Below are 1,153,433 nucleotides of genomic sequence, written 5' to 3' on the forward strand. Positions count from 1 at the left end.
GTAAGAGCATGCGGCAAACCTGTCTCACCCTCCCTTATCCTCAACAACTATCTGTCCCACCTGTGACAGGGACTGTGGCTCTCGTATTAGACTGTTCAGCCACCTAAGTACTCATTTTAAGAGTGGAAGCAAGCCTTCCTCGATTCGAAGGGACTGCCTATGATGATGATGACCCAATTTCAGCTGACTTTCATTCAGTGATAATCAGTCTGCTGTTCATTCCAGTTCTTAAAGGGGATGTCGTTTTAGGCAGCACCTGGTCATTTCTGGAATTGACTCATAGCTGCAAGGAAGCTGGGATGGTTGCTCCAAGACTTTCATGCAAGGACCACTCGGTTCGGTCATGTATTCAATTGTCATTGTAATCCATGTATAAACTGACCTAAGTTGTACACTGTGAGAACACTGACCACTTGAGTGGTGAACTTGTGGGAGACACTCCTAACCTGGACTTTCAGGTATAAAAGGGGAAGTTCCACCCACCTTCATCACTTCAGTGCTGGAATAAAGGTTACTGGTTACAGAGTGACCTTCTCTCTAGTATGGGAATCATGTGCATTTGTAATGTGTAGTAAGGACATATTATTGGCGACGAGAAACTGGGATTTAAACCACGTGAGCATGACCAATAGCAGCTCAGACGAGAGGTACTGTGTTGGTGATGATTGGGACGATTTTATTGAGAGACTACAGCAAAGTTTTGTCACTAAGGAATGGCTGGGACAGGATTCGGCTGACAAACGCAGGACTCATCTCCTGACGTTTTGTGGATCCAGGACGTACTCCCTGATGAAGGACCTTCTAGTGCCAGAGAAGCCGGCGGGCAAGACTTTTGAAGAGCTCAGTAAGTTGATCGGGGAACACTTTAATCCAGCGAGCAGCATGCACAAGGCGAGACACCGGTTATACACGCACCGGCGGCGAGAAGGGCAAAGCGTTCCAGACTTCATGGCAGACCTCCAGCGACTGGCGAGCCTATGTAAGTTCCCAGATGCATGCAGAGCAGAGACTTTTTTATTGAGGGCATCGGGCACGCTGGGGTTTTCAGGAAACTGATTGAGACCAAAGACTTGACCCTGGAAACGGTGGCTTTGATGGGCCAAACATTTATCTCAGGGGAGGAAGAGACCAGAATGATGTTTGACAAAAATCTTGGTTTAAATGCAGCAAATGGACAGGGGGTCAACATTGTCAACACGGTACACAGTTCTCCAGGCACACAGGGGCAATCGGACGTGCCTGAGTATGTAGTCGAACCCAAAGTGGGAATTCAACTGAGACAATGGCTAGCTGAACGGCGATTCATACCATCGCAAGGGACAATGCAGCCAGTAATGGGGCCATCAACACCTGTCAATGGTGCGTTTAAGGACAGTTACAGAGACAGAGACAGTCAGAGATTATCGACTGGTAATGGACCTTTTGTTTCCAACAACGGCTCATGTTGGAGGTGTGGAGGCAAATACCCAGCCAGAGCTTGCAGATATCAGCAATATACCTGCAGAAATTGCAACGTCAGCGGTCACTTGGCGCGTATGTGCAGGAAGCCTGTAGCCAGGTTGATGTACGAGGGGGACGGGCCCGATGTAAGCCCTACGAGGCCAAATGGACACTAGGGGAAATCGCTGGAAGCTGAAGTTCAGCGAGTTCATGTGGAGCACATATACACCAGGACGCCACCGATAATGATGAAAGTGCTCCTCAATGGCATCCCAGTATTAATGGAGCTAGACACGGGGCCCAGCCAGTCCCTGATGAGTATCAAACAGTTCGACAAGTTGTGGGCGTCCAAGGCCAGAAGGATAACATTATTGCCGACTGACGCACAGCTACGGACATATACAAAAGAGATCATTCCGGTGCTAGGCAGCGCCACGGTAGTCGTGACCCACAAAGATTCGGAGAACAGGTTGCCACTCTGGATTGTCCCGGGGGATGCTGGGGAGGAGTTGGCTTGCTGTCATGAACTGGAAATGGGGCGATGTCAATGCAATTTCTTCTGTGGAGCGAATATCATGCTCACAGGTCCTGGACAAATTTGACTCACTATTTCAACCCGGCATTGGCACGTTCATGGGGACCAAGATAGTGATTCACATAAACCCGGATGCCAGGCCAGTACACCACAAGGCCAGAGCTGTGCCGTACGTGATGCGGGAAAAGATAGAAGGCGAATTGGACCGCCTGCTGAGGGAAGGCATCATCTCGCCAGTCGAATTCAGTGACTGGGCGAGCCCAATTGTGCCGGTGCTCAAGGCGGATGGGTCGGTTAGGATATGTGGTGATTTCAAGGCCACCATCAATCGGGTGTCACTCCAAGACCAGTACCCGCTACCCGAGAGCAGAGGACCTCTTTGCGATGCTATCCGGTGGCAATCTTTTTTCAAAATTGGACCTGACCTCAGCTTACATGACCCAGGAGCTGGCGAGTGAGTCGAAGAAGCTGACCTCCATCACGACACACAAGGGGTTGTTTGAGTACAACAGATGTCCGTTCGGGATTTGCTCAGCCGCCGTGATCTTTCAACTAAATATGGAAAGCTTCCTCAATTCGATTCCAAGAACGGTGGTTTTTCAAGACAACATCCTCATCACGGGTTGCGATACTGAAGAACACCTCCAAAACCTGGAGGAGGTGCTACGCAAACTGAACCGGGTAGGTCTGCGACTGAAAAAGGAGAAGTGCGTCTTCCTAGCTCCAGAGGTAGAATTCCTGGGGTTGAGGGTAGCAGCAGACGGGATCAGACCTACTGCGTCCAAAACGGAAGCGATCCAGAGAGCACCCAGACCCCATAACACGACAGAGCTGCGTTCGTTCCTGGGGCTCCTGAACTATTTTGGTAACTTTCTTCTCAAATTGAGCACACTGTTAGAGCCGCTACATGTGCTCCTACGCAAAGGTTGTGAATGGGTCTAGGGGGACAGCCAAGAAAGTGCTTTGATAGAGCACGCAATTTGTTATGCTCCAACAATCTGTTAACGCTATATGACCCATGTAAGAAACTTGTTTTAACGTGCGATGCGTCGTCCTATGGGGCCGGGTGTGTGTTGCAGCATGTTAATGCCAAGGGTCAGTTACAGCCAATAGCTTATGCCCCCAGAAGTCTGTCCCAGGCAGAAAGGGGCTACGGGATGGTAGAAAAGGAAGCGCTTGCATGTGTATATGCAGTAAAAAAAAATGCACCAGTACCTGTTTGGCAGGAAATTTGAGCTGGAGACAGATCACAAACCCTTAACGCCCCTTTTGGCCGACAACAAGGCCATAAATGCAAATGTGACGGCCCGCATTCAGAGGTGTGCACTCACATTAGCCGCCTATGACTATACAATTCAACACAGACCGGGCACTGAAAACTGCGCCGATGCACTCAGCAGGCTCCCACTAGCCACCACCAAGGGAGCAACCGAGCATGCTGCTGAGATGGTCATGGCTGTTGAAGCTTTCGAAAGCGAAGGCTCACCCGTGACAGCCCGTCAGATCAAAGTCTGGACTAATAGAGACCCGCTACTGTCTTTAGTCAAGAAATGTGTCCTGAATGGGAACTGGGCAGCCACGTACGAGGCATGCCCTGAGGAATTTAAACCATTTCACAGGCGCAAGGATGAACTCTCGAATTAGGCCGATTGCCTACTATGGGGAAACGGAGTAGTCATGCCCTAGAGGGGCAGAGAGGCGTTCATCCGAGAACTCTACAATGAGCACCCGGGCATTGTCATGGTGAAGGCAATTGCCAGGTCACACGTTTAGTGGCCAGGGATAGATGCAGACCTGGAACTTTGTGTTCGCAGGTGCAACACATGTGCCCAGCTGGGCAATGCGCCCAGAGAAGCCCCCCTTAGCCCCTAGTCGTGGCCCGCCAAGCCATGGTCACGCATCCATGTGGACTACGCATGTGGATCGAGTGTGACATTCTCAATTCAAGCACATCCTCTGCCACGGTAGAAAGTCTACAGGCAATGTTCGCCGCCCATGGTCTACCGGACGTCTTGGTCAGCGACAATGGCCCGTGCTTTACAAGAATTGAGTTCCAGGACTTTATGACAGGAAATGGTATCAACCATGTCAGAACAGCACCGTTCAAGCCGGCCTCAAACGGCCAGGCGGAACGAGCAGTGCAGATAATCAAACAGGGGATGCTCAGAATCCAAGGGGGTTCCCTACAAAGCTGCTTATCACGCCTCCTATTGGCCAGTAGATCCCGACCACACTCGCTCACAGGGGTTCCACCCGCAGAGCTGCTAATGAAAAGGACGCTCAAAACCAGGTTATCCCTTATACACCCCATCATGAAAGAAATTGTTGAGAGCAGGCGCCGGTCACAATGTGACTACCATGACGGGAATGCGGGCGCGCGATGTATTGATGTCAATGACCCTGTCTTTGTCTTCAACTACGCTCAGGGCCCAAATGGCTCGCAGGCACTGTGATTGCCAAAGAGGGGAATAGGATTCTTGTAGTTAAACTTAACAATGGACAAACAAAAAGGAGGTTCAGAACCCCATAGAAGGAGCAGAAGAAGAACATGATGTAGAGTTCACTCCACCACAGGTGACTGAACACCGGAACCAAGTGGAGGAGAGCCCAGTCACTGTGGGCAGTCCGGACAGGTCCGAGGCACCGTAAACAGCAGACACTCAGGCCAGCGGCCAACAACCGGAGCCCCAACTTAGGTACTCAACAAGGGAGTGTAAACCACCAGAGAGTCTTAACCTGTGATCCCAATAAGACTTTGGGGGGGGGAGGTGATGTCATGTATTCAACTGTCATTGTAATCCATGTATGAACTGACCTAAGTTGTACACCGTGCAAACAATGACCACTAGGTGGTGAACTTGTGGGAGACACTCCTAACTTGGACTTTCAGGTATCAAAAGGGAAGCTCCACCCACCTTCATTACTTCAGTGCTGGAATAAAGGTTACTGGTCACAGAGTGACCTTCTCTCTAGTATGAGCCTCGTGTGCATTTGTACTGTGTAGTAAGGACATATTAGGTTCAATGACCTGGCATTGGAGACATTAGTCGGGGCAGTGGAGAGAAGGAGGAATGCACTGTTCCCTCCATCTGGGAGAAGGCCAGCTCCACAGGTTTTTAGGGCTATGTGGGCAGAGGTGGCTGGGGAGATGTTGGCCAGCACCATGGTCGATAGAACCCCTACACAGTGCCAGAAGAAATTCAATTACCTCAGTTGGGTGGCCAAGGTGAGTTCATGTTTACGCAACCCTTAAATACCAGCCTCTGAGCCTCTGTCTGTGCTCACTCTGCAAACCAGCATTTATCCCAGCAGGGAACCACCAACCACTTATGCCTACTCACAGTCACAGCCTCATTTCATGCTTTGCCTACATTCACAGTTATTTAACCATGGCAGGCATATATTTCACATACATAACTGGACTCTTACAGGTTCCTTTCTTTTTCAGGCCAAGATGGCACACAACTGGATGGAGCAGCAGTGGACTGGATGGGGGGAAGCTGAACTGCGCCAGTTTTATGATCTGAAGGAATGAGTGCTGCAACTCATTGGCCTGCAGGTGGTGGACCCCGTGGCCGCCGGAGACTTCAAGCCTGCTGGGAGCAACAATGGTATCTTTATCCCCTCTCAATTCCCCATTCAACCAGAAGGCCTTATCACTTTCCAGCTCCTCATTCTGTTTGCCTTCCTTGCTCCATTCCTACCCCTGCCCTCACCTTAGCGCAACTCTTGTGCCATTTATGCTTTCAGATAATCAGCCAGCAGATGAGCAGCTTGTGCCTGAGCCCCTCCAACCCAGTCATGAGGGAGACAGAGAGGGGGAGGAGGAGGAGGAGCCAAGCACTGCCTCACTGCTTCTCTCACCCGCAGGCACCAGCTCAGATACAGGCATTACGTGGTCCTTACAGGTTAGCTTCGGTCAGGGGTCTGCACTGGGTGATGCACCGGGGCTTAGCGGGCTGTAGCACAGTCAAGGGGAAAGGGAAGCTCGGGAATCATCTCTCCGGAGGGCGAGTTCACACGCAAGTTCTGCTGCACAGGACACAGATGAGGACCTCGATGAGGGCCACTGCCACTGGGTCCATCACAGTCCGGGGATCACATGGTGTCACAGCAGCCCAGCAATCTGCTCCAGCTGATTGGTGGGGATGCTGAGGTGCAGCCTCGGGGGAGTGGCACTGGGTCACTGAAGCAGGAACCCGTGATGAATAAATGCACAGTTATACATTTTATTGTTGTTTGATAAATGGTGATTGAAATGTTTAATATTTGCTGTTGTCCCTCATTTCAGTATTAGGTCTTTGGTATGGAAGGACAAATTGATGTGGTGATGGGGAAGGCCTCAGGAACTGGGAAGCAGGATGGAAATCAGTGGAAATGAGCTCTGATGAGACAGTCACGGACCTTCCTTGCAGGATCGCAATGGAGTTGCTGCCTCCTCCGTCACAGCTGTTGCTGCTCCTGCTCTTCCTCGATTCCTGCTGTTGCTCGTCCTGGTCCATCTCCTCCTCCTGAGGTGGTGTGGTTATGCCTGGTGGCAGTGGCTGAGCCCTCGTGATGGCCAAGTTGTGCAGCATGCAGCAGACAATGACGAATAGGGACACCAGCTTAGGCGAGTACTGTAGGACTCCTCCCGAGCGGTCAAGGCAGCACTCCGATGGTCTGCTCAGTACTGTTCTTGGTGGCGATATGGCTCTGCTTGTACGAGTGCTGGGCAGGAGTGGTAGGGTTGCGGAGGGGAGTCATGTTTCGGATAGCTTTTGTTTCCGAGCAGCCAGCCGTAAGATTCATTTGGTGTGGTGCAGGATGAAGGCATTGTAGCTGATGCCAGGATAGCGGGCATTGACGGTCATTATTCTGCATGTGTGGTCACACACCAACTGGACATTCAGTGAGTGGTAGCCTTTGTGCCATGATGCCCTCAAAGCGACGTGGGTGCAGTCAATGGCACCCTTCATCATGGGGAAGCCTGCTATCCTGGCAAAGCCACATGCACGCTCGTGCTGCTTCTCTCTGCTCATAGGGAAGGAGATGTAGTCCCTCCTTCTTCTGTACAGAGCATCTGTGACCTTGCAGATGGAGCAATGGACGGCAAACAGGGAGATGTTGGAGATGTCTCCTGTTGCTCCCTGGAAAGATCCATTGGTTTTGAAATTGAGAGCGATGGTGACCTTGACTGCCACTGAGGGAGCCGTCCTCTCAGGTCTGATGCTCGAGTTCTGGTTGCAGCAGATGGCAGAGCATTGTAACCACATCCTTGGTGAAAGGCAGTCTTCGCACACATTGCTCCTCAGTGAAATTGATGTAGGAGACTGCTGCTGGAATACCCTGGGAGAGTATAACCTCCTGTTGCCAGCACTGTGGCGCATTCTTCCTCTGGCAACATGTTGATGTGGTTGGCCCCGTGCTGCTGCCTGTGGCTGTCTGTGCCTGTCCCTTTGCCTTTCCCTCTCCGTGTGGCATGCTCCATGGATTTCTCCATGGGCCTCTCCATGGGCTTCTCCCTGTGGTGCTCCCTCTCTTTGTCTTAGCCTTTCTCGCTTCCTCTCTCAATGACTTTCATTCTGCAATTGGCGGCACCTTTGCCTTCGTCGAAGCATCCTCTGATGGTTGTGATATCTTCATAGAACACAGCACACACAGCTTCCTACATGGCAGGCAGCTCTCTCGGAAGCCTCCGGAAATCTGCCTGGTTCTGTTTAATGATTAACTCTGCAATTGCAGTACACAATGCATCCACCTACACAGTGTGAAGCTACAAACATTGCAAGCTTACAGACTTTACACTTCTCCCTCCTTAATATGGAAGCCATCATAAAAAACATCATACATAACTTTCATGTTTATACATAAGACAGGATATAAACTTATTTTTTTCCATATTTACAAATTTAAATTCACCACTTGTTTTGTGTTTTGAAGAGGATACCTTCGCTCTCGAACAGAACCTTCCAAACATGGTGTCGAATCTAAACTCATTCGAGGCTCATCCTGAGGAACATTTTCCTCCACGGAATTTCCTTGATTTTCATTTGAACTCACTCTAACTTCAGGCTCATTGTTTTCCTGACTCGGACTCAGACTTTCATTCTGATTCTCTCCTGGATTTGTTTCCAGTACATTGGATTTAGGATTTGCTACTGGTGTATCAAAACTATCTGATGAGTCAGAAATAATTGAATCATTCCCACCTTCAAACTCCTTCCATGTCTGTAGGTAAAATATAATCAAGATGAACAAACCTAACCTGTCCATTATCAAACACCTTTACCAAATATGTGCGAGGACCACATATCTTCACCACCTTTCCTGGTAACCACTTTACCCATTTATGGTGAGGGTTCTTCACTCTCACCTTCTGGTTTAATTTCACACATCTCTCTTTTACTCTACCTCTATCATGATTCTCTTTCTGTCTTAATTGTGTCTCTTCTACGGACTGTGCCAAATTTGGCTTTAACAACGAGAATCTGGTTTGTGGCTGTCGTTTGAGAAACAACTCTGCTGGTATTCTACCAGTAGTTGTATGAGGAGTATTTCGATATGTAATCAAAAAATTAGCCAATTTGTGATCTAATGACAACTGTCATTTCCTTGGATTTGGATCTAACATTTGTTTTATGAGGGCACGTTTTACAATTTGTACAGTGCGCTGTGTTGCACCATTCGAAGCAGGATGGTATGGTGGAACCTTGGTATGTTTCACATCATTTTTGCTCGTGAATTGTGCAAATTCTTCTGAACGAAATTGTGGTCCATTATCCAAAACAATCTCTTCAGGGAGGCCAAATGAAGAAAATAATTTTCGTAAAATGTCCAATGTTTTGCTTGTTGTTATTTTCCACATTGGAAACACCTCAACCCCACTTCGAATGGCTATCAATCACAATAAACAATTGTTGTCCTTCTAACTCAGCAAAATCAATATGTAGCCTTTGCCACACTCTGGGAGGCCATTTCCATGGCTGTAATGGTACTGGTGGTGGTTGCTTGCTTACCGATTGACATGTCGTACACTGACTCACGATGTACTCTATATCTTTATCAAGACATGGCCACCATAAATAATTGCGCAAAACTCTTGGTCAAACACATTCCCAGGTGCTGGTCATGGAGGTCTCCTAATAATTTGGACCTGAATTTATTTGGTATAACCACTCTTGCACCCCACATGATACAATCTTTATCGACTGATAAGTCATTCCTACGAATGAAGAATGGATGTGTATCTTTCTCTGTTACCTGGTTTGGCCATCCATTTGCAATATACTCATACACCTTTGACATTACTGGGTCACATTTGGTTGCTCTACCAATCTCTTCAGCTGTGACTGGCAGTTCATCAATGTATGAAAAATAAAATACTTCTTCCCTATCGGGTGTAACTTGTGATGGAGAAGGCAATCTAGACATTGCATCAGTATTACTGTGATCAGCTGATCGTCTGTATTCAATATCATATGTATATGCTGACAAAATCAAAGCCCATCTCTGCATTCGGCTGCAGCTAATGTTGGAACTGGGGACTTTGGATGGAGGATTGCTGTTAGGCACTTATGGTCAGTAACAATGGTAAACTTACGACCACACAAGTATTTGTGAAACTTCTTGACCCCAAAAATTAATGCCAAAGCTTCCCCTTCAATCTGCAGATAATCACTCTCACTGGCACTGAGAGTGCATGAAGCAAAAGCAATTGGTCTCTCCTCCCCACTACTTAATACATGAGAGATTACTGCCCCAACTCTATACGGAGAGGCATCACATGCTCGCTTAATCTCCATAGATATGTCATAGTGAACTAACATGGTGCTCTCTACCAATTTGCTTTTACACTCCTTGAATGCTGTATCGCATTCTTTTGACCACTTCCAATGGACCTGTTTTTTCAAAAGTTCATTCAGTGGATGTAATACTGTAGCCAAATTTGGTAGGAACTTCCCATAATAGTTCAAAAGACCCACGAATGAACAAAGTTCCGTGACATTCCTGGGAGTGCGCATTTCTAATTGCATCCAATTTTTCCATGGTTGGATGTAAACCATCTTTGTCTACTCTGTACCCTAAGTACTCCACTGAGTTTTTAAATAACTCACACTTATGAGCAGATACTCGTACTCTGTACTTCTCTAGCCGTTTGAGGACTTCATTCAATATGTTGTTATGAATTTGCCTATTTGGTGCTGAAATTAGTATGTCATCCAAATAACATACTACTCCTTCAATACCTTGCAAAATCTGGTTCATCACCCCTTGGAATATGGCAGGGGCGGAAGACACTCCAAACGGTAGCCTATTAAATTGATATAGGCCTAGCTGAGTAGTTATAGTCAAACATGACTTGGATTCCTCATCTAGTTCAAGCTATAAGTAGGCATTCGTAAGATCCAGTTTTGAGAAGATCTGACCACCTATCAGTGTTGTGAACAAATCTTCTATATTCGGCAATGTATTGGGGACATTACCCTCTAGAACCTGGTTTACGGTTACTTTATAATCACCACATAATCTTACCTTACCATCGGACTTAGGTACAACAACAATGGCTGTAGCCCAATTACATCGATCTATCTTACAAATAATGTTCTCAGTCGCTAGTCTTTTGAGTTCTTGCTCAACTTTCTCCTTGAGTGCATATGGTACAGAACGTGGCTTGTAGTAAACCGATCTAGCGTCCTTCTGTACCCTGACACTCACCTTGAAGCCTTGGATCGGACTGCCCATTTTGCAGAACACCTTCGGATACTTCTTGATAACTTTATCCGTTGATGAAAATCTTGCTTCCACACAGAAAATCTTACTCCACTCCAGCTTCAATGAGGTCCACCAAGAGTGTCGTATAATGCCGGATCTACCTCCGATAAGAAGATCGCTCTCTTACGTTCTAACACAACCCGGTTCTGGACTGCATTGTCTGGAACTTCGATTATGTTATTTGCAGTGAAATACATTTCCAGCCGATCTACATATACTTTAAAATGTTCCCGGTCGTGTCTATATTCCCGCAAATGTCCCAATACACCTGCCATTTTAATCTCTAGCTGTTCACGCCGTGTGCTGTATTTTACCTCGGATTTTTGTAGCTTTTTCCAAAGACAGAAACTTCCAAAGTCTCTCTCTGTCGGCTGGCTGAATCCTTCACCAATAAAATTTAAGCTTTAAATCATCTGAAAAATCCCATCTCGCCGCCAAAAGTGATATCTTCATAGAGAACAAGCACACACAGCTTCCTACATGGCAGGCAGCTCTCTCGGGAGCCTCCAGAAATCTGCCTGATTCTGTTTAATGACTAACTCTGCAATTGCAGTACACAATACGTCCACATCCACAGTGTGGAGCTACAAACATTACAAGCTTACAGACATTACCACTGTGACATCGAAGCAGGAGGTTGAGTGCCAGAACAGCCCCCATGAAGTGACAGAAATGTTGTAAGTTCAAATCTAGTTATACAGGGGAATAGTTAAGAGGCAGAAGACTCTTTGAGCTAAAAATCACTGCTATCGGTCTACCAACCACTCTGCCTAACTGTTGCAAAGCAGAAAAAAGTAATGGCCGACAGAAAATACTTTCCAAGATGGTGCCTATAAATAGTACTGACACATCCAGTTCCCGACTGCAACTCGAGAGCTCAAGCTGTCGTTGTCATCGCCAGGCGCTAAGTTAAGGCAATTTAACTTTTGGGGCGGTAAGGGGATGATGCCTGGACTTCATGGCTTGCATCCTAGGATCCTGACAGAAGTGGCTGCAGAGATAGTGGATGCATTGGTTGTAATCAACCAAAATTCCCTGCATTCTGGGGAGGTCCCTGCGGATTGGAAAACCGCAAATGTAACGCCCCTATTTAAAAAAGGAGGCAGACAGAAAGCAGGAAACTATAGACCAGTTAACCTAACATCTTTCATTGGGAAGATGCTGGAGTCCATTATTAAGGAAGCAGTAGCAGGACATTTGAAAAAGCATAATTCAATCAAGCAGAATCAGCATGATTTTATGAAGGGGAAATCGTGTTTACAAATTTGCTGGAGTTCTTTGAGGATGTAACGAGCAAGGTGGATAAGGGGGAACCAGTGGATGTGGTGTATTTGGATTTCCAGAAGGCATTCGATAAGGTGCCACATAAAAGGTTACTGCACAAGATAAAAGTTCACAGGGTTGGGGATAATATATTAGCATGGCTAGAGGATTGGCTAACTAATAGAAAACAGAGTGTCGGGATAAACGGGTCATATTCCGGTTGGCAAACAGTAACTAGTGGGGTGCCGCAAGGCATAGTGCTGGGTCCTCAACTATTTACAATCTATATTAATGACTTGGATGAAGGGACCGAGTGTAATGTAGCCAAGTTTGCTGATGATACAAAGATGGGTGGGAAAGCAAATTGTGAGGAGGACACAAAAAATCTACAAAGGGATATAGACAAGCTAAGTGAGTGGACAAAAATTTGGCAAATGGATTACAATGTGGGAAAATGTGAGGTTATCCACTCTGGCAGAAAAAAGAGAAAAGCAAATTACAATTTAAATGGATAAAAATTGCAAAGTGCTTCAGTACAGAGTGACCTGGGGGTCCTTGTACATGAAACACAAAAAGTTAGTGTGCAGGTACAGCAAGTAATCAGGAAGGCAAATAGAATGTTGGGCTTTATTGTAAGGGGGATAGAGTATAAAAGCAGAGAAGTCCTGCTACAACTGTACAGGATATTGGTGAGGCCACACCTGGAGTACTGCGTACAGTTTTAGTCTCCGTATTTAAGGAGGGATATACTTGCATTGGAGGCTGTTCAGAGAAGGTTCACTAGATTGATTCCGGAAATGAAGGGGTTGACTTACGAAGATCGGTTGAGTAGGTAGGGCCTATACACATTGAAGTTTAGAAGCATATAAAAAAATGAGGGGCCTCGGCAAGGGGGATGCTATGAGGATATCAAGGTGGATGCGGTGAGGATATTTTCCTGCTCCTATTTCTTATGTTCTTATGCGCACGGTGATGACATCATCATTGCCGCGTGCTGTCGGATGGGGCGCTCCCGGCAGGAGTGGGGCACAACCAAGTAGCGCCTCTGCAAAACCCCACCCAATTCTGCGGGGGGATGTTTTTCGTACCACACCAGGGCGAGATCTATTTTGCACCGTTAATGGCCGGTGATAGAAGGGGCAGTTTTGCCCCTACCATTTATCCATCTTGTCAACCAACATCATACGTTTCTTTCCCTTAACCCAACCGGTTGTTACTGAATTTCTTGGATATATATTTGGCACTCTTCCAGTTTTTTCTTGATTCATGAAATGTTTGACCTAATACAATATGAGTCCATTGAAGTATGCACATATATATGTTTGTGTGTGTGTTTGTGACTGTATTGGGTGAATCAGGTGTGATATTTAGTTACTCGACCGTGTGTTAGAATTACTGTCGGATGTTTATTTAATGGTCTCATGTATTCTATGTGTTGTGGAATGGGAAGATACATATTCTCCTCGTCATTTTTTACATAGTAATTACCTGATTTCAGCCAGCTCAGCTGAGGAGATGGTGCTGAGCGCAGGTAAGACGTTTCATCAGCAGAATGGAGGGAAAAGCTGAGGGTGAGTTAACTGGTGTTATTGACCACCCATTAGAGGCCTGTTTAAGATTATTGGTCAAGGCCTGGGACACTGGAAAATATAAATAGAATAATTTTTGTTTCAAGACTCCTGAAACTGAGGGTAAAATGTTCAAATGTTTATGTAATCAGAAGTAAACCAACATCCAGCACTCATCTGAGTTGAAGGCTGGACTGTAAAAACATGTTTGAGTATACAGATTTCTGATTCATATCTCACAATACCTCAGCTGTAAATAAAGAAAGCTGGCATCTGAAATATTAATGTTTTCCAATATGTAAATTGAAAGCTCTATCGTCTGAGCTGCATTGTCCTGGTAGTATCTCAGTTTGGATACAAGTGGTCTTCAGTAATCACCTTTGAAGAACTGTGGTGCTTCAGTGTCATGACCCCTCCCCACTGGCACTCCATCAGAATGCAGTCATGGTTCAACTTCATTTGCAAAAGTATACTTAACCCCAGAGGAATTAGATCATAAGGTGTAAATTACAGAAATCAATAGAGGCAGATTTTCATAAACATCAATTATTCCATGTTCATTGAAATAATACAGATCGCTCCACAAAACTGATTTATTACATGGGAAAAGTTCATGGTGTGATAGAAGCACCAATAGAAGGGGATTATTCATAATGCTTTTTTCCATAGATCTTATTTTTCTTTCCTTTGTGATTTATTTTTTTTACCAGACGGTGCACGCAATGATCGATTAATCGAGGTTGACACTTCAATACAGCAGTGAGGAGGGACTGCCCTTCAGATGAGATGTTAAAGTGAGAGCCCATCTCCCTGTCCCTGTGGGTCAGGTAACATGATAGCATCATCAGACGAAGAGCAGGGCGTTCTCCCAGTGTCCTGACCAATGTTACACCTGCCAAAGAACAGATCAACTGGTCTTTTAACTCATTGCTCTTATGCTGTGTTCCAAAAACTGATTATTGTATTCGCTTACATAACCACAGTCACTCCATTTCAAGAGTAATTCATTTTATGTGTAGTACTGTACTCTGAAACCTTTTTGAGAGACGTACACATACTGTTCAATTCTTTAAAGATTTTCTTTCATCTATTTTTATTCAATGAATGTAGAAATATTCTCAGACAGTGGTGTGAATTTAGTGCATTAAGCCTTTTATAATCACTCGGGAACATGGATGTATTCCATTTCACTGCATAGTCAGGGAAAATGGCCAAATCCTAGGCCACCAGAGATGATTGGTTTTTTTTTCTTTCTCTTTCGCTTTCTTTCTCTCTCTCTCTCTTTTCTTCTTCCTCCAACATTTCATATTGTCTGACATTATTTCATTTGAGATCTTGGTACAATAATTTATTATTAATAATTTTGCATTTTGTTTTGTAACACTTTGTGCAGTAGCGGAACATTTGAACAGAGCCTGCAGTATGCATGGTCATTGTATAAAGTAAAAAAAAAGCACATTTTTCCTGTCATTGCTGCTTTCTGTGTGATGCAGGATCTGATGTGTTTACAAAATTATTAATTTTGCTGATCACCTCAGCAATGTGACCTTTGAAGGTCAGTATGTTACTGACTAGATGCCTTGAGCATAGTATAAAACTAGTGCTCTCAAGGTTAATGTTATTTATATTGATGATTAAGAGGCCTTTGTCATGTATTCAACCATCATTGTAACCCATGTATAAGCTGACCTAAGTTGTACACCTTGAGAACATTGACCACAAGGGGGTGAACTTGTGGAAGACACTCCTAACCTGGACTTTCAGGTATAAAAGGGGAAGCTCTACCCATCTTCATCACTTGAGGTCTTGGTAATAAAGGTAACTGGTCACAGAGTGACCTTCTCTCAAGTATCGGCCTTGTGTGCATTTATACTGTATAGTAAGGACATATCATTGGCGATGAGAAACTGGGACTTAAACCACGCGAGCATGGCCACTAGCAGCACAGAAGAGAGGTACTTGTTGGTGATGATTGGGACGATTTTATTGAGAGACTACAGCAAAGTTTTGTCACCAAGGAATGGTTGGGACAGCATTCGGCCAACAAACGCAGGGCTCATCCCCTGACGGTTTGTGGATCCAGAACATATTCCCTGATGAAGGACCTTCTAGCACCAGAGAAGCCGGCGGACAAGACGTTCAAAGAGCTCAGTAAGTTGATCGGGGAATACCTTAAACCGGCGAGCAACATGCACATGGCGAGACACCGGTTTTACACGCACCGGCGGCGAGAAGGGCAAAGCGTTCCAGACTTCGTGGCAGACCTCCGGCGACTGGCGAGCCTATGTAAATTCCCAGATGCATGCAGAGCGGAGATGCTGTGAGACTTTTTTTACTGAGGGCATCGGGCACGCTGGGGTTTTCAGGAAACTGATTGAGATCAAAGACTTGACCTTGGAAGCGGCAGCTCTGATAGCCCAGACATTTATCTCAGGGAAGGAAGAGACCAGAATGATGTATGACAAAAATCTTGGCTCAGATGTGGCAAACGAGCAAGGAGTCAACATTGTTAATGCAGCACACAGTTCTCTAGGCAGACAAGGGCAATCGGACATGCCCCAGTATCTAGTCGAACCCAAAGGGGGAATTCAACAGAGACAATGGCTAGCTGAACGGCGATTCATGCCATCACAATGGACAATGTGGCCAGTAATGGGGCCATCAACATCTGTTAATGATGCATTTAAGGACAGTTACAGAGACAGTCAGAGACGATCAACTGGTAATGGACCTTTTGTTTCCAACAACGAGGCCTCCAGCTCATGTTGGAGGTGTGGAGACAAACACCCAGCCAGAGCTTGCAGCTATTAGCAATATACCTGCAGAAACTGCAACATCAGCGGTCACTTGGCATGTATGTGCAGGAAGCCTGCAGCCAGGTTGATGTATGAGGAGGACAGGCCCGATGTAAGCCCTACAAGGCCAAATGAATATTGGGGGAAATCGCTGGAAGCTGAAGTTCAGCGAGTTCATGTGGAGCACATATACAGTTCATATACCAGGACGCCACCGATGATGATGAAAGTGCTCCTCAATGGCATCCCAGTATTAATGGAGCTAGACACGGGGGCCAGCCAGTCCCTGATGAGTATCAAACAGTTCGAAAGGTTGTGGGTGTCCAAGACTAGGAGACCAAAATTATTGCCGATTGATGCACAGCTACGGACATATACAAAGGAGATCATTCCAGTGCTAGGCAGCGCCACGGTAGTCGTGACCCACAAAGATTCGGAGAACAGGTTGCCACTCTGGATTGTCCCGGGGGACAGTCCCACACTACTGGGGAGGAGTTGGCTTGCTGTCATGAACTGGAAATGGGGCAATATCAATGCAATTTCTTCTGTGGAGGGAGTATCATGCTCACAGGTCGTGGACAAATTTGACATTATTTCAACCCGGCATCGGCACTTTCATGGGGGCCAAGGTAGTGATTCACGTAAACCCGGACGCCAGGCCAGTACACCACAAGGCCAGAGCGGTGCCGTACGTGAAGCGGGAAAAGATAGAATGCGAATTGGACCGCCTGCTGAGGGAAGGCATCATCTCGCCAGTTGAAGTCAGTGACTGGACAAGCCCGATCGTGCCGGTGCTCAAGGCGGATGGGTCGGTCAGGATATGTGCCGATTACAAGGCCACCATCAATCGGGTGTCACTCCAAGACCAGTACCCGCTACCGAGAGCGGAGGACCTCTTTGCGACGCTATCCGGGGGCAAACCTTTTTCAAAATTGGACCTACCCTCAGCTTATATGACCCCGTACCACGAAGGAGCTGCATTCGCTCCTGGGGCTCCTGAACTATTTTGGTAACTTTCTTCCCAAATTGAGCACGCTGTTAGAGCCGCTACACGTGCTCCGACGCAAAGTTTGCAATTGGGTCTGGGGGGGACAGCCAGAAAAGGGCTTTTGATAGAGCACTCAACTTGTTATGCTCCAACAAACTGTTAACGTTATATGACCCGTGTAAGAAACTTGTTCTAACGTGCGATGCATCGTCCTATGGGGTCGGGTGTGTGTTGCATCATGTGAATGCCAGTGGTCAGTTACAGCCGGTAGCTTATGCCTCCAGAAGTCTGTCCCAGGCAGAAAGGGGCGATGGGATGGTAGAAAAGGAAGCGCTTGCATGTGTATATGCAGTAAAAAAAATGCACCAGTACCTGTTTGGCAGGAAATTTGAGCTGGAGACAGATCACAAACCTCTAACGTCCCTTTTGGCTGACAAGGCGGCCATAAATGCTACTGCATCAGCCCGCATACAGAAGTGGGCACTTATGTTAGCTGCCTATAACTACACAATTCGGCACAAACTGGGCACTGAAAACTGCGCCGATGCACTCAGCAGGCTCCCACTAGCCACCACTGAGGGGGCAACTGAGCATGATGCTGAGATGGTCATGGCTGTTGAAGCTTTCGAAAGCGATGGCTCACCTGTGACAGCCTGTCAGATTAAAGTCTGGACAAATAAAGACCCGCTACTGTCTTTAGTTAAGAAATGTGTCCTGAATGGGGACTGGGCAGCCACATACGGGGCATGCCCTGAGGAATTTAAACCGTTTCATAGGCGCAAGGATGAACTCTCGATTCAGGCCGATTGCCTGCTGTGAGGAAACCGAGTGGTCATGCCCCAGAGGGGCAGAGAGGTGTTTATCAGAGAACTTCACAATGAGCATCCAGGCATTGTCATGATGAAGGCCAGGTCACACGTTTGGTGGCCAGGGATAGATACAGACCTGGAACTTTGTGTTCACAGGTGCAACACGTGTGCTCAGCTGGGCAACGCACCCAGGGAAGCCCCCCTTAGCCCCTTTTCCTGGCCCGCCAAGCCATGGTCACGCATCCACATGGACTACGCAGGTCCTTTCATGGGAAAAATATTTTTGGTTGTAGTAGACACCTACTCAAAATGGATTGAGTGTGCTATTTTAAATTCAAGCACATTCTCTGCCACTGTAGAAATTCTACAGGCAATGTTCACCGCCCATGGTCTACCGGATGTCTTGGTCAGTGACAATGGCCCGTGCTTCACAAGCACTGAATTCCAGGACTTCATGGCAGGCAATGGAATCAACCATGTCAGAATGGCACCGTTTAAGCCGGCCTCAAACGGCCAGGCGGAACGAGCAGTGCAGATAATCAAACAGCGGATGCTCAGAATCCAAGGCGGTTCCTGACAAATCCGCTTATCACGCCTCTTGTTGGCCAATAGATCCCGACCACACTCGCTCACAGGGGTTCCACCCGCAGAGCTGCTAATGAAAAGGACGCTCAAAACCAGGTTATACACCCTGCTATGAAAGAAATTGTTGAGAGCAGGCGTCAGTCACAATGTGACTACCATGACAGGAATGCGAGGGCACGATATATTGATGTCAATGACCCTGTTTTTGTCCTTAATTACGCTGCAGGGCCCAAATGGCTTGCAGGCACTGTGATTGCCAAAGAGGGGAATAGGGTTTTGGTAGTGAAACTTACCAATGGACAAATCTGCCGCAAACACGTGGATCAAACTAAAAGGAGGTTCAGCAACCCCATAGAAGAAGCAGAGGAAGAATACGACGTAGAGTTTACTCCACCACGAACACTGGAACCAAGTGGAGGAGAACCCAGTCACTGTGGGCAGTCCGGACAGGCCTGAGGCACCGCAAACAGCAGACACTCATGCCAGCGCTGAGCAACCGGAGCCCCAACTCAGGCGCTCTACAAGAGAGCGTAAACCACCAGAGAGACTTAACCTGTGATCCCAATAAGACTTTGGGGGGGAGGTGATGTCATGTATTCAACTATCATTGTAACCCATGTATAAGCTGACCTAAGTTGTACATCTTGAGAACATTGACCACAAGGGCGTGAACTTGTGGGAGACACTCCTAACCTGGACTTTCAGATATAAAAAGGGGAAGCTTCACCCACCTTCATCACTTGAGGTCTTGGTAATAAAGGTAACTGGTCACAGAGTGACCTTCTCTCAAGTATGGGCCTCGTGTGCATTATACTATATAGTAAGGACATATCAGCCTTCTTTGAGAAGATGCTGAGATGAGAAAAATAAAAAAGATTTGGCTATAATTATATTTGTCGTAAGGTGGTTGTTATCTAACCCCCAAGAAACAATCATATATATTGTTTACACTTCAGCAGAGTTGTGAGGATACAGAAAGGTAATACATCAATGTGGTTGCTATTTCAAGGTCTAGCATTATCTCAACTGATATTTATGTGGCAACAAAATCACAATATAATGAAAAGGAAATGCTTGTTTTTATATTCATTTATATAGCATCCGTCTTTCGGATGAAATGTTAAACCGAAGCCCTGACTTCCCTTTCAGGTGAGCATAAAAGATCCCATGGCAATATTCAAAGAAGAGCAGGGGACTACTGCCCCATATCCTTGCCAATATTTATCCCTCAACCAACATCACTATAAATAAAACAGATTATCTGGTCATTGCTGTTTGTGGGAGCTTGCTGTGTGCAAATTGGTTGCCACGTTTACAACAGTGACTACACTTCAAAAGTACTTTATTGGCTGTAAAGCACCTTGGGCTGTCCTGAGGTTATGATAGGCGCTAAATAAATGCAAGTTCTTTCTTTCCTTTTCTTTAAAGCACCTTATCACATTGTTGAAAAGTCTCAAAGCCCTATACTAACGAATTGCTTTTGGAGCAATACAGTGAACTCTTAATGCAAAGTCATTAAATTCACATTATTCAATAATTCAATTTTTAATCACAAGATTCCCACTTGGCTGTGTTATTCCAGCTACTAAATTCCAATTAATGAAAATTCCATTTTTCTTAGTGCCAAAAAATTGCCTTTGAATTATCAGTATAGACTGTTTAAGCAATCATAGCAGACATTCTGTGCCAGTGACACATCGCAAACAGCAATGATACGGGAAGCTAATTTTCTGACGATATTGATTGAAGGAGAGATTTTGGCAAAGACACCAGCTCTTCAAGTAGTGCCACTGGACCCTTCACTCCATCGGAACAGGACATCGGTTTAACATCGCTTTGGAAAGATGACACCTCTAACAAAAGGACAGTCAGCCTAGTTTAGTCACAGGCTTGAACCCATGACATTCTAATCCAGAAGGCTACTAACTGAGCCAAACTAACCGTGAAAACACGGCATTAGAAACCTGTGCAGACTGAATTGATTAAAATCCGATATTCTGGCCAGATGTATGCTGCTTGCTCCTGTGATTCAGTGGACATAAGATATAGGGTTGGATTTTCGGCATTTGAGATTTTGGGACGGTAATGGTGTGGGGCAGTCTTGATACCGCCTGGAAAAAGTTTGCACCCTTGGCTGCGAAATTTGGCAAAAAATTAAGTTCCGTGATCGGAGGCGCTAAATCAGGTGTTACACAAGGATGTTTTTGCGCCCCAGCCAAAAATTGCGGCATTACATAAGTCAGAATAATGTCCAGGACAAGGTTGTGCAGATGCCCTGATTTTTGTGGATTGCGCTTGTAAATAGTTTCTTTGATTTAATGCACTTCATTGTTGTTCATTGCACTGCAACATAACATTGTCCTTTGGTGGGGGGAGTTTTTGTTACTTTGTTGCAGTAAAATGTCTGTTTGATCCTTTGCCATTAGTATCTTGTGTATGATTACAAAGTTCACCAGAGATGTGCCTTTATGGGGGTACATAGTGTGTCCAGTATTCGTTCCATCCTTCAGTTTCCTCCATCTAGGAGAACTGGTCCATTATGTGCTGGCGACGTGTGACTCTTGGTCCAGTAGCATCTCCATGCTGCCTCCCCCGTGGATGGTGTGGCTATCCAATAGGGGCCTCTTTGTCATCCTACTCCTCCTGAGGTTGGCCTACAATCCCCACTGGCAACGCCTGGCCCCTCATGCTGGCCAAGCTGTGCAATATGCAGCACACCACAATGAATTTGGAAACCTGTTGATGGGAGTGTTGAAGGCAGCCTACAGGCATCGGTCTGTCTGTCGGAGAAGGCATATCTCCATCAGCACTTCCTTTTGGAAGCGCAGCCTTCTCACACACTGCTCCTCAGAGAGCTTGAGGTATGAGCGCTTGCGCCTGTAAACCCGTGAGGGGTAAGCCCTCCTCCCCAGATGTCTGCGGCCTCTTCTCATCCATGGGCTGACATGGCCAAGAGCACTTCTTCTAGCTTGACGCTGCCTGGCAATAGCATGCAGCAAATTAGTAATGCCCCCATTAAATTCTCTCACTGACATTATAAGGACACTGTAATGGCAGATAAAACAGCCACTTTCAAGTCGGAGCATCATGTAGCGTGATGTGCACAACCGCTGCACCCTGGGAATACCAGGTTTTTCAGACGTTTCCTGGGGTGGCCGTTTAATGAGGCATTATGGCCTAATTTTGCATCTCGGATGCTAGCGGAGCATTGCATGACGATTGATGACATGATCTCAGTGAAACTAGAGGACGGGTCAGTAAGTTTTTGCGTTGCCACACACCATGAGCCGAATTTTCCGGCTGGGCGCTTAAAGCTGGACAGCCATTGCAACGCCTAGAAACACCCTTTACCGCCTCTCCGAGCCGCTATCAGAGGTGCAAGCGAGCTGCAAATCCAGCCGATAAGCTTTCAAACAGCGAAATTATTCATAACAGCCTCCCCACCCACACCGCCCTCCCCCCTCACCATCCGCTCCCCGTGACAGTTGAAACTAATCCAGGAGATCACTCTGTGGCCCTGATACTTCTATGCTGTACCTACCTTTTGTACAAATTGATCTCCAGCCCAGACAGAAACAGATCCAGCTCTCGCCTGCTTTGGTTGCTGCTATTGTGAATTGTTTGCGTCAATACTCTTGGTTGAAAGTGAAAACTGTGAATTTCATAAGGGATCATCAAACCTATTGCCCTTGATTGACAGGAACCAGAGCTGGTAAATCTCATGAGTAAACACTGTTCATAGTTCTCCAGATTTAATAACCACTATTTAGTAATTACTATTTCAAAAGCTCTCGCACAGTCGTCTTGCACTGAGCATGACCCCAATTGCTCCTCACCTGCCAGCAGCCCATTTACTCTCCTGGGACAGGCAAAAAAATATTTTTTTTAAACTCCAAGCTAATTCAGGGAAAAAGGAATTCTGGAAAATTCCTCTTTGACCCTCCTGAAGGGTGATCAAATGAGTGACGTTGTTAAATAGGCCAACTTTGTCCCTGCCTCAGCTCATCTGCTACTGCAACCCTCATCCATGCCTTTGTTAACTCCAGCCTTGACTATTCCAATGAACTCCTGTCAGGCCTCCTATTTTCTACCCGCTGTAAACTTGAAGTCATGCAAAACTCTGCTGCCCATATCCTAACTCGCACCAAATCCCATTCACCCATCGCCCGTGCTCGCTGACCTACATTAGCTCCAAGTTAAGCAATGCCTTGATAGTAAAATTCTCATCCATGCTGTCAAATACCCTCATGGCCTCATGTCTCCCTGTCTCTATAATCTCCTCCAGCCCTACGACACTCCGAGATATCTGCACTCCTCCAATTCTAGCCTATTGAGCATCACCGACTTTAATTGTTCCACCATTGGCAGCCGTGCCTTCAGCTGCCAAGGCACTAAGCTCTGGAATTCCCTCCCTAAATCTCTCCACCACTCTACCTCTCTTTCCTCCTAAAACCTACCTCTTTGACCAAGCTTTTGGTCATCTGCCCTAATATCTCCTTATCATCCTCCTGGACCTGTCTGCAGCCTTCGACACAGTTGACCACTCCATCTTCCTCCAACGCCTCTCCACCATCGTCCAGCTGGGTGGGACTGCACTCGCCTTGCTCCATTCTTATCTATCTAATCATAGCCAGAAAATCACCTGCAATGGCTTCTCTTCCCACTCTTGCATCGTTACCTCTGATGTCCCTATCTATCCTTGGCCCCCTCCTATTTCTCATTTTATGCTGCCCCTTGGCGATATCATCCGAAAACACATAGTCAGTTTCCACATGTACACTGACAACACCAGCTCTACCTCACTACCACTTCTCTCGACCCCTCCATGGTCTGTAAATTGTCAGACTGCGTATCCGAGATGAGCATAAATTTTCTCCAATTAAATATTGGGATGACCAAAGCCATTGTCGCCCTGCCTCAGCTCTTCTACTGCTGAAACGCTCATCCATGCCTTTGTCACCTCTAGACTTAACTACTCCAATGCAATCCTGGCTGGGCTCCCACATTCTACACTAAATAAACTTGAGGTCATCCAAAACTCGTGTCTTAACTTGCACCAAGTCATGATCATCCATCACCCCTGTGTTTGCTGACCTACATTGGCTCCCGGTTAAGCATCGCCTCGATTTAAAAATTCTCATCCTTGTTTACAAATCCCTCCATGGCCTCGCCCCTCCCTATCTCTGTAATCCCCTCCAGTCCCACAACCCCATGAGATATCTGCGCTCCTCACATTCTGCCCTCTTGAGTATCCCTGATTATAACTGCTCAACCATTGGTGGCCGTGCCTTCAGCTGCTTGGGCCTTAAGCTCTGGAACTCCCTCCCTAAATCTCTCTACCTCTATATCTCTCTTTCCTTCTTTAAGCCGCTCCTTCAAACTTACCTCATTAACCAAGCTTTTGGTCATCTGCTGTAATTTCTTCTTTTGTGGCTCAGTGTCAAATGTATCTGTTTTGTCTTATAACACTGCTGTGAAACGCCTTGGAACATTTTACTATGTTAAAGGTGTTATATAAATAAAAGTTGTTGTTGTTGTTATGTGGCTTGGTGTCAACTTTTGTTTGATAATGCTCCTGTGAAATACCTTAGGATGTTTTACTATGTTAAAGGCACTATATAATTACAAGTTGTTGTTGTGACCATGAGGCCCATCACCTACAAACGTCACTTAATGTGATCAATTGTTAACATAGGGATATAGATCAAAGGCTGGTATATGGGGTTGAGGTACAGATCAGCCATGATCTAATAGAATAGCGGAATAGGGTCGAGGGACTGAATGGCCTACTCCTGTTCTCATGTTCCTATTTGATAACAGAAATACGATAATGCTCATGATCCAACATTATTACATACTGCTTACAAAGCTATAGAATCTAGTGATACAGAAAATAATTCACTGAGTTATAGAATCTCCACATGCTAAGTTAGTTATTCTATTTATCTTACACACGTGTTTGATTCAGTAATAGGATACTTAACTACACATGTTGTGCACAATTAGTGACTGCTAGAAAACATTCCAGGTTAGTTGGCATTCTGTGCACATTGCACTTACAAATCCTGATGACAAACACAACACAAAGTCAGAGGACATCATTAACATTGCTTCCAGGTTAAAAATAACCAATGGAAAACAAGACAGTGCATTTCTTGCGGGGACTTAACTTCAAATAGCCAGCTTGATCCCAGACCACAGGTGTGATGTACAATTATGGACTGACCAGCTCTAATCCCGTGTAATGTACAATTATGGACTGACTAGCTCTAATCCTATGCTGGAGTCGACCAGAAGCTGTAGGAATCGTTCAATAACTGGTTAAAAAAAAAGTCAAGACACGTGTGTTAAATTGTATTGAGATGTAATGTGTGTTAAGTATAATTGAAGAGCAGTAATGAAGTGGGTGCGGGCTGCGGTGACGGGATGGATGATTGATGGGAGTCCCGTTTGCTTCTTGTCCACAGTTGCTAAACCTCCAGAGACTCGCACCGTCGTGCCATTTCACGTTGGCGCTATTTTCAACATAACTTGCGCCCGGCGCTGTTTAAATGTTACTTTGGCGTCTGGTTCCTGACTGAATTATAGCAGTGTTATTAAAATATAGCGAGGTACCAATACTGTACAATGCTCACCATTCTGCAATGCTTATCCCTGGATATACAAAGATGTTACAGTTGGAACACCTCTGTCTGGGATCCTTTCCAAGTTGATTTATCATCTATATTTCTACCAATTACTGCAAGCTGCTGTATTGAAATGTTGCAACGATCATATTTAATCTACAATTTGACTTGTTTAATTCTTGTCTATAGACCAAAAATAAAATATTAATCTAAATATAATTGCAATGAGCTGGAGAATTGGGGAAATATTGGAAAATAAAACTATATTTAAAAAAAATAAGACATCGACTTTTAAAGGAATTTTCTCTCTCTCCTGCAGTTTTCCTTTAAGAGAGTTTCCAGAAATAAACCTGCCTTGGCCCAAGCTCTGTCCTATTTGGTATGAGAGGGATGTGATGGTTTGGATCATGTACAATCTCCCTCCGCCATGCGGCAGAGTAGGAACAGTGAGAGCAGATCTCAGCTTTCGGTGAGCGAGCGAGGCAGCGGCTGCGAAGCGATGGGGCTGCAGACGGATTGAAGCGAGAACCATGGCATCGCCCGTGTTTACCTAGTGTTGTCACCGCTCTCCCACAACCAAAGGAAGGAAGGAAGCCGCGTTGTCCTTTTTTTGGGGGGTGGGTGGTTTGTCAAATAAGAGGCGAGGTGTTTGGTGCTATGTCATTGACCCAGCGTTAGCTCTCCTCCTCTCTGTCTCTGACTACATGCCCTGTGCGCTCGCACTGCCGAGCAGAATATTTCTCTCTGTCTCTCTTCACCTCCTCAAACGTAGGATGCATCGGATATAAAAACACACATATTCAAGCCATGGGGAAAGATCAGGAATTACTGCAAGCTGTCAAAAGCGAAGATGTACCTGCAGTGCAGAAGCTGTTGCAGAGGCCGAAGCAAGGCAAAACGAGTGAGTAGCATTTATATCGATCAGTTGATTAAAATAAATATATTTCAATGTCATGAGGGGAGGGGAGCGAGTTTTGTCTCTCGGTCAATGTGGTCTCCCCTGCCTACAGATGCTGTGCGCCGGCTCCTGACAGAGCAATCGGTGGTAATGTAGCATTAGCCTGGACAGTGCCTTCTCCCTCTCACCGCTTCTCCCAGGCTCTTGTGCACCACTCATCTTCACAATGCAATCCGATGCTTTCTAATATTCTCCCCACCCTCTTCCCCCTTAGCTCCAATAGTGCGTGTTGGACACTGCCAGTTGGTACTGGCCAACACCGAGATATGTGGCTCCCATCACCCGTTTGAATGTCTTACTATAAATTCTCAATGTGGCAAAGCGATTGCCGATGGATTGTGGCGACACCTCAGCTAAGATATATCGGTGAAAATCGAAACATTTAGAAAGGGGAGGGAGGGAACTGTGATATTCTGCTACAGTAATAATTGGTTGATGAGAGAATCAAGTCGGTGACTAAAATGTCTCTTATTCCAATCGAGGGGGAGAAATGTTCAGAGAGAAATAGATCACACCCTCACTCCCCAGCAGCCGCCTGTATAAACTGGAGATAACGGCTATTGACTTGGTTGTAAAGGTTGTGGCTGCTGTGTTGAAATGAGAGCCTGGAGACTTGGAGGAATCAAATGTGACAAGTGGAGTTACTCCACACCCGGGCAATGTGTTCGACAGTTGATTCAACCCCGTTAGCTTGCAGCCTCTGAGCCTGTTCACTCGCTGCCAGAGGTGCCGGATGTTCGCGAGTCTGTCCGCCCCAAATGGACGTGGTCATTACTATTTTAGATTTAACCCCTGATTGATCGCCTGACAAGTGCGCGTTGATTACAAAGCAATGGATGCTGCAGTTCTGTTAATTAAAAGGATTTTGCCGGGAGATACTTTAAATGATAGATTCAAATTCTAAATTTACCCAGGATTAAAAGGGGTAAAGCACACTATTATGTAGTAATAACAGGAATTTCAGAAGGGTTGTCTGGTATGAAGGAATTATGTCTCTCCCATTCTACCCTCGTTGCAGGTACTAATGGAAGTGCAGCCCCCTTTCAAATATTTCTATAGATAGCAGGAGTATAGGGATTATATATTTGCTTAACTGCTAACTTGAGAGGTATATGGTAATGTGGTGGTGGTGTGTGTGGGGTGGTTGGGGGGAGGGAATCTTGTGGGGTGGGGGGCATCTTGGGATGGGGGGTGGGCTTGTTCAGTTCTATATCCTCTGAAGCTTCAATTGATCTTTTTGACATATTGCACAGAATAGTAATTCGAAGATTACAGAAGATCGAGAGCATATCAAGAGAGTATGTAGGAGTATTTTGAAATAATTTAGTTTCATGTGAATAAAGTATGTTGGAATCAATTAAAAGCATTATTTGCCAGAATAAAATGCTATCAAAGTGTAGAGATGTGCCAGGAGCCTGCTCTGCTGCCATTTAGAAGGAGCTACTGCAATCATCTAGAAGAATCCAATTGTTGGATGTATGGGAAGCCTTTCAAGAGAGAACATCAAGTCCCTTTCATAAGGCCCTTTTTAAAAAAAAAAGTTTATCATTTTACAAAAAGTTTGCACACACTACTTTGATTTTTTAATTTCCACTGTATTCTCTGAATTCTTTTCGGTGTTCAGGGCCTGTGTGAGGTGACTCTCCCTCTGACCTCCGTGTGACCCCTGCAGGGCACAGGTTTTCAAGGTGGGGTCTGGGACCTAAGGGGATCCCAGTATTTCCCACAATTGTCAGATTTCTGTATTAGTTGATTTATTCTTTCCATTGCTGTATACTAATAATGATTTCTGCGATGATGGTACTGTTTTCCTTGAGGTAGCTGACAAAATTCTCCCAGATCTCTGCGCTCCACCAATTCTGATCTCTTGCATATCCCTGATTTTCATCGCTCCAGCTCTGGCGGCCATGCCTTCAGCTGCCCAGGCCCTAAGCTCTGGAATTCCTTCCCTAAACAGTTCTGCTTCTCTACCTCTCCCTCAATCCTTTTAAGACCCTTCTTAAAACCTACATCTTTGGTTACCTGTCCTAATGTGGCTTGCTGTCAAATTTTGTTTGATAAAGCTCCTGTGAAGCAACTTGGGACCTTTTGCTGTGTTAAAGGCATTATATAAATGCAGGTTCTTGTTGTTAGGATAATGGATTCCAGGAATCCATTAATATTTGCAGGGCAGCAATTGAATGGCACTGCTGCAGCCTGCATTTGTGCACTACTCTGTTGCTTGGTGCCTCCTAACAGTTACACAGATAAGGTAGTGTAGTGGTTCCGTTATTGGACTAGCAAACTAAAGAACATGAATTCAACTCCCATTATGGCAGATTTAGTATTCAGTTTATAAAAATGTTGAAATAAAAAGTTAGTATCAGTAAAATGACTCTGGAGCTGTTGGATTGATGTAAAAATCCAACCGGTTCACTTTTAAAGGAAGGAAACCTGCTGTCCATACCCAGATCGGGTATGTGGACTCCAATCCCACACCAATGTGGTTAACTCTTAATTTCCCTCTGAAGTGGTGTAGCAAGCAATTGCGTTGTATCAAAACCTTGGGGAAACTAATGCTGGGCAATAAAATGTCAGCCTAGCCAGCGACATTTGCATCCTGAGTCTGATTATTTTTAAATTGGGAGCTCTGTGTGATGCGTGCAGTACTATGGGTGCATAAACCCACATGCTACCAAACCATGTCATAGTATGATAGAGCACCAATGTGTTCTATTATCATCTTTAATTATTGCAATATTTTTGCAAGTTATGATGAAGTAAAATCACCTGCCATTTTATTTAAATCATAAAAGATGTGCCAAGAGCAGCCCCCCGCACTTTCTCCTGTGATGCGACATTTGCTTACAGATTAAAAGGCACAGTCTATTTCAATTGGAATAGTCTTTGTATTTCTGTCACATTTAATACTATGAAGATGCTGCGGCGATTCTATGCCTTTGCACCTTCAACACACTCCACAGTAGAATTTCATGGAAACAAGCCATTTGATCCCATTAATCCACTCCACAATTGGTGGCCATACCTTCAGCCGTCAAGCTTCAAGCTCTGGCATTCCCTCCCTGCCACGCCCTCCTCCTTTTAAGACACTCAGTAAAACCTACCTCTTTGACCAAGCTTTTAGTCATCTGTCCTAATATCTCCTTATGTGGCTCGGTGTCAAATTATATCTGACAACGCTCCTGCGACGTGCCTTTAGTATGTCAAAGGAGCTATTTAAATGCAAGTTGTTCTTGTTGTATGTGACAGCATGGATGTAAAGAGTGGACTGGCTTTGTAGAGGTGTTGGTCTCCCTTTCAAATATTAAGTAGAATGCACATGTAGAAAAACTCTTCCAGATGTTGGAATTGCTGCGTTAATTTCATGGAATATCAGTCTGATGAAATCCTACCTCTTTCCCCTCCTAATATCTACTTCTTTGGCTCAGTGTGAATTTGTGTCTCATTACACTCCTGTGAAGTGCCTTGGGACATTTTACTGCATTAAAGGCGCTATATAAATGCAAATTGTTGTTGTTCATCTCTTCCCTCTCCCACCCCACCACCCCCCACCCCTGGCCCGGTGTGCAACATCTTCCACAGTTACAGTGAAGCAGTCATAGTTTTTCTCCTCCACATGGACATGAGTCTTAATCCCATGTGCCCACCTTGTGTCTATAATCCCTTTATTCCCCCCTTTCTTTAACCACCTCCCTAACCTGCTCTTAAATGTTGATGTGCTCTCTTCTTCAATCATTAATTCTGGTTGTGCATTTCACAACCTTTTAACTCGGTATAAAAGGCTGCAGTCGGAAGCAAAGGCTTGTGTTGCCTCAGTTACACCATCGTAGGACTTGTTGAATAGGACAATAAAGAAAATAAATAAGTACTTGCATTTCCAGATTATCTGGTCATTAACATGTTGCTGCTTGTGGGACCTTGCTGTGCGCAAAGTGGCTGCCATGTCTCCCTACATTATAACAGTGACTACACTTCAAAAGTACTTAATTAACTGTAAACCTCTTTGCGAGGTCATGAAAGATGCTATAGAAATGCAAGTTTTTCTTTCTTTTTATATAGCACCTTTTATGACCTTAGGACATCCTAAAGTGCTTTACAGCCAATGAAGTATATTGAAGTGTAGTCACTGCTGTAATGTATGAAATGGGGCAGCCAATTTGTGCACAGCAAGGTCCCAGAAACAGCAGTGAAATAAATGATGAGATGATCTGTTTTAGATGTTGGTTGAGGGATAAATATTGGCCAAATCTCTAGGAGAACACCCTGCTCTTTTTGGCAATGGTGGCATTGGAGCTTTTACATCCACCTGCGAGGGCAGACAGGGTCTCAGTTTAACGTCCCATCTGAAAGACGGCACCTCCGACAGTGCAGCACACCCTCAGCACTGCAGTGTGAGTGTCAGCCTAGATTTTGTCGTCAAGTCTCTGGAGTCGGACTTGAACACACAACTTTCTGACGCAGCGGCGAAAGTGCTACCCACTGAGCCACGGCTGACACTCTATGCTCAGTCATAAGAGCATAAGAAATAGGAATAGGCTCTAAGGCCCCTCGCGCCTGCTCCACCATTCAGTAAGATCATGGCTGATCTGATCATGGACTCAGCTCCACTTCCCTGCCCGCTCCCGTAACCCCTTATAATTTAAGAAACTCTCTGTTACTGTCTTAAATTTATTTAATGTCCCAGCTTCCACAGCTCTCTGCGGCAGTGAATTCCACAGATTCACAACCCTCTGAGAGAAGAAATTTCTCCTCATCTCAATTCTAAATGGGCGGCCCCTTATCCTAAAATCATGCCCTCTAGTTCTAGTCTCTCCCACCAGTGGAAACATCCTCTCTGCATCTATCTTATCCAGCCCCCTCATAATCTTATTCGTTTCTATAAGATCACCTCTCATTCTTCTGAATTCCAATGAGTAGAGTCCTCATAAGTCAACCCACTCATCCCCGGGATCACCTAGTGAACCTTCTCTGAACTGCTTCCACAGCAAGTATATCCTTTCATAAATATGGAAACGAAAACTGCACACAGTATTCCAGGTGTGCCCTCACCAATACCCTCTCCAGCTGTAACAAGACTTCCCTGCTTTTATACTCCATCCCCTTTGCAATAAAGGACAAGATTCCATTGGCCTTCCTGATCACTTGCTGTTACCTGCATACTATCCTTTTGTGTTTCATGCACAAGTATCCCCAGATCCCATTGTACTGCAGCACTTTGCAATCTTTCTCTATTTAAATAATAACTTGCTCTTTGATTTTTTTCTGCCAAAGTGCATGACCTCACATTTTCCAATATTATACTCCATCTGCCAAATTCTTGCCCACTCACTTAGCCTGCCTATGTCCTTTTGCAGATTTTGTGTGTCCTCCTCACACATTACCCTCCCTCCCATCTTTGTATCGTCAGCAAACTTGCACACTCGTATTGTGGTCTGTTCCCATTCACCCACTGGTGCGCATTTTCAGAATGCTGTTGGCAGAAGCCTGCGGGTAGATTGTGAGTGCTCCTTCTTACCAACCTAGTGGAGGGGGGAGGGAAGGATGTGAAGTGCCTTTTATTTTTCCTCATTTTTAAATAAATAAATAATTTATAAAATTCCTGAGAACTGCAAGATAGACATCTGAATCAGAGAGGAAAAGATCACCTGCATTATTTAACATATATTTTTAATCGTTGTTCTGGAATTCTCTACTATGGTGAGGAAACAAGATGTATTCACATTGAAGAAACAAATGCTGGCCTGCAAAGAATTATCTGCTTTGTGCGTTGTCTTATTGATTTTCCTTACCTATAGTACATTGCTGCATTTGTCATAAAACTACTTATAACTTCAGGGAAGCAGAGTAGCAATTGCTATACATCTTGGGAAGGATATACAGATTTTTATTTAAAAATGGGCTATTAAACCAATTAAATGAAATATTATAACATTGTAGAATAAATTAGAAGGATAGGAGGCAACCTGGTTGCTTGTTGAGAGACATGTATAGATGATTTTGTTCCTTGGCACATACTTTCTCTTCAGGCTGGTTAAAATCATAGAATCTTACAGGAGAGAAGGAGGCCATTCAGCCCATCATGCCTGTGCTGGCTCATTGAAAGAGTTAACCAACCAGTATCACTCCCTGCCCCCTGCTCTTTCCCATAATCCCTGCAATGTTTTCCCATTTTAAGATACCTTTCTCCTCCCTGCACCAGAGCATCCTACCTCCACAGTGTTGCTGTAGAAATACTATTGAGAATGCGTGTGGCAGGGGGTTGACTCGTGCTGAATTTTATTTTTATTTATTTATTCACGGGATGTGGGCATTGTTGGCAAAGCCAGCATTTATTGCCTATTCCTAATTTCCCTTGAGAAGGTGATGGTGAGCCACCTCCTTAAACCGCTGCAGTCCATGTGGTGAAGGTACACCACTGCCCCCTCAGTCATCAAGATCCATGTCGAGGCCCTGGACAACGTGGACCACTTTCCATACCTTGGGAGCCTATTATCAGCAAGGGCAGACATTGACGAAGAGGTTCAACACTGCCTCCAGTGCACCAGCGCAGCCTTCGACCTCCTGAGGAGGAGAGTTTTCGAAGATCAGGCCCTCAAATCTGGCACCAAGCTTATGGTCTGCAGGGCTGTAGTGATACCCGTCCACCTATATGGCTCAGAGACATGGACCATATACAGTAGACACTTCAAATTGTTGGAGAAATACCACCAGCAATGCCTCCGCAAGATCCTGCAAATCCCCTAAGAGGATAGATGCACCAACGTCCGTGTTCTCGATCAGGCCAACATCCCCAGCATCGAAGCAGTGACCACAGTTGACTAGCTCCGTTGGACAGGGCCACATTGTTCGCATGCTTGACATGAGACTCCCAAAGCAAGCGCTCTACTCGGAACTCCTATATGGCAAGCAAGTCCCAGGTGGGCAGAGGAAACTTATCAAGGACACCCTCAAAGCCTCCTTGATAAAGTGCAATATCCCCACCGACACCTGGGAGTCCCTGGCCAAAGACTGTGTCCTAAGTGGAGGAAGAGCATTCGGGAGGGTGCTGAGCACCTTGAGTCTCGTCACCGAGAGCGTGGAGGAGCGTGCGGAAAACCAGACTCCCCACCCACCCTTTCCTCCAACGACTGTCTGTCCCACCTGTGACAGAAACTGTAATTCCTGTATTTGACTGTTCAGTCACCTGAGAACTCACTTTTGGAGTGGAAGCAAGTCTTCCTCGATTTTAAGGGACTGCCTATGATGATGACGGTACTCCCACAGAGCTGTTAGGTAGGGAATTCCAGGATTTTGACCCAGTGACGATGAAGGAATGGCGATATATTTCCAAGTCAGGATGGAGTGTGATTTGGTGAACTTGGAGGTGGTGGTGTTCCCATGCGCCTTCTGCCCTTGTCCTTCTAAGTGGTAGAGATTACAGGTTTGGGAGGCGCTGTCGAAGAGGCCTTGGTGAGATGCCACAGTGTATCTTGTAGATGGTGAGGGAAGTATCCATCTGCCACTTCCCTAAGATTCATTCCTCTGAATGTGGGGTACACCAATAATGGACCTACATGCTACTATCCAGTGGTGCAGACCGTTTGCACATACCAATCAATATAACCAGCTATGGAGAAAGAACTTGCATTTGCAACTCGTGATGTAAAGTTGCATGGCAGCTGCCATAGTTACTGTGTACAGTGTCAACCTTGGCTCAGTGGGTAGCACGCTCGCCTGAGTCAGAAGATTGTGGGCTCAAGTCCCACTGCAAAGACACGAGAACATAATCTAGGTTGACACTCCGGTGCAGTACTGAGGGAGTGCTGTACTGCCGTTTTTTGGATGAAACATTAAACCGAGGCCCTGCCTGGGCCATAAAAAAATACTTAATTGGCTGTAAAGTGCTTTGGGATGTTCTGAAGTTATGAAAGGCACTATATAAATGCAAGTTGTTTCTTGTTTTGTTTGAGAAAATAACGATTGTGCTTGTCTTTCTAAAAGAAAGAGCTCATTTTTGCCATGCCATTTGAGTAGAATATTCAGAGTTTCTAAATTTACATTCCATTACTGAAATACGTGGGGCAGCTATAGTATAGTGTATGTGTGGATAGCATGATCACTGATCACTTGATCATCTTTTATAAAACCGGTCAAGGCAAACTGCAGTGCCTTAGGACACTCCAGCGGCTTCTAGAATATTGAACATAGTATAATTTCCTTGAGAAAATCTGATCATATTTAATAACTAAGCACTTGGCTTCACCTCGTAAAGGATATGATAATATAAGCAACATACTTTCTTAATAATGTGGGGTATAAGAACATAATAGGAGCAGGAGTAGGCCATTTGGCCCCTGTGCCTGCTCTGCCATTTAATAAGAACATGGCTGATCTGATCTTGGGCTCAACTCCACTTCCCTGCCTGCTCCCCATAAGCCTTGACTCCCTTATCGTTCAAAAATCTGTCGATCTCCACCTTAAATATACTCAATGAACCAGCCTCAACAGCTCTCTGGGGCAGAGAATTCCACAAATTTACAAATATCTGAGAAAAGAAATTCTTCCTCATCTCAGTTCTAAATGAGCAACCCCTTATTAAACTATGCCCCCTATTTCTAGATTCCCCATGAGTGGAAACATCCTATCTGCATCTACCTTGTCAAGCCCCTTCAGTATCTTATATGTTTCAATAAGATCACCTTTCATTCTTCTAAATTCCAATGAGTATAGGCTCAACCTATCTTCATAAGTCAACCCCCTCATCTCTGGAATCAACCTAGTGAACCTTTTCTGAATTGCTTCCAATACAAGTATATCCCTCCTTAAATAAGGAGACTAAATGCATGACCTCATCTCTCATCTGGAAGGAGAAGAGCATGCCAGGAGATCTCAGAAATACCGTAATCGTGACCATCTTCAAAAAAAGGGGACAAATCCGACTGCAGTAACTACAGAGGAATCTCCCTGCGGTCGGCTACTGGGAAAGTCATTGCAAGAATCATCCTCAATCGTCTTCTCTCCATGGTTGAAGAGCTCCTCCCAGAGTCACAATGCGAATTCAGTCCACTAAGGGGTTTAACGGACATGATCTTCACCGCGTGACAACTACAAGAGAAATGCAAGGAACAGCATCAACCCTTGTACATGGCTTTCTTTGACTCCACAAAGGCCTTTGACCCTATCAACCGTGAGGGACTATGGAGTGTCCTCCTGCGTTTCGGCTGCCCACAAAAGCTTGTCACCTTCCTCCGCCTGCTCCACGATTACATGCAAAGGATCCACCACAGACCCAACCCAACGTGGACCATTTTCCATACCTCGGAAACCTACTATCAGCAAGGGCACACATCGTTGACTATGTCGAACACCACCTCCAGTGTGCCAGTGCAGCCTTCAGTTCCCTGCGGAAGAGTGTTTGAAGACCAGGACCTCAAATCTGACAGTTGTGGTACCGGCCCTCCTAAGTGGTTCAGAGACATGGACCATATACAGCAGACATCTCAAAGCGCAGGAGAAGTACCACAAATGCTGCCTCCACAAGATCCTGCAAATCCACCGGGAGGATAGACGCACCAATGTTAGTGTTCTCACTCAGGCCAGCATCGAGGCACTGACCACGCTCGACCAGCTCCGTTGGGCGGGCCACATTGAGACTCCCTAAGTAAGCGCTCCTACTCGAAACTCCTACACGGCAAGCCAGCCCCAGATGGGCAGAGGAAATGTTTCAACGGCACCCTCAAAGCCTCCTTAATAAAGTGCAACATCCCCACCGGCACCTGGGAATCCCTGGCCCACGACCACCCAAAATGGAGGAAGAGCATCTGGGAGGGTGCTGAGCACCTAGAGTCTCATTGCTGAGAGCATGCAGAAATCAAACGCAGGCGGCGGAAGGAGCGTGTGGCAAACCAGGCTCCCCACCCACCCTTTCCTTCAACCGCTGTCTGCCCCACCTGTGACAGAGACTGTAATTCCCTCATTGTATAGCCACCTGAAAACTCACTTTTAGAGTGGAAGCAAGTCTTCCTCGATTTCAAGGGACTTCCTATGATGATGATTATACTCCATCCCCCTTGCAATAAAGGGTAACATTCCATTTGCCTTCCTGATTACTTGCAGTGACCAGTGGGGTGCCGCAGGGTTCAGTGCTGGGACCCCAGCTATTTACAATATACATCAATGATTTAGATGAAGGAATTGAATGTAATATCTCCAAGTTTGCAGATGACACTAAGCTGGGTGGTGGTGTGAGCTGCGAGGAGGATGCCAAGAGGCTGCAAGGTGACTTGGACAGGTTAGGTGAGTGGGCAAATGCATAGCAGATGCAATATAATGTGGATAAATGTGAGGTTATCGACTTTGGTGGCAAAAACAGGAAGACAGAATATTATCTGAATGGTGACAGATTAGGAAAAAGGGAGGTGCAACGCGACCTGGGTGTCATGGTACATCAGTCATTGAAGTTTGGCATGCAGGTACAGCAGGCGGTGAAGGCGGCAAATGGCATGTTGGCCTTCATAGCTAGAGGATTTGAGTATAGGAGCAGGGAGGTCTTACTGCAGTTGTACAGAGCCTTGGTGAGGCCACATCTGGAATATTGGTCTCCTAATCTGAGGAAGGATGTTCTTGCTATTGAAGGAATATAGCGAAGGTTCACCAGATTGATTCCGTTATGGCTGACATATGAGGAGAGACTGGATCAACTGGGCTTGTATCCAGTGGAGTTTAGAAGAATGAGAGGCGCGCTTATAGAAACATATAAAATTCTGACGGGATTGGACAGGTTAGATGCAGGAAGAATGTTCCCGTTGCTGGGGAGTTCCAGAACCAGGGGTCATAGTCTAAGAATAAGAGGTAAGCCATTTAGGACCGAGATAAGAGAAACCTCTTCACTCGGAGTGGTCAACCTGTGGAATTCTCTGCCGCAGAAAGTTGTTGAGGCCAGTTCGTTAGATATATTCAAAAGAGAGTTAGATATGGCCCTTACGGCCAAAGGGATCAAGGGGTATGGAGAGAAAGCAGGAAAGGGGTACTGAGGTTGAATGATCAGCCATGATCTTATTGAATGGCGGTGCAGGCTTGAAGGGCTGAATGGCCTGCTCCTGCACCTAATTTCTATGGGCCCAAGTTTCCACATGATTCGTACCTGATTTTTAGGAGCAACTGGTGGAGAACGGACTATTTTAGAAATCGCAATTCTCCACTTTTTTTTTCTGCAGTTCTAGTCAGGTAGAACAGTTCTAGTTTAGAACAGAATTTTTTCTTCAAAAGGGGGCGTGTCCGGCCACTGACGCCTGATTTGAAAGTTTCCACAGTGAAAATGTACTCCAAACTAAAGTAGAATGGAGCCAGTGAAGATTTTTGTAGAACTGAAAAAACCTGTTCTACACATTAAAAAAATCAGGCGCAGGTTACAAATTAGGCGTCCAGAACGAGGTGGGGGGGAGGGGGGGGGGGAAGGGAACTCATTAAATTCGACAATAAATCCTTATTTATACTTCTACAAATATTATACAAATAAATCCAACCTGAATAAACATTTATAAACCAAGAAAAGATTAAATAAACCATCTTCCTACCTGTGTGAAAGTGCTTCAGCCAGGGAGAATTCTGCAGCCGTTCGTGCCGCTGAGCGGGAGGGGGAGAGAGAGAGAGAGAGAGAGAGGGGAGGGAGGGAGAGGGAGAGAGAGGGGGAGGGAGAGAGAGAGCGAGAGAGAGAGAGAGGGGAGAGAGGGGAGGGAGGGAGAGGGAGAGAGAGGGGGAGGGGGAGGGAGGGAGGGAGAGAGAGAGAGAGAGAGAGAGAGAAAGAGGGGAGGGGAGGGAGGGAGAGAGAGAGAGAGAGAGAAAGAGGGGAGGGAAGGAGAGAGAGAGAAAGAGGGGAGGGAAAGAGAGAGAGAGAGAGGGGGAGGGAGGGAGAGAGGGGGAGGGAGGGAGAGAGGGGGAGGGAGAGAGGGAGAGAGAGAGAGAGAGGGAGGGGGGAGAGAGAGAGAGAGAGAGAGAGAGAGAGGGAGAGAGAGAGAGCGGGGGGGGAGAGGGGAGAGAGAGCGGGGGGGGGAGAGGGGAGAGAGAGCCGGGGGGGAGAGGGGAGAGAGAGCGGGGGGGAGGTGGGGAAGGGAGCGGTCAGGTCGGATCGGATCCAGTCCGGGAGTCGGGTCCAGTGGGGGGGGGAGGGTCGGGGAACAGGAGCGCGGGTCGGGTTGGGTCAGTCGGGGGGGGGGGGAGCGGGTGTCGTGTCGGGTCGGGGTGGGGGGGGGGGGGAGCAGGTGTCTGGTCGGCGGGGGGGTGGGGGGGGGGAGCGGGTGTCGGGTCGGGTCTGGTTGGCGCGGAGGGGGGTAGGGAGAGAGCAGGTGTCGGGTCGGGTCTGGTCGGGGGAGGGGGGGTGCGGGTGTCGGGTCTTGTCGGCGGGGAGCAGGAGCTGGCCGTGGGAGGAGCCTTATCCACGCAGCCCCAGTGAGGCCATTCAGCCAGGGCTAGGGGCTGCGTGCTTCGGGCCCCTCCCACACAGTTCGGCGCCTGGAGCTACTGCACTTGCGTGCCGACTGTAGCGTGCATGTGCAGAGGTCCCGGCACTGTTTTCAGCGCCGGGACCTGGCTCCGCCCCCCCCCACAGCTCATGCTGGCTGCGCCGAGGGCCAGAGGACCTGTAAGTAGGTGGAGAATACCGAGGATTTTTTTAGGCGCCGTTTTAGGCGCGAAAAACAGGCGCCCAGCTCGGAGGGGCGCCCGTTTTTTTTCTTGTGGAAACTTGGGCCCATTGTTTCTAATTTGCTATACCTGCACACTAACCTTTTGTGTATCATACACAAGGACCCCAGGTCCCTCTATTCTGCAGCATTTTGTAATCTGTCTCCATTTAAATAATTTTCTATTTTTCCTGCCAAAGTAGATAACCCCACATGTTCCCACATTATACTCCATCTGCAAAATGTTTGCCTACTCACTTAGAAACTGCCAAGGGATATAGATAGGCTTTGTGTCCTCTGCACAATTTGCTTTCCCACCCATCTTTGTATCATCAGCAAACTTGGCTACAACACTTGGTCCCTTCATCCAAGTCATTAATATAAATTGTAAATAGTTGAGGCCCCAGCACTGATCCCTGTGGCACCCCATTAGTTACCATTTGCTAACCTGAAAATTACCCATTTATCCCGACTCTCTGTTTTCTGTTAGTTAGCCAATCCTCTATCCCCCAACCCTGTGAACTCTTGTCTTGTGCAGTAACCTTTTATATGGCACCTTATCGAGTGCCTTCTGGACATCCAAATACACCACATCCACTAGCTCCCTCTTATCCACCCTGCTCGTTACATCCTCAAAAGAACGGCAGCAAATTTGTCAAACATGATTTCCCTTTCATAAAACCATGCTGACTCTGCTTGACTGCATTGTGACTCCTTAGTTAGCCACAGATGGTACTCCCTTCTCCAAGTCTTTCCTTCTCACTGGAATATATTTTTGTTGAGAGTTATGAAATATCTCCAATGTCTGCCACTGCTCATCAACCATGTTACACTTTAATCTATTTTCCCAGTCCACTTTAGCCAACTCTGCCTTCATTCCTTTGTAATCACCTTTATTTAAGATCAGCACTCTGGTTTGAGACCCAACTTTCTCACCCTCCAACTGAATTTGAAATTCAACCATGCTATGATCACTCTTTCCTAGAGGATCCTTTACTATGAGATAATTGCTCGATAATAAATTAAGTGTAATTCAGATAAATGTATACAGTTTTGTACAGTCTGAACATTTTAACTTAAATACAAGTTTATTCATTGTGTTTGGAGCAATGATTATGGAGAGGAGAAAGCTGGGATTATTTTATCAGAGTTTCTTATTGTTTCCAGAGCACTGGAGTTTATCAAACCAGAGTATTGCTCGACATGTCAGATGCATTGATTTATTTGCCGCTGAAATAATATATGAAAGTGTACAGAATACTGTAATAAAATAAATGAACTACCGTTCAATTTCCCATCTGCTCTCTTCCCCTACCCCCACAACTCCTATTAGTTAATGTGGGCCACAGTTCAGTGAAGCTTTTTTTTAAAAAAAGTGCTATATTCCATTAAACCATCGGCCAAACATCATATCAGTTTGTGTCATCGAGTGACATGCTTTATTGCTGTTGTAAGAGTGAATGATCCTTACTGACAGAAACGAGAGGCTCCCGCCCACTGATACTCGAGCCAATTGCCTATGAGTAAATTTAAATAGCTGCCACTGTCAATAGCAGGGCTGCAGGATTTTTAATACAATAACTGTATCTAATAACCACATTGGGACATTTGTATTAAGGCACAAAACAATCTTCTTCTCCAACTTCTTTTCTGCTGAAGACACTGACATTTGCTGGGGGTATACTTCATTATAAAGCAATTACTATCAAATGACTGAGAACTAATAACATTTCAAAGCCAAGTTCACCCAACTTAGTGCTGCACTGAGAATTCTGTCTTGCATAATTTTTTTAAAAATATGATGGGAAACATTAAGTTGCTGAAACGTAGCCTTTGAAATTAACCTAGAGACGCCCTGAAATGCGGCATTACTCTGAGGCAATGTATGAATAATATATTTTCCAGGAGCAAAGCCGAGTCTGCACACTGAAATACTAATGTACACCATCGTATCATCTATTCATGTGAGCTGGTCAAGATAAAGGTTAAGAACCATAATATTTGAATGTAGTAGGGCACACACCCGACCAGCAAACAAAACAGGGCACACACATGGAGAAAAACAATTGACAGCTTTTGATTTTCCACCTGGGCACCCACTTTTCATTAGTGTGGCACTAGACCATGCGTTTTCATTGTCTATTTGACTGTGGGGGCATCACAGGGCAGTAAATACAGACCATATATGTGCCCTTCCCAAACGGATATCAATTAGGAGCAGGAGGTGGGGGAGACTTGTCCCATAACCCGGCATGCTGAGGTTAATAGTAATTTCTCGACCACCACTTAGATCTGTTAACTTGGTACAGGCCAAGATTTAAATGTGGTCCTTCCTGGTCTGTGTGACTCAGTTCCACACAGGACAGTTCTTATACTAACTGAGCCGCGGATGATATGAAACAAAGGATGGTATAAGGGAGCTGTTGTGATTTAAACAATTTTAAAAAAAAAGAGCTGCTCATAGACATGGCACTTCAGCATCTCAATTAACTTTAGATCTGCACAATCTCTTCAAAAGTTAGGAGGCACAGTAGGTTGTGTGGATGAGAGGAGGACATTACAAAAAGAGACAGAGACAGACTAAATAAATGGGCCAAACTATGGCAGATGCAGTTCAACGTGAAGAAATATGAGGTCAGCCACGTATCTTAAATGACGAGAGACTAAGAGCTGTGAAGGAGCAAAGGGTGTCCACGAGCAGAAATCACTATAATCTAGTGCACAGGCACAAAAAGTTAGTAAAAAGGCTAATAGAATGTTGGCTTTTATCTCACAGTGATTGGAATTCAAAAGTGAGGAGTTGTAAAGAACCTTGGTCAGACTGTATCTGGAGTGTTGCATTCAGTTTTGAGCACTGCACCTCAGGGGAAGATATATTGGTCTTGGGTACAGTGCCATTTCACCAGAATAACACCAGGGTTAAAGGATTAAATTATGAGGACAGTTTGCATAAACGTGGCTTGTATTCCCTTCCATTTGAAAAGTTGAGGGATGATCTAATCAAGGTACTTAAAATGTTTAATAGATTCAATAGGTTGATACAGAGAAACTATTTCCTCTGGTGGGGGAATCCAGAACAAAGGGGCAATCTTAAAATGAGAGCCATTTAGGAGTGCCATCAGGAAACACTTTTTTTTTTACACAAAGGGTAGTGGAAATCTAGAACTCTCTCCCAAGAACCTGTGGATGCTGGGTCAATTTAAATTTTCAAGACTGAAATAGATAGATTGTTGATGGGGAAGGATATCCAGTGATATGGTGCAAAGGCAGTTAAATTGAATTGAGCTATAGATCAGCCATGATCTAATTGAATGGCGGAGCAGTTTCGAGGGGCTGATTGGCCTACTCATGTTCCTATGTTTCTTTGAACATCATTTGTGAAGAGCTTTTATGGCGGGTTAACTTCATGTGGAAGCTTCTAGATGAAAACGACCTCTTCAAACTGAGAAAGGCAAAGAGATAAAATAAAAGAATATAAACAAATAATCCCTGTGTGTGCTTGGGCTCGGATACAATGGTAGCTTCAATCGGCAACATAAGAGTGGTATAAACCCCCAATAATTTCACTGTACTGGACAAAGGGTAATGGGAGATTTATTGACTACTCTGGCCCTTTGTAGCGTTGGTCAATAAAACTTGCGATCACCAGTCAATCAGCGATTTGCAATGATTCACGTTGCCAAGTGCTTTTGTTTCCAATTTATGATAAACCAAAGAACATCTGCAGCCATAAATATTCACAAATAATTCATGGTGTGGGGGTGTGAAGCTGACTCTATACGCAACTTACGAAATGCAAGGGATCCATTTATGCCTCAAATTACATGAAGATGAAAGAATCTGCTTTTTGCAAATGAAAGGATCATAAAGGATGTGTGTACGCTATGCTGTTTACTGGTCGGATGTGCGCGCCACTGCATTCGAATACCATAGATCTTAACCTTTTATCTTGACCATCTCCCATGAAGTGATAATGTGATGGCGTACATTAGTATTTCAGCATGCAGGCGCTTGTAAAAATATATTATTCATACATTGCTCAGAGTACAGGGTATTGCCGCATTTTTCCTATGTCTGTAGGTTAATTTCAAAGACCATGTTTTGATGACTTGATGTGATGTTTCCCATCATATTAACTTTTTGAAATTATGCAGGGCAGAATACTCAGAGCAGCACTAAATTGGGTAAACTTGGCGTTTAATGTTATTTGTTCTCTGTTTGAATGCTTCGTGATTTTGAAGAAGTTTCTCTGTGCACTATTTCTCTGTTTCAAATGCACTTCAGGCCCCAAATGCCTCAAGTATTATATTTTATTAATAGGAATAGTACAATCAGACAGTTGTTGAGGGTGAAATTTATTTGAATTGAAGGGATTACTCATGGATAATAAGTACTATTGATGGAATTTCCCTTTTTTATTTGTAATGTATGGTGGGATTCTATCTTTTTGTTGCTCTGCATTGACGTGTCGCTTTTAAATACCACATTATTTGATTGTTCTCTGCTCATTTAAATCCCATTGGATCATAAATCAGCCCTACCTGAGAAGTTAAGGTTGGGGAGGCAAACTGCTTACACATATGAGCAGGTGCTTCTGTATAATGGGAACAGGTGCAAGCCATTCAGCCCCTTGAGCCTGCTCCACCTTTCAATTCGATCATGGCTGATCTGTATCTTAACTCCATTTACCTGCCTTGGTTCTGTAACCCTTAATACCCTTGCCTAACAAAAACCTAGCAATTTTAGTTTTGACATTTTCAATTGATCCCCAGCCTCAACAGTTTTTTGGGAGAAGAGAGTTCCAGATTTCCACTATCCTTTGTGTGAAGAAAAGTGTTTCCTGACATCACCCCTGAAAGGCCAAACTCTAATTTTAAGGTTATTCCCCCTTGTTCCGGACTCCCCTACCAGAGGAAATTGTTTCTCTCTAATGACTCCTTTAATCATTTTGAACACGACGGAGCTATGGGAGATCCATTGACTCATTACATGGGGTCTGATTTTTTTTTTTCCCCCATCCCCCGGGAAAATATTTTGCCTCAACTTGCCGTCCTCCCTAATAGGGTGGCAAATATTAGAAACTTGCCAAGTAAAGAAGCCACAATGGGCTAGAAATTCGGTTCTCAGCGAAAATGGTATTTTTTCGCCAAAATTACCGTTATAGCTTCGCTATCAGGCCGTAAATTCAACCTTTAATTTGCGCAGCGGTAAAAATCGGCGTTGTACAAGGATTCGTGGCGCAAACCGTGACCCTTGCCAACTTTAGTCCGAGGCCGATACCGCTGCGAGTTGTCGGAAAAAGGCCAAAAACTAAATTGGAAAAAAAAATTTGCAAAACATTTATAAGACACTCATCTATCGAAATCGCTGAAAAAGAATTAAAAAAATAAAAACTTTAACTTGCCTTTTTGCAGGTCTTCATACTTACCACTGCTGGCAGGGCTACTACGACAGGTTTTCCCCTGTTGGTATTCTGTGCGGAGAGCGCCAAATTTTTGGCGCAAAGGTTATTTCGAGTTTCTCTGTGGCGCTCCTCTGCCCAATGGTACATAGAAAACACCACCGCAAAACCTCACCAAATTTCCCGCCAACCGGGTTTTCACCAAAAAGAGTGAAATAGCACCAAAATCCCGGTCACAAAATCGCCGAATTTCTAGCAATGTGTCCAGTACGTGATGCTGTCCATTGAAAAATGGTCCATGGGAATCACTTGCCACCTCACGGTGTTGAAATTAAGACTCAATGTGCAGCCTCCCACTCAAACTCATTCCTTCTTCAATATAGTGGAACTCTTCAGCTCTCTCAGTTTTCTCTTTCTTCCTACAGGGTTTGAAAGTCCAAGTTTGGTGTCAGCTAGCCACTGTTTAAGTTATCTTTTCTTCTCTTATCAATGTCGGCCACATCCTGCCTTTCCATTGGGTATCTTGATGAATATTCAGTGATTTGAGTTTTGTGGTGGGACCATGTGATTTCTGTCCTATCTTTATAACCACCTCCAGCCCTAAAACTCTCCTTTTCCCCATCCCTAATTACCTTTGTCATCGCCATTGGTGGCCGTGCTTTCAGTTGCCCTAGGTCCTAAGCACCGGAATTCCATCCCTAAACCTCTCCACCTCCTCGACCTCTCTCTATCCTTTATGGCACTCCTTAAAACATACCTCTTTGACCAAGCTTTTGGTCACCTGTCCCAATATCTTCTTATGCGGCTCAGTGTCAAATTTTGTCTGATAACGCTCCTGTGAAACGCCTTGGGACGTGTTAGTACGTTAAAGGCTCTAGATAAACTGCAATTGTATGTGACAGTATGGAAGTAATGAGTGGACTGACTTTATAGAGGTTTTGGTCTCTCTTTCAAATATTAAAATAGAATGCGCATGTAGAAAAACTCTTCCAGATGCTGGAAACAAGTGTTAATTACATGGAACATCAGTCTGAGAAGAAGTGACTGATTTTGATCAGGATAACATTGTAGTAACTGGAAAGCATGTGGCAAATGCACAGCAGTGTGTATGATCCCATAACCCTCTCACACATTCAACACAAATTCAGTTGGCTGTGCATTTTTTTGTGACTTCATTATTCATTTAATTAGTGCGTCAAGGTGCCTTCTGGTAGTCAGAACCTTTTATGTTTCAGCTAATTTGAAGCAGTCTCTTTTTCTCTCTCATTCTTTCTACTTTTTCTGGCTTTTTGCTTGCACAGTTGGAAAATCCAAAATATAGAATGGAAAAGGAAGAAAGAAATAACTTGTATTTATATAGCAACCTGTCACAACTTCAGGACATTCCAAAGTGCTTTACAGCTAATTAAGTATTTTGGAAGTGTAGTCACCCTTGCAATGTAGGAAATGTGGAGAACTCCTCTTCTCTTTGAAATAGTGCCATGGAATAATTTACGTCCACCTGACAGGGCAGGTGAGATCTCTGTTTAACGTCTCATTGGAAAGATGGCACTTCCGACGGAGCAGCACTCCCTCAGTGGCACTGGAGTATTGGCCTAGATTTTGTCTTCATATCTTCATGTCTCTGGAGATCGCGTATGTTCAAATGCTCAGGAGTTTATATAGCAGACGGATTGGTGTTAACACGATTTACCCGATGCGGCTGTATAAGTGGTGGGCATTAAATCGGGATCCATTAGCCACTGCACCATTGCAGCTGCAGTTTTGGATTTCTGCCACTAGATGTCCCCAGTGAGCAACATGGCCAAAGCCAATAGATACTAGAGTGGGTGGTAAAACTGCTGTACGATGTATATAACAAGTAAAGTCATGGATTGTCTCCGGGTCTCCGGGTCTCCGCCTCTGGATCATTGTGATTCTCCCTATTGCTCCGAAATCCTCAGTGGAACTCATTTTGCCCTTGCAACATGTCGATGTAATTCAATAAGGGTTGCGGGTCTTTGTTATAGAGCTAATGGCATTAAAAAAGGAGGGGTGGCAGCTTTTGAACATTAAGATGACAAAGCTTCTACCTCCCATACTGTCTGAAATAGCCAGCGCGCTTAACATGTTAGAAGCCGCACCTTTGTAATTGACTTCAGTGGTGATGGCCAACAGTTGGCATCATTTGCCCGATATGGGTGTCTGTATAAGCAGTGGGCACTAAATCGGGATCCATCAGCCACTGCACCATTACAGCTACAGTATTGGGTTTCTGCCACTAATGTCCTCAGTGAGCAACATGAACATAGCGCTCCTATGCAGAAGCCAATAGACATGTTTCAATATGCTCAACAGATCCCAAGGCCTTGGAGAAAGACTTACATATGTTTCAAAGCATTATATACAATGAATTATCTTACAATATAATGACTCCTGTGTAGGCAGAGATGGCACCCACCATTGCACAGCAAGATCCCACAAACATGCAAAGAGGAATGAGCAGTTGATGCTGGGTTTTTTTGGGGGGGAGGGGGGTTTAGGTGCAGGCTACGGGGTGTTGGTTGAAGGGGGACTGTGGTCCAGGACTTAAATAAATGGTAAAAAGTTACCGACAAACCTTTATAAGATAAAACATTATCCTTCGTGTTAAGCCTTGATTAAAATGGCAGGTGGATTCTGGTATCAAACTGTGAGATGATTTTTCTCATTTCCCTCTCGCCTCTTGAGACCTGAGTTAATCCAGTCCAGTCTGTTGGGGTAGATTGTTCTTTCGTTGATCGGCATAAAGTAGCTGAAATTAAATGAATTCAAGCATCGTGGGACAATTTTCTACGTGAAAGGCACTATATAAATTATTTGTTGTAGCAAGCAAGCAACCACAACCCAGTTCCTTGTGGGTGCTTGTTGCTCCATTAAGCTGCCATAATTTGGTATTAATTGGCACTAAATTGGCAGTCTTCGAGTCCCCAAAGCAATGGTTAATGTGATGTTTTACGGGATACATTTCAGTATGGGACCAATACGCTACAATAATCCATATTCTACCTGATCTGGGAGTACTTGATGCTGATACAAGATGCAAGAGGCTAGAAAATTTCTCCTTTCACAGCACAGACATCCCCCACCTTTCATGAATAAAAAGATGTAGTAATTTATGGGGAATTTTGAAAGGTGTACAGTCAGTTTGTATTTGCCCTCTTGAGGCCCACATTCTTGAATAATATTCATACAGAAATGTTAATTATTTTAACTATACTTTTTTTTCGAAATATCCTACTTCATGCATGCAGAAATAGTGGCTCAATTTAGAGGGGTATTTCTGCTGTAAACCTGTTACTTGGCAATAACATCATTGATGTCATCAGATCAGCCACTAACTTTTTTGTTAGAATTTCACTTTAAATAAAAACTGATTATATTTTTAAAGAAAATTGTTGCAAAGGTTTATGCTGCACCTTCTGCAGGGTTTTGAGTGATATTTTCAGGCAGAGCTATTCCAGGAACCGTAATTGCCTGAAAAAACTCCATATGCTCATACGGTGGCACTGCCCCTTTAAAAGATTATTCCACCCCACCCACCTGGTTGATTACTAGATCCCATTATTTTTTTTTTGTAATGTGTTTTAGCCCAACACTTGATGGGGAAAGCATTTTCTGCAGCTAATTGGCTTTTTAAGTTACGACCGAGAATGGACAGATCAGTGATTGGTGTCAGCAAATCCAATTACAGAATGAGGTTTTGCCTTTAATGAAAGATGAAGTGTGCAGCTCCCCCTGTTTATCCCCCTCCAAACCCTGTTCTGTTCTTTTGCATTTCACATGTCAAGAATAATTATAGTTTTGGGGATAGGGGAGGACAGGTTTGGAAGGAAATGCGGCATTAAGTATACCCTGATCTTGGAGCTTGATGCTTTGCATTTAGGCTTACTGATGACCTCAAACAGATGTACAAATGTATTCTGCTCTCCTACCACCTCGGTAATGCTTGTTAAGAGCGTTGCAGAATTGGTGTTTTGTAGTAATGGGGCTAATTTTAAGAGCCAGGTTTGACTGATAGTCTGCAAACAAATTCTTGCTCTTGAAAGGACATCATCTAATGGAAATTAAATGCTTTACAATGGTGCTTGTAAGCATAATAGCACATTAAAGACATTGTGGGGATACTGGAGTGCAACAATCCTTTAGAATAATGGCTAGCCCTTCACTACACTGCTGAATTCACAGCCACGAAACAACTTCATGAAATGGCCACCTATCTCTGGTTGGCTGCCTTCACCCCGTGTAGAATATGAATGAGAATAGGCCATTCAGCCCCTCAAGCCTGTTCTCTTATTCAATTAGATTATGGCTAATCTGTATCGTGACTCCATCTACCTGCCATGGTGCCGTAATTCTTAATGTTCTTGTCGAACAAAACTCTTATTAATCTCAGTTTAGAAATTTTCAATTGACCCTCTTCAACAGCTTTTTTGGGGGAAAGAATGCCAGATTTTCACTACCCTTTATATGAAGAAAAGCTTCCCGTCATCACCCCTCAATGGCCTAACTCTAATTTTAAGATTATGCCCACTTGATCTGGACTCTCCTATCAGAGGAAATAGTTTCTATCTCTCCTATCAAATTCTTTAATCAGCTTAAAACACCTCAATTAGTTCACCTCTTAATCTTCTATACTCAAGGGATTACAAGCCCAGTCTTTGCAACCTGGCCTCGTCACTTAACCCTTTTAGCCACAGTATCATTCTGTGGGCAGAAAGATTCCTGTTAATCATAAATAGCTGTGGACAATCCAGAAATTTTAACCAGCGCTAGGAAGCAAATGTTGACCTACATTTACATTTAAATTGGGCAGTGCCTACTGAATTTATAAAAATAAAACCATCAAATATTCAATCCACTATTGAGATGGAAATTGTATGCAGGTATTCAGATCCAGAAAAAGCATCATCATATGAGTAAATCTTGCATTCAGTAGAGTAAAATGGTAATGCCATACTGAGTGAACAACAGCTTGTCTTTTCCAGCTGAAGTACATTTTAAACTTCATACTTTAACAGCAATAGCACCTGTCTCACCTGGAGTGGAATCTGATTACATCCAATGTTGGGTGTCTTCCTGTACAATGTCTGTACTGGCTGGGTTAATGTTTGAAGTACAGGATACATAGTCTGACTCCTATGTAGAATTACATAAAATTTTAGAACACAGAAACCGTTACCTGAAATGTTACATCGTGCCTACAGCACAGAAACAGACCATTCGACCCGACTGCTCTATGTTTATGCTCCACATGAGACTCCTCCCACTTTACCTCATTCAACCCCTTCAACATTCCTTTCTCCCTCATGTCCTTATCTAGCATCCACCTTTAATGCATCTATGCTAGTTGCCTCAACTAGTCCCTGTGGTAGCGGATTCCACGTTCTAACCACTCTCTGGGTAAAGAAGTTTCTCCTGAATTTCCTACTGGATTTAGTAGTGACTATCTTATATTTACTGACTGCAAGTTTTTTTTTTCTGTAAAACAGTGTAGTCCAGAGCTCCAGTTGTTTTTTTATTCACTCTTGGAATGTAGCTCTGAAGAAATTCCTGGCCATTAGCTCTGTGGCATTTGTGCTCTTCTGTGACCAATGTAGTTTTGAGTAGCATTGCCAATCCTCCAGCATTGCCCTGAAGTCTCCAGGAATTGAAGATTAATTTCCAGGACACTGCTGCGAGCAACCCAGGAGAAAAATCAGCGGGACATTGAAAAAATTGTTTTTTCATTTTCTTTGAAAATTTTCATTTATTCATTATAGAAATACTGGAAATGGGGGAAAAAGGCTGTTTGATTATACAGGGCCGTTGGAGGTGGGGGGGACCTCTAGAAATAGGTCCAACCATAGTTGGCAACCCTAATTTTGAGTAATGTGATCATTTTGATGATTTTTTGTCATACATTATCAAGAGAAATTTCAATGTGCTGATAAGGTTTTTTTTTAAATAATTAGTGGGATAGCGCTGGAAAAGCCGGCATTTATCACCCATTTCTACTTGTCTTTGAGAGGCGATGGTGAGCCGCCACCTTGAACTGCTGCAGTCTGTGTGGCGAAGGTGCTCCCACAATGCTATTAGGTTGGGAGTTTGACCGACACCAAATGTGCAGTTATACTACAAGTAGAGGCTTGAGAAATGTGCAGTTATACTACAGGTAGAGGCTTGAAACGAGTGTATACTCACTGATGTGAGACCCAGCAAGCCCGAGTCACAGTGCTAGTTTCACCCTATTCCACAGCAAGGCAGCATAACCTTAAAATTAGAGCTTGGCTGTCCAGAGGTGATGTCAGGAAGCACTTCTTCGCACAAAGAGTAGTGGAAAATCTGGAACACTCCCAAAAAGCGTGTTGAGGCTGGAGGTTAATTGAAAGTTTCATACTGAGATTTTTGTTAGGCAAGGGTATTAAGGGTTACAGAACCAAAGTGGGAAGATGGAGTTAAGATACAGAACAGCTATGATCTAATTGAATGGTGGTTACGGGCTTGAGGGCCTACTCCTGTCCCTATGTCCCTATTATTTGGCCAGGTAAAACAGAGCATGTACACAATGCTCTGCCCACTTGTGCTCAAATGGCCTCCACTCTCATTTAAAAAGATGAAAACTGAAGCTGAAAAAAAGCGTTGTAATTCTCACAATACCAAAGCTATCAGATTGCGATATTAAATGCCAACCCTCCTTCCTTGTTTGGGTACAATTGTTGTTTCTCCTCATTGTTGAGCATCGTTTGCAGTTTTGTGTTTTTTTTAATGTATTGTATATCTCTTTTGTTCTTTAATTAAATGAAAATAGTCTCGCCCGGGTGAGGCATTAGATTTGCACCCAAGTTCTATAAAACAACATGCCCAGCTTCAGATGTGACCTATTTTTCAATCCGCTACTGTACTGAAGGGTTTCCTACTGTTCCAGTCTGTCAGAAGTCTAATGACTTTGATGTAGCATTTTATTTTAGGAAAGCTGCCATTGTTTCTAAGACACAAGGAGCCTAAAGGTTTACTGTGATTTAAATAGACCTGGCAACAGCAACACAGTAATGTAACATGCTGACTATCAGTTGCCACCCTCCTATTGACAATGCAAGTGTTTTTGTTTCACATTGTAATCAGTTCTATTGAATACGATGTGTTTTCCCAGCTGATTCAATGGGTAGGTGCATATCCCTGCCCTTGAAGTTCTGATGACTGTCAGACTGATGGGTATTCTGACCTCTTTTTGTTTGGGGGGGGGGGGGGCAGGCAAGCGAGGGGAGTATTTTTTTTTACTTTCTTAACCTTTTTCTATTTTGTTCAATCATCATCAAACTTCCTGCTGTAGCAGTCAGAGTCTTTGTTCTGAGTGTGACGATTATTGATAGAATTCATTAAAGCTTTGCAGAGCAGAAGATAATACAACAATGTGCCTGCCTGTACCTTCTCTCAGGGTCAATCTATAGCAGCCTATCTATAGCAACTGCTCACTAACACAAATAGAACTGGCAAGAACTAACAGATCCTGTTCAGACCATGTTCCCTACCATCATAAACAACAAAAAATTGCATTTATAAAGCGCCTTTAACGTAGTAGAACGTCCCAATGCACTTTACAGGAGCATAAAGAATGCCACCAAGCCAAAGAAGGAGACATTAGGACAGGGGAAAGAGGTAGATTTTAAGCAGCATTCTTAAAGGAGGATAGAGAGGTGGATGAATTGCAGAGCTTAGGACCTAGACGGCTGAAGGCATGGTCGCCAATGGGGCAAAGGAAGTGAGGGTTTCCAAGAAGCCAGTGTTGGGAGGAATGCAGAGCTTTCTTTCGGAGGGTTGTGGGCGGAGGAGATTACAGAGATAAGGGCGTCATCAAAAGACCAATTGCAACTTTGCTGAATATCATTCCCCTCTCAAGGAAAATACGGCTGATGTGCTTTTCCTACCTACCTAAAACCAACAATCAACGGTTACATTTTTTTTAACCTTAGCTGCTCTTAAGTATTGGCTGCTGATTTCTGATACATACTTACATATCACAGTGAGGCTAGATAACATTCTGTTCTATCTCAGGTAGTGTTTTAAGACTAAGAGCTAGAATTTCATCTACTCATTACCGGCACTCCGTAGCGTCATGAAATTGTGATAAAATGGCAGCCACTGCTCTTTCGCCAGATAGTAGCAGGTCCCGCAGCGGCCATTTTCCTCTCCCCCTTTCTGCTGCCAGTGCTGTTTGAGGTACTGTGAGCGTCTTGCACAGAAAGCTCTAACGCAAAGAACGGCACAGATCCAGAACCATTGTCTTAATTCAGCTTTCGTTGAATGAAGTTCAGAAAAGTATTTTAACTTCCTCTCATCTATTTTTATTACAATATGGTACAAGAGACTTGAGCACAGAAATCTAGGCTGACACTCCAGTGCAGTACTGAGAGAGGGCTGCACTGTCGGAGGTGCCGTCTTTCGGATGAGATATTAAACTAAGGCACCGTCTGCTCACTCAGGTGGACATAAAAGATCCCATGGCACTATTTTGAAGAAGAACAGGGGAGTTTTCCCGTTGTCCTGGCAAATTTTTATCCATCAATCAACATAACAAAAACAGGTTATCTGGTCATTATTGCATTGCTGTTTGTGGGAGTTTATTGTGTGCAAATTGGCTTCTGTATTTCTTATCATCATAGGCAGTCCCTCGGAATCGAGGAAGACTTGTTTCCACTCTTAAAATGAGTCCTTAGGTGGCTGAACAGTCCCTGTCACAGGTGGGACAGATGGTCGTTGAGGGGGAGGGTGGGTGGGCCAGGTTTGCCGCACGCTCTTTCCACTGCCTGCGCTTGATTTCTGCATGCTCTCGGCAACAAGACTCGGGATGCTCAGCGTCCACCCAGATGCACTTCCTCCACTTAAGGCGATCTTTGGCCAGGGACATCCAGGTGTCAGTAGGGATGTTGCACTTTTTCAGGAGGAGGCTTTGAAGGTGTCCCCGTAACGTTTCCTCTGCCCACCTTTGGCTCGTTTGCCATGAAGGAGCTCCGAGTAGAGCGCTTGCTTTGGGAGTCTCGTGTCTGGTATGGTTTCTCATACCTCGGGAGCCTCTTATTGACAAGAGCCGACATTGACGACGAGATTCAGCACCGCCTCCAGTGTGCCAGTGCAGCCTTCGGCCGCCTAAGGAAAAGAGTGTTTGAAGATCAGGCCCTCAAAACTGCCACCAAGCTCATGGTCTACAGGGCTGTAGTAATACCCGCCCTCCTGTATAGCTCAGAGACATGGACCATGTACAGTAGACACCTCAAGTCGCTGGAGAAATACCACCAATGATGTCTCCGCAAGATCCTACAAATCCCTGGGAAGACAGATGCACCAACATTAGAGTCCTCGACCAGGTCAACATCCCCAGCATTGAAGCACTGACCACACCTGATCAGCTACGCTGTGCAGGCCACATCGTTCGCTTGCCAGATACGAGACTCCCAAAGCATTTCCTATATTACAACAGTGACTACAATTCAAAAATAACTTAATTGGTTGTAAAGTGCTTTGGGACGTGAAAGGCGCTATTTAAATGCAAGTCTTTTTTTCATTTCTGGTATTTGTACTGTAAAATATATTTGATTTCATACTATAGCAGCACTTTGTTTTCTATTAATGAATGTACATAAAAGCTCCTGAAAGCTTGCAATTCCATTATTATAAGGAATCATATACTATGTTTGAATTCTTATCTCGCTTTTATTGTAAATCTGTTGAAACTAACTCATTCTGGCCCGAATATGGGGAATATTTATTTCACAAATCGATCCCCGTTTTCCCCCTTATGTGATATTTTAGTGAGGGCTGGATGACCGAAACTTTTATGGGCTCAATTTTCCCTAGTATTTGCTCTCTTTTTTTGGAGTAGACTGCTTTTTCTGGCCTAACTTTAAAAATCCCCAGTTTCCCCAATCAATTTGCACCAGCATAACTGACTTAGTTACGTTTTTTTAGGTAAGTTTATTTTTCTCAAAAGGGGGCGTTACCAGCCACCTACAGCAATCCTGGCCATTTAGGCAACTTTTGCCAGCTAATAGTTACTCCAGTTCTACTTAGGCCAGCGTATGTGGCCACTCAAGAAAACACTTGCAGACAGTTAAAGAAATCGGTGCAGGTAAGGAAATCGGTGCAGGTAAGTGAGAGGGGGAGAGAGAGGTGGGGGCGGTGGTGGGGGGGGAAGCCTTTGACCGGGAGGGAGGAGACCACTCGGACTGGGCTATGGGCGGGAGAACGCACCGGCAAGCCCTTCGGCCAGGGCTAGGGGCGGGGTCCTTTCGGCCCGGGAAGGCAGCGGCTTCAGTTTCCAGCCCAGCCCTTTTTCAGTTTCTAACCTCAGCCCTTCTGAGTGTCCCTCGTTACCCTAGCAACATCAGTTTTTGGCGCTCCACCCACAAAGTTTAAGGCCAATCTACACTGCTCCAAATTCAATGTTAATTCCAGCGAAACTTGGATTTTTTTTTGGAGGCGCATTTGGGCCACTAAAAAATCATTCGTATCTCTTCAACTGCACCAAAAATCACCCATGTGGAAAATGGAGCCCATAATGAGTATCTCATAATTGTGAAAAAGCTAAAATTACAGGGTCGTCTTCCACAGCAAGGAGGACATTTAAGGAGTCAGCATTTGAGGTGCTGGGGAGAAATGCACAAGATATCCCCTAAACAACTAGCCTTTATTTGCAGTTGAATTATAGAGTTGAGCACATAATCCAGGCTGGCTCCAGTGCCGGTACTAAAGGAGTGCTGTACTGTCAGAGATGCTGCTCTTTGGATGAGATGTCAAACCGATGCCTTGTATGTCCTCTCGGGTGGACAAAAAAATCCCATGGCACTATTTTTTAGAACAGCAGGGGAGCCCTCCTTGGTGGTCTGGCCAATATTTATCCCTCAATCAACATCATTAAAACAGATTATCTGGTCATCATCACATTGCTATTTGTGAAGCTTGCTGTGCGCAAATTGGCTGCTGCGTTTCCTACATTAGACTTCACTTCACAATTACTTCATTGGCTGTAAAGCGCTTTGGGATGTCCTGCGATCGCGAAAGGCGTTCTAGAAACGCTAGTCTTTTTTTACACCTTAAAATTACCTTTTTAATGCCGCCAGCTACATTTCCTTAAATGGTTCTGAATGCCATAGTTAAAAATATATTGCTACCTCATCTGTTTAATGCTCACAGTGGGGACCATGTTAAATGTCAGACTCTGTTCTGCAACTAAACTACAAGAACCGTCAGCTTGGGCTACCAAACACTTCCCACAAAGGTTTCATAAGTGCCGAAATAAAAATGGACGCACTCTATAATTCAACTGCAGACAAAAGCTAGTTGGTTAAGGGACATTCTGTGCAGTTCTCCCCAGCACCTCAAATGTTGACTCCTTAAACCTCTCCCTTGCAGCCTATCTAGCTGAACCCAGGGTGCGCAGACTTGGTGTTCTGCTTTGACCCTGAGCTGTGCTTATAGCCCCACAATTACTCCATTGCCCTGCCGCCAACTTTTACCTCCCTACCTACCTCACACTTTCTGGTGCTGAAACTCTCGTCTATGGCTTCATCACCTTTTATGATCGATTTCTTAAATACCCTCCTCACCAGCCTCCAATGATTCCAAGCTCGGTACAAAAGCTCTCACACTCTTCCTCTAATCCTTGCTCTCCACTTGCCCCCTGTCCTCCAGCAAATTGAACTCAGTCATCATTCCCATTGAGAATCCCTTTGAGGTCTTGCCTTCACCCTCCTTTACCGTGACTTTGGATTATAGCATGCTCCTTGCCCCATCAACTTCAATGTATGAAGCTAATTGTTCATTCACTATAGCCTGTCTTCTAGTTGTCTTGCTAACTCTCTCCATCCCTTCGAAAGTTTCCTAAAAACCTACTTCTTTCATACCTTTAGTCTCCCTGTAAATTCATTTACTTCCTCTACACTTTTCCCTTGTAAAGCTCTCTGAGGCATGTTACATAATTATTTGTTTTTTGTGCATGCCGTACCTTTCTGGCCAGACTTTTCTTGGTGTGTCTATCCTTGACAACTAGAATCTGCTCATGAATACATTTATGTGTTTAAAATCTCACCATTTCATGTAATGACTCTTGTGTAAACTCCAGTATCAAGTTCCCACAGTCACTGATTCACAAATAACACCCACTATTTAAGAACCCATGGTTTTACTCCATTCAGTCAAGTTGTATTAACACTGGTTGGGGGCGGGGATTCTGAAACGCATCTGAAATCAATTTCTCATAATAACACTTTCTTGTTAAGTTAATCACCATGTGTGCAGAAACCTCATTCAGAAAACGGTTATTGAATTCTTGGTTCTGCAGTGTGGCTTGATCACTGACAGTCGATAACGATCAGTGGCCAAAATACTCTGGCAGATTTTTTACTACAAATGTTTCACATTCTGGATATGACAATCTAAAAACAGCCCTATAAATGAAAGATCGTCATAATATTTGTGGGCACTTTGCACTCATGAATGTTTTTCACACAAAGGGTGGTAGAAATCTAGAACTCTTTCCCCCCCCCTCCCCCCCCCCCCCTCAAAGGCTGTGAATGTTTTGGGGACAATTGAGGCTTTCAAGACTGAGATCAATAGATTTCCATTTGGTGAGGGTATCAAGGAATATGGAGCAAAGGTGGGGAAAATGCAGTTGAGGTACAGAACAGCCATGATTTAATAGTATGCCAGTGCAGAGCCGAGGGGCTGAATGACCATCTCTTGTTCCTATGTTCACCGTTTCCTTTGTGACGCTGATGTTCAGTGTGGGCCACAAGAATCTATTTTAAGGTCCAAGTTCATTTAACGCAAATGTTTATTGTTAAATGTAAGTGTTTTCTGCAGGGTTGGGCAAGATTGGGTGCTTGGCATCATCAAAATTACCATTGGGTTTGCTATTCCTTCCTTTCCTCCTTAAAATTCACCTCGTTGACTAAGTTTGTAGTCACCCATCCTAATAACTTTCTTTAGTTTGGCTTCCATTTTTAAAATCTGATTACGCCTCTGTGAAGCACCATGGTTCATTCTGTACATTAAAGGCGCTACATAAATGCAAGTTGATGGTGTGGTTTTAGGTAATAGTAGGAAAACGGAGGGAGATGGAATTCTGCAGTTTGGAACTGCCTGAAAAGATTGAGATACAGTAGGAGACGATGCCATGGGTCTTGATATTTAATTAAATATACTTCTTTCCCATTATTACTATTGGAAGCGAAAACGTTTCTGCTAGTCTCTATGTAATAGGTTCCAGACATTTCTTAAATCGACAATGTTCAATCCTGAGGACGTGGAGTGAAAAGCTAAAAAGCAGAAAAGCCATTTGTATATAAAAGGTAATCAGGCTTCACTTCCGTTATTTCAGTTTGATTCAATCTGAACAGACTGTTGGTTGTAAAACTGAGAGCCAGAATTGAACTGCCAAAATTTGCAGTTTCCATGTAGAAGAGAATACAGATCCATGAAGTAGCAAATTTATAGAAGTATTTTATCTCAGTAAAGTACTACTTACTATTCAATGATACAGTATACACTAAGTATTTTATCTCCGTAAGGTGCTACTGACTGCTCCATGATGTGATGTACACTGGCAATTTTGCTACCTGTATAATCTTGCTTTCTCCCAATGCCTTCTCTGTTTATAGAGGAACAGTAGGAACAGGGGGAGGCCATCCAGTCCCTCAAGCCTACTCTGCCATTCAATTAAATCCTCACTGTTCTGTACCTCAGCTTCCTTTACCCACCTTTGCTCCATATTCCTTGATACCCTTGCCCAACAAAAATCATTGATCTCCATCTTGAAAGCTCTGATTGTCCCAGCATCCACAGGGTGTGGGAGTGGAAATTCCGGACTTCTACTATTCTTTGTGTGGAAAAAGTGATTCTTGATTTTGGTTTGGACTGGCCTGGTTCTGACTTTATGTTTGTGTCCCAGTTTTTCCCTATTTTCTATTCAGTCCTTTCATTTTCCATTGGAGGACAGAGAAGGAAGGATCCATTGGAAAAGATTGATCATGAGAAGTTAAAGCAAAACCCCTAATTGATCTATCTGATGGAATTACTGGGGCAGCATTATGCTATTGTAGGAAGATATTGGTGGTGATGCTTGCCTCCAGGTCTGACCTCCATGTCATGCATTGGAGAGCATAGCAATTGAGTCAGTCCAGTAACTCCAGATAGACCAGACTTTGAATCCTGCACTGGTAAACATATCCATTGGAGGAATGACTGCTAGATAGGAATAGTGCAATCAAGCAGACACAACATGGATTCATGAAAGGGAAATCATGTTTAACTAATTTACTGGAATTCTTTGAGGATATAACGAGCATGGTGGATAGAGGTGTACCGATGGATGTGGTGTATTTAGATTTCCAAAAGGCATTCGATAAGGTGCCATGCAAAAGGTTATTGCAGAAGATAAAGGTAAGCGGAGTCCGAGGGAATATATTAGCATGGATCGAGAATTGGCTGGCTAACAGAAAGCAGAGAGTCGGGATAAATGGGTCCTTTTCGGGTTGGAAATTGGTGGTTAGTGATATGCCACAGGGATCGGTGCTGGGACCACAACTGTTTACAATATACATAGATAACCTGGAAGAGGGGACAGAGTGTAGTATAACAAAATTTGCAGATGACACAAAGATTAGTGGGAAAGCGGGTTGTGTAGAGGACACAGAGAGGCTGCAAAGAGATTTAGATAGGTTAAGCGAATGGGCTAAGGTTTGGCAGATAGAATACAATGTCGGAAAATGTGAGGTCATCCACCTTGGAAAAAAAACAGTAAAAGGGAATATTATTTGAATGGGGAGAAATTACAACATGCTGCGGTGCAGAGGGACCTGGGGGTCCTTGTGCTCGAATCCCAAAAAGTTAGTTTGCAGGTGCAGCAGGTAATCAGGAAGGCAAATGGAATATTGGCCTTCATTGTGAGAGGGATGGAGTACAAAAGCAGGGAGGTCCTGCTGCAACTGTACAGGGTATTGGTGAGGCCGCACTTGGAGTACTGCGTGCAGTTTTGGTCACCTTACTTAAGGAAGGATATACTAGCCTTGGAGGGGGTACAGAGACGATTCACTAGGCTGATTCCGGAGGTGAGGGGGTTACCTTATGATGATAGATTGAGTAGACTGGGTCTTTACTCATTGGAGTTCAGAAGGATGAGGGGTGATCTTATAGAAACATTTAAAATAATGAAAGGGATAGACAAGATCGAGGCAGAGAGGTTGTTTCCACTGGTCGGGAGACTCGAACTAGGGGGCACAGCCTCAAAATACGGGGGAGCCAATTTAAAACCGAGTTGAGAAGGAATTTCTTCTCCCAGAGGGTTGTAAATCTGTGGAATTCTCTGCCCAAGGAAACAGTTGAGGCTAGCTCATTGAATGTATTCAAATCACAGATAGATAGATTTTTAACCAATAAGGGAATTAAGGGTTATGGGGAGCGGGCGGGTAAGTGGAGCTGAGTCCACGGCCAGATCAGCCATGAATCTTTTTGAATGCAGGCTCGAGGGGCTAGATGGCCTACTCCTGTTCCTAATTCTTATGTTCTTATGTTTCCAGTGACACATCACACAATTACTTGTTGTGATAACGGTTCTTCACTGTTACCTGAGTTAAGTGCTTTCCACACCTGAGCTAAGGTAAAAAATACAATCAGTTTTTTGCTGACTCTCTTCAGATGCCCTGAGTAAAAGATTACTATTTCTCAGCTACGATGGTTTCTGGATCCAGCCCGGTGTGACGGAACCAACCAAATTTAAATTAGCTTACAATTCTGGGGTTGTATTTGCCCTTAGTCAGCTGAAGCTTACTCTAATCAGTGTGCAGCAACTTCACCTGCCTTATCTTCTTCAGTGACACTTTCCAGCTTAAAGGGACAAATAAATCCTGACTCCAGTGGTAAATAAGAGTGCTTATGGTTTTCAGAGAAAAATGGATGAAAAAGTGGAATCCAACCCCCAAAACACCAGTAACAATCCCATGAATAAACCAGAATTTAATTTATTCTGTCATTGTTTTCTAATGACTGAAAATGATACTTTTTAATTAAATATGTCCATTATTGATATCAAGTTTTGATGTATTCAGTAACATAACAAACCGCATCATGATCCATTATTACTCTCTTTTTTTCCTCCCTAAAAGTAATTCCTTTACTGGCTTTCTCCTCTTCTCTCCCAAAAGTATCATCATAGGCAGTCCCTTGGAATCGAGGAAGACTTGCTTCCACTCTTAGAATGAGTCCTTAGGTAGCTGAACAGTCCAATATGAGAGTCACAGTCCCTGTCACAGGTGGGACAGACGGTCGTTGATGGTAAGGGAGGGTAGGATAGGTTTGCCGCACATTCTTTCCGCTGTCTGCGCTTGTTTTCTGCATGCCCTCGGCAATGAGACTCGAGGCGCTCAGCGCCCTCCCGAATGCACTCCCTCTACTTAGGGCGGTCTTTGGCCAGGGACTCCCAGGTGTCGGTGGGGATGTTGCACTTTATCAGGGAGGCTTTGAGGGTGTATAGGTTCACACTGAGGTACAGATTCACACTGGGGTACAGGTCTACAGATGCCAACAGCCTTTTACTACCTCACTCACAGAAGTCTGTCTTTGTGAGTGTCAACAGTTTATTCAAGCCTGAGGGGCATTACGATGGTGCACAATCCGACCCTCACCTAATGCCTGTACATGTGATCTGGATAAAGATCAGCAGCGGGAATCTTGATTGTTTTTCTCCTACATACAAATTCAGTGACACTGAAGCCAATTGTATAATTCTTACTGCTACTCTGATGCAGATCAGTTAAGGTGGCACATGATGGAGATCAAAACTTTCAACCTTCCTGATCGATAGGTCACAGGATCACACAAGGCAAGGCCTGATGGCAATTCTAAAAAAAAGCAATGGCCCCAAGTTTCCACATGATTTGCTCCTGATTTTTAGGAGCAACTGGTGTAGAACGGAGTATCTTAGAAATCGGAATTCTCGCTATTTAGTTTGCTCCAGTTCTAGTCAGTTAGAGCAGTTTCACTTTGGAACAGAATTTTTTTTTCAAAAGGGGGCGTGTCCGGCCACTTACACCTGTTTTCAAAGTTTTGTCAGTGAAAACTTACTCCAAACTAACTTAGAATGGAGTAAGTGAAGATTTTTGTACGCTCGAAAAAACCTTGTCTACACTTTAGAAAATCAGGCGTAGGTTACAAATCAGGCGTAGGGAATGGGGGGGGGGATTTACAAACATTAAAAACTTCAGTTTTACAAATAAAGAGCCATCATCAATAATAAATGATAAAAACATCAATAAATCAATCAAAAAAAATTAATAAGAAATAATTATTTTTAAAAAAAATCAATAAATAAAACATTTTCTACTAACTGACTGCAGTACCGGGAGCCCTCCAACAGCGTGCTGGGATGCCCCCCCCCCCCCCCACCCAGTGTGTCTCTGTCAGTGTCTCTATCTCTGTCAGTGTCTGTGTTTCTGACAGCGAGGGAAGGGGGGTTGAGGGGGGGAGCAGAGGGAGGGGTGGAGGAGGAGAAGGGGGAAGGGGGGGAGGAGGAAAAAGGGGGGGAAAGGAGATGAGGGGGAAAGGAGATGGGGGGGAAAGGAGATGGGGGGGGAAAGGAGATGGGGGGGAGGGGGGAAGGAGATGGTTGGGGGGGGGAAGGAGATGGTTGGGAGGGCGGAAGGAGATGGGGGTGGGGGGAAAGGAGAAGGGAGAGGGAGGCTGAACGGGCCAGGCCTGGCCGGGCCCGAGACTTCGGGCAGGGCCCGTCCCCAGCACCAGATTTACAGGTAGGTGGCGTTGGGTCGGGTCGGGGTCGGGGGGGGGGGGGGTGATGGGAGGGAGGTCGGTTCGGTTCGGGTCGGGGGGAGGGAGGGAGAGGGAGATCAGGTCGGGGAGAGGGAGATCAGGTCGGGGGGAGGGAGGTCAGGTCGGGTCCAGTCGGGGGGTGGGGGGAAGCGGGAGTCGGGTCGGGGTCGGGTCCGGTCCGGGGGCGCGGGTGTGGGGAGCGGGAGTCGGGTCGGGTCCAGTCCGGGGGGTCCGGTCCGGTCCAGGGGCGGGGGGGGGGCAGAAGCAGGAGTCGGGTCGGGGTCGGGGTTGGGTCCGGTCTGCGGGGGGTGGGGGGGGCGGGGGAAGCGGGAGTCGGGTCGGTGTCAGGTCCGGTCCGGGGGCGGGAAGCTGGAGTCGAGTTGAGTCGGGTCGGGAGGAAGCAGGAGCTGGCCGTGGGAGGAGCCTTATTCACACAGCCCCAGTGAGGCCATTGGGCCAGGGCTAGGGGCTGCGTGCTTCGGCCCCTCCCACACAGTTTTGGGCGCCTGGAGCTACTGCACATGCGTGCCCACTGTTTTCAGCGCAGGGACCTGGCTCCGCCCCCCACTGCTCGTGCTGCGCTGTGGCGAGCTGCAAACGGCCTGCAGGGAGCTGGAGAATCTGGAAGTTTTTTTTAGGCGCACTTTGTGGCGCGAAAAACGGGCGTCCAGGTCGGGACTGCGCCGTTCTAGGCTCGAAACTTGGGCCCAATAATTCTGTGTTGTTGCTTCACATTCATGACAGTTCTACTTTGAGAGAGATTAGGGTTTTCAAAATTAGTTCATTTTTACGATAGTCAGCATGTCCCCTTCCCCTCCCTGCTCATGAACCTTTTAGCTTTTCCTCCTGACATGTATTTTTCTGCTTAGCACGGTAATCATTGACCTCAGCACTGTTTCTGAGTTGTCTATTAGGAGTTGCAGTAAGACCTGGTGTGATTAACACTACCATTCTCCCTCTGGAAGACCCCTGACCTCTGCTTTATTTTGTCCCTCTGGCAGCAGATCTGAGATTGGGAGCTTGCCATGAAGGAATCACAGACACGAGCCTACGTCCTACTGCTTGGTGCTACACTGGAGCACTACTCTGTCATTCTTCCATCGGATAATCCTACTCTTTTAACCATGCCTCCTCCTCAGAAAAGATTGATTTCCAAAGGCACTCCATGCTTTAGTCGGCAGCTGTTGAGGTTTGCTACAGTTATATTTCTTCTTCGCCAGCACCACCACTGAGTTGATACGTTCCAGATGAAATTGAAGAATTTGGCAATGAGTTTCATGTTTCTTAATAATTTGAGCAAATGGATTTTTCACTTAACTTCAATAGCTCTGTTCATGCTTGTTCTCGATGAAGAACATCCGTCTTCTGTATCTCAACAGTCTAAGGACAATCCAAAATCGCCACCCCTTTATTGATAACATGGACCTTTGGACCAAACAGCTCTTTCTTCCAGGCAGACTTTGAAATGACTGCCCCCCGCCCCCCCCCAAAAAAAAACTGGTCTGCACTCATCACGAGATATTGCCTTTCCTTTATGCAGCTGTCTTAAGAGGCTCTATAACCTGGATGACATATTTCGTACTGTACCTCCTGAAAATGGAATTTCAAAAGTTCCAATTGAAATAATATCCAAGTCAGGCTGCTCCACTTAACGATGAGCTTTCTCTGTGCATAGATTTCACGGCATTCAATTTTCAGGTATCGAGCTCCTCTGATAGGGACAAGCTGTTTTGCAATGTGTGCTGTTCAGTACCTTGTACTCACTCTATCCAATCGCTCCAACCATACCCATATAATAGATGTATTCGAATGTGTTCATCGCCTATAGTGGAAATGACAGATAGTAAAAAGGGCCTCTAATTTTTTTCTGACCCAGGGAAATTTACATTGCTCTGTAACCAATGAGAGAAGAGTCTTAATTCCGATCATAAAATACAGAATTGCTTCTAATTCCTAACCCCCCCAGAGGAGTTTAATGCAGATGTATGATCTGCAATAAAAACTTTCTGTCACTAATGGCTGGGATTGCACTGTCTCCATTACTAAAACACAGCTGCACTGCGCTGGCTAAAGTGCTCAAATATTTGTCTGAACAACCTGTTCAATTCATTAAGGCTGAGAGGAAAGGAATGTTCCAACTAACCTCAATAGCATGCATGATTATTATTTCATAGCAAACCTAAACCCTACAAAATAATATTTGCTTTCACAAATCCAGTTTAAAACTTTGTAGGTATCTAATTTTGGGCTAAAATATTTAAAAACAAATGTATCTTTTTGTCAAATCAACACCATTTCAAGTTTAGTGTTGTTTCAGTAGCTTGTCTCTCTCAGTAACTACTACCAAGTGAAGGCCTCCCAGTACAATTTGTTTTTAGTTTTTGTTACCATTGCCCCACACTCTGGAATTTCTTCCTTTAAACCCTTCCAACTCCCTCTCTCCATTCTTAAGATCCGCCTTGAAACCTAGCTCATTGACCAAGCCCCTCCTAATGTCTCCACCTTTAACTTGATGTCCATCTTTGTCCATCTTTGTCTGATACATTGAAGGCACCATGTAATTGCAAGTTATTGTTGTCATGCCCTGTGTAAAGTATCCCATAGCATGCCTTCAGTTTGAAGACTTTATGGATAATTAGAATTAAAGAAAGAGGAAACAATGAGAAGAGAAAGAGGAGGCAGGAGGAGATGTAGAGCAGGAAGATGGGACAGAGCAAGATGAGGGAGTCAAAGAGCAGATAAATTAGTGTTGCAATGAGAGCCTTTGTCGAAAGTCAAATCTGTTGCTGTTTGAAGGTAGGGCTATAGCAACTTGAATACTTTATTTTGGCTGGAAAGTAGTGGGGTCATCTTGTACATGGATCACCCTTTACAGGCGAGTATATATGGTATGTCGAGGAGCATAGGCGAGAACTAATCTTGTTGTGAGACGGCGCAAATAGCAGGGATGACTGAAGATAGAATAGAGGAGATGGAAGATTAAAGTGTGAAATAAATTGACTGCCAGAAGAGATCATTTTCTCTCATTCATTTTTTTGTAAAAGAAAGCTAAAGTGACTAAAATTAGTACCACTTTACATAAGAAGTCTTCTGAAATTAAATGGGCCAGTCTGCCCAATGTCCACCTCTGTATGTATCTGCCTAGGTGATTCAATCATCCCGTCTCCTTCGGAGGGAGGTGTTAAGCATTTGTTGAGTTCTTGGTAGACAAATCTAGTGCACTGTGAATGGCTGACTTTATCGGGTTGTGGTTCTGAGAGTATGAGTGCACACTTTTCTCTCATTAAATCTGAGCACAAAATGTCATTTATTATTACATTCTGACCCATTAGTTTACACGACAATTGTTTTGGAAACTAGTCTGAAGCCAACATGGACATAAAGTTCCATTGCATAATTTCCTAGAGTAGACAGGAAGAGATTTAAGAACCATTTCATAGAATTAATGAAAGCATGGCACAGAAGAAGGCCATTTGGCCCATCGTGCCTGTGCTGGTGCTAGTTCTTCAGCTAGAGCTGTGCGATCTACTATTTTTTTGTGAAGAAACAAAAGGAAGATATAAAGGGACCAAGATGAATACTGCCGTTTGGTTTTGCAAATGTAATAAATGGAATGTGCAGAGTTGGAAAGCTCAATATTTAGGAATGTCTTAAACCGTTGTACTTTATGGAGAAACACATCATTCAACTGAAGCACTGCTCTTCAAGCAGCTCCCAGCCTTCCATTTTCTGAGATCTACTGAATTATACAAAGAGCAGTAACCATAAAAGCGAAGGATTTGGTTAGTGTGATTAAAGTAAATGTTTAATCCTGCTGGTCGTGTACCTATGTCTTTTAAAAATGGTGGTAACCCAGTTCTGAAATGGCTTCCAAACACTATATTGAAAACTGAAATGGCTTCTTGGAGAGGATTTGTCTGCATTATAGGCTCAGAATTTTTTGATCAAGAAATAGTCAAGTCACAGGCTATGTTTGAAGTGGAACTGCTATTTAAAACGCTAATTCAGTGGACAGTGCCCCATGTAGGAATGTTATTTCTAATTGGTGTCAGAAGGGTGTGTATTGTACTGTCTATGAATCAACAAGTGTAAACACACAGCCATTTGTTCTTGAGCTTCCGGAGGATACACAGCCATTATAAATTGCGATTTAGGAATATTGGTGATATTGCTGATTTGATGCTCGATATAATCAGGCTTCAAGGTTTAGTATCTTCAAAGAAGTTATTTGGATATCAATTGGTAAAATATACTTACATTTTACCCTGCGTAAACGAGAGGTAATCCAAAACTCGGCTGCCCATGTTCTAACTCGCACCAAGTCCCGCTTACCCATCACCCCTGTGCTCACTGACCTACATTGGCTTCCGGTTAAACAATGCCTCGATTTCAAAATTCTCATCCTTATTTTCAAATCGCTCCACAGCCTCACCCCTCCTTATCTCTGTAATCTCCTCCAGCCCCACAACCCCTCGATATGTCTGCGCTCCTCTAATTTTGCCCTCCTGAGCATCCCTGATTATAATCGCTCGACCATTGGTCGCCGTGCCTTCTGTTGTCTGGAACTCCCTGCCTTAAACCTCTCTGCCTCTCTAACTCTCTTTCCCCCTTCAAGACACTCCCTAAAACATAGCTCTTTGACCAAGCTTTTGATCACCTGCGCTAATTTCTACTTATGCGACTCTGTGTCAAATTTTTGTCGCATAATACTCCTGTGAAGCGCCTTGGGACGTTTCACTACATTAAAGGCGCTACATAAATACAAGTTGTTGTTCTAATGGAAAGATCTCCTAATGCTCTTCGGTTTCTATTCATTGTGACATTATGGACAGAGGTGGATGGAGCTCTGTTATAAATATGCCATCAGATACTGTATCCTTCCAAGAATTTGCCAGAAGGGTGTGTATGCAGTTGACATCTTTTGTCACCTTTGTATACAGTATATTACTGATTCTGCTGTATACTACTTGCCTAAACGTTTGCTTCTATTCATAAATAAATCTGGGTATGGGGTTTAACCTGTGCAAGGAAGTCGAACCGTGTGATATTTTCAGTCATCCTAATTGACAGAAGATATATTTGATATTTTCCATATTCTCCAGTAATCAGGGTTATTTGCTAAATGCTGGCTATGCTAGCTCAGTGCGCCTGAGAATGAAAGAAGCAGGTTTCAGGTCACAAGAGACATGTCAGATTACAGAATTGGTTGTTGAGCTGATCATTTGAGAAAAGGCATTGGAGAAGGCCCAAACCCGAACAGTCATTCCAAGCACAAATCTACAATATAGTTTGTTTCATAAGCAATTCCTGGACTACATTATGGAATTATTAGAATTGTTAATCCCTCCAAAATCTCCCAGCCATTGAAAACACTCCAGTGGAAATTTTTGAAATTCTTGGATATAGAAGGAGTAAATGAGAAGGGTGCATTAACATCTAATTTAGGAACAGTTTGACTGGCCAGCGAGGTAAACTTTGGATCATTTTGCTCAACCAAAGCTGTGAAACTGTGCTGTGCAATTTGGAGGCCTTGGCACCAGAATTTCTTGAAGTTTGAAGCAGAATCACAGAAGATTTTGGTCATGGGGACATATTTTCTCATTTCCTAAAACAGCAAGAATGGGAGACCAAGGAAAATGAGATGAAGAGCTCTTCTAGCAAGTCCACCTTTGGTGCTGAGTGCAGGGTGACTGACATGGAGATGCAACCAGCAGTGTAACTTGGGAGAGCTGGCTGTATATATCCACTGGTCTAGGACAGGTAATATAATGGCAGCCTTAAATACTTAATAGGTGAGCACAGTGTCTTTTTTTCCTTTACTTCTTGTGATTAGGCAATGATTGGGTGTAATTTGCAACGTCACCGCTTGGTTGGTGTTGTGTAGGCATGCCTGTTCACTGTGTGATGTCTGTAACACTGTCATACAACATTGAATGTACCCTTGTACTGTACACACCTTACCGGTACACTAGAGGTACTGTTGCTGGAGACCCAGGGGTTGCCTGCACACGGCAAGTAACCCAGTATAAAAAGGAACACACAGCTTCTTGTCATCACTCAGGAGCTGCAAATAAAGGACTGCAGGTCTGCACAGTTTAAGTATCATAACCTGCCTCGTGGAGTCATTACTAAAGGTGCCTACATGCACCACAACTGGCTACGGGATCACGAACTACACGCTCAACATGTCTAACCTCAGCAACTTTCAGCAATTTACGGAGGGGGAAGATTGGGATGCTTTTGTGGAAAGATTGGAACACTTCTTTATAGCCAACGACCTGGACGGGGACACACCGGCTACACCACCGAACAAACGCAGGGCCATCCTGCTCAGCAGTTGTGGGCCCACCATCTACGGTCTCGTCGGGGACTTACTAGTCCCGAAGAAGACAACCACCAAAAGCTATGAGGAACTTGTAACAATCATACAGGAACAACTAAAACCGAAAGAAAGCATCCTCACAGCCAGGCACACTTACCGGCGACCTGAGGGCCAAGAAATTGCCAAATATGCTGCACACTTAAGAAGACTAGCTGTACCGTGTGAGTTTGGCAATCACCTTAATGAAGCAGTAAGGGACATATTTGTCATTGGAATTGGCCACGAAGGCCTCCTACACAAATTGCTCTCGGCTGACATCACAGTCACCCTGCAGAAAGCAATTCAAGTGAGCCAGGCCTACATGGTTTTGGCCAGCGACTCCAGGCGAATACTGACCCAGGACTCTAAACCGGCGAGCGCAGTGCACCGCACGGACACTTCTAAAGGCAGAAATGCTGCCCCGAGTCCCGCAACCCTGAGTCCGTCACATGGGGCAAACCGGATGGCCCCGAGCTGGCGCTGTGGAGGAAACCACAGGGCCCACCAGTGCCGCTACAAAGACTGTGCATGCAAAGGCTGCAAAAAAAAAAAAGGGCACCTTCGGAGAATGTGCAGAAAAGGCTGTACTCACTGTGTCTCTGATGAGTTGGCTAATCACCGGGACTCCGACACAAATGAAGATGAAGCTGCTCTAACCCTGGGAGAAGAGTATGGAATCTTTATCTGCTCCACCGGAAGTTCTCCATGGATGATGGAAGTGGACATCGACGGGATCCCAGTCTCCATGGAGATCGACCCAGGGGCGAACCAGTCTGTGATGAGCCAAAAGACCTTTGAAATAATTTGGAGGAATCCTGCCACTCGACCAAAACTGTCTCCTGTCCAGGCAAAGCTGATCATCAAAGGTAAAATCCAAATCGTTCGCAGTGTAGACGTTCAGATCTCCCAGGGCAGCATGTTGCACAAACTCCCCCTGTGGATTGTAGCCGGCGACGGTCCCACGCTGCTGGGCAGGAATTGGATGAACCGGGTCCACATCAGGCAAAGTGGTGCTGTGGAAGAAAAAGCACCATAGCCTGCCTGCAACAAGACCACAAAATGGCTGCAGCACCACAAGCATGTGGAAGAAAAGAGCACCACAAAATGGCTGCAGCACTACAAGCAGCAGACCTGCATTCAAAATGGCCTCCTCCATGCCACGAGTCAACATGGAGGAGCATCATGTGACATCGAGTGGCCAATCGGATTTGAAGGCTCCCTTAAAGGAAACCGGTAACCAAAACATTTTAAAGGGGAAGTTCCAACTATTTGAGTACACGGACTTTAAAGCTAAAGATGCAATTAAAGGGTGCAAGTGTGAAAATGTATGCAATGTAACCATGAATTGTGACGCTGGTTTAACTAATGTGACTAATGAGATGAATGCAGGTGTCAGTAAGGTTAAGAACAAGTTTATTATGCTTAATAATGATAGAGATTGTGAAATGCCTAATGTAACCATGTCTGTTGAAACCAGGACACCCAAAATTGATGCAAGTGCTAGAATGTATAATGCAGGCTCGACTATGTGTGATCAGAGCCAAAGTGTCATGTATACCGGTAGGACACTGCCAAAGTACATTGGGTCCTACAGGGACCATGCTAATGCCAATGGAATCCCCCTGTGGGAGACTCCCAGGTCCAGCAGGCTATCTGACCATGTAGCCTGGACCTTTGGAACGAATGTGATGCCCCTTGCAGGACACACACACAGGCAGTGGGAGCAGACCCACTACAGGGACAGTGGCCAATGGGCAGCCCAGCCACCACCAATGGCAACCTGCACCAGACCAGCCCTACAGCCCCTGGCCACCAGGGCCAACACCAGAAGCATGAGGCCAATACCCGTCAGCTTCCCTGGCAAATCCTGGGATGACCTGACCCTCATCCCCATTGGTGGACAAGGAGCCCACCCAGTCTTGTGGCCCTGCCCACCACCCCACAACTACCCACATCACAGTGTATACACACCACCCACTGCTGCCGTGGTTAACTCCCCGAGGGATCCCACAACAGTGACACCCACTTGGTTTGTGTGTGAGGGAGGGGAAACGTACGAGGCCAGCCTCAAGCACAGGGGTCACACCTGGCAACCACACAACCCTCACCACAACCTCCCATAGCCCACCATTGATCACCTCCCCTGGTCATGACAACTAGGATATGAAAAATGCTCAGGGGGGAGTATTGTTGTGTAGGCATGCCTGTTCACTGTGTGATGTCTGTAACACTGTCATGCAACATTGAATGTACCCTTGTACTGTACACACCTTACCGGTACACTAGAGGGTGCTATTGCTGGAAACCCAGGGGTTGCCTGCACAGGAGCTGCTAATAAAGGACTATAGGTCTGCACAGTTTAAGTATCATTACCTGCCTCGTGGAGTCATTACTAAAGGTGCCTACATATACCACAGTTGGTAACCTGGTAGAGCGGATTGTCTACCCATATAGAATCTACCCAATTTTAATTTCCATTGATCTGCCCCATCCATTTATTCCCCCAACTGATGAAGGTCAAAATGACCTGCAATGTGTCTTCAGGGCCGAGACTTTTGTGAACAAAAGGATTCTATCCTAAACCCAAAACATTGTGGATGTTCAATGGATTGCCTGGGCACTTTATAGCAGACAGAAGTTATACTGCCCCCAGTGCAAAACTGAAGTGGGTTGAGTTATATTGCACCTGGTGCAAAGCCTAAGTAATGTGAGATGACATCTCTCTACTTCATGGTGCTCAGGAATCAGATCAGGACCCGGCTTTTGCCTGACGTTACCACTTTTTCATCAATCCAGATCCAACACAGCTTTAATAAGATACAAAGGTCAACTTGACAATTTTTATTTCCCATTTAAGGAAGCATCAGTGAAAATTACAAATAAAGTCACAAGCCTGAAACTATGTTGATTTTTGATAGATTGGTTGATCACCCTTGAAGTGAAATGAGCAAAAGATAGATGTTCAGACATCAGGGAGCCAGATGTTTGTTTGTTTGGTTGGTTTTAGATGAAAGAGGCTTAATTACTTGGAGTCAAGAGAATGGATGAATTACTGTTTGGAGAGGTATACTGGAGGCCATTAATTTGTGAGAAACTGCCCATTATTAGTATGAAATCTAAATATGTAGACATCAGTAAAACAGATATGATTAACAGGTTCCATTTTTTGATCCCGCTTTCTTCCCTTATCTTTGTTTTCCTGAAGCCAGTGACAGGCTGGATTACATTTGTACTGGATCCTTGGCCAAATTGTTAATTTGCGTGTAGTCTAAACAGTGAGTGTCGGCAGGCTGTTTGGTTGTGGCGTGCATTATCGCCATGCTCTGCCCTCATCTGATATCCACACTCTCTCATTTCCTGCAGTCGCCATGGATTGTGATCTGGAGTGGAATGCTCTACCATTTTTCCCCATTTTCACCTCTTTATATCAAAGATGCAAAGCCACGTGCCTCCCCATCTGACCTGGATGACATTAGCGAACTCTGCTCAAACTTGGACCTGGTGTTCGTGACTCAGCATCTCACCGCACAATGTATTTGCCCACTGAGGCATGAGGAGATCTTTGATTAGATCTCTAAAGATGTAAATGGGCAAATGTTGTTTTTGACTCACTTGAGTTATTCTTGCCCACTTCCCCACTTCCACCTTTGCTCCACTGATCATTTTTATATATCACAAGATGGATTCAGATGAGGAAGGCCGTTTGGCCCATCATTGTTGATCCATGCAGAAAAAAACATCTGCAGCCCCCTCATCCAATGGCCTTTCAATTGACTCCAAGAATTTTTGCCCCACAATGTTTCCTGAAAGCCTAATACATGTGTTGATTGCTGATTGTGTGAAGAAATTCTTCTTGACACCAGTTCTAAATTTTAAATCTAATCAAGGATCAGGGGAAATAAACTCCCATTTAGTACAGCAGCAGCAAGGAGGACCTGAAGATTTTTTTGTGTTAAGGGGTATTGGAATACAGAATGCAATGGTGTAAGTGGCTATTGAAGTCAATTCAATCATGACATTTGCGAGGGAATTAGATAACGATATTAAAAGAGTATAGGGAAAGGTCAGAGGAATGGGATTAAAGTAGATAGTTCCAGTGGTGAAGCTAGTATTGGCACAATGGGCCAAAAAGTGACCACCTATATTGAAATTTCTAAATGCAGTGACTGTTGTGTTGTAGGGCTATCATGTACTGAGAAGGCAGAAGCTGGATTTCTACATAGAAAGGAAGAAAGACTTGCATTTATATAGCGTCTTTCATGACCTCAAAGTGCTTTACAGCCAATGAATCACTGTTGTAATGTAGGAACGCGGCAGCCATATGCACACAACAAGCTCCCACAAACAGCAACGTGAGAATGATCAGAGAATCTTTTTTTTAAGGTGTTGGTTGAGGGATAAATATTGGCCAGGACACTGGGGAGAACTTCCCTGCTCTTCTTCGAAATAATGCTGTGGGATTTTTTACCTCCACCTGAGAGAGCAGACAGGGCCTTTGGTTTAACGTCTCATCCGAAGCAGCAAAGGAAATACTTCTAAGTACAAATTGCTCTTTATGTTGACCTTTAGCCCCGGTTAATTGAGTCATTGAAACTGAAAATGCCAATATATAATTTTCTGTATGCGATATATAGCATCACCTTAGTAGTATGTATTGCATACAAAAGGGCAGTTTTTCAAAGCCTGTTTGTGAATCTGTTCTTTAAAAAATAAATGAGTGCAGAGTAGCAGACCTGCAGGGAAATATTGGGGGCAATTTTAACCTAATCTGGCCATCGGCTAACTGACGTTGGTTGAAGTCAACAGAGAGTAATATTTGGTTGGGTGTAAAACTACCGTTCTACCCAATCCCGCTCATCGAGTTAGGTTAAAATGAAGCCCATTTTCTTGAAAGCTGGATGTCACAGGAGCATAGTTCGAAATCAGAGTTACAAGGGTGGGTGGGGTTGAACCGAGCAATCAGGTGGAATACAGGTGGAAATTAAACCAAATGTTAAGAAATTGCCTTGAACACACTGGACTGGCAACTGGACCTGACAGTAGCAGCAAACCCAAGGTAATTGATACCAACTTTCCCTCACTTCCTGATCTCTTTGCTCCTCCCCACCCAGCAGAGGGCTGAATGTTCTCCTGGCAGTCTTCTTCTCTAAGAATCACAAATTCTTTGAGGAATGGGCCTGGCCTTTGTTGTAGTATGCGTAGGGTCGCCAACTCTGGTTGGAAGTAGTCCTGGAGTTTTGTCACGTGACCTCCAGCCTCCAACCGCCCCATCCGGTCAAACAGCCTCCCCTACATCCGCATCCCCCCCCCCACCCCATGAAACAATATTTCTACAACTAATAAACAATAGTGTTCAAAGAAAATGAAAAAAATACTTTTTAATGACTTTCCCTATGATTTTTCTCCTGGGTTGTGTCGGGAAGATTAACCTTTTAATTCCTGGAGACTAGGACAATCCAGGAAGGTTTAGTAACCCTAAGTAGGGCTTCTTACCGATTCTGAAATAATTGTGCATCGTTCGCTTTGCCTGGAATCTACCTTGAGAAGTAATCGTCATAAAAATAACTTACTACTGATTTTTAACAGGGCAATTTCTTTCGAGCACCAGAGATGAAAGATTTATTGTAGGTAGTGAGCTTAAATCCACACGGGACTCCCTTGTTAGACACTGCAGCTGCTCACAGGACGACCTGACTCTGAGAGGCAGAAATAGAAATTGTTACAGTAATATACTTTTAATAAGTGATTGCATATCAGCTTACACAGAAGAGCAATCTTGCTGCCCATCAGTGATGGAGGCAGGGATGTTAACAGCATGTGTCCCAGATGATGTTTCAATTCTTTTCCTAAGTGTCACAGTGATCCACTTTTATATGAAGGTCTTGCATACAGGAAAGATCTTTGGCAGGTCAAGGTTAAAGCCTGTCTGGGTTAGTGAGAGCAAGAGACAGGATAGAGTAGACCGTCACTTAACTATTTGTTACATACCTGACTTGCAATTAGAACATTGTTACATACTTGCTTTACAATTAGAAGGTGCTTAATTAATTTCCACACATTCAAATGAGGAAAGTAAAAAGTGTGTCAGAAGATGAGACAGGACAATGTACAGCAGGAGTACTTCTTCAAATGAAAAGTAAGTGCAACTAAATATGCCTTTGATTTTTTTCTGTGGATTTGCTGACTAGAACATTGCTGAGATGGTTTCCATGGGAACTGCTGTGCAGTATATACAGTGCATTGAACACTCCCACCAATCATTTTTATTAAGAAGACTGCATTTATGTGGTGTTTCATCATGCCTCTCAAACTGCTTCACGTACAAGGATTGCTTTTAAAGCGCAGTGACTTGTGTATCAAAACATGGCAGGCATTTTAGACAGAGCAAGATCGCATGGATAACAGTAAGAGGAATGACCGGTTAATCAGTTGGCTGGAAATGCCAGGAGAACTCCCTTCTCTCTTTGGGCCTTGCCACAGGATCTTTCACAGGATCTTTAACTTTCACCTGAATGGGCAGATGGGCCTCGGTTTATCTTTCACTACAAAGGACAGCATCTCTGACAATGAAACACTCCCTTAGCACTGCACTGGATTATGAGCTAAAGTGGTTTGAACACACAACCTTCAGACTCTTTGGTGGAACAGGCTCGAGGGGCTGAATGGCCTACTTCTGTTCCTTTGTAGACTCCAAAGTGGGAGTGCTACCAAGTGAGCTAAGTTCACCTATTAGAAAAAAAACTTCCATCCTTCAAGCTGTGATGTCAACATAAATATGTAAATTATTAGTGTTAATTTGTATCCATTGTAAATTTAAAACCCGCCATTGTATCAAACCCTTTGCATATGTCCCTTGTTACTTCTTGAGTTGCTCTTTTTGGAGTGTGCTGGTTTTTGACAACACACTGATGGGTGGCCTGATTTCCATGTTAATTATAGAATAGTGATGGTTATTAGTGATAGATAATGACAGAAATGGTGCATGACGGTCTCATCCCTTCCCATGTGGTGAATTTTTGAAAGTTTGGTTTACATTCTATGTACCGCAACTGGCAACAGTTTAAAAATAAGGGAGACCCGAAGATTGTTCAACACACTGCAATAGTCATAATGACTCAAGGGACATGGTGCAGGGAAATGTAGTGAGAATGATTTGAGAAAATAGCTTCTGTCATCGTGTTCAATTTCCAACATGGCCTCATCCCTCCATATCTCCGTAACCTCTTCCAAACCTCAGGTTCCTGTGTTCCTCCAATTCTGGCCTCTTGCACGTCTGCCAATTCCTTCGCCCCACCATTGGCGGTGTGCCTTCAGCTGGCTAGGCTCTACGCTCTGGAATTTCCTCCCTAAACCACTCCATCTCTCCTTTTTAAGAGGCTCCTTAAAACCCAACTCTTTCACCAAGCATTTGGTCACCTGTCCTAATGTCTTCTTTGGCTTGGTGTCAAATTGATAATCGCTCCTGTGAAGCACCTTGGGACATTTATCTACTTTAAAGATGCTATAGAAATGCAAGTTGTTGCTAATACAGCTAAGCTTCTGCGAGATATGTAAACCAGTGGAACAAAGCTATGGAAAAGCACAGTGGGGAAAGATTTTTATATGGATCATTTTTCCTATTCCTCTTCTCCTGAAATATGCTTTCGCTCCTACACCAATTTTAGAAATTGGGAGGATGCATCAGGGTGGAAGATTTCTTCAGTTTAATGTCTGTAGTGAAATCATAAACCTGTTTGTTATGTTCTCATTGACGTTTCTGCTACAAAAGACAACCCAAGGAGATTTACCTCCTGTGACAAACCATAATATTATTTAGATGTGGCTTATGCTGCGGGTACCATTTGAGACTAGCAGTTGCTTAGGGTGCCACTTAGCTGGCTGACCAGAGTTAAATTGCCAGCCCTGCCAAGGGAAAAGCGGAGCTCTCCCTGTGTGCCTGTTGTCAAAAACAAAGATCTTACTACCACATTTGCCTCTTTGCTAACATTAAAATTAGTTTTTCAATTGCAGTTTTAAAAAGTTCTGAGGCAAGTCCACTGGACGACTTCTGGACTTCTTAAGACTTCCTTTTTGTGTAACTGCAATGCCAAGATGGCATGAGACTCCTCCTTTCAGTTGTTCTCCTCGCAGACTGGCCAGGTTTGATTCGGGGATGGTGGGGGTGGGTTGACACCACACAGATCTCATTGATGTGAAGCGGCAACTGCTTTCTATCAACACAAAAATGGTGCCGACTTATTAGAGTCCAGTCTGTTACATTAGTAACACAAGTTCAGTTAACCTTTGAAAACACACACACCATCCAACAAAAACAAAATTCAACATTTTTCTAAACTCTAAACCTTCTCTGATGTTCGCTGACTCTCTGGCCCAGGATAAACAGAACACCATCCTGTTTGCAAAGGCTCGTGCTAGTGCTTTGCTTTGACTTCTGCCCTGCAGTCGAGCGCTTTTCTGTACAGGAGGGTGGGCCCTCCTGAAAATATCAAAGTAAAACAGTGCTACATTGTGGAAAGTCCTTTTTATATTGCAATAGAAATAATGTGCTGGTAAATCAACCGATTTACAGATATTTCACCAGCTCCAAGCCCCCCCACCCCCCCGGACCCCCTCACATGTCTTCAGTTTAAAATTCTGTGCGATATAGTGTGACAGGAAATAGGATACTGTCTCTGCAGCAGATTCATAATTCTTTATGGCATAGGAGCTAACATCTACAATAAAAATCAATAACTTGACATTTACATGGTGCCTTGAACAAAGAAATAAAGCCCAAGATGCTTCACAGTAGTGTACAGCAGAACAAAACAGGAGATTTTGTTGAGTCAAATAAGGAGATATTAAGAGGGATGACCTAAAGCCCTAAAGCATAGTCAAAGAGGATGTGTTTTCAGGATCTTAAAGGGAGGTGGCAGGGTTTATGGGGGGAATCTCTAGGTGGCTTAAGGCATAACTGCTAATGGTGGGGCGAAGGGAAGAGGCTGGAGTTAAAGCCATGGAGAGTTCAGTGGGGGTAGTAATCATTGGAGAATGGGCGAAGACATGAAGCGATTTAAATACCAGGATGACCATTTTAAATGAGGTGTTGGGAGACAGAGAGCCAATGCGGGCCATTGTAGATAAGAATGATGGGTAAGTGGGACTTGGTGGTGGGTTACTCCTGGTAGGATCAATCTTTATTAACTACCAGTTGAGTTGGTGTAAATATTAATGTCAGCAGAAGTTTTGAGCCTTTGCCCAGCTTTTTTTAAAGCTGTGAATATTCTAAAGTGCTGTGTAAAATATTTATCCCAAGTTGTAAATAAACCAACCTACATTCTGTTTATGCTCCCTGAATTCTCAACATTTGTCAAACTGCCTCCTGTGGTAACTCATTATTTCCTGTGAACTGAAACTTGTAGGATTCCTTTACACTCGCTCAGCCTTTCCTTCCTCCTAACATCGACCAGACTTCAACATCCATGGTGGAACTACCTAAACACAGCTGCTTCTGCTGCAAGCTTCTCTCTCCTCCTTTTGAACCTTGCTGTTGTCTTGCAGGCCAAACCTTGGCCCTTTAGTAGGATTCCTCAGTGACTAACAAGTTGTATTGCACTCCTACTGATCCATTGGGGCAACAAGAAAATTCAACAGATGAAAGCACATTGGGTTGGGAAGAAAATTTCATTGTTCCTTTCGAACGTCTTGCTGATTGCTGCTGTGCCATTCTGACCTGTGACAGAGACTGTAATTCCCATATTGGACTGTTCAGTCACCTGAGAACTCATTTTTAGAGTGGAAGCAAGTGTTCCTCAATTTCGATAGAATGCCTATGATGATGATGATGATGATGATTCCGACATGTATACCAAAATGCATTCGGTTTATTTGTAACCAGTGCCATTATTTTTCATGAATATTATTTGAAGTACTGTCAGTATTTTCTGCTGTGATACATAAGAGAGAACAGGATAATTTACTGTGATTGTTTTTAAATTCAATTTGAGAGTCATTTTTAAATCAACAGCTGAACTCGTATCATTGTCATAAGTGTCAGCTGTAGTAGCACTCTTGAAAGTTGTTGGTTCAAGCCTCACGTCAGGGACTTGAGCATAAAATCTATGCCAACCCTCTAGTGCAGTACTGAGGGAAGTGCCGTCCCTCTAGTGCAATACTGAGGGAGGTGCCGTCTTTCAGATGAGACATTAAACTGAGGCTGCCCTCTCAGGTAGACGTAAAAGATTCCACTAGTTTGAAGAACAAGGTGGTACTCCCCCGTGTCCTGGTCAATATTTAATCCGCAGCCAACGTCACTAAAAAAAAACAAATTATCTGTCATTGTCTCATTGCTGTTTGTGGGACCTTGCTGTGCACAAATTGTCTGCCGCGTTTCTAACATTTCAATAGCAACTACACTTCCAAAATGGCTGTAAAGCGCTTTACGGTGTACTGATGTCATGAAAAGCGCTATATAAATGCAAATCTTTCTTTCTATTGACCAGAACTTGCCTCAATCTTCATCACTATAGGCACATTCTATCCTTCACTTTTGATAATCAGTCTCTTATATTAAACGCTGATAGTCATTGCTCCTTAAATAATGCCACTAACATGTATTAACCTCCTGCCTCATCCCTTGCTCCTCACCCTCCAACCTTCCCCCCCATTAAAGACCTATTTAGCTGGGTAATTCAATTGGCGTGATTGTGTTTCAATTATTGACTGCTTCATCAAGGAAATGTTTGAACACAAGGAGCATAATTAAGTTTTAACAACGCAACCTAGATATATTTTGATCATTTACAACTCTCGGACATTTATGGAGCTCATTATTTACCAAAACTAAGCATTTTTATTTCGTAGTTGGGTTACTCACCCCAAGAATTCCCTTCATAAAATAAATTGTGCCTTGGGTGACTGAGCAGTCTGGTTCAGTTGCAGGTAATTGCTTCCATCTGAAGGTGGCTGAAATGGTCCTTGGTCAATAATTTCTTCAGCTACTGTTTTCAGTAATGAGCTGCTAACATCAAAAGAATCAATTATGTTGCACCCCGTAGTCCATCAGCAGAGTCCGTAACCCCTTTAAGACCCCTGCTAATGTAACATCAAGTCAAATGCCAGACATCGAACCCATGGACCTACTCCAGTCACTCTCCCAATCTACTACTTTTTAAGAAGCTGAGGGAGAGCCACCCAAAGGTGTGGTTAATAAATCGCAGCTTTGGCATGTGGAAGTATTCAGAGTCTGAACTTTGATGTTTAATAGTCTGACTTTATTGATATCTTTGATGTTTAATAGAGAGATTTTGTTTTTGTAACTAACTATAAAACCTGATGTAGAAAAATTATTCCAGCCAAATCCAGGTGAGCACTTTCAGCGATTTACAGTGAATCCGTGACATAGAAATTGAACTTCCATGTTTCAACCTTTGTTGGTCATGATTGAGCACCTATAAAGTATGCCAAGACTCATGATACATATAAGAATACAAACCAACCAATAATGCCATCCTTTCTTATTGTACTATAATAAGCTGCTGGTCCAAAATTTAGAGAATTGACTGACCTGTGATAATGTGACGGTGTTTTGGTATTACTGTTAAAAGCAATTTGATATTCCAGCCTCATTTTATTGACTTAAAGCATGTTAAAGTACATCATAACCTCACATGAACCTGACAAAAAAATACTTGCTGGCAATCTGTCTCCCTGTTCAAACACTTATTTAAAAAAAAAAATTAAGATGGCGCTTCTTTAATATATGGCAAAATCCGGCAGAAACAAAATGAAGAACATCATAGATCTGCCTGCAGTGGATATGTTGTATTTGCATTAAAGTCACTGCCTAATAAAAGTTGTTGACCTGTAACTTGCGGTCACAAAAATCTAAAAATCTCTATGGTGTGAATTTCAGCTGTCCCAACCTTTGAATCTGGTGCAAATCAAATAAATCCTAAGCGTCCAGCAACAGTGATTTCACCAAGCTGGCTAAGTAGCCAATCACATTGAAGAATTCTCACAGACAGCAAACCAAGAAGTAAAATGCACAGATTCTAATATAAATGCTATAAATTTTACAGAGAATGAAATAAAGATTGGGACATACACATAGGATTAAGGTAAAAGCTGAAATATAAACAATCTTTCAAAAAAATTATTTAAAAACTTATAATTCTTAATCATATTAATGGATCCATTTGACATTTCACAAATATAAAATTAGTTTTTCAGGGCCAGAATGGTTGTTCAGCAGTCATACACCGTTTAAAAACCCAGTTATACCTCTTTCAACAAGGCTTAAAGTTTTAGGGTTTTTTTTTATCAGCGATATTACATCATAAAAGGGGAAGTTTTCGTCCTTGTATGTGATTTCAACTGATTGCCGGCTCTGGGAGTTTCACTGCGCAATCTGTGATGGAGCAGTGAATGACTGGCCGCAACTTCAGGATTTCCGCATATATCTCTGTATGCGCTAAATCCTGAAGTTGCTGTCCGTTTCAGAGGGGTAATGACGGCGAACGCAGACAGTTTCGCCGTCATTACCATTGCAAAATCCAGGCCGGTAATGTATCCCTGCTTTAGCTCACCGACAAAAGGGAGTCCTTGAGAGTAGTAACAGTCCACATGTGCTGCTGGCGATACATTGTAGTGATTAGGTGCATTACAGAAGTAGTAAAGCTGTTACTCCACTTTGACCAGACACATCCAAACCTTATCGGGCAATGTTACACGGAATAATTCCACAAATAATTATGTGGATTGTCCAATGAATGATTTACATGGATTGTTTACATGGTAAGATGAATAGTTTTATATTTTTTTTAAGGATATCTAATAGCCGTGGAGCAGTCGACTGCAAATTGTCTCTTGATTAGCTTACACTGATGAAATTGCAGTGCTGGCTCCTTCATTGCAAGCGAAGTGATTTATCTTCAACATTGTGGAAGGCACTGTCCGTTAGCCATCCCATAAAGTGAACACCATGGGCTGGATTTTGCTGGCAAAATAACGGAGTTTAATGGCACTCGCCATTATTAATGTGCAAATTGTCCAGCAATTTGTGGTGAGGAAACGATGCGCTATGAGTTGTGATTCATCACAAATTGCTGGACGATTTGCGCCACTCCTCCGTTAGTTTCACAAAAACAGCAGCTTGCTGTCAATCTCCTTGTGAGTTTCAAAAAATTGCAGCATTTGCGCAATAATTGCCAATTAAACTTGCTGCAGAAAGGTAGGGCTGGTATTTAACAACATTAACGGCTGGATTTTTGGTTCTGCTCATTTTGGGGCGCTAATGGCGGCGGGGCGGTAAAGTTTGCGCCCGGGCACAGTTTGCGCCTCAGTCAGCAAAATTCGGCAGCTGGGCCCTGAGTGTGAGGCGGAGCGCTAAGGGAAACGTTCAACACCTCGCTTGGAGCGCTAGGCTGGCTGAGCAAACGAAAATCCCGAGGTAAACAGCCTGCCTTGGAGCGCTCTAAGTGAGGCCTGGGGAGAAAAAAAAACTTGAAAAAAATCCCCAATAAATAACTCATGCCACCACAACATAAATCACAAAAAAAAATAAAAAACACTTACACTTACCTTTGGTCGACATTACTTGCCTTATTCCGACTGCTCCAGCTCGGACCGCCAGCTTTCACAGGTGGTCCCAGTACGCTCTCTACGGAGCGCTGTGGGTCGGGTAGCAGCCAAAAATCGAGCCAGTGTTGCAACCAGGGGCGTTGCACACTGGCTTGCCTTTTCTGGGTGGTAATGTTCTGCGCCCCGCCGAAACCAGCACCGAAAATCCCGATGGGACGCTGGAAGCTGGCCGCCCGCCTGGAAGAGCTTACCGCCACCATTGCCACCGCTCTGGGGTGAAAAACGAACCCATAAGCCGAACATCCAGCCCCTAGACCCTTTTAATGAGGAGATTTATGTTCCTGCAATGCTACCCAATCTCTCCGGCCCAGAAAGGGAACATTCTCATTCCTGCAGCTAGTAAATTGTTCTGAGATTTTTTTAATTCGTTTTTTTTTGTTACTTCTCCTTTCTAACACTTTTTTTTCTCTCTCTTAATCCAATCTTTCTTTCCCTCTCTTTATTTCTCTTTCCGTACCTGATTTGACTGTAGTTCAACTTACTTGCTTCTTCGTCGTTTCTGTTTCTTTCTCAATCCTTAAATCTCATTGGTTAAGAAAATAGACTGTTGGTCCCCATGGCTCACCAAGATCGTTCACCAGATGCTCTGTTATCAGCTCGTACTTCCAGCAATTTGCATTGCATCAATTTTTCGAGCTGAAAGGCGAGGAACAAAATCTATCTAAGATGGCATGCTGCAGGTGCCACGCTCCAGCAAAATCTGGACCATAATATATGTTACACCAAAAATCCTGCACTGATTCCAAGGCAATAATTCAATTTTTGAGATTCAGATGACAGCTCTAAATAGCTCAGGGTATCCTTCCATGGTATAAAACATGTTGAACCCAATGGTTGTGATGTGGTAAGTCTCTATATTATCCGCTGTATAATCCTCTCCTTTGCAATGGGCAGTAAGTTTATTGCTCATCTTAACAGATCAGTTTAACAGTTCTAGATTGCCCAGGATTCACATCTGTATTATTCTAAATGTGTGGCAAATTGTCCATAGGTTTGGGTACCCTTAAACAGGGAATTCACTTAGATGGAGTCCATGCAAATGTATAACGCACATACTTCTGGGGTGGGGGGTGAAAATTCTCTGTTAATGTCAGCTGTGGCTCAGTTGGTAGCAACCTCACCTCGAAGTCAGAAGGTTGTGGGTTCAAGTCCCACTCCAGAGACTTGAGCACAAAAATCCAGGCTGACACTCCAGTGCAGTACTAAGGGAGCACTGTCGGAGGTGCCATCTTTTGGATGAAACTGAGTCTCTGTCTTCCCCCTCAGGTGGACAGAAAAAGATATTTTGAAGAAGAGCAGGGGAGTTATTCCTGGTATCCAACCAATATTTATCCCTCAATCAACATCACTAAAACAGATTATCTGGTCATTATCACATTGTTATTTGTGGGAGCTTGCTTGTGTGCAAATTGGCTGCCGCATTTTCCATATTACAACAGTGACTACACTTCAAAAAGATCTTCATTGGCTGTAAAGCACTTTGGGATGTTCGGTGGTCGTGAAAGACGCAATATAAATGCAAGTCTCTTTTTAACATTTTTGTTGTATTTACAATGCTAGGGGAGTTTTGGAAAGCTCCGTATTATGACCTTCTATCAGCTAGATGGAGATAGTTAGTGACTAATGAGGTGTTAAGCTGATCTGTTGAGATGAACAATAAGCAGACTACCGATTGCGATGGGATATAATAATCAGCTCCTTACGCGTGTATTGTGTATAAGGAACAGCAAGCTGTAAGTTTAGATAACCCTGTATCAGTATGTTTACAAATAATGGATAGAGGAATTCTCTTAACATGGAGATTAATGGATCCCTGGGAGTGACCACATCACACCCATGGTGTTCAAACATTTTCTAAGTCATGGAGGTGAACCCTGAGCAGATTGGAATTGTCATCTAAATCTTTGATTAAATTACTCCGCGGAAATCACAGTTGGAGCTTAAGCTTCTTTTTCAGCCCTCCTTTTCCAACCAATTTTCTTCTCTCTTCCTGAAGGGGTTTCATAGAGTAAGTAGGGAGAAATTGTTTCCAGTGGTAGAAGGGTTGGTAACCAGGGGGCACAGATTTAAGGTGATTGGCAAAAGAACCAGAGTGGAGATGAGGAGAATGTTTTTTACTCAGCAAGTTGTTACGATCTGGAATGCACTGCCTGAAAAGATGGTTGTGGCAGATTCAATAACAATTTTCAAAAGGGATTTGGATAAATACTTGAAGTAGAAACATTTGCAGAGTTACGGGGAAAGGGCAGGGGAGTGGGACTAATTGGATAGCTGTTTCAAAGAGGTGCCACAGATACGATGTGCTGAATGGCAGCCTCCTGTGCTGTATCATTCTTTGATTCTTGTAAACACTCACCGGACCTCTCTTCCAAAGATGCGTGCAACAAGGCATCGCTTAGCATGCCCACAACACACAAAAAGGTCAATGCTTTGCTGGCAAAATAACATGTAGGACAATTTAAAATTACATCAGATCTTAAAGAAATGAAATAGAATTACTTTTACAGCTGAGAGAAGAATACCACTTGAACACCAATGATATTATGTAATCAGTCAACACCTCCCATAATTGATAGTTCATTCACGTTGCAGAGGTCACGTATAAAATAAAAGTGGCTACACTTCAAAAGCAATTCATTGACCATGAAGTACTTTGGGACCACCTCGGGCTTTAGAGGAGCGTTACAAATGCAAGTTTTTTCTTAATCAAGCCTTAAGTGGTTACCTCTCAGTGAAGCGGTATGTACACAACTACTTATGTACATATTGTAGTAATCTTGTACCTGGCTAGTATTCATATCTAGGATGAAGAGATGATGAACAACTTCAAGAAAAAGGCCAGGCCTGTAGTCACTAGAACAGAGAAGGTTCAGGGAAGTGTATTAGATGTGTTCAAAATCATGAAAGGCTTTAAGAAAGCAAATAATAAAAGATTCTGCTGAAAGGTCATTGACTTGAAATGTGAAATCTGTTTCTCTCTCCATAGATGCTGCCTGACTTGCGGTGTGCTTCCAGCATTTTCTGTTTTTTATATTCTATAAATAGTAAAATATGATGAGCTTAGATGATGAGTGTATGTGTACAAACACAAGATACAACAATCGACTTCACAAACAGAGTACCGGATGGGGATTGTGGGGTTCAGAAGCTGTTATAAGTCATAGAAGCGAATTAGTTACAACTTGGCCAAAATTTGTGATTAATACTGAAAATATAAAGTGAGGTTAAAAGGAACTTTTTCCACACTTAAGAGTTGTTAAGATATAGAATGGATTACAACAAGCGGCTAAATCAATTTGAGAGAGAATCGATGAATATTTGATGAAAGAAATATAAAAGGGGGAAAAGGCAGGAAAATTAGACCAGAGTAGAGACGTTAGTAGTGGTGCACTCAAGATGGGTATAATGATCTCCATCTATAATTCTATAGCACACACAATTGAAATGAACCTTGACACTATGAGCAGTACTACAGTACCTAAAGAAAAAAGGATTGCATTTATATAGCATCTCTCATGACCACCGGAGGTTTCAAAGCACTTTACAGCCAATGAAGTACTTTTGGAGTGTAGTCACTTGTAATGTGAGAAACGCGGCAACCAATTTGCGCACGGCAAGCTCCCACAAACAACAATGTGATAATGACCAGATAAAATCTGTTTTATTATGTTGATTGAGGGATAAATATTGGCCAGATACCGGGGATAATTCCCCTGCTCTTCGAAATAGTGCCGTGGAATCTTTTAGTCCACCTGAGAGCAAACGGGACCTCGGTTTAACGTCTCATCCGAAAGAAGAAGTGATTATGAATAAAGGAGTGGCTATGAATTACTTGTCTTTCCCTGTCAGCTGACCTCATTATAACGCTAGCTGAGTGTTAGTGTAAAACACATCACAACTTAGCAGTTGTAATGGTAACAGTTAGTGCTGGTAATGGAAGGTATTGGCTCCAATGAAATTCAATAGGAGAGCAGTGAAGGGCGAAACAAAGATAACTCTTTTCACTGCCTTAATGTAAACAATGCTTGCGACCGTGTGCTCATTGGAACAGGCTCTCTGTTTTGGTCGGTAGTGTAAACTCCTTGAGCCTCTTGCACTTTGGGTTGACAAAGCTCCAGGGTTGCCCTGGAGTCTCCAGGAATTAGTCTCTAGGACACTGCTGAGAGCAACCCGGGAGAAAAATCATAGGGGTATTAAAAAAAATGTTTGTTGTCTTCATTTTATTTTAAATACTTTCATCTCTTAGTTATAACCATGTTGGAGGTGGGAAAAGTGCTGCTTTACTGGGCGGAGCAGTTGGAGGCGGGAGGTCATGTGATGAAACCTCCAGGATACGTCCAACCAGAGTTGGCAACCTTAGCTTCTTCGTAGTCATGGTTTACCGACACCATCCAAACCCCGCAAGCCCATTAAACCTTACAATAGTTTTCGGGCAAAAGCAAAGTACTGTGGATGCTTGAGATCTGAAACAAAAACAGAAAATGCTGGAAACACTCCAGGTCAGGCAGCATCTGCGGAGAGAGAAGCAGAGTTAACATTTCAGGGCGAAAACCTTTCCTTGGACCCCTGCTACATGTAGTGAAATTAAACTATTGCTGTTCAAATCGCATGGTTTGATAGCACTTCAATTCAAAATATGTAAAATTGAATAAATTCACCTTTACAGAGTCCTAACATGGAACATAGACTGGAGTGTGTTTCAAGGATATAATAGATTTGAACCCCTCAATATATTTTTGCCTTGGTAAAATTCCTTGCCATCATCAAATCTCTCTGTAACTCACTCCTAGCCATCATTAGGTCTGTAACTCATTGCCAGCTATTGTCACATCTCTCTGTGAGGCACTTGCTCTGTGTAGCACTTGTCCTCTGTTAACACTCTTCCACTCAACTGATCCAATGCTCTCCTGGTTGGCCTCCCATCTTCCACTCACTGTAAACTTGAACTCATCGAAAACTCTGCTGCCTATATCCTAATTTGCAACAAGTCCCATTCACCCATTACCCTTGTGCTCCCGGTTCATCAATTCCTTGACTTAAAAATTCTCATCCTCATTTTCAAATCCCTCCATGGTCTTGCCCAACTGTATCTGTAACCTCCTCTAGCCCTACAATCCTAGGAAATCGTTGCTATCCTCCAATTCTCATTTCTTACACATCCACGATTTTCATCGCTGCACCATTGGCGGTCATGCCTTCTGCTGTCAGCCAAGCTCTGGGGATCCCATCCTAAACCTCTCCACCTCTCTACCTCCTTTAAGACACCCTTAAAACCTACCTCTTTGACCAAACTTTTGGTCACCTGTCCTAATGTCTTCTTATACGGCTTGGTATCAAATTTTGTTAATCGCTTTTGTGAAGCGCCTTGCGATGTTTTACTATGTTAAAGGCGCAATTCAAATGCACGTTGTTGTCATCAATTCTCTCTCGTACTCCGAGCCATGGTCAATGATTCTCTACATCTTCCTGTCCATGGTCAGTTGATCTCAATGAAGCATATTGTCCATTGTCTGTGTGACACAGGCCACAACCGATGTTGTCAATCCTCTGTGTAAATCACTCTTAGCCCTCATTGTTTCTCTGTGTAAACACATACCCAGCCATCATCATTAATTCTCTGAGTAAAGCTGCCGATTCTCTGTAGAATGAACTTCCAACCGGCCTTGTCAACTCTCCACGCTTGCATGAAGCCATCTGTTATACGAATTCTTGGAATTAATACTCAGCCTCTATTTTTGAAAAGGTAGTACGATAAATGTATTATATGGATATAAAAATGGATCAATAATGAATAGGGTATATAAGATTGAAACAACTTGTTCATTTATTAATCTTGTTTTTCATGTACCAGTACTGCTATGATCCTTTAGGTCCACCTTCCTCTCAGTACTTCCACAAAAGGCTCAATAGGCTAAATTCTGTAATTGGATTTTTTCAATCAACCATAAACATTCTTGGTATAATTTGACTTGATTTGCCAACAGAAATTGTAGAATAAATGAAGCAGTGCAATTTACTACAGTGAAGGGGAGGGAAACCTTTCAACGAGTTGTCTTTTTTGTGGCCTCTTTGTGGAATACGATTACTGATTCACCCTGGTTAATGTGGCACTCGCTATGGATGCAACGTGATTTTTTTTTTTCATTCTTGGGATGTGGGCATTGCTGGCAAGGCAGGCATTTATTGCCCATCCCCAGTTGCCCTGTGAAAGTGGTGGTGGGATGTTTTCTTTGGAACCATTGGTAGCGGTTTCATAGAACTGAGAGGCTTGCAAAGCCACTTCAAAGGGCAATTAATAGTCAATCATATTGGTGAGGGATTGGAGTCACAAATAGGCCAGGCCAGGTAAGGACGGCAGATTTCCTTCCTAAAGACAGTGGGTTTTTACGACAATCCAACAGCTTCATGGTCAGTGAAGGATAGCACAAGATATGTGTCGATCTTGTGGGGAGAGACAAGTCTGTAAAATTAAGCCCTGATAGGAGTATATTGTTGTGCAAGTCTGCCAGCTGAACCCTTTCAGTTCACAAATCCTGTGCTACAGTTTGAAAGGGAAGATTACTTCCTTCTATTACATTGATACTCTGAATACAGCCTGGGGGCCATTTGCAGCCTGTATCCCGCGGGATCACCTTTGGGTTGGACATATGGATGGAGGTTTCATCACACAATGTCTCTTGTTATGATCTGGAATACACTTCTTGAAAGTGTGTATTCCAGATCATACACACTCAAAAGGGAATTGGATATATTCTTGAAAAGGAAACATGGGCAGGAGTAGCAAGGATGTACACTTAGAGGGGAGTGTTAAAGCCGCTTCAAACAGCAGGTGATATGGAACCATTTAGTAGAAGTATTGGTCTTATAGTTCTTCTGTTTTCCAGGCCTCTTCCTGGCAACTGCCCTTCGTGCCATGCTTGAAATCAGGAGCTTTAATGAGCAATCAGAATGTAGACCCGTGTCACATCACGCCTTTTACAGTGTAGCATTACTGAGAGCAGCCCTCTAGCAGGAGGTGCATTGGGACTGTGTCACTCGCTTTGAAAACGTTAGCGAGTAACACTACTAGAATCACTGTGCTGTCAAATCTGCCCGTAGTATCACTAGACTGCAGTAATATTCTGAAATTTGTACGGTAGCTATTCACCAGCTCTTTAAGTTCCTCAGTCACAACTGGTTGTACCATAACCATTCAGGGAATTTGGTGAACCTTGTTGCTATTCATTATCCCTGATCAAAGCATCAGAATACAAAAGGGAATTGCTGTGTTAGGATTACAAAATGAGCAAACTGCTTCCAGATACAGTTGGAGTCCAAACTGACCCTTATTAATCACTGGAATGGGTAATGAATAATTATAAAGACAAAATAATTGCACATGCTTTACAGAATCTCATTGGAAGTTGCCCCCAAAATGCAGAAGTGGTTGGCTGTGTGCTGTTATTCTCCTGCTATTCACTGAGCAGTTAAGGCAGATTACCTGAAGGTGTTGGGATTATGGTTCGGAGTGGACAGGGCATGCGCCAAAAACTGGAAGGAATGTATCGCTAAAGCCAAACATAAACTGGGATGGTGGAAGCTGCGCTCCCTCTCCATTGCAGGAAAGAACCTGGTCATCAGGAGTGAGGTGCTCTCGGTGGTGTTGTACGTGGCGCAGGTCTGGCCCATACCCTGCTCCTGTGCCGTAGCAGTCACCCGAGCCGTCTTCCATTTCGTCTGGAGATCGAAAATGGACCGTGTCTGCAGAGACACGATGTACAAATCTCTGGACAAGGGAGGAAAGGACATTCCAAACTTGAGGGCCACTTTTGTGTGCAGCTGCAGCAAGCTGTGCATAGATCCTTCGTACACAAACGCCAAGTGTCAGTACGTGCTGAGATTCTATCTGTCCCCGGTGTTGCAAAGGATGGGTCGGGCCAGGCTGCCGCGGAACGCTCCAACCAGTTGGACCACCTGTCCTTCGTGGAAAAATGTTTCAAGAGAAACATCTTTGATCACAAGGCCATAAAGCAATGTGTCATGTATTCAACCAGCATTGTAACCCATGTATAATCTGACCTATGTTGTACACTGTGAGAACACTGACCACTAGGTGGTGAACTTGTGGGAGACACTCCTAACCTCGACCTTCAGATATAAAAGGGGAAGCTCCACCCACTTCCATCACTTGAGTGCTATGGAATAAAGGACAGGTCACAGACTGACCTCTCAAGCATGGGCCTCGTGTGCATTTATACTGTATAGTAAGGACGTATCACAATGGGATTGCCCCTTTGCAAGGCAGGTCTGGAAGGAGATGCAATGGTTGCTGTCGAGGTTCATCCCAAGCAGCTCTGTAACATAGGACTCTGCGCTCTGCGGACTGTTCCTAGGGACGCACACCGAGATAGACATCATCTGCTACTGGAGAGCCATCAACTCGGTGAAAGACGCACTTTGGGCTTCCAGAGCAAGGAGATGTCCACGGCCGAGTGTTGCAGACTGGCGCAATCCAAGGTCCAGGAGTACGTGCTGAGGGACGCACTAAAGATTGGTGCAGTCGCCGCAAAGGCACGGTGGGAAAGAGCCACAGTTTAAGGCCCTTCCGCCACGGTAAACCCAGGGGATGGAATCAGACCACCCTCGGGCTGTACTTGTTAATCTGCATCATGCACTGAAAAACACCTGTGTTGTGCCATGTATAATGAAAGTCTCTGCACTTTTTAGTAACTTGTAAAGAAATGTAAATGTATTCTCATCCGTTCCGTGAACTGCTTTCATCTGCATAGTGCTACATGTAATGTGATTCGTGATCGGTATTGAAATATATCTTGGAATGTAATGTAAACCTGTTCTTATCTGCTCCATATAATACCCCTTATTTGCACAGTACTACATGCAACATGATTTACGGATTGTACTAAACTGTACCTTGACATGAAATGCACGCTAGTGTTTGGAATGTATGGAATTGCTGACCGCAACGAAGTGAATTATTTTCCAATGTATTGTGAAAATTTTATATGAATAAAGTATATTTTTGGAAAAAAAACTGAGCAGTAGGCTCCTCAAGGCTGGGGTAATGAGCTCTGTCGGACATTGCTATCCTTTCTCTTTTATGGTGAGAGCAATGGTGCTTGTGTGACATTATTCTGTTCTCCATGGACTGAACAGTGGGCCCTCTGTAGCTGTAGTTTGCTGATCAAATGGCCATATGTTTCTCAGAGTAAAAGAGTGAATTGTGTGATTCCAACATCACAACAGATCATTCTGTTTTTAGTCGCAAAGAAAGGGGTATTTTAGTGACTGATAAAATTTGTATGTGCCTCAAACAACTCTTGGCAGCCATGTTACATACTGTTCAGTGAATAACTCCACAATCTACTGCTAAACAAAGCCTTATAATTAGCATCTATCAATGACCTAGTGCTATAGTGAGTCAAAAGATTGTGGGTTCAAGTCCCACTCCAGACACTTGAGCACAAAATCTAGGCTGACACTCTAGTGCAGTACTGCGGGAGCGCTGCACTGTCATAGGTGCCGTCTTTCTGTTAAGATGTTAAACCGAGGCTCCGTCTGCCCCCTCTGGTGGATGTAAAAAACTCCCAGGCACTATTTGAAGAAGAGCAGGGGAATATACTGGCAAAATTTATCCCTCAACCAACATCATTATCTGGTCGTTATCACATTGCTGTTTGTGGGACCTTGCTGTGCGCAAATCAGCTGCTGCATTTCCAACTTAACAACAGTGACTACACTTCAAAAGTACTTCATTTGCTGTAAAGCACTTTGGGACATCCTTAGGTCCTGAAAGGCACTATATAAATGCAAGTCTTTCTTTATAATTCTTCATTGATTAGATTGCTGGTTCTTATAATACACTGTTGCACCAATGGTGTCCTGCAACAACAACAATTTATATTTATATAGCGCCTTTAGCATGATGAAATGTTTCAAGATGCACCCACACACACATACACGTACACACACACACACACACACACACACATACACATACACATACACATACACATATACAGTACACTACACTACACACACCTAATGGTCCACTTCCAGTCATGGGTGTACAGTTTGAGGAAACTGTACAGCTATTCTAACAAGATCTTCCCCCTCCCAGCAAATCATCCGCCCTATATGGAGAACAGCCCTCTTCAATAACTTTACCATCATGTTTTTAGTGAAGGATAAAGATCACCACCTACATCACTTATAAGTGATGATCATCTGGGCATGCAATTAGCTACTTAAAATAAGAAACGGATATTGATAAGGTTCTTTGTAATGAAGCTGGATTTAAAAAAAACGAAAGTAGACGCACATTTATTGAACACTGTAGATTGCCACTTGATGCTGTGAATGCAGACTCTCTTGGAATTTTCAACAAGGGACCGGTTCCCAATTTGAGCAGAAAGGAAAGCGAGACTAGGTGGAGAGAGCTAAAGAACTTATTTCAATTCAGAGTCAGGCAAACTAACCTTCACTGAGTTTAATCCGTTTGTAGCAACTGTTGCAGGCGCTAAAGTACCGATGTAACTAGTTGCACTGCACTTTTTTTGACAGACCGGTGTCTGTCAAGCTCCGCACCCGCTCCCGATCCGAATCATTCCATGCACGTGGTGCCGAGAAGCAGGACCTGAGACTCCAACTCTCTCTCTCCTCTTTTCCCCCCCCTTCCGACTCGTCCCTTCCCAACCCCCCCCCCCCCACCCACCCACCCAGCCGGTGTGGGGCTGAAAGCAAGAGGCTGCGGGGAGAGTGAGAGACACAGATGGGAGGAAGACGGATCATGTTCTTCCAACCCCCTACAAGGGACATCATTGGAGTGGATGATATCTAGAAGTCATGACACTGTCACTATTCATTTCATACCCAATAAACCTGTTAACAATCCATACACCATGCCTGCCCCATCTATGGGGGGGGGGGGGGGGTAAGGCACTTTGGTTGGGGGAGGAATGCACTTGGACTGGGTTAAGACACTTTGGCTGGGGGAGGCATGCATTTAGACTGGGGTAAGGCACTTTGGCTGGCCCTTGCTGTCTTCTGGGGAGCTCTGTCCTCTGTCACTTCAGGGAGTCAAAGTGGATCGAGTTGCAATTTGCAAAGTCAATGAGACCTTGGAATGGGTGGTTCCAGTTACACATTCCAGTGAAACTTCAGGGTGTGGCTTATCTTCTAAGGGGACCAATCATAAACAAAGGGAGGAGCATGGTGGCCATTTTGGCAGTACAAGGAAGCACGTTCTTAAAGTAGAGTAATTTGGAGAGTTGGTGCTAATAATGGAGCAAAGTATATAGATTAAACAAGGCATCTTTCGTTGAACTCTGCAGCATAGCTGTAGCATCAAGTCCCAGAGTACTGCCTTTTTTTTGGGAGAAAGAAGAGTAGAAATAACAGGAGACCACAGCTGTCGAGGTTTGAGGCCATAGGAGTTTCAAAATTTGCCACTATCTGCTACAGACATTGCTTAACACCCAGTCAATGTTCACTATGATATCCAACTGTTGAAGGCGCGTCACAGAAGCGTTATTGGACAAAATTTGCCACTGAGCCACATAAGGAGATATTAGGACAAGTGACAAAATGCTTGGTCAATGAGGTCTCGTGTCTGACATGCGAACTATGTAGCCTGCCCAGCGGAGCTGATCAAGTGTGGTCAGTGCGTCAATGCTGGGGATATTGGTATTGTGTTCCTAACACAGATGAAACTGCATACAGGGAGGTTAAAGTAACAGTGACCTCAGTCTTTATTAAGACACTCCAGAGTGAAGAACAGGCCTTTGGGGCCGGCTTATATACAGTGCTCCAAAGGGATGCTGGGATCCCTTGGGACTTCAGGGGATGCGCTCCCTGGTGGCGGAAAATGGGAGTGCATGCTTTACAGATGCACAACATCACTCCCCCCGCCACAAATTCAAAGTGAAAACTATTTACAAGGTGAGGCGGTCGGGAGCCTTTCTTTCCCTGGTGGACCGCCTCGGTACAAATGTCTGTTCTGGTGTGTTGGCTGTGCCCTCGCTGGGATGGCGTGTTGTTGGCCCTGCAGGGCTGCTGGGTGAGCCTGGCCTTGCTGGGCTGTTGGGCTTGATGGGTTCAATTTCCTGGTCCGGGGTGGTGTCGTTGATCCTTTGAGTGTGTGTTGTGGGCTCGAAAAAGGTGGTGTCTGCTGTGGGTTGTTCAGGGCAGTCTGTGAACCGCAGCCTCGTTTGGTCCAGGTGCTTTCTGCAAATTTGTCCATTGTCTAGTTTGACTACAAACACCCTACTCCCTTCTTTAGCTATCACCGTGCCCGCGATCCACTTGGGACCATGTCCATAGTTTAGCACATACACAGGGTCATTCAGATCAATTTCCCGTGACACAGTGGCACGACCATCATTTACATTTTGTTGCTGCCGCCTGCTCTCTACCTGATCATGCAGGTTGGAGTGAACCAGCGAGAGTCTGGTTTTAAGTGTCCTTTTCATGAGTAGCTCAGTCGGGGGCACCTCTGTGAGCGAGTGGGGTCTCGTGCGGTAGCTGAGCAGTACTCGGGACAGGCGGGTTTGGAGTGAGCCTTCTGTGACTCATTTAAGGCTCTGTTTGATTGTACGGCCGCTCTGCCTGCCCATTGGAGGCTAGTTTAAACGGGACCGAGGTGACGAATTTGATCCCATTGCGGGTCATGAATTCTTTAAATTCGGCACTGGTGAAACATGGCCCATTGTCACTGATCAGTATGTCAGGCAGGCTGTGGGTGGCAAACATGGCCCTCAGGCTTTCAATGGTGGCGGTGGCGGTGCTTCCCGACATTATTTCACATTCAATCCATTTTGAAAAAGCATCCACCACCACCAGAAAAATTTTACCGAGAAACGGGCCCGCATAGTCGACATGGCTCCTCGACCATGGTTTGGAGGGCCAGGACCACAAAATTAGTGGTGCCTCTCTGGGTGCGTTGCTTAACTGAGCACACACGTTGCATTGCCGTACACAGGACTCGAAGTCAGAGTCGATACTGGGCCACCACACGCTTTCATCATTACTATACCCGGGTGTGTGCTGTGGAGATCCGAGATGAATGTCTCCCTGTCCTTTTTGGGTAGCACTACGCGGTTACTCCACAACAGGCAGCCTGCCTGAATGGACAGTTCAGCTTTTCGCCGCTAGAACGGCTTGATTAGCTCTTGCATTTCAACGGGGATGCTGGCCCAGCTCCCATGCAGTACACAGTTTTTTACTAGGGACAGCAGAGGATCTTGGCTGGTCCAAGTCCTAATCTGGCGGGCCGTGACAGGTGATTTATCATTTTCAAACGTTTCCATGACCATCAACAAGTCTGCGGGCTGCGCCACCATCAACAAGTTTGCAGGCTGCGCCATTTCCACCCCCGTGGTGGGCAATGGTAGCCGACTGAGAGCATCCGCACAGTTCTCGGTGCCTGGCCTGTGGCGGATGGTATAGTTATATGCTGATAGTGCAAGTGCCCACCTTTGTATGCGGGCCGAGGCATTAGTATTTATCCCCTTGTTTTCAGCAAACAGGGATATGAGGGGCTTGTGATCAGTTTCCAGCTCAAATTTTTGGCCAAACAGGTACTGATGCATTTTCTTGACCCCGAACACACACGCTAATGCCTCTTTCTCAATCATGCTGTAAGCCCTCTCGGACTTAGACAAGCTCCTGGAGGCATAGGCGACAGGTTGCAACTTCCCCGCAACGTTAACTTGTTGTAATACACACCCAACGCCGTACGATGACGCATCACATGCTAGCACAAGTCTTTTACACGGGTTATACAACACAAGCAGCTTGTTGGAGCATAAAATGTTTCTGGCTTTCTCAAAAGCAATTACTTGTTTTTTTTCCCCATACCCAGTTCTCACCTTTATGCAATAACACATGTAGGGGCTCTAAGAGGGTGCTTAACCCCGATAGGAAGTTACCAAAATAGTTGAGGAGTCCCAGGAACTACCGCAGCTCCGTGACGTTCTGTGGCCTGGGCGCGTTCCTGATAGCCTCTGTCTTGGCATCTGTGGGCCGAATGCCGTACGCCGCGATCTTTCTCCCCAAAAACTCCACTTCTGTTGCCATGACGCATTTCGACCTCTTCAGCCGCAGCCCTACGCGATCCAGTCGCTGGAGAACCTCCTCCAGGTTTTGTAGGTGCTCGGCGGTGTCCCGACCCATGACTAATATGTAGTTCTGAAAAACCACCGTGCATGGTACCGACTTGAGTAGGCTCTCCATGTTTCTCTGGAAGATCGCTGCAGCTGACCGAATTCCAAACGGGCATCTGTTGTAGATGAATAGTCCCTTGTGCGTGTTGATGCAGTTGAGGCCCTTTGAAGACTCCTCCAGCTCCTGCGTCATGTAGGCCGAAGTCAGGTCAAGCTTGGTGAATGTCTTGCCTCCTGCCAGCGTCGCAAATAGGTCGTCTGCCTTAGGTAGCGGATATTGGTCCTGTAGCGAGAAACGATTAACAGTTACTTTATAATCGCCGCTAATCCTGACCATGCCATCACCTTTGAGTACTGGAACGATTGGGCTGGCCCACTCGCTGAATTCCACTGGGGAGATGATGCCCTTGCGTTGCAGCCTGTCCAGCTCGATTTCCACTTTCTCCTTCATCGTGTGAGATACCGCTCGCGCCTTGTGGTGAATGGGTCGTGCCTCTGGGACCAAGTGGATCCGCACCTTCGCCCTGGAAAAGTTTCCAATGCCTGGCTCAAAAAGGGAAGGAAATTTGTTCAGAACCTGGGCACATGAGGCCTCATCGACATGTGATAGCGCTCGGATGTCATCCCAGTTTCAGCGGATTTTGCCCAACCAGCTCCTTCCAAGCAGTGTGGGGTCATTGCCTGGGACAATCCAGAGTGGCAGTTCATGCACCGTGCCCTCGTAGGTGACCTTGACCATGACGCTGCCCAGGACAGTGATAAGCTCTTTGGTGTATGTTCTCAGTTTTGTGTGGATGGGGCTCAGGGCGGGTCTGAGTTTCTTGTTGCACCACAGTCTCTCAAACTTCTTTTTACTCATGATGGATTGGCTAGCGCCAGTGTCCAGTTCCATGGCTATGGGTAAGCCATTCAATTTTACATTTAGCATTATAGGTGGACTTTTCGTCGAAAATGTGTGCACCCCATGTACTTCAGCATCTGCCTCCTCCCTCTGAGGCTCAAAATTGCTTTGATCCACAATGGACCAATCTTACTCTGCCACGTGGTGGTTAGCAGGTTTTGCAGAGCTTGCAGTTCGTCTGCAAGCTCGTTGGAGGTGCCTCATTGTTCCACAGCTCTTGCAAACATACCCTTTGAAGTGGCATGAATAGGCTGAATGGAAGCCTCCACAACGCCAACAAGCTGTGAATTGCCTTGCATTCATCCTTTGTTGCGGATTCTGAGTCATCTGTGTCACCTGAGGCCTGCTGGCAGTTGCAGACTCATGGTTTCTGCCTTGTACATTTCTGCTCGCAAACACAGTTCCAGTTAATTTATGAACATTGCTAGCACTTGTGTGCTGAGAGATTTCTTTGGTGTTATCACTGGTGGACATGAACGCCTGTGCTATCGCAATGGCCTTACTGAGGGTCGGTGTCTCTACAGTCAAAGGTTTTCGTAGGATGGTCTCGTGGCCAATGTCCAGTACAAAAAAGTCTTTGAGCAACTGCTCCAGGTAGCCATCAAACTCGCATTGTTCTGCAAGTCGCCTTAGCTCGGCGACATAGCTCGCCACTTCCTGACCTTCAGATCGCTGGCACGTGTAGAACCGATACATCGCCATCAGCACGCTCTTCCTCGGGTTAAGATGCTCCTGAACCAGTGTACACAGCTCCTCATATGACTTATTTGTGGTTTTCACTGGAGCCAGAAGATTCTTCATGAGGCTGTAGGTCGGTGCCCCGCAGACTGTGAGGAGGACCGCTCTCCTTTTTGCAGCGCTTCCTTCTCCGTCCAGCTCGTTGGCTACAAAGTACTGGTCTAGCCGTTTGACATAGGCTTCCCAGTCCTCACCCTCCGAGAACTTCTCCAGGATGCCCACAGTTTGCTGCATCTTTGCGTTGGATTCGTATACTCGTCGTCAGTTATTGTGTCCCTAACACAGATGAGACTGCACACAGGGAGGTTAAAGTAACTGTGACCTCAGTCTTTATTAATACACACCAGAGTGAGGAACAGGCCTTAGGGGCCGGCTTATATACAGTGCTCCCAAGGGATACTGGGATCCCTTGGGACTTCAGGGGATGCGCTCCCTGGTGGCGGAACATGGGAGTGCATGCTTTACAGATACTCAACAGTTGGTGTGGTCGAGGCCGCTAATGTTGGTGCGTCTGTCTTCCCAGGGCACTTGTAGGATCTTGCGGAGACATCATTGGTGGTATTTCTCCAGTGACTTGAGGTGTCTACCGTACATAGTCCATGTTTCTGAGCCATACAGGAGGGCGGGTATTACTACAGCCCTATAGACCATGAGCTTGGTGACAGTTTTGAGGGCCTGGTCTTCAAACACTCTTTTCCCCAAAGACTGGCGCACTGGAGGCGGTGTTGGATCTCGTCGTCAATGCCTGCTCTTATTGTAGGAGGCTCCCGAGATAAGGGACGTGGTCGACGTTGTCCAGGACCGCACCGTGGATTTTGATGACTGGGGGTCAGTGCTGTGTGGCGAGGACAGGCTGGTGGAGGACGTTTTGTCTTACTGATGTTTAGCGTAAGGCCCATGCTGTCGTACACCTCAGTAAATACGTCGACTATGTCCTGGTGTTCAGACTCTGTGTGTGCATCGACGCAGGCGTCGTCCGCGTACTGTAGCTCGACGACAGAGGTTGGGGTGGTCTTGGACCTGGCCTGGAGACGGCGAAGTTTGATCAGCTCCGCTGGGCAGGCCACATAGTTCGAATGCCAGACACGAGACTCCCAAAGCAAATGCTCTACTCAGAACTCCTTCACGGCAAATGAGCCAAAGGTGAGCAGTGGAAACGTTACAAGGACAGCCTCAAAGACTCCCTGATAAAGTGCAACATCCCCACTGACACCTGGGAGTCCCTGGCGAAAGACCGCCCTAAGTGGAGGGAGGGCACTGTGCTCCTCAAATCTCATCGCTGAGTTCATGCAGAAATCAAGCGCAGGCAGCGGAAAGAGTGTGCGGCAAACCAGTCCCACCCGCCCCTTCCTTCAATGACTATCTGTCCCACCTATGACAGAGACTGAGGTTCTCGTATTGGACTGCACAGCCACCGAAGAACTCCTGTTAAGAGTGGAAGCAAGTCTTCCTCGATTCCGAGGAACTGCCTATGATGATGATGGTCAATGAGGTAGGTTTTAAGGAACATCTTAAGGAGGAGGGAGAGTTGGAGAGGCAGAGAGGTTTAGGGAGGGAATTCCAGAGCTTGGGGCCTAGGCAGCTGAAGGCAGAGCCGTCAGTGGTGGAGCGATGAAAATCGGGGATATGCAAGAGATCTCGGACAGTTGGAGGAGGTTACAGAAACAGGGAAGGGCGAGGTCATAGAGGGATTTGAAAACAAGGATGAGAATTTAAAGTTAAGGCGTTGCTTGACCAGGATTCAATGTAGGTCAGTGAGCACAGGGGTGATGATGATGATGATGATGGATGGACCAGACGGTATGAGTTAGGGCACGGGCAGCCAAGTTTTGGATGACCTCAAGTTTACACACAGCGGTAGAGTTCTACAATAACTATTATAACCATCCAGTGAGATGCTCCTGAATATAACCGTGAAAAATTAGCTGCTTGTATTCGCAAGCTTTTCATCCAACAAGTTTGTGTCAAAAAAGCTATCATTCATCTTTGTTTCCGTACACCCCCCACTGTAAGCATCTTTCATATATTTTGGACATTTGTCATACAAGCAATTAGATTAGATTTTTTTTTAAAGGTTTTTTTATCAGTGACTTTAATAAAATAGATTTTTTTTTTGCCAAGACTTTTAGTTTATTTTACTGATCACATATTTTTATTTGTTTACACCCGTCAGCAGGTATTTCCTTTTGAAAATTCCCTCAAGGAGCCATCTCATTCTGCAAAGCCAATCTGTACCATTGTGCTGACATTTCTATAGAAATATATGAAAGTAGATTTTCCTCTGTGGAGAGCAAAAAGGTGGATATTTTCAGTAAGGTAATCGAGCCCTTGTGCTGCGTTACTGGCAGTAATTCAATCGGAGGCTCTTAATTGAGGCTCTTAATGACATCATGATGAACCGCAAGAGAAGAAACTCGAGGTTAGAAATGTCAGGAGAAGTCTGTGATTGAATTACTGCCTGTAGCTCATAGTCAGTTACTGGTTGTTCTTTGCATGCTATATTTACATAGAATTACATAGAATTTACAGCACAGAAACTGGCCTTCAGCTCAATAGAGCTATGCCTGTGTTTATGCTCCACACGAGCCTCCTTCCACTCTATTTACTTCAGCTCACCCTATCAATATATCATATATAAAGTATTATGTGGGTGGACACAAAACTTTATGAAGTATACAGAGCAGTATACATATTTGAATTTAGAATTCCTTTTGGAGGTTGTATAGTGTATTATGTAAATGTGCAACAAAAACTTGTATTTATATAGCACCTTTAACGTAGTAAAATGTCCCAAGGTGCTTCACAGGAGCATTATCCAACAAAATTTGACACCGAACCACATAAGGTGATATTAGGGTAGATGAACAAAAGCCAGTCAAGGAAGTAGATTTTTAGGGGTGTCTGAAAGGAGGAGAGGTAGCGAGGCGTTTAGGGAGGTTTAGGGAGGGAATTCCAAAGCTGAAGGCATGATCACCAATGGTGGAGCGATTAAAATCGGGGGTTGCTGATGACATCAGAATTGGAGGAGCGCAGATAGCTCGGAGGGTTATAGGGCTGGAGGAGGTTACAGAAATGAGGAGAGATATAATGCACACATTATATGGGGTAATAGCGGGCATTATGTGAGAAACACAAGCACTACAGGAAGAGCGTATAAAGTGCAAATATTGGTGGATTATGGAAAATAAAGATATTGAAACTGAGTGCATAACTGCGATGTGTATTTTAATATATTTAAAAAAAAAATTTATTCCCCTTTAGTATGAGAAGTGACGCAGCTCGGTGTGTTAGAGTTTGACTGGGGTCAAGGAACAATAAATGTGGCACTGACCTTGGATCAGAACATATATGACCATTAAATGAGTGAAACTGTGGGTCAGTCTGTCCCCAGCAACAACATGCCAGGAAATAAATTATACATTACAGTAATGCCCAGCTGTGAAACCCTCTTGCATGCAAGCCTTTGGATGGGTTAATCATACTACAATGTGAAACGTGTGGACAAGTAAAGCCATCTAACCATCGTTTGGGGGTGCGCTCGCTTGAGCAATTCGTCTGACAACCTTGACTGTTCACACTCACTGGCTGAGGTTAAACTTTGATTTTGAAGTTTAAATTCCAAAGTTATTAAAACAAAGTTCAAGGTCAGGGCATTAGTTTTAATGGTGATGAGCCAATTGTGCTGTCAACCTTTTAACACTAAAAATTCTCTCAGCATTCAGAAGCAGGTCAGTGTGGGATTGTGCACGTGCAGGGCTTTGCTTTCCATTCGATTCAAGAGCATTGCAGATTGATGGTATTGCTGTCCGTTCACAACAGTGCAAAGTATTCATGCCAGGTAAATGATGAATTCTGGAACTCTCTTCCCCCAAAAGATTGTTGAGGCTGGGGGGGGGTCAATTGAAAATTTAAAAACTGAGATTGATAGATTTTTGTTAGGCAAGTGCATTAAGCGTTATTGAAGCAAGGCGGATGGATGGAGTTAAGATAAAAGAAAGAAAAGAATAAAGAAAGTCTGGCATTTATATAGCGCCTTTCATGACCTCGTGTCGGCTCAAAGCATTTTTACTGTCGATGAAGTACTTTTTGAAGTGGTAGTCACTGTTATAATATAAGAAACATGGCAGCCAATTTGTGCACAGCAAGCTTCCACAACAGCAATGTGATAATGACCAGATAATCTGTTTATTTAGTGATGTTGATTGAGGGATAAATATTGGCTAGGACACCTGGGAGAACTCCCCTGCTCTTGTTTGAAATAGTGCCATGGGATCTTTTACATCCACCTGAGCGAGTTTAATGTATCAATCCAAAAAACAGCACCTCCAACAGTGCAGCACTCCCTCAGTACTGCAGTATAGTGGCAGCCTAGATTTTTTTTTGCGCTCAAGTCTCTGGAGTGGGACTTGAACCCTCAACCTTCTGAGAGGCGGGAGTGCTACCAACTGAGCCTGGGCGGACACTAATTGAATGGCGGAACAGGCTCAAGGGGCTGAATGGCCTTTATGTTCTTATGAAGCAGTGAGATCCCATTTAAAGATTATAACTTTTTTTTTAAGTAAAATGTTTTATTATATGTAGTTACAAGTAAAACAGTATTAAAGTCCTGTTTATAATGTGGCTTTGTTTTTATATATGCAGTGTTCAAAATCAAATTGGGGTTACATGTTAAACGTGCATAGAACCTTGGTTAGACCACACTTGGAGTACTGTGCCCAGTTCCGGTCTCCATATTATAAAAAGCATATAGAACCACTGGAGAAGAAGCACAAAAGATCTAACAGGATGATACCAGAACCGAGGGGTTATAGCTATCAGGAAAGACTGAACAGGGTGAGGCTCTTTCCTCTAGAACAGAGAAGGCTGAGAAATAACCTGATAGAGGCCATTAAAATGACGAAGGAGTTTGTTAGGGTAGACTTAGAGAAGATGTTTTCATTTGTAGTGGATTCATAAACTAGGAGCCATAAATATAAGATAGTCACTAATAAGGAATTCAGAAGAAACTTCTTTACCCAGAGAATGGTTAGAATGTGGAACACGCTACCACAAAGAGTAGTTGAGGCGAATAGAATAGGTGCATTTAAGGGGAAGCTAGATACACACATAAAGGAGAAAGGAATAGAAGGTTATGCTGATAACTTTAGATGAAGAGCGGAGGAGGCTTGTATGGAGCATAAATGCCAGCATAGACTAGTTGGGCTGAATGACCTGTATCTGTGCAATAGATTAAGAACATAAGAAATAGGAACATGAGTAGGCCATACAGCCCCTCGAGCCTGCTCCGCCATTCAATAAGATCATGGCTGATCTGATCATGGACTCAGTTCCACTTCCCTGCCCGCTCCCTATAACCCCTTATCCCCTTATCGTTTAAGAAACTGTCTATTTCTGTCTTAAATTTATTCAATGTCCCAGCTTCCACAGCTCTCTGAGGCAGTGAATTCCACAGATTTACAACCCTCAGAAAATAAATTTCTCCTCATCTCAATTTTAAATGGGCGGCCCCTTATTCTAAGATCATGCCCTCTAATTCTAGATTCCCCAATCAGTGGAAACATCTTCTCTGCATCCACCTTGTCAAGCCCCCTCATAATCTTATACGTTTCGATAAGATCACCTCTCATTCTTCTGAATTCCAATGAGTAGAGGTCCAACCTACTCAACCTTTTCTCATAAGTCAACCCTCTCATTCCTGGAATCAACTTAGTGAACCTTCTCTGAACTGCCTCCAAAGCAAGTATATCCTTTTGTAAATATGGAAATCAAAACTGCACGCAGTATTCCAGGTGTGGCCTCAGCAATACCCTGTATAGCTGTAGCAAAACTTCCCTGCTTTTATACTCCATCCCCTTTGCAATAAAGGCCAAGATTCCATTGGCCTTCTTAATCACTTGCTGTACCTGCATACTATCCTTTTATGTTTCATGCACAAGTAACCCCAGGTCCCGCTGTACTGCAGCACTTTGCAATCTTTCTCCATTTAAATAATAATTTGCTCTTTGATTTTTTTTCTGCCAAACTGCATGAACTTACACTTTCCAACATTATACTCCATCTGCAAAATTTTTGCCCACTCACTTAGCCTGTCTATGTCCTTTTGCAGATTTTTTGTATCCTCCTCACACATTGCTTTTCCTCCCATCTTTGTATCGTCAGCAAACTTGCTTATGTTACACTCAGGCCCTTCTTCCAAGTGGTTAATATAGATTGTAAATAGTTGGGGTCCCAGCACTGATCCCTGCGGCACCCCACAATTACTGGCTGCCAACCAGAGAATGAACCATTTATCCCGACTCACTGTTTTCTGTTAGTTAGCCAATCCTCTATCCATGCTAATATAGTACCCCCAACCCCGTGAACTTTTATCTTGTGCAGTAACCTTTTATGTGGCACCTTGTCAAATGCCTTCTGGAAGTCCAAATACACCACATCCACTGGTTCCCCTTTATCCACCCTGTTCTATGTAACTCGATCTTAATGATGCATTTCAAGCTGTATTATTAAAGTACTTAAGATGGATACTGTTTAGTGATCTCCGACTGTTTCTGCTGTTATTTATCCCTCGACCAACATCACTCAAACAGATTATCTGGTCAATATCACATTGCTGTTTGTGGGACCTTGCTATGCGCACATTGGCTGCCACGTTTCCTACATTACAATAGTGACTACACTTCAAAAGTTAATCATTGATTGTAACGCACTTTGGGACGTTGTGAGGGTCTGACAGGTGCTCTATAAATGCAAGTTCATTCTTTCCCATATAATGGAGTATTATTTAAAAAATCGCATGGGGTGATTACAGAGGCGGAGGGGATGGTTTCGGGATTAGCTTGTTGGGCCAAGAGGAAACACTCATGCTCCTCTTGGACCACAAGCAGTGCTGTAAAGGCATTTACCTGATGGATTCAGCCCTTCTCGCCTCCTTTACCGCCGGGTTTCCCGAGGCCAGGTAAACCTGGACGACAGCAGTTAAAAATAGAAGCTTTGTTAAAATGGAGGCACACAGCCTCCTTAAAAGGTTTACTGGCCACCCCGCCTCCTGAGAGTGGATTGATTGTCCAAATCTGTTGTTAAAACTGGAGGTGGGCAGGTTTGAGGCGTGTTGGAGTTGTGTTTGAAATTTTAAACATATTTATTTCCCACCCGACAAAAACCCACCCGTTCTTGGGGGTCAAAATTACTCTCTGGGCTACACTTTCCCCTTCATTTTTGGTGGTTTTCTCAGTGGTACAGCTCTTCTTCGGTGAAAAACCGCCCGGCGAAAGTTTCCTCTTTATTTTTTTTAAAGAGTTCCGCCACATTTTCAAAATATCGCTGGAGGGCAAACCGTCCACGTGCATCTGCGTGCACCACCGAGAAAACCGCCACGATCCAAGTTTTGCCTCAACGGGGACCCATACGCACCGCCGAGGAAACCGCCCGCAAAAAGGGCAGTAGGTGAGTACCCTGCAAAGAAAGGTAAGTTAAAGGTGTTTTATAATTATTTTTTAAATTCTATAATGACGATTACATTACAAAGGGTCTTCAGAATGTTTTCTAACTTTTTATTTTTTGTTTAATTGAAAAAATATTTTTTTGAGTTTTCCCCCTCCCTAGGCCCAACTGCAGCCACGGCCTAATTTTGAGTACTTACCGTCCATTGTGGTAAGGACCGCCCATTTTACCTAGTTTCGCGTTTAACCACCGAGAGTCTTTGTGTAAGATCCATTTTCTCGCCGGGCGGTATTTTTTCCCTTTTTTATGGAATTTTTTGCCAGCGTTATTTGAAAAATCTTAGCAGTCTTTCTGGTCGGCAATTGGGCAGTGGGGATTCTTTAGGAAAAGTCTAGCCCATCTATGTGTTTTTATCATTTATTTTGCACACATTTGCTGTTGTTAAATTGGGCTGGACAGTTGAAAGTGGGAGATCATCTCCAGAAATACGTCCAACCAGAGTCGGAATGAGGCAATTGGGAAAGTGGCCAAAATTTGCCCAGAATTTCTTGCCGCAGAAAATTGTGCAGAGATTTGTTTACATGTGAACAAAAGGTCTCTGAATATTATGCTTCAAAATTCTTCACGGGGGAATAATAGCTGCAGACGCCTATTGATGAGTAATATATTCCAAATGAAAGCTCAAAAGACATCACTCTGGAGTAAAAATCCCTGAGGGAGGAGGGAGGAAAATCTCTCTTCAGCTTCAAAGTTGATGTGTTGCTCCTTGACGATTGGAAGCATTTTAAATATGAGAGATTAGAAATGTGCAGACTGGTGGGTTTCTCAACCTGAAGATGCATAGAATTCAATCATATACAATAAAATATAAATATAAACTAAAAACAGTAATGCACTTTAGGTGCTTATCAAATTTAAGGAAGCCATTGTCAGCACCAAGTTCGCAGATTATGGATAGCAGGAGTTAAATACAAGGTAATGCAACTCTTGAACTGAGCCAAAGCCCAGCCTGAGAAGGAGGACACCATTGCGTCAGGGGTTTAACATTTCCGCTTCTCCATATTATCCATTATCCATATTTATCACACTTTTTGTCAGATTACTAGATTTCATGTTGTCTTTTAGACAGTTCTGTCTGGAAAGCTATTTCTAAATGCATTTCTTTTTAGATTCATAATGTTAGAAATTTAAGCTAAATTCGGAACCAGAAAAGGATATTAACTCTATAAAGCCTGTTTTCTCCACACACTCTGTACAATTTGCCCCATCATGTGTCTCCATTCACTTATTTTCATTGGATGTGGGCATCACCACATTTATTGCCGGTCCCGAATTGCCCACCAGAAGGTGGTGGCGAGCCACATTCTTGAATAAATGGCGTGCAAGGCCATTTCAGTGGGCAGGTAAGAATCAACCACGTTTCTGTGTGGTCAGACTGGGTAAGGACAACAGATTTTGTTCCCTGATGGACTTTAGTCAACCAGATAGGTTTTTACGACAATCCGGCAGGTCACCATTACTGATAGTTTTTAAAATTCCAGATTTATTTAATTAATTGAATTTTAATTCTCCATGTGTATCTCGTATCTGCTGATCATTAGTCCAGGTCTTTGGATTACTAGTTCAGTAACATAACTTCTATGCTACCTACCTCTGAGGGAGGTAACTAACCACATCCAGGATGATAAGACTGTGGGAGCTTTCTTCTAGATTCCACAAGATAGCCCAATATAACTCTGGGTTATCAATCTAAAGTTACAAAGTCCAGTATTCAAATCAGGCCAGTTGTCAACTTGAACCAGCATATTCTGTAGAATATTCAAGAACCTACATTTATATTCTACCCTTCAATCTTGTTCTTAAGGAGATATTTTTTAATTTAAAAAAAAATAATTAATTCAACATTGCAGAGCCCATTGGCTTATTACCAGAAATACAAGGACAATGTTGTTTGCTACTGTGGTAGCCAATTTTAATTTAAATTTTTTAAACTATAATAAGCATCACCAATTTGTAGAGCCAAGTTTTGATTTGACTTGGGTGTTAATGAAAAATCTCATGGTGAATAATTGAGAAATGAGGTGGCTGAGAGTTCTTGCTGGTCAACAGTTTTGTACGAGCTTGGTGTTATATATGTGGATTTGTATTTACTCTGTACAGCCATCAGAGGGCTCATTCCTGGAGTCTCAAGGGATCCCATAATCCCTTGGGAACACAGGTATTTAAGAAGGCTTCGCAGGTTGGAGAGGCACTCTGGAGACCTGCAATAAAAGACTACGGTCACACTTTACTTTGAGCTCACAGTGTTCAGTCTGACTCTTTCTCCGTGCACAACAACTGGCGACGAGATACAGATAGCAAACCCAAAGATGCAGAGAACAGTGGGCATCCTGGAGAAATTTTTGGAGGAACTCGACCAATACTTCGTGGCCAACAAGCTAGATGGGGAAGAGAGTGCTGACAAATGAAGGGCAATCTGTCTGCGGGGCACCAACGTATGGCCTCATGAAGAATCCGCTCACTCCAGCGAAACCCACGGAGAAATCGTACGACGATTTGTGCACACTGGTCCGAGAGCATTTGAACCCGAAGGAAAGCGTTCTGATAGCGAGGTACCGGTTCTACACCTACAAAAGGTCTGAAGGCCAGGAAGTGGCGAGTTATGTTGCCGAGCTAAGACGCCTTGCAGGACATTACGAATTTGAAGGACATTTGGAGCACATGCTCAAACTTTTTCGTACTTGGCATTGGCCACGAAACCATACTTCGCAAGCTTTTGACTGTAGAGACCCCAATCTTGAGTAAGGCCATAGTGATAACCCAGGCGTTCATTGCCATCAGTGACAATACTAAGCAAATCTCTCAGCACACAAGTGCTGCTATAAGTACTGTGAACAAAGTGATGTTGTTTTTGAATCGTAACGTACAGGGCAGATCACACATACCTGTAGCTACATGTCCGCAGATGTCTCAGAGTCCACCATCAAGGGTGATGCATGCAAGGCCATTAACACCTTGTTGGCGCTGCGGGGGTGATCATCGTTTCCATTCATGCTGATTCAAAGGATACGTTTGCAAGGGCTGTGGAACAATGGGACACCTTCAACAAGTGTGCAGGCGAGGTGCTAAGCCTGTTAATGCTGCAAACCACCACGTTGCAGAAGACAGATCCACGAAGGATCACTGAACCAGAGCCTCAGATAGAGGAGGCAGAGGTACATGGGGTGCACACATTCACCATGAATTGTCCCCCGATAATGCTGAATGTCGAACTAAATGGACTCCTGGTGTCAATGGAGCTGGACACAGGCATGAGCCAGTCCATCATGGGCAAAATGACTTTCGAAAGACTGTGGTGCAACAAGGCCTCAAGGCCAGTATTAACTCCAGTTCGCACGAGACTAAGAACTTACACTAAAGAACTGATTCCTGTAATCGGCAGTGCTACCGTAAAGGTCTCCTACAATGGAGCGGTGCACAAGCTACCACTCTGGATGGTACCGGGCAATGGTCCCACGCTGCTCAGCAGGAGCTGGCTGGGAAAGATATGCTGGAACTGGGACGACGTCCAAACGCTATTGCCTGCTGACGACACTTCATTGTGCCCAGGTATTAAACAAGTTTCCTTCGCTGTTTGAACCAGTCATCGGGAAATTCCAAGGAGCAAAAGTGCAGATCCACCTAATTCCGGGGGCGCGACCCATCCATCACAAGGCGAGAGCAGTACCGTACATGATGAGAGAAAGAGTAGAGATCAAGATAGACCGGCTACAATGAGAGGGCATCATTTCACCGATCGAGTTCAGCGAGTGTGCCAGTCTTATTGTCCCAGTCCTCAAGGGAGACGGCACCGTCAGAATCTGTAGTGATTACAAAGTAACTATCAATCGTTTCTCCCTGCAGACCAATACCCACTACCAAAAACCGATGACCTCTTTGCATCGCTGGCGGGAGGCAAGACGTTCACGAAGCTGGATCTGACTTCAGCCTACATGACGCAGGAACTGGAGGAATCATCGAAGGCCTCACTTGCATCAACACGCACAAAGAACTTTTTGTTTATAACAGATGCCCGTTTGGAATCCGATCAGCGGCGGCGATATTCCAGAGAAACATGGAAAGTTTACTGAAGTCAGTCCCGCATACCGTGGTCTTCCAGGACGACATCTTGGTCACAGGTCGGAACACAGTAGAGCACCTGCAGAACCTGGAGGAAGTTCTTAGCCGACTCAACCGTATGGGGCTCAGGTTAAAACACTCGAAGCGCTTTTTCCTGGCGCCTAAAGTGGAGTTCCTGGGAAGGAGGATTGCAGCGGACGGCATCAAGCCCACCGCGAAGACGGTGGCAATCGAGGCCAAAGAACGTGAAGGAGCTGTGGTCGTTTCTGGGACTCTTGAACTACTTTGGTAACTTCGTACCGGATCTCAGCACCCTGCTAGAACCACTACATGTCTTGCTACGAAAAGGGGGTGAATGGGTTTGGGGCAAAAGCCAAGAAAATGCCTTTGTAAAAGTGAGAAAATTGTTATGCTCAAACAAATTGCTTGTATTGTATGATCCATATAAACGTTTGGTATAAGCATGTGATGCGTCGTCATATGGCGTCGAGTGTGTATTGCAACAAGCTAATGATTTCAGGAAACTGCAACCTGTTGCTTATGCATCCAGGAGTATGTCTAAGGCCGAGAGCCTACAGCATGATTGAAAAAGAAGCGTTAGTGTGTGTCTATGGGGTAAAGAAAATGCATCAATACCTATTTGGGCTAAAATTCGAATTGGAAACTGACCATAAGCCACATATATCCCTGTTTTCCGAGAGTACGCATCGGCCCATATCCAGAGATGGGCACTCACGTTGTCGGCATACAACTATGCCATCCGCCACAGGCCAGGCACAGAAAACTGCGGCAATGCTCTGAGTAGGCTGCCATTGCCCACCACGGGCGTGGAAATGGCGCAACCGGCAGATCTAGCCATGGTTATGGAAGCATTTGAGAATGAGCAATCACCTGTCACTGCCCGGCAGATCAAAACATGGACAAGCCAGGGCCCCTTATTATCTCTAGTCAAAAGCTGTGTGCTTCACGAGAGCTGGTCCAGTGTCCCAGTGGAAATGCAGGAAGAGATAAAGCCGTTCCAGCGGCGCAAAGCTGAAATGTCTATCCAGGCAGACTGCCTTCTGTGGGGCAATCGAGTAGTGATCCCCAAGAAGGGCAGAGACACCTTCATCAATGACCTCCACAGTACCCACCCAGGCATCGTAATGACGAAAGCGATAGCCAGATCCCACGTGTGGTGGCCCGGTATCGATGCGGACTTAGAGTCCTGCGTTCACAGATGTAATACATGCTCGCAATTAAGCAATGTATCCAGGGAGGCACCGCTAAGTTTATGGTCTTTGTCATCCAAACCGTGGTCTTAGGGTACACGTCGACTATGCAGGCCCGTTCTTGGGTAAAATGTTCCTTGTGGTTGTAGACGCATATTCCAAGTGGATTGAATGTGAGAGAATGTCGGCTAGCATGTCCGCTGCCACCACTGAAAGCCTGCGGGCCATGTTTGCCACTCACGGCTTACCCAATGTCCTGGTGAGCGACAACGGGCCATGTTTTACCAATGCTGAGTTCAAAGACCTCATGACCCGCAATGGAATCAAACATGTCACATCTGTCCCGTTTAAACCAGCGTCCAATGGTCAGGCAGAGAGAGCAGTGCAAACAATCAAGCAAGGCTTGAAGAGGGTAACTGAAGGCTCACTGCAGACTTGCCTATCCCGAGTCCTGCTTACCTACTGCACGAGACCACACTCACTCACTGGGATCCCACCTGCTGAACTGCTCATGAAAAGAGCACTTAAGACAAGGCTCTCGTTAGTTCACCCTGATCTACATGAACAGAGAGAGCAGGCGGCTTCAACAAAGTGCATACCATGATAGCGCAAATGTGTGATGCGAGATTGGAGTCAATGATCCTGTATTTGTATTAAATTATGGACAAGGTCCCAAGTGGCTTCTCGGCACTGTCGTGGCCAAAGAGGAGAGCAGGGTGTTTCGGGTCAAACTTTCAAATGGACTCATCATTTGGACCAAATCAAACTCAGATTCACGGACTATCCTGAGCAACCCACCTTGGGACTCTGGGGAATGAGCCCTCTGGTGGCTGTACAGAGTAAGTACAAGTCCACATATATAACACTTGGTCTCCAGTCATCTTGGTTAACCCTTGCCACTGGATCAAGACCTAGCTCTGTCAAGCCCATGTGGTGGCTGGTGTGCAATGGCCACCCCACATTAAAAGAATCCACGCACAGGCACCTTCCACCCTTCAATCTGTAGTTCGGGACCGAGAATGTCAGGTCCCTCATTGAAACACCTGGGAACTCATCCCTTTTTGGTGTGGAAGCGGGTCATCCTCGATACGAGGGACTGCCTAATACTTGAGACTATGAACTTGAGAATGGATCTGGAATGCTGAGGTTAGAAGGTTGGAGGTGCTTGAATTGTTGTGCTATATAGGGACTGCACTGTAGCATCGAGGGCATGCTGCGCTATCTGAGGTGGCATCTTTTGGATGGGACATTAAACCGAGGCCTCCTCTGCCCTCTCAGGTGGAACTAAAAGATCCCATGGCATTATTTTGAAGTAGTGCAGAGGATCTCTACCCAGTGTCCTGGCCAATATTTATCCTCCAAACAACATTCACTTTAAAAAAAAAGGTTACCTGGTCATCAGCTGGTTAAAGAGGAAATCAATGCAATTGTAAGGAAGGACATTAGCCTGGATGATGTGGAATCGGTATGGGTGGAGCTGCGGAATTCCAAAGGGGAGAAAACGTGAGCGGGAGTTGTTTACAGACCACCAAATAGTAGTAGTGAGGTTGGGAACAGCATCAAACAAGAAATAAGGGATGTGTGCAATAAAGGTCCAGCAGTAATCTGGGCGACTTTAATCTACATATTGATTGGGCTAACCTAACTGGAAGCAATGTGGTGAAGGAGGATTTCCTGGAGTGTATTAGGGATGGTTTTCTAGACCAATATGTCGAGGAACCAACCAGGGAGCTGGCCATCCTAGACTGGGTGATGTGTAATGAGAAGGGACTGATTAGCAATCTTGTTGTGCGAGGCCCCTTCGGGAAGAGTGACCATAATATGTTGAATTCCTTATTAAGATGGAGAGTGACAAAGTTAATTCGGAAACTAGGGTCCTGAACTTAAGGAAAGGTAACTTCGACGGTATGAGGCGTGAATTGGCTAGAATAGACTGGCAAAAGATACTTAAAGGGTTGACGGTGGATAAGCAATGACAAACATTTAAAGATCACATGGATGAACTTCAGCAAATGTACATCCCTGTCTGGAGTAAAAATAAAACTGGGAAGGTGGCTCAACCATGGCTAACAAGGGAAATTAAGGATAGTGTTAAAGCCAAGGAAGAGGCATATAAATATAAAGAGGCTAGAAAAAGCAACAGACCTGAGGACTGGGAGAAATTTAGAATTCAACAGAGGAGGACTAAGGGTTTAATTAAGAGAGGGAAAATAGAGTACAAGAGGAAGCTTGCAGGGATCATAAAAACTGACTGCAAAAGCTTCTATAAGTATGTGAAAAGAAAAAGATTAGTAAAGACAAACATAGGTCCCTTGCAGTCGGATTCTGGTGAATTTATAATGGGGAACAAAGAAATGACAGACCAATTGAACCACTACTTCGGTTCTGTCTTCACGATGGAAGATACAAATAACCTTCCGAATGTACTAGGGGACAGTGGGTCTAGTGAGAAGGAGGAACTGAAGGATATCCTTATTAGGCAGGAAATTGTGTTAGGGAAATTGATGAGATTGAAGGCCGATAAATCCCCGGGGTCTGATGGTCTGCATCCCAGAGTACTTAAGGAAGTGGCCCTAGAAATAGTGGATGCATTGGTGATCATTTTCCAACAGTCTATCGACTCTGGATCAGTTCCTAAGGATTGGAGGGTAGCTAATGTAACGCCACTTTTTTAAAAAAGGAGGGAGAGAGAAAACGGGTAATTATAGACCGGTTAGCCTGACATCAGTAGTGGGGAAAATGTTGAAATCAATCATTAAGGATGAAATAGCAGCGCATTTGGAAAGCAGTGACAGGATCAGACCAAGTCAGCATGGATTTATGAAGGGGAAATCATGCTTGACGAATCTTCTGGAATTTTGTGAGGATGTAACTAGTAGAGTGGACAAGGGAGAACCAGTGGATGTGGTGTATTTGGACTTTCAAAAGGCTTTTGACAAGGTCACGCACAAGAGATTAGTGGGCAAAATCAAAGCGCATGGTATTGGGGGTAATGTGCTGGTGTGGATAGAGAACTGGTTGGCAGACAGGAAGCAGAGAGTTGAGATAAACGGGTCCTTTTCAGAATGGCAGGTAGTGACGAGTGGAGTGCCGCAGGGTTCAGTGCTGGGACCCCAGCTCTTTACAATTTACGGAGACGTGGCTCCAGGATGATCAGGGCTGGGAACTCAACATCCAGGGGTATTCAACATTCAGGAAGGATAGAATAAAAGGAAAAGGAGGTGGGGTAGCATTGCTGGTTAAGGAGGAGATTAAGGCAATAGTTAGGAAGGACATTAGCTTGGATGATGTGGAATCTATATGGGTAGAGCTGCAGAACACCAAAGGGCAAAAAACGTTAGTGGGAGTTGTGTACAGACCTCCAAACAGTAGTAGTGATGTTGGGGAGGGCATCAAACATGAAATTAGGGGTGCGTGCAATAAAGGTGCAGCAGTTATAATGGGTGACTTTAATATGCACATAGATTGGGCTAACCAAACTGGAAGCAATACGGTGGAGGAGGATTTCCTGGAGTGCATAAGGGATGGTTTTTTAGACCAATATGTCGAGGAACCAACTAGGGGGGAGGCCATCTTAGACTGGGTGTTATGTAATGAGAGAGGATTAATTAGCAATCTCATTGTGCGAGGCCCCTTGGGGAAGAGTGACCATAATATGGTGGAATTCTGCATTGGGATGGAGAATGAAACAGTTAATTCAGAGACCATGGTCCAGAACTTAAAGAAGGCTAACTTTGAAGGTATGAGGCGTGAATTGGCTGGGATGGATTGGCGAATGATACTTAAGGGGTTGACTGTGGATGGGCAATGGCAGACATTTAGAGACTGCATGGATGAACTACAACAATTGTACATTCCTGTCTGGCATAAAAATAAAAAAGGGAAGGTGGCTCAACCGTGGCTATCAAGGGAAATCAGGGATAGTATTAAAGCCAAGGAAGTGGCATACAAATTGGCCAGAAATAGCAGCGAACCTGGGGACTGGGAGAAATTTAGAACTCAGCAGAGGAGGACAAAGGGTTTGATATGGGCAGGGAAAATGGAGTATGAGAAGAAGCTTGCAGGGAACATTAAGACGGATTGCAAAAGTTTCTATAGATATGTAAAGAGAAAAAGGTTAGTAAAGACAAACGTAGGTCCCCTGCAGTCAGAATCAGGGGAAGTCATAACGGGGAACAAAGAAACGGCGGACCAATTGAACAAGTACTTTGGTTCGGTATTCACGAAGGAGGACACGAACAACCTTCCGGTTATAAAAGGGGTCGGGGGGTCTAGTAAGGAGGAGGAGCTGAGGGAAATCCTTATTAGCCGGGAAATTGTGTTGGGGAAATTGGTGGGATTGAAGGCCGATAAATCCCCAGGGCCTGATGGACTGCATCCCAGAGTACTTAAGGAGGTGGCCTTGGAAATAGTGGATGCATTGACAGTCATTTTCCAACATTCCATTGACTCTGGATCAGTTCCTATGGAGTGGAGTGGAGGGTAGCCAATGTAACCCCACTTTTTAAAAAAGGAGGGAGAGAGAAAACAGGGAATTATAGACCGGTCAGCCTGACATCGGTAGTGGATAAAATGATGGAATCAATTATTAAGGATGTCATAGCAGTGCATTTGGAAAGAGGTGACATGATAGGTCCAAGTCAGCATGGATTTGTGAAAGGGAAATCATGCTTGACAAATCTTCTGGAATTTTTTGAGGATGTTTCCAGTAGAGTGGATAAGGGAGAACCAGTTGATGTGGTATATTTGGACTTTCAGAAGGCATTCGACAAGGTCCCACACAAGAGATTGATGTGCAAAGTTAGAGCACATGGGATTGGGGGTAGTGTACTGACATGGATTGAGAACTGGTTGTCAGACAGGAAGCAAAGAGTAGGAGTAAATGGGTACTTTTCAGAATGGCAGGCAGTGACTAGTGGGGTACCGCAAGGTTCTGTGCTGGGGCCCCAGCTGTTTACACTGTACATTAATGATTTAGATGAGGGGATTAAATGTAGTATCTCCAAATTTGTGGATGACACTAAGTTGGGTGGCGGTGTGAGCTGTGAGGAGGACGCTAAGAGGCTGCAGGGTGACTTGGACAGGTTCGATGAGTGGGTAAATGCATGGCAAATGCAGTATAATGTAGATAAATGTGAGGTTATCCATTTTGGGGGCAAAAACACGAAGGCAGAATATTATCTGAATGGCGGCATATTAGGAAAAGGGGAAGTGCAACGAGACCTGGGTGTCATGGTTCATCAGCCACTGAAAGTGGGCACGCAGGTCCAGCAGGCGGTAAAGAAGGCAAATGGTATGTTGGCCTTCATAGCTAGGGGATTTGAGTATAGGAGCAGGGAGCTCTTAATGCAGTTGTACAAGGCCTTAGTGAGGCCTCACCTGTAATACTGTGTTCAATTTTGGTCTCCTAGTCTGAAGAAGGACATTCTTGCTATTGAGGGAGTGCAGCGAAAGTTCACCAGACTGATTCCAGGGATGGCTGGGCTGTCATATGAGGAGAGACTGGATCAACTGGGCCTTTATTCACTGGAGTTTAGAAGGATGAGAGGGGGATCTCATAGAAACATATAAGATTCTGACGGGACTGGACAAGTTAGATGCGGGAAGAATGTTCCTGATGTTAGGGAAATCCAGAACCAGGGGACATCGTCTTAGGATAAGTGGTAGGCCATTTAGGACTGAGATGAGGAGAAACTTCTTCACTCAGAGTTGTTAACCTATGGAATTCCCTACCGCAGAGAGTTGTGGATGCCAGTTCGTTGGATATATTCAAGAGGGAGTTAGATATGACCCTTGCGGTTAAGGGGTTCAAGGGGTATGGAGAGAAGGCGGGAAAGGGATACTGAAGGAATGATCAGCTATGATCTTATTGAATGGCGGTGCAGGCTTGAAGGGCCGAATGGCCTACTCCTGCACCTATTTTCTATGTTTCTATGTTTCTATCATCTCATTGCTGTTTGTAGAACTGTGCTGTGCACAAATTGCATGCCAATTTCACTGCAGTACAATCATGACTGCACTTCAAAAGTACTTTGGTTGTAAAGCACTTTCCTAACCTCATGAAAGGCTTTTAAACAAAATTTCTGAACACGGTCATTACAACAATACACTTGCATTTATATATCGCCTTTCACGACCTCAGGATGTTTCTAAGCGGTTTACATACTTTTGAAATGTAATCATTGTTGTAATGTCGTGAACACAAACAGCAAGCTCCCACAAAGAGCAAAAAGATAGTGACCAGATGATCTGATTTGGTGATGTTGATTGAGGGATAAATGTTGGCCAGGACTTTCTTTGAAAGAGTGGCCACGGGACCTTTTACGTCCAGCTTAGAAGGCAGATGGGGCCTCGGTTTAAAGTCTCATCCGAAAGACGGCACCTCCAACAGTGCAGCACTCCCTCATTACTGCATGGGATTATAGCTGTATCTCCCCTCTACAATTATTTTTTTCTAGTGATGGAGGTTTTTTTTGAAGATGTGTATTTATAATTGTAAATGCAGGTGGATCTATAGCTTTTTTTTTAGGCTTAGTGATTTGAACCTGCTGGATTACAACTCCAAAACCCTTTGTGTCTGGCTACCCTTTACCAACCTAATCTTCAGGCTTCATAATGTTAACTTTGTCAGCTCAGGACGGTAGTGAGGGCGCGTTGATAAAAGAAGTGACTGACTGCTGACTGGATATGTCAAGTTATTTCAATTAATTGTTTAAGTTCAAAGCTCTGGGGGTCGGGTCGGGTGCGTGCGAGGTAATCATAGAAACATAGGAACAGGAGTAGGCCATTCAGCCCTGTGAGCCTGTTCTTCCATTCAATCAGATCATGGCTGATCTGTATCTTAGCTCCATCTACCTGCCTTGGTTCTTGACCAAACAAAATCTATCAATCTCAGCTTTGAAATTTTCAATTGACCCCCAACCTCAACAGCTTTTTTGGGGAGAAAGTTCCAGATTTCCATTACCCTTTATGTGAAGAAATGCTTTTCCTTGACATCCGCGTTGTCTGCGCTCCTCTAATTCTGCCTTCCTGAGCATCCCTGATTATAATTGCTCAACCATTGGTGGCCATGACTTCTGTTGCCTAGGCCCCAAGCTCTGGAACTCCCTGCCTAAACATATCTGCCTCTCTACCTCTCTTTCTTCCTTCAAGACGCTCCATAAAACATACAGCTCGGTGTCAAATTTTTATCACATAAAACTCCTGTGAAGTGCCTTGTGATGTTTCACTATGTTAAAGGCGCTTTTCAAATACAAGTTGTTGTTGTTATCACCCTGAACGGCCTAGCTCTAATTTTATGGTTCGGCCCACTTACTCTGTATCCACCACCCCTCACCAGAGGAAATAGTTTCATTCTACCTACCCTAACAAATCCTTTAATAGGGGATTTAATAGGGGGGGAAACAAAATAGAATGTGGTATGCAGACTTGACATTTGCCATTTAACCCCCTTCCACTCGAGGAGCTATCTGACAGCACTTGTTTTGCCTAGTCAACTGACGTGGTTCCAGCTGCCGTGGATTTTGCGTTGCAAATAGCAGTCGAAACATTAGTGTGTGGGCCAGCTGAGGTAGATCTGCCCTGTGAGAATACCCGATCGCTCTGCTAGGGGCACTTGCGTCTCCACTTCAGTGCGTGGAGGCTACATCCTGGCTACATTTGGGGATGGAGGTGGGCGGGGCCTATCAAAACATACCCAACTGCTTTCGAACAAACAGCTTTTAATTTCTGCTGCGCCAACAATGGAAGTTTAACCTTCACAAGAAAAATATATTTTGGCACCACTTTGTGAAGTAAATGTTAATTAAAGTCAAACTCTTGGCATACGTTTGGAACCAAAGGCAAAAACTAGTCATATGGTGTTAATGTTTGTGCCCACTGCAGTCTCAGTTACTTGTCTGCAAATTCTTCGAAGCGGGTGGTTTGACAAGGGATTTGCAATGGACACAATTCAGACAGATTAGTTGAGGCCGTTGTCCTGTATGTGTGGTAACCTTATGGCCTTTTCAGCTTTTAATATCCACACATGGTCTCGATCACGTAACACCTTCAAGAATATGTTTCAACAACGGGAAAGCACAGATCACATCCTGATTGACAGAATCCTCTCGATCAATCATTGTCTTTGTTATTTATTTTAAAATGTATTGTTTAGTTATAATGACAGTGCTCAGAAGTTTTATTAGAAAGGTCATCATTTCTGCTCGTTATCTTGCGTTCCAATAGCCTCTTGTGTTGCTTTATTTCACATCTGACTGATACTCTTTTACAGCTTAAAAAAAAATCATTCCCTGGATGTGAGTGTCACTGGCAAGGCTAGCATTTATTGGCCATCCCTGGCGCCCTTGAGAGAGTGGAGGTGGTGATACATCTTCTTGAACCACTGCAGTCCGTGTAGGGAAGGTACTCCCACAGTGCTATTAGGACCACATGACATTCACCTTCATCTGCATTGCATTTTTATGGACTGTAACTATCAAACCGTAAAAAGGCATTTACTATCTGTCTGTGGAGAGAGGCCTGTATGCTCAATTATTCTAATGATATAAGGGGAAATAGATAGAAATTGAGGAATAGAGAAAACGCACATACATAAATGATACAATAAAGCAAATGAAAGACTTATTTTTATATAGCGTCTTTCACAATAAATTTACAGCCAATTAAGTGCTTTTTTGAAGTGTAGTCGCTGTTGTAATGTAGGAAACATGACAGCCAATGTGTGCACAGCAAGCTCTCACAGCAGCAATGAGATAATGACCAGATAATCTGGTTTTAGTCTTTGTTGGTTGAGGGAGAAATATTGACAAGGACACCAGGAAGAACGCCTCTGCTCTTGTTTGAAATAATGTCATGGGATCTTTTACGTCTACCGGAGAGAGCAGATGGGGCCTCGATTTAATGTCTTATCTGAAAGACGGCACCTCCGACAGTGCAGCACTCCCTCGGTATTGCTCTGGGGTGTCAGTCTAGATTTTGTGTTTATTAATTAGAAGCTCCCAGGTTGGACTCTGGGGCTGTGCTGAGTTAGCTGATCCCAACCAGTGCTGCAGTTGCAACCAGGCAGACCGGGGAGAAAGACCCATCTAGCAGGTCCCAGATTTTCTTTCCAATGTGTTCGGCTGAAAAATGCCCAAGCGTGGTTATCGATGCAGGCAGAGTCGGGCTTGGCTGTGATGTCTTCCAAGGCCAAATAAGCTACCTAGGTTCGTGGCTGAAGAATGATCACTTGAGCAGTCGTACAAGAACAACAACACCTTGCATTTATATAGCACCTTTAACATAGTAACACGTTCCAATGCGCTTCTCTGGAGCAAATATCAGACAAACTTTGATACTGAGCCAAATAAGGAGATATTAGAACAGGTGACCAAAAGCTTGGCCAAAGAGGTAGGCTTTAAGTAGTGTCTTAAAGGAGGAGAGAGAGGTAATGGGGCGGAGAGGTTGGGAAGGGAATTCTAGAGCTTAGAGCCTCGGCAGCTGAAGGTACGCCCGGCAATGGTGGAATGATGAAAATTAAGGATGCGTAGGAGGCCAAAAATGGAGAAGCGCAGAGATCTTGGAGGGTTGCAGTGATAGGGAGGATACCCCAGAGAACAGTCAGTGGCTTCAGCGGAGAAACTGAGGGTGAAATATTATTGCGATTGTGCATGATGATGTCATCACATATGCAGTGTTGTAATGGACCAATATTTTTCCCCTACAAGTCATTAAATTAACTGACATGATTATGAAAGCCAACTTCTTTTTAAAAACGTAAGTCAACATTTTATTCTCCTGACAGACTTCATATCCCAACTGGATTCTTTGGATATGGTGGAAAATCAGCTACTAACACACTTGGGACAAAAGCAGATTTGTTTCAGACTCCCTTACCCCCACCCATAACCCCCTCCATGGCGCAGCTGGTTAAGTGAGTAAAGGAGCTACACAGATCGGGAAGGTCCCAGGTTTGATTCCCACTGTGCTCAGTTAGCTGATATCAGCCCTCCTAAATATGCCAAGGGACAATCAACCAGAATTCCTCCTTTGATCACTATCCAGCAAGCCCAGTTGGTAGTGTGTGTGTGGACAGATTGTCAATGATAGCCAACAGCATTATGATGGAAGAAGCACTCCGATGAGAGGCGAAGAGAGAAGTTCTATTTCACAGCCTTAGGATGTCCCAAAGCTCTTTGCAGCCAACTTTTCAAACTATAATGCCTGTTGGTTTGAAGGCAAAAACAATAGCCAATGTACAAGATCTCACAAACAGTAAATGTGAGTTGAAATTGTTCCTCATTGAGTAATACCTTTGGATCTTTTATCTCCACTTGAATGGGCAGGTGGGGGACCTTGGATTGACGTCTTATCTGAAAGTCATCCCCTCCGACAGTGCCGCTCTCCCTCAATACTGCACTGAAATGTCAGCCTGGATTCTGTGCCCAAGTCCTGGAGTGGGACTGAACTGATGCAGATTTCCAGTAAAGCATTTTGCAAGAGAACTGCAACTCTCCAATTCTTGCTCTGATGCATGAACTTGGTACTCACACCCAAAAAGGTTAGACCTCATAAAAAACTAAGGGAAACTGGTGACATAATGATATTGAAAACAATAATTATAGAAACTGAAACAGAAAATGAGCATACAAGCATAGCAAAATGTTGGTCAGGAAAGGACCAATTGCCTTGGCTCAATGGGTACTACTCTTGCCTCTGAGTCAGAAAGTTATGGATTCAAGTCCCACTTCAATGGCTTGAGCACATAATCTAGGTTGATATTTCAGTGTCATACTGAGGGAGTGCTGCAATGTTGGAGGTGCTGTCTTTCGATTGAGACGTTACACCAAGGCCCCTCAGTGGAATTAAAAATGGCACTATTTTGAAGAAGAGCACGGGAGTTTTCGATGTCCTGGCTAATATTTACACTTCAAAAGTACTTCATTGAGACGTCCTGAGGTTATGAACGGTGCTATTCAGGAGATAAATCTTTAGTCAGAGCGTGGCGAGAATGTGTAACTTGCTCCTGCAAGGAGCAGTCAAGGCGAATAGCATAGATGTATTTAAGGGGAAACCAGATAAGCACAAGAGGGTGAAAGGCTATGTTGATGGGGTTAGACGAAGAGGGGTGGGAAGAGACTTGTGTTGAGCATAAACACTGGCATGTTTCTTTGCTGTACATACTTTGTAGGATCTATTCTATTCTATTTTAACTGGTCCATCTAGCTTATTGCATGGCAAGAGGATATTAAAAATAGATTCAAAATAGTGAGAATGAGACTGAGTGTAACCATAAAGAAAAATAACTGATTATCTTTCTAATGCTGAAACTTTGTGGTTTACAAGTAGATATAATACAAGTTTGTCTTTTCACACGCACACAGCACTTCACTGCCAGATCTCTTGTCCTGAATAAAATCAATGTGGCATGAAGGGTTTGCACGTATATGGGCCAAGAGATGCTAAGTCAGCAGCGGGTTGGTGCAGAGCTGTCAACACTGCAGATGGGCCCAAATTTGGCCAGGAGTTGCTCCGTGTTTTTTGGAGCAACTTGATTTTTCTGGAGTATCTTAAAAATCCTCATTTTGCACATTCAATTTGCGCCAGTGTAAGTGAGTTAGTTAGGATTTGTTTAGTTCAAAAGGGGATGTTACCAGCCACTTACGCCCGTTTTGGCCATTTAAACCACTTTGCACAGCTAATAGTTGCTCCAAACTAACTTAGGCCAGCGTATGTGGCCACTTGTGGCCGCACAGAAACCCTTGCGGAGAGTTAATGACTTGACTAAAAAATGTGAATAGGATCAAACAGCTATACAGGACATATAACAAACTTCGCAAAGTTAATTTACTTTCCAACAGAAGCATTCATGGAAGCTTAAACTACAAAAATAAAAGAAGTAAAGAGACAAAACATATTTACATAATTTTTTCAAAATATCCAAATAAAAAGTAGAAGTACCTCCTGCTCGTAATTCTTATGCAGAAAAGTATTTTCATCAACAGGGTTAAGGAAAGTCTTGAGTAAGCTCATTAAAATTAATGCTACAGTTATCACTCCCTTCCGGCCCCCCACCCCCCATCAAAACTCCTCCCCCATCCCCAATCAAAACTCTCTTCCCCCGCCACCCTCCCCATCAAAACTCTCCTCGCCGCCCCCTGCCACCGACCCCCCCCCCCCTCACTAAACAAAGCACAACCATCAATAATAAATAAAAAATAAAACTTAAGTCAGCCCGGGAAGTCAGCGGGCCGGCCGACTGGCCGGTGCGGGAAGCCACTCAGCCGGGGATAGGTACGGGATTCTCTCTATGATGTGCAGCAGCCCACCGCGTGTCGTGAGGCCACTCGGCCTGGGATAGGGGCAGGACATCGGGTCCAACGCTGCAGAGGAGCTACTGCACTTGTGCGAAACCTCCAGTGCACATGCGTTGAGCTGCCAGCACTCTTTTGAGCGCAGGGCCCTAGCTTTGCCCCCAATTGAATTGCCATGCCGCGCCAAGCCATGGGAGAGGCCACAGAGCAGCCAGAATCCGAGGACAACTTTTTGGCGCCGTTTTTATCCTAGGAAGTCGGCGCATCTCACATGAGTGCACCGAAAAAACAGGTGGGCCAAATTTGGGCCCATTAAGAGTGGTGTTTATGATCAGCAACAGTGGCACCCATTGCAAACCCCCTTGAACATATAGAGCCATGTTTATTTTTTTTCAGAGCATCGTAAATCCACAAGGGTCACGAATTTAAGGCAAAACAAATAAACTTCATTCTCAATTATTGACGTGTTGAATCGGTTGGCTATTTTAATCCTTGATATCTGTACCTGATAATTTTGAAGCAATGTCTGTTATGAGAGCAATTTAGTCAATTAAAGCTAACTTAATGCAAAACTGTTTATGCATTCTGAAATGATGTTTGAAATCATTAATGCATTAAAAAGGAACTGTATTCACCCGAGTGCTTTAAACTTCTTACAGTAAATGATACCAGTCATTGTGCATTGAAACATTCTGAATATGAATGGTAGGTAGAGTATATATTGAAAGCTTTAAGGATGAGGAGTATCCATTGCTTCACTTGCCAGTATATTTTGGACATGGCAGGCAGAACTTTCCAAGGTTTCACACCACTGGCATGGCCTTGAGCACAGCAAGTGGTTTATTGGAAACTCATGGGTTCATTGCCTGCAATTCTCCTCCATGGATGGAAAATCGTGAGCAAGAGGCCCATGATTTTCTAATGTGTTCTGGGAACTTTGTGAGTTGGCACCAAAAAATGACCATGAAAACTTTCAGATTGTAGCAAACACCCAATTGGCTCACTAACCTTCCATCCCCATCTAGTTTTGCCTACAGAATGAGAGGTGATCTTATCGAAACATGTAAGATACTGAAGGGGCTTGACAAGGTAGATGCAGCGAAGATGTTTCCCCTCCTAGAATCTAGAACTAGGGGGCATAGTTTCAGAATAAAGGGTCGCCCACTTAGAACTGAGATGAGGAGGAATTTCTTCTCTGAGGGTCATAAATCTGTGGAATTATCTGTCCCAGAGAACTGTGGAGGCTGGTTCATTGAATATATTTAAGGTGGAGATAGACAGATTTTTGAGCGATAAGGGGGTGAAGGGTTATGGGGAGCGGGTAGGGAAGTGGAGCTGAGCCCAAGATCAGATCAGCCATATTCTTATTGAATGGTGGAGCAGGCTCGAGGGGCCAAATGGCCTATTCCTGCTTCTATTTCTTATGCTCTTATAACTCCATTCTCACACAATATGGTTGACATAGGAACAGGAGTAGGCCATTCAGCCCCTCGAGCCTCTAACGCCGACTCTTATTGTGCTTGAAATGACTTAGCAAGCCACTCCACTAAGGATGGGCAATAAATATGAGCTTAACCATCATCTCCCAAATCTCACAAATAAATAACAAAAGGTAATTGAAAGGCCCTGTACAAATCTATCATACCTGGGCAGCAATGAAGTACAAGACACAGGTCTCTGATATCAATCCTTCCTCTTAATGTACATCACTTCCAGTAACTTCACCAACACAGATTGATACTGAAGCTGTGCCTCAGTATTCTAATTTAGTTCAGAAATTCTGTGCGTTTCTCATTGAACCATCTCCATTTAGCATGTTTCCAGCCTGTGGCACTTTCTCTCTGACGGGGTCCCAGCCACTGATGGTCCCTTGTCTGCAGAAGCTTGAATGCAGAGTCAACCATCTCTGGAAAAAACAGGATGGAAGTGTTCTATAAGCTATGGAGAAATCAGTTGATGCCTCAGGATAATTTCTCCAAGGTATCTTTGTGCCCCCATAAATCAAAAAGATCAAATTGATGACACATTTGACCTTGAAGGTCATGAGTTAAGGTCACCAGAGGCTGACTATTCAGTGCAGTACTGATGGAGCGCTGTGGTGCCGTCTTTCAACTGAGACGTTAAACCCCTTCAGGTGGACGTAAAAGATTCCACGGCCCTATTCGAAAAAGAGCAGTGGAGTTCTTCCCAGTCTTCTGACCAATATTTATCCCTCAACCAAAATCACAAAAAAAACAGATTATCTGGTCATTATCACATTGCTGTTTGCGGGACCTTGCTGTGCGCAAATTTGCTGCGAGTTTCCTACATTATAACAGTGACTACACTTCAAAATGTACTTCATTGGTTGTGAACCACTTTGGGATGTCCTGAGGTTGTGAAAGGCGCTATAGAAAGGCAAGTCTCTTTGTGTTACAGTTGCCTCAGCTGTGTCCTCATGTAATGTACAGAAATAGATGCAGTGGGTGTTAAGCAGGAGGATTTCTCTCCTGTGATTATCAAGTGTAAATTGTCTCTTACCACTTTCACTAATATTTTTACCCGTTGGACATTCAGTTTGAAGGATCATGTTGGAGAAGTCTCATCGGTTGAATATAAAAGCCACAGTAAAGCTAATTATTTCAGACTTCTAGCAGTTTTGGGTTTCCTTTCATCTGAAAAAGACTAAAATTCCCTTTTTGGTTTGGCTATATTCCAAAACTCTCTCAAATTTAATTTCCAATTCACTTCATCCAACTTGATGTTTTTCACACTACCTTGGTCGTGATGAAATCCCGCCACTCAATATATCAATATCTTGTAGGAGCCAGCAGGTAACTATCTCCAACATAATTTCCTTGGTAAACCATCTCTAGATCGCTGGAAACTTGCCTTCTGTCCTCTGCTAACTGCTGGATCGGGCTGAATAGATAAGTGTGCGGTCACTTTAAACGTCATCATCATAGGCAGTCCCTCAGAATCAAGGAAGACTTGCTTCCACTCTTAAAGTGAGTTCTTTGGTGGCTGAACAGTCCAATACGAGAGCCACAGACTTTGTCACAGGTGGGACAGATAGTCGTTGAGGGAAGGGGTGGGTGGGACTGGTTTGCCGCACGCTCTTTCTGCTGCTTGCACTTGATTTCTGCATGCTCTCGACACCGAGACTCGAGGAGCTCAGTGCCCTCCCGGATTCACTTCCTCCACTTAGGGCGGTCTTTGGCCAGGGACTCCGAGGTGTCAGGGGGGATGTCGCACTTTATCAGGGAGGCTTTGAGGGTGTCCTTGTAACGTTTCCACTACCCACCTTAGACCTTAGATCGCAGGAGTAAGATAATCTCCGGGAAATCAATACACACGGGTTTAAAGCCAACTGTGAATTCGCACTGCAGTGCATTATATTTTTTTGCTGCCGCACGGCTATGGAATTGTAAATTGGTTTCATGCAGCAGTGAATAGGCCGGCAGTCCAATTAGCCATGGTTCTGCCACTGGACTTGTGGGAGCTTGCTGTGCATAAATTGGCTGTGGCATTCCCAACATTACGACAATGACTGCACTTCATGAGTATTTATTTGGCTGTAACGTGCTTTGGGCATCCTGAGATTGTGAAAGGCGCTATATAACCACTTTTTTTTATTGCTGTACTCCATTGTTAAAATGAGAAAAGCATGCAATTGTTGACTAAACCTACACATGCAAAGCAACCATAATGTGACTGATGAGGTGTAATGGATCGAAAAAGCAATCGGGTTAACTTCGATTCAGCAAAGCTGCCGCCTTAATATGTCACAAACTAAGCAGATTTCAATTTTTTTTTTGCATGTGTTGTCAGTTTTGTTTTCTGGAAAGAACTGCTTGCGTTGAAAGCAGCGTTATTGATTTCAATAAAAAAAGTTGGATGAAATGCAACTTCAAACCGCTCGCTGACAGAACGGCTGAATGTCCCAACAGAGACATGCAGCTAAATGGGCAAACTGCAGGCTGGCTCTCAGGTAAACATCTGTCCTGAGAAAAGAAAGGAGGCTGCAAAATGGTATTGACAGACTTTATTCCAAACTACACACATAAAAGCAGCTGCCTCACAGAGTGAACTGCAAGGCCCAAATTTCCCCAACCCCTTTTTCCGGCGCACTCTCCCAAGATGCGCCGACTTTGTGCGCCCAAAACGGTGCCAAAAAACTTACTAACAATTCTGGCCACTCTGCTGTGTGTCCCGGGTCCTGGCGCGGCGTTTCTCGTGGAGTGGGGGGGGGGGGGGGGGGGCGGAACTACAGCCCTGCGCCGAAAACGGTGCCGGCAGCTATCCTCATGCGCAGTAGAGTGCACAAGCGCAGTAGCTCCTCCCATGACAGTGATGATGATGCCTGCAGCGTGGGACCCAACGCATCCCATCCCTACTCTGGGCCGAGTGGCCTGCCGCACAGGCTGGCTGATGTCTTTCCGTGCTGAGGGCTACAAGAAACAGGTTGGTGGGGGGAAGAGTTTTGATCGGGGGGAGGGGGAGGTTAAGAGTTTTGATGGGGGGAAGAGTTTTGATCTGCGGGGGGAGTGGGGGGGGGGGAGACTTTTGATTTGGGGGGGGAGAAGAGGTTCGATCGGGAGGCGGGGGGGGGGAGAGGGGGAGTGCGGGGGAGAAAGAATTTTCAAACATTTTCCAGTACTTTAATATCTAGTTATCTTTACTAAAAATTCCCTATCTGCAGTATCTTACAGCTCACCCACGACTGCATAGAATTCTAAAATATTACTAATTATCAGAGTCACACTACGCAATGCTGAACACCAAAATTTAAATTTACATTTTGACATGCTTTTTTTGTTAAGTCGAACATTTTAAATTTCTAAACCTAGTCAGAGCAATTCTTTGGTGCTGCAGAAGTCAAAATCCAATGTGGTGTGATGCCGCGCACGAATCCATTAAACGAGAGCGTTGGTGCTCTTGATCTATTATTTACAAAGAAAACCCTCCCTTTGCATAAGTGGCCCTATACTTCAGCCTTCATTACAAGATCATTTTTATTCTTCGATCATTTTTATCGTCACCGAGAGCACGCAGAAATCAAGCGCAGGCAGCGCAAGGAGCATGCGGCAAACCAGGCTCCCTGTCCACCCTTTCCCTCAACGACTATCTATCCCACCTATGACAGAAACTGTGGTTCTCTTATTGGACTGTACAGCTACCTAAGAACTCATGCTAAGAGTGGAAGCAAGTCTTCCTCGATTCCGAGGGACTGTCTATGATGATGATTTTTATTCTTGTAAAAACCCCATACTCAGTTTAATCAGGCTGATAGCACTTACTCGCTGCTTGGGATTTAAAAAAAAAACTAGCATTCCTATCATAACACTGTCAGTTGGAGGCTACCTGTGCTAATTTCTTAACTTTCCGCAAGGGTTTTCTGTGCGGGCCACAAATGGCCACATACGCTGGCCTAAGAACTGGCTTAAATGGCCAAAACAGGCGTAGGTGGCTGGTAACTCCTCCTTTTGGGGAAAAAAAAACAAAATTTTAAAAAATCCTAACTAACTCACTTACACTGGCACAAATTAAATGTGCAGAATGGGGATTTTTAAGATACTCCAGAAAAATCAAGTTGCTCCAAAAAAAACAGCAACTCCTGGCCAAATTTGGGCCCTAAGTCTCCGGCTCCTGCAACATCACCCAGGGCTCGTGTCTATAGACTAAGCATTATATTTGATATGTAACAGCCAATGCACAGTGTTATAGGGCCCAACTTTCCACATGATTCGCGCCTGATTTTTAGGAGCAACTGGTGGAGAACGGACTATTTTAGAAATCGCAATTCTTCACATTTTTTTTTCTGCAGTTCTAGTCAGGTAGAACAGTTCTAGTTTAGAACAGAATTTTTTCTTCAAAAGGGGGCGTGTCCGGCCACTGACGCCTGATTTGAAAGTTTCCAGTGAAAATGTACTCCAAACTAAAGTAGAATGGAGCCAGTGAAAAAACCTGTTCTACACATTAAAAAATCAGGCGCAGGTTACAAATTAGGCGTCCAGAACGAGGTGGGGGGAGGGGGGTGGGAAGGGAACTCATTAAATTCAACAATAAATCCTTATTTATACTTCTATAAATATTATACAAATAAATCCAACCTGAATAAACATTTATAAGCCAAGAAAAGATTAAATAAACCATCTTCCTACCTGTGTGAAAGTGCTTCAGCCAGGGAGAATTCTGCAGCCGTTCGTGTCGCTGAGCGGGAGGGGGAGAGAGAGAGAGGGAGAGGGGAGGGGAGAGAGAGAGGGGGGGGAAGAGAGAGGGGGGGGAGGGGGGGGGAGAGAGAGGGGGGGAGGGGGGGGGAAGAGAGAGGGGGGGGAGAGGGGGTGAGAGAGAGGGGGGGGTCGGCGAACAGGAGCGGGTGTCGGGTCGGGGCGGGGGGAGCGGGCCTCGGGTCGGGTCGGGGGGGGGGAGCGGGTCGGGGCGGGAGCGGGTCTCGGGTTGGGGCGGGGGGGGGGAACGGGTGTCGGGTCTCGGGTAGGGTCTCGGGTCGGGTCGGGGGGGGGGGGAGCGGGCTTCGGGTCGGGGCGGGGGGGGGGAGAGCGGGCCTCGGGGCGGGGGAGCGGGCCTCGGGTCAGGGCGGGGGGGGGGAGCGGGTGTCGGGTCTCGGGTCGGGGCGGGGGCGGGGAGCGGGTGTCGGGTCGGGTCTGGTCGGCGGGGCAGTGGGGGGGCGGAGCGAGTGTCGGGTCGGGTCTAGGGGGGGGGGGAGCGGGGGTCGGGTCGGGTCTGGTCGGCGGGGCGGGGGGGGGAAGCGAGTGTCGGGTTTGGTCGGGGGGGGGGGAGCAGGAGCTGGCCGTGGGAGGAGCCTCATTCACGCATCCCCAGCGAGGCCATTCAGCCAGGGCTAGGGGCTGCGTGCTTCGGGCCCCTCCCACACAGTTCGGAGCCTGGAGCTACTGCACTTGCGTGCCGACTGTAGCGCGCATGTGCAGAAGTCCCGGCACTGTTTTCAGCGCCAGGACCTGGCTCTGCCCCCCCCCCCACCACAGCTCGTGCTGGCTGCGCCGAGAGCCAGAGGACCTGTAAGTAGGTGGAGAATACCGAAGATTTTTTTAGGCGCCGTTTTAGGCGCGAGAAACGGGCGCCCAGCTCGGAGGGGCGCCCGTTTTTTTTCTTGTGGAAACTTGGGCCCAGAGCTGACATATTTCAGCCTATGCTTTGAAATGCATGGAAGTAAAATAGTCACTAATTTTGTAATTTTTTTTCAATGCCCCTATGCCCTTTTTTCATGCTCAGGATATGGGCAGCGCTGGTAATGCCTGCATTTATTGTCCATACTTGATTGCCCTGGAGAAGGGGGATGGTGCACTGTCTTCTTGAACCGCTGCAGTCCGTGTGGTGAAGGTACTCCCACAATGCTGTGAGGGAAGGAATTTCCAGATTTTGGCCCAGCGACGAAGGAACAGGCAATGTATCTCACAGTCGGAATGGTGTGTGTCTTGAAGGAGCTTTGCAATGATTTCTAAACAATGAATTAGGAACAACTCTTCCCTCTGGCACTCTACTGTCGGATGAGGGAAGTGATTTTAAAATTCTGACTAAGCTGATTGAAAAGTAAATCAGCAGGAAAAAAAACATCTTCACACCAATGTGTGAGGACAGGCAATGCACTGCCGAGAAGTGTGGGATCCTGTCCCACAGTCCAAATGAAGTATTTCCTTGAAGCATAAAACACTTGCCTACAGCAGGCAATCATAACCTTTTATTTTCTGCTGTTGTTAGACCAATATGAGGATTTAATTGTGAATGGCCTACTCCAGTTCTTATGATTCTGATTTCTGCGTTAAACTTGTTTTGCTCCAGAAGTATTAAAGCTGTAATGATACAAAGCCTCAAATTGATGTGTTGACCCTCCCACCCTATAATTATTTGGTTAAGTATGTGTGCACATGTTTTTGAATGCTACAAAGGAATGGCTTGAAATAGATCAGGAGTTTTCTTAATATAAACAAGGAAGTCGGTGGTGTGCCACATGTCTGCCAACTGTCCTCAGCAGATCCTCGAGCGTAGTGGATCGGTCTGTGCAGGCAATGATCATGAACCATGCACAATTCCGCTAAGGCAGGCGAGAAGCACTGACATTCTGATTTCTCCATGGGCTAGACAAGTCTTGTTGCTACAGTGCATCATCTCCTTGCAGCTATCCTTTGTGCATTTGTAGGGGTCATTTGTTTTCTGCCTTTGATGTCTCTGATAATAACTGCCCATGTTTCCTGCTTGTTTTTCTTTGCACTCTTTTTCTCTCTCTATCACACTCACACACACACTCGCTTCTCCCTCTCTCATTCCCTCCTCTCCCTCTCATTCCCCTCTCTCTCTGTTTCTTTCCCCATCTCTCTCCCTGCTCCCTTTTCCCCCTCATTAGTGAACTAGATGGGTTTTTACGACAATCCGGTAGTTTCATGGCTCAGCGCTGGGACCCCAGCTCTTTACAATATACATTAACGATTTAGACGAAGGAATTGAGTGTAATATCTCCAAGTTTGCAGATGACACTAAGCTGGGTGATGGTGTGAGCTGTGAGGAGGATGCTAAGAGGCTGCAGGGTGACTTGGACAAGTTAGGTGAGTGGGCAAACGCATGGCAGATGCAGTATAATGTGGATAAATGTGAAGTTATCCACTTTGGTGGCAAAAACACGAAGGCGGAATATTATCTGAATGGAGGCAGATTAGGAAAAGGATAGGTGCAACGAGACCTGGGTGTCATGGTACATCAGTTATTGAAAGTTGGCATGCAGGTACAGCAGGCAGTGAAGAAGGCGAATGCTGTGTTGGCCTTCATAGCTAGAGGATTTGAGTATAGGAGCAGGGAAGCCTTACTGCAGTTGTATAGGGCCTTAGTGAGGCCTCACCTGGAATATTGTGTTCAGTTTTGGTCTCCTAATCTGAGGAAGGACTTTCTTGCTATTGAGAGAGTGCAGCGACTGATTCCCTGGATGGCAGGAGAGACTGGATTGACTGGGCCTGTATTCACTGGAGTTTAGAAGGATGAGAGGGGATCTCATAGAAACATATAAAATTCTGACGGGACTGGACAGGTTAGATGCAGGAAGAATGTTCCCGATGTTTGGGAAGTCCAGAACCAGGGGACATAGTCTAAGGATAAAGGGTAAGCCATTTAGGACTGAGATGAGGAGATGAGAGAGTTGTTAACCTGTGGAATTCCCCACCGCAGAGAGTTGTTGATGCCAGTTCATTGGATATATTCGTTAGATATGGCCCTTACAGCTAAAGGGATCAAGGAGAGAAAGCAGGAAAGGGGTACCGAGGTGAATGATAAGCCATGATCTTATTGAATGGTGGTGCAGGCTCGAAGGGCCGAATGGCCTACTCCTGCACCTATTTTCTACGTTTCTACGTTTCTATGTTTCCCTCTTGCTCATTTTCCTCTCGCCCATTCCCCCTCTTTCTCGCTCCCTCTCCCTTTCCCCCTCTCTCCCCCTCTGTCCCCTTTCCCCCCATCTCTTCCACTTGCTACTTCCCCCTCCCTGTCTCTCTTTTTGTCCCCCTTTCTCTCCCATCTCTCCCTCTCTTTCCCCTCGCTCCCTTTTTTCCCCCTTGCTTATCTCCTTCTCTTTCCCCCTTGCTCTTTCCCTTCTTCCCCCTCACTCTTTAACCCTCACTCTCTCTCCTTTCCCCCTCACTCCTTCTCCTCTCTTTCCCCTTCCCGCTCCTCTCTTTCCCCCTCCCTCCCTCTCACTTTCCATCTTTATGGGTGTTTCTCTCTTTTCTTCCTTCTCTGTTCTGCTCTCATTTGTTCTTTTTTGTCTCCAGTTAATCTTTTGTTCTATCTTGGCTAACTCCACAGTAAGTTCCTGCGCACGACCTAAATTTGACACTTTTAAAAGAGCTTTGCCATGTGGTGTCCTGCCAGATGCGAGCTGGCAGAAATTATAAAATGAAATTACCAGGAAGAAAAGCAAAAGAAAACTGGGGGAAATTGTCAAGGGGTTATAGTTGGATGAATCTGAAAGTGGGGCCCCTTAAATAAAGACACGCATTTATATAAAGTCCTTCAGGACGTCCCAGAGTGCTTTACAGCCAATGAAGTACGGTTATTGTTGTAATGTAGGAAACGCGGCAGCCAATTTGTGCACGGCAAGGTCCCACAGATAATAACCAGGTAATAAGTTTTTATGAAGTTGGTTGAGGATAAATATTGGCCAGGACACTGAGGAGAACTCCTCTTCCTCGAAATAGTCCAAGAGAATGTTTTACATCCATCTGAAGGGTAGACAGGGCCTCAGTTTAACATCTCGTCCGAAAGACAGCATCTCCAACAGTGCTGCACTCCATCAGTATTGCACTGAAGCTTCAGCCAAGATTTTGTGTTCATGTCTGAGGAGGAGAAGCAAATTGGTAATAAAAAGAAAAGAATCCAGAGAAAATCAAGATTTCTTTTTATAATTATCTGAAAAATTGACTGGTATTCTTCAATGATGTACTCGAACCAGTAGGTGGGATTAATGTGGTAGATGTTGGCTCTTGATTTGCAGAAAATATTTGGTAAATTGCTTGTAAGGAGGCTTAATGACTGACATGATCCCACCACCAAACACATCTTCCCTTCCCCTCTCTGCCATTCACAGAGCCTGTTCCCTTTGTAGTTTCCTGGTTCACTAGCCCACCACACCTACTTTCAGCTGCTCTTCCTCCAGCACGTTCCTATGTAGATGCAAACACCTATCCATTCACCACCTTGTAAACCTGCTTAGGGCCCCAGACACACCACAGCAGTATGGGTACAGTGGTGTAGTGGTTATGTTACTGGACTAATAATCTAGAGGGATGGACTAATAATCCAGTAGAATGCAAATTCAAATCCCACCATGGCTGTTTGAGAATATAAAAGAAAAAGCCTATGTCAGTAAGAGTGACCATGAAACTATTACATTGTCAAAAAAGCCCACTGGTTGTCCTTGGAGAAGAAAACCTGCCGTCCTTAGCCAGTCTAGTCTAGATGTTTCTCCAGTCCCATACCAATGTGGTTGACTCTTGACTGTCCTTTGCAAGCCACACAGTTGGTCCACCACCATCTTCTCCATGATATCTGGACTCCAAGGGTTACATTATGAGGAGCAATTACACAAATGAGTGTTGTATTGCCTGGAATTTAGAAGATTAAGCAATATGGAGATAGGCCACAGATCAGCTAGAATCTCATTGAATGGCGGAACAGGTTCGAGGGGCTAAATGGCCTACTCCTATTCCTACGTTCTTGGGGCAACTAAGGATGGGCAATGAATGGCTACATCCTGGGAGGTCCGAGAGTCAGGAGGTCCAATAATTCAGGAGGCCCAGAGGTCTGAGAGTCAGAAGGTCCAAGAATTCAGGAGGCCCGGAGGTCTGAGAGTTAGGGAGGCGAAGAGTTCAAATCCTTCGTCTGGGTAGGTAAGTGATTGGCTGTTTGATTAGTAAGTAATCTCTCTTTCGCTCTTATAATTGGGTAAATCTAATTAGAGAGATGGCAGGGCAGCTCAGTCCTGTGGACTGCACATCATGTGGCATGGGGAAGCCCTGGACGCTTTGCGTGGCCTAGACAACCATGTGTGCAGGAGGTATCTCCACCTTCAACTACTCGAGCATCGCGTTTCGGAGCTTGAGCGGCGGCTGGAGTTAATATGGCGTATCCGCAAGACTGACAGCTACCTGGATAGCCTGTTTCAGGAGGTGGTCACCCCACAGCTTAAAAGTATGCAGGTAGAGGGGAAGTGGGTGAACACCAGACAGAGGAAGAACGCTAGGCAGGTCGTGCAGGAGTCCCCCCCGAGTCCATCTCACTTTCCAACCGCTTTCTCTTCTGAGCACCGGTGGAAGCAATGGTGCCTTTGGGGAGTGCAGCTAGAGCCAAGTCCAAGGCACCATGGGTGACTCAGCTGCACAAGGTGGAGGGATAAAGAATAAAAGAGCTGTAGTGGTAGAGGATTCAATAGTTAGGGGAATAGAGAGGTGTTTCTGCGGCCATAGACGTGACTCCAGGATGGTGTGGTGCCTCCCTGGTGCCAGGGTCAAGGATGTCACAGAGTGGATGCAGGGCATTCTGGGGGGGAGGGTAAATAGCTGGCCATTGTGGTCCATATCTGGACCAATGACATAGGTAGAAAGAGGGATGAGGTCCTGTAGGCAGAATTTAGGGAGCTAGGGGAAAAATTAAAGGGTAGGACCTCAAAGGTAGTAAGCTCCGGGTTACTACTGGTGCCACATGCTAATGAGTACAAGAATAGAAGGACAGAGAGGATGAACACGTGACTGGAGAGTTGGTGTAGAAGGGAGGGCTTTAAATTCCTGAGGCATTGGGACCGCTTCTGGGGGAGATGTGACCTGTACAAACTGGATGGGTTGCACCTCAACAGTGCTGGGACCAATATCCTCACGGGGAGTTTTGCTAGTGCTGTTGGAGAGAATTTCAACTAGTTTGGCAGGGGATGGGAACCGGAGAACAAATTCATTAGGTAAGGAAGTAAAGCTGAAATTTGAAAGCAAGAACGTAGAAAGTGAATCTGTAAGACAGAGGAAACAAGGGTTAGTAAGTAGTAATCAAGGAGGTCTTCCTGTGCTAATGGTATATACTTCAATGTAAGGAGTATAGCGAATAAGGCCGATGAGCAGAGAGCACAGGTAGACACTTGGGAGTATGACATTATAGTCATTACAGACATGACTGAAGGAGGGGCAGGTTTGGCAGCTCAATATTCCTGGTTACAGGATTTTTAGACAAGACGGGGGGGGGGGGGGTGGTAAAAAGGGGAGTGGTCGCAGTATTGATTAAAGAAAGTATTACAGCTATGAGGAGGGAATGATATGTTAGAGGGATCATCAAATGAGACCATATGGGTCGAACTGAAAAATAAAAAAGGGGTGACCACACTGTTGGGCATGTTTTATTGACCACCAAACAGTGGGAGGGAGATAGAAGAGCAAATATGTAGGCAAATTTCTGCGATGTTCAAAAACCATTGGACAGTAATAGTAGGGGATTTCAACTTTCCTAATATTGATTGGGACTAATATAGTGTGAAGGGTATAGAGGGTGCAAAATTCCTAAAATGCATTTGAGAACTTTTTTAGTCAGTTTGTAACAAGCCCAACATGGGAGGGGGCGGTTTTGGATTTAGTTTTGGGGAATGAAGCTGGGCAGGTGGAAGGGGTATCAGTGGGAGAGCACTTGGGTGCCAGTGACCATAATTCAGTCAGATTCAAGGTAATTATGGATAAGGACAGGGATAGACCAGGAATAAAAGTCCCAAATTGAGGAAAAGCTAAGTTGAGAAGTGATTAGGCCACAGTGGGCTAGAAACAGCTACTTGAAGGTAAATCAGTGTTGGAACAGTGGGAGGCATTTAAGGAGGAGATCCGGAGGGCTCAGGCCAAACATGTGCCTTTAAAGAAAAAGGGTGGGAATAACAATTCTAGAGCCCACTGGATGTCTAGGGACTTACAGGGGAGGATAAAGAAAGAAAAGGGAAGCTAATGTCGTATACCGATGGCTAAATACTGTAGAATCTCTGGAGGAATATAGAAAGTTCAGAGGTAAAATTAAAAAGGATATTAGGAATGCTAAGTGAGCCATGAAAAATTCTTGGCAAGTAAAATCAAGGAAAACCCAAAGATGTTCTATAAATATATTAAGAGCAAGAGGATAACTTAAAAAAAAGGGTAAAGCCTATTAGAGACCACGAGGGTAATTTGTGTGGAGGCGAACGATGTTGGTATAGTTCTTAATGAATAGTTTGCATCTGTTTTCACAAAGGAAAGGGGCAATGCAGATACTGATATCGAGGAGGAGTATGACATTCTGGATGAATTAAACATAATGGGAGCGGAGGTATTAAAGGGTTTAGCAGCTTTGAAAATGGATAAGTCCCCAGGCCCGGATGAAATATTTCCCAGGCTGTTGAGCGAAACAAAAGAGGAAATAGCAGAGCCCGTTGAACATCACTTTCCAGTCCTCTTTGGATTCGAGCATGGTGCCGGAGGACTGGAGGACTGCTAATTGTGGTATCCTTGTTTAAGAAGGGAGAAAGGGAAAGGCCGAGTAATTACAGGCCTGTCAGCCTTACCTCGGTGGTGGGAAAATTATTGGAAAAAATCCTGAAGGACAGGATGAATCTACATTTAGAAAGGCAAAGATTAATCAGGGACAGTCAGCATATATTTGTTATCACCATCATCATAGGCAGTCCCTCGGGATCAAGGAAGACTTGCTTCCACTCCTGAAATGAGTTCTTTGGTGGCTGAACAGTCCAATACGAGAGCCACAGACTCTGTCACAGGTGGGACAGATAGTTATAGAGGGGAGGGGTGGGTGGGACTGGTTTGCCACACGATCTTTCCGCTGCGCTTGATTTCTGCATGCTCTCGGCGTTGAGACTCGAGGTGCTCAGCGCCCTCTGGGATGCACTTCCTCCACTTAGGGCGATCTTTGGCCAGGGACTCCCAGGTGTCAGTGGGGATGTCGCACTTTATCAGGGAGGCTTTGCGAGTGTCCTTGTAGCGTTTCCACTGCCCACCTTTGGCTCATTTGCCATGAAGGAGCTCCGGGTGGAGCACTTGCTTTGGGAGTCTCGTGTCTGGCATGCGGACTATGTGACCTGCCCAACAGAGCTGATCGAGTGTGGTCAGTGCTTCAATGCTGGGGATGTTAGCCTGAATGAGGACGCTGATGTTGGTGCGCCTGTCCTCCCAGGGGATTTGTAGGATCTTGCGGAGACATTGTTGATGATATTTTTCCAGCAACTTGAGGTGTCTACTGTACATGGTCCATGGGAAGATCGTGTTTGACTAACCTAATTGAATTTTTCGAGGAAGTAACCAAGAGGGTCGATAAGGGTAGTGCATATGATGTAGTGTATATGGAATTTAGCAAAGCTTTTGATAAGGTCCCACGTGGCAGACTGGTCATGAAGGTTTTTGCCAGGGCAAAGTGGAAAGTTGGATTCAAAATTGGCTTACAAGTAGGAAGCAAAGGGTAATGGTTTTTGTGACTAGAAGGATGTTTCCAGTGAGGTTCGGCAGGGCTCAGTACCAGGTCCCTTGCTTTTTGTGGTGTACATCAATGATCTAGATTTGAACATAAGGGGTATGATTAAGAAGTTTACAAATGACATTAAAATTGGCTGTATGGTTGATACTGAAGAGGAAAGTCATGGACTGCAAGAGGATATCAATCTACTGGTCGGGTGGGCAGAACAGTGGCAAATGGAATTTAATTCGGAGAAGTGTGAGGTAATGCACTTGGGGAGAGCTAATAAGGAACGGGTAGACACATTAACCAGTAGACCACTTAATAATCCCTGAAAGTAGCAGGCTAGGTGGATAAGGTGGTTAAGATGGCATACGGAATGCTTGCCTTTATCGGCCGAGGCATAGAACACAAAAGCAGGGAGGTTATGCTTAAATTATATAATACACTGGTTAGGCCATGGCTGGAATACTGCATGCAGTTCTGGTCACCGTATTATAGGAAGGACATGATTGCACTGGAGAGGGTGCAGAGGAGATTTACGAGAATGCTGCCTGGAATGGAGAATCTTAGCTATTAAGACAGATTGGATAGGTTGGGTTTGTTCTCCTTGGAACAGAGGTGGCTGAGAGGAGATGTAATTGGGAGGCCTGGATATAGTGGAACGCAAAGGCCTAGTTCCCTTGGTGGAAGGATCAATTACGAGGGGACTTAGGTATAAGGTGGTTGGTGGAAGGTTTAGAGGGGATTTGAGGGGAAGCTTCTTCATGCAGAGGGTGTGGGGGTTTGGGACTCACTACCTGGAAAGGTGGTAGAGGCAGAAATCCTCATCACATTTAAAAGGTGCTTGGATGGGCAGGGTTACGGATCTCGAACTGGTAAGTGGGATTAGACTGGATAACCTCTTGTTGGCTGGCAGATACTTCAGGGTATCTAATACAGCCAGAGTGATCTCCTCGACTAGTTTCAATTGCCTGGATGGGTCGGAGAGGAATTATCCCACATTTCTTTTCACCAATTGGCCTGGATTTTTATTTTTTTTTGCCTCTCCCAGGAGATCGTATGGCTTCGGGTGGGGTAGAGTGTAAAATTTTGTGATATATGGAGTATCGCAGTTGTGGGGAGCGGACTGGTTGGGCCGGATGCCATTTCTCTGTCTGCCATTGTTCATAGAGTATAAAAGCAGAGAAGGCCTGCTGTACAGAGTATTGGTGAGGCCACACCTGGAGTACTGCATACAGTTTTTGTAAAGTCCTTACTCTACAGTATGAAACCACAGGAGGCACATTCTGGGGATAAGGTCACTCTGTGACCTGAACTCTTTATTCACAGGACTCCCAAGCGTGTGACCCTGCGTGGGACCTCCCTTTTTATACCTGAGTGATCAGGTAAGGAGTGTCTCCCACAGGTTCACCCCTTGTGGTCAAGGTGTGCATCTAGGTTGAGTTTATACAGTAATACAGTGGTGTTACATTGTGGTTACATACATGACAGTTTTGGTCTCTGTATTTAAGGAAGGATATACTTGCATTGTATGCTGTTCAAACAAGGTTCACTAGGTTGATTCCGGAGATCAGGGTGTTGACTTATGAGAATAGGTTGAGTAGGTTGGGCCTATACACATTGGAGTTCAGAAGAATGAGAGGTGATCTTATTGAAACATATAAGATAATGGGCCCAAATTTCTTCCGAGTTGCTCCGTTTTTTTGGAGTAAGTAACTTTTTTTGGAGTAACTTAAAAATCGCAAATTTCCCCATTTAACTTGCTCCAATGTAAGTCAGTCAGTTAGTCAGGTTTTTTCTAGTTTCATTGTTCTCTCCAAAAGGGGGCATGACAAGCCACTTACACCTCTTCTGGCCATAGAAGTAAATTTGGCCAGCTGAAAGTTACTCCAAACTAACTTAGGCCAGTGTATGTGGCCACTTTTGTAGGCACAGAAAAACCTTGCCTTCATTTAAGAAATCAGCGCAGGTAGCCAGAGATGGGGGGAGGGCAGGGGAAGGTGAGTTAGAGGATTCCAAAGCACTAAAGACCTTCCTGACATCCATTACCACATCTTCAGCACAACAGCTGCACAACATCATCACAAATAAATGAAAGATAAATCAGCTACTGAAAATAGAGCAGTCCTACCTTGCCGACTGCAGAATGCACCGGCTAGCCCTGCCGCCAGGACTAGGGGCGGCAAGCAAGCATGACTGTAGGGGTCAGGGATTTTTACATTTTACAGTTGACCCTAAATGTTGCGTGGTCCTAATGGAGGATGATTCAGTTTTGATGCAAAATATCTTTTATTGTAAATTTTACAGTGCACTTCAACAACACCAACAACAACAACAACAACAACAGGAAAGAAAGTTTGCAGCCATCCCTCACCCACATCTCGGGGAAAGTGCACTTCCTCATGATGGTGGTGGGGGCAGGGGTTGAGGGTCGGCTTGGATCTGAACGGTGACTGGTGCGTGGAGTGAAGTGGGAGTGACATTTGAGTCTCCAGCCTTTGTGCCCTTATTGCAGAAGCCAGCTCAGTCATGACATCTGCCATCATTTGCATACCCTCTGAAATGCCTGCCCTCACTTCCTGTCTTAGTGCAGAGATTTCACCCGACAGTTTCGCGATCTCATCATGCACCCCACTGACGGCCGCCACGAGTGATCTTGTGAGGGTATTTGTCTCCTCACCCAATGAAACAACCTGATTAACCTCTGCTGAGGACTGCCTCTCAGGAGAGACTGGTCAGCTTTTCCTTCCCCTCGTCGTGGGTCTGCCGAGTGGCATCCCTCCGGTGCGAGGTGCAGGCTGGGACGGTAGGGGACTGAGTGTCCCAAGATGCATTTCCCGACCGCCACTCGGACCCATGACCTCTGAAGGTGTGAACCCATGGAATGTTGCCGAGGAGCTCATGGAGGGTTCTGGCAGTGTGATGCCCTGTGCTATGTCCTGATCCATATTGCGGTCAGCAATCTCCTGAGCACACATTTCCATGGACCCCTCTTCCCCCCACCACCCTTGGTCTGGAGTGCACGCATCTGGATCCTCAGGATCTTGAGGAGTGTCATCTTCTTCTGCAAAAGACAATAGAACAGTCAAATGGTTAGCAGCACAGGAGGGGGCAGGATGGGGTGGTGTTATGTATGGAGAAAGAGTCAGACTGAACACTGTGAGCTCAAACTAAGTGTGTCCTTAGTCTTTTATTGCAGGTCTCCAGAGTGCCTCTCCAACCTGTGAGGCCTCCTAAAATACCTGTGCTCCCAAGGGATTATTGGGATCCCTTGGGACTCCAGGGGATGAGCCTTCTGGTGGCTGTACAGAGTAAATACAAGTTTACATATATAACAACACTCTCTCTCCCCCCCCAAAAGTCAATAGTGTAACTATTTACAATGTGAGTCGATCTGGGGCCCTTGCCCTAGTTAATCATCTCGGTGTGAAAGCTGATATTGTTGAATCATTTGTTGGGCCCTCGCTGGGCTGCTGTGCAGCTGGCCTTGCTGGGCTACCTGGTGTGTTGGGTCCTGCTGGGCTGCTGTGGATGATGGGTTCTGCTTCGTAGTCAGCCGTGGTGCCGGTTGCCACTTGTGTATGTTGGGGGATCAAAAAAGGTAGAGTCAAAGGTGGGTTGCTCAGGATAGTCTGTAAACTGAGTTTGGTTTGGTCCAAGTGTTTCCGGTGAATGAGTCCATTTGAAAGTTTTACCCGAAACACCGTGCTCCCCTCTTTGGCCTCGACCGTGCCGGGAAGCCACTTGGGACCTTGTCCATAATTCAATACAAATCCAAGATCGTTGATTTCAATCTCTCGTGACATATTTGCGCTATCATGGTATGCACTTTGTTGAAGCCGCCTGCTCTCTACCTGTTCATGAAGATCAGGGTGAACTAACGAGAGCCTTGTCTTAAGTGCTCTTTTCATGAGCAATTCAGCGGGTGGGATCCCAGTGACCTAGTGGGGTCTCGTGCGGGTCATGAATTCTTTGAACTCAGCACTGGTAAAACATGGCCTGTTGTCGCACACCAGGACATTGGGTAAGCCGTGAGTGGCAAATGTGGCCCGCAGGCTTTCAGTGGTGGCAGCGGATGTGCTAGCCGACATTATCTCACATTCAATCCACTTGGAATACGCGTCTACAACCACAAGGAACATTTTACCCAAGAACGGGCCTGCATATTCGACATGTAGCCTAGACCACGGTTTGGAGGGCCAAGACCATAAACTTAGTGGCGCCTCCCTGGGTACATTGCTTAACTGCGAGCATGTATTACATCCGTGAACACAGGACTCTATAAGTCCGCATTGATACCGGGCCACTACACGTGGGATCTGGCTATTGCTTTCATCATCACGATGCCTGGGTGGATACTGTGGAGGTCATTGGTGAAAGTGTCTCTGCCCTTGGAAATAGTGGATGCGTTGACAGTCATTTTCCAACATTCCATTGACTCTGGATCAGTTCCTATGGAGTGGAGGGTAGCCAATGTAACCCCACTTTTTAAAAAAGGAGGGAGAGAGAAAACAGGGAATTATAGACCGGTCAGCCTGACATCGGGTAGTGGGTAGTGGGTAAAATGATGGAATCAATTATTAAGGATGTCATAGCAGTGCATTTGGAAAGAGGTGACATGATAGGTCCAAGTCAGCATGGATTTGTGAAAGGGAAATCATGCTTGACAAATCTTCTGGAATTTTTTGAGGATGTTTCCAGTAGAGTGGATAAGGGAGAACCAGTTGATGTGGTATATTTGGACTTTCAGAAGGCGTTCGACAAGGTCCCACACAAGAGATTGATGTGCAAAGTTAGAGCACATGGGATTGGGGATAGTGTGCTGACATGGATTGAGAACTGGTTGTCAGACAGGAAGCAAAGAGTAGGAGTAAATGGGTACTTTTCAGAATGGCAGGCAGTGACTAGTGGGGTACCGCAAGGTTCTGTGCTGGGGCCCCAGCTGTTTACACTGTACATTAATGATTTAGATGAAGGGATTAAATGTAGTATCTCCAAATTTGCGGATGACACTAAGTTGGGTGGCAGTGTGAGCTGCGAGGAGGATGCTGTGAGGCTGCAGAGCGACTTGGATAGGTTAGGTGAGTGGGCAAATGCATGGCAGATGAAGTATAATGTGGATAAATGTGAGGTTATCCACTTTGGTGGTAAAAACAGAGAGACAGACTATTATCTGAATGGTGACAGATTAGGAAAAGGGGAGGTGCAAAGAGACCTGGGTGTCATGGTACATCAGTCATTGAAGGTTGGCATGCAGGTGCAGCAGGCGGTTAAGAAAGCAAATGGCATGTTGGCCTTCATAGCAAGGGGATTTGAGTACAGGGGCAGGGAGGTGTTGCTACAGTTGTACAGGGCATTGGTGAGGCCACACCTGGAGTATTGTGTACAGTTTTGGTCTCCTAACCTGAGGAAGGACATTCTTGCTATTGAGGGAGTGCAGCGAAGGTTCACCAGACTGATTCCCGGGATGGCGGGACTGACCTATCAAGAAAGACTGGATCAACTGGGCTTGTATTCACTAGAGTTCAGAAGAATGAGAGGGGACCTCACAGAAACATTTAAAATTCTGACGGGGTTAGACAGGTTAGATGCAGGAAGAATGTTCCCAATGTTGGGGAAGTCCAGAACCAGAGGTCACAGTCTAAGGATAAGGGGTAAGCCATTTAGGACCGAGATGCGGAGGAACTTCTTCACCCAGAGAGTGGTGAACCTGTGGAATTCTCTACCACAGAAAGTTGTTGAGGCCAATTCACTAAATATATTCAAAAAGGAGTTAGATGAGGCCCTTACTACTAGGGGGATCAAGGGGTATGGCGAGAAAGCAGGAATGGGGTACTGAAGTTGAATGTTCAGCCATGAACTCATTGAATGGCGGTGCAGGCTAGAAGGGCCGAATGGCCTACTCCTGCACCTATTTTCTATGTTTCTATGTTTCTTGGGGACCACTACTCGATTGCTCCACAGAAGGCAGTGTGCTTGTATAGACATTTCATCTTTGCACTATCTCTTCCTGCATTTCCACTGGGACACTGGACCAGCTCCCGTGAAGCACACAGCTTTTGACTAGAGATAATAAGGGGTCCTGGCTTGCCCATGTTTTGATCTGCCGGGCAGTGACTAGTGATTTCTCACTCTCAAATGCTTCCATAACCATGGCTAGATCTGCAGGCTGCGCCATTTCCACGCCCGTGGTGGGCAATGGCAGCCTACTGAGAGCATCGCTGCAGTTTTCTGTGCCTGGCCTGGGGCGGATGGCGTAATTGTATGCGGACAACGTGAGCGCCCATCTCTAGATACAGGCTGATGCGTTGGTATTTATCCCTTTACTCTCGAAAAACAGGGATATTATTGGCTTATGGTCGGTTTCCAAATCGAATTTTAGCCCAAACAGGTATTGATGCATTTTCTTTTCCCCATAGACACACACTAACGCTTCTTTCTCAATCATGCTGTAGGCTCTCTCAGCCTTAGCCAGACTCCTGGATGCATAAGCAACCGATTGCAGTTTCCCAAAATCATTCGCTTGTTGCAATACACACCCGACGCCATATGACGACGCATCTCATGCTAGTACCAAACGCTTACATGGATCATACAACACAAGCAATTTGTTTGAGCATAACAATTTTCTTGCTTTTACAAAGGCAATTTCTTGGCTTTTGCCCCAAACCCATTCGTCACCTTTCCGTAGTAAGACATGCAGTGGTTCTAACAGTGTGCTAAGGCCTGATAAGAAGTTACCAAAATAGTTCAGGAGTTCCAGAAACGACCGCAGCTCCATCACGTTCTGTGGCCTCGGTGCGTTCTCGATTGCCTCCGTCTTCACATTGGTGGGCCTGATGCCGTCCTCCGCAATCCTCCTTCCCAAGAACTCCACTTCAGGATGCCAGGAAAATGCACTGCGAGCGTTTTAACCTGAGCCCCACACGGTTGAGTCGACTAAGAACCTCCTCCAGGTGCTGCAGGTGCTCGACTGTGTTCCGACCTGTGACCAAGATGTTGTCCTGGAAGACCACGGTGTGCGGGACCGACTTCAGTAAGCTTTCCATGTTTCTCTGGAATATCGCCACCGCTGATCGGATTCCAAACGGGTATCTGTTATAAACAAAAAAACCTTTGTGCGTGTTGATGTAGTTGAGGACTTTCGATGATTCTGCGTCATGTAGGTTGAAGTCAGATCCAGCTTCGTGAATGTCTTTCCTCCCGCCAACGTTGCAAAGAGGTCGTCGGCCTTTGGTAGTTGGTATTGGTCCTGCAGGGAGAAACGATTGATAGTTACCTTGTAATCGCCACAGATTCTGATGGTGCCGTCTCCCTTGAGGACTGGGATGATAGGACTGGCCCACTCGTTGAACTCGATCGGTGAAATGATGCCCTCTCTTTGCAGCCGGTCTAGCTCGATCTCTACCCTTTCTCTCATCATGGACGGAACTGCTCTCGCCTTGTGATGGATGGGTCACGCCCCCGGAATTAGGTGGATCTGCACTTTTGCTCCTTGGAATTTCCTGATGCCTGGTTCGAACAGCGAATGAAATTTGTTTAAGACCTGGGCACACGATGTGTCGTCAGCGGGCGATAGTGCTCGGACATCGTTCCAGTTCCAGCGTATCTTTCCTAGCCAGCTCCTGCCGAGCAGTGTGGGACCATCACCTGGTACCACCCAGAGTGGTAGCTTGTGCACCGCTCCATCGTAGGATACCTTTACAGTAGCACTGCTGATTACAGGAATCAGTTCTTTTGTGTAAGTTATTAGTTTTGTGCGAACTGGAGTTAAGACTGGTCTTGCAGCCTTGTTGCACCACAGTCTTTCGAAAGTCTTTTTGCCTATGATGGACTGGCTCACGCCTGTGTCTAGCTCCATTGACACCGGGAGTCCATTTAGTTCAACATTCAGCATTATCGGGGGACAATTTGTGGTTCATGTGTGCACCCCATGTACCTCGGCATCCTCGGTCTGAGGCTCTGGTTTGTTGTGATCCTCCTTGCATCTGTCCTCCTCTGCAACATGGTGGTTTGCAAGTTTAACAGGATTTTCAGCTCGCCTGCACACTCGTTGGAGGTGTCCCGTTGTTCCATAGCCCTTGCCAATGTAACCTTTGAATCGGCATGAATGGAAACGATGATCACCCCGCAGCACCAACAAGGTCTTAATGGCCTTGCATTCATCTCCCTTGATGGTATTCATCTCCCTTGATGGTGGACTCTGAGACCTCTGCGGATGTGCAGCTGCAGGTATGTATAACCTGCTCTGTACATTACGATTCGAAAACAACATCACTTTGTTCACAGTACTTGTAACAGCACTTGTGTGCTGAGAGATTTGCTTCATATTGTCACTGGTGGCAATGAACGCCTGGGCTATCGCTATGGCCTTACTCAAGGTTGGGGTCTCTACAGTCAAAAGTTTGCGAAGTATGGTTTCATGGCCAATGCCAAGTATGAAAAAGTCTCTGAGCATGTGCTCCAAATGTCCTTCAAATTTGCAATGTCCTGCAAGGCATCTTAGTTCAGCGACATAACTCGCCACTTCCTGGTCTTCAGACATTTTTATAGGTGTAGAACCGGTACCTCGCCATCAGAACGCTTTCCTTCGGGTTCAAATGCTCTTGGACCAGTGTGCACAAATCATCGTATGATTTCTCCGTGGGTTTCGCTGGAGTGAGCAGATTCTTCATGAGGCCATACATTGGTGCCCCACAGACGGTGAGGAGGATCGCCCTTCGTTTGGCATCGTTCTCTTCCCCGTGTAACTCATTGGCTACGATGTATTGGTTGAGTCGCTCCACAAACGTTTCCCAATCATCTCCCTCCGAGAATTTCTCCAAGATGCCCACTGTTATCTTCATCTTTGGGTTCGCTATCTGTATCTCGTCGCCAGTTGTTATGTATGGAGAAAGAGTCAGACTGAACACTGTGAGCTCAAATAAAGTGTGGCCTTAGTCTTTTATTGCAGGTCTCCAGAGTGCCTCTCCAACCTGTGAGGCCTCCTTAAATATCTGAGCTCCCAAGGGATTATGGGATCCCTTGGGACTCCAGGGGATGAGCTCTCTGGTGGTTGTAAAAGAGTAAGTACAAATTTACATATATAACAGGTAGCATGATTAGTCTCACATGTAGCAGGCCAGTCAGCAGGTTGATTTGAAGGGTGACTATGCATTTTAATGACTCATCTTCACCCTCGCGTGTGGGTCCAGCTTGTGCAGAGCTGATTCTTTTTCTGTCGATGCGAGTCAGCAAGGCAGCAACCCTCTGTTCCACGCATGTCAGCTGGTGAAGATTTAGCGGACGTCCTCCTATTCTAGTTCTCCCTCTTGTGGGCCAATTTCTTCTGCAAAGATGAAAATATTAATTGTCAGACATGGTGCGCTTCTGATGGGTGGGACACATACAGATGCTCACATTTTCCACTGCAATTCAATTTAAAGATGAAGATATTACTTACACTCACTACTTGACCAATGTCTTGCCATTTTTTCTTGTACTGGCTTCCAGATCTTGCAGTGTTGACCCCAGCGGGGAATTCTTCTACAACGAGGTTCCATCTTTTTCTCATTTCCTTAGGTGAGACTTTTGATGGACCACTCTTGCTGATATCCAGCTCCAGCCATTTCTCATCAATTACAGTCACTAATTTCTCCATTTCCTCATAGAGGAAATTCTTGGTTCATCTTGCACGCTCTTGCGCCATTCGTCTGTTGGACTCAAACGCAGGTAATGTTCAAAGATCACACTTACGCCTCTCTTACACCTATCCAGCACTCCTTTCCATTCCCTCAGCCACACACAAATCAATATTCAGACGTCACCTTTATATATGCTTTATAACCAATGACTCTGAGGATGCTCTAACTTTAATTGGCCGATTGCCAAGCTTCCTGTTGCACTGCACATGCACGCAAACTGAACCGCCCATTGCGCATGCACGCATGCTCAAACCGTCATGTGTGCCCTTGCCGACACTACACAAAATGCTGGGCCCAAGCCCCGACCCTTGCCAAGCTTCCCCCGCCCCCTAAGCTCTGCAGCGCCACGTCGATGGATCTGGACGACGAGGGAACGGCCAAATTCAAAGGTAAATTTTTGGCGTTTTTTTCCCCCCAGGATGTTGGCGCACCACATCTAACTACGCCATTCTTAAGCGGCTGAGGAAATTTGGGGCCATCGACAAGGTGGATGCAGAGAGAATATTTCCACTCATAGGGGAAACTAAAACTAGGGGACATAGTCTTAGAATAAGGAGCCGCCCATTCAAAGCTGAGATGAGGAGTAATTTCTTTTCTCAGAAGATTGTAAATCTGTGGAATTCTCTGCCCCAGAGAGCTGTGGAGGCTGGGTCATTGAATATATTTAAGGTGGAAATAGACAGATTTTTGAGTGATAAGGGAGTAAAAGGTTATGGGGAGCGGGCAGGGAAGTGGAGTTGAGTCCATGATCGGATCAGCCATAATCTTATTGAATGGCGGAGCAGGCTTTAGAGGCCAAATGTCCTACTCCTGCTCCTATTTCTTATGTTCTTATTGTTCGTAGGTTTGTATGTCAGGGACCATGTGGCTCTTTGTCGGCCGGCACGGACACGATGGGCTGAAATGGCCTCCTTCTGCGCTGTAAATTTCTATGTTTCTATGAATGATTAAAAGAAAATGTTGTATAAAGGACAGTTAGTTCCCAGACTGCCAGGTGTCCTTAATTAACCGGAACAAAGAACAACTGAAAGAACATTCCCGATTGTAGGGCAATTTTGTTAGTAAAACCTGAACATATATATTTTAAATGGTCAACACTGGACTTTATGTTCGCACGGAAACCTATAAGGCTGTGGGCTACACCCAGAGGAACAGTGACCATCAGTTGGACAATTCACCGTATTGACTCTCAGAGCATGAAAATGGTTAACATTAGTTTTGGAACTCTTTGTGTCACTAATGCAGAAGAATTTTAACCTTGTATGAAGAGAGTGTTGAGTTACATGCTTGTCTGTCTAATGAATTACCAGCGTAGAATAATGCAATCCTTGTGTGTTCCTACGAACCACTCAGTTGTACTTTAATTCCAATTTACATGTCCTTCCATAAATGGTTTTAATTTTTAATTAATTATGGACTAGAAGTCTTGAATGTGGCAACATATTAAAAGTGTAATTAAAATTGATGAGCAGCTTTAACCCAGTTCTTTTCTGAGTGAATTATATCCCCCCCCACCCCCCCACCGCACCCCACCAAAGCTCAGAGACCTTTCATCACATGTTCAAATATTGCTTCAAGTCTGGTGCTACTGTGTCAGCTCAGTTTTTCTGTTATGTTTTTGAGAGCTGATGATTACACGTGACAGATCTGCAAGAGCTCCGTACACTTTCATCTGATGTTGCACAGGCCATATTTTGGAATGTTCCTACTGGAGCAAAGGATACTGTACACCCATCACCACCCCCTCCCCCCCACCTGCCCCCTCACCGTCCTCCCACCCCCACACCCCCATCAAGTACCTAGCGATTGTTAGCTTCCCACTGGGTGGCTAACGTGCCTGAATGACTGAATTTTCTTGTCATCAGATACTTAGCGAGTTTTGCTACCCTCTGGCTGACTGTTTTGACGGCTGGGATTGCTTCCTATGGGACTATGCCTTGAACTGATTAGTTTCAGTGCAAACAATTTTGGAGATGAATGTAAATTGTAATCTCTGGGACTTATAGGACTCATATTCTTCCATGCGAGATACCTTTTCCCCCAATTTTCTCTTTATTTCTCTCTCCTCTGGTACTGTCCCCCGCTCCCTCAAATCTGCCGTCATCACCCCTCAAAAAACCAACCCTCAACCCCTCTGTCGTTGCAAGCTGCCGCCCCATCTCCAACCTCCCTATTCTTTACAAAGTCCTTGAACATATCGCCTCCCAAATCCGTGCCCATTTTTTCCACAATTCCATGTTTGAATCCCTCCAATCTGGTTTCCGTGCCTGCCACAGTACCGAAACGGCTCTCATCAAAGTCACAAATGACATCCTTTGTGACTGTGACAAAGGCAAACTATCCCTCCTCATCCTTCTTGACTTGTCTGCAGCCTTCAACATGGTTGATCACTCTATCCTTCTCCAATGCCTCTCCACTATCAACCAGCTGGGTGGGATTGCACTCGCCTGCTTCCATTCTTACCTATCAAATCGTAGCCAGAAAATTACCTGCAATGCCTCCTCTTCCCACTCCCACATCATTACCTCTTGTGTCCCCCAAGGATCTATCCTTGGCTCCCTCTATTTCTCATCTACATGTTGCTCCTTGGTGACATCATCTGAAAATATAGTGTCAGTTTCCATATCTATACTGATGACACCCAGTTCTACCTCACTACCACTTCTCTCGACCCCTCCACGCTCTCTAAATTGTCAGACTGCTTGTCCGATATCCACTTTTGGATGAGCAGAAATTTTCTCCAATTGAATATTGGAAAGACCAAAGCCATTGTTTTTGGTCACTGCCACAAACTCCGTTCCCTAACCACTGACTCCATCCCGCTCCCCAACTTCTGTCTGAGACTGCATCACACAGTTCACGACCTATTTCACCCTGAAATGAGCTTTCGACCACATATCTGAGCATACACCTATTTCCACCTCCGTAACATCACCTGTCTCCACCCTTGCCTCAGCTCATCCGCTGCTGAAGCACTCATCTATGTCTTTGTTACTGTTATATATGTGGACCTGTATTTACTCTGTACAGCCACCAGAGGGCTCATCCCCTGAAGTCCCAAGGGATCCCATAATCCTTTGGGAGCACAGGTATTTAAGGAGGCTTCACAGGTTAGAGAGACACTCTGGAGACCTGCAATAAAAGACTAAGGTCACACTTTACTTTGAGCTCACAGTGTTCAGTCTGACTCTTTCGCCATACACAACAGTTACCTCTAGACTTGACTATTCCAACGTACTCCTGGCTGGCCTCCCACATTCTACCCTATGTAAACTTGAGATGATCCAAAACTCGACTGCCCGTGTCCTCACTTGTACCAAGTCTCGCTCACCCATCACTCCTGTGCTCGCTGAACTACATTGGCTCCTGGTTAAACAACGTCTCGATTTCAAAATTCTCTTCCTTATTTTCAAATCCCTCCATGGCCTCACCCCTACCTATCTCTGTAATCTCCTTTAGCCCCACAACGCCCCCCCCCCCCCCGAGATGTCTGTGCTCCTCTAATTCTGCCCTCTTGAGCATCATTGATTATAATCGCTCGACCATTGGTGACCGTGCCTTAGCTGCCTAGGCCCTAAGTTCTGGAATTCTCTGCCTAAACCGCTCCTCCTCTCTTTCCTCCTTCAAGATGCTCCTTAAAACCTACCTCTTTGACCAAGCTTTTGGTCACCTGCCCTAATTTCTCCTTATGCAGCTCGATGTCGAATGTTTTTAATCTCATGTGAAGTGCCTTGGGACTTTTCACTACGTTAAAGGCGCTTTTTAAATACAAGTTGTTTTTATTTATTTTTCCCTATTTTTCTGACTTACATTGGGGTGCAGTTGATGGCCTCCATCTCATTTGAGTGAGTGTTGGTACCCTATTCATCCAGCCACAAAGACCATCTGGAAGGCTCACTTGGTAACCCTCTTTCCTCTGAGTGAGAAGGTCATGGGCTCAAATCCCACTCCAGAGACATGGGCACAAAATCCAGGCTGGCAGTTCCAACGCAATACTGAGGGAGTGCTACTCTGTTGGAGGTACTGTTTTTTGGATGAGACGTTAAACCGAGACCCCATCTGCCCTCTAAAGTGGACATAAAAGATTCCACGGCACTATTTCAGAGAAGAACAAGCGAGTTCTACCAAATGAGTCCTGGTTTATCCCTCAACTAACATCACTAAAAAAAAAACAGATTATCTGGTCATTATCACCTTGCTGTTTGTAGGACCTTGCTGTGCACAAATTGAATGCAGTGTTCCTAAATTACAAAATTACTTCTTTGGCTGTAAAATACATTGAAAGTCCTGAGGCCATGAAAGGCGCTATATAAATGTGATTTATTTTTCTTTTTACCAGTAAATACAAAGTTATCTTACTTTGTAACCCTGAGGATAGATGATTAGTAAGTTGTTCACTGACCTTCAGGATAAACACAGCACTGAAAACATAAAGGACCGAAAGCAGCAATGACTCGAGGGACACATTTGAATGTCTTATTGGTGGAAATTGTCACCACATGAAGTAGTTGAGGCAAATCGCAAAGATGCATTTAAGGGGAAGCTAGATAAAGATACAAGGGAGAAAGGAAGAGAAGGTTGTGCTGATAGGGTTAGATGAAGTGTATTGGGAAGAGAGTCATATGGAGCATAAACACCAGCATAGACCAGTTGGGCCAAATGGCCTGTTTCTGTGCTGTACATTCTGTGTAATGTCCTCCACTTCATTTGAATATTGACAGGTGGTTGGTTGTTTGCTTGGTGACCTTCAATTTTGATTGGACAGCTGGACTGATTATGGTTACTAATGGGATTGTGATATGAAACTGGAGTTAACTACAAATAGAAAGGCGAGTGGTGGAGAGGAGGACGCGGTTTCTAAATAAATAGCACAATAAGTGTTCTCCTGACGGTTCAGTTTCTAAGTCCAATGTGCTGAGGAGACCATGAAGGGCCTGGTTTTAGCTTGGTTAGCATTAGAATTGAGCTCAGTGCCTCTGGTCTAGACAGGAAAAACTCTTGTGGTGTATCATGGCTGAGCTTAATCCTATTCTAACCTGACATCCAGACACTAGAAACAATGGTCCCAAGTTTCCACACGTGGCGAAAAAGGCGCCCCCTCAGAGCTGGGCGTCTGTTTTTCGCGCCGAAAATGGCGCCTGAAAAAAAACGCGGTATTCTCGAGTTCCTTGGAGCTCGATGTCTGCTTGGCGCGGCAGGGGGCGGAGCCTACCACTCGCGCCGATTTTGTAAGTAGGAAGGGGCGGGTACAATTTAAATGAGGCTTCTTGGTGCCGGCAACCCTGCATGTGCGCGTTGGAGCGTTCGCGCACGCGCAGTCTGAAGTAAACATTGGCACTCGGCCATTTTTAAAAGTGCTGCAGAAAAAGTGAAGATTTGTTTCTTGGACCCCTGCAAAGGCTTGTATTTTAATTTTCTTGATATTTCTGTGTGTGAGGGAGTGCTTTTAGCAGCACTGCTGAATAAATCACCTGCTGAAATCAGAGAGTTCAGCTTTTCACTGCTAAACTTGCAGAACCGGTGCCTGCAAATTAAGGACTGTGTGTTTGGAGAAATAAAAGTGACAATTCAAATTTGCAATGGATCAACTTCCACCAAGAACAAAGAATTTCTTGCATGAGGAAGCAAACCATTGCATAATATGTGGTGCACCCATTCTGCAAATTTAAATATAAAGATGTCGATGTGGCTGCCTCTCCCTGTCCAAATGGCCTCAGTCAGTCGCCCTCACAGCTCGAAGGCTGCTGCTGCTCCCGACCAGCCACTGACGCCGCTGCAATCCCATGGCCGAATGGCCTCAAGTCCGTCCGGGTGCTGCATCTTCGCGGGGAATGAAGGCCTGCCTCAAGCACCAAGGCTGCTTGCTGCCTGCCCCTGCCGTCGAGACCGACTCCACACCGCTGCCTCAAGCACTGAAGCTCAGCACCAAGGCTGCTTGCTGCCTGCCCCCGAGACCGACGCCACACCGCTGCCTGAAAGGCCTGCCTGAAGCACTTTCACACAGGTAGGAACATGGTTTATTTAATCTTTTCTTTGCTTATAAATTTTTATTCAGGTTGGATTTATTTGTATAATATTCGTATAAGTATAACTAAGGATTGATTGTAGAATTTAATGACTTCCCTTCCCCCCCTCCCCCACCCCCCACCTCGTTCCCGACGCCTAATTTGTAACCTGCGCCTGATTTTTTAAAGTGTAGACAAGGTTTTTTCAAGCGTACAAAAATCTTCACTTGCTCCATTCTAAGTTAGTTTGGAGTACGTTTTCACTGTGGAAACTTTCAAATCAGGTGTCAGTGCCGGACACGCCCCCTTTTGAAAAAAAAATTCAGTTCCAAAGTGAAACTGTTCTACCTGACTAGAACTGCAGAAAACTAAATGTGGAGAATTCCGATTTCTAAGATACTCCGTTCTACACCAGTTGCTCCTAAAAATCAGGAGCAAATCATGTGGAAACTTGGGGCCATTAAACTGGGACAATAGATAACAATGAGGAACATGAAGTCTCACTGATGTTTTTTTCCTCCACTTCCCCATGCATTTCCAACTCTGGACGTATTCCTGGAAGTTTAATACACGATCTCCTGCCTTCAAATGCCCCACCAAATCAAACAGACCTTATGCAGCTTCTCCAATATTTCTTCAACTAATAAACAAAGGCGTTCAAAGATAATGGGGAAAAAAATAGAATTTTGTTTAAAGCTCCTATGATTTTTCTCTCGGATTGCTTGCAGTGTTCAGGACATGCATCTTTAATTCCTGGAGACTCTAAAAACAATCCGGGAGGGTTGGCGACCCTACCCTCCCCCTTCACCCCTGCCCCTGCCCCCCCCCCCGTCTCTATCAAAGGGGCACTGAGGCCAATTGTAACACCCATAATGGAGCAAAGGAGCAGGAGGTGGCCATTCGGCCCCTTGAGCCTGTTCCACCATTCAGTGAGATCATGGCTGATCTGTACCTCAACTCCATTTACTCAGTCAGGGTAATGCCACCCTGACTGAGATCAGCTAATTTAACACAGACTGGGGGATCAAACTTGAGATGGTCCTGCACTGGATAAACTCACTTTGTTATCAGAGGAACTAGCCGTCAAAAATTCTAGTCGCTGTTTGCAATTACACCAACATATCCAAAAAGATTGATGCTGACCTCTAGCTTGCATTTCTACTCCCACAGGGAGATCAGGGCCCAGGTGACCTTGTATACGGTTTGTAATTGAAGAGGGAGAGATCAGCTTTCTCAACCCTGCAATTTAGGGCTTTCCTGCTGCTTTCCAAAGCCGGCCAAGTGCCAGTCATTCAGATCGACAAATATTCCTGTTTGGTTGAAAAACGTAGCCCTCTTCTCGTGTATGTCACTTAATTTAAATGCAGCTCATCATCGCTAAAAAGGATTTTTGCAATCTGTGTCATCCTTTGCAAATCATAAATGGCATCCTTAAAATATGGCAGTACTGATGACTATGTTATGGACCATTACACACTCTGGGGGTTTCCTGTATCAACCCCAGTAACAGTACCCTTCACGTTCGACCCCCAAAAATTGCACGCACACACGTACAACATTTCCTGTCTGTCCCTCAGTCTTTCTGACTCTATAACTATTGGGGGTCAGGGAGGAATTTTCCAGAGCTTTAGTTTCCCTGATTGGCCATGTGTTTTTTCCTGTTTATTTTGCGTCTCCGAGGAGATTACATAGCAATGAGGAGGTAAAAAGTGTCTAGTCATCATCTCCAGGTATCATGGGTGTAGGGCAGGCTTGATGGGCTAGTTGGTCTTTTCCTGCCCATCATTTGCGTAGATATACTTGTATCATAGATCTGTTTATTTTTAACGGGGGTTGGGAAGAGAGGAAAGAAGGTAGGTATAATTTTGTAGAGTTGATTAAAAATGGCAAATGAGCTGGTTGAATGGCACATAAGTTAGCAGACTGTCCTTAAATGTTTGGAACCTGGGTTCAAATCTATCCCAGATCAATGGGGCGGCACCTCTGTATGTGATATGTATGGTACTTGCATATTGTGAACTGAACACTAGATGGCCCCTTGATGGGAGTAAGCACATTGTAACTTTACACTTCTCTTGCATTACTTTGTTATTCAGTGACAGAATGTTCCAGAGGGCCTAGAAATAAAAGTAGTTCATTATTACCACATCAATTTGAGCGTTTGCTTGGACATAATAAGAACATAAGAAATAGGAACAGGAGTAGGCCACTTGGCCCCTCGAGCCTGCTCCGCCATTTAATAAGATCATAACTGACCTGATCATAGCTCCACTTCCCTGCCCACTCCCCATAACCCTTATCGCTCAAAAATCTGTCTATCTCTGCCTTAAATATATTCAATGACCCAGCCTCCATAGCTCTTTGGGGCAGAGAATTCCATAGATTTACAACCCTCAGAAGAAATTTCTCCTCATCTCAGTTTTAAATGGGTGGCCCCTTATTCTGAGACTGTCCCCTACTTTTAGTTTCCCCTGAGTGGAAATATCCTCTCTGCATCCACCTTGTGCCTGCTCATTATCTTATATGTTTTGATAAGATCACCTCTCATTCTTCTGAACTCCAATGTGTACAGGCCCAACCTACTCAACCTATCTTCATGTCAAATCCCTCATCTCCGGAATCAACCTAATGAATCTTCGCTGAACAGCCTCCAAAGCAAGTATATCCTTCCTTAAATACAGAGACCAAAACTGTATGCAGTACTCTAGGTGTGGCCTCACCAATACCCTGTACAGTTGTAGCAGGACTTCTCTCCTTTTATACTGCAATAAAGGTCAACATTCAATTTGCCTTCCGGATTACTTGCTGTACCTGCATACTAACTTTTTGTGTTTCATGTACAAGGACCCCCAGGTCCCTCTGTACTGCAGCACTTTGCAATTTTTCTCCATTTAAATTATAATTTGCTTTTCTATTTTTTCTGCCAAAGTGGATAACCTCACATTTTCCCACATTATACTCCATCTGCCAAATTTTGCCAACTCACTTAGCCTGTCTATATCCCTTTGCAGACCTTTTGTGTTGTCCTCACAATTTGCTTTCCGACCCAGCTTTGTATCATTAGCAAACTTGGCTACATTACACTCGGTCCCTTCATCCAAGTCATTAATATAGATTGTAAATAGTTGAGGACCCAGCACTAATCCCTGTGGCATTGTTTGCCAACCGGAAAATAACCTATTTATACCGACTCTCTGTTTACTATTAGTTAGCCAATCCTCTATCAATGCTAATATATTACCCCCAACCCCGTGAACTTTTATCTTGTGCAGTAACCTTTTATGTGGCACCTTATCGAATGCCTTCTGGAAATCCAAATACACCACATCCACTGGTTCCCCCTTATCCACCCTGCTCATTACATCCTCAAAGAACTCCAGCAAATTTGCCAAACATGATTTCCCTTTCATAAAACCATGCTGACTTTGGTTGATTGAATTATGCTTTTCCAAATGTCCCGCTACTGCTTCCTTAATAATGGACTCCAGCATTTTCCCAACAATAGATGTTAGGCTAACTGATAGTTTCCTGCATTTTGACTGCCTCCTTTTTTAAATAGTTAAGAACTCAGTTCTCATTGGACATGAGACCAATGGATGGAACTACCCAAATATCAACACTTGGCACTAAATCAGTAGTGTTCACAGAGATCCTGATCATGGTGCAGGAAACAGAATTGTCACAAGACGGCAATAGGGATGCTTTTAAGGTTCAGGTACAGGATAACAGTAACTGAAACTTTATTCTGAATCTGGTGTTCCTGATACTTAACCTGAAAGTGTTTTTTTTATGACCCGGCTGACAAAAATACAATGGTGTTCAAATCCCAGTATTGACACCTTGCAAACCAAATTTTCCAGGTATATGACATGCAAAAATTTACATCAACATGATCTCTCTTACAGAACGTAAAGCACACAGATAGGTTCAGGCTCGTTTTAATGACGTTTCTAGAGACAGTTTTAAACTGATGGGGGGATTGTCCGAAAGTATCTAAAATAGAAACTGAACGAAGAAAGTCTATTTAAAACAAAATCTGTTTTTCCACTTCTTTGCCTCGTGATGTGGAGACAGTACTTTGTAAACTGTACAGTAAATGAATTCTTTCAGCCCCAGAAAGAATTCTATTGATATTGGTAGAACACCCACTGCAACTCAAGCTTGCCAACTTGTGTCCTTCCACACGGTGTAGTTTATAGAGCAGGCCATTCAGAAACTGACCCTGTGGAAACGCTCCCTGATAGAGCCGCACTGTCCTTTTAAGCCCTTGAGAGTTTCATGTAGCTCCTTCTGTGCAGTATAAATGAACAACCCGAAATGTTTCTACAAATCTGCTGAAAGTTGATCAGTGCTTATGTAACTAAAACTTCATGCCTGCTGTCACAATAGTGGCAGCATGTGTTAGTGCACTGGTAGAGTAGTTGGGAATCTTGTGGCACTCTGCTTTAGAAGCCTGGATTGTGTGTGTGCGCGTGTGTGTGTATTTAATTCAGCAGTGAACAGCAAGTTCCTTCTTCGCTTGTCCAGCAGGTTTTGCAAATGTGGCACATTTTATCATTCATAAAACAGGAAGGCCTGTCTGTATCTGGGAGAGGCACATTCATATATCGAGCAAATCCTAGATGTGGGATTTTCATCCTGAGCTGTTTCTGTGTGACACCATCTCAGGCGGTGTTGCCACCGCTTTGGTCTGGTTTTGGTTTGGTTTGGTCTGCCGGACTTAGGGCGGATTGTCCGAAAACTTCTGAAATGTAAATTGGAGACCGAGCATCTGTTTTTAATACAGAAGGAGGGACATTTCTTTGTTCTTGCTGTTGTTGTGAAGTCTGGTCCATGGTACGGTGATTTTAAGTGGCTAGTTTCAGCAGAATGGTAAAGAAAAAAAGACTAGCATTTATACAAGGCCTTTCATGACCTTGGAATATCCCAAAGCACTTCACAGCCACTGAAGTACTTTTGAAGTGTAGTCACCATAGTAATGTAGGCACCATAGCACAACAAGCTCCCACAATGTGATAATGACCAGATAATCTATTTTTCGTAGTGTTGGGTGAGCAATAACTATTGGTCAGGACTCTGTGCTTTTCTTCAAGTAATTCCATGGAATATTTTACATCCACATCAGAAGGCAGTTGGGGCCTATCTGAAAGACGGCATCTCCGACAGTGTAGTGCCTCCTCAGTACTGCACAACAACAACTTGTATTTATATCAGGTTGAACCTCCCTTATCGGGAACCCTCTGGACCTGGCCTATACTGGATAACGGATTTTTCCGGACGAGGGGGTGATCACGTTAAATTGGATGGTACAGGTAAAGGGATATTGGGGCGGGCTGGAATTGCGGCAGAGAGATCATGTGGGGGCGGTGGATCCGCAGGGTCAGGCCAGCGAATGCGAGGAAGGACTTCAATTTGTTGATGATGGAGTTCTGTGCATGCGCCACTCGGTGGCTGGGAATGGTTCCGGACAAGGGATGGTTCCGGATAAGTAAGTTCTGTATAAGGGAGGTACTGCCTTTAATGTAGTAAAATTTCCCAATTCACAGGAGTATTCTAAGACAAAAAAATGTGAGGCCGAGCCACATAAGGTGATGAGGGCAGATCACCAAAAGCTTGGTCATAGAGGTAGGTTTTAAGGAGCGTCTTAAAGGCGGAAAGGGAAGTAGAGAGGTGGAGAGGTTTAGAGAGGGAATTCCAGAGCTAAGGGCCTTGGAAACAGAAGGCATGGCCACCAATGATTGCGTGATTATAATCAGGGATGCTCAAGAGGGTAGAATTAGAGGAACGCAGATATCTCGGTGGAGTTGTGGGGCTGGAGGAGATTACACAGATAGGGAGGGATGAGGCTATGGAGGGATTTGAAAATCAAGATGAGAATTTTGAAGTCGAGGTGTTACTTAATCGGGAGCCAATGTAAGTCAGTGAGCACAGGGGTGATGGGTGAACGAGACTTGGTGCGAGTTAGGACATGAGCAGCTGAGTTTTGGAGCATCTCAAGTTGACATTGGGTAGAACGTGGGAGGCCAGCCAGGAGTGCATTGGAATAATCAAGTCTAGAGGTAATAAAGGCATAGATAAGGGTTTCAGCAACGGATGAAGTGGAATCTGTATGGAGGGAGTTGCGGAATACCAAGGGGCAGAAAACGCTAGTGGGAGTTGTGTACCGACCACCAAACAGTAGTAGTGAGGCTGGGAACAGCATCAAACAAGAAATTAGGGAGGCGTGCAATAAAGGTTGTCATGGGCGACTTTAATCTACATATAGATTGGGCTAACCAAACTGGTAGCAATACGGTGGAGGAGGATTTCTTGGAGTGTATTAGGGATGGTTTTCTAGATCAATATGTCGAGGAACCAACTGGAGGCTGGCCATCCTAGACTGGGTGATGTGTAATGAGAAAGGACTAATTAGCAATCTTGTTGTGCGAGGCCTCTTGGGGAAGAGTGACCATAATGTGGTAGAATTCTTTATTAAGATGGAGAGTGACACAGTTAATTCAGAGATTAGGGTCCTGTACTTAAGGAAAGGTAATTTCGATGGTATGAGTCGTGAATTGGCTAGAATAGACTGGCAAATGATACTTAAAGGGTTGACGGTGGATAGGCAATGGCAAACATTTAAAGATCACAAGGATGAGCTTCAACAATTGTACATCCCTGTTTGGAGTAAAAATAAAACGGGTAAGGTGGCTCAACCGTGGCGAACAAGGGAAATTAAGGATAGTGTTAAATCCAAGGAAGAGGCATATAAATTGGCCAGAAAAAGCAGCAAATCTGAGGACTGGGAAAAATTTTGAAATCAGCAGTGGAGGACAAAGGGTTTAATTAGGAGGGGGAGCTTGCCGGCGACATAAAAACTGAATGCAAAAGCTTCTATAGATATGTGAAGAGAAAAAGATTAGTGAAGACAAACGTAGGTCTCTTGCAGTCAGATTCAGGTGAATTTATAATGGGGAACAAAGAAATGGCTGACCAGTTTAACAAATACTTTGGTTCTGTCTTCACGAAGGAAGACACAAATAGTCTTCCGAAAGTACTAGAGGGTCTAGTGAGAAGGAAGAACTGAAGAATATCCTTAGGCGGGAAATTGTGTTAGGGAAATTAATGAGATTGAAGGCTGATAAATCCCCGGGGCCTGATAGTCTGCATCCCAGAGTACTTAAGGAAGTGGCCCTAGAAATAGTGGATGCATTGGTGATCATTTTCCAACAGTCGATTGGCTCTGGATCAGTCCCTATGGACTGGAGGGTAGCTAATGTAACACCACTTTTTAAAAAAGGAGGGAGAGAGAAAACAGATAATTATAGACCGGTTAGCCTGACATCAGTAGCGGGGAAAATGTTGGAATCAATTATTAAAGATGAAATAGCAGCACATTTGGAAAGCAGTGACAGGATCCAAGTCAGCATGGATTTATGAAAGGGAAATCATGCTTGACAAATCTTCTGGAGTCTTTTGAGGATGTAACTAGTAGAGTGGACAAGGGAGAACTAGTGGATGTGGTGTATTTGGACTTTCAAAAGGCTTTTGACAAGGTCCCACACAAGAGATTGGTGTGCAAAATTAAAGCACATGGTATTGGGGGTAATGTACCGACGTGGATAAAGAACTGGTTGGCAGACAGGAAGCAGAGAGTTGAGATAAACGGGTTCTTTTCAGAATGGCAGGCAGTGACTAGTGAGGTGCCGCAGGGTTCAGCTCTTTACAATTTACATTAACGATTTAGATGAAGGAATTGAGTGTAATATCTCCAAGTTTGCAGATGACACGAAACTGGGTGGCGGTGTGAGCTGTGAGGAGGGATGCTAAGAGGCTGCAGGGTGACTTGGATAGGTTAGGTGAGTGGGCAAATGCATGGCAGATGCAGTATAATGTGGATAAATGTTAGGTTATCCACTTTGGGGCAAAAATACGAAGGCAGAATATTATCTGAATGGCAGCAGATTAGGAAAAGGGGAGGTGCAACGAGACCTGGGTGTCATGGTACATCAGTCATTGAAAGTTAGCATACAGGTACAGCAGGCGGTGAAAAAGGCAAATGGTATGTTGGCCTTCATAGCTCGGAGATTTGAGTATAGGAGTAGGGAGGTCGTACTGCAGTTGTACAGGGCCTTGGTGAGGCCTCACCTGGAATACTATATTCAGTTTTGGTCTCCTAATCTGAGGAAGGATGTTCTTGCTATTGAGGGAGTGCAGCGAAGGTTCACCAGACTGATTCCCGGGATGGCTGGACTGACATATGAGGAGAGACTTGATCAACTGGGCTTGTGTTCACTGGAGTTTAAAAGGATGAGAGGGGATCTCACAGAAACATATAAAATTCTGACGGGACTGGACAGGTTAGATGCAGAAAGAATGTTTCCGATGTTGGAGAAGTCCAGAATCAGGAGACACAGTCTAAGGATAAGGGGTAAGCCATTTAGGACTGAGATAAGGAGAAACTTCTTCACTCAGAGAGTTGTTAACCTGTGGAATTCCCTACCACAGAGAGTTGTTGATGCCAGTTCATTGGACATATTTAAAAGCGAGTTAGATATGGCCCTTACGGCTAAAGGGATCAAGGGATATGGAGAGAAAGCAGGAAAGAGGTACAGAGGTGAATGATCAGCCATGACCTTATTGAATGGTGGTGCAGGCTCGAAGGGCCGATTGGCCTACTCCTGCACCTATTTTCTATGTTTCTATGTTTCTATAAGCTAAGTATCAAATTAAATTAAACTAAAGTATCAAATTAAAAACCAATGCGTATCAGGTGGCCAAGGTTAGTGGGAAACTAGAAGATTGGGAAAATTTTAAACGACAGCAAAGAATGACTAAGAAAGCAATAAAGAAAGGAAAGATAGATTACGAAAGTAAACTTGCGCAAAACATAAAAACAGATAGTAAAAGCTTTTACCGATATATAAAACGGAAAAGATTGACTAAATTAGAAGATGAGAAGGGGGATTTAATAATGGGAAATGTGGAAATGGCTGAGACCTTAAACAATTATTTTGCTTCGGTCTTCACAGTAGAAGACACAAAAACCATGCCAAAAATTGCTGGTCACGAGAATGTGGGAAGGGAGGACCTTGAGATAATCACTATCACTAGGGGTGTAGTGCTGGACAGACTAATGGGACTCAAGGTAGACAAGTCCCCTGGTCCTGATGAAATGCATCCCAGGGTATTAAAAGAGATGGCGGAAGTTATAACAGATGCATTGGTTATAATCTACCAAAATTCTCTGGACTCTGGGGAGGTACCATCGGATTGGAAAGCAGCTAATGTAACGCCTCTGTTTAAAAAAGGGGCAGACCAAAGGCAGGTAACTATAGGCCGGTTAGTTTAACATCTGTAGTGGGGAAAATGCTTGAAGCTATCATTAAGGAAGAAATAGCGGGACATCTAGATAGAAATTGTGCAATCAAGCAGACGCAACATGGATTCATGAAGGGGAAATCATGTTTAACTAATTTACTGGAATTCTTTGAGGATATAACGAGCATGGTGGATAGAGGTGTACCGATGGATGTGGTGTATTTAGATTTCCAAAAGGCATTCGATAAGGTGCCACACAAACGGTTACTGCAGAAGATAAAGGTACATGGAGTCAGAGGAAATGTATTAGCATGGATCGAGAATTGGCTGGCTAACAGAAAGCAGAGAGTTGGGATAAATGGGTCCTTTTTGGGTTGGAAATCGGTGGTTAGTGGTGTGCCACAGGTATCGGTGCTGGGACCACAACTGTTTACAATATACATAGATGACCTGGAAGAGGGGACAGAGTGTAGTGTAACAAAATTTGCAGATGACACAAAGATTAGTGGGAAAGCGGATTGTGTAGAGGACACAGAGAGGCTGCAAAGAGATTTAGATAGGTAAAGTGAATGGGCTAAGGTTTGGCTGATGGAATACAATGTCGGAAAATGTGAGGTCATCCACCTTGGAAAAAAAAACAGTAAAAGGGAATATTATTTGAATGGGTAGAAATTACAACATGCTGCGGTGCAGAGGGACCTGGGGGTCCTTGTGCATGAATCCCAAAAAGTTAGTTTGCAGGTGCAGCAGGTAATCAGGAAGGCGAATGGAATGTTGGCCTTCATTGTGAGAGGGATGGAGTACAAAAGCAGGGAGGTCCTGCTGCAACTGTACAGGGTATTGGTGAGGCCACACCTGGAGTACTGCGTGCAGTTTTGGTCACCTTACTTAAGGAAGGATATACTAGCTTTGGAGTGGGTACAGAGACGATTCACGAGGCTGATTCCGGAGATGAGGGGGTTACCTTATGATGATAGATTGAGTAGACTGGGTCTTTTCTCGTTGGAGTTCAGAAGGATGAGGGGTGATCTTAAAGAAACATTTAAAATAATGAAAGGGATAGACAAGATAGAGGCAGAGAGGTTGTTTCCACTGGTCGGGGAGACTAGAACTAGGGGGCACAGCCTCAAAATACGGGGGAGCCAATTTAAAACCGAGTTGAGAAGGAATTTCTTCTCCCAGAGGATTGTGAATCTGTGGAATTCTCTGCCCAAGGAAACAGTTGAGGCTAGCTCATTGAATGTATTCAAATCACAAATAGATAGATTTTTAACCATTAAGGGTTACGGGGATAGGGCGGGTAAGTGGAGCTGAGTCCACGGCCAGATCAGCCATGATCTTTTTGAATGGCGGAGCAGGCTCGAGGGGCTAGATGGCCTACTCCTGTTCCTAATTCTTATGATCTTATGTTTTTATGTATGGCATGGATGGAGACCGGCGATGTTAAATGTATGGAAATAGGTGGTCTTAGTTGTGCCGCGGATATGTGGTTGGAAGCTCATTTCAAGTCAAATATGACACCAAGGTTGCGACTTTTTGAATATTAAGGGAATCAAAGGATCAGGGGATGGTGCAGGAAAGTGGAATTGATGTCGAAGATCAACCATGATCTTATTGAATGGTAGAGCAGGCTCGAGGGGACAAATGGCCTACTCTTGCTTCTAATTCTTATGTTCTTATGTAACAGTGTGGTTCAGCCTCAGACAGATGTGAGGGAGAGGGATGAAGTTGGTGGGTATGGAACGAAGTTTGTGGCAGGGAACAGAAACAATGGCTTCGGTCTTCCCAATATTTAATTGGAGAAAATTTCTGCTCATTCAGAACTGGATGTCGGACAAGCATTTTGGAGATTTTATAGACCGTGGAGGGATCGAGAGAAGTGATGGTGAGGTAGAGCTGGGTGCCGCCAGCATACATGTGGAAACAGATGATTTTGCCTCGATGCAGCATGTAGATGAGAAATAAGAGGAGGCCAAAGCTAGATTCTTGGGGGACAGCAGAGGTAACAATGCGGGAGTAGGAAGAAAAACCATTGCCAGTGATTCTCTGGATCAACTTAGAGAGATAAGAATGGAACCAGGTGAGTGCAGTCCCGCCCAGCTGGACAACGGTGGAGAGGCGTTGGAGGAGGATAGAGTGGTCAACCGTTTCAAAGGCTGCAGACCAGTCAAGAAGGACAAGGAGGGATAGTTTACCTTTGTCACAGTCAGAAAGGATGTTATTTGTGACTTTGATGAGAGCCGTTTTGGTACTGTGGCAGGGGCGGAAACCGGATTGGAGGGATTCAAACATGGAGTTCCGGGAAAGATGGGCATTGATTTGGGAGGTAACAACATGTTCAAGGGTTGCGGTATTGGTTTTTTGAGAGGGATGATGACAGCAGATTTGAGGAAGAGGGAGACAGTACCTGAGGAGAGGGAACTGTTAACAATGTCAGCTAACATGGGAGCCAGAAAAGGAAGTTGGGTGGTCAGTAGTTTGATGGGAATAGGGTCAAGGGAGCAGGAAGTGTGTCTCATGGACAAGATGAGCTCGGGGAGGTCATGAGGAGAGATCGGAGAGAATCTAGAGAAAGATGTGAGGTCAGAGCTAGGGCAGGGGGGATCCTTCGAGGAAGTTTGGCCCAGTGGGTTGGGGAAAGGAAGGGAGGTGGCAGAGGCAGCTGAATAGATGGTCTCAATCTTAGAGACAAAGTCCATGAGCTCCTCACATTTGTTGTCGGAATTGAGGGTGGAGGAGACCGGGGAAAGGGGTTTCAGAAGATAGTTAGCAATAGAGAATAGAAGCCGGAGTTTATCTTTGTATTCCAGAATGATTCTGGGATAGTGAACAGTTTTGGCAGATGAGAGCAGGACCTATTAATGCTTTATGTGGTCCAACCAGATCTGCCGGTGAATGGTTAAACCAGTTGTCTGCCATATCCGTTCAAGTCTGCGTCCCTTGGACGTATGGGAGTGAAGTTGGAATGGCCAAGGTGAGAAAGAGTAACTGTTTTACCAGGGGCTAGGGCATTAAAAGTGGTGGTGAGGCTGTGGTTGAGCCGATCAGTTGCTGTGGAATTATTGTGGTGAATGGAGGACCAAAGTTGGACAGTTGGGATTTCGTAAGTGCAGTTGTGGGAGAGTTGGGAGAGAGTTATTGCAGGAGTGGACACGGAAGGAAGTACGATTGGGGAGAAAGGGGTTGTGGATGGAGAGCGATATGAGGAACTGGTCAGAGATGGCTTTTTCCACAATTAATACGATAGGATTAGTGAGGCCATGAGAGGTGGCAAGGTCAAAGGGAGTGTCCTGGGAGTATCAGTCTTGATTATGTGCTCAAGTCTCTGGAGTGGGACTTGAACCCACGACCTTCTGACTCAGGCGAGAGTGCTACCAACTGAGCCACGGTTGATAGTGCAGCCTCCTGCTTTACTGCATTTTACATGCTCAGCCGCAATCATTCCCCATCAGACACCGAGGCAGGGGATGTTCAATCTTACGGTGGCTCACAAGGCACAAAAAGCACTTAGGTCTCCATTGTCGCCGGGACAGGCAAGTTAGGCAGTTTGTATCTCCAGCTGCGGCTGACAGCAAGAGAGTAATACGCTGCTAAACTCTGCTGCCCGTATCCTAACCCGCACCAAGTCCCGTTCACCCATCACCGATGTTCCTTTTAAGCTGTGTGGCCATGCAGCTCTCTGGACCTCCAGTGCAGTTGGCTCACCAATTTTTCAATGAGAAAAACCGCACATGCGCAGTATATTGATTGGGCCTCGCAACCCCTTAAAGGGGTCACACACCCAAAAAACAATTATTGGGAACATCGCCCATCACCCCAATGCTCGTTGACCTGCATTTGCTATTAATCTGCAATACCTCAATTTTCAAATTCTCATCCTTGTTTTCAAATCCCTTTATGGTCTCGCTCCTCCCTATCTCTGTAACCTCCTCTTGTCCTACCACCCTCTAAGATTTCTGTTCTCCTCCAATTCTGGCCTCTTGGGCATTCCCGATTTTTATCGCTCCTTCTTCGGTGACTGTGCCTTCAGCTGCCTAGGCCCCAAGTGCTGGAACTCCCATCCTACACCTCTCCACCCCGCTACCCCTCTCTCCTCGTTTATGGTTCTCCTTAAAACTTACCTCTTTGACCAATATCTCCTTATGTGGCTTGCTGTCAAATTTTGTCTGATTATGCTTCTGTGAAGCGAATACTATTTTAAAGGCATTTTTAAATGCATGCTTTTGTTGTTGCTGATGGCTGCAAGTGGTTGTAACGCACCAGAACCTTACAGCAACCACAGCAGATGCACAGTGTCTAAAACTGTATTGGAATCTAAAACAGCTAATCACTCATTACTGTTGCAACTTTGCAGCTGAAATGAACTGAAGTGCTAATCACTGTAAATATTGTGTAAACAAGACACATTCCACCTCAACTTCCTCCTTTCTTTTCTTTCCTATTTTCCTTCCTTCTTGCTTTCTTGCTGTTTGTACCTTGTGCAGTGTGGCACCATATCAATCTTCGAGGATGTAATGAACAGGGTGGATAAAGGGGAACCAGTGGATGTGGTGTATTTGGACTTCTAGAAGGCATTTGACAAGGTGCCACATAAAAGATTGCTGCACAAGATAAAAGTTCACAGGGTTGGGAGTAATATATTAGCATGGATAGAGGATTGGCTAACTAACAGAAAACAGTGAGTCGGGATAAATGGTTCATTCTCTGGTTGGCAACCAGTAATTGTGGGGTGCCACAGGGATCAGTGCTGGATCCCAACTATTTACAATCTATATTAACAACTTGGTAGAAGGGACTGAGTGTAACATAACCAAGTTTGCTGATGATACAAAGATGGGAGGAAAAGCAATGTGTGAGGCGGACACAAAAAATCTGCAAAAGGACATATACAGGCTAAGTGAGCGGACAAAGATTTGGCAGATGGAGTATAATTTTGGAAAGTGTGAGGTCATGCACTTTGGCAGAAAAAAATCAAAGAGCAAGTTATTATTTCAATGGAGAAAGATTGCAAACTGACGCAGTACAGCGGGACCTGGGGGGACTTGTGCATGAAACGCAAAATGATAGTATGCAGGTACAGCAAGTGATCAGGAAGGCCAATGGTATCTTGGCCTTTATTGCAAAGGGGATGGGGTATAAAAACAGGGAAGTCTTGCTACAGCTATATAAGGTATTGGTGAGGCCACACCTGGAATACTGCGTGCAGTTTTGGTTTCCATATTTACAAAAGGATATACTTGCTTTGGAGGTAGTTCAGAGAAGGTTCACTAGGTTGAATCCAGGGATGAGGGGGTTGACTTATGAGGAAAGGTTAAGTAGGTTGGGCCTCTACTCATTGGAATTCAGAAGAATGAGAGGTGATCTTATCGAAATGTATAAGATTATGAGGGGGCTTGACAAGGTGGATGCAGAGAGGATAGAAACATAGAAACATAGAAAATAGGTGCAGGAGTAGGCCATTCGGCCTTTTGAGCCTGCACCGCCATTCAATGAGTTCATGGCTGAACATGCAACTTCAGTACCCCATTCCTGCTTTCTCGCCATACTCCTTGATCCCCCTAGTAGTAAGGACTACATCTAACTCCTACTTGAATATATTTAGTGAATTGGCCTCAACAACTTCCTGTGGTAGAGAATTCCACAGGTTCCCCACTCTCTGGGTGAAGAAGTTTCTCCTCATCTCGGTCCTAAATGGCTTACCCCTTACCCTTAGACTGTGACCCCTGGTTCTGGACTTCCCCAACATTGGCAACGTTCTTCCTGCATCTACCCTGTCTAAACCCGTCAGAATTTTAAACGTTTCTATGAGATCCCCTCTCATTCGTCTGAACTCCAGTGAATACAAGCCCAGTTGATCCAGTCTTTCTTGATATGTCAGTCCCGCCATCCCGGGAAGCAGTCTGGTGAACCTTCGCTGCACTCCCTAATAGCAAGACTATCCTTCCTCAAGTTAGGAGATCAAAACTGTGCACAATACTCCAGGTGTGGCCTCACCAAGGCCCTGTACAACTGTAGTAATACCTCCCTGCCCCTGTACTCAAATCCCCTCGCTATTAAGGCCAACATGCAATTGCTTTCTTAATCGCCTGCTGTACCTGCATGCCAACCTACCCAGGTCTCGTTGCACCTCCCCTTTTCCTAATCTGTCACCATTCAGATAATAGTCTGTCTCTCTGTTTTTACCACCAAAGTGGATAACCTCACATTTATCCACATTATACTTCATCTGCCATGCATTTGCCCACTCACCTAACCTATCCAAGTCACTCTGCAGCCTTATAAGAACATAAGAACATAAGAATTAGGAACAGGAGTAGGCCATCTAGCCCCTCGAGCCTGCTCCGCCATTCAAAAAGATCATGGCTGATCTGGCCGTGGACTCAGCTCCACTTACCCGCCCGCTCCCCATAACCCTTAATTCGCTTATTGGTTAAAAATCTATCTATCTGTGATTTGAATACATTCAATGAGCTAGCCTCAACTGCTTCCTTGGGCAGAGAATTCCACAGATTCACAACCCTCTGGGAGAAGAAATTCCTTCTCAACTCGGTTTTAAATTGGCTCCCCCGTATTTTGAGGCTGTGCCCCCTAGTTCTAGTCTCCCCGACCAGTGGAAACAACCTCTCTGCCTCTATCTTGTCTATCCCTTTCATTATTTTAAATGTTTCTATAAGATCACCCCTCATCCTCCTGAACTCCAATGAGTAAAGACCCATCTACTCAATCTATCATCATAAGGTAACCTCATCTCCGGAATCAGCCTAGTGAATCGTCTCTGTACCCCCTCCAAAGCTAGTATATCCTTCCTTAAGTAAGGTGACCAAAACTGTACGCAGTACTCGAGGTGCGGTGTCACCAATACCCTATACAGTTGTAGCAGGACCTCCCTGCTTTTGTACTCCATCCGTCTCGCAATGAAGGCCAACATTTCATTTGCCTTCCTGATTATCTGCTGCACCTGCAAACTAACCTTTTGGGATTCATGCACAAGGACCCCCAGGTCCCTCTGCACTGCAGCATGTTGTAATTTCTCCCCATTCAAATAATATTCCCTTTTACTGTTTTTTTTCCCGAGGTGGATGACCTCACATTTTCCGACATTGTATTCCATCTGCCAAACCTTAGCCCATTCGCTTAACCTATCTAAATCTCTTTGCAGCCTCTCTGTGTCCTCTACACAACCCGCTTTCCCACTAATCTTTGTGTCATCTGCAAATTTTGTTACACTACACTCTGTCCCCTCTTCCAGGTCATCTATGTATATTGTAAACAGTTGTGGTCCCAGCACCGATCCCTGTGGCACACTGCTAACCACTGATTTCCAACCCAAAAAGGACCCATTTATCCCGACTCTCTGCTTTCTGTTAGCCAGCCAATTCTCGATCCATGCTAATACATTTCCTCTGACTCCGCGTACCTTTATCTTCTGCAGTAACCTTTTGTGTGGCACCTTATCGTATGCCTTTTGGAAATCTAAATACACCACATCCATCGGTACACCTCTATCCACCATGCTCATTATATCCTCAAAGAATTCCAGTAAATTAGTTGAACATGATTTTCCCTTCATGAATCCATGTTGCATCTGCTTGATTGCACTATTCCTATCTAGATGTCCCGCTATTTCTTCCTTAATGATAGCTTCAAGCATTTTCCCCACTACAGATGTTAAACTAACCGGCCTATAGTTACCTGGCTTTTGTCTGCCCCTTTTTTTAAACAGAGGCGTCACATTAGCTGCTTTCCAATCCGCTGGTACCTCCCCAGAGTCCAGAGAATTTTGGTAGTTTATAACGAATGCATCTGCTATAACTTCCGCCATCTCTTTTAATACCCTGGGATGCATTTCATCAGGACCAGGGGACTTGTCCACCTTGAGTCCCATTAGCCTGTCCAACACTACCCCCCTAGTGATAGTGATTGTCTCATAGTATCCTCCTCACAGCTCACACTGCCACCCAACTTAGTGTCATCTGCAAATTTGGAGATACGACATTTAATCCCTTCATCTAGATCATTAATGTACAATGTAAACAGCTGGGGCCCCAGCACAGAACCTTGCGGTACCCCACTAGTCACTCCCTGCCATTCTGAAAAGTACCCATTTAGTCCTACTCTTTGCTTCCTGTGTGCCAACCAGTTCTCCATCCACGTCAGCACACTACCCCCAATCCCATGTGCTTTAACTTTGCACGTTTCCACTGATGGGGGATACTAGAACTAGAGGGCATGATCTTAGAATAAGGGACCGCCCATTTAAGACAGAGATGAGGAGAAATTTCTTCTCTGAGGGTTGTAAATCTGTGGAATTCGCTGCCTCAGAGAGCTGTGGAAGCTGGGACATTGAATAAATTTAAGACAGAGTAAGGCAGTTTCTTAAACGATAAGGGGATAAGGGGTTATGGGGAGTGGGCGGGGAAGTGGAGCTGAGTCCATGATCAGATCAGCCATTCTTATTGAATGGCGGAGTAGGCTCGAGCAGCCGTTATGACCTACTCCTGTTCCTATTTCTTATGTTCTTATGTTCTTATGTTCTTAAACTTCTATTTAAATGATGTGTAGATTTTACATATCGGGATGTGTCATGGGGATGTGGGCGATGCTGGCAAGGCCAGCATTTATTGCCTATCCCCTCGATGCCCTCGAGAAGATGGTGGTGGACCACCTTCTTGAACCGCTGCAGTCGCATTTGGTGAAGGTACTCCTACAGTGCTGCTCAGGAGGGAGTTCCCAGGATTCTGAGCCAGCGACGTTGAAGGAACGGCTAAGTGTTGAAGGTCGCACAACACCCACCGATCTATACGGAAAGATAACAACACAAACCCTGTGCAAAAGCGGAGACTACTGGAAACCCTCAGTAGGTTGGTCAGCATCTGTGGAGAGAACTGGCCAAGTTAACACTTGAGGTATAGAACCTAACTTCAGTTGGCGAGAATGGCAAATAGATAGAAATGATTTCGTCAAGTCCCAGTATCCCGCAAACAGCAATGAAATAATGACCAGATAATCTGTTTGTTGACTGAGAGATAAGTATTGGCCAGGACACTGGGGAGTGCTACCCTGCTCTTCTTCAAAATCGTGCCATGGGATCTTTTACATCTACCTGAGAGGGCAGACAGTGCCTCGGTTTAACGTCTCATCTGAAAGATGGCACCTCCGTCAGTACTGGGAATGTTAGCCTAGATCATGGGCTCAATTCTCTGGAGTGGGGCTTGAACCCACGACCTTCTGACTTAGAGGCGAGCTTGCTCCCCGCCGAGGCACGGCCAACAAATCCAGTTGATCAGATTTTGTTGCTCCGCACACACTGTCGCAGTTGATCTGCTGTTTTATTTCACCGTGCAGACATCTGTCGTGCAGGCATCTGATCGGTGTGGTGTAATGTCTATCGATTTAATGTGTGTGTGGTCTTTGCTTCGGATTGCATTTCTGAACAAATACTGAGATGGACTGGAGTAATAAACATTTGCAAATTGGCAATTTTGCCTTGGACAGAATTTCTGATCCAACTTGAATTCCACTCCAAGCATGATCATCTTTGACAAACCAGTTATGAAATTTCTCAGGCTGCACAGTAATACAATTTCACCCACAGTAAGCAGGAGAGCACATCTTGCCCACATAGGAAGATGTTCTGTGAAATTTACGTCAATCAGAACTGGGCGCAATTGTAAACTTTGAAATGCACCGCTATAATTTGATTGTTATTGACACCTACTGGTGCAAGCCTCTTTAGTATTCATCTCCAAACATGCACTGATTTGTAACTAACAATCAGATAAACCAGGGTAGGGTGGGAGGTCTTCTTCACTTACTGTACCGGCCCATTCCGATCACACCATGGAAAAATGGACCTTATCTCCTGATTCCTGCCACAGGTACAGTCTGGATACAGGACTAGACCATCTCAGCTCACAGTATTAGATAATGATCACCTCCACTTAGATCCCACAAACAGCAATGTGTGTGATGTGTAATACTCTCCACTTGTCTGAATGATGCAGCTCCAACAACACTCAAGCAGCTTGACACCATCAAGAACAAAGCAGCCCGCTTGATTGGCACCCCATCCACCATCTTAAATATTCACTCCCTCCACCACTGGTGCACCATGGCTGCAGTGTGTACCATCTACAAATGCACTGCAGCAACTCGCCAAGGCTTCTTTGACAGTATCTCCTAAACACCGACCTCTACCACCTAGAAGGACAAAGGTAGCAGGCGCATGGGAACACCATCGCCTGCAAGTTCCCCTCCAAGCCACACACCATCTCGACTTGGAAATATATTGCTGTTCCTTCATCATCGCTGCATCAAAATGCTGGAACTCCCTCCCTAACAACACTGTGGGAGTATCTTCACTACACGGACTGCAATGGTTCAAGGAGAAAGACTACCACCCCCTGCTCAAGGGCAATTAGGGATGGGCAATAAATGCTGGCCTTGCCAGCGACGCCCACATTGCATGAATATTAAAAAAAATTCAAGAGTGTACCGAACTACAGCTAATAATGAGGAATTTTTGTTTTTGGAGAATTTAACTGGGAATTTCCTTTTTTTAGGAGAAGAATATTTTTATTACAACTTAACTGTTAAACCAATGCTTCTATTTTCAATGAGGAGTCAGCTCAAAACAATACCAGTTCAATTTTATTTTGAGTAAAATGGTGCAGGTTTAGCTTTTTTCAATCTCCAAGCCACTCTTTAAAAAAAAATCATGTATGGAGTAGTATCATCTTCACGATAGTTTAGCCATTCAACTTTGCCCTTAGGGTCCATACTCTCAAATGTGTGAGATTAATGGGTTAGAACTTTTTGTTCTTAATGGCTGTTAACATTCCCTGTTCCCTCCTCAGCTATGTCATACTTCCCACTCCCTAATCTGAAGGTAAGCAAGGTGACACACATTCCTCATCCCGCTCCCAGTGAGAGACCTATTAGTTTGAAGCCTCGAGTCTGCCTCCATGCCTCTTGTGATAAGGAGAGTGGGAGTGATTTTAAAATAAGAGAGAATGGCAAAATGAAAGGGAGAAAAAATATGAGAGGTATATAGAGTACTAGACATATTGGGCCCAAGTTTCGGGCCACACCTAGAACGGCGCAGCCCCGACCTGGACACCCGTTTTTCGCGCCACAAAGTGCGCCGAAAAAATACTTACCTATTCTCCGGCTCCCTGCAGGTCCTCTGGAGCTGGGCGCGGCGCAGCATGAACTGTGGGGGGGCAGAGCCAGGTCCCTGCGCTGAAAACAGTGCCGGGACCTCTGCACATGCGCGCTACAGTGGGCGCGCATGTGCAGTAGCTCCAGGTTCCCAAAACTGTGTGGGAGGGGCCCGAAGCACGTAGCCTCTAGCCCTGGCTGAATGGCCTCACTGGTTGCCTCCCACGCCCAGCTCCTGCTTCCTCCCGACCGGACCCGACCCGACTCGACTCCCGCTCCCTCCGTCCCCCCCCGGACCAGACCCGACTCCTGCTCCCCCTCCCCCCCCCCGCCCCCGCACCGGACGCAACCCCCGATCCCCCACACCGCACTGGACCCGACCCCCACTCTCCCCGCCCCCACCCCCCCCCCACCCCCCACCCCCCGGCCCCCAGACCGGACCCAACCCCGGACCCGACCTCATCCCCGGACCGGGCCTGACCACTTCCCCCCCCCACCCCCCGGACCAGACCCGACACCAACCCGACGCGACCCGCGCTCCCCCAACCCCCGGACCCTGGACACGACCCGACGCCACCTACCTGTAAATCCGGTGCCAGGGGCCGGGCCCGGCCCATTCAGTCTCCCTCTCCTTTCTCCCCTCTCTCCCTTCCTCCCTCCCTTCTCCCCTTCTCCCCTCCCCTCCCTTCTCTCCTCCCTGCCTTCTCTCCCCCCACTCCCTTCTCTTCCGCCCCTCCCTCCCTCCCTCCCTTCTCTTTCCTCCCTTCTCTCCCTCCCTCCCTTCTCTCCCGCCCTCCCTTTTCTCCCTTCTCTCCCTCCTTTCTCTCCCTCCCCTCCCTCCCTTCTCTCCCTCCCCTCCCTCCCTTCTCTCCCTCCCTTCTCTCCTTTCTCTCCCTTCTCTCCTTTCTCTCCCTCCCTCCCTTCTCTCCCTTCTCTCCCTCCCTCCCTCCCTTCTCTCCCTCCCTCCCTTCTCTCCCTTTCTCCCCTCTCCCCCTCCCCTCTCCCCTTCCCCTCAACCCCCCTCTCCCCCCTCTCCCTCCTCTCCTCCCCTCTCCCTCCCCTCCCTTCTCCCCCCCCCGCCCCCCCTCTACCCCCTCCCCCCCCTCCACCCCACTCCTCCCCCTCCCCTCGCTGTCAGAAACACAGACACTGACAGACAGAGAGTGAGAGACACACACACAGACAGACAGAGAGATAGAAACACTGACAGAAACACACTGGGGGGGCCGTCCCAGCATGCTGTTGGAGGGCTCCTGGTGCTGCAGTCGGTCAGTAGAAAATGTTTTGTTTTATTGATTTTTTATTTTTTTTTATTTTTTATTAATTTTTTTTGATTGATTTATTGGTTGATTTATTGATGTATTTATCATTTATTATTAATGGTGGCTCTTTATTTGTAAAACTGAAGGGTTTAATGTTTGTGTTTAATGTCCCTTAGAAGATGAGAAGGGGGATTTAATAATGGGAAATGTGGAAATGGCTGAGACCTTAAACAATTATTTTGCTTCGGTCTTCACAGTGGAAGACACAAAAACCATGCCAAAAATTGCTGGTCACGGGAATGTGGGAAGGGAGGATCTTGAGACAATCACTATCACTAGGGGGATAGTGCTGGACAGGCTAATGGGACTCAAGGTAGACAAGTCCCCTGGTCCTGATGAAATGCATCCCAGGATATTAAAAGAGATGGCGGAAGTTATAGCAGATGCATTCGTTATAATCTACCAAAATTCTCTGGACTCTGGGGAGGTACCAGCGGATTGGAAAGCAGCTAATGTAACGCCTCTGTTTAAAAATGAGGGCAGGCAAAAGGCAGGTAACTATAGGCCGGTTAGTTTAACATCTGTAGTGGGGAAAATGTTTGAAGCTATCATTAAGGAAGAAATAGCAGGACATCTAGATAGGAATAGTGCAATCAAGCAGACGCAACATGGATTCATGAAGGGGAAATCATGATTAACTAATTTACTGGAATTCTTTGAGGATATAACGAGCATGGTGGATAGATGGATGTGGTGTATTTAGATTTCCAAAAGGCATTCGATAAGGTGCCACACAAAAGGTTACTGCAGAAGATAAAGGTACGCGGAATCAGTGGAAATGTATTAGCATGGATCGAGTATTGGCTGGCTAACAAAAAGCAGAGAGTCGGGATAAATGGGTTCTTTTTGGGTTGGAAATTGGTGGGGTGTGCCACAGGGATCGGTGCTGGGAACACAACTGTTTACAATATACATAGATGAAGAGGGGACAGAGTGTAGTGTAACAAAATTTGCAGATGACACAAAGATTAGTGGGAAAGCGGGTTGTGTAGAGGACACAGAGAGGCTGCAAAGAGATTTAGATAGGTTAAGCGAATGGGCAAAGATTTGGCAGATGGAATACAATGTCGGAAAATGTGAGGTCATCCACCTTGGGGAAAAAAAACAGTAAAATGGAATATTATTTGAATGGAGAGAAATTACAACATGCTGCGGTGCAAAGGGACCTGGGGGTCCTTGTGCATGAATCCCAAAAAGTTAGTTTGCAGGTGCAGCAGGTAATCAGGAAGGTGAATGGAATGTTGGCCTTCATTGTGAGAGGGATGGAGTACAAAAGCAGGGAGGTCCTGCTGCAACTGTATAGGGTATTGGTGAGGCCGCACCTGGAGTACTGCGTGCAGTTTTGGTCACCTTACTTAAGGAAGGATATACTAGATTTGGAGGGGGTACAGAGACAATTCACTCGGCTGATTCCGGAGATGAGGGGGTTACCTTATGATGATAGATTGAGTAGACTGGGTCTTTACTCGTTGGAGTTCAGAAGGATGAGGGGTGATCTTATAGAAACATTTAAAATAATGAAAGGGATAGACAAGATAGAGGCAGAGAGGTTGTTTCCACTGGTCGGGGAGACTAGAACTAGGGGGCACAGCCTCAAAATACGGGGGAGCCAATTTAAAACCGAGTTGAGAAGGAATTTCTTCTCCCAGAGGGTTGTGAATCTGTGGAATTCTCTGCCCAAGGAAGCAGTTGAGGCTAGCTCATTGAATGTATTCAAATCACAGACTATAGATTTTTAACCAATAAGGGAATTAAGGGTTATGGGGAGCGGGCGGGTAAGTGGAGCTGAGTCCACGGCCAGATCAGCCATGATCTTTTTGAATGGCGGAGCAGGCTCGAGTGGCTAGATGACCTACTCCTGTTTCTAATTCTTATGTTCTTATGTTCCCTTTAAACCCCCCCCCCCCACCATTCCCTACGCCTGATTTGTAACCTACGCCTGATTTTCTAAGTGTATGCAAGGTTTTTCTGAGCGTACAAAAATCTATATTTACTCTATTCTATGATAGTTTGAGTATGTTTTCACTGCCTAAACTTTCAAAACGGGCGTAAGTGGCCGGACACGCCCCCTTTTGAAAAAAAAATCTGTTCCAAACTGAAACTGTTCTAACTGACTAGAACTGGAGCAAACTAAATGCCGAGAATTGCAATTTCTAAGATACTCCATTCTAAACCAGTTGCTCCAAAAAAGCAGGAGCAACTCAGGCCGAAACTTGGTCCCATCGAAAGACAGATAGATAGAGTCACATACAGAGAAAGATTTTGTGACAAAGACGCGTACAGAGAGATTATGAGACATACTGAATAAGACAATGAGATATTTATACAGAGAATTCGCAAGTGACAAATTCACAGCTTCAAAGATAGCAAGGGAAAGTGTGAGACCCTTTGAGAGAGAAAGATAAATGGAAATTACAGAATGAGAGACATTTATGCATAAAAGCAAAATACTGCAGATGCTGGAAATCTGAATTAAAAACAGAAAATGCTGGAAAAACTCAGCGGGTCAGGCAGTATCTGTGGAGAGAGAAGCACAGTTAACGTTTCAGGTCAATGACCTTTAGTCAGAGCTGGAAAAAGTTAAAGAAGTAACAGATTTTAAGCAGGTGCAGGGCCAGGGAAAGTGGGGAGCGGAGGAAAGAACAAAAGGGAAGGTCTGTGATAGGGTGGAAGGCAGGAGTGATTAAAAGACAAAAGGAGATGGTAATGGGACAAGTAAAGAAACAAAAGATGAGTCTAGAGGAGGTATAAATGGGAATGGCAGAATCATCAACAACTGCCATGTGAAAAAATAGGAGCAGAGTTTATGTTCTGAAATTGTTGACCTCGATGTTGAATCCAGAAGGCTATAAAGTGCTGAGTCGAAAGATGAGGTGCTGTTCCTTGAGCTTACGTTGAGTTTCGTTGGAATAGTGCAAGAAGCCGAGGAGAGAGTGGGAGAGGAGTAAAGAATTAAAGTGACAGGTGACCAGAAGCTCGAGGTCATGATTACGGACTGAACGGAGGTGTCCGCAAACCGGTCACCCAATCTGCATTTGGTCTCCCCAGTGTAGAGGAGACTGCATTGTGAGCAGTAAATAAAGTTTACTAAAATGCAAGAAGTACAAGTAAATCTCCGTTTCAGCTGGAAGGAATGTTTAGGGCCCTGGACAGTGGAAGGGAGGAGATAAAAGAGCAGGTGTTGTATCTACTGCACTTACACGGGAAGGTGCCGTGGGAAGGGGAGGGATGCTGAGGGTGATTGAGGAATGGACCAGGGTGTCACGGAGGGAGGATCCCTTCGGAATGCTGAAAGGGGAGGGAAGGGGAGGAGAAGATATGTTTTTTGGTGGGATCACGCTGGAGATGGCAGAAATGGCGGCAGATGATCCATTGAATGCGGAGGCTGATGGAGTGAAAGGTGAGGACAAAGAGAACCCTATTGTGGTTCTAGAAGGGAAATGAAGGGGTGAGAGCAGAAGTCCGGGAAATAGTATGGATACGGTCGAAAGACATGCCAACCACAGTATAGGAGAATCCTCGGTTGAGAAAAAAGGAAGCACTAGTATGAAAGGTGGCATCATCAGAGCAATTGAGATGGAGAAATTGGGAGAATGGAATAGATTCCTTACAGGAAGCAGGGTGGGAGGAAGAGTAGTCTAGATAGCTGTGAGAGTCAGTGGGCTTATAGTGGATGTTTGCCGATAGCCTATCCCCAGAAATGGAGACCGAGAAGTTGAGGAAAGGAAGGGAAGAGTCAGAGATGGACCATGTGAAGGTGAGGGAAGGCTGGAAATTGGAAGCAAAGTGAATGACATTTTCTAGTTCAGGGTGAGAGCAGGAAATGGCACTGATATAGTCATCATTGTACCGGAAAAAGAGATGAGGGAGGGGACATCAGTAGGACTGGAACAAAGAATGTTCCACATATCCCATGAAAAGGCAGGCAAAGTTAGGCCCCATGCGGATTCTCATAACAGCACCTTTACTTTGGAGGAAGTGAGTGCAGTCAAAGGAGAAATTGTTCAATGTGAAATCAAGTTCAGCCAAGCGGAAGAGGGTGGTAGTGGATGGGGACTGATTGGGCCTCTGTTTAAGGAAGAAGTGGAGCTCCCCCAGGCCATCCTGGTAGGGGATGAAGGTGTAGAGAGATTGGACGTCCATAGTGAAAAGATGTTTGGGGCCAGGAAACTAGAAACTGTTAAAGTCGGGGAGGGCGTCGGAAGAGTCACGGAAGTAGATGGGAAGAGACTGGACAAGGGGAGAAAAAATAGAATCGAGATAGGAAGAAATCAGTTCCGTAGGGCAAGAATAGGCTGAAACATTTATGTAATTGTTGTCCATGAGCAACAGTACAAGTGATCAGCTGGTAACCTTTATAATTAATATCCCCTCATCATAAAACACTGAGGTGGAAAATGCATCTCAGTGTTAAAATGAGATTTGTGGCATTGAGTTTATGTTTTATAAATTTCTGTATAGTACCTTATCTGTCCTCATTGTGTTTCAAACAATATTGTTTTGCTGGGAATTTTAATGTTCACAGAGAGAAACTGAAATTTGATGCAAGTGTTTTGACAAATGGATAACACCTAGTAGCAAACAAAAAGGGATTATCCAGTGTGTTGGATTCTAATTGTTACCACAGTGACAGCCTGACTACAAAGGCTTGTAAGAATGGGAAATGGAATGAAATACTGGTGCAGTAGGGCTGTTCTCCTCGTTAGGCCTGAGGCATGTTGCCAAGGTGACAGAGGGGGAGCCTGCACTGCATGAAGCAGCACGGTTTACTTCACAGTATTTCACACTGTCACTAATTGTGAAGCAGAGAAATACACTACTCCCTGAACACTGTCACCTGTTCTTCTGTCAGACTTACACAAAACAAAAACACACAAAATTTTCATCCTTATTTTCAAATCCCTTCATGTCTGCGCCCCTCTCTATCTCTAACCTCCTCCAGCCCTACAACCCTCCGAGATCTCTGCACTTCACCACTTCTGGCCTCTTGTGCATTCCCGATTTTCATCGCTCCACCATTAGCGGCCATGCCTTCAGCTGCCTAGGCCCTAGGCTCTAGAATTCCCTCCCTAAACCTTGCCACCTCTCTCGCCTCCTTTAAGTCACTCCTTAAAACTTACCTCTTTGACCAAGCATTTGGTCACCTGACCTACTATCTCCTTTGGCTTGGTGCCAATTTCTGGCTGCTTACACTCCTGTGAAGCACCTTGGGATGTTTTCCTACATTAAGACCCTATATAAATGCAAGTTGCTGTTGTTGGTGTATGTAAAAAAAAAAATTGTTCTCTGTATACATTTTGGTTTGACTGAAATGCAGTGACTTGCTCAATATTGTGGTGCTTTGAATGAAGAAAATCAAAAATCATAAGTGGAAACTTGCATGTGTGTTGCAGCAGATGTGAGAAAAATGGGCACAAAATGATCATTTATTCCAGATTCCAGTCCCAGGGACATTGCACATAACCTCTATCAAAGGCAACCCTTCCAGTTGTAACAATACGATGGGAATGTTCGAAAGGGTTGCCGCCATGTCTTTCTCTGTCGGTTTGCGTTTGCCCGGCACCTGATACTAAATCCATTGCCCTTGATCCACTGCATTGAATGAGTCTCCTGTCAGAATTTGTGGCCCCAGCTCAGAGCATTAGTGTATTTATACGTTTCTCCAACACAGTTGCTCTCTTCCTCGGTAATACATTGGACTTTGTTAAAAGTGGGGTATCGGAAGTTGGATTTTAATCATGAGGTTTCCAAGAGGACACATGCTTGGACAATTACCCCTGGGCATATGGTGGAATACACAGTGGATGACATTGGCTTGATGGATGAATGTGACCCTGAGTGAAATGCATGGGTCTTTGTTCTGCGCTGGCGGATTCTTGTCATTGGTTCTCTTTATTGAGCATTGGTTCATCATGGTCTCATCCTAAACTAGGCAAGATGGCAATTTTAATGGCAAATGTTTAGAAACCTGCCATTAATTATACATTAGGTCCTGAAACAGTGAACTAATATTGCGCACATATGAACAATGACGGACAGGAAAAGATGCTCTGGTCCATCCAGCCTGTCTCACAAAATTTGTGATGCCTTGTGTATTAACCATTTATGAATTTATGATTATTTTGTGAGGGAAGAAAGGAAAGATTCTTACCGCTAAACCTAAAGATAAAAGATTCATTGCTCCTTGTCCCTGCCCGATCTTGCAGTGTACGCTTATCACTGACCTTTCTCGCTGTTCATCGATTTTACCCGGCTCTTGTCTCTGCACCAAAGGATTTATTGATAGGTGTTTCTTTATCAGCTGCAAGAGATCTCTGCGGCACCACAGATCCCCCCAATCACGAGCTTCAATTAATCAACACTTTATGTAGATTTATTTTTGGTTCCACAAGGACACTAAGCTGAGGTATAAGATGGGACAGGAGTATCGCATTGAGACCATCATAAAGCATAAACCCATTGGATTCTTGAGACCTCATTATCAAGAAGGAAAGAATAGTGCCTTTCACCACCAACAGCGCCTTTCACATCTCAAAGCGTTTACAGCCAAAGATATATTTTTGAAGCGTGGTCACTGTTGTAATGTAGAAAATGCTGCGGTCAGGTATAGTGGATCATCTGACATCAAGAGACATTTTAGTCAGAATTAATACTCAGTTTTAGAGTGGTGGGGCACTACTGAACATGTTATGGTACTTCCATCCCCGTAACGTCACCTGCCTAAGCCCATCTGCCGCTGAAACCCTCATCCATGTCACCTACAGATTTGACTATTCCAATATTTTTTAAAAAGGAGGGAGAGAGAAAACAGGGAATTATAGACTGGTCAGCCTGACATATGGTAGTGGGCAAAATGATGGAATCAATTATTAAGGATGTCATAGCAGCACATTTGGAAAGAGGTGACATGATAGGTCCAAGTCAGCATGGATTTGTGAAAGGGAAATCATGCTTGACAAATCTTCTGGAATTTTTTGAGGATGTTTCCAGTAGAGTGGACAAGGGAGAACCAGTTGATGTGGTGTATTTGGACTTTCAGAAGGCTTTCGACAAGGTCCCACACAAGAGATTAATGTGCAAAGTTAAAGCACATGGGATTGAGGGTAGTGTGCTGACATGGATTGAGAACTGGTTGTCAGACAGGAAGCAAAGAGTAGGAGTAAATGGGGACTTTTCAGAATGGCAGGCAGTGACTAGTGGGGTACCGCAAGGTTCTGTGCTGGGGCCCCAGCTGTTTACATTGTACATTAATGATTTAGACGAGGGGATTAAACATAGTATCTCCAAATTTGCGAATGACACCAAGTTGGATGGCAGTGTGAGCTGCGAGGAGGATGCCTTCGATGGGGCTGCAGAGTGACTTGGATAGGTTAGGTGAGTGGGCAAATGCATGGCAGATGAAGTATAATGTGGATAAATGTGAGGTTATCCACTTTGGTGGTAAAAACAGAGAGACAGACTATTATCTGAATGGTGACAGATTAGGAAAAGGGGAGGTGCAACGAGACCTGGGTGTCATGGTACATCAGTCATTGAAGGTTGGCATGCAGATACAGCAGGCGGTTAAGAAAGCAAATGGCATGTTGGCCTTCATAGCGAGGGGATTTGAGTACAGGGGTAGGGAGGTGTTACTACAGTTGTACAGGGCCTTGGTGAGGCCACATCTGGAGTATTGTGTACAGTTTTGGTCTCCTAACTTGAGGAAGGACATTCTTGCTATTGAGGGAGTGCAGTGAAGGTTCACCAGACTGATTCCTGGGATGGCAGGACTGACATATCAAGAAAGACTGGATCAACTGGGCTTGTATTCACTGGAGTTCAGAAGAATGAGAGAGGATCTCATAGAAATGTTTAAAATTCTGACGGGTTTAGACAGGTTAGGTGCAGGAAGAATGTTCACAATGTTGGGGAAGTCCAGAACCAGGGGTCACAGTCTAAGAACAAGGGGTAAGCCATTTAGGACCGAGATGAGGAGAAACTTCTTCACCCAGAGAGTGGTGAACCTGTGGAATTCTCTACCACAGGAAGTTGTTGAGGCCAATTCACTAAATATATTCAAAAAGGAATTAGATGTAGTTCTTACTACTAGCGGGATCAAGGGATATGGCAAGAAAGCCCTTAGGGATGTACGTCAATTTATAACTACTTGTGCCTCCTAGCAGTTCTGAATGGTACTGAAGTTGCATGTTCAGCCATGAACTCATTGAATGGTGGTGCAGGCTCGAAGGGCCGAATGGCCTACTCCTGCACCTATTTTTTATGTTTCTATGTTTCTAATACTCTCATGGCTGGACTCCCATCCTCTGCAATCTTCAGCTCATCCAAAACTCTGCTGCCCTATCCTGCATCAGGTCCCTCTCCCCCAGCATCCTTGCTGACTTGCATTGGTTCCCAATCTCACAAATTTAAATTCTCATCCTTGTATTAAAATCATTTAATGGCCTTGTCCCTCTCTACTAGCTCTGACACAACTGACCAACACCTCCCCCCCCCCCCAACCCGGTGACTAAGGTCACACCTGACCCAGACCCGACCCCCTCAGTGACAGGTCAAACCTGTCCCCGACCCGATTTCCCTCAGTGACTAAGGTCACACCTGTCCTTGACACCCCCCCCCCCCCCGCGACTGAGGTCACACCTGTTTCCCCCCACCCCCGCGACTGAGGTCACACCTGTTTCCCCCACCCCCACACCCCCCCGCGACTGAGGTCACACCTGTTTCCCCCACCCCCCCCGCGACTGAGGTCACACCTGTTTCCCCCCCCGTGACTGAGGTCACACCTGTTTCTCCCCCCAGCCCCCCGCGACTGAGGTCACACCTGTCCCCCAACACCCCCACACACCTTGTCTAGGATTAATGTACTCACCAACCAGTTCTCCGACCATAAATATTACGCAGATGACCAAAGCTATCCACAGTCTCCTTTAGCTTGCTGTTGCTCTATTTGCTTCTGTCCGCGAGTCTTTTTATTGTAATGGCAATGGAAAACCCCACTAGATTCGCTAACCATCTTGGATGGAAGGTTTATCTCCAGTCCAGATTTGGTTGTTGAATAAATGAGCTGTGGTTGATATTGGATCAGGGCAGCTTATTTCTAGCACTCGAGCTCTGGGGGTCAACACAGGGATCGGAAACCAACTGCGCGAACTCGCTGGCTCTACTGGGGCCGATTGTGCATGCTGTGCTGATCGGATAGGCGGCGGACCCTCGGGATAGCGTGAGGCGAAAGCGGCCGAGTGTCCGATCCTGTGCTGTGGGAGATCAATGATTGGAGGGGAGAGCCTCGGAGCCGCAAATGGAAAGCTAGGCCAGATGGGGTACATTCGCTGCCCAAGGGTACACTGCTGGGGCAAGTCTTGTGAACCGGGGATTCTTCCAGGGACATTGCCTGCCTGGGGACGCAGTCCCGAATCCGGCGACTGTCCTCAGTAAACGGGGATATATGGTCAGCCTACTTTAGAGGCTTTGAAGCACTCCCAAATCATTTGTTTGTTATGATCCAATATCAGTTGATTATTGATGATGATGATTGAATGAGATGCTCTGAAATGCAGGCTGGGTTGTGGACTAAACGACTGCGTGCAACAAGGGCAATCTACTGTTTGCTCGAGGTCGCAAAAAATGACATCTCAATTAATCTTTTTCTTTGAATAGCATGTCTTATTTAACATTTAGACTGGCAGTATTTCTCATATATATATATAATGACCCTGTCGACTCGACCATTTTGATATGAAATCATAATTTTATTAAATTATGTGTAATTGAATGATCATTCATCATGTTGTAATAAATCAAACACACCATCAAAATGAAGGTCGTGAACTACACTTGATACACAAATAGACCAGAATACTCTCATCCTCAAGCTAAAAACAGAACTTCATTATGAGTTCAACTGCAGTGAAGGCATTTGTGTTTATTTCCATTTTAGAAAAGATCTTATTGCCATTTAAGAACATCTAGACTTGTCAGGGATGAGAAAGACCCTTACAGCCCCTTGAAGCTCATCCCTCTTGGACATGAACTGTTCAATCGGGAGATGTGATTGCATTTTGAATTATCTGCACTGTTTTTGCCTCTATTGCTTTCCTCGCTGGATGATTCCCAAACATCCTTTCGTAAAGAAGCTTTGTTTTTCTTGGTATCTGTTCTGAATGCAATTGCCACTGATTTTCCTTTGAGGCCTTTGATGTCAATTTTCTCCAGAAACAGATTGAAATATAGTTACAAACCTGCTGCTGATAGCTGGGGATGGGTAGAGAGAAGAGCGAAATACATTGTTTTCTGCAGACACACACAGTGTAGTGGAATTCTGGAACTCTCTCCCTAACAGGCTGAGTCAATTGAAATTTTCAAGACTGATATTGATATTTATTTGTTAGGTAAGGGTATTAAGAGATATGGCTAAAATTTCCTATGGCTTACCGCCCGGTTTCTGGGCAGTATTGGTCATTATGGGCGGTAATCAGGTGAGCGAAAATGTCCTTACCTGAGTTATGCCGGCGGTTTCAAGGTACCACTGGGGAGCGGACCGCCGGCCTGCACCGTCTTGCGATCGCCCTGGCGCGATATTTGGCTGAGCGGTGACCCGTAGGTACGTTTTTCTTTAAAAACGCCAACAAGGATCAGCGGAGCTGGGCAGTAGGTGAGTAGCTCTTCAAGAAAAAGGTTAGTAATTGTTTTTTTACTAATTATTTTAAAAATGTGTTGTGGTGATTTAGTTTTAAAGTGTCTTGGGAATGTTTTTTTGATTTTTTTTTTAGTTGATGTTTTAAAAAAAATTATTTTTATTGTTTTTCTGGTGTTAGGCCCAACCTGCAGCCTCGGGGTAAATTTTTGTTGATTTAAAAAACTTTTTCGTCCATTTTATTTACGAACCACCTGAATTGCACTTTTCTGTCCAGAATGGGGGTGCAAGGCCCATGTTTTTCGCTCGGCAGATTTTTTTATTTTTTGGGGGAGAAGTTTTCACCGGCGATAATTGTTCCAGTCTTAGCGATCTTTAGGGCAGCGATCGGGCGCTGGCGGGCTGATAGGAAACTCTAGCCCATGAAATAAAGGTGGCTAGCAAAAGATTTATCAATCTCCGATTTTAAATTATTATTTGAGGTAGAATCTCGTAAATCAGTTCTCTAGGTGTAATTATTTTATATTGGTTATTATGACTAAGGTGAGGAGGTAAGGCAAAAACATTTGTTGACCTCCGATGGTCTCATTTGCAGCCATGGCTCAGTGGGTAGCACTCACTGTCCTTTATGGGTTCAAGTCCCACTTTTGAGATTTGAGCACAGAAATCTAGGTTGACACTCCAGTGCAGTACTGAGGGAGCGCTGCACTGTCAGAGATGCCGTCTTTCGGCTGAGATGTTAAACCGAAGCCCCATCTGCCCTTTCAGGTGGATGTGAAAGAACTCATGGCACTTTTAGAAGAAGAGTTTCTCCCTGGTATCCTGGGTCAACATTTATTCCTCAGCCAACACCTACAACTGATGATCTAGTCATTTACTTCTTTGCTACCTGTGGGAGCTTGCTGGGTGCTAATTGGCTACCATGTTTCCTACGTTACGACAGTAACTACACTTCAAAAAATACTTAATTGGTTGTAAAACGCTTTGGGACATCCTGCGGTCATGAAAGGTGCAATATAAATGCGAGTCTTTATTTCAATAGGCTTGTTATTACCGACAGTGATGGAAGTATAGTGAAGTATTTTGACTTTAACTATGGGCCTGACACCATTGAAACATCCTCTGAACTTAGCTACAATGGAGTAATTGGACCTCGATGAAAATGGCCAGCCATTTGGCATTCGCTCAGCCCATATCCCTTGTGACATGAAGCAATGCATTGTGGAACTTTTCCTCAGCTGCCTTGTTCAAGCCGTGAGGGAATTTAACTTAATTGGACAATGTTGGACATGGTGAATCACCTGGAACAGGCTGAGGGGGAAAAACTGTAAACTTAGCAGATATTGTATGATCTGTGCCAAGGCCAAAGGAAAATTGGTAGGAAGGCACATACCTCAGTTGCTAAAGATATTATAGTAAATATTACATGTGGAGCGTTAGGCAGGTAATGGGAAAGGGAACTGCAGCTTGAATCACATAGTAAATTTTAAAAAAATATTTTGGGAATCTAAAGTGAAAGGCTACGGCCCATAGTGCAGGGCAGCATCAAGGTCGATATGAGTAAAAGAGATTAATTGGCTCTTGGATCAAAACAAATTAAGAAATGGGTACTGGAAACAGACTTAGTATACAATAGCATCATAGAATGATACAGATGACTACCATTCGGCCCATCGTGCCTGTGCTGGCTCTTTGAAAGAGGTATTCAATTAGTTCCATTCTCCTACCCTTTCTCTGTAGCCCTGCAAATGATCCCTTTCAAGTATTTATCCAATTTCCTCTTGAAAGCTATTGTTAAATCTGCTTCCTTCGCCTTTTAAGCAGTGCATTCCAGATCATAACAAATTGCTGTGTTAAAAAAAAATCTCCTCACCTCTCCTCTGGTTCTTTTGTCAATTAACTTAAATCTATGTCCTCTGCTATGGGTTTTCTGAAAAAAGAAATTTTAAATTGCAACTACATAGTGCCTTTGAAATTGACCACTGGACCTTGAGTACTTACCCTCCGCTACCAGACTGCTGAAACTGGGATGCACCTTGACAATGAGTGTGCCAATGATTAAAGAAGAAAGACTTGCATTTATATAGCACCTTTCACAATCTCAGAACAGCCAATGAAGTACTTTTGAAGTGGAGTCACTCATGTAATGTATGAATTGTGATAGCCAATTTGCACACAGCAAGGTCCCACAAACATCAATGTGATAATGACCAGATAGACAGTTTTAGTGATATTGATTGAAGGAAAAACATTGGCCAACACAACAGTGAGTATATTTCAAATTTACTTCATTCGCTGAAAAGCGCTTTGGGATGTCCTGAGGTCATGAAAGGCATTGTATAAGTGCAAAACTTTATTTTATTGCTTTATGTAAAATATAATTTCTATTCTTCAAAGGTGAATGGCTTGGGATGTTTTACTGCCTTAAAGACGCTATATAAATGCAAGTTGTTGTTAATCCACGGCCGTCAGGGTACTCAGTACAAAAAGGGCACCATCTTTTTGTCTTTTGTTTGGGTGGTATGTTGAGTGAACAAGGTAGTAGGAGAAGAAAATTGTAATTACTGGGAGATTGGTGTATTTGCATTAATCATTGTGACGGCGCGTCTTTGGCCTAGCATGTTTTGCAATGATAGCATTAGGTGCAACTCCTGGTTTATAAGCTCTGCTTTTACTTAACATCTCAAAGGAGAATTCATAGCATTGAGCAATTGAATATTTAAATTCATCTGTCAAATATTAGCAATTAGTCACAGTGATGTAACTGTTTTTAAAGCTCTCTCTGATTTTATTGTGGGTGATAATAACTCGAAGAGTATCCTGTTTATACTGTGTTGGGATTGTGCTTGGAACTGAGCCAGTGAATTACAGATGTTTGGTTTAATTGAATCACTGTTTGCACTGGATTATTGCTGGAGCGAATCCAGCTGCTTATTTCAATAATCTAATAGTCTGTGGTGGCCTTTCGGCTAGTGTGCCAATGCGTTGGTGGTAAATTAAATCATGCCCTCAGATCCTTGGTCAGGAACGCCCCAATCACAACCAAACCATAAAGAGGAAGCAGCGAGAAAAAGAGCAGCACTTTCACCTGAGACCAAGTTAATGTCGATTGTCCTTGCATACCTGCAAGCACCTGGTTACAATGGAACTTAAGTAGAAGTCTGGAAGCAATGTTACCCATCAATATTCTCAAGCACAAATTAGTTTATAACATGTGGATGGATCTTCAGAAGGAATAAATTATTTAAATTGAGTGGGTGAGTAAACAAATGGTTAATCATTGATTTATGATCTACAAATCTGTCAAATTGGAAAATTGTAGTTAAATTAATAAACCCAGCACAAACAGTGATTCAATTAAACCCTACATCTGTAATTCACTGGCCTAGTTTCAAGTACAGTTCCAACACAATATAAACAGGATACTGCTCAAGTTATTATCTTCCTTAATAAAGACATCCCAAAGTAATTTACAACCAGTGAAGTATTTTTGAAGTGTAGTCAGTGTTGTAATGTAGGAACAACAATGTTGTAGTGCACAGAAAGCTCCCACAATCAACAATGTGATAATGACCAGATATTCTATTTTAGTGATGTTAGATGATGGATAAATATTGACCAGGACACTGGGAGAACTCCCCTGCTCTTCTTCAGATAATGCTCTGGGATCTTTTACGTCCACCTGAGAGGGCAGACAGAGGTTTAACGGCTCATCCGAAAGATGGCACCCCCGACAATGCAGCACTCCCTCAGCACTGCACTGGAGTTGCAGCCCAGATTTTGTGCTCTAGTCTCTAGAGTGAGACTTGAACCCACAACCTTCTGATTCAGAGGCATGCCCTTATGGTGTTTCCTTAGACTTACTGTTGAAACCTCTCAATATTAAGTCATAGATATGGACATGGCCCAGGCTTAGCAAAAAAACTCTGAAGGTTTCCCACGGGCAGGAAAATAAAATGAAGGACTTTTCCCTCTAAAACTTTTGTGATCAGGCGCCAAAAAATCTTGCATAGATTCAGGAATGGGCTACAGACCCGAACATATGATCTCCAGTGCTGTCTGAAATGAATACAGTATTCATTGATCAATTCTGCAGGTTAGACATGGGGGGTCATGAAATATTTTTATGATCATGGCCTGTGCTCAACTGAATTACGAAATATTGAATTTTAATTTCTTTCCTTGTGCATTATTTTACTTTAATTGCAAAGTGAATTTGAGTCTCCCCATTCCCTGAGCGTTAAGTATGCAGTTCTGAAGAAGTTCAAGGAACTTATGCCATTCAAAAGTGCTCCCAATCAATATCTGTGAATGAAAATGGATTCTGAAGTGAAATCTCATTTCCTAGCAGAACACTGTTATATCCAAGTGCACAATTGATTGCTATTTGCAGAGTGTGACATTGGGCCTATAATGTTCTCGACAGAATTGTTGGTTGTTTTTTCACCGATGGATCTATCACAACTCTGAAAGCTCCTCCGTTAGTTCTTCTCTCCATTGCTCCTTCTGGAGAGTCTTCACCCCTCAGTCTGTTCTCAGAAAAATCTTCATTAACCTTCCCTTTGTTTTTTACTGGTTAGACTAGCTATAGAAAAGTGATCATAAGCCCCACCAATTAAAGATTTATTTCTATTGCACCCCTCCAATAATAATTCATTTATCTACTTTGTGTTAATATGTGCAGTCATAGCTACTTGAAGATCTTCAGCACAACTGGAAATGGCAGCATGCTTGTACCCCTTCAGACAACAACAACTGGCATTTATATAGCTCCTTTTAATATAGTCAAACATCCCAAGGTACTTCACGAGCGTTACCAAACAAAATTTGACACAGAGCTACATAAGGAACTATAAGGACAGGTGACCAAAAATGGTCCAAGAGGCAGGTTTTAAGGAGCATCTTAAAGGAGGAGAGAGAGGCGAAGAGTTTTAGGAAGGGAATTCCAAATCTAGGTAACTGAAGGCACAGCCGCCAATGGTGGAGCAATTAAAACCGGGGATGCTCAAGCCAGAATTGATGGAGCACAGCGATCTCGGAGGGTTGTAGGGCTGGAGGAGGTTACAGAGATGGGGAGGGGAAAGGATTAAATGATAAAGCGGATGATGGTGCAAGGCAAAAAAGGGTGGTAATGGGACAAGTACAGGAATAAAAGATGGGTCCAGGGGAGGTACAAATGATTACAGCAGAACCATTACCGGCACTTTTATAGTTTAGCCGAGAACAACCTGTTGTGTTTCCTGTGCAGAATCAGCCCCAGGAATAGTCTTAGACCACATTATTGGTCCAGTGGATCCGATTGTATCATCGACCAACTAACGTGGCCAAGAGTGCTTCTCATTGAACCCGGTGTGAGACTCTCACAGGAACACCACAATACGATTAGTGTTATTGCTGTATATTGCCTGCTGAATGTTTAATGGGTGTTTTAATCTATTGATCAATGGATGTATCATGGCTGCACTTGAACTCTCCTTGTTTACATGCTCTGTGGAAAAAGTGGGGGCAAGGACTCCAGTTTTGTACATTTGTGAATCCTTCGGCTTCATAATTTCATTGTTGGAGCTTCAGTCTTGATTCCAGAAAGAAGAATGTTTCATAACTATAAATGTAAGATAGTCATTAATAAATCCAACAGGGAATTCTGGAGAAACTTCTTTGCCCAGAGAATGGTTAGAATGTGGAACACACTACCACAAGGAGTAGTTGAGGCGAATAGCATAGATGCATTTAAGGGGAAGCTAGATAAGTACATGAGGGAGAAAAGAATAGAAGGTTATGCTGATTGGGTTAGATGAAGAGGGTTGGGGGAAGGCTCATGTGGAGCATAAACACCAGCATGGACCAGTTGGGCCAAATGGTCTGTTTCTGTGCTACACATTCTATGTAATAAATACTGACTTCAGAAGGTGATGGGTTATCACATATATTTATGGTGCTTTACTTCTTTTGTGACAAGTAACAATAGCTGAGCCAACTTAAACCTTCAAGGAGTGACATAGATAATGGTTTAGTCACATTGTATTGCTGGTCACCAGCCCTGGGCGCATCAGAGCTAAAACCCAGTGGGCAAGGCTGAGTAACAACAGCACATTTGAAGAGATCAAATTCCCCGTTCCTGTTCTACTGTCACACATTGGAGGCAAATCTGCTCGTTTTCCTGACTCTGGACTTGTCAGGAAGTTCAAAAGTGCCGTGATAGTATGAGATAAATAGACTGACCCTTATCTGGCAGAAATGAGGCCCAGTTTGTTTGGTGAGCATGTAAAATTGTTCATTTGCAGAGTGCAGTCACATGGTAAAGAAATTACATAGGTTGCTTTTAGAACATTTGAATATTTAATTGTATAGTGTTGCTTAACATCCTGAAGCATCCTGCTGACCATACTGTACATTGTATCGTCGCTGAGAGCATGCAGAAATCAAGCGCAGGCAGTGGAAGGAGCGCGCGGCAAAGCATGCTCCCCACCCACCCTTCCCCTCAACCATTGTCTGTCTCATCTGTGACAGAGACTGTGGCTCTCGTATTGGACTGTACAGCCACCTAAGAACTCATGCTAAGAGTGGAAGCAAGTCTTCCTCGATTCCGAGGGACTGCCTATGATGATGACATTGTGACTACTGTTCCACGTGTTTCTGTTAAAAGTGGTTGCAGTAATATATAACCAATGTTCTTTGACATTATTTATAAGGAATAGGCACTTTAAACTCCTTTTTAACATTATACATCATGCCCCCTCACATACCCAGTTTCGCCCTGTTGAATATGATCATTGTTTGCAAGGGGAAGCCCAGTGATAAATTGTATAGACTCATTTAGACGCTAAATTTAGCAAACATGTAAAATTGTGGGTGAAATTCCTCCTGTTGATAATTCTACTGAAAATGTAATTGTAAGGACAAACTGGATTTATTTTGTATCACATGACATTTTCACGAAAGTTATTGACATAGGGAATTCCCCTATGTTGGGATAGACAGGTACTGACCAAACCCCAATGGTTAATTATTTCACATTTCATTGTGTACAATGTGGAAAAAAAGGAGAGTTTCTTACCTGGAATACCTTCCATTGTGTGAGTGCAGCTTTATTCACCCCTACATTACAACAGTGACTACACTTTAAAAAATCCTTTATGGATGTAAAGCACTTTTGGACATCCTGAGGTCATGAAAGGCGATATATAAATGCATGTTCTTTTATTAATGGTCAAAATGGAGACCCGGTTGTTAACTGGATGTGTAAATGATAGTGTGAAAAATGTCGGTACTACTGCAATCCAAAGTTTCTGTAGCACGGTCCCAGATTGGGCCTACATAGATGCTTACACCCTGTCACAACAAGCTGTTTGTGCTGTGCTAATTATTCAGAAAAGAGCTAGATAAGAATCTGGTTGGAAATGGTTAATGACCAGTTCATACTATAAAACGGCAACTGATGGTTACATGGGGAAGTGTCGATCAGGGAACACAATGGTTCCCTGTGCACCTGGACGGGGGGAATGTTGCAGGTCAGATCGGCAGGAGGTGGATAGATGTTCTGGTGTTTTTTGCCAGATTACCTTTCAGGATCAGGGAAGCATTTATGCAGAATGTTGCACGAAAGATAGGGTAATTGTGTGTGGTAGGCTGATCACATGGCCCCGACAGAGCTATGTTGGGGGCACCACTCATCAGGGGCTGGCCTTGCATCATACTGTAAGGTTGGCTCATTTAACTATTGCTATTATATGACAATAACTTGCATTCATATATCACCTTTAACAAAGTAAAATGCTTCATTGGAGTGTTATCAAACAAAATTTGACACCGAACCACATTTGGACAGGTGACCTAAAGCTTGGTCAAAGAGGTAAGTCTTAAAGGAAGAGAGAGAGGTAGAGAGGTGGAATGGTTTAGGGAGGGAATTCCAGAGCTTAGGGCCTAGGCAGCTGAAGGAATTGCCGCCAATGGTGAGAGAAGGAAATTGGGGATGCTAAAGAGCTCAGAATTAGAGAAGTGCAGAGTTCTTGGAGGGTTGTAGGGCTGGAAGAGTTTATAGAGATAGGGAGGGGCGAGGCCATGAAGGGATTTGAAAACAAGGATGAGAATTTTAAATTCAAGACATTGTTGGACCAGGAGATAATGATGATCATGATGTATCAGTAGTTCCTGAAGCAGTTGGATAAATCCTATGGCATGAAGCCACCATGTCTTTCTAATGCAGATGAAGTGGCTTTAGAGTAACTGACTATACCTCTTTTAGTATCATTTAATTATGAATCAGCTATTTTAAAAATTATTTTCAGTTTATTATGTAATATTTATTTATCTTCCTCTTCCCCACCCCCATCCCCCAACAAAAAAGGCATTGACTTCCTTGTTGGAATACAGTCTATGGGCAATGGACACCCGCTGATATCTCACTACAATGATCATTATTTACATGTGAGCATTGCCGGTGAGCCTCAACAGACTATTCAACCAATGAGGACATCTGCATGTATACGCTTCCAGCAAGGTTTTCTGAACAATGACCAGGAGCGAGAACCCCTCCCTAGCCTAGCAGTGTTGAGGCCATTTGTAGATCCCTAGCTGAGATCAATCAACTCAGATGACCAAAAAAAATCAAACTAGTTTATGTCATCATGGGAAGAACTCTCCGAGCAATTGGGTGCAGTGAGCAAGTTTTGGTTGCCAAACTATTATGTTTAAAAACCATAGCCAGTCGACTGTAATTTGTTTCCCATTCATTGTTGGGGTATGGGCATCATTAGCAAGGCCGGCATTTATTGCCCATCCCTAGATGCCCCTGGAGAAGGTAGTGGTGAGCCGCCGCCTTGATCCACTGCAGTCTGTATGGTGCAGGTGCTTCCACAGTGCTGTTAAGTAGGGTGCTTCAGGATTTTGACCCAGCAACGATGAAGTAACGGCCGATATATGCCCAAATTAGGATAGTATGTGGCTTGTAGGGGAACTTGGGAGGTGATGGTGTTCCCATGTGCCTGTGGCCCTTTGTCTTTCTAGGTGGTGGAGGTCATAGGTTTGGGAGGTGTTGCCGAAGAAGGCTTGGCGAGTTGCTGCAGTACACACTGCAGCCACAGTGCGCCAGTGATAAGGGAATGGGCATTTAAGGTGGTGGATGGCCAAGATTAACTTCATGAACTGCTGAGCATATCATTGCATAAATCAGAGTAGTACACTTTGTCAGTTGTCTTGCGAGACTCGTTTACAACGACGGCAGTAGCCTAATAAAATACATTTTACTGCCACATGCTGCCCACTGTGTAATCAAATATTGTTCAGTTGTTGCACTTTCCCTTTGGTCTATGATTACTGAGATTGTAGTTCAGCTGCAATGATGTAGTATTTTGTACTCTGCTTAAGTCCAGTTTGTCACTGGTTGTCATTTTTTTTGCTTGCCTCAGGCATCATTAGCATATTGTTATCAAAAGCAAATTTAAGCAGACATCTTGACCTTGACTCCAGACATCAATTCATTGTGAAGTTTTATAGACCCAAAAGTTCAATTATTGACTGTATATCAAACAATCTGCATAATCTCTAGACATCAATCAATAGCTTGTGTCTATTATACGTACAATTGTTAGATTAGTTCCTATGGGCCCAAATTTGCCCAGGAGTTGCTCCGTTTTTCTTTGGAGCAACTTGATTTTTCTGGAGTATCTTAAAAATCCCCATTCTGCACATTTAATTTGTGCCAGTGTAAGTGAGTTAGTTAGGATTTTCTTTAGTTTTGTTTTTTTTTCAAAGGAGGGGGGGCGTTACCAGTCGTTTTGGCCATTTAAACCAGTTTGGACAGCTAATAGTTGCTCCAAACTAACTTAGGCCAGCGTATGTGGTCACTTGTGGCCGCACAGAAAACCCTTGCAGAGAGTTAAGAAATCAGCGCAGGTAGCCAGAGATGGTGGTGGGGAGTGGGGGGGGGGGGGGGGGCACAGAGGACCTTGAAAAGCACTAAACACTTTCACAACAACTAATACAGATCTTGTACTGTAACTTTTCGCAGGGCTATGAACGATGGGCACTTGTGCAACGTACCTGAGGGTGCCCATGCAGTTACTCCCCAATAAGGCACCCGTGGGTGCTGATGGAATGTTTCCAACAGGGTTTCTACGGGCATCCATGCAGTTGTTCACTAAGAATTGGTGGGATTTAAAAAAAATTGACCTAAGCCATGATTACTACCAAAACAAAAGCCATGACCAGATATTTTCTGGTACTGAGACCAAACCTAAGGAAAGTTTTCTCTGGTCATTCTCACCTCTTAACAGCCAGTTGCATTGTGCCATTGACAGAGACTTTTTCTAAATCATTTAAAGAAACTCTCCTCCTTCCCCCACTCCCCCGATCAAAACTCTTCTCCCCCTTCCCCCCTGATCAAAAGTCTCCCCGCACCAACCTGTTTCTTGTAGCCCTCAGCGCAGGAAGGTAGCGGCCGGCCTGAGTGGCAGGCCACTCGGCCAGGGATAGGGGCGGCGAACATCGGATCATCCCTTCGGCCAGGGACAGGGGCGGCAAGCATCAGGTCCCGCTCACAGCCTGCAGGACACGCTAGGAGGGCGAGGAGTTACTGGGCATGCGCGCAGACTCCACCAGGCATGCGGACAGCTGCCAGCACTGTTTTCAGCGCAGAGCTGTAGCTCCGCCCCCCCACTGCACTATATACGCTGCGCCAGGACCTGGGACACACAGCAGAGCGGCCAGAATCGTGAGTAAGATTTTTAGCACCATTTTGAGCGCACAAAGTCGGCGCATCTCGGGTTAGTGCGCCGGAAAAAGGGGTTGGGGAAATTTGGGCCCATTATTACAACAGTGACTGCACTTCAAAAAGTACTTCATTGGTTGTAAAGCGCTTTGAGAAGTCTGGTGGTCGTGAAAGGTGCTATATAAATGCAAGTCTCTTTTTTTTCTTTTATCTTCTGCTTATAAACAGAAGGAATTGACTAAATCCTCTGCACATAAATACATGGTTTTCCGATCTGTGATGTTCCATTACTATTTTTTAAAGACATTTTTCTGATTGTTTTATGGACTGTACATACAATTTATGAATCAGGCAACTCGTATGATGGATGCAAAAATCACAGCCTGGTCCTAAACTCCCCAAGTACATTGAGGTCACAGGGAGGTGTGCCAAAAGTAGGAGACAACTAGCAATTTCCTTTAATGATACAAGGTAATGGTATTAGCTACACAATGAACCTGGGTATCCGAGAATAAGGCCAGGTTGGGGGAAAATGTGTAATGGATTATTTTCCAAATGTTGGCTCGGATATTACATGAAAATTCATCACTCCTAACACAGCAATAAACAATAATGGTGGGAAAGAGTCAAAAGATGCTTGGAAAATGAATCAGAAGGATGAAGGCCATCATTCTAAATGCTGGAGCTACATGATGGACAGCGGATCTGAGACAAATCACTTGAGATGATAGCATGTCAGTGATGGAATTGCAGACAGGTCATGAGCAATTTAGCAGTGCAGGTTTCACTATGTCGCACTGTCATGACACTGTTTTGTCATTAAGAGAAGAAATTTCAAAGATTGAAGTTTGTAGTTCAAGAAATCTGCTCGAACTTGCTTGTAATCTTGTACAGTAAAAAATATCTGCTCTGTTATTTCTCTACACTAGCAGTAGATGACACAATTTTCTTGTACTCTGGTTTTGGACAAATTGCACCGTCAACATACGAATGCAGTTTTTCACAATGTTGAGTTCATCTGCTCACTTTGGCTTCACAGACTAAATTGTCATCTCCTCATAATGAACGTAGAAACAGCCAGGAAGCGTTTTCACTCCCAAGCAGTTAAATTAAAAATCGTCCAATTCGAGATCTCAAGCTGAGTCACCTAGCCCTATTGTCGGCTCACGCCCGAGGCTAGCTGCAGTTATCAGTAGCCTTTTTTTTTCAAATTTCTGTTTCTAGTTTTCTTTCCTTTATGTTTTCTTAATTCAGAACTACATGACTTATACCAACACACACAGAATTTTACAGCACAGATGTTTACACTCCATACGAGCCACCTTCCACCTTATTTCATCTAACCCTATCAGCATTTCTTTCTATTCCTTTCTCCCTCATGTGTTTATCTATATTCCCCTTAAATGCATCCATACTGTTCACCTCAACCACTTCATGTGATAGCGAGTTCCATTGTTTCACCACTCCGAGTAAAGAAGTTTCTCCCGAATTCCTTATACGATTTATTAGTGCCTATGTTATATTTATGGTCCCTAGTTTTGGACTCCCCCACAAGTGGAAATATCTTCTCTACATCTACCATATCAAACCTCTTCAGAATTTTAAAGACCATTATCAGGTCAGCCCTCCACCGTCTCTTTTTCTAGAAAGAAGAATCCCAGCCAGTTCAATCTTTCCTAATAGTTGTACTCTTTTAGTTCTGGTATCATTCTTGTAAATCTTTGTTGCACCTTCTCCAGTGCTTGTAAACGCCTTTTGTAATATGGAGACCAGAACTGCGCACAATACATGGCCTGGACTTTCCAGTGCCAGCTGCCTGTTGTAGCAAAAGTAGGTGGCCATTTGTGGAAAATGGGCAGGAGGTCTATCCTGGTGGAACTCCACCCATGTCACCCCCTAATATAGGGGGTGGGGTGAGGACCAGCAACAGTGGAAGTGCCCATTTCAAAAAGGTGGGTGTTGCATTTAAATATTAATTTGGGGCGAGTCAATCCTTGCAGGACTATAAGGAAAGAGCAGGTGAGTGTGACTAATTGGCTAGCTCTTTCAAAGAGCCAGCACAGGCACGATTAGCCCAGTGGCCTCTTTCTGTGCTCTAAGATTCTATGATGAATCTTGTCCATATAAAAGGGGTGCCCAGGGTTGTTAGGCAGTGGTAAATGTGCAGGAAGTCATGGAAAAAGTACAACAATGTTACGGTAAGAATATTTCAGCCAGTTTTTAATCATTTTCTTTTCATGTTTTTCCCTTGCTGGCACTTGGGTTCGCTTGAGCCTTTGTGCCACTTTTTATCCAAATGGAAATTTTCTCCTATCCAGGGTGTTTGGAAGGCGAGAAAGACCAACAAAGGGATGCCAAGCAGCTCGCAATGCTTGATGTAGTGCTCTGTGCCCATGTGTCAGTACCCGCACACCAATATGCGCAGTTCCGCGCAGTACCAACAAACAGAGAAAATTGTACCTTGCTTCGGCTGATCATCTATTGGTTTTGGAAGGTGGTGAAGCGCAGGTTCACCAGAATAATACCAGGGCTTAAAGGGTTAAATTATGACAACAGGCTGTATAGATTTGTTCTGCATTTAGAAGGATGAGGGGTGATCTTATCAAGCTGTTTAAAATGATTAAATGATTCGATAGGGTAAATAGAGGGACCCTATTTCCTCTGGTGGGGGAATCCAGACCAAAGAGTATAATCTTAAAATTAGAGTTCGGCCATTCAGGAATTAAATCAGGAAGTGCTTTTTCCCCACACAGAGGGTGATGGAAATCTGGAACTCACTTCTCAAAAAGGTTGTGGATGCGGAGTCAATATAATTTTTCAAGATTGAGACCAATAGATTTTTGTTGGCTAAGGGTATGAAGAGATATCGTGCTAAAGTGGGTAAATGGAGTTGAGATACAGTTCAGCCATGATCTAACTGAATGGTGGAACAAGCTCGAGGGGCTGAATGGCCTACTCCTGTTCATATGATTAGTGCATGTAAAGAATTCTTATTCCCAAAGAAAGCTATGACAGCTGATCCAATGGCACCATGAAGGTATGTCAGTGTCTGACTAACTAATTTTGGATGCTTCATCAGAATCATCCCAGTCACAGTATGTCACACTTTTAGCGGCACTGCATGTAGAATACTATGCCAGGGTACTCAGCCAGTGTGTCCCGACTGCCCTAACCTTCCCAAGATGCCACCAACCATATCTGCAGGCTCTGGCACATCTACTTGGCAATGACTGAAGAACTGTCTTTGTTGGGTCTGTTCAGCAGAGAGCGTGGCACAGAGCCATGCCACCTGTTGCAAGGGCACCTGTAGCTACCATGGAGCATAGAACTGGTACATCATGCAATAGTAGCAGTTAGCTGTTGTGTGAAACTTGGCTCCACCTCTTAACACAAATGTTGTGGTGCACAGAGCAAAGGAAAGAACATTTATATAGCGCCTTTCACGACCTCAGGACATCTCAAAGTGCTTTACAGTCAATAAATTACTTCTGAAGTGCAGTCACTGTTATAATGTAGGAAACGCAGCAGCCAATTTGCGCAGAGCAAGTTCCCACAAACAGCAAAATGATAATACGAACATACGAATAATGGTGGACAAGTAAAGACCATCTAGTCCATCGAGCCTGTCCCACACAATTGCGATACCTTGTGTATCACAACTTATACACTTCACCCCACCCAAAACCATGTGATCTCCTGGGCACCTGTTTTTAATGATGATGGTTGAGGGATAGATGTTGGCCAGGACACTGCGAGAACTCCCCTGCTCTTCTTTAAATAGTGCCATGGGCTCTTTTGTGTCCACCTGAGTGGGCAGACAGGACATCGGTTTAATGTCTCATCCGAAAGATGGCACCTCCAATAGTGCTGCACTGGGAGTATTAGCCTGTATTATGTGTTCAAGTCTCTGGAGTGAGACTTGAACCCACAACCTTCTGACTCAGGTAATGGTGAATTATGTTGCTCACCATTCAACTCATGTGGAACATCTGGTAGCTGCTGTCCACTCTGGGAGGGCTTAAAACCACACGTCATTTGTCTAATGACCAATAGGTGATTATTGTCTTGGCGGTTGGGGGGAGGAGGATAGCAGGAGAGGAAAGCAGGATGCTTGAGGAATTGAGGTGAAGCCAAGGTGGTATACCTAATGATGGAAGTTCAGAACCAAATCATCCATCTGTGGCAGATTCGGTAACTCAGCACCTGAACCAAGCTGGTTACAGTGCTCCAGGCTACCATTAATGATTGACCAGACATCTGGCTCACCAATCGAACCTGAGAAGGTAAATTTGTCACTAAGGACTAATTCTTCCCACTCAGCCCAGATAGCCTTGCAAGCCAATGCCCTGGGAGGTGTTCCTAGCTGGGCAAACAGCAGGGAACTCGGCAGCCCTCTCTGGTGGCAGCCCATGCCGTTTTAGCTGGCTCATGTCCAACAATACCCTTCCATGTGTAGATTTCTCAGTAGCTTGGTTCTGAGACTCTTAAACATGGTCATCATGAATTTCCCACATATAAAGATACACGGCTGAGTAAAAATCACCTGCATTGGACTTTATGAAAGAGATGAGTTTTTCCTATTAGTATGAGGCAAATTTAATTGGTCCTCTCCTTCAGCCACCTAGATCCCTTGTTTCATTGTCACTTAGCCCATATAACTAGGCAAAACATAGGATAGGTAATGAGATGGTGTGAACATACATTCAATACATTTGTCTTATTCTATTGATAGTTCAAATTGTAAGACCCACCTTTACAAGGATTAGAAGTTATAATTGTCCTGTTGTCAACGATGTAACACTTATTACCTAATGCAAATGAGGACAATTTACATAACTGGCTTTTGCAAGTAACTTATGAAACATAAATTCAACCTTTCGGAAACTTGGAGAGCATAACTGTTTTGGATAACATGTTGATAATATATTCTAATTAGAATAATTAAACAGTTGTAAATGATGTAAATACACTCTAACTCAAAATCAATTCCATCTCAAAAAAATGAATAGCGTAGGTAAGATTGCCACTGACTTAAATGAAGGAAATGCACTGTACTGCAATAAAACATGGTATTAACCCTGAATAAATTTTTCCTGATTAAATTACATGCAATTTACATTTCATGTTGCCAGCTAGGAGGAATCTTGTTTAAAGGGATTATACTGGAAGTGCCCTGTATGGCGAAAAAAAAACAGTACCCAGAGCTTATTGACCCTCATGGAGCCCAGTGTCTGTTTCATAACAATTTGAAAGTTCTGCTCAAAATTATAGCTTTGAAATGGTTCAAAAACATTCTCTGAAAATTACTAAGGGCCCTATGTTGGATCCAGCTGTGGAGATTTGGTTAAAGTGTCAGCTGTGTTGGTAGCACATTGGACTCTGAGTCAGAGGGTCGTAGGTTCAAGTCCCACTTCAGGGACCTGAGCACAAAATTGAGACCCCAGTGCAGTACTGAGGGCACTCTCTCAGAGGTGCCGTCTTTCACATGAGATAGTAAACCGAGGCTCCATCTGCCTTCAAAAGATCCCATGACTCTATTTGAAGAATATCAAGGGGTATTCTCCCTGGTGTGCTGGACAATATTTATCTCTAAAACAACACTTAAGAACAGATTATGTGGTCATGATTACATTGCTGTTTGTGAGACGTTTCTGTGCACAAACTGTCTGCCACCTTTCCCTAAATTACAACAGTGATTACACTTCAAAAGTACATCATTACTTTGAGACGTACTGAAATAAAGAAAGACTTGAACTTATCTAGCACCTTTCACGAATTCGGGACGTCCCAAAGCACTTTACAGCCAATTAAGTACTTTTGAAGTGTAGTCACTGTTGTAATGTAGGAAATGGAAAGTCCTAAGGTCATGAAAGGCGCTATATAAATGCAAGTCTTTCTTTAATACAGCTTAGATGCTGTGCAAGTGTACTTTTGTCTTTGATTGCATTGTGGTACAGTTTTATAAATTGTGAAAATGGCCTGGCTGTGTTTATTATTCTAAAATTAGATGATGTTGCCATGAACTGTACCCATGAATTTCCTGAGCATCAGGTCAGGGTCGAAGCAATTGCACATTGAGGTAACAATTACAGGAGCTATGAGCTATTGATTTGTCAGTATGAACCCATAATATGAACACGCAACAAGAGTAAGCCCCAGCTTGTGTCTATGATGGTTATTATGAATGTTGCAGCATTGCATTCATGTGGATTAATGGGATCTGAATCATTCATGAACCGATCCTTAATTAATATATCCTGTCAATGACAATGTTTACTTGCCCTCATTTGAACTGCAAAAGGGGCACTAATGGGGGTGCATGAAAGTTAGATCGAGGCAACTGGCCAGGAAAGCAATGGGTAAGTAAGGAACGGTGCTTAACTCGGTCAGTCGACTGTCAGCTAGCTTGACTGGATGGGGCCGAAATTGCCCCTTCCGATAAGGCCTCTGGCTGCTTGAAAGTGACAGCCACGGGGCAGCGTGGAATGGCCGCTGAGTTTCCACGGAAGAGCTGCCATTTTGGAAATTGCCTTTCCTCAATTTTGGAGCGGTGTCTGGGACCGCTCCGCCCGTTTTCCCGCCACGCATGCACGCGCCAATCCCTCACTGACAGGCGGGACCCCTTCGCAAAATTGCTCCTCAGGAAATGGCCCTTTCTAGGAATTGCCTTGCGGGAGTGGCTCCGTCGCCGATCGGTGCCCATGACAACTTTTGCTGTTGTTACACTCTCTGTGGCATGGCGGCTCGGCCGCCCTTGAAGGGGAAGGCGCACTGCTGTGGCCGCCATGTTATTTTTTTCGTCGGCCGACTGCTAGGCTGGGCCAACAATTATGGCCGCAGGTTTGGCCGGGCTGCCAATAGGCAGCCTGGCACCCCCTCATAGGTGCCAGGCTGCTGACCCACACGAAACCTTCCCTCGTGGCTCAGTGTTTGCCACTAAAGTGGCTGCAGAGTTCGCAGCAGTTCTTCCCTTTAACTGAAGGGGAGAGACATTGTGACGCGTCAGTGCGATGACGCCATCAGCAACGCTGATGATTGACAGCCTCGGCTACTCGCTCCGTCCCCACTTCCCCGCCATGGTGAGACCACTTCCACCCCGCTCCAAAACCACCACGAGGTGCTGAATTTTGACGGTTAGACCGCCCCATGCATTGGGGTGGTCAGAACATATTGAAACCAGTAGGTACGCTTCGTTTCGGGCGGTGAGCAGTTTCTGCCCCGATGTCTCCTGACGTGACTTTCTTCCTCTGTGCATCTACACTGCAGTGCAGTGTTTCCTATTCTAACTCATTATTTCCTACAAAACTTAGCTTCCTCAGTCTGCCCTCCCTCATATAATCTACTGGCTTTCAAAACTGAAGCTTAGTGTCAACTAATAACAATGGCCCTAAAATTCCAAGGTCCAGACAGGTTGAAAAGCCTGATGTCCACCTCAGGACTAACCTGGGCCCTTTAAATTCTGGTAAGAAGCCATGGGCTTTGATAATTAAAGGTCTGAGAGGAATAAGTCACAAGCACTGTAGTCATGATTCACAAGTACATTATTTTTTGCTGACATACCACTTATTCTAATCCAGTGACGTGTGGATGCGTGTTCACAAATGTAATATTCCTTTCATACAGGGTTTTTTTTTGCTCCATTGTACTGTTGTGGCATTCTGCAGTTCTCAGTAGGTTTCCGTTGAGTCTCTGTGCATAATGCTGCTTCTGTTGGTTTGTACCGATTTAAAAAGGAACAATGGAATTAAATCTGGGGAAAGATGTAAAACGGGCTGCCAACTTGCTATCACCGATTTTACACCATCGCACAAAGTCGAGCTGTCCCCGGACTGCTTGATTCAGCACAAGAGCATGTTAGATCGGTGCTGTGAGGGATGTGATAATTACCCGCAGGTAGATAGAGGGGACACTTGGTTCCATACCCGTTGGAGCCAATTGATGCCTGACCAAGTAGATGATCTAGTCATTCCATCATTATCATCATAGGCAGTCCCTTGAATCGAGGATGACTTGCTTCCACATCAAAAAGTTCACAGGTGTTTCAATGAAGGACCTAAAATTCCAGGTCCGAACTAAATACTGAAGGGTGGAAGATGCCTGTGCGCGGATTCTTTTAACATGTGGTGACCGTTGCACACCAGCCACCACACGAGCTAGGTCTTGGTCCAGAGGCAAGGATTAACCAAGATGACTGGAGACCAGCTCTGCTGCACAGACCTAGTGCGCTCACATATTGCAGTGTGGGCTGGCCCGTGCTGCCCCTGGGCCCTCGCCTCTTCTGGGCTCTGAACTCACGCCTCTCCTGGGTTCTGATCATGTCCCTCTATAATCTCTCGCCGCTCCTTCGCCTCGACCTCGCCGCTCCTTCGCCCCGACCTCGCCACTCCTGCTGTACCTGCCCACACTCCAGTCACCGACCTGGACCTTGATGACGTCACTCTTCACTGCCGTTGCTCTCCTGCTCCAGCACGTGCTGCTCCCTGGAGTGGTAGGTCTCCACGCTGCTCCATCCGTTCCCCGGCCTACTCCGATGGTGCATGCAGGCCGGGGGCCGCACAGACTGCTGGACTAGGCTGCCACGCTGCTCCATCCGTTCCCCGGCCTACTCTGATGGTGGTCGCAGGCCGGGGACCGCACAGACTGCTGGACTAGGCTGCCACGCTGCTCCATCCGTTCCCCGGCCTACTCCGATGGTGCACGCAGGCCGGGGACCGCACAGACTGCTGGACTAGGCTGCCACGCTGCTCCATCCGTTCCCCGGCCTGCTCCGATGGTGCACGCAGGCCGGGGACCGCACAGACTGCTGGACTAGGCTGCCACGCTGCTCCATCCGTTCCCCGGCCTGCTCTGATGGTGGTCGCAGGCCGGGGGCCGCACAGACTGCTGGACTAGGCTGCCACGCTGCTTCGTCCGCTCCCTGGCCTACTCCGATGGTGCACGCAGGCCGGGGGCCGCACAGACTGCTGGACTAGGCTGCCACGCTGCTCCATCCGTTCCCCGGCCTACTCCGATGGTGCACGCAGGCCGGGGACCGCACAGACTGCTGGACTAGGCTGCCACGCTGCTCCATCTGTTCCCCGGCCTGCTCTGATGGTGCACGCAGGCCAGGGGCCGCACAGACTGCTGGACTAGGCTGCCACGCTGCTTCTTCCGCTCCCTGGCCTACTCCGATGGTGCACGCAGGCCGGGGGCCGCACAGACTGCTGGACTAGGCTGCCACGCTGCTCCATCCGTTCCCCGGCCTACTCCGATGGTGCACGCAGGCCGGGGGCCGCACAGACTGCTGGACTAGGCTGCCACGCTGCTCCATCCGTTCCCCAGCCTGCTCTGATGGTGGTCGCAGGCCGGGGGCCGCTCAGTCATCTCATTGCTGTTTGTGCAACCTTGCTGTGTGGAAATTGGTTGCCGCATTTCCTACATTACAACAGTAACTACACTTCAAAAAGTACTTCATTAGCTGTAAAATGTATTGGGACATCCTGAGGCGCTTTATTAATGTAAATAAATATAAATACTAGCAAGAATGAGTTGTGCCAAATGACCTGTTTCTGTGCTGTTCATTCTATGCCAATGTATGTAAATATAAGTCTTTTTAAATTTATATTACTGATATTTGTAGTCATTAAATACCTTTGGATCTCTCACCTATGAACATCCTTTTACAAAGACTTGGCTATTTGAAGCTGATCATGTTTGACAATGTTAAACAATCTAATTTAATTTTCCAATTAAAAATTTTAATTGAACTCATCCCCAAAAATCCATCTTTGTTAAAAAGCCCTCGTGGCCAAATGTTGGATAAGTGCTCAAAACTTGATATCTAATTAAATGCGATATGCTGTAGCTTAAGATAATATGTGTACCAATTTTGTCATTACTGTTAGTTTGAGGATCTGCTACTCTCCTTGCATCATTTCTGATCTACTTTATATACAGGTCATTCCACTAACTAGAGTAGGCCAGGCAAAGATAGGCACGCTATTAATAACTTAAAGTCTGAAGCAAGGCATATGGAAACATCAGTGTTCAATACACTATGGCCCGATATAAAATGTGTGCTTGATAGTACAAAGAATTAGTATTTAATATCTTGTGGTGCTGAAGTTGAGGAATTATGCAAATTAGCTTCAAATGCATGTTTTTTTAACTGTAACAAACAGCCATTTTGTTAAGTGCAGGGCTAAAGATAGCCTAAGGGGACTTCACTGCTATTTAGTGACACTTGGGTCCAGCTTTTTGGATTGTAAACTGTCCATTTCTGGGCAATTTTGCAGTGTCTCATGAGAGAGAGTGACAGCTGTTACCACTTCTTGACACGTGACGCACTGGTACTTGAGCACAGGTTCGATGTGCTATTGGTCAGTGTGCAAAGAGACTCAGTAGCCCCAGTTAAGCGCAGTGTAATTGTTGTGTTATGCCTAACTCAGAGGCGACAGTGCTACTGACTGAGCCACGGCTGACATTTCTCTGAAGAGCTGAGTCAAAGCCTATTTAAAGGCTTTGAAATTCCACATAAAACTATATGCAACTGTGCCCACCCTTTCCCTGCCTTTACCAAGCCTCTTGGTAGCTTGTCTCTCCTTTCTCCATCTCCCACAGTCTTTTGTGTGTATCTTCCCATAACCTACAATGCTTCCCTCCTTGTGTGTCTTCACAATGTTTGAGATTGGTTAATCCCTCCTCCAGTTGCATCCATTTCAACAACAACAATATCTTGCATTTATATAGCGTCTTTCACATGGTAAAATGTCCCAAGCCGCTTTACAGGAGCATTATCAAATAGAATTTGACACTGAGCCACATAAGGAGATATTAGGTCAGGTGACCAAAAGCCATCAACTCCATCCTCTCCCTGGCTACTGTCTGAGACTGAACCAGATCGCTCGCAACCTTGGCGTCCTATTTGACCCTCAGCTGAGCTTTCGACCCCAAATCGTCTCCATCACAAAGACTGTCTACTTCCACCTCCGTAACATCACCTGTCTTCACTCTACCTCAGCTCTTCTGCTGCTGAATCCCTCATCCATGTATTTGTTACCTCTAAAATTGACTTTTCCAATGCTTCCCTGGCCGGCCTCCCACCTTTCACCCTACATAAACTTGAGCTCATCCAAAACTCTACTCCAAAATTCTTGCGTCAGGCAATGGGATTTTACCCAGTGGTACGGAGTTAAGAAGGTGCATAATTGTTTCCAGCGTTTTCTTGTGAATGGTGCAGTTTTCCTGTATCCAGCTAATGATACAGAAAAGTCAGGAGTTGTGAGGAGATGCGTCATGTCTCTATCATTCCTACAGGATGTGGAGGTGTCCTATCTTACCTGGGCTCCAAGGTGAGATAGCCAGTGTTTGGCAAGTGTGTGGGTTTGACACCGCTAACCTAGGGCAATTGCAGCCGTTGTTCCTGTGGATCATACGTGTCACTGTCAACTGCCACTTGGAGTTTACGTTTGTTTTCCTGTGCTGTGTTCCGCTCTTAAAAAAAACAATTTTTGAGCAGTGTAGTCTGTGTTTTGGACCAATATTAGCACAGCAATGCAGTTTCCTGAAATAGGCAATTTTTGACCAATACATTTTTCTGACTCCTAGGAAAAACAGCATTGAAAGCTATTTTCTGTTGAGTTGCTGATCTAGTTTGTATTCATCACACACAGCTAATATCATCCATTACATGCAATTAAAATGTATATTCTATGGCAAGACAAACAACTAAGACAATTGGAAATCACTAAACCATTTGCATAAAAATATATCATGTCCCTTGATTTAAAAAAAAGATTTCTTATGAGCATCACTTGAAAGGAGATGGATTGAAGATCTTATACTCATGATTCCAGAATGAAAAACTGTCCATATCGAACACTAAATTGGCAGTGCCATTCAGAGTGGGCACACAAAGGTGGTTGATGCTGCGATTGGCAACGTCACTGTTCGGCTACGAAGGATGGGATTAAGACAGATGGGGAGTGAAGTCCCTCTCTTTGCTAACCTGAGCAAAGAGCTAATCTGAGCAGTTCTGGGCACCACATCTTAGGAAGGATATATTGGCCTTGGAGGGAGTGCAGTGTAGGTTTATCAGAATGATACCTGAACTCCAAGGGTTAAATTACGAGGAGAGATGACACAAGCTAGGGTTGTATTCCCTGGAATTTAGAAGGATAAGGGGTGATCTGATCAAAGTTTTCAAGTTATTAAGGGGAGCTGTTTGGATCGATAGAGAGAAACTATTTCTGCTTGGACTAGGAGGCGTAGTCTAAATATTAGAGCCAGGTCTTTCAGGAGTGAAGTTAGGAAACACTTCTACACACAAAGAAGTTTGGAACTCTCTTCCGCAAACAGCAATTGTTCATTTTAAATCTGAGATTGATAAATTCTTGTTAACCAAAGGTATTAAGGGATATGGGGCAAGGGCGGAAATGTGGAGTTATGTCTCAGATCAGCCATGATCTCATTGAATGGCGGAATAGGCTTGCAGAGCTAAATGACCTCCTCCTGTTCCTATGTTCCTATAAAGCAGGAAAGACTACTTTTTATTCACACCAAATTTTGCACTAAAATTAGTGAAGACAGGAATCTTGTGACCCTTATTAAAATAGGGCAGAGAGCTTACTCTGTACTTATGCTACACCTGCCATTGATTTATTTTTGTTCAAAAAATGGTAAGATGTTCCATTCTCCAGCCTTGATCTTTATTACAAATATGAATTGACATTTGAAAAAAATGCAATTGGTGGAAAATATATAGTGAGTTTTTCAAATAATATGAATTTCTCTTTTCTCCTATATTTGGTGATTCATACTGGGGTACAGGTCCAATGGCACCATCCATCTTCAGATATTTTGCCCTTGTAGCCATTCATTTGCAAGACTAGATAGTGTTGCTGGGCCACTTGATGAAGAGGGCATCACACTGGAGCCTTGTGATATTCACACTCAACATTCACATACATGTACTTTCCAACAGGGCTCACTGGATAGTCACCAAGCAGATTTCCCCCAGCCGGTCTAGTGACTGTGATTAATCATCGCAGCCGACTGCTATCCAGCTGAGATCAGCTAACTCAGCGGAAACCAGGGATTGACCTGGGATCTTCCTGGTCTGTGTGGCTTAGTACCACGCTGAATCATACACTTGCCAGTGAGCCCAAAAACACTGTGCTGTGGAAAGGAAGGATACAGGCCCATGCCTGCAATTGCCTACTTGATGAGCTCTCAATCTTGCCTGTTGCACAGTGGGAAGTTACCAAGCGGGGACCAAATGCTTTCTCGCTGGGGCAGGGAGGGTAGGTGGATTATGCCGATCTCCAGGTAGAGTTAAATCAGCAGCAGAACCTCTCAGAGTCTCAGGGCCAATGTTAACGATGATTCTTCCACGCTTTAGCTAATCACTGCTGTTCCTGAAGCTGTGAAAAGTTTTACTTTGGGGTGTGAAGAGGCGGGGGTTTCAAGATTTCAGTTTTTACATAACCTAAGAAATAAGAGGAGTAGACCTTTTGGCCCCTCAAGACTGCTCTGCCATTCAATAGGAACATGGCTAATCTACTACCTCAACTCCACTTTCCAGCACTATCCCCATATCACTTGATGCCCTTAATATCCAAAAATCTATCGATCTCTGTCTTGAATATACTCAATGACTGAGCCTCCACAGCCCTCTGGGGTAGAGAATTCCAAAGATTCACCACCCTCTGAGTGAAGAAATTTCTCTTCGTCTCAGTCCTGAATGGCCGACCCCTTATTCTGAGACTGTGACCCCTGGTTCTAGACTCCCCAGCCAGGGGAAACATTCTCCCTGCATCTACCCTGTCAAGCCCTGTAAGAATTTTGTATGTTTCAATGAGATCACCTCTCATTCTTCTAAACTCTAGAGAATATAAGCTTAGTGTACTCAATCTCTCCTCATAGGACAATCCCCCCAGAGCGCAGGAATCAGTCTGGTAAATCTTTGTTGCACTCCCTCTATGGCAGGTAAATCCTTCCTTAGGTAAGGAGACCAAAGCTGTACACAATACTGCAGGTGTGGTCTCACCAGGGCCCTATATAATTGCAATAATACATCTTTACTCTTGTACTCAAATCCTCTTGTAATAAAGGCTAACATACCATTTGCTTTCCTAATTGCTTGCTGTACCTGCATGTTTTCAGTGATTCGTGTACAAGGACACCCAGGTCCTTCTGAACACCAATATTTCCCAAGCTCTCACTATTTTAAAAAAATACTCTGCTTTTCTATTTTTCATACCAAAGTGGATAACTTCACGTTTCTCCATATTATATTCCATTTGCCATGTTCTTGCCCATTCACTTAGCCTATCTATATCCCCTTGAAGTCTCTTTGCATCCTCCTCACAACTTACATTCCCACCTAGCTTTGTATCATCAACAAACTTTGATATATAACATTTGGTCACCTCATCCAAATCATTGATCTAGATTGTGAATAGCTGGGGCCCACTAGTTACAGTCTGTCAACCCGAAAATGACCCGTTTATTCTTACTCTCTGTTTTCTGTCGGTTAACCAATCCTCAATCCATGCTAATATATTACCCCCAATCCCATGAGCCCTAATTTTGTTTAATAACCTCTTGTGTGATAAAATTATCATCAGAATTATCACGGCAGTTGGAGGTGATGCATCAGCGGGAAGTCTAGATCATTCTTCACAAGGACAGAGTTATCCCGTTAGATAACAGCGGAGGGAGCAGAAACTAAGTCATCAACTAATCGCACAAGATCTCAGTTCAACTGTACCCTCTACTGCCAGAACCTCCGAACATGCTTCATAAATCACCCAGACAGTAGACAATAGTATTCATTAAATATGACATTCCCTACATGACCAGCGCTGCACAAAGCACAGTAAGTGAGAAATACTTTATTGTAGAGGACCCAGGTTTTCAAATCAATTTACAGCGCATTATGGTCAATGTGGTTTGAATCACAGAATTTCAGTTTCAAACTTCGCTCCCCTCACTTTTTTTAATCTCTGATGATAAACTCATCTGTATGTACTTGATCAGACTTTTTAAACTGTGGGGGCATCACAGTCTGGACCGACCCTGTTCTTCCCCATGTCTCTTCACCGACTCCCCCCACCCTGTTCTAGCCTAGGGATACTGAGAACCATTGTAAACACCGTTTTGCTGTCTTGGCTAGGACCAGCTAACTCAGACCTGGGTTCTTCCTGGGCTGTATGACACAAGTCCATACTCCATGGCGCACTTACCAATTGAACCATTGGAGGCAATCTAATGATATTCTGTTCCTGAACAAGTCGATTTTCATTCTCAAGATTTATGACATTACCTGAACCCCACAATGTAACGTAATGCCTACATATCGATTACCCTTAATGTGATCCATACACTAAAGTGGCAGTGTAATCACTTAATTGGGCTTGAAAGAGAGAAAGAGCAGTACAGTCGAGCAGCAAGGCGTGGAGTCTCGCAACAACCCAGCAATAAGTACTTAACTTGAGTAAATGCTGTTAAGGTGCATTGCAGAGCAGACGTTAAGTATTTTTCTTATTCATTCACAGGATGTGGGCATCGCTGGCAATGACAGCAATGATTGCCCATCCCTAACTGCCCTTTGATACAACTGAGTGGCTTGCTGGGCCATTCCAGATGGCTCAGAGCTGGCCTCGGCGGCAACCCCAGAGTGCTCTCAGCCGGCGGCCCAATCTGCGGAGGCGAAGTAGCACCTGTTGGCCGCGTGATGCCGGTAATGGCAGCGGCCACTCTGACTTCTCTCATGACCCTTCGAGAAGTTAAGGAAGATGGCGCCCGGGACAGCCACTCCCTCGGGAGCCCCGCTGAACCTCTTTACCCGTGGCCATCCAATGCTATCTTACACCTTCTCTTCCCCACCACTGTTTAAGTTTAACTCTAAGCTTAAGTTCCCCTCTGGTCCTAAACACGGGTGCATTTCCCACCCCCCAAAGCATAAACCCGTGCTGCAAGGATAATAACCTGGGCCCACCTATCTGACATCTCTGCAGCACCAAGAACCTCCTGGACCTCTCTACTGCACCTGAAACTCGCTGCCTCTCCAGATTCCGAGGATTTGGCCAGCTCGGAATAGGCCTCGGCGATGATGTTGTAGTCCTATTCCAGAGGGTAGTTAGGAGTCAAGCACAGTGCTGTGGGTCTGGAGTCACATGTAGGCCAGACCGGGTAAGGGCGGCAGATTTCCTTCCTTAAAGGACATTAGTGAACCCGGTGGATATTTATGACAATCCAGAGGAAGAGAGGGAAGGCCAGAGGGGAATGACCATGGACTATCCCACAACTCAATACAGCAAGTCCGAGAGTGGCACCATCACTCAATGAAAGAAAGTCACTTGTTTTTCTTCTTGGTCAAGGAATGACGCACGGTACAATCTAATGTATGGCCCACAGTGAGAGCTGGAGCATAAAACCCACGTGGAGAGCCCAGGGGCTCAGAGGGTGAGTGCACTGCCTAATACAGCACTGAGCCATCCAAAACAAAAAGGGTTTGTTACATTTTACGAAGTGAGTATTGAAACCATTGTGTTAGCCAATGAGTTGGTAGCAGTGCGGGACTTACGGCAATACTCACAGCAAAGAGTCTATTTAAACAAAGTCTTTACAAACCACAGTAACCAGAACTCATGACTGAAACTGCAGCAAATTCTCTCGGCAGGATTATTTCTCCAGCAAAATGCAGTGAGTGGAGGATAGATCCATAATACAAATTATGTTCATAAAATCAATCCCAGTCACTTACAGTCACATAAATATCGTGAGGCTTTCCCTGTACCAAATGGTAATCCATTCACGATTTCATGAGAAATACCAATACGGAGCAGATCTGCACGAACATTTTTACTATATTGCTGCAAAGTGCACCCAAAGCAATCCTTCCCCTTTGCCCCCAGGTGTCTATGCTCAGGTTGTCCCTGATCAGCACGTTCAAAGGGACTAGGACAGGACATGGAGATCACTGCAGTTAAGTTTTCAACCAAAGTAAGTAAACTCTGATAGAAAATGCATTTCAATTGTGACATAAATGAATAGTAAATGGTTTGGTATGTGGGAACAAGCTCACTATGATCTATATATGTGTGTAATATTGTTCAACAATAACAGATGCTTGACGGTATGTTCCAGTCTGTTCGAACACTTCCAGCATCTGTCACGTTATACAACAGAAACAAAAATTGCAATCATTACAGGAAAATTTTGAAAGTTAACAGAATTAAATAGAACTTACAGCACAGAAACAGGCCATTGGCCCAACAGGTTTATGCCGGTGTTTATGATCCACACCAGCCTCCTCCCACTCCTCTTTATCTCACCCTATCAGCATATCCTTCTATTCCTTTCTCCCTCATGTGCTTATCTAGCTTCCCCCTAAATGCATCTATGCTATAAGCCTCAACTTCTGCTCATGGTAGTGAGTTACACATTTTTACCACTCTCTGGGTAAATAAATTTCTCCTGCATTCTCTATTGCATTTATTGGTGACTATCTTATATTTATGGCTCCTAGTTTTGGTTTCCCCAATAAGTGGAAACATCTTCTCTATGTCTACCCTATCGAACTCCTTCCTAATTTTAAAGAACTCTAATGGATCAGCCCCTCAGCCACCTCTTTCCCAGGGAAAAGAACCCAACCTGTACAATCTTTTCTGATAAGTGTATCCTTTCATTTCTGGTATCATCCTTGTGAATCATTTTTGCACCTTCTCCAGTGCTTCTATATCTTTTCATATATTATGGAGACCAGAACTATGCACAGTACAAAGTTCATAAGAATCATAAGAAATAGCAGGAGTAGACCACCTGGCCCTCGAGCCATTTAATAAGATCATGGCTGATCTGATCATGGACTCAGCTCCGCTTCCCTGCACGCTCCCCATAACCCTTTATTCCCTTATCGCTCAAAAATGTACCTTAAATATATTCAATGACCGTACCTCCACAGCTCTCTGGGGTAGAGAATTCCATTGATTTACAACCCTCAGAAAGAAGAAATTGCTCCTCATCTCAGTTTTAAATGGGCGGCCCCTTATTCTGAAGCTATGTCCCCTAGTTTTAGTTTCCCCTATGAGTGGAAATATCCTCTCTGCACCCACCTGTTGAGCCCCCTCATTATCTTATATGTTTCAATAAGACCACCTCTCATTCTTAACTCCAATGTGTATAGGCCCAACCTACTCAACCTATCTTCATAAGTCAACCCCCTCATCTCCGGAATCAACCTTGTGAACCTTCTCTGAACAGCCTCCAATGCAAGTATATCCTTCCTTAAATACGGAGGCCAAAACTGTACGCAGTACTCCAGGTGTGGCCTCACCAATACCCTGTACAGTTGTAGCAGGACTTCTCTGCTTTTATACTCTATCCCTCTTGCAATAAAGGCCAACATTCCATTTGCCTTCCTGATTACTTGCTGTACCTGTATACTAACTTTCGTGCAAAAGGACCCCCAGGTCCCTCTGTACTGCAGCATTTTGCAATGTTTCTGCTGTGTTTTCATTTGCAGCATTGCTGTGTGCATTTGTTGTGTCTCATATTATTCTATCTGAATGAGAGAGGTGCTGAAGTAGGTACAGGTACCACATTGTGATGAAAGCAAACCAGGTGAAAGAAGATCATGTGACAAGTATTCAGATGTTACAGGTTGCTCACAGTAGAATACTGCGTGCTCAGTATTTGTACAGTTAGTAAACCCTCACTGTGTGACGTGTGGTATGTGTAGCGCATTTGGGAGGGAACAAGTGACTTGAACCTATGGTGCCCAAATCTCTCCTCCACTGGGGTTTGTCTCGCCTCATGTTTGGATCTGTTGTTGACTAATTGATAGAGACTGATTGCCTTAATTGGTCAACAACACAACATTTAGGCTGACACTCCTGTGCAGTATTGAGGGAGTCTTTATTATCGTTCAACCATTGGTGGCAGTGTCTTCTGTTGCCTAGGTCCAAAGCTCTGCAATTCCCTGCTTAAAACTCTCCACCTCGCCACTTCTCTTTCCTCCTTTAAGACGCTCCTTAAAACCTTCCTCTTTGACCAAGCGTTTGGTCATCTGTGCAGCCTGTTTCGGAGCTGTCATTGACAGACCGCAACTTCAGGATTAATGCATGCACCTGCGCATGCCCCAAATTCCAAAGTTGTGGTCAGTTTCAAAGGCTGGAATGACAGCGAATGCTGTCAGTTCACCATCATCCCGACCGCAAATTCCGGGCCACTATCTGGTCATTGTCACGTTGTTGTTTGTGGGACCTTGCTATCTGTAAATTGGCTGATGCATTTCCTACATTACAACAGTGACTGCACTTCAAACGTATTTAATTGGCTTTAAAGCGCATTGGGATATCCTGACATCATGAAAGGTATTATATAAATGCAAATTATAATTTTTTTTATTGTTGTATCGGGCAACTATCATTATAGACAGCGAACTAGATGGACCGTGGTCTTTTTTCATTTAGCAATTCCCATGTTCTGAGTGTGCCTTGCTCATACCAAATGCACTAATAAGCATGAGAATCAAAGTTATCTGATACACAAGATGAACATGGTATGGAGGAGCCCATTGGAAAAAAAATTGAGCTCATTATGCACCATCTTTACAACACAAATGACGTCTGAGTCCCACATAGTGAGGCTTTGCTTTATAGCAAAACATTGTTTTAAGCATTGTGGTGTTGAGAATAAATCCCTTTGTACAAACTACTCTTTACTCTTTAATCTATATTGCATAACAAAAACATATCTTCCCAGCTACACTCTTCATTCTTTTCGTAAGTAATTAACTCTGCAGCAAAATCTGCTTCACCCTCCAACCCCCGCCGCCCAACCCACCCGGGAGACCTTCAAACCAAGAGGCTCGGTAGTCGCTCCATTATAATCCACTTGACCCAGGAGTTTAGTACAGTGAAATCGGAGCACATTTTCACATGGAATGAATTCATAAGAACACTCTCTGTATTAACCTTGACGTCTGGCAAAACTGGGTGAGCAGGGTAAGTCCAAACGAAAAATGACGAGGCTTTTTGTTTTCTTTCTTCCCTTCTGTCGTTTGAACAATTGGATCTCAACAATGCCATTGATAGTGCTTTAGCCAGGAGGTTAAAGATCATTTGATTCTGTGTCCTTCACGACAGAGAACAGAAAGCTGCTCCTGCTGCTGATTCAAGGATGCCCTGCGTGGGTGTAGAAAAAGGGAAAGTAAATGGCAAATAATGGAGTCACTGCATGAAATGAGACTCTAGCAGATGAAACTATCACTTGTGAGCACAGTAGAATAGAATTTGGGAGGGCAGTCAATACTTCATGGCCTGTTCAGTGTGAGGTGAACTGGAGACTGACTGACAGAAATCTTGCGGGGTGAAGCATATTCTACGGGTATTGAACTTCGGAAATCATGAGAGACTCGGGCAGGGCATGCTCAAGTAGCACATCCTGAATTTCCAACCAGACAAAAGTCTTTATAGAGAATGGGGTAATTTTGACTTTGTGCAATAGCATAAAACAGGTGATAATGAGTCGGCAGTCCATTTTACATCTCCCCCCATCTTTATTTCCATTGGTTTCACTGTGTTCGAATTTGCAAATGGGCATAAATATCACCGAATGTAACTAAAGGCCAAGACTAGCAGTTCCTGACTAGAATTACCATCAAGAGGAATATTGGCACATTAAAGTGACAACAAAATCTTGCATTTATATAGTGCCTTTAACACAGTAAAATGTCCCAAAGCGCTTCACAGGAGAGTTATAAAACAAAATTTGACACCGAGCCACAAAAGGAGCTATTAAGGCAGATGACCAAAAGCTTCATCAAAGAGGTAGATTTTCTGGAGCTTCTTAAAGGAGGAGAGAGAGATAGAGAGGTGGAGAGGTTTAGGGAGAGAATTCCAGAGCTTAGGGCCTTGGCAACTGAAGACACAGCCACCAATGGTGGAGGGATTGAAGTCGGTGATATTAAAGTGTCCAGAATTAGAGGAGCGCAGATATCTTTGGGAGGAGTGGGGAGGGGATGTTGTGGGTTGTGGGACTGGAGGAGATTACAGAGAAAGGGAGGGGTGAGGCCATGGAGGGATTTTAAAACAAGGATGAGAATTTTTAAATCGAGGTGTTGCTTAAACGGGAGCCAATGTAAGTCAGCGAGCACAGGGGTGATGGGTGAGCGGGACTCGGTGCAAATTAGGACATGGGCAGCAAGGTTTTGGATGGCCTCAAGTTTACATAGGATATAACGTGGGAGGCCAGCCAGGAGTGCCTTGGAATAGTCAAGTCTAGAGGTAACAAAGGCATGGATGAGGGTTTCAGCAGCAGATGAGCTGAGGCAGGGGCGGAGACAGGTGATATTCCAGAAGTGAAAATAAGCAGTCTTAGTGAAGGCGCGGAAATGTGTTGGACGCTCATTTCAGGTCAAATATGACACCAAGGTTGTGAACAGTCTGGTTCAGCCTCCGACAGAAGTTGGGGAGAGCGATGAAATCGTTGGCTAGGGAACGGAGTTTGTGGCGGGGACTGAAGACAATGACTTCGGTCTTCCCAATATTTAGTTTGAGGAAATTTCTGCTCATCCAGAACTGGATGTCAGACAAGCAGTCTGACAATTTAAAGACCCTGGCGAGATAGAGAGAAGGTTGCAAGGTGACCAAGACTGGGAACTGAATATTCAGGGGTGTTTGACAATTCTAGGATAGACAGAAAGGAAAAGGAGGTGGGGTTGCTTTGTTAATAAAGAATGAGATCAGTACTGTAGTGAGGAATGATATTGGCTCAGAAGGTCAAGATGTAGAGTCAGTTTGGGTGGAGAGAAGAAATAAAAATGGGAAGAAGTCACTGGTGGGCATAGTCTATAGGCCCCCTAACAGTAGCTACACTGTATAAATAAAGAAATAATGGAGGCTTGTAAGAAAGGTAAAGCAATAATCATGGGCAATTTTAATCTTCATATTGATTGGACAAATCAAACTGGCCAAGGTAGCCTTGAGGAAGAGTTCACAGAGTGTATCTGACATGGTTTCCTTGAACAGTACGTTGTGGAACAAACCAGGGAGCAGGCTATCTTGGATCTGGTATTGTGTAATGAGACAGGATTAATAAATGATCTCTTAGGGCCTGAACTTGGTGGAGCTAAGTTCTGCCCAAGTGCTGCTCAAAGGACCGCTGAGATACCTGACGGTACTTTGGGCGGGAGTTTCGTAAAAAAAGTCCTTCAAAGACTGCCCGGCGGCAAAAAAGGGACTTATGCCGTGAATCTGGGCAGCAGTGGGCGAGAGCTCCCAATCTCGGCAGCAAATTCAATCCTCACCAAAGTGCCGCCGAGGATTGAGTCAAGCCCAGGAAGGGGGCAGCACATAAAAATAAACATTTACGCAAAAAACAAACCCACTGGAAGACCTTCAGGGGACCCCCCCATCCATATAAATCACTGAAAAAAAAAATAAAAGAAGTTCACTAGTCTTTTTTTGAAGGTCTTCGTACTTACCGTTGAAGTTAGACCTGCCTCCACGCAGCGGTCCATTCCCCTGCTGCCGCTCACTCCCGCCCGGAGGAATCTGCCAGCTTGGCACGTGGGAGGACACTTACGCGCCTTGTGCGCTAGCAGCCATCAGTGGGCGGTTCCCAGCGCCCCTTCCCTCCCGCCGGCAGGAGGCCTAGTGGAAACTGGCACCGAGAGGAGACCGCCCAAAAAACTCGCCAGCGGGCGGTAGAGCCACCAAGTTTGGGCCCATAGTAAAGGATCCTCGAGGAAAGAGTGACCATAGCATGATTGAATTTCAAATTCAGTTGGAGGGTGAGAAAGTTGGATCTCAAACCAGTGTCCTGATCTTAAATAAAGGCGATTACAAAGGTATGAAGACAGAGTTGGCTAAAGTGGCCGGCAAAAATAGATTAAAGTATAAGACGGTTGATAATCAGTGGCAGACATTTAAGGAGATATTTCAGAACTCTCAACAAAAATATATTCCCAAGAGGAGAAAAGACTTTAAGAGAAGGGAGAACCATCCATGGTTAACTAAGGAAGTAAAGGATGGTATAAATTGAAAAAAATGGCATATCAAGTTGCCAAGATTAGTGGGAGGCCAGAGGATTGGGAATTTTTTTTTAAAAATCAGCAAAGAACAACTGAAAAAAATTATAAAGAGAGGGAAGATAGAGTATGAGAGTAAACTAGCAAGAAATATAAAAACAGATAGTAAAAGCTTCTACAGGTATATAAAAAGGAAGAAAGTAGCTAAAGTAAATGTTGGTCCCTTAGGGGATGAGACTGGGGAATTAATAATCAACATCATCATAGGCAGTCCCTCGAAATCGAGGAATACTTGCTTCCACTAAAAGTGAGTTCTCAGGTGGCTGTACAGTCCAATACGAGAATTACAGTCTCTGTCACAGGTGGGGCTGACAGTGATTGAAGGAAAGGGTGGGTGGGAGTCTGGTTTGCCGCACACTCCTTCCGCTGTCTGCGCTTGATTTCTGCATTCTCTCAGTGTCGAGACTCGAGGTGCTCAGCGCCCTTCCAGATGCTCTTCCTCCATTTTGGGCGGTCTTGGGCTAGGGATTCCCAGGTGTCGGTGGTGATGTTGCACTTTATCAAGGAGGCTTTGAGGATGTCCTTTGAAACATTTCCTCTGTCCACCTGGGGATCGCTTGCCATGTAGGAGTTCCGAGTAGAGTGCTTGCTTAAGTAGTCTCGTGTCATGCATGCGGATGATGTGGCCCGCCCAACATAGCTGGTCGAGCGTGGTCAGTGCTTCGATGCTGGGGTGTTGCCCTGAGCGAGAACACTGATGTTGGTACATCTTTCCTCCCAGTGGATTTACAGAATCTTGCAGAGGCAGCGCTGGTGGTACTTCTCCAGCGCTTTGAGATGTCAGCTATATATGGTCCACGTCTCTGAGCCATATAGGAGGGCGGGTATCGCTACTGCCCTGTAGACCATAAGCTTGGTGCCAGATTTGTGGTCCTGGTCTTCAAACACTCTCTTCGTCAATTGACCGAAGACTGCACTGGCACACTGGAAGTCATCATCGATGTCTGCCTTTGCTGATTGTAGGCTCCCGGGGTATGGAATTTATTGACTGGGGGGCAGTGCTGTCTGGTGGGGTCAGGTTGGTGGAGGACCTTTGTCTTATGGATGTTTAGCGTAAGACCCATGCTTTTGTACACCTCAGTGAAGGTGTTGACAATGGCTTGGAGTTCGGCATCTGAGTGTGCGCAAACGTCGTCCTTGTACTATAGTTCGATGACAGAGGATGGGACAATCTTGGATCTAGCCTGGAGGAGGCGAAGGGTGAACAGGTTCCTATTGGTTCTGTAATTTAGTTCCACTCCAGCGGGGAGCTTGTTGAGAGTAAGATGGAGCATTGCAGCAAGGAAGGTCGAAAAAAGCTTTGGTGCAATGACGCAGCCCTGCTTGACCCCGGTCCGGACGTGAATTGGGTCTGTGGTGGATCCATTGGTCAGGATCAGGCTTGCATGTTGTCATGGAGCAGGTGGAGGATGGTGACAAACTTTTGGGGGCAGCCTTAATGTGCAAAGTTAAAGCACATGGGATTGGGGGTAGTGTGCTGACATGGATTGAGAACTGGTTGTCAGACAGGAAGCAAAGAGTAGGAGTAAATGGGGACTTTTCAGAATGGCAGGCAGAGCCTAGTGGGGTACCGCAAGGTTCTGTGCTGGGGCCCCAGCTGTTTACATTGTACATTAATGATTTAGACGAGGGGATTAAATGTAGTATCTCCAAATTTGCGGATGACACTAAGTTGGGTGGCAGTGTGAGCTGCAAGGAGGATTCTATGAGGCTGCAGAGCGACTTGGATAGGTTAGGTGAGTGGGCAAATGCATGGCAGATGAAGTATAATGTGGATAAATGTGAGGTTATCCACTTTGGTGGTAAAAACAGAGAGACAGACTATTATCTGAATGGTGACAGATTAGGAAAAGGGCAGGTGCAAAGAGACCTGGCTGTCATGGTACATCAGTCATTGAAGGTTGGCATGCAGGTACAGCAGGCGGTTAAGAAAGCAAATGGCATGTTGGCCTTCATAGCGAGGGGATTTGAGTACAGGGGCAGGGAGGTGTTGCTACAATTGTACAGGGCCTTGGTGAGGCCACACCTGGAGTATTGTGTACAGTTTTGGTCTCCTAACCTGAGGAAGGACATTCTTGCTATTGAGGGAGTGCAGCGAAGGTTCACCAGACTGATTCCCGGGATGGCGGGACTGACCTATCAAGAAAGACTGGATCAACTGGGCTTATATTCACTGGAGTTCAGAAGAATGAGAGGGGACCTCATAGAAATGTTTAAAATTCTGACGGGGTTAGACAGGTTAGATGCAGGAAGAATGTTCCCAATGTTGGGGAAGTCCAGAACCAGGGGACACAGTCTAAGGATAAGGGGGAAGCCATTTAGGACCGAGATGAGGAGGAATTTCTTCACCCAGAGAGTGGTGAACCTGTGGAATTCTCTACCACAGAAAGTTGTTGAGGCCAATTCACTAAATATATTCAAAAAGGAATTAGATGAAGTCCTTACTACTAGGGGAATCAAGGGGTATGGTGAGAAAGCAGGAATGGGGTACTGAAGTTGAATGTTCAGCCATGAACTCATTGAATGGCGGTGCAGGCTAGAAGGGCCGAATGGCCTACTCCTGCACCTATTTTCTATGTTTTTATGTTAACGGAGGATGACGCTCCATAGTCCCTCACGGTTGACAGTCAAAGGCCTTTGTGAAGTCAAAGAAGGCCATGTACAAGGGTTGATGCTGTTCCCTGCATTTCTCTTGTAGTTGTCGCACGGTGAAGATCATGTCCGTTGTGCCCCTTAGTGGACAGAATCCACATTGCGACTCTGGGAGGCGCTCTTTAGCCATGGAGAGAAGACGATTGAGGAGGATTCATGCAATGACTTTCCCAGTGGCCGACAGCAGGGAGATTCCTCTGTAGTTACTGCATTCGGACTTGTCCCCTTTTTTGAAGATGGTCACGATTATGGCATCTCTGAGATCTCCTGGCATGCTCGCCTCCTTCCAGATAAGAGAGATGAGGTCATGCATTCGTGCCAATAGTGCTTCTCCACCATACTTTAGTGCCTCTGTGGGGTTTCCATCTGCTCCTGATGCCTTGTTGTTCTTGAACTGATAGATGGTGTTTTCTACCTCATGCAGAGCTGGGGTTTTGCTGAGATGGTGGCGGGTAGCATGCTGCGGGATGGAGTCAAGGACACTCGAGTTGAAGGCAGAGTCTCGGTTAAGGAGATCTTCGAAGTGCTCCTTCCAGCGGGCCCTGACTGCCTCAGTGAGTGACTTTCCGTCCTTGGCCAGCAGTGGGGTGGGGCCTTGGGTGCTTGGGCCATAGATGGACTTGACTGTGCTGAAGAAACCTCACACGTCGTGGTTGTCGGCCAATTGCTGGATCTCCTCTGCTTTCTCCACCCACCAACTATTCTTTAGGTTGTGGGTTTTTTGTTGGACCTTGGCCTTCAGCCGCCTGTAGAGCTGCTTTGCTGCTCCTGAATTGGGTTGCTGCTTTAGGTTCAGAAATGTCTTGCGCTTGCGGCTTATTAGCTCCTGGATCTCCTGGTCGTTCTCCTCAAACCAGTCTTCATGTTTCCTGGTTGAGTGATCAAGTGTCTCTTCACAGGAGCTGGTTATGGAGGCCTTGAGGGCAGACCAAGCACTGTGGGCACTTTGCATCTTGGGGTCATCGAGGATCACCAGGTTGGCAGTGAGGTGTTGGCTGCATGACGCTTTTGTAACTGGGTCTTTGAGTGCCCCAGCATTGATTTTTCTACAGCATTGTTTCTGTTGCCATCGCTGTTTTGGGGCTATATTGATGTTAATGACGGAGTGGATTAGGCGGTGGTCCGTCCAGCAATCATCAGCTCATGTCATTTCGCGGGTGATGTGCACGTCCTTGCGGTCCCTCACACAAACGATGACGTAGTCGAGCAGATGCCAGTGCTTGGAGCGAGGGTGTTGCCATGATGCCGTGTACTTGTCCCTCTCATGGAACAAGGTGTTGGTGATAACAAGGTCATGTTCTAGGCATTTTGTCAGGTGCAGGGTACTGCTGGAGTTGGGTTTCCCTACCCCCTCTCTGCCGATCATGCCTCCCCAGAGGTCTGTATATTACAGACTCTGGCGTTAAAGTCGCCAAGGAGGATCAGTTTGTTGTCCGTAGGGACTCGGGACAGGGAATGTTCGATGCTGGAGTAGAATTCCTCTTTGGTCTCATCTATTGCATCGAGTGTTGAGTGCTGATGACTGTTGCGCACTGGTTCTGGACTAGGGTGAGTTGGGGAGTCATGATACATTTGCTTATCCCGCATGGGGAGCGTCGGAGACGGCCCATCAGCTCATTCTTGATGACGAAACCAACTCCATGAAGGCGGCGTTCTTCTGGTTTGCCTTTCCAGAAGAAGGTGTAACTACCACCTTGTTCTTTGAGCTGGCCTTCCTCTGCCCACCGGGTGTCTCTTAGGGTGGCAATGTCAACATCGAAGCGTCTGAGCTCCCGGACAATGAAAGCTGTGCAGCATTCCGGTCTATCGCTGTTGGGATTGTTCATGAGGGTTCTGTCGTTCCAGGTCCCGAACTTCATTTTGAAGGGTGGAAGATGCCTGTGTGTGAGTTCTTTTAACGTGGGGTGGCCGTTGCACACCGACTACCACACGGGCTTAGCAGCGCAAGGTCTTGGTCCAGTGGCAAGGGGGTCCAAGACGACTGGAGACCAGGCTCTACTGTATGGGCCTCGTTGCCTATGGTGGATGTGAACCGTAAGCTTGGCACTGGGCAGCACCTTCAGGAGTTTACCAAGATGGCGCCTGGGATGGCAGCTCCCTAGGGAATTCCGCTGTTCAATGCCGGCCCCGGAGTCCCTTCGGGCAGTTTCAGAGCTGGCCCTGGAGTCTCTTCGGCCGGCGACCCAATCTGCGGAGACGAACAGGGAAATGGCATAGACTTTGAACAAATATTTTTTATCGGTCTTCACGGTAGAAGACACTAAAAACAACCCAATCGTAGAAAATCAAAGGGCTATAGAGAGGGAGGAACTTAAAACAATCACTAACAATAAAGAAAAAGTAGCCGGTAAAATAATAGGACTAAAGATGGACAAGTCCCCTGGAACTGATTGCCTGCATCCTTGGTTCTTTAAAGAAGTGGCTACAGAAATAGTGGATGCCTTGGTTGTAATCTACCAAAATTCCCTGGATTCTGGAGAGGGTGCAGTGGATTGGAAAACCGCAAATGTAACAGCCCTATTTAATAAAGGAGGCAGACAGAAAGCAGGAATCTATAGACCAGTTAGCCTAACATCTGTCGTTGGTATAATGCTGGAATCCATTATTAAGGAAGCAGTAGCAGGACATTTGGAAAAGCATAATACAGTCAAGTAGAGTCAGCATGGTTTTATGAAAGGGAAATCATGTTTGACAAATCTGCTGGAATTCTTTGAGGATGTAAGAAGTGGTGTGGATAAGGGGGCACCAGTGGATGTGGTGTACTTGGATTTCCAGAAGGTATTCGATAAGGTGCCACATAAAAGGTTACTGCACAAGATAAGAGCTCACGGGTTTGGCTGGATAAAGGATTGGCTAACTAACAGAAATCAGAGTGGGGATAAATAATCATTTCTGATTGGCAAACGGTAACTAGTAGGGTGCCACAGGGATCAGTGCTGGGGCCTCAACTATTTACAATCTATATTAATGACTTGGATGATGGGATCGAATGTAAGGTAGCCTAATTTGCTTATGATCCAAAGATGGCTGCGAAAGCAAATTGTGAGGAGGACACAAAACATCTGCAAAGGGATATAGACAGGCTAAGTAAGTGGGCAAACATTTTGGCAGATGGAGTATAATGTGGGAAAGTGTAAGGTTATCCACAAGGCAGGAAAAATAAAAAAGCAAATTATAATTTAAATAGAGAGAAACTACAAAATGCTGCAGTACAGAGGGTCCTGGGGTTCCTTGTGCATGAAACACAAAAAGTTGCTATGCAGTTACAGCAAGTAATGAGGAAGGCAAATGGAATGTTGGCCTTTATTGCAAGGGGGATGGAGTATAAAAGCAGGGACGTCCTGCTAAAACTGTACAGTGTATTAGTGAGGCCACACCTAGAGTACTGCGTACAGTTTTGGCCTCCTTATTTAAGGAAGGATATATTTGCATCAGAGGCTGTTCAGATAAGGCTCACTAGGTTGATTTCAGAGATGAGGGGGTTGACTTATGAGGATGGGTTGAGTAGGTTGGGCCTATACTCATTGAAGTTCAGAAGAATGAGAGGTGATCTTATTGAAACATATAAGATACTGAGGGGGCTCGACAAGGTGGATGCAGAGAGGATATTTCCACTCATAGGGGATATCTCGAACTAGGGGACATAGTCTCAGAATAAGGGGTCGCCCATTTAAAATTGAGATGAGAAGGAATTTCTTCTCTGAGGGTTGTAAATCTGTGGTATTCTCTGCCCCAGAGAGCTGTGGAGGCTGGGTCAATGAACATATGTAAGGTGGAGATGGACAGATTTTTGAGCGATAAGGGAGTGAAGGGTTATGGGGAGCGGGCAGGGAACTGGAGCTGAGCCTAAGATCAGATCAGCCATGATCTTATTAAATGGCGGAGCAGGCTCGAGGGACCTAATCACTTACTCTTTCTCCAAATTCTTATGTTTTTATGTAAGTGATGATGAGGTAGAGCAGGGTATCGTCAGCATACATATGGAAACTGATCCTGTGTTTTCAGATGATGTTGCCGAGCGGCAGCATGTAGATGAGAAGTAGGAGGGGGCCAAGGATTGTTCCTGGGAGGACACCAGAGATAATGGTGTGGGAGCAGGAAGAGAAGCCATTGCAGGTAATTCTCTGGCTACGATTAGATAGAGAAGAATGGAACGAGGCGAGTGCAGTCCCACCCAGCTGGACGATGGTGGAGAGGTGTTGGAGGAGGATGAAGTGGCCAACCATGTCAAAGGCTGCAGACAGATCAGGAAGGTGGCTGGGAGATAGTTTACCTTTATCACAGTCATCTAAGATATAATTTGTGTTTTTATGAGCCAATTCGGTACTGTGGAAACAGCAGAAACCTGATTGGAGAGATTCAAAGATGGAGTCCTGGGAAAGATGAGCATGGATTTGGGAGGCAACAACACCTTCAAGGACTTTGCAGATGAGGTGGTAGTTTGCATGGATGGAGAGGGTGAAGGTTTGGATTTTTGAGGAGAGGGGTGATGATGGCATATTTGAAGGAGAGGAGGACAGTACCTGAGACGACAAATCCCTTAATAATATCAGCTAACATGGGAGCCAGGAAGGGAAGTTGGTTGGTCAGCAGTTTAGGGGAATAGGGTCAAGGGAACAGGACAAGATGAACTCAGAGAGGGCATGAGGGGCGATAGGAGAGAAACTGGAGGAAGTTGCGAGTTCAGGGCTAGGGCGGGGGAACCTTAGAGGAAGTTTAGCCCAGTGGGCTAGGGGAATGAAGGGAAGCGGCAGAGGCAAGCTGATTGGATAGTCTCAATCTTAGTGACAAGGAAGTCCATGAGCTCCTGACACTTGTTGTTGGAGGTGAGTGTGGTGGAGACAGTGGAGAGGGGTTTAAGAAGATGGTTTGTAGTTGAGAAAGGAAACCGGGGGGGCAATCTTCGTATTCTAAGAGATGATCCTGGAATAGTGTAATGTATGTTTGCCTGGGTTTACCTGCCACCAGGGGGAGCGACCGTCGGAGGTCATTGGGCCACAGTGACACACGTGCAGCCTTTGTATATAAAGAAAGCCTCCATGTTTAACCCTCACTTTGAGAGCTAATAAAGTAGAGTCAGGTCGCATCTAATTGAGTTCATGGTACTAAGCATATTGAGTTATTGCATACGCAACATTTGGTGACGAGGCACAATATGAACTTTCACACACAAAAAAAAATGAGCACCGTTGGAATCCTGGAGCAATTCATGGAGGGAGAAGATTGGGAGGATTTTACAGATCACTTCAACCAGTACTTCGTGGCCAACAAGTGGATGAAGACGCTGACGCAGTTAGGCGCAGGGTGGTTTTCCTCACGGTTTGTGGTCCAAAAATCTATGGTCTCATAAAGAATCTGCTCTCACCTGCACGTCCAATGGAAAAGACCTATGAGGAATTGCGTGCTCTGATTCGGGACCACCTCAAACGCAAAGAAGGCATAATTATCTTGAGATATCGCTTTTACAAGCATGTTCGTTCTGAGGGCCAGGACGTGGCAGAACTTGTTGCTGACCTGAGTCGTCTCGCTGGGCCGTGTAAGTTTGGAACCACGTTGAAAGACATGCTGCGCGACGTCTTTGTAATAGGCATAAACCACGAGGAGATCCTGCAGAAGCTGCCGGCTGTAGAGACGCTGGATCTGAGCAGGGCCATCACCATCGCCCAGGCTTGCCTGACCACGGTCGATAGTATAAAGCAGATATCCTTGCAGAGTCAGAACTCCACGGCAAGTACTGTGCCCAGATTTTGTCGTTGGTTGGCAGAGCTGCACCTGGCAGGGCGTACCCGACTGTGTTTGCAAAACCTGTAGCTACTCAAAGTCCGCCATTGGGCACGAATCTGATTTCACCCTGTTGGCGTAATGGAGGCAATCATCGGCCTCATCAGTGCCATTTCAGACAGTATATTTGTAGAGGCTGTGCGAAAATCGGGCACCTTCAGCGGATGTGTCCGCAGCTCAGCAAGCGTGCTGTGACACACCACGTGGATGATGATGACCGATCCGGAGCGGATCCGGCAATTCAACCTGAGATACCCGAGGAGAAAGTGTATAATGTACTTTCGTTCCTGACAAAGAGCCAACTGATAATGATTGAAGTAAAATTGAATGATGTGTCGGTATACATGGATTTAGACACGGATGCGAGTCAGTCAATTATGAGCCAGAGGATTTTCGAAAAGCTGTGGGACACCAAGGCCATGAAACCCAAGCTGAGTCCAGTAAATGCAAAATTGCGTACCTACACCAAAGAGCTCATACCAGTGATTGGCAGTGCAGCAGTCAAGGTGTCCTACGATGGGACGGTTCATGATCTATCGCTGTGGATCGGTCCAGGCAATGGTCCAACGCTGTTCGGCAGGAGTTGGCTGGAAAAAATTAAGTGGAACTGGAACGATATTAAAGCTTTGTCATCGGTGGATGACACTTCGTGTGCTCAAGTGCTGAGCAAATTTCCCTCGCTGTTTGAACCGGGCATCGGCAACTTCACGGGAGCCAAGGTGCAGATCCACCTGGACTCAGATACAAGACCCATCTGTCACAAAGCCCAGGCAGTCCCGTACATGATGAGGGAGAAGGTCGAAATCGAACTGGACAGACTCCAATGTGAAGGGGTCATTTCACCGGTCGAATTTAACGAATAGGCTAGTCCCATTGTTCCTGTGCTGAAGAGTGATGGCACTGTCAGGATTTGTGGAGACTACAAGGTTATGATCAACCAAGTTTTGAAACAGGATCAGTACCTGTTACCAAAGGCTGATGACCTGTTTGCAACACTAGCCGGGGGAAAGTCGTTCACCAAATTGGATCTGACATCAGCCTATATGACACAGGAGCTTGTCGAATCATCGAAGAAACTTGCGTGCACCAATACGCATAAAGGGCTGGTCATTTACAAGAGGTGTCCTTTCGGAATTCACTCGGCTGCAGCCATATTTCAGAGAAACATGGAAAGTTTACTGAAGTCCGTCCCTAGAACCATGGTGTTCCAAGACGACATTCTGATCACAGGTCGTGACACTGCCGAACACCTGCACAACCTGGAAGAGGTTCTATGTCGTCTGGACAAAGTGGGGCTCAGGCTGAAACGTTCAAAGTGCGTCTTTATGGCACTGGAAGTCTAATTCCTGGGCAGGAAAATTACTGCAGACGGCATTAGACCTATGGACTCAAACAGAGGCCATCAAAAATGCACCCAGACCCCAGAATGTGATGGAGCTGCGTTCGTTCCTTGGTCTTCTCAACTATTTCGGTAATTTCTTACCTAAATTGAGCACATTATTAGAGCCACTGCACATGCTGCTCAGAAAAGGCGACAACTGGGTTTGGGGTGTATCTCAAGACAGGGCCTTCGAGAAGGCTAGAAATCTGTTTTGGTCCAACAAATTGCTGGTACATTATAACCTGTGCAAGCGTTTAGTATTGGCCTGTAATGCTTCACCCATGGGGTTGGTTGTGTGCTCCAACAATCCAATGAGTCGGGCAAACTACAACCCATTGCATACGCGTCGAGAAGCATGCCTAAAGCGGAAAGAGCCTATGGCATGGTAGAGAAAGAAGCTTTAGTCTGCGTATATAGGGTTAAAAAGATAAGGTGCACCAGTATCTGTTTGGGCTTCATTTCGAGCTTAAAGCCGCTCATATCTTTGTTTTCAGAGCATAGAGGTGTCAATACCAACACGTCGTCTCGCATCCAGAGGTGGGCGCTGACATTATCTGCCCATGATTATGTAATTCGCCATCGACCTGGCACCGAGAATTGTGCCGATGCATTGAGCCGTTTACCGTTGCCCACGCCGGAGGTGGAAACGCCACAGCCCGCAGACCTACTGTTGGTCATGGATGTCTTTGAGAGTGAAGGGTCACCTGTCATTGTTCAACAAGTTAGGACCTGGACTAGCCAGGATCCGATCTTATCGGTTATAAAATGTTGTGTCCTTAGTGGTGATTGGTTGGCCATTCCCAGGGAAGTGTGTGATGAGACACTGTCAACCGTCCCAAAGACGAACTATCCATTCAATCTGATTGTTTGCTATGGGGTAATTGTGTTGTTATGTCCAAGAAAGGCAGGGAGAGATTTGTACGGGATTTACACAGTACCCATCCCGGTATGGTGATGATGAAGGCCATTGCCAGGTCTCACGTTTGGTGGGCTGGAATTGACTCTGATTTGGAGCCATGTGTGCATCAGTGCAACACTTGCATGCAGTTAAACAATGCACTAGTGGAATCTCCGCTAAGTCTGTGGTTGTGACCATCGAAACCATGGTCGAGGATCCACATCCACTATATGGGTCCTTTCCTGGGCAAAATGTTTTTGGTGGTGGTGGATGCATATTCCAAATGGATAGAATGTGTAATCATGTCATCCAGCATATCCACAGCCACCATTGAGAGCCTTCATGCCATGTTCGCCACTCATGGTCTGCCCGACATTGTTGTGAGCGATAACGGATCGTGCTTCACGAGTTTGGAGTTTCAAGAGTTTATGAGACTCAATGGTATCAAGCAGGTAAGGTCAGCACCATTCAAACCCATGTCCAATGGCCAAGTGGAGCGGGCCGTCCAAACCATCAAGCAGAGCCTGAAACTCGCAACTCATGGTTCTTTGCAAACTGCTTAGTTACAGAACGAGACCCCACACGCTTACCGGGGTCCCCCCTGCTGAACTGTTGATGAAGAGAGGTCTCAAGACCAGGCTCTCGCTTGTCCACCCTGATCTTAATGATCACGTCAAAAACAGACGTCAACATCAGCAGTGGTATCATGATCGTACTGCCGTGTCATTCGACATCTCTCGTAATGATCCTGTGTATGTGCTAAATTATGGTCAAGGCCCCAAGTGGGTCACTGGCACTGATACGGCCAAGAAGCGTAACAGGGTGCTTATTGTCAGGCTCACTAATGGGCAAACACACAGGAGGCACGTTGATCAGACGAAATTGCGGCACACAGACAAACCGGAACAGGTTGAAGAAGACACCATCAATGACTAACCGATTCATATTCAGCCATCAGAAGACACTGCTGTTGTCAATGAATCTGGACCTTCATTCCCCGACATGAACACTGCCACTCCCATTAGATCGGCTACCCAGCCTCAAGTCATGAATGACTCGGAGAGCTCACCCAGATCTGGAATTGAACTGAGACGATCAACTAGGGAACGGAAAGCCCTGGACCAACTCAATTTGTAAATAGGAGGCTTTCTTTACATACAAGGGCTGCAAGATCTTGGGGGGAGTGATGTAATGTATGTATGCCTGGGTTTACCTGCCACCAGGGGGAGCGACCGTCAGAGGTCATTGGGCCACAGTGACACATGTGCAGCCCTTGTATATAAAGAAAGCCTCCATGTTTAATCCTCACTTTGAGAGCTAATAAAGTAGAGTCAGGTCGCACCTGATTGAGATCACGGTACTAAGCTTATTGAGTTATTGCATACGCAACAAATAGTGAGCAGTTTTGGTATACGAGCCCAAGACCTGATAATGCTTTATATGGTCCAGCCACATCTGGCGGTGAATGGTTAAACCAGTTGTTCCCCATATCCGTTTAATCTGAATTCCTTGGACTTAAGGGAGCGGAGATGTGGGCAGTAACTGAGTGAGAGAAAGTAATGGTTTTAATGGGGTCTAGGGCATCAAAGGTGGAGGTGAGGGTGTAATTGAGAAGATCGGTAGCTGCAGAAATATTGTGGTGAATGGAGGGCCAAAGGCTGGACAGTTGGGATTTTGAAAGTGCAGTTGTAAGTGAGTTGGGAGAGAGTTTTTTCCAGGGGCGGACAATGAAGGAAGTAGGGTAGCGAGGGGGAAGAGGGATGTGTATGGAGAGCAATACAAGGAAATGATCAGAGATAGCCTTATCTGTGATTGACACAATGGGAGCAGTGAGGCCACTGAAAGGTCAAGGGGGTGGATGTGAATATGCGTTGGGGAGTTTAGATGGAAGGCGTAATTAAGGGAGGATAGGAGGACAGTGAACTCAGAGGAGAGAGAGTATGATGTATTGAGATGGAGATTGAAATCACTGATGATGAAAAGTTGCTTGGTGCAGAGACTGAGGGAGGAAAGCAGTGAAGATATCTCGGTGAGAACATTTTTATGCTCCTTGGATGGGCAGTCGAGAATGAGGATTTTAAATGAGATATGGGAAGGATGGAGTAAGGTGAGATGCTCAAATCAGGAGAAAGTGCCAGAGGGATAGAGGGTCAGACCATGGTGTGATATGGTGATAAGAGCCACACCGCCACTGTGACGGTTTGGGTGGGGCAAGTGGGGGAAAGTATAGCCAGGTGGGGTGGCTTCATTTAGGGGAAGGCGGCATCACCCCCCAGCCAAGTTTCCGTCAAGGCCATGACATCGATGCAATCATCCACGATAAGCTCATGGATGGCAAGCATCGAGTTCACAAGTGAAAGGACATTCTGTAGGGTGATGCAGAGAGGGACGGTGATAGCTAATCCACTGGCACGGTCCACAGGGTGAGCATTGGGAGAGGTGAGCTGGATAGGAAGGGGATGGGGGAGACTAGAACTAGCGGGCATGATCTTAAAATAAGAGGCCGCCTATTTAAAACTGAGGAGAAATTTCTTCTCTCAGAAGTTGTAAATCTGTGGAATTCGCTGCCTCAGAGAGCTGTGGAAGCTGGGACATTGAATAAATTTAAGACAGAAATAGACAGTTTCTTAAACGATAGGGGGATAAAGGGTTATGGGGAGTGGGCGGGGAAGTGGAGCTGAGTCCATGATCCTCAGCCATGATCTCATTGAGTGGCGGAGCAGGCACGAGGGGCCATATGACCTTCTCCTGTTCCTATTTCTTATTTTCTTACGTTTATGTTCGTATTAGCCCCTAACCGGCAAACCGGCAGGATGCTTGGCTAGCGAGTAGGATGCAGATGGAACTTTGGAGTGTATTTCAAAGGGATATGGAGCAAATATAGGCAAATGGAGTTGAGATACCAATCAGCCATGACCTAACTGAATGGCGGAACAGGCTCGAGGAGCTGAATGGCTAACTCCTGTTCCTATCTACCCTGTGCCATACTCGACCTGTGAATGCTTGGTTCTGACAGTTAATGCCGAGTGTAGAAAAGTCTTGCCTTTCTATTTTCCCTGGCAAGCATACATTTCATCCACAAACTGAAATAGCAGTGCTTGAACTAAACACTGCAAGCAGCTTACAAGCAGGTCAGAGGCTGGATATTATGCAGCGAGTGACTCACATCCTGACTCCCCAAAGCTTTTCCACCTACAAGATACAGGTTAGGAGTGTGATGGAATACTCTCCATTTGCCTGGATGAGTGGAGCTCCAATAACACTCAATAACACTCAAGAAGCTCAACACAATCCAGGACAAAGCATCCCACTTGATTAGCCCCCCCCCCCCCCCCCACTTCCACCACCTTAAACATTCACTCCCTCCACGACTGATGCAATGTGTACCATCTACAAGATGCACTGCAGCATCTCACCGAGGCTTCTTCGACAGCACCTCCCAAACCCGCGATCTCTACCACTCTCCAAGTCGCACACCATCCTGACTTGGAAATATATCGCCGTTCCTTCATTGTCGCTGGGTCAAAATCCTGGAACTCCCTACCTTAAAAGCACTGTGGGAGCACCTTCACCACACGGACTGCAGTGGTTTAAGAAGGCAGCTCACCACCACCTTCTCAAGGGCAATTAGGGATGGACAGTAAATGCTGGCTTTGCCAGCGACACCCACATTCCATGAATGAATTTAAAAAAACATTGTTTGATTCACATGCAGTTTTCACGGAACTCTTTGCAGAGTGGTTCAGCAGTAGAATGGCAAAAGGCCTCAGTTGAACCTGTTGTCTTTTAGGCTGAATTCTGCAATCGTAGGCCTAGATACCTATTTTATGCATGGAAAATACAGTGGAATCTTGTAACTGCAGAGCGTAATATTAATTTGACGTTATATTGTTTTAGTAAATTTTGTATCTGATTATAATGGAAGTTCCATTTATAAATGGTAGAAGTGCGTTTAAGCAACGAGTGTAAAATCAGGCCCACCTAACTCGATAGAAGACATTGCAACACCAAGGCTGGTCTCTCCTTTCATCACTGAGCACAAGGCCGAAATATAATGGCAGCTCATTCCTTCAAATCAATTATTACCACATCACAAAACACTACAGTGAAGTGACACTAACTAAAAGCAGAAAGTGCCATTTTCTGGGAGTGCCATTGTCTGAAGATCCCAGTATGGCGATTAATTCCTAAAGTTGGGACAGAAGTGTCACTTTTTTCCTCTTCAAACAGGAACCATTGTTTGTCTGACCATCTGTTCTTCTGCTCCAGATCTAAAAGAAGACATTTATTTTTGCACAATAGACAGTTGACCAAAGGTATAAATCTCAGCCCTTCAGGGTTAGAGATCTACGAATGAAGTACAGAAAAAGAAGATGGGACATTTTACGTTGATGTATAGAGGCACTGTCATTAGCTTGGTGAGTCATTGTTTATTGGAGTGGAATCTGGATCAGCCACAACAGGTTCTGCACCTGTTCAAACACTGAGCTGTTTAACTACATGGGAAAATGTGCATTGTAGGAAAATAAGAACAGGAGTGGGCCATTCAGCCCCTCGAGTATGTTCCGCCATTCAATTAGATCTGTATCTTAACTCCATCTACTTACTTTGGTTCCATAACCGTCACAAATCTATCAATCCCAGTTTTGATATTTTCAATTGCCCCCCGGCCTCAACAGCTTTTTGGGGGAAGTGAGTTACAGATTTCCGCCACCCTTTGTGTGAAGACGTGCTTCCTGGCATCAACCTTGATCTTTTTTCAACTCAAATTTTAAGGTTATGGCCCCTTGTTCTGGTCTCCCCTACCAGAGGAAATAGTTTATCTCCATCAATCCTTTAATCATTTTAAACACTACAATTAGATCATCCCTTTATCATCCATACTCGAGGGAATACAAGCCTAGTCTCTGCAACCTGTCCTCAGAATTTAACCCTTTTAGCCCCAGTATCAATCGTCTGACTGTGCTGCACACTCTCCAAGGCCAACATGTCCTTCCTGAGGTTTCTGGTGCCCAAGAACAGAATGCAATACTCCAGATGGGATCTAACCAGAGCTTTATATAACTAACCCATGATATAAATAATTCCAAAAAATAACAAAACGGCACCCACCCCAAAAGGATGTTGAATGTGTTATTTAATTCCGAAACAGAGTACTGGCAGGTGAGTTTTTCAAAAAACACACACTGAATCCCCAGCTCTTAGTTACTGCTCACATTGCACAATGGAGCTACTGAACTAAACGATCCTACATTGGCAGGGATCGGCAGAAATAAATACCTTGGCACCGTTTCCCAGCGGACATTAAAGCTGCATCCTGCCACGCTAAGAACAGATTGGCAAACTGCGTTCCTCAATTAGCCTTCTGTCTGGTCGGCCCACTCTCGATATCCCCGCCCCCCCTCACTGAAGGAATCAGGGGAATGATGCAGTTTGTCTCTCCATTAGAACAGTTGCTGTCAAGATTGGTTGAAGTATTGCTAACATTAATGATGGCAGCACTCATCTTTTCCACATCGAGTTACATTTTATTTGAAGTGAAATATTTCAATTTGTTGATTTCCCCCCCCCCCCCCCCCCTTCTTGGCATTGTGAGGAAATGAGGTTGCTGTGTTGGTCAGATAACAAGGGCCCTGCAATCAGTTGCTGTAACAGTTAAGCGGCCACTTCAAGACGGTAAATCAATGGCGTCATTAAGGAATGTTGGGAACCAAAAGGATGATCTAGGAAAAGGACCCTTAAGACTTGTATCATAATCAATATCATTTGCCAGCCCATTACTGACTTAAACACAGCTTTTAATGAGAAATCATTGATCACACAACTTTTCAGGAAGGGATTTGAGACAATTTGCAGACAGTTGCAAGCACTTTGTCACATACTAATGGCAAGCAGTTTCACACTCCTGTTAATTAGCATCAAGATATCAAGATCTTTGGCTGCAAGACACAATTGTTTATCGAGGCTGTTGTCCAGTTGAACAGGTTTTCACACTTGGTTTTATTTTTTTATTACATCTCTTGTCATGGCACACCCACCTAAGAGCCCTAATAACAGCCTCTTCTGGTGATAAAAACTGACGATCCTTGACTGCATCGATTGCCCTGTTCTGGAGCTTGTTCAATCATTTTGCTGCAGTAACGTCACTGCAGCAGTTTAGCAGAAGCAGTGTTATACATTTAGACTTTTTTAAAAAGCTCCCTGATAGCAGTGGGGAAAGTCAACCCAACTATAGAATGATGGACCGGGTGACACACGTACAAATCATCATTGATCACACTCACGACGTATTCGCCAGTGTGAAAGGAGCAGACGCGATGCTGTTATGTCTACAGTATTCATGAGCTATTACCCTTTTTTATGCTCATAAGATAAAGCTGAAAGGAAAGAGGTGGCTCAGTGGGTAGATACGCTCTCAGGTGTGATGCTGACCTGTGACAAGGTCACAGTTCAATTGCTGGTCAGAGAAAAAAGCAAAATACTACAGATGCTGGAAAACATTTTTTTTTTATTAATATAATTTCAAAATTCTCATCCTTGTTTTCAAATCCCTCCATGGCCTTGCCCCTCCCTATCTCTGTAATCTCCTCCAGCCCTACGACCCAGAAATTTAAACGGACCGCGCATTAAAAGAAACAGGCTGCGCAGAACAAAGCGCAGCTTACAGGGAACATTGGTGCTCACACTGCAGAGAGGCCGTTTCCCTGTTCCGTCTGTGGGATGGGATTCACTTGGTCCAATGACCTGCTGGCATACCAGCAAGATCACACTGGGGAGAGGCCGTTCACCTGCTCAGTGTGCGAGAAGAGATTCACCAATTCATCTGGTTTGGAAGTACGTGATCCACGTCTAACAGAGTGAGGAGAAAGTGATCTGTCTTACCATCTGGATCACGTTCTCGCTTTCATCTCTTCCCCCCCCATCCCCCAAGACTTGGATTACGAACTTACCCTATCCCCACTGTTCTCAGTGCTCTAACCACCCTGAGTTCCTGACCTTATCACTTCCCCCAGTTTCTGACCTTCTCCACCCCGCCGAAGTTCCTGACCTTACCCCCCCCCCATCCCCCACCAAGTTCCTGACCTCACTCCCTTGAATTCAAGACGCTCTCCCCGCCACCCCCACCAGTTCCTGACCTTCCCCCTTACCCCCAAGTTTCTGACTTTCCTCCCCGAGCGCCTGACCTTCTCTCCGTCCTCCGATCCCCTCTCCTCTCCTCCCTCCGCTCCCCTCTCCTCTCCTCTCTCCAAACCCCTCTCCTCTCCCTTCTCCAAGCTCCTCTCCTCTCAGCCCCTTTGATCCCCTCTCCTCTCCTCCCTCTGATCCTTCCTCTCACCCCCTGATTTGCCTTTGCCCCTCTCTGATTCCTTCTCCCCTCCTCTCCTCCCTCCAATCCCCTCTCCACACCCCCTGAGGTCTTCTCCTCTGCCCCTCTCCAATCCCCTCTCCTCTCCTCCCTCTGATCCCTAATCCTCACCTCCCTACGATCCCCTCCTCTCACCCCCGAACTCCTCTCCTGTGCCCCTCTCCGATCCCCTCTCCCCTCCTCTCCTCCCATTGATCCCTTCTCCTCTCCCCTCTCTGAGCTCCTCTCCTCCATTCTCCCCCCTCCCCCCAATCCCCTCTCCTCTCCTCCCCCATCCCCTCTCGCCCCCCCCCTCCCTCTGATCCCCTCGCCTCTCACCCCCTGAGCTCCTCTCCTCTATCCTCTCTGATCCCCTCTCGCCCCTCCAATCTCCTGACCTCCACAGGGAGGAAAGTGTGGTTGAGGCTGCAGGAGCAGCCCTGCGGCTAGGTATATGCGCGTTTGGAACCTTTGGTGTGCATGCACAGCCGCAATGTCGGGACGGTGTCTGCCCGTGGATCTTGCAAATAATCACTCGGGGATAAAGGATTCGGTTTGACTTTGCTGATATTCGTGATTGACTCGTCGTTGGCTCTATTACTCACTGCTCCACTGTGGGACTCAACCCTAAAATAAGCCACTGAATAGGGGGATATAAAATTGTAGAAGGAAAAAGAAAATAGCAGTTCAAAGCAATCTCTTTTTATTCGATAGTATCCTCAAAAGCCCCTCAATAATACCTCTGAATTATCATTAAAACCTTGATGCTCTAGATAACTCACTTTGGTTATTGCACTACTTGGCCAACATGGAACTGTGTACAGTTTTGGTCTCCTTACCTAAGGAAGGATATGCTTGCCTTTGAGGGGGTGCAATGAAAGTTCACTAGATTGATTCCTGGGATGAGGGGGTTCCCTATGAGGAGAGATTGAGTAGAATGGGCCTATACTCTCTGGAATTTAGAAGAATCAGAGGTGATCTCATTGAAACATATAAAATTCCTATTTAGAAAGCTTGACAAGGTAGATGCTGAGAGATTGTTTCCCCTAGCTGGAGAGTCTAGAACTAGGGGGCATAGTCTCAGGATAAGGGGTCGGCTATTTACATCTGAAATTAGGAGAAACCCTTCTCTGAGGGTTGTGAATCTATGGAATTCACTGCCACAGAGAGCTGTGGAAGCTGGGTCATTAAGAAACTGTCTATTTCTGTCTTAAATGTATTTAAACGATAAGGGGTTATGGGGAGTGGGCAGGGAAGTGGAGCTGAGTCCATGATCAGATCAGCCATGATCTTACGGAATGTCGGAGCAGGCTCGAGGGGCTGTATGGCCTACTCCTGTTCCTATTTCTTCTGTTCTTATGTCTTCACTCAGAGGGTAGTGAATCTTTGGAATTCTCTACCCCAGTGAGCTATGGATGCTCAGTCATTGAATATTTTCAAGAATGAGATCAATAGATTTTTGGGCATTAAGGGAATCAAGGGATATGTGGATAGTGCGGGAAAGTGGAGTTGAGATAGAAGATCAGCCATTATTGAATAGTGAAGCAGGCTCGTGGGGCCGTATAGCCTACTCCTGCTCATTTCTTATGTTCTTAGAATTGAGCTCCACAGATCAAGAAGACCTGTGCTGAATTAGCTAACCTCAGCAGGTACGGCAATAGAGGTTACAGTACTATGAGTGGCTACAGCGCCCCTGAGATAGTGAGCAGTGACCGCTGGTGAAAGGTGGACTGTGTAGGCATTAGGTGGGGGCTGATTGGGCTCATCTGTGAGGTTCCCCATGACTGAGCAGCCCGTCAAAACCCAGTGCTGAGACTCATCCATGAAGAATGACCAATTTAGCAGTCAACTCTCGTGAAGCCATAGCTGCGTATCTGTCAGTTCCTGCGCAAGTATGAGGAGAAAGCGTGGCCAAATAAACCTCCCCTGCTGACAGTAATTATTTCAGTACAATTTTTTTTCTCCCACAGCTCCAAGTAAAGTTAATAAGTGAAACTGCATCGACTAATCAATAGACCAAAAAGGTCATAAATTGAAAGAAGTGAAGTGTTATGATAAGGTGACTTTCGAACCCTTGTGGTGGAGCTGCTATTGTACGCCACAATGAAACACTTTTCACAGCTGGGTAAAAGCCCAGTGATTATTAATGCTGTACCGCTGCCGCTGCACTCAATTGATAGCATAACCAATTATATCAAAATCATACTTCCATAGCTTTCGTTAAGAATTTATCTGCGAATCGATCAGTTCCAAGCAAGTTCAGCAGAATTAATGTTTAACCAGAACCAGGCAATGGATTGCCAAGCAAAAGCCATTCAATTGACAGTGTATTTGTCAGTCTGAGGAAAGAGGTGCTGATTTGTATGTTGGCTTATACAGCTGTGCCTATATAATGCGTATACATAATCCATATGTATATTATACTTTACCGGCAGATGAGTACACAAGCATATAGAGAATATTAAAGTTTACTATCAGTACATAGAATACAGGAAAGGATTTCAAGGGGGTAAATCAGCAACATGTAATGATGATACTATAGCTTAATTAGGGAAGAATTGCCAGGGGTAGCCATCATGCAACCTCTGGATTAATCAATTTCTGAACAGAGATGTTGACACAAACAATAAACAGACATCTTCGATTGTGGTAGTCTGATTATGCATCCAATTATGTGCATTGGTCACCCTTTGCCAAAGAAACTATGGCCCGGATTTTGCATTGAGAATAATGGTGAGGCCATCAGTGTTCACCGTTATGGAGTAAATCGGACAGCAAGTTCCAGCGTCCGCACAGTTAAACGTGGAAATCAGGTAGTTGCTGTCCAGGTTGCCCGGCTACTCCAATAGCTTCGCCGAGAGGCTCGGCATTGATGTACACGAAGGGCGTGAAGTTGGGTTACTTACGTGATACATACTCATCAAACACGCCAGAAAAAATGTTAGGACTTGTCCATTCCGGTGTAAGTGAATTTTCATGGTGTGATAAGTCTTAATTACTTTCAAACAACCTCTCTGACCCATAAAATTTACTTTTAGAAGTGTGGAGTCTCATTCCTTCAAATTTTAATTATTGTTGGAGATTTTTTTTAAATTAAAATTAATTTTAATTGTGTGCACGGGTGGATGTAAAAGATTGCAGGTCACTATATGGCTGCCGAGTTTCCTACCTTATAATAGTGACTGCACTTCAAAAGCGATTTATTGACTGTAAAGCATTTTGCAACATCCTGAAGACGTAAAAGGTGCTATATAAGTGCTAGTTCTTTCTTTTCTTTACTTGCTATTTTGTGCATGTAGGAAAAATAATCTATTTCACATACCGCAGATAGCAAACTAATTTCCCTGGAGCTGCTAGATTTTAAACAAATCTAATCAAACAGTGGTTGTGCACTGTCATTAAGAGTAAGCACAGCTGTAAATGTAGCAATTCATATGGATTGACTGCAGCAGCATCCTGGGGAATCATTACTGTATACTACTAGGTTACCCCATCAAACTCCAGTCTTTTTATATAAGAATCTTTCAGATTTCTACGAATACATACAAATAAAAAAAAGTACACAAAGTTACAAAACCATTCAACAACTTGTTAAAGAGATTGGTGTGGGATTTCTCCTGATTTTCTTGCTCATGACTTCTATCCCATTCTAGCCTATTGTTCCTACATTACAACAGTGACTACCCTGGCTGTAAAGCACTTTGGGGTTGTGAAAGGCACTGTACAAATATGTATAAATCTATATCGTTTCTTTCTATTGTTGCAGAGCAGCTGCAGTGGGCTATATTTGAATTCCTCCTAGGAATGATTTGGAGACCTGTGTCAACAATGTCAGCCTGGCTCAGTCTGAAGGCCATGGGTTCAAGCCCCACTCCAGGGACTCGAGCACAAAAATCCAGGCTGACACTTCAGTGCAGTACCGAGGGAGAGCAACACTTGGAGGTGTCAACTTTCGGAAGAGTCGTTAAACTGAGGTTCCATCTGCCCTCTTGGGTGGACGTAAAAGATCCCATGGCACTGTTCGAAGAAGAGCAGAGGTGTTCTCCTGGATATCCTGGCCAATATTTATCCCTCAAGCAACATCAAAAACACACGGGACGCAGCTGCGGTTCAGGTCGACTCTTTAGCGAAATTGCGCGCTTTGTTTTTTTTTGTTTTGATCCAGAAATTGATCATAATGGGGGTGGTGACTACACCTGAGGGGCAAAAACGCGGTGGTGATAGCAACTGAGGGGCGGAGGTTGGGGGCGGTGCGTATTTATCGCTGCAGTGATGTTATCACGGCGCCGCGTCACCACGGCTTTTCCCTTCACTTAAAGGGCGGTGCGCACGGTGATGATGTGCGTAACACCTTGGCAGCAACGGAGCGGTAAGGGGGGGATTGGGGCACCGGCACCAAAAGTCAGCGGTCACTCCACTCCGCAGCGTGGCTGCCGGTTTGCAGTGGTAACGGGCCTTAAGGAGTGGGGCAATTTCAGCCCCTTCATCTCATTGCTATTTGTGGGACCTTGCTGTGTGCAAATTGGCTGCTAACATTATAAGATTAATTGACTACACCTCAAAAAGTACTTCATTGATTGTAAGGTGCTTTGGGACATCCTGAGGTCCTGAAAGGCACTATATAAGTGCAAGTTCTTTTTTTTGTAAAGCCATGACTTTCAGTCTGCCCACTGACTGCCCCTGATGTTGGAGGAAGGCCCATATAGGCCCATATAGGCCAGTGACGTGAAATCGCACTGCAGCTATTGTCATGTCTGCAGTCAGAACAAAATATTAGATGTAATAGCCAGCGGCAAAGGTAGTGAACTTTTGAATTTGCTGTGTTCAAGGTGGTGAGAAGGGACTGCCTCACAACACGATGGTGCCTGCCTCTGAAGATGTTTAACAGCACTGCATCTAAATGTAGCACAGCGCCTTATTCACAAATGGAATAAAACATCACGATCAGCAGCTTCATAAGCAGCCTGCTCTCCATACTAAAGGCATTTAATTAACACCATTTGAGAACAGGTCATTCTGCAGCAGATGGAGCAGCCATGCCACACAGGGAGATGCTGGCTCTGGGCTGCAGCCTCATAGCTGCTCCAAGAATGGAGGTTATGCATAAATCTCCCCAGTATGATAACTTAGTCCTTCTATAGGTATAATACGGTGACACAACTGGGCTGCAATCCAGCCTTCTCAAAATCAGATCACGTTTGGCACAATATTTCTTTGTTGTAACATTTTATCTGCAGCAAAAACATGAGATCTGATATTAAAAGGGATCAAGATGATTTCCCCAGCATCGTTGCAGCCTTATCTACTTCCAACAAAGTAATTCCAACAAAGTAATTTGGCATTAAGACACAGTCATCAAAACCTTAATTAATTCATACCAAAAGTGAAATATCTCGCACTTATCCGGACCCCTCGGGACCTGGCCTGTTCTGGATAAGGGATTTTTCCGGTCAAGGGGTGATCACATTAAATTGGATGGTACAGGTACTGAGCAAGGGGATATCGGGAATGGCTGGCTTGGGGCTGGGAGTGTGGCAGAGAGATTATGGGGGTCGGGGAGGGGGGGGGGGGGTGGGAGGCGATGGATCGTGGGTCAGGCCAATGATTGCAGGAGTCGGCAGCGAGGAAGGATTTCAATTTGTTCATGTCGGAGCGGCTGGGAATGGTTCTGGACGAGAGGTGGTTCTGGATAAGGGAGTCCTGGATAAGGGAGGTTCAACCTGTACCACGTACAATCAACAATATTTGCACAATTGTAGAATGGGAATTGAATTACTGCTTTTCCTAGCAGTGAGGGAGTGGTTACAGTATTGCTCAGCGCATCCCTCTAATAGCGATAAAGAGTTCACGTTTTGGGAAATCTCAGGAACAACCCAGCATTCTAACATATAAACAGAAAATGCTGGATATACTCAGCAGGTCAGGCAGCATCTGTGGAGCGAGAAACAGAGTTAACGTTTCAGGTCTTTGACTTTTCGTCAAAACTGGAAAATGTTAGAGATGTAACTGCAGTACAGGCCAGGGGGAGGGGTGGAAAGAACAAAAGGGAAAGTCTGTGATAGGGAGGAAGGCAGGAGTGATAAAATGACAAAAGGCAAAAAGGTATTGGGACATGTAAAGAAATAAAAGATAGGTCTAAAGGAGGTGTAAATGGTAGCAGCAGAATCATTATCAGTAGCTGCTGTCTGAAAAAATAATGGATGTCATTATTCTATATGGATTTGTCTTTGGGAATAAGCATATGGCAAATATCTTGGGGCCGAAATTTATAGCCCTGTTAGCGCCTGTGTGGTGCCGTACTGCTGGCCTGATCGATTGCCTCCATGGTGGCCCAGTGGCGGCTACCAAAGAGCCTGCAGAGTTCGCAGCAGCCTTCCACTTTAAATGAAGGAGAGGGACGTTGTAGTGCGTGAGCGCGATGCAGAGCATCCGCGTAGTGCTGGGCTCCTGAATGCGGCGCTGGGCTCCTGAGCCAGCGCCGGAGACAGCGCTCCACTTCCTTGGAGGGGCACATGTGCCCAATTCCGCGTCAGGTGCGGAACTTCCAGGCCGGGTGATAAAAGTCCCGGCTCCAAAGTTTACTGCCCCTGAATGGGGCGCGGGGCAATTTCTGCACCCTTGTGTTTGAGAAGATAACAGTGTCTGAGGGAACCACAGATTATTTGATCATGGCTACATCATGTACAATGATGGATTTAGACAGAGTTTCCACCATTGGTTTGTGAATTTGGCAACAGTTGAGCAAAAGGTTTGCCAAGCAGTTTATTTTTCATGGTGGTGGTGTCTTCTGAAGCTTGGTGTCAACCTTAGCTCAGTCAGTAGCCCGCTCGCCTCTGAGCCAGAAGGCTATGGGCTCAAGTCCCACTCCAGAGACCTGAGCACAAAATCTAGGCTAACTCGCCTACTGCACCACTGAGGGAGTGCTGCACTGCCAGAGATTCCATCTTTTTGATGAGATGTTAAACCGAGGCATATCTGCCATCTCAGATGGATGTAAAAGAACTCATGGCACTATTTTGATGAAGAGCAGGGGAGATTTCCCGAGTGCCCTGGCTAATATTTATTCTTCAACCAACATCGTTAAAAACTGGACATTATCACATTGTTATTTGTGGGGTCTTGCTGTATGCAAATTGGCTGCTGTATTTCCTACCTTACAACAGTGACTACACTTGCAAAGGCTCAACAACAATGACATTCCTGGGATGGCAAGACTGTCGTATGAGGAGAGATTGGGTCGACTAGGCCTGTATTCACTAGTTTATAAGAATGAGAGGGGATCTCATTGAAACGTATAAAATTCTGACTGGGTTGGATAAACTGGATGTGAGGTGGCTGTTTCCCCTGGCTGGGAAGTCTAGAACAAGGTGTCACAGTATCAGGATACGGGGTAGGAAATTTAGGACCAAGATGAGGAGACATTTTATCACTCAGAGGGTGGTGAACCTGTGGAATTCTCTACCACAGAAGGCTGTGGAGGCCAAGTCACTGAATATATTTAACATAGAAACATAGAAAATAGGTGCAGGAGCAGGCCATTCAGCCCTTCTAGCCTGCACCGCCATTCAATGAGTTCATGGCTGAACATGAAACTTCAGTACCCCCTTCCTGCTTTCTCGCCATAACCCTTGATCCCCCGAGTAGTAAGGACTTCATCTAACTCCCTTTTGAATATATTTAGTGAATTGGCCTCAACTACTTTCTTTGGTAGAGAATTCCACAGGTTCACCACTCTCTGGGTGAAGAAGTTTCTCCTCATCTCGGTCCTAAATGGCTTACCCCTTATCCTCAGACTGTGACCCCTGGTTCTGGACTTCCCCAACATTGGGAACATTCTTCCTGCATCTAACCTGTCTAAACCCGTCAGAATTTTAAACATTTCTATGAGGTCTCCTCTCATTCTTCTGAACTCCAGTGAATACAAGCCCAGTTGATCCAGTCTTTCTTGATAGGTCAGTCCCGCCATCCCGGGAATCAGTCTGGTGAATCTTCGCTGCACTCCCTCAATAGCAAGAATGTCCTTCCTCAAGTTAGGAGACCAAAACTGTACACAATACTCCAGGTGTGGCCTCACCAAGGCCCTGTACAACTGTAGCAACACCTCCCTGCCCCTGTATTCAAATCCCCTCGCTATGAAGGCCAACATGCCATTTGCTTTCTTAACCGCCTGCTGTACCTGCATGCTAACCTTCAATGACTGATGTACCATGACACCCAGGTCTCGTTGCACCTTCCCTTTTCCTAATCTGTCACCATTCAGATAATAGTCTGTCTCTCTGTTTTTACCACCAAAGTGGATAACCTCACATTTATCCACATTATACTTCATCTGCCATGCACTTGCCCACTCACCTAACCTATCCAAGTCACTCTGCAGCCTAATAGCATCCTCCTCGCAGCTCACACTGCCACCCAACTTAAGAGGGAGATAGTTAGATTTCTAGAAACAAAAGGCATCAAGGGCTATGGGGAAAAAGCGGAAATATGGTGTTGAGATAGAGGATTAGCCATGATCATATTGAATAGCGGTGCAGACATGAAGGGCCGAATGGCCTACTACTGCTCCTATTTTCTATGTTTCTATGACTATACTTAGCTGTAACGCGCTTTGGGACATCCTGAGATTGTGAAAGGTATTGTATAAATGTCAGTTCTTTCTTAATGCCCCTTGAATGAACAGCAGTGAGGTGTCAAAGAAAATAAAGACGTGAACCATTGATTTCCATCAATTACCATGTCTGTCTAAATCTTCAAGAGCTAAAGCCCTTGTGTGGTAATTGCTCCATCATCGGAATTATGTTCGAATCTTGAAAATACCAATTTGTACAATTCGCTTTCACACCATTCAGTAATTAAGACTTAGTCGTAGAAGAACTTTCTGTTCATCAAGTCGAAATCTGGAGGACCCTGCATGAAGTTGCAATTAATATAATCAACCCCTTTGAAGTGTTGAGTTTGCTTTGCAGGTTACACAATGTCGAGAGGTAAGCTTGCCTATTGCAGCTCTTCCCCAGTGCCACTGAGTGTAGTGGATTAGTTTATGAGATGGAGACGTTGCCTGAGCGTGAGACAAGTGCCTTAACAACAGATTTCACTTCCTTTAAAGGTCCAACTGCATCCAGAATTCTTGGCTTGCAAGGTAGAAATTCCTGTTACCGTAATATTTCATAAAAGATCAGTACACCTGGGTTGTTGCACTGAAGACATTTTTTGAAGGGAGAGGTGCACTGTTTGCTATGAGTGCGCTTCATAGAAAGCTTTTCTTGATATATTTCACCTTTGAAACAAGCTTAGCAGAAAAATTGTGGTGGATTTGCATAGCCCCTGCTTTGATTTGCTGAATTGACGTCTCTTTTTGACTCACAAACAGTAAATTCATACGTTTTGCCTCTTTTGTTCTCTTGCACCAATAGGAGCAATACCAAATGCATAAAAATAGACATTGAATGGCTTCTATCAGTGGTTATCTAATTTTGTTATAATACTAAAATTTTCTAATTTTATATTTACCCAGCAATAACATAATGTTGACTCTAAAATGTTGCTTTTGCTTTCCTTATATGGGCAGTTATATAAGCTGCAGTAAACTCGTATTGTATGCTCTGGAAACCGGAAAAGCACATTGAAAAATCAGTATATGGTAATTGTTTAAGCATTAGAATTTAGCACAGATCTTGTTGCATTGTCTTGAGTCTCATCCTTGATTTCAAATCCCTCCATGGTCTCGCCTCTCCCTATCTCTAACCTTCTCCAGCCCTACAACCCTCCGAGATCTCTGCACTCCTTCAATTCTGGCCTCTTGAGAATTCCTTATTTTCATTGCTCCACCATCGGTGGCCGTGCCATCAGCTGCCTAGGCCCTAAGCTCAGAAATTCTCTCCCTTAAGCTCTCTGACTCACTACCTCACGCTCCTTCTTTAAGACGCTCCTTCAAACCTACCTCTTTGACCAAGCTTTTGGTCACCCGTCCCAATATCTTCTTATGCGACTCGGTGTCAAATTTTGTTGGATAACACTCCTGTGAGGTGCCTTTGGACATTTTATTACTTTGAAGGTGCTATATAAATGCAAGTTGTTCTTGAAGAATATATTTGGGACCTCATGAAGTTAGGAATAAAACAAGTTTATTTTATGTTGAAATTAATATTCTTTTGAAGCAGTTACAGAACCTTTGAGAATGACAGTGGGGGGACAGAGAGATACAACTGAGCATGCAGAAAGTACAAAATAACACAGTGTGCTTGTCATAAATCTCGTAGACCAGATTGTATCTAGCCCCTAGGACTCTTACTAACCTTTAACCAAACTCGACTGTCATTGTATGCATAACCTTTTTATTATTCTTGTATCTTGCTCATAAATACTACTCCGGTGAACATTTTTACGACGGTACTTGCTAATTTGCATTGTAAGTGTTGGGCATTTTGGTTGTTAAAAGTTAGTCTAGTTTTGCAGTGCAAAATTTTTACTTTTATTTTTAAAAATAGCTTCGCAAAGGAGTTGCAAATCTTTGTGATAATGAAACACTTTGAAGTTTTGGATATCTAATCTAATCCACGGATAGGATTGTACTTTTGCTAAAGACCTATGATGCTTCACACTTTAATTATTTGAGTTTTATTGTGTAAGCATAACATAATCATTTAAATAATTTAATGCATATTTCAGGGTCTGTGAGATAACAGCCTTATCCCAAGCTCCCCAAGTTCATTATGCTATCATGTTAATGATACCTATTTTAATAATGATGGTAACGCATTCACTTTCAGCACCTCTGGGTTCCAGTGATGAGGGATAATTTGGGGTAAATTGGAACAAGATGATTTTCCCAGTTAAAGATCTCAGTAGGAAGATGTAATTTCCCTGTACGTGGTGTCCCATTACTTCTGACACAATGAGAACTAAAGATGGGAGAGAATCGCAGATGCAATGAAAATGGCTTGATTGAGACCATGTTTCAGAAGGTAGGTTGTGGGCAACAGTGTGATATAAAATAATCTCTGCAAGTGTTGATTTTTATACTTATCAATGCTAGAAATATCAGTACCGGGAAATGGAACATTTGTATTTCAGCTGTATACTTTCCCCCGGTTATGTATGGCTTGGATAGGTGCAGAGTAATGGTCCCTCAACTTTATCCCAATCCTAGAGCAACCTCTATGACATTTCTTTTAATTTACCACATCAGCCGTCCTATGGCATCTTTGAGATTGTCAGTTTTTGGCAATTTATTGGCAGTTTGGTGCTGTGGGCCCATGCCCACTGGGACCTGGATTGAGACTCACTTTAACTTAAGTCCCATATAGCAAGCGAACAGAAGAACATTTCATCCCATCAGTCTGATTTAGATTTCAATCCAGGTCCTGAAATTGAACGGCTAATGTCTAACTTACTGTGTCAGTGCTTTGAAGGACTCTATCTGTAGTCCATGCACGAATGCAGCAAGACCTGAATGACATTCAGGCTTGGGCTGATAAGTGGCAAATAACATTCACGCCACACAAGTGCCAGGCAAGGACTATCTCCAACAAGCGAGAGTCTAACCACCTCCCCATGACATTCAACGGTATTACCATCGCGGAATCCCCCACCATCAACATCCTGGGGGTCACCATTGACCAGAAATTTAACAGGACCAACCATATAAATACTGTGGCAACAAGAGCAGATCAGAGGCAGGGTATTCTGCGGCGCGTGTCTCAACTCCTGACTCCCCAAAGCCTTTTTACCATCTACAAGGCACTCATCAGGGGTGTGATGGAATACTCTCCACATGCCTCGATGAGTGCAGCTCCAACAACACTTAAGCAGCTCGACACCATCCAGAACAAAGCAGCCCACTTGATTGGCATCCCATCCACCACCTTAAGCATTCACTCCCTCCATTGGCACAGCATGGCTGCAGTGTGTACCATCTACAAGATGCACTGCAGCAATTTGCCAAGGCTTCTTCGGCAGCACCTCCCAAATCCGCGACCAAAAGGACAAGGACAGCAGGCGCATGGGAACACCATCACTTACAAGTTACCTTCCAAGTCACACACCATCCTCACTTGATAATATATTGCTGTTCCTTTATCGTTACTGGGTCAAAATCCTGGAACTCCCTCCCTCACCAGAATGACTGCAACGGTTCAAGAAGGAAGCTTATCACCACCTCAAGTGCAATTAGGGTGGGCAATAAATGCTGGCCTTGCCAGTAACACCCACATCCCAGGAACTAAGTGTAATATATAGGTAAAGGTTACAAAGGCAGATAGGGAATGGGTGACGATCAGGCAGAGCAGTAGTAGGAAGGTAGTGCAGGAGTCCCCTGCGGTCATCTCTCTCCAAAACAGATATACCACTTTGGATACTGTTGGGGGAGATGGCTCATCAGAGGAAGGCAGCAGCAGCCAAGCTCATGACACCTTGGGTGGCTCTGCTGCGCAGGAGGGCAGGAAAAAGAGTGGGAGGGCTATAGTGGTAGGAGACTCTATTGTAAGGGGACTAGATTGGCATTTCTGCTGCTGCAATCGAGACTCCAGGATGGTATGTTGCCTCCCTGGTGCAAGAATCAAGGATGTTTCGGAGCAGCTGCAAGGCATTCTGGAGGGGGAGGGTGAACAGCCAGTTGTCGTGGTGCATATAGGTACCAACGATAAAGGTAAAAAGCGGGATGAGGTCCTACAAGCTGAATTTAGGGAGCTAAGAGTCAAATTAAAAAGTAGGACCTCAAAGGTAGTAATCTCATGAGGAAGGGATTCAAATTCCTGGGATATTGGAATCGGTTCTGGGGGAGGTGGGACCAGTACAAATCGGATGGTCTGCACCTGGGCAGGACTGGAACCGATGTCCTAGGGGGGAGTGTTTGCTAGTGCTGTTGGGGAGGATTTAAACTAATAGGACAGGGGGATGGGAACCTATGCAGGGAGACAGAGGGAAGTAAAATGGGGGCAGAAGCAAAAGGTAGAAAGAAGAAAAGTAAAAGTGGAGGGCAGAAAAATCAAAGACTACGATCAAAAAGGGCCACATTACAGCAAAATTCTAAAAGGACAAAGAGTGTTAAAAAAACAAGCCTGAAGGCTCTGTGTCTCAATGCGAGGAGCATTCGTAATAAGGTGGATGAATTAACTGCGCAGATAGCGGTAAATGGATATGATGTAATTGGGATTACGGAGACATGGCTCGAGGGTGACCAAGGCTGGGAACTCAACATCCAAGAGTATTCAATATTCAGGAAAGATATACAGAAAGGAAAAGGAGGTGGGGTAGCGTTGCTGGTTAAAGAGGAGATTAACACAATATTAAGGAAGGACATTTGCGTGGATGATGTGGAATCTGTATGGGTAGAGCTGCGGAATACCAAAGGGCAGAAAATGCTAGTGGGAGTTGTGTACAGACCACCAAACAGTGGTAGTGAGGTTGGGGATGGCATCAAACAGGAAATTAGGGATGCGTGCAATAAAAGTACAGCAGTTATCATGGGTGACTTTAATCTACATATAAATTGGGCTAATCAAACTGGTAGCAATACAGTGGAGGAGGATTTCCTGGAGTATATTAGGGATGGTTTTCTAGACCAATATGTCGAGGAACCAACTAGAGAGCTGGCCATTCTAGACTGGGTGTTGTGTAATGAGAGAGGTTTAATTAGCAATCTTATTTTGCGAGGCCCCTTGGGGAAGAGTGACCATAATATGGTAGAATTCTTCACTAAGGTAGAGAGTGACAAAGTGAATACAGAGACGAGAGTCCTGAACTTAAAGAAAGGTAACTTTGATGGTATGAGACGTGAATTGGCTAGGATAGACTGGCGAATGATACTTAAAGGGTTGACGGTGGATAGGCAATGGCAGACATTTAAAGATCACATGGATGAATTTCAACAATTGTACATCCCTGTCTGGAGTAAAAATAAAACGGGGAAGGTGGCTCAACTGTGGCTTATAAGGGAAATTAGGGATAGTGTTAAATCCAAGGAAGAGGCATTATTAATTGGCCAAAAAACGCAGCAAATCTGAGGACTGGGAGAAATTTGGAATTCAGCAGAGGAGGACAAAGGGTTTAATTAGGAGGGGGAAAATAGAATATGAGAGTAAGCTTGAAGTGAACATAAAAATTGACTGCAAAAACTTCTACAGATATGTGAAGAGAAAAAGATTAGTGGTGAAGACAAATGTAGGTCCCTTTCAGTCAGAATCAGGTGAAGTGATAATGGGGATCAAAGAAATGGCAGACCAATTGAACAAATAGTTTGGTTCTGTCTTCACTTAGGAAGACACAAATAACCTTCCAGAAATACTAGGGGAATGAGGGTCTAGCGAGAAGGAGGAACTACAGGAAATCCTTATTAGTCAGCAAATTGTGTTAGGGAAATTGAATGGGATTGAAGGCCGATAAATCCGATAAAGGGCCTGATAGTCTGCATCCCAGAGTACTTAAGGAAGTGGCCCTAGAAATATTGGATGCATTGGTGGTCATTTTCCAATATTCTATAGACTCTAGATCAGTTCCTGTGGACTGGAGGGTAGCTAATATCACCACACTTTTTTAAAAAAGAGGGAGAGAGAAAACAGGGAATTATAGACCAGTCAGCCTGACATCGGTGGTGGGGAAAATGTTGGAATCAATTATTAAAGATGTAATAGCAGGGCATTTGGAAAGCAGTGACAGAATCGGTCCAAGTTAGCAGTGATTTATGAAAGGGAAATCGTGCTTGACAAATCTTGTAGAATTTTTTCAGGATGTAACTAGTAGAGTGGACAAAGGGGAGCCAGTGGATGTGGTATATTTAGACTTTCAAAAGGCTTTTGACAAGGTCCCACATAAGAGGTTAGTGTGCAAAATTAAAGCACATGGTATTGGGGGTAATGTACTGATGTGGATAGAGAACTGGTTGGCAGGCAGGAAGCAGAGAGTCGGAATAAACGGGTTCTTTTCAGAATGGCAGGCAGTGACTAGTGGGGTATCACAAGGTTCAGTGCTGGGACCCCAGCTATTTACAATATACATTCATGATGTAGACGAAGGAATTTAATGTAATATCTCTAAGTTTGCAGATTACACTAAGCTGGGAGGCAGTGTGAGCTGTGAGGAGAATGCTAAGAGGCTGCAGGGCGACTTGGACAGGTTAGGTGAGTAGGCAAATCCATGACAGATGAGGTATAATGTGGATAAATGTGAGGTTATCCACTTTGGTGGTAAAAACAGGAGGGCTGATTATTATCTGAATGGTGACAGACTGGTAAAGGGGGAGGCGCAATGAGACTTGGGTGTCATCAATCATTGAAGGTTGGCATACAGGAGCAGCAGGCGGTGAAGAAGGCAAATGGCATGTTGGCCTTCACAGTGACAGGATTCGAGTATAGGAGCAGGGAGGTCTTACTACAGTTGTACAAGGCCTTGGTAAGGCCACACCTTGAATATTGTGTACAATTTTGGTCTCCAAATCTGAGGAAGGACATTCTTGCTATTGAGGGAGTGCAGCGAAGGTTCACCAGACTGATTCCTGGGATGACAGGACTGACATATGAAGATAGACTGGATCGTCTAGGCTTGTATTCAATGGAATTTAGAAGAATGAGAGGGGATCTCATAGAAACATATAAAATTCTGACGGGATTGGACAGGTTAGATGCAGGAAGAATGTTCCTGATGTTGGGGAAGTCCAGAACCAGGGGTCACAGTCTAAGAATAAGGGTAAGCCATTTAGGACCAAGATGAGGAGAAACTTCTTCACTCAGAGAGTTGTGGGCATGTGGAATTCTCTACCACAGGAAATTGTTGATGCCAGTTCGGTAGATATATTCAAAAGGGAGTTAGATGTGGCCCTCACGGCTAAAGGGATCAAGGGGTATGGAGAGAAAGCAGGAATGGGGTAGTCAAATGCATGATCAGCCATGATCACATTGAATAGTGGTGCAGGCTCGAAGGGCCGAATGGCCTACTCCTGCACCTATTTTCCATGTTTCCATAGTTCCACCTAGTGGACTACTGCTCCACCTAGTGGGTTACTGTGGTAATGCAGCCATTACTGTCAATGCAATAAAGACATCAGGGGACAGGTCACCTGACAAGGTCCTGTGGTGAAGCCATCTTGTGACGTCTTGTATATTTGTGAGTTTGTAAAGAATATATCACATTGGCGATGAAGGATAGGAGTTCTGGATTCCCTAGCTGAAATTTTTGTTGGTGGATGATTCCAGCCAAACAACAGACTAGAGAGTTCCTTTGTGTTGTAGAACAGCTAAAAATCCAAGGTAAATTTCAAGCACACTTGGCTGAACTGTCAGAGTCCAGATGGCCATGCCTATGGGAATAATAGGGCGCTTGGATGATTTCCATCGTTACCGTGAGACTTTTGGAGCAAATGTGGAGCAGCTAGAAATGTTTTTCACTGCGAATAGTATCATCGAAGTCCCCGATATATAAAACCGTAACCGGGTGGTGTTGGAAAGAAAACGGGCTATTTTCCTGACTGAAGCAGGCCCCGTGTGTATGAAACCCTGAAAAATGTGCTTGTTCCTGTCAAACCATAGGATACATCACTTATGGAGATTCTAAGGAAGTTAGAACAGCACTACAGTCCTGAGCCCCTGGAAATTGCTGAAAGTTATCGTTTTGGAACGCGAGATCAGTTAGTTGACGAAAGTATCAGTGAGTACATTGTAGCATTAAAGAAGCTATCTATTCACTGTCATTTCAGAAACTTTCAGACTGAGCATTACGTGACAGCTTTATTTGTGGGATGAAAAATGAAGCGATCAGAAGAAAGTTGTTGACAACTCCTAATTTGATTTTTGATTTAGTGTGTCAGGCACCTATGTCGATGGACATGGCCGACTAATATTCCTGAGAATTTCATACCATTTCCAGTCGTCAGACAACCTAGATGAATCGCCTGTAAGTTAAAAGTAAAAGGCAGTTGGCCCCAAAGGCCTCAGCAACTGACCAAGGTAACAATACATTGAAATCATGCTATCGGTGTCTGGAACAACACATTACTCAAAGTTGTCCATATGTGAAGGCAGTGTTTCTTCTGCAGGAAAACTGGGTATTTTACGGAGGCATGCCGACTGAAGAGTAAACCAACTTTCAAGGCTATTTAGAAATCCCCAGAGACTACATAGCATGGAAGGAAAGCAATAGGATGAAGAGATTTACAACATCAGGAGCACAAAGGCATTTAACAGCGATACGAAAAGTATCATCATCCAAGTAAATGTTGCAGGAACCAGGATACTCATGGAAATCAACACTGGTGCATCCGTGAGCATAGTACCAGAATCACTATATCTCGACAAATTGCATGATTTCCCATTGGAGAAATCCCAGGCAGAGCTGCGAGGCTACTCAGGAAAGCAAATTCCTATGGTAGGTCATATCACTGTACCAGTGAAATACAAGGATCAATTTCAGAGCTTGCCTCTCTTGGTAGTGGCAGGAGACAAGTCTGCCTTACTAGGAAGAAATTGGTTGGGATCACTGAAGCTGGATTAGAATGAGATTTTTCATGTTGAAACGAGATTTGAGTCGAAGGATGATGTCATCAAGAAGTATCCGAAGGTGTAGTGCAAAACAAGCAGTCCGATCCAAGGCTTCAAGGCGAGTGTCAGGGTACAAAAGGATGCTAGACCAGTTTACTGCAAGTCACATCCCATACTATATGCACTCGAGGAGAAAGTTGAGAAAGAACTCAAAAGACTAGATACTGAGAACATTATCTCTAAGATAGATCTATGTGATTGGACTACACCCATTGTTGTTGTCCGATGGTAAGATAAGGTTGTGTGGTGATTATAAAGAAACCATAAACCAAGTTCTAGAGGTTAACCTCCCCAATACATTGCCAAATGTAGAAGATTTGTTCACAACGCTAACAGGTGGTCAGATCTTCTCAAAGTTAGATCTTACAAATGCCGGCTTACAACTTGAACTAGATGAGGAGTCCAAGTCATGCTTAATTATAAATACTCATCTAAGCCTATATCAATTTAATAGGCTACCATTTGAAGTGTCTTCCGCCCCCGCATATTTCAAGGGTTGATGAACGAGATTTTGCAAGGCATTGAAGGGGTAGTATGTTACTTAGATGACATACTAATTTCAGCACCAAACAGGCAAATCCATAACATATTGAATGAAGTTCTCAAACGGCTAGAGAAGCACAGAATATGAATGGTTGCATGCAACTGTGAGTTATTTCATAACTCAGTGGAATACTTAGGGCACAGAGTAGACAAAGATGGTTTACATCCAACCAAGGGAAAGTTGGATGCAATTAGAAATGCACCCACTCTCAAGAATGTTACTGAACTTCAATTATTTTTGGGTCTTTTGAACTATTATGGGAAATTCCTACCAAATTTGGCTACAATGTTACCATCCACTGAATGAACTATTGAAAAAACAGGTCCATTGGAAGTGGTCAAAAGAATGCGACGTAGCATTCAAGGAGTGTAAAAGCCAGTTGGTAGAGAGCACCATGTTAGTTCACTATGACCTATCTAAGGAGATCAAGCTAGCATGTGATGGCTCTCTGTATGGAGTTGGGGCAGTGATCGCTCATGTACTCCGTAGTGGGGAGGAGAGACCAATTGCTTTTGCTTCACGCACTCTCAGTGCCAGTAAACGTAATTATGCACAAATCCAAAGGGAAGCTTTGGCATTAATTTTTGGGTTTAAGAAGTTCCACAAATATTTGTATGGCCGTAAGTTTACCATCGTTACAGACCATAAGCCCCTGACAGCAATCCTCCATCCAAAATCCCTTGTTCCAACCTTAGCTGCAGCCCGAATGCAGAGATGGGCTTTGATTTTGTTAGCATATACGTATGACATTGAGTACAGATGATTAGTTGATTACAGTAATGCTGATGCTATGTCTAGATTGCCATTCCCATCACAAGTTACACCCAATAATGAAGAAGTGTTCTATTTTTCATATATTGATGAACTGCCAGTCACAACTGAAGAGATTGGTAGAGCACCCAAACGTGACCCAGTTATGTCAAAGGTGTATGATCACATCGCAAATGGCTGGCCAAACCAGATATTAGAGAAAGATATTCATCCATTATTCATTTGTAGGAATAAATTATCAGTGGACAAAGATTGTATCATGTGGGATGCAAGAGTGGTTATACCAAATAAATTCAGGTCCAAATTATTAGAAGATCTTCATGTTTAAGGGAATTAAACATACAGGGGTATCTGACAATTCAGGAAGATAGACAAGAAGGGAAAGGAGGTGGGGTAGCTCTGTTAATAAAAGATAAAATCAGGGCAGTTGTGAGAGACGATATTGGCTCTATTGAACAAAATGTTGAATCATTGTGGGTGCAGATTAGAGATAGTAAGGGGAAAAAGTCACAGGTGGGCGTAGTTTATAGGCCCCCAAATAATAACTTCACGGTGGGGCGGGCAATAATCAAGGGAATAATGGAGGCATGTGAAAAAGGAATGGCAGTAATCATGGGGGATTTTAACCTACATATCGATTGGTCAAATCAAATCGCACGGGGTAGCCTTGAGGAGGAATTCATAGAATGCATACGGGATTGTTTCTTAGAACATTATGTTACAGAACCTACAAGGGAACAAGCTACCTTAGATCTGGTCCTGTGTAATGAGACAGGAATAATAAATGATCTCCAAGAAAAAGATCCTCTCGGAATGAGTGATCACAGTATGGTTGAATTTGTAATACAGATTGAGGGTGAGGAAGTAGTGTCTCAAACGAGCGTACTATGCTTAAACAAAGGGGACTACAGTGGGATGAGGGCAGAGTTGACTAAAGTAGACTGGAAACACAGACTAAACGGTGGCACAATTGAGGAACAGTGGAGGACTTTTAAGGAGCTCTTTCATAGTGCTCAACAAAAATATATTCCAGTGAAAAAGAAGGGCGGTAAGAGAAGGGATAACCAGCCGTGGATAACCAAGGAAATAAAGGAGAGTATCAAATTAAAAAGCAATGCGTATAAGGTGGCCAAGGTTAGTGGGAAATTAGAAGATTGGGAAAATTTTAAACGACAGCAAAGAATGACTAAAAAAGCAGTAAAAAAAGGAAAGATAGATTACAAAAGTAAACTTGCGCAAAACATAAAAACAGATAGTAAAAGCTTTTACCGATATATAAAACGGAAAAGAGTGACTAAAGTAAATGTTGGTCCCTTAGAAGATGAGAAGGGGGATTTAATAATGGGAAATGTGGAAATGGCTGAGACCTTAAACAATTATTTTGCTTCGGTCTTCACAGTGGAAGACACAAAAACCATGCCAAAAATTGCTGGTCACGGGAATGTAGGAAGAGAGGACCTTGAGATAATCACTATCATTAGGGGGTTAGTGCTGGACAGGCTAATGGGACTCAAGGTAGACAAGTCCCCTGGTCCGGATGAAATGTATCCCAGGGTATTAAAAGAGATGGCGGAAGTTATAGCAGATGCATTCGTTATAATCTACCAAAATTCTCTGGACTCTGGGGAGGTACCAGCGGATTGGAAAGCAGCTAATGTAACGCCTCTGTTTAAAAAAGGGGGCAGACAAAAGGCAGGTAACTATAGGCCGGTTAGTTTAACATCTGTAGTGGGGAAAATGCTTGAAGCTATCATTAAGGAAGAAATAGCAGGACATCTAGATAGGAATAGTGCAATCAAGCAGACGCAACATGGATTCATGAAGGGGAAATCATGTTTAACTAATTTACTGGAATTCTTTGAGGATATAACGAGCATGGTGGATAGAGGTGTACCGATGGATGTGGTGTATTTAGATTTCCAAAAGGCATTCGATAAGGTGCCACACAAAAGGTTGCTGCAGAAGATAAAGGTACGCGGAATCAGAGGAAATGTATCAGCATGGATAGAGAATTGGCTGGCTAACAGAAATAAGAGAGTTGTGGTAAATGGGTCCTTTTTGGGTTGGAAATCGGTAGTTAGTGGTGTGCAATATACATAGATGACCTGGAAGAGGGGACAGAATGTCGTGCAACAAAATTTGCAGATGACACAAAGATTAGTGGGAAAGCGGGTTGTGTAGAGGCTGCAAAGAGATTTAGATAGATTAAGCGAATGGGCTAAGGTTTGGCAGATAGAATACAATGTCGGAAAATGTGAGGTCATCCACCGTGGAAAAAAAAACAGTAAAAGGGAATATTCTTTGAATGGAGAGAAATTACAACATGCTATGGTGCAGAGGGACCTGGGGGTCCTTGTGCATGAATCCCAAAAAGTTAGTTTGCAGGTGCAGCAGGTAATCAGGAAGGCGAATGGAATGTTGACCTTCATTGCGAGAGGGATGGAGTACAAAAGCAGGGAGGTCCTGCTGCAATTGTATAGGGTATTGGTGAGGCCGCACCTGGAGTACTGCGTGCAGTTTTGGTCACCTTACTTAGGGAAGGATATACTAGCTTTGGAGGGGGTACAGAGACGATTCACTAGGCTGATTCCGGAGATGAGAGAGTTACCTTATGATGATAGATTGAGTAGACTGGGTCTTTACTCATTGGAGTTCAGAAGGATGAGGAGTGATTTTATAGAAACATTTAAAATAATGAAAGGGATCGACAAGATAGAGGCAGAGAGGTTGTTTCCACTGGTTGGGGAGACTAGAACTAGGGGGCACAGCCTCAAAATACGGGGGAGCCAATTTAAAACCGAGTTGAGAAGTAATTTCTTCTCCCAGAGGGTTGTGAATCTGTGGAATTCTCTGCCCAAGGAAGCAGTTGAGGCTAGCTCATTGAATGTATTCAAATCACAGATAGATAGATTTTTAACCAATAAGGGAATTAAGGGTTACGGGGAGCGGGCGGGTAAGTGGAGCTGAGTCCACGGTCAGATCAGCCATGATCTTGTTGAATGGCGGAGCAGGCTTGAGGGGCTAGATGGCCTACTCCTGTTCCTAATTCTTATGTTCTTATGTTCTTATGTTCTTATGATAAGTACTTGGGAATGTGCTTGACCATGAGTTTTGCATACTGTTACTTATGGTGGCCAGGTCTAGATAAAGATATAGTGTACATCATTGGTCAGTGTACAACATGTCAATCGGTAAGCAAGAAACCACCATCAGTACCATTACAGCCATGGAAATGGTCTCCCAGGGTGTGGCAAAGGTTACATATCGATTTTACTGAGGTAGAAGGACAGCAATTGTTCATTGTGGCTGATAGCCATTCGAAGTGGGTAGAGGTGTCTCCAATACAGAAAATAGCAACAAGTAAAACACTAGACCACTTGTGAAGATTATTTTCTTCATTTGGCCTCCCAGAAAAAATTGTGTCTGGTAAATGGACCACAATTTTGTTCAGAAGAATTTGCACAGCTCACAAGCAAAAATGGTGTGAAACATATCAAGGTTCCACCATACCACCCTGCTTCAAATGGTGCAGCAGAGCACACAGTACAAATTGTAAAACGTGCCCTCATTAAACAAATGTTGGATCCAAATACAAAGAAACGACAGTTGTTGTTGGACCACAGATTGGTAAATTTTCTAATTAATTATCGTAATACTCCTCATACAACTACTGGTAGAATACCAGCACGGTTGTTTCTCAAATGACAGCCACGAACCAGGTTCTCGTTGTTAAAATCAAACTTGGTACAGTGAGTAGAAGCAAAACAATTAAGATAGAAAGAGAATCATGATAGGGGTAGAGTAAGAGAGAGAAGTGTGAAATTAAATCAGAAGATGAGAATGAAGAACCATCACCATAAATGGTTAAAGTGGTTACCAGGAAGAGTGGTAAAGATATGTGGTCCTCGCACATATTTGGTCAAGATGTTTGATCATGGACAGGTTAGGTTTCTTCACATTGATCATATTTTACCTACAGATGCAAAAGGAATTGAAAGTTGGACAGATTCGATTATTTCTGACTCATCGGATAGTCTTGTTACAAGTACAGTATCAGCATATCCTACATCAAATGTACTAGAAACAATACCAAGAGAAAGTCAGAATTCGAGTCCGAGTCAGGTGGACAAACAATCTGAAGTTGTAGAGAGTTCAAATGTAGATCAAGGGTATCCCTTGGAGGAAAACTCTCCTCAGGGTCAGCCTTGAATGAGTCTAAGTTCAACACCATGTTTGGAAAGTTCTGTTCGAGAGCGAAGATATCCTCTTTGAAACAGAAAACCAGTGGTTAAGTTTGATCTGTAAATATGGCAAAATAAGTCCATACCTTTTGTTATCTATAACCATACAAGTTATGTATGATGATCATTTATTATAATTACTTCTTCATTAAGGAGGGAGAAGTGTAATATATAATTCCACCTAGTGGACTATTGTCGTAATGCAGCCATTGCTGTAAATGCAATAAAGACATCAGGTGACGGGTCACCTGACAAGTTCCTATGTTGAAGCCATCTTATGAAGTCTTGTATGTTTGTGAGGTCATAAAGAATATATCACATGAATAAAAATAAATCTGTAGTTCACATCAAATATTCTCGTCTGAAAGATTGAAACTTAATAAATAATTTTGGAGTCCAGGAAGATCAATGAGGCTAAGGTCCAGACAATTACAAAGAAAGGTTTCCTGTTTGTTTTTATGATAAATGTTACCAATATTTACCTAGACATCAGGGCCAAGGAAGATACTCTATAGGCCATGAGGAGCTGGGAATTCACCTACATGAGCAATCTAAAATACTGTCGCCGGAGTACCTACGATAAAGAAGGGCAGAAATGGACCCAAAAATGAACAAAAATGGAGGCTTGGTTATGGGCAGCCCTGATATACATTTATATATATATATATATATATAAATCCACAAAGGAGAAAAGGATGAGTAAGTTCTACCTTTCTCACAAATGAAGATATTTATCATGCCAAGACTGGCCATGACACATCCTATTTGTAACACTCATATTTTCAGGTATCTAACCGAAAAGGAATCAATTGAAATAAGTGTTTATGTATCCAAGAAGATCAGCCATAGCTACTTTGTCATGTTACTGTATCATTAGATTGGACACAAATGTAAATAGGATTTTTCTTTTCATTGGCAGCTAGATAAAAATGCACACTAGTGTGGTGCAGTGAGTCCTGACTAGAATGAAGGGGTTTGAATATAAGTTTAGTCACTCGACCTTGGATTTCCAGTCCAAGCTATACAAAGTTGGAAGGTGCTGAGTGTAGGCTGCCGCATCCTCAATGTGTGTCAGCTGTGGCTCAGCGGGTAGCACACTCGCCTCTGAGTTCCACTCCAGGGACTTTAGCACATAAAATCTAGGCTGATACTCTAGTGCAGTGCTGAGGGAGTGCTGCACTGTTGGACGTGGCATCTTTCGGATGAGATGTTAAACCAAGGGCCCCGTCTGCTCTCTCAGGTGGACGTAAAATATCCCATGCCAATATTTCAAAGAAGAGCATGGGAGTTAACCCCTGTGTCCTGGCCAATGTTTATCCCTCAATCAACATAACAAAAACAGATTATCTGGTCTGCTGGGAGCTTGCTGTGCGCAAATTGGCTACGGCGTTTTCCACATTACAACAGTGACTACACTTCAAAAAGTACTTCATTGGCTGTAAAGTGCTTTGAGACATCTGGTGGTCATGAAAGTCACTATATAAATACAAGTCTTTCTTTCAATAGTGGGAGATGGGGTGAGAAAACCAGAGGAAGAATCAGACTGAGATGGTTGCCAGCACTTTTTGGCAGTTGACTATGGGCAGGGGAATATAGAACAGTATTTTGAGGCTCAGTCAGTTGCCTGTCCTTAACAAATAGCAGTGTGAAGGGCACACCAGCTGTTGCTGAGAGAAAGAAACACTTGCATTTCTATAGCGCCTTTCACAACCTCAATATATCCCAAAGTGCTTCACAGCCAATGACGTACTTTTTGAAGTGTGGTCACTGAGGTAATTTAGAAAACGTGGCCACCAATTTTCACACAACAAGGTCTCACAAATAGTAAAGCGATAACCTGTTTCTCTCTTTAAGTTGGTTGAGGAGTAAATATTCGTCAGGTCACCCATGTTCTTCTTCAAATAGTGCTGTGGGATCTTTTACATCCACCTGAGAGGGCAGATGGGGCCTTGGTTTAATGTCTCATCTGAAATACAGCACCTCCGACAGTGTAGTGCTCCCTCAATACGGCACTGGAGTGTCAGCCTGGATTGTGTCCAGGAGTGGGGTGGCACCCACAATCTTCTGACTCAGATGGCAAGAGGGCATAATAAATTGATCTAAAGCCAACTTCACAGAGACAGTCTATTAGTTTGTAATTAACATCTTAAAATAGCCTGAGTAACAGAGCGAGTAGCTAGATTGGAATCCAACTATAAAGATGTACCTACAGTTCGACTTAATTGTTGTAAAACTTGATTTTTCAATGTTAACAGCCATTTATAACATAGAAAGATGGAAAGAGTATTTTTAGGATGTCATCCACGCCCCAAAAATATATGGTTGAATTTATTGGTTGAAAGTGCATTCTATATATATATATTGTTGGTCAGAAATCATGGTTTTGCTTCCTGTGTTTGCAATAAATTCAAGGTTTATTCAATTCCATCTGGCTTCCGAATTGGGTTTCACCCTGTCTAAGGCATTTGAAAACAAACTGCAAATGTACCAGATTTTATTTTCATGATTTTTGTGGCAGAACATCTGTGATTTTTGTAAAACAAGAGTCTGTTTATTCGGTTTGAAGCAAACCATCTTATTCTCTGTTATTGCAGTAGTTTAATATCGCTGGTGGTTTTGTTCTGAATGCACTTGTGCCACTCTCAGAAATGAAAGATGAATTCTCACAGAGGCTGTTTTGCTGAAATTGTTCTGGGATTTAAGATGTAATGAACTAGTTGTGCTCTGTATCCAGAAATGTACTGCTAGCAAGGGTTCAACCAGAGATATGAGCTTAATACGTTTAACAGATCAGGTGTGTTTACATGCAGAAAGATCTATCAGAAAAGCCTCAAATCTGTTCCTTTTGAGAAAAAGTGCTGCACGCTTTCAAAGACAGTAACTGCTTGTGGGTTTTATGTATTTTGGTCCAAAGTATGCTTGGCGTTTTGAAGAACCCTTTTAAGAAAAGACCTATTGAAGGAACCTCCATTGCTGTTAGTCAGAATATATTTAAATAACTTTGGTTTAAAACACATACACACACACGTTATGCTGGAATGAATGAGCTAGTTGTTTTGATCGTGCAGAGCTGCCGTGTTTATATAGAGTTGCATAATCAGACTTGTACCCTCAAGCCCAGATTTCTCTCCTGCTAACACTGGAAGTTATTGGCAGATTTTGCACAGTTTGGACTTTTTTCTTTCATTTGCCCAGCGTTGGTGCGTGCGTACGCACATGGTGGATTCATAGCATGATTTACTCATAAGTGGTTGACCAAAATTGGATTGCAGTCAAACTCGGGTTGCCAACTCTGGCTAGACATATTCCTGAAGGTGTCATCACATGACCTTCTGTCTTCACGCTTCCGCCATTGGTCGCTCGTTACATCCATCCTCGCGGTGCCCTACATTCCCACGCCAATTGGAAAGCGAATAGACTCTTCATTACCTAATTGGATGATTCTTGACTGTCAGTCAAAGAGCCTTTTTTCCCCCAAGTCCAATATTTTTAAAACTAATAATCAAAGAAAATGTAAATAACTGCGCAATTTTTTAATGGGCCCAATTACTCACAGCAGTGTCCTGGACATTAGCCTTTAATTCCTGGAGACTCCAGGGCAATCCTAGGGGGTTGGCAACCCTAAGTTGAACACTAGATTGGTAAAGACATTGGGGGTGAAATTGATCCCGCACCCGGTTTGGGGCGCTTAATTCGAATTAAGTGATTTTTTTTGTTGCCTGGTGGTAGGCAGATTCAAGAGCCCCGGAATTGAACATTTCAACTTAAAAAAATCATTTGGGTGCGCTCGGGGCAGAAGGGAAGGGTAGCGCGCACTGTGAGTAATCCGGGAGAAAAATCGTCGGGCCATTAAAAAATTGCGTAGTTATTTACATTTTCTTTGATTATCAGTTTAAAAAATATTGGACTTGGGGGGGGAAAAAATGCTCTTTGACTGACAGTCAAGAATCATCCAATCGGGTAAGGGGAGGGATGCTGCGAACCATGGAGAGCTCCGTGGCATCCACCAGGCCACCAGGGAGTGTTTTGACCAGGCCAGTGGCCCGGCACCTACTGGGCCACCAGGGAGGGTGCCGGGCTGCCTGTTGGTGGCCTGGCCGAATCAGCGGCCGCCATTGTCGAGCCGTCTCCAAAGTTGGCCGACAATAAAGAAAATATGGCAGCCGCGGCTCAAGGCTCTTTCCTTTAGGGATGGACGGGGCACCCCAGCCACCATAGCTTTGCAACCCATAAAGCTGTGGTGGCATTGCCCCATGTCAATCTCGCGTCTCACGGGACAATTTCCCCCGCAGGGTGTAAAGGGGTCGCCACGCATAGCGATTATGTCATTGCTGTGTGCGGCGCCACCCGTAGCGGAAAGTAAGGGGTGCAGCGCAAACCCATTTTCACCGCCACCATCCCGAGGGCAATTCCAGGCAGGTCCCTTCTGCAGTCTGTCCCCGGACGAAAAGTCCTTCTCTCCCCTTAGCGCCTCCCGGAGGCGCTAATGGGCCTTTCAGAAAGGGGCAACTTTGGCCCCATTGAATCTATTCCAGCCACTGACCAGCAAGATGTGAAGATGCAGGGACCTAGTATATCCTCAGTGATACCACCTTGAGATGTGAAATCCATCAACACAAGCTATCTACCAATATAACCTATGTTACAGCACATGTTATGGAGTCCTGATCCAAAATGCCTTATAAAGCAACTTACTTTATCTCCACTTTGAAATGGTCAATCCTCTTCTCAGATCCTACAGAACAGAACAGGCAGTCATAGACAAAAGATGCTCAAGCACCTGGTCCTAGACCTCAACCAATGTTGATGTGTAATTGGACAAATTAAAACAGCTTGGAGTATCTGTTGATTTTTAGTCTTTCCCTTTAGGGAGCCGCCAAGCCATTGCTTCCCTCCGCCCACTCCCATAACTTGCCCGAGGTTGAAATATCACCGTGCGAAGAATTGCAAACATGAACCCACAATGCGAGAAATGTTTGGTATATAAATTAGTACATTGTGTCAACTCAGCTCAACATTGCTCTGATCCAGGCATGGAGATCCAGAGACCCAACCATGACTCATAGAAACATATAAAATTCTGACGGGGTTAGACAGGTTAGATGCAGGAAGAATGTTCCCAATGTTGGGGAAGTCCAGAACCAGGGGTCACAGTCTAAGGATAAGGGGTAAGCCATTTAGGACCGAGATGCGGAGGAACTTCTTCACCCAGAGAGTGGTGAACCTGTGGAATTCTCTACCACAGAAAGTTGTTGAGGCCAATTCACTAAATATATTCAAAAAGGAGTTAGATGAGGTCCTTACTGCTAGGGGGATCAAGGGGTATGGCGAGAAAGCAGGAATGGGGTACTGAAGTTGAATGTTCAGCCATGAACTCATTGAATGGCGGTGCAGGCTAGAAGGGCCGAATGGCCTACTCCTGCACCTATTTTCTATGTTTCTATGTTTCTATAATTCACTTGCACAGAATTCCTGATATTGCCGATGCAAGTATAATTTTTAAATAGAAAATCCTGATCCCATTATAACTGTGCCCCTGCCCTTCCCCGCCCCCATGTCTATTACTTGATTTTTAAATACTTCATTGGCTGTAAAACACTTTGGGAGGTCCTGAGGTCATGAAAGGCAAGTTCGTTCTTTCTTTCAAAATTCAGTGCATGAGATACTTTAAATCTTCTGCCAAATGAGATTGCATCACAAGCCTGATTACTGTGTGTAAATATTATTGTTAGGTGTTTTGTGTTATTAGATCGAGCTGATAAGTGAATTACAAATTATTTTGTCACCTCATTAGGTTGTTCTAGAAGTGGGTCAATTCCTGGGAGAATTGGGCACAACCTTCTCTGAAAAGTCTTCTACCTTTTATTTTGCTATGCTTGGCATGTGGACGTCACTAGCAAGGCTGGCATTTATTGCTCACACCTAGTTGTCCTTGAGTAGGTTTATTAAAAATGTATTCATTCACCGGATGTGGGCATCATTAGTAAGACTGGAATTTATTGCCCATCTCTAATTGCCCTTGAGAAGGTATTGGTGAGCCGCCCTCTTGAACCGCTACAGTCCTTGTAGTGAAGGTACTCCCACAGTGCTGTTTGGTAGGGAGTTCTAGGATTTTGACCCAGCCATAATGTAGGAACGGCTATATATTTCCAAGTCAGTGTGACTTGGAGGGGATCATGGAGATGGTGGTGAGCTGTCTTCTTGAACCGCAATACATGGCCACATTAGTTTTGGGAGCTATCTCCATAGTGACAGGCTCCATGTACTATGACACTAGGCTTGAACAATGTGATCTGTGTATTTGCACTGAGGTATAACGAAAATAATCATCACATGGAAAACAATCAGCCACACAACAATGTCATTGAATCATTTTCCCTGTTTTCCCACATAGTTGATGTCAAATCCAAATGGTTCAGTTATCTGCTTTGAATTCAATTTTCCTGCCAGATAAAGAGGCTTTGGACCTCGGAGATCAAACCATCTTTTATCCTTCAGCTGAAGTGTACTGTACAGAAGAAGGCCATTTGGCCCATCGTGTCTGTGCTGGAGCAATCTAAAACTATTCCCACTGTCTTGCTGTCTCTGTATATGCTTGTATGTTCCCCTGCGCAAGTGGTTATCGATTCTTTTCTTGAATGATGCAGTGGTCTCTGCCTCAGCTTCTCCCCTTTGGCAAAGCATTATGTGCTCCAATGACTGACTGCTTGAAGACATTTCTCTTGACATCTGTCTTAATGGAAGCTCTTTGCTCCAAGTGAGGTGATGTTTGAAGAAAGTGAGGTTGTATTCTGGAGTTTTCAGGCAGACTGTGCATTAAGGTTACCGTCTCTTGCAACATCGGAACTAGATAGGAGCAGGGCAGGAGGTGTGGCCATAGCTTGAGATCTGATGTTTGCTTAGGGGATATTGAAAATTACATAGAATAAACAGCACATTAACAGCACATGAACCTTCTCCCACTCTACTTCATCTAACTCTATCAGCATATCCTTCTATTCCTTTCTCACGTATGTACATATCTAGCTTCCCCTTTAATGCATCTATGCTGTTTGCCTCAACTATTCTATGTAGTAGCAAGTTCCATATTCTAACCACTCTCTGGGTAAGGAAATTTCTCCTGAATTCCCTATTGGATTTATTAGTGACTATCTTATTTTTATGACCTCTAGTTTTGGACTGCCCCACATGTGGAAACAGCTTCTCTACGTCTACCCTATTGAACATGTTCATAATTTTAAAGACCTCTATTAGGTCACCCCTAAAATAGTTAAGAACTATTGCCTCTGCATCATAACGGGGGTACGTGGGGAAAATGAATTTGGTTTACCAAGACACTTTGGGCTAGAAATTCGCCTCCTTTGCGCCTCCCATTAGCACCCTTGGGGGGCAATAGCAGGGGGCTACCGGCTTAGAGACCGAGCGCGGCGAGAGCGCCGATGCCCACGAAATTCCTGTTGAGGTTTGCGGTGGCGGTAACCCCGAGCGCCACGATCTCCTGCACCCGGAGATGATGACACCATCATGCTGCGCATTGCCCCGGTAGCGCCTCGGACCCGAAATTCGGTTCCGCTCCCTGGAGCATCGCTGTGCATCAACACCGCCAGCTGCACCAGGCAGTCTTAGGGAAGCCGGCCGCTTGGGGAGCGGGATTTAAAGGTAAGGCCGCTTCTGTCAGTGAGATTTTTTTTTACCCATTAGATTGAGTTTGCAACATCTTGATGTGCCACGATTGATCAGCCCTGCATTGTGTTAGGGTGCTTGGGGCTGATCGTCGTGGATGGTGGCTACCGTCAGCGACGAGGGACATCGACATCATGCAGATCCTCCGATGATGGCCCTTCCCTTTAAGGGAGGGAAGGAGCCTCCATTCCCGGCAGCGCTGCCTCGACATTGTGCAGCGCTGCACCGCTACCGCCCTTCTTGCCGGCTTTAACACTCCGAGGGAAGTGGTAGGGCTTGATTTAGCGTTCCGCTTCCTTCCTGGAGCACTAAACCAGAAGTTCACGTCGGAGTTCCTCGCTTAGCAATAGATACAGCAATATCGACCCAATTTAGTTTAGAAATTCCAGACATCTCACTAAAAATATTGGAGCATCCGTTTCCAGCTGGTCAGATGGTAACCCTGTATATGAGTTGCCAACACGATCAGGGATGGTGTGCTGCTCCGCCTGTTCCGCCCAGTGTCCGCCATCTTGGTTGCTGTGACGAATTCGCATGGGTGCGGGTATTCTATCGGCTGGACCGCCAGGCGTTTTTCTTTTTAATAAATTAGGGAAGGCAGATGTGGCTGACACAGCAGTGACACCATTCTCTGCTAGTCGTGTTACTAGGCGCGCCCCTATGCCCCACCAAACATCACCGATGAGCAGTGTTCTGCTGTTGTACACCATGCTGAGATTACAGTGAGTCTTTCTTGGATGAGAGTGAGAATAGGCCTGGGGCACTGTCGCTTGAATTTTATTGCTTTCCTCGAAATCTACAGGGGCAGAAATAATTTGGAAAAGCCGACAGGGACAGCTACAAGAGAGGCAGATGCTCTCAAGCGCACAGGTACATGGTTTGCGTTATTGCCCCCCCCCCCAAGTCACAGTCACTGTGCAGCCCACTTTTCTTTTGTAGTTGAAAATAAATTAGTGCCAGCAACTAAACCTTGGAGGGAAATGCTCTGGTGCCATCAGGAATTTATTAAAGCTACTTCTGCAGCGCATACCAGCAACGCGTCAAGCCCTTGCTACCCAGGAGAGAATGACAGACACAATATAGTACAGAAGACAAAATAGATACGACACAGGGAAACATAGAGTAGTATCTGACAGTTCACCCTCGTTAACCCAATGCTGCTGTCATCGTGTAATATTGGGTCATCTTTGTTTAAAATTTGTGAGACTGGGCCCGAGAGCATATCTACAAGGATTAGATTGTATCGTACTACATGAAGGAATGATTTGTTGTTCCTATAGAGACATACAGATTAATTCTAATGCTGTCTCTGGTGAGCCATTCATTTATTAGTTTTAGTAAACACTCCTGCCCCAGGTTCCAGTTTCATACTTGGCTAAATTACCTGCCATGTAAACAGCTTACAGTGGAGAAGATGGTAAGACTAGATTCTGGATAAGTGTAACAAATGATTGTAATGATCCTTCGCCGCATTAATAAAAATTGTTGTACGCGGTGGTCATTATCATTCTTAAAGCAGAAAATTAATCTGTCCTGAAAATGAAAGAATGCCTCCTCTCCAACCTGTAATGATACAGATCTAGAAGGTTCTGTTTCTAAGTCGGCCCCTGGCAACGGAGTGGAAGAACCCCTAATTGATTTGTTTTATTAACAGCCTGAAAACATAGTGGAGCCGAAATTGGTTGTCTGCCCATTTCTCGTCAGTATACCGGTGGTATGTCGTTTCATACTGCCGGGTACCGCTGGGACGGAGTGCTGGCAAAATTGGTCCAGGCTATCCAGAGCGGTGCATCAGCGGAGTGCGATGGGCGGTCTGCTCCGGTGGTGCAGGGTAAGTTTTCTGGGACTCGGGATCCCGAGTTCTGCGCTAGTGTGATCTTCCATCGAACTTTGTCCACCCACCCCCGCCGAGAAGAGCAGTCCGGAGGCCAGAGACTGCCGACATCAGGTCGCAGGTAAGTATCTCGAGGTACGTTTAGATTTTTAATTGTTTTGTACAGTGACTTTGATTTATTTATAATACTTATATTGTTATTTATTTATTTATTTTTGCATTTTTCTTGGGGGGGGGGAGAGAAATAGATCTCTGGGGGAATTAGATCTCTCAGGGGAGGAATAGATCGCTGGGGGGGGTGATTAGATCTCTGGGGGGGATTAGATCTCTGGGGGGGATTAGATCTCGGAGTGGATTAGATCTCTGGGGGGATTAGATCTCTGGGTGGATTAGATCTCTGGGGGGGTTAGATCTCGGAGTGGATTAGATCTCGGAGTGGATTAGATCTCTGGGGGGATTAGATCTCTGGGAGGATTAGATCTCTGGGGAGGGATTAGATCTCTAGGAGGGAATAGATCTCAGAGTGGATTAGATCTCTGGGGGGATTAGATCTCTGGGGGGGGGGGGTAGATCTCAGAGGGATTAGATCTCTGGGGGGATTAGATCTCTGGGGGGGATTAGATCTCTGGGGGGATTAGATCTCTGGGGGGGTTAGATCTCTGGGGAGGTTAGATCTCGGAGTGGATTAGATCTCAGAGTGAATTAGATCTCTGGGGGATTAGATGTCTGGGGGGATTAGATGTCTGGGGAGGGATTAGATCTCTAGGAGGGATTAGATCTCAGAGTGGATTAGATCTCTGGGTGATTAGATCTCTGGGGGGATTAGATCTCGGAGGGATTAGATCTCTGGGGAGGAATTAGATCTCTGGAGTGGATTAGATCTCTGGGGGGATTAGATCTCTGGGGGGTTAGATCTCTGGGGGGATTAGATCTCGGAGTGGATTAGATCTCTGGGGGGATTAGATGTTTGGGGGGATTAGATCTCTGGGGTAGATTAGATCTCTGGAGGGGATTAGATCTCTGGGGAGGGATTAGATCTCTGGGGAGGGGATTAAATCTATCTGGGGAGGGGATTAGATCTCGGGGGGGATTAGATCTCTAGGAGGGGGGATTAGATCTCTGGCGGGGATTAGATCTCCCTGGGGGGGATTAGATCTCTCTTGGGGGGATTAGACCTCTAGGGGGGATTAGCTCTCTCTTGGGGGGAGAAATAGATCGCTGTGGTGGGAGAAACATTGTAGTTCACATACCGCTGACATACCGTCGGCAGAAAACCATCTTTTTTCAGAGGGTGTGCAGCTCCAGTAGTATGTCGGCGATATGCTACCAACGTCGGACTTTTGGGCGGTCTGTAGGGTGCTCCGTGTGGGCAGACGATATGTATAGCGCCCAGCGGTATGTCGCTGATGAATTTCCCGCCGGGCGGTATGTTGATATTTTCTGATCAATTTCACGATTTTGGGCGTTATGTCGGCGGTCCACGGGCGGTGTGCTGCGGTATGTCCACCAATTACGTGCCCAAACCCTTTTTTTGTTGTGTTTTTAGCCCCCAAAATCTTCCAAGAGAAGCAGATTGCTGACGGAATTTTGTTGGTTCAAAGTAAAACTAAATGTTATTAAAGCAATGATGTGTTTAGTTATTGTTTCTAAAAGGCAAAGATCCCAGATTACTGAGTAATAAAGAAATAAATTCAGGAATTCAGTCACTGTAAATCAATGATTCTGATAATTCATTTAATGATATGGCATAACATCGCCATTTATATTTATACAGAATATATATATTCTAGAAAATTATACAATATGTTTTCTAGAATTAGAAAATCTGTTTCTAATTTTATCTATATATAGATACATTTTATTATATGGTATAACATTACCATTAGGAAGGTACCTACATGGGAACAGGTGTAGGCCATTCGGCCCCTTGAGCCTGTTCCGCCATTTAATTAGATCATGGCTGATCTCTATTGTAACTCCATCCACCCACTCTGATTCCATAACCTTTATTCTCGCCTAACAAAAATCTATCAATCTCAGTTTTGAAATTTTCAATTGACTAATTAATTTTTTTTATTTATTGTTTCCAATATTTATGTGTGTGTATATATGGAATATATATTCTAGAGCATTCTGTGTGTGTAGAATATATATATTCTAGATTAATTTAGAATATATTTTCGAGAATAAGAGAATCTGTCTCTAATTCTATCTAAATATGAATAAAGAAAAAAAGACTTGCATTTGATAAAGCGCCTTTCATGACCTCAGGACGTCCCAAAGCGTGTTACGGCCAATGAAGTACTTTTGAAGTATAGTCACCGTTGTAATGTAGGAAACATGGCAGCCAATTTGCACACAACAAGCTCCCACGTGATAATGACCAGATAATCTGTTTTTTTGTTATGTTGGTTGAGGGATAAATATTGGCCAGGACACCGGGGATAACTCTCCTGCTCTTCTTCAAAATAGTGCCATGGGATCTTTTACGTCCACCTGAGAGAATAGGCGAGGCCTCGATTTAATGTCTCATCCAAAAAATGGCACCTTCAACAGTGCAACATTCCCTCAGTACCACACTGGAGTTTCAGCCTAGAATTTTGTACTGAAGTCTCTGGAGTGGGTCTTGAACCCACAACCTTCTGACTCGGAGGTGAGAGTGCCACCAACTGGCTGGCATTAACTTATCTATATATATAGTACTGGTGCAGCATTGAAAATCCGGAATCCGTACTCCGGACCGATCAGTGGCAAGGTTGTCCGGAATCCCTAAAATGTTTCGGAATCCAGACCCACTGACCCTGCCAACCTCGGGGTCCCATCGCTGCCCGACCTTGGGCCTCGCCGCTGGCCCGCCCGAACACTTCCTCCGCGACGGGGCCGGCCAGTCCAGACAGCTCCTTCTCGGCGGGGCCCGCCGGCCCAAACAGCACCTCCTTGGAGAGGCTCGCCCGAACAACTCCTCCTCGGAGGGGCCCACCGGCCCGAACAGCTCCTCGGCGGGGACCCCCGCAAACCCCCCCCACCTTCGCCCTCCTGACGTTCCAAAATCCAGAAAAACCCGAACCTGGGCTCGGGTTTTTCCAGATTCGTGATGTCAGAAAGACGATCGAAAGTCCGGAAAAGCCCGGAATCTGGAACGGCCTTGGTCCCGAGGGTTCCGGATTCTCGATGCTGCACCTGTATATTTATTGGTATGGAATATTTAGCACACAGCACTAGAAGACACCCAGGTTAGTGATCGCTGTAAGCCAATCGATTTTCAAATATGCACAGTCACCAGTATTTCTATTAGAGCATGTGTACCTGACTGGGTGACATGGTCGCCAGTTTTCTAATTCATTGTGTTGAAAACTGAATGCATTGTGATGTTTTCATGAGCACTAATTGTGAAGAGTTAAGCACTGAAGGATTACACTCCGTAACTGATTTAAGGATTTAAACCAATGAAATGCTCACCAATGAAGCCCTTAGCCCACAAAGCTCATACAGGGCGAAGCTGGGCCTTGTTAAACAGACAGCTTTCCACTCTCCAATTGACTGTGCATCTTGCATTCAGATTTCTAGCAGGCTGTAGATTATGGGGCTCAACAAGCTATACACTACCACTTTAAGTCTGGAATCCGGGCTGGACAGAAGGGATCAAATGTCTCTTCTAAGTTTTAATGGACCTGAAATTAGGTTGGGCAATGTCAACCTACTTTCTAGTGGATGAAGATTCACAACACAAAACTGACCACAATTCAACACAAATTGATGCTAAATCCGCAGTCTCTGCTATGAGAATGGCTTGCGTATGAAGTGGGATAAATAACCCCGATACAATAGGGGTGCTGATAAAACTAAACTGGGACAAAAAATGACTTCCTTTGGTTGGTGAGTTGGTAACTAGATGGTATAGATTTAAGATCATTACAATGAAAGGAGTGGTTAGGCGAGTGTTGTTAGGACATGGGAGTGTCCCACTTGAACCAATAGTGGAAGTAGAATCCTTAATAGTGTTTAAAAAGGAAAGGGATATTTATAAAAGAAAAAAATTGAAAGGGATGGAAAATAGGACTCTATTTCAGAGAGCCAATATGTGTGTGTTGTAAAATGGTATGATTTTAGGGGAGTAATATACATTCCTATAGCACAGCAGAGGAAGATTTGCTTTACAATGGGCTATCCCATATCTGACCTGAGAAAAAGTGACCAAGAGTCCCATTCCCCAACATAGACATTTATCCTGCATCCTGATGAGTGCAAAGATATGTTATAACTATCAGGAAAGATTGAACAGGCTGGGGCTGTTTTCTTTAGAAAAGAGAAGGCCGAGAAGTAACCTAATAGAGGACTTGAGGAACATGCAAGGGTCTGATAGGGTAGATGTAAAGAAGATGTTTCTACTTATGGGGGAGACCAAAACTAGAGGCCATAAATATAAACTAGTCACGATAAATCCAATAGGTAATTCAGGTTCTTTAGGTCGAGTTGGCATAGTCTAAAGCTTGGAGCCAGGCCTTTCAGGAGTAAAGTTAGGAAACACTTCTATATGCAAAAGGTGGCAGAAGTTTAGAACTCTCTTCCGCAAATTATGCTAGGTCAATTGTTAATTTTAAATCTGAGATCGATAGATTCTTGTGAACCAAAGGTATTAAAGGATTTGGGCAAAGGCAGGTAGATGGAGTTAGGTCACAGATCAGCCATGATCTCGAATGGTAGAACAGGCTTGAGGGGCTAAATGGCCTACTCCTGTTCCTATGTTCCTACCCAGAGCGTGGTTAAAATGAAGAACTGGCTACCACAAGAAATAGTTGAGGCGAATAGCATCGATCCATTTAAGGGGAAGCTAGATAAACACACGAGGGCGAAAGGAATAGAAGGTTATGCTGATAGGGTTAGATGGAAAGGGATGGGAGGAAGCTCATATGGAGCATCAACATTGGCAAGGACCAGTTGGGCAGAATGGCCCGTTTTGGTGCCGAGGAGTCTATGCAGTTCTATATAAGATGCGGAGAAACTATTTTCCTCTGTTGGGTGGATCCAGAACAAGATGGTATAATCTTAAAATTAGAGCTAGGTCAATTGGGAGTGAAATTGGGAAGCACTTTTTCACACAAAGGATAATGGAAATCTGGAACTCGTTCCCCCAAAAGGCTGTGAATGTTAGGTCCATTGAAATTTTCAAGACTGAGGTTGATCGATTCTTTAGAGTAATTGGGATATGGAACAATGGAGTTGGAGTACAGATCAGCCATGATTTACTTGAATGGGGGATCAGACTCAAGGGCTGAATGGCCTACTCCTGTTACTATGTTCCTAAAATTCAATAAAGAGTGCAAAAATCCATCAGGTACTGGTAGTTTCACACAACCTTGCGTTAGATAAATGAGATAACATCGCTTTTTTGATATGTATTGTGTTTCTAGTGAAACAGTGAGACTGCTTTGAATAACAATGCGTCGAATAACCTTTTAATCATAATCTCATCACTTTTATTGAGGTAACCATGGCAACTGTCCAGGGTTGCATTTGGTCAACAGAAGTTGGAGAAGCCCGTTATTCCCTTATCCTCAGAGGTGAACATATTGCGGCAGCACAAACACAAGCTCCATTCAAAGCTGAGTTGTTCTAACTACATTAATGTTTGTCAGTCAGCCTCGCAAAATGAAGGTAATGAAAGCAGGCAATTCTGGGGAAGAAAGCCAACTGTTCTGGGCTTTACTCCTGTTCCAAATTTTGTCATTAGGAATACCATAACTTTTCTATATTGTTCCTGCTGGTTTGACTGGCAAGAAGTAACACGAGGTTTACAATGATGCTAAGAGTTTTTTTCCAATGACTATGAACATGTTAATAAGGCAAGAGCACTGACTACTACTACTTTCGTATGACAGGAAAAGTCTATAATGGAATGTCTAGTTTGGCTATCCATTCAACGGGCTCCTGGGATGCCGAGTTGAGAAATGAGGTGCCTCCCGCAACAGATCTCAGTGGGCAGGTTGATGTGACGTGTTCTGTGGTCTGATACTCATAGCCAGAGTCGCACTTCGGGTTGTCCCTCATCTTCCTACTTGTGGAGCAGGTGGTCGTATCGTCCACTGTGCAGATTGGGTTGAGCGCTGTCCACTGTCTTCGAGGGAGGTCGAGGCCAGCGAACTCTGCTATTGGATCAGTGATGAGGTTTATGGTGCACGTATCCCACGATTCTGTCCATCTGGATAGTGGGTCGATACCAGCTGCGTGAATATTGGCTGTTGTTTCCCAGAATGGCCAGCGCGATTTTAAGCGCTTTCATGGTGGGGTTTTCAAGTCTTTGTGAATGGGAAGGTCGATGTTCCTCATGATTTTTTCCATCTTACGGAGTTGCGGCGAATGGCAGGTGGGACAATGTAGGGCAGCGCCTGGAGCCACTCAGTTGGACTGGACGTGACCGTCCCTGACACCATTCTCACCACCGAGCAGTGACTGCCTATCTGAAACCAAATATATTTGAAAGGACTGGGTCGGCACCTATGTGGCTATTTCACTGTCTGCCGTATGCTGTAGCCAGATAACCTGGTATTGAGCTAGCTGGAAAGGTGCCAGACCCCTGAAGGATTCCACATCTTAATCCGAACAATCACTTACCTGCTATGGCACAGAAACAGCAGATTCAGGGATTCTTTTTGCGTAATGGGGGTGCTGCAATGAATGTGGTGCAGTTCCCTCATGGTAGGTGACTATGTTTGGCGATGGCACAGTGGAATGGATTTGGTGCTGGTGCTGCCAGATAGGGGTGGGACTAACAGGATGACTGGGGCGCTAATACCATCTGACAGATAATGTGATTATGTTTGGGTCATGGCCCTTTCTTTGTCAATGCCATTTTTCTTTTTCTACTTTAGTGGCGATGTTAGTTAGATCATCTGTACTCCACGGAGTGTTCACTGCAATGTGAGCACTTCACCAGTTGAGATTGGCAAGGATCGTTGACTCTGATTTTTTTCATGTTGATAGCCAATTCACTGTCATAAATAAAACCACAATGAGGAGGAGCAGGTCGGAAAGTCAAACCTGTATGGTATGGGAAACATGTCAGGTCACCTCACTCAGGAGACAGAGTGAGTTGGGTAGATGCCACAACATGGCAAGTTGGGATTCAATATGGCCAAGGACTTCGTGAACAGTTTATTTAAAGTTGGCCTCCTCTGTAAGTCCAGCTATAGAAGCCCAGTCTGCCCAGGCAAGCTGGTCGGTTCAGCCTGCCAACCAAGAGATGCCAACTAGAGCTCTCCTGGATGTCAACAGCCAGCTGGTCAGAATTCCTGACTCATTCATGGACAGATTATTCCTTTGTCAGTGTCTGTTTGGTTAATGGGTCAAGCGGTTTGAGCATTTGGCTCCAGGGAATCGTCAGCTTCAATAAATCACGGTAGTTGAGAATTGTGAAGTGCTAATGCACCGATAAACCTTACAGGGGCCTGTCTTACAGTCCATTCCTTGCAACTGCTTGCCTTGACAGTTAGATTTGGAGGTAGCCCCAGAGTATCTGGAGGATAGCAAAGATCCATTTAATGATCATTGTCAATCACAAGCGTGCACCTATTATAGGAATAAAGCCTCTCTTTTTTTTTATTTGTCTGCATTTTGATTTTAGGCCGTGGGCACTGCACACAAACAACTTACGTCGCTGTTTCCTGCTGTCAGTATTTAAAGCCGGACACCAGCAATCATAGGCAGAATGGAGGTGGGATGAATTTCTCAGTTGGGGCCAAAGGCATCATTGCCAAACTGGGTATAAAATATAAAGAGGGTTTGCTTTCTGCTCGATGTAAAGCGGGGCATTAAAAATAATTATACAAAGTCAATCAACTTGACCAATGCTCTTTGTGGGTATTAGCGAACTGTAGATTGTGGGGGAGTCCAAAACTAGGGTTGTAAGTGCCGTGTATGGAGAAAGAGTCAGACTGAACACTGTGAGCTCAAAGTAAAGTGTGACCGTAGTCTTTTATTGCAGGTCTCCAGAGTGCCTCTCCAACCTGTGAAGCCTTCTTAAATACCTGTGCTCCAAAGGGATTATGGATCCCTTGGGACTCCAGGGGATGAGCCCTCTGGTGGCTGTACAGAGTAAATACAAGTCCACGTATCTAACAATAAGAACATAAGAAATAGGAGCAGGCGTAGGACATTTGGCCTCTCAAGCCTGCTCCGCCCTTCAATAAGATCATGGCAGATCTGATCTTGGCCTCACCTGCACTTCCCTGCTTGCTCCCCATAACCCTTGACTGGATCCATAAATATAAGATAGTTATGAATAAATCCAAGAAAGAATTCAGAAGAAACTTCTTTACTCAGAGAGTGGTTAGAATGTGGAACTTGCTACCACAAGGAGTAATTGAGGCGAATAGTGTAGATGCATTTAAGGGGAAGCTAGATAAATACACGGGGGAGAAAGGAATAGAAGGTTATGTTGATAGGGTGAGATGAGTTGGGGTGATAGGAGGCTTGTGTGGAGCTTAAACACCGACATGGACCAGGTTGGGCCGAATGGTCTGTTTCTGTGCTGTAAATACTATGTAATACTATGTCATATAATGTATGGCATGGAAGATCCAACTGTCATGCCCTCCATGGTTAAGTAGACTGCCTGCACTTCACTCTGAATCATCAGTGAAGAGGTACCACAGGGTTAACCTCATCATACTCCAGTAAGAGTCAACACTTTCAGGAGAGGCGAGGGGTGGAAATAGAGGTCAAAAGCAAGCAATGGAACAGAAAGTTTCTTTCAAATCAAAGGGGAGATGAGGAGATTTTATTTTTTAATGCAGTGAGTTGTTAGGATCTGGAATGCACTGCCTGAAAGGATGGTGGAAGCAGATTCAATCGTAACTTTCAAAAGGAATTGGATAAATACTTGAAGGGGAGAACATTGCAGGGCTAGAGAGAAAGAGCAAGGGGTGAGTGAGACTGTATGGATAGCTCTTTCAAAGAGCCGGCATGGACACAATGGGCCAAATGGCCTCCTCTGTGCTGTAACCGTCTATGATTCTGTAAGAAGCAGCCCATAAAGAAACCATTTGTGATCAGTTATCAATTCTAGGATTATTTAATGGTGTTAGCAGATTTTTACAGGACACCTGCCCTCAAAAAGATCGGCACACTTTAAATAATTCATGACTACAGTTGAAAATAGTAATAGAACAAATTGAACACTAAACTGGCAACTAAGTTATTTTATTTTTTTAAATTTTCAATGTAGCACATAGATCAGAAAGTTTGGAGAGAAAGAAGGAACTGGTGTTTACAAATAACCTCATCAAAAGTGAGACATTTGGGATTCCTGATGCTCTGACTGAGATTCAAATAATCAGGAATCTGAACGCATTTTTCAATTTATTTATGTGGAGTTGTGTAGCGTACACAAAGCTTCCGCAGCAACATTGTTCCGCGTTGACTTTCAACAAAATCAATGAAGACTTTAAAGAGCAGCTTGTCTCACGAATCACTCTCCCTCCAGTCTGTCCCTTACTGAACACAACACAAAATCTGAAACAAAATGCTGCAAACACTCAGCAGGTCAGGTATCATCTGTGGAGGGAGGAAAAGAGTTGATCATTAAAATGGATACAGCAGTTTTGACTAAGGGTTGCCCAATCTGGTTGAATCTATTCCTGCAGGTTCCATGCCTTTGTTACATCTGGACTTGACTATTCCTACGCCCTCCGAGCCGGCCTCGCATCTTCCATCCTCCATAGACTTTGCTGCCCGTGTCCTAACTCGCACCAAATCCCGTTGACCCATCATCACTGTGGTCGCTAATCTACATTGGTTCCCGGTCCGGCAATGGCTTGATTTTAAAATTCTCATTCTTGTATTGAAATCCCTCCAGCGCCTCAACCCTTCCTACCTCTATAACTTCCTCCAGCATTAAAACCCTCCGCGATCTCTGCGCTTCATCAATTCTGGCCTCTTGCGCATTCCCCAATTTTAATTGCTCTACCAATGGTTGCCGTGCCTTCAGCTGCCTAGGCCCCAAGATCTGGAATTCCTTCCCTACACCTCTTGCCTCTCTACCAATGATCCCTTTTATTTTTTCTTAGGTGCGCAACCCCTTTAAGAGGCTGCACGGCCCATTAAAACTACTTCCCATGCGCGGTTTTTCACATTGAAAAGACAGTGAGCCGACTCGTGGGAAGTCCTGAGAGTTGCACGGCCATGTGGCCTCGCAGCTTAAAGGCAATATTGCTCTCTACTTCTCTCTCTCAAGATGCTCCTTAAAACCTGCATCTTTGACCAAGTCTTTGGTCTTCTGTCCTAATATCTCCTAATATGTCAGGGAGTAAGTCCTGGATCCACAAACCGTCAGGAGATGAACCCTGCGTTTGTCGGCCGAATCCTGTCCCAGCCATTCCTTAGTGACGAAACTTTGCTGTAGTCTCTCAATAAAGTCGTCCCAATCATCACCAACACAGTACCTCTTGTCTGTGTTGCTAGTTGCCATGCTCGTGTGGTTTAAATCCCAGTTTCTCGTCACCAATAATATGTCCTTACTCTACAGTATAAATGCACACGAGGCCCATACTTGAGAGAAGGTCACTCTGTGACCAGTAACGTTTATTAGCCAGCACTGAAGTGATGAAAGTGGGTGGAGCTTCCCCTTTTATACCTGAAAGTCCAGGTTAGGAGTGTCTCCCACAAGTTCACCACCTAGTGGTCAGTGTTCTCACGGTGTACAACTTAAGTCAGTTTCTCCATGGGTTACAATGACAGTTGATTATATGACATCTCCTTATGTGGCTCGGTGTCAAATTTTGTTGATAACGCTCCTGTGAAGCACCTTGGGATGTGTTAAAGGCGCTAGAAAATGCAAGTTGTTGTTGTTGTTGAGGTTTCATTACAAAATCCGCTCCCAACATTCCCGCCATTGGTTGCCCAACATGTCCAATCTCGCGTCGCAATGCCTTCCCACTGTGGTGAAAAGACTCATTGTTACCCAATTGGATGGTTCTTGACTGTCAGTCAAACAGCCATTTTACTCATCTCCAAACATTTTATAACTATTAAACAGAAAATGAAAAGAAACACACAATTGTTTTTAATGCCCCTATGATTTTTTTATCCATGTTTTCTCTCAGCAGTGTCCAGGAGATTAATCTTCAATTGCTGGAGACTTCAGACCAATATGTGATATTGACAATATCCAGATTATGAACAGGATTTGCAGTACTTTATATTTTTCTTCTGTATGTTATTCTGGACGTGTTTGTTAACTTACCTGTGCCTACCAGAAATGAAGACAGATCAAGACCAATGGGAACTGCACTGATATTCCCATAAATAGTCATTAGAAAAATTTTGGACCCAAGACAAACTAAGCAGGGTCACCAAATGCTGCGCTTTTTCCATTTTCCCAACTTGGAAAATGTTTTCCCTGTGGAGCACAGGAATCCCTGGAGACCGGGAAGCATTGAAGATATGCTGTATATTATTAGGAGTGCCAGCTGTGGCTCTCTGAGTCAGAAGGTTGTGGGTTCAAGTCCCACTCCAGAGACTGCAAGCATATAACCTGTAGTTTGATTAAAATAACTTTTAAAAATCAAAATAAAAGTTCCCTGTGTACAAATTGCACCACTGTATAAATCAGCGGTGCTTATAATACAGCCCGGGGGCCATTTGCAGGCCATCTCCACTGAGTGTCAGCTGAGCTTTCTGCTCTACGTGTTCCTGGACATCCATTCATGGTGTGTCTGGCTATGGATGTCGGAATCCACCATTTTCTTGTCTTCCAGCAAAAAAACACAAGGGAACACTATTTGGAAATAGGTTTGTCCTAGTTTCCATTCAGTAAGTGTCCAGGCCAACACTTGACAACTTCCCAAAGTGGGATGATTGAAATCAGGAGCTCACTGTGTAGGGAATCACAGGCCTACTTTTAACCATGACTCAGTGGTAGCACTTGTGTCAGAAGATGGTGGGTTCAGGTCCCACTCAACAGACTTGAGTACATGATCTAGATTGACACTCTCAGTGCAGGACTGAGGGAGAGCTACACTGTCGGAGATACCATCTTTCAGGTGAGATGTTAAATTGAGGTCCCATCTACCCTTTCGGGTGGACTTAAAAGATCCCATGGCACTATTTCGAAGAAGGGCAGAGGGGGTGTTCTCCCCGGTGTCCCGGCCGATATTAATCCCTCAACCAACATCATAAAAACAGATTATCTGATCATTATCATATTGCTGTTTGAACGAGCTTGCTGTGTACAAGTTGCCTGCTATGTTTTCCACATTACAACAGTGGCACCACTTTAAAAATTACTTCATTGGCCTTAAGGCCCTTTGAAATGTCGTGAGGTCATGATAGGCTATATAAATGCAAGTTCTTTCTTTCCGTTACCTTTGCTCTGGGTAGCTATTCCTGAATGTTCTCTGCCAATGTGGCAACTCGATTTGGAGATGGATACACGGTGAAGCATCTACCTTTTATGGTCCAGTAGAGCTACAGTTTTTAGATCCATTCTTCCATACAGCTCCCCTCCCACGTCTAACAATAACAGATAAACCTGACCGAGTTGGTCACGGGTCACGCTACATATCTGATTTGTGTGTAGCTCGCAAATGACAAGGTGCTGACAAAATACATTTAACGTTATAATAATAGCTGTCCGCCCACCTTCAGGCAAATCCATGCCAAAGAGACAAATACTCCAAACTCCAAACATCACAAGTGGAGTGACTCTTGACAGTTGCAGTCCTGAACCCAATGCAAATGGAAATGTCACTGAAAGATTAATAAATGGTTTTGTCGCAGGGTTGGATTTGAATGAGTGTGACCTGCAAAACCAACAATATGTCAACAACACAATGATTGGTATCCAAACAAGGTTTTCATTTGTCTGCACGAAGCAGGCCGACCTATTAAATGCCATGTTAATTAGTTGCCTTAGCATCCTGTTTTGTATATATTGTGTCTACAGATATATAGATATTCTGTGACATTCTCCAGATATCAAAAGAACATCCTCCCCACAAAAGCCTATTAAAGAGCTGCCCTTTCCACATTTCCTCGGCGGAGGAAGTACTTGAATCTTAAATGTCAGTAGTTCATGTTATCATTATGATTATGACTTATAATCTGTTTGTAGACAATTCTCCCCCAAAAATCTCCTCTATATGAATTCCCAGTTGCCCCAATATGTTGAGGCAAAAAGAAAATGCTCTGGTGCAAAGGCCTCATGACCAAGCAAACAATAATATCAATCCAGTTATTAATTGCTGTTATATTAATATACTCCTTTCACTTCACATTTAGTCTCAGTTGATGCCACATTTGTCCTATTTACAGGCATCAATGTTACTGAACTTGCTGATGAGAATAAGTCTAATTGGCTAATGTGAATTAGTCACTGGTCTGTCTTCTTTACATGCGTTACCAAACTTACTGACTCATTTTTAGTCATTATTTTTTTGTCTCAAATGGCAACTGTCTTGGAGCGTCACCTAGTTACATGACAGTTGGTACCTGACACAGACACGCTGCTGTCTTATTGGGGTTAAGTTTCGGGCCGCGCCTAGAACAGCGCAGCCACGACCTGGACGCCCATTTTTCACGCCTAAAAGTGCGACAGAAAAATACCTCTTAATTCTCTGGCTCCTTGCTCCCTGGGAGCTCGGCACGGCGCGCAGACAGCAGCGGGGGGCGGAGCCACAGAGTCGCGCCGATTCTGCAAGTGGAGGGGGGCGGGGCTAACGTAAATGAGGCAATGTCGTGCCGGCAGCACGCGCAGTAGCCCAGAAACATTGGCACTCGGCCTTTTAAAAGGGACTGAAAGAAAAGTGTTGATTTGTCTCGTGGACCCCTATCCCGTGGCCGAATGGCCTCAGCTTCCCTCGCAGCTCGAAGGCTTGCTTGCTGTTTCTTCGGCTGCCGTCGAGCCACTGACGCCACCCTTGTCTCCTACATGGAAGGAAGGCCTGCCTGAAGCACCGCAGCTCGAAGGCTGCTTGCTGCCGTTGTTGAGCTGCCGTCGAGTCACTGATGCCGCCCCTGTCTCCAACATGGAAGGCCTGCCTGAAGCACCGCAGCTCGAAGGCTGCTGCTGCTTCTCATAGGTAGGAATATTCAATATTTTGTCTTTGCTTTGTTTACAATTTTTTAGTCATGATGGCTCTTTATTTGTATAAGTAAGACTGTTGAATGCTTATAGAATTTAATTACTTCCCTTCGCCCCCCACCCTCGTTCCCTACGCCTGATTTGTAAAGTGTAGGCAAGGTTTTTCTGAGCGTACAAAAATCTACACTTACTCCATTCTAAGTTAGTTTGGAGTAAGTTTTCACTGCCTAAACTTTCAAAACAGGCGTAAGTGGCCGGACACACACCCTTTTGAAAAAAAAATCTGTTCCAAAATGAAACTGTTCTAACTGACTAGAACTGGAGCAAACTAAATGCCGAGAATTGCAATTTCTAAGATACTCCATTCTAAACCAGTTGCTCCAAAAAAATAGGAGCAACTTTCAGGCCGAAAATTGACCCCATTAATCCCACATCTCTCAGACTTCCTATACATCTTTTATAATGGCCTTTATTCTTCATGATATTCTGTAAAGTCCACAAGGAACAGATCCAGTGAGTATGTGAGCTATAACAAGGGGTAGATGAGGTTAGATGTGTGAATACTAATTACAATACTCTGGGCGATGTGTTCCCTCATTAAAAGAATCCAGCTAAGTAGGAATCTCTATTTTGTGGGAACTACATAGAAATGCATTAAATTTACAGCACAGAAACAGGCCATTTGGCCCAACTGGTCTATGCTCCACACAAGCCACCTTCCACTGCTCTTCATCCAACCCTATCAGCATATCTTTCTATTCCTTTCTACCTCAAGTACTTACCTATTCCCTTTAAATACATCTATGCTATTTGCCTCAAATACTCATTGTGGTAGCGAATTCCACATTCTCACCACTCTCTGGGAAAATAAGTTTCTCCTGAATTTCTTATTGGGTTTATTGGTTATTGATTTATTGATCATGTTCACTAGTTTGATGAGGTGTCACATTTGTTTTTAAATCAAGGAATAATTCTGCCTGTATTTCGCATTATAAGATTATAAGAAAAATGCGAATAGTACTGGGGAATTTATACTGAGAGTATAAATTTTGAGATAGTAATTTAGAAATTGTGATCTACGTGATAGTGCAAGAAATAAAATGATACACTTGTCACAAGAAGATTACTTGCTCTGTGATGTCTCAAAGTATTACAGTTCTGAGAGTTGGACTGTGCTTTACATCAATAATCGAATCATAAATTAAATCTGCTGCTATCCTAAGACTACTGGAGCAGAAGGCTTAAAACTAAATTAGCAACGTAGCATTTCTCATTGATTTTGCTGCTGAATCAGTCAAACATTAATGAACAATTGTAACTCCAGGGAGGCTATATTGACTGTTAGGCCCTAGGCAGTGTTGCCCCAAGATGTCATTCTTTGCAGTAGGTTCTCAATTTGATTGCAGCGCCCATATTATTTACAGAAAATGCTGGCAATACTCAGCAGGTCAGGCAGCATCTGTGGGGAGCGAAACAGAGTTAACGTTTCAGGTCGATGACCTGTTAATGCCCGTTTGCGGCGGCCGTTCCTAAAAATCGAATGGTCGCCGCTTTGGGGTCAACAGGCCGACCCGACCTAAATTCAGGTCGCGGATTTTTCGGCCTGGACCCCATTCCACCCAAGTAATTGCACCGCCCAATTTAAAGGAATAAAAAAATACTTACCAGTCATTTTCACCTGAATCCCTCGATCATGCGCCTCGCAGTGCCCCCCGTTAGGTTTTTCTGCCGGTGCACCATCTCCGCACTGAGTGCGGCCTGGCAGCCGACCTTAAAGGGAAGGGCCCACTGCTGTGGCCGCAATGCAGAAATTTTTGCCGACCGACTTGCCGATCGGCTGGCAAAATACTGCCTCTCGGTTTCGGCTGGGCCGCCAATGGGCAGCCTGGCAAACCCTCTTGCGTGCCAGGCCACTGGCCTGGCCAAAACCCTCCCTGGTGGCCCAGTGGCCAAAGTTTAAAAAATGATCAAATCTCTCCCCTTTAATGGAAGGGAGAGAGCGTGGTGACGCACATAGGCTGTGACATCACCACAACTCCACTGCTGATTGACAGCGGCGGAGGGCCCAACCGACCCATTTTCAGCCCAAAAAATTTCAAAGTCCTGAAAATGGATCTACTCACCGCACCAAGAGTTCCAGCAGTAAGTACCACTCCAAAACTTATCGATGGGCCAGCTTTCTGGTGCATCTGAATTTCAACCCTCTACACTCCTACCACCCTTTGTGTGTAGAAGTGTTTCCTAACTTCTCTCCTGAATGGGATGGTTCTGATTTTAAGGTATGTTCTGGGCTTATATGATCTCCTAGACTCCCACACCAGCGGTAAAAATTTATCTCAATCTACCCTATCAATTCCTTTCAAAATCCTAAAATCATCAAACAAATCACTCCATAACCTTCTATATTCCAGGGAATATAAGCCTAGTATGTAACCTCTCCTCATAATCTATGCCTTGGAGCCTTGGTAACATTCTGGTGAATCTGCGCTGCACTGCTTCCAAGGCCAGTGTATCCCTTCTGTGCTGGGGTGCTCAGAACTGTACACAGTACTCCAGGCGTGGTCTAATCAGAGCTTTAATTATACCGCAACAGCAGTCAGCACCTCCAGAAAATTGGGAGGGGTGGAAGGGAAGAGAGAAAAGGAAATATGGCTCATACCAGTTCACAGTTATGTTTATATACTGTACACGTCAATAGTAATGAGTACTTGCACAAAATACATTACACTTGTGATAATGATAGCACTGTACAGGTGACAAAATTAACCGTCAGTTTTTTGCGAGGTCCAAGTTTGTGAGAATGGTCTTGTGTCTCAAGTTATACTCCTGGAAAATGAGCAGCAGCCGTTACTTTCTCACTGAGCTGGACAAAACTCAAGGCTTTTCATTTCCAGATTAGATTTGGAGAGGCACTGAGCATGTTTCTGCTGCGCAATGAGATTTTCCTAGCTTTAATTGCCCCTTCAAATCGAAGGTTTGTGTAACTCTCTCGGCCCTCAGCACTGATATCAAAGTGTCAGGATTCACGCTCTGCAAACCCCCTGGAACAATTCAAAATGGCAATTATTACAATCTGTTATTATTGGTTGGCAAAATAAACTGCTTCAGGATCAGTACTCAACTTAATAAGGATTACTCTGTTCTGATACGTGAGGAACACTTTATAAATGAAAGTAGTTGGGCTAAAAATTTGGTTGCATAGCACCTGTTGTTTGGGCCCCAGGGGTGCCGAATTGGGTCCAAAATGGTGTCCGAGCATCGCCCACACGTCTGGTGCGAGTCGCGCCAGACACAATCCTGTTGAGGATGGTAGGGAAGCTGTTAGGAGCGCGCGTTAGATGTATGGTAAGTAGGCAGATTGTGATGTCAATCAGCATGCAATACCGATTTGACAGCAGAGCTGCCATTTTCAACCTCAGTGAGGAGATTAGTGCCCTGTGTTAACCTCGCACAGCTGAACATGCATTTAGCAGCAGGAAGGACTCCTCACCAGTACTATTTAAAGGGATTATCAACAACTATCAGGTAACTTGCTTTTTGATTTCTACCAGCTCTGCGTAAGTTTGTGGAAGTGTTTCTAGATTTCTAGAGTTGTTTAAAGTTGGTGGGGTGACGGGGTGTAGTGCTGCAAGTGACGAAGGCCTTGCTTCTGACTTCAAGGGTTCTGGTCAGACCACTTGTTCCCAGTCATAGGTGCTCTAATTGTCATCCCCTTTGGCCTGAAGCATGACAGGGAGATGGAGCAGAGGCAGCAAAGAAGAGAACAAGCTGCTCATAGAGGGAGGAGGAGGAGGAGGAGGGGGAGGAGGGCTCTCAGCAGGAGGCCTTACTCACCTAGGGTCTTCCTAGAGCAATTTTCTTACCTCAACCTGAGCCAGGAGCAGTGTCTGAGGCATCTGTGCTTTATGAAGGAGGTGCTCATAGAACGATGCCACCTCTTGGAACCAGACCTGCCGCCTCACTCCAGGGAAAGGACAGCACTGCCAGTGGCTTTGAAGGTGGCCCTGACTTTCTTCACGTCAGGATTCTTCCAGGCTGGAGCAGACAACATCTGTAATATCTTGCAGTTTGCCGTCCACTGTTGCATCAGAGAGGTGGCAGTAGCTCTTTATGCCAGGAGAAAGGACTTCATTGTCTTCTCTCCGTAGTGAAGCAGGTGGAGCGTACATGTGACTTTGCCAGGGTCGCAGACTTCCTCATGGTGCATGGCGCCATCGCCTGCATGCACGTGGCTTTACAGGCAACGTGTCCAAATTCTGAGATGTATCACAACCACAAAGTTTACCACTCGCTGAATGTGCAGTTGTTGTGCGACCACGCCCAGCATATCATGACAAATTCACAACATCCTGGCAGCAGTCATGATGCTTTTATTCTGCGCCAGCTTGCTGTTCCCCCAGTCTTTGAATCACCAAGGCAAACCAGAGGATGGCTACTGGGCAACAAGGGCTTTCCCTCGACCACCTGGCTCATGGCTCCACTCCGCACCCCAACCACATTTGGCCCGCATTCATACAACGAGAGCCATGCTGCCGCACAAAACATCATAGAGCAGACCATTGGAGTGTTGTAGCAACAGTTCCGCTGCCTGGGCTGCTCTGGAGGTGGCCCTACAGTACTCACAGGAGCATGCGTCCTGATTTATAGTGGTCAGCTGTATCCTCTGCAACCTGGCCATTATGAAGGCACAGCCCTTGCCACCAGGGATACAGTCACTGGGTGGGATATCCAGGATTGAATTATCTGCCTGCGGTACCAGTGAACGCAACCCCAATTCCCCATTCAACATTAGTCCCATACCTTACCTTCCCTCTGGTAATGACCATTACAGTGTTGTCTTGGCCACAATGCTGAAGTAAAAGCCACCACAAAGCAAACATTCCAACCCAACTTTAAACATCTATCCATCCAATATTAAATCAAAAAATTAACTAATCACCTTTGCCTATCCTAGTAATGTTCTGCAGTGCTACCAGTGGCTGCAGCATGGCTGGTAGAAGGCTGCTGACTTTCAGTGGGGGAGACTGCAGATGGCCTTGTAGGATGACCTCGAGGAGCTCTGGGCCTAGTAGGCACGGCTTTGGACTACACTATCTCAGCATGTGTGCAGCAATCTGGGCTGGCTGGCAAGGGCACTGGCGGAGTAGCAGTGGTGGGAGGACGAATGCTGTCATCCTGAGAGAGAACAGCAGGGACAATGTCCACGGAGCCATTGCTACTCCCCTAGGGCAGAGTCTCAGCAATCCTAGTAATCCGACGGAGTACAAACTGCTGTGACAGCCTGCTAGCCCCTTTCAATACTGGTACACCCACCCAGCTGAGCTTGCATGACTTCAGTCTGACCTTCCATTGCAGCATTCAGATGTTGGATGGCTTCTGCTTGTGCTGCAGTGAAAACTGAGACTTTGGCCATCAGATGTGGCACAAGTGCGTTAATGGATCTGCCCACCCCTTCCACACTGGAAAGGATGGGCTCCAAGCTCTGGCCAAAGCCCTGTGCAAGGTTGGAGCTGCACTTCTCCATGCTCCTTGACATTGCATTCAGGCTCTCTTGCAGGCCTGCCAATGCACCAAGCATTTCATTGTGGATACACATCAGCATTCTTCAGCAGGTCTCCTCATCGAAGTCTTCTTCTGAGTCCTGTGCAGCAGAATTCGTGTGTGGCCTCGCCCTCCAGGGTGCAGGCACCTGCACTACCATTTTCCTCTGTCCTGGCTGCAGACCACTCGTGTCCGGTGTCTCACCATGTGCAATTCCCCCGTCTAACCTATCCTTTAAACTATGCAGAGTGTCCGTATCTGAGAATGGTGGCTGGGAGTGTGAAAACGAGTGACGGTATTTCTTTTTTTTTTCTTCATTCACCTCTCCCTCTTGTTGGCCCACGGACTGGGCAGGTGGCAGTTCTTCTGTGTCTGAAATGGGAAAGGCACAAGTGTAGAGTTGTGGTGAGGGGAGGAGGGGGTAAAGCACGAGATGCATGCTTAAACCATGTGCAGGTTGTAAATCGAAAGAGATTGCGGGATGAGGGCAAGTGGGGATTTGAGAAGAAGGATAGCGTATGAGGATACCGGCATCTTGAATTCCTGTAGCCCAGCTGCTGACCAAGGGCTCAGTAATGCCCCTGCCAAGAACGGCCAGCACCGTCTCCTCCAAGAGGGTGAGGTGATGCTTGTCACCCGCCGGTTGTGGTCTGCTGGCGCCGGATATGCGCCACCTTTTCCTGCAAGAGAAAGGGAAGTGTGTCAGTGAGTGTGGTGTAATATATTTGGGTGATGTGACTGTTGTGGTTGAATAGACAGTGTGTTCAAGCTGTGAGATGTGGATGTGAGGTTTTCAGCAGTGTTAAGTGTGTAATGGTGAGATGAAGCTATGATGGTGAGGTAGGAGTCGTGTTTGGTAGAGATTGTTGGTAGGTGAGTGTGGTGCATTGAGCAGTGTGTGAGGCTTATGGTGCAGATGGTGGGATATGGCATTTGAAGATGAATTCAACGAACTTGGCCACTCGTGGGAGGTCATTAAACTTCTTGCACTGACTCCAGGTCCTCGGGGCCACACTGCTGGCAGTTACCACAGTAGCTATCTGCTCTCACTGCAGTCTGGTCTGTTGCCTGGAGGGCCTCCTGCCCCCCTGTGGAAAGAGGACCTCTCTCCTGGAGTTGATCTCCTGGACCAAGGCCTCCTGTGGTGTATCCAAGAGCCTAGCTGCTCGCTCTCTCCCCTGTTGTGCTGTCATTACAACTTTCATCTCCAATGTCCTCCCAGCCACTTCAATCATCTGTTGCAGGCAGAAGGCACCTCCCCTTGAAGAGGTGCAGACTGACTTTAGTGCAGGCTAGCTTTAATTGGTGCTTGCCTCGCATGAATTTGGGCCCCCTGCTGAATGTTCAGCCAATCAGCAGCGGGTTCAGCACTGGGCTGAACGCTATAATTATGTCAATTAGCAGGCAGCATGAAGTTTGCGGCTGCCTGCAGTCCTCCGAACAGCCACGGGTTGATCGTGCATCGCGATCCCCTTGCTGTTTTCGGGCCTTACCTAATCTCTAGGCTATTTTCTTTGATTAACACCAGATTTCAGATTCTGCATTTCTTAAAGCTTTAAAGAAAGCAAGAACTTGCATTTATATAGTACCTTTCACAACCTCAGGACATCCCAAAGTGCTTTACAGCCAATGAAGTACATTTGAAGTATAGTTACTGTGCAATGTAGGAAACACTCGCCCCTGAGGCAGAAAGTCCCACTCAAGACACTTGAGCACATAATCTAGGTTGACAGTCAGGGTGCTGCACTGTCAGAAGTGCCATCTTTCGGATGAGACGTTAAACCGATGACCCTGTTTAAAAGATCCCATGGCACGATTTTGAAGAAGAGCAGGGGGATTCTGCCTGGTATCCTATCCAATATTTATCCCTCAACCAGCATCACTGAAACAGATTAATTGGCCATATATCTCATTGCTGTTTATGGGACCTCGCTGTGCGCAAATTGGCTGCTGCATTTCCTACATTGCAACAGTGACTATACTTCAAAAGTACTTAATTAGCTGTAAAGTGCTTTGGAACATCCTGAGGTCATGAAAGGCGCTATATAAATACAAGTCTTTCTTTCTATAGCACGATTGTCGAACTTATTTTGTCAAATGACACACATTACAACAACAACGTGCGTTTAATATGACGCCTTTAACATGGTCCAGGTCACTTCACAGGGGTGTTATCAGACCAAAATTGCCACTGAGCAAAAGTAGGAGATATTAGGAGGGGTGACTAAAACCTTGGTTAAAGGAGGAGAGAGAGGTGAAGAGGTTTACAGCAGAAATTCCAGAACTTAGTGCCTGGACTGTTAAAGGCTCAGCCGTCAATGGTGGGGCGAAGGGAGAGGGGGGTGAGTAAGAGGCCGGAGATGGAGGAACGCAGAGTTCTTGCCAGTAATGTGAGAGAAACTTTCATTCCGTCACTGTGGGCTGAATTCCAATCCAGCTCCCAGAAGTGAAAGGAACAATATTGCAGTTGAGTGTGGCACCTGGTCCTTCAGTTAGTGCCTTTTTAAATCTGTTCCCATATATGGCAGTAATACCTAACGTGTAATGGAAGAATGTTTTTAAACTGCAGTAATGCAGCAGGAGCATTGTGACCAAGCCTGCCTAATAGATTTGTGGTTCGAGCTCAGGAACGTTGATAAGAAGTGTCAGGGGGCGTGCACACATTAAACATTAAAAATGCAGATGAGACTGTAGCAATGAAAAAGAAACACACTAGTTTTTTAATGCCCCTGTGAGATTTCTCCCGGGAGTTGGCCGTAGCAGTGACTGGGAGATTAACCGGTGGGGTGGGGTGTGTGCAATCATGGAGGGTTGGCAACTCTGCTCACTCACCGGAGGTTATGGGGCCCAGAGATTTGTAAACGTTAACATTTCAGTCCAGAGACTGAAAATCTTCGTATTAGCTCTGGGACCACGTAAATACTTGGACGGTAGAACTTTTCTAGTGGGGAACCGACTATATTGGTGAGATGTTTAACAGCTGCAGGATTGCACGTATGCTGTGCCAGATGTTACAGCGGTTGGGCTGATGTGTTATTGTACCCAATTGGCATTTCCTGCTCAATAGGCTCAACACTGTTATGTTCTTCATTTCCCTCTGGCTGGTACCCTCATGAATGGTTTTGATAGAGTAAGTAAGGAGAAACGGTTTTCAGTGGCAGGAGGGTCGGTAACCAGAGAGCTCAGATTTACGGTAATTAGTCAAAAGAACCAGAGGCACAAAAAAAATGACTATGCAGCGATTTGTTATGACCTGGAATGCACTGTTTGAAAGGATGGTGGAAGCAGATTCAATAGTAACTTTCAACAGGGAATTGGATAAATACTTGAAGGGGATAACTTTTTCAAGGCTATGGGGAAACAACAGGGGGAGTAGTACTAATTGGATTGCTCTTTTAAAGAGCCAGCACAGCCACGATGGGCCGAAAGGCCTCCCTCTGTGCTGTCTGTGTCTATGATCAGCCTTCCATGCTCAGCTCCCTTAACACTGTCACCTTCATTTTCTGTTGTGAGTGGCACTCTCATGTCGGTGATTAGTCTGCCACATGCACAATCCTGTGCCAATGTTGCCAGTGTGATTGGCACCCCTGTCCTATTCGTCATTGGCGGATGAAAGATGCCCTCGTTGCGCCCAGCTGCAGTCCACTGATGTGCCTGCGGTAGCTCCCCATTTAGTTTTAGCTTTTTGGAATGCACCCCAGCAGCCTAATTTGACAGTGTTCCTTAAATTCAGATCCCGACTGGCCCGATTACTTCCACTTGTTCGCTATGAAGTGTGCCTCGAGGAGGACCCCCTCCCCCAGTCGCTTACCCGCACACCATCGGAGGATCTTTTTGTGTTGAGTTATCCTGGAAGACAATTTAGAAGCTCACTGAATGAAGGAGATTGTAATGAAGCATTAACTTCATTGCATTACACACTGCATTTGCCTATTTTAACAGTAGGAAAACAGAAGTGTTATCAGACAAAATTTGACACTGAGTCATAGAAGAACATATTAGATCAGATAAATCAAAAGGTTACTCAAAGATATAAAAACTGAAAATGCTGGAAATCTTAGCAGGTCAGGCAGCATCTGTGGAGAGGAAGCAGAGTTAACGTTTTGGGTCGATGACCTTCGTCAGAACTGGAGAGTGTTCAGAAAGAACAGATTCTTAACCAGCACTAAAAGGGTGAGGGGAAGAAAGAACAAAAGGGAAGGCTGTGATAGGGTGGAAGACAGGAGAGACTGGAGAGGCAAAAGGGATGATGCCTTAAATTCAAATGGTAATGCCAGGGGTTAGAAAAACATGAGTCAGGGTAGGGTGTGAATAGTGGGATAATGACCAACTGCCATTAGAGACAAGGAGGAATAAAGGAAGAAAGTAACAGGCCCTGAAAGGGGCTGGGGGGAGGGGGGGGGGGGTGTGTGAAGGGAGCCAAAGATTGGCAACGGTTACGTTCTGAAATTTTTTAACTCGATGTTGAATCCAGAAGGCTGTAAAGTGCTCAAAGAGCTAGTTTTAAGGAATGTATTAATTCAGGAGAGAGAGAGAGAGGTGGAGAGGCGGAGAGGCCGAGGGAATTCTGGAGCTTAGGCCCTAGGCAGCTGAACGCACGGTTGCCAACGGTTGAGCGATGAAAATCAGCAATGTGTAAGAGGGCAGATTTGGAGGAGCGCAGAGATTTCATCGGACTGTAGGGCTGGAGCAGTTACAGAGAGGGGGAGGTGTGAGTCCATGGAGGGATTTGAACACATAGGATGAAAATTTTAAATTTGTAGTGTTGCTAGGCCGGTAGCCAATGCAAGCCAGCGAACACAGGGGCAATGGACACCTGGACTTGGTGCGAGTTAGGATATGGGCAGCAGAGATTTACAATCTGCTATTCCAATCTGTTGGAAGACAGATTGCTGGAGTGCTGTGACACCCTGCAAGCCCCTTTAAACACTGCAATCCAGAGCCAAGATGGCAGCAAGCTGATCTTGTATGACAGCAGTCTGATCTTTCACTGCAGCACTGAATGGCTGCTGCTTGTTCTGCAATGGAAGCTAAAACATCGGCCATCAGACGCTGTATCATGGTTCGATCCAGAAGTGCGAGAATAGAATTGGCTACCACTTCCATGCTGGAAAGGATGGATTCCATGATCTGCAAAAATCCCTGTGCCAAGTCATAAACATAAACATAAAAAAACATAAACATAGAAAATAGGTGCAGGAGTAGGCCATTCAGCCCTTCGAGCCTGCACCGCCATTCAATGAGTTCATGGCTGAACATGCAACTTCAGTACCCCATTCCTGCTTTCTCGCCATACCCCTTGATCCCCCTAGTGGTAAGGACTACATCTAACTCCTTTTTGAATATATTTAGTGAATTGGCCTCAACAACTTTCTGTGGTAGAGAATTCCACAGGTTCACCACTCTCTGGGTGAAGAAGTTTCTCCTCATCTCGGTCCTAAATGGCTTACCCCTTATCCTTAGACTGTGACCCCTGGTTCTGGACTTCCCCAACATTGGGAACATTCTTCCTGCATCTCACCTGTCTAAACCCGTCAGAATCTTAAACGTTTCGATGAGATCCTCTCTCATTCTTCTGAACTCCAGTGAATACAAGCCCAGTTGATCCAGTCTTTCTTGATAGGTCAGTCCCGCCATCCCGGGAATTAGTCTGGTGAACCTTCGCTGCACTCCCTCAAATAGCAAGAATGAACTTCCTCAAGTTAGGAGACCAAATCTGTACACAATACTCCAGGTGTGGCTTCACCAAGGCCCTGTACAACTGTAGTAACACCTCCCTGCCCCTGTACTCAAATCCCCTCGCTATGAAGGCCAACATGCCATTTGCTTTCTTAACCGCCTGCTGTACCTGCATGCCAACCTTCAATGACTGATGTACCATGACACCCAGGTCTCGTTGCACCTCCCCTTTTCCTAATCTGTCACCAGTGCCGGATTTCCCCATGCTCCTTGACATTGCAAGCAGGCTTTCTTACAAGCTTCTCAATACACCACGCATTTCATTGTGCTTGTCTGTAACTTGCCGCATCGAAGGCCTCATCGTAGTCCTCTGCAGTGGAACTTGTTTGATACCTCGCCCTCCGGTGAGCAGGTACTTGCACTCTCCTTGCCCCCTGCGCTGGCTGCAGGCCACTTGTGCCTGGTGTCTCACCACGTGCAGATCCCACCTCTATACTATCCTCTAAAATATGCGCAGTGTCAGTATCTAAGCTGGTGGCTGTGAAATCAAGAGACTGTGTGACTTCATCATCACTGTCTTATTGCTCTTCCACCACTGCTTGGCCAAGTTGCAGTTCTTGGGTATCAGAAAGGAGAAAGGCATAAAGGTAATATTGTGGTGGGGAGTGGGGGGTGGAATTTAGAGGTGCATGCTTACACCATTTGCAGCTTGTAAGTCAGAAGAGATTGTGGGATGAGGGGAAAGTGGAATGTGAGAAGGAAAGAAAGAAAGAAGGATTTGCATTTATATAGCTCCTTTCATGATGCCCCTCAGGATGCCCCAAAGCTCTTTACAGCCCATTCCAATAATGGCCAGCACTGTCTCCTCCATGGGGTTAGGACATTCAGGAGCACCTGTCCCCTGCCGGTTACATCCTGCTGCCCCTGGTTGTGCGCCACTTTGTCCTGCAAGAGAGAGGGAAGTGTGTCAGTGAGTGTCATGCAATCTGTTTGGGTGATGTGGCTAACATGGTTGAATAACCTGCAGTGTGTGCAAGCGGTGAGACTTGCAACAGTGCTAACTAAGTGTGTGAGGGTGAGGTGAAGCTACGAATGTTAGATAGGAGTCCAAATTGATCGAGATTGTTGATAGGTGACTGATCAGGATGTGGTGCATTGAGCAGTGTGTGACCTTGACCACTCGTGTGAGGTCATTGCACTTCTTGCAGCACTGGATCCAGGTCCTCGGGGCTTGACTCCTGGCATTGACCTTCATGACTATCTGCTCTCACTGCCTTCTAAGCGTGTGTCTGCAGGGCCTCCCGGCACCCTGCGGATACAGGACACCTCTCCTCCTTTCTATCTCCTCGTCCAAGGCCTCCAGTGCAGCGTCTGAAAACCTTGGAGCCCGCTCTCTCCCATGTTGTGCCATTCATCACTATTTCTCAGGTCAGATTCACTTCCGGCACAACTTCCAGCACATGCTCCAGCCACAACGCACTGCCCCTTTAAGAGGTGCAGGCCAGCTTTAATTGGGACTCCTGCTGATGCATGCAGCCAATCTAGAGCATGGTTAGCGCTGACTGCACGCTGGAATCATTGAAATGAGCAGGCAGCATAAAGTTGGCGCGCTACCTGCATTACATTGAACAGGCGAGGGTTAATTGCACATCGGGATGCCCGTGCCCTTTTTCGGGGGCTATCTAAATTAGCCCCTACTATTCCCTATGGTGCCTACTGGCCACAGAATGTCTTGAGTGTATCGGTGGACACTGCGTTCTCCCTCTCAACCTGGGCATGGACAAGACTGTGGAGAAGAGAGGCAGGTAGTTGGAATGACACTCCTGCTGGCAGCGCTCATCCTTGACCCCGTGGATACCCATTTTTGCCAGGCTCAGGTGCAGACATCTGCTGGCTTCCCAAAAAAAATGTAACTTAGAAAGATATTAATAGAAATAAAACAGTAATGTGAAGATTAGGCTGTGAATATCATTGCTGCTGCACATTTACCATCTGCTGCACTGCAATCTGTATGCTGCAGCCAGCATCATAGCCCAGTTTGAGGACATCATCAGGAAACAAAATCTTCCTCAACACTCCCCAGTGAGATGGGCCGACTTAACGCCAGGCAGCCCTGATCGTGTACTTACTGACTCCACCATTATTAGCTGGTGAAATAAGTTGGATTTAAAGGCATCATGCTTTTTGTACCTGCTGCTCACTCTCCCGACCTCCTAGGCTTTGTCCATAGGGATTGGACCGAGTCTCCATGAATGCTTTTAAGCTCTACTCACTCACACAGACATTCTGGATTTGGGTGTGTTAGCCGAGCAAAACATTCTCTGTCGCATTTGTTTCTTTTGAGTGGCACTCTCATGTCTGAGGTTAGTCTGCCACACACACAACCCTGTGTCAGCTGTGGCTCAGTGGGTAGCACTCTCGCCTCTGAGTCAGAAGGTCCTGTGCTCGAGCCCCACTTCAGAGACTTGAGCCCCATAATCCAGGCCGACACTCCTAGTGCAGTACTGAGGGAGCGCTGCACCATTGGAGGTGCTATCTTTCAGATGAGACATTAAGCCTCTTCTCGGCTATTTGTGGGACCTTGCTGTACGCAATTGGCTGAAATGATTCCCTACATTACAACAGTTGGTACAATTCAAAAAGTACTTGATTGGCTGTAAAGTGTTTTGAGACATCCTGATGTTGTGAAAGGCGCTATATAAATGCAAGTCTTTTCCTTTTCTTTGGAATGGTGTCCTTAGATCCCAGCATCTTACTTTGACGGTGTTCCTAAAATTCAGATTCTAGCTGGCAATCTCCCCAGTTAATTCCACTTCCCTGGTAAGAAGTGCCCCTGAGGAGGACCTCTCCCCCAAAATCACTTGTCCGCTCACAATCTGAGGTCCTCCCCTCACAAACCCTACCCACGGGGGTCCTGATTGCATGCTGATTGCCTGGTACTTGCCCACCCCAGAGTCGATATTACAGCACATTGTAGAATGTGGTGAGAATTCTTCACCGTCTACACTTGGTGGATGTCGCTGGTCACACTTGACCTCTAGGTGGCACTGTGATAGTAATAGTAAAAAGTGAACGGGTGCACTATTTTGGTGAGCAATGCTAAACCAATTTAACGACAGGAATGTGGCCTTTATCTGAAGTAAGTGCCGGGTCTAATCATCTCTGCCCTGTGGATCAGTGGAACATCCAGTGAATGCATGAAAAGTCCCACAACCCAGGGCATATTGTCCTAATATATGTTTCACTTAGTTCAATCTGCTATCACTGTTTTGCATCTCCAACAGTGAGTGTGCTGTGTTCAGGAGTATTTACCCGATGTACAGGTTCAGTTAGGGGCATTTATATTTTACTGGTCAATGATACTAGATACTACTGAGGTCGTGAAGAAGCGTGTTTGCAATCGGTAATGTAAAAATAGATAGATTTAATGCAAGAAATGAAAAATAGACTTGCATTTATATAACCATTTCACAAACTCAGGATGTCCCAAAGCACTTTACAGCCAATAAAGTACTTTTAAGTGAAGTCACTGTTGTAGGAAATGTGGCAGCCGATTTGCACACAGCAAGCTCTGACAAACAGCAATGTTTTAATAACCAGGTCATCTGTTTTAGTGATGTTGGTTAATGGATAAATATTCATCAGGACATCGGGGAGAACTCTCCTGCTTTCCTTCGAAATAATGCCATTTTGACATCCACCTCAAAGGGCAGATGAAGCATCGGTTTAACATCTCATCCAAAAGACAGCACCTCCAACAGTGCAGTTTTGCACTTGAAGTGTCAGGCCAGATTTTGTGCTTAAGTCTCTGGAATGGGATTGGAATCCACAACCTTATAAGTAAGAGGCGAATTGTGCTACCAACTGAGCCACAGCTGACACCTTACACTTATATTTTTTTATTTATTCGTTCATGGGATGTGGGCATCGTTAGCAAGGCCGGCATTTATTGCTCATCCCTAACTGCCCTTGAGAAGGTGGTGGTGAGCTGCCTTCTTGAACCGCTGCAGTCCATGTGGTGAAGGTACTCCCACAGTACCAACTTTGTCGTAGCAGTTTGGTACAACTGAGTGGCTTGCTAGGCCATTTCAGAGGATAGTTAAGAGTCAATCACATTGTTGCTGGTCTGGAGGCCAGGCAGACCAGATAAGGACAGCAGGCTTCCTTCCCTGAAGGGACATTAATGAACCAGATGGGTTTTTATGACAATCCAGTAGTTTCATGGTCACCATATTTCTGATACTAGCTTTTTAATTCCAGATTTAGTTAATTAACTGAAGTTAAATTCCCCTAGCTGCCGTGGTGGGATTTGAACTCACTTCTCAGGATTACTAGTCCATACCTCTGAATTACTAGTCCAGTAACATAACCACTATGCTACCATACCCTCAATCCACTCAAGACCCAGTGCATTTGCATGGGTTGCACATTCCTAATGCTACCCCCTGGCCGTGTTCAGCATCCTCTATCGAATATCTTGTCCTTCCGTTAAACTCTGTTTCGGATGTCAGAATAATTTCTGGGTTCGATTCTGGCTGCAAATGAGAATAGTTTTGGGGGGACGGACGAGGTAGCTGGAGTGCTGCAGACAGGATTAGCTAATATTGAGTTTGTGCCGTCAAGAAAAAAGTCCCTCCCTCTCCATTGTGGAAAAATAAATCGAATGCACCACGTAGCCTTGCAGCGACCGCCAATTATATTTGGACTCACTTCACAAATTCTGGTCCAGCTGTATCCTTGTTTTTATTTCCAAGGAATCTCTATGACGAACATGGGAGTTCAGTCGTACTACTAATCACAAGAAAATATCAGTACAAACTTACCTCTTTTTATTAGACAGTATCCTCAAACGCCCCTCAATAATACCTCTGAATTATCACTAAAACCTTGATGCTCCAGATAACTCACTTAGTTATTGCACTACTTCGCCAACATGGAACAGTGTACAGTTTTGGTCTCCTTACCTAAGAAAGGATATACTTGCCTTTGAAGGGCTGCAATGAAGGTTCACTAGATAGATTCCTGGGATGAGAGGGTTGTCCCATGAGGAGAGATTGAGTAGAATGGGCCAGAATGGAATCAGAGGTGATCTCATTGAAACGTATAAAATTTTTAGAGGGCTTGACAAGACTGTTTCCCCTGGCTGGAGAGTCGAGAACTAGAGGTCATAGTCTCAGGAGATAGGGTCGGCCATTTAGGACAGAGATGAGTAGGAATTTCTTCACTCAGAGGGTTGTGAATCTTTGGGACCGTCTACAATTTCAGGAAGAAGAATTCAGTATCATACGATCTTGTTTCTGTTAATCTGTGGATGCTCAGTCATTAAGTACATTCAGGACTGAGATTGATAGACTTTTGGGCACTAGGGAAATCAAGGGGATATGGAGATAGGATTGAGATAGAAGATCAGCCATGATCTTATTAAATGGCGGAGCAGGCTCAAAGGGCCATATGGCCTACTCCTGCTCCTATTTCTTATGTTCTAATCACTGCAGGGGCTGGGGAAGATCCATCTGCCATTGAAAACCTGCCATTGAAGGAGGAGGTTAGGGCTGGGCGGTGGGATGGTGTCACCTATCGGATTTCTCGCCTCCTCTGTCCCTAGTGAATTGGGTGACGGCAAGGTACTGACGTCCAGTCATTGATTGCAGCAGTGTAAATGAGGCCCACAGCTGTATTCCAGGTCAGTGTCATACCATTACCTGCCTTCCCCCCCACCCCACCCCTGCACCTCAGTCTATCTGGTGCTGAAACTCCCACCAATGCCATGTCACCTCCAGAATGGACAGCTCTAATGCTCTTCTGCTTGTCCTCCAATCCTTCATAAACTTCAGCTTATCCAAGACTCCGCTGCCCGTATCCATCACTCCTGAGTTCGCCGACCTCCATTGGTACCCAGCCTCAAATTCATCATTCTCATTCTTGTATTTAAATGCTGCCATGGCCTCGGCTCTCCCTATCTCTAATCTCCTCCAGCCCTACGACTCTCCAGAAACTCTCCGTTCCTCTGACTCCTCTTCCTTTGCCTCACTATTGACCATTCTGCTTTCCACCGCCTAGGTCCTACAATCTGGAATTCCCTCTTTAAAACCCTCCACTTCTCTCTTCCCTGTTAAGACCTTCCTTAACACCCACCCCTCTGACTAAACTTTTGATCACCCCTCCTAATCCTTCCTCCTTCAGCTCAGGGTCCATTTTTCTTTATGCCTCTGTGAAACATCTTGAGGCATTTAAAGGCGCTATACAAATGTAAGTGGTTGTTCTTGAAAGTTAACGGCCTTATGAATATATTGGAACTCCTGGTTTTATTCGGGATACTCGAGATATATTTAACTTGGCTCTCAGTGGCTGTTCTAACTTCCTGTTGTCAAACGAATGAATCATATTAGCAAGTAAGTTTTTCAGCTCAGCCACTATTGCTCTTTTTGATGTGTGCTGATTTATCTTTTAATGGAGAATTGGTGTCATGTTAATGTCTCTGTGCTTTTCAGCGTTCGTCAATACCTGCACAAGAACGGCTCAATGGCAACAGTGTAAAAGCTCCAATTTATAGGCCAAGCTCTTTTAAATGTCAGCCGTGGCGTGATGGGTAGCACTCTCTCCTCTGAGTCAGAAGGTTGTGGGTTCAAGTCTCATTCCAGGGACTTGAGCACATGATCCAGACTGACACTCCAGTGCAGTACCAGGAGAGTGCTGCAATATCTGAGGTGCCATCTTCCAGATGAGACGTTAAACCGTGGCCCCGCCTGTCCTCTCAGGTGGATGTAAAAGATCCCATGGCATTATTGGAAGAAGAACGGGGGCGTTCTCTCTGGTTGGTGTCCTCGCCAACCTTTGTTCCTCAAGAGTAGGAGAGTGGACAAGGTTAGCCAGGAGGTAGCGATTTAACCATCACCAAATTTGGGCTTCAAAAGTCTGATGTTGTCAGAGAGGGGGAAGAGTGAGAGTGTTAAGAGTTCCATAATTGTGCGTCCTGGAAAAGAATGAGCTTGTGTAAAAGGCAACGTTAAGAGTTTTGACTTCAACACTGTGAGGCTGTGGGAAGAGGAAGATCAGATAGGACAACGTATTAAGTCTGATTAAAATGGAGTTCCCAAGCTCAGTTGAAAGCAATAACATCCTGCAGCTCGGTAATATTACTTTGTATTTGAGTAAATTGGTTAAGTAAATGGAACTGCCAAGATTTAATAATATATCAAACTCTAGTCACTGCTATCAATCAAACTGAAAGTTCAATAGTGTTACAACATGTGATCCTAAATGAGCTGCCATTGCTTTGATAGAAACCATTCATTTGTGACTAAACCACGTTTCTGAATGAATGTCACCAGTGCAATATTTCAGAAAACTTTGTAAATCCTTAGGAATAAAATGCTGAAACAAATAAGAGTGCGGCATAAAGAATGAGGTTAGTCAGACGCTTGATCTCAGTTACATTGAAGCTGCTGCTGACAGCGTTGGGAACTCGGAAATTAATGGGCTGTTTTGAGTGGGAGAATCAGATGTATTTGTCCTTCTGTAGCCCTGCAGACATAACAAGACATAGTCCTTCTTGTAGGCCATGAGGCAACATTCAGAATGTGCCGAGCCTGTTCAATGTGCACATTTTGATTCACAAAGGCGCCCTGTAGCTTTAAATCTAAGTACTCTGTCCAAATGTTCCACAGTTGCTGCATACTTTGGGTATAAGCAGAGTTCAAATTTTGATTCATAAATTAAAGCCATGTTGCATCCATTTTCTGGAAATCCTTTAGTTTCAAGCTTTCAGGTTGTCAACACTTCGGCCTTAACATTGCTGTAACAGTAGCCTAAGTTATTAGCATCATCATCATCATCATAGGCAGTCCCTTGGAATCGAGGAAGACTTGCTTTCACTCTAAAAGTGAGTTCTCAGATGACTGAACAGTCCAGTATGGGAATTACAGTCTCTGTTACAGGTGGGATAGAAAGTGGTTGAAGGAAAGGGTGGGTGGGACGGGTTTGCCACACGCTCCTTCCGCTGTCTGCACTTGGTTTCTGCATGCTCGCAGCAACGAGACTCGAGGTGCTCAGCGCCCTCCCGGATGCTCTTCTTCCACTTAGGGTGGTCTTGGGCCAGGGATTACCAGGTGCCGGTGGGCATGTTGCACTTTATCAAGGAGGCTTTGAGGGTGTCCTTGAAACGTTTCCTCTGCCCACCTGGGGCTCGCTTGTCGTATAGAAGTTCCGAGTAGAGCGCTTGCTTTGGGAGTCTGGTGTCGGGCATGCGGACGATGTGGCCCGCCCAATGGAGCTGGTCGAGTGTGCTCAGTGCTTTGATGCTGGGGATGTAGGCCTGAGCGAGAACACTGATGTTAGTGCGCCTATCCTCCCAGTGAATTTGCAGGATCTTGTGGAGGCAACGCTGGTGGTATTTCTCCAGCACTTTGAGGTGTCTTCTGTATATAGTCCACATCTCTGAGCCATATAGGAGGGCGGGTATCACTAGACCATAAGCTTGGTGCCAGATTTGAGGTCCTGGTTTTCAAACACTCTCTTCCTCAGGCGACCGAAGGCTGCGCTGGCACACTGGAGATGGTGTTGGACCTCGTCATCGATGTCTGTCCTTGCTGATAGTAGGCTCCCGAGATAGCGCAAATGGTCCACGTTGTCCAAGGCCGCACCGTGGATTTTGTTGACCGGGGGGTAGTGCTACGTCGTGGCGTCAGGTTGATGGAGGACCTTTGTCTTATGGATGTTTAGTGTAAGATCCGTGCTTTCATACACCTCGGTGAAGATGTTGACGATGGCTTGGAGTTCGGCCTCTGAATGTGCGCAGACGCAAGCATCGTTCGTGTACTGTAGTTCGATGACAGAAGATGGGACGACCTTGGATCTAGCCTGGATGAAGGTTGAACAGGTTTCCATTGGTTCTATAGTTTCGTTCCACTTCAGCGGGGAGCTTGTTGAGAGTGAGATGGAGCATTGCAGCAAGAAAGATCAAGAAGTGGGTTGGTGCGATGACGCAGTCCTGCTTGACTCTGGTCCAGCTATGGATTGGGTCTGTGGTGGATCTGTTGGTCAGGATCACGGCTTGAATGTCGTCGTGGAGAAGGTGGAGGTGACAAACATTTGGGGGCAGCCGAAATGGAGGAGGACGCTCCATAGATCCTCACGATTGACAATGTCAAAGGCCTTTGTGAGGTCAAAGAAGGCCATGCACAAGGGTTGGTGCTGTTCCCTGCATTTCTTTTGTAGATGTCGCACGGTGAACATCATATCCGTTGTACCTCTTAGTGGACGGAATTAGCATTGCGACTCTGGGAGGAGCTCTTCAGCCATGGGGAGAAGACGGTTGAGGAGGATTCTTGCAATGACTTTCCCTGTGGCCGACAGCAGGGAGATTGCTCTGTAGTTGCCGCATTCGGACTTATCCCCTTTTTTGAAGGTGGTCACGATTACAGCATCTCTGAGATGTCCCCGCATGCTCTCCTCCTTCCAGATAAGAGAGATAAGGTCATGCATTCGTGCCAATAGTGCTTCTCCGCCATGCTTTTGTACCTCAGCGGGGGTTCCATCTACTCCTGATGTCTTGTTCTTGAGCTGACGGATGGCCTTTTCTACCTTGCGCAGGGCTGGGGTTAAGTTATTAGCCTGGAAGTTAAATTATTAGCATTGCGCATTTAACACACTTATACGACATTCCTTTGGTATTTTAACAGGTTGATGCCTCAGTTAAAATAGCGGAAAAAGAATGACCTATGAAGACGTGAAGCATTTGCATCATAGGTAGTCCTCGCCACGGTTATATTTCATAGAATTACATTGAATTATATAGAATCTACAGCGCAGAAACAGGCCATTCAGCCCAATTGGCCCATGCCAGGGTTTATGCCTCACATCAGCCTCCACCGACCTCTCATCATCTAACCCTACAAGCATATCTTTCTATTCCTTTCTCCCTGGTGTGTTTATCTAGATTCCGCGTAACTGCATTTATGCTATTCACCTGAATTACTCCTCGTGGTAGCAAGTTCTACATTCTAACCATTCTCTGGGTAAAGAAGCTTCTCCTGAATTCCCTATTGGATTTATTCGTGACTATCTTATATTTATGGCCCCTACAAATGGAAACATCTTCTCTACATCTACCTTATCAAACACTTTCATAATCTTAAAGAACCTCTATCAGGTCAGCCCTCAGTCTTCTCTTTTCTAGAGAAAAGAGCCCCAGCCTGTTAAATCTTTCCTGATAGGTATAACCACTTAGATATGGTATTATGATCCTAGGCCTTTAAAGGGGAGGGGATTGGGAAGATTGGGGTGTCAACATAGCAGGTTATTTTTGTGACTGAAAATCTAACGGCCACAACCAGCAGCAAGGAGTCAAACTTAAGAATGCCTTAACACACAAAACGTCCAAAGGAATCAGGAAAACATGAGTACTAGACCCGTTTGTAGCTTTCTCTTACTGCAGCTAATGATTCTTTTTAGCAGTGCTGGATAAGGCAACACCCCACACCCCACCCTATACACATGGGTTGAAGAAGTATTGGTGGAAATGCTGATTAAAATGAAGATCATGTTGGAGTCTCAAATGTATAATTTGATCCCTCGTTCAATATTTGCGTGTGCAGCCTCCACGCTCCTGAAAACACGGGAGTTAAAATGATGGGCAGCAGGAATGCTCCGGGAATACAGCGGCGTCTGCCCGATGACCATTTCACCCTCCTGCCCCCACATTGCTCCCGGGCTGGGTGGGCTGGGTTAAAATTGACACGATACAGTCTCTTATGAGATTAAACGAGGTAGATTTCAGATTCATCAACAATGTCTTTATCAATGATCACATCTCAGTCCATCTAAGGCTGGATTGACTAGTTATTTATCTCATTGGTGCTTTTGTGACCTTGTTTTGCACAAACTTGCTGCCATGGTTACCCGTGTAACAGCAATCACTGCATTCCAAAGTCATTCATTGTATGTGAAGCGCTTTAGGATGTTTCTAAGAGATGTGAATGCAGCACTATGAAAATACATTTATTTATATATTATATATATATATATATTTTGTTTTCTCACTATTGGGTCTAGTAACTCCGCCAACAAATATCCTCCATGGAATTCAGGTGCAGCCTAAACCTGTGTAAATGTGCTTCATTTTTGGAATAGTTATAAGCTTTTTTTTAAAAAAAGGAACACCATCTGGCTCTTTTTATACCCATGATATAAAAAAAAAACACATGCAGGTTTAGCCTCAATAGTTGGGTAGATGTTGTATTCGATGTTTCATTTAAAATGACAGTAGGTCTCAATCCTAATACGGTTGGTAGTGAGCAAGTGAAAAGGTTTGTCAAAAGTAGAAGCAGCTTCTGCCATCACACAAAGATCAGCATGGACCTCCTCTGGGCAAAGACTTTTCAAAATTCAACATCCGTTCATCTTGCACCTCACCACCTATTTTGGATTCACATCAATCAGGTGGAAGGTAAATAAACACATTTGGTGATGAAAAATTATTGTGCATGAAAGGTATTGCTCCATGATTTTTATTACAGTTATGGATTAGAGGCAGATCTCAAGGAATGACAGAACATTGGGGCTGAAGTCTTCCTGTGCAATATTAGTGAGAAGCTTTCGTAATATGTTGGTATGGAATTTCTCTGTCCGGTATTTTAACTCATTGAACGTTTGTCAAAATAAAGGATAAAGGAACTTTCTGTGAGCATGTGAAGGCATTTGATACAACTACAGCATGATTTCAAGACTGTACTTTCTATATGAAACATTGATTTTCGCAGTGTGAGGATCATTTAAGAATCACTGTTGCACAAAGGTCAAATTTACCCTATAAATTAGTGCAAATCTTTATAGTTTACCACTAAATTCTGCCAAGAACTCTGAACCCTGAGCTGCTCGTCCATGGAGGCAGCCTGGTCATGGGGAATTTCTTCCTTGCCACCAAGGGGGCACCACTGCTTCTTTCTTGTGCAGTGCTTTCTGGGAAGTGCGATCAGAGAGACCACGTTCTGTAACCGTGTTATCAAATATCCCCCAGAATTTCACTAAAATGGACAGCAGTGGACTGTCAGAAGGGCATCTTTTGATGAGACCTTAAACCAAGGCCCTGTTTGCCTACTCAAAAAAGATCCCATGACACAGTTTAAAGAAGAGCAAGCGATTTCCTCTGATATTTAGCCAACGTTTATCCCGTCAGCCAATACCGACAACAAAGTACTAACTGGATATTCATCTCATTGCTGTTGTGAGATTTTGCTGTGCACAAATTGGCTGCCATGTTGACCCACAAAAACTGTGGTGTTTACACTTCAAAAGGAACTCATTGGTTACAAAGCACTTTACAAAGTCCTGAGGCCATGAAAGGTGCTATATAAATGCAAGTTAATTCTTTCAATAAAGTGCGTCAGTTCTATTTGAGATGCTGTATATCATCATCATCATCATCATAGGCAGTCCCTTGGGATCGAGGAAGATTTGCTTCCACTCCTGAAGTGAGTTCTTTGGTGGCTGAACAGTCCAATACGAGAGCCACAGACTCTGTCACAGGTGAGACAGATAGTCGTTGAGGGGAGGGCTGGGTAGGACTGGTTTGCCGCATGCTCTTTCCACTGCCTGCGCTTGGTTTCTGCATGCTCTCGGCATTGAGACTCAAGGTGCTCAGCGCCCTCTCGGATGCGCTTCCTGCACTTAGGGCGGTCTTGGGCCAGAGACTCCCAGGTGTCAGTGGGGATGTTGCACTTTATCAGGGAGACTTTGAAGGTGTCCTTGTAGCATTTCCGCTGCCCACCTTTGGCTTGTTTGCCATGAAGGAGCTCCAAATAGAGCACTTGCTTTGGGAGTCTCGTGTCTGGCATGCTAACCATGTGGCCTGCTCAGCGGAGCTGATCGAGTGTGGTCAGTGCTTCAATGCTGGAGCTGTTAACCTGAATGAGGACGCTGATGTTGGTGCGCCTGTCCTCCCAGGGGATTTGTAGGATCTTGCGGAGACATCATTGGTGATATTTCTCCAGCAACTGGAGGTGTCTACTGTACATGGTCCATGTCTCTGAGCCCTACAGGAGGGCGGGTATTACTACAGCCCTTAGACCATGAGTTTGGTGGCAGTTTTGAGGGCCTGGTCTTCAAACGCTCTTTTCCTCAGGCGGTCGAAGGCTGCACTGGCGCACTGGAGGCTGTGTTGGATCTCGTCGTCGATGCCTGCTCTTGTTGATGGGAGGCTCCAGAGGTATGGGAAATGGTCCACGTTGTCCAGGGCTGCGCCGTGGATCTTGATGACTGGGGGGCAGTGCTGTGCGGTGAGGACAGGCTGGTGGAGGACCTTTGTCTTACGGATGTTTAGCGTAAGGCCCATGCTTTCGTACGCCTCAATAAATACGTCGACTAAGTCCTAGAGTTCAGCCTCTGTATGTGCGCAGACGCAGGCGTCATCCGTGTACTGTACCTCAACGACAGAGGTTGAGGTGGTCTTGGACCTGGCCTGGAGACGGCGCAGGTTGAACAGGTTCCCACTGGTTCTGTAGTTTAGTTCCACTCCAGCGGGGAACTTATTGACTGTGAGGTGGAGCATGGCGGCGAGAAAGATTGAGAAGAGGGTTGGGACGATGACGCAGCCCTGTTTGACCCCGGTCCGGACGTGGATTGGGTCTGTGGTGGATCAGTTGGTAAGGATCACGGCCTGCATGTTGTCCTGGAGCAGGCGGAGGATGGTGACGAACTTTTGAGGGCAGAAACAGAGGAGGACGCTCCATAGACCCTTGCGATTGACAGTGTCAAAAGCCTTTGTAAGGTCGAACCAGTGTTACCTTGCCACAATGAATTCACTCGTAATGATGGGCAGTTGCAAACTAATTTTTTTTACAATAGCAGGCGTGAAAATTTTGCATGAATGAATTTATTGTTTCTCTTACAAAAGCGTCCTGTTTAAATACATCGGGGGAGAAATTTGGTTGCACCTCCGTTGTGGCACTAATCCAGGCGGAGCGGTGCTTTTAGCGCCTTGAAAAAGTTTGTGCCTCCCGCCCAGAAATTCGTCAGAATCGGTTGAAGAGCTGACAGGGGCGCTAAATGAGCCATTGCACACCAGAGCTGGGCGGGGGGGGGGCAATAATGAAAATGCCAGCGCTAAATCTAACCGAGTCATTGCGCATGTGCTGAACTCCGATTCAGATCTCGGAAAAAGCCAAGCCTTAAAGGCGCGGCATAGTAATGCACCCATTAAACTTTTCAAGATCACTTTTTTTCAAGCTGACCCTTTATTTCCACTGCAAACTCGGAGGCTCACCACCGTGCACTGTGTAAACGTTGCACTGACTGTGACCTCCGAGGGAAGCGCTTCCTCATTCTTTTAAGTAGCCAACAATTAACGACTCTGCAAGCCTGTACCAACTGTTTTTCCAGATATTGTTCTTGGTGGCTGGAGACAGCTGCACCTAATCTTCTGACCGGGGCGCAATCGTGGGCGTTGCACCTTGAATATGTCATGATCGGAGTGATCGTCAGCAACTGGGCACTACTGGTTTGCGCCTCCTTTGAGCCTCAAATGAATTCTTGGTTGGGGCGCTAAACGCTGCGCTCCCGGTCAGTAACCTCTGACCCTCCCATTCACGCCCCCTCTGGCCGCTAACTGAGATGTTAGACAACCGAAAATCCAGCCCATTGTATTGCAATGGGAAGATTAAAAATCTAACAAGCACATCGAACCTTTGATATATAAATCCACAAAGTGACTAAAAATCTCTAATATAATGAGACATGGTGAGTCAATGATGAAATGTTACTAAGTGAATTATGCAAAAGAATCACTTATTCTGGTTAAATTAGGTATAATGAAATGCCCAAATGATCAATTACTAATCACATTTTCAAGCAGCTCGTCATCCAGCATTCATTTATGCAATATACCCACTCCAGGTTTGTTTGTATATTATAGAATTAGAAATTAATAAAAGTCTTTATAGAAGAGAACGATAAAGAACTTGTACTTACATAGCACCTTTCATAACCTCAGGTTGTTTTACAGACAATTAAGTACTTTTGAAGTGTAGTCACTGTTGTAATGTAGGAAATGCAGCAGCCACTTTGCGCACAGCAAGCTCCCACAAACAGGAATGTGATAATGACCAGATAATTGTTTTTTTTAGTGATGTTGTTGATGGATAAATATTGGCCAAGACACTGAGGAGATCTCTTTTACAATCTTTTACATCCACCTGCGAGGGCAGACGGGGATCTCAACCGAAAGTTCCGGCAATGCAGCACTCCCTCAGTACTGCACTGAAGTGTCAGCCTGGATTATGTGCTCTGGAGTGGGATTTAAACCCATGACCTTTTGACTCCCGAGCTGAGAACACTACCAACTGAGCCACGGCTGACAAATCCTAAGAAAACACTGCAGACATTTTCAACTAAACTGGTGAGCTTTTCCAAATTCCACTAACTACACTGATGCATTTAGATACAGATACATACATCATTTTTCTAAGCATGCCCAAGGGGCCTATTTGTTATCTCATTAATAGTAAACAGTGCACATTCCTTGCACATACTGGTCAATATATATGTGCAAAAAATCTAAAAGTGAAATAGGGTTTCTTCTGATCCCTTGACATGGATACCTACCTGTTTCAAGTATTCTACAATTGTACCAACTAGGCATAGTATAGGGATTTTCAAAGCCTTCCTAAATTAGGCATTGACTTCTCTCAAAGCATTCAACCATTGTGATTTTTCTTGAGTGCACGATATCAACTGCTTGTGCTTCTGCTAGCAACCAGATCCTGAGGGAGGTGCACAGATAGCTATTTATTTATAAACAACTCCCTGCTCTGTTTATGGGAGTGTGTCTGTTATCCTCATGGGTCTCACCTCGTCACCCGACTTATAATAAGTGTTATGTCCTCGCAGGATTTGCGTCGGTGCTTTGGAAAGCCCAATTGTTTTGAAAGCAGTGTTGTCTTTCCCTCATTTTGTGTTAACCCTAGAATTGAACCGTCTTTGAGCAGTGTCTCTTCTCTTCCTGATGGAAGCTAGTACTGCTTATTGCTCTAGAAGGTGAACTCCATTGTTCCCGGTTTGGCAATTGCATCTTATCATCGGATGCAGTTTTAGGAGTCAAAATACAATATAAAACACGACTTTCATTACCTCTTTTCATTTAACAAAACAAGATGGCTGCCAATGGATCTGTGGTACTCAACCACCCAAACAAGATGGGTTTCAGGTTGAATCCTCAGTCTGTGCTCACTTAATTGATCTTAGCCAGAGTGTCAGCATACAAAATAATGGGCCACATACCCCGGGCTAGGGAGGGAACAATCAACCAAACCACCATTTTTGACCCCTATCAACTGATCCCTATAATAGAGTTGCGGTACAGATCAGCCACGATCAAATTGGAAGGCGGAATAGGCTTGAGGGGTTGAACGTCCTATTCCTGTTCTTGTGTGTGTCAAAGTCAACAAGCTGACATCCAACAGTCTAGGCGACTGTATGAAGTAAAAAGAATGAAAGAAACTGCATTTATAGCACCTTCCACAACCTCAGGATGTCTCAAAGCAGCCAATGAAGTATTTTTGAAGTGTAGTCACTGTTGTAATGTCGGAAATGAAGCAGCCACTTTGCACACAGTTAGCTCCCACAAACAGCAATGTGATATTGACCAACTAATCTGTTTTTAATATCAACAGTTTTAGTGATGTTGACTGAGGGATAAATATTGGCCAGGACACCAGGGAGAACTCCCCTGCTCTTCTTCGAATAGTGGCCATAGGATCTTTTACATCCACCTTAGAGAGCTGACGGGACATCGGTTTAATGTCTCATCTGAAAGACAGCACCTCTGACATTGCAGCACTCGCTCAGTGCTGCACTGGGAATGTCAGCCTAGAATTTGTGCTCAAGTCTCTGGAGTGGAACTTGAACACACAATCTTCAGACTCAGAGGCAAGAGTTTTACCAACTGAGCCACAGGTGACACCTAAATGTGTAAGCCGCTTGCTGAGGTAACAAAGGGCCTGTGGAACTCTACACCAACAGTCCCTTAAGGAGAGAGGGGAGGAAAGTGGGAGAGAAAATAAATTGTCCCCTCCTTCATTACTTTAATTCACGTAAACATTTGAGAAATCATTTACATTTCTCCAATCTGGCTATCAGCCCCCTGTACAGAATAATTCTAACACATGGGCAGTTTGTAAAGAAGTTTTCTGATTGGGTTAGAGGGATCATGTGCATTTTCAATTATCATATTTCAATCCATTTAATCATTAACTCTGCAGCGACATATAAATAAAAAAAATGAAACATCATCGAGATAATGAGAAACTCTAGAAGTTCTCAGCGGCCAATGCATTTACTGTTAATGAAATGTGGCAACGGAGCGTTTGAGGAATGTGGATGCTAGTTCTGAATGTCGGACTTTATGCAGAGGATTAAATGAGAAGTGATGGGAATTCTGTGCTTGGCATGGATTTGCTTTTAGGATCAGGCGGATGTTGAACTGGAGTTAACAACATTGACAAAATAGCATTAGGAAGAGAAAAGATGAAGGGGAAAACAAAATAAATGTTAGTGGGAAGGCCTAGCCCCATCTGTTGGATTGGCTGTGGTCCAGCATACTGAATAAGTCAATGGTTGATTAAACTGTCACTCAGCTCTGGCCTATAACCTCTAGGTTTCCAATCTCCAGTATATGCCTGGTAATTTATTATTTTAATGCCTGGAAACTTCTTTAATAGCCTGTTATACATCAATTTATTCAGTATTAAAGGAATAAGACGGGTAAGAATCAATTATATTACCTTCGAAGCTGCATTTGTCCCTGCCCTTGGCCTTCCTCAGGCATTTACTACTTCGAGTTTGGGATTTGGATTTTGTCTTTTCCTGATCATTTCCCTTTTTATTGTCAACTGGATTTGACTGCAGCGCTCTAACAACCTGCACTCTTGTTTGTTGACCACTTCAAAGTAATGCTTTCCTGTGCATGTAATGTCAGTGTAATAGATTTGTATGTATCAAAGAAATGTACCATCTCATTTTTCCCCCCTCAATTTTCTTGCCGTCTCCTCTGAAGCCGCTGATGCTTGTTGGGTGAGGCGGGTAAAGGTGCCAATTGTGGTGCCCACAGTACCACCGGGAGTACAGTTGCCAACCCTCCAGGATTGCCCTGGAGTCTCCAGGAATTAAAGACTAATCTCCAGAATACTGCTGCCAGCAACCCAGGAGAAAAATCATAGGGGCATGAAAAATTGACTTTTTAATTAAAAAATTCTTTGCACACTTTTGTTCACTAGATATAAAAATTATTGGACATGGGAAAAGGGCTGTTTGACTGACAGTCCAGAATCATTCAATTGGGTAATGAAGAATCAATTGGCTTTCCGATTGGTGTGGTTGCCACAACGATGGACGTGTCGGGCGACCAATAGCGGGAGTGTGGGGGCAGGACGTTTGGAGGCCGGAGGTCATGTGACGACATCTCCAAAAAAATGTCCAACCAGAGTTGGCAACCCTAACCGGGAGTGCAAGTCAGGAGATTGTATATGTGCAACCATCAGTGGAGGCAACATGGTGGGCTGCGCGCACGTGATTTCCTGGCCTGCGCTCCAGGTGAGTGACACTCTATGCCGGGAGTGCACAACTGGGGAAATGTTTCCAGGAGCCCTTCGATACTTAACCAGTTGACCACACTTCGTGAGTCAACTTCGACGCTTTTGGGCTGCCCAACTGTAACCATTGTGGGGCCACATAATGCCGCAACATTCCGCTGAGGTGACAAGATAGGGAGGGTTATTCCAATTTCCATCCCAGAAGCACTGAGGTTAATTTTAGTGCCCCCTTAACATCCCCTGAACACCCCTTCCCCTGTCTCTTACTAAGATCAAGTAACTCAACAAAAAGCAAGAATCGAATCTGAGATCTCCTTGGCAAAGCACTTTTGAAAACATTTAATGAGATAAAATTACTGCCATTTAAATTAGAATTTGATAAAATAGTTCTGTCTGCCCTTTCAGATGGATGTATATGATCCCATGGCACTATTTGAGTTTGATGTCTTGTCTAATATTTATCCCTCAAACAACACCAGTGAAACAGATTATCTGGTCATTATCTCATTTCTGATTGTGGGAGCTTGCTGTTCACAAATTGCCTGCCGCATTTCCTTCCTCACAATAATAACTACACTTCAAAAATAATTCATTGGTTGTAAAGCACTTTGGGAGGTCTTGAGGTTGTGAAAGCAAGTCCTTTCCTTTTTTGTTTTTTTCTGTCTGTTTCTCTGTCTATTTTTCTTTCTTTCTGGAAAAATGACTAGAGATATCTAGATAGGGGTAGATAGGAAAGGAATATCCAGGTCATTGTGTGTGACACACAAAAGCAGTTTTGTAGAGATTGGCCCATGATTAAATGCAATATGGGTTTAAAATCATCACACGATTTTTTCTGAATAAATAAGTGAAACACATTTGTCTCCTAACCTCGGAGCAATTTCCAAGGCAGTGCTGAGATGGAGTGCAATGTGTGCAAAAGGCAATGATCCATTAGCGATTGTTTAGAATGCCTTTTCCTTTTCCAAATGAATTTTGAAATACATTCAGTTCACACACAATGCATTAACATATGATGTTTGTGTAATTAGGTGCCTGTAGTGAAAGCAAGCTTAAGCACATCACAATTCCTTTGATTTTTAAAATGGAGGCACTTGTAACATGCCACTCCCCTGAGATTAAGACGGTTTTACATCATAAATATCAGCTGATAATCCCCATAAGTTTATGGAAATTAAGTATTAATGCAGGCTATATCACAGGCAGAAATATGTGTTGTTCAAAATATCTCCACAAGTGAGGCTGACTGGATACTTCATCACAGAAGAAGGCATGAGTGGATAATGGTTGCTTTATGAATGGAGCGATATATCACCGATATATCAACCACACTATAATTTTATTCATCACCCCTTTATGTTCTGTTTAAAAATGTATTTTTGTATATATTTATTTGACCATAGCAAGTCAAACTAAATTGTACAGCACAGATTATAATGCATTGGCATTAGGTTACTAATGAAGGCAATTATCTATATCTGGCAGTGACATATCATGTGGATCCATCAATCTAAATTCCTTGTATCTGGATATGTGTGATATCTCAAATGTCAGTCAATGAGGTAGCAGAGACCCAATGGGAGTGATTGGCTGTCATTATCGTTTCCACTTCCTATGGCAAGAATCTACTAGTTGCTAATAGATGTCAGGCAGGCACTTGATAAGTTTGACCTTATACATTCAAATGCCACCTATTTTTGCTGGTGGGATTTTAAAATTAAATGTCTGTTGGAATGGGATTGACGAGCAGTCCAACCTACAGAGACCGGGGCCTGCAGAAGTTTGGGATTAGATTTATCAAAGTCAAGAGAGATAGGAATTGCTAGATGAAAGAAGACCAAAGTACATCGTTCGTCTTCTACCATCCTGGTAGTCAGATGGTACAACGATACTGTCATGTATGTACATGCTGTTTGTAGCCACCAGATGGTGTCATTGTTGGAGGCCACATGGTGCTTCTCTGGTATAAAAGGCCAGCCATTTTGTGAGTCAGGCACTTTGGGTCTAAATAAAGCAGAAGCAAGGTTGTACCTTGCTTAGTTAAACAGTACTCAGTTTGAACCTTTATTGCATGCATAACATTTGGCGACGAGGATACCTTTGTTTGCAAAATGAGCACGGTTGGATTTTTAGAGCGATTTGTGGAGGGAGAAGATTGGGCAGACTTTGTGAGCCATTTCAACCAATACTTCGTGGCCAACAAAATGAAGGGGGCCGACGATGCAGATCAGCGCCGGGCCGTGTTCCTCACTATGTTCGGTTCTAAGATCTATGGTCTGATAAAGAATCTATTCATGCCTAGTGATCCAACAGAGAAAACGTACAAAGAATTGTGTACATTGGTACGGGGGCACCTCAAGCCAGATGACGGCATCATCATCTCGAGATACAGGTTTTATACACACGTTCAATCGGAGGGCCAGAGCGCGGCAGAATTCGTTGCCGACCTGAGATGTCTAGAGGCTCCCGAGATATGGGAAATGGTCTACGTTGTCCAGAGCCACGCTGTGGATCTTGATGATTGGAGGGCAGTGCTGAGCGGCGGTGACAGGCGGTGACAAGGTGGAGGACCTTTGTCTTATGGATGTTAAGCGTAAGGCCCATGCTTTCATATGCCTCAGTGAATACATTGACTATATCCTGGAGTTCAGCCTCTGAATGTGCGCAGATGCAGGCGTCGTCCGCATACTGCAGCTCAACGACAGAGGTTGTGGTGATCTTGGAACTGGCCTGGAGGCGGCGTAGGTTAAACAGCTTCCCACTTGTTCTGTAGTTTAGTTCCACTCCAGCGGGGAGCTTGTTGATTGTGAGGTGGAGCATGGCGGCAAGGAAGATTGAGAAGAGGGTTGGAGCGATGATGCAGCCCTGTTTGACCCCGGTCTGGACGTGAATTGGGTCTGTAATGGATCCGTTGGTAAGGATCACAGCCTGCATGTCATTGTGAAGCAGGTGAAGGATATTGACAAACTTTTGGGGCCATCCGAAATGGTGGAGGATGCTCCAATGACCCTCACGGTTGACAGTGTCAAAGGCCTTTGAAAGATCGAAAAAGGCCATGTATAAGGGCTGGCGCTGCTGCCTGCATTTTTCCTGCAACTGTCGCGCTGCAAAGATTATGTCTGTTGTGCCTCGTAGGGGACAAAATCCGCATTGTGATTCCGGGAGGAGCTCCTCGGCCACAGGGAGAAGACGATTGAGGAGAACTCTAGCGACAACTTTCCCAGTGGCTGACAGCAGGGAGATTCCCCTGTAGTTGCCGCAGTCTATTGCGAAAAGGCAACAACTGGATGTGGGGCACATTGCAAAACAGAGCTTTCGAGAAAGCCACCAATCTGCTTTGCTCAAACAAGCTGCTGGTACATTATGACCCATGTAAACGTTTAGTTTTGGCCTGTGACGCTTTGTCATATGGAATTGGTTGTGTGTTACAACAAGCCAATGAGTCGGGGAAACTTCAAGCTGTCGCGTATGCATCCAAAAATTTGTCTAAAGCAGAAAGAGCCTACAGTATGGTAGAAAAAGAAGCTTTAGCGTGTGTGTACGGTGTTAAAAAGATGCATCAATACCTGTTCGGTCTGAGGTTTGAACTAGAAACTGATCATAAGCCGCTCATTTTGTTGTTTTCCGAGAGCAAAGGTATCAATACCAACGCTTCATCCCGCATCCAAAGGTGGGCGCTGACATTATCTGCCTATGATTATGTCATTCGCCACAGACCTGGCGCAGAGAATTGTGCCGATGTTTTGAGCCAGTTGCCGTTGCCCACATCAGAGGTAGAAACGCCACAACCAGCAGATTTAATGTTAATCCTGGATGCTTTTGAGAGTGAAGGTACCCCTGTCACGGCTCAACAAATTAAGACCTGGACCAGCCAGGACCCGATATTATCGGCGGTAAAGGGTTGCATCCTCAAAGGGAATTGGTCTGCCATACCTAATCAAATGTGCGAGGAGACCAAACGGTACATTCGTCGCAAGGACGAACTATCTATTCAAGCAGATTGCATATTGTGGGGCAATCAAGTTGTAATGCCTAAGAAAGGGAGAGAGAAGTTTGTGCGTGAGTTACACACCACACATCCTGGTATAGTGATGATGAAGGCCATCGGCAGGTTCCACATATGGTGGCCAGGAATTGATTCTGAGCTCGAAGCATGTGTGCATTAGTGCAACACGTGCATGCAGCTCAGCAAAGCACCAGCGGAATCGCCACTGAGTCTGTGGTCATGGCCATCCAAACCTTGGTTCAGGATCCATGTAGATTTTGCAGGTCCCTTCCTGGGCAAGATGTTTTTAGTGGTGGTGGATGTTTATTCGAAGTGGATAGAATGCATAATCATGTCATCCAGTACATCCACGGTAATCATAGAGAATCTCAATGTCATGTTCGCGACACATGGCCTGCCTGACATAGTGGTGAGCGACAATGGGTCATGCTTCACCAGTCAGGAATTTCAGGAGTTTGTAAAACTTAACGGTGTAAAACATATAAGGTCAGCACTGTTCAAGCCTGCGTCCAATGGGCAAGCAGAACGTGCAGTACAAATTATCAAGCAAAGCATGAGGAGAGTAACCCAAGGGTCACTGCAGACCTGCTTGTCTTGCATACTGCTGAGTTACAGGGCAAGACCCCACACACTCACAGGTGTCTCGCCTGCTGAACTCATGATGAAAAGAGATCTTACGACCAAGTTATCTCTTGTAAGCCCGTATTTAAGTAATCATGTTGAATACAGAAGACAGAGTCAACAAGGGTACCACGATCGCACAACTGTGTCACGCAAGATTTCTGTTAATGATCCTTTATATGTGTTCAATTATGGTCAGGATCCCAAATGGATCGCTGGTACGTTCATGGCCAAGGAGGGCAACAGAGTATTTGTTATTAAGCTCAAGAATGGGCAAACTTGCAGGAAACACATGGATCAAACAAAGCTGAGGAACACAGATGAGCCAGAGCAATCGGATGAAGAAACCGTCGACGACAAACCAACCTACCAGCAGCCTTCAGTGGACTCGAGGGTCATCCTTGAGTCCGGAATTTCCAACACGGACTTGTTCAATAAAAATGGACTTGCAATTCCTGACGTGGCCACTGCCACCCCCAACAAGTCAGCCATCCAGCCACCAGCCACAACAGACTCCGCACATTCACCCAAGGCCGGAATCGAACTGAGACGGTCAACCCGGGAGCGTAAAGCACCGGACCGTCTCAACCTGTGAAAGACTGTGATAAGATCTCAGAGGAGGATATTGTCATGTATGTACATGCTGTTTGTAGCCACCAGATGGTGTCATTGTTGGAGACCACTGAGCAGCATGCCCATGGTGCTGCTCTGGTTTAAAAGGCCAGCCATTTTGTGAGTCAGGCACTTTGGGCCTAAATAAAGCAGAAGCAAGGTTGTACCTTGCTTAGTTAAACTGTACTCAGTTTGAACCTTTATTGCATACATAACAGATACTGGAGTTGTTGACTAATCACAGCAATCAATCTCTATCAATTAGTTTACAACAGACCTAGACATGAGGTGAAGAAACCCCAGTGGTGGAGAGCTTTGGGAACCATAAGTCCAAAGTCACTTGTTCCTCCCAAGCACGCTACACTCACCACATGTCATGTCTCACATTACTCATATACTGTAACCCAAAATGTTATTTTCTGAAATGAATCTATCTAATTTTCATTTGACTGAATCAATTCTAACTGCTTCCACTATCTCGCTCGGGAGCCTGTTCCATAAAATGACCAGTCGCTCACTGAAATATTGTTTCCGTAGATTGGTTTTCAATTTAACCCCTTCAAGCGCAGGCCGTGTAACTGGAATAGCTTAGGGATCGAGACTTATATGGTTACTCAGATATATTTTTTAATCATGCCTTGCCCACATCCAACTGAACCATATACACACAGCCCAATCTCATCTTATACCCAGGGGCAATGCCAGGGAAGATGAACTAGCATTGCGTAAATACACAGTGCTAGAATACCTCAGTTGAAAGTCTGCCTCATACCTAAGCTTTAAAATTGTATTAAACAGTCACCACACCCTCTTGAACCCAGTAGGAAGGACAAGTTTGAATATACAATATAGCTAGGTGCCTCCACATGAGCTCCCAGACTGGTCTAGTGCACCAGCTCCACTTCAAACCAATAGAGTCACTTTGAGATGCACAGGGCTGCCCCATAAACCATAACACCAGGGCAGCTAAGGAGGGAGTTTCCATAAAGCTGAAAGTAGACGATTAAGATGAAAAAATGTCACGATTGACAGGAATTATCTTGGTAATTGTTTCTTTGGGAAGCACTTTCGCCTCTGAGTCAGAAGGTTGTGGGTTCAAGTCCCACTCCAGGGACTTGAGCGCAAACAAATCTAGGCTGACACTCCAGTGCAGTGCTGATGGAGTGCTGCACTATCAGAGGGTGCCATCTTTCGAATGAGACGTTAAACCGAGGTGCCATCTGCTCTCTCAAATGGATGTAAAAGATCCCATGGCACTATTTTGAAGAAGAGCAGGGGAGTTATCCCCAGTGTCCTGGCCAATATTTATCCCTCAACCAACATAACAAAAACAGATTATCTGGTCATTATCACATTACTGTTTGTGGGAGCTTGCTTGTACGCAAATTGACTGTCGCGTTTCCTACATTACAACAGTGACTACATTCCAAAAGTACTTCATTGGCTGTAAAGCACTTTGAGACGTCCGGTGATCATGAAAGGCTCTATATAAATCCAAGTCTTTTTCTTTCTTTCAAAAAGAAGATAAGGTAGTACAGAAAAGGTCTCTTTAATCTTCTCTTTGCCATAACTGGTATGATACTATTTTAATCAAATCCTATGGGGTGAAGTTCAGCAAATGACTGACCTGGAAAAGCCTTGAAAGCAATTTGTTTGTAATTGTGCTTTGGTCTCTGGGACTTTGGGCAGCTCTGTCAATGAGAATGTTTTATACCATTTTGTACTCAATGTCCATGTTTTTGAATCATAAAATGATACAGCACAGAAGGAGACCATTTGACCCATTGTGCCTGTGCCGGCTCTCTGAAAGAACTATACAATTAGTCTCACTCCCCTGCCCTTCTCCATAGTCCTGCAACATTTTCCTCTTCAAGTATTAATCCAATTCCCTTTTGAAAGTTATTATTGAATCTGCTTCCATCGTCCTTGCAGGCAGTCCATCCAGAACACAACAACACGGAAAATCACCATCTTTATACTACAGTATATCATAGATTGGGGATGGGTAGTTGTGTGACTGCTTCTGCCCTTAGGTAAATTGTACTCTCTACCCCATGCAAATGTGTTGGCTGCTGTATGGGCAAGTTCAAAAATCTAGCATTCAAAAGAAAAGGAGAAATACTGTGAGTCATTCATTCACGTGGACTCCAGTCTGATTTGGACGCGCTTCAAACCTGGATATCAACCAAGTGTGCAGCTGTGGCTCAGTTGGTAGTACTCTCACCTCTGAGATGAAAGGTTTTGGATTCAAGTCCCATTCCAGACTGGAGTGCAGCACTGAGGGAATGCTGCACTGTTGGAGGTACTATCTTTCAAAGGCCCCATGGCACTATTTGAAGACCAGGTGGCCTAGAAAATATTTATCCCTCAATGGACATCACTAACACAGATGATCTGGTCATTTATTTAATGGCTGTTTGTGGGACCTTGCTGTGCACAAATTGGCTGGCAAGTTTTCTACAATACAACAGTAATGACTCTTCAAAAACATTTCATTGACTGTAAAGTGCTTTTGAAGGTCCTGAGGTTGTGAAAGGCATTATATAAATCCAGGTTCTTTACCTGATGAAATGTATACCCCATTTGGAGTCCTGGTGAGCTTTGGAAGTTAGTATAACTTGGAAAAGCAAGTTGGATGATGGAATTGACAGATTTAGAATGGAAATCCAGAATCAGTTCACCACACTGAAAATGCGGGCAGAATGGCAGGGACCCAGCTAATGACTTCTGTTTTTAAATCATATTCAATACTGATTTAGATATGAGAGGTGGAGAAACTCTCACCTGATGGATGCCTTCCAGTGTCAGCAGAGAGCCGCCAAACCAAGCAAGGAACTAGTCATATGTTTGTGGAACTATTTCTTTTCGCATGCATCACACGGAAAGGAAAAGAAGTCATTTGACTCATGACAGATTCATATTTATGCCAAAAGTATGAAATATTTATGAGCAAATAATATAAAATGGTGTTAAACACAGATTAATCTCATTTAGTAAAGTCATTTTAGCACACAAAGAAAACCAAAAGAAAGAAAAAAAATGCATTTCTATAGCGCCTTTCATAACCTCAGGACATCCCAAATGCTATACAGCCAATGAAGTGCAATGTAGGAAACGCAGCAGCCTATTTGCGCACATCAAGGTCCCACAAACAGCAATGTGATAAACACAAAATAATCTGTTTAATATTTTTTTTATTCATTCACGGGATGTGGGTGTCACTGGCAAGGCCAGCATTTATTGCCCATCCCTAATTGCCATTGAGCTGCCTTCTTGAAGCGCTGCAGTCTGCATGGTGAAGGTACTCCCACAGTGCTGTTAGGGAGGGAGTTGCAAGATTTTGACCCAACGACGATGAAGGAATGGCGATATAGTTCCAAGTCAGGATGGTGTGTAACTTGGAGGGGAACTTGGAGGTGGTGGTGTTTCCATGCACCTGCTGCCCTTGTCCTTCGAGGTGGTAGAGTTTGCAGGGTTGGGAGGTGCTGTCGAAGAAACCGTGGCGAATTTCTGCAGTGCATCTTGTACATGGTACAAACTGTGCCGATGGTGGAGGGAGTGAATGTTTAAGGTGGTGGATGGGGTGCCAATAAAGTGGGCTGCGTTACAATCCTGGCTTGGGCCTTGAAGATGGTGGAAAGGCTTTGGGGATTCTGGGGGCGAGTCACTCCCTGCAGAATACCCAGCCTCTGACCTGCTCTTGTAGCCACAGTCTTTATGTGGCTGGTCCAGTTAAGTTTCTGGTCAATGGCAGCCCCCAGGATGTTGATGGTGGGAGAATTCGATGATGGTAATGCCATTGAATGTCATGGGGAGGTGGTTAGACTCTTGCTGGAGATGGTCATTGCTTGGCACTTGATCGGCGCGAATGTTACTTGTCACTTATCAGCCCAAGCCTGAATGTTTATAGTAATGTTAGATAAATATGGCCAGGACACCGGGAAGAACCCCCCTGCTCTTCTTCAAATAGTGCCATGTGATCTTTTACATCCATCTGATGGGGCAGACGGGCCTCGGTTTAATGTCTCATCCGAAAGACGGCACCTCAGACAGTGTGTAGCACTCCCTCAGTACTGCACAGCGAATGTTAGCCTAGATTTTGTGCTCAAGACTCTGGTGTAGGATTTGAATCCATGGCCTTCTGACTCCAGGTGCTACCCTCTAGGCTCTGGTTGACACTTACAATACCGATTATTATTCAATTCAGATCTACCTCACAAATTGATGCTTTTGTTAATGCATGAATGTCCAGTGGAGCAGTGCGCAATATTATATAGACATGTTGGGTAACGCACGCTGGATTAGGTGAAAAAAAAAACATAAACAGAAAGAATGGTAACCTGAAAAAAAAAATAGAGCAAATGAAAAGGCAAGAAATTAGGTATAGTGTAAAACTGGCCCTTGGAGCATTGTCGGGATTCTACATGACATACCTAAGTCAGCAATTATCATTTCAGAAATTCGTTATAATCAATTACTCTGACAGAGTCCTACTTTGCTAACAAACCGCTTTGAAGTATCAATTTATAAGTGATGAGCTGCAATATTAGATTGCAAAGTGTAGCCATTTGTAATTTGAGCTGTAGCCAAGTGGACGCTAAAACCGCTGGAATGATTTGAAGCAGAAATATATTTATAATACCACAAGATCTTCATAACCGAGATTCTGCGAGGTCTGAATGCTGAATATTATTAATTAGAACTGAGGAAACATACTGAACCAAAGGGAAACCCTCACAGTGCTAAGGTGAATAGAGATGAAAATAACATTGCAACTACTTCCCCTGCCTCAGCTTAAAATGATCTCCCCCATCTTTTCTGAAGGTACTGATCCTATCCCTTCTCTCCTGCGCGTAGCGGCACATAAGGCAACCCATCTCTCCCACTGCTTTATGTCCAGCAGATCGCACTCTGGCTTGTTTCCAGAATGAACATAGGAATTGCTGGATGAAAATAGACCAAGGTCCCTCTAGTTTGCCTTCTACTATCTTGATGACACAATGATAATGGAGTTGTTGATTAATCACAGCAATCAATATTCTGACGCAATGAAAACCACAGTGGTGGAGAGCTTTGGGGACCATGTGGGGAATTGGATGGGTGGAAAAGGGCGGGAGTGGAGCAGGGGGAGGTTAAATTCTTAAAAATGGGAAACCCAATCCCCACCCGCCGCAAACACGTCTACTTCCAGTTTAGCCGGGGCCATTTTAGGGTAGGATGAGTAACTTACTCTCGAGTGGCGGGTCGGTAATTATAATATTTGAATGAGGCTGTATGCCTCAGATTTTATCGTCAATTTAGATTTGCCGTTTCCCACGGCTCTGGAAACTCGGACAGCTAAAAGGGGGATAGGAGCAGACAGCTGCTGTAGGTAGGTGCTTCTCTAGCACTGCTTGTGGGCCAGGAGGAGCAGGAGTGCTTCTTACACCAGTCCCCCAAACTACACTGGCACGATTAGCTGAGCATCCCGCAATCGTCTAACCCTCCCCGGTGCTTTCTCCTTCCGCCGCAATCTCTTTCTCCCCTGTGATCTCTATTCCCCCGCAATCTCTCTTCTCTCCGCGATCTCTCTTCCCTCCCCACCCCCATGATCGCTCTATTCCCCAGGCTCTCTCTTCTCACGATCTCTTTCCCCCCTCTCCCACCCCACCCACCCCACCACGATCTGAGCCCACCCCGCACTGACCCCCCTCCCCCCCCCCACCACGATCTTCTCTATTGCCCAGGACTGTCCCCAGCAGTTCTTGACTTCTGCCTTGTACCTGGCCAGTTGTCGAGCGTTAGATTTGTCAGGACCTCCGTGTTTCCCGTATTTCCAGGTTTCTCGGCTGTTGATACTCAGCCCCGTTCCCTAACTGCCTCCTGATAAATAACGGGGCCTTAGGTCCAAAGTCACCCGTTCCTCACGAGAATGCTACATTAAACACACATCATGTCTCAAATTACTCATATACAGGATCCCCAAAAAGCCCCTTTTCACGTGAATAGGTTGTTGGGCCTGACTCCCAGCTCCCGACCAGGACTGGATACAGTGGGAGATCGGCACGCACTCCAAGGCAATCCAGTGTTCAAAGAAACCAAGAAAGACTTGTATTTATAAAACACCTTTCATGATCTCAGGATGTTAAAGCTCCTGCACTTTGCTCAGTATTTAATTAGTGAGTTCAGACAGATCAAACTTGTGACTTTCTAAATATCTTCCAGGGTAACTAGCAAGGGAAAATATCGACATAAAATTGCTTTATTTTAGTGAGATGGAGAAACTGAGACCTCTTTGCCAACCTTCCTGGGGCGCATTACAGCCAATGAAGTACTATTGAAGTGTAGGCACTGAACAGCAAGGTCTCACAAACAGCAACGTGATAATGACCAGATAATCTGTTTAGAGATGTTGGTTGGGGGATAATAGGCAGGACTTCCCTGCTCTTCTTCAGTCTTTTGCATCAAACTGAGAGGGAAGATGGAGCCTCAATCTATAGACGGCACTTCCGACAGCGCAACATTCTTCAGAGACCAGGGAGCCGAAATTGTCCCTTTCCTTAAAGCCTGTTAATACCAGAAATCGGTGGCCACATTGCCAAGTGCAATGGCCGCCGACTTTTCGTGTAATGGCTGCCATTATTAAAATTCTGCTCTTGCGGTATCTCGGTGGTAACCCGCTCCCCCCCCCCAACCCCGCCCCCGCCCCCCCCCCCCCACCGCTCCGCTGCTGCCTATCCATGCTAAGTGCATCATCACAGTGCACACCGCCGATGTTCCCCACCCCCCAGCCCCCGACGGCAAAATTCCGCTGAGAAAATCTTCCTCCTGCCGGGCGGTGCCAAAAGCTGCATTTCTCAGGCGTTGGTGCAGTGAGGCTGTGGCCTTCTGAAATAACGGCGCAGCTCCCATTAAAGGGGAGGACGCACTGCCGTTGCTGCCATGTTTTTTTTTGTCGGTCGATTGCCATGTCGGGCCGACAATTATACCCCCTCGGATTCGGCCAGGCTGCCTGGCACCCCTCTCTGGTGGCCCAGTGGGCCAAACTTTTAAAATCGTGCAGGCTCTCTCCCCTTTAAGTGAAGGGGAGAGCTGTGGTGATGCGCGCTGTGATGACTGACAGCGGCGGCCACTACCCCCGCCCCCCCCTAACTTCCGGCCTTCTAGTGTGCTCACCACCGCATATCCGCCCCCATTATGAGCGACTGCCAGTCCGCCGTGAAAAAATAAGCCAAAGAGCGGAATTTCGCTCAAGAGGCCACCTCAACCATCACGGTGGTAAAACATGAGAAACAGGATGCATGCGCCCCGTTTCCAGCGATGGACAATTCTGGCCCCCAGAACTCTTGTCTCTACTCTTTGAGATGTACTGTTTCTTATTGCAATACAATTCCACTGCCACTGTTAAAGCTCCTGCACTTTGCTCAGTATTTAATTAGTGAGTTCAGACAGATCAAACTTGTGACTTTCTAAATATTTTCCAGGGGAACTAGCAAAGGAAAATATCGACATAAAATTGCTTTATTTTAGTTAGATGGAGAAACTGAGACCTCTTTGCCAACCTCCCTGGGGCCCTGAAGCTTATGCATTTAAAACCTTTGTATTGGCTGCCATGCTAGAGCTTTGCCAGCCTGCACAGAATAAACTGACAGCAGTTTGATGCAAACAATGGAGAAGCCTGGAAGGAGCAACCGTGTACTTAAAAGGTTATAGCTATTAGTTAGCACAATGTTTTCTTACATAAAGACAAGTCTTTTCAAGTCTTATTTTTATTCATAAATTTGTAGGATATTTAAAAAATAAAATAATGCATTTTCCCTGTTACATAACCTTATACATAAATGACAATGAAACGTTTTGAAGAGCTTTCAGGTGTGTACCGTCTACAAGATGCACTGCAGCAACTTGCCAAAACATCCTCAACGGCATCTCCCAAACCCGCGACCCCTACCACCCAGAAGGACAAGGGCGGCAGGCGCATGGGAGCATCATTACATGCACATTCTCCTCCAAGTCACACACCATCCTGACTTCGAAAAATATTGCCGTTCCTGCATCGTCACTGGGTCAAAACCCTGGAACTCCCTCCCTAATAGCACTGTGGGAATACCTTCACCACATGCACTGCAGCGGTTCAAGAAGGTGGCTCACCACCATCTTCTCGAGGGCAACTAGGGATGGGCAATCCATGCTAGTCTTGCCAGCAACACCCACATCCTGTGAATGAATTTTTAAAAATGGATTCTGCTTGTTTTTGGGTAAGAGGTTTGCTTTCCATTGTTAGAAAGTTGGCTTTATTCTAATTTCTAATATCTGATTATTCGTTTATGGTACAGGCTGAGAGCAGGGGCAATTTGTGTGTTCTACTGGGTTAGTTACATTGGCAATTTACTGGAAGACCCAAGGATAATTTTCATCCCTCACACCTTAATGACAGGGAATAACAGGCTGGTGTTGTTGATGGTGTGTTGTGTGTGCTCTGGACAGTTCCAGCAGACTTCCTGTCTCCAGTTATGTGCCAGCTCTGTGTTTTTGTAGTGTAGTATTACAGACAGTGATAGCATCCCACAGAACAGAACCGTGCTCTTTCAGTTTGTGAATCCACTCCATTAGTGAGGCTCGAAGCCCATTGGCTTAGCTTGTGGAACTCACAGCAGCTCTGAGCAACACTATTTTTAACCAGAGTTTTATTAAATTTTCTCTTTAAAACATATTAATGAGAGAAGGAAGGAAAGGGCTAATAGACTGCTGTTTCCATTCTAAAAATATACTGATTACTAAAGTGGAAACTGGTAATGGCTTGTTGACTACAGTCACTAAATCAAAGAGCAGAGTGTCAGGAGTAGGGGTTGCCAACTCTCCAGGATTGCCCTGGAGTCTCCAGGAATTAAAGATTAATCTCCTGGACACAGCTAAGAGCAAATCCCGGGAGGAAAATCATCACGCATTAAAAAATTGTGTTTTAAACATTTTTTCTTTCAACACTTTCGCTTATTCATTAGAAAAATATCGGAGATGGGGAAAAAAGAATGTTTGACTGACAGTCAGATAATGAAGAATCTGTTCGCTTTCCAATTGGTGTGGGAAGGAGGTGCACCATGAGGATGGGCATGTTGGGCGACCAATGACGGGGGTGTGGGAGCAGGGCGATTGGAGGTGTGAGGTCATGTGATGATCCCTCCAGGAATATGTCCAGCCAGAGTTGGCAACCCTAGTCGGAAGGGACAAGTAGTGTAAAGGTTCCAGCATAGATATACAGGAAGGATGCAGTTTGTTGTCGAGGTGTTGGAGCTAGTGCTAGGTGGGCGGTGTATCTATATAGGGCAAAAAATAATAACAGGTATTTGTGGTTGAGTCATAGAGCATGGAGGCTGGAACAACTGCTTGCTGTGCACTAGGTGTGCAGAGGACAGTAATTAAGCCTTCACCTCTGCAGCGGTTAGAGGCTGTAATAACAGCAAAGAGAGACCAACTTGGGCTGTTACGAAGGACACTGTGGTACCTGGGAACAGCAGCTCAAAGTTAGATCTGGATAAAGACAGACAATTATCCATAAACAATACTGCTTTTAGAAATATGTCAAGTGAGATTGCTGGGGTTCTCAGTCCATCTATTGCCCAAAACTTTCAAAAAGGGAATTGAATATATACTTAAAAAGGAAACATTTGCAGGGCTATGGGGAAAGAGCAGGGGGGAGTTGGATTAATCAGATAGTTCATTCAAAGAGCCGGCACAGGCACAATGGGCCAAATGGCCTCCTTTTGTGCTGTAAGATTCTAAGATTCTATGAGTGAAGGGAGGCTTGTGTGGAATATAAACACTGGTATGGACCAGTTGGGCCAAATGGCCTCTCTCTGTGCTTGTATTGTTCTATGATTCGTCTCATCCCATGTATCATTCCAACCCCTCAGCAATCAATGTTCTTCTCTTCTCTCCTGAAGGCATTGACACCTTGCTGTAGTACTGTTCCAAGGAATTGGCCACCTTCACTACCATTATTCACGTGTGATCATTGACCGTGAGTGGAGACGAGGGGAATTATTTTTACGCAGCGAGTTGTTATAATCTGGAATGCGCTGCCTGAAAGGGCGGTGGAAGCAGATTCAATAGTAACTTTCTAAAACAAATTGGATATATACTTGAAAAGGAAACATTTGCAGGGCTACGGGGAAAGAGCGGGGAAGTTGGTCCAATTGGATAGCTTTTTCAAAGAGCTGACACAGGTACAATGGGCTTAATGGTCTCCCACTCTGCTATATGATTCTATTTGAACTTGTATTTAATGTCTTATTCGTTGATGCGTAGTATCTGCAGCGATATATCTGGCAGATTCACAGTGTGCTGCAGGACGGGTCAGACCCTGCACTACACAAGGTCATAATCAGCTCGTAATGATCATTGAAAGCGATACCCCTGTATTTAATTCAGTCCTGACCTTATTGGTAATTAGCACAGCATTAAAACCAATGCTTAATCCCCTTTTTTTTTTAAAGTGTTAAAAAGTGAACAAATATTTCATTCTGTGTCCGATGCCGATATTCTATCATCACACTGTCTCAGATTAATACCTCTGCCTGCAAAGTCATGGGCTAAGATATTAATCCTTTCGAGATCTGCAGTGAAACTAAACAAAATGAAGGCAATATACTGTATATATATATATATTTTAGTTTGTTATGAGAGTATTTTGGATGTTCCAGTTATCTCTGTTCTTTTCTGTCAAAAAGAGAAGGCTGAGGAGTGGTCTTCAAAATTATGAAGGGGTTCGATAGGGTAGACGTAGGGAAGATGTTGCCTCTTGTGGAGGAGACCAAAAGTAAGGGCCATAAATATAAAACAGTCACTAATAGATCCAATAGGAAATTCAGGAGAAACATCTTTACTCAGAGAGTGGTGAGAATGTAGAATTTGCTACCACATGGAGTAGCTGAGGCAAATAGCAGAGGCATTTAAGGGAAAGTTAGACAAGTACAGGAGATAGAAGGATATGTTGATCGGTGAGAGGAGGCTCGTGTAAAGCATGCTTGACAAATCTTCTGGAATTTTTTGAGGATGTTTCCAGTAGAGTGGATAAGGGAGAACCAGTTGATGTGGTATATTTGGACTTTCAGAAGGCGTTCGACAAGGTCCCACACAAGAGATTGATGTGCAAAGTTAGAGCACATGGGATTGGGGGTAGTGTACTGACGTGGATTGAGAACTGGTTGGCAGACAGGAAGCAAAGAGTAGGAGTAAATGGGTACTTTTCAGAATGGCAGGCAGTGACTAGTGGGGTACCGCAAGGTTCTGTGCTGGGGCCCCAGCTGTTTACACTGTACATTAATGATTTAGATGAGGGGATTAAATGTAGTATCTCCAAATTTGCGGATGACACTAAGTTGGGTGGCAGTGTGAGCTGCGAGGAGGATGCTGTGAGGCTGCAGAGCGACTTGGATAGGTTAGGTGAGTGGGCAAATGCATGGCAGATGAAGTATAATGTGGATAAATGTGAGGTTATCCACTTTGGTGGTAAAAACAGAGAGACAGACTATTATCTGAATGGTGACAGATTAGGAAAAGGGGAGGTGCAACGAGACCTGGGTGTCATGGTACATCAGTCATTGAAGGTTGGCATGCAGGTGCAGCAGGCGGTTAAGAAAGCAAATGGCATGTTGGCCTTCATAGCAAGGGGATTTGAGTACAGGGGCAGGGAGGTGTTGCTACAGTTGTACAGGGCATTGGTGAGGCCACACCTGGAGTATTGTGTACAGTTTTGGTCTCCTAACCTGAGGAAGGACATTCTTGCTATTGAGGGAGTGCAGCGAAGGTTCACCAGACTGATTCCCGGGATGGCGGGACTGACCTATCAAGAAAGACTGGATCAACTGGGCTTGTATTCACTGGAGTTCAGAAGAATGAGAGGGGACCTCATAGAAACATTTAAAATTCTGACGGGGTTAGACAGGTTAGATGCAGGAAGAATGTTCCCAATGTTGGGGAAGTCCAGAACCAGAGGTCACAGTCTAAGGATAAGGGGTAAGCCATTTAGGACCGAGATGCGGAGGAACTTCTTCACCCAGAGAGTGGTGAACCTGTGGAATTCTCTACCACAGAAAGTTGTTGAGGCCAATTCACTAAATATATTCAAAAAGGAGTTAGATGAGGTCCTTACTACTAGGGGGATCAAGGGGTATGGCGAGAAAGCAGGAATGGGGTACTGAAGTTGAATGTTCAGCCATGAACTCATTGAATGGCGGTGCAGGCTAGAAGGGCCGAATGGCCTACTCCTGCACCTATTTTCTATGTTTCTATGTTTCTATAAACACTAGCATAGACTAGTTGGGATGAATGGCCTGTTTCTGGGCTGTAAAATTCAATGTGATTCTATGTAATTCTTTTAATTGGACGACTTTATTGTAGACACTATATTGGAGAAGATTGCTGTGTATTTGGAAAGCTGGGAACTCATTCAATGCTCAGAGGGATGACCCTTAGCTACAAGGCAACCAAAACCACACAAGGGCCACTTGAGGGAGTATTATATAAGTACATAACTGCATTATTCACTAACTGCAGCAGTCAAATTAATCTTGCGATCTTGAAATTGTACTCCAAGTACAGATGGCAGAGAACAATTCAAATTGTGTGGAGTATGGAAAAGCTGAATAGCCATGACAACATGAAAGGGTCATTGTGGCATAATAATAAAATCACTTGCTCGCTTTATCCCTGCTGATTGAAGAATCAAGGAGTGTTTTACATACATAACACCTTAAGTGCGGGGCAGGATTGCACTGAAAGGAGATCAGCTAGTGAATGTAGGCGGAAGAAAATGGTAAGTTACTTTTTGATAAAACCTTTTTTAAAATCCAGTCAAATCCTGCAAGAGATTATTACCATATTTCCATGATCCTTGTTCTGAAATTGCTTCATGTCAGTTTCCATAGCATTGGAATTGACTAACCACGTCACGCGGTGAAATCACACGGGATGAGACACAATGATTTCTGGACATGGAACATAAATAAAACACTTTGTTAGAGAAATAAAAAAAAAATCAAAGGTTCAGTGTGTGTCAGCCAGCCAGCAAGGTGAATGATAATGGAAATTTGCTGAATTATTATGAAACATCTTATACAGCAGTATAAGCGCCTTGGGACGCTTTAACCATGTTAAAGGCGCTGCATAAATACAAGTTGTTTGGTGTTGTTGTATAACTTGTAGCAAATTGACCTGCCAACAAGTTTGTGAAAATCTGGTCAGGTGATTGGATATACATATCTAACCTATTCAATCAAGCAGCCAGAACATAGGGCCCAAGTTTCGGGCCGCGCCTAGAACAGCGCAGCCCCGACCTGGACGCCTGTTTTTCGCGCCACAAAGTGCGCCTAAAAAAAGCTTAACGATTCTCCGGCTCCCTGCAGATCCTCTGGAGCTGGGCGTGGCGCAGCACGAGCTGTGGGGGGCGGAGCTAGGTCCCTGCACTGAAAACAGTGCCTGGACCTCTGCACAGGCGCGCTACAGTTGGCACACATGTGCAGTAGCTCCAGGCGCCCAAAACTGTGTGGGAGGGGCCCGAAGCACGCAGCCCCTAGCCCTGGCCGAATGGCCTCACTGGGACTGCGTGGATAAGGCTCCTCCCATGGCCAGCTCCTGCTTCCTCCCAATCTGACCCGACCTCCCCCCCCCCCACTGACCTCCGCTCCCCCCCCCCGATCTCCACTCCGCTCCCCCCTCCCCAGACACCACTCCTGATCCCCCCTCCTCCCGACACCCCTCCCCTCCCCTCTTCCCTCCCCCCTCCCCCCTCCGACCTCCACCTCCCGACTACCCCCCCACCCCGACCTCCGCCTCCCCCCCCCAACCTCCGCTCCCAACCCGCGCTCCCGACCCCCCGGACCCCGGACCCGACGCCACCTACCTGTCAATCTAGTAAATCCAAGCCCGAAGTCTTGGGCCCGGCCGGGCCCGGCCCGTTCAGCCTCCCTCTCCTTTCTTTCTTTCTCTCTCCCTCTCCCTTCTCTCTCTCTCTCTCTCTCTCCCTTCTCTCTCTCTCTCTACCCCCCTCCCTTCTCTCCCCCCTCCCCTCTCTCCCTTCTCTCCCCCCCTCCCCTCTCTCCCTTCTCTCCCCCCCTCTCTCCCCTCGTCCCCTCTCTCCCCCCCTCTCTCCCCCCGTCCCCTCCCTCCCTTCTCTCCCCTGTCCCCTCCCTCCCTCCCTCCCTTCTCTCCCCCCCTCCCCTCCCTCCCTTCTCTCCCCCCCTCCCCTCCCTCCCTTCTCTCCCCCCTCCCCTCCCTCGCTTCTCTCTCCCCGTTCCCTCCCTCCCTTCTCTTCCCCCCTCCCCTCCCTCCCTTCTCTCCCCCCCTCCCCTCCCTCCCTTCTCTCCCCCCCTCCCCTCCCTTCTCTCCCCCTCTCCCCTCCCTTCTCCCTGCCCCCCTCTCCTCTCCTCCCTTCTCCCTCCCCTCCTCCTCCCCACCTCCCCTCCTTCTCCCCACCCCCCTCCTCCTCCCCCTCAACCCCTCCTCTCCACCCTCTCACCCCCCTCCTCTCCACCCCCTCACCCCCCCTCCTCTCCACCCCCCTCATCCCCTCCCCTCCTCTCCACCCCACTCCACCCCCTCCCCTCGCTGTCAGAAACACAGACACTGATAGACAGAGAGTGAGAGAGACACACGCAGACAGACAGAGAGATAGAGACACTGACAGAGACACACAGGGGTGGGCCGTCCCAGCACGCTGTTGGAGGACTCCCGGTGCTGCAGTCGGTAAGTAGAAAATGTTTTACTTATTGATTTTTTTTAAAATTATTTTTTATTAATTTTTTTGATTTATTGATGTATTAATCATTTATTATTGATGATGGCTCTTTATTTGTAAAACTGAAGTGTTTAATGTTTGTAAACTTCCCTTTAATCCCCCCCCCCCATTCCCTACGCCTGATTTGTAACCTATGCCTGATTTTCTAAGTGTAGACAAGGTTTTTCTGAGCGTACAAAAATCTACACTTACTCCATTCTAAGTTAGTTTGGAGTATGTTTTCACTGCCTAAACTTTCAAAACGGGCGTAAGTGGCCGGACATGTCCCCTTTTGAAAAAAAAAATCTGTTCCAAACTGAAACTGTTCTAACTGACTAGAACTGGAGCAAACTAAATGCCGAGAATTGCAATTTCTAAGATACTCCATTCTAAACCAGTTGCTCCAAAAAAACAGGAGCAACTCAGGCCGAAACTTGGCCCCATAGGATGTGCGATTCATGTTGTTATCATATTAACTAGAAGACAAGACAAGCTGGCTTGTATTCGTGCCTCCAAGGTATTTCTTAGGCAAAAAGACCAAGGTCCATCTAGTTTTCCTTTTACCATTCTGGTATTCTCATGATACAACGATAATTGAGCTGTTGACTAATCACAGCAATCAATCTTTATCGATTGATCTATGACAGACCCAGTTATGAGGCAAGGAAAACCCCAGTGGTGAAAAGCTTTGGGAACCATAGGTCCTACTCCTAAATCATCTGTTCCTCCCAAGCATGCTACACTCACCACACGTCATGTTTCAAATTACTCATATATAGGTAGAGCATCCGAAATCCGGAGTTCCGAAATCCGGACACCGTGCCGATCCGTGGAGGGGCCGTCCAGAATCCGGAAAATGTTCCGAAATCCAGACACCCTTCCAAACAGATTACCGCTGCGAGCCGGGCCCGGGGGGGGGGGGGGGGGAACACCCCCAAAAATCCAAAAAACAATCAACAAAAACTCACAAAACACTCACAAAACTCCCAACCACTAAATCACCAGGAAAAAAAAATCAAAAAACTCTTCTTACAGGTTTTCACAACCATAGGCACCGCTGGGGCAGCATCGCAGGTGTGTTCTTTCCCCCCCCCCCCCACCTCCCCCGCCCCGGCGTCTTCTCTCAGCCACAACACGGGCGCGCCAAAAGTCCAAAGCATGGCAACTGTGGCACCCCCAGCGGTCTAAAACCATTGGCGCAAGTCACTGGCGAAACTCCGCAAACCTGCTCGGCACGTCCCAAACGGCACAACACCTGCACAAAACAGCCATCCGAAAAGTGGACACGCACAGTGCAATCATCCAGAATCGGCTCCCCGAACTGGCCGGCCCCTGCCCCCAAATCAAACCACGCAAAAAGGGAGCTGCGATCGGCTTGCAACACCCTATGACCCCGAACCCGGCCTCATCCGAACCGTTTCCACATGCATGCTATTAATATCTGATATTAGGACAGATGACCAAAAGCTTGGTCAAAGAGGTAGGTTTTAAAAGCATCTTAAAAAAAGACTTGCACTTATACAGCGAATATTTGGTGCGGAGGTGCGACAGGAGATCGTGATGGAGGTGCAGCAAGTGTTTTGTGGCGGAGGAGCGCTGAGAGATCGTGGCAGAGGTGCAGCGAATGTTTGTGGCGGAGAAGCGGCGAGAGATCTAGGCGGAGGTGCAACAAATGAGGGTACAGGGCCAGGGGCAGCACGGGTCAGCCCACTCTGCGATATGTCTGCGCACTAGATCCATGCAGCAGAGCAGGTCTCCTGTCATCCTGGTTAACCCTTGCCACTGGATAAAGGCCTAGCTCTGTCAAGCCCGTGTGGTGGCTGATGTGCAACGGTCACCACACATTAAAACAATCCACGCACAGGCATCTTCCACCCCCTCAATTGGAGTTCAGGACTGGAACATCGGGTCCTTCATTGAAACATCTGTGAACTCATGTGGAAGCCAGTCATCCTCGTTCAAGGGATCGCTTATGATGATGATGATTAATATCTGATGAAAATATTTTAGTAGCTGTACCACAATTTTTCTGAACAAAAATAAATTAAACTGAATAAGATTACAATAGAGATCAGAATACAATACCTGTATACTGCTCTTTCACAGAAAAGTCTTCTCTCTTTCTCTCGCTTTTTCTCCCTCCCTCCCCAGGTTTTGCTGAAGGGTTGCAGATTCGGGATGTCGGAAAGACGTTCCGAAATCCAGAAATACCCGAACCTCGGTCCGGGCGTTTCCGGATTCCAGATGTTGGAAATCCAGAAATACCCGAAATCCGGAACAGCCTCAGTCCCGAGGTTTCTGGATTTCGGACGCTCTTCTTGTACTGCAAAATACAATGTCACGAGGCAGGTTTAAGAAGAGGTTACCAACTGTAGATTAAGGTGTTGCAGGATGTACTGTATATAACCTGCGAAATCTAAATTTTCAGGTTACTGTTTGGATCTTATTGCACTACCCTTGAGGTTGGTAACCTAATGAATCAATCAGGAGTAACGCTTTGCTAATTAATAACCGTAGAGGTAAAAGACTTGTTCCAGTTGCTTCCCAAGCAGACCAATGGGCTTAAAGATGTAAAAAGATAATTTAATTAAAGTGCAGATCAATTTAAATATGGACATGACTGTGCGATGGTTGACATTGAGATCCAAGTCTAAGAGGAAAGTGGCGGATGCCCGCACCATTGATTGAAGTTTGACGGATACTGAAATGCTCCTCTCTAATCGCAGAGTTTCACCAGTTCTAGGTTGCAGAGTTGACCCTATAGTGTTTAGTCCTATCTCTGACCTGTGCTCACACTTCGTAAAGCTCCATTGCTGGAAGTGGAGCTTGCAATATTGACCTCAGTAGACACCCCCACCCTCCCCCCCCCACCCCCACGCCCCAAAGATTTGGAAACAGTTCAAGAGAAGGTGAACAAAAAGGCTCCATGGTGTCTGAGAATAGACATGCAGGTGATTTCACTGGAGTGTTACAGTTCAAGCTCTCTACCAAATCTGTGCTATCCTTCACAGCAAATGGCAAGTTCCATTAGGAGGACCAACATCTCCTGTAATCTGCAGCTTCAGGTGTCACATACAGTGCATGAAGATGTCTTTTACTTGCAAGAGTACAAACACAAATTTGCACCAGGTTAATTACTTTTTTCTATATCTTTCCTTCATTTCTTTGATTAAAGCAGTAGATTTGTGATCTGAACGCTAGTTGTGTGTTCTTCTGAGTGTACATGTAAATAGTTATATCCAATTCCTGTCCATTTTTATGAAAGGTTAATATTAAGAGAGAAGAAACACAGGAAAAGGCCATTCAGCCCTTCGTCATTCTATTAGATTATGGCTCATCTGTACCTCAACTCAATTTACTCACCTTTAATCCATATCACTTGATACCGTTACAGAAATCTATCAATCTCACTCTTGAAAATATTTTTCCTGAGGTTTTGTACCCAAAACTGAGGGTAATACGGCAGATGGAGTCCTAACAAGGCTCTGTACAACTGAAGCATCATTTCCTCACTTTCGAATTCCGACCCCCCCTTGAGATAAAGGCCGACATTCCATTAGTCTTTTGGATTCCCATGGAAACATCGAAACATAGAAACATAGAAAATAGGTGCAGGAGTAGGCCATTTGGCCCTTCGAGCCTACGCCACCATTCAATAAGATCATGGCTGATCATTCCCTCAGTACCCCTTTCCTGCTTTCTCTCCATATCCCTTGATCCCTTTAGCCATAAGGGCCATATCTAACTCCCTCTTGAATATATCCAATGAACTGGCATCAACAACTCTCTGCGGCAGGGAATTCTACAGGTTAACAACTCTCTGAGTGAAGAAGTTTCTCCTCATCTTAGTCCTAAATGGCCTACCCCTTATCCTAAGACTATGTCCCCTGGTTATGGACTTCCCCATCATCAGGAACATTCATCCCGCATCTAACCTGTCCAGTCCCGTCAGAATCTTGTAAGTTTCTATGAGATCCCCTCTCATCCTTCTAAACTCCAGTGTATAAAGGCACAGTTGTTCCAGTCTCTCCTCATATGTCAGTCCCGCCATCCCGGGAATCAGTCTGGTGAACCTTCGCTGCACTCCCTCAATAGCAAGAACGTCCTTCCTCAGATTAGGAGACCAAAACTGAACACAATATTTCAGGTGAGGCCTCACCAAGGCCCTGTACAACTGCAGTAAGACCTCCCTGCTCCTATACTCAAATCCCCTAGCTATGAAGGCCAACATACCATTTGCCTTCTTCACCGCCTGCTGTACCTGCATGCCAACTTTCAATGACTGATGAAATAAGACCCCCAGGTCTCGTTGCACCTCCCCCTTTCATAATCTGCCACCATTCAGATAATCTGCCTTCATGTTTTTGCCCCCAAAGTGGACAACCTCACATTTATCCACATTATACTGCATCTGCCATGCATTTGCCCACTCACCTAACCTGCCCAAGGCACCCTGCAGCCTTTTAGCGTCCTCCTCACAGCTCACACCTCCACCCAGTTTAGTGTCATCTGCAAACTTGGAGATATTACACTCAATTCCTTCATCTAAATCGTTAATGTATATTGTAAAGAGCTGGGGTCCCAGCACTGAGCCCTGAGGCACCCCACTAGTCACTGCTTGCCATGCTGAAAAGGACTCGTTTATCCCAACTCTCTGCTTCCTGTCTGCCAACCAGATCTCTATCCACGTCAGTACACTACCCCCAATATCACGTGCTTTGATTTTGCACACCAATCTCTTGTGTGGGACCTTGTCAAAAGCCTTTTGAAAGTCCAAATACACTACATCCACTGGTTCTCCCTTTTCCACTCTACTAGTTACATCCTCAAAAAATTCCAAAAGATTTGTCAAGCATGATTTCCCTTTCATAAATCCATGCTGACTTAGACCGATCCTGTCGCTGTTTTCCAAATGCGTGCTATTTCATCTTTAATAATTGATTCCAACATTTCCCCCACTACTGATGTAAGTCTACCCAGTCTATAATTCCCCGTTTTCTCTCTCCCTCCTTTTTAAAAAAGTGGTGTTACATTAGCTACCCTCCAGTCCATAGGAACTGATCCAGAGTCGATAGACTGTTGGAAAATGATCATCAATGCATCCACTATTTCTATGGCCACTTCCTTAAGTACTCTGGGATGCAGACTATCAGGCCCTTTATCGGATTTATCGGCCTTCAATCCCATCAATTTCCCTTACACAATTTCCCGCTTTATAAGGATATCCTTCAGTTCCTCCTTCTCACTAGACCCTCGGTCCCCTAGTATTTACGGAAGGTTATTTGTGTCTTCCTTCGTGAAAACACAACCAAAGTATTTGTTTAACTGGTCCGCCATTTCTTTGTTCCCCATTATAAACTCACCTGAATCTGACTGCAAGGGACCTACGTTTGTTTTCACTAATCTTTTGCTCTTCACATATCTATAGAAGCTTTTGCAGTGAGTTTTTATGTTCCCAGCAAACTTCCTCTCATACTTTATTTTCCCCGTCTTAATTAAACCCTTTGTCCTCCTCTGCTGTATTACAAAATTCTCTCAGTCCTCAGGTTTGCTGCTTTTTCTGGAAAATTAGCACCAGGTAATTCCTATAGTAACAAAGAGGATCAATGACTTTCCTTCCCCACTTCCGAGTCAAATTACTGTTGGGAACTGAGTTTGGTGTCTGGATTCTTGAACAAAGGACCATTAATAGAAGATGGGATGGGGGACGGACTGGGATCTTGGGCAGGAAGTAAGAAGCATTGCGATATTCGTAAAGCAGAGGTTGAGGGTCCTACTAATACGGGTGATGGGAGCTGTTTCCTCTCAGCTAAGAGCAAATAGATCTTATGCTCCCCTTCATTTCATATCCTGAGTGTATCATGTGGAACACTAACAAATCAGTTTACAACACATAGTACACCACGCTACCGTGGTAATTGAATTTATTACAGGGAATCGAGTTGTATCGTAACTACAACAAGGTTAGTATTATATAGGCTTCTGTATCTAATTTACCATTATGAGGAGAGAAGAGGCTGTGTGTGTTCCAGTGCAGCTGTTTCAGTAACAGGTCAAAGAAAATGACTGCATACTCCATCCTTGCTCCATTATGAAACTACGTTCTAACACATTTTACATGACTATCCTCCACAACATCATCATAGGCAGTCCCTCGGAATCGAGGAAGACTTGCTTCCACTCCTAACATGAGTTCTTAGGTGGCTGTATAGTTCAATATGAGAACCACAGTCTCTGTCACAGGTGGGGTAGATAGTCGTTGAGGGAAAGGGTGGGTGGGACTGGTTTGCTGCAAGCTCTTTCCGCTGCCTGCGCTTGATTTCTGTATGCTCTCAGCGACGGGACTTGAGGTGCTCAGCGACCTCCCGGATGTGCTTCCTCCACTTAGGGCAGTCTTTGGCCCGGGTCTCCCAGGTGTCAGTGGGGATGTTGCACTTTATCAGGGAGGCTTTGAGGGTGTCCTTGTAACGTTTCCGCTGCCTACCTTTGGCTCGTTTGCCGTGAAGGAGTTCCGCGTACATTGCTTGCTTTGGGAGTCTCGTGTTTGGCCTGGCCAGCGGAGCTGATCAAGTGTGGTCAGTGCTTCGATGCTGGGGATGTTGGCCTGGTCGAGGACGCTAATGTTGGTGCGTCTTTTCTCCCAGGGGATTTGTAGGATCTTGCGGAGACATCGTTGGTGGTATGATCGTGACCATCTTTAAAAAAGGGGACAAGTCCAACTGCGGCAACTACAGAGTTGTCACTAGAGTCCTCCTCAACCGTCTTCTCCCTGTGGCCGAGGAGCTCCTCCCGGAGTCACAGTGTGGATTTCGTCCCCATCGGGGCACAACGGACATGATTTCTGCAGCACAACAGCTGCAGGAAAAATGCAGTGAAAGCACCAGCCCTTATACATGGCCTTCTTCGACCTTACAAAGGCCTTTGACATCGTCAACTGCGAGGGTCTATGGAGCGTCCTCCTCTGTTTCGAATGCTCCCAAAAGTTCGTCACCATCCTCCACAGGATATTAGCTGTATGGCTGCTTTTCCTAAGATACTCTTTGGGTACAACTTACTGCCCCATAATTATTTTTTCTGATTCAGATCAATTCCAGCACTCAAATAATTTCAATGGAGATGTTGTTAGATACAGTGAAGATTTCACGTAGGTTTGGTGTAAGGTAGGAAACACAGCTGCTAATTTGCGCACAGCAAGACCTCACAAACAGCAATGCAATAGTGGCCTGCTTTAGTGGTGTTGGTTGAGGAATTAATATTGGCCACGACACCAGGGAGAACTTTCCTGCCATGAGATCTTTTACGTCCACCTGAGAGGGAAAAACGGGACCTCAGTTTAACATCTGATCCAAATGACAGCACCTCCAACGGTGCAGCACTCCCTCAGTACTGCACTGGATTGTCAGCCTAGTTTTTGTGCTCAAGTCTCTGGAGTGGGGATTGAACCTGTAACTTTCTAACTCAGAGGTGAGAGTGCTACCAACTGAGCCACAGCTGTCACTTTGAGTGATAAATTGGAAATAGTGATTATTTACCTACTGTTAGCTGCTTGGCACTTACTCCCCCTGAACTGTCACAAAATTACCGCTCTGAGTCACATGGAGTGGGTTTACATGTTGGGGAATATTGAGCCTGCTGAAACAGTCTAATCTGTCTGATTGAATCATGACAAAATTGTCGGAATTTGGTTTCCCCTTCATTGAGTAGTGTCAAATACTAACCTGTAATTCGGCAAAAAAGGGCTTGGTCCCCAGACTACTTAAAATATAGCACAAACTATATTCATCCTCTTAGAAGTAACTATCAGTGCTACTTCACTGATTTGATAATATAGCTTAACATTCTGTTTGCAAATTTGTTGAATGCTGCGCTGCAGTGATGGGTAAGATTCAGAGTTGAGTCCACTACTTATCCCTGAACTCTTTCAGCCTTCCCCCATCTAGTTTGACACCATTCATTAATCAGGATATCCCCTGTTTTTTCCTCCAAGGTGCAAGACCTTGGATTGATCGGTATTGAATCTCTTCTGCTATATCTCTACCGACTCTCAAATATGGACTCGGTCCTCTGCAAATCCTTGGTTGCTTCATTAAACAAGGAATGCATGTTCAGGATGGGCATCACCATTATTGATAAACATTGTACCCTTTGGTGTCAAATGGCCATCACACAACAAAATATTATGACTCAGAATGATGCAGTTTGAGATTTAAACAAACAAACTGGTTGCAAGGGAACAAGCCCCCCATTTGCCTGGATGAGTGCAGCTCCAACAACGCTCAAGAAGCTTGACACCATTCAGGACAGAAGAACATAAGAACACAAGATATAGGAGCAAGAGTAGGCCATACGGCCCCTCGAACCTGCTCCGCCATTTAATACGATCATGGCTGATCCGATCATGGACTCAGGCCCACTTCCCTGCCTGCTCTCCATAACCCCTTATTCCCTTATCGGTTAAGAAACTGTCTATCTCTGTCTTAAATTTATTCAATGACCCAGCTTCCACAGCTCTCTGAGGCAGCGAATTCCACAGATTCACAATCCTCTGGGAGAAGAAATTCCTCCTCATCTCAGTTTTAAATGGGCGGCCCCTTATTCTAAGATTATGCCCCCTCGTTCTAGTCTCCCCCATCAGTGGAAACATCCTCTCTGCATCCACCTTGTCAAGCCCCCTCATAATGTTATACGTTTCGATAAGATCACCTCTCATTCTTCTGAATTCCATTGACTAGAGGCCCAACCTACTCAACCTTTCCTCATAAGTCAACCCCCTCATCTCCGGAATCAACCTAGTGAACCTTCTCTGAGCTGCCTCCAAAGCATATATCCTTTCTTAAGTATAGAAACCAAAACTGTACGCAGTATTCCAGATGTGGCCTCACCAATACCTTGTATAACTGTAGCAAGACTTCCCCGCTTTTATACTCCATCCCCTTTGCAATAAAGGTCAAGATTCCATTGGCCATCCTGATCACTTGCTGTACCTGCATACTATCCTTTTGTGTTTCATGCACCAGGACCTCCAGGTCCCGCTGTACTGCAGCACTTTGCAATCTTTCTCTATTTAACTAATAACTTACTCTTCGATTTTTTTTCAGCCAAAGTGCATAAACTCACACTTTCCAACATTATACTCCATCCGCCAAATTTTTGCCCACTTACTTAGTCTGTCTATGTCCTTTTGCAGATTTTTTGTGTCCTCCTCACACATTGCTTTTCCTTCCATCTTTGTATTGTCAGCAAACTTGGCTACGTTACACTCGGTCCCTTCATTCAAGTTGTTAATATATATTGCAAATAGTTGGGGTCCCAGCACTGATCCCTGCGGCACCCCACTAGTTACTGATTGCCAACCCGAGAATGAACCATTTATCCCGACTCTCTGTTTTCTGTTAGTTAGCCAATCCTCTATCCATACTAATATGTTATCCCCAACCCCGTGAACTTTTATCTTGTTGAGTAAACTTTTATGTGGCACCTTGTCAAATGCCTTCTGGAAGTCCAAATACACCCCATCCACTGGTTCCCCTTTATCCACCCTGTTTGTTACATCCTCAAAGAATTCCAGCAAATTTGTCAAACATGACTTCGCCTTCATAAATCCATGCTGACTCTGCCTGACTGAATTATGATTTTCCAAATGTCCTGCTACTACTTCTTTAATAATGGACTCCAACATTTTCCCAACCACAGATGTTAGGCTAACTGGTCTAGTTTCCTGCTTTTTGTCTGCCTCCTTTTTTAAATAGGGGCATTACATTTGCAGTTTTCCAATCTGCTGGGACCTCGCCAGAATCCAGGGAATTTTGGTAAATTAAAACCAATGCATCCACTATCCTTGCCACCACTTCTCTTAAGACCCTAGGATGCAAGCCATCAGAACAAAGCAGCCCGCTTGATTGGCACCCCATCCACCACTTTAAACATTCATTCCCTCCACCACCGGCACACCATGGCTGCAGTGTGTACCATCTACAAGATGCACTGCAATAACTCGCCACAGCTTCTTCAGCAGTACCTCCCAAACCCGCGACCACTACCACCTAGAAGGTCAAGAGCAGCAGGCGAATGGGAACAGCACCACCTCCAAGTTCCCCAACAAATCACACAACCCACCCTGACTTGGAAATATATCGCCCTGACTTGGAAATATATCGCCTTTCCTTCATTATCGCTGGGTCAAAATCCTGGAACTCCCTCCCTAACCGCACTGTGGGATTACCTTCACCACACGGACTGCAGCGGTTCAAGAAGACGGCTCACCACCACCTTCTCAAGGGCAACACGGGATGGGCACTAAATGCTGGCCTTGCCAGTGCCGCCTACATCCTGAGAATGAATTAAAAAAAAACAACCGCACATTCGCAGCTCAAGTGCAAATGTGTTCTCTGACATCTGTTTGCTTCCTAAAGCTGATTCTTGTAAAACAAAAGTGTCGAGGCCAATTAATCGTGGTGTAGTCAAACTTGTAACACTTGCGGGGAATGTGTGGGTTTGCTTTCAGAGCAGGAACTAATAGCTTGACTTGCAAATAGGATCTTACCCAAGAGCTTTATTAGGCAAGCAGCTACAGCTAACAAATTCATGGTGCATAATTTACATATTCCTAATCAGCTCTTTCCAGGAACATTCCTTATTACATAACAATAGTTTCTTTACTCAACTGTTGAATTGTATAATATATTGAGCTGTTTCTGCAATAACGCTGCTCATCTAATTGTAGCGCTGTCACGTGACCTGTTCCTGGAGAAACACTCCTGAGAAATTTCTCTGAACCTTCTGAAACATTCAGCTCTGGCTATCTCTCCAGTTAAGTAACTGCCTTGTCAGGTAAAAGTTCATAGTCAGTGATGGGCCTTGTCATCTGTTATATAAAGAAGTTTGTTTTTAGCCGCAGAATAAGATAGTTACTTCATATAGGTAGAGGACAATTGTTACAAGCACTTAAGAACCTCAATGAACTGAATATGTGCTGACCCCCTGCACCTCCAATTATTTTACTTAGCATGTCCTTATAGTATTGCTGCTTGGACAACGACCAATTCTTCCTTCGCCCCACCATTGGTGGCCGTGCCTTCAGCTGCCTGGGCCCTAAGCTCTGGATTTCCTTCCCAAATCTCTTCGCCGCGTCACCTCTCTCTCCTCCTTTAAGATGCTGCCTAAAACCTACCTCTTTGACCACCTGTACTAATGTCTCCTTCTTTGGCTCGGTGTTAAATTTTGTCTGATTACGCTCCTCGGAATTGCCTTGGAACGTTTTCTGACAAATAAATGCAAGTTGTTATTATTGTGTTCATAACACAGATGATTCTGCACACAGGGAGGTTAAAGTAACAGTGACCTCCGTCTTTATTAAGACACTCCAGAGTGAGGAACAGGCCTTAGGGGCCGGCTTATATACAGTGCTTCCAAGGGATGCTGGGATCACTTGGGAGTTCAAGGGGTGCACTTCCTGGTGGTGGAGCATGGGAGTGCATGCTTTACAGATACACAACATCACTCCCCCCCCCCAAAGTTAAAGTGAAAACTATTTACAAGGTGAGGCGCTCGGGAGCCTTTCTTTCCCTGGTGGACTGCCTCGGTACAAATGTCTGTTCTGGTGTGTTGGCTATGCCCTCGCTGGGCTGGCGTGTTGTTGGCCCTGCAGGGCTGCTGGGTGAGCCTGGCCTTGCTGGGCTGTTGGGTGTGATGGGTTAAATTTCCTGGTTTGGGATGGTGTCATTGATCCTTTGGGTGTGTGTTGTGGGCTCGAAAAAGGTGGTGTCTGCTGTGGGTTGTTCAGGGCAGTCTGTGAACCGCAGCCTTGTTTGGTCCAGGTGCTTTCTGCAAATTTGTCCATTATCTAGTTTGACTACAAACACCCTACTCCCTCCTTTAGCTATCACCGTGCCTGTGATCCACTTGGGACCATGTCCATAGTTTAGCACATACACAGGGTCATTCAGATCAATTTCCCATGACACAGTGGCGCGACCATTGTTTACATTTTATTGCTGCCGCTTGCTCTCTACCTGATCATGCAGGTTGGGGTGAACCAGCGAGAGTCTGGTTTTAAGCATCCTTTTCATGACTAACTCAGTCGGGGACACCCCTGTGAGCGAGTGGGGTCTCATGAGTAGTACTCGGGACATGTGGGTTTGGAGCGAGCCTTCTGTGACTCGTTTAAGGCTCTGTTTGATGGTTTGTACTGCCCACTCTGCCTGCCTATTGGAGGCTGGTTTAAACGGGGCCGAGGTGATATGTTTGATCCCATTGCGGGTCATGAGTTCTTTAAATTCGGCACTGGTGAAACATGGCCCGTTGTCACTGACCAATATGTCAGGCAGGCCGTGGGTGGCAAACATGGCCCTCAGGCTCTCAATGGTGGCAGTGGCAGTGCTTCCCGACATTATTTCACATTCAATCCATTTTGAAAAAGCATCCACCACCAGGAACACTTTACCGAGAAACGGGCCCACATAGTCGACATGGATCCTCGACCATGGTCTGGAGGGCCAGGACCACAAACTTAGTGGTGCCTCTCTGGGCGCGTTGCTCAACTGAGCACACACGCGGCATTGCCTTACACAGGACTCTAAGTCAGAGTCGATACCGGGCCACCACACGTGGGATTTGGCTATCGCTTTCATCATTACTATGCCTGGGTGTGTGCTGTGGCGATCCGAGATGAACGTCTCCCTGCCCTTTTTGGGTAGCACTACGCGGTTACCCCACAGCAGGCAGTCTGCCTGAATGAACAGCTCGTCCTTTCGCCGCTGGAATGGCTTGATTAGCTCTTGCATTTCAACGGGGATGCTGGCCCAGCTACCATGCAGTACACAGTTTTTTACTCGGGACAGCAGAGGATCTTGGCTGGTCCAAGTCCCAATCTGGCGGGTCGTGAAAGGTGATTTATCATTTTCAAACGCTTCCATGACCATCAACAAGTCTGCGGGCTGCGCCACCATCAACACGTTTGCAGGCTGCGCCATTTCCACCCCCGTGGTGGACAATGGTAGCCGACTGAGAGCATCCGCACAGTTCTCGGTGCCTGGCCTGTGGCAGATGATATAGTTATACGCTGATAGCGCGAGTGCCCACCTTTGTATGCAGGCTGAGGCATTAGTATTTATCCCCTTGTTTTCAGCGAACAGGGATATGAGGGGCTTGTGATTGGTTTCCAGCTCAAATTTGAGGCCAAACAGGTACTGATGCATTTTCTTTACCCCGAACACACACGCTAATGCCTCTTTCTCAATCATGCTGTCGGCCCTCACGGCCTTAGACAAGCTCCCGGAGGCATAGGCGACAGGTTGCAACTTCCCCGCAACGTTAGCTTGTTGTAATACACACCCGACTCCATACAATGATGCATCACATGCTAGCACAAGTCTTTTACACGTGTTATACAATACAAGCAACTTGTTGGAGCATAAAATGTTTCTGGCTTTCTCAAAAGCAATTACTTGTTTTTTTTCCCCATACCCAGTTCTCACCTTTACGCAATAACACATGTAGGGGCTCTAAGAGGGTGCTTAACCCCGGTAGGAAGTTACCAAAATAGTTGAGGAGTTCCAGGAACGACCGCAGCTCCATGACGTTCTGTGGCCTGGGCGCGTTCCTGATAGCCTCTGTCTTGGCGTCTGTGGGCCGAATGCCATCCACCGGGTTTTTTCTCCCCAAAAACTCCACTTCTGTTGCCATGAAGACGCATTTCGACCTCTCCAGCTGCAGCCCAACGTGATCCAGTCACTGGAGGACCTCCTCCAAGTTTTGTAGGTGTTCTACGGTGTCCCGACCCGTGACCAATATGTCGTCCTGAAAAACCACCATGCGTGGTACCGACTTGAGTAGGCTCTCCATGTTTCTCTGGAAGATCGCTACAGCCGACCGAATTCCAAACGGGCATCTGTTGTAGATGAACAGTCCCTTGTGCGTGTTGATGCAGGTGAGGCTCTTTGAAGACTCCTCCAGCTCCTGCATCATGTAGGCCGAAGTCAGGTCAAGCTTGGTGAACATCTTGCCTCCTGCCAGCGTCGCAAATAGGTCGTCTGCTTTAGGTAGTGGGTATTGGTCCTGTAGCGAGAAACGATTAATGGTTACTTTATAATCGCCACAAATCCTGACCGTGCCATCACTTTTGAGTACTGGAACAATCGGGCTGGCCCATTCGCTGAATTCCACTGGGGAGATGATGCCCTCGCATTGCAGCCTGTCCAGCTCGATTTCCACTCTCTCCCTCATCATGTGAGGTACCGCTCGCGCCTTGTGGTGAATGGGTCGTGCCTCTGGGACCAAGTGGAACCGCACCTTCGCCCTGGAAAAGTTTCCAATGCCTGGCTCAAAAAGGGAAGGACATTTTTTTCAGAACCTGGGTACATGAGGCCTCATCGACATGTGATAGCGCTCAGATGTCATCCCAGTTCCAGCGGATTTTGCCCAGCCAGCTCCTTCCAAGCAGTGTGGGGCCATCACCCTGGACAATCCAGAGTGGCAGTTCATGCACCATGCCCTCGTAGGTGACCTTGACCATGGCGCTGCCCAGGACAGTGATGAGCTCTTTGGTGTACGTTCTCAGTTTCGTGTGGATGGGGCTCAGGGCTGGTCTGAGTGCCTTGTTGCACCACAGTCTCTCAAACATCTTTTTTACTCACGATGGATTGGCTAGCGCCAGTGTCCAATTCCATGGCTACGGGTAAGCCATTCAATTTTACATTTAGCATTATAGGTGGACATTTCGTCAAAAATGTGTGCACCCCGTGTACTTTAGCATCTGCCTCCGCTCTCTGAGGCTCGAAATTGCTTTGATCCATCATGGACCGATCTTCCTCTGCCACGTGGTGGTTAACAGGTTTTGCAGAGCTTGCAGCTCGTCTGCAAGCTCGTTGGAGGTGCTCCATTGTTCCACAGCTCTTGCAAACATACCCTTTGAAGCGGCATGAATAGGCTGAATGGAAGCCTCCACCATGCCAACAAGGTGTGAATTGCCTTGCATTCATCCTTTGTTGCGGATTCTGAGTCATCTGGGTCACCTGAGGCCTGCTGGCAGTTGCAGACTCGTGGTTTTGCCCTGTACTTTTCTGCTCGCAAACACAGTTCCAGTTAATTTATGAACATTGCTAGCACTTGTGTGCTGAGAGATTTGTTTGGTGTTATCACTGGTGGACATAAACGCCTGTGCTATCGCAATGGCCTTACTGAGGGTCGGTGTCTCTACAGTCAAAAGTTTTCGTAGGATGGTCTCGTGGCCAATGCCCAGTACAAAAAGCTCTGAGCATCTGCTCCAGGTAGCCATCAAACTCACATTGTCCTGCAAGTTGCCTTAGCTCGGCGATGTAGCTCGCCACTTCCTGACCTTCAGATCGCTGGCACGTGTAGAACCGATCGATACCTCACCATCAGCACACTCTCCCTCGGGTTAAGATCCTCCCAAACCAGTGTACACAGCTCCTCATATGACTTATCTGTGGGTTTCACCAGAGCCAGAAGATTCTTCATGAGGCTGTAGGTCGGTGCCCCGCAGACCGTGAGGAGGACCGCTCTCCTTTTTGCGGCGCTTCCTTCTCCGTCCAGCTCGTTGGCTACAAAGTACTGGTCTAGCCATTCGACATAGGCTTCCCAGTCCTCACGCTCCGAGAACTTCTCCAGGATGCCCACAGTTTGCTCCATCTTTGCGTTGGATTTGTATACTCGTCGCCAGTTATTGTGTTCCTAACACTGATGAGACTGCACACAGGGAGGTTAAAGTAACAGTGACCTCAGTCTTCATTAAGACACTCCAGAATGAGGAGCAGGCCTTAAGGGCCGGCTTATATACAGTGCTTCCAAGGGATGCTGGGATCCCTTGGGACTTCAGGGGATGCACTCCCTGGTGGCGGAACATGGGAGTCCATGCTTTACAGATACACAACAGTTATTGTCGTTGCTAATGTCACCAAGAATGAGATCCAGTCCTCATTAATAACAGAAATCGCGGAGATGTCTGTGTGCTGTCAGCTCAATGATCACAGATACAACAAAGATACGTTTGAGGCAACTTTTTCTCTGCAGTTTCTCTGAGGACATATTTGTTATTCCAGCACAGGAATCTCTATCTGATGTCTAACAGTCATAAGCTTTCTGCCGGAGTGGAGTTGCTGTTAAAAATTACTTATGCTTCCCTTCAGCTCCTCGGTCCGTTGCCAGGAATATAATTAATCTTCAGGGGAGCTGGACATCCATCTCTGTCTCAGCATGGCATTTAGCATTATGACAGAATACTGACAATAGTGCCACTCTGGACCTTGCAAACGGTTACATGTGTCAAGACATTGTCACATACAGCAGACAAGCCTTGGAAATATTAATGAAGTTGCATTCATTTAAAATGCATCGTTTGCCTAATCAATCAGGAAAACCAGCCAGCAGAGAAGGAAAATCCCTCATCGCTCTCTCAGAATCAGCTGTTAAGGAGGACGTGTCATAAGGGACACAGCATTACATCATGCAAGAATTCTGCAATTTGCCGCGTCTTATTGCAGAACTAACTGCACCAAACTCTGATGCTTGTCTTGCAGTGGATGTGATCTAACATCTACATACAAGCTTTAGAAGGAATCCAGGCCTTGACTGTGGCCTATCTGCAGCAGTGCAAGCAGCTGGTTTCTTACCAGCTTGAACTAGAACTTTCTTGACAAGAAGAGGAGGGACAGTATTTAAAGGAACAATGCTTATGAATTCTTGTTGTATAACATTAAATAATGATATCTTAAAGGGTTATAAACCTGTTCGTATTATAATATAAATAAATATGTACATACTTATTTATGACTCTTCCTGCTAAAGAGCGTCATTACCATGCTCGATGAATGTTTAATTTTGAGTAACCCTGACAAACAGCCTATAAGAAAATTGCCACAGGGCGTATTTGCACCCTGGACCAGAAAAAAGAGCTGAGGGACCAATGTCCTATTACCCACTCACCTGAATCTACCTAGCCATACCTGTACACACAGGCCAAATAGTTCACCACAACAATTTAACCATTTGAAGACGCCCTTGCATGGAACCCAAAAGGAGTCAGTGCCTCTCAGCAAGATAACTCATCCCGAACCAGCACACTTTGAGCCAAGCTCAGGCGCTCCTGATCACAACTGGCAATACAGTCGAGGACCTGAAGACCCTGACATCAAGCAGTTGGCCCCTGGTGCTTAGAATCAGGAGCAATTCAGGTTTCAAGGGGGAAGTCATACTTTGGATCAGTTCTATTTGCCTCACTGAAATGTTTAAATTTTAAAGCGCATCAGTGATGCATCAGTCAATAATCAAAATCACATCAAATATGTGTGAAGCATGATCAGGTACACAATCTGGAATGTGTTCAGTCTTCACACTCCTGGTTCTGTTTGTTCTGGATGCCAAGTTCAGGAAGATTGGGGCATTTCTTGGCTGAACTTGGAGCAGGTCAACAATCCTAATGTACAATCAAAGTGCGATGTAAGGCGGTATGTCTTTATGGAGTTTTTAAACTGTGTTCTGAATAAATTACAGAGCAGGCATCTACAGACAGGAGGGACAATGTGGAAGGGAGTGCAGAAGTGAAAACCCATCGCTGGCTCCTGACATAAAGTTCAAGGGAAGTCAGCACAGTGAATCTATTTTAATCCCACCGCAATGCAGCGTCTCCGGCAACGTTAAAGGCTGGCCTGACTGGGTCACGTGTTCAGCCACCAGAGAGCCTGTGAGCAGCTCAGATACCAAGCTGTTTCATTTTATATCACTTCAAGCCATTTCTCTTTCATGTGGCAGGTTACTGCCTCGTTCAAACCTTGGGTCATCCCATGCCATGCGCCATTCTTCAAACAATAGGAACATAGTAACGTGAAGAGCATGAGTAGGCCATTCAGCCCCTCAAGCCTGGTCTGCCACTCAGGCAAGCAGCCTGCTCATGGTCCTGGCCCAACACCTTCCTGACACCAGCTACCCTGACACTGGTCTGGGTTAACTCGCCCCTCCACAGTTCTCTCTATCGGCAGTAAAGAAACACTTCCTCCTGAAAAAATGAGCTGTTACTGTGCAGTGATCTGTAGAAACAGAGCCTGTATTCTATCTCTCCATGTTAATATTACATTGGGGGCAACACTGCTGTTGACGTACAAGTCAGTCCATAGCTTTTTAAAAAAAAATTACTTTGTTAAGTGCTTGTTATTCATATTGTCTGCAGTGATGAGGAATGTCACAGATAGAAATTGATATGGATTGTACTTGCCTATTGGTATTTGAACACTAGAGGGCCCGCCTGATGGGGACAAGCAGCAATTACCCTCCATGGTCTCTATTACTGAAAGTTATATCCAGAGGGAATGGCCCCGATATATACGCGAAGGTGTGCGGTAGTGGGCGGGGAGGGAGGTGGAACCACAGAGATTCTGGGGACGTGGAGGCCCTGCCAAATTTAACGGCAGGACCGCTACCATTTTTTTTGATTCCGCTTCCTGCCCGACAGGCAGTTTAATGGGAGTTAGCTGTAAATGAAAGTGGGCAGCAGAATACTGCAGCCGGGAACTTTTCGGGACGGACCCTGCCAATCAGGAGGAAGGGAAAGATCAGGTTTGGAGCCGGGGGCTGGGGGGAGGTGGGGTGATCAGCAAATCGCGGGGGGAGTGGTCAGCAAATCGTGGGGGAGATGGTGCAAGATCAGGGCTGGGGTGTGGGGGGGGGGGGGGCGCGGTTGATGCGGTCAGAGCCTGGCAATAAGGAGGGAAATATTGGGATGGGGGAGTAGTTGGCCGATTGCAGTAGCGAGGAGAGGCCGCGATCGGTGGAAGGTTTGCCTGAGGGATCTGCGAGAGGAAAGCACTCCTGCTCCTCATGGCTCACAGGCTGTGCTCTACCAAGCACGTACCTTCTGCAGCTGACAGAACCCGCCTCCATTTTGCTGATGCGTTTCCCGAGCCCTGGGAAACCCGGCCGGCCAGCGTTAAATTTACATCAGACTCCCATATGCAATGTGGGAGCCCGATTTAAACATTAGAATGAAGCGTCCCACCGCGCCAAGACGGGACACGGGCCCGCCTTGCAACCTGCTACCGTAAAAATGGTGGCATATGCGGATGCAGCGGGTTGGGGTCACATTTCGTGATTTATAATTTATAACACTCTCCTGCCTATCGTGGGAGGATTAACATCACCCCAATGTTACACATAGTCTGAAATAAATGCAAACATCTCATTGCCGCACCAACTTGAGAAAGAAAACCATGCATTTATATAGTTCCTTTCTAGATCTCAGGATGTCTCAAAGCGCTTCACAGCCAATGGAGTGTATTCACTGTTGGAATGTAGGAAATGTGGCAGCCAATATTGCGCACAGCAAGGTTCCACAAACAGCAATGTGATAATGACCAGATAATCTGTTTATTAGTAATGTTAGTTGAGGGATAAATATTGGCCAGGGCAACTGGAGGAACTCCCCTGCGCTTCTTCAAAATATTGTCATGGGATCTTTTACGTTCACCTGAGAGGGCAGACGAGTCCTTGGCTTAACATCTCATCCAAAATTAAATGTTTATTGGACATGACAAAAATATCAGTGGAAAGCTAATCGGAGGTTAAAGAGGCCTTGAAGGCCTATCCCTAATTCCACATCAGATCATTCAGGATAAAGAGGTCAGTGCCTCATTATTACTTTCTCAGTCACGTTGATTGAATCTGTTGCAGGCTCTCTGATGCAGTGAAACTGATGAGGGTGTTATAGGAGAGCAAATATGAAAAGAAAGACTTGCATTTATCAAATTTCTCAAACCTGTCAAACCATTTAACCTGAAGCTGAATTACAGTCACTGTAGGTATCTAGGCAAACATGTCAACCATTTTGCATCCAGCAAAACCCCACAAACAGCAATGAAAATAATAGACTGTGTAACATCTATTTGGCACTTTTATCTATTTGGACTGTTGCTTTAATTTATACGATGTTACAGGTACAAGGTCAGATTAACATCCAGAGATACAGAAGATATCTATCATGCTGATTCGGATGATTAGAAAGCATCTATCTCTCTCTCTCCCTCCCCCTCTCCCTCATTTTTGTGCCTCTCTCTCCCTCCGTCTCCATCTCCCTCTCGCTCTCTCCCTCTCCCTCTCTCTACCTTTATTTCTCTCCCTTCTTTTCTGTGCCTATATCTCCCTCTCTCTCTCGCTTTCTCTCCCTCCCTTTCTCTCTCCCTAACTCCCTCTCTCTGTCCGTCTCCCTCTTCCTCGCTCGCTTTTTTCCCTTCTCTTTCTGTCTTTCTTTCCCTCTCTGTCTCCCTCCCTCACTCTTTCTCTCCCTCATCATTCAGTCATGCCAAGGCTATCACAAGTCACTTCACCATATGGTACCATCTCCAACTCGATGTTGCTAATGTCCTGTATATTTTAGAGCTGTTCATTGTTCCTGACAGTAGTGAATAAGCACGGGTACTGGCAGCTTGACAATATATCACTCAAGCGCTCACTCTTCATATAGTAAGAGTTATGCTTTTCCACTCTTGGGGGGGAAAAGTATATGTGGGCCTGATAATGGCCTCATTCAATATTCACCAACATTCTAACAGGAGTCACTGGCTATTGATCAGGAGTAGGAACCCTGGCTGATTGTCTCCCCTTCATAATACAGGAGTTAACCCAGTGAACAAGCCAACCGGGAGAATAATTAAAGAGGTATTAATAAAATATTGTGCGTTTTTTTCATTTTCTTTGAACACTTTAATATATTATAAATATTGGAGATGTGACAAAAAGGCTGTTTGACTGGGTGGGGCAGTTGGAGGCGGGAGGTCATGTGATGAGACCTCCAGGAACACGTCCAACCAGAGTTGACAGCCCTACCCAAGTGTGCTGTGGTCAATTGCCGTGCCCCTACACCCGCTCTGGCTGAGATCAGTTAACTCAGCAGAGATCAGGGATTGAACCTGGGATCTTCCTGCTCTGTGTGGCTCAGTACCACAGTACCATAGCTGGTGCGTCTGTTTACCCACCAAGACATTGGGAAGGCCACCATGAGCTTTATAGCGATAGGGTACAGGTTGATTGACAGGGGGCCGAAGGTTTGCCATTTTATAAATGTATATGGATTTATGTGTGGAAAATGTAACAACAGACAAACATGATGAAACCATCTGAGAGGCAGGAAGCTGGATCTTGAAAGTCCCCTTTGCGTCTGATTTGAGTCAGATTTTTTGCTGTCATTTTTTTTAAACTGCAGTCTCTGCCTCCACCAGTAGCATGCTGCTTCCTTTTGGATCTCAGTCTATTGATCACCAATGTAATTAGAAAAGAATTAATTATTCATCGGAAACAATGAGTAATTACTCAAGAATACTGCGGCTATAAAGCATAAAGGTCCTTGTTAAAGGACACAATACTTCTCTGGCAGTGTGTCTTCAGCCTGTTAATCTGCAGGAATCATAGAATCATAGAATGGTTACAGCACAGAAGGAGTGGCAGGGGGTGGGGGCATTTAAAGGGGCACTGCCTTCTTGGAAACTTGTTAGTTAAGTCATTTTTCATTACACTTCACATGACATAAGGCTCCTCATGTTTCGAGCTCCTCCACCCCAAAAGGAAGATGTGCAGATACATTTTTGATGAAGACACCTTCTCTTTAAGGATGAACTCCAGTACTGACCGTATTGTCATCAGCCAGAAGGAACTATGACAGCTCTTTGTAGGGATATTACTTTTTATTAGTTGTTGTAATGTGGTGATATCTGATATCACAATTGAGAACAGACAGCACTGCAAGCAAACAAAATTGAAGAAACAAGTGTGCGATCTTCACATCTATATAGTTCACATTTTAGATTAATATCTTCATCTAATTCTCATAGTTGTCATTGCTTCTCTAGTTTGTAGTGTCAGCAGAATATGTGATAAACCTGTGATGCATTAAACTCTCATTGTAGATTCAAACAATGACCATTTTTGGGTGTTTTTTCAGTCACCTCACTCCTGTCCTCTGGAATTCTCTCTTGAAATCACTTTACATTGCCGCCAGAAGCTTTAGAAAACCCCTTTCCTTTGTGCCTCAGGCCTTTCCCACAACTTACATAGAATTACATCGAATCTACAGCATAGGAACAGACCATTCGGCCCAACTGGTTTGTGTTGGTGTTTATGCTCCACACGAGCCTCCTCCCACCATACTTCATCTAACCCTATCTGCATAACCTTCTATTCTTTTCTCCCTCATGTACTCATTTAGCTTCCCCTTAAATGCATCTATGCTATTCGCCTCAAATATTCCTTGTGATAGTTCATTCTAATAATGAATTCGAACCACTCTCTCGATCAACTCTGAATTCTTTATTGGATTTATTAGTGACGATCGTATATTTGTGGGCCCTAGTTTTAAACTCCCCACAAGTGGAAATATCTTCTCTAAACCCATTCATAATATTAAAGACCTCCATTTTAATAAATCAAAAGAAATCACATATATAACACTATATTCAAAGTGACCAATAAGGTCTGAATTTTAGTTAATAAAGATTTGATGTAAAATCCTTTCATAAAGGCCGGGGAGCGGAAGGAACAGCATGGCGGGATACCACTCCAGGGAGCAGCACATGCTGGAGCAGGAGAGCAATGGCAGCGAAGAGGGCGACTGGATTGGACATCACCAAGATCCAAGTCGGTGATTGGAGCGCTGGCAGGTACAGCAGGAGCGGCGAGGTCGGGGCGAAGGAGTGGCGAGAGATTGTAGAGGGACGTGATTGGAGCCCAGGAGAGGCATGAGTTCGGGATCCAGAAGAGGCGAGGGCCCAGGGGCAGCACGGGCCAGCCCACACTGCGATATGTGTGCGCACTAGGTCCGTGCAGCAGAGCTGGTCTCCAGTCGTCTTGGTAAATCCTTGCCACTGGACCAAGACCGAGCTCTGTCAAGCCTGTGTGGTGGCTGGTGTGAAATTTTTAAAAATCCACGCACAGCCATCTTCCACCCATCAAGATTTAGTCTGGACCAGGAATATTAGGTCCTTCATTGAAACACCTGTGAACTTTTTGGCGTGGAAGCAAGTCATCCTCAATTCGAGGGACTGTCTATGATGATGATGATGATGATATTGTATATTAATGGCGTGGTATTTCAGCATCTCATGCAGCACAGTATTAGATAGTGTTGACGAGATCATACTGAGGACCAATTTAATATCCTCTGATGTGCCTCCTGTGCTGAGATTGTTCTTATAGTGGATAATGCTTCTTAATTTGTGTTTCCCTCACGGGACAAATGGTATCAGTGTGGCTACCAGAATAATGATTCTGCATCTCTCATCATGGGCAGATGCAGAAGATATCACTGCTGACAGGGCAGAGTGGCTGGGAACCTGGGGTCAGTAAATAAAAGGGGGCAGGGTTGCTGATGCCCCTGGAAAAAGAACCAGAGGTGGAGATGAGGAGAATTTGTTTCACGCAGCGAGTTGTTATGATCTGGAATGCACTGCCTGAAGGGCGGTGGAAGCAGATTCAATAGTAACTTTCAAAAGGGAATTGGATAAATACTTGGAAAGGAAAAATGTGCTGGGCTGTGGGGAAATTGCGGGGGAGCGGCTCAAATTTGATAGCTCTTTCGAAGAGTCGGCACAGGCACGATGAGCCGAATGGCTTGTTAATGTGTGTAGAACTGAGCCACAGAGACCAGGAAGGTTTGAAGTTGAATCCCCAATCATTGAGTTGGCTGATCTCACGGATGGGCACTACAAGTAATCTCCGTGCCTTTGAGGGGAAAAAGAAAACGACTTGCTCACCTTTGTCCTCCAATATTTACATCAAGCGTGATGCCTTCTTGTACAAATAGTCTGGTGGCATTCACTGCCTTGGCTCACAGATGTAACAAGACCATTTGGGTGATCTACTGCAGGGCAGAATTGCTGATGTCTAAGGAACACCAGCAACTGTCAGTCAGGAGAGGAAAGGAGAACATAGAAGGTAAAGCATAAATAAGGGGGTAATTTACCTTTTTGCAAATTGTGTACAAAAACCTTTTATTTCCCTATTCTCCTGCAGTATTGGAGAAGGAGGGCTCTTGGGTATTCCACCGCAGGAGTCAATTTGTGAATTTCTTTGTGTTGCCATAGCAACTGCTCGGAGTTTAATCATAAGAAATTCCCCAACATTGTGCGATGTTTTGCTGTCACGTTTTCGGGTCAGGAGGGAGTGAGATTCCTGCTCCCACGGAGGATTGCCAAATGAACAACCGGCTGACAGAATCGGCTCCTCAGCAATGACACATTTCAAAGCCGTACCGTCCTGTGATTTAATTCATCGGGAACCTCGGTCCAGAGAAAACAAGAGTCTTCACACTTTTCGTTAAAAGAGGAATTTCACTCTTAACCTAGACAGAAAATCAAAAGATATTCAATGCTGGGCTCTTAATTCTGTTTTAATTCTACTGCACAATTGCACAGTAATTCCAGTATATCCATCTGTGAATCATGTCACAAAATTAATCTGCAATAAGCACTCAAGGAAGATAATACAGTGACAAGATTCAGATGCTTCTGATCTTGTGACAAGTATGTCTATCCCATGATATGGAAATATTGAAAACCTCTGCCAGTGGAGAAAGAACATTGCATTTATATAGCTCCTTTCACGACCTCAGGCCGTCCCAAAGCACTTTACGGCCAATGAGGTACTTTTTCATGTGCAGTCGTCCTTGTACTGTAGGAAACGTGGCAGCCAATTTGCGCATAGCAAACTCCCACAACCAACAATGAGATGTTGATCAGATGATCTGTTTTAGTGATGCTGCTTGAGGGATAACCATCAGCCAGGACACTGGGGAAGTGAAGTTACTGTTGAGTTTGTCCACCAATTGGCGATGAGAAATTGGCCTTTGCCCAGATGTCAGGGCTGCTGGGTTTAATTTAAAGTGGAGCCTTTGGATTCACCAGAGCCATTAATTCACTGGCCATTGTTGTTAAGTCCTGTCCCTGCAGTACAGACTCACACGAGGTACATGTTGAAGTCAAGGTCACTCAGGACCTGTACCTTTATTACACAGCTCTCGAATGCCACATGTGCCTGAGACCTGTCCTTATATACCTGTCTGAGACAGGTATCCAGTGTCTCCTGCAAGTGCACCCCTGGTGGTAAGGTAAGCTTGTGGTTACAGGTCATCTCCAGTTACAGTCATGTCTCGCATGGTAAGATACTGTCATGTTAGACCTGTTGTTTTCTGGGCTACAAAATTGTGCGCCTGAGCCAACCTCACATTGAAAGCTCTTAATGCAAACACTGAAGAAATGTTAAACTCTAAAGAAATTTGTGAGCTTTGATTGCCCATGATTTAACTTATTCTCTCTCTTAGTTTTGATGCCCTTTAAAGTCGCAGACACTTTCTTATCCATTCCCCACCCCCCTCCCCAGTCTGACAAATGTAATTTCATGATGTGGTTTCAGGATAAGCCCAACATCTATCTGTGGGCTGTCTAAGCAGATTTTTGACACACAATAAATAAACACTCTGAGAGTGAAATTCCTCTGATGTGCGCCTCCCGTTAGCTCCTCCGGGGGCGCTAATGGGGCACAAACCTGTTTTCACCTGGGGTGGAGGGGGGTGGGGTGCACTATCGGCTACCGGGAAATTGCACAGGAGCTAACAGGTGCTAATGTGGTAATGCCGTGCCCCGCTAGATGCACTTTGGGCCACCGCACAACTGGCGATGATATCATCACCGAGCACAGGGACCCCTTAGCCCCTCGCGGCGACCACTTTCCGCCCCACGGCGGAGATTGGCCAATGCCCCGCGAGGCTGCCGCGAGCAGTGTCATTGCCAGCCAACCTCGCGGGTCGTGAACAGGGCCGACCTCCGCTCCCGGGGTGGAAGTTAAAGGGGAGGTGGGCGGCGCCGTATGCTGCCATTTTGTCATTTTGGCCGATTCACTGGTCAGCCCGTCTTGCTGCTCCATGGCATGATTTGGGCCACCATCGTGCAGCCCAGCGCTCCATTTGGGTGCCGGGCTGTGGCCATGGCACCACACCACCCTGATGGCCCAGTGGAGGCCATCAGAGGCCGTGCAGAGTGCGCAGCGGCCCTCCCCTTTAACAGAAGGGGAAGGGCATTGAAACGCATCACAGCGCTACACGGAGAAGATGCATAGTGCTGCCGATCCCACCCAAGTAGAGCCCCGGATGCTGCCCCAACAGGAAGTGGAGCACGCGACATTGCGTTCCTCTTCCTGTGAGGGGCGGTAACCCCAATTCCGCTTCCGGGGCGGAACTTCTGTGCCAGGCACAGTATGTCCGGCCCCGGAGAGGTTACTGACCCCAACCGGAATAGCCAATTTCAACCCGCTTATTTTTCATTTTAGCGATGGCCTGTAAGAAATATACAATGCAAGTAAAATCATATAAAGGGACATCAAGTTTATATATACTTTAAATGTTTAGGAACTCCTTCAGTTAGATGCAGGACAGCAATAGCAATAGTCACTTGTAGTTTTTGAGCAGGGGCATTTCCCCACCACTTTTTGCTTTCTTAGCATTTATTTTTGGGGATTACAATATGTGGTATAAAAATGATGGATAATAGAATATATCTTGCAATCTTCAAAGGTTCAAATGAAACCCTTAACTGGCTCACCATGTCCATGTGCTTTATGGTGTGGTGTGGAGTAACTGATAGCTTCATTACTCAGTCCTAGGCATCAATAATTACATGAAATAAAGAGTGGGGGATGAAATGATGCACAAATGCTGTTTATTTCACGGCAAGATAAACATTTGTTTGAGCTCTGTGCCTAGCTTCTCTGTTGTCTTCATCTTTCAAATGATCATTTGCGTTTCTATATTGGTGCACATGATTTCTTGCTGTTGTACATCTATTTAAGTCCATGTCGACTGAAAGATCTTGTCGGCACCAACAAAACATCTGTGAACCGAAGGCATTTCATGACCGCACACGGACTGTTGATCAATATGGACAGATTCCACGCAAGACATGTCCTTGACCTCAGCAACATGCAATGGCATTCATTGATTTGCATGGGGACCTCTGGGGATTGCTCTGAAATGGTCAGTAAAGCAATCAACAAGACTAAAGACATTGAAAAGCTTTCAAGGGAACATGTCCAACCTACGGCAAGCTGTGAGGAACTTGTATTTGCTGGAATGCCAGTCATTGTCCAATCTTTTTCAGATGCCATTTCAGTCAATATGTGTTTCGAAGGTGATACAATCACTGGCATAGTACAGTGCAGCAATGTTATGGGGCATTCACACATTAGCACTGGTGCAATGCAGTATCAGCTTCACACCGACACTAAACTTGCGCAGTGTAAATCAGGTGCAAAGGCCCAAACTGACTGCGAAATGAAACAGTGAGACTCCTCCATGGAGTCTCACTCCGCACTAAGCTGCAGTGTCAGTCGGGCCTTGATACCAGATTAGGCCTGTATTGACATCATGACTGCAGTATCACTATGAAGCACAAGTGCTTCACACTGACCCTACAATCATTGGGGAAGAGTTCTTTCGATCTGTCATCATAATTTCAGCAGAAGATGGGCGGAAACCCCAGAGAAACATTATTAATAGCCGTTAATTGCGTTCCTCCAATACTGACGTCTTGCGCATCCTCGATTTTCATCGCTGCCCAGGCTCTGGAATTCCTTCACTAAACCCCTCCACCTCTCTACCTCTCTCGCCTCCTTTCAGGTGTTGCCTGAAACCTACTGCTTTGACCAAACTTTTGGTCACCCGTCTCAATATCTCCTTATGTGATTCGGTGTCAACTTTTGTTTGATAATTGCTCCGGTGACTTGCCTTGTTTTACTGTATTAAAGGAAGTTACGGGAGGAGATCAGAGAATTTCCCTCTTGCAAGCCAAAAATTCCTGTACAAATGTAATTTTGCTCATTTTGCTTTTCACAATAAAGATATCTGGCAAAAGAACCAGAGAGGTGAGGAGTGATTCCTTTACACAGTGATTTGTTATGATCTTGATTTCACTGCCTGACTAGGCAGTGGAAGCAGATTCAATAGTGACTTTCAAATGGGAATTGGATATATACTTTAAAAGGAAAAATTTTCAGGGCTATGGGGGAAGAGCAGGAAGTGGGACTAATTGGCAAGCTCTTTCAAAGGGCCGGCACAGGTATGAGGGGCCAAAGGGCCTCCTTCAGCACTGTACGATTCTATTGATGCACAATTCTTTATTAAAGAGTTTGCCTTTGTTCTGAAATATCAGTCTTTGTCCTTCTGGCTAAATGTTCATAAGGATTCAGCTGTGGCTCAGTGGGTAGCACGCTCCCCTCTAAGTCAGAAATTTGTGGGTTCTAAGTTCCACCCAGAGACTTGAGCACAAAATTCAGGCTGAAGCAATTGCTTCTGAAAATCAAGCAGCATGTAAAACCAAGGAAGGACTGTGGTTGACTAAAAACAGGCATTGAATTCCAATTCAGCCTGCTTCTGAACCTCGCTCTGTTCTATACCAGGGCTTCTGCAATGAATGGAAACTGAGAGTCCTCAATGGTAAATGAAAATGCATTGAAAACTATAAACAGAAAAAACAAAGCTAGAAGAAAAAAATAATTTATAGTTCTATGACGCCTTTCATGACCTCAGGACATCCCAAATTACAGCCAATGAAGTACTTTTGAAGTGTAGTCATTGTTATAATGTCAGAAACGTGGTAGCCAAGTTCCCACAGACAACAATGTGATAATGACCAGATAATCTGTTTTTAGGTGTTGGTTGCGGGGTAAATATTGGCTAAGACGCCAGGGAGAACGCCATTGCTGTTCTACAAAATAATACCATGGGATTGTTTTCATCCACCCGAGAGGGCAGACAGGGCCTCAGTTTAACATCTCATTCAAAAGCATCTCCCACAGGACAGCACACCCTCAGTACTGCACAGAAGTGTCAGCCTGGATTTTGTGCTCAAGTCTCTAGAGTGGGATTTGAACCCACAACCTTCTGACTTAAGAGGCAAGCATGCTACCAACTGAGCCACTCCTGAAATCTTATGCATACTCTAATGGCTGTGCTTATTGTGGCTGTTAAGAGTCCTTGAGCAGCCAGGACCCAATGACAAAGCTATATCTTTGGGCTAATGATTATTTAATGAGTAAGTGGGTTTTCTTGATTGCCTGATTTTCATGAGCTGCAGTGGAGGGAGGGAGGGTGCGGGGGAGGAATCACATTACTGCAATCATATTATCTCTGCGCCAAGAAAGTAGAGATGTGTCAGCCTTTCAGAATCCGTTTGTGACATTTTCATTACCTATAAAGGAAGCGACGGAGACTGCAGCTGTCCACAGATAAGAGCAACAAGAAAAATAACTGCTCTGTGCAGAGAAGCCTTGAAATGTCGATGCAATACAGTAGTACATAAAGCTCGGGCAGCCCAGTGCCACCTTGTCGATTGTTGCTTGGGTCCGCACAGGGCTGGTGGCTCCGAGATGTCACGTCATGGAGTCACGTTTCTCTCTGCCCAGCCTCCAGCCTGCTGGTAATCTGATGAATGCACTGAAAGATTCAGTAGCCTTGTAGTCGGCTGGGTGACCCTGGGGTGGAAGTGCAATCTTATCAAAGTAAAGAGCAGCACGGAGTTAAGAGCTCCACTAATCTGCTCCGAGCTGATCCCAATTACTTTTTCTCAATAGGCTGGATGATCCTATCAGTGCATGTTGTGTGTGTGTGAGTGTGTTTTTTCTCTCTCCCCAGCAATAGACATGTTGAGGCCACCTCCATAATCTTGCTGATAGCTTCCCGGCGTGCTAGCTGATTCCTATACGATCACGTCACCTAGTTAAACGCACGGGGTTTGGCCGTGGCTCAGTGAGTAACACTTTCACATCTGGGTTCAGAAGGGCCGTGGGTTCAAGTCTCACTCCAGAGACTTGAACACATGATCTAGACTAACGTTTCCAGTGCAGTACTGAGGGAGTGCAGCATTGTCGGAGGTGCCCGTTAAACCGAGGCCCTGTTTGCCCTCTCAGGTGGGCATAAAAGATCCCACGGCACTATTCGAAAAAGAGCAGGAGAATTCTGCTGGTTCCCTTGTCATTATTTATCCCTCAACCAACATCACTAAAATCAAACCATATTGCTGTTTGTGGGAGCTTGCTGTGTGCAATTTGGCTGCCGTGTTTCCCTACATTACAACAGTGACTTCATTGGCCATGGAGGGATTTGGGGCATCCTGACATAATGAAACGTGCTATAGAAATGCAAATCTTTATTTTCTTATTTCTTGTTACTCTGTGGCAGCAGTTAATAATAGACTGGAAAGCCACTTTTCTGTGGGATTACTTTCTATCTCTGCCTCAGCCTGGAAGTGCCCACTGATCTAAGGCATCTGTTTATATTACATCTTACGTGGAACCCATTAATAATATTATATTTGAATAATGCTTATTCCCTCGTCTAATCTCAGCAATGCTATAAATATTTTATAAATAACCCATGTTGAATATAAATGCTTACACACAGTATATGCACACCATGCCGTGAACTTTCAAGATAAACAAATCAGTTCAGAACTGACACATTTCTTCATGGGAGAGCAGTGAGCCGTTAGATTTTTAATTTTTTTATTATTGCTTATTTTTCATAAAGAAATAAAAGAAAATGACTTGCATTTATATACCATCCTTCATGACCTTAGGATGTCCCAAAGCACTTTACAGCCAATGAAGTACTTTTCAAGTGTAGTTACTGTTGTAATGTAGGAAACACATCAGCCAATTTGCGCACAGCAAGCTCCCACAAATAGCAACAACAATGTGATATTAACCAGTGAATCTGTTTTTTTTTAGTAATGTTGGTTGAGGGATAAATATTGGCCAGGACACCAGGGAAGCTCCCCTGCTCTTCTTCGAAATAGTGCCATGGGATGTTTTACGTCCACCTGAGAGATAGATGGGCTTAATTTATCATCCGAAAGTTGGCACTCTGACAATGCAGCACTCCCTCAGTACTGCACTATTTTTTTATCTCAAAAAGTGGCACTGTGTTGGCACAAATAGAACAATAGCATGCTGATTTCTTAATATTTCTAGTTTCACTTCTATCCAAAAATTTCGCATAGCGTTATTTGTGCGTAGGTGTAATTCATTTAGTAACAGTAATTTTGAGCCAGTTTGATTCAGCTAATAACTTGTCTGGGTACATCTTCAGAAATACTGTTTAATTACATTACTTCTTCAATTTGTTTTTTTAGTTAGAACGTTTGATCTTTCCTTTGAGGCATTTTTTCTTAGTTAAATCTCATTTTCACCTCCATTTTACTTCATCTGCCAGGCCTGACACCTTGCGGCCATGAGAGTGTGCACACAGTCTGCTCCTAGTCCCCTGCCAATGCCCCCTGTAGCCAGCTGATAAAAGGCACCAGGTACCACCCGTGACCTCCCCACCTACTTTTCATCTACTCTATCCCTCCCATACATATTACATATTACATATAATACATAGTATCTACAGCATAGAACAGACCATTCGACCCAGCAGGTCTATGCCGGTGTTTATGCTCCACATATTGGACTCTTCTGTCACCTGAGAACTAATTTTTAGTGTGGAAGCAAGTCATCTTCGACTCCGAGGGACTGCCTATGATGATTATGCTCCACACAAGCCTCTTCCCACCATCTAACTCAATCAACATAACCTTCTATTCCTTTCTCCCTCATGTGTTTATCTAGCTTCTCCTTAACTGCATCTATGGTAGTCACCTTACCTACTCCATCTGGGAGGGAGATCCAACCAGCAGACATGCCAAATAGCAGCTTTTGAACTCATGTTTCAGCATGTTAGGGTTTCCAAGAAACCTCTGTTTTTATCAATGGGATTGGATGTTGTCAATATGAACGAATTAGGTCAGTTGGAAGGCACAGCTGGAGGCTATGAGAGCAGATCAATCAGTCAGATGGAGAATGAAAGGCTGATGGAACCACTTTTGCCTCCAACTGTTGGTTGGCCACGAATTTGAGGCAGAGAGGTTTTAAGATGAGCTGTTGGTCTCTGACAATGGGAGATTTTTAAAATTTGTTCATGAGATGTGGGCGTCACTGGCAACTCCAGCATTTATTGCCCGAAGTAATTATTTGCACGCCGTCTTTTGGCTCCCTCTGCGCATGTCCACCCAATCCGGTCACGCCTGCACAGTACAAAATACAAGGAAGCCAGAAGTGGGGCCAAATTACGTGTCCGAGCCTGGAGCTGTTGCCATTGCTGCTCGAGTCTGAGTCTGAGCCTGAGCTTGGGGCGTTTGGGTTATCTTTCGAAAATCAATGACTATACTAAAGGAGTCTCCAGGACTTACACCTAGAATATCATTGTTATTATCGACACAAGCATTTTTGAGAGGATCGTGGGAAAGGAGAAAGGACGGGGGGAAGGAGAAAGAATGGGAGGAGAGGGAGAGGATCAGAGGAGAGAATGAGAGAGGATCGGGGGGAGTGAGAGAGATAGGATCGGGGAAGAGAGAGAGAGGATCAGGGGCGAGGGGAGAGAGAGAAAGGGGTAGGAGAGAGAGAGAGAGGGGTTGAGGGGATAGAGAGGGGATCGGGGGAGAGAGTAGAGGATCGGGGGTGGGAGAGAAAGGGAAAGTGGGGGAGAGAGAGAGGATTGAGGGAGAGAGAGAGAGGATCAGAGGAGAGAATGAAAGTGGATCGGGAGGAGGGCGAGATGATGGGGGGGAGAGTGGGGGAGAGAAAGAGAGAGAGAGGATCGGGGGAGAGAGAGATGATCAGGAGGAGAGAGAAAGAGAAAGGATCGGGGGGAGAGAGAGAATCGGGGGGAGAGAGAGAGCAGATTGGGGGAGAGAGAGAGTGGATGGGGAGAGAGAGAGAGAGGAGATGGGGCGTGGAGAGAGAGAGAGGAGATGGGAGGGTGCAGAGAGAGAGGAGATGGGGGGTGGAGAGAGAGAGAGAGATTGAGGATCGAGGAGAGAGAGAGAGAGGATTGGGGCAGGGAGAAAGAGGATCGGGGAGAGAGAAAGTATTGGGGAGGGAATGAGAGAGAGCGTGGGGGGGGGGGGCGGGGGTGCGGGGAAGAGAGATAGAGAGAATTGGCGGGGGGAGAGTGGATTGGGCGAAAGAGAGGATTTGGCAGGGAGAGAGGGAGATCAAGAACTCGGAGAGAGAAAAAGGATTGGGGAGGTTGAGAGAGAGGATGTGGAGAGAGAGAGAGACATAGAGAGAATTGGGGGGGCGGGGGGAGAGAGAATTGGTGGGGGGGAGAGTGGATTGGGAGGGAGAGAGAAGATTGGGCGGGGTGAGAGAAAGACAAGAGGATCGGGGGGGAGAGAGGGAGGTCAGTAACTTGGGGAGAGAAGGTCAGGAACTCGGGGCTGCTATGTAAAGAGCATGAAGGGCACAGTGGGGATGGGGGAAAAACATGGTCGAGGTCTAAAGGGGGAGTGGAGGCTTGAGAGCGATAGCGTGATCTAGATGGCAAGACGGATCATGTTCTTCCAACCCCACCCCCTTTACACCCACACCATGTTCTCCCTCTCCTCCCCCTACATCCGATTGATTTCTCGGAATGCTTGGTGTGTGTGTGGCAAGTGGCATCATTGGACTGGATGAAATCCAAATGCCTCGACACTGTCACTATTCACTTCATACCCAATAAACCTGTTAACCACCTGTGACCCACACACAATGCCCCATCCAATTGTGAGGAAGTGGGGGGGGCGGGCGGGGGGTGAAAGTCAGGAACATGTTGGGCGTAGAAGGTCATGAATCTTTAGGGAAGGAACTTGGGCATGGGGAGCAGGTTAGGAGTCCGGGGTGGGAGGGAGAAGGACAGGCATTCACGTGGGGAGGAGAAGGTCAGAAACCTGGATGGGGAGGTCAGAAACTTGGGCCGGAGGGGGTGGTGGGGGGGGAAAGATCAGGCACTTGGGGACGGGGAGAATGTCAGAAACTGGGGTGGCGAAGGTCAGGAACTTGGGCGGGGAGGGGGTGGGTGTGAGTAGGTCAGCAATTTGGGTGGGGGTGTGGGGGTGTGTGAGTAGGTCAGGTACTTTGGTGGGGGGGAGGTCAGGGACTTGGGCGGGGAGGGAGTAGGCCGGGAACTAGGGCTGGGTGGGGGAGGAGGTCAAGAACTTGGGTTGTGGGGGGCGGGGGTGGTGATCAGGAACCTGGATGGGGGTATGAGGTCAAAATCTTGGGCTGGGGGGAGGAGGTCAGAAAGTTGAGATGGGGGAAGCTCAGGAACTTGGGCAGGAGGGGGTGGAGGCAAGAATCTGTTTGGAGGGTGGGAGAAGGTCTTAAGCCATGTGTGTTACAAGTGAGCTCTGTTCTGTCTGGAGTCGGCAATCAGAATGGCTCAAATTGCACTTTGAAAAGTCACTGATTACATAGGCAGGGAAAATCTAATTACACATTCCAGAGAAATTGCTGAGTGTGTCTTATCCTCCAAGTGGACCAGTCAACAATCAGGACTTGTCATCAAGGGAGACCTATCAGAGCTTTAGGTGTTGCAAATCCCTAATTGGCATTGAGAAGATGGTGGTGAACCGCCTTCTTGAACTGCTGCAGTCCATGTGGTGAAGGTACTCCCACAGTGCTGTTAGGGAGGGAGTTCCAGGATTTTGACCCAGTAAAGATGAAGGAACACCGATGTATTTCCAAGTCAGGATAGTGCGTAACTGAAGGGGAACTTGAAGGTGATGGTCTTCCCATGCGCCTGCTGCCCTTCTAGGAGATAGAGGTCATGGGTTTGGGAGCTGCTGTCGAAGAAGCCTTGGCGATTTGCTGCAGTCCATCGTGTAGATGGTACACACTGCAGCCACAGTACGTTTGTGGTGGACAGAGTGAATGTTTAAGGTGGTGGATGGGGTGCCAATCAAGTGGGCTGTTTTGTCCTGGATGGTGTCGAGCTTCTTGAGTGTTGTTGGAGCTGCACTCATCGAGGCAAGTGCAGAGTATTTCATCACACTCTTGACTTGCCTTTTAGATGGTGGAAAGGCTTTGGAGATTCTGGAAGTGAGAACTCGCCACAGAATACCCAGCTTCTGACCTGCTCTTGTTGACACAGTATTTATGTAGCTGGTCCAGTTAAGTTTCTGGTCAATGGTGACCCCCAGGATGTTGATGGTGGGGAATTCAGCGATGGTTATGCCGTTGAATGTCAAGGGGCAGGGCTTAGACACTCACTTGTTGGAGATAGTCATTGCCTGGCACTTGTGTGGCGTGAATGTTACTTGCCACTTGTCAGTAAAAGCCTGAATGTCGTCCAGATCTTGCTGCATGTGGGCATGGACTGCTTCATTATCTGAGGAGTTGCGAATGGCACTGAACACTGTGCTGTCATCAGCGAACATCCCCACTTCTGACCTTATGATGGAGGGAAGGTCATCAATGAAGCAGCTGAAGATGGTTGTGCCGAGGACACTGCCCTGTGGCAGTTAGGGACCATAAAAGGAATGGTGAGCAGCCTCGGGAGCAGCGTGGAGGCCCCGACCTGTGTGAGAACACCAGCGGCAGGTCGGGGCCATAAAAGGAACGGCGAGCTGCCTCGAAAGCAGCGTGGAGGCATACTACTCCAAAGAACAGCGCGAGCTGGTGCAGGAGGGCAACGGCAGCAAAGAGTCCAAGTCGGTGATTGGAGCGTGAGCAGATACAGCAGGAGCAGCGAGATTGGGGCGAAGGTGCGGCGAGAGACTGTAGAAGGACATGATCGGTGCCCAGGGGAGGCGTGAGTTCACGGCCAGGGGCCATGGGGCAGCACGGACCAGCCCACACTGCGATATGTCTGCGCACTAGGTCCGTGCAGCAGAGCTGGTCTCCAATCATCTTGGGTAATCCTTGCCACTGGACCAAGACCTAGCTCTGTCAAGCCCGTGTGGTGGCTGGTGTGCAACGGCCACCACACGTTAAAAAAGTCCACGCACAGGCATCTTCCACCCTTGAGGATGTAGTTTGGATCCTTCATTGAAACACCTGTGAACTCATCCTTTTTTGGCGTGGCAACAAGTCATCCTTGTTTCGAGGGACCGCCTATGATGATGATGATGCCCTGAGGAACTCCTGCAGCCATGTCCTGAGACGATTGATCCTCCAACAAACACAACCATCTTCCTGTGTGCTAGGTATGACTCCAGCCAGTGGAGAGATCCCCCCTGATTCCCATTGACAGTTTTACTAGGACTCCTTGATGCTACACTGGGTCAAATGCTGCCTTGATGTCAAGGCTTGTCACTCTCGCCTCACCTCTAGAATTCAGCTCTTTTGTCCATGTTTAGACCAATGCAGTAATGAGGTCTGGAGCCGAGTGGTCCTAGCAGAATCCAAACTGGGCATTGGTGAGCAGTTTATTGGTGAGTAAGTGCAGCTTGATAGCACTGTCGATGACACCTTCCATCACTTTGCTGATTATTGAGAGTAGACTGATAGGGCGGTAATTAGCTGGATTGGATTTGTCCTGCTTTTTGTGGACAGGACATACCTGGGCAGTTTTCCAGGATAGATGCTAGTGTTGTAGTTGTACTGGAACAGATTGGCTGGAGGCGTGGCTACTTCTGGAGCACAAATCTTCAGCACGACTGTCGGGATGTTGTCGGGGCTCATAGCCTTTGCTGTATCCAGTGTATTCAGCTATTTCTTGATGTCACATGGAGTGAATCATAGAAGCATAGAAACATAGAAAAATAGGTGCAGGAGTAGGCCATTCGGCCCTTCGAGCCTGCACCACCATTCAATAAGATCATGGCTGATCATTCCTTCAGAACGCCTTTCCTGCTTTCTCTCCATGCCCCTTGATCCCCTTAGCCGTAAGGACCATATCTAACTCCCTTTTGAATATATCCAGTGAACTGGCATCAATAACTCTCTGCGGCAGGGAATTCCACAGGTTAACAACTCTCTGAGTGAAGAAGTTTCTCCTCATCTCAGCCCTAAATGGCCTACCCCTTATCCTAAGACTATGTCCCCTGGTTATGGACTTCCCCAACATTGGGAACATTCTTCCCGCATCTAACCTGTCCAGTCCCGTCAGAATCTTATATATTTCTATGACATCCCCTCTCATCCTTCTAAACTCCAGTGTATAAAGGCCCAGTTGATCCAGTCACTCCTCATATGACAGTCCTGCCATCTCTGGAATCGGTCTGGTGAACCTTCGCTGCACTCCCTCAATAGCAAGAATGTCCTTCCTCAGACTAGGAGACCAAAACTGAACACAATATTCCAGGTGAGGCCTCACTAAGGCCCTGTACAACTGCAATAAGACCTCCCTGCTTCTATATTCAAATCCCCTAGCTATGAAGGCCAACATACCATTTGCCTTCTTTACCGCCTGCTGTACCTGCGTGCCCACTTTCAGTGACTGATGAACTATGACACCCAGGTCTCGTTGCACCTCCCCTTTTCCTAGTCTGCCGCCATTCAGATAATATTCTGCCTTCGTGTTATTGCCCCCAAAACCTCACATTTATCCACATTATACTGCATCTGCCATGCATTTGCCCACTCACCTAACCTGTCCAAGTCACCCTGTAGCCTCTTAGCGTCCTCCTCACAGCTCACACCGCCACCCAGTTTAGTGTCATCTGCAAACTTGGAGATATTACACTCTTATTCCTTCATCCAAATTGTTAATGTATATTGTAAAGAGCTGGGGTCCCAGCACTGAGCCCTGCGGCACTCCACTATTCACTGCCTGCCATTCTGAAAAGGACCCGTTTATCGCGACTCTCTGCTTCCTGTCTGCCAACCAGTTCCCTATCCACCTCAGTACATTACCCACAATACCATGTGCTTTGATTTTGCACAATAATCTCTTGTGCGGGCCCTTGTCAAAAGCCTTCTGAAAGTCCAACTACACCACATCCACTGGTTCTCCCTTGTCCACTCTGCTAGTTACATCCTCAAAAAATTCCAGAAGATTCGTCAAGCATGATTTCCCTTTCGTAAATCCATGCTGACTTGATCCGATCCTGTCACCACTTTCAAAATGCGCTGCTATTTCATCCTTCATGATCGATTCCAATATTTTCCCCACTACTGATGTCAAGCTAACCAGTCTATAATTACCCGTTTTCTCTCTCCCTCCTTTTTTAAAAAGTGGTGTTACATTAGCTGCCCTCCAGTCCATGGGAACTGATCCAGAGTCGATAGACTGTTGGAAAATGATCACCAATGCATCCACTATTTCTTGAGCACTCTGGGATGCAGACTATCAGGCCCCGGGGATTTATCGGCCTCCAATCCCATCAATTTCCCTAACACAATTTCCCGCCTAATAAGGATATCCTTCAGTTCCTCCTTCTAACAAGACCCACTGTCCCCTAGTACCTTCGGAAGGTTATTTGTATCTTTCTTTATGAAGACAGAACCGAAGGATTGGTTCAATTGGTCTGCCATTTCTTTGTTCCCCATTATAATTTCACCTGAATCCGACTGCAAGGGACCTACGTTTGTCTTTACTGTAAAGTCCTGTCCCTGCAGTACAGATTCACACGAGGCACATACTGAAATCAAGGTCACTCAGGACCTGCACCTTTATTACACAGCTCTCGAATGCCTCACTTGCCTGAGACCTGTCCTTATCTACTAACTGTCTGGGACAGGTATCCAGTGTCTCCTGCAAGTGCACCCCTGGTGGTAAGGTAAGCTTGTGGTTACAGGTCATCTCTAGTTATAGTCATGTATAGCATGGTAAGATACAGTTACGTACAGTAGTGTGAGATACATGACATCTACTAATCTTTTTCTCTTCACATATTTATAGAAGCTTTTGCAAGCTTCCCTGCAAGCTTCCTCTCGAACTCTATTTTCCCCATCTTAATTAAACCTTAGTACTCCTCTGTTGAAGTCTAAATTTCTCCCAGTGCTCAGGTTTGTTGCTTTTTCTAGCCAATTTATATGCCTCTTCCTTGGCTTTAACACTATCCTTAATTTTCTTTGTTAGCCATGGTTGAGCCACCTTCCTAGTTTTATTTTTACTGCAGACAGGGATGTACATTTGATGAAGTTCATCCATAGAAACATAGAAACATAGAAAATAGGTGCAGGAGTAGGCCATTCGGCCCTTCGAGCCTGCACCGCCATTCAATGAGTTCATGGCTGAATATGCAACTTCAGTACCCCATTCCTGCTTTCTCGCCATACCCCTTGATCCCCCTAGTAGTAAGGACTACATCTAATTCCTTTTTGAATATATTTAGTGAATTGATCTTTAAATGTTTGCCATTGCTTATCCACTGTCAACCCTTTTAGTATCATTTGCCAGTCTATTCTAGCCAATTCACGCCTCATAACGTCGAAGTTACCTTTCCTTAAGTTTAGGACCCTAGTTTTCGAATTAACTTTGTCACTCTCCATCATACTAAGGAATTCTACCATATTATGGTCACTTTTCCCCAAGGGGCCTCGCACAACAAGATTGCTAATTAGTCCCTTCTCATTACACAATACCCAGTCTAGGATGGCCAGCTCCCTGGTTGGTTTCTTGACATATTGGTCTAGAAAACCATCCCTAATACACTCCAGGAAATCCTCCTCCACCGCATTGCTACCAGTTAGGTAAGTCCAATCAAGGTGTAGATTAAAGTCGCCCATGATTACTGCTGTACCTTTATTGCACACATCCCTTATTTCTTGTTTGATGCTGTCCCCAACCTCACTGCTACTATTTGGTGGTCTATACACAACACCCACTAGCGCTTTCTGCCCTTTGGAATTCCGCAGCTCCACCCATACCGATTCCACATCATCCAGGCTAATGTCCTTCCTTACAATTGCATTGATTTCATCTTTAACCAGCAATGCCACCCTGCCCCCTTTTCCTTTCTGTCTATCCTTCCTAAATGCTGAATACCCTTGGATGTTGAGTTCCCAGCCTTGGTCCCCCTGGAGCCATGTCTCCGTGATGCCAATCATATCGTATCCGTTAACTGCTATCTGCGCAGTTAATTCATCCACCTTATTCCGAATACTCCTCGCATTGAGGCACAGAGCCTTCAAGCTTGTTTTTTTAACACACTTTGCCCCTTTAGAATTTTGCTGTAATGTGGCCTTTTTTGTTTTTTGCCTTGGGTTTCTCTGCCCTCCACTTTTACTCTTCTCCTTTCTATATTTTGCTTCTGCCTCCTTTTTATTTCCCTCTCTCCCCCTGCATAGTTTCCCATCCCCCTGCCATATTAGTTTAACTCCTCCCCAACAGCACTAGCAAACACTCCCCCTAGGATATTGGTTCCGGTCCTGCCCAGGTGCCAACCGTCCGGTTTGTACTGGTCCCACCTCCCCCAGAACCGGTTCCAATGTCCCAGGAATTTGAATCCCTCCCTTCTGCACCACTCCTCAAGCCACGTATTGGCTGAAGACTGCCTTTTATAATGGTGGAGACCTCCGGAGGAGGCCAATATGGATCATCTACATGGCACTTCTGGTTGAAGATGGTTGCAAACGCTTCACCCTTGTCTTTTGCACTCACGTGCGGAGCTCCGCCTTCATTGAGGATGGGGATATTCATGGAGCCTCTTTCACCCGTTAGTTGTTTAATGGCCCATCACCATTCACGACTGGATGTGGTAGGACTGCAGAGCTTTGATCTGATCCATTATTTGTGGGATTGCTTAGCCCTGTCTATAGCATACTGCTTCCACATTTTAGCATGCATGTTGTCCTGTGTTGTAGCTTCCAAAGGTTGGCACCTGATTTTTAGGTATGCCTGGTGCTGCTCCTGGCATGCTCTTCTGCACTCCTCATTGAACCAGGCTTGATGGCAATGGTAGAGTGAGGGATATGCCAGGCCATGAGGTTACAGATAGTGGTGGAATACAATTCTGCTGCTGCTGATGGCCCACAGCGCTTCATGGATGCACAGTTTTGAGCTGTAGATCGGTTCTGAATCAATTCCAGTTAGCACGTTGGTAGTGCCCCACAACACGATGGAGGGTGTCCTCAGTGTGAAGACTGTTTTAAGATGAGCTGTGGGTTTCTGACAGTTAGAGTTGCTGGTGTTTTTATTTAGTGTTGACCCCAAAGAAGATATATATAACAAATATATATAACAAATAAATTGCTAAGTTGCAGCTTTTAAAAACACTGCCCCTTTTTATAGCCCTGTGATAGAACCGGGCTGGACACCCTCGCGGGGTGAAAGTTAAAGGGGAGGTGCACTGCAATGCGCACCACCATTTTTTTTTTGCCCCTTACCATGCAGGCCGCTGCCCAATGTTGCCGCGGGATCCGGGCCGTGATTGTGCAGCCCGGCACTCCGTTTCAGTGCCAGGTTATGGCCACGGCACCCCTAAGCCCTGGTGGCCCAGTGGAGGCCGTCAAAGGGCTGCAGAGCTCGCAGCGTCCCTCGCCTTTAACGGAAGGGGAATGGCCAGGGTGAGAGAGATTAATGGTTTTAATGGGGACTAGGGCATCAAAGGTGCAGGAGAGGGTGTGGTTGAGCAGATTGGTAATTGCAGAAATGTTGTGGTGAATGGAGAGTCAAAGGCCGGACAGTTGGGATTTTGAAATGGCAGTTGTAAGTGAATTGGGAGAGAGTTTTTTTCCAGGGACAGACACAGAAGGAAGTAGGGTTGGGAGGGGGAAGGGGGATGTGGGTGGAGAGCGATACAAGGAAGTGATCAAAGATGGCCTTATCTGTGATTTACAGTAGTGATAAGTGTCAGCAGACTATTCAAATGTGGGGGACCTCAGTACTGAGCCTGATCCTGCCTTTGCTTAGCATCTCCATGCATACATTTTCCAGCAGGAATTACTGGGTGACAACCAGGAGTGGGAGCTCGCGCAGATATTTGTCCCTTCCAATCCCAGTGGCGCTGGCATTTTCTGCACTGAGGGTTCAGCTGTGGCTTAGGGGTAGCACTCTCGCCGTGGAGTCAGAAGGTTGTGGGTTCAAGTCCCACTGTGGAGTGTTGCAGCACAAAACCTAGACTGACATTCCAGTGCAGTGCTGAGAGAGTGCTGCACTGTCAGAATTGCAGTCTTTCGGATGAGAAATTAAACCGAGGCTCCATGTGTTCTCTCAGGTGGACAGAAAAGATCCTGTGGTGCTATTTCTCCCCGATGTCCTGGCCAATATTTATCCATCAATAAAACAGATGATTTGGTGATGATCACATTGCTGTTTGCGGGAGCTTGCTGTGTGCAGTTTGGCTACCGCATTTCCTACAATACAACAGTTCAAAAAGTACTCTTTTGGCTGCAAAGTGCTTTGGGACATCCCGAGGTTGTGAAAAGCGCTGTATGAATGCAAGTTCTTTCAGCCGATCTAGAATGTGAAGCCACCCAGCATATTATTGAAAGCAATCAGCTCTGATATATATACAGCTATATTCCCTGTGGTACCTGATCTCTCTTCCTGCTCCATCATTTCCATGACTGAATGGAAATATCAAATTTTAATGCTGGGATTGTGCAATGAGCAATTTCAGCAGCCCATCTAATTTGCATCCGAGACACAGGATTGGCTTGTCGCTGATCAACATGGGGGAAGGTGAAGTGCGCTGTCACTAATTACAGTAATAAGATTCAACTTGCTCGTACCTAAATGCTATCATTGCTCTGGCCATGTGCTGGTAATTAAACCCTCGGCTAATTGAGCCATCAGTTAAACCAAAACCAAATTATACATTTTAGGTAAATAAAGATGTAGCACATGAAGTCTCCTCTCTTTAGCGCCTTTTAAGGATCCCCATGGAGCGTGAGACTGCCATGCAAAATGGTGGCTGGAATTCTGCACTGAGTTTCAACTTGACAGTTTCACGCTGTGAGTTTATCAGGATAGCTCTTATGGCAAATGGAATTGTTACTGGGCTAGCAGAAGATATCAGTCGATAGTTTTTCTGGCTTTTTGTATAGGCTGGGTGACATGCAGTTGGTCAATATTCCAAGATTTGTTGACGTATGTCAACACATTTATAGACTGTACAAATCACCGGAATAATGATGTATTTTCTCCCTATTTGTCAAATATATTTAATAAGGAAACTAACATTATTGACCATGTAAACAGGATCATGAACAGGGCAATGCAAACAGGTCTTTGTGGTATATTTGACCTAGGTTGTACCTGAACCGGCACGTGTGACGTCATATATGGCTACAAAGACTGCCCTCTCCAGGTGGATGTAAAAGATGCCACAGCACTATTTGAAAGAAGCGCAGAGAAGTTCCCCCTGACCTGGCCAGCACTTATCCCTCAACTAACTCCCACTAAAACAGATTATCCAGTCATTATCACATTGCTGTCTGTGGGAACTTGCTGTGTGCAAATTGGCTGTCACATTTCCTACATTACAACAGTGGTATCATTTCTAAAGTACTTGTTTGTTAAGTGCTTTGGGACATCCTGAGGTTGTCACTGGAGTGTTAGCCTAGATTATCTAGATTGGCTTAAATGGAGGTTTATAAGGGAGCTTTGTAAGCAAATATTTCTCTGAACAAAAACATTTTTTCTTGACAGATGGGAGAACTCTTTGGATAAGTATTGGCTTGCAATAGTAGCTACCGGGTGAAGTTACTTTCTTCAACTTGCCATGCACAATAGGAAACCAAGCTCAAAGGTAGCTCAGGTTGGAGACTGTGCTGGGGTTGTAGCCCTATCTCTGACTGCACTGTTTTTGAGTGTGTATTATGTGTGCCGCAGGTCGGGCTATAAAAGAGCTGAAGCATCGGGCCCTGGAATATCGTGGCCCCCCCCCCCTCCCTCGACCTGTGAGAGAACAGCTCCGCAGGTCGGGCTATAAAAGAGCTGGAGCGGTGTACCACTTCAACCTCCACCGTGAGCTGCTCCAAGTGTGTAACGATTTTGAGAAGGGCGACTGGGTGAAGTCATCAAAACCCTGGAGCGTGGGCAGGAACAGAGGAGTGGGAAGGTCAGGGCGGATGAGCGGCGAGTGTTTGTGGTGAGATGCGGTGAATGTTTATGGCGGAGGAGCGGTGAGAGATCGTGGCGGAGGTGCGACAGATGAGGGTATGGGGCCCAGAAGAGCCGAGGGCCCAGGGGCCAGCCCACACTGCGATATGTGTGGGTGCTAGGTCCGTGCAGCAGAGCAGGTCTCCAGTCATCTTGGTTAATCCTTGTCACTGGACCAAGACCTAACTCTGTCAAGCCCGTGTGGTGGCTGGCGTGCAACGGTCACAACACGTTAAAAAAAATTCACACACAGACATCTTCCACCCCCTCAATTGGAGTTCAGGACTGGAACATCAGGTCCTTCATCGAAACATCTGTGAACTTGTGGAAGCATGTCATCCTCGTTCGAGGGACCACCTATGAGCCTAGATTATGTGTTCTAGTCTCAGGAGTGGGACTTGAACCCACAACCTTCTGATCAAGAGACAAGAGAGCTACCAACTGAGCCACGGCTGACACTGTGGAACAAGTTAGAACTTGGATTGATGAGTGCGCTAATATACATGAGTTATAAGGGATCCTTTCACAAGTCTGAGCCACTGGCGGTACCCTCGCCTGCTACCAGTGCCTAGTTGAAATCTTGGCCTGCACCAAATGGTTGGAAAATCAGGAGAAGTGGGCATGGGAATCACTGATATCCCCGACGGGCTGGTGGAGCTCTCCACCGACTGTGCAGACTTTCGCTGGATTCCAACAGACTGGTACTCTATATCCATAGGTCATCGAAGGGTGATTATTTCAATGTTTATAACCTATCGGAGACTTTGAGTACCACTGGCTTCAAGTGAAGTTGACATCATGCCATTTCCAGAGCAGTATCTTTAAAACCCAGAGAACACATGCCCCTAAAAGGACCTGAATCCACCATAACAAAACTGCTCTGTTTATCTGAAGATATTTCAAGAAACATGCTTGCTGTAATGCTTTGTCGATTTAAAGTTGCATTTTATATAAATTTAGCTCAAGTAAAATACACCAGTAAATCTGAGTGCAAGCAATAGACCGTGATGCAAGTCCTTGCAAATAGACAATAAGGAGAGAGAAAAGAAAGTTAAAATCTTTTCTGTATTGTGCCAATTATTGTTCAAACATCTTTAAGTGACAATTTATACTCCAAATTTTAAGCTGTTCTCGGTTCCCACTTCTCCTCGTAATACATCATGAGATCAGTATATTGCTCTTAGGAACTGTGGGTGAAACCCCAACAACTAGGGTTTTCAGACCATGTGAGCAAGTCCCTTTGTGCAGTAAAGTCCAGTCTCCCAGAACCTGGGCTTCAAAATGATAGACAGAGTAAAACCTTATCTCTCTGTACTCACATCAAACTTGCTCCAAAGCCAAGGCTGTGTTGCCATGGTTGAGAACAACCTGAACATAAACACTTCCAATAGCAAGTTTACAAAGGAGTCTCAAGAAAATTACTTTCCCAGTGGAGAACCTATGCACGAACCTAAACGACAGGTGGAAGGTTCTCGTGTACCCATATCAAATGGATGACAAGTGTGTTCACACTATTAATGTGGCGTCAGTGTGAACAGCTGAGGCTTTGCACTAGTACTAACATTTGTGGAGTATAACTAAGGTTGTCCATGGCCATCCTGAATCCAAAACAAAGTCATGGGATCTCACTCCTCTTCGTTCCGATGTGTGTCGAGGCCTGACTCTGAATTCAGGCTGCATTTGCACTGTAACCACCAGTCAATGCTGAGGGAAATCACGTTGCAGCAATACTATGCTTTGAGTGTGAATACACGCTTAGAAACCATAAACACAGAGATAAGACCATTTTTGAAATTTGCACAATTGTAAACTGAACCCGATGCTTCAGCAATCATAATGTTGTGGTATGCAAACTGGATGGGGAACAGATGGAAAATGATGCTTTGGATGGTGTCCAGGAGTAAGCAGTGAGATACTGCCTTGGCTTCACGTCTGAGAAAAAGTGCCTTTCAAAGGATTGCCAGACACATCTCGAAGAATCGTTCGTTGAAGATGAACACAACTGAAGCAATTTTGTGATGAAAGAGCAATTTGTACATCCAGCAAAGTAGTATTATGGGACATTAAAGTTCTTGTTGAAGATACTGTGACTGTACAGTAGTACGAGGTACAGAGCTGATTTAATTAGCTCCAGATCATCTGTCGCAGAGTTGAACACAATTATGTTTTTCAGCGAGGCCCTTAATAAATATATCTGTCCATGCTTCCTACAGCCCATGGTCATGTTGAGTTAGCTAATGTAACTTGAGGCCATTCTACAATTGGCCTAAGTGCCTTTGGGTGAAGGAGGGTTCTAATGTTTCACCAACCAGTTCTGCGCTGCTGTCCTGGAACTCCCTCCCTAAACCTTTCCGTCACTCTGCCTCACTCTCCTCCTCCCCTAAGGCGCTTCTTAAAACCTACCTCTTAGACCAAACTTTTGGTCACCTGTCCTAACGTCTCATTTAGTGGCTCAGTGTCAACTTTTGTCTGATAATCTCTGGTGTGGAGCGCTTTGGGCTGATTTTACTATGTTAGAGCTGCTGTATAAATGCAAGATGTTGTTGGATGTGACAGCATGTGGATATCTAGCAAGGGCAGAATTGGGCTTGACTGGGATGTCTCCATGGTCAAAAATGCTTTTGATAATCACTGTTTAGGCTCGCACAGCACAGCACTCCCCCCCGCAGTCATCAAGATCCACGGCGCAGCCCTGGACATCGTGAACCACTTCCCATATCTCGGGAGCCTCCTATCAACAAGAGCAGGCTTGGACGACGAGATCCAACACCGCCTCCAGTGCGCCAGTGCAGCCTTCAGCCACCTGAGGAAAACAATGTTTCAAACCAGGCTCTCAAAACTGCCACCATGGTCTACAGGGCTGTAGTAATACCTGCCCTCCTGTTTGGCTCAGAGACATGTACCATGTACAGCAGACACCTCAAGTTACTGGAGAAATATCTCCAACGATGTCTCCGCAAGATCCTACAAATCCCCTGGGAGGACAGGTGCACCAAATCAGCGTTCTCGTCCAGGCCAACATCCTCAGCACTGAAGCACTGACCACACGATCAGCTCTGTTGGGCAGGCCACATTGTCCGCATGTCAGACACGAGACTCCCAAAGCAAGTGCTCTACTTGGAGCTCCTTCACAGCAAACGAGCCAAAGGTGGGCAGAGGAAACATTACAAGGACACCCTCAAAGCCTTCCTGATAAAGTGCAACATCCCCACTGACACCTGGGAGTCCCTGGCCCAAGACCGCCCTAAGTGGAGGAAATGCATCCGAGAGTGTCATGTATTCAACCAGCATTGTAACCCATGTATAAACTGACCTAAGTTGTACACCATGAGAACACTGACCATTAGGTGGGAGACACTCCTAACCTGGACCTTCATCACTTGAGTGCTAAGGAATAAAGGACAGGTCACAGACTGACCTTCTCTCAAGCATCGGCCTCGTGTGCATTTATACTGTATAGTAAGGACGTATCAATGGCGACAAGAAACTGAGATTTAAATATGCGAGCATGGCCACTAGCAGAACAGACGAGAGGTACTGTGTTAAAGAATGGTTGGGACAGAGATTCAACATTGTTAAAGCAGCACACAGTTCTCCAGGCAGACAAGGGCAATCGGGCATGCCCCAACATGTAGTCGAACATGTTCAGCCATGAACTCATTGAATGGCGGTGCAGGCTAGAAGGGCCGAATGGCCTACTCCTGCACCTATTTTCTATGTTTCTATGTTTGAACCCAGAGGGGGAGTTCGACAGAGACAATGGCAAGCTGAACAGCAATTCACGCCATTGCAAGGGACAATGCGGCCAGTAATGGGGCCAACAACTCCTGTTAATGGTGCACTCAAGGACAATAACAGGGGCAGTCAGGGACGATCGACTGGCAAGGGACCTTTTGTTTCAAACCGCAACTCATGCTGGAGGCGTGGAGGCACACACTCAGCCGGAGTTTGCAGAGATGAGCAAAATACCTGCAGAAATTGCAGAAATGGACACTGGGGGAAATTGCTGGAAGCTGAAGTTCAGCGAGTTCATGTGGAGCACGTATACAGTTCATACACCAGGATGCCACCGATAATGATGAAAGTGCTCCTCAATGGCATCCCAGTATCAATGGAGTTAGACACGGGTGCCAGCCAGTCCCTGGTGGGTATCAAACAGTTCGAAAGGTTGTGGGCATCCAAGGCCAGGAGGCCAAAATTATCACCGATTGACGCACAGCTACGGACTTACACAAAGCAGATCATTCCGGTGCTAGGCAGCGCCACGGTAGTCGTGACCCACAAAGATTCGGAGAACAGACTGCCACTCTGGATTGTCCCAGGGGACGGTCCCGCACTACTGGGGAGGAGCTGGAAATGGAGCGATGTCAATGCAATTTCCTCTGTGGAGCGAGTATCATGCTCACAGATCCTGAACAAATTTGACTCATTATTTCAACCCGGCATTGGCACTTTCATGGGGGCCAAGGTAGTGATTCACATAAACCCGGACGCCAGACCAGTACACCACAAGGCCAGAGCTGTGCCGTACGTGATGCGGGTAAAGATAGAAGGCGAATTGGACCGCCTGCTGAGGGAAGGCATCATCTCGCCAGTCGAATTCAGTGACTGGGCGAGCCTGATTGTTCCGGTGCTCAAGGCGGATGGGTCGGTCAGGATATGTGGCGATTACAAGGCCACCATCAATCGGGTGTCACTCCAAGACCAGTACCCGCAATCGAGAGCGGAGGACCTCTTTGCGACGCTATCCGGTGGCAAACTTTTTTCAAAATTGGACCTGACCTCAGCTTACATGACCCAGGAGCTGGCGAGTGAGTTGAAGAAGCTGACCACCATCACGACACACAAGGGGTTGTTTGAGTACAACAGATGTCCGTTCGGGATTCGCTCGGCCGCCGCGATCTTCCAACGAAATATGGAAAGCCTCCTCAAGTCGATTCCAGGGACGGTGGTTTTTCAGGATGACATCCTCATTACGGGTTACGATACTGAAGAACACCTCCACAACCTGGAGGAGGTGCTACGCAGACTGGACCGGGTAGGTCTGCGACTGAAAAAGGCGAAGTGCGTCTTCCTAGCTCCAGAGGTAGAATTCCTGGGGATGAGGGTAGCAGCAGACGGGATCAGCCCTACTGCGTCCAAGACGGAAGTGATCCAGAGAGCACCCAGACCCCGTAACACGACGGAGCTGCGTTCGTTCCTGGGGCTCCTGAACTATTTTGGTAACTTTCTTCCCAAATTGAGCACGCTGCTAGAGCCGCTACACGTGCTCCTACGCAAAGGTCGTGAATGGGTCTGGGGGGACAGCCTGGAAAGAGCTTTTAATAGAGCACGCAATTTGTTATGTTCCAACAATCTGTTAATGCTATATGACCCATGTAAGAAACTTGTGTTAATGTGCGATGCGTCGTCCTATGGTGTCGGGTGTGTGTTGCAGCATGTCAATGCCAAGGGTCAGTTACAGCCGGTAGCTTATGCCTCCAGAAGTCTGTCCCAGGCAGAAAGGGGCTATGGGATGGTAGAAAAGGAAGCGCTCGCATGTGTATATGCGGTAAAGAAAATGCACCAGTATCTGTTTGGCAGGAAATTTGAGCTGGAGACAGATCACAAACCCCTAACGTCCCTTTTGGCCGACAACAAGGCCATAAATGCAAACGCATCGGCCCGCATACAGAGGTGGGCACTCACGTTAGCCGCCTATGACTACACAATTCGGCACAGACCGGGCACCGAAAACTGCGCCGATGCACTCAGCAGGCTCCCAGTAGCCACCACTGAGGGGGCTACCGAGCATGCTGCTGAGATGGTCATGGCTGTTGAAGCTTTCGGAAGCGAAAGCTCACCCGTGACAGCCCGTCAGATTAAAGTCTGGACAAATAGAGACCCGCTATTGTCTCTAGTCAAAAAATGTGTCCTGAATGGGGACTGGGCAGCCACGTAAAGGGCATGCCCTGAGAAATTTAAACCATTTCACAGGCGCAAGGATGAACTCTCGATTCAGGCCGATTGCCTACTGTGGGGAAACAGCGTAGTCATGCCCCAGATGGGCAGAGAGGTGTTCATCAGAGAACTCCACAATGAGCACCCGGGCATTGTCACGATGAAGGCAATTGCCAGGTCACACGTTTGGTGGCCAGGGATAGACGCAGGTCTGGAACTTTGTGTTCGCAGGTGCAACACGTGTGCCCAGCTGGGCAATGCGCCCAGGGAAGCCCCCCTTAGCCCCTGGCCATGGCCCGCCAAGCCTTGGTCATGCAGCCAAGTGGACTACGCAGGTCCTTTCATGGGGAAAATGTTTTTGGTTGTAGTAGACACCTACTCCAAATGGATCGAGTGTGACATTTTAAATTCAAGCACATCCTCTGCCACGGTAGAAAGTCTATGGGCAATGTTCGCCGCCCACAGTCTACCGGACATCTTGGTCAGCGACAATGGCCCGTGCTTCACAAGCACTGAATTCCAGGACTTCATGGCAGGCAATGGAATTAACCATGTTAGAACAGCACCGTTCAAGCCAGCCTCAAACGGCCAGGCAGAACGAGCAGTGCAGATAATCAAACAGGGGATGCTCAGAATCCAAGGGGTTTCCCTACAAACCCGCTTATCACGCCTCCTGTTGGCCTATAGATCCAGACCACACTCGCTCACAGGGGTTCCACCCGCAGAGCTACTAATGAAAAGGACGCTCAAAACCCGGTTATCCCTTATACACCCCACCATGAAAGAAATTGTCGAGAGCAGGCGCCAGTCACAATATGACTACCATGACAGGAATGCAAGGGCGCGATGTATTGATGTAAATGATCCTGTTTTTGTCCTCAACTATGCTGCAGGGCCCAAATGGCTCGCAGGCACTGTGGTTGCCAAAGAGGGAAATAGGGTTCTGGTAGTTAAACTTACCAATGGACAAATCTGCCGCAAACATGTGGATCAAACAAAAAGGAGGTTCAGCAACCCCATAGAAGAAGCAGAGGAAGAACACGATATAGAGTTCACTCCACCACAGGTGACCGAACACCGGAACCAAAGGGAGGAGAGCCCAGTCACTGTGGGCAGTCCAGACAGGCCTGAGGCACTGCAAACAGCAGACACTCAGGCCAGCGCCCAACAACCGGAGCCCCAACTCAGGCGCTCTACAAGGGAGCGTAAACCACCAGAGAGACTCAACCTGTGATCCCAATAAGACCTTGGGGGGGGGGGGGGGAGGGTGATGTCATGTATTCAACCAGCATTGTAACCCATGTATAAACTGAGCTAACTTGTACACCGTGAGAACACTGACCACTAGGTGGGAGACACTCCTAACCTGGACCTTCATAAAAGGGGAAGCTCCAACCACCTTCATCACTTGAGTGCTAAGAAATAAAGGACAGGTCACAGACTGACCTTCTCTCAAGCATGGGCCTCGTGTGCATTTATAATGTATAGTAAACAAATCCCCTGGGAGGACAGGCGAACCAAAATCAGCGATCTCGTCCAGGCCAAAATCCTCAGCACTGAAGCACTGACCACACTCGATCAGTTCTGTTGGGCAGGCCACATTGTCCGCATGCCAGACACGAGACTCCCAAAGCAAGTGCTCTACTCGGAGCACCTTCACAGCAAATGAGCCAAAGGTGGGCAGAGGAAACGTTACAAGGACACCCTTAAAGCCTTCCTGATAAAGTGCAACATCCCCACTGACATCTGGGAGTCCCTCGCCCAAGACCGCCCTAAGTGGAGGAAATGCATCCGAGAGGGCGCTGAGCACCTCGAGTGTCAACGCTGAAAGCATGCAGAAATCAAGCGTAGGCAGCGAAAAGAGCGTGCGATAAACCAGTCCCACCCACCCCTTCCCTCAACGACTATCTGTCCCACCTGTGACAGAGTCTGTGGCTCTCGTATTGGACTGTTCAGCCACCAAAGAACTCACTTCAGGAGTGGAAGCAAGTCTTCCTCGATTCCGAGGGACTGCCTATGATGGTATGATGATAATGATGTTTTGGCTCACAAATGAATAATTGTTCTTTGGTCCAAATGGCCCATGGAACCAAACCCATCAAGGATTTAACACCTGCAGGAGAGGAGATGGGGAGGGGAGAGACTTGGTGGAAAATGGAATTTAAAAGAAATGAGACACGAACAGAAATGTTTCTGAAGTTTCTTTTAGGCCATTAATCAATAAGGCCATGATTTGCTAACAGGTTAGCCCCATTATTTAAAATAAAGATTAATGCGGCAGACATGTTGGTTTGAATAGTTGAAAGAGGCGTGCAATCCAGGCTCCATTTTAGGTTGAGATAGGTTAATGCTAGGGTTGCCAGCTCCAGCTGGACATATTCCTGAGGGTGTCATGACATGACTTCCTACCTCCAACCGCCCCGCCCTCACAATCTTGCCATTGGTCATCTGGCACACCGATCCCCACGGCGCCCCACCTTCCCACGGATTCTTCATTACCTGATTGGATGATCCTTGATGGTCAGTCAAACAGCATTTCATTTCCAGGCTCCAAAGTTTTCATAACTAAGAGTATTCAAAGAAACTGGAAGAAAAAAAGCATTTTTTTTTTAATGCCCCTATGATTTTTCTCCTGGATTGCTTGCGATGGTGCCTTTGGGATTAATCTTTAATTCCTGGAGACTTCAGGACAATCCTGGAGGGTTGGCAACCCTACTCATGAGGGCCAACACGTAACTTGCCTTAAACAGAAAAAGAGGCTAAACATGAAATTTTGCTCGCCGCTAAAGGCAGTATCAGAAGAATTCAATTTTTGATATGCAGGAGCCGCCAGTTGTGTCGTGACTGTTCTAATCCAGTTGTACATAAGAACATAAGAACATAAGAATTAGGAACAGGAGTAGGCCATCTAGCCCCTCGAGCCTGCTCCGCCATTCAATAAGATAATGGCTGATCTGGCCGTGGACTCAGCTCCACTTACCCGCCCTCTCCCCGTAACCCTTAATTCCCTTATTGGTTAAAAACTTATCTATCTGTGACTTGAATACATTCAATGAGCTAGCCTCAACTGCTTCCTTGGGCAGAGAATTCCACAGATTCACAACCCTCTGGGAGAAGAAATTCCTTCTCAACTCGGTTTTAAATTGGCTCCCCCATATTTTGAGGCTGTGCCCCCTAGTTCTAGTCTCCCCTACCAGTGGAAACAACCTCTCTGCCTCTATCTTGTCTATCCCTTTCATTATTTGAAATGTTTCTATAAGATCACCCCTCATCCTTCTGAACTCCAACGAGTAAAGACCCAGTCTACTCAATCTATCATCATAAGGTAACCCCCTCATCTCCGGAATCAGCCTAGTGAATCGTCTCTGTACCCCCTCCAAAGCCAGTATATCCTTCCTTAAGTAAGGTGACCAAAACTGCACGCAGTACTCCAGGTGCGGCCTTACCAATACCCTTTACAGTTGCAGCAGGACCTCCCTGCTTTTGTACTCCATCCCTCTCGACATGAAGACCAACATTCCATTCGCCTTCCTGATTACCTGCTGCACCTGCAAACTAACTTTTTGGGATTCATGCACAAGGACCCCCAGGTCCCTCTGCACCTCAGCATGTTGTAATTTCTCTCCATTCAAATAATATTCCCTTTTACTGGTTTTTTTCCCAAGGTGGATGACCTCACACTTTCCGACATTGTATTCCATCTGCTAAACCTTAGCCCATTCGCTTAACCTATCCAAATCTCTTTGCAGCCTCTCTGTGTCCTCTACACAACCCGCTTTCCCACTAATCTTAGTGTCATCTGCAAATTTTGTTACACTACACTCTGTCCCCTCTTCCAGGTCATCTATGTATATTGTAAACAGTTGTGGTCCCAGCACCGATCCCTGTGGCACACCACTAACCACCGATTTCCAACCCGAAAAGGACCCATTTATCCCGACTCTCTGCTTTCTGTTCGCCAGCCAAAGCTGTGAAATGGTTGAAGACCGTTTCTGTCAGAGTACGCTTTGTGCGGGGCAGTCAGTGTAAATCTGAGGCAGAGCATTGGAAGGTTTAAAGCAGCATTTTCCCACTGGCTCTCTGAACAAATCCGTTAGTCCAGTGGTGCGTGCAGAGTACTCTAGAGGGCTATGTATGGACTGCGAGCTTCATTTGCAGTCAAACCTCTTCAACAGTGCTGTACTTTATATTGAAAGACATCCTTTTTTTGGGGGGAAATAGGAGTCATTTAAGATGAAGCAGAAAGGAACTGGCCACTTCTTGACTGAATCTCCCAGCGGACTATTCTCATTTATCTTCTGAGCCCTGTGTTGGTGTAGCGAGTTCTGAGTTGCATTAAGGAGTTGAAACTCGGGTCACGTAACATCAGTTTTACTTAAATGTCAAGAAAGTGCACTGAAACCTTTGTATTTACTTGACATTGGGAACCTGATGCTTGCAGCTTTAACATAAACTCCGAGAAGGTTTTAAATTCCCACGGCGACATCGGATGTGAAAGAGCTTGCGGCAGGTGGTCACATGGTTTATCGTAGCTTTACACCCAAGGTTTCACGCTCACATTTCCTACTTTTCTTTTTAAAACCATGGCAACGTGTCACTAAGGTTTTTCAGCAGGCTGGGCCTTAGTACAATTGATTGACTTTTGTCCCGAGTCCTTATTTTAATAAAGCCACATTGACAGGTGATATGTTTATAGTGTAACTGCAGTAGTTATACAGACTGGTCTCTATCTCTATAAATGGTATGCTTCTACCTCCTGTAACTACAGTGGTTGCAGGAGATACAAGTTGTGTCTATAGCCTAAACTATGTGGTCATTTTCCATAACATCTTACAGCGTTAATTCATGTACTGTAAATGGGTTTACGTCTCAGTTAAAATAGCAGCTTATGATATGAACGTGTTAAGTGTATCGTGTAGTGGATGATGCTGTGTATTTATTTCCTCTGACTGCAGTAATTACAATGACAGATGTCTAAGTGATGTGTATTTTTTACCCATTATAGTGATAGGGATCTCAATAAGCCGAGTGTGCTCTAACTCTCTCTCCTGTTTTCATTTCCTGCAACTGTAATGTTTTTACAGATAGATGTCTCTATAAGTGATATGTATATATATACATAATATATATATTTCCTGTAGCTGTAATAACTGTAATGATAATTATCTTCCAAATGTTGTGGGTATAACCCCTTTAAGAACATCATAACATAAGAAATAGGAGCAGGAGTAGGCCATTTGGCTATTTGAGCCTGCTCCGCCATTCAGTAAGATCATGGCTGATCTGATCTTGGCCTCAACGCCACTTTCCTGCCTGTTCTTCATAACCCTTGACTCTCCTGTAGTTCAAAAATCTGTCTATCTCCGCCTTGAATATATTCAAGTGCATCAATATAGTCATCATAGGCAGTCCCTCGGAGTCGCGGATGACTTGCTTCCACGCTAGAAATGAGTTCTCATGTGACTGAAGAGTCCAATGCGGGACCTATAGTCTCTGTCACAGGTGGGGCAAACAGTGGTTGAAGGAACAAGTTGGTGGGTGCCTGGGTTGTCAGCCACGTGATCCTTCCGCTGTTGATGCTTGGCTTCAGCTTGCTCTAGGCGAAGCGACTCGAGGTGTTCAGCTCCTTCCCAGATACTTTTCCTCCACTTTGGGCGGTCCCAGGTATCGCCGGCGATGTTACATTTTTTCAAGGAGGTTTTGAGGGTGTCCTTGAAGCATTTCCTCTGCCCACCTGAGGCTCGCTTCCTGTGTCGGAGCTCCGAGTAGAGCACTTGTTTTGGGAGTCTCGTGTCAGGCATGCTGGCACTGTGGCCCGCCCAGCAGAGCTGATCAAGCGTGGTCAGTGCTTCAATGCTGAGGATATTGGCCTGAGCGAGGACATTGACGTTGGTGCTGGAAGGAGGAGATCATGCCAGGAGATCTCAGAGATGCTGTAATCGTGACAATCTTCAAGAAAGGTGACAAGTCCGACTGCAGTAACTACAGAGGAATCTCCCTGCTGTCAACCACTGGGATCAATATAGTGACAGGTGTCTGTGTAACATGTATCTTCAAAAGCTACAGTTGTTAAAGTGACGACAGTCCCTGTAAGTGATGTGTGCCTCCTGTCACTAAAATGGTTGTACAAGCAACCTCCTTTTATGTGATGTGTTTATATGTCCTCTAACAACAGTAAGCTTACATTTGTAGACACTAGCACGCATTGCTAGCATAGTGTTGCAGCACTGAATCACATTATATTCCTTGAGCACAAATTGTCATTATATTGAACAGTAATGGGGTAATTTAATTGCATTTCTGTTGTTTGTTCACATTGGAACAGCAGAACTTCAACTTTTGCAGATTGATCAGTGACCTTTTGCTATTAGTGGAAGAAATGACTTTAAAATCATATTTTAGCAGGAAAGAAAGAACTTGCATTTATATAGTGCCTTTCACAACCTCGGGACGTCTCAAAGCACTTTACAGCCAATGAAGAACTTTTAGAAGTGTAGTCACTGTTGTATTGTAGGAATCACGGCAGCCAATTTGCGCACAGCAAGCTCCCACAAACAGCAGTAAGATAAATAACCAGATTATCTCTTTTTTTTAAAGTGTTGGTTAAGGGATAAATGTTGGTCAGGACACTGGGGGGGAGGGGAACTCCCCTGCTCTTCTGTGATTAGTACCATGGCATCTTTTACTTCCACCTGAGAGGGCAGATGGGGTTTTGGTTTAACATCTCATCTGAAAGGTGGCACCTCCAACAGTGCAGCATTCCCTCGGTACTGCACTGAAGAGCCAGCCTAGATTTTGTGGGACTATTACATAGCACTGTCTGACAGCCAATATTGATCCCCCCAAAACAAACTCATTCATTTCATTTCTTGTTTGTGGGACCTTGCTGTGTGCAGATTGGCTGTCGTGTTTCCCTATAAAATATCAGTGACTGCAATCCACAAGTAATTCATTAACTGTGAAGCGCTTTGGGACATCCTGAAGATGTGAAAAGTGATAAATAAATGGAAGTCTTTCTTCAGCTCTCACAATCTCCGTGTTCTCAGCAAACCATCCAATATATGTAGTAAACAATGAGGAGGATAGTATCAGACCTCAGGAGGACATAGACAGACTGGTAAAATGGGCAGACACGTGGTGGATGAAATGTAATGCAGAGAAGTGTGAAGTGATATATTATGGTGGGAGGAATGAGGAGAGGCAATATGAACTAAATGGTACAATTTGAAAGGGGTTCAGGAACAGAGAGACCTGTGGATGTATGTACACAAATCTTTGAAGATGGCAGGTCTAGTTGAAAAGACTGTAAAAAAGCACATGGGATCCTTGGCTTTATTAATAGAGGCATAGAATACAAAAGCAAGGAAGTTATGCTACTTTTTTGTGAAACACTGGTTAGACCTCAGCTGGATTTTATGTTCAATTCTTGGCATCACAATTTAGGAAGTGTTATGTATGTAAACATTGTAACTGTGTAAGACTTGCCACCAGAGGGTGCAACTGTTGGAGGCCCAAGGACCACCTGCACATCTCGTGCAACGGAGTATAAAAGGTTGTCTGCCATGCTGCTTAGGCACTCTGGAGCTGTATTAAAGAGACGAAGGTTACATCAGTTTTAGCTCACAATACTCAGTCTTGTGGAGTACTTCCATACTTAATAATTGACGACAAGGATGGGATCCGAACCCATGTGTGCAAAGCACAATGGATTAGCATTCACGCCCGATGGCGGACTCTGAGTCATCCTAGGTCTTGCAGCTACAGACGTGTCGGCCCTGCCATATGCAATTCTGCCTGCTAGCGATGTTATTTTATGTACTTAAGTCCCAGAGCACTTAAGGAAGTGGCACTAGAAATACTGGATGCATTGGTGATCATTTTCCAACAGTGTATCGACTCTGGATCAGTTCCTATGGACTGGAGGGTAGATAATGTAACACCACTTTTTAAAAAAGGAGGGAGAGAGAAAACAAGTAATTATAGACCAATTAACCTGACATCAGTAGTGGGGAAAATGTTGGAATCAATTATGAAAGATGAAATAGCAACACATTTGGAAAGCAGTGACAGGATTGGTCCAAGTCAGCATGGATTTATGAAAGGGAAATCATGCTCGACAAATCTTCTGGAATTTTTTGAGGGTGTAACTAGTAGAGTGGACAAGGGAGAATCAGTGGATGTGGTGTATTTGGACTTTCAAAAGGCTTTTGACAAGGTCCCATACAAGAGATTGGTGTGCAAAATCAAAGCACATGGTATTGGGAGTAATGTACTGACATGGATAGAGAACTGGTTGACAGACAGAAAGCAGAGAGTCGGGATAAATGGGTCCTTTTCAGAATGGCAGGCACTGACTAGTGGAGTGCCGCAGGGCTCAGTGCTGTGACCCCAGCTATTTACAATATACATCAATGATTTAGATGATGGAATTGAGTGTAATATCACCAAGTTTGCAGATGACACTAAACTGAGGAGGATGCTAAGAAGCTGCAGGGTGACTTGGACAGGTTAGGCAAGTGGGCAAATACATGGCAGATGCAGTATAATGTGGATAAATGTGAGGTTATCCACTTTGGGGGCAAAACCACGAAGGCAGAATATTATCTGAATGGCGGCAGAAAAGGGGAAGTTCAGCGAGACCTGGGTGTCATGGTTCATCAGTCATTGAAAGTTGGCATGCAGGTACAGCAGGCGGTGAAGAAGGCAAATGATATGTTAGCCTTCATAGCTAGGGAATTTGAGTATAGGAGCAAGGAAGTCTTACTGCAGTTGTACAGGGCCTTGGTGAGGCCTCACCTAGAATATTGTGTTCAGTTTTGGTCTCCTAATCTGAGGAAGGACGTTCTTGCTATTGAGGGAGTTCAGCAAAGGTTCACCAGACTGATTCCAGGGATGGCTGGGCTGACAAATGAGGAGAGACTGGATCAACTGGGCCTTTATACACTGGAGGTTAGAAGGATGAGAGGGGATCTCATAGAAACATATAAGATTCTGACGGGACTGGACAGGTTAGATGCGGGAAGAATGTTCTCGATGTTGGGGAAGTCCAGAACCAGGGAACACAGTCTTAGGATAAGGGGCAGGCCATTTAGGACTGAAATGAGGAGAAACTTCTTCACTCAGAGAGTTGTTAACCTGTGGAATTCCCTGCCGCAGAGAGTTGTTGATGCCAGTTCATTGGATATATTCAAGAGGGAGTTAGATATGGCCCTTACGGCTAAAGGGATCAAGGGGTATGGAGAGAAAGCAGGAAAGGGGTACTGAGGGAATGATCAACCATGATCTCATTGAATGGTGGTGCAGGCTCGAAGGGCTGAATGGCCTATTCCTGCACCTATTTTCTATGTTTCTATGTACAGTACTTGCCGGTGAGCTTCGATGCTGGGAAGATATTTGTCTGGTATTATCGCTCGTGGATATGAATGCCTGGGATATCGTGATGGCCTTGCTCAGGTCTAGGGATTCGGCGGACAGCAGCTTGTGAAGAATGACCTCGTCGCCGATGCCAAGCACAAAAAAGTCCCGCGGCATTTCCCCAAAAAATCCAGCAAATTCGCAAGTTCCCGCAAGGCGTCTCAGGTCAGCGACATAACTCGCCACATCCTGGCCCTCGGAGCGGTGGTGCGTGTAGAAGCGATACCTGGCCATTAAGACGCTCTTCTTCGGTTTGAGGTGGTTCCGAACCAGCATACACATCTCTGTATATATCTCTGCTGGTTTCTCTGGTGCTATCAGATTCTTGATGAGGCCATATATTGTGGACCCACACACGGTGAGGAGAATCGCCCTGCGCTTGATCATTTTATCAGTCCCATCCAACTCGTTGGCCATGAAGTACTGGTCGAGACGCTCAGCGAAGGCTTCCTAATTATCATCCTCTACAAATCTCTCTAAAATGCCAATGGTAGCCATGACTGCGTGAAAGTTCATAATCTGTTACTTGTCGCCAATTGTTAAGTATGGAAGAACTCCACAAGACTGAGTACTGTGAGCTAAAACTGATGTGACCTTAGTCTATTTAACACAACTCCAGAGTGCCTGAGCAGCATGCCAGACAACCTTTTATACTCCCTTGCACGAGGTGTGCAGGTGACCCTTGGGCCTCCAACAGTTGCGCCCTCTGGTGGCAAGTCTCACATAGTTGCAATGTTTACATACATAACAGAAATGATGTCAAGGCTTTGGAGAGGGTGCAGAGGAGATTTACTCGAATGGTACCAGGGTTGAGGGACTGCAATTTTGTGGAGAGACTGGAGAAGCTGGAGTTGTTTTTCTTAGAGCAGAGATGGTCAAGAGGAGATTTAATAGAGGTGTTCAAGATTATAAATGGTTTTGATGGAGTAACTAAGGAGAATCTGTTTCCATTTAGAAGAGTCGGTGACCAGAGGACACAGAATTAAGGTGATTCGCCAAAGAATCAGAGGTGACATGAGGAAACATGTTTTTACACAGCGCGTTATTGTGATCTGAATGCACTGCCTGAAAGGGTGGTGGAAGATTCAATACTAACATTCAAAAGGGAACTGGATAAATACTTGAAGGGAAAACATTTTCAAGGCTATGGGGAAAGAGCACGAGAGTGGGTTTAATTGGATCGCTCTACCAAAGAGCCGGCACAGGCATGATGGGCCAAATGGCCTCCTTCTGTGCTGTATCATTCTATAGAGCAGAAATCTTTAAAACTTCACTCCGATAATGGAAGTCAGTTGAAAAGACAGAAAGCAATCTGAGCTGATGGCAGTGAATTTCTGTAACACTTTGCAAGTAACTCCAGCATAAAGAATGTGTGCAATTTAAACCGAGCTGCGGCCCCCATTGGGAGCAGCACTCAGTTTACTCTGAAACCCGGAGAATCCATTGGGGAAGCTCCAAGTCTATTGTCTCTGCACAGAATGACTCAGCGCAGTCGCGCAGCAATTGTTTTTGAAATAAATCCTATTTATCCTACATATGATGCGTTAATTAAATTCTGGTATTGGTTTATTTAGTTAGCGCTGGTTTGGAATGAAACTGTGTTAATTGATTGTCTGACATCTGCTTCAAGCTGTAACCTCTTCCTATTTCAGAACGTATCTTTTTTACCACTCTGGGAGAATCTTCATTGATATTAAGAAATTAGATCAACTGCCTTGATGGCTCAGTGGGTAAATGTACCCTCATATAGTACTAAGGGCAACAATAGAGGCACAAGAATTAGTTTCTGCTCTCTCTCTCTCTCCGTATCTTCTCCACTATGGAGGCTGGTCTCCTCACAGGTGACCTGTATCATTCCAATCTATCCAATCACCTTGCAATGTTCTTCTCTGACTGACAGTCGATCTATCTCCGTCCGCTTTCCCAGACACTATCAGCCCCAGTCATTTTCCACGTGAGTCCTAAATGATGTATCTATAGAATGCTATCTTTCTCATCATCGGGTGTTTCATCTCATCTCTCTTGGAGACTAGGAAGAGAAATAAAAATCATCCAGCACTGCTGAATGCTGTTCACTGGCTTCCTGCTGGAGTGTGTGTGCGTGAGTGGCATTGGGTGACTCTTGGCCAGGATTTTCTGCTCCCCTTCGCACCAGTCCTTTGGTGGAAAAGGAGCAAAGTAGGGAAGTAGGAAATGAGGCTTACATAGAATTACAATGAAATTACAGAAATAGGCCTTTCGACCCAACTGGACTGTGCACCACACGAGCCTCCTCCCGCCCTACTTCACCTATCCCTATCCGCTTATCCTTCTATTCCTTTCTTCCTCTTGTGTTTATCTAGCTTCCCATCAAATTCTGGCCTCTACCGTATCCCTGATTTGAATTGCTCCATCATTGGAGGCCATGCCTTCAGCTGCTGAGGCCCTAAGCTCTGGAATTCCCTCCCTAAACATCTCTGCCTCTCTACCACACTCTGCTCCTTTAAACCTACCTCTCATCTGTCCTAATATCTCCTTATGTGGCTTAATGTCAAATTTTATTTGTTAACGCTCCTGTGAAGCGCCTTGGGATGTTTTACTACGTTAAAGGCGCTATATAAATGCAAGTTGTTGTTGCAAATGCATCTATTGCTTATTCGCCTAAACTACTCCATATGGTAGTAAGTTCCACATTCTAACCGCAGCGGGAAATGGGACCTATTTCCTGCTGGAAGTGGCGAATGACGGACTATATTGTGGATAAACACCAACATGGACTGGTTAGGTTGAACGGCCTATTTCTATGCTGTCATGTCTATGATACTGTTTTGACATTTTCAATTGACTCCCAGCCTCGGAGAGGTTTGGCGGAGAGAGTTCCAGATTTCCACCACCCTTTGTGTGAAGAAGTGCTTCCTGACATCATCCTTGAACTGCCTGGCTCTAATTTTAAGGTTATGCCCCCTTGTTCTGGGCTTCCCCACCAGAGGAAACAGTTTTTCTCTATCTACCCTATCAACTTCTTTGATCATCTTAATCGCCTCAATTAAATCACCCCTTAATCTTCTGTATTCAAGGGAATACAAGCCCTGTCGATACAACCTGTCCTCATAATTGAACCCTTTTAGCCCTGGTATCGTTCTGGTGAATCTGCACTGCTTTGTTTCACAATTAAATTGCCACATCTGGTATAAGACTCTAAATTATTTGCTTTGAAACTGTTCTGATGGGCCCTGTTCAATCTGTGTCATTGTGAACATTCACTAATACATTTAATCTTCAGAGGGAAGTGAATAATTACAGGTTTAACAAAAGAAAATCCAAGGAGAGAAAATCCTGTGACATCTACCCCAGAGGCAATCAACAGAAACCTCCAGGATATTAATCTTAACATTAGAATTCACATTATCAAACTCTCACAGGCAGCTTTCCACAGATGACATTCTAGAGATGAAGGTTAATTCTGTGGTGTGGTCCTTGCCAATTAATCGTGCCAGATCGGGAGAGTTGTCTGTGAATAGGTGGGTTACACGAGAACTAAATTTCCATTGAAAATGTATTAATATCACTAGTATTTTGGAGTATTTTTATTTCACTTCCACTTTATAAGGGGAACACCACACAGCATCGAGACAGAGGATATCTTTGCATATCATTTCCGTTTATTGCTCTATCTCCCTGCTGACTTTGTTTGCCATTGGTTTGATCGAAAGAGACTTTAAAATCTCAATTAGCACCATCATCAGTACTTGCAACAATCCCCATCTCACCCTGGCGGTACAAATAGTTTTAATTTCTTTCTTTGAATATTTCTTCAGCGTTATTGAGTTATAGAAGCTACAAGCTTCAATTACCTCGGTTTCCGACTTAAATTACGATGGATCTGAATCACCACTGGGGCAATTTCCATATTCGGGGCGGCAGTGCTGGTGGAGGTAAATCCAGTTGTTGGGTTGCCAACCCCCCAGGATTGCCCTGGAATCTCCTGGAAACATAGACTAATCTCCAGGACACTGCCATGAGAAAAAACCCAGGAGAGAAATCACAGGGGCATTAGAAAAATTGTGTTTTAAAAAAAAAAAAATCCTTTGAACACTTTTGATAATTGGTTGTAAGAATATCGGACATGGAAAAAAAGAATGTTTGACTTGAAATCATTTTCATCCCCCTGAGAGGGGGCCTCGGTTTACCGCCTCATCCAAAAGACGGCACCTCCGGCAGTGCAGCTCTCCCTCACTACTGCACTGGAGTGTCAGCCTAGAATATGTGCTGGAGTGGGACTTGAGCCCATAACCTTCAGATTCAGAGGCAAGAATGCTACCACTGAGCCATGGCTGACAGGATGCTGCCATTATAATTCCTGATCAGGCTCTGGAAAGTCGTGCGCGAGAAATCCAATGGGGCCCCACTATTTGATTTTGCTTCCCCTGCCCCACCACCCACCTGCAGGGACATCTGACATCTGCTCAGCACCTTCCCATTCAACACATCTGAAGTCAGGAACAATGAGAGGTAGCGGGGTGGGGGGGCGGGATGGTGGACAGGGAATTGAACAAGGTAATGACTTCCCATCCCCACCCTGTACTATGCTCCGTATTGATGTCCGCCTAGCGATTAACAGTAATTAAATGCCCGTGATAAGATGAAAGTAGCTCTCAGGCAAACAAAAGATGAGGTGCTGCACGGTTTTATGACTTTACTTGGCTAAAAGATCGCTGGAGGTTCCCAACACCACTGTGAACACTACAGACGAAGGCACCTGCAATTCTCTGTAAAGCAAGTACGGTGCGTGTCCTTCAGGAAACCCACATTTTTTTCATCCAAATAATCACCCCTCTTTCATCCATTGAAGAGCTTCAACAGCAAGGCTGCCCGTAACCTGTCGCAAACCGTTTCCATAAGGAGATCAATGGCCAGAACAAGGCCGCAGGGTGTACAGGGGATCCTGGGAAAATCCTGATGGGAAATTCTTCACAGAGGCAGAACACGGCTGTGGAAAAAAGTGACCTACTTGAACCCTATTAGCAGACACACCAGCTTCATATGCAATGTTGCTGTTGTGGGCTTTACACAGCGGAGATAATTGGCATACGCAAAGCAATGTCCCACGTTTATTTGCCAAGTTTTTTTTTTTAATTGGTCATTTCACTTTTTCCATGGTTCCTGTCAGGAGAACAAAAGGAATATTTGCCTCACGCTGAGGGAAAATTTAGATTTTTGTTTCCACGGTGACGGTTTGGTGACGATGTGATTTTTCTCTCGGCTTGTATTGGCTGCCTGTCGTTAATTACTGGAGTGCAATCAATTTTGGAACATAAACTGCACAGTGGCCCCTCAGATATCACGGGATATCCCATGCGTGCAGGAAAAAGCCCCTTAAAATTTGACCTTTGAACTTCACCCCACCACCTGCCTCCACTGCTCTGTGCAGGAGTGATGGACTGTACTATAGGGTTGCCAACCCTCCAGGGTTGACCAGGAGTTTCCAAGAATTAAAGAATAATTTCCAGGACACTGCTGCCAGCAACACCCAGGAGGAAAAATCATTGGGGCATTAAAAAAAAACTTGAATTTTATATTTAATTTTCTTTGAACACTTTTGTCACATAGCCCAAATGAACTGAGGTAATAACTGGCTGTGAAATGGAGACCAGATTTATTTGCTATTCGTAAAACAGCACTATGTCTGTACTGTTTCTGTATTTATTTTGGGTTGAGTTTCGTTTTTTGACAGTACATGGGAAATGCTAAAGGTGGATCAGTTGAACACAGCAGTTTGATGAAGGATTAATCAGGGCCCAAATCAGAGTTGCCAACTCTGGTTGGATGTATTCCTGGAGGTTTCACCGCATGACCGCTCACCTACAACCCACCCAACCCAGCCTCTTATCCCCATTTCCCATATTTTTAGAACTAAGAAGTGAAAGTGCTTAAAGAAAATGATGAAAACAAACTATTTCTTTTAAGGCCCCTATGATTATTTTCTCCCAGGTGTTGCTCGCAGCAGTGTCCAGGAGATTAATTGTTAATTGCTGGAGACTCCAGGGCAATTCTGGAGGATTGACAACCCTAACCGGGATAGAATCCCTGCCACAAAGAAAGATTAGTTGTCTCAAAATATCAAATTCCAGTTGCGTGTTATAACTCTGAATTAACAGATAATTTGCTTGATATTTTTGTAGTTTCATTGCCTTACTGCATGTATTGAGCGACGTTAGGTGACTTGTATTCCATGAGTTTGATAGTAATTTGTCAGTCAATAGTCTTAGTGTGGCTTCCCCTCAGGAGTACAGAAGATACAGGCCTGGTGACCATGTTCTTCTCACGGGCAAGTGGGTTCAAATTGGAAGCAGAGTGAAAAAATCCACCACAGCTTCAGCTGCTTTACTCCAATGGACCTGAAGTGCATCCACGATTTTAATTGTCCCTAAGCTCTGGAGCTCCCTCCCTAAACCGCTCCGCCTCTCTACCTCTTTTTCCTCCTTAAGACACTCCTTAAAACCTACCTCCTACCCTTATATCTCCTTACGTGGTTCGGTGTCAAATTTTGTTTGACTATGCTCCTGTGAAGGCCCTTGGGATGAATTACTGCGTTTAAGGTGCTATATAAATACAAGTTGTTGTTGTTGCAGGAGTATTTCAGCTACTTATCTTATAGAAACGGGAGTAGGCCATTCAGCCCCTCTAGCCTGTTCCGCCATTCAATTAGATCATGGCTGATCTGTATATTAACTCCATCTACCCACCTTTGTTCTACAACCCTTACTACCCTTGCCTAAGATCTATCAATCTCAGTTTTGAAATTTTCAATCGACCCCCAGCCTCAACAGCTTTTTGGGAAGAGAATTCCAGATTTCCACTAGTCTTTGTGTAAAGAAATGTTTCCTGATGTTTTCCTACTTTAAAGGTGCTATATAAATGCCAGTTGTCGGTGATGTTGTTGGCATCACCCCTGAATGACTTTGCTCTCATTTTAAGGTTATCCCCTACATTTGCAGTTTTATAAGTTCAGAGGCAGCATTTACATCAAATGCCACAATCCCAACCAATAGTCTTGCTTGAACACTACACTCAGGGAAGCTGCAATGCACTACACCATGGAATGATGGGCGGGAAAGAACAACAAAAAAAACTTGCATTTATATAGCGCCTTTCATGATCGCAGAACGTCCCAAAGTGCTTTACAGCCAATTAATTAATTCTGTAGTCATTGTTGTTTTGCAACCAATTTGTGCCACGTTAGGCCCTATAAACAGCAATGAGAAGAATGACCAGTAAATTGCTTTTGGTGGTGATGGCCGAGGGATGAGTGTTGGCCGAGGGATGAGTGTTGGCCAGAATATGGAACGCTCAGCTGCTCTTTTTCAAATAGTGCAATGGGATCTTTTACAACCATCTGAAAGGGCAGACAGGGCCTCGGTTTAATGTCTCACAGAAAGATGGCATCTCTGACAGTGCAGCACTCCCTCAATACTGCACTGGGAGTGTCAGCCTAGATCATGTACTCAAGTCTCTGGAGTGGGGCTTGAACCTACCACCTTCTGACACAAGTGCTACCACTGAGTCATGGTTAAAAGTGGGCCTGTGATTCCCTACACAGTGAGCTCCTGATTTCAATCATCCCATTTTGGGGAGTTGTCAAGTGTTGGCCTGAACACTTACTGAATGGAAACTATGATAAACCTGTTTCCAAATAGTGTTCCCTCGTGTCTTTTTGCTGGAAGGCTAGGAAAGAGTGGATTCTGACAGCCATAGCCAGACACACCATGAATGGATGTCCAGAAACACGTGGAACAGAAAGCTCAGCTGACACTCAAAGTGGAGATGGCCTGCAAATGGCCCCCGGGCTGTATTATAAGCACTGCTGATTTATACAGTGGTGCAATTTGTACACAGGGAACTTTTATTTAGACTAAAAAATATTTTAAACAATCTAGAACTAAATATTTTCACCTGTGTACTGATCATTTCTGGAGAGCAGCTGAATATAACATAATTAATGTACATAAAAGGCAAGTATACAATAAATAGAAGCACTGTTGAGGTATTTGGAATAAAACCACCGCCGGAAAGGTACGGCTGATTTATACATAGGTGCGACAGTGTTTTGAGTAAAGCAGTAACTTTGTAATCGTGTGTTTTCCCACAACGAACATTGTTTATACATCGGCCTAATGGGGCCTGAAGAGCGTCTGTGTCCCAGGATCACGGTCCATGTGGATACATGTAGCAGACATTGAAAGAAAGAAAGGTTTGCATTTATATAGCAACCTCAGGATGTCCCAAAGCACCTCACGGGCAATAGCGGGTTGTTGTTGAATCGCGCCGGTGCTCCAAAAGTCATCTCTCTTCTGGTCTGAGTGACCAAGTGCGAGATTAGAAAGTGTGTGTCAGCAGACTATTTTGATCGGGGGTGCATTACGTCAAGCCAAATCCTGCATGCACGTCGCAGCAGGAGTACTTTGTCCTATTGTACTTCCTTTAACATTCAACCTGGATACGATCATATAACTAGAACAATATGGCTTTGTTCCGTACTGGGCTGTGCTTTGATCAATTGAACCATCGGGGGAGCCAGACAGTGCCTGTTTAACAGCTTCCATTTTTCATGTTCTGGTGCAGACACGCTCACACAGTAACCCGGCGGAGAGAACCGGACGGTTAAAGAGCCACTTTATTAAAGCGACCCGTGCCAACATTTATTGAGGACAACAGGCCATGTGCCAGTTTGTGCTTCATTACGGTGTTGCCACATAGAATGGCTGAGCCTCTCGTCTCTCGTCTTCCTTCAGTACCTCGTGAAAGGATCGGCGGCAACTGGTGCCAAATTCATCAGGCTGGGATGGGACAGTTTACAGTGCAGCAGCTTGTCAGCAGAAGCACAGCAAATGTTTAATTTGTCGCTGGCCGGCGCAGAGCCTCTGAGGCCGTATAGCTCGGGAAGAAAGGAAAAGAAAACAACCGTGTTTTGAACAATAGGCTGAATTCCTGTGCTCGACAGGGATACCCTATCCCCCCCTCACAGTGATTCTTAGCCTCTGCTATCTCTGCACTTGCCCAGTCCATTCGGACTGCGCCTCGACTCTGACTCGTAACGTGTTCTCCTCCTTTGAAAAGGCCAGTGCAAATCACGCCTCCTCACCTCTGCCCCATGAGCTGGGGAACAATTAACAGCTTTTAACATCCCATGGAATTTTCAGTCCTGATACCTCAGTCCTTTCAGCCGAGTAACCAAAGAAAAAAAAAACTTGCCAGACTGAAGTGGATTATGAAAGAATTTAAGATGTTTTCAATCCGGGCTGTGGTTTGAAAGTCTGGAGGAAGGGCAGTGGTCTGTCAGGGATTCCTCGCTGAGACTCATCGCTTGGCTATGGGTAACACTGCTTCCTGTGGATCTGCAGGTTTGTGTCTTGTTACTTTTCCTCACACTGCTACGTGTGGGCTGCACACAGCATCCTCCTGTGCTGGTCACAGACATCCTGCTAAGAAGTAAATCGTTTTGGCACTGTGTGTACGCTCTCCCTAAACCTTTCCACCTCTCTACCTCTCTCTCTCCTCCTTTAAGATGCTCTTTAAAACCTACCTCGTTGACCAAGCTTTTGATCACCCGTCCTACTACATCCTCATGTGGCTTGGTGTCAAATTTTGTTTTATAATCGCTCCTGTGAAGCACCCTGGGACGTTTTACTATGTTAAAGGCATTATATAAATGCAAGTTTATACAAATGACAGATAAACAGATAGATTTTGAGTGCCAACAGATCTAGGGAGCAGACAGTTAGAGTTGAGGTTTGGGGTGCAGATAAATCTAGGAGTGAAGATAAACAGATTTGTTCAAAGACTGCAGCGGTTCAATTAAAGGCACACCACCATCTTCTTGAGGGAGACTAGCGATGAGCAATAAATGCTGCCCTTGCCGACAATGGCCAGCCCTCCCCCCGCCCCCAAGAATGTTTTTTTTAAAGGTACTGAAAATGGTGCAGTTTCATTGCATAACAAAATATGAAAGTTCCCATATTATTTCCAACTTATGCGACGCAATAAAGCATCAACCTGAAGCAATCGAAATATGCCTTGCATCTTCCTTCCATCCTGTGCCGACAATGTGATTCTGTCAGATTTCACCATGAAGCAGCTGATCATTTTTCTTAAAAGGGGCAGTACCCATTGAGAAACTTATTGCTGCTGATTTACAAAACACTATGCGACGAGGACAGAAACTGTGCTGAAATGCTTTCCTGCATTATTTGAACTCTGTTATTCCAATACAATGAGCGAAGACTCCACCTTTGCCTGAATCCAAATACATTTACTGGTTAAAAAATGGGGCCCTTTTAATAACTTTCTAATCTAGTTGCAATTTGAAAGAAAATGTGCTTGAGGACAATCTGACTATTGCACATATTGATCCAACACATTACATTCTAATCAGCTTCAGTGCTTATTGATCTCAAGATTTATAATTGTGCCTGACAGAAACGAGGTGCTTGAAAAAGCCAGCCAGACAGACTGGAAAGATTTACCAATGAACGAAGCTTGTATGGAGGCTCAAGATCATAATGAAGATACATTATTCAACTGTGGCTAAGAGGTGGGGGGAGCGGGGGGAGAATTGGGGATGCCATGGTTCGGAGTGACCATGCGTCACATGTAAGACCAGTATATGCACAGTGTAAAAAGGTAGTAAGCCCTTCTAGGCAGACAGTCCAGTGCAGTACTGAGGAGGTGCTGCACCTTCAGAGGTGCCATCTTCCGGATGAGATGTTTATCTGAGGCCCCATCTGCCCTCTTAGGTAGATGTGAAAAATCCATGGCACTATTTGAAAAAGAAGAAATTCTGGAGGAATTCTGGCCAATATTTATCCATCAACCAACATCTAAAACAGATTATCCGATCATTTATTTCATTGCTGTTTAGTGGGAGCTTGCTGTGCTCAAATTGGCTACCGTGTTTATGACGTTACAACAGCGACTACACTTCAAAAGTACTTCCTTGGTTGTAAAGCACTTTGGGGCATTCTGAGGTTGTGAAAGACGCTATATAAATGCAAGTCTTTTTTCGCATTGTAAAAAGTGCTAATTTTCTTTATTAAGTTCTCACATTACGATATTTAATTTGGACGTGTAAATTAACTCTTTGCTCAGATATTGTTGGAATTTTAATAACTATATAATTTCTTTATTTTGATGCGGGTGTTCCCATGAACTGGCCCCATTCTTTTTGTGTTCTTCCATCCCCTGTTCATTGTCTTTCTGCATCGACATCTGGAGCTATGAGAATCTAAAGCAATAATGAACTCAAAAGACCTATAAAGGGTGTCCTGATTTCCTTCTGCTGTGGATAAGCTGGATGCCCTTATTTTACTGGTGTATGGAGTCCTGAGCACGGTATTGTGAGAAAAACCCAGCTCGTGAAAACAAAGCCTGGCCCAGCAAACAAAAGACACAAAGGATGAAGCTTGTACAGCAAGGAGCAAGGCTCACTCTAATCATTGACTGCAGTCTACACCCTTCACATTACACGCACGCAAGTGGCACCGATATATCATCTGTAGCCCTGCAATATTCCACCTTGTGATCTGTTACCAACAATTCCATCTTATCTTCAGCTAGCACCTGTTCCGTGAGGAGATAGATATGGAGCGAGAGAAAAAGATGGAGATCGGGGAGGGGAAAGGCGAAAATAAAACTTGGGTTGCAACTCTGGCTATACCCAGTGGATTGTCAATCAGAATCCACCAGTGCCATAGATAGCATTTTTCCCAGACAGTTCTCCTCATTGTTTGCGAGAAAGCATTAATGCCGAAATAAATATTCTCTCCAATTAGCAGACCCTGTGAAGGCCTCTGACAGAACTTTTGAACCTGCATTATTTTTGTCAAAGAGGAAAAAGAATCGATTTAGTGCACACACTTGTGGGTGAGCCAGCGTGAGGCGGAGACTGGGGACAAGACCCTTTATCACCACGGTGTGAGCACCACTTCAGGTTGATGGCACTGTGCAAACTGCTGCCCCATCCTGCTGTCCTCACAAAAGCAAGGCGAGGAGCCCCACAATCTGTATCTACCTTCAGTCATAAAGGTTGCCACGGGAAGAGCAATGCTGCCATATTAGACCTTCTCTTAGAGAGAGAAAGAAAGTCTTGCATTAATACAGCACCTTTCGCAACCTCAGAATGTGCCAGAGCACTTTACAGACAATTAAATGTTTCTGAAGTGTGGTCACTGCAGTAATGTGGGAAACACAGCAGCCAATTTGCGCACAGCAAGATCCCACAAACAGCAATGGCGTGAATGACCAGATCATCTGGTTGAGGGACAACTATTGGCCAGGACACCAGAGAGAACTCCTGAGCTTTACTTTGAGTAGTGCCATGGGATCTGAGAGGCCAGATCCGACAGTGTAACACTCCCTCAGTACTGCACTGCAGCGCTGTCTGGATTATGCACTAAAGATATGGTGGTAAAGTGGAGGATCCTCCCAGGAGATTCCTGGCCCGTGTGTGTTTGCCTGCAGCTGATTCTACCTAATTTTTATTTGATCTAAGATTGAAAAAAAGAAAAATCAGAAGGTCTGTACCTTTAAATGCACCCATTGGTCATTGTCAATACATTTCCCATGATCCTGTTGCAGCTGCCAGCTTGATGATCACCCCTACAACAGTAAAGTATGGGGAGAGTTTTGATTTCCTCATACTTAATGAAATCAATGTCCCGTGTCGCAAGATTCCCCACGTAACTTCCACACGCAAGAGAAAAACCATGATGTTCCCCTGAGATCAGACACTGCAGTGGGAATGGCTACGGATGGCATGTTTAATGCAGGTATCTTTTTTATTCTTAATGGATCTACTTGTACTTGTCAGTTTTGGGCTATTTCATTCATTCAGACTCTTCTATCCTGTCAGCTCCTCTGACTATAACTGATTTGTGGTGGGGCATGCATTAAATAAATTGCAAGCAAAGCCAAACGAGTTGAGTTTCACGAGGCAAAGCTATTGTTATAATGGGCTTTTTAGCAAGACATTAAAACCCGTGATCGAGCCTACTCTTCATGCTACTTTACCTCAATTTGTAGCGTAGTTATGCGCTCAACATTGCGAGCTTTATGACAGTTTCCACTCCTCATTGATTATGGGGTGTCAAAATTAGAAAGCACATTCATCTTATTAACAGTGTCGGCTGCAGGATGCTATCTGCAGTGTATAAGAGAAAGAAAATCTTGCATTTATATAGCATCGTTCATGACCTCAGAACATTCCAAAGCGCTTTACAGGCTTTTAAGTACTTTTTGAAGTGTAGTCACTGTAATGTAGGAAATGCAGCAGTCAATTTGCACACAGCAAGCTCCCACAAACAACAGTGTGTTAATGACCAGATAATCTGTTTTATTGATGTTGGTTAAGATATAAATATTGGCCAGGACACTGGGGAGAACTCCCCTGCTGGTCTTCTAAATCATGCCATGGGTATATTTTAGGTCCACCTGAGAGGGCAGACTTGGTTTAGGACCTCATCTGGAAGACGGCACCTCCAACAGTGCAGCACTCCCTCGGTATTGCACTGGAGTGTTGACCTAGATTTTGTGCTCATGTCTCCTGGAGTGGGACTTCGAACCCACAACCTTCTGACTGAGAGGAGAGTACGCTACCCACTGAGCCACGACCTGACACAAACACGGGAAAGTCACTGATCTCTGTGCACAGAAGCCACGACACTGCTACAAGGGAGCGTTGAAATTCAGCATGGGCAAGGGCATAAAACGGGCGGTAGTGATTCGAACGTCCATTATACACTCTGCCCAAAAGGAAAATCGGGCGGAATGTGTAACAGGGCAACCGATTCACTACCGCCCATTTTTGTGCCCCCGCAGAAGTTGAAGGCCCCAAGGTCTTCCAATCCCAACCCAATGGGTGTCCCAAATTACCAGAGCACCAGCAAGCATGACAAAAGCAGCCTTTGGTATTGGACTGTGAGAGCCTTTCCAACCATTTTACTCCCTTCCATCAATACTCCAATCTGCAAACCTCACAGCTGGATTGAAACGCTGTGTTAGTTGTACCACTTACACGCCGATTAAAGTGGGTTAACGAGTGATTAAGCACCATTATTGGCGATTTGTTTTTCTGATTGGTTGCTCAGTTGTGCCTGGGTTGGTCCAAGAATGCGCAGTGACTGTGTGCCTGTGTGTGCACCAAGATAAAAGCGAAAAATGAACCCTCATTTATTACACAATCAAATTAAAAAGTCAGCTGTGGCTCAGTGGGTAACACACTCGCCTCTGCTTCAGCAGGTTGTGGGTTTAAGTCCCACTCCAGGGATTTCAGCACAAAATAAATCTAGGCTGACACTCCAGTGCAGTGCTGAGGGAGTGCTGCATTGTTGGAGGTGCCATCTTTCGGATGAGACGTTAAACCGAGGCCCTGTCTGCTCTCAAGTAGATGTAAAAGATCCCATGGCACTATTTCGAAGAAGAGCAGAGGAGTTATCCTGTGTCAATATTTGTCCCTCGATATAAGAAAAAAACAGATTATCTGGTCGTTATCACATTGCTGTTTGTGGGAGCTTGCTTGTGTGCAAATTGGCTGCCGCTTTTCCCACATTACAACAGTGACTACACTCCAAAAGTACTTCATTGACTGTAAAGCACTTTGAGACGTCCGGTGGTCATGAAAGGTGCAATATAATTCCAAGACTTTCGTTTTAAATCCCCTAGTGCCAAATTAGGGGCACTTTTATTCACTTAAATCATACCTACTTATGGTTGCCAATGCTCGAGAATTGTCCTGGTGTCTCCAGGAATTAAAGATTAATCTTTTGGACACTACTGCAAGCAACCAAGGATATAAAGGAAATCATAGGAGTGTTAATAAAAATGACGTATTGTTTTTCCTTTTCTTTGAACACTTTTGCTCATGAGTTGTAAAAATAGTGGAAACGGCTGTTTGACTGGGCGGTGAGTTGTGGGAGGTCATGTGACAAACCCTCCAGCAATATGTCCAACCAAAGTTGACGGTTGAGGTGGTATACACTCATTTCACAAAACAAACATTACAGATAGCACACAACGGAAGTTTTCATTCCGTTAATCTAGGCTGCTTTTGAACTCGGGTCCCAGAGGTACAAATCTAACTAACCATGCCAGTCAGTCTCCACCTCATTGCAAATGTGTTTCAAATATATTGAGTCTTCAATACTCTCAGCTTTACACTTAATCATCCAATCCAGGCAGTTCCACATTAGAAAACATGAGGTGAAAAGTTAATTTAAAGGCACTTCTGAAAGGCGATGTTTAGAAAAAAGTACTTACAAAATCTCAAACTGATGAGAAGGGAAATAAAAAAAGTGATGGAATGGTTCAGATTTGAGGGAAAGCAATATTTTTAAAATTAAAATCCTTGTCTGCTGTAGGAATTATTTATGACATTCACAACTCCCATGTTAAGTGTGAGAGTGGGGTTCATAGACCTGAATCCACCATAACAGAAAATGCACACAGATAAACTATCTCTCACAGGATCTTCTATTTAATCACTAACATACAGATTAAATAAGAACCCAACATAATCTATCCTGGAGTCAAACCTATGATCACTTGAGTCTGTTGAATCTTTAGAGATCTTCTTCCCATTAGACCAGAACACATTTGTCTCGGCCGACTGCAGTAAAAAAAGTAGGTATTGTGTTAGATCTTATATTCTTTCTGCAAGTTGGGGCTATAAGTAGAGCTGGAGCACTGGGCCATGGAACATTGTGGGCCGCCCTGACCTGTGTGAGAACACCACCGCAGGTCGGGGCCATAAATAGAGCTGGAGCACCGGGCCCTGGAACATCGTGGGCGGAGGAGCAGCGAATGAGGATACGGGGCCTAGAAGAGCCAAGGGCCCAGGGGCACCACGGGACAGCCCACACTGTGATATGTGTGCGCACTAAGTCCATGCAGCAGAGCAGGTCTCCAGTTGTCCTGGTTCAACCCTTGCCACTGGATAAAGGCCCAGCTCTGTCGAGCCCGTGTGGTGGCTGATGTGCAACGGTCATCACACGTTAAAAAAATCCACGCACAGGCATCTTCCACCCCCTCAATTGGAGTTCAGGACTGGAACATCGGGTCCTTCATTGAAACATCTGTGAACTCTTGTGGAAGCAAGTCATCCTCATTCGAGGGACTGCCTATGGTGATGATATTCTTTGTGTTCAGACTCCTCTTGTGGCTCTCATATGCACATCTCAGTGATTGGTTCCTTCAAGCATAGCTTTTCCCCTTGTGGTTCAAAGTTTAGTGGGGTTATGTCATCATGCATGTCACTTGTTGCATGAGGGTCTTATCTCAAGACAGTGCTGGTCAGTTCTTCTGGTCCCATTAGCAACCCCAGATTTGTCCTTGGTGACAAACTGTCTTTTGTCTGAATAATATCTGTTAAAAATGTTCCTCCATATTTCTGTTTCGTGCATTTTATTGTGGCTTAGCCTATTAGATGTGACTAGTGGGGTGCCGCAGGTCTCAGTGCTGGGACTTCAACTATTTACAATATACATTAATGATTTAGATGAAGGAATTGAGTGTAATATCTCCAAGTTTGCGGATGCAACTAAGCTGGGTGGCGGTGTGAGCTGTGAGGAGGACGCTAAGAGGCTGCAGGGTGACTTGGACAGGTTAGGTGAGTGGGGAAATGCATGGCAGATGCAGTATAATGTGGATAAATGTGAGGTTATCCACTTTGGTGGCAAAAACACGAAGGCAAAATATTATCTGAATTGCGACAGATTAGGAAAAGGGGAGGTGCAACGAGACCTGGATGTCATGGTACATCAGTCATTGAAAGTTGGCAGGCAGGTACAGCAGGCGGTGAAGAAGGCAAATGCTATGTTGGCCTTCATAGCTAGGGGATTTGAGTATAGGAGCAGGGAGGTCTTACTGCAGTTGTACAGGGCCTTAGTAAGGCCTCACCTGGAATATTGTGTTCAGTTTTGGTCTCCTAATCTGAGGAAGGATGTTCTTGCTATTGAGGGAGTACAGCGGAGGTTCACCAGACTGATTCCTGGGATGGCAGGACTGATATATGAGGAGAGACTGGATCGACTGCGCCTGTATTCATTGGAGTTTAGAAGGATGAGAGGGGATCTCATAGAAACATGCAAGATTCTGACGGGATGGGACAGATTAGATGCAGGTAGAATGTTCACGATGTTGGGGAAGTCCAGAACCAGGGGACACAGTCTTAGGATAAGGGGTAGGCCATTTAGGACTGAGATGAGGAGAAACTTAACTCAGAGAGTTGTTAACCTGTGGAATTCCCTGCTGCAGAGAGTTGTTGATGCCAGTTCAGTGGATATATTCAAAAGGGAGTTAGATATGGTCCTTACGGCTAAGGGGATCAAGGGGTTTGGAGAGAAAGCAGGAAAGGGGTACTGAGGTGAATGATCAGCCATGATCTTATTGAATGGTGGTGCAGGCTCGAAGGGCCAAATGGCCTACTCCTGCACCTATTTTCTATGTTTCTATGTTTCTATGAAACGTATAAGATTATGAGGGGGCTTGAAAAGGTGGATGCAGAGAGGATGTTTCCACTGATGGGGGAGACTAGAACTAGAGGGCACGATCTTAAAATAAGGGGCCGCCTATTTAAAACAGAAATGAGGAGAAATTTCTTCTCTCAGAGGGTTGTAAATCTGTGGAATTCGCTGCCTCAAAGAGCTGTGGAAGCTGGGACATTGAATAAATTTAAGACAGAAATAGACAGTTTCTTAAATGATAAGGGGTTATGGGGAGTGGGCAGGGAAGTGGAGCTGAGTCCATGATCAGATCAGCCATAATCTTATTGAATGGCGGAGCAGGCTCGAGGGGCCGTATAGCCTACTCTTGTTCCTATTTCTTATGTTCTTATGTGGCTCAGTGTCAAATTTTACACAGTATTACAAAGTATTTACAGCACAGAAACAGAACACTCAGCCCAACAGGTCCATGTTTATGCTCCACATGAGCCTCCTTCTTCATCTAAACCCATCACCATATCCTTCTATTCCTTGCTCCCTCATGTGTTTATCTAGCTTCCTCTTAAATGCATCTATGCTATTCACCTCAATCACTCAATGTGGTAGTGAGTTCCACATTCTCATCACTCGCTGGTGAAGATGTTGCTTCTGAATTCCCTGTTAGATTTATTAGTGACTCTCTTATATTGATGGCTCCTAGTTCTGGCCTAATCAATTTTGTTTGATAATGCTCCTGTGAAGTGCCTTGGGATGTTTTACTATGTTAAAGGTGCTATATAAATGCAAGTTGTTTTTTTGTTGCTACAGAACTGGTAGACTGACACAAAAGGAAGCCATATTTAATGCAAGGTAGGAAGCAAGGACGTGACCCCTAGTTTGAACTCATTGAATAACAAATAACCAGAGGGGCTGCAGTTGTTAACGGCTCGCAGAGAAAATGATTGAAGTTCCCTCAATTCTCTTGACATCACTGGGAGCAAGTATGGAAATGACAGGAACTTGCCACCTTTTTAATCACTTTCCCAGCAAGGCAAATGAATTATTGCCTTACAGTTCCTTGTGGAGCTAATAAATTGTGGAAAAATCAGCAGTGCAGGTTAATGGCGGCTGCTCTCTGCAGACTGAACATAAGAACATAAGAAATAGGAGCAGGAGTACGCCATATGGTCCCTCGAGCCTGCTCCGCCATTCAATAAGATCATGGCTGAACTGATCTTGGCCTCAACTCCACTTTCCTTGCCTGTTCCCCATAACCCTTGACTCCCTTGACACTATTGAAACTTGTCCCTCAGGACTTATTCCCCCCGCCCTCTCCAACCCTCTGTATGCATGCTTTGGCGTTCCAGTAACTACAGGGCCAGCTGACCAATGAATAATGGGCAGAACAAGCTCTGTGTGCACTGTGATGACGGGCACTGCAGGAACACTTTGTTCTAATCTCTTGCCATGTCAGCTCCAATATGGTTGGGCGCAGTATCCTCTAACCCTGGCTGCTGCAGATTTACATCTGGCCAGATGTAGGTCATTGGGAACATCTACAGAGCTTGCTAACCTCTCCACCTCTCTCTACCTCGCTCACCTCCTTTAAGATGCTCCTTAAAACCTACGTCTTGGACCAAACTTTTGGCCACCTGTCATATTATCTCTTTATGTGGCTCAGTGTCAAATGTTGTCTGATAATGTTCCTGTGAAGCACCTTGGGACGTTTTACTTGTTGAATTGCAGTCACTTCACTACGTTCTTGCCGCTCCTTTCCTATCGGTGTTAGTGTCCCACTGTTCATTTGTCTTTCCCTTGCTCAGTTCATTTCTCCTCCTTCCTGTTCCTCACAAAGGCAGCGATCAGTACAGGGATACAATTCTATAGGCACCAGCCCAAGAGGCCATTGTTCATAAGTGAGCTTAGCCGGCAAACTATTCTTCCGTGGGGACCGTCACAGCTGACCCCACCACCCATCCTATCGTCACCAATGAACTGCTAGAAGATGGTGATTAGGAGCAAGGAATCCTGGCTGATTTCCCTTCCATAGCCTGGATTTGCTGAGCCTAATTGTAACACCCTTCCCCCTTTTGCCTTCACTCACTGTTGTAGCCCCACTTTACCTTGCACAGACCAGCTGCTGAATCGAGAATCTTGTTTGTCTTGAGGTGAATGGAGCATTTGCTCACAATTTTTATCAAATATTTAGCTTACCTCATTTTCCCTGTGACCCATTCCTTGAGTGAGAGGAAATGTTCGGAAGCCTGTAATTATGCCTCTGTCATTACCATTCTTAACACAGTCATTAACATAATTAGCCATAGTACTGAGGGAGTGCTGCACTGTCAGAGGTGCCGTCTTTTGGATGAGATGTTAAACCAAAACCCCATAGCCCTCTCACATGGATGTAAATGATCCCATGGCCCTATTCTAAGAAATGCAGGAGTGTACTTCCGGTGTCCTGGCCAATATTTATCCCTCAACCAACATCACTAATATCTGGTCATTATCTCAGTGCCAATTGTGGGAGCTTGCTGTGCACAAATTGGCAGCCACATTTCCTGCAATACAATCGTGACAACACTTCAAAAAGTACTTAATTGGCTGTAAAACACTTTGGGACGTAAAGAGCTTGTGAAAGGCGCTATATAAATGCAAGTCTTTCTTTCATTTAATATCCTTGATTGATTTTCTCCCTTATTTTCCCTCTCTTCCTGCGAAGAAGTGCTTTTCTCTTACTCAACACACCTCTTGACAAATTGGCTGAGATTTGAAACCTGCTGTTTGAGGAGTGATGTGCATTAGTCAGAACCCAAGTGATCCATAGTATAACTCACAGAGACATGGTCCTGTGTAATGAGACAGGATTAATAAACAATCTCCTAGTAAAAGATCCCTCCGGAATGAGTGATCATAGCATGTTTGAATTGCAAATTCAGATGGAGGGTGAGAAAGTTGGATCTCTAACCAGCATACTAAACTTAAATAAAGGAGACTATGAAGGAGATTGGTGCAAGGGTCAAGGGTGTCTCGGAGCGGCTGCAGGGCATTCTGGAGGGGGAGGGTGAACAGCCAGTTGTCATGATGCATATTGGTACCAACGATATACATTAAAAAATGGGATGAGGTCCTACAGGCTGAATTTAGCGAGCTAGGAGTTAAATTAAAAAGTAGGACCTCAAAGGTAGTAATCTCAGGATTGCTACCAGTGTTACGTGCTAGTCAGAGTAGAAATAGCAGGATAGTTAAGATGAATACGTGGCTTGAGGACTGGTGCAAGAGGGAGGGATTCAAATTCCTGGGACATTGGAACCGGTTCTGGGGGAGGTGGGACCAGTACAAACCGAACAGTCTGCACCTGGGCAGGACCAGAACCGATGTCCTAGGGGGAGTGTTTGCAAATGCTGTTGGGGAGGGTTTAAACTAATATGGCAGGGGGATGGGAATCTATGCAGGAAGACAGAGGGAAGTAAAATGGGGGCAGAAGCAAAAGGTATAAAGGAGAAAAGTAAAATTGGAGGGCAGAGAAATCAAAGGCAAAAATCAAAAAGGGCCACATTACAACATCATTCTAAAAGGACAAGGAGTGTTAAAAAAACAAACCTGAAGACTCTGTGCTCAATGCGAGGAGCATTCGTAATAAGGTGGATGAATTAACTGTGCATACAGCTGTTAATGGATATGATGTAATTGGAATTAATGAGACATGGCTCTAGGGTGACCAAGGCTGGGAACTCAACATCCAAGGTTATTCAATATTCAGGAAGGATAGACAGAAAGGAAAAGAAGGTGGGGCAGCATTGCTGGTTAAAGAGGAGATTAACGTAATAGTAAGGAAGGACATTAGCTTGGATGATGTGGAATCTGTATGGGTAGAGCTGCGGAACACCAAAGGGCAGAAAATGCTAGTGGGAGTTGTGTACAGACTACCAAACAGTGGTAGTGAGGTTGGGGATGGCATCAAACAGGAAATTAGGGATACGTGCAATAAAGGTACAGCAGTTATCATGGGTGACTTTAATCTTTATATAGATTAGGCTAACCAAACAGCTAGCAATACGGTGGAGGAGGATTTCCTGGAGTGTATAAGGGATGGTTTTCTAGACCAATATGTCGAGGAACCAACTAGAGAGCTGTCCATCCTGGACTGGGTATCGTGTAATGAGAGAGGATTAATAGCAATCTTGTTGTGCGAGGTCCCTTGGGACCATAATATGGTACAATTCATCATTAAGATGGAGAGTGACACAGTTAATTCAGAGACTAAGGTCCTGAACTTAAAGAAAGGTAACTTCGATGATATGAGACATGAATTGGCTAGGATAGACTGGCGAATGATACTTAAAGGGTGGACGGTGTATAGGCAATGATAGACATTTAAAGCTAACATGGATGAACTTCAACAATTGTACATCCCTGTCTGGCGTAATAATAAAACGGGGAAGGTGGCTCCACCATGGCGAACAAGGGAAATTAGGGATAGTGTTAAATCCAAGGAAGAGGCATATAAATTGGCCAGAAAAAGCAGCAAACCTGAGGACTGGGAGAAATTTAGAATTCAGCAGAGGAGGACAAAGGGTTTATTAGGAGGGGGAAAATAGAGTATGAGAGTAGATTTGCAGGGAACATGAAAACTGACTGCAAAAGCTTCTATAGATATGTGAAGAGAAAAAGATTAGTGAAGACAAATTGCAGTCAGAATCAGGTGAATTTATAATGGGGAACAAAGAAATGGCAGACCAATTAAACAAATACTTTGGTTCTATCTTCACTAAGGAAGACACAAATAACCTTCCGGAAATATTAGGGGACTGAGGGTCTAGCGAGAAGGAGGAACTGAAGGAAATCCTTATTAGTCAGGAAATTGTGTTAGGGAAATTGATGGGATTGAAGGCTGATAAATCCCCAGGGCCTGATAGTCTGCATCCCAGAGTACTTAAGGAAATGGCCCTAGAAATAGTAGATGCCATTGGTGATCATTTTCCAACATTCTATTGACTCTGGATCAGTTTCTATGGATTGGAGGGTAGCTAATGTAACACCACTTTTAAAAAAAGGAGGGAGAGAGAAAACAGGGAATTATCGACCGGTTAGCCTGACATCGGTAGTGGGGAAAATGTTGGAATCAATTATTAAAGATGTAATAGCAGTGCATTTGGAAAGCAGTGACAGGATCAGTCCAAGTCAGCATGGGTTTGTGAAAGGGAAATCATGCTTGACAAATCTTCTAAAATTTTTTGAGGATGTAACTAATAGAGTGGACAAGGGAGAACCAGTGGATGTAGTGTATTTTGAATTTCAAAAGGCTTTTGACAAGGCCCCACACAAGAGATTAGTGTGCAAAATTAAAGCACATGGTATTGTGGGTAATGTATTGACGTGGATAGAGAACTGGTTGGCAGGCAGGAAGCAAAGAGTAGGAATAAACGGGTCCTTTTCAGAATGGCAGGCAGTGACTAGTGGGTTACCACAAGGTTCAGTGCTGGAACCCCAGCTATTTACAATATACATTAATGATTTAAACGAAGGAATTGAATGTAATACCTCCGAGTTTTCAGATGACACTAAGCTGGGTGGCAGTGTGAGCTGTGAGGAGGATGCTCAGAGGCTGCAGGGTGACTTGGACAGGTTAAGTGGTTGGACAAATGCATGGCAGATGCAGTATAATGTAGATACATGTGAGGTTATCCATTTTGATGGCAAAAAACAGGAAGGCAGAATATTATCTGAATGGTGACAGATTAGGAAAAGGGAAGGTGCAACGAGACCTGGGTGTCATGGTACATCAGTCATTGAAGGTTGGCATGCAGGTACAGCAGGCGGTGAAGAAGGCAAATGATATGTTGGCCTTCACAGCGAGGGGATTTGAGTATAGGAGCAGGGAGGTCTTACTGCAGTTGTACAGGGTCTTGGTGAGGCCACAGCTTGAATATTGTGTACAGTTTTGGTCTCCTAATCTGAGGAAGGACATTCTTGCTATCGAGGGAGTGCAGCGAAGGTTCGGTAGACTGATTCCCGGGATGGCAGGACTGACCTATGAAGAAAGCCTGGGTCGACTAGGCTTATATTCACTGGAATTTAGAAGAATGATGGGTGATCTCATAGAAACATATAAAATTCTGACAGGATTGGACAGGTTAGATGCAGGAAGAATATGCACGATGTTGGGGAAGTCCAGAACCAGGGGTCACAATCTAAGGATAAGGGGTAAGCCATTTAGGACCGAGATGAGGAGAAACTTCTTCACTCAGAGAATTGTGAATCTGTGGAATTCTCTACCACAGAAAGTTATTGAGGCCATTTCGTTAGATATATTCAAAAGGGAGTAAGATGTGGTCCTTACAGCTAGAGGGATCAAGGGGTATGGAGAGAAAGCAGGAATGGAGTACTGAAGTTGCATGATCAGCCATGATCATATTGAATGGTGGTGCAGGCTCGAAGAACCGAATAGCCTACTCCTGCACCTATTTTCTATGTTTCTATGTATGAGGGTAGAGTTAGGTAAAGTGGACTGGGAAAATAGATTAAAGTGTAGGACGGTTGATGATGAGTGGTGTACATTTAAGGAGATAGTTCACAACTCTCAAGAAAAATATATTCCAGTGAGGAGGAAAGGGTGTAAGAGAAAAGATAACCATCCGTGGCTAACTAAAGAAATAAAGGATGGTATCCAATTAAAAATAAGGGCATACAAAGTGGCCAAAACTAGTGGGAGGACAGAAGATTGGGAAGCTTTTAAAAGCCAGCAAAGAACGACTAAAAAAATGATTAAGAAAGAAAAGACAGACTATGAAAGTAAACTAGCGCAAAATATAAAAACAGATAGCAAGAGTTTCTATAGGTATATGAAAAGGAAAAGGGTGGCTAAAGTAAATGTTGGTCCCTTAGAGGACGAGACCGGGGAATTAGTAATGGGGAACATGGAGATGGCAGAAACTCTGAACAAATATTTTGTATCCGTCTTTACAGTAGAGGACACTAACAATATTCCGACAGTGGATAGTCTAGGGGCTATAACGGATCGGGGGAGGAACTTAACACAATCACAATCACTAAGGAGGTGGTATTGCGTAAGATAAAGGGACTAAAGGCAGATAATTGCCCTGGACCTGATGGCTTGCATCCTCGGGTCTTGAGAAATAGCAGCAGGGATTGTGGATGCATTGGTTGTAATTTACCAAAATTCCCTGGATTCTGGAGAGGTCCCAGCAGATTGGAAAACTGCAAATATAACGCCCCTATTTAAAAAAGGCGGCAGACAAAAAGCAGGAAACTATAGACCAATTAGCTTAACATCTGTGGTTGGGAAAATGTTGGAGTCCATTATTAAAGAAGCAGTAGTAGGACATTTTGGAAAAGCAAAATTCGGTCAGGCAGAGTCAGCATGGATTTATGAAGGGGAAGTCACGTTTGACAAATTTGCTGGAGTTCTTTGAGGATGTAATGAACAGGGTGGATAAAGGGGAACCAGTGGGTGTGGTGTATTTGGACTTCCAGAAGGCATTTGACAAGGTGCCACATAAAAGGTTACTGCACAAGATAAAAGTTCACGGGGTTGGGGGTAATATATTAGCATGGATAGAGGATTGGCTAACTAACAGAAAACAGAGTGTCGGGATAAATGATTCATTCTCTCGTTGGCAACCAGTAATTAGTGGGGTGCCGCAGGAATCGGTGTTGGGACCCCAACTATTTACAATCTATATTAACGACTTGGAAGAAGGGATTGAGTGTAATGTAGCCAAGTTTACTGATGATACAAAGATGGAAGCAAAAGCAATGTGTGAGGAGGACACAAAAAATCTTCAAAAGGCCATAGACAGGCTAAGTGAGTGGGCAAAAATTTGGCACATGGAGCATAATGTTGGAAAGTGTGAGGTCATGCACTTTGGCAGATAAAATCGAAGAGCAAGTTATTATTTAAATGGAGAAAGATTGCAAAGTGCCGCAGTACAGCGAGACCTCGAGGTCATTGTGCATGAAACACAAAAGTATAGTATGCAGTACAGCAAGTGATCAGGAAGGCCAATGGAATCTTGGCCTTTATTACAAAGGGGATGGAGTATAAAAGCAGGGAAGTCTTACTACAACCATATGCTATTGGTGAAGCCACACCTGAAATACTGCTTGCAGGTTTGGTTTCCATATTTACGAAAGGATATACTTGCTTTGGAGGCAGTTCAGAGAAGGTTCACTAGGTTGATTCCAGGGATGAGGGGGTTGACCTTTGAGGAAAGGTTGAGCAAGTTGGTCATTTACTCATTGGAATTCAGAAGAATGAGAGGTGATCTTATCGAAACGTATAAGATTATGAGGGGGCTGGACAAGGTGGATGCTGTCATGTATCTCACACTACTGTACACAACTGTATCTTACCATGCTATACATGACTGTAACTAGAGATGACCTGTAACCACTAGCTTACCTTACTAGCCAGGGGCGAACTTGCAGGAGACACTGGATACCTGTCCCAGACAGGTATATAAGGACGGCTCTCAGGCAAGTGTGGCATTTAAGAGCTGTGTGATAAAGGTGCAGGTCCTGAGTGACCTTGACTTCAGCATGTGCCTCGTGTGAGTCTGCACTGCAGGGACAGGACTTTACAGTGGCGACGAGTTACGGGATTACAGAATCCACAGAATGGCGACCAACGGCTCAGATGAAAAATACAATGCTGGAGATAATTGGGAGGACTTTATAGAAAGGCTCCAGCAAAGCTTCGTAACCAAAGACTGGTTAGGCGATGATAAGACAGACAAGAGAAGAGCCCATCTCTCGACCAGCTGTGGCTCGAAAACATACGCCTTAATGAAGGACCTGCTGGCACCCGAGAAACCAGCAAGCAAGTCGTTTGAAGAGTTGAGCACACTGGTAAGAGACCACCTGAAGCCAGCGAGCAGCCTACACATGGCCAGACACAGGTTCTACAACTACAGACGCTGTGTGGGCCAGAGCATACCCGACTTCGTGGCGGAACTTCGGAAGTTGGCTAGCTTATGTGAGTTCTCCGATGAACTAAGGAGAGAAGTACTGAGAGACTTTTTTATTGAAGGAATATGCCACGCAGGCATATTCCGAAAGCTCGTAGAGACCAAGAACTTGACCCTAGAGGTAGCAGCACTGGTTGCACAGACATTCTTGGCAGGAGAAGAAGAAACGAGGTTGATCTACACTGCGGGTACGACAACGAACGAAACATCGGAACAAGGGGTTCACAGCGTGAAACAAGCCGCTACCCCCCACACACAGACAAAGGCAGGAGAGCAGGCCCTCAACAGCAGGCAGTGGCGCCAGAAGCCTTCAAGGGCCACATGAACGGCCGTTCACATCTCATCAACCCACAATGCAAGCAATCAACTACAAACTGAGAGAAGCTCAAGCGAGATCAGCCAGACGCAGCTCATCCTTTGGAAACAATGGAAGCAGTCTGTGCTGGAGATGTGGGGGAAGGCACTCAGCAAGGGGGTGTCGATTTCAGCATGCTGTTTGCAGAAACTGCGACTATACAGGGCATCAGGCCTGCATGGGCAGAAAAACGGCAGCTCAGCTAGTATACAAATTGATAGGGTCGGAAAGCGGACCAGAAGACGGTGGGGACAGTACCCGGGACAGCGAGGTACAGCGGGTCAACACAATCAATGGCCACTGCTCCTACAACAAGACGCCTCCAATAATGATGAGGGTCCTACTCAACGGGATACCCGTCAACATGGAACTGGATACGGGAGCGAGTCAATCTCTCATGAGCGCTCAACAATTTGAACAGCACAAAAGAGACAGACCAAAACTCACAAGGGTCGACACCAAACTAAGGACCTATACCAAAGAAATCGTCCCAGTCCTTGGCAGTGCCATGCTCTCAGTCACACACAAAGGGACAGTGAATCGACTTCCCCTGTGGATTGTCCCCGGAGACCTCCCAGCACTGCTGGGGAGAAGCTGGCTGGCAAAACTAAACTGGAAATGGGATGATGTTCACGCCATGTCGTCAGAGGAACGGACCTCCTGCTCAACAGTTCTAAGTCGATTTGAACATCTCTTTCAGCCAGATGTGGGCACCTTCAAAGGGGCTAAAGTCAAAATCTACATCACACAGGATGCTAGACCGGTCCATCACAAGGCTAGAGCTGTGCCCTATGTGATGAGAGAAAAGATTAAACATGAACTGGACAGGCTTCTGCGGGAAGGCATTATCTCACCCGTGGAATTTAGTGACTGGGCAAGTCCCATTGTCCCAGTCATGAAGCCTGATGGATCCATACGAATCTGTGGGGACTACAAGTCTATCATAAACAGAGTCTCCCTACAGGACCAATACCCACTGCCCAGATCAGAGGACTTATTTGTCACACTGGCTGGAGGAAAACTTTTCTCAAAACTAGATCTCACATCTGCGTATATGACACAAGAACTGACCGACGAGTCTAAGCTACTCACCACCATCAACACACATCGAGGCCTTTTTATGTACAATCAATGCCCATTCGGCATCAGGTTGGCAGCTGCCATATTCCAGCGCAACATGGAGAGTCTGCTCAAGTCCACCCCGGGGACGGTTGTATTTCAAGACGACATACTTAACACGGGCAGGGACACCGACTCCCATCTCCGCAATTTGGAGGAAGTACTAAAGCGGTTGGATCGGGTAGGCCTAAGAGTTAAAAAATCCAAGTGCCTGTTTCTCGCGCCCGAGGTTGAATTTTTGGGCAGAAGGATTGCTGCTGATGGATCCACCCAACAGAGTCCAAAACAGAAGCAATTCGCCTGGCACCCAGGCCCCGGAATGTCTCAGAACTGCGCGCCTTTCTCGGGCTACTCAATTACTTTGGGAACTTTATGCAGAACTTAAGCACGCTGCTGGAGCCTCTCCATGTGCTACTCAGAAAGGAGTGCGATTGGTTTTGGGGGGATGCCCAGGAACGCGCCTTCAATAAGGCACGCAACCTTCTGTGTTCCAACAGTGTTTTGGCTTTCTTTGATCCAGGTAAAAAGCTAGTTCTTACATGTGATGCATCAGCGTACGGGATCGGGTGCGTTTTACAACATGTCAATAGTGCGGGTAAATTACCACCCATAGCTTATGCCTCCAGGCCACTTTCGCGGGCGGAGCGCGGGTACGGAATGGTGTCAAAAAGATGAACCAATACCTTTTCGGGGCCAAGTTCGCATTAGAAACCGACCACAAGCCCCTCACGTCCCTACTATCTGAGAGCAAGGCAATAAACGCCAACGCCTCGGCACGCATTCAACGGTGGGCACTCATGCTGGCATCTTACGATTACACCATAAGGCACAGACCAGGCACAGACAACTGTGCTGACGTACTTAACAGGCTACCCCTGGTGACCATGGAAGGGTCTGACGAACAGGACTGTGAGATAGTCATGGCATTCAATGCCTTTGAGTCCACAGGTTCGCCATGACGGCTCGCCAAATCAGAGCCTGGACGACCAGCAACCCCACGTTATCCCTAGTAAAAAGATGTGTCTTAACTGGCGACTGGGCAGAGGCTCGTGATGCCTACCCCGAGGAGATCAAACCTTTCCTTAGGCGCATGCATGAGGTGTCACTACAAGCAGACTGCCTTATGTGGGGCAGCCGAGTAGTTATGCCTCTGCGAGACAGAGAGGAATTTGTCCGGGAGCTCCACCGCGAGCACCTGGGGATCGTTCTCATGAAGGCCATAGCCAGATCCCACATCTGGTGGCCTGGCATTGACGCAGACTTGGAGCTCTGCTTCCGACGGTGCACCATTTGTGCCCAACTCAATAATGCCCCCAGGGAGGCCCCCCTGAGCCCCTGGCCCTGGCCCACCAAACTGTGGTCGCGGGTGCACGTAGAATATGCGGGCCCATTCATGGGCAAAATGTTTCTCGTAGTTGTAGATGCATTTTCAAAGTGGATCGAATGCACCATTTTAAACTTGAGCACCACCTCCACCACTGTGGAGAGCCTTGGAACCATGTTCGCAACGCACTGACATATTGGTCAGTGATAATGGTCCGTGCTTCACCAGCGCAGAATTCCAAGACTTTATAATTGACCACGGCATAAATCACGTTAAGACGGCACCGTTCAAACCGGCCTCCAACGGCCAGGTGGAGCGAGCAATGCAGATTATTAAACAAGGCATGCTCAAAATCCAAGGTCCCACGCTGCAGGGCCACCTGTCGCGACTGCTGCTGGCATACAGATCTCGTCCGCATTCATTGACTGGAGTTCCCCCCGCACAACTATTGTTGAAACGGATCTTAAAGACAAGGCTCTCATTAATCCTCCCAGACATGCATGAAATCGTTGAGGCAAAGCGCCGTAAGCTAACTGAGTACCATGACCAAAATTTGAGGGGGAGGTGGAATGAGATAGGGGACAAAGTGTTTGTGCTAAACTATGGCAGGGGTCCCAAATGGCTTGCAGGGACCATAACAGGCAAGGAAGGAAACAGGCTACTGGTGGTACAAATGGATAATGGCCAAACCTGCCGGAGTCATGCAGACCAAGTCAAAAGTAGATTTACCAACAACACTGCTGAACCAGAGGCAGACTACAATGTGGAACTCACACCACACCTGGTGGACAGACAGAGGGAACAACCTGAGGAAAGGGCAATCCCAACAGACAGCCCAGGCGAGACACCAACAATCATACTGAATGAAACAGACAGCCCAGGCGAGATACCAGCGATCACACCGAGAGAAAAACAGGCACTAACGCAACAACTGAACCACAACTAAGACACTCCATGCGAGAGCATAGACCACCTGAGAGACTGAACCTATAAAGACAATAAGACCTTGGGAGAGGGTGATATCATGTATCTCACACTACTGTACACTACTGTATCTTACCATGCTATACATGACTGTAACTATAGATGACCTTTAACCACAAGCTTAACTTACCCCCAGGGGTGCACTTGCAGGAGACACTGGATACCTGTCCCAGACAGGTATATAAGGACAGGTCTCAGGCAAGTGTGGCATTCGAGAGCTGTGTAATAAAGGTGCAGGTCCTGAGTGACCTTGACGTCAGTATGTGCCTCGTGTGAGTCTGTACTGCAGGGACAGGACTTTACAGATGCAGGATGCAGAGAGGATGTTTCCACTGATGGGGGAGACTAGAACTGGAGGGCATGATCTTAGGATAGGGACCGCCCATTTAAAACACAGATGAGGAGAAATTTCTTCTCTCAGAGGGTTGTAAATCTGTGGAATTCGCTGCCTCAGAGAGCCATGGAAGTTGGGACATTGAATGAATTTAAGACAGAAATAGACAGTATCTTAAACGATAAGGGGATAAGGGGTTCTGGGGAGCGGGTGGGGGAGTGGAGCTGAGTCCATGATCAGATCAGCCATGATCTTATTGAATGGCGGAGCAGGCTCGAGGGGCCATATGGCCTACTCCTGTTCCTATTTCTGATGTTCTTATGTTCTTGCGCACATTACTCCATTGCGACATTTCATTTCACACTCAAATTAAGCAAACCTTAAAAATATCGTTGAAAGAAAATATCGTTTTAATAATCTACTTACAAAAAGAAATATCTTTTGCCGAATGTACCCTTGTGTTCTGAAGGATTCCACTATATATTGTATCATCCTCCAGGGAGCTAATGGTTTCTCCATCATGCAAAGCATTCTGGGAACGATGACTAATTATTGCCAGCCTACACTGCGTGAACTCTCCGCAGGTTTGCAGCTTGTGAAAAAAAAAATTCCGCCATTCGCCCCCCTTCCCCATTAGCTAAAATTCTCTGAAAATTTACAACCCAATGATAAAATGCAAACCAGTGATATTGCTGTAATACTCTCAGAAAAGCATTGCTTGAGGGAGACAGAATGGTGTTCCCCAGGAAAGCTGCTCCCTTAATCTTACAGAAAGAACATTTCACTGTTGCACATCCCATTTAATGCTCAGCAGGTTGGTATTCACAGCACTTGGTTGATGATTTGAATGGGGAATAAATTATTTGGATCTTTTAGCCTGAAAAGCAGATGTCTGTGAGGTGCTCTTCTCGAGATGTACAAGACAGTTGGTTGAATGGAAAAGGTACATGTGCAATAATTTACATTACATGGAATTGCAACACAGAACCAGGCCATTCAGCCAACGATTATGCTCCACATGAATTTCCTCCCACCCCTCATCACCTCACCCTCTCAGCATACCCTGCTATTCCTTTGTCCCTCATATGCTTATTTTGCTTCCCCTTAAATGCATCTTTTGGTGACTGTCTTATATTTATGGTCTCTAGTTTTGCTTTCCCCACAATTGAAAAATCTTCTCTCTGTCTACTCTATCAGACCCCCTTCATAATTTTAAGGACCTCTATCAGGTCACCCCTCAGCCTTCTCTTTTCTGGAGCAAAGAACTCCAGCCTGTACACCCTTTCCGAATAAGTATAACTTCTCAGTTCTGGTATAAATCTTTTTTGCACCTTTTCCAATGCCTCTATATCCTTTTTTAAATTATGGAGACCAGAACTATGCAGAATACTCCAAGTGTAGTCATACTTAAATAATACTTCAAATTAAATATGAGAAGAGGATATGGGGACTCCGGTTCAGGCTAGTAGAAGGCAAGTTTAGGACTCATGTTAGGAAATTCTTCTTCGCACAAAGAGTAGTCAATGAGTGGAATGGACTACTCTGAAGAGTATGTGAGGTGACAACCCTGAATTAGTCTCAGAAACAGTTGGATGCCGAAATGGTGGGACTTTAAGATCTCTCTGGATGGATGAATTAAGATAGGCTGAATGGCCTTCCACATCCGTAATTATCTTGCGATATTGTAAAAGATCAAGAGTTCAAAATTAATGGTGTAGCTTTACAATAAAACCGATGCAAATCTGCTATAACAGATCAAAGGTCCACTCACATCAGAGACTGATGTAAGTACATGGATTGTAGGTCTGCATGTATCTGCTTAGGATGAGACAATTATGTTTAATTGATCAATAAATGGATCAGTTTATGGCTAGTGATTGTATTATTTAAGTACAATTATCTGTACTTGCAATAATTGAACGAGTTATTTTAACATGGTCGCACTGTTAAACACTGTTATGTATACAGAATACAGTGTAAGCAAATCAAATGTAAGCAAATGTCTGGGGGCTGCTAATTCTACCTTCCTGTCATGTGGTCCGACACATCCCTAAAGTCCATTTTGTATCAGAGAAGGCATCATGCCTGCTTGCTGTTTTCATCTGCCTTGGGGTTTCAGTGAGCCTGGTTACAATCAACTCTGATAACATCCAAAGTTTATCAAGCACACAACTATGATAAAGTGTGAAATTCTGCTTACACCAACCATTTTTGATTATATACATTTTTGGTCCACAGCTGTTGAAAATAAAAAAGCCCAGTTTTACCTTGGTGAAACTTTGAAGAACATAGGAAGAATTGAAATGAGACAAGATTATTGGACTCATTGGGCCTGCATTCATGTACAATCTATCCATGTGATTTACTGGTCCCCTCATCTCCACCACTCAGTAGTGGCTTGTTGCTGTCCACCATCAGTAACAACAACCTGCATTTATATAGCGACAGCCAAAATGCGCACGCAGATAGACACAGGCGAAAAAACTATAAAAAGAAATTCAAATTACATTCTAAATAATACAATAAGGAGTATACAATAATAAAATCAGTATAATAAAGATTTATTATAATTAAACAAAATTAAATAATATATACCATAATTATAACTTAAGTTCAAATTAGAAAATCAGCAATTGAATCAAATTAAAACAGTTATTAGAAACATAGAAACATAGAAAATAGGTGCAGGAGTAGGCCATTCGGCCCTTCTAGCCTGCACCGCCATTCAATGAGTTCATGGCTGAACATGCAACTTCAGTACCCCATTCCTGCTTTCTCACCATACCTCTTGATCCCCCTAGTAGTAAGGACTTCATCTAACTCCTTTTTGAATATATTTAGTAAATTGGCCTCAACAACTTTCTGTGGTAGAGAATTCCACAGGTTCACCACTCTCTGGGTGAAGAAATTCCTCCTCATCTCGGTCCTAAATGGCTTACCCCTTATCCTTAGACTGTGAACTTCTGGACTTCCCCAACATTGGGAACATTCTTCTTGCATCTAACCTGTCTAACCCCGTCAGAATTTTAAACGTTTCTACGAGGTCCCCTCTCATTCTTCTGAACTCCAGTGAATACAAGCCCAGTTGATCTAGTCTTTCTTGATAGGTCAGTCCCGCTGATCCAGTCTTTCTTGATAGGTCAGTCCCGCTTGTCTTTAAGATTCATTCCCTTTGGCCCTCTTGTAACAATGACATTTCTTCAACCATCAATCTGCTCAGTCACACCCTCACTACCACCTTTGATGTCCTAGTCCCTATTAAAATGATTACTTTCTCCCGCCCTTACCGTTCCCCCTGGTACAGCCCTTATCTTCGCTCCCTCAAGTCTAAAGGGCGTAGACTTGAACGGATGTGGCGGACAACTGGTTTAATCATTCACCGCCAGATCTGGCTCGAACACATAAAACACTATCAGTTCTTACGCTTGTCTACGAAAGCTGCTCATTATTCCAGGATAATTCTGGATTGCAAAAATAACCCCAGGCTACTATTCTCAACTGCTAACCATCTCATTAAACCCTTCTCCCCTGTCTCCACCACACTCACCTCCAACAACAAGTGTGAGGAGCTCATGGACTTCTTTGTATCAAAGATTGAGACGATCCAATCAGCTGCCTCTGCGAGTTCCCTAACTTCACCTAGCCCACAGGACCAAACTTCATCTGATGCTCCCACCTGCCCTAGCCCTAAACTCATATCTTTTTCTAGTTTCTCTTTGATCTCCCCTCTTAATCTCTCCAAACTCACCTTATCTATGAGACCCACTGCCTGCTCTCTTGACCCTATTCCCATTAAACTGCTGACCACTCAACTTCCTTTTCTGGCTCCCATGTTAGCCGACACTGTTAACGGTTCTCTGTCCTCGGGTACTGTTCCCCTCTCCTTCAAATCTGCTGTCATCACCCTCTCCTCAAAAAACCAACCCTTGACCCCACTGTGCATGCTAGCTATCGCCCCATCTCCAACCTCCCTTTCCTGTCCAAAGTACTTGAACGTGTTGTTACCTCCCAAATCCGTGACCATCTTTACATGAATTCAATGTTTGAATCCCTTCAATCTGGCTTTCGCCCCTGCCACAGTACCAAAACTGCTCATCAAAGTCACAAATGACATCCTTTGTTAAGATTGGATAATTACGTTCAGAAGAAAATATTAAGAAATGTCTCTCACAAGTGCTGACTGAGTAAATGTGAATGGAAAACATTCTTCTGTCGTGATAATATACAGTCTTAAATCTGACTCCCCAATGGCTGAGTAGATGCCTGCATGCCCAGTGTAGACCTCCTGTTTGCTCTCTATTATATTAGCTGATTTCAGTCAGGGCAAAGGTTTTCTTTTCCATTTGATTTCAATGCTCTGAGTGAAGAGTCACATGGAGACCAGAACAGGTAGAGACAACAGCTACCCTTTGCTCCCTTGAAGCACCTTAATGAACCTGTTGAGTTTTTATGACAATTGAGCATGCTTATTTTTTTTTTTGGTGCAATTTGCCAGATTTATTGGAAGTTCATTTCTTAACTTGCCATGGTGATATTTGTCCTCATGACCTCTGGGTTGCTAGTCCAGACCACAACCACTAGATTTAATGTTGAAATGATACCATGCATCTCCAACCCTTCATTATCCCATGTGGAGTCTGCAGTATTAGATGTTCCCATGTCAAACTCTACACGGGATAGTGGATAGTTGGAGATGAATTGTATCATTCCGAGATGGGCTTTGGCCATATACTCCTTGAAAATTCATCCTCTGACCATTCTTTGCTTTTTCCTTTGCTTTTTGGTGCATTTTTGTGACTGTCCAAGTGGGAGCTGTAAATACTGGGCACTGGAACACCTCTGTATTTGTTCCATCGAGTGTCAGTTTCCTCTACACTTTTACAATAATGCAACTTAGCACCACCCCCCCTCCCCCCCCCCCGCAACATCAACCTCAGCAGAGCAGTCCTGTTGCATGTGTGTGCCTTGTCCCAATCCATTCTTGTTAACTGAAGTTAAATGAAGATTCCAAATTATGAGCCATTTTGTATTATGCATTCATACTCACTAGAAGCAATTAGGGTATCCAAATTTGACTTGAGAAAGAAAGAATTTGCATTAATATAGTGCCTCTCATAACCTCAGGGTGTCCCAAAGTACTTAACAGCCAATTAAATACTTTTGAAGCATAGTCACTGTTGTAATGTAGGAAACACGGCAGCTAATTTGCACACAGCAAGCTCCCACAAACAGCAGTGTGATAATGACCAGATAATCTGTTTTAGTGATGTTGATTGAGGGATAAATGGTGGCCAGAACACCAGGGAGAACTCTCCTGCTCATACCAAAGAAGCAGGATTTTAATGCCGAGTCTGGTCTGAATTTGATGCTCGCGCCTCAGAGCTGAAAGGACACAGTGCTTGTTTTTTATTTTAAGATTTGTACTTTGAGACATGGCAGGGTTAGGGTTGCCAACTTCGATTGGGTATATTCCTGAAGATTTCATTACATGACCTCCCGCCTCAAATGCCCCACCCCCACTCTCCCACCATTGGTCCATCTTCCAGGCTTCCCAGGGCCAATTGGAAAGTGTACAGCCCTTTGTTACCCAATTGGGTTAACCTTGACTGTGAGTGAAACAGCCTTTTTTGCCCAACTCCTATATTTTTATTACTAATAAAAGAAAGAGTCAAAGAAAATGAAAAGAACACAATTTATTTTATTGTTCCTCTGCTATTTCTCCTGGGTTGCTGGCAGCAGTGCCCTGGAGATTAGAGTTCAATTCCTGGAGACTCCAGTCCAATCCTGGAAGATTGGCAACCTGAGGTGGGGCTGGGGATTATAAATACTGTATACCTTTTAGCGGTTAAATATAGCAGATGGTCACTAGCACAAATGCATCTACCATTTTACAGTATCAAGGTGTACAGTGTCATACTAAGATTCAAGATTACATGGAAACGCTAATATGCAAGGTCTGATGTTAAATGCAAATCTATCGATTATTGTTTCAGAATGCAGAGGGATTCAGCATTCTCTCATGTCTCTCGGGTATTTCCAATCGTTTTAGATACTGTAATCCTTGGATGTTAGGTTCAATGGACTTTATTTTAGTGATGTCAGGGACTGCAGAAAATGCCAGTCTAAAAGCAGTGCAGCCTGTGGAACGATTTGAGATGCTGCATTTGCTATTTTCTGTCAATAGAGGGCGTTTCAGTAGCTCACGACTGGCCTCTAGTGGCAGGAATTAGTGTTGTACCATTATAGCACAAAATGGACAACACCTGAGAACCTGAACTCTCAAACAATGTGCTCTCCATCCTCCATCATCAAAACGAATTTTAAACAAATGGAAACAAGTCCTGCCTTTGCAGGCCTACAGTTTGTCCCATGGCAACAGAGATGTTCAATTAAGTTCTAAAGATGAATGCGTACTAACTCGATTGTCACCACACTTACCAATTAACCAAACCAACATGCGGTGTATGCTCAGCAACTGTATTTAATCAAGCTTTGTGTCTGTGTGAATGCAATTTAAGGTATGTGCAGACCATGTAATGCCTCCAGGTTAGGCACACAGGGCCAACAACTATCTCTTCCATGTCACCCTGTTTTTGACGAGATCCTGCGCTTCTTCTAGTAGTTCCTTCTCTATGGTACTCTGTGGGGTTATTCTTGCACTTCCACATTTCCCTTCTCCACTGAGTTACTATTTTGGTGCTTGCTTTGATTTTTTATTGATTCATTCACAGGATGTGGGTGCCGTTGACAAGGGCGGCATTCATTGTCCATCCCTAGTTGCTCTTTGGAAGGTAGTGGTGTGCCTTCTTCTTGAACCGCTGCAGTTCATGTGGTGAAGGTATTCCCACAGTGCTGTCAGGGAGGGAGTTCCAGAATTTTGACCCAGCGACGATGAAGGAACAGGCGATATATGTCCAAGTCGGGATGGTGTGTGATTTGGTTGGGCACTTTAGAGGTGGTGGTGTTCGCATGCACCTGCTCCCCTTATCCTTCTAGGCTGTAATACCCACCCTCCTGTATGGCTCAGAGACATGGACCTTGTAGAGTAGACACCTCAAGGCGCTGGAGAAATACCAGCAATGATGCCGCCGCAAGATCCTACAAATCCCCTGGGAGGACAGATGCACCAACATTAGCGTCCTCGACCAGGCCAACATCCTCAGCATTGAAGCACTGACCACACTCGATCAACTCCGCTGGGCAGGCCACATTGTTCGCATGCCAGACACGAGACTCCCAAAGCAAGCGCTCTACTCGGAACTCCCTCACGGCAAACGAGCCAAAGGTGGGCAGAGGAAACGCTACAAGGACACCCTCAAATCCTGAAAAGTACAACATCCCCACTGACATCTGGGAGTCCCTGGCCAAAGACCGCCCTAAGTGGAGAAAGTGCATCCGGGAGGGCGCTGAGTTCCTCGAGTCTCATCGCCGAGAGCATGCAGAAATCAAGCGCAGGCAGCGGAAAGAGCGTGCGGCAAACCAGTTCCACCCACCATTTCCCTCAACGACTATCTGTCCCACCTGTGACAGGGACTGTGGCTCTCATATTGGACTGTACAGCCACCTAAGGACTCATTTTAAAAGTGGAAGCAAGTCTTCCTCGATTCCGAGAGACTGGCTATGATGATGATGATGTCCTTCTAGGTGGTGGAGGTCACGGGTTTGGGAGGTGCTGCCGATGAGAAAGGTATGCTGGAGTCTTCCATTCTGAAGTCAACTGAAAAACCTTCATACATGTCATCCTACCAAACTGACAAAAACTGACTAACAGCTTCAAATAAAAAGCTGATAGCATCTTAAAAAAGCTGTTAGCTCATAAAATGGCTCTGAATTCACACAAAAGCAAGTAATTATATAGAAAGTGGAGTGACTTGTAACTTGAGCTGTACATATATCTAATATTCCCTCAGTTTAAGCACATGATAGCCTGAAAGGAGACTCAAGCGTTGAAAGCACCAGATTTATTTTAATGGGGATCTGGGAGCACATCCCTCTGATATTTAGATGTTGGACTTTCCAGTGTTTTGGAATCCTCAGTGAAAAGGAGAATTTTTTTTGCTGAATATTTTGAAAACGTCTCTCCATTTGCCATTTTTGGGAATGACTTACTTGTCTTTATATTTTGAAACTTTTTTCTCCGAGTAGCAGCAGATAATCTGTAACAAGGAGATTAGAAAATGAACCAGAATTTGCAGTCGGTATGATGGCGTGCTCTGAGATACGCCATTATACGGTCTTTGAAATGGACCACAAATGCACCCACTAAACCCCGACCTTGACAGATGAGCTGCACAGACGGGGAAATCCTCATTGCTGTCGCAGAGTCGGGCTAATTACCCACCAACTGCCCAGCAATTACGTCCGACAATTTTACGGCTGGTGCAAACAGGTGCAGGGCCTGGGGGGATGCTCCCTTGAAAGTTCTAATTTTTACTTTATAAGTGATGCATTCAGCTTCATTTTAACACTTTCACAAATTACAATTGATTTTTAATCTAAGAAAAGGAAAAGTAATAAGAACATAAGAAAGAGGTGTCGACCATAAGGGCCCTCGAGCCTGCTCTGCTTTTCAATAAGGTCATGGCCGATCATCGATTACAACTCCACTTTCCCGCCCAATCCCCATATCCCTTGATTCCCTTAGAGTCCAAAATCTGTTGATCTCAGTAATAGAAAGAACTTTGTCACTTCAGGACATCTCAAAGCACTTTACAGGCAATGAAGCACTTTTTGAAGTGTAGTCACTGTTGTATCTGGTTTCCACACCTGCCACAGTACCGAAACAGCTCTCATCAACTGACATCCTTTGTGACAAAGGCAAACTATCCCTCCTCGTCCTTCTTGACTTGTCTGCAGCCTTTGACACGGTTGACCACTCTATCTTTCTCCAATGCCTCTCCACCGTGTTCCAGCTGGGTGGAACTGCACTCTCCTGGTTCCATTCTTATCTATCTAACCATAGCCAGAGAATCACCTGCAATGGCTTTTGTTTCTGCCCCCGCATCTTTACCTTTGGTGTCCCCAAGGATCTATCTTTGGCCCCCTCTTATTTCTTATCTACATGTTGCCCCTTGGTGACATCATCCAAAAATACAGCATCTGTTGCCACATGTACACTGTTGACACCCAGCTCTACCTCACTACCACTTCTCTCGACCCCTCCACGGTCTCTAAGGTGGCAGACAGCTTGTCCGACAGCCAGTTCTGGATGAGCAGAAATGTTCTCCTGTTGAATATTGGGAAGACCGAAGCCAAAGTTTTCAGTCCCCACCACAAACTCTGTTCCCTACCCACTGACTCTATCCCTCTCCCCAACTTCTGTCTGAGGCTGAACCACACTGTTCGCAACCTTGGTGTCATATTTGACCCTGAAATGAGCTTTCGATCACATATCCGCAACATAACTAAGACCGCCTATTTCTATCTCTGTAACATCGCCCGTCTCTGTCCTTGCCTCACTCAGTTCATCCGCTGCTGAAGCCCTCATCCATAACTTTGTTACTTCTAGACTTGATTATTCTAATGCACTCCTGACTGACCTCCCACATTCTACCCTACATAAACTAGAGGTGATCCAAAAGTCAGCTGCCCGTGTCCTAAATTGCATCAAGTCTCGATCATCCATCACCCCTGTGTTCGCTGACTTACATTGGCTCCCAGTTAAGCAACGGCTCAATTTCAAAATTCTCATCCTTATTTTCAAATCCTTCATGGCCCGCCCCTCCCTATCTCTGTATTCCTTGTGCATGAATCCCAAAAGGTTAGTTTGCAGGTGCAGCAGGTAATCAGGAAGGCGAATGGAATGTTGGCCTTCATTGCGAGAGGGATGGAGTACAAAAGCAGGGAGGTCCTGCTGCAACTGTATAGGGTATTGGTAAGGCCGCACCTGGAGTACTGCGTGCAGTTTTGGTCACCTTACCTAAGGAAGGATATACTGGCTTTGGAGGTGGTACAGAGATGATTCACTAGGCTGATTCCGGAGATGAGGGGGTTACCTTATGATGATAGATTGAGTAGACTGGGTCTTTACTCGTTGGAGTTCAGAAGGATGACGAGTGATCTTATAGAAACATTTAAAATCATGAAAGGGATAGACAAGATAGAGGCAGAGAGGTTGTTTCCACTGGTAGGGGAGACTAGAACTAGGGGGCACAGCCTCAAAATACGGGGGAGCCAATTTAAAACCGAGTTGAGAAGGAATTTCTTCTCCCAGAGGGTTGTGAATCTGTGGAATTCTCTGCCCAAGGAAGCAGTTGAGGCTAGCTCATTGAATGTATTCAAGTCACAGATAGATAGATTTTTAACCAATAAGGGAATTAAGGGTTACGGGGAGAGGGCGGGTAAGTGGAGCTGAGTCCACGGCCAGATCAGCCATGATCTTATTGAATGGCGGAGCAGGCTCGAGGGGCTAGATGGCCTACTCCTGTTCCTAATTCTTATGTTCTTATATTCTTATGTTCTCCTTCAGCCTACAACCACTGAGATGCCTGCACTCCTCAAATTCTGCCCTCTTGAGCATCCCTGATTATAATTGCTCAACCATTGGTGGCTATGCCTTCTGCTGCCTCGGCCCTAAGCCAATTCCCTGCCTAAACCTCTCCGCCTCTCTATCTCTCTGTCCTCCTTCAAGACGCTCCTTAAAACCTACCTCTTTAACCAAGCTTTTGGCCACCTGCCCTAATTTCTCCTTATGTGGCTCGGTGTCAATTTTTTTGTCTCATAATACTCCAAGCGCCTTGGGACGTTTCACTACGTTAAAGGCGCTCGATAAATACAAGTTGTGGTTATTGTAATGTAGGAAACGCACCAACCAATTTGTGTACAGCAAACTCCCACAAAGAGCAATCCAATAAATGACCAGATAATCTGTTTAGTGATATTAATTGAGGAATAAATATTGGCCAGGACACCGGGGAGAACCTCCCGGCCCTTCTGCAAATAGTGTCATCAGACCATTTACATCCACCTGAGAGGTCAGACGGGGCCTCGGTTTAACGTCACATCTGAAAGTCGGCTCCTCCGACAGTGCAGCACTCCCTCAGTACTGCACTGGGAGTGTCAGCCTAGGTTTTGTGCTCAAGACTCTGGAATGAAGTTGTAGCGGACTGGTAGTAATAAATATAATAGCTGATAGATGATTTACAGTTTAAGGGTACACAGCAACAAAACATTTTTTTCATTATTTCTTTTTAATACTCAGTTTGGTTTGCACGAGTGCAATAGAATTCTCTTTCATGCAGATGTATTGTCATTGTTGAATTTGCCATTAAGTAGGGTCCTTTTTGGACAATGGATCAACAGTTCGCAATAATTCTTCTTAAATTGTCCCCTTTCTGGTTCAGCCTCGTGCTCTTGTGAACAACAGCAGCTCCTCCATTCTGAGCTGTGCTCTCCCCAGCTCTTTGTGAGCTGCAGTTCCAATTTACATTTTTATTGATAACCCATTTAGTTTTACTGACAGTAGATAAATATAAGGGCCGCAATAAAAGCAACGCACGGCAGTTTTAAATGAAAAGCTAGCTGTTTGTTTGGTGCCTGCCCTTGGTCAGAAAGATTTATTTAGGTACTTCCTCATCTTTTTTTAAGTCCCAGCCTTGACCCATGTGACCAACTGCCAGGTGTCTACCAATGCCACTTGTAAGTGTTTGAGGATTGGGAGTATTTTAGAATTCAGCAAAGGAGGACCAAGAAATTGATAAAGAAAGGGAAAATAGAATATGAGAGTAAACTAGCAAGAAACATAAAAACAGACTGTAAAAGCTTCTATAGGTATGTAAAAAGGAAAAGATAAGCAAAAGTAAATGTGGGTCCCTTACAGGCTGAGACAGGAGAAATTATAATGGAGAATAAGGAAATGGCAGAGAAATTAAGCAAATACTTTGTGTCTGTCTTCATGGAAGAAGACGCAAAAAAACCTCCAGGAAATAGTGGAGAACCAATGGTCTAGTGAGAATGAGGAACTGAAAGAATTTAGTATTAGTAAAAAAATAGTACTGGAGACATTAATGGGACTGAAAACCGATAAATCCCCTGGACCTGATGGCCTACATTGAAAGAGGTGGCTATAGAGATTGTTGACTGCGTTGGTTGTCATCTTCTAAAATTCCATAGATTCTGGCACAATTCCCGTGTATTGGAAGGTAGCAAATGTAAGCCCACTATTTAAGCAAGGAGGGAGAGAGAAAATGGAGAACAACAGACCAGTTAGCCTTACATCAGTAGTAGGGAAAAGGCTAGAAACTATTATTAAGGACATGGTAACAGGGCACTTAGAAAATAATAATAGGATTGGGCAAAGTCAACATGGATTTATGATAGGGAAATCATGTTTGATGAATTTGTTAGAGTTTTTGAGGTTGTAACTAGCAGAATAGATAAGGGGGAACCAGTGGATGTGGTACATTTGGATTTTCAGAAGGCATTCGATAAGGTGCCACACAAAAGGTTATTGAACAAAATGAATATGGATAATTAACATAGGATTGTGGGTAATATACTAGCATGGATTGAGGATTGCTTAACAGACAGAAACAGAAAGTAGGAATAAACGGGTCATTTTCGGGTTGGCAGACTGTAACTAGTGGGGTACCACAAGGATCAGTGCTTGGGCCCCAGCTATTCACAATCTATATCAATGATTTGGATGAGGGGACCAAATATAATATATCCAAATTTGATGATGATGCAAAGCTAGGTGGGAATGTAAGTTGTGAGGAGGATGCAAAGAGGCTTCGAGGAGATATAGACAGGCTAAGTGAGTGGGCAAATGGAATATAATGTGGAGAAATGTGAAGTTACCCACTTTGGTCGGAAAAATGGAAAAACAGTCTATTTTTTAAATGGTGAGAGATTGGGAAATGTTGGTGTTCAGAGGGACCTGGGTGTCCTTGTACACGAATCACTGAAAGTTAACATGCAGACACGGCAAGCAATTAAGAAAGCAAATGTTGGCCTTTATTCCAAGAGGATTTGAGTATAAGAGTAAAGATGTCTTACTGCAATTATATAGGGCCCTGGTGAGACCACACCTGGAGTATTGTGTACAGTTTTGGTCTCCTAACCTAAGAAAGGGTATACTTGCCATAGAGGGAATGCAACAAAGGTTCACCAGACTGATTCCTGGGATGGAGGGATTGTCCTATGAGGAGAGATTGAGTAGAGACTAAGCTTATTTTCTCTAGAGTTTAGAAGAATGAGAGGGATCTCATTGAAACATACAAAATTCTTACGGGGCTTGACAGGGTAGATGCAGGGAAGATGTTTCCTCTGGCGGGGGAGTCTACAACCAGGGGTCACAGTCTCAGAATAAGGGTTCGGTCATTTAGGACTGAGATGAGAAGAAATTTCTTCATTCAGAGGGTGGTGAATCTTTGAAATTCTCGATACCAGAGGGCTGTGGATGATCAATTGTTGAGTATATTCGAGACAGAGATCGATAAACTTTTGGATATTAAGGAACTCAAGGGATATGGGGATAGTGCAGGAGTTGATGTAGAAGATCAGCCATGATCTTATTGAATGGCAGAGCAGACTCGAGGGGCCTAATGGCCTACTCCTGCTCCTATTTCTTATTCACCAGCAACACTCTTTCTCAACTTCAACTCTCAACCGAGCAACATCTGACACACCGCATGGTTGGTGGGGCGGGGTGGGGGTGGGGGAGTGATTGGTCTACTGAGATGTCACTCATCAAGGAGTCCTAATTGGACACTGCCATTGACAACTGTTGGGGAACCACATATCCTTCATTGTCCAATCGTGCCACAATAGCTAAGTACCAGACACAATGGCATAATCTCTTTGAATGTAATTTGCAGTTTTTATATTCCAAATATGCCCCTCCCCCAAACCCAAAATGCCAAGTCATAGATCTAAGTGATTATTACTCTTGATGTAAATGAGGAATAAATTTGCCCAAAATGTCTTAATGGAATAAGTGATGAAGCACTCAGCTTGCATCTTCAATCCGATCAGTTATAAATTATTGGAGAAGACTCCATTCGTCTGCCCTTGTGAATTGTGCTGAATCAATCTAGGTTCTCCAGCTAACTGCCTGCTGATGGCTCCTTCCATATTTCTCGAAGGATCTTATGTAAGAAGTTCATGACACTTGCTATTAGTGGAGGGAAGGGAGGTGAACTCTCTCAATTCAGTATGGAATCGGTCGCTTAAAACTATCCAAGGGTGCTAAATGCAACAAACAAATCACAAAAATAGCTGCAGTGCCTCAGCAATCTTGATTGTAAGATTAAGAGCTGGGTAGGGAAAAAAATTAGGCCTTTGCTAAGTTTTCTCAGGAAGGCCCGAAGGCTGATATCTGAAAAATGACCAGCAGCTTTTAGCATCGTTCTTCATCCTCGGCTATCTATTGTTTACTGTAGTTTGTTTTTATTCTGAGATCTGAGAAGCAAAGATATGAATCATTGTGTGACGTTAAGTGTTGAGGAACCGTCAACAGTTTGGCAGCAGAACAAGAGAGCAACATTCATATCATGGTTGTCGATTTATGTGCTGGCACGATACCATTTTCTGTACCACTGACTGGGACAGTAGTCTTCTTTGGGGCAAAGTATAAAAGAAGAAGAGGTCATGAGTATTTTTAGCATCAGTAGAAGGAGCTTATACATAAGCTATTGAGGGTGGGTGAGTCGCTTTAATACAATCATTTTGGAGATAGCATTTATTTTTGTGTGTGCTGAAACACTATTCCTTATGTAGAGGTAAGTGGGTGCCTGCTACCAATTCTATAAAGGGGAAAATAATTATTCTTGGTCAAACACGATGATGGACGGGAAATTTCCAAGGCCTGGAGGAGCCGGTTGGAACTATGCAAATTAACCGAAAAATGGCACGCGCTTTCCCTCGACATTAATTGCCTCTGACGTCGACGCAGAAATAAATCAGAGGCAGTACATCCCTGATTGTCCAACATGACGGCCACTACCCAAGTTCCTGTTGGTAACTAAGGGACCTCGGAAAGTTACGCCCAAAGTGCCAGTGCTCCATTTATCTGCGTACCTGATTACTTGCCCAGAGGTTTTGTTGGATCAAGATGTTTCCTCATCGCCCAAAGCCGCACCTATTTCTTTATGTTGTTTGCATTTCGTCTGTTTTTGTCCGATGAGTAAAGCTGCACGGCATTGCTTGTTGTACTACACTTGTGTTCATTCACCTCCCCTTTACCACAAGACCAACATTTGGGGGTCTTGTACAGCTTATTTCCGGGTGATCAACCAGGTGACCCTGCCCATTATCGTAGATAATGGGGGTTCCACACTGTAATTTCACAGTGTGGAGATTCTGATTTTGGTGCGGACAACAACAACTCACATTTATATAGTGCTTTTATCCTATGGTGCTTCGCAGAAGCGTTATCAGACAGAAATTTGACACCAAGCCAAAGAAAGAGATATTAGGACAGATGACCAAAGATTTGGTCAAAGAACTAGATTTTAAGGAGTGCCTTGAAGGAGGAGAGAAAGGCAGAGAGATTCACAAAGGTAATTCCAGAGCTTAGGGACAGACAGCTGAAGGCATGGCCGCTTTGGAGGAACGCAGAGTTGTATGGCTGAATAGGGGTCGCAGAGAAAAGAAGAGCGGCAGAAAAAATGACAAATTTATATAGCGCTTTTCATGATCTCAGGACACCCCAAAGCATTTTACAATGAATGAAGCACTTTTGAAGTATTGTCACTGTTGTAATGTAGGAAACGTGGCAGCCAATTTGCATACAGCAAGGTCCCACAAACAGCAATGTGATGTTTTTAAGTGGATATTATAAAACAGAAACAGGCTATTGAGCCCAAACCAGTCTGTGCTGTCACTTACCTTCATACGAGCAAATAGTTTTAATCATATTTACCCACCCTGTCACCATAAACCTTCAACCCCCTTCTTCCTTCATCCACCTATCCAATCTAATCTTAAATGTTGGCATAGTTTCTACCTCAACCATTAACCCTGGAAGCAAATCCCACATCCTCACAACTCCCTGTCTGAAGAAGCATCTCTTGCCCTCCATTCTAATTATCATACATTTCATCTTGTATCTATGCCACCCTCGTCCTAGACTCCTGATAAACAGTTTGCTTCAGTCTACTTCAGAAAAGCTTATTCACTTTACTGGTTGAAAAAGATGGGGGGGGGGTGGGGGGGAAGGGGGAGGGGGCGGGGGGGGGGGGGAAGGGAACATGCAGACATTATTCAGATTACAGCTGTAGTGTCATCCCCTGTCCTTTTGTGTTAAATTCAATAACACTCGAAGAGTCTGTGCCTGTGGCCAGAACCTTGAAATAGCTAAAATAAGCAGCTGTGTTAGCAATAAATGTTCACTCTGCAGGTCTCCTGGCGAGTTGTTTATTCAGTCATTGTGATGAAGTGACCAATGATAAGGGATATATAATAACATATTTGTCCACAGGTGCAACTGCTCATCATGTGAAAGATACTGTAGTGGTATCACATTATTACAGAAAATAAATTGCTCGCTACAATAAATTAATTCACACAATTAGAAGTCGGGGGACTGCACATTATTGACTATCAATTTGACGAACAAAAGCAGCTCAAAGATCACAGAATGCTGGGAGCACTCAACAGGTCAGGCAGCATCTGTGAAGAGGGGAAGTTAGGGCTAAAGTTTCAGGCAACGGACCTTTCGGCAGAACCCTTGATTAACCTGAAACGTTAACCCTACCTTCCACTCTCCACAGCGGCTGCCTGATCTGCTGTGTTTTCACGGTTTTTTACATTTTTGCAGAAGAACATAAGAAATAGGAGCAGGAGTAGGCCATTTGGCCTCTTGAGCCTGCTCCGCTGTTCAATAAGATCATGGCTGATCTGATCTTGGCCTCAACTCCACTTCCCTGCCCGCTCCCCATAACTTTTGACTCCCTTATCAGTCAAAAACCTGTCTATCTCCATCTTAGATACATTCAGTGTCCCAGCCTCCACAGCTCTCTGTGGTAGAGAATTCCAAAGATTCACGATCCTCTGAGAGAAGAAATTCCTCCTCATTTCCATTTTAAATGAGCGACCCCTTATTCTGAAAATATACCCGCTAGTTATAGATTCCCCCACAAGTGAAACATCCTCTGCATCTACCCTGTCGAGACCCCTCAGAATCTTATACGTTTCAATAAGATCACCTCTCATTCTTCTAAACTCCAAGGAGTATAGGCCCAATCTCAACCATTCTTCATAAGACAACCCCTTCATCTCAGGAATCAACCTCATGAACCTTCTCTGAACTGCCTCCAATGCAAGTACATCCCTCCTTAAATAAGGAGACCAAAACTATAGGCAGTACTCCAGGTGTGGTGTCACCAACTGTACAGTTGGAGCAGGACCTCCCTAATTTTATACTCCATCTCCCTTGCAATAAAGGCCTTTTATTTCAGATTTCCAGTTCTCACAGTCCACTGTCTGAGACTGAACCAGAATCATTCGCAACCCATATGAACCTGAGCAGAGCTTCCGAAGACCATAATCGGGAAAGAGTGAAGAGGACTGGGACTAATTGGATAGCTCTTTCAAAGAGCCAGCACAGGCATGGTGGCCAAATGGCCTCATTCTGTGCTGTAAGACGCTATGAAAGCATAGGATTTGGTTCCTCACTCTCACTTCCCTACACAATGAATTCCCAACTTCTTCCGGACCATCAAGGGTAGCAGCCTTGATGTGAGGGCTGGCTGATTCCCACAGGGAATGATCTCAGCTCCGAGCAACCAGTTCGCAACAATGCAGGAGCTCGCACTTTGCACTACCAGGCCAGAGGAATAATGCGGGCGAGGGGACGTGAAAGAGGTGAGAAAATAAAATATTAGAATCATAGAATCCTACAGCACAGCAGCGGGCTATTCGGCCCATCGTGCCTGTGGTGTCTTTTTGAAAGAGCAATTGTGCCTAGACCCACAACTCCCGCCCCCCCTCCCCAGCAATTTTTGTCCATAACCCTTTACATTCCTCATCCTCACATACCTGTCCAACTCGCTTTAAAATTATTTCTGGAATTAGCTTTTCAGGTAGAGCATTTCGCATCCTAACAATTCTCTGAATGACAACAATTTCTCCTCATCTCCTCTCTAGATCTTTTGCCAATGATTTTAAATCTATGACCTCGGATTCATGAAGGGGAAATCATGTTTAACTAACTTACTGGAATTCTTTGAGGATATAACGAGCATGGTGGATAGAGGTGTACCGATGGATGTGGAGTATTTAGATTTTCAAAAGGCATTCAACAAGGTGCCACACAAAAGGTTACTGCAGAAGATAAAGGTACGCGGAGTCAGAAGAAATGTATTAGTATGGATCGAGAATTGGCTGGCTAACAGAAAGCAGAGAGTCGGGATAAATGGGTCCTTTTCGGGTTGGAAATCAGTGGTTAGTGGTGTGCCACAGGGATCGGTGCTGGGACCACAACTATTTACAATATACATAGATGACCTGGAAGAGGGGACAGAGTGTAGTGTAACAAAATTTGCAGATGACACAAAGATTAGTGGGAAAGCGGGTTGTGTAGAGGACACAGAGAGGCTGCAAGGAGATTTGGATAGGTTAAGCGAATGAGCTAAGGTTTGGCAGATGGAATACAATGTCGGAAAGTGTGAGGTCATCCACCTTGGGAAAAAAAACAGTAAAAGGGAATATTATTTGAATGGGGAGAAATTACAACATGCTGCGGTGCAGAGGGACCTGGGGGTCTATTGTGCATGAATCCCAAAAAGTTAGTTTGCAGGTGCAGCAGGTAATCAGGAAGGCGAATGGAATGTTGGCCTTCATTGCGAAAAGGATGGAGTACAAAAGCAGGGAGGTCCTTCTGCAACTGTATAGGGTATTGGTGAGGCTGCACCTGGAGTACTGCGTGTAGTTTTGGTCACCTTACTTAAGGAAGGATATACTGGCTTTGGAGGGGGTACAGAGACGATTCACGAGGCTGATTCCGGAGATGAGGGGTTACCTTATGATGATAGATTGAGTAGACTGGGTCTTTACTCATTGGAGTTCAGAAAGATGAGGGGTGATCTTATAGAAACATTTAAAATAATGAAAGGGATAGACAAGATAGAGGCAGAGAGGTTGTTTCCACTGGTCGGGGAGACTAGAACTAGGGGGCACAGCCTCAAAATATGGGGGAGCCTATTTAAAACCGAGTTTAGAAGGAATTTCTTCTCCCAGAGGGTTGTGAATCTGTGGAATTCTCTGCCCAAGGAAGCAGTTGAGGCTAGCTCATTGAATGTATTCAAGTCACAGATAGATAGATTTTTAACCAATAGGAGAATTAAGGGTTACGTGGAGCGGGCGGGTAAGTGGAGCTGAGTCCACGGCCAGATCAGCCATGATCTTATTGAATGGCGGAGCAGGCTCGAGGGGCTAGATGGCCTACTCCTGTTCCTAATTCTTATGTTCTTATGTTCTTATTGGCCCACTGGCCAGAGGGAAATATTGAGAATGTACCAATGAAGAGAAACACAGTGCACTGCTGCCTTCATAGAATTCCCTGAAAGAATGTACACTCCCAGCTCTCTCTTGACTTGGATGCTGACATGTTCTGAAGGATAAAATCATTTTGAACGGTCCTTTCTTCATGAGGGCAGACAGCTGTCTCCACTGCCAGAATTCCAGGCTCCACTTCAGGTTCTTTCAGCGTGAGGACAACTGTGTGCGCAAATTAATCTTTTTTGTGTTTCCGGCCGGTGGTTACCGATTTTGTGGGTGGGTACGGGATGGGATGCCCGCAGAGCTAAACGAGAAGCTGGAAAAGCTTGACCAGGATGAGGCAGATTTCATCGGAAAATCAGGGAATGCTGGAGACCTGCAGCAGCTTAGTCGGCATCGGATAGAGGAAAGGCAGCTTAACATTTTGTATCCATTGTATATTCTCGGTTTTGTTATGTATGCATGTTAAAGTTGTACTGTAACACTAGACCTGAATGTACCTTCACCCTGTATATGCCATACCTGTACACCAGAGGGTGCTGTTGCTGGAGACCTAAGGGTCACCTGTACACTGCAGGTAACCAAGAATAAAAGGGAAATCACCTCTTGATGTCCTCACTCGAGGACCTGCAATAAAAGACGACCATCTATACAGTTCAAGTACCATACCCCTGCTTCGTGGAGTCATTAAGAGGGTGCTTGCATACACAATAACTGGCGACGAGGTTATGAATTTCCACGCACAATATGTCTAATCTAAGCAACTTCCAACAATTCACTGATGGGGAAGATTGGGATGCCTTTGTAGAAAGGCTAGTACACTTTTTCATTGCAAACGGCCTGGCTGGGGACTCACCGATCTCACTGGCGAACAAGCGCAGAGCCACCCTGCTCAGCAGTTGTGGGCCCACTATCCATGGCCTCATCAGGGACCTGCTAGCCCCAGCGAAGACGACAACCAAGACCTATGCAGAGCCCGTAACTTTAATACAAGAACAACTTGAACCCAAAGAGAACATCCTCACAGCCAGGCACCGGTTTTACACTCACTGGCGGCCCGAAGGCCAAGAAATTGCTAAATATGCTGCAGATCTAAGAAGGTTGGCTGCACCGTGTGATTTTGTCGAACACCTCACCGAAGCACTAAGGGACATTTTTGTTATTGGAATCAACCACGAGGACCTCCTCCATAAACTGCTCTCTGTGAACTCTATGGTCACCCTCCAAAAGGCAATCAAAGTGAGCCAGGCCTTCATGATTTCGGTCTGCGACTCCAAACGGATGATGACCTGCACCCAGGACTCTAACCCGACAAGCACCATGCTGGCGCTGTGGAGGAAACCACAGGGCCCACCAATGCCGATACAAAGACTATACCTGCAAAGGCTGCAACAATAAAGGTCACCTTCAGCGAATGTGTAGAAAAAGTTTTACTCACCGAGTCGCTGAAGAGTTGGCCGATCACCTGGGCTCCGACACTGATGAAGATGAAGCTGCTCAGCCCCAGGAAGAAGAGTACGGAATATATACCTGCTGCACCGAGAGTTCCCCGTGGAAAATGGAAGTGGAAATCAACAGGATTTCAGTCTCGATGGAGATCGACACAGGGGCGAGCCAGTCGTTGATGAATCAGACGGCCTTTCAGAAACTCTGAGACAATCCCGCCGAACGACCAAAAATGTCCCCAATCCAGGCAAAGCTGCTCACCTACACAAAAGGCACCATCCCAGTCGTTGGCAGCGTGGACATCCAGGTGTCCCATGGTGGCGCGATGCACAAGCTTCCCCTGTGGATCGTTGCCGGTGATGGTCCAACGCTGCTGGGCAGAAGATGGATGAAGCAGCCCAAATCGGTCGGAGCGATGAAGGCCTCCGGGCCCCAGTGATTGACACCCTACGTGGATCCATCGCAGCACCTGGAAATCCCACCGTCCAGCTCGACTGCGTGGCAATGACACAGACTGCACAACTCTGCGGCGAGATGATCCTACCTGAATGACCGGACCTCACCTACCGGGCCATGGCAGGATTCCGAGGGATGAAGATCGGCGCAGAAGGTAGATTCCCAGCTTCCGTGGCAGAACCTGGGAGAAAAGGATCACCGCAGCCTACCTCGCGGAGAGAGAGAAGATGGCGCCCGCACCATGAGGCGAAGCACCTGGAATCAAGATGGCCGCGACAAGACCACGAGGGGCAGCGTTGATGGAGCAACACGTCTTACCGAGTGGCGAACCGGATAGGGTAAAGATTGCAAGGCCCTCTTAAAGGGGATCGGCAACCCAAAACAATTAAAGGGGCAGTTCCACTCTCGGCACAACAATGCCAGTGATATTAAAGATGAAAGTGCAGTAAATGAATGCAGGTATACAAATGTAATGTTAAATGTTGATGCCAGCATGGCTAATGGGAGAAATGTAACGAATGCTTCAAAATGTAAATAACAAGTTTGTACCATTGAACAAGGATTACAGGAATGTTAATGTGATAAATGTGACCCTGTACAGAGATACCGATACACAAGAAAACATTGTAAGTGCAAAATATGAAGTGCAAAGAGAGATAACAATGTCGAGTCAACTAGTTGCGATCGGAGCCAATGTGTCATGTATGCTAAAGGGAGAATGATAAATTATATCAGGTTCTACAGGTATAATGTCAATGCCAGAGGAAACCCCCCGTGGGAGACACCCAGGTCCAGCGGGCTACCTGACCATGTAGCCTGTGCTTTCGGGACCAATGTAATGCCCCAGGAAGGGCTCACACACACCCAGTGAGAGCAGACCCACTGCAGGGACAACAGTCAATGGGCAGCACAGCCACCACCACTGGCAACCTGCCCCAGATCAGCCTTACCCCCTCCCCGGCCACCAGGATCAGCACCGGGAGCAAGAGGCCAGTACCCTCCAGCTTTCCCGGCAGAACCTGGAATGACCAGACTTCCACCACCAGTGGAGGACAATGAGCCCACACCGCCCTGTGGTCCTGCCCACCACCAAACGCCACCACCTACCCATTCTACAATGTATGCACCTTCCCCATAGCACTGGCTCCACCACTGCAGAATCCTCCAACAGTGAAACCCACATGGTCTTTGTATGAGTGCGGGGGGGGGGGGGAATGGATGAGTGCAGCCACGAGCACAGGGATCACACCTGGCACCCACACAACCCTTACCACAACCTCACATAGCCCACTACTGATCCCCTCCCATATCATGGCAATAAGAACTTGGAAAAGGCATAGGGGTGGGTGTTGTTATGTATAATGGAATTCAGTCGGAGAAGTGTGAGGTAATGCATTTGGGGAGGGCTAACAGGTCAAAGGAATACACAAAAAATGATAGGTTACTGAGAAATGTAGAAGAACAGAGGGACCTAATGTTTGACAAATTTGCTGGAATTCTTCAAGGATGTAACGAACAGGGTGTATAAAGGGGAACCAGTGGATGTGGTGTATTTGGACTTCCAGAAGGCACTTGACAAGGTGCCACATAAAAGGTTACTGCACAAGATAAAAGTTCACGGGGTTGGGGGTAATTTATTAACATGGATAGAGGATTGGCTAACTAACAGAAAACAGAGAGTCGGGATAAATGGTTCATTCTCTGGTTGGCAACCAGTAACTAGTGGGTTGCCACAGGGATCAGTGCTGGGACCCCAACCATTTACAATCTATATTAATGACTTGGAAGAAGGGACTGAGTGTAATGTAGCCAAGTTTGCTGATGATACAAAGATGGGAGGAAAAGCAATGTGTGAGGAGGACACAAAAAATCTGCAAATGGACATAGACAAGCTAAGTGAGTGGGCAAAAATCTGGCAGATGGAGTATAATGTTGGAAAGTGCGAGGTCATGCACTTTGGCAGAAAAAATCAAACAGCAAGTTATTATTTAAAGGGAGAAAGATTGCAAAGTGCTGCAGTACAGCGGGACCTGGGGGTACTTGTGCATGAAACACAAAAGGATAGTATGCAGGTACAGCAAGTGATCAGGAAGGCCAATGGAATCTTGGTCTTTATTGCAAAGAGGATGAAGTATAAAAGCAGGAAAGTCTTGCTACAGCTATACAGGCTATTGGTGAGGCCACACATGGAATACTGTGTGCAGTTTTGGTTTCCATATTTATGAAAGGATATACTTGCTTTGGAGGCAGTTCAAAGAAGGTTCACAAGGTTGACTTCAGAGATGAGAGTGTTGACATGAGGAAAGTTGAGTAGGTTGGGCCTCTACTCATTGGAATTCAGAAGAATGAGAGATGATCTTATCGAAACGTATAAGATTATGAGGAGGCTTGACAAGGTGGATGCAGAGAGGATTTTCCATTGATGGGGGAGACTAGAACTAGAGGGCAAGATCTTAGAATAAGGGGCCGCCCATTTAAAACTGAGATGAGAAATGTCTTCTCTCAGAGGGTTGTAAATCTGTGGAATTCGCTGCCTCAGAGAGCTGAGGAAGCTGGGACATTAAATAAATTTAAGGCAGAAATAGTTTCTTAAACTATAAAGGGATAAGTGGTTATGGGGAGCGGGCAGGGAGGTGGAGCTGAGTCCATGATCAGATCAGCCATGATCTTATTGAATGGCGGAACAGGCTCGAGGGGCCGTATGGCCTACTCCTGTTCCTATTTCTTATGTTCTTATGTTCTTATGACCTTGGAGTGCATATCCACAGATCCCTGAAGGTAGCAGGGCAGGTAGATAAGGTGGTTAAGAATGCATACGGAATACTTTCCTTTATTAGCCGATGCATAGAATATAAGAACAAGGAGGTTATGCTGGAACTATAGAAAACACTGGTTAGGCCACAGCTAGAGTACTGTGTACTGTTCTGGTCACCACATTACAGGAAAGATGTGATTGCACTAGAGAGGGTTCAGAGGAGATTTACGAGGATGTTATCAAGACTGGAGAATTTTAGCCATGAGGAAAGATTGGATAGGCTGGTGTTGTTTTCTTTCGAACAGAGGAGGCTGAGGGGAGACTTGATTGAGGTGTGTAAAATTATGAGGGGCCTAGATAGAGTGGATAGGAAGGACTTGTTTCCCTTTGCAGAGAGGTCAATAACCAAGGGGCATAGATTTAAGGTAAGTGGTAGGAGTATTAGAGGGGAGTTGAGGAGAAATGTTTTCACCCAGAGGGTGATGGGGGTCTGGAACTCACTGCCTGAAAAGGTGGAAGAGGCAGAAGCGCTGAAAGCATTTAAAAAGTAATTGGATATGCACTTGAAGTGCATGAACCAAGAGCTGGAGAATGGGATTAGGCTGGATAGCTTTTTTTCGACCGACACGGTGGGACGAAAGGCCTCCTTCTGTGCCATAAATTTCTGTGATTCTATTGTCTAGAAATTTGTCTCCTTCTTGCCTTCCGTTATCGCCCCCGGGGGCGCTAAGCAACTACCGACCAGGCGCGGCGAGAGTCCCGCTAAATTCGACAGGAGGTTTGTGGCAAGGGTGTGGCATTGCGCCCCGATCTCCTTCACCCGGAGATCGTGACATCATCACTGTGCGAATCGCCATGGGAGTGCCCCAGACCTGAGCTTCAGTTCCGCCCCCTGCAGCATCGTCGGGCAAAAACGCCAGCAGCTGCAGGAGGCGTTCATCGGTAAGCTGGGCGCTGCGGGGAGGGCGATGCTTAAAGGTGAGGTGGTCAAGGTGAGTAAAAGAATTTGTGCAATGTTGTAACTCCATTTCTTTCAAGCCTCTTGCGTCCCGATCGATCATCCCGGCACTCTGCTGCAGTGCATCGGGCTGATCGGGCTGATCGGGCTGCTGTCGAGGACCAGGTAAGTTTTTCCCTTGCAGAGCCTGCAGCGATGGCCCTTCCATTTAAGGGAGGGAAGGAGCCTTTCAATGCAGCAGCGCTGCACGGCCCAGTGTGCAGTGCAGCTCACCCACCGCCCTGCTGCTGCCTGTCGCGCTCCAGGAAGGAAGTGGAGCACCTGATTTTGTGCTTCACTGCCTTCCTGGAGCGCGAGTCCCAATTTTGTTAAAGGTTGAAAAACATTTGTACCTGGTGTGAATTTTTTCAACTTTTAAATGTTAACGCCCCAAATGGGGCGCTCCCGAATTTTTCCCCCTTCTGATTCTATGATTTAACATTTGATTTTAAGGAATTGAAAGCTATGTTGAAGAGTTAGATGTAGTCGGGTGGGAGGAGGCTCATGGAGAGCATAAACACCAGCATGAACCAGTTAGCATGAAGAAAGTGAGTCCATTGCCTCACAGCTCCCTATCTCTGTAACCTCTTCCAGATCTCTGCGCTCCTCCAATTCTGCCGTTTTGCGCACAACCGATTTCCTTCGTCCCACCATTGGTGGCCTTCAGCTGCCTCGGCCCTGAGCTCTGATATTTCCTGCCTAAACTTCTCCGCCTCTCTACCTCTATTTCCTTTAAGATACTCCTTAAAACCTTCTTCTTTGACCAACCTGTCATATTATCTCTTTATGTCATTATTTTTGTCTGTTAACGGTCCTGTGAAGTGCCTTTCGTCGTTTTACTACATTAAAGGTGTTATTTAAATGCAAGTTGTTGCTGAGGAAGCTCGTGTGGAGCAGAAACATTGGCGAAATGCCATGTTTCAGTGCTGTGAATTGTATGTAATGTAAAGAAAGAAATTGCATTTATATTTGCAATTGATATGAATAGCTACATTTACTCATGACAGGAAAATGTCATTAAAATGGAATTTACAGCAAAATGGTACAAGAAGTAAGTGTTAATTGGCAGGAAGTGCATAGATACACAAGACTTTACATTTAAATCATCCCTTCGGGGCGCTCACAATGAAAGGACAGGAACATTATTCTTTGTAAAATAGAATGTAGGTATTGTCCCTTTAAAGGTAGACGGTGCAGCTATAATGGTTTCTTGAAATGATAGTGGGGTCAGTTACAGGTCAGGCTGCAGTTCAGAACCTTGGCTTTGTGTGATTGACAGGTCAATTAAGATGTTGGGAGATGTTGTGGAACTGGTATCTTCCTGGGGAGGGGGACCTGAAGTAGGGGGCTTTTTAAGATAAGAAAAGGGTCAAGTGGAAGAGGTAGTAAGTGCCTAATTGAAAGAATTGTTTGAAAATTTTAAACATTTACACCTAGATAGTGCCACATGATGTTGCACAGTGGTTAACAGAAGCATAAGACTATAGTATTCCTGTCCTGATAAAACACCACATCGTTTGTATTACCGTAAGAGATTACCGTAAGAGATTTGGTTTAACATATTGAAAGTTCTACATATATATTAAATATATATAATATATTAAAAGCTATTCTCTTACATCACTGCCTATGGTGGTCTTTTATAAGGACAGCAATACTAAACCCTGTAAAGCACTATGCATTATTCTTCTGTTAAGGTGTAGTTGTCTTTAAAGCTATGAAAGCTGTTAAGTAAACACTGGGTGAGTTCATATGGAAGTCAGTTAAGAAGCTGCAGATATTCTGGCCCCAGCAGTATTTTATGTTCCTGGCGAGATCCTTTGTTTCTTCATACTTTTTTATTTTAAGCATGAGACAGAAATTTGAGTGTGACACTTGAAGTTTGATGGACTGGCAATGTGAGCTAGATGTGCATTTTTAAAATAATATCAATGGATATATGTATATAGAATATCTATTCAGAGGAACCAACATTCCCTTTAATTGCATTATATACAAATATGAACTCATCTGTGTGTGTGGCACTGATAACATTGTTCTGGCCCTGTTTGACACACTAGCTGCACCCCTTAATGTCTGAGCACTGCCGGAGCATTCAAATCTAAGGGCGTCTGGTGCTTTATGCCATGATCTTGCACTAGTCCAAACATTGCGAGCAACGAGCCCCAGGAGTAGAAAGAACGTCCAGCAGCCACTTTCTGATGAATGAGGGAGGTTAGAATTACAGTGAGCCTATAGAGAGGAATGGAAGAATAGATAGCTTTCTGTCAGAAAATAACATCTGGGGATATTTGGGTCCAAATTTGGACCTCCAGTTTTTTGGCTCACCTCCAAGCCCCCCGCCGACATTTTACCTCAGAAACAGCGGCAAAAAAAATCCTTGCGATCATGGCCGGTTCTCGGGCCGTCTGTGGCGCTGGTGTGTCGCAGAAGAAAGATAGGGGAGGCGGAGCTAGGTCCCGGCGCTGAAAACAGTGCCGGGACCTCTGCACACGCGCGCTAGAGTCTGCGCGCATGTGCAGTAGCTCCTGGCAGGCTGTTTCGGCAAACGCGTGCTGCAGGCCGTGTGGGAGGGACCAAAGCACGCCGTCCCTATCCCGGGCCGAGTGGCCTGCTGCACACTCTGATCTTGAAGGATCGCAAACCGGTCCGAACATTGACTTGGTGCAGAGCCAGGATGGCAAGGAGAATTCACAGGACACCGAAGAGGAGAGCATTGACAGCCAAAAATGCCCAGTGTGCGAGGTCGTTTTCCTGCTCAACCTGGAGGACTTCGATTTCGAGCAGCACGTTGTGAAGCACTTTGTTTACGAGTGTCCAGTGTACCAAAGGACCTTTCCAGAGAACAGACAAGCTGCCTTTGAAGACCATATGCAGTTCCGTTTTATGGAGGCCAACTGAGAGGCAAACAACAAACCAGTTTGAGTTCTACTTTATAAAGATGCCGCCAAGCCCAGCCTTTCCTCTCCCTTCCCCCCTCCCAACCCGTTTCATCTTTTCCTGCATCTGTGTGTACTTTTAGTTCCATTGCCATCAATACCTTTCTCCACACCTTTATTACTCCTAGACTTAATTTCTCTATTGCATTCCTTGCTGTCCTTTCAACTTATGATATGCCTAAACTCCAAATTGTCCCAAACACCAAATCGTCCCAAACTCTACTGCACATATCTTGACTTGCGCTAAGTCCCATTTGCCGCTCGCCTCTGTCCTGGTTAGCCTGCACTGGTTCTCTGTCTCCAAACTCATTGAATTTTAATTCCTTCATCCTCATCTATAAATCGATTCATAACTCATCCTTGTACCACCTCCACAATTTTCTCCAGCCTCGCTTCCACTGCCTTGTCTCTAGCATTCTGTGCATCTTCCAGTACTCTGGCATTCTGTGCATCCCCCATCCAACTTCAGCTGCCTTAGCCCATCAAGTCTGGGAGGTCACTACCTATACAATCAGGACTGATTTGACATATCTGGTGCCTATTTCAAGGATGATTTAGGCAGTGCAGTAGCTCCTGGCAGGCCGTTTCGGCAAACGCGTGCTGCAGGCTGTGTGGGAGGGGTCGTCCCTAGCCCTGGCCGAATGGGCTCCCTCATCGGCAGCCCACTGTGTTCCCTAAGGTAGGAGTTCTATTTTTTATTTGTTATTTACTGATTGATTTTAGTGCTTTAAGTGCAGGGTTCCTTCTATTTTTTTATTTGTTATTTATTGATTGCTTATTACTTTGGTCTTGGTGCCTTAGGTGCAGGGTTCCTTCTGTTTTACTTGTTAATTAATTGCTTATTACTTTTTGTGCTTTGTTTGGTGCTTGGTGGTGCTTTAAATCTGGTTACTTGCACTGATTCCTTAACTGTAAGTAAGATCTTTCTGTGCGGACAAAAGTGGACACATACGCTGGTCTAAGTTAGTTTAGTACAACTTTTTTCTGGCCAAATTAGCATAAATGATGTAAGTGGCTGGGAACGCCCCCTTTTGAAAAAAAAACTGACCTAACAAAAAACCTAACTAACTCACTTACACTGGCGCAAATTCAATGGCCATACTTGCAACTAAAAAGATAGACCAGAAAAATCAAGTTACACCAAAAAAAACGGTGCAACTCATGGCAAAATTTGAGCCCATAGTATATGAGTCATTTAAGATGTAGGATGTGGTAAGTGTAGCGCGCTTAGGAGGAACAAGTGACTGAACCTATGGTTCCCAAAGCCCTCCACCACTGGGGTTTCCTCATGTCATGTCTGGCTCTGTTGTAAACTATTGATAGAGATTGGTTCGTCAACAACTCCATTATCATTGTGTCATAAGAACATAAGAACATAAGAAATAGGAGCAGGAGTAGGCCATAAGGCCCCTCGAGCCTGCTCCGCCATTTAATAAAATCATGGCTGATCTGATCATGGACTCAGCTCCACTTCCCTGCTCACTCCCCATAACCCCTTATCCCCTTATCGTTTAAGAAACTGTCTATTTCTGTCTAAAATTTATTCAGTGTCCCAGCTTCCACAGCTCTCTGGGGCAGCGAATTCTACAGATTCACAACCCTCTGAGAGAAGAAATTTCTCCTCATCTCAGTTCTAAATGGGCGGCCCTTATCCTAAGATCATGCCCTCTAGTTCTAGTCTCCCCACCAGTGGAAACATCCTCTCTGCATCCACCTTGTCAAGCTCCCTCATAATCTTATATGTTTCTATAAGATCACCTCTTATTCTTCTGAATTCCAATGAGTAGAGGCCCAACCTACTCAACCTTTCCTCATAAGTCAACCCACTCATCCCCGGGATCAACCCAGTGAACCTTCTCTGAACTGCCTCCACAGCAAGTATATCCTTTCGTAAATATGGAAACCAAAACTGCTGCAGTATTCCAGTGTGTCATGCGACTACCAGGATGGTAGAAGGTGAACTAGAGGGACCTTCGTCTTTTTTCGTCTAGCAAAACCAATGTTCCTATCTTTTCAGTCACCTGTGCAGGTGTTGGAAGGGGCTGGTGAAGGGCTTGAGTATCCTGAGAGAGCCACATGATGCTTGTCCATTCCTGCCATCCCATTAGCATATGCGCACTCTCCCAACATGGCCACTCATCTATGGCAAAGCAGACCAAATGGTACCAATCAAATCAGTATAGACCTGTGAGACACTTTGCTGCAATTCAGTCTCAGTTGTTTGGAAGCTTGAAATACCTTGCTGGCACGAGCACAAGCCACTTTGTCTTGGCTTCTGCTTGATATGATGATAACATGAATCGCACAGTTTGGGAGCAGAAATTGAGCCCAGCATGAGCTACTAGCTTCTGTGCTGCCTGAACAGTAGTCCCTGTGGTGCAGGGATTCCGCTGTGTGTTGGTACTCTGAAAGGGCCATGTAGCCTGTTTGATTCTGGAATTTCACGTTATCCATTCGGTGCTGGCATCTCATCTTTCTTATCCCCCAGGCAAAGCCAAGGAGAATCCGTTCTTCTGCCAGTGGAGGTTGTAAATAAGGAAAACGCCTGGAGAGGATTCAGCATGGTGCAGAGTAAACCTGCAGCAGATTAACTGTGATTACAAATCAACTGCTTGTTGCACAGCACGTCTCATTGACACTTGCAGAATGGAGCCATTAAATTGTGGCCTTCCGATCAAGGGCCTTGCGAGCCTGTTATTCGCTGGAGTCAAATCATTAAAAAAATTAATCCTTTTTCTACACTGAAGGTCAGAGTGAAACATACCACTTAAAGACTTGTTCAACAGGAGTGGTGCAGATTAGAAATGTGGTTGAGGCTAAGTTCATACTTGAGTTCCTAAATCTGGGCCTTCGCCCAGAAGATTGTGGGTTCAAGTCCCACTCCAGAGACTTGAGCATGTAATCTAGGTTGGCACTCCAGTGTCAGTACTGAGGGAGTGCTGGACCATTGGGAGTTGTCTTCTTTCAGATGGGACCTTAAACTGTCTGCCCTTTCAAGTGGACCTAAAAGATCCCACGGCACTATTCAAAGAGAAGTTCAACCTGGCTAACATTTATCCCTCAATCAACACTGAAAACAGATTATCCAGTCATTATCACATTTTATGGGACCTTGCTGTGTGCCAATTGGCTGCCGCACTTCCTACCTTACAACAGTGACTACACTTCAAAAGTACTTTGGTTGTAATGCTCGTTGGGATGTCCTGAGGCCGTGGAAGTTGCTATATCAATGCAAGTTCAATCTTTCGTTCAGTACCACAGCAAGCCATAGCCCAGAACCCAGAACCTTACTGGCCAGGTTACCGGGAAGAACTCCTCTGCTCTTCTTTGAAAAGTGCCATGGGATCTTTTACATTCACTTGAGAGAGCAGACAGGGCGTCGGGTTTAACATTTCATCCGAAAGATGACACCTCTGACAGTGCAGCACTCCCTCATACTGGGACTGGGGGTCAGCCTAGTTTATAGAAACATGGAAACATAGAAAATAGGTGCAGGAGTAGGCCATTCGGCCCTTCGAGCCTACACCACCATTCAATATGATCATGGCTGATCATGCACTTCAGTACCCCATTCCTGCTTTCTCTCCATACCCCTTGATCCCTTTAGCCGTAAGGGCCTACTCCTGCACCTATTTTCTATGTTTCTATAGCTAGGCTGACCCCCAGTCTCAGTACTGAGGGAGTGTTGCACTGTCAGAGGTGTCGTCTTTCAAATGAAATGTTAAACCCGACATCCTGTCTGCTCTCTCAAGTGAATGTGCTCAAGTCTCTGAGAATGGAACTTGGAATCTATGAGCTCCTGACTCAGAGGCGAGAGTGCTACCCGCTGGGCCACGGCTGACACAACTGTTGGAATGCGGAGTGTTGCTGGAGCTGACGGCCAGCTGCATTGTACATCCTTCATGCTCTATTTAATTTGTATTGAAATAGTTTCCCAATGTGCTGGAATATTCCCCTCCCGTTATGCAATAACAAATCAACATTAACACCAGCAGGGCCACGTGATGGTGGGGCTACAGAGGTGATCACGACCAGTGTAGTGTTTTAAAAGGTATCTGTGTCTTGGCTAAACCCATAATAATAATAAACTGTAAAAGGAAGCATGGATGGTCTCTGATGGTTGGAACAGCAACATTGATATCAAGCCGCTCGCGGGGTCGGAAAGTGTTTGCTCAACTCCTTTTCCTTTGAACACGTCAGCAGAGTGGCCGTTTGGAGCCACTCTGATTTTCTGTTCCATAAATAGAATGGTTTTGTATTCTCCGGCCTAGTTAATCAGACCACATTTTCCTGGCCGAGTATCGCTGACAGATACAGCCTTTGGGATTGTCGCCCAGTGCTAAGTACTGTGCCAGAGAAAGAAAGAACTTGCATTTCTACAGCACCTTTCATCATCTCAGGACGTCCTAAAGCGCTTTGCAGCCAATGAAGTACTTTTGGACTGTAGTCACTGTTGTAATGTAGGAAACACAGCAGCAAATTTGCGCACAGCAAGCTCCCACTAACAGCAATATGATAAATGACCAGGTAATCTGTTTTAGTGATGACGGTTAAGGGATAAATATTGGCCAGGACACCGGGGAGAACCCCTCTGCTCTCCTCCGAAATAATGAATTGGGATCTTTTATGTCCAACTGACAGGGCAGACAGGGCCTCTGGTTTAACATCACGTCCAAAAGACAGTACCCCTTGCGAGACACAGGCAGCTGATAGTTGAAACTCTCCCCCCAAATCACTCTGTTCCCCTGGTGCTGATTAAAGTCTGAGGGGTCAGGACAGTCGCAAGCTAAAATTGGAGAGGGGACTAGGCAAAACGAGAAAATCACCTTGGGTTCTGTATAATATTAGCAACTTTCTGGCTTTGATTACCCTTATTAAACAGTAAAGGTCTTGCCATTCCAGACCAGCCTCCCTTTCCCCCTCCTATCCAGTGTCCATTGTAGTGTCATAGTTACTCCTTTCAAAATTGCAGACACTTAAGTTTATACTGTATGCTAATGAGGACAGTATGATTGAAGACCAAGGGGTATTATTGCACACTGGAGGCCTGACTTACAACGCCAAAGTAAATATTTAACAATATTGCCAGAAAATTGCGATCTGTACATCTTGTGCCTTTCTTCATTGCTGCAAATGTGTACATCCACACTGCTCCCGTCATCCGTCCAAGGCCCCTGGAGGATGCAGCCTCATAAGGTAGTTTTACTTCATTATCCCCTGATGTCATCCATTGTTGCTCTTCTGCAATGATTTAGCAGCCAAGGCTGAATGTTTAACAATAATTGAAACAAATATCCAATGTTGGATAGGAAAACAATTAGGAAAATGACTGGTTTCATTGTCTCCTTTTTGCCCCTTCTCTTTCCTCCAGTTTTCATCCCTCGCTGCCCCCACCCCCCCCCCCCCGCCCTGATACACCCCTCCTGTTCTCTGAAGAAAGAAAAAAGAAAAGAAAGACTTGCATTTCTATAGCGCTGTTCACAACCTCAAGACATCCCAAAGCACTTTACAGCCAATGAACTTTTTTTTGAAGTGCGGTCACTGTTGTAATGTAAGAGGGGCGGCAGTCAATTTGACCACAACAAGTCCCCACCAACAGTAATTTGATGATAACCAGGTAATCTGTTTTTTCAGCGATGTTGGTTGTAGGGATAAATATTGACCAGGACGCCAGGGAGAACTCTCCCTGCTCTCTTCAAAGTATTGCCAAAGTAATGGCTCCATCCAGTGCCTCCCCACAACCAGCACTGTTGAGATCATAGCTCAGCATCAGTGGAGGTTTATCAAAACTGTGCCCCAGTAGCCCCTGGCACAACATGTTGATGCCGTCATGCATTGCACCACCAAGTTACCCGTCACGGATTAATCAAGGACAGTCAGCATGGATTTGTTAAGGAAAGGTCATGTCTGACTAACTTGGTTCAAGTTTTTGAGGAGGTAACAAGGAGGGCCAATAAGGGTAGCCAGTTTGATGTAGTCTACATGGATTTTAGCAAGGCTTTTGAACAAGGTCCCACATGGCAGACTGGTCAGAAATGTAAAAGCCCATGGGATCCAAGGGAAAGTGGAAAGTTGGAACCAAAATTGGCTCAGTGGCAGGAAGCAAAGGGTAATGGTCGACGGGTGTTTTTGTGACTGGAAGGCTGTTTTCAGTGGGGTTCTGCAGGGCCCTCTGTACAAGGTTCCTTGCTTTTTGTGGTGTTTATCAATGATTTAGACTTCAATTTAGGGGGAATGATTAAGGAGTTTGCAGATAATACAAAAATTAGCCATGAGGTTGATAGTGAGGAAGAAAGCGTAGATTGCAGGAAGATATCGATGGACTGGTCAGGTCGGCAGAAAAGTGGCAAATGGAATTCAATCCGGAGATGTGTGAGGTAATGCAATTGGGGAGGGCTAACAAGGCAAGGGAATACACAATAAATGGTAGGATACCGAGAAGTGTAGAGGAACAGAGGGACCTTGGAGTGCATGTCCACAGATATCGAAAGGAAGCAGGACAGGTAGATAAGGTCATTAAGAAAGCATACGGGATACTAGCCTTTATTAGTCGACGCATAGAATATAAGGGCCCATGACCTGGACGCCCATTTTTCACGCCACAAAGTGCACCTAAAAAAAACTTACAGATTCTCCGCCCCCTGCTGGTCCTCTGGAGCCGGGGGCAGCGCAGCACGAGCTGTAGGGGGCGGAGCTAGGTCCTTGCGCCGAAAACAGTGCCGGGACCTCTGCACAGGCGCGCTACAGTGGGCGCGCATGTGCAGTAGCTCCAGGCACCCAAAACTGTGTGGGAGGGGCCCGAAGCATGCAGCCCCTAGCCATGGCCGAATGGCCTCACTGGGGCTGCGTGCATAAGGCTCCTCCCACGCCCAGCTCCTGCTTCCTCCCGACCCGACTCGACTCCCGCTTCCCCCCCCCGCCCCCCCGGACCGGACCCGACCCAACCTGACCCGACTCACGCTTTCCGCCCCCCCCCCCCCCACGCCCCCGGACCGGACCGGACCCAACCCCCCGGACTGGACCCGACCCGCGCACCTCTCCCCACCCAACCTGACCTCCCTCCCCCCCCCCCCGACCCGAACCGAACCGACCTCCCTCCCACCACCCCCCCGACCCGACCCGTGCTCCCCCCCTACCATCCGACCTGACCTCCCTCTCCCTCCCTCCCTCCCGCCCCCCCCCCGACCCGAACCTCCCTCCCTCCCTCCCACCACCCCCCCGACCCGACCCGCGCTCCCGACCGCCCCCCCCCCACCCCCCTGGACCGGACCCGACCCCGACCCCGACCCGCGCTCCCCCCGACTCGACCCGACCTGCGCTCCCGACCCCGGATCCGACCCGACCCAACGCCACCTACCTGTAAATCTGGCGCTGGGGACGGGCCCTGCCCGAAGTCTTGGGCCCGGCCGAGCCCGGCCCGTTCGGCCTCCCTCCCCCTTCTCCTTCCCCCTCACTTCTCCTTCCTCCCCTTCTCCTTCCCCCTCCCCCCCTTCTCCTTCCCCCCTTCTCCTTTCCCCCTTCTTCTTCCCCCCTTCTCCTTTCCCCCCTTCTCCTTTCCGCCCTTCTCCTTTCCCCCCTTTCTCCTTTCCCCCTTCTCCTTTCCCCCCCTTCTCCTTCCCCTTCCCCCCCTTCTCTTTTCCCTTCTCCTCCCCCCCTTCCCCTCCTCCTCCTCCCCTTCCCCTTCTCCTCCCCCCCTCCCTTTCTCCTCCTCCCCCCTTCCCCTTCTCCTCCTCCCCCCTTCCCCTTCTCCTCCTCCCCCCTTCCCCTTCTTCTCCCCCCTTCCCTTTCTCCTCCCCCCCTTCTCTCCCCCTCCCCCTTCTCCCCCTTCCCTCCCTCCTCCTCTGCCTCCCTCCCTCCCCTCCCTCTACCTCCCTTCTCCCCCTCCCCTCGCTGTCAGAAACACAGACACTGACAGACAGAGAGTGAGAGACACACACACACAGACAGACAGAAAGATAGAGACACACTGGGGGGGGGGGGGGGGGGGGGGGGTGGCATCCCCGGTGCTGCAGTCGGTAAATAGAAAATGTTTTATTTATTGATTTAAAAAAAAAATTATTTCTTATTAATTTTTTTTGATTGATTTATTGGTTGATTTATTGATGTTTTTATCATTCATTGTTGATGATGGCTCTTTATTTGTAAAACTGAAGTGTTTAATGTTTGTAAACTTCCTTTTAAAACCCCCCCCCCCCCATTCCCTACTCCTGATTTGTAACCTACGCCTGATTTTCTAAAGTGTAGACAAGGTTTTTACAAGCGTACAAAAATCTTCACTTACTCCATTCTAAGTTAGTTTGGAGTAAGTTTTCACTGCCAAAACTTTGAAAACAGGCGTAAGTGGCTGGACACGCCCCCTTTTGAAAAAAAAATTCTGTTCCAAAGTGAAACTGTTCTAACTGACTAGAACTGGAGCAAACTAAATGCCGAGAATTTGAATTTCTAAGATACTCCGTTCTACACCAGTTGCTCCAAAAAATCAGGAGCAACTGAGGCCGAAACTTGGGCCCTAAGAGCTGGGAGGTTTTGCTTAAACTGTATAAAACACTAGTTAAGCCACAGCTAGAGTACTGCTTACAGTTCTGGTCACCACATTACAGGAAATATTTGATTGCACTAGAAAGGGTGCAGAGGAGGTTTATGAAGAAGTTGCTAGAGCTGTAGAATTTTAGCTATGAGGAAAGATTTCATAGGCTGGGGTTGTTTTCTCTGGAACAGAGGATGCTGAGGGGAGACCTAATTGAGATGTATAAAATTATGAGGGGCCTGGATAGAGTGGATAAGAAGGACCTAGTTCCCTTTGCAGAGAGGTCAATAACCAGGGGGCATAGATTTAAAGTCATTGGTATAAGGATTAGAGGGGAGTTGAGGAGAACGTTTTTCACCCAGAAGGTAGTGGGGGTCTGGAATTCACTGCCTGAAAGGGTTGTAGAGACAGAAACTCTCATTACATTTGAAAAGTATTTGGATCTGCAGTTGAAGTGCAATAACCTACTGGAAAGTGGGATTAGGCTGGATAGCTCTTTTTCGACCGACACAGACATGATGGGTCGACTGGTCTCCTTCTGTGCTGTAAATATCTGTGATTCTATGATTTTTCTCCCTGGTAATGCTCACATCATGTCCTGGAGATTAATCTGAAATTCCTGCGCTGAGAACATAAGAACATAAAAAATAGGAGAAGGACTTGGCCATACGGCTCCTCGAGCCTGCTCCGCCATTCAGTAAGATCATGGCTGATCTGATCTTGGCCTCAACTCCACTTTCCTGCCTGTTCCCCATAAGCCTCAACTCCTCTATAGTTCAAGAATCTGTCTATCTCAGCCTTGAATATATTCAATGACCCAGCCTCCACAGCTCTCTGGGGTAGAGAATTCCAAAGGTTCACGACCCTCTGAGAGAAGAAATTCCTCCTCATCTCCGTCTTATATGGGCGACCCCTTATTCTGAAACTATGACCCAATGGGCTGGATTTTCCGGTCCTGCCTGTCTCTGTTTTCGCCCCAGAGGAGCGGCAATGGCGGCGGTGAGCTCTTCTGGGTGGGCGGCCAGCTTCCTGCGCCCAGCTGGTGTTTTCGGGGCCGGTCTCGGCAGGGAGCGGAACATTACCGTCCGGAAGAGCCAAGCCGGTGTGCAACGACCCTGGTAGCGACACCGGCTTGATTTTTGAGGCCCGTCCGACCTGTATCGCCCTGTAGCACTCCCTGCCAGGACTGCCTGTGAAAACGGGCAGTCTGAACTATACCGGCTGCAGTGAGGTGAGTAATGTCCACCTCAGGTAAGTGTGATTGTTTTTTCTTTCCTTTTGCGATTTATGTTGTGGTAGCATGGGCTATGTATTGGGAATGTTTTTTGATAGTTTTTTTTCACGGCCTTCCTTCGCGCTTCACCCCACACTCAGGGCCCAGCTGCCCAATTTTGCTGACTGTGGCGCAAACTATTCCTGGGCGCAAACTTTACCGCCCCAGAAATGAGCAAAGCTGAAAATCCAGCCACTCGTTCTAGATTCCCCCACGAGGGGAAGCATGAGGTGAGTCTCTGCCCAGAATGACGAGGGTACCATTGCAGGTGGCTTCTGGTGCACAATGCCAGGTACAGGTAGACGGAGTTCCAGCTGGTGCTAGGAGCAGTGATTAAGGTTCAGACCCTTTCTTTCTAGGACACACACAAGCCACCAAGAAAACAAACAGATTTGCCATGCTTGTTGCAGTTTCAGTGTTTTATTTTATCTTTCAACCTCCCTATTTATACTCTGTCATGAGCCAAATTAGAAGTCTCCCCTACTAACAGGTTAAAAAATAACTTATTCTTGTGAATAGAACAGAGCAGCTTCCTTTTAAGATGAGATTTTAAGATCACCCCACCATGCTCGTCAACATAAGTTGCCTCCCGGGACCAAAAACCAACAACAACAAAACTTACATTTATATAGCGCATTTAACATAGCACACATCCCAAGGTGCTTAATAAGAACATGCTAAGAGTGGAAGCAAGTCTTCCTTGATTCCAAGGGACTGCCTATGATGATGATGATGATGATGATGATGATGAATAAGAACGATATCAATGAAAAATACTTTTGACTCCAAGCCACAGAAGGAGATATCAGGACAGATGACCAAAAGCTTGGTCAAAGAGGTAGGTTTTAAGGAACATCTTAAAGGAGGAGAAAGAGGTGGAGAGGTTGAGGGAGGGAATTCCAGAGCTTAGAGCCAAGACAGCTGAAAGCACAATCTCCAATAGTGGAGCGATTAAAATCGGGGATGCGCAAGAGGCCAAAGTTGGAAGAGCGCCGAGATCTCGAGGGCTTGTAGGGGCGGATGAGTTTACAAAGATAGAGAGTGGCAAAGCCAGGGAGGATTTGAACACTGTACCAGGATGAGAATTTTAAAACTGAAGCGTTGTCGGAACAAGAGCCTGTGAAGGTCAGCAAGCATAGGGTGATGGGTGAACGAGACTTGGAGTGAGTTAAGATATGGGCAGCAGAGTTTTGAATGAGCACAAGTTTATCATGGAATCATAGAAATGTATGGCCATTTGACCCATCATGACTGTGCCAGAAGGGTGGAAGGTGGGAGGCTGCCAAGGGAGCATTGGAATAAGGTAACAAAGGCAAGGATGAGGGTTTTAGCAGCAGATGAACTGAGGCAGGGTCAGAGCCAGGTGATGTTACGGAGGTTGAAGTAGGCAGTCTTGATGATTGAGCAGATATGTGGTTGGAAGCTCATCTCAGAGTCAAACACCAAGGTTGTGAACGGTCTGGCTCAGTTTCAGACAGTTGCCAGTGATGGAAGCAGTGATTAGGGAATGGAGTTTGTGGGGGGGACCAAAAACAATGGTTTCAGTCTTCCCAATATTTAGTTGGCGGAAATTTCTGTTCATCCAAAATTGGATGTCAGACAAGCAGTGTGTCAAATCAGAGACAGTGGAGGAATCCAGTGGTGATCTCGAGCTGATTGTCGTCAGCATACATATGGAATTTGATGTTGTATTTTTGGATGATATCACCGAGGAGTAGCATGTAGATGAAAAATAGAAGGGGAGGGCTCCTGAGGTAACGGTGCGGGAGTGGGAAGAGAAGCCATTGCAGGTGATTCTCTGGTTATGATTTTAAAGATAAGAATGGAACCAAGGAAGGGCTATTCCATCCAGCTGGCCGACGAAAGAAAGGCGTTGGAGGAGGATACTGTGGCCAACTGTGTTGAAGGCTGCAGATAGGTCGAGAAGGATGAGGAGAGATAGTTTATCATGATCGCAGTCACAAAGAATATCATTAAGGATTGTTTCAGTACTTGGCTGCAGTAAAATCCAGTACAAGTTGGTGCTAAATTGATCTTCTCACTCAGAATGGACCTGTTAAGCAGCTAGCATCTGAAGTGGAAATGGAAATCCATGACTGATACATTTGGAGTACTCATCTGAAAGAGAAACTGCTCGCTGCCTCTTTTTTCCTATGATAATTGGTACAACAAATGGACAAGTGCCCCATTTCCCAGCGGTGCTTTCTCTCACCTTCATGAGCACATAACCTCCTGAAAAATACAATTCAAAAAATTAGAAACAATTGCATGTTTATTATGCGTTGAAGATAATTATTCTGTTTAAGCAGCAATGGATGACACTAGACATGGCTGGAATCATTACTCATAGAAGGAATGTTCAAAGTAATTGCATTTGATACTGAGTAGATGTTCTTTGGCAAATGATCATCTCAGATAAGATTTAGTAAAAGATTTCTATCACGAGGTGGCCAAGTGACACAAGCTACTGACAGGAAAAAATTGCCCTTTTAAACAGAGTGTGATTAGGGCTGGCTATCACTTAGAGCCCCTATCCTCAGGTCTAAGCCCAGCAATTAGATGGAGATGCATTGCAAAGCAAACTTCTCTACCTCAAGGGAGGAAAAGGGATTTTGTTTCATCTTCCCTGGTATGTGTTCCACACAAGCCTAACATAAGGCAGCATTGAAATTCATTGTGGATTACGTCAAAACGTAGTACCGATACGAATACATGAAGGTTTTTTGCATCATCTGACAGGAGCTTGCGCATTACCAACTTAGGTGGGGCTTACAGATGGTGTATTGGGGCTCCAACATGGTTGCCATGGTGCAGTAGGATATGGCTTGACCCCGTGAGTCCCCGACATAGTGAGCTGCTAATTTCAGCCAACCACTGGGAGAAGCACCGAGCCTGGTCCAAACAGGAAGGGAGGACATGGGCCACTCATGCGCACCTCCTAGCAGCTTAAGCAGGGGCCTGAAGAAAGCCATTTGCTGACTTGTCAGTGGGGCAATGATATGTAGCACTCAGGAAACCTACAACTGCAAAGAGAAAGTCATTTTAAAACAGGGATGAAAGAACAAACGAAAATGGAACCTGATAGGATCCCTGATCTTAGGAACATAGGAACAGGAGTAGGCCATTGAGCCCCTTGAGCCTGTTCTGCCATTCAATGGCTAATCTGTGACCTAACTGCATATATCTGCCTTTGGCCCATATTCTTTAATACCTTTGGTTAGCAAAAATCTATCAATCTTGATTATCATTTGGATAATACCAACAAGCATAAAGGACATCCAAGTGCTTGAACTTGCATCTTCATATATAATTTAAATAATTCTTATTCCGCATCTAATTGGCTGTTAAGTGTTTCTATAAATTCATTCTGATTGCAGTGTTAATAAATTAGAACAGAAGATGCTGATAATTAAATTGCACTTAATCACTTCGTGGCCTCCTCTGCTATTTTAGTCATGGTCTCCATATGTTGCATTTTCTTAAATTTCCTCTAGCTCTCCAAAAAAAAGAGCCTTTCTGGTACTAAAGGTTAGCGATTTAATTATTTTAATGTCAAATACAACCAATGACACTTCAAAGTCTGACACTTCTACCAGTGATAGAGTTGAGCAAGACTTTGTGACAGTTGCTTAAAGCATCTCACAACTTATTGCTTCTCTAAAAGAATTGACCCATACCGTGGCAATCATTTACAGAAACATTATGTATGCTGCCTCGAGCAGTCACCTTTCCCCTTCTGCCAAGAATCAGAAACGATGAGGGACTTCAGTTATGCGGCGAGATTGGAGAAGCTGGGGTTGTTCTCCTTGGAGTAGAGAAGGATAAAAGGAGATTTGATAGAGGTGTTCAAAATTCTGAGGGGTTTTGATAGATGGGGAGAAACTGTTTCCAATGACAGAAGGACCAGAGGATGCAGATTTAAGGTGATTGGCAAAAGAACCAGAGGCAACATAAGGAAACATTTTTTTTAACACAGCGAGTTATGATGATCTGGATTGCACTGCCTGAAAGGGTGGTGGAAGCAGATTCAATAGTAACACTTAAAAGAGAATTGGATAAATACTTGAAGGGAGAAAAGTTACAGGCCCATGGGGAAGGAGCAGGTGAGTGGGATTAATTGGATAGCTCTTTCAAAGAGCCGGCACAGGCACAGTGGTCCGAATGGCCTCCTTCCCGGGATGGTGGGACTGACCTATCAAGAAAGACTGGATCAACTGGGCTTGTATTCACTGGAGTTCAGAAGAATGAGAGGGGACCTCATAGAAATGTTTAAAATTCTGACGGGTTTAGACAGGTTAGATGCAGGAAGAATGTTCCCAATGTTGGGGAAGTCCAGAACCAGGGGTCACAGTCTAAGGATAAGGGGTAAGCCATTTAGGACCGAGATGAGGAGAAACTTCTTCACCCAGAGAGTGGTGAACCTGTGGAATTCTCTACCACAGAAAGTATTTGAGGCCAATTCACTAAATATATTCAAAAGGGAGTTAGATGAAGTCCTTACTACTCGGGGGATCAAGGGGTATGGCGAGAAAGCAGGAAGGGAGTACTGAAGTTTCATGTTCAGCCATGAACTCATTGAATGGCAGTGCAGGCTAGAAGGGCTGAATGGCCTACTCCTGCACCTATTTTCTATGTTTCTATGTTTCTGTGTTTCTGTGTTTCTGTGCTGTATCATTCTATTATTCTAATTTAATTTTTACTCTCAACACATTAGTTGTGCTTTTCTCTAAACCCACTAACAGGCACACCTGGATTTTCGCAGAGTGCTCTCTTGGAGTTTGGACAAGGTTTAACTAATCCGCAATTGAGTAGCATAAAATGGAGTTTATGTCGAGATTAAGGTTGAGGGAGTTCAGAAAATACTGAAACAAAGGACAGGAAAAGACCAGCTGGTCCATCTGGCCTGTCCCATACGATCACGTATGCACACTGTGTTCCCATCCACCACCCCACCCCACAATCTCGCATGAGAGACAAGAACAAAAGAAGAGAAACAAGTTGGTTTTTAGGCTTAAAAAACCTCTGGAAAATTCCTATCCGCCCCCCAAAACTGATCAAAAGGGTAATATTGGCCATGAGTAAACAAGGAAGTGAGATTGCTGATATTGTACTGTCTTAGCAGATTTGCAATTGTGGTACCCTATTTTATCAATCTTTCATTTTGAAGTACACTTTTACACCAAAGTGCATTTACATGTTTAGCAATAGCTATTTGACTGTGACTTGAACTATTAGGGCTGACCGCTCTCTAATGATTTCTCTTGTATCGTTGCAACGGGCATGATTTTCTGGTCCAGAAAGCTGAATATATTGAAGTAGAACTGCGGAAATGTAAGGAACCCAGAAACAAGCAAACTGATGAATTGTCTTTGCTTCAGGTGCACACACTTAACAGTCAAGTCCAATTAACTCACTAGTCTAGCCTTGCATTTATAAAGCCATAACCTCAGGAAGTTGCAAAACACCTCACACCCTTTTGACGTGTCACCCACCGATTTTTGTGTAAACAAACATGGCAGTTGGTTTCTGCAGTGCAGGATCGCACACAGCAAATGAGGTAAATGCACCATTTAGTCTGTTTTGACAATGTTGTTTGAGGAATAAATGTTGAACAAGAAAATTGGATATATATCCTTAAAAGGGAAAATAATGCAGGGCTATGGGGAAAGGGAGAGAGGAGTGGGACTAGTTGGGTAGCTCTTTCAGAGAGCCGGCACGGGCATGATGGGCCGAATGGCCTCCTACTGTGCTGTATGCTATGAAGACACTGAGAATACTCCCTTGCCCATCTTTCAATAGATCATTTATGTCCCTCTGAATGGTTTGAACTTAATTCCTGAATTAAGGTTACCGTTAAAACAGTAAATATTTACCCGAGCAGAAATGTCTCCCAGTGTATCCCCTTTTTTAATGCTCAGCAAACTCAGTACAGTCAATCCAGTCGCATATTTTTCCTGGAGACAGTGATTTGACTCTAATTGCTTTGCTGTTTAAAAAAATGTCTTTATGAAATGTTTCCTGTTGGTTTTCTTCAGATTGAATTGCTGAGTGAACAATGAAACGGGTTGTGGCAATAATGATTTGTAAGTTGGTTATCTGCAGCAAAGTTGCCAAGACTGAAGTTTGTACAAATCCTCATCCAAACATGATTCCGATTAGAGCATGGCGTTTCCTGTCAGATCTGCTTATCAAAATTTAGCCATGTGCAGATACTTTTCATATGGACCTGAATAAAAATTGCACCTTTTGGAACCCATTTCTCATTCAGCGAAGGTAGTCACTTTATTTACATTTTTGTCCCTTTCTTATTTTTATTTTGTGCTCTCTCTCAATCATGTTTAGTTTTTTAATTTAATATGTGTGTTCCACATTATGAGGGGTTTTGATCGAGTAGATGAGAAGAATCTGTTTCCATTGGCAGGAGGGTTGGTAACCAAAGTCACAGATTTAAGCTAATTGGCAAAAGACCCAGGAGGGAGATGAGGAGAATTTTGTTTTCAATGCAGCGAGTTGTTATGATCTGGAATGTGCTACCTAAAAGGGTGGTGGAAACAGATTTAATAGTACTTTCAAAAGGAAATTGGATACATATTTGAAAAGTAAAAAATTACAGGGCCATGGGGAAAGAGCGGAGGAGTGGGACTAATGGATAGCTCTTTCAAACAGCCAGCACAGGCTCCTGCTGTGCTGTATAATTCTCTGATATGTTGTTTATTATTCCATGGACGAGTAGTTGGGCAGTCTACTTTCTCACAGGTCTCTGCCATTGTTGCCCTCAATTTCCCAACTCCACATTCTCTCTCCCATCTTGAACCCAGAAGGTTGTGAGTTCCACCCCACACCAGATAATTCAATGCAGTGCAGGGGAAGTGCTGGATTGTTGGAGGTACCGTTCTTTGGATGAGACATTAAACTGAGGTCTTGGCTGACTGTTCCTGTGTTCAGGTAGACATTAAAGATCCCATGGTGCTATTCGTAGAAAAGCAGGGAGTAGGAAAGAAAGTTTGTAGTGCAGAGGAAGAGGATCATATAGCAAACATCTGACTGCCTTAATTGTATCAACAAATCTACTTTGCAGCACTTTCTTTGGGATGAGATGTTAAACCAAGGCCCTGTCTACCTTCTCAAATCGGCATAAAATATCCCACGGCACTATTTCTAAAGAGCAGGGGAGTTCTCCCCAATGTCCTGGCCAATATTTATCCCTTAACCAACTCCCAAAACAGATGATCTGGTCATTATCACATGACTGTCGCGTTTCCTACGTTACAACACTTCAGAAAAGTACTTCATTGGCTGTAAAGTGCTTTGAGACGACCTGAGGTCAGAAAAGGCGCTATATAAATGCGAGTCTTTCTTTTCACTTATGTTATCCAGCTGACATGGAAGGTGTCTAGCCTCACCCTTCCCCTTCTGTCAGATCTGACAGGACTACGTCGTTCAATTGAGCCTGTTTTTCTCCTGCCTCTCGTACAAAAACAAAATGCCACCTATCGCACCTGGTGTTCTGATCACGCTGAAGCATCCTGAGGCAACTTTATCTCAGCTTGCAACTCATAAAAAAATTCCACTATTAGAGGTACTAACTGCAGCTTTATTAAATAGAAACGGCACATGCCATCTTCCAGCCCTTCCAACAGCTGCTGTTTTTGGCCTTTTGCCAAAGCTGTCTCTCATAACTTCATTGAGTTTTCCCTTCCATCTCTTCTCTATACCAATCGGAGAGTTGCCAGCTCCCCAGGGGAGGTCGGGAATATCGTTCAGCATATTAAGTGTATATTAAATGAGAATAAATATTAGTCCCCTTTTTCTTTTACTTCACTGTAGGTTGGCTTAAATTTGCTCAGTGTGGTTTCTGTGAGATCAAATGTTATTCTTAGTCGTGCCCAAATTAGGAGTAAATTATAAAGAAAGAACTTGAATTGATGTAACACCTTTTATGATGTCCCAGGTGCTTCACAACCAATGAAATACTTTTTTTTGGAAGTGTAGTCACTGTTGTAATGTAAGAAATGCAACAGCCAATTGTGCTCAGCAAGCTCCCACAAACAACAACGTGAACGTTTTTGTAATGCAGCCGAAATTCCAAGAGCACTTTATAAACTTGGTAGCAATGTTATTAGAAAGTGATGCGACTGCCCGCTCACTTGTAACATGAAGGAAATAGTCATCCATGAAGCAGAGCTCTGCTCATACTTGTAAGGATAGATCAACAGAACTTACTCTTGGTAGCAGAATGCAATTTGCAGCCCCTGGCCATTCACAAAATGGTAGCACACTATAACTACAGTCTGACTATACGAGAGGCCTCAGGATCACAAATTGAATAGGGCTGCATTCAGTTTTTACATGCCAACGGTTGAAACCTAAAACTACAGATTTGGAACCTTGTTATACCAGGGATTTATTAAAGTCAGTGCAATCAATAGAGTGAGTGATGCAGAAGAAATTGTTCTGGACTTAAGTTCAAATGGTTTCTGACATGTTTTTTAAAAATTATTCATTCTTGAGCTATGGACGGTGCTAGCAAGGCCCCCAATTATTACCCTTGAGAAGGGGGAGGTGGGCCGTCTTCTTCAACCGCTGGTAGCGGTTTTGATACAACTGTGTGTCTTGCTAGCCCGCTTCAGAAGGCAGCTACATTGATGTTGGACTGGAATCACATGTAGGCCAGACTGGGTAAGGACAGCAGGTTTCATTTCTTAAAGCACATTTGTGAACCTGTTTGATTGTTACAGCAGTCCCACAGCTTCATGGTCACTACTGATACTAGCTTTTTATTTCCAGATTTTAAAAAAACTGAATTCATATTCTCAGACTGCTACAGTGCTATTTGAACATACGTTCCCTGAATTATTAGTACAGAACTTTAAAATGGTTGACTAATTTTCTGTTGTGTTTGATATATGCCAGGTAGTTAATTTAAAAAGAACAATGTTCTCATTGTTCTTACTGTGAGAGGTGCACTGAGGCATCAGTCATGCTAATGTGTGCAAACAGCGCAATAGCACGTTACAAACTATTCCACCGCTCTCTTGGCTGGCCTCCCAGCCTCCATAAACCTGAGCTCATCCAAAACTCTGCTGCCCATATTTTAACTTGCACCAAATCCCATTCGTCCATCATCCCTGTGTTCGGTGACCTACATTGGCTCCCGGTCCGGCAACATCTCAGTTTTTAAATTCTCATCCTTGTTTTCAAATCCCTTCATGGTCTTGCTGCTCCCGATCTCTAGAACCTCCTCCAGCCCTACAACTCTCTGAGATCTCTGTACTTCTCCAATTCTGGCCTCTTGCACATCCCCAATTTTCTTTGCTATAACATTGGCGGCTGTGCCTTCCGCCGTCTAGGCCCTAAACTCCGGAATTCCTCCCTTAACCTCTATGCCTCTCCACCTAACTCTCCTCCTATAAGACACCCCTTAAAACTTTCCTCTTTGGAGGTAGGTATACAGTGGTTTCCCCAGAGGTCGGCACTAGGACCACTGCTTTTCTTCATATATATTAATGACTTAAACTTGGGTGCACAATTTCAAAATTTGGAAGTATAGTGAACAATGAGGAGGATAGTGATAGACTTCAAGAAGACGTAGACAGGTGGAATGGGCAGACACGTGACAGACGAAATTTAACGCAGAAAAGTGCAAAGTGATACATTTTGGTAGAAAGAACGTGGAGAAGCAATATAAACGATAGGGTACAATTCTAAAGGCGGTGCATGAACAGAGAGGCCGGGTGTATATGTGCACAAATCATTGAAGGTGGCAGGGCAGATTGAGAAAGTGGTTAAAAAAGCATATGGGATCCTGGGCTTCATAAATAGAGGCATAGTCTACAAAAGCAAGGAAGTTGTGATGAACCTTTATAAAACACTAGTTCGGCCTCAACTGAAGTATTGTGTCCAATTCTGGCACCGCATTATACGAAGGATGTGAAGGCCTTCGAGAGGGTGTAGAAAAGATTTACAAGAATGGTTCCAGGGTTCAGGGACTTCAGTTACATGGATAGACTGGAGAAACTGGGGTTGTCCTCCTTAGAGTAGAGAAATCATGAGAGGTCTAGACAGAGTAGATAGGGAGAAACTGTTCCCATTGGCAGAAGGATTGAGAACCAGAGGACACAGATTTAAGGTGATTGGCAGAAGAACCAAAGGTAACAGGAGGAAAAACTTTCTTATGCAGCGAGTGGTTAGGATCTGGAATTCACTGCCTGAAAGGGTGGTGGAGGCAGACTCAATTGTGGCTTTCAAAAGGGAATTGGATAAGTACCTGAATGAAAAAAATTTGTAGAGCTCTGGGGAAAGGGTGGGGGAGTGGGACTAGCTGAAGTGCTCTTGCAGGGATGCCGGCACAGGCTCAACGGGCTGAATGGCCTCCTTCTATGCTGTAACCATTTTATGATTTCTATGATCTACCTCTTTGATCCAGCTTTTGATTGCAGGTGTCCCTTATCTCCATATGTGGCTCTGTGTCAAATTTTGTTTGATAATCGCATCTGTGATACGTTTTACTACATTAAAGGGGCTATATAAATGCAAGTTATTGTTGTTGAATGATGCTTTTGCATTGCTTGTTGATCAGCAGAGGCCAAATAGATTTCCTGATAACATACATGTGTTATAAAATGGCAAAAACATGCATCTCTCTTTATTCGGGTCATATATCTTGTGATAGATTTAATAGAGGCTTAGACCAACACCTGTATAATGTGATTGACTTGAGCCCCTCTGTTCCTGTTCAATGCTCCATGTGCTTTGAAGTTTAAGATTGATCCTGGTCTTTGAATTTCCACTGTCAAACTTGTTAACCACTATTCCCTCATGCTCACCAGTTCCTGGAGAAAAATGTCCTCAGTCGTCTTGCTGACTAAAGGGAACCATCCCTTCTAACTCACTGCGGTCTATAGGAACTGCATCCTGCAAGTTTTGCTGCAGCAGAATAGCATCTGATCATATATAAGAATATGTATTGGCCCCTCCAGCCTGCTTCGCCATTCACTAAGATCATGGCTGATTTTCCACCTCAACTCCATTTTCCTGCACTATCCCCATATTCCTTGATTCCCTTAATGTCCAAAAATCTATTAATCGCTGTCTTGAATATACTAAACGACTGAGCCTCTACAGCCCTCTGAGGTACAGAATTCCACCACCCTCTGAGTGAAGGAATTTCTCCTCATCTCAGTCCTAAATGGCCGACCCCTTATTCTGAGACTGTGACCTCTGGTTCTAGACTCCCCAGCCAGAGGAAATATCCTTCCTGCATCTACCCTGTCAAGCCCCTGTAAGAATCAGCAGCATCAGAACTGCACCAGTATTTTTTGGCTATCAACTGCAGCAAATGTATGTGACAGACCTGCTAACACACCCACATTTACACACTCACTATCACATACCCTGTATCACCAAATCCACTCCCAGTGCAGTACTGAGGGAGGGCCACACTGTCAGAGGGGCTGTCTTTTGGATGAGACGTTAAACTGAGGTCCCCATCTGCCCTCTCAGGTGGACATAAAAGTTCCCGCAGCCACTATTTTGAAGAAAAGCAGCAAGAGTTCTTCCCGGTGTCCATGCCAGCATTAATCCCTCAATGAGCATCAACAAAAACAGACTATATGGTCATTAATCTCATTAATGTTTGCACTAATGAAGTACTTTTGAAGTTTAGTCACTGTTGTAATTCACTTGCAAAGTTTAAAATTTTATGAAAGTTTTTTTTAAACAAGAAAATGCTTATGGAAAGGAAATGTACAGATTAATTATGGAGCAGCGTATACCAGCTGGGTTTACTAAATTTCTTTGAAAAAGGGAAGCTTGGGAATTGTACACTGCAGCCCTTGAAATCGCTGCAGCAGCACTATAAAATAACTGGTTAGTGTGCACGATCTCCTGCATGCTCGCCCTGACTAGAATTCTTAAGTTCCAAATTTGTTTCAGAATGGCTGTGTACTTAAAGTCACATCTGAGGTTTCTGCACGAGACTTGTATTCTGAGAAGTCAAAATATTGAGAACTTGTTTCCACTCCCGGTCAGTAACCAGAGGACACCAAATAATTAGCAGAAGATCCAGGGGGGAGTTGAAGAGAATCTTATTTATGGAGCGAGTTGTTATGATCTGGAATACACTGCCTGAAAGGTGGTGGAAGCAAATTCAATAATAACTTTCAAAAGGGAACTTTCAAGAAGGCCCTGTCTGCCCTCTCAAGTAGACTTAAAAGATCCCATGACATTATTTTGAAGAACAGAATGGGAGTTATCCCTGGTGTCCTGGCCAATATTTATCCCTCAATCAACATCACTAAAAAACAGATAATCTGGTCATTATCACATTGCTGTTTGTTTGAGCTTGCTGTGCGCATATTGGCTGCCATGATTCCGACATTACAACAGTGATTACACTTCAAAAATACTTCATTGGCACTAAAGCACTTTGAGACGTCCTGAGGGCATGAAAGGTGCTTTATAAATGTAAGTCTTTTTAAAAATGTTGGTACATACTTCAAGAGGGAAAGAAATGCAGTGCTGTGGGGAAAGAGCAGTGAACTGGGACTCTGGATAGCTCTTTCAAAGAGCCGGCACAAGCAGGATGGGTTGAATGGCCTCCTTCTGCGCTGCATGGTTCTTATGAAATACGATTTTTTGTGTTTACTCACTTCCATTTCTTTGTTGTCTTTTTTTTTCAGAGCTTTTAGGATCTGCCAAGAGAGTGAATGTGAACTTTCAAGACCTGGATGGGTAAGTGGATCTATTAGAAAGCGTGAATATGCACTTCAATAACGGGGTATTGCATGAATAAAATTCTGCTCTGTAGCTCGGTCCAGAACTAATCGCAGAACAGTCTAAAGACAGAGGAATTAGAGTTAATATGTTGTTTTAAAATGTAACTGTCATATTTAATTGGAAATTCAGCATTTTCAATACATCACTGCAGAAACAATGTCATGTCCGGAAATTGTTTCCCATTGCATGGGCATGTTAACATCTGTGCATTATTCTGAATGCAGATTACCAGAAGATATGCCACAGTGATGCATCAGCTTTCCCTTTATACTGAATAAATAGAGCAATATTGTGTAGTTTAAGGAGCACTGCATGTACTTGGTCATGTGAAATAATATTACAGAACTCTACATTTAGTGCTTTGTAACCTTTGGCCTAGAAATTAGCCTTGCTAGCACCACCTGTTATCGCCTCCGGGGGCGATAACAGGGCACTAACCGGGTTATGACTGGGCACGGCGATAACATTGCCATATTCGGTGGGAATTTTGCAGTGACGGTACAGCGTCGCACCCTGATATCGCTCCGGACTCAAATTTGCATTCTGCCCTCTGCAGCATTGCCAGGTGGAAACACTGGCAGCTGCAGGAGGCTGGGCACTTTGGGGGCGAAAGCTAAAGGCGAGGTGGCCAAGGTAAGTAAGAATAAAAATTACGTTCTCTCTTGCAGGTTTTTACGTGGGTTCCTGCCCGCGATTGATCAGCCCAGCACTCTGTCTGAGTGCCGGGCTGATCGGGTGGGATCGTGGCTGCCGTCGTGGAGTAGGTAAGTTTTTAAAAATTCCTTTGCAGAGCCTGCGGCGATGGCCCTTCCCTTTAAGGGAGGGAAGGAGCATTTCAAGGCGGCAGTGCTACACGGCCCAGTGTGCAGCGCTGCTCCACTCACCACCCCACCTGCTGCCTGATTTAGCACTCCATTTCCTTCCTGGAGCGCAACCGCCGAATTCTTTAAAAGTTTGAAATCCTCAGCGCCTGGCGAATTTCTCCTCCTTTATCTATCTTTCATATATTGAATTCTGTTTTTGTAAGGGACATTGTAGAACAAGGTACAGCCAGAGATAAATGTAACGAGGACCGATTACACACAAATATGTGTGGCCCATTTTTAGGCGTCCTGGGCGGCTGCCTGAAACAGGTGTTAAGCCCCTTGCATATGTTAATTTAAGGCCTCATTCCTGTTGAAGCAGCCTATTGGTAACATTGGTTACCTACCTGCCCCACTCAGGATTCTTCAACGGCCCAAGTGGCCCCCAGCTGCAGGTTAGGTGGAGTGCCTCTCACCCCCGACTCTATAGGAGTCACGCTTGCCACCCAACCCCCCTCCCCATTGACCGCTCCAACAACCCCCCTCTCCCCTTCCTGGACTGACCTGAGGGTTATTGCCAGTGAGGCCTGAAATTATATTTTCTCTTGAGGTGAGCTGCCCATAGAGAAACGACTGGTTTTGTGAGCTCGGCCCAAATGTGCAGATGAAGCCTGAGGACCAAATTCTGGTGGCCCTCGGGCCTCTAGCTTCCGGGCCCCCAATGAAAATCTAGCCCTTGGTGACATGAACTCTACAGTCTTGATATCCGTATACAGGTGAAATTGGGATTATGGGACATCTGAGACTAGCAGGGTAAGATATTGATTAATGTGGCTTTCTTGATTTATTGACCTGAAATAGAGTGTTGTCTCTTTGACCTTCCTTTCAATGGTTTAATAGAAAGGGAGGTCAATGACTTAATTGAGATTGTGTTTCATGAAAGAGAGGGCAATCGACTTCATATCTCATTCGCAAAAGGGCAATTGAGACTACTTCCTATGAAAAACAGGGCAAAGGAGGTCGCCTCTGACAGAGGGCAATGAAGGTCATATTGCATCACAAAAAGTGCCATGGAAATTCTAGCTCATGATAGAGGCCAATGGAGATCCAATCTGATGAAACGGAAGGCTTACTGTACGAAGATGAGGAAATGGATGTAAGCTCTAGTGGCCTGAGTGTGTACTAAGGCAAGATACCTGTTCAAGGTCCACAGGTAAGGAAACTGTGCAGCATTTATGAATATATTGCAATCGTACCTCATTAATGCAAACTCGCATTGGGGGCATTTTTAACTCTACCCGGCCTGAGTCATTAAAGTGCGAAGATCCCGCTGCCTTCCCACATTAACCTTTCCTGAGTGGGTGAGAGGGACAGCTGCCTTCTTTAAATATGCAGATTGGATTCTGCTGATGTCATCAAGGCCATTTACAGTGGCTAAGCATCAGCTAATTCATTTTGGGAGGAAATAGAAGCAAGGACTGGGAGTACACATTCAATGGAAAGATGCTGAAGGTATGTGGATGAGCGGAGATATTTGGTGGTTAAAACGTACGACTCCCGAAAGTGGACCTGCAGGAAGAAAAATTGGATTAAAAGAATGAAGATTACCAGGCATCTGGTGAGGACAAATATATACCCATCGCCGCCAACCCATCAATTAAACCAGCTATCGATCATGCTAGTTAAATAGCTGTTTCTCGTGGAAGTCCGGTTTGGCAAATCCACATTTCTTCAGCTGTTGTCGAACATTACAAAATGGCAGTGATGAATGGATTTACAGCCAGGCTTCATACCAGCTGTAATGTTTAGCAAATGTTCTTCGTGTGCGAGAGAAATGCAATACCCGCTGACACAGAAGGGAAATTGAACCTCTCTGAATCAAAATAGCATCCAACACCGTTCATTTCAAATGAGTTATGTACTTGGTGTTTCATGCTATTGGTTTGTTAATATGCTGCTAGCCAATGCCATCATTTAGGAAGTATGAATATTTTAATCGTATTGGAATGATTCTGTTACATTTGTTTCAATGACCAGGTAAACTTCAATATTTTAGCCTGTTCCTTTGAATGCTTTGGCCTTAAATAAGTATTACCAGGCAACAGCCACAGGGCTATTGCTTGTGTCTCCATGGAAACACCAGTCACTGCATGCTAGTATTATCTCAATGAAATTGCACCATTATTTCTCACAAAAAGTCCTGTGCAGTTATAAAGAAAAGACATTGGCCGGAATTTTCTGTACCTGGGCGGGTCGGCTGCGGGTGGTCGCTGTGGCAGGTCACGACCCCGTTCCTCATTCCAGCCCGGTCCTGAGATCAACTTTCTGTTAATGGCGCCTATTCAGGCAGCCCTGCGCGTTACACTGCCTTATTAAATGGTGCGGGTCAGATGGCATCATCAATTACACATATTTAAAGAAGCCATGGCCACATTGCATTTGAAGTTATTCATCTAGGAGTGTGCAGGCACTGCACTGCACCATTGAAGTGTTGCAAAGAGTGCTAAACATGGCCGCACAGAGACAGAGGGCTGCACCCAGGTTCTCAGATGACTCCCTCCATATTGTGGAGGGAGTGAGGTCTCACAGGGAGGTCCTCTTTATTATGTTTGTACTGTACCTATGAATGACTCCACGAGGCAATGTGTTGTACTCAAATTGTAGTGACCTTGGTCCTTTATTCCTAACTCCAGAGTGAGGCAGCCGCATGGTGCCTCCCCTTTTATACAGCCCCTGCCGCCAGGGCCGGACAGGAAACCCCGGTCTCCACCAGTTGCACCCTCTAGTGGTGCCAGCATGTATATACACAGTGTAAACCTTATTGATAGTACATCAGGTAAACAAGTCTCCATCTTATGCAACTATACAGTGACTATACAGAGAATATATCTATAGTCTGTATATATAACACTTTTCCCTGCCGATGGGCAGAAGAGATGTCCCCAACAGACCAAAGGAGCCTAGCTCCAAATAGCAGAGGAGGTCAACAGAAGGGATATAGTCAGGAGCCCTGGGTGCAGCGTCACCAAACATAAGCATACCTAGCACCAGCACAGAGATGCACACCTCGGTGGGTCCCACGTGAGATAGAGTAGTGTTTTCACTTGATGTCTCACAACTCACAAATGAGCATGAGCAGCTGGTGGAGTCAGGGACAGCAGTGGAGATACCTTTCTGGAGAGCACAGGACGATCCCAGCTCTGCCCAGCTGGATGCAGATGCTGAGCCTGGAGTGGGGGGGCGGGCATCCAGAAAGAGGGCTTTTCTGGAGATGCAGCAGGAAGTACAGGAGGCTTTGACAGGTTTTGTGATTGCAATGTCTGCAAATGTGCAGAGAATAGAGGAGTCCATCTCCAACATTAGCCATAAACGTTTCAATGATCTCAATAGATCAGGAAAGGTGAGTGCAAAGCCACACTCAACTTCATCCTGCTGTGCCTCTCATCACATCCCCATCACTCTGCCTTCCCAACCCTACTCCTGCACATCCTTACTCACACCAACATACCTTGCATGTCCACCCATCCCTCTCTGTCTATCTGCATTATCACATCCCCATCAGACTAACCACCCTTCACACTTGCCCTAATCCTAATGCAATCATACCAACTAACAACACACAAGGAGGCCACTTGGCATTGCCCTCCCACTCCATCATAGTCACCCTCTAAAGATATAAACCATCCATTCCTTACACTCATTCCATCACTCTCATTCAACCTTCTCTTATTACCATCCTTTCCAGGAAAATAGACCCCACAATAAGAGGGAGAGAACCTGAGCTGGCCCTCTATCATTGGCCACCCTAACAGCAGCAGAGGAGGTTGCCTTGGAAGTGTCAGGTTCATCAAGAGCCCCCTACCCCGTCCAGGACGAAGACAAATCCTCAGAGGAACCTCCAGCCTCTGAGGGTGCACTATCACCAGACATAAGCACACCCAGCACCAGCACAGAGATGCACACCTCGGTGGGTCCCACGCGAGATAGAGTAGTGGTTTCACTTGATGTCTCACAACTCACAAATGAGCATGAGCAGATGGTGGAGACAGGGACAGCAGTGGAGATACCTTTCTGGAGAGCACAGAATGCTCCCAGCTCTGCCCAGCTGGATGCAGACGCTGAGCCTGGTGGGGGAGGGGGGAGGCATCCAGAAAGAGGGTGTTTCTGGAGGTGCAGCAAGAAGTACAGGAGGCTTTGACAGGTTTTGTGATTGCAATGTCTGCAAATGTACAGAGAATAGAGGAGTCCATCTGCAACATTAGCACCATCGTGTTGCAGATGATGGCAACTGACGGCTCTTCCATGGATAGGAAGGTCACCTACATAGATGGCTATCTATGGAGAATAGATGGCAGACACTCTCGAAGAGGGATGGCAACGTAGACGTGGGTTCCCATGGCCCCATTTATGTGCAGGAAGGTGCTCTGCAGCTCCTTGCTTGCAGGGAAGTGCAGATGGCCCATGAGAGGGATGATGGTGAGAGGGGACATGGAAGTGTGGGCTCCTCTCAAAGCGCTCATACCTCTCCTCTGTTGCCTCCCCCAGTCAGAGCCCCAGATGGCTCCACGGATCGCGATGGCCAAGGCTGCCCCTGCACAGTCGCAGGAGGAGCAGATTTTGGTGGAACCATCACAGGCTCCAAATCCCAGAGAACATCTGCCAAAAGTGTCTAAGCAATCGCAGCAGGGAAGTGAGCAGGCTGCTTCTACCTCTGCTGAAACCATAGGGATAGCACCTTGTAGAAGCACACGTAAGAGAAAGGTGAAGCACAAGTAGATGCCCGTTCAGTGATACTGGCTTCATCAGTGGCAAAGTTGATATAATTGGCTGACTTATCAAAGAGGGCAATGGTGGCCTGTTTGATGCAGCTGTGGGCAGCTGACTGCAAGATGCCACAAATGTCTGCTGCAATCCCTGGAAGGAGCCTGAGACGAATAAGTTGAGGGCACTATTGACTTTGACAGCCACTGATAAGGCATGGCCACCCATTCCTCTGGGCTGCAGGTCTTGCTTCAGCAAGCTGCAAATGTTGAGGAAGCTCATCCTCTACCTGTACACCCTGTATTGGGGGTATCGCCTCTGGCGCAGTGCAGCCCTGCACCAATGCCCTCTGTCCTGTGCAGCATCAGGTTATTGAGGAGAAGGCTGTTGGTGCTGCTGGTGTGCCTGGTGTTGCTGGTGTTGGGGCTCATTGTGGTCCTATTCTGAGGACTAAAGTGAGACAGTATAAACGGCACCCATGCTGATGTAATAGATGGCAGGTCAAGTAAAGATGACAGAAGCAATCTGTTAATGGTGAGATAGGTTTTACCAATGAGATAGCAGTGGATCCTGACTTTGCTAGAAACACTGGCAACCTCTGGAAAGCTAAATCTGTGCTGCCAATGCACTCAGCAACAGCATCTGCCTTCGAAAAGTGACCAGATATCAGGTGGGAGTATTTATTGTACTTTTAATGCTGTGCACTAATGAGGTGGAGCAATGGCCACTCAACTCCCACCTCAGGTTGATAGATGTGGTTCACAAGCTGCGTGATTCCCGTGGTCATCCAGGGAAATTTTAACGGTAGGGTTAACAAGACACTTAAGGGACTGACAAGTACATCATAATGATCCCGAGGGAAAGGTGTGTGGGGACGGGATGACGGTGGGTTCCTGACCCGCTCCAAGATTTTTCAAATTTCCCTCCCGATCCACTTCAATCACACCCGCACAGACACCAGAAAACTCTGGCCATTATATTTTTAGTTGGATCCATAAAAATGTTTCTGGTTATATATTTACATTTAAAGTTTCTATTTACCTCAGAGTGTGCTACCGCTCGCCTTCTTACAAATTTACAATTTTAACAGGTGTGTTAATTAGAATAGATGAATGCCCCGCAGTGAGATACTCTCGCAGTCAGTAATGACTCCAGTGCCTGAAGAAAGTAATGTCAGTGTTGTTTTCACTGATGTTGGCTTCAGCAGTTTCATTATCATGCTTGCATTGTAGAGGAAGAATAAACTTGTATTTATATAGCAACTTTCATGACCTCAGGACATCCCAAAGAGCTTCACAGCCAATTAAGTACTTTTGAAGTGTAGTCATTGTTGTAATGTAGAGAAATGCTGCAACCACATAAAAGTCCCACAAACAGCAATGACATTGGTTTTCTTTGAATAGTGCCGTGGAATCTTTTATGCCCACCCAAGAAGGCAGACAGGGCCTCAGTTTAACATCTCATTCAAAAGATAGCATCTCCAACATTGCATCACTGCCTCAGTACTGGCATTGGAGTGTCGACAACAGCAATATTCATTTAGCGCCTCTAACTTGGAACAAATGTCCCAAGGTGCCTCCTCAGACAAAAATGGATGCCGAGCCAAAAAAGTAGGGATGGCCAAAAGCTTGGTTAAAGATGCGTCAGTCTAGATTATATGCTCAAGTCTCTGGAGTGGTGCTTGAGTTCACAACCTTCTGACTCAGAGGTGAGAGTGCTACCACTGAGGCTAGGCTGACATGGTTGGGTTGTTTGATAGTGTAATTTCTGAAGAAGTTGGTCTCACTATAAAATATTGTGGTTGTGGGCCTCAAGACTGCATGGGCTGAGGTTTGGGTTTCTGATAGGCTGCTAATGTCCCTGATGGGCTGCTGAGGTCTCTGATGGTCACCTATCCTAATATCTCTTTATGTGGCTCAGTGTCGAATTTTGTTTGATATTGCTGCTGAGAAGTGCCTTGGACGTTTTACTACGTTAAAGGTGCTATATAAATGCAAGTTGTTGTCTTGTTACCGGGCTCGACAGGGTTCCTTGCTACCTGCACGTGCTCAGAAAATTACCCTTTTTATATGCTTACAAACTTTCCCCAGTTGACTTATTTCATATTTATCCATTACATAGAATTTACAGGACAAAAACGGGCCATTCGGTCCAACTAGTCCATGCCAGTATTTATGCTCCACACAAGCCTCCTCCCACGCTACTTCAACTAACCTGAACCAATCCAACTTCCTTTTAAAGGATTTCTACTTTAGAATGTAATCTGCTTCAAGCACCTACCACTCTATGTGGATGAATGCTCATTCCTCTGAAGCCTACACTTGCTGTAAGCAGTTTTTTAATTTTCTACCCGAGTCCTGACTTGACTCCACAAATTAGGAGTTTAAAATTCTGGAATATCCCTTGTTCTTCTCTGAACACTTTATCTTTGTGAAGAAAAAGGCTCCAAGCCCCATGCAATATAATTAATGTGGATTTACCCATGAATTATACAGGGTTAAAATCGTTGTTTTGATGTAGCTGGAGTCTCTGGGGATATCATTATTGAGTCGTGCTAATTTGCAGGAACCCACTGCAAATTAAACTCCTGCTATTTTACAACTTTAATCCTCCAGTGATGATGTTGGCATAAAAATTAATCCAAATTACTATAGATACCGGCTCCAATATTGGCAGGGTCGCGTTTTATGAGTGGGGAGGTGGTGATGGGAGGAGGGGAGGGGGGCGGTGAAGGGGGTCGGTGGAAGAGTTTCGGTCACATGTTATGGAGTGCATCTCTTTTTTGACTAAATCCCCGCCCAGAAGTCAGCTTGATTGACAGGCATGGCTTCCAGTTGGGTGGGCAGACTCCGGAGCAGACTGCAGCCAGAAGTAGGGAGCCTGCAGCTGCTACCAGGAGCGTGAAGTGCGGATGATGGGAGTGCTAGTCCAATTTCCAACCCTGGGGGACTTTGGATGAAGGAAGGGTCTGATGGCAGGTGTGATATCTTTAAGACACCAGTTAAAAGCACACAAGATGGCTCCTTCGCAAGGACTGTCACATGACCTTGCCACATGACCTTTTATTGTTATTACATCAGTAGTCTACTCGGTAGAGCTCTATTACACTTCTCCCTCCTTATTGAATATTAACCATATCAAAATAATCATCATACATAACTTGCATTGTATACACAACAAAATATATGAACTTAGTATTCTATATTTACAAATCAAACTTAGCCATTATTTTTCTGTTTCGAAGAGGATACCTTCGTTCTATAACGGAACCTTCCGATCTTGTTGGAGAACTTAGACTCGTTCTAGGCTGAGTCTGAGGAGAGATTTTCTCTAAGGGCTGACCTTGATCTACTTTTGGACTATCTATAACTTCAGACTGTTTGTCTGCCTGACTCGGACTCAGACATAAATTCTGACAATCTATTACGTAAGAACATAAGAAGATAAGAAATAGGAGCAGGAGAAGGCCATATGGTCCCTCGAGCCTGCTCCGCCATTTAATACGATCATGGCTGATCCAATCATGGACTCGGGTCCATTTCCCTGCCTGCTCTCCATAACCCCTTATTCCCTTATTGTTTAAGAAACTGTCTATCTCTGTCTTAAATTTATTTAATGTCCCAGCTTCCACAGCTCTCTGAGGCAGCGAATTCCACAGATCCACAACCCTCTCAGAGAAGAAATTTCTCCTCATCTCAGTTTTAAATGGGCTAAGATTATGCTCTCTAGTTCTAGTCTCCCCTATCAGTGGAAACATCCTCTTTGCATTCACTTTGTCAAGCCCCCTCATAATCTTATACATTTTGATAAGATCACCTCTCATTCTTCTGAATTCCAATGAGTAGAGGCCCATCCTACTCAACCTTTCCTCATAAGTCAATCCCCTCATCTCTGGAATTAACCTAGTGAACCTTCTCTGAACTGCCTCCAAAGCAAGTATATCCTTTCGTAAATATGGAAACCAAAACTGCACGCAGTATTCCAGGTGTGGCCTCACCAATACCTTGTATAGCTGTAGCAAGACTTCCCTGCTTTTATACTCCATCCCCTTTGCAATAAAGGCCAAGATTCCATTGGCCTTCCTGATCACTTGCTTTTGTATTTCATGCACCAGGACCCCCAGGTCCCGCTGTACTGCAGCACTTTGAAATCTTTCGCCATTTAAATAATAATTTGCTCTTTGATTTTTTTGCTGCCAAAGAGCAAAGACCTTACACCTTCCAACATTATAGTCCATCTGCAAAATTTTTGCCCACTCACTTAGCCTGTCTGTGTCCTTTTGCAGATTTTGTGTGTCGTCCTCACACATGGCTTTTCCTCCCATCTTTGTATCGTCGGCAAACTTCTCTTGGACTTGTTTCTAGTACAGGTTGAACCTCCCTTATCCGGCACCCTCGGGACTGGCCTGTGCCGAATAAGGGATTTTGCCGGATGAGGGGAGGTCAGCGGCCTGAGGTCGGGGAGGGTGGGGGGGAGGAGGTCGGTGCCCCGGGCAGGCCCGAAGTGTCGGCAGGCCCTCGGTGGGCCGAATGTCAGTGCGGCCCCAACGGGTGTCGGCACAGCCCCAGTGGGCCGAGTCTCGGCGCAGATCCAGCGAACCAAGTGTCGGCGGGCCCCCAGCGGGCCGAGTGTCAGTGCGGCCCCAAAGTGAGGGTGGAGGGCTGCGTTCTGCGCATACGCCCCCAGCCGCTGGAATCATGCCGGACGAGGGGTGGTGCCGGATAAGGGAGTCCCAGATAAGGAAGGTCCAACCTGATGACGATCCAAATAGATGTTTCAGGATCTAGGATACCCATGGAAATCGACACTAGTGCATCCGTGGGTGTAATACCGGAATCGCTATATCTCGACAAGTTGCGTGATTTTCGACTGGAGAAATTGAAGATAGAGCTGCGAGGCTACTCAAGAGAGCAAATCCCTGTTGTCGGAATTATCAACATACCGGTGAAATACAAGGATCAGTTTCAGAGCTTGGCTCTCTTAGTAGTGCAGGAAACAAGCCTGCCTTGGTAGGTAGAAAATGGTTGAGATCACTGAAGCTGGATTGGAATTAGATTTTTCATGTGGAAAGAAATTTGCATCAAAAGATGGCGTCATCAAGCAGTATTCGAAGGTATTCCGTGAAATCGCTGTTAGATACCCTCATGCTCTTGATGACGTGTGTCTCCAGAACCTCCTCATCCTGTTGCTTCTCTTCAATGCTATGCAGTGTCTGGCAATTTCTGTTTTTCGACATTGAAAGTTAGTTTACTCTTCAGTTGGCACACCTTCACAAGATGCCCAGTTTTCTTGCAGCAGAAACACCTGCCTTCATATTTGGACAGCTTTGAGCAATGTATTGTCCCAGGCACCGATAGCACGACGTCAATGCGCTGTTACTGAGGCCTTGGGGCTCAACTGCCTTTTACTTTTAGCCTGCAGCCGATTCAACTCGGTTGTCTGATGACTGGAAATTGCACAAAATTCTCTGGAGTTTTGGTCGGCCATAGCCATCGACATAACTGTCTGACAAGCTAAAATCAATAGTCAAGTTAGGGGTTGTCAACAATTTCCTTCTGATTTCTTCATTTTTCAACCCACAAGCAAAGCGGTCACGCAATGGTAGGTCCTGAAAGTTTCCGAAATGAAAATGAATGGTTAGCTTTTATAATGCTACAATGTACTCACTGATACCTTTATCAATTAATTGATTTTTGTGTTCCAAAACGCTAACTTTCAGCAATTTCCAGGGGCTCAGGACTGTAGTGCTGTTCTCACCGTCAGTGGTGTGTACTTTGGATTGATGGGAATAGGCACATTTTTCAGGGTTTCATACACATTGGAGCCTGCTTCAGTCAAGTAAATAGCCTGTTTCCTTTCTGATATAACCCGGTTACAGTTTACATCATCGGGGACTTCGACGATACTGTTCGCGGTGAAAAACATTTCTAGCCACTCCACATACACTACGAAAGTCTCTCGGTTACAATGGAACTCACCCAAGCACCCTATTATTCCCATAGGCGCGGTCATCTGGACTCTGGCAACCTCGACAGTTCAGCCAAATGTGCTTGAAATTTAACTTGGATTTTTAGCTGTTCTGCAAAACAACAAACCTCTCAAAGTCTCTCGTTGGTTGGCAGGATTATTCACCAACAAAAATATCAGCTCGGAAATCCAAAAATCCTATCCTCATCCATCAATTTGTGATATCTTTAAGACACCACTTACAAGCACACACACAAGATGGCTCCTTCACAACTATTGTGTCACACGACCTTGCCACATGACCTTTTATTGTTATCACATCAGTAGTCTATTAGGTGGAGCTCTAAAGCAGGTAGCTTGGGGAACTGGGGGGAAGCATTCTTGCTCCTCCTGACCCATAAGCTGTGCTGTAAGGGCACTTACCCTCTCCCCGAAGCTGGCCTCGCCTCACTTGAGCTGCCGGATTTCCCGGGGCCTGGGAAACCCGACCGTCCAGGGTTAAACCTGTAGTACAGGTTAAATGTGAGACTCCCAGCCTCATTATAATATTTAAACGGTTAACCCGCCTTCTGGGACTGGTTGGTTGGCTGCCTGCCCCCTGTACCACCTCCATTAGACCCAGAAATAGGCTGGCTGGTGTCGGGTTTGAGATTTAAAAATGTTTTACATCTTACCCGATCACCGCCCACACATTTTTGGGGGTTAAAATTACTCCTCCCATATTAGATATCCATACTAAAATGTGCAATTGGAATTAGCTTCTATCAGGGCTCAGATGCAATAAATAAGATGTTTATTTATCGTATGTTATTACTCACCGAACCTTTCTTTGTATAATTTTCAGAAAGCGGATGAGGTCTGATGCATTGCCTTTCTTAGCCCTATGTTACTGCTTAGCCTATGCACCCTGACTTACAGACAATGTTAATTGCTAAGACAGCTCCTCCTGTTGTTGAGTAGTGATTAGTCACGAACAAATCCAATCAGGAATTCAGGAGAAACCTCTTTAACCAGAGAGTGGATAGAATGTGGAACTGGCTACTGCATGGAGTCGTTGAGGTGACTAGCATAGATGCATTTAAGGGAAAGCTAGAAAAACACATGAGGGAGAAAGGAATACAAGGATATGTTAGAACATAAGAACATAAGAATTAGGAACAGGAGTAGGCCATCTAGCCCCTCGAGTCTGCTCTGCCACTCAACAAGATCATGGTTGATCTGGCCGTGGACTCAGCTCCACTTACCCGCCTGCTCCCCATAACCCTTAATTCCCTTATTGGTTAAAAATCTATCTATCTGTGATTTGAATACATTCAATGAGCTAGCCTCAACTGCTTCCCTGGCTAGAGAATTTCACAGATTCACAAACCTTTGGGAGAAGAAATTCCTTCTCAACTCGGTTTTAAATTGGCTGGCCTGTATTTTGAGGCTGTGCCCCCTAGTTCTAGTCTCCCCAACCAGTGGAAACAACCTCTCTGCCTCTATCTTGTCTATCCCTTTCATTATTTTAAATGTTTCTATAAGATCACCCCTCATCCTTCTGAACTCCAACGACTAAAGACCCAGTCTACTCAATCTATCATCATAAGGTAACCCCCTCATCTCCGGAATCAGCCTAGTGAATTGTCTCTGTACCCCCTCCAAAGCTAGTATATCCTTCCTTAAGTAAGGTGACCAAAACTGCACGCAGTACTCCAGGTGCAGCCTTACCAATACCCTGTACAGTTGCAGCAGGACCTCCCTGCTTTTGTACTCCATCCCTCTCGCAATGAAGGCCAACATTCCATTCGCCTTCCTGATTATCTGCTGCACCTGCAAACTAACTTTTTGGGATTCATGCACAAGGACCCCCAGGTCCCTCTGCACCGCAGCATGTTGTAATTTCTCCCCATTCAAATAATATTCCCTTTTACTGTTTTTTTTTCCAAGGTGGATGACCTCACATTTTCCGACATTGTATTCCATCAGCCAAACCTTAGCCCATTTGCTTAACCTATCTAAATCTCTTTGCAGCCTCTATGTGTCCTCTACAAAACCCACTTTCCCACTAATCTTTGTGTCATCTGCAAATTTTGTTACACTACACTCTGTCCCCTCTTCCAGGTCATCTATGTATATTGTAAACAGTTGTGGTCCCAGCACCGATCCCTGTGGCACACCACTAACCACCGATTTCCAAGCCTAAAAGGACCCATTTATCCTGACTCTCTGCTTTCTGTTAGCCAGCCAATTCTCGATCCATGCTAATACATTTCCTCTGACTCCGCGTACCTTTCTCTTCTGCAGTAACCTTTTGTGTGGCACCTTATTGAATGCCTTTTGGAAATCTAAATACACCACATCCATCGGTACACCTCTATCCACCATGCTCGTTATATCCTCAAAGAATTCCAGTAAATTCGTTAAATATGATTTCCCCTTCATGAATCCATGTTGCGTCTGCTTGATTGCACTATTCCTATCTAGATGTCCCGCTATTTCTTCCTTAATGATAGCTTCAAGCATGTTCCCCACTACAGATGTTAAATTAACTGGCCTATAGTTACCTGCCTTTTGTCTGCCCCCTTTTTTAAACAGAGGCATTACATTAGCTGCTTTCCAATCCGATGGTACCTCCCCAGAGTCCAGAGAATTTTGGTAGATTATAACGAATGCATCTGCAATAACTTCCGCCATCTCTTTTAATACCCTGGGATGCATTTCATCAGAACCAGGGGACTTGTCTACCTTGAGATCCATTAGCCTACCCAGTGATAGTGATTGTCTCAAGGTCCTCCCTTCCCACATTCCCGTGACCAGCAATTTTTGGCATGGTTTTTGTGTCATTCCACTGTGAAGACTGAAGCAAAATAATTGTTTAAGGTCTCAGCCATTTCCACATTTCCCATTATTAAATCCCCCTTCTCATCTTCTAAGGGACCAACATTTACTTTAGTCACTCTTTTCCATTTTATATATAGGGTTAGATGAAGAATGGTGGGAGGAGGCTCGTGTGAAGCATAAACACCTGCATGGACCTGTTGAGCTGTATGTCCTGTTTCTGTGCTGTAAATACTATGTAAGGATCACAGTGGGTTAAGCTCCTGTGCCACAGGCTTCTCCCAAACCAACACAGGGGGCATCTGCCAGTTAAACTGGTCTGTAGTTCATTCCAGGATTGAGCAAATAATTGAGGCCATGTTTGCCAGGGGAAGCGGCTTTATCTCTTGCCCAGGGGAAAGGAGACATCAATTGAAGATTGCAAAGAACTTTGATCAGAGTCCATGGTATTCCCAAGAGTCAGTGTTTTTTATGATCATCTCAAAGACTATTTGATCAGGAAGAGTTTTGAAGAAATTTTGCAAGCACAGGAGAGTTATCTGTGTAACTTCCTTGCTTTACGATGCTATAACTGTATTAGTATTGTAAATGTTTGGAATGATCCCACAGTCTAATGCTCCTAACAAGGAGTGATGTTCCTCGCAGGGAGCACTGTTACATTTTTGGGTCTTTTCTCCCCTTATTTTGCCTATCATATCTTAGATTACTCTCATGGGTGAGGGTTTTTTAATTCATTTATGGTATTCGCTGGCAAGTCCAGTATTTATTGCCCATCCCTCATTGCCCTTGAGAAGGTGGGCCGCCTTCTTGAACCACGGCAGTCTTTGTAATAAGAACTTAAAAACTTAAGACATGGGATCAAGAGTAGGCCATTCAGCTCCTCGAACCTGCTGCACCATTCAATAAGATCATGCCTGATCTTCTACATCAATCCACTTTCCTGCAGTATCTCCATATCCCTTGATTCCCTTAATATCCAGAAATCTATCAATCTCTGCTTGAATATACTCAACGACCGAGCCTCCACAGCCCTCTGGGATAGAGAATTCAAACGATTCACCACATTCTAAGTAAAGACATTTCTCCTCATCTTAGTCCTAAATGGCCGACCCTTTATTCTGAGACTGTGCCCCCTGGTTCTAGACTCCCCAGCCAGGGGAAACATCCTCCCTGCATCTACCCTGTCAAGCTCTGTAAGAATTTTGTATGTTTCAATGAGATCACCTCTCATTCTTCTAAATCTAGAGAATATAGGCCCAGTCTACTCAATCTCTCCTCATAGGACAATCCCCCCATCCCAGGAATCAGTCTGGTGAACTTTTGTTGCACTCCCTCTTTAGGTAAGGATATCAAAACTCTACACAATACTCCAGGAATGGTCTCACCAGAGCCCTATATAATTGCAGTAAGATATCTTTACTCTTATACTCAAATCCTCTTGTAATAAAGGTGTGGTGAAGTTACTCTAACAGTGCTGTTAGGGAGGGAGTTCCAAGATTTTGACTCAGCGGCGATGAAGGAACGGCTGATACATTTCCAAGTCAGGATGGTGTGTGTGACTTGGATGGGAACTTGGAAGTGGTGCTGTTCCCATGCGTCTGCTGCCCTTGTTCTTCTGGGTGGTGGAGGTTGCGGGTTTGGGAGGTGCTGCCAAAGAAGCTCTCCCTCCATACATTTGCGAGTGTTTATCTTGGTCTTGAGGTATTGGTAGGCTTTCAGTGATAGGCCCCAAGTAATAAACGGCAAACCTGAAATTGGGACTGGATTTTTGGCTTTGGTGTTTTTGGGGCGGTAATGGCGGCGGGGCGGTAAAGTTTGTGTCCGGGAATAGTTTGCGTCTCAGTAAATAACATTGAGCAGCTGGGCCCCGAGTCTGGGGCACAGCGCTAAGGGAGGCGTTGTACACCAATCTTGGGTGCTAGCATGGGAAACACTCGAGCTAAAGAGCCGGACTGGGGGTGCTCCATGAGATGCCTGAGGGGGGGGGGGGCGGGGGACTTAAAAATAATCAACAAAGCATTCCCAAAACATTGCCCACGCCACCACAACATAAATCGCAAAAATAATTAAAAGAAAAAACAATCACACTTACCTTAGGAGGTCCATTACTTACCTCTCCGCTGTCGGTATCGTTGGACCACCTGATTTCCCAGGCGGTCACTGCGGGGCGTGCTGCAGGGCTTATGGGTCAGGCAAGAGTCAAAACATGCGCCGGTGTTGCAACCAGGGGCGTTGTACACCGGCACAATTCTTTTCGGGCGGTGCTGCTCCATGCCGCTGCAAAACCAGACCCCGGGATTGGCGGGGTGCTGGAGGCTGACCGCCTGGCCAGAACCTGACCACCGCCATTGGCGCCGCTCCGGGGCAAAAAATGGAGCGGAGAGGAGCCGAAAATCTGCCCGCCGGTGTCTATCCTGTGCGCCCCTCTCTCCAATCACAGTAGCATTAGAGCATCATCTCAGAACCCATTTTAAATTGGATCAAGGAAATGTGTTAAACCAGGGACAAGCAAGCAGTGACATTATACAACATAGGGGGTGAAAATTCGGTCGCGCCTCTGTTGCAGCGGGAATCCTGGCGGAGCGGTAAATTTTGCGCCAGGAAATGGTTTGTGTCTCCAGCTGCAAAATTCACCAACTGGACCCTGAGTGTGGAGCGGAGCGCTAAGGGAGGTGCTCTTTTAGGGCACTAGGTCGGCTGAGCAGCTGAAAATACCAAGCTAAACAGCCGGCCTCAGAGCGCCCTAAGAGAGGTTTCCGTGGAAAAACTAAATCTGAAAAAAAAACACATAACTGACCACATAATTAACGTATCGAATTCAGCTGGGGCACGGGGTTATTTATTTTGACTGCAGCTGGCCTTAAACTCCTTATATTTCAGCCATGGCTCAGTGTGTAGTTCCCTCGCCTCTGAGTCAAATAGTTGTGGGTTCAAATCCCACTCCAGAGACTTGAGCACAAAATCCAGGCTGACACTCCCAGCGCAGTACTGAGGGTCAAAGTTCCCTCTTATTTTTTTGAGGGGTGCGCGGCTCTTGAAGGGGCTGCGTGGCCTATTCAGAAAATCACGCATGAGAGGTTTACGCATTGAATAGCCAGCAAGCGACTGCGCGGGAGGTCCAGAGAGCCTTGCTGAGGGCGTACTCATCGGAGGAGCCACCTTTCGGATGAGACTATGGGCCCAAGTTTCGGCCTCAGTTGCTCCTGATTTTTTGGAGCAACTGGTGTAGAACGGAGTATCTTCGAAATTGGAATTCTCGGCATTTAGTTTGCTCCAGTTCTAGTCAGTTAGAACAGTTTCACTTTGGAACAGAATTTTTTTTTCAAAAGGGGGCGTGTCCGGCCATTTACGCCTGTTTTCAAAGTTTCGTCAGTGAAAACTTACTCCAAACTAACTTAGAATGGAGTAAGTGAAGATTTTTGTACGCTCGAAAAAACCTTGTCTACACTTTAGAAAATCAGGTGTAGGTTACAAATCAGGCGTAGGGAATGGGGGGGGGGGTGTTTAAAGGGAAGTTTACAAACATTAAACACTTCAGTTTTACAAATAAAGAGCCATCATCAATAATAAATGATAAAAACATCAATAAATCAATCAGAAAAAAATTAATAAGAAATAATTTTTTTTTTAAATCAATAAATAAAACATTTTCTACTTACCGACTGCAGCACCGGGAGCCCTCCAACAGCGTGCTGGGATGCCCCCCCCACAGTGTGTCTCTATCTTTCTGTCTGTCTGTGTGTGTCTCTCACTCGCTGCCTGTCAGTGTCTGTGTTTCTGACAGCGAGGGGGGGGGGGCGGAGGGAGGGGGCAGGGGGAGGGAGGCAGAGGGAGAGGGAGGGAGGGATGGGGAGAAGGGGGAGGGATGGGGAGAAGGGGGAGAGAAGAAGGGGAAGGGAGTGGAGAAGGGGAAAGGGGGGGAGAGGAGAAGGGAAAAGAGGAGGGGAGGGGTAGGGGGAGGAGGGGTAGGGGGAGAAGGGGAAGGGGGGAAAGGAGAAGGCGGGGGGGAGAAGGGGAAGGGGGGAAAGGAGAAGGCGGGGGGAAAGGAGAAGGAGGGGAGAGAAAGGATGAGAAAAGGAGAAGGAGGGGAAAGGAGAGGGGGGGAAAGGAGAGGGGGGAAAGGAGAAAGGGGGGAGGGAAGGAAAAGGGGGAGGGAGGCTGAACGGGCCGGGCCCGGCCTGGCCAGGCCAGGCCCAAGACTTCAGGCAGGGCCCGTCCCCAACACCAGATTTACAAATAGGTAGCGTTGGGTCAAGTCGGGTCCGGGGTCCGGAATCGGGAGCTCGGGTCGGGGTCGGGAGGTCGGGTCGGGGGGGCGGAGGGAGGTCGGGTCGGGCCGGTCCGGGGGGGGTTGGGAGGTGGGTGGGCGGTCGGGAGCACGGGTCGGTGGGGGGAGGAGGGAGGTCGAGTTGATTCAGGTAGGGGGGGGGGGAGGGAGGTCAGTTTGGGTCGGGTCTGGTCCGGGTGGTGGTGGTGGGGAGGGGGTGTCGGGAGCGCGGGTCGGGTCGGGGGGGTGGTGGGAGGGAGTTCGGTTTGGGTCGGGAGGGACGGGAGAGGGAGGTCAGGTCGGGTGGGGGGGGTGGGGGGAGTGCGGGTCGGGTCCTGTCCAGGAGTGAGTGGGTGGGGGGGAAGCGGGAGTCGGGTCGGGGTCGGGTCCGGTCTGGAAGCGGGGGACTAAGGTGGGGGGGGGGGGCGAAGCGGGAGTCGAGTCGGGTCGGGAGGAAGCAGGAGATGGGCATGGGAGGCAGCCTTATTCACGCAGCCCCAGTGAGGTCATTCATCCAGGGCTAGGGGCTGCGTGCTTCGTGGCCCGAAGAACGGCCGTCCAGGTCGGGCGCGGCCCGAAACTTGGGCCCATTATACCGAGGCCAGGTGGACACAAAAGCTCCCATGGCACTATTTTGAAGAAGAGCAGGGAGTTCTGCCCTGTGTCTTGACCAATATTTATCCCTTAACCAACATCACTAAAACAGATGATCTGGTCATTACCTCTATTTGTGGGACCTTGCTGTGCGAAAATTGACGTCCACGTTTCCTACATTATGACAGTGACTGCACTTCAAAAGTTTTTAATTTGCTGTCAAGTGCTTTGAGATGTCCTGAGGTTGTGAAAGGCGCTATATAAATGCAAGTCTTTCTTTTGGTGGCTGAATTTAAAGGAACAGCCACAAAGCTAACTCTAGATAAACAAGAGTACTCGGGTCAACATTGTTTGGCCCTTCTGGCACACTTTTGCTGCAACTGCGATAGGAGGGCAGCGAAAGGGCCTAGAAACATTGGAATTTCCCGGCGAACCTTGTAAGGGGCAAAATCTCCCTTACCCCCAGCTGTCACAGCAGGGTGACTGAGAGTAAAGTTGACAGTCAAAGGGAGACGGAGAGTTGGGACATAAACGTTTTCATGATGATCACCTATTTTTTAACAGATCTCAATGGAAAAGAAAATTGGGCGGGGTATAAAATGGGCTGCCAATTCGCTATGGTCCTTTATGCACCACAGCCCATGGCCAATTCCATCTCCCCCAGATCTGTACTTTAGTCCTTTCCTGCAAGTTTCCAATATGTATTTAAATGAACATTCAGATTTTCAAGAGTAATTAAGAGGGGAGACCTCAAGAAACAGCAGGGTTTAATGAATTGTACATAAATTAAGCCCGTATAACTTCCAGATCTTTTCAAATAGCCCCAGGAAACGATAACCTGTGTGAAGAGCAGTAAGGCACGATTCATCAGTAAGCTGAGATCATTAAATGTACCCAGGCACGGGGCCATATGGTAGGAAATGACCGTGGAAATTGCTGAAACTCTGGTTAGCATTTTCAAGAGCCCGTGTTAGTATAAGAGCTGCCTGAGGACTGGCAATAGCGAACTTAATTCTAATATTTTAAAATGAAGTGGGACCTGGAATAGTGAATTATAAACAGCACCAAAAGGAAAGAAAATCATCTGGACCATTTTATGGGATGCTATGAATTGTCATCTAAAAACTACTGAGGTTTGATTTGGTTTTAGCACCAATAATCTATGCCTCACCAATCTATTGGGACTACTTATAGAATCAGACAGCAGAGAAGGAGGCCATTCAGGACATCATGCCTGTGCCGGCTCTTTGAAAGACCTATCCAATTAGTCCCATTCCACTGTACTTTCCCCATAGCCCTGCAGATTTTTCCATTTTATGGTCTTGATCTCTGGAATTCAAATACTTTGGGGAACAAAGGGGTTCTGTTCACTTGTGATCCCGTTGGTTGGGGTGAATATCCTTGCCTATGGTTGTATTTCTGTGTTGGCCTGCTGTCTCTCCTGGGAGATAACCAAATTAGTGGTTAGAATAACCAAATACGGCTGGCCGGTGCATATCATTTACTTGGCTTTTCAGAAGGCATCAGATACAGTTGTCTATCATCTTTGCCCATCACTTAGAAAGTTCCGAGCTAATCCACGATTTCTTGAATGGTTTTAGGAGTGGCTATTCCACTGATGTATTTCCCTAAAACTCTGCTCTTGAACACTTTGGTGAATAATTTCTGATTGCCTTGGACATCTCCTGAGCCTCATAGAGGGTCCAGCATTATTCACTTTTAAGCAACTCATTATCATGTAGTCACTTGCTAAAACAACATAGCTATCTAGTTTCTTTTCAAATCATGGCTGTTCATCTCCCTCAGCATAATAGGCATGTCGCAGAATCCATGAAAATTAATGTGTTGGAAGTATTGGGCACAGTGAGCTAATCACTGGGATACAGTGGATCTAATCCCCGGGATATAGTGCTATGGGATCTTTTGCGGAGTCTCGGTATAACGCCATATCCAAAAGACGGCTCCTCCGATAGTTCAGTGCGCCTTCAGCAATATTCCCTTTAAACTGCACAGCTCTCAGGAACAGTGGAGATAGTCACTGGGGTACAGTGGAGATAATCCCAGCACAAAACCATCCATAGTTCGGTTCATATCTGAACGTCTCATTTTGAGTTACCACAATGGGGGAACTTGAAACATCAAAGTGGTACATGGTAGGCAGCTTAACTACGTCTAGCCCAGGGCATGTTTACCTTTTGGAGTGTATCCAAGAATGCTTTTCAAAGAGCTGGCACAGACACATTGGGCAGAATGGCATCCATCTGTGCTGTATCATTCTATGGGAGCGAAATTGCCCCTTTGTGCAATGCCCGTTAGCGCCTCCGGGGTGTAAAACACTTTGCCAGGGGTGTGGGGGTGAGCGGAGCATAAGTTAAAGGGGAGGTTGCCAGCGCCCCACGCCGCCATCTTTAAAGTTGTGCCAGCTCTCTGGTCAGCTCCCAGAATGGCTCCATAGCATTGTCTGTTGTCTGAGCCATCTTTGTGCAACCCGGCACTCCATTTTGGGTGCAGGGCTGCAGTGCTGGTACAAAGCTGTCCTGGTGGTCCACTGGAGGCCATCAGAGGCCGGGCAGAGTGCGCAGCAGCCCTCCCTTTTAAAAGAAAGGGAGGGGCGTTGAAGAGCATCAGCACTACGCGGAGCATCTGCATAACGCTCCCGATCGTGCCCCTTTAGCTCCGCTGGTCCCGCTCCATCAGGAAGTGGAGCGCGCAAGATTGCGCTCCACTTCCTTTGAGGGTGGTAAGTCCAATTCAGCGGCCAGGGCGGGACCTCCGTGGCAGGCGCAGGAAGTCCCGCCCCGAGCAGGTTACTGCCCCCAATCGGGGCACAAGGAAATTTCACCCCCAATAATTCTATGAAAGGAGCTGAAGACCTAGAATAGTAAATACATAATTTGTTGAAAGTGCTTTGCAGGTAGATAAAGCCATACAAAACCCAACAGTATTTTGGGTTTTATAATAGGGATACAGAGTACAAGATTAGATATGTGGAAAAGTGGTTAATTCCTAACACTAAAATCCTTCAGCTTACGAATCAAAAAAAAATCTGTTCAATTTCTTTCCTTTGGCACACATTGATCATCACATTGAACGAGATATCATTCAGCTACGGCACAGCAAGGGTTAATCCCCCGAGTTTCCTGATAACATGCGTTTCACTGACATTTACATATGTTACAGATTCCCAATCTGGAATTTGTCCGTGTCTTCATTTGCGGAACATGGCACTTACTCAAAGTTCCTTAAATAAATCTAACTCATTTAACATGCTTTTCCATGTTAGTCCTGTTGAGATAAGTATTTTAATAAACTAAAGTAAATACAATTACAATGGACACTGTAACAAATATCTGAAGTGCGAGGTTCTTCAATTAGACTTTAATTACATTTAACATGAGAGGTACAATGCAAACAGAGTAATTGCAAATAATAGGGGAATAATCGAGTGTTGATTTATGACATTTATGACCTAATTTTTTTGCGTGCCAAAGGAATTAGCTAGAAGATTAGTTCACCTGAATACTAGATCTATCAACCTTTGCTGGCAGTGGCTCAGTTTATTTTACTGATTAGGAGAATCAATACAAATGTGTTAAGAAAAAAGCTCGAACATTTGGTAAATGCCGCAGTATTGTAAGAAGGGCTGTAGAAAAGAACACGGGAGCCCGTGTCATTGACAGAGAGACCTCTTGCTGCATAATGGCATTGATCTGAAATGCGTGCCATTGCACAGAATCTCCTTCCCATTTGGCAGAATGGGATCAGCTGCCTTACTGTAATCTGAAAGAGTGAGGAGGAGCTAAGTGCTTGCTGATGGTGAAGCCAGTGACAGCAATAACCAACTGGAAACCTCCTTCACATTGGGCAGTATTTTACAGTACGGTGCTGATTAAAATCAGGCTGCTCTCTGACTGACTTCCCCCCCTCTGTAAATCTCTCCTTCATTCTATATGCCCTCTTAGAATCATAGCACAGAAGGAGGCCATTTGGCCTATCGTGTCTGTGCCGGCTCTCTGAAAGTGCTGTCCAATTAGTCACTCTCCCCGCCCACCTCCCTCTTTCCCAATAGCCCTGCAAATTCTTCCTTTTCAACTATTTCTCCAACTCCCTTTTGAAAGTCATTATTGAATCTGCTTCCACCACCGTTTCAGGTAGTGCGTTCCAGATCATAACTCGCTGCGTTTAAAAAAAAAAACAAAGGGGGTGGAATTCATTATCGCCCTGTTTCTGGAAGGCGCGAAACTTAGCGCCAGGCACGGAGGTCCCGCCCCTCTCGAGAAATTCTGGTTGCCTCCCCCGGAAGGAAGTGGAGCGCTAAATCAAGCGCTCCACTTCCTTCCTGGGGTACTAACTGGGCGGACGCCTCAGCAGCGCATCAAAGGGGTTATTCCCTCACTTAAAGGGAAGGGTCCACGCTGCATACTCTTCAAGGAGAAAAGGCACTTACCTGGACCACCCGGACAATCAGCCCAGTACTCCAGCAGAAGAAAACGGAGCAGCAGCGGGAAACACAAGGTAAGTTTCTTTTACCCCCCCCCCACCCGGCCACCTCACCTTTCATTTTCACCCCGGTAGTGGATAAATGGGTCCTTTTCGGGTTGGAAATCGGTGGTTAGTGGTGTGCCACAGGATCGGTGCTGGGACCACAACTGTTTACAATATACATAGATGATCTGGAAGAGGGGACAGAGTATAGTGTAACAAAATTTGCAGATGACACTAAGGTTAGTGGGAAAGCGGGTTGTGTAGAGGACACAGAGAGGCTGCAAAGAGATTTGGATAGGTTAAGCGAATGGGCGAAGGTTTGGCAGATGGAATACAATGTCGGAAAGTGTGAGGTCATCCACCTTGGGGAAAAAAAACAGTAAAAGGGAATATTATTTGAATGGGGAGAAATTACAACATGCTGAGGTGCAGAGGGACCTGGGGGTCCTTGTGCATGAAACTCTTTTAGGAGTCTACCTGCAAAACATAAACAACATTAAACTGTGCCACCCGACCTGGGTGACACAGCAGACATTTTCAAGCCCCTTTTTTTTTTTTGGTTTTTGGTTTTTTTTTTTTTTTTGGGGCGCTAAAATCAAATTTTTCCAGTGCCCCCTATAAAAGGAGAGGGGGACACTAAAAACACCGGCAATTAAAACAAATTAAACTTTAAAACGTAAAATCAAATTAAAATTTGGTTGCCGGGCGTGATGATGCACTCCAGTCCCTCCGGTGCCCACCTCTCGCGGAAGGCCGCGAGCGTACCGGTGGACACCGCGTGCTCCATCTCCAAGGACACCCTGGATCGGATGTAAGAGCGGAAGAGAGGCAGGCAGTCAGGTTGAACGACCCCCTCGACCGCCCGCTGCCTGGACCGGCTGATGGCACCCTTGGCCGTGCCCAGGAGCAGTCCTACGAGGAGGCCCTCGGACCTACCCGCTCCCCTCCGCACAGGGTGCCCAAAGATCAGGAGAGTGGGACTGAAGTGCAGCCAGAATTTCAGGAGCAGCCCCTTCAAATAGTGGAACAGGGGCTGCAACCTTGTGCATTCCATAAAAACATGGAACACGGACTCCTCCAGACCGCAGAAATTGCAGGCGGCCTGGGAGTCCGTGAACCGGCTTAAAAATTTGTTGCACGGCACTGCTCCGTGCACCACCCTCCAGGCCAAGTCCCCGATGAATAGTGGGAGGACCCCTGCGTAGAGTGCCCTCCATCGGGGACCCCCGCCTCCTCCGGACGGCAAGATGGTACGCCATGGCGTGTCCGGACGGCCGGCGAGGATGGCAAAGTTGAGGGTGTGCAGGAGCAGCCCGTACAGGAAACCCCTCCGCGCGGAACTGAAAGGCACGGAGGGGATTTCCCCGAGGCGGCTCAAGTTGTGAGGCGCCGGTCCCCGAGGGAGGTTCCGGGGTTTGGCGCCGATGAGGAATTCCGTCCGGACGGGGGTCAGTTCGGACGGGATCTCCCCACGTGCTTGAGCCTCCTCGATACACCTAACGGAGTCAGGGCCCAGAGCTGTTTTTAGCGACTCGATGGCATCGGCCGCGCGGCGGACGTTGGCAGAATTTAGGCGCCGCGCCAGCGTGACTGGCGCCATCCAGCCCGCTCCTCCGCCATCGAGCAGGTCCCTGACCCTGGTCACCTCACCAGCCACAGCCCTCTCTTCCGACCGCCACATGAAGCCTCGGCCGTGGAGGTACGGATTCCCGAGCAGCGGTTCCTGCAGGACGGCCGCCACTCCAGCCGGCGGAGAGCTGCGCTTGGTGGAGACTTTGTTCCAGACCCTGATGAGTTCCCTGTAAAAGACAGGCAGCTCCCGGAGGGCGGTCCTGGCACCCCCCAAGTTCACAAACAGGAGCTGCGTGTCATAATTGAGGTCGAGCTGCTGGCGGAAGAAATACCTCGCCAGAGCACACCACCTAGGAGGGGGCTCGACGTAAAGGTATCTCTGCAGGGTCTGAAGACGGAAAGTCGCGAGCTGGGCGCTGACGCACACCAACGACTGACCGCCCTCCTCAAGCGGGAGACTCAAGACCGCGACAGAGACCCAGTGCTTCCTGTTGTTCCAGAAGAAGTCCACCAGCTTCTTCTGTATCTTGGCGACAAACGCAGGGGGAGGGGTCAAAGTGACCAGCCGGTACCACAGCATTGCGGCCACCAGCTGGTTTATGACTAGCGCTCGACCCCTGTAGGACAGCACTCGGAGCAGTCCTGTCCAGCGCCCTAGGCGAGCGGCGACCTTGGCCTCCAGCTCCTGCCAGTTCGCCGGCCAGGCTTCCTCGTCGGGGCTAAGGTAGACTCCCAGATAGAGGAGATGGGTCGTGCTCCAGGCAAAAGGCCTGAGCTCCTCCGGCAGGGAGTCCACCCGCCACTGACCCACCAGGAGTCCGGAACATTTCTCCCAGTTGATCCTGGCGGAGGACGCGGCCGAGTAAATCTCCTGGCACTCACGCATCCTCCGCAGGTCAGCGGGATCCTCTACCGCGAGGAGCACGTCATCGGCGTAAGCCGAGAGGACGACCTCCACGCCCGGCCCTTGCAGAGCCAGTCCCGTCAACCTCGTCCGCAAGAGGCGCAGGAAAGGCTCCACGCAAACGGCGTATAACTGGCCGGACATGGGGCATCCCTGGCGCACCCCTCTCCTAAAGCGAAGGGGCGCCGTCAAGGACCCGTTAACCTTAATCAGACACTCCGCGGCGGCGTACAAAAGTCGGATCCGGGCGACGAAATGCGTCCCGAACCCGAAAGCGCGCAGAGTTCCGAGCATCCTTGTGCATGAATCCCAAAAAGTTAGTTTGCAGGTGCAGCAGGTAATCAGGAAGGCGAATGGAATGTTAGCCTTCATTCCGAGAGGGATGGAGTACAAAAGCAGGGAGGTCCTGCTGCAACTGTATAGGATATTGGTAAGGCCGCACCTGGAGTACTGCGTGTAGTTTTGGTCACCTTACTTAAGGAAGGATATACTTGCTTTGGAGGGGGTACAGAGACAATTCACGAGGCTGATTCTGGAGATGTTACCTTATGATGATAGATTGAGTAGACTGGGTCTTTACTCGTTGGAGTTCAGAAGGATGAGGGGTGATCTTATAGAAACATTTAAAATCATGAAAGGGATAGACAAGATCGAGGCAGAGAGGTTGTTTCCACTGGTAGGGGAGACTAGAACTAGGGGGCACAGCCTCAAAATATGGGGGAGCCAATTTAAAACTGAGTAGAGAAGGAATTTCTTCTCCCAGAGGGTTGTGAATCTGTGGAATTCTCTGCCCAAGGAAGCAGTTGAGGCTAGCTCATTGAATGTATTCAAGTCACAGATAGATAGATTTTTAACCAATAAGGGAATTAAGGGTTACAGGGAGCGGGCGGGTAAGTGGAGCTGAGTCCACGGCCAGATCAGCCATGATCTTATTGAAGCAGGCTCGAGGAGCTAGATGGCCTACTCCTGTTCCTAATTCTTATGTTAGTGGCTGGCCGCCCGATCCGCAAACTTTGCAGGGGTCGGTGCTTTTGCCCTCGCTGCTGCAGGGGGCGAAAGTGAATTTCGGGGCTGGTGCACCAACAGGGTGATGCGTGCGGCGATGACGTCACGATCTCCAGGCGCAGGAGATTGGGGTGCACTGCCATAGCGCCACTGCTAGGGAGTCATTGCCAGCCTCACGTCCGGGCGGTAAGGAATTTACGCCGGGGGTTGCTAATGGGAGGCGCAAATGCACTGAATTTCTAGCCCAAATTCTCCTTGTCTCCCTTTAATCTTAAATTTGTGTCTTCTGGTGACCGACCCTCCACCCAGTGAAAAAAGTTTCTTCGTCTTTACTCTATCAAAACCCTTCCTAATTTTGAACACCTCATATAAATCATAAAGGCTGATTTTAACTTTCGGCGATGTCATTAAACTGAAGGTAGCGTATCGGCCGTCCATTAAACATCCCGCCTGACTTTCTTTTCCATTGCAGGTATTTAACAATCCGGTGGTAGACACAGTTCAACCAGCTAAGTATAAGGGATTACAGTAGCGAATTTGCTTCAAATGTGCCATACCTGCTCAGGTAACGGCAGAATAATGCAGTGTCCTGACCATCTGCTGCAATGATTAGAGCTCAGGTGATTGTTAATGTTTGGAGACACTCGTTTCTCATTTACCTCTTTCTTTGGCGGAATCTTTAGCCATGTCAGCACTGCTGCTGGGAACACGAACCTTCTGCATACCAAACAATAACTATCTACATCTTGACCCCATAAACCAGTGCTGCACAGTCCTCAGTGATCCCTGGGGGCTCTCCCTGTAGTTGGCAAGCAAGGAAAAAGATTATTATGGATTGTTTCATTCTGACCTTGAGCATGAAACCTTTCTCGTTGATAGCTGTTAGTAATCAGCAAGTGACGGGACAGGCCTACGCATCACTAAAGTACAGGCCAGGTAAAGTAGTTGCACATTTTGGCTGCCCTACAAAAATAAAAAGGAAAGAACCTTAGAACGTCCCAAAGCCCTTTACAGCCAATTAAATACTTTTTAAGTGGCGTCACTGTTGTAATATAGGAAACACAGCGGCCAATTTTGCACACAGCAAGATCCCACAAACAAAAATGAGATAAATGAGCAGTTAATCCCTTGATCGGTTAATCAATTCATTAATTGGATTGGTTGAGGGATTAATGTTGATCAGGATATTCGGAAGAACTCCCCTACTATTATTCAAATAGTACCATTTTACATCCACCTGAAAGTGCAGATGGGATCTCAGTTTAATGTCTCATTCGAAAAATGGCACCTCCTCAGGACGAAACTGGAGTCTCAGTCTAGGTTTTGTGCTCAAGTCTCTGTGGGACTTGAACCCGTAGCCATCTGATGCAAATATTGGGAAATGAATCAAAAAAGCGTCAACTGATCTCCATGGCTACCCTAGAAGTAAATCTCATGGCTTGCGTGTTGAGAACATGCTCCTGCCAGCCATGCAACAGATCAAAAAAGGAGGTATTGGGTGGCACAATGGGTTACAATGCTGTCCTTCCATCTCTATGACCCGGTCTTGATCCAAGCAAATGGGTGTTAGGAGTTCTATTTGGAGTGAGTGGTGTCCATATGATCTCAGTATCTAGTCCCTCGGCAATACTTGCACAAGTTCATTAAGGGGGCACAATTCTTAATTAATGGCCAGTTAAAAAAAATCAAGTTCTGGGGACTTGCTCATTTCAAAGCTCGATGTCTCTGCAATGTCACAGGCAGATCATTAACGAGAGAGAGAGAGAGAGAGAGAGGGAGAGAGAATCAGGCCTTCTCTTATTTATTAAAAGAAGAATCATGGACCCAACTCATGAATCATTGCTTGTGAAAATACTTCTGAAGTGTTTCAAAGTTAATTGATGTACAGTTCAGCTTTATGATATTTCTGGAACTGCCCATCTCGTATCTGTTTGAGAACCCAAACAGGCCCTTGGAGAGGCACAGAAGATTAAGTGTAGATTTTATTTTATAGCCAGCCAAAGTGCATAAATAAGTGAGACAGGGAGTGAAAGAGCTTCTTATCAAGCACTTACCTAGTAATTATAACATTTATACATACTGATAAATGGACACTAATGGAAGAACCACCCAAGTAAATGAGCTGGTATCTGAAACAGAAGTATACACTGTATATACTATCAAGTCTTGAGTACCAGCCATTAGAGCTTAAGATTAACAGATGTTCCATTTATCTCTTACACTCATCATGGTATGTTGTGAATTTATTTAGTGAGCAAGACTTGAAACTATGGCCTAAAGTGACATAAGTAAAAACAGATAATGCTAGAAAAGCTGAGCAACAACTTGCGTCCTTGTGTCCTTAATGCCGTAACAAGTTCCAAAGAGCTTTACACAAGCAAATGGTATGTTGGCCTTCATTGCAAGAGAATTTGAGTACAGGAGCAAGGATGTCTTACTACAGTTATACAGGGCCTTGGTGAGACCGGACCTGGAGTATTGTGCGCAGTTTTGGTCTTCTTACCTAAGAAAAGATATAATTGCCATAGAGGGAGTGCAGTGAAGATTCACCAGACTGATTCCTGGGATAGTAGGATTGTCGTATGAGGAGAGATTGGGTTGACTAGGCCTGTATTCACTAGAGTTTAGAAGAATGAGAGGGCATCTCATTGAAATGTATAAAACTCTGACTGGGTTGGATAAACTGGATGCAGGGGGGATGTTTCCCCTGGCTGGGAAGTCTAGAACAAGGGGTCACAGTCTCAGGATATGGGGTAGGAAATTTAGGACGGAGATGAGGAGAAATTTTTTCACTCAGAGGGTGGTGAACCTGTGGAATTCTCTACCACAGAAGGCTGTGGAGGCCAAGTCACTGAATATATTTAAGAGGGAGATAGATAGATTTCGAGACACAAAAGACATCAAGGGGTATGGGGGAAAAGCGGGAATATGGTGCTGAGATAGAGGATCAGCCATGATCGTATTGAATGGTGGTGCAGACTTGAAGGGCCGAATGGCCTACTACTGCTCCTATTTTCTATGTTTCTAGAACTGGAAATGACAGAAGTCAGGTGAGGGGGCCAAAGTTGGTCAAAAAGGTAGATATTGAGGAAGCTTTTCAAAGAGGGGAGGGAGGTACCAATGTAGGAAGGATAAGGAATGCAGAAAGTATCCCAATTTTGAACATTGCTTTTATGATGTTGAAGTTTGATTCAGAATCCACTGCCCACACCAGACTTTGCAGCCTGACCCCATTAACAGTACTTGTCCTATATACGCAGTGAAGCATGCTGATCGTGAGATCATTAGTAGTGTAAAGTCCATATATCATTTTCTGGTGTTAATGTCATTGTTGAGGAATACAAATCTTATTTCAACATGAAAAATCTTGTTCCAATCTAGCTTCAGTGATCCTAACTAATTTCTACCTATCAAGGCAGGCTTGTCTCCTGACACTACTCAGAGATGCAAGCTCTGAAACTGATCCTTGTATTTCACTGGTACGGTGATACATCCTACCACAGGGATTTGCTCTCCAGAATAGCCTCACAGTTCTACCTTTGATTTCTCCATTGGAAAATCACACAACTTGTCGAGATACAGCAATTCCGGTACTACGCTCACGAATGCACCACTGTCAATTTCCATGGGTATCCTGGTTCCTGCAATGTCGACGTGGATGACGATACTTCGCAAAACGCTGTGAGATACCTTTGTGCTCCTGATGATGTGTATCTCCAAAACCTCCTCATCCTGTTGCTTCTCTTCAATGCTATGTAGTTTTTGGTGATTTCTACTTATAGCCTTTAAAGTCGGATTACTCTTCAGTTGGCATGCCTTTGCAAGATGCCCAGTTTTTTTGCAGAAGAAACATTCTGCCTTCACATATGGACGGCTTTGAGCAATGTGTTGTCCCAGGCACCGATAGCACGACTTCAGTGCGCTGTTATCTTGGCCTTGGGGTCCAACTGCCTTTTACTTTTAACCTGCAGGCGATTCACCTCGGTTGTCTGATGACTTGAAATTATGTGAAATTCTCAGAAATATTGGTCGGCCATATCCATTGACATAGCAGTCTGACGAGCTAAATCAAAAGTCAAGTTAGGAGTTGTCAACAACTTTCTTCAACTTTCATCCCAGAAACAAAGTGGTCACGCAATGCTTGGTCCTGACAGTTTCTGAAATGACAATGAATGGATAGCTTTTTAAAAAAATATTATTATTATTAGAAATTATTCAAGTTTTGAACATTGCTTTCATGATACTGAAATTTGATTCAGAATCTACTGCCCACACCAAACTTTGCAGCCTGACCCCATTAACAGTTCCTGTCCTATATACACAGTGAAGCAGTGCTGATCATGAGATCATTAGTAGTGTAATGTGCATATATCATTTTCTGGTGTTAATGTCATTATTGAGGAGTACATTCAGTTTGAATTACCTGAAAAAGTATTCTTTGAAATTGGACTTTCAGATCTGTTTCCTCTGTGCCTGTGTTTAAATGGGTAAATGAGTCTAGACCTGAGGGCAAATGCACTTTTAACTTTTATTACTGTTGCCAAGCCTTAATCTATTAAAACTGGACTCCTGCTGAATAAGGCATCTGTTGTGTAATGAACAGTTAATAACAACAACCAAGAAAGCTGGCTGTAATTAGGAATGTTTATATCTGGAAAAGGATAATTGTTTCATTTGACTTCAATTTGAAACAGTCGTTTCCCTTTATTTTGCATCAACAAATAAAAGATACTTGTGTTGGGTGCTGGATAGAAAGCACATTTACAATCTGCTGCTCATACTCCATGATAATCAGGGGTGAGTAATAGAACCATTTACTCCTGTGACACCATTACCAGCCATCCCATAAAATTGACTCACTGAATTGACATAGGCAAGAACACAGCCAAATCTGCAATGTCGCAGTTGTCACAATTTAAAGCAGTTGGGTTTTTATGACAATCAGATAACTTCAGGGTCACTTTTAACTGATACCAGCATTTTATTTCCAAATTTAAAAAACTGAATTCAAATTCTCAAACTGCCAAGATGTGATTTGAACCCATGAACTCTGTTATTCTTATTCCAGCCATTTTTAAAATGGCTGCTGTGATGAGTGGAACTTTCACAGTGTGCTGAGGTTGGAGGATGTAAAATGATTCCCACAGTCTCTGTGTGGCACTTGCTATTTGAATTGATACTTCAGACTAATCTCTCATTTCCATTCACCCCAAGCCATGGTGTTTGTGTCTTGCTCCATTATCTTGTGCCTTAGTGTAAGAGTGAAGTTAAAGCAGATTCATGTCCCCAATTGTAACCTTTAGTGACCTTATCAACAACAACAGCTTGGATTTACATAATGCCTTTAACATAGTAAAACCAATGATATTCAAGGGGTATCACAGAAGTGTTATCAAACAAAATTTAACACTGAGCCACATAAGGAGATACAAGGACAGGTGACCAAAAGCTTGGTCAAAGAGGTAGGTTTTAAGGAGAAGCAAGGTGGAGAAGTGGAGAAGTTTAGGGAGGGAATTAAAGAGCTTAGGGCCTGTGCAGCTGAAGGCCACCAATGGTGGAGCGATGAAAATCAGGAAAGCACAAGAGGTCAGAATTGGAGGAGTCTTAGTTCAATCGATTAAATCAACTGGATTTAGTTTTTCGTCAGATTTCTATTATTACCAGCAGCCATGATCTAATTGAATGGCAGAACAGGTTCGAGGGGCTGAATGGCCTACTCTTGTTCCTATTTTCCTGTTGCTAGATGTCACATTGCTCACATTGTTGCAAGGAGGAAGTTTACTGGGATGGAATAATCTAGTAGGCTGGTGCATCTCCAGTTAAAGAATTTAAAAGACGTTTGTAAACGAAGGGTTTTTGATTGGTAACCAGAAAATAAATAGATTACATTTTCCTTACACCACTGGAAGGTAGGTATCACAGCTGGATAAGTAAGTCTGTTTATATCAACAATTAATTTTTTCAAATTTTCAGCACTGAAAAAGGCAGATGCTGTAACCATTTATTCTGGGATTTTTTTTTTATTCGTTCTGGGATGTGTGGACGTCGCTAGCAAGGCCAGCATTTATTGCCAATCCCTAATTGCCCTTGAGAAGGTGGTGGTGAGCTGCTTTCTTGAACCACTGCAGTCCTTGTGGTGAAGGTACTCCCATAGTGCTATTAGGGAGGGAGTTCCAGGATTTTGACCCAGCGACGATGAAGGAACGGCAATATATTTCCAAGTCAGGATGGTGTTCCCATGTGCCTGCTGCCCTTGTCCTTCTAGGTGGTAGAGGGCGCAGATTTGGGAGGTGCTGCCGAAGAAGCCTTGGCCGAGTTGCTATAGTGCATCTTGTAGATGGTACACACTGCAACCACGGTGCGCCGGTGGTACAGGGAGTGAATGTTGAAGGTGGTGGATGGGATGACGATCAAGCAGGCTGCTTTGTCCTGGATGGTGTCGAGCTTCTTGAGTGTTTCTGGAGCTGCACTCATCCAGGCAAGTGGAGAGTATTCCATCACACTCCAGACTTGTGCCTTGTAGATGGTGGAAAGGCTTTGGGGAGTCAGGTTGATCCAGGTAAAAATATCTATACTGGGATAGGGACTGGTACATTATTCCATCTAATGTCAGGATCTAGCACTTCCTGTTCAGTTACTGCATGCGCAGAGGCAGAGTAAATCATCCTCTACTTGGGTTTAAAGAAATGGTGTCCATCTTAGGGAAGGTAGTCCATTTTAGGGGAATCTTGGTGTCATATTTGACCCTGAAATGAGCTTCCGACTACATATCCGTGCCATAACATAGACCGCCTATTTCTCTGTAACATCACTCGTCTCCGCCCCATCTCAGCTCATCTGCTACTGAAACCCTCATCCATGCCTTTGTTACCTCTAGCCTTGACTATTTCAGTGCTTTTCTGGCTGGCCTCCAATATTCCACCTTATTAAAACTTGAGGTCATCCAAAACTCAGCTGCCTGTGTCCTAACTCGCACCAAGTCCCGTTCACCCATCACCCCTGTGCTTGCTGCCCTATATTGGCTCCCGGTTAAGCACTGCCTGATTTAAAAATTCTCATCCTTGTTTTTAAATCCCTCCGTGCTTCACCCATTCCCTTCTATCTTCACAATCCCGCTCCCCCCACACCGAGATATTTGCGCTCCTCTAATTCTGCCCTCTTTAGCATCCCTGATTTTAATCACTCAACTATTGATGGCCATGCTTTCAGCTGCCCAGGCCCTAAGCTCTGGAATTCCCTCCTTAAACCTCTCCGCTGCGCCAAATCTCTACCTCTCTTTCTTCCTTTAAGACTCTCCTTAAAACCTACTTATATGACCAAGCTATTGGTCACCTGTCTCTAATGTCTCTTTATATGGCTCAGTGTCAATTTCTTTTGTTTTACCACACTCCTGTGAAGTACCTTGGGACGGTTTACTACGTTAAAGAAACTATATAAATATATGTTGTTGTTGTAGTCCATCTTGGGAAAGGCAGTGCATCTTTGGGAAGGAACAAGCTTGAGTGGTCACATGGCCTCTTTATGGCCCCAAGTTTCCACACGCGGCGAAAAAGGCGCCCCTCAGAGCTGGGCGCTTGTTTTTCGCGCCAAAAACGCCGCCTGAATAAAAACGCGGTATTCTCGAGCTCCTTGCAGCTCGATGTCTGCTTGGCGCGGCGCACAGGGGGCGGAGCCTACCACTCGCGCCAATTTTGTAAGTAGGAGGGGGCGGGTACAATTTAAATGAGTTTTTTTTGGTGCCGGCAACCCTGCGCATGCGCGTTGGAGCGTTCGCACACGTGCAGTCTGAAGTAAACATTGGCACTCGGCCATTTTTAAAAGTGCTGCAGTAAAAGTGAAAATTTGTTTATTGAACCCTTGCAAAGGCTTGCATTTTAATTTTCTTGATATTTCTGTGTGTGAGGGAGTGCTTTTAGCAGTCAGTCCCCCTCACAGCTAGAAGGCTGCTGCTGCTCCCGACCAGCCACTGACGCAGCTGCAATCCCATGGCCGAATGGCCTCAAGTCCGTCCGGGTGCTGCATCTTCGCGGGGAATGAAGGCCTGCCTCAAGCACCAAGGCTGCTTGCTGCCTGCCCCTGCCCCGAGACCGACACCACACCTCTGCCTGAAGCGCTGCTTGCTGCCTGCCCCTGCCCCCGAGACCAATGCCACACCGCTGCCTGAAGCGCTGCTTGCTGCCTGGCCCCTAGACCGACACCACACCGCTGCCTGAAAGGCCTGCCTCAAGCACTGCAGCTCAGCTCGAAGCTTGCTGCCGCTGTCGTCGAGACACTGACGCCACACCGCTGCCTGTCTCCAACATGAAAGGCCTGCCTGAAGCACTTCCACACAGGTAGGAACATGGTTTATTTAATCTTTTCTTTGCTTATAAATTTTTATTCAGGTTGGATTTATTTGTATAATATTTGTATAAGTATAACTAAGGATTGATTGTAGAATTTAATGACTTCCCTTCCCCCACCCCCCACCTCGTTCCCGACGCCTAATTTGTAACCTGCGCCTGATTTTTTAAAGTGTAGACAAGGTTTTTTCAAGCGTACAAAAATCTTCACTTGCTCCATTCTAAGTTAGTTTGGAGTACGTTTTCAGTGTGGAAACTTTCAAATCAGGTGTCAGTGCCGGACACGCCCCCTTTTGAGAAAAAAAATTCAGTTCCAAAGTGAAACTGTTCTACCTGACTAGAACTGCAGAAAACTAAATGTGGAGAATTCCGATTTCTAAGATACTCAGTTCTACACCAGTTGCTCCTAAAAAATCAGGAGCAAATCATGTGGAAACTTGGGGCCTATATTCCATGCTTTAAAAAAAAATCTTACTCTGACCATGCATTCCAACCTCAAAAGAGATTCTGCCAACTGCACCAGCAGTCGATGTGGCCTCTGAGTAAGATGATGAATCACCAAAGAAGAACATGCTTACTTCATACTGGTGTATAAGTTTCACCCACAAATCTTATGCTGGCTCATGCTGCATAAATTATCCCCACCATCACAGCTTTGTAAGTCATGAAAATGTAACTAAAACACCAGTCTGTAAGCTATTGCAGATTTGTGGACAGTTTTACTGAAGGGGTCTCATACTTATTAGGAGTTGGCTTATGATTAGCCAAAGAGTTCTGAGTGCTGCGAATGGGAGAAGAAATGTTATCCCATTGGTCTAGACTTTATACAAGCCCAGCTCCTCCATGTAAGGGGCTGTGATACCCCACAATCCTATTTGCATTATTAATGCACAATGTGCCACATATAATTCATCGACTGCTATATTTCACTCAAATGCACCAGTACCTTGGAAAATCTAATCACTTTTTTTTTATAAGATTCATGTTTGTGATTGTAGAATTAAAGTTCGGTGTGGCATGAAACCTTTAGGTTGATTATTTTTAATCTGGAGATCCTTATCCAGGCTTAATATTTCTCAGCTGGCTGGTTATGTGTTTCTCAGGATTCAGCAGTATCTGGATTGCATTTACAGTATATGGATCCGGCTGGATTCCTTCCCAGTTTTTTTTTTCCAGTGATTTACAGGGGTGCTCCAGGACTTGAAGATTAATCTGCAGGACACTGCTGTGAGCAAACCCAGGAAACAAATCATAGGGGCAATTAAATGGTTTATTTTCCATATTCTTTGAATAATTTTGTTTATTAGTTATGGAAATATTGGAAATGGGCAAAAAGACTGCTTGACACAGTGGGGTGGTTGGAGGCGAGAAGTCATGTGATGAAACCACCAGGAATACATCCTATCAGAGTTGGCAACCCTAGCACTTGATGACCTGATTCTGATTTTATCACGTGTCCATCCACAATCGACAAGCTGCTCACTGCACAAGGAAGGTTAATGATATGTTTCAAACAAAATGAATTATTTAGCAGCTTTTGATGAAAATCTGTAGAAATGGAACATTGCAGCTGTAGCCACCGATAGACTGGCCAGATTTGTTAACGGCTCCTCATAAAAGGCTAAATGGATATGAGAATAAAAACAAATTTAAGAAAGAGTTAGTCAATGTGAATGAGCATTCTAACGATCACAGAGGTGGAATTAGCTGGTGAGGGAGTAGATAAGCTACGGTTTGATTGCAGGAAGGAGTTACATGTGATCTGATTGTTCTCCTCATTTGAGTCCTAATGCTGATTGATTGAATTATGAATGTGTGATCATCTACACATAGACAGCATATTCTGCAACATCAACACAAGTTTAACAGAATTATCTGCTCTATATGTATGAGAGAGAGAGAGCGAGAGAGAGAGAGAGAGAGACAGAATAATAGAATCATGCAATGGTTACAGTACAGAAGAAGGCCATTCAGCCCTCCAAGCCCATGTCAGCTCTTTGCAAGAGCACTTCATCCACGCAGCGTTTCCCTCAGCACCACAGTAGCGCTCCGGGACCCGCCCCTATGAGGGCAGTAAGGGCAATTCTGCGTTGGGGTCGGGTCCTCCGTGCCGGGCGCTATAATCCTGGCCCCGGAAGGATACCGCCCCCAATCGGTGCATGGGGCAATTTCACCCCCTATATTTGCTCCTCTATCTTCTTCTCACTAGTTGGTGGCCTATATTACACCTAGTAGTGTAATGGCACCTCTATTGTTTCTTAACTCTAACCAATGATTCTGTCCTTGACCCCTCCAGGACATTGTCTCTCTTCAGCACTGTATTATTCTCCTTAATCAATACTGCCACCCCACCTCCTTTCTTTCCTTCCCTATCTTTCCTGAATACCTTATATCCAAGAATAGTTAGTACACAATCCTGCTTTTTTTTGAGCCGGGTCGCTGTTATCGCCACAATCATATTCCCAAGTGCCTATTTGCGCCTGCGGCTCACCAACCTTATTTACCGTTCTTCGTGCATTTGCTCACACACACTGTAAACCTATCTTAGAACTTTTTGTATTCTCTTAGTCTGTCCCCACCTAATACCATTTTATTTTTTATTCTAGCGCTATCTGTCTTTCCCAATCCTTTATGGACCTTGTTTCTCCTTTCTATTGCTACAGCCCATCACCCTACCAAATTAGTTTAAAACCTCCCCAGCAGCACTAGCAACCCCTCCCCACCCCCCACCCGCCCCGCCCCCGCGAGGATATTGGTCCCAGCTCTGTTGAGGTGCAACCTGTCCGGCCTGTACAGGTCCCACCTCTCCCAGAACCGGTCCCAATGTCCCAGAAATCCAAAGTCCTCCCTCCTCCACCATCTCTCCAGCTACACATTCATCTGCTCTATGCTTCTATTTCTATACTCAGTAGCTCATGGCACCAGGAGCAATCTGGAGATGACTACCTTGGAAGTCCTCCTTATTAATCCTTTTCCTAGCACCCTAAAATCTTCTTGTAAGACCTCATCACTCTTTCTACCCATATCAATGATACCAACATGGACCATGACATCTGGCTGTTCACCCTGTCCCCAACCCCCCGCCCCCAGAATGTCCTGCTAGCGCTCAGTGATATCCTTGACCCTGGCACCAGGGAGGCAACATACCATCCTGGAATCACATCTGCAGCCTCAGAAACGCCTATCTGTTCCCTTAACTATTACACCCCTATCATTATTGCTTTTCCGCTCTTCCTTCTCCCCCCCCTGTACAGCTGAGCCCCGCCTATGGTGCCATGAACTTGGCTCTGGCTGTACTCTCCAGAGGAACCAACACGCTCACCAGTATTTAGAGAGTGAGATGCACTCAGGAGACTCCTGTACTACCTGCATGGTCCTCGTCTGTCTGGCAGTCACCCATTCCGTCTCTGCCTGCATGCTCTTAAGCTACAGGTTGACCACCTCCTGAAATGTGATATAGTCACATGCTCTTAGCCTCACGGATGCACCGCAGTGTTTCCTGCTGCTGCTCGGCTCCAAAACACGGAGCTCGCGCTCCTCCAGCTGACGACACTTCCTGCACATGTGGTTATCCAGGACATAGGAAGCATCCTGGAGTTCCCACATTGCACAAGATATGCATTCCATGAGTCTGAGGTGTCCTGCCTTGCCTCTATTTAATAGACTATTAACTAATTTAACAGAAATAAACTCAAGATTTAAAAAAAATCAGCAGGTACTCAACAATCAGCTCCTTCCCTGGTGCTGACATCACTTAGCATTGTTATACAAGCTACATGCTTGTGTGCTCTCTCCGGGCTCTGGGCTCTTGAGCCTCCCTTTATCTCCAACCATCCTCTTGCTGTATCACAGGTCCCCTCCCGGGCCAATTAACTTAGAGTCCTTGGGTTCTGTGGCTCCACTCCTCCTTTTCAGTTAGATGTCTCAATCTCCTTCCTCCTCATCACCGATTCCTGCTACAACCAAATTCTTGGCATGTATGTAACCTTCATGTAACAACACTGCAATACTGTATATACTTGAGAAATGCACACATTGACCACAGGGGGTGAACTTGTGGGAGACACTCCTCACCTGGTCATCCAGGTATATAAAGGGAGGTCCCACGCAGGGTCATCACTTCTTGGTCCTATGAATAAAGGTGCAGGTCACAGAGTGACCTTGTCCATAAAATGTGCCTCATGTGGATTTGTGGTATTGCGTAAGGACTTTACATTGGCGACGAGAAACGGGAATCAATGATCCACGAGAATGGCCACTGGTAGCACAGAGGAATGGTACGGTGTTGGTGAGGACTGGGACGATTTCATTGAGAGGCTTCAGCAGAGCTTTGTCACGAAGGACTGGCTGGGAGATGCAGCGGCCAACAAGCGAAGGGCTCATCTACTTACCAGCTGTGGATCTAAGACTTACGCGCTCATGAAAGACCTGCTAGCACCCGAGAAGCCAGCGGACAAAACCTTTGAAGAGCTCAGCAAGCTAATCAGTGTGCACCTCAAACCAGCAAGCGGCATACACATGGCCCGACACAGATTTTATACCCACCGACATCGGGAAGGACAGAGCATACCGGACTTCGTTGCGGACCTCCGGGGCTTGGCCAGCCTCTAAGTTCACAGACGCCTGCAGGGGTGAGATGCTAAGGGATTTCTTTATTGAGGGCATCGGTCATGCCGGGATTTTCAGAAAGTTAATCGAGACCAAGGACTTGACCTTGGACGCGGCGGCGTTGCTGGCTCAGACTTTTATGGTGGGGGAGGAAGAAACCATGATAATATATGACAACTCTGACTCCAACGTGGCGATGGATCAGGGGGTCAATATCATAAACACGACTCAGGACCCAGCAGGCAGGCAAGGGCAGTTCGACACACCCCAGGCAGCAATAGACCCCAGAACAGGTTTTCAACATAGACAATGGCAGGCTGAACGGACATTTACACCATCCCAGTGGACAATGCATTCTGGGATGGGGCCATTGACACCCACGAACAGGGTGCTCAAGAGCAGTCAAAGGGACAATCAGCGAGGAATGCCTGGTAACAGCTCTTTTGTTCACAACAATGGGAATTTCAGTTCATGCTGGAGGTGTGGGGGCAGACATACTGCTAGGACTTGCAAGTTTCAACAGTTTGCCTGCAGAAATTGTAACCTCACTGGCCATTTAGCTATAATGTGCAGGAAGCCTGCGACCAGGCTAATTTACGAGGCGGATGGACCAGAAGAGGGGTCTGCGAAGCAGGATGACACGTGGGGCAAATCAATGGACGCTGAAGTTCAGCGGGTCCATGCAGCAAACATTCACAGCTCTTATACTAAAACGCCACCTATGATGATGAAGGTTCTATTAAACGGCATCCCGGTATGCATAGAGCTGGACACGGGGGCCAGCCACTCACTCATGAGCATTCAACAATTCAAAGCTATGGCCACTCAAAGCCAGCAGAACCAAACTAGCATTGAGACTCAATTACGGATGTACACCAAAGAAATCATTCCAGTGCTAGGTAGTGCAATGTTAGCTGTCACACAAAATGGATCAGTGAACCGGCTACCGCTCTGGATTGTCCCGGTCAATGGTCCCCCACTGTCGGGGAGGAGCTGGTTAGCTGAGATGAACTGGAAATGGGGGGATGTGCACGCAGTGTCATCTGTGGAGCGAAGTTCATGCTCACAGGTCCTACAGCAATTTGAGTCGCGATTCCAACCTGGTGTTGGGACTTTCAAAGGCACTAAAGTAGTGATACACATCACCCTGGACGCCAGACCAGTGCAGCACAAAGCCAGAGCTGTGCCGTATGTGATGCGGGAGAAAATTGAAAGCGAATTGGACCGTTTGCTGAGAGAGGGCATCATCTCGCCCGTTGAATTCAGCAACTGGGCGAGCCCCATTATTCCCATCCTAAAAGCGGATGGCTCGGTCAGGATCTGTGGCAACTACAAGGCCACTATCAACCGGATGTCCCTACAAGACCAATACCCACTTCCGAGAGCGGAGGATCTTTTTGCCACGTTGGCAGGCGGCAAGCTGTTCACCAAGTTGGACCTCACTTCAGCCTACATGACCCAAGAACTGGCCGACAAATCCAAACTACTGACCACAATCACCACGCACAAGGAACTGTTTGTTTACCACAAGTGCCCGTTTGGCATTTGAAACATGGAAAGCCTGCTCAAATCCATTCCTGGAACGATCGTATTCCAGGACGATATCCTCATCACGGGTCGGGACACCGAGGAAGACCTCCACAACCTGGAAGAGGTGCTACGCTGACTGGACCGGATAGGCCTGCGACTCAAGAAGCCTAAGTGTGTGTTTTTGGCTCCCGAAGTCGAGTTTCTGGGCAGGAGGGTTGCTGCAGATGGGATTCGGCCTACCGAATCCAAAACAGAGGCGATTCGACGAGCGCCCAGGCTCTGCAACACTTCGGAGTTACGTTCATTTCTGGGACTCTTGAACTATTTCGGGAACTTTCTGCCGAACTTAAGCACATTGTTGGAGCCGCTACATGTGCTCCTGCGTAAGGGTTGCGATTGGTTTTGGGGGGACTGTCAAGAACGGGCTTTCAATCGGGCGAGTAACCTATTCTGTTCAAATAAGCTGTTGACCCTGTACAACCCCTGTAAGAAATTGTTTCTGACATGTGATGCATCGTCCTATGGGATTGGGTGCGTGTTGCAGCAGTGCAATGCTGAGGGCCAACGCCAACCTGTGGCTTATGCCTCCAGGTCGCGCTCTCAAGCAGAACGTGGATATGGGATGATTGAAAAGGAAGCACTCGCATGTTTCTATGGGGTGAAAAAGATGCACCAGTAACCTTTTGGCAGGAGGTTCGAATTAGAAATGGACCACAAGCCGTTAACATCCCTGTTGTCAGACAGCAAGGCTGTCAATGCCAATGCGTCAGCTCGCATACAGCGATGGGCTCTCACGCTGGCTGCGTATGACTACACCATCCGGCACCGGCCTGGCACTGAAAATTGCGCTGACGCGCTCAGCAGGCTTCCACTGGCCACCACTGAGGGGGCAGCGGAGCAAAGCGCTGAGCTGGTCATGGCCGTTGATGCCTTTGACAGCGCAGACTCTCCCATGACAGCCCGCCAGATCAAAATCTGGACCAACAGAGATCCGCTCCTATCTCTCATTAAGAAATGTATCCTGACTGGGGATTGGGCGCCCGCACACGGAGCATGCCCTGAGGAGGTCAGACCGTTTCACAGGCGGATGGATGAGCTCTCCATCCAAGTCGACTGCCTATTATGGGCAGCCGGGTAGTCATGCTCCAGAGGGGCAGGGAAGCATTCATCAGGGAACTCCACAGCGAGCACCCAGGCATCATGCTGATGAAGGCCATTGTCCGGTCACACATTTGGTGGCCGGGAATTGATTCAGGCCTGGAACACTCTGTTCACAGGTGCACGACGTGTGCTCAGCTGGGAAATGCCCCCAGGGAGGCCCCGCTCAGCCCGTGGCCCTGGCCCACCAGGCCATGGTCACGCATTCACGTAGACTACGCGGGCCCGTTCATGGGGAAAATATTTCTCATCGTGGTTGATGCGTACTCAAAATGGATCAAGTGCATCATTTTGAATTCGTGCATGACATCCACCACTTTGCGACCCACGGTTTGCCAGACATCCTTGTTAGCGATAATGGCCCATTTTGCACTAGCTACGAAGTCCGGGAGTTCATGTCGGGTAATGGCATCAACCATGTCAGGACAGCACCGTTCAAGCCAGCCTCCAATGGCCAGGCAGAACGTGCACCCCAAATCATAAAACAAGGCATGCTCAGGATTCAAGGTCCTTCCCTTCAATGCCGTCTATCGCGCCTCCTGCTGGCCTGTAGGTCCCGACCGCACTCGCTCAGGGGGTCTCGCCCGTGGAGCTCCTTATGAAACTTACACTCAAAACTCGGCTGTCCCTCATTCATCCTGTCTTGTCCGACATTGTTGAAGGCCAGCGCCAGTCCCAAAATGAGTACCATGAACATAATTCAAGGGGGAGATGTATAGAAATTGGTGACCCCGTATTTGTTCTCAATCACGCTTTGGGGCCCAAATGGCTTGAAGGTACTATAATACACAAAGAGGGGAATAGGGTCATCGTGGTTAAACTTAACAATGGGCAGATATGCCGCAAGCATCTGGACCAAGTAAAAAAAAGGTTCAGCATGGACTCTGAGGAACCGGAAGAAGATCGTGAGGTGATATTCACACCACCGCCAGTGAACAAGCAACAAGAACATTCAGCAGCATGCACAGTCCCTGTGGTCAGCCCGGACAGGCCGGAATCACCACAGGGGACAACACGCAGGCCAAGGCTCAACAGCCAGAGCCCCAACTGCGGCGCTCCACGAGGGAGCGCAGACCACCCGAAAGACTTAACCTGTGATCCCAATAAGACGTTGGGGGGAGGTGATGTCATGTATGTAACCTTCATGTAACAACACTGCAATACTGTATATACTTGAGAAATGCACACATTGACCACAGGGGGTGAACCTGTGGGAGACACTCCTCACCTGGTCATCCAGGTATATAAAGGGAGATCCCACGCAGGGTCATCACTTCTTGGTCCTGTGAATAAGGGTGCAGGTCACAGAGTGACCTTGTCCATAGAATGTGCCTCATGTGGATTTGTGGTATTGTGTAAGGACTTTACACTTCCACTCTGCTTGTGATCCACTCTGATTGCAATATTACCCAGCTCTGTCTCCAAGCTAAGTGCATTTGCAAACTAGAGCCTGATATATACCTTTTGAGAATCAAACAAGTTACAACTGCTTAATCAGCTTCTAACTCACAGCTTTTACCACCTAATCAAGCAGCCATTTATAGCTGATAGCTGCTAACTGCTAACTGCCACTGACCTTGCAGTTTCTTTTATGTTACAAGTCAAAGCTAAATTCCACTCTGATGATTACTTACCTAACTTACCTGATACCTACCAATGATTTCCTCCTCTCCCCCAATTCCTGCTCCCACCAAATTCTTCCACTCCACCTGCGATCCACTCCAATCAATTGCGATATTATCCAGCTCTGTCTCCAAGCTCCGTGCTCAAGAGAATATAGAGAATCGAAAGGGTAAAGATAGAGGGAATACAGAGGGGTGAGTGGACAGAAGGAGAGAAGACAGGGGAGGCACAAGAGGGAGAGAGAACATAAGAACATAAGAACTAGGAGCAGGAGTAGGCTACGGCCCCTCGAGCCTGCTCCGCCATTCAATAAGATCATGGCTGATCTGATCATGGACTCTGGTCCACTTCCCTGCCCGCTCCCCATAACCTCTTATCCCCTTATTGTTTAAGAAACTGCCTATTTCTGACTTAAATTTATTCAATGTCCCGGCTTCCACAATTCCACAGATTTACAACCCTCAGAGAAGAAATTTCTCCTCATCTCTGTTTTAAATGGGCGGCCCCTTATTCTAAGATCATGCCCTCTAGTTCTAGTCTCCCCCATCAGTGGAAACATCTTCTCTGCATCCACCTTGTCAAGCCCCATCATAATCTTATAGAGAGAGAAGATAGGAGAGTGAGAGAGAAAGAAGAGAGAAAAGTAAGGAAAGACTTGCATTCATATAACAACAACAACTTGTATTTATAGTGCTTTTTGTTATGTATTTCACCATCTTGCAATGACTATAAGTATGTAACTGTAACTCATGCATACTGTACCTGTACCCTTGTAATGCACACCCTGACCACAGGGAGTGAGCTCCTCACCTGGGCTTCCAGGTATAAAAGGGGAGGTCCCACCCAGGATGAGCACTCTTGAGTCCTGGAAATAAAGTGAAGGTCACAGAATGACCGTATCTGATATGTACATGCCTCGTGTGAGTTTGTAACAAGGTGCAGAGACACAACATCGAGCGACGAGAAACGGGAATCACCGAACCACGAGGATGGCTATCGGCAGCACAGAGGAATGCTACTGTGTGAATGAGGACTGGGACGACTTTGTGGAAAGACTCCAGCAGAGCTTTGTCACAAAGGACTGGCTGGAAGAGGCAGTGGCTGACAAGCGGAGGGCGCATCTACTGACCAGCTGTGGTCCACAGATGTATGCGCTAATGAAAGACCTGCTCGCATCCCAAAAGCCAGTGGACAAGTCCTTCGAAGAGCTCAGCCAGCTGATCAATGAGCATCTCAAGCCGGCAAGTAGCGTACACATGGCCCGGCACCGGTTCTACTCTCTCCGACGTCGGGAGGGTCAAAACATCTCAGACTTCATGGCGGAACTGCAACGTTTGGCCAGTCTCTAAGTTCTCCGATGCTTGCAGGGGGGAGATGTTAAGGAACTTTTTCATTGAGGGCATTAATCATGCCAGCATTTTCAGGAAGCTCATAAAGACTAAGGATTTGACTTTGGAAGGGGCGGCGTTGATAGCTCAGATCATTATGGAAGGGAAAGAGGAGACCAAGCTAATCTACGCACATAGCCCTGGTTTTAAAGTTGCATTGAACCAGGGAATCAATGTTATAAAAATGACACAGAACCCCACAGGCAGGCAAGGGCAATTCGACACCATCCAGGCAGGCAGGCAAGGGCAATTCGACACCACCCAGGTAGCAACAAGCTCCTGGCAATAGGGACAATGGAAAGGGGATCGACTGCTGGCAGGAGGATCACAGTATTAGTGACTCTACTGTGATCAAATGCTGCCTACACCATTCTGCTCCTTTCACCACTAAAACAAAGTGTTAGAAATAATAAAATCTGGAACAAAGTATACAAATGATCGTGTTCCAAGACGACATCCTTATAACGGGTCGAGACACTGAGGAACACCTCTGCAATCTGGAGGAGGTGCTATGCCGATTGGAACGGGTAGGCCTGTGGCTGAAAAAGGCCAAGTGCGTGTTTTTGGCCCCAGAGGTCGAGTTCCTGGGCAGGAGGTTGCCGCAGACGGGATCCGGCCCACTGAATCAAAAACTGAGGCGATTCGCCGGGCGCCCAGGCCCGGCAACACGTCGGAGTTGCGATCATTCCTGGGACTCTTTAACTATTTTGGGAACTTCCTGCTGAACTTAAGCACATTGTTGGAGCTGTTACACATGCTCCTCTGTAAAGGTTGTGAATGGTCTTGGGGAGGATTGTCAAAAACAGGCTTTCAATAAGGCGAGGAACCTGCTGTGTTCCAACAAACTGTTGACTTTGTATTACCCTTATAAAAAACTGGTTTTAACATGGGATGCATCATCCTACGGGGTTGGGTGTGTATTGCAGCAGGGTAACGATGACGGCCGACTCCAACCGGTGGCTTACGCCTCCAGGTCGCTCTCCCAGGCAGAGCATGGATACGGCATGGTCAAGAAGGAGGCACTCGCGTGTGTGTACGGTGTGAAAAAGATGCACCATTACCTTTTCGGTAGACGGTTCGAGCTAGAGACGGACTACAAGCCGTTAACATCACTGTTGTCCAACAGCAAGGCTGTCAACGCTAATGCGTCAGCTCGCATACAGCGATGGGCCCTCACGCTGGCTGTGTATGACTACACCATACGGCACCGGCCAGGCACCGAAAATTGCGCTGACCCGCTCAGCAGGCTCCCACTGGCCACCACCGAAGGGGCGTCGGAGCAGAGCACCGAGATGATCATGGCCATCACAGCCCACCAAATCAAACTCTGGACCAACAGGGACCCCCTCCTATCCATGATAAAGAAATGTGTCCTGACTGGGAATTGGGCGCTCGCACACAGGGCGTGCCCAGAGGAAGTCAGGCCACTTCAGAGACGGATGGATGAACTCTCCATCCAAGCCAACTGCCTGTTATGTGGCAGCCGGGTAGTCATGCCCCAGAAAGGAAGGGAAGCGTTCATCAGGGAACTCCACAGCGAGTACCCTGGCATCGTATTAATGAAGGCCATTGCCCGGTCACATGTATGGTGGCCGGGGATTGACTCAGACCTGGAACACTGGGTTCGCAGGTGCACAACGTGTGCCCAGCTGGGCAATGCCCCCAGGGAGGCCCCACTCAGCCCGTGGCCCTGGCCCACCAGGCCATGGTCACGTATTCACGTGGACTATGCGGGCCCATTCATGGGAAAAATGTTCCTGATCGTTGTCGATGCAGACTCGAAGTGGATCGAATACATCATATTGAACTCGTGTATGACATCCATCACTGTGGAGAGTTTGCCTACGGTTTTAACGACCCACAGTTGCCGGACATCCTGGTCAGCGATAATGGCCCGTGTTTTACCAGCCATGAATTCCAGGAGTTTATGTCGGACAATGGGATCAAGCACGTCCGGACAGCGCCGTTCAAGTCGGCCTCCAATGGCCAGGTGGAACGGGCGGTCCAAGTCATAAAGCAGGGCATGCTACGCATCCAAGGACCCTCCCTTCAGTACCGTCTATCGTGCCTCCTGCTGGCCTAGAGGTCCCAGCCGCACTCGCTTACGGGAGTCCCGCCAGCGGAACTCCTCATGAAACGCACGCTCAAGACGCAGCTGTCCCTTATTCACCCAGACCTGGCAGACATTGTTGAGGGCAAGCACCAGTCCCAAACCGAGCTCCATGATTGAGGCTCAAGGGGGAGGTCTATAGAAATAGATGACCCGGTATTTGTTCTTAATCATGCTTTGGGACCCAAATGGCTTGAGGGCACCGTAATTGGCAAAGAAGGAAACAGGATCATGGTGGTCAGACTAAACAATGGGCAGATATGCCGCAAACACTTGGACCAAGTAAAGACAAGGTTCAGTGTAGAGACGGAGGAACCGGAAGAAGAGCATAATGAGATAGCACCCACACCACTGCCAGCACACGAGCAACAAAGACAGCCCTCAGCATGCACCGTCCCTGCAGCCAGCCCGGACAGGCCGGAATCACCTCAAGTGACAGAGACGCGTGCTGAGGCTCAGCCACCAGAGAGCGCCGACCACCCGATAGACTTAACCTCTGAAACTAAAAGACCTAAAGGGGGAGGTGATGTCACGTATTTCACCATCTTGCAATGACTATGTATGTAACTGTAACTCATGCATACTGTACCTGTACCCTTGTAATGCACACCCTGACCACAGGGAGTGAGCTCCTCACCTGGGCTTCCAGGTATAAAAGGGGAGGTCCCACCCAGGATGAGCATTCTTGAGTCCTGGGAATAAAGTGAAGGTCACAGAGTGACCATGTCTGATATATCCATGCCTCATGTGAGTTTGTAACAAGGTGCAGAGACACAACACTTTTAACGTAGTGAAATGTCCCACGGTGCTTCACACGAGTATTATGAAATTTTAAAAATTGATACAGAGCCGCATAAGTAGAAATTAGCGTAGGTGACCATAAGCTTGGTCAAAGAGGTAGGTTTTAAGAAGCGTCTTGAAGGAGAAAAGAGAGGTAGAGAGGTAGAGAGGTAGAGAGGCGGAGAGGTTTAGGCAGGGAGTTCCAGAGCTTGGGGCCTAGGTAACAGGAAGCATGGCCACCAATGGTTAAGCAATTACAATCAGGGATGCCCAAGAGGGCAGAATTAAAGGAGGCAGACATCTTGGGGGGGATGTAGGGCTGGAGGAGAGTACAGAGATAGGGAGGGGTGAGGCCATGGAGGGATATGAGAATTTTGAAATTAAGGCATTAACCGGAAGCCAATGTAGGTCAGCAAGTGGTGACAGCTGAGTGGGACTGGGTGCGTGTTAGGACACAGACAGCTGAGTTTTGGATCACCTCCAATTTACGTAGGGTAGAATGTGGAAGGCCAGTTAGGAGTGCTTTGGAATAGTCAAGTCTAGAGGTAACAAAGGCATGGATGAGTGCTTTAGCAGCAGATGAGCTGAGGCAAGGATGGAGACAGGTGATGTTATGGAGGTGGAAATACGCGGTCTTAGTTATGCTGGAGATATATGGTCGAAAGCTCATTTCAGTGTCAAATATGACACCCAGGTTGCGAACAGTGTGGTTCAGCCTCAGACAGAAGTTGGAGAGAGGGATGGAGTCAGTGGCAAAGGAACGGAGTTTGTGGCAGGAACCAAAAACAATGGCTTCGGTCTTCTCAAATTCAATTGGAGAAAATTTCTGCTCATCCAGAACTGAATGTCCCTGACAAGCATTCAGACAATTAAACAATTTAGAGATCGTGGAGGAGTCGAGAGAAGTGGTAGTGAGGTCGAGTTGGGTGTCATCATACAGTGCCTTTCACAACCACTGGTCGTCTTAAAGTGCTTTACAGCCAATGAAGTACTTTTGAAGTGTAGTCGCTGTTGTAATGTAGGAAACGTGGCAGCAATTTGCACACAGCAAGCTCCCACAAACAGCAATGTGAAAATGACCAGGTAATCTGTTTTTTGGTGATGTTGATTGAGGGATAAATATTGGCCAGGACACTGGGGATAACTGACCTGCTCTTATTCAAAATGGTGCCATGGAATCGTCTACGTCCACCTGAGAGAACAGATGGGGCCTCAGTTTAACGTCTTATCCGAAAGGCGGCACCTCCCACAGTGCAGCACTCCCTCAGCACTGCACTGGAGTGTCAGCCTAGATTTATGTGCTCATGAGGAGCGAGAGAAGAGAAAGAGAAGCCAGAGGGAGGCAGAAGAAAGAAAGAGAGAGAGAAGACAGAAAAAAAGAGAGAGAAATAAAAGGCTTTTCTATTTCCACACAGAGCTGGAGGAAGGGAGGGGAGTGAGTGTGACATTAATCGCCAAGGACTGTCAGATATGAGGAAAGTTGACAAATGCTCAACTGTTTTTCTCCAGATTTATCTCCTAGAATTCAATCACCAAGTGACATATCTAATTAAAAAAACGGTCTGAATTTGTTTATTTCCTCTGATAGAGGTAGCTGGCGGGACCGTATCCTTTAGGATTACATTGCGTATCAGTCCACAGCCAAGGAATTGATCCACCTGTCCTGCCTTGGCTGGAACATCAGGCACCAGTCTTCCTAGAGCTAGTCAGTTGTGTATTGCCATGGGACTGAGGGCAAATGCATTCATTTTTGCTCATCGACCTAGAAGCTGATGTTAGGAGCTGTTACAGCTGAAACAATCTCAAAATACCGTCAATCTGAGCACCTCATAATTCTCTGGCCAGCTTCTCTAATTTGATTTGTCTTGCAGTGTTGTTAATTTCACTGTGCTTTTACTGAACTACATCATTCGATCAGGCGGCTCATTGAAAGCACACAATAGCTGTGGTTTTATGCTTCTGATGCTGAAAATTGCTTTGTATTGCATGCTTCAATCACAGTCACGTCAGTCAGTGAGGATGCACATTGGGTAGCTCATTGTAGTTTAAGATGTAGATGTAAGTTTTTGCAGCCTGAAAAATACCACTCTTAAGAATCTTTACTCATTGCACGGGCTGTAGACCTTAGCAGGAGGAAATGGATGTCGTGGAAACATCACACCTATAAGCTCATTTACATTTAACTGTCAAATACATAAGTAAGTGGGCGAAGTATAAGGATATGACCTAAAGGTGACAGTGACAGAATGGAAATGAGCCAAGCTAAAAAAAGGCAGTAAGGAATAGACCTCAGAATCTTGAGAGCAAAGTCAAATCTGTGGAGTATTTTATTAGTCAGGGTATCCATCATGTCACAGGTGTCATGGCAACCTGGCCAAAAACTGATTGGGGGAGGGGGTAATGTATAGGAATCAGACTTGCTCTGCATAGACAGGAAGGATAAAATAGGAGGGTGGGGGGACGGGCACTTTTTGTGAAGGAGGACATGATAACTGAGATAGGTGCGGATTAACTGGAAGAACTGTGACTGACACATGTTTCTGGCTATGATACTGGATTATTACATTTAAGAATACTGCACACAAAAAAATGTGATTTGATTCTCTGCAATAGCCATGCAATAACTATAGTCAGAAGACACCTCAGAACAGAATGGTTGAGGTTAAAGTCACATTTACAATAGCGTAGAGGAAGAAAGAAACAAAGAACTTGCATTTCTTTAGCACCTTTCATGACCTCAGGATGTCCCAAGGCTCTTGACGGCCAATTAAATACTTTTGAATTGCACTCACTGTTGTAATGCAGGCAACACAGCAGCCAATTTGCGTACAGCAATGACCCAGATAATCTGTTTCTTTAGTGATGTTGTTTGGGGGATAAGTATTGTCCATGGTACCATTTGGGGGATAAGTATTGTCCATGGTACCAATACAACAGAGGCCCTCAACTGTAAGAAAGCGGACTTTAAGGGGGTGAGGAGGGACTGTAAAGAATGGGCTGCAGTGCATTGTTAGAAGGGAGGAATATGATGGAAACATGGAATACTTGAAGGATGGCATTTTGCAGAATAACAAAATAACTAATTATTAAATAAATGCAGCAGAGGAACAAAGAAATCAATGGGGCAACCAGGCATGTAATGAATCATAGAATCATAGAATGGTTACAGCACAGAAGGAGGCCATTTGGCCCATCGAGCCTCTCTGCAAGAGCACTTCAGCTACGCAGCAGGAGCAAAGGGGAGAAAATACTTTCTGAGTCCTAGGGCTGGATTTTTGGCTCGTTACTGCCTCTGTTTACACCCCAGAGGGGTGGTAATGGTGGCGGAAAGCATTTCCGGCCAGCTTCCAGGGTTGGTGCTGGGTTTGCGAGAGCACGGAACAGTACCCCGCAGGAGAGGCAAGCCAGTGTGCAATGTCCCTGGTTGCGACACCGGCTCGATATTTGCTTCGTGCCTGATCCATGGCATACCCACAACGTGCCCTAGTGGGATCGTCTGGGAAAGCTGGTGGTCCGAGCTGTACCGGCCGCTATGAGTGATGTCGACCTGTGGTAAGTGTGATTGTTTTTTATGTTTTTGTTTTTGCGATTTATGTTGATGTGGCGTCAGTAAGGGATTGGGAATGTTTTTGGTGGGTTTTTTTCAGATTTTTTTTTCCACGGAAGCCTCCCTTAGGGCGCTCCGAGGCCGGCTGTTTAGCTCGGAATTTTCAGTTGCTCAGCCGGCCGAGCGCCCTAAAAGAGCTGTGCAACACTTCCCTTAGCGCTCTGCTCCACACTCACGGCCCAGCTGGTGAATTTTGTGGCTGGAGACGCAAACCATTTCCTGGCCTAAAATTTACTGCCATTAACTGGATTAATGCCGCAACAGAGACGCGATCGAACTTGCACCCCCAAATCTATCAATAGAACTGAGGACAGTTAAGAAGATATTAATTAATGTAAAGAAGGTTAAGAAAGTAGGTAAAACAGGAAACAAGCTTAAGATTTTAGAAGTTTATTCAAACCAACTTGTCAGTTATGGAAACAGTAAAAGTCCAGAGAGATTGAGTTCAATGGACATGGAGAGAGATGTATAACGGGAGGCTGAATCGATACCGTCTGTTTTAGTCTCTTGCCCAAAGTCTAAATTACCCCCAGAGAGTTGTGAGCATTTGAAATTAATTTCCAGGTTCAAGGATTGAGGCAGAAACGATGTCAAAACTCAAGGTTAGACTGGATAAGTGGGTGAAAGAAAAGGGGTGAAGGGATTTGGGGACCGGTGGGGGGGGATAAATATGATCAGAACCATTTGTTGGTATGGAGCGTAAATGCAGGCATGGACTGGGTGGGCTGAATGGCCTGTTTCTGTGCTATAATTTCTATGTATTACTATGTAGCTTATACAAAAGCATTGGTTCAGCCGCAGCTGTTATACTGAGTACCACAGTACAGTGGGGTAACATTCTGGCATCGAGGAGAGTGACGAGCAGATACATTGATACTTTGAATTAGGCATCTGAACTATGAGGAGAGGCTATAGAAACAATGAATATATTCACTGATTGGTGATCTTATTGAAATATCCAGCAGTATAGATAAATTGAATCATAGCAAAATGATTGAGATAATCGCAAACTCTACTCTAAGGAGGTATAGACTGAACCTCAGAAAAGCGAAAGTGAACAGATCATTTTGATTTAATTATTGTACCCAGAGGGTGGTAAATATATGGAACTGCTTTGGAAATAAATGGAAGACTGATAACGTTTGCTAATTCAAGGGGGAGCTGGAGAAATATCACTGGGCTGTAATCAAAGGAACTTTACAGTTTTTCAGGCCTATGCTACATCTAATCCAAGAGTGTTTGATGGTGATACAAGATTCTCAAAGTGGTAACAAGCTCTGAAATGTGCAATAAAAACATTCAATACAATTCTCATTGTTTTTTTCCAACCACAAGTTTGATTGATACATGAACAGGACACAAGTCAGTGATACAGTTCTCAAAGCAGTCTCAGCCCCTTAACTATTCAAGCCTATGTGCTGAGAGGTGCTGTGACCGATCAGATTCTATGGGCTGAGAGGTATGGGTGTGAGAGATGTATTTCCCATTCAAATTAAAATGAAAATAACCTTAAAATTAGAGCTAGGCCGTTCAGGGATGATGTTAGGAAGCACTACTACACACAAAAGGTCGTGGAAATCTGGAACTCTCTTCCCCAAAATGTTGGGGCTGGAGATCAATTCAAAATGTCAAAACTGAGGTTAATAGATTTTTGTTAGGCAAGGGTATTAAGGATATGAAATCAAGGCAGCTAGATAGAGTTACGGTACAGATCAGCCATGATCTAATTGAATAGAAGAACAGGCTCGAGGGGCCTGCTCCTGATCCCATGTTCCTATAAATACTATGGTCTGAGAGGTGCTCTTTCCCATTAAATTCAATGGGCCAGGAGGTGCGGGTGGAGGTGTGTTAGATCCCGTTAAACACTATGGGCTGAGCAGCACCCTGTCCCATTAAATCCAACAAGAATGGAAGTGCTGGCAATCACTATGTTCTATGGGCAATGTGGCTGGGGAAGTGCTGTGTGCCATTGAAGCGAGCAGTGGTCTCTTCCATTATGTTCTCTGGAGCAGAGAGATGCCCTCTGTGTTGGCATGCTGTCCCCTGGTGATTTTTTTTAAAAACGGCTCTCTCTTCAGTTGTGCAGACGACGGTAATTTAAAGTCAGCTGTGTGGTTTCTGTAGACTTCTTCCACCTGCACCATATAAATTCTCAACACCAGACTCCCTTTGAACAGCACAGGCCAATGCAAACAACCCAGTACGATCTCAGACAGACAGTTGCAAATGTGAGAATGTTCTAGAATGTTCTTCCCTCATTTCCAGGTGCCCAGAGTCCCTGCGAGCGAGACTCAGGTTGCGCTTACACTGCTGCTGTAGAGTCAGAGCACCGATACTACAAGTCGGGTTGCCATCTCTGGTTGGACGTATTCTTGGAAGTTTCATCACATGATCTCTCGCCTCCAACTACCCCGCCCAGTCAAACAGCCTTTTCCCACTACCTCCAATATTTTTTATAACTAATAAATGAAAGTGTTTCAAGAAAATAAATTAAAACATTTCATTTTTTTTCACGCCTCTGTGATTTTTCCTCTACGTTGCTCAAGGGAGTGTCCAGGAGATTAATCTTCAAATGCTGGAGACTCCAGGGCAATCCTGGAGGGTTGGCAACCCTAACTACAAAGTTTCCATATAAATCTGGAGTGAATTTTGAGAATTATGAGGTAAAAACAGAACCTGTTAGAAACGCTCAGCAGGTCAAGCAGCATCTGTGGAGAGAGAAACCAAGTTAACTAGAGACCATAAATATAAGATAGTCACTAATAAATCCAGTAGGGAATTCAGGAAAAAAGTATTTTCCCAGAGAATGGTAAGGATATTGGACGCACTATCATAGGGAGTAGTTGAGGTGAAATAGCACAGATGCATTTAAGGAAAGCTTGAGGGAGAAAGGAATAGAAGGCAATACTGATAGAGTTTGAGGAAGAGGGGTGGGAGGAGTCTCGTGTGGAAGATAAATGCTGGCATAGACATGTTGGGCCTAGTGGCCTGTTTCTGTGCTGTAGACTTGATGTACCATTTCAGATCGATGACCTTTCATCAAAAGAGTGTTGAGGCCCACAGAGTTATGTAACCTTTCCATCCCATTCATTGTAATAGGCTCCTGACACCGAGGAACGGTGCACTGGGAGCTGTGCCTAGCAGTCAGCAATACTCTAGGAAAGGTTGTTAAAGAAGCTAAAGGACGATGCAAACATTAACAGCCTCCGCATCAAGATTACCTGCTGAGGGGAGTAAAATACAATTAAATATACCTCCTTGCGCCAAAATAAACACAGAATTGAAACTAAATTGAAGAATCCAATTGCAGCAGACCGAACCACTGGCTCACTGACTTGCCTGTGGGGGGGGGGGGTGTCAAGGGGGCGGAGCTAATCCAGACAACATGAATTTTAGCATCGAACCTCATTAACATACCTCCTCCTTCACAAAGAAGCTGACATCACAGGGCACTACTTCACTCTCTGTGGCAGTTTCTTTTTCCAATCATTCTCGGATGTGGCCGTCACTGGCAAGGCCAGCATTTATTGCTCATCCCTAGTTGCTCTGGATACGACAGAACGTCTCACTAGAGCGCTTCAGATGGTAGTCACGAGTCAACCACTTTGGTGTGGGACTGGAGTCACATATAGGCCCAGACCAGATTAGGACAGGAGGTTTTCTTCTCTAAAGGAGGGCAAATGATAGGCAGTTTGACCAAATGTATTACCAACCGTCACTCTAATGTATTGACTCACTGATCTCCATCACCTGATTGACAAATGTGCAGATATTTAAGACACCGAGACATTGATGAATTCCCTGCTATTTCTCAAGATGTTTATCTTCAGGCTATTTGCATAGCTTGAAAACACTTTTATCAATCAGTGAATATAACATAAAAAAACAGTGCAAGAGTAAAGCAGCTATGTTGCAACTCTGTCTAAATTGACTTTTTGCTTGATCAATACTGCAATGTTTTATTAATCGTGTTATCCCCTTTCCTCTAGTGATTCTCCTGCTACAGACAAACATTTAATTTTAAAATGTCAGCTTCAAATATTCATCAAATAATCTGCAAATACGCTCCTTGAAGTACAAAACTCTTCGTAGAATAATTAGTTTGACAGCTTCAAGAACGGAGAGATCTTTCTGAATATGCAAGCAAACAAAATCACATTGTAATATTTTTAGCTTTATGCACCAGAGTGATGTAGGTTGTTGATTCAAAAGCAAGATACTGCGGATGCTAGAAATCTGAAATAAAAACAGCAAATGCTGCAAGTGTTCAGCAGGTGAGGCAGCGTCTGTGGAGAGAGAAACAGAGTTAACGCTTCAGGTCGATGGAATGGTCATCGATTCATTTTATTCAGGTTGTACGTGGCTGGTGCCAGAAAGCATTTCTTCACACAAAGGGCAGTGGAAATCTGGAACTCTCTTCCCCCAAAAAAACTTTTGAGGCCGGGGCCGGAATTTTGCCAGCACCCAGCAGACGGGATGGGTGGCGGGTCAGCTGTTAAATTTAAAATGATTGACTGCAGGTCGGGAACCCACTGTCAAAACGTGCACACTGGACTTTCCCGATGTCTGGTCTACCAGCACTGACCGACCCGATAGGCAGTGGCAGAGGGGGCAATTCAAATCATTAATGGATTGTTTACAGCTACTTAACCATGTTTTCTCCCTAACTTTTTGGATTTGGCAGGTCGCCCACTGGTTTCCAGCTGTGCCTAGACCTCGTCTGTGAAGCTGAGGCGGGAGGTCAGTGGCCATTGAATCAGTTGTTGAGTTGACAGCATCAAATGTAAAGTAAAAGCTCCCACCTTACAGAGATATCTTCCCTCAGCCACAAATTCTTCCTTACTGCATTTCCACAACAGATTCACCATACTGCAAGTCTTTACACATGTCTCCATCCAGTATGATTTCATTACCTCTCTCACCGTTGACAGATTGCTTCTGTCATCTCTACTTTACCTGCCATCTATCCCATCAGCATGGGTGCTCTTTATAACTCTCTCACCTTGGTCCTCAGAATCGCACTACAATCAGCCCCAACAGCAGCAGCTTCAGCCACACCAGCAGCACCAGGCACACCAGCAGCACCAACAACAACACCAACCTTCTCTCCAATCAACTGATGCTACACAGGACACAGGGCATCAGCACTCGACCACATTGCTGCCTGGGAGGATGACCTCATCATTGCCAGATTTACTTCACTTGGCACTGTACACCCTGGCTGCCATATGATGTACCAGATTGGCACCAACCCACACCAACACCATAATGCATCCCTACAATGTCCAAGCCATTCCTTTCACACTAATCACCATTGCGGGGGCTAATGTTACGTCTCACCATTCAGTGCAACTCACTAAGCCACTTCCAAAAGTGCACACAAATCTGTCCAAGAACAGAAAGTGTTGAAAATAAAGGTTTCAATGCTTGACACCACATTAACAGAAACTTTATATGAACATTCCATTAAACACCCAAATGCCTACCCTTGTGTGTTGTTAGTTGGTATGATTGCACTAAGATGAGGGTGAGTGTGAGGGGTGGCTAATGAGATGGGGAAGTGATAATGTAGATAGAGAGAGAGATGGGTGGAGGTGCAAAAGTAAGTTGGTGTGAGTAAGAATGTGCAGGAGTAGGGTAGGGAAGGCAGAGTGATGGGGATGTGATGAGAGGCACAGCAGGATGAGGTTGAGTGTGTCTTTGCTGTAATGTTTTGTAATCTACTGAGATCGTTGAAATGTTTGAGGCACTGCACCCAGGTCCTCCTGACCACATCCCTGCTTGTGCCCGCCTGTGCAATGTGCAACCAGGCTGTGTTGGTGTTCTGGGGAGGTCTCTTCCGCACATGGGAAGGGAAGAGGACCTTGTGTGCTGTGACTCCCTCCATAAGCCCAATCGAGAGAAATTCATTTCAGAGGCCCGGATGGAGCCAGCAGCGGGGTCCGAACCTGCCACCGACGTCGCCCGCCACGGACCTGCTGAGGTTCGTAAGATCGCGGCATGGGAGTCAATTCAACATTTCAAAACAGAAATTGATAGATTTTTATTAGGGTTACGGAACCAAGGCAGCTCGATGGAGTTAAGATACAGATCAGCCATAATCTAATTGAATGGCTGAACAGGCTCGAGGGGCCTGAATGGCCTACTCCTGTTCCTATGTTCCTATTGGTTTAAACCTCACATGTCCTGAGTATCTGTGGCTTTTAAATGGTTTCAGAGTAAGACTAGATAAACTCAGCAGATTTGAATAATTTCTTATTGGTTGCGCCATGTCTGCCTTGAGGGGTAGAAATGTTTCTGCACGCGACTTTAGGTGCTGAAGCGGTCACAGTGGACAAGAAAAACCGATTTGTGAAGTAATATAGGCCTTCTCAGCCTTTTCCTTGGCACAGATTAAACATACTTCTCCAATAAAATAATAAGAACAGCAATTAATTATTTGATCGCCTATGTATTTTTTTAAAATATAGTTATATAAAGTGTTTTCAATCAGTTTTTTTTAGAATGTCAAATTAAATAATACCCATCCTCATTATGAAGATTATTTGCGAGTCCAGTGTTTTGTATTCATAATTAGATGTCTGCTGTACTGAAAGTTGCCATAATATGATACTGATTGCAACATAGAAAAGCCTTATAACTAGGGTTGCTAACAGTGGTTGGGTGTATTCCTGAAGTTTTCATCACATGACCTCCCGCCTCAAACCGCACTCCAGCCATTGGTCCATCCTCCAGGCACACTGCCTTCCCACTGCCAATTGGAAAGTGAACAGACTCTTTGTTACTCAGGATTAATCTTGACTGTTGGTGAAAAAGCCTCCCCTACTACCCCTCCCCCCATCTCTAATGTCATTAGAACTAATAAATGAAAGTGTTCAAAGAAAATGAAAAAAACACAATTTTGTTTAATGTCCCTCTGATTTCTCTCCTGGGTTGCTCGTGGCAGTGTCCTGGAGATTCATCTTCAATTCCTGGAGACTCCAGGATCATTCTGGAGAGTTGGCAACCCTAATTATACCAGAGATGCTCCATAAAACATACCTCTTTGACCAAGCTTTTGGACACCTAATTTCTACTTAAGTGGCTCGATATCAATTTTTAAAATCTCATAATACTCCTGTGAAGTGCCTTGGAACATTTCACTACGTTAAAGATGCTATATAAATGCAAGTTGTTGTTGTTGTTGAGACAGCAAACCAAAGAAGGACTGAAAAGTTAAGTGGAAGAATTTTGAATGAGTCTTCAAACTGTATCTTCAGGCCTAGGGCCTTATGGTTGCTGAGGTCTCTCAGGACTGTACCTGTGCTCCAATTTCCTCCCCAATTTTCTGACACTAGGCCCTGCTGGAATATAGGCCTGTGCTGGGCGGAGGGGAGGTAGGGAGTGCTGAGGTCTGGGACAGGAAATGCAAGCAAGCCTGGGTCTGGGCAGGTGCTGTGCACTTTGGATGTGCTGTTACTGTCCCATACCGGGGTGGGAGAGGAGAATCCAGGAATCTCAGGCCCTCAAAATCTAACATCTGGTTGTTGAGATTTGTCTAAGTTTTAAGTCTGCTGTCGCAGAGCTCCCTCCTGGCAAAGGAAATGCTATTTGCGGTTCACGGTATAACACGGATATTCCTCCTCCTCTGTAGCAGCCAACCCAAGACCTGTAGCCCAGTAAGTGCCGTATAAAACAGAAATACCATCTGAAATACCATCTAATAATGCAAATTATCTGCACTCTTGAAAGTTGCAGTGTGTGTTATTACGGTCTAAGGTAACAGTTAATACAGTAAACTGTTAATACAGTATGTAACATCACTTTCAGTAATCAGATAGTTGCAGCCAGTTTGCATTAGCAGCTACATTAGACAAGAGGGAATTGGCCAATAATAGAGATCCATTCCAGGCTGGCCTTATGGGTGGGCGATGTGGGTGACCCTCGTGATAAGGGCGCCGTGGTCAGGGGGCGCCATTATCACGAGGGTCTGACATTAACGGCATCGACCTCTGCAAAGAACTTGGCTGTCTCCAAAGTCTGTTTCCAACAGACTGTAGTGCTCCTCAAGAAGAGCAGACTTCAAGTTTCAAGACCGTGTTCCTGAACACATGGATAGCACTCAGGGCTCAGTTAACCATGTCCATATTGGTGGCGATGGCTAACACTCAGGACCCGGTTAACCATGCTCATATCCATGGTGATGGATAGCACGGAGGACCCGGTTAACCATGCTCTTATCAGTGGTGAACACAGAACAAAGCTTCTCGAAGTTGAAGCTCCCAAAAACATATTTGCGATCGACCACGGGAGACGACAGATGATCTTCGCCGGCCATCCTGTCTATCGAGAATGATGTGGCTCAACATATCTTTTTCTTTTAATTTGTTATTGTTGTTTATTAGGTTAGTTGTTTAGTTTATTTGGGTTTTTTTATGATTTACATAATTTCTTATTTAAATTCTAAAAAAACTTTTGAGAGTATTGCTTTATTTCTGAAACTTTTGTTAATAATACAACATACTTAAACTCATACAAGTTCGCTCAGGAGGCCATTTTCCCTGAGGCCGGCCCTGCATCCATTCCTGGGTTTATGACAGATTCTAGTTGATCTGAAGCACGCAGAAATGATCCCAAAACTGTGCCCGTACGGAGGAATGGAATTGTAATATCTGGTAACCAGGGTTCCTCACTTGACCCGTGAACAGTTCTGCAATCAACAATTTACTGCTGGGATAGCTGGATTTAATTGGTGCCGAGCCAAAAACCACTAAAGCTTTCAGTTTCTGTCGTGCAGTTCACCTTTGGACAACACGGGAGGCAAAGAGATGGGAAGCATGGCATTTGCAAAAAGCAAAGCCTCAAGTCGATGAAAAGAGCATTCGATGATTTTATTGTGTTAATAATCAGCCGTGTACTTCGAATGAAGTTCGATTTTCTGTGGAGTTCATGAGGATGTATCAGCCCTGACTGCGTCAGCCTCGACCTGTGTTTCCTGATTGTTACAGCGTGTGCTGACCGCAATCCCTTGACCTTGAAGCGAACATGACTGAAATTCAGCAATACAGTCTGTGTTGTCGCACAGAGTGTAATCCGGTATTTGGTAAGAAATCCAACTGAAGGCAATCAATGTCTGGCTGCCGGCCGGCTCATCTGAACCTGCCAACTTAACCAAGGCTCGGTATTTTGGACTGGTATCCCCCCCCTCGCCCTGATAAACCTTGCCAGTCAACATAAACAACTTAGAAATTCAAATGCAATTTCTTCAGTCGAATGATTCAAATTCTAATTAACAAGTAGAAGATGTCGCCACTGCGAACAGGGAATGAAATATTCATCCCTTGAGAAAAAACAAATCGGGTATTGATCATGTTCTTAACCTGTGCAGGAGCCAGTCAGTTTGTTCACATATTTTATTCATGTTTTAACCCGCCTTTTTAAGTGAAATCCATATATATGTAAATCTGATCTAGAAAATTTTGAGTATGCCGGTATGGCAGTTTCCATTTTATTATATGCAAAGGTGGTAGAAATGGAACTTTTGTCATGTCTCTACTCACTGGGAAGAACATAAGAACATAAGAATTAGGAACAGGAATAGGCCATCTAGCCCTTCGAGCCTGCTCCGTCATTCAAAAAGATCATGGCTGATCTGGCCGTGGACTCAGCTCCACTTACCCACCCGTTCCCCATAACCCTTAATTCCCTTATTGGTTAAAAATCTATCTATCTGTGATTTGAATACATTCAATGAGCTAGCCTCAACTGCTTCCTTGGGCAGAGAATTCCACAGATTCACAACCCTCTGGGAGAAGAAATTCCTTCTCAACTCGGTTTTAAATTGGCTCCCCCATATTTTGAGGCCGTGCCCCCTAGTTTTAGTCTCCCCGACCAGTGGAAACAACTTCTCTGCCTCTATCTTGTCTATCCCTTTCATTATTTTAAATGTTTCTATAAGATCACCCCTCATCCTTCTGAACTCCAACGAGTAAAGACCCAGTCTACTCAATCTATCATCATAAGGTAACCCCCTCCTCTCCGGAATCAGCCAAGTGAATCGTCTCTGTACCCTCTCCAAAGCTAGTATATCCTTCCTTAAGTGAGGTGACCAAAACTGCACACAGTACTCCAGGTGTGGCCTCAACAATACCTTGTACAGTTGCAGCAGGACCTCCCTGCTTTTGTACTCCATCCCTCTCGCAATGAAGGCCAACATTCCATTCGCCTTCCTGATTACCTACTGCACCTGCAAACTAACTTTTTGGGATTGATGCAGAAGGACCCCCAGGTCCCTCTGCACCGCAGCATGTTGTAATTTCTCCCCATTCAAATAATATTCCCTTTTACTGTTTTTTTTTCCCAAGTTGGATGACCTCACATTTTCCGACAAGAGGTTGGGCTTCAGGCTGTGATTTACACTGTTATGTATGAAGAAAGAGTCAGACTGAACACTGTGAGCTCAAAGTAAAGTGTGACCTTAGTCTTTATTTGCAGGTCTCCAGAGTGCCTCTCCAACCTGTGAGGCCTCCTTAAATACCTGTGCTCCCAAGGGATTATGGGATCCCTTGGGACTCCAGTGGATGAGCCCTCTGGTGGCTATACAGAGTATATACGTTTACATATATAACAACACTCTCCCCTAAATTCAACAGTATAACTATTTACAAGGTGAGTCGATCTGGGGCCCTTCTTGCCCTGGTTGATCGTCTCGGGGCAAATACTGGTATTGGTGAATCGTTTTTTGGGCCCTCGCTGGGCTGCTGTGCAGCTGGCCTTGCTGGGCTGACTGGTGTGGTGAGTCCTGCTGGGCTGCTGTGAATGATGGGTTCTGCTTTGTGGTCAACCGCTAGTCCGAGAATCTGAGTTTGATTTGATCCAAGTATTTCCGGTGAATGAGTCCATTTGAAAGTTTGACCCGAAACACCCTGCTCCCCTCTTTGGCCACAACAGTGCCAGGAAGCCACTTGGGACCTTGTCCATAATTCAATACAAATACAAGATCATTGATTTCAACCTCGCGTGACACATTTGCGCTATCATGGTATATACTTTGTTGAAGCAGCCTGCTCTCTACCTGTTCATGTAGATCAGGCTGAACTAATGAGAGCCTTGTCTTAAGTGCCCTTTTCATGAGCAGTTCAGCAGGTCGGATCCCAGTGAGCAAGTGGGGTCTCGTGCGGTAGCTAAGCAGGACTTGGGATAGGCGAGTCTGCAGTGAGCCTTCCGTTACCCTCTTCAAGCCCTGCTTAATGGTTTGCCTGCTCTCTCTGCCTGACCATTGGATTCTGGTTTAAACGGGGCAGATGTGACATGTTTGATCCCGTTGCGGGTCATGAATTCTTTGAGCTCTGCACTGGTAAAACATGACGCATTATCGCTCACCAGGACATCGGGTAGCCCGTGCGTGGCAAACATGGCCCGCAGGCTTTCAGTGGTGGCAGCGGACGTGCTTGGCGACATTATCTCACATTCAATCCATTTGGAGTACGCATCTACAACCACAAGGAACATTTTACCCAAAAACGGGCCTGCATAGTCAACATGGACCATAGACCACGGTTTGGAGGGCCAAGACCATAAACTTAGTGGCACCTCCCTGTGTGCATTACTTAACTGCGAGCATGTGTTACATCTGTGCACGCAGGACTCGAAGTCCGCATCGATACCGGGCCACTACACGTGGGATCTGGCTATCATTTTCATCATTGCGATGCCTGGGTGTGTGCTGTGGAGGTCACTGATGAAGGTGTCTCTGCCCTTCTTGGGGACCACTACCTGATTTCCCCACAGAAGGCAGTCGGTCTGTATAGACATTTCATCTTTGCGCCGCTGGAACGGCTTTATCTCTTCCTGCATTTCCACTGGGACACTGAACAAGCTCCCGTGAAGTACACAGTTTTTGACTAGGGACAGTAAGGGGTCCTGGCTCGTCCAGGTTCTAATCTGTCAGGCTGTGACGGGTGATTGCTCACTCTCAAATGCTTCCATAATCATGACTAAATTGGCGGGCTGCGCCATTTCCATCTCCGTGGTGGGCAATGGCAGCCTGCTGAGAGCATCGACACAGTTTTCTGTGCCTGGCCTGTGGCGGATGGCATAGCTGTATGCAGACAATGTGAGCGACCATCTCTGGATGCGGGCCGATGCATTAGTATTTATCTCCTTACTCTCGGAAAACATGGATATCAGTGGCTTATGGTCAGTTTCCAATTCAAATTTTAGCCCAAACAGATATTGGTGCATTTTCTTTACCCCATAGACACACGCTAACGCTTCTTTTTCAATCATGCTGCAGGATCTCTCAGCCTTAGACCGACTCCTGGATGCATAAGCAACCAGTTGCAATTTCCCAAAATCATTTGCTTGTTGCAATACACATCCAACGCCATATGACGACATATCATATGCTAGTACCAAATGCTTACATGGATCGTACAACATAAGCAATTTGTTTGAGCATAACAATTTTCTCGCTTTTACAAAGGCATTTTCTTTGCTTTTGTCCCAAACTCATTTGTCCCCTTTACGTAATAAGGCATATAGTGGTTCTAACAGTGTGCTGAGACCCGGTAAGAAGTTACCAAAGTAGTTCAGCAGTCCTAGAAACGACCGCAGCTCCGTTCAATGCATTCTCGATTGCCTCAGTCTTTGAATCGGTGGGCCTGATGCCGTCCACCACGATCCTCCTCTCCAGCATTCCACTTCAGGCACCAGAAAAATGCACTTCGAGCATTTTAACCTGAGCCCCACGCGGTTGAGTCGACTAAGAACCTCCTCCAAGTTCTGCAGATGCTTGACTGTGTCCCGACCTGTAACCAAGATGTCGTCCTGGAAGACCATGGCCCGCGGAACCGACTTCAGTAAGCTTTCCATGTTTCTCTGAAATATCGCCGCCGCTGATGGAATTCCAAATGGGCATCTGTTATAAATGAAGAGACCTTTGTGCATGTGGATGCAGGTGAGGCCCTTCAATGAGTCCTCCAGCTCTGTGTCATGTAGGCTGAAGTCAAATCCAGCTTCGTGAATGTCTTTCCTCCTGCCAGCATTGCAAAGAGGTCATCGGCCTTTGGTAGTGGGTATTGGTCCTGCAGGGAGAAACGATTGATAGTTACTTTGTAATCGCCACAGATTCTGATGGTACCGTCCCCCTTGAGGACTGGAACAATTGGACTGGCCCACTTGTTGAATTCGATTGGGGAAATGATGCCCTCTCTTTGCTGCCGGTCTAGCTCGATCTCTACCCTTTTTCTCATCATGTACGGTACTGCTCTCGCCTTGTGATGAATGGGTCGCGCCCTCGGAATTAGGTGAATCTGCACTTTTGCTCCTTGGAATTTCCCGATGCCTGGTTCAAACTGCAAAGGGAACTTGTTTAAGATCTGGGCACACCAAGTGTCGTAAGCGGGTGATAGCGCTCAGACGTCGTCCCAGTTCCAGCGTAGTTTTCCCAGCCAGCTCCTGCCGAGCAGCGTGGGACCATCGCCTGGTACCACCCAGAGTGGTAACTTGTGCATCGCTCCATCGTAGGAGACCTTTACGGTAGCACTGCCAATTACGGGAATCAGTTCCTTTGTGTAAGTTCTTAGTTTCGTGCGAATTGGAGTTAAGACTAGCCTTGAGGCCTTGTTGCACCACAGTTTTTCGAAAGTCTTTTTGCTCATGATGGACTGGCTTGTGCCCGTGTCCAGCTCCATTGACACCATGAGTCCATTGAGTTCAACATTCAGCATTATCGGGGGACACTTTGTGGTAAATGTGTGCACCCCATTTACCTCTGCCTCCTCGGTCTGAGGCTCTGGTTTGTCGTGATCCGCCGTGGATCTATCCTCCTCTGCAACATGGTGGTTTGCAGGATTAACAGGATTTGCAGCTCGCCTGCACATACGTTGGAGGTGCCCCATTGTTTCACAGCACTTGCAAACGTACCCTTTGAAGCGGCATGAATGGAAACAATGATCACCCCCGCAGCGCCAACAAAGTGTTAATGGCCTTGCATTCATTACCCTTGATGGTGGACTCTGAGACATCTGCAGCTGCAGGCATGTGTGATCCGCCCTGTACATTGCAATTTGAAAACAACATCACTTTGTTCACAGTACTTGTAGCAGCACTTGTGTTCTGAGAGATTTGCTTACTATTGTCACTGGTGGCAATGAACGCCTGGACTATCGCTACGGCCTTACTCAAGGTTGGGGTCTCTACAGTCAAAAGTTTGCGAAGTATGGTTTCGTGGCCAATGCCAAGTACGAAAAAGTCTCTGAGCATGTGCTCCAAATGCCCTTCGTATTCACAATGTCCTGCAAGGTGTCTTAGCTCGGCGACATAACTCGCCACTTCCCGGCCTTCAGATCTTTTGTAGGTGTAGAACCGGTACCTCGCCATCAGAACGCTTTCCTTCGGGTTCAAATGCTCCCGGACCAGACTGCACAAATCATCATACGATTTCTCCGTGGGTTTCGCTGGAGTAAGCAGATTTTTCATGAGGCCATATGTTGGTGCCCTGCAGATGGTGAGGAGAATCGTCCTTCATTTGGCAGCGTTCTCTTCTCCATCCAGCTCATTGGCTACGAAGAATTGGTCGAGTCGCTCCACAAAGGTTTCCCAATCATCTCCCTCCGAGAATTTTTCCACGATACCCACCATTCGCTGCATCTTTGGGTTCGCTATCTGTATTTCATCGCCAGTTGTTATGTTTGAAGAAAGAGTCAGATTGAACACTGTGAGCTCAAAGTAAAGTGCGACCTTAGTCTTTATTTGCAGGTCTCCAGAGTGCCTCTCCAACCTGTGAGGCCTCTTTAAATACCTGTGCTTCCAAGGGATTATGGGATCCCTTGTGACTCCAGTGGAGGAGCCCTCTGGTGGCTGTACAGAGTATGTACAAGTTTACATATATAACATGCACCACCTGAAATCTGGATGATTTGAATCTGCAGTCTGACAACAAAACGTCTGCCGGTGAAAATAGGGAGATGGTCCTTAGACCATCACGAATTTGCTGGATTGACCATATGTGCTCCCTCCCACTTATACAAGCTAAACAACAGGGAAACACAAACAAAAGAAAACTTGCATTTATATAGCACCTTTCACGACCTCAGGACATTCCAAAGTGTTTTACAGCCAATGAAGTACATTTTGAAGTGTAGTCACTGTTGTAATGTAGGACACACGGCAGACACAGACAGATTCCCTATCCAAACTAAGGCAGAAAATGTCTTCATTAAGTTACGTGTCAACATTTTAAGTGACCTACCTTGTGGGGCTATTAATGTCTTTTGGGCATTTAGCTGTTCCTCATCAGAAAACCAGTGCCACAATCTCCAAAATGCTGGTAACCAGTGCATTGTCTCTCTGCTCATGCAGCATATTTTCTTAAAGGAACAAGCCATTCCTAATCTGAATTAAGTTAAAGTTTTGATCTCTCTAAATGCCAGTTTTGGTCTGATTCAAGCTGATGTGGAATTTGTGTTTGGGGTTCTACGTTGTTCTCCAAGTCCATTCCACTGTAGATTGAAACATAATTCAAACCTTGACAAAAGTTGCCATTGTATTTAATTCAGTACTGTTGTGCATTGGTATACTTACAGCCATAGTGTATTTAACCACATTAGTAGTTAAAGGTAACGAAGCAATGAAAAGTATCAAGCTCACACCATGGGGTAAATCTTGACTTTGTGCAATAGTGTAAAGCAGGTGACGGCGAATCGCTATCGAATAAAGTCAATGGAAATAAAAATTGGGAAGGATGTAAACCAGACTGTCAACTCGCTATCACCCATTTTAAACTTTCGCATAGTCAAGATTTATCCCAAACTGTGCAGCACTGATTTTTACCTGTGCTCCAAACACTCAAAGAACCGTCAGACTGACAGCACAAAAATCAACAGGCTAGTTTTTTGCAGTTTGTTCTTTATTGAAAGAACTAGGTGAAGGGCTGAGGTGTACACGACACCAACAAGGTTGAAAAGAGTAGGAAAGTAGACTAGGCAAATGAAGAAGGATTGGTGAGGTCATACAGAGCTTGAGTGTCGAACCTTGTCGGCTGTAGGAGAAAAGGAAAGCCCGACGAAGACTATGCGTTGGACCATTTTGACGTCCTAATAATGGAGATAGAGGAGAAGGTGGTGCACCGGAGGGCCCGACTGTCAGAGTCCTAATGGTCACTGGCAGGCATGTGCAAGCTGGGTATATAATGTTGGCAGCCATGTTGAATCCTCACTTTGAGAATAAATAAACTGGAGTAAGGTCATGCCTGAACTAGCTCACCGTGCTTAGCCTCGTGGAATTATTCGATACTTAACAATTGGCGATGAGTTAAAAATATGAACTTTCACGCAACCATGTCTGTTGGAATTTTGGAGAGATTCGTGGAAGGGGAAGACTGGGAGGATTTCACTGATCACCTCGACCAGTACTTCATAGCCAACGGAGTGGAAGGAACCGATAACGCAATTAAGCACAGAGCGGTTCTCCTCGCCGTTTGTGGGTCAAACATTTATGGCCTTATCAAGAATCTACTCACACCGACTCGACCAACAGATAAGACTGACGATGAATTGTGTACGCTGGTTCAGAACCACTTTAAACCGAAGGAAAGCATCATCATGGTGAGGTATCGTTTCTATACGCACAATCGCTCCGAGGGCCAGAACGTGGCAGAATTTGTCGCTGACCTGAGACGTCTCGCGAGGCAGTGCAACTTCGAAGCTGCATTGGAGGAAATGCTGCGGGACTTTTTCATGCTTGGCATTGGCCACAAGGTCATCCTTCGAAAGCTGCTGGCTGCTGAATCTCTAGACCTGAGCAGGGCCATCACAATCTCCCAGGCATGCATGTCCACAGACGAAAACTCGAAACGGATATCTTCCCAGCATCAAAACTTACCAGCAAGTACTGTGCATAAAATAATATCGGCAGGCAGAGCTGCACATGGCAGAGCCTACTCATCCGCGATCATAGACCTGTCCGCCATCGGGGGTGAATCAAATCTTGCCTTGTTGGCATTGCGGAGGCTATCATCAGGCCCATCAATGCCATTTCAGGCAATATGTGTGCAAAGGCTGTGCAACAATGGGACACCTTCAGCGATGTGTCTGCAACCGAGCAAGCGTGCTACCACACACCACGTGGCAGAGGATGATCGATCCAGGGTGGATCAAGCGGCACAGGCAACTCAACCGAAAGTACAGGACAAAGAAGTGTATGGGGTACAGTCTTTTAGCAAAAGTCCTCTGATAATGCTGGAAGTTAATTTAAATGCCGTTCCAGTATCCATGGAATTGGACACGGGTGCAAGTCAGTCAATAATGAGCCAGGGGGTTTTGAAAAGCTGTGGGACACTAAGGCAAAAAGACCCAAACTAAGCCCAATCAATGCAAAGCTGCGTACCTACACCAAAAAGCTCATACCAGTCTTGGCAGCGTGGCAGTAAAGGTATCGTACGATGGAGCGGTGCATGATTTATCGTTGTGGATCATTCCAGGCAATAGCCCAACACTGTTCGGCAGGAGTTGGCTTGAGAAAATTAAATGGAACTGGAACAATATTAAAGCCTTATCATCAGTGGATGACACTTCGTGTGCTCAAGTGCTGAGCAAGTTTCCCTTGTTGTTCGAACCATTGGCAACTTCACAGGAGCCAAGGTGCAGATCCACCGAGGCCCGGATGCAAGACACGTCCATCACAAGGCTCGGGCGGTTCCGTACATGAGTGAGAAGGTCGAGATCAAACTGGACAGACTTCAACGGAAAACATAGAAACATAGAAAATAGGTGCAAGAGTAGGCCATTCGGCCCTTTGAGCCTGCACCACCATTCAGTGTGATCATGGCTGATCATTTTTGCAACTTCAGTACCCCATTCCTGCTTTCTCTCCATACCCCTTGATCCCTTTAGCCGTAAGGGCCACATCTAACTCCCTTTTGAATATATCTAACGAACTGGCCTCAACAACTTTCTGTGGTAGAGAAATCCACAGGTTCACAATTCTCTGAGTGAAGAAGGTTCTCCTCATCTCGGTCCTAAATGGCTTACCCCTTACCCTTAGACTGTGACCCCCGGTTCTGGACTTCCCCGACATCGGGAACATTCTTCCTGCATCTAACCTGTCCAATCCCATCAGATTTTTATATGATTTCGATGAAATCCCCTCTCATTCTTCTAAATTCCAGTGAATATAAGCCTAGTCAATCCAGTCTTTCTTCATATGTCAGTCCTTCCATCCCGAGAATCAGTATGGTGAACCTTCGCTGCACTCCCTCAATAGCAAGAATATCCTTCCTTAGATTAGGAGACACTGTAAAGTCCTTACTCTACAGTATGAAACCACACGAGGCACATTCTGAGGACAAGGTCACTTTGTGACCTTAACTCTTTATTCACAGGACTCCAAAGACGATGACCCTGCGTGGGACCTCCCTTTTTATACCTGTGTGATCAGATAAGGAGTGTCTCCCACAAGTTCACCTCTTGTGGTCAAGGTGTGCATCTAGGTTGAGTGTATACAGTAATACAGTGGTGTTACATTGTGGTTACATACATGACATCACCTCCCCTCCCAAAGTCTTATTGGGATCATAGGTTTAGTCTTTCAGGTGGTCTACGCTCCCTCGTGGAGCGCCGCAGTTGGGGCTCTGGTTGTTGGTCACTGACGTGAGTGTCTGTCACCTGTGGTGATTCCGGCCTGTCCGGGCTGACCGCAGGGACTGTGCATTCTTCTGATTGCTCTTGTTGCTCGTTCACTGGCGGTGTTGTGAGCTCCATCTCATGGTCTTCTTCAGGTTCCTCCGTGTCGATGCTGAACCTTTTTTTTACTTGGTCCAGATGCTTACGGCATATTTGACCATTGTTGAGTTTTACCACGATTGACCCTATTCCCCTCTTTGTCAATTACAGTGTCCTCAAGCCATTTGGGCGCCATGGCGTGATTGAGGATGAATACAGGATCATTTATTTCTATACATCGCCCCCTCGAATTACGGTCATGGTACTCGTTTTGTGACTTGCACTTGCCCTCAACTATGTTGGTCAGGACTGGGTGAATGAGGGACAACCGAGTTTTGAGTGTCCGTTTCATGAGTAGCTCTCCGGGTGGGACCCCTGTGAGAGAGTGCGGTCGGGATCTATAGGTCAGCAGGAGACGCGATTGGCGGCATTATAGGGAGGGTCCTTGAATCCTGAGCATACCTTGCTTAATGATTTGGACTGCACATTCCGCCTGGCCATTAGAGGGCGGCTTGAACGGCGCAGTCCTGACGTGTTTGATGCCATTGCCCGACATAAACTCTCGGAATTTGTAGCTGTGAAACATGGGCCATTATCACTAACCAGGGTGTCCGGCAAGCCATGGGTTGTAAAGATCGCACGTAGGCTTTCCATGGTGGTGGATGACGTGCATGAATTCAGAATGATGCACTCGATCCATTTCGAGTACTCATCTACCACAATAAGGAACAACTTACCCATGAACTGGCCCGCGTAGTCAACATGAATGCGTGACCATGGCCTGGTGGGCCAGGGCCACAGGCTGAGCGGGGCCTCCCTGGGGGCATTACCCAGCTGGGCACACATCATGCACCTGCGAACACAGTGTTCCAGGTCTGAATCAATTCCAGGCCACCAAACGTGTGACTGGGCAATGGCCTTCATCAGCACAATGCCTGGGTGCTCGCTGTGGAGTTCCCTGATGAATGCCTCCCTGCCCCTCTGGGGCATAACTACCTGGCTGCCCCATAGTAGGCAGTCGGCTTGGATGGAGAGCTCATCCATCCATCTGTGAAACGGTCTGACCTCCTCAGGGCATGCTCCGTGTACGGGCGCCCAATCCCCAGTCAGGACACATTTCTTAATCAGGGATAGGAGGGGATCTCTGTTTGTCCAGATTTTGATCTGGCGGGCTGTGATGGGGGAGCCTGCGCTGTCAAAGGTATCGACAGCCATGACCATCTCGGCGCTTTGCTCCGCTGCCCCCTCAGTGGTGGCCAGTGGAAGCCTGCTAAGCACATCAGCGCAATTTTCAGTGCCGGGCTGGTGCCGGATGGAGTAGTCATAAGCAGCCAGCGTGAGAGCCCAACGCTGTATGCAAGCTGATACATTGGCATTGATAGCCTTGCTGTCTGACAACAGGGATGTTAACGGCTTGTGGTCCGTCTCTAATTCAAACTTCCTATCAAAGAGGTACTGATGCATTTTTTTTACACCATAGGCACATACAAGCGCTTCCTTCTCAACCATCCCATATCCCCATTCTGCTGGAGAGAGCGACCTGGAGGCATAAGCCACAGGTTGTAGTTGACCCTCAGCATTGCTCTGCTGCAACATGCACCCAACCCCATAGGACGATGCATCACATGTCAGAACCAATTTTTTACAGGGGTCGTACAGAGTCAACAACTTGTTTGAACAAAGTAGGTTTCGCGCCCGATCAAAAGCCCGTTCCTGACAGTCCCCCCAAAACCAATCGCAACCCTTACGCAGGAGCACGTGTAGCGGCTCCAACAACGTGCTCAAGTTCGGCATAAAGTTCCCGAAATAGTTCAACAGTCCCAGGAATGAACGCAACTCCGATGTGTTGCAGGGCCTGGGTGCTCGTTGAATCGCCTCTGTTTTGGATTCGGTGGGCCGAATCCCATCTGCAGCAACCCTCTTGCCCAGAAACTCAACCTCAGGAGCTAAGAACACACATTTAGACTTCTTGAGTCGCAGGCCTACCCGGTCCTGTCGGCGTAGCACCTCCTCCAGGTTGTGGAGGTGTTCCTCGGTGTCTCGACCCGTGATGAGGATGTCGTCCTGGAATACGATCATTCCAGGAATGGATTTAAGCAGGCTTTCCATGTTTCGTTGAAAAATCGCGGCCGCTGATCGAATGCCAAATGGACACCTGTTATAAACGAACAATCCCTTGTGCGTGGTAATGGTGGTCAGTAGTTTAGATTCGTTGGCCAGTTCCTGGGTCATATAGGCTGAAGTGAGGTCCAACTTGGTGAACAGCTTGCCGCCTGCCAACGTGGTGAAGAGGTCCTTCACTCTCGGGAGCAGGTATTGATCTTGTAGGGACACCCGATTGATGGTGGCCTTGTAGTCGCCACAGATCCTGACAGAGCCATCCGCTTTTTGGACGGGAATGATGGGGCTCGTCCAGTCGCTGAATTCAACAGGCGAGATGATGCCCTCTCTCAACAGCCGATCCAATTCGCTCTCGATCTTTTCCCGCATCACATACGGCACCGCTCTGGCTTTGTGGTGCACTGGCCTGGCATCCAGGGTGATGTTTATCACTACTTTAGTGCCTTTGAAAGTCCCAACGCCAGGTTGGAATAGTGAATCGAATTGTTGTAGCACTTATGAGCACGTACTTCGCTCCACAGATCACATTGCGTGAACATCCCCCACCATTTCCAGTTCTTCTCGGCTAACCAGCTCTTCCCCAACAGTGCGGAACCATTGCACGGGACAATCCAGAGCGGCAATCCATTGTGTGTGACAGTCAACATTGCACTGCCTAGCACCGGAATGATTTATTTTATGTAAGTCCGTAATTGTGTCTCAATACGTGCTAATTTGGGTCTACGGGCTTTAAGTGGCCATAGCTTCTCAAATTGCTGAACACACATGAGTGACTGGCTGGTCCCAGTGTCCAGCTCCATGCATACAGGGATACTGTTTAATAAAACCCTCATCATCATTGGTGGCGTTTTGGTGTATGAACTGTGAATATTCGCCACATGGACCCGCTGAACCTCGGCGTCCATCGATTTGCCCCAAAAGTCATCCTGCCTCAAAGAACCCTCTTCTGGTCCATCTGCCTCATATATTAGTCTGGTTGCAGACTTCCTGCACATTCGAGCTAAGTGGCCACTGAGATTGCAGTTCCTGCAGACAAACTGTTGAAATCTGCAAGATCTAGCTGAGTGTTTTCCCCCACACCTCCAGCATGAGTTAAAGTTTCCATTATTGGGAACAAAAGGATTATGGCCAGGCATTCTGCGCTGACTGTCCCTTTGACTGCTCTTAAGTACCCTATTAGTGGGTGTCAATGGCCCCATCCCGGGCCGCATTGTCCACTGTGATGGAGTGAATGTCCGTTCAGCCTGCCATTGTCTCTGTTGAAGTCCTACTCTGGGGTCTATTGCTGCCTGGGGAGTGTCGGACTGCCCCTGCCTGCCTGCGGGGCTCATTGATGATTGTCACATTGATGATGTTGACTCCCTGATCCATCAGCGCGTTAGAGGCAGAATTGCGCGCATATATTATCTTCGTCTCTTCCTCCCCCGCCATGAAAGTTTGAGCTAACAACGCTGCCGCTTCCAAGGTCAAATCCTTGGTCTCAATTAATTTGCGGAAAATTCCCGCCTGACCGATGCCCTCGATAAAGAAGTCCCTTAACATCTCCCCCCTGCAGGCATCTGTGAACTTACAGAGGCTGGCCAAACGCCGGAGGTCCGCTACGAAGTCCGGTATGCTCTGTCCTTCACGACGTCGGTGGGTGTAGAATCTGTGTCGGGCCATATGTATGCTACTCGCCGGTTTGAGGTGCTCCCCGATCAATTTGCTAAGTTCTTCAAAGGTTTTGTCCGCCGGCTTTTCGGGTGCTAGTAAGTCCTTCATGAGCACGTAAGTCTTTGGTCCGCAGCTGGTCAAAAGATGAGCCCTTCGCTTGTCAGCCGCTGCATCCCCCAGTCATTCTTTCGTAACAAAGCTTTGCTGAAGCCTCTCGACAAAATCGTCCCAGTCTTCCCCAACACAGTACCGTTCCTCTGTGCTACCAGTGGCCATTCTCGTGGGTCGTGAATTCCCGTTTCTCGTCGCCAATGTAAAGTCCTTACTCTACAGTATGAAACCACACGCGGCACATTCTGGGGACAATGTCACTCTGTGACCTTAACTCTTTATTCACAGGACTCCAAAGATGATGACCCTGTGTGGGACCTCCCTTTTTGTACCTGTGTGATCAGGTAAGGAGTGTCTCCCACAAGTTCACCCCTTGTGGTCAAGGTGTGCATCTAGGTTGAGTGTATACAGTAATACAGTGATGTTACATTGTAGTTATATACATGACATACACAATATTCAAGGTGTGGCCTCACCATGGCCCTGTACAACTGCAGTAAGACCTCCCTGCTCTTATACTCAAATCATCTCGCTATGAAGGCCAACATGCCATTTGCCTTCTTTACCGGCTGCTGTACCTTCGTGCCAACTTTCAATGACTGATGTACCATGACACCCAGGTCTCGTTACACCTCTCCTTTTCCTAATCTGTCACCATTCAGATAATATTCTGCCTTCCTGTTTTTGCCACCAAAGTGGATAACCTCACATTTATCTACATTATACTGCATCTGCCATGCATTTGCCCACTCACCTAACTTGACCAAGTCACCCTGCAGCCTCTTAGCATCCTCCTCACAGCTCACACTGCCACCCGGCTTAGTGTCATCTGCAAACTTGGAGATATTACATTCAATTCCTTCGTCTAAACCATTAATGTATATTGTAAATAGCTGGGGTTCCAGCACTGAACCTTGCGGTACCCCACTAGTTACTGCCTGCCATTCTGAAAAGGACCCGTTTATTCCTACTCTTTGCTTCCTGTCTGCCAACCAGTTCTATATCCACATCAATACATTACCCCCAATAGCACGTGCTTTAATTTTGCGCATTAATCTCTTATGTGGGACATTGTCAAAAGCCCTTTGAAAGTCTAAATACACCACATCCACTGGTTCTCCCTTGTCCACTCTACTAGTTACATCCTCAAAAAATTCTTGAAGATTTGTCAAGCATGATTTCCCTTTGATAAATCCATGCTGACTTGAACCGATCCTGTCACTGCTTTCCAAATGCGCTGCTTTTACATCTTTAATAATTGATTCCAACATTTTCCCCACTACCGATGTCAGGCTAACCGGTGTCTTCTACTGTAGAAAGTGAAGTAAATGAAAGTAAAAATTTTCAATCCATTTAACGTCGCAGACACACAGGTTCACACACACACACACACACACCATCATCATTATAGGCGGTCCCTCGAAACGAGGATGACTTGCTGCCACGCCAAAAAGAGGATGAGTTCACAGATGTTTCAATGAAGTACCCAAACTACATCCTGAAGGGTGGAAGATGCTTGTGCGAGAAATTTTTTAATGCGGTGTGCCCGTTGCACACCAGCCACCACACGGGCTTGACAGAGCTAAGTCTTGGTCCAGTGGTAAGGATTACCCAAGACGACTGGAGACCTGCTCTGCTGCACGGACCTAGTGCGCACACATATCGCAGTGTGGGCTGGCCCGTGCTGCCCCTAGGCCCCTGGCCCCGAACTTGCGCCTCTCCTGGGCCCCGATCACGTCCCTCTACAGTCTCTCGCCGCTCCTTCGCCCCGACTTCGCCGCTCACACACACATTAAAAACTGCGTTGATCCTCTTGTCATTGCCTGAAAGCACAAATACATCGCCGTAACCTTAAGATAAATAACATCATCCGTGTGACATTGAACCTACATTTACATGGTACATGGCACATAGCGGGTGCATAAATAAAATCATTACTTACTCTTGCGACCCTCACCAGGTCATTCCGCCTCTTACGGCACCTTTCCCCGGTGTGTACCATGGTACTTGTGGAGGACACAGCCTCCCTGATTTTATCCCATACTCTGTTGTACTCCTTTGTGGGTGGCTTTCCACGAACACCTTTCGTTAGGTCGGGGTACCTCTCCGTAATAATCTCGAAGGGCAGGTAACTCCGTCTCGTCGAAGGCCAGCGCCCTCAACCTCCCGTCCTTCTCGATGTTCCTGCGTTTTGACTTTTTTTTGAGCATTTCCATTAAATTTATATTGTTATGATTTTTGATTTGTAAAATATATCTTATTATTGGTGATACTGTATAATTACTATTTGTTATGAATATTTTTTTAACTCTGCAATCTGTTATTAAACCAACTGACCTTTGACTGGCTTTCTGCTCCTTCTCACTCTCTCTCCCTCGACTTCAATTCACTGCGCATGCATGGGTGACCCCTGACCACCAAAACCGCGGGGTAAAAAGCTTCTCTGAAAAAAATGAGGAAAAAAAATCGCGCCTGCGCAGTTCAATGCCACACCGTCCATCGACAAGAAAGTCGATCTGGATCGACTACAATGCTACCTACCGCTCACATACTGCCGGCATACCGCCAAACCAAAATTGTGCTCTTCAGTCTCAGTGGTATGCCGGCGGTTTGAAACGATGCACCGCCAGCATACCGCCGAGAAATAGGCGGATCTTATGTAATGACCAATTTTGGGCTCTATGCAATTCACACGTACTGTCCCTCTCCATAGCACCTGCATGATTTTAGAGAAATAGAAGAGAGCACAAGATCTCATTATGGGTGTTAAATTGGGCTTTGAAATTTCCATTAAAGAAAACATGCAAGTGCTGATTTAAGAAATGCTGCTTAACAAATTATCCATGATTTGGCAATGTCAGTGGGCATATTCAACCCATTGGTTCCAATACATAATAGGAAAAAAATCGTTCTTAAAAGCCAGTACACTTTATCATGCGTCAGTATGCTTCTTGTGCAGTGTGCTTAATTCATCACCTTGCATTGCTTTTCCAATTACTTTCCCTTAGTGTTTCGTAGATCAAATATAGGCATTCAAAATGAAGAGAGGTTTTGATGAAATGAACTGGAAAATCTATTTCTCTCATCAGTGAGTCAGTAACTGGAGGGCATAAATTTCAGATTGTTGCCAAAAGAACAAAGGCAGAGGTTAGGAGATTTTTCTTACACACAAGGTTCATAGAATCATAGAATCAGACGGTACAGAAGGAGGCCATTCGGCCCATTGTGCTCTTTTAAAGATCTAACCAATTAGCCCCACTCCCTTGCTTTTTCTCCATTTTCTCCATTTGTCTCCTTTTCAAATGCATCTCCAATTCCTTTTTGAAAGTTACAATTGAATCACCTTCTATCCCAGGGCCTGATAGTCTGCATCCCAGAGTACTTAAGGAAGTGGCCCTAGAAATAGTGGATGCATTGAGGTCATTTTCCAACGATTGGAGGGTAGCTAATGTAACCCCACTTTTTAAAAAAGGAGTGAGAGAGAAAACAGGGAATTATAGACCAGTTAGCCTGACAGTGGTAGTGGGGAAAATGTTGGAATTAATTCTTAAAGATATTAAAGCAGCGCATTTGGAAAGCAGTGACAGGATTGGTCCAAGTCAGCATGGATTTATGAAAGGGAAATCATGCTTGACAAATCTTCTAGAATTTTTTGAGAATGTAACTAGTAGAGTGGACAAGGGAGAACCAGTGGATGTGGTGTATTTGGACTTTCAAAAGGCTTTTAACAAGATCCCACACAAGAGATTAATGTGCAAAATTAAAGCATGTGGTATTGGGGGTAATGTATTGATGGGGATTGAGAACTGGTTGGCAGACAGGAAGCAAAGAGTAGGAATAAACGGGTCCTTTTCAGAATGGCAGGCAGTGACTAGTTGGGTACCGCAAAGTTCAGTGCTGGGACATCAGCTATTTACAATATACATTAATGATTTAGACGAAGGAATTGAATGTAATATCTCCGAGTTTGCAGATGACACTAAGCTGGGTGGCAGTGTGAGCTGTGAGGGGGATACTAAGAGACTGCAGGGTGATTTGGACAGGTTAGGTGAGTGGGCAAATGCATGGCAGATGCAGTATAATGTAGATAAATGTGAGGTTATCCACTTTGGTGGCAAAAACAGGAAGGCAGAATATTATCTGAATGTTGACAGATTAGGAAAAGGGGAGGTGCAATGAGACCTGGGTGTAATGGTACATCAGTCATTGAAAGTTGGCATGCAGGTACAGCAGGTGGTAAAGAAGGCAAATAGCATGTTGGCCTTCATACCAAGAGGATTTGAGTATAGAGCAGGGAGGTCTTACTGCAGTTGTACAGGGCCTTGGTGAGGTCACACCTTGAATATTGTGTACAGTTGTGGTCTCCTAATCTGAGGAAGGATATTCTTGCTATTGAGGGAGTGCAGTGAAGGTTCACCAGACTGATTCCCGGGATGGCAGGACTGACATATGAAGAAAGACTGGATCGACTAGGCTTATATTCACTGGAATTTAGAAGAATGAGAGGGGATCTCATAGAAACATATAAAATTCTGACGGGATTGGACAGGTTAGATGCAGGAAGAACGTTCTCAATGTTGGGAAAGTCCAGAACCAGGGGTCACACTCTCAGGATAAGGGGTAAGCCATTTAGGACCGAGATGAGGAGAAACTTCTTCACTCAGAGAATTGTGAACCTGTGGAATTCTCTACCACGGAAAGTTGTTGAAGCCAGTTCGTTAGATATATTCAAAAGAGCGTTAGGTGTGGCCCTTATGGCTAAAGTGATCAAGGGGTATGGAGAGAAAGCAGGAATGGGGTACTAAAGTTGCATGATCAGCCATGATCATATTGAATGGTGGTGCAGGCTCGAAGGGCCAAATGGCCTACTCCTGCACCTATTTTCTATGTTTCTATGCTTGCCACCTTTTCAGGGAACACTTTCCAGATCCTAACAACTTGCTGTATAAATACATTTTCTCATTTCCCCCCTGGATTTTGTGCCAATTATCTTACATCTGTTTCCTCTGGTTAGAGACACTCCTGTTAATGGAACCGTTTCTCCCCATCTATCAAAACCCCTCATGTTGTTCGGACATGGGAATCTCCAAGCAGAAACAATGGTGGAAGCATTATCCATAAAACCTTGAAATGCATAAATATTGGAAAATGTATTGTTTTGATGGTTTGAGGAATGGGGATAAGTGGCTCATTCTTTCAAAGAGCTGGAACAGGCAGGATGGGCTGAATATTCATGCCACACAAGTGCCAGGCAATGACTATCTCCAGTAAGAGAGAGAGAGTATAACCACCAGCCCATGACATTCTGTGCAAAATAATTCTATGATTCTGTGACGTACTCTCTCCAGGCACAACCCAAGTTTGAAAGGAGAAAATCTGTAATCCAATTGTGTTGCTTGGTGTTTTCACCAGTTAAAATGAACATCTATCCGTCTATCTCCATAATACATTGAAAATATTCTGTCTCTTTGTGCTTCCATTATAAACTCCTATGTGTCCATTTATGATGGAATGTGCATATGTAATTTTGTCATGCTGTAATTACCTCCTCCCACTTGGGCTAGCACCATAGCCAATCATCTTTTGTTTCTCTCAAATTCTCAACCTGTATTTCAGGGAAACTCCTGTGCTCCAAACAATCTCTACGTTTTAAAATTAGTTCATGGGATGTGAGCATTGCTGGCAAGGCCAGCATTTATTGCCCATCCCTAATTGCTCTTGAGAAGGTGGTGGTGAGCTGCCTTCTTGAACTGCTGCAGTCCATGTGACAAAGGTACTCCCACAGTACTGTTCAGGAGGGAGTTCGATGATTTTGACCCAGTGATCATGAAGGATCGACAATATATTTTTAAGTCAGGATAGTGTATGACTTGGAGGGGAACTTGCAGGTGATGGTGTTCCCATACGCCTGCTGCTCTTGTCCTTCTAGGTGGTAGAAGTCGCGGGTATGGGAGGTGCTGTCGAAGAAGCCTTGCCGAGATGCTGCAATGCATCTTGTAGATGGTACACACTGCAGCCACGGTGCGCTGGTGGTGGAGGGAGTGAATGTTTAGGGTGGTGGATGAGGTGCCAATCAAGCAAGTTGCTTTATCCTGGATCATGTTAAACTTCTTGAGTGCTGTTGGAGCCGCACTCATCCAGGCAAGTGGAGAGTATTCCATTATACTCCTGACTTGTGCCTTATAGATGGTGGAAAGGCTTTGGGGAGTCAGAAGGTAAGTCTCTCACCGCAGAATACCCAGTCTCTGACCCGCTCTTGCTGCCACAGTATTTATGTGGCTGGTCCAGTTAAGTTTCTGGTCAATGGTGACCCCCAGGATTTGGATGGTGGGGGATTCAGTGATGGTAATGCCATTGAATGTCATGGGCTGGTGGTTATACTCTCTCTCTCTCTTACTGTAGATAGTCATTGCCTGGCACTTGTGTGGCATGAATGTTCTATGCCATTTATTAGCCCAAGCCTGAATGTCGTCCAGGTCTTGCTGCATGCGGGCAAGGACTGCTTCATTATCTGAGGAGTTGTGAATGGAACAGAACACTATGCAGTCATCAGCGAACATCCCCACTTCTGACTTTTTGATAGAGAGGTCATTGATGAAGTAGCTGAAGATGGTTGGGCTGAGGATACTGCCCTGAGGAATTCCTGCAGCAATGTCCTGGGGCTGAGATGATTGGCCTCCAACAACCACAACAGTCTTCCTTTGTACTACGTATGACTCTGGACAGTGGAGAGTTTTCCCCCTGATTCCCTTTGACTTCAGTTTCACTAGGACTCCTTGATGCCACACTTGGTCAAATGCCTTGATGTCAAAGGCAGTCACTCTCATCTCACCTCTGGAAGTCAACACTTTTGTCCATGTTTGGACCAAAGCTGTAATGAGGTCTGGAGCCGAGTGGTCCTGGCATAACCCAAACAGAGCATCGGTGAGAAGGTTGTTGGTGAATAAATGCCACTTGATTGTACTGTCGATGACACCTTGCATCACTTTGATGATGATTCAGAGTAGACTGATGGGGCGATAATTGGCCGGATTGGATTTGTTATTTTTTTGTGGATAGGACATAGCTGTGCAGTTTTCCACACTGTCGGGTAGATGCCAGTGTTGTAGCTGTACTGGAACAGCTTGGCTAGAGGCGCGCCTAGTTCTGGAGCACAAGCCTTCGAGACCCGTAGCCTTTGCTGTATCTGGTGTGCTCAGCCATTTCTTGATATCATGTGGCGTATTTCTCAAATTGCTCTTAGTTTTGCTATTGAACTGTATATAATAAAATACATTTCCATATTAAATTCAGGACAGAGCGTATGATATTAAAATGAGGATTGAATTACACATGCTTCACCTGAAGACCACACTTGGTCTTACTCCATAGAAGTATTGCCATAGGATCTCTGATTTAAGAGTGTGGTGGTGGACAGCACTGGTAGTGAATCACCTTTATCCTGATAGCTTCTTACTGCCGGTGTCTGAGGCAATTAAATCTACCTCAGGGACAGTTGCCATTGATATTTTTTTTTTAAATACATTCAAAAATCTGGCTTTCAATTCACTTCAAAGAAAGAAATCTGAGCGAATATTTCCTGGACTACCCACAAGTCCTACACTTCAAACCTGAAACAATGGCTTCTTTTCAAACGAGGTCATTTTAAAACAATATTCCAGATTAGGCCAAAACACCATTTAATAGTGTTGGTTAACAGTAGGGCATGGGTGGGGTGGGGGTTCTAGGTTTTTTGCGCTACTCTTGAAACTATTGATGAACATTATTATTGAACATGATCCTAGCCAAATCAACCACCTGCCAATAATCAATTCATTTCTCTCAGACAGAATCTGTTTCCATGGGAGAACAGACAAAGTTATAGTAATGCAAAAGAGTACAGATGATGCCTAGTGTGAATGAGAGGAGAGAATATACAGCACTTCTTAATAATCTGATCCTTTCTTAATGACGTGAAAGTGCAGCCCAAACACAATCTTTCATTTCCCAATCAAAACAGAATACCCGCTGATGAAGGGTTGCTGCCTGAAATATAAACCTATTTTCCTCTTTCAGATGCTGCAGTTGGTACATGTACTGTTTCCATTTCTCAATCCCAGCTTCTCTTAGTTTACATGAGTTCCATGACAAGGTGCCAGCTCCCGCTCTCTGGTACAGATGTGCAATGCCTCATAGTTCTATGCAGCTGTGCTTGGAAAAAAAAAAGAACCAAATGGCTGTTGAACAAGAAAATGGTTAGATTAGCTCCCTTTGATCCTAACGCCTCCTTCATGCCCAGTCTCTAATCGTGCATCACGACAAACACTTTTCTATCAAAGAATCTATTTCATAAACTCAGATTTATATTGTGCTGTTAACATCCAACAGCATGCCATGTCGAACAATTTCTAAGCTTTGATCTTGTGCGTCTCCTCAGGGGAGGAAGGAGAGTAAAGAAGAGCTGAAGTAGCTTACACAATTCATATGCATGCAACACAGCTGTCTTTCCCTAAGTCTTCCCTTCTTTCCCCCTGAGGGAATGTACAAAGCTTGGCAAGTGCTCTGCTGTACTTTCCTTCAATGCGGTTCATATGCATCTTTATTGGAAAGAGTTTGGCCTTCCAATTAAAGGCATTCTCAGTGATCCACTTGCAGTTTTCCAAATGTCGCGCATTTTATAAGAGTGCAGTGAGCTGCGACATTTAACGAAAGTGTTCTCTTTCCTTGTTTGGCCGTTTTCTGCAAGCAACACCCTGCGCGTGCATGAGCGCCCCTCAATGACTGGGTCTCAGCCTTCTGCAAAGGCTAGCACATGCAGAGCTCCGTTTAGCAGGCTGGTCACATTCTCCATCTTCCCATTCCAACAACAGACTAGGGCACAAAGTCAGAGGAAAAAGGCAATATTTATAACTTTAAAGCAGTGTTTATCTCGACTGCGCAGTTTCAGCTGAGAAGTGACGCTGAAGGCTGTGGTGTATCTCGCTGCAAATGTGTTCTGGCAGGAAAAGAGTTTTGCTTACCTCAGCGAAATGATGGTTCGTCTTGACAACCAGATGACTTCAAATGTCCCTGTGTCAGTAATGTTTATTAACATGTTGAGCATGCAGAAAGTAATTTGAAAATGAAACAACTCGGTTCCAAAATTGCAATTAAAGTTAGATGAAGAGATTATTTTGGACAATATTTACCCTTTCAGTTCCTGCCTGTTTTTTCCTTCCTGTATTCCTGAACGACAAAATAATTGCAGAAGATGGTTGGATCTTCTCACAGGCCTTCTGAATAATTTTTCTTCCCTTTCTTTCCTCCCCTCCCCTGTAGGTAGTGACTTCAACTGAGGTATGATTCCTCCCACATTCAGCCATTTTTCAGGACCTTAGTGAAATTCCTCTGTGGTTAACATGCTTGTTCCTCGGTTACTATTTTAACAAAGTTAAGAGTTGAATATGGCAGTGCAGTGGGTATGTTAATGGACTAGTAATCTAGAAACCTGGATTAATAATCCAGAGAATGCAAGTTCAAATCCTACCATGGCAGTTTGAGAATTTGAATTCAATTAAAAAATCTGGAAATAAAAAACTATTAATAAAAGCTGTCGGATCTTTGGCAAAACCCAACTGGTTGATTAATGTCCGTTAGGGAAGGAAACTTGGCGACCTTATCCGGTCTGGCCTCTATGTGATGCTAGTCCCATCTGTGGGATCGCAGATCAGCTGGGATTTCATTGAATAATGGAACAGGCTCGAGGAGCTGAATGGCCTACTCCTGTTCCTATCTTCATATGGTTGACTCTTAACTGTCCCCTGAAGTAACCAAGCAAGCTACTCAGTTACCATCACCTTCTCAGGACAACTAGAGATGGGCAAAAAATGGCAGCTTTACCAACGACACCCACATCCCAAGAATGAGTTTTTAAAAATGTCATTAATTTATCTTCTTTGTGAACGTTACAGATAATTCAGGGTAGCGGATTAAATTTCCTCTGAGGTTATGCCGATCTGGCAAATTCTAAATATGGGCTCATAATTAGATGCAATGAGAGGAACATGTCTTATGATGGATTTCTCATCATGTGTATCTTAGGAACATGGGGCTCAATTTTCCCCAGTATTTGCGCCGTTGATTTTGGAGTAAGCTGCTTTTTCTGGCCTAAGTTTAAAAAGCCCCAGTTTCCGCAATCAGTTTGCACCAGCGTAACTCAGTTCATTATGATTTTTTTAGGTAAGTTTTTTTTTCCTCAAAGGGGGCCGTTCCCAGCCACCTGCGCCAATTCTGGCCATTTAGGCAACTTTGGCCAGCTAATAGTTACTCCATTTCTACTTAGGCCAGCGTATGTGGCCTCTCGAGAAAACCCTTGCGGAGAGTTAAAGAAATGGCGCAGGTAAGTACATCAGAGGCCATTCAGCCTAGGCTAGGGGCAGGAAGCAGAGCGGCCCTGGACCAGCACGAAATCGGGGGCCACAGAGCAGCGGGAGGGCACAGGAGAGGCTCAATGGGGGAGGGTACTCATCGCAGTGGACCAGGAAGACACCTCACACGGAGCACCACTGCACATGCGCGGCCATTTCAGCGACGTCAAGAACGTCAGTTTTTTCTGCCCGCTCCTTTTTCCAGCGCAGGCCGCAGGCTCCACCCCCTGAGGCAACTGGCCACGCTGCATGGCTGCAGATTAGAGGCCAAACATCGGGGAAACTTCGGAGATTTTTTTCTGGAGCATCTATTTACCTAATTAAGCGCCACAACTCAGGCAATATGCCAGGAAATGGCTTGGGGAAAATTGAGCCCATAGGAACAAGCAATAGGCCATTCAGCCCCTCAAGCCTGTGTTGCCATTCAGTGAGATTGTTTCCCTATCCCTTAATACCCTATCAAAAATCTATTGGTGGGTGATAGGAGTGTCAATGTGTTCTTGGTGTCCAGCATTCTAATAGCCCATAGGGAGAAGTTTTATTTTCTCCCAGTGAAATAAATGGTGGAACAATTGATTGCACTAGGCAATGTTGGAATTTTGAAATTTGAATAATATTTTTGAGATTCTTCAGCTGGCACTGTAGAATTCCCTGTGGTGCCATTTACTTGGACTTTTCGAAGGCTTTTTGTAAGGTTCCACAAGAAGCACTTCTTTAAAATGAAAGCCAAAAGCAATGGGAATCTTGGTAGAGCAAAGGGTGTCCAAGTTATGGCTCATGAGTCAGATGTGGCTCCCAAGCCTTGGCATTCTGGTCCTCAGAGCCCAGACATCTCAGTCTTATATGCATTTATATTCCTTATTTACTAGTGTTTGGTATTCTACACGTTTTCAATATCATTAAGCACATCTGTAAGTGAACTTCATTCCCCCTACGATCTGGAGCGTGCCTTTGCTTGCTGAGTATCTAAGTAAATTCTAATGAGACTCGGTTTGAAACAGTGAAGACTTCCCACTGTACTCCAGCTTATTGGAATGCATCACATGGCACCGTGTCCTCAATGGCACATTGAATAAGCACTGTTTCAGAAAGAGTTTCAGGCTATACTACAAACAGGTAAGTTATTTCACATAGAAAAGAAAATGAAAAATGTTTATTACTAATACAGTTATTTACAAACTTTGTCTTCCTCCATGCTATGCATAGCAAAACACAGGGGGTTTGTGAAAATAGGTATACAAATGGATTATAAATGTTACTACTGGCAATAGAACCAATGCATTTCCCAGAATCAGTGATGTCATTGCTTCTAATGTGAATTTGCATGCATAATTTTCTGCAATTCTGACAAAATAATCAAAAGCTCTTTATAAAAACAGAGGCCTCAACTTTCGAGGAACATAGGGACAGGGGTAGGCTATTCAGCCCTTTGAGCCTGTTCCGTCATTCAATGAGATCATAGCTGATCTGCGATCTATCACCATATACCCGCCTTTGGTCCATATCCCTTAATAACTTTGGTTAACAAAAAGCTATCAATCTCAGATTTAAAATTAACAATTGATCTAGCATCAATTTCCATTTGCAGAAGAGAGTTCCAAACTTCTACTACACTTTGTATGTGGAAATGTTTCCTAATTTCACTCCTGAAAGGGCTGGCTGTAATTTTTAAACTATGCCCCCTAGACCTAGACTCCCCAATCAGCAGAAATAGTTTGTCTGTATCTACCCTATCTGTTTCCTTTACTATCTTGAAAACTTTGAACAGATTACCCCATAACCTTCTAAATTCTAGAGAATACAGCGCTAGTTTGTGTAATCTCTCCTGAAAATCCGTGTAAGTTCTGTTATCTTGTAGTTAAAGCTGTCATAGAGCTACGATGCGAGGAGCTGGACTGCATGTGGTGCCCATGAAACTGTGCTCCAGCGAAGAGTCATTGGCTCGGAATTTAGAAGGATGAGAGGGGATCTCATAGAAACATATAAGATCCTGACGGGACTGGGCAAGTTAGATGCGGGAAGAATGTTCCCGATGTTGGGGAAGTCCAGAACCAGGGTACACAGTCTTAGGATAAGGGGTAGGTCATTTAGGACTGAGATGAGGAGAAACTTCTTGTTAACCTGTGGAATTCCCTGCCGCACAGAGTTGTTGATGCAAGTTCATTGGATGTATTCAAGAGTGAGTTAGATATGGCCCTTACGGCTAAGGGGATCAAAGGGTATGGACAGAAAGCAGGAAAGGGGTACTGAGGGAATAATCAGCCATGATCTTATTGAATGGCGGTGCAGGCTTGAAGGGCCGAACGGCCTACTCCTGCACCTATTTTCTATGTTCTATTTTCTATATTCTATGTTCTAATGACGGCAAAATTATCAGCATTCGCCGTCATTACAACTATGACAACAACTTTTGAGTATGCACATGCGCAGTTAAACGCAAAAATCCAGAAATTGCTGTCAGCCATTCCCGGCTCCTACACAGGATGTGCTGTTGAAATCCCCACAGCCGGCAATCAATTGAAATCAATGAACTGATAAGAACTTAAGCTTCTATGCTGGAATATCGCTCTTAAAAACCATTGAAAAAGTTAAGCCTTATTGAATGAGATGGAACTATTTTTAATGTTGTACGAGGTCATAATTACTGCAGAACAACCATTCTGGCTACAAAAAAATAATTTTATATTTGTGGAGTGTCAAATTTTTCCATTATGCTGAAAATTTTATTGATTTATTTTTATTTTAAAGTTTGTTTATAATATTTCAGCTTCTACCACATTCCCATCTTTATTTTGCTCTCTGTAAAATGATTAAAAAGTGAAGGATAAAACCTGCTTTTTACTTCCTGGTTTGTTGTACGTGGGAATTCGTAACTGTGGTTGGCTGCTTAACCAGTTTGATGACATCACTGTTGCTGGACACTGGCAATCCCCTAGACTTGGTATCAGATTCAAATTAACGTTGGGAGAGGTGAAATCGACACCACAGAGATCTCTGTCGGCAACTTTCTTTGAGTGGGTTGAGTGCCACTACTTCACGGCTGACTGCAAAATCCAGGCTAATGTCTTCAGGAGGGAGGAGAAAAAAATAGTTGAATATTTGACTACTAATTTGCATTTTGTGAATGTTTCATTATAGAAGTTCAGCAAAATGATATGAAACTTGTTATATCTATCGAGCGATATCTATAATATCTTAAAATTCTTACAAAGCATAGAATCATACAGCAGAGATGGAGGCCATTCAGCCTATCGTGCCTGTGCTAGTGCTTTGAAATTAGTCCCACTCCCCTGATCTTTCCCCATAGCTCTGCAAATATTTCCTTTTCAAGCATATATCCAATTCCCTTTTGAAAGTTACTATTGAATCTGCTTCCATCACCCTTTCAGACAGTCCATTCCAGATCATAACAACTCACTGCATTTCCTCTGCATTATTAACCTTACTTCCAGTATCATAACGTTCAAGCCAGACTTTATATGCCAATATTTATATAGTATCAACATTTGTGTCAATGTTATTCTATATGTCTGACTGTTCGAAGGCTTTCAAGTCTTTCTTTATGTCAACATTTGTGACACGAGGCCCAATACGGGCACGGCGAAGTCCAATACAGCAGCGCTGAATCTCATTGAGAAGTGCATAAGTGCTTCAACATGGAGCTGTAAGATCTCTAAATCTCTGGCATTTAAGTTCGAAAGTGAAACAATTCTTTCTAAACAAGTGGAACAGTTTATTAAAAAAACACACACTCATGCACAGCCACCTTAGTTACAACAGATACAATGAGGTTATAATGAAGAGCGATATACGTTATTAAAAGAGATGGCGGATGTTATAGCAGATGCATTCGCTTTAATCTACCAAAATTCTTTGGACTCTGGGGAGGTACCATCGGATTGGAAAGCAGCTAATGTAACGCCTCTGTTTAAAAAAGGGGGCAGACAAAAGGCACGTAACTATAGACCGGTTACTTTAACATCTGTAGTGGGGAAAATGCTTGAAGCTATCATTAAGGAAGAAATAGCGGGACATCTAGATAGGAATAGTGCAATCAAGCAGACGCAACATGGATTCATGAAGGGGAAATCATGTTTAACTAATTTACTGGAATTCTTTGAGGATATAATGAGCATGGTGGATAGAGGTGTACCGATGGATGTGGTGTATTTAGATTTCCAAAAGGCATTCGATAAGGTGCCACACAAAAGGTTACTGCAGAAGAGAAAGGAACGCGGAGTCAGAGGAAATGTATTAGCATCGATCGAGAATTGGCTGGCGAACAGAAAGCAGAGAGTCGGGATAAATGGGTCCTTTTCGGGTTGGAAATCAGTGGTTAGTGGTGTGCCACAGGGATCGGTGCTGGGACCACAACTGCTTACAATATACATAGATGACCTGGAAGAGGGGACAGAGTGTAGTGTAACAAAATTTGCAGATGACACAAAGATTAGTGGGAAAGCGGGTTGTGTAGAGGACACAGAGCGGCTGCAAAGAGATTTAGATAGGTTAAGCGAATGGGCTAAGGTTTGACAGATGGAATACAATGTCGGTAAATGTGAGGTCATCCACCGTGGGAAAAAAAAACAGTAAAAGGGAATATTATTTGAATGGGGAGAAAGTACAACATGCTGCAATGCAAAGGGACCTGGGGGTCCTTGTGCATGAAACTCTTTTAGAGTCTACCTGCAAAACATAAACATTAAACCGTGCCACCCGACCTGGGTGACACACCAGACATTTACAAGGCCCTTTTGTTCCTTTTTTTTTTTTTTTTCTTTTTTTTTTTTTTTTTTGGGCACTAAAATCACAATTTTTCCCCAGTGCCCCCTATAAAAGGGAAGGGGACACTAAAAGCACCGGCAATTAAAACAAATTAAACTTTAAAACGTAAAATCAAATTAAAATTTGGTCCCCAAAAAGATAGTTTGCAGGTGCAGCAGGTAATCAGGAAGGCGAATGGAATGTTGGTCTTCATTGCGAGAGGGATGGAGTGCAAAAGCAGGGAGGTCCTACTGCAACTGTACAGGGTATTGGTGAGGCCGCACCTGGAGTACTGCGTGCAGTTTTGGTCACCTTACATAAGGAAGGATATACTAGCTTTGGAGACGGTACAGAGATGATTCACTAGGCTGATTCCGGAGATGAGGGGGTTACCTTATGATGATAGATTGAGTAGATTGGGTCTTTACTCGTTGGAGTTCAGAAAGATGAGGGGTGATCTTATAGAAACATTTAAAATAATGAAAGGGATAGACAAGATAGAGACAGAGAGGTTGTTTCCACTGGTCGGGGAGACTAGAACTAGGGGGCACAGCCTCAAAATACGGGGGAGCCAATTTAAAACCGAGTTGAGAAGGAATTTCTTCTCCCAGAGGGTTGTGAATCTGTGGAATTCTCTGCCCAGGGAAGCAGTTGAGGCTAGCTCATTGAATGTATTCAAGTCACAGATAGATAGATTTTTAACCAATAAGGGAATTAAGGGTTATGGGGAGCGGGCGGGTAAGTGGAGTTGAGTCCACGGCCAGATCAGCCATGATCTTGTTGAGTGGCAGAGCAGGCTCGAGGGGCTAGATGGCCTACTCCTGTTCCTAATTCTTATGTTCTTATGTTACTTCCCTTTGGCTGGCTGTTTCAGGAGAGTGAGAAAAGTCTTTGACTGAGTCCATTTAAACCTCTCAAAGCCATTGTCCCTCCGAAAGCCTCATGATTGGACCCTGGTTTCAGGGTAGTTCCTTATTGGCTCTCCTCACACATGTGGCTGTCTGGCCTGGCTCAGCCTCTTGATTAGATTAAATGCCTTTCCAATACCCATGCAGCAACCTGTGGGGGCTTTCATTTTGTTTCTTTTTTTTTCAAAACACAACTCATGCTGGCAACCTGTGGGCATTTAATTTTGTTTCAACACAAACAGGCCTTTCCGTATAATCTACACTTTTAACATTTATACATGCACAGAATCAATTTTAATCATTAATAATCACTTTTATTCTTACAATAGTCACTGACCACTGCCATCTGTTGCTGTGAGAATTGGAGCCCATCTCCAGGTCATGCACTGCACTGCCTGTGGCACTGAAGGCTACCGTCACTCTTAAAACTTTATGTTTCTGGCTCCTTCCAAACTGTTTTTGGCAACATCAGCACCATCAATCTGTTTACTGTGTGCACGGTGACCCAGCAGGTCACTGGTGCACTGTTTCCAAGGTGTTAACGGTTCATCACCTTCCCCATGGAGGCTGGAAAACAGGAAAAAAGAGTGCTGGCATTTGCTCACATTGCTGGATTGCTGCAGGTGCAAGGCACCACAAGCTGCACATACATAGACCTGTGTGCTCCCCATCAGGGATCAGCTCTGTTTCTCAACAAAAAACGCTTCCATACACTCGACGTTCAACTTGTTTGTGATCACATGCAGTGATTGGCACAGGTCCGTGCCTGGGCTCCTGACAGTAATCATGAGGCTTTCCTACTGCGCCAGTCCTCAATACAACACCCGCCCCCGCCCCCGCCCCCCCCCCCTCCATTCCATCCTTCTGGAGCCAAAATAGGAAAACGGAACAAGAGTCAACATTTAGTGGCATAGGCAGAAACAAATTGGCTTCTGAAAGCAACAGTAATTTGCCATGAGAAGGGAAGGTTTAAAGACCTGTAGGACCTCCTCCAGTTTCGCAGATGGCCTGCTCCTGATCTGCCCCCTGCTCAGGCTGCCCATCACCCGCTCTACAAAGCAGGGCACAGCAGGTGGATGAATCGTGGCCCTACTCCAGTGGCAGCCATTTTCCTCCTGCCTCCGAGAAGGTCTCCTCGACAGGGGCAGGGAACCCTTTGGGGTGAGGGGGTTGGGATTTGTTAACAATTAGCCTGACTCTCGGAAATTGGCCAGGGTCAGGAGTGCAGCACTGGGGCATATCTACCAGGATTCCAACAGAGTAGGAAGTCCTGGTCAACATTTTGATGCTTTGATGGAAAACATGTCAGTATTTACTAAAACGAGAACGATATTTTATTCATGCGATACGTGTGAAACAAATAATGAATAAATGATTCAGCAGTGCATGTTTAATTTTGCATTACATACACATGTCAGTGTTGTTATTGAGTGGGCTGGATATCAAAGGCAAAGTTCCCAAATTCTCTGCTCCTGGCACGGCAATACAAAAGAAAAAGAGAAAGAACTTGCATGTGGTCAATGCCTTTCACAACTTCAGGATGTCCCAAAGCACTTCACAGCCAAGGAAACAGTTGAAGTGTGGCTACTGTTGTAATGTAGGAAACAGCTTAAATTTTGGTTTTCAAGATGCGTTTCCTCAATTCAAATAAACACAGAAAATGATGGAAATGAGCAGCAGGTTGATCATCGTTTAAAAAAAGATAAATGAACGTTTCGGGAGTGATCCTTCACCAGATCCCAAGATATGAATATCCCTTTATCTATATTTATTGACCATTTGTATCTTTTTCTTTTTATCTCCCAGCGCAAAGTGTCGCCAAAACAGAGTCATTCTCACTTTGGCTGATGTCACACATTACCCCACATCAGAAATTTGGGAAGTCCCATTTTGGAAGAGGAATGGAAGTCACCATGTATTGTTTTGGAACATAGGATCAGAATGAGGCCATTCAGCCCCTCGAGCCTATTCTGCCATTCAATTAGGTCATGGCTGATCTGTATCTTAGCTCAATTTCGTAACCCTTAATACTCTTGCCTAATAGAACTCAATCAATCTCAGTTATGACATTTCCAATTGACCTCCAGCCTCAACTGCTTTTTGGGGGACTGAGTTCCAGATTTCCACTCCACTTTATGTGAAGAAGTGCTTCCTGATATTACCCCCTGAAAGGCCTAGCCCTAATTTTAAGGTCATGCCCCCTTCTTCTGGGCTCCCTCATCAGAAGACATTGTTTCCCTCTATCTACGCTGTCAAATCCTTTAATGGTCTTAAACGCCTCAATTAGATCACCCCTTAATCGGCTATACTCATGGGAATACAAGCTGTGTCTGATTGTAAAATGCTTTAGCTGGGACAGGGTGAAATGCTATGGTTTGCTCTGGAATTAAAATGTGTGTCTTCACCTTATGGTTAAAATAGCACAGCCTTCGCTGCTGACTCTCCAGCATGTAAACATTAGCATTTTGAAGACCTGCCAAGCACAGTGAGTTGTTGCAGCTGTGTCTATGATGGAACAGCATCAGTCCAGCAGTCCATCAAGTGCTGCACATAGCTGCCTGTCCATAATGTGTCTGTCAAGCCTGCTCATAGGTAGCACTTGAGTAGGGCCAGTCTCTGAAACAATGCTTGTTCAGATGCAAGGGCTTGTTGTACAAGGCAATGTATTGGAGATTTAAAAAAAGGAACATTAGTATAGTGTATGGGTAAGTACCCACTTGTGAAAAAAATCCTATTGTTCAATGGCTTTATAGCAATGGGTTTCAAAATCAGACCTACCATTTAATATGTATCCCATCTTCAAAGACTCCTGTTGCCCGACCTCTTATCCCAGCATTTTCAATCTGGACATGCTCCAATCATTTAGAGATTAGGAATCCTCATGGAGCCTATCTGTTAGCCAGAATAGAATAGAATTTTATTGCAGTCGGATTTATTCGGGATCTTTAGTTGGTCCCTGCTGAAATTCGCTGTAAACCTAAAAGTGTTCGGTTAAGTGTGAGATTCCCGGGTTCTGTATCAGAGTCTTTCATTACTAGCCGTGCCTAAAGTAGAAAGTCTAATTGTGAAACCTATCATCATGAGACACCTGCAGGTTTTCACATTTCAGTAAGTGCCCTTTCACAAATACTCCCCTTTAATCTGTGCATATGCCCAACTGTGCCAAATTGCTGGTGTCGGAAACTAAAAGTAGCTCACTTGGGTTTCCAAAGAGCTGAATGGGAGATGCTGTTGATGATAATGATGCAGTTGATTGTTTCAGTTCCTCTCTCCCATAGTTAGCATAGCGAGAACTATTATTTCACTGATAAGGATACCCAGTGTTTGCTGCTGTCATGAAATGCTTGTCAAAAATTGCCTAAAGCCTTCCAAGGGAAGATAGCCAAGACGGGAAATTTAATGCTCATTATGGGCTGATGGCCTATAGAGCAGATTACTCAGAAGCCTAAATGTTGTAGGTTTTCACCCTTCCTCTCCAAAAGATGCTGATTTGTGCTGGGGTATGATTCCACAGGCACCAATCACACTCTGCTACCTTGTCCAAGTGCACATTCTTCATGAATGACCGAAGACAGTACATATTGACAGACTATTCTACTGTGGTGGGTGTTATGTAATGATGTGTGTATCGTCCCAGTACCTTAAATGTAATGTAAGTACTATGCCACACCACAGAGGGCGCTGCGGTGGGAAACCCTGGTAGCACCTGTAACAAGGACTATATAAGGCTGACCACCACACCTGAGAGGCACTCTGGAGCTGAACAATAAAGGACGAAGGTCACAGCAGTTAGATTAACACCAGACCGTGTGGAGTCAGTGATTTGTGTGCTACATACACCACATTGGCGACAAGGAAGCGGACGAACTCCACGCGACCATGGCTACTCTGGGCTCGCTAAAGGATTTTACCGTGGGCAATGATTGGGAGGCCTTTACGGAAAGGCTCGAGTACTACTTCACAGCAAACGACCTGACGGAGGACACATACGCAATGAGAGATAAGCGTAAGGCGATATTGCGGTCCAGTTGTGGAGATGAGGTTTACTGTCTCGTCAGGGATTTGCTGGCACCTGGGAGCGCCAGGGACAAGTCATACGAGGAGCTGACTGAACTCATTCGTGACCAGTTGAAACCGAAGGAGAGCATCCTCACGGCCAGATACAAATTTTACCATCACTGCAGACCCGAGGGCCAGGATATCACCAAATATGCTGCGGACCTCAGGAGACTCGCGGCGCCGTGTGATTTTGGCGCACACCTTGACGAGGCTTTGCGGGACGTTTTTGTTATGGGGATTGGCCACGAGGGCCTCCTTCACAAGCTGCTGGCCACGGAACCCACAGTCACTCTGACAAAGGCCATCGCCATCAGCCGGGCACATATGACCTCGACTTGCAGCACCAAGCAAATAAGCCACACAGTCTCGAACCCGGCAGGCACTGTCCACAGGATAGCGCCCACCACGGACAAAACTGCAGAACGTGGCTCTGCCCGGGGCAGAGAGCACGGACCTCTGGATCCTGGAGCTCAGAGTCCGCTGAGGGGGGCCAATCAAGCAGCACCATGCTGGCGTTGTGGAGGAAGCCATGGGGCTCACCGGTGCAGGTTTGCGGAGTACACGTGCAATACCTGCCACGTTAAAGGCCACCTTCAGCGTATGTGTAAAAGAAATCAGACTCACCATGTGGCTGAGGAGATGGGGAATGATCTACTGTTCAGTGAGGAGCAGGTAGAAGAAGATGAGGTGCTTGGACTGTATACGTGCACCGACGATTCGCCCCCAGTGATAAGGGAAGTAAAAATCAACGGAGTCTCTGTGAGTATGGAAGTGGACACGGGCTCGGGTCCGTCGTTGATGAGTCGGAGAACTTTTGATAAACTGTGGATTAACCCAGCTGCACGACCAAAGCTGGTCCCGGTCACGGTGAAGCTGTGTACCTACACCAGGGAACTGATACCTGTTCTTGGCAGAGTGATGGTGCAGGTATCCCACGAGGACGAGACGCATGCTTTACCTTTGTGGGACGTTGCAGGCGATGGGCCGACGCTCCTCGGCCGGAGGTGGATGGGGACGGTCCGTGGGAGCTGGGAAGACTTCATTCCTCCACAGGCTGCTGCTCCCCGGGGTGCTGCTGTGCCCCGGGTCCCCAGAGAGCAGCACCGACCGAGCTGGAGCTGCAGCCTCAATCCACCCACAGGCAAGTCCCAGGCCCGGACCTCACACAGAGACCCTGCAGCCTCAATCCCCACAGGCAAGTCCCAGGCCCGGACCTCACACAGAGACCCTGCAGCCTCAATCCCCACAGGCAAGTCCCAGGCCCGGACCTCACACAGAGACCCTGCAGCCTCAATCCCCACAGGCAAGTCCCAGGCCCGGATCTCACACCGAGACCCTGCAGCCTCAGCCCCCACAGGCAAGCAGCCCTGCACAGAGGGGCCTAGTGGGGGGGGTGAGCCGGCGGGGCGTTGCGGGCGGGGTGCTGAGGGATCCAGGGGCCGGCGGTTCGGAAGAGCCCCGCAGAGGAAGAGGGCTGGTAGCGTCGGGCGGCCATGGCAGCCGCGGGGGAGGCGGCAAGTGCGGCCGCTGGAGAGGCCACGACGGCCGCAGGAGAGGCGGCAAGTCAGGTGGCAGCGGAGGGGAGCGGAGGCTGCGACGGCGGAGGGCATTCGGAGCGGCGCAGAAGAAGATGGCGGGGGCCTCGTGTCGGAGCTGCAGAGCATCAAAGATGGCGGCGCCCAAGGAGAAGCCTCGTGGAATCCTCCTGCATCAAAGATGGTGCCTTAAAGAGGAAATGCACCTGGGAGTCTTAAAAGGGCCTTACAAAGAGGTGGTCCCCACAAAGAACTTCTGTTTGGCAGAGCGAGTCTAAAATGAGCTATGTTAATGTGAGATAGCGAATTTATAATAAGAATTACCTTTTTTTATGCTGAATGGCCACTGTATTTGTGTAAAATAATGGATGAAGTACAATTAATGATAACGGCTAACAAGGAAATCAAGGTTCCACTACCAGTCAATAACCAGTTAATGTACAAATAATATGTACCATACTAATGCACTGTCTATGCCCACCTGCCTTCCGTTGGACAAGTGTGATGTTATGTAATGATGTGTGTATCGTTGTCCTGCGTCCAGGTTGGGGGGGGGGGGGGGAAGGTGATGTTATGTAATGATGTGTGTATTGTCCCAGTACCTTAAATGTAATGTAAGTACTATGCCACACCACAGAGGACGCTGTGGTGGGAAACCCTAGTAGCACCTGTAACAAGGACTATATAAGGCTGACCACCACACCTGGGAGGCACTCTGAAGCTGAACAATAAAGGATGAAGGTCACAAAGGAGTCAGTGATTTGTGTGCTACATACACCACAGTGGGCATTACAATTGAAACCCTGCCTGCACCGGAAAACTACACAGGTGCTTTCACCAGCATGGTGTCAGGAATCCTGTCTGGTGTTCTTGTCTTCTAGCCCACAACTCTCACCCCAACTAAGAGGGCTAGTTAACTCACGACAGGTTGGGGGGTGGGAATACAACCCGAAGTCTTTCGGTCCGCGTGACTCAGTTACTTGCTTTCTAAACCAACTGAGGCACCAGGAGAGCCAACAAATGTTAAATGCTACCATGTTTTATGAAAAGTGTTACTGCAATTAGCTTCCAGTGCACTAGTAACTTTAACCTCTTTGTGGGGCTAATGTATTTCTTGTTCTTTGCTTCTGCAGATTTTCCGCCCTGCACCATGCTGCCCTCAATGGCAATACCGAGCTCATCTCTCTGTTGGTTGAAGGCCAGGCCACAGTGGATATTAAGGACAACAAAGGTGATGCGTAAAACTTCAATTCTATGGCTTCGACCTTCTCCCTCAGCAGACTCCAATCCAGTTCCAGTAATTTAATGAGGTTTTCTCTCACTATTGCGTTTTTTATTTTTACAGTTTTCAAAATGCATTCTTCTGCAAACATTTTTGTTAGTCAGGCTGAAATTGGTGACAAATTATGACTGTTAATTTGGTTAGAGCAGATTTGCCTATTGAGCGGTTTAAACTCCATCTTATCGACTAGCCTTTGAATGCTAGGTGGCATGATGTTGGTGTTAATTACAGTTCTTTAAGTCTAGACCCAGGTTTGAATGTTGACCTAGGAAGGAAGATAAAGGTGTTCCATAGGGATTGAGGGAGCTCACATCTGACCTAATGCAAACTGATGCTAAATGTGGTTTGGACACTTACCAGAGCCACTAAGCCAGTATCAGGGATGTATGTCAGGCCAGATGATATTCAAACCAAACTGTGCCTCATAATCTGTGGTACAGGTACTTATGAGAACAGCTTAGGAGTAATTATGGCTTTGGACACTAGTGTAAAATGGGCAATATCAGATCATGTGACATGATCAGTACTGCTTCTGGGTCTCAAAGTCTGACTGAACATGCCCAATTGCTCTGGAATACAGATGGGACAACAGTCAATCAGTGATGCAACTGTTAAAAGTTAAAGTGGGACAGTGTTACCAAAGTAAGGTATTTTACCACAGACAAGGATGTGATGACAGAGTCAGTAATGTGATACTGCCATTAATCTGCCCAACAAGGGTATTAATTTTATCTTCTCTCTAATGAAACTAAGATTTTTTTTAAAACATGAAAATTACATTGAAAAGTTCACGTTGTACCTGCTGCAGCATTGAAATCGCTGTTCTATCAAACATAAGGAGCTCCTTGCAAAGTATTGGAGCAGGCTGTAGTAACTCTGCTAATCTGATGCTCCATTATAAACTACTTTTCTTCAATGAAGTAACAGGGTTGTGCAGTGTTATATACACCATACACTACACACAAAAAAACAACGAGTAACAGTCTCACAAGAAAGACTTGCATTTATATAGTGCATTTCATGTCCTCAGGATGTCCTAAAGTGTTTTAGTGCCAATTAAGTACTTTTTGAAGTACAGTCACTGTTGTAATGTAGGAAACATGGCAGCCACTTTGCACACAGCAACTCCCACACACAGCAATGTGATAAACGACCAGATGATCTGTTTTAGATGTTGGTTGAGGGATAAATATTGGCCGGGACACCATGGAGAACTCAACTGTTATTCTTTGAATGGGATCTTTCACATCCACCTGAGAGAACAGACGAGGCTTGGGTGTAACCCCTCACCTGAAAGATGGCACCTCCGACAGTGCAGCACTCCCTCAGCACTGCACTGGAGTGTCAGTCGAGATTTATGTGCTCAAGTCTCTGGAGTGGGACTTGAACCCACGACCTTCTGACTCTGAGACGAGAGTACTGCCCACTGAGCCACGGCTAACTCCTAACAAAAGTTCAGTTGTCATGGAAGTGAAAAATTAGTTTGAATAACTTACTCAAAGTATTATTTGAATGGAGTCACGCACAGTTTTGCAATGCTGGAGAATTATAATGTACGTAACCTCCACCTGGCAATAAATGTGTCACCCGCTACACATAAATCTTCATCTAATTTGCATTTTTCCATGAAGTTGTGAGGAGATACTGCAAGGTTCATTGAATATTCAGAGGGGGAAATTAATCACTGGTTTAAAATGACTATGAATTTATAATTTCTCTGCACAGAAATGCTGAGGCATAACAGCAATTTTTAAAACTCTGAACTTAGATTTGATTATTTGTAATTTTGAATTCCACTCTGTTCATCTTTCAGAATTTTATTTCAATTCTACATCTCCTGTCCCAAGAACGATAAGCATTGCACGCCGTAGCATAACTAAATTAATATGTTTTATAATAATCCAAGGACAGGAAAGTGTCAGTGTGTTTCACCCAGGGGATTACTTGCTGTTGGGAGAACATGAAGAGCATCATTTGGGCGCAGTGCAGATTTAACCAAACTAGACTTTATGGTATTTAACCATAACGATTGAGGTGCAACAAGGGATAGGATTTATCATTCATGGTCCAATTCTCTCAGGACTTTTTGGCAGCTACGATGTATGAAAAATGATTAACTTCTGCAGGGCTGAAAAGAAATAACTAACATGTCCCTTAAGATGAATTGTCAGTTTTAATCCTATTTTTTTTTTCTCCTCTTCCCCCCCAATCGGTTGCAGCAATGAGACCGTTACACTATGCAGCATGGCAGGGGAAGGCTGAGCCAATGAAAATGCTCCTGAAGGCGGGATCGAGTGTCAACTCCCAATCAGATGAAGGTCAGATCCCGCTGCACCTTGCTGCACAGCATGGACATTATGAAGTGGTGAGGACAGAATTTTACCATCTTAACGTCTTTTTCTTTGTTCCTCTCTAGATTAAGATGGAAAAAGGGATGATTGAATTATACTTGTACTAAACTGATTTCATGGGCAATACTTCTTCCTCCTAGAGAAGGGACAAGCCACAGGCATAACCATAATCAGTTTGTGTACACCTGTATCTTCTAATGTTTACAACTACAATCTGCAATCAATTTTCATGTCATCAATTTGTTCTAAATGTAGAAACGGAAGTAAAATGGTAAATTATCCCCTGTTTCCCCAGAATGAAAGCTATTTAGATAAAGAACCAGAGGGGAGATTTTTTTTTAAATGCAGGAGTTGTTATGATTTGCCTGAAAGGCTGGGGTGGGGGAAGCAGATTCAATAGTAACTTTCGAAAGGGAATTGGATTCATACATGAAAAGGAAAACATTGCAGGGCTATGGGAGACCGGAGCTAATTGGATCGCTCTTTCGAAGGGCCGGCACAGGCATATTGGGCCGAATGGCCTCCTTCTGAGCTGTATGATTCTATAATACCCTGTTGCCTGCAGCCATTAACTTCACACAGTGGGCACTCAGGAAAGACATGGATCTCAACTGTGTCCACCAGAAAAGAGACATTTAAGAGACAAATAGATTGTTCTAATTGTTAAGATAAGACCCTATGCATGGCTCCAAATGAAGATAGATCTATTTTGATTTGAAAACATTTGCAAGCAGTAAATTGTAGAAGGATCTGATCTATTATACAACCTTCATTATGTCCATACACTGCCACCAAACCGTGCCCAGAATTATTAAAGGAATGTGCCAAATTAAATCACTCCAATAACTTATCCTTGTGTGGTCGTAAGTAAAATTAGTTATCAATCAATTGTCATGTACTGACTTCCATTACTTTCTCTGTGTTTCAAAGACTAGATATATATGAGCCTCGAAATTCGATGTCGCCCATTTTCGGGCACTAAACAGGCATCTAAGCCCCCAATATGCCAGGCACGAAGTGCGCCCTCATTACAAACAGTCTGCCATATTGACATAGGCAAAAAAAAGGCGTCTAGGTCCTGCTCCTGAAACAGACGTTAGACCCATGGCATATGCAAATAAGGGGCCTAACGCCTGATTGAGGCCCCCTGTGCAAAATTGGGTTGCAAGGTCTAAAGCGGCCTAACCGGTGATCCAAAATCAGGTTGCCTCAGGCCTACCCATTCAGCTGCAGGGATCGTTCTTGGAATTCCTAAACCAAGATGTTTCATTCCGAAGCTGTGGCTCCCAGTCCCCTTTTGCACCACTGCTCCTTTCACTATTGCATCTCAACCGTGTTAGTGATCATGGAATGAAGGTCTGTTCATTGGGCTTTGATTGCCACAATGGTGACACACAGCCCTGAAGACTTATGGCCTGCTTTACATTTGGAGTTGTTCTTCAGAATAATAAAATGTTTAGGACATGCCCTGCCAAAATCAATGCCGTAGATTCGCAGCCATTTTATCATTGAACAGTCTCGTGAATAGTCTATCAGTGTACAGGAAGTGGTATTCTGTGCATCTCGACCATAGCTACAGGAAGTATCCTTTCAACAATGACCCCCCCAAAAAAGGAAAACCTTTCATAGAATCATAGAATCACAGTACGGAAGGAGGCCATTTTGGCCCATCGTGTCCATGCTGGTCAACAAGAGGCTATCTAGCCTAATCCCACTTTCCAGCTCTAGGTCCGTAAACCTGCAGGTTACGGCACTTCAGGTGCACATCCAAGTACTTTTAATATGTGGTGAGGGTTTCTGCCTTCCTTTCAGGCAGTGAGTTCCAGACCCTCACAACCCTGTGCATGAAGAAATTTCCCCTTAAATCCCCTCTAAACCTGCCAATTACTTTAAATTTATGCCCCCTGGTTGTTGACCCATCTGCTAAAGGAAATAGGCCTTTCTATCCACTATATCTAGGCCCTTCATAATTTTATACACCTCAATGAGGTCTCCCCTCAGCCTCCTCTGTTCCAATGAAAACAAATCCAGCCTATCCAATCTGTCCTCATAGCTTAGATTCACCACTCACAGCAACATCCTTGTAAATCTCCTCAGTACCCTCTCTAGTGCAATCACATCCTTCCTGTAATGCGGTGACCAGAACTGCATGCAGTACTCCAGCTGTGGCCTAACCAATGTTTTATACAGTTCAAGCATAACCCCCTCTGCTCTTATATTCTATGCCTCGGCTAATAAAGGCAAGCATTTCGTATGCCTTCTTAACCACCTTATCTACTTGGCCTGCTACTTTCAGGGATCTGTGGACATGCACTCCCAAGGTCCCTTTGTTCCTCTATGCTTCTCAGTATCCTACCATTTAATGTGTATTCGCTTTCCTTGTTAGCCCTCCCCAAATGCATTACCTTACACTTCTCTGGATTAAATTCCATTTGCCACTGTTCTGCCCACCTGACCAGTTGATTGATATTTTCCTGCAGTCTGCAGCTTTCTTCTTCATTATCAACCACACAGCCGATTTTAGCATCATCTGCAAACTTCTTAATCATACCCCCTATATTCAAGTCTAGATCATTTATGAAAATCACAAAAAGCAAGGGACCCAGTACTGAGCCCTGCGGAACCCCACTGGAAACATCCTTCCAGTCGCAAAAACACCCATCAACCATTACGCTTTGCTTCCTGCCTCTGAGCCAATGTTGGATACAACTTGCCATTTTGCCCTTTGTTACTAAATGGGGACTGATCTATCCTTTTAGAATCTCAATGTGTCCTACTTGGTCTCATTTGCCATGAGTTATTGCTTTACCAAGAGACTGAAGTACAGAGTGGAGACGGTAATCTCCATTACAAAAGTTCTGTCCAACAGGAAGGAAATGCCAGGCTAGGTCAAACAGAAAGCTAAATGAAGAGCTTTTGCTTCCAGTTCAATGTTTTTTTCAAAATATCAAAATGTCAATGATTTAGCTGTGGATGCTCGTGAAGTGGTGCCAGGTCACATGATGTGGTTCACCCAAGGTACATACATCTGAACCATTGTGACAGTCAAAGCCCAATGAACAAGCAGTGACCTTCATCCCATGATCACTTCTTTTTTTCTTTGCCCTCAGACATTTCTGACTCTGCGCAATGGACAATATTTATTTATTTATGCAGATTCTATAGGAACTAAGGAACTGCTGAAGTGATGCATGTATATAGCACTTTCATAGGTGAAGTCACTTTTGACCACCTTGGAACAAAAATGTTCAGAGTTTAGTTTTATCTGGACCAGCTTATCTCGTCTTACTGGTTCACTATGCAGGTACGGATACAAAAGGCAGTCTGGCACTCTTGGCAAACCGGAAGCCTTTATAGTTGACCTTACAGTCTGTTTAAATGGGCTGAATGTCATATAATGCGGCTGTAACTTAGCAGGCACGGAACTTGCTGGCTGAGTACAAGCCTTTGACGTGACGTTTCATTTCTGGGAATAGTAGCTTCACGATCTCGGGCACTTCCGGACCTTGCAGTGAGTTCTGAGCACAGCTACCACATGACATCAAGGAATTCTGGGCAAAGATGCGACGATCCCAACAGGAAAAATTCTGTTGTTGCTTTGCCGAGTTCTGTGCCGATTGTGAAGGATTTGTTTGTCTGTTCAGCATGGATGTGTGTAATGGCCCCTGGGACATCCAGGTGGATCGGATTGAATTGCAAGAGCAGAGGCTGGAGGAGCTGTCATTCATCCTGTTTGTCCAGAGCTCCAATCCTGTGTTGCTGCATTTCTGTCCTCGTTTGACTTAACCTACTTTTGTGAAGGTTTGTTATCTTTGTGAAAGTGAACGCTATAGAAGCATTGGAGAAAGTGAAAAGAAGATTTACAAGGATGATGTCAGAATTGAGAGGGCACAACGATCAGGAATGAACAGGCTGAGGCTTTTTTCTCCAGAAAAGAGAAAATTGAAAGATGACTTGATAGAGGTCTTTCAAATTATAAAGAGTTTCAATAGGGTAAACATAGAGATGTCTCCACTTATGGGGGATTCCAAAACTAAGGGCCATAAATATAAGATGACCACTAATACTACCAATAAGGAATTCAGGAGAAACTTGTTTACCCAGACAGTGGTTACATTGTGGAACTCGCTACCACAAGGAGCAGTTGAGGCGAATAGCATAGATGCCTTTAAAGGGAAGCTAGATAAACACATGAGGGAGAAAGGAATAGAAGGATATGTTGATGGGCTGGGATGAAGCAAATAGAAAGGGAAGAGGTTTTGTGGAGCATAAACACCGTCATAGACCAGTTGGGCCAAATAGCCTGTTTCTGTGCTGTAAATTCTACATAATGATCCCATTGTGCCTGACTGACTGTCATCTCAAGTCCGGCCCTAGAATTGCTGGTTGATATTAATTCATTGGTATTCGCAAATGGAATTTCAAATGTATGTTTCTGCTCAAAAATATATCTATGAAATATTAAAGCAAGAGCTCTACTCTCTGTCGTTGGGCAGTACACTGAGTTTCATTTATATTTTCTCGTCTGTTCATTTGGATCCTATCTGTTGGGTGTTCTGACCTAGTCAATGTCAACTCTCTACCCAAACTACATTTCGCATCCTTAGTCCTACTGCAGTGCCAGACACTTTCTGTATGTGCTAACAATCTAATGTACTTGGCTGCCACTTAAATACGTTGCTATTCATTGTATTTCTGAAATTCTATGGTCAGAAATAACATCCCAAGGTGTTAAGAGAGAACCAGTTTTCTAGCATCCAACTTCTTTCCTGTATTCCCCTCTTCCCTTGCGAAGTGTTGACCCATTACATTTATATAGCACCTTTCACGAACACCAGACATCTCAAAGCGCATTACAGACAATGAAGTACTTTTGGAGTGTAGTCACTGTTGTAATGTGGGATGAAGTCCTCCAGTACTTCACACAAGTGGTATTCTTAATACGTGAACCTCGGTAGTGAGTGTTGGCAGAACTGTTGTCTGTAGGGACATCACAGCTGTATCCGTCCATGCCCTGGGCCAATCTCTACACTTGTACACACATGCATTCCAGCAGGGGTCAGTAGATAACAGGCAGAAAACCAGACCAAATTTTAACTCCATAGCTCAGATGCCAGCATCAATTAGAACACTCCTACCACTGTCCAGATGAGGTCAGCTAACGTAGCATAGGCCGGGGATTGAATATAGACGTTTCCTCCATTCTACAGCTGAATACTACCAGGCAACAACAACCTGCATTTATATAGCGACTTCAATGTAATAAAACATCCCAAGGGGCTTCACAGCAGCGTAATCAGAAAAATATTGACAGAGTCAAAAAATAACACATTTGGACAGGTGGCCAAATAGTTGGTCGGAGAAGTAGGTTTTAAGAGTGTCTCAAAGGAGGAGAGAGGTTGAGAGGCTTGGGGAGAGAATTCTAGAGTTTAGAGCCTAGAGGGCTGAAGGCACCACCACCAATGGTGCAGCAAAGAAAATGGAGGATGCACAAGAAGCCAGAGTTGGAGGAACACAGAGTTGAAGGAGGGCTGTCAGGCTGGAAGAGGTTACAGAGCTAGGGAGTACATTTACCCGTTAAGCCAAGCACATAACTTTTCGGCTCTTTCATTTATTTTTCCTTACCGCAACTATACAATACTTAACATAAACCCAGACAATTGGTTAACAGTATATTTTATAAAGACGATAAACTGGCTACAGGTACAAGGAAGTAATAGACTCTATACAGTCTGCCGATGTTTTGCAAGAGGAGTTTGCTGCATCATTGAGAGCACTTGGTCAGTTATGAGCTCACATCTTGGGGTGAATTTCCACTGGGATTCTTGGTCAGAACTTTGAGGAAGAGCCACGGAAGCAGACACCGCATACGGCATCTTTCCGGAGTTGCTGCTGGCGTTACGGTGGAAGAGCTGGAGAACTCTGGTGACAATTCCTACACGCCATTCTCAGTCCCTTATTATCCTGGCTTTGTTAACTCTGAACCTTGCGGCTTTAACACTGTGGACACAATGTGGGTAATTTTAACTTTGGACGATAGTGTAAAATGGATGATATCGATTCAGCTGCCCCATTGATATACACCACTCCCCATTTTCATTTCCGTTCACTAAATCTGGAGAGCTGTATACCGGGTGACAATCGATTTTGCCCGTTTTGCACCATCGGCAAAATTCAATATTATCCCCAATTACTTCTGTTCTTCACAGTGATTTACCCTGATGGAATTTTTTAATGGAATAGACTTAAGTAGCCTCCCTCCAATCCAGGTGCATTCTGAATAAACTGTAATGTTCTGAGTTCTTTGTGCTTTGGTCCTGGAACTTTATTTCAGCCCCTGAAGGATTAGTGGAATGTAGGTTTCAAGTAAATTCTCTTCGCTGTACGGTTGAGCCCACAGAGCTCCTTGCGGCACTGATCTGCTAGCATGATGTTACTTCAGAAATCTCTGCACCGTATAAACCTCTTTGCAGCAGATGGTGTTCACGAGCAGCTGAATAATTATTATGGGGATTGCTCTGATTTAATAGATATAAGAAGGTAGGAACAGGAGTAAGCCATTCAGCCCCTCGAGCCTGTTCCACCTTTCAACTGGATCATGGCTGATCTGTAACTTAACTCCATTTACCCACCTTGGTTCCATATCCCTCAATACTGTTAGACTAAAAAAAACCTATCAATCTCAGTTTTTAAAGTTTCAGTTGAAACCCAGCTGCAATAGCTTTTTAAGGGAGAAAGTTTCAGATTTTCACTACCTTTTGTGTGAGTGCTTCCTGATATTAGGTTATGACCTCTTGTTCTGGACTCCCCCACCTGGGAAATAGTTCGTCACTATCTACCCTGTCAATTCCTTTAATCATCTTAAACACCTCAATTAAACCACCTCATAATCTTCCACACTCAAGTGAATACAAGCCAAGTCTATGCAATCTGTCCTCATAATTTAGTCCCGGAACCATGTATTATGTACCGTAAGAACATAAGAAGTACCTGTAAGTGCACCATCTGCAGTGTGTTATGAGGCAGCAATGCATAACGGAGTTAAGAATGTCTGGATCTGAGAAACAAATTTGGACACAATGAGAGAATGCGGGGAAATCATAGTGGTGGTGGGTGGGTGGGGAGAGGGGGAGGGGTGAGAGAGGGTGTGGGTTGGGAGTGGTGGTAGGGTTGGGAGAGGGGGTGGGGAGAGTGGGAGGGATGGGTGGATGGGGAGAGGGGGTGGGGTGGGAGAGGGTGTGGGTTAGGAGTGGTGGTAGGGTGGGGAGAGTGGGAGGGGTGGGGAGAGGGGGTGGGTGGGTGGTGGATGGGGAGAGGGTGTGGGGTGGGAGAGGGTGTGGGTTAGGAGTGGTGGTAGGGTGGGGAGAGTAGGAGGGGTGGGGAGAGTGGGAGGGGCAGGTGGATGGGGAGAGGGGGTGGGGTGGGAGGGGTGGTTGGGGAGAAGGGAGGGGGTGCGGAGAGGGGATGGAGTGGGAGGGGTGGGGAGAGGAGGTGGGGTTGGTGGGTGGGGAGAGGGGGTGGGGTGGGAGAGGTGGTAGGGTTGGGAGAGTGGGACGGGTGGGTGGGGGGTGAGGGGGTTGGTGGGGGTGCGGTCTCTGATCGCAGGAGGTGGATATGGTCGGGCCCCTGGATCCAGGAGGTAGGTATAAAGCCATTTACCTCCTGGATCCAGCAGCTCCTGTCATGGTTTAATTGCCAAGTTTCACAACTTGGGTGAAATCCATCCCCAGGCATTTAAATTTAAAATGGAGGGGGAAATAGAGGCTTCCAGCCTCATTACAATATTTAAATTGAGGTAACGCCCTTTGGGAATGGGTTGGCTACCCGCCCGCTGGGAAAACTGGAAGTGAGTGGGTTGAAGGCAGGATCAGGTCAGGAACCCCATTTTTAACAATTTAATTGCCCCATGCTCCAAACCCACACATTTTATCCGGGGGAAAGTACGGCCTATGTCCCTGTAGCCAACATATTCGTGAAGTTGGAAGATATTTTTCTTGTCTAGGTCAGATTTGTCCCCCCCCACACTTTTTTTAAACACCAATATTAGCGTGAATCTACCACCGAAACCGTAATGTGCAAAACAGTAGACATCACAAAATCACAAAGTGATATTAGAAGAGAAAGACCATTCTGTCCATTTTGGTTCATTCATCCAGAAGCACTCCACAGTTCCCTCATTGCAGTGTCTAATGATTCTTAAAGGATGCCAGGGTTTTTGCCTGCTTTATCTGCAAGTCCATTCCATGTCCAGATCACTTTCTTTGTGAAGAAAAACTTTCTGATATCAGTGCCAAATTTATCTTTTACTAGTTTGAACCTATGTCCCCTTGTCGTACACCCACAATTTAATGTAAAGTAATATTCTGGATTTGCCTTTTCCATACCATTTACGATCTTGTACACATCTCTAAGATTACCTCTCAAATGCCTACTTTCCAGGGTGAATGTAAGATAAATGACTTTTTCTAGTTGACCATTTCCCCATCAGGTCCTATCTGCTTACAGAAGTTACAGTATCCTTGGCCTCTTGACATACTAGTTGAGCACCACGCAGGCTTTTGTTCAGGAACAAGCCAAGCTTGCGGCTACTTGAACCAGACACTTGCAGAAAACAGATTGGGAGCAACAGGCCAGAGTGTATATGACTAGACCTCGGCACTCCTCAAAGCCTTTCCACACAAGTCAGGAGTGTGATGGAATACTCTCCACTTGTCTGGATGAGTGCAGCTCGAACAACAGTCAAGAAGATCGACACCATCCAGGACAAAGCAGCCCACTTGATTTGCACCCCATCAACCACCTTAAACATTCACTCCCTCCACCATTGGTACTACCATTTCCAAGATGCACTGCAGCAACTCGCCAATTCAACAGCACCTCTCAAACCTATGACCTCTACTACCTCGAAGGACAAGGGCAGCAGGCGCATGAGAACACCACCACCTCCACATTCTCCTTCAAGTCACGCACCATTCTGACTTGGAAATATATCACCATTCCTTCATTGTCACTGGGTCAAAATCCTGGAACTCCCTAAGTAGCAACACTGTGGGAGAACCTTCACTATATGGGCTGCAATGGTTCAAGAAGGCAGCTCACCGTCACCTTCTCAAGGGCAACTAGGGATGGGCAATAAATGCTGGCCTTACCAGTGGTGCCCACATCCCATGAATGAATAAAGAAAAGAAAAAGAACATGCACATCACACATACTTTGTGCTACTCAGAAAGCCTTGTTTGTTCATTCTCTGTTATAAACAATATCCTCTCTGGGGAGCCCCTGTTAATTACCAGGATTATCTAAACTTCAAGTAATGCTTAACTAGAACTTTATTTAACTGAAGGATAATTTTAAAAAACTAATTCTATCAGCACAGCTATTAGTAAACCAAATCCCATCTTATGTAAGAAAGAAATTTCAGCAGAATAGCAAGTACTTATCGCTTGACCTTTTTAACCTTTTTAACGTTATCTACAGTTAAATCGTATAATACAGTAGTCGTGAGTATTAAACACACTGTGTATGCTTTATGAATAGCTTGGACTATTGTAAATATGCGTGAGCTGTACTAGAACAGATAAAACAGCTGTAATATGTTTTTGTGACTGTAGATGTGCTGTCTGGTTCATTGTATCTCTCTCGAATTTTAAATTCATTCATCTCAGTTGCATGGTACAAATGATATGTACATCATAAGTTACTCATCAAAGCTCAGTACTCAAAGTCAACATAAATTGTATTTATTTTTCTGTATTACTTTTCTTTTTTCTGACTCACTTTCTCCCTTTCTCGTGTGAAGGTATCAATCTCTTGTTCGTCTATGTTGCACAGGCACCCTCCAGTATTACACCCAATTATGGTCATTATTTGTGAATTTTAACATTGAGTGCCCTCAGCCTATTTAACTATTGAGGCTCTTGCGGCTGAGGTCATTCCTGTCCTCAATGACACCCACGAGCATGTTGCCCAATCTGCATCCTGGCTCAGCTAACTCGGCACATACTGAGGGTTATATCTGGTCTATATGCCTCACCTAATAGGGGAGAAATTTGGTTGTTTAGCGCCACCATTAGCGCCAGAGAAGAGCGCTAAGGGACCACTAAACACCTACCGCCCGAGCGGCATGCTATGACAGCCTGCCGCGAACTTCACTGGTGGTTTAGCGGCCGCGCTGTCATTTAGCGCCGCGCACTCTAGCGCCGCCCACTTGGTGACGTGAAAAGTGTGCAACGCCTCCTTTGCGTTTCTGAAATTGACTGCTTTCACCTGCCGTAGTGCCTGGCGCTACTCCCAACCAGGGGTAGCAGACTGTGTTCAAAGGATCCCGGTCAATATCGCAGGGAATGAAGGGGCAAGTGTTGAGAGTCAAATTTTTAACAATTACATACCTCTCTTACCTGTGGAAGGCTGTTGGTCGCCTCCCTTCCATTTTTATACAGGTTTCACATGGTCAACCTCACCTCCTCTTTAGGCACTAGGATACCGATATCCCAGCGCCTCAAGTTGAGAAGCACTCCCGTGCTACTGCCCGTGATGGGCCGTTAGCACCTGAAGAGGATTGTGCAACACTTCCCTTAGCGCTCCACTCTCCTCTTGGGGCGATACAACTGAATATCCCATTTTGAGGCGGTAGACATTGCTTGGCGCTAAAAGTCACGCCTAGATGGCGTCACCGCCTCAAAGTGGGCGATACCGAATTTCTAGCCCAATCACTGGACAAAGTCACTATCCTATCAGTAGAACCTATTGTATTGCCAATTGGCATTCTAATGACTATATCAAGGATTGATCTGGATCTCACTGTGATCTAATATCTGGCCTGTCTGGGACTGAATGCTCCAAAGATCTACTGCTATTGTGGCCACTTCTGTTTCTTCACCGAAGAGTGATTTCATAAACTGTTCACATTTGAAGAGATTGAGGATGAGTTTCTTCGAGCCTTCTCCTTTTCCATCACCGGAACTTCGACACAAGTCCTGCTGAAACCCTATTTACATGGGTAAACGGGGTTTTTGCCAAAGTTACAGCAGCGGAGCAGGAGAAAGCCCGAGGAAATTCCCCGTGATAGTGTGCAATGACAAAGTACCAGACTAAATCGCATGTCTTTTCTTTTCTTAGTCCGAGATGCTTTTGCAACATCAGTCAAACCCGTGTATAGTGGATATCGCTGGAAAGACGCCCTTGGACCTGGCCTGTGAATTTGGCAGAGTTGGGGTAAGTTGAGAACACTAAGTTGGCAATTATTGTTTTGAAGGTATATTATTTCTAGTTGGAATTTACTATTGCAGTCTAGTGTTAGCCACAGTGTTAAGGGTTTTGGTTTTGTCTAAGTTTGTGTATGTGAGGCAGTCACCTGTTTTAAGATCTGCTCTGCCTTCCTCTAAGAAATTGGTCTTATGCTGTTCTGGTGGATAGGGGGGAGGTGGAAAGGGAGCAGGAGGGAGAGGAGTTCACTCTTATCTAATGTTCTCTTCCAAATTCCTCAGAATTGTTTTCAGTTTGATGATGTAGAATTCTCACATGTTCTATTCCGGTCCTGTTCACAAAGCCTTCTGAAAAACCATACCTACGAAAATCCACAATTTTGTCCAATCACTGTAAGAAATGCAACAACATTTCAGAATATGTCCACTTTTTATACAACGCAAACCCATCCTTTTTGTGATTCGAATCAGATTTCAGATGTTTGTGTTGATACATTTGCATTGCTTCAGTGGCATGTCACACCTGTGACTATCCTGTCTCTGAGTTATGTAAGCTGTCAGCCTACCAACAGGCTCTGCACTAGGTTACAAAAGGTGATGATACCAGCGATATGCTCAGAAGCCATGCCATCATGTTCCAGACCAGCCAGCAATTCACTGCCTTCCCGCAGGAAATCCATACTAGTGTCTAGAGACCAGAGATTCTTAGCCCTATTGATAAGCTCATTTAATAATGCAGTAATGTAAGAGATATGCAAGAGCTCCATCTGCACAGTGAGCCTTGTTACCATGACAATTGCAAAAGAGCATTCCTGGTTTACAATCCATTACACATGTTGAAATGCTAGGAGACCAGCCCCAAGGGTGAACCTTACCTTACCCAATTCTCATATTCTCATTCCCCGGTTTTAATCACTCCACCATTGGCGACCATGCCTTCAGCTGCCTTGGCCCCAAGCCCTGCATTACCCTCCTTAAACCTCTTCACCTCTCTACCTCGCTCTCCTCCTTTGGAATTCTCTATCCCAGAGGGCTATGGAGGCTCAGTCATTGAGTATATTCAAGACAGAGATCGATAGATTTTTTGATATTAAGGGATATGGCGTTAGTCCAGGCAAGTGGAGTTGAGGTAGAAGATTAGCCATGTTTTTAATTGAATGGTGGAGCAGGCTCGAGGGGCCAAATGGACCAGTCCTGCTCCTATTTCTTATGTTCTTTTAAGAAGCTCTTTAAGACCTGCCTCTTTGACCAAGCTTTTAGTCGCCTATCTTAATAGCTCCTTATGTGGCCCGGTGTCACATTTTGTTTGATTACACTCACGTGAAGCGCTTTGGGACATTTTACTATGTTAAAGGCGCTATATAAATGCAAGTTGTTGTTTTTGCTCTTGTTCGATCTGTTGCCTCTTTCAATGTCAGCGCTAACTGAATCCCTTGGGTATTCATTTAGGTGGTGCAGTTACTCCTAAGCAGTAACATGTGTGCGGCCCTGCTTGAAGCAAAGCCTGGGGACATCACTGATCCCAATGGTACTAGCCCCCTACACCTGGCTGCCAAGAATGGACATATCGACATTATAAGGTTAGCTTCTTAAATCTCGTTTCCTATTTTGATTTTCTAAAAAATTCTTTGAATTGACTTCAAAAATCAATCACTGCTGCCTGTTTGTTTACTGTAATTGTTGTGGCAAGTAAATTGTCTCTGGCAAACTGGATGCCCCAAATCAAAACTAAAGATGATTGGAAGAGTAATCATTAATGCTAAGGCGATGCACTCAAGAGCCTTTTGTTACATTATCCAAATAGCTTGTTATTTTGTGCTGTGGCTCTCTTGTATTTCACTCCGACTTTACTTGTTACTTAGGATCTCTGTGCATCTGCTGTAGCAGAAGGTGATGAAGCTCTATTTCTTGATCCGTAACCAGTAGAGGTGTGCAAGGAATTGTTTTCTTGTCCCTTGCTCTTTGCACTTTCAAAAGCAAAATAGAGGAGGCTACTTCTAGCAGTTGCATCAAACTTGCTGAAGACACCAACCATTGTGGTCAGCTGGTCAGTACAGATGATAGTAGAAGGATTCAAGTGGATCTGAACAATTTGCTTCAAAGGTCCCGTTCACCCATCACGCTTGCAGTCACTGACCTGCATTGGCTCCTGGTCCAGCAACGGCTCAATTTTAACATTTTCATCCTTGTTTTCAAATCCCTCCATGGTCTCCTTTCTCCCTATCTCTGTAACCTCCTCCAGCGCTATAACACTAAGCTCTGGAATTCCCTCCCTAAACCTCTCCCCCCCTCTCTACCTCTCTCTCCTCCTTAAGATGCTCCTTAAAGCCTACCTCTTTGACCAAGTTTTTAGTCATCTGTCCTGATATCTGTTTCTGTGGCTCGGTGTCAAATTTTGTTTGATAACGCTTCTGTGAAGCGCCTTGCGATATTTCACTACGTTAAATGCATGTTATTGTTTTTGATAATTTGTGCATTGAGCAAAAGCTCGTAGACACAAATGGAGTTTTCTGCTGATTAGATCATGGGAATCTGGTTGAGCCTCACTTGGAAATGCATATCTGTACTAATTGTTGATTGTGGTATTGGTTTGGAAACCTGCCTACAAAATAATTCAGTGCTTATAAGCATTAGACTGCTGACTTTGCTTTTTTAGCAGACATAAAGCTGGCTTTTAATAACCTGTTACAATTTACTTCACTTCAATATAAAAAGTGGTATGAGGGAATAAAATTATTGAATTTGCTTTGCCAATAATCAGGATTTTGTTTTCCAAAACCTAAAAGACTATTTTATTGCTTCTGAATTGATACTTAGGATGGATAATTAATTCATTATGGGTTTCTCATTGTATTTATTTAATATTGTACTCTGTATTTTACGAAATGATTTGTGTTTCATATCTCTATTTAAATAAATACATCAGCGGCTGTATGTGTGCTCAGTATGTAGGCCCCTCCGAGCTGGGCGCCCGTTTTTCGCGCCGAAAACGGCACCTGAAAAAAAACGCGCTATTCTCGAGCGCTTTGCAGCTCGATGTCAGCTTGGCGCGGCGCCCAGGGGGCGGAGCCTACCACTCGCGCCGATTTTGTAAGTAGGAGGGGGCGGGTACCATTTAAATTAGTTTTTTCGTGCCGGCAACCCTGCGCGTGCGCGTTGGAGCGTTCGCGCACGCGCAGTGTGAAGGAAACATTGGCACTCGGCCATTTTTGTAGTTCTTTGTAGCTGTTCAATTTTTAACATTTTTTAATAAAACCACATTGCCCTTCCATGATCAGCACTGAGGCTTCTTGCAGCAGTGAGAAGGCTGCAGGAAGCCTCAGAAGTTGAGGCAGCCATTTCCCGATGGGCCCGACCAACGGCAGGGGGCCCGCCCCCCTCCTGCCGTCGGGAACGGCTGCCTCAACTTCTGAGGCTTCCTGCAGCCTTCTCATTGCCTCCCCCCCCCCCCCCCGCCGTCGGGAACGGCTGCCTCCTCACTGCCTCCCCCCCGCTGCCGTCGGTCGGGCCCTCACTGCCTCCTCCCCACCCCTGCCGTCGGGAATGGCTGCCTCAACTTGTGAGGCTTCCTGCAACCTTCTCCCTGCCTGAAGCACTTTCACACAGGTAGGAAGATGGTTTATTTAATCTTTTCTTTGCTTATAAATTTTTATTCAGGTTGGATTTATTTGTATAATATTTGTATAAGTATAACTAAGGATTTATTGTAGAATGTAATGACTTCCCTTCCCCCCCCCCCCCCCCACCTCGTTCCCGACGCCTAATTTGTAACCTGCGCCTGATTTTTTAATGTGTAGACAAGGTTTTTTCAGGCCTACAAAAATCTTCACTTGCTCCATTCTAAGTTAGTTTGGAGTACGTTTTCACTGTGGAAACTTTCAAATCAGGCGTCAGTGGCTGGACAAGCCCCCTTTTGAAAAAAAAATTCTGTTCCAAAGTTCTACATGACTAGAACTACAGAAAACTTAAATGTGGAGAATTGCGATTTCTAAGATACTCCGTTCTCCACCAGTTGCTCCTAAAAATCAGGAGCAAATCATGTGGAAACTTGGGGCCATAGTATCTCCATTTCAGATGGTTATGATAGTGTAGCATTAGACCAACAACAACAACAACGTATTTATATAGCACCTTTAACGTAGTGAAACGTGCCAAGGCGCTTTACAGGAGTATTATGAGATAAAAAATTTGACACTGAGCTGCATAAGGAGAAATTAGGGCAGGTGACCAAAAGCTTGGCCAAAGAGGAAGGTTTTAAGGAGTGTCTTGAAGGAGGAAAGAGAGGCAGAGCAGTTTAGGCAGGGAATTCCAGAGCTTAGGGTCTAGGCAACAGAAGGCACGGCCACCAATGGTTGAGTAACTATAATCAGGTATGCTCAAGAGGGCAGAATTAGAGGAGTGCAGACACCTCGGGGGTTGTGGAGCTGAAGGAGTTCACAGAGATAGGGAGGGATGAGACCATGGAGGGATTTTGAAAACAAGGATGAGAATTTTGAAATCGAGGCGTTGCTTAACCGGGAGCCAATGTAGTTCAGCGAGTACAGGGGTGATTGGTGAACGGGACTTGGTGCGAGTTAGGATACGAGTTAGGACCACATTTAATGCAGCAAGCATATTGCTGCAATTAGGGGTGATTGTTAATCCTTTGGATTATGCATCTCTGCAAGTGCAGATTGTAGACCAAAATCACCAAGGAGCGAGGATTGGATAGTCAGGGCTATAGCAATATCGATCTTTCTCCGACCACTGCTTCTGTCTTGTGAAGTCCCACAGTAGATGTACAGGTTCACTGAATCTGTCCTTCTATAAAAAGTATCGCTTCTGGCAATTGGGGGGAGGGCTGGGTAAGTCTGCTTCGAGATTTTTACGAAACAAAACAGTTCTATTAAAAACCCAAAATTGGAACAGCATTAAATGCTAGAAATAAACACGAAGTTCAGCAACACATTTGATCTGAAGAGAAACTGGCTCTGGTCTATCTCTATCTAGGAGTGATAGGTCTGATTTAGGTCCTTGAAAGCACCGGTACCAAGTCTGTGGACATTGTTGAGTGTCAGCATTCAATCAGTGATAGCGCTCTCACAAGGTTGGAGTCAGAAGGTTGGGGATTCAAGGCCCACTCCAGAGATTTGAGCACATAATCAAGGTTGGCGCTTTGGTACGTTATTGAGGGAGTTCTGCCCTTTTGGAGGTATCATCTTTTAGATGAGAATTCAAACCGAGGCTTTATCTGCCCTCTCAGGTGGGCATGAAAGATCCCATCGCACTATTCCAGAGCTTAAGGCCTGGACGGCTGAAGATGCGGCCATCAATGGTGGGGTGAAGGAAGTGAGGGATGGGCAAAAGGCCAGAGTTGAAGGAACACAGTTGTCTTCCCTAGCTCCATTTCTAATAGCCACAGGCAAAGAAAGTTGCTTCTTGGAAATTTGCCAAATTAAACGGGATGCGCAATATACATGCTTCCCTCCTTAAATCTCTCCGCCCCCTCTCTTCCCCCTTTAAGACACTCTTTAAAACCTACCTCTTTGACCAAGCTTTTAGTCACCCGTCCCAATATCTCCTTTGGCTCGGTGTCAATTTTTGTCTGATTAAGCTGCTGCGAAGCACCTTGGGATGTTTTACTATGTTAAAAGCAGTACATGAATGCAAGTCATCCTTATTATTGTTGTCATATGGGTTTTGAGAGAGTTTCAAATTGATATCAATTGCTGATATGGAGTGAGATGCGAGTTGGCACTGAGCCAATTTATAATATTCTTCAACTGGATGAAGAACTGAGCCAGGACTTGGTATGGTAGACTTAGCAGAGTAAATATTGAATAATACCAATACAAAATACCTAAACTGTTCACTGATCCCAGCAAAAAACAGCCGTAAATCTTTGAAAAATCCTTACATGCACAAACGTACAAAACTTTACAATTTACCCAGTATAAGAAAAGAAGGAACTTGCACTTATATAGCACCTTTCACAACCTCAAGACGTCCCAAAGCACTTTACAGACAATTAAATACTTTTTTTGAAGCACTGTTGGAATGTAGGAAACACAGCAGTCAATTTACATTCAGCAAGGTTCCAGATATGAGATATAGACCAGACAATTTGTTGGTTGAGAGATAAATATTGCTCAGGACACCGGGGAGAACTCCCATACTATTATTCAAAATAGTGCCATGGTATTTTTTACGTCCACCTGAGTTGGCAGTCGGGGCCTCGGTTTACTGTCTCATCTGAAAGGTGGCACCTCTGACAGTGCTGCACTCCCTCAGTACTGCACTGAGTCAGCCTAGATTCTGTGCTCAAGTCTCTAGAGAGGGACTTGAACCACCTTCTGACTCGGAAGCGAGAGTGCTACCCCCTGAGCTGCGGCTGACAGTAGCGTGTGGAGCTACTGATGCTGTTATTTGTATTGCAGTCAGTTCTGACCGACTGACATGTAACCTCTGCAAACTCTGAGAAGCAACAGCTGTTGCAAGCCTTCCTTTTCATTGCTCCCTCAATGGGATTACTGTTAGGTTTTTCTGCCATTTACTATCCAGATGTTGTCAATCTGTCTCTAATCACTAAACCCATTGCTGTTTCCTTTTCTCCTCGGGTCGTAAGGAAATTACTTTTTAATGAAGGACGTCACATTCGTACAGCTGAATGGTGTACGAGTGTTGGTTCAGTCAATTGAGTGTGTCAGGCTGATGACACTGTCATACAGTTCCATCCATGACCTGCTTCAGTATTGACAGGGCAATTGAACTCTGTGTGATCTATGACTGAGGTACTATTAACCATCCTTCCCATCAATCGCATAACTATATGACTGAATTCTTGCATGGACTTTGCCTTAAGATGTTACAATTTGCTGCCATAAATGTTTTTTAAAGATTCCTTTAACTGCAAGTCTGCCTCCTGATTCAGCATAACAAAATACTTGGATCTGGCACAGTTTGGAGTAAGGGGGACGGTAGAGGTGGCTGGAAAATAAATCCCCATGAAAAAAAAATGAGCTCATTTACTTTCTAGACTTCAGTGATAATTAAATGGGGACAATTAAGAGACTGTGGAGCCTAGAGGTGAAACTATCAGCAAACTGTATCAGGAACTCATCATCATAGGCAGTCCCTCGAAATGAGGATGACTTACTTCCACGCCAAAAAGGATGAATTCACAGGTGTTTCAATGAAGGACCTAATATTCCAGATCCCGAACTACATCCTGAAGGGTGGAAGATGCCTGTGTGTGGATTTTTGTAACGTGTGGTGGCCGTTGCACACCAGCCACCACATGGGCTTGACAGAGCTAGGTCTTGGTCCAGTGGCAAGGGTTATCCAAGACGACTGGAGACCTGCTCTGCTGCACTAGGAAAGCACTAGAAAATGATTGGGCTGAATGACGCTTTGCAGATTACACGCAGCAAAAGACCAGAACTTCAGTCGGTCTCTTGGAAATGCCAGTGAACATGGCTATGGATTCCCCCCGATTCTAACCTCCTCAATGCACAAGTCTGACCTGCTCTGACACAGTCCAGCACATCAATCTAACACTCAGCTGAAAGTTATGTATTTAGATTTCAGAACTAAAGTAACATAAAAGAAAAGAAAGACTTGCATTTATATAGCACCTTTCATGGCCTCAGGACATCCCAAAGTGCTTTACAACCAATGAAGTACTTTTGAAGTGTAGCCATTGTTGTAATGTAGGAAATGTGGCAGCCAATTTGTGCACAGCAAGCTCTCACAAACAGTAATGAGATAATCTGTTTTAGTGATGATGGTTGAGGGATAAACATTGGGCAGGACACTGGGGATCACGCCTCTGCTCTTCCTCTAAATAGTACCATGGGATCTGTTGTGTATCTGTAAAGCATGCACTCCCATGTTCCGCCTCTGCTCTTCCTCTAAATAGTACCATGGGATCTGTTGTGTATCTGTAAAGCATGCACTCCCATGTTCCGCCACCAGGGAGCTGATCCCCTGAAGTCCCAAGGGATCCCAGCATCCCTTGGGAGTACTGTATATAAGCCGGCTCCTAAGGCCTGTTCTTCACTCTGGAGTGTCTTATTAAAGACTGAGGTCACTGTTACTTTAACCTCCCTGTGTACAGCCTCATCTGTGTTAGGAACACAGTAACTGGCGACAAGAATACAAATCCAGCGCAAAGATGCAACAAACTGTGGACATCCTGGACAAGTTCTTGGTGGGTGAGGACTGGAAAGCCTATGTCGAACGGCTATACCAGTACTTTGTAGCCAATGAGCTGGACGGAGAAGTAAGCGCTGCAAAAAGGAGAGCGGTCCACCTCACAGTCTGCGGGGCACCGACCTACAGCCTCATGAAGAATCTTCTGGCTCTGGTGAAACCCACAGATAAGTCGTATGAGGAGCTGTGTACACTGGTTCGGGAGCATCTCAACCCGAGGGAGAGCGTGCTGATGGCGAGATATCGGTTCTACACGTGCCAGCGATCTGAAGGTCAGGAAGTGGCGAACTACATCGCCGAGCTAAGGCGACTTGCAGGACAATGTGAGTTTGATGGCTACCTGGAGCAAATGCTCAGAGACTTTTTTGTACTGGGCATTGGCCACGAGACCATCCTACGAAAACTTTTGACTGTAGAGACACCGACCCTCATTGCGATAGCACAGGCGTTTATTTCCACCAGTGATAACACCAAACAAATCGCTCAGCATACAAGTGCTAGCAATGTTCATAAATTAACTGGAACTGTGTTTGCAAGCAGAAATGTACAGGGCAGAACCCACGAGTCTGCAACTGCCAGCAGGCCTCAGGTGACCCAGATAACTCGGGGTCCTCAACAAAGGATGAATGCAAGGCAATTCACACTTTGTTGGCGTTGTGGAGGCTTCCATTCAGCCTATTCATACCGCTTCAAAGGGTATGTTTGCAAGAGCTGTGGAACAATGGGGCACCTCCAATGAGCTTGCAAACGAGCTGCAAGCTTTGCAAAACGTGCTAACCACGACATGGCAGAGGAAGATCGGTCCATGGTGGATCAAAGCAATTTCGAGCCTCAGAGAGAAGAGACAGATGCTGAAGTACACGGGGTGCACACATTTTCGACGAAATGTCCATCTATAATGCTAACCGTAAAATTAAATGGCTTACCCGTAGCCATGGAACTGGACACTGGCGCTAGCCAATCCATCATGAGTAAAAAGATGTTTGAGAGACTGTGGTGCAACAAGGCATTCAGACCAGCCCTGAGCCCCACGCAAGAAACTGAGAACGTACACCAAAGAGCTTATCACTGTCCTGGGCAGCGCCATGATCAAGGTCACCTACGAGGGCACGGTGCACGAACTACCACTCTGGATTGTCCTGGGCGATGGCCCCACACTGCTTGGAAGGAGCTGGCTGGGCAAAATCTGCTGGAACTGGGATGACATCCGAGCGCTATCACATATCGATGAGGCCTCATGTACCCAGGTTCTTAACAAATTTCCTTCCCTTTTTGAGCCAGGCATTGGAAACTTTTCCGGGGCGAAGGTGCGGATCCACTTGGTACCAGAGGCATGACCCATTCACCACAAGGCGCGAGTGGTGCCTCACATGATGAGGGAGAGCATGGAAATCGAGCTGGACAGGCTGCAACGTGAGGGCATCATCTCCCCAGTGGAATTCAGCAAGTGGCCCAGCCCGATTGTTCCAGTACTCAAAAGTGATGGCACGGTCAGGATTTGCGGCGATTATAAAGTAACTATTAATCATTTCTCACGACAGGACCAATACCCGCTACCTGAGGCAGACGACCTATTTGTGATGCTGGCAGGAGGCAAGACGTTCACCAAACTCGACCTGACTTCGGCCTATATGACGCAGGAGCTGGAGGAGTCTTCGAAGGGCCTCACCTGCATCAACACGCACAAGGGACTGTTCATCTACAACAGATGCCCGTTTGGAATTCGGTCGGCTGCAGGATCTTCCAGAGAAACATGGAGAGCCTACTCAAGTCGGTACTGCGCACAGTGGTTTTCCTGGACGACATATTGGTCGCGGGTCGAGACACCGCCGAGCATCGACAAAACCTGGAGGAGGTCCTCCAGTGACTGGATCGCGTAGGGCTGCAGCTGAAGAGGTCAAAATGCGTCGTCATGGCAACAGAAGTGGAGTTTTTGGGGAGAAAGATCGCGGTGGAAGGCATTCGGCCCACAGACGCCAAGACAGAGGCTATCAGGAACGCGCCCAGGCCACAGAACGTCACGGTGCTGCGGTCGTTCCTGGGACTCCTCAACTATTTTGGTAACTTCCTACCGGGGTTAAGCACCCTCTTAGAGCCCCTACATGTGTTATTGCGCAAAGGTGAGAACTGGGTATGGAGAAAAAACCAAGTAATTGCTTCTGAGAAAGCCAGAAACATTTTATGCTCCAACAAGTTGCTTGTATTGTATAACCAGTGTAAAAGACTTGTGCTAGCATGTGATGCGTCGTCGTACGGAGTTGGGTGTGTATTACAACAAGCTAACGTTGCTGGGATGTTGCAACCTGTCGCCTATGCTTCCAGGAGCTTGTCTAAGGCCGAGAGAGCCTACAGCATGATTGAGAAAGAGGCATTAGCGTGTGTGTTCGGGGTAAAAAAAATGCATCAGTACCTGTTTGGCCTCAAATTTGAGCTGGAAACCGATCACAAGCTCCTCATATCCCTGTTCGCTGAAAACAAGGGGATAAATACTAATGCCTCAGCCCGCATACAAAGGTGGGCACTCGCGCTATCAGCGTATAACTATACTATCCGCCACAGGCCAGGCACCGAGAACTGTGCGGATGCTCTCAGTCGGCTACCATTGCCCACCACGGGGGTGGAAATAGCGCAGCCTGCAAACTTGTTGATGGTGGCGCAGCCCGCAGACTTGTTGATGGTCATGGAAGCGTTTGAAAATGATAAATCACCTGTCATGGCCCGCAAGATTGGGACTTGGGCCAGCCAAGATCCTCTGCTGTCCCTAGTAAAAAAACTAATCAAGCCGTTCCAGCGGCGAAAGGACGAGCTGTCCATTCAGGCAGACTGCCTGTTGTGGGGTAACCGCGTAGTGCTACCAAAAAAGGGCAGGGAGACGTTCATCTCGGATCTTCACAGCACACACCCGGGTACAGTAATGATGAAAGCGATAGCCAGATCCCACGTGTGATGGCCCGGTATCGACTCTGACTTAGAGTCCTGTGTACGGCAATGCAGCGTACGTTCTCAGTTGAGCAACGCGCCCAGATAGGCACCACTAAGTTAGTGGTCCTGGCCCTCCAGACCATGGTCGAGGATACATGTCGACTATGCGGGCCCGTTTCTTGGTAAAATGTTCCTGGTGGTGGTGCATGCTTTTTCAAAATAGATTGAATGTGAAATAATGTCGGGAAGCACTGCCACCGCCACCATTGAAAGCCTGAGGGCCATTTTGCTACCCACGGCCTGCCTGACATACTGGTCAGTGACAACAGGCCATGTTTCACCAGTGCCGAATTTAAAGAATTCATGACCCGCAATGGGATCAAACATGTCACCTCGGCCCCGTTTAAACCAGCCTCCAATGGGCAGGCAGAGCGGGCAGTACAAACCATCAAACAGAGCCTTAAACGAGTCACAGAAGGCTCACTCCAAACCTGCCTGTCCCGAATACTGCTCAGCTACCGCACGAGACCCCCTCGCTCACAGTGGTGCCCCTGGCTGAGCTACTCATGAAAAGGACACTTAAAACCAGACTCTCGCTAGTTCACCCCAACCTGCATGATCAGGTAGAGAGCAGGCGGCAGCAACAAAATGTAAACGATGGTCGCGCCACTGTGTCACGAGAAATTGATCTGAATGACTCTGTGTATGTGCTAAACTATGGACATGGTCCCAAGTGGATGGCGGGCACGGTGATAGTTAAAGAAGGGACTAGGGTGTTTGTAGTCAAACTAGACAATGGACAAATTTGCAGAAAGCACTTGGACCAAACGAGATTGCGGTTCACAGACTGCCCTGAACAACCCACAGCAGGCACCACCTTTTTCGAGCCCACAACACACACCCAAAAGATCAACGGCACCACACCAGACCAGGAAATCGAACCCATCACGCCCAACAGCCCAGCACGGCCAGGCTCACCCAGCAGCCCTGCAGGGCCAACAACACGCCAGCCCAGCGAGGGCACAGCCAACACACCAGAACAGACATTTGTATCGAGGCGGTCCACCAGGGAAAGAAAGGCTCCCAACCGCCTCACCTTGTAAATAGTTTTCACTTCGACTTTGGCGGGGGGAGTGAAATTGTGTATCTGTAAACATGCACTCCCATGTTCCGCCACCAGGGAGTTCATCCCCTGAAGTCCCAAGGGATCCCAGCATCCCTTGGGAGCACTCTATATAAGTCGGCCCCTAAGGCCTGTTTCTCACTCTGGAGTGTCTTATTAAAGACTGAGGTCACTGTTACTTTAACCACCCTGTGTGCAGTCTCATCTGTGTTAGGAACACAATAGGATCTTTTGCATCTATCTGAGAGGGCAGATGGGTCTTTCTGTATGACATCTCACATAAATGTTCTGTTTGCTAGATGGCTGTTGTATAATATTGGGCCCAAGATGACTTATTCTGAACAGCTTGTGGGCCTAACTGTTTCTTTTAGCCTGATGTTGAGTTTTGCCATGGATCATGGTCATTATTGCAGAGTGAAAGCTACTTTAGTTCCAAAATAACATTCGCTCAGTGGGTAGCACACTTGCCTCTGAGTCAGAAGGTTGTGGGTTCAAGTCCCACTCCAGGGACTTCAGCACATAAATCTAGGCTGACACTCTAGTGCAGTACTGAGGGAGTACTGCACTGTTGGAGGTGCTGTCTTTCAGATGAGATGTTAAACCGAGGCCCTATCTGCTCTCTCAGGTGGACGTAAAAGATCCCATGACACTATTTCAAAGAAGAGCAGGGGAGTTATCCCTGGTGTCCTGGCCAATATTTATCCCTTTATCAACAGAACAAAAACAGATTATCTGGTCATTATCACATTGCTGTTTGTGGGAGCTTGCTGTATGCAAATTGACTGCCATGTTTCCCACATTACAACAGTGACTACACTGCAGAAATACTTCATTGGCTGTAAAGTGCTTTGAGACATCTGGTGGTCATGAAAGGTGTTATATACATGTAAGTCTCCCTTCCTCCCTTCACTCACTCACTCAGTAACATCATTAGAATTTTACATAGGATATATGGCACAGAAACAGGCCATTTGGTCCAACCAGTCCATGCCACCGTTTATGCTCCCATCGAACCTCCTCCCATCTTTCCTCATCTAAATCTATCAGCGTTACCCTCTGTTCACTTCTCCCTCATATGCTTGTCTAGTCTCTCCTTAAATGCATCTATACTATTCACTTCAACCATTCCCTGTGGTAGCGAGTTCCACATTCTCACCACTCTTTCTTCTGAATTCCCTGGATTTCTTGGTGACTATTAGGATCCCTGCTCTTCCCAGGACAAGTGTGGAGATAAATGCAGTGGCGAGTCTGTTATGTTTGCTCCTGTGCATATATTGCTGTGGAAACCAAGGTTAAATGATAGGGGATAGGAGGAGGATGTGGAGCCATAGCTCCAAGTGCTGGATAAGATCCAAGCTGACAATTACATAGTGTAGGAAAGTACGAGTCATTCCTTGTTTTAATGAGTATTTTAAAAATAAATGTATAATATTGTATCTAGTTTCCCATTGTTGCTGCTCAATTGGCCATTTTCAGTGAGAAGGATCATTCTTTTCATTAAACATCCCTTAGAGGTCCCTTTAATTATGCATGTGGCTAAATATTCATTTATTATTTTTGTTAATATCTTTCAGCAGATTGAATGCAGAGACTAGATTTTAAATTGGCTCTTTATTCTTTGCTAAGTTTTAATTACCTCACTTCATCACATTTATAAAATTCTACTTCCCATGCAGAACGGCAGACAGTCTGTACCTGGGTCATAGGCATTCCACCTGGTTTAAACCTATATATTATGTTCACAATCTTGCATATGGCATGCTCTTCCTGGATACATTAACCTGCCTTCCTGTGTTATGGGAGTTCCATTATAAAAGTGTGTGTCAACATGTCACAATGGAATAGGCCCATACTTCAACTTTTCATAATGGGAAAACAGTGGGGTAATTTTCACTTTCAACGCTTGGGTTGTAATCTCTCGCTTGTTATCGAAATTGGCCAATTTTCATTTCCATTAAAATTTTACATGATTATCACTTGTGTTTTGTTGATGGTTAGACAATGTAAGGATCATAAGATATGTCCCCCAGTTCCACCAAAGCCTAGAACCATCCCAATTGCTATTAAAAGGTAGAACTACTTCTCGTGCATCGTAACCTTGTTCCCCAGTCCGACATTACTCCACACTTCCAACTGGTACATCTTGCATACCATCTTTCAGTGTATTCTCAGACCTGCAAACAATAAATACATGGGTGAAGAAATAAGGCCTTCACTTACACTTTTCACAGAGTCATGGAAAGAGTTCCGGAATTCAATCACCAAAGCACCAGCAAAAGTCCCAGAATTCCATTTAATAAAAAAGGATATCTGACTTATTTAGTCACTCTAAATCAGAAACTGTCTGCTAACCCCTACAAGTCCCTGTTATAAAATAACATATCCTCTGACTCACTCTGAGCATTGCTCATCCATGGCTACAAAATGGCTGCCAGGAATGGCTGGCAGCAGAGTTGGCCATTTATGTCTGTTGCTACTGGCGTTGTGCCTCCATCATCACCCAGGAAAATCACCTGCCAGGAGATATTAGGACAAGTGACCAAAAGCATGGTCAAAGAGGTAGGTTTTAATGAGTGTCTTAAAGGAGGAGAGAGAGGCAGAGAGGTTTAGGGAGGGGTTCCAGAGTTTATGGCCTCGGCAGCTGAAGGCATGGCCAGCAATGGTGGGGCGAAGAAAATATGGGATGCACAAGAGGTCAGAATTAGAGGAGCGCAGAGATCTCGGAGGGTTGTAGGGCTGGAGGAGAGTACAGAGATAGGGAGGGGCGAGAAGGAGGTCATCATCTGCAGACATTGGGTCAGCTTCCCAGCGCCACCTCTCTATCCCCTCTCTTGAACTCTCCATTGTCTCTGTAGCTTACATCTAGTCATGGATGAGCCACAATTTCTTTGAATTTAACATTGGGAGGACCAAAACTACAAACTCCCTACCCTCACCACCGACTCCACCTGCCCCCCACCCCCTTCCCTGGCCACTGTCTCCAGCTAAACTGGACTGTTCACAACCTCGGCCTTCCATGCACTCCCACGCTGAACTTCCGATCCCGTATCCTCTCCATCACCAAGACCACCTTCCAGCCCTCACTTTGAAGAGCTCAAACAGAAATAAAGGTTTCAGTCTTCACAGCTCATGTGTCGGAACAAAGTAAATCATTTCCAAGGACATATCTTGGATGACAGAAATTTGTTATCTCAATAGAGCCGCAGATACTTTAATCCAAATATAAGAAAATAGTCATGTCTTTGTTATCTAGAATGTACTGTAGATGCTCCTTTGTCTTTTAAACGATGACCTTGAATTGAATAATGGAGGTCTTTGTTCATAATGTGGCCGGCAGAATAGCGAATAACATGCAACTATCAGCCTGCAAAAATGTCTCCATTCGGAATTCATGCCTATCCAGTGCCCCGAGAGCATGGGAACTGTTGACACACTGCTCAACTAAAGTGGCTACTGTCAGAATTCTTCACCTTCTCCTGCACAATGGAAGAATTATCCCACTGTATAGATTTAGTCTACAAACAGAGAAACATATTGTACCTTCATTAAACACATGCTTGAATACAATTAATGCTACAGCAGAATATAAGGAGATGTTTCCACAGCAACCAGCTTTAGTATTCTTGGTAATGTCCAATTAAAATGATTCTATTTTTAGGACCAGGAAAAATTCCAATTAAAATTTGACCATTATCTTTTACTTTTTGCAAAATTCTATTCATTGACTTCCCCAAAAACAAACTGCTAATGGTAAGTGCATGCTACACGTAGAAAGAACTTGCATTTATATAGCAATCTTCACATCCTCAGTACGGCCCAAAGCGCTTTAGAGGTGTTGTCATTGTTGTAATGTAGGGAAACGCAACAGCCAATTTGCCCAAAGCAAGGTTGCACAAACCCGCAATGAGATAAATGACCAGATAATGATGTTGGCTGAGGAACAAAAATTGGCCAGGACATCTCCCTTTCTTCGAATATTGCCAAGAAATCTTTTACATCTGTCTGAGGGGGCAGACAGGGCCTCGGGTTTAACATCCCATCCGATAGACGGCACCTCCCTCAGTACTGCACTGGGAGTGTCAGCCGAAATTATTTCCTCAAATCTCTGGATTGGAAGTTGTGCCTTTGACCTTCTGACTCAGAGGTGTGAGTACCATCACTGAGCTAAGGTTAGGCTGACTCAAGGTGAGCATGTGATTTGGCACCGTACACCGATCGCATACTTAACCAGACTTGCCTGGATATGCCGGATTTTCACACTTGACACATGTCATAAGAGTACCACAGATGTTCAAAACAAGTCCCAGACATCGTGAAAATGCCAGGCTCTGAGTGGATCTGAGTATTAACAAGTCATTTGCAGTAATAAATCATTTGCCATAGCTATACATGTGTCATTACTACATGATTTTACATGGTGTGTGTGGAATTAATGTATCTGTGGGAGGATACAGTGAAAATCAGGTTTCTGCAAAAATATTGAGTTTGTATCTCCCCCTAGAGACTACAGTTAGAAACTGTGACAATGAACTAATAGACACAGCTCTGTTGTAGTGTAAAATAATCCAGTCTGATGGAATAGCAAAAAACATAATGTGGAAAATGGAATATGTCATTTATGTGGAAAATACAACAACAAAATGCATTTACATAGCAACTTTAATGTAATAAAACATCCCAAGGCACCTCACAGCAACATAATCAGATAAAATTTGACACCGAGCTAAAGACTGCTGACCAAAGGCTTGGTCTAAGTGGTGGATTTTAAGCAACGTCTTAAAAGAGGAGCGAGAGGTGCAGAGGTTTAGGGAGGGAATTCTGGGGCTTACGGCCTAGACGGTTGATGGCACAGCTGGCAATAGTGTGATGAAAGAAGTAGGGGATGCACAAGAGGCCAGAGTTGAAGGTATGCAGAGACCTCGGGGGGGGGGGGGTTGTAGGGCTGGAAAAGGTTACAGTGATAGGGAAGGCCAAGGCCATGGATGAATTTCAACACTGGGATAAGAATACAAGCTTTAACTCAACAACTGTAGCTGCCTGTAGCTGGAAACATCTTCACTCCCTGTCCACCTCTCCCATACACTATTCTAATTAAAGCACAGACTTTCAAATTGGGGTCTTTGACTAAGAGAGTCCCCAGGAGGGTGTCAATAATTACAGGGGCCCTTGGAGTCACTCAGTATTTGGCAGAGGTCCCAAGAATGTGTTAAAATTTACCAGGGGACCTTGGGAGTTTGTGAATAGTTGTCAGGGGTCATCAGGAGTCTGTCAATACGTTCCTGGAGTTCCCAGGAGTCTGCCAGTATTTCCCAGGAGTCTCCAAGAATCTGCCACACAGGTCACATCACAGATATACTTCATATCCACCTTGCACACCTCACACAAGGGTTACACCACACATGTGGGCTGGATTTTGCCGGGTCTCAGAGGGTTCGGAGGCGGGTCCACTGTCAAAATGTAAAAGATTTGACACCAGAGCACTATCCTGCTCTGAACCCACCTCCATGTAAGTTTCCCAAGTGGCGGGTCTGCCTGCACTTTACAGACCTGGTACTATGTGGTGGGTGAGCCAATTGAAATAGTTAAGAGGTAGTTGAACAGCATTTTATCAGCTAATAACCACTTTTCCAACTTTTTCACGAGGTTCCCATCACTCGAGGATCATGTCAGGTTTTCAACAACTCTGCATTGCTTTGAATAGGTGACAGCTGCAAAAGTTGTATAAAAGCTACCATTTGACAGCTGTTCACTTTCCGCTGTTAGAAGCTGGAGCCTTCAGGAATACACTTTTCAGCTTTAGGAAGGTTTCAAGTGTTTGGAGAAAACGCGCTATCCAGTGTCACCTCATTGGAACAACCTCTCTCCATTGAAAGATCACTTCTGTCATCTCAAGTTCACCTGCCATCTATTACATCAGCATCAGTGCCCTTGAAACTTTCTCACCTTGGTCCTCAGAATCCAACCGTGATCAACCCCAACACCTCACCAGGCACACCAGCATCACCAACAACAATGCCAACCTGCTCTGCAACCACCTGATGCTACACAGGACACAGGGCATCAGCACATGGACACATTGCTGCCCGGGAGACCAAGGATGGCCTCATCATGGTCAGATTTACTTCACTGATGCTGTACACCCTGGCTGCCACATGATGCGCCAGGTTGGTATCACCCCACACCAGCACCATAAAGCATCCCTACAATGCCCAAGCCTTTCCTTTCACATTCATCACCATTGCAGCGGGGGGGTTACCATTATGTCTGACCATTCACTACAACTCACTTAGCCACTTCCAAAGGAGCACACAAATCTGTCCAAGAAGGCAAAGTGTTGAAAATTAAGATTTCAATGATTGACAACACATTACCAAAAACTTTACATGAACATTGGATAGAAGACCCAAGTGCCTACTCTTATGTGTTGTTAGTTGGTATGATTGGACAAGGATGAGGGTGAGCATGAGGAGTGGCTAGTGAGATGGGGAAGTGATAATGTAGTTATAGAGAGAGGGATGGGTGGAGGTGCATGGTAAGTTGGTGTGAGTAAGGATGTGCAGCGATAGTGAGGGAAGGCAGAGTTATGGGGATGTGATGAGTGGCACAGCAGGATGATGTTGAGTGTGGTCTTGCTGTAACGTTTCGTGATCTACTGAGATCATTGCAAGGTTTGTGGCGCTGCAGCCAGCTCCACCTGACGACATCCCTGCTTGTGCCCTTCTGTGCAATGTGCAACCAGGCTGTGTTGGTGTCCTGGGGAAGTCTCTTCCACCCATTGGAAGGAAAGCGAACCTCCCTGCGTTCTGTGAGTCCCTCCATAAGCATATGGAGGGTGTTATGAGAGAACCTGGGTGGAGCCATGCACATTTGTGCAGTGCTTGTCAGTGTTTGCAGCTCAATGCTGCAGAATACTGTCAGCACAACTGCCAAAATGAATGTGGACATGGCCCCTTTAAGGAAACCGGCTGATGATGCATCATCAAATGATGTCATGAGACGTGCTTCCTTTTAATTGTTCGGGAGCCTCGCAGAGTGGGCTTAACAAGCCCAATCAGGGGAATGTTGTGGGGGAAGCTGATATGGAGCCAGGGTTCAAATCTCCCCTGATGTTGTCCACCTCTCTCCCGCCTCAGTAAGCTTCACACCACTCATAGGCTCCGAACATGGTGCATTCACTGCCCACTGCCACCGAGTTTTTTGGGTGGTCTCACCTTGGTGCCAGTTTCCCCTAGGCCTTCCACCAACGAGTGGAGAGTGGGGGGGGGGAAGAGGACTTCTGGGGACCGCCCACAAGCATGCAAGACATGTAAGTGTCCTCCCGCCTGCCGAGCTGCCAGTTTGCTCCGGGCGGGGGTCAGCGGCAGCAGGGGGAAGGACCGATGCATGGAGGCAGGTCTAACCCAGACGGTAAGTATGAAGACCTGCAAAAAAAAGGTTAGTGAACTTCCTTTATTTTTTTTTCAGTGATTTTATGGATGGGGTCCCTTGAAGGTTTTCCAGTGGGGTTTTTTTGTGTAAATTATTATTTTTATGTGTTTCCCCCTCCCTGGGCCTGACTCAATCCCCGGCGGCACTTTAGCGAGGATTGCGTTTGCTGCCGAGATTGGGAGCTCCCGCCTGCTGCTGCCTACATTTTGCCGCCGGGCGGTCTTTGCAGATCTTTTTGAGGAATCTCCCGGCCAAAGTACCGCCAGGTTTATGCCGGTTTTTTGGGCGGCACTTGGATGGGCCTTAGCTTTGACCAAGTTCAGGCCCATAGACTTCACACACACAACTCACACCATACATAGACTCCACACACACACCTTCACACACACCTAGCTCACACCAGACACACACACTTCACACTCATTTCATACACCCAACTCACACCACACACACACACACACTTCACATTACACACACACTTCACACACCTCTCACACACACCCACCTCACTCACTCACACCTCACACCACAGACACTGAGATTAACAGATTGTGTCCTGACTGGTCGATCTGAGATTGGGCCAAGGCTCTAAAAGTGCTTTCGAAAACAAGTTTTAAACAGCAAATCCTCTTTTTTGAATACAAATTTGTCAATCCAAAGTACTCTAATTAATCAAATACACTAGTGACATATTGTGGGATGTTTCCAAGCTTAAGAATTAAAAACAAGTTCAATTAATCTATTCAAAACAAATGTAAACTTTAATCTCTCCTGATCCAGCAGAAGAAAGGTAATATATTGTGTTAAATAAATTAGAGTTGGGAGATTACAAATTCGAAATGGACCACCAATCAGATGGCACTTTCACTTTAAAAATCACAGCTGAACTTAATACTCTTGATATAAAACTGAAACAGCTCTACCTTTAAGTGAAGTGTGCTCAGAGTGGAAGAAATATTGACTGAGTAATTGAAAAATGATTGTTTCCATGTCTGACTCTGATTCCAGCAGCGCTACCTGCTTAATATCTCCTCTTGGTAACATGCCAATGTTTCTGTTTTCTGCTCTGTAGTGCTATTGGGAATGGAAGATAAGAATTGTATTAAGCTGATGAAAGTGTAATATTGATTGGAGCACTATACATACTAAATATACTATAGCACTTCCTTCTTGGAGTGCAAACAGCGAATCTTTTTAAAGATTGAAATCGTTAGCGCCGCAAACGGGGCGATAGTAAATTCCTCCCCCCTTGTGTACCCATAGTTGTTCTCGGTGTTGCTATTGCAGCTTTAAGTTTCCAACCAAGGTCCAATATAGGATTGTAAATGGAGCACAGAGCAATCATGGTTTTAATAGAAGGAAAAAAGAAGTGCTTCTTTCACTGGTGAAATATTGCTGCTTTTTACATTTCATACAACTGAAGCTCAACACCAACATCAGAACCAGACCCTGAAGCCACGATTCTGTAAGACTTCAGCACAGATTTGCTTCAATTGATGTCCAATAAACATCTTGCATTGTGAACATAAGTTGATAGGACGTCAAATGCTTATCACCACAGACAGGACCAGGTACATGAGCTGGCTCGTGGAGCTCAGCCTCTCCTGTGGTCACATTAACTCTTGTGATGGTATTGTTTCTGGGTCTGGGTGCTTGCGCATAGCTGATATGCTGGTTGTAGCTATTTCGCTCACCATAAGGTGGCAGCAGGACGTGTTTTGAGGTGAATCTGGGTGTTTTTTGGAATCTACTGGAACAGAAAGAAATACCTGCATTTATATAGTGCCTTTCACTTCCACCAGACGTCTCAAAGCGCTTTACAGCCAATGAAATACTTTTTGAAGTGTAGTCATTGTTGCAATGTGGGAAACAGCACTTTTATAGATTTAATTTTCAAATACTGATCGAACAGCAACAATAGCCTCTCACAGGCAATTCCAAAAGCTTTCAATACTCTGAATATTTGAGTACTTAGGAGCTCTTCACCAATTGAGGCATTGTGAAAGGAATTTAATAAACTTGCATCGGAAGGTCAAAGTTCATTTTGGTTCTGCATTGTAGTTTGCTATTTATTGCAAGTTTTCAATCCCACCTTTGATTTTGTAAATATTCAGCTGTTAGAATATTGCATGGTCACCCCGTTATAAGAGGCATATTAAAGTCATGCGGGGTAGATCTCGTCTTTGAAGTCAAGGTGAATAAAAGTCAGGGAGAGATGTAAAACGAGCTGCCGACTCGCTATCACCCATTTTACACTATCGCACAAAGTGTCAAGATGTACCCCAGGGATTGGATAAAGTAAGGATTTAATAGAATGAGACCAGGGATTAGAGAGTATAGCTATGAAGATTTGGGGTTTTTTTTCTACTGGTTAAAGGGGGGGCGGAATCTAATAAAGGTTTTCAAGATTATGGAGGCTTATAGAAGGGTAAATAATGGTTTCCTCTGGTTAGTAAATCAGTAACAAAGGGGAAATTTGAAGAACTTTTTTCACAAAATGATTTACTACAAATGGTTTCTGAGGATGAGACCATAACATGTAAAAGTAATTAGATCAGTATTTGAAAATTAAATCTATAAAAGTGTTTAGTAAAACTACTGTTATTCGACAAAGGGTTGTTAGGATCCAATAGGCACTACCTGAAAGGTGATGGAATCAAATTCCGTAGGAACTTTTGAAAGGCAATTGGACATGTATTTGAAGAGGACTAATTTACAGGGTTATTGGGGGAAAAAGCTAGGGTGTGAGAATAAATTGGGCAGTTCTTTCAAAAGCCGGCACAGGCCTGACGGGCCGAGTGGCCTCCTTCTGTGCTGTAAGATTCTAGGGCTAGAAATTGATCAGCCTCCCGCCGCGTTTCTCGGCGGTCTTTCCTTGCTTTGGGCGGTCTTTCATTCGTTGGGAGTTTCATCAGGGCCTTACGCCAGCGGTTTCCAAATACCGCTGGGGAGCGGACCACCAGCATGCAATGCTGGGAAAACCGCTCCCGCCTGAGTTTGGTGGGAGTGGTGATCCGTACTTCTGCAAGAAAAAAAACGCCCAGTCAGAGCAGCCTTTCGATGGACGGTAGGTATGAAACCCTGCAAAAAAAAGGTAAGTGAATGTTTTTTTTATTAGTTCTTTTGCAGCGATTCAGTTAAAAAGGCTCTTTTTTGAATGTTTTGCGATTGTTTTTATTTTTTGTAAAAAAAAAACTGTTCTTGTGTTTTCCCCCCTTCCGAGGCCGACTCTCGCCTCAGACTTAATTTGACCGAGAATCCACGTGCAATGCCCACTTTTCCCGCCGGGCGTTTTTTTTCCCTATTTTTTGATCAATTTTCTGCCAGTGTTAGTTGCAGAATCTTAGCGGTATTTTGGGCAGTAAACGGGAGGTGGCGGCCTTTGATCAATTTCCAGCCCAAGATTCTAATCTTTACACACAGACCGAGGGAGAGCGCGGGCCCCTTTCATCAGCTTAATACAATTCTCTGCAGGCTGCACATGAAGCTGAAGGTCTGTGTTCACAAGGCAGTCACGTCAGGTTGCGCATGTCTAATCTTCACTGGAGAGCTCAGACTGTGCAGCAACGTTGCAGATGCTCATGTTGTACAGCTCACAACACAGACACGGTGAATTCCCCAAAGGTTGCTTTGTGCTGCTAAAAAGCCGGATTCCAGGCTGGCTGAATTGGAGCATGAGACATGCTTCGATGGGCTGAATTTTTTTTTCCTCATCCTAGACCCAAGTACAGAAGTTCAAACAAAAGGCCAGAATACATGTAAATATTATCAGCCATAAAAGCCTTCGCTGTGCACCCCTAGCCTTTATCTTTCTTACATAGAATGTACAGCATGGAAACAGGCCATTCGACCCAACTCCGCATGAACTTCCTCACCTCAGCTACTCCTTGTGGTAATGGGTTCCACATTCTAAACAAGCTCTGGGTAAAGAAGTTTCTCCAGAATTCCCTATTGGATTTATTCGTGACTATCATATTTATGGTCTCTAGTTTTGGATTCCCTCACAAGTGGAAACATCTGGTCTACATCTAGCCTATCCGAACCCCTTCATTATCTTAAAGACTTTATAATCTTAAAGACCGTGGCCCAATGAAATAAATATTTTTGCCCGCTCCCATGTCACATACCAGAAGCAGAGTAATGTCGAAATTCAGATCTCTATCAGTACCATTCTATCACCAAGCACTGAGGGGAGGGTGAGAGAAGTGAGTGGGTTCGCTGACCTCTGACCTTCTCTGTGTGTTGACGTCTGCATTCACTCGCCAATTCCCCTGTCGGGGACGCCTTGAGATTGAGAGATTGTTGCTTGGGGAGCTACAGAGCTTGTGAGCCGACAGTCCAGAATGTGGCCTGCTTTAGCATTGCCATTTCTCACCAAATCCGAGACCTAATCAGAGAATGAGAAAGACCAAGGCTCCGCTTAAGGATAAGAGCTTTTTAAAAACTTCATTAAGGCCAGTTTTCCGGGTGGGGGGTGGCTGGGGGGGGGGGGGGGGGGGAAGTTCAGCACTTCCCGCCAACGTAAACTGGGGAGAGAGGGGGGGAGGCAGTTATAGAGGATACGGTCGATTATCCACTTCCAGGGGTTTTAACACCACTGTTTCTGGTGGAGGATGAGGCTTCTGCCTAATTCCCGCTGATGTGCACTGTGCCAGTATTGTTTTGGGCAGGATGGGAGGTCATGACTCACTGGTGCCCCAAAGGTTTAGACCACTAACCCTGAGAATGGGATTTTGTCCCATCGACTATCAATAGCAAGAGGGATGATTCCACACTCTGAGGTTTTTTAAAATGTCATTCTTCAATTTATTGCCCATCTGTGGTTGCACTTGAAAAGGTGGCGGTGGGCTGCCTTCTTCAACCGTTGCTGTCCGTGTGGTGAGTGCTCCCTCCCACATTGCTGTTCAGTTGCTCCCCATTTTATGTATCTGTTGAACCCCATCACAGTCTCATAGCTCTCCCGTAGCAACCTGTTATCCAGTACATCCGTCTACAAGATGCACTGCAGCAACTCGCCAAGGCTTCTTCGACAGCACCTCCCAAACCTGCGATCTCTACCACCTAGAAGGACAAGGGCAGCAGGCGCATGGGAACACCACCACCTCCAAGTTCCCCTACAAGTTACACATCATCCTGACTTGGAGGTATATCGCCGTTCCTTCATTGTCGCTGGGTCAAAATCCTGGAAATCCCTCCCTACCAGCACTGTGGAAGTACCTTCACCGTGCGGACTGCAGCGGTTCAAGAAGGTGGTTCACCACCACCTTCGACACTCACATCCCATGAACGAATATTTTTTTAAAACATTCTACCTGAATCATAGAAGGCGGCCATCAGGCCCATCGAGTCTGTGCCGGCTCTTTCGAAGAGCAATCCAGTTAGCCCCACTTTCCGACTCTTTCCCTATATCCCTGCAATTTTTTCTCCTTCAAATATTTATCCAATTTCCTTTTGAAGGCTACTATTGAATCTTTATCCACACCCTATCAGGCAGTGCATTCCAAATCCTAACCACTTGTTGCGTAAATAGATTTTTTCCTCATGTCACCTCTGGTTCTGGCACTACACGGGCGATTTTGTTTATAACATACCTCTGTCAGGATACGGCAGATAGACCCAGCAGGATGTAGCAACTATACAAAGGGGTTAAGTGATTTGCGAGGTTGCAACGCAGGAGCCGGAAGCCTGAGTGATGTAGGCAACCAATTTCAGCGGGAGACCACAGCACAAAATGATCACCGAGCCGCAGATATTAATTTCCTCACGTGGAGCGAATGTACTGGGGGGTGGGGAGAGTGACCGGACACGGCTGAGCAAAGCTGGACAGCCACTCCCACAAGAAGCATCTGAAATGAGAAAACAATTACCCAATAAGGTAATGTTTTAAAATTGCCCCTTTCCTCGATGTCTGGTCACATTATGACGGGCATTTAAAATCTTTTCGTTCGTAGCCACTGCTTAATATTCTAGGCAACGGATAAATAAATAATGAGCTACTACAGGACTTTACCGGGTATTGTTCCAGCTTAATAACTGAATTAATTGGGACCCATCAATCTGAGTGTTAAATAATCAGGTGTATAACAGTGGGCAATGTTGAGTAAAAAGGTGTGTGGTAATCCTAGGTCGGAGCGCAAGAGGGAATGTTGCTTAAGCCCTACAGGCCTTTGAATGAATTGTTGCCAAGATTGCGGTGTGTGCGTTACTTTTCAATGCATTTATTTTCATTCACTCTCCAAAAAATCTTCTAACTTCCCTCCAACAGCAACACTGACACGTGGAAGAGTGAACAACTGGAGAGGAAGCTTTACTCGGCACCTAGTCCATGCTGTACCTGACTCAGGAGTTGTAGATGCATTTGAGGGGAATCTACATAAGTACATGAGGGAGAGAGGAATAGAAGGACCTGCTGATAGGGTTAGATGAAGAGATTGGGAGGAGGCTCATGTGGAGCATAAACACTGGCATAGACAAGTTGAGACAAATGGCCTGTTTCTGTGCTGTAAATTCTGCATAATTCTACATTTGAAAAAAATGAGATTATTCCCTTTTGATTAAATTGTGGTCATTATGTATGATTTCTAAACTGTACAACTGGCATGGTGGCAATCTCTTTGTTAATGATCTCACTTATAAATCAGCCAGAGTACGGAAGGTTGATTGTGAATGTGTGTAATCAGCCTGAATTGATAGATTTGTGTAAAAGTGCTTCACAAGCTCGGCCACATTTAAGAGTCTGAAGTCACATGCAGACCAGACCAGGTAAGGACGGCAGGTTTAGGGAAGGAATGAACCAGTTGTGTTTTTACAGTGGCTTTATGGTCACTTTTTACTGATACTAGCTTTTTATTTCCAGATATTTAAAACTGAATTAAAATCACAGTGGGATTGGAACTCAGATTGTCTGGATTACTAGGTTAGGCCTCTGGATTAGTAATCCAGTAATATAACCACTATGTACCTATGGGATGTGAAGATGGGGGAATAGGCTACAGTTTTGCTCGGTTACCTTTTGGAATCAAGAGAATTTTAAAAACCGAACCTTCCTTCCGGGGATCAAGTGGGTTACGTTGAGACTTCTGATCGACAGTTTGTGGAAAGAACAGGCTAGATGGGCTAAGTAGCCTTTGCCTTGTTCCACACTTTAATATATTAAGTACACTGTCAGCTGATGTCAATCATCCCTTCCCCCCTCCCCCTCCCCCCCCAGCTGTTAACAGTTTGGCTTCAACATGTTTTAGTGATTCAATTTACTCTCAAATCATTTCTAAGGGAGGCATTGCCAGCAAAATACTTACTCTACGTGAAGTGAGAGTGGAAATGATTTCCTCTCAGATTGATACATTAATGATAATCTCCTCTTTCCCTTGAAGTCATAGAGACAATCTTTGCACCCATCAACTCTAATGCACTTTTCTTTTTAAAATGCTCTACAAAGTTTTTTTTGTTATGTATAGCGGAAACTGAAATTTAAGTGCATGTTTGCTCTGAAACTTTTCCTGCTCTGAACTAATCGCTTTCTCTTTATTCTTTACATGTATATATTTTTGCAAATTGCGCCGCAGACTTCTGCTACAGGCCGGAATAGATATCAACCGCCAGACAAAGGCTGGAACAGCTCTGCATGAAGCTGCACTGTGTGGGAAGACCGAAGTGGTCCGTTTGCTACTGGAAGTAAGGGTGCTTGTGAGAGAAACACTTTGGGCCCAGATTTTGCTGGAATGGGGCATCTCACAGCAAGTCGCGTTAGTTAGACTTGTTCGCACACGTGTAGCATTTACCATTTTATTTTGCCCACAAAGTTACTACAGAGTGCAAGCTGATCATGGCACGGTGAGGGTAATGGGGCATCTGGGACCTTGGTGAAGCACAGGTCAAACAGTCTATCTCTTTCACCAATTGAGAGTTAACGATTGAGAAATAAACAAAGGAAGGACTGAGAAGGAGGGTGAATTAGAGTTTGTGAATTCAATGTCAACTCTGTTACAGAAAGAGTAATAAAGAGGGAGGAAAATTGGATTAAGAGAGAAAAGGAGGCAGAAAGGAAGAGTAAGAAAAAATAAGTCAAATGTAAATTCTGGATATTAAAAAAAAATCTCCAACAACAATTCACAACCTGAGGGAATGAGACACCATACTTCACAGATGCTGGCGGAGCTGCTGTGTATTTTACATTGTAAAACCATTACTGACTGTTCAATTATACTATTTAAACAGCACATCAGTACAGTACTCCAGTGAAATGTGGACACTTTCTAGATGTGGGGTAAATAGCACCAACATTGCAAGTCACTCGGTATTTTGGCAAGAATATGTTTATTTTTACAGTATATTTATTCACGAGCAGTTCAGTAGTATTGTCAAACTATGGAGTTTAGATGACGATCTTAGCAAAATATGGGCAAGAATTTCCCTGTTGGGAGAGTGGGGTAGGGTTGCCCATAGCTGGCCTCCACATTCTTGAGCTGGGCAGGGGGAATCCAAGAGGGATCCTGCTCTTGAGTGACCTCTGCTGGATTGAGCTCAACTGTGATGCCTCTATAGTTATATAGCCCAACAACATGTCTTGTTTAAAGATTTGAATTCGCACAAATTCACTCACAGTGGGCGAAATGTTGCATTCAAATTCTTTCACAGACTGACCCTTTAACTTGTTTTGAAAGTGCTTACACGAGAGAAAAAGGGGGTTTTATTTCTCAGTTACATTTTAAAAAGGTGAATTGGCATTGTGTGATATTAATAACCAACAAACTAACTTACCTGTGTAAAATTCCTATCCTTGCTATTCAACATAGGTGTTAACCCACTTATGTTAACCAGGCTAATCCCTTCATTAAAAAGCAGACCGAGGACCTTTGTACAAGTACGCTGCAAATAATGCATAGCATGATTCAAACCCATAAGTAGGAGTAGATCCTGACTTTTTGCGATAATGTAAAATGGGTGATAGCGAGTTGGCAGCCCATTTTACACCCCTCCCCATTTTTATTTTGACTTCACTGGCAATAAAAATGGGGGGAGATATAAAACAGGTTGCAGGCTCGCCAGTACCTGTTTTACACAATCGCACAATGTCAAGATCAACACCAATAATTTTACAACCATAGTGAGTTGAAGGCAAAATGGGACTGCCTCCTAGATATCTTTTTTCTCTTTCAAACATAGCCTCTAGTCAATACTTATCAATGAAAATCGAGACATGATCCCAATTTCAAACTTAAATGAATCTAAGAAATCCCTGTAGTTTTTAATCACTTGACTCACTCGACCTCTTGATTCAATGGGAAACTTGAGCATTGTCATTTGTACACGGACGGGCTTTAACAATAATTATACTTTTACACGCTTAAAGTTGCTCGATTTTAATTGTGTTTCAGAGCGGAATTAATGCACATATCAAGAACACTTACAATCAGACTGCCCTGGACATTGTTCATCAATTCACAGCAACGCAGGCAAGCAAAGAAATCAAGCAGATGCTCAGAGGTAAGGCCAAAAACAAAAAGATGTTTCAGACTGTCCTTGCGGTGTCTATGTAGCCTAAAATAAAGAAAGAACATGCATTTATATAGTGCCTTTCACGTCCCCAGGACACAAAGCACTTCACAGCCAATAAAGTACCTTTGATGTGTAGTCACTGTTGCAATGTAGGAAACACGACAGCCAATTTGCGCACAGCAAGCTCCAAAAAACAGCAATGAGATAATGACCAGATAATCTGTTTTTGTGGCGTTGGTTGAGGAATAAATATTGGCCAGGACACCGGGGAGAACTCTCCTGCTTTTCTTAGAAATACCGCAGTGGGATCTTTTACATCCACCTGAGAGGGCAGACAGGGCGTCGGTTTAACATCTCATCCAAAAGACGGCACCACCGACAGTGCAGCACTCACTCAGCCTAGATTATGTGCTCAAGCCCAACCGCCCCAACCTCACACTCCTGCCATCGGATGCTTGACACGTCAATCACGCGGCACCCCGCCTTCCCGCACCAATGGAAAGTGAACAGACTCTTCATTATCCGATTAGATGATTCTTGACTGTCAGTCAAACACCCGTTTTTCCCATGACCAATATTTTTATGACTAATAAACAAAAGCTTCAAAGAAAATGAAAAAAAACCAGGCAATTTGTTTAATGCCCTTAATGATTTCCCTCCCGGGTGTGCTCGCAACATTGGCCTGGAGATTAATCTTTAGTTACTGGAGACTCCAGAGCAATCCTGGAGGGTTGGCAACCCTAATCGCACAGGACGTATAATGGGCGGCAGGGGCAATGGCGCTTGTTTTGTGTCCCACACCCAAGTCATATTTCATCCCCACATTGCTTTAGGGGATGTGTTATGCCTAAGAGAGGTAGAGGAGGAGGTGGGGGGAAGGTATAGGGAGAGGATGTCCTTTCCTGCTGCACTCCAGCACGTCACCTGACAGCCCAGTGCAGCATCTTCACCAGTCCCCAGACGCCATCTCCACAGATCATGGTTCCTCTTTTTGTCTTTTCAGACGCCTCAGCTGCCCTGCAGGTCAGGGCTGTGAAGGACTACTGTAACAATTATGACCTGACCAGCCTTAATGTGAAAGCAGGAGACGTTATTACAGTAAGTGTGATATTTTAATAAACTTCCATATCCTATGATTTTGATTGGACTCAATATTTCTGATTAATACATTTGAATTTGTATGTCAGATTGACCCAATGAAATAGGTAATGCATTAAGAGTCTTCAAATAAATTTTGGATCAGTATAGCTATTCAATAAACAATATTGATTATCGTGATATTGTGGAATGCGACACTTTCTTCAACGGTTTTTTATGTTGATCAAATAAAGAGGGGCCGAAATTGCCCCCAGCGGAAAATTGGGGAGGACACTTTGAATTACCCTGAAATTTACCGCCCAGCAGGAGTCAGAGGTAAGAATCGGCCAACAATTAAAACCAAATGGCGGCTGTGGCAGTGCGCACTCCACTTTCAGGACGGCCGCACTGCCCAGAAAATTGGACTCTTTAACTCTGACACCGCCTCCCAGCGCTTTGGAGCACTGTTTGAGGCGGTAAAGGGGCGGGTTAGCGAGGGAGCGGGGCGGTGACCATGTCAGTGTAGCGGTGATGATGTCAGCATCCCTCCCCTTCACTTAAAGGGGAGGGACGCTGCAAGACCGACGAGGGCCACGAGGGAGGGGTTCGGCTGGGCCAGCGGGGGTGCTAGGCTGCCTGATGGCGGCCCAGTCGAACCAGCAGCCGTCATTGTCGGGCCGATTCAAGAATCGGCCAACAATTAAAACCAAATGGCGGCTGCGGCAGTGCGCACTCCACTTTCAGGACGGCCGCACTGCCCAGCCACTTGCAGCTTCCCGCCTTGCGAAGCTGTCGGGGGCACCGACCACTGGTGGCCGTGCTCCTGTGGGGCAATTTCCCCCATGGGGCGGTAAGGGGGTTGCCTCTAGGCGGTAAGGGATTGGCGGCCTGGCGGGGCGGAAACACTGGGTGCAGCAGAAGCCCATTCCCACCACCCCCGGCTCGGAATGAATTACAGATGGGTCAGCCCTGCCCCCTGCCCCCTGCGGAAAGGCCTTACCGCCCCATTAGAGGTGGTAATGGGCCTTAAAGAAGGGGGCAATTTTCCCCCAGAGACTTTTGTGCATTTGCTGGTTGTCTTTTGAAGAGGATGATGATCACCTTCTTTTACACTGGTGTGGTTGTGCTTATTGCAACATTCCATTACTTCAGCCTATAAAAGTACGTGGAAAGCCTTTTGGTGCTCTGGGCTACTGGTGTTAGCAAATTCCCCTGTCCAGGATAACTAGTCCCTCTTTTGCCCTTAGCCTACCACCTCTCTCCTTCTCCCAACCTTTCTTGCCTCTTCCTATTTTACTGATACTCTAGACACACTCATTCTGATTCAGCCCCAAACACACTGTCCTACACACTCTTTCCCCTTTCCGACATCTCCAAGGTGTTGAAATCGAAGCTCATCACACAAACATCATTCTTTCTCAGGACCGCCAAACCATTGGCACCCCTCAGCTCCCTCATTCCTTCCTCCCTTCTAGCATTACTAAAGAACGACTTCCTGATTGACATGAACTCTTTTATTCTTTTCAACCTTGCAGTGCCCCTCACTATGGCCCTTTACCCTTCACTTCGGTTTCCGAGTAAACCGACTGACCAGGCCATAAAATGGCTCGAGCAGAACAATGGACCTCAATGGCAGGTTTATATTATGGAACCATTTCCTCCCACCACCTGGCCCCCTGCCACCAAACTTCTGGTCAAGACCTTGCCTGATGTCAGAAAAGAGCCCATGCAATGTGAAAGGCCTCATCCCTGGCTTGTACAGGCGGGCTGACGCTAGGTTTCCTCCAGTGACCCCAGCCTGTTTTCAGTGAGTTTGACATGGTCTAGCAGCATCTTAGAGCCCCATACAAACATACAAAATTGGCAGGCAGGAAAAGACCAGCTGGTCCATCAAGCCTGCCCCATACCTCATGATGGCTGGAGCATCGTGACCAGATACTTTCTTACCTCCTCCTTCTCCACAGCCATGGCACACACTCCCGGCAAAAAAAAACCCAGAGCAAAAAGTACTCTGGAAAATTCCTCTCCGACCCCCTCAGGTGATCACAACCAGGCCAGGAGATCACATGAACCAAGTGTTTTCCATGAAGACACTTGCCGTCTATATAATGCAATCTGTGTCTGAGCCAAGAACCGGTCCAGCTCCTTCTAGGAGACAATGCAGAGAGTCAGCTCCCACCGCAGCAGCCAGCATTGTATTCCAGAGGCGGATCAAGCATGGTTCAGTGGGTTGATTTTTTTTTTTTTTTTTTAATTCGTAGCCAATCGTTCCAATTCTTTGTCAAATCACAAACGCCAGAGGTCACCTTGCACACGCCAAGGATCACTCTGCGCCAATGCTCTTAGCCAAAAGGCCTAGAGCCACTGCACCGTTCCTGGAAGTACTGCAATACCAGGTTCGTGCCATGGAGGTGGATGGGTCAGGTCCCCCACACACCTCCGTGGAGGTGGATGGGTCAAGCCACCCCACCCACCTCCTGTTCAGTGGGTTGATGTTTGAGTGGCAACCAGGTACTTCCTGATAGGAATGAAGGGAAACTCTGTAGTCTAATCCTCCCTTTCTCCCCCCAACCCCTCACCCCCCAAATGGCCAGTGATAGAACACTGGTAAGGACTTGGAAACAGGTGTGGAGATAGTGAGTGGCACAAGGCAATTGAAGGGAGAGTGAATACAGTAAATTAGTGTATTAATCAATGTAACTCATAACAGGACAGTTTGTTATTTAGAAACTTTGATGGGGGTCAAGTCCTGATTTGCAAATAAGCTAATGTTTGTTTACCAATGACGACCGAATTAAAATGAGGCCCTTTTTGTCGGTCCCCAGCAATACCCCAGGAATGCAGCAGGTGGTGCTGCACACACAGCCATTACCATTAACAATATTCTCGAGGTATTAACCAGTTCCCAATCCATAGGCCTCAATAGACATCAAGTAGAAGAGAAAAGCCCTTCATGAGGATTATCAGAAACGGGTTTCGTAACGATTGTTGCAGTTACCATTGCAAATTCACTAAGACACTGATAAATTAATTAGAATGCCCAATTTTAGCTCTGCAGCCTGGCAGAAACTGGGTGGGGCAGTTAAAATAAGGTGAATCACTTACCCCCTTTCTTTTCCCGCTTTACACTGCTCTTTCTAACTCAATATTTTTAGATTCACCTCGCCTTTTTCTCTTCTTCCATTTTCTCACGTCCGTCGTTTTGTCTTGGTTTTCGCATAATCTGTGTTTATCATTTTCAACTCTTTCCAAAATCTAATCATGTGAAGAGCGGGACAGCATGGGGAACAGATGTTGCTGCAGGACAAAGTGACACATTCATTAGAGAGGGCAGCACAATTTCAGACAGTAAGAGTAAGCCTGTAGCTTTACTTATCTTATTGGTTCCTATGGGCCTCTCAGATTTACAGGCTACATGTCCTGAACTGAGAGAAGACCTCAGGCCCATTATTTATTTAACGCACTGATTATGCCATCAAACACAGCCCGTTGGCATTCACTGTATAGGACAAAAGTCATCAAAGTTTCTTCCGAAGATGTTTAAATTTGTATTTTCTTTGATTTCCCTCAATCAGGTTCTAGAGCAGCATCCTGATGGGAGGTGGAAAGGCTGTATCCATGACAACAGAACGGGCAATGACAGAGTGGGCTACTTCCCATCATCTATTGCAGAAGTGATTAACAAGCGATCAGGTAAAATGCAGTTATGCCTCTTCATCTTTGTCATAGAAAGCTTGATTAAAAGTGCTTCAAGAAGCCAAACAAAAATATAACAAGACATCGAGTCTTTTTTTTTTAATGAAATGTTTTTTAATATTGATCGCTATTAAAGATTGCAGGAAACTGATGCATATTCATTATTTGATCATATCCAAAATGAGGAATTAAGCAGCAAATAACACTTCCAAATGTATAATTTGGTAACTTTTCATTTTATAAAATTGAAAATAATTTTTTCTTACTAATTTTTTATTTTTATATGAAACCCAATTTTATATTTGCCAGGTTAATTAAATCACGTTTTTTTAATAAATATGTAACTACGCAGTTGGTTCATAAAGTACATTGGTTTGAAAATGCAATTTCATATCACAGGAAATATCTGTTGGAAGTTCAGCAAGTACCTTTTATTTATCTTTAAAAGTCTGGAGTTTGCAGTGTCTGTGCAAGTAGTGATTAAGGTTGGGGTGTGTGTGTAAATGGTGTTTGAGATTGGAGCGTGTGTGTAAATAGTGATTGAGGTTGGAGTGTATGTAAATGGTCTGAGCAGTGAGATTAGAGTGACAGTTGGGTTTCTTTAATTTTCTCCTCTGCAGTGACTGATTCTGAGTTTAGTGAAATGCGTAATTTAATTGTGAAAGTTAGGTCTGCGTCTGCCATTGTAAATACTAAATAATTCTAGCTTTAAGAACCACCGATAAAAAATTAGAAGTAACCGCCTTGTGTATATCACATGACCATTGAAATATGCCCATTGCAACAAGATAATGTGTGTGAAATGCCAACTGTATCCCTCTAGTACAGTCAGTGAGCCAAGCTGGATGATTAGGCCTCAGCAGTTGCCCTGCAGTGCTGCAGACCTGCTTGGTTCAGGTATTGATTACTAGATAAGATTACACAAGTGAGACAGGAATAGATGGTTATGTTGATAGGGTGATATGAAGAGGGCTAGGAGAAAGCCTGTGTGGAGCATAAACGGCAACATGGACCAGTTGGGCTGAATGGCTTGTTTCTGTGCTGTACTTTCATAAAAACATGGGGCCCAAGTTTCCACATGATTTGCGCCTGATTTTTAGGAGCAACTGGTGGAGAACGGACTATCTTAGAAATCGCAATTCTCCACATTTTTTTTTCTGCAGTTCTAGTCAGGTAGAACAGTTTCACTTTGGAACAGAATTTTTTTCTTCAAAAGGGGGCGTGTCCGGCCACTGACACCTGATTTGAAAGTTTCCACAGTGAAAACGTACTCCAAACTAACTTAGAATGGAGCAAGTGAAGATTTTTGTAGAACTGAAAAAACCTTGTCTACACATTAAAAAATCAGGCGCAGGTTACAAGTTAGGCGTCCAGAACGAGGTGGGGGGTGGGTAGGGAAGTCATTAAATTCTATAATAAATCCTTATTTATACTTATACAAATATTATACAAATAAATCCAACCTGAATAAAAATTTATAAGCAAAAAGGAGTTAGATGAGGCCCTTACTACTAGGGGGATCAAGGGGTATGGCGAGAAAGCAGGAATGGGGTACTGAAGTTGAATGTTCAGCCATGAACTCATTGAATGGCGGTGCAGGCTAGAAGGGCCGAATGGCCTACTCCTGCACCTATTGTCTATGTTTCTATGTTTCTAAGAAAAGATTAAATAAACCATCTTCCTACCTGTGTGAAAGTGCTTCAACCAGGGAGAATGCTGCAGGAAGCCTCACAAGTTGAGGCAGCCGTTTGTTCCCGCGGGGGGGGGGAAGCCATTCGTTCCCGCAGGGGGGGTGGGAAGCCTTTCGTTCACGCGGCGGGGGGGGGAGGGGAGGAGGAGGAGGAGGAGGAGGCAGCCGTTCGTTCCCGCGGAGGGGTGGAAGGAGGTAGCCGTTCGTTCCCGCGGGGGGGGGGAGGAGGGAAACGGCTGCCTCAACTTTCTGAGGCTTCCTGCAGCCTTCTCACTGCTGCAAGAAGCCTCAGTGCTGATGGCAATGTGCTTTTATTAAAAAATGTTCTAAAATTAAACGGCTACAAAGAACTACAAAAATGGCCGAGTGCCAATGTTTCCTTCACACTGCGCGTGCACGAACGCTCCAATGCGCACGCGCAGGGTTGCCGGCAGGAAAAAAACTAATTTAAATGGTACCTGCCCCCTCCCACTTACAAAATCGGCGTGAGTGGTAGGCTCCGCCCCCCTGGGCGCCGTGCCAAGCAGACATGGAGCTCCAGAATCGCGCGTTTTTTTTCCAGCGCCGTTTTCGGCGCGAAAAACTGGCGCCCAGCTCGGAGGGGCACCCGTTTTTTATCATGTGGAAACTTGGGCCCATAGAAACATAGAAAATAGCTGCATGAAAATGACTGATCATGCCGTTTCAGTACCCTATTCCTGCTTTCTCTCCATACCCCTTGATCCCTTTAGCTGTAAGGGCCACATCTAACTCCCTTTTGAATATATGTAATGAACTGGCCTCAACAACTTTCTGTGGTAGAGAATTCTACAGGATCAGAATTCTCTGAGTGAAGAAGTTTCTCCTCATCTCGGTCCTAAATGGCTTACCCCTTATCCTTAGACTGTGACCCCTGGTTCTGGACTTCCCCAACATCGAGAACATTCTTCCTGCTTCTAACCTGTCCAGTCCCATCAGAATTGTATATGTTTCTATGAGATCCCTTCTCATTCTTCTAAATTCCAGTGAATATAAACCTAGTCAATCCAGTCTTTCTTCATATGTCAGCCCTGCCATCCCGAGAATCAGTCTGGTGAACCTTCACTGCACTCCCTCAATAGGAAGAATGTCCTTCCTCAGATTAGAAGACCAAAACTGTATACAATATTCAAGGTGTGGCCTTACCAAGGCCCTGTACAACTGCAGTAAGACCTCCCTGCTCCTATACACAAATGGCTATGAAGGCCAACATGCTATGTTTCTATGTTTCTATGTACTTTCGATGTAAGGGGAAATTTCTTATTAGATCATCTTTACCAAGAATATTAGCAGGGATTGACTCCGTTCTAGTCACCCATCGCCAGGCAACTCTTGATAGTAAATCAGCGGGTATTAGAAACGTCCTGCCAAGTGGCTGCAGAACACCTCCGAGGTTCGTATTAAAGATAGCACTGGGGGTTGACATTCCTCATTGTGTTGTGTGCCTATCAGTGAACTTGTAGTGGGTATCTCAGCGAACATCAACAAGAGAGAGGCAGTATCAACATTAATAAAGGGAGCATAGTGAGGAGAAGTTCCACAGTGCCTGAAACAGTAACTGTGTTTGTAAGGAATAGGTTTACAGTTTCGATGCAATGAGATCATCTTTGGACAATGTATCAAGAGATGAAATCAGGGACGTGCTGCAGCTTATGAGATCCTAATATTCAAGGTATTGGGAAAGATAAAGACCCAAGGGCTGGATTTTCGGCTTTGCTGATTTCAGGGCGGTAAAATTTGCACCCGGGAACAGTTTGCGCCTCAGTCATCAAAATTGGGCAGCTGGGCCCTGAATGTGGGGTGGATTGCTAGAGGTGTTGTATACAAACCTTTAGGGTTCTAGGCCGGCTAAGCATAGGAAAATCCCGAGCTAAAGAGCCTGCCCGGGTGCGCTCGAAGAGAGGCCTGGGGAGAAAAGAAAACTTGAAAAAAAAAACACCAAAAAGATTCCCAGTCCATAGCCCACACCACCACAACATAAATCGCAAAAACAAATAAAAGAAAAATCACTTACCTGAGATGGACATTACTTACCTTACTGCAGCTGGTATAGGTTGGACCGCCCGTTTTTTCAGACGGTCCCAGCAAGGCGCGTTGCAGGTCGGGTGGAAGTCCAAAAGCGAGCCGACGTTGCACACCAGCACAACTCTTCCGGGCGGTACGGCTCTGCGCCCCCGCAAAATCGACCCCGAAAACCCCCGCGGGGCACTGGAAGCTAACCGCCTGCCCAGAAGCACTCAGCGCTGCTATTGCCGCCCCTCCCGGGTGAAATCCGAGGCTGGCAGCACTGGAAAATCCAGCCCAATGCCTTAGAACAGAAGCTGGGGTTGAGAAGTCGAGACCATGAGGGAAGACCGGTGTAGTCTGAGACCTCACGGTATCAAGCGACCAGAAGCAAACCAACTGGTTTTATATTAAATATCCGGGAACGGGAGAGTGCTTGTGAAATAGAGACTGATGATCTCCCTGCACCATTCCTCCCATTTCTCCTTCTTGGTGGCGCCGCTCCTGAATAAAAGCGAGTCATTAATATGCAGACAGAGTCTGACGGCAACACACAGGATTGACACTAATGTGGCTTTCTGATCCCGTTGAATCTCTGGAAGTGATCAGTGTGATGGTGGGAGAAGGGTGTGTCTGCCATGAACAAAGTTATATCACATACAAGAGCCTCCATGACCCACCATCACAAACCCCTCACCCCATTCCACAACCACTCAGACCACTAAAAGCAGCAGAGAGTGTAAGCACCCCACTTGCTGGAGATGAGTACCTATCCTCCCTTGAGCTGACTACCAGGTATATAACATTTTAAACATTATCTTAAACTTTAATTAAAAAGCCACCCACCTATTAGAGTGACACATCTCCACTCGCAGATGCCATGATAAAGGAGACTCCTGTATTGGGATGCGGAATTACACGGGGGCGAGGACACTTAGCGCCTCATGCGCACACGTCAATATTTTCTTTTTCTACTCAGGCAGAAACCTTCGGTTGGTTTGAAAAGGTATTTGCGACTAAACCCATACTGATTTGGTCGGGATAATTCAGGGTTCTTATACGGCTCGCTGTACATCCCTAAATGGGGCTATAATTTCAGGGCTGTTTCTGTCTGAACTCTGACCTATTGCTCCGAGTACCGAGCCAGGGCTTGCTCGTTAGATATAAGCTAATCAAAGAGCTCAGTCAGGTGCCAATAGGGGCGTGAAGTTCAGTAAAGCTACCAGCCTTTCAGCATGAAGTAAGCTTCACATTCCCACTGACACACACTGCTCAGAATTAATTAACAGCTTTATGCCACCAAATTATTTGGTATAAAGTGGTCATTCAATAAACTTAATGTGGTTTATGGTTTTATTGTGAAATATCCTATTTTAAATTCCTTTTTGGGATGTGGCACTGGCAAGGCCGGCATTTATTGCCCATCTCCTAGTTGTCCGACTGAATGAATGGTTTGCTAGGCCACTTCAGAGAGCAGTTAAGAGCCGTTGAGGGACTGGTGTCTCATATAGCGCAGACCGGGTAATGATGGCATGTTTCCTTCCCTAAAGAACATTAGTGAACCAGTTGGGCTTTTAGAACAATTTGACAGCTTCATGGCCATTTTTACTGATGACAGCTTTTTAATTCCAGATTTTTTTTGAACTGAATTCCAATTCTCAAACTGCCCTGGTGGGATTTGAACTCATTTTCATCTGAATTATTAGTCCAGGCCTCTCAATTACTAATCCAGTAACATTAACTACTACACTTCATAACTGTAATATCCATGTTTAAATATCTGTGAATTAACACGGTAAGGGCGGTGACATTTGTAATCATTTATACTATTCTAGACCTAGTTCTACACAGCTTCCCCGGTGGGTTAATTGGTAAAGGCAGCATGAAACATCTACCCGCGCTATATAAACCAGAAGGTACCAGGTTTGATCCTTCGCCTGTGCTGAGTTACTGATCTCAAGCAACATGGCAGTATGGGTATTATAGCCAAGGTGCTCTCGATCAGAAAGGGGAGAAATTAGCCAGTGACTCTGCTGAAAGTGTGTGCGTGGGGAGACACATGCTGAGGACAAGATCGGGCTTGACTGTGATGCCCCTCACTGTCAAATAGCTTGCCTGCGCTCTCCGTTGAAGCTCACAGGTGAAGAATGGTCTTTGGACTGAGGTACCAGGGTGTGGTTTGTTCCCATAGTTGGTACATTCAGGAGAGAAGGGTATTTAACAAATTACTTCCTCCAGGGATTCAGAAGGAATTGTGAACAACATACCCTCCCAAAGTAGAATTAATGACTGATATAAATGAAGTGGAAGCCTCATTCAGACTAATAGAACTCAGAACAAATAAATCTCCACATAAATGGATTGCATTATGGAAGTGAGCCAGTGTTGCCTTTATGTCACTACCTTAGAGCAGTTTACACAGTAGTCAGTAATGCTATAGATGTGTTTATAGATCTACTTGCCAGATGCATTCAATTGTTCATTCACTTAACCAAGTTCCAGGTAATCAGAAATAAAAGCAGAAAATACTGGAAATACTCAGCAGGTCGGGCAGCATCTGTGGAGAGAGGCACAGAGCTAACGTTTCAAGTTGATGATCTTTCATCAGAACTGGAAAAAGTTAAAGATGTACAGGTTTACGCAAGAGAAAGGGGAGGAAAGAACAAACTGGAAAATCTGTGATAGGGTGGAAGGCAGGGGTGATTAAATAACAAAAGGGATGATAGTGCAAGGCAAAAGGGATGGTAATGGGGCAAGGAGAGAAACAAAAGATGGGTCTAGAGGAGCTGTAAATGGCAACAGCAGAATCATTCCCAACAGCTGCTGTCTAGAAAAATGGGAGCAGTGGCTATGATCTGAAATTGTTGAACTCAGTAACAGGACTGGGTATTAAATATTCCTGGTTATAAGGTGTTCAGGAAAGATGGGGAAGGAAAGATAGGAGGTGATGTGAAAGTATTGGTTAAGGAGAATGATACAGTGCTGGAGAGGGAGGATGTTCTGGAGGGGTCATGGACAGAATCTATATGGCTAGAGTTAAGAAATAATAGAGGTGTCATTACATTACTAGGTGTATTCTATAGACCACCAAATAGTGGGAAAAATATAGAGGAGCAAATTTGCAGAGAAATTACAGAGAGGTGCAAGAACTATAGAGTAGTAATAATGGGGGACTTCAATTATCCTAATATAGAATGGGATAGTAATAGTGTAAAGAGCAGAGAAGGGGAAGAATTTCTGAAGTGTATTCAGGAGAACTTTCTTGGTCAGTATGTTTCCGGCCCGACAAGGGAGGAGGCATTGCTGGATCTGGTTCTGGGGAATGAGGTGGGTCAGGTGGAGCAAGTGTCAGTAGGGGAACATATAGGGAACAGTAATCATAGTATCATAGGTTTAGATTAGCTATGGAAAAAGACAGGGAGCAATCTAGAGTAAAAATGTTTAACTGGGGGAAGGCTAATTTCAGTGGGATGCGAACGGATCTGGCCCGGGGAAACTGGAATCGAAGATTGGCAGGCAAAACTGTTGTGGATCAATGGGCTGCCTTTAAAGAGGAAATAGTTCAGGTACAGTTGAGGTACATGCCATCTGGGGGGAAAGGCAGGCAACTAAAGTCAGGGCTTCCTGGATGCCGAAACAGATAAACAACATGATGAAGCAGAAAAAGATTGCGTATGACAGATGTCAGGTTGCAAATACATCTGAGAATCAGGCTATACATATAGAAAGGTCAAAGGAGAAGTGAAAAAAAAATAAGAAGAGCAAAGAGAGGGTATGAGAATAGAATGGCAGCCAAAGTTATCTATAGGCACATAAATAGTAAACGGGTAATTAATAAGAGGAGGGATGGGGCCGATTTTGGGACCAAAAAGGAGACCTATGCATGGGAGGCAGAGGGTGTACTAAACGAGTACTTTGCATCTGTCTTCATCAAGGAAGAGGATGCTGCCATAGATATAGTGAAGCAGGAGGCAGTGGAGATACTTGATAGGAAAAAAATTGATAAAGTGGAGGCATTTGAAAGGCTGGCTGTACTTAAAATAGATAAATCGCTGGGAGTGGATGGAATGCATACTAGGATGCTATGGGAATTGAGGGAGGAAATCGCGGAGGTACTGGCTATAATCTTCCAATCCTCCTTAGATATGAGGGTGGTGCCAGAGGACTGGAAAATTGCAAATGTTACACCAATGTTCAAAAAAGGGTGTAAGGTTAAACCCAGCAACTACAGGCCAGTCAGTTTAACCTCGGTAGCGGGGAAACTTTTAGAAACAGTAATCAGGGACAAAATTAACATTGGATAGGTGTGGATTAATTAAGGAAAGCCAGCGAGGATTTGTTAAAGGCAAATCATGTTTAACCAACTTGAGAGTTTTTTGATGAGGTAACAGATAGGGTTGATGAGGGTAATGCATGGATTTTCAAAAGGCGTTCGACAAAGTGTCACATAATTGGCTTGCCAGCAAAGTTGTAGCCCATGGAATAAAAGGGATAGTGGCAGCATGGATACAGAATTGGCTAAGTGATAGGAAACAGAGAGTTGTGGTGAACAGTTGTTTTTCGGACTGGAGGAAGCTATACAGTGGTTCCCCAGGGGTCAGTTCCAGGACCACTGCTTTTCTTGATATATGTTAATGACTTGAATGTTTTGATAGAGGTGTTCAAAATCATTAGGAGTCTGGACAGAGTAGATAGAGAGAAACTGTTCCCATTGGCGGAAGGGGCGAGAACCAGAGGACATAGATTTAAGGTGATTGGCAAAAGAACCAAAGGCGACATACGGAAAAACTTTTTTTACGTAGTGAGTGGTTAAGATCTGGAATGCATTGCCTGAATGGGTGGTCGAGACAGACAATCTTATCTTTCGAAGGGGAATTGGATAAGTATCTAAAAGAAAAACATTTGCAGGGCCACAGGGATAGGGCGGGGGAGTGGGTCTATCTGAGAGCCGGCATAGGCTCGATGGGCCGAATGGCCTTCTGTGCTGTAATCATTCTATGATTCTATAATTCTATGATTCTGAGAGTCTGGAAGACTGTAAAGTGCCGACTCAAAAGATGAGGTGCTGTTCCTTGAGCTTCCATTGAGCTTCACTGGAACAGTGACAGAGAGGCCAAGGGCAGAGAGGTCAGAGTGGAGTGGGGCAGTGAATTAAAAATGTCAAGCGACTGGAAGCTCAGGGTCACGCTAGCAGACTGAACGGAGGTGTTTCAGGTGATCGGTATGAGACTTCATCTCTCAAGGATTTTAAACCTGGCACTGGCAGTGTTACCTAAAAGAGGCACCGTTTTCAGGCAATTTTCTGCACAAACTAGAAACATAGAAAATAGTTGCAGGAGTAGGTCATTCGGCCCTTCGAGCCTGCACCACCATTCAATAAGATCATGGCTGATCATTCACCTCAGTACCCCTTCCCTGCTTTCTCTCCATACCCCTTGATCCCTTTAGCCGTAAGGGCCATATCTAACTCCCTCTTGAATATATCCAATGAACTGGCATCAACAACTCTCTGAGGTTGGGAATTCCACAGGTTAACAATTCTGAATGAAGAAGTTTCTCCTCATCTCAGTCCTAAATGGCCTACCCCTTGTCTTTGGACTGTGTCCCCTGGTTCTGGACTTCCCCAACATTGGGAACATTCTTCCAGCATCTAACCTGTCCAGTCCCGTCAGAATTTTATATGTTTCTATGAGATCCCCCCCTCATCCTTCTAAACTCCAGTGAATATAGGCCCAGTCATAGAAACATAGAAACATAGAAAATAGGTGCAAGAGTAGGCCATTCGGCCCTTCGAGCCTGCACCAACATTCAATAAGATCATGGCTGATCATTCACCCCAGTACCCCTTTCCTGCTTTCTCTCCATACCCCTTGATCCCTTTAGCCGTAAGGGCCATATCTAACTCCCTCTTGAATATATCCAATGAACTGGCATCAACAACTCTCTGCGGCAGGGAATTCCACAGATTAACAACACTCTGAGTGAAGAAGTTTCTCCTCATCTCAGTCCCAAATGTCTTACACCTTATCCAAAGACTGTGTCCCCTGGTTCTAGACTTCCCAAACATTGGGAACATTCTTCCCCCATCTAACCTGTCCAGTCCCGTCAGTATCTTATACATTTCTATGAGATCCCCTCTCATCCTTCAAAACTCCAGTGTATAAAGGCCCAGTTGCTCCAGTCTCTCTTCATATGTCAGTCCAGCCATCCCTGGAATCAGTCTGGTGAATCTTCGCTGCACTCCCTCAATAGCAAGAAAGTCCTTCCTCAGATTAGGAGACCAAAACTGAACACAATATTCTAGGTGAGGCCTCACCAAGGCCCTGTACAATTGCAGTAAGACCTCCCTGCTCCTATACTCTCATCCCCTAGCTATGAAGGCCAACATGCCATTTGCCTTCTTCACTGCCTGCTGTACCTGCATGCCAACTTTCAATGACTGATGAACCATGACACCCAGGTCTCATTGCACCTTCCATTTTCCTAATCTGCCGCCATTCAGATAATATTCTGCCTTTGTGTTTTGCCACCAAAGTGAATAACCTCACATTTATCCACATTACACTGCATCTGCCATGCATTTGTCCACTCACCTAACCTGTCCAAATCACCCTGCAGCCTCTTGGCATCCTCCTCACAGCTCACACCGCCACCCAGTCTAGTGTCATCTGAAAACTTGGAGATATTACACTCAATTCCTTCATCCATATCATTAATGTATATTGTAAAGAGCTGGGGTCCCAGCACTGAGTCCTGTGGCACTCCACTAGTCACTGCCTCCCATTCCAAAAAAGATCTGCTTATCCCGACTCTCTGCTTCCTGTCTGCCAACTAATTCTCTATCCACGCCAGTACATTACCCCCAGTACACCATATGTGGGACCTTGTCAAAGGTCTTTTGAAAGTCCAAATACACCACATCCACTGGTTCTCCCTTGTCCACTATACTAGTTACATCCTCAAAAAATTCCAGAAGATTTGTCAAGCATGATTTCCCTTTCATAAATCCATGCTGACTTGGACCGATTAGGTCACTGCTTTCCAATTGCGCTGCTATTTCATCCTTAATAATTGATTCCAACATTTTCCCCACTACTGATGTCAGGTTAACCAGTCTATAATTCCCATTTTCTCTCTCCCTCCTTTTTTAAAAAGTGGTGTTACATTAGCTACCCTCCAGTCCATAGGAACTGATCCAGAGTCGATAGACTGTTGGAAAATGATCACCAATGCATTCACTATTTCTAGGGCCACTTCCTTAAGTACTCTGGGATGCAGACTATCAGGCCCTGGGGATTTATTGGCCTTCAAGCCCATCAATTTCCCTAACACAATTTTCCGCCTAATAAGGATTTCCTTCAGTTCCTCCTTCTCACGAGACCCTCGGTCCCCTAGTATTTCCAGAAGGTTATTTGTGTCTTCCTTCGTGAAGACAGAACCGAAGTATTTGTTCAACTGGTCTGCCATTTCTTTGTTCCCCATTATAAATTCACCTGAATCTGACTGCAAGGGACCTACATTTGTCTTCACTAATCTTTTTCTCTTCGCATGTCTATAGAAGCTTTTGCAGTCAGTTTTTATGTTCCCTGCAAGCTTCCTCTCATATTCTATTTTCCCCCTCCTAATTAAACCCTTTGTCCTCCTCTGCTGAATTATAAAATTCTCCCAGGCCTCAGATTTGCTGCTTTTTCTGGCCAGTTTATATGCCTCTTCCTTGGATTTAACACTTTCCTTAATTTCCCACGGTTGAGCCACCTTTCCTGTTCTATTTTTACTCCAGACAGGGATGTACAATTGTTGAAGTTCATCTGTGTGATCTTTAAATGTTTGCCATTGCCTATCCACCGTCAACTGTTTAAATATTATTCGCCAGTCTATTCTAGCCAATTCATGTCTCATAGCATCGAAGTTACCTTTCCTTAAGTTCAGGACCCTACTCTCTGAATTAACTGCGTCACTCTCCATCTTAATAAAGAATTCTACCATATTATGGTCACTCTTCCCCAAGGGGCCTTGCACAACAAGATTGCTAATAATAAACTATATTTATTAGAGGACGTGAAGGGCATTGGTTTGTTACAAATTTTCGAGTAGGCAATTTATAAACTGTTTGATACTGTGGATAATGTGGAATTATTTCAGAATCTCGATGTGGGCCTCTGTTTAATAACTGGAGGAATAGCCACGAAATGACAGATTTGGGGAACGGAATGCATTAATTATTCGAACCACTTATCTCCGTGTCTGATTAGCTTTTCCATTAAAATCAAAGATAACAAAATTGGGCGCGGTGGAAACGGGCTGCCGGTTCGCTATGAGCCCATCGCACACTACTCCATGAAGACCAATTTCATCCCCCCCACCACCCAATATCTTAGCTTTTTCTATCTTACCTGATAGATTTGCTGGAGTGACGCCAGGGATGTGGGGCTTTGGTTGCCTGGAGAGGCTGGGGTTGTTCTCCTCGAAGCGAAGAAGATTAAAGGGAGATTTGATAATGGTGTTCAAAATCATGAAGGATTTTGATAGAATGAATAGGGAGAAACAGTTTCCAGTGGTGGGGGTGTTGATGACCAGAGTTAAGGTAATTGGTAAAAGAACCAGAGGCGAGATGAGAATTTTTGTGACGCAGCGAGTTGTTATGGACTGGAATGTGCTGCCTGAAAGGGCGGTGGAAGCAGATTCATTAATAACTTTCAAAAGGAAATTGGATAAATACTTGGGAGGGAGGGATTTGCGGGGCTATGGGGAGGGGGCAGGTGAGTGGGTCTAATCGGATAGCTCTTTCAAAGAGCCGGCACATGCACGATGGGTCGAATGGCCTCCTTCTGTGCTGTATCTAACATTTCATCACCCTTTGAGTAAAGAATGTTTTTCTAAAATATCGATTTCAAATTTACTGTTCACTCATTCACTGAGGATGTACCTCAGAAAGGAAGCTTAGCAATATCTTACTGTTACTTAAAACCCAAAACACTTTGAAGTAAAGCAGCCGTTGATCTTACTGTAGAAACCTGGAAATTGGAATACAAGAGAAGGCGGCCCATTTCACCGACGTCAGCAGTAAAGATAATGATAGGGTAGATAGAGAGAAACAATTGCCTCTGGTGGGGGAGTCTAGAACAAAGGGGGCATAACCTTCATATTAGAGCTAGGCCCTTCAGGGGTGATGTTAAGAAGCATTTCTTCACACAAACATTAGTGGAAATCTGGAACTCTCTCCACCGCAAAGCTGTTGAGAATTGGGGTTAATTGAAAATCTCAAAACTGTGATTGATAGATTTTTGATAGTTGAGGGTATTAAGGGTTACGGAACCAAAGCGGGTCAATAGAGTTAAGATATAGATGAGCCGCAATCTAATTGAATGGCAGAATAGGCTCGCGGGGCTGAATGGTCCACTCCTATTCCTATGTTCCCATGTAATGTAAGTAAGAAGGTTGGGGTTATAAATGGCACAGTGATCTTTATCTGTGATAACCACTCCAGGTATTATGTAGGTTCAAGGACAAATAATAATTTATTAAAAAGCTCAGATACTTACTGTATACCGATGCCTGCCTAAAAAAAACAAGGCATGAAGACAAGAATGTACAAAATGATGCAGCTTTTGAGTATATCATTATGTGCTGATCAGCACTTTCGTTGCACCAACACAGTATGATGTTCCGGGACAAGGTAACGGTTAAAAGGCTTTACTATTATTTGCTTACAACATTTAAGTTTGGGTTTTTTTTCTTGTTATTTTTCTACATTTTGCTTTTCTTTTTCTTTTCTTTGTTTCAACATTTTAGGTACTTGGGACGCAGTTATTTATGCTCACAGTTCTCAGCAATATCACAAGATACAGCTCACGGCCTATGGCACTGCAATTGTCAATGGTGACTCCTCTCATCACTTTAGTACCCTGCCGCCACCCCCTCCACCTCCACCTTTCCACCATCAGCCACTTTTCAGTTCCTTTGGTTATCACAGAGCCAATAGCAATATAGAAGAATTACCCCATGGACAAGGTAGTCTATCAAACGCTTCTTTCCTTTATTTTTGCCCAGGGTTTTCCAAAAGGTGATCTCAATAAGGTGCCTCCCAGTTTTGTTTGGGAACCAATCAATCTCCAACCCGCTAAATACTAAAGCAAGAAATGTGTCGATTTCCGCGCCCTCCCGCTCCCCTCCAACTTTATTGGTTACTTCTGGGAAACCCTGTGTCATTGTATGCGAAATAAATGTGCATTTCATGTGTTTAATTTTTAAGTTCCTTTGTTCTGTTGAAGGACGGCTCATGTTTAAAATAACTGACAGGGTCACATCATAAAATAATAATACTTGTATTTAGATAGCATCTTATCATACCAATTGGCAAAAGAACCAGTGGCAAGATGAGGAGACTTTTTATAATCAGTGAATTGTTTTGATCTGGAAAGCACTGCCTAGAAACAGATACAATAGTAACTTTCAAAGGGAATTGGATAAATACTTGGAAGGAGAAAAATTGAAGGGTTATGGGGAAAGGGTAGGGGAATGGAACTAATTGGATAGCTCTTTCAAAGAGCTGGCACAGGGACGATGGGCCAAATGGCCGCCTTCTGTGCTGTATGATTCTATGCAAACGTGTCAAAGCACTTCACACAGTGTGTGGTAATGTAAAATGGGTGATAGTGAATCTGCAGCCCGTTTTACATCTCTCGTGCTTTTTAACTTCCATTAAAGTTAACAGAATAAGATCGGGAGAGATGTAAAACGGGCTGCCAATTTGCTATCGTCCATTTCACACCATCGCACAGACTCAAAATCGACCTCAATGAGTTACTTTTTGAAGTAAAGTCATGTAGCAAACATGTCTGGTAGCTGGGAGGTCCAATGAGTTCCAATATTGTCACTTGATAATTTTTGTCTGTAACATTCACTGCCCCTTTGGACAAGCTCTTCTTATGATCGGGGATCTATGACAGTCCCTGTGAAACAAATAAATTAGTGTACAAAGCTCACACATTACACCATTGAAGAGGACATGATCCAGGGTTTAAAAAATTATAATGAAAGATGAAACGAGTTAAGGCAAATGGATATGGAGAAGTTCTTTATGCAGAAGTTTTAGAAGAAAATGATGGGATGTGAATGAAAGCTAATGAAGTGCAGTAGGAGTTAAATACAGCTAATAATGTAACTATTTTAAACCTAATAGTTGCTAACTTATGGGATAGACTGCCTTCTAAAGTGAATGTGGACTCAGTACAAATATCTTAAATGGGCATATTTTTCAGAAATAAATTAATTCATCACCAAGCACAAAGGAGGAAAGGACACTTGTCTTGACTGGCAGTGTAGTGTGGTCGCTCTGCACATGTTCAGACAACAAAATAGATGCCTGCTCCAATTGCACATACTATCCTGCTGAATGAGGTGGGAATGTAATCTGTTGAAGTCATGCAATAATGGAACATGGCCTCTTGGCTGTTAAATCCAGCACTTTGATTTGCCTCCTAGTGGCCAACTACGGAGTGGATTCAATAAAGAGAGTAGATTACCTGATTACCTTCTCTTGGAATGGCTTGTGGAACCAGCAAACTTGTGAATGGGGAAGGGGAGAAAGCATGTTGAGAAGAATGTCCTTCCTTTGATGGCTTGATGAACAGCTGACTAATCTGACCTGGTTAGGTTGGTTAGCAGTAGGAAAGTGGCTGCAAATTGCCTCAACACCACTGGGAAAGGAAAGGGAAAATCAGCCATGGTTCTTGCTTTTGATCACTAGTATATGGACACCAGACAAGGGCAGAAATGGGCTTCTTGAGTGATGCCCGCGCGCAGTTCAATACCGCCTTATTGGCAAGGCTCATATATAAATAATGGCCACTTGAGCAAGGTTCTAAAAAGCAACCAAAAGCCCATGGAAACTGTAACCCAGCAAGGAGTCAACATCTTCAGGAGAGGTGGAGGGGAGAAAAATTGGCCAAAAAAAAGGAGGAATGTAATGCTCAACAAGGAAGGTATGTATAAATCTACTTTACTCATTTACGTATTATATTTATACACAATAGAAAATATCCCTGAGATCAGCTGCATATTTCATATGTAGGTTTTTCAGCTGTTATGACTAGGCAACCAACAGCAAGGTGTTGCTTGAGATTTTGTCAACTTAGTTTAGAACTGGACCATTTAGGAGTGAAAGCACTTTTTTACACAAAGGTTAGGAAATCTGTAACTCTCTCCCTCCAAAAGATTTTGGATGCTGGGGAGTCAATTGCAATTTACGAGACTGAGATCGCTGGATCTTTGTTGGGTAAGGGTGAGATGGAGCAAAGGTGGACAGATGAAATTGAGATACAGATCAGCCATAACCTGATTGAATGGCTGAACAGACTCGAGGGGCTGAATGGCCTATGTCTGCTCCTATGATCCTAAAGCTACGTGCACTGCTATCTTGAGCACCTTTAGAAATCAGTCAATCACTGCCTCCAAAGACAGGAAGATGCCTGATCCCACAATTTCTATTATTGAAATCAATGGTTCAGTGCAATCCTTTTGTAATGAAACCTTGTTTGCCAAAATAGAATGTCACTATCAAGAGAGGTGTGTGAAGTATGAGACGGACAGTAATTTAGTGGGAGACAGACAAAACGGACTTAAATCAATATTTCTGGAGCACGGGCAACCTGTTAATCAGCTGGAGAAGAATGGGAAATCAGAGGGTGAGGTGGGTAATTGAAGGCTGCCGTTTATATTGTCACTTTTATCTCTGCGGACAGTGTTTTTCACTGCACATCGATGAATATGTTTTAACATAACAATGGAGTCAGGCCCCAACTTAACTACAAAACACAGTGGTATGTGACCCGCTGCCCCTCCCCGCCAATGTACCTGCTCATTTTTTTGTGGGGGTGCGGTCCCTTTAACTGCATGGCCCATTCAAAATTTCATGCATGTGCGAAATCCCCCATTCAAAAGCTGGTTAGTGGCCTGCATGGGACCTTCAGAAAGCTGCGCGGTTGTACAGCTTAGTGGGAATGTTGCTTCACCATCCCCCACTAATGTGCGCAGTCTCGCATCACTTGGGTTTGACACAATATGGACTATAACTCCAGCCAATGCATGATCAGACTTAAAAATTGTTCTTAGAGTAGCTCACGGTCACTTTTATAAACTTAATAATGAAGCTTGTTTTAATACTTTGGAAAAATGGGCACTCCTGTCATGCTTTAAGCTTGATTGTCTGGGATGGAACTCTGTACGCATGCATAGAGTTGTCTTCTGGGCATCAACAGGGTGATTGGGTGCCCAGCAATATAATATATGCAAAATACACCTCCTGCTCTACAGCCTAAGACCAGTACAGGTAACAGTACCTGAGTTCTATCAAATTCCTTCCTGTCTGACCATCTTCCCCATGCTCGTATTCATCGGAATCATATAATATATCCAACAACATAAACCATTCAAGAAGCAGATGAATCTGAAAGTGCTATGGTACACCACAAATACTTCTTTTATAAGCTACATGCGAGAACACCTTCCCATTGTCTTCAGTAAACCGTAGAATCATTACAACATAGAAGGAGACCATTTGGCCCACTGTGCCTGTGCCGGCTCTTTGAACGAACTATCCAATTAATCCTACTCCCTGCTCTTTCCCCGTAGCCCTGCAAATTTTTTCCCCTTCAAGTATTTATCCTTTTCCCCTTTGGAAAGTTACTATTGAATCTGCTTCCACCGCCCTTTCAGGCAGCGCATTCCAGATCATCACAACTCGCTGCGTAATTATTTCTTTCCTCATGTCGCCTCGGGTTCTTTTGACAATCATCTTAAATCTGTGTCCTCTGGTTACCAACCCTCCTGCCAGTGGAAATACTTTCTCCACATATACTCGATCAAAACCCTTCATAATTTTGAACATCTCTACCAAATCTCGCTTTAACCCTCTCTGCTCTAAGAAAAACAATCCCAGCTTATCTAGTCTCTTCACCCTATTAATCCAATAAAAACGCCATTGCATTTTTCGCTGTTGCCATGACAATATTTAGCAGCAGCTCTCAACGCCAAGAGCCTGCAGAAATCAAGCACAGGCAGCGGAAAGCGTGTGCAGCAAACTTGTCCCACCCATCCCTTCCCTCAACGACTATCTGTCCCACCTGTGACAGAGTCTATGGCTATTGGACTATTCAGCCACCAAAGAACTCACTTCAGGAGTGGAGGCAGGCCTATGATGATGATGTTGATGATTTAGCAAACGAGAATGAATCAGAGAAAGGCAGCTTTTCCATTCAGAGTAATTGACAAAAGCGATTACTTGCTTCATCACGCCTCGGCAAATATTACACGGTGTAATTAGCTATCTGCAAGGCTCCCAGCTATAAAATGTGGAGTCCCCCTTATAGCTGATCTATAGCAGAAAGCAATGCATACAGCATTTCAATTAGATGTAAAATCGACTCCCTGATGAATGAACTTGAAGTGAATAAACTATGCTTTAATGATCCTCTCGGTTACTGGGTTTTGTTAACAGATGTTAAATTATAGTCAAGCTGACCAGATGCGCAACCCCACTTCAAAGACTGATATTCTTAAAATTTTTAATTTTCAATATTTCCTTCAAAATCTGACATTGTAAATACTAAATGTAGTATCATGTATTTTTCTAAAATACAGGTCGGCACGTTTAAAATTAACACCTCTTTGCCTTTAGCTGACTGCTTCTATTGGCTTATTATGTACATCTTTGGTTTAACATTGGCTGTTGGACTTCCCTGGTGGCTCAAATGGTACATGCACTTTTATGCTGCACTATTGAGCCGTGCCTCCCAGGATAGATTACAACAGTCACCTGAAATTTAACCTCTGCAGCAGTGTAGATTATGTGACTTCTTCCTCCCCAAATTATCACTGGCATGCGTAAACCACCTCAGGCGTAGGTTTATACAAGGACCAATTCAGAGGCAGGGCAGTGTACCTTCACAATGTGCTTGCTGGTAAAATGAGCCCTCCCAAGTCAGCATGCATCTTGTATCAACAGATGCAATTTTTTGTTGTGAGTCTATATGTAGAACTGTAGTTTACACAAGCAAAGTGTCTCTCCGTTCAGTGAAGAGGGTAGACAGAACAGTGGAAAGACAACTGAAGTTTCTCTGTCCTATTAATTCCTCAGTCTTCAGGTTTAACGTGAACATTATTCCTCGGTATTTTTCAAGTTGCGTTCAATGACCCCTGAAGTTCAAGGTTTCACACGAGAAAGCGTCAGGCGTGGCTTAGTCAGAAGAAAGCACAAAATCTAGTCTGACACTCCAGTGTCAGTACTGAGGTAATGCTACAATGTCGGAGATGCCGTATTTCAGATGACATGTTAAACTGAGACCCCATCTGCCTTCTCAGGTGGATGTAAAGGATCCCATGGCACTATTTTGAAGAAGAGCAGGGGAATTCTGCTCTGAATCCTGGCCAATGTTTATCCCTCCACCAACACCTAAAAAAAAATTATCTGTTCATTATCATATTACTGTCTGTGGGAGCTTGCTCTGCATAAATTGGCTGCCGCGATTCCTACATTACAACAGTGACTTCACTTCAGAAGTACTTCATTGGCTGTAAAGTGCTCTGGGACGTCCTGAGATCATGAAAGGAGCGATATAAATGCAAGTCTTTGCTTTCTTTAATTTATTAGATAATTAATGTCATACGGGCATATGAAATGTAGTTATTCCCTCCAGCTTTGGGACAGTTACTTGGATGGCATTATAACAATTTTCATGCAATGCTCCTTGATCCAGTTTCAGTAGGATGCTTATTTGAATAAGGTAAGGATTTTGAAAGACACATAATGGTTCATATGACATAAGACTATAGGGCTAGAAATTCGTCTCAGGCGGTGACACAAAATGGGCTCGTTATACTCTGCGCCTGATGTTCAGTCTATTGCAGTCAAAGCGGTGGTATCGTCGGTCCAATATTGCCCAATTTGCGCCATCGTTCGAGATAAATTTCTAGCCCTTTGTCTATCTATAGCTGACATTATTGTGGGTGGAGATTAATGAACTAATCCAGTGCAGACATAGTTGGAACTAGTCATTGGATTCCATGTGCTATATGAAACTTGAGTTGGTAAGCAATGATACATTCATGACTTTCTTCTAAAACTGTCAGAAATGAACCCTTTAAAGTGTTGCAGTAATGTTAATTTCAATAAAATAAAAATAATTTGAATTCAGAAAATACAATTATAAATGTTCTATAATTCCCTTTTCTTAAGCTGTCCTTCAGAGAATATCAGAGTCCTTAAAAAGTCAACTATGTGCCCATTTCCCGAGATGATCGAGCAGCTTTTTATCCATTTCCCTAGGTGATCCAATGACTATGTACACATATTCTGAGGAGATCTAGTAGCTGTCAACACATTGTCTATGATGTCCTATTGGCTTTGTGCCCATTCCCCAGATGACCCAGTGCCTGTGTGTTCATTCCTCCTGGTGATCCAGTAGCTGTGTACCTATTTTCTCCGGAGATCTTGATCCAGTGACCCTTTATCATTTTCCCCAGTAATCTAGTACCATGTGCCCGTTTGCCAGGTATTCTTTTGGCTTTATACAAATAATACAAGAATCAAAGTGAAGGGGAATCGAGTTGTATAGAAATATTGTGCACAGTGGCTGATTAACTTTCAATGATGCTTGTATTTCTGTGTGAAGTATTTCTCCTCATCACCTGTAATTTGTCTGCTCTATGTGTCTCCATGTGTTTTGAAGGATGTTTCTGCTTTTCTAGCTTGAAGCACGTCTGCTTTCTAGGACTCTGGTAGCCTACAGCACTGGCCCAGTCCTGTTCCAATTCAGTCACTCAATCAGATAGGTTAGAGTCCCATGACTGCTTATGACTCCAGCGTGCCTTCAGTGCAGAGAGGGAGAATGTCCCATTGTTAGGCTAGGCCACAAGTGGAAGTATCTCACTGTGGTAGGATGTGCCATCTCCAGGGGAAGTGAAATAGAGGGGAGAGGATAGAGTCGGTCCGTCAGCATCAAAATAGGTCACATCTTTAAACCAAAAGTTCCTAAAGAATGTGGCTTGAAGAGCATGAAGAAAGGACAGAAATAAAGTGGTGGAAATAATCATTCACTGGGCCTTGCTTATAACTTCTCACCTCTGGTGTGGGGAAATGGCATTGGCCATTAATAAAGCTTATAGGAAGTTCTAAACTGCTGAATTAGTTTTCTTTGCTGATTTCTTTTTGCTGAACTTTGCAACACAAAATTAGGCCCGGTGAACTGCTGGGTTTCACATCAAATCAATCCCTTCTACTCTGTGCCACAATAGAGAATTAAAAGGAAAATGCTAGAGCCTGTCTTGTTGCTGTGAAAACAACAAAGTTTGATCTGGAATGTAAAAAGGGAGGGGGGAAAACAAAAAGGACATTCAAAATTTGACTGACCTTCCTGCAGGTTCCCGAGGTTCTGAATCAAGCCCTTCCCATCTGTCTCCAGTGCAACCAACCACGACCACCCCTGAGGAGATCTGGGTGCTACGGAAACCATTTGCAGGTAGATTCAGTGAAAATGTCTCCAACCGCATTTCATTTCAGCATCAGCAATGAATTCTGACAGCCTCCTTTTGGGCGCGAGCCCAAGGCATAACATTGTTGTCCCCGGGAGTTATCCCTGGTGTCCTAGCCAATATTTATCCCTCAATCAACACCTAAAAAAACAGATTATCTGGTCATTATCACATTGCGCAAATTGGCTGCCATTACATTACAATAGTGACTACACTACAAAAAAAGTACTGCATCAGCTGTAAAGCGCTTTGGGACATCTTGAGGTTGTGAAAGGCGCTACATAAATGCAAGTTTTTTTTTATTGGTTTGGCACCAATTGGCCATTTTCCTGGTGGTCAGCTAATTCTCTGGTAACTAAGTATAGCCTCGTTTTTCTAATTCCAGCATCCAGTTTGCAAAAATCTTCTCGGAGAATAGCACAGGTTGCATTATTGCCCTGTTATGTCCCGGGACATTTTAGCCTGTCAGCAGGAAACTCGCAACCATGCCACACTGTCCTACAAGGGTCAGATGAAGTCCAAATCCTGGCCTCGAATCTGCAACTGGAGCTGGCATATACTGGTTCAATTCAATTTGGTACCAAATTAGTTAACAAGTGACTTACCAGTCAAATCAACCCAATCAACTAGGCCACACATGAATAACTCCTTGAACGAAACACCCAAAGCTCATTGTGTTCTCTGGCAGATATGCCTAGGAACCAAAGTCAATCTACAGTTTGCCTTATTGTGTTGATGTCAACATTAAACCTTGCATGCATCATGATGTCAAATGTAATGTACCTTACTGTTGTAGAATCAGTGCACACCTCATGGGAATTTTAGAACTCACAGCAAAAGCCCTTCAGGATTTTGGATTCCACCCAAGGGAGTGGGACTAACTGGGTAGCTCTTTCAAAGAGCACAGGCATGATGGGCCAAATGGCCTCCTTCTGTGCTGTATAATTGTATGAAGTTGGATTTTATTTTGAAATATTCGTCACATTTTCACAAAACTGTTGCCAAGTCAGGTTGCTGCAAGGTCTGGGTGTGAAATACAGAAACATTTTCAACATGAATTGAACTTAATTAAGACATAGAACCAGACACTAGTGAACTGTATAATTTTACTTAAAACAGGTTAACAACTCCATTAAAATACCGGAGAGAAAGATTACGTTAAACAATTGTACAAAAACGCAATCGCAATAATTTCTCCTCTCATGTCTATGGGCTTCATGACTTTTGCAATATGTAGCTTTGTCTCCTGTTTATGTTACTTATCATATGTCCTCGTCACCTATGTAAGGACCAAATCAGCCAGCAAAATCTGTGGATTCATGTATTCTCCCAATTTCAAAGTTAAACTATAGTTTAATGAAGTTAAGTGAGCTCAGTTTCGACAAACGAAGTGATTCATTTAACAGGCGCATTTATGGGTTAACAGGGCTGAACAAAATTATTTCAAAATGAGAAGGACATTTTTCGTTGCTCCACTGAGTGAGGAATGCAGTGGCAGTGCCATGAAAATAGCGACACTGCACTTACTGTCCATTTCTGCTGACATCTGCGTCTCCGCCATTTTGGTAGGCGCCTTGATATGAGTAGCTAAGAAAGCACTGAAAACCTGGGCAATCTCTACATTGGTGCAATCTAAAGCAGGGTCCTCTGACGTCAATGGGATCCTGATGCAATTTTGAGGTTCAATGGGCAGTGCGTGCACGGCGCACATTCCACTCCTTGACGCTTGGAGTTGAGCAGCTTGTCCATTGGTCCTTCAAGGGACCCCTCCCCCCCACAGGCCACTCTTTCATTTAAAAACCTTTTATTTTTAATCAACCACCCTGATGCCCAACCCTCTGTGCCTTCCCCCGGTATCGCCCCCTTCACTTGACCCCCGCCCCCCACAAACACGGCTGCATTCCACAGTTGCGGACAGAATGCTAATAAAGCCAGACCATGAAAAGGGAAGAACGAGTTTTTCTTTCGACCTGTGGCCTGGCCTGAAAATACTGAAAATAACCGATTGGAAGCAATGCTAATCATGGATTAAACACATGTACAAAAGAAGAACACAACGGGGGCTGTGGGATTTTAGTTACGATGTGTTTACAGATCAATATGAATTCCTGTTGTTCTCTGATCATAGATATTACCCCACTTGTCTTCAACTTTTCTTAACTGCGATTTCAAACCAAACAGAATCACGTAGGTCCGAATAATGACTTTCATCTAGACCTCATAAATCAGTCTGTGCCTCAACCCCTGGTGTGTGAGAGAAATAAAATGTTTGGAAATGCACTGCAAAGGCCGTTAATCAAGTAAGACTTACCCCAATATTTTCCTCCGTGCATTTGTTTTAACAAATCTGTTAACATTTACAAACAATGCATTTACGGATTCATCAAAACGAAACTGCAGAGCAAAATATGAGAGATAGAGTGGATTGAGACTTGCATTAGGTTTAAATTTAATGTATGACAAAAGCTCACACAGGACTGTTACTTTTTATAATTGTCCCAGATATCTTGAATTTACTTGTATATTTATTTGAATCAAGGGGGTTAAAGCCAGGAGTGGGTCAGTACAACTATGATACTGTTTAAAATATTCCAGTCTTCCAAAAAAGATCTGGTCTGTTCAAGCATGCACACATGTAAAATGATTAGCTCAACTGTATTGAGGCAAGTTGCTAAGCGCGATTCACTAAATGTACACAAAATATACTGAATAGATTTTAATTTTTACATCACGCTAGCACTCAAAGGCTTTGCAACTGGGAGCCTATTACTTAAATTCAAAAAACCTGTGAAATCCATCTGATGAAAGGGGATGTATGTGTGAAATGTATTGAATTGGTTCAGCATCTTAATTGTACTGACAAGGTGTGAATGTAACAATTCCAGTCCGAGCGTGTTTTCACTGCTTATTAATTTTTCCCAGAAAGCCATCCCATTTTAACTGTTAAGGTGGTGTCTGACAAGATAGAAGATTTTGGTTTCATTATGTGGAGCCAATTTCACACTATAGCAGATGTGCCAGACCCTATACAGCTGTTGTGCTTCAAAGCGTAAACAGGCCCAGGCTCCAGGAATAGGGAACACTGCAGACCCACTGTGTGTGCCTTCAGGTCAAGGAAGCCGCTTTCAGTTGTATAAATGCGATGAGCTGATTCTCTACATAAGCTCTCTGCGGGTCGCCATTAGGGTTGCTAACTCTGGTTGGACGTATTCCTGGAGGTTTCATCATGTGACCCTCCCAGCTGCAGCCATCCTGCCCCACCCTCCTGCCATTGGTCGCCCGACAGATCCATCCGTGCGTCACTCCGCCTCGTCTTCCCACATTAATTGGAACGTGATCAGACCCTCATTACCCAATTGGATGATTATTGACTGTCAGTCAACTGCCTTTTTTCCCCCATGTCCAATATTTTTTATAACTGATAAACAAAAGTGTCCAAGGAAAATGGAAAAAAATCACTTTTCTTAAATGCATCTATCATTTTTCTCCTGGGTTGCTGGCAGTAGTGTTCTGGAGATTAATCTGTCATTAATTGGCAACCCTAGTCTCCATATGGAAGCAGAGCTCAGTACAGCCTCTGAGACTGGCTGGCTCTCCATCCTGAATCTAAAAGCACTAAAGTTGCACACAGGAGTCACTCTCAAAACAAGATTCAGGGGGGTGAAATTGCCCCTTTTATCGACGGCAGTTAGCACCTCCGGGAGGCGCTAATGAGGCGCAAAATGGTTTTTGCCCGGGCGTGGCGCAAAAGTCGTCCCACGCGGATTTGGGTGGGGTTTTGCCGAAGCGATAGCAACCCGCTCCTACCGTGATGACGTCATCGTCGCGCTTACCGCCCCGGAAGATAAATAGCCCCGCGCAACCTACCTTCGCGCCTGCTGATGACAGCGACATCTTCAGCTGTCGAGTTGCAGTCGGGAACCGGATGGAGCGGCGCTATTTAAAGGCGCCATCTTGGAAACTATTTTCTATCAGAGAATCTCAGAAATTTACAGTGCAGAAGGAGACCATTTCCAACAGATAGGCAGAGTGACTGTTGGACTGATAGCAGTGATTTTTACCTCAAAGCATCTTCTGCCTCCTAACCTTTCCCCTGTATAACTCACGACAGTTTTGAAGTAAAATTATTTCTGTCGCTTCAAGGGGGCTGTGCTGGCAGTCGATCCTGCTCTGGCATTACCATCAGAGGATGCTTAGGAGAAGACAAAGGTGACGGCAATTACTGAGAAAGACACACAGAGAGGGAGAGAGAAAGGCAAAGACAAAGAGAGGGAGCACGACAGGGGGAGGTCCAAGGAGAGGCCCGGGGAGAGGCCCAGGGAGAGGTACAGGCAAAGACAGTCAGCATGACATGGAGAACCAGAGGCAGCAACACATGGTGGTCCACTAGGCTTCTCTGGATGTCTGCACACCGGCAATGATGGGCTCCATGGTGTGCACAGAGCTGCGTACAATGCAGAAGGCAGACTCCGCCAAGTTCCTTACCACTTCCGACAGGCTCTCGGGCACCCTTGACATTGTACCTATCAAGTCCAAGTGCATGGCCAGCACCCTTTGTGTGAACGCCACTCCGTTGAGGTCCTCATCCGAGTCCTGTGCAGCACAACTCACTTGCAACTCGCCCTCCGGGGAGATGGCTCCCGAAGTTCCCTTTCCCCTTGACCGTGCTGCAGCCCGCAAGGTCCTGGTGCATCACCCAGTGCAGACCCCTATGCTAATCCCTATCTAAGGATCGCATAGTGCCAGTCTCTGAGCTGGTGCCTGTGGGTGAAAGAAGCAGTAACGCAGTGCTTGGCTCCCCCTCTTCTTCTCCCTCATGACTGTGTTGGGGGGCTCAGACACAGGCTGCTCATCTGCTGCATGGTTATCTGAAAGCATAAGTGCCACAAGAGTCATGTTAAGGTGAGGGTTGGGGGGCAGGAATGGAGCAAGAAAGGCAGACAGTATGAGGAGCTAGAAAGTGATATGGCCTTCTAGTTTAACGGGAAAGTGGGATGGGAAGAGGAGATAAAGATACCATTGTTGCCCCCAGCGGCCTCGAGGTTTCTGCCAGCCACGGCACCCACCACCTGTGGGCCAATGAGCCGCAGCACTCACTCCTCCAAATCGGTCAGCTGGTGCAGTTCAGCTTCCCCCACTCCCCCTCCAGTCCGCTGCTGCTCCCTTCTGTTGTGTGCCATCTTGGCCTGCAAAAGAAAGGAACATGTGTGAGTAAGAGTCCAGTTATGTATGTGGAAGATATGGCTGCCATGGTTAAATAGCTGTGAATGTAGGAAAGGCATGAAATGAGGATGTGACTGTGAGTAGGCACAGATGGTTGGTGGTTGCTTGCTGGGTTAAGTGCTGGTTTGCAGAGTGAGCACAGACAGAGGCTCAGGGGCTGGTTATGTAAGATTTGTGGAAACAGGTACTCACCGCGACCACCCGACTGAGGTAGTTGAATTTCTTCCGGCAATGTGTTGGGCACCTGTCGACCACGGTGCTGGCCGACACCTCCGCGGCCACCTCTGCCCACATGGCCCTAAAAACCTGCAGCGCTGACCTTCCCCAGATGGAGAAACATAGAAAATAGGAACAGTAGTAGGCCATTCGGCCCTTTGAGCCTGCACCGCCATTCAATATGATCATGGCTGATCATCTTAACACCACATTTCCGCCTTCTCCTCATACTCCCTGATGGAGGGAACAGTGCATCCCTCCTTCTCTCCACTGGCCCCACCAATCTCTCCGATGCCAGATCATTGAACCAAGTGGTCCTTCCAGCTCATAGTCATCTCCAACAATGATGAAAATGACCAGATGCTGCCAGGTGACCAGAAAATGACATCCCCTTTAAGAACTGGAATGAGCAGGAGGCTGATTATCGCTGAATGAAAGTCAGCTGAAATTGGGTGCAGCCCTGGTAATAGCACCCCTGCAGTACCCCACTGAGGCCATTAGTGCCTCAGCTACCACCTCCCTCCATTACTAAGGTGAAAGTGCCCAATTTCGCTGGGCGCTAAATGTTCAAACAGATAAAACTTACTGCCCCAAATGTGGCACTACCGAATTTCGACCCTCGGTGTCAAGCGCTGGTATAAAAACATTATACGATTTTTAAAAATGCATTCTAGGCATGTGGGCATCGCTGGCAGGGCCAACGTTTATTGCTCATCCCTAGTTGTGCTGAACTGAGTGACTTGCTACCTCTTCAGAGGGCAATTAGGAGTCAACTATGTTAGCATGGGACTGGAGCCAGGTTTCCTTCCCTAAAGGACATTGGTGATCCAGTTGGGATTTTACAACAATCCAACAGCTTCATGGTCACTTTTACTGGTACCAGCTTTCTATTTCCAGATTTCTTTTTAAAAACTGAATTCAGATTTTCAAACTGCCAGGGTGTGATTTGCACTCATGTTCTACTGTATTATTAGTCCAGGCCTCTGATTACAATCCAGTAACATAAAAACATAAGAACATAAAAAATAGGAGCAGGAGTAGGCCATTCGGCCCCTTGAGCCTGCTCTGCCATTCAATAAGATTATGGCTGATCTTCTACCTCAACTGCACTTTCCTGCACTGTCCCCATCTCCCTTGATTCCCTTAATATCCAAAAATCTATTGATCTCTGTCTTAAATATAATCAAAGACTAAGCCTCCACAGCCCTCTGGGATAGAGATTTACAAAGATTCACCACCTTCTGAGTGAAGAAATTTCTCCTCATCTCAGTCTTAAATGGCCAACCATTTTTCTGAGACTGTGACCCCTGGTTCTAGACGCCCCAGCCAGGGGAAACATCCTCCCTGCATCTACCCTGTCAAGCCCCTGTAAGAATTTTGTATGTTTCAATGAGATCACCTCTCATTCTTGACGTGGCCGAAATTACCCACTGCCCGAAAAGGGGCGCACCTACCGATTCCGATGTGCTCCGGCCATCCCAATGCATGGGGCGGCCAAACCAGAGAAATTCAGCACTTGGTGCTTTTTTTTTGAAGCAGGGCGGAAGTGGCCTCATCATAGGGATGGGGTGGAGTGGCTGTCACTACTGGTGCGGAATTGGGGGCGGGGTGGAGTGTCCAACGCTGCAAGGTATCTGCGCCGTGCTGATGACATCATCGCGCTGGCGCATCAGGACATCCCTCCCCATCAGTTAAAGGGGAGGGCCGCTGCGAACTCTGCAGTCACTTTAGTGGCAAACACTGGGCCACCAGGGAGCGTTTGGCTGGGCCAGCGACCTGCCACCCAAGACGGGGTACCAGACTGCCTGTTGGCGGACCGGCCAAACCCGCGGCCATAATTGTTGGCCCGACCTGGTAGTCGGCAGACAAAAAACAAATAACATGGCGTCACTGGCAGCAACACCTCCCCTTTAAGAGCGGCTGTGCCGCCAAGCCACAGAGAGTGTACCAGCAGCAAAAGCTGTCAGTGGCACTGACCTGCAGTAGCGCTGCTCCCGAGGCAATTCCGGGAAAGGAGCAGTTTCCCGAGGGGCAATTTCGGGAAGAGGTCGACCCCGGTCCGTAAGGTCAGCGTGTGCATGCTGTGGCGGGAAAACGGATGGAGCTCCAAACCTGAGGAAGGGCAATTTTTAAAATGGCAGCCCCTCCACGGAAATTCGGCAGCCATTCCACACCGACCCGTGGCCTCTGCTTTCAGGCGGCCACAGGCCTTATAAAAAGGGGTCATTTCAACCCCATAAACTCTAGAGAATATAGGCTTAGTCTACCCAATCTCTCTTCTTGGACAAGCCCCCCATCCCAGGAATCAGTCTGGTGAACCTTCGTTGCTCTCTCTATATGGCAAGTATATCCTTCTTTAGATAAGGAGACCAAAACTGTACACAATAGTCCAGGTGTGGTCTCACCAGGGCCCTATATAATTGCTGTAATGTCCTTACACACTACTATAAATTCACACGAGGCACATTCTGCAGACAAGGTCACTCCGTAACCTGACTCTTTATTCACAGGCCAAGAAGTGATGACCCTGCGTGGGACCTCCCTTTATATACCTGGATGACCAGGTGAGGAGTGTCTCCCACAAGTTCATCCCCTGTGGTCAAGGTGTGCATTTCTTAGGTGTATACAGTATGCAGTGTTGTTACATGAAGGTTGCAGTTACATGAAGGTTACATACATGACATCATCTCCCCCCCCCCCCCCCAATGTCTTATGGGGTCAAAGATTAAGTCTTTCAGGCGGTTGACGCTTTCTCATGGAGCGCCACAGTTGGGGCTCTGGTTGTTGAGCCTTGGCATGCATCTCTGTCACCTGTCCGGGCTGGCCACAGGGACTGTGCATGCTGTTGAATGTTCTTGTTGCTCGTTCACTGGCGGAGGTGTGGGCAACATCTCATGATCTTCCTCAGGTTCCTCAGTGTCGATGCTGAACCTTTTCTTTACTTGGTCCAGATGCTTGCGGCATATCTGCCCATTGTTGAGTCTGACCACTACGACCCTATTCCCCTCTTTGCCAATTACAGTACCCTCAAGCCACTTGGGCCCCAAAGCGTGATTTAGAACAAATATAGGGTCATCGATTTCTCTTCATCTCCCCTTTGAGTTACAGTCATGGCACTCATTTTGGGACTGGCGCTTGCCCTCAACAATGTCTGACAGGACTGGATGAATGAGGGACAGCAGAGTTTTAAGTGTACGTTTCATGAGTAGTTCCGCGGGCGGGACTCCCGTGAGCGAATGCGGTCGGGATCTATAGGCGGCATTAAAGGGAGGGTCCTTGAATCCGGAGCATGCCCTGTTTTACAATTTGGACTGCACGTTCCGCCTGGCCATTGGTAGCCGGCTTGAACGGTGCAGTCCTGACATGTTTGATGCCATTACCCGACATGAACTCCCGGAATTCATAGCTAGTGAAACACGGGCCGTTGTCGCTAACCAGCAAGCCGTGGATCGCAAAGACCGCACGCAGACTCTCCACAGTGGTGGATGTCGTGCACAAATTCAATATGATGCACTCGATCCATTTCGAGCATGCATCAACAACAATGAGGAACATTTTTCCCATGAATGGTCCCGCGTAGTCTACGTGAATGCGTGACCATGGCCTGGTGGGCCAGGGCCACGGGCTGAGTGGGGCCTCCCTGGGGGCATTGCTCAGCTGGGCACACGTCGTGCATCTGCGAACACAGTGTTCCAGGTCTGAGTCAATTCCCGCCCACCATACATGTGACCGGGCAATTGCCTTCATTAGCACGATGCCTGGGTGCTCGCTGTGGAGTTCCCTGATGAATGCTTCCCTGCCCCTCTGGGGCATGACTACCTGGCTGCCCCATAGTAGGCAGTCGGCTTGGATGGAGAGCTCATCCATCCGTCTGTGGAACGGTCTGACCTCCTCGGGGCATGCTCCGTGTGCGGGCGCCCAATCCCCAGTCAGGACACATTTCTTAATCTAGGTTAGGAGGGGATCTCTGTTGGTCCAGATTTTGATCTGGCAGGTTGTGATGGGGGAGCTTGCGCTGTCAAAGGCATCAACGGCCATGACCATCTCAGCGCTTTGCTCCGCTGCCCCCTCAGTGGTGGCCAGTGGAAGCCTGCTGAGCGCGTCAGCGCAATTTTCGGTGCCTGGCCGGTGCCGTATGGTGTAGTCATACACAGCCAGCATGAGAGCCCATCGCTGTATGCGAGCTGATGCATTGGCATTGACAACTTTGCTGTCTGACAACAGGGATGTTAACGGCTTGTGGTCCATTTCTAACTTGAACCTTCTGCCAAAAAGGTACTGGTGCATCTTTTTCACCCCATAGACACATGCGAGTGCTTCCTTTTCAACCATCCCATATCCCCGTTCTGCTTGGGAGAACGACCTGGAGGCATAAGCCACAGGTTGGAGTTGGCCCTCATCATTACTCTGCTGCAACACGCACCCAACCCCATAGGATGATGCATCACATGTCAAAACCAATTTCTTACAGGGGCTGCACAGAGTCAACAACTTATTAGAACAAAGCAGGTTTCGCACCCGATTGAAAGCCCGTTCCTGACAGTCCCCCAAAACCAATCGCAACCCTTACGCAGGAGCACGTGTAGCGGCTCCAACAATGTGCTTAAGTTCGGCAGAAAGTTCCCGAAATAGTTCAAGAGTCCCAGAAATGAACGCAACTCCGATGTGTTGCCGGGCCTGGGCGCACGACGAATCGCCTCCGTTTTGGATTCAGTAGGCCGGATCCCGTCTGCGGCAACCCTCCTGCCCAAAAACTCGACCTCTGGGGCCAAAAGCACACACTTGGACTTCTTTAGTCGCAGGCCTACCCGGTCCAGTCGGCGTAGCATCTTCTCCAGGTTGTGGAGGCGTTCCTCGGTGTCTCGACCCGTGATAAGGATGCCATCCTGAAATACGATTGTTCCGGGGATGGATTTGAGCAGGCTTTCCATGTTCCTTTGAAAGATAGCGACCGCTGATCGAATGCCAAACGGACACCTGTTGTCGATAAACAGCCCCTTGTGCGTGCTGATGGTGGTCAGTAGCTTGGATTCTTCGGCCAGTTCCTGGATCATGTAGGCCGAAGTGAGGTCCAACTTGGTGAACAGCTTGCCGCCTGCCAGCGTGGCAAAAAGATCCTCCGCTCTCGGAAGTGGGTATTGGTCTTGTAGTGATTCTCGGTTGATAGTGGCCTTGTAGTCGCCACAGATCCTGACCGAGCCATCCGTTTTTAGGACAGGGACGATGGGGCTTGCCCAGTCACTGAATTCAACGGGCGAAATTATGCCCTCTCTAGCAGCCTGTCCAACTCACTCTCAATTTTCTCACGCATTACATAGGGCACAGCTCTGGCTTTGCGGTGCATTGGTCTGGCGTCCGGGGTGATGCATATCACTACTTTGGTACCCTTGAAAAACCCGACACCAAGTTGAAATAGTGACTCAAATTTCTGTAGGACCTGTGAGCATGAACTTCGCTCCACAGATGAAATGGCGTGCACATCCCCCCATTTCCAGTTCATCTCGGCTAGCCAGCTCCTCCCCAAAAGCATGAGATCATTTCCCGGGACAATCCAGAGTGGCAGCCGGTTCTCTGATCCTTTATGTGTGACCACCAACATTGCACTGTCTAGCACTGGAATGATCTCTTTGGTGTACGTTCGTAATTGCGTGTCAATGCGTTCTAGTTTGGGTCTGCTAGCTCTGAGTGCCCATAGCTTCTTGAATTGTTAGACACTCATGAGTGACTGGCTGGCCCCTGTGTCCAGCTCCATGCATACTGGGATGCCATTTAATCGGACTTTCATCATCATAGGTGGCTTTTTGGTATATGAGCTGTGGATGTTTGCCACATGAACCCGCTGAACTTCAGCGTCCATTGCTTTGTCCCAAGCATCAACCTGCCTTGCAGACCCCTCTTCTGGTTCATCTGCCTCATAAATTAGCCTCGCTGTGAGCTTCCTGCACATTCTGGCTAAATGTCCATTGGAGTTACAATTTCTACAGATAAACTGTTGAAACTTACAGGTTTTTGCAGCATATCTGCCCCCGCACCTCCAGCATGAGCTGAGATTATTGTGAACAAAAGGGCTGTTACCAGGCATTCCTCTCTGATTGTCTTTTTGATTACTCTTGAACACTCTGTTAGTGGGTGTCAATGGCCCCATCCCCAGGATGCATTGTACACCGTGATGGCGTAAATGTCCGTTCAATCTGCCATTGTCTCTGTTGAGGACCCACTCTAGAGTTTGTTGCTGCCTGGGTGGTGTCGAATTGCCCTTGCCTGCCTGTGGGGTTCTGAGTCACATTTACAATGTTAACTCCCTGATCCATCGCCACGTTGGAAGCAGAGTTGCGCGTGTATATTGTCTTGGTTTCCTCCTCCCCCGCCATGAAGGTCTGAGCCATCAACGCCGCCGCTTCCAAGGTTAAGTCCTTGGTCTCAATTAGCTTTCTGAAAATCCTGGCATGACCAATGCCCTCAATAAAGAAGTCCCTTAACATCTCCCCCCTGCAGGCGTCTGTGAACTTACAGAGGCTGGCCAAGCGCCGAAGGTCCGCAACGAAGTCCGGTATGCTCTGTCCTTCCCGACCTCGGTGTGTATAGAATCGGTGTCGGGCCACGTGTATACTGCTCGCCGATGTGTTCACCGATCAGTTTGCTGAGCTCTTCAACGGTTTTGTTCGCTGGCTTCTCGGGTGCAAGCAGGTCTTTCATCAGCGCGTACATCTTGGGTCCACAGCTGGTCAGTAGATGCACCCTTCGCTTGTCAGGCACTGCCGCTCCCAACCAGTCCTAAATGACAAAGTTCTGCTGGAGCGTCTCAACAAAATTGTCCCAGTCCTCACCAATACAGTACCATTCCTCTGTGCTACCGGTGGCCATTCTCGTGAGTTGTTGATTCCCGTTTCTCGTCGCCAAATGTAATGTCCTTACACACTATTATAAATTCACACGAGGCACATTCTGCAGACAAGGTCACTTCGTGACCTGACTCTTTATTCACAGGACCAAAAAGCGATGACCCTGTGTGGGACCTCCCTTTATATACCTGGATGACCAGGTGAGGAGTGTCTCCCACAAGTTCACCCCCTGTGGTCAAGGTGTGCATTTCTTAGGTGTCTACAGTATGCAGTGTTGTTACATGAAGGTTGCAGTTAAATGAAGGTTACATACATGACAATTGCAATAAGGCCTCTTGGGGCCGAAATTGCTCCTTCCCTTAAGGCCTTTAACCGCCAGAAATCGGCGGCCACACAACGGAGTGGAATGGCCGCGGTTTTTCGGGGAATGGCCGCCATTTTGAAAATTGCCCTCCTGTGGTATCCCGGCGGTGACCCGCTCCCCCACTACTGCTCCGCTGCAGCCGATCCATCCTAAGTGCATCATCAGAATGTGCACCGCCGATGTGGCCTCCGAACACGAAATTCTGCGCTGTAAATCTTGCTCCCATCGCTCGGTGTGACCGACAGCTTTTTCTGTCGGTTCACTGTGCTTGCAGTGCTTGTAAAATGGCGGTGTGGCTGCCATTAAAGGGTAGGACCTACTATTGCGGCCGCCATCTTTTTTTTTTTGTCAGCCGACTGCCAGGTCAGGCCGACAATTACATCCCTGGGTTCGGCCGGGCTGCCAGCAGGCAGCCTAGCACCCCCTCTTGGGTGCCAGGCCACTGGCCCGGCCAAAACCCTCCCTGCTGGCCCATTGGACCTAACTTAAAGAATCGCAGAGCTCACAGCGGCTCTCCCCTTTAAGTGAAGGGGAGAGACGTGACATGCCAGTGCGATGATGTCATCAGCGCTACGCTGATGAGTGACGGCAGCGGACACTCCACCCATCTCTCACTTCCGCCGCTCTACTCACCGAACTTCCGCTCACCGCCACACTTCCACCCCCATTATGACTGACTTCTAGGCCGTTCAAAAAAAAATGCCGAAGAGCAGAATTTCGCGCAAGAGGTCACCACATCCATGGTGAAAACAGTCGAAACACGTTAGGTGCGCCGCATTTTCAGCGGGGGGGCAATTTCAGCCCCCTTTACTCTTATGCTCAAAACCTCTTGTAACAAAGGCTAACCTACCATTTGCTTTCTTAATTGCTTGCTGCACCTGCATGTTAACTTTCAGTGATTTGTGTACAAGGACACCCAGGTCCCTCTGAACACCAACATTTACCAACCTCTCACCATTTAAAAAATACTCTGCTTTTCTATTTTTCCTACCAAGAAGGATAACTTCACATTTCTCCACATTATATTCCGTTTGCCCACTCACTTAGCCTGTCTATATCCCCTTTGAATCCTCCTCACAATTTACATTCGCACCTAGCTTTGTATCATCAGCAAACTTGGATATATTACATTTGGTGCCCTCATCCAAATCATTGATATAGATTGTGAATAGCTGAGGCCCAAGCACTGATCCTTGTGGTACCCCACTAGTTACAGTCTGCCAACCCGAAAATGACCCGTTTATTCCTACTCTCTGTTTTCTGTCCATTAACCAATCCTCAATCCATGCTAGTATATTGCCCCAATCCCATAAGCCCTAATTTTGTTTAGTAACCTTTTGTGTGGCATCTTATCGAATGCCTTCTGAAAATCCAAATACACCACATCCAATGGTTCCCCCTTATCTATTCTGCTAGTTACAATCTCAAAAAACAGATTTGTCAAACATGATTTCCCTTTCATAAATCTGTGTTGACTCTGCCCAATCCTATTATTATTTTCTAAGTGCCCTGTTACTACGTTCTTAATAATAGATCCTAGCATTTTCCCTACTGCTGATGTCAGGCTAACTGGTCTGTAGTTCCCAGTTTTCTCTCTCCCTCCTTTCTTAAAGAGTGGGGTTACATTTGCCACCTTCCAATCCATGGGAACCATTCTAGAGTCTGTGGAATTTTGGAAGATGACAACCAATGCATCCACTATCTATACCCTAGGATGTAGGTCATCAGGTCCACGGGTTTTATTGGTTTTCAGTCCCATTAATTTCTCCAGTACTATTTTTTTTTTTTTACCAACACCCATTTCTTTCAGTTCCTCATTCTCACTAGATCCTTGGTTCTCTACTATTTCTGGGAGGTTTTTTGCGTGAAGACAGACACAAAGTGGTAGAAATTGCCCCCTACCCGAAAAGGGGCGCTCCCACCCCGCTTCGATGGTTTTTCCCACAGCTGCAGATCAGGTCAACTCTTGCGCGACATTTGGCTCTTTGTTGTTTTTTTTTTCATGCATCCGGAACGCCAGCGGAAGTTCGGTGAGTATAGGGGCAGAAGTGAGGGGCGGGCGGAGTGTCCGCTGCTGTCACTCATCAGTGTAGCTCTGATGACATCATCACACTGGCAGCACGTCACGTCTCTCCCCTTCACTTAAAGGGGAGAGCCGCTGTGAGCTCTACGATTCTTTAAGTTAGGTCCAATGGGCCAGCAGGGAGGGTTTCGGCCGGGCCAGTGGCCTGGCACCCAAGAGTGGGTAGATCGGCCGTGCACACGGTGATGACGCACTTAAGACCGATCAACAGTCTCGGAGTGGTCGGGGCGGGGAGATCGGGGCACCGCCGGGAAAACTCGGGAGGGCAATTGGGCTAGCAGCGGCCATTCCACGAAAACTCCACAGCGTGGCTATCGATTTGCAGTGGTAACAGGCCTTAAGGAAAGGGGCAATTTCGGCCCCAAAGTATTTGTCTAATTTCTCTACCATTTCCTTGTTCCCCATTATAATTTCTCCTGCCTCAGCCTGTTTCGCTAATCTTCTCTCCTTTTTACATGCCTATAGAACATAACCATCTACACTACCGTACCTTTAAGGTTCAATCCCCTGATCCTCTCTCTCCCATATCACAACAAAGTCAATCAAATATCGTCTTATGGGTGTAAATCAAAACCGGTAACACTTTGAATTAGTCCACATTGATGGGGGAAGTAAGTACTGCCTGTTGATCTATGGATGTGCAAGTTACTGAAAGTGTTGGCTTCCAACATCCAACCATCAACACTCACTCACACAATGATTTCATTCCAACAAAGTGACAACATTTTTATCACCGATCCTCTTTGTTAATATTAAAAACTGCAGTTTTTTTACTATATAATATTGATCTGCAAAACTGCAACTGTGTGATTATTGGGAAAAAAACAGGTGCTCTGTGCTCTGCCTGCAGTGTGTTATACACCACGGTTGAACACCTCCAGATAAGTTCTCAGGCCAGTCAGAAGTTTCAACATTCCTTAAAGTGAAAGGAGTCACTTGGGGATGCAGGCAGCTTCTCGTTGTCGGTCACATCAGTCTGGGGAGAGGAACACTAGAAATCGCAGCTCTCTGCTGAAGTCAAACGTTGACTTTAAACGGTCCGGAAATGTTTTGACTTTTTTTAATACACTTTTGTTCTTTGCCAACTTTTCTGCTTCTATGAAATGCTAACTGAATTAAAATACATCTCAGAAAGCTGTGAACTGACTGGCTCTCTGGGACTTTGATTACGTGAAGAGTCTAGAGATGCTGGGATCATTCCCATAAGAGCAGAGAAGGTTAAAGGGAAATGTAATAGTGGTGTTCAAAATGATGAGGGGTTTTGATAGGAGTAAATACGAAGAAACTGTTTCCACTGGCCGGAGGGTAAGTAATCACGGGACTGAAATTTAAAATAATCGCCAAAAGAACCAGAGGGAAGATGAGAATTTTTTTTACGCAAGGAGTTGTTATGATCTGGAATGCACTGCCTAAAAGGGTGATGGAAGCAGATTCAATAGTAACTTTCAAAAGGGAATTGGATAAATACTTGAAGAGGAAAAGTTGCAGGTCTATGGGGAAAGGGCAGGGGAGTGGGATTCACTGGATAGCTCTTTCAAAGAGCCGGCACAGGCACAATGGGCCGAATGGCCTCCTGCCATGCTATATTATTCTATCTCCCAGTGAGATACAGGATGATACTGAACATGGGAAATCCTGCATATCAATACACGACTGAAGCATTTGGAAACTAACCAAAGAACTAGACTATGTATTCCTGGAGCAATTGTTTTGTTTCAGTAACAAGATCTCAGGAGACCCAATAGTGCTGAAATAATGTCAGGATTATTAACTAGGCATGAAAAGCCTCACCTAGAAATGTCTATTTGTGTTTCCAGAAGTAAATCTGAAGCGACAATAACTGATGCTGTCTTTGATTTTAATCGCTCCCACCGTTGCCGGCCGAGCCTTCAGCTATCTCGGCTCTAAGCTCTGGAAATCCCCCCTCTCCACCTCTCCACCAATGTTCCCCCTAATTTTAGATTTGGGTGCGCGGTCCCTTTAATGGGCTGCACGGCCCATTCAAAGTTTCGCGCATGAAAGCCGGTCCCAGGCTGCGCAGGACTGGCAGACAGCTGCACAGCTTAGAGGCAACATTGCTCCCTATCTCTCTCTCCTCCTTTAAGATGCTCCTTAAAACCTACCACTTTGGCCAAGCTTTTGGTCACCTGTCCTAATATCTCCTTATGTGGCTCGGTATCAAATTTTGTTTGATAACGCTCCTGTGAAGCGCCTTGGGATGTTTTACTACGTTAAAGGCACTATATAAATGCCAGTTGTTATTGTTCAGCCTCTGTGTGCAGCTGGCCTTTGGGGTGTGTAGAGGGAGTGTTGTATTAAACTGCATCTTACAGAACCGATGTTCCCTCCATGTTGTTTTCATATTAAAGATCCGTTTGCAGTGGTTGTGGTGTCACAATTAAGTTGGCTCCCATTGTCACCAGTTGCACTGTTTAGACTGCAAAGTATGTGCAGCAACAGTGCGAGAACAGTCCATGAGCAAAGTCGCCATTCATCACTTCTGAATGGCAACACGTATTACCGCGTACTGACAGCTGAGGGGCCAGCCTGCTCATGACGACAGATGCTAGGCAAGTGGTGGTGAGCAGACACATTTCGCCACTCCTTCCAACAGCACCGACCCCAGTCGTTCAACCTGCAGGTGTGCCTGTGGTTAACAGAGTCATTTAACCTGCAGGTTTGCCTCCAGTTAACGGAAAATTTGTCTAGCTTCCAATCATTCCCTTGCACACTGCATCTGTTCACCGGTGCATTCCATGGGACAGTGCCCCAGTACAATGACGACACCACAACTTGGCTTCGTCCCACCCTTTCATGTAATTTCTACTATCCGTGCATGCTCCTGTTCCCAGGACAGTTCCACAAATTGGGTTCCAAAGAGATTACTGACAGGTTGGAGACTGGTGATCGCTGGTCTGAGGGATGGAGGTGGGGAGGGGGGTGGGGGGGAACGACGGAGAGGGAACATTCACAACATCATTAAAGCACCAAATGTTTTCTTCCAGTAATAAACTTGTATGTTTCTGTCAGTCAACGCCTTGATACCTGCTCTGCTCATGTCTGTAGGTGGCGACCGCAGCAGCACAGGAAGTGTGGCCAGCGCTCGGAGTTCGGGGAGTGGTCAGAGTGCAGGGAGCACGGCTGCAGCCTCGGGTCCCGATGGGAGTAAGGTACTGCACACATCGCATTGATACTCTTGCTTTGTAAACTGCCTGCTGCACCACGGAGGATCAGAGGCCCTGAGACTATGCAGAGCGATAGTTAAAAGTCGTGGAGCGAAGGCTTTCACGCGAATGTGTTAGGCATTTCTACGCTGCAATGGAGCGTCATTTCAGAGCCTGCGTTAATTCCTTACAATGTTTCTCAATTGCTGAGTGCCATTGAGAGAGTCTGTGCCATTGGACCACTCGGTGTGAGGAAATCATCCCCTTGGTCCCTAACATTTCATGAGCTTCAATTAATTCACCAGAACTATGATTCGCAAAAGCACTGTGGATGACAAAGGCACTGCCCGAATACAGACCAGTGAAGTCCCCTGCTTTGTGCTGAGTTAGCCCCTCTGACCAGGGTGGCAATATGGTTCCTACAACTGATCTCAAATTCCCTCTGCTGGAGAGGGGAGCAGAATTCAGCAAGGGCACCTGTATGACGTCTGTATGTGCGTGCATGTGTGTATTGCACCAAGAGAGGGCAGCATTGAGCTCAGCTGTGATGGCCTTCACGGTAAAATAGCCTGCCACTTAGGTGATGCACCAGATGGCCACTGGGACCTGTGGAATGATATTCCAGTGCCTGCAAGGTTGAGGAAGACAGAAAACCCTCTAAATAATATGCATATGAAGGTAAACTCTCTCCTTTCTCTCTCTCTTTTTTGATCTCACCTTGTCCCCATCCTGTCCCGTCACCTGCTGGTGATATTCTTGAGGGGCAGCCATCTCCAGGTTCCACTAACGCCAGCCTGAACTGACTACTTCCTGTGAGCAGTCGTGGGTGGGACACCCAGTGTTACTCGGTACCTCTCTATAAGCAGCGAGACCGAGATAAAGAACTCGGTAGCACGGGAGAATGGGAGTTCAAGAGCATAGGAGTCGGATACAAAGTAACAGGGGAGTTGGGGACTCAGCAACATAGGGATGGAAACAAATCAAGAGAACAATAACCCCATTCCCTCAAAGCACGATTTATTATAATTTGATGGATAATTGTCCTTTGATAAACAAGTTGATGTGTTGTCATCCGTACAGGATTTCTTAATAGTCTGAAGCTTCGAGCCATTAATTACAGTCTCATTATCCAATAGGTGGGGAGTCTATGCTTACCACAAGCAACCAACAGAAACTTTCAGTTGATGACGCATTAGCATCATGCCTGCAGTACACATTAAGAATATGTCATGATTTGAAACTGATCTCATTTCATATGTTAGTAAATGTTTAAAATTTGCAAATTTTTAAAATGCACTCACCCGAGAAAAGCAGTATCTTTAATTTTTACATGTGAAACGCCCAGGCAGTAACGGGGCACTAAGGGGTTAGCAACCAGGTGCGGCGGATTCACCGACCGCCATGAACTACCCTGCCACTTTTGCGCTGGCGCTAACACTTACTGCCTCGCTATCTTGCGTCCCGTAGATCGAGATGTCATCCGGTGCGCAGCGCCCCGTTACCGCCCCTGATGTGATATTCGCTCCCGCCCCCGCTGCATCGCCAGGCTTCAACAACGGCCGCAACAGGAGATGTTGTCGCCTTGGCTGGCCGCTTGGGAGTGATATTTAAAGGCAGTTGTGGTCCAGTAGGGCAAACTTTATTCTTTACACCAGTCTGGTGTCTGCGGAATGTTTTTCACGGCTGATTGCTGCGCGATTCCTCAGTCCTCCACTCTCTGAGAGTGCTTGGGGCTGTAATAGAAGTCATGCACGTCATGTGGCCCCACAGAAATAAGAGGAAGAATCTTGCAACGCATCATGGGCCCTTCCCTTTAAGTGAGGGAAGGGAACCTCTGATGCCGACAGCACTGCACTGAACATTCTTCAGCGATCTGCCACTATGGCTCCTCTCTCATACTTTAGCGCTCTAAGAGAAGTTGTAGCACTTGATTTAGCACTCCACCTCCCCCTTGGAGCGCTAAAGCTGAAATTCCCGGGACGAAAAAAGGATTATCGCCTGCCGATACTTTACTCAGTTTTCAAAAGTATTCGCCCCAAATGGGACAAAACAGAATTTCTAGCCCATAGTATCATCAGATTATATGCATCATCACAGTCAATTATTGACATGTGTTTCTATCTAAAATATACAGATCCCTCAGCAAGTTGCATCTTTTATAGCCCCTTTAATTGAATAAAAACCCTCAAAATGCTTGATGATTAATGAAAATAAGCACTATTCACCAGTTTTTAGTAATGTTTTAATCGCCACCTGCAAATAAAATAATTGGACTGTGAATAATGACAGGACTTTACAGAAAAATCCCATATGTAAAGAAATCAAAGGCTTAAAATAAGCAGATCCCTTATAAAAGCAGCATCTCTGCTTCAGTCCCCCAACATGTAGCAGTCTTAAAATAGCTTCCCTTGTCAAAGTACTGATGCAGAATGTTCAGTTAGAGAGCAGCATCCACACACACTGTCTCAACAATATCAGCCAGATCTCGTGTGTCACCTCACAATTGCTGAGGCGCAGTTAATACTCCAAATACATGAAGATGTGGTCTGGAGTACATTCGTGTAATGGTTATGTTACTGGATCAGTAATCCAGAGAATGCAAATTCCACTTGCGTGATGGCAGGTAGAGAATTTTGAAATCACTTTACAAAATCGGAAAATAAAAAGCTGGTATCGGTAAAAGTGACCATGAAGCTGTTGGATTCTCGTAAAAACCTAACCGGTTCACAAATGCGCTTTAGGGAAGGAAACCTTCTGTCCTTACCAGGTCTGGCCAATATGTGATTCATAGAAACATAAAAACATAGAAAATAGGTGCAGGAATAGGCCATTTGGCCCTTCGAGCCTGCACCACCATTCAATAAGATCATGGCTGATCGTTCACCTCAGTACCCCTTTCCTGCTTTCTCTCCATACCTCTTGATCCCTTCAGCCATAAGGGCCATATCTAACTCTCTCTTGAATATATCCAATGAACTGACATCAACAACTCTCTGCGGTAAGGAATTCCGCAGGTTAACAACTCTCTGAGTGAAGAAGTTTCTCCTCATCTCAGTCCTAAATGACTTTCCCCTTATCCTTAGACTATGTCCCCTGGTTCTGGACTTCCCCAACATCGGGAACGTTCTTCCTGCATCTAACCTGTCCAGTCCCGTCAGAATTTTATATGTTTCTATGAGGTCCCCTCTCATCCTTCTAAACTCCAGTGAATAAAGGCCCAGTCGATCCAGTCGATCCACATATGTCAGTCCTGCCATCCCGGGAATCATTCTGGTAAACATTCGCTGCAGTCCCTCAAATAGCAAGAACGTCCTTCCTCAGATTAGGAGACCAAAACTGAACACAATATTCCAGGTGAGGTCTCACCAAAGCCCTGTACAACTGCAGTAAGACCTTCCTGTTCCTATACTCAAATCCTTAGTTATGAAGGCCAACATACCATTTGCCGCCTTCACCGCCTGCTGTACCTGCATGCCAATTTTCAATGACTGATATACCATGACACCCACGTCTTGTTGCACCTCCCCTTTTCCTAATCTGCCGCCATTCAGATAATATTCTGCCTTCATGTTTTTGCCACCAAAATAGATAACCTCACATTTATCCACATAATACTGCATCTGCCATGCATTTACTCACTCACCTAACCTGTCCAAGTCACCCTGCAGCCTCTTAGCATCCTCCTCACACCTCACAGCTTAGTGTCATCTGCAAACTTTGAGATATTACACTCTATTCCCAGCACTGAGCCCTGCAGCACCCCACTAGTCACTGCCTACCATTCTTAAAAGGACCGTTTATCCCGATTCTCTGCTTCCTGTCTGCCAACCAGTTCTCTATCTATGTCAATACATTAACCTCAATACCATGTGCTTTAATTTTGCACACCAATCTCTTGTCTGGGGCCTTGTCAAAAGCCTTTTGAAAGTCCAAATACACCTCATCCACTGGTTCTCCCTTGTCCATTCTATTAGTCACAGTCTCAAAAAATTCTAGAAGATTTGTCAAGCATGATTTCCCTTTCATAAATCCATGCTGACTTGGACCGATCCGGTCACTGCTTTTCAAATGCGCTGCTATTTCATCTTTAATAATTGATTCCAACATTTTCCCCACTACTGTTGTCAAACTAACCAGTCTATAATTACCCATTTTCTCTCTCGCTCCTTTTTTTAAAAGTGGTTTACATTAGCTACCCTCCAGTCCATAGGAACTGATCTAGAGTCGATAAGCTGTTGGAAAATGATCACCAATGCATCCACTATTTCTAGGGCCACTTCCTTAAGTACTCTGGGATACAGATTATCAGGCCCCAGGGATTTATCGGCCTTCAATCCCATCAATTTCCCGAACACAATTTCCCGCCTAATAAGGATATCCTTCAGTTCTCCCTTCTCACTAGACCCTCGGTCCCCTAGTACGTCCGGAACGTTATTTGTGTCTTCGTTCATGAAGACAGAACCAAAATATTTGTTCAACTGGTCTGCCATTTCTTTGTTCCCCATTATAAATTCACCTGAATCTGACTGCAAGGGACCTACATTTGTCTTCACTAATCTTTTTCTCTTCACATACCGATGGAAGCTTTTGCAGTCAGTTTTTATGTTCCCGGCAAGCTTCCTCTCATACTCTATTTTCTCCCTCCTAATTAAACCCTTTCTCCTCCTCTGCTGAATTCCAAATTTCTCCCAGTCCTCAGGTTTGCTGCTTTTTCTGGCCAAATTATATGCCTCTTCCTTGGATTTAACACTTTCCTTAATTTCCCTTGTTAGCCACGGTTGAGCCACCATCCCCGTTTTATTTTTACTCCAGACTGGGATGTACAATTGTTGAAGTTCATCCATGTGATCTTTAAATGTTTGCCATTGCCTATCCACCGTCAACCCTTTAAGTGTCATTTGCCAGTCTATTCTAGCCAATTCACATCTCATACCAGTCCTACACCAGCATAGCTGACTTTTAAGTGCCCTCTGAAGTAGCCTAACAAATTGTTTCAAAGTGGTTCAAGAACAACCACTTTCTCAGGGCAACTAGAGATGGGCAATAAATACTAGTCTTGTCAGCGAACCCCGCATCGCGGGAATACAATTTTAAAAAAGGAAGTTGGAAATGGAAAAGAGGTAACAGCAGCGTAAAACAGGCTTTGTTAAACAATGAACACAGGAATTTCATGTGAACACATTTACTTTTGGGATGTGGGCAAAACTGGTATGGTAGCATTTATTACCCAACCCAGATAGTATTTATTACCCATCGTAGGTAGAGTTTATTACCCAGCCATGGTAGTATTTCTACCCCATCCAAGGTAGCATTTATGACCCATCCCAGATAGTATTTATTACCCATCCCTGGTAATATTTATTACACAACAACAACAACAACGTATTTATATAGCGCCTTTAACGTCATGAAATGTTCCAAGGTGCTTCACAGGAGTATTATGAGACAAAAAAATTTGACACCGAGCCGCATAAGAGGAATTAGAGCACGTGACCAAAAGCTTGGTCAAAGAGGTAGGTTTTAAGGAGCATCGTGAAAGAGGGTAGAGAGGCAGGGAGATTTAGGCAGGCATTAGGGCCTAGGCAACAGAAGGCACGGCCACCAATGGCTGAACGATTATAATCAGGGATGCTCAAGAGGACAGAATTAGAGGAGCGCAGATATCTTGGGGGGGTTATGGGACTGAAGGAGATTACAGAGATAGGGAGGGGCGAGGCCATGGAGGGATTTGAAAACAAGAATGCGAAATTTGAAATTAAGGCATTGCTTAACCGGGAGCCTATGTAGGTCAGTGAGCACAGGCATAACACAGAAACATAGGTGCAGGAGTAGGCCATTTGGCCCTTCGAGCCTGCACCACCATTCAATAAGATCATGGCTGATCATTCCCTCAGTAACCCTTTCCTGCTTTCTCTCCATACCCCTTAATCTCTTTAACCGTAAGGGCCATATCTAACTCCCTCTTGATGCCAGTTCATTGGATATATTCAACAACTCTCTGCGGTAGAGAATTCCACAGGTTAACAACTCTCAAAGTGAAGAAGTTTCTCCTCACCTCGGTCCTAAATGGCATACCCCTTATCCTTAGACTGTGTCCCCTGGTTCTGGACTTCCCCAATATCGGGAACATTCTTCCTGCATCTAACCTGTCCAGTCCCGTCAGAATTTTATATGTTTCTATGAGATCCCCTCTCATCCTTCAAAACTCCAGTGAATACAGGCCCAGTCGATCCAGTCTCTCCTCATATGTCAGTCTTGCCATCCCGGGAATCAGTCTGGTGAATCTTCGCTGCACTCCCTCAATAGCAAGAACGTCCGTCCTCAGATTAGGAGACCAAAACTGAACACAATATTCCAGATGAGGCCTCACTAAGGCCCTTTACAACTACAGTAAGACCTCCCTGCTCCTATACGCAAATCCCCTAGCTATGAAGGCCAACATACCATTTGCCTTCTTCGCCGCCTGCTGTACCTGCATGCCAACTTTCAATGACTGATGTACCATGACACCCAGGTCTCGTTGCACCTCCCCTTTTCCTAATTTGCCGCCATTCAGATAATATCCAAAGTGGATAACCTCACATTTATCCACATTATACTGCATCTGCCATGCATTTGCCCACTCACCTAACCTGTCCAAGTCACCATGCAGCCTCTTAGCATCCTCCTCACAGCTCACACCGCCACCTAGCTTAGTGTCATCTGCACACTTGGTGATATTACACTCAATTCCTTCATCTAAATCATTGATGTATATTGTAAATAGCTGGGGTCCCAGCGCTGAGCCCTGCGGCACCCCACTAGTCACAGCCTGCCATTCTGAAAAGGACCCATTTATCACAACTCTCTGCTTTCTGTCTGCCAACCAGTTCTCTATCCATGTCAATACATTACCCCCAATATCATGTGCTTTAATTTTGCACACCAATCTCTTGTGTGGGACCTTGTCAACACAAGTCAAAATACACCACATCCACTGGTTCTCCCTTGTCCACTCTACTAGTTACATCCTCAAAAAATTCTAGAAGATTTGTCAAGCATGATTTCCCTTTCATAAATCCATGCTGACTTGGACCGATCCTGTCACTGCTTTCCAAATGCACTGCTATTTCATCCTTAATGATTGATTCCAACATTTTCCCCACTACTGATGTCAGGCTAACCAGTCTATAATTACCCATTTTCTCTCTCCCTCCTTTCTTAAAAAGTGGTGTTACATTAGCTACCCTCCAGTCCATAGAAACTGATCCAGAGCAGGAAAATGATCACCAATGCATCCACTACTTCTAGGGCCACTTCCTTAAGTACTCTGGATGCAGACTATCAGGCCCTGGGGATTTATCGGCCTTCAGTCCCATCAATTTCCCTAACACAATTTCCTGACTAATAAGGATTTCCTTCAGTTCCTCCTTCTCGCTAGATCCTCGGTCTCCTAGTATTTCCGGAAGGTTATTTGTGTCTTCCTTCGTGAAGACAGAACCAAAGTATTTGTTCAATTGGTCTGCCATTTCTTTGTTCCCCATTATAAATTCACCTGATTCTGATGGCAAGGGACCTACGTTTGTTTTCACTAATCTTTTTCTCTTCATATATCTATAGAAGCTTTAGCAGTCAGTTTTTATGTTCCCAGCAAGCTTCCTCTCATACTCTATTTTCCCCCTCCTAATTAAACTCTTTATCCTCCTCTGCTGAATTCTAAATTTCTCCCAGTCCTCAGGTTTGCTGTTTTTTCTGACCAATTTATATGCCTCTTCCTTGGATTTAATATTATCCTTAATTTCCCTTGTTAGCCACGGTTGAGCCACCTTCCCCGTTTTATTTTTACTCCAGACCATGATGGGTGAACGGAACTTGGTGCAAGTTAGGACACGGGCAGCTGAGTTTTGGAACTCTAATTTATGTGGGATAAAATGTAGGAGGCTAGCCAGGAGTGCATTGGATAGTCAAATCCAGAGGTAACAAAGGCATGTATGAGAGCTTCAGCAGCGGATAAACTGACGCAAGGACGGACACGGACGATGTTACGGAGGTGGAAATAAGCGGTCTTAATTATGCTGCAGAAATATAGTCGAAAGCTCATTTCAGTGTCAAATATGACACCAAGGTTGTGAACAATGTGGTTCTGCCTCAGGCAGAAGTTGGGGAGAGGGATGGAGTCAGTGGCTAGAGTTTGTGGCAGGGACCTAAAACAATAGCTTCGGTCTTCCCAATATTCAATTGGAAAAAATTCCTGCTCAACCAGAACTGGATGTCAGACATGCAGTCAGACAATTTAGAGATCGTGGAGGAGTCGAGAGAAGTGGTAGTGAGGTAGAGCTGGGTGTCATTAGCGTACATGTGGAAGCTGACGCTGTGTTTTCAGATGATGTCGCCAAGGGGCAACATGTAGATGACAAATAGGAGGGAGCCAAGGATAGATTCTTGGGGGACACCAGAAGTAACGAAGTGGGGGCAGGAAGAGAAGCTGTTGCAGGTGATTCTCTGGCTATGATTAGATAGATAAGAATTGAACCAGGCGAGTGCAGTCAGACCCAACTGGACGACGGTGCAGAGGCGTTGGCGAGGTTTAGAGTGGTCAACCATGTTAAAAGCTGCAGACAAATCAAGAAGGACGAGGAAGGATAGTTTGCCTTTGTCACAGTCACAAAGGATGTCATTTGTGACTTTGTTGAGAGCCATTTCGATACTGTGGCAGGCGTGGAAGCCAGATTGGAGGGAATCATACATGGAGTTGCAGGAAAGATGGGCACGGTTTGGGAAGTGATAACATGTTCAAGGACGTTGGAGATGGTGCGGTAGTACTATCCAGGTAGTGTTTCTTACCCATCCCAGATTTGTATTTATTATCCACCTCAGGTAGCATTTATTACCCATACCAGGTAGTATTTATTTTCCAGTCCAGATAGCATTTATTACCCATCCCAGGTCGTATTTATTACGCAGTTCAGGTAGTAAATTGTTATGCATCCCAGGTTTGTATTTATTTTCCAGTCCAGGTAGAATTTATTACCCATCCCAGATAGTATTTATTACCCAGTCCAGGTAGCATTTATCACCCATCCCAGATAGTATTTATTACCAATCAGACATAGTATTTAATCCCCATCCCAGGTAATATTTATTACGCAGTTCAGGTAGTATTTATTACCAATCACAGGTAGCAATTATTATCCATCTCAGCTTGTTATTATTATACATCCCAGAAAGTATTTATTATCCATCCAATTAAGAAAAAAAGAAAGACTTGCATTTATATAGCGCTTTTCATGAATGCCGGATGTCTCAAAGCACTTTATAGCCAATGAATGTAGTCACTGTTGTCATGTGGGAAACACAGCAGTCAATTTGCACACAGCAAGCTCTCACAAACAGAAATGTGATAATGAGCAGGTAATCTGTTTTTGTTACGTTGATTGAGGGATAAATATTGGCCAGGACACCTGGGATAACTCCCCTGCCCTTCTTCAAAATAGTGCCATGGGATCTTTTGCATGCACCTGAGAGAGCAGATGGGGCCTCGGTTTAATGTCTCATCTGAAAGACGGCACTTCTGACAGTGCAGCACTCCATTAAGAGTGTCAGCACAGAATGTTTGTACTCAAGTTCCTAGGGCCCAAGTTTTGAGCCGCGCCTAGAACGGCGCAGACCCGACCTGGACGCCCGTTTTTCGTGCCACAAAGTGCGCCTAAAAAAAATCTCCAGATTCTCCACCTTCCTGCAGATCCTCTGGCCCTCGGCGCAGCGCAGCAGGAGCTGTAGGAGGCGGAGCCAGGTCCCTGCGTTGAAAACAGTGCCGGGACCTCTGCACATGCGTGCTACAGTGGGCGTGCAAGTGCAGAAGCTCCAGGCGTCCGAAACTGTGTGGGAGGGGCCCGAAGCACGCAGCCCCTAGCCCTGGCCCAATGGCCTCACTGGGTCTGCGTGAATAAGGCTCCTCCCACGGCCAGCTCCTGCTTCCTCCCGACCCGACTCGACTCCCGCTTCCCCCCCCGGACCCGACCCGATTCCCGCTTCCCCCCGCCCCCGGAACGGACCCAACCCGACTCCCGCTTTCCCCCCCCCGGACTGGATCCGACCCGACTCCCACTCCCCCCCCTCCCCGGACTGGATCCGACCTGACCTCCCTCCCCCCGACCTGACCTCCCTTTCCCTCCCTCTCCCTCTCCCCGACCCGAACCGAACCAACCTCCCTCCCACCAACCCCCGACCCGACCCAACACCACCTATCTGTAAATCTGGTGCTGGGGACGGGCCCTGCCCGAAGTCTCGGGCCCGGCCCGTTCATCCTCCCTCCCCCTTTTCCTTTCTCCCCAACCCCCTTCTCCTTTCACCCCCCTCCTTCTCCTTTCACCCCCCTCCTTCTCCTTTCAACCCCCTCCTTCTCCTTTCTCCCCCCTCCTTCTCCTTTCTCCCCCCTCCTTCTCCTTTCTCCCCCCTCCTTCTCCTTTCTCCCCCCTCCTTCTCCTTTCTCCCCCCTCCTTCTCCTTACTCCCCCCCTTCTCCTCCCCCCTTCTCCTTCCCCCCCTTCTTCCCCCCCTTCTCCTTCCCCCCCCCATCTCCTTCCCCCCATCTCCTTACCCCCCATCTCCTTCCCCCCTTCTCCCCTTTATCCCCTTCTCCCCCCTCCCCTTCTCCCCTACTCCCCCCCTCCCCCTTCGCCCCCATCCCTCCCCTTTCCCTTCCTCTGCTCCCCCCCTCTCTCCCTCTACCCCCCTCCTCCCCCTCCCCTCGCTGTCAGAAACACAGACACTGACAGACAGAGAATGAGAGACACTCACAGACAGAGAGATAGAGACACTGACAGAGACACACTGGGGGGGGGTATCCCAGCACGCTGTTGGAGGGCTCCCGGTGCTGCAGTCGGTAAGTAGAAAATGTTTTATTTATTGATTTTTTTAAAAAATTATTTCTTATTAATTTTTTTTGATTAATTTATTGGTTGATTTATTGATGTATTTATCATTTATTATTGATGATGGCTCTTTATTTGTAAACTGAAGTGTTTAATGTTTGTAAACTTCTCTTTAAACCCCCCCCTCCCCCATTCCTTACACCTGATTTGTAACCTTCGCCTGATTTTCTAAAGTATAGACAAGGTTTTTTCGAGCATACAAAAATCTTCACTTACTCCATTCTAAGTTAGTTTGGAGCAAGTTTTCACTGACGAAACTTTGAAAACAGGCGTAAGTGGCCGGACACGCCCCCTTTTGAAAAAAAAATTCTGTTCCAAAGTGAAACTGTTCTAACTGACTAGAACTGGAGCAAACTAAATGACGAGAATTCCGATTTCTAAGATACTCCGTTCTACACCAGTTGCTCCTAAAAAATCAGGAGCAAATCATGTGGAAACTTGGGGCCCTAGAGTGGGTCATGAACCATAACCTTCTGACTCAGGTGAATGTGCTACCCACTGAGCTACAGTTGACAAATTAAGATTTATTACCCATCCCAGGTAGTATTTTTTACCCATCCCAGGTAGTATTTTTTACCCATTCCAGGTAATATTTATTACCCATTCCAGGTAATATTTATTACCCTTCTCAGGTAATATTTATTACCCAGTCCAGGTAGTATTTATTAACCATCCCAAGTAGTATTTATTACCCAGTCCAGGTTACCCCTCTCAGGTAGTATTTATTACCCAGTCCAGGTTACCCCTCTCAGGTAGTATTTATTACCCATCCCGGGTAGTATTTATTACCCAGTCCAGGTAGTATTTATTATCCAGTCACGGTAGTATTTATTACCCAGTCCAGGTAGTATTTATTACCTATCGCAAGTAGTATTTATTACTCCTCCCAGATAGTATTTATTACCCATCCCAGATAGTATTTAATACTCATCCCAAGTAATATTTATTACTCATCCTAGGTAGTATTTATTATCCAATCCAGGTAGTATTTATTACCCCTTCCATGAAGTATTTATTAACTATCTCCAATAGTATTTATTACTCATCGCAGGTAGTATTTATTACCCATCCCAGGTAGTATTTATTACCCATCCCAGGTAATATTTATTATCCAGTTCAGGTAGTATTTATTACCCCTCCCAGATAGTAATTATTATCCATCCTGGGTAGTATTTATTACCCAGTTCAGTTGGTATTTATTCCCCATTCCATGAAGTGTTTATTAACCATTCCCAATAGTATTTATTACCCATCGCAGGAAGTATTTTTACCCATCGCAGGTAGAATTTATTACTCAGCCCAGGTAAGTATTTATTACCCATTCCATGATGTATTTATTACCCATCCCAGGTAGTATTTATTATCTACTCCAGGTAGTATTTATATACCCATTCGATGAAGTATTTATTAACTATCCCCAATAGTATTTATTATCCGTCGCTGGAAGTAGTTTTACCCATCGCAGGTAGAATTTATTACCCATCCCCAATAGTATTTATTACCCATTGTAGGAAGTACTTTTTTACCCATCCCATAAAGTATTTATTACCCCTCCCAAGTAGTATTTATTACTCAGTCCAGCTAGTATTTATTACTCCAGGTAGTATTTATTACCCAGTCATGGTAGTATTTATTACCCATCCCAGGTAGTATTTATTACCCATTGAGGTAGTATTTATTACCCAGTCCAGGTAGCATTTATTACTCATCCCATGAAATATTTGTTACCCATTTTAAGTAGTATTATTTGCCCAACCCAGGTACTATTTATTTCCCATCCAAGGTAGTATTTATTACCCATGCAATGAACTATTTATTACCCATCCCAGGGACAATTTATTACCTATCCCAGGTAGTATGTATTACTCAGTGCAGGTAGTATTTATTACCCATCGCAGGTAGTATTTATTACCCAGTCCAGGTAGTATTTATTATCCATTCAAGTAGTATTCATTACTCTGTCCAGGTAGTATTTATTACCCATTCCAGGTAGTATTTATTATAAGAACATTAAAACATAAGAAATAGGAACAGGAGTAGGCCATATGGCCCCTCGAGACTGCTCCGCCATTCAATAAGATCATGGCTGATCTGATCATGGACTCAGCTTCAGTTCCCCACCTGTTCCCATAACCCCTTATCCCCTTATCATTTAAGAAACTGTCTATTTCTCTCTTAAATTTATTCACTGTCCCAGCTTCCACAGCTCTCTGAGGCAGGCAACAGATTTACAACCCTTTGAGAGAAGAAATTTCTCCTCATCTCTGTTTTAAATGGACGGCCCCTTATTCTAAGGTTATGCCCTCTAGTTCTAGTCTCCCCCATCAGTGGAAACATCCTCTCTACATCCACCTTGTCAAGCCCCCTCATAATCTTAGACGTTTCGATAAGATCACCTCTCATTCTTCTAAATTCCAATGAGTAGAGGACCAACCTACTCAACCTTTCCTCATAAGTCAACCCCCTCATCCCCGGAATCAACCTAGTGAACCTTCTCTGAACTGCCTCCAAAGCAAGTATATCCTCTCATAAATATGGAAACCAAAACTGCACGCAGTATTCCAGGTGTGGCCTCACCAATGTTATTGTGTCTGTAAGCACTCTAGTAATTACTCCATGAGGCGAGGTATTGTACTTGAACTGTGGTGACCTTAGCCCATTTATTACAGCTCCTGAGTGGGGGTACAGCATGGTGAGCTCCCTTTTATACCTGGTTACCTGTCGTGTACACGTGACCCCCTAGGTCTCCACCAGTTGCACCCTCTGGTGGTACAAGCATAGCGTATACAGTTTGAAGATACATTCAGTAATCTTATGTAACTGTACTTTGAGTGTACAGGGAGTATATTTATATTATACATATACAACAAATACCTTGTATAGCTGTAGCAAGACTTCCCTGCTTTTATACTCCATCCCCTTTGCAATAAAGGCCAAGATACCATTGGCCTTCCTGATCACTTGCTGTACCTGCATACTATCCTTTTGTGTTTCATGCACAAGTACCCCCAGGTCCCGCTGTACTGCGGCACTTTGCAATGTTTCTCCATTTAAATAATAACTTGCTCTTGGATTTTTTTTCTGCCAAAGTGCATGACCTCACACATAAATACTGGGTAATAAATACTGCCGGCAATGAGTAATAAATATTTCCTGCAATGGGTAATAAATACTACCTGGACTGGATAATAACTACTACTTATGATGGGTAATAAATACTACCTGAACTGGTGACGAAGACACCGATTTAAGGTAAGACTCTTAATACAAGCAGACCGTCAGATTGTTAGTTTATTTTTACTTGTATACAAGGGGAGAGTGCCCTAGTCAAAGGCTTAGGGTACCAACTCCTCAATTCAAAGAAATTGGAACTTATTTATACACCCAAGTAAACAAGTCCCATAGAATTACGTATAATGGTTCCTCTTTTTTGTACTAGTGCAGAGTCTGCAAGATTCAACTGTCTCTCTACAGCAGTGTAATTAATTACCTCATCAGTGTTGTCTTAGCTATCCTTTCCTTATTTGGGCTAATCTTTTCCTTGCCCCCTGTACACTCCAGTGTCTGGTTTTTGGTTATCACATCCTCATTGTGGTTATAATTAAACAGAAAAGACAGATGACCTCAGTTGCTGCAAGGTAATGCAACCCGTGGTTTCAACTGCTGACAGCTTGTTTGGTATAGTTGCTGAAGTAAGCTCTAATTCTTAGGTTGACCAAATATAATGTCCCAGCAAGCCTTGCAATCTATGGTTGCTCTTTTTCTATCTTTCCACACTGGGTAATAAATACTACCTGCGATGAATAATAAATACTACCTGGACTGGGTAATAGATACTACTTATGATGGGTACTAAATACTACATAATTTTATCCATCCCAGGAAGTATTTATTACCCCGTCCAGATAGCATTTATTACCCAATGGGCTTTAAGAGTAGACTTCATAGCATGGAACTGGAGTTACATGGAGGCCAGACCGGGTTAGGACAGTAGATTCCCATCCCTGAAGGACACCATTGAACCAGTTGGATTTTAAAAACAATCCAACAGCATTATCATAGTAGGGCACTAGCCTACAAATGCTTGAATATCACAGCTTGCCACGGTGTGATTTGAACGCCCAATCTCTGGATAGCCAGTCCAGTACCATAACCATCGGGTTAACATACCAACATGTTGCAAATGTCATGCTGTGGAACGTCACGTTGATTAATGTTTTCAATGCCCCGGTCTAACATAAATAAATAATCCAGAGAGTGTTTACATTTTTGTAAGCATTTTCCCCCATTTTCCTGTGTATGCTTACCAATGAGATGATTAAACACGTCATCACCTGAGAGAATGTCAGTACCTGTGGCTTTAAAGAAAAAGGATTCAGAGACAGATCAGCACAAATCAGTAGCGAGGAGCCATTTGTATCGAGTCTCTGTTTTCTGTCTGTGCCGTGAAACCTGGAGCTATCCCTTAAATAGTATCCAATCTACTGAAGAAAAGCTGTTGTAGCGCAAATTGTGACAGAACAGGAGCACGCACTAGTGCCCTGAGCTGTGATAACCGCAGCTGTTTCTAAAGAGAAACTGCTCTCCCTTCTCCGTCTATTCACTGTGCCTCTTTAACCTGTAAAGGTTTTTTGTTAAGATGTCAACTTTTATTTTTGATACAGTCAGAGGCTCTCCCAAAACAAGCGCTTGCTTTGCTGTAACCATTCTCCCCTTATTTTATGCTACAGTTACTGCAAGCAGTGCTAACCCAGAAGGGAGCTGTTCCAGAGACAGCAGGAGGTGAAGGAGTTGCCAAATCAGACCAGCCTGCAGGTAGGCCTCGATTGTCGAGCTTGGGCCTTTTCATTAAAGCACAAAAGGAACTGCCAGCTGGTCACTTAAAAGTGTCTTTAGCAAAGACACAAAGGGGAAATGAATGGAAGACTTCAATTTGTGTAGAATTTTCTGGATCCTCCGTTCTCCTTGTTGAAGGAGGCTGATACAATGGTGAGTGCACACTGCAGGGCTAGGGTAAGAGGTAGATTCAAGGACAAATGTAAGTCCGTCAGTATTTGCAAACGCTGGTGCTATAATGCAATATTATTGAGTGTTTGCTCATAATGAGATATTGTATTGACGAGCTTTGTTATGTATTACAGGGTGACGTAATTTGCAGCAAATATAATTTATTTTAATCATTTTTAAAATTAAATATCTTTAATTCATGCTGGGATAAAGTCCACGAGTGTCGATCATTTTTTTGGTACTGAGTGGCCATTCTTTCTGTGTGCAAGTTAACCTGCTCTGAGAATCATACAGCACAGAAGGAAGCCATTCAGCCCATCGTGCTTGTGCCAGCTCTTTGAAAGAGCTATCCAATTAGTCCCACTCCCCTTTGCCCTTTCCCCATAGCCCTGTAAATGTTTTCCTTTCCAAGTATTGTGTGGAGCATAAACACCAGTATGGACCAGTTGGGTAGAACGGCCTGTTTCTGTGCGGTAAATTGTATGTAATTCTAGTTCCAGTTTGTTGCGTGCACGAGACTAAAGCGCTAATAAAGCCCTTTTGATGTTGTCTTTGGGTTCTGCTTTGTCACAGGAGCTGCCCGTCCCCAGAGCGCGTCCGGCTGCCCGTTGGCGGAACAACCGTATGGCGACCAGCAGCTGAAGAAGGCCGAGGCACAGTCGGAAGCGAAGGTAAGTCAGTCTGGGATCACCAGGGCCCTCGTGATAAACACTCGCTAGGTGAAGCCGCGAGGTTTCAAATCTGTCAGGTTTTTCTTTACCCGCCTCCCACAGCCACACTCCCCCACCACCCCTCCCAACTCTCTCTATCTCTCTTTCTGCACAGTTAAGTCTCTAGGTAGGAGCAGAGCTGGAAGGCGGTAAGTAATATTTTATTCTTGTAACAGATTTGGATCTTTTGAAATTCTGTTCGGCAAGCTGACAGGCGTGACCAATCCAATTTGCATTGCATTTCACTTCATTGTGAGACTGATGTATAGGTTTTTAAGCTAGTAACTGTCGCCTTTGAGAATGTGCTTTTAACCCTTCCCTTATCAAATTTTTTCCACTGTACCTTGAATAAGAATGTGTCCAGTCTCCTGCAGTGTCGACAATTGAATGGAATCGTACATCACAGAAGGAGGCCATGTGGCCCATCGTGCCTTTGCTGGCTCTTTGAAAGAACTATCCGGCTGTAATGTAAAGGGGAGCTAATAAACCGACCAAAGTTGCTTCTCAGTCCCTCTGCTGACCCATTCTGGGTTGTGACATTCCTCTCTTTCTCTGCCAGTGGCTTATATTCCTGCCACACAGAGAGGCCACAGAGTGGCAGATTGCCTTAGTAATGATGCCCAAATGCCTGCCAAGGGAAAACAACAGTTTATATGCTGCTCAGGGGCTTTATTATATAACTACTGATACTTGCTGCTAACAGGTTCGCTCTGAAGGCTGAAAGATTTTCTCGGCTTTTGAAGCCCACACTTGTTTTCCTGTAATCGAAACAGGCTTTCAGCCTCCTTCCTGGGATTTTATTTCATAATGTGATTATTTATATTGTCCAAGCCTGGCTGATAGATTGGTTTTACAAAACATGAACAGGCTCAACTCAAACAGTCTCAAAATGATTGATGCCAGTTTCTTCTGTGTTCCTGTGGCTATTTGGCTCTACTGGAAGGTTCGGCTGCAGCTGCTGCCTCTATTCCCTTTATATATAGGTGTGTTAGCCTAATGGATATGGTATTTGACCCACAGTCCAGCGGTCGTGAGTTCAAATCCCACCAGGGCAAGTTGTGAAATTGCTCAAATCTGGCACTAGAAAATGACTGTGGAATCAGCCAGAATTTTTGTAAACACCCAACTGGTTTGTTAATGTCCTTGAGGGAAGGGAATCTGTCAACTCCTTACCCGATCTGGTCCCCACCCCACTTGACTCCACCGGAGCCTCAGGATGTTTTCTCCTGAGGATGTTCAGAGTCAGTGGTGCTGCTGGCAGTGAGTGTAAATGAATGGCAGAGCTCAACATTCCTTCAACACTAGAGGAACGGCAACGACTTGGGGCGAAAACGGAAAAGGCTGGAAACGCTCAGCGGGTCAGTCAGCATCTGTAGAGAAAAGGGACAGGTGAACCTCTCAGGAGTGGACCCTTTGTCAGAACCAGGAGAAAGTACAAGTGAACAGCAATTACAAAGGAATGGAAGAACGAGAATTGGGAAGGGAACAAGCACACGCACCCACATGCACACACGTGCGTGCACACACGCATCAATAAAGGAGACAATCGGAGCCAGGGAGAGATTAACACCAATGGTCATTTTGACCGGTGTGGTGTGATGTAAAGTTTGGGTGATTGCATTAATGCAACATCCACCTTCTTATTCCACAATGGTTCCATATTAGCTGCATATTAAGCCCTTGACATCTGCAGATAAATAAAGTTGATGAATAATCCCTACATTACCATCAATTGTTGTAAATATATCCAGAGTATGATATTTATAAAGCCATTAGACATATACAATAGCAGAACATGATGCTTGATTATTGCTCAGTCTGTAATCGTATTAAAATTGATATCATGCGTGATGTTTTGACAGTGGATTACAAAATCACCCCGTCGCTGTGTGACACTATCACCATCCTGTGTCACACACTGGCCTTTTCTTCTATCTTACTTGGGATTTGTTTCAAAATGAATTCTGAAATCCAAAAGCAGCCATTTGTGGATACATGTGCTGCTATGGCAACTACTAGAATATTGCATTCCCATCATTGCTTCTATCCTTGTCCTCTGTAGCTGCTCATAGCCACATTGCTGCTTTTAGAAAATTAATTTATTTTATGATTTCTTCTGTAAACAAGCTTGGGTTAACGTGTGTTGCAAATAACGGTGCAAAGGGTGAGAGTGAAATTTCAATTTATATCGATCTGAGCAGAATTTTGTAGAAAATTCTCATGTGAGTTAAAAGTAACATGGATACCAATTAATGGGATTACAGGCAGTAATCTAACAATGGGTTAATTAAAGATTAAGTATATCTGGGAGTGAGTTAGGGCAGTAATCAATCAATTAGTTAATTTGTCAATAACGGATATATGGAAGTGAGTGACAGATAGTAGTCAATCGCTGGATCAATTGGACGTTCACGGATAATTGAGAGTGAGTTACTGTAATTAAGTACTGTAGTTACTGGAAGTGGCCCTAGAAATAGTAGATGCATTGGTGGTCATTTTCCAACATTCCATGGACTCTGGATCAGTTCCTATGGATTGGAGGGTAGATAATGTAACCCCACTTTTTTTTTTAAAAAAGGAGGGAGCGAGAAAACAGGGAATTATAGACCGGTTAGCCTGACATCGGTAGTGGGGAAAATGCTGGAATCAGTTATTAAAGATGTAATAGTAGCGCATATGGAAAGCAGTGAAAAGTCAGCATGGATTTATGAAAGTGAAATCATGCTTGACAAATCTTCTAGAATTTTTTGAGGATGGAACTAGTAGAGTGGATAAGGGAGACCAGTGGATGTGGTGTATTTGGACTTTCAAAAGACTTTTGACAAGGTCCCACACAAGAGATTAGTGTGCAAAATTAAGGCACATGTATTGGGGGTAATGTATTGACGTGGATAGAGAACTGGTTGGCAGACAGGAAGCAAAGAGTGGGAATAAACGGGTCCTTTTCAGAATGGCAGGCGATGACTAGTGGGGTACCGCAAGGTTCAGTACTGGGACCCCAGCTATTTACAATATGTATTAATGATTTAGACAAAGGAATTGAAGGTAATATCTCCAAGTTTGCAGATGACATTAAGCTGGGTGGCAGTGTGAGCTGTGAGGAGGATGCTAAGACGCTGCAGGATGACTTGGACAGGTTGGGTGAGTGTGCAAATGAATGGCAGATGCAGTATAATGGGGATAAGTGTGAGGTTATCCACTTTGGTGGCAAAAACAGAAAGGCAGATTATTATCTGAATGGCGACAGATTAGTAAAAGGGGAGGTGCAACGAGACCTGGGTGTCATGGTACATCAGTCATTGAAAGTAGGCATGCAGGTACAGCAGGCAATTAAGAAAGCAAATGGCATGTTGGCCTTCATAACGAGAGGATTTTAGTATAGGAGCAGGGAGGTCTTGCTGCAGTTGTACAGGGCCTTGGTGAGACCACACCTTGAGTATTGTGTACAGTTTTGGTCTCCTAATCTGAGGAAGGACATTCTTGCTATTGAGGGAGTGCAGTGAAGATTCACCAGACTGATTCTCGGATGGCAGGACTGACATATGAAGAAAGACTGGATCGACTAGGCTTATAGTCACTGGAATTTAGAAGAATGAAACGGGATCTCAAAGAAGCATATAAAATTCTGACGGGATTGGACTGGTTAGATGCAAGAAGAATGTTCCTGATGTTGTGGAAGTCCAGAACCAGGGGTCACAGTCTAAGGATAAGGGATAAGCCATATAAGACCGAGATGAGGAGACATTTTTTCATCCAGAGAATTGTGAACCTATGGAATTCTCTACCACAAAAAGTTGTTGAGTCCAGTTCATTGGATATATTCAAAAGGGAGTTAGATGTGGCCCTTACGGCTAAAGGGATCAAGGGGTATAGAGAGAAGGCAGGAATGGAGTACTGAAATTGCATGATCAGCCATGATCATATTGAATGGTGGTGCAGGCTCGAAGGGTTGAATGGCCTGCTCCTGCACCTCTTTTCTATGTTTCTATGGTTTCTATGTTAAGCAATGGGTTAATTAGTGATTCACCGATATCTGGGAGTGAGAGACAGACAGTAATCCATCGATGGGTTAATTGAAGATCAACAGATATGTGGGACTGAGTGACAAGTGATACCCAATCAGTGGATTAATTAATGATTAGATATCATATAGCAAGTAACAGGCAGTAATCCATCGGTGGATTAATTAGAAAGAAAGAACTTGCATTTGTATAGCACCTTTCAAAACCTCAGGACATCACAAAGTGTTTTCCAAACAATTTGAGTTCTTTTGAAGTGTAGCCACTTTTGTGATGTAGGAAACGCCGCAGCTCATTTATGCACAGCAAGATCCCACAAACACTGCATGAAATAGATGATCAGACAGTCTGTTTTTATTGGTGGTGTTTGTATTATTAAATGAAATGGAGTGATTGTTATGTATAACAATTTTCAAAAAAGCAGTTGAGAAGCTGCCACATGAGAGGCCTGTTGATAAAATGAAGACAGTGAGAGTTAAAGAGAATGGCAGCATGGACAGGAAGTTGATTGGAGAACCGAATACTGAGAGTGGCTAATGGACGTTCTTTTGGACTGAAGGGTCATGGACAGTGGTATTTTCCAGCGTGGTAGGGTGGGGGCAGAGAAGGTAAATCGGTGCCTTTTCATTAAATGATAATGCTTTTCCATTATAAATGTGGACACAGGGATTTATTGCTGTCATAGCTGACGTTTACTAACTCAGAACAGAGAGGAGCCTTCCTGGTCTGTGTGACTCAGTTCCAATTGCCAGTCTTTTTGTTTGCTAAACCACGAGAGAGCTCATAGTGCTGATATTACTGCTATCGCAACTCAAAGTCCATACATGCACACTAAAGATTTGCTGGAAAGCAGATGTCGAAGCCTTTTGTAGCACCCCTACTAGCTTCCCAGTTGAGATCAGCTCAACCCAGACGAGACCAGGGATTGAACGTGGGACTTTCCTGATCTTTATGATTAGCCGCATTGATAGTGGCTTTACCAAATGAACCATCAGAGAAGCTCTTATTTCAACCATTTGAATTGTGATGAGTATGAATCTCAACTATGAACCTATCTACCTAGAAATTACACCACCATTTCCCAAACCGCTCTCCCCTACACATCGCCCTCACCTCTAACAACAAGTGTGAGGAGCTTATAGATTGCTTCGCCACCAATGTGGAGACCATTATTCATTAATTGTCTCTATTGCTTTCACTACCCCCTATGCCAAATCTACCTACCAGTCTCCAACCCACTGTAGTCCTGAACACCAGGCTCCCTTTTATTTTGCTCCGATCTCCTTGTCTTCTCCAAGTTCCTCATGTCCATGAGACCCAAGGCCTTGCTCCTCAACCCCATTTCCACTAACCTCCTTCCTGTATAACTACTGCAGTTTCGTAAAATATCTGAGCGATGTCATTATTTTCATGCCTCATTTTCACTTTAGATGGCAAAATGCAGGTGACATACATTAAAGATTCAGTAGCCTATGAGAATGGTCCAATCATGTTCTGAGAACGTAGGAATCTTATTAATTTCTCATTTTGCTTTGCGGCGGGGAAGGGAGGAAAAAAACTAACAAGTTCACTGAATTTCCAATCGCTCTAGTTCGTGAGTCATAGTTACCAGCTCTAAACCTGTACAATAACACCAGCTTTATTTTGTTGCCATGAGAACTCAGTTATTTTTGGTCCCAAAGCATTAACAGTCACACTCCCTTCAGACTACTGCACTCAAACAATGCAGCCTTGTGTTGCCTTAGCAATTGGAGTTAGTCAAAGAAGACTTAAAGGATTTGTGTCACCTTGCAGAAAAAACTCTTCCTTGACAAAAACTCCAAGGGTTTGAGTCAAGGGACCACCAAGAGGGAATGGAATCCTTACTAATTGTTGTAATTATGTCTTGAGCAGTTTCAAAGATGTAATGGATGGTCACGATTGTAAAGTATGGCTGCCATCATGTCAAACCATCCCTCCATCCAGTTGGCCTGCAGAGTTTTGCGTCTTACAGTTTCTTTCTGCAATATGACATGGTCCCTTTAAAATAATTCAGCATTATTGTAATGGGCTTAACTACCTCCAGTGTAAACAGATTTCTGGAGGAAGTGACGACTTGAGGTTAGATTTTTACCATTAAATTCTAACCTGCTTTTCACGTTCCATTTTTTTTGTCATCCTTTATCCAGAGCCCAGAGACAGTTTTTAACTGGCTCAGTGAATTCCAACTCCAGCAGTATGCTGCTAACTTTATCAATGCTGGCTATGACATTCCAACCATCAGCCGCATGACCCCTGAGGTAAGTCTACAAACGGCAGGAGGAAATAGCGGTAAAGGAGACACTGGAGCGAAGTCCCTCTGTGCGATATTGGCCTCCGAATGCATCATGTGTTTGAACAAAATTCTTTTGTCTGCTAACTTTGCAATGGTAAATTGGTTAAAATGACAGACAAACCAATTTCATACAAACTCATTAACGGTTCGTATGCTAATACCTCATGGCAGGATTTGTGCATTAGACCCTAATGGAAAAGCAATACCAGGCTTTGCATTCAATTCCATTGCACATCATTTGAATACTGAAACTGCATGAGTTGAAAGCTGTTCTCGACTATTCACTCAGAACGGTTTTAAGGGAAACTGCAGGCTCCTTACAGTGTCTATTGAATATGCTAAAAACAATAGCTGGCTCCCAGCATTAATTTGTTTATATAATTTCATTTACAGGTTTCAAACTGAATGCTTTCCTCTTATTGCAGACTGGCATTGGTTGTTACAAAGACTGTTAGCAGGTTTTTGTCATGAAGTCTGAATCATTACTCTGCTGTATAATCCTCCAGTTTACCTCCAATTGTCTCCCCTTAAGCTACCTTTCCTGACACAGTGACTCATGCTGACAGACTGCCAGCTGTCGCTCTCTGCCACTCTTCCAAGTAGCAATGCTCTTCATGTGAATCTCGGTGTCACGAATGTTGAATTCTTTCAATTCCTTTTTGTTTTAAATCAAAGAAACAAATCCATGTCTGCTGTTCCCACAAATCAGAAATTAAACATAAATAGACTTCGATGTCCCTTTTATAAAAATTATGCATTTTGTCCGTTTTAAAATTCTCATCACTTTTAGGTAAATATTTATACATTTAAGCATAGATAGAAACAAAATGTCGAAGGATAAAAGCAGGTCACTGAAAAAGTCCTTGAGCTTTTGAAAGCTGGTGCTCAGCTGGAGAACGTCTATTGACAGAAAGTGTGAAGGAGAATGTTGTTGAAGCACCTTATTAAGAACTCTAGCTTTCTTAAACTAGACCATGACTGATCTGTACCTCAGTTCCATTTATCTGCCTTTTCTCCATTTTCCTTACCTACGAAAAATCTAACTATCTCAGTCTTGAAAGCTCCAATTGTCCCAACATCCACAACCTTTTGGCGGAGATAGCTCCAGATTTCTGCTCCCCTTTGTGTGGAAAAAGTGCTTCCTGATTTCACTCCTGACTGGCCTAGCTCTACTTTTAAGATTCTCCCACCAGATGAAATAGTTTCTCTAGATCTACCAATAAGAGTGGTATTATAGCACCAGATTATGATGAGTTCAGTAAACAGATCACTGTAAACAAATCCTTTCGTCCAGGCAAACTCTACAAGGACAGATTTCTGGAAAGGTGCAAATTTCAGGAACGGACGTTGAATCCATCATCAGAGTAAACCGTTGTATAGAACGGCAAGAAACTGCATCGCCTAGCAACGGTTGTTTGCCGGCGATGCGAGATTGAGGACCAACACAACTGAGCGTGATCCTATACTGGCCTGCTGCCCACATGCAGGGACTACCCAATAACAATAAGGAGCAGATATCCTGACTGATGTCCTTTCCTAGGATGCAGGCTCTGTGACTTATTGTGATGCCTGCATCCTATGCTGGCTGAAATCAGTTAACCAAACACCAAAAGGAATCTAATTTGTGACCTTCCTGGTCTATGTGCCAACGGAGTTAGGCATATATGTTTTAATTTTCCGCTTTTTTCTCGAAATAGAGTACAGGGTGGCCACTAACACAAAGAAAATGAGCAATCATTCATTAAAACTTATTCTTCCAATCTGCTAATTGGAAAAAAAAGCTTTCTTGTATCAGCATCAATAGTCTCCCTATGTATTCTGACCAGCAGCAGGTAGCAGCATGATATAATCTGGCAATGCCATCTGCTATCAGAAAATAACCGCTCTGCATAGGCCGAAAGCCTTCACAGTTCTTGTGCCGATAAAATGTTAAAATGAATTAGTGTTGGAAATTACGCAGTGTATTGAGTGGAAGGTGTCTGAAGCCTAGAGTTTCCCTGAAAGGACATGGTAATAGCTTCATAATGATGTCATACGGAATGAACCACAGCAGTGCAGGGGAGTCTCAGGACGTCTGGTTGAAGAAGAAGCCAAACACAAAGATAAATTGAATATAGGGAAATTAAATTGGAAAGTCATTAAAAGCTGTGAGTGGACTTTGTGTGTACGGTTGCACGAAATTGAGGCTAGCCCAGAAGATTGACCGATTTGGCCTAAGGTGCCATCCATTCAGTCCTCTAGACTAACCTTGTTTTGGCAATGAGCCAACACACAACTGTTTGGTCTTACTTCCTTCCTTCACATTTTACCCCTGATCTTTCCCCATTTTTCCCTCTCAAAGGCTCCCGTCTCCATTCAGCCTCCTTCAGCTAAGAGGGGGGGTGAGTGCCGAGCAAGCGATGGACGTCGCCACAACTTTGGCACCAGCTCAGTCGACAGGAGGCGTGCTGTCTTAGGGGCAAGATATACTAAACCAGATTTACCTCCCCCGAAGGTGAGACATTCTAACAATGTGAGGCATTCAGTTTAACCAACTAGCCACAAACTGACACAACTCACTCAAAGACCAACCCAAGACTCCAAACTAAAGAACGGAGAATTAGGTAGTCCTGAATCTCTGCTCCATGGAATTATCACACAAAACTAAGACACCCCTCCGCCCCCCCCCCCCCCCCATCCCATCATCCCAGCCCCAAAGCACAAATTTGAGTCTTATACAGCCCTGAAGCCACAGATTCAAGTGTTAGATAGCTCTGAGCTATCCAATCTACTGAATTAAGATTATGGGGAAATTTGAACATAACTCACCCATCGGGAAACTGACGGGATCGGCTGCTACGCGGTTACACCCCGCGATTCTCCACTGAAGTCAGCGGAGAGCACTATTGGGCGGGGTGCAAAACCAGCGTTCCACCCGATCCTGTGGGGTTCCCGCCCAGCACATTAGGTTAAAATGACCTCCCATGACACTATGTCCTTGTATTGGTCATCTTAATTACTGCAATCCAGCACCTGGCTTCATGGATTCAAAAACGCCCGAATGAATCTAGACATAACCTGGTGACTCCAGTGTCATTTCATGATCTTTAGATATGAGTCTGAATAGCAGATGCTAAGACGCTCTTTGACAGTAGGGGCAAAGCATGGCTGAGCCCAATACTAACCTCTTCCAGCACCCGCACACACAGTCACTTCTAGGGGAGATTATGGGATAGCGATTAGAAATTGGGAATTTGAGGTGATTTTTTTTCTCCCATTCCCTAGCCCAAGGATGATGTGGGCAGCAGCATTGACACCACTGGTTGGCAAACTCAACGCAGTCCAGAGATTAAACCAGAGAGCCTGTATGATTCTAACACCACAAGGGACATTCATCCACTCAGCCATTCTGAGGGCAATTTTAACCTAACCCACTCGTTGGGAAACTGAGGTCAACCGAGTGTTATGTTGGGTAGGGTGTAAAACCGGTGTTCCACCTGATCCCATGGGTTTCCCTCTCGCTAAGTTAGGTTAAAATGACCCCCTGTCATTGAACGGAACATATCCGACATTTTATAAAGTACTATGAACAATTTAACTTTTCTAGTTGCAGACGAGTTGATCTAAGACTCATTGACAGCCTCACCCCGAGGTGGTAGGCTATACTTTTAATACACGTTAATTATATTAACTCATTTTTGACAGGACTGCTCTGTTGTTGCATTGTTGTGTTAATGTGCAACCTGATTGATTAGCAAGTCACCATTGGCACTGGAAGGGTGTCGTTTCTGGCCAGCTTTTGGAGACCCACCTGAAGTCAACTTAGTAATTGTAAACTACGGCCTAGCACCGCTTCCATTGTGAATTTCACGTTCACCAGTGGCATCTTCAATTGTAACAAACTCTGTGTTCTAGGATCTAACAGCAATTGGAGTAACAAAACCTGGACATAGGAAAAAGATTGCCATTGAAATAAATCGGCTGAATATCTCAGAGTGGTTGCCCGACTACCAACCAGTAAGTCTTATCACATGCTTTAGTCTCAAAAGGCTTTTCATTGACAATCAGTGGACTGAACGTCCTTGCCGCTTCCTCCCACCCCCCTCCAGTATACATCCATGTCCTAAATCCCAATCCTAACTCAAATCAAAATCATTTTTCACATCTCAGCCACCATCCCATCCATTCAAAAATGTTTGACGCTAAGTTGCATTGTACATCTCTGGCAAAAGGGATTGATTGCTGAACCCAAGTATGTCGTGGGTAATAAGCAAAGGTTAAAAACAGGAAATCCACAACAGATGAGTCTGAATATGAAAGAGGCAGGTCGGTTAACAATTCAACAGTGAGTTTTCATCCGACTGCTGTGATGGAATGAACAGCCCAACCATTCATACAACAGCTAACAATCCAGTGACATTCAATACAGATCCAAAAAACACTTTGATCAGAATATTAAAATAGAGGAAAAGTAGAAAAAAAAAACTGTCATTGACTTCAGTGGAAATGAAAATCAGGAGAAATGTATAACGAGTGTCTGAATCAATATCGCTCATTTAACACATAGGAATTACGAGGCAAAAAAAGTCCATCTAGTTCACCTCCCATCCTGGTAGTCTCATGATACAACGATAATGGAGTTGTTGACTCAGCATAGCAATGAATCCCCATCAATTACAATAGACCCAGACCCGAGGCGAGGAAAATCCCAGTGGTGGAGAGCTTTGGGAACCATAGGTCCAAAGTCACCTGTTGCTTCCAAGCATGCAACACTCACCACATGTCATGACTTAAATTACTCATGTACTGTATCTCACAATGTTATGTTCTGAAATAAATCTATCTAATTTTCATTTGAATTCATCAATACTAACTGCTTCCATCTTCTCCCTAGGGAGCCTGTTCCATAGATTGACCATTCACTCACTGAAGCTCAAAGTCAAAATTACCCCCTGATAGTAGTAACAAAGGTGTCAATGCATGTGTATGAAATTTCTTGCCTTATTGTTTTAACAGAGATGTTAATCCATTTAGTTTAAAATAGCAGACAGATTGATTCCAACTCTGAATTCATTAATGCACTTGTTACAAGTATTGCGCAGCGCAATTTGAATAAGGTCACTTGTTTTCAATTTCAAATAATTGTATATTTTCTTTCAAACAATGTTGGAAAATATAACTTTCTTAGAAAATAATTTTATGAAGAAGGATTAGGAAAAAAAGCCTTTTTGATTTTATTAGTTTTGAAAAAAGGAGTTTGAAAATTATTGTTTTGGTTATTTTGTACCACAAGCTCTGATAAATCTGCTCAGTACGGTAACAGGAATATGTGAAGTTAAGTCACATATCAGTCATGATATCATTGAATGACAGAACAGGCTCAAGGGGCTAAATGGCCTACTCCTGTTCCTATGTTCCTATAACTGGGAAAGGTTGAGCTGAAATTTACTGCAATAAATCTTCAAGGGTTAACTGCATCGAGTCTTCCATTGGAATAATTCAGTACCAAACCATCTTTATCCATTTATATATTTTACATCAAATTCTGCACTGACAAACAACTTTTTCCAGCCAATCACATTGTTTGAATTTTTCTTTGCCATTTTTAACGTAAATGTTTTGTGAAGGTGTTGCGCATCTGGCTGGGTGATATGGATCCACTTACTGCACAAAAAGTCAGCATCAAGATCAGAGGTGTCATGGGCTAAAGGAACCCAAAATGAGAGACCTAGGGTTCAAGGAGTACTGTAGATACAGAAGAAATCTTTGTCTACAATGCAAAAGAGCTGCACCAGTTTGGATCATTTGCGTTATTCCCAAGTTGTGACTAACTGTGGGCAGTTGCGACTGCCTCAACTCATTTCACTTGGGCTCCGTGAAAGGATATTTCACTTTGGTAGGCAGAATAGTAAAACAGAATGGGGATGAAATTCAATGCATTTGCGCCTCCCGTTAGCGTCCCCGGGGAACTAACGGGACGCAAATGCATTACTGACCGGGCGCGGCGCTGACGACGACTCCTGCCATATTGGCCGAGATTTAGCGACGGCGCTACAGCGTTGCGCCCCATCTCCTGTGCCTGGAGATCATGATGTCATTGCCGCGTGCATCGCCCCGTTAGCACCCAGCCCCTGAAATTCTCTTTTGCTCCCTGCAGTAGCGCTGGTCGAAAACACCGGCAGCTGCAGGAAGCATCGATCAGACAGACGACCGCTACCGGGGCTATAATTAAAGGCGAGGTGGCTGAGATAAGTAAAAAAAAAAGTACCTTGCTTTTTGCGGTGCTGCTCCGTTCTCTTCACGGGGTCCTAGCCACGACTGCTCAGCTCAACACTCTGCTTCAGTGCTGGCACCTCCGCCCCCTAGGTGGTCCAGCTAGGTCCTTTTTCATTGCAGAGTCTGCAGCGTGGGCCCTTCCCTTTAAGGGAAGGAAGGGCCCTTTGGACGCGGCAGCTCTGAAATTTAGCGATCCCCTTCCTTCCGGGAGCGGTAAACCGAATTGTTTGTGAGGGGGGAAACGTTAGCGCCTGCTGCTAAGTTTCTCGCCTCTCAATTGTTACCGTCCCCAAACAGGGCGCTAATGAATTTTTCCCCCAAAATTTTAAACTGGTGTTCAGTGGGATTTGGATGTCCTTCTACACAAAACACAGAAAGTTAACATGCAGGTACAGCAAGCAATTAGGAAGGCAAATTGTATGTTGGCCTTTATTGCAAGGGGTTTGGAGTGCAAGATGAAGGAAGTCTTGCTGCAATTGTTCAGGGCTTTGGTGAGACCACACCTGGAGTACTGTGTACAGTTTTGGTCTCCTTACCTAAGGAAGGATATACTTTTCTTAGAGGGGGTTACAACAAAGGTTCACTAGATTGATTCCTGGGATGCGAGGGTTGTCCAATGAGGAGAGATTGAGTAGATTGGGCCAATGCTCTGGAGTAATCTCATTGACACATATAAGATTCTGCGAGGGCGTGACAGAGTAGATGCTAAAACGCTGTTTCCCCTGGCTGGAGAGTCTCGAATTAGGGGGCATAGCCTTAGGATAAGGGGTGGGCCATTTAGGACTGAGATCAGGAGAAATTTCTTCGCTCAGTGGGTTGTGAATCTTTGGAATTCTCTAGCCCAGAGGGTTGTGGATGCTCAGTCGTTGAGTATATTCAAGACTGAGATCATTAGATTTTTGGGCTCTAAGGGAATCAAGGGATATGGGGACCAGGGGGGAAAGTGGAGTTGAGGTCGAAGATCAGCCATGATCTTACTGAATGGCAAAGTAGGCTCAAGGTGCTGTATGGCCTACTCCTGCTCCTATTTCTTATGTTGTAATCTAATACCCACTTCCCTCTGATGCCAATTGCTGTACTTTTTACTCTTAAATACTATTTTTCTTTGTCGGCATTCCCATAACGAAGTTTGAAAGAAGATAGCAATATGAGTTCTGAGGAGAGAAAATATTCTATATTTCACACCTTAAGCTGCCAACAGATCCAAGGAGGTTCCTGTCCCCTTTAGGCCAGCTAGTTTTGTTAGTTTCCAGGTCACGCATGGTGATGCTGTGAATACAACAACAACTTGGATTTGTAAAGCTCATCGAATGTAGAAAACCATTCCACAGCACTTCAATAAAAATAGATGCCGAGCAAAGAAGGAGCTATTGGGAAGGTCTTGATTAAAAGCTTGATTAAAGAGATGGATTTTACGGGGAGTTTTAAAGGAAGAGAGAGAAATGGAGAGGCGGGAAGGTTTCGGGAGGGAATTCCAGAGCTTGGGACCTTGTCGGCTGATGGCGCATAAATATCACAAACATCGGGAGTAACTCTGACTGTAGTATATATTATAAGCTAAATGATATGCTTAAAGCACAAGTTTCAAATCTTTCCTTTACTTGATTTCCTCTCAGCACTGTCCCACTGTTCCTTTTGGAGATGGGATCAAGTTCTGGAAAACTTTATTTTCACCAGCTAGAAACCAGCTTTAAAGACCATTTCTCCCCGCCACCCCCCCCCCCCCCCACCTCACCATAATCAGCATAGGACCACGATTTGCATATTTAAACAGCCTGTCGTCTGTTTTGGGCTGTAGTGCCCGGGTTTCATGTCCATTTTAGAGACATGCTTGAAAATTGAATCTGGCGGGGCTTAGGTTATCTAAGGGTTAGCCAAGCTGCGAGCCCGATTCTCCTTATATTCTAGGCTTATATTCACTGGAATTTAAAGAATGAGAGGGGATCTCATAGAAACACACAAAATTCTGATGGGGTTGGACAGGTTAAATGTAGGAAGAATGTTCCCAATGTTGGGGAAGTCCAGAACCAGGGGTCACAGTCTAAGGGGTAAGCCATTTAGGACCGAGATGAGGAGAAACTTCTTCATTGTGAACCTGTAGAATTCTCTACCACAGAAAGTTGTTGAGGCCAGTTCGTTAGATATATTCAAACGGTTAAAGGGATCAAGGGATATGGAAAGTAAGCAGGAATGGGGTACTGAAGTTGCATGATCAGCTATGGTCATATTGAATGGTGGTCCAGGCTCGAAGGGCCGAATGGCCTACTCCTGCACCTATTTTCTATGTTTCTTTGTTTCTATGTTTCCTCTGCCAGTCGACTGTTTCTTTCAGGTGATAAAGGGGTGGCTGGCAGTTGAAACGTGCCCTCCTATCTGTGCAGCATCATAAGTATTACTGTGATTCAGACCGACTCTGAGGCTAATGCGCGCATGGATTTTGCACAGCTTCTACTGATGTGTTCTCCCTGTTTAAAAACAAAATTCCCGTATAACTGCAAAATAAAGTTGAACATGCAAAGAGAAGTAGCTGTCCCAAATATGAACTCCTGCAAGAGAGTTAGCCAGCTAATTGTATAAAGAGCCAGGTGCAATGAATTCAGATGGGCTACAATGAACTCTTTCCATTTATTTTAAATACTGTACCTGTACTATATTTGCATGCAGGAAAGGTTACCGCTAGTCAGCCTATAGATGTGTGTTTCCTCATTGCTTCACCAGAGGTCACGTGCTTTGTGTTTCAACGATGAAAGTCACTGACAGTAAACCTGCTGAGTTATGAGTTATCTGACTTCAGATAGAATACCAACACTTGCTCAATCTGAGGTGAAGAAGGATGTTATTTAACCTTTTTAATAACGATTGCTTCATGAAATCCAAGATGCACTGTGTGCACCTGTGATTTGCATAGCGGAGTGCTGGGTAAATTCACTTAGTACACCATGAACTTTGAATTGAAATGATTGCCAATTCTCAATATAACGTATAATAAACAGGAGAACACTGAGCCACATGAGGAGATAGTCAGACCTGTGATCAAAAAGCTGCTGAGTATTTCCAGCATTTTCTGTTTTTACTTTTGATCAAAAAAACTTAGTCAAAGAGGTAGGTTTTTAATGAGCGTCTTAAAGGAGGGGAGGGAGGCAGAGAGGTTTAGGGAGGGAATTCAGAGCTTAGAGCCTAGGCATCTGAAGACACACTGTAATGGAACAAAAATCGGGTGGGTTCTACAATGAGCGGGCGATTCACTCCGCCAATTTACTGCCCGGTCAGCAAAGTTGAAAATTGCTCACATCGTCTTCACTAGAATAACTGAGCAGAATCTCAGATAAGCCCGTTGAGCATAAATGTGAAAGAACATCACAGTTCAAGATCCTTGTAATGTACTTCTATAATGCGATATCGAGTTACTCACTATGTTCTACTATAATGTATGAAACAATAGGACTGATTCCCCAATCAGGTGCCCCCAGCAAGGAACATGACTTTCAGATCGGGTTGCCAACCTTCGAGGATTTCCTTGCTGACTCCGGGAATTGAAGATGAATCTCCAGGATTCTATGAGCAACCCTGGAGAAGAATCATAAGAACATAAGAAGTAGGAGCAGGAGTAGGTCATATGGTCCGTCAAGCCTGCTCCGCCATTCAATAAGATCATGGCTGATCATCGACCTCAACTCCACTTTCCAACCCAATCTCCATATCCCTTGATTTCCCCTAGTCCAAAAATCTCAGCCTTGAATATACACCAAGACTATACATCCATAGCCCTCTGGGGCAGAGAATTCCAAAGATTCATAACCCTCTGAGTGAAGAAATTCCTCCTCATCTCGGTCTTAAATAGCCTACCGTTATCCTGAGACTGTGCCCCCAAGTTCTAGACACTTCGGCCGGGGAAAGCAACCTCTCAGCATCTACCCTGTCAACCCCCTTCAGAATCTTGTATTCTTCAATGAGATCACCTCTCATTCTTCTAAACTCCAGAAAGAATAGGCCAATTCTACATAATTTCTCATCATTGGACAGCCCTTTCATCCCAGGAATTAATCTAGTGAACCTTTGTTGTAACGCCTCCAGAGCAAGTATATCCTTCCTTAGATAAGGAGACCAAAACTGTACACAATATTCAAGGTGTGGGCCCACCAAGGCCCTGTACAATTGTAGCAAGACTTCCTTGCTCTTGTACTCCAATCCCCTTGCAATAAAGGCCAACATGCCATTTGCCTTCCTTATTGCTTGCTGTACCTGCATGCCAGTTTTCTGTGTTTCTTGCACGAGGACACACAAATCTCTTTGAACATCAACATTTAAAAGTTTCTCACCATTTAAAAAATACTCTCTTTTTCTATTCTTCCTACCAAAGTGAAAAAACTCACATCTCCCTACATTATACTCCGTCTGTCACCTTACTGCCCATTCGCTTATATCCCTATCTATATCCCTTTGCAGACTATTTCTATTCTCCTCACAGCTTACTGTCCCACCTAGCTTTGTATCATCAGCAAACTTGGATACATTACACTCGATCCCTTCATCTAGGTTATTGGTATAGATTATAAATAGCTGAGGCCCCAGCACTGATCCTTGCAACACCCCACCAATTACAGCCTGCCAACCTGAAAAAGACCCATTTATCCCTACTCTGTTTTCTGTCCGTTATCTAATTCCCTATGCATGCAAATATATTACCCCCAACTCCATGAGCCTTTATCTTGTATAATAACCTTTTATGTGGGACCTTATCGAATAACTTTTTGGAAATCTAAATATACTACATCCACTGGTTCCCTTTTATTTACCCTGCTAGTTACATCCTCAAAAAACTCTAATAAATTTGTCAAACACAATTTTCCTTTAATAAAACCATGTTGACTCTGCCTAAACATATTATGATTTTCTAAGTACCCTGATACCACTTCCTGAAAAATGGATTCCAGCATTTTCCTGACAACTCATGTCAGGCTAACTGGCCTATAAGTTCCCTGTTTTCTCTCTCCCTCCTTTCTTGAATAGCGGTGTTACATTTGCTACCTTCCAATCCGCTGGGACTGTTCTAGAATCTAGGGAATTTTGGAAGATCAAAACCAATGCATCCATTAACTCTGTAGCCACCTATTTTAGAACCCTAGGATAGGGTTCAGGTTCAGGGGATTTGTTGGCTTTTAATCCCATTGGTTTCTCTAGTACTTTTTCTCTACTTATATTAATAACGTTAAGTTCCTCACTCTCATTAAACCCTCGGTTCCAAACCAATTTTGGTATGCTTTTTGTGTCTTCCACTGTGAAGGCAGATACAAAATATTTGGTTAACGTCTGCCATTTCCTTATTCCCCATAATAATTTCTCCTGTCTCAACCTCTAAGGAACCAATATTTACTTTTGCTACATTCTTTCTGTTTACATATTTATACATACTTTTTTCATAGAGGCATTAAAAAAAAGTGTTTTTTTTCTTTTTTTTGACCACTTTCATTTATTAATTATAAAAATATTGGAGATGGGGAAAAAAGACTGTTTCATTAACAGTCAAGATTAATCCAATTGTTTAACAAAGAGTCTGTCCTCATTCCAATTGGCTGTGGGATGGCAATGCATCCGGAGGATGGACTAATGGTGGGAATGTGGGGGTGGATCGGTTCAAGGTGGGAGGTCATGTGATGAAGCCTCCAGGAATACACCCAACCACAGTTAGCAATGCTACTTTCAGGGTTCAGACCCCTGATATCTGTCTATTTACGTGAACGGATGGAACACCAGCAACGACGGGAAACAACTCCCCAACCTGCACCCGCTGTGAATATTGTTCCTCACCGGGGTTGGCCAATCTCAGACTCGGTTACTAATATTTCACAAATACTTTCTGAATGGCAAGAGGCTATTGATTATCCTGGATTGTTGGTGTCCAAAGATAAAATCTGAAGTACATTGTCCATAAAGGTAAGCTAAGCCAAGGGGTGGACCTAGATATATGGTGTACTCAAGGAAGCTCTTCAATTTTTATTTCAACAGATAGTAAGCAATTCTCTCCATAAGTTCTGTTATAAACCTTGATGTGGCACAACATCACTGATCAATGTGTAGAGGTGATACTCCAGTGTGTTCCCTTTTACAACCATATAGCTAAGTCTGTACCTCTCGTAGAAGTCTATATACTTGTTTGTTTTTGCAGCCTTTGCTCGAGTTTTATTCGTTCCTCATATCTCAACAAGTGATGAATCTATAAATGTAAAAAAAATCATTGGATTAAACAAAGGTCATTCATCCCATCAATCCTCCATTTCAACAGACCATGCAGAATCTGCTTTCTCATGAACTCTTTCCCTCCCACCCATTGAATCACCTGCAGAAGGGTTCTTCAAAGTCTCCCCAACCTGGAATGTAAATCAAGTGAATCCTCAGAATGCCTACCTTATCCTTGCACCTCTGGTTGCCTTCGCTGATAATAGAAATAAGTTCTTGAGGATAAGAATTCAAAGATAGACTTGCTAAGAATTATTCACGGCAGTCCTCATGTCATTACAGCACTTTAAGGACTTGTAAAACAACAATTATCAGCTAGGATTTAATTCTTTTACATTTAAAAATATTTTAGTCATATTTGTATGTGGGAATCGATAGTTGAAATTCAACAAGTGTTAAAGATCAAGTACTATATAAAATACAAATGGGTCAGTCTTGGAGATTAGAAATTGTAAAAACAGACCAAATTCAGACACTGCATTATACTAGTCGATCAGACTCCGACACTATGGCCCAGAATTTGCTGGACCAGGGCAAACCACAGCATGCTCTGTTAGTTCGATATGTTCCTGCACCCTTCGACTCAAAATATTTGCCCACAAATTTGCTGGAAGTGCGAGCTGATAATGGCACGGCGAGGGCAACAGGGCATCTGGGACCTGAGTGAACGATGGGACCAACAGTCTATCTCCTTAACCAATGAGATTTAAGGATTGAGAAATAAATGGAGGAAGGACTGAGAAGGAGGATGAACGACAGTGGGTGAATTCAATGTCAAATCAGGTACAGAAAGAGAAAGAAAGATTGGGTTAAGAGAGAGCGAAAAAGACTGAAAGGAAAAGAAAAAAAAAATTAAAATTTGACATTGACCTGAGGGAATGAGACTTCACAATTTTAATTGTTCACTTTCTGGGTAGGAGGGGCTGATTGGCTGTCATTAACAATTATCACGTTGGTAAAAGGATACTTATACTATTAACTACTAGCCTTAACTTTCCGTGGCAAGTTTAACGGGTAATTAATGCACAAATGCAGCAATTTCATGAAACTCACAGGGAGGTTAAGGGTGAGATGTCGTTTTAGCAAAGCTAATGGCGGAATGGCATAGATTGTCCAGCAACTTGTGGCGATTCACGATTTACAGGGTATCTCTTCCTTGCTACAAGTTGCTGTCTGATTTGCACATTAATATCAGCATGCTTTGTTCACATGCTGTTATTTTTTCATTAAATTGTGAGCCGATACACTGTACAAGTAGGTCAGATTCAGACACTGCATTGTACAAGTAGGTCAGACATAGATACTGTGCAATATACAATAGGGTACAACTAGATTAAAATGAAAATAAAATTATACAAAAGCTGCAGTGCCAGATTCATATTAGAAATGAAGGAAGCAACACTGAAGATTTCTCAGTCAGGTTTTAATTTTGTTTAAATAGTAGAATGTACACTTTGTTGCTGGAACATCACTTTACTCACTGAACGAGTTTGCACACCAATGCTCAATCCACTCTTATGGGGCTCCAGTGTCAGCTTGAGATACACATAACTCCATGTGATTTAACACATTTTAGCATTTGGAGTTCGTGGTGAGACCATCACTCGATCCCCAATTTTGCAATTGCTGCCTAGTCTCCTAGTAGTACAATATTCTCCCCGTTTTTAGCCCCAGTTTCACTCTATCTCCTCTTTCTCATCCTCTTCTAGCCCAAGTGGCACCCCTCTGGAGGAGAGGACAGAGGACAACACAACTGATCTTCCAACAATCCTTCAAGTCTATGCCAAATTTTCTTCTAGTCATTCTGTTGCTGCCAAGATTACCCAGTTAGAGAGGCGACAGGGTTCCAGAGGCTGATTAATTAGTTGTACCCAAATGTGCACGTTCTACTTTTTACCTTTGGTTACTCTAAGTATGGTAGTATCTCACGATAACAGTCTTTAATACAGCATGGCCTCTGATATAAATGGCATTGTTTATCAACCCTTCGTTAATAGAAAATGCCTCTAAGATGTATCTATTTATAACACACTGTACATTTTTTTTGTGTGGCTCTGAAAGGTGACATAATGGAGAAAGCTTACCGTACCTATAAATTTGTAAAAAGTAAAGCACTTTACTGAATAAAAATTGCTCTGAGCCACTGGTATTTGGACTAAGTCTGTCCAATTGTGTTCTACCTCACCTTCCAGCACGTGTCCTCTGGAAGTTTTGGGGAACAGCACTGCTCAATGTTGGTCATTCAGAGGGTGCCAGTTTTCTTTTCCTTTCAAACTTTGGTTGGATGAATTGATCATCCCAAAAATAAGTTGATTGTCTGAATGACCAACACCCACAATTATGCTAAGAAACCTACGGTGGTCATGATCTTACGTAGTGTATCTAAATTTCATGTTGCACGTTGACTGTGAAGATGAATAATCAGTGGCCTAAATCATCATCTTTGACAACACAAACTATAGCTGAAAATAACAAAAAGGGTCAAAAGACCATCTGATGCTGCATGTTAGAACTAGGCTAGGTGGACCTCCGACATTTCCTGATAGAGTACCTTATTGAGCAGAAAGTGAGGACATGAATTTCAAGGCAAAGGATAAAAGATCACATTTCCAATGGGTCAACATTATTTTGTCATCTGGGTCATGGGTGTGACTTAATGGACTCGGGCCATTTGTTTTACACATTACAGCCAAACCAAAAGTCAATTTATTCATTCCCAAAGTGGCTTCTGCCCAAAGGTTATGGCAGGTGGTATGATCTAGAGTTTAAGGCTGCAGTGCACCTTTGCTGAAGATCTGTTAGGAAGTTTTAGATCAGTTCCATATATTAATCACCCAATGAATGGGGGAAGAGAGAGGAGTGATCATACATTGCACAATAGCAATAAAAAAATATATATATAAATGATTGGGTGTTCAAGTAATCACACTTTAAGTAAGGATAGTGGGCTTCAATTGTCCCCAACTTTCCAGAAAAAAGGGAGCTAAAGTTTGTAATGCAATCTGAAAAAAATTAAACCAAATCACTGAAATATTCCTGCATGTGACTGAGACATATTTGCATACTGTGGCGTGTGTGTTTAATGTGCTTTCTTTGTATTTGTGAAGATTGTAAATCGTGTTTCTTTTGCATAGCATGAAAAGCAATAATATATCATCTCAAGGAAATAAAAATGTATAAATAAATATTTTTGTGTAACGTGCACTACAGTATTTTGCATACATCACCAGACCTGGACTTTTTATTTGAAAGTTTAATGATTAACACATTTGTAGCACTGATAGAGGAAGGAAACTACATTATTACACCATGTATAATGTAAATGATAATGTAAGATTGCTAACTAATTATTAATATAAAGGCTACTTTCTATACACTTAACCTGGAGTAGTTTTGCAAAGATTTGATTGTCTGACTGGAACTTTCGATCCAGTATTATCTCTGATGCTGGGTTACTTTTTCGATGGGTACATGGTGTCTGTTGTATATTAGACAGCATTTTCACACAGATGTTATTTTAAAGTCCCGTATTCCCAGCACCTGCAAAACCTTTGACACTATTACTATAAATAAATCGCAAACATGTGGAAAGGAGTGTTAATGTTTGCAATGCATGTTTCTGTGCCATGTTTGCTGTCAGTGCAGTTTCTGTTCTTAATTCTGTGATTAGTTGGCTTGCAAACACAAAATAAACCTAAAGGCATTTTTTTTGTTTGTTTTAAAGCTGCATGACTCCACAATTGTGTTCACTATGTTCTGAAAGTACAGTAATTTGAATTCCTGAGATGTAACCATTTTACGTTAGATGTGTGTGTTTGCCATTGAAGCAATCAGCAATAACTTGCATTTATATAGCATCTTTAATGTAGTAAAATGTCCCAAGGTGCTTCACAGAAGCGTTATCAAACAAAATTTGACACTGGACCACATAAGGAGATATTAGAACTGGTGACCAAAAGCTTGGTCAAAGAGGTAGGTTTTAAGGAGTGCCTTAAAGGAGGAGAAAGGGGTAGAGAAGTTAAGGAGGGAATTTCAGAGCTTAGGGCCTTGGCAACTAAAGGCACAGCTGCCAATGGTGGAGCAATTAAAATCGGGGATGGTCAAGAGGCCAGAATTGGGGGAGCGCAGAGATCTCGGACGTTAGTAGGGCTGGAGGAGGTTACCAAGATAGGGATAGGCAAAGCCATGAAGGGATTTGAAAATATGGATGAGAATTTCAAATTTAAGGTTGTTGCCGGACCGGGAGCCAATGTAGGTCAGCGAGCACAGGGGTGATGGGTGAACGGAACTTGATGTGAGTTAGGACATGGGCAGAAGAGTATTGGATGAGTTCAACCATAGCATGAACTCAAATTATTTAAAGTGACTGTTTCAATATGAATTACTCCTTATGTAAAGTTTGTAAAGAGATAATTAAAATTAAACGTTGTTCCTTTTCTCTTATACAAAAGGAGTAATCTCACATTTTCTGCAGTAGCCAGAGAGACCTGCTTTGTTAGGTGTCAAGGTCAGAAGAGAAACGTTTTGTTAATCAAAAAGAAAAACTTGCATTTATATAGCGCCTTTCACAACCTCAGGACTTCCCAAAGCTAACAAAGTACTTTTAAGTGTAGTCAGTGTTGTAATGTAGGAAAAACAGCAGCCAGTTTAGGCACAGCAAGCTCCCACAAACAGCAATGTGATAATGACCAGATAATGTTTTTTAATGATATTAGTTGAGGGCTAACCATTGGTCAGCAGAACTCCCCAGTTCTTCTCCGAAATAGTGCCATGGGATCCTTTAGGTTCACCTGAGGTCTCGGTTTAACATCCCATCCAAAAGACGCTTCCGACAGTACGGCACTGGGAGTGTTAGCATAGACTTTGTGCTCAAATCCCTGGAATGAGACTTGAATCTACGACTTTCTGACTCAAAGGCATGAGTGCTGCCAACTGAGCCATGGGTGAACAGAACTTGATGTGAGTTAGGACATGGGCAAAAGAGTATTGGATGAGCTCAACCATAGCATGAACTCAAATTATTTAAATTGACTGTTACTTTGGAGGCCCATGGGTTGCATGGTGTAATGGTGAGCACTCTGGACTCTGAATCCAGTGATCCGAGTTCAAATCTTGGTAGAAGCTGAATTCTTCTTGTCCCAGCTGCTGAAAATTTGGGACAACCACATGAAAGACAATGTTTCTATCGAGAAAACAGGAATGGGGTACTGAAGTTGCATGTTCAGCCATGAACTCATTGAATGGTGGTGCAGGCTCGAAGGGCCGAATGGCCTACTCCTGCACCTATTTTCTATGTTTCTGTGACACCACCTGTTCTGTTGACTCATGCAGCAGGTAGCAGCATTACTGAATTTGGGTTTTCGATTTATTATCCATCACTGGCATTCCAGGCCACCATGTACAAGGACCACTCACTGATAGACATACAAGATGTATCAGAGACTGTGAGACTTCACATGGTTGGGCTATCGCAGGCTCTTCCAGTGGCTTAAGGGTGAATGTTCACTTTCCTCTCACAGGTAGGAAAGTGAAGGGATTTATAAACAACATAAAGAGCAGGAACACTTTACTTTGAAGGCAAGCAATTTTACTCTGTGACTGGCCACACTGAGAGACACATAAGCAAGGCAGAGTGTCCCAGCCTCTGTTACTCCCTCTGTTCCTGTGGAAACAGGCCCGATTCCAGGCTTGAATTGGTATTCAGATTTATCTGGCCGTGCTTATACACCTCCAACTTGTTGTGACACATGACTACTGCCTTAGTCTCAAACCATTTAAGGTACAGTCCACAATTGTTCTACGAAAGCAAAGGTATGTGATGGGCGAAATAAAAATGTACCTCAGTGAATAAAGAAATTCTAGATTTGTGAAAACTGCTGAGAAAATGGGGATGTGAGAACTGGTTCCTATTTCTCTCAAAGCACATTCAATGCTGTAGATTTTGACATGAATGCCTGTCAAAATTACACAACGTTTTGGGAATGAGAATCAATTGATCCTTTGTCACAATTTCCTCACCGCTTTTCTGGCCAAAATAGGAGGGCAGAAAGGCTCTTCTGTTATCTTGCCTCACTTACTCTCTGTACGCCTTTTGATTTTTCACTTTGATCTCTAATGACTGAAAGATGATTTCTAAAGAACAGATCCACCCCACCCTCCCTTTTATGCAGTTCTGTGGTTAATGTACTTCTTTGAAAGAGAAAGACATGGCTCTGAGCTCCAGCAGAATTACTATTTGCAGTAGTCCTGAAAAAGCTCCAGTACACCATGGAGCTATGAAAGGAGCGTCTGAAATCTGTCAACTCCGACTTCCAGAAACACGCTTTGCATTCAATCCCAACGTTCCCCCGCCGTCCATTCTCCAGATACCCTGACGATGGTTTTGCTAACGACATCGAGTTCTAAAATGGTAAACTTTGGCAGTGTTTTATGGAGGTATCATGCAGTTCCATGGTGAGTGATTAAAAGATATGGGGGCGGGTGCCCGTATTTGTGTTGGAAATTGGTGCTTGTCTCTCTCTCTTTCTGGCTTGGGTCTACAGCCTCATTTGTGCTGAACCAACCTTGCATGCAGTGCAAACCACAATTTGCCAGGCACTCGTCAGAATGGCAGGAGCAGATATAAATTACGCTGCAATTCAAAAGTTAATTTATTGAGAAGCAACCTTTGACGCATTGACAATTGTGAAGCGGTTTGACTGCTGAAACTCAGTTCAAACGCGGTTGTTAGAAACTGTGGCACTTTATTTCAACAAACAATGCACAGTTACATTGTTGAGATTTTAACTCTTTCCCCCGTTTTGGTGGTTGTAACAAGAGATAATTTGCTGCAAAGTTTATAGCCAGGAGAGATTGCGTGGTTCATGGAAGATTGTATCATTTTTGATTATGCTGATGAATTTTAGTGGAAACTTAAACTCTAACATAACCAACGCAATTTCAGCCGTATTTTGGGCACAATTTCCCGATTGTTCCCAAAGCGGAAACTCTACCCCCATCATATTTCAGGGTGAATTCAAATAAGAATGACGCGTCTGAAGTGGTCACATTACCTAGAAGGTCCATCAAAAGTGAGATGCAAATCCTCTCTCTAAATTTTTGAAAAGACTGGTTACAATTATATTTTTACCATAAAGTCTATCCTATCAATTGGACCCTTGGACCATGAGAAGAATTGGTTTGTATTTTAAAGTCTTATTTTAATGTAAGGACACCCTCAACACCTTTCTCTTTTCTTTTTCAAGAATGATCTGATGGAATGGCTCTCAATCATTGGCCTTGCTCAGTATTACAAGACGCTTGTGGAGAATGGTTACGAAAACATTGAGTTCATCACCGACATCACCTGGGAAGACCTACAGGAAATCGGCATCACAAAGTTAGGTAAAGTGGTGCCATTCTTTCCTTGCCAGTCCTTTTTGAGTTGTTTGAGGCACTGGATGCTTCTGGCCCATATGTGGGCAGGAAGGGGTGTATAGAATTATAGGGGCCGGAATTCACCGGCCCCAAAGGAACAGCTACCGCGGAGTTTGGGTGGTCGATCGAAAAAATCAATCGGCCGCTGTGGTCGGCTATTTTTCCCTCGCCGAGCCATATTTAGCTCGGGGGGGGTTTGAGTGGTGCTCACTTCCGCAGTAAACAGTGCAGTGAAGCTGCTATAAAGGTAACTTTCCAGCGGTGAGCTCTGCAGCGGCACAGTGCCACTGAAAAGTGGCAAGGAGAGGGATTTTCAGCTGCAAAACGGTAAGCCTTTTCCCAGCAGTGCCCCGGCGAGGTATTCGATGCAGTGCTCGAACGGGACACTGCTGGAGTGTTGCCGCGATCGCGGCCCTTTGGTAGGGAAATAGTTTCATTAATTTTAGTGTTTTTATTTCAGATCCCAGCATCCACCGTATTTATCTTTTCATAGTTTTATTAATTATTAATGTTTTTATTTCAGATTATATCATCCACTGTAATTATCTTTTCATATAGTTTTATTAATTGTTTTGGCTCCATTCGACCTGCTGAGTGCTGCTCAGAGGTTTGCACATTCTTTTGTACAACCTTCAGGTCTGACTCTTTAGTGGAGGTCTGTGGGCTGTAGAAACCTGCTTGGCAGGGTTCACCCTGAGGATGGGAGGAGTGTTGGGAGGGCGACACCTGGTACACCTGGTCAGAAGCAGGGCGGCACGCAGGAGAAGGCGTTACCATCAGCACCGTGCAGACAGGCAGCGGGCAAGGGAGGCAGCAGCCATGAGTCATTCATTCGAGCAGTGCATAGGCATCCTTAAGCAGAGGTTCTGGTGCCTGGACCGCTCTGGTGGCACCTTGCAGTACTCTCCTCAGAGTCTCCACCTTCGTCGTGATCTGCTGCATGCTGCACAACCTGGCCATCATGAGGGGATAGCCTCTGGAGGTCAAGCCAGCAGTACCACCTGAGGAGGAGGAGGAGGAGGATCCCGTCACCCCAGAGCTAGGAGACATAAACCCATCGCCACCCTGGAAGGGCCGAGTGCAGACTGCTCAGCACACTCCTGGGGGGATGCGGCCTCACATATATGGAGACGCCTGACACCTCCCCTGCAATCTCCCTCCATGCATTATATACTGGTGGTCTGCCAGGTCTCCCCACGTCAGGAAACAGTGTTCTTCTTCTGTCCTCCACACCGTCCATCAGTGTCTCCAGCTCCATATCAGTGAACGTGTTGGCTCTCCTTGCACCTCGTACACCAGCTATCCTTCCAAACTCCTTCCCCCACCCCCCCGCTTAGGGCCTTGCTGCAAACCCTGGCCTTTAGCAGCTGGCTCATTAGAAATCCTTACCTGCATGCTGAATTTCTCACTGGTGGTAACGCTCAAATTAAGACAGCCATACCGCTGAAAAATCCACTTTGGAAGGGTTCATTAGAGCTGGAACCCATTTGTTCACTTTTGGAACTGAAGATGGGGAGGCCCAGCCACGAAAGAATTTCGGCACTAATGGCCACAAAATGGTGGGGGAAGCACCAGCTTTCCAGTGGTACTGAATTTCGGGCCCATAGAATCTTACAGTACAAAAGGAGGCCATTTGGCCCATTGTGCTTGTGCCAACTCTTTGAAAGAGCTATCCAATAAGTCCCACTCCTGCGCTCTTGCCCCATAGCCCTGCAAATTTTTCCTTTTCAAGTCTATATTCGATTCCCTTTTGAAAGTTACTTATTGAATCTGCTTTCACCACCCTTTCTGGCAGTGCATTCCAGATCTCAGGAATGAATTTAAAAAAAATACCTCATCCAGTGTTATCACTCCAAAAATGTTCCAAACAATGGAATTTGAAAGACCAAAATTGATGATCTGATGGTGCTGTTCGCGGTTTCTCACACACCAATCACCACGATTTACTGAAAACCCAGCAACAACATCATAAAAATAAAAATTAGCTTCGCATAAATTGTGACCTATTGTTTTCTGTGTGGTATGGCTGTCATACATTGCGGGGCTGATTTTCAGGCCTTCATTGGATGGGAACGGGGTGGTAGCAATTATCGCCCCACTCCTTTTTAAAAATGTATTCATTCACTGGATGTGGGCGTCACTGACAATGCCATCATTTATTGGCCATCCCTAAGGTGGTGGTGAGTCGCCATCTTGAACCGCTACAGTCTGTGTAGTGAACGTACTCCCATAGTGCTATTTGTGAAGGAGTTCCTGGGTTTTGACCCAGCTACAAAGAAGAAACGGCGATATATTTCCAAGTCGAGATGTTGTGTGACTTGGAGGAGAACTTAGAGGTGATGGTGTTGCCATGTGCCTGCTGCCCTTGTCCTTCTAGGTGGTAGAGGTTGCAGGTTGGGAATGTGCTGTCGAAGAAGCCTTGGCGAGTTGCTGCTCCTGCTACAGCTGCCGGCATTTCGAACCCATCAGGAACATGAGATAGGCGTGCCTGCCTGTTTCAGGCAGGAGGCTACTTTAAATATGCCAATCAGGGTCCGATGCTGTTTGTAGGACCCCAACGTTTGAAGGTCAAAAATGATGTTGCATACAAATGTGTATGACTGTACCAGTGACATTATTTCATATTTAGAAAAAAAAAAGACTTGCATTTATATATCGCCTTTCGCAACCTCAGGACATCCCAAAGCGCTTTACAGCCAATGAAGTACATTTGAAATGTAGTCACTGTTGTCATGTTCGAAACACGGCAGACAATTTGTGCACAGCAAGATGCCATAAACAGCAATGAGATATAAGGCCAGATAATCTGTTTTACTGATGTTGATTGAGGGATAAATATTGACCAGGATACCATGGAGAACTCCCCTGCTCTTCTTCGAAATACAGTAATACCACGGGATCTTTCCCGTCCACCTGAGAGAGCACATGGGGGTCTCGGTTTAATGTCTCATCTGGAAGGCGTGACCTCTAGCAGTGCAGCACCCTCTGGGTGTGCCAGCCTAGATTTCTGTGCTCAAGTCTCTGGAATGGGACTTGAACCCTTCACCTTCTGACTCAGAGCTACCCACTATACAATTAACGTTGCACTGGCGAGACAAAAATAGGGGGCTGCATTTTAACACTGAGGAGCCTGAAGCCCAAACATTGATAACTGTGAATGGAAATGCTTCATTTGTTAGTGGGTATGCCTTGGCATGTGTTATCTGAATAGCCATGATGGAGCAGCTTTTGATTTTGAAGGTCAATGTATTATTGGCACTGGATGTACGATTAATCACAAAGAAATAAAAGGAGCTTCTTATTTTAAAAGCAAGGGAATGTGTGGCGTGCTGCACTGTTCTTTATTAATTAGCACTACTAAAGTTCTTTCAGATATTTTTCCCAGAATATTTTTGTTCTGCTCTGCATAGCTCATAGACTCTTAAGAAATCACAGCACAGAAGGCAGCCTTTCATTGCGCTTTGGCCAGGGTGAGCTCGTCAACCTGAGCTGTGGGGTGAACGACCTTGCATTTAATTAAAAACAGAAAATGCTGGAAATACTCAGCAGGTCAGGCAGCATCTATGGAGAAAGAAACGTATCAGGTCGATGACCCTTCGTCAGAACTGGACAAAGTTAGAGATGTAACAGATTTGTAAGCAAGTGCAGAGGCAGGGACAGGGGGGAGGGGAGGAAAGAGCAAAAGGGAAGATCTGCAACAGGGTGGAAGGCAGAAGAGATTAAGAGACAAAGGGGATGTTGGTGCACAGCAAAAGGAGATGGTAATGGGACAAGTTAAGAAACATAAGATGAATCTAGATAGGGTGTAAATGGAAATGGGAGAATCATCAATAGCTGCAGTGGGAAAGAGAGAAAAAAACAAAAAAAATGGCAGCTGTTGATGACTATTTCAGATTTCCAGCATCCACGGTATTTTGTATTTGCATTTAATTAACACCTTTCACATTCTCAGTACATCCCAAAACACTTCACACAACCAATGAATTACGTTTAAAGTGCATTCGCCATTGTTTTAAAGGCAAATGTGCCAGCCAGTTTGTCCCTTAAACAGCGATGAGACTATTTGATCTGTTTTTGCTGGTGTTGGTTGAGGGCTAAATAAAAAAGAAAGAAAGAACTTGCATTTATATCAGCCCTTTCACAACAGCTTTACAGATGCTTTTGAAGTGTTGTCGCTGTTGAAATGTAGGATACTGTAAATAATGGCCAGAACATCAGTGAGGGGAGGGTTAATTTTATTTTGTGTGACAGTGTAACATGGGTCATAGCGAATCGAGCAGCACGTTTTATATCTATCACTATTTTGATTTCCACTGAAGTTAAATGGCTGCTGACTCGTTTTACCTGTTTTACACAAAGTCATAATTACCCCCACTATGTCAGCATTTTTCTGATTCATTATCAGACCTGCATCTGCAGGCTTTCAATGTATTTTGTTTATATCCCCAAAGCTCGTGCCTTTTTTCTTAGGTCGCCCTCTCATTATCTTAGTTATTGGCACCTTTTGCTTTCAGTTGCTCAATGCTTCTCTCTATTGCCTGACTGAGATGATCGATTGTATCATCCAACAATCTCCTGCATTTCTTTTAAACAGATTGTAGATCATTCACACTCTTCCCTTCCACACTGGTTTCTGTTCCCTTTTTTATTCATTCTATTAGAATGCTTAAATATGTTTCTATAATGTATTTGCTTCATGGGTTCTTTGCTTAAGAATCACACTACACATTACCAGTTCATCCACCAGGCTCACATCTGCATACCTCATCGTGGATAACCTAGACCCAACTGATTGGGGTTTAATTAAGTCTTGTGAACATCATAGAAACATAGAAACATAGAAGATAGGTGCAGGAGCAGGCCATTCAGCCCTTCTAGCCTGCACCGCCATTCAATGAGTTCATGGCTGAACATGAAACTTCAGTACCCACTTCCTGCTTTCACGCCATACCCCTTGATCCCCCGAGTAGTAAGGACTTCATCTAACTCCCTTTTGAATATATTTAGTGAATTGGCCTCAACTACTTTCTGTGGTAGAGGATTCCACAGGTTCACCACTCTCTGGGTGAAGAAGTTTCTCCTTATCTCGGTCCTAAATGGCTTACCCCTTATCCTTAGACTGTGACCCCTGGTTCTGGACTTCCCCAACATTGGGAACATTCTTCCTGCATCCAACCTGTCCAAACCCGTCAGAATTTTAAACGTTTCTATGAGGTCCCCTCTCACTCTTCTGAACTCCAGTGAATACAAGCCCAGTTGATCCAGTCTTTCTTGATATGTCAGTCCCGCCATCCCGGGAATCAGTCTGGTGAACCTTCGCTGCACTCCCTCAATAGCAAGAATGTCCTTCCTCAAGTTAGGAGACCAAAACTGTACACAATACTCCAGGTGTGGCCTCACCAAGGCCCTGTACAACTGTAGCAACACCTCCCTCCCCCTGTACTCAAATCCCCTCGCTATGAAGGCCAACATGCCATTTGCTTTCTTAACCGCCTGCTGTACCTGCATGCCAACCTTCAATGACTGATGTACCATGACACCCAGGTCTCGTTGCACCTTCCCTTTTCCTAATCTGTCACCATTCAGATAATAGTCTGTCTCTCTGTTTTTACCACCAAAGTGGATAACCTCACATTTATCCACATTATACTTCATCTGCCACGCATTTGCCCACTCACCTAACCTATCCAAGTCACTCTGTAGCCTCATAGCATCCTCCTCGCAGCTCACACTGCCACCCAACTTAGTGTCATCCGCAAATTTGGAGATACTACATTTAATCCCCTCGTCTAAATCATTAATGTACAATGTAAACAGCTGGGGCCCCAGCACAGAACCCTGCGGTACCCCACTAGTCACTGCCTGCCATTCCGAAAAGTACCCATTTACTCCTACTCTTTGCTTCCTGTCTGACAACCAGTTCTCAATCCACGTCAGCACACTACCCCCAATCCCATGTGCTTTAATTTTGCACATTAATCTCCTGTGTGGGACCTTGTCGAAAGCCTTCTGAAAGTCCAAATATACCACATGACTGGCTAAGCCACTCACAATGCAATAGCTCTACAAACTTGCGAATGTTCTCATAGGTGCCGACATTACAGTTTCAGATTTCAGTTCGGAAGCAGAGCCCCACTGTAACTGCACCCTGTCTGTAACTGCAACCTCCGCGTAGAGAAGGACCTGAGCTGCTGTGTATTTCCAACATTTTATATTTCCTTGTCACTCAGCTTTCACTGCCACTGGCTCAATCCAAGCAGCGTGTCACATTTAGGAAAATATTTATAATAAATGTTGGGTTGGTTCTCGCTGGAGCCAGACACCTCGCAGCATGCCCCATCAGTTAGACTTTCTTCTGCACCCTTCAATTCAGAGTTTTTTTGCACTGTAATTTGCTAGAAGTGCGAACTGGTAACAGCACAGCGAGGGCAACACGGCTTCTGGGACCGCACTGAACGGTGAGATCAACACTCTATCTCCTTAACCAGTGAGAATTTAGAATTGAGAAAGAAGCAGAGGAATGACTTAGAAGGAAGGTGAATTAGAGTCATTTATTACAGCACAATGACTACATAGAATCATAGAGATTTACAGCACGGAAGGAGGCCATTTCGGCGCACCGTGTCCGTGCTGGCCAACAAAGAGCTATCCAGCCTAATCCCACTTTCCAGCTCTTGGTCCATAGCCCTCTAGGTTAAGGCACTTCAAGTGCACATCCAAGTACTTTTTAAATGTGGTGAGGGTGTGATATATGTAGCACTCAAATCACTGACTCCACACAGTCTGGTGTTATAGTAACTGCTGTGACCTTGGTCCTTTATTGTGTAACTCCAGAGTGCCCTTCAGGTATGGTGGACAGCCTTTTATACTCTGTCTCCCACCACAGTGCCCCTTGTGGCGCACCATTGTAACTATACATTTAATGTACATGGACAATAGATAATACCTCACTCCCCCCCCCAGTTCCAAAAGCAAATTGCCGGTAACCTCGGCCTGGTTCGTCCTGGTTGATTTGTGACTGTGAGTCCACGACCATCCACTTCCCTCTTCCCCCCCCCCCCCCCCCATGTAGAGATTATGCTTGCGATCCGGCGCAAGTATGTGGTATTTGCAGTCCTTACATGGGTGAAACAAGTACACAAACATAATCTCCAGTAGAAAGCAGGTACACATGGACAGTACATTTGTATGCGTTGAAGAGTTATATCAAAAGGTTGCAGGTACACTGAACAGTTATTAAATCCCAGCTCCACTGGGTGAGGTGTGTTGGCGGAATACTGCCCCTTTTTGCCCGAGGTAATGGGCTGTGCTGAGACAGGGTATGGCAACTAGTGCGTTGCCTCTGTTCTCAGAAAATAGTTGCCTTTTGCAGCTTGTCTGCAGCCGCTGAACAATTGCATAAATCACATAAAATCAGAAATCGCATTAATCCATTAGTCATGTTAGTCACAGATCCATTAGCCCTTTTAAATGTGCATTCTGATATTAACTCTTTTTATCAATTATATCAATCATTTTAATCATAGTAATCATTTTAGCACCAAATATTAACTCCTGTCATAAATCACGTCATCATACAAATCACAGTAATCATTTTGACTCACTCTTGCCCTCTTTGTGGGGATCGCCAATGGTGTAAGGCTCCTTTAAGACTCCTGGGTGCATTTCCCTTTTAAGACGCCATTTTGATTTTTCCACGAGGTTTCTACTGGGCGCCGCCATTTTAGGTGCTCGGCTGGTGCCTGCCTGCCTCTCTCTGCAGAACTTTGCTGCCACGAGGCTCGCCTCCATCTTGAACTCGCTGTGCTGCTGCCTGCTCTCTCCCTCTCTCTCTCCGCAAACAGCTGCCGACCAAAGCGGCCCGGGAGAGCGCTCCGGCCACGGGCGGAGTGAAGAAGCCTCATCGCTACAGACCCGGCACCGTGGCTCTGAGGGAGATCCGCCACTACCAGAAATCCACCGAGCTGCTGCCTGCTCTCCCTCTCTCTTCTCCAGCTCGGTCGGTGCTGCTGCTGGTTCCAGCGCCTCTTTCTCACTCTCAGACTTTACAGGGGAGAGTCGATGGCCACCGCTGCCTTTGCTGCCATCCAATCCGAAGGTGGAGGCCTGCTCTGCCTGTGAACCCGGGGGACAGCAGTCTGTGGAGGAATGAAGTCTTCCCAGCTCCCACGGACCTTCCCCATCCATCTCCTGCTGAGTAGCGTCGGCCCTTCGCCTGCAATGATCCACAAAGGTAAACCGTGCGCCTCGCCACCGTGAGATACCTGCACATCCGCTCTGCCAAGACCAGGTATCAGTTCCTTGGTGTAGGTACGCAGCTTCACCGTGACCGGGACCAGCTTGGGTCGTGCAGCTGGGTTGATCCACAGTTTATCAAAAGTTTCCTGACTCATCAGCGACTGACCCGACCCCGTGTCCACTTCCATACTCACTGGGACTCCGTTAATCTTGACTTCCATAATCACTGGGACCGAATCATCGGTACACGTATACAGTCCAAACGCATCATCTTCTTCTACCTGGGGCTGGGATGCCCGTCGAGCCAAACCGCAATGCTCCTCGCTGGACAGCAGATCATCCCCCATCTCCTCAGCCACACGGTGAGTCGTGTTTCTTTTGCACATACGCTGAAGGTGGCCTTTCGTGGGGCAGGTATTGCACGTATACTCCGCAAACCCGCAGCGCCAGCATGGTGCTACTCGATTAGCCCCCCTCGGCGGACTCTGAGTTCCAGGACCCTGAGGTCTGTGCTCTCTGCCCTGGGCAGAGCCACGTTCTGCAGTTTTGTCCGTGACGGGTGCTATCCTGTGAATAGTACCTGCCAGGTTCGAGACCGTGTGGATCATCTGCTTGGTGCTGCAAGTCGAGGTCATAAATGCCCGGCTGATGTTGATGGCTTGTTGCAGGCTGACTGTAGGTTCAGTAGATAGCAGCTTGTGAAGGAGGCCCTCATGGCCAATCCCCATAACAAAGACGTCTCGCAACGCCTCGTTAAGATGTGTGCCAAAATCGCACGGCGCCGCAAGTCTCCTGATGTCCGCAGCATATTTTGTGAACAGCCTGGCCCTCAGGTCTGCAGTGGTGGTAGAATTTGTGCCTGGTTGATGCTCTCCTTCGGTTTCAGTTGGTTACGAATGAGTTCAATCAGCTCCTCATATGACTTGTCCTTGGCGCTCGCAGGTGCCAGAAAATCCCTGACGAGACGGTAAACCTCCTCGCCACAGCTGGACAGCAATATCGCCTTACGCTTCTCTATCAGTGCGTTCGTGTTCCCTGTCAGGTCGTTTGCTATAAGATAGTACTCGAGCCTTTCCGTAAAGGTATCCCAGTCATTACCCTCTCTGAAATCCTTTAGCGTGCCCAAAGTAGCCATGGTTGCATGAAGAGCTCGTCCGTGTCCTTGTCGCCAATTTGTGATGTATGTAGCACTCAAATCACTGACTCCACACAGTCTGGTGTTGTAGTAACTGCTGTGACCTTGGTCCTTTATTGTGTAACTCCAGAGTGCCCCTCAGGTGTGGTGGTCAGCCTTTTGTACTCTGTCTCGCAGGTACTTTCGGGTCTCCCACCACAGTGCCCCTTGTGGCGCACCATTGTAATTATACATTTAATGTACATGGACAATACATAACAGAGGGTTTCTGCCTCTACCACCCTTTCAGGCAGCAAGTTCCAACCCCCACCACCCTCTGGGTGACAACATTTCCCCTCAAATCCCCTCTAAACCTTCTACCAATTGCCTTAAATCTGTGCCCCCCAGTTTGTTGACACCTCTGCTAAGGGAAATCGATCCACCCTATCCACTATATCTAGGCCCTTCATAATTTTATACACCTCAATAAGGTCTCCCCTCAGCCTCCACTGTTCCAAAGAAAACAGCCTATCCAATCTTTCCTCATCGCTAAAATTCTCCAGTCTAAGCAACATCCTCTCTGTACCTTCTCTAGTGCAATCACATCTTTCCTGTAATGTGGTGACCAGAACTGCACGCAGTACCCTAACTGTGGCCTAACTAGTGTTTTATACAGTTCAAGCATAACCTCTCTTTAACATCCCCGACTTCTAAAAGCTCTACCTAAAACATGCTGCACACAAGAGAGTACCAGTACTAATACTGTGAGATGTTGCGAACAACTGATAGCATGTGTGAAACTCCATGAAGAGGAATCAGCTGACCATCTGAAAATAGGTTCAAGGCACCTTGGATCACATTGTTCTATTTAATCCAGGACTGGGTCACAGTCGGCTTGAAATCAGGCCCTCTGAGAATTAGCGTTCAAACAAAGTGTTGTGTGGCATTCCTTTGTCTGCTCTTTTAACAAAGCGCTAACCCATTTATGTTCAACCGGATCGATCCTCTGTTCAAACAAGTTTCATGCCATATTCAAAGAGCCTTATTTCAAAGCAGGAGACACATAATGAGCAAAGTGTAATCAATAGACTCAAATTGCATAATACCTCAAATTTGAAACAATATAGAAAACTAAAAATTTTTGGCTAGCCTAATATATTTGAGGCTAGAAATTCGCCAAGTAGCGTCCGATTTTGCGGCGCTACACGTGCTGTTTTGTATCAAAAATGGCATCCGCACCACATGTGTGCACTTCTGGTGCGGGTTACGCCAGACGTCATTTTGGTGAGGGTGGGAGTTAGGAGCATACACCGGCACTATGTAGAATAGACGGATTGTGACGTCGATCAGCTTACAACGCTGATTTGACGGCGGCACTGCCATTTTCGTTCTCAAATGTTGGAGCCAACATCTTACCTCGTAAAGCTGATCATGCATTCAGCGGCAGTAAGGACCCGCCCCCCAGCGATATTTAAAGGGATCAGCAACCCGCTCTCTGGTTAGTTGGTGATTAATTTCTACTGGCTCTATGTAAGTCTGTAGAAGTGTTCAGTGCTTTCCAGAGTTAATTAAAGTTGGTGAGATGACAGGGAACGGTGCTGCAAGTGGAGAAGGCCTTGATTCTGACGTCAAGGGTTCTGGTCAGACCACTTGCTCCCTGTCATGGGTGCTCTAGTTGCCATCCCCCTTGGACTGCAGCATGACGGGGAGATGGAGCAGAGGCAGCAAAGAAGAGAACAATCTGCTTGCAGAGGGAGGAGGAGGAGGAAGAGGTGGAGCAAGAGAAAGGGAGGACGAAACTGTTATATATGTAAACTTGTATTTACTCTGTACAGCCACCAGAGGGCTCATCCCCTGGAGTCCCAAGGGATCCCATAATCCCTTGGGAGCACAGGTATTTAAGGGGGCTTCACAGGTTAGAGAGACACTCTGGAGACCTGCAATAAAAGACTACGGTCACACTTTACTTTGAGCTCACAGTGTTCAGTCTGACTCTTTCCCCATACAAACAACTGGCGACGAGATACAGATAGCAAACCCAAAGATGCAGAGAACAGTGGGCATCCTGGAGAAATTCTCGGAGGGAGATGATTAGGAATCTTTTGTGGGGTGACTCGACCAAAACTTCGTGGCCAACAAGCTGGATGGGGAAGAGAGCGCTGCCAAACAAAGGGCGGTCCTCCTCACCGTCTGTGGGGCACCAACGTATGGCCTCATGAAGGATCTGCTCACTCCAGCGAAACCCACGGAGAAATCATACGGCGATTTGTGCACACTGGTCCGAGAGCATTTGAACCCAAAGGAAAGCGTTCTGATGGCGAGGCACCAGTTCTACACCTACAAAAGGTCTGAAGGCCAGGAAGTGGTGAGTTATGTTGCCGAGCTAAGACGCCTTGCAGGACATTGCGAATTTGAAGGATATTTAGAGCACATGCTCAGAGACTTTTTCATACTTGGCATTGGCCATGAAACTATACTTCGCAAACTTTTGACTGCAGAGATCCCAACCTTGAGTAAGTCCATAGCGATAGCCCAGGCATTCATTGCCACCAGTGACAATACGAAGCAAATCTCTCAGCACACAAGTGCTGCTACAAGTACTGTGAACAAAGTGATATTGTTTTCAAATCGTAACATACAGGGCAGGTCACACATACCTGCAGCTACACGTCCGCAGATGTCTGAGTCCACCATCAAGGGTGATGAATGCAAGGCCATTCACACCTTGTTGGCGCTGCGGGGGGGAACATCGTTTCCATTCATGCTGATTCAAAGAGTACGTTTGCAAGGGCTGTGGAACAATGGGACACCTCCAATGAGTGTGCAGACGAGCTGCAAAGCCTGTTACACCTGCAAACCACCATGTTGCAGAGGAGGACAGATCCATGGAGGATCACAACGAACTAGAGCCTCAGACCGAGGAGGCAGAGGTACAGGGGGTGCACACATGCACCACAAATTGTCCCCCGATAATGCAGAATGTTGAACTAAATGGACTCCCAGTGTCAATGGAACTGGACACAGGCGCGAGCCAGTCCATCATGGGTAAAAAGACTTTCGAAAGGTTGTGGTGCAACAAGGCCTCAAGGCCAGTCTTAACTCCAGTTCACACGAAACTAAGAACTTACACGAAAGAACTGATTCTTGTAATCGGCAGTGCTACTGTAAAGGTCTCCTACGATGGAGTGGTGCACAAGCTAACACTCTGGGTGGTACCGGGTGATGGTCCCACACTGCTCGGCAGGAGCTGGCTGGGAAAGATACGCTGGAACTGGGACGGCGTCCAAGTGCTATCGCCTGCTGACGACACTTCGTGTGCCCAGGTCTTAAACAAATTTCCTTCGTTGTTTGAACCAGGCATCGGGAAATTCCTAGGAGCAAAAGTGCAGATCCAGCTAATTCCGGGGGCGCGACCCATCCATCACAAGGCGAGAGCAGTACTGTGCATGATGAGAGAAAGGGGAGAGATCGAGCTAGACCGGTTGCAAAGAGAGGGCATCATTTCCCCGATCGAGTTCAATGAATGGGCAAGTCCTATTGTCTCAGTCCTCAAGGGAGACGGCACCGTCAGAATCTGTGGCGATTACAAAGTAACTATAAACCGTTTCTCCCTGCAGAACCAATACCCACTACCAAAGGCCGACGACCTCTTTGCAACGCTGGTGGGAGGCAAGACATTCACGAAGCTGGATCTGACTTCAGCCTACATGATGCAGGAACTGGAGGAATCATCGAAGTCCCTCACCTGCATCAACACGTACAAAGGTCTTTTTGTTTATAACAGATGCCCGTTTGGAATCTAATCGGCGGCGGCGATATTCCAGAGAAACATAAAAAGCTTACTAAAGTCGGTCCCACACACTGTGGTCTTCCAGGACGACATCTTGGTCACAGGTCAGAACACAGTCGAGCATCTGCAGAACCTGGAGGAGGTTCTTCGTCGACTCAACTGCGTAGGGCTCAGGTTAAAATGCTCGAAGTGCGTTTTACTGGCGCCTGAAATGGAGTTCCTGAGAAGGAGGATTGGGGCGGATGGCATCAGACCCACCAACGCGAAGACGGAGGCAATCGAGAACACACCGAGGCCACAGAACGTGACGGAGCTGCGGTCGTTTCTGGGACTCTTGAACTACTTTGGTAACTTCTTACCGGGTCTCAGCACACTGTTAGAACCTCTGCATGTCTTATTACGAAAAGGGGACAAATGGGTTTGGGGCAAAAGCCAAGAAAATGCCTTTGTAAAAGCGAGAAAATTGTTATGCTAAAACAAATTGCTTGTGTTGTATGATCCATGTAAGCGTTTGGTACTAGCATGTGATGCGTCGTCATATGGCGTCGGGTGTGTATTGCAACAAGCTAATGATTTCGGGAAACTGCAACCGGTTGCTCATGCATTCAGGACTAAAATTCGAATTGGAAACTGATCATAAGCCACTTATATCCCTGTTCTCCGAGAGTAAAGGGATAAATACCAACGCATCCAGGGATGGGCGCTCACGTTGTCCGCATACAACTACGCCATCCGCCACAGGCCAGGCACAGAAAGCTGCGCCAATGCTCTCAGTAGGCTGCCATTGCCCACCACGGGAGTGGAAATGGTGCAGCCCGCAGATCTAGCCATGGTTATGGAAGCATTTGAGGGTGAGCAATCACCCATCGCTGCCTGGCAGATCAAAACCTGGACAAGCCAGGACCGCTTATTATCTCTAGTCAAAAGCTGTGTGCTTCACTGGAGCTGGTCCAGTGTCCCAGTGGAAATGCAGGAAGAGATAAAGCCGTTCCAGCGGCGCAAAGATGAAATGTCTATACAGGCAGACTGCCTTCTGTGGGGCAATTGAGTAGTGGTCCCTAAGAAAGGCAGGGACACCTTCATCAATGACCTCCACAGTACCCGCCAGGCATCGTAATGATGAAAGCGATAGCCAGATCCCACGTGTGGTGGCCCGGTATCGATGCGGACTTCGAGTCCTGCGTTCACAGATGTAATACATGCTCGCAGTTAAGCAATGTACCAAAGGAGGCGCCGCTATTTTATGATCTTGGCCCTCCAAACCGTGGTCTAGGGTACACGTCGACTATGCAGGCCCGTTTTTGGGTAAAATGTTCCTTGTGGTTGTAGACGCGAACTCCAAGTGGATTGAATGTGAGATAATGTCGGCTAGCACGTCCGCTGCCACTACTGAAAGCCTGCGGGCCATGTTTGCCACACATGGCCTACCTGATGTCCTGGTGCAACAACAGGCCATGTTTTACCAGTGCTGAGTTCAAAGAATTCATGACCTGTAACGGGATCAAACATGTCACATCTGCCCCGTTTAAACCAGCATCCAATGGTCAGGCAGAGAGAGCAGTGCAAACCATCACGCAAGGTTTGAAGAGGGTAACTGAATGCTCACTGCAGACTCGCCTATCCCGGGTCCCGCTTAGCTACCGCACAAGACCCCACTCACTCACTGGGATCCCATCTGCTGAACTGCTCATGAAAAGAGCACTTAAGATGAGGCTCTCGTTAGTTCACCCTGATCTACATGAACAGGTAGAGAGCAGGCAGCTTCAACAAAGTGCATACCTTGATAGCGCAAATGTGTCATGTGAGATTGAAATCAATGATCCTGTATTTGTATTAGATTATGGACAGGGTCCCAAGTGGCTTCCCGGCACTGTTGTGGCCAAAGAGGGGAGCAGGGTGTTTCGGGTCAAACTTTCAAATGGACTCATTCACTTGGACCAAATCAAACTCAGATTCATTGACTATCCTGAGCAGCCCACCTTGGACCCTACCTTTTTTGATCCCCCAACACACACACCAGTGGCAACCGGCACCACGGTTGACCACGAAACAGAACCCATCATCCACAGCAGCCCAGCAGGACCCAACACACCAGGCAGCCCAGCAAGGCCAGCTGCACAGCAGCCCAGCGAGGGCCCAACAACTGATTTAACAACACCAGCTTTCACACCGAAACGATCAACCAGGGCAAGAAGGGCCCCAGATCGACTCGCAGTGTAAATAGTTACACTATTAACTTTGGGGGGGGGAATTATTGTTCTATATGTAAACTTGTATTTACTCTGTACAGCCACCAGAGGGCTCATCCCCTGGAGTCCCAAGGGATCCCATAATCCCTTGGGAGCACAGGTATTTAAGGAGGCATCACAGGTTGGAGAGGCACTCTGGAGACCTGCTATAAAAGACTAAGGTCATACTTTACTTTGAGCTCACAGTGTTCAGTCTGACTCTTTCCCCATACACAACAGAAACCAGTGCATCCCATCTCAGGCCGGGCTGTCATGCTCGTCTCATCCGATTACGGTTCCACTGAACACAACCCCAATTCCCATTCAACAATAGTCACACAACCTTTCCTCCCTCTGTTCTGGACCGTCATAGTGTCCTCTTGGCCACAATGCCACCACCACCAAACCAACTTTATATATCAATCCATCCAATATTACATTACAAAGTCAATTAATTACCCCTTTGCATTCCCTTAGTGCTATTGCCTGTGCTAGTGTTCCTACAAAGTTCTACCCCAGTGGCTGCAGCATGGCTGGTGGAGAGCTGCTGAGTTTCAGTGGAGGAGACTGCGGATGGCCTTAGAGGATGACCTCGAGCATCTCTGGACCTAGAAGGTCCAGCTTTAGACTGCACTGCATCGGCATGGGCGGCAACAGTCTGGGTTGGCTGGCTGATAGGCAACAGCAAGGGCACTGGCGGAGTGGGCAATGGTGGGAGGACGAATGCTGTCATACTGAGAGAGGACAGCAGGTTCATGCTCCACGGAGCCATTGCCACTTCCCCGGAGCAGCGCCTCTCCAATCCTAGTAATCTGTTAGAGGACAGATTGCTGGAATGCTGTGACACCCTGCAAGCCTCTTTCCACACTGGTAAACCCAGTCACAATGGCAGCAGCCTGAGCCTGCATGGCAGCAAGCTGAGCTTCTGCTGCAGCACTCAGATGTTGGGCAGCTTCTGCTTGTGCTGCAGTGGAAGCTGATCCATCACCCGTCAGACGCTGTATGATGGTTGGGTCCACAAGTGCACTATTGCAGTTACCCACCACTTCCATGCTGGAAATCATCGGCTCCAAGCTCTGTGCAAAGCCCTGTGCAAGGTTGGCGCCGGACTCCTCCGTGCTCCCTGACATTGCATTCAGACTTTCCGGCAGGCCTGCCAATGCACCAATCATTTCATTGTGGATACCCATCAGCCTTCTTCTGCAGGCTGCCCCATTGACGTCCTCATCTAAGTCCTCTGCAGCAGAACTCATGTGCGACCTCACCCTCCGGGGAGCTGGCACCTGAGATACCCTTTCCCCCTGCCCTGGTTGCAGGTCACTCATTCCCGGTGACTCACCACGTGCAGATCCCGCCTCTAACCTATCCTCTAAAGTACACGGGGTGTCAGTATCTGAGTCGGTGCCTGCGAGTGTGAAATCGAGTGACGCTGCTGTGTCTTCATCATCAGTGCCTTGGTGCTCTTCAATTTCCTGCTCCTCCACCACTGCCTGACCAGGTATCGGTTCTTAGCTACCTAAAAGGAGAAAGGCACAAGGGTAAGGTTGTGGAGAGGGGAGGCTGGAAAGCAAGAGCTGCACGCTTACACCATGTGCAGCTTGTAACTCAGAAGAGATTGTGGGATGAGGGGGAAGTGGGATGTGAGAAGGAGGATTATATAAGAGGATACCATTATCTTGTATTGTTTCAGCATTGCCGCTGGCAACAGGCTCAGTGATGGCCCTTGCAGTAATGGCCAGCACCGACTCCTACATCGGGGTAAGATAATGCAGGCGCGCCACACTGATTAGGTCCTGCTGCCTCCGTATATGAACCACCTTGCCCTGCAATAGAAAGGGAAGTGTATCAGTGAGTGTGATGCAATGTGTTTGGGTGATATTCCCGTCATGGTTGAATAGCTGGCAGTGTGTGCAAGCTGTTAGATGTGGATGTGAGCCTTTCAGCAGTGGTAAGTATGCGAGGGTGAGATGGAGCATGTGAATGTGTGATATGAGTCGTGATTGTTAGAGATTGTTGCTAAATGAGTGTTGGGGGTGTGGTGTATTGAACAGTGTGTGAGGCTAATGGTGCCAATGGTTGGATATGGCAGCTAAAGATGACCACTCATGTGAGCTCATTGAACTTCTTCCTACACTGCCTCCAGGCTCTTGGGACTGCACTGTTGGCATTGGCATCCCTAGCATTGAAGCACTGACCACACGTGATCAGCTCCGCTGGGCAGGCCACATTGTCCACATACCAGACATGAGACTCCCAAAGCAAGCACTCCACTCTGAACTCCTTCATGGCAAACGAGCCAAGGATGGACAGAGGAAACGTTACAAGGACACCCTCAAAGCCTCCCCGATAAAGTGCGGCATCCCCACCGACATCTGGGCGTCTCTGGCCAAAGACCACCCTGAGTAGAGGAAGTGCATCCAGGAGAGCGCTGAGCACCTCAAGTCTCATTGCCGAGTGCATGCAGAAAACAAGCGCAGGCAGCGGAAGGAACGCGCGGCAAACCTGCCCCACCCACCCTTACCCTCAACGACTGCCTGTCCCACCTGTGGCAGGGACTGTGGCTCTCGTATTGGACTGTTCAGCCACCAAAGAACTCACTTCAGGAGTGGAAGCAAGTCTTTCTCGATTCCGAGGGACTGCCTATGATGATATCTGCTCCAATTGCCTTTTCTGAATTTGCCTGGAGATCCTCCTGGCCCCTGTGGAAACAGGATCGGTTTCCTCCTGTTCACCACCTGCACCAAGGCCTCCAGTGCTGTGTCGGAGAACCTTGGAGCACGCTTTCTCCCCTGTTGTGACATTAGTAGTGTTTTGTCCCAGCCAGTTGAATCACATGCTGGAGGAAGAATGCATCTCTCCTTTAAGAGGTGCAGACTGCATTTAAGAAGTGCAGGCTAGCTTTAATTGGAGCTTGCCTCGTACAAACTTGGACTCCCTGTTGAGTGTGCAGCCACTCAGCAATGCGTTCAGCACTGGCCTGCACAACACAATTATGTTAATCAACAGGCAGCACAAAGTTAGCGTGCTGCCTGAATTACTTTGAACAGGCGCTAGTTGATCCTGCGTCGCGATACCTGTGCCTGATTTCGGGTGCAAACTAATTTACATAAGAACATAAGAAATAGGAGCAGGAGTAGGCCATTTGGCCCCTCGAGCCTGCTCCGCCATTCAGTAAGATCATGGCTGATCTGATCCTGGCCTCAACTCCACTTCCCTGCCCACTCCCCATAACCCTCGACTCCCTTATCATTCAAAAATCTGTCTATCTCCACCTTAAATATATTCAATGACCCAGCCTCCATAGCTCTCTGTGGTAGAGAATTCCAAAGATCCATGACCCTCTGAGAGAAGAAATTCCTCCTCATTTTTGTTTTAAATGGGTGACCCCTTATTCTGAAACTATGCCTCCGAGTTCTAGATTCCCCCATGAGGGGAAACATCCTCTCTGCATCTATCCTGTCAAGCCCCCTCATAATCTTATACGTTTCAATAAGATCACCTCACATGAGTAGGCCCAACCTGCTCAGCCATTTTTCTAGCCGACAAATCTTTAGAACTAACATCGAAATCAAAGCCTAACCTGTATTTTAGTGGCAGTTTTGTGAAATGAGCAATTTCTAAAAAGATGCTTCACTCCAGAGTATAGCCTGCAAACATCTTCATTGGAAAATGTTGCGACAAGAATAGAGAGGGAAGCACTTCAAAACTTTTTACATTGGCATCCAGAAATCATTCTACCTTTCGATCCCTGCACTGGGCTGAGTTAGTTTTTGAGATTTGGGTTTTGTTTTTTTGTTGAAGCATCTGGAAGGTAATTGTTTTTCATTTTTCGTCTTTTTGCTCTGTTAGGTCATCAAAAGAAATTTATGCTCGCTGTGAAGAAGCTGGCTGAAATCCAGCGAGCTGCCAGGTATGACTCTGGCACTCTGAAGAAGAAAGCTCCGCAGTCGTTGGAGATTGTCGCTATTGAGTCTCCTCAAGGTGAAAATGCCGAATGCCAGTCTCCCAAAATGTCCACTTTCCAAGACAGCGAGCTGAGCAACGAGCTGCAAGCCGCCATGACCAGCGCCGGTGATGCGAAGGACGGCCTTGAACAAAGGCAAGCCAACCATGTCGTGCCTGCTCCAGAAGGCACCGCGTACCAACCGCAAGGGGGAATTCAGGAAAGTGACAACGGCAGCGGCAAAGTAAAGCCAAACGGCACCGCTCAAGAAATATTGGGAGTAGGGAACCACCTGCAAAGAGCAGCTCTATCAAAAAGCCAGGAAAACCTTGAAGGCCCTAGCCACCGTTCAATCGTCACGGAGCAAGTCGGCCCCACGAGGCGGGGTCACCGACAAGGGGTTCAAAGGGCCAGTGTGCCTCCAGCACCTGGGAAGCCAAGAGGCTCCTTCTCTCATGCTCATCAAACGATGGTCTCAATGTCAACATTTACTCCACCACAGACGCCAACAAAGCCCCGACCTTCCTCTCCGCAGACCCTGAACGTTCCTCAAGCGACGGCCAAAGTGAAGCCCATCCCGCAGCTTTTGCAGACAGACCGGCCGATGTCCCCGAGGTCACTCCCGCAGTCTCCTACGCACCGAGGCTTTGCCTATGTGATCCCGCAGCCTGTGGAAGGTGAAGGGATTTTGGGGCCTGGCCATACGTCGAGTCCGCTCGCCCAGGCCGTCCCTGTTTTGCCCGTCTCCGTTCCGGTGCTCTGCCTTCCTCCGCATGGAGATGATTCCGACGAAGACCCGTCGAGGCCAAAGAAGCGCGCGCACAGCTTAAGCCGCTATGCCATGTCCGACAGCGAGCAGGACAAGGATGAGCTCGCGGTCCCCGACGTTGGTCCGTACGCTTTGATCCAGAGGCGCGTGGGAAGGAGTCACTCGGTGAGAGGCCAGTCGTCAGCCGACAAAAACGTGAACCGCAGTCAATCGTTTGCCCTCAGACCAAAGAAGAAAGGACCGCCGCCACCGCCTCCGAAGCGGTCAAGCTCGGCGATATCTAGCACCAATCTCACCGATGACTTTTCAAAAGAAAAGGAAATGGGGACCATCAAGGATTTTGATGGCAAAGGAAGGTTTAAGGAACAGAGACGAGCCAGCGACTTTGGGGGAACGGTGGAGACGGGAAGCGTGGGAAGTGTGAAGAGCATCGCTGCCATGCTGGAGATGTCGTCCATCGGTGGCGGTGCCCGGGCTCTGACTTTGCATCGATCGTTTAAGGCAGAAAGGGGTCTCGGAGGGTATTATGGTCAAATGATACAACCAGCCAACTTGGACCATTCCAGAGTGGCCACGGTGCTGGCCACAGTAAAGCGTGGGCCTCTCGACAGGTCTCGGGATGCAATCGGATTAGACGGGGAAATCATTAACAGAAGGCGGACAATTAGTGGTCCTGTCACTGACCTGATCGCGGCTGCAAGAAGGGAGAGGCCTGAAAGTGTCAAACCAATGGCAGAAACTGAGGTGGCCCTGGATAGACTTCAAGTAGATCAGACCGGATCATCCAGGAACAGCTCCGCTGAGAACTTACCGTTTGCCGAAGACGGTAATCTAACAATTAAGCAACGTCCTCGGCAGTCCAGCTCTCTGAAACCTGATAGCGTGGAATATTTACCCCATCTTCAGGGTAACTCCGAGGTCATGAGGCAGCAGTATTCTGGCTTCACAGCATTTGAACTCACTAGCACGCTGAAAAGAAGAGGGAAGCCAAGACCAACCCAGCAGCAGGAGGTCGTCGCGTTTCATTTAACGGAATCAAACACCGTGAAGCGTCGGCCAAAAGTCAGGGAGAGGGAACAGTTGGAATCTCCTCAAGAGGCCCAGCATCTTTCAGTGCTTCAGAATGGCACAGGAACCATTAAAAGAAGACCCATGTCAGACATGACTGGTGGTGAGACGTACCCAAGCTTCTTGACTGTAGGAGATATCCCCAGAAGAAACAGTGGAGAACATACCTCACATCTTTCTGATGGGGAGACAAAAAGACCCATTAAACCCCCAGTCTCCCCCAAACCTTCGCTTACACAGCCAACCGGCATAAAAAGACATGGACCGCCATCAGCCAGTGCCAAGAAGTCTCCATTGCCTGGACCTGGGAGTCCAGGTACGTTTTTCAATTTTTAAAAATTTATTTTGGCTAACCATCACTGCCCAATTTGTCTCCTACATTCCATGATCACTCCTGCAGTCTAGACGTGGAATGGAAGGCATTACATTCATCTGGGCACCATTTATAACATAAAGGGACACCTACTGTGAGGCAGGATTGAAGAAGTCGGATTATCTGATTCCTGTATGCACCCCCACCTCCAGTAGTTACCCCCTCCCCCACGATGAGTTGTATCATCTCCAAGCGGCACCTCATCGTGATTGGACTAAAAAGTGATGAAGCAGTAAGTGGTTGGCAGGTCTTTCTATCAGCCAACATTCTTGCATTGTGACGTGCAACTGAATGGATCTATATTTCTGCATCAAATTACAACACTTCCAGGTTTTTAGAGATGAGAAAATAAATGTCCTCTTTTATTTGCTGTTTTTTAATTATTTCATGGGATGTGGGCGAATCAGGCAAGGCCAGCATTTATTGCCCATCCCTAATTACACTTGCGAAGGTGCTGTTGAGTCGCCTTCTTGAACTGCTGCAGTCCGTGTGGTGAAGGTACTCCCACAGTGCTGATCCAAGATTTGGACCCAGCGATAATGAAGGAACGGCAATATATTTTCAAGTCAAGATGGGTGTGTGACTTGAAGGGGAACTTGGAGGTGGAGGTGCTGCCCTTGCCCTTCTAGGTGGTAGAGGTTGGGGGTTTGGGAGGCGAAGAAGCCTTGGCCAGTTGTTACAGAGCATCTTGTAGATGGCACACACTGCAGCCACGGTGCGCCAGTGGTGGAGGGAGTGGATGCTCGGTCCCTCGCGTCTGCTCCACCATTCAATTAGATCATGGCTGATCTGTATCTTAAGTCCCCTTATCCACCTTAGCTCCATAATCCCTTGATAACCTTACCCAATAAAAATCTATCCGTCTCAGTCATGAAAGCTCCAGTTGTCCCCAAGCATCCAAAGCCTTTTGGGGAGCGAGTTCCGGATTTCTTCTACCCTTTGTGTGAAGAAGTGCTTCCTGATTTCCCTCCTGAATGGACTAGCTCTAATTTTAAGATTCTGTCCCCTCGTTCTTGATTCTGCCACCAGTGGAAATAGTTTCTGTTAGTTATAGTTATTGTGTGTATTTTAAGACATCAGTAAGCTGATCTCACTTCTATTTTATCCCCCCATAATTATAATTATAAAGTGATCCATTGTTCTTAGTGAAAATGTTCATAACTGGACTGATGCCTTGTCTATCTTTCTCCTAGTAACACTATTGATGGGTGTTAGCATGGAGATTGTTATGCATGAAGAAAGAGTCTGACTGGATTCTGTGAGCTCAAAGTAAAGTGTGACCTTAGCCTTTTATTGCAGGTCTCCAGAGTGCCTCTCCTACCCGTGAGGCCTCCTTAAATACCTGTGCTCCCAAGGGATTATGGGACCTCTTGGGACTCCAGGGGATGAGGCCTCTGGTGGCTGTACAGGGTATATACAAGTTTACATATATAACAGAGAGGTAATATTTTAAATATTCCTGTGAAATGATATTCTCCTTCATCTGATTGAGTCAGTTTTCATTCACACATCAGAACGGCTGAATCGATACAATTCTCCAAAATGATCATCAACACCTATTAATGTCACATCATTGTTTTTATCTCCCATTCATCAATTATAAATTTTCATTTATAAATCACAAGTTTGTTAATGAGTAAAAATCGATATTTTGTTGAGTTTTTTTGGCATGCACTTAGAAAAATAGAAACATAGAAATCTATAGTGCAGAAGGAGGCTATCTCGGCCCATCATGTCCGCGCCGGCCAACAAAGAGCCACACAGCCCTCGGTCAGCAGCCCTGAAGGTTACATATAAACCTATGAACAATAAACAATGGCGGAAAGGTAAGGAGCACCCAACCCAATCCGCCGCGCTACACAACTGCGACACCCCTTACACCGCAACATTCTACACTCCACCCCAACCGGAGTCATGTGATCTCCTGGGAGAGGCAAAAACCAGATAAAAACCCAGGCCAATTAGGGAAAAAATGTCTGGGAAAATTCCTTTCTGACCCATCCAAGTGATCGAAACTAGTTCAGGAGATCATCCTGCCCGTATTCGATTCCCTGCAGTATTTAACATCGGATCTGCACCAGCCAACAAGTGATTATCCAGTCTAATCCCACTTACTAGCTCTAGATCCGTAACCCTGCAGGTTACGGCACTTTAATTGCCCAGCCAAGCACCTTTTAAATGTGGTGATGGTTTCTGAATCCACTATCCTTCCAGGCAATGAGTTCCAGACCCCCACAACTCTCTGCATGAAGAAGCCTCTCCTCAAATCCCTTCTGAACCTTCCACCAACCACTTTAAAACTATGCCTCCTCGTAATTGACCCCTCCACCAAGAGAAACAGTCCCTTGCTATTCACTATATCCAGGCCCCTCAAAATTTTGTACACCTCAATGAGGTCTCATCTCAGCCTCCTCTGTTCCAATGAGAACAAACCCAGTCTATCCAATCTGTCCTCATAGCTAAGATTCTCCATTCCAGGCAGCATCCTAGTAAATCTCCTCTGCACCCTCTCTAATGCACTTCAGCTAGAAGAACCATGTTAAGAAATGCTCACTGCTTGGATACCCAGAAGATTAGCACTAAGGTGCCATGGTTGTCCATTGACCTGTTTCAAATGGTAGAAGGGGTGGGGTTTACCCCCCTGTATTACTCTTCAACCACAACAACTTGCCTTTAAATAGTGCCTTTAATGAAATAAAACATTCCAAGGTGCTTCACAGAAGCGTTATCAACAAAATTTGACACCAATCCTTATAAAGAGATATTAGGACAGGTGACCAAAAGCTTGGTCAAAGAGATAAGTTTTAAGGAGCGTCTTAAACCATGAGAGAGGCAACTTTCTTCTACAGCACCTCCCAAAGCAGTGACTTCTACCACCTATAAGGACAAGGACAGCAGGTGCATGGGAACACCACCACCTCTAAGTTCCCCTCCAAGTCACACGCCATCCTGACTTGGAAATATATTGCCGTTCCTTCAATATCACTGGGTTAAAATCGTGGAACTCGCTCCCGAACAGCACTATGGGAGTACCTTCACTTCACAGACTGCAGCGGTTCAAGAAGGCGGCTCACCACCACCTTCTCAAGAACAATTAGGGACGGGCAATAAATGCTGACCTTGCCAATGACGCCCACATCCCAGGAATAAATAAAAAAAACTCTATTGATGACTGTTAGTGTTTCAACCCATAAGGGTAAAAATTCCAAATGGCAAAATTCACAGACAAATGCTTCACACACTCATCCTAAGTTCTTGTGTGGGTTGTTTTGAACATGTTAACTGTTCATATGTAAAACTCACCAATTACTATTTCTACTTTAGAGTTAACAGCATTGAATTTATTTAGCAATCTACAGACACCATAGCATTAACCAATTCATTTTCACAGGTTAACTCGAACAATATGCAATATTTTGGTTGTGAGATAGATTTTGTTTTTCTTCTCGTGTAATAATTACTGTCTCATCTCCAGTTTTTTGGTTGCTTTTTTCGGTTCTAAATATCCATGGCAGCATTCAAGAGACATGCAGTAATTATACGAGATTTCCCCTGTATGTCTGCAATGTGGTTCTGAGAAGTAACATTCTTCTAAAACAAATCAAAACGACTGTAATTTTAAACGGGCTAGTTCCCAGTTGTGTAGAATGTGTAATTTTAGTGCTGATTGTGTCACTGCTATACAGGAGTGCTGTAGTGTAGTGGTTATGTTACAAGACTAGTAATCTAGAGGCCTGGAACGTGAGTTCCAATCCCACCAGTTTGAGAATTTGAATTCAGTTTAAAAATCTGGAAATAAAAAGCTGCTATCAGCAAACATGACCACGAAGCTGTTGGATTATTGTAAAACCCCCAACTGGTTCACGAATGCCCTTTAGGGAAGGAAACCTGCTGTCCTTACCCAGTGGTCTGTGGCCCGTGACTCCAGTCCCACAACAAAGTGGTTGACTTTTAACTGCCCTCTGAAGTGGCCGAGCAAACAATTCAGTTCCTTCAAACTGCTACTGGTTCAAAACGATTCCCCACTACCTTCTGAGAGCAACTAGGGGCTAGGCAATAAATAACAACCTTGCTGAGACTTGAATTTTAAAAAGAGGTAGATTTTTCTGCTTGAGGATGTGTGCTTTGCCTCTTGCACATTCTGCTGCCTCGATGCATTTCACATATACAACAAATGTGGTCTCGTGGAGATTAGATCCTATAGGAAGTAGCTTGTGTGACATCTAATTTACTCTGTAAATTTAAAAGGAGAGCGCAGTTATGTTAATCTTATGCTAACATAGCTAGGGTGTAAAAGGCAGTTTGATACTTTTATGTGTGTAGGGCACTCACAAATTAATCTCAAATAATAAACAGTATATTTGCTCATTTTAGGTGATTTTTTTTTTTGTTGGAGCTTACATATGGCCACTAGGGCTTTTATAGTTAGGATCTTATGTACTGTGAGACACAATTATGAGCCTCTTGTCAAGGAAATGGGGTCAAGCTGTGAAGACAGAACAAACAGCTCCTGACAGTCTTTGTGCAGAAACAGAAATAAAAACTTGCATTGATATAGAGCCTTCCACCCTGTCAAGATATCCCAAAGCACTTTACAGCCAATGAAGTACTTTTGAAGTGTAGTCACTGTTGTAATGTAGGTAACGCAGCAGCCAATTTGCACACAGCAAGGTCCCACAATCAGCAATGATATAAGGACCAGATAATCTGTTTTAGTGCTGTTCATTGAGGGATAAATATTGGCCCGGACAACAGGAAGAATTCCCCTGCTTGTTTTCAAAATAGTGCCTTGGGATCTTTTACGTCTACCTGAGAGGGCAGACAGGGCCTCAGTTTAACATCCCATCTGAAACGTGGCAGCTCTAGACAGTGCAGCACTCCAGCGTCGGCCTAGATTTTGTGCTCAAGTCTCTGGAGTAGAACTTGAACCCACAACCTTCTGACTCAGAGACGAGAGCACTAGCCACTGAGCCAAGCCTGGCTCCTTCAGTGTTTTTTTTTAAAGAACCAGAGTGAAGGTGTGATTTTATACATTGCTAACTATTACATCACTGAAGCTCATCGGGGTAGCTTCTTCACAGCTAAATTTTATATCAATCCATCTGCATATATGTAACACAACATGTTGTGTTTTGGACCAATGACATGCCTATGCTTGAATACGGTCTGCATTCTCCAGCTTTTTATTAACATATTTCTATCCATCTTTATTTCAGAAGTAAAACGTGCCCCACCCCCTGTGTCCCCTAAACCAATCCTACCTCCCCCCCTGACTCCACCCAAACCCATCAAACCCCACATCATTCTTCAGTCTCTGAGTGCAGGTCCATCTCCTGTCCCTTCTCCCGCCAAGCAACCAACTATCAAGGCAGCAAGCACACCAGCATCCCTGTGTTCGAGCCCAGCTAAACCGATTGCCAGTGGCCAACCACAACAGGTACCGGTCAAGCCGCCGAGGTCCTCAATAGCCGGGACTTCCACAGAGATGGCCACGACTGAAGTAGCACAACTGAAGCTCGAGGAAACCAGCGCATCGCTGGCAGCAGCTTTACAGGCCGTGGAGGAGAAGATTAAACAGGATGAGGGGCACGAAGCAGAGTAAGTTCGTTGGTTTAGTACCGTCATGTGTTTGAGTGATGCACTGAGGTCGATAGGGTTTGAATCCAACCGATGGGTGAGGCAGACGTATCCTTGCTCTGCCTTTATAAGGGGCCTATGTGGAAGCCCTTTGGGCAGGATCAATAAAGATTTTAGCAGTTACAGCACTACACGGCATATTATTTAGTAAAAATTGGAACGGAACCAGCACTCTCACTTGGTGAGGCAAGTAAGGGAGGTTGGTGTAAAGGGAGAGGAGCAATGGCAGTTGCACTTTTGCAGCCTTCTGAGATTGGGGTTAGGGCACATTACATAAGAACATGAGAAATAGGAGCAGGAGTAGGCCATTTGGCCCCTTGAACCTGCTCCGCCATTCAATAAGATCATGGCTGATCTGATCTTGGCCTCAACTCCACTTCCCCGCCCGCTCCACATAACCCTTGACGCCCTGTTGTTGAAGAAGATTTACTTGGCATCCTGCTTTTGCCATGCATGATCTGCAAGTGTTTGGTGTGGACATTGGGTTCAAAAGGTGGAAAAGTGTTCCCTCCCAAACAACTGATAATTGAATCATAGAATTGGTGCGGATTTCTGGACCAGAAATTCGAGATGCTGTACTTAGTTTTAAGATATTCTTTGTGTAAAGTCCTTACTCTACAGTATGAAACCACACGAGGCACATTCTGGGAACAAGGTCACTCTCTGACCTTAACACTTTATTCACAGGACTCCAAGTGATGACCCTGCATGGGACCTCCCTTTTTATACATGTGTGATCAGGTAAGGAGTGTCTCCCACAAGTTCACACCTTGTGGTCAAGGTGTGCATCTAGGTTGAGTGTATACAGTAATACAGTGGTGTTACATTGAGGTTACATACATGACATCACCTTCCCCCCTAAAGTCTTATTGGGATCATAGGTTTAGTCTTTCAGGTGGTCTACGCTCCCTCGTGGAGCGCCGCAGTTGGGGCTCTGGTTGTTGGACACTGACGTGAGTGTCTGTCACCTGTGCTGATTCTGGCCTGTCCGGGCTGACCGCAAGGACTGTGCATTCTTCTGAATGCTCTTGTTGCTCATTCACTGGCGGTGTTGTGAGCTCCATCTCATGGTCTTCTTCAGGTTCCTCCGTGTCGATGCTGAACCTTTTTTTTACTTGGTCCAGATGCTTACGGCATATCTGACCATTGTTAAGTTTTACCACGATGACCCTATTCCCCTCTGTCAATTACAGTGCCCTCAAGCCATTTGGGCCCCATGGCGTGATTGAGGACAAATACAGGATCATTTATTTCTATACATCTCCCCCTCGAATTACGGTCATGGTACTCGTTTTGTGACTTGCGCTTACCCGCAACTATGTCGGTCAGGACTGGGTGAATGAGGGACAACCGAGTTTTGAGTGTCCGTTTCATTAGTAGCTCTGCGGGCAGGACCCTCGTGAGCGAGTACGGGCGGGATCTATAGGCCAGCAGGAGACGCGATAGGCGGCATTGTAGGGAGGGTCCTTGAATCCTGAGCATACCTTGATTAATGATTTGGACTGCCCGTTCCACCTGGCCATTGGAGGCCGGCTTGAACGGCACAGTCCTGACATGGTTGATGCCATTGCCCGACATAAACTCTCAGAATTCGTAGCTTGTGAAACATGGGCCCTTGTCACTAACCAGGATGTCCGGCAAGCCATGGGTTGCAAAGATCGCATGTAGGCTTTCCACGGTGGTGGATGATGTGCATGAATTCAGAATGATGCACTCGATCCATTTCGAGTATGCATCTACCACAATAAGGAACATATTACCCATGAATGGGCCCGTGTAGTCAACATGAATGCATGACCATGGCCTGGTGGGCCAGGGCCAAGGGCTGAGCAGGGCCTCCCTGGGGGCATTACTCAGCTGGGCACACGTCGTGCATCTGCGAACACAGTGTTCCAGGTCTGAATCAATTCCCGGCCACCAAACGTGTGACCGGGCAATGGCCTTCATCATCACAATGCCTGGGTGCTCGCTGTGGAGTTCCCAGATGAATGCCTCCCTGCCCTTCTGGGGCATAACTACCCGGCTGCCCCATAGTAGGCAGTTGGCTTGGACGGAGAGCTCATCCATCCGTATGTGAAATGGTCTGACCTCTTCAGGGCATGCTCCGTGTGCGGGCGTCCAATCCCCAGTCAGGACACATTTCTTAATCACGGATAGGAGGGGATCTTTTTTTGTCCAGATTTTGATCTGGCGGGCTGTGATAGGGGAGCCTGCGCTGTCAAAGGCATCGACAGCCATGACAATCTCGATGCTTTGCTCCGCTGCCCCCTCAGTGGTGGCCAGTGGAAGCCTGCTGAGCGCGTCAGCACAATTTTCAGTGCCGGGCCGGTGCCAGATGGAGTAGTTATAAGCAGCCAGCGTGAGAGCCCATCGCTGTATGCGAGCTGATACATTGGCATTGATAGCCTTGCTGTCAGATAACAGGGATGTGAGTGGCTTGTGGTCCGTCTCTAACTCAAACTTCCTACCAAAAAGGTACTGATGCATTTTTTTTTATGCCATAGACCCATGCAAGCACTTCCTTCTCGACCATGCTATATCCCCGTTCTGCTTGAGAGAGCGACCTGGAGGCATAAGCCACAGGTTGTAGTTGACCCTCAGCATTGCCCTGCTGCAACATGCACCCAACCCCATAGGACGATGCATCACATGTCAGAACCAATTTTTTACAGGGGTCGTACAGGGTCAACAACTTCTTTGAACAAAGTAGGTTTCGCACCCGATCAAAAGCCCGTTCTTGACAGTCCCCGCAAAAACAATCGCAACCCTTATGCAGGAGTATGTGTAGCGGCTCCAACAACGTGCTCACGTTTGGCAGAAAGTTCCCGAAATAGTTCAGCAGTCCCAGGAATGAACGCAACTCCAATGTGTTGCAGGACCTGGGTGCCCGTCGAGTCGCCTCTGTTTTGGATTCGGTGGACCGAATCACATCTGCAGCAACCCTCCTGCCCAGAAACTCAACCTCAGGGGCTAAAAACACACATTTAGACTTCTTGAGTCGCAGGCCTACCCGGTCCAGTCGACGTAGCACCTCCTCCAGGTTGTGGAGATGTTCCTCGGTGTCTCGACCTATGATGAGGATGTCGTCCTGGAATACGATCGTTCCAGGAATGGATTTAAGCAGGCTTTCCATGTTTCATTGAAAAATCGCGGCCGCTGATCGAATGCCAAATGGGCACGTGTTATAAACGAACAGTCCCTTGTGCGTGGTGATGGTGGTCAGTAGTTTAGATTCGTCGGCCAGTTCCTGGGTCATATAGACTGAAGTGAGGTCCAACTTGGTGAACAGCTTGCCGCCTGCCAGCATGGCGAAAAGGTCCTCCACTCTCAGAAGCGGGTATTGGTCTTGTAGGGACACCCGATTGATGGTGGCCTTGTAGTCGCCACAGAATCCTGACCAAGCCATTCGCTTTTAGGACGGGAACGATGGGGCTCGCCCAGTCGCTGAATTCAACAGGCGAGATGATGCCCTCTCTCAACAGCCGGTCCAATTCGTTCTTGATCTTTTCCCGCATTACATACGGCGCCGCTCTAGCTTTGTGGTGCACTGGCCTGGCGGCCGGGGTGATGTTTATCACTACTTTAGTGCCTTTGAAAGTCCCGACGCCAGGTTGGAATAGTGAGTCGAATTGATGCGGAACTTGTGAGCACAAACTTCGCTCCACAGATGATATTGCGTGAACATCCCCCCATTTCCAGTTCATCTCGGCTAACCAGCTCCTCCCCAAAAGTGCGAGACCATTGCCCGGGACAATCCAGAGCGCCAGCCGATTCACTAACCCATTGTGTGTGACAGCCAACATTGCACTGCCTAGCACCGGAATGATTTCTTTAGTGTAAGTCCGTAATAAAGTCTCAACACGTGCTAATTTTGGTCTACTGGCTTTAAATGGCCATAGCTTCTCAAATTGCTGAATGCCCATGAGTGACTGGCTGACCCTGGTGTCCAGCTCCATGCGTTAACGGATACCATTTAACAAAACCTTCTTTATCATGGGTGGCGTTTTGGTGTATGAACTGTGAATATTCACCACATGGACCTCAGCATCCATCAATTCGCCCCAAAAGTCATCCTGCCTCAGAGGACCCTCTTCTGGTCCATCCGCCTCATATATTAGTCTGGTTGCAGGCTTCCTGCACATTCGAGCTAAATGGCCACTGAGATTGCAGTTCCTGCAGACAAACTGTTGAAATCTGCAAGATCTGACTGGGTGTTTTCCCCACACCTCCAGCATGAGTTAAAGTTTCCATTGTTGGGAACAAAGGGACTATGGCCAGGCATTCCACGCTGACTGTCCCTTGGACTGCTCTTAAGTACCCTATTAGTGGGTGTCAATGGCCCCATCCGGGCCGCATTGTCCGCTGTGATGGCGTGAATGTCCGTTCAGCCTGCAATTGTCTCTGTTGAAGTCTTACTCTGGGGTCTGTTGCTGCCTGGGGGGTGTCGAACTGCCCCTGCCTGCCTGCGGGGCTCTGAGCCGCATTGATGATGACTCCCTGATCCCTCGCCATGTTAGGGGCAGAATTGCGCGTGTGTATTATTTTCGTCTCTTCCTCCCTCGCCATGAAAGTTTGAGCTAGCAACATCGCCGCTTCCAAAGTCAAATCCTTGGTCTCAATTAACTTATGGAAAATCCCCACATGACCGATGCCCTCGATAAAGAAGTCCCTTAGCAACTCCCCCCTGCAAGCGTCTGTGAACTTACAGAGACTGGCCAAACACCGGAGGTCCGCTACGAAGTATGCTCTGTCCTTCCTGACGTCGGTGGGTGTAGAATCTGTGTCGGGCCATATGTATGCTACTCACCAGTTTGAGGTGCTCCCCGATCAATTTGCTAAGTTCTTCAAAGGTTTTGTCCGGCGGCTTTTCGGGTGCTAGTAAGTTCTTCATGAGCGCGTAAGTCTTTGGTCCACAGCTGGTCAAAAGGTGAGCCCTTCGCTTGTCGGCCGCTGCATCCCCCAGTCATTCTTTCGTAACGAAGCTTTGCTGAAGCCTCTCGACAAAATCATCCCAATCTTCCCCAACACAGTCCCGTTCCTCTGTGCTACCGGTGGTCATTCTCATGGGTCGTGAATTGCCATTTATCGTCGCCAATGTAAAGTCCTTACTCTACAGCATGAAACCACACGCGACACCTTCTGGGGACAAGGTCACTCTCTGACCTTAACACTTTATTCACAGGACTCCAAGTGATGACCCTGCATGGAACCTCCCTTTTTATACCCATGTGATCAGGTAAGGAGTGTCTCCCACAAGTTTACCCCTTGTGGTCAAGATGTGCATCTAGGTTGAGTGTATACAGTAATACAGTGGTGTTACATTGAGGTTACATACATGACACTTTGCACTTTTTAAATTTGCACTATGGGTAGGTAGAGGTTATTAATCACCACTGTCACTGATGATATGTTTCCAAAGTTCCCAAAGAGAATATTAAAAAGGAAGGGTGGGGAAAATGAGTTACCTCACCATCCTCACCGCCCTATCAGTACTGTTGGATTTTTAGTGGTACCCAAAGGGAAAACAATTCTATTAATAATGAAATGGAAACCAATATTAAATTATAAAAAATACAAGCACAACGCAGAAGGAGGCCATTTGGCCCATCAAGTGTCTACCGGCTCTCTTCCTCACAAAATGTCTCTGCTTTTACACAATGTGTATATTTATTGGCAGTATTGAAGTAGACGGAAGGAACAACTGCAATACAAAAACTAGTTCATTTGGAGAGATGTTGTTTTTGTATCTGCAAGAACTGAGGGCAGATCTCCCTCAGATAGACTGCTGGAAAACTGGCGGAGCGAGATACAAGGAAAATGGGAGGCGGGGGGTGGCATTATTCCACCAAATCCTTGCCCCAGATAACTGATTCAACAATTTTTCTACACCCCGAATGGGGACCCACTGTAAATATACAGTGAAGGTGCACTAGGAAAATTGGACTGGTTCTCGATAGTACAGCATCAGCAGCTGGAAGAGAAGTTCTGGAGCTTCCGATGGAAAATCTAGCCCGGAGTGGTTTAGGACTATGTGTAGGGATCAGACTAACACTGGCTAGGCTCTAGTACAACAACAACTTGCATTCGTATAGCACCTTCAATGTAATGAAACGTTTCATGATGCTACATGGGAGCATTATAAAACAAAATTTGACACCAAGCCTCATAAGGAAATATGAAGACAGGGAACCAAAAGCTTGGTCAAAGAGGTAAGTTTTAAGTTGTGTCTTAAAGGAGGCAGAGAGGGAATTCCAGAGCTTAGGGCATGGCCGCCAATGGTGGGGCAATGAAAATTGAGGATACACAAAAAGTCAGAATTCGATTGCAATAGAGGGAGATTTGTGGTTCAACAAGCTATCTAATGGACAGCAAAGTAACATAGACCAGTAATGGCTCAGGTTCGATGCCCAGTTCTTTATTGAGTTAGCTGATCTTAGCTATGGTGGTGGTATGGCCTCTATAATTGGCCTCAGCACTAATGGGTTGGGCAGCGGGTGTAATCAGAGTTCACACTCCCATCCAGTGATGTGTTTGGATGTCGGGTCAAGGACTGGAATGACCTCAGCTGTAGTGGCCCCCACAGTTGAATAGCATGGTGTCAAGGCTTAGACATGAATGAGCAAGCTTTTGGACGGCAGTCAGTGCCGTGGAGCTATGCTCCACCATCATCATCATCATAGGCAGTCACTCGAAGCAAGAATGACTTGCTTCCACGCCAAAAAGGAATGAGTTCACAGGTGTTTCAATGAAAGACCTAATATTCCAGATCCCGAACTACATCTTGGAGGGTGGAAGATGCCTGTGCGTGGATTTTTTTAACGTGTGGTGGCCGTTGCACACCAGCCACCACACGGGCTTGACAGAGCTAGGTCTTGGTCCAGTGGCAAGGATTTCCCAAGACGACTGGAGACCAGCTCTGCTGCACGGACAGAGCGCGTACACATATAGCAGTGTGGGCTGGCCCGTGCTGCCCCTGAGCCCTCACCTCTCCTGGGCCCTGGTCACTTTCTTCTACAAACTCTTGCTCCTTCGCCCCTCCTGCTGTGCCTTCCTGCACTGCAATCAGCGACCGGACTTCGCAGCCGTCGCCCTCCTGCAGTGGTATGTCGCCGCACGCTGCTCCCTCTGATGGCCCCGGCCTGCAGATGGTCCTGCAGGCCGGGACCATGCCGATTTCCGGGCCAGGCCACCGCACGCTGCTCCCTCTAATTCGACCTTTCAATCACATGCTCCACCACGGAATTAGGAGATGGGGGCGATTGAGGAAAGAAAAGCCTACTCCTAAAATTGATGATGAAAGTATTTTTTTTAAAAGAGTAAGGTTTACAGCATTATGTCTCAATGGTCGACTACGACAGAAATAGGCCCGAGTAAAGCTTGTTGGCTTTTCGAAAGACTTTAAAGATTTAAGTGGAGTAAATTTATAAATATTGAATACATAAGTGCAGCAGAGCATATCTCCAGGATTCTGCTGTCTAGATAAATAGGCTTTCCATTTTTCAATTACTCACACAATTGAAATGTAATACCTTTCTTTTCACAGGGCTGCTTCTGAAGTGAAGAGCACCGGCAGCATTCTGGACGACATTGGCAGTATGTTTGACGACTTGGCTGATCAGCTGGATGCCATGTTGGAATGAAGGAGAGGGAGTAAACGGCAAGAAAACCTCAGGACTCAATGTGGGCACAATGATCTTTAAAATCCTATCCAGACCAGTCTCGGACACAACTTCCCTCCATCATCTCATCTGTTTTTTTGGTTTGCACAATTCACGGAAAAACAAAAATAAAACCCCAATTCGATTACCTCAGAATCTTGTTGCGCGAAGATCTGCCGGATTGAATTTACCGGCGTCATATTTCAACGAAAACAAAAAAAACAGTCTAAAGATTTGGATTTGAAGCAGATGGAGATGCGAAATTGAATTGTTTTAATATAGATCCGAGATCTTGCAAACGTGAGGATGTTTAAACTCTTAGAATTTTTTTAAAAAGGTGTTAATGTGAGATGTAGTATATGTACACTGTAAGCATGAGAAGTAAGATAGGTTTGTAAACATTCATCACAGATGATGGAGATTGTACACAAGTGCACAAGGACATGGTTGAATTGTGACACTAAATTTCAAGTTGTTTTTTTCCCCTCAGTTGCAATGTCAGTGACAGAGGCAAATGGGATTTAGGCTAGGCTGCTTTTATTACTTTCTATTTAATAGTATTGGTAGTTTTGTCAGTCAGCTGATACAGAGATAAAAACAGAAACGTGCTGGAAACACTCAGCAGGTCAGGCAGCACCTGTGGGGAGAGAAACCGAGTTAACGTTTCAGGTCGATGACCTTTCGTCAGAACTGACACAGGTGATACAGAGATACTGCAGTGGTTAGAGGAGGAACGATGCTTATATAAAGACACTCCATTGGTTAAAAGGAACAAGGGCATTTTGCAAACACTCAATTGGTTAAGGAGGAATAAGGGTATTTTGCAAGCACTCAGTTGGTTAAGGAGGAATGAGCAGCAGACAGTTTAACAGAGGAAGTGAGCGCCCCTGAATGATTTAGTGGATAACTGCTATGTCCAGCTCAATGCCAGATTTGACATCTGTTGCTGAGCTAGCCAGCTTGATTCAGCTGGCTCAGGAGTCCAGGCAGAGCAGTGGCTTCACTGCCTCTGGGGAAGGGGACTATTCCATCAGCTATCCTGCTCCTGATCACTATCTGGTGACTCCTGTTGGAAAGTGACTACGCTGCGCCTTTGAGGGCACAATTATGATTAATCGTCGAAAAACCTACCGCCATTCACCGTCCAGGTTCACAATTGGAGAATGGCTGGTTGGATGACATTTGAACAGTGGCCAGCGAGTCAGCGCCTTTGGGAAGGAAGAAAATCATAATAAAAACACAAAGGAAGATGCAACAATATAAAACCACGGCATTCAAATGAGTAATAATTTACTGCCTGTCTCGAGTGTTATATAATTGGAACATCATTTTTTGTTGGGGAGGGGGAGAGGATAAACCAAATTAAAATGTCTGAATATCAGATATAATATTTTGAAATCAGTTCATTGCAATTGAAAAATGAATTTGTTTTAAGATATGCTTGAAAAAGAAATGGAAGACATTGAGAACTAATTTTCAATGGCAAAGAGCAAGGTTTGACAAAATGTCAAGTCAAACTTTGTTCTGTCGACTTGTCAAAGGAGGAATGAGGTGCAAGTGGGACTGAATGAAGCCAACAGCTGTCAATGTACTTTGAATGAAGTCTTTCAGAGTCAGTTAAAAGGCTTGGCCCACCTAAATGCTGCTGAGCTTCAGTCAGTCAAAATCTGCTCGTTTCCATTCACACTGATAATTAGTGAAATCCCATTGTGCCCATCAGCTTTTTGCACATGATTTTGCTGTTTTTTGAGTTTAAAAATGAATAATCCTGAATTTCTTTACAATATTTTGTAATACTCCTGAAATAGTCTTGTAAATATTATAAAGGTTCAGGTTAAAGGGTGTAGTTTTAATTCCAAACTATTTTATTGCTGTGCATTTTGTTACATGCTCAGTAAGTAGCAAAACGTTAAGAAAGAGCTTGCATTTATATAGCGCCGTTAACGACCTTGGGGCATCCCAAAGCGCTTTACAGCCAATATTTGAAATGTAGTCACTGGTGTAATGTGGGAAACGCAGCAAGCAATTTGCGCACAGTGAGGTCTCACAAACAGCAATGAGATAAATGACCAGATTGTCTGTTTTTTAGGTGTGGGTTGAGGGATAATTATTGGCCAGAACACCAGGGAGAACTCTGCTCTTCAAAATAGTGCCATGGGATCTTTTACATCCACCTGAGAGGGCAGACAGCGCCTCAGTTTAACATCTGATCCGAAAGGCAGCACCTCAGACAGTGCAGCACTCCTTCAGTATTGCACTGAAGTGTCAGCATAGAATGTGTACTCAAGCCTCTAGAGTGGGACCTGTGCCCACAACTTTCTGACACCGAGGCGAGAGTGCCACCAGTGAGCCAAGGATGATGCATTGAGATAAATGACCAGTTAATCTATTTTAGTAGTGTTGGTTGAGAGATAAATAGCGGCCAGAACATTGGGAGAACTCCCCTGCACTTTGAAATAACACCATGGGATCTTTGGTGTCCACCTGAGAGTTTTAACGTCTCATCTAAAAGGCGGCACCTCCGACAGTGCAGCAACCCCCTCACTACTGCACTGGAGTGTCAGCCTAGAGTGCTCCCGATGAGTTAAGTTCTGCACCAGCATTGGGAAAACATACTTTTAAAAAAAGAGAGAGATGGCTTGCATTGGCCACGCCCTAAATCGTGCAAACCAGTTTGTTCAACACTCTTGCTAATGGCCTCAAATGTTGCTGCCTCCTTTAAAACTGATTGAGGTTCATGGAGCTCATCTCCTTGTAAAGCTGATCATCCTTAAATGGTGTTAACGGGGAGAGGTTTGCAAGCTCTATCACTGCCAGAGAAGCTGAATTGCCAAAGTTCCATGACTCCAGTTTGCCAAGGTGGAAAGTCAGAGGTCACACATCTTCCCTCACCAGAGTAGAAAGCAGTATATAAAAATTTTTTTTTAATTGTTCGGTTGTTTTTGGTGAATTCAAATCCTGTACTTGATGTGGGTTTATGATTTTGAAGCTGTTATTTAATACATCTGGTGAATCGAACATCTTCAGGTCATCTCAACATGTTGACATACAACTGATCCATCTATGAAAGGTGCTTTTGTTATTTTGTAGTCCATTTTAACCGAGCCCCTTATTTGCACAAATTCAAACATTTGAAGATTTGAACGAGCTGGAGAGCATCGTGTATTTGATATACTGGCCTAATGTTCTGCCGCCTGCAGTCAGGCTGACAATGTATATCCTGTAGGCTTTTCTAATCATACATCTTTAGTAGGAATCGTTTGTCTGCAAAACCGTAGGAACAAAGAAATACTGTCTAGCAAGAAACTAAAATGAAACCTAAAACTGATGGCCTATCTGTCTCCATTTTCCCTCTTGTTCTGATTTCACTCCCGTGTATACTGGAGTCTGCTCAGTTATCCTCTCCTTCAAAGTTAAAAATGGAGACACATAAGGCTTGTTGTATAGTGACCCTTTTCTACTGCTTTCAACATATTGAGGGATACGCTGTTGCAACTCGACGTACCCTTAGATTTAAATCACTCTCCTTCATCTAACTAGTTCAGGTGGTCAAGTTATTACTAGATATTTGCCATATGTCCACAACACTGAATTGTCCTAAATGTGCTGCCTGGTCTGTTTTCACACTGAGAGGTCAGGGTTCAGACTATGAACGATGCAAACAGCATGGCAAGAGCAAGATGTTCTCCGTTATTGTCATTTTCCACCTTGAAGGGTTAAAAAGAAACAGCACATTTTAAACACACATGCACACTTAAATTCCCAGGTTTGGTTGTAGGCTCACGGATCCCAAAGGGCTTTTGCACACATTCTAATTACACCAGCCTTACTTATTAGGGTATCTCGGAAGCTTAAAGAAGATGAGCCAGATAAGCAATTCTAGGTGCGCATCTTCTGCCTTCCTGTGGCAGGTTTCAGTCATAGAAATCCATAACCATGAAAACAAGCAAATAAAAGCATACATGATGGTAGCTATGAAGCAAAATGTTGGAATTTCCTTAAAATGGGATGCAAATCCACATCACTTTCCTTTTAAAAATAAGCAGAAAATGCTTAAAATATTTGTGAATGATCCTGTTCACAGATGAGAGATTTTACTGTCCCGAAAATCTATATTAAATTATATATTAAAATAATTTACTCTAGCACAAGCTGAAAACTCCTGTAAAATTCTACTTTATTTTGAAGCCATTTTTAAATAAAATATATATAAATGATGTTTTTAGATTGTCATTTTAATTTTGTTGATTTTTTTTCCTTTGGTATTTTCAATGTTGAATCAAAAACATTGTGTGCATTTTTTTAAATGAACAATGACGTGCCTTGTTTAAGTTGAAGATTTATTTTGTTGATTGCTTTACGACATTGAGTTCTGTTTTGAATTTCAGTTGTATGTGTGTTCGGGAGGAACACGCCTGTTGTAATAACAAATGTACAAACCGTGTATAAAGTCTGGTTTAATGCCTGAATTACAATGAATGCATCTGCCTGTGGTTTGAAAAAAGTGTCAATTGTAATTCTCGGATTTGAGCTATTAATTGTCTTATATCGTGTCCAATGACCCAGTGTGTTTGTCACAGTTTTGAAATTTCTTCAAAGCCTGAAAAATAGCCGATGTAAATTGTAAAAAACAAAACAAAAAAAATTTAGAAAGCCCATAAAAAATTGTATGACTGTTATATTTTTATTAAGTTATGAAACTGTATCGTATTTCCATTATGTAAAGCTATGCATCTTGACGCTTCATGCTATTCCGTGCTCTAATGAAAGTGATTAATGTTGTTAGGTGTGTTGTGGTGTTCGAAGAGGATTCCATTTCTTGTCAGTTTTACCTACAAGAAGCAACTTCGATCTTAGAGAGTTAGAAGGAGAGAAAATTGTCCACTTAATGTATTCTGGGAAGCCGGTTTATTTTTATCTTTAAAAAAAAAAGGGACTATGTTTTCAATGGAATTCCTCAAGCGTCAGGCTGCAAAATGTGTGCGTCCTGTTGAACCCTGCCAATGACTGTATCATAACCAACATGACAGCATGTGGCAGTGTTGTGCTTGACTGATTGCATTTACTGCCATTGGCTCTAAATAAATGTTAAAACGGTTATTTTGTCTAATTTTCCTTTTTTATATATAACTTTAAGAACTTATAAACAATAAGAAGAAACTGCTTTGGCGGGAAAGTTGGCAACCAGAGGACACAGATTTAAGGCCATTGGCAAACGGGCCAGAAGTGAGATGAGGAGAATTTCTGTCACGCAAAGAGTTTTTATGATCTGGAATGTGCTGCCTGAAAGGATGGTAGAAGAAAATTCAATAGTAACTTTCAAAAAGGAACTGGATAAATACTTGAAGGGGAAATCATTGCAGGGCAATGGGGGAAGAGCAGGGGAGTGGGACTAATTGGATAGCTTTCAAAGAGCTGGCACAGGCTCGATGGGCTGAATCGCCTCCATCTATGTTGTATGATTCTATGATAACTGGAATGAACACAGTGTAATGCCATGCATTGCACTCAAAATACAGCCACAATACAAACCAACAAGGAGCAAATTTAAGGATTATCTGTACAGCAGTAACCTAGTCAACAGCAGTCAGCTTGGCTTCAGTAGGAGAAGATCCTGCCTGGGCCATCCTGCTTGACTTCTTTAGAGGAAGTTACACCACAAACGGACTCTGGGAAGGCCTGTGGCGTGACGTGCCATATCTTCCAAAAAGCATTTGACAAAAGTTCAACAGCAACAACAACTTATATTTATCTAGCACCTTTAACGTAGTAAAGCATCTCAAGGCATTTCACAAGAGCGTTATCAAACAAAATTTGACACCGAGCCACATAAGGAGATATTGGGACAGGCTTGGTCAAAGAGGGAGGTTTTAAGGAGCGTCTTAAAGGAGTAAAGAGTGGCAGAGAGGTTTACGAAAGGAATTCCGCTCATATCTGGAGAAGATTCAGTGTCAATCTTGGGAATGGATAAACAACTTGCTGAAGGGCAGAAAACAATGGGTGTTTGTTGGAGGTGTATTGAGCTGGATGCTCCAGGCTGGACTGTTTCTAATTTAACCTGATTCAGAAACTCAATGCAAATTGCAGATGGTATCAAAGACAGCTCAGAAATTGCCGAATGAGCTTGACAACAGATGTATATATGCAGAACAACGGCTTCTCTACCCACTCCCGCATCAATACCTTTGGTGTCCCCCAAGGATCGATCCTTGGCCCCCTCCAATTTCTCATCTATATGCTGCCCCTTGACGACATCATCTGAAAACACGGCGTCAGTTTCCACATGTATGCCAGCGACACCCAGCTCTACCTCACCACCACTTCTCTCAACCCTCCATGGTCTCTAAATTGTCAGTCTGGCTTGTCCGACATCCAGTACTGAATGAGCAGAAATTTTCTCCAATTAAATATTGGGAAGACCGAAGCCATTATCTTTGGTCTCTGCCACAAACTGCGATCCCTAGCCACTGACTCCATTGCTTGCCCTAGCATCTGTCTGAGGCTGAACCAGATCGTTCGCAACCAAGGTGACATATTTAACCTTGAATTGAGCTTTCCACCTCCGTAACTGTTGTGTATGGAGAAAGAGTCAGACTGAACACTGTGAGCTCAAAGTAAAGTGTGACCTTTGTCTTTTATTGCAGGTCTCCAGAGTGCCTCTCCAACCTGTGATGCCTCCTTAAATACCTGTGCTCCCAAGGGATTAGGTGATCCCTTGGGACTCCAGGGGATGAGCCCTCTGGAAGTCCACATATATAACAACACTCCCCACCCCCCAAAGTCAATAGTGTAACTATTTACAATGTGAGTCGATCTGGGGTGCTTCTTGCCTTGGTTGATTGTTTCGGTGTGAAAGCTGGTGTTGTTGAATCATTTGTTGGGCCCTTGCTGGGCTGCTGTGCAGCTGGCCTTGCTGGACTGCCTGGTGCGTTGGGCCCTGCAGGGCTGCTGTGGATGATGGGTTCTGCTTCGTGGTCAACCGTGGTGCCAGTTGCTGCTGGAGTGTATGTTGGGGGATCAAAAAAGGTAGGGTCCAAGGTGGGTTGCTCAGGATACTCCGTGAATCTAAGTTTGATTTGGTACAAGTGTTTCCGGTGAATGAGTCCATTTGAAAGTTTGACCCGAAACACCCTGCTCCCCTCTTTGGCCACGATAGTGCCGGGAAGCCACTTGGGACCTTGTCCATAATTTAATACAAATACAGGATCATTGATTTCAATCTCGGGTGACACATTTGCGCTATCATGGTATGCACTTTGTTGAAGCCACCTGTTCATGTAGATCTAACGAGAGCATTGTCTTAAGTGCTCTTTTCATGAGCAGTTCAGCAGGTGGGATCCCAGTGCGTGAGTGGGGTCTCATGCGGTAGCTAAGCAGGACTCAGGATAGGCGAGTATGCAGTGAGCCTTCAGTTACCCTCTTCAAGCCTTGCTTGATGGTTTGCACTGCTCTCTCTGCCTGACCATTGGATTTTGGTTTAAACGGGGCAGATGTGACATGTTTGATCCCGTTATGGGTCATGAATTCTTTGAACTGAGCACTGGTAAAACATGGCCCGTTGTCGGGTAAGCCGTAAGTGGCAAACATGGCTTTCAGTAGTGGCAGCGGACGTGCTAGCCGACATTATCTCACGTTCAATCCACTTGTAGTACACGTCCACAACCACAAGGAACATTTTACCCAAGAATGGGCCTGCATAATCGACGTGTACCCGAGACCACGGTTTGGCGGGCCAAGACCATAAACTTAGCGGCACCTCCCTGGGTGTATTGCTTAACCACCAGCGCGTATTATATCTGTGAACGCAGGACTTTAATTCCGCATCGATACCAGGCCACCATATGTGGGATCTGGCTATCGCTTTCATCATTACGATGCCTGGGTGGGTACTGTGGAGGTCATTGATGAAGGTGTCTCTGTCCTTCTTGGGGACCATTATTCGATTGCCCCACAGAAGGCAGTCTGCCTGTATAGACATTTGATCTTTGCGCTGCTGGATTGGCTTTATCTCTTCCTGAATTTCCACTGGGACACTGGACCAGCTCCCGTGAAGCAAACAGCTTTTGACTAGAGATTATCAGGGGTCCTGGCTTGTCCAGGTTTTGATCTGCCGGGCAGGGACAGGTGATTGCTCACTCTCAAATGCTTCCATAACCATGGCTAAATCTGCGGGCTGCACCATTTCCAACCCCGTGGTGGGCAATGGCAGCCTACTGAGAGCATCGGCGCAGTTTTCTGTGCCTGGCCTGTGGCGGATGGCGTAGTTGTATGCGGACAACGTGAGCACCCAGCTCGGGATGCAGGCCGATGTGTTGGTATTTATCCATTTATTCTCGGAAAACAGGGATATAAGTGGTTTATGGTCAGTTTCCAATTCGAATTTTAGCCCAAACAGGTATTGATTCATTTTCTTTACCCCAAAGATACACGCTAACGCTTCTTTTTCAATCATGCTGTAGGCTCTCTCAGCCTTAGACAAACTCCTGGATACATAAGCAACCAGTTGCAGTTTCCCAAAATCATTAGCTTGTTGCAGTACACACCCGACGCCATATGACGACGCATCACATGTAGTACCAAACGCTTACATGGATCATACAACACAAGCAATTTGTTTTGAGCATAACAATTTTCTCGCTTTTACAAAGGCATTTTCTTAGCTTTTGCCCCAAACCCATTCGCCCCCTTTTCGTAGTAAGACATGTAGTGGTTCTAGCAGAGTGCTGAGACCCGGTAAGAAGTTACCAAAGTAGTTCAAGAGTCCCAGAAACGACCGCAGTTCCGTCACGTTCTGTGGGTTCGGTGCATTCTCGATTACCTCTGTCTTTGCGTTAGTGGGCCTGATGCCATCCGCCACAATCCTCCTTCCCAAGAACTCCACTTCAGGCTGCAGGAAAACACACTTCGAGCGTTTTAACCTGAGCCCCACGCGGTTGAATCGACTAAGAACCTCCTCCAGGTTCTGTAGGTGCTTGACTGTGTTCCGACCTGTGACCAAGATGTCGTCCTGGAAGACCACGGTGTGCGGGACTGACTTCAGTAAACTTTCCATGTTTCTCTGAAATATCGCCGCCGCTGATCGGATTCCAAACGGGCATCTGTTATAAACAAAAAGACCTTTGTGCGTGTTGATGCAAGTGAGGGACTTCGAAGATTCCTCCAGCTCTTGTATCATGTAGGCTGAAGTCAGATCCAGCTTTGTGAACGTCTTTCCTCCCGCCAGCATTGCAAAGAGGTCGTCGGCCTTTGGTAGTGGGTATTGATCCTGCAGGGAGAAATGATTGATACTTACTTTTAATTGCCACAGATTCTGACGGTGCCGTCTCCCTTGAGGACTCGGACAATAGTACTGGCCCACTCACTAAACTCGGTCGGGGAAATGATACCCTCTCTTTGCAGCTGGTCTAGCTCAATCTCTACCCTTAGAAACATAGAAACATAGAAACATAGAAAATAGATGCAGGAGTAGGCCATTCGGCCCTTCAAGCCTGCACCGTCATTCAATGAGTTCATGGCTGAACATGCAACTTCAGTACTCCATTCCTGCTTTCTTGCCATACCCCTTGATCCCCCTAGTAGTAAGGACTACATCTAACTCCTTTTTGAATATATTTAGTGAATTGGCCTCAACAACTTTCTGTGGTAGAGAATTCCACAGGTTCACCACTCTCTGGGTGAAGAAGGTTCTCCTCATCTCGGTCCTAAATGGCTTACCCCTTATCCTTCGACTGTGACCCCTGGTTCTGGACTTCCTCAACATTGGGAACATTCTTCCTGCATCTAACCTGTCTAAACCTGTCATAATTTTGAACGTTTCTATGAGATCCCCTCTCATTCTTCTGAACTCCAGTGAATACAAGCCCAGTTGATCCAATCTTTCTTGATATGTCAATCCCGCCATCCCGGGAATCAGCCTGGTGAACCTTCGCTGTACTCCCTCAATAGCAAGAATGTCCTTCCTCAAGTTAGGAGACCAAAACTGTACACAATACTCCAGATGTGGCCTCACCAAGGCCCTGTACAACTGTAGTAACGCCTCCCTGCCCCTGTACTCAAATCCCCTCGCTATGAAGGCCAACATGCCATTTGCTTTCTTAACCGCCTGCTGTACCTGCATGCCAACATTCAATGACTGATGTACCATGACACCCAGGTCTCGTTGCACCTCCCCTTTTCCTAATCTGTCACCATTCAGATAATAGTCTGTCTCTCTGTTTTACAACCAAAGTGGATAACCTCACATTTATCCACATTATACTTCATCTGCATTTGCCCACTCACCTAACCTATCCAAGTCACTCTGCAGCCTCATAGCATCCTCCTCGCAGCTCACACTGCCACCCAACTTAGTGTCATCCGCAAATTTGGAGACACTACATTTAATCCCCTCGTCTAAATCATTAATGTACAATGTAAACAGCTGGGGCCCCAGCACAGGACCTTGCGGTACCCCACTCACTGCCTGCCATTCTGAAAAGTACCCATTTACTCCTACTCTTTGCTTCCTGTCTGCCAACCAGTTCTCAATCCACGTCAGCACACTACCCCCAATACCATGTGCTTTAACTTTGCACATTAATCTCTTGTGTGGGAACTTGTCGAAAGCCTTCTGAAAGTCCAAATACACCACATCAACTGGTTCTCCCTTGTCCACTCTACTGGAAACATCCTCAAAAAATTCCAGAAGAATTGTCAAGCATGATTTCCCTTTCACAAATCCATGCTGACTTGGACCTATCATGTCACCTCTTTCCAAATGCGCTGCTATGACATCCTTAATAATTGATTCCATCATTTTACCCACTACCGATGTCAGGCTGACCCTGTTTTCTCTCTCCCTCCTTTTTTAAAAAGTGGGGTTACATTGGCTACCCTCCACTCCATAGGAACTGATCCAGAATCTATGGAATGTTGGAAAATGACTGTCAATGCATCCGCTATTTCCAAGGCCACCTCCTTAAGTACTCTGGGATGCAGACCATCAAGCCCTGGGGATTTATCGGCCTTCACTCCCATCAATTTCCCCAACACAATTTCCCGACTAATAAGGATTTCCCTGAGTTCCTCCTTCTTACTAGACCCTGTGACCCCTTTTATATCCGGAAGGTTGTTTGTGTCCTCCTTAGTGAATACCGAACCAAAGTACTTGTTCAATTGGTCTGCCATTTCTTTGTTCCCAGTTATGACTTCTCCTGATTCTGACCTACGTTTGTCTTTACTAACCTTTTTCTCTTTACATATCTATAGAAGCTTTTTCAGTCCATTTTAATGTTCCTTGCAAGCTTCCTCTCGTACTCTATTTTTCCTGCTCTAATCAAAACCTTTGTCCTCCTCTGCTGACTTCTAAATTTCTCCCAGTCCCCGGGTTCGCTGCTATTTCTGGCCAATTTGTATGCCACTTCCTTGGCTTTAATACTATCCCTGATTTCCCTTGATAGCCACGGTTGAGCCACCTTCCCTTTTTTATTTTTACGCTAGACAGGGATGTACAATTGTTGTAGTTCATCCATGCGGTTTCTAAATGTCTGCCATTGCCCATCCAATGTCAACCCCTTAAGTATTATTCACCAATCTATCCTAGCCAATTCATGCCTCATACCTTCAAAGTTACCCTTCTTTAATTTCTGGACCATGGTCTCTGAATTAATTGTTTCATTCTCCATCCTAATGTAGAATTCCACCATATTATGGTCACTCTTCCCCAAGGGGCCTCGCACAACAAGATTGCTAATTAACCCTCTCTCATTACACAACACCCTGTCTAAGATGCCTCCCCCCTAGTTGGTTTCTCGACATATTGGTCTAGAAAACCATCCCTTATGCACTCCAGGAAATCCTCCTCCACCGCTTTGCTTCCAGTTTGGTTAGCCCAATCTATGTGCATATTAAAGTCACCCATGATAACTGCTGCACCTTTATTGCATGCACCCCTAATTTCCTGTTTGATGCCCTCCCCAACATCACTACTACTGTTTGGAGGTCTGTACCCAACTCCCACTAACGTTTTCGGCCCTTTGGTATTCCGTAGTTCCACCCATGCCAATTCCACATCATCCAAGCTAATGTCTTTCCTTACAATTGCATTTTCTCTCATCATGTATGGTACTGCTCTCGCCTTGTGGTGGATGGGTCGTACCCTCGGAATTAGGTGGATCTGCACTTTTGCTCCTTGGAATTTCCCGATGCCTGGTTCGAACAGTGAAGGAAATTTTTTAAGACCTGGGCACACGAAGTGTCATCAGCGGGCGAGAGCGCTCGGACGTCGTCCCAGTTCCAGCGTATCTTTCCCAGGCAGCTCCTGCCAAGCAGTGTGGGACCATCGCCCGGTACCACCCAGAATGGTAGCTTCTGCACCGCTCCATCGTAGGAGACCTTTATGGTAGCACTGCCAATTACAGGAATCAATTCTTTAGTGTAAGATCTTCGTTTCGTGCAAACTGGAGTTAAGACTGGCCTTGAGGTCTTGCTGCACCACAACCTTTCAAAAGTCTTTTTGCCCATGATGGACTGGCTCGCGCCCGTGTCCAGCTCCATTGACACCAGGAGTCCATTTAGTTCAACATTCAGCATTATCGGGGGACAATTCGTGGTAAATGTGTGCACCTCATGTACCTCTGCCTCCTCTATCTGAGGCTCCGATTCATCCTGATCCTCCATGGATCTATCCTCCTCTGCAACATGGTGGTTTGCAGGTTTAACAGTCTTTGCAGCCCGCCTGCACACTCATTGGAGGTGTCCCATTGTTCCACAGCCCTTGCAAACGTACTCTTTGAATCAGTATGAATGGAAACGATGTGATCACCCCCGCAGCACCAACAAGGTATTAATGGCCTCGCATTCATCACCCTTGATGGTGGACTCAGTCATCTGCGGACGTGTAGCTGCAGGTATGTGTGACCTGCCCTGTACGTTACGATTCAAAAGCAACATCATTTTGTTCACAGTACTTGTAGCAGCACTTGTGTGCTGAGAGATTTGCTTCATATTGTCACTGGTAGCAATGAATGCCTGGGCTATCGCTATGGCCTTACTCAAGGTTGGGGTCTCTACAGTCAAAAGTTTGCAAAGTATGGTTTCATGGCCAATGCCTAGTATGAAAAAGTCTCCGAGCATGTGCTCCAAATTTGCAATGTCCTGCAAGTCGTCTTAGCTCGGCGACATAACTTGCCACTTCCTGACCTTCAGACCTTTTGTAGGTGTAGAACTGGTACCTCGCCCTCAGACCGCTTTCCTTTGGGTTCAAATGCTCTAGGACCAGTGTGCACAAATCATCGTACGATTTCTCAGTGAGTTTCGCTGGAGTGAGCAGATTCTTCATGAGGCCATACGTTGGTGCCCCACAGACGGTGAGGAGGATCGCCCTTCGTTTGGTGGCGCTCTCTTCCCCATCTAGCTTGTTGGCCACGAAGTATTGGTTGAGTCGCTCCACCAAAGTTTCCCAATCATCTCCCTCCGAGAATTTGTCCAGGATGCCCACTGTTCTCTGCATCTTTGGGTTCGCTATCTGTATCTCGTTGCTCGTTGTTGTGTATGGAGAAAGAGTCAGACTGAACACTGTGAGCTGAAAGTAAAGTGTGACCTTAGTCTTTTATTGCAGATCTCCAGAGTGCCTCTCCAACCTGTGAAGCACTCTTAGATACTTGTGATCCCTTGGGACTCTAGGGAATGAGCCCTCTGGTGGCTGTACAGAGTAAATACAAGTCCACATATATAACAGTAACATTGCATGTCTCCGTCCCGCCTCAGCTCCTCTGCTGCTGAAAGCCTCATCCACGCCTTTGTTACCTCTAGACTTGACCACTCCAAAGCATTCCTGGCTGACCTACGTAAACTTGAGGCAATCCAAAACTCGGTTGCCCGTGTCCTAACTCGCACCAAGTCCCGCTCATCCATCACCACTGTACTCGCTGACCTACATTGGCTCCCAGTTAAGCAACGCCTTGATTTCAAAATTCTCATCCTAGTTTACAAATGCCTCCATGGCCTCGGCCCTCCCTATCTCTAATCTCCTTCCGCCTCACAATCCGCCTCCCTCCAAGATATCTGCGCTCCTCAAATTCTTCCCTCTTGTGCATCCCTGATTATAACTGCTCAACCATTGGAGGCTGTGTCTTCAGCTGCCTGGGCCCTAAGCTCTGGAACTCCCTCTCTAAACCTCTCCACCTCTCTATCTCCCTTTCCTCCTTTACGACACTTCTTAAAACCTACCTCGTTGACCAACCATTTGGTCATCTGGCTCAATGTCAAAAAACATTTTTGTCTTATAACACTCCTGTGAAGCGCCTTGGGACGTTTTACTGTGTTAAAAGGTGCTATATAAATACAAGCTGTCCGGACCGGGGTCAAGCAGGGCTGCGTCATCGCCCCAACCCTCTTCTTAATCTGCTTCTCTGCCATGCTCCACCTCACAGTTGATAAGATCCCCGCTGGAGTGGAGCTAAACTACAGAACCAGTGGGAAGCTGTTCAACCTTCGCCGTCTCCAGGCCAGGTCCAAGACCACTCCAACCTCTGTCATTGAGCTACAGTACGGGGACGACACCTGCGTCTGGGCACACACACAGGCTGAACTCCAGGACATAGTTGACGTATTTACCGAGGCGTATGAAAGCATGGGCCTTGCGCTAAACATTAGTAAGACAAAGGTCCTCCACCAGCCTGTCCTCGCTGCACAGCACTGCGCCCCAAACATCAAGATCCACGGCGTGGCCCTGGACAACGTGGACCACTTCCCCTATCTCGGGAGCCTCCTATCAACAAGAGCAGGCATTGATGATGAGATCCAACACTGCCTCCAGTGCGCCAGTGCAGCCTTCGGCCACCTGAGGAAAAGAGTGTTTGAAGACCAGGCCTTCAAAACTGTCACCAAGCTCATGGTCTACAAGGCCATAGTAATACCCGCCCTCCTGTATGGCTCAGAGACGTGAACCATGTACAGTAGACACCTCAAGTCGCTGGAGAAATACCACCAGCGATGTCTCCGCAAGATCCTGAAAATCCCCTGGGAGGACAGAAGCACAAACATTAGCGTCCTCGTCCAGGCCAACAACCCCAGCATTGAAGCACTGACCACACTTGATCAGCTCCACTGGGCAGGCCACATAGTCCGCATGCCAGACACGAGACTCCCAAAGCAAATGCTCTACTCGGAACTCGTCCACGGCAAATGAGCCAAAGGCGGGCAGAGAAAACGTTACAAGGACACCCTCAAAGTCTCCCTGATAAAGTGCGACATCACCACTGACACCTGGGAGTCCTTGGCCATAGACCACCCCAAGTGGAGGAAGTGCTTTCGGGAGGACGCTGAGCTCCTCGACATCGTCGCCGAGAGCATGCAGAAATCAAGCGCAGGCAGCGGAAGGAGCGTGCGGCAAACCAGGCTCCCTGCCCACCCTTTCCCTCAACGACTATCTGTCCGACCTGTGACAGAGACTGTGGTTTTTGTATTGGACTGTACAGCCACCTAAGAACTCATGCTAAGAGTGGAAGCAAGTCTTCCTCAATTCCGAGGGATTGCCTATGATGATGATGATGTTGTTATTGTTGATGAAGTCTAATACATACAAATGGAAAATGGAGGGAAAACAGGTGACACACACACATACTCCATAAATGATATCGAAACAATTAAGGATGACGTTGGAAATCGTAGTAGATTTGACACTCAAAATGTCCACTAAATGCAGAGCAGCAATCAACAAAGCCAACCGAAAGTTGAATTACACGAGCCAAAACATTAGAATACAATTCAGAGGAAGTTGGGATCGAACTGTAGAGAGCTCTGGTCAGATTACGCCTTCAGTACGGTGCCCATTCTAGTTGCCAAGAAACTAGGAAGATGTTCAAGCGCTCGAGGCAGCGCAGAGAAGAGTCAAGAGGCTAATCCCGAGCATCAAGAGTCAAGCGTTATGAGGAAACTCCTTTTCGCCGAGAAAGGAGTCGTCCTGAGAGGTGATCATATAGAAGCATGAAAGATTGTTAAAGACATGGAAAAGGTAAATCCGGGATATTACTTTTAATTAATTCTGGAAATCAGGCAGGGAGACAAAGATTCAGAGTAGTAAAAGGTAAAATTAGAACAGATATCGACAACAACCACTTGCATTTATATAGCGCCTTTAACATAGTAAAACATCCCAAGGCGTTTCATAGGAACGTTATCAAACAAAATTGGACACCAAGCCACATAAGGAGATATTTGGACAGATGACCAAAGCTAGGTTTTAAGGAGTGTCTCAAAGGAGGAGAGAAAGGTAGAGAAGTAGAAAGGTTTAGGGAGGGAATTTCAGAGCTTGGGGCATGGGCAGCTGAAAGTACGGCCACCAATGGTGGAGCGATAAACATAAGAACATAAGAAATAGGAGCAGGAGTAGGCCATTTGGCCCCTCGAGCCTGCTCCGCCATTCAATAAGATCATGGCTGATCTGATGTTAGGCTCAGCTCCACTTCCCTGCCTGCTCCCCATAACCCTTTACTTCCTTATCGCTCAGAAATCTCTCTATCTCCGCCTTCAATGACCCAGCCTCCACAGCTCTGTTTGTGTTGGCGCTTCCAAGTTCCACCGGGGAGAGGTGCGCCGACGTGCAACAACTCGGATTGCGTTTGTGATCGAGTTTCGGCGCTCTCCTGACCCGTTGCCGCGCCCAGAACAGCGACAGGTCAAACCTGTCGGTGCAGCCCTGCCAGCAGCGCCAAGTATGAAAACCTGCAAAAAAGGGAAAGTTAAAGTTTTTCATTTTTAATTTTTATGCAGCGATTACTTAGTTAAGGGTCTTATAAATGTTTTTGGAATTTTTTTCACGTCCCCTCCCAAGGCCTCTCTCGCAGCGCAAGCGACCCCGCACTAAAGTTGCTGAAACTCGCGTTTTGCGCTGTGAATGCTTGTACAACACCTCCCTTACCCCCCTGGCGCATACTTAAAGGCCGAAAGTTTGGCCTAAAAATGGTAGCGCAGCGAAAACGGTAATTTTCATGTATCGCTGTTTTTGCCGAAAAACCCCAAAAGCCAAAAATCCGGCCCCATGAGTCAGTATCTGTACCACAGTGGATATACAATGACCTTAACTCAGCTGTTCATTCAACCTGGAGTTGTAGCAGAAGGAAGCATGTTATGAACTATAAATAAGGACTTGGGATGAAACAAGAGCAAAGCCTTGCAGCTCTCAGTCCAAGCCTGCAGTTATTATCTACGTTATGTGCAACTTGTTTTCCATATGAAAACTGAAATTGAGACTTACTATGAATACACCAGGGCTCATCCAGTACATTATAACCCAGAATACAAGAGCCAGCCAAAAAGAGTGTTGTGATGAGATTGCATATTATAATCAATGTCCCTTGACAGCCGTGAAACCTCAATCTTTGTTGCTATAGCAGAGATGGAAACACAGATGTTGAAAAGAAGCAGACTTGGCTGGGAAGAGTGTACAAGAGAACAAAACACAGAGGAGAATGAACAGTACCAGGGTAACAAAAGTAGACCGGGGGGGTGGGGGAGGGAAGAAAAACTAGACACAAAGGAGATGCACACATGAAATAACATGGAGACTGTAGGAGTGGGAAAACCTGAGACTTCCTCTAAGGAGAGGTGGAGGGCACAACTGGAGGTGGGGGAAAATATAATAGGGAGACTGCTTTTGATCTGATCTTGGAAGCTAATGAAAAAAAACAAATCTTGCGGAGTTGTGACGAAAGTACAGTTTGGGTAGTCTCATTTTAGTGATTACTTTTCATTGACCTCTGTGTTTCATTAAGTATCAAGTTCGCTTTGAAAGACAGACTTGCATTTATACGTCTTTCACAACCTCAGCTCGTCCCAAAGCACTTTGTAGCCAATGAACCAGTTTTGAAGTGTAGTCAACTGTTGCAATGTAGAAAACGCGGCAGCCAATTTGCACACACCAAGGCTCCACAAACAGCAATGGGATAATAACCAGATAGTCTGTTTTAGTGATGTTGGGATAAATATTGGCTTTCTGTATGTTCCAGCTGGGTCAGTATGTTCTCAATGTTTGTTTTTCATATTGCTCCTGCCTCTGTTACACAGCAACAAAATTCTTACTTACACACTAGGTCCAAATTTGGGACTCCATTTCGGCATCTTACCCATTCTTTTCAAATGAGACGTTAAACTGAGGCCCCATCTGCCCTCTCAGATGGACATAAAAGATCCCATTGCACTATTCCATGAAAAGCAGGGGAGTTCTCCCCGTGCCTTGGTTAATTTTTATCCCTCAACCCAACATCACAGATATCTGACCATTTATCTCATTGCTGTTTGTAAGACCCTACTGTGCTCATATTATCGCAGGATTGACTGCATAGTGATCAGGAGCGGGACCGTTTTCCCTCTCCTCAGCACAGGAGCAGAGGCCAATCATAATGCCCTCTACTGCTATCCCAGCTCAAATCAGTTAACCAAGGAATCAAGTCTGGGAATTTCTTTATACATTTAAGAAAGCAGTGTGAATGCTTCATTTCAAGTTCAGTTTAATCCAGGGTTAGGGGTATCAGACAACGCAAAACTGATAGTGGGTGGACCTCTTAGATGGACTATAAGAATAATGGGTACATTAGATGGCCTTTCTCATTTTGTATCTTCTATGCTCTAGAAACTGACCACGTAGCCATTTAAGGGGTTAGTGCGTAAAAAATTAATTAATTCAGTACTAAAATGGTCATCTAAAAAATTCAGAAATCCCCCCCAGTCCCCACCCACCACTTTTGATAGCTTTCAAGGAACTACTATATAGAGCAATCCAAATACAATCTATTATGAGTAAGACTTTGAATTAAACACAAACAAAAAGTAGGGAGGATGATTTTATTGTTGTAAATCTTTTAACAAAATTATAAAAATCTACAGTCACGTGATACATCAGTTCCATTAGTGGAGTTTCATAATCTTTTCAATACAATGCAGGTGCAAAATAACTGAAGGGAGCTTTGGTTACTTCTTTAGGTTAGTGGGTACCAGACAATGCTTAAAGCAGCAGCTAAATGGATGAAAATACGCTTACCCAATTGCAGTGGTTGACAGTAGCTATATGCTTCATAGTTACAATGGCTGACTTGGGCCTTGTTTTTTTATGAATTATAATGGAATCTTGATAAATGCATTACTGTTCAGCCACATTGTGTTCTGCTTAGACCTGGATTCTGCTATGGTAAGGATGCCTATATAAATGAGAGTGAATTGGGGTGGCAAGTTGAAATCCATATCTCGATCAGGTGTGCACTTGGCAAAACTGTAGCAAGTTATTGTAACTACCTATCGTATCCCTCAATAATATCGCAAACCAATAGATTAAACTGCTTTTCTAACAGATGATGGTCTGTCTTTCAATTACTGAACTCCTGAAACAAAAAACAAGTAAGGCATTTCTGGACAGTTCTTCTACAAAACACAAGACAACACAAGGCATGCAAATTGTAGTATCTTCTGCTTCTCTTTTGTTGTTTTATTTCCAACTGCTCATTCTTCAAAACATTTAAGATTTAAAAATTAGGCATTTAAAACAGACATTCTCTATTTTAATACAAAATACATCCATGCTAAGCCCGTGTGTATGTATGCATGCAATGCAGATTTTCCCATTGATAAGTCACATCAAATCAGCCCTTTTTCCTCAACAGAAAGGACATCAGGTAAGTTGCTATAGCCTAGGTGAACAGGCATATGGCCCTATGACCATGAGTTATATGGTTGTGGCTGTTAGTTACCTTGTGCTTTCAACACCGAAAGCCGGAGACTATTTTTTTCCTCCCACCTAGGACTCATTTCTGAAATGTGTCAACACATTAACCCTTTAGCCTGTTGAATGAACAGGTAGACTATAATCAGCACAACCAATGCTGTGACTGGTGTTTTCAGGGTTAGATGCAGGTACAGCTGGGCTCTAAAAATTAGGCACTTATTACATTAGTAAAAACAAATTTTTTAAAACAGGCTAATTTTCAACCAAATATTCTCACTGAAGATACTATCCTTCACTGTGTTGAAATATATACTTGTAAACTACAAATGTATACCTGTAATTCTCATATACACAGTTTACACACATTAACATTCAGAGCCATACATGTGTCGTTATTGAATATTGATTTTCATTCACAATCTCAAAGCACATGATATCTATATACTTTTATAACCGATTCTTATTGAAATGTTTGATATATTCAAATATAAACTACTTTCTTAGCTGATGGATCTTTACTTGGGCAAATCTATATACATCAACCTTATTCTAATTGAAGCCTAGCTTGCCAGAGGCCAACAGACTAGACTTGTACTATACTATAGAGCAGCTAAACAAGTAGAATTGTTTAATGAATTCCAGGACCGGTTCGGATTTATAGTTTAAAAAAAAAAATCGCTAGCCACATAATTGATACCACTTATGAAAGATGAAGATTTATATGGACGCTGCTTTGTTGCATTAGAAAATGCATTGGATCCGTATGGTTTTATTATATAGTTATTAACTGTGCATTCACGTGCACTCAAATGGGAAAACGCAGAGTTCTCTTGTGTCGGAAAACTGGCAAAGCTTGTACACAAATACATAATTCACTTTGAGCGTCCTTTCCGGAGCTCTTGCTAGTGGAAGGAAGCTGCTACCTTATGGACATTGCATAATATATCCTCAAACGATCTTGCTATTATCTGTAGTATGTGTCCATGGGGAAAAATGGTATTCCCCTTCCACAATTTACTCTCCTCCTTATCCTTCTCGCAAGTTGGTGACTTAGATCAGAGCACAGCCCAAGTACCAGAGTGCCTTGCCCCAAGTGACTAACCTTCATGTGCGAGTCGCGACAGCTGGCTATTTGACCCGAAATCCATAGAATGCACACTTCCAACAAAGATCATTGGATGACAATCAGAAGTGGGAATGCTGGATGATTTCCACCTCTCCTAGCTGAGGGATGCAGAGGCTAAGTGTAGCACCGACTGTTACCCTGGTTGATCATAGCAGGGATTGAACCAGAGACCTTCCCGGAAAATGCAGTTCAATACCACACCATGCTGTACATTTACTCAATGAGTCTTCGGGGAAGCCCTGGGGGGGGGAGGGGGTGAGGAGTTGAAAACAACACAATGGGAGCATCATTTTCTTCCGAAGATCCCGTACTCCTATTCACATATCTATTTAAATCATCCTATTAAAATTCATATACTGTGTGTCAAAGATCAATAATTCTACAACACTGATTGCTCGAGAACAAGCTTACTGCAGTCAGCTGGACTTTAAAGCCTTGTTAATTTCATTATTATTACAGCTATTATGCAATGATGCTTTATAAACCGCTATAAAATAGAAATGAAAATGTAGCAGCAGTAGATATTACTTTCAATGTGAAATTGTTGTTACGCCTCAGCCACTAATTCATTGGCAAAAGAACAACTTTGGAATACAGGATTTGCCAAGTGAGGAAGTAATGATGGAGAAATCGTACCTCATTACAGCTGTTTCATTACAATTCATTTATGAAGGCATTCAGAAGGTGAAAGAATCACAGCTTCAATAATCTGCCTGCCTTGCAATATTACAGACTTTTTTTGTAAAAGTAAACTTAGATCAAATTAAGGTTAGCTAATACATGGGTTGAATAGTTTACTTGCTTGTGGCCAGGTAGAGGCTCTTTTGTGGGGGTGTGCCTAAATAAGCATACAATAACATGTAGAGACTGTCAGACTAATGGAAGATACAGTCGCCTACAATGTCGCAGTGTACAATTTCTATCACTGAAGACTCTCAGTGAACTACAGAACATTTTCCAGCAATTTTCGCTTGCAACAGTATTGAACAGTCCTGCACTTTTTGTCTGAATATGTTGACATTACTGTTGCATCCACACACACACACACACACAAAACTCAACCCCGTAATGCTTTTCAAAGCCATTCCACAGTGCACGAATCTCAGTCAGTCTTGTGCTCTTCTAAGCCATCTTCAATCAATTCCTTCAGAACATTGTTAATTCTACTGTGCTGACAATGCCGGAGTGTCATTTCCCCATCATAAATCTAGAGCTGCAGCTTCCGCCGCTGTACGAAGCACATCATGCTGGTCAGACTCAAAGTTCGACAGCAATCTTAGAACAGATTGCACTGTGGCAGCCACGTTGCAGCGCCATCACTTCTATTCCAAAACAAAATCCACAAGATACAAAGCCAAGCCACATAGAATGTTCCAGTCACTTTATAAAATCTCGTGTCTTAACAGGTCCAGACCTGGAAGGAGGAAAACAATGAATGCGTTAGTGGATCTCTGGGTTTGTTTTAAAATGTCCAAACGTTCAACAAAACAAGCAACACGCTCTAGACAGTATTTACATTTTTAATCATCAATTGATCAAACTTTATGCAACGAGACTGGTTACATTAGACTTTGTTTACCCGCAGCTACAACAACAACTTTTATTTATATAGTGCCTTTAATGTAGCAAAGCATCCCAGGGCAGTGTTATAAGACTAAACAAATAAATGTGACACCGAGCCACATAAGACGACATTAAGGCAGATAACCAAAAGCTTGGTCAAAGAAGAAGATTTTAAGGAGCATCTTAAAGGAGGAAAGAGAGGTAGAGAGGTGGAGAGGTTTAAGAGGGAGCTCCAGAGCTTGGGGCCTAGGCCGCTGAAGGCGCGGCCATCAATGGTTGAGCGATTATAATCAGGGATGCTCAAGAGGGCAGAATTTGAGGAGTGCAGACATCTCGTGGGGTTGAGAGGCTGAAAAAGATTAGGGATAGGGAGGGGCGAGGCCATGGAGTGATTTGTAAACAAGAATGAGAATGTTGAAATTGAGGCGTTGCTTAACCAGCAGCCAATGTACGTCAGTGAGCACAGGGGTGATGGGTGATCAGGACTTGGTGCGAGTTAGGACACGGGCTGCCGAGTTTTTGATGACCTCAAGTTTATGTAGGGTAGAATGTGGGAGGCCAGCCAGGAGTGCGTTAGGAGTAGTCATGTTTAGAGGCAACAAAGGCATGGACGAGGGTTTCAACAGCAGATGGGCTGAGGCAGGGGCAAAGGCGGGCAATATTACGCAGGTGGAAATAAGCTGTTTTAGTTATGCTGTGGATATGTGGCCGGAAGCTCATTTCAAGGTCAAATATAACGCTTAGGTTGCGAACTGTCTGGTTTAGCCTCAGATAGATGCTAGGGAGAGGGATGGAGTCGGTGGCTAGGGAACGCAGTTTAAGGCAGGGACCAAAGACAATGGTTTCGATCTTCCCAGTATTTAATTGGAGAAAATTTCTGCTCATCTAGTACTGGATGTTGGACAAGCAGTCTGACAATTTAGATACCCTGAAGGAGTCTAGAGAAGTGGTGGAGAGGTAGAGCTGGGTGTCGTCAGCATACATGTGGAAACTGACTCCATGTTTTCAGATGATATCGCCTAGGAGCAGCATATAGATGAGAAACAAGAGGGGGCCAAGGATAGATCCTTGGGAGACACCAGAGATAACGATGTGGGAGTGGGAAGAGAAGCCATTGCAGGAGATTTTTTGGCTACAATTAGATAGATAAGAATGGAACCAGGCGATTGCAGTCCCATACATCATCATCATATTAATAGTAATAAAGCAAAAACATCAGATGATGCTTATGGGTATAACGCTCAGCTATTTCACTCTCAGGTATTTCTCAGCTGGACAATGGTGGAGAGGCGTTGGAGGAGGATAGAGTGGTCAACTGTGTGAAAGGCTGCAGACAGGTCGAGGACGAAGAGGAGGGATAGTTTACCTTTGTCACAGTCACAAAAGATGTCATTTGTGACTTTGATGAGAGCTGTTTCGGTACAATGGCAGGGGCGGAAACCAGATTGAAAGGATTCAAACATGGAGTTCCATGAAAGATGGGCACAGATTTGAGATGTGACAACATGCTTAAGGACTTTGGAGAGGAAAGGGAGGTTGGAGATGGGGCGGTAAGTTGGCAAGCGCAGTGGGGTCAAGGGTTGTTTTTTTTGAGGAGAGGGGTGATGATCGCAGATTTGAAGGAGAGGGAGACAGTACCTGAGGAGAGAGAACCGTTAACAACGTCGGCTAACATGGGAGCCAGGAAAGGAAGTTGGGTGGTCAGCAGTTTAATGGAATAGGGTCAAGGAAGCAGGAAGTGGGTCTCATGGACAAGGTGAGCATGGAGGTGTCAAAAGGAGAGATCAGAGAGAAACTAGAGAAAGATGCGAGTTTAGGGCTAGAACAGGGGGGAACCTCAGAGGAAGTTTGGCCCAGTAGGCTAGGGGAAGGAAGAGAATTGGCAGAGGCAGTTGATCAGATGGTCTCAATCTTTTGAGACAAAGAAGTCCATGAGCTACAGTGCAATGGGCCAGCATGTGGTCAGGAGGAAGTTTTCAACCTGCAGGGATCAGTGCTGGGACCCCAACTATTTACAATCTATTAACGACTTGGAAGAAGTGACCTAGTGTAACATAGCCAAGTTTGCTGATGATACAAAGTTGGGAGGAAAAGCAATGCGTGAGGAGGACACACAAAATATGCAAAAGGACATAGATGGGCTAAGTGAGTGGGCAAAAATTTGGCAGATGGCATGTAATGTTGGAAAGTGTGAGATCATGCACTTTGGCAGAAAAAAAATCAAAGAGCAAGTTATTATTTAAATAGCGAAAGATTGCAAAGTGCTACAGTACAGCGGGACCTGGGGATACTTGTGCATGAAACACAAAAGGTTACTATGCAGGTACAGCAAGTGATCAGGAAGGCCAATGGAATCTCGACCGTTATTGCAAAGGGGATGGAGTATAAAAGCTGGGAAGTCTTGCTACAGTTATACAGGGTATTGGTAAGGCCACACCTGGAATACTGCGTGCAGTTTTGGTTTCCATATATACGAAAGGATATACTTGCTTTGGAGGCAGTTCAGAGAAGGTTCACTAGGTTGATTCCGGAGATGAGGGGGTTGACTTATGAGGAAAGGCTGAGTAGGTTAGGCCTCTACTCATTGGAATTTAGAAGATTGAGAGGTGATCTTATCGAAACATATAAGATTATGAGGGGGTTTGACAAGATGGATGCGGAGAGAATGCTGGGAGACTAGAACTAGGGGGCATAATCTTAGAATAAGGGGCCGTCCATTTAAAATGGAGATGAGGAGAAATTTCTTTTCTCAGAGGGTTGTGGATCTGTGGAATTCGCTGCCTCAGAGAGCTGTGGAAGCTGGGACATTGAATAAATTTAAAACAAAGATAGACAGTTTGTTAACCAATAAGGGAATAAGGGGTTATGGGGAGCGGGCAGGAAAGTGGACCTGGGTCCATGATGGATCAGCTAAGACCGTATTAAATGGCAGAGCAGGCTCGAGAGGCCATATGGCCTATTCCTGCTCCTATTTCTTAAATTCTTATGTTGAGTCCCTAACCTCAGCCATGACTTTGTGGAGAGGAGCTTCTCTCCACAGGAGTGAGCTAGGCAGCAGTGGCAGAGGCTTGGCATTTTCTGTTTTTTTATTTCATATTTCCAGCATTTGCAGTTTGCCATCTTATTTTGTAAAATAAAATGGAGTTGCTTACTTTAACTGTACTATCCACTGCACCCGAGAAGAGTCGTCCTCTGGAGACAGCAAGGGCAGTAACACTGCCTTGGTGACGGAGCAATGTCTGTGTACAGATCATGTTATCCATACTCCAAACCTAGACAAAAATTATAATCATGGATATGAGGACTGGAAACAATGTTACATTTTAAAGAACCTAGAACATTATACACACACCGATATATATAAAAAATAAAATGGTGGCACTTTGAACATATAGTAAGTAACGAGTGAAAAAGACAAAGTGTTCTATTTCTAGAATATCAAATAATACCGTGCTTAGATCTTAAATTTAGTAACAGAATTATTGACATATCAAAGACTGTTTTCTACTGAGTCAGTACTTTCACAGAAGATCAGATTTTATTAAAACGTGTCAATTAATTTAAAGAATTTCTTGTGCAAGAAATCTTTATCCGAGAAATGGCAGGATTCTATTGTACAATGTTGCAAGACCATTCTTCTCCACCTACCAATGATAGAGCAACTACACAAACCTCGTCAAAAGATAATATACTGATTACCTTAATCAACTTTTTCTTTATCAAGTTATGAAGACTTACTATTGATTTAGCGCAGTTGAATTTAGAATTATTACAATAGAGAAGAGAAAGCAAATGCATTTGAACCCTTACTACAGCCCTCAAATATCTGTGGAACCATGTGAAGGACTTCTTCAGTCGGCATCTGACTAAATCTCTCATTAAATAAAGCCCTGATTAGTACTTGCTTTTGTGAGACTGTAAGCCTAAACCACAGCTGGAAGGGCATCAGGAGGTTGTTGTATAATTGAAGATTTTAGGGGCTATCAAACCTCAAAAGAAATGCATCAGAGCCTAGAAGTTCTGTGGACTTGGGGTCTCAGAACGTAGGTGCTACCCAAGCCAGACACTTGGCACTGAAGGAATATAACATGGGGGATTCTATAGAGCCTGTCACAGGGAAATAAGTCCTGCTACATATTGCGCCAGGAAAGCAGGATTACAAACATACTCTCTCACATCAATATGCAGCCACTCTGATAGTGTTATTTTCTATACGCTTTGATTGCTGTAAGTGGTGTAATTGCTACCTGCAAGTACATTGTTCAACTATATGACGGTACTAGTTGGCAGAACATTGGCAGTGAGGTCTCAGGAAATGTATCACCTTGTCCACATTGTTTACCGTTCCATACGTTGCAATGGCACCACAACTTACCCGAAGTGATCGATCATAAGATGCACTGAAGACTTTAGTCTGATCTGGCGTTGAAATCACAGCCAGTGCATATACTGTGCCTACGTGGCCAGTCAGTGTTCGAACCTGTTCTTTAGATTCTATATCCCATACCTTTGAAAAGAGTAATTGTAACATTCCGTCAGCTGCAGCTTCTGGAATACTCTGTAATAAAGTTACTCTTTATGGAAGAGAAATACTTACATGGATGAGATTTTCATAGGTTCCACACACAATGTGGTGATTAGTAACTGCGATGGAATACACACTACCACCAGAGGTCTGCAGTACATGCACACACTCTAGACTTCTTATGTCCCAGATCTGCAAATGAAATCCACCAAATGTCCATTATAGTTAAGAGTGAAAAGTAGCCGATGATATTTACAAAAAAACAAACCTTCAAGCAAAGTTTATTTGGGACATACATTTAGAAATTAGATTTCCTTGTGGTCTTGAGTAAATGATTTATCATCCACAGAGGAAAATGCTAATTATTTCAGAAAAAAAACAAGGAACCTACAGGATTCATTTCAGCAACTGGTTAAATCCTTGCAGTACTAACTAATAACATATTGTGCTCTTCAAAAGAATGAAATAACTAGTCTGCTTTGACCATTACTTAATATGTTTGACAATACAATGCATACTAAGCATTCATCCAGTCTGCAAGCAAGCATGGAATTCAACTCTTCACATTATAATTCCAAACTGCTCAAAGATGAAAAATGCTGTTGAACATATCCCACTTAGGGCTAACCCTTTGAACACTAGGTGGCCTTTTGAGTGTATCAAATAGCTCCTTTTTGGTATCATCTGCGAGTAAAGGAATTTCTGTAATACAATTATAAAAAGAGACACAACAAAAAAATTTCAATAAAGTAAAAATTATAAAGATGTTATTTATGTTACAGATGGAGCTTAAGTTTTAAGGTCTTGTATCTAATTTTGATTAGCACAAGGCTTTTTAAATATTAATTTCCATTAAGTTCTTCGCCCTCCCACTCCCCCCCAACCCCATCATCACAAATCATACTAGTGGAAAAATTGAACAGTGTTGCAGCTGTTAAGAGTTACACAATGGTTACCATAGATACAGGGGCAGTATTTGGGCTTGTTAGTATGACGTACATACCGCACTGGCAATCAGCAAAGACTGCTGCTAAAGGGGAACTTGGAACAGGATTGCATGTGCAGATAATTCCCGAAGTAATTTATAAATTTAATATCTGTATGGTCTTACAGAAAGGTTATAACTGCAGGTTATACATTTCACATTTAATACGCTTGTAGGAAACTATGTTCATTTCTGACCTAAAAAGGTTAAATGTAAAAATTGTAACAAAGCCCATAGACAATGCACAATTCTCACTTTTTCTGGTTATAAATTCCCAAGAACAAAAATCCAAGCTCTTTGGTTTTGATACAACGATTGAAATATACTAAATAATCATACATCGGATTCTCTCTAAAACAAAAATTGGACCATCTACCACTATGAGACTTTGAGGCTCTCCTTGTAATACTATAAAGGAGAATATTAATATGTTCCACTAATCAGGCCCTGTACAGATTAGGTTAATTAACAAAAGAGATTTCAAGGAATTTAAATGCCTATTATCTAGTCAAAGCACCAGTGCGGAATAAAAGCTACATATCAGATCAGCAGCTGCCATACTATGAAGCTTACTCATTATTCAAAAAGCATTATTGATACTTCTATTTACACAACTTGCACAGAGCAGCAGTTACATATCTACTGGTGCATTTCTAATTGGCTTCTTTTAGAAACTATCAGAATGCACTTTACAAACAGAGAATACAAAAATGTGAAAAATGCACTATGTGCAAAAATGAAGGGACTAGAAAGCCAACCTTGATTGTCTGGTAGGATCCACTATAAAGGTGGTTTTGTGAGGCCACCAATGCACGCACCCAGTGATTCAAACCGGTGAGCTCTTTCTTCAGATTTAGATCTGTACCCACAATGTCCCAAACCTTAGGAATGAATCACATTAAAACAATGACAAAAATGGAGAACCGCCAAGATAATTGACATAATATGCTATTGTAGTGTTCATTAAAGTATTGGCATGGATCATTTATAGGAAACCATCTCGACTTTCATAAAAAAACAAGATTCAAACAAAATATCAAAGGTAACTGGTTATGATGTATAAAAGCAAATGAAACTGACAAATACACTCTCTGAGTAACATATAAGAGTTGAGGTCACTACTTGCAACCTTTCATTAGTTAGTACCTTAATAGCTTTGAGTGAGCCACTGAAGAGCATGTTGTGCGACGATACCAAAGTGCAAACTGGATTGTCATGTGCTCTAATAGTATTGACTTTTTGCAATGCTGGAATATCCCAAACCTGAAGAAGAAACAATTTGAAAGAACACAGTATTAGTACAGAACTAATCATGGGGAGAGAGGCAGATGGAGTACAGGAATAAGACATATGCACACAAACAAACCTGCAGTGTCTTTCTAAAATGCCTATTTTGCAAAGCAATATAGTTGTATTTATATTTAAAGCTTTTTACAAATTCAGGCAATGCAAAATATTTTAGATTTGTTTGCAGTAGTTTTGAGACAGCCATTACTATACTTACAATTATTGTGCAATCTGCAGAGCCACTGTACAACTTGTTCCTGTAAATAAAAATTAAAAAGAAACTTGAGCGTACATTTTAATTAAGTTTTATTTAAAGAGTCACATTCACTAGAAAACTAAGTACAGCAACAATAACTTGCATATATAGCGCCTTTAAAATAGTAAAATGTTAGAGGAGTGTTATCAAACAAAATTTGACACCGAGCCAATATAGGTCAGCAAGCACAGGTGATTAGTGAACAGAACTTGGCGTGAGTTAGGATACAGGCAGCAGACTTTTGGATGAACTGAAGTTTACAGAGGGTGCAAGATGGGAGGCCGATCAGGAAAGCATTGGAATAGTCGAGTCTAGAGGTAACAAAGGCCTGGCTGAAGGCTTCAGCAGTAGACAAGCTGAGGCAGAGGGTTAGACAGCTTCAGTCTTCTCAATATTTAATGGGAGGAAATTTATGCTCATCAAATACTGGATGTCAGACAAGCAGCATGACAAATCAGAGGTAGTGTGGAACCCGACACTACGCTTTCGGATGATGTCACCAAGGGGCAGCATGTAGATGAGAAGTAGGAGGAGGCCAAGGAGAGATACTTGAAGGAAGTCCAACTCTAGAGGCAATGGTGTGGGAGCGGGAAGAGAAGGCATTGCAGGCGATTCTCTGGCTACGACTGGATAGATAGAAATAAAAATATAGAAAATAGGTGCAGGAGGAGGCCATTCGGCCCTTCGAGCCTGCACCGCCATTCAATATGATCATGGCTGATCATTTTTGCAACTTTAGTACCCCATTCCTGCTTTCTCTCCCTACCCCTTGATCCCTTTAGCCATAAGGGCCACATCTAACTCCCTTTTGAATATATCTAACGAACTGGCCTTAACAACTTTCTGTGGTTGAGAATTCCACAGGTTCACAATTCTGTGAGTGAAGAAGTTTCTCCTCATTTCGGTCCTAAATGGCTTACCCCCTACCCTTAGACTGTGACCCCTGGTGCTAGACTTCCCCAACATCGGGACCATTCTTCCTGCATCTAACCTGTCCAATCCAGTCAGAATTTTATATGCTTCTTTGAGATCCCCTCTCATTCTTCTAAATTCCAGTGAATATAAGCTTAGTCGATCCAGTCTTTCTTAATATATGTCAGTCCTGCCATCCCGGCAATCAGTCTGGTGAAATTTGCTGCACTCCCTCAATAGCAAGAACATCCTTCCGCAGATTAGGAGAACAAAACTGTACACAATATTCAAGATTGGCCTCACCAAGGCCCTGTACAACTGCAGTAAGACCTCCCTGCTCCTATACTCAAATCCTCTCGCTATCAAGGCCAACATGCCATTTGCCTTCTCTTCACCGCCTGCTGTACCTGCATGCCAACTTTTAATAACCGATGTACCATGACACCCAGGTCTCGTTGCACCTCCCCTTTTCCTAATCTGTCACCATTCAGATAATATTCTGCCTTCCTGTTTATCACATTTATCTACATTATACTGCATCTGCCATGCCTTTGCCCACTCACCTAACCTGTCCAAGTCACTCTGCAGCCTCTTAGCATCCTCCTCACAGCTCGCACTGCCACCCATCTTGGTATTATCTGCAAACTTGGAGATATTACATTCAATTCCTTCGTCTAAATCATTAATGTATATTGTAAATAGCTGGGGTCCCACTAGTCACTGTCTGCCATTCTGAAAAGGACCCGTTTATTCCTACTCTTTGCTTCCTGTCTGCCAACCAGTTCTCTATCCACATCAATACATTACCCCCAATACCATGTGCTTTAATTTTGCACACTAATCTCTTGTATGGGACTGTGTCAAAAGCCTTTTGAAAGTCCAAATACACCACATCCACTGGTTCTCCCTTGTCCGCTCTACTAGAATTTTTTGAGGATGTAACTAGAAGATTTGTCAAGCATGATTTCCCTTTCATAAATCCATGCTGACTTGAATAGAACCAGGGTGAGGGCAGCTTTATTCTTTAAACTGATGTGAAAACTTTGTTACACAATTACATACCCTTGAATACACAGAGCCAAGACTATACCATCATGTCCTTCCAGAGTCTTCTGACACTTGTATGTAGTACAGGTATCCCATACCTAAAAAGGTGTCGAAGATTAGCTCTTAGCTGTTAAAATAAAGTCTACTTATAAGTATTATCAATATAAATTACAGATTTATCCTTGCAACTCAACAACAGCTCTCCACTCAACATCTGGGATGAAAGTGTGTTTTGCAGTATTAACATATGAATGCTTAACATGCTCATATGAATTTTTGTGTGTTATTTTAATGAAACTGCTAACCTGTTTACTTTAAACACATTAATGTAAATTAAAATAGTTGAGAAAGCAATTTCATAAATGCATATCTCAGCATAATTTTACCTCATCATTGAATAATAATTTAATGCATAGTCTCTGGTTAAGCAAGATTTGATATATGAAAATTAGTATTTTATCTAATTACAAATTTAGCGCACTTATTCAGTTTGATATTAGGAAGTATATTAGAAGATAGGCTTCAAGGAAACCTTAGTTACAGAAATTACAATTTACTGTGTAGCCTGGAGCCCTCACAGAGCTACACACTAAAAAGGAACCCAATGATTCACATGTGACAATTTAATGACCAGTTTTAAATTTACCAAGTTGACAGATGACAACTTGCATTGATACAGTGCCTTTAATGTAGAAAATGCCCCAAGTTGCTTCACAGAGGAGAAAGGATGTTGAGCAATAACTGAAATGACCAAAAGCGTGGTTGAAAAGAAAGATTTTGAGGAGGCTTTTAAATTGAGCAGCAGGACCGTGAGGTTTAGGGGAAGAGATCCAAAAAGAATATGGCTGAGGCTGCTAAAGATACCAGAATAGGATACACACAGAGTTCTTCAAAAAACAGTTATCCAAAAAGTGCCCAGAGTTTGAGGACAAGATATACATCTGAAGTGTGAAAAATTAGATAACACTTTATTTTGCTGAGGTGCTCTGAGGAGAGACAACACGGTTTAAAATTTCCAGCTTCTAACGGAGATTCAAAAACACACCTTGATAGTTTTATCTGAAGAGCCGCTGAAGAGCAGGTCACCTGTAGAGTGGACACATAAACACCAAACGGGACCCTGGTGGCCCACAAAGGTACCCTTGCACTTAAATATCTGCTGAGGATCATATGCTGAAAACATAATTTTTTTAAAAAGTGTATCAGTACCTGGGCTACAAGAGTAAAAAGGAGCTGCATTATTTATTAAAAATAACTATTGCAATACTTGTACAAAAATAACATTGCATTAGGAAATTACTGGACTTCCTCTGTATATCTGCTGTACATTACTCAGCATTCACCAAGTGCACAGAAATTACTTTCGCAACTCTCTACATTTTGAAGGATGGCAACGGTTGAATTTTTTTATTTAAAAAAATACTTACAGCCCAGGATTCCCATGTTTAACCTGGCATTGATGTGCGAAAGTTCATCCTACAATAAAATGAAGTTTACATTGCTACCAAGATACACAATAACATTCTGACACAAAGAGTGGTTTGAACATATTTTAAAAATTCTTTTACATGGATCAATAGAACTTTAGTTCATATTTTTGTATGTCTTGTAACTATACTGAAGTTCACTCTACCACTTTAAATCTTTTTTTTTTAAAAAAGGTGGAGTCAGAGTGTCTGTAAAATACCTTCAAGATTTTGAGTTTTTCTTTCTGATTATAATCAATTATCAAAGCGCTGGTCAGAGATCAAAACAAAAACACATTGTGATAAGGGTACATTATAACCAAGGCTTATTGCCCATCATTAGTATTTACAACATCTGCATTCTGCTTTGAAATACAAATGCTGGAATCGAATCAATGTCAAAATGTATAACGGTGCTTTCAAAGACAAATCAAATGATTCTATTTTATTACATTGTATGGCAGCATTCACAAATATAGATGTAGCAAATCTGCAGTGATTTCCACACTGAATTTACATTGCAGTGGTTCTAAGCATTCTTCTAATCAGCAAAATGCAGATCGTGTAGCTTTCTGCATTTATAGAGCCCTTATTGAAGAAGCCAGATTAAAATTGTGTTGTGGGAGTGTGCGACAGACTGGCATTACCAACCAACAGCACTGATGAGGTCTACCTTGATAATCTACCTATTAGTTATTATTGAAAATCCCAATTGCTTCAATTTTATATTACAGAATTTGTATATGAAACATAGCCCGTTCTTAGTTAAAGCACTGCAAACTAGCTGTCTTCAAGGAGGCGATTGTTCAACTACAATAATTTTCTCAAATGTTGTCCTTGTATAACATTTTAGTTATAGAAGTACCTTACAGTAACTCCCATTATAAACTGAACGGTAAATATAATAATGGGGCAGAAGAAGCCTACAGGGTTTTAAAGGGAAGTCCTCTACACAGCCAGTCAATGAAAATCCAGGGCAATAGATTTAGTTCAGGGAAAGTAATGAAATTGCATTTAATTGCTGTGCCCAAAATATAGAAAACGGTCAAATACATTAATTCACAAAATGGTTAATTCTCAAGAACAAACTTGTATGGCCTCAGCTTTGCGTAAGGTATAGATTGACTGTTAAGACAATTTGAGGAAATAGGAACTGAATGCGTTCTGTACTGTTTTATATCTTTCCATGTTTTGTAAGGATACTCTAAATATATGTTTTTGAACTCCATTGCTGTGTACTACTGCCAGCAAACTCAAGACTATCAGGATGTGCCATCTGTACTATGTGCAGAAAACAAACATCCTTGTTTCCCAGAAGTATGAATTGTCTGACAAAGACAAATAAACTCAAGAGCTGCAGCCACATTAAAGAGAACCAGCATTTTCAGTCCAGATTGTAAAGTATTATTTGGAACCCCAGTTACAGCTGGACAGAAGAAACAAACTTCGCAGATCTTACACTTAGCATTGAGGCATCTCTGCGGAACTCCATTAGGTCTTCACTGAGTTTACTTTGGTTCTCATCCAGAACATCTGAAACAATAGAATACCACCAGTTTCAATTCCCAGTCTACAATAATTTGCATTCAACAGTCCATTATAAACAGTTACTAACCTCATGTAGCCACCTCACTGCAAAAGCTTTAATCTGAGAAAACTGTTAACCCTTGCAGTACTGAATGTGCCTTGTAACTTTCAAACTACATTCCTATTTTCAACAGGTGACTTCTCGCAAGTTACTGAGACGATAAATATGATTGAATATGACTGAATGGGCTTAATGACAAATCAAACTCGGGTAGCTTTTTAAAAAAATCAAGTACAGAATACCAACAACTTTGTAAAGATCCTGTTCTGAGTAAGAGACTACTTGATAGTTACTATGTGAAAATCATTGGATGTAGTTTGAAACTCTTATAGTGGGGATTTGCCCCCATATTAGTCAATTTTTGGTCATGCACCTCTGGTAGCCAAGAAGTAGCTTGCTCTCAGACCATCCAGTGCAAGCAATAGCCATGTATCTCCCCACAACAGTGTGACTAATACACATAAAAAAGCACCTCAAGCTAGTGATAAGAACAGAAGAACATAAGAAATAGGAGTAGTAGGCCATATGGCCCCTCGAGCCTGCTCCGCCATTTAAGACGATCATGGCCACTTCTCTGCCTGCTCCCCATAACCCTTATTCCCTTATCATTTAAGAAACTGTCTATTTCTGTCTTAAATGTATTCAATGTCCCAGCTTCCACAGCTCTGAGGCAGCAAATTCCATAGATTCACAACCCCGAGAAAATAAATTTCTCATCTCAGTTTTAAATGGGCGGCTCTTTATTCCAAGACCATGCCCTCTAGTTCTAGTCTCCCCAATCAGTGGAAACATCCTCTCTGCATCCACCTTGTCAAGCCTCCTCATAATCTTATACATTTTGATAAGATCACCACTCATTCTTCTGAATTCCAGTGAGTAGAGGCCCAACCTACTCAATCTTTCCTCATAAGTCAACCCCCACATCTCTGGAATCAACCTAGTGAATCTTTTCTGAACTGCCTCCAAAGCAAGTATATCCTTTTGTAAATATGGATCTAACACCCTGTGCCATCCCAAAGATCAATTTTCGATATTTTAGTTAACTTTTTCCTTTCTTCGTCCTTACTGACAGTTAAGACTTTTGAGTTGGCTTTCAGACTATTCTCACTTGCCTTTTTCCCCCCTGTTGAAAGACAGGACAATATCACTTATTTTGTTCTCTTCTTCTACATTGCCTGAACAATTGCAAATCTGTTCTGAAATGCAAGTGTCTATCAGGAACTAGGAGTATCTGTCCAATCAATCAAAATTCGACTTGATACATTGATTAATGCTGGCAATTACAAAATACAACTAGAATTATTGAATATTTGTAACATTCTTTGGATCAACAATGATGCATTATTTTGGTACTGAAACACTACTGCATGTCAAATGGTTAAAGATCCAGGCTGATGGTCAGAATCTTTATGAATTATAACTTTATGGTTATTGTCTGAAAACTGAGATAGATGCAAAGAGTTTTCTATGTTTTGCTAAATTAAAAGCTCCTGGTAATTTTACATACCAAATTTTAGCTCCAGAGACTTCTCCAGCTGGTCAAGTTTCTCAGAGAGTTTCCCAAGCATTGACCTAAGAAAGGCAATCTCCTGGTCTTTTTGAGCCAGACCTACTTGCATCTCATGAAAGCGATCATCAGTCTGCTGCAGGAACTCCTTCAGACCCTCAAACTTGCACACCTCCAGGTGGGCTTCATAGGTGTCCTGATTCCCAACAAATGTACATCTGATTCAGGAGGGGGAGGAGAGGGGACAAAATGACAGACAAACCAGTTATAAATCAGTATTTTGTTAGCTTCTATCTAATGCGTTTACAGAAAATGAAGCATCTATTTTTATTAGTATTTTTTTCCATTAAGAAAATGTGTTGTGGTTGCATAAAGGAAGAAAATGTTCCTGCGAATGTTACAAATTAATATTAATAAACTATATTGTGATTCATACTGCTTTTATGTAATGTTCATCTCCTGAATGGCTCAAATAAAAACTTGCAGAATGATGAGACTTGGATTGAAAGCTCAGTTACATGTATGGCAGTTATTTGCTGATATGAATGATATAATTTACATTTGATGAAATAATTAATGTTTAAGAAACAGAACTATGGCAGGACTGAAATGAAAATAGCCAACAATGGATATTCTGTTCCTCTGTTTTTTCTATAATTGTACTTTGCAATATTCTATGAAAGAGCCAGAACGAGAAAGTGTAAGTGAGAGAAAGGAGGAAAAAACCGACAGACAGCAAGAGAAAAATGTTGCAATTATAAGGTACCTTGGTACTGAGGTTACATGTTCAGCCATGAACTCATTGAATGGCGGTGCAGGCTCGAAGGGCCGAATGGCCTAGTTCTGCACCTATTTTCTATGTTTCTATGGGCCCAAGTTTTGAGCCGCGCAGTCCCGACCTGGACGCCCGTTTTTCGCGCCACAAAGTGCGCCTAAAAAAACCCTCCGTATTCTCCACCTCCCTGCAGGTCCTCTGGCCCTCGGCGCAGCGCAGCAGGAGCTGTAGGGGGCGGAGCCAGGTCCCTGCGCTGAAATCAGTGCCGGGACCTCTGCACATGCGCGCTACAGTGGGCGCGCAAGTGCAGTAGCTCCAGGCGCCCAAAACTGTGTGGGAGGGGCCCGAAGCACGCAGCCCCTAGCCATGGCTGAATGGCCTCACTGGGGGTTGCGTGGATAAGGCTCCTCCCACGGCCAGCTCCTGCTTCCTTCCGACCCGACTCAACTCCCGCTTCCTCCCGACCCGACTCAACTCCCGCTTCCCGCCCCCGGACCGACTCCCGCTCCCCCCCACCGGACTGGATCCGACCCGACCTCCCTCTCCCCAACCTGACCTCCCTCTCCCCGACCCGAACTGAACCGACCTCCCTCCCACCACCCCCCCGACCTGATCCAACGCCACCTACCTGTAAATCTGGTGCTGGGGACGGGCCCTGCCCGAAGTCTCTGGCCCGGCCCGTTCAGCCTCCCTCCCCCTTCTCCTTCCCCCCCCCCCCCAAAATCTCCTTCCCCCCATCCCTCCCATATCTCCTTCCCCCCAATCTCCTTTCCCCCCCATCTCCCCTTTATCCCCTTCTCCCCCATCCTTTCCCCTTCCCTCCCTCTGCTCCCCCCCCTCTCTCCCTCTACCCCCCTCCCCTCGCTGTCAGAAATACAGACACTGACAGACAGAGAATGAGAGACACACACAGACAGACAGAGATAGAGACACTGACAGAGACACACTGGGGGGGGAGGGCATCCTAGCACGTTTTTGGAGGGCTCCCGGTGCTGCAGTCGGTAAGTAGAAAATGTTTTATTTATTGATTTAAAAAAAATGATTTCTTATTAATTTTTTTTGATTGATTTATTGGTTGATTTATTGATGTATTTATCATTTATTATTGATGATGGCTCTTTATTTGTAAAACTGAAGTGTTTAATATTTGTAAACTTCCCTTTAAACCCCCCCTACCATTCCCTACGCCTGATTTTCTAAAGTGTAGACAAGGTTTTTTCGAGCGTACAAAAATCTTCACTTACTCCATTCTAAGTTAGTTTGAAGTAAGTTTTCACTGACGAAACTTTGAAAACAGGCGTAAGTGGCTGGACACGCCCCCTTTTGAAAAAAAAATTCTGTTCCAAAGTGAAACTGTTCTAACTGACTAGAACTGGAGCAAACTAAATGACGAGAATTCCGATTTCTAAGATACTCCATTCTACACCAGTTGCTCCTAAAAATCAGGAGCAAATCATGTGGAAACTTGGGGCCTATGTTTCTTTGTTACCACATCTCTCAAATATCATAAAGCAATGAATTATTTTGAAGTCTAGTTACAGTTGTTATATAGGTGAAAGCCTTTGCATATACCAAGTACCCACAAACAGCAATGAGACGAAGGACTAATTCATCTGTTTTTGGAAGTGCTAGTTAAGGGAACAATGCTGACAAAAACACTAGGAAAACTCCCCTTTCTTCCTTGCATAGTGCCACGGGATTGCTAATGTCCCTGGAACATTGATTGGGTAGAGTATTGGTTGTGCTACATCTGACACGGGGGTTCTCAATTCTGACGTTGGCTGACAAAAGTGGTAAAATAAAATATATTTCTCACCATTGTTATTGCTTACCTCCGATATGTGTAATAATTAATAACTGCTCATAAAAAAAAATCAGACTCTTTGTTTACAAATGGAAATTCCTAAACAGGGTAGAGTTATAAAATCATTTCATAATGAGAAATAAATGATAGTGGCCAACCCCATTAGAACTAGAGGTTTATAGCATAGGAGGCCATTCAGACCATCATGTCTGTCACTCATTACTAGCACAATCCAAAACTAATCTTACTGCATTGCAGTTTTTTGCTATTTGTTGAGTTTTTGATCCATTTCATTTCCCAGAACTAGATCAAACAATGCTTCTTCCTTTGTTGGACTAGAAACATAAACATCTGGAAAGCAGTACTGGGTGCATCCTAGTGACTTGCTCCTCACTTTGACCACATGCATTACATTTACTGCAGGGATACTTAAAATCACCCAGTATTATTGCCGTTATTCTTGCATATCTTGGAACTATTTGCAGATCTTCCCTTCTACTTCATCCTCACTTTAAAAACAAGCTCCAGTTCACAGAACAAGTGACAGTTTGGTAGTTGGTTGGAGGTGGGGGGAGGGAGGTCGGGGTAGTATGGAGGAAAGTTCACATACAATTCACTTGAAACTTTTATTTTATTCAAACGATGACATCCAGAAATAAAAATGGCTTTGTATATTGCATGCACATCTGTATATTACTAATTAAATTATATTTCATGTAATTAACTTTACAACCTAGTTCTTGTGCTAGTTAGTGGAATAAAATACTGAACAAGTTTCAGATAATGAGTCTTCATATTTGTTGGTTAAAAAAAGAGCAAGGGAAGAGATGATTTTTGCAAAACCATTAATACTGTACTCACCCATACTTGGAGTGGGGACATTTGATGTGTTCACATTCTTTAAGATGGGCATCAAGATTCATTTTTAACAGTGGTGGACAGTTTGGGTTGTTCGGACAACGAACTGGCCTGTAATCACAACTGCCCTCATGGTCTCTGCAGAAAGACAACTCATTCTGATAAGATTATTTCATTCATACAGTTAGTCTTTAGGGGAACTGCTTCCTTTGTTATTTGTAGCAAAATTTCAAACTCATTCCATATCAGTCAGTTTAAGATGTTGCTACAAATATCTTACTGAGGAAATGTTCACCCATTTTTGTATCAGTACAGAGCAATATGATCTGGATTCTAATTTAAATGTAATCTCATCACTCAGAAACCAATTCAGTACACTTTACCCACATAAGGTCTGCAGTTGTAAAATTTTACGAAGTAGTATTTCATGCACTCCACTTAAAGCCATTTACAAAAAAATAAGAATGTTTACATGATCAAATAAAAGAAGTAGGGCAAAAGAATTAGGTACTAAAATTGAAAAACAGTAGAAATCTGATGAAATCAGAATATAAAAATCCTCTTGCTATCTCTCCTTATACACACACTTTGCAGAGTGTCAAATAGGTCATTAAAAGCACATGGTACTAGTTGTTGAAATTAGTTTGAGGTGTCCCATCTAAGATTATTAGATTAAATATGATTTAAGTAACCTCTCTAATACACAAGAGTGATTAACAACGATCAGCTATCTGCACTGTGCTGGGAATAATTTGGCTATAATTTAAACCACAACCTTGTTTTTTCTGGGGGGGGGGGGGGTTTCCTCCAAAAATCACTGACTATATTCAAACAGTCGTGAAGAATTGTGATTTAATGGAGAGAAAAATAAAGGAAGGAAGGGAGAAAATTTTAAAAAACTTGCATTTATATAGTGTCTTTCACATCTTCAAGACCTCCCAAAACACTTCACAGGGAAATTAGATTTGAAGCACAGTCACTGTTGTTACACACAAACACAGCAGCCATTTTGCACAAAGTATGACCAGTCCATTTGTTTTAGTGGGAGCACTCTTCTTTGAAGATGTACTTAAATGGGATTATTTACATTCACCGATATGGGCAGACAGAGCCTTAGGTTTCATTCAAAGGACAGCATCTTCGACAATGCAGCATGGGCTCAGTATGGCACTGAAGTGTTAGCCTAGATTGTGTGTTGAAGTTCAGCAGTAGGGCTTGAATCCACAACCTTCTGAGGCATGAGGCGAGACTGAGCCAAGCAGATATTGGAGAGCATGACTGACACCCTGTCACATTAGATCACCTTGGGAGGATTTCTCAATCAAGTTTAATAAAACCTGCATTTTTAGAAATCAAAAGCAGTACTGTGCAAGTTTATTCTAAGAATGGATTTTAGATCAATAAAGTTCTATTTACACCTGCAATAAATGTACTAACAGGTTTGACAGGAATCAAGGACCTTGAACTAACTTAAGTCTTCACACTCTGATTCCTAGTCTCTACTGTTAAGTACAAAACACACAGGAACATTGATTACAGTCATAGCTAGAAAAGAATTACTGTTATCTTTGCACAGTTGAGTCCTTAGTCCCAAAAAACACGAACTACCATTTTAAAGTTTAATCAACTTTGAAATTATTTTTTAATGTGGATTAATGCCCACTGAGCAACCAATTGATGCACATAATTACTTTGTCTACTAATCATCTTAATCTTAGTCAGTCCCTCGGAGTCGAGGATGACTTGCTTCCACACCAACATGATTTCTCAGGTGACTGATGAGACCAATGCGGGACCTACAGTCTCTGTCACAAGTGAGGCAGATGGTGATTAAAGGGAACGGTGGGTGGGGTGCTTGAGTTGTCGTGCGCTCCTTCCACGTCCTCCCGGCGAAGAGACTCGAGGTGTTTGGCGCCTTTTCGGATGCTTCTCCTCCATTTTGAGCGGTCTTGGGCCAGGGATTCCCAGGTGTCAGTGGGATGTTGCACTTTTTCAAGGAGGCTTTGAGGGTATTCTTGAAGTGTTTCTCCTCTGCCCACCTGGGACTTGCTTGCCGTGTCAGAGTCCTGAGTATAGTGCTTGTTTTGGAAGTCTAGTATCAGGCAAGTGGACGATGTGGTCCGTCCATCGGAGCTGATCGAGCGCGGTCAATGCTTCGATGCTGGCCTGAGCGAGAACACGGACAGTGATGCGCCTACCCTACCAATGGATTGTCAGGATCTTGCAGCGGCAGCATTGGTGGTACTTCTCCAGTGCTTTGAGGTGCCTGTTGTACATAGTCCATGTCTCTGAAGCATAATGGAGGGTGGGTGTCACTACTGCTTTGTAGACCATGAGCTTGGTGCCGGGTTTGAGATCCTGGTCTTCAAATACTCTCTTCCTCAGGTGACCGAAGGCTGTGCTGGCACACTGAAGGCGCTGTTGGATGTAGTCATCGACGTCTGCCCTTGTTGACAGTAGGCTCCCGAGGTATGGAAAATGGTCCACGTTGTCCAAGGCCTCGTTATGGATCTTGATAACCGGGGGGCGGGGGGGGTGGGGGGCAGCACTGTGTGGCAAGGGCAGGTTGGTAGAAAACCTTTGTCTTATGGATGTTTAATGTAAGGCCCATACTCTCGTACTCTTAGGTGAAGGTGTTGACGATGGTTTGGAGTTCGACCTCAGAGTGCACAAACGCAAGCGTCGTCTGCACACTGCAATTCAAGAGGATGGGACGACCTTGGAACTGGACTTCGCGCTCTGATTCTATTTACACCTTCAGCAAATGTTCTAACAGGTTTGGCAGGAATCAAGGACCTTGAACTAATTTAAGTCTTCACATTCTGATTCCTAGTCTCTACTGATAAGTACAAAACACACAAGAACATTGATTATAGTCGTAGCTAGAAAAGAATTACTGTTATCTTTGCACAGTTGAGTTCTTAGTCTCAAAAAACATGTGCTACCATTTTAAAGTTTAATCAACTTTGAGGTTTTTTTTTTAAAATGTGGATTAATGTCCACTGAGCAGCCAATTGATGCACATAATTACTTTCTGTCTACTAATACCCAATATCTATTAACAGACTGATCCTTTATGCTAGCTCTTATGGGTGGCTTTTGGATTAAATAATGTTCAACATGTGCCAGAGTCAGCTTATCTAAAGAACCAGATAGAGGCCTACAAGAGATGTGAACAGTACCCAGGGACAGTGACAGCAAGACATGAAGCTGGTGAATAGCAAGCTTTTCAACTATGGTATGAGATTGCACACAGTTCAAAGAGATGTTGCCTCCCGGGCAGGATGATTTCTAGCATTCGAAAACATTTTCTTGTAAATTGTTAGGATAAGTATAAACAGTGTCTGTTCCTGATCAAGTATTGCGATGCTGGAGGAGAATTTGCTCAATTAAAAAAAAAATCTGCGATCACATTAGTCAGCTGCAAATTGTAGAACCTCACTTAAAAGCAGTGTGTTTAATCAGTTGAGTCAATGGACGCATCCGTTTAAGATGCTGAAGTACAACTTACTTTCTACCACTCAATTTAACAGTGAATGGACATCCTCGTGGGTCAACCTCGGAGGCCCCTGGTTTTCCATTTGAAGCTGGCCGGCAACCATATTTACAGTGGACAAACAACTCTCCAATCTGCTCAGCTACAGCTATGTTATTAACTACAACTGTCAGCTTTGCATTATCAACAGGGCACTTTTCTGGGAACACAAAAACATTTAATTAAAACCTGGCAGCAATATTCAGGACAGGGCTGCATTGCAGTATTTTCATTTATGCTCTGTATAACAAATATTTTAATTTGCGGCTTCGAAACAATAAATTGCAGTGACATTTGTTAATATTTGTGCTTGTTTTGAAGTGGTTTATACATGTCTAAGATTTGGAACAATTTTTATTATATATCTTCATTGAACTGTTTTGTGAGGAGTACATAATGTTGCATTGATCGCAGAACAATCCCTGCAAAAGGTGCATGATTACATTGTCAAAAATGAGGTACAGTACTTAGGTACGCAAAAATGGGACTTACCAGATGTTAAGGCGCACCTTCTACAAAACGTGTGCTATTTAAAACAAAGAACACTGATGTTACCAATTGCCATTTTAATCACTGCAAGAAAGATACACACGAATTGGAAGGTGTGGATTAAACTGGTTTAGACCAGCAGCATGTTTCATGTACTAAAGTTGATATACTGCAAGGGTTTCCTTCCTGTCCTAATCAAAAAAAAACACTAACTGCCAACTCTGTGTAGACAGGGTAACCTCCCAAGACCAAACAATCATGATTCACCCCTATTACAGTAAAAACAAAGAACAATTCTCAAAGTACACAAAATGTGGGATTTGGTTCCCCAGCACTGGCCACTGGCATGGTAACTGCAAGCTTCATTTTTATGACAGCATGTAATCATCTCCCCTTCCTAACTCACACAGCTGCACAGTGCACTGTAAACATTCAACAATCTTGGACATCAATTCCAGCATGCCTACTTCCTGTTGAAGGGATTTTCCATGCTAACAAGCAAAATTCACAGCTTCCTGAGTGAGAGCTTTAACATCGCGCAGCAAACAGGAGACCATTTTGCAAATGCTACTTCAAGATAAACTGGAGGACTGGCAATAAACCGGTATTGTGTTCAGAAATTTAACTGAAATATTTAATAATTGCTAAATTAATTACATTATATACTTGAAACATAATGTTTATTACTTTGCTCAGAATTATATTTTGCCATGAAGGAAGTTTATAAAATTTAAGTTTGTGGATACAAGCAAAAACCGAACGCTGAATCCCTTCCTCCAATCCACCCCACACGAAAAGTTTAAAAAAAATTGGGTTCTATTGAGCAGTGATTTGAAGCAATACAATTTAGTACCTGTATATGCCAAGAACAAAATGGAGATCACACCATTAATGTTCCCTCTAATTTTTTGGGGGTGCCGCACGGCCCATTCAAAATTCCGTGCACGAGTCGATTTTCCATTTAAAAGTTGGTGAGCCAGCTGTGCGGGACCTCCAGAGCGCTGTGCGGCCTCGCAGGTTAAAGGAAATATTGCACACCATATATATTGATAGAAAGGAAAAAAGCAAAAATAAAAGTGCACTATTGACCCACTGGGGTCATTTTTTGATTTCATGCTCTCAGTGAGGAACCTACCCTGCAAAAAACACATATCAGAAGTTCTGACATTCATTTTATATGAACTCTCACTTATCGAGTGTTAAGTCGGAAAGTTATTCCTGATGTGCTGCCCCTTTCCCAGTATTGACATTAGGGGGGCGAAATACAGATACCTGTGAAGAAGGATCGCTGCTGTGTGGGGGCGGAACAGATGGAACGGATCGCTGTTGGGGGGGAGGGAGCTGGGGATCATTGTGGGGGGGGCACGGCAGGGGGGGGGAAGTGACTGGAGGGTGGGAGAGACGGGGGGGTGGGGGGGTGAGAGATAAATTATGGGTAAAGATGCATACCGTCAGTTGCAGATCGACTTAAAATCACCTTTTCCGGGGCGGTCTGCAGGATCGGCAGTATGTCGGTGGTAAGTGATCAATTTGGCAATTTTGGCCGGTATGTCGGCGGTGTGCATGGGCGGACAGTATGCATTGCACCCGGCAGTATGTCGCTGATGAATTTTCCACTGGGCGGTATGTGGGCACTATGCAGGTATTTTTCGATCAATTTGGCGATTTGGGGGCGGTATGTCGACGGTCCACGGGCGGTATATCCACCAATTTCGGGTTCTAGGAGTGCATCTCAAAATATGGTCATTTAAAATACTGTAATGCTTCTATTAGACTACAACAGCTGTGGACTTTTTTTGGTGACATAATATTTTCAAGAATTTCTTCACTTGCAATTTGAAAAACTCACTGCCTTGCTATTTTACTGCAAAAGTGTTGCCATTTTACTTGGGATTATTAATGGGGAGTGAATCCAAATGGTAAGGGTGTCTACCACATGAACAAGTCATTAATGAGTTCCAAAACTTTAAAAGAACTATGTAAGAAAATTCAGAACTGCAATGCTTACTCCACATGTTGTGATGACAGGATCCTTGAACACACTGCAACAAAGTTGGCAACATAATTTCACTGAAGGCTGTTCAGCAAAAACCAAAGGTTCCTAGAATAAACAGAGCAGATATTAAAACACTGCAGATCACCATACTGGTTCCAAATATCAAACCGGAGTAAGATGCTGACAACTTATTAACTATGGTTTGCTTCATAGGAGTTGCAAATTAGCTTAACTTTAGGTTTCTGTCCATTTTCAGTCAATTCCCAGTCAATTAATTTCTATTGATTCTGTTATCTTCTTTAAATGGACAATACATTTCTAAATAAAATCTTACAAATAAATACATAAGGTAAATAACCTTAAGAGAGGTTTTGGGGAGATCAGAAAAGGACACCTGTTAATCATTTTAATGATTGTCAGTCGAGCACCAGAGTAATGCCGCTCGTTAGGCTTCTAGATCCAGGCAAAAACCTGCAGTATTTTTATTGCAACTTAATTTTTGCATCTCTGCACTGGCTTTTATCAGTTAATTTTACTTTGTTCATCAAGCACAATAACAAGAGTGTGTGAAAGAACTTGCTCTACATATTTAGGCTCATGCCCGTAGCCATTTTATGCCGAACTAGCTTTCATTTTATCTTCTCCCCCTCGGCAATTCCCAAGACTGACAATGTGCACACCTGCTCATCTTCCTCTTCATGTAGAGAAAATGTTGATCGCAGAGACATGCTTGATTCCGAATGCAGAGACCGTACAGATATTGCTGAGTCTGACCGACGTGGAGTACTGATTGGAGGCTGCAAAAAGACATCCTTATCATTTGCAATTCTCATACACAAAGGGATTTAATTTCCACCAGTGTAACACTGATCATGAGCACGCACACCATTTTAACACAGTTGTTTATTTCCAGTACAAGTTCAAGAGAGAAATGGACAACATTAAACTGCACATTTTCTTTACAATTGACTAATGTCCAATTTAATGATGCCGTTTATATTAAAGTACATATTGAACTATTCTAATGAACCCAGTCTAAAGTTTTATTTCCACTTTCATGTAAAGGCTGAAACATTCAGTGAATAACAGAATACAACACTTCACAGTTCCAAAGAGGGTGAAAACTTCAAACGATTTCACTGTTCCACATATATAACCATTAAAAAAATTCAGCCATACAAATGAATATCACAAGGACTCATGCTGGGGAAAGTACATCAAAGCCCAGTTTTCTTGAATGCAGTCAGTCCGGAATGACAACTCACAAGTGCATCAAAAGAAAATCCAGTGCCTTATATTTTTTACTAGAAATCACAGAAACAATTTACCTTGTGACTTTAGTTAAATTTGTCGTGTCTCCGCATTCTTAAAAGTTAGCAACGGTATTTGCTGGACTAACAACGACGACATAAGCATTGTGCAGCAGCACTTGTCCTAATCACTGCAACCCTTTTGCCAAGTTTTCTATTCCACCAAATCTGGTGATTTCCTGCTATTCAATTAACATGAGTCGCACTTTGCTGTTTCCTGTACTGGGGGCCTAACCAAGGGCAATAAAATATGCCATCAACAGACGTTACACAGTAAAGTTAAAGATTGCGTTTTGCTTTGTTTTCAGAAACAGTTAAATGGATAGGATGGTACTTAAAACAAGTGAGACAAGTCCCAGAAAAACAAGTAACAACTTATTAACACTCAACTTCAAAACTTACTCATTCTACAACTCTCACATCAATCTGATCCAAGATTGAGTGTGGAACTGCAGGTGGAGAGAAACATACAGTAAGTCCTTTATTTGAAAAAAAAAGTGAGCCAAAAGGTCCGTTCTAATGCACACATAATGCTCTTACTACAGGACTATTATACTGGCAAGGTCAGAATAACTTTTTTTGGTGATAGAAAGATGGCACCTTAAAACATCATATAGGGTTCCTAGATAGACTGTGCCATTCAACGCAAAGAAAGTGGAGTCTTATTTAAAGAATTTGTCAAAATGGAAATTCGTCGTCACTCTACTCTTTATTTGTAAATTTTAAAATGGCATATCACAAGTAAAGTCTATTTATGTACCTTATGCTCTGTTACACCCCATATAACTTCTTTGGATCCCAAGACCATAAATGCACAATAAATGTGCTCATTGTCAGTATAAAGATGGAGAAATGAGTATTTGTCCTAGTGGATGGCAGACTGCAAGAGTAGCACTAAATCAAGGCAAACAACTGCTTGAGGTGAGAGAATCCATTCTAAAAACACTGTGAAGGGGGCATCCCAACAAGAGCATAGTATACCATTAGAGGCCCGGGTAAATAACCCCAACAACAGCATTGCAAGGCAATTACTCAATACCGTACAAATTTTCTCTATTTCACTGAAAATATTTAGATATGGAGCAACCATTTCCCAAGGTGAAAAAGTGGAAATTTGCCAAAATTCTCTGTCCCACTGAACACTTCTTTTAGCAGTATCCTCCTGAGCCTCAGAGCAACTGCTCTACTTCACTTACAAAGGACAAGCAGTCAAGCCGTATTCTGTAAATCTGCAACACAGTTTACAAGTCAAAGCCAAATCCGATATTATCCCAATGGATTAGTAAACAGCAAATGTAACCCTTTAAAAAAATAAAGGAGATAAACCTTCAAAGTGGAAACTTATGAACCTTCCCTTGATTGTGGGGAAAGTGTTTGAGGACTCAGAGGAGAGATTAAGGGATCATGTGGATCACATGGTTTGATTAGAGCCGGCTTGGGTTCAGAAAGGGGCAGGTTATTGCAGACTAATTTTGGATATCTTGGAGGTTGTTACAGATCTGGTAAATAAGGGTGATGCAGTGGATATTATCTACTTGCATTTGAGGAAGGTATTTGATACGATCCCACAAAACAGTCTGACCCACAAGATGCACACCCCTGGGACAGACAAGTATTAAACTGGTCTGATCCGCAGCTAAATATTAGACAGCAAAGTGAGGTGCTTGGGGAGGGGGAGCAAGAAGTCAGAGTGGAAATTGGTTACCAGTAGAGTCCTACAGGATTGGCACTGGGGCTGTCGCTGTTTAAAATGTTTATAAATTATTTAGAAAATGGAATATTGTCCACGGTGTCAAAGTTTGAATTTGTTACCAAACTGGATGTGGTGGAAGCTGATCCAAACGAATATGAGATAACCAAAAGGCATGCGCAGTCAATGGGCAGAGGTGTGGCAGATGGAGTTCATCGTGGATAAGTGTAAAGTCACGAGATTAAGTTGAAGTGAGAAACTGGATTACATATTAAATGCAAATGTGCCTGAGGAAACAGTAGGAAATACATCCGGGGGAGATTTTGGTGGATAGGTCATTAAAACTGTCAGTTCAGTGTATGCAGTGGTGAAGAAAGTGAATAAAAAAGCTAAGAGTGTGACTTTGAAGTCTATGGTAGAGATGCTGAAGTTTTATCAGGTCCTGATGAAGATGAGGATGGGGTGGGTGGGTAGATAGCGATAGAAGTCTGAAATAGTTTACCATTGGGGGTGATGGAAGAGAAAATTATGGCAGATTTTTTAATAAAGAAGCTGTAAAATATGTACCATTGCATCGTCCTCATCCCTTGGTGAATAGGTCAGTGTGCTGGAGGAAGATGGAGTCCTCCGATGCTGCTTGAAGGTATTTGTCCCATCAGCTGTGTACCAACAGAACAAAATCAGCACTCTTTCATTTTAAAATCGTCTAAAGCCGGCACTTCAACATTCTACACAAATCAAATACCATTGCTTTTTCTCATAGAAGAAAGCTTGTTAAATGGTGCAAGACTATTAATCATTTAAATGAATCAATTTGTTATTACACATGTTTGGATAAGCCATTGGTGCGTTATTTAGAGGGTATAAATCAACCAATTAGCCAGCCAGAGAGAAATCTAGCATTTCAATTGCTGGTAGCTGAATAGTGATTAATATTTACCAGGTACAGCAAGCGTAATCACGTCCCAGGACAGTTGAGACAGTCCTGATCAAAACTCACCACAAGCCAACTTGTCAATATTTCTTTCAGTTGCCCACCTCCTGGCCCCTTTCAAAGCCCCACTCCTAGGTTCAGAGACCTGTTCAAGCCCCTTATCTTTATGCTACAATCCACACTATCAATATGGCAGTTCGAATACAGTAAGAAGTAGAGGAAAGTAAAACTGTTATAGCAGCAAAAATGGAGCATGAAGGAAGAAAGGGATGGAAGCGAAGGACTAAAGAAGATGAGGACAGAGAAATGTAAGAGATATGAGAAACAGAAATGGAGTAAGGGTGAGAGAGAAAACATACACAAGCGGGGGGGAGGCAGCTATAGGAGTGGAGGAGTGAAAGCAAGGTGGATAGAATTGTGGAAGGAGAGAGCAAGAAAAGGAAAAAGGAAAAGAAAATGATGGAGAAACAAAAGTGGAAGCGTGAGAAAAGCAAATAGAAGTGGAGGGGGAGAGCGACCATTTTATACACTTCACACTACCATTTGCCTTAGCTAAAGGAGTGTGAAGTCAACAGACATATATTTTGGTCTCTCTCTCTCTTTCACAGCCCAGAAAAGTTTGAGAATCATGAAATCAGATAGCTTTGTTCAAAACTAGGAGATCTCCAGTGTACCTACTGATATTTTGTTGTTGGTTGTGTCTATGACTATAGTATAAATGCAACACATTTCATATTATGGACTGAAGACACTTTAAATATAATGGGTCAATCACAGCAACATTTCTATCTCTCTCCCTCCCAATTTGTGTGGTGCAGTTGGCTAGGAATTCCTCAAATTGGCTGGCTAACAGAAAGCAGAGAGTCGGGATAAATAGGTCCTTTTCGGGTTGGAAATCGGTGGTTAGTGGTGTGCCACAGGGATCGGTGCTGGGACCACAACTGTTTACAATATACATAGATGACCTGGAAGAGGGGACAGAGTGTAGTGTAACAAAATTTGCAGATGACACAAAGATTAGTGGGAAAGCGGGTTGTGTAGAGGACACAGAGAGGCTGCAAAGAGATTTAGATATGTTAAGCCAATGGGCTAAGGTTTGGCAGATGGAATACAATGTTGGAAAATATGAGGTCATCCATCTTGGAAAAAAAAAACAGTAAAAGGGAATATTATTTGAATGGGGAGAAATTACAACATGCTGCAGTGCAGAGGGACCTGGGGGTCCTTGTGCATGAATCCCAAAAAGTTAGTTTGCAAGTGCAGCAGGTAATCAGGAAGGCGAATGGAATGTTGGCCTTCATTGTGAGAGGGATGGAGTACAAAAGCAGGGAGGTCCTGCTGCAACTGTACAGGGTATTGGTGAGGCCGCATCTGGAGTACTGCGTGCAGTTTTGGTCACCTTACTTAAGGAAGGATATACTAGCCTTGGAGGGGGTACAGAGACGATTCACTAGGCTGGTTCCGGAGATGAGGGGGCTACCTTATGATGATAGATTGAATAGACTTGGTCTTTACTCGTTGGAGTTCAGAAGGATGAGGGGTGATCTTATAGAAACATTTAAAATCATGAAAGGGATAGACAAGATGGAGGCAGAGGTGTTGTTTCCACTGGTCGGGGAGACTAGAACTAGGGGGAACAGCCTCAAAATACAGGGGAGTCAATTTAAAACCGAGTTGAGAAGGAATTTCTTCTCCCAGAGGGTTGTGAATCCGTGGAATTCTCTGCCCAAGGAAGCAGTTGAGGCTAGCTCATTGAATGTATTCAAATCACAGATAGATAGATTTTTAACTAAGAAGGGAATATGGGGAGTGGGCGGGTAAGTGGAGCTGAGTCCACGGCCAGATCAGCCATGATCTTGTTGAATGGCGGAGCAGACTCGAGGGGCTAGATGGCCTACTCCTGTTCCGAATTCTTATGTTCTTATGTTTTCCCTCAAAAATATGACTGGGGGACACTGCCATGATGATAAAATCACTTACTTTCAGTACTTCACCAAACCAGCTCTACACCAATCAACATTGTGTGTCACTGATTGCATGATGTACACACACACCACCCATAAAACCAGATAAATGTCTCATTATTTTTACCAAATGATATATGCCCATCAGCAAATCACGCTACTGAAGAGTAAACTAGAGGTGGCCTACTTTGGTACCAAGACTAACTTTGGGTTTTAGTATGGCTATACAGTGCAATCATGTCATTATAGGCTGGAATCAGGAACACTGAATAAATCAGAAGCTGGCAGCTGAATATTTAGACCAGTTATAGTGCACATTGGTCCAGTTTGCATCACTACAATTGAATGTGCACCATAACATTTAGCATCAGTAGTGAGTGCACCTGAAAAAGTGATATGGAGTTATATAGTTAATTTTTTAAAGCTATAAGTATTATAAAAATCTGGTAACAGTAGAGGTGACTAACTCGGGTCAAGAGCCCAATTCAACAAAGAACCAGGTCCTTCGTAGATACTTTGAATGCACGCTCTACATTTTTGATATTTAGTGTTCTATTATATATGACTCTAGCAGGAAGTGGTGGGTCCTCTTAAACTAATCAGATAGCTAAATTTTCACAACACACACACACACACACACACACACACACACACACACTTGTTCGATATTCGATAACCGTGATGCTTACCTTTAGTGATGGTAGTGACAGTGGAATACGCTGGACCAAAAGTGGTTTCCATTCTTGTCTGTTTTTGAAGGGAAAAAATAAAGCTCAAGTTTCTGGGGTCTGAGGAAGAAGATGCAGCGGCCATGCAATCAGGGTGGGTAGGCCAGAATTTCATATTGACTTGTTTTTTGTTTCATTATACAGATAATTTCCATCAGAATTGAGGGCAAGCCTCTTCTCACCCATGTAGACATCACCAGAAGAGACAAGACTGGCAGGATGATGTTATCCATTAGACATCAGAGTTCTCCCACCCGCCCCCTGCCCCCAACAGCAAGTAAGCCTGTATGATGCAGACAAACTTCTGTGCACCTGGACCAGACCAGATCCTAGTGAAAGCAATGGCAATTGATTGGCTAGCATATTTATAATTTAAAAAAAGCTTCAGGCACCCTTAATATTGCTGCCCTGAAATTTCTGCCTACCGCTGGGGCACACAGCCAGTAATGCCACAAATGGCACAGGCACCTAATCTCTTTCTCCTCCCCCCACAACCACCATCCAATAATGAAGGACCCTGTGCTGGTATTTAAGAATGGGATCAGAGCTATGGCAGACTGGCAGGCAGAAATCTTTCCCCACAGTACTTCCAACAGCAGAGTGGAGTCCCAGAAAATTGAGGCCCATTGGCTCTTGTAAAGTGGCACAATTTAATACAGCTAATTTAACAACTGTTACTGACTAGTTAGTGATCTCTTCTCTCTCTCCCCTGATGAACAAAACACATAATAAACCAAAAAATAAGTGCTGTATAGAAAACATGTTTCTGAACTGCAACTTTTGCATCTAGTAAATCTTCAATACATTGTTGCAGGAATGGAGGTTTTCTGTTTTAAAGTCAACATACTGCTTTTTCTGGCAATATTTTTCACCTTCCTGCTCCAGACGAGATTAATTTTCTATTGGGGCGAGTCTCCATGTATGAATCACTACTGTACCCATATGCATGTCTTGACAGTGAGTGTCAGCAAGCTATTCTACTATTTGGGGGAGGGAGAAGACATTTGCTGTCAATATTGATCTCGATCTTATCCATCAATGCACTTTCAGCAGGAACGAGAATCCGAGCTGATTTTCTTCCCCAAGCCGGAACTGCCGATGGCAGCTGCAGCAGCCTTCCCCGGCTGAGGATTAACTGACTCAGCCGAAACTGGGATCAACCCTGGAACATTCTGGTCTGTTATGGGTCAGCTAAACTCATTGGGTCACAGAGTCTTCACAGGCCCCCGTCCCAGTTATATTTCTCCCATTTTCCCATTGGGTTTCACTCTCCCACACAATATCTCCAAGAAAGACTTGCCCTGTTCCCATTTCAATTGCAATGCCACACCAAAGAAGGGCATGGCAGAACCCAAAAGAGGTCCCACCTTCTAATTCTCTATTCTTCCTGCATAGCATCTGGTCTCCATGTGGCATCCCCGCCTTCCCCCCCCCCCCGTGACATGGCTGAAATTAGAAATTTATCAGCATTAAGGGAATGAAGGCTTAAAGCCATGTCCTAGCATATTGTGGCGCATTCACTCCACATTACTTTTAGTGCGCATGTTGTATTATTCAATGTGCTCTGCTTTCAAACAAATAAAAAAAAAAATTTTTTAATCCAATTTCGTTCCAGATCAACTCTAACGCCAAAGATCACTTTGCGCCAATGTGTTTGATCTTAGGCCAAAAGGCCGAGAGGCGAAGTTGCACCGTTCCTGGAAATATTGCAATACCAGGTCAGTGCATGGAGTGGACGGGGCATGCCCCTGATCCAGCTCCCTGTCCAAAAATCAATTCAATATCATGTCCCCATAGGGGATATTAAACTGATAAGAACAGATACTACACTTGATCTTAGCCAAAAGGCCGAGAAGCGATAAAGCTCTGCTTTCAAACAATTTCAGAAAACATTAAAAGGTGTGGCTTCAGAACAGTAATGCAGAGAGTTCTAAATTATTGGTTTTTACCACCCAACCATGATACTTACAATACTTGTATTGTCTACAGTGGGTATGTTTGTTGCACCTCCAGAGAAACGGTTGTATCGATTGCTCTTGGTTGAGGTCATAATCTAGAACAACAGCCGGTCTTCTAATTTAAGTCCATTCCCTATTGTTGGAAAAAAGAAATTGATGAACACTAGTGTCGATATTACATATCTGAACAACGATAAATTTTTTCAAGACATAAAGTAGCGACTTGACAGTTTCAGTTGGAGTAGAATGCTCAGGAAACAAAAACGTGAACCAGAAATCAATGTAGGGACATCAATCATATACAAATATAAAAGTTATGGAAAATTACTCTGTAGAACAACTTACCGTTTTAAATTATTCTGCACAATGATGTAATTTATTTGCTATGTGCCAAATTATAATGGACTGAAAATGGATAGTGAAATCAGAAGAATTCTGAACAGCAGTCTTCCACATCGTAGCGTGGCCCTCCACATTACATCAAATCTTAAAATGTTTATAGTTCCCACAACACTGAAACCATATATAGTACCCAATCAATTACCTCAACAAATTATTTCATTATAGTTTTGTGACACTTCGTGTCTAATCCAATGCTCTCCAAATGTCATTTGTCATATTTTATTCTATTGCTTTCTATGGCAGCCTAGCAACTGAGAGGTTGAGAATTAAAATCCTACAATAAAAAAAAAATCGAGAAATTGAATTAAATCTGGTCAGTTGTGGGCTAGCACTAGAAAATGGTCTTAAATGCTTCCAGATTATCATCAAATCCCACTTGATTCATTAATGTCCTTCAGAGATGGAAGGGAATGTGCTAAATGTGACATTATGTGGTTGACTTTAATGCCCACAGGCCAACTAAGGATGGGCAATAAATATCGGCATGCCAGTGTTGCCCACATCCAAAGAACAAATGGAGATGATGATTTAACTTCTGGATTTGGGGTGGGAAGGGCAATCAAAGGATTAGCTAGTTTGTGCATGCACGTGAGTGAGAACACGAATAGTACTGTGAAACACAATAAACATGGGAATTAAGTGTACATAAGAACATAAGAATTAGGAGCAGGAGTAGGCCCTTAGAGCCTGCTCTGCCATTCAATATTATGGCTGATCTTTGACCTCAACTTCACTTTCCCACCCGTTCTCCATATCCCTTGATTCCCCTCGAGTCCAAAAATCCATCTCAGCCTTGAATATACTCAATGACTCAGCGTCCCCAGCCCTTTAGAGTAGAGAATTCCAACGATTCACAACCCTTTGAGTGAAGATGTTCCTCCTCATCTCAGTCTTAAATGACCGACCCCTTATCTTGGGACTATGCCCCCTAGTTCTAGACTCTTAAGCCTGGGTAAACAACCTTTTAGCACCTACCCTCTGAATCCCCTTCAGAATCTTATATATGTTTAAATGAGATCACCTCTCATTCTAATATTGTATCAGCAAAATTTTAAGTACTCACCCAAACTATCTCTTTTTAAAAAATAATTTGTATCGTTTGTGCTTCAATACATTGAATCATTTACCTGCTAAATCTTTTTGATATTGTCACTCTATATTTACTAAGCTTGTCAACTTATATTCATTAAGAAGATTTAAATGCCAGAATTGTCTACTTGAAACTTAAATGCCCTAATTTGCAGATTAAGGTACACTTGTAGTATATGAATCTATATTTGTTATTCCTAAAAGATTTGCAGATACAGGTAATAGTTTTAGGTCATTATTTAACATGCCACCGTTTCAAAACTCCCCCCTGGTGTTTGGATTAGTTCAATTCCATTAAGGTGGGCTGGGCTGGCTGCAATTGATACTTCAAGTAATTTATCGTACCCAGTTATGAAGTTTAGACCGCAGTCAGTTATCATTTAAAATTAAAACTATACTGTTGCAAAAAGATCAAAAGCAGGGAATCAATTCAGGATTAGTGTGAGGCAAACACACTACAGCCTCCTGGACTATAAAGTTAGACTAAACCTAGGAATATGCTCATTAAGTTGATTGTCAAGTTAAGTTAACCTGTCTACTTTGCATCATGATGTGGTGTCAGCTCCACAGAGTTTGTGGCCCTTGACCTTAAGGAAATGTACTGAGGAAACAGCAGGAATGGGAGACCGTGAGCGAATTGGTGAGGACATAGGCTGCAGGCTACATGTGGCAGAGCTGTTGTGATGGGTGGAGGGCTGAAGGAAAAAAATTAAATATATGGGAAGCCAGCAGGAAATTGGAAAAAACATCAGCGTAAGCTAGACAGGCCCAGTGCCCAGTTTCTGTGTTGTAATATTTTGTGATGCAAGTAAAAGATTGAAACTTCTTGAATTTTTTTTTTGATTTACTAATGAATACAAGAAATAAACTCAGTACAAATTACTTTCGACAAAACTATCTGTAACCCGCAGGGCATGGCTTGCTCCAAAGTACGGAATGCTTTAAGTAGCTTTTCTAAAGATACATCATGCACAATGACTTCCAACTTGGTGTCTTTATTATAATGAAAAATAATTAAAATGATGACTATACACAGCATCCAGTACATTCAATGCGGACGCATCTCATCTAGCTCAGCATTCTTCATTTGTGAGCCTAGGCAGTGAGGCTCAGCTGGTTATATAGTCAGGGTGTCCAAGGCTAGGCTTCACAGCTGTACCTACATCCACACACGTACACGTTCCAGTGGGAGTCACTAGATGGCAATCAGGTTATCCGAAGGATCACTATTATTTAACTAAAACCCAACTCATCAGATTTACTGTTAGGTTATAGAAAACATGCAGGTCTCCTTTGAGAATTGGGAATCATTTTGTGCCAGCAAGTCTTCTAGTCTATTTATATTGCTAGCGTGCCAAAGATAGCTCAGCTAAAAATCAGCACCTTGTGGTTTTATTGGGAGTTGCAGATAGCAAACACCACTAAAGCTGGTGGCTGTCAGCTATGCCTCAAACAACAGCACCACCACTACCTGCAGTATAAACCCATGCAGTCCTAACAACCAAGGCAAAGAGATCAAATAAACATAGTTGCTGCAAGACAGAAGAAATTTAACTACTACTATACCTCCCCACGACTGGCGACATTACTGGAGCAAAAGAAGATGCTGGCTTTGAAAAGGTTTTAAAAACTGTGACTGGCAAACTATTGCTGCTTACATATTTGCAATTGGTTCTAGAAAACTATTTTGCATTTCAGCAACAATATATTTGTTTTATTTGTTCATGAGATGTAAGCATCGCTGGCAAGTCCGACATTTATTGCCCATCCCTAATTGCCCTTGAGAAGGTGGTGGTGAGCCGCTTTATACAACTGATTGGCTTACTTGGCCATTTCAGAGGATAGTTAAGAATCAATCACATTGCTGTGGGTTTGGAGTCACATATAGGCCAGAACGGGTAAGGGCGGCAGATTTCCTCCCCTAAAGGACATTAGTGAACAAGATAGGTTTTTACGACAATCCGGTAGCTTTATGGTCATAAATGGACTGACAGCAAAAGTGAAGCCTGGATGCCAGGGTTCTGCAGCAGCAGACTCCACAGTATAAATGAGCTATTAGTCACATTCTGGAGATTACACAATACAGTGTAGATCATGTGTCAGTGTGAGGATGCCAGTAAATTGAAACACATTTCAATGCACAAAGGCTGTAATGCAATCAAACGTTATAACATTATCTGGTGGTAAACTGTTTAAATCATATATATTAACTAAGTATGCTTTAAACGTCATCCTGATTTTTGTGGCAAACAAGAGTTTGATTTCTTTGGCTTGGGGGTGGGGGGGAAAGAGGGGCACCATGGAACAGTGACAGAAACAGCTGTGATGTTCTTCTGAAATTTACATTTGAGCCCAGAGAGACCACTGAACAAGGTAGCTATCTGAATAAAGAGAAAGAAACTGGGGGCAGATGTGTTCTTACACTTGCACGGTATAAATTGGAGTTCAGATCGAGAGAGATATGTTTCAGCCCACCAACTGTAGCCTGGCCTGATAAGTACTGCAATTCAGTACTAAAATCAAGCTGACCTGCATTTGCACTAAGGATGGCAAGTCTGATTGCCCTTGACTAATCATGTGATTATTTACAGTTCTTCCTAGATGCTTTTGACCTACAATGAACACAAGTTAACTCTGCAGTGATGGGAGTTGGCATCTTGTGCCAAGATAAAAGGAATAAAATTAAAAATTATTAACCAAAGAATTTTCTTTCATTCATGATTCTAATGAGATCAGCTTAGTTAGCAAATTTAATCATCCATATAATTTAAAGATTTGCATCTCGTGTGCAACCATTGTGTGATACATTTAAGGCATCACACACATCAAAACTGTCACACTTCAGGGTGTCACATCTGTAAGCCAAACAAATTTCAGATTGGTAATTTAACAAAGTGCTAATTTCAGCCAAATATCAGTTGACTAAATGTGAACAAAACAATTTGATTCAATTGGTAACTGTAAAGGAAGAATGAGTAGGCAGGAGAAAAGTGAGCAAACAAATTGCTCAAGTAATTTCCTCAGTCAGTTTTCTCTGCCATTTTCTTCACTCAACTGAGAGTATTCGGCTACAAATAACATAACAAATAAAAAGTTAAACAGGGCAGAAAAAAACGTTAGCTATAAAACTAGTTAATTAATGCTAGAAACGCCCCCAGGAAGTTAGCCATCCCGATAAGTCTACCCCCTTCTGTCTGGAGCTCAAGTTGAAAATTTCACCTGAGCCTGGATGCTGGAATTCCCAACTGCTGACGATAGAAGAATGCGAAAGCTGTACCATGCGAGTTTCTGTGTTCATAGAAACATAGAAAATAGGTGCAGGAGTAGGCCATTCGGTCCTTCGAGTCTGCACCACCATTCAATAAGATCATGGCTGATCATTCCCTCAGTACCCCTTTCCTGCTTTCTCTCCAAACCCCTTGATCCCTTTAGCCGTAAGGGCCACAGCTAACTCCCTCTTGAATATATCCAACAAACTGGCATCAACAACTCTCTGCAGCAGGGAATTCCACAGGTTAACAACTCTCTGAGTGAAGAAGTTTCTCCTCATCTCAGTCCTAAATGGCCTACTCCTTATCCTAAGATCCTCCTGTATCCCCTGGTTCTGGACTTCCCCAACATCGGGAACATTCTACCCGCATCTAACCTGTCCCGTCCCGTCAGAATCTTATATGTTTCTATGAGATCCCCTCATCCTTCTAAACTCCAATGTATAAAGACCCAGTTGATCCAGTCACTCCTCATATGTCAGTCCAGCCATCCCGGGAATCAGTCTGGTGAACCTTCGCTGCACTCCGTCAATAGCAAGAACGTCCTTCCTCAGATTAGGGGACCAAAACTGAACACAATATTCCAGGTGAGGCCTCACCAAGGCCCTGTACAACTGCAGTAAGACCTCCCTGCTCCTATACTCAAATCCCCTAGCTATGAAGGCCAACATACCATTTGCCTTCTTCACCGCCTGCTGTACCTGTATGCCAACTTTCAATGACTGATGAATCATGACACCCAGGTCTCGTTGCACCTCCCCTTTTCCTAATCTGCCGCCATTCAGATAATATTCTGTCTTCGCGTTTTTGCCCCCAAAGTGGATAACTTCACATTTAGCCACATTATACTGTATCTGCCATGCATTTTCCCCACTCACCTAACCTGTCTAAGTCACCCTGCAGCCTCTTAGCGTCCCTCTCAGCGTCCCTCTCACAGCTCACATCGCCACCCAGCTTAGTGTCATCTGCAAACTTGGAGATATTACACTCAATTCCTTCAGCTAAATCATTGATATATTGTAAAGAGCAGGGGTCCCAGCACTGAGCCCTGCGGCACTCCACTAGTCACTGCCTGCCATTCTGAAAAGGATCCGTTTACCCCGACTCTCTGCTTCCTGTTTGTCAACCAGTTCTCTATCCACGTCAGTATATTACCCCAATACCATGTGCTTTGATTTTGCACATCAATCTCTTGTGTGAGACCTTGTCACTTCCTGTGTAACTACAATACCCGCAGTGCACCAAGACAACCCATGTCTCATGACTACCAGGTAGAGAAGACTGAGGAGTTCTAATTCAGGGCAGTTTATTTTTCTTCAAATAACTAGCTTGGTGAGTGTTCACTTTGGATTGTTCAGCTTTTTTTCATACAGAAGTGAAATATTGGAGCAATCGAGAAAAAAGTGGCAAAACATCTGTAAAAGCAACAAGTAAAGAATAAATAGCACACAACACAGCAAAAACTGGTTTTAAAAAGTTCAAATTGCTGCAACACTATAGTCCTTTGCAGAGCATCAACTTCAAAGAAATACCAAATACTTATTAAATATATAGAAATTATACCACATGCTTAAAGTCATTAATAAGGTCCTGAGAGGAAACAATTTTGTTCAAAGCCACAAGCTGCTTATGACAGTAAAAATTAAGACATGTTAAGACAACATAATGCAAAAAATGATCCCTCATCAGAGACACTTCAATATACAAATATATCTGATGTAGAGTCTGCCTTTAGCACGGCTCCCTATTCATGGACGACTTGGATAAAATCAGTAACTCGTCCTGCGAAGATCATTTTATCACTCAATGGTACAACATGCCAGGGCTGAATACTTGGACCATCCTAGCTGCCCATTGTCAGATGCTTTTTAACCACATTGAATTTTCAGATCACATCCCTTTATTATCCTAAGCGAGAGACGAACTTAATACATTTTTTAAATAAAACTTTGTAAAAGGTTATCCTGAAAGACCTTCCCTTAACTTCTGACTGAGATCAGAAATACATCGTGACACAAAATCACAGTATACCAACTTGCTGTGCTACTCCTAATTCTCTAGCCTAAAGTTTATGTACTTTTCCTTCACTCCTTTAGTTTGAGAGCTCTTCACACTTTTCACCATTTCACAAATAAGAGATCAGGAAACCAAAGAGTAAGTGCTTCTCAGGTACATCTTCTGCCCTGTAAAATAAGTTTCCAACCCTTTGTCCGTACTGCTGTGTAACAGTGAAATATTGTATATTTTTACATAATAAAGTAACTAACTAGTAAGAAAGTAACATCTATTCAAAAAAAAAATTCTACTTGCAATGCCATAACATTATTGGCCCCATTCCTCCTCCAACTTCAAAATTATTGGTCTGAATTTTGCAGCCAGTGGCAAAGGGACGGTGCTTGCCGTTCATTACAGCTGACTTTTTGCAGGTTATCGAGCAGCAACTTGCTGTCATCGGGCATCTGATCCAGCCTGGTGCCCTCTACAGGGGATCTGGAACCTGTGTGAGCAGCACAAGCAACAACATGGCTCTTCAACCAATCAGATTGAAGAATTTATACAGACACGCAGATTCTAAACCAGGATGTATAAGTTAGAATATTTAATTCAATGTAAAATCATGTACAGAAAGCAATAAAGAGAGGGGAAGAAAGGTGGGATTAGGAAGATGATTTGGATTTATACAGCATCTTTCATGACCACCGGATGTCTCAAAGCGCTTTACAGCCAATGAAGTGTAGTCACTGTTGTAATGTAGGAAACGTGGCAGCCAATTTGAGCAGAAGCAAGCTTCCACAAACAGCAATGTGATAATGGCCAGATAATCTGTTTTTTTGATATATTGATGGAGGGATAAATATTGGCCAGGACACCGGGGATAACTCCCGTGGTCTTCTTTGAAATAGTGCCGTGGGATCTTTCATGTCCACCTGAGAGAGCAAACAGGGCCTCGGTTTAACATCTCATCTGAAAGACGGCATCTCCAGCAGTGCAGTGCTCCCTCAGTACTGCACTGAAGTGTCAGCCTAGATTTTTTGTGCTCAAGTCCTTGGAGTGGGACTTGAACCCCCAACCTTCTGACTCAGAGGCGAGAGTGCTACTCACTGAGCCACAGCTGACAGCGTACAAACCAGTGATAACATCATATCATTTAGCTGCATATAACCACTACACTTCCCAAATTAAACCCTCAGAGGTAGATTTAACCCCAAATTTCTGAGAGAGACACACACAAAAGACAGAAAGAAAAAGTAAAAAAATATATATTTTTATAAAATCTCCAACAATAATTAAATTCTGAAGGAATGAGACTTCACACTTGTAAAATTAAATTTTCAGTGCCAGAGATATTGCTGGTCAGTAATTATGACATATCACGTTGCTAAAAATTCACTTACACTTGAATGCACTACCCCATACTACTTAGGCTGTGTTTAGTGGGTAACTGCAGCAACTTCATGCCCGTACATCGATTTCAATGCTGAGTCTCTCGACGAGGTACCGGTGTAGCGCAGTTTGTGGAGGAGCAGGGCAAAGTGGATAGCAACTTCCTGATTGCCACGTTTAACTGCGTATGTGCAGACTCCGAAAGTTAGTCCAATTTACTCCACAACTGGGAACGCTGACAGCCTCACTGTTATTATTACCAATTACCGCACAATCCGGGCCAGTGTAGTTTTACAAAGTAGATTGATGCAGGTTACAGTATGCAACTTCTGTGGCAGTATGATATAAAATCAAATATTGTGGACCAATGTTCCCTCTGATATTCTTTGGGGATGCATGGTCTATTGAAATTTTCACACATGCATGGTTTCTCCCCTTTAAAAGCTGGTAAGCGGCTTGCGCGGGAACTCCAGAACACTGCACGGCTGCGCAGCTTAACGGGAACGTTGGTGTGAACTTGCTTAAAGGCCAAGAAAGACATTGGATCGCTGGCATGATTAAAGAACCAATTTTAAAAACATCTCAGTGAGATGAAACGTTCAAATGTCAAGAACGATACAAAAAAATTCTAAACATGGTTCTATGGCCATCAGTTTGAGTATTGGCAATATACAATTTTGTCCACTTGTTTTCCAACTTATTTTGCTGTCTAGTTGTTAGATTAAACTTGTTGTTCGTCCCTTGGACAGCTGGTTCCCATCTCTCCCCACCGCATGTGTAATCTGAATTAATTTCACACGCATGGTTAGTCACGTACACACTTTATATGAGTAATTAACTTTTAAAGAAAATCCTTAGTCTGATCTTAGCTTACTCTTGTTGCTACACTTGTTAATCAAATAAGACCCATCAAAATGCAGAACCTAGGATTTGGTTCAAACTTAAGTTCCTGTTATACAAAAAAAAAGAGGAATTAAACTAGATAGTTCAAAATCCAAGTACGTATTCTACCCTTTAAGTGGCAGTGTGCACCATTTTGAGTAATGGGTAAAATGGATCAATTATAGCTACACTACTCAATGCTCTAAAATGGCACAGTCTGAAAAGTCAAATACTTGGATACAAAACAGGTGATGTAATGCAATACAAGCAAATTGTCAGCTGACAGTATCATTCTTTATAAAAACATCTTCTTGGGCCTTTGCAAGCAAAAAAGTGCCACTTCCTGATCTGACATCACATTCTGGCTATTCATTGGATCAGGTTGGAAAGTGGATAAAGCTGGATGGAGGCAGAATTCACCTCCACTTCCTGGTTTTGTAAACATTGAGAGCTAAAGTATCTTTACATAACTTTTATTTTTGCTTTTTTTTGGCAGGAAGTTGAAAACACAAGTAACTGAAAGATGGAAAAGGAATAAAGTTTTTTTCTATTTCCCATTTCAGGCAATCTTGTGGCCCGATTGAAGAAGCCAATTATCAGCAGTTTCTTATATGGATTCCAGCCTATTGTAGACTAAGAGTGCGGCAAACTCATTTCACTAAAGACCCTAACAGCTGGCTAAGAGATTCTTTCATCCCTTCAATCTTGACTGAATTCAAACCAAAGTCCCAGAGGTGAATGACTTATAAACTATTGCACCACCCAGTAAGATAAATTAAATATTTTCAAACCAACAAAAGCAAGTTAGCACAAGTAAGGAGAAACAATTGCATGTCGCAATCTACAGCACACAATTTTGAGACTGCTCCCTCTGCATTAAGGGCACTTATTTAATTCTGATTACTGGAGAGTAGCCATTCTGTGCCAGTTCCCCGAGTTTATATTGCTAAATTCACCTCATTTATCCTGGTGGCAGAAATGTAGACCCACATATTTAGAGGGTCCGTAACTCAGTGCCAGGATAAGGGAGACAGATACAGAAAGGTAAATAAGGAGAGTAGACATATTGTTGCATTCTCCCGCAATCTGAATGTAACAAGCGCTAATGTAAAAGCGCCTTATTTGAACTTGCAGATCCACAGTAACATTTAATCCAGTAGATCATACATTATATATCACATATACACATAAATATGTATATTAAAAAATGCAAACATATGCATTATATACATACACACAAAAAAAGGAACAGCAGAATTGCAGTATTAAAAACATTAAAACTACTCTTGGTCATTTTCTACAGGCACCGGGCAATGATGGTTTATTATAAAATGCATCACTTTCCTTTCAAGTGATAGAGAACACTATTCACCTCGTACTGTCAAAATAATAAATTTTGTTTAGAAAATAAAATAATTGAACGATGAGGGTGAAAAATTTGAACTTTTAGTCTTCTCTTTCCACAGACAGAGTAAAATCTGCCCATCACTAATTACATAGGATATCGGCACAGAAGCAGGCCATTCAGCCCAACCAGTCCATGCCGGCGTTTATGTTCCACTCGAGCCTCCTCCTGTATTTCCTCATCTAAATCGATCAGCATAACCCTCTATTCCCTTCTCCCTCATTTGCTTGTCTAGCCTCCCCTTAAATGCATCTATACTATTCGCTTCAACCATTCTCTGTGGTAGCGAGTTACATTTTCACCACTGTTTGGATAAAGATGTTTCTTCTGAATACCCTATTGGATTTTTTGGTGACTATCCTATATTGATGACCTCTAGTTATGCTCTTCCCCACAAATGGAAACATTCTCTCTGTATCCACTCTATCAAAACATTTCGTAATTTTAATGACCTCTATTAGGTTGCCCCTCAGTCTTCTTTTTTCAAGAGAAAAGAGACCCAACCTATTCATCCTTTCCTGATATGTATACCCTCACATTTCTGGTAATATCCTTGTAAATCTTATCTGTTCCCTCTCCTGTGCCTCGATATCTTTTTTATAATATGATAATATGGCAACCAGAATTGTACGCAATACTCTTAAGTGCGGATTAACCAAGGTTCGATACAGGTTTAGCATCCAGCTTTTGCAATTGTTCAATCACAGGGAAAGCACTGAAAAGTTTCTCCCTTGCTCCCAAAGTTCAGCTTTTTAAACTTTTGTGTGTGGAGGACGGGCTGCAAGCACCGACACCTTCCCAGGGGCCCTGTGTCCTAACTTGTGAAATACGCTGGCAGTAACCCAAAGGAAAGTGTTATCACTACAAACTTTTTCGTTAATACAATATAGCAAAAGAAGTAATGCGCTAATAAGTTGACAGATACAGAGAAACCGATACCTGAGGCTTCATCGATACTGTAGCTCAGACTCACCGATCTACAATTGTTACCCAAATATCCACTCTCTCAGCACTGCAACCATTTTTTTGGGCTTACTATATAAGTTTTCTACTCTAACCCTCACTTCCTTAGTCAGAATTCCCAAATTCTGGTTAAAATTTGTTTAAATGGGCAAAATTAACAAAAAAAGTAGCAAATTAAATGGATCGAATTTTTTAAAAATGGGCTAAACAACAAAAAAAGTAGCAAATTAAATGATCGAGTCTGCCCCAAAATAATACAGAACTGAGTTAAACTATATGATGGGATACAATCAATTCTCAAATCTATAGTGTGGGAAAATGACCTCAGTCCTTAACCAATTGTTCAGAATGAATAGCAAGCATAAGGATCATGTTGATGGGGGTCAAAGTATACCAGATTTAGAAACATTTGAAATAAATGGCCCACATTTCAGATCCTATACAAGTCCAACAATAACATTCAATTTTATCCTTAATTATAATACCCGATTTTTGAAGAACGTAAAACCAGAAAACCTCAAGCATGTTGTTGGGCTAATCAGACTCGATTTGAAAAATAAACAGCTAAGAAGCTTGTCAGGCTATTTCCCTTTGGGTACTGCACACTTTTGCAACATTGGAAAAAAAGACACCGTAGACTAAGCTGTAAAACAAGTTAACTCGCTGGAGAACATAGTAGCATAACCAACTGATTACAAATTAAATACTTTTTCAAACACGGATATATATTTTTAAAGATGCAGAATTGGATGTTTCGGATCAGATTTCACTGAACAAAAGCCTGTCTTAGTTCCTAAATCAATATTCAAATTCTCTGTCTCGCTCTTTTGCAACACAAGCCAGCACATGAACAAAAGTACATTACCTGCAGCACAGAAAACCAGACTACCACATGATGTATGTAATAAACAATACAACAATGTAATTTTAAGCAAATGGAGAAAAAAAGAAACACAAAGTTTTAACTGCAAAGTAATGTCTTCTTCCAGTCTTCAGCTGCTTCCGCAAGCAGTCAACTCACCAATGATGTAAACAGAAAGGCATGCTGATGGAATGATATGCAAATAAAGCTGGAAAAACCCAGACCTGAGCCAATCGAGTTGTTTGGCAGACATAAAAGGTTACACCACTTGTTGGCTTGACGTCACAGGATCACAGAAATCTGAACGTACAGTGCAAATGATTAACAGAAGGTGGCCAAACCTACATAAAAACTGTTGTCAAGGACAATAACAAAAGTTGTCTGCAGGGGCAAATAAATTCAAGTCAGGTAATTCAATACTAATACATCGACCCCCGGCGACTCACATGCATAGTATACAATATACTTTGACAATATAACACCAAAAGCTCAACCATCCCTAGTACAGTAACACAAAGAATGTGAAGCAAAGCTGCAGAACTAATTTCTAAAGATGATAAATTACTCATTAGCATGTAATAAACAGAGTAGCATACTGAGGCAGGATAAGAATGGGAAATGGTTTCCCTAGGGTACTGATCCCCTGTGCAGTGGGTAATCCTTATTATGCAAATAATAAAATAGTTAAAGTAATTCCCCTCCCCCTCATTCTTCCTGGTACCAAACCTTCAAATTACCACCAGTTTGTTACACCCAGATCAATATATTTAGCAATGGATTAGAAAACTTAGAAAAGGTCTTGAGAGTGTAACCGCACTGCCCCCACACCATTAATCTGACTGTTTGAGCTTCAGATAAACCATCTACAAGAATCAGCTCTTTTGTTTAAAGACCAATGTCAACAGACCAATGTTTTTTTGAATACCACAGATGATGCAATTCTGACCAGCAATTAAACTTGATGTCCATTTGTTCTATTTGAAAACTCCAGGACAGCTAAAACAACAATTTTATTCTCTCATTCTGGGCTTCAAATGCAGACAAAAGTCTACTCTCTGAACAGTTCTTAAGTGACGAAAATTTGGATAGTTTCAACCCAGCATTGCATCCACAAGACAAAACCGTAACCTAGCACTAACTTGATGGCAACCTCTCAAGAGAAATCACAAGGATACTATGGGAAATGAAGACATTCTCACTTAGCAGTAGGTGGTGTTTTTCTGGGTTCAGCTTAAGGTATATTGTTAGGCAAAATAAAAGAAAATTTGAGGCATTTTTCTATTTCTAGTTACGAGAGCAGATCTGAAATGGACGCCGAACTTAAATCAGCATGCCACCAGCGATTTTGTTTCTTGTTGGAAGATCTATGCATTTAAAGACTCGCATTTATATAGTGCCTTCCACAGCCTCAGGATGTCCAAAGCACTTTACTGTCAATGAAGTACTTTTGCAGTGTAGTCACTAATGTAGGAAACGCGGCAGCCAATTTGTGCACAGCAAGCCCCCACAAACAGCAATGAGATAATGACCAGATAATCTGTTTTAGTGATGTTGATTGAGGGATAAGTATTGTTTACAATCTATATTAATGACTTGGAAAAAAGGACTGAGTGTAACGTAGCCAAGTTTGCTGACGATACAAAGATGGGAGGAAAACTAATGTGTGAGGAGGACATAAAAAAATCTGCAAGGACATCAACAGGCTAAGTGACTGGGCAAAAACTTGGCAGATGGAGTATAATGTTGGAAAGTGTGATGTCATGCACTTTGGCAGAAATAAATCAGAGAGCAAGTTATTATTTAAATGGAGAAAGATTGCAAAGTGTCGCAGTACAGTGGGACCTGGGGGTACTTGTGCATGAAACACAAAAAGGTTAGTATGCAGGTACAGCAAGTGATCAGGAAAGCCAATGGAATCTTGGCCTTTATTGCAAAGGGGATGGAGTATCTTGGGGGAAGTCTTGCTACAGCTATACAGGGTATTGGTGAGGCCACACCTGGAATACTGCGTGTAGTTTTGGTTTCCATATTTACGAAAGGATATACTTGCTTTGGAGGCAGTTCAGAGAAGGTTCACTAGGTTGATTCTGGAGATGAGGGGGTTGACTTACGAGGAAAGGTTGAGTAGGTTGGGCTTCTACTCATTGGAATTCAGAAGAATGAGAGGTGATCTTATCGAAACGTATAAGATTATGAGGGAGCTTAACAAGGTGGATGCAGAGAGGATGCTTCCACTGATGGGGGAGACTAGAACTAGAGGGCATGATAGCATAAGGGGCCACCCATTTAAAACTGAGAGGAGGAGAAATTTCTTCTCCAAGGGTTGTAAATCTGTGGAATTCGCTGCCTCAGGGAGCTGTGGAAGCTGGGACATTGAATAAATTTAAGACAGAAATAGACAGTTTCTTAAACGATAAGGGGATAAGGGGCTATGGGGAGCGGGCAGGGAAGTCCATGATAAGATCAGCCATTATTGAATAGCGGAGCAGGCTCGAGGGGCCGCATGGCCTATTCCTGTTCCTATTTCTTATGTTCTTATGTACTGGCCAGGTCACTAAGGAGAACTCCTTGCTCTTTTACGTCCACCTGAGACGGGGCCTCGGTTTAACGTCTCATCTGAAAGACTGCAGCTCAGACAGTGCAGTGATCCCTCAGTGCTGCACTGAAATGTCAGAATAGATTTTTGTGCTCAAGTCTCTGGAGTGGGTCTAAAACCCACTACCTTCTGACTCAGAGATGAGCGTACTATCCACTGAGCCACGGCTGACACCTATGATGGCTATGGGAGAAAGATACTTTTCTAAGCCACTCACCTACATTCTCAGGACCCATAAAAGTTGTCTTTCTGCCGCTGTCAAGATGCAAAGTTTACTTTCTTTGTATTATAGTATACCATCAACAGTAGTAGTACTGTACCACATTCCTGCTGCCCTATGCAATATCAATGTATGGCACCCTTACTTTGTGCCATGCAGTGCTGTATCTTGATACTAACTCTGGATAACAACCCAGAAAAATTAAAATAGTTTTCTACCACACACATATTAAATAAATATATAATATGCAATTACACCAAGCTACCAGTACTGACTCTGCAGTGCACCTTCTTGGAGAGGAGGTGTAACTACAGTCTGACAAGTTTTTAAAGGCAGCTTCCACTATAATTGGGCAGGTAGGAATATATACTGGTAAAAGATGACAGAAAGTGCACACAGATGCAAGACTTTAATGTATTATTATGGAGAATTATAGATTTTGATTTATATTACTAGTTAATCGCAACATCGCCTGTCTCCACCCTTGCCTCAGCTCATCCGCTGCTGAAGCCTTCATCCATGCCTTTGTTACCACTAGACTTGACTATTCCAATGCACTCCTGGCTGACCTCCCACATTCTACTCTACATAAACTAGAGGTGATCCAACACTCGGCTGCCCGTGTCTTAACTCGCACCAAGTCCCACTCATGTATCACCCTTCTTCTCGCTGACCTACATTGGCTTCCGGTTAAGCAACGCCTCGATTTCAAAATTCTCATCCTTATTTTCAAATCCGTCATGGCCTCACCCCTCCCTATCTCTCTAATCTCCTCCAGCCCCACAACCCCCCACCCCCTCCCGAGGTGTCCCCCCTCTTCAGCATCCCTGATTATTATCACGCAACCATTGGTGTCCATGCCTTCTATTACCTAGGCCCCAAGCTTTGGGCCTCTCTGCCTCTCTGCCTCTCTGCCTCTCTGCCTCTCTGCCTCTCTGCCTCTCTGCCTCTCTGCCTCTCTGCCTCTCTGCCTCTCTGCCTCTCTGCCTCTCTTTCCTCCTTCATGATGCTCCTTAAACACTCTTTGACCAAGCTTTTGATCACCTGCCTTAATTTCTACTTATGCGGCTCGGTGTCAATTTTTTATCTCATAGTACTCATGTGAAGCGTCTTCGGACATTTCACTACGTTAAAGGCACTATATAAATACAAGTTGTTGTTGTTAATCTTCTATGACATTACACATGGGGGAGTCAAAACTAAGTGCAGTCATAAAGTTAGAGGTTGGGCAAATAATTGCACAAAAGTGAGATGGGAGAGGGCATAAAGGAGGCAGATAAAATGTGAGAGGAAGGGGAAAATGGGGAGCAGAGTGTTGGGGTGAGGTGCTACTTTCAAAATAACTCCAGCATCTGAACAAAAATGTGACAGATATAGCAGGTTTTTTTTAAAAAAAGGATTATTATTCAAATGTTTTACTTTACAAAGTAAACCTGAATGTTGCTAATCGGTGACATTTATACAATTAGAATGCTTTTAAGGTTCCGTGATTCAGAAAACAGCTTATGCTGTGAAATACTACTTCCTGGTCAAGGGACTTTCCCTTAGGAGCCTTGCATATTCTGCACAGGTGTGCTACTTTACTTTTTCCAAGAACATTGCTACTGGATCAAGAAATGTTTTTTTCCAAGTTATCAGCAACTGTTCCCTCTTTATCTCTTCCCTGTAGCTTCTCTCAGAGTAGTCATTTCAAAGTTGCTTTTACAAAAGTGTAAAAACAAGTTTGGGCTGAGTTCGTTAACTCAGACCATGACCTAGACTAAATTCCAATGCTTACTGCTACTCCTGTTCTCCAGCCTGCCATTATGCATACATTTTAGCTTATTCAAATTTCTGCTACCCATATTCAATCCCGCACAATGAACTCAGTTATCAACCCGTGGTCCCCCAAGGCAATAAATTTAAAATTATCTTTGTTTAAATCCCTTCAAAGTTTTGCCCTTCCTTATCTCTGCAACCTCCTCTAGCCCTATAGCCTCCCACCTCTCCGTTCCTCTGACTGACCTCTTGTGGCCCCCCTCCCTTCGCCCCATTATTGGCAACTATGTCTTCAGCTGCCTAGCCTCCCCTCTCCCTCCCCCATTGGAATTTCCTCCCTAAACCTCTCCACCTCAGTCTCCCTAAAACCTACCTCTGACCAAGCTATTGATCACCCTTCCCAATATCCCCTTCTTTGGCTCGGCTTTTTGATTACGCCTCTACAAATCGTTTTGGGAGGTTTTTCTATGCTAAAGGTGCTGGTGTTTGTAAGGCCAACTGCACACAGTACATTTGAATTAATCAGTTACATTAATGAAAACTCCTCCCTGCCCCAGTACATACGTTGCAGTCACTGGAAAAATTGGGCAACAGTTGAAAGTCAAAAGTTCTTATGAAATATAGGGTTATGTAGCACGGAACTGTAGCATTCTTTGTAAATCTAAAATGGGCCAATTTGTCGAGCATAATTTTGCTACATTTGAGATTTTGAGAACACAGAGATTGATACTCAAAGTAAGGAGAAAAACAATGGTATATTTCAGCTTGAGTAACTTGACTACAGCACAACATGGAATAGAAAATCTATTTTTTTAATAAATCTCCATCTTTTACTTCCTGTAGGATAAGAAATACTTAGTTTTATGGGATTCCAATCTTGTGACTGCAATATTTAATTTTCATTATTTTTGTGTGAAAAATGACATCATATAAATGATGTATTCTTTTCAATTTCACTAATTCGTTATAATCCACAAAGTTTGCTAAATTAAGTTTAAAATCTTCATGAAATAATGTCTTTAGTAAGTAAAATCAACTTTAAAAAATCATATCATGGACTAATCAAAGTTTACATCAAAATAAAGAATGGAACCACGGCTCTTTGCAGACATTCCCACAGAGTCTATATGGTCATGATCAAGTGCAGTTCTAAGACACTGGGTTTGAAAGAATACAATCATTACATTCCATTTAATTAAAATCAAAATATAGAAAAACGCGTTCAAATTTAGAGCACTCAAAAGCAGTTATAATTCACAATACGCAAAGATGGAGGTGAACAAGGGCAATCTTCACCATCTCCTTTTTCCTTTTATCTGGGTAAAATCTGAATATCATTTTGTGGCAAAAGCCGACTTTTTGGCCCCAAGTTTCCACATGATTTGCTCCTGATTTTTAGGAGCAACTGGTATAGAACGGAGTATCTTAGAAATCGGAATTCTCCACATTTAGTTTGCTCCAGTTCTAGTCAGGTAGAACAGTTTCACTTTGGAACAGAATTTTTTTTTCAAAAGGGGGCTTGTCCGGCCACTTACGCCTGATTTCAAAGTTTCGTGAATGAAAACTTACTCCAAACTAACTTAGAATGGAGTGAGTGAAGATTTTTGTACGCTTGAAAAAACCTTGTCTACACTTTAGAAAATCAGGCGTAGGTTACAAATTAGGCGTAGGGAACGAGGTGGGGGGGGAGGGGGGGGGGGAAGGGAAGTCATTAAATTCTACAATCAATCCTTAGTTATGCTTATACAAATATTATACAAATAAATCCTACCTGTGTGAAAGTGCTTCAGGCAGGCCTTTCATGTTGGAGACAGGCAGCGGTGTGGGGTCAGTGTCTCGACGGCAGCGGCAGCAAGCTTCGAGCTGAGCTGCAGTGCTTGAGGCAGGCCTTCATTCTCTTCGTGGCTGGCCGCGAAGAAGCGCACCGGACGGAGCCGAGGCCATTCAGCCATGAGATATCAGCGGCGTCAGTGGCTGGCCGGCAGCCGAAGAATCAGCGGACCGATGTGAGGCCATTTGGCCATGAGATAGCAGCGCCGTCAGTGGCTGGCCGGCAGCCGAAGAATCAACGCAGGACACACGCAGCTCATTAAGGTTCTTGAGGCTATTCGGCCACGCTTTAGGGGCGGCGTCAGTGGCTGGCCGGCAGCCAAAGAATCAGCAGCGGACGGACGCGAGGCCATTCGGCCATAGGATATCAGCGGTGTCAGTGGCTGGCCGGCAGCCGAAGATACAGCAGCAGCCTTCGAGCTGTGAGGGGGACTGAGGCCATTTGGACAGGGAGAGGCAACCACATCGACAGTTTTATATTTAAATTTGCAGAATGGGTGCTGCATTGTCAACACCACGTATTATTGCAAAGTTGAATTGGCACTCTTATTTCTCCAAACACACAGTCCTTACTTTGCATGCACCAATGCAGCACCAGTTCTGCAAGTTTAGCAGTGAGAAGCTGAACTCACTGATTTCAGCAGGTGATTTATTCAGCAGTGCTGCTAAAAGCACTCCCTCACACACAGAAATATCAAAAAAAATTAAATTACAAGCCTTTACAGGGGTCCAAGAAACAAATCTTCACTTTTTCTGCAGTATTTTAAAAAATGGCCGAGTGCCAATGTTTGTGTGAGACTGCGCGTGCGCGCACGCTCCAACGCGCACGCGCAGGGTTGCCGGCACCACGAAGGCTAATTTAAATTGTACCCGCCCCCTGCTACTTAGAAAATTGGCGCGTGTGTTAGGCGCCGCCCCCTGCTGCGATGAGCACGCCGCGCCAAGCAGACATCGAGCTTTTTTTTAGGCGCAGTTTTCGGCACGAAAAACAGGCGCCCAGCTCGGAGGTGCGCCGTTTTCGCCGCGGCACAAAACTTGGGGCCTTTATGTTTGTTAGTAAAATATTGCATCCGTGGGAATTTATACCAAGTAATGAGTTTTGTTGTCATGATATAAACCTGAATGTACATTATTGTAAGGAGCTCCTCTGCAACCCAGCAGATATAATTTTCTGTCATTCTGTATTTTGTAGCATGACCCCATATATTTAGCAGCACTCTCTAGGTATTACTAAGAACATAACATAAGAAATGGGAGCAGGAGTAGCCCATACAGCTCCTCAAGCCTGCTCCGCCATTCAATAACATCGTGGCGGAACTTTTGCATCAACTCCACTTTCCACAATAATGAGATAATGTATAGCGCCCTCTAGCTAGGAGGTATGGATATAATGTATATAGGACAGATGCACCAACGTTAGCGTCCTCAATCAGGCCAACATCCCCAGCATCGAAGCACTGACCACACTCGACCAGCTCCGTTGGGCGGGCCACATTTGTGTCAGGCATGCGAACAGTCTCCCAAAGCAAGCGCTCTACTCGGAACTCCTACATGGCAAGCGAGCCCAAGGTGGGCAGAGGAAACGTTTCAAGGATACCCTCAAAGCGTTCTTGATAAAATGCAACATCCCCACTGACACCTGGGAGTGGGAGTCTCTGGCCAAAGACTGCCCTAAATGGAGGAAGTGCATCTGAGAGGGCGCTGAGCACCTCGAGTCTCGTCACCGAGAGCATGCAGAAAACAAGCACAGGCAGCGGAAGGAGCATACGGCAACCAGTCCCACCCACCCTTTCTTTCAGCCACTGTCTGTCCCACCTGTGACAGAGACTATAATTCCCCGTATTGGACTGTTCAGTCACCTAAGAACTCACTTTTAGAGTGGAAGCAAGTCTTCCTCGATTTCGAGGGACTACCTATGATGAAAGCGCCCTCTAGCTAGGAGAAATAGGGAACTGTATTGAGAGAGGGGATCTGTGAAGGAACACCATTTTAAAGCTCCACATGGCTGAAATCTCCCAAATAAATAGAGTTAAGTTGAACTAAGAGTGTTCAAGAGACTATAAAATAATGGTGTCAGAAGCGGAGAGTTCCGATCTTTTGTCGAACGCATCTACGACCAAAATATTGGAACCAAGACTTTTTCGAGCCGATCGAAATCGACATTAAGCAGTGCAGAGCGTGCTTCCTACACATCGCGCGTGGATACGTGAAGGACGATAAATAGTCATAAGCTTGTAAAATAATCTAGAGGCATTAGTAAAGTAAACTTAAAGTGGCATAAGTTATTGTAGAGCCTTGATTGAAAAAGTATTTCTACAAATACATGGCCACGATATTTTACTATTAGACTTGTTCTAGTCCTCTGGGTATTTGAATTGTATACATGTATATGACAAACTCAAAGTCCTAAACTGTAGCGAGCTATCACGACCACCACGGTGCCAACTCCCGCGCACATTCCTCTCCCACCTCCATTGCAGGTGACTATCGATTTGAAAGCCAACTGGAAAAAATTCAAACAGCTGTGGGACAGCTATGAAATTATCACGAATATTGTGGAAAAACCAGATAGAATTAGGATTGTAATGTTTATCACTAACATTGGCAGCGATGCCCTAGATATCCACAATAATCTTCACTACAAATCAGAGAAAGATAAGCAGGAAATTCAGATTATTTTGAAGCTCTGGGAAGAGCACTGTAAAGGTAAAACCAATGGTACCAGTTTAACAACTGTGTACAAGGGGCCGAGCAGTTTGGCAGCTATCTCATGAAAGTGAGAGAGCCAGCATCGTCATGTGATTTCTGCAATTTGAGGGATGATTTCATCAGAGACCGTATCGTCTGTGGAATATCTGGTAACACTCTGCGTGAGAGGCTGTTGCAAGAATCACGGCCAACACTCGATAAATGTGTGATGCTCTGTAAAGCTACAGAGGCCACAGTTGCGCAAATGAAATCCATGAAGCTCACTAAAACAGACTCTGAAGATGTCAAAGCTGTCAGACAGAAACCCCAATCCACAAAGAAAGAATTCACAGACTATACAAATAATTCAATTGCAGATATTGTGACAAAAGACATGAGCTGTCAAAAAGTAAATGCCCAGCATATGGGAAGACCTAATCACTTTTCTCATAAGTGTAGGCAGAATGGATCGAGACAGAAGTTTATACATAGCCCTAAATATAAGAACAAGCCAAAAGTTCATGCACTATATGAAGAGAGTTATGATTCTGATCATGACTGTAAAGACGCTTGGTAAAGTTGATCACACAATCAAGGACAAAGCTGACAAAAAGTATCCTAACAAGATGATGACTACCTTCTCCATTAAAGGTCAAATGGTAAAAATGCAAATAGATTGTGCTACCTCTTAGATACTTACCAAAAGGCTTGAAGATAAAAGAATCTAAGACAATACTGTCACTATGACAATCATGCAACCATTCCAGTGGTAGGGACTTGTAAGGTGCCACTGGAAAATACAAAGAACAAGCAACTGAGGGCCAAAGTGCAGCACTGATTGGCTCACACAGTGCTCAACAGCTGCAACTGATAAAAGTGTATCAGAATATGGCGCTGGTAAATGAACCACGTGAATCGCAAACTACAAACAAGGCAAACATCTCGCTAGCGTCAAAAACTGATGTCAACAATGCGTATCCAGATGTGTTTAAGGGACTTGGACACATACCAGGGACAGTTCACCTTGAACTTAATGAATCAGTGACACCAGCTGTAATGCCACCCAGACAGGTGCCAATAGCGATCAAACAAACGCTAAAAAAAGAACTCGATTGTTTGGAAAATCGATAAATCATCATGAAAGTTGTTGAACCGACGGACTGGGTGTCCAGTCTAGTGATTGTACAAAAACCAAATGGAAAGATACGAGTATGTATCGACCCTCAACATCTGAACAATGCCCTGAAATGTGGACATCATCCACTTCCTGTGATCGATGATATATTGCCACAGATGTCACATGTAAAGGTCTTCACTAAAGCAGACTGAAAGGATGGTATCTTGCAATGTGAACTAGACACAGAGTCCTCCTACCTAAGACCTTCCAGACTCCATGTGGTCAATATTGATATAATAGAATGCTATCTGGCATCAGTCCTGCCCTGGAAATCTTCCAGCAGAAGCTAGACCAGAACCTCGAGGGTCTAGATTGCAGATGATATCTTGATCACTGGATGTGGTGAGACACTTAAAGAGGCCAATCACTTAAAGACGCAAACTTACGCAAATTCATGCAGAGTTGCAAAGAGCGAAACATCAAAATTAACTTCGATAGGTTCGAATACAAGAGCTCCCAAGTGAAATACATGGGACACATACTGTCTAGTGATAGACTCAAAGCCGACCCAAGCAAAGTGGTCGCAATCAACGAAATGCAGAAACCGCAGGATATCACAGGTGTACAACAATTTGTCGGCATGACAAAGTACCTCGCAAAATTCTTGCCAGATTTTTCAGACCTCAGTGAGCCTCTGCGACGGCTTACTCAAAGACATGGTCTGGAAATGGACTGAAAAAAAAACAAACGTTTGAAGTTATCAAACAACACGTGACAGATTCTCCGGTGCTCAGGTAGTTTGACCAAAGTTGCAACCAAAGGTCAAGGAGATGCTTCGAGCAAGGGTCTTGAGTTCGTCCATCTGTAACACGGAAAACCAATTGCATACGCGAGCCGATCGCTCACTCCAGAAATGCGACACTCTCAAGTATTCGGAATGGAACGAAACCATAAATATGTATATGGTCGCAAGATCATGATATGGACAGACCAAAAGCCTTTGGTTGCTATACGATGCAAGCCGTTACCTGCAGCACCCAAACAACTACGTCTGCTCATTCAGCTCAACCTATATGATGTCGAAAGAAATGTAACTAGCAGACACCTTCTCGCGCACATACCTTGAAAAAGTAGAGAGATCACTGACTGAAACTGCAGTGGAATGCATCCACATGGTGGACTTCCTCCCACTCTCCAAACAGGGACTGACTACCATACAATGCGCAATTGCAAGCGACTCCACACTATAACTGGTCATACAACAAATCGCAACGGGATGGCCAGAAACGACACATGAATGCCCTACTGAAACGCATACTTCAAAGTTCATGACGAACTCACAACACAGGATGGCATAGTCTTCAAAGGCTATCGCTGTATCATACCAAAATCCCTGAGATCCGACATTCGGCAGCGACTTCATGCTGCTCACACTTGCATCGAGAGCACTCTTCGACGTGCCAGAGAATCCGTTTACTGGCCAGGACTGAACAGTGATATATAAGACTATTTTTCAAAGTGTGAAACATGCAACAATTGGATAAAGAATCAATAAGACAAAGTTTTGTTGTTGTTTGTTAAACTTGTAGTTGTTTAATACATATATTCATAAGAAGTTAACTACCCATTTATATTGAAGCAAACTTTAATTCATTTTTGTTTCTTATGAAAGGAAAGGTGTAATGAGATAATGTAGAGCGCCCTCTAGCTAGGAGGTATAGGGAGCTGTATTGAGAGAGGTGTCTGTGAAGGAACGCCATTTTAAAACACCACATGGCTGTCTGAGATCTCCCAAATTAATAGTTAAGTTGAACTAAAAGTGTTCAAGAGACTATAAAATACACACACTATCCCCATATCCCTTGATTCCCTTAGTGCCCAAAAATCTATCAATCTCAGTCTTAAATATACTCAACAACTGAGCATCAACAGCCCTCTGGGGTAGAGAATTCCAAAGATTCACAACCCTTTAAGTGAAGAAATTTCCCCTCATCTCAGTTCTAAATGGCTGGCCCCTTATCCTGAGACTATGACCCTTAGTTCTAGCCTCTCCAACCAGGGTAAACAGCCTCTCAGCATCTACCAATGGTTGGAAAGAGCTTTCAAAGAATAACTCAGAGAATGAACACGAAGGAGAGCGGGCATTTTCACAACTGAACCATTCACAGGCCTCAATATTGTTGCCATGACGATCATGGAAAGTTTAACATTAGACATTAGCAAATCATTAGTGGCAAGATTGTAAAGTGTTGTGTAAAATGATATGATAGGAAACTTCATAAATTCCAGTATAGATATGTCACAATAAAGGGCCATATTAAATTGCATTTTGCAATAGCTTAATATTGCAGACAATGTGTAGACACTCTGGCCTAGAAATTCGGCCATTAGGCCCTTTAGATATACAGATGAGGGGCACACCATCCGACTGAGGCCCCCACTAAAAGATTGGTTTGCCGAAAGGCTGCACTCAGGAAAACCAGGCCTACATGCAGCCAAGCAGGAAATCCTTAAAGGGACAGCCTGTTAGGTCTCAAACCAACAAGGTAAGGTTTTAAGAACAGGCCCTCGAGTCTGCTCCATCATTCAATAAGATCATGGCTGAACTTTTACATCAACTCCACTTTCCCAAACGATCCCCATATCCAAAAATCTATCTGTCTCAGTGTTAAATATATTCATCATCTGAGCCCTCTGGGGGAGAGAATTCCAAAGATTCACAACCCTCTGAGTGAAGAAATTTCTCCTCGTCTCAGACCTAAATGGCCAACCCCTTATCCTGAGACTGTGACCCCTAGTTACAGACTCTCCAGGCAGGTAAAACAGCTTGTCAGCATGTCAAGCCCTCTAAGAATTTTATAGGTTTCAATCAGATCACCTCTCTATTCTTCTAAACTCCAGAGAATATAGGCCCATGCTACTCAATCTCTCCTTATAGGGCAGCCCTCTCATCCTAGGAATCAATCTAGTGAACCTTTTTTGAACCCCCTCCAAGGCAAGCATATCCTTTCTTAGGGAAGGAGACCAAAACTGTACACAGTACTCCAGGTGTGGTCTCACAAAAACCCTATATAATTTCAGCAAGACTTCCTTACTCTATACTGCAACCCCCTTGAAATAAAGACTGTCATACTATTTGCTTTCCTAATTGCTTGCTGTACCTGCTGTGATTCATGTACATGGACACCCAAATCCTTTTGAATTCCAACATTTACTAGTCTCTCATCTTTTTTTAAAAATTCTGCTTTTCCATTATTTCCAAAGTGGATAATTTCATACTTCCCCTCATTATACTCCATCTGCCACCTTCTTGCCCAATCACTTGATCTATAAGTTACAATGCCGATGATCTTTAGATCTGATCATAAGCTAAGGGCACACGGAAGTAACAATAAAATTAGGTCTTTTATTACGAGAAAAACTGAAAAGGATTAAATTATAACAGACCATTTTCAAAGATAAATTGGAAGAGATAAATTACATATGTCTATATCTTCAAGAAGTTGTTAGAACAGGAAATACATTAACCATATTTTTTCCAGCTTCTTTCTTGTATTCATGGAACTTCTACCCCCCCACCCCCTACAAAAAAAGTCAAGAAAGGACCATTTGTACTGATTCAAGAGCTGCTCCTGATTTTTAGTTCAAACCAGCACAAACTCATTTTTTTTTAAACTAGTGACCAATTCAAATCAGGAATCGCACAGTGGAGAAACCAAGAACCACAATATACTGCATCAACAAATTACTAAGATTGTCGTAGTGACCAATATAACACTTTGGTATAGTATCATTCAATGGCAGGAATCTGATATGACACCAATGGAATGGCAGTTACTGGACAAGCTTCAAAAGGACTTTTCTGTTGAATCAAAGTAATATAATGTATAAAAACAAGAGAACTTTAAACAGTGTGAACAAAGTGAAAATCAAAGTTACAGAAAGAAAGTGAAGTCTAAACATATTAAACAAGAATTAATTCGTCAATAATTCAATTGTCAAGGAGACTAAGGGGCCGAAATTGGTCGTCCGCCCATTTCTTGGCGGTCTGCCGGTGGTATGTCATTTCATACCGCCGGGGCGGAGCGTGCACGATTTTCATCAGCTTTTTCTCGGCGGTATACTGAGCAGAGTGCAGGCGCCATTGTACAAGCGGCGAGGCGAGTCCTTTTCACTCGGGAATCTTCAGGTCCCGAGTTCTGCACATGCGCATGCAGCTGCGAAGTTCCGCCACAGCCGCACGCGCCCCCCCTGCCGCCCCGAGACACAGACCAAAATCGACAGAGCCTGCCAGCCTGAGAGCGATGTGCAGGTATGTGTGGGCGTGGGGGGGGGGGGGGGGGGGGGGAAAGAGATTGCTTCTTTTGGGGGGGCGTGGGGGGGGTGGGAGGAGAATCACTTCTTTGGGGGGGGGGGGGGGAGGGTTTTCTTCTTGGGTGCGGCAGGGGGAGCGGGAGGGAGATTGCTTCTTGGGGGAGGAAGTGGGAAGAGATTGCTTCTTGGGGGGGGGGGGGGGAGGAGGAGGAAGAGATTTCTTCTTGGGGTGGGGGAAACAGATCACTGGTTGGGAGGGGGGGGGGGGAAAAGAGACTTGGGAGTGGGAGAGACGGGGGGGGGAGGGGGATGACAAATTAAAAAAATTCACAGGTGAAGATGCATACCGCCGACTGAAGATGAACTTAAAACCACCTTTTCCAGGCTGTCTGCAGGGTCATGATAAGTCATCAATTTGGCAGGTAGGTTGATGGTGTGCAGGGATGGACGGTATGTTGCTGATGAATTTTTCGCCAGGCGTTATGTTGGTATTTTTTGATCGATTTTGCAATTTTGGGCGGTATGTCCAACAATTTCGGGCCCTTAGGCTTTACAGCATCTGAATTTGGGATCAAAGTGACAGTATGATGTTGCAGCAAAAGCCTAGAATGGATCTTAATAATCTCATTGATAGTTACAATGGGCCCAAGTTTCCACATGATTTGCGCCTGATTTTTAGGAGCAACTGGTGGAGAACGGACTATCTTAGAAATCGCAATTCTCCACATTTTTTTTTTTCTGCAGTTCTAGTGAGGTAGAACAGTTCTACTTTGGAACAGAATTTTTTCTTCAAAAGGGGGCGTGTCCGGCCACTGACGCCTGATTTCAAAGTTTCCACAGTGAAAACGTACTCCAAACTAAAGTAGAATGGAGCAAGTGAAGATTTTTGTAGAACTGAAAAAACCTGTTCTACACATTAAAAAAATCAGGCGCAGGTTACAAATTAGGCGTCCAGAACGAGGTGGGGAGGGAGGGGGGGGGGGGGGGGGGGGAAGGGAAGTCATTAAATTCTACAATCAATCCTTATTTATACTTCTACAAATATTATACAAATAAATCCAACCTGAATAAACATTTATAAGCAAAGAAAAGATTAAATAAACCATCTTCCTACCTGTGTGAAAGTGCTTCAGCCATCGTTCGTTGCCGCGGGGGGTGGGGAAGGAAACCGCTATTTGCCGCTGCGGAGGGGAGGGAGAGGAAGGAGACAGCGGATTGTTGCCGCGGAGGGGAGGGAGGGGAAGGAGACAGCGGTTTGTTGCCGCGGAGGGGAGGGAGGGGAAGGAGACAGCGGTTTGTTGCCGCGGAGGGGAGGGAGGGGAAAGAGACAGCGGTTTGTTGCCGCGGAGGGGAGAGAGGGGAAGGAGACAGCGGTTTGTTGCCGCGGAGGGGAGGGAGGGGGAGGAAACCGCCGTTTGTTGCCGTGGAGGGTGGGGAGGGGAAGGAGACAGTGAGAAGGCTGCAAGAAGCCTCAGTGCTGATGGCAATGTGCTTTTATTAAAAAATTTTCAAAAATTGAACAGCTACAAAGAACTTCAAAAATGGCCGAGTGCCAATGTTTTTTTCACACTGAGCATGCGCAAACGCTCCAACGCGCAGCGTTGCCGGCAGGAAAAAAAAACTAATTTAAATAGTACCCGCCCCCTCCCACTTACAAGATTGGTGCGAGTGTAGGCTCCGCCCCCCCTGGGCGCCGCGCCAAACAGACAAGGAGCTGCAAAGCGCTCGAGAATAGCGTGTTTTTTTTCTGGTGCCGTTTTAGGCGCGAAAAACAGGCGCCCAGCTCGGAGGGGCGCCCGTTTTTTATCCTGTGGAAACTTGGGCCCAATGTGTCATTGTCATGATAGCACAAACCTATATACAAACTGGTCAAGAATAATAGGAAGATATTAATAATCCTAGAAATTGAAAGTGTGTTTTCAAGAAGTCATCAACATTTATGCATGCTATAAGTATTTTTGGTAACTTTTAAACTTTAAAATATTTGTCAGAAAATACTTAAAATAAAATTGTAGTTTTGGAACAGGCGGACAATTTAGTGAGCAAGATGCAGAAAATCTACTGACTTTAATAAACCATTAGCACAACTGATAAAGCATCAGGCTACAGTAAAATGCCTCACATAATAAAAAAGATGAAAAGGGCCCTCTGATGGGAATCTGAATCTCATGTAATGCTTTGGAAATCAGATTAACTTGGAAACAGCAAAGATAAAAGATTCTTCTAGCCTACAAGCAGGAATAAAAGTCATAGCGTTGGGAGGGTCAATAAAGGATAAAATTAAAAATATATATAACAAAAGAAGATAAGGACAGATAATTTATCAACAAAGTAATTTTTTTAATGCAAATGTAACTTTAAAAAACAATTTATTACATTGGCAAACCAAGAAAAAATATTTTTTTAAATTTAAAAACCTAATAACTTGCCCATGGTTTTTAATATGGTGCCCTCTTCCCAAGACACAACCTGTTGCAAACAATGCTTAGCATTAAATGGTGGGTTACTTTCCTCATCCACAAATTAGAACTAGCAAGAGCAATTTCTTGTCAGGCCTTCTACCTATTGCAGGCCTTCAGTTTTGAAAATTACAGTTTAAAGCCCAGACGAGCAGCAAAGAGTTGAAATAACTTTAAAATAAAATTCTTCAGATTCCAATGCACTCCAGAACAAGTTCTACAACCAACTAAATCAGCACAGCACCTAAAATAACAATCTAATGGTGCAATTGAAAGCAGATGGAACAGTGGATTGTGGCTAAATTTGATGGTAGCTGTTCTCCTGTTAAGCTGTAAAGTTTGATCTGGAAAGAGTGACAGCAGAACGTGGTTTGCAAAAGGTAATTTATTACCTGACTGCTCATCTGGATTTTTAAAACAGTAAATTATAATTTGAGGGGTACTGGAGCTAGCAGAATGCTTGTGGATCTGAACTGGTAGCCACTGGATATCACTTGAACAATTAAACTTAAATTATTGGTGCTGATCAAATTCATTTAAAATTTTTGAAGCCATAGCAGAATTTGGATGAAAGGAATATAGTGCAAATGACAGATTTAGGGCTAGAAATTCAGCGATTTTGCGACCGGGTTTTTGGTGCTATTTCACCTTTTTCGGCGAAAACCCAGGTGGTGGAAAATTCGGAGGCGTTTTGCGTCAGCGGTTTTCAAATACTGCTGGAGAGAGGAGCGCCGCCGTGCAAGACTCGAAATATTGTTTGCACCAAAAATTTGGCTCACAGCGCACCCGTGTTTCGGACGGGAAAAAACGCCAGGAAAAAAGCTGCGTTGCAGCCCTTGGAGCAGTGGTAAGGTAAGTACAGGTATGAAGACCTGCAAAAAAGTAAGTTAAAGCTTTTATTTTTTAAATTCTTTTGCAGTGATTCATTAGATGAGTGTCTTGTAAATGTTTTGTGAATTTTTTTCATTTTTTCCAACATATTTTTTTTTTTTAGGTGTTTTCCCGTCCTCCCTTGGCCCAACGGTATTAGCCTCGGACTTGAGCCGCGAGTCCTTATGCAACGCCGATTTTTACCGCTGCGCAAATTAAACCTTGAATTTACGGCCTCATAGCAATAGCGTCGTGATAACGATAATTTGGGCAAAAAAATACAGTTATCGCCGAGAACCGAATTTCTAGCCCTAGAATTTTGGACATTTTTTGACCAAGAAATTACAAAGGAATTAGTGAAGTTACAGATTAAAGAATAAAAGGATAAGCTGTTAAATGGATAAAGACATGGTGGCTTTGAATGGTAATGACTAAAGCTGGCTATTGTAATTCCATAGTTATGAGGTCCGTCTTGTTCGCATAATTTATCAACATGCTTGACAGGGAGATAGTAAAGAATGATGTCTATGTTTGAGAACAACTCAATTACGTAGAAAGGCTAAACATACTGGGGTAGTATAACATTCAAGTGGATGAACACCCAAGTTACTGATCAGATGAATGCTAAATAGCATTTAATAGATTGCAGATAAATGGTACAATACAAATAGGTCCTAAAGACAATCATTGTCATTCCACAATGAGGATTATAACATTGTAGAATAGAGGGTAGGAGAAACCCCTGGCTGCAATAGATGAGCAGTCACTGAAAAGATTTCTATTATGCGACACCACAATTGCTCAAGGTGAACACAATGTCAGTGTGTTTAACCAGAAGCACAGAATTTAAAAGTATCTACAGACAAATTATTCCCGATCGAGACAGCACGTACAATTTTGTGTCTTGCACTAGTCATTCTCTTCTTCTTGGACAGTCCCTCAGAGTCGAGGATGACTTGCTTTCACGCTAACATGATTTCTCAGGTGACTGATGAGTCCAATGTGGGACCTACAGTCTCTGTCACAGGTGGGGCAGACGGTGGTTGAAGGGATGGGTGGGTTGTCGTGCGCTTCTTCCGCTGTTTGTGCTTGGCTTCCGGCGAAGAGACTCGAGATGTTCGGCGCCTTCCGGGATGCTTCTCCTCTACTTTAAGCAGTCATGGCTAGGGATTCCCAGGTGTCTGTGAGGATGCTGCACCTTTTCAAGGAGGCTTTGAGGGTGTCCTTGAAGCATTTCCTCTGCCCACCTGGGGCTCGCTAGCCGTTTCGGAGCTCCGAGTAGAGCGCTTGTTTTGGGAGTCTCGTATCGGGCATGCGGACGATGTGGCTTGTCCATCGGAGCTGATCGAGCGTGGTCAGTGTTTCGATGCTGGCCTGAGCGAGAACACTAACGTTGGTGCACCTATCCTGCCAAAAGATTTGCAGGATTTTGTGGAGGCAGCGTTGGTGGTACTTCGCCAATGCATTCTACTCTCAAAAGAACTGCAGCATTGAAAACGAGACAAGGCTGATTTCAGACTTAAACATTTGTTCGGATAAAGTCAAAACTCAATACTTTTACTGAAAGTTTTGGGGAAATAAATATGAGCCTTAGTGAAAAAACTTGCCCCATAGAATCAATTCCAACAATTCAAGATTAAACTAGATGAGGTTCTGATCAAAAAAAGTGTAAAAGGGGTACAAAATTTGCAGGATTTGAATCAGTGGAAAAATGGCAATCGAAATGACTGCAACAATCAAAAGGGCCAGGTAGCTCAACTTGCTTTTTCCTAAGTCCTCATGGAAATTTAGCAGCAACAAGGGGAAAAAAAACATACTGCTTATTCCCGGTCAACACTAGAAAGGGGTTTCTTCCATTCCAATCTGGAGGTCTTAACATAGAATCATAGGCCCAATTGCCGCCCAAAAGACCGCTAAGGTTCCCAAGATTATCACCGGCAAAAACTTCCCCCCAAAATGGGCGTTGCACCCCGATTCTCGACGAAAAAGTGGAATTTAGGGTCGATTGGACAGTTCTTAAAGAATATGGGCAATAATTTTTTTAAATTTATTAAAAATTTACCCTGAGACTGTGGGTTGGGCCTAGGAGGAGAAAAACACAAATATTTTTTCAAAAAACATTAAAACATTATAAAAACATTCTCAGGCCTCTTTTAACTTAAAGCACCATAACAGAATTTTGAAATATTGAGTTAAAACCCAATTACAAACCTTTTTCTTGCAGAGCTACTCACCTACTGCCCAGCTCCGCTGATTCTCTTGAGCGTTTAAAAACAAATACTTATCTACAAGTGAACAGTGAGCCAAATAGCACGCCATGATGATCTGAGGACGGTGCACGCCAGCGGTCCGCTCCCCAACGGTACCTCGAAACTGCTGGTGTAACTCAGCTGGGCAATTTCTCACTGGCCTGGTTATCGTCCAAAACGGCAAATACTGCCGAGAAACTGGGCGGTGAGCCACTGCAATTTCTAGCCCATAGACTCTTGTAGCACAGAAGGTGGCCATTGGGCCTGTGCCAGCTCTGTGAAGAGCTATCCAATTTAGTCCCACACCCCAGCTTTCTCCCAATATCCCTGAAAATGGTTCTCTTCAAATATATGTTCAATTGTTTTTTTGAAAGTTCCTGTGGATTCTGATTCCACCACCCTTTCAGGTAGTGCATTCCAGATCATAACAACCCTGTGTGAAATAATTTCACCTCTAGTTCTTTTGCCAATTATTTTAAATCTATGACCTCTGGTTATCTTGCAGAGGAAACAGTTTCTCCCTACTTGCTATATCAAAACCCCTTATAATTTTGAATACTTTTGGTCTCCTCTTAACCATCTCTGCTCTAAGGAGAACAATCCCAGCTTCTGCAATCACACCACATAACTGAAGTCCCTCATCCCTGATATCATCCTGATAATCCTCCTCTCTACCCTCTCCAAGGCCTTGACATCCTTCATGAAGTATGTTGCCCAGCTTTGTACACAACTACCCCAGCTGAGGCCTAACCAATGATTAGTAAAGGGTTAAAGCATGACATGCGCTTTCTTAACTGCCTTATCAACTTGCCTTTCTACCTTCAAGGATTATATGTATATATGTTGTCCTTTAATAATTAATTACACTGACATTTGGCAACCATTGTTTTTCACAACCCCTCTGCTTCCCTCCCAGATTAATAGCCAACAGTCTCAATCCCTTCTGAAAATTTATGGTAATGCAGATTCTCAATCAGATTGTGCTGAGTTTGAATAGGCACAACAGTTAAAGGATTTAATTGTCGGTCCACAACTACCTGTATTATACTTTACATCATCATGTTTTAAGCAAATCAGTCTGGCTCAGTTGATAACCTCTGCGTCACAAGGTTGTGGATTCAAGTCCAAATCTACTCTCGGATTTGCACATATGATCTAAAATGACACGTCAGTACAGTACTGAGGGGGTGCTCCATTGTCATCCTGTGGATGAGACCTTAATCTAAGGCCATCTCTGCCTGTTCTTAGTTGGATGTTAAAAATCCTATGGCACAATTTGAAGAGAAGCAGGGATTTCATCAGTTGCCCTCAACAACATTCCCGCTTTAACCAACACCACCAAAAACATAGTGATGATTCATTTCGCTGCTGTTTGTTGGCCTTTGATTTACACAAAATGATCTCCATGTTTACCCACATAACACTAGTAACTGTACTATAATTTGTTCTATGTGAGATATGATAAGGTACTATATAGATTCAAGTTCTTTCTTTCAATTCCATAAGAATATACAATTCAGGTCAATTGTAGAAATATTTTGTTTTTGGGGGTTTCCCAATGGCTCAGCAAGTTAATGAACCACACAGACCAGGAATGTCCCAAGTTTCATTCACGCTCTGTACAAAGTTAACTGATCTCAGCCAGGGTGTTGGTAGAGGAATTTTAGAACATAAGAAATAGGAGCAGGAGTAGGCCATTCAGCCTCTCGAGCCTGCTCCGCCATTCAATAAGATCATGGCTGAACTCCACTTTCCTGCTCTATCCCCATATCCCTTGATTCCCTTAGTGTCCAAGAACCTAGTGCTCTCTGTCTTGAATATACTAATTGACTGAGAAGCCAAAACCCTCTGGGGTAGAGAATTCCAAAGATAATTCCAAAAAATCTTGAGGCTCTTCGGTTAGGGATGGAAAAAATAAGCATGGTTCACACTCCTAACATCTTTCCAATGATCCATGATTGAAGTGCACATATGTGGACAGAATAGTGCTGACTCTGATGATTCCTGGGTCAAACAGCCTGCTGAGACCCACTGTCAAGGCTAATACATGAACAACAGCGACTTGGGCAAGGTACTAAAGGGACTCAGCAAGGAGTCAATGCCTACAGGAAAAGAATCGATAGGGAAGAGAAGATTGGCAAGATTTAAAAAAAATGTTGGAACTATTAATGGCATTTCCTGATACTTGAAGCTATGTAAATAGAATATATAAAACAAAGATTAATCAAGGGTTTACATTCACCAGATCCTATTGAAACATTTCAAGAGCTAGGCTGGTTGGTGTCTGTTTGCAAACTAAGTATCATCACTACCAATATAATAGCTTACTATTACACACAATTTAACACAAAGACAGTATGCTAATTAGGGCAGATAATTTTTGAAAATTACAGCTAACATGCATTAATTACTGAAAGCCTGGATAGAAATGGCTCTGGTCATTTGCACTGGTCTGTGATATAATAGTCCTATTTAACGGATTGCCTGAGGAGTTTTAAACCTGCCCAATACATTTTCAAATACCAATCAACTGCTTATGCACATTAGATTGTACCCTTCCAGACTAATTAGGACTTACTACACTGCCATTCCAGTATTCTATAATAAAACAAACCTTTAGCAATTTATCATGTTATCAAAGTCAGAAATACTATCGCACTATAGCTAACTTTGCTTTTTACTGTTTCAGCAAATCAATCAGTGTGAAAAGATGGAGGAAATCCTACCCAGCAGCTATTTTATAAAGCCGACCTATTTTAGAGTATATTTCTCCCTATGGATTTATGTGCAGTACTTGCAGCTTCAGTTAGCTTTCAATTGATAGGGTCATTGTATTATAAATGAATAGGAGAATGTTCTGAGATTATACTATGTGTCTGTATGTAGTCATTTTAAAGAAAGATTTACTGTCCAAGTACCAACTTGTCTCAGCATTTTTCCTACTGTATTCGGTTTACAAAGGAAGGAGATTGCAAATTATCTAGTGTCAGACAGGCTTTGTCCTTGGGATCTGTTAGTATTTGTTGCGGCAATTGACAATACAGCTCTCAAGATATATATATATAAAAAATCATGCTTCACTTGCAGATTACACATATTAATAGGTTTCCTTTTATGTTCCTGCAAATAAAGTTATCACTCTATTTAACGCACACATTGGATTCTACTTCCTGAACACGCATTACACCTTGCATAAAAATATACATAAGCAAAATACTGCGGATGCTGGAAATCTGAAAAAAATAAACAGAAAATGCTGGAACACTCAGATCAAGCAGCATCTGTGGAGAGAAACAGAGTTAACATTTCAGGTCCATGACAGGTTAATGAAACGTTAACTCTGTTTTCTCTCCCCACAGATGCTATCTGACCTGCTGAGTATTTCCAGCATTCTCGGTTTTTAGTATAAAAATCATACATATTTGCTGCATTTATATAGCACCTTTAATGTAATAAAACATCCCAAGGTGCTCCACTCGCCCCATAAGAAGATATTAGAGCAGATGACCAAAAACTTGGTCAAAGGGGGAGGTTTTAAGGAGCGTCTTAAAGGAGGAGAGAAAGGTAGAGGGGGAAATTCCAGAGCTCAAATTACGATTTGAAAATGTAAATCTATTACAAAGACTCCCTACAGAGAGGGGAGAAGAGAAAAAGAACTGCATTTGAATTATTGCAATTGCCAGAATAGCAAGATCCAGCCAGGACCACGCTGTGGGGTTTGTCAGACCATTTATTTGAACGCAAGTGGAAGACAGGTTTGTGTCTCGCACGGCAGGCTGGCGCGGTGCCAGTACCTGGTCGGTCGCGCTGCTGTGAGACAAAGATCGGATTGTGGAAGACGGCGACAGCGCGAATGACGGGAGAGGGGGGGGAAAGAGATCGGGGTAACGGCCGGGATTTTGTCCCTTATAGAGAGTGGGGGGAAAGATGGGGGTAACGGACAGGATTTTGTCCCTTCTGGGGGGCAAGGGGGAAGGGTCGGCAGCTATCATGACCGGCCTGTCAGGCCTCCTGAAAGCCCGGACTGAATTGTCAGAATTTCTTGGCTGGTTCGGTAACTGAAGGGCACTTCTTGGACGAATTGTTTTAACAGATTAGCCTCCAAGTCTGGGTTCATTTTCCAGACATGTAAACCTGCCTCCAGTCACTGCATTTAACTCAATAGTGTGGAAAGTACTCCGACCGCATAGGCGCACACGCAAAAAAAGAGATAACTCCTTTTATTGCAGAGTTCTTACCCGCAAACCATTACGTTTGACATTTTCAAAGCTCGCCGTCCACGAACTGCCTGAAATTTGAAGGAACTAGCTAACGACCCATGGCCTCTTTGCCCTGCGCATGCGCGGACGCCGCTGTGCAACTAGGGAGTTGTAGTTTCCCTCCGCTGTTCCAAACAGCCGCTTGCGGCTCGCGAGGACTACATTGCCCAGAAGGCAGCTTGCTGGCAAGAGCCTCTCAACAGTAGTAGCTGAGCGCCGCCCCTCGCAGGCGACGATTGGACAAAGTCGAGTCGGACTATTTCGGAAGTACGAATATTATTGGTCGATTGGGACGTCAGTTATAGATTCGTCCAATAGAGACGCAGGCTGTCCTAGGATTGACTGGCTGGTGTAGTATAATTGTCGAACAAGCGAGGACGCTGGTTCTTTTGGTGAGAGAGTCTGAGATGGGAGGTATGTTAATGGTAGCTATCGTGTTAGTGCAGTGTGTGTAAAAAAAAGGGAACGTTTTATTGAGGAGGAAAAGCAATCGGGATCTGTTTATAAATCGAATAGGTGTGTAAATAGTCCGGATGCGGATCATAACGGCTTTTTAGCTGATTTGAAACGGGCCGCGTGCGCCGCCCGCGCAATCTCGGCCCCTGGCCGGCTAATCCTGACTTCAGTTCCGTTTTGGTTATGTTAAACGTACCTTCGCTCTTTGAAGGTGCGGCCCGCTGTGTATTTACATATTTATTATTTAACATCGCCGGTATTTCGGGATTAAAAAAAAAAACATTTTGGGACCGACTCCCAGGGATGGCGCGCACTCGGGAGCCGCTAACCCGGCCGGACCAGATTCCGTGTGTGTTGATTGGCGCGAGCTGTTGCAATGGAAAACTTCTGAGTCCCCATCATTTTTTTTCTGCAAGCCCTAATCTCATGTAATTATAAATTCCTATTTGCCCACGGATGGGATGCCTTCCAGTGCGAGGGATCGTTGCAAGTCTGGGCCGAATGGGTGTTTGTGCGACTAGCAGGATGTTTCCCGTGGGGTTCTGCAGGGCCCAGTACTGGGTCCCTTGCATTTTGTGGTATACATAGAAACATAGACAATAGGTGCAGGAGTAGGCCATTCGGCCCTTCTAGCCTGCACCGCCATTCAATGAGTTCATGGCTGAACATTCAACTTCAGTACCCCATTCCTGCTTTCTCGCCATATCCCTTGATCCCCCTAGTAGTAAGGACCTCATCTAACTAACTTTTGAATATATTTAGTGAATTGGCCTCAACTACTTTCTGTGGTAGATCTAGACTTGAAATATCGGGGTTACGATTAAGAAGTTTGCAGATGAAGCAAAAATAGGCTGTGTGGTTGATAAGGAAGAAGTTGTTGTGGACTGCAGGAAGATATCAAATCAGGTGGTCAGAACAGTGGCAAAGAGAAGTGTGAGGTAATGCATTTGGGGAGGGCTAACGAGGAAAGGGAATACACATTAAATGGTAGGACATTGTGAAGTGTTGAGGAACAAAGGGACCTGGGAGTGCATACCCACAGATTCCTGAAGGTAGCAGGACAGGTGGTTAAGAAGGCTTTGTTAGCCAAGGCATAGAATACAAGGGGGGGTGGGAGTTACGCTTGAACTGTGAGAATGAGGACAGATTGGATAGGCTGGGTTTGTTTTCCTTGGAACAGAGGAGGCTGAGGGAGTCCTCATTGAGGTGTATAATATGATGAGGGGCCTAGATATAGTGGACAGAAAAGACATTCCCTTGTCAGAGGGTTCAACAACTAGGCGGTATAAATTTATGGTAATTGGTAGAAGGTTTTGAGGGGAAATTTCTTCATGCAGAGGGTTGTGGGGGTCTGGAACTCACTGCCTGAAAGGGTGGTAGAGGCAAAAACCCTCACCGCATTTAAAAAGTAATTGGATGTGCACTTGAAGTGCTGTAACCTGCAGGGTTACAGACCGAGCTGGAAAGTGGGATTCGGCTGGATAGCCTCTTAGCTGGTGTGGACACGATGGGCCGAAATGGCCTCCTGTGCTGTAAACTTCTATGATTCTAAATTGCAGAAAGATTGACGGATGGGGACGGTTGAAGTTCGCAGCACTGAGTCTCCAAGCTAGAGTGATTGGGAGCAGACCACTGCCCTGTGCTTTCCCAATTGTGTGGAAGCAGATAGCACAACATGAGTTGCTAGCGCTTTGGTGCAGTGTTCTTGCAACAACAAAAACAATGCACCCACTTATTTGAAGTGTCCGTGACCAAGAAGATGCGGGGTCATGGGGATGCTGCATTTTTCAGTCGGCCGTATGGAGTCGGCAGCGAGGAAGGACTTCAATTTGTTCATGTCGGAGTAATGCGCATGCGCCACCCGGTGGCGGGGAATGGTGCCGGACGAGGCTTGGTGCCTACTGGTAGCTGTACAAATCTTGTGCATGTTAACTTTTTTCCATTATTGCTCCTCAATCAGATCTACACTTTTGTACAATGTTTGTAATTTGGATATGGGGATAGTGCGGGGGAAGGTGTAATTTAGCTAGATCAGCCACGATCTTGGTGAAAGGCGGAGCATGTTGGAAGGGCTGAGTGACCTTATTTCTTGTGTTATAATCACACACTTCCAAATAGAGGAAATGAACTGGCCCGAGAACAATTACAGCAAAAATTTTCATGAGCAGTGTCCATTATAAGTGCGGACATAGTAATTTATACTCGAGCTATATAAATGGATAAGCAGTTGTATCCGTGCATTAAATCAATTGTTCTGGTCCTTTAGCTCCACTTGAAGATTGGCTAGTAAAAAAAATTTTGCTGTTAATTCAGTGACTTTCTATAAATGAATTAGGACTGTTTTGCAGCCTAGAAGAAATCCCCATTTTCTAATGTGTAATGGAAGGTGAAACATTGCCCTGTGTGATTAGTGGGTATCATTTAGTCACTGGAAGAGCTCTTGCAATTTCTACATCTGGTAAAAGATTTCTTTGGCGAGTATTTAGACCCAGATTCATTGGTAACTATAAATCGTCTTTCACAACCTCGGGCCATCCCAAAGCATTTTGCAATAAATGAAATACTTCTGGAAGTATAATCACTGTTTCAATGTAACAGATAATATAGCACCAGTATGGTGTCTTTTTCTGTTTTAATAACTTGGATATTGTATTGTGCCCACCATATAAAAAAACATTTTTCAGATTGTTTTTAAAACTATTAGTTGTGACAAGTGATGCTGGAGATCAACTAGTACCTGGTAGAAATTGTCTTTTAGTTGATTTAAGAAATGTCACAGTTGTGCAGTGATTAATTTATGATTCATTAATGTATTGACGTATTGCTTATGATATTTTGCGGTTTTCGTGTCAAGTATTGTATCGTGTAGGCTTGGTCAATACTGGAAATTACTGAACTGCTTTCCCAATCGGTGGTAATGACTGTTTACCGGATGGTGATTAATTTGTGCAGGATATGATTTAAAATTATACAGTAACTGATTTTCATGACTAGCAATGCATTGTGTAGTTCAGGAAGTCTAATGTGGTCTAAGTACTGAATATCATGCGAGTGCAGGGGGCTAACTTTGAGAAGGAATATAAGCATTAGAAGGAGACATTGTACAAATATAGTTTATACATTTGGGAATTTAACCTTCTGAAACTCACTATCACAGGGAGTAGTTGAGGTGAATATCATAGATGCCTTTAAGGGAAAGCTAGATAAGTACATGAGGGACAGGAATAGGAGGATATGCAGATCGGGTGGGAGGAGGCTTGTGTGGAGCATAAACACTGCATAGTGTCTATTATAGAATTTACCGTTGACCATTTGAGTTGAATGGCCTGTTACTGAGCTGTAAATTCTATAATGCAATTCTGAGCTCCCTCTGCCAATATTATAGGGGAGTAAAAAATTCATTCAAGGAACTTCTGTAAGTGCCTGTGGTGTTTGTACTTAATTTAGTGTTGATGAGTCATTTATCTTGACTGGTATTGTGCTGTTGGAGTGCTAAAATAACATACTATGTAAAACTGCTGAGAACATTTGTTTACATCGTGACAAGCACAATGGCCTAGATGCAGAAGATTGTGCATTAAGTGTATGGTGCAGGATGGAGGGGCATGAAATGCATACCATATGTTTGCTTTATTATCTATCCCAGTAGAACAAAGGAACAGCTGGGTTGATGAATCTTTGCCGAATTGTTTATTGCAATTAACCTGATCAGACTTATTTCATAAGCTATTTTCTCTTTCCAGGTGTCCTTGGAAAACTGATGGCAGAACTGTTAATTCTAGAACTCCTGGGGATGTACTGGAAGAAGTGCATTATATGCCTGAAAATTGGTACAAATACTGTAAGTTGGTCTGATGAGGATACCTAAAAACCGATTCATACTTCCAGATGTTTCCCCAATATGCGATGTCCTTCAACAGTCAAAGGAACCCAGTGATTCCAATGTTTTCAGCCAAGATGTTAATTTAATCTGTTTTATATTTGACTACACCAGTTGTGGGAACTGTCTCTGAATTAGTCAAAATACTTGCCAGAATTACATTTAGTCTGTAGTTATTTAAGTATTGATTGCTGAGCCTATGATGAGCCTTTCTTTATTTCTGACATCTCCAATGAAAGTGTTGCATTAAGCAGTACTTGATTACATTTTTATGGCTGAGGCTTAATTTTAACAGCAGTGTAAATGGATGATTATTGAATGATTTCTCACATATTGCATGTAATTTCAGGCTAGAAGTGGTACCTGCTGATAAAACACTGGCTGCAGCATTATGGGTGAAATGGCAACAGTTTGTGCTGACTGTGAAAACTGGTAAGTGTTAACAACTTGAAGTAGGGCGATCTCTGAATCCGGTTATAGTTATTTAATGCTGCCAATACACTGAATGCTGATAGCCTTGCTGTCAGATACATTTTATTAGAAATAAAGAACTTTGCAAGTGCTGAGCCTATGATGAGCCTTTCTTTTTTTCTGACATCTCCCATGAAAGTGTTGCATTAAGCAGTACTTGATTACATTTTTGTGGCTGAGGCTTAATTTTAAAGGCACTGCAAATGAATGATTGTTGATCTGCTTCTGATCACATTGTATTGCATGTCATTTCAGGCTAGGAATGATAACTGCTGATGAAACACTGGCAATAACATCTCGGATGATGTTTTCAACAGTTGCAGTCTGCTGGCAGTTAATGGTGAAAACTGGTAAGTGTCTTCTTGAATGAGGAGGGTTATGGTTGCAGCTGATAATGCATTGCTGGGTGACCTTGATGCCCGAAGTGCCATCTTGTACGTTACATATGCAGTTTAAATCACAAAAGTTCATGCTATCAGTGATTTTTATTTTTGATGAGCAGAAGTAAAATGTGAATGGACAGGATTCTGCAGAGGAGCTAACTAATGTAGAACAGCATTGTTCACCCATATAAGTATGATCAATAAATAAGATTGAACTAGTTTTTCTTGACAGTGGGTAAATATTTTGCATTGTGCTTTGATGTAATTGTACGTGACGGGGAGTTTGAGATGTTGGGCTGGCTGTACCTGATGTAGGTACTATGCTCTTTGTAGACAATGGACCCCCAACCTATTGAAACTGCTGATGAAATTGTGAGGCTCTTTCTGACATCTAATGAGTGTGTTGTCAATGCTTAATTTAAATTTTTGTGGTTTGAGGTTTAATTAGCATAACCTTTAGAATGTTGGTAATGGCTATTACTATCACTAGAAGTACACTGCTTATAGTGTGACTGCTTTTGTTACTAGATTTGAAATAATGGCTCCGGGCACCAACTCCTGAAGAATCCATCTGCTGACACTGAAGAGAGGAAGCTATGATATGTGAGTCGCTTATAGTTGCATTGTGGCTTGCTTATATCAAAACTTTGTATCTTGACATTCATCCCCCACTTCTGGGAGAGAGTGCTCAACTGGAAATTGCATTAGTTCAAGGAATTACTAATAACATTTGAAGTTGCTATTTTATTGCACACTGGTGAACTGGCCCATATATAGCGGTAAGTACCATGGGCTGGCATTTTGTCAAATACTGCAACCCAGTGGTAATTGCAGGTCACATTTTTTTAACTGTTGGAATGCTAAGAACAAAGATCGCTAGTTTGGTCAAAAGTTGACCAGTGGTATATGTCCGGCGGTGATGGTATTCATGGTCGTGGAAGACCTTTTTTTGGAAGTGGGAAAAACGGGCCTTCTGCGCATGCTCGGTTTTTTTCCCCCCACAATTCTGGGTCGGGTTGCCCGTGCGTGCACAAAAGGTCTGTTTTGCTCAGCAAGAGTGGGAGAAGAGAATAGTCGAGAGAGAAGAGTATAATAGAAAACAAGGGATTAGAGAAAGAATACTGCACATTATTGAGAGAGAGAGAGAGAGAGAGAGACACATAAAACTGCCTATTGTTTTGAATCTCTGATTTTATTTATATAAAAAAAAATGCAGGAAGGAGAGCAAGAACGAGAGATTTGGTGGGTGGGTGGGGGGGAGGAGGAGGGCCGGAAGATTTACTCTGGGTGCCCAAGAGGCACTAGTTGTGAGGTGGAGGCCAGATGGGGTCAATTGACCAGGGGTGGGCGTGGGGAACCACCCTGGCTGTGTACCAGAGAATCTGGCATGAAATTTTGGAGGCGGTGTCCTCAGTGGCTCAAGCACATCAGGGGACCAACCAGTGGCAGAAGAGATGGAATGGCCTCGTTTTAGCTGCGAGAGTAAGTAATATTTTTAATCATGCGCTCCCTCATTATTTAAAATGTAAATCTGACACATGTTGATGTAGGTAGGCTTAGACATCTTACTTGCAATGAATGATCTTATTACGATGGCTTTCTGAAATCTTTAAAACGCACTTGGTGTGTTCCTCATGAACCACGTGCAGCTTAATGGGACATTGAACAAAGGACTATCAAATGCACACAATATGTTAATGCTTAGATGGCTGTGTGTCACAAGAGCAGATGGGCAATTCAGTTAAACATTGCTATTGTCATTTTTGAAGAAAATTTCCAGCGGGGGGGGGGGTCTGTGACCTTGTGGCTGAGACTTAAAACTGGTCAGAGACAGTGCTCTCATGCAAGATGTAAGCATCATGGATGCTCCATGGAAAATAGCATTTACTGCCATGATGCGCTGCGTATGGTCGCATACGAGCTGCATGTTCAGTGAGTGGAATCTCTTGCGATTTTGGTATACCTCTGCCTCCTGTAAAGGTGCTTGCAGGACAATGTGCGTACAGTCAATGGCATCCTGAACCTTGAAGTCAGCAATTCGTGCAAAAACCCAAAGCCCTCACTGCCTCCCTGGTCATTGGGAAGTTTATAAAGTCCATCCTGTGTGTGTAGTGCCTCAGTTACCTGACTGATGCAGCTTATGCCTGAAAGGAGCTGGATGCATAGAAGGCAAGTGCTGCAGTCACCTTCACCTCAACACTCCTGTTGGTGGTGCTGATAGGTGGCAGGTCTTCCTTTTTATGAGCTGGTATATCTCATTGATCACTTCTCTTCAGAAGTGCAGTCTTCTAATGCACTATCAGACAGGTGCAGATATGAGCGCTTCTCTGAAAATTTGTTGGGGATAAGGCCTCCTCAAGTTTGCAACCTCTTTGATTAGGCTCACAATGCTCTTCAATAAACCTTTTTCCAGCTCTCTTTTGCATCATATAAGTAGTCAGCAATATTGGCAGACATTATAGGCCCCATTCCTTTCACTTCAAGTATCCTCAAATAACCATATGTCCTTTTTTAAAATTTACTCCAATGTGCTCAAATACACTCATGGCTTCAAATACCCTTTGAATCCTGCTCTCAACTAACTGTAGAGCTCTCACTAACCTCAATCAGCCTTCTTTCAAGATCCTCCAGGTAAGACTTGAGTTTTCTGGGTGGTAAAACTGGTGGATTTGATGAATTTACTGCCAGTGGTATATTGGTGTTGCTCACTGAATGACGTCAAAATAACACAAAAAATGGACAAGCAGTGTTTTTATTGCCGGAGATAAAATGAATGATGACTTTACTGCTGGCAACATATGGACGGTAATTTCTAGTTTGGTCATCATTTCAGTGCTAAACTGTTTTGGCAGTAAATGGGTGGAAAGCTGATGAATTTCCAGCCCATAAGTTTAAAGGAATGCATTTTAGAAAGAAATTGGCTGTTTTGGACCTTTACGAATGTTGAGCCTATGATGAGCCTTTCTTTATTTCTGACATCTCCAATGAAAGTGTTGCATTAAGTAATACTTGATTACATTTTTATGGCTGAGGCTTAATTTTAACAGCAGTGTAAATGAATGATTATTGAATGACTTCTCACATATTGTGTGTAATTTCAGGTTGGGAGGGTACCTGCTGATAAAACACTGGCCACAGCATTGCGGGTGAAATGGCAACAGTTTGTGTATTCGCAGTGAAAACTGGTAAGTGTTAACCGCTTGAAAAGGGGTGATTTCTGAATTTGTTTAGTTATTTAATGCTGGTAATTCACTGATCGCTTGATAGCCTTGTCAGATGTGACTTATGCATTTTATTAGAAATAAAGAACTTTGCAAATGCTGAGCCTATGATGAGCCTTTCTTTATTTCTGACATCTCCAATGAAAGTGTTGCATTAAGCAATACTTGATTACATTTTGGTGGCTGAGACTCACTTGCATGTCCATGTGTGCCATAGAAATGGAAGCACTTGATATTACTGACCTAATGCTTTTATTGTTACAGGTTGTGGATTTGACTTGGTGACATCTGAAACCCATGATTAACATAGCAAATTACAGTTGTGTTGCAATACCAGTCTAACAACTATTGTGAACGTGTTCATCAAGAGGCACCGTTTCACTTTGTACTTTGATTTTAATAAATAATTTGCTGTCAAACAGAGTTTGTTTTCTTTTCATGCCTGCCTTAACTTCCACTCAATTGGTACCGCTGGCAATATTAACGCTTGGATCTCTCAACTTGGAGACAGCTGAAGAGGTGTTTTTGTTAAATTGCTGGACTGAGTTTAGTTGCTCACTGCATGATTGATTCAACTCTAAATTATATGTCCATCCATTTTTGGCTGTATTATGCCCGACATTGCTTCTGATGAAAAATGTCTGAAAGGATAAGTAGGCATCCAGTCAGCATGGATTTATGAAGGGGAAATCCTGCTTGACAAATCTTCTAGAATTTTTTGAGGATGTAACTGGTAGAATGGACAAGGGAGAATCAGTGGATGTGCTGTATTTTGACTTTCAAAAGACTTTTGACAAGGTCCCACACAAGCGATTAGTATGCAAAATTAAAGCACATGGTATTGGGGGTAATGTACTGATGTGGATAGAGAACTGGTTGGCAGACAGGCAGCAGAGAGTCGGGATAAACTGGTCCTTTCAGAATGGCAGGCAGTGACTAGTGGGGTACTGCAGGGCTCAGTACTAGGACCCCAGCTATTTACAACATACACTCAATTCCTTCATCTAAATGAATGTAATATCTCCAAGTTTGTAGATGACACTAAGCTGGGTGGCAGTGTGAGCTGTGAGGAGGATGCTAAGAGGCTGCGGGGTTACTTGGACAAGTTAAGTGAGTGGGCAAACGCATTGCAGATGCAGTATAATGTGGTTAAAGGTGAGGTTATCCACTTTGGTGGCAAAAACACAAAGGCAGAATATTATCTGAATGGTGGCAGATTAGGAAAAGGGGAGGTGCACCGAGACCTGCGTGTCATGGTACATCAGTCATTGAAAGTTGGCATGCAGATACAGCAGGTGGTGAAGGCAACTGGTAAGTTGGCCTTCATAGCTAGAGGATTTGAGTATAGGAGTAGGGAGGTCTTACTGCAGTTGTACAGGGCCTTTAGTGAGGCCTTGCTATTGAGGGAGTGCAGTGAAGGTTCAGCAGACTGATTCCTGGGATGGCAGAACTGATGAGTGACTGGGCCTGTATTCACTGGAGTTTAGAAGGATGAGGGGATCTCATAGAAACATAAAATTCTGATGGGACTGCACAGGTTAGATGCAGGAAGAATGTTCCTGATGTTGGGGAAGTCCAGAACCAGGGGACATAGTCTAAGGATAAGGGGTAAGCCATTTAGGACTGATGAGGAGAAATTTCTTCACTTAGTTGTTAACCTGTGGAATTCCCTACCGCAGAGTTGTTGATGCCAGTTTATTGACTATATTGAAGAGGCAGTTAACGCGCCCTTATGGCTAAAGGGATCAAGTGTTATGGAGAGAAATCAGGAAAGGGGTACTGAGGTGAATGATCAGCCATGATATTGAATGGTGGTGCAGGCTCGAATGGCCTACTCCTGCACCTATTTTCTATGTTTCTAGTACACCAGAGCCACTATGCCAGGTTACGCTACTTCGACTAGGTTGATGGTCATAATGAATCCTCGTAGCTAGCTTTGTCCGATTCCTTAAAAAAAACGGGTAGCAAATGTGTAAAGCATCCTGTGCCAATAAAAGTTTGGAGATAGACAAACAGATAATCTGTTCGTGGATAAAGGACAGTGGGAGAACTGCTCGTTAAATTGGGCCATGGAATCTTTTGTGCCCGTTTGAATCTTTTGTGGCCACTCTTAAATCACAATCAGCGTTCCTGCTTGGCTGCAAATCTGGATGACTGGAGTTGACAATTCTGCTTCCTGTAACTGAGCCAACTGGTTCTGTGGTCCTGGCTGGGTACATCATCGTCATAGGCAGTCCCTCGGAATTGAGGAAGACTTGCTTCCACTCTTAAAATGAGTCCTTAGGTAGCTGAACAGTCCCAGTCACAGGTGGGACAGAGTCGTTGAGGGTAAAACAAAGGTCCTACACCAGTCTGCTCAGCACTCCCACCGCCCCCACCAATCGAGATCTATGCCGTGGCCCTGGACAACGCAGACTATTTCCCATACCTCTGGAACCTCTTGCCAACAAAAGCAGACATCGATGACGATTCAACACTGCCTCCAGTGCTGCCTGAGGAAAAAGAGTTCGAAGACCAGGTCCTCAAATCTGCCACCGAGCTCATGGTCTACAGGGCTGTAGTAATACCCGCCCTCCTGTATGGCTCAGAGACATGGACCATGTACAGTAGACACCTCAAGTCGTTGGAGAAATACCACCAATGATGTCTCCGCAAAATCCTACAAATCCCTTGGGCGGACAGACGCACCAGAATTCGCGTCCTCGACCAGGCCAACATCCCCAGCATTGAAGCACTGACCACACTTGGATTAGCTCTGCTGGGCAGGCCACATTGTCCACATGCCAGACATGAGACTCCCAAAGCTGGGTACAATATTTCATCTGGTTGCGTTCTGAGGATCCCTAAGCTTTGACTCTTGAAGACCTATGCTTACGTTCTCTGAACTTGGGTGTGGGTATATCTCAATGGGGACAGGCTTTACTCCAAATGAGAAGCACTGAACTCAGGGTATTGTGATCAATATTATTTTTTAAAATTACATGCACGGCCCATTAAATTTTTCGTGCGCGCAGTTATTTCTATTGTAAAGCAGGTCTGCGGCCTGGGTGGAGCCTTCAAACCGCCGCGCAGCTTAGCAGGGACGTTGATTGTGATGGGTTTTCACATGTTAAGACATCTGCCTGACAAATAGACCCACACCATCTCGTTCCAAAGTTAATTGATCTTAACATTTAAAAATTAACCGAATTAAAATAGAATGCAGCAGGCCACAGTTGAATAGGTAAAATATTTAACTAAAATCTGGTTTGCTGGGTGGGTACTGAAGTCCATGTGTACTAGTTTTAAAATAGGAAATAAAAGATGATTGAGGGATAAATATTGGCCAGGACACCAGGGATAACTTTTCTGCTCTTCAAAATAGCGTTGTGTCCTATTCCTGCGTCAGCAGCAAATTTGGAGAGTTTGTTCACTATGCCCAAAGCTAAATCATCTATATATAAACTGAGAAAAGAGGACCTAGCACTTCTGACGGTGCAGCACTCCTCAGTACTGCACTGAAGTCAGTCTATATTTTTGTGCTCAAGTCTCTGGAGTGGGACTTGAACCCACAACCTGCTGACTCAGGCGAGAGTGCTATCCACTGAGCCATGGCTGGCAATGTCGCAGTGTGGATAGAAAGCTAGTTAATAGGAAATAAAGTTAAGGTAAATAGGTATTGCTCAATTGATGAAAGATTGGGTATTTTAGAGATTCGTATATACAATTTGTAGTCATTGACCAAACAAATCTTACCCATGATTCTCTGTGGGCATAGGAATGTTAAAGAGGCTGCTCAAATGTACGCAAAGGCTGTCAAAAATAACAAGCAGCCACAGGTGGTCAAATTATTATAATAACAAAGTAGAAATTGGAGTTTGTCTAAACAAAACTAACAGTTGGGATAAAAGAGCATAAATAAGGCAGATTCCAAGGAGATGAAGGAAATTGTAAACAACATAACGGACAAAGTAGGGTTGATAGAAAATTACTGGAGGTAGGAGTGGCCAAGATACTACCTCTGGTTTGAGTGACAATGTTATTTTGACCATTAGAACAACTAAGGTGATTTTGTGAAAGACTGTATGTGGACACTGGCCAAACGATCCTTTGGTTAAAACATCGATGCTCAAAAGAATACCATCACACAAACTGCTGGGAGAGCAACAAACAGATTGAAGATGACATCAGCTGTGTCCAAAAGATTCCAGAGACCAAGGGCTGCGAGCTTTCGTTCAGTTATCGCCTTTTGTTAAGTATACTACTGCTGTAAGCTTAATAAATCTTGATCTATTGCTCAAACATACTGACTGCTGCCTATTGGTGTCTTGTCCAAGAACCTTTAAAAAGTTCTAGTTAGAAGTGGTGTACCCAAGAACTATTGCATGGTTCTCTTTTCTTAGTTTATATATCGATAACTTGGCCTTGTGTATCGGGAACAATCTCTCCAAATTTGCTGGTGCTGCAGGAATAGGATATGAAGTCAGACAGATTGGCAGAATCAGCAAACAAGTGGTAAATGCAGTTTAATGTTGATAAATGTGAGGCTACTTTTTGGGAGGAAAAACAAGGAATTGGGCTATATACCCAATGGACAGATACTGAAAAATGTGAATGAGCAGGCACATAATTCCCTGAAAGTCTTGTACAGGTAAATTAAGTCATAAAAGGATTTTGAGATTTTATAAATGGCATAGTACAACAGTAAAATATAAAAGTTGTAAAAGTATTGATTTGAGACGCTATTATGTACAACTGAGTGCTATATTTTAGCAAGAACAGTGTAGATTCATCATTCCAGTGTTGGAAAACTGACTTTCAGTGAGGTTACATTAGTATCAGGCAGGAACCCCAGCTGTTGGTGTCCATGTCTTGAAACATAGCCAGTTTGCTACATTGTTCTATGCTAGCAAGGAGAGGACTTATAGAAGAATTGGGATGGGGGGAGATGTGTATACAGCGGTCATTTTGTTTGTTAACCTCATTTAAGACGCGTGAAGCTACCTATACATTGCCTACATGCTCTCTTTTCATGAAAGTGAGAAGACCATACAGCTCGCAATTGCTAAGTTTGACTGAATCTCAGACAAATGGGTCCCTTCAAGCCTACCCTGACCAGCATGACGGGCAGAGAAGGGGCAGCAAGAGGTGATCCCAGAAGGTGTGTGAGGAGGAAAATTAAAAGATCAGGGTGTTAAGGCAGCAGTAGGCCTCACCACCCAATTGTGCTTCTCCACTATCCTCCCCTGCCCCACACGCACAATTTCAAGAAGGATTGTGGAGTAGTATCCTGCCTATATTCTCTGACTAAAAAGAACTGAAAATCATTCGAATGTGAAACTTGCTACCACATGGTAGTTGAGGCGAATAGCATAGATGCATTTAAGGGGTATAGTACCATAGTGGTTATGTTACTGGATTAGTAATCCAGTAACATAAGCCTGGACTAATGATCTGCAGATTGAGGTCAAATTTGTCAGTAATGGTGACGATGAAACTGCTGGATTGTTGTTAAAAACCCATCTGGTTCACTAATGTTCCTTTAGCGAAAGAAATCTGCCGTCTTTACCTAATAAGAACATAAGAAATAGGAATAGACCATACGGCCCCTCGAACCTGCTCCGTCATTCAATAAGATTATGGCTGATCTGATCATGGACTCAGCTCCACTTCCCTGCCCGCTCCCCATAACCCCTTATCCCCTTATCGTTTAAGAAACTGCCTATTTCTGTCTTAAATTTATTCAATGTCCCAACTTTCACAGCTCTCTGAGGCAGCGAATTCCACAGATTTACAATCCTCTGAGAGAAGAAATTTCTACTCATCTCAGTTTTAAATGGGCGACCCCTTATTCTAAAATCATGCCCTCTAGTTCTCATCTCCCCCATCAGTGGAAACATACTCTCTGCATCTATCTTGTCAAGCCCCCTTATCATCTTACACATTTCGATAAGATCACCTCGCATTCTTCTGAATTCCAATGAGTAGAGGCCCAACCTACTCATAAGTCAAACACCTCATCCCCGGAATCAACCTAGTGAAACTTCGCTAAACAGCCTCCAAAGCAAGTATATCCTTTTGTAAATATGGAAACCAAAACTGCACGCAGTATTCCAGATGTGGCCTCACCAATACCCTGTATAGCTGTAGCAAGACTTCCCTGCTTTTATACTCCATCCCCTTTGCAATAAAGGCCAAGATTCCATTGGCTTCCCTGATCACTTGCTGTACCTTTTGTGTTTCCTGCACAAGTACCCCCTGGTCCCGCTGTACTGCAGCACTTTGCAATCTTTCTCCATTTAAATAATAACTTGTTTTTTGATTTTTTTTCTGCCAAAGTGCATGACCTCACACTTTCCAACAGTATACTCCATCTGCCAAATTTTTGCCCACTCACTTAGCTTGACTATGTCCTTTTGCAGATTTGTTGTGCCCTCCTCACACATTGCCTTTCCTCCCAGCTTTGTATCATCAGCAAACTTCACTACGTTACACTCAGTCCCTTCTTCCAAGTCGTTAATATAGATTGTAAATAGTTGGGGTCCCAGCACTGATCCCTGTGGCACCCCACTAGTTACTGATTGCCAACCAGAGAATGAACCATTTATCCCGACTCTCTGTTTTCTGTTAGTTAGCCTGTCTTCTATCCATGCTAATATATTACCCCCAGCCCCGTGAACTTTTATCTTGTGCAGTAAGCTTTTATGTGGCACCTTGTCAAATTCCTTCTGAAAGTCCAAATACACATCCACTGGTTCCACTTTATCCACCCTGTTCGTTACATCCTCAAAGAATTCCAGCAAATTAGTCAAACATGACTTCCCCTTCCATGCTCACTCTGCCTGACCGAATTTTGCTTTTCCAAATATCCTGCTACTGCTTCTTTAATAATGGACTCCAACATTTTCCCAACCACAGATGTTAGGCTAACTGGTCTTTAGTTTCCTGCTTTTTCTCTGCCTCCTTTTTTAAACCTGGCCGATATGTGATTCCAGAACCACAGCAATGTGGTTGACTCTACACTAGCCTCTGAAATGGCTGTACAAACCATTGTATAAGGTGGCTCACCACCATCTTCTCAAGGGCAATTAGGGACGGTAATAAATGCTGGCCTTGTCAGCGACGCCCACACCCTGTCAATGAATCAGAAACATTAATTTAAAGTGAGCTAGATAAGTATGTGGAAGGATATGTTGATACAAAAGCAAAATACTGCGGATGCTGGAATCTGAAGTAAAAACAGATAATGTTGGAAATCTCAGCGGGTCAGGCAGCAACTGTGGAGAGAAACAGTCAACATTTTGGGTCTGGCCTTTCGTCAGAATTGGAAAAGTTTGAAATGTAACAGGAAGTGTCGGGGCACTGAATCAGGGGAGGGGAGGAAAGAACAAAAGGGAAGGTCTGTGATAGGGTGGAAGGCAGGAGTGATTTAAGAGACAACAGGGATGATGGGCAAAAATGAGATAGTAATGTCACAAGTTGGGAAACAAAAGATGAGTCTAGATGGGCTGTGAATGGCAGAATAATCACCAGCTGCCATGGGAAAGAGAAAAAAATAAAAGGAGGGGGGGTTGTAAAAAAAAGGAGGAAAGGGAACAAAATATGAGCAGAGATTATGGTCTGAAATTGTTGCACTCAATGTTCGAGTCCAGAAGTGCCTAAACGAGAGATGCGGTGCTGTTCCTTGAGCTTGTGTTGAGCTTCATTGAAACAGTGTAGGAGGCCAAGGACAGAGAGGTCAGAGTGGAAGGGGAGCAGAGAATTAAAGTGACAGGCGACTGGAAGCTCAGGGTCACGCTTACAGACTGAACAAAGGTGTTCTACAAAGTGGTCACACAATCTGTGTTTCGTCTCCCCAATGTACAGGAGACCACATCGTGAGCAGCGAATACAGTGTACTAAATTCAAAGAAGTACAACTAAATCGCTGTTTCACCTGGAAGGAGTGTTTGGTGCCCTGCACAGTGGGAAGGGAGGAGGTAAAAGGGCAGGTGTTGCATCTCCTGTGCTTGCATGGGAAGGTGCCATGGGAAGGGGAGGGGGTGATTGCAGAATGGACCAGGCTGTCGTGGAAGGAGCAATCCCTTCGAAATGCAGAGAGGGGAGGGGGAAGATGTGATTGGTGGTGTAATCACGCTGGAGGTGACGGAAATGGCAGAGGATGATCCGTTGAACATGGAGGCTGGTGGGGTGAAATTTGAGGACAAGGGGAACCGTGTCGTGGTTTTGGAAGCGACGGGAAGGAGTGAGAGCAGAAGTGCGGGAAATAGAACGGACACGGTCTGAGGAGAATCCCCGATTCAGCAAAAAGGAAGACATATCAGAGGTTCTGGTGTGGAAGGTGGCGTCGCCAGAACAGATGCAACGGAGAAACTGGGAGAATGGAATGGCGTACTTACAGGATGCGGGGTGGAAGGAAGTGTAGACCAGGTAACTGTGGGAGGTGAGCTTATAGTGAATATTTGTCAATAGTCTATCCCCAGAAATGGGGACAGAGAAGTTGAGGAAGGGAAGAGTCAGAGATGGACCATGTGAAGATGAGGGAAGGATAAGGTAAGATGAAATAGAGTGAAGAAAGCTTGTACTGAGCCGAATGGCCTGACTCTATGTATAGAACACAGCAAGGAAATAAAGATTGTGTTCCTGGTTAGATCACTTGCTATACAACGTAATCGCGATAATGACTACTTCATCTAAAGGTACAGAATATAAAGGCACCTTTCTAATAATTTTCTACACTTACTTAAAATCGACAGGAGAGGGCGCTCTAACACCACATTTATGTAACATTGTCTAAACACTTATGTTAAATGATGCTACAGGGTTGAACATCAATAGTGAAGCAGTCCATGCCCGCATGCAGCAAGACCTGGACAACATTGAGGCTTGGGCTGATAAGTGTCAAGTAACATTCGTGCCACACAAGTACCAGGCAATGACGAAATCCAACAAGCGAAAGTCCAATCACAGCCCCTTGAAATTCAACGGCATTACCATCACCGAATCCCCCACCATCAACATCCCGGGGGTCACCATTGACCAGAAATTTAACTGGACCAGTCACATAAATACTGTGGCTACAAGAGCGGGTCAGAGGCTGGGTATTCTGTAGCAAGTGACTCACCTGACTCCAAAGCCTTTCTACCATCCACAAGGCACAAATCAGGAGTGTGATGGAATACTCTCTAATTGTCTAGATGAGAGCAGCTCCAACAACACTCACGAAGGTCTACACCATCCAGGACAAAACAGTCCACTGGCACACCGTGGCTGCAGTGTGTACCATCTACACGATACACTGCAGCAACTCGCCAAGGCTTCTTCAGCAGCACCTCCCAAACTCGCGATCTCTACCATCTTGAAGGACATGGACAATAGGCACATGGGAATAAGACCATCTGCAAGTTCCCCATCAAGTTACACACCATCCTGACTTGGAAATATATCGCCGTTCCTTCATCGTAGCTGAGTCAAAATCCTGGAACTCGTTCCCTAACAGCATTGTAGAGTACTTTCATCGCACAGACTGCAGCAGTTCAAGAAGGCGGCTCACCACCACCTTCTCAAGGGCAATTAGGGATGATTAATAAATGCTGGCCTTGCCAGCGGCACCCACATCCCATGAACGAATAAAAAAAAAACAATGTCCAATTGATCTTTAGTGAATTAGATGGTTGAAATGGAGTTGGAACATCAGCTAATTCATTTTCATGCAGGGAGACTTGTAATTCAAAAACTTTGCACATAAATTACTTATTTCAGTAACTCAGATGGGTTGTCATAGAGGCATATAAGATAAAACAGATCGAAAAAGTAAACAATCAGTTTTAAAAAAAGGTAGATAGAATCTTTGGCTATATAGCTCAAAGGATAAAGCACTTGTCCCACAAAGTTATGGGCAGCTTGTACAATACCCTGAGTATTGCATACGGTTTTGAGCATGAGCAACTAAGTTTGATAAATGTAGTTGGGCACTGAAGCTATGAGGAGAGCTAAAGGTAATAGAGATGTTTACAATGGAGAAAAGATGGTTTATTAAAGTGTTTAAGATGTCTGAGGGAACAGATAAACTGGTACATTATCCTGGAATTATTTTCAATATGAACACAAATACTTCGGCAACAGCACATTCCTTCTCCGAGTATCTGCTCCTCATAGGATGGAGACTGAACATTGGTAGGCAAATTGACCAGTGTGGCATCACAGCTAAATCCAACCCTGAACACACTGGTGTCTTAAGCAAATGCACTTCTCGCAGGGGATCACTGGATACTGATCCAATCTAAAGCTTCTCACTGACCTGCACTTGGGTGTCTCAACCTAATTTCAAGTGGAACAAAATCACAGTATAGACTGCCGCCAGTTGAACAACAGTACAACAAGTAGATGCCAAGTGTGTGAGTAACTTCACTTGGGCTGTAGGAATATTAGTCCAGGTGGTTTATAGGTCTAAGCCAGTGTTGAGGGCCACAATCCCAACCAATAAATTACTTGGTTGGCAACCATTCTTTTGAATGCTGTACCCTGGAGCATAGAAACATAGAAAATAGGTGCAGGAGCAGGCCATTTGGCCCTTCGAGCCCGCACCACCATTAAATATGATAATGGCTGATCATGCAACTTCAGTACCCCACTCCTACCTTCTCTCCATACCCCCTGATCCCTTTAGCCATAAGGGCCACATCTAACTCCCTTTTGAATATATCCAACGAACTGCACTCAACAACTTTCTGTGGTAGAGAATTCCATAGGTTCACAATTCTCTGGGTGAAAAAATTTCTCCTCATCTCGATCCTATATGGCTTACCCCTTATCCTTGACTGTGACCCCTGGTTCTGGACTTCCCCAATATCAGGAAAATTTTTCCTGCATCTAACCTGTCCAATCCCGTCAGAATTTTATATGCTTCTATGGGATCCCCTCTCATTCTTCTAAATTTCAGTGACTCTAAGCCTAGTCGATCCAGTCTTTCTTCATATGTCAGTCCTATCATCCCGGGAATCAGTCTGGTGAACATTCGCTGCACTCCCTCAATAGCAAGAAGTCCTTTCTCAGATTAGACCAAAACTGCACACAATGCTCAAGGTGTGGTCCCCACTAGTCACTGCCTGCCTTTCTGAAAAGGACCCGTTTATTCCCATTCTTTGCTTCCTGTCTGCCAACCAGTTCTCTATCCACGTCAATACGTTACCCCCAATACCATGTGCTTTAATTTTGCACACTAATCTCTTATGTGGGACCTTGTCAAAAACCTTTTCAAAGTCCAAATACACCACATCCTCTGCTTTTCCCTTATCCACTCTACTAGTTACATCCTCAAAAAATTCTAGAAGATTTGTCAAGCATGATTTCCCTTTCATAAATCCCTGCTGACTTGGACCGATCCTGTCACTGCTTTCCAAATGCGCTGCTATTACATCTTTAATAATTGATTCCAGCATTTTCCCCATTACCGTAATGTCAGGCTAACCGGTCTATAATTTCTTTTTTTCTCTCTCCCTTCTTTTTTAAAAAGTGGGGTTACATTAGCTATCCTCCAATCCATAGGAACTGATCCAGAGTCTGTGGAATGTTGGAAAATGACCACCAATACATCCACTATTTCTAGGGCCATTTCCTTAAGTACTCTGGGATGCAGACTATCAGGCCCTGGGGATTTATCGGCCTTCAATCCCATCAATTTTCCTAACACCATTTCCTGACTAATAAGGATTTCCCTCAGTTCCCCCTTCTCGCTAGACCCTCGGTCCCCTATTATTTTCGGGAGGTTATTTGTGTCTTCCTTCGTGAAGACAGAACCAAAGTATTTGTTCAATTGGTCTGCCATTTCCTTGTTCCCCATTATGAGTTCACATGATTCTGACTGCAAGAGACCTACATTAATCTTCACTAATCTTTTTCTCTTCACATATCTATAGAAGTTTTTGCAGTCAGTTTTTATGTTCCCTGCAAGTTTACTCTCATATTCTATTTTCCCCTCCTAATTAAACCCTTAGTCCTCCTCTGCTGAATTCTAAATTTCTCTCAGTTCCCAGGTTTGCTGCTTTCTCTGGCCAATTTATATACATCTTCCTTGGATTTAAGACTATCCCTAATTTCCCTTGTTAGCCACGGTTGAGCCACCTTCCCCGTTTTATTTTTATGCCAGACGGGGATGTATAATTGTTGAAGTTCATCCATGTGATCTTTAAATGTCTGCCATTGCCTATCTATCGTCAACCCTTTAAGTATCATTCGCCAGTCTTCCCTAGCCAATTCACGTCTCATACCATCGAAGTTACCTTTCTTTAAGTTCAGGACCCTAGTCTCTGAATTAACTGTGTCACTCTCGATCTTAATGAAGAATTGTACCATATTATGGTCACTCTTCTCCAAGGGGCCTCACACGACAAGATTGCTAATTAATCCTCTCTCATTACACAAGACCCAGTCTAGGATGGCCTGCTCTCTAGTTGGTTCCTCGACATATTGGTCTAGAAAACCATCCCTTATACACTCCAGAAAATCCTCCTCCACCGTATTGCTACCAGTTTGGTTAGCCCAATCTATATGTAGATTAAATTCACCCATGATAACTGCTGTACCGTTATTGCAATTGAACACAGATCAGTGTCTGCAATTCCCTATGCACTTAGCTCCTGATTTCAACTATTATCCTGCAGGTAATTGCCAACTGGAGCTCAGGTACTTCCCACAGGACCAGAACATTTCACCTTTATTAGGATCCTTTCACTGGCTGTATGGAAGCTCAGCTAATCCTGCCTCCTAATAGTAGCCCCTTTTACTTGGAAAGGGGAGGTAACAGCAGCATCACCGCCAACATCTGACAGCCAGGTGGGCCATGAATGGAGCGTCAGGTGGGCCATGAATGGAGCGCAGGTGGGCCATGAATGGAGCGTCAGGTGGGCCATGAATGGAGCGTCAGGTGGGCCATGAATGGAGCGCAGGTGGGCCATGAATGGAGCGTCAGGTGGGCCATGAATGGAGCGCAGGTGGGCCATGAATGGAGCGCAGGTGGGCCATGAATGGAGCGCAGGTGGGCCATGAATGGAGCGCAGGTGGGCCATGAATGGAGCGTCAGGTGGGCCATGAATGGAGCGTCAGGTGGGCCATGAATGGAGCGTCAGGTGGGCCATGAATGGAGCGTCAGGTGGGCCATGAATGGAGCGCAGGTGGGCCATGAATGGAGCGCAGGTGGGCCATGAATGGAGCGCAGGTGGGCCATGAATGGAGCGTCAGGTGGGCCATGAATGGAGCGCAGGTGGGCCATGAATGGAGCGCAGGTGGGCCATGAATGGAGCGTCAGGTGGGCCATGAATGGAGCCCCAGAGACAAGTAGATCGGCAAAGGGCCACAGCTAATGGGCAGAAGGTCACAAATCTCTACCCCAGAGGGCTGTGGGTGCTCAGTTGTTGTGTATATTCAAGAATGAGATCGACTGATTTTTGGACATAAAGGGATATGGGGATAAGGCGGGAAAGTGGAGTTGATGTAGAAGAGTAGGATCGAGGGGCCATATGGCCTACTCCTGCTCCTGGTTCTTGTTCTTAAAAGGCCCCAGAGTTGTATTCCAAGTACCACAGCGCTGTATTATACTTGAGTGTTGGATGCTGCTGTCACAATGCAGATTAGACAATCTTTTAGTCAATGCTGCAGTACCGCGTATGAATGATAACATGTGAACAAAAAGATAAAAATCAAACAGTTGGTTGTGAGTATAAAAGAAACCAGAATCAGAATAGTTTTCAAGTCTTTACTTTCTGCAAAAGCATATGCTACACAATAATTAACATCATATTCACTTTTTCCAATGATTTTTGAGTGTGGTTACGTTGAAAAACTTTTTATTTTAAACAGATGTTGCAACTATTTATTCAAATTCTAATTAAGTCTGACAATTAGGCATTAAAGTTGTTTAAAAATAGTTTACAGTATTTCAGCAAGATGCACAAAAGGGGGTCAAATTGCATTTCCCGGCAACCAGCGTTGTGATTTATTTTCACACGTGTGACTTCTTCTCTGTTCCCCGAATGAACTTAAAATTGGCTGTGTAAAGGATTAAAAAATATACACCGCATACAGTCAGAACAATCACGGACATCAATGTACATTCATTTAGTGTCCTACAGAACAGAACAGATTTGTTTTTCTATTGATACAAACTGTTAGTCAGCAAAAGCAGATTTAGATTATGTAAACAATCAAGTATAGTCATTTTGATCCTGATTTAACACCATTTATATACCCCCCACCCCGCCCTGAATGAACTCAAGGTCTTCTCGGCAGATAAACACTTGTCAATGTACAGACAACAAGTACAGACATGCAAGAGCTTCACACTAAAGATGGCAGAACCACGAGAAGAACTGTCCTGTTTAACACCGTACCAGTCTTGTACAAATATGTCGGCAGAAAGGATACGGAAGTTACGACCTGCAGCAACCTGTGCCTTTCATTTCCGAATTCACATAGTCGTGGAGCTTGAACTTGGGGTCATTTGGCGATTTCATCGACCTGTGTTTCAGTTCTCTGTAATAAACAGTATACAAACAGTCATGCCTCTCCTGAATGTGGAATTGTATTACTTTATGCTGATTCTACATCAAGAGCTGAGACAGCATAGTAAATGAGCACACACTGATCTTACACCTCGGTAATGTAGATGCAGATCCAATCTAGTGGTTTCTTGCAAACCAACAGGACAAATTAGAGGTTTACCTTATCCCAGTAATATTGGTTCATGTAAATTGTATACCAGTGTTATATCCATCAATGCACATAGTGCCTAGAAAATCATTTCCCACTTTCAGACATGTATCAAGCTTGATTCCTGTGATCCCTGATGTTGTGTCTTAAATAAAGTAATGTAACTGAGTACTGTAGACGTGAGTAAGTGTGACCTTAGTTTCTTTATTCTAACTCCACAGTGCCTGTACAGCATGGAAGACCTGCTTATATACAGTGCTCCCAAGGGATGCTGGGATCCCTTGGGATTCCCACAGATACACCCTCTGGTGGCGGTACAATACTGGTTACATAGGGTTGCATACATAACACCTGAAGTATTGTATTCTATTCTCAGAGTCATTAGACTCATTGGGGGAGAAATTCGGGAGCGCCCCATTTTGGGCGCTAACTTTTAAAAGTTGAAAAAATTAGCACCAGGCGCTAATCATTTTCAACTTAAAAAAAAATTGGTGCTGGTCCCACTTCCTTCCTGAGCGCAACAGGCAGCAGGCGCAGTGGGCCATGCCGACAGCCACGTTCGGAGGCTCCTTCCCTCCCTTAAAGGGAAGGGCCATTGCTGCAGGCTTTGCATTGGGACCACTTACCTGGTCCCTGCCGACAGCCACGATTCAGCCGTGATCCAGCCCGATGCACTGCAGCAGAGTGTCGGGCTGATCGATCACAGCTGAAGAGGAAAATAAAAATGTGAAAAACTCGGTTTAAAAATGTGTCCACTTATTTCGGCTACCTCGCCTTTAGGTTTCGCCCCCGGCCTCCCGATCATCGCCTCCTGCAGCTGCCAGTGTTTTCACCCGGCGATGCTGTAGGGCGCGGAACCGAAGTTCAGGTCCGGGACAATGCGCGCAGCAATTATGTCACAATCGGCGGGCGTAGTAAATCGGCCGCCACAAACCTCCTGCCGAATTTAGTCGTTCATCTCGCCACGCCCAGTGGGTAAGGAGTTAGCGTTCTGTTATCGCTCCCCAGAGGTGATAACGGGAGGCGCTATGGAGGCCAACTTCTAGGCCATTATCTGGGACTCAGAGACTTGGGGTGGATTTGGGGCTTTTAGGGTTTTGGGTGTTAAGGTCGGCGGGGCGGTCCTGATGCTGCCTGGAAAAAGTTTGCGTCTCGGTCAGCTGGGCCCTGAGTGTGGGGCGGAGCGGTAAGGGAGGCATTGCACACCTCGCTTAGGGCACTTGGCTGGCTGAGCATGCGAAAATCCTGAGCTAAACAGAGACTACCAGAAGCTGAAAATCAAGCCCTTGGGCTTTAAAATCGCAGGTAAATTGTTGTCATATTGACAAAGCTTCTTACATTTATTAATTTTGCCAGGGAATCATAAGGTCGGGAGATACTTTGATAGATATTGTTTGTTACACTAATCCTCACAGACGATGGCCAATCCAAGAAAAATGTAAAGATCTTCCTTGCATAACTTACTTTGCAATAGCCATAAATGCCAGCTCAACATTTAGGCCTGTTTTGGCACTTGTTTCCATAAAGGGCACTCCGTATTCCTAGAAGAAGATAAATATCAATCAGCGGTATAGATATATATGTAGAAAGCCCACCGAGGAGGCATTTTCACCCTCACTGCCAGGGCTGTAATCTGGCAGAGTGAATCACCCTCCCAGTTTTAGAACCCACCCAACTTTCATCTCATTGGCATCAATTGGTGATCGATCAGTTCTGTTCGATTACCGAGTTATCCCATCAGCACTCTGCCCGATTATCCTGATCACCGCTCTGCCCGATTACTCCGATCACCGCTCTGCCCGATTACTCCGATCACCGCTCTGCCCAATTACTCCGATCACCTCTCTACCCAATTATCCCGATCACTGCTCTGCCCGATTACCTCGATTACCGCTCTGCCCATTTACCCCGATCACCGTTCTGCCCGATTACCCCAATCACCGCTCTGCCCGATTACCCCGATCACCGCTCTGCCCGATTACCCCGATCACCGCTCTGCCCGATTACCCCGAACACCGTTCTGCCTGATTACCCCGATCACCGCTCTGCCCGATTATCCCGATCACCGCTCTGCCCGATTACCCCGATCACCGCTCTGCCCGATTATCCCGATCACCGCTCTGCCCGATTATCCCGATCACCACTCTGCCCGATTACCCCGATCACCGCTCTGCCTGATTACCCCGATCACCTCTCTACCCGACTATCCCGATCACCATTCTGCCCGATTACCCCGAACACCGTTCTGCCCGATTACCCCGAACACCGTTCTGCCCGATTACCCCAATCACCACTCTGCCCGATTACCCCGATCACCGCTCTGCCCGATTATCCCGATCACCGCTCTGCCCGATTACCCCGATCACCGCTCTGCCCGATTACCCCGATCACCGCTCTGCCCGATTACCCCGATCACCGCTCTGCCCGATTATCCCGATCACCGCTCTGCCCGATTACCCCGATCACCGCTCTGCCTGATTACCCCGATCACCTCTCTACCCGACTATCCCGATCACCATTCTGCCCGATTACCCCGAACACCATTCTGCCCGATTACCCCGATCACCGCTCTGCCTGATTACCCCGATCACCTCTCTACCCGACTATCCCGATCACCATTCTGCCCGATTACCCCGATCACCGTTCTGCCCGATTACCCCGATCACCGCTCTGCCTGATTACCCCGATCACCTCTCTACCCGACTATCCCGATCACCATTCTGCCCGATTACCCCGAACACCGTTCTGCCCGATTACCCCGATCACCGCTTTGCCCGATTACCCCGATCACCGCTCTGCCCGATTACCCCGATCACCGCTCTGCCCGATTACCCCGATCACCGCTCTGCCCGATTATCCCGATCACCGCTCTGCCCGATTATCCCGATCACCGCTCTGCCCGATTATCCCGATCACCGCTCTGCCCGATTACCCCGATCACCGCTCTGCCCGATTACCCCGATCACCGCTCTGCCTGATTACCCCGATCACCTCTCTACCCGACTATCCCGATCACCATTCTGCCCGATTACCCCGAACACTGTTCTGCCCGATTACCCCGATCACCGCTCTGCCCGATTATCCCGATCACCGCTCTGCCCGATTACCCCGATCACCGCTCTGCCTGATTACCCCGATCACCTCTCTACCCGACTATCCTGATCACCATTCTGCCCGATTACCCCGAACACCGTTCTGCCTGATTACCCCGATCACCGCTCTGCTCGATTATCCCGATCACCGCTCTGCCCGATTACCCCGATCACCGCTCTGCCTGATTACCCCGATCACTGCTCTGCCCGATTACCCCGATCACCGCTCTGCCCGATTATCCCGATCACCGCTCTGCCCGATTACCCCGATCACCGCTCTGCCCGATTATCCCGATCACCGCTCTGCCCGATTACCCCGAACACCGTTCTGCCTGATTACCCCGATCACCGCTCTGCCCGATTATCCCGATCACCGCTCTGCCCGATTACCCCGATCACCGCTCTGCCTGATTACCCCGATCACCTCTCTACCCGACTATCCCGATCACCATTTCTGCCCGATTACCCCGAACACCGTTCTGCCCGATTACCCCGATCACCGCTCTGCCCGATTATCCCGATCACCGCTCTGCCCGATTATCCCGATCACCGCTCTGCCCGATTACCCCGATCACCGCTCTGCCCGATTATCCCGATCACCGTTCTGCCCGATTACCCTGATCACCGCTCTGCCCGATTACCCCGATCACTGCTCTGCCCGATTACCCTGATCACCGCTCTGCCTGATTACCCCGATCACTGCTCTGCCCGATTACCCTGATCACCGCTCTGCCCGATTACCCCGATCACCGCTCTGCCCGATTATCCCGATCACCGTTCTGCCCGATTACCCTGATCACCGCTCTGCCCGATTACCCCGATCACTGCTCTGCCCGATTACCCTGATCACCGCTCTGCCCGATTACCCTGATCACCGCTCTGCCCGATTACCCCGATCACTGCTCTGCCCGATTACCCTGATCACCGCTCTGCCTGATTACCCCGATCACTGCTCTGCCCGATTATCCCGATCACCGTTCTGCCCGATTACCCCGATCACCGTTCTGTCCAATTACTCCGATCACCTCTCTACCTGATCACCACCCAGTTGTGAAAGGTATAATTATCGCCATTTGCACTATTTTTCTCCCAAAATTGTAAAATAATAGTACTGAAATCAAATGATTAAAGCCGTAGTCTTACAATGAGTTATGCTTTCAATCACACCCTTTAATACAAACAATAACTGGCATAATAAAATATTTTTCAGGAAATGCTAAGTTCACACCTACACCCTGTCATTTATGATCTAGCATGACAAGTAAGCTTCCACAGGAATAATCTGCACCACAACAGCATCAAAAATAAGAGTGAAACATCCCTGGCAGAGCAGACCAGTATCTTCTTCTGCATCCCTTCATCATGGATTGACACTTACTGCTGATTCTGGTTCCTATCTCATGTTGCATCATCAAAGCTGCCAGTTTATATCTAAATCATGCTGCATGCTGAACCTCTCAACTTAAACCGCCCATCTTACTGGAATTTAGTTACACCTGAAACTGGCATCAGTGAAAAAGATTGGAAGGGGAAACAGCCAATGGTGTGGATTTGGACACTGACCTTTCACCTCTAGTTTCAAATCCATTCTCGATTTCTCGGATCAAGGTTTTTCTCACAATTTTCAGTACTCGTTTCAGATCATTTATTCAGCAGAATCTTACACAAACTGTACCATTAAAGCCAACATAAAACATCCCACAGCGCAAGTGGCAGAAAGTGGCATACCTTGGCTAGTTTTTCTCCGGCCTCTTTCTTTACTGCCCTCTCTTGAGTCGCATCAGCCTTTAAAAGACAGAAATAATAATGAATAAACTCTACATTCACAATTTCATGTGAGAGCCCGGAACCCTCCTGGTCAGTGTGGTTCAGTTCCATACTGAGTGGTACAGTTGCCGATTGCTAAAGTGCTAACTTTTGCTTGTGGAAAGGATTGAGGGTTTCTACGATCACAGTTCCAAGGCTTTCTTCCTTTGACAGATTAGAAAAAGTATCTTGTCCTTGCTTGGTGCCTCTCCCGAAGTAAAAGAGGAAATAGCAGAGGCCTTTACCATCATTTTCCAGTCCTCTTTGGATCTGGGGCATGGTGCCGGAGGATTGGAGGACTGCTAATGTAATGCCCTTATTTAAGAAGGGAGAAAGGGATAGGCCAAGTAATTACAGGCCTGTCAGCCAAAGCTCAGTGGTGGGAAAATTATTGGAAAAAATCCTGAAAGACAGGATAAATCTACATTTGTAAAGGCAAGGATTAATTAGGGGCAGTCAGCATGGATTTGTTAAGGGAAGATCGTGTTTGACTAACCTGATTGAATTTTTTGAGGAGGTAACCAAGGGTAGTGCATACGATGTAGTGTATATGGACTTTAGCAAAGCTTTTGATAAGGTCCCACACGGTAGACTGGTCATGAAGGTTAAAGCCCATGGGATCCGGGCAAAGTGGCAAGTTGGATCCAAAATTGGCTTGGAGGTAGGAAGCAAAGGGTAATGATTGATGAATGTTTTTGTGACTGGAAGGATGTTTCCAATGGGGTTCTACAGGGCTCAGTACTGAGTCCCTTGCTTTTTGTGGTATATATCAACAATTTAGATTTGAATATAGGGAGTATGATTAAGAAGTTTGCAGACGACACTAAAATTGGCTGTGGGGTTGATAATGAAGAGGAAAGTCATGGGCTACAGGAGGATATCAATCTAGTGGTCAGGTGGGCAGAGCAGTGGCAAATGGAATTTAATTCAGAGAAGTATGAGGTGATGCACTTTGGGAGGGCTAATAAGGAAAAGGTATACACATTAAGCGGTAGACCACTTAATAGTGTCAATGAACAAAGGGACCTTGGAGTGCTTGTCCATAGATCCCTGAAAGTAGCAGGCCAGGTGGGTAAGGTGGTTAAGAAGGCATACGGAATGCTTGCCTTTATTGGCTGAGGCATAGAACATAAGAGCAGGGATAGACTATGCTTAAATTGTATAATACGTTGGTTAGGCCACAGCTGGAGTACTGCATACAGTCCTGGTCGCCGTATTATAGAAAGGATGTGATTGCACTAGAGAGGGTGCAGAGGAGATTTATTAGGATGCTGCATGGAATGGAGAATCTTAGTTATGAGGACAGATTGGATAGGCTGGGTTTGATCTCATTGAAACAGAGGAGGTTGAGAGGAGACCTCATTGAGGTGTACAAAATATTGAGGGGCCTGGACATAGTGGATAGTAAGGGACTATTTTCATTGGTGGAGGAATCTATTACGAGGGGCATAGTTTTAAGGTGGTTGGTGGAAGGTTTAGAGGGAATTTGAGGGAGGGCTTCTCTACGCAGAGGGTTATGGGGATCTGGAACTCGCTGCCTGGAAGAGTGGTGAATGCAGAAACCCTCACCACTTTTAAGTGATGGTTGGATGGGCACTTAAAGTTTAGTAACCTGCAGGGTTACGGACCTAGAACTGGTAATTGGGATTAGACTGGATGACTTTTTGTTGGACGGTGCAGATATAATGGTAAGTACTGCAGGGAATTGAATACGCCCATGCTGATCTCCTGGGCTAGTTTCGATCGCCTGGATGGGTCGGAGAGGAATTTTCCCAGATTCTTTCTCCCTAAATTGGCCTGGGTTTTTATCTGTTTTTTGCCACTCCCAGGAGATCACATGGCTCTGGTTGGGGTAGAGTGTAGAATGTTTCAGTGTAAGGAGTGTTGCAATTGCGTGAGATGGACTGGTTGGGCTCAGTGCTCTTTGCCTTTCCGTCATTGTTCATAGGTTTATATGTAACCTTTAGGGCTGCTGACCAAGGGCCATGTGGCTCTTTGTCGGCCGGCGTGGACACGATGGGCCGAAATGGCCTCCTTCTGCGCTGTAAATTTCTAGGACTAGACTTTCCACTAGGTGGCTAAGACTCAAAAAAATGGGCCTTGTTCCAGCGACGTCTCGGCCTTGCTGATCGCTGGCACAAGGCCCATTTTTTTTGCGATTACCCCGGCGATGTCAAATGGGCGATGTGATTTTTCGGCGAACTCACGATTGCCCACCAAAAACGGAAGTAAATAAACAGCTTCCCTAGCAACGCTATTCTGCGCATGTGTGGGATTTAAATTTTGGTTGAGTTTCTTTGCCGCGTTTTGAGATCAGGGGTCATCACACATGCTCAAAAGGCACAGGGAGGGTCAGAGAGAGCGAGAGAGTGCAGACAGAGCAAGTGAAGGAAGGAAGAGAGGAAGAGATTTGTTGGGCTGGTTGGAGTGTAGCGATCCTGAAAATAGTTCTTTGGAGTAAAAAATAATTAATATTATATTACTTTACAGTGTTTTATTGCGCTGAAATTATTGAAAATATTTTTGAAATTCTAATAGTGTACTATATATATTATACTTTAAAATGGAGGGTGAGAGTGAGAGGGAGAGGGCAAGGAGGCCAACAAGGCTCTGGTAAATATTGTATGGGGCAGGTGGGATGACTTGACACGGGGTGGGCATAGGAAACCTCCACCCCGTGCGTACCGCAAAATATGGATGGAGATTGCCGATGTCGTGACATCGGCATCAAATAAAGTAAGGACACCTGACCAGTGCCGGAAAAGGTGGAACAGCTTGTTGGTAGCAGCCAGGGTAAGTTGCACGTTATAATTTAAATGTTACATATGTAATATTTTAATGATGCGTGCAAATTTTAATTGGAATCTTGAATTAAATTATGAATTAATTTATGCATCCTAACAGTAAGTTGAATTTTATATTATGAAATATTGTTCATATGCAATGTAATGCAAATTTCTAATCGAACATTGCATCTCCGGCATTGAATTTAAATCTGTCATTCTTAAATGTTTATTACCAAGTCCGTTAGCTTATGCCATGCCATGTTCTCTTAATCATTTGCAGAAGAAGATATCTATCAACCGTGCCGAGCAGAGGAGGACAGGCGGCAGCTCTGCTTATATACAGCCACTGTCAGAATATGAGGAGCTTGCGGTCGCTTTAGTGGGACCTGACAGCCGTTTGGTCACGACATTTGGTGTGGCCGAACCCACCCTTGAGTCTCATGAGTAATGGGAACTGTGCAATGTGTCAAACATTATTAAAGACATTTTAAAAATCTCTTAGTTACCCATGTAATGTCCTGCAATTATAATACAATATGCAATACACTTTTGATGTACTCTTGATGTACGAATGATGTCATGGCAGCCCTGGTGAACCATTGTGCATATGGGCTATTGAAAAGTATTGTTATGTTCTAGGTTATTGAAAAATATTGATATGTATGTTTACTATTATTGAGCACCGTTAATGTCCTAATAAGTTGTTTAGAAATGTCATTCATCTTTTTAAGGTCAACCTGATAAGGTCGTGTCAGTGGAACCATCCACTCCTCCTGCATCATCTGCAGCATCAACTACCTCGGAGGAGGAAGAGGAGGAACATGAGGCAATAGTTACTGTGGAGGAAGAGCAGGAGGAGGAGGAGGAGGAAAGAAAAAATTTTGTGGGGGGGAACAACCTGCGGCCATCTCTATTGAGATGGATGAGGCAGAGTGACCAAACGGTTTGCAGGTGGCGATGCCAATGTGTAAAATTGCACACGCCGACCCCACGGAGGTCGGGTCAGCGAGGTGAGCAAGCGCCTACCATAGAGGGTCAGATGGAGTGCTTGATATCCCTGTGCAGGGAGACGGTCACATCCAGAGGTTCAAGGGTTTCTCCACAAACTGGAGCCAGTTCTCCACGAACTGGAGCCAGTTTCCAACAACCTGGAGCGAGTTCAGCACGGACTTCTCCAATTGGTCTTCCGTGCAAACCGAGATAGCACGGGAGACGTTGGAGGCGATACATGAGCAGACCGCCGCAACCAATGCCATTCAGCATGCATTGCTGGCTGGACACGGCGCTGCACCCGAAGGCGCCATGTCGGCTCGCAGCGAGACCCCTAGCACGCAAGCGAGTACGGAGGACACAGTTTCTCCTGACTCGGAAGTGGAGCCTCAGGCTTCTCCTTCCAATCCTTCACCTCCACCACGGAAGGAAGTTTTGCCGTCCCACGCTGCACAACTCGTTCGTGTCGGTCTGCGTAGACCAAAACGGGTGGGTGGGGTAAGAACACGGGGTGGGAAAGTGTTGTGTATCTGTAAAGCATGCACTCCCATGTGCCGCCACCAGGGAGCTCATCCCCTGAAGTCCCAAGGGATCCCAGCATCCCTTGGGAGCACTGTATATAAGACCTGTTCCTCACTCCGGAGTGTCTTATTAAAGACTGAGGTCACTGTTACTTTAACCTCCCTGTGTGCAGCCTCATCTGTGATAGGAACACAACAACTGGCGACGAGAATATGAATCCAACGCAAGGATGCAGCAAACTGTGGGCATCTTGGTGAAGTTCTCGGAGGGTGAGGACTGGGAAGCCTATGTCGAACGGCTACTTTGTAGCCAATGAGCTGGACGGAGAAGGAAGCGCTGCAAAAAGGAGAGCGGTCCTCCTCACAGTCTGCGGGGCACCGACCGACAGCCTCATGAAGAATCTTCTGGCTCCAGTGAAACCCACAGATAAGTCGTATGAGGAGCAGTGTATGGGAGTGAGCTGGTTCGGGAGCATCTTGACCCAAGGGAGAGTATGCTGATGGCGAGGTATCGGTTCTACACATGCCAGCGATCTGAAGGTCAGGAAGTGGCGAGCTATGTCGCCGAGCTAAGGTGACTTGCAGGACAATGTGAGTTTGATGGCTACCTGGAGCAAATGCTCAGAGACTTTTTTGTACTGGGCATTGGCCACGAGACCATCCTACGAACATTTTGACTGTAGAGACACCGACCCTCAATAAGGCCATTGCGATAGCACAGGCGTTTATGTCCACCAGTGATAACACCAAACAAATCTCTCAGCACACAAGTGCTAGCAATGTTCATAAATTAACTGGAACTGTGTTTGCAAGCAGAAATGTACAGGGCAGAACCCACGAGTCTGCAACTGCCAGCAGGCCTCAGGTGACCCAGATGACTCAAAAGTACCCAACAAAGGATGAATGCAAGGCAATTCACACCTTGTTGGCGTTGTGGAGGCTTCCATTCAGCCTATTCATGCCGCTTCAAAGGGTATGTTTGCAAGAGCTGTGGAACAATGGGGCACCTCCAATGAGCTTGCAAATGAGCTGCAACCTTTGCAAAACCTGCTAACCACCACATGGCGGAGGAAGATCCGTCCATGGTGGATCAAAGCAATTTCGAGCCTCAGAGAGAGGAGGCAGATGCTGAAGTACACGGGGTGCACACATTTTCGATGAAATGTCCACCTATAATGCTAAACGTAAAATTGAATGGCTTACCCGTAGCCATGGAACTGGACACTGGTGCTAGCCAATCCATCATGATAAAAAAGATGTTTGAGAGACTGTGGTGCAACAAGGCATTCAGACCAGCCCTGAGCCCCATCCACACGAAACTGAGAACGTACGCCAAAGAGCTTATCACTGTTCTGGGCAGCGCCATGGTCAAGGTCACCTACGAGGGCACGGTGCACGAACTGCCACTCTGGATTGTCCCGGGTGATGGCCCCACACTGCTTGGAAGGAGCTGCTGGGCAAAATCTGCTGGAACTGGGATGACATCTGAGTGCTATCACATGTCGATGAGGCCTCATGTACCCAGGTTCTTAACAAATTTCTTTCCCTTTTTGAGCCAGGCATTGGAAACTTTTCCGGGGTGAAGGTGCGGATCCACTTAGTCCCAGAGTCACGACACGTTCACCACAAGGCGCGAGCGGTACCTCACGATGAGGGAGAGAGTGGAAATCAAGCTGGACAGGCTGCAACGCGAGGGCATCATCTCCCCAATGGAATTCAGCGAGTGGGCCAGCCTGATTGTTCCAGTACCGAAAAGTGATGGCACGGTCAGGATTTGCGGCAGTTATAAAGTAACTATTAATCGTTTCTCGCTGCAGGACCAATACCCGCTACCTAAGGCAGACGACCTATTTGCGACACTGGCAGGAAGCAAGACGTTCACCAAGCTCGACCTGACTTGGGCCTACATGATGCAGCAGCTGGAGGAGTCTTTGAAGGGCCTCATCTGCATCAACACGCACAAGGGACTGTTCATCTACAACAGATGTCCGTTTGGAATTTGGTCGACTGCAGCGATCTTCCAGAGAAACATGGAGAGCCTACTCAAGTCGGTACCACACACGGTGGTCTTTCAGGATGACATATTGGTCATGGGTCGGGACACCGCCAAGCATCTACAAAACCTTTAGGAGGTCCTCCAGTGACTGGATCGCGTAGGGCTGTGGCTGAAGAGGTCGAAATGCGTCTTCATGGCAACAGAAGTGGAGTTTTTGGGGAGAAAGATCGCGGCGGACGGCATTCGGCCCACAGACGCCAAGTCAGAGGCTATCAGGAATGCAGGCCACAGAACGTCACAGAGCTGCGGTCGTTCCTGGGACTCCTCAACTATTTTGTTAACTTCCTACCGGGGCTAAGCACCCTTTTAGAGCCCCTAGATGTGTTATTGCACAAAGGTGAGAACTGGTTATGGGAAAAAAAACAAGTAATTGCTTTTGAGAAAGCCAGAACACTTTATGCTCCAACAAGCTGCTTGTATTATAAAAGACTTGTGCTAGCATGTGACGCGTCGTCGTACGGAGTCGGGTGTGTATTACAACAAGCTAACGTTGCGGGGAAGTTGCAACCTGTCGCCTATGCTTCCAGGAGCTTGTCTAAGGCTGAGAGGACCTACAGCATGATTGAGAAAGAGGCATTAGCGTGTGTGTTCAGGGTAAAGAAAATGCATCAGTACCTGTTTGGCCTCAAATTTGAGCTGAAAACCGATCACATGCCCCTCACATCCCTGTTCGCTGAAAACAAGGGGATAAATACTAATGCCTCAGCCCGCATACAAAGGTGGGCACTCACGCTATCAGCGTATAATTATTCCATCCGCCTCAGGCCAGACATTGAGAACTGTGCGGATGCTCTCAGTCGGCTACTATTGCCCACCACGGGGGTGGAAATGGCGCAGCCTGCAAGCTTGTCGATGGTGACGCAGCCCACAGACTTGTTGATGGTTATGAAGCGTTTGAAAATGATAAATCACCTGTCACAGCCCGCCAGATTAGGACTTGGACCAGCCAAGATCCTCTGCTGTCCTTAGTAAAAAAACTGTGTACTGCATGGAAGCTGGGCCAGCATTCCCGTTGAAATGCAAGAGCCAATCAAGCCGTTCCAGCGGCGAAAGGACGAGCTGTCCATTCAGGCAGACTGCCTGTTGTGGGGTAACCGCATAGTGCCACCAAAAAAGGGCAGGGAGACGTTCATCTCGAATCTCCACAGCACACACCCGGGTATAGTAATGATGAAAGCGATAGCCAGATCACATGTGTGGTGGCCCGGTATCGACTCTGACTTAGAGTCCTGTGTACGCCAATGCAGCATATGTGCTCAGTTGAGCAACACGTGCAGAGAGGCACCACTAAGGTTGTGGTCCTGGCCCTCCAGACCATGGTCAAGGATCCATGTCGACTATGCAGGCCCGTTTCTCGGTAAAATGTTCCTGGTGGTGGTGGATGCTTTTTCAAAATGGATTGAATGTGAAATAATGTCGGGAAGCACCGCCACTGCCACCATTGAAAGCCTGAGGGCCATGTTTGTCACCCACGGCCTGCCTGACATACTGGTCAGTGACAACGGACCATGTTTCACCAGTGCCGAATTTAAAGAATTCATGCACTGCAATGGGATCAAACATGTCACCTCGGCCCCATTTAAACCAGCCTCCAATGGACAGGCAGAGCGAGCAGTACAAACAATCAAACAGAGCCTTAAACGAGTCACAGAAGGCTCACCCCAAACCCGCCTGTCCCGAGTACTGCTCAGCTACCGCACGAGACAACACTCGCTCACAGTGGTGCCCCCGGCTGAGCTACTCATGAAAAGGACACAAAACCAGACTCTCGCTGGTTCACCCCAACCTGCAAGATCAGGTAGAGAGCAAACGGCAGCAACAAAATGTAAACGATGGTCGCGCCACTGTGTCAAGGGAAATTGATCTGAATGACCCTGTGTATTTGCTAAACTATGGACATGGTCCCAAGTGGATGGCGGGCACGGTGATAGCTAAAGAAGGGAATAGGGTGTTTGCAGTCAAACTAGACAATGGACAAATTTGCAGAAAGCACCTGGACCAAACGAGGCTGCGGTTCACAGACTGACCTGAACAACCCACAGCAGACATCACTTTTTTCGAGCCCACAACACACACCCAAAAGATCAACGACACAACGCCGGACCAGGAAATCGAACCCATCACGCCAAACAGCCCAGCAAGGCCAGGCTCACCTAGCAGCCCTGCAGGGCCAACAACACGCCAGCCTAGCGAGGGCACAGCCAACACACCAGAACAGACATTTGTACCGAGGCGGTCCACCAGGGAAAGAAAGGCTCCTGACCGCCTCACCTTGTAAATAGTTTTCACTTTGACTTTGGGGAGGGGGTGGGGGGCGAGATGTTGTGTATCTGTAAACATGCACTCCCATGTTCCACCACCAGGGAGCTCATCCCCTGAAGTCCTAAGGGATCCCAGCATCCCTTGGGAGCACTGTATGTAAGCCGGTCCCTAAGGCCTGTTCCTCACTCTGGAGTGTCTTATTAAAGACTGAGGTCACTATTACTTTAACCTCCCTGTGTGCAGCCTCATCTATGTTAGGAACACAACAGAAAGGACCTGGAGGGAAACGTAGCTGCAGGTAGGGAGGGGGTATGTTTTCATTAAATTGTGTTTTGTTCATGATTGTTTGAAAATTGTAAACGTTTGTGCATTTTGTTTGGGGTTTGGGGGAAGGGTGGGTTGGGCGGAGGGGGGAGGGAGGGTGTTGAACATAAGAACATAAGAATTAGGAACAGGAGTAGGCCATCTAGCCCCTCGAGCCTGCTCCTCCATTCAATAAGACCATGGCTGATCTGGCCGTGGACTCAGCTCCACTTACCCGCCCACTCCCCATAACCCTTAATTCCCTTATTGGTTAAAAATCTATCTATCTGTGATTTGAATACATTCAATGAGCTAGCCTCAACTGCTTCCTTGGCAGAGAATTCCACAGATTCACAACCCTCTGGGAGAAGAAATTCCTTCTCAACTCTGTTTTAAATTGGCTCCCCCGTATTTTGAGGCTGTGCCCCCTAGTTCTCGTCTCCCCGACCAGTGGAAACAACCTCTCTGCCTCTATCTTGTCTATCCCTTTCATTATTTTAAATGTTTCTATTAGATCACCCCTCAACCTTCTGAACTCCAACGAGTAAAGACCCTGTCTACTCAATCTATCATCATAAGATAACCCCCTCATCTCCGGAATCAGCCTAGTGAATCGTCTCTGTACCCCCTCCAAAGCCAGTATATCCTTCCTTAAGTAAGGCGACCAAAACTGCACGCAGTACTCCAGGTGCGGCCTCACCAATACCCTGTACAGTTGCAGCAGGACCTCCCTGCTTTTGTACTCCATCCCTCTCGCAATGAAGGCCAACATTCCATTCGCGTTCCTGATTACCTGCTGCACCTGCAAACTGACTTTTTGGGATTCATGCACAAGGACCCCCAGGTCCCTCTGTACCGCAGCATGTTTAATTTCTCCCCATTCAAATAATATTCCCTTTTACTGTTTTTTTTTCCAAGGTGGATGACCTCACATTTTCTGACATTGTATTCCATCTGCCAAACCTTAGCCCATTCGCTTAACCTATCTAAATCTCTTTGCAGCCTCTGTGTCCTCTACACAACCCGCTTTTCCACTAATCTTTGTGTCATCTGCAAATTTTGTTACACTACACTCTGTCCCCTCTTCCAGGTCATCTATGTATATTGTAAACAGTTGTGGTCCCAGCACTACTGACCACCGATTTCCAACCTGAAAAGGACCCATTTATCCCGACTGTCTGCTTTCTGTTCGCCAGCCAATTCTCTATCCATGCTAATACATTTCCTCTGACTCTGCGTATTGCCACTGGGTACTGGTCTTCAGGAACGGGTGGTGGTACCGGTGCTAGATCGCCAGGCTGATTGCGCTCCCCTCGGTCCTCGCCTGTGTCCTCTTCTGCCTCTTCCTCCTCTTCATCCTCGCCGGCTGGCTCTTCTGTCTCCCCTCCTTCTGGTGGTGGACCTGCAGCCCGATCTGGCATTACTTGTCCTCTCCTTATAGCTAGGTTATGCAGCATGCAACACACCACAATAAACTCAGCGACCTGGTCAGGGTGGTACTGTCGGTTGCCTCCAGAATGATCCAGGCATCTGAAGTGCTGCTTTAGGACTCCAATTGTCTTTTCAACGACGTTATGTGTTGCTATGTGACTTTCATTATAACGCTTCTCTGCTTCAGTGACGGGATTACGCAGTGGGGTCATGAGCCAACTGGCAAGGCCATATCCTTTATCCCCCAGCATCCAACCGTGACCTTCTGGCTGATTGACAAACAGGTCAGGGATAGCACTCTCACGTAGGATGTGTGCATCATGGATGCTGCCAGGAAATGTAGCATTTACTGTCAGGATTGTTTGGTTGTGGTCGACAACAAGCTGCACATTTAGGGAGTGGAAACCCTTTCTGTTATGATACACCTCCGCGTTCTTTAAGGGGACGTTCAGGGCAATGTGCGTGCAGTCTATTGCTCCCTGTACCTTGGGGAAATGTGATATTTGGTAGAAACCCAAAGCCCTCTTGGTCTGTGCCTCCCTGGTCATTGGGAAGCTTATGAAGTCCATCCTGCGAGCGTAAAGGGCTTCAGTCACCTGTCAAATGCAGAGTGTGTGGCGTGCTGAGAGATATGGCAGATGTCGCCAGCTGAAGCCTGAAAAGATCCCGATGCGTAGAAGGCTAGGGCAGCAGTAACCTTCACCTCAACAGACAGCGTGGTTCCGATGGTGCTGGAAGGCTGCAGATCACCCTTGACGAGTTGACATATCTCATCGATGACCTCCTTCTGGAATCGCAGCCTCCTAAGACAAGCGTTTTCAGACAAGTTCAGGTAAGATTGCTTTTCCAAGTACCTTTGTTGGCTGTATGGTCGCCTCCTCTGTCTTCATCTCCGTCTACGCATTACTCTGCCACCTCTTTGATTGATCCTTTCACCAGTGTGTGAGCAGTTACAAGTAATGGCAGGGAAAGCATAGGTTCCATCACTATCAATAATTACTTTTGATTACTTTCACTAAATTAAACTAATCTCTCTATTCTCTAATCACTGTACTCTCTACACTGTATACCAGTCGGTCTAATAGGCTCCAACAATATCAGTAATTAATTTCACTACATATAAAAGCACTTTTCAAAAAAAAAATGCCTATACAATACCTAATATATTATATATACCCTGATCTAATATTCTGAGTTATATTATCTTTAAATAACTCTCTAAATAACTCACAACTATTTAGCTCCTTCTTTTCTGTTGCCTCCGCCCTTCCTCCGATCTTCAAAATAGCGTTCATAGTGTCCATTTCCTTCCGTTAAGCCCAGTAAAAGCATCTATTTCTCAGCAATCTTTTGGGCCTTGCATCAGCCCAGCGAAGTGCATGCTAGGTGCCGAAACTTGGGATGGGCCTTGTGTGGGCGATCAGTTCGCCGATCATTTCAGCCAAGTGAGACGAAACTTGGGCACCTGTTTTTTCAGCGATGTTTTGGGCCTAGTTTCCACTTTTTCCTCATAATGGGCGATAGAGGTCCATTTTAGGCGATAGATGGGCCTAAGATGGGCGATGTGAAGTGGAAAGTCTAGCCCTATGTTTCTTCTTCTATGTTTCTAAGTCCAAGGCATTCAGGACCAAGTGCCACCTGGTCTGTGGTGCAATTCACCATTATACCAATGGGTGGCAGCACCTAGCCACTTAGTAAAAGCATCTATTTAATAATGTTGGGCCGAGAAATTATACCGTGCTATGCCTGCATTTCAGGTTATAAGCGGGCACTGAAGAAGTCCAATGTGCGCGCTCATTCCACACCGGGTATGCGTCGCACGCCATATTGGTTTGTGTGCCTGCCTGAATCAGGCGTTAGGCCCTTGCCTATGCAAGGCGGGGGCCTAATGCCTATTTCAGGTCTCTTTCCCATATTGGATGGAGACTGTATGCTGCTGTCATATTTCTCAGGTGAACAGCAACCAAACCTGCGGTCTTTAAAGGGATCACTAGAGGCTGCCACCATAAAGTAAACACAAGAGTGTTCCTCCTGCTGCTGCTGGCCATTGCTCGCCACCCCCCCCCCCCCGCCCCCCACCCTCTCGATCTCCTCTCCACCCTCCCCCTCCCCCCCGGTCTCAAAAGTAGGCCCAATGCTGGTGTCCCGTAAGACCGACCCTTCATCTTCTTCACGTCCAGCGTACTCCCTTTTGGCGTTTCCAGCAGGCCGCTCATATCCTGATGACACAAGAAGAGCAATTTTGCATCGTCTTCTCGCTCATCAGTTTCCTCATGACAATTCCTGGTTGACACTGGGCCAGCATTTGAAGTTGGGTACAAACCCAATCGTAGGCCTTAGATTCCGTTACAAATGGTGCTTTCAGAGCTCGAGATGACGTGCCTGATACAAGATGTACAATACTAGCACTCACCTTGTTACCCAGCAACATGATTACCACATCTTGTGTTGCATATTCATGAATCTCCGTCAGCCAGGCCTAAAAGGAACAAGGAAGGTGATGTTATAAACTTTTCAAGTAATAAACCACAGAAACACAAGAATGTACAAGTAGTTGTGAGTGACCCAATTCAGTTCGACCTCAAATGACAACAGTCAAGATCCAAAACCCAAAACCCCAACTGCTGACGTAAATGCTTCTGTAGCAATAGGGAATGAAAATAGTATATAGATATGGGAATGATAACAAGGACAGCTGGTAATCTGGTCAGTAAAACTGAAAAGATTGTGACTACTCAAAATCATTCAATCACTGGATTCGGCCCATTGGTCGGGATTCGGCCCATTGGTCGGGATTCGGCCCATTGGTCGGGATTCGGCCCATTGGTCTGGATTCGGCCCATTGGTCGGGATTCGGCCCATTGGTCTGGATTCGGCCCATTGGTCGGGATTCGGCCCATTGGTCGGCCCATTGGTCTGGATTCGGCTCGTTGGTCGGGATTCAGCCCGTTGGTCGGGATTCGGCCCGTTGGTCTAGATTCGGCCCATTGGAATGGATTCGGCCCATTGGTCGGGATTCAGCCCATTGGTCGGGATTCGGCTCATTGGTCTGGATTCGGCCCATTGGAATGGATTCGGCCCATTGGTCGGGATTCGGCCCATTGGTCTGGATTTGGCCCATTGGTCGGCCCATTGGTCAGGATTCGGCCCATTGGTCTGGATTCGGCCCATTGGTCGGGATTCGGCCCATTGGTCTGGATTTGGCCCATTGGTCGGCCCATTGGTCTGGATTCGGCTCATTGGTCTGGATTCGGCCCATTGGTCGGCCCATTGGTCAGGATTCGGCCCATTGGTCTGGATTCGGCCCATTGGTCGGGATTCGGCCCGTTGGTCGGGATTCGGCCCATTGGAATGGATTCGACCCATTGGTCTGGATTCGGCCCATTGGAATGGATTCGGCCCATTGGTCGGGATTCAGCCCATTGGTCGGGATTCGGCCCATTGGTCGGGATTCGGCCCATTGGTCGGGATTCAGCCCATTGGTCTGGATTCGGCTCATTGGTCTGGATTCGGCCCATTGGTCTGGATTCGGCCCATTGGTCGGGATTCGGCCCATTGGTCTGGATTCGGCCCATTGGTCTGGATTCGGCTCATTGGTCTGGATTCGGCCCATTGGTCTGGATTCGGCCCATTGGTCGGGATTCGGCCCATTGGTCGGGATTCGGTCCATTAGATTGCCTGTTGGGCACTGCCACCCAAATGTAGCTCATTCCCAGTTTTGTTTCTGCAAGAAGTATCATAATGCAGCTTAATGCCTTTAGCATGTGGCTAGCTTGAAGTTCAAAATTGTAATTATATTTCTTATTTGACCCTCATCCTGCAGTTATATTCTTGTGTATAAGTTTTGTTTAGTTTACTCTGGAAGTTTACTCTGGAAGGGTGAAAAGGTTAGCTTGAAAATCATTTCACATTATTTTTACATTTCAAATCATTTTTTACACATTAGCTGATATATAACTACAGTCAGCAATTATTTTTACTGTCCAGGTGGTTACTTGCTATCTAGCAGATGATGGAATTAAGAATCACACTGAGTCTTCTATTAAACAGTAATGTAATACTCAATACAACTTTGGCTGAAATTGTCATGGCCAACAGAGAAACCGAGCCAAGTTGCCTGTTGCATTGATTCCATTATTATGAAGTGTGGTACTCATTTCAAGCTCAACAGACCATCATTTAATTCCCATGGAAGCTCAAGAAAATTTGGGACATCCTGAGGCCATTATTATAGAATTATTATAGAAACGCAAGTTCTTTCTTTAGTGCCAGATTAGAGGTACGTTTTGTGCTGCGGGATTGCAGTAATTCGGGAACAGCTTACGTTCCTTCCATCAGCCTGGATTGAATTTGAAAGAGGTCCCAGAGGTGAAGTTCCACTGTCCAACCATTACACCCCTCCCCCTCCCCACCCCTCCTAACAAATACTTCAACATTTAAGCTATCTGAGGAGACTAGCTGAAGCCAATCGTGCTGCAGCTTGTTACAGGCAAGTCCCATCACGAGTCACAGAAAAACAAATTACAAGTTAAATTAACAAAATTATTTCCAAAAGCTATAAAATGATCAGTCACCTAACAGAAGATCAATTCTAAATGATGAGACTTCAAATGAGCATATTACAAACATCCATAATGAAGCAGTTAGGCATATATTAAAATGATTATTACACCAGGAACGTAATCAATTACTTTTGAGCTTTGTGATAATAAAAGTCTACACATTCTTAATGGGCCTCTTGTTATGATTTTTCATGCATGGGCATCCTCATAGATTGCTACCGCTCTATTGAACAATCATTAAAGTTAACTTTGGTTTTCTTGCAGTGGCATCAACTGAATGCAAAGTGCTGGGGAAGATCATTCAGGACAGACTCTGCCAAGAGCATGGCTAATGTGATTACGCTCTCTCTCATTTGATTCACAAGGCTTATCTCTGCCAGGAATACAGCATCTCATTTACCATTCTCAAAGTCTGCTTCCTTTCTCATTAGCTCGCTCACTCAGGTCCGTCCTTCTCAGAAACTTGAGTTGAAATAACTTGGGGTAGAAATTGAGGGTGCAATTTGCCCATTCTTTCGGGCGTAAAACGGGCACAATGTCTGGACGTGAGGTCCTCGCTGTTTTTAGGCATCCCTGGCGGCCGCCTGACAATATTGATGGATACTGTTGAGTATGCAAAGTATGGTCCAACACCTGTTTTAATGCAAGTTCTTGCTCTCATTCTTGAATTCTAAAGTGAATCAGCACAAAGAGCATCCAGATTCACCACTCTGAGATTAAGAGACTGCAACTTCATAGTTCAGCCTTTCTGTGCTGTTTCTGATGGGGTATGTGTACATATCAGAGAATATTGATATCACAGACATATCTTAAATAATACAAATATTGTAAATATAGCATTTTGCATTAGTACTAAGTTTTTCAACAATGTATACAGCATGGAGTAAGGATCAGGAGTGTGATGGAATATTGTCCTGGATGGGTAATGCTCCAACAACAAGGAGCTCAAGGAGCTCGACACCATCTAGGATAAAGCAGTCCATTTTTTAAAATTCATTCACGGAATGTGGGTGTTGCTGGCAAGTCCAGCATTTATTTCCCATCTCTAATTGCTCTTGAGAAGGTGGTGGTGAGCCGCCTTCTTGAACCGCTGCAGTCTGTGTGGTGAAGGTACTCCCACAGTGCTGTTAGGGGAGGAGTTCCAGGATTTTGACCCAGCAACGATGAAGGACTGCCGATATATTTCCAAGTTAGGATGGTGTGTGATTTGAAGGGGAACTTGCAGGTGATGGTGTTTCCATGCGCCTGCTGCCCTTGTCCTTCTAGGTGGTAGAGGTCGCGGGTTTGCGAGGTGCTGCTGAAGAAGCCTTGGTGAGTTGCTGCAGTGCATCTTGTAGATGGTACACACTGCAGCCAAGGCATTGGGAGAAAAATCCAGATGAACTCTACTTTCGCATGACCAGCACCAAATTCCAGGATGTAGTTCACGTTATCAAGCAGTCGGAAGAGGAAGTAACTGAGGAGCAGCTGAAGATCATGAGAACGCAAGATGTTAAATATGTGGAAATGAAACGGGTTGCACCACCAATGAGGTGTTGGAGGGAGTGAATGTTGAAGGTAGTAGATGGGGTGCCGATCAAGTGGGCTGCTTTGTGTTGGATGGTGTCGAGCTTCGAGTGTTGTTGGAGCCTCACTCATCCAGACTTGTGCCTTGTAGATGGTGGAAAGGTTTTGGGGGCTCAAGAGGTGAGAGACTCACTGCAGAATACCCAGCCTCTGACCTGCTCTTGTAGCCACAGTATTTATGTGGCTAGTCCAGTTATGTTTCTGGTCAATGGTGACCCCCAGAATGTTGATGGTGGGAGATTCAGCAATGGTAATGCCATTGAATGCCAAGGAGCGGTGGTTAGATTCTCGCTTGTTGGAGATAGTCATTGCCTGGCACTTGTGTGGCGCTTTTGTTATTTGCCACTTATCAGCCCAGGTCGTCCAGGTCTTGCTGCATGCGGGCATGGACTGCTTCATTATCTGAGGAGTTGCGAATGGCACTGAACACTGTGCTGTCATCAGCGAACATCTCAACTTGCTTAACACCTCACCCACTAGCCTAAACATCCACTTGCTCTACCACCGGCGCACCGTGGCTGCAGTGTGTACTATTTTACAAGATGTGGCAAATGACCAAGGCTTCTTTGGCAGCACCTCCCAAACAAGGGCAGCAGGTGCATGGGAACATCATCACCTCCAAGTCACACACCATCGTGATTTGGACATATATCACCTGTTCCTTCATCGTCACTGGGTCTAAATTCTGGAATTCCCTACCTAGCAGCATTGTGGGAGCACTTTCACCAGAGACTGGATGGCAGCAAAGTGTAGAGGTAAAGAGTAGCTATTCAGAGTGGCTGAAGGTAGAAAGTGGCGACCCACACGCATCAGTGCTGGGACCAGTGTTCAAAATTTACATTAACAATTTAGACTTTGAAATCAAAAACACAATTTCTAAGTTTGCGGAGGACACCAAATTTGGGGCAGGGTTGGGGGGGACAGTCAATACTGAGGAAGACCGCAACAAATTACAGGAGGACATTAATAAACTTGCAGAATGGGCAAAGAGTCATTCTTTTTCCAATTTTCGCCTGCCCTCCTTAAGATGGTGAACTCTGCTGAGGTGTAATTTCACATCAGGCACAGCGACACCGTCTTACTCAAGCGACTATTCACCATTTGTGAGGCTGTACAATGAATATTGATGAGCTATTCAAGCCTGATCCTATTCTCAGCTCATCATCAGCATCATCATAGGCGGTCCCTCGAACGAGGATGTTTCCACGAGAGTTCACAGATGTTTCAATGAAGGACCCGCTGTTCTAGTCCTGAACTCCAGTTGAAGGGGTGGAAGATGCCTGTGCGTGGATTTTTTTAATGTGTGGTGACCGTTGCACATCAGCCACCACACGGGCTCGACAGAGCTAGGTCTTTATCCAGTGGCAAGGGTTGAACCAGGATGACTGGAGACCTGCTCTGCTGCACGGACCTAGTGCGCACGCATATCGCAGTGTGGGCAGGCCCGTGATGCCCCTGGGCCTTTGGTTCTTCTGGGCCCAGTACCTTCATTCGCCGCTCCTCCGCCCACAATGTTCCAGGGCCCGGAGCTCCAGCTCTATTTATAGCCCCGACCTGCGGTGGCATTCTCACACAGGTCGGGGCAGCTCACCTGTGTGACGAGTATATCACTCTGGTATACTAATGTGGGTTTAACCTGTACCGGTTTGTTTCTGTTACATGAGAGTGGGTTCCATGTGTAAATGTAAGTTTCTGGTATGCAAGTGTGGGTGGTATTCTGTACCTGTCAGTTTCTGGTATGTGAGTGTGCGTTTCATTCTGTACTTGCCTGTTATTTGTATATGCTAGCACTCACACAAGTGCACTTTCTAGCAAGAGTGCCTGGATTGCAATCAGGAGCAGGAATCCAGGCTGATTGTGTCCTCTTCCCAGCCCCCAAAACACTGAAGCCAATTATAGCAATCGTACAATCTTCGAGCATAGGTACTTTCGAATCTCAATGGCTCAACTCCACACCAGGCTGTCATTTACCCACTGACTAGCTCTCCTATAAAAGATGTCTTCATTTATTCCAATCCTTCTCCTGCTGACCTTCAATCTCTTTCTTAACACTAAGTCAGCAACAGTAGCCAACTTTAATAAGTTTTTTATCATGGATCTATCACTCAGTGGTATAAAACTATTTTAAAATCTGCATAATTTATGTTACCAATGCCTTTCAGCCTTTGAAAGGTCCTGGACAATTTGCTGTCTCAATCTTTTTTTTCTCCCATAAATACAAGTCATTTGTCAGTGTAATCTCTCCTAGTTACATTACAACAGCGACTGCATGTTAAAAAGTAATTTGTTGGATGTAAAGTGCTTTGGGATGTTCCGAGGCCGTGAAAGTCTTCCTTTCTTTTTAATGTTTTGGAATTAGGCTACATACTTGAGTGAGCCTTGCTGCTCTTTTCCGAAGCCTTCCCAGTGCATCAATGTCCTACAGAAAATAAAGCAACCAGGTCTGTGGACAGTATCTGAATGTGCCCTCAGTAATGTTGTGCAATGCTATTAATAACCTGCTTCAACTTGTAATAAATGCCCTTGAGATTCATTCCATGAATTGATTCGCTTTGTGAACAACAGCCTCACGTTGACTGACTAGTGTTGGTGAATAACCAATAACATCCAAATCTTTTCTTTCCTTTTCCTCCTTCCTTGTCAGTGGACGGCCACCCGTTGTGTCCTATCGTTGGCTTTGCTCCGATGCTCGACACAACTTGTCACCTGCAAGTCATCATCATCAAAGGCGGTCCCTCGAATGAGGATGACTTGCTTCCACATGAGTTCACAGATGTTTCAATGAAGGATCCGATATTCCAGTCCTGAACTCCAATTGAGGGAGTGGAAGATGCCTGTGCGTGGATTTTTTTAACGTGTGGTGACCGTTGCACATCAGCCACTACACGGGCTTGACAGAGCTAGGCCTTTATCCAGTGGCAAAGGTTAACCAGGACGACTGGAGACCTGCTCTGCTGCACGGACCTAGTGCGCACACATATGATCTCAGCCTCACACACACAGCATAGCCAGGGGATGGCAATGTGGAGCAGAAACTCTGCCTCATTTCTCTCTTCTCCCAATTCAATCGTACCGAGGCTGGGTTTAAGAGTCCCCCCCCAGCTCAGCAGAAAGTTGAAACATGTTCATTATAAAATGCCTATGCCCCTTTTCGCCGCACAGTGCACCGCGTTACCACCAGAGGTCTGCTTATACTCACGCTGATAATCTCTTGTTTGTATTGAACTGTTCACAAATGTCGGAAGCCAAGAGAATCAGCTGAGGCCCCACATGGTTGTCCAGCCTCTGGCAAAACTCTCTCGTGAGCTCCACAGAGGCATCAATCAGGAAACAGACCACTGCACTCATTGCCTTGTAGACAAACAGTGTCACCCAAACACACTGCACCACACTCACTCTCACACGTCACCCAAACACACTGCACCACACTCACTCTCACACGTCACCCAAACACACTGCACCACACTCACTCTCACACGTCACCCAAACACACTGCACCACACTCACTCTCACACTTCACCCAAACACACTGCACCACACTCACTCTCACACTTCACCCAAACACACTGCACCACACTCACTGACACACTTCACTCAAACACACTGCACCACACTCACTCTCACACTTCACCCAAACACACTGCACCACACTCACTGACACACTTCACCCAAACACACTGCACCACACTCACTGACACACTTCACCCAAACACACTGCACCACACTCACTGACACACTTCACCCAAACACACTGCACCACACTCACTGACACACTTCACCCAAACACACTGCACCACACTCACTGACACACTTCACCCAAACACACTGCACCACACTCACTGACACACTTCACCCAAACACACTGCACAACACTCCCTCACACTTCACCCAAGACACTGAACCACACTCTAACATGTAGTGGAATCATCTTTCTGTCCCTGCCTTGAGGGGGAGGATTCCTCTCCGATCCCTCAATTTAGTTCCCTCATGAATCATAACAGTGGAATCTATGCTCTATATATCGTCCACTAGGCTGTCAATTTCAATATCTATTCTCGAGTTGTCCTGCTCCTACACATAGAAATGCTCAAGGGAGGAGTTCAGCTGCTTCACAAGCTCAATGACGTCCTCGGACAACAGGAGAATGTTGTACCTGAATTGTGCCACATAATTGTGCAGTCATATTTAAGTATCTCCTTTACTGTCGGTTTTATTTGAGCATAGATTTCGATATTGAGCAAAATGTGTTAATTAATGGTTGTGGGTAGATGTGGTGTGAAGCAGAAACTGGGGCAATTAATGGGACGGGTCTAAGCATGGTAGTTGCTGTAGTAGTGACACAGTAGGTTTTTTTTCCCTGATAGTTACAGCTGAATGGATAGCGTGCCCAGCTTGCGTTGACCTGGTCCAATTAATATTGCCTGAATCTCAGTTAAACCCACAAGCAGGGAATTGTGGTCGGTTACATCATAAGGACATACCCAAGTGTCTTGTGTATGGGCACAGCCTGATAAGTCTGGGGCCACCCATGTATAATTATTGATCACAGTGACATATGTTGGGGCTCGCTCATGTTTTAATAGTACCTTGCCCTGTATCACCCCTATGTTTTCAACCAGAAACACAGGGCTTGCTAGTTTCCCTTGTCTCATTATGGGCACTCTGAGTATCAGTCTGTAAGGTTTTTGCTTTCCTTGTCCTTACTATAGTTCTTTGACTCTGGGATTTGCAGAAACAAAATATACATGACACAAAGGTTTAGGCACAACCCAAAACTATTAGTTTATTAAAACCAATGGCCCATGGCTCAGAAATGTTTAACTTATTACAGATGTACGAAGTGACCTTATCCTCCATAGACTTCCTATGACTACCATTAGCCGTCCATTCTGCCGACTTTCCCTGCGGAGAGTCCATTCCCTTTGCCCCTGCCTTGGAAATATTTACCTACCACCTCATTCTCCCTGAGACCACCCGGGCCTCCCTGAGACCACCTCGGCCTCCCTGTGACCACCTCAGCCTCCGTGAGACTACCTCGTTCTCCCTGAGACCACCTCGGCCTCCCTGCGACCACCTCAGCCTCCGTGAGACTACCTCATTCTCCCTGAGACCACCCTGGCCTCCCTGAAACCACCCTGGCCTCCCTGAAACCACCTTGTTCTCCCTGAGACTGCCTTTGCCTCCCTGAGCACCCTGGCTCCCTGAGACCGCCTCGGCCTCCCTGAGAACACCTCGGCCTCCCTGAGACCACCTCGGCCTCCCTGAGACCACCTCGGCCTCCCTGAGATCACCTCGGCCTCCCTGAGACCGCCTTTGCCTCCCTGAGCACCCTGGCTCCCTGAGACCACCTCAGCCTCCCTGAGACCATCTCAGCCTCCCAGAGACTACCTCAGCCTCCCTGAGACCACCTGGCCTCCCTGAGACCACCTCGGCCTCCCTGAGACTGCCTTTGCCTCCCTAGAGTTTCTTGTCCTCACTTTGTGCCTGTTTTTGTTCCAAACCTCAGAGTCCTGCCGCGGTCACCATTTCTGTAAGGTTTTTGCTTTCCTTTTCCTTACTACAGTTCTTTGACTCTGGGATTTACAGGAACAAAATATATATGACACAAAGGCTTAGGCACAACCCAAAACTATTAGTTTATTAAAGCCAACAATACACAGACAAAACCCCTTAGAGATTTGGTTGATACATACAATCATCAATTCCTCGGCTGTCTTCTGAGGTTGACTGTAGGCTGTTTCCTTAGTTGCAACTTGTGTCCCAAAGATTGGCTGGCTTTGTTTATGTGCTGCTGTGGCCCGCAAGTACAGGATGCACAAAATCAATGGGAAGAGTTTTTTCCCCTAGGTGCTTCCCTTTGCTTATGGCTTTAGCTTGCATTCCGTGACCTTGGAGCACAATTATACTGGCGCAACTGGTTCACCAATTGCCTCAACCTGGCGGAAACAGGGGAAATGGGGGGAGGGGAAGGGGTGGGCAGTTAAAATAACGGTAGTCACTTACCCTCCACTGATCTCGCTTCTTCCTGCCATGTCCCTATATTAACCTGCCCTTCTGATACCTGCAGGAAGGAAGCGGGGTCCCATTTGAAATATGACCATCGGGTCTGGTGATGTTAAGATCAGCAAGGCCTCCACACCACCGGCTTTGCCAGGTTTCTCCCGCGCTCCCCTGCACCTTCCCTGTCTCTCCATTAATATCAGGGTCCACCAGCTTTGTTTGTTTGCTTTTTCTTGATTTGATTTGATTTGATTTTTGTTTTATTCATATCCATTTGGGAGGATCAACTCTTGCCTAACTTATTAATGGTTCTTCCGCAAAATAGGAAACAGCTGAGGATTCCTTCCCTCCCACCGCCCTACCAGCCTCAGTCCCGGGGTATTCTGTAATGGGCCAATAGAGCACGGCACACTTTCTAACAAGGATCACAAGATTGCAATCAGGAACAGGAATTCAAGCCGATATTGTCTATCTACTTCCTAGCTTCCAAAATGCTGAAGCCAATTATAGCAACCCTACAATCTTCTCAATCACCACAGACTGAGGAACAAATGGATCTTTCAAATCTCAGTGATTCATCTCTACAGCAGGCTTTGCATTTACCCACTGACACATTGGCGAGCTCTCCTATAAAAAGTGTTCCTGCATTTCTATCACCTTGCACTGGCCCACCACAGATTGGAAACCCCCCCCCCTCCCTCATTGTATAGAAGTTGCACGTTTCCTATACGTTTTATCAAATTAAAATTTATCTGCTATTTATGACTGCTTCCGTTTAATTCAAATATATTCAACGTCCTGGTCAGCTGGCCCTATATTTTCACATCATCAGCAAGCTTGATACAATTACTCAATGTAGACTTGTTCCCAGGGGGAAACTCCTCCATTTACCATCATCTCATGCTTATCCAGCAGGCTGCTTTGCCATGAATTCCAGAAGCTTTTACATTCTCTTCGAAACCCTCACACACTAACTACACAATGGATGACCCTTCGCAACAATATTATCTGCTTGCTCAAAGAATTCCGATCGATTGTGGACATACCAACTGCTTCTGAAATAATACCAAATAATAATAATATTAATACTTGTAAATATTTTCACGCTGCTGTTAAACCAACTGATCTTTAGTGAGCTCACTGTCATCTGTAATTCATTGCTTCTTTGAATCATCAGCCAACTCTAGCTCTTCATATATTTCTGAACTTCTTGAAAATATTTGCCACCAGCTTGTTTAATTTGCTTTTCATTCCCTTAAGGACGCAAACTAGAGTTGTTGCCAACCCTCCAAAATTGACCTGGAGTCTCCAGGAATTGAAGATTAATCTCCTGGATATTGCTGCCAGCAACCCAGGAAAAAAATCATTTAACAAAATTGTGTTTTGTTTTTCCATTTGCTTTGAACACTTTCACTTATTAATTATAAAAATATTGGAGTTGGGGCGAAAAGGCTGTTTCACAAACAGTCAAGATTAACCCAATTGGATAACAAAGAGACAGTTCCTTTACCAATTGGCTGTAGGACGACAGTGCGCCTGGAGGATGGACCAATGGCGGGAGTGTGGGATGGGGCATTTTGAGGTGGGAGGTCATGTGATGATATCTCCAGGAATACATAAGAACTAGGAACAGGAGTAGGCCATACGGCCCCTCGAGCCTGCTCCATCATTTAATACGATCATGGTTGATCCGATCATGGACTCAGGTCCACTTCCCTGCCCGCTCCCCATACCCCTTATTCCCTTATGGGTTAAGAAACTGTCTATCTCTGTCTTAAATTTATTCAATGTCCCAGTTTCCACAGCTCTCTGATGCAGTGAATTCCACAGATTTACAACCCTCTGAGAGAAGAAATTCCTCCTCATCTCAGTTTTAAATGGGCGGCCCCCTATTCTAAGATTATGCCCCCTAGTTCTAGTCTCCCCTATCAGTGGAAACATCCTCTCTGTATCCACCTTGTTAAGCCCCCTCATAATCTTATACGTTTCGATAAGATCACCTCTCATTCTTCTGAATTCCAATGAGTAGAGGCCCAACCTTTCCTCATGTCAAACCCCTCATCTTCGGAACCAGTCTAGTGAACCTTCTCTGAACTGCCTCCAAAGCAAGTATATCCTTTCGTAAATATGGAAACCAAAACTGCACGCAGTATTCCAGGTGTGGCCTCACCAATACCCTGTATAGCTGTAGCAAGACTTCCCTGCTTTTATACTCCATCCTCTTTGCAATAAAGGACAAGATTCTATTGGCATTCCTGATCACTTGCTGTACCTGCATACTAACCTTTTGTGTTTCATGCATAAGTACCCCCAGGTCGCGCTGTACTGCAGCACTTGCAATTTTTCTCCATTTAAATAATAACTTGCTCTTTGATTTTTTTTCTGCCAAAGTGCATGATCTCACACTTTCCAACATTATACTCCATCTGCCAAATTTTTTGCCTACTCACTTAGCCTGTCTTATGTTCTTTTGCAGATTTTTTGTGTCCTCCTCACACCCAACCAGAGTTGGCAACTCTAACCTTAGAGTATATCTCATCCAGTCCAGGTGCCAGGTAGACACGTGGGGGGGGATTGTCCTATAATGGAGGTCTTGCAATTTCCCGCTGTAACCTTGATGGAAGGTCAGCCTGCCTTTTGGCTAAGATCATGCGTAACTGACCTGACAGGGGAGTAACCACCATAACCCCAAGGTGGTTCTCCCTGGATCAGGAAGGTATATGCTTGCTTTTTTGGAAATAGGAGGTGGGTGGGGTGGCTTGACCCATCCACCTCCATGGAGGTGTGTGGGGGACCTGACCCATCCACCTCCATGGCACGAACCTGGTATTGCAGTACTTCCAGGAACGGTGCAGTGGCTCTAGGCCTTTTGGCTAAGAGCATTGGCGCAGAGTGATCCTTGAATGGGCCCAAGGTGACCTCTGGCGTTTGTGATTTGACAAAGAATTGGAACGATTGGCTACGAATTTCAAAAAAAAAACCTTGATGGAAGGTCAGTGTAAACCTTCGAGAACCTTCCTCAGCTGCCTGTTTGCAAGATGGTTATTGGCTAGTTCTGAGGTGTAGCATCCCCCTCCCAACTGATAAACTTGCAGAACTCAAAAGAATAGCTTACCGCCCCCCCCTTCTCCACCCCCGCCCCCCCAACACCATGGCTCAAAATGATGCTTTAAATCCTAAGTGTGGGATTGGTCAATTTACCCAGTCTATTGACACCACTGTGTCAGCCAATGAGTTGGAGGCTCTCAGCATTTTTGTTGCAGCTTTTTTGAATTTCTACGTAGTAGAAACGTGACTCGAAACGATCAGCTCAGAAGATGAGGGTCTAGAAATTTGGGTGTGGTCATTTTTGGGCGTGTGAGGGTGTGCAGGAATCAATCCCTGTGCTTGAATCGTGAGTCCCGAAGAGCCACTTGCTATTGGGCCTTGGGCATCACCATCGAGCTGCGAACAAGAATGTCAGCAGCAGCCTACAGGTAGGTGATGAAGGTGGGCTGCTCACGGAGGGGGGGGAGCAGGGGGCGGTTGATGATCAGGAAGGATGGGCAATTGGGCGGGAAGGAAGTGGCGGCTGTGGAGAGGAGGCAGAAGCAGTGACGATCGGAAGGGGGAGGGGCACGGGAGGGGGAGTCACTCTTGCTCCTCCTGGCTCCACACTCAGTGTGATAGGAGGGCTGTCCTATGAGGAGAGATTGAGTAGAATGGGCCTATATTCTCTGGAGTTTTGAAAAATAGAGTTGATCTCACTGTATAAAATTCTGAGAGGGTAGATGCTGAGAAGTTGCTTCCCCTGGCTAGGGAGTCTAGAACTAGAGGTCATAGGCTTGGGATAAGGGGTCGGCCATTTAGGATTGAAGGAGAAATTTCTTCACTCTACTTGTGAATTTTTGGAATTCTCTACCTCAGAAGGCTGTGAATGCTCAGACGATGAGTATATTCAACACTGAGGTCAATAGATTGTTGGGCACTAAGGGAACCGAGGAATATGGGGACAGGGCGGGAAAGTGGAGTTGAGGTAGAAGATCAGCCATGATCTTATAGAATGGTGGAGCAGGATCGAGAGGCCGTATGGCCTACTCCTGCTTCTTATGTTATTATGGTCTTAAAACCTTACCTTGTTACTTGCGGCCCAACAGGCAATCTCTTTAAGGATTGCCTGCAAGGCTGCATGTAGGCCTGTTTTTTCTGAGAGCAGCCTCTGGGAAAACCAATGTTACAGTGGGGCTCTCGATCAGGCATTATGCCCCATCTGTATATCCAAAAGGCCCAATATGTGGTCAAGTTTCTAGGCTAGGGTGTCCACACATTGACTGCAAGGTTAAGTTATTGCAAGATGCAATGTAATATGGTAATATGGCGTAATGTCTTAAACTCTTCCCTGATTGTCATGGCAATGGCATTGAGGCCTGTGAATGGTTCAGTTGTGAAAATGCCCAGTCTCCTTTGTGTTCATTCCCCGAGTTATTCTTTGAAAACTCTTCCAACCATCGCGAAGAAGTTTCCCCAGTGTCTGCCGTCACAAGCAGGCAACCATGCCTGCTCTTTCAATGCTTCCGGTTAATGGCGACACCACCAAACCATTGGTTTCATTTGGCGTTCTGCCCAGAACTGGATCTGAGCTGGAGTGGTGTGAGCTTTCCCCTCATTCTGATTGAGCAGACTAGAAGTCATCATCATAGGCAGTCCCTCGGAATCGAGGAAGACTTGCTTCCACTCTTAAAATGAGTCCTTAGGTGGCTGAACAGTCCAATACGAGAGCCACAGTCCCTGTCATAGGTGGGACAGATAATCGTTGAGGGAAAGGGTGAGTGGGACAGGTTTGCCGCATGCTCTTTCCACTGCCTGTGCTTGATTTCTGCATGCTCTCGGCGATGAGACTCGAGGTGCTCGGCGCCCTCCCGGATGTACTTCCTCCACTTAGGGCGGTCTTTGGCCAGGGACTCCCAGGTGTCGGTGGGGATGTTGAACTTTTTCAGGGAGGCTTTGAGGATGTCCCTGTAACGTTTCCTCTGCCCGCCTTTGGCTCGTATGCCAGACACCTCTGGCTCGCATGCCAGACACGAGACTCCCAAAGCAAGCGCTCTACTCAGACTAGAAGTGGGTACCTGATCACTGAGGTGTTCACCAGCGACAAAAAACTTGCTCGAGAGAGAGAGAGAGAGTCTGCTGGCAGTCACTGAATATTTTCAGCTGTATTAATAAAACAAGTTACCACTCTTAAATATATCAAGAAATACATTTTAATGGAATGAGGATAAATATGAAACAATTACATTCCATTATGCTGCTCGTTTGGAAAATTGAAAAAGTCTTTGAAACTCATTCTACTATAATGCTGAGTGAAGTAATAATATATGGTGGCAGAAAGTAGAGGCTACATTGTAATAATTGTGTTATAATATGTGTACTGATGAAGCTGATTGATTAACTAATGAAAACTGAATCTTCCAGTTAACTGTGCATATAAAAAACCCAAGTTTAAGCTAATCCATATGAATAAAGCCGTTCAAAGCAGCCAACCCAAATCTGATGCCATTACATTATTACACAAACCACCTTTTAACTTGTTTTCATTAACGTGAAGATTGCAGGTATAGTAACTTGGTCGAAATTGCCCTCCGCCTGAAAGGAGAATCACTCACCGATCTTGAAGATTTTTCTCCGCCCCAATCCACGGAGTGGGGCGAATGTCGGTCGGTGTCATCAGCATCGCACTGACATGTCACAACGTCCCTCCCCTTCAGTTAAAGGGGAGGGCCATTGTGAACTCTGCAGGTAGTTTAGTTTGGTCCACTGGACCACCAGGAATGGTTTCTGTCGTTGGCCTGGTATCCAAGAGGGGGTGCCGAGCTGCCTGTTGGAGGTCTGGCCGAACCCGTGGGCGCCATTGTCAGGCCAACCTCGGCGTCTGCCGACAGTTAAAATAAAATTGCAGCCACGGCAGAGCGCCATCCCCTTTAAGGATCGACGAACCGCCCACGAGCATCAATGGAAAAAAATGGAGGGCAATTTATGAAGTGTCGGCGACTCCGTGCAGACCAGGCGGTGAGTCCATATAGAAAGGGGCAATTTCAGCCCCTTGGTCTTTTGAAAAAAAAACGTACTTATCCTTACTGAACCGTATTATCATCTGGCACAAAAATAGAGTGGTTTGAACAAAATAACTCCTTGACAATACTGACTAAGGCTGGTGTTAGCACAAATTACTCTTTACATTGAGTGTGGTAAGCAATATTGCAGATTTGTATAGTATCCCGTGAGTCTGTTAACTAAGCAAAAATATTTACAATATTTTTTTTAAATGGCTCAGTTTGCAGGTTACTTTTCTCTTACTTCCCTTAGGCCAGCCACATATCAATGCTGTTGACTGACTATCCTTGGTATTTACATTCCTCCAGAAAAGTGTCTTGCTAGCTGGAATCTAGCTAGGATTGGAATTTGGCGAGTTATTCTGGAGACTGTGCAACCTACCCATTCTGCGACCCATCGACACACTAATGCACCATATAGGTGCGCCTTTGTGACAGATACAAATTCGAAACAATATCCTTAAACATCATTATTAGCCTGAGGATAACTTGAAGCAAAATAACCCCAAAACATTACTGGAAGCCGCAAAAAAACGGATTTTAACCAACTGGGTCACATTAAAAATGTGGAAATATTCACTGTGGAAGCACCTTTCCCATAGGGACTGTAGCGGTTCACGAAGGCAGTCCACCATGTCTTCTCGAGGGTAACGAGGGCTGGACGTTAAATGTCGGCCTTGCCAGTGACGCCACATCCCGAGAATGCATTTTTAAAATCCTGGATGCGCGTTGTGTTGTCAGCTTAACGTTCACAAATGGACGGAAGCTAATAGTCTGATTTAACAGTGCTTTCATTTCAGCCTTTTTCTGTGACTGCAGTTGAGTGAAAGTGAAATCAATATATCTGTCTCAGAGTTCATCATACCTACAGCTTTGGATAAAATATAAACAATGATGCACGTTATTGCACTGGAGGTGCCCCTATTGCACATCAATGAATCAGGGCGTTTTTTAGCAAACATTTTACTCAGAATTAACCCACGAGAGTCATGAATCTAACTTTAATCAAAGATGTGGTCCAAATTACATACATGACCCTTGGGCACCTTCTTGTGAGCTTCTACTCAAGCCAAGACTGGTGTTACAGGTGTGTAAGGCTCTATGTTGAGCATGTAGGTATGAACTGTCTGTTCAGGTGATCGAACAGTGACTGACAGAGAAGAAATATTGCTGTCGACAGTACACAACATGCCAAAAGACACGATGGAGAGAGTGGCGATTTGATCTGGTGTAGGGTGTTCATCTGCTACATATGGAGATGATTGGGTGAGATGTGTACAACTGCTGTGTTCCATTACAGGATAAGGACATAGTGATAGACAGGCATGGGGAGGCTCTGACAGCCAGACACATGGGACTCTCACCAGCTATGCAAACAAACTCAATAGGGGTGAGTGAAAAAACATCCTGTGTCTGTGTTCTGTCTCACAAGTCCGAACTCTGTACAGTGTAGAGTCAATCTTAAATCGTACAAGCTAAAACCTGTTTTATTAAGATAAGTCTTACATAAGCACCCAGATTCCAGTGCACCAGTGCAGCCTTCAGCTGCCTGAGGAAAAGAGTGTTCGAAGACTCGGCTCTCAAATCTACCACCAAGTTCATGGTCTACAGGGCTGTAGTAATACCTGCCCTCTTGTATGGCTCAGAGACATGGGCCATGTACAGTAGACACCTCAAGTCGCTGGAGAAATACCAACAACGATGTCTCCGCAAGATCCTACAAATCCCCTGGGAGGACAGACGCACCAACATTAGCGTCCTCGACCAGGCCAACATCCCCAGCATTGAAGCACTGACCACATTTGATCAGCTCCGTTGGGCGGGCCACATTGTCCGCATGCCAGACACGAGACTCCCAAAGCAAGCGCTCTACTTGGAACTCCTTCACGGCAAACGAGCCAAAGGTGGGCAGAGGAAACGTTACAAGGACACCCTCAAAGCCTCCTTGATAAAGTGCAACATCCCCACTGACACCTGGCCAAAGACCGCCCTAAGTGGAGGAAGTGCATCCGGGAGGGCGCTGAGCTCCTCGAGTCTCATCACCGAGAGCATGCAGAAATCAAGCGCAGGCAGCGGAAAGTGCGTGCGGCAAATCTGTTCCACCCTCCCTTACCCTCAATGACTATCTGTCCCATCTGTGACAGGGATTGTGGCTCTCGTATTGGACTGTTCAGCCATCTAAGGACTCATTTTAAGAGTGGAATCAAGTCTTCCTTGATTCCGAGGGACTGCCTATGATGATGATTACCTGTTCACTGCGAGAGTCCATATCACTCAATAGAAAGAAGAAAGACTTGCATTTATATAGCGCCTACCACAACTGTTGGACATCCCAAAGTACTCTACTGCTAGCCACTGCTGTAATGTAGAAAACGCGGCAGCCAATTTGGGCACAGCAAGGTCTTAGCAATGAGATAAATGACCAGATAATCTGTTTCATTGATGTTGATTGATGTTTGGTACCTCAACTCCATTTACCCACCTTAGTTACATTTCCCTTGATATCCTTACCTAACAAAAATCCTTCATTCTCAATCATGAAAGCTCCAATTTCCCCCAGCATCCACAACCTTCTATACTTATTATAGCTATTCATGTGATCTTGCTATGCGCAAATTGGCTATTGAGTTTGCCTACAAAATAACAGTGGCCATTTTTCTTTCTCTAACTGAGAGATTAGGTACATGCCTGTGAGCACAGGGAGCTGAGCACTGCCATAGAGAGTCGTCACATGCCCAATATACAACATATTTCAGCTCTCTCCTTTCCCATTCTACACACAAGATTTGAATGGCTTAGTGGGCTTTGTTGGATTGCTAGCATTATCCCTACAGGTCCTGTTGACACAGCAGTTATTAAGCCTCATCCCCTTAGAAATCATAATTTGAGGATTTCATGTACAGCCTATATTAAAATGGAAGTGTTTTAATTAAGGCCATAATTATACAAGAGAAAGACAAACAGCTCCCTAGGTCATAGTTGGCTCAGTTAATTAGTCTTTTGCTTAGCTATTTATTGCATGGAATATATCATTTTATAAATCTCCTTTTTGATATGTTTTAAACTCTCAATACAGGCTGTGACCTTGCAGGGAAAAACAGTCATACAAGAATTAATTGATAAGTAATAAGAGTGTGCACTTTCCCTCCAATTTAAACACTGACGTTACTACAATAACTTGCATTGATAATTGCGCATTTAATACAGTAATTTGCTTTAAGAGTACAATATATCTTGGATCAACCGATTCTCTTCTCCAACCTCTCTCCCTCTTTCTCCAAAAATTCTATTATCATCTGTCTCTTCTTTTATCCTCTCTTGTTTTTGTTGGATTGTAACTACTCTTACATCCATAATCTTCCTCTAGCTTGCAGACTCATCCTGCTGACATCAATACTGCGAACCTCCTCGAGGCCGCCTCTCGCTCCGCTGGTGTAACTTCGGTGGAAGGTTGGCAGAAACTCCGTTTACGGGCAGATGTTATGGTGGTGGAGAGGCAGAAGCCCTGAGGAAGTTCCAGGTGCAAGACCCTGCACAAAGTCTCCTACACTAACTCATTCCTTTCTAGGAGTTGGAAACTATGGAAATCCTCACCTCCCTCGGCCTTTCCCTCCACCTACTCTCTCAGTGGCTAGCACTCTTGCCTCTGAGTCACAAGGTTATGAGTTCAAGGCTCACTCCAGAGACTTGAGCACAAAATTTATTGCCGACACTCCAGTGCAGTACTGATGGAGTGCTGCTCTGTCGGAGGCAACGTCTTTCGGATGGAGAGTTAAAACCGAGGTCCCGTTTGCCCTCTCAGGTGGATGTAAAAGATCGCATGGCACTATTTTGAAGAAGAGCAAGAGAATTATCCCCGTTGCCCGGGCCAAAATTTATCCCTCAGCTAGCATCATTAAAACAGATTATCTGGTCGCTGTTTGTGGGACCTTGCTGTTCACAAATTGGCTGCAGCGTTTCCTACATTACAACAGTGACGACAATTCAAAAAAGTAAAGCACTTTGGGATGTCCTGAGGTCATGAAAGGCGCTATATAAATGCAAGCTCTTAAAAACTTGGGTGCAGTTTGCAGAAAGTGTGTTATTCTTTCTTAAACAGTAATCAGTTAGGCTGAACAGAATTTTCGGTAGTATTAAAGTAACTCCAGAGGTTTACAAGAGCAATTACCTAAAAGCACTATGGTGACACTGAATGCAAAGCCCCTCAATTTACATAGAGACCCCCAAATGGTGGAGTTGGTAAATGGAGTAGCAATTGTGATACTGTTTACAGACCAGGAACATCCCAGGTCTGATTTCGAGTCTGCTGAATTAGTTCATCTCAGGTGGTGTTTTTTTTAAAACAACAATCCAACAGTTTCATGGTCCTTTTTACTAATAGCAGATTTTTATTTCCAGATATTTAGGACCGATTTACAAGGTACGGTAGTGTAGTGGTTATGGGCTCAATTTTCCCCAATGCCGTTTTTTGACGTATTGCCAGAGTTACGCCCGTTTTTTTTGGCTACGACTATTCCAAAAATAAGTAGCAAGTTTCCCCGTTCTATTTTTTGAAATTGGCGCGGCGCATCCTGTCCTGTAGCCTCGGGGGGTGGAGCCTGCTGTCTGCGCCGAAAAAAAACAATGCCACCCCCTTCTGTGCCTGCGTGAAAAAAAAATAACGTTTTTGACGTGATTCCTATGGGTGTGCATGCCCAGTACAGCTCCCGGTCTGCATTAAAGAGCCAGTTGTGTGTGAGAACTTTGATTCTCATTGGAAAAATCGGAGCTCCGATACAAGATGTAACGCAGCGCAAGGACCAAGAATTTCACACAGGACGAAGTGGAGGCACTAGTTACTGTGATTGAGGGCAGATGGCACGAGCTGGACACCAGCAGAGGTCACATAAAAGTTCCATCAAAGGAAATGAAGAAACGCTGGAACCAACTTGCAGAAGATTACTGTGCAATGGTGACCACCCCGAGGTCTGGAGACCAGTGCAAAAAGAAGCGCAGGACCTTAGTCAAGTAATATTTTCATTTTGTCAATGGAATTGCAATTGTAAATGTGACCAGCTGTATATGTCCCACCCAGCAGAAAGTCACCCTCTCTAAAAAGTTATATTTTCATCTTTGCAGAGAAAAGTGGCACACAACAAACGAGAAAGAACATGAACAGGAGGAGAGGGTCGCTGCTTTGATGGGTCCTGCCTGGAGAAAAGCAATCACCACTGCACACGCTGGGTCCACACTCAAGGGAGAGGGTAAGTCCTGCAAATTCCAGAGTCTGACTTTGCTAAATGTTAAGTACAGTGCAGGCTAGCCATGCTTCGGTTCATGGGGATGTCTCCGTGAACTACGCTTTGGTTGATGCAATGTGCTATCATTCAGCGTGGTCCTTCAAATCAGCCTGCTGCCGGCTGTGTGAGCCTACTCATGCCACCCACACTGCCCCCTCCTCTGCTGCTAACCATTTGTCTGTGTTCAGTTATATTTTGCAGAAATTGAGGCCAACCCTGACGATGTAGAAGATTCAGGCGCGGACAATTCTAAAGAGGACATCTTCCAATTCCACCTTCCAGACCAAGAGCATGGGGGGTGAGGAGGAGGGGGAGGGAGGGAGAGATGGGTGAAGGCCCCACTGTTGCACTCACTCTGGAGGAGGTGCAGGTGCCGCCCATTCAGGTGCCAGCCCCTTTCCTGAGTGGTTTGAGTGTTGGTTCCATGGTTTCCCACCGTCCAAGGCTGGGGATTCCAGTGGGATGCAGCGAGGCACACCCAGAGTCAGGAGGGGAAGAAGAGCTTGACAGCGCTATCCTGAGGTGCAGGATCTAACAGATGTGGTTCAGATGACGGCAGTGAATGCGGAGAGCATTGACCTGACCCGATCACTCCTGGACACCATCAATGGGGTGGGTGATGAGGTATAGGGACTGTCGGGAGAAATCACAACACTCTCATGAGGAATGGGAACACTGTCCAGGAACATGAGGGAGGGAATGTCTCCATCAGCCGAAACAATGTTGGTGCACAAGAGGAAGGGAATGTTGCAGGTAGTTGACACACTGTCAGGGAACATGAGAGAGGGAATGTCGGGGTTAGCTGCTGCAATAAGGGAACACGCCCAGACCCTGTGCCCATTGACAGAATCAACTGCCACTCCCATTCCAATCCTCAGACCCAGCCTCTGAAGAGGCCCATGCCAGGCCCTCTACATTACCACCTTCTCCCCTCCCCCCCCCAATCAAGAAGTGCGCATTACACAAGATGTTCGAAAGAATAAGATTGGTACCAACCCGAGAAACGTTGCACCACTGCCTGCGGGCAGAGATGGAGTCAACAAGACCAAGCGCAGCGGGTGGTCTTAGAATAAGGTGGAGGAGAGATGGGTGCAGCCTTTCTTTGCTGCTGTTGTCGTTGTTGTTATTATTTGATGTAACTATTCTCAAATTAAAAGTTTTTTGTAAGTTATGTAAATTTACCAGTTTGTAAGTTTGTAAGTGATCTTAAAGTTTTTAAGTGATCTTAGAGTTTGTAAGTGATCTTAACTGAAAACTTTAACGTTTGATACAAGAATATTTTTATTAAAGTTAAGTTAAATACACACAAATGTTTGTTAAACTTTTGAATAAAATATATTTTACATTATAACTGAATCATTTCCATTATTTGTTCCATTATTAACACAACTTTTTGAAGTAAACAAGAATCATTTCCATCATTTGTTCCATTAGCACAACAAAACATTATGGAACAGGTCCAAACAGTAAACATGGTCCATTTGGCATAGTTGCCGCTGAGCCTTCAGGCAGTAAAGTGTTCACGGATGAGCTGCTGGCGCAAGGCTCGAGCAATCGTTAAAGGGGCACGACAGCCCGCCTTCCTCCACCGTCGTGCTTTGGGTTCAGGTGGTTGCATGGCTTCCTGGTCCTCTTCCTCCTCCTTGTCATCTGTATCTTCCTCATCATCATCAGTCAACCGCACCTCAGGTGGGTCTTCTCCTACCAGCTGCTGCTGCCTCATGATGGCTAAGTTATGCAGCATCAGCACACAACAGTGAACTGACCGATAATCTCAGGGGAGTATTGCAATGGTCCAGGCATCAGAAACGCTGTTTCAAGATGCCAATGGTCCTCTCTATTATGCTGCACGTCGTAATGTGCGACATGTTGTATTCCCGGCCAGCTTCCATCCGGGTTACACATAGGGGCATCATGAGCCAGGTGGTGAGGCCGTACCCTTTATCTCCCAGTAGCCAGCTATGCCCTTCTGGCTGCTGCTGAAACATGGCAGATATAATGCTCTCGTGTAGAATGAACGCATCATGGGTGCTCCCAAAGTATCTTGCATCAACTGACATGATGCGATGCATGTCGTCACATGAGCTGTACATTAATGGAGTGGAAACTTTTTCTGTTCTTGTACATCTCGGAATCCTCCAAAGGTGCTCGTGAGGCGAAGTGGGTACAATCAATGCAGCCCTGTACCTTTGGGAAGCCAGCAATCCTGGAGAAGCCCATAGCCCTTTCACGCATTGCCTGGGCGGTCATGGGGAACTTTATGTAATCATTCCTCCGGCCATATAGTGCAGCAGTCACCTGCCAAATGCAGACGTGTGTTGCATGTTGAGAAATGGTGCACATATCCCCAGGAACGATCCAGATACATAGAATGAAAGTGCAGCTGTAACCTTCACTTCAACTGACAAAGCAGTCCTCCTGGCGCTTCTAGGTTGCAGGTCTACTTTTACTAGCTCACAGATCTGTTACAACTTCTTGGCGGAAACGCAGCCTTCTGACACAGACTGCATCACTTAGATGCAGATACGAACGCCTGTCTTGATATACCCAACGTGGGTAAGGCCTCATGCCCATCATCCTACGCGCTCTGAGGTTCCTCATGCAATGACGTCGAATCAATTGTCTCCTCCGCAGCACCATCATGCAGAAGGCTTGCACAAGGTATGGCACTGTCAGTATTGCCCCCATGATTAAAGTTTACATTTGCAAGAAGCTCAAAACGGCAGACAGGACAAGGTTCTTTGTTCTCTCTCCCCAAGGTCAACGCCCTAGTGTGAAGCACACCCAGGTCTGAGCAGGCGCAATGATCGGGAACCCCTCCTCCCCCCACCCCCACCATCACCCAGGCTTCATTTGATGCGTGTTGTAGGCTTCTCATGCCTTCCGTTCGCCTTCCTCAGGCCCCCACCCCACCTTGTTTCCAAGCCGAGCCCCGGTGTCCAGGCGAGGGACCGATTCTGCCGGCCGACGCTCCGACCCTCGAGCCCGGTTTGGAGACGTTCGGTGGTGGCATGTCAGTTTAAAAAAAAATGAAAACTTAAAGAATTCCATTAAGCATCTATTTCCTGCACTTTAAGTTTTAAAAATTTACGGTTGATTATGGATATTTATGTGTTCTTGACTCCCTCCAAAGCTTCGCATAAAAACAATGGCATTTTCTGCGCCGATATTTTAATGTGCGCTGGTTTCTCTTAAGTGCCCAGAAGGTTTTTCGGGAGTGGTCACATACGCCGTCCTAGGAGAAATTTAAATTGGCCAAATTTACATAATTGTGAAAAACTGGTGCAGACATCAGGTTACGCCCCCATGACGCAAAAAAATACTAACCTAAAAAAATCATAACCAACTGAGTTACGCTGGCACACAAAGATTGGGGAAACTTGGATTTTTAAAAATTAGGCCAAAAAAAGCGGCACACTCCAAAAAAACCGGGACAAATCACTGGGGAAAACTGATCCCCATGATGCTGGGCTAATAATCCAGAGAGGTGAGTTCTAATCCCACCATGGCAGTTTGAGAATTTGAATTCAATTGTTTTAAAAAAATCTGTAAATAAAAAACTGCTATCAGGAAAAAGGATTGTTGGGCTCCGAACTGTCCTGTGAAGTAGTCAATCATGCCACTCAGTTAGGGATGGGCAATAAATGCCAGACTTGCCAGAGATGCCCACATCCTGAAAATGAATTAAAAAAAATAATTACATGTGCGTGGTTGGCAGATGAGGACAGGATCAAGTAGCCTCCCGCCACTCACAGCCTGGGCTGATACATTGGGTGAAGTGTTAGATGGTAGCAAGCATCCTTCGAATCACCACTCAACAAGAGTCAGGCTCTTCAACAGAAAAAGAACCTACAACAGTCTGAAACTCACAAAATTTATCACCATCACCACCCTGGCATTTTTAATTAGCAAAGGTCATGTCATTGTTAAATGTTTTTATCTACTGTTTACTGTTTCGCAGAGGAAGCCATAAATAATGAAACAGGATGACATGTCATTGCGTATGAATTAATTTGCAGAAAGCAGAGGCAATGTTGTGGTATTTCTGCAGTGCTAGTTGAGTGAGTCTGTCTCTGCTGAGGAATAAAGTCGTGTATTGGGGAACGTCTCTGGATGTTGATGCAGAAATTGCGGTCGGAGGCTTCCCACAGGCGGGTGCCTCCGAGCTGAAAAAAATCTCCGAACTTACCTGGTGGTCCGGGAGGTTCGGTGACTTGCGGTTCTCGGCCTCTACGCGTAAGCCTGCATAGAGGCCCACATATCCCAGGAGCGCAGGCATTTCGCAAATGGCCCCGGGATCACGTGGGCTGGCCCAACCAATCAAAGTAAGGGTATTCCCTTTCATACTTGTGGTGAGTTCTATTTGTACGGAATCACCATAAGTATGAATGGGAATACCCTCAAAAGTACACTTAAAATAAAATTTTTTTAAAACATCTCATTTAAAATTAATCAAAATGGAATTGAATTAATTATTTAAAACAAAAATGTAATTTTTGAAAAATAAATTTACATATTTTAAAGGATCTAAAATTAAACTTACCTTAATTCACAGGTTTTTAAATATTTAAATTATTTAAAAAAATTTAATTTTTCTTTCCTTTAAAACTCTTACGCTGATAAAAGGTCTGCTTTTATCAGGCATACAAATTTCACGGGCATACATTCGGCAGCCCAACTCTCCACCAGCGAATGTCCATTTACTTCAAATTCGTACGATCTGTCAAGAGGATTCTTGCGCAGTGCATGCCTAAACCCGGAACTTACGGGGCCCCTACCCGTGTGTGTGCACCTCGTACGTGCCCATAGGGGCGGCTAATTCAGCCCCGTTATTTATATGGACTTCCAGAGGCATTTGTTAAAATCCCTCATAAGAAAGAGACTGTTAACTAAAGTTGAAGTCCATGGAATTGAAGGCAAATTATTGGCCTGGTTAGGAAATTGGTTGAGGCAGGAGATAGAGAGTAGGGATAATGGGCAGGTACCCAAAGCAAGCGCTCTACTCGGAACTCGTCCACGGCAAACGAGCCAAAGGTGGGCAGAGGAAACGTTACAAGGACACCCTCAAAGCCTCCCTGATAAAGTGCGACATCCCCACTGAACCTGGGAGTCCCTGGCCAAAGACCGCCATAAGTGGAGGAAGTGCATCCGGGAGGGCGCTGAGCTCCTCGAGTATCGTCACCGAGCGCATGCAGAAATCAAGCGCAGGCAGCGGAAGGAACGTGCGGCAAACCAAGCTCCCCGCCTACCCTTCCCTTCAAGCACTGTCTGTCCCAACTTTGACAGAGATTGTGGTTCTCGTATTGGACTGTACAGCCACCTAAGAACTCATGCTAAGAGTGAAAGCAAATCTTCCTCGATTCCAAGGGACTGCCTATAATGATGACTCTAATTGGAAGGATGTGACTAGTGGTGTCCCACAGAGATCTGCGTTGGCGCCTCAACTATTCACAGTATTTATTAATGACTTAGATGATGGGATAGAAAGCTACAAATCCAGATTTGACAATCAAACTAAGATAGGCGGCATTGTAGATGAAAGCATAAAATTACAAAGGGATATTGATTGATTAAGTGAATGGGCAAAACTGTGGCAAATGGATTTCAATGTACGCAAATGTGAGGTCATCCACTTTGGACCTACAAAGGAGAGAAGAGGGTACTTTCTAAATGGTGAAAAGCTAGAAACAGTGGATGTCCAAAGAGACTTGGGAGTCAAGGTATCCAGGTACATAGATCGTTAAAATGTAATGAAAAGGTACAGAAAATAATCAAAAAGGCTAATGGAATGCTGACCTTTATAACTAGAGAACTAGAATACAAGGGGGTAGAAGTTATGCTACAGCTACACAAAGCTCTGGTTAGACCACATCTGGAGTACTGTGAGCTGTTCTGGACACCACACCTTAGCAAGGATATATTGGCCATGGAAGGAGTGCAGTGTAGGTTTACCAGAATGATACCTGGACTTCAAGGGTTAAATTATGAGGAGAGATTATACAAATTAGAGTTGTAATTCCGAGAATTTAGAAGGTTAAGGGGTGATTTAATCGAAGTTTTCAAGATATTGAGGGAAACTGATAGGGTCGATAGAAACTATTTCCACTGTTTGGGGAGTCAAGGACGAGGGGATAAAGTCTAAAAATTAGAGCCAAACCTTCCAGGAGTGAAATTAGGAAAAAACTTCTACACACTAAGGCTCCAAGTTTTGGCCCGCGCCGAAAACGGCGCACCTCCGAGCTGGACGCCTGTTCTTCGCGCCTAAAAGTGTGCTAGAAAAAAACTTCGATATTCTCCGGCTCCTCGGAGCTCGATCTCAGCTTGGCGCGGCGCGCTCTTCACAGCGGGGGGCGGAGCCAAACACTCGCGCCGATTCTGTAAGTAGCGGGGGGCGGGTCCAATTTAAATGAGCCAACGTGGTGCCGGCAACCCTCGGCCATTTTTAAAAGGACTCGGCTGCCGGCCAGCCACTGACGCCGCTCCTATCCCATGGCCGAATGGCCTCAACCCCCTTGAAAAGCTGCGTGCCTCCGGTGTTGATCCTTCGGCTGCCGGCCAGCCACTAACAGAATGAAGGCCAGCCTGCAGCACAGCAGCTCAGCTCGAAGGCTGCTTGCTGCCGCTGTTGGGGCTGCCGTCGAGACACTGACGCCACACCCCTGCCTGTCTCCAACATGAAAGGCCTGCCTGAAGCACAGCAGCTCGAAGGCTGCTGCTGTTTCACACAGGTGGGAACATGGTTTATTTAATCTTTTCTTTGCTTTTAAATTTTTATTCAGGTTGGATTTATTTGTATAATATTTGTGTAAGTATAACTAAGGATTGATTGTAGAATTTAATGACTTCCCTCCCCCCCCCCCCCCCCCCACCTCGTTCCCTACGCCTAATTTGTAACCTACGCCTGATTTTCTAAAGTAGACAAGGTTTTTTCGAGCGTACAAAAATCTTTACTTACTCCATTCTAAGTTAGTTTGGAGTAAGTTTTCACTGCCGAAACTTTGAAAACAGGCGTAAGTGGCCGGTCACGCCCCCTTTTGAAAAAAAAAATTCTGTTCCAAAGTGAAACTGTTCTAACTGACTAGAACTGGAGCAAACTAAATGCCAAGAATTTGAATTTCTAAGATATTCCGTTCTACACCAGTTGCTCCAAAAAATCAGGAGCAACTGAGGCCGAAACTTGGGCCCAAAGGATGGTAGAAGTTTGGAACTCTCTTCCGCAAACAACAATTGATGCTAGATCAATTATTAATTTTAAATCAGAGATTGATAGATTTTTGTTAACCAAAGGTATAAGAGATATGGGCCAAAGGCGGGTATATGGAGTTAGGTCGCAGATCAGTCACGATCTCATTGAATGGCAGAACAGGCTCGAGGGTTCCTATGTTCCTAACAATATAGTCAATACAACACAGTCTGACGCCATCTTTCCCCTCAGGGAAAAATCCATTTACTTCAAAAGTAGCAATTTCAGACTGGTAATTTTTTTTTTACAAATGTTAGACTAATTACATTCGCTTTTCTTTCAGTGGCCAAGGAATTCCCCATATGCCCCAAAATGAGCACAAATTCGGAGGAGCGATGTTTCTGCGCTGGCCTGAGGTCTGAGCCGAGTTTGGCTTCGGGCATGCATTGATCTGTAGTAGCAAAGCAGACACCCAGCTCGCCAGTTGAGAGAGTGCAGAATCGGTGGGTGGGTCGGGTCTGTGGAGGGGGAGGGGTGAGTGAAAGGGGTGGGGGAGGTAGGGGACTCTCAAACACCAGGCAGTAGACAGGAGCAGTCCTGCTTCTCCTGGGCCCGCAAAAATATACACTGAAAATTTTTCTGGGGCCTTTTTGTTTGTGAGCATCCTCCCCTTCAAGGATCATTGGTTAGGCCGCTCAACACTTGGTACAACTAGGCAGAAGTGTGAGCTTACAAGCTCCGCCCATTTGTACCTCAATTTCACAATCGGGGTCCTCGGGCATAGGACCCCAACCTGCGTAGTTTAGGACCCTACTGCCTGTTTTAGTTGAGGGCCCTGGACCACCAAAAGTCGCCCGAGCCAATATGGTATCCGGAGTGCAATGCCGCGATAGTTTGAGTGTGGGAGGTCATATGGCAAAATTCGGGGGATTTACACAAGAAAATCGTCCAGGGGCAAGTTAACTTTCTCCCTCAGGAAACATACAGGAATTGTGTCACAAGAAAGCATGGTTTGCAAGACAAAAAACTGTGTTGGATTATTGAAGATGGCTGTAGAAAGGAATTCCCATAAAAATCTCGAGTGGACTTGGGGGTTGGAATTCAACTTTGCTGGGGGCACAGACTGGTCGGTGGTGGATCGGCCAGCTGTTATATATCTGCCCGATTTTCCTTTCTATTGCAGTCAATGAGAAAGAATTGCTTGGCACGATAGTTGGATTCCACTTCCTATAAGTCCACTGAATATTTTTATAAGAAGGTGCCAAACCAGTGGCAAAAGTACAACATGAACACAGCACAAATGGTGCCTACAAGAGCCAGCCCCTTGGATTTAAGGTCCAGGCTACACAGAGAAGAGCAATTTGTGGCTCAAAACTACGACACCCTATCAAGAACAAGCGTCACTGACTGTGCCTCAGCCATGGCTCAGTGGGAAGCACTCTTGCCTCTGAGTCAGAAGGTCGTGGGTTTAGGTCCCACTCCAGGGACTTGAACAAAAAAAACTAGGGCTGACTTTCCCAGTGCAGTACTGAGGGTGCGCTGCACTGTTGGAGGTGCCATCTTTTGGATGAGATGTTAAACCTGCCCATTATCCCTACTCTCTGTCTCTTGCCTCAGCCAATTTTCTAACCAGGTCAATAATTTGCTTTCAATTCCATGTGTTTCAACTTTAGTGAACAGGTTAACAGGACATCTGCCCTCTCAGGTGGACATAAAAGATCCTCGGCCACTATTTTGAAGAAGAACAGGGAGCTCCGACCAATATTTTTCCTTCAACCAACATCACTAGAACAGATTCTTTGGTTGTTATTGTTATATATGCAATAAAGGTATATGCAATAAAGGTTCAACCTTGTTTCTGCTTTATTATGGCCCAAAGTGCCTGACTCACAAAATGGCTGGCCTTTTATACCAGAGCAGCACCATGTGCGTGCTGCTCAGTGGCCTCCAACAATGACACCGTCTGCTGGCTACAAACAGCATGTACATACATGACAGTTATCACATTGCGGTTTGTGGGAGTTCGCTGTGCAAAAAGTTTCTGTTGCATTTCCTACATTACAACAGTAACTACACTTCAAAAGTACTTCATTGGCTGTAAAGCGCTTTGAGACGTCCTGAGATTGTGTAAGGCGCTATATAAATGCAAGTCTTTCTTTATGGTCATTTTGTCCATGTTTTCTTGGGCCAATTTACTGAGGGCCTGAAATTGGTGAAGGCCAAGGCCGCCCAAGTGCCACCCAAAGGACCGCCGATGGCCACCGAGATACCGGATGGTACTTTGCCAGGAAGATTCCTTTAAAAGAGGTGGCAGTACTGCTCGGCGGCCAAATAACGGCTTACGCCGTTAATCTGGGCGACAGCGGAAGGGAGATCTCAATCTCAGCAGCAAATACAAATGCTGCCTAAATGCTGCCGAGAATGGAGTCAGGCCCAGGGAAGGTGGAAGACCTGAAAATGAAAATCATCACCAAAAAAAAAAACACCGGAAAACTTTCAGGGGAGCCCATACAGGTAAGACACTGTAAAAAAAAAAATTAAAAGATGTTCGCTAACCTTTTTTTAACAGGTCTTCATACTTCATACCGTCGGGGTTAGACCTGCCTCCACGCAGTGGTCCTTCCCCCTGCTGCTGCCGACTCCCGCTCGCACCAAAGTGGCAGCTCGGCAGGTGCACGACTTGGCCGCCAACAGCTGTTAACGGGCAGTTCCCGGCGGTACTCCCCTCCCGCCGGCTGCAGCCCAATTGGAAACTGGCACAGAGGAGAGACCGGAGGCAAAACTCGGCGGCAGTGGGCAGTAAGGCCACCAATTTCGGGGCCTGGGTGTCTGGTCCACAGATTTTATTTGTTGAATTGCAAATAAAGACTGTGATCATTAATATTTGTTATTTACAACATTAGACAACTGTATTAAAACACAGTCTTCCATGACCATGTGCTACAATGCAAAATGTTTTGCCTGAAAAACTTTTATTGCTGAAAGGTCACATTGATACAATGTTCTTGTCCTTTTAATACTTTTCAGAAATAATTTAAACTGAATGCTGGCATCACTGTTGAAACACCTCATTCTAGAGATAAGCTAGAGCCAGGAACCTCAGTATGTCCAGCTCAGTCACAGACAACATATGGATCTATAAACAATGTAAAAGAAACACTGGAGGGTATAGATCCTAAGCAGACCACAGTCAAGCAATTTAATCTGAGTTTGGATGAGGCTGGATTTAAAGATTCTTGCTTAATTTACATGGTAAAATTGAAAATTGATCAATAGTTCACATTTGAACAGCGTCCAAAGCAGGGACAATTTTGACAATTAAAAGATCCGACCTCAATATCAGCTTCAAGGCATAGAATTACATAGTATTTACAGCACAGAAACAGGCCATTCGGCCCAACAGGTCCATACTGGTGTTTATGCTCCACACAAGCCTCCTCCCATCCTTGTTCATCTCACCCTATCAACATAACCTTCTGTTACCTTCTCCCTTATGTTCTTACCTAACTTCCCCTTAAATGCATCTATGCTATTCGCCTCAACTATTCCTTGTGGTAGTGAATTCCATTCTTTAGGTAAAGACGTTTTTTCTGAATTCCCTATTGGATTTATTAGAGACTATCTTATATTTATGGCCCCTAGTTCTGATCTCCCCCACAGGTGGAAACATGGCTGGCGGTGCCACAGTGCAGTAGTGTTTATTGTACATGGGCTGGTTGGGGTTTAATCTCATGGTTCTCCTGGCATTGCTTGAGATTTGCTTCTGCGGCAGATGACATCCCTGATTTAATTATGGTCTTGTATCTCACTGATCCGTTATCCTATATACGATCTCTGCTATGGTTCAATGTTCCCATCAAACAAGATCTAGTATGAAAGTAACACAAAAATTTACCTGCTTGTCTTAGCTCCTTTATTTCTCTCAGTAATTCACTGTTGGGGTTGAGACACGGTACCAGGCTCTGACAGCTCAATCATTGTTTTTAATAGGAAGAGGACCTCAGTTTAGTAGTCCTAGGAATTCATCAGGATTTGAAATCTCACATGATATGTAGCACCAGGAATTGCTGCACAGTTACAAATCAATTGGAAAAATCTAAAATATAATAATCAAATAAATCGTACACATAAATTTAAAGTGCCATTGATTTTACAATCCACCTCAGCAACTTTGCATATCAATGATGAGGTTCCACTCAATTATGTGGCTGCAGTGCATTTACACGGAAAATTAAAATAAGCCATTAAAATAGGGTTCTAATAAAAACAGAAAATGCAGAAGAGCTTACATCGGTTATGTAATCAGGCAGGCAAATGAAGTTTAATATTGACATAAGCAAAACACTGCACATAGGAAGACTATGCAAGTTGATTATGTAATGCAACATAGGAATACAATGAAGGGAACTGAACCAGCAAAAGGGAGACTTTGAAAAGGATATGGTGGTGGGGGGGGGGGGGATAGTGACAAAGAAAGACTTGCATTTCTCTAGTGCCTTTCACGACCTCAGGACGTCCCAAAGCCACTTCACAGCTAATGAAGTAATTTTGAAGTGCAGTGTACAGCAAGATCCCACAAACAGCAATGTGATTATGACCAGATAATCTGTTTTAGTGATGTTGGTTGATTCATGATAGTAGGTTCATCACTTTCAATGAGCGAGTTAATGTGGAGAAGGAATTCTCATCCTTGTGTTTAAATCCCACCATGCTCTTACCACTCCTTATCTTTGTAACCTCCTCAAGCCTTCGAATCTTGTACATCCCCGCCCATCTCCCTTTGCCCCATCATTGGCGATTATGCCTTCTGCCACCAAAGCCCCACACTCTTCTCCTCCTTGTTCTCCTCTAAATCCCTCTTTAATACCCATTGACGAAGCTCTTGACCACCCCTCCTTAATGTCTCCTTCTTTGGCATGGCGTCCATTTTTCTGCAAGTCCACGTGAAGCCCCTTGGGACACTGTTCCACATTGAAGGCGCTACATCAATGCAAAGCCACGTTGAGTGCTGTAATAGCAATCTGGAAGAATATATGGCAAACTGGAGTGATTTTAAGGCAGCTGTTCTTTTCTGATAGTTAGCACATTTTGTGTGACATTTTTCAAAAGATTTTTGTGATATTAGTATTAAAGTGATTTTAGTATGTACACTACAAATTACATTTAATATTATGTAAAGAGGCTGCGAAATCATAAAAATAACTTTAGTAACCCACTCCCTATAAAAGCAGCCACTGTGTAGACAGAAAACACTGTCTGTGCTAATAAAACAAATACAAAATTCTGCATTAATGTTTAATTAAAAATTGGAATCTGCTGCCCTTTAGTGCCCGAGTCATTAACTTGTTGGCTTGCATGTATGAAAATAAGTAACAGTAAATATCACAATATGCTGAACTAATCACCATTTGCGGACAATAACCCCTCAGTACTCCCAAGTCACCACCCCACGCCCCAGTCCCCACGCCCCTGTGTGCTGGAGGTGTAGATGTTAATATTCAGAGACCAAGGCTGCTCCATAGCTAATCTTTGTGACAAAGATTACCTATCCAGAATGACGGATAGGGTGACCGAGGACCATTAACATCGAATCACATATAAATTAAACCAAAGAGATTTATGAAATCACAGGACTGTTTTAAAAGCTAAAAATGAATCATGAATCAGGAAACTTGCAGCTCCTGTAACTGTCGTTTTACAAAATGCTGAAGAACAACAAACATCAACCTTCTGTTGTGTCAGCAGTCACAACTTCTTTATTTACTGTGTCTTCATACTTACTCTTTTGAACTTTCCTGTTGCCTTGTTCTATGGGCCTTGGCTTCTGAATACCTCTTACCAGTATACAAAGAACCTGGCCAAGAAATTGGGCCCATTTTCCAGGCGCTAAAACAGCCGACTATGTCCCGAATATGGCAGGCAGGAAGTGCACGCCACTTTCCAGCAGGAAATATTTTCATACTCCATCCCCCTTACAATAAAGGTCAACATTCCATTTACCTTCCTAATTATTTGCTGTACCTGCATGCTAACTTTTTGTGTTTCATGTACAAGGACCCTCAGATCTCTCTGTACCACTGGATTTTGTAATCTCTCCTCATTTAAATAATAAGTTGCTTTTTTATTTTCCTACCAAAGTGGATAACCTCGCATTTTCCCACGTTATATTTCATCTGCCAAATTTTTGCCCACTCACTTAGTCTATCTATAATCCCTTTGTAAAGTCTTTGCGTCCTCCTCACAACTTGCTTTCCCACCTATCTTTGTATCATCAGCAAATTTGGCTACATTACACTTGATCCCTTCATCCAAGTTATTAGTTTAAATTGTAAATAGTTGAGACACCAGCACTAATCCCTGTGGCACTCCACTAGTTACTGTTTGCCAATGTGAAAATGACCCATTTATCCCGGCTCTCTACTTTCTGTTGGTTAGCCAATCCTCTATCCACGCTAATATATTACCCCCAACCCCGTGAGCTCTTACCTTATGCAGTAACCTTTTATGTGGCACCTTATCGAATGCTTTTTGGAAATCCAAATACACGACATCTACTAGTTCCCCTTTATCCGCCCTGCTCATTACATCCTCAAAGAACTCCAGCAAATTTTTCAAATATGATTTCTCTTTCATAAAACCATGCTGACTCTGCTTGATTGAATTATGCTTTTCCAAATGTCCCGCTACTGCTTCCTTAATAATGGACTCCAGCATTTTCCCGATAGATGTTAGGCTAACTGGTCTATAGTTTCCTACTTTCTGTCTGCCTCCTTTCTTAAATAGGGGCGTTACATTTACGATTTTCCAATCCGCTGGGACCTCTCCAGAATCCAAGGAATTTTGGTTGATTACAACCAATGCATCCACTATCTCTGCAGCCACTTCTTTTAAGTTCCAAGCATGCAGGCCATCAGGTCCACGAGACTTGTCCACCTTTAGTCCCATTAGTTTGTTTAGTATGTTTTCTCTAGTGATAGTGATTGTTTTAAGTCTACCCCCCCCACCCCCAATAGCCCTTTGATTATCAATTATTGGGATGCTTTTAGTGTCTTCTACCATGAAGACCGATACAAAATATTTATTCAACGTCTCCTCCATTTCTCTGTTTCCCATTATTAATTCCTCAGTCTCATCCTCTAAGGGACCAACGTTTACTTTAGCTACTCGTTTCCTTTTTGTATACCTGTAGAAGCTCTTACTGTCTGTTTTTATATTTCTTGCTAGTTTATTCTCAAAAGCTATCTTCTATCATTTTTTAGTCGTCCTTTGCTGATTTCTAAAATTTCCCAATCCTCTGGCCTTCCACTGATCTTTGCAACATTGTATGCATTTGTTTTCAATTTGATACCATCCTTTACTTACTTATTTAGCCATGGATGGTTCATCCTTCTCTTAGAGTCTTTCTTTCTCACTGGAATAAATTTTTGCTGAGAGTTATGAAATAGCTCCTTAAATGTTTACCACTGCTTTTCTACAGTCTTATCCTTTAATATATTTTCCCAGTCCACTTTAACCAGCTCTGCCTTCATACTTTTGTAATCACTTTTATTTAAGTTCAGGACACTAGTTTGAGAACTAGCTTTCTCACTCTCAAACTGAATTTGAAATTCTACCATGCTATGATCACTCTTCCCAAGAGGATCCTTCACTATGAGATCATTAATTAATCCAGACTCGTTACACATTACCAGATCTAAAATATTCTGCTCCCTGGTTGGTTCCACAATGTATTGTTCCAAGAAACCATCCTGCATACACTCTATGAACTCTTCCTCCAAGCTACCTTTACCAATTTGATTTGTCCAATCAATATGAAGATTAAAATCGCCCATGTTTATTGCCATACCTTTCTTACAAGCCTCCATTATTTCTTGATTTATACTCTGTCCTAAAAAGTGGCTACTGTTTGGGGGCCTGTAGACCACTCCCACCAGTGACGTCCTACCCTTATTATTTCTTATCTCCACCCAAACTGATTCTTCTGAGCCAATATCATTTCTCACTACTGCACTGATCTCATCCCATAATAACAGAGCTACCCCACCTCCTTTTCCTTTCTGCCTATCCTTCCGAAATGTCAAATATCCCTGAATATTCAGTTCCCATCCTTGGTCACCTTGCAACCACATCTCTGTAATGGCCATCAGATCATACCCATTTATTTCTACTTGTGCCGTCAACTCATCTATCTTGTTACGAATGCTGCATGCGTTCAGATATAGAGCTTTTAATTTTGTCTTATGTGTATACTCTCTGTCCCTTCCTGTCATACTCTGGTTATCATTACCCCTATCGCTACCCTGCTTTTTTGCCTTCTCCTTTCTCTTTTTACATTTCTGCTCATCGGATCCCTCCCCCCACTATTTAGTTTAAAGCCCCATCTACAGCCCTAGTTATTCGATTCTCCAGGTCTCTGGCCCCAGCCTGATTCAAGTGAAGCCCGTCCCAACAGAACAGCTCCCTCTTACCCCAGTACTGGTGCCAGTGCCCTATGAATTGAAACCCATTTCTCCCACACCAATCTTTGAGCCATGTGTTCATCTCTCTGATCTTAGTTACCCTATGCAAATTTGCTCGTGGCTCAGGTAGTAATCCAGAAATTATTATCTTTGTGCTTTTTAATTTGGCCCCTAGCTGTTCATACTCCCTCAGCAGATCCTCTTTCTTTGTCCTATCTCTATCATTGGTACCCACATGGACCATGACAACTGGATCTTCCCCCTCCCACTCCAAGTTCCTCTCCAGCACAGAGGAGATGTTCTTAACCCTGGCACCGGGCAGGCAACATAGCCTTCGGGACTCATGCTTTTGGCTGCAGAGAACAGTATCTATCCTCCTAATGATACTGTCCCCTACCACTACAACATTCCTTTTTACTCCCCCCACTTGAATGGCCCCTGTACCATGGTGCTGTGGTCAGTTTGCTCATCCTCTTTGGGAGTCCCTGCCCTTGTCCAAACAATGAGCAAGAATCTCGTATCTGTTGGACAAGAGCAAGTGCTGAGGCTCCACCATCACTACCTCTTAGGTCCCCATATCTGCCTCGTTCGTAGTCACACCCTCCTGTCCTTGAAACCGGACCAAATTTGAATTAATTAATCTAAAGGGTGTGGCTGCCTCCTGGAACACAGCTTCCAGCTAACTCTCCCCCTCCCTGATGTGTCGCAGTGTCCGCAGCTCAGAGTCCAGCTCATCAATTCGGAGCCGAAGTTCCTCGAGCCTCAGACACTTACTGCAGATGCAGTCATCGTGGACCTCAATGGTCCAACCAGCTCCCCCTGCAACAGCAGTAACACATCACCTGCCCTGCCATCTCTAACGTATTTAATTAATAGCACCATCAGAGCAGGCCGGGGAGCGGAAGGAGCAGCGTGGCAGCATAACACTCCAGGGAGCAGCATGTGGTGGGGCAGGAGAGCAACGGCAGTGCAGAGGGACGTCACCAAAATCCAGGTTGGTGATTGGAGCATGGGGAGGTACAGCAGGAGCGGCGAGGACGAGGCAAAGGAGCGGCGAGAGATTGTAGAGGGATGTGATCAGGGCCCAGGAGAGGCGCGAGTTCAGGGCCCAGAAGAGGCGAGGGGCCCAGGGACAGCACGGGCCAACCCACACTGCGATATATGTGCGCACTAGGTCCGTGCAGCAGAGCTGGTCTCCAGTCTTCTTGGTTAATCCTTGCCACTGGACCAAGACTTAACTCTGTCAAGTCCGTATGGTGGCTGATGTGCAACGGCCACCACACGTTAAAAAAATCCACACACAAGTATCTTCCACCCCTTAACATGTAGTTTGGGATCTGGAATATTAGGTCCTTCATTGAAACACCTGTGAACTTTTTGACGCGGAAGCAAGTCATCCTCGATTCGAGGGTCTGCCTATGATGATGATGATTTAATTAATTAAGTTTTGAAGTTTTGAACGTTTAGTTTATAATCCCAGCTCTTAATTTAAACCAATGCCCAAGAAAAGAAAGAAAAACTAACCAGCCAATCACTTCCTTGCTCTCCTGTGACGTCACACTTTGAATCTTTTTATTTCTTATCCTCCCAGCTGGTGCAGGTTGGGCTGCTCCTCTGGCGTGTTTTGTAGGCTGCCTATCCTTCTATTCCATCTATTCCTTTCTCCCTCATGTGTTTATCTAGTTTCCCCTAAAATGCATCTCTGCTATTCGCCTCAACTATTCCATGTGGTAGCGGGTTAAATATGGAAGAAAAAGTAACTAGTTTACTGTTTAGCTCACTCAAGTAACACCTGATAATTGGGGTGCATAATCTATCACAGCGCAATATCCTGTGAGAGGTCTGGCAACTTTATACACTTAACAAATGTAGTGCCATTTGCTACCCAAGTACAATCATTTTGTGTAAGAAAAAATCCTTGGGCAGAGCTGAGACATAACCAATCAGTTGCCTTACTTATAATTGACAACTACCAGCACAAAAAGGGTTACATTATGAGGACAGGGTGCATAGATTAGCCTTGTAGGGGCCAAAATTCAGGGTCTCAAAGAGACCCGTTAATGCCCGTTTGCGGCGGCCATTCCTAAAAATTGAATGGCAGCTGCTTTGGGGTCGACAGGCCGACCTGACCTAAATTCAGGTCGGGGATTTTTCAGCCTGGACACCATTGCGCCAAATAGTTGCACAGCCAATTTAAAGGAATAAAAAAAATTACCAGTCATTTTCAGCTGAATCCCTCGATCCTGCGCTGCGTGGTGCCCCCAGCAGGTTTTTCTGCCGATGCACCATCTCCGCACTGAGTGTTGCCCGGCAGCACGGCCGCCCTTAAAGTGGAGGGCTCAATGCCACAGCTGCAGTGCAAACATTTTTGCCGGCTGACTTGCCGATCCTCCGGCAAAATACTGCCCCCCGGGTTCAGCCGGACCACCAAGGGGCAGCCTGGCACCCTCTCTTGGGTGCCAGGCCACTGGCCCGGCCGAAACCCTCCCAGGTGGCTCAGTGGCCAAAGTTAAAAAATTATCGAATCTCTCACCTTTAACGGAGGGGCAAGAGCGTGGTGACGCACACGCGCTGTGATGTCATCGTGTTGATTGACAGCGGCGAACGGCCCCACCGACCCATTTTCAGCCAGGCTTTGAGTCTAAGGACCGCCCCCATTATGATCCATTTCCTGTAGAATTTTCAAAAAAATTAAAAGTCCTGAGAATGGATCTACTCACCACACCAAGAATTCCAGCGGTGAATACCAATTAAACACTCACAGGTGCGCCAGCTTAATTTCGGCCCCGTATTCTCTTGAGCTGAGTCCTGAAAAACCTACTTATTCTCACCAATCTACCTGTCCCACATGCATCTGACAATGACAGTGTTGGTAGGAGTGACCACCGCACAGTTCTTGTGGAGACGAAGTCCCACCTTCACATTGAGGACACCCTCCATCCTGTTGTGTGGGACTACCACCATGCTAAATGGGATAGATTCAGAACAGATCTAGCAGCTCAAAACTAATAATCCATGAGGCGCTGTGGGCTATCAGCAGCAGAATTGTATTCCACATCAATCTGTAACATTATGGCCCAGCATATCCCTCACTCTACCATTACCATCAAGCCAGGGGACCAATCCCGGTTTAATGAGGCGTACAGAAGAACATATCAGGAGCAGCAGCAGGCATACCTAAAAATGAAATGCTAATCTGGTGAAGCTACAGCACAGGACTACGTTATGCTAAACAACGGAAACAGCATACTATAGACGGAGCTAAGCGATCCCAAAACCAATGGATCAGATCAAAGCTCTGCAGTCCTGCCATATCCAGTCATGAATGGCGGTGGACAATTAAACAACTAACAGGAGAAGGAGGCTAAATAAACAACCCCATCCTCAATGATGGCGGAGCCCAGCACACGTGTGCAAAAGGTATGGCTGAAGCGTTTGCAACCATCTTCAGACGAAGTGCCAAGTGGATGATCCATCTTGAACTCCTCCTGAGATCGCCACCATCACAAAAGCCAGTCTTTAGACAATTCGATTCACTCCACATGATATCAAGAAATGGCTGAACACACTGGATACAGCAAAAGCTATGGGCCCCAACAACATCCAGCTGTTGTGCTGAAGACTTGCGCTCCAGAACGAGCCGCGCCTCCAGCCAAGCTGTTCCAATAGAATTCAACAGAGGAGGACGAAGGGTTTAATTAAGAGGGGGAAAATAGAGTACGAGAGGAAGCTTTGAGGGAACATACAAACTGACTGCAAAAGCTTCTATAAATATGTGAAGAGAAAAAGATTAGTGAAGACAAACGTAGGTCCCTTGCAGTCGGATTCAGGTGAATTTATAATGGGGAACAAAGAAATCGCAGACCAATTGAGTAAATACTTCGGTTCTGTCTTCACGAAGGAAGACACAAATAACCTTCCGAATGTACTAGGGGACTAATGAAAAGGAGGAACTGAAGGCTATCCTTATTAGGCGGGAAATTGTGTTAGGGAAATTGATGGGATTGAAGGCTGATAAATCCCCGGGGCCTGATAGTCTGCATCCCAGAGTACTTAAGGAAGTGGCCCTAGAAATATTGGATGCATTGGTGATCATTTTCCAACAGTCTATCGACTTTGGATCAGTTCCTATGGACTGGAAGGTAGCTAATGTAACACCACTTTTTTAAAAAGTAAGGAGAGAAAACGGGTAATTATAGACCGGTTAGCCTGACATCAGTAGTGGGGAAAATTTTGGAATCAATCATTAAGGATGAAATAGCAGCGCATTTGGAAAGCAGTGATAGGATTGGTCCAAGTCAGCATGGATTTATGAAAGGGAAATCATGCTTGACAAAACTTCTGGAATTTTTGGGGGATGTAACTAATAGAGTGGACAAGTGAGAACCAGTGGATGTGGTGTATTTGGACTTTCAAAAGGCTTTTGACAAGGTCCCACACAAGAGATTGGTGTGCAAAATCAAAGCACATGGTATTGGAGGTAATGTACTGACGTGGATAGAGAACTGGTTGGCAGACAGGAAGCAGAGAATCGTGACAAATGGGTCCTTTTCAAAATGGCAGGCAGTGACTAGTAGAGTGCTGCAGGGCTCAGTGCTGGGACCCCAGCTCTTTACAATATACATTAACGATTTAGATGAAGAAATTAAGTGTAATATCTCCAAGTTTGAGGATGACACTAAACTGGGTGGCAGTGTGAGCTGTGAGGAGGATGCTAAGAGGCTGCAGGGTGACTTGAACAGGTTAGGTGAGTGGGCAAATGCATGGCAGATGCATTATAATGTGGATAAATGTGAGGTTATCCATTTTGGGGGCAAAAACACGAAGGCAGAATATTATCTGAATGGCAGCAGATTAGGAAAAGGGGAGGTGCAATGAGACCTGAGTGTCATGGTTCATCAGTCACTGAAAGTGGGCATGCAGGTACAGCAGGTGGTGAAGAAGGCAAATGGTATGTTGGCCTTCATAGCTAGGGGATTTGAGTATAGGAGCAGGGAGGTCTTACTGCAGTTGTACAGGGCCTTAGTGAGGCCTCACCTGGAATATTGTGTTCAGTTTTGGTCTCCTAATCTGAGGAAGGACGTTCTTGCTATTGAGGGAGTGCAGCAAAGGTTCACCAGACTGATTCCCGGGATGGCAGGACTGACATATGATGAGAGACTGGATCAACTGGGTCTTTATAGACTGGAGTTTAGAAGGATGAGAGGGGATCTCATAGAAACGTATAAGATTCTGACGGAACTGGACAGGTTACATGCGGGAAGAATGTTCCCGATGTTGGGGAAGTCCAGAACCAGGGGACATAGTCTTAGGATAAGGGGTAGGCCATTAAGGACTGAGATGAAGAGAAACTTTTTCACTCAGAGAGTTGTTAACCTATGAAATTCCCTACCGCAGAGAGTTGTTGATGCCAGTTCATTGGATATATTCAAGAGGGAGTTAGATATGGCTCTTACGGCTAAGCGGATCAAGGGGTATGGAGAGAAAGCAGGAAAGGGATACTGAGGGAATGATCAGCCATGATCTTATTGAATGATGGTGCAGGCTCGAAGGGCCGAATGGCCTACTCTTGCACCTATTTTCTATGTTTCTATGTTTCTAATACAGCTACAACACTGGCATTTACCTGACAAAGTGGAAAATTGCCCAGGTGTGTCCTGTCCACAAAAAGCAGGGCAAATCCAATCCGGCCAATTACCGCCCCGTAAGTCTACTCTTAATCATCAGCAAAATGATGGAAGGTGTTGTCAACAGTGCTATCAATCAAGCTGCACTTACTCACCAATAACCTGCCCACTGATGTTCAGTTTGGTTTCCGCCAGGACCACTCGGCCCCAGACTGCATTACAGCCTTGGTCCAAACATGGACAAAAGAGCTGAATTCCAGAGGTAAGGTGAGAGTATGACATCATGGCAGTATTTGACCGAATGTGCCATCAAAGAGCTCGAGTAAAATTGAAGTCAATGGGAATCAGGGGGAAAACTCTCCACTGGTTGGAGTCATACCGAGCACAAATGAAGACGGTTGTAGTTGTTGGAAGCCAATCATCTCAGCCCCAGGTGGGGCAGGAGTTCTTCAGGGTGGTGTTCTAGGCACTGTTGCTGTTAAGATGCATGTGCATGTAGCAATCTGAAAGGTCCTGTGCAGGCCGCTCACCAGCTTTTGCATTATAAATACCACACATGGACAGAAATTTAAAGGGACCATGCAATACAAGAAACAGGCTGTGCAAAACAAATTGCAACTTACAGGGAACATTGGCCTGAGGCCCAACCATCTTCAGCTGCTTCATCAAAGACCTACTGTCCATCATAGGGTCAGAAATGGGGATGTTCGCTGATGATTGCACAGAATTCAGTTCCATTCATAACTCCTCAGAAAATGCGACAGTCTGTGCCCACATGCAGCAAGACCTGGACAAATTCAGGCTTGGGCTAATAAATGGCAAGTAACATTCGCACCACACAAGTGCCAGGCAATGACTATCTCCAACAATAGAAAGTCTAACCACCTCCCCTTGACATTCAACAGCATTACCATCGCCGAATTCCCCCACCATCAACAACCTAAGGGTCACCATTGACCAGAAACATAACTGGACCAGCCACATAAATCATCATCATCATAGGCAGTCCCTTGAAACAAGGATCACTTGCTTCCACACCAAAAAGGGATGAGTTCACAATGAAGGTGTTTCAATGAAGGACCTAATATTCCAGATCCCAAACTACATCCTGAAGGGTGGAAGATGCCTGTGCTTGGAATTTTTTAACATGTGGTGGCCATTGCACAGCAACCACCACACGGGCTTGACAAAGCTAAGTCTTGGTCCAGTGGCAAGGGTTAACCAAGACGACTGGAGACCTGCTCTGCTGCACAGACCGAGCGCACACACATAAGAACATAAGAATTAGGAACAGGAGTAGGCCATCTAGCCCCTTGAGTCTGCTCCGCCATTCAATAAGATCATGGCTGATCTGGCCGTGGACTCGGCTCCACTTACCCGCCTGCTCCCCATAACCCTTAATTCCCTTATTGGTTAAAAATCTATCTATCTGTGATTTGAATACATTCAATGAGCTAGCCTCAACTGCTTCCCTGGGCAGAGAATTCCACAGATTCACAACCCTCTGGGAGAAGAAATTCTTTCTCAACTCGGTTTTAAATTGGCTCCCCCGTATTTTGAGGCTGTGCCCCCTAGTTCTAGTCTCCCCGACCAGTGGAAACAACCTCTCTGCCTCTATCTTGTCTATCCCTTTCATTATTTTAAATGTTTCCATAAGATCACCCCTCATCCTTCTGAACTCCAACGAGTAAAGACCAAGTCTACTCAATCTATCATCATAAGGTAAACCCCTCATCTCCGGAATCAGCCAAGTGAATCGTCTCTGTACCCCCTCCAAAGCTAGTATATCCTTCCTTAAGGTGACCAAAACTGCACGCAGTACTCCAGGTGCGGCCTCACCAATACCCTATACAGTTGCAGCAAGACCTCCCTGCTTTTGTACTCCATCCCTCTCGCAATGAAGGCCAACAATCCATTCGCCTTCCTGATTACCTGCTGCACCTGCAAACTAACTTTTTGAGATTCATGCACAAGGACCCCCAGGTCCCTCTGCACCACAGCATGTTGTAATTTCTCCCCATTCAAACAATATTCCCTTTTACTGTGTTTTTTTCCCGCGGTGTGGGCTGGCCCGTGCTGCCTCTGGGCCCTTGCCTCTTCTCGGCCCCAGATTCACATCTCTGCTAGGCCCCGGTCACTTCCCTCTATGGACTCTTGCCGCTCCTTTGCCCCTCCTGCTGTGCCTGCCCGCACTGCAATTAGCGACCTGGCTTCGCAGCCGTCGCCCTCCTGCAGCAGCACGCGCTGCTCCCTGCAGTGGTATGCCGCCGCACGCTGCTCCCTCCAATAGCAGATCAGAGGCTGGGTATTCTGCGGCGAGTGTCTCACCTCCTGACTCCCCCAAAGCCTTTCCACCATCTACAAGGCACAAGTCAGGAGTGTGATGGAATACCCCCACTTGCCTGGATGAGTGCAGCTCCAACAACACTCAAGAAAATCAACAACATCCAGCAAAGCAGCCCGCTTGATTGGCACACCATCCACCACTTTAAACACTCATTCCCTCCACCGCGGTGCACTGTGGCTGCAGTGTGTACCATGTATAAGATGCACTATAGCAAGTCCCGTTCACCCTTCTCTCATCTAGTACCCAGTCCAGCAACACCTCGATTTTAAAATACACATACTTGTTTTCAAATCCCTCCATAGCCTCGACCTGCCCTATCTCTGTAATCTCCTCCAGCTCTACAATCCTCTGAGATGTCTGCGCTCCTAAAATTCTGGCCTTCATTTGCCTACGCCCTAAGATCTGGAATTGTCTCCCTAAATCTCTCCGTCCCTCTACCTCTCCCTCCTCCTTTTAAGATGTTCCTTAAAACCTACCTCTTTGATCCAGCTTTTGCTCACCTGCACCGTTATTTCCTTAGGTGGCTTAGTGTCAAATTTGGTTTGGAAATCGCTCCTGTGAAAGGCGCTAATAAGTGCACATTGATGTTGTTAAATATGATGTCCTACTGGCCCTGTTTCCACAATATAATGAATGACAATAGCAGTGTTTTCCTGAGCTCAGTTAGTAAACAAAGAATCAGGTGGGAAACTTAGGTGATTTATTTTCTAATTTGGCGATCGCTGTAGCGGAAAAAAAAAAGGGGAAGGAAAAATACACCACATTCACCCTCTAGACAGAAGCCAATTTCAACAGTGCACTGAAATCGATCAAGCAGCAGAGCTTTTCATTTTAGGAAGGAGCAAGACTTGGATAACTTGGAAGTAACTGTTCTGAGAAATCAGATAGAATGCAGAGTGTAACTAATTTATGTCAGTAGACATCAGACCTGAGGATCAGTCAGTCAACAGTCAACTTGAGTGAGAGTCACTCCCCACGGTCAGAAACTTTTACCCATTTTAATGAGCTTTCCCTTCAATATTGTCAGAAGCTCTGATGGAATCTGTTCTTGGATAAAATGATTTGGGGAACAGTTTTCATTTTAAATTCGACTGTTAAGACAACGTATGCTGATCTGTATTTCGTCCATTTTGATCGCACGGCCCTTGCACGAGAGCAGATTGGTAATCTCTGGAATTCCCTTGCTAAACCTCTCCGCTTCGCCCCTCTCTCTCCCCCTTTAAGTCGCTCTTTTAAATCTACATCTTCGACCGAGCTTTTGGTCACCAGTCCTAATATTTATTTATGTGGCTCAGTGTCACGATTGTGTCTGACAAGGATCTTGGGACTTTTTAACTACGTTAAAGGCGCCTATATAAATGCAAGTAGTTGTTGTTGGGATTGTGGGCTCGAGGTTTGGTCCCTGGTCTGTGCTGAGTTTGCCGATATCCTCCTGGGTCGGGGTGGAGGGTAGCAGTGGTGCTGCAATTAGCCTCAGTCCTCCTGCTTGCCACTCCTGACTCACTTTGGAAAGTGGGCGTGAATGGACAGGCTCAGAACTTGAACTGTGATAGGAGCCAGGCACAAAGAATCTGCCAACAATGTACCGTAGCTCACACATGATGCGTGTGCTGTTTGGGATAAGGTACCAGAGGCCACACAGCACCAGTAAAACCATAAATTGACACGCTTCAGCTGAAAATTTGCAAGTGTTATGGGTAAAGAGTAGGGGGCGGGAGGGGAGGGGGGGGAGGGCGTTGGAGTGGCAGGAATGGGAATAATTGGATAGCTCTTTCAAGATGTCGGCACATTGGGCTAAATGGCTTCCTTCTGCGCTGTATGATCCTATGATGAGTGGAGAAAAGTTTTTAAAGCGGAGGAATAAAATTATACATCTTTCAAATGATTTGGAATCTCAAGTGATCTAATGGAGAGTCCGATTGGGTGAACTATGCTCCCAAACTGTCCCATTGTGTTCTGGCTTCTGGGTTTTACTGGCCAATCCTGCTGGTGTTGAATACATCTACTGGTCACAAACCCCCCAGGTAAAGTGTCAGGGGGCACTGAGCAGGGTCCTTGCCATTGCTCAGTGTGAACCAATCACTGTCACCTGAGTTTCATGTGGTGCAGAGGAACTCCTTCACGGCAAACGAGCCAAAGGTGGGCAAAGGAGGCGTTACAAGGACACCCTCAAAGCCTCCCTGATAAAGTGCAACATCCCCACTGACACCTGGGAGTCCCTGGCCAAAGATCGCCCTAAGTGGAGGAAGTGCATCCGGGAGGGCACTGAGCACCTCGAGTCTCATCACTGAGAGCATGCAGAAAACAAGCGCAGGCAGTGGAAAGAGCGTGCGGTAAACCTGTCCCACCCACCCTTTCCCTCAACGACTATCTGTCCCACCTGTGACAGGGACTGTGGTTCTCGTATTGGACTGTTCAGCTGCCTAAGGACTCATTTTAAGAGTGGAAGCAAGCCCTCCTCGATTCCGAGGGGCTGCCTATGATGATGATGGTGCAGACGTGAATGCTAAACTTGAAAGAGGCTCCTGTTGTGCACAGGTTGCACAAGCTATAAATAAACTCAAGCATGAGAAGACCGTTATTAGCACTACAAAAGGTCCTTCAGCAACATTTAAATCACAGCGGACTTAAGATACAGCAACTTTCCTGTTTGAACTGTAAACCTCTGACAGATTCTTTCATTCTTATTTTTACTTTCATCTTTGAGCAATATGTTGCACATAGATCAGATAATTTTTGTCAGTCTTACTATGCTATTTTTATTAAGCATTATGTTTTTTTGCACACGCTTTGAATATCTTTACAATACCACAGAGATTATTTTCTAAATTACTGCAGACGTTCTTTTGCACATTGGGGCTGCAGCATTCCATTAATAATATCTTTGTGCGGGAGTCAGAATAAGGAGGTTAATTCGCAAAGGTGGCTCATCGTTAGCAATTGTAACAATTTACACCTCCTACATCTTTTGTTGCTGTACTTGTCTCAATATACCCCTTTTTCCCTTGCACCATCATCATTTTGTTAATTAATCATTCCTGCCCCTCCACTCTGTCACAGACCTCTGCCTATTTTCCTTTATCTGCCTCTATACTTGCTTAAAACCTGCGTTTTCCAGTTCTGTTGCAAGGTCATCGATCTGAAACATTAACTCTGTTTCTCTTTCCCCAGATGCTGCTTGACCTGCTGAGTGTTTCCAGCATTTTCTGCCTTTATTTGGGTTTTGTAACCATGTTTTTTAAAAGATATTCATCATCATCATCATCATCGGCAGTCCTTCGAAATTGAGGAAGACTTGCTTCCACTCAAAGTGAGTTCTTAGGTGACTGTACAGTCCAATACGGGAATTACAGTCTCTGCAACAGGTGGGGCAGACATTGGTTGAAGAAAAGGGTGCGTGATGAGCCTGGTTTGCCGCACGCTCCTTCTGCTGTCTGCGCTTGTTTTCTGCATGCTCTCGGCGACAAGACTCGAGGTGCTTGGCACCCTCCCGGATGCTCTTCCTCCACTTTGGGCGGTCTTGGGCCAGGGATTCCCAGGTGTCGGTGGGGATGTTGCACTTTATCAAGGAGGCTTTGAGGGTGTCGATTCTTCTACCCACCTGGGGCTCGCTTGCCATGTAGGAGTTCCGAGTCAAAGGATATGGGGATAGGGCGGGAAAATGGTGTTGAGGCAGAAGATCTTATTGAATGGCAGAGTAGGCTCGAGGGGCCGTATGACCGACTCCTACTGCTATGTTCTTATGTCTTTGTTAGGGTTGGATGCCCCGTTTTATTGATTAGCAGCAAGTAAATACCACAGTGTTTACATGGAGCCACACTTGCATCAATGTGATTTTGGCTAACAGAAATACTGCAATGCTAGTTCAGCCAGTAGGTGGGATAGAGTGCTAGCCAGCCTTGTGCAGAGTTTGGTGGTGTTGGGTGACACGAGTGCTGGTTGAACCCGTGCTTCTAGCTTTATTTTTTCATTGCAGGCGCACAAAAACTGTACCATCCCACTGTGTCCCATCAGCTATAGCAATGTGCTCTGCAGCCCCTGCCAAGATATCTGCGCTCCTCTAATTTTGCCCTCTTGAGCATCCCTGATTATAATCACTCAAAATGCTTGTGGCCGTATCTTCTGTTGCCTGGGCCCTAGGGTCTGAAATTCCCTGCCTAAGCCTCTCCACCTCTCTTTCCTCCTTCAACATGCTCCACAAAACCTACCTCTTTGACCAAGCTTTTGGTCACCTACCCTAATTTCTCCTTATGTAGCTCAGTGTCAAATTTTTTGTCTCATAATACTCCTGGGAAGTTTCACTACGTTAAAGGCACTATATAAATCAAGTTGTTGCTGTTGTTGTATTGAAGATGAGAATCACAATTGCCAAGAGCCCTAATGATTCACTGCTTAAAGAAAGGCTACCTTGGGATTGCCTTCGGCAATATGACTGTCTTCATTCCAGTCCACAGCAGCACGTAGAATTACGTAAAATTCACAGAACATTGGGCCCAAGTTTCGACCTGAGTTGCTTCTGTTTTTTTGGAGCAACTGGTTTAGAATGGAGTATCTTAGAAATTGCAATTCTCAGCATTTAGTTTGCTCCAGTTCTAGTCAGTTAGAACAGTTTCAGTTTGGAACAGATTTTTTTTCTACTTACCGACTGCAGCACCGGGAGCCCTTCAACAGCGTGCTGAGACGTCCCCCCCCCGCCAGTGTGTCTCTCTCTCACTCTCTGTCTGTCAGTGTCAGTGTCTCTCTCTCTGTCTGTCAGTGTCTATGTGTTTCTGACAGCGAGGGGAGGGGGGAGGGGGGAGGGGGGGAGGGGGAGGAGAGGGAGGGGTGGGGAGAGGAGAGGGAGGAAGGGGGAGAGGAGAGGGAGGAAGGGGGAGAGGAGAGGTGGGAGGGAGGGAGGGAGGAGAGGGTGGGAGGGAAGGGGAGAGGAGAGGGAGGGAGGGAGGGGAGAGGGAGGAGCCTGAACGGGCCAAGACTTCGGGCGGGGCCCCGCCCCCAGCAAGATGCCGGGCGGGCGGGCCCCGCCGAAGGAGTTAAAGGTAGGTGGCTGGGGGAAGCGGGAGCTGGGGGGGGGGGGTGGTCGTCGGAGCGGGAGCTTGGGGGGCGGGGGGGGGTTGAGAGAGCCAGCTGGAGCCAGAGTAGGAGCTGGGCGTGGTAGGTGCAGCCTGATCCTTGCAGCCCCAGTGAGCCCATTTGGCCAGGGCTAGGGGCGGCGTGCTTCGGGCCCCTCCCACACAGTTTCGGATGTCTGGAGCTACTGCACATGCGCACCCACTGTAGCGCGAATGTACAGAGGTCCCGGCACTGATTTCAGCGCCGGGACCTGGCTCCGCCCCCCACAGCTCGTGCTGCGCCGCGCCCAGCTCCAGAGGACCTGCAGGGAGCCGGAGAATCTGCAGGTATTTTTTAGGCGCACTTCCGGGTGCGAAAAACGGGCGTCGAACGGCGCAGCCCGAAACTTGGGCCCATACAGCCCGACGGGTCTGTGCTGGTGTTTGGCTCCACACAAGCCTCCTCCCATCCTACTGCATTTCACCCTATATGCATAGCCTTCTATTCCTTTCTTAGCTTATCTAGCTTCCTCTTAAATGCATCTACGCTATTCGCCTCAACTACTCTATGTGGTAGCGAGTTCCACATTCTAACCACTCACTGAGTAAAAACCTTTTTGGACTCCACATCCCCCCCCCAGAAGTGGAAACATCTACCTACAGTAGCAGTTGGTTATTGCAGGGAATTGGGTTCAGCAATGGTGAATAAATGTAGCCTCGAGAATCACAATGGGAATTCAGGGCTCCATTTTGGATTGACATATGTTAATCTACTGTAACCATGGTTTTCACCAACACCTCAATAAAACAGCAATGTAAATGGCTACTGTCATGTATGTAACCTCTATGTAACACCACTGCAATACTGTATATACTTAAGAAATGTACACCTTGACCACAGGGGGTGAACTTGTGGGAGACACTCCTTACCTGGTCATCCAGGTATTTAAAGGGAGGTCCCATGCAGGGTCATCACTTCTTAGTCCTGTGAACAAAGGTTCAGGTCATAGAGTGACCTTGTCCATAGAATGTGCCTCATGTGGGGTTTTGTGCCATTGAGTAAGGATATTGGCGACGAGAAACGGGAATCAACGACCCATGAGAATGGCCACTGGTAGCACAGAGGAACGGTACTGTGTTGGTGAGGACTGGGACGATTTTATTGAGAGGCTTCAGCAAAGCTTTGTCATGAAAGAATGGCTGGGAGATACAGCGGCTGACAAGCGAAGGGCCCATCTGCTGACCAGCTGCGGACCTAAGACTTACACGCTCATGAAGGTCCTACCAGCACCCGAAAAGCCGGCGGACAAAACTTTTGAAGAGCTCAGCAAACTAATCGGTGAGCACCTCAAACGGGCGAGCAGAATACACACGGCCCGACACAGATTCTATACCCACTGACGTCGTGAAGGACAGAGCATACCGGACTTCGTGGCGGGCTTCCGGCATTTGGCCAGCCTCTAAGTCCACAGATGCCTGCAGGGGCAGATGTTAAGGAATTTCTTTATTGAGGGCATCGGTCATGTGGGGATTTTCCGAAAGTTAATCGAGACCAAGCACTTGACTTTGGAAGCGGCGGCGTTGATGGCTCAGACTTTCATGACGGGGGAGGAAGAAACCAAAATAATATACGGGCGCAATTCTGCCTTCAACGCGGGGATCAGGGAGTCAATATCATAAACGCGACTCAGAGCCCCGCAGGCAGGCAAGGGCAGTTCGACACACCACAGGCAGCAATAGACCCAAGAGTAAGTCTCCAACAGAGACAATGGCAGGCTGAACGGACATTTACGCCATTACAGTCAACAATGCGGTCCGGGGTGGGGCCATTGACCCAGGGTACTCAAGGGCAGTCAAAGGGACAATCAGCGAGGAATGCCGGGTCATAGCTCCTTTGTTCACAACAATGGGAATCTCAACTCATGCTGGAGGTGTGGGGGCAAACACCCTGCCAAGACTTGCAGGTTTCAACAATTTGTCTGCAGAAATTGCAACCTCAGTGGCCATTTAGCTCGAATGTGCAGGAAGCCTGTAACCAGGCTAATTTACGAGGTGGATGGACCAGAACAGGGGTCTGTGGTGCAGGATAACTCTTGGGGCAAATCAATGGAGGCTGAAGTTCAACGGGTTCATGTGGCAAGCATTCACAGCTCATATACCAAAACGCCACCAATGATGATGAAGGTTTTATTAAATGGCATCCCTGTACGCATGGAGCTGGACACGGGGGCCAGCCAGTCACTCATGAGCGTTCAACAATTCGAAAAGCTATGGCCACTCAAAGCCAGTAGACCCAAACTAGAACGTATTGAGACGCAACTACGGACCTATATCAAAGAAATCATTCCAGTACTAGGCAGTGCAATGTTGGTGGTCACATACAATAGATCAGTGGACCGGCTGCTGCTCTGGATTGTCCCGGGCAATGGTCCCGCACTGTTGGGAAGGAGCTGGTTAGCTGAGATGAACTGGAAATAGGGGGATGTGCATGCAATGTCATCTGTGGAGTGAAGTTCGTGCTCACAAGTCCTACAACAATTTGCGTCACTATTCCAACCTGGCGTCAGGACGTTCAAAGGTACCAAAGTAGTGATACACATCACCCCGGACGCCAGATCAGTGCACCACAAAGCCAGAGCGATGCCGTATGTGATGCGGGAGAAAATTGAGAGCGAATTGGACCATTTGCTGAGAGAGGGCATCATCTCGCCCATTGAATTCAGCGACTGGGCAAGCCCCATCGTTCCCGTCCTAAAAGCAGATGGTTCTGTCAGGATCTGTGGCGACTACAAGGCCACTATCAATTGGGTGTCCCTACAAGACCAATACCCGCTCCTGAGAGCGGAGGATCTTTTCACCACGCTGGCAGGTGGCAAGCTGTTTACCAAGTTGGATCTCATTTCAGCCTATATGACCCAAGAACTGGCCGACGAATCTAAACTACTGACCACCATCACCACGCACAAGGGACTGTTCGTTTCCAAATTAACTGTGTCACTCTCCATCTTAATAAAGAATTCTACCATATTATGGTCACTCTTCCCCAAGGGGCCTCGCACAACAGGGAATGGATTTTAAACCCACCATCATCCACGTACTGAGGTCCTTATCTCCGCTTTGGGAACTGGGTGCCATTTAGCAGCATACGGCTGGTTTGACACACTGACCGAGAGTCATCTGATTGATTTGCTGTGTCCTCAGTTAGTTTAACATGGCTTTATTTGGCTTTTATGAACTTTGGGGATTCTTCTTTCGTATGGTAGTAGCAAAACATATCAAATGTCAATATCTAAGTTGGATATCCAGGCTAAAACTTCTGGTGTAACAGCATGGGTATCTTGTAGGCTGCCTGTAAATATCCTGAGGGCAGTGCTCAATGATGTGCTCCAGGGTCTGATTAGAAGCTCCGCAGTCACATGATGGGGATGCTTTAATCTTCCATCTATGGAGATGGTGGCAGCATCTATCATGACCAGTTCTGAGGCGGTTGATGGTTGTCCACTGTTTGCAAGGAAGGTTTGATCCTTCAGGTTGTACTGTGGGGTCCTCTATAAGGAATCCATTCTGTATGTTGCAGCTCTTCCAAGCATTTCACCATCGGTCATCAAGGCTGAGGGGAAATTGCTGAAGGGCTTTGGTGACGGTCCAAAATGGCCTTCTGAACTTTGGGGGTTGTAATAGAGCCCCACCTAGTGGACTACTGCTCCACCTAGTGAGTACTGTGGTAATGCAACGACTGATGTAAATACGATAAGGTCACATGATGACAGTTTCTGTTAGAACATAGAAACACAGAAAATAGGAGCAGTATAGGCTATTCGGCCCTTCGAGTCTGCACCGCCATTCAATATGATCATGGCTGATCCTCTATCTCAACACCATATTCCCGCTTTTTCCCCATACCCCTTGATGCCTTTTGTTTCTAGAAATCTATCTATCTCCCTCTTAAATATATTCAGTGACTTGGCCTCCACAGCCTTCTGTGGTAGAGAATTCCACAGGTTCACCACTCTCTGAGTGAAAAAATTTCTCCTCATCTTGGTCCTAAATTTCCTACTCCATATCCTGAGACTGTGACCCCTTGTTCTAGACTTCCCAGCCAGGGGAAATATCCTCCCCGCATCCAGTCTATCCAACCCAGTCAGAATGTTATATGTTTCAATGAGATCCCCTCTCATTCTTCTAAACTCTAGTGAATACAGGCCTATTCGACCCAATCTCTCCTCATACGACAGTCCTGCCATCCCAGGAATCAGTCTGGTGAACCTTTGCTGCACTCCCTCTATGGCAAGTATATCTTTTCTTAGGTAAGGAGACCAAAACTGCACACAATACTACAGGTGCAGTTTCACCAAGGCTCTGTTTAACCATCTTGTGTAGTGTTGTTGTTAGTGATGTAGTAAGGATATATCACATTGCTGACGATGATTCCCAGCTGAAATTTTTACTGGTAGATAATCCAGACAGCCGATAGAGAGACGTTGAGAGGGTCTTTGTTTTGCAGAACATACAATTTGTCGAATGAATTGCTTTTATGTTGCGTGTCAAGCTGAGGGATATCAATACCAAGGGAATCTAAACATCGTCCGTTTTATACCTGGGGAGTGAATTTCCACGGGGGTGGGGGGAGTGTTTATACCGAGTGTAAGTTCTGCAAAAACCCTGGAGAAACAGCGGTCGATCGGGAGATCTCCCACAGAACTCCCTTTCGTGTAAGTATTGAACGCTCCCAGACCAGATAAAGCATGGGTTTTGTAAGATTAAAGCTCCCTTTGCTACCAATATAGCTTAACCCAAAATTCAGAAGAGTACTCCCCAATGTACCAGCATGGCATTTCTATTTCGCAAATTAGCCTGCCTTCATGCCCCCTCTGAGAAATCAACACAATCCAATTGCTGTTATAAATGGATAGTTTTGCAGCTGTAAACACAAAAACATGCATTGAGAATGCCAAACTCAGTAGAAGTCTTATAGTTAACACTTTGAGAAGACTTCGATCCTATCACTCTGGGCTAGATTCAAACCTCCCCATACAGATGAAGGGATAGGGTTTATACTCAGTCCCCAGTGACATCAGTGTTCTACGTTAAATGTTCAGAATAGTTCAAGCGTTGCACAACGTTTATAAATTCAAAGCTTTTTCAAGACAGCTGTTAAAGAGCATTGTTAAACCATAGGCATCATATCATCATCATAGGCAGTCCCTTGGAATTGAGGAAGACTTGCTTCCAGTCCTAAAGTGAGTCCTTTGGTGGCTGAACAGTCCAATGCGAGAGCCATAGACCCTGTCACAGATGGGACAGACATTCGTCAGGGGAAGGGAGGGTGGGACTGATTTGCCGCACGCTCCTTCCACTGCCTGCGCCTGACCTCTTCACGCTCGCGGCGTTGAGATTCGAAGAGCTCAATGCCCCCCTTGATGCACTTTCTCAACCTCAAGGGCGGTATTCGGCCAGGGACTCCCAGGTGTCAGTGGTGATGTCGCACTTTACCAGGGAGGCTCTGAGGGTGTCCTTGTAACGTTTCCGCTGCCCACCTTTGGCTCGTTTGCCGTGAAGGAGTTCCGCATAGAGCAATTGCTTATGGAGCCTCGTGTCTGGCATGCGGGCTATGTGGCCGGCCCAGCAAAGCTGATCGAATGTGGTCAGTGCTTCAATGCTGGGGATGTTAGCCTGGGCGAGGACACTGATGTTGGTGCGTCTGTCCTCCCAGGGGATATGCAGGATCTTGCGGAGATATCGTTGATGATATATCTCCAGCGACTTGAGGTGTCTTCTGTACATCGTCCATGCCTCTGATCCATACAGGAGGGCGGGTATTACTACAGCACTGTAGACCATGAGCTTGGTGGAAGATTTGAGGGCCTGGTCTTCGAACACTCTTTTCCTCAGGCGGCCAAAGGCTGCACTGGCGTACTGGAGGCAATGTTGAATCTCCGCATCAATGTCTGCCTTTGTTGATAAAAGGCTCCCGAGGTATGGGAAGTGGCCCACATTGCCCAGGGCCGCGCCGTGGATCTTGATGACTGGGGGGCAGTGCTGTGCAGCGAGGACAGGCTGGTGGAGGACCTTTGTCTTCCGGATGTTAAGCGTAAGGCCTATGCTTTCATATGTCTTGGTGAATACATCGACTATATCCTGGAGTTCAGCCTCAGAATGGGCGCAGACACATGCGTCGTCCACATACTGCAGTTCAACAACAGAGGTTGGGGTGGTCTTGGACCTAGCCTGGAGACGGCGCAGGTTAAACAGCTTCCCACTGGTTCTGTAGTTTAGTTCCACTCCAGCAGGGGGCTTGTTGACTGTGAGGTGGAGCATGGCAGCGAGGAAGATCGAGAAGAGGGTTGGAGCAATGATGCAGTCCTGTTTGACCCGGTCCGGATGTGGATTGGGTCTGTAATGGATCCGTTGCTAAGGATCACGGCCTGCATGTTGTCGTGGAGCAGATGAAGAATGTTGACAAACTTTTGGGGGCATCCAAAACGGAGGAGGACGCTCCATAAGCCCTCATGGTTGACAGTGTCAAAGGCCTTTGTAAGGTCGAAGAAGGCCATGTATAAGGGCTGGCGCTGTTCCCTGCATTTTTCCTGCAGCTGTCGCGCAGCAAAGATCATGTCTGTTGTGCCCCATAGGGGACGAAATCTGCACTGTGATTCCGGGAGGAGCTCCTCGGCCACAGGGAGAAGATGGTTGAGGAGAACTCTAGCGATAACTTTCCCAGTGGCTGATAGCTGGGAGATTCCTCTGTAGTTGCCGCAGTCGGACTTCTCCCCCTTTTTAAAAATGGTCACGATCACTGCATTTCTGAAATCTCCCGGCATGCTCCCCTCCCTCCAAATGAGAGAGATGAAGTCATGTATCCGCGCCAACAGCGCCTCTCCGCCATACTTTAGCGCCTCAGCAGGAATACCATCCGCACCCGTAGCCTTGTTATTCTTGAGCTGTTTTATGGCTTTGCCTACCTCATGCAGCGTTGGGGTTTCACTGAGGTGGTGGTGGGTCGCATGCTGCGGGATGGAGTTGAGAACATTCGAGTCAAAGGCAGAGTCTCGATTGAGGAGATCTTCAAAGTGCTCTTCCAGTGGGCCCTGACAGCCTCGGTGTCATTGATGAGTGTTTCCCCATTTTTGGTCAAGAGTGGGGTGGGGCCTTGGGAGTTTGGACCTTAGGTGGCCTTGACTGCAATGAAGAATCCTCGCATATCGTGGCTGTCGGCCAGTTGTTGTATCTCCTGTGCTTTCTCCATCCACCACCTGTTCTTTAGGTCCCGGATTTTTTGTTGGACCTCAGCCTTGAGCCGTCTGTAACGTTGCTTTGCAACTCCCGAGTTGAGTTGTTGTTTGAGGCTCAGAAATGCTTTGCGCTTACGATCTATTAGTTCTTGGATCTCCTGATCATTTTCATCAAACCAGTCCTGGTGTTTTCTGGTTGACTAACCAAGTGTCTCTTCACAGGCACTGGTTATAAAGGCCTGGAGGGCAGACCAAGCGCTGTGGGCATTCAGCATCTTAGGGTCATTAAGCACGCCAGATTAGCTGTGAGGCGCTGGCTGTATAGGGCTCTCTTAGCTGGGTCTTTAAGTGCCCCGGCATTAACTTTTTTGCGGCACTGCTTCTGCTGTCGCCTCTGCTTTGGGGCTATGCTTATATTGATGATGGATCGGATTAGGCGATGGTCTGTCTTGCAGTCGTCAGCTCCTGTCATGGCACGGGTGATGCGCACATCCTTGCAATCCCTGGCTCGGACGATGACGTAGTCGAGCAGGTGCCAGTGTTTGGAGCGAGGCTGTTGCCACGATGCCTTGTATTTGTCCCTCTGGCGGAACAGGGTGTTGGTGATGAGGAGTTCATGTTCTAGACATTTTGTCAGGAGTAGGGTGCCGCTGGAATTGGCTTTCCCTACCCCCTCTCTGCCAATCACGCCTCCCCAGAGGGCTGTGTCTTTGTCGATCCTGGCATTAAAGTCACCTAGGAGGATCAAGTTGTCGCCCGTGGAAACGCGGGACAGGGATGTCTCGAAGTTGGAATAAAAACCCTCTTTAGCCTCATCCATCGCATCGAGTGTTGGGGCGTATGCACTGTGACTGTGGTGCATTGGTTCCGGGATAGGGTAAGGCGAAGAGTCATGAGGAGTTCGTTAACCCTGCAGGGGGAGTCTTTGAGGCAGTCGACCAGTTCATTTTTGACAGCGAAGTCGACTCCATGAAGGCGGCGTTCTTCCTCTGGTTTTCCTTTCCAGAAAAAGGTGTAGCCTCAACCATGTTCCTTGAGCTGGCCTTCCCCTGCCCGCCGGGTCTCGCTTAGGTTGGCGATGTCAATGTCAAAACGTTTGAGTTCCCGGGCAACTATGGACGTGTGGTGTTCCGGCCTGTTACTGTTGGAATTGTCCATGAGGGTCCTGACGTTCCAGATCCCGAACTTCATATTAGCGAAGTGAACAATGCCTGTGCGTGAGTTCTTTAATGTGGGGTGGCCGTTGCACATCGGCAACCACACGGGCTTAGCTGAGCAAGGTCTTGGTGCAGTGGCAAGGGGGTCCAAGACGACTGGAGACCAGGCACTGCTGTATGAGCCTAATTGCCTACGGCGAGATGTTGGCCGCAAGCTCGGCGTCGAGTGGCGCCCTTGATGGTAAATGGCCCGAGGCTTGGTTGGGGGGCAGGCATTGAGAAAGCCAGCTGCCCGCTGGGGTTCCGAGGGTTGTTTTGGAAAGTTTCTTCCAAGGTTAAAAAATTCCCCAGAGGTTTCCAAGTTGTTCAAAAGTTTAAGAGTTTAAAAGTATTTCCAAATTCTTTTTTTTTTAAAGTTTCATAGGTTAATTGAAGGTTTAATAAATAGATTAAGAGTTGATTAAAAGTTATAGAGAAAAAGTTCTCCAAGTTGATTCGAAATTTAAAAGTTTTCCCGAATTGTTTAAGAAGTTTAAAAGTTAATTAAAAGTTTAAAAAATTGAGTCACTTCAGCCGGTCCGGCGTCGATTCCAGAGTCCCTTCGGCCGGTCCGGCGTCGATCCCGGAGTCCCTTCCGCCGGTCCGGCGTCGATCCCGGAGTCCCTTCGGCCGGTCCGGCGTCGATCCCAGAGTCCCTTCAGCCGGTCCGGCGTCGATCCCGGAGTCCCTTCAGCCGGTCCGGCGTCGATCCCGGAGTCCCTTCCGCCGGTCCGGCGTCGATCCCGGAGTCCCTTCAGCCGGTCCGGCGTCGATCCCGGAGTCCCTTCGGCCGGTCCGGCGTCGATCCCAGAGTCCCTTCAGCCGGTCCGGCGTCGATCCCGGAGTCCCTTCAGCCGGTCCGGCGTCGATCCCGGAGTCCCTTCGGCCGGTCCGGCGTCGATCCCAGAGTCCCTTCAGCCGGTCCGGCGTCGATCCCGGAGTCCCTTCGGCCGGTCCGGCGTCGATCCCGGAGTCCCTTCGGCCGGTCCGGCGTCGATCCCAGAGTCCCTTCAGCCGGTCCGGCGTCGATCCCGGAGTCCCTTCCGCCGGTCCGGCGTCGATCCCGGAGTCCCTTCGGCCGGTCCGGCGTCGATCCCGGAGTCCCTTCGGCCGGTTGAGCGCCAGCCCCGGTTGGGGCCACCCCAGCGTCTTCCTTGTGACCGGCAGGCCAGCAGGCCCAGAAGAGCCATCGGGCCTCGAAGAGTTAGCGGACCCCGAAGTGTTGGCAGGCCCCAGAAGAGTTGGCGGGCCCCGGTGAGCCTCAGGAGAGCCGGCGGGCCCAGAACAGCCAGCGGGCTCCGAGGTCCTTAACTAATATTAGTCAATTATTAGTTAAATTATAAGAAAGAACTTGCATTTATATAGCGCTTTTCACAACCTAAGGACATTCCAAATCACTTGGCAGTCAATTAATTATTGTTTGAAGCGCAGCAACTGCTGTAATGTAGGAAACGTGGCAGCCAATTTGCTCCCACAAACAGCAATGAGATAATGATTAGAGAATCTGTTTTAGCAATGTTGGCTGAGAGATAAATATAGGTAAGGACACCGGGGAGCAGTCCCCTGGTCTTCTTTGAACAGCAGGGTTTTTTTACATCCACTCAAGAGAGCAGTTTAATGCCTCATCTGGGAGACGGCACCTTCGACAGTGCAGCACTCCCTCAGAACTAGCACTGGAGTGTCAGCCTGGATTATGGGCTCAAGTTGCTGGAGTGGGGTCTTGAACCCATACATTTCTGACTGAAAGGCAAGAGTGCTACCACTGAGCCACAGCTGACATTTCTAATGATAGATTGGCCAGACATACCAACCACGTTAGAATGAAATGACAGTGACCCTGTTACCATTAATGGTCAGTTTGCAAATCATGGCAAGCCAAGGTTAATTGCTAGATTTAATTCTTGCACACAGAATTTTTTAACAAACCTATAAAATTGATTTTTTAAATAAGTCACAATGCTGACTGGTTGATAAGAGCTACCTAAAGGAACAGAACAAGTTGAATGGATTTATAGCATTCCACAAATAAATCGTGAAAATGTAACTGTATCCTTATTGCATACAGAAAGGCCACCGCAACCTTTGAAAGATGAATTAGAGACTAACAATGGAAAGACCATTCCTGAGTAATCATAGAATTTGGGTGGTCATCACCAAGGGAACAGGTGTGTCGTTAATAACCAATGGAAGAGTTGCAGGATCCTATTAAAGCTGCGAGACTCTTAAAGTTTGCACAAAGTCTTACTCTTACAGATGCCTCAATGTTAAGAAAGAAAGACTTGCATTTATATAGCGCCTTTCATGACCTCAGGGTGTCCCAAAACGCTTTATAGCCAATTAAATACTTTTGAAGTGTAATCACTGTTGTAATGTAGGAAACGTGGCAGACAATTTTGCGCACAGCAAGCTCCCACAAACAGCAATGTGATAATGACCAGATAATTTGTGTTTGTTATACTGATTGAGGGATAAATATTGGCCAGGATACCAGGAAGAACTCTCCTGATCTTCTACAAAATAGTGCCATGGGATCTTTTACATCCATCTGGGAGAGCAGACAGGGCCTCAGTTTAACAAAAAGATGGCACCTCCAACAGTGCTGCACTCCCTCGGTATTGCACTGGAGAGTCAGCCTAGATTTTGTGCTCAAGTCCTTGGAATTTGACTTGAACCCACGACCTTCTGACTCAGAGATGAGAGTGCTACCTCTGTGCCATGGCTGACACTGTTAAAACCAGAAAGAGCAGCTGTAGAGTGGGATAAATGTAAAATGTTAATTAACCTTATTCCTTTTAACATTATGTATTTTAAATTATTGATTTCAACATCAAATACCAAACTTCTAATAAGCCTCGATAAAATAAAGAAGGAAAATATTAGACCCTCGTAGGCAATATAGAACCATTAAAGATTTAGAACTAATGAAGAATCATTAATAGTGGTTAATCTAGTCTGTATTTGATCTCAGCTATTGCACTTATTTTATCGACAGGATTTATGCTTTAAGATTGAGGCAAGTTATCTAAATGGAAGTCTATTTTGTGCCCTCTTTCTTTTTTTGTGCTTGTGGATATGTAAGAAAATACTTTGAAAACGGATAATTCTACACTATTAATTCTACACTATTTAACCTGTGACCTCTACCACCTAGCAGGGCAAGGGCAGCAGTTGCATGGGAACACCATCACCTGCAAGTTCCCCTCCAAGTCACACACCATCCTGGCTTGAAAATATATCACTGTTCCTTCATCGTCGTTGGGTCAAAATCCTGGAACACCCTCCCTAACAGCACTGTGGGAGTACCTTCACCACAAGGACTGCAGTGGTTCAAGGTGACAGTTCACCATCACCTCCTCATCAATTAGGGATGGCAATAAATGCTGGCCTTGCTAACGATACCCACAACCTGTGAATGAATATTAAAATACTATTGTAGCTGTTGTAAATACCACAAAAAATTGCCACGGTGGAAAAGGGTAAATTTTCATCTTCATCACATGGATGGTAACCTGACGGACCGATTCATCCACCTGGTATAGGACCCGCTCGATTCCTGGTTGCCCTCCTCCATTCACATGCCATTTCCTCTTTCCCTTTCCCTGTCCAGCTCCCCCTTTACCTCTTCTCTTCTCTTCCCCCCTCCCTTCTTCTCTCTTCTCCACCCCCCGTCACCTCTTTTTCCCCAACATCCTTCTCTCCCCTCCTTCCTTCCCATTGCTCACCCCCTCTCCTCCTCCTGCCCTTTGATCTGGATGCCATGCTAGGACTTGACCTCCCATGTACAACGCCACAGAGAATGGACTAGTATTTAAAACCCTTGCATCTACGGGCACTTCCTGTCAACTGTTTCCTGATATAAATGTCCAGCTCTGGTAGGAGGGTGTAATTACAGCATGACCAGAGTACACAGGTATAAATGCGGACATATGAATTGATATAAAAATAGGGGGAAGGATTAAAATGGGAATTTAATTATATCTGCGTGCCCTGTTCCAGTTATCCCCAGCCCCTACTCCCACTTCACTTGAAGACCACGCTTGGGGGAAGGGGAATAATTTTAATCTAACCCGCCCGTGAGAAATTGACCGTTCAATGGAAAGTAAAATCTGGCTGGGTGTAAAACAGGCGGCCAAACCGATCTCGTCCGTTTCCTGCTGGGCCGGTTAGGTCAAAACAACCCCACTGGTCTGGACTGTCCATTGGTCTGAATGCAGTTCCTGCCAACATTTATTCCATTATAAATTGCTATGCCTATATTTACAATGAGAATCTATCTATGTAAACTCCATGTCACACAGTCATTGCACCTTCTAGCCAGGTATGCCATAAGCGGATTGGCCTCCTTCTGTGAAATTCTGTGATTCAGTGGTTCTATGGTATAGCCGGCAGCTGCAAAGAGACTTGAGCACAAAAATCTAGGCTGACATTTCATTGCCATACTGAGGGAGTGCTGCACTGTCAGTGGAGCCGTTTTTCGGATGAAACGTTAAACCGAAGCCTCGTCTGCTCTCTCAGATCCCACGGCACTATTTTGAAGAAGAGCAGGGGAGTTCTCCCCGGTGTCCTGGCCAATACCTACTCCTCAATCAACATCAGTAAAACAGATTATCTGGTCGTTATTCCATTGCTGTTGGCTGCCGCATTTCCTACATTACAACAGTGACAACACTTCAAAAAAAGTACTTTGGCTATAAAGAGCGTTGGGACATCCTGAGGTCTTAAAAGGCACTATATAAATGCAAGTCTTTCTTTTGTTCTTTTAAACATTAGCATTGCCTCATTTATATTACATGTGCTGAAGCAGCTGTTGGGGCTGCCTCCAGAACCAGCTTTGAAATAAACCCCATTCAAAGTCAACACAACAACAACTGCTATGTATTTGAAGCGATTGCAGGCCGTGAGCCTTCAGCAATCAGTGTTTATCCTCCACAGGCCTGGAAGTGGTCCACTGGAAGGCCATGGAATTTAGATTCACAAGGATGATACCAGAACTGAGAGGCTATAACTTGTCAAGAAAGACTGAACAGGCTGGGGCTCTGTTCTCTAGAAAGAGACTGCTCAGGGGTGACTTGATAGAGGTCTTTAAAACTATGAAAGGGTTTGACAGGGTAGATGTAGAGAAGATATTTCCCCTTGTGGAAGAGTTTCAAAACTAGGGGTCATAAAGATAAGATAGTCACTAATAAATCCAATAGGGAATTGAGTAGAAACTTTAAGGCAAATTGCACAGATGCCTTTAAGGAGAAGCTAGATATCATCATCATAGGCGGTTCCTCGAATGAGGATGACTTGCTTTCACTGATGTTTCAATGAAGGATCTGATGTTCCAGTCCTGAACTCCAGTTAAAGGGGTGGAAGATGCCTGTGCGTGGAATTTTTAACGTGTGGTGACCATTGCACATCAGCCACCACACGGGCTCGACAGAGCTCGGCCTTTATCCAGTGGCAAGAGTTGAACCAGGACGACTGGAGATCTGCTCTGCTGCACGGACCTAGTGCGCTCACATATCGCCATGTGGGCTGGCCCGTGCTGCCCCTGGTCCCTCGGCTCTTCCACACCACCTATGACTGAGGTCGATGCCCATCAGTTTGCAGATGGCAGGAGGCGGGGTGAAATTATGGGATGGACCTGTTAGTGAACTTTAACCTTGCAGATTATCAGTGGTGCAGTTTTTCCCGTCATTCGATCCCGGATTGAAGAAGGGAAAGATTCTCCCAGTGAAAGTGTGGAGATGGGACATGTTGTCCACGTTGTAAAATGACACCTGTCTGCCCTCATAGTCCAGGTACATCCAGATCTTCCGGGGCTCGGGGTGAGGGGGGCAGAAGGTGAAGTGAGAGCCTTGTATTAATTTCCATTCCTCAGCCACACCATCCAGTATCCAGACTCTGGTGCCGCTATCTCAGACCCTTCCCTGTCAATGGCCTCTCAGGCCACTCCCATATCCCACTGAATCTTCTTTCCCATCCATACCTCCCAGTGGTGCCTCTCTGATGTGAATCCCTCAGCATCAGCCCAGTTCCAGCCGATCTGACTCTGGATCCAAAAGCAGCCCATTCCCAGCTCACCCTGTCTGAGGAATAAATGAGTGTGAAAAGTGGAAAGAGATGGACGGGCTCTGTGACCTGGGATCTGAGGGATCTGAAGCTAGATAAACACGTGAGGGAGAAAAGAATAGGTTATGCAAAAGGGTGAGATGAAGTAAGGTGGGAGGAGGCTCGTATGGAGCATAAACACCTGCACTGACCGGTTTCTGTGCTATAAATTCTATGTAATTCCATGTAATCTGACCTCAAGTCCCAGTATGTAGGGATCTTCTGTCTAGAGGAATCTGTGTTCCATGTTGATGTCGAATGTGCGAGGTTGCAGCCCCTCTTCCAATATCTGAAGGGGCTGCTCCTCAAATTCTGGTTGCAGTCCAGTCCCACACTCCTGATCTTTGGGCACCCTGTGCAGAGGGGAGCGGGCAGGTCGGAAGGTCTCCTCGTAGGACTGCTCCTGGGCATGGCCAAGGGGGCCATCAGCCGCTCCAGGCAGCAGGTGATCGAGGAGGTCGTTCAGCCCGACTGCCTGCTCATCCGAGCCAGGGTGTCCCTGGAGTTGGAGCACGCGGTGTCCACCGGTATGCTCGCAGCCTTCCGCGAGAGATGTGTGCCGGAGGGACTGGAGTGCATCATCACCCCCGGCAACCAAATTTTAATTTGATCCAGTTGACTGTCCAAAGTTTAATTTGCTTAATTGTGTCGGTTTTAGTGCACCCCGCCCACACCCCTTTAACCAGGAGGCACTTGATTTACAGGTGCAACTTAAAATAGTTGTAGGAATCTTCTCCACCAGGCGGACCGTGGGGGATGGAGACATACGATGCACCACACAACACTCTGAAGGATCATGCTACAAAGCCGACAATACAGTTAACTATAATCCAGGTTAGAGGCCATTGGGTTGTGGGCTCCCACACATGTGTAGGCTGTTGAATGATTCAAGGTTCTGTTCTCTGTCTGACTGATTATTGACAACTAGAAGATGGAACTTGCATTTATATAGCGCCTTTCATGACCGCAGGATGTCCCAAAGTACTTTACAGTCAATTTTGAAGTGTAGTCACTGTTATAATGTAGGAAACGCAGCAGCCAATTTGTGCACAGCAAGCTCCCACAAACAGCAATGTGACAATGAACAGATAATGTTATAGTGATGTTGGTTGAAGAATAAATATTGGTCAGGACACTGGGGAGAACGTCCCTGCTCTTCTTCGAAATAGTGGTCATGGGATCTTTTACGTCCACCTGAGAGAGCAGACGGGGCCTCGGTTTAACGTCTCACCCGCAAGACGGCACCTCCGACAATGCAGTGCTCCCTTGGTACCGCACTAGAGTGTCATCCTAGATTATGTGCTCAAGTCTCTAGAGTGGGCCGTGAACTTCCTGACTCAGAGGCGAGAGTGCTACCCATTGAGCCAAGATAGACATCTTAACTGATAAATTAAGTATTGGCCTTGGAATGCTTAATTAGTGCTAGACCAAGAAATAATCTGACCATGTTAATTAATCATAATAAACACAGCGCCATTCATTTTACAACTGGTTGTAATTAAGGCTCACAATAGTCGGAGAACAGTCTGCAATTTTTCAAGTAGCTTGCTGCTGACTAAAGCACGACATTGACTGGAACCAAACATAGTGCAGCTGTTTCTGCTCGACCCTTATGAGGTTAGTTTAAATAACATGTCAATCAAAGCAGGCTGAAGCACCCATCAAAACATAATCGGAAGGTTGGCATCAAAATGTACTGCGGTTCAGCAATTAAGTTGCACTCAAAAGTCAATACCTTTTAAATCTCAGTAACAACGACATGCCAAAAGATTCCAGCATCCGTAGTATTTTGCTTTGGTTGTAGGGAGACTGCAAACTAGACTTGCATTCATTTTTTTAAAAAGAGTTCAACCTGATTGCTTATCACTACATCAGTTCCCCGTTTACTCAAAAATGGTTTTATTAGAAAGATTTCTTCCCGAAAGTTAAGTCAGACAAAAATGTAATGGTTATGATAGTTAGTTAGGTGTTGCTGCTCAAAGTAACATCAGCTTGTGCCAGGCTGGTTCCGTGCTGATTGGTTTGCTTGAATTGGAACAGTTACATCACCTCAGTATATCTTAAAGGTTGTACTTAATGAAAACTCCAAGCTCCGCATCCATTATGTCACCGTTACACTGTGCACAACTCCACCCTTTGGCATCAAAATACTGATGAAACGTTTACTGTTAGCAAACAGTTGGCTGTATGATGAACAGTATGATGATGACTATGGTAATACCCTGTATTAAAAACTTAAGCGGACTCCTGTGAATTTTGAAGTCTTAGAATATCGGAACAGAAGTAGACCATCCAGCTCCTTGAGCCTGTTCCACCATTCAATGATATCATGGCTCATCTGTTTCCTAACTCCATTTACCCACCTTGGCTCCATACCACTTAATATCCTTTGACTAGCAAAAATGTATCGATCCAGATTATTAATTGAGCTAACACCTTCGTGGGAGAGAGTTCCACACTTCTAACACCCTTTGTGTGAAGAAGTGTTTCCTAACTTCTCTCCTGAATGGCCTGCCTCTGATTTTAAGGTTATGTCCTCTTGTCCTAGGCTCTCATCAGCAGAACATGTTTCTCTCTACCTACCTTTAGTAAATTCCTTTCAAAAAATCCTCACTAATTAATCCCACCCTATATAAAAGGAGTAAAGAACATAGAGACATAATCCTCAAGGACACTGCTCCATGTAATTAGAATCTATATACAAACACTGGAGCCTTGTGTTATGATACAAGGATAATATCTATATTAAAAATTCCTGAAATACAGTGATTGTATGAGTGAGCAGTCCACACTGGGAATTTTTAAAACACTGCCTTAAAGCAGTGCCTGGATTTCATAGTGCTTAGCTAGACTTCCAGATGCTCTCCATCTTGCTGAGTTTGCGACTGCCATTAAAGCTTTGCACAATTTACCGTGCAACACTTGGATAAGCTGTCAGTACAGTGCACAGGTGGTCTGTGCCTGTATTCTGGCCCATGTCCTGTGTCTTGTTGGACAGCCCTCTTGGGTGGACAAGAACTTGATATTCTCAAGAGAGGTCTGAGCTATGGCTTATCTCTAAACTTGACAAGACTTCACGGCATCATCCTTCAGTTTAACCCATGGTTTATTGCCTCATCCCTGACTATCTTGCCAAAGAACACCAAGGAGACCATAAATAAATATATTTAATATCTGAAGTCACTTAAAATGAATCCTACAGGATATGGTCCAAAAATTCCGATTGATGTGTTACACTCTCTTTCACTGGTTTAAACTTTTTAGTTATTAAGTGAGTCACGGAGAAAGGAATTGCTTTTGGAGTGACGCGCCGCTCAAGGAATTGATGCAAAAGGTTTTTTCTCCATATTTGCTTGACTGAACCCGACTTATTTTGGTTCATCCCTGAAGGCATAAGTGTCCAAGTAGTAGTCTGAACCATTTAGCCAGCTGTGCATTTCTAATACACAGTTCATTATGTCTTACCTGTATATATCTATCACTCTATCTATATCTATCTGTATCTATCTATATGTATCATCATGTATCTGTATGTATCTATATGCATCTATATGTCATGGACTGATGATTTAATTCATGCAGTCATCCAGTAAAGGATGGTTTAACAGCTTTGGAGATGGTAAATCTGATATAAGCCAAAGGTAATGAGATCCATTGAAAACCCGGGTTGCTTTATGTTTGAAAAGCTGCCCAAGTTAATCAGAAATTAAAATTTTTAAAGTAATGGGAAAGATTAATGGTCTCGGGTATAATGCAGCTCTCTGTCAGCTTGGCTCACTTGATAGCACTGTCGTTTCTGCATCATTAGGCTGTGGGATGGTGGCCCCACACCAGGATTTGAGTTCATAGTTCGAGTCGATACCCCAGTGCAGTACTAAGGGAAAATAACGTTGTTGGAGGTTCTGCCCTTTGGATGAGTTATGCTGAGTTCAGAAGGACGCTGAAGATTTCACGTCACAATTTGGAGAAAAGCAGAGAATTCTCGCACTGTCCTGGGAGATAACCACCAAAACAACAGATTCATTTTGTGGAATGTTCCTGGTGCAAAATGAATGTTATGTTTAACTGCATAACAACTTCACTTTAAAAAGAAAAGTAATTCATTATGTGAAATGCTTTGAGTAGTGTTGGCGTGATAAGGTGCTTTGTAAATGCACGTTTTTTTAATACAGTATCCAAATGAAAACAGATGTATGTGTTGTTTAGTTTCTAAGTTTTCAATGATAGTAGATATAGATATAAATATAGATATAAATAGCTACAGATACAGATAGATGATAGCTATTTCATTAGAAAGCCACCCACTGAGACTGAAAGACAGAATGACAACTGTTCAATTAAATTCCTTTCCAACTTACTGTCATATCCATTACTATCATTTCATGCTAAATGTCACTTTTTTTCTGAAAGTATTTTATTTTTAGTGAATCCAATGGCTGTTGTTATTGTGACTTCCTTCCTGCTGCCAGTGTAAGTGTTCATCCGCTCAACAGTATAAGCACCGTCATGCATTCATCTCCATAATTTAACACGTGGAAATGACTCAACGAAGCGACTTCACAGACTCTACTCGGCACTACTTAGCAGAGTTTTTCTTTTTATTGAAGGAGAGCATGATGAACTTGCATCATTTTCTTCACAGGTTAGTAAGTGGTGATGCATTTCAACACAGGGCTCAATTTTGCCCAAGCCGTTTTCTGGCGTATTGCTAAAGTTACGCCCGATTTTCTAGGCCAGAAATGCGGCAGAAATATTTTGCCAAAGTTTCTCTGATGTATAATTCAAATTTAGCGCCGCGCAGCGTGTCCAGTCGCTTCGGGGAGGGGGGGGGGCAGGGTGCTGCTGTTTGCGCTGAAAAAAAATGATGCTGCACCTTCCGACAAAAAAAGTGACGTTTCTGTCGTTATTTCAATGGACGCGCGTACGAAGTACAGCTCCGGGTTGGCAATCGGCCATTTTTAAAGAGCTAGCTATGTGAGAAGGAGTACTGTATATTCAAAAGGGAGTTAAATGAAGTCCTTACTACTAGGGGGATCAAGGGGTATGGCGAGAAAGCGGGAAGGGGGTACTGAGGTTGCATGTTCAGCCATGAACTCATTGAATGGCGGTGCAGGCTAGAAGGGCCGAATGGCCTACTCCTGCACCTATTTTCTATGTTTCTATGTGTGAGAGCATTGGAAAAATCAGATCTGCAGCAGTGCAAGATGCAACGCGGTGCAAGGACCAAGAATTTCTTACAGAATGAAGTGGAGGCACTGGTTACTGTGATTGAGGGCAGATGGCACGAGCTGGACACCAGCAGAGGTCACATAAAAGTTCCACCTAAAGAAATGAAGAAACGCTGGAACCAAGTTGCAGAAGATTACTGTGCAATGGTGACCACCACGAGATCTGGAGGCCAGTGTAGTAGAAAGAAGTGGCAGGATCTTGGTCAAGTAGTTAGTGTAAGTAATATTTTCATTTATTCAATGGAATTGCAATTGTAAATGTGACCAGCTGCATATGTCCCACCCAGCAGAAAGACATTCTCTAAAAAGTTGCATTTTCATCTTTGCAGAGGAAGGTGGCACATAATAAAAGGGAAAGAACTCGAACAGGAGGAGGCCCGGCAAATCTGCACCCACTGACACACTTGGAAGAGAGGGTCGCTGCTTTGATGGGTTCTGCCTGGAGAAAAGCAACCACCACTGCACAAGCTGGGCCCACACTCGAGGGAGAGGGTAAGTCCTGCAAATTCCACAGTCTGGCTTTGCTGAATGTTAAGTACTGCGCAGGCTAGCCATGCTTCGGTTCCTGGGGATGTCTCTCTCAGCTACGCTTCGGTTGATGCAATGTGCTAACATTCATCGTGGTCCTTCAAATCAGCCTGCTGCCTGCACTGTGTGAGCCTACACATGTCACCCACCCTTCCCCCTCCTCTGCTGCTAGCCATTTGTCTGTGTTCAGTTATATTTTACAGAATTTGAGGCTGACCCCGACTATGCAGAAGAATATTCAGACGAGGATGAGCCTGAAGAGAACATTTTCCAATCCCACCCTCCAGACCAAGAGCATGGGGGTGAGGGGGAGGGGGAGGGGATGGAGATGGATGAAGCCCCCACTGTTTTACTGACTTTCGTGGAGGTCCAGGTACCTGCTGTGTATCTGTAAAGCATGCACTCCCATGTTCCGTCGCCAGGAAGCGCATCCCCAGATGTCTCAAGGGATTGCAGCATTCCTTGGGAGCACTGTATATAAGCCGGCCCCTAATGCTTGTTCCTCACTCTGGAGTGTCTTAATAAAGACTGAGGTCACTGTTACTTTAACCTCCCTTTGTGCAGTCTCATCTGTGTTAGGAACACAATAACTGGCGACGAGTATACGAATCCAACGCAAAGATGCAGCAAACTGTGGGCATCCTGGAGAAGTTCTCGGAGGGCGAGGACTGGGAAGCCTATGTCGAATGGCTAGACCAGTACTTTGTAGCCAACAAGCTGGATGGAGAAGGAAGCACTGCAAAAAGGAAAGCAATCCTCCTCACGGTCTGCGGGGCACCGACCTACAGCCTCATGAAGAATCTTCTGGCTCCGGTGAATCCCACAGATAAGTCATATGGAGAGCTGTGTACACTGGTTCGGGAGCATCTTAACTCGTGGGAGAGCGTGCTGATGGTCAAGTATCGGTTCTCCACGTGCCAGCGATCTGAAGGTCAGGAAGTGGTGAGCTATGTCGCCGAGCTAAGGCGACTTGCAGGACAATGTGAGTTTGATGGCTACCTGGAGCAGATGCTCAGAGACTTTTTGTACTGGACATTGGCCACGAGACCATCCTACGACAACTTTTGACTGCAGAGACACCGACCCTCAGTAAGGCCATTGCGATAGCACAGGCGTTTATGTCCACCAGTGATAACACCAAACAAATCTCTCAGCACACAAGTGCTAGCAATATTCATAAATTAACTGGAACTGTGTTTGCAAGCAGAAATGTACAGGGCAGAAACCACGAGTCTGCAACTGCCAGCAGGCCTCAGGTGACCCAGATGACTCAGAGTCCGCAACAAAGGATGAATGAAAGGCAATTCACACCTTGTTGGCATTGTGGAGGCTTCCATTCAGCCTATTCATGCCGCTTCAAAGGGTATGTTTGCAAGAGCTGTGGAACAATGGAGCACCTCCAACGAGGCTCTGCAAAACCTGCTAACCACCACGTGGCAGAGGAAGACCGGTTCATGGTGGATCAAAGCAATTTCGAGCCTCAGAGAGAGGAGGCAGATGCTGAAGTACGCGGGGTGCATACATTTTCGACGAAATATCCACCTATAATGTTAAATGTAAAATTGAATGGCTTACCCGTATGGACACTGGCGCAAGCCAATCCATCATGAGTAAAAAGATGTTTGAGAGATTGTGGTGCAATAAGGCACTCAGACCAGCCCTGAGCCCCATCCACATGAAACTGAGAATGTACACCAAAGAGTTCATTACTGTCCTGGGCAGCGCCATGGTCAAGGTCACCTATGAGGGCACAGTGCATCAACTGCCACTCTGGATTGTCCTGGGCGATGGCCCCACACTGCTTGGAAGGAGCTGGATGGGCAAAATCCGCTGGAACTGGGATGACATCCGAGCACTATCACATGTCGATGAGGCCTCATGTACCCAGGTTCTTAACAAATTTCCTTCCCTTTTTGAGCCAGGCATTGGAAACTTTTCCGGGGCGAAGGTGCAGATCTAATTGGTCCCAGAGGCACGACCCATTCACCACAAGGCGCAAGTGGTACCTCACATGATGAGGGAGAGAGTGGAAATCGAGCTGGACAGGCTGCAATGCGAGGGCATCATCTCCCCAGTGGAATTCAGCGAGTGGGCCAGTCCGATTGTTCCAGTACTCAAAAGTGATGGCACGGTCAGGATTTGTGGCGATTATAAAGTAACTGTTCATCATTTCTCGCTACAGGACCAATACCCGCTACCTAAGGCAGACGATCTATTTGCGACCCTGGCAGGAGACAAGACGTTCACCAAGCTCGACCTGACTTTGGCCTACATGACTCAGGAGCTGGAGGAGTCTTTGAAGGGCCTCACCTGCATCAACACAAACAAGAGACTGTTCAGCTACAACAGATGCCGTTTGGAATTTGGTCGATTGCAGCGATCTTCCAGAGAAATATGGAGAGCCTACTCAAGTCGGTACCACGCACAGTGGTTTTTCAGGACGACATATTGGTCATGGGTCGGGACACCATCGAGCACCTACATAGAGGAGGTTCTCCAGTGATGGGACCATGTAGGGCTGCGGCTGAAGAGGTCGAAATGCATCTTCATGGCAACAGAAGTGGAGTTGTTGGGGAGAAAGATCGCGGCGGACGGCATTCGGCCCACAGATGCCAAGACAGAGGCTATCAGGAACGCGCCCAGGCCACAGAATGTCACGGAGCTGCGGTTGTTCCTAGGATTCCTCAACTATTTTGGTAACTTCCTACCGGGGTTAAGCACCCTTTTAGAGCCCCGACATGTGTTATTGCGTAAAGGTGAGAAATGGGTATGGGGAAAAAAAACAAGTAATTGCTTTTGAGAAAGCCAGAAACATTTTATGCTCCAACAAGCTGCTTGTATTGTATAACCCGTGTAAAAGACTTGTGCTAGCATGTGATGCGTCGTCGTACGGAGTCGGGCGTGTATTACAACAAGCTAATGTTGCGTGGAAGTTGCAACCTGTCGCATATGCCTCCAGGAGCTTTTCTAAGGCCAAGAGGGCCTACAGCATGATTGAGAAAGAGACATTAACATGTGTGTTCGGGGTGAAGAAAATGCATCAGTACCTGTTTGGCCTCAAATTTGAGCTGGAAACCGATCACAAGCCCCTCATATCCCTGTTCACTGAAAACAAGGGGATAAATACCAATGCCTCAGCCCGCATACAAAGATGGGCACTCACGCTATCAGCGTATAACTATACCATCCGCCACAGGCCAGGCACCGAGAACTGTGCGGATGCTCTCAGTCGGCTACCATTGCCCACCACGGGGGTGGAAATGACGCAGCCTGCAAACTTGTTGATGGTGGCGCAGCCCGCAGACTTGTTGATGGTCATAGAAGCATTTGAAAATGATAAATCACCTGTCACGGCCTGCCAGATTAGGACTTGGACCAGCCAAGATCCTCTGCTGTCCCTAGTAAAAAAACTGTGTACTGCATAGGAGCTGGGCCAGCATCCCCATTGAAACGCGAAAGGATGAGCTGTCCATTCAGGCAGACTGCCTGTTGTGGGGTAAATGCGTAGTGCTACCCAAAAAGGGCAGGGAGACGTTCATCTCGGATCTCCACAGCACACATCCGGGTATAGTAATGATGAAAGCGATGGCCAGATCCCACGTGTGGTGGCCCGGTATCGACTCTGACTTCGAGTCCTGTGCATGGCAATGCAGCGTATGTGCTCAGTTGAGCAACGCGCCCAGAGAGGCACCACTAAGTTTGTGGTCCTGGCCCTCCAGACCATGGTCGAGGATCCATGTCGACTATGCGGTCCCGTTTCTCGGTAAAATGTCCCTGGTGGTGGTGGATGTTTTTTCAAAATAGATTGAATGTGAAATAATGTCGGGAAGCACCGCCACCGCCACCATTGAAAGCCTGAGGGCCATGTTTGCCAGCCACGGCCTGCCTGACATACTGGTCAGTGACAACGGGCCATGTTTCACCAGTGCCGAATTTAAAAAATTCATGACCTGCAATGGGATCAAACATGTCACCTAGGCCCCGTTTAAACCAGCCTCCAATGGGCAGGCAGAGCGGGCAGTACAAACAATCAAACAGAGCCTTAAACAAGTCACAGAAGGCTCACTTCAAACCCGCCTGTCCCGAGTACTGCTCAGCTACCGTACAAGACCCCACTCGCTCACAGGGGTGCCCCCGGCTGAGCTACTCATGAAAAGGACACTTAAAACCAGACTCTCGCTAGTTCACCCCAACCTACATGATCAGGTAGAGAGCAGACGGCAGCAACAAAATGTAAACGATGGTCGCGCCACTGTGTCACGGGAAATTGATCTGAAAGATCCTGTGTATGTGCTAAACTATGGACATGGTCCCAAGTGGATCGCGGGCACGGTGATAGCTAAAGAAGGGAATAGGGTGTTTGTAGTCAAACTAGACAATGGACAAATTTGCAGAAAGCACCTGGACCAAACGAGGCTGCGGTTCACAGACTGCCCTGAACAACCCACAGCAGACACCCAACTTTTTTGAGCCCACACTACACACCCAAAGGATCAATGACACCACGCCAGACCAGGAAATTGAACCCATCACGCCCAACAAGGCCAGGCTCAGCCAGCAGCCCTGCAGGGCCAACAACACGCCAGCCCAGCAAGGGCACAGCCAACACACCAGAACAGACATTTGGACCGATGCGGTCCACCAGGGAAAGAAAGGCTTCCGACCGCCTCACCTTGTAAATAGTCTTCACTTTGACTTTGGCGGGGGGAGTATCTGTAAAGCATGCACTCCCACATTCCGCCACCAGGGAGCGCATCCCCTGAAGTCCCAAGAGATCCCAGCATCCCTTGGGAGCAGTGTATATAAGCCGGCCCCCAAGTCCTGTTTCTCACTCTGGAATGTCTTAATAAAGACTGAGGTCATGTTACTTTAACCTCCCTGTGTGCAGTCTCGTCTGTGTTAGGAACACAAGAGTATCGACCATTGAGATACGAGTGGTTTGAATGTTGGTGGGACATTCCTTGGTTTCCGAGGCTGCGGGTCCCAGTGGTGGGGTGTGAGCCACAGCCCTCTCCTGAGGTGCAGGGTCTAACAGATGTGGTTCAGATGATGGCAATGAGTGGGGAGAGCTTTGACCTTACGCGATCACTCCTGGACACCATCAGTGGGGTGAGTGATGAGGTAGCGGGACTGTTGTGAGGAGTAACAGCAATCTCACAAGAAATGGGAACGATGTCAGTGACCAAGAAGGAGGGAATGTTACAGATAGTTGAGACAGTTTTGCTCAACATGAGGGAAGGAATGTTGCAGGTCGTTGAGACACTGTCAGGGCACGAGGGACGGCATGTTGGAGTTAGTTGCTGCAATAAGGAAACATGCCCAGACCCCGAGGCCATTGACAGAATCAACTGCCACTCCCACTCCAATCCCTACACCAGCCTCTGAAGAGGCCCAAGCCGGGCCTTCCACATCTTCCACATTACCACCTGCTGCCACCCCCCCCGCCACCTTAACAGGTGCGCACTACCTCTGATCTTAGAAAGAATAAGCTTGGTACCAACCCGATAAACAGTGTGCCACCGCCTGCGGGTAGGGGTGGAGTCACCAAGAACAAGTGTGTCGGGCGGTGGAGGAGAGATGGGTGCAGTCTTTCTTTGCTGCTGTTGTTATTGTTATTGTTGTTATTACTGTTGTAATTGTTGTAATTGTTGTTCTCAAATTACAAGATTATTGTAAGTTATGTACATTTACAAATTTAAAAGTTAGTAAGTGATTTTAAAGTTTTTAAATGATCTTAAGAGTTTGTAAGTGATCATAACTGAAAACTTTAAATTTTGATAACTTTAATAAAATTATTCTTGTAAGTACAAGAAACTGTTTGTTAAACTGTTGAATGAAATATATTTTACAGTAAATCTGATCATTTTCATTATTTGTTCCATTATTAATACAGCAGGCAGGACAGATTCTTGGTATGGATGGACCACGCCCAGGCCTTGTGACTTCTCCCCTTCTCCCCCAAACTCATTGCAGTCTTGTGCCTCGTGCAGCAGCCTTCCGATCGCCACCTGCCCCCCACCCCACCCCCCGACCACGCTGGGCTTGTTTTCCAGCCAAGCCCCGAGCCCGTGTCTGAGTGTGGGGCCGATTCCGACAGCCGATGCTACGACCCTCCAGCCCTGCTTGAAGATGTTCGGTGATGTCGTGTGAGTAAAAAAAAAATGAAAACTTCAGAAATCTAAGAAACTTCCATGTACTCCCGTTGAAAGGTAAAAAAAGTTGAACTTTATTATGGCTATTTCAAGTGTTCTTGACTGCCTCCAAAAATTTCGATGAGAGACAATGGCGCCTTTCAACGCCGATTTCTCAATGTGTGCTGCTTTCTCTTAACTCACCAGAAGGTTTTTCGGGAGTGGCCAGATACGCCGACCTAGGATAAAAAAACGTTTGGGCAAACAGCGAAAAATGTTGAAAATTGGCGCAGACATGAGTGGAAGAATTCTTATCTTCTTGCTTCTTTTGGTCAATTTATGAAGTACCTTTTGTTTAAGCTGAGATTGCAGGTGACCCAGGTGGTGTGGAGCCCTCCCCGCTCCCTGGTGTTAGGGAGATCACCCCCTGGTGTTGGGAGGTCAACGATTTAAATTTCCTGCCGCAGTGTGTCCCACCCCCACCTCACCCCACTCCGTGACGTCATCCACAGAGAGTCGGGAACGCCTGTAGTACAGTCGGGAGGGGGTTGGAGAGTCGGCAATCGGGAGGGTGCGGGAATCGTGGATGTCGGTAATCCTGTCTCAGTAATCGGGGAGTCTCAGTGTGACTTACAGGGTCAACTCAGTTGTATTTATGGGACTTGTACGGTGACCTGCGCTCAAGCAACATTGTTATAGAGCTGTGATCAGAGGCCAGAGCTGGCTACAGTGTGGATTAAAGCACTGAGATGTAGACATCACGCTCTGCCCTCCGTACTCTCCGACTGGGTCAGGTCGGCAAACTTCAGCTTTTGGACCAGACATTCTGGACTTTTTTTTTTTGAGTACTGCTTGGTATTATCTAAAATCTAAATCGGATGCCAACAGCGTCATCTCTTGCTGCAATATTTTGATACGCTACTGGTGTCACTCAGGGCTCTTAAAAAGGGTCTCTGAAATGGAGGGAGGGGTTCCTCGGTTTCTACTTTTCCCTTCCCTCGGTTTCCCCTCCTCGTTCTCGGAACTTTTCGTACAGCAGCTGCTGGTGCAAATCCATGCGCAAAAATACTCACTTATAGAGGGACCAACTTTTATAAACTAAATGCAACATTTGTAGAAGTCATGTGATCAGATGTCACATGATCAGACCTCCAAGAATGCCTCCAACCAGAATTGGCAACCCGACATATAACTGAAAAGGAAAAATTTGCAGGGCTCTGAGGAGGGCGTGGGACTACTTGGATAGTAATGTCAAAGAGGCATGATGGGCCGAATGGCCTTCTTCTGTGCTGTATAATTCTGGATATCAAAGACCCTTCAGCCATTTTCAAGAATAAATTACAATATATTCACAATGGGACGGAAGATGAGACCAGGGTTTGGCAGAAGATGAAAGAGAATACTCATCACGCTGCCTGTGGAACATATGCTTCCTCCTGCCCAAATGGTGTCCATATGTCAGCCACAGCAGACACAGCTCAGCATGAGACTCAAATCCATACTGATTTTAATGATGCTTAGGGGACAGTTCCTGAACTCATTTATTTAATTTACTGGCGCGAAGTATGTGACAGGATAACAACCATCTGAGGTAAATCAGACTGTTAGTATGTCTGATATCGTCTGTCCAGGATGCCTGCAGTCCTTGGCCTAAAATAAGGCTCTGGATGACTCTTGACCTGTGACACTTGACCTCAAACCCCAGCTTCACCAGGCCAGATAGCAATGGCTGTCTCAGGTACAGTTCAAAAGGAACCACATTTGTGTTTGTTTCAGCTAATATCAAACAGCATTAAAGGGGGAGATGTTTCTGGGAAATCAAGTGGGCCTGTGATTATCCTTTGTAAGGGGCAAGGTATCGCCTTGGGGACGGGTACTCTGATATTCTACCCATACGTGCTATTTTCCTGCAGTGCTATAAGCTGCTTGAAAGCGATCAGCAGGTTCTAAGAGCACCATACGAAAGACTGTTGTCATGGATACAGTGTGAGAAGTAAAACTGACAATGAGCCATACACTCACAGTCTGTATTAATTTATTACAAAGCATCCTGTCACATTCAAGCTCATTTATAAAAAACATTTTTTAACAATCCCAGTGCAGTAGTTTGTTATTCAGAGGGCTCCTGATATGTTGAAACTCCTCTTAAAGTTAATTTTATTACAGATAAGATATAGGATAGGGATAGGATGGGGGGTGGGGGGAGGGGAGGGAATCACGGCTTGAGTTCTGAAAATTTAATGAAGTCCTTTGTAACCTTAGTAACAATTAGTTCCATATCAAAATTCCTAGAAGGAAATGAAACTAAATTAAATTAAATCGTACAAAATGATTTTACAAATGATTAGCACATTCTATAAGACAATAAACTGATTATAAGCAGTTGTCAGCTGTGCCTCAGTGGGTAGCACTCTTGCCTTTGAGTCATAAGGTTGTGGGTTCATATCCCACGCCAGGGACTCGAGTACAAAAACTAGGCTGACACTTCAGTGCAGTACTAAGGGAATGCTGCACTGTTGGCGATGCCGCATTTGGAAGAGAAGTTAAACCATGGCCCCGTCTGCCCAGCCAGCTGAATGTAAAAGATCTCATGGTGCTATTCGAAGAAGAAGAAGGGAGTTCTCCCTGGTGTCCTGGCCAATATTTATCCTTCAACCAACATCAATAAAAACAGATGTTCTGGTCACAATCACATTGCTGTTTGTGGGAACTTACTGTGCACAAATTGCGTGCCACATTTCCTACATTACAATAGTTACTTCACTTCCAAAGTATTTTGTTGTAAAGCGCTTTATGTGGTCATGAAAGGCATTATAGAAATACAAGTCTATCTTTCTTTCTATTTTAAATGGGTTTAGCTAAAATAGCAGACTAAGGAATCTGATAAAAATGCCTTTATATATGCTAATATTCTACAGCTTAATAGCCAGGCTCAACAGGGCAAAATTGCCCCTTTTCATACCCTGTTAGCGCCTCCGGTGGGTGCTAACGGGGCGCAAGGCAATTTTTGCCCCGGGGGAGGGGAACGCTACTGCCTCCCGGGAAATTGCGCCCCGGGCCGCTGCGCAACCGGCGATGACATCATATCTGTGCCCAGCGACCCCTCACTGACCCCTTAATGCCCCGCGGGGAAATTGCCCCACAGGCCGCGATGCAGGCGCGGGCGCATGTCAACTTCACGACCCGCAAAGCTGGCGGACATCCAGCTTCGGGGCGCTAATTAAAAGGGAGGGCGCCAGCGCGCCAGGCTGCCATCTTTACTTGCCAGTGACTCTTAGGTCGGCTCAACGATGGCGCCCCTAGTGTGATCGGGGCTCCGTCTTGAGTGCCGGGCTGCTGGCCCAGTTTCTTGCTGCCCTGGTGGCTCAGTGGCGGCCATCCAATGGCCAGCAGAGTGCGCAGCGGCCCTCCCCTTTAACTGAAAGGGAAGGGTGTTGTAGCGCATTAGTGCTTGACTCAGCTTCGCAGTAGCCCCCTGGGACCCGCCCCCAAAGGAAGTAGAGCACCAGAGATAGCGCTCTGCTCCTTTGAGAGGCAGTAGGCCCAATGTAGCATCGGGGGACCAGCCCCGGAAGTTACCGCCCCCAATCAGGGCATGGGTAATTCGCACCCATACTTTTTTAAATTCAGAGGCCGAAATTCCCCTGTTGTGCGCCTCCTGTTACTGCCTCTGGGGGCGCTAATGGCACACAAAAGTGTTTTCACCCGGGGGGGTGGGCGGGGGGAAATACCAGCTCCTGCAAAATTGCGCGGGAGTTAGCGGAGGCGCGAATGCATTCACGCCACACTGCTAGTGCCCCGGGCCACTGCACCAACCATGATGACGCCATCACCATGCGCAGCAACCCCTTTTCACCCAGCGGCAGAAATTGGGCAGTGCCCCGAGGCCACCACGGTCAATGCCCGCGCCAGTTGTGTGGTTGGCGAACCAGGCCGCACACCCATCGCGGGGCGAATGTTAAAGGGGAGATGCGCTGCGCCGGGTGCCGCCATTTATTTTCGGGCCATAGTCGAACAATGTCACGGGTCCGGGCTGCAATCGTGCAGCCTAGCACCCGCTTAGCCCTGGCGGCCCAGTGCAGGCCATCAAAGGGCCTACAGCGCTTGCAGTGTCCCTCCCCTTTGTCAGCGCAACGTGGCGAGGCCAAGTAGCGCTCTGCAATGCGCCCCCGATCCCACCCCAAAAGGAAGTGGAACGCGCGACATTGTGCTCCACTTCCTGTGAGATGGCGGTAACTGCAATTTCGTTTCCAGGGCAGGACCTCCAGGGCGATAGGGAATTTCGGCCCCTCGAACGTTTGGTGATGATTTTCATTCTCAATATTTTTGGACGTACTACTCTCCTAAATCCATTCCTCTAGTTCCAAAGTGAAAAATATAATCTCGAAAATAAAGTGGCTTAATTGGATAATTTCATGAACGAAGACATTGGAGGGAATTTTGGTGCAAAATTTGACAAGATGGCCAACCCCAGCCCAAACCGGTCAACCAGAAAATGACAACAGGCCAGATTGGCGGTAGATTCGCTCCTAGACTCTGCACAACTTTCCGCTGGCAGGAAGGTTGACAATGAAGTTCAATTAACAACAACTTACATTGATATAACGCCTTTAACGTAGTAAAAGGTCTCAAGGCACTTCACAGGACCCATTATCAAACAATGTCGAACACTGAGCTAAATGAGGATATATTAGGACAGGTGACCAAAAGCTTGGTCAAAAAGGTAGGTTTTAAGGAGAGTTTTAAAGGAGGACAGAGAGGTAGAGAGGTGGAGAGGTTTAGGGAGGGAATTCCAGTGCTTAGGGTCCAAGCAGCTAAAGCCACGACCACCGATGCTGGGGCGATAAAAGCAGGGATGCGCAGGAGGTTAGAATTAGAGGAGCGCAGAGATCTCGGAGTGCTGTAAGGCTGGAACAGATTACAGAGATAGGGAGGGACGAGACCATGGAGGGATTTGAACACAAGAACGAGAATATGTCTTAAACGATAAGGGAATAAAGGGTTATGGAGAGTGGGCAGAGAAGTGCACCTGAGTCCATGATCGTATTAAATGGCAGAGCAGGCTTGAGGGGCCGTATGGCCTACTCCTGCTCCTATTTCTTATGTTCTTATGTAAATAAGACCAGTCAGAATCATGGAGAAAAGCTCGAAATTTTGAGGAATTATTGAATGAAAAAGCTCTTTGCAGTGTCTAAATCTACAGGTGACGAGAAGATCTTAAAATATATCTTGTGTCTAGTTTCAAACAACTTCCAGAAATCAAGGATTAGAATTCTCTTGGTCACTCAGCCCTACAGTGAAAGATTTTATCAAGTGCTCAACTCTAAAGAAAACCATTTGTACAAAGGAACAAGTCACTTACAAAGCCTGTGCACTAAAGCAAAACAAAATCGAACATCAGAATCCGCTTGGCAGGGAGCAGTAGATTATAGAGAAGGGCAAATCTCTAATTGAGAGTCACAAGATGGTTTATTTCGATATCCAAGACTCCGCCATCATTGGAGTGGAAGAAAATCGGAGATTAGATGCAATATTGGGCTTCATTACTTCCAGCTACGACTGAACACAACAGCATGTGAAACATTTGTTGCGTTCACTTTTGTGTTACCAACCCTCCAGGATTATCATGGTGTCTCCGGTAATTAAAGGTGAATCTCCAGTACACTGCTGCCAGAAAAACCCGGCAGAACGATCACGGGGGTATTAAAAAAATGCTGTTTTTTTTTCATTGAGCAGTTAAGTTTATTGGTTATACAAATATTAGAGATTGGTAAAAGACTGTTTGACAGGGCAGGGCAGGTTGGAGGCGGGCAGTCATGTAATGACATCTCTAAGAATAGATCCGACCATAGCTGGCAAGCCTAGTTCACTCGCTTTAAGACGCTGCTCCGTGTAACAGAGTACATCATGAGTGGTGATGGCCATACATTCAGCCAACAGAAGGCATGAAGCATGAATTGTAAGAGAAACAGGAGTCTCCCCAATGGATAAAGGCACAGCCTCGCTGAGCCATAAAGATCGGAAGACCCCCACGCTCGATTCCTCGTATGTGTGGAGTTCACTGGCCCCAGCCAGGGTGGCAGTTGGGTTACTGCAATTGGCCTCCACACTCCTGGGCTCAAATCAGCCGGGCTCCCACTCCTGACCTCTAGCTGGGAAGCGTATACGTGTGGAATTTTTAAAAATTTCGATGTGCACATCGATGGCGAGGCCAACATTCATTGCCCATCCCTGCTTGCCCTTGAGAAGTGGGTGGTGTGCAATTTGATACTTCAGAGGCCAATCATGTTGGAACTGGAGTCACCTATAGGCCAGACCAGGTAAGGACAGCAGGTTCCCTTCCCTAAAGGACATTAGTGAACCCGTTGGGTTTATAATGACAATCGAACACATTCACAGTCTCTTTGACTGAATTCATTCTCAAACTGCCATGGTGGGATTATAACTCAGGTTCTACTGAACTGCTAGCCAATGTCTCTGGATGACAAGACCAGTAACATAACGACTACACTAGAGTTGGGTGGAAACAGGATCGGGTTCAGTTGTAATGTCTTCTCTGGTTAAATGGCTTGCCAATGCTCACCATTTTTTTCATTTATTCACGGAATGTGGGCATTGTTGCCAAGGCCAGCATTTATTGCCCATCCCTAATTGCCCTTGGGAAGGTGATGGTGAGCTGCCTTCTTGAACCGCTGCAGCCTTGTGGTGAAGGTACTCCTAACAGTGCTTTTAGGGAGGGAGAGCCGGGATTTTGAACTTGCGACGATGAAGGAACGGCAATGTATTTCCAAGTCCGATGGGGAACTTGCAGGTGATGATGCTGCCATGCGCCTGCTGCCCTTGTCCTTCTAGGTGGTAGAGGTCACGGGTTTGGGGGGATCTCATCTCACAAGTGAAGGATGGATACTTATGTGAAGCCCAAGAGGGCTGCCACCTGAGGGTTGCGATAGAAATCAACTTGAACAATGGTCAGGAGGAGAGGGAAATTGGAAAAAGTTGCTATAAGTTGTAAAGTATATTACTAGAAGGCAGCAGTCAGTGAAATGCAAGAGCATCCTCCCTTGGCGCTGTTCTTCATTATAATTAAGTTTGTTGTTAGTAATTCACCCACTAGTGTTTTACATTAAATTTCAATGACTTTCATTAAATTATCATTAGGATCCCTTTTGAAAATCAAATTGTGACAAAGAATTATAATGAACTCTCACACCCTTTCTGTTATTTTAATTTAAATGGTAAGTGCCATCATTGCAGCTACATGGTTTGGATGAGTGACTGACAGTGTAGGAGCCGACATTTGCAGTTGGTGCTCAGGCACCTTGCAGGTTAATGACTGCCCTGTATCTCCCTAAATATTAATTCAGCTTCCTGATGCCGTCAGTCTTGGTAAGCCATTAAACACAATAGCTCCGAATCTAGGATCGCTTGTGTCATGTATGTAACCACAATGTAACACCACTGTATTACTGTATACATCCAACCTAGATGCACACCTTGACCACAAGGGGTGAACTTGTGGTAGACACTCCTTACCTGATCACACAGGTATAAAAAGGGAGGTCCCACGCAGGGTCATCATCTTTGGAGTCCTGTGAATAAAGAGACAAGGTCACACCCAGAATGTGCCTCGTGTGGTTTCATACTGTAGAGTAAGGACTTTACATTGGCGACGAGAAACGGGAATTCACAACCCAGGAGAATGGCCACCGGCGGCACAGAGGAACGGCACTGTGTTGGGGAAGACTGGGACGATTTTGTCGAGAGGCTTCAGCAAAGCTTCGCTACGAAATATTGGTTGGTGGATGCAACGGCCGACAAGCGAAGGGCTCATCTTTTGACCAGCTGCGGACCAAAGACTTACACACTCATGAAGGACTTATTAGCACCTGAAAAGCCAGCGGACAAAACCTTTGAAGAACTTAGCAAATTGATCGGGGAACACCTCAAACCGGCGAGAAGCATACATATGGTCCGACACAGATTCTACACCCACCGACGTTGTGAAGGACAGAGCATACCGGACTTCATAGCGGACCTCCGTCGTTTGGCCAACCTCTAAGTTCACAGACGCCTGCAGGGGGGAGATACTAAGGGACTTCTTTATCGAGGGCATCGGTCATGCGGGAATTTTCTGCAAATTAATTGAGACCAAGGATTTGACCTTGGAAGCGGCAGCGTTGATAGCTCAAACTTTCATGGCGGGGAAGGAAGAGACGAAAATAATATATGCGCGCAATTCTGCCTCCAATGTGGCGATGGATCAGGGAGTCAACATCATCAATGTGATTCAGAGACCCGCAGGCAGGAAGGGGCAGTCCAACACTCCCCAGGCAGCAATAGACCCCAGAGTAGGACTTCAACAGAGACAATGGCAGGCTGAACGGACATTCACGCCATCACAGTGGACAATGCGGCCCGGGATGGGGCTATTGACACCCACTAATAGGGTACTTAAGAGCAGTAAAAGGGATAGTCAGCACGGAATGCCTGGCCACAGTCCCTTTGTTCCCAACAATGGAAACTTTAACTCATGCTGGAAAGGTGGGGGAAAACACTCAGCTAGATCTTGCAGATTTCAACAGTTTGTCTGCAGGAACTGCAATCTCAGTGGCCACTTAGCTCGAATGTGCAGGAAGTCTGCAACCAGACTAATATATGAGGCGGATGGACCAGAAGAGGGTTCTTTGAGGCAGGATGACTTTTGGGGCAAATCGATGGACGCCGAGGTTCAGCGGGTCCATGTGGCGAATATTCACAGTTCAGTCACCAAAACGCAACCAATGATGATGAGGGTTTTATTAAACGGTATCCCAGTACGCATAGAGCTGGACACTGGGGCCAGCCAGTCACTCATCAGCGTTCAGCAATTTGAGAAGCAATGACCACTTAAAGCCAGTAGACCCAAATTAGCACGTATTGAGACACAATTACGGACTTACACTAAAGAAATCATTCTGGTGCTAGGCAGTGCAATATTGGCTGTCACACACAATGGATTAGTGAATCGGCTGCCGCTCTGGATTGTCCGGGCAATGGTCCCGCACTTTTGGGGAGGAGCTGGTTAGCCGAGATGAACTGGAAATGGGGGGATGTTCACACAATGTCATCTGTGCAGCGAAGTTCGTGCTCACAAGTCCTTCAACAATTCGATTCACTATTCCAACCTGGCGTCGGGACTTTCAAAGGCACTAAAGTAGTGATGTACATCATCCCGGACACCAGGCCAGTGCACCACAAAGCCAGAGCGGTGCCGTATGTGATACGGGAAAAGATCGAGAGCGAATTGGACCGGCTGTTGAGAGAGGGCACCATCTCGCCTGTTGAATTCAGCGACTGGGCGAGCCCCATCGTTCCCGTCCTAAAAGCGGATGGCTCCGTCAGGATCTGTGGCGACTACAAGGCCACCATCAATCGGGTGTCCCTACAAGATCAATACCTGCTCCCGAGAGCGGAGGACCTCTTCGCCACGCTGGCAGGCAGCAAGCTGTTCATCAAGTTGGACCTCACTTCAGCCTATATGACCCAGGAACTGGCCGACGAATCTAAACTACTGACCACCATCACCACGCACAAGGGATTGTTCGTTTATAACTTTACAACAGGTGTCCGTTTGGCATTCGATCAGCGGCCGCGATTTTTCAACGAAACATGGAAAGCCTGCTTAAATCCATTCCTGGACCAATCATATTCCAGGATGACATCCTCATCATGGGTCGAGACACCGAGGAACACCTCCACAACCTGGAGGAGGTACTACGCCGACTGGACCGGGTAGGCCTGCGACTCAAGAAGTCTAAATGTGTGTTCTTAGCTCCTGAGGTTGAGTTTCCGGGCAGGAGGGTTGCTGCAGATGGGATTCAGCCCACCGAATCCAAAACAGAGGCGATTCGACAAGCACCCTGGCCCTGCAACACATCGGAGTTGCGTTCATTCCTGGGACTGTTGAATTATTTCGGGAACTTTCTGCCAAACTTGAGCACGTTGTTGGAGCCGCTACACATGCTCCTGTGTAAGGGTTGCGATTGGTTTTGGGGGGACTGTCAAGAACGGGCTTTTGATCGGGCGCGGAACCTACTTTGTTCAAACAAGTTGTTGACCCTGTACAAAATTGGTTCTGACATGTGATGCATCGTCCTATGGGGTTGGGTGCGTGTTGCAGCAGGGCAATGCCGAGGGTCAACTACAACCTGTGGCTTATGCCTCCAGGTCGCTCTCTCAAGCAGAACGGGGATATGGGATGGTCGAGAAGGAAGCGCTTGCATGTGTCTATGGTGTAAAAAAAATGCATCAGTGCCTCTTTGGTAGGAAGTTTGAATTAGAGATGGACCACAAGCCATTAACATCTCTGTTGTCAGACAGCAAGGCAATCAATGCCAACTCATCAGCTCGCATACAGCGATTGGCTCTCACGCTGGCTGCTTATGACTACTCCATCCAGCACCGGTCTGGCACTGAAAATTGCGCTGACGTGCTCAGCAGTCTTCCACTGGCCACCACTGAGGGGGCAGCGGAGCAAAACGCCGAGATGGTCATGGCTGTCGATGCGCAGGCTCCCCCATCACAGCGCAGGCTCCCCCATCACAGCCCGCCAGATCAAAATCTGGACAAATAGGGATCCCCTCCTATCCCTGATTAAGAAATGTGTCCTGACTGGGGATTGGGCACCCGTGCACGGAGCATGCCCTGAGGAGGTCAGACCATTCCACAGACGGATGGATGAGCTCTCTATCCGAGCCGACTGCCTACTATGGGGCACCCAGGTAGTTATGCCCCAGAAGGGCAGGGAGGCATTCATCAGTGAACTCCACAGCGAGCACTCAGGCATTGCGCTGATGAAGACCATTGCCCGGTCACACGTTTGGTGGCCTGGAATTGATTCAGACCTGGAACACTGTGTTCGCAGGTGCACAACATGTGCCCAGCTCGGTAATGCCCCCAGGGAGGCCCTGCTCAGCCCGTGGCCCTGTCCCACCAGGCCATGGTCACGCATTCATGTTGACTACGTGGGCCTGTTCATGGGTAAGATGTTCCTTATTGTGGTAGATGCGTACTCGAAATGGATCGAGTGCACCATTCTGAATTCATGCACATCATCCACCACCGTGGAAAGTCTACGTGCGATCTTTGCAACCCATGGCCTGCCGGATATCCTGGTTAGTGATAATGGCCCATGTTTCACAAGCTATGAATTCTGAGAGTTTATGTCGGGCAATGGCATCAACCACATCAGGACTGTGCCGTTCAAGCCGGCCTCCAATGGCCAGGCAGAACGTGCGGTCCAAATCATTAAGCAAGGTATGCTCAGGATTCAAGGACCCTTCCTACAATGCCGCCTATCGCGTCTCCTGCTGGCCTATAGATCCCGACCGCACTCGCTCACGGGGGTCCCGCCCGCAGAGCTACTCATGAAATGGACACTCAAAACTCGGTTGTCCCTCATTCACCCAGTCCTGACCGACATAGTTGAGGGTAAGCGCAAGTCACAAAACGAGTTCCATGACCGTAATTCGAGGGGGAGATGTATAGAAATAAATGATCCTGTATTCGTCCTCAATCACGCCATGGGGCCCAAATGGCTTGAGGGCACTGTAATTGACAAAGAGGGGAATAGGGTCAATCGTGGTAAAACTCAACAATGGTCAGATATGCCGTAAGCATCTGGACCAAGTAAACAAAAAGTTCAGCATCGACATGGAGCAATCTGAAAAAGACCATGAGATGGAGCTCATAACACCGCCAGTGAATGAGCAACAAGAGCAATCAGAAGAATGCACAGTCCCTGCGGTCAGCCCGGACAGGCCGGAATCACCACAGGTGACAGACACTCACGTCAGTGACCAACAACCAGAGCCCCAAATGTGGCGCTCCACGAGGGAGCGTAGACCACCTGAAAGACTTAACCTATGATCCCAATAAGACTTTGGGGGGGCGGGGGGGGAGGTGATGTCATGTATGTAACCACAATGTAACACCACTGTATTACTGTATACATCCAACCTAGATGCACACCTTGACCACAAGGTGTGAACTTGTGGGAGACACTCCTTACCTGATCACACAGGTATAAAAAGGGAGGTCCCACGCAGGGTCATCGTCTTTGGAGTCCTGTGAATAAAGAGTCAAGGTCACAGAGTGACCTTGTCCCCAGAATATGCCTTGTGTGGTTTCATACTGTCGAGTCAGGACTTTGCAGCTTGAAATGTGTCAACGTTAGTTGGATGCTGTAAAGTCCTGTCCTCTCAGTACAGATTCACACGAGGCATGTAGTGAAGTCAAGGTCACTCTGGACCTGCACCTTTATTTCACCGCTCTGGAATGCTGCACTTGCCTGAGACCTGTCCTTATATACCTGTCTCTTGCAAGTGCACCCCTGGTGGTAAGGTATGCTGGTGGTTACAAGTCATATCTTATTACAGTCATGTATAGCATGTTAGGATACAGTTATATATAATAATGTAAGATACATGACATCACCCTCCCCCAAGGTCTTATTGTCTTTATAGGTTCAGTCTCTCAGGTGGTCTATGCTCTTGCGTGGAGCGTCTGAGTTGTGGTTCAGTTGTTTGCCTTGGTGTCTGTTTTTCTTTGGGTGTGGTTGCTGGTATTTCGCCTGGGCTGTCTGTTTCGATTGGTGTGATTGTTGTTGACTCGCCTGGGCTGTCTGTTAGGATTGCCCTTTCCTCAGGTTGTTCCCTCTGTCTGTCTTCCAGGTGTGGTGCGAGTTCCACATTGTAGTCTGCCTCTGGTTCCGCAGTGTTGTTGGTAAATCTGCTTTTGACTTCGTCTACATGCCTCCGGCAGGTTTTGCCATTCCATTTGTACTACCAGTAGCCTGTTTCCTTCCTTGCCCGTTACTGTCCCTGCAAGCCATTTGGGACCCCTGCCATAGTTTAGTACAAACACTTTGTCCCCTATCTCATTCCATCTCCCCCTCGAATTTCTGTCATGGTACTCAGTCAGCTTACGGCGCTTTGCCTCAACGATTTCGTGCATGTCTGGGAGGATTAATGAGAGCCTTGTTTTTAAAGTCCTTTTCATCAACAGTTGCGCGGGGGGGATCCCAGTCAATGAGTGCGGACGAGATCTGTATGCCAGCAGCAGTCGCGACTGGCGACCCTGCAGTGTGGGACCTTGGATTTTAAGCATGCCTTGTTTAATGATTTGCATTGCTGTCTCCGCCTGGCCGTTGGAGGCCGGCTTGTACGGTGCCGTCTTGATGTGATTTATGCCGTGGTCAATTATAAAATCTTGGAATTCTGCACTGGTGAAGCACGGACCATTGTCACTGACCAATATGTCAGGGATTCCGTGCATTGCAAACATAGTTGCGATGCTCTCCACAGTTGTGGAGGTTGTGCTCGAGTTTAAAATGGTGCATTCAATCCACGATGAAAATGCATCTACAACCATGAGGAACATTTTGCCCATGAATGGGCCCGCATAGTCTACGTGCACCTGCGACCATGGTTTGGTAGGCCAGGGCCAGGGCTCGGGGGAGCCTCCCTGGGGGCATTGCTGAGTTGGGCACAAATGGTGCACCTTTGGACGCAGAGCTCCAAGTCCGCGTCAATACCAGGCCACCAGACGTGGGATCTGGCTATGGCCTTCGTGAGAACGATCCCCGGGTGCTCGCGGTGGAGCTCCCGGACAAATGCCTCTCTGCCTCGCAGAGGCATGACTACTCGGCTGCCCCACATCAGGCAGTCTGCTTGTAGTGATAGCTCATGCATGCGCCTGTGAAAGGGTTTTAATTCCTCGGGGCAGGCATCGCGAGCCTCTGCCCAGTCACCGGTTAGGACACATCTTTTTACTAAGGATAACGTGGGGTCGCTGGCCGTCCAGGCTCTGATTTGGCGAGCCGTCATGGGCGAACCTGTGGACTCAAAGGCATTGATTGCCATGACTATCTCACAGTCCTGTTCGTCAGACCCTTCCGTGGTCGCCAGGGGTAGCCTGCTGAGCGCGTCGGCACAGTTGTCTGTGCCTGGTCTGTGCCTTATGGTATAGTCGTAGGACGCCAGCATGAGTGCCCACCGTTGAATTCGCACCGAGGCGTTGGTGTTTATTGCCTTGCTTTCGGATAGGAGCGATGTGAGGGGCTTGTGGTCGGTTTCTAACACGAACTTGGCCCCGAAAAGGTATTGGTGCATCTTTTTGACACCGTACATGCACGCGAGCGCCTCCTTCTCTACCATTCCGTACTCGCGCTCCGCCCTCGAAAGTGACCTGGAGGCATAAGCTATGGGTTGTAATTTGCCCGCACTATTGACATGTTGCAAAACGCACCCAACCCCATACGCTGATGCATCGCATGTGAGAACTAGCTTTTTAACTGGATCAAAGAAAGTCAAAACACTGTTGGAACACAGAAGGTTGCGTGCCTTATTGAAGGTGCGTTCCTGGGCGTCCCCCCAAAACCAATCGCACCCCTTCCTGAGTAGCACGTGGAGAGGCTCCAGCAGCGTGCTTAAGTTCTGCATAAAGTTCCCAAGTAATTGAGTAGCCCGAGAAAGGCACGCAGTTCTGAGACATTCCGGGGCCTGGGTGCCAGGCGAATTGCTTCTGTTTTGGACTCTGTTGGGCGGATTCCATCAGCGGCAATCCTTCTGCCCAAAAATTCAACCTCGGGTGCGAGAAACAGGCACTTGGATTTCTTGACTCGTAGGCATACCTGATGCAACCGCTTTAGTACTTCCTCCAAATTGCGGAGATGGGAGTTGGTGTCCCTGCCCATGATAAGTATGTCGTCTTGAAATACAACCGTCCCTGGGATGGACTTGAGCAGACTCTCCATGTTGCGCTGGAATATGGCAGTTGCCGACCTGATGCCGAATGGGCATCGATTGTACATGAAAAGGCCTCGATGTGTGTTGATGGTGGTGAGTAGCTTGGATTCCTCGGTCAATTCTTGCGTCATGTACGCAGAAGTGAGGTCTAGTTTTGAGAAAAGTTTACCTCCAGCCAATGTGGCAAATAAGTCCTCCGCTCTGGGCAGTGGGTACTGGTCCTGTAGGGAGACTCTGTTTATGGTAGATTTGTAGTCCCCACAGATTCGTACGGATCCATCAGGCTTCATGACTGGGATGATGGGACTTGCCTAGTCGCTAAATTCCACAGGTGATATAATGCCTTCCCACAGAAGCCTGTCTAGTTCGTGTTCAATCTTTTCCCTCATCACATAGGGTGCAGCTCTGGCCTTGTGATGAACCGGTCTAGCATCCTGTGTGATGTAGATTTTGACTTTGGCCCCTTTGAAAGTGCCCACACCTGGCTGAAAGAGATGTTCAAATCGACTTAGAACTGTTGAGCATGAGGTCCGTTCCTCTAATGACATGGCATGGACATCATCCCATTTCCAGTTTAGTTTTGCCAGCCAGCTTCTCCCCAGCAATGCTGGGGGGTCTCCGGGGACAATCCACAGGGGAAGTCGGTTCACTGTCCCTTTGTGTGTGACAGAGAGCATGGCGCTGCCGAGGACTAGTACGATTTCTTTGGTATAGGTCCTTAGTTTGGTGTTAACCCTTGTGAGTTTTGGTCTGTCTCTTTTATGCGGCCACAGTTGTTCAAATTGTTGAGCGCCCATGAGAGATTGACTCGCTCCCGTATCCAGCTCCATGTTGACAGGTATCGTTGAGTAGGACCCTCATCATTATAGGAGGCCTCCTGTTGTAGGAGCAGTGGCCATTGATCGTGTTGACCTGCTGTACATCGGTGTCCCGGGTACTGTCCCCACCGTCTTCTGGTCCGCTTTCCGACCCATCCGATTCGTATACCAGCCGAGCTGTCCTTTCTTTTGCACATGCAGGCCAAATGCCCTGTATATTCACAGTTCCTGCAAACAGCCTGCTGAAATCGACATCCCCTTGACGAGTGCCCACCCCCACACCTCCAGCACAGACTGCTTCTATTGTTCCCAAAGAATGAGCTGCGTCTGGCTGATCTCTCTTGAGCTTCTCTCAGTTTGTAGTTGATTGCTCGCATTGTGGGTTGATGAGGTGTGAACGGCCGTTTCTGTGGCCCTTGATGGCTTCTGGCACCCCTGCCTGCTGTCGAGAGCCTGTTCTCTCGGTTTTGTCTGTGTGTGGGGGTAGCAGCTTGTTTAATGCTGTGAACTTCTTGTTCCGATATTTCGTTAGTTGTCATACCTGCATTGTAAATCAACCTCGTTTCTTCTTCCCCTACCAAGAATGTCTGTGCAACCAGTGCTGCTGCCTCTAAGGTCAGGTTCTTGGTCTCTAGGAGCTTTCGGAATATGCCTGCGTGGCCTATTCCTTTAATGAAAAAGTCTCTCAGCATTTCTCTCCTCAGTTTATCGGAGAACTCACATAAACTAGCCAACCTCCGACGTTCCGCCACAAAGTCGGGTATGCTCTGGCCCACACAGTGTCTGTAGTTGTAGAACCTGTGTCTGGCCATGTGTAGGCTGCTCGCTGGCTTCAAGTGGTCTCTTACCAGTGTGCTCAATTCTTCAAACGACTTACTTGCTGATTTCTCGGGTGCCAGCAGATCCTTCATTAAAGCGTATGTTTTTGAGCCACAGCTGGTCAAGCATGGACTCTTCTCTTGTCTGCTTTGTCGTCTCCTAACCAGTCTTTGGTTACAAAGCTTTGCTGGAGCCTTTCTATAAAGTCCTCCCAATTGTCTCCCGCATTGTACTTTTCATCTGACCCATTGTTCGCCATTCTGTGGATTCTGTAATCCCATAACTCGTCGCCACTGTAAAGTCCTGTCCCCTCAGTACACATTCACACGACGCATGTAGTGAAGTCAAGGTCACTCTGGACCTGCACCTTTATTTCACAGCTCTGGAATGCTGCACTTGCCTGAGACCTGTCCTTATATACCTGTCTCTTGCAGTACATCCCTGGTGGTAAGGTATGCTGGTGGTTACAGGTCATATCTTATTACAGTCATGTATAGCATGTTAGGATACAGTTATATATAATAATGTAAGATACATTACAGATGCACCCTTCACCATCACATCAGAGGTTCCTGCTCTACAAAGACATGTAGTTCCCATTTTACCCATCTCTGTCCCTGTCACTGGCATGACCCTTGCTCTGGGGTGACAAGGTTATGTCCCTCCTGGCCCCTGTGTAGAGTTGCCTACTCTGGCTGGACGTATTCTGGGTGGTTTTGTCACATGACCTCCCACCTCCGATCGCCCCGCCCCCACGCTCCCGCCATTGGTTGCCCGACATGTCCACTCTCGCATGGCTCCGCCTTCCCTCACCCTTGGAAAGGTTCTTCCCAACCCGATTGGATGATTCTTGATCATCAAACAGCCTTTCTTTTCCCATCCCCAACATTTTTATATCTAATGAATGAATGTTCAAAGAAAATGACAAAAAGGAAAGTTCTTTAAAACCCCTATGATTTTTCTCCCGGCGTTGCTCACAGTGGTATTCAGGAGATCAATCTATAATTCCTGGGGACTCCAGGGAAATCCTGGAGGGTTGGCAAACCTACTGCTGCGCCATTGCCACTTCAGTAAGGCAAGACACTTAACCTGCAGCGATCTCCCTGCCGTCTGTTTCATTTGAATATTTTCAGCACGCTTCCAGTGGGATCTCGCCCCCACCTTGGGTAAGGGAAGGAAATCGTGACTGCAGGCCTCAGCCTGAAGAAGCACAGCCTTGACAGGCTGCTCTTTGCAGCTGAAGAAAATTGGTTTTTTTTGTAAAAGAGAGTGTGACCGATTGCCCAGTGATTTATTACGTTTCCTTGCAGTCTGTAAATTGAATCCCCTCCTCTTTCCACACGCCTTAGCAATGTTGAATGGCAGGAACACACAAATATAGGAGCAGGTCTTCTTAGGCAATCCCTCGGAGTCAAGGATGACTTGCTCCCACACCAAAAATGAGTTCTCGGGTGACTGATGAGTCCGATGCAGGACTTACAGTCTCTATCACAGCCTTCCCGGATGCTTTTCCTCCACTTTGAGCGGTCTTGGGCCAGGGATTCCCAGGTATCGGTGGGGATGCTGCACTTTTTCAAGGAGGCTTTGAGGATGTCCTTGAAGTGTTTCCTCCGCCCACTTGGGGCTCGCTTGCCGGGTCGAAGCTCCGAGTAGAGTGCCTGTTTTGGGAGTCTCGTATCGGGCGTGTGGACGATGTGACCTGCCCAAGGGAACTGATCGAGCATGGTCAGTGCTTCGATGCTGGGGATATTGGCCTGAGCGAGGACACTGACGTTGGTGCGCCTATCCCGAGAATAGATTTGCAGGATCTTGCGGAGGCAGCGCTGATGGTACTTCTCCAGTGCTTTGATGTGCCTGCTGTACATAGTCCATGTCTATGAACCATATAGGAAGGCGGGTACCACTACTGCTCTGTAGACCATGAGCTTGGTGCCAGGTTTGAGGTCCTGGTCTTCAAACACTTGCTTAGGCGACCGAAGGCTGCACTGGCTCTGAAGGAGCAGGTGTAAGCCATTCAGCCCATCGAGCCTGTTCCGCCATTCAATCAACAACAACTTGTATTTATATAGCGCCTTTAACGCAGTAGAAACATCCCAAGGCACTTAGGAGCGTAATCAAACATAATTTGACTTCGAGCCACATAGAGAGATATCAGAACAGGTAACCAAAAGCTTGGTCAGAAAGATGGGTTATCAGATTCTAGCTGATCTGTACCTCAACTCCATTTATCCACCTCTGCTCCGTATCCTTTGATACCCTTGCCCAACAAAAATCTACCGATATACTGATCTCAATCTTGACAGCTCCAAGGGGAGGCTAGACAAGTATCTGAGGGAGAAGGGCATAGAGGGTTATGTGGATAGACTTAGATGAGGAAAGACGGGAGGAGGCTCGAATGGAGCATAAACACCGGCATGGACTGGTTGGGCCGAATGGCCTGTTTCCTGTGCCATATATCCTATATAATCCTATGTAATTGACCTTCAAGCATGCATAGCCTTTTGGGGGAGAGAGTTCCAGATTTCCACGACCCTGTGTGTGAAAAAGTCCTTCCCAATTTTATTCCTAAATGGCATAGCTTTAATTTTCAGATTGCGCCCCCTTGTTCTGGATTCCCCCCACCAGAGGTAATAGTTTCTCTGTATCTAACCTATCGGATCTATGAATCATTTTAAACACCTCAATTCGATCATCCCTCCCTCAACATTCTAAACTCTATCAACAACATTCCTAGCATCCAATATTGCAGTGTGACAAATGACGGAGAATACATAATGTGCCCTATTCTGATCATTTGTGCCTTGTTTCGATATGTCCATCCAAATGTTGGACAACTGCTAGCAGGAAGTACCTAAAATGGCGGCAGGTAGGTAGGGCACCTGATAGGATGGCTCCCCTCCAGATTCTTTTGCTCCCATCTGCTGGATTTACACTGTCAATGCAACTCTTGAGGAAAACCAAGAGTTTCTCTGCTTATTTTCCACTCTGTGTCTGTCTTCGCATTCCCTGCTCCACCATTGGCAGAACACCCACCACAAGCACAACAACAACTTGGATTTATATAGCGCCTTTAACGTAGTAAAACCTCCCAAGGCACGTCACAGAAGCGTTAACAAACAAAATCTGACACCGAGCCACATAAGGAGATATTACGGCAGATTGGGCAAAGAGGTAGGTTTTAAGGAGCATCTTAAAGGAAGAAAGTGAGGTAGAGAGGCGGAGAGATTTAAGGCGGGAATTCCAGAGCGCCTCCATCTTGTCAACTTGCCTTCAACAGCTTCCAAAAAAATCCTTCTCTTCCACCATTCTTTTGATCCCACTCTCACCTGTCCTTTTCCCTGCTCTCCCCGCAACCCCCACCCACACGCCTACCCCCCCCCCTCCCCCGCCCTCTTCTGCTCGCCGACTAGTCCTTGTGCACAATCCAATTAATCAGCCTGTGTGTAAGGAACGATAGAGAAATATAGGGGTTGGGAATTTGGTGCTACCCACATTACCGCCCTAACTTTAGCACCGGGCGGTGTCAACCGTCTCAAAGTACGAAATTCAGTTGTTTTCCCTAAAGAGGAGAGTGGAGCACTAAGAGGAGCGTTCCACACTCGCCCTTGGGCACCAATGGAACGGTAGTGCAGGAGGCCTGCTCAATCTTCTGCCGCTAGGATGCCGCCTGAAGATGAGAAAAAAGATGTAAGTGAAAACCTCAATGACCTACACCCACACTTCCCCACTGCTGCCATAAATAAATAGAAGTTAAATAAATTATATTTCACAACTTATCTTGGTCTCTGGACGATACTGCCCCAGGATCACCAATGTACTGACTACTTTCCCTGGCAGGAACAGCGCCTGCCGGTAAAGCAGGCGATCTAATTCAATTTCGCCCCCGTGGCGCGAAGGGGGTGTTGCACACTCGATGACATCACCACGTGGGTGGCGCTAGTGCGCGCAGCGCTATCTCCTAGCGTCACACCCATCGCTCCCTTGAAGATTTTGGGAGGCGAGGACAGTGCTTCAGTAGCTGCTTAGCGACCCGTTAGCGTCCCTCTCCAGCGCTAATGGATGGCGCAAACCACCAAATTTAGGCCCATAGAATTGCTGCTTTCTCATGCGAGAAGTGACAAGCAGTCTGCAGGAGGAGGGAATAAATTCAGACTAATTACATAGAGAAAAATTGTTCCCAACAAATTATAAGTTGGTGCTATGGTCAGGTGCAAGATCCAAGGTCAGATCGAAATATTCGAACCACCTGATTATACAAACAGAGCCCGCGGCCCTGGAATGAATTATTCAATATGTTAGTGTGTTGATTTTCAATTAGGCTGTGCCATTGTTTGCTTAGCAAGTCTGCCACAGGCAAACACGTGTTTTCATCATCATAGGCAGTCCCTCAAAATCGAGGAAGACTTGCTTCCATTCCAAAAGTGAGTTCTCAGGTGATTGACCAGTCCAATACGGGAATTACAGTCTCTGTCACAGGTGGGACAGACAGTGGTTGAAGGAAAGGGTGGGTGGTGGTCTGGTTTGCTGCATGCTTCTTCTGCTGCCTGCGTTGTTTTCTGCATGCTCTCAGCGACGAGACTCGAGGTGCTCAGTGCCCTCCCGGATGCACTTCTTCCATTTAGGGCGGTCTTTGGCCGGGGACTCCCAGGTGTCGGTGGAGATATTGCACTTTATCAAGGAGGTTTTGAGGGTGTCCTTGAAACATTTCCTCTGCCCACCTGGGGCTTGCTTGCCGTGTAGGAGTTCCGAGTAGAGCGCTTGCTTTGGAAGTCTTGTGTCAGGCATGCAGACAGTGTAGCCCACCAAATGGAGCTGGTCGAGTGTGGTCAGTGCTTCGATGCTGGGGATGTTGGCCTGATCGAGAACACTGACGTTGGTGCGTCTGTCTTCCCAGGGGATTTGCAGGATCTTGCTGAGGCATCGTTGGTGGTATTTCTCCAGCGATTTGAGGTGTCTGCTGTATATGGTCCACGTCTCTGGGCGATACAGGAGGCCAAGTATCACTACAGCCCTATAGACCATAAGCTTGGTGCCAGATTTCAGGGTCTGATCTTCGAACACTCTCTTCCTCAGGCGGCCGACAGCTGCGCTGGCACACTGGGAGGCAGTGTTGAGCCTCGTCGTCGATGTCTGCCCTTTCTGATAGGTTCCCGACGTATGGAAAATGGTCTATGTTGTCCAGGGCCGTGCCGTGGATCTTGATGATTGGGGGGGGGGGGGGGGGGGGTGCAGAGCTGTGTGGCGGGGTCAGGTTAATGGAGGACCTTTATTTTATGGATGTTTAGTGTAAGGCCCATGCTTTCGTAAGCCTCGGTGAAGACGTTGATTATGACTTGGAGTTCAGCCTCTGAACGTGCGCAGAAGCAAGCGTCCTCCGCATACTGTAGTTCGACGACAGAGGATGGGACGGTCTTGGATTTGGCCTGGAGGCGACAAAGGTTGAACAGGTCCCACTGGTTCTATAGTTTAGTTCTACTCCAGCGGGGAGCTTGTTGAGAGTGAGGTGGGGCATTGCAGCGAGGAAGGTCGAGAAGAGGGTTGGCACGATGACGCAGCCCTGCTTGACCCCGGTCCACACGTGGATTGGGTCCATGGTGGATCCGTTGGTAAGGATCACGGCCTGCATGTCGTCGTGGAGCAGGCGGAGGATGGAGACAAACATTTGGGGGCAGCCGAAACGGAGGAGGACGCTCCATAGTCACTCGCGGTTAACAGTGTCAAAGGCCTTTGTAAGGTCAAAGAGGGCCATGGTGCTGTTCCCTGCATTTCTCTTGCAGTTGTCGCGTCGTAAAGATCATGTCCGTTGTACCCCGTAGTGTACGGAATCCGCACTGTGACTCCGGGAGGAGCTCCTCAGCCACAGGGAGAAGATGGTTGAGAAGGATTCTAGCGATGACTTTCCCAGTGGCTGATAACAGGGAGATTCCTCTGTAGTTGCCGCAGTCGGACTTGTCCCCTATTTTAAAGATGGTCATGATTACTGCATCACTGAGATTTCCCAGCATGCTCTCCTCCTTCCAGATGAGAGAGATGAGGTCATGCATTTGTGCCAATAGTGCCTCTCCACCATACTTTAGTGTCTCAGCGGGGATTCCATCCGCTCCCGATGCCTTGTTGTTCTTGAGCTGACGGATGGCCTTTTCTACCTCGTGCAGGGCTGGGGTTTTGCTGAGATGGTGGCGGGTAGCATGCTGCGGGATGGAGTCAAAGACACTCGTGTCAAAGGCAGAGTCTCGGTTAAGGAGATCTTCGAAGTGCTCCTTCCAGGGGGTCCTGACTGCTTCGGTGTCCTTGATGAGTGTCTCCCCGTTCTTGGTCAGCAGTGAGGTGGGGCCTTGGGTGCTTGGGCCATAAGCGGACTTGACTTCGGTGAAGAATTCTCGCACATCATGGCTTTCAGCCAGCTGCTGTATCTCCTGCACTTTCTCCACCCACCATCTATTCTTTAGGTCGCGAGTTTTTTGTTGGACCTCAGCCTTAAGCCGCCTGTAAAGCTGCTTTGCTGCTCACGAGTTGGATTGTTGTTTTAGGTTCAGAAATGCCCTTTGCTTGCGATTTATTAGCTCTTGGATCTCCTGATCATTCTCCTCAAACCAATCCTGGTGTTTTCTGGTTGAGTGACAGAGCGTCTTTTCGCAGGCACTGGTTATGGTGGTCTGGAGGGCAGACCAAGCGCTGTGGGCACTCTGCGTCTCGGGGTCATCAAGGGTCACCAGGTTAGCAATGAGGTGCTGGTTGTATAGGGCACTCTTAGCTGGGGCGTTGATTTTTCTGCGACACTGCAGTTGTTTTCCCTAAAGAGGAGAGTGGAGCGCTAAGAGGAGCGTTCCACACTCGCCCTCGGGCACCAATGGAACGGTAGTGCAGGAGGCCTGCTCAATTTTCTGCCGCTAGGATGCCACCATCCTGGCGCCTGAAGATGAGAAAAAAAATTAGTGAAAACTTTAATGACCGACACCCACATTTCCCCACTGCTGCCATAAATAAATAGAAGTTAAATAAATTACATTTCACAACTTACCTTGGTCTCTAGACGATACCGCCCCAGGATCACCGATGTACCGACTACTTTCCCTGTCGGGAAAAGCGCCTGCTCCAATTTCACCCCCGTGGCGCGAAGGGGGTGTTGCACGCTCGATGACATCATCACGTGGGTGGCGCTAGAGCGCGCAGTGCTATGTCCTAGCGCCGCCCCCATCGCTCCATTGAAGTTTTTGGGAGGCGAGGACAGTGCTTCGGTAGATGCTTAGCGGCCAGTTAGCGCCCCTCTCCGGCGCTAATGGGTGGTGCAAACCACCACATTTAGGCCCATAGAGTTGATGCTTTCTCATGCGAGAAGTGGCAAGCAGTTTGCAGGAGGAGGGAATAAATTCAGACTAATTACATGGAGAAAAATGTTTCCCAACAAATTATAATTTGGTGCTATGGACAGGTGCGAGATCCAAGGTCAGATCGAAATATTCGAACCACCTGATTATACAAACAGAGCCCGCGGCCCTGGAATGAATTATTCAATATATTAGTGTGTTGATTTTCAATTAGGCTGCTCCATTGTTTGCTTAGGATGCCTGCCACAGGCAAACATGTGTTTTGATCATTCACTGAGGAACAACAGACCCGTATTGCTCGTGTAGCCTCATCCTCGGGAGGTGATCTATCGTTTATAGGAAGCCAACAGTAAGTTTTCTGCCTGTTTTATTCCCCCCCAGTGGTTGTGAGCTGATTGCTTATGTGGCCAGCGTTGTGTTTTATGTCAGTGGGACAAGTCAGTTACTAATGTTGTCACCTTGTTCTTTTTGCCGGGGAGAAGCTGCATCCATTGATTGAACACACAACAACTAGATAACGGGAACTGGCTTTTAGACATGTGGTGGCCGAAATTCAGGCACGCCAGAGAGCAGGCGCACCAACAATTTTTTTTTCCTGGTTTTTCCGCTGGGAGCGATGAGGTGGCCTTCAGATCGATTTTTGTCACTTTGAAATTTTTTTGATGGCGGACCAGAAGTCAGTCATAATGGGGGCGGAAGTGCGGTGGTAAGTCCTGCTGAGAGACAGAAGTTGGGGCGGCATTGAGTCTCCGCTGCTGTTCACTCAGCGGCGGAGCGGTGGTGATGTCACAGCGCGTGTGTGTCACCCCGCTCTCTCCCCTCCGTTAAAGGGGAGAGAATCGGGGATTTTTTTAGCTTGGGCCACCAGGGAGGGTTTCGGCCGGGCTAGCGGCCTAGCACCCAAGAGGGGGTGCCAGGCTGCCTGCTGGCAGTCCGGCCGAACCCGGGGCAATAATTGGCCGGCTGACCGGGAAGTCGGCCGGAAGAAATAGAAACATGGCGGCCGCAGAAGTGCGCCCTTCCCTAGAAGGGCCGCAGCGCTGCCGGGCCGCACACAGTCAGGGGAAGGTACACCGACAGAGAAAGTTGTCGGGGCCACCGCGCGGCGGGACAACAATGTTTTGAGTTGAATTTGGGTCGGAGTGTTCTGGAGGTGCGGGATAGCGGCAGTGTGCGTTTTGATGACGTGCTTGCGGTGGTCGGCAGCAGCGGGGTGGAAGTGGGCACAGGCCGAAAAATCCCCGAGCTAAATTTGGGTCGGGGCAGACCATTGACTGCAACACGGCGGCCACTCGAATACCACCGCATGGCCGCTGCAAAACCGGGCCTTAATCGGACCCTGGATTCCAGCCCCGCGCTTTTAAAAAAAAAAACAGAATTTCCAAGAACATCTCATCATCAAGAACCATTTTAAGAACAGCAATGAATCTGCCGAACTTACCCACCCTGTGATGTTTTGTTCTGCTACTTTTTGTACACGATCGGGCCAGATTTTTAGCTTTCGGGTTTTTCGGCGAAAACAGTGGCGACACGTGAAACTTACCGTTTTCACTGCGCTACCGTTTTTAGGCCGAACCATCGGTAAGGGGGGGGCGTTGCACGAGGATTCGCGGCGCAAAAATGCGAGTGTCGCCAAATTTAATCCGGGGCCGGGTGTACTGCAAGAAAGGCCTTGGGAGGGAGGGAAAAATAAAACTCCAAAAAATATTCAAAAAACGTTTACGAGACAATTAACTATCTAATCGCTGCAAAAAAAATGTAAATAAAAACTTTAACTAACCTCTTTTGCAGGTTTTCATACCTACCGCTGCTGACAGGGCTGCATCGACAGGTCGCTATTCTCGCCACGGTGTACGGGTCAGGAGGGAGCCGAAAGTCCGACGGTAACGCAATCCGCGTCGTTGTACCGTCGCCACACCTCTCCCCGGAGGTACTTGGAAGCGCCACCGCAAACAGGTACCCGAGAATCCCGCCCGGGCTTTGCGATCACAGAGGATCAAATCGCAGCAAAAATCCGGTCGCAAAGCTCTCAAAATTCTGGCCCATTATCTTTTACTACCAGAGCTCTATTTCCATCTATCCTTGAGCCTCTTGATTCAGGCCAGGGTTGCCAACCCTCCAGGATTACCCTGGAGTCTCCTGGAATTCAAGATTGACCTGGACACTGCTGTGATCATAGGGGCATTTATAAAAAGAATAGGGTTTATTTTTTGGTTTTCTTTGAACATTTTGATTTATTAGTTATTAACAAATTGGAGATGAGGGAAAAAGACAGGGTGGGGCAGTTGGAGGTGGGGGGTCTTGTGATGAAAGCTCCAGGAATAGGTCCAACGCTAGTTCGGACATGTCCTGATCACATAGACCAAAATCTATCCCAATATTTCACTCCATTACTCGATGAAAAATCAATGCAAGCACGTTCCAGTTTCATTGAACACAAAATGATTACAACAAGCCACAGAATTTGACCGCCCTGCCTTTTATGAATCATAATCGCCTTTTGTCCTTTGAATGACAATTATGCAACGAAGAGGTTCGCATCTTCAGTAAAAATTGGCTGTGCCCACCTAGTGGTGTGAGATACTGCACCATTCATATATAACAAAGCATTGCTCTTACACTGATAATTATTTCTGAGGGATTTTTCTATTTTATGGCGTTGCGAGATTTATGTGCACAAGTGTTCTGACTGAGAATTGGGTTTCAGAAAAAATGATAAATGAGCCATGGTTTTAAAGTGGCTGATCCAATGCCTTCCTCAGTAAATTTCCATGAATTTTATCCCTATAAATAGGCTTACCAGAATATAGTGATGGGCCACAAGCTAACCATGTAGTAAATCAAAGCTGCACACTTGTTTGCTGCTCAGTGCACCCCAATTATAATGGTCTATTTCTTGGTGAACCATCAAATCACATTGTGTGTTTGGGTTATACCATCTCTTTTAGGTAAACAGTGTAAATTACGCTGTCAGGACACATTACTGTGAGAAATATATTGCCTTTCACAACCTCAAGACGTCCTAAAGCGCTTTACATCCATAAAGAACATAAGGGATAGGAGCAGACATTTGCCATTCTGCCCCTCAAACCTGCTCTGCCATTCAATATGATCATGTCGGATCTTTGACCTCAACTCCACTTTCCTGCGCGATCCCCATATCCTTCGATTCCCTTAGAGTCCAAGGCGACGAAATTGCGCCCCTCTTTAGGTCCATTATGTGCAATAAGGCCTTTCCAACCGGGGCAGGCGGATAGGCCGAACCATCAGAAATTGCCGCCGTGTTCCCGCCCTGTCGGGCACGCGCCGACCCCTTTACGCCCCACGAGGGAAATTGCTCCGCGAGAGTGGATCGACCGCTGGTCGGTGGCCCCGGTGGCTTTTCCCGGTGGGGAGCCACCAGTGGCTGGGTGGCGTGTCCGCCGTAAAAGGGTAGGGCGCACCGCCGCAGCCGCCATTTTATTTTAATTGTCGGCCTGACAATGGCGGCCATGGGTTCAGCCGGGCCGCCAATAGGCAGCCACACACCCCTCCTGGGTACCGGGCGACTGGCCCGGCTGAAACCCTCCCTGGTGGCCCAGTGGGCGCCACTAAAATGGCTGCAGAGCTCACAGTGGCCCTCCAATTTAACTGGAGGGGTGGGACATTGTTACACGATAGTGCGATGTGGTACGTCAGCATTGTGCTGGCGTCATTAGTGTCGCGCTGACATGCTCAGCACAGCGCTGTTGACACCGCCCACCTTCCACTCTGCTCCCAACCCACTTCCGCCCCTCAGCTACCCCAACCACTGCCCGGAAAAATGTAAATCTTCAAAGATGCCAATGTCACTCTATTCGCCACCCCGTGGATCGGGGCGAAGAATAATCATTTATTTCGAAAAGTGGGGCCGGAGGGCAATTTCGGCCCACAATAATCTATCGATCTCAGTCTTGAATATACTCTACAACTGAGCATCCACAGCCCTCTGAGGTAGAGAATTACAAAGATTCACAGGTTGAGTGAAGAAATTTCTCCCCATCTGAGTCCTAAATGTCTGACCCCTTCTCCTGAGACTATGACCACTAGTTCTAAACTCTCTAGCCAAGCTAAACAACCTTTCAGCAGCTACCCCGTCAAGCCCTCTTGAGAATTTTATACGTTTCATAGAGATCACCTCTCATTCTTCTAAATTCCAGATAATAAGCCCATTCTACTCAATCTCTCCTCATAGGACAACCCTCTCATCCCAGGAATCAATCTCGTGAACTTTTGTTGCACCCCCTCTAAGGCAACTACATAGTCCCATGAGTAAGGATACAAAAACTGCACACAGTACTCCAGGCGTGGTGCACCAAAACCCTATATAATTGCAGCAAGTCTTCCTTACTCTTGTACTCCAAATCCATGGAAATAAAGGCCAACATACCATTTGCTTTCCTAATTGCTTACCGTGTTCCAATGAAGTATTTTTTGAAGTGTTGTAATGTAGAAAACATGGCAGCCAATTTGCACACAGCAAGGTCCCACAAATAGCATTGAGATAATGACCAGATAATCTGTTTGATGTTGGTTGAGGGATAAATATTGGACAGGACACCAGGGAGAACTCCCCTGTTGTTCTTTGAATAGTGTCGTGGGATCCTTTACACCAACCCAAGGGGACAGATGGGACCTTGGTTTAATTTTTCATCCAAATGATGGCACCTCCAACAGTGCAGCGCCCCCTCAGTACTGCACTGGAGTGTCAGCCTAGATTATGTGCTCAGGTCTCTGAGTGGGATTTTGAACCCACAATCTTCTGACTCAGAGGCGAGAGTGCTATCCACTGAGCCAGGACTGACTGCTGTGTACACCATGATGGCATGATACACAGCTGCAGAGCTCTGACATGGTCACATGGTAATCGCTGCTTGCATGTGTTGCTATGGTGCGAGGCAATAGGACAACGGCTTGGATTTATACGCCGCCTTTAGCGTAGAAAAAAATGACGCAATGCACTTCGTAATCAGACAAGAACAGACACCTGAGACAAAGGAGGAAATATTAGGCATGACCAAAAGCTTGGACAAAGAGATGGTTTTAAGGAAGGCCTTAAAGGAGCAGTGGGAGGTGAAGAGGTGGAGAGGTGTAGGGATGAAATTCCAGAACGTGGGACATAGTTGGCTGAATGGGATACTACTGCCACACTCCAGTGGTTTTACACCGAGCTCATAAGGCGTGAAATGCTGTTACCAACTTCTGTTACCACGTGAGAGTGCACACAAGTGGCCCAAGACGTAGCAGTCAGTGCAATTCAATAAGCCATAAGCTCAAAGTCTGCACGACTAGGATAATTTTTAGCGATTTCAATTAGTGTAAGTTTAGTAACAAAGGTGGCAGGTGGGATAGGAATTCAAACGAAGTCAGTCACAGCAGCAATTAAATAACCATCCTAAAAACAAGGAATGGAGTAAGTAAAAAAAACTGTCGCTTTACTGCAATAAAGAGAATCCACTGCTGCATAAGGCTGTTCCAACAGGAAAATGGTTTTGAAGACTTTTCTGCAAGTATAGTTTCAGATTCTAAGAAATCAAGAAATGGGAAAAGATTAAAACTCCATTAAGACAGAGTCTTCCATTGACGATGTACCATGTGCTCCATCATGGAGTTGATCCCATTTACTAAGGGAACATTTTGCAAACATTTCCTCCATTACTCTACGATGACATGTTGCTTTTCACAGGTGGCTCTTCCATGGTCCCACTAACACAGAAACCATTGTGCTCGATGGAGTATTCGATCTCTGATATCCATACTTATCCCTATCTCCTTAGAAATAATTCATGAGCAGATATCAATCCAGCTCTTTATTTTGAAAGTAATATGGGCACCACACTTTTGGAAGGTTGTGAAGACTTTGGAGAGGGTACAGAAGAGATGAACTAGAATGGTTCCAGGGATGAGGGATTTCAGTCACGTGGATAGACTGGAGAAGCTGGGGTTGTTCTCCGTGGAGTAAAGAGGCTTAAAGGAGATTTGATACAGATGTTTAAAATCATAAAGGGTTTAGAGAGAGTATATAAAGAGAAACTGTTTCCAATGGCTGATGGGTCAATAACCAGAGGGCAGAAGATTTAAGGTAATTGGCAGAAGAGCCAGAGGTGATATGAGGAAAAAAAATTATGCAACGAGTGGTTACGATTTGGAATGCACTGCCTGATATGGTGGTGGATACAGATTTAATGGTAGCTTTATAAAGGGAATTGGATAACTACTTGAAGGAGAAAACATGGAAGGATATGGGTAAAGAGGGGGGGTGGGGGGGAGTGGGTCTAACTGGTTTGCTCTTCGAAAGAGCCAGCGCAAACATGATGTGCCGAATGACCTCTTTCTGTTCAATGATTCCATGAACACAGCATTAAGCACAATTGTTTGGAGTATCCTTGTAACATCCCCCAGCCCTGCTGACCTCTCTGATTCTAGCCTTTTATGCACCCACCCTTCCCTTTGCCCCACCACTGACAGCCGTGCCTTCAGCCATCTACAAAAGCTTTCTTTCATTTGTTTTGCTTAAATAGCACTTTTTTTTCCATTGCACTTTAATTCAGACCTATGCCTCTCTCAGCTTAAGCAAGGATATTATTGAATAGAATCCACGTGTTAAGTGAGTATACTTTTCAATGCTACAATTTGAATGGAGAATGAAAAGAAATGGAAGAATCAATGTTGGTAGAAATTGTGATTTTGCATTCCTTGAGCTCTGATTAATCAACATTTAATATCGCACAAAAAGTTAAAGACAATTTTCCATTCACATCAGTGTGAGCTAACAACTGGAACTATCTCCTGAGGACTGTACCAGTTAATAGTGAAATGTATAATGCATTTAATAGCTGTAGGGATTTGTACAATTGCTCATTGCTAAGAGCTTTCTAAATGTGTTTTTTACGAGGGCCAAGGAAATGGGTGGTGTTATCAAAATATTGATGATCTATTTTGGGAACAAACACATTTGTTCAATTGCATTGATCACTTAAAGCAACACTGCAAAGGATTGCCCAGAGCTCTGATTACTTTGGATTTGTTTAGTTACACATGAGGATTCAAGCCAACATCTATAATTCAAACAGTACAAGTTAATGGTTGATCTTTTGCAAATTGAATCACTCTTGCATAATTCCAAATGAGGCTAAATTTTCTGGTGGGGTCTACACCTGATTGACCATGAGGACCGTGTTGAACCGCCACCCTAAAAGCAATCTCTTCAACCACACCTCTGACCTTCTGCTCCCCCACCCACCTCAATTCCTTACATGCTGTCAATTTTTTTTCTCATAATACTCCTGTGAAGCGCTTGTAATGTTTCACTACATAAAAAATGCTATATAAATGCAAGTTGTTGTTGTTGCATGGTAACCAGCTCCACCTCTGTGAGATATTCTTGTGTGTTAGTGCTGGTGTTTTTGATGGTACGGGGCCCAGAAGAACCGAGGGCCCAGAGGCAGCACGGACCTGACCACACTGCGATATGTGTGCACACTAGGTCCGTGCAGCAGAGCAGGACTCCAGTCATCTTGGTTAACCCTTGCCACTGGTTAAAGGCCTAGTTCTGTCAAGCCCGTGTGGTGGCTGATGTGCAACGGTCACCACACGTTAAAAAAAATCCACGCACAGGCATCTTCCCACCCCTTCAACTGGAGTTCAGGACTGGAACATCGGGTCCTTCATTGAAACATCTGTGAACTCTCGTGGAAGCAAGTCATCCTCGTTCGAGGGACCCCCTATGATGATGATGTTTTGATGGACGATTGCTATAATCTAACAAGCAACTTGGTTGGTAATTCATCACCCCGAGCAGTTTAATTGTGAGAATGTACTGCAGATCTCTTCTACAAGAAATCTTTTTCATGTGCACAAACAGCATTGACGTTTTGGTCCAGTTATCCTGTGCGCCTGGACTAGTTTGCCATCTATCAGCATCAACAAACCTTGGTCGGCCTTTAGAACTCTTCTTGTTGGAAGTGTCATCTCGGATTATGTTTAAGTATAGTGAGAAAGATAACATCCAGCAGAAAGCACAGACTCATCGAAATCCTGACTTATTGACCCTGTTCAAAAGGTTCTGAAACACGTTTGTTCCATTAGTCACAGGAAAGCAAATTTCAATTTGGCTTCAAAGCAACTGAAGGCCAGCAAACGTAAACATGAAGGTCAAACCAGTGAGATCTCTCTTAGCTGCCTGATTGAATTTAGAGACAAAGAGCTTTTATTGATTTGTCTAAAGGCGTGATGGGGTATTTCGACAGGCTTAGGATTCTTTTCTAAAAATTCTGCTCAATGTATCATAGTACTGAGGAATGTTTACACAACAGCCTGCATTTCTATAGCACACTTAACGCAGTAAAATGTTCCAAGGCACTTCACAGGAGCGTTATCAGACAAAATTTGATACCAAACCACATAAGGAGATATTAGGACAGGAAGAGATAGGTTTTAAGTAGCGCCTTAAAGGAGGAAAGACAGATAGAGAGGTGGAGTGGTATAAGGAGGGAATTCCAGAGTTTAGGTTGTACATACTTTATTATATGTTGGGCCAAAAATTGTGGCCTCACTGGGTGCCTCCGATGTGTGCACGCACCCGAAGAGACCTCACAAATGCTGGTTCTCGGCGCGCAATGCGCCAAGAATCGGCTTTTGCGATTTCTTTTGACAGAACGCACGAATCCCCGGGAGAAGGACTTCCGCGGGGCAGAGATTGGACTATTTGCCCAACTCTTTCCCAGCGAATGTCCTTCAAACACTAACGCCTGGTAAAAGCAGGCGTATAGCCTACTTTTACCAGTGTAAGAGTTTTAAAACATTGAAAAAATAAATGTAATCACTCATTTTTATATAAAAAACGCTATCCATGAAGGTAAGTTTATTTTTAACCTTATTAAAACACATTAAAAAAAAATTTTTTTTTTCTAAAACATTTAATTACATTCAATTTCAATTAATTGTAAATATGTGAGGTGTTTTAAAAAAATTATTTTGTTGTGTTTCTTGTTTTTGGGGGCAGTCTCATTGATAGTACTGGGAGTTCGTACAAATGGAGTTCCCGTTATTATCAATGAGAATTCATTGGTGGTCCAGGCCCACGTGATCTCAGGATACGAATGCGTACCTGAGAGACATGTTCCCGTACGCTGCACTGAGAAACTAGGCCTCCGACCACAATCCTATGTTCTTCCAGGGCCACCAAGTATTTTCATAAAAGATTTTCCGGTCGGAGGTGTTCGTTCAAAGGAAATCTCCAACCGCAATTTCCCCCCCATTATTAAGAAACTACGGGCTGGAAATTCACCAACCTTGCACCCGTTTTTTCGGTGATATTTGGCGAAAATCGGTGATCCACTAGTTTTGCCAAAGTCTTGTGCCGGTGGTTTTGAAATACCACTGAAAAGCGGACCGCCGACGTGCAAGACTGGAAATATCGCTATCGCCGTAGTTTGGTCTTTTGGTGCACCCGTATTCTGGGCGGAAAAAAAATACCCAAGAAAAACCTGCGTTGCAGCGGTAATTCTGAAAACCTGCAAAAAAGGTAAGTTAAAAGTTTTTATTTTTTAATTCTTTTTCAGCAATTCAATCGTTAAGTGTCTTGTGATTGTTTTGTGATTTTTTATTTTTTGTTTTTTGCTATTTTTTTTGTGTTTCCCCCCCTCCCAAGGCCTCTCTGACGCGGTAATCGGCCTCAGATTAAAGTTGGCAAGGACTGCGGTTTCCGTCGCAAATCCTCGTGCAACGCCAATTTTTACTGCTTAGGCCTTTAAGAAATGGCAGTGTGATTAGCAGTATTTTTGGCGAAAATTGCCGGAAAAATACCATTATGACCAAAAGACGAATTTCTAGCTCTAAATAAGCTATTAATGAACCATGTGCAGAGAAAATGGAGGAATGTGCCCATTGTAAACATTCGAACGTGCCTAATTATAAGGAATGATTCTGTGATTGAGTGTTCTCGGCAAGAAAAGTTGCTCCCAGGGAGCATAGGGAAATGACAGCCATTAGGCCCAACTTAGTTTTGCCAATGATCTCAAATTAGTGGAAGCACGAGTCTTCAAACAAACATCCAATAGCCTTACATCAACAACAAATTGTATTTATATAGCACCTTTAATGTAGTAAAATGTCCCAAGGTACTTCACAGGAACGTTATCAAAGATGTAGTTTTTAAGGAGCATCTTAAAAGAGGAGAGGAAGGTAGTTAATTTGTGGGTTCTAGTGTCCCTTTATAACGGGGAACTCGGCTTTATCTGTTAATTAAAATAGCTGTAGAGCTGTTGCATTTTGAGTGGCTTAGCCAGTCATGTGATGTTCACTAGACTCAATAAAACCCCAGTCAGTTGGGTATAGGTCATCCACTATGAGGTATACAGTTGTGAGCCAGGTGGATGAACTGGTAATGTGTGGTGTGACTGTTAAACCTTTGTTAATAAACCAACTAGTTCGTAATAGCAATGTGTTGCTATGAATTCTTCAGCAAAGAACCATGAAGCAAATACATAGCTAATAATGTAAGACAATCATGAACTCACTGCTAAGTCTATTGCTGACCCTATCCAGGAAATGGCGTCAGATCGCAAATGGCTTGAAGAAAATGATTTAAGCTCAAATTGTAAAAAGACTGAATTATGTGGTTGCAATCCAGCATTACTCTCGTGCTTTAAATGTTGCATCAACAATGTGCAGTTGGATTGTGTGAGGATTTTTTGATAACTTTGAGTCTCTGCTCTCGCTATTTCTTTTTCTTTGGATTGCACCCATTTATCAATTCTGTACGGGCCGCACACACTTCATAGCTGAACAACTCGGATAATACTGCAATGTCACTCTACAACCCACCATCTTCATGACAGGCTCCAGCGGCTACTGTGCCTCACGTTAGCTTTGTTTTCATGTTTAATCCTAACACCTCAAATATACAGAGCACGTTCATGTCTACAAGCACAGAGAAGTTAATTATAAAGCAAGTATAGTTTACTGCTTGCCAAAGAGATCTGACATTTTTCTTTCAAATAAAGTACAACTGAATATTTCCATTTGCTTATTCAGCCTTTTTGCTGGTATTGGTGAAATGAAGCTAATTCATATTTTATCCAGGCGAGTTAAACGATCACTCTAGAAGCCAAAAAACGCACCATACAAGAGACATAAGAAACATAAGAAATAGGAGCAGGATAAATATATTCATTGGCCCAGCCTCCACCGCTCTGCTCTCTGGGGCAGAGAATTCCACAGATTTACAGCCGTCTCATAAAAGAAATTCCCCCTCATCTCAGTTTTAAATAGGCGACCCCTTATTCTGAAACTATGCCCCCTAGTTCTAGATTCCCCCATGAGTGGAAACATCCTCTCTGCATCTACCTTGTCGAGCCCCTTCATTATCTTGTATGTTTCAATAAGATCACCTCTCATTCTTCTGAACTCTAATGAGTATAGGCCCAACCGACTCAACCTATTTTCATAAGTCAACCCCTTCATCTCAGGAATCAGCCTAGTGAACCTTCTCTGAACTGCCTCCAATGCAAGTGTATCCTTCCTTAAATACGGAGACTAAAACTGTACACAGTACTCCAGGTGTGGCCTGACCAATAGACTGTACAGTTGTAGCAGGACTTCTCTGCTTTTATATTCCATAGACCAGTCAGCCCTGGCTGTCTGTTCTGGTGCTAGTTCTTCAAAGGAAGCTGCCCACTCTAACCCATTTCCCTGCCCTTTCCTGGATCACCTCTTCAGAGGATTAGATGCCTGTTCTTCTAAAGCTAGCAAATCACCTCGATGAAGTTTAAGAAAGCGAGTGAATGAAGCACTCGAATGTGCAACCCCAAAACATTTTTCTACATCATTAGCTCCTGTTCCTTTCCCTGTTGAATGCCTGTCAGATATTTGATCTTTCCCAATAAAATGAGATATTGATTGACTTAGTCTCTAAAGGTAGATAAGAGAGCTGAGGAAATAACAGCTGAAACGATAATTAACTCACGGTAATAATATTCAGCTTGAAGGTGTTTACACTTCCAATTTAAGTAACTGGAACAGTATTGCATCTAATTAGATCTGATTTGATGACTTAATAAAAGAGGAGTAATTTGTGTCATATATGCCTCTCAGATAAGGGAAATGAATATACCCAAGTACATAAAAATCTTGTTAATCTATGTAAAAGGAAATGAGGCCTGGCTTGACTTTAGACCATAGGGCAATCACTTCATGCTTGCCCAGACTAATTTTATAACTTGCGTGTTTGCATATTTCTGTAGCAACCAGTTCTAAGTGTCCTTAGATACAAAACCTATTGGTCCATGGCTAGGGCATATCTTTATCTGGTTAGGATTAGATTGAATCAGATTGAAAGCAGAGGGAACTGCACCAGACTTTTGTAAACAGTTTAGTGAAACTGCATACTGAATGGTGGACATGTCTCTCAGTCAGGAAGCTATTGAACAATATCAAATTGTATTGCCATAATTGCTGATTTTATCTTCCCTGCTGTTATATATCAGAAGACACATGTTGCAGAACTAAATGTTCCTTTAGGAATGAAGTTAGATTATCCAGAAAGGTCTTGTCGTCTTCTGTTTGAGTCAGGGAAGAGAGTCGTATAGAGAGTATGATTGAGTGTAGAAAATGTTTCCGCAGTGTCTTTAGGACTAGTTTTAACTCCTGGCGGAAAGTCAGAAAGTTCCCGCGCGGGAGTCTTCATCTTGAGGGAGGGTTTTTAAATAATGCAAGGTTTCGATGGAGTCAATAGGGGAAGAGCATTTCCCCTGAATGCCACTGGTTATCTGGCCATCTGTTTCAGGCCCAAACTGGTAGCTGACTAGTGGTGGTGGTGGGTGGGCGGGATGGGGGGCGGGGGGGAGACAAAGATCAGGTGGCTCTCCAGCATCAAGAGAAGGCTGCTGGCAGCGAGGTTGGGGTTATTGCGAGGGTCTCCTCATGGCATTAATATTCACACAGTATAGTTTAAATTCACTGGTATCATAATAAAGCTTTTCTTGTGCGTTATTTGTCTATCTCTTCAGTTCAACTTGGTTAAAAGAGGAAAGCTGGTAAGCTTGTTTAACCCAACTGCATAGCTGTTATATGATTTAGTCTTTCCTGGAATCTCAAAAGTATAGAACTCCTTACTTCCCTCAGTCTTCCTTCCCTTCTACAATCTACAAGTTTTCATAACCCGAGCTTGTTATTAGCTGGTCACTACCCCTTGATTGAACTCATCTTGTCTCCTACTCTTTCAACCTCAGTGCTGTCTTGCACCATGGCTTTCGCTCATCACCTAGGTTTTTCAAAAAATGGTCAGTCAAACGTATTTCTTTAGGAAAGCCTACTTAATATTCTCATCAAAGTATTTTATATTTATTCCACTCCTCTGGGCAACTCATCTCTTTCTAACATTCAAGTCATGAGCTAGTAAGCTGCCCTATTTATTCTGGAATTATTTTCAAATTGTAATGTGTAGATTTAAGGTTACATAGAATTACAGAGAATGTACAGCACAGAAACAGGCCATTTGGCACAACTGGTCCATACCGGTGTTTATGCTCCACACAAGCCTCCTCATCCCCTCCTCATCTAACCCTATCAACATATCCTTTTATCCTGAATGGCCTCCTTTTGCACTGTATGATAATATTGATTCTATATACCATTCATTTGGTTGAAACACCAAGTTTCCTAGGGCTGGATTTTCGGCAACCTTCCGCCGGGTTTTTCAGCGTTATTTTGCCGTTTCAGGCGAAAAATGGTGCAACGGGAAATTCCCTGAAATCTTGCGTGGCGGTTTTGAAATACCACTGGGGAGTGGACCACTGGTGTGCAAGACTGCAAAAAGCGCTTTCGCCCGATATTTGGCTCAGCGGTGACCCGTAGATGAGACCAAAACAAAACGCAGAGGAAAAATCTGTCGGTGCAGCCCTTGGAACGGCGATAGGTATGAAACCCTGCAAAATTGGTAAGTTAAAGTTTTTATTTTTAAATTCTTTTGCAGAGATTCACTAGAAAAGGGTCTTGTGAATGTATTGCGATTTTTTATTTTTTGGAAAAATAATTTTTGTTTTTCCCCCCTCCCTAGGCCCGACTCCCAGCGGTAATCGGCCTCGGACTAAAGTTGGCAAGGATCGTGGTTTCCGCCACGAATCCTCGTGCAGTGCCGATTTTTCCCGCGGGGTGGATTTTCCCCCATTTTTTTCATGAATTTTCCACGCAGAATTCGTAGCACAGTCATAGCAGTTTTTTTGGCGGCAAACCGGTGGTAGAGGTTGTTCATGAATTTCCAGCCACAAGTTTCTATGCACCAAAGGACATACATATATAGCCTCAATTTGACACACTAGGGCTAGTAAATATAAAAAGAGCAGCATCCAGCTACCTATAAATAAACTGGAAGAAGATGGCTTACTGTTTGTTCCGGTAAACTGAATGATTCACATGAAGTGCGCAGCAGATCGTCATCTCTTCTTTATTCTACATTTTGGAGATAGGCTGATCCTGTCCAGACTCTGGAAGAGCTCGGCCCAATTTTTTCAATTTGTCTTTAAGGAAGAGCTTAATGAAGCAGCAACAAAAACAGAAAGAGCTGCAAATGCTCAGTGAGGCAGGCAGCAACTGAGGAGAAACAGAAGCCAAGTCAGTCGCAGTTTCAGGTCGTGAAACCTTCCCCCAATCCTGAGAAAAGGTCTTATGTTTTGAACCGCCAACTGGTTGACTTCTGTTCCTCCACAGGTGCTGCCTGACCTGCTCAGTGTTTCCAGCGTTTTTTTTTTCTGTTTTTAGATATCCAGCATCTGTGGTATTTCGCTTAATTAAGCACGTGCCCTGTGTGATTTAATTTTTTCTCAGTTGTGTTTTTGATCAGAACGTGGAAGGGACATTTATGTCAAAAAAGAAAGCAGCAAAGATCTTTGCCTCCAAAAGTGCAGGAAGGTCAATGGAAAATAAAGCATTTAAAAACCTTCCACAGAACAGGAAGTTCCTCAAATGAAGACAGGATTGAAAAGCTATGTATAAGAGATCTAACCGAGTCCAGTGCCATTCACATATTACATAGAATGTGCAGCACAGAAAAAGGCTATTCGACCCAACTGCTCCATGCCAGTGTTTTTGCTCTATATGAGCCTTCCTCCCCCCCCCCTCCATTTCATCTAACCCCATCAGCATAACCATCTATTCCTTTTTTCCTCATGTGCTTCCTCTGCTATTTGTCTCAACTATGCCTTGCAGGAGAAAGTTGCACATTCTAACCACTCTTTGGGCAAAGAGGTTTGTCCTAAGTGTCCTATTGGGTATATTAGTGACTATCTTATATTTATTGCCCCTAGTTTTGCTCTCCCTCGCAAGTGGAAGTATCTTCTCTATGTCTACCCTATCAAACCCTTTCAATATCCATAGACCTTTATTAGGTTAGCCTCAGCCTTCTCTTTTCTAGAGAAATGTGTCCGAGCCTGTTCAATGTTTCAATTTAGAGTGATGCTTGTTACATTAGAAGCATCGCAGCTGGAGTATTTCAAGAATCAAAGAATGTTATCACACAGAAACTTGGCCATATCATCGATCAATTCAGCGCCAGTGCTTTTCTCCAGTTAAGCCATCCAGTCTGATACCATTCTACTGCTCTTTCCCTATCCACTGCAATATTTCTCCCTTTCAAGCCACTATCTGATGTTCTTTCAAAACAATTTATGGTCTCAGCTTCAATAAGGGTTTGTGTATAAATAACAACTTTGAAAGCTAATAAAAGTTCATGAAGAGCTTCAAAATAAAACCTGACACAGCACTCAAAGACCGAAGGGTTCGGGAGCTACCCTGGTTTATAGGCCAATGTGAAAACAAGTAGCTTACGCTTGTAACTACATGGCCAATATTCCCTCCTCATCTAACACCATCAACATATCCTTCAATTCCATTCTCCACCATGTTTATCTAGCTTTCTCTTAAATGCATCTATGCTATTCATCTTAATCACTTGTGTGGTAGTGAGTTCTACATTCTAACCACTCTCTGGGTAAAGAAGTTTCTCCTGAATTCCTTACTTGATTTATTAATCACTATCTTAGATTTATGTTTGTTTATTTTCAAGAATTCCACGATTCCTCAAAGGATATGTTGCCAGGCAATGTATTTCTGCTTATGTTCAACCAATTATATTATAAACCAAAAGCATCAGAGGCGACATGAGTAATCATTTTTTTTACACAGCGAGTTGTTACAATCTGGAATGCATTACCTGAAAGGGTGGTGGAAGCAGATTCAATAATAACAATTCAAAATAGAATTGTAAAATACTTGAAGCGGAAGCATTTGCAGGGCTATGGGGAAAGAGGAGAGTGGGATTAATTGGATAGCTCTACTGGCACAATGGGCCGAATGGCCTTCTTCTGTGCTGTATGATAATATTGATTCTATATACCACTTATTTGGTTGGAACACGAAGTTTCATGGGGCTCAAATTTTCCCAGGAGTTGCTCCACTTTTTTTGGAGCAAGTAGCTTTTTTTGGAGTACCTTAAAAATCGCAAATTTTCCCATTTAACTTGCTCCAGTGTAAGTCAGTTAGTTAGGTTTTTTTTTTAAGTTTAGTTTTTTTTCTCCAAAAGGGGCGTGACCAGCCACTTATGCCTGTTTTGGCCATAGAAGCAAATGTGGCCAGCTAAAAGTTACTCCAAACTAACTTAGGCCAGTGTATGTGGCCACTTTTATAGGCACAGAAAATCCTTACCTACATTTAAGAAATCAGCGCAGGTAGCCAGAGATAGGGGGGGCAGGGAGGAGGTGCGTTAGAGGATTCTAAAGCACTAAATACCTTCACAGCATCAGCACAACATCACAACATCTTCAGCACAACATCTTCACAACATCATCAAAAATAAAGGAAAGATAAATCAGCTACTGAAAATAGAGCCTTGCCGACTACAGAATGCACTGGCTAGCCCTTCGGCTAGGGCTAGGGGCGGCAGGCACACATGACTGTAGGGGTGGATAATGGAACATGATTCAGTCTTAATGCAAAATATCTTTTATTGGAAAGTTTACAATTCACTTCAACAACAACAGCAACAACAGCAAAGAAAGGCTGCACCCATCCCTCACCCACATGTCAGGGAAAGTGCACCTCCTCATAGGGTCAGTGTTGGTGGTGGTGGTGGGGGGGGGGGGGGGGGGGGGCGGTTGGGGGCCCGGCTTGGGTCTCACCGGTGGCTGGTGCGTGGATTGAAGTGGGAGTGGCATTTGAGTATCCGGCTTTGTGCCCTTATTGCAGCAGCTAGCTTCCTCATGGCATCTGCCATTATTTGCGACCCTCTGAAATGCCCACCCTCAGTTGCCATCTCAGTGCTGATATTTCTCCCAACAGTGTCGCTACCTCATCATGCACCCCACTGACAGTCGCCATGAGTGATCCTGTAAGGGCATTAGTCTCTTCACCCAATGACAACACCTGATGTACATCTGATGAAGGCTGCATCTCAGGAGAGACTGGTCAGCTTCTCCTTCCCCTTGCCGTGGGTCTGCCTAGTGGCACCCCTCCAGTGCGAGGCGCAGGCTAGGACGGTGGGGTACTGGGTGTTCCAACATGCATTTCACCACCGCCACTGGGACCCGCAACCTCGGAAGGTGTGAAACCATGGAATGTTGGCACAGAGCTCATGGAGGTTTCTGGCAGTGTGATGCCCTGTACTATGGACTGATCCATATTACGATCAGCATTCTCCAGTGAACACATTTCCATGGACCCCTCCTCCCCCACTCGCCTTGGTCTGGAGCGCGCGCATCTGAATCTTCTGGTGGATCTTCAGGATGTTCAGGATTGTCTTCCTCTTCTGCAAAATACAACAGAACAGTCAAATGGTTAGCAGCACAAGAGGGGGCAGGATGGGTGACATGAGTAGTCTCACGCGTAGCAGGCCAGTCAGCAGGTTGATTTGAAGGGCGACGATGTATTTTAATGACTCACCCTCACCCTCGCGTGTGGGTCCAATTTGTGCAGAGCTGATTCTTTTTCTGCAGGTGCGTCTCAGCAAGGCAGCAACCCTCTGTTCCAGGGGTAATAGTTGGTGCAGATTTGGCAGACCTCCTCCTGTTCTAAGACTTTCCCTTTTGTTGTGGGCCAAATTCTTCTGCAAAGATGAAAATATAACTTTTCACACATGGTGCGCTTCTGATGGGTGGGACATTTACAATTGCAATTCCATTTAAAGATGAAGATATTACTTACACTCATTACTTGACCAATGTCCTGCCATTTCTTTTTGCACTGGCTTCCAGATCTTGCTGTATTCACCCCTGTGGAGTATTCTTCTGCAACCAGGTTCCATCGTCTTCTCATTTCTTTGTGTGGAACTTTTGTGGGACCACTCTTACTGATATCCAGCTCTAGCCATTTGTCCTCAATGACAGTGAATAGTTTCTCCATTTCCTCATGGAGGAAATTCTTTGTTCTTGTTGCACGCTCTTGTGTCATTGGTGTATTGGACTTACACTCGGATAATCTTGAAAAATCACAGTTCTCACTTTTCTTCCAGCTATGCAGCACTCCTTTCCACTCCCTCAGCCACCCAAAAATCACTATTCACACCTTACCTTTATATATGGTCCATTGCCAATGCTGCTGAGGCACTGAGGACGTTCTCCCTTTAATTGGCCGATTGCCAAGCTTCCTGCTCCATTGTGCATGCACGCACGCTGAAATGGCCATGCGTCCCCCTGGCGGCACTCGAGGAGACGCTGGGCCCAAGCCCTGCCCCCCCCCCCGCCGGCTGCGCTGAGCAAGCGCGGCCAAAGCTCTGCTCCCCCCACAGTCTCTGCAGCGCCACACCACGGGACCAGAAGGATGAAGGAGCGGCCAAATTAAAAGGTACATTTTCAGCACGTCTTTTGCCCCACAAAGTCAGCGTACCATGACTAACTATGCCGCTCTAGATGGCTGGGGAAATTAGGGCCCCTAGTCGCTATGTAGCAAAGGACATACATATATAGCTTCTATTTGACACACTGAGGCTAATAAATATAAAAAGAGCAGCATCCAACTTGCGATAAATAAACTGGAAGAAGATGGCTTACTGTTTTGCTAGTTTTGCTCTCCCTCGCAAGTGGAAGCATCTTCCCTATGTCTACCCTATTAAACCCTTTCATTATCCATAGACCCCTATTAGGTCATCCCTCAGCCTGTTCAATGTTTCAATTTAGAATGAGTGATACTTGTTACATTAGAAGCATCGCAGCTGGAGTATTTCAAGAATCAAAGAATGTTATCACACAGAAACTTGGCCATATCATTGATCAATTCAACGCCAGCGTTCTTCCCCAATTAAGCCATCTAGTCTAATCCCACTCTGCTGCTCTCTCCCCGTCCGCTGCAATATTTCTCCTTTTCAAGCCACTATCTAATTCTCTTCCAAAATAATTTATGGGCTCAGCTTCAAAAAGGGTTTGTATATATATAACAATCTAGAAAGCTAGTAAAAGTTCATGAAGAGTTTCAAAATAAAACCTGACGCAGCACTCAAAGATCAAAAGGTTCAGGAGCTGCCCTGGTTTATAGGCCAATGTGTAAACAAGCAGCTTAAATTTGTAACGACGTAGCCAATATTGCTTCCTCCTTTGTAGAAAATAAACATAAATACATGAAAGCCTAAAAAGGGAATATACAAATTTTGAAAGCAGAAAATGAATGGTACATTTCAAAGGATTCAAGGTCATGCTTCCTAGAAAATTTAGGAGTTATTTTTTACATTCCAAATTATGATTAATTTGAGTTACTTTGATAGTCAGCCTAGATTTCATCCTCAAATTTCATGGGGCCGAAATTCAGCAGCCTACCGCCCGCTGCTGCCGACTGCCGCCAACATTCCTCCTGAAGATCCGCCCAGTGCCACTTTGGAGGTGGCCTAGAGTGAACGGGAGGAGAGAGCCGGGAACCGCCCGCTGATGTCAACGGACGGCCGAGTGGCCGAGCTCCCGCCTTCCGAGCTCCCAGATTCCTGCGGGCGGGAGTCGGCGGCAGAATGGGAGTGGAACACTGGCTGGTCTGTCCCCGACGATAAGTCTGAAGAACTTGAAAAAAAGTTAAGCGAACAATTTTTTTTAAATTTTCAACAGCGACTGATCTGCATGGGGTTCGCTGAAGGTCTTCGGATAGTTTTTGTGTGATTTTTTTTTTTTTTCGAGTCTTCGACCCTCCGTGGGCCTGACTCCATCCTCGGCGGCACTTGGATGACAAACGCCTCTGCCGCTGATAATGAGACCTCCTGCTCAATGCTGCCCAGACTGGCGGCGTACGTCTTCCATTTGCCGCCCGCCGACCTTCGAGGGACCTTGGCGATGAATATCCCGCCCAAAGTACTGTCCGGTACCTCGGCGGCCATTGGTGGCACTTTGGGCGGCACTTGAGTGGACGGAGGCCTTACTGAAAATCGGCCCCATGGAGTGGGAGTAGAACCCATGATCTTTTTTAAAAATTCATTCACGGGGGATGTGGACGTCGCTGGCAAGGCCAGCATTTATTGCCCATCCCTAATTGCCCTTGAGAAGGTGGCGAGTCGCCGAGGACAGTTGAGAGTCAACCACACTGCTGTGGGTCTGGAGTCACATATAGGCCAGACCGGGGAAGCACGGCAGATTTCCTTCTCTAAAGAACATCGGTGGGCATGGACCTGCTTGGCCGAATGGCCTGTTTCTGTGCTGTCAAACTCGATGTAAGCAGGAAGCCCATGTGCATCTTTTTTGGTTGACTGTTTTGTGCTCATCAGGGCACAGGATGTCAACTATCCAGAAATCAATTTTCAGACTTATAGAGTAGAAATGTTATTGTTAAAATCAGTTTAAAACTCTTTGGATTGCAGCAGTACTTTTGTGTGAATATTAGGGAAAAAAATCAATAATTCATTTAAAGGAGAGTGAAAGTTGTGGTCTATTTTTATTTATTTATAGTTTTTAATGTTTAGAATTTTCCACACAGCACAAGGTTGTCTGATAACTGAGTTGGCAAAATTCATTGCCCAGACCCACACTGACCAGGAAAGGTCCCGGTTTTGAGCCCTGCTCTCTGTGGAGCTTCCTGATCTCAGCTGGGGAGAATGTAGAAATTATAGTACCAGCTGTGGCTCAGTGGGTCGCACTCTCACCTCCTGAGTCCCAAGGTTTTGGGTTCAAGTCCCACTCCAGAGACTTGTGCACAAAATCTGGCTAACATTCCAGTGCTGTACTGAGCAAGCGCTGCACCTTTGGAGGTGCTGTCTTTTGGAGGAGACCTTAAATCGAGGCCCCGTTTACCCTCTCAGGTGGACGTAAAGGATCCCATGGCACTCCAATATTTATCCTCTCAACCAACCTCGTTAAAACTAGTTATCTAGTCATTATTACATTGCTGTTTGTGGGACCTTGCTGTGCGCAAATCGGCTGCCATGTTTCCTACATTGCAATGTTGACTACACAAGGCTCTTTGGGACATCCTGAGGTTGTAAAGGTACTATGTAAATTTTACAATTGACCCAAGTGTAGAATTCCCTCCCTAAATCCCGCCACTTAGCCACCCTCTTCTCCTTTAAGACCTTCCTTAAAATCTACCTTTTTGACTTAGCTTTTGGTCTCTCTCCTCCTTTCTCTCAGCGTCCGCTCCTCATGCCTCAGTAAAACACGAGGAAAGTTTTTTTTCCACATAAAAAAGGGCGTCGTATAAATTCTAGTTGCAGTTGTGTGGAGGGAAATAATCAGCCACGGTTCCCATTGCTGACTAACACTCAAGTGCTGGAAGGCACTGCGTGGATGTCAGGTGAGGTCAGTGATATCTCCTGCCCGAGGAATAGTCCACTGACACTGACTGCCTGGGTCCCACCGGAAGAACAGCCAGTTGGTGAAGTGAGGAAGACGCTCTTGCAACAGTAGCAGACGAATCCGTGCCCTCAGGGGGAGGAGGGGAGGAAACCAGTAAAAATGGAAATGAAAGGAAGTCATTTTTGAAAGTTTGAATAACTGAGAAGATGCTACTTTGAAAGCTGAAAACTTTGCTGGCAAAAATGCACTTTGCTGACAAAAAGAGCCTTCAAATATCATTTAACGTGACTGGATCTTTGAGAAGCTCGAGTGCTTGACCTTTATGCAAAATTTCAAAATAATAGGGATTTCATTCATAGCCACCCAGCCGACTTGGAAATAATGAAAGTTTAATTCCCTGATACTTGAAGTATGACCACTGCAAATTTAGAACTTCCTTTCTTTGATCCTGTACAGCGGGGTTACAGTCTGTCGTTTACAAAACCTTGCAAGATGGATGTGCAGGGAGAAAGTGCCAGCTTTTGGCAGGGATGTAATGCACTGTATGGAATATCAATGAGATCTGCAGTGGAGTCAGTGTCGGACAGGTTACATGTTATTGTGTTTTATTTATTTTATGTAGAATAATCCATTATATTCCCTTCTAGGATTAGGATTAAGACACATTGTTGCAATGGAGTAGAAGGAGCTTTACTATACATCTTACCTGCGCTGTACATGGCCTGAGAGTGTTTCATGCTGACACTTGGTGCCCGAAATAAACAGGAAGATTTTCCATTCACTTACAACCCTTAGGGACTTGAACATGCAAATATTCAAAATATCTTACCTTTTAAATGGCAAACCTTACAAATGACTGTTAGCCATTAGGTTCCCTCAAAATATTCATGTTAGAAGCAATAAGCTGCAGTCTGTGAGTGCCCTGAATTTGGAATCATTCCAGTCTAAATACGTGAGCAATTTAGCTCCTTCCTCCCTGGAATGTTTTCAGATCCACAGTATGCTACACAGAGACTGAAGGATGGGTCAAAGGGGTACTTGTCATCTCAGCCCTAATCAAACACCTTCTTAAATATTACTGAACTACCACTGCTGGCAGCTATGCTTAATTCAAAGGAGGTGGCACTACTGAGATCAGAGCATCCAAGACCCAAATCGGGAAGTGGTTTTCCCAGGATTTGGTGGAGGCGGCAGAGCTGATGTGGAGGCCACACCAGCCACTGCTGGTGCTGGCTGCCATTTTCTGGCTTTGGCTGGGCCTCAGTTTGGTGTACTCAGTTTGTTCACACAGGCACCATTCACTTTGTTCAACTACAGACAGCTTCCCCAGCCATCGGGAGTGATCAGGAAGTGAAAGTTGCAATTGAGACTTTTCAATGTGCAAGCTTTTATTTTCCATCGAGTGTGTGGAAACTACCTCTCAAACGGAGGAAGCCTTTGCTTTAGTGGTAGCATCCCTGCCTCTGAGTTAGAGGGTGCCGGGTTCAAACCCCATTCCAGACAGTCCAGGTGATTGGAGACTCTGGAGCCCTCTGCCTCAAGCGCGATGCACTTATCAATTGTTAATGTTATTCTCTGCCCCAATTCGTGGAGCAGAGACTCGGCCGATATTGGGCACTTTAATTTTTTTTTGCAGCGGGGCGGTATTCCGGTCGGCTGCGGGGGCGGAAGTGCCGTTCTATCGGGTCGGCCGCTGCTCCAAGTCTTCGACGCCACGCTAACGCGTCACAACATCCCTCCCCTTCAGCTGCTGCGAACGCTGCATATATTTTAGTTAGGTCCACTGGGCCACCAGGGAGGGTTTCTGCCGGACCAGTGGCCTGGTACCCAAGAGGGGGTGGTGGGCTGCCTGTTGGTGGCCCGGCTGAACCCGTGGCCACCACTGTCGGGCCGTCCTCGGCGTCGGCTGACAATTAAAACAAAATGGAGGCGCCGGCAGTGCGCCCTCCCCTTTAAGGGCAGACACGCCGCCCAGGCGCACGCAGCTTCCCACGGGGAAAGTGGTTAGTGGCACCGACCGGCGGCCACTCCACTCCCTCGGGGCAATTTCCCGCTGGGGGCGGAAACGGGGTCACTGCCGATCGGTGTGGGGTCGGCGCGTGCCCGATGGGGTGGGAAGATAGCCAGGGCGGCCCCGTACACCACTCCAAAAATAATGGAGGGCAATTTTCAAAATGGCGGCCCCTCCGTTACCGACCCGCGGCCGGCTCTTTGAGGCAGTCACGGCTCTTATAGAAAGGGGCAATTTTGGCCCCTCTGACTCCGAACTGATGGCCAGTGGGATACTCGCACTGGGTGGGTGTCCCACACATCGGCCGGAATCTGCCCAGCCCTTCCAATGCAGGTTTGGAGGCAGCCCCGCTGTCAATATGGCTTTGACTGACCGCGGGGCGGGATCCCGCTCTAAACCCGGATTCGTGTGAGTTTCCCAGCTGTCAGGTCTGCGTGCCAATCGCAAACCCGACACCAGGCAGCGGGCCAGTTGATTAACATACTTAACAGGGTAGTTTTGTGGTATTTAAGAGGATTAAAAGCAGGCACTTACAATTTTACCACCTTTTTGTTGGGTCCCGTCCCTCTTGGAACTTGCCAGCTAAGTCGAGTCAGGTTCAGTGTCTCTCTATTGTTTTGGCAAATTGACAACTGCAGAAGTAGTGTAAAAGCTACCATTTCACAGCTGTTCACTTTCCAATGTCAGAAGCTGAAGCCTTCAGGGTTTGGAAGGAAATTTTGAGCGGTATGCAGATTGGAAGTCTTTGCTTCGCTTCTGTCACTTCAACATCACCTGCCATCTATTCCAGTAGTATCGGTGCCCTGGAAAAAGACTCATCTTGGTCCTCATAATCCCATCATGAGCAGCCCTAACACCACCATCACCAGGCACACCAGTATCACCAACAACAAAATCAACCTTCTCCGCAATCACCCAACGCTGCATAGGACACAGGGCATCAGCACCCGACCACATTGCTGCCCGGGAGGCCAGGGATGACCTCACCATGGCCACATTTACTTCACTTGACGCAGTACACCCTGGCTGCCACATGATGCACCGCCCCACACCAGCAGCATAAAGCATCTCTGCAATGACCAAGCCATTCCTTTCACATTCATCACCATTTTGCGGGCCACCCTTATGTCTCACCATTCATTACAATTCACTAAGCCACTTCCAAATCTGTTCAAGAATGAAACATGTTCAAAATAAAAATGTCAATGTTTGACAACACATTAGCAGATACTCTACATGAACATTGGCTGAGACCCAAGTGCCTATCCTTGCATGCTGTTAGCTGTTATGACTGGACAAGGAATGATGGTGAGTGTGAGGGGTGGCTAGTGAGATAGGGAAATGATAATGTAGATAGCGAGGGATGGGTGGAGGTGCAAGGTAAGTTGGTGTGAGTAAGGATGTGCAGGAGTAGGGTAGGGAATGTAGAGTAATAGGGATGTGATGAGTGGCACAGCAGGACGAGGTTGAGTATGGCTTTGCAGTAATACTTCGCGATCTACTGAGATCATTGAAAGGTTTGCACCACTGCAGCCAGTTCCTCCTGATGGCATCCCTGCTTGTGCCCTCCTGTGCAATGTGCAACCAGGCTGCATGGTCTCCTGGGGAGGTCTCTTCCGTCCATTGGAATGGAAGAGAGTCTCACTGCGTGCTGTGACTCCCTCCATAAGCATCTGGAGGGAGTCATGGGAGAGCCTGGGTGCAGTTGTACACCCTTGTGCAGTGTTTGTCAGTGTTTGCAGCACCTCAATGCTGTAGAACACGGATAGAACAACTGTCAAAATAAAGTTGACCATGGTCCCTTTAAGGAAACCGGCTGATGATGCGTCATCAGATGATGTCATCAGACCCGCTTCTAGTTAATTGGCCGTGAAACCCACAGGGCGGGCTTAACAAGCCCAAGCCACGGAAGATTGAAGGGAGAGGGTGGGCTGCACTTCAGAGCGGGTTTACCACGCTGCACCAATATCGCCCGCATCGTACTCGCCTCTGTTGGCGAATTCCCGGCCAATCTTACGGGCTGAGGGAGCCCATAAAGCTCTCCTGCCATGTAAGACCAAACCCTCCTATTGGTTGAAAATGGATGGTTACGACCATGGATGGAGCACTTACACAAGTCAGGTTGTGAATTGGCCATTGCGTACTCCCACTGCTTAACATTATTCTCCAGGGTAATATGTGAAAACAACAAGATGCAGATTAATGGCTAAAAGGGAGGTCATCTAGATCCGTACCATTGAAAATCGGAGGCTCAGATGTCATTAGGACTGTGTAGGTTATTGAAGGGATGCCGATATCACATCAACAAATGGATAACAAATCTGCTTCCATTTGATGTGGTTCTGCACAAAACAAGCTCTTGCTTGATGTGTTGAATATAAAGTAGGAGAGCTGCATTCTCCTGACAAGACTGGAAACCCAGACAGAGCTGGGTTCTTTGCATCAGTCACAGGGCTCTGGCTCCAATGGGCCTTGACTTGGAGGATGTCAGGAAGAAGGATTAATAGAAGAGAGCAGCACACAGAGTTTGTACACCTCTGTCTAAACACTACTTCCCTAGACTCCAACATCAGTGGGCAGTGCCTTCACTACATCAGAACAGCCCTTTCTGATAATAAATCTCTCTGGAGAATAGCTGTTGGGACTCGTGCTGCCCCACAGAAAAACAACCTGTTTAGCCAACCACAATATCATTGATTGCATCTGGAGACAGCTGTGACCCAGGCAGTGCCATTCCTGTGGCTTAAGGAGAAGAAAGAATTTATATTCACACAGTGTCTTTCATGATCTCAGGATGTCCCAAAGCACTTTACAGCCAACGAAATACTTTTTGAAGGGTCATCATCATCATCATCATAGGCAGTCCCTCGGCATCGAGGAAGACTTGCTTCCACTCTTAGAATGAGTCCTTAGGTGGCTGAACAGTTCAATACGAGAGCCACAGTCCTTGCCATAGATGGGACAGCCAGTCGTTGAGGGTAAGGAAGGATGGGACAGGTTTGACGCGCATTCCTTCCGCTGCCTGCATGCACTCGGCGATGAGACTCGAGGCGTTCAGTGCCCTCCTGGATGCACTTCCTCCACTCAGGTCGGTCTTTGGCCAGGGACTCCCAGGTGTCGGTGGGGATGCCGCACTTTATCAGGGAGGCTTTGAGGGTGTCCTTGTAACGTTTCTTCTGTCCACCTTTGGCTCGTTTGCCATGAAGGAGTTCCGAGTAGAGCGCTTGCTTTGGGAGTCTTGTGTCTGGCATGCGGACAATGTGGCCTGCCCAGCAGAGCTGATCAAGTGTGGTCAATGCTGGGGATGTTGGCCTGGTCGAGGACACTAATGTTGGTGCGTCTGTGCTCCCAGGTAGTCACTGTTGTAATGTAGGGAAAGCGGCAGCCAATTTGCAAACAGCAAAATCCCACAAACAGTTTTCTGATTAAAAACTAGATAATCTGTATTAGTGATTATTGGTGGAAGGATAAATATTGGCCAAGCCACCAGGGAGAACGCCCTTCCTTTTTTTGGAATAGTGCGAAGAGATCTTTTGCATCCACCTGAGAGGATAGATGAGGTTTAACTTTTCATCTGAAAGGCGGCACCTCTGACAGTGCAGCACTCCCTCATTCATGCACTGGAATTGTCAGCCTAGTCTTTGTGCGCAAGTCTCGGGAATGGGACTCGAACCCACAACCTTCAAACTCAGAGGCAAGAGTGCTACCCACTGAGTCACAGCTGACATTACAGCAGAGGGCATTGCTGAAATGATTACAAACCAAACCTGAACATCATTCATGAAGCTTCACAGACATATTCAATGAACATTAATCAGAACTCACCAAGCAATCCATGTGCATTCTGCAATGTTAAGTGACACCCTTTGGGTTCATTCATGGAGCGGGCTTGTAACAGTATTAAGCAAAGAATGAAACATTGCCAAAACTTTAATATTCAATTAAAGAGATCTGTTCTTGAGAGTTTATAAAAAATGCATTATTTTCTTTTGGCTCAGTCCCAGAATGTCACTAGAGTTCCTTAACACAGTAGTGAAGCTTCATCAATACCCTTTCTCCCCATGGAACTTGTACATAAAAGTGCAGATACAGAGACAAAAACCACCCAATCAATCATTTGTTGGACAATTATACACCATTGGCCTCAGTGCGAAAACCACCACTTTGTAAATACATCGGGGCCGAAATTGCCCCATTTTTTAAGGCAGTAAGGCCTTTTCGACCAAGTGGGCTCCACGGAGGCCTCACTCGGCCTCGCACCGTCCCTCCCCTTTAAGTGAAGGGGAGGAACGTTGCGATGCGTCAGCGGGATGTGACACGTCCGTGTCATGCTGATGTCATCACTGCTCCGCTAATGTAGTTCGCGCGACAGTGATGGGCACCGCCCCGATACCGCCTCCATCGGCGGCCGAAAGCGCTGGGAGGCGGTTTCTTCAACTAACAGCTGAATTTGCCGCCTTTTCCCTCCGACTCCCACTGGGTGGTAATAATTCAAATTATCCGCCTTAAACAGGGCAAAGGGCAAACTGCAGCCCATCTTGTATCTGATCATATCCTGTTCAACCTTGGGCAGGTTTACTTGTTTGGGTTGATCAGGCAATACTAATGAATACTAACCACTAATTGATCTTTTTATCCATCAACTGTCCACCATTTTTGACTCATTGCAAACATTTGGTCGGGGGGAGGGGGTCATGGTCGGTGGGGGGGGTGTCATGGTCGGTCGGGGGGGGTGTCATGGGTCATGGTTGGTGGGGGGGCTGTGGTCCAAGGGGCGCCATGGTCGGGGTGGCCATGGTCGGGGGGGGGGCCATGGTCGGGGGGGGGGGCGTCATGGTCGGTGGGGGGGCTGTGGTGAGGGGGGAGCGCCATGGTCGGGGGGGACCATGGTCGGGGGGGGGGGGCGTCATGGTCGGGGGTGGCTATGGTCGGGGGGGGGGGGGAGGCACCATGGTTGGGGGATTGCACCATGGTCAAGGAGGGTGCCATGGTCAAGGGGGGTGCTGTGGTCAAGAGGGTCTGACATTAACAGCGTCGACCTCTGCAAAGAACTTGGCGATCTCCAAAATCTGGTTCCAACAGACTGTAGCGCACCTCATGAAGAGCCAACTTCAAGTTTCAAGAAAATTCCCGAACACGTGGATAGCACTCAAGACCCGGTTAACCATGCCCGTATCGGTGGCAATGGATAGCACGCAGGGCCCGGTTAACCATGCCCGTATCGGTGGCAATGGATAGCACGCAGGACCCAGTTAACCATGCCCGTATCGGTGGCAATGGATAGCACGCAGGACCCGGTTAACCATGCCCATATCAGTGGCAATGGATAGCATGCATGGCCCGGTTAACCATGCCCATATCAGTGGCAATGGATAGCACGCAGGACCCAGTTAACCATGCCCGTATCGGTGGCAATGGATAGCACGCAGGGCCCGGTTAACCATGCCCGTATCGGTGGCAATGGATAGCACGCAGGACCCAGTTAACCATGCCCGTATCGGTGGCAATGGATAGCACGCAGGACCCGGTTAACCATGCCCATATCAGTGGCAATGGATAGCATGCATGGCCCGGTTAACCATGCCCATATCAGTGGCAATGGATAGCACGCAGGACCCAGTTAACCATGCCCGTATCGGTGGCAATGGATAGCACGCAGGGCCCGGTTAACCATGCCCGTATCGGTGGCAATGGATAGCACGCAGGGCCCGGTTAACCATGCCCATATCGGTGGCAATGGATAGCACGCAGGGCCCGGTTAACCATGCCCATATCGGTGGCAATGGATAGCACGCAGGACCCGGTTAACCATGCCCATATCGGTGGCAATGGATAGCACGCAGGACCCGGTTAACCATGCCCATATCGGTGGCAATGGATAGCAGGACCCGGTTAACCATGCCCGGGTGAGCAGCGAACAGAGCTTCTCAAAGTTGAAGCTCATAAAAACATATTTGCGATCGACCATGGGAGACGACAGGCGATCTTTGCCGGCCATCCTGTCTATCGAGAATGATGTGGCTACAACATATCTTGGTGAACAAAGCTTTTATTTTGTTGTTGTTATTTATTAGTATAGTATTTAATTTAATGTTTTGTTTAATTGTCAATTAGCACCAGTTATTTTTTTAACACATATCATTTATTATTTAAGTTGTAAAAAAAAATTGATGTTACAGCTTTATTTCTGAAGCTTTTGTTAATACTACTACATTCTAAAATTCAAAAAAGGGAGCCTATAATACAAGTTCGCCCAGAGCAGCATTTTCCTTAAGTCTGGCCTTGTTTCTGTGTTACAGTATCTCCGAAGATACTCCTGTGAAACTATGGAATGATTAATTGCCTATACCTGTATCAGCAGCCCACTGGTATCATAATTATTCAAATTATTTTTCGTTCTTGTTATTTTAGGGACAACAAAAGTGATCCGCACCTTTGTTAAATATTCGCAAATTTACTTTGTACAAGTGTACATATTTGTAAACTCTTCCTTGTATCTGAATTTTGGAGTGGGACAGTGCCCAACCGAACTAAACAAAGCTCAGACTATAGCCTCGATTTTAACTTGTTCAACAACATTTTATTTTGAAACAGGTTTGCGGTACAAGGCTAGGAAGATGGCATGTTTGGTGGCAAGTTGCTACATACAGTATTTTTTTTCAATTTCCCACGAGCTCTGCTGTGCACAAGAGTTTCATTGCTTCAAGCTTCCCTCACAGTGTAAAGGTGGAATTATTGTATGTGATCTGCTCATCTTCTCCACTGTTGTTCACTAATTCTTCAAGGCTGTAATTGGTGCTAATGAATTACAGTTTTACTAGAATGATACCAAGGATGAGGGACTTTTTAATAGCGATGTTCAAAATTATGAAGGGTTTTGATAGAGTAAGTAAGGAAAAACTGTTTCCATTGGCAGGAGGTCGGACACATATTTAAGATAATTGGTAAAAGCACCAGAGCAGAGATGAGGAGAAGTTATTTTTTAACATGGTGAATTGTTATAATCTGGAATGCACTGCTTGAAAGGGCGGTGGAAGCAGATTCAATAGTAACTTTCAAAAAGGAATTGAATAAATGCCTGAATAAGAAATAAAATTGCAGGGCTATGGGGAAAGAGCAGGGGTGTGGGACTGATTGGAGACCTCTTTCAAAGAGATGGCACAGGTACGATAGGCCGAATGGCCTCTGTCTATGCTGTATGGTTCTATGATTCTACAGACTAACACACGGGGGCCGAAATTCAGCTCACCAAAAAGGCCTCTTACCGCCAGAAAGTGGCAGCCAGGTGACGGAGTCGAGCGGCTGCCGACTTCCGGTCCAATGGGCGCCGCCAGCGAAATTTACCTCGGGGATTTCTCTGATGGTCCTCACTTCCAGCCCGCTGCTGCCGACCGTCCTAAGTGCGTCATGAAAGGGTGCACCACAAATCTCCAGCACCTCCAGCACACCTTCCGCAAAATTTAGTTCCAAAAATCTTCAATCCACTGTGCGGTGCCCCCGACAGCTTTTTCTTATGGTGCACCTATCTTTCAGTCTGTGACCAATGGCAGCGCGGCAGCCCTTCAAGGGGAGGCAACACTGCCGTGGCCGCCATGTTTTTTTTTGTCGGCCGACTGCCAGGTCAGGTCGACAATTATGGCCCCGGGTTCAGCCGGACCGAAACCCTCTCTGGTGGCCCAGCGGGCCGAAGTATCAAAATGCCGAAGGCTCTCCCCTTTAAGTGAAGAGTAGAGTGTGGTGACGCACACGCGTCATGACGTCATCACCTCTCCGCTGCTGACTGACAGCGGCAGAGACTCCGCCCCCTCCACTTCCGCCCCTCTACAGTACTCACTGCCCCACTTCCACCCCTCTACAGTACTCACTGCTCCACTTCCGCCCCTCTACAGTACTCACTGCTCCACTTCCACCCCTCTACAGTACTCACTGCTCCACTTCCGCCCCTCTACAGTACTCACTGCTCCACTTCCGCCCCTCTACAGTACTCACTGCTCCACTTCCACCCCTCTACAGTACTCACTGCTCCACTTCCACCCCTCTACAGTACTCACTGCTCCACTTCCACCCCTCTACAGTACTCACTGCCCCACTTCCACCCCTCTACAGTACTCACTGCTCCACTTCCGCCCCTCTACAGTACTCACTGCTCCACTTCCACCCCTCTACAGTACTCACTGCTCCACTTCCACCCCTCTACAGTACTCACTGCCCCACTTCCACCCCTCTACAGTACTCACTGCCCCCTTCTGCCCCTCTACAGTACTCACTGCCCCCTTCTGCCCCTCTACAGTACTCACTGCCCCCTTCTGCCCCTCTACAGTACTCACTGCCCCCTTCTGCCCCTCTACAGTACTCACTGCCCCCTTCTGCCCCTCTACAGTACTCACTGCCCCCTTCTGCCCCTCTACAGTACTCACTGCCCTACTTCTGCCCCTCTACAGTACTCACTGCCCCACTTCCGCCCCTCTACAGTACTCACTGCCCTACTTCCGCCCCCATCATGACCGACTTCTGGTTCACTTAAAAAAAAATGACAAAGAACTGAATTCACCGAAAGTGGTGACCTCATCCTCCACGGCGCAAAAAACACTTCAGGAGCAGAAGGTGCAACCCGTTTCGGGCAGAGGTAAATTTCGGCCCCATGATCTTCATCCTCTTCTGAGTTTCTCCACAGATAGACTCCAAGACCCAATCTGACTGTTTGGAGCAGATAATCCCAATTAGGCACGTTCATTCAATTGAATTTGGGTTGCTGCTCAAGAACTTCCTTTGGCACTGTTATAACATTTTAAAATATTGATGTTAATGTAAAATATCTGAAACTCAAATTGAGAGCAAAAATGACACTATGGTTGGCATTCTGATCTTTCACCTGTGGGGCCTGGGTTTGAATTCTGTTCAATGATGGAATGAATCTCCTTATAAAGGTCCTTCACAAAATGAGTTTGGGCAGTCTTGGTGCTTGTGGATATGAGTTCTGTTCCAATATTGGCACTAAGTTGTCACTCATAGGCATGAAAATCCTGATGATTTTCAGGTTGATTTACAAAATTGCAATTTCCTTACTTAGGATTTAATATATTAATGCTGACTCTGTCTTTGCCAAAAGTAATATCTGGACAATTTCACCCTTGTATCCGGCAAGATGGTTGACGCGGGACATTAAAAGAGTGGGTTCCTTGCTTACTATGTGCGATGATAATGTCGGAGAAATTATAGATAACCTCCTTCTTCAATTGGTGTTTCATATCACGTGTGTTTAGGGACTGTATAGGCTGATGTGCAACGTTAAAAAAGTCCACGTACAAGCATCTTCCACCCCTTCAATTGGAGTTCAGGACAGGAATATCGAGTCCTTCATTGAAACATCCTCGTTCGAGGGACCGCCTATGATGATGATGTTTAGGGACAGTCCTTTAACCATTAGTATCAGCTAACGGGGCCGAAATTCACCGTCCCTGAAGGGACGGCTACCGCGGAGTTTGGGCAGTCGACTGAAAAAAATCGATGGGCCGCCGCGGTCAGGTGCTTTTCCCTCCCCGAGCCATATTCAGCTCGGGGAGGATTTCAGCGGTGTTCACTTCCGCCCGAAACTGCGCGGTGAAGCTGCTGTAAAGGAAGGTTTCCAGCGGTGAGCTTTGCAGTGTGCGGGCCGCTGGAAAGGGGCTACCACAGCGAAATTCACCGAGGAAAAGGTGGGACTTTTCCCAGCAGTGCTCCCACGAGGTTTTCGATGCGGTGCTCGAATGCGACACCGCGGGGTCCTTTTAGGTAAAATTTTTTATTACTTCTTATTGTTTTTTATTTCATTTTTCAGCATGCTTCCGCAGTATTTATCTTTTGAACTAGTTTTATTAATTCTTAGTGTTTTTATTTCATTTTCCATGGTCCACAGTATTTATCTCGATATAGTTTTGTTAATTATTAATGTTTTTATTCATTTTCCATGGTCCACAGTAATTATCTCTTGATATAGTTTTATTAATTGTTTTGGCTCCATTAAACCTGCTGAGTGCTGCTCAGAGGTTTGCACATACCCCTGTACTCTTGTACCACTTTCAGGTCTGATTCTTTAGTGGAGTCCTGTGGGCTGCAGAGACCTGCTTGGCAGGGTTCACCCTGAGGATGGGGGAGTGTTGGGAGGGCGACACCTGGTACACCTGGTCAGAAGCAGGGCGGCACGCAGGAGAAGGCGTTACCATCAGCACCGTGCAAACAGGCAGCGGGCAAGGGAGGCAGCAGCCGTGATTCATTCATTCTGCGCCAGACCAGTGTGCCCGCCATCTTCACCGGCCCGAATCAGGATTGCGGTTGACTGCTTGGGGACAAGGGATATCCACTGTCCATTTGGCTGCTCACTCCTCTGCGAAACCCCAGGGCAGCGCCAGAGCATACATACAATGCCACTCATTGTGCTACCTGGTGCATCATCGAGTAGTGCATAGGCATCCTTAAGCAGAGACTCTGGTGCCTGGACTGCTCTGGTGGCACCTTGCAGTACTCTCCTCAAAGGGTCTCCATCATCATCGTGGTCTGCTACATGCTGCACAACCTGGCCATCATGAGGAGACAGCTGCTGGAGGTCGAGCCAGCAGTACCACCTGAGGAGGAGGAGGATCCCCGTCACCCCAGAGCTAGGCGGCGTCGACCCATCGCCACCCTGGAAGGGCTGGGTGCAGACTGGCAGCACCCTCCTGGGAGGGTGCGTCCTCACATATATGGAGGTGCCTGACACCTCCCCTGCAATCTCCCTCCATGCATTATGTACTGGCGGTCTGCCTGGTCTCCTCACGTCAGGAAACAGTATTCTTCTTCTGTCCTCCACACTGTCCATCAGTGTCTCCAGCTCCATATCAGTGAACCTGTTGGCTCTCCTTGCACCTCTTACACCAGCTATCCTTCCAAACTCCTTCCCTCCTTTAAAAAGGCCAGGAAGCAGCTGGCTCATTAGAAACCCTTACCTGCATGCTGAATTTCTCAGTGTGATAACGCTCAAATTAAGATCGCCACATCGCTGAAAAATCCACTTTAGAAGGGTTCATTAGCGCTGGAACCCATTTGTTCACTTTTGGAGCTGAATATGGGATGGCCCGGCCACAGAAAAATGTTCAGCTCTAATGGCCACAAAAAGGTGGGGGAGCACCAGCTTTCCAGCGGTACTGAATTTCGGGCCCAATGTTCCAGTTAGCAACAGGCTAGATCCAGACTGAACAAATCAGGCAGTCTGCTAGGTACTTGTAACTGAGCAGGAGCTGCTGATATACAAAGGTATTTTAAACTTAATACATTTTGTCCTTTTTCAATTTTGTATTTTAACGAACCATTAACAATTTATCACAAGAATAATGTTATAATATAACATATTAAATAAAGATATAATACATTGTGCACACATTTTAAGAAATTTCTGCCTATAAAGAATATTTATAAACATTGTGGATTCCAAGCGATGTTACTATAGTAATACCAATCATACACAAGAACATAAGAAATAGGAGCAGTAGTTGGCCACACAGCCCCTCGAGCCTGCTCCGCCAGTTAATACATAGAAACATAGAAAATAGGTGCAGGAGCAGGCCATTCAGCCCTTCTAGCCTGCACCGCCATTCAACGAGTTCATGGCTGAACATGAAACTTCAGTACCCACTTCCTGCTTTCACGCCATACCCCTTGATCCCCCGAGTAGTAAGGACTTCATCTAACTCCCTTTTGAATATATTTAGTGAATTGGCCTCAACTACTTCCTGTGGTAGAGAATTCCACAGGTTCACCACTCTCTGGGTGAAGAAGTTTCTCCTTATCTCGGTCCTAAATGGCTTACCCCTTATCCTTAGACTGTGACCCCTGGTTCTGGACTTCCCCAACATTGGGAACATTCTTCCTGCATCCAACCTGTCCAAACCCGTCAGAATTTTAAACGTTTCTATGAGGTCCCCTCTCACTCTTCTGAACTCCAGTGAATACAAGCCCAGTTGATTCAGTCTTTCTTGATAGGTCAGTCCCACCATCCCGGGAATCAGTCTGGTGAATCTTCGCTGCACTCCCTCAACAGCAAGTATGTCCTTCCTCAAGTTAGGAGACCAAAACTGTACACAATACTTCAGGTGTGGCCTCACCAAGGCCCTGTACAACTGTAGCAACACCTCCCTGCCCCTGTACTCAAATCCCCTCGCTATGAAGGCCAACATGCCATTTGCTTTCTTAACCGCCTGCTGTACCTGCATGCCAACCTTCAATGACTGATGTACCATGACACCCAGGTCTCGTTGCACCTTCCCTTTTCCTAATCTGTCACCATTCAGATAATAGTCTGTCTCTCTGTTTTTACCACCAAAGTGGATAACCTCACATTTATGCACATTATACTTCATCTGCCACGCATTTGCCCACTCACCTAACCTATCCAAGTCACTCTGTAGCCTCATAGCATCCTCCTCGCAGCTCACACTGCCACCCAACTTCGTGTCATCCGCAAATTTGGAGATACTACATTTAATCCCCTCGTCTAAATCATTAATGTACAATGTAAACAGCTGGGGCCCCAGCACAGAACCCTGCGGTACCCCACTAGTCACTGCCTGCCATTCCGAAAAGTACCCATTTACTCCTACTCTTTGCTTCCTGTCTGACAACCAGTTCTCAATCCACGTCAGCACACTACCCCCAATCCCATGTGCTTTAACTTTGCACATTAATCTCCTGTGTGGGACCTTGTCGAAAGCCTTCTGAAAGTCCAAATATACCACATCAACTGGTACTCCTTTGTCCACTTTATTGGAAACATCCTCAAAAAATTCCAGAAGATTTGTCAAGCATGATCTCCCTTTTACAAATCCATGCTGACTTGGACCTATCATGTCACCATTTTCCAAATGCGCTGCTATGACATCCTTAATAATTGATTCCATCATTTTACCCACTACTGAGGTCAGGCTGACCGGTCTATAATTCCCTGCTTTCTCTCTCCCTCCTTTTTTAAAAAGTGGGGTTACATTGGCTACCCTCCACTCGATAGGAACTGATCCAGAGTCAATGGAATGTTGGAAAATGACTGTCAATGCATCCGCTATTTCCAAGGCCACCTCCTTAAGTACTCTGGGATGCAGTCCATCAGGCCCTGGGGATTTATCGGCCTTCAATCCCATCAATTTCCCCAACACAATTTCCCGACTAATAAAGATTTCCCTCAGTTCCTCCTCCTTAATAGACCCTCTGACCACTTTTATATCCGGAAGGTTGTTTGTGTCCTCCTTAGTGAATACTGAACCAAAGTACTTGTTCAATTGGTCTGCCATTTCTTTGTTCCCCGTTATGACTTCCCCTGATTCTGACTGCAGGGGACCTACGTTTGTCTTTACTAACCTCTTTCTCTTTACATACCTATAGAAACTTTTGCAATCCGCCTTAATGTTCCCTGCAAGCTTCTTCTCGTACTCCATTTTCCCTACCCTAATCAAACCCTTTGTCCTCCTCTGCTGAGTTCTAAATTTCTCCCAGTCCCCAGGTTCGCTGCTATTTCTGGCCAATTTGTATGCCACTTCCTTGGCTTTAATACTATCCCTGATTTCCCTAGATAGCCACGGTTGAGCCACCTTCCCTTTTTTATTTTTACGCCAGACAGGAATGTACAATTGTTGTAATTCATCCATGCGTTCTCTAAATGTCTGCCATTGCCCATCCACAGTCAACCCCTTAAGTATCATTAGCCAATCTATCTTAGCCAATTCATGCCTCATACCTTCAAAGTTACCCTTCTTTAAGTTCTGGACCATGGTCTCTGAATTAACTGTTTCATTCTCCATCCTAATGCAGAATTCCACCATATTATGGTCACTCTTCCCCAAGGGGCCTCGCACAATGAGATTGCTAATTAATCCTCTCTCATTACACAACACCCAGTCTAAGATGGCCTCCCCCCTAGTTGGTTCCTCGACATATTGGTCTAGAAAACCATCCCTTATGCATTCCAGGAAATCCTCCTCCACCGTATTGCTTCCAGTTTGGCTAGCCCAATCTATGTGCATATTAAAGTCACCCATTATAACTGCTGCACCTTTATTGCATGCACTCCTAATTTCCTGTTTGATGCCCTCCCCAACATCACTACTACTGTTTGGAGGTCTGTACACAACTCCCACTAACGATTTTTGCCCTTTAGTGTTCTGCAGCTCTACCCATATAGATTCCACATCATCCAAGCTAATGTCTTTCCTAACTATTGCATTAATCTCCTCTTTAACCAGCAATGCTACCCCACCTCCTTTTCCTTTTATTCTATCCTTCCTGAATGTTGAATACCCCTGGATGTTGAGTTCCCAGCCCTGATCATCCTGGAGCCACGTCTCCGTAATCCCAATCACATCATATTTGTTAACATCTATTTGCACAATTAATTCATCCACCTTATTGCGGATACTCCTTGCATTAAAACACAAAGCCTTCAGGCTTGCTTTTTTAACACCCTTTGTCCTTTTAGAATTTTGCTGTACAGTGGCCCTTTTTGTTCTTTGCCTTGGGTTTCTCTGCCCTCCACTTTTCCTCATCTCCTTTCTGTCTTTTGCTTTTGCCTCCTTTTTGTCTCCCTCTGTCTCCCTGTATAGGTTCCCATCCCCCTGCAATATTAGTTTAACTCCTCCCCAACAGCACTAGCAAACACTCCCCCTAGGACATTGGTTCCGGACCTGCCCAGGTGCAGACCGTCCGGTTTGTACTGGTCCCACCTCCCCCAGATCGTGCCTGATCCGATCATGGACTCAGGTCCACTTCCCTGCCCTCTCCCCATAACCCCTTATTCCCTTATTCCCTTATCGGTTAAGAAACTGTCTATCTCTGTCTTAAATTTATTCAACGTCCCAGCTTCCCAGCTTCAACAGATGTTACATAACATAAGGATTATTCATTTGCCATCACCAAATTAATTTCCAACTAACAAGTATAACTAATTAATTTATTGCTCTTTGCATGCTATTTTTTTCAACAGTTCCTTTGTTTTGGTGCAGCAGGACATAAGGCTCATTACTGATTCATGCCAGAGACTATCTGGTAAAGTATAATGTGGATAAAATGCAGAGTGAAGCATCTGATACTCTACTCAGAAAATATTCAGTCCCTGCAATATTGGCTATGAACCCGTTAATGCATTCCTATAAAATTGTTCAACCCCAATTATAGAACCAATGGGAACCTGTTCAATCTTCGTCGCCTCCAGGCTAGATCCAAGGTCGTCCCATTTTCTGTCATCGGACTACAGTACACGGACGACGCTTGTGTCTACGCACATTCAGAGACTGAACTCCAAACCATCGTCAACATCTTCACCGAGGCGTACGAAGGCATGGGCCTTACACTAAACATCCATAAGGCATAGGTCCTCCACCAACCTGACTCCACCTACCAGCACTATCCCCCGGTCATCAAAATCCACAGACAACATGGACCATTTTCTATACCTCAGGAGCCTACTATCAGCAAGGGCAGACATTGATGACAAGGTTCAACACCGCCTCCAGTGCTCCAGCGCAGCCTTCGGTCGACTGAGGAAGAGAGTGTTTGAAGACCAGGACCTCAAATCTGGCACCAAGCTTATGGTCTACAGGGCAGTAGTGATACCCGCCCTCCTGTATTGCTCAGAGACATGGACCATATATAGTAGACACCTCAAAGCACTGGAGAAGTACCACCAGCGCTACCTCCGCAAGATCCTGCAAATCCCCTGGGAGGAAAGACGCACCAACATCTGTTCTCGACCAGGCCAACATCCCCAGCATCGAAGCACTGACCACACTCGACCAGCTCCATTGGACGGGTCACATCGTCCACATGCCCGACATGAGCCTCCCAAAGCAAGCGCTCTACTCGGAACTCCTACACGGCAAGCGAGCCCCAGGTGGGCAGAGGAAACGTTTCAAGGACATGCTCAAAGCCTCCTTGATAAAGTGCAACATCCCCACCGATACCTGGGAATCCCTGGCCCAAGACTGCTCTAAGTAGAGGAAGAGCATCTGGGGAGGGCGCTGAGCACCTCGAGTCTCGTCGCCGAGAGCATGCAGAAACCAAACGCAGGCAGTGGAAGGAGCGTGCGGAAAACCAGACTAGCCACCCACCCCTTCCCTTCAACCACTGTCTGTCCCACCTATGACAGAGACTGTAAATCCCATATTGGATTGTACAAACACCTGAGAACTCACTTTTAGAGTGGAAGCAAGTCTTCCTCGATTTCAAGGGACAGCCTATGATGATGATAAAATTGTTCAACCCCAATTATTTACATGATTTAAATTAAACGCCTTTGTTAAAATAGCAGAAAATGGAATTTCATACGAGTAAATTTCTGGATTCATTACTCATAGATCACTCATCACAATTTCAACCCAAATGTGCCCTTGTCCAATCTCAGAAGAACAATCAGTTTGTGCATTTATTATTGGCTACCATTCCATTCAATACAAGGCTGGATCTATGCTTGCCGTCACAGCTCTGCTCTGCTCTTACACCTCAACACATTTCACAGCTCCTCCTACCTTAGATAGCCAACCAAACATCCACGAACAAAACTTGTACTTGAATGAAATTTCAGTTTATTCACATTGGGCTGAATTTTAAGATTTTCTGTTTTCCGGGCGAAAACGGAGGTGGGAAAGTTACCAGCCGGGAATAGTTTGCACTTTAGTATGTACGTTTGAGCATCGGGGCCCTGCGCCAGGGTGCGTAGCACTAAGGGAGGCATTGTACACTTTTCGTGGCGCAAGGGTGGGAGACTCGCAAACTAAAGAGCTGGGCCGTGTGCGTCCGCGAGAGGCGGGGGGGGAGAACCTTAAAATAAACACAAAAACATTCCCAAAGCATTGCCCACGTCACCACAACACAAGTCGCTAAAAAAATTAAAAGATCAAACACTCGCTTACTTTTGTCGTTTTTTACCTTCCTCTGCGTCGCCCGCTATGCTGGACCGCTCTGATTTCCCAGGCAGTCGTTGCGAGGTGCACTTCCGGGCGGGTGGATCGAGCAAAAATAAAAACTCCTGCAGGTGTCTCAACCAGGAGCGTTGCACACCCGGCGCAGCTCTTCCCGGCGGTCCTGCTCAGCGTCACCGCAAAACCCAAGCGGAGGATCGCGACGGGGTGCAGGAGACCTGAACGCCGCCTTTCACACCGGGGCAAAACCTGGAGCGCAAAGGACCGAAAATCCAGCCCATTAGTTTAATTACACCTCATGGCACGAGTTACCAATTAGAAAGAAAAGAAAGACTTGCATTTGTACAGCGCCTTTCATGACCGCAGGATGTCCCAAAGTGTTTTTTTTTAAACAGTCAAGTGTGGTCACTGTTGAAATGTAGGAAGCACGGCAGAAATTTGCGCACAGCAAGCTCCCACAAACAGCAACGTGATAATGACCAGATAATCTGTTTTAGAGATGTTGATTGAGGGATAAATATTGGCCAAGACACTAGGGATAACTCCCCTGCACTTCTTCAAAATAGTGCCATGGGATCTTTTACGTCCACCTGAGAGAGCAAACGGGGCCTTGGTTTAGTGTATCATCCGAAAGACAGCACCTCCAACAGTGCAGCATTCCCTCAGCCCTGCATTGGAGTGTCAGCCTAGATTTTGTGCTCAAGTCCCTGGAGTGGGACTTGAATCCACAACCTTCTGACTCAGAGGTGAGAATACTACCCACAGAGCCACGGCTGACACTCCCAATTAGCAATTAAACCTCTACTTATTTACTGTTATTTACATTAATATACATTAATTTCAGATAACCAGTCAACTTTTTGTCCAGTTCTGTGCATACTTGAGCAGACTACTTTAATTGAACAATAGGTCTGAATGTTCAGGTAGCATAGTGGAGGAAATGACCCTGGAATCAATTAAGAGCAGCTTGATGCTGTGATGTGGGGTGATGGTGGTGGAGGGGAGGAGACTGCAAAGTCTTTCAGGCTACATGAAAGTTGGACTTCACCCATATCTAACTTATGAATACTGTGTGCATTTCATTGTAACTTTCACCCTCATGCCAGTTGTATCTTGCAGTCTGTTATATTACACTGGCCTTTTCCACTTTCCTGGTCCCAATCTGTTTGCACAGACAATACCCGAAGGTTGTGACTCCAGCAGTGACTGAGCTCAGCTTCTCAGCAGTGTGTTAGTGACTCACTCACCAAGGTTTCAATCCTGCTGTGCCATAACAAAGGAACTACTGAAGAAGAAACAAATCACATGTAAACAACAGTATATAAGCAGAGTTTTACTTGTTAATTGAGAACTAATTTAGTTACGGTAAATGGGTAATCCTTTTGTTATATAAGAGTGGTATTACCATATTACCATTACATGGAATTAATCAATGTTCATTATTGAGAGCGAGGACTGCACAATGCATTATTTTACAGGGTAAAAGTAGCATTGTCCTACCATTCTGACATTTTCATGACATGATCAGCACAAAAACGAGGTGCCGTATTTCGGATGAGACGTTAAACCAACGTCTGCCCTCTCAGGTGGACGCAAAAGATCCCATGGAACTCTTTGAAGAAGAGCAGGGGAGTTATCCCCAGTGTCCTGGCCGATATTTATCCCTCAACCAACATCATTAAAAAATCAGATTATCTAGTCATTACCACATTGCTTTTTGTGGGAGCTTGCTGTGCGCAAATTGGTTGCCGCATTCCCTACATTGCAATAGTGACTACACTTCAAAAGTACTTCATTGGCTGTAAAGCACTTTGGGACATCCTGAGATCGTGAAAGGCGCTATAAAAATGCAAGTTCTTTTCTTTCATGTTGGGGTTAAAAAAAATGCCATTGAAAAAGCAGAAATAGAAATCTCCTTCAAATCAGATGATTCAGTTACATTATTTCACATAGTATCACAATCTATACACCCCATTCAAAAACCATGTGATCTCCAAGTACTGCTTCTACCTATTCTCACATTTCCCTTAATGGACGACATAACATTTCAGCTTCAAAAAACAAATCAATAACATTGCCACAAGCTATGATGGCCACCATGCCAATCATGGCCTATTGTCTCACTCCGAATATCTTCCATCAAATGTTAGGTCCCGAGAATTCTTTCTTCAATCATTTAAGTGAATCAGTGCCTGGACTGCTTCCACTGACAGTTCCATTGTACTCAAAGACCGGAGAACTCTCAGCTACCCATTAAACCCTCACCGCTCAAAGCTATTTTCAAAATCACATTCTCCGCAAGAAAATTGCATCATTTGATGTCAAATTAAATTACCTGTATGAATTAATCCGTATAACAGCATGCTTCATATGAATAGAATCATTTTAAAGAAAGGCTCCTAACTGCTCATCAATGATGGCTCAAACAAACTAGTCCCTTCTTTCACTTCTAGTACTTCTTCAAACAGTAAGGCTGACTAGTAGCACCGCTTATAAAATGCCCGACAAATAATTCATTATAAAATTTGATATCAATGTCACATCTCAGGATTTTTTGTTGTTATTTTCCACAGAAAGCATTTGAATTTTTTTAATATTTAAGGCAAAGTACATTCACACACATTGAAAAGGCACCGAGATGAAAGGTGGTTAAGACGATAATGAGCTAAGCTTTGATGTGGTTTCCAGAAAGACTGTAAGAAGAGCAATTTGTTAGCCTGTCTCAGTAGTCATTACATGCCCATTGTGTTGGGATGTGTCTGGTCCCAGCTCCTTGGCAGAGATGGTCGAGCAGGCCTTCCTTCCCCTCTGGCTGTGAGAATCGGATGATAAAAACATCATAGAGGCATAGGCAGTTGGTCAGGTCCAGAAAAGACAGCAAGGTCAGATAGATTTTTAACAAATTTAGCTATAAAGGCAACTTTTGGGCAGGTTCAGAAAGGGAATGCAGGAGGGGATTCATAAACCAAAAAGAACAGCAGATGCCAGAAACCGTAAAGTACAAACACTCAGGTCAGTGAGCTTCGGTGGAGAGAACAGATACAAGAGAACATGACCAGTCCCTAAGAGCAGAGGATATCTCCACTTGTACAAAGTAAACAAATTATGGCCCATACCGGAGTTTAGTCGCCTTAGGGAAGTCAGGCAGGAGGGAGGAACTTCCCAAAGATTTCCCTGAATTGTCACTAGGCTTTCCCAAGCGATTTCACGGCTGAATGGTGTACACAGTTTCACTGCTGTCTAAATGGCCTGCACTTGATGTCTTTTCTTGGCCTCCAATGTTAAAAGACCAGGTCTGTGTTCAAAATGAAGTTCTAGCCTGCTGCAAGTCAGCTTAATCTAGTTTTGAAGTGGTTCCAATTCCAACCCTGTTCTAAAGCATAAATGCAATGATATCTTCCATCATACTCATGGTTACTTTTGGCACAATCTTTTTCTGAAAATTGATATTCAACTCTCGCCACTCCACCCCTCTTCCCCCCACTTTCTTCGCTGTCCTGAATCATGCTGGGATGCAGTGCTGATACCTCACCGACTGGTTATGTGGTACTGGATTAACAACCCAGAGGTTGTCAATTCAAATCCCACCACAGAATGAAACTTATCTCAGTTGATTTGGTAATTTGTGGATGAACATCAGAAAAATTGCCATAATCAGCTTTCAGTCTGTTGCGAATTTAGCTCTGAACGGTGTACTGAGTAATAAAGTGAACTAAATACCGGCCTTTCATCTCTGTCGCTCGAGTATAAATCCAGACCACTGTATTAGCATCAAAATCTCCTTCAACTGCTGGCCGTGACAATAACTTGGGTAGTTTCAATCCAGCTCCTGCTGGACATCAGATCACAGTATGAAACTACCCTAGTTTGGCACTCAGAAAGACTACAGGATGGCTGATATGAGAAATGGAAAAATGTCACACTGTTGCAGTAGGGTGGTTTTACTGTGAACCTAACCATGTTGTACCTGAACTGAGAATGCTGAAATAGTTCTCCAGCACTTGCATCTCTGCCCTAATTGTAATGTATTTGCTTCATGGGTTCTTTGCTTATTAACAAAGGTTTAACAATCACACTACACATTCTTCTCCTTCTTAGGCAGTCCCTCGGAGTCGAGGATGACTTGCTTCCACACGAAAAATGAGTTGTTCGGACACTGGTGAGTCCGATCCTGGATCTACAGTCTCTGTCACAGGTAGGGCAGATGGTGGTTGAAGGTACGGATGGGTGGGGTGCTTGGGTTGTCGTGCGCTCCTTCCACTGTTTGTGCTTGGCCTCTGCTTGCTCCCGACGAAGAGACTCGAGGTGTTTGGCGCCTTCCCGGATGCTGTTCCTCCACTTTGAGCGGTCTTGGGCCAGGGATTCCCAGGTATCAGTGGGAATGTTGCACCTTTTCAAGGAGGCTTTGAGGTGTCCTTGAAGCATTTCCTCTGCCCACCTAGGGCTCGCTTGCCGAGTAGAGCATTTGTTTTGGGAGTCTCATGTCCATCGTAGCTGATCGAGTGTGGTCAGTGCTTCGATGCTGGACATGTTGGCCTGAGCGCCTATCCTACCAATGGATTTGCAGGATCTTGCGGAGGCAGCGTTGGTTGTACTTCTCCAGTGCTTTGAGGTGCCTGCTGTAGGTCTCTGAAGCATATAGGAGGGTGGTTCATCCACTAGGCTCACAACTGCATACCTCATCGTGGATGACCTAGACCCAACTGACTGGGATTTTATTGAGTCTTGTGAACATCACATGATTGGCTAAGCCGCTCACAATGCATCAGCTCTACAAACCTGTGAGAATACTCACAGGTGCATACATGAATGAATGCAAAATTAGTTTATAAAAGAATGTACACTTTTCAAAGTCATTTAGGAATGTGACATAAATTGCTGCCGACCATTAATTCAACCAACTGCAGCTCACTGCCCTCATTGTCGATTCACTGATGAAGACCTTGCTGCACAATCCACTCACTAACAGATGATCCGTTCCAAAAAGCACTATCCTTGGAGACTTGCTGACAAATCCCTGGGTGGATATTGTTACAAGTTATTCTTGTTTAATAGACAGTTCATTTATTTTGCAACACCAAGGGCAATTTCTAAAGGGCATTTGTTGCCACGTAGAAGTACATGCAGACAGCTCTGACACTAGCTCAGTTCAACATTCGATGATAGAGGGGGAAACGTATTTGTGTATTGAGATAATTAATGGGGCAGTCATTGAGTTTGTTGGGGGCGGGGTCACACTGTAAAACTGATAACAAATACAGCTGTGGTGAACCTCAAAAAAAGTTCTCTTAAATTCACTGTCAGGCAACTGAATGGAAAATAAAGGGAAAAAAAGGAAAGAAAGTGGGAAAGGAAGAAAACAAGCAAGCTTTGGTCTGTTCCACCACCAGTGCAGCAGGTACTCACTAATGTCCTTTAGGGAAGGAAACTTTTCGTCCTTACCTGGTCTGGCCGATGTGACTCCAGTCCCATACCAATGTAGTTGACTCCTAACGGCCCTCTAAAGTGGCATAGCAAGGACATTCTTTTTCAGAGGTGTCAAAACACTGAGTGAACTTTAAGGTAGGACAGCGGTAGCTTAAATCTTGCAATCATTGGCCTTGGAGAGGTTGCAGAGGAGATTTACGAGAATGGTACCAGGGATGAGGGACTTCAGTATGCGGAGAGATTAGAGAAACTGGGATTGATTTAGAGCAGAGATGATTAAGGGGAAATTTAATCAAGGTGTTCAAAATCATGAGGGGTATTGATGGAGTAAATAAGGGAAATCATTTGTTTTGTAGTCCGATGGAGTGCTGAGTTCGGGTGGTGGGTGGGGGTAGGGTGGATGATTGTCATTTGGATAAGGCACTGAACCGAGTTCCCATCTGCCTATTCAAGTAAAAGAATGACTTGCATTTCTATTTTGCCTTTTACAATGTCACAACGTCCCAAAGCGTTTCACAGCTGAAGAAGTACTTTTGAAGTATAATCACAGTTGTAATGTAGCAAAGGAGGGAGCCAATCTGCACACAGCAAGCTCACACAGACAGAATTGAGAGAATGACCAGATATTCTGTTGCTTGAGGGATAAATATTGACCAGGACACTGGGCAGAACTCCCTCCTCTACTTCGAAATATTGCTGTGGGATCGTTCACATCCACTTGAGAGAGCAAACAGAGCCTCAGTTTAACGTCCAAAAGATGACACCTCCGACAGTGCAGCACTGAAGTGTCAATCTAGATTTTGTGCTCAAGTCTCTGGAGTGGGATTTGAACCAATTACCTTCTGACTTAGGGGCGAGAGTGCTACCTACCCACTGAGCCACGGCTGAACTTAAAAGATCCCATGTTCAACTGAGAGCAGAGGGTTCTCCCGATATCTTGGCCAACGTTCCTCCTTTAACCCATACAACCAAAACAGGTGAATATTCATCTGATTTACTGTTTGTGGGATCTTGCTATGCCACAATGGTTGTTGCCTTTGCCTGCCTACCTGACAACAATGCCTGCAATTCTAAAGTAATTAATTGGTTATGAAGCTCGTAAAGATATCCTGAGGATGAGATATAGCAAACGCAAATTGTTTTCTTCATTAATTATTGCTTCAAAGGCTGGCAGTGCTTGTTACTGGCTTTGAACGGCAATTTTCAAAGCTTCAAAAACAGCCTAACAGAAATATGATGGGAAAGTGTCAAAAAAATTTTATATTCAACTTAAAGGCAGTTACAGCACAATTCCAGTTTTTTTCCACAGTCAAGGCTGCTATCAAACTCTTTAGCCACGAGTTTAACTGCCCCCACCTGATGGAAACCTGGTGTAATTTGAACGCACATACTCGGGATTATTTGTCCAGCCTCTGAATTACTAGTCCAGTAACATAACCACTACACTACCATACCCCAGGTACCAGCCTAAAAGTTGTAGATAACAGTTTGAGTTGTAGATATCAGTTTGAGTTGGAACTCCTACATGGCAGGCGAGCCCCAGGTGGGCAGAGGAAACGTTTCAAGAATACCCTCAAAGCCTCCTTGATAAAGTGCAACATCCCCATCGGCACCTGGGAATCCGTGGCCCAAGATCGCCCTAAGTGGAGGAAGAGCATCCAGGAGGGCGCTGAGCACCTCAAGTCTCGTCGCCGAGAGCATGCAGAAATCAAGCGCAGGCAGCGGAAGGAGCATGCGGCAAACCAGACTCCCCACCCACCCTTTCCTTCAACCACTGTCTGTCCCACCTGTGACAGAGACTGTCGGTCCCGCATTGGACTGTTCAGTCACCTGAGAACTCACTTTTAGAGTGGAAGCAAGTCTTCCTCGATTTCGAGGAACTGTCTATGATGATGATCTGTCTAGTTAATGCTGTCTGCAGTTACATTGCGCCAATGCATGAAATAAATTGTGCAAGCACACCACTTGGGATGGATCTAGATTATTCTGACATAGTCAACATCAGGATGACATTAGAGACCCTAGACTGGATTTTTGGTGCCAGCTTGATGAAATTATCAAGACAGCAGAACAAGGATATTGGCTGCATTCCTCGTGTTGTTTCCTAGCTATAGATGAGTAAAAGGGAGACCACTACAAGGTGAAGCACATACCTGTGTTCACACTGGTTGGACATAAATGTTTTATCTGCTTGCCAGAATCTTGCAGCAGAGTGAATTGGAGATGCCCTTGAATTGTAACCGAAAGACAACAGTCACTGGAGATCGAGTATGATTGAATGTAGCACATCATTCAGTGACATTTGAAGGAATGTTTCAGTTTAACCCACTCACTCAGAACAACGTGTTTCTCCACTGATGGGTTTCTCACTGCGATGTATTTTTACATCTTAGATGACAGTGCAGGGCATCTAGTGCTGACCCCACGCTGAGTAAGTAAAAAAAAGACTTGCGAGCTCCTTTCACGATCTCAGGGTGTCCCAAAGTGTGGTTTAAGGTCAATAAATTACTTTTGAAATGTAGTTATTGCTGTAATGTAGGAAACGCACAGCAAGGTCCCACAAATAACAATGGGGTAATCACCAGATAATTTTTTTCAGTGGTGTTGGTTGAGGGATAAATATTGTCCAGGGCACCCAAGAGAATTCTTGTGGTGGTCTTCAAATAGTGTCATGGGATTTTTTACGTACACCTAAAAGACGGCACCTCCGACAATGCAGCACTCCCTCAGCACTGCACCGAAGTTTCAGCCTACATTATGTGCTCAAGTCCTGGAGTGGGCTTTGAACCAACAACTTTCTGACTCAGTGGCAAGAGTACTACCACTGAACCACAGCTGACACCATGAGGAAATGCATAAGCAAATCAGTAGAATACAAGTCAAACTACAGGGTTCTGGTCAGATTGCACCTTGAGTACTGTGCCCCGATCTGGTTGCCAAGAAACAAGGGAAACATTCAGAACACTAAAGAGAGTGCAGAGAAGAGCCACAAGTCTAATGCCTAGTGCCAGGGTCTGAGTTATGACAAAAGAGATGGGCTTTTAGGCTTAGTAAGGAGGCTTCTCTGCAGTGATCGTATAGAGGTTTATAAAAGAGTTAAGAAATTGGAAAAAGTACATTGAGAATTACCCTTAAATTAGGAATGTTAAATTGGGACATTTGAATGGTACAGTGAAAGAGTCAACCCAGCAAGGTAACAGAATATATATACGTACCAGAATCAAAGCTAAACATGGACACGCCAATATTATTATTGTCATTATTGACTGATGTTTCTATCTGTCTGTCTGTCGATATATCTATATAAAATGCATTAAGAATTTTAATATTCATGAAGAGAAATTGTAAGGATTGTGTTCTCTTAATCTTTCAATCAAAAAATTAGATTTTAAAATTATTTTATTAAAAAAACACTGATGCTATAGACAACAACAACAACTTGTATTTATGAAGCGCCTTTAACGCAGTAAAACATCCCAAGACGCTTCACAAGACAAAAACATTTTTTGACACCGAGCCACATAAGGAGACCAGCACCGTGTTCGCTGAAAATCTAGTCAGCACTTTACAGGAGATGGGTTTAGTTTGATTGCTGATGGATTTATACTGTGTTTTCATTTTTAAGGTCCTGGCCAATGATGAAGCAGTCCGATTGCAGAGGATGGCTGCAGAATCTGATCTGTCATCTTGGACTTCCTGGCAATTTTTAAGACCTTGAAGTGTTTCATCAAAGGCAGTCCAGAATTCACCGTCTCATAAATTGCTAGTTACTCTGGGAAATCTGAATAAAATTAGCCCCGAGATTGCACAGAAATGCACCAATTTTCCTCTCTCACCGTTGAGCTTTGCCTGTTGTTTTTCTCAGATCTCTGGCTTTAAAGCATATGTGACATTTGTGATATGAAAGAAGAGAGGAAATAGAAAAGAGACACAGACCATTGCAGGAGACCAGCCAAGAGCAGCAGAGGCGAGGTGGTTTAAATACAAAAGAAAAGCAAACAGAATTCTATTTAACACAAACAGCAATGTGATAACAACCAGATAATCTGCTTTAGTGATGTTGCTTGAAGAAAAATATTGACCCAGGACACTGGGGACAACCTCCCTACTCTTCGTGAAAATAGTGCAGTGTGATCTTTTACAGTCACGTGAAAGGGCAGACAGGGCCTCGGCTTAATGTCTCATCCGACAGTACTCCAGCATATTCATAAGAACATAAGAAATAGGAGCAGGAGTAGGCCATTTGGCCCCTTGAGCCTGCTCTGCCATTCAAAAAGATCATGGCTGATCTGATCATGGACTCAGCTCCGCTTTCCTGCCCGCTCCCCATAACCCTTTACTCCCTTATCACTCAAAAACTTGTCTATCTCCGCCTTAAAGATATTCAATGACCCAGCCTCACGGTTCTCTGGGGCAGAGAATTCCACAGATTTACAACCCTCTGAGAGAAGAAATTTCTCCTCATCTCAGTTTTAAATGAACGGCCCCTTATTCTAAGACTATGTCCCCAAGTTTTAGTTTCCCCTATGAGTGGAAATATCCTCTCTGCATCCACCTTGTCAAGCCTCCTCATTATCTTATAAGTTTCAATAAGATCACCTCTCATTCTTCTAAACTCCAATGTGTATAGGCCCAACCTACTCAACCTTTCCTCATAAGTCAACCCCCTCTTCTCCAGAATCAACCTAGTGAACCTTCTCTGAACAGCCTCCATCTTCCCATTCACCCATCTTCCCATCTCTACTATCCCACCCTATCTCTACTGTCCCACCCCATCTCTACTATCTGCCCTCCAGCCAACAGCAAGATGACAGAAGTGAGCTCTGATCTCTTGTACTACCATGTCCTTAGTTGCAAATATGCAACATCCTTACCTTGCTGCCTTGGCAATGATGTGACTCGGGTTGATGCCATATTTAATTAGCCTTGTAAGGCTGCATCCTGCAGTGCACAGATATATTTCAGCAGTGATTATGAATTATGAGTAAAAGGAGCTCGTAACTCACACAGACCACAGTAAGTTTCAAGCTTCGATGATGCTGTTCCACATGAGCGAGGAGTTCTAAAATGCCAATGAATCAGTCTCCTGTTACAACCTCAAAACAGAACTGTATGCAGTTGAATTTCTTGCACAATCTAACATGTGACAATGGGAGACATCTGGGCATTGGCTGGCTTCTCTCAAATCTCTCACGTTCCCATATGTTATGCTTTAAAGCTGGAACATTTCTCAATCAATTAACTATGTGAGGGCTTTGCTTCAGTCATGTCAGGATTGAGGAATGAGATCACTGTCTCATTACTAATTCCTACTCCTTACTAATGACATTGAATTCATTGTCAGCCATGTACCATGATTGTACTTGGCACTTGATCCATTAAACTGCACCTGCACGGTCCCTCACAATTATAAATCCTCCTCAGGCATGACAACTGCCCATATTAGAGGTGGAGAATCAGCACTTTACAGGCACTGCACGTTGGCTCATTTTTGCGGATCAACACTGCTCTTGGACTCCTGCCACAGCCTCACTCTGGGACTCCTTCCTCCTGTCACTATTCCAGTTTGGCTCGGGGGGTTGGAGGGGGTATATGGAGGCCCACTGTGTCAGCAACTGCTACAAGCTTAGGAGATCCTGCTCCACTGTGAATAGGAGGAGTGGGTCGGTGTCAGTGGAGGAATCTTTATGAGCGGGGTGAGGGAGGGGACTTGAGATGAAGAGAGTGCCTTAACAGTAGGGATTGGAGACAGAGTATTTCTGTGAATGGGGCACAGGTGGTGGGGAAGAATGGATTTAACAATCGAGTAAGAGGGGGGAAAGAGAGTGTCAGTTTGAATGGCATGGAGCTGGAGAGGAAGAATGGATCAGGTTAAATGATGGTGTTGAACAATACCGCTGAAGAGACTGACCAAATTCAATCCGCGCTCTGAAACACTGCTCAGAAACTCTGCAAATGATGCTGAAAGTTAAAGGAGAGAGGGATGGAGAGACAGAGAGGGTCAGGAAGGAAATTGCAGAGATTAGGGCCTACCTAGGCAGCTGAAGGCACAGCTGCTGATGGTGATGTGAGGGAAGGGGCAGATGGACAAGAGGGCATAGTTGGAGGAGTGTAGAGTGCTCGGAGGGTTGGAGGATGTATATGGAGGATGTAACATAGTTATCTTATAGCTACACTTTCACAGTATGCTAATCCTCATTGTATGGGGAAGCTGGTCACAACATCCCCTTTAAAATAGTGCGACTTTGGCATTATACATCACTGGCTTCTCATTTTTGCAATCACCGACGGAATCACGTTAAGATGTTAAATGCAAGGCGTCAAAGATAACTCAGCTGGGCGGCAGTGAATTCCTCCACAGTGTGAAATAGCACATGTAATGCTGTACATTCACACTGGGTCCATTTTAACCATGGAGCTGCTCCTGCCCCCCACCACGCCCGTGCCCCCCCACCCACCATCCCCCCCTCCCCCCCACCCCTGGGAAACTGCTGATTTGCAGCAAAATCTTCCCAGAAAAATCCATGTGTACAATTCAACGCAAATCGTCATGTTCTCGCTTAATTCACAGAGCCTCAAGGGAAAAGTGCACTCACAAAAAATATCAAGAGTACCACAGACAAAAGATATCTAAAGATATCCTTTTCACGAGAGAAAAACTGTAAACTCAACGTCACCACAGCGCTTTTATTACACTGCTGTGATTGGTCCACCGAATCTCGGAGATGATTCTAGAAGGCCACACTGCACTCGATAACTATTAAGTGCCCAGTCACACATATCTGTACCATCATCTCTATTTTTCTCATTTTGAAGACTTACCACTTCACAGGTCAGAGAAAATCTCTTTCCCTGTCACAGGTTAACTGATAGTGTGTAACAAGAACCTGAGTAAAATTCAACCCACGCACTGAAACTCTGCTCAGAAAATGTTGGGTTTGCGAAGGTGGCTGAAAGATAAATATGAACCACAAACATTTCAGCACACCATTTAAGGCCCCGACCTTATCCTGATAAGAAAACTGATATGCAGTACCCAGTGTAATGGGCGGAAGTTTCTGCAGGTAGGCGGGTTGGGGTGGGAGGCCTACGAGGCAGGGCCTGACTTGAATGCGAGGCCTCAGATCCCTGCCCGCAGCCAGTCAGATTGAGAGGCTGGCTAGCTGCGGGCAGGTAGGCCTGCAGATGCAGAGGGGGGGTGAGGGTCGCTCTGGGGAGGGATCGCAGGGGGAGGGGGAGTCAGGAATTGGCTCGCTAGGTCGGGGATCGGCAGGGGAGGATCGGTGATCGCGAGAGGGTATGACCAGGGATTGGGGGATGTGGGGATCGGGGGGGGGGGGGGGGCAGCGGTTGGAGGATCAGCAGAGGGTCGGGGATTGGTGGGGAAGGGGTGGGTCAGAGGATCGGCAGGGGATCGGGATTCGTGGGAAGGGGTGAGGGTCGGAGATGGGCGAGGAGTTGAAGGATCAGTGTGTGGGGGGGGGGGGGGGGGGCGGAGGATCGGCAGGGGGTGAGAGAGGATCTGGGCTGGCCACCGGAAGATTGTGGCTGGCTTCAGCATCAGTGTGGGGCTGGGGAGGAATGGCGGCCTGCGAAGGCGATCAGAGGCCTTGTGAGGGGGTCTACGATCGCAGGGTGTGTGCTAGGCAGGGTCCCTGGCTCCAGGTGATAGGTATAAAGCCACTTACCTCCTGGATGCAGCAGTCCCCACCTCGGTTTAACTGCTGGGTTTCACAAATTGTGAAAAACCTGGCTATATGCAGTTAAATTCAAAATAGAGGTTAAAAAGAGGCAGGCAGCCTCATTATAATATTTAAATTGACGTTCCGCCCCCTGGGAATAGGATTGGTCACCCGCTCCTGTCCCTTCACCGTTAAAACAGGAAGTGGGCGGGTTTGAGGCGGAATCAGGTCTGGAATCCCATTTGTAACACTTAAACTGCCCCCACGCACCAAACCCATCCATTTTTGGGGGGGTGGGGGGGGAGTATTTCGGCCATTATACCGACAACTGTCCAAAATTCACTACTTGTTCATGTCAGTCTACAGTAAAGCTCCTTAAAAATGATACTTTTAACTTCACAGCTAGATAACCAAATGTTAAGAAATTGCATGCTCTTACTAAGTCACGTGTGAATGCAGTTGCCGGTATCATTCCTTTGTCACAACACTGAATAGTATTAATAGTGTCAAACAAATTGAGCAACCAGCTCTCAAATCTCTCCCAATATCACACCTCCAGTCAAGCAAACTTTTCCTGTTCATTAAATGATCTGATAGTAGCACAACGCGTTACTCTTAAAGTTTAAAGCTACCCGCCTGCTATTTAGCGACGGAGTTAATCCATTTATTTTAAATGGATTTAAGCTTCAGTTAAATTAGAAAAATAATTTGATGCAAAAGTATTGTACAATAATATTTCTCAACATAAATTCCATGCTCTCATTTTACCTTTGTTCTTGCAACAAGAATTGTTACATTTTTTCTCCTTTAACAAGTTGGACATTGGTAATATTCTGGGCAATAAATTGCCCTCGTACAGTGACAACTGTAAAATATGTTTGTATGAAGACAATTCCTATCAAATAGTTCCATCCACACCATTGGAGTCACAATTAACCAGAGTAGCCCATAATCTCATTTATTGAGTGTTTATACCTTACCCTAATAGCCACGAGGCTATGCACCAACCTGTTTGTTCCCCTCACTAGATGTACAGCTCCACCTACCTGAATGTTGTCAAATGACGTTTTGTTAGTGACGTCATACAGCAGCAAGAGAGCTGTAAAGAGAAGGGAAATAGTTTAGAAAATGAAGCTTGCATATGATTAATGATTAACTTCTCAGCCATACAAAAAAATGTTTTGTCAAGTTGAATGGTTTAATTAAAAAATGAAACCAAGCACAGAAATTGTGGCAACATACAAATATTATATATTGAATTAGTAAATATTAACATAAAGCTAATAGCAAGAATTCTGACAACTAAAATAGGGGAGTGGGACTAATTAGTTAGCTCTTTCAAAAAGCCAGCACAGGCACAATGGGTTGAATGGTCTCCTTCTGGATTGTAAGATTCTAATAGGCCCCGATTTTAACTCAAGATGGATTCGCCGCTCAGGCCTGAGTTAAAATTAGAGTCGGGTCTCAATGATGTCATAGGGGCTACAAGATGCCGATGTAAAGAAGGACCTTGTTGGCTCCGGGTGCACGTCCTTGCTGCCTGCTCAAGCAAGCAGGTTAAAATTGCAGATGTTGCGATCATGGTGGCTTTCGGACAGGTAAGAGCCAGGGTGATTTTAGCCGCCACCCGCCAGGTTTCTGCTGAGGTTAAAATCGCCTCTAAGTATACAGGATTACATAGGATATATGGCACAGAAACAGGCAAAACCATGTGATCTCCTGAACAGACAAATACATTTGACACAAAAGCATTTCAATGCAACTTCTATACTCACATTCAATGTTTAAAACACCAAGCCCACACTTTATAAGTTAGATTTTATTTGCTCTTTAATTTAGGGTGGCTGAACAATGAAAAAAAACTTGCATTTATATAGCGCTTTTAACAACCTCAGGACGTCCCAAAGCACCTTACAGCCAATGAAGTACTTTTGAAGTGTAGTCACTGTTGTAATGGCAGCCAATTTGCACACAGCAAGATCCCACAAACAGCAATGTGATAATGGCCAGATAATCTGTTTTTTAGTGATGTTGATTGAGGGATAAATATTGGCCAGGACACCGGGGATTATTCCCCTGCTCTTCTTCGAAATAGTGCCGTAGATTGTGGTGCAGCCGGAGGGAACTGTAACAAGGACAGAACTCTCACATTCTGACCCAGGTGACTGAATGACTTGAGAAATTGTACTGGGTACCAGACAGCAAGTCACAAATTTCCTAAAGCTTAGAATTTACAGCACAGAGACAGGCCATTTGGCCCAACTGGTCTATGCCAGTGTTATGCTCCATACGAGCCTCCACCCACGCTACTTCATCTCACCAGATGAACATAACCTTCTATTCCTTTCTCCCTCATGTGTTTATCCAGCTTCCCTTTAAATGCATCTCTGGATTCACCTCACCAACTCCATGTGGTAGTGAGTTGTGCGAAGAGTTTTCTCCTGTATCTTTATTGGATTTATTGGTGCCTATCCCTTTCTCTCTCTTAGGCAGTTCCCCGGAGTCGAGGATGACTTGCTGCCACACTAATATGAGTTCTAAATGGAGTTGTCCATGAGGGTCATGATATCCCAGGTCCCGAACTTCATTTTAAAGGGTAAAAGATGCCTGTGCGTGAATTCTTTTAACGCGGGGTAGCCGTTGAACACCAGCTACCACACGGACTTGACAGAGCACGGTCTTGGACTAATGGCAAGGGGACCCAAGATGATTGGAGACCAGGCTTTGCTGCATGGGCCTAACACACACACATACACAACCCTGAATCTAGAGACCTGGGAACGCTCTGGCCTGCTGACCTCTCCACAACCAGCGGGCAGCAGAGTGGGAGGGAGGGAGGGGAGGAAAAGACAAAATTCCCCCCTCCATTCCACCCCACCCCCCATCCAGCAAACCTATAACAGTGCCTATATTCTATTTATGGCCCCAGGTTTTGGATGCTTATGTATAATATAACCTAATGCACACTCCAAACATTTTTGGCTGGCAAGAAATGATGGACTTTGTATATGAACTTCTGCTTAAGGGAGCAAAGTTTAAACAACAACAGTATCTACAAAAGAGTTCCACTGGTAAATTTAAAACAGATTATCCTCTAGTCTATCAACACACAGAAGTTACAATATGGGGACAGGCCATTCAGCCCAACCAGTCCATATCCTTCACACCTCTCTTAGGACGCGAGGCCGGCTGAGCATGCGAAAATCCTGAGTTAAACAGCCGGTTCGGGAGCGCTTTGAGAGGCCTGGGAGGGAAAAAAACCTTGAGAAAAAAACCAAAAAATAACTCATGCCACCACAATATAAATCGCAAAAAAAAAACAATCACACTTACCTGAGGTGGACATTACTTACCCCACTGCAGCCGGTATAGGTCAGACTGCCCATTTTCACGGGCAGTCCCAGCAGGGCGCGCTGCGGGGCGTACGGGTCGGGCAGGAGTCAAAAATTGAGCCAGTGTCGCAACCAGGGGCGTTGCACACCAGCTCACCTCTTCCGGACGGGCCTGCTGAAACCGGCCCGGAAAACCCCGGCGGCTGGAAGCTGACCGCCCGCCCAGAAGAGCTCGCTGCCGTCCCTCCGGGGCAAAAGCAGAGGCGGACAGCACCGAAAAATCCAGCCCAAAGAGTCCAATTATCCTGCACAAATGTGCCAATTATTGCACAGCCACCCAACTCCACAAAGTGCCAGTGACTACACAGTTGGGACAAAACCTGAGCCAAATCCAGAGTAGCAGGCGTGGATTGTCCTTGTTTCCATTATACTTGCTCCTATGTGGCCATTCAATTAATGTCTCATATTCAGTTATTAAACCATTCGGGGCCATATGAGAGCACCCCCATTTCAGGTCTCCTAGCTAGGAAAGAAAGACTTGGATCTATATAGCACCTTTCACAACCACCGAAGTCTCAAAGCGCTTCACAGCCAATGAAGTACTTTTGGCGTGTAGTCACTGTTGTAATGTTGAAGAAGGCAGCTTTTCTGATATGGAGGTGGGTCCACCTTTGATTGGCTCTCCGCATGAGAACATTGATCAAATGTTATTGCTGGCTCTGGATGTTGATCCCAACACTTTGAAATATTGAAAGAGAACTGCCTGGGACTAACTAACCTGCCAGCGATTTCAAAACTCCTCAACTGTTTTCTCGAGAACATTTTAGAACTGTGCAGTTAAAAATTACAGAAACGCAACTGCAGAATATAGCGATCACCTTGATTAGAAGCTCACTCCTGCATCGTGCCACTTACTGTTCCAATAACTTGTACTGTCTTTCTTCAAATTAAAGCTCATCACACCCGCTGTCTGTGATAATGAGATCTACAGGGGCTGAATGTTAGCATAGTGTAAGACAAATACCAAGTTTGAACTCAGTGGGTAGCCGGTTATTAACTATCTTCATGATTATTGTAATTTGGAAACAGAAGGTGCAATCTTTAGAAATCAATTTCCAATTTTTCTGCTCACTCAAAATGTCACACTGCCGTGCACCATCAGAATCTGCTGGCTGTGCCCGTGCAGTGTACTGCATTGTTTGTGGCTGTTTGTGCTGATTGATCCTCTGTTAGTTCGATGCAGAACAAAAATGAATGAGCATATTGGCAGTTGATATAGAAGGGTTCGCACACGTGAATACAGTACATTAAATCCAGCTCTTGGAACATCAAAACCGATGACATGACATTTTTTGCGGTACGTGCGGGATCTTAGCAGGAAGCGATACCAAAATATAGATTGTCTAAGCCTTTTTTTTTCTCGAAAAAAGAAAATCATGCTGGATGTAACTGGACTTCCAATTTGCAGTGACCCCATTTTGCGCTACTGGCAAAGACCAACTTTACCCACAGAATGTGCTGCACAGTTGCTCCCTAGTCTCTTAAAATGGACTGTACAAAACTGCACACAAATTTACATCAGCACCATCTCAGCAGCAGTAAGGAATGGATTCGGAGTTTTGAGATTTTTTTTCCAGAGAGCAAGTTGTGACACGTACAGTGATGTCGGCCATATTGGTATCTGTGCTCAAGGCCCAGGGATGCTAGGCCTGGGGCAAGGGGTAAGGGGTAGGAGAAGGGGACTCCAAGATATTCGGAGGCTTGATTGAGAGCTCCGTGTTGTTTGTGGAAGGAGGGAGGGAAATGACTAGAGCTGAAGTCTTGAGTAAGGTTGTGATATATTTTGTTTGTTACCTAATAGAGAGTGGGGTGGGAGGGGTGGGGGTGAAATTGGTCTACATCAGTGCATAAAACAGGGCCGTAGCGAATCGACAGCCCACTTTACGCCACGTCCGATTTTCTTTTCGTTGACTTCAATGGAAAAGAATATCGGGCGGAATGAAAAACAAACTTCCAATTGGCTTTGAGCCTGTCGGGAAGACCAATTTCACGCCCAGTGTGTTGATGAATGCAGTGTATGCTTCATTTTCTAAGTGCTTTGTCTGCACAGTAAGTTACATAAATAAAGTCTGCTGTCTACTAGGCAACCCATCACCCTTACATACAGTTTTGCTATTTTATCAACGGAGTGTCTTTATGATTGGAATGATGCATATAATCAACAATGTCCTTGGCCACGCTGGTGAGTCCGGGGCAGCCAGCATTAGAGGCGTGTGGGGAAGGCGCTCCCGGCTCCAACCCGCCCTCTCACAATAATCTTCCCTAGATTGGGATTGTTAAGCCCGCCCTACAAGGTTCCCAGTCAATTAACAGGAAGCGGGTCTGATGATGTCGTTTGATGACGTGCCATCAGCCGGTTTTCTTAAAGGGACCATGGCCAACTTTTTTTAAACAGTTGTGCTGTCAGTGTGCTACAGCATTGAGGTGCTGCAAACACCGACAAGCTCTGCACAAAGGTGCACGCTGCACCCAGGCTCTCCCAATACGCCCTCCAGATGCTTATGGAGGGAGTCACAGCATGCAGGGAGGTTCTCTTCCCTTCCAATGGGTGGAAGAGACCTCCCCAGGACACCAACACAGCCTGGTTGCACATTGCACAGGAGGGCACAAGCAGGAATGTTGTCAGGAGGACCAGGCTGCAGTGGTGCAACCTTTCAATGATCTCTGTAGATCATGAAACGTTACTGCAAAGCCACACTCAACCTCATCTTGCTGTGCCACTTATCACATCCCAATCACTCTGCCTTCTCCACCCTACTCCAGCACATCCTTACTCACACCAACTTACCTTGCACCTTCACCCATCCCTCTCTCTCTATCTACATTATCACATCCCCATCTCACTAGCCACCCCTCACATTCACCCTCATCCTATTGCAATCATACCAACCAACAACACACAAGGGTAGCCACTTGGGATTTTTAGCCAATGTTCATGTAGAGTTTCTGCTAATGTATTCTCAAAGATTGAAATCTTTATTTTGAACACTTTGCATTCTTGGACAGATTTGTGTGAACCTTTGGAAATGGCTTAGTGAGTTGTAGCGAATGGCGAGACATAACGGTACCCCCCGCAATGGTGATGAGTGTGAAAGGAATGGCTTGGGCATTGTAGGTGTTGATATGGAGTGATACCAACCTGCCGCAATATGTAGCTACCAGGGTGTACAGCATCAAATGAAGTAAATGTGGCCATAGTGAGGCTATCACTGACATGCTGGGCAGCAATGTGGTCGCGTGCTGATGCCCTGTGTCCTGTGCAGCATCAGTTGATTGCAGAGAAGGTTGGCATTGTTGATGGTGATGCTGGTGTGTTTAGTGATGTTGGTGTTGAGGCTGATCGTGGTGGGATTCTGAGGACCAAGGTGAGATTTTCTCAAAGGCACCGATGCTGCTGGAATAGATGGCAGCTGAAGTTGAGATGACAGATGCGATCTGTCAATGGTCAGACATGTTCCTTTAATAAGGTTACAGTGAATATAGAGTTCACTACAAAAAGTTGGTTAAATCATAAGTGCCTGGTTATAATCCTTTTAAACACCTTTAAACTACCTGTTAAGTACCTTAATTGACTGGCCCGCCGCTTGGTGTCGGGTCTGTGAGCCGCAGGCAGATCCGACAGTTGAGAAAGTGGCACGGAGGAGGATTCAGAGTGGGCTTCCACCCCACTGTCAATCAGGGCTAGGAAGATTCTGGCCTTAGAGTGGTTTGTAGGAGAGGAGTCTTGTGTAACTCTGATTCTGTCTTTCCCTGTATAAACACTATACACCACAGTCCTGTCTAGCATGCAGTCGATTTTGGACACTATCACAATACAGGTACAGTGTCGAAAATCTGGAGTTCTGGAATCCGTACTGTTCCGGAATCCGGACACCGGGCCGCTCCGTGGTGGGATCGTCCGGAATCCGGAAAATGTTCCAAAATCCAGATTCGCCGTCGGACCTCGCCCGTCTCGGAACTTACCTCGCCCACAGCAGAACCTCGCCAGACCTCGCCCGCCTCTGGACCGGCCTCGCCCGCCTTGGGACCTCGCTGGACCTCTCCAGTGGCCTTGGTTAATCGGGAAGCGATATCAAAATATAGACTGTCTAAGCCTTTTTTCTTCTCGAGAAAAGAAAATCAGGCTGGATGTAAAATAATCCCCGCACAGGCATCTTCCACCCTTCAACATGGCGTTCGGGACCTGGAATATCAGATCCTTCATTGAGACACCTGTGAACTCATCCCTTTTTGGCATGGAAGCAAGTCATCATCGATACAAGGGGCCGCCTATGATGATGATAATAATAGAGACAGAGAGTTACGGGAGTTTAGGTAACTGTGAAAAGACCAATGCCAAAGATGAGGAGAATACGTTTGGAAAGGGCAGGGAACAATCAAAGACTTGAGCGTGAGGAATGGTTAGAAAGAGAACCATAAGTAACTTCTCCAGATCCGAGCAAGAGCTGCCCTGTGTGCTCTTCATCGAAATCAAAGCAAGTCATATTATTTCCTGCTGTTACTCATTATTTCCCAGGACCTTCAAACTGTGGATATCTGTACCTTCACCAGTCGTTCCTTGCTCCCACTAGCCACAAGTTCATATGACCACATTTGCCATTGCCTGACCCATAGGTTTAACCACACCTTCTCTCATACTTCTTTCAAACTTGAACTATCCATGGGTAGCTAGGCCCCCACAGCTAGCCCATCCCTTTCATTCAGAGGGGGGGTTGATTTTGCATTTGGGCAAAGTCACTGGAAATGAAAAGTTGGCTAATCCAATATCTCCCGTAGTCAAAGTTACCCCCAGTTCCTCCATCTCTCTTTATTCTATTATCTTGCAAGCTATTTCAAGTGTTCAACTAGATTAATGTAGTCACTTATTACAATATTAAACTGGATGAGCCTTGAGCCCTTGACCCTGCACGTAGCTTTTCAAAAAACAGTGAACAGTTTAATTGAAGGGAGTGACTTTAACTGCGTATCACCAACGGTTTACTGGGACAGTTCAGCCATACAAGCGGCAGTTATTCTGGTTTGGACCCAACCCAAACAGTCGCATTTCGGCTTCCTTTAATCATCCTTAAGGAGTGCAGAAGCACAGAGATTTCAAGGATGCGAACAGGCTCACTAAACTTGCAAATCAACCATCTGTGCACTTCGCATGGGATTATTAACAAGGCAGCAGAAGAAGAAATAACAAAATGATAGAGGATGAAGATAATTCCCACTGACCTCAGGCATCACGGCCTAACACTCTTTGAATTCCACGAATAGCTGCTAAATAAATAATCCTGGATCGCAGCGGGCAGACTAAATTCATCCTGCGATCACTCCAATTCTCCTCTACCATCACAGAACAAAGTTAAATTATGTGGCTGAAAATCAAAATGAGGTGAAAAACCGCATACTGTGTGGAACTTTCAATTCAAGTTCTTTGCTCAAGATTAAAAATACATCTGACAGCAGCATGAGAGTGTTGACTGAAACAATCTGCCTCTGTTTCACCACCAACTTTGATGCCCTAGTCCCTATTAAAACAATTATGGGACAAAATTCAGGGTCCGGATAAGGCCCATTATCGCCATTTTGCGGCGGACATGTGGCGGAATCGAGTGGCCGCCGTGTTGCAGTCCATTGGCTGCCCCGGCCCAAATTCATCTCGGGGATTTTTCGGGCGGTCCCCACTTCCGCCCCGCTGTTGCCGACTGCCCCCAACACGTCATGAAAGCATGCACCGCCGATCTCCCGCACCTCCATCCCACTCCACGCATAATTTACCTGAAACAATCCACGATCTGCCGTGCGGTGCCCCCGACAGCTTTTTCTGTTGCTGCACCTTGTTTTCTGTGTGTGAGCCATGGGATCGCGGCGACACTTCAAGGCGAGGGCGCACTGCCGCGACAGCCATGTTTTTTTTTGCTGGCCGACTTCCCGATCGGCCGGACAATTATGGCCCCGGGTTCGGCCAGGCCACACCCCCTACTGGATGAGCAGAAATTTTCTCCAATTAAGTATTGGGAAGACTGAAGCCATTGTTTTTGGTCCCCGCCACAAATTCCGTTCCCTAGCCAATGACTCCATCCCTCTCCCTAACATCTGTCTGAGGCTGAACCTTGGTGTCGTTTTGACCCTGAAATGAGCTTCCATTCACATATCCACAGCATAACTAACATGGCTGATCTGATCATGGACTCAGCTTTACTTCCCTGCCCGCTCCCCATAACCCCTTATCCCCTTATTATTTAAGGAACTGTCTATTTCTGTCTTAAATGTATTCAATGTCCCAACTTCCACAGCTCCCTGAGGCAGCGAATTCCACAGATTTACAACCCTCTGAGAGAAGAAATACCTCCTCATCTCAGTTTTAAATGGACGACCCTTATTCTAAGATCATGCCTTCTCGTTCTAGTCTCCCCCATCAGTGGAAACATCCTCTCTGCATCCACCCTCTCAAGCCCCCTTATAATCTTATACGTTTCGATAAGATCACCTCTCATTCTTCTGAATTCCAATGAGTAGATGCCCAACCTGCTCAACCTTTCCTCATAAGTCAACCCCCTCATCCCTGGAATCAACCTAGTGAGCCTTCTCTGAACTGCCTCCAAAGCAAGCATATCCTTTCATAAATATGGAAACCAAAACTGCACGCAGTATTCCGGGCGTGGCCTCACCAATACCTTGTATAGCTGTAGCAAGACTTCCCTGCTTTTATAGTCCATCCCATTTGTGACTTCTATACTTGACAATTCCAACACACTCCTGGCTGGCCTCCCAAGTTCTATCGTACATAAACTTGACGTCATCCAATAGTCGGTTGCCCATGTCCTAACTCGCACACCAAGACCCGTTCACCCATCACCCTTGTGCTCGCTGACCTACACTGGCTCCTGGTTAAGCAATGCCTCGATTTCAAAATTCTCATCCTTGTTTTCAAATCCCTCCATGGCCTCGCCCCTCCCTATCTCTAATCTCCTCCAGCCCCATTCTTGAGCATCCCTAATTATAATTGCTCAATCAATAGTGGCCATGCCATCTGTTGCCTAGGCCCTAAGCTCTGGAATTCCCTTCCCATACCTCTCCACCTCTCTTTCCTCCTTTAAGAAGCTCCTTAAATCCTACTTCTTTGACCAAGCTTTTGGTCATCTGCCCTAATTTCTCCTTATGTGGCTCGGCGTCACATTTATTGTCTCCTGTGAAGCACCTTGGTACGTTTTATTACATTAAAGCGGCGGTGGCGGTTTCACGCGCCTGAGATCTCAGTAGGTTTGCCAACTCTGATTGGATGCATTCATGGAGGATCCATCATATGACCTCCCGCTTCCAGCTGCTCCACGCCTCCATTGGTCGCCTGACATGTCCATCCTCGCAGTGCACCGCCTTCCTACTCCAATTGGTGAACAGACAGTCTCTTCAGTACCCGATTGGATAATACTCAACCGTCAGTCAAAAAGCCTTTTCACCCCAATCTCCAATATTTTATAGCTAATAGAACCTAAGCAGGCGATTTTCGCCAAGTACTTTAGGTGCGAAAGAGATGGCAAAGATGGAATCCTAAGCTGAAATGCCAGTTTAGCTCGCATTTAGTGCAGGATGCAATCTTAATAAAGGGGTTGAAACGGTTGCCCAGAGATTTGATAAACAGCTGATTGCACTTAAAATGCCTGTTGACAATCATTAAAGAGGCTGCACAGCATTTTGGTGGGTAGTGCTTCAACTAACACCCTCTCGTAATAGCGATTAGCTGTTTTGGAGTAAACACGGAGTTGATGTCGATTGCAAGTGCTACTTAAAGGGATACTCACCTATTAATGTTTATTTACTGCTGAAGCTGTGAAGAGGACCTCTTAAACATATCAGGACACTTTCTGGGACACTTTGTCAAGACTTCACCCACACTTGAGCAACATTTTTCCGGAAAGTGTTTGAGGATTTCACCTAAAAAGAGTAAATGCTGTGCTACTCCACCTTATAGGAGTCATCAGGAGAAAGGAAGTGCTTGGTCTTGGGCATCTTGCTAGGAGTCCCCCCTTGGTCTGGACAAGGAATGGAAGGAGGATATGAGGCCTGGCAGAGCAGCACCAGCTGCTGCAGGAGCAAGGGATAGGAGGGCGAGGTGGAGTCCACCCCACCCCCCCCTGCGAGTACGGGACATCTCTCCTCCTCTGGGCCTCCTACATCAAGACCTCCAGTGCCGCATCTGGGAACCTGTGCACCCTCTCTCTCGGTCCCCGAGCCATCCTGCAACATGTTACTGTGTGCCAGTCAGAGCATTCCACACCTTCAGTGGAAGGGAGTGCGAGGAGCCCACAGATACTGCTCCATGAAAATTGAGTCTAAGCACTTGAGCGCTAAGGCTGCAGGTGTCCGTTTAGCAGCTCCAGGCAAGGTCAAATTATGATCATCAGCAATTAGGACCAAAATTGTGTGCTAAATCCAAACTTTCAAACAGGCGTGTCTTATTAGCACTGCACCCATTTGGTGACTTTGGCCAAAATAACCACTAAAGTGTTGAAAGAAAATGAAAAAAACAGCAATTGTCTTTTAATGCCCCTATGATTTTTCTATCGGATTGCTCTCAGATGATTAATCCTAAATTCCTGGAGATTCCAGGATAATCCTGGGGAACTGGCAATTTTTGACCTGTACTAGCAACTTTCTGCCACTTGTATTATGGAGCCTAGTTTCCTTATCCTCAGCCTCTGGTACATTGCTGTGTGCTAACAGTTTAATCCAGTGTTTAATAACATCTGCAGGGACAGTGCCACCACCAATTTGTGTATAGAGATTACCGTACACATAAAATCACGTAGCACAGAAGGAGGCCATTCAGCCTATTTTGCCTGTGCCGGCTCTTTGAAAGAGCTAGCCAATTAGTCCCACTCCCCTGCTCTTTCCCTATAACGTGTGACATGCTATTTTGCACTGTCGGAGGTGCCATCTTTCAGATGAGACATTAAACCAAGGCCCTCTCAGGTGAACATAAAAGATTCCATGCCACTATTTTGAAGAAGAGCAAATTAATTCTCCCCGATGTCCTGGTCAATACTTATCTCTCACTCAACATCACTAAAACAGATTATCTGGTCATTATCACATCGCTGTTTGTGGGACCTTGCTGTGCGCAAACTGGCTGCCGCGTTTCCTACATTACAACTGTACTACACTTCCAAAGTATTTTATTGGCTGCAAAGCACTTTGAGATGTCCTGAGCTTGTTAAAGGCGCTATATAAATGCAAGTCTTTTTTTACTGCATGCCCTGTGACAATGCTCATTGTGAGTTAGAGGATGTGCTGCTGTCTACAGATGGAGGTGTTTTATCCTGTATGCTGACTGTATTATTAATTGATATGATGGTGTTGCAGATGGAGGGAAAGTGGATGTGGTTGCTTACTGAAATCTAGTACAGGGTAATATAATTTTATGTGTTTCTCTGCAGTCTCTCGTTCCTCTTTCTCTGTAACAAGGCTGCAACCAACAGACTGAGACAGTTGCAGGCTGTCACGTTCATGCTGCTCCAGGTGACAGACTCTTGTATCATTGTTAAACAATGCCAGGATTTAATATGCATTAGCAACTTTTTTTCCCCCAAACATATCAGAGATGTTTCAATCGGTCTGATATCTATTTGATGCAGTTAGTCAATTACAGTCCACACCCACAGTGAAGAGGGGCGTCACCAAGATCCAGGTCGGTGATTGGAGCGTGGGCAGATACAGCAGAAGCGGCGAGGTCGGGGCGAAGGAGCGGTGAGAGATTGTAGAGGGACGTGATCGGGGCCCAGGAAAGGCGCAAATTCGTGGCCCAGAAGAGGCGAGGGCCCAGGGACAGCACGGGCCAGCCCACACTATGAAATGTGTGCGCACTAGGTCCGTGCAGCAGAGCTGGTCTCCAGTCGTCTTGGTTAATCCTCGCCACTGGACCAAGGCCTAGCTCTGTCAAGCCCGTGTGGTTGCTGGTGTGCAATGGCCACCACACGTTTAAAAAATCCCGCACAGGCATCTTCCACCCTTCAAGATTTAGTTCGGGATCTGGAATTTTAGGTCCTTCATACAAACACCTGTGACCTTTTCGACATGGAAGCAAGTCATCCTCGATTCGAGAGACTGCCAATGATGATGATGATGACACCTAAAGCAAATATCTGCAGGGTTAATGTCATCAAATGCAGGATGGGGCGTAACTCATTTTCAAAATAAAATTAAAATGATTCATCTTTTTTTTTTAAACTCGACTTTGTTCAACAAAATCAACATAAAATAATCTTTTACAATATTTTCCCCCAAAACGTTGTATTAATACCTTCCGCCTTTGTTGCGTGTGAACGTGTAGCAGTTGTACATCACAGGGCTGATGTATGTGTCACATGCAATTAAAAACCTCATTAGCATTCCTGGTTCATACTCAACACCTTATTAATTGACTGCCATTATGCATCTTCTTCTCATCCTGCCTCAGAAAGATTTAAGTATATTTTGTGTCATGTTTACATTATTATATAAAACAATTCAAATACAATTGATTTTTTTTTTTTGCCTTTCCATTGAATTCCCTTAGTGCTCATTGCTTTGTGGAAGACAATATGGGTTGGAGCCACAGAGACTGGAAGCACTTTGCCAGCACAGATGGGTAAAGGTTTAGCACCGAGTCCCCAAATACTCAAAGTAGTCAACAACAGCAGTGGCAGCTGCCTTGGAATTTACAGAGTTCGTAAACATGCCCTCATAAATTATAGTAACATTATTAAGTATGAAAGGCCAGGCTTTGTACTTAATACTGTAAAACGATGTAAGAAAGAAATCATACTTATATAGCATCTTTCACGATGTCCCAAAGTGCTTCACAGCCAATGAATTACTTTTGCAGTGTAGTCACTGTTGTAATGTCGGGAAAAGCAGCAGCCAATCTACAGATAGCAAGGCCCCACAAACAGCTGGTTGAGGGACAAATATTGGTCAGGATACCGGGGAGAACTCACCTGCTCTTCTTCGAAATAGTGCTGTGGGATCTTTTACGTCCACCTGAGAGAACAGATAGGGCCCCGGTCTAATGTCTCTTCTGAAAGACGGCACCTCGGATAACAAACACATGACCTTCTGACTTGGAGGCAAGAGTGCTACCATTAAGTCACGACTGACATATAGATAGGTGAATTAAAGCCCTACTTTCTCCAACCGGAGAGCATGTCATTTCCATGGATTTGAAGTACTTGGGGTAGAAATGAATGTGCGGTGCCAATGTTTCTCATGCGTAAAGCTGGCCGAACGCATGCCAATTTAGCAGTGGGATGGCCTGCACCCAACCTGCACAGGCTTTCGGCCACATCTAAATTAGTTGGTTCCGCTTTTTTGCATCCCAGCCAGCTGCCTAAAACAAGAGTTCGGCCCCTTGCAACAATAACAACTTGCATTTATATAACTTTAAAGTAGTAAAATGTCCCAAGGCGCTTCACAGAAGCATTATCAGACAAAATTTGACAACGAGCCACATAAAGAGATATTTGAACAGGTGGCAAAAAGCTGGGTCAAAGAGCTAGGTTTTAAAGAGCCTCTTAAAGGAGGAGAGCAAGGTTGAGAGGCAGGGAGGTTTAGGGAGGGAATTCCAGAGCTTAGGGCCTAGGCAGCTGAAGACATGGCCATCAATGGTGGAACAATGGAAATCAGGGTTGAGCAAGAGATCAGAATTGGAGGAGTGCAGGATCTCGGAGAGCTGTAGGGCTAGAGATGGTCAGAGAGAGATAGGGAGAGGTGAGGCCATGGAGGGACTTAAAAACGAGAATGAGGATTTTAAGTTTGAAGCATTGCCAGACCGATACTGGAGCAAAATTGGAGCTGAAGGAAAGAGACTCAATTCTCCTTGCTACAAAGTCACAGCAGGCCTTAGCACCTGATTTATACCACTGCTGCAAAACTAAAACTGCTTCACACCAATGTAAATGAGTAGTGCAACTTCAGAGTCAGGAATGCTCAAGTACTGTCTCTTGAGGGATTCATTAGATGATAGGGGCTACAAAAGCAAAAAAGTAGAGCTTGAGATAGTTCCTCAGGCTTAGACACGGCAGATAATGAAAAACTTGGTCAACAACAGAAGAAAACCTACAGATGTCTGACAAGCAGGAATCAAAGAGTGGGAGTAAATGGGTACTTTTCAGAATGGCAGGCAATGACTAGTGGGGTACCGCAAGGTTCTGTGCTGGGGCCCCAGCTGTTTACATTGTACATTAATGATTTAGATGAGGGGATTAAATGTAGTATCTCCAAATTTGCGGATGACACTAAGTTGGGTGGCAGTGTGAGCTGCGAGGAGGATGCTACGAGGCTGCAGAGTGACTTGGATGGGTTAGGTGAGTGGGCAAATGCATGGCAGATGAAGTATAATGTGGATAAATGTGAGATTATCCACTTTGGTGGTAAAAACAGAGAGACAGACTATTATCTGAATGGTGACAGATTAGGAAAAGGGGAGGTGCAGCGAGACCTGGGTGTCATGGTACATCAGTCATTGAAGGTTGGCATGCAGGTACAGCAGGCGGTTAAGAAAGCAAATGGCATGTTGGCCTTCATAGCGAGGGGATTTGAGTACAGGGGCAGGGAGGTGTTGCTACAGTTGTACAGGGCCTTGGTGAGGCCACACCTGGAGTATTGTGTACAGTTTTGGTCTCCTAACTTGAGGAAGGACATTCTTGCTATTGAGGGAGTGCAGCGAAGATTCACCAGACTGATTCCCAGGATGGTGGGACTGACATAACAAGAAAGACTGGATCAACTGGGCTTGTATTCACTGGAGTTCAGAAGAATGAGAGGGGATCTCATAGAAATGTTTAAAATTCTGACGGGTTTAGACAGGTTAGATGCAGGAAAAATGTTCCCAATGTTGGGGAAGTCCAGAACCAGGGATCACAGTCTAAGGATAAGGGGTAAGCCATTTAGGAGCGAGATGAGGAGAAACTTCTTCACCCAGAGAATGGTGAACCTGTGGAATTCTCTACCACAGAAAGTTGTTGAGGCCAATTCACTAAATATATTCAAAAAGGAGTTGGATGTAGTCCTTACTACTAGGGGGATCAAGGGGTATGGCAAGAAAGCAGGAATGGGGTACTGAAGTTGCGTGTTCAGCCATGAACTCATTGAATGGCGGGCTCGAAGGGCCGAATGGCCTACTCCTGCACCTATTTTCTATGTTTCTATGTTCTAAAGTGTGACTTCAAGTGTACAGACCAACATAAAAGTTAACACACGGGACCAAAATACGCACAAGTCTGAAGAAAATCTGGATTCAGCTGGAGCTGTTCATATCCTGGAAAACCTGCCTTGCCAGATTGTACTCTGAAGGCTTCACCACTGCACAATATGTGGGAGAGCAGCATTGTAATGCTATTGCAAGGTACACCTTAAAAAACAAGATCAGCTAGTTGTTTACTTGACATCATTGAACAATGGGATTTATGCACTGTGAATAATTGCTCTTAGTGACTTGAACCCAAGCCTCCAGAAGAGAAACTACCAGAAGACAGGTCAAATAATCAATAAGGCTTAAGGAATGGATTAAGCAACACCAAATTAGGAGGAACAGAACTGCATTTGTCACAAGCATACAAATGAAGGTAGCTGACAGACGAAAACTACCCCTCATTATAGAACTTTCTACCCTATAACTAATTTAACAGCAAACAGCCACACCTGCAAACAAGGCATCTCCAACTGATAGGCGGATGCGCGCCTTCCCGAACATTCCCTTCTGATGCAACTTCCTGGATTTTCCACACCTTTGAACACAAGAACATAAGAAATAGGAACAGGAATAGGCCATACGACCCCTCGAGCCTGCTCCGCCATTCAATAAGATCATGGCTGATCTGATCATGGACTCAGCTCCATTTCCCTGCCTGCTCCCTATAACCCCTTATCCCCTTATTGTTTAAGAAACTGTCTATTTCTGTCTTAAATTTATTCAATGTCCCAGCTTCCACAGCTCTCTGAGGCAGCGAATTCCACAGATTTACAACTCTCTGAAAGCAGAAATCTTTCCTCACCTCGGTTTTAAATGGGCGGCCCCTTATTCTAAGATCATGCCCACTAGTTCTAGTCTCCCCTATCAGTGGAAACATCCTCTCTGCATCCACCTTGTCAAGTCCCCTCATAATTTTCTATGTTTCAATAAGATCACCTCTCATTCTTCTGAATTCCAATGAGTAGAGGCCCAACCTACACAACCTTTCCTCATAAGTCAACTCCCTCATCCCCGGAATCAACCTTGTAAACCTTCTCTGAACTGCCTCCAAAGCAAGTATATCCTTTCGTAAATATGGAAACCAAAACTGCACGCAGTATTCCAGGTGTGGCCTCACCAATATCTTAAATAGCTGTGTCCAGACTTCCCTGCTTTTATACTCCATCGTCTTTGCAATAAAGGCCAAGATTCCATTGGCCAGCCTGACAACTTGCTGTACCTGAATACTATCCTTTTGTGTTCCATGCACAAGTACCCCCAGGTCCCGCTGTACTGCAGCACTTTGCAATCTTTCTTCATTTAAATAATAACTTGTTCTTAGATTTTTTTTCTGCCAAAGTGCATGACTTCACACTTTCCAACATTATAGTCCATCTGCCAAATTTTTGCCCACTCACTTAGCCTGTCTATGTCCTTTTGCAGATTTGTGTCATCCTCACACATTGTTTTTCCTACCATCTTTGTATCGTCAGCAAACTTGGCTACGTTACACTCAGTCCCTTCTGCCAAGTCGTTAATATAGATTGTAAATAGTTGGGGTCCCAGCACTGATCCCTGCGGCACCCCACTAGTTACTGGTTGCCAACCAGAGAATGAACCATGTATCCCGACTCTCTGTTCTCTGTTAGTTAGCCAATCCTCTATCCGTGCTAATATATTACCCCCAACCCCGTGAACTTTTATCTTGTGCAGTAACCTTTTATGTGGCACCTTGTCAAATGCCTTCTGGAAGTCCAAATAAATCACATCCACTGGTTCCCCTTTATCCACCCTGTTCGTTACATTCTCAAAGAATTCCAGCAAATTTGTCAAATATGACTTCCCCTTCATAAATCCATGCTAACTCTGCCTGACCAAATTTTGCTTTTCCAAATGTCCTGCTACTGCTTCTTTAATAATGGACTCCAACATTTTCCCAACCACAGATGTTAGGCTAACTGGTCTATAGTATCCTGCTTTTTGTCTGCCTCCTTTTTTAAATAAGGGAGTTACATTTACAATTTTCCAATCTGCTGGGACCTTCCCAGAATTGTGAATGGTTCTATCCCAATAAGGCACATAGAGATGTGATGATTCCTTAGGGGCAATTTTAACCTAACCTGCCTGTGGGAAACTGACGGAATTGGGTGCAATGCTGGTTTTACACCACGCCCGATTATACTCTCCATAACAGTCAACGGAGAGTAATATTGGGTGGGGTGTAGAATCAGTGTTCCACCCAATCCCGTGGGGTTCCTGCCTGGCAAGATAGGCTAAAATTGCCCCCCTTGTGTCCCGTTTGCAACCATTATTGCAAGGTCATGCTTTAATCTGTATAAAACATCCAGCTTTGCTGCAGAAAAGGTGGAAATTAATTCAACGAGCCCAAAATAATTGCAAAATTTGCAAATACCTTATTTATGATCCAATTTTGTGGGGGAAGTGTGCTATGCTAACTATGGGCCCAATTTTGGCCATGACTTGCATCAATTTTTTTGGAGTAAATTGGTTTTTCTGACGTAAGTTTAAAAACCCCATTTTCCCCATTAAACTTGCTCCAGAGTAACTTAGTTAGGTACGATTTTTTTTAGTTCCCTTTTTTTTTCAAAAGGGGGCATTCCTGGACACTTACGCCAGTTTTGGCCATTTATGCCACTTTGGCCAGCTAACACTTACACCAAATCGACTTAGGTCAGCGTATGTGGCCAGCTCTGAAAAACGTTGCGGGCAGTTAAGAAATCGGCGCAGGTAAGTAAGCACCAAGCAGCAAACATTCCAAATAAGAGTTAAAATAAATAAATAAAAATAAAGAACTCAGGTAAACAATTGATTAACAATTCAATATTTGAAATAAATCCTACCCTGGGCAGGGGAAAGCAGCGGGCCAGCCCGTACGTGAGGCCATTCGGCATGGGATAGGGGCAGCCAGCAAAGACCCATCGGGAGGGAGGGAGAGGAAAGGCTGGGCTCGGTGGCCTGTGCGGGAGGCCACTCGGCCTGGGCTAGGGGCGGCACGACAACGTACAACGGGAGGCCACTCGGCCTGGGCTTGGGGTGGGAGCGATCGGCATCGGGATTCAACCGGTTTTCTACGGGGAGAGAGAGAGGCTGGGCTACAAATGAATGGGGGGGGGGGGGGAGGAGGAGAACGAGTGAACGCGGCATCTGTGGGGAGAGAGAGGCTGGGCTACAAATGAACGGAGGAGGAGAGCGAGTCAACGTGGTATCTATGGGAAGAGAGAGGCTGGGCCGATTGCCAAATATCAGCACTACTGCGCATGCGTGGACATCGCGACCTGACTACAATGAGCATGTGCAGACGTCCCGGCACTGTTTTCAGTGCAGGACGCTGGCTCCACCCCCGACTCGACTGGGCACGCTGCGCGACGACTGGGGAGAGGCCGGACAGCGGCCAAAGTGGGGAGGAATTTTTTTCGGCGCACTTCTGAACGGAAAAAAGCGCCGCTTCTCCGGTAAGTGCGCCGAAAAAAGGGGTGGGACTAAATTGAGCCCTATGTTCCCAACTGCCTATGCGATATTTGCGGTGACACTACCATTTACCTCATTTAAGATAAAATATATTTTCTATTCTTTTGAATAATGTAAACACTTACTTTTTCATCTCCTTCGAACCATAAGATAAATAGCTCTTTATAATTTTATTGAGATATATTGGTAGTACATGTAAACATTGCATGAGGAGAAAATGCAAAAAATAGAGACAGAATGAGAATGCAAGAGAAAGAGATGTAAAGGGAGACAACCAGGGAGAAAGGAGAGAGAAACATATAGAAAGAGAGACAGACAGAGAGAAACAGATGGAAAGAGGGGGACAGACAGGGAGAGGGATACAAAAGTGAGGGAATGAGAGAGAAACAAATTTAAAGAGAGAGTGAAGAAAACAGAGTGCAAATGGGAGATGGACAGGAGAGAGAGAGAGAAGAAAGTGAGAATGAGAATGAGAGGCAAACAGAAAGAAAGCCAAGAAAGAAAATCAAAGAGGAAGGAATAACAATATTCTGGCAATAGATTCTGAAAAACATCTCTCAACATTAATGGTTCTGTGAGACAATATAGAGAACAATAAAACTATTATTTTCATTTATCCACTTTGAAGAGAAAACAAGTGAAAATATCTGTCGTCAATAAATATGAGACAGATAGCTTTGTGAAATAAATCTTTTTTGACATTTGACATGGAAGTGTAATGAATTTTATTGAGCTTTATTGATTTTGGTCACAATATTGTTTACTATCCTCCTACATAAAGTTTGTCAACTTGTGCTGAATTTACCAAGGAAATACTGCGAGGTAATCATTGTTCTTTGAGAGACTGTGCCAGTTGGAGCAGAAATATTGTCCATCAAATCACCGATGTTGTGCAAGTAACATTTTGGGTCCAGCTTAAAGCTTTCTTTGATTTTGATGGTACAGATTACCCTTCATGGTCATAGTTTCAGCCGTGGCTCAGTGGGTAGCACACCTGCCTTCGAGTCAGAAGGTCGTGGGTTTATAAGCCCCTGGAGTGGGACTGAGCACAGCACTGTCGGAAAAGCCATCTTTTCGGATGAGACACCTGCCCTCTCATGAGGACGTAAAAGATCCCATAGCGCTGTTCGAAGAAAAGCAGGGGAGTTCTCCCTAGTGTCCTGGCCAATATTTAGCCCTTAACCAACACCTAAAAACAGACTATCTGGTCATTAGCACATTGCTGTTTGCAAGTTGGCTGCCACGTTTCCTACATTACAACAGTGACTGAACTTCAAGAGTATTTAATTGGCTGTGAAATACTTTGGGACGTCCTGAGAATGAAGGAACAGTGATATATGTCCAGGTTGGGATGGTATGTGACTTGGAGGGGGCGACTATTCAGCACCATAAGGACATAATTGTGACAGCATCAGCTGTGACTCAGTGGGTAGCACACTCACCTCTGAGTCAGAAAGTTGTGGGTTCAAGTCCCACTCCAAGGACTTGAGCATATAAATCTAGGTTGACATCCCAGTGCTGAGGGAGTGCTGCAATGTCGGATGCGACGTTAAACCGAAGTCCCGTCTGCCCTCTCAGGTGGACATAAACATCCCATGGCGCTTTTTCGAAGAAGAGCAGGGGAGTTATCCCCAGTGTCCTGGCCAATATTTATCCCTCAATCAACATAACAAAAACAGATTATCTGGTCATTATCACATTGCTGTTATTGGGAGTTTGCTGTGCGCAAGTTGGCTGCCGCGTTTCCCACATTACAACATAGAAACATAGAAACATAGAAAATAGGTGCAGGAGTAGGCCATTCGGCCTTTCTAGCCTGCACTGCCATTCAATGAGTTCATGGCTGAACATGCAACTTCAGTAACCCATTCCTGCTTTCTCGCCATACCCCTTGATCCCCCTAGTAGTAAGGACTTCATCTAACTCCTTTTTGAATATATTTAGTGAATTGGCCTCAACAACTTTCTGTGGTAGAGAATTCCACAGGTTCACCACTCTCTGGGTGAAGAAGTTTCTCCTCATCTCGGTCCTAAATGGCTTACCCCTTATCCTTAGATTGTGTCCCCTGGTTCTGGACTTCCCCAACATTGGGAACATTCTTCCTGCATCTAACCTGTCTAACCCCGTCAGAACTTTAAACGTTTCTATGAGGTCCCCTCTCATTCTTCTGAACTCCAGTGAATACAAGCCCAGTTGATCCAGTCTTTCTTGATAGGTCAGTCCCGCCATCCCGGGAATCAGTCTGGTGAACCTTCGCTGCACTCCCTCAATAGCAAGAATGTCCTTCCTCAGGTTAGGAGACCAAAACTGTACACAATACTCCAGGTGTGACCTCACCAAGGCCCTGTACAACTGTAGTAACACCTCCCTGCCCCTGTACTCAAATCCCCTCGCTATGAAGGCCAACATGCCATTTGCTTTCTTAACCGCCTGCTGTACCTGCATGCCAACCTTCAATGACTGATGTACCATGACACCCAGGTCTCGTTGCACCTCCCCTTTTCCTAATCTGTCACCATTCATATAATAGTCTGTTTCTCTGTTTTTACCACTAAAGTGGATAACCTCACATTTATCCACATTATACTTCATCTGCCATGCATTTGCCCACTCACCTAACCTATCCAAGTCGCTCTGCAGCCTCATAGCATCCTCCTCGCAGCTCACACTGCCACCCAACTTAGTGTCATCCGCAAATTTGGAGATACTACATTTAATCCCCTTGTCTAAATCATTAATGTACAGTGTAAACAGCTGGGGCCCCAGCACAGTGACTACATTACAAAAGTACTTCATTGGCTGCAAAGCGCTATGAAATGTCCGGTGGTCGTGAAAGGTGCTATATAAATGCAAGTCAATAAATAAATAGTGGAGTGTGTTGGATGTTATATTGTGAGCTAAGGAGGAATGGGAATGCGTAGAGGAGCAATGATCAATAAAATAAGAGTAAGAGGAACAGGAAATAGTTGTGATGAAGAGGGAGACTGGAGCTAGGGGTGAGGCAGGAATTGTCCATCAGGTGACGATCTTTTCCTCACAACGACCCACATACCAGAAGGAAACCTTTTTAAAAAGATTTTTTGTTTAAAAAATTGGAAAGATACACATACTTAGAAAGTGATCTGATAGCCTGCGAACAGGCCCAGTAACTATTAGAATGGCTGAGACAGAAACAACAACAGGGTTATTTCGCCTCATCCTAACATTGATTCAGCATCTCCACATTTGCAAGTGAGATAATATGTGTTGCATACTTGATGAGCATGAGCAATGGTTGGAAACTGCATCAACAAACAGCTACGTGGCACGCTGCCTGGAATATTTTGTTTCTTTAGTGCTATTAGGCTGTCGAAATCAAAATGTTAGGCAGCCCAAAATGAGCGGAATGCCTGCCATATTGGACCCTTAGGCGCCCATTTTATGCCTGTAAGATGGGTGCAGTGCGATCCAATTTCTAGGCCATACTTTCTTCCCCACACCACCCCCATTTCATTTGTTTGCTTAAATCTCCTGGTGACTGGACCCATCAATAAATACAGACCGTGAAAGATTAGATTGTTGCATGACAGAAGAACATACTGGCACTTTGGGCCCAGAAGTGTATGCTACCAATTCAAGGTCTCCATGATTTAACGACCATTCATTAATACGGATGGAAAATCGTGTGTTGGGTTGGGGGTGTGGGGGTGGGGGGGGGGGGGGGGAGGGGTTGTGCCGAGCTCCACACCCAAACTCCCGACATGTGCTCCCATCAGGCAAACCTCTGTGTCAGGAGCACTGCATTATAACATTTACCTCGAAATGTTTTGCTGATGATGTGACAAATTTATTTTACTCTTGAGATTCAAGTTTAATAATTCGGTTGTGAGGAACTTTCAGAATAGAGCCAGCATCTCCTCCAGCCTGGATGTCTTTCAGTTGGTGGAGGCAAAAAGGTGTGTGGGATTGATGCTGAAAGAGGTCAACATTTAAAATGTTACTTGTCCTGTGAGACCACAAATGCCCATGGCATTCTTCTGTCTTGTCCGCACAGGAGTGGGCAAAAAAGATTTACAAGGATGATAACTGAACTGAGAGGTTATACTTATACAGGCTGGGGCTCTTTTCTCTAGACCTCGTGACCTAATAGAGGTCTACAAAATGATAATGGTTTTGATATGGGAAACGTAGAGAAGATGTTACCACTTGTGAGGGAGACCAAAACTAACGGCTGGATTTTTGGCTTTCTCTGTTTCGGGGTGAAAACGGAGGCGGGGCAGGAAAATTACCACCCAATTAGCATTACCAATTAATTGCCTAACTTTCAGCGTTTGGAGTCTGTGCCAGGAGCGCAAAGGGAGACATTGCACTATTTTCGCGGCACAAAACCGGGACCCTTGCCAACTTTAGTGCGGGGCTGGGAGCGCTGTGAGAGAGACCTTGGGAGAGGGGGGGGATAAAAAAAATCAAAAAAGTATTTAAAAAACATTGCCAACACCCTTACCTGACAAATCGATGCAAAAATATTAAAAAATAAAAACTTGAACTTACCTTTTTTTCAGTTGTTCCAACTCACCGCTGCCGGCAGGGCGGGACCGCCGTCTTTTCCCTGGCGGTCAGCGGGGCGCGGTGTACGGGCTGGGTGAGTCTCGAAACTCGGTCGTTGTTGCAATCCGAGTCGTTACACAGCTCTCGCCGGCGGTTCTAACCGCTGCCGCAAAAACGAGCCGGGGATTGCGCCCGGGCGAAAGACAGCTGGGCGCCCGATTTTTCGCCGCAGAGGGTCAAAACCCGGTCACAAACCACCCAAAAATCCAGCCCATAGAGCCATAAATATAAGATAGGCACGAATAAATCCAATAGGGAATTCAGGAGAAATTTCTGCACCCAGAGAGTGGTTAGAATATGGAACTCGCTACCAAAAGGAGTAGTTGAGGCGAATAGCAGAGATGCATTTAACAGGAAGCTGGATAAACACGAGGGAGAAAGGAATAAATGGATCTGTTGATAGGGTTAGATGAAGAGGGGTGGGAGGAGGCTGGTGTGGAGCATAAACGTCAGCATAGACCAAAAAAGTATTTAAAAAACATTGGCAACACCCTTACCTGACAAATCGATGCAAAAATATAAAAAAATAAAAACTTGAACTTACCTTTCTTTCAGTTGGTCCAACTCACCGCTGCCGGCAGGGCGGGACCGCCATTTTTTCCCTGGCGGTCAGCGGGGCACGGTGTACGGGCTGGGTGAGTCTCGAAACTCGGTCGAATGGCCTTTTCTGTGCTGTACATTCTATGTAATTCTATGTAATATTTGTGCCAAAACACACAATGAAATAAATATGCAGGAGGCGCAGTTATTCCTTACCATGGGCATCTCGGTAATAGGCATGCGTCACGCTACGAAACCTCTCCTGTCCTGCAGTATCCCAGATCTGAAATCAGAAGACAAATCCCACGAGTTATTCTTGTTAAGTTTCCTGTCGAAAGATCAGTGGTTTCATTGAGCCTTCCATCAGTTTGATATGAATTCAATTTCCTGCACATCACATTGTGTTATTTCTGATAAGAACACATATGAGTGTGCAGTCACATATAACATACACCAGTATAGCAATCACAGTCTAAGACTGATGAGAGATGATAAACCTCAGCCATGCTATTTGTGTAAGATACCGTTCGAACTTTTCTGTGGCATCATTTTTGTTATTCGGTCACAGAATGCGGAGGCCACAGGCTGCAGGTCCCTCTCTTGTGAAGTCGATAGATCAGGTCTTCTTTTAGAACTGCCGCAGTCCCCGTGATGATGGTGCCTACACAGGTTATTATCTCACTTGGTGGCAGATTTGCTACAGGGCTGTAGTGATACCCGCCCTCCTGTATGGTTCAGAGACAAGGACCAGGTACAGTAAACACCTCAAGTCGCTGGAGAAATACCAACAACGATGTCTCCGCAAGATCCTGCAAATCCCCTGGGAGGACATATGCACCAACTTTAGTGTCCTCGACCAGGCCAACATCCCCAGCATTGAAGCACTGACCACACTTGATCAGCTCCGCTGGGCAGGCCACACTGTTCGCATGCCAGACATGAGACTACCAAAGCAAGCGCTCTATTTGGAACTCCTTCACGACAAACAAGCCAAAGGTGGGCAGAGGAAACATTACAAAGGCATCCTCAAAGCCTCCCTGATAATGTGCAACATTCCCACTGACACCTGGGAGTCCCTGGCCAAAGACCGCCCTAAGTGGAGGAAGTGCATCCGGGAGGGCGCTGAACATCTCGAGTCTCATCGCCGAGAGCATGCAGAAACCAAGCGCAGGCAGCGAAAAGAGCGTGCGGCAAATCAGTTCCACCCACCTTTTCCCTCAAGAACTATCTGTCCCACCTGTGACAGGGTCTGTGGCTCTCATATTGGACTGTTCAGCCACCTAAGGACTCATTTTTAGTGGAAGCAAGTCTTCCTCGATTCCGAGGGACTGCCTATGATGATGATGATATCTCACTAAGCACGCAGGCAAATTAGGCACCAAATACGTAGATGGCAGCTAAACAACAGCACGCTGATGAGGTACAATAGAGAGAATAAAGCAACCCCACCCTCATGCCACCTCCTTAAAAAGCCAAGTCTTTGACCAAACTTTTGGTCACCCCTCCTACTATCACCTTCTTTGGCTCCGTGTCCATTTTGGCCAGATTATGCATCAGTGAGGACATCCTTGGATATTCCACGTTGTTAAAGACACTATACAAGTGCCTGTTGCTGTAGTAGCAGTAATATAATGGTTTGAAAATCATGCACAGCACACGCCCAACTCAGCCCCTCATCTTTTCTCCTCATGTGAGATGCATAAGGAGTTCATTCTGACCCTGTTTATTTTTTGCGAACATTGAAATGCTAGCATTGCCCTGACATTCGTGTCTGACCAATTATTGCTAAACCATTTGGTGATTTTTGTTTGTCACAATCTAGTACTGTCCAGGCCAATGTAAATTCGGAGATCAATGTGCTGAATCCAGTAGATTTATTGACTGATCTCTATTAGCCTCGAAGATAAGAATTAGAATTCTTCAGGATTAGCCGTCAGAGTCTAATCATTTAAGTGTTCAAGAAGTCAAAGATAAAGAGATTATCCTAATCTCACTGGCAGGCACCTTGGATAATGAGGGCATGGCAAATCGGGAATTTTTGTGTTTTTTTGTTTGGTAAACCTCGGATCAAAGTAATGGACATCCACCTCACTAAGCTACAGAATGCAAGACCGACACTCTCATTTTGAAGAAGTGTTTGAACAGTATCACACACAAATAGCATGGCTAAGGTTTCTCATCTCTGGTCAGTCTTACATAACAGATTTCCCCGAGATAGCTGGGGAAGGGGGAGCAGACTTTGGAGGCGACAGGCCCTGTTCTCTCTGCATACTGAGCTATTAGGAAACCCACTGTATTGCCCAGTCTAGGGGGGATATATCTTATACACACCACAATTCCCAGCCATAGCATCTCACAACCACATTTAAAGACTACTAACATTTCTATTTACTTGTTTGCAATAGAAGCCCCAAGGAATAGTTCAAGCTGTTAGTTTTCAGCTCGGACATAAAAGCAACAAACTCTGTAGGTGAACAGGGTCTCACTTTAAAGGCCTTTGGAACTTTAAAGGCTTTTGAAAACCTGACTATTTCATTAAAGGACTTGCTGGTTATCAACAGACTATAAGAATTGGCTTAACAAAAAAACAAGGTTCCGTGAACGCTGTGTACACCGATCCTAGTTCTAGTCTATGAAGTACTGCATTTATTTAGTGTCTTTTAACAACCTCAGGACATTGCAAAACATGTTAGTGGGTGTGGTCCATTCGATCAGATGATTAACTTCCTGCAATTCAGGCTCCAACCCGACACTGTACAGTGTTTTTTCAGAAAATACTGGGGGTGAGGGGAGTGGGAGGGGCATGTCGGTTGGGAGCCTGGGACCATGAAAAATTCTACCCAGCAAATCCTACTAGACAGTAACTGCTGGAAGAACAGTATAAAATATATATACAGTATAAAACATGAATTTGGTCCTTTTTCTGTCACATATCCTTATGGAAGTTTGCCTTCTTTTCTCCTCTTCTCTGTCTCTCTGTTGTCCATCCTGGAGGAAGAGCTCATTTTCTTTGCAGTGATTTGGCAGAGGCAACAGAATAGAGCTTTTAACATTTCCCACATTACAACAGTGACTACACTCCAAAAGTACTTAATTGGCTGTAGAGCACTTTTGTTTTGAGACGTCCGGTGGTCGTGAAAGGTACTATATAAATGCAAGTCTTTCTTTCTTTAAATTCTTTTGCCAGGTTTTGCTGATGTTACAGATTAAATCTTTTTTTTAGTTTGAGAATCGTCACAAACACACTTGGAGCCCATCGATTTTAAGATTAATCTATTTTACAACTGGTATTGGCTGTTGTGATTAAAAAATAAGAACATTGCCCACTTGACTAATTTTTGAACAGTACTTTAATGTTATTGAACCTAATAAGTGAATTAAATTGTTTTATTTACACGGCTCCCACCAAAATCTGTGAAGCTTCTGTTCCCTCACGAGTTGGAGTGCGACATTTTATATTGGGTCAGAGGACGGACATACCTGTAACTTAACCTTCACTCCATCCACGTTCAATACTTTATTCTGAAATGAAAAAAAGGAGAATGTAAACTGAATTGTACTGTACAACCTTTTCACATCTCAAAATAGCAACACAACTATTACAAGAACAGCTGACCAACTGTATTTCATCAATTTGTGGTTCTTTATTTGTTTTTCACTTATAGATTGGATGCCTAGTTAAGATTCCATGCCTTGGCCCTCTCTATCTCTGTAACCTCCTCCAGCCCTACAACCACCAGAGATCTCTGCGCTCCTCCACTTCCGCGGCCCTGATTTTAATCGTTCTACCATTCGCGGCCATGATTTCAACTTCTGAGGCCCCAAGCTCTGGAATTTCCTCTCTAAACCACTCCATCTCTCCAACTTGCTTTCCTTTTTTACGACGCTCCTTAAAACCTTCGACCAAGCTTTTGGTCACTTGTCTTAATATCACCTTGTGTGGCGCAGTGTTTTTTTTATAACGCTCCTGTTAAGCACCTTGGGATGTTTTACTACGTTAAAGACACTATATAAATGCAAGTTCTTGTTTGTTTGTTGTTGGATACTGTAAACTTTGCTTAAGATCACATTTATACCAGATTAAAAGATCCCAAGATAGGTTGAGATGAACAAGCTCTGCAGCCTATTCGTCCTCATCTTTAAAAAGGAACGAAAGACCTGCATTTATTTAGTGTCTTTTAACAACCTCAGGACATTGCAAACACTTTAGTGGGTGTGGTCCATTCATTCAGATGATTAAGTTCCTGCAATCCAAGTTTCTGCGACACAAAAAATCTGCAAAAGGACATAGACAGACTAAGTGAGTGGGCAAATATTTGGCAGATGGAGTATAATGTCGGAAAGTGTGAGGTCATGCACTTTGGCAGAAAAAAAAAATCAAAGAGCAAGTTATTATTTAAATGGAGAAAGATTGCAAAGTGTCGCAGTACAGCAGGACCTGGGGGTACTTGTGCATGAAACACCAAAGGTTAGTATGCAAGTACTGCAAGTGATCAGGAAGGCCAATGATATCTTGGCCTTTATTGCAAAGGTGATGGAGTATAAAAGCAGCTATATAAGGTATTGGTGAGGCCACACCTGGAATACTGCGTGCAGTTTTGCTTTCCATATTTACGAAAGGATATACTTATTTTGGAGGCAGTTCAAAGAAGGTTCACTAGGTTGATTTCGGGGATGAGGGCGTTGACTTATGAGGAATGATTGAGTAGTTTGGGCCTCTACTCATTGGAATTCAGAAGAATGAGAGGTGATCTTATTGAAACGTATAAGATTATGAAGGGGCTTGACAAGGTGGATGCAGAGAGGATGTTTCCACTGATGGGGGAGACTAGAACTAGAGGGCACGATCTTAGAATAAGGGGCCGCCCATTTAAAACAGAAATTAGGAGAAATTTCTTCTCCCAGAGGGTTGTAAATCTGTGGAATTCCCTGCCTCAGAGAGCTGTAGAAGCTGGGACATTGAATAAATTTAAGACAGAAATAGACAGTTTCTTAAACGATAAGGGGTTATGGGGAGCGGGTGGGGAAGTGGAGCTGAGTCCATGATCAGATCAGCATGATCTTATTGAATGGCAGAGCAGGCTCGAGGGGCCGTATGGCCTACTCCTGTTCCTATTTCTTATGCTCTTATGTTCCTGAATGCCAAGCCTACCATAGGCCTTCTTACCATCTTAAACATGTACCTGAAGAGGGATATAGGACCTTCGCTTTAACATCTCATTCACTGGTTTCCAAAAAGCCACAGCCATTTGAGAGTGAGTATTAAAACCAGACATTGAGACGGTAACCCATGGTAATCAGGAACAATATGTAGTTCATTATCTCATCTCAGGGGCTCCCATTAAACATTCACACCTGGAGGGGTGGTCACTTCCTGTTCAGCTTTGCATAAATCTTCAAAAGGGAGAAAAAACAGAATTGCTTGATTAGCAGCTCTTCTGGCCAATCACAGGAAAGGGGGAGGTGTCAGGAACAAAGCCCAACTTCCTGTTGGAGAGGAAACAAGGGAACAAAAAGACCCGCATATAGTCCATTAGGTTTTCAAACAGAAGTTGCGAGTGCAAGCTTTAGCTAGCCTACAAGGAGAATGTAGAAGGGTAATTAGGAGTTACTTTATTTTAATCAAGTAAGATGGCCCACAGATGTAGGGAAGCATAGTGTGTTAATTATTTTTGTATTATTACACAAAGACAAATTGAACTCATTGCAGTAAGTGAGTACATTTGCTGTGACAAATTCAGATTTGATCTTATCTCACCAGAGGTTTCCACCATCCACATTCAAAAAGACTGAAGACACACACATGCAAAAGACGTGAATATCCAGTTCAGATTGTAACAGCCCTGGATTACTAGGTTGTATAGTTAGATATTGGGGAGTATGGTTGCACCCCTGAACATAAGACATTCAGACCACATTCTGAGTGAGCAGCACTACTGTCCCTAATAGAACATCTTCGGCAGACCCTAAACATTGTGACAATAGTGAAAAGGAAACTGCCCCTCCCAAAATCTTCCGTTCGACAGACAGTGATAATTCTTCTGTGTCTAACAACAATTCAACTTTTTCTTTTAAACTTCATTTTATAAAAGTTTGCATGAACTAAAAAAAAAATCAATGGAGCAGGAGAGCTCTGGAAAAAAAATGAAAACAAACTGCGACATTGCATGAACAGAAAAAGCATTGCATTACACATACGCAGCACTGCACCATCAGCCATGGCTCAGTGGGTAGCACGCTTGCCTCAGAGTCAGAAGGTTGTGGGTTCAAAGCCGCGTTTCCTACATTCCAACAGTGACTACACTTGAAAAATAGTTAATTGGCTGGAAAGCACTTTGGGACATCCTGAGATCATGAAAGGTGTTATATAAATGCACATCTTTCTTTTCATGAATTCCCTTTCATCATTTCATCACAAGTAAAAGGCACAGAGTTTCAATGCAGATAATTTCCACATAGCCATCAGTTGCCTGAGGGTGATCATTAGTACCATTATGCCACCAGATCGCAGTGTCATACTAATGGTTCAAATCACACGGTGTTCTGGGAGTATTTTTCCCTCCTACAGCAATGTGCAAAAGCACTATTAACACACAGAAAACTACTTGTGTCTTTACTCACCAGTTAAAAGGGAGCTTTATAAAAATCCAATTAAAGAGCTCTCCACTACTGGCATGTATAGTTTCCCTGCATACTTTAGCAAGAAATAATAAGCCACTGTGACATTAGTGTCTTGTGGCACAGGTCTGCTAATAATCTCTGCAATAGCTTGCGGTAAATACGAAGCATTCAGTTTGAAGCTTGTTTCTCTCATGTGCACGACATTGTAACTCTTGGATATTGGGCATTTATCGCCGAGACATTTGTGCAGTTCTCACTCTCTTCGGCAGAAGGGTATTGTGAACATTTGATCAAGCTGTCAGTCACACACAGGTAGCACTAAGGGTCATCGACCTGAAAGGTTAACCCTCTCTCCACAGAGATTGCCAAGTGTTTCAAAGCTCTTTCTGGTTTATTTAACATAGGAACAGCCATTCGGCCTCTCGAGCCTGTTCCACCATTCAATCAGATCATGGCTGAGCTGCACCTCAACTCCATTGACCCACCTATGGGCCATATTCATTGATAACCTTACCTCACAAAAATCTGTCAATCTCAAGTCTTGAAAATGTCATTTGACCCCCAGCATCCACAGCTTTTTGGAGGAAGCGAGTTCTAAATTTCCACTCAATCTTTGTGTGAAGAAGTACTTTGTGATTTCGGTGCTAAATGGCCTGGCTCTACTTTTGCCTATTGTCACCGTGCATCACATTCATTAAAGAGGTTGAGTGTCTTCTGTTGAAGAGCAGTCGTGGATTTGTATTGCCTGGCAGCACTGGAGATATAGGCAGCATGCCCTTTACTGCCAGCCTGTTTATCCTGCAAATTTCTGCTGCCATGGCAAACAATTTCTTTTTAAAAGAAGAACTGCACAAGCACAACGAACATGGCTTGAATGGGCATAGGAACTGGCATTTTCACGGCCCCTGAGAAATGATGGTAGTCAAGAGACCAAATTTGTGAGCCCCAGGGCCACAGTGGCTTAGTCTTCTTCATTTGTTTTTATTCCACCACAGTTTAACAGTAATAGCTTACATTTATATAGCGCCTGTAAAGTAGTAAAACGTCCCAAGGCGCTTCGCAGGAGTGTTATCAGACAAAATTTGACACAAAGCCACATAAGGAGATATTGGGACAGGTGACCAAAAGCTTGGTCAAAGAGGGAGGTTTCAAGGAGCATCTTAAAAATTGGAGAAAGAGGTGGAGAGGTTGAGGGAGAGAATTCTAGGTTAGGGCCCAGGCAGCTGAACGCATGACTGCCAAATGGTGGGATGAAGTGCGAGATGCGTAAGAGGCCAGAGCTGGAGGAAGTTAGAGAGGAGGATGGTGTCTTTCATGATGTCAAAGGCAGCAGACAGGTCAAGAAGAATGAAGATGGATAGTGCACCACGGCAACAGTCATGTCGGATGCCATTTGTCAATTTGATTATTGACGTTTCAGTGCTGTGGCGGGGGCAGAAAACTTATTGGAGATCCTGCTTTCTTAAGCCAAATTTTAATCAACAGAACTTGATAAATGAGAAGTTAATTTAGACAAGTTCCCCATCGCTGCCCAGAGAGTGCCTGATGCACCATTGATCTTATGTTGTGTTCGTTTGTTGAAGAACAACCTCCATTAACTAATATTTTGCAAATACTCATTGCAGCGGATGTGTAAACAGGTCGTTGTAAAAATATGAATAATTTATTTTGGACTGTATTCAAAGCCGTTTCTATGACAGATGCAAGGTAATGGTTTGAACTCAGCCATTCATCCCAGCGTCACAGATGAAATCCGAATAAATATTCATTTCCATCCAGCTAAATAATACATGAGGTGTTAGAAATAAGTGTTATTTGCAAATTAATCTGAATGAAGAAGAGCATTTGCACCATTTAATTGGAGAGATGAATTTGCATAATTCTTCATTAACAATTTGATATTCGATAGTCACTAATAAATCCAATAGTTCAATTCAGAAGAAACTTCTTTACCCAGAGAGTGGTTAGACTGTGGAACTCTGCCACAAGGAGTAGTTGAGGCGAATAGCCTAGATGCATTTAAGGGGAAGCGAGATGAAGTAGACGAGGGAGAAAGGAATAGAAGGATATAGAAACATAGAAAATAGGTGCAGGAGTAGGCCATTCAGCCCTTCGAACCTGCACCGCCATTCAATGAGTTCATGGCTGAACATGCAACTTCAGTACCCCATTCCTGCTTTCTTGCCATACCCCTTGATCCCCCTAGTAGTAAGGACTACATCTAACTCCTTTTTGAATATATTTAGTGAATTGGCCTCAACAACTTTCTGTGGTAGAGAATTCCACAGGTTCACCACTCTCTGGGTGAAGAAGTTTCTCCTCATCTCGGTCCTAAATGGCTTACCCCTTATCCTTAGACTGTGTCCCCTGGTTCTGGACTTCCCCAACATTGTGAACATTCTTCCTGCATCTAACCTGTCTAAACCCATCAGAATTTTAAACATTTCTATAAGGTCCCCTCTCATTCTTCTGAACTCCAGTGAATACAAGCCCAGTTGATTTAGTCTTTCTTGATAGGTCAGTCCCGCCATCCCGGGAATCAGTCTGGTGAACCTTCGCTGCACTCCCTCAATAGCAAGAATGTCCTTCCTCAGGTTAGGAGACCAAAACTGTGCACAATACTCCAGGTGTGGCCTCACCAAGGCCCTGTACAACTGTAGCAACACCTCCCTGCCCCTGTACACAAATCCCCTCGCTATGAAGGCCAACATGCCATTTGCTTTCTTAACCGCCTGCTGTACTTGCATGCCAACCTTCAATGACTGATGTACCATGACACCCAGGCCTCATTGCACCTCCCCTTTTCCTAATCTGTCACCATTCAGGTAGTAGTCTGTCTCTCTGTTTTTACCACCAAAGTGGACAACCTCACATTTATCCACATTATACTTCATCTGCCATGCATTTGCCCACTCACCTAACCTATCCAAGTCGCTCTGCAGCCTCATAGCATCTTCCTCGCAGCTTATACTGCCACCTAACTTAGTGTCATCTGCAAATTTGGAGATACTACATTTAATCCCCTCGTCTAAATCATTAATATACAGTGTAAACAGCTGGGGCCCCAGCACAGAACCTTGCGGTACCCCACTAGTCACTGCCTGCCATTCTGAAAAGTCCCCATTTACTCCTACTCTTTGCTTCCTGTCTGACAACCATTTCTCAATCCATGTCAGCACACTACCCCCAATCCCATGTGCTTTAACTTTGCACATTAACCTCTTTTGTGGAACCTTGTCGAAAGCCTTCTGAAAGTCCAAATATACCACATCAAATGGTTCTCCCTTGTCCACTCTACTGGAAACATCCTCAAAAAATTCCAAAAGATTTGTCAAGCATGATTTCCCTTTCACAAATCCGTGCTGACTTGGACCTATCATGTCACCTCTTTCCAAATGCGCTGCTATGACATCCTTAATAATTGATTCCATCATTTTACCCACTACCGATGTCAAGCTGACCGATCTATAATTCCCTGTTTTCTCTCTCCCTCCTTTTTTTAAAAGTGGGGTTACATTGGCTACCCTCCACTCGATAGGAACTGATCCAGAGTCAATGGAATGTTGGAAAATGACTGTCAATGCATCCGCTATTTCCAAGGCCACCTCCTTAAGTACTCTGGGATGCAGTCCATCAGGCCCTGGAGATTTATCGGCCTTTAATCCCATCAATTTCCCCAACACAATTTCCCGACTAATAAGGATTTCCCTCAGTTCCTCCTCCTTACTAGACCCTCTGACCCTTCTTATATCCGGAATGTTGTTAGTGTCCTCCTTAGTGAATACCGAACCAAAGTACTTGTTCAATTGGTCCGCCATTTCTTTGTTCCCCGTTATGACTTCCCCTGATTCGGATTGCAGGGGACCTACATTTGTCTTTACTAACCTTTTTCTCTTTACATATCTATAGAAACTTTTGCAATCCGTCTTAATGTTCCCTGCAAGCTTCTTCTCGTACTACATTTTCCCTGCCCTAATCAAACCCTTTGTCCTCCTCTGCTGATAGGATTACATAAAGAGGGGATGGGAGGAGGCTCGTGTGCATGGACTAATTGGGCCGAATGGCCTGTATGTGTTGTACATTCTAAGTAACACACATCGAGTGCATTCTCTTGAAGTTGGGGAAAGAGGCAGGGCTTCCTTGTTAGAAAGTCCATCAAAAAATTATTTCCCACCTGGTCTCTAACTGAAAATAATCCTTCCTTCTATTCCTGCACAAATGACAGATGAACAGATCTCTGAGGCACACAGAAAGCTAGTGGCACACCTCACTTTCCTCTTCTGAGAGGAATGTGCCCACATATTGGGCCCAAGTTTGCCCCCCTGCTTAAAACGGCGCACCTCCATGAAGAAGAAATACCACGCCGAAAACTTACCTCAGTATTCTCCCTGCTCCTGGAACATCGTATTGTGAATGGTAACTTTTATGTGTAGGAAGAGGAGGAGAAATCACTTTAATTTCAAGTGATGAATCAGGAAATTTGAAGTTGCAAACCTGTGTTTTCTTTTAATAACTAAAATTTTAGATGCAATGTCAATATATGCTTGCATTTTAAAATTAATATTTTATTAAGGTAGTTAAAGCAGCTGTATATTAACACTTAAATAATTTGAACAACCTGTCGATTTTTTCCCCCCGTTATTCTCCTTCACCCTCCCCCCATCCCAAAGCGGGAAACCTTCAACCGCAGGTCCAGTAAGGCGGCCGATTCCGACCTCATCGGACTTCCAGAAACGGGGATTTTGACTCTCCCGGCTGTGGCTGGCCTCAACCCGGCCTCAACCTTCAGCCCTGGTCGCTTCTGTCTCTCCAGCGATTTCTAGTTAATGATTTATCCAGCCTGGCACTTAATTTCTTTAGCGATCAAGTCTCGACTTTTGGTTAATGATCTGATCCTCCCCCAGCCTCCCCAGGGCTGAACTCGAGCGTGTCGGCTGATCTCCGAACTCCTTTCGGGGCTAAATGGAGTTGTCTGCGGTCCCTCATGCGAGGGAGCTGAAGCCCCCTGCCTCTGCCAGGTTTCAGGCTGTCGTTTTTAAAGTCTGACCAAAAACCCGAAAAATAGGCAAAAAGGGAAAAAATTCCCGCCCGAAAAGGGTTGAAAGGGGGTGGGATGGCAGCCCTTAGTTTCTGCTGCTCTTTCGTAAGGAAAGAAGAGGGAACAATGTTTAAACTTATCGCTAACAAATCTCTCAGTTGGTGCTTTAGGTGCAGGGTTCCTTCTACTTTTTATTTGTTAATTAATTGCTTATTATTTTTTGTGCTTTGTTTTGTGCTTTGTAAGCCTTGGTGCTTTCCTTGTATTTTTTACTTGTTATTGTGCTTTGTTTAGTGCTTGGTGCTTTAAATGTACTGCTTTTAATGCTTAGTGCTTTAAATGTACTGCTTTTAGTGCTTGGTGCTTTAAATGTACTTACCTGAGCTGATTTCTTAGCTCACCGCAAGGTTTTTCTGTGCGGACACAAGTCATACACTGGCCTAAGTTAGTTTGGATAACTTTTAGCTGGCCAAAACAGGCATAAGTGGCTGGTAATGCCCTCTTTTTAAAAAAAATAAAACTAAAAAAAACCTAACTAACTCACTTACACTGGAGCAAATTAAATGGGCAGAATTGCGATTTTTAAGATGCTCCAAAAAAAATCTAGTTGCTCCAAAAAAAGCGGAGCAACTCCTGGGCAAACTTGGGCCCCATGAGATCTAAAGTATTTCCAGGTTTTTCTCAACAACTTGCATTTATATAGTACCTTTAATGTAGTAAACTGTTCCAAAGCGCTTCACAGCAGCATCATCAGACAACATTTGACACCGAGCCACGCAAGGAAATATTAGGACAGGTGACTAAAAGCTTGGTCAAAAAGATAGGTTTTAAGGAGTATCCTTAAAGGAGAAATACAGGAACAGGAGTAGGTCATTCACCCCCTCGAGCCTATTCTGCCATTCAATTAGATCATGGCTGATCTGTATCTTAACTCCATCTACCCACCTTGGTTCTGTAACCCTTAATAACCTTGCATAACAAAAATCTAGCAATCTCAGTTTTTAAATTTTCATATGACCCCCAGCCTCAAAAACATTCTGGAGGAGAGAGACAGAGAGGTTCAGGGAGGGAATTCCAGAGCTCAGGGCCTTGATGGCTAAAGGCACTGCCGCTAATGGTGGGGCAAAGGAAGTGGAGGATGAAGAATTGGAGGAACACAGAGATCTCGGAGGGTTGGAGGAGGTCACTAAGATGGAAGGGGAGGCAGGATGAGTGGCCATGGAGGGGATTGAACATGAGAATGAGAATTTTAAAGGCGAGGCGTCGATGGACTGGGGGTCAGTGTAGGTTCCTCCGCTGATTTTCACCTCTCGAGCACAAGGGTGCTGAAGCCAATTCTAAGCTGCACCACTGCATCAATGAAGATCGTCACAGATTGAAGGCTAAACCTGAAACTGTCCCGATCTGTAGGGCTGCGATTTCGCCGACCACGGCAAGTCTGGGGTGGCTGAGGTTTAGAGCGAGATGCCAGCCTGATCCTGGCTGCAACCCACTCTCTCCAAGTTCCAAATGATTCCACCTTGATGGGGCCTGTTAAGCCGCCCAGTGAGGTTCCCAGCCAATTAAAAGGAAGCGGGTCTGATAAGGTCATTTGATGACATATCATCTGTCGGTTTCCTTAAAAGGACCACGCCCACATTGATTCTGACAATTGTGTTCTACAGCATTGAGCTGCTGCAAACACTGACAAGCACTGCACAAAGGTAAGTTGGTGTGAGTAAAGTTGTGTAGGTGTAGGGTAGGGAGGCAGAGTGAAGGGGATGTGATGAGTGGCACAGCAGGATGAGGTTGAGTGTGGCTTTGCAGCAATGTTTCGTGATCTACTAAGATCATTGAAAGGTTTGCATCACTGCAGCCTGGTCCTCCTGACGAAATCCCTGCTTGTTTCTGTTTCTGTTAATGTGTTGTCAAACATTGAAATCTTTATTTGTGTTCTTGGTCAGATTTGTGTGCACTTTTGGAAGTGGCTTAGTGAGTTGCAGTGAATGGTGAGACATAAGGGTAACCCCCGCAATGGTGATAATTGTGAAAGGAATAGCTTGGGCATTGCAGGGATGCTTTATGGTGCTGGTGTGGAGTGGTGCCAACCTGGTGCATCATGTGACAGCCAGAGTGTACAGCATCAAGTGAAGTAAATCTGGCCACGGTGAAGCCATCCTGTCCATGTGGTCCAGTGCTGATGCCCTGTGTCCTGTGCAGCAATGTTGATTGCAGAGAAGGTTGGTGCTGCTGGTGTGCCTGGTGATGCTGGTGTTGGGATTCTGAGGACCAAGGTGAGATTTTTTCCAAAGGCACCGATGCTGATGGAATAGATGGCAAGTGAAGTTGAGATGACAGAAGCGATCTGTCAATGGTGGGAGAGGTTGTTCCAATGAGCTGACACTGGATAGAGTGTTTGCTCCAAACACTTGCTAGCTGCGTAAAGCTCAATTTGTCTTCCAAATGCAGTAAACAACAGCTTCTAACCTTGGAAAGTGAACTATCAAATGGGAGCTTTTATAGACCACTTGCAGCTTGTCAAGTTAATGAATCATCCCATGCTGACACAACACCCGACCTCCTTGCCTGACGTGATCCCCGAGCAGCGGGGAAGCCGTTGGCGAGCTCTAAAAGGTGAGCTTAAAATAGTATTTAAGTTCCTTTTAACAAGCTCTTAATAATCTAAGTTGCCTCTCCCACCGCTTGGTGTTGTGTCTGTTCAGCGCTGACAGACCCCACACCTGGGAGACTAGCGTGGAGGCGGGTTGACAGTGGGCTCCTGACCCGCTGTCAATCATTTCAATTGTGACAGCTGACCCGCCTCCGATCCCGTCCTCTCGGCGTCGGTAAAATTCCGGCCTATGTCTCAGTTGCACACTTTGTCAGGCAATTTTCCCAGTGAGTCACCAGGGCATTTTTTTTTAAATCTGCAATAAACCCTAATTTATTATTGCTAATGCTGATTGCTTGAAACACTTATGCTTCTAGTCTCTGACAGCACTATATGGAAAAGAAACTGTTATTCACTGAAGTAAGAAATTAAATGTCAATCCTAATTCACTCAAAGACTTTCTTTCTAAACATGCAGAGCCCTAAAATGCACAGTCCACTGAAGTGCCCCATGATATTATTTTTGCAATATAGGGTTAGGTTTATAAGAGTCACGTTTTTGCACACATTTATTAAAAGTACAAAGTATTGTTGAAGCAGTCCTGCGGGTCAACTGTTTGAGCACTTATCTCCCAAAGTAGGTCACATCATGAGCTACGCTGTTTGTAGCGAGCTTGTCAATCTTGACTAATTTGCCACGGTTGGGTGGGTTCACCAGCTCTTGGCTGGCTTGTATGAAGGAGAAATATTCGGTACAAATTAAACAGCGAGGTGTGGGGGGTGGGGGGGAAGATGCTGGCAATGCTGGAAATCAGAAACATAAACAGAAACACACCACGGGTCAGTCAGCATCTGTAACAGAGAGAGATAAAACATACAGTGGGGTCCATTTTGACTTTGTGCAATTGTGTGAGTGCGAGTTGGCAGCCACTTTACACTGCTCCCATTTTTTTTACATGTCCATTGAATCATGGAATCATAGAAATTTACAGCATGGAAGGAGGCCATTTCGGCCCATCGTGTCCGCACAGGCCGACAAAGCTATCCAGCCTAATCCCACTTTCCAGCTCTAGGTCCGTAACCCTGCAGGTTACGGCACTTCAAGTGCACAACCAAGTACTTTTTAAATGTGGTGAGGGTTCCTGCCTCTACAACCCTTTCAGGCAGTGAGTTCCAGACCCCCACCGCCCTCTGGGTGAAAACATTTCCTCTCAAATCCCCTCTAAACCTCCTACCAATTATTTTAAATCTATGCCCCCTGGTTATTGACCCCTCTGCTAAGGGAAATAGGTCTTTCCTATCCGCTCTATCCAGGCCCCTCATTATTTTATACACCTCAATAAGATCTCCCCTCAGCCTCCTCTCTTCCAAAGAAAACAAACCTAGCCTACCCAATCTTTCCTCATAGCTAAAATTCTCCAGTCCAGGCAACATCCTCACAAATCTCCCCTGTACCCTCTCTAGTGCAATCACATCGTTCCTGTAATGTGGTGACCAGAACTGCACGCAGTATCGAGCTGTGGTCGAACAAGTGTTTTATACAGTTCAAGCATAACCTCCCTGCACTTGTATTCTATGCCTCGGCTAATAAAGACAAGTATTCCGAATGCCTTCTTAACAATCTTATCTACCTGGCCTGCTACCTTCAGGGATCTGTGGACATGCACTCCAAGGTCGCTTTGTTCCTCTACACTTCTCAATGTCCTACCATTTAGTGTGTATGCCCTTGCCTTGTTAGCCCTCCCAAATGCATTACCACACACTTCTCCAGAATGAATTCCATTTGCCACTGTTCTGCCCACCTGACCAGTACACTCAAATCTTCCTGCAGTCTATAGCTTTCTTCTTCATTATCAACCACACAGTCGATTTTAGTATCATCTGCAAACTTCTTAATCATACCCCCTATATTCAAGTCTCGATCATTGATTTTTATCACAAAAATCAAGGGGCCGAGTACTGAGCCCTGCGGAACAGCACTGGAAACAGCCTTCCAGTCACAAAAACACCCATCAACCGTTACCCTTTGCTTCCTGCCTCTGTGCCAATTTTGGATCTAACTTGACAATTTGCCATGGATCCCATGGGCTTTTACTTTCATGACCAGTCTACCATGTGGGACCTTATCAAAAGCCTTGCTAACATCCATATACACTACACACTGCTCTCATCAATCCTCCTTGTTACCTCTTCAAAAAATTCAATCAAGTTAGTCAGACACGACCTTCCCTTAACAAATCCATGTTGACTGTCCTTGATTAATCAGCGTTTTTCTAAATGAAGATTTCTCCTGTTCCTCAGAATTTTTTCCAATAATTTTCCCACCACCTAAAGTCAACGGAAATTAGCTATCACCCGCTTTACACATTCACACAAAGTCAAAATTATCCCCAATGTCTTTCTTGAGAACAGAGTGTGAGGGATGAGCAAATATCATAATAGAATCAGGAAAAAGGGGAGGACGGGTAGGAGGAAAACTCAAGATAATAACTGTCATGTATGTAACCACAATGTAACACCACTGTATTACTGTATACACTCAACCTAAATGCACACCTTGACCACAAGGGGTGAACTTGTGGGAGATACTCCTTACCTGATCACACAGGTATATAAAGGGAGGTCCCATGCAGGATCATCACTTGCGGTCCTGTGAATAAAGAGTTAAGGTCACTGAGTGACCTTGTTCCCTAAATGTGCCTCGTGTGGTTTCATATTGTAGAGTAAGGACTTTATATTGGTGACGAGAAACGGGAATTTACGACATAGGAACATAAGAATTAGGAACAGGAGTAGGCCATCGAGCCCCTCGAGCCTGCTCCGCCATTCAATAAGATCATGGCTGATCTGGCCATGGACTCAGCTCCACTTCCCCGCCCACTCCCCGTAACCCTTAACTCCCTTATTGGTTAAAAATCTATCTATCTGTGACTTGAATACATTCAATGAGCTAGCCTCAACTGCTTCCTTGGGCAGAGAATTTCACAGATTCACAACCCTCTGGGAGAAGAAATTCCTTCTCAACTCGGTTTTAAACTGGTTTCCCTATATTTTCAGGCTGTGCCCCTAGTTCTAGTCTCCCCTACCAGTGGAAACAACCTCTCTGCCTCTATCTTGTCTATCCCTTTCATTATTTTAAATGTTTCTATAAGATCACCCCTCATCCTTCTGAACTCCAGCGAATAAAGACCCAGTCTACTCAATCTATCATCATAAGGTAACCTCCTCATCTCCGGAATCAGCCTAGTGAATCGTCTTTGTACCCCCTCCAAAGCCAGTATATCCTTCCTTAAGTAAGGTGACCAAAACTGCACGCAGTACTCCAGGTGCGGCCTCACCAATACCCTATACAGTTGCAGCAGGACCTCCCTGCTTTTGTACCCACGTGAATGGCCACTGGTAGCACAGAGGAACGGGACTGTGTTGGGGAAGACTGGGACGATTTTGTCGAGAGGCTTCAGCAAAGCTTCGTTACGAAAGAATGGCTGGAGGATGCAGCGGCCGACAAGCGAAGGGCTCATCTTTTGACCAGCTGCGGATCAAAGACTTACGCGCTCATGAAGGACTTACTAGCACCCGAAAAGCAGGTGGACAAAACCTTTGAAGAACTTAGCAAATTGGTCGAGGAGCACCTCAAACCGACGAGTAGCATACATATGGCCCGACACAGATTCTATACCCACCGATGTCAGGAAGTACAAAGCATACCGGACTTCGTAGCAGACCTCCGGCCTTTGGCCAGCCTCTGTAAGTTCACAGATGCCTGCAGGAGGGAGATGCGAAGGGACTTCTTTATCGAGGGCATCGGTCATGCGGGGATTTTTCGCAAATTAATTGAGACCAAGGATTTGACCTTGGAAGCGGCAGCGTTGCTAGCTCAAACTTTCATGGTGGGGGAGGAAGAGACGAAAATAATATACGCACGCAATTCTGCCTCTAACGCGGTGAGGGATCAGGGAGTCAACATCATCAATACGACTCAGAGCCCCGCAGGCAGGCAGGGGCAGTTCGACACCCCCCAGGCAGCAATAGACCCCAGAGTAGGAATTCAACAGAGACAATGGCAGCTGAACGGACATTCACGCCATCACAGTGGACAATGCAGCCTGAGATGGGGCCATTGACACCCACTAATAGGGTACTTAAGAGCAGTCCAAGGGACAGTCAGTGTGAAATGCCTAGCCATAGTCCCTTTGTTCCCAACAATGGAAACTTTAACTCATGCTGGAGGTGTGGGGGAAAACACTCAGCCAGATCTTGCAGACTTCAACAGTTTGTCTACAGGAACTGCAATCTCAGTGGCCATTTAGCTTGAATGTGCAGGAAGCCTGCAACCAGACTAATATATGAGGAGGATGGACCAGGAGAGGGTTCTTTGAGGCAGGATGACTTTTGGGGCGAATCGATGGACGCCGAGGTTCAGCGGGTCCATGTGGCGAATATTCACAGTTCATACACCAAACAATACCAATGATAATGAGGGTTTTATTAAACGGTATCCCAGTACGCATAGAGCTGGACACTGGGGCCAGTCACTCATGGGCGTTCAGCAATTTGAGAAGCTATGGCCATTTAAAGCCAGTAGACCAAAATTAGCATGTATTGAGACACAATTACGGACTTACACTAAAGAAATCATTCTGGTGCTAGGCAGTGCAATGTTGGCTGTCACACACAATGGGTTAGTGAATCGGCTGCCACTCTGGATTCTCCCGGGCAATGGTCCCGCACTGTTGGGGAGGAGCTGGTTAGCCGAGATGAACTGGAAATGGGGGGGATGTTCATGCAATGTCATCTGTGGAGCGAAGTTCGTGCTCACAAGTTCTGCAACAATTCGATTCACTATTCCAACCTGGCATCGGGACTTTCAAAGGCTCCAAAGTAGTGATACACATCATCCCAGACGCCAGGCCAGTGCACCACAAAGCCAGAGCGGTGCCGTATGTGATACGGGAAAAGATCGAGAGTGAATTGGACCAGCTGTTGAGAGAGGGCATCATCTTGCCTGTTGAATTCAGCGACTGGGCGAGCCCCATCATTTCCGTCCTAAAAGCGGATGGCTCTGTCAGAATCTGTGGCAACTACAAGGCCACCATCAATTGGGTGTCCCTACAAGATCAATACCCGCTCCCGAGAGTGGAGGACCTCTTCGCCATGCTGGCAGGCGGCAAGCTGTTCATCAAGTTGGACCTCACTTCAGCCTATATGACCCAGGAAATGGCCGACGAATCTAAACTACTGACCACCATCACCACGCACAAGGGACTGTTCATTTATAACAGGTGCCCGTTTGGCATTCGACCAGCGGCCGCGATATTTCAATGAAACATGGAAAGTCTGCTTAAATGCATTCCTGGAACGATCGTATTCCAGGACGACATCCTCATCACGGGTTGAGACATCGAGGAACACCTGCACAACCTGGAGGAGGTGCTACGCCAACTGGACCGGGTAGGCCTGCGACTCAAGAAGTCTAAATGTGTGTTCTTAGTTCATGAGGTTGAATTTCTGGGCAGGACGGTTGCTGCAGATGGGATTCGGCCCACCGAATCCAAAACAGAGGCGATTCGACGAGCACCCAGGCCCTGTAACACATCGGAGTTGCGTTCATTCCTGGGGCTGTTGAACTATTTCGGGAACTTTCTGCCAAACTTGAGCACGTTGTTGGAGCCGCTACACGTGCTCCTGCTTAAGGGTTGCAATTGGTTTTGGGGGGACTGTCAGGAACGGGCTATTGATTGGGCACGAAACCTACTTTGTTCAAACAAGTTGTTGCCCCTGTACGACCCCTGTAAAAAATTGGTTCTTACATGTGATGCATCGTCCTATGGGGTTGGGTGCATGTTGCAGCAGGGCAATGCCGAGGGTCAACTACAACCTGTGGCTTATGCCTTCAGGTCGCTCTCTCAAGCAGAACGGGGATATGGCATGGTCGAGAAGGAAGTGCTTACATGTGTCTATGGTGTAAAAAAAATGCATCAGTACCTCTTTGGCAGGAAGTTTGAATTAGAGACGGACCACAAGTCATTAACATCCCTGTTATCAGACAGCAAGGCTATCAATGCCAACGCATCAGCTCGCATACAGCGATGGGCTCTCACGCTGGCTCTTATGACTACTCTATCCGGCACCGGCCCGGCATTGAAAATTGCACTGATGCACTCAGCAGGCTTCCACTGGCCACCACTGAGGGGGCAGCGGAGCAAAGCGTCGAGATGGTCATGGCTGTCGATGGCTTTGACAGCACAGGCTCCCCCATCACAGCCCGCCAGATCAAAATCTGGACAAACGGAGATCCCCTCCCATCCCTGATTAAGAAATTTGTCCTGACTGGGGATTGGGCACCTGCACACAGAGCATGTCCTGAGGAGGTCAGACCTCTCCATCCAAGCCGACTGCCTACTTTGGGGCAGCCGGGTAGTTATGCCCCAGAAGGGCAGGGAGGCATTCATCAGGGAACTCCCCAGCGAGCACCCAGGCATTGTGCTGATGAAGACCATTGCCCAGTCACACGTTTGATGGCCTGGAATTGATTCAGACCTTGAACACTGTGTTCGCAGGTGCACAACATGTGCCCAGCTGGGTAATGCCCCCAGGGAACCCCGCTCAGCCCGTGGCCCTGGCCCACCAGGCCATGGTCACACATTCATGTTGACTATGCGGGTCCGTTCATGGGTAAAATATTCCTTATCGTGGTAGATGCCTACTCGAAATGGATCGAGTGCATCATTCTGAATTCATGCACGTCATCCACCACCGTGGAAAGCCTACGTGCGATCGTTGCAACCCATGGAATGACGGACATCCTGGTTAGTGATAATGGCCCATGTTTCACAAGCTACGAATTCCGAGAGTTTATGTCGGGTAATGGCATCAACCTCGTCAGGACTGCGCCGTTCAAGCCGGCCTCCAATGGCCAGGCGGAACGTGTGGTCCAAATCATTAAGCAAGGTATGCTCAGGATTCAAGGACCCTCCCTACAATGCCGCCTATCGCGTCTCCTGCTGGCCTATAGATCCCGACCAACTCGCTCACGGGGGGTCCCGCCCGCAGAGCTGCTAATGAAACGGACACTCAAAACTCGGTTGTCCCTCATTCACCCAGTCCTGACTGACATAGTTGAGGGCAAGCGCAAGTCACAAAACGAGTACCATGGCCATAATACGAGGGGGAGATGTATAGAAATAAATGATCCTGTATTCATCCTCAATCACGCTATGAGGCCCAAATGGCTTGAGGGCACTGTAATTGACAAAGAGGGGAAAAGGGTCATTGTGGTAAAACTCAACAATGGTCAGATATGCCGTAAGCATCTGGACCAGGCAAAAAAAAGGTTTAGCATCAACACGGAGGAACCTGAAGAAGACCATGAGATGGAGCTCACAACACCACCAGTGAACGAGCAACAAGAGCAATCAGAAGAATGCACAGTCCCTGCGGTCAGCCCGGACAGGCCGGAATCACCACAGGTGACAGACACTCACGTCAGTGTCCAACAACCAGAGCCCCAACTGCGGCGCTCCACGAGGGAGCGTAGACCACCTGAAAGACTAAACCTATGATCCCAATAAGACTTGGGGGGGGGGGGGAGGGGGGGAAGATGATGTCATGTATGTAACCACAATGTAACACCACTGTATTACTGTATACACTCAACCTAAATGCACACCTTGACCACAAGGGGTGAACTTTTGGGAGACACTCCTTACCTGATCACACAGGTATAAAAAGGGAGGTCCCATGCAGGGTCATCACTTGAGGTCCTGTGAATAAAGAGTTAAGGTCACGGAGTGACCTTTTTCCCAGAATGTGCCTCGTGTGGTTCATATTGTAGAGTAAGGACTTTACAATAACCATCTTCCTCAGCTTCGAATACTTACGCAATTTCCCCTGAAAAGATACTGTAAGATTCTGCCTCTGGTTGAAGTCGGTTTTGCCCCTCTTAGTTTGCTACCTTCCCCGAGACAGTGGGTGGGGATAGTACAATTCCCACTCCAGGCTGACACTCCAGTGCAGTACTGAGGGAATGCTGCACCGTCGGAGATGCTGTCTTTTGGATGAGATGTTAGATCGAGGCCCCGTCTGCTCTCTCGGGTGGATGTAAAAGATCCCATGGCACTATTTCGAAGAAGAGCAGGGGAGTTCTCCCCAGTGTCCTGGCCAATATTTATCCCTCAACCAACATCACTAAAACAGATCACCTGCTCATTGTCACATTGCTGTTTTGTGGGAGCTTGCTGTGCAAGATATGGCTGCCATGTTCCCTGTATCACAATAAATACACTTCAAAAGTACTTCATTGGTTGTAATGTGCTTTGGAATGTCCCACGGTTGTGAAAGGCGATATATAAATGTAAGTTTTCTCTTTTTCTTTCTTTTAACTATCAGAATTTATACTGTGTTTTTGGGTAGGTGACAGTTAATGCAACAAATATTGTTTGTGCCTTCATCTCTTTTCCCTCTGCAGGACTTTTCTTATTAAATAAATGTTTCAATTCCAACTGGCCTTCAGCTAGGCAGGATTATTGCACAAATGGCATTTTTGAATATTAAAAACCAAGGCATATTTCCTTATCTGTTCATTAATAATAGAACAAGTCGAAGCTTCACACCATCGTTTAGAAAGAGCCGAGGGGGACACAGTCCGAGGAGTTTAAACAGTAAAGCAACTCCATGACAGTTAGCAGCATTTCCACAAAGAACCGATGTCCTATTATTTTCAACACTGCAAGATTTTCATGTTGACTGCTGCACAGTAGCAGCCACAGACTAGCATGGGCTGCTTCACTTAAAGCTCCATGTAATGATTCGAACCTTGCCACATGCAGCACTGTTGAAACTGTTCACTCATTAACAGATGCAGCCTTGGGAAAGCAAAGTATACAACACTTAACTGTAATCCGCTGCCTTAAACAGGAAGTCTGACCAGTAGAAACCCATCCAAGTCAAACCATTGGCTGTTGGTTTTAACCCAACCCGGCTGGTGAAAACCGGGCGGGTAAACGGTTAAAATCTACCGGCTGACTTACCCGCCGAGGATGAGAGAGGAAATCTGGCGTGAAAGAGCTCCTGAGCCGAATAATAAAATGTTCAGAAAGAAGCAGCGATTAGAGAACTTTAAAGTCAATCATGATTGATTTCATGAGGGAGGGGAAGATTTTAACTTTCAGCCCACCGCCCAGATCCCACCACTTCCAATTTTACCGGTGCTTCTGGACAGGCGGCTAAGCCGCCCGTCCAAAGACGGTGACGTCATTCTTTAAATATGCAGATCAGGACCACGATGATGTCATTGGGCCTCCACTGCCATTTTAACTCTAGCCTGAGCAGGGAAGCCGCTGTGACTTTATCATCAGATGAAGGCCTGTCAGAAGAGGTCATTTGAGGTTTTTACTACTTTCCTTTTTGGGGCCTGGAGAAGCAGGTGGCTTCCTCCGTGAACACACCCTCCCACCCTCCCACCCACCACCACCCCCACAATGAACATTCAGACCTCTCCCTGCTCCAGACATGACCCCTCCGTACCAGGCCCCACAACCACACTTATCCGAGTGTCGGTGGGCGGCCGAGGACCGTCTGATTTTCCGCAGGGCGGCACAAGCACCCTGCTCACTTCCCATCCGCTACCTACCTGCTTCCTGCCCACTTCCTGCCCGTTCCAGGAGTTAAGTTAGCCTGCGGCATGTTAATGAGGCCTGGTTAAAATTAGCCGCGACCTCATTTTGCCGTGGGTGGGCGGGCAATTAGCTCAATAGCATGGTTTCCCTGTGAGAGTTAAAATCCTTCCCATCTTTCATGAAATCAATCAGGATTAACTTGAAAGTTCTTTCGTCTCTTCTTTCTGAATATTTCATTATAGGCTCGGGAGCTCTTTAAATCAGATTTCCACCCTCATCCTTGGGGGTGGGAGGAGCAGGAAGGGGCAGGGGAACCCTTACTTCAAAGATTTTTCTGAGCCAGATGTGTGAGGGGAGGTGAATGATGACTTGTTGAAACGAGAAGGTAACTGAATACTGGTGGATGTTAAAGTACCCGCCTCACACTCTAAACATTTTGTACACCTTTGCAGACAGTTCCTCTGAAGAAGATATCAGCAATCGCTGTTTAAGCAACAATATAAAAGCAATACAAATGTGTACAAAGCTTGAATAGAGAGCAATAGCAGAGAGAGATGAATTTCATATTGTAATGTATTTGCTTTATGAGTTCTTAGCTTAAGAATTCATAGCAAAACATTGCAATTAAGAATGAGATGGTTTATTAACAAAGGTTTAACAATCACTAGGCTCACAACTGCATACCTCATCGTGGATGACCTCGACCCAACTGACTGGGGTTTTATTGAGTCTTGTGAACATCCACTCACAATGCAACAGCTCTACAACTATTTATTGTTGGCAATGCTCCCGCCCGGTTTCGAACCTGGGACCTTTCACGTGTAAGGTGAATGTGACAACCACTACACTACAGACCTGTGAGCATACTCACAGGTGCATACATTACACATATGAACACATCCGTGCCTAACATCGCCAGGCACATTTCAAACTAACGTCCTCAGAAACACAACAGGCTGAATAGGCATCTGTCTAAAAAAAAAAGACAAGACTTCTAATTTCTGTAGCACCTTTCACAATCTCAGGACGTCCCAAACTGCCTTACAGCTCATTCAGGACTTTTAAAGTGTAGTCACTGTTGTAATATAGGAAAAGCAGCAGCGAATTTGCGCATAGCAAGATCCCACAAACAGCAATGAGATACTGACCAGATAATCTGCATTTATATTTTAGTTGAGGGATTAAATATTGGCCAGGATACCAGGGGTGAACTCCCCTGTTCTTCTTCAAAACAGGGCTGTTGGATCATTACCATCCACCCAGGGGGGCAGATGTGGCCTCGGTTTAACATCTTATCCGAAAGACAGCACCTCCGACACTCCTCAGTACTGCGCTGGAGTGTCAGTCTAGAATGTGTACTCAAGTCTCTGGAGTGGGACTTGAACCCACATTCTCCTGAATCAGATGTGAGTGTCCTACACACTGAGACATTCTTGACACGTGATCTGAATCTGTTGGTTTCTACACATTACGCTCTAAAGATTCTGATCATGCACCAACTGCACGGAGATTCTGCTATTCCCAGTTGTTTTAAGAGCTGCTTGGGGTTATTTTCAGTTGTAGACTGGAAGTAATGCTGAGCATGTCACATGACTTAGGGTCACATGGGGTTATGACTGATGATCATTATTTTAAACAGGAATGGAATTACAAAAATGGGAATTGAGAAATATAGACACAACACAATCTAGAATGTCAGAAGCCATATAGCTCACTTTCCTTTGGTTTTGTCCCAAAGTCACTGTGTTAATTTCCCCCCTCCCCCACTGTATTTATTCATTAGGGTGAGGTTTAATAAGTAACCCCAGTGAAGATTACAACCAACTTCATAGTGAGCTTTTGTGCTAAGTCTTACATCAAGGCTTTTATTGGGAAAAATTGCAGGAATACGAGCAGATCATTAACAAACAAATGTCCTTGCTCACATCACATCGCTGCCTCGACTGCGTATACATGATCATTATGTGAAGCTGGGATCTGGTTCAGCTGTGATACCGTCCCTGGTTGAATAGTCTAAGGTCACTCGCTATCAATGGTCACATGTACAGAAGCATGCAACAATATGAGTCAATACTGTTAGATTGTAGCACATTAGAGAGAGAAAACGCTTTTGAATCTCATTGTAATACTCTTTAATGCCGATCACAATACTAACACCTCCACCTTCATACAGTGTACTGAAAAGCATTCTGTCCAGCTGTGAGTCAAGTTTACTTCAACTTATTATTCAACCATATATGGGTTTTATATATTTTATTTGGTTCATCTGTCTCACTCTTCATGCCTTAAGCTGCCTAAGCCCTAAGCTCTGGAATTCCCTCCAAAAACTTCTCTGCCTCTCCATCTGTCTCTCCTCCTTTAAGACGCTCCTTAAAATCGACTTGTTTGACCAAGTTTTTGATCACCTGTCCTAATATTTCCTTATGTGGCTTGGTGTCAAATTTTGTTCAATAACACTCCTGTGAAGTACCTTGGGACAGCTTACTATGATAAAGGCACCATATAAATGCAAGTTTATACACATGCACATCTCCACACGTGTCCCTAAATGCTGCCCCAGTACTACAGCTTTGCATAAAACATTCCAGAGGGAATAATAAATCACTCGCCCTATTAATAATCCCAAACCATCAGTCGCTTTTCCATAAAGCTTTTTAAAAATCAAACAGGTGACTCCCTGTAATTTCCTCTTTAGTCCAGGAGGCATCAGGGAACTTTACACAGATGCATCTTCTGCATGGGCAATCTCCTGAAGTGAGCATAAATCAGAATCTGGAGTCCTCCTGCTTTCACGGGCTAACTGACAATTGCAAATTACATCCATTTTTATTGTCAACAAAATAACTTAGCCATACAGAGCAGGGGGAAAAGATACACTTACTATTGTTAAGGTTGAATAGGAATGATCTCAAATGGAAAATAGACATCACTGATCAAGATTTATTGCAATGTCTCCTATTCTAAATTAGTTACATTTAAGACTCAAAACTGTGGATCTCCTCCAACAATCTAATGACTTTTAAAACCTAATTTTCATGTCACCTAATCATTACTGCTTGATTTACTTCATCTACTTTCTTCTTCTTTTCAACCGTGAAGGTGTCCTGCTCTGTGAGATTTGGCCCTTTGTCTTAACTTCTCAACAATAGCAGATCACAAAAATTAAAAAATACCTTGGCCCCATTTTCATGCAATGATTCATCTAAATCAGAGTGCCAATGCATAATAGAAATGATTTATACCCTTCCTGGGACCAAGCACTTTGCTCTTTCTTTACAGGCGACACTGAATTTAAACAATGCACCTTGTGGATGATATTTGACATCGCGGAGAGTTAAAAGTTGAACAGTTGGACCTCTGTATGTTGGAGCAACAACTTCCCAGTATAAACAGGATGACTTTGAAGTGTTGTGTGAGGAAGGCATAGCTTGTTTTCTAATATGTAAAGTGCTTGTGCAAAGAAATACATGACGGTAATGACGTCAGCCATGAATGATGAAAGTTTAACGTTAGGGAAATAAACATGTGTAGGAGGAATTCATTAGCTACAATATGGAAAGATGATGGTTGATAAAGTTTATTCTTCAAAGGTTTCAGGGCAGTTAGATCAGGATGTCTTGTTTATGGGAAGTAGCTTTGGGGTAAACAACTGTAAAAGTTTACATGAATCGTCTGTTTTCAAAAGGAATTGGGAATAAATAAGTCATGCAGTTTTATCTGTGACATTTACCTTTGATGCAAAGTTCCCTTCTCAGCAGCTCCTGTGCAGCCGGCAGACTGGCTTTTAAATAGGAAAAGCATCACATGCGCGGTTTCTGAAAGGCCCGAGGAGCCTCTTAAAGGGGTCGCGCACACCCCATAAAAAAATTACACAGAACATTGCTTTGATGAAGCTAAACTATGGTGTATAAAGGAGCATGGTTTTCAGCATTTCTTCAGAAGGCTCAAAAGATACAGAAAGCAAAATGCCACTCTCTGTATACAGTTAGGCTGATCACCTGTACTGAGTATCAATAAAGGCTCTTCCATATCCTACACTACGAAATCTCTCGTGCTTACTCGAAACATATTGTGAACCAGAGAAGGAAGGAGGTTGACTGCTAACAGATGATAGGCAGAGGAATGGTTTGGGTGGGAGCACTCCTCGTTTGTACATCGTCAAGGACACAATTGTTTCCTCGGTATCTGGACAATTTGGAAACATTGGCTGCTGAAACGCTGAGTATCAGAGGTACCTTTTGTAGTCCAGGTTGACCATTTTAACTCAACCACAACGCACTTTGTCAATAGTTGCTCAGATGTTGGCTAAATAAGGATTCAGAAGTATTCCTGTATGTTTTCATTCCTTTATTTTTCTTCATAATATTACCAGAAAATGCGATTTTAAATTAAGACCAGGCAAGAAAGGCTTTTACATAAAAGGGTCTTTTTTGTGTCATCTTAGGTTGTGAAATATTCATATTTTACTATGAACATACAAAAATGACAGGAAAGAAGGAGATTGCATTTATATACTGCCTCAGGTATCTTAATATCTCATTTAGTCCCGCTTGAAAGTTGTTGAAAGTCCAGCTACCAACAGGCTGAACAGCTAGCTACAGTATTCCTTAAGAAGCATACTGGGTGGATAATGGGATCAGAAGAACTAAATATGGACGGTGCAGGTAAGAGAATTGGATTACAGTCAGTGCAAATTTTCTTGCTCTTGTTTGGTGCAAGGTGGCGATAAGACAATAAGATTCTATCCTTTCGAAACAAGCACACCTTTGGAAATAATTCAGACTAAGACTAACATGCAGTATCCTTTAGTCAGACTGGGAACATCTACACAAAGGATAGTTGAAAGGTTATTTCATCTTTGGGGCGGGGGCATCTTATCAAAGGTTGACCCGGTCTTTCTCCGACATCCATGAGCACGGCTCCCAGCAGAATAGCAATCAGGAGCGGAGGTTCTGGCTGATTTCCTCCTCTCTAAACTATGCCAATGACATGATTACAGCACCCCTACTACCAATTCCCCTCCCATTCCCCATCCCCCCAGCTCAAGCTCAGTTACAATTCCAGGATTGAACCTGGAATCTTCTTGGCTTGCGCGGCTCAGTTGTTCATCGATTGACTCACCGAGCCATTGGGAGATCCATTTAACTTAACTCCTGCCATCGCCTGCCTTTGCCTGCCGTCACCTCACCACTCCTTGATTTTTCTATTTGGCCTCTATTTCGGCCTTGACCTTTCACCTTTGCTCACGCTCTCCCCCTCCCATCTCCCACCGGCCCCACAACAAAGGTTCACAAAGAAAATTCCTAATGGAGCCTTCAAACGACTCCAAGAGAGGGGTGACACTATCACGGATATATGAGCATATCTTTTATTGTACTGTATATTCTCAAGTGCAAGTAGAAACAAAAACGAGAAACAGATGACCTCAGAGAGGATGGCAAGGACAGCTTCTTAGGGCTGTTGATTGACTATAATTATGAGCAACACCTGCTTCAAACGCCTGGGAAATTGTATTATCAACCGTTGCTCACATACACTGATCCTCCAGGTGAGTAAAAGGAGGCTGGGAAGATCTGATATATGCTGGCATGATGGATGAGCTGGGGATGAATGTTGTAGTGACATTGGACAGATCTCCAGGCATGCAAGACAAAATGAGACCAAAATCAATCACTGCTCTTAATAATGCCACCTATGTTGTCGAGAAAAGCACAGAGTGAAAGCACTTTCCTCCTTCTCATCAATGCTGGTGACAAGGGGTGTAAATATTAATGAGATCATAAGTCTGAGGTTTCAGAGCTTGAAGGAGGAAAGAAAGAATAGAAAAAAATATTTTACTTCATTGGGATAAATACACATTGTATGGCGAGAGACACAGGTCTGCCAGTGGGTTCCAGTTACTGTCACTGTCAGTTAGCCGTGCAAAGAGGAGACAATAAAAGAAAGAACTTGCATTTATATAGTGCCTTTCACAACCTCAGGACATCTCAAAGCATTTTACAGTCAATCAGATACTTTTGAAGCGTGGTCACTGTTGTAATGTACGAAACGTGGCAGCCATTTTGCGCACAGCAAGGTCCCACAAACAGAAATGTGATTGTAATGTCTGTAGCTCCACACTGTGGATGTGGATGTATTGTGTAATGCAACTACAGAGTTAATAATTAAACAGAAGCAGCAGTTCTGGTGGCTTCCGCAAGCTGCTTCCATGTTAGAAAGCTGTGTGTGTGCTGTGCTCTGTGACTATATCACATTTGGCGGCGAGATGGGATTTTTCGGATGAATTAAAGCTGAAATTTTGTTGGTGAATGATTCAGCCAGCCAACAGAGAGACTTTGGGAGCTTTGCTGCCTTTGGAAAAAGCTACAAAATCCGAGGTAAAATACAGCACACTGTGTGAACAGCTAGAAATTGAAATGGCAGCAGCCACAGTTGTAATGGGACATTTGGGTGAATATAGACACGACCAGGAACGTTTTAAAGCGTATGTGGATCATCTAGAAATGTATTTCACTGCAAATAACATAGTCGAAGTTCCAGATAATGCAGTCCAGAATCAGGCAATATTGGAATGGAAGTGGAGCTATCTTCTTACCTGCAGCTGGACCGGAATTGTATGAAACACTTGTAAATCTGCTTGTGCCTGATGAGCCAAAGGACACAATGCTTAAAGAGATTTTAACAAAGCTGGAGCAGCACTCCAACACCAAGCTGTTAGAAATTGCTGAAAGCTATCGTTTCGGGATACGGAATCAAAAGGCTGATGAACGTATCAGTGATTACATTGTAGCATTAAAAAACCTAGCCACTGTAATTTCGGAAACTTTCAAAACCAAGCATTGCAGGATCATTTTGTTTGTGGGGTGAAAAATGATGCGCTCAGAAGAAAGTTATTGACGATGGATGACTTGACTTTTGAGATTGCTTGTCTTGTCAGAGAGCGAGGTCGATGGGCATGGCCGAACAATATTCCCGAGAATTTCATAATAATTACGGTCATCAGTCAACAGAAGCAAATCGCCTGCAGATTCAAAGTAAAAGGCGGTGGGGGCCCAAAGTCTCAGAAACTGGAAATTCTACCAGAGCGTCGGAGTCGTGCTATAGGTGCCTGGGACAACACATTGCTCAAAGTTGTCCCTATGTGAAGGCAGAGTGTTTCTTCTGCAGAAAGTCTGGGCATTTTGCGTTCAAAGCTATGAGTAGAAATCCCCAGAGACTACATAACATGGAAGAACAACAACAGGACAAGGAGATGTTAGAATTACAAGTCATCAGGAGCATGAGGTTAACAGACAGCGATTCGGAAAGTATCAAAATCCACATAGATGTTGTGGGATTCAAGATACCAATGGAAATCGACACGGGTGCATCCGTGTGTGTAGGACCGGAGTCGCTATACCTCGACAAATTGCTCGATTTCCCATTGGAGAAATCCAAGCTGGAGCTGCGAGGCTACCCGGGAGAGAAAATTCCTGTGGAAGGTCGTATCACTGTACCAGTAAAATATAAGGATCAATTTCAGAACTTGCCTCTAATAGTAGTAAAAGGAGACAAGCCTGCCTTAATAGGAAGAAATTGGTTGAGATCACTGAAGCTGGATTGGAGTGAAATTTTCCGTGTGGAAATGAGATTTGCATCAACGGATGATGTTATTAAGAAGTATCCAAAAGTGTTCTGCGAAACGGGCAATCCGACCCAAGGCTTCAAGGCGAGTGTCAGGGTACAGAAGGATGCTGGATCGGTTTACTACAAGCCACGTTCCATACCATATGAACTCAAGGAGAAAGTTGAGCAAGAACTCAAAAGACGAGAGACTGAGAACATTATTTCTAAGATAGATCGATATAATTGGGCTACACCCATTGTTGTTGTACCTAAGTCCGATGTTAAGGTAAGATTGTGTAGTGATTATAAAGTTACCGTAAACCAGGTTCTAGAGGTATTGTCCCCAATACATTGCAGAATATAGAAGATTTGTTCACAACACTGACAGGTGGTCAGATTTTCTCAAAATTGGATGCAATTAGAAATGCACCCACTCCCAGGAATGTCACTGAACTTCGTTCATTCTTGGGTCTTTTGAACTATTATGGGAAGTTCCTACCAAATTTTGCGGTAGTATTACATCCACTGAATTAACTTTTGAAAAAACAGGTCCATTGGAAGTGTCAAAAGAATGCGATACAGCATTCAAAGAGTGTAAAAGCAAATTGGTAGAGAGTACCATGTAAGTTCACTATGACGTATCTAAGGAGATTAAGCTAGCATGTGATGCCTCTCCATATGGAGTTGGGGCAGTAATCTCTCATGTATCACGTAGTGGGGAGGAGAGTCCAATTGCTTTTGCTTCACGCACTCTCAGTGCCAGTGAGAGTAATTATGCGCAACTTGAAAGGGAAGCTTTGGCATTAATTTTTGGGGTCAAGAAGTTCCACAAATACGTGTATGGTCGTAAGTTTACCATCATTACGGACCATAAGCCTCTAACAGTCAAAGTCCCCAGTTCTAACATTAGCTGCAGCCCGAATGCAGAGATGGACTTTGATTTTGTCAGCATATACATATGATATTGAATACAGACAATCAGCTGATCACAGTAATACTGATGCAATGTCTAGATTGCCTTCCCCATCACAAGTTACACCAGATAGGGAAGAAGTGTTTTATTTTTCATACATTGATGAACTGCCAGTCACAGCCGAAGAGATTGGAAGAGCAACCAAACGTGACTCAGTTATGTCAAAGGTGTATGATTATATTGCAAATGGATGGCCAAACCACGTAACAGACAAAGATATTCATCCATTCGTAGGAATGAATTATCAGTCGATAAAGATTGCATCACGTGGGGTGCAAGAGTGGTTATACCAAATAAATTTAGGTTCAAATTATTAGGAGACCTCCATGACCAGCACCTGGGAATGTGCTTGACCAAGAGTTTTGCACGTAGTTATTTATGGTTGCCAGGTCTTATAAGAACATAAGAACATAAGAATTAGGAACAGGAGTAGGCCATCTAGCCCCTCGAGCCTGCTCCGCCATTCAACAAGATCATGGCTGATCTGGCCGTGGACTCAGCTCCACTTACCCGCCCGCTCCCCATAACCCTTAATTCCCTTATTGGTTAAAAATCTATCTATCTGTGACTTGAATACATTCAATGAGCTAGCCTCAACTGCTTCCTTAGGCAGAGAATTCCACAGATTCACAACCCTCTGGGAGAAGAAATTCCTTCTCAACTCGGTTTTAAATTGGCTCCCCCGTATTTTGAGGCTGTGCCCCCTAGTTTTAGTCTCCCCGACCAGTGGAAACAACCTCTCTGCCTCTATCTTGTCTATCCCTTTCATTATTTTAGATGTTTCTATAAGATCACCCCTCATCCTTCTGAACTCCAACGAGTAAAGACCCAGTCTACTCAATCTATCATCATAAGGTAACCCCCTCATCTCCGGAATCAGCCTAGTGAATCATCTCTGTACCCCCTCCAAGGCTAGTATATCCTTCCTTAAGTAAGGTGACCAACACTGCATGCAGTACTCCAGGTGCGGCCTCACCAATACCCTATACAGTTGCAGAAGGACCTCCCTGCTTTTGTACTCCATCCCTCTCGCAATGAAGGCCAACATTCCATTTGCCTTCCTGATTACCTGTTGCACCTGCAAACTAACTTTTTGGGATTCATGCACAAGGACCCCAAGGTCCCTCTGCACCGCAGCATGTTGTAATTTCTCCCCATTCAAATAATATTCCCTTTTACTGTTTTTTTTTCCCAAGGTGGATGACCTCACACTTTCCGATATTGTATTCCATCTGCCAAACCTTAGCCCATTCGCTTAACCTATCTAAATCTCTTTGCAGCCTCTCTGTGTCCTCCACACAACCCGCTTTCCCACTAATCTTTGTGTCATCTGCAAATTTTGTTACACTACACTCTGTCCCCTCTTCCAGGTCATCTGTGTATATTGTAAACAGTTGTGGTCCCAGCACCGATCCCTGTGGCACACCACTAACCACCGATTTCCAACCCGAAAAGGACCCATTTATCCCAACTCTCTGCTTTCTGTTAGCCAGCCAATTCTCTCCATGCTAATACATTTCCACTGACTCCGCGTACCTTTATCTTCTGCAGTAACCTTTTGTGTGGCACCTTATCGAATGCCTCAAAAGTAGTAATCTCAGGATTGCTACCAGTGCCACGTGCTAGTCAGAGTAGGAATCGCAGGATAGCTCAGATGAATACGTGGCTTGAGCAGTGGTGCAGCAGGGAGGGATTCAAATTCCTGGGGCATTGGAACCGGTTCTGGGGGAGGTGAGACCAGTATAAACCGGACGGTCTGCAGCTAGGCAGGACCGGAACCAATGTCCTAGGGGGAGTGTTTGCTAGTGCTGTTGGGGAGGAGTTAAACTAATATGGCAGGGGGATGGGAACCAATGCAGGGAGACAGAGGGAAACAAAAAGGAGACAAAAGCAAAAGGCAGAAAGGAGATGAGTAAAAGTGGAGGGCAGAGAAACCCAAGGCAAAAAACAAAAAGGGCCACTGAATGTAAAGGGGCTGCAGGAGGGGTCAAAACTAAAAATCATGGTTTAAAAACTAGGATTAAAACACTCTACCTAAACGCACGCAGCATTCGAAATAAAGTAAATGAGTTGACGGCACAAATCATTACAAATGGGTATGATTTGGTGGCCATTACAGAAACGTGGTTGCAGGGGGGCCAAGACTGGGAATTAAACATACAGGGGTATCTGACGATTTGGAAAGATAGACAAGAAGGGAAAGGAGGTGGGGTAGCTCTGTTAATAAAGGATGATATCAGGGCAGTTGAGAGAGACGATATTGGCTCTAATGAACAAAATGTTGAATCATTGTGGGTGGAGATTAGAGATAGTAAGGGGAAAAAGTCACTGGTGGGCGTAGTTTATAGGCCCCCAAATAATAACTTCACGGTGGGGCGGGCAATAATCAAGGGAATAATGGAGGCATGTGAAAAAGGAATGGCAGTAATCTTGGGGGATTTTAACCTACATATCGATTGGTCAAATCAAATCGCACGGGGTAGCCTGGAGGAGGAATTCATAGAATGCATACGGGATTGTTTCTTAGAACAGTATGTTACAGAACCTACAAGGGAGCAAGCTATCTTAGATCTGGTCCTGTGTAATGAGACAGGAATAATAAACGATCTCCTAGTAAAAGATCCTCTCGGAATGAGTGATCACAGTATGGTTGAATTTGTAATACAGATTGAGGGTGAGGAAGTAGTATCTCAAACGAGCATACTATGCTTAAACAAAGGGGACTACAGTGGGATGAGGGCAGAGTTGGCTAAAGTAGACTGGAAACACAGACTAAACGGTGGCACAATTGAGGAACAGTGGAGGACTTTTAAGGAGCTCTTTCACAGTGCTCAACAAAAATATATTCCAGTGAAAAAGAAGGGTGGTAAGAGAAGGGATAACCAGCCGTGGATAACCAAGGAAATAAAGGAGAGTATCAAATTAAAAACCAATGCGTATAAGGTGGCCAAGGTTAGTGGGAAAATAGAAGATTGGGAAAATTTTAAACGACAGTAAAGAATGACAAAGAAAGCAATAAAGAAAGGAAAGATAGATTACAAAGGTAAGCTTGCGCAAAACTTAAAAATGGATAGTAAAAGCTTTTACAGATATATAAAATGGAAAAGAGTGACTAAAGTAAATGTTGGTCCCTTAGAAGATGAGAAGGGGGATTTAATAATGGGAAATGTGGAAATGGCTGAGACCTTAAACAATTATTTTGCTTCGGTCTTCACAGTGGAAGACACAGAAACCATGCCAGAAATTGCTGGTCACAGGAATGTGCGAAGGGAGGACCTTGAGATAATCACTATCACTAGGGGGGTAGTGCTGGACAGGCTAATGGGACTCAAGGCAGACAAGTCCCCTGGTCCTGATGAAATGCGTCCCAGGGTATTAAAAGAGATGGCGGAAGTTATAGTAGATACATTCGTTATAATCTACCAAAATTCTCTGGACTCTGGGGAGGTACCAGCGGATTGGAAAGCAGCTAATGTAACACCTCTGTTTAAAAAAGGGGGCAGACAAAAGGCAAGTAACTATAGGCCGGTTAGTTTAACATCTGTAGTGGGGAAAATGCTTGAAACTATCATTAAGGAAGAAATAGCGGGACATCTAGATAGGAATAGTGCAATCAAGCAGACGCAGCATGGATTCATGAAGGGGAAATTATGTTAAACTAATTTCTGGAATTCTTTGAGGATATAACGAGCATGGTGGATAGAGGTGTACCGATGGATTTATTTAGATTTTCAAAAGATAAATATATAGAGTACATCGTGAGTCAGTGTACGACATGTCAATCGGTAAGCAAGCAACCACCATAAGTACCATTACAGCCATGGAAATGTCCTCCCAGGGTGTGGCAAAGGCTACATATTGATTTTGCTGAGTTGGAAGGACAATAATTGTTCATTGTGATTGATAGCCATTTGAAGTGGGTTGAAGTGTTTCCAATGTGGAAAATAACAAGAAGTAAAACATTAGACATTTTGCAAAGTTTATTTTCTTCATTTGGCCTCCCAGAAGAAATTGTTTCGGATAATGGACCACAATTTTGTTTCGAAGAATTTGCACAGTTCTCGAGCAAAAATGGTGTGAAATATACCGAGGTTCCACCATACCACCCTGCCTCGAATGGTGCAGCAGAGCGCACTGTACAAATTGTAAAACGTGCCCTCATAAAACAAACATTAGGTCCAAATCCAAAGAAACGACAGTTGTCATTGGATCACAAATTTGCCAATTTTTTGATTCCATATCGTAATACTCCTCCTACAACTACTGGTAGAACACCAGCAGAGTTGTTTCTCAAACGACAGCCACGAACCAGATTCGCATTGTTAAAGCCAAATTTGGCACAGTCCATAGAAGAGACACAATTAAGACAGAAAGAAAATCATGATAGAGGTAGAGTAAAAGAGAGAAGTGTGAAATTAAACCAGAAGGTGAGAGTGAAGAACCATCACCATAAATGGTTAAAGTGGTTACTAGGAAGAGTGGTGAAGATATGTGGTCCTCGCACATATTTGGTCAAGATGTTTGATAATGGACAGGTTAGGTTTGTTCATATTGATCATATTTTACCGATAGACATGGAAGAAGTTGAAGGTGGGAATGATTCAATTATTTCTGACTCATCAGATAGTTTTGATATACCAGTAGCATATCTTACATCTAGTGTACTGGAAACAAATCCAAGAGAAAATCAGAATTTAAGTCTGAGTCCGAGTCAGGAAAACAAACAGCCTGAAGTTAGAGTGCGTTCAAATGAAAATCAAGGAAATTCCTTGGAGGAAAACGTTCCTCAGGATGAGCCTCGAAGGAGTTTAAATTCAACACCATGTTTGGAAGGTTCTGTTCAAGAGTGAAGGTATCCTCTTCGAAACAGAAAACAAGTGGTTAAGTTAAATTTGTAAATATGGAAAAAATAAGTCTATATCCTGTGTTATGTATAAACATGCAAGTTATGTATGATGTTTATTATAATAACTTCTTCATTAAGGAGGGAAAAGTGTAATGTCTGTAAGCTTGTAATGTTTGTAGCTCCACACTGTGGATGTGGATGTATTGTGTACTGCAACTACAGAGTTAACAAGTAAACAGACGCAGCAGTTCCGGTGGCTTCCGCGAGCTGCTACCATGTTAGAAAGCTGTGTGTGTGCTGTGCTCTGTGAATATATCACAGTGATAATGACCAACTTATCTGCTTCAGTGATGTTGGTTGAGGGATAAATATTGTCCAGGGCACAGGGGAGAACTCTCCTGCTTTTCTTCGAAATAGTGCCATGAGATCTTCTACGTCCACTTCAGAGAGCAGACGGAGCCTTGGTTAATGTCTCATCCGAAAGACGGCACCTCTGATAGTGCAGCACTCCCCCTGTACTGGCACTTTAGAGTATCATTCCAATACAAGGTGAGGCTCCTCAGAGAAATGTTGGTGATGGCAGGGTCGGGGATACTACAATGACTTCATTGCCCTTGGGTTAGGGGAAGGAATTGGACCCTGAGCCTCGAGTGTGGCTCTCCGGGGCGGACAGGACTGGGCTGGACTGTGATGTGGTGAGTGGTCAAAAAGTCTGTTGCCCCGCTCGTTGTCAAAACACATGCATGAATAATAAAGAAAAAAGAAAGACTTGCATTTCTTTAGCACCTTTCACGACGACTCAAAACACATGTCAGCCAATGGAGTGTAGTCACTGTTGTAATGAAAGAAACAGGCAACAAATTTGCACACAACAAGCTCCCACAAACAGCAATGTGATAATGACCAGATAATCTGTTTTAGTGATGTTGATTGAGGGATAAGTATTAGCCAGGACACCAGGCAGACCTCCCTCCTCTTCATTGGAATAGTGCCATGGGATCTTTCACATCCACCTGAGAGAGCAGAGGGAGATTCAGTTTAAAGTCTCATCCAAAAGACGGCACCTCCGACAGTGCAGCACTTGAGTGTCAGCCTAGATTATGTGCTCACGTCTCTGTAGTGAGACTTGGACACACAACCTTCTGACTCAGAGGCTAGAGTGCTACCCACTGAGCCACGGCTAACACTAACATAATGGCCACTTGGGCGCGGTGCTTATAGGCAATTGACGTCCATCGAGCTGCAACCCAGTAAAGGAGTTGATGCCTTCAAGAGGGGAGGGGACAAGATGGGGGGTGCAGGGGGTGCGCTGGAGTGGTGATAGAAAGAAAGATTCAAGAAGAAGAATCACTACCGAGAATGTCACCTTTTGGAGTGACCATCACCGAGTTTGGTTACATTACTCATTCAGAGGTAGTGCCAGTACTGACCAGCGGGATAAGAAGACAAGTATGAATATGGAGGATTTGAGCATGCTGCTTCATTTAAAACCCAGAAAGGTTATTGATTGGATGAAGATGATGAAATATAACAAATGAGCTACAGGGTTAGTGCTGAATACAAATTGATTTTTACATTATTCAAAGAGGAGGAGGAGGAGGACAAGAGGAGAATTCTATTTTACTGTGCATTTAACAAAATTAAAGTAAGTTGCGTGGACAGGTAGGAAAGAGCATTAAACGTTTGTTTATATTCATTTTCGGGAGGTGGAAGTCACTGGCAAAGCTTACATTTATTGCACATCCCCAGCTGTCCCTTGAGAAGGTGGTAGTAGGCAATGTGCCCTTAAATTTTTTCATCATCATCATAGGCAATCCCTCGGAATCAAGGAGACTTGCTTCCACTCTTAGCATGAGTTCTTAGGTGGCTGAACAATCCAATACGAGAATCACAGTCTCTATCACAGGTGGGACAGACAGTGGTCGAAGGGAAGGGTGGACGGGGAGTCTGGTTTGCCGCCGCTCCTTCCGCTGCCTGCGCTTGATTTTTTAGGGGGTGCACGGCCCCTTTAAGGGGCTGAGCGGCATATTCCAATTTCCACACATGGGCAATTGCTCCCATTGTGAAGCCGGCAGTTGGCCTGTACGGGAGCCCGTCCGCTGCAGCTTAAAGGGAACATTGGCGGTGGGCCTTCTTCTTAACCGTTGCAGTCTGTGTGGTGAATGTGCTCCCACAATGTTGTTAGGTAGGGAGTTCCAGGATTTTGCCCCAGCAATAATGAAAAAATGGTGATGTGTCCAAGTTGATGGTGTGTGACTTGTCGGGAATGGTGCATCCATGCACCTGCTGCTCTTAACCTTCTAGATGGTGGAGGTCACAGGCTTTGGAGTGCCTTCAAAGAAGCCTTGGCGAGTTGTTGCCATGTATCCTGTAGATCCAAATTCTGAACCTGAATAGGTCTTAATTAGGTAATGATGGACAAGAGACTGACTTGCAACAAGGTGTCAACAGTCTTCCCTATATATTGTATATTAAAGTTTTGAGTCAATCACACTTCGGGTGTCATTCTTCAAAATGCCAAAAGTGTAAGAGAAAGTATTAGTTTCTTCTGACCTGGAGTCAAGAATTGACAAGTATTTGCCAATCTACAAATATCCCTCACTAAGAGCATTGGGCTAGATTTTCAACGTGCCACCTGGGCGTACCGTTAGCGGTTCAGGGGCCCATTATAGAAACCGCCCGATTTTTATTTTCATTGAAATTTATGGAAAGGAAAATTTGCTGGTTTCTGTAACAGGTATCTGATCTGTAACACCATTTTTACACAACCCCATTAGCTCTAATTGATCTTGAATGGTAGCATAGTGGTAAGGTTACTGGACCAGTAATCCTGAATAAATGATCTACAGATGTGAGTTCAAATCCCACCACGGCAGCTGGGGAATTTAAATTCAGTTAATTAAATAAATCTGGAATAATAATTTTTATAAAGCTAATCTCAGTAATGGTGACCATGAAACTACCAGATTGTCGTAAAAACCTGTCTGTTTCACCAATGTCCTTTAGGGAAGGAAATCTGCCATCCTGACCCAGACTGACCTATATGTGATTCCAGACTCACAGCAATATGGTTGACTCTTAATTACCCTCTGAAATGGTGGCTCATCACCACCTCCTTAAGGGCAATTAGGGATGGGCAATAAATGCCGTCTTTGCTGGCGACACCCACATCTCATGAACGAATAATTTTTTTTAAACTATCACTATATACAGCAATTAGACTTTTTGTCATTAAAGGGGCAAGCCACATTAAAAATAGCCGCACTTTAGAGGCAGAATGACACATTAAATGGTATAATACTTCGGTCGCTACAAAACATCATATCCTCCGACTTACCATAAGACCAACCATGGGAGAACCTCTAGATGTAATTAAAAATACTCAATTATTATTTTAGCCAACATTCCCCCCTGAACCATTATCTAAAACAGCTTACCTGACCATTCACCTCATTGTTTTTTTGTAGGACGTTGCTAGCCCACAATAGCTGCCACATTTGCCTACGTACTAAGTCATTGCATGCAAAAGTAATTCATTCTGTGAAGCACACTGAAATGCAATGCAAATGTCATTATAAATTATATATTTATTTTGCACCATTGTTGAGGCCGTTGCTTTTCTTCTATTTCCGTCACAGGTCTGGGCCAATACTTTGTTGATTGTGAGCTCTGAATTTTCCAGAAACCTCCATGCCAATGAGTGTGCTTGTCTGTCTTTTCTGTTCGTGCCTTTCAGCTTCCAGGGCCAAATTGCCCTTGACAGACAGTTGGAAGACACCTTTGTTACATCTCCAAACCAAACAAGTCTGTGCTATAGCAGAATTTGAGAGATTGTTGGCTGAAGACTTCGAGCAACACAGTATCCAATGTCCGTTTGTTCAATTGTGATGCCCAGAAAGGTGTCAGTTGTGGCTTTGTTCTGGTACATTTTATTCTCCTGCATCAACACTGCACTGACTTCAAATAAAATATGCCATTGCTCAGCGCTGTCCTTAAAGAAGAACTAAAGCTATGAGAGTCATGATTAAAATCGATGCCCTAAAATGATATTGGCAGATGTTGAAAATTAAGCTAGATTTACAAGTTATCATTTTCTTCCTCTGATGAAACTGTAGGAAGGCAAGATAACCCTCAAGACTTCCTTTTAAACATCTGCGATATTTTTTATTCATACTATTTTATAGATGATATATCTACGCATTATAAATCAGTAATTGAATTTGTAAGTGTGAGGAGGCAGGAGTTCGGGCGGCAGTTCAGAGAGGCCTATAAAGGCCAGTGAGACCAAGAGTCCGGGGAGTTCGAGGAGGCGGGAGTTCGGGCGGCAGTTCAGAGAGGCCTATAAAGGCCAGCGAGACCAGGAGTCTGAGGAGGCCCAGCCGGTGCAGCTGCAGCGGGGAGAAAAAGCAAAAAAGAAATAGAAAGAAATAGAAAGGTGACGTCACAGCCAAGGGGGTAGTGATGGGCTGGTGATTGGTAAGTAGTTTTTCTTTTTCTTTTCTATATCAGTAAGTAACCTTTAGCATTGTTATTGCCAATTTAAGTTTATCTAAGGGTTAAGTCATGGCAGGAGAGCTCGGACACGTGTTATGCTCCTCCTGTACTATGTGGGAAGTCAGGAACGCTTCCGGTGTCCCTGACGACTACGTGTGCGGGAAGTGCATCCGCCTATAGCTCCTGATGGACCGCATTGCGGCACTGGAGCTGCAGGTGGATGAACTCTGGAGCATCCACGATGCTGAGAATGACGTGAATAGCACATTTAGTGAGTTGGTCTTACCGCAAGTAAAGGGTACACAGCCAGATAGGGAATGGGTGACCAATAGGAAGAGCAGTGCAAGGAAGGTAGTGCAGGGGTCCCCTGCTGTCATCCCCCTGCAAAACAGATACACCGATTTGGATACTGTTGAGGGGGATGACTCATCAGGGGAGGGCAGCAGCAGCTAAGTTCATGGCACCGTGGGTGGCTCTGCTGCACAAGAGGGCAGGAGAAAGAGTGGAAGGCTACGGTGATAGAGGATTCAATTGTAAGGGGAATAGATAGACGTTTCTGCGGCCGCAACCAAGACTCCAGGATGGTATGTTGCCTCCCTGGTGCAAGGGTCAAGGATGTCTCTGAGCGGGTGCAGGGCATTCTGAAAAGGGAGGGTGAACAGCCAGTTGTCGTGGTGCATATAGATACCAAAGATATAGGTAAAAAAAGGGATGAGGTTCTACAAGACGAATTTAGGAAGTAGGAGCTAAATTAAAAAGTAGGACCTCAAAAGTAGGAATCTCAGGATTGCTACCAGTGCCATGTGCTAGTCAGAATAGGAATCGCAGGATAGCTCAGATGAATCCGTGGCTTGAGGAGTGGTGCAGAACGGAGGGATTCAAATTCCTGGGACATTGGAACCAGTTCTGGGGGAGGTGGGACCAGTCCTACACCTGTGCAGGACCAGAACCAATGTCCTCGGGGGAGTATTTGCTAGTGCTGTTGGGGAGGAGTTAAACTAATATGGCAGGGGGATGGAAACCTATGCAGAGAGACAGAGGGAAGTAGAATGGGGGCAGAAGCAAAAGATAGAAAGAAGAAAAGTAAAAGTGGAGGGCAGAGAAACCTAAGGCAAAAAGCAAAAAGGGCCACATTACACCAAAATTCTAAAGGGGCAAAGTGTGTTAGAAAGACAAACCTGAAGGCTCTGTGCCTCAATGCGAGGAGTATTCGGAATAAGCTGGACGAATTAACTGCGCAGATAGCAGTTAACAGGTATGATGTAATTGACATCACGGAGACATAGCTCCAGGGTGACCAAGGCTGGGAACTCAACATCCAGGGGTATTCAACATTCAGGAAGGATAGACAGAAAGGAAAAGGAGGCAGAGTGGCACTGCTGGTTAAAGAGGAAATTAATGCAATAGTCAGAAAGGACATTAGCTTGGATGATGTGGAATCGGTATGGGTGGAGTTACGGAATACCAAGGGGCAGAAAACGCTAGTGGGAATTGTGTACAGACCACCAAAACAGTAGTAGTGAGGTTGGGGACAGCATCAAACAAGAAATTAGGGATGCATGCAATAAAGGTACAGCAGTTATCATGGGTGACTTTAATCTACATGTTGATTGGGCTAACCTAACTGATAGCAATGCAGTGGAGGAGGATTTCCTGGAGTGTATTAGGGATGGTTTTCTAGACCAATATGTCGAGGAACCAACTAGGAAGCTGGCCATTCTAGACTGGGTGATGTGTAATGAGAAAGGACTAATTAGCAATCTTGTTGTGCGAGGCGCCTTGGGGAAGAGTGACCATAACATGGTAGAATTCTTTATTAAGATGGAGAGTGACACAGTTAATTCAGAAACTAGGGTCCTGAACTTAAGGAAAGGTAACTTCGATGGTTTGAGGCATGAATTGGCTAGAATAGACTGGCAAATGATACTTAAAGGGTTGACAGTGGATAGGCAATGGCAAACATTTAAAGATCACATGGATGAACTTCAGCAATTGTACATCCCTGTCTGGAGTAAAAATAAAATGGGGAAGGTGGCTCAACGTGGCTAACAAGGGAAATTAAGGATAGTGTTAAATCTAAGGAAGAGGCATATAAATTGGCCAGAAAAAGCACCAAACCTGAGGACTGGGGGAAATTTTGAATTCAGCAGAGGAGGACAAAGCATTTAATTAAGAGGGGGAAAATAGAGTATGAGAAGAAGCTTGCCAGGAACATAAAAACTGACAGCAAAAGCTTCTATAGATATGTGAAGAGAAAAAGATTACTGAAGACAAACGTAGGTCCCTTACAGTCGGATTCAGGTGAATTTATAATAGGGAACAAAGAAATGGCAGACCAATTGAACAAATACTTTGGTTCTGTCTTCACGAAGGAAGACATAAATAACCTTCCGGAAGTACTAGGGGACCTAGGGTCTAGTGAGAAGGAGGAACTGAAGGATATCCTTATTAGGCAGGAAATTGTGATAGGGAAATTGATGGGATTGAAGGCCGATAAATCCCCGGGGCCCGATAGTCTGCATCCCAGAGTACTTAAGGAAGTGGCCCTAGAAATAGTGGATGCATTGGTGATCATTTTCCAACAGTCTATCGACTCTGGATCAGTTCCTATGGACTGGAGAGTAGCTAATGTAACACCACTTTTTTTTAAAAGGGAGGGAGAGAGAAAGCGGGTAATTATAGACCGGTTAGCCTAACATCAGTAGTGGGGAAAATATTGGAATCAATCATTAAGGATGAAATCGCAGCGCATTTGGAAAGCAGTGACAGGATCGGTCCAAGTCAGCATGGATTTATGAAGGGGAAATCATGCTTGACAAATCTTTCTAGAATTTTTTGAGGATGTAACTAGTAGAGTGGACAAGGGAAAACCAGTAGATGTGGTGTATTAGGACTTTCAAAAGGCTTTTGACAAGGTCCCATACAAGAGATTAGTGTGCAAAATCAAAGCACGTGATATTGGGGGTAATATACTGACGTGGATAGAGAACTGATTGCCAGACAGGAAGCAGAGAGTCGGGATAAACGGGTCCTTTTGAGAATGGCAGGCAGTGATTAGTGGAGTGCCGCAGGGCTCAGTGCTGGGACCCCAGCTTTTTACAATCTACATCAATGATTTGGATGAAGGAATTGAGTGTAATATCTCCAAGTTTGCAGATGACACTAAACTGGGTGGCGGTGTGAGCTGTGAGGGGGACGCTAGGAGGCTGCAGGGTGACTTGGACAGGTTAGATGAGTGGGCAAATGCAAGGCAGATGCAGTATAATGTGGATAAATGTGAGGTTATCCACTTTGGGGGCAAAAACGCGAAGACAGAATATTATCTGAATAGCGGCAGATTAGAAAAAGGGGAGGTGCAACGAGACCTGGGTGATATGGTTTAACAATCATTGAATGTTGGCATGCAGGTACAGCAGGCGGTGAAAAAGGCAAATGGTATGTTGGCCTTCATAGCTAGGGGATTTGAGTATAGGAGCAGGGAGGTCTTACTGCAGTTGTACAGGGCCTTGGTGAGGCCTCACCTGGAATATTGTGTTCAGTTTGGTCCCCTAATCTGAAGAAAGATGTTCTTGCTATTGAGGGAGTACAACGAAGATTCAGCAGACTGATTCCTGGGATGGCAGGACTGACATATGAGGAGAGACTGGATCGACTGGGCCTTTATACATTGGAGTTTCGAAGAATGAGAGGGGATCTCATAGAAACATACAAGATTCTGACGGGACTGGACAGGTTAGATGCGGGTAGAATGTTTCCGATGTTGGGGAACTTCAGAACCAGGGGACACAGTCTTAGCATAAGGGGTAGGCCATTTAGGACTGAGATGAGGAGAAACTTCTTCACTCAGAGAGTTGTTAACCTGTGGAATTCCCTGCCGCAGAGAATTGTTGATGCCAGTTCATTGGATATATTCAAGAGGGAGTTAGATATGGCCCTTACGGGTAAGGGGATCAAGGGGTATGGAAAGAAAGCAGGAAAGGGGTACTGAGGGAATAATCAGCCATGATCTTATTGAATGGTGCTGCAGGCTCGAAGGGCCGAATGGCCTACTCCTGCACCTATTTTCTATGTTTCTATGGTTCAGTGAGTAGCACTGTCGCCTTGAAGTTAGAAGACTGTTGGTTCAAATCTCACTGCAGGATTTAAGTGCACACTGGACTCAAACTTCAGTGCAGTACTGAGGAAGCACTACATTGTCGGAGATGCCATCCAGATGAGATGTTAAATCCAGGTCCTAAGTGCCTGTTCTGGTCGACACAAAAGATCCCGTGACAATATTCAATAAGCAGAGAGGGGTCCTGACCAACATACATTCCTCAACCAACATCACCAAACAGATTAACTAGTGATTACCTCAGTGCTGTAAGATGTTAAACCCAGGGCCTGTTTGCCCTCTCAGGTGGACATAGAAGATCCCACGACACTATTTCGAAGAAGAGCAGGGAACTTATCCCCGATGTCCTGGCCAATATTTATCCCTCAACCAACATAATTGAAACATTATCTGGTCGTTATCACGTTGCAATTTGTGGGACCTTGCTGTGCGCAAATTGGCTGCTGCATTTCCTACGTTACAACAGTGACTATACTTCAAAAGTACGTCATTGGCTGTAAAGTGCTTTGCGACATCCTGAAGTCGAGAAAGGTGCTCTATAAATGCAAATTATTTATTTGTTTTTTAACAATGGTGTGCTGAATATCTGGGCATGCAATATAAAGGGGAAAGACTCTGTCTTTCTAAGTATTGCAAACCACATACTCTAAAAAAGAAAGCAAGTACAGTGCAATTGATCAGCCCTGCATAGATATTTGTTTATCAAAGATCAATGCAGGAATAAGATAGTGATCTTGTCGTGGCCAAAAGTGAACATCTTCCCTTTCACCTAATCATGCAATATTGACATCCTGTGAGAGATGACTGAAAGTAAAGTTTTATTGCTAAGTCACCACCAAGCTTAGCACCAATTTGCCTCAAGGCTTCATATAACCTGAGCTGGAGGGAAACTCTAAAGCCTGTTGCTAATCCTATTGGAAAAAATCAGGTCATGTGCCCTTCAGTTATTTAACTCAAATATATTAGAACCTTTTAGTCAATTTAAATCTTTTAAGCTATCTGTTCACAATGGCTGTAATTCTTCAACAATTTAGACAACAGGGAGTGTGATGGATTAAACTTCTTCCCTTTATTCTGAGATCAGTACTCAAATTTAACTCCCTGTGATGGCTGCAGCAGACGGAATATTCTGGCTGTCTTAGTCCCTTCTCTAAAAAGAAACTCCCACTGTAGGATTTAAGTGCATACTAGGCTCAAACTTCAGTGCAGTACTGAGGGAGTGTTGCACTGTCGGAGATGCCGGCTTTCAGATGAGATGTTAAATCCAGGTCCTATCTGCCTGTTCAGGTGGACACAAAAGATCCCGTGACAATATTCAATGAGCAGAGAGGTGTCCTGGCCAACATACATTCCCCAACCAACAGCACCCAAACAGATTACCTGGTCATTGTCTAATGGTTGGGAGTCCAGATCACAGTTAACTTTGATAATATAAGAACATGAGAAATAGGAACAGGAGTAGGCCATACGGTCCCTTGAGCCTGCTCCGCCATTCAATAAGATCATGACTGATCTGATCACGGACTCAGCTCCACTTCCCCGCCCGCTCCCCATAACCCCTTATCATTTAAGAAACTGTCTAGTTCTGTCTTAAATTTATTCAATGTCCCAGCTTTTACAGCTCTCTGAGGCAGCGAATTCCACAGATTTACAACCCTCTGAGAGAAGAAATTTCTCCTCGTCTCTGTTTTAAATGGGCAGCCCATTATTCTAAGATCATGCCCTCTAGCTCTAGTCTCCCCTATCAGTGGAAACATCCTCTCTGCATCCACCTTGTCAAGCCCCCTCATAATCTTATACGTTTCGATAAGATCACCTCTCATTCTTCTGAATTCCAATGAGTAGAGGCCCAACCTACTCAACCTTTCCTCGTAAGTCAAACCCCTCATCCCCGGAATCAACCTGGTGAACCTTCTCTGAACTGCCTCCAAAGAAAGTATATCCTTTCTTAAATATGGAAACCAAAACTGCACGCACTATTCCAGGTGTGGCCTCACCAATACTCTGTATAGCTGTAGCAAGACTTCCCAGCTTTTATACTCCATCCTCTTTGCAATAAAGGCCAAGATTGGCCTTCCTGATCACTTGCTGTTCCTGCAAACTATCCTTTTGTGTTTCATGCACAAGTACCCCCAGCATTTTACAATCTTTCTCCATTTAAATAATAACTTGCTCTTTGATTTTTTTTCTGCCAAAGCGCATGACTTCACACTTTCCAACGTTATACTCCATGTGCCAAATTTTTTCCCACTCACTTAGCCTGTCTATGTCCTTTTGCATATTTTGTGTGTCCTCCTCGCACATTGCTTTTCCTCCCATCTTTGTATCGTCAGCAAACTTGGCTACGTTACACTCAGTCCCTTCTTCCAAGTCGTTAATATAGATTGTAACTAGCTGTGGACTCTACACTGATCCCTGCGGCACCCCACTAGTTACAGGTTGCCAACCAGAGAATGAACCATTTATCCCGACTCTCTGTTTTCTGTTAGTTAGACAATCCTCGATTAGTGCAAATATATTACCCCAACCATGTGAACTTTTATCTTGTGCAGTAACCTTTTATGTGGCACTTTGTCAAATGCCTTGTAAGCACCATCAAAAGCAGTATTTCCTCATCATAAGTCCCAGTGCTAGGGAGCATTAAATTCCACTTTCAACAAAAAAGTACAATTTCTGGCCTGAATAGCTTGTTAATTCTCTTAATAATGGTCTCAGTTCCACTGTTTACTGAATAGACATGGGCGGGGGGGGGGGGCGCGGCGGGGGGTGAGGGCGGGGGGTGAGGGTGGGGGGGGAGGGGTAGATGTGTAAGTTGCCACATAATGAAAATGAAAATTGGCCAATTTCTACGAGTGGACAATACCCATCGCCAGTCGACACCTGGGCAAAACGTGAAAGTCTACAGCATGTTGTTCTTGCAATTTATACGAGCAGTTGTATTATCTCTTGCTTTGGCTCGGCATCCTTCTTTGCCCGATTACGCATCTGCAAAGTGCCTTGGGGCGTTATTCTATGTTACAGATGCTGTATCAATGTAAGTTGTTGTTTAACTAATGGTTCAGTGAGATAAGATGAGAAGGGGGATTTAATAATGGGAAATGTGGAAATGGCTGAGACCTTAAACAATTATTTTGCTTTGGTCTTCACAGTGGAAGACACAAAAACCATGCCAAAAATTGCTGGTCATGGGAATGTGGGAAGGGAGGACCTTGAGATAATCACTATCACTAGGGGGGTAGTGCTGGACAGGCTAATGGGACTCAAGGTAGACAAGTCCCCTGGCCGGGATGAAATGCATCCCAGGGTATTAAAAGAGATGGCGGAAGTTATCATAGATGCATTCGTTATAATCTACCAAAATTCTCTGGACTCTGGGGAGGTACCAGCGGATTGGAAAGCAGCTAAAGTAACGCCTCTGTTTAAAAAAGTGGGCAGACAAAAGGCAGGTAACTATAGGCCGGTTAGTTTAACATCTGTAGTGGGGAAAATGCTTGAAGCTATCATTAAGGAATAAATAGCGGGACATCTAGATAGGAATAGTGCATCCACAACATTGATTCATGAAGGGGAAATTATGTTTAACTAATTTACTGGAATTCTTTGAGGATATAACGAGCATGGTGGATAGAGGTGTACCGATGGATGTGGTGTATTTAGATTTCCAAAAGGCATTCGATAAGATGCCACACAAAAGGTTACTGCAGAAGATAAAGGTTCGCGGAGTCAGAGGAAATGTATTAGCATGGATAGAGAATTGGCTGGCGAACAGAAAGCAGAGAGTCGGGATAAATGGGTCCTTTTCGGGTTGGAAATCGGTGGTTCGTGGTGTGCCACAGGGATCGGTGCTGGGACCACAACTGTTTACAATATACATAGATGACCTGGAAGAGGGGACAGAGTGTAGTGTAACAAAATGTGCAGATGACACAAAGATTAGTGGGAACGCGGGTTGTGTAGAGGACACAGAGAGGCTGCAAAGAGATTTAGATAGGTTAAGCGAATGGGCTAAGCTTTGGCAGATGGCATACAATGTCGGAAAATGTGAGGTCATCCACCTTGGAAAAAAAAAACAGTAAAAGGGAATATTATTTGAATGGGGAGAAATTACAACATGCTGCGGTGCAGAGGGACCTGGGGGTCCTTGTGCATGAATCCCAAAAAGTTAGTTTGCAGGTGCAGCAGGTAATCAGGAAGGCGAATGGATTGTTGGCCTTCATTGCGAGAGGGATGGAGTACAAAAGCAGGGAGGTCCTGCTGAAACTGTATAGGGTATTGGTGAGGCCGCACCTGGAGTACTGCGTGCAGTTTTGGTCACCTTACTTAAGGAAGGATATACTAGCTTTGGAGGGGGTACAGAGACGATTCACTAGGCTGATTCCGGAGATGAGAGGGTTACCTTATGATGATAGATTGAGCAGACTGGGTCTTTACTCATTGGAGTTCAGAAGGATGAGGGGTGATCTTATAGAAACATTTAAAATAATGAAAGGGATAGACAAGATCAAGGCAGAGAGGTTGTTTCCACTGGTCGGGGAGACTAGAACTAGGGGGCACAGCCTCAAAATACGGGGGAGCCAATTTAAAACCGAGTTGAGAAGGAATTTCTTCTCCCAGAGGGTTGTGAATCTGTGGAATTCTCTGCCCAAGGAAGCAGTTGAGGCTAGCTCATTGAATGTATTCAAGTCACAGATAGATAGGCGGGCGGGTAAGTGGAGCTGAGTCCACGGCCAGATCAGCCATGATCTTGTTGAATGGCGGAGCAGGCTCGAGGGGCTAGATGGCCTACTGCTATTCCTAATTCTTATGTTCTTATGTTCTTATAATGCACAGTCCTTTGCACTTTTGGGATCAAGTCCAACTTAGTGCCACATGGGAGTACCATTAGACACTAAGGCTTATGTGTAGTTGCACTTTTCTAACCATCACATGGTCAGGCCTCAAATCTTCAAAGCTATTGAAAGTGAGGCTGAAATGTCAGGTCTACAGTATGACCCTGTGTAAATAATCACATGGAGGTGGGGAGGGGGGGAGGCACTGAGTAGACCATGTACGGCAACTCTACTATGCTCATCTGAGGTGTTGGGTGAATCTCCAGGCAATGTCCCAACTAAAATCACTACCCAAATTGCCCCTTCTTGGGTTAATTAGTGAAAGTCTGAATTTGGCCCAAGGGAGGGATTTTTCATCTGCTGGCTTGTGCAATTAAGGAAACATGGCAGCATCTCTACACAGTGACTACTGTTTGTCAGTGTTTTGCAAAGCCTACCATGAAGACTCTCGCCATAATGGCTGGTGGTGAGCAAACAGTTGCCATGTGTTGCTAAAGCCTAAGTAACAAAGGCTGCCGCAATTATCTTATAACTTCAGCGTAACAGAACAGTGTCAAGCAAATAGGAAGAGTCACCGTTTGCCTGAGGCAGACTGTCAGCACACTTAATCCCCTTAAATTGTCAGAATGAAGCCTTTCATCCACGATAAACAAGATCTAATTTAATAAATTGCGCTGCCTTCTAAAACAATTTGGTGACTAACTTTTCAAATATTATCAGCTGTAAAAATAAGGTTAATTTTTCCATTAGCCATTTAAAAAGACATTGTTAACTTAAACACAGTATATTGTTAACTGATGGCTCTATTAATTAATTAATATTTCTTCATGGCATTTACTTTTTGCAATAATTTACTAAGTATATATTCTCTGGAGTTTGGAGGAATGAGAAGTGATCTCATTGTAACATATAAAATTCTTAGCGGGCTTGACAGAGTAGATGCTGAGAGGTTGTTTCTCCTGGCTGGGCAGTCCAGAAAACATTCAAAACTGAGATCAATAGATTTTTGAACACTAGGGGCCGGATTTTTGAGAAGTTTGCGACCGGGTTTTCGCTGGGATTTGGCGAACAAGGGAAATTAAGGATAGTGTTAAATCCAAGAAAGAGGCATATAAATTGGCCAGAAAAAGCAGCAAACCTGAGAACTGGGAGAATTTTGTAATACAGCAGAGGAGGACAAAGGGTTTAATTAGGAGGGGGAAAATAGAGTATAAGAAGAAGCTTGCTGGGAACATAAAAACTGACTGCAAAATTTCTATAGATATGTGAAGAGAAAAGGATTAGTGAAAACAAACGTAGGTCCCTTGCAGTCAGATTCAGGTGAATTTACAATGGGGAACAGAGAAATGGCGGACCAGTTAAACAAATACTTTGGTTCTGTCAACACGAAGAAGACACAAATAATCTTCTGGCAATACTAGGGGACCTAGGGTCTAGTGAGAAGGAGGAACTGAAGGAAATTCTTATTAGGCGGGAAATTGTGTTAGGGAAATTAATGGAATTGAAGGCCGATAAATCCCCGGGGCCTGATAGTCTGCATCCCAGAGTACTTAAGAAAGTAGCCCTAGAAATAGTGGATGCATTGGTGATCATTTTCCAACAGTCTATAGACTCTGGATCAGTTCCTATGGACTGGAGGGTAGCTAATGTAATACCACTTTTTAAGAAAGGAGAGAGAGAGAAAATGGATAATTATAGACCGGTTAGCCATCAGTAGTGGGGAAAATGTTGGAATCAATTATTAAAGATGAAATAGCAGCACATTTGGAAAGCAGTGACGGGATCAGTCCAAGTCAGCATGGATTTATGAAAAGGAAATCATGCTTGACAAGTCTTCTAGAATTTTTTGAGGATGTAACTAGTAGAGTGGACAAGGGAGAACCAGTGGATGTGGTGTATTTGGACTTTCAAAAGGCTTTTGACAAGGTCCCGCACACAAGAGATTGGTGTGCAAAATTAAAGCACATGGTATTGGGGGTAATATACTGACGTGGATAGAGAACTAGTTGGCAGACAGGAAGGAGAGAGTCGGGATAAACTGGTCCTTTTGAGAATGGCAGGCAGTGACTAGTGGGATACCGCAGGGCTCAGTGCTGGGACCCCAGCTATTTACAATATACATTAATGATTTGGATGAGGGAATTGAGTGTAATATCTCCAAGTTTGCAGATGACACTAAGCTGGGTGGCTGTGTGAGCTGTGAGGAGGACACTAAAAGGCTGCAGGGTGACTTGGACAGGTTAGGTGAGTGGGCAAACGCGTGGCAGATGCAGCATAATGTGGATAAATGTGAGGTTATCTACTTTGGTGGCAAAAACACGAAGGCAGAATATTATCTGAATGGTGGCAGATTTGGAAACGGGGAGGTGCAACGAGACCTGGGTGTCATGGTACATCAGTCATTGAAAGTTGGCATGCAGGTACAGCAGGCGGTGAAGAAGGCAAATGATATGTTAGCCTTCATAGCTAGGGGATTTGAGTATAGGAGCAGAGAGGTCTTACTGCAGTTGTACAGGGACTTAGTGAGGCCTCACCTGGAATATTGTGTTCAGTTTTGGTCTCCTAATCTGAGGAAGGACATTCTTGCTATTGAGGGAGTGCAGCGAAGGTTCACCAGACTGATTTCCGGATGGCAGGATTAATATATAAGGAGAGACTGGATCGACTGGGCCTTTATTCACTGGAGTTTAGAAGGATGAGAGGGGATCTCATAGAAACATAGAATTCTGACGGGACTGGACAGGTTAGATGCAGGAAGAATGTTCCTGATGTTGAGGAAGTCCAGAACCAGGGGACATAGTCTAAGGTTAAGGGGTAAGCCATTTATGACTGAGATGAGGAGAAACTTCTTCACTCAGAGAACCTGTGGAATTCCCTGCCGCAGAGAGATGTTGATGCCTGTTCGTTGGATATATTCAAGAGGGAGTTGGATATGGCCCTTACGGCTAAAGGGATCAAGGGGTATGGAGAGAAAGCAGGAATGGGATACTGAGGTGAATGATCTGCCAGGATCTTATTGAATCGTGGAGCAGGCTCGACGAGCCAAATGGCCTATTCCTGAACCTATTTTCTATGTTTCTATGTTTCTATGACTCTCCGCGGTCAAAATCGGTCGCAAAGCCCGGGTGGGTAGCTCAGCTCGTTGTTTGCGGCGGTGATGGGACGTACCGCCGGGGAGAGGTGCGCCGATGTGCAATGCCGCGGACTGCATTACCGTCGGACTTTAGACTCTCTCCCAATCCATATGCCGCACCCAGAATACCGACAGGTGCCCTGCCAGCAGCGGTAAGTATGAAAACCTGCAAAAAAGCTAAGTTAAAGTTTTTATTTTTTAAATTTTTTTCACTGATTCGATAGATAAGTGTCATGTAAATGGTTTTTGAATGTTTTTTAATTATTATTTCCACCCCCCTCCCAGCGCTCCTGGCCCCGAACTTAAATTGGGCAAAATTCCTGTTTTTGCACTGCGAATCCTCGTGCAATGCCCCCTTTACTGCAAACGTAAAACCCGAAAGTTTGGCCTAAAAACGGTAGTGCAGCGGAAACGGTAAGTTTCACGTATCGCTATCGTTTTCGCCGAAAAAACCCAAAAGCCAAACATCTGGCCCTCAGGGAATTAAGAGATATGGGGATCGTGAGGGAAAGTGGAGCTGATGTATAAGATGAGCCATGATCTTATTGAATGGCGGAGCAGGCTCGAGGGGCCGAATGGCCTGCTCCTGCTCCTAGTTCCCTCAAAGCAAGTTTTGTAACATTTCACTACTTCATTGGTGCAAAGTGAAATCCCTCAAAAAGCTGCTTAATTCGACCAGAATTTGCTGGCAAAATGACGGCAAGTTTAATACGCACACCGTTATTAGTGTGTAAATAACCCAGCGACTTATGATGAGGAAGAGATAACATATGAATTGTCAATCGCCACAAGTTGCTGGATGATTTGCACTGCTCCGCTGTGAGACTCACCAAAACAGCAGATCGCCAACAACCTCCTTGTGAGTTTTAAGAAATTGCTGCATTTGCACATTAATTACCAATTAAAATTACAGCAAAAAAGTTAGGGCTTGTACTTAACAGCGCAAGGAACCTTTTTAATGACAAGATTTAGTTTCCCACAGTGTCACTCAACCGCTTCGGCCAGAAAGAGAACTATTGAAACTGTGGAGTCTCATTCCTGCAGATAGTAAATTGTTTACAGCAATTTTTAACATTTACATTTTTTTTGTACTTTTCCTTTCGGTCTTTTTCTTCTCTCTTAATCCAATCTTTCCCTCTCTTTGTTACACTTTCTGTACCTGATTTGACTCTGATTCACCCGGTTTCCTTCTCTGTCGTTCCTCTGCTTCTCTCTCAATTCTTAAATCTCATTGGCTAAGGAGATAGGCTGTTGGTCCCCATTGTTCACCAAGGTCCCAGATGCCCCATCGCCCTCGCCACGTCGATATCAGCGCAAACATTGTTCAAGCTGAAGGGCGTGGTCAAAAAAATCTGTCTAATGGGGCATCACGAGATGCCTTGCTCCAGCAAATCCTGGCTGGTTATTTTAACAGTAATCCACCTGGTCAAGTCAGGGAGACTGTGAAATGAAAGCATTATTTCAATATTCCTCCTCCTCTTGGAACTTTGCTGCAACAGCCACTAAACTGATCATTACTTTTTTTAGTACTGATTTATTAAGGTCTGTATCCAAAGTTGTCACTTTTTCGATTGAAGTATTCTTTTTACAAGTCCTGCTTTTCAGATGCCGGAGCTCTAAATCTCAAAATTAATGAAACAGGACTATTAATTCTCTGCAAGCCGCAATATATTGGTTTGTATTTGCTTCGCGTACAACTCACAATGGTGCATCTCTTATGAAGATAAGGAAGCATCATATAAACGGTGAAATACAAGCACTTGAGGATCACCACCTATTGCTACATCACATATTCATGCAATCCAACCCAGCATGTGCTTGGGATTAGGAGAATGATGAGACCTGCTGGATCTTACCCAGCCTCCGATGATCCCAAAGTCATTGACACACCCGCTAAAGCTCCTTGCTGCAAGATAGCCACTCAAGGAATAATCTCCTCAACAAGACTAGAATTGATATGCTTCCCAACCAGACTGATTACATTTTAACATTGATTTCAACAACATTAGATCATAAGCACTGCTCCCATTTTTTCAGACAGCGGGTGCTGGTAATAGTTGTGCTTTAACCGTTTGTGCCTCCTCTGGGTCCATCATTTGTTTCTTTACTTGCCCCATTATCACCCCATTTTGCCTTGCACCTTCATCCCGTTTGTCATTTAATCACTTCTGCCTTCCACCCTATCACGGAGCTGCCCCTTTGTTCTTTCCTCTGCCCCCCTCCTTTTCCCCCTGGCTTAAAAGCTGTTAAATCTCTTAACAGTTTCCAGTTTTGATTGAAGTTCATCGACCTGAAACGTTTGGCAGAATCTTAAGGCCCCCCTCCCCCCACCCAAAATGGGTGGGTTAGGGTCGGGTGAGATGTTAAAACTTATTAAATCCTCAAACCTGACCCCCAACCTAGCCACTTTTGGGTTTAATGGAGGCGGGACAGGGGCAGTCAACCCACATTCAAAAAGTCGGGTTGGCCGAGTCAATATTATAATGAGGCTGGCAGCCGCTAATTTAACCTGCTTTGCAGGTCTAAGCCTGACTGGCTGGGTTTCCGGGGGGCCTCGGGAAACCCGGCAGCTGAAGGGAGGCAAGGTCAGCTTTGGAGAGAGGGTAAGTGCCCTTACACTACCGCTTGTGGCCCAGGAGGAGCAGGAGTGCTCCCCTCCCCAGTCCCCCAAGCTCCTCCCAGCAACCCCCCTCCCCCCCCCCATCAGACTGACCAACATGCGCTCTCGCCCCCGGGGTCGGGGATAAGACCGCTGGGGTCAGGGATCAGAGCTCCCCCCCCGCCCACACTCCCACAAGCAACAGCAGTCGATTACCTGTGGCTGCGGCCTGCTCCCTGCCCAATTTGAAGCCAAGCCGGTCAAACAGGCTGACTTCTGGGCGGAGAACCTGAAGCAAAACTACGCATGCTGTGGAGTCAAAATTTCTGGATTTCGCGATTGAATCTCCGCTCCCCCCTCCCCGCCTACACAGCCTGCCCTTGTCAAGATCCCTTGTTAACTCTGTTTCTCTCTCCACAGATGCTGCCTGACCACCGGAAAGTTTCCAGCATTTGCTGTTTGTATTTCAGATTTTCAGCATCCGCAGTAATTTGCCATTGATTACATTTAAACATCTGCCAACTTGTCCCGATCTGTATCGACAACTAGAATTCTAAACGTTGTTGTGTATGCACTCTTGAGTAAAATGCATAACCTTTCAGTTTGATATCCTGTGTAAATACATATAAAACGCAACTCAATACTGTTCTGAGATCAATTACTTGTGAGTGAAATGGAAACTCCCCAAACAGCCTTCACTTCAAGGAAGACTGAAAGGATTATTGGTGATATGAAGCCGGCAGTGAAAATGAATTGCTTTGAGTAATTGTTGGCGGGACAAGTTCAGGGTCCAGATAGTGCCGCAGGTAAAATCTTTGGCGTAGCACCAATAAATGGAGATTTCGAGATGCATGAAGTACGGTAGCGATGGAAACAAGTTCCAAATTGAGGGGTAAATGAATGATGGGGAAGATTAATGATGAAGAAAATGTCCCACGGCAATGCAGAGGAGAAACTGGCCCTGTGCAGTCATGGAAGAATTAGGATAGATGACCAAAAATGTGGCCAGTAAGATAGCTTTTGAGAAGCAGAGGCAAAGGGGTTTAGGGAGGCAGTGTGTGAGCCAGGGGCGGGGAGAGGAAAACAGGAGGCCTGTGGTTAGGTGGAGGATAGGAGATGATTAAAACAGGCAATGATGTAACCATTCACACACCCTCTGGATCTCAGACAGTAAATTGCGCTGTAAATTTCTATGTTTCTATGTTTTGTTTCTCAAATTTCTCAGATCATTACCTCTTTTTTTGGCTTGCACCATCATCACTTCTGTCATTTAATCATTTCCTATTCTCCATCTAATCACAGATCTTTTTCTCTCCCTAACCCCTTTCCCCTGGCTCGCTTCCTCCTTATAAGCTGTACATGTTTAACATCTTCTGTTTCTGTCAAGGGGTTGTAGACCTAAAACGTTAACCTAACCTTTTCCCTTTCTCCACCGATGCTGGCTGACCTGCCGAGTGCTTCCAGCATTTTCAGACTTCCAGCATCAGCCTTGACTCGGTTGGTAGCACTCTCACGTCAGAAGGTTGTGGGTTTCAGTCCCATTCCAGAAACTCGAGCACATAATCTGGGAAAAACTCCCAGTGCAGTACTGAGCAAGTGCTGCACTATCAGAGGTGTTGTCTTTCGGATGAGACAGACGTTAAACCAAGGCGCCGTCTACTCTCTCAAGTGAATGTAAAAGGTCCCATGGCACTTTATCAAACAGGAGCAGGGCAGTTCTCCCTGGTGCCCTGGCTAATAATTATCCCTCAATCAACATCACTAAAATCAGATTACCTGGTTATTACCTATTTGCTGTTTGTGGGAGCTTGCTGTGCAAATTGGCTGCCACGTTTCCTACATTACTACAGTGACTGCACTTCAAAAGTACTTCAGTGGCTGTAAAACGCTTTGGGACGTCCTGAGGTGATGAAAAGCATGCCTCTTGCTTTTTTTCTCTCTCCAAGGGTTCCTTTGGGACAATATTTATAAATGAAGCTATCAATTTAGGCAAGGGTTCTACAAGATGTCACTGGAGTTCCAGAGTATCTATATTTTCTCCCATATCATTTTATATAAATATGCTGTAAAATTTGGAACCCACCAAAGTAATGCAACTAGATTAACCCTCACTGGAAGCAGGATGCTCGAGTGAGGTCAGGGGCTGGGGTCACTGGAGTTCAATCAATCGCATTTAAGCCAGAGGTGCAAGGCATGGGATATTTTTTTCAAATATGATGGTCTCTTAGTGCTACCATGACAACAGCAATTACCTATGCGCTTGTAGTCTTTCTGTTCACATCCATATATATTGTGGTTATTTTCTTAAACCTAATGCAGGACAATAGAAGTCTGGAGGTTCTGTAGACTCTGCTACTCATCGTTGATTGAGCTGTTGTCATGGCAGTGAGATAGTTACCTGCCCGATGTGCTGTGCTGCAGTGACTCAGGACTGTTGGTGCGCCTGTTTAAATTCGTTTTGTTTGTACAATTTTGAACAGGATTAAAATAGTGGCGGGGGGAAGAAAGGACGTCAATCTGCAGGCACAAGCTGTGGTCGTGGAAACAGATCTGCGTACTGAGTGAAGTGAACACTTCCTGTGCAAAATGTATGTGCAACGGGGAAAACCGAAAAAAAAACACACAGCCAGCTTGAGGAAATATCACTGAACAGTCGGTCTACCCAACGCAAGTTCGTTCTTTCTTTTAAACAACAACTTGTATTTATATACTGCCTTTAAAGTAGTAAAACGTCCCAAGGCCCTTCACAGGGTTATTATAAAACAGAAAATTTGACACCGCGACACATAAGGAGAAATTAGGGCAGGTGACCAAAAGCTTGGTCAAAGAGGTAGGTTTTAAAGAGCATCTTATAGGAGGAAAGAGGGGTAGAGAGGCAAGGAATTCCAGAGCTGAAGGCCTTGGCAACCAATGATTGAGCGATTATAATCAGGGATGCTCAAGAGGGCAGAATTAAAGGAGCGCAGACATCTCGGGTGGTTGTGGGGCTGGAGGAGATTGCAGAGATAGGGAGGGGCGATGCCGTGGAGGGATTTGAATACAACGATGAGAATTTTGAAATCGAGGCATCGCTTAACCATGAGCCAATCAAGGTCAGCGAGCACATGGGTGCTGGGTGAGCGGGACTTGGTGCGAGTTAGGGCATGGGCTGCCGAGCTTACATAGGGTAGAATATGGGAGGCCAGCCAGGAGTGAGTTGGAATTGTCAATTCTAGAGGTGACAAAGGCAAGGATGAGGGTTTCAGCAACGAATGAGCTGAGGCTAGGGCGGAGACGGGCAATGTTACGGAGGTGGAAATAGGTGGTCTTAGTTATGCCATGGAGATAAAAAGCTGAATTACATTGATTTTGTTATGTATGTAACCCTAGGCAACCTGTATCACACCGCCACCAGAGGGCCTACCTGTTGGGAGTCCCAAGGGATCACAGCATCCCTTGGGAGCACTGTATATAAGCAGGCCTCCCATGCTGTACTAGCACTCTGGAGTTTAAATAAAGGAGCTAAGGTCACACTTACTCACTGTCTACAGTACTCAGTTGCATTACCTTATTATGAGCATAACAATTGGCGACAAGATAACAAACAACCACACGAAAATGCAAAGAACTGTTGGTATCCTGGAGAAATTCTCAGAAGGGGACAATTGGGAGGCCTTCGTGGAGCGACTCGACCAATACTTCGTGGCCAACGAGCTGGAAGGGGACGAGAACGCTGCCAAACGAAGGGTGATCCTCCTCACCGTCTGTGGGACAACAACCTATGTCCTCATGAAGAATCTTCTCGCTCCGGTGAAACCAACAACCAAATCCTATGAAGAACTGTGTACGCTGGCCCGGGAGTACCTAAATCCGTAGGAAAGCGTTTTGATGGCAAGGTATCGATTCTACACGTGTCAACGGTCTGAAGGCTAGGAAGTGGCGAGCTACGTTGCCGAACCGAGGCACCTTGCAGGACATTGCGAATTTGATGGATTCCTGGAGCAAATGCTAAGAGACTTTTTTGTGCTTGGCATTGGCCATGAGGTTATCCTTCGCAAACTATTGACTGCTGAAACACCGAATCTGAGCAAAGCCATAACAATAGCCCAGGCATTTATGTCCACCAGCGATAACGCCAACAAATTTCTCAGCATAAAGAGGTTTCAGCTAGTACTGAACCCAAAGTAATGTAGTTTTCAGGCAGGAATGCATATAGCAGTAGGTACACGCCGGCAGCTGCACGACCTCAGAAGACCCAGAGTCTGCCATCAATCATTAATGCGAGGCAGTTAACACCTTGTTGGCGCTGTGGAGTGATCATCGAGCCCATCAATGCCGCTTCAAACACTATGCATGCAAAGGCTGTGGAACAATGAGACACCTCCAGCGAATGTGCAGACAAGCTGCAAACCCTGCAAACCACCATGTTGCAGAGGAGGATCGATCCATGACGGATGAGGCTGAACTAGAGACTCGAACTGAGGAGGCAGAAGTGTACGGGATACACACCTTCACCACGAAACCTCCACCGATTATGTTGAAAGTCGAACTGGACGGAATTCCAGTATCTATGGAATTGGACACGGGTGCAAGTCAGTCTATCATGTGCAAAAAGGCCTTTGACAGGCTGTGGTGCAACAAGGCACACGGGCCCAAGCTTAGCCCCATTCATACCAAGCTAAGAACTTACACCAAAGAGCTGATTCCTGTTATTGGCAGTGCAGAAGTAAAAGTTTACTATGATGGAGCAGTGCACGAACTCCCACTATGGATTGTACCAGGATATGGCCCCTCACTGTTCGGCAGAAGCTGACTGGGAAAAATCCGCTGGAGCTGGGACGACATCCGAGCGCTTTCGTCCGTTGACGACGCCTCATGTGCCCAGGTTCTGAGCAAGTTCCCGTCATTGTTTGAGCTAGGCATTGGAAGTTTCTCGGGGGCGAAGGTGCAGATCCACTTTGATCCCAGTACACGACCCACCCACCACAAGGCACGGGCGGTACCATATATGATGCGAGAGAAAGTGGCAATTGAGCTGGACAGGCTGCAGCGAGAAGGCATCAGCGCGCCAGTGGAATTCAACGAGTGGGCCCGTCTGATTGTTCCGGTTCTCAAAGGCGACGGCACGGTTAGAATTTGTGGGGCTATAAAGTAACGATTAACCATTTTTCACTACAGGACCAGTACCCGTGACCCAAGGCAGACGACCTATTTGTGTCCCTGGCTGGAGGAAAGACGTTCACCAAGTTGGGCCTGACCTTGGCCAACATGACACAGGAGCTGGAGGAATCGTCGAAAGGCCTCATTTGCATCAACACGCATAAAGGTCTGTTCAGCTACAATAGATGCCCGTTTGGGATTCGATCGGCCACAGCAATTTTCCAAGGAATATGGAGAGCCTGCTAAAGTCGATTCCGTGCACCATGGTTTTCCAGGACGACATACTGGTCACAGGTCGGGACACCACCGAACACTTGCAGAACCTGGAAGAGGTTCTAAGTTGACTAGATCATGTGGGACTCAGGTTGAAACGCTCGAAGTGTGTTTTCCTGGCACCAGGGGTCGAGTTCTTAGGGAGTAGAATCGCGGCAGACGGCATCAGACCCACCGACGCCATCAAGAACGCGCCGAGACCACAGAACGTGATGGAGCTGCGGTCGTTCCTGGGACTGCTCAACTATTTCGGTCATTTCCTACCCGGGTTAAGCACCTTGCTGGAACCCCTACATGTGCTACTATGCAAGAGAAACAACTGGGTATGGGGGAAATCACAAGAGGCTGCTTTTGAGAAAGCCAAAAATCTGTTATGTTCCAACTGCTTGTTCTGTATAACCCAAGTAAACGATTAGCGCTCGCTTGCGATGCGTCTTCATACAGGGTTGGGTGTGTGTTACAACAAGCTAATGAATCAGGAACAATGCAATCGGTCGCCTATGCGTCCAAGAGTTTGTCCAAGGCCGAAAGGGCTTACAGCATGATTGAAAAAGAAGCTCTGGCATGCGTTTACGGGGTGAAAAAAATGCACTAGTATCTGTTTGGTCTCAAGATGGAGCTAGAAACTGACCATAAGCCGCTCATATCGCTATTCTCAGAGAGCAAAGGGATTAACATCAATGCCTCTGCCCGCATCCAAAGATGGGCGCTCACGCTGTCTGCATATAACTATGTAATCCGCCACAGACCAAGCTCAGAGAACTGCGCTGATGCTCTCAGTCGGCTACTATTGCCCATCATCGGGGTAGAAATGGCACAGCCTGCAGACTTGCTCTTGGTGATGGATGCATTCGAAAACGAAAAGTCACCCGTTACAGCCCACCAGATCAGGACCTGGACCAGCCAGGATTCTTTACTGTCCCTGGTAAAAAAAACTGTGTCCTCCATGGGAGCTGGTCCAACGTCCCAGAGGAGATGCATGAAGAGTTCAGGCCTTTCCAGCGGCGCAAAGACGAAATGTCCATACAGGCGGGTAATCACGTGGTTTTGCCTAAGAAAGGCAGGGAGACGTTCATACGCAACCTACACAGTACCCACCCAGGCATAGTAATGATGAAAGCCATAGCCAGATCCCATGTGTGGTGGCCCAGCATCGACTCAGACTTAAGAGCCATGCGTGCGCCAATGCAACACTTGCTCTCAACTGAGCAATGCACCCAGAGAGGCACCGCTAAGTTTGTGGTCATGGCCCTCCAAACCGTGGTCTAGGATCCACGTTGACTTTGCGGGCCCATTTCTAAGCAAAATGTTTTTGGCTGTTGTGGATGCTTATTCAAAATGGATTGAATGTGTAATAATGTCTGTAAGCACGTCCACTGCCACCATCGAAAGCCTACGAGCCATGTTTGCTACGCACGGCCTGCCTGATGTCCTTGTCAGCGACAATGGGCCGTGCTTCACCAGCGCTGAATTCAAGGAATTCATGACCCACAATGGGATCAAGCATGTCACATCTGCCCTGTTCAAGCCTGCATCCAACAGCCAGGCAGAACGGACAGTTCAGACCATCAGGCAAAGCTTGAAACGTGTGTCGGAAGGCTCCCTGCAGACCCGTCTGTTCCGAGTCCTGCTCAGCTACCGCACCAGACCCCACTCGCTCACCGAGGTTCCCCCAGCTGAGCTGCTCATGAAAAGGGCGCTCAAAACAAGGCTCTCTCTTGTCCACCTTGATTCCATGATTATGTCGAGGGCAGGCGGTATCAACAAAGCATGTACCATGATCGCGCAAACTTGTCACGCGATATTGAAGTCAATGACCCTGTATTTGTACTCAACTCTGGACATGGTCCCAAATGGCTTTCTGGCACTGTCATAGCCAAAGAAGGGAGATGGGTGTTTCAGGCCAAACTTGCTAATGGACTAACTTGCAGAAAGAATTTGAACCAAACCAAACTGCGATTCACAAACAGTCACGAGTAATCCGAAGAGGACACCACCAACTTCGACCCTCCAACACACACACAAGTGGCAACCGACATCACGGTTGACCACAAAGCCGAACTCACCATCCCCAGCAGCCCAGCAAGGCCAGCTGCCCAGCAGAGAACCAACCAACTCACCCACATCTGCATTTGTACCGAGACGATCAACAAGGGAACGAAAAGCATAGATTGTCTCACCCTGTAAATAAGTGTACTATTGATTTTGGGAGGGAGTGATGTTATGTATGTAACCCTAGGCAACCTGTATCATATCGCCACCAGGGGGCTTACCTGTTGGAGTCCCGAGGGATCCCAGCATTCCTTGGAAGCACTGTATATAAGCAGGCCTCCCATGCTGTACCAGCATTCTAGAGTTTAAATAAAGGAGCTAAGGTCACATTTACTCACTGTCTACAGTACTCAGTTGCATTACCTTATTATGAGCATAACAGATTCAATCTGTCCTCAGCAACCATGCAGTTCTACCTTCTTGGATTCTTCTACTGTGATCATTTCATTATATTTAATTCCTGGTCAGGTTATTTAGCAGATTTAATCTATTACGCGATTATTCATCTTTTAATAAAAGGAGAAACACAGCTTTGGATATTACTGATAATGGAGCATACTGTTTACTTGGAACTTAGCCAAAGAATGGAGAAATTCTTTGCAAAATTAAACAAAAAACTACAGCACCAACATTTCCTTGGAATGGGCAATAATTGCATCCATATTTGCATAAAAGTTTTCATTATGCAGTTAATTATTAATGTCAAATGTAATTACTGTTTATCTGTCCTTGGGTGCATTATTTGCAAACTACAGGTTATAAAAGAATTACAGTATTTTTTTATTGGTTCTGGACTCTTAATGGTTATCTCTATTAAAGGGGCAATATCTTCAAGGAGAACAAAAGTTTGGATCCTTATAATAACATAAGAATTCGGAGGGGTATGCCACACGGCCCTTCGAGCCCACTCCGCCATTCAATAACATGGCTGATCTTCGACCTCAACTCCACTTTCCCGCCCAGTCCCCATATCCCTTTATTCTCCAAGAGTCCAGAAATCTATCTATCTCAGCCTTGAATATACTCAATGGCTGATCATCCACAACCTTTTGAGGTAGAGAATTCCAAAGATTCACAACCCTCTGAGTGAAGAAATTGCTCCTTATCTCAGTCTTAAATGCCGCCCCCCCCCCCCCACCCCCCCATATCCAGAGACCATGCACCTTAGTTCTAGGCTCTCCAGTCAGGGGAAACAACCTCCCAGCATCTACCCCGTCAATCCCCCTCAGAATCATATATGTTTCAATCAGATCACTTCTGATTCTTTTAACCTGCAGAGAGACTAGGCCCAATCAACTCAATCTCTCCTCATAAGACACACCTTTCATCCCAGGGATCAATCTAGTAAACCTTCGTTGCATTTATTATTATCTTATTGGAGGAAGTCAAAGATCCACACGTCACATTTTGCCACATTCATGACCAAATGGTGCAATGTCCGTTGCCACAGGATTCATGTCAATGTGTCATTTGGCAAACACATTAAATAAAAAGGTTTGTTAAATTACTTTTCACGAAAATAGTGTTCCTTTAATTAAAGCTTTCTTTCTTAAACAGGGTGGTCTGGTAACGTAGGGGCCACGTGTTGTTTCTTCAATGCCAAGTGGCTGTGAATGATACAGCACAGAGTAGGTCATTTGGCCCATCATGCCTGTGCCGGCTCTTTGAAAGAGCGATCCAATTAGTCCCACCATCCCCTGATCTTCTCCATTGCCCTGCAAATATTTCCTTTACAAGTATATGTGCAATTCCTCACAACTGCACTTGTTTTTGTGCTCAAGTCTCTGGAATGGGGCTTGAAACCATTATCTTCTGACTCAAGAGGCGAGAGTGCTACCCACTAAGTCACAACTAATCCTGCCGATACTGAAGTATCAAGATATTGAGATCAACTCATTAATGCAATCGCCTTTAAAGCAGCTGCACGTTAAATGTGGAGTCAAAGCTTTTACCTGCTTGACTCCAGGCAGTCCATTTGTCCACTGCAGTCGATGTCCATCATTGAGGCCATTAAGAGCCCTGGCACATTTTATAGGGTTTGGCAAAGTATAACACCACAGCAGGAAGCAAAGAGGTAATCTGTTCTTCATGACAGAACCACAGCCCAGTAGTTCCTCTGCAGAATCCCACACAGAGAAAAACACTTTAGCGTGAAATCTGAGAGATAAATCACAAAGTTCATCCCAATGCATCTATGGATTTGTTTTATCCACCCTCTTGAGATGGAGGCTGGAGGACAGACCTAATTACCCAATGCAAAAATATGCACCCATAAGGGGCTTCAATTCTGAAGGTAACAGGGAGCACAAAATAAATGGAGCACGGCAGACTCCTTCCCAAATCCCTTGAAGCCGTTGAGGTATAAATTTATTGCCTTGAAGAAAAGTATTGCAGCTAAAGAGAACCACAAAGCAACAACTTGCATTTATGTAGCACCTTTAATGCAGTGAAGCATCCCAAGGCGCTTCATAGGAGCATTATCAGACAGAAATTGAACACTGAGCCACATAAGGAGATTTGAGATCAGGTGACCAGAAGTTTGGTTAATGAGGTAGGTTTTAAGGAGCATTTTAAAGAAATAAGAGAGGTAGAGAGGTGGAGAGGTTTAGGGAGGGAGTTCCAGAGCTTCGGGCCTCGGCAGCTGAAGGCACGGCTGCCAATGGTGGAGCGATGAAAATTGGGGATGCGCAAGAGGCCAGGATTGGAGGAGCGTCGAGATCTCAGATGGTTTTCAGGCTGGAGGAGGTTGCAGAGACAGGGAGGGGCAAGACCATGGAGGGATTTGAAATCAAGGATGAGAATTTTAAATTCGAGGCAATGTAGGTCAGCGAGCACAGGGGTGATGGGTGAACTGGTCTTGGTGCGATTTAGGACAATCATTTCCCACCATTTTCCTTTCAGTGCCCAGTTACCACGGCGACAGATGCTGATCTTTGACCTGGACATTGATATCGATATTTGAACAAAAGTGGTAATGTGCAAGACTGCTATGTAATGCAAAATCTTTCAAAATTAATTCAGACTTCAGAGGCAGGTGCTGCCTAGTGCCACCTGCTCCTGAACCAGTTACTGAAGATAAAACTTGAAGATTTGTGCTTCAGTATTTGAGAAGATAGTAATTAGAATGGAACGCTACATGTGCAACAGGGCTTTTATTGCTTCATAATTCAATTTAATACTCACCTCCATTCTGTATTTACTGTGTGCTAAAATCATGAAAATCTATCAATTTCTGAGCAACTTGGAACTCACAAAAGGCATTCAAGAGTTCCTACTCTGTTGTTGGTAATTAAATAAATCACTTCAGGGAACTGGGACAAATACGGATGAAATGTTGACAAGGTGAAACTCTTGTATGGAGTACACGTCAATAAAATGATGGTGAGGTATAAAATCCTGACACTGAACTCCTCAAGAGAATTCCTACTCTGTAAATAACACTCAGTTCTACATAACCACAAGGAGCAGGACTAATACCGTATTCAATTTCTACATCTATTAACGGCAGGGTTTTCTTCAGGACAAAAGACCCAGCCCCATGTTTCACCAACTGACCTATTTCTAGCCTTGTTCATCCTTTAGGTATTCAGTTCCATCATCAGCCCAAATCCAACCATCTCAACTGCACCAGCTGAAGAACCAGACTGAACCATTACGCCTGATGTAGAAATGGATGAAGTAAAAAAAGTATTAATACATTATTAATCCAGTGGTACAAGATGTTGTACATTTTTTGGTGGCTGATAAGATGCTCCCTTCCAGTTGCAACCTGTCCATTGCTGTAGGCTTGCTCTTATCTTCATTTCCAATCTTGCCCTCACTATTTTCTCCCTATTTCCTGTCATGCTTGTCCATTTGCACTTTCTGGGTCTAATAGAAAGAAATAAAGAAAGGACTTGTATTTATATAGCGCCTTTCACAACCACCGGACGTCCAAAAGCAAAGTCATTTTTGAAATGTTGTCACTGTAATGTAGGAAACGCAGCAGTCAATTTTCACACAGCAAGCTTCCACAAACAGCAATGTGATAATGACCAGATGATCTGTTTTAGCGATGTTGATTGAGGGATAAATATTGGCCAGGACACCGGGAATAACTCCCTTGCTTTTCTTTAAAATAGTGCCATGGAATCGTTCACATCTACCTGATAGAGAAGACGGAGCCTCGGTTAAAAGTCTAATCGGAAAAACAGCAACACCAACAATGCAGAATTCTCTCAGCACTGCACTGGAGCATCAACCGAGATTTTTGTGCTCAAGTCTTTGGAGTGGGACTTGAACCCCACAACCTTCTGACTTAGAAGCGAGAGCGTTACCAACTGAGCCACAGCTGATATCACAATTCCACTGTCATTAAGTAACTTCATGGGAAAAAAACACTGCTGAACTTTTCTTTTGAAGGGCGGGTCAAGGGTGGGGAGAGTGAGAGAAACCCACCATGTTCAACAAATTGACAGCACACACACATGATGGTGCATCTTTGGACACGATCTAATGTCAGCTGTACTTCAGTGGTAGCATTCTCGCCTCCGAGTCAGAAGGTCGTGGGTTCAAGTCTCACTCCAGAGACTCAAGTTCAAAATCTAGGCTGAGACTTCCAATGCAGTACTGAGGGAATCATCATCATCATAGGCGGTCCCTCGAACGAGGATAATATGCTTCCACATGCGTTCATAGATGTTTCAATGAAGGACCCGATGTTCCAGTCTTGAACTCCAATTGAGGGGGTGGAAGATGCCTGTGCGTGGATGTTTTTAACGTGTGGTGATCGTTGCACATCTGCCACCACACGGGCTTGACAAAGCTAGGCCTTTATCCAGTGGCAAAGGTTAACAAGAACGACTGGAGACCTGCTCTGCTGTGGAGTGCTGCATTGTCGGAGGTGCCGTCTTTCGGATGAAACGTTAAACCGAGGCCCATCTTCCCCTCTCGGGTGGACGGAAGAGATCCCATGGCATAAAGAAGAAATAGGAGCAGGAGTAGGCCACCCGGCCCCTTGAGCCTGCTACGCCATTCAATAAGATCATGGCTGATCTGATCATGGACTCACCACCACTTTCTTGTCTGCTCCCCATAACCCTTTACTCCCTTATCGCTCAGAAATCTGTCTAAAACCACCTTAAATATATTCAATAACCCCGTCTCCACAGCTCTCTGGGGCAGAGAATTCCATAGATTTACAACCACCTGAGAGAAGAAATTCCTCCTCATCTCAGTTTTAAATGGACGGCCCCTTATTCTGAGACTATGTCCCCTAGTTTTAGTTTCCCCTATGAGTGGAAATATCCTCTCTGTCGAGCCCCCTCATTAGCTTATATGTTTCGATAAGATCACCTCTCATTCTTATGAACTCCAATGAGTATAGGCCCAACCTATTCAACCTATCTTCATAAGTCAACCCCCTCATCTCCGGAATCAACTTAGTAAACCTTCTCTGAACAGCCTCTAATGCAATTATATCCTTCCTTAAATACGGAGACCAAAACTGTACACAATATTCTAGGTGTGGCCTCACCAATACCCTGTACAATTGTAGCAGGACTTCTCTGTTTTTATTCTCCATCCCCCTTGCAATAAAGGCCAACATTCCATTTGTCTTCCTAATTACTTGCTGTACTTGCATACTAACTTTTTGTGTTTCATGCACATGAATCCCCAGGTCTCTCTGTACTGCAGCACTTTGCAATTTTTCTCCATTTAAATTATAATTTGCTTTTCTATTATTTCTGCCAAAGTGGATAAGATCACATTTTCCCACATTATATTTCATCTTCCAAATGTTTGCCCACTCACTTAGCCTGTTTATATCCCTTTTCAGATTTCTTGTGTCCTCCTCACAATTTGCTCTCCCACCCATCTTTGTATCATCAGCAAACTTGGCTACAATACACTTGGTCCCTTCATCCAAGTCATTAATATAGATTGTAAATAGTTGAGGACCCAGCACCGATCCTTGCGGCACCCTATTAGTTACCGTTTGCCATCCGGAAAATGACCCATTTATCCCAACTCTCTGTTTTCTGTTAGTTAGCCAATCCTCTATCCATGCTAATATATTACCCCCAACTCCGTGAACTTTTATCTTGTGCCGGATCCTTTTTATGTGGTACCTTATCGAATGCTTTCTGGAAATCCAAATACACCACATCACTGGCTCCCCCTTATCCACCTTGCTCGTTACATCCTCAAGAGCAGGGGAGTTCTCCCTCAACCAACATCACTCAAACAGATTATCTGGTCATTAGATCTCAATGCTGCTCGCAATTTGCCTGCTACATTTCTTACATTACCATACGGACTACACGTCAACATTTTCATTCTGTTTCTTAGAACTTTAAAACTTAGATCTGTAAACTTTAAAACTTTGATCTGTAAAACACTATCAGGCACAAATCTGTAAGGAGAAACTTTGTACCAGCTTTATCTCACAATCTGGTAGCTGGCTATTTAGGAACAACGATATGTCAGATATCTATTCAGAATACATCAGAAACATATTCAGAGTGCACGAGGGAGAGTTCAAACCCGAGTTATACTGCATTATGCTGGCGTCAGGAAGTGCCTCGGTAAAGGACAGGACAAAGGTGCAATGGACTTCTGATAGAAAACAGGGTCTGTTTTACAGGTACTTCAGTTGAGCAAAGGCAGGAAATTGCCATTTTCTCTGCCACGGTGAATTTAATAGGCACTGCCTGAAGAACACGGATTCGCTTGTTGGGTCTTAACTCAATTATCCACAGCTCTGCATCTAAATCTTACCTGTGCAGGAATATATTGATCTCTGGCAATCCTTTCTGTGGTTTTGATAAATAGAACACCATTTTTTATTATAAAGTGCAGCTTTTTAATCTAAACTGGAACAACTGATGTTGCATGCTTGATTTCACTGTAGGAATGGAGGTCCATCAGCAAGAAATAGTGTCAGGGCTCATCTCCCAAAACAGTTACAGATAGGAGGCTGCCTCAGGAGAGGTTTACAAAAAATAGATATTTTATAATCCCTACATTTTGTTTATCCTTCACATTTATTTTTTTGTTCAAAATATTTATATTTCTTGTTAACAAGCTACAAAAAGCAAAAGCGAAACAGTAAATCAAATTTCAAGAGATATCAGAGACTTTGCCAGTAGGAGGGTGCTTCAAATCTTTGTATGTATTAACAGTAAGCCAACTGGAAGCCATTCTCACAGCAGAAAGAGCAGTGTGAATATATTGTCACCTGATTCTATTAATTCTGTTCTTCCAGGGCTTAGTGAACTTTGCTGCTCTTAGTGCTGGTAGGTGGTAGCTGCCACGTATAAAAGATATTGATTTTATTTCACTTGCGAACCAAATATCCCTCACAGATTGTGAAAATAACAGAAAGTAAGTGCAGATTGAAAAGGAAGCTCATTTATATAAGCTCCTTTCATGACCCCAGGATGTTCAAAAGCGCTTTATAGCCAATTAAGTACTTCTGAAGTGTAGTCACTATTGTAATGTCGGAAACACGACAGCCAACTTGCGCACAGTGAGGCCCACAAATGTGATACATGACCAGGTAATCTGTTTTTCTGTTTTAGTGATGTTGGTTATGGGATAAATATTGGCCAGGAAATCGGGGGGACTTCCCTGCTCATCTTCAACATAATGCCGTGGGATCTTTAACATCCACCTGAGAGGGTGGAGGGGGCCTCGGTTTAATGTCTCACCCGAAAGAGATGAGATATTGACACATTGTCAATCACACCGATTTGGCAGTAACCTGACAAGAGCGGGTTGCTCGCCCACTGTAGAATCCGCCCCATTGATCGCAATAGGAAGAAAATCAGGCGACTTCTACCACATTTGGGCGATCCACTCTGCCAGGATACCACCCGGGTGCTGAAGTTGAAAATAACACCCACTGATGACAAATAATAGCCGGCTTAGAATAATTATTGTAACTAAGTTGACTCAATGTGGTAAGGTGTCCTTTTTAATCTTGTAATTGGTGAAATTCAACCTGCTCCAGTTACAAACCACCAGTTATTACTGGAATAAAGTAAACTTCTTTCATAAAAGTGATCCATTCACTAGCAGTCATGAGATGCAGTGGCAGTTGATGTTCTAGCAACTTGGCATAGCAACAGCCGCCTTCTTCTCTTTGGCAGTCCCTTGGAGTCGAGGATGACTTGCTTCAACGCTAATATGAGTTTTCGGGTGACTGATGAGTCCAATGCGGGATCTACAGTCTCTGTCACAGGTGGGGCAGTTGGTGGTTGGAGGGGTGGGTGGGGTGCTTGGGTTGTCGAGTGCTTCTTCCGCTGTTTTTGCGCTTGGCTTCCACGTGCTCCCAGCGAAGAGACTCGAGGTGCCTTCCCGGATGCTTCTCCTCCATTTTGAACGGTCTTGGGCCAGGGATTCCCAGGTGTCGGTGGGATGTTGCACTTTTTCAAGGAGACTTTGAGGGTGTTCTTGAAGCGTTTCCTCTGCCCACCTGGAGCTCGCTTGCCGTGTTGGAGCTCTGAGTAGAGCATTTGTTTTGGGAGACTAGTATCGGGCATTCGGACAATGTGACCCGTCCATTGGAGCTAATCGAGCGTTGTCAATGCTTCGATGCTGGGGATGACAACGGAGGCAGCATGAGCCTGGAGCAGCTGAGGGAGATTTATAAATAAGCTAATAAGAGGATAAATATATTATAAGAAGATTTGGAACAGGTCTGAACTCTGTCCTTCCTCTCCTGATCCGGTGGCATCCTTCGGAGTCCCTTCGGCCAGCTTGGAGCCGGCCTCGACAGCGAACCCAGAGTCCTTTCGGCAGGCGGCCTAAACTGCTGAGGCAAAAGCAACTGGAGGAGCAGCGGCGGAGCCACTGGCGGGTACTTGGCGCGGGTAATGGCGACGGCCACTCTGACTTCTCCCACGACCTTTCGAGAAGCTAAAATGGAGCCAGGCCCCAGCATCTCTCATCCCCTCCCCTCATCACACCTCAGATCTCCCATCACCTCTCCTGAAGGCGCTGCTCAGCGCTGAGCTTACAGCTCACACCTCACCTTAGGCAATTAGGCCCATACAGTAGAGCCTGGTCTCCAGTCGTCTTGGACCCCCTTGCCACTGGACCAAGACCTTGCTCTGCTAAGCCCGTGTGGTCTCCGGTATGCAACGACCACCCCACGTTAAAAGAACTCACGCACAGGCACCTTCCACCCTTCAAAATGAAGTTCAGGACCTGGAACATCAGGACCCTCATGGACAGCCCCAACACTGACAGACTGGAACGCCGCACCGTCATCGTTGCCCGCGAACTTAGACGCTTCGATGTTGACATCGCCGCCCTAAGCGAGATCCGGCGGGCAGGGGAAGGCCAGCTCAAAGAACAAGGTGGAGGTTATACCTTCTTCTGGAAAGGCAAACCAGAGGAAGAACGCCGCCTCCGTGGAGTTCGTTTCGCCATCAAGAACGAGTTGGTCGGCCACCTCAGAGACTCTCCTTGCAGGATTAGTGAATGCCTCATGACTCTCTGGCTCACAAGTGTGCCACAATTATCAGTGCGTAAGCCCCAACACGCAACGCAACAGGTGAGGCCACAGAGGCATTCTACTCCAGCCTCGAACATTCCCTGCCCCAAGTCCCTACGGACAACATACTGATCTTCCTTGGCGACTTCAACGCCAGAGTTGATAAGGACATGGATCTTTGGGGAGGCATGATCGTAGGGAAAACCAACTCCAGCGGTACCCTGCTCCTGACAAAATGCCTAGAACACGACTTTGTCATCACCAACACCTTGTTCCGCCAGAGGGACAAATACAAGGCATCGTGGCAACACCCTCACTCCAAACAATGGCACCTGCTCAAGTTTGTCATCTTTCGAGCCAGGGATCGGAAGGACATGTGCATCACCCGCGCCATGACAGGAGATGATGACTGTTGGAAGGACCACTGCCTAATCCGTTCCGCCATCAACATTAATATAGCCCCAAAGTGACGACGACTACAGAAACAATGCCACAGAAAAATCACCCAAAGACCCAGCTAAGAGAGCCCGCTCCAGCCAGCGTCTCACTGCCAACCTGGCGACCCTCGATGACCGCGAGACGCAGAATGCCCACAGCGTTTGGTCTGCCCTCCAGGCCACCATAACCAGGTCTGCAAAGAGACACTCAGTCACTCAACCAGAATACACCAGGATTGGTTTGATGAGAACGACCAGGAGATCCAGGAGCAAATAAACCGCAAGCGCAGGGCATTTCTGAACTTAAAGCAACAACCCAACTCGGGAGCTGCAGAGCAGCTCTACAGATGGCTGAAGGCTGAGGTCCAACAAAAAACCGATGATCTAAAGAATAGTTGGTGGATGGAGAAAGCACAGGACATCCAGTAGTTGGCCGTCAGCCATGACATGCGAGGATTCTTCACTGCAGTCAAGTCCACCTACGGCCCAAGCACCCAAGGCCCCACCCCATTGCTGGCCAAGAACGGGGAGACACTCATCAAAGACACCGAGGCAGTCAGGGCCCGCTGGAAGGAACACTTCAAAGATCTCCTTAACCGAGACTCTGTCTTTGACACGAGTGTCCTCGACTCCATCCCGCAGCATGCTACCCGCCACCATCTCAGCAAAATCTCAGCCCTGCACGAGGTAGAAAAGGCCATCCACCAGCTCAAGAACAACAAGGCTTGGGGAGCAGATGAAATCCCCGCTGAGGTATTAAAGTATGGCGGAGAGGCACTATTCGCTCAAATGCATGACCTCATCTCTCTCATCTGGAAGGAGGAGTGCATGCCTAGAGATCTCAGAGATACCGTAATCTTGACTATCTTTAAAAAAGGGGACAAGTCCGACTGCAGCAACTACAGAGGAATCGCCCAGTTGTCGGCCACTGGGAAAGTCATCGCTAGAATTCTCCTCAACCGTCTTCTCCCTGTGGCTGAGGAGCTCCTCCCGGAATCACAATGCGGATTCCGTTCTCTACGGGGCACAACGGACATGATCTTCAGGGCACGACAACTGCAAGAGAAATGCAAGATACAGCACCAACCCTTGTACATGGCCTTCTTTGACCTCACAAAGGCGTTTGACACTGTTAACTGCGAGGGACTATGGAGCATCCTCCTCCATTTCGGGCTGCCCCCAAAAGTTTGTCACCATCCTCCGTCTGCTCCATGACAACGTGAAAGCCGTGATCCTCACCAACGGATCCACCACAGACCCAATCCATGTCCAGACCGGGGTCAAGTAGGGCAGTGTCATCGCGCCAACCTTCTTCTCGATCGTCCTCGCTGCAATGCTCCATCTCACGGTCAACAAGCTCCTCGCTGGAGTGGAACTAAACTATAGAACCAGTGGGAACCTGTTCAACCTTCGTCGCCTCCAAGCTAGATCAAAGACCATCCTATCCTCTGTCGTCGAGCTACAGTATGCGGACGACGCTTGTGTCTGCACACAGTCAGAGGCTGAACTCCAAGCCATCGTCAACATCTTCACCGAGGCATACGAAAGCATAGGCCTTACACTAAACATCCATAAGGTAAAGGTCCTCCACCAACCTGACCCTGCCACACAGCACTGCCCCCTGGTCATCAAAATCCACGGCCTTGGGACAACGTGGACCACTTTCCACATCTCAGGAGCCTATTATCAGCAAGGGCAGACATTGACAATGAGGTCCAACACTGCCTCTAGTGTGCTAGCACAACCTCCGGTCGCCTGAGGAAGAGAGTTGTTTGAGGATCAGGCCCTCAAATCTGACACCAAGCTTATGGTCTACAGGGCTGTAGTGATATCCGCCCTCTTATATGGCTCAGAGACACCTCAAAGTGCTGGAGAAATACCACCAACAATGACTCCGCAAGATCCTGCAAATCCACTGGGAGGACAGACGCACCAACGTCAGTGTTCTCAATCAGGCCAACATCCCCAGCATCGAAGCACTGACCACACTCAATCAGCTCTGTTGGGTGGGCCTTATCGTCCGCATGCCCGACACAAGACTCCGAAAGCAAGCGCTCTACTCGGAACTCCTACACAGCAAGCGAGCCCCAGGTGGGCAGAGGAAACATTTCAAGGACACCCTCAAAGCCTTCTTGATAAAGTGCAACATCCCCATCGGCACCTGGGAATCCCTGAACAAAGACCACCCTAAGTGGAGGAAGAGCATCCGGGAGGGCGCTGAGCACCTAGAGTCTCGTCGCCGAGAGCATGCAGAAAACAAGCGCAGACAGTGGAAGGAGCGTGCAGCAAACTAGATTCCCCACCCACCCTTTCCTTCAACCACTGTCTGTCCCACCTGTGACAGAGACTGTAATTCCCGTATTGGACTATACAGTCACCTGAGAACTCACTTTTAGAGTGGATGCAAGTCTTCCTCGCTTTCAAGGGACTGCCTATGATGGTGATGCTGGGGATGTTGGCCTGAGCAAGAACACTGAAATTGGTGAACCTATCCTGCCAATGGATTTGCAGGATCTTGCGGAGGCAGCGTTGGTGGTACTTCTCCAGTGCTTTGAGGTGTCTGCTGTACATAGTCATGTCTCTGAAGCATATAGGAGGGTGGGTATCACTACTGCTCTGTAGACCATGAGCTTGGTGCCGGGTTTGAGGTACTGGTCTTAAAACACCCTATTCCTCAGGCGACCGAAGGCTGCATTGGCACACTGAAGGCTGTGTTGAACTTCATCATCGATGTCTGCCCTTGTTGACAGTAGGAGCTTACAGAGGAGTTTCTCATAGCAACAGCGCTTGAAACCTAACAACTTGGCATAGCAACAGCGCAAGAGGCCTAGCAACTTGGCATAGTAACAGCACTCGAGGCCTAGCAACTTGGCATAGCAGCAGCACTTGAGGCCTCATAACTTGGCAGAGTAAGAGCCCTCGAGGCCTAGCAACTTGGCATAGTAACAGCGCTTGAGGCCTACCAACTTATTGTTGCAATACCAAAGCAAAATACTGTAGATGCTGGAAATCTGAAATAAAAGCATAAAATGCTGGAAATACTCAGCAGGTCCGGCAGCATCTGTGGAGAGAGAAACAGAGTTAACGTTTCAGGTTGATGACCCTTCGGCAGAACAGTGTTGCAATTCCATTGGTCTAACTTGAATCAGCTGGCACAGTGGTGCACCAATCCACATCCACGGAAGCAATTGTTCACAAAAAAGGAATTAAACAAATGGGTCTAACTAGCTGGATCTGATGTCACAACATGAAAGGAGCACTCAGAGCTGTCAATCCCGCACATATCCCAGGTGTGAGATTTTCAGCTGTGAGTGCACATTCTTGCTTCTACATCTTTGCAATATAACAGTGTCAGCTGTGGCTCGGTGGGTAAGACTCTCACCTCTGACTGCAGAGACTTGAACACTAAAATCTAGGCTGACATTCCCAGTGCAGTACTGAGGGAGTGCCATCTTTCGGAAGAGATGTTAAACCAATGCCCCATCTGCCTTCTCAGGGGGATGTAAAACATTCCATGGCACTCTTTCAAAGAGCAGCAGGGAAGTTTTCCCCAGTGTCCTGGCTCAATATTTATCCCTTAATCAACATCACTAAAAAAACAGATTGTATGGTCATTATCACATTGCCGTTTGTGGGAGCTTGCTGTGCTTCCAACATTACAACAGACTACATTTCAAACATACTTAATTGTCTGTAAAGCGCTTTGGGACATCCTGAGGTCGATGAAAGGCGCTATATAAATGCCAGTGTTTCTTTTGCATCTGGAGCAGGAACGAAAACAGAAACATGGCTAAAGCAACAAGCTGCATCTGTCAGACAATGTAATGATTTCCTGCTCTCCTCTTTTTGCCTCTCTTTGCCTTTCTTTACTGTATTCCTCTCTGTTCCCATTCACATTGGCTGTGGATTCTCCAAGGGCTTTCTCTTGCTTTCTCTCTCTGGAGGTGAACTAGTATAGCCATATAGGATTGTCAACCCTCCAGTATCACCCTGGAGTCTTCTGGAATTGAAGATTCATTTTCAGGACACTGCTGTGAGAATTCCAGGGGAAAACAAATCATAGGAGCGTGATAAATAAATTGTGTGTTTCTTTTCATTTTCATTTTAGTTTTAGGTACAATAATGTTGGAGATAGAAAGAAAGGGCTGTTTAACTGACAGTCAAGAATCAACCAATTGGGTAACAAAGTCTTTTTGCTTTCCTATTGGCTGAGAAGGCCGCGAGAATGGACATGCCTGGCAACCAATGGCGGGATCGTGGGGGAGGGGTACTTGGAATCAGGAGGTCATGTGATGAAACCTCCAGGAATACAGTTAAATAGAGCTTGCAACCCTATAGCAGTGGTAAAAGCCTTCTGTTAAAACTGTAGAGCTCACAGTGTTCATAGAGGGCTTTCACTGCTGCTATGAATGCTGGGATGGGCCATCTTCATTTTGAAGGCAAGACTCCCACCTTTGGTGCAAGTGAAAATACTGAACGCTCATCCCTGGGAGATGAAAAGACTCCATTCTCGATCTAATATGTATGTGACCTATTCATAAAAGGGTCCTTTTCAGAATGGCAGGCAGTGACTAGTGGGGTACCGCAAGGTTCAGTGCTGGGACCCCAGCTATTTACAATATACATTAATGAATTAGACGAAGGAATTGAATGTAATATCTCCAAGTTTGCAGATGACACTAAGCTGCGTGGCAGTGTGAGCTGTGAGGAGGATGCTAAGAGGCTGCAGGGTGACTTGGGCAGGTTAGGTGAGTGGGCAAATACATGGCAGATGCAGTATAATGTGGATAAATGTGAGGTTATCCACTTTGGTGGTAAAAACACGAAGGCAGAATATTATCTGAATGGTGACAGATTAGTAAAAGGGGAGCTGCAACGAGACTTAGGTGTCATGGTACATCAGTCATTGAAAGTTGGCATACAGGTACAGCAGGCGGTGAAGACGGCAAATGGCATGCTGGCCTTCATAGCGAGAGGATGTCATAGCAGTGCATTTGGAAAGAGGTGACATGATAGGTCCAAGTCAGCATGGATTTGTGAAAGGGAAATCATGCTTGACAAATCTTCTGGAATTTTTTGAGTATGTTTCCAGTAGAGTGGATAAGGGAGAACCAGTTGATGTGGTATATTTGGACTTTCAGAAGGCGTTCGACAAGGTCCCACACAAGAGATTGATGTGCAAAGTTAGAGCACATGGGATTGGGGGTAGTGTACTGACATGGATTGAGAACTGGTTGTCAGACAGGAAGCAAAGAGTAGGAGTAAATGGGTACTTTTCAGAATGGCAGGCAGTGACTAGTGGGGTACCGCAAGGTTCTGTGCTGGGGCCCCAGCTGTTTACACTGTACATTAATGATTTAGATGAGGGGATTAAATGTAGTATCTCCAAATTTGCGGATGACACTAAGTTGGGTGGCAGTGTGAGCTGCGAGGAGGATGCTGTGAGGCTGCAGAGCGACTTGGATAGGTTAGGTGAGTGGGCAAATGCATGGCAGATGAAGTATAATGTGGATAAATGTGAGGTTATCCACTTTGGTGGTAAAAACAGAGAGACAGACTATTATCTGAATGGTGACAGATTAGGAAAAGGGGAGGTGCAAAGAGACCTGGGTGTCATGGTACATCAGTCATTGAAGGTTGGCATGCAGGTGCAGCAGGCGGTTAAGAAAGCAAATGGCATGTTGGCCTTCATAGCAAGGGGATTTGAGTACAGGGGCAGGGAGGTGTTGCTACAGTTGTACAGGGCATTGGTGAGGCCACACCTGGAGTATTGTGTACAGTTTTGGTCTCCTAACCTGAGGAAGGACATTCTTGCTATTGAGGGAGTGCAGCGAAGGTTCACCAGACTGATTCCCGGGATGGCGGGACTGACCTATCAAGAAAGACTGGATCAACTGGGCTTGTATTCACTGGAGTTCAGAAGAATGAGAGGGGACCTCATAGAAACATATAAAATTCTGACGGGGTTAGACAGGTTAGATGCAGGAAGAATGTTCCCAATGTTGGGGAAGTCCAGAACCAGGGGTCACAGTCTAAGGATAAGGGGTAAGCCATTTAGGACCGAGATGCGGAGGAACTTCTTCACCCAGAGAGTGGTGAACCTGTGGAATTCTCTACCACAGAAAGTTGTTGAGGCCAATTCACTAAATATATTCAAAAAGGAGTTAGATGAGGTCCTTACTGCTAGGGGGATCAAGGGGTATGGCGAAAAAGCAGGAATGGGGTACTGAAGTTGAATGTTCAGCCATGAACTCATTGAATGGCGGTGCAGGCTAGAAGGGCCGAATGGCCTACTCCTGCACCTATTTTCTATGTTTCTATGTTTCTAGGATTTGAGTATAGGAGCAGAGAGGTCTTACAGGGCTTTGGTGAGGCCACACCTTGAATATATTGTACAGTTTTGGTCTCCTAATCTGAGGAAGGACGTTCTTGCTATTGAGGGAGTGCAGCAAAGGTTCACCAGACTGATTCTCGGGATGACAGGACTGACATATGAAGAAAGACTAGATCGACTAGGCTTATATTCAATGGAATTTAGAAGAATGACAGGGGATCTCATAGAAACATATAAAATTCTGACGGGATTGGGCAGGTTAGATGCAGGAAGAATGTTCCCGATGTTGTGGGGAAGTCCAGAATCAGGGGTCACAGTCTAAGGATAAGGGGTAAGCCATTTAGGACCGAGATGAGGAGAAACTTCTTCACTCAGAGAGTTGTGAGCATGTGGAATTCTCTACCACAGAAAGTTGTTCAGGCCAGTTCGTTAGATAGTTTCAAAAGGGAGTTAGATGTGGCCCTTACGGCTAAAGGGATCAAGGGGTATGGAGAGAAAGCAGAAATGGAGTACTGAAGTACATGATCAGCCACGATCATACTGAATGGTGGTGCAGGCTCGAAGGGCCGAATGACCTACTCCTGCACCTATTTTCTATGTTTCTATGTTTCATGCTGTCCCGGTTGATGGGTATGAAGTCAGTTAATTTGTGGAATATCTCCATCACCATGGAGATATCCCCATCACCAAACACTAATCTATAATTCAACGTTACTCATTCCAGTCACACAATGTAACTTTCAGTACTACAGTATGTCACTGCAGCTCAGCTATCAAGCAATCCCTGACCTTCGCACAAACATTTCTGCTGACAATAAATTTACAAATTGCGGTAAAAATGCAGCAGATGTTGAAGTGGAAAAAGCGCCAAAATGATCAAGAATAAATCTAGGAAATGTCTTTCTATGGTAAGCGTAGAAAGAGCACAGGGGAGGGGATTTTAATCAACACTCAGTAGCCCCTTAAACAGAATGAGATACAATATATAGGATTCTGAGTGTGATTTGTACCAAGCCCCACTGAGGGTCCGAGTAAAACGTGACCCAGCCCATCAACTAGAGGAATTTATTCACAAAAGCAACTCGAGTTACAAAATTCTAGGGAATATTAATGTGTGAAGCTCCAACACCTCAGAGTCACCAACATGGAGAGACTAGAACTAGGGGGCACAGCCTCAAAATACGGGGGAACCAATTTAAAACCGAGTTGAGAAGGAATTTCTTCTCCCAGAGGGTTGTGAATCTGTGGAATTCTCTGCCCAAGGAAGCAGTTGAGGCTAGCTCATTGAATGTAGTCAAATCACAGATAGATAGATTTTTAACCAATAAGGGAATTAAGGGTTATAGGGAGCGGGCGGGTAAGTGGAGCTGAGTCCACGGCCAGATCAGCCATGATTTTGTTGAGTGGTGGAGCAGGCTCGAGGGGCTAGATGGCCTACTCCTGTTCTTAATTCTTATGCTATGTAACACCCCGTTACCAATAGTAACACCACTATTGTAAGTGGTGCAAATCAGTCAAGGTTATAACGCTCCAGCTTTCTCCCTTCACCTACTCTCCTAAAGGCACCAACCCACTTTGCTGGGGTAGTGGTCACCCTCCAACACCTCAGCTAGACCATAATATATCTGTGAGTCTCGACAGCGAAGGCCAGATGTGGTGTGGGGGGGGGGGGAGCACTATAGCCAATCTTGCCCTTGGAACAGATGGGAACAGACTTCATGCATGTAGTCCAGCAAAGGTAGTAGGGGCTGTTGGGATCTTCACAATAATTCAGTTCCTTTCTTGAAGTGTGCGTTAACTGCCCACTCTCCACACTTTTTGGGTGAGCGATCCCTTTAAGGGGCTGCGTGGCCCATTCATAATATCATGCGTGTGTGGTTTTTCCCCACTGAAAAGCTGACAAGTCGGCTTTGCGGGAGGTTGAGAACATTGTTCCCAACCCTAATACTGCTTTTAACAAAAAAAAAAGCAAAATACTGTGGATGCTGGTAATCTGAAATAAAAAAAAAATGAATCCTGGAAATATACAGCAGGACAGGAAGCTTCTGTGGAGAGAGAAACAGAGCTAACGTTTCAGGCCAATGAACATTCTGATGAAAGGTCACCAACTTGAAACGTTAACTCTTTTTTTCTCTTCACAGATGGCCCCTGACCTGCTGAGTGTTCCATCATTATTTTGATTTTATTACAAGAAAAGAAAGAAAGAAAGAAAGAAAGAAAGAAAGAAAGAAAGAAAGAGAGAGAGAGAGAGAGAGAGAAAGAAAGAAAGAAAGAAAGAAAGAAAGAAAGAAAGAAAGAAAGAAAGAAAGAAAGAAAGAAAGAAAGAAAGAAAGAAAGAAAGAAAGAGAATGAAAGAAAGAAAGGAAGAAAGGACTTGCATTTATATAGTGCCTTTCATAACCTCAGGACATCTCAAGGCGCTTTACAGCCAATGAAGTACTTTTGGAATGTAGTCACTGTTGTAATGTGGGAAACGCAGCAACCAATTTGCGCTCAGCAAGCTCCGACAAACAGCAATGTGATAATGACCAGATAATCTGTTTTTAGATGTTGATTGAAGGATAAATATTGGCCAGGACAGGATAACTCCCCTGCTCTGTTCTGTCAGCTTATTTTTGCATATTTAAGTGAATCACTGGAATTCTCTGTGGATACTCAGTTGATGAGTGTTTTCAAAAATGAGATCGATAGATTTTAGGACACTAAGGGAATCCAGGGACATGAGGATAGGATGGGAAAGTGGAGCTGAGGTAGAAGATCAGCCATGATCTTATTGAATGGCAGAGCAGGCTCAAGGGGCTGTACAGCCTACTCCTGCTCCCATTTCCTATGTTCTTATGTTGTTATCTTACGTTCTTATAGGGCCACTATCCTATAAAAGAAATGTTGACATTTGTTATGTGTGCAGCATGTTGGGATTACTGTCATCACAACAGACCCAGCGATCCCTCTTCTGTTCTCACTGCCATCTTGGCTGAAATCAGCTAACTCAGTGCAGTCCAGGAGAGTCGACCCCAGGTTGCAAAAGTCTGAATGACTTTGAAATGCTCCACAATGTGCCTTTAGTCAGAGTTATTTGAGTGGCCACAAGAATGGTTTTCACGAGGACTTAGGTTACCGCATTGCTTCCTGCAAATACATAAAAGGTTGACCAAGTGCATTTGCTGAGAGATTCTGCCCTGTTAAGTGAAAACATGACAGTTCATCATACTTTCAGCGACTGTTGGATAATCCAGAGTCTGTGCAATTCAGCAAGTTCTGAGCAAAACAATTGAAATGCCAACCCACGGCTCTGTTGTGTCTAGAACATTTACTTCATTTCACCATCCTGTTGGTAGTTAAAATATTCAACAGGCCATTTGTACCTGATGGATGAGAGCACATCATCATCATCATCATAGGCGGTCCCTCACGGGCTCAACAGAGCTAGGCCTTTATCCAGTGGCAAGGGTTGAACCAGGACGACTGGAGACCTACTCTGCTGCACGGACCTATGTGCACACAACATCTATCACCTTGCTACACAATTTCCTTTTAGTGCTGCTGCAGCCACAGGATTTTCTGTGTGCTATGGGAATCTTACAGGTGTGACCTTTTCGCTGGCTCTCCACTCACATACTTATAGCGTGTGTTACCAACAACAGTAAGCAGTCTCCTCCTCGTACTTTCTGACCTCAGTTTCACCATCCCCCCTCTCTCTCTGCCTCCCTTCCCTCCGTCTTACTCTGCTTGTGGCTTTCAGGGATGAGATCACAGTACAATCAGTTAGCTGCATTAATCTGCATTGAGCCGATTTGATCTCGATACACTCAAAGCTTTTTGATTCGAATACAGCAGATCCTTCACGTCAGACAGTGGGACAAGTTGGTATTTGTCCATTCTTTTACATCCTGCCAGTACCACAACTAATCTGTAATTCTATAATCCCAGGGTCTGTTCGCATTTGGAGAGACAGTGAGGAAAATAAAGTATCTCATTTTGTTGAGCTTTTCTGAGATTGTGCTTGTGTTGCCTCAGCTATTTATCATGTACATTTCCCAGGCCAGTTATTACCACATCCATGTTAGAGTCTTTGAATCAATGAAGTTTACTTCTCTTGAGTATCAGAGGCTATCTGCCCAGAGTAGCCATTTCTTGACACATGGCGGTGTGATGCATCTGTAGAGACCATTCCCCTAACAGCAGAAGGAGACAGAAATTTTAACCAAAGCTAAGCTATTTCTAGAGTGCTAAGCAGGTTTTATTTTCCTTGTGGAGGTGAAGGGACAGTGTATCCTTGTCCTTAACTTCTCCCATCCATATGGCTGATCATCATGTACCTTCTACCAGCAAGGATGGAAAATTAATACATGGCCCAAGTTTCTCTATTCATCGAGTCAATCATTTGACACAAGTTTCCATTCAACCAAGTCAAGTCACATAACCTCCATTTCATCTGCTTCTTACAAAATGATGGAATGATACAACATAAAAGGAGGCCATTTGCCCCTTTGTGCCTGGGGCAGAATTCACTTTCATAGCCCTGAAATGATTTGGCCGAGCCCAACCAAATGAGGCAGGCAATTTTTGATCTTCTGTGTACAGTTTTGGTCTCCTTACCTAAGGAAGGATATGTTTGCCTTAGAGGGACTGCAACAAAGGTTCTCTGACTGATTCCTGGGCTGGGAAGAATTGCCCTATGAGAAGAGATGAGTAGACTAGACCTATATTTCCTAGAGTTTAGAAGAATGAGTGGCGATAGAGTATTCAAACAGGCTCATTTAGACAGGCTTTGAAAATTCACAGACCCCCAAGTCAAAGCTACTATGTGCTGCTTAGCATGTTGCATTAACTCATCAATCAACTTGACATTTTCGGACCTTGAGAAGCGAGCCAATAAAACGTTAAAAGATTTTCAATTGAGCCAATAAGGTCAAAGAAGGCGAGTTCTTTTCTGTAAATTGATCCAGGTATAAAGTACAGCCATTTTGACCATGTGTCTCAGTAAGAACAAAGACCTGACTTGAAGCCAAGCAGTTTGTTGCTCTCTGCCGAGATTAAAAAGTTAAAACGACCATCGGAGTTCGTATTTCATTGGAAATTAAGAGATCTAACAATTTTGGCGTTGCGAACAGGATCGCTGAGGAAAGAAACTGAATTTTGGACATCAGACCTACATTTTGAGGAAAGGACTCCTCTTTTTAAAAAAAAGTCCTCGGTCAAAAGTCTAAATTCGCCTCTCCTTCTACGCGATTCCGAAAGCCTCCAGTTTGCGAACCCTCCGGTTGGTAGTCGGCTCGAGGTCCCATAGACGTCTAAACTTCGGCGGTGTGTTAGTTAATTAATCACCGACCTATTGATCAGCTAGAAAGCTTACAACTCGAGACCCCAGTAAAGAACTCAATATAATGGCAGCAGGAGATAACAACAAAGAATTGCCTACAACTGTTAAAGGTGGGCAGGCACCACCTCAAGTTTCTTTAGATTTAATTCTCGAACAGTTGAAAGAATACATAGAGCAACAATTCAACTTATCTAAAACCTGTATTAAGATCGAACAAAAGTACGGAACCTCCAAAGGACAATGGTCCTTGGACGAGATTAAAAGGGTCTGGGGAAAAACGACCCGTATGAAAAATAAAGAGCGAACTAGATGGTCCCTAGCGGTTATGGGACAGATTCGAAAGCGGAATGAAATTATAATGCGTTCCCAACATGATCGAGAACTGACCAGTACAAAGGATCAATTGCAAGCAGTTTGTGCACAGCTGCGACAGAAAAAGCTTGAACTTGAAAAGCTGGAAGCGGAAGTTAAAGATCTTAAAGGTGAAATTAAAGAATGGAAAAAATCATTAGGTCAAGTGACAGTAATAGGAAAAGGAAAATGTATTGATCAATTCCCAGGGTACCCATGTTTGGATAAATTAAAAGCGCAAACCCGAAGACACGACCGAGGAATAGATATGGTTTCTGAATCCTCCGACAGTACAGTGTCGGAGGATGATGAAGAATTAGGGGTGCGCTTTGCCCCGTTTAAAAAAAGATGAGTTGTAGTCAAATCAGAAGAGACTGCGGATGAGGGCGGAACCAAAAAAACAAAGAGAAGGGTGTATGCAGAATACTTAGTTCATGCTCCGGCAGACCCAGAGAAAATTGATAAAATGGTCCAAGGAATTGCCCAATCCAAAGAAAGGGGAAGTAAAAACGTGGGACCAATTGGACCGCTTAAGAAATATATATCAACTTCATCCCTGGGACGGAGTGCAAATTTTGACCATAATGGTGCCAAAAACACAGGGAAGAAAATTGCACGACAAGGTAGATGAAGCTTTGGGGCAGAATGAGCAAGAATTAGATGCAGGATGGGAGGCGATTAAACACTGGCTGCAAGCCTTCAGTCCAGCTAAGACAGACTGGGGAAAAATTGCAGCTTGCCAACAGAAAGGAACAGAGGAGGTCCTGGAGTATGACGAGTGGTTTAGATGCACGTGGCTAGAACATTCGGGTATGAATAATACGGATGAGGAAATGGATGAACAAGCGTTTGGACCCCTGAAAGCAGCTTTCGTGGCAGGTCTAAAGCCAGAACTGTCCAAAATGCTTAAGGTAGTGTTACCGGGCTGGGAAGGTAGAGGAACTACCTTTGCAGCATTGGTGGACCAATTAGATCGGGATATGGGAGCTAAAGTCCGAGCTGTACAGGCTATGGGATGGAAATCCCAGGATTCCGATAAACAGTCATTAGGAAAATTACCCGGAAAATTTCATTATTGTGGGAAAGAAGGTCACTGGGCCAAGACATGCAGGGCAAAACAAAAAGGTCATGGCTGGGGAAGAAGACGCAGCCAGGGATACAATTCAGCCAACAAGCCAGGCTTGTCACAAGATAACGACCTCATAGAAGCATTTAAGCAACTGACAATACAACAACAGAAGGAGTTACTTGGGATAGCAAAAAACGATTAGAGCCTGCCCTGGCCCCCCTCCTCGCACTAATACAACAAAGGGGAGATGGGATATATATAACTGTGAGGTTGGGCGATAAGGATGTGGACTGTCTTTTAGACACACGGGCGGAATTAACATGCTTACCCCAACAATATGTAGACGATATCCTGCTAGCTTCAAACACAGAAGAACAGCATGAACAAGATTTACGAGCTTTGCTGGATCACCTTCGGCTGAAAGGACATAAAGCCAGCATCGACAAAGCACAAATCACCAAGAAGGAACACCATGGCCCCAGGCACTATCAATAGTGCTATGTAGCATTAGGGCAACCCCGAACAGAGCTACAGGTCTAAGCCCATTTGAAATTATAACAGGAAGACCCATGTCGCTGCCAGGAACTATCGATTTACGGAAAGCTGATGTTCACTTAATGAGTGACACTTTGTTATCATACTGTCAGAACTTAACCAATGCTATTAGTTCTGTTTCCCGACAGGTATCGGCAGCTTGGGGTAATCCACCCGAAGGAGGACACGACATCATCCCGGGAGTCTGGGTCTATGTGAAAAAGTTGCATAAAGAACCTTTGGGTGCCAAGTGGGAGGGACCTTATCAAGTGTTATTGACCACCCAGGCAGCTGTTAAAGTACAAGGAAAGAAAGCCTGGATCCACGCTTCACACGTTAAACGAGCACCCGTAACTGAAGCTGAAATCTAATAAGGACAATTACATTATGCGAAAATGTATAAATTTACTGTAGTATTGATTGTAGGTATTCTAGGCATAGGCCTACTTCTTACTAGCCGACCCTCTGCACCAAAGGGAAATAGTAGGGTAGCAAGGGAATTACATGTAAATACCTTTTTATATATGTCATACATTTATGCCAAACAAGGTAACATTTCTAGTTGTTGGGTGTGTGCGCATATTCCTATTCACTCAAAGGGAGAGATTCCCTTGAGGCCAGTTCCCTTGAATATCTCGGAAATGGCTGAGTGGAAAATAAAACAGGCAATGCATTTCAGGATACGGAAAACTGGGCACGTAAATGGAAGTCAGCAGGTTACAATCTGACTACCTTTGAAGGGGGATACCAACCGTGGTACAATAATTCCAAACGGCCCCCATTTTTTGTTATCACTAATACAACAGGAATAGGAAGACCGGGGGAATCGGTCTGTCTGATTAGAAACATCAAAGGAGGCCAAAATATGGGGTATAGTAACTTCTCCCGGAATTATAATATAATCAAGCCACGGAACCGTCCAAACTGGGCCGATGTGGGAATTTTTAACGTAACGGGGATTCTGAATAAAACAGATGGAAAAGCCGGAGTGTTGCTGACAAAGAAACAGCTAACCTTCATTGCCTATGATGGCACCTATTGGGTGTGTGGCCACAAGGCCTACCCTTGGCTGCCCCAGAATTGGATGGGATCCTGCTATTTAGCCTACATTATGCCTTATATGTATCACTGTCGGAACATTTACACCGTCCTAAGAGAGCTATCACAGAAACAGAGAGGTTCTTTGCCATCCTGATCCCTGGGTATGGGACCGCCAAACTGGCAAGGGAATCCATTAACATGGCATCCGTTGTGGAACGGGTAGCCAATGATACCTCAGAGGCCCTAGTTAAAATCAATGCAGAAATGGTAACAATCCGCACAGTAGCCCTACAGAATAGACTGGCCCTTGATTATATCCTGGCTGAAAAGGGAGGTACTTGCGCCCTACTCGGAACTGAGTGTTGCACGTATATCCCAGATAGCTCCGAAGAAATTACCCACTTAGCAGAGCATAGCTAAAAGGAGGTAGAAAAACTTAAGCAACCCCCATCATTCACTTTGTGGAGTGGAGCCACTGAATGGCTAGGTTCAATAGGAACTTAATTGGTGGAAGGTTTAATTCTATTTGTTGTAATTGTTTTACTTTTATATTGTTTGTTTATGTTGATTAAATGTTGTTGCGACCAGGCGGCTGTAGCTGCTGTCCCGCAGGTGAGACACCTTGCAGGTCCCAGCAGACCGTCTGTACGTGGCACAGGGGTATGTTATGCTTAAGAAAGGTGGTTTACTGGTTGAATTAAGATACTGATTTGGATTAAATTGGAATAAGGTTAATTAACCTATTAAACCAGACTTCCATTGTGGCCACGATGGAACTCGGGTTGGTGTAAATTTGTGTGGAAGCTACTAGTCCGGACATGTGGCGAAACACATCAACAAATTTTGGAAGGAAACTCTATTAACATGTATGAAATTATTTTGTAGAATGTTTAACCAGTGATACCTGAAGTTTTATGATTCAGTTTGTGAAAGAATCAAAGGGGGGATTGATAGAGTATTCAAACAGGCTCATTTAGACAGGCTTTGAAAATTCACAGACCCCCAAGTCAAAGCTACTATGTGCTGCTCAGCATGTTGCATTAACTCATCAATCAACTTGACATTTTCGGACCTTGGGTAGCGAGCCAATAAAATGTTAAAAGACTTTCAATTGAGCCAATAAGGTCAAAGAAGGCGAGTTCTTTTCTGTAAATTGATCCAGGTATAAAGTACAGCCATTTTGACCATTTACAGCCAGTAAGAACAAAGACCTGGCTTGAAGCCAAGCAGTTTGTTGCTCTCTGCGGAGATTAAAAAGTTAAAACGACCATCGGAGTTCGTATTTCATTGGAAATTAAGAGATCTAACAAGTGGTAATCTCATTGAGACGTATAAAATTCTTAAGGGGCTTGACAGGGTAGATGCTGAGAGGATGTTTCCCTTGGCTGAGGAGTCTAGAACTAGGGTTTACAGTTTCAGTATAAGGGATCGGCCATTTAGGGCTTAAAGGATTGTGAATCTTTGGAATTCTCTACCCCAGAGGGCTGTGAATTCTCAGTCATTGAGTATATTCAAAACAGAGATCGATAGATTTTTGGATATTAAGGGATATGAGGATAATGCAGGAAGGTGGAGTTGAGGTAGAAGATCAGCCATCCTAGGTAATTCTTATGTAATAATCTTATTGAATGGCAGAGCAGGCTCGAAGGGCTGAATGGCTCACTTCTGTTCCTATTTCTTATGTTCTTATGTGCCCAGGCCAGAGACAAACTACTGGATGCCCTGTGGGACATGGAAAGAGAGTTCCTTCCAGTGACAGCAAAGACAATACTGTACTATACAATAGGAGAGAACTTCCAAAGTCAATATTCGTACAGAATTGGGCAAAAACATTGGAAAATGTAGAGAAAAGAGCCTGTGAATAATGAGGAGTATTTAGAAGTCAAATTGCAAGGCGGCTAAACATGATTAAATGCAAGACACCCGCTGAGTTTAGAGCATACTATACGGGGGCCTCATGTCAGAGAGACTGCCAAGCCCACCCACCCAGTACCACAGACTGACAAACAGGATCAGTGTCTCTGACTACATTCAATTTGTAGCGTGAACTGATAAGGTCAAATTTTTTCAAAATCTCTGGGATATAAAAGGATGATTAAAGATATGTGGAAAGAAAATACGCTGTTATCACCTTGGCTGTGGAGAACTCTAAGACGTTGGCAGTTGTCTCGGCGTAGAGCGTGAAGCAAATGATAACTTTGCACTGACAATCTTGTCGCCTGTGAGGTCCGTATGAAGATTGAGGTGAAAATTAATTGGCTTTGGTCAACTGAGAACACATGTCTCTGAGCACATACAGCGAGCACTGCACGGAAAAAATTCATCGCAAAAGTCTCGATTAACAAACTCAAAATGTGCGTCTATATCAGATCGTGAGGTGATTTCAAAGTACATATGCAGGAGCAACTTTGGTTTGAATCTAAAATTACTTTTCTGTAATCTTAATGAAAATACAGTGAGTAGAGTGAATATTGGCACTGGATAACTTGCTGTGTTTTTAGATTCAGGACTGGATGTCAAAATGCATGAAAAGGAAAAACAACATTGCAAAACGTATTTTTAAAATGTCATGTTGCTGGTATTTTTATTTAACTCTGTTCCTAACCCCCCCGTTCCCCACCCCCTCCTCCTTCCTCCCCCAGCCCCACCACCACTGTAATCTTTCAGCTAGAATCATGGCCCAAACAGAATGGGTTTGTCCGCAGATTCTGACCTGCACAACCAAACTGAGAACTAGAGGAGCTGACAAAATGTCCAAAGAAAAGGTACAAACACTTTTAAGAATGGTTTCCCATCATTACATTACTCAATCTTGGGTATTTGGTTGTACAATTTGCCCTCTTTCACTTCTATTACTCCCTTCTTTCATCAGCCCCCGCCTGAGAACGCGCAATGTTAACCATCACCCTCTCCACAATCCCCGGCAATGTGCTTTCATTATCGGTATGAATGAAGCAGGGTAAGCTAGAAGTCAGTATTTATTCTTTGCTTGGACCCCTGCGTCCCCCAAAGAAATGGCCTGTCTCAATTCTACCTACTTGCAGCTTAAATAAGAACTGGGAAAAGTCACCGAATAATTTATATGTCAGTTTTATATGTGAAACACATAAAAAAGAATGACTAGCATTCATATAGTGCCTTTCACAACCTCAGGAGGTCCCAAGGCGCTTTACAGCCAATTAAGTATTTTTTTGAAGTGTAGTCGCTGTTGTAATGTGACAGCTAATTTATGCGTAGCAAGCTCGCACAAACAGCAATGCGATAATGACAGATCATCTGTTTTAGTGATGTTGGTTGAGGGATAAATATTGATCAGGACACCAGTGAGAACTCCCCTGCTCTTCTTCAAAATAGTGCAATGGGATCTTTTACATCCACCTACGAAGGCAGACAGGGCCTCGATTTAACGTCTCACTCGAAAGATGGCACCTACGACAATGCAGCACTCCACTGGGAGTGTCAGCCTGTATTATGTACTCAAGTCTCTTAAACTTTTAGAAATAGGTCAATTGTTTAGAGTTTAAGAAATATTCTAGGAAGCACTTTCAGTAGGCATTACTTGCTTTACAATGCTGTCGTCACAAGTATTAGTCAATGCACTGCCTGATAATAAGGCAGCATTTAGCGTTTGGCAGTTCACAAGTAAGCTAGCACAGTGGGATGGATTGCACATGACTGGGAGACACACTGACATACTTCACCTAACCCTATAGAAGGAGCGTGTCAAGAGGGAACGGGCTTGGATTATTCAGACCCCGTAGCAAGAGGGTCTCACTTTCCAGTGAAAATAGCAGAGACCATCAAAGCCCAGAGTAGGTGCTAAACACTGACGATCCAGCTCCATAGCATGAATTAATCCCACTGCAAACGCATGAGAAATGACAGCCCATCAAGCCCGTTCCTTCTAGAGACCATATGCAATTTTCCCTCCTTCCTCAACTGATGCATTCCACACATGACATTACCACTGTCCACCAGATCTAGAAGCAAAATTTTCTATACAGAGATATGTTTATACTTATCCTTTCAGATGAAACGTTAAACCGAGGCCCCGTCTGCCCTCTCAGGTAGATGGTTGGGATCCCAAGGCACTATTTCGAAGAGCAGGGGAGCTCTCCTTAACGTTCTGGCCAACACTTATCCCTCAAACAACACTTTCAATCAGATTATCTGGTCATTTATTACATTACTGCTTGTGGGACCTTGCTGTGCGCAAATTAGCTGCCTCGTTTCCAGAGACTACATTTTAAAAAATGTACTGAATTGGCTGTAAAGTGCTTTGGGGCATCCTGAGGTCATAGAATCACAGAACAGTACAGCACAGAAGGAGGGCATTCGGCCCATCGAGTTTGTTCGGCTCTTTCGAAGAGCTATCCACTTAGTCCCACGTCCCCACTCTTCCCCATATCCCAGCAATATTTTCTTCTTCAAGTATTTATCCAATTCCCTTTGAAGGCAACTATTGAATCTGTATCCACCAGCATTCCAGTGCATTCCAAATCCTAACCACTCATTGCATAAAATAGTTTTTCTGTCATGTTGCCTCTGGTTCTTTTGCCAATCAACTTAAATCTGTGCCCTCTCGTTATCGACCCTTCAGCCATTGGAAACAGTATATCTTTATTTACTCTATCTAGACACTTCATGATTTGAAACACCTCTATCAAATCTCCTATTAGCCTTCTCTGCTGTAAAGAGAACAACCCCAGCTTCTCCAGTCTATCCACGTAACTGTAATGCCACATCCCTGGAACCATTCGAGTAAATCTCTTCTGTATCCTCTCCAAAGTCTTCACATCCTTCCTAAAGTATAGTGCCCAGAATTGCTCCAGCTGGGGTTATGAAAGGTGCTATAGAAATACATTGGAGCAGAAATCCCAGCCTCCCGGGCCCGTACGGAGTTTCTACGGACCTGGGAAGGCATCGGAAAAGCCGGTTTTCAGCGCGCAATGCACACGCGCTGAAAACCGGCTTTTCCAATCTGTCAAGCTGGAACTTGACAGATGATCCGCAGATCGGGAGTGAGGGCATTTGCTTGGGCAAGATTGTGGGATTTACCCATATCTTGCCCAGCAAATGTCCTCAAAATTCTTGCGCCTGTTTTAAGAGTTTTAAAACATACAAAAACATAACAAATAAAATTGAACAAACACATTTTATTGTTAAAAACCCTGCCCTCTATGGTAAGTTTATTTAAAACCATAATTTAAAAAACTTCTTTAAAAATCAGATAAATATGTATTTTTTAATAAGACATTAATAACTTTAATGAATCTTAAATATGTTGTGTATATTTTCTATTTTTATATTAGTGTTTTGGATGTTGGGGGGGGGGGTTCCCATTCATAATAAGTTGGAGTTCCCATTATTATGAATCCAGAGCCATGTGACTCCAGCTCCAGCTTACGGACATCCCAACGTGCACGTGCTGCGACCCGCAGGGAGTGAAGGCCTCAGGATCAAGATCTCGAGGGGACGCAGCAGGAACAGGTAAGTGCGCATTTTTTTCCCTTTTTTCAGTCGTTTATCTATGAGGTACTGAGGTGAATGATCAGCCATGATCTTATTGCATGGTGGTGCAGGCTCGAAGGGCCAAATGGCCTACTCCTGCACCTATTTTCTATGTTTCTATGTTTGCTCCCTCGACCTCAACCGGGATTTCTCGGCCAATGTCTTTCTTTCTTTCCTTTTCATCTTGAATTTCATTCTTAATGGAATATTGATCTGTCCTTTTTGAAAGACTTAATCAACATAGCATTAACTGCTTTTGACAGGAGTCTATTCTCAGGGAAAAGTATTTTATTATCTGGCCTTGCCTTCTGCTTTTTGCAATCATGGTTAAGAAACCTGCTTGTATCTATGTTATTTGCACATTGTAATTCTTGTCAAGGCAACTGTAAGGTAGCTATGGCTCAACAGGGCAGAGAAAGGGCACCTAGTTCTCCACCTAGGCACAGGAGGCCTTAGTGCAGGGGGTTGAACGGAGGAGACAGGTCCTCTACCCGCAGGGGATCAGGAGACCCTCCAGACGGCAGTGGGAGCAGATAGCTGAAGCAGTCACTGCCAACAGTCTTTCCCCCAGGAACTGGATCCAGTGCCGAAAGAAGTTTAATGACCTCACACCAATGGTCAAGGTCAGTGAATGCATCTTCAAATGCCATATCCCACCAACTGCAGCAGTAGCCTTATACACTGCTCAATGCACCACACCCTCATCACTCACCTACCAACAATCTCTATCAATCATGACTCATACCTCACAAATGTAGCTTCACATCAACCTCACACACTTACCACTGCTGCAAGCCTCACACCCACATCTCACACCTTGCAGCGTTCTGGAACATAAGAACTAGGAGCAGGAGTAGGCCGTACGGCCCCTCGAGCCTGCTCTGCCATTCAATAAGATCATGGCTGATCTGATCTTGGCCTCGACTCCATTTTCCTGCCTGTTCCCGATAACCCTTACTCTCCTCTCTGAATCAGAAGGTTGTGGGTTCAAGCCCCACTCCAGAGATGTGTGCATAAAATCTAGGCAGACACTCCCTGTGCAGTACTGAGGGATCGCTGCATTGTTGGAGGTGCCGTCTTTCAGGCCACGTCTCCCCATTCAGGTGGACGTAAAAGATACCATTGTGCTATTTGAAAAAGAGCAGGTGAGTACTCCCTAGTGTCCAATATTCATCCCTCAACCAACACCTGAAAAATAGAATATCTGGTTACTTATTTCACAGCTGTTTGTGCACCTTTTCTAAACTACAACAGTGACTACACTTCAAAAAGTACTTAATTTGCTGTAAAGCCCTTTGGGACATTCTACGGTCATGAAATGCGCTATCTAAATGCAAATTTGTTCTTTTTTTTTTATTGACTCACCTCCCAGCCAGAGAGGGATTAATGAACATCACATTTGTTATGTATGTAAACATTGTAACTGTATAAGACTTGCCACCAGAGGGCGCAACTGTTGGAGGCTCAAGGGTCACCTGCACATCTCGTGCAAGGGAGTATAAAAGGTTGTCTGCCATGCTGCTTAGGCACTCTGGAGATGTATTAAAGAGACTACGGTCACATCGGTTTTAGCTCACAGTACTCAGTCTTGTGGAATTCTTCCATACTTAACATTCTCATTCATGACACATTTGGATCCCGTACAAACATCCACTACCAGCATTTATAAAGCAAGTGCACAACATTTAGCATTACATTACAGTTTAATAGAGTATTTCTCCCTTCTAGATATCCAGGTAAAAGAATTTCCAGCAGCCTTAGTAAACAACAAACTGTATCAGCAATCTATGGATTTGTGGTGTGGGAAATGGATATAGCGTATTGCTGTAGCAATGGGTGCAGTTGTGGGGCTGAATTAAGGCATTTAAGTGAACAATGAACTCCATTCAATGTATGGCATGCCCGACGTTTGGGAACGTTTACTACTTGTACTGGATAGAAAAAGGGTTTCCCTTCCTCAGCCTTGCTTTCCATTTCTTATCAGACTAGCAAAAAATTAGTTAATTCTGGGTCAATTGATACTTTAACTAGGAGCTCAACAATACCAGTCAAGAAATAGTGTTGATGGCAACTGAGATATTGGCCCTGAAATTCCGGCCTCCCCAGGTCCGTACGGAGCTTGTACGGACCCGGGAAGGCATCGCAAAAGCCAGTTCTCGCTGCGCAATGCTTTTCCGATCTGTCACACTGTGGCTTGACAGATCACACGCATCCCGGGGAGAAGGACAGTTGCATGGGCAAGATTGTGGTAATTGCGTAGCTCTTGTCCAGCGAGTGTCCTTAAAACTCTTGTGCCTGGTAAAAGCAGGCGCATAGCTTACTTTTAACTGCGTAAGAGTTTTAAAACATATTACAAACTTTAAAAAATAAAATTTTAAAACACATTTTAATGTTAAAAACTCTGCCCACTAAGGTAAATTTATTTTAAGCCAAAATTACAATTTGTTTTTAAATTGGAAAAATATATATTTTTTGTAACACATCTTTTTGGGCCCGAAATTGGTGGACTTACCATCCTCTGCCGCCGAGTTTTCTCGGCAGTCTCCATGGTTTCTGGGTGGTCTCCCCTCCGAGCGAGTTTGGTGGAGGCCTCCCGCCAGCGGGGAGAGAAGACCGTCCGCTGGTGTGCGCCGCCCAGAAGAGTTCCCCTGCCCGCCGAGCCGCCAGTTTGGTCCGGGCGGCCCTCCACTACAGCAGGGGGAAAGACCGCCGTGTGGAGGCAGGTCTAATGGTAAGTATGAAGACCTGCAAAAAATGGTTAGTACACTTCTTTTCTTTATATTTTTTGCAGGGATTTAGTTGGATGGGGTCCCCTGAAGGATTTCTAGTGGATATTTTTTTATGTTTTGAAAAGTTTTTCTTTGATCAGTTCCCCCCACACTGGGCCCAACTCAATCCTCGGTGGTACTTTGCCGAGAATTGCATTTGCCGCCGAGAATGGGGGTCACCGTCCGCTGCCGCCCAGAATCGGCACGCAAGTCCCATTTTTGCCGCCTGGCGGTCTTTCCCAGATTTTTCAATGAAACTTCCGCCCAAAGTACCATCACGATCTCAGCGTTCCTTTGGACAGTACTTGGGTGGAAGTTAGCTTTCACCAATTTCAGGCCCATTAACTTTAATTTAAATTAATGTTAAATATGTGATGTTTTTTTCTATTTTTTATTGATGTTTTGGTGTTGGGGGGAGGGGGGAGGTGTTCTCAATCATAATAATGAGAACTACTTACGGAGTTCCCATTATTATGAATGAGAATATTATATCTTCATTGGCTGTCCAGTGCCATGTGACTCCAGCTTCTCCCTCCGCATCTCCAAGAGGTGAACGCGCTCTGATACGACAGGGAGAGGAGGCCGCTGACTGGGATCGCTGGAGGGCGCAGCAGGTAAAGGTATGTGCGGATCTTTTTAACTATTGTCAAGCGATCGCCCGCGGGAAGCAGAGGATTGGGATTTCCGGGCCTATATTAGATCTGTTTGATTCACATGGGGTTTGGAGATTGGAACGGGGGCTGTGAATAGTTCAGTGAGAGTGTGGAAGGAGTAGTTTGATGGGTGGAATAGTCTTTTCTCGTGCTAAGTGTTCTTATTTTATTCATAAATGAGCAAAAATGTCACATAGAAACATAGAAAACAGGTGTAGGAGTAGGCCATTCAGCCCTTCGAGCCTGCACCACCATTCAATAAGATCATGGCTGATCATTCATCTCAGTACCCCTTTCCTGCTTTCTCTCCATACTCCTTGATCCCTTTAGCCATAATGGCCATATCTAACTCCCTCTTGAATATATCCAATGAACTGGCATCAACAACTCTCTGCGGCAGGGGAGTCCAGAGGTTAACAACTCTCTGAGTGAAGAAGTTTCTCCTCATCTCAGTCCTAAATGGCTTACCCCTTATCCTTAGACTATGTTCCCTGATTCTGGACTTCCCCAACATCGGGAACATTCTTCCTGCATCTAATCTGTCCAGTCCCGTCAGAATTTTATATGCTTCTGTGAGATCCCCTCTCATCCTTTTAAACTCCAGTGAATACAGGCCCAGTCGATCCAGTCTCTCCTCATATGTCAGTCCTGCCATTCCAGGAATCAGTCTGGTGAACCTTCGCTGCACTCCCTCAATAGCAAGAATGTCCTTCCTCAGATTAGATCAAAACTGAACACAATATTCCAGGTAAGGCCTCACTAAGGCCCTGTACAATTGCAGTAAGACCTCCCTGCTCCTATACTCAAATCTCCTAGCTATGAAGGCCAACATACTATTTGCCTTCTTCACCGCCTGCTGTACCTGCATGCCAACTTTCAATGACTGATGTACCATGACACCCAGGTCTCGTTGCACCTCCCCTTTTCCTAATCTGCCGTCATTCAGATAATATTCTGTCTTTGTGTTTTTGCCACCAAAGTGGATAACCTCACATTTATCCACATTATACTGCATCTGCCATGTAGTTGCCCACTCACCTAATCTGTCCAAGTCACCCTGCAGCCTCTTAGCGTCCTCCTCACAGCTCACCCAGCTTGGTGTCATCTGCAAACTTGGAGATATTACACTCAGTTCCTTCATCTAAATCATTAATGTATATTGTAAATAGCTGGGGTCCCAGCACTGAGCCCTGCGGCACCCCACTAGTCACTGCCTGCCATTCTGAAAAGGACCCGTTTATCCCGACTCTCTGCTTCCTGTCTGCCAACCAGTTCTCTATCCACGTCAGTACATTACCCCCAATACCACGTGCTTTAATTTTGCACACCAATCTCTTGTGTGGGACCATGTCAAAAGCCTTTTGAAAGTCCAAATACATCACATCCACTGGTTCTCCCTTGTCCACTCTACCAGAAGATCCTTAAAAAATTCTAGAACCTAATGATTGCACCAGAAAATAAATGCTTAGCTAACTTGAGCAGGAGCTGAAGCCATCTTGCGGTAAGTCCATCAATCCACTTTAGCAAACATGAACATATCAAGGTGTCTGCTGCCAATATGACATTGTCACCTCATTTTTCTGTAATCTTTACAGGATGCCACCATTACATAAGTTTTGACAAGGTTAAACCGCACTCACATTCAACACTGACAACAGCAATTAGCACGTTTTCTGGCAACTTTTAAAATTGGCTTCACATTGAACTCATTCACTCGGAGGCACTTTTTAATGAGAAGTTAGATAAGTGCGAAAATACCTTCTTGAGGCAAAGTCAATACTGTATTAGAATTAATGGTGCATTAATACGGAAAAGCTGCCCCGTGGTTTTGCACAGCTGGAACAGCGGAAGGAAAGGCTTGCTAATGCCGTGTCAAATTCCAATCAGAAGGAACTTGAGCAGAATTCCACAGGGAGCGAACATCATTGAAGAATGAATTCCGCCAAATCGGCTGCTAATCAGCTGAATCAATCAGCTCGGCACTATCCAGGACAAAGCAGTCCGCCTGATCAGCAACCCCATCTACCGGCTTAAACATCCACTCCCTCCACCATCAGCACACCGTAGCTGCACTGTGTACTCTGCAAAGTGCGCTACCTCGCCAAGGTTTCTTCAGCAGCACCTTCCAAGCTTGCAGCATCCGACCCCTAGAGGGACAGCAGGTGCTTCGATCACCTGCTAATTTTTCCTCCAAGTCGCACACCATCCCGACTTGGACATATATCGGTGTTCCTTCATCATCGCTGGGTCAAAATCAATACGCAGGTGATGCACTCTTGCATAAGCCTGCTCCTTTCATTTGTGCTGTCGTCCTTGTTTACATTCCTGTGTGCATACAGAATTTTTACATCTCCTCAAGATATACAACTTTCCTTCATGTCCATATATGCCCTACTTTACAGTCATATTAGTGGCTTACTTTTGTGGTATTTTTGAAGTCATGCAATCTCTTCAAGACCTCCCATCAGTTCTTCTGAATGGTGGATACTGGACTCACATGTTCTAATTTATCGGTCTTCACACATCTTGCCAGATATCTTGTTGGGATCACTGCCCCCGCCAGAATGCTCCCAATATTCCTCCATTACAAACTCTACTAAGTCCAATCTGTGAGTGAACTTTATGGCCTTGCTGCTCAGCCATTTTGAAAAAAGTACAACTAGATTTGGGAAATTGTTAGCAGCTTGCCAAGTGTTGAAGGGTCATTATTACCAATACATGGCGATTGTCTGATATTTGCTTTGCTGTTCCCACTAACTAAATTATGCTGCACAAAATCACCCATTTAAAAAAAAAGTTTGTTTGCAGGTAAAAAAAACTATTAAAAAAGGTGAGCCCATGATCAGATCAGCCATGATCTCACTGAATGGCAGAGCAGGCTCGAGGGGCCGAATGGTCTACTCCTGCTCCTATTTCTTATGTTTTTATCAACTGTTCAGAAAAAAAGGAAAATACACAAGGAGCAAAGGAATATATATATATATATATATATATATCTCTAAGAAAAGGCCTCAATGCTTTTATTCAAGTTGCATTAAATACTAACAATAGTGAAATATGTTAAAAAGGATACTTGAGCTGGCCACATTACATAACAAGGAAGCTGAATGACATAGTCAGATGGAAAATAAGTGGGAATTTTATATCAAGCACTTCTTTGGCAGAAATAATAGAAAAGCAAATTATAATTTAAATGGGGAAAATTGCAAAGTGCTGCAGTACAGAGGGACCTGGAGATCCTTGTGCATGAAACACAAAAAGTTAGTATACAGGTACAGCAAGTGATCAGGAAGGCAAATGGAATGTTGGCCTTTATTGCAAGGGGGATAGAGTACAACAGCAGAGAAGTCCTGCCACAACTGTACATCATCATCATAGGCAGTCCCTCGGAATCGAGGAAGACTTGCTTCCACTCTTAGAATGAGTTCTTAGGTGGCTAAACAGTCCAATACGAGAGCCACAGTCCCTGCCACAGGTGGGACAGACAGTCGTTGAGGGTAAGGGAGGGTGGGACAGGCTCTTTCCTCTGTCTGCGCTTGTTTTCTGCATGCACTTAGCGATGAGTCTCGAGGCGCTCAGCGCCCTCCCGGATGCACTTCCTCCACTTAGGATGGTCTTTGGCCAGGGACTCCCAGGTGTCGGTGGAGACGTTGCACTTTATCAGGGAGGCATTGAGGGTGTCCTTGTAACGTTTCCTCTGTCCACCTTTGGCTCATTTGCGATGAAGGAGTTTCGAGTAGAGCACTTGCTTTGGGAGTCTCATGTCTGGCATGCGGACAATGTGGCCTGCTCAGCGGAACTGATCAAGTGTGGTCAGTGCTTCAATGCTGGGGATGTTACAACTGTACAGGGTATTGGTGAGGCCACAGCTGGGGCACTCCTTACAGTTTTGGTCTCCGTATTTAAGAAAGAATATACTTGCATTGGAGGCTGTTCAGAGAAGGTTCAATAGATTGATTCCGGAGATGAGGGGGTTGACTTATGAGGATAGGTTGAGTAGGTTGGGTCTATACACATTGGAGTTCAGAAGAATGAGAGGTCATCTTATTGAAACTTACAAGGAAATGAGGAGGCTCGACAAGATGGATGCAGAGAGGATATTTCCACTCATAGGGGAAACTAAAACTAGGGGATATAGTCTTAGAATAAGGGGCCGCCCATTTAAAACTGAGATGAGGAGAAATTTCTTCTCTCAGAGGGTTGTAAATCTATGGAATTCTCTGCCCCAGAGAGCTGTGGAGGCTGGGTCATTGAATATATTTAAGGTGGAGATAGACAGATTTTTGAGCGATAAGGGAATAAAGGGTTATGGGGAGCGGGCAGGGAAGTGGAGCTGAGTCCATGATCAGATCAGCCATGATCTTATTGAATGGCGGAGCAGGTTCGAAGGGCCAAATGGCCTACTCCTGCTCCTACTTCTTATGTTCTTATGTTAACGGCAGCTATTCAATCAGTTCTCATTGAAACATCAGCTCTGGCCATCCTCCATTTCACTTAGAGCTGTCCTGGTGCATAAATACCCATTTAAACTCTTCCATTCCATAGTTAATTCCAAACACTGCAATTCCATCAATTTGCACTGCTGGAGGGTTTTTTTTCCCATTTACTGAACTTGCAAACTGAATGCAACACATTAAGTTCACAAAGATATGACAAAAGAATTAAAAGAAATCCTCAGCTCTATATTGCTATTGCACCATTTTCTGTGTCAAAGAATTGAAAGAAATCAAGCACTTCAAATGTGAGTATTGAATATTAATTATAGGGGATTAGTACTAATCGGATAGCTCTTTCAACGAACTGGCACAGGCATGATGTACCAAATAGCCTCCTTCTGTGCTGTATTATTCTCTAGTTTTGTCAGCGCATCTCTAATTAATCGTTTGACCATTGAATCACAACAGACAAAGCCCAATCGTGAGACATTTACAACTACATTTCTTTCCTTCATTGAGAAAAAAGTAAGTTTTGCACTCGTCATGGGGAAATAAAGGGACGTGTTCCACATTGGGCACACAGTGTTAGTAAAAGATTCCTCTACTGTGGCCCAACAATGTGCCTTGCCCTCAACCTCAACTGCACCAGTGTAACAATTTTCCATTTCCCAAACCACCCACCCTGGAGTCACTTATGAGTGAGCTTTTCAATTTACTGCTGGATTAGGAGCAGTTTTTAGGCCCAATCCCTCCAGGAACAGACTCAGTTCCAAATTCCATATGAAGGCGCCCCTTTCAAATCACTAAAATGAAGCAACAAGTGAAAATAGTTGCCATGTCTACACATGGCCCTGGGCAACCATCAAGAATGGTCCGCTCCGTCCTTCAAAAAGTCCGTTCGCTGTTGCTCATCTTTAAAACAATTTAAATGGCCTTCAATTCGGCTAATGTAATTACTTGAGAAACTAAAAGTCCATCAAGGGGCACTAATGAAAGCTTCAAATACTCTTGATTCAGGCAAGCAAAACAAAATCAAAGTAAACCTCTCCCACAGGAGCCTCTCTTTAAATGTTCATCGGCAGCCATGCTGAATGCTTATGAATAAATTTTCTGCACCAACAGACAACACAGTCACCAATAACTGACCCGGTTTGTCCGTCCATTGTAAAAATATCAGCACACTTTTGGACTGAAAGCAGATTCAATATTAATGAATCAAATAAAATAAATCAGATTTGAGTTCTTTATTCCTTCAAAACTGCCCTGAGCTCTACAGCATTTAATAATGAACTTCTGATTAATGTTTATTGCCCCGATTCCAGTTTCCAATTGTTCTAGTTGCAACCTGCAAAGAAATTACCTTTCTCATTTAGATCGGGAACATTATTTTAACGCCACCATTTGGACGATATTTCTGTCAGTTCGGGTATACTCACACTTGGTTATCTGGTTTCCTGGATAATTATACTTAAATGAAAAAAGCTCTTCTAACTAACAAGTAAGTAAGTGAATGGAATTAGCAACTGATTTTTTTTTTGTGCAACCTTTTGATGTTTGATTTCAATAATTGATGGCTATGCCAGCACCAATACAAGAGGAAGCATGTGCCCTCTTCTTAAAGGGGCACAACCACTAAAACTGTAACTTAAACAAAATTTAAAGGAAACTTAAATTAAATCAAAATTCTGTTTGGGGGGGGGGGGGCGGGGGGAGGTGATGATGCCCGATGCCCACTGGTCACGGAAGGCCTTAAGCCACCGGTGGACACCACGTGCTCCATCTCCAGGGACTCCCGGGCGCAAACATAGCAGCGGAAGAGAGGCAGGCAATCGGGCCAAACGGCCCCCTCGACCTGTTGATGGCCATCTTGGCCAGGCCCAGGAGAAGTTATTTTTTTGTGTAAGAGTGAAAAGGAGTGATTGTCCTCTTTCCCACCCTTTGGCATCACCAGGACGTCCCAGAATTAACTGATCGAGATTTAGGGGCTCAGTAAAACAGGCCGCTAAATTGAGGTTCAGGCCAAGTGCTTTAGACCGTCCTCTTCCACATGAAGCTACTTTGTTAAAAACCATAACATTAGGTGTTTCCTTCAAGCACTAAATGTAGGATCATATTGGAAAAGTGTCAGACTAGCACAGCATGTGTGTCACGAGGATGGAATTTTAACTTCTGCTGAAATTGCTCCAAGCCAGCTTGTTAACTTGAAATCAATGCAATGACGGGCATAATGACTAGCTAAGCTTTAGAATATACAAAAAGAATCTCCAAACACATCCAACGCAAATATATCCTACAGTGCAAGTTATCTCGGTGTTGCTCAGAACATCATGAGCCATTATATCCCACCCTCCCATTTTCTTAGAAAATTTTGATTCTGAGGAAAAGGGTACATTGACTTTTTACAACCACCCTTACACCCCACAAAAAAAAAGTTGGAATCGTACAGCACAGGAGGAGGCCATTCGGTCCATCTCTGAAAGAGCTATCCAATCAGTCCCACACCCATGCTCTTTACCTATAGCTCTGCAAATTTTTCCTTTTCAAGAATATATCCAATTCCCCTTTGAAAGTTACTATTGAATCTGTTTCCACCACTCTTTCAGGCAGTGTGTTCCAGATTCTAACAACTCACTATATAAAAACGTTTCTCCTCATCTCCCTTTTTGTTCTTTTGCCAATTATTTTAAATCTGTGTGTCCTCTTGTTGCCGAACATCCTACCAATGGAAACAGTTTCTCCATATCAACGCTATCAAAACCCTCCATCATCTCTAGTCTCTCCACATAACTGACAAACACTATACGAAGGTGGAGTCCGAGAACAACATTATTTCTTGTCATTGGTACTCTGCTAAAGATGAGGAAGAATATTAACATTTTAGCAACTTAATGAAGGCTGAGAATTATTATTCACAGGGCTGTGGGGAAAGAGCAGGGGAGTGGGATTAATTGGATAGCTCTACCAAAGAGCTGGCACAGGCACAATGGGCCGAATGGCCTCCTTCGATGAGTTTATGATTACAGTGGCAGGTAACTGGTTAGAACCACAGTACTGAATGATGTACTATTTCAACTTTTAGTGAAAATAACAGAAGCTTTTAATTCCTTGCCGCTTTCTATTCCTCTCCCTCCCCACATGCACACACGCTTTCTAGCAGACCTTTGAGTACCATGCTTTACAAATCATGACATTATTACAGATTAATCAGGGGCGTCGAAATGCATTTCAACACCAAGAGAGTTGTGTGGACTGTGCACTGAACTGGAAGGGGTTCCATTACCATTTAGCTCTTAGTTTCAATTGTAATATTTTGAGGAGGAAAGTATTTTATTTCTTGAACCCCTTGGAATATAATAGTTGTCACACTTTGATTTATAAATACTGCCTCGCCCCCCAAAAATGTGGCTTGGAGCCATTACAACTTCAGCTCCTTCGTGCTCAACAGAATTTCATATTGCGCACCTCCCAAACCTGCGACCTCCACCACCTAGAAGGACCCGGGCAGCAGACACATGGGAACACCACCAAGTTCTCCTCCAAGCCACACACCATCCTGCCTTGGACATGTATCGGCCGTTCCTTCATTGACGCCGGGTCAAAATCCTGGAAGTGCCACCCTAACAGCAATGTGAGGGCACCTTCACCACACGGACTGCAGCGGTTCAAGAAGGCGGCTCACCACCACCTTCTCAAGGACATTAGCGTGGATGATGTGGAATCTATATGGGTAGAGCTGCGAAACACCAAAGAGCAGAAAACATTAGTGGGAGTTGTGTACAGACCACCAAATAGTAGTAGGGAGGTTGGGGATGGCATCAAACAGGAAATTAGGGACGCGTGCAATAAGTGTACAGCAGTTATCATGGGTGACTTTAATCTGCATATTGATTGGGCTAACCAAACTGGTAGCAATACTATGGAGGAAGATTTCCTGGCGTATATAAAGATATGGTTTTCTAGGCCAATATGTCGAGGAACTAACTGGAGAACAGGCCATCCTAGACTGGATCTTGTGTAACGAGAGAGGATTACTTAGCAATCTGATCGCGCAGGGCCCCTTGGGGAAGAGTGACCATAATATGGTAGAATTCTTCATTAAGATGGAGAGTGACACAGTTAGTTCAGAGACTAGGGTCCTGAACTTAAAGAAAGGAAACTTCGATGGTATCAGACGTGAATTGACTAGGATAGACTGGAGGATGATACTTAAAGGGTTTACGGTAGATAGGCAATGTCAGACATTTAAGTATCATATGGATGAACTACAACAATTGTACATCCCTGTGTGGCATAAGAATAAAAAAGAAAAGGTGGCTCAACCGTGGCTAACAAGGGAAATTAAGGAAAGTGTTAAATCTAAGGAAGAGGCAT

The 1,153,433-nt window shown here is 45.1% G+C and overlaps 3 protein-coding genes, 1 long non-coding RNA gene, 4 other non-coding genes and 1 pseudogene across 13 annotated transcripts in view; 6 read left to right on the plus strand and 3 right to left on the minus strand.

Annotated features, from left to right (window-relative positions):
• Nucleotides 1-25,871: 25,871 nt before the first annotated feature.
• caskin1 (CASK interacting protein 1) lies at nt 25,872-737,045 on the plus strand. Its single transcript, XM_070856774.1, has 21 exons — nt 25,872-26,264; nt 474,671-474,722; nt 572,462-572,559; nt 574,830-574,975; nt 586,080-586,175; nt 587,615-587,745; nt 613,394-613,502; nt 615,206-615,314; nt 616,330-616,424; nt 619,979-620,096; nt 633,604-633,822; nt 641,229-641,327; nt 659,135-659,238; nt 674,875-674,959; nt 675,725-675,822; nt 682,049-682,159; nt 686,089-686,190; nt 701,931-702,069; nt 721,322-723,568; nt 728,842-729,223; nt 736,806-737,045. Exons 1-21 carry the CDS (start codon nt 26,171-26,173, stop codon nt 736,900-736,902), a joined length of 4,731 nt encoding a protein of 1,576 aa, XP_070712875.1. The 5' UTR covers nt 25,872-26,170; the 3' UTR covers nt 736,903-737,045.
• Nucleotides 737,046-755,725: 18,680 nt separating this feature from the next.
• On the minus strand, nt 755,726-827,597 carry traf7 (TNF receptor-associated factor 7). 4 transcript variants are annotated; one of them, XM_070901122.1, is made up of 21 exons: nt 827,515-827,597; nt 790,931-791,052; nt 788,923-788,980; nt 785,903-785,994; nt 783,016-783,132; nt 782,348-782,440; nt 780,343-780,376; nt 779,827-780,010; nt 776,319-776,453; nt 772,879-773,096; nt 771,243-771,316; nt 769,745-769,793; nt 769,363-769,490; nt 768,333-768,415; nt 766,320-766,359; nt 765,962-766,078; nt 765,574-765,696; nt 763,903-764,022; nt 763,681-763,812; nt 762,458-762,577; nt 755,726-759,156 (listed from the first exon to the last, which is right to left on the minus strand). In XM_070901122.1, the coding sequence occupies exons 2-21, from the start codon at nt 791,009-791,011 to the stop codon at nt 759,142-759,144; spliced, it is 2,013 nt and encodes a 670-aa protein (XP_070757223.1). In that variant the 5' UTR covers nt 791,012-791,052; nt 827,515-827,597; the 3' UTR covers nt 755,726-759,141. The 4 variants fall into 4 exon arrangements, with proteins under 4 accessions (XP_070757223.1, XP_070757224.1, XP_070757226.1 ...); XM_070901123.1 differs by lacking the exon at nt 827,515-827,597 and adding an exon at nt 803,179-803,331; XM_070901125.1 differs by lacking the exons at nt 785,903-785,994; nt 788,923-788,980; nt 790,931-791,052; nt 827,515-827,597 and adding an exon at nt 784,048-784,074.
• LOC139225943 (U2 spliceosomal RNA) lies at nt 790,643-790,821 on the minus strand (annotated as a pseudogene).
• Nucleotides 827,598-827,907: 310 nt separating the features above from the next.
• On the plus strand, nt 827,908-836,365 carry LOC139281140 (uncharacterized). Of its 3 annotated transcripts, none has more exons than XR_011596832.1 (7): nt 827,908-827,949; nt 831,735-831,832; nt 832,221-832,303; nt 832,598-832,692; nt 833,254-833,328; nt 835,827-835,910; nt 836,211-836,365. It is a non-coding gene; the product is annotated as an uncharacterized lncRNA (long non-coding RNA). The 3 variants fall into 3 exon arrangements; XR_011596833.1 differs by lacking the exon at nt 827,908-827,949 and adding an exon at nt 827,956-828,051; XR_011596834.1 differs by lacking the exon at nt 827,908-827,949 and adding an exon at nt 828,182-828,202.
• LOC139226103 (small nucleolar RNA SNORD60) lies at nt 832,066-832,155 on the plus strand. The gene has a single exon (XR_011587213.1). It is a non-coding gene; the product is annotated as a small nucleolar RNA SNORD60 (small nucleolar RNA).
• Nucleotides 832,437-832,526, plus strand: LOC139226105 (small nucleolar RNA SNORD60). Its single transcript, XR_011587215.1, has one exon. It is a non-coding gene; the product is annotated as a small nucleolar RNA SNORD60 (small nucleolar RNA).
• LOC139226104 (small nucleolar RNA SNORD60) lies at nt 835,672-835,761 on the plus strand. Its single transcript, XR_011587214.1, has one exon. It is a non-coding gene; the product is annotated as a small nucleolar RNA SNORD60 (small nucleolar RNA).
• LOC139226106 (small nucleolar RNA SNORD60) lies at nt 836,049-836,138 on the plus strand. The gene has a single exon (XR_011587216.1). It is a non-coding gene; the product is annotated as a small nucleolar RNA SNORD60 (small nucleolar RNA).
• A 13,373-nt stretch (nt 836,366-849,738) lies between the features above and the next one.
• The window catches only part of LOC139225914 (ras-related protein Rab-26-like), a 424,746-nt gene continuing 121,051 nt past the window's right edge, over nt 849,739-1,153,433 (minus strand). Inside the window, exons 3-9 of the mRNA XM_070856775.1 lie at nt 1,050,683-1,050,724; nt 1,047,419-1,047,485; nt 1,023,049-1,023,101; nt 868,291-868,356; nt 855,451-855,507; nt 852,095-852,171; nt 849,739-850,453 (exon numbers count right to left, since the gene is read on the minus strand). Of these exons, the coding sequence (XP_070712876.1) occupies nt 850,351-850,453; nt 852,095-852,171; nt 855,451-855,507; nt 868,291-868,356; nt 1,023,049-1,023,101; nt 1,047,419-1,047,485; nt 1,050,683-1,050,724 (465 nt within the window). The 3' untranslated portion in view covers nt 849,739-850,350. The remainder of the gene's footprint in view (nt 850,454-852,094; nt 852,172-855,450; nt 855,508-868,290; nt 868,357-1,023,048; nt 1,023,102-1,047,418; nt 1,047,486-1,050,682; nt 1,050,725-1,153,433) is intronic.

This window comes from Pristiophorus japonicus, chromosome 15 (assembly GCF_044704955.1).
Source record: "Pristiophorus japonicus isolate sPriJap1 chromosome 15, sPriJap1.hap1, whole genome shotgun sequence".
NCBI classification, from domain to species: Eukaryota; Metazoa; Chordata; class Chondrichthyes; family Pristiophoridae; genus Pristiophorus; species Pristiophorus japonicus.

What these genes read in the sequence shown, in the direction of transcription:
- traf7 (XM_070901122.1), bottom strand. Translation starts at nt 791,011, where the DNA reads ATGACCTCAACCAAGAGCAATCGATACAACCGTTTCTCTGGAGGTGCA. An exon ending in GGGATGAGGACGATGCAATG is followed by an intron (nt 783,133 to 785,902) that starts GTACATATTTTA and finishes GTCTTTTTGCAG; the next exon opens with CCTCCAATCAGTACTCCACG. An exon ending in GATCCTACCAGACAATCAAG is followed by an intron (nt 764,023 to 765,573) that starts GTTGGCTTTCTA and finishes TTTCATTTGCAG; the next exon opens with ATCTGGGACATAAGAAGTCT.
- caskin1 (XM_070856774.1), top strand. Translation starts at nt 26,171, where the DNA reads ATGGGGAAAGATCAGGAATTACTGCAAGCTGTCAAAAGCGAAGATGTA. An exon ending in AGGCACAGTCGGAAGCGAAG is followed by an intron (nt 675,823 to 682,048) that starts GTAAGTCAGTCT and finishes TCCTTTATCCAG; the next exon opens with AGCCCAGAGACAGTTTTTAA. An exon ending in GATGAGGGGCACGAAGCAGA is followed by an intron (nt 729,224 to 736,805) that starts GTAAGTTCGTTG and finishes TTCTTTTCACAG; the next exon opens with GGCTGCTTCTGAAGTGAAGA.